This window comes from Mesoplodon bidens, assembly GCF_964165515.1.
Source record: "Mesoplodon bidens genome assembly, chromosome: 8".
Classification (NCBI taxonomy): Eukaryota; Metazoa; Chordata; class Mammalia; order Artiodactyla; family Ziphiidae; genus Mesoplodon; species Mesoplodon bidens.
In genome coordinates this window covers 42399662-43517659 of record NC_138165.1, presented here as the reverse complement: position 1 = coordinate 43517659, position 1117998 = coordinate 42399662, and the positions used below count along the sequence as shown (strand labels likewise).

At 36.1% G+C, this 1117998-nt stretch overlaps 2 protein-coding genes and 1 pseudogene across 4 annotated transcripts; all 3 read left to right on the top strand.

Moving 5' to 3' along the window:
• Positions 1-156259: 156259 nt before the first annotated feature.
• Positions 156260-631309, top strand: GALNT13 (polypeptide N-acetylgalactosaminyltransferase 13; the record flags this gene model as incomplete). Of its 2 annotated transcripts, none has more annotated exons than XM_081242298.1 (11): positions 156260-156492; positions 296135-296303; positions 407301-407467; positions 408099-408306; positions 411058-411228; positions 433655-433772; positions 458623-458803; positions 563193-563332; positions 583409-583507; positions 610880-611014; positions 631169-631309. In XM_081242298.1, the coding sequence occupies exons 1-11, from the start codon at positions 156351-156353 to the stop codon at positions 631307-631309; spliced, it is 1671 nt and encodes a 556-aa protein (XP_081098424.1). In that variant the 5' UTR covers positions 156260-156350. The 2 variants fall into 2 exon arrangements, with proteins under 2 accessions (XP_081098424.1, XP_081098423.1); XM_081242297.1 differs by lacking the exon at positions 631169-631309 and adding an exon at positions 627675-627863.
• A 53633-nt stretch (positions 631310-684942) lies between these two features.
• On the top strand, positions 684943-685696 carry LOC308621698 (lysocardiolipin acyltransferase 1-like; annotated as a pseudogene). The gene has a single exon. The product of its transcript is annotated as a lysocardiolipin acyltransferase 1-like (transcript).
• Positions 685697-823036: 137340 nt separating this feature from the next.
• KCNJ3 (potassium inwardly rectifying channel subfamily J member 3) lies at positions 823037-982197 on the top strand (the record flags this gene model as incomplete). Its single annotated transcript, XM_081242307.1, has 3 exons — positions 823037-823738; positions 834624-834840; positions 981611-982197. The coding sequence occupies 3 exons, from the start codon at positions 823037-823039 to the stop codon at positions 982195-982197; spliced, it is 1506 nt and encodes a 501-aa protein (XP_081098433.1).
• Positions 982198-1117998: the final 135801 nt, after the last annotated feature.

Here is a 1117998-nt window from a genome sequence, read left to right as displayed (position 1 = left end):
CCACAACCTCTTACATCCTATCCTGGGCTACTGTTATGGTATCACCATTGCCCTCCCAGAGCGAAAGTCTTTCTTGAACCCAGTTGGGATGCAATATTCTGTGCTGGGCTATTGTCATTTCTGCCACAGACATCCTCTTCATCCTAGTCAGGCTCCAGCATCCCACACAGGGCCAGGCCTCCCTCCCAGGCATGCACTCTTTTTTTCTGAATGATCATTCATGTTATTCTCTCCTTTTTTTTCGTTAACTTTTTATTGGAGTATAGTTGATTTACAATATTGTGTTAGTTTCTGCTGAACAGCAAAGTGAATCAGTTATACATATATCCACTCTTTTTTAAAAGATTCTTTTATAGACAACTTATTCAGGGAGGCAGGAAGGAAGGGAGATAAGGTGAAAGGAAGAGAAGAATTTTGAAGAATCAGGAAAGTGGGGACCCAAGAAATCTTTAGGAAATTATTTTTACATTTTCTAATGGTACATTTTTGGGGAATTTCTATTTTGAATTTTTCTACTCTTAATATCTTCGTTCAATTGTATTGTTTTTCAACAGGCTTTCTATGTTTCACTGGGATGTATTGGGTCTTTTAATTTTTGGTGGCCTAGCATATTATTAGGTTTTTTTTGACATTCCCTATGTGAGTTTGAAAATAAAGCACATTTTCTGTTTTCATTGTAATAAAATTGATAAATATCTACGAGATTTTATATATTCCTTAGGATATTCAGATTTTCTTCTTCCTTACAAAGACTTTAAAAATATATCAAAATTTTATATAACAATTCTATTTCAATTTCTCCTTTACATTCAAAGAGTTTTGTTTATATATTATAAAACAATATTATTTAGCAAGTGAAGATCTAAGAGAATTTTCCACAGTGATTAAGAGCACAGAGTAGGAGTCACGTTTACCTACTGTGTTAAACTCTACACTTTCCTCATCTGCAAAACTGAGATAATAATTTAAATTCCCACATGGGTTTGTCGTTTGTATCCGACAGCTGTAAAGTTTTTGGAATAGTGTCTAGTTTCTAATACATGCTACTTATGTATTTATTATAAAAATAAACAAAAGTAATATGCTTTGGGGATTATATATTTCATAAATATACCAAACCATCTTAATCATTATTGTCCTACTTAATACCTTGTGATTTATACTTTATCTGATGTTAATCCTTCTATCCCTTTTGTTTTACTTTCCTTTTTTTTTGTTTGGTTTTTTTTTTTGCAATACGCGGGCCTCTCACTGTTGTGGCCTCTCCCGTTGCGGAGCACAGGCTCCGGACACGCAGGCTCAGCGGCCATGGCTCACGGGCCCAACCGCTCCGCGGCATGTGGGATCTTCCCGGACCGGGGCACGAAACCTGTGTCCCCTGCATCGGCAGATGGACTCTCAACCACTGCACCACCAGGGAAGCCCTTTGCTTTGGTTTTGATTTTTATTTTTCCGGTACGTTTTTGTTAGTATTTTAATTAAAAATTTTTTATTGATCATTTTTTCTCAGAACATTTAAATGGGTTTGTTTAATAATTTAAGAGTCTTTGACTTTAATATATGATTTGTATATATCAATGCTTTATATCTATATCAAATATTTGGACTTCCTATTTTCATCATAATTTACATTTTCTGTTTTTATTCTTAGTCTCTTTTCTATTTCAGTCTTTTGCTATATTGCACGTTTTCTTGAAAGTGATACTACCTTCCCATTTCCCCAACACAACAATTTGAAAGTTCTATATTTCACTTTTATTAGTCTCATAATTACTTTTAAAGCATTACACATTGCTTAAAATTATATTTTTTATTTATCAGCTTTTGAAATCTTGCCTCCCCCATGAATTCCTTTAAAAATTTAAGTTTTATTTCTTCCTACTTTCTGTATATGTACCACCTCTGACTTCTGAATGATATACAATGAGCTTTCAGTTTTACTCTAACTGTTCTCATATTTACATTAGTTTGTGTTTTTAAAATTATAATATTTACAGTCTTTATAAATGTAGATAAACATGATAGCTATATATCTTTTTTTTCTCTGTTGTTTGGGTTATGTCTGCAAGTTGATTTTTTAGGACAGATAAATGAGTAATATATTCCTTGGGCTCTTTCATATTTGAACATGTTTATTTATTGCCTATGTATTTTACAATCAACTTATCTTAGTATACAATCCTTGAGTCATCCACTTTACACTCAAAATATTATAGATATTGCTCCATTGTCTTCTTTTTCCCCAGTATTTTTTAATGAACATTTTCAAACATAGAGGGAAGTTGAAAGAATTTTACAGTGAACACCCAAATACTGACCAGTTAGATTCTATCATTAGTATTTTACCATGTTTGCTTTATCATATATCCATCCACCTATCCACCCCTGTATCCATTTCTTAATCCATTTTATTATTTGATGATTTTGAAATAAATTGATGATATCAGTACATTCGTCTGTCCAAATACTTCACATGTAAATCACTAACTACATTTCAATATTTATTTATAATTTTTAAATGTGTAAATTAGTCAGTAAAATGCACTAATCTTAAATGTATGTTTTCAATATTTTGACAAATAGGTACCACTGTATAACCCAAATCCCTCTTTAGGGATTATCCCCCACCCCAGAAAGTTCCCTGATGCCTCTTCCAAGTCAATCCCAACCTCACTCTCTGAGGCAATAATTTCCAGCTGCTTTTTTTCACATCAGTATAGATTTGTTCAACGTATTTTTTAATTTTAAAAAATAGAATTATGCATTCAGTATTTTTTGTGTAAGATTTTCTTCATTTGGCATGCTTTTAAGATTCAATCAGTTATTGCAAGTATCAATATATGCTTTAATTTGTATTTTTTAATTTGATTTTTGTTCTTTTTATTATTATTTAGTTGTAAGCGTTCTTTTTTAACTTACATACTAGTTCTCCTTCTATTTGTGTCTGTACACATATCTAGATATATCATGAATATTTTATACCAGTTAGTGTCTGCTTATTCCTTTCCTTACAGGTGTTTTTAAAAGCATAAGAATAATTTGTCAACAAATTCTTTTATGGTACTGCTTTCTGTGTGTCTTTAAGAAACGTTGGCCTATCTCCAAGTCAATAAGATGTCCTCCTCTAAATGCTTATTGGTTTTTGATTTTACATTTAAGATAATGATCCAACTTAAATATACTTCTGTATGTGGTATGAGGTAGAAGTCATATTTGCTTTTATCCCCTATGGATTTGAAGCTATTTCAGCACCATTTGTTGAAAAAAACCTTATTGAATTGCTTGGCACCTTTGTGAAAATGATGATATACATGTGAATCTATTTCTGTACTCTTTTCTGTTCCACTTATGTATTTGTCAGTCCTTTTATTTTTCTTTTTTAGTAAACCATATCTCATCGTCTTAATTTCTGAAGTTGTATAAGAAATCTTAAATCCAGATAGAGCAAATATTTCAACTTCATTCTTTTTCTAGAATGCTTTGGATATTCTAGGTTTTTGACTTTCCATATTCATTTCAGAATCAATCTGTTAATTTCTTAAAAATATCTGAGACTTTATCTTTATTTAAAGTTAGATTTTAGGGCTTCCCTGGTGGCGCAGTGGTTAAGAATCCACCTTCCAATGCAGGGGACACCGGTTCGAGCCCTGGTCCAGGAAGACCCCACATGCCACACAGCAACTAAGCCCGTGTGCCACAACTGAGCCTGTGCTCTAGAGCCCATGAGCCACAACTGCTGAAGCCTGTGCACCTAGACCCCACGCTCCGCAACAAGAGAAGCCACCACAGTGAGAAGCCCGTGCACCTCAACGAAGAGTAGCCCCCACTCCCCACAACTAGAGAAAGCCCGTGCGTAGTGATGAGGATGCAACACAGCCAAAATAAATAAGTAAATTTATTTTAAAAAAATTAGATTTTAGTTTTAATTTAATTGAATCTATAGAATGATTTGACTACAACAGTGAGTCCTCCAAACCATGAAAATGGTTTATCTCTCAATTTATTTAGATATCCTTTTATTTATCTTAGCATTATTATTTTTATTTTTATTTTTATTTTTATTTTTTTGCGGTATGCGGGCCTCTCACTGTTGTGGCCTCTCCTGTTGTGGAGCACAGGCTCCAGATGCGCAGGTTCAGTGGCCATGGCTCACGGGCCTAGCCGCTCCGCAGCATGTGGGATCTTCCTGGACCGGGGAATGAACCCGTGTCCCCTGCATCAGCAGGCGGACTCTCAACCACTGCACCACCAGGGAAGCCCTATCTTAGCATTATTTTTTAATTTTCTAATCAGAAGTCTTGTACAACTTTTGTTAAATTTTTTGACATTTTTTATATTTTTGATGCTATGGAAATGGAACTTTCTAATGTTTAATTTTTATTTTTCAATATATTGCCTCTACTACATAAAATTCAATTAACTTCTGTTACTAACTTTGAAACCTGAAATTTAAAAGAACTCATTATCAATTCTAGTAATGTTTTTTGTACATTCCTTAGGAAATTTCATATAAATTCATGTCATCTGAAAATAGAGGCAGTTTTTCTTCTTTCTTTTCAATCTGAATACTGCTTTTTTGTTTGTTAGTTTGTTTTGCTTCTTTTCTTGTTTTATTGCAATGACTAAGATCTCTAGTATCATATTGAATACAGGTGTGAGAGAAGGTATCCCTGCCCTGTTCTCAATCTTAGAGGAAAGCATTCTAGTTCACAATTAGTCATGATGTTAGCTTAATAATAGTTTCATAGATGCCTTTGTCAGACTGAAGAAGTTCCCTTCTAGTCCTGGTTTTAAGAGAATTCTTATCATGAATGCATCTAAAATGCTGAAATGATGGTGTGATTTTTTTCAATCTTTAGTGTTTTCATATGATAAGTTACATTGATTTATCAATGTTATCGCATAAACTTCCTGGAGATAAACTCTACCGCATCATAATAAATTATCATTTTTGTATGTTGCTGGCTTTAATTTGCTAATATTTACTAAATAATTTTTGCACTCATAGTCATGAGGGATATTGGCAGCAAATATATATATATTTTTCCAGGACATGGAACCAACCTAAATGTCCATTGACAGATGAATGGATAGAGAAGATGTGGCACATATATACAATGGAATATTACTCAACCATAAAAAGAAATGAAATTGAGTTATTTGTAGTGAGGTGGATGGACCTAGAGTCTGTCATACAGAGTGAAGTAAGTCAGAAAGAGAAAAACAAATACTGTATGCTAACACATATATATGGAATCTAAAAAAAAAAAAAAGGTACTGATGAACCTAGTTGAAGGGCAGGAGTAAAGAGGTAGACATAGAGAATGGACTTGAGGACATGGGGTGGGAGGGGGAAGCTGGGACAAAGTGAGAGTAACATTGACATATATACACTACCAAATATTTTTTTTGGTACTGTTTCTATCAGGTTTTGATAGTAGGTTTATACTAGTCTCTATTTTCTTATAGAGTTTGCATAATGTTGGTGGTTTTCATTTATTAAATATTTAATTGACTTCACCAGTGGAATCATCTGTACCTAGAGTTTTATTTGTGGAAAGACTTTCTATAACAAATTAAGTATGCAGTTTCTTCAATAGATATAGGAGTATTTAAATTTTCTCCTTTATGTCAGTTCCAGAAAATTGTATTTTAGAAAGAATTATCTATATTATCTCAGTTTTAAAATTTGTTGCATTGGAATTCTCTAAGATTCTTGAATATTTAAATGGCTTTTTCACTACACTTGTGAAACCATTTTTAAATACATTTTCTGTCTGATTATTTCTCTTCTCTCCCAATTCAATTCCATTTATGCTTTGCATTTTGATATTACCCCCACAGGTTACTGAGGGATGGTTCATCTTTTAAAATTATTTCTTTTTATTCATATTGGATCACTTCTATTAATCCATCTTCAGATTCACTGATTCTTTTCTGTTCCATCTCCTTTCTGCTGTTAAAACCATCTTGTGAATTTTAAATTTCAGATGGGGTATTTTTTATCTCTAGAATTTATATTATATATATTTCTATTTTTAATTGAAAATTCTTATCTCTGTATTCATCATGGGAATATTTTTCTTTACTTAATGGCTTCTTTTAAATCCTTCTCTGCTAATTCTAGCATCTGGATCATTTTGGCATTATTCTTTTCTTTCTAGACTTATTAAAATTTTCCTGATCATTATATGTTGAGTAATTTTGGATTATAGCCTGGACATTATGAATGTTTTGCTGTGAAGACTTTGAGTTTCATAATATTCCTTCAGAGAGGATATTTGGATTCAAGTAATCAAAGTGCTATTGTTGTTGTGTTAGAAGGGTATTAACTTTATTCAACTTAAATTGAAACCACTATCTCTTGGGTGGCAGCTCACATCTCAGTTGGGCTGCTTTGTGAATGCCCTATATATGCACAGTTCGGATTCAGCCAGAAACTTGAGGAGAGTTTCTGTATAGAATTTGGGAAAGCTTCATGCTAGTTCTGTTTTCCAATATTTCCCTTTCAGTTTTGAGTGGTTTTCCTCTTATCTTTAAGACCAGAAAGACTGGATTTTCTACCACAGTTTTAGCATTCCCATGCAGTACCTTCACTTTAAAAGTTTTAAAGCTGGGAACCTTAGCTGTCCCAGAAGCAAAAGCCCAACTGCCTTGTACTCTGTCATTTAATGTTGATTAACAGAAATTGCCAAATATTCTACATTTTTTCTATGCATCTAACTTCTTCTATCTAGGTTTCTTAAGATTCTCTCTTTGAATTTGAAATTTGTCAAATTCATCAGTATATGTCTCAGTTTTATATTATTATTTTTCTGGATTATGATGAGCCATTTCAGTCTTTATTCATTTAGGAATGTTATCTTGTATTATATATCTAAATATGTTTTTCTTTTTCACTATTTAAGTTTTCTTCTCCAATCATGTCAATTATCTGTATGTTAATCTATTTTCCATTATAACACTGGTTTCAGTATTGTTATTGTATTTTCTCTTTTTAGTTCTCTATCTTCATTTCAAGCTGTTTTATAAAGGAAAATTGTGAATCTACACATATATTATAATTTTCCCCAGAAATGGGGCTTGTCAGTTTTCCCTAGAGCATCCTACTCTTCATAGTTGGCAATTTAGGTATGATGAATATTCAAACTTTATTTCTTTATTTAACTGGACTACATTTATTGTGGTTGGTTATTTTAAAAATATCTTACAATAAGTGCTCAAATCCTCATCTCCCACTTACCCACTTCACCAGAGGGTAAAGTAATGAACACTTCCTGTAGCCTTAAGTGATTATTCCTGTTTAATGTTTATATCATATTGATTTTGAAAGAAGTTGCTTCCTGTTACTCACTACCACATTTCCAACAGAGAATGATCTGTAAGCAAGTTGTTGGAAAAGTATGTTCCTACAAAAACCTTCAACCTAAGGAGGGAGGGAGATGCAAGAGGGAAGAGATATGGGGATATATGTATATATATAGCTGATTTACTTTGTTATAAAGCAGAAACTAACACACCATTGTAAAGCAATTGTACTCCAATAAAGATGTTAAAAAATAATAAAAAATAAAAAGTAAAAAAATAAGTTATAAGATAATATAGTAAAATTGTAGAAGTCTGGTTAATATACATTTTATATTTCTTTTTTTTTTTTTTTTTTTTTTGCTGTATGCGGGCCTCTCACTGTTGTGGCCTCTCCCGTTGCGGAGCACAGGCTCCGGACGCGCAGGCCCAACGGCCATGGCGCACAGGCCCAACCGCTCCGCGGCATGTGGGATCTTCCCGGACTGGGGCACGAACCCGTGTCCCCTGCATCGGCAGGCGGACTCTCAACCACTGCGCCACCAGGGAAGCCCATACATTTTATATTTCTTAAGTTCTTAAAGTTGACTGAGAAATAAAAAGCATTTAAGCATGAAGTATATACAAAACATATCCTCAGGGCAATCATATAAATAAGATCACATACATGAATAATTTACTAGGATCAATTAAATGTCTTTTGTGGAAAAGGTGATTATCAAAATAAATATTTTGCCTTGTTTAGATCAAAAAGGGAAAAATACTTTGGTGACAAAACGTATTTATAAGCCATGTCAATAAATATGTTAATTTAAGTGTTTATATGCTGTGCTTTGCTTTGTTAAATGAATCATTTCAGATGACACATTTGGTTGCAATAATTGTTTCATACAGTTAAACAGATTTCAATTTACTTTTGTCTCCTTGTAGTAGAACTAAATAAGACCAGTAACTCATATTTTATCAGCCCAATTTATTTAAATTTGAGCTTGCTTTTAAATCATACCTTAAGATTTCCCTTAAAAGAAAACTACTGTACAAACAAATAAAACATGCTTCAAATACCTTCTTTTTATTTCAGTACATGTTGGGTACATATATTTTCTAACTAAGAAGACATTTGCTCTGTATTTCAACAGCCTTTTCTGCTTCCCAGGCATACCATTTTAGAACTCACCATTGACTGGGTCTTCCATTTAGACCAGTGTTTCACAATGCTTTGTGAAATTTACCAGGCCAATGTTTCATCTCTTTAGGGACCACAGGTGGGCTTTCCTCAGAAAAAATTTAAAATACATGCCCCAGTGCCCTAGACTTTATTTCTATTGTCCTTTTATATTTTTAGAACACCCAGAGCCAGGAACACAAAATGTGCATGCATTCATTCATTCATTCTTTTATAATTACTGATATTAGTTAATATAATTGATGATTAATAAATAAATAATAAATTGATGATTAATTTATAATTAATTATATTGCTGATGGGATAGAATTTAGTTGTTTTTAATAAATTTATTTATTTTTGGCTGTGTTGGGTCTTCGTTGCTGCACGTGGGCTTTCTCTAGTTGCGGCCAGTGGGGGCTATGCTTCACTGTGGTGCACGGGCTTCTCATCATGGTGGCTTCTCTTGTTGCGGAGCATGGACTCTAGGCGCACAGGCTTCAGTAGTTGTGGCTCAGGGGCTAAAGAGCGCAGGCTCAGTAGTTGTGGCAGACGGGCTTAGCTGCTCCACAGCATGTGGGATCTTCCCGGACCAGGGCTCAAACCCATGTACCCAGCATTGGCAGGCAGATTCTTAACCACTGCATCACCAGGGAATCCCTAGAATTTAATTTTTAATGAATGAACCTCTCTGTAAAGGTAATTGAAGTACATAATGTTGACTCTTATGTTAAAGTACATAGACTAACATATATTTATAGTATTCAAATTATACATATAAATAATTTTAATAATAGGGAAGGTAATTATATCTAATAAATCATAAATATGTATAAATAAATCATGATAAATGTTATCTTGAGAAAAATCAATTAAAAAATTCTGAAATATGGCAAAACTTGTTTAGTGTACATCACTGAACTGGGCTTATAGGTGATGTTTCTTTTTTTTCTCCCTTTTTTTTTTGATTAAAGTTTTTTATTTATTTATTTTTTTTTAAATTTTTTGCTTTATAACAAATTTAATCAGTTATACATATACATATGTTTCCATATCCCCTCCCTTTTGCGTCTCCCTCCCACCCTCCCTATCCCACCCCTCCAGGCGGTCACAAAGCACCGAGCTGATCTCCCTGTGCTATGTGGCTGCTTCCCACTAGCTATCTACCTTACGTTTGGTAGTGTATATATGTCCATGCCGCTCTTTCACTTTGTCAAAGCTTACCCTTCCCCCTCCCCATATCCTCAAGTCCATTCTCTAGTAGGTCTGTGTCTTTATTCCTGTCTTACCCCTATGTTCTTCATGACATTTTTTTTCTTAAATTCCATATATATGTGTTAGCATACAGTATTTGTCTTTCTCTTTCTGACTTACTTCACTCTGTATGACAGACTCTAGGTCTATCCACCTCATTACAAATAGCTCAATTTCATTTCTTTATATGGCTGAGTAATATTCCATTGTATATATGTGCCACATCTTCTTTATCCATTCATCCGATGATGGACACTTAGGTTGTTTCCATCTCCGGGCTATTGTAAATAGGGCTGCTATGAACATTTTGGTACATGTCTCTTTTTGAATTATGGTTTTCTCAGGGTATATGCCCAGTAGTGGGATTTCTGGGTCATATGGTAGTTCTATTTGTAGTTTTTTAAGGAACCTCCATACCGTTCTCCATAGCGGCTGTACCAATTCACATTCCCACCAGCAGTGCAAGAGGGTTCCCTTTTTTCCACACCCTCTCCAGCATTTATTGTTTCTAGATTTTTTGATGATGGCCATTCTGACTGGTGTGAGATGATATCTCATTGTAGTTTTGATTTGCATTTCTCTAATGAGTAAAGATGTTGAGCATCCTTTCATGTGTTTGTTGGCAGTCTGTATATCTTCTGTGGAGAAATGTCTATTTAGGTCTTCTGCCCATTTTTGGATTGGGTTGTTTGTTTTTTTGTTATTGAGCTGCATGAGCTGCTTGTAAATTTTGGAGATTAATCCTTTGTCAGTTGCTTCATTTGCAAATATTTTCTCCCATTCTGAGGGTTGTCTTTTGGTCTTGTTTATGGTTTCCCTTGCTGTGCAAAAGCTTTGAAGTCTCATTAGGTCCCATGTGTTTATTTTTGTCTTTATTTCCATTTCTCTAGGAGGTGGGTCAAAAAGGATCTTGCTGTGATTTATGTCATGGAGTGTTCTGCCTGTTTTCCTCTAAGAGTTTGATAGTGTCTGGCCTTACATTTAGGTCTTTAATCCATTTTGAGCTTATTTTTGTGTATGGTGTTAGGGAGTGATCTAATCTCATACTTTTACATGTCCCTATCCAGTTTTCCCAGCACCATTTATTGAAGAGACTGTCCTTTCTCCACTGTACATTCCTGCCTCCTTTATCAAAGATAAGGTGACCATATGTCCGTGGGTTTAACTCTGGGCTTTCTATCCTGTTCCATTGATCTATCTTTCTGTTTTTGTGCCAGTACCATACTGTCTTGATTACTGTAGCTTTGTAGTATAGTCTGAAGTCAGGGAGCCTGATTCCTCCAGCTCCGTTTTTCGTTCTCAAGATTGTTTTGGCTATTCGGGGTCTTTTGTGTTTCCATACAAATTGTGAAATTTTTTGTTCTAGTTCTGTGAAAAATGCCAGTGGTAGTTTGATAGGGATTGCATTGAATCTGTAGATTGCTTTGGGTAGTAGAGTCATTTTCACAATGTTGATTCTTCCAATCCAAGAACATGGTACATCTCTCCATCTATTTGTATCATCTTTAATTTCTTTCATCAGGGTCTTATAATTTTCTGCATACAGGTCTTTTGTCTCCTTAGGGAGGTTTATTCCTAGATATTTTATTCTTTTTGTTGCAATGGTAAATGGGAGTGTTTCCTTGATTTCACTTTCAGATTTTTCATCATTAGTATATAGGAATACCAGAGATTTCTGTGCATTAATTTTGTATCCTGCAACTTTACCAAATTCCTTGATTAGCTCTAGTAGTTTTCTGGTAGCATCTTTAGGATTCTCTGTGTATAGTATCATGTCATCTGCAAACAGTGACAGTTTTACTTCTTCTTTTCCAATTTGGATTCCTTTTATTTCCTTTTCTTCTCTGATTGCTGTGGCTAAAACTTCCAAAACTAGGTTGAATAAGAGTGGTGAGAGTGGGCAACCTTGTCTTGTTCCTGATCTTAGTGGAAATGGTTTCAGTTTTTCACCATTGAGGACGATGCTGGCTGTTGGTTTGTCATATATGGCCTTTATTATGTTGAGGAAAGTTCCCTCTATGCCTACTTTCTGGAGGCTTTTTATCATAAATGGGTGTTGAATTTTGTCGAAAGCTTTCTCTGCATCTATTGAGATGATCATATGGTTTTTCTCCTTCAATTTGTTAATATGGTGTATCACGTTGATTGATTTGCGTATATTGAAGAATCCTTGCATTCCTGGAATAAACCCCACTTGATCATGGTGTATGATCCTTTTACTGTGCTGTTGGATTCTGTTTGCTAGTATTTTGTTGAGGATTTTTGCATCTATGTTCATCAGTGATATTGGCCTGTAGTTTTCTTTCTTTGTGACATCCTTGTCTGGTTTTGGTATCAAGGTGATGGTGGCCTCGTAGAATGAGTTTGGGAGTGTTCCTCCCTCTGCTATATTTTGGAAGAGTTTCAGAAGGATAGGTGTTAGCTCTTCTCTAAATGCTTGATAGAATTCGCCTGTGAAGCCATCTGGTCCTGGGCTTTTGTTTGTTGGAAGGTTTTTTATCACAGTTTCAATTTCAGTGCTTATGATTGGTCTGTTCATATTTTCTATTTCTTCCTGATTCAGTCTTGGCAGGTTGTGCATTTCTAAGAATTTGTCCATTTCTTCCAGGTTGTCCATTTTATTGGCATAGAGTTGCTTATAGTAATCTCTCATGATCTTTTGTATTTCTGCAGTGTCAGTTGTTACTTCTCCTTTTTCATTTCTAATTCTATTGATTTGAGTCTTCTCCCTTTTTTTCTTGATGAGTCTGGCTAATGGTTTATCAATTTTGTTTATCTTCTCAAAGAACCAGCTTTTAGTTTTATTGATCTTTGCTATCGTTTCCTTCATTTCTTTTTCATTTATTTCTGATCTGATTTTTATGATTTCTGTCCTTCTGCTAACTTTGGGATGTTTTTGTTCTTCTTTCTCTAATTGCTTTAGGTGCAAGGTTAGGTTGTTTATTCGAGATGTTTCCTGTTTCTTAAGGTGGGATTGTATTGCTATAAACTTCCCTCTTAGAACTGCTTTTGCTGCATCCCATAGGTTTTGGGTCGTCGTGTCTCCATTGTCATTTGTTTCTAGGTATTTTTTAATTTCCTCTTTGATTTCTTCAGTGATCACTTCGTTATTAAGTAGTGTATTGTTTAGCCTCCATGTGTTTGTATTTTTTACAGCTCTTTTCCTGTAATTGATATCTAGTCTCATAGCATTGTGGTCGGAAAAGATACTTGATACAATTTCAATTTTCTTAAATTTACCAAGGCTTGATTTGTGACCCAAGATATGATCTATCCTGGAGAATGTTCCATGAGCACTTGAGAAAAATGTGTATTCTGTTGTTTTTGGATGGAATGTCCTATAAATATCAATTAAGTCCATCTTGTTTAATGTATCATTTAAAGCTTGTGTTTCCTTATTTATTTTCATTTTGGATGATCTGTCCATTGGTGAAAGTGGGGTGTTAAAGTCCCCTACTATGATTGTGTTACTGTCGATTTCTCCTTTTATGGCTGTTAGTATTTGCCTTATGTATTGAGGTGCTCCTATGTTTGGTGCATAAATATTTATAATTGTTATATCTTCTTCTTGGATCGATCCCTTGATCATTAGGTAGTGTCCTTCTTTGTCTCTTCTAGTAGTCTTTATTTTAAAGTCTATTTTGTCTGATATGAGAATTGCTACTCCAGCTTTCTTTTGGTTTCCATTTGCATGGAATATCTTTTTCCATCCCCTTACTTTCAGTCTGTATGTGTCTCTAGGTCTGAAGTGGGTCTCTTGTAGACAGCATATATATGGGTCTTGTTTTTGTATCCTTTCAGCCAATCTGTATCTTTTGGTGGGAGCATTTAGTCCATTTACATTTAAGGTAATTATCGATATGTATGTTCCTGTTCCCATTTTCTTAATTGTTTTGGGTTCGTTATTGTAGGTCTTTTCCTTCTGTTGTGTTTCTTGCCTAGAGAAGTTCCTTTAGCATTTGTTGTAAAGCTGGTTTGGTGGTGCTGAACTCTCTCAGCTTTTGCTTGTCTGTAAACGTTTTAATTTCTCCATCAAATCTGAATGAGATCCTTGCTGGGTAGAGTAATCTTGGTTGCAGGTTTTTCTCCTTCATCACTTTAATTATGTCCTGCCACTCCCTTCTGGCTTGTAGAGTTTCTGCTGAGAGATCAGCTGTTATCCTGATGGGGATTCCCTTGTGTGTTATTTGTTGTTTTTGCCTTGCTGCTTTTAATATGATTTCTTTGTGTTTAATTTTTGACAGTTTGATTAATATGTGTCTTGGCGTATTTCTCCTTGGATTTATTCTGTATGGGACTCTCTGTGCCTCCTGGGCTTGATTCACTATTTCCTTTCCCATATTAGGGAAGTTTTCAACTATAATCTCTTCAAATATTTTCTCAGTCCCTTTCTTTTTCTCTTCTTCTTCTGGAACCCCTATAATTCGAATGTTGGTGCGTTTAATGTTGTCCCAGAGGTCTCTGAGACTGTCCTCTGTTCTTTTCATTCTTTTTTCTTTATTTTGCTCTGCAGCAGTTATTTCCACTATTTTATCTTCCACCTCACTTATCCGTTCTTCTGCCTCAGTTATTCTGCTATTGATCCCATCTAGAGTATTTTTTATTTCATGTATTGTGTTTTTAATCGATGCTTGATTCATCTTTAGTTCTTCTAGGTCCTTGTTAACTGTTTCTTGCATTTTGTCTATTCTATTTCCAAGATTTTGGATCTGGGAAATAGAATCTTGGATCATCTTTACCATCATTATTCTGAATTCTTTTTCAGGTAGACTGCCTATTACGTCTTCATTTGTTAGGTCTGGTGGGTTTTTATCTTGGTCCTTCTCCTGCTGTGTGTTTTTCTGTCTTCTCATTTTGCTTATGTTACTGTGTTTGGGGTCTCCTTTTTGCAGGCTGCAGGTTCGTAGTTCCCGTTGTTTTTGGTGTCTGTCCCCAGTGGCTAAGGTTGGTTTAGTGGGTTGTGTAAGCTTCCTGGTGGAGGGGACTAGTGCCTGTGTTCTGGTGGATGAGGCTGGATCTTGTCTTTCTGGTGGGCAGGTCCATGTCTGGTGGTGTGTTTTGGGGTGTCTGCAGACTTTTTATGATTTTAGGCCACCTCTCTGCTAATGGGTGGCGTTGTATTCCTGTCTTGCTAGTTGTTTGGCTTAGGGTGTCCAGCACTGTAGCTTGCTGGTCGTTGAGTGAAGCTGGGTGCTGGTGTTGAGATGGAGATCTCTGGAAGATTTTTGCCGTTTGATATTATGTGGAGCTGGGAGGTCTCTTGTGGACCAGTGTCCTGAAGTTGGCTCTCCCACCTCAGAGGCACAGCACTGACTCCGGGCTCCTCAATTTGGGATGATGTGTTGTCTATTCATGTATTCCACAGATGCAGGGTACATCAAGTTGATTGTGTAGCTTTAATCCGCTGCTTCTGAGGCTGCTGGGAGAGGTTTCCCTTTCTCTTCTTTGTTCTCACAGCTCCTGGGTCTCAGCTTTGGATTTGGCCCCGCCTCTGCGTGTAGGTCGCCGGAGGGCGTCTATTCTTCGCTCAGACAGGACAGGGTTAAAGGAGCAGCCTCTTCGGGGACTCATAAATATGTATAAATAAATCGTGATAAATGTTATCTTGAGAAAAATCAATTAAAAAATTCTGAAATATGGCAAAACTTGTTTAGTGTACATCACTGAACTATGGGCTTATAGGTGATGTTTCTTTTTTTTCTCCCTTTTAATTTTTTTTTCTTTTTCCAAATTTGCTCTGATTTGTATAAATTAATTTTATAATCAAAAAATATTATTTAATAGATGATGTCACTGCAGTTATCAGGAAAAATAGAAGATAAGTTACACATTTAATTATATCTTACATAAAGGAAGCTGTAAGTGCTTTTCAGGTAATGCAGAGTTTACTTGATTCTGCAAACTATTTATAAAGGTATAAAATCCAACTGTTCACTTTTCCCTGATCCCTTTGACAGAAAAATTCCTCTTTTTGTAAACTTACCCATGTTAAAACTTACTGAAGAACAAAAATAATTTCCGGTACTTACTTCTGATCAAATTCTACAAATGTGCAAGCATATTTTCTGAAAGTATAAAACATCTGAATTGAATCATTTTTTACAGAAATGGAATTAATCCAAAGAATTTTTACAAAAAGGTAATTGGCTTAATGGGTCAAATAAGAGAAAATGAGATATTTTAAAAGAAGTAAATACAAGAGGATGGAGAGAGGTAGAGACAGAGGAGGAAAGTTTCTCTGCTCATTAGGACACTGAATGTATTATTAAAATAATGTCATGCAGAGTTTTAAAAATAGGTCACGATGCTTTCACCTTTTTAAAACTTATTAGGACATTAATTTGGATACAGTACATTGACAGAAACAAAATAAAGTCAAATACTGACACAGAACATAACATAATTGAATAAGTATTGATTTATTTACTATGGCAAATTTGAAATTTAGTTTTTCAATGTATTATTAAAACCCATAGGGAGGGTGCATAGTAGCTCCACACTGCCTCATTAATATGTTGATATAGTCTACTCAACTTTTCAGATTTCTATTAAAGGTAAACTTCCCAGTTATTAAATGAAAAGCACTCATATTGTCATACAAACTATTCAATTACTAACAATACCTCACCTCCTCCCTGTAAACTTTCTTCATTCTTTCCCCAAACATGAACCTACCCTGGACCAAAATATATTATTTCCAAGATTAAGAACACTAAGGTGGATGGACCTAGAGTCTGTCATACAGGGTGAAGTAAGTCAGAAAGAGAAAAACAAATACTGTATGCTGACACATATATATGAAATCTAAAAAAAAAAAAAGGTCATGAAGAACCTAGGGGCAAGACGGGAATAAAGACGCAGACCTACTAGAGAATGGACTTGAGGACACGGGTAGGGGCAAGGGTAAGCTGGGACAAAGTGAGAGAGTGGTAGTGTATATATGGACATATATACACTACCAAATGTAAAATAGATAGCTAGTGAGAAGCAGTGGCATAGCACAGGGAGATCAGCTTGGTGCTTTGTGACCAGCTAGAAGGGTGGGATAGGGATGGGGGGAGGGAGGGAGACGCAAGAGGGAAGAGATATGGGAATGTATATGTATAACTGATTCACTTCGTTATAAAGCAGAAACTAACATACAATTGTAAAGCAATTATACTCCAATAAAAACGTTAAAAAAAAAAACACTACGCCTAACATCTTTTTTCTTCATCATGTACTCAGCTCGTATCACACTACTTATATTTAATTTTATGCTGTCTTAAAAATATTCAAAAGTTGTACAGTTATCTAAGACCAAGAATCGTATCATCTTTCTAGAGCCTTCCTCAAACACCATGTAGTGCGCTGAATAATACTGAATAACTAAGTCCTGTACAATTGGCAGAAAGTGTCCATACTAAATATACATCTCTAAGATTTCTTGGAATTTTTTCTTTTTTATTCCACTGTTTGCTTGTACCTTTAGTAAAACCCTAATATTATTCATTGGAAAATTTGTTCATAATAAATTATGAAATCATCCTTCAAATGAGGTGATGACCTCCTAACTGAAATACAGGTGATTGAATAGGAAACAAGAGAAGAAAAATTTTATTACAGATACTAGTATTAAAATAAGGAAAATCTATCCTGCCTGTTCAAGCACTTTTGTATTTAATACGGAACTTTTACATAGGTGTGAATATTATGGAAAAGAAGCAAAACACAAATTATCAAATCTGTTTCCTTTGAAGTGTGCTTTCATCTAAGAAAGTGGTTGAGAATAAAATACTTCTAAAGTTTGTATCCAGATATTTTAAAAAATCAAAGTGCAAAAAGATGGAGAGTTGTTTGTGTTTTACTTGTCACCGCTGGTTGTATGCATTTTTTGTAAACGTCTTTACAAGACTGGTGATCCTACTCTAAGTCAATTTTTAAAAGCTCCAAAAATTTCCCATGAAATATGTGCCATAAGGCCAAAGAACACCAGCACTTTAAGTCCCCCACACACCTCCGCTTTATCCTCCCCATGGCACTCTGCTAGTTTTCTCCAAGGGCAAAACACCCTCAGTGCTTCACTGCAGCTATTAAATGAATTTCTGTAGCTCTAAAATGTCAATTCCAGCAAAGCATTAACATCTAAAAGACGCTTCTTCAGTTTCTCAGTTGTTCACGCCTTTCATTCCTGATGCTCTCTAACCCAAAGATTTCTGAACTAACTACCTCTAAAGCACATATTTACTGAAAACAGTTGAAAAGTGAACGTTTAAAAAAAAAAACAAAAAAAGCCTGTCACCCTCCATAAGAATCTTTGTAGCTTCCCTTTGCTGTGCAGCCCTGACATTTCAGTAATTGCTTCAACCTTAGTGCCACCAGGCTTTGTGCCTTCCCTAGATGAAACATTTACTAGACTCCTTATTTTAGAAGTTCTCGCTTTGATTACTAAGGCACTGTTTCTCCTCTGCCCTGGCCAAGGCTGCTTTTAGCCTGTCAACATGTCTGAATCAAGTTTTTTTCTCAGTGAAAATGGAATACCCATGGTGAAAAGTGGTTTCTTCTTTTCCTGTCTTCTTTTAAGACTCAGTCTGGTGAGCTAAATTTACTTGTGGAAGTTTTTGTTTCTTCTTCTTCTGCTTTTTTCTTTTGTTTCTGTTTTTTTTTTTTTTTTTGAAGAGGCTGATTGGCATTTTGTAATAACTGCAAAGCTGGTGGAAAAATGTTTATAATAAGTACCTCTGAAAGTTAGTAGCTTCTTTATAAGGTTTGTTGACAATCAAGATTGTTTTAAATTGAAATAAAACACTGTAAGGAATTATAAACACTTAGGGAGGAAATACATCAAAATTAAAGGAAAGAACAAGAAGTCACCCCTATCATCTTTCAGTGCACCAAACACTTTTCAGTGTTTCTGAGTGTTACCTGTTCCCGTGAGAGGTGGTGGCACAAGGAAGGGAGTGGAGAGGACTTAGATGCTGTACATTTCAAGAATAGTAGATTTTCTAGAGCAATCTAATGCAATTGTCTAATAATTTTGAGGGTAATAAGAGATGAGATTGAGATACTAGTTAAGCAACTAGTTATCTGATTAAGGGCATGGTTACAAAACCTCTAATGGCAACAGTAATTTAGAAAATTTAAAATTTTGAAAATTACTTGAGTATTTTATTCATAATTCTTCATACTACTTTATTTTTATTCATGACTATTTTCACATACAATCAGGTAAGCATTCTGCACCAGGCTTCAGGGAAGGAATAAGCACTGTAAAAGAAAGAGGAAACAAGAATAGAAGTCCATTCTTGGGTTTTGAATTTCATAACCTAGGCTACAGACAAATAAGAAGCATTCAAGCTATGAGCAATAGATTTCAGATATCATAAAGTATCTTGGCAAGGTTTCCCTGCCACAAACTCTACTTCTTATTCCTACCCTATTCTTGACTGTAAGGGGAAGCAGATTGAGGGCTAGTGAGGGTGGAGAAAAGAGCTTAAACTCTAAACTTAGTGATTCAATTTATTTACCAAGCTTATATACTAAGGTGTGAGCCCAGAAATTACTACATGATACTTCTAAGCCAAATGGGGCTTGAGACAGCTTCTCAGAATTACTCTATACCCTGGCATTGCCCAGGATCGGTGGGTCTATTCTTGTGCACTTCAGGGTAGCAAGTGAGTAGTACAGCTATTTCTGCCCTCTTTTGTTACACTTGAGAGGAACAGAAGTGTAGGACAGAAAAGGAATAGATTCCAAGATGGCTTAAGGCCGAAAATAGAGACCACTCAACTTATACTTTGTGAGTTCCATTGGTTGCCAGTGAGCACAGATACTAAGATAAACCAGGTGTGCCCACCCAAGTTTTGTGCTACCTAGCCCACCTCTTAACCTGAAATCCCAGGAATTAAAGATGAATAAATGGTCAAGGGTAATAATTCTAAAATGTCTTGACTGAGAATCCTCAATCCAGTGAGAGGTGGAGTGAGAAATCATACTAAAATGTAAGTGTTACCAGAAAATAAAGTTATATTTTCTTCTCTGAGTTAGTGAACTAAGACTACATCATCATTTGTTTATACAGTGGCAAGCAAAATTCCTTGGTGTATGTATAATATAGAACCATTTCTTCAAATTATGTCTAAAACCAAAACTGAGAGACTGTTCTAAGAACAATCTTAATATCAGAAGAAAAAAAACAAAATCTTTATATAATTTTCAGAAGCATAGAGGCAATATATTAGATTCACTGCTAGTCCTAGTCTAACCAAATAGAAGATAATAGCTATTTCCTTTTTTTTTGGCAGATATTTTGAGTTCACAATACATAAAGAAGTCAGAAGTGTTCTCCTTTGTACTAAATCTCCTATTTTTGTTTCCAACTCTATTACGCTGTGGACAAATGCAGCAATAAAGTATTATCGTCATGGTTTTCTATTTCCTCCCTTATCACTGCTTTCTTCTCTTCCTTATTTGTTTTTATTTCTATTGCATTTGTATGTATCATCTTTATCTTACTTCCTGCTCATTCAGTTTCTACATTTCTTTCTTCTCCCTCCTGTCTTCTCATAAATCAACAAGATAAATGTAAAAATATAGCACAGAACAAAATGGATTTAGATACAAGATCACTTATTTTTTGATAAGCTAAATAAACCTTCTCTACTTACATTAATTACTTTAAATAAATGACTACAAATTATTAAAAATTGTTGATAAAAATTTAAAATGAAAGCATGAAGAAATACTCAATCTCATTCATAATTTAAGGACAGCAAGTCAGTGAATGATATTAATTTTTACATACCAGAATTGCAAAATTTTAACATCAGTGAAATTATTCACTTAAAATAACTTACAATTTTATTTGTCAATTATATATACCTCATTAAAACTGAAAGTTGGCAAGACCTAGTTCAGGTTAAGTAAGGGATGGAGAAATAGACATACACATATTCTTTGGTGGAAGAGTAAATTGATGCAACATTTTTTGGCAATATCTATCCAACTTATGAAAAATGCAGAAATTCCTAAATTCAGCAACTCCAGGTCTAGGAATTTACCTCAAAGATGTATTTTCAAATTAATGACAAGGTATATGAAAAAGGATATCTATTATTATATAGTATTTTATATATTGCAAAACTAAAAACTCCAGTGTCCTCCAGTTGAGCACTGACTGGTTGAATTAAATGCTTGGTGGCTTTATAAAGGTGAGATATGTGCTGCTATGAAAAGCTTTCCATAGTTATTATTATGAGAAGAATAATCAAGGTATTATATTTGTATGATGTGATGCCTTTTCTATAAGTACAAAGAATATATATGTATGTCTAGGATTGAATAAATAAAAACCTAAATGAAGATAGACATGGAGTTAGATGTTGTTATATGACAATAATTTTTCAGAAAGATATATGAGAATTGGTAATAGCAGTTAACTTTGGTGAAAAAGACAGAGGGTTGGGATGAAGGAGATCAGACTCTAATTTTGTGTTTTTATTAACTATTTGAGCATTCTGTGCATGTGTATGTATCCCTTTTTCCTGTCGAAAGTGGTTGTCTGAGCTGGGACATTAATGCACATTCATATTCATTTTAAACTTTTCTGTATTAAATAAAACCACATAAATGTCATTTTTAAAATGAAAAAATAACCAATTTGTACCTTATGTCTCTCGTGCCGTTTGAAGTGTAAGTTTTTAAACAATAGAATCTTTAGTACAATCTCATTTGGGGCCCTGCACTGAAATTAACTTTTTATGGTTTTCAACACTCCTCTTTTTTATCATTCTTCTAGATTCTTTTAATATAAACCATTTTGTACATTCTTCCTGTCCTCATTCTGACCAGGAATTGCCCAGACACACCATACGCATGCCTAGTATTTACGTGGAATTACTGTTAGCTAGAACTATTCTCTGTACACTAAAATGTTGGTAATTGATAAATTTTTATGTATCATTCTTCCAAAAGTATTTGTATTTTAAAGACAAAAATGATTAATAACTCATATTGTCTGTTTTGGTAGAATCTCAGATATGATTTATATGTTGAAAAGGTATGTGTGTTTTAGAGGGAATTCCTATTTTCCCTGAAATGGGGTCATATAAGAATGGCATAGTCAGTTTAGGAGTAACAAACAGTGTCCTTACAGGTCAGAAAAGGGTAAGGTTTTGCTAAAGTACAATAACAAAATGCAAAAATGTCACTGGCTTAATACAATAAAGCTTGTCAAATGAACTCTCTTGACAGTGATGGCAGGAAAGAGTCAGCTGCAGAACTGAGCCAAGATAGTTCCTTGTGTCCATAGACATAACCGACACACTCCTCTCCCACTCACATTTCATTGGCTAACACAGTCACATGGCAAGCCTAACTCTAAAAGGCACGGGAGTGCAATTTTCCTTCCATAATGGGAAGAGAACAGGATATTGGAAACAGTAGAAATGTTTACTAAAATGGTCTTTTATTTAACCTACCAAATTCTATTTCCAAGTATTTGAAAACTAGTAGTAGAAGAAACTTAGCACAAAAATTATCATATTAAAAGACTTTTTAGGCCTATTTGCTTTGCTAAATTATTCCAACTCTTCTCAATCTCTATTACAAACTCTATTTCTAAACTTTTAATTGATTTTTCTTTTTTTCTGAACTCTTCTTTGAAAGCTAGAAGTTAATCCATATAGTAAAGCAAAGATGGAAAATAGAATAGTAATAGGATAGCAAGTATTCAAGGCAGATCAAGATTCAAATCTCAGCTCTAAAATTTATTAGCTGTGTGGTCTTGGACCCATTAATTAATCTCTCAGAATCTGGTTTCCTCAGCTAAAGTTTGGAATGACCTATTACTAGGGTTTTACAAAGGCCAACTAATGTTTATGAGTTCTTAACCCAGCCTAGTACGTAGTAAGTACTCATTAAATGAATTGACTTCAGAGATGGGCACATATATAGGGCAGTGACATATTTTTCCCCTTGTTTTCACTGTAAAGAATTCTATGCATAGAGGGGAAGAATGCAAGTTCATTTATGTTATTCATTGAAAATTCGACTTGAGCCCGTGAAGAGATGCTAATTAGTAGCTAAAGTGTTAGGAGTGTATTGTCTTTCTATTAAAAACTGAGCCAATGGCACACAATTTTTAAGTTATGGGTTTGATACAGTTACTACAAAGACAATTCTGATTCTCAGGTGTCTCTTTTTAAAAATTCATTGCTGTGGTTTAATTCTTCAGGTGCACACACCATATTATTAGTAATTGGATTTTAAAACTTCAGTAAAATGGAATATAAAATACAATTCATATAAAGCATCTTTTAACTTCATCTCCCATGATATACAAGAAAGATTTTTAAAATAATACATTTGTTATTTCAGTATATTCTTATGATCTCAATGTAAGTCCCAAATGCATTGCTATGTTCAATTTTTATAAGATAATCTGGAAGGCAAAGCTAATCTGTATATCTCCAGGCTCACAGTAAAAAGAAAAGGTGTAATTTCTCATGAGTGATGGTTTTACTAGAGACTGCAGTTTTCGTAAAACATCTGGATTACAATAGCTAAAATGGTTTCGATGTTTCTTAGATGTAAATATAATATCCATACGTAGCATGACAGGATTTTCAGCTTTTCTTTCTTTTTGTCAGCCCCTGTAGTCACTGAATAAATCAAGAACTGTTTACATTTTATTCACTGTTCAGCTTCATTTCCATCTACTTTAACATGTGTGGTGAATGTAATGTATTCATTTTTCAAGAAAATTCTCTATTCTTCTGACACCATGCATGATTCAGCAAAACACCCTCAGAGTCAATGATAGCTTTGGTGAACTGCCCTTCTATCTCAGTCTGAATACCATAATAGTTTTACAAAGTAGCTGGCATTTTTTTCTCTTCCATGCCAGTGATCCATTATATAATGTTTCCATACAGCTCATTCATATCTTAAATCAAATCTTCTTTTCTAGCATCATCTTCTTTTGGACAGACTTTTTTGTGTGTGTGTGGTACGCGGGCCTCCCACTGCTGTGGCCTCTCCCGTTGCGGAGCACAGGCTCTGGACGCGCAGGCTCAGCTTCCATGGCTCACGGGCCCAGCTGCTCCACGGCATGTGGGATCCTCCCAGACCGGGGCACGAACCTGCGTCCCCTGAATCGGCAGGTGGATTCTCAACCACTGCGCCACCAGGGAAGCCCTGGACAGGCTTTTAACATTTATACATTTGAAGCTCTCTTCCTGCACATTTGACCTTAATCTAATTCCTCTTAAACATCACTTTAACCTACTTCTCAAACAACAAAAGTCATTTAAATTATCAGTGTGGGCTACTGCTGATCCCTCAGTGCTATAAACTGTAATCATACTGGGCAGTGCTTGCTTATACCTAACCTCTTATTGCTACAAATCTTACCCAACTTCAAACTTTTTGTCCTGTGTTCCCAATTTTAATCATATTTCTGGCCTTAGGATTTAGTATAAATCTTTGCTTTTACTAACAGACTCATATAAAAGAATCTCTTGCTCTCTCTACTTACAATATCTTCTTGATGCTTACAGAGTCAAGCCCTAACACCAACCACTAGATAAAACCTTATAAGTTAGAGAAATAAGAGAAATAGTTCTGGGTGGGAGGACTACAGGACACACAATTAATGTTTCTTCAGATGTTTTCTTTTTTAATGATATGCCAAAAATATAGACTACTTTTCACCCAAGTTTGAGAGCAAAAAAATACTGTCTACTCATTTGTTGCAGTAGTTTGAGGTCCTATCATGTGCCAAGCAGTGAACTAGGTGCCAGAGATACAGTGATCACTGAGAGACATGATTTCTGCCTCCCAGAAGTTCATAGTTTAATGGGGAAAATGGGTAACTGAACGTAAGACTACAATTCAGTATGATAAAACATATTTGTTGGTGAATATACAAAATGGTCAGATGCATGTTTCCAAAGCACAATCATAGGACCTGAGAGATAATTAGCTGTTAGCTCCGTGAAGTGGCAGTGGTGTGAGCATTCTTGGCAGAGAAAACATCATGTGCAAAGGGACTGAGGATTTTTGTTCATTTGCTTTCAACAAATTGAAGTCTTGTTGCACAAAACATTAGAATCATCCAACAGCCTTAATATTACACTTTTCCATTTTGGAGGGCAGCATATTGGATTGAAAGCAATTGTAGTGTCAGAAACTATAAAGTTGTCACATTAGCTTTGTCACAGGGCAGGTTCAGGAGTGTGTCATGACTTTCTATTGCCACATTTTCCTGATCCTCACCCTGCCATCCCATATTGTTACAAGAAAATGCACTTACAGACTTCTTACAGAATTAGAATGCACACTTCTGTAGAGAATTGATTAGTTTTCTTTCTAGTTAAGATGTACAGCATGCACTGGATAATGAAGCTTTGGTGTGCATGCCAGACAAGAATAAGTAGGTAGTTACCACCCAGAGCGTGGATATCTCTTGGTGACGAGGAAAACTGCCATTTGAGAAGGAGGCTTTCATTTAGCCAACATATGAAGTAGATATTCTTGATTGTCACAGATCTCAGAAAGAATAAAAATGGGGCACTTTTTTCCCTCAAAAAACCGTCTTCAATTTTTTAAAAAAGCCAAAAAACTTCAATCTAAATGGAACAGGATATCAGATGTGACATTTTCTGTTGTCGCAGAATTAGTCAATAGGAGTCAAAGTTGAGACAAGAGGTGACAATTGCTCCAAATTCTACAGAGAATTACAAACAATTGGGGTTAGACACTGCTTCTTAAGAATAGAATATGGTAAAAGCGATAGGGTGTCACATTTCCAAGATCCAGTTGCAGAAAGACTCTGGCTTCTGTTTTACTTATTCTCTCTCAATTTTTAGCTTGCTCACTACGAGGAAGGCCAGCTGCCTAGTTGCAAGTTGCCCATGGACAGGCCCTGAGGACAAGGATCTGATATGTGTGGGCAGCAGCCAGTGAGGACTTGAGTCCTGCTGTTATGGGCTGAATCGTGTCCCCTCACAAAATTCATATGTTTTAGCACTGTAACTCCCAAAACCTCAGAATGTGAAAGTATTTGGAGGCAGGGTTTCTCAGAGGTAATTAAGTGAGGTCATTAGCATGGGCTCGGATATAACATGAATCAAGTCCTTATAAAAAGAGGAAATTTGAACACAGCTACAGAGGGAAAAGGATGTGAAGACAAAAATATAAGATAGCCACCTATAAACCAAGGGGAGAGGCCTGGAACAGAGCCTTTCCTCAGAAGGAACCAACCCTACCAACACCCTGTTCTCAGACTTTTAGCCTCCAGAACTGTAAGAAAGTAAAATCTTTTGTTTAAGCCACCCAGTCTTTTATACCTAACAAACTAATACACCTGCCAACAACCATGTGTGTGAGCGTGTCAGTAGATATTTTGAAGCCTGTCAACAGTCAGATGAGTGAGTTTGGAAGAAGGTCCTCCCCCAGACTGAGACTTGAGAAATGGTTGCAGATGTACTGGAAATAGGCAAGCCAGGAAAGGGAATCCAGTGTGTGGTGAAAAATGATGGATGTATTTGGCTGTGGTGTAAAGGTGGAAGTGATTTCATCCAAAGGCATCACGGCTATTTGAGACTGGGGTTTAAGAGTGAGATGACTTCACATTGATAGAAACATCTTTGAATACATTACATATTTGATGCAGAAAATACATAGCAAGAATAAAACTTTGGAAAATAGCATAAACACGGAAGAGAGGATTTGGCAGGAAAGCCCAGGAAGGACAAGTTCTAGAAGTGAGATAGCTACAAATGTATCTTGAAACCAAGGGGAGATGACCTAATCTTGAGGTTAACAAGACAAAAGAAGAAATAATCCCTGGAGCAAAGGTTTCTGTTTCTTTTCCTAGTTGAGTATATATACCAGAAAAATCTTCTACAACCCTCATTTTCTCTACTTCCCTTCTTTCATCAGTCACTTTCAATGGCTCCTTATTGCTTTGAGGGTGCATTTTACTCACAACCTGGATTTCCACCTCTCCTTCTAGTTGGTCAGGACCAAGACTTATATCTGCCATGTGTACGTCATCTCTCTGCTCTATTTCATCATATCTCCTTATTACTGTCTCCTATATACAGTTTATTATTTCTAATTCCATAACTCAAAAAATTGACATATGCTAAGTTTGAGTGTGTGCCATTTGTATTGTACATTTCTGTGTATGAAATATTTCATTATTTATAAACTAAACCAATGAAAAAAATATTTGGGAGCCATGGGAAATAACTTTTTGTTAAATAGGAATTGTTCATAATTCTACTACCTCTTGGTAACCACTATAAAATGTTGGCCCATATCTTTTCAGTCTTTTTCTATATATAGGTCTGTATGTCATTATTTTATTGAGTGTTTAGATTATTTATATTGGGATTATGCTTTATAGTGTACTGTAACTTACTGTTAGCATGTAAAGTTCATGCTGAAAGTTTTACAAAGCTTTATTTTTCCCAGCATGATTTTTGAAGGCTACATGTTAAAGTTTTGTATGCCCAAGTTTATATAATCAGTCTGCTACTATTGGTTGTGAAAGTGATTTTCCTGTATCATAGAAATGCTTATTTGAATCACACTCTATCTTTAAGATAAATTTCTAAAAGCGGATAAGCATGTTCTTAAGAAATTTGATTTGTATTGTCAAAGAGTTCTCCAGGAAAGTTGTATATTCAGTTTGGGAAGAATTGGCATATTTACAATATATGTGCTTCCTGGCAGAAACATAGTAGATTTCTTCATTGATGTGACTTGGTGTTCTGAGGTAATATTTTACAGACTTTTTTATACAAGTTTTATACAATTTTCCTGTGCGTTTTTAATATTCTTCTTTGAGATAAAATTGTTCTTTCATTTTCTCTCTGCAATCAAAACCCAGGACATTCTTCAGAAAATGAGCACAATTTTCTATAGTCTATAACTCAGCTTCCTAACCCTTTAATTGTATAGTAGAATGTTTCTCAACTGATAGTTCCTCAAATGACAAAGATAAGCTATACTACTTCCTACTACTTGTTCACTCTGCTTTCTTACTTCTGGAATCAAAACTGTAAAACTGAAACCTATTTTGAAAATACTCTTCCAAGGTTAGACAGTGGCATTGTTAGTTTTCTTTGTTCTTTTCCACACAAGAAAATTGCCTTCCTGTTTGACATGTTATATATCAAAGGAAATTTCACATCTTTGGATATAAGGACTAATAATCTAACCTGGCAAGTAAAATGAAAGAGAGCATTTACTTATATTTTATCCCAACAGTATTTCATGCATCTCCATAAAACCTAAGATGCAAGCAAGATAGAAACACTAGTTAAACAGATGAGTGAATACTCTAGAAATTTGTCAGTTTCAGGATGTAATTTCCTATAGTGTACATAGATTTTCTCTTCTAAGGAAGTTGATCCTATTAATGCTATACTTATTGTGATACCTCTTAGCAGATTACTTTGGATTTTCAGAAGGTGAAAGAAATGTCCTTTTTACTATGAAATGTCTGTTTTAGCAGTCAGTATCAAAGTGTTGAGTTCCATCTTGAAGACAGGAAACAAAGATGGGCAGCTTCAATCTTGGAATTTAAAACAACCCATCCAAAAGGACTTTTATTTCTCTTTCTTAAGATCTAAGTTAATAAACTTTTAAATTAAATCTCACCTAAAATTCAAAAAAAATGTTTCTTAAAAATCTTAACATAAAAATATTAGGTGATAATTTAGTTTCCTACCTTTTTTTTTAATTCAGAGAATTTCACTGGAATTTTCTTTAAAATTTCTCTCCTTTCAATTTTTTCTCTTTTAGAATTAGTTTACATCAGTTATTCAGAAAGATCTCTAGCACCATAAAAAATAATTTAACAACGTGCAGCTAAACAGATCTATGCCTAAAATTTTTTAAACCAATGAATGTTAGCTTAGGTTCTCAGAACATATTCTGTTAAGTATATTAGGAAAACTTCACACAAAAGCAATATATCAGAAATTTTTTGAAGCAGAAATAAGACAGATTTAAACAATGATAAGCATAGTAAAAAGATGTGTTATTTCTATTTCTGGTAAAGAAGTCTTTCACTTATAGATAAAATAACGCTTTAGCACAGTTCGTTCCATTTTGTTCCTTACCATAGTTTCAAAACACAGGTGACACAAATGAAAAAGAAGGTAAGAAAAGGTTAAACAAGCCTAGCAAGTTTGACTTTTATCTGAGGGTGGCGGTGAGTGGCCTAAATTTGTTTGTTTGAAACTTTCCTCTCTGTGTCAGTTTGCATTCATTTCTCTTTTTAAAAGAGTCTCACTACTAATATCTTACAATTGATTGATAGTCTGTTTATAATATTATAATTTATAGACAAAATAATCCTCCTGCATTATTTAAACTGTTTGGTTGGAAAATTGGCTGAAAATTGGGTCAACTTGGAGGCAATTATAGCACAGTAGCTAATTTTCTAGAAACCTTCCTCACAAAGGTAGTAGGAAATGCACTCCCTGTTTACCGCCATCAAAGGTGAAGGGATTCTTCTCAGTGGAGGAAACAATGAGCCAAATTACCTGACCTTGGACTTGCTACACACCTGCCAATGATCACAGGAACTACCTGATGAACTCCTGGACCCAAAACAAGAAATACATTCAGAAAAACAAATCCAGTTAGACATCTTTTTTGTCCCATTCATAAAAACCAATCTTTGGAAGTTTTCTTTATGACTTCTACAAAAAATACAATTTCCTCTTGGATTCCACCCAATTTAAGGTTACAACTGATTCCTCAAAGAGAGCCAGTTGTGGATATTCACTATTAGAAAAGATTATTTCACGTTTTTATCACCGGATCTGTTTCTTTTTTCTAGTTAGTAAAAGGCTACTCTCAATGTCATAAGCTTCTTAAATTCACCTGCTATGTCAAGGATGAAAAACCATGCCCACAGGCAGTCAATTCACAATTATTTACTTAAAATAAACTATCTGTGGTCCATTTTATACCCATAATAGTGTAGGTAGGTTGGAGTGCTCTCTTCTAAGCATGTGCTCTTTCCTCCACCCTTGACTGGCATGCACTGCAGATAAAATTGTACCAGAGTGCAAGGAAAATGAAAGCCCTCTCTTACACTCCATAGATCAGAGAGTACAAAATTCACTTGACTCCTTTCTTGCACACGTGCAACTTTAGTAATGAGGGCATTTCTGTGCAGATGAGGAGTTTATATAGATGATGTGTTTCATGCAGGAAAGAACCCATTACAGTGCACAGCATCAATGTTTTCCACTGTGGCCCATGGTCAGGCAGATTCTGGGATGCCACAGATTAGGAGAATGTGAGGCCAGTTACTGTGGAATAGAGGAGAGAAGAGAGGGTAGAGTGGGAAACGTTTTCTCCCGAATACAATGTTAATCTCAAAAAAAGTGATAAAGAAAAGAAAAGAAAAATGTATCTGTGCTGTGATCTGCACTATGCATTATTTAATAAAACACGTTATATCTGTCATAACGAACTCCAATGTTTATATTCCGCAAGCAATCTAGTGACACTGAAATTGTTCATATGGAGTAACTAATTGAAGCCCTGGCTTATCAATTGCCGTGGCAAATGATCTTTTACAACAATAAAGATGATCAGTTAAGCATAACAGAAGTTATATCATGAATTTAGTACACTGAAATTTAAAGAAAACATCTTTGGTTGTATAAAATGTTTGAAATTAAATGCATGTTTCCAAATAAGCATAGAAGTCATTGCTATAAAATACATTTTTTGGCCAAAATATTCTGTTTCCAATGTAATGAGGTGTCTATTTATAGAAATTTGTATAATATCTCATGAAGGTGAAAGTGGCCTTGTTGCCTCTCAATATTTTCTTTGGTGCCATAAACTTAAAAAAAAAAAAGTTAATGTTGATTCTTTCTCTACTGCCTATTTGGTTACTGAGCCCTTCTATTGTGAACCAGAAATACATTTTATATTTTCAGCAAATAAATATAAATCATTAAAGGGAGTAAATTTCTCTTCCCTTACATGTTTGGTGCAATGAATTAAAAGGTTTATTTTTTACCATTAATTTCATCTTAGTCACATTTTTTTCACAAATGGACAGAAATGTTTTAAGCTTTAGTTTTGTATGACCTGTATTATCAAAGGAATAGTTAATAATGCATTTGATGATCATTAACATGAAAGCTAGCACACGGGCTACAATTAAACCTTACCTAGTCAGCAGACACAGAAGAGAGGTGAATAGAAGAGAGCCTAATGGCAAGTCTGTTAAGTGTGCCATTGACAGAAGGCTTTAAAATTTTTTTTTAGACAGTAAAAGCATCTAGTACCCAGCTTCAGTCTGAGAGAGAAAAATGTCCAGAAGCATTGCCATTAGGCTATAAATCACTATTGGAAAGAGGTAAGCTATGTTTCCATAAGTAGTTAAAAAAAGAAAATGACTTGGTGTTGCTCTTGGTCCTTTAAAAAGTGTTAGGTTGTCATCGGACCAAAGGCCGTTTTTGAACCACTCTCTGAACTGACAAAATAGCATTCACTTTACACAGGTTAGAGACGATCAAACTCTCCTAAGAATTAATCACAGTGGCTAAACATGTTTAATCTCATGGGGTCCCTCTAGGATGCTTCTTATGACTCTGCTTCCTATTTCACCTCCAGTCAGCAGGGGTAGAGATCAGAGGCTTAATGTGTTTCCCTGAAGAGCCCGGCAACTACATTCTTTTTGGTCACTAGTAGTACATTATAAAAGAATTAAAAACTTCCCCTTACAATCAGAGGTAGAACTCCTGTGGGATTCAGTTACACCTTTGAAATGAAGTAAAGCTAAAATTACAACAAAGGCAAGCAGTGCATAGGCCTGCCGTCTGACCTTACTGAGACCCCTCTTATGTTACTCTTGGCCTATTGAAGTATTCTCATAAGCATATTAGAAATACACTGATATTTGGCCTAAAAACCAGTGGAAGCACGTGGTGTAGAGTGCCTTCTATACTCTATTGTGTCTTTCTGGAGTAATTCTGACATAGGTTCTACCATCATCTAGCCCCCAGCTACTTGTGGGCCATACCACTGGAATTACCTGGAAGCTTGTTAGAAATGAAGGATCTCAGCCCCTTCCCAGAACTACTGAACCAGTATCTGCATTTTTAAAACATCCCCAGGATATTTGTGTGCACACTGAAATCTTAGAAGCCCTATTCTATGTTTTCCCTATTTGATTTAAATCAATACATAACTTGCTCTATGCTAACCAATAGTTTCTCTTAATCTTACAGTTCATGGTTTCCTGTGCTTTTTCTCCTGTTGCCTTTTTACTTTTCACTGGATGCATAGAAAATCACTTAAACTTTTCAGTTTTCAATCAAATTTTGAACAAAGTTTACTGGTAATAAATATAACAAGGAGTAGAATAATTAGAGGTAAAACAGAACATATAAGTGAATTATATATTTTCTGAGTTATTCCTGAGTGTGTGTGTGTGTCACTGTTTAATCTTCTATGTTTTATGTGCACTTATCTCTTAAGATAGATTCAGTGTTTACTACTGATGATGCAGTGGTAGTAAATTGGCTTCCAAGATCTTCAAAAATGAACTGGGACTTTAACACAACATAAAAATATCCTGTTAGATTTCATAAAGATATACTTGCAATCAATTAGCTCCTGTTTCCTAGTGAATAGGGAATAATTAAATTTCCAAAAAGACTCCTTTAAGAACCAGTTTTAAGGGGAAAATATAATATATACATTATATATTATATAATGGGGAAAGATTCTTTTACCTAAGTTATTATAACAGATGTATTAATTTTCAAATTGGACTTTTTTTTTTTTTTTGCGGTACGCGGGCCTCTCACTGTTGTGGCTTCTCCCGTTGCGGAGCACAGGCTCCGGACACGCAGGCTCAGCGGCCATGGCTCACGGGCCCAGCTGCTCCGTAGAATGTGGGATATTCCCAGACCGGGGCAGGAACCCGTGTCCCCTGCATCGGCAGGTCGACTCTCAACCACTGCGCCATCAGGGAAGCCCTCAAATTGGACTCTTTAAAAAGTTATGTTTGGTATCTTTCCATGGTATAGTTAAACCAACAGTTATTTAGAGTTTACTACCTTTTACTTAAAAATAGTTAAACTGATTTTTCCACATTTCTATCTGTATAACACTGAGTGCATTATTGCTGATGTTTTAAAGAGGATATTATAAATGTTTCTGAATAAGCATATATGTGCATCTGAGAAGTACTGGTAGATTATTTTCACATCATACAGACACCAACTCTATATTTGTTAACTAGTTCTAACAGGTTTTAATCTTCCAGAATGCAAAATGCCAGCTCATAAGTCTACCCCATCTATTGGATGACTTAAGTGTCCATATGGAGAAAAATGAGGATTATGAATACCATAAGAAAAGTCAAACACAGTTATAAATAAAGTGAAATCTTGGTGGATATTTTCTGTTAAAAGTCAATATTTATTTTATCAAGTTGTATGTGTTCTTGTTAAATTTAAAACATCAATCTTGCTTCATTTCCCTGAAAGGATTAAAAGGGCAGCTGCGTAAGCCAGAGCTTCTTGGGGCTTCTTAACCTCTTATTTAGGTGGCTCCAGACTCTGCCTACCTCCCCCAGCCTCCCTGACCAGAAAGCCTCCTAGAGTTGCTGGAAGTTCCATTCATTTCTCCACACCGAAACCCTGAAAACATTCGTATGTGCTAATGAAACAGGGAGGGATGTAAAGGAACTGGGCAGACACCCAGGAGTCTCAACAATCGCCAAGCCAAACCTCTTTAAAAACCAATAGTTGTCAAGTAGCTATCCATTGCTTCCTATTCTATTGCACTGCCATTAAGGTAACTGTCCTCAATCATGTTATTGTTCCAAATTACTTACTGTCTATTCCTATGAAGAACATATATTTCCCTATCCCATATCCCTATATCAGGCTTGATTGTATGATTTAGTTTGGCCAAAGAAATGTGAGCAAAAGGTGACAAATGCTATTTCCAAACAGAAACCCTCTCTCTTTAGAGGAGATAAGTGCTATCTCTTTTTTCTTGGCCAGGAGAGCGGCGTGTACCTGAATCCTAGAGTGAAGAAATGGAACAAAGCTACAGCTAACCTATGACTTATGTTGTACATAATGTGAAGGAGAAATAGTAATTTTTTGTTAGGCATTGAAAATTTCGGTTGTTTGTTATGGTAGCATGATCTTGACGAGGCTGACTGATAAAGTGATCAGCTATCCTCTGTCGCTGTCAACTAATTTCTCTTTCCTTTAGTGCTCTCCTCATTCTTCCTCTCGTGTGTTCTCTTTCTCTCTTTTATATATAACATTATATATTTTTCCATTGTTTCTGCTTATTTATATAGTATCATGTCTTCTCGTATTGTGACTTTAGTTATTTTTAGACTTCAACGTCTTTCCTCTTCTGTTTCTAACACCTGCTACCAACCCTCTAAGACTCTCATTAAAATGCCCAAGAGCATAAGTCATTTTATCATCCTTGTTGAATGGAATTATCATACCCAGCCAGTTAGCTGGCCACTAGTCAGCCTTTATGTTGGTATATATAAGGAATCTGTTCTCGCATGGCATTTGCTCTGTGGGTATTATTTTGGTATCAATTTCCATGACTGAAAAAATATTGCATAGCTTTAAGTTTTCTTAGAAATAATGAATAGTTATTAGAGTCTCCCTCTTCAAGGCTTTTTAGAAACATTAGCATCTATGGAGGAACTGTATTATATTACCATGGAATTTATTAAGGAAATCCAGAAGTAACCAGAAGCTATAATAAAATTGCTGTGTTATGAGTCCATCTAATCCTTAAGACCACCTTTCAGGTTTACAATTCTTAAAACATCAGTGGATATGGATGCCAATTTCATGAAACATCCCTGAGAATAATACATCCTGAGTTATTTTTATAACTTAGAGTGTTCATCCTACAGAGGAGAAATAGCTTCAATGTTCTTTCATTTGTGTTCAATCAATTTTTTGCAAGTTAATATTCCTTTGCAGGCCTGTTTCATTTAGTTACAGCAATACAGAAACCAAAGGTTCAAAATACCTCTAGGAAAAACCCTCAGAAAAACTGTGAAGTTTTTAATGACAACAGAGGGAGAAAGAATGCATTAGAAATAGTATTGGGTCTTGGCCTTAAATATTTCTACTATTTTTTGGGGTGTGTGATCTTCACTTCTCTGAATTTCAGTGCTCAAAACCATAACACAAATTAGATTCAGTATTCAGTACAACTAATTGGAGACTCTCATTTTGATGACATCCTATATTCCCCTAATTCAATGTCTACAATTACAGGCTGCCTCTGTAAACTTAGTCTTCCTCAGGACCAATGTTAGCCTATTAGGCCAAACAGTGTCTCACACTTTCACCTTTCTCAAACTCATCTTTCCCCTGTTCCAAATCCAGATGAATATTTTCATTGTCTTATTTAAGAAATTAATTTATTTCATTGTACTAATGCTATGGACTGAAATGTGTCCCCATAAATTTCATACATTAAAGCCCTAACTCCCAGTGTGACAGTGTTTGGAGATAGGGCTTTCTGGAGGTAATCAGAGTTAAATGAGATCATAAAGGTGAGTTATAATCTGATAGAATTGGTGGCCTTATAAGAAGAGGAGGAAAAAGAGATTTCTCTCTCCCCATACATACAAAGAAGAGGTCTTGTGAGCACAGCAAGATGGTAACCAATTATAAGCCAAAAAAAGAGGTCTCAGAATGAAACCTACTTTCCTGGCACCTTGATCTTTGAACTTCCCAGCCTCCAGAACTATGAGAAGTTTCTGTTATTTAAGCCACTCAATCTATGGTACTTTGTTACGGCACTCTGAGCTGACTTTGTAATTAATCACTATAGTACCTCCCATCCTCCTAACGCACAACCTGCTGGAGTGGAAATGTCAGCTTTTGTCAAAAGCCTCTTTAGACATCCTTAAACCAGTGAAATGGCATAAATAGTAGGGATGGAACGTCTGGCTTGGAACATGCAGCCGAATAAAATTAGTGTTAATGTGATGATAATAAAGTGCAGATAAAAGATTCTGCCAACAAGGGGAATGTGTCAGAGGTGACAAGAATTATGCAGAAAACCCTCAATCTGATGATCCTCCTGTTCTCCTTCCTTGGTTTTCAGAAAAGCTAGTGACTAGTTAGAATGGAAAAGGAAGAGCACAGTTATTTCTTTCTTAATTATTTAAAGAAAATGTTTAATTTTTTCCCTCTGGTCTGAAGAAGTTCTGAGTAAATGAAGTAGAAATAACTAGAAGAAAAATGTAATTATTTCATGTTAAAATAGGTGACAGAAATGTATAATGTCAAACCCCATACATTTTTATAATATAAAAAAATGGATCAGAATGACATCTACAGAGAATGAAGCAAATCAGAAAGATATAGTCAAATGAAATATGAACAACTTCACATTTTATTTCTAAGTGAATTGAAAGACATAAAAATGTTATAAAATAAAAGAAATAACTTTAATAAGACTTAGAAAGCTTGGAACATGAGTGGCAGAATTTAAGAAAAAATTAGATATAAAAGAAAATATTATTAGAAACTAAAACTAGACTAAATTAAACACAAGAACAAATGAACATAAATTTGGAATATAAGTATGTATGTAATTATGTAACATGTATAATATAGCATATGAAATATAATGTATAATGTATGTGGAATGAAAGAGCAAAAGTAGAAAAATTAAAAATCAGAAAGAAAAGAGGGGTGGGATAGGGAAGGTGGGAGGGAGATGCAAGAGGGAGGAGATATGGGGATATATGTATATGTATAGCTGATTCACTTTGTTATAAAGCAGAGACTAACACACCATTCACTGTAAAGCAATTATACTCCAATAAAGATGTTAAAAAAAAAAGAAATGGAAAAGGAAAAAAGGGTTAAATTAGGAAGTGGGAGCTATTAATAGGTAAAGAAAAGCCAATATATGCATAACAGAAATCTCCGAAAAAAAAATCAAAGCAAGGGTATAGAATAAATATAGCAAGTAACTTATACTGAAAAGAAAAACTTATATTGTCATTAAACTTTATATCAAAAGAAAATTGAGCAATATAGTAAGATGCTCAAGAAATGAAAATGTGAGCCACAAATTTTACAGCAAGCACAACTTACTTTCTCACATAAAGGTGACAGACTAACTGTTGTTGACATGTATAAACTCAGGGAAAATTGTTCCCTTTTCTGAGGAATCCATTAGAGGGCAGCCATTCAGAAAATCAAAATGACTAGGGAGACATTGACATAAGAACTAGTGATGAACTGTAAACAGTTATTTGTAGAATTAATTTTAAATGAGAGTTAAAAGGGAGAGACTATAATATCTTCAGACCATCTAGATATAGTACACCTATCCCAAAAATGAGGGGCAGGGAGTATGAATAATATATGCAAAATATTTTTGAGAATTATCAGTGGAAGTGGTGATATTAATATTGTTATTATAAAACTTCAGTATATGTAATATGTGGGAAAAATTAGTAATTGTGGAATTTTTCATTTCTAAAATCCCCTGTGTTCTTTAAAACCAAGATTCTAATTCATGGTGAAGAAGAAAACATATTTAGATGTAATACAAATGATTAATTTTAAAATCCTGTAGTACTAAATTTGAAATGGAAGTATGAAATCAAGAGTATTTATCCTGATACATATTATATGCATATATGTAGTATATACATACATGTGTGTATATATGTACATATATACACAAATAGTATGTGTGTATATACATATGCATACATACATATAAGTATAAATGTATTCATAGCTTTAGCACCAAAAGTCTAGAAACAGTGACCAACTCAGGAATAATTAGAATCTTTAGCACCAAGTATGCAGGTTGTAGTCTTGAAATATCTCTTACCATCAAAATACAATGCTTGGAAAAATATCTGATGACAGATCTGGGACAGCATATGTACCAGCTAAGCCTAGAACAGTTCGTTATACCAGTTGGTTATGAAGCTATCAAAGATTACTAGGGTAATGTTTAAAATGACTAAGGTTATGTCAAAAGGAGCAAATTTGAAGAAGCTCCCACTGGCCAAAGATGGGGTAATTTCTACTTCAATAAGGATAATAATTGCAATTGCTTTAAATTTATAGATAAACTATCTTTAAAATAGTTAAATAAGGGGAAAGAAACAAGCACATATCTTGTACCACTGACTAACTAAATAATAGATGAAGAGTATCTCTTTTAGTAATACTTCAGCTAAAAAATAAGCAATAAATGATGGAATTGAAATACTATTAATTTGGCAGCTGTTGAATGGCTATACAGTATTTCTTAGAAGGATCATAAAATTATTTTAGTTGTTTTATCAAATACTATGTATTTACAAACATTTATAAAAATATGAAAGATATAAAGAATAGTGATACAGTGAAGACTTGTGTTCTATCCCTCAGTTTAAGAAATATGTTAGTGACTTTGAAATTCTCTATATGTCAGACCTCCCATTCTTTCTCATAGGTTATTTCATAAATCAACTTGGCTACTGTCAAAGTTTCTTGTTCTGTGCTCTTTCCAAGATATATTCCATTGCTTTACATATATTATATACAGTTATTTTAAAGTCTGTGTCTAATAATTCCAATATCTAGTCTTGAGATCTTGAGATTATGCTGTCTAGAATTTCCATTTGACCATGGGATCTTGTCTTCTTGTACATTTTGTAACTTTTTTTCCATGGGTCCATAATTTTTGGATCTTTATTTATGAAAATGCAGTTTGAAGCTTAGATTAAAGGTGTCTTTTTTCCTAATGAAAATTTGCATATGCTTTTGATAGATGCCTGGCTAAACTATTAACCTGGAAGCATTTTCAAATGAACTCTCAATTTGAGATTTTTAAGGCTACCCTACAGAGGTGAATTTTCTTATCACTGGCTCTTCAATGTCTACTTAAGAGTACATGGAACAAAGTAAAAATCAATACAAAGAGCCAAAAGAGCTATATTTAATATTGTGGGTGGCACTTTAAAATGTGAGTTATAGGGATATGACTATGTTTTTTGTCCTATAATAGTGACAACCTTCTTGTGTTTTGTATGATATCTCATTTTATCCTCAAACTACTCTAGACAGTTAATATTAGCCACATTCTATAGTTAAAGAAACTAAAGTTCATAGAATTTAGCTAACTTTTTCCCACAGCATTATCAGTTTGTGCCTGGTTTTTCTGTCACATTCCATTACTGTAGGACTTGGAGGTGGAATAATTTTTCTCCTTAATTCTCATTACCAATTTCAACCCATTTCTCTTTTCTGCTCCCTTTTCTTAAAGACAGTCCTTTTGGAGTGCCTGATTTCAGACTAGATTTCCTATTAGTTCTCCATTTTGCTGTCATCCAAAGTTTTGAAAGTTCTTCTCTTAGTCATTAAATATCTTAGTACCTAGCTCATTCACTTTCCAACTTTATGCCTATCATTTCCCATGATTTTACCCTCCATTTTATTGATGTGTTCAGTACTTAGCCTCTCAAAAATGTCATATATAAGCACCCTCCTCTGACCACCTCCATGCTCTTTTGAATTCACTTTAGCTTCTTCTCTCCAGCAATTCTTCTGGCTTCACTGAAGCATCCAATCTTTTGACCCAACCTATTATTCACCATCATCTGCCTTATCTTATTCTCAATTTTCTCTTTAACCATGCTAGCTTCCATGATTAATCACTTTAATCACTCCCTTGTAGAAGCCCTCAACTCCTTTGCCTTTCTCCAATGCTTTCAAAACTTGCCTGGCAAAATGCCAAACCTGATTATGCACATCACTCTCCTTACTCTGTACATGCACCTGAATATCTGAACATGCCTGGAGAGAAAACAGAACCATACTGACTGTTTTGCACTTTAGATTTCTAGTCACTAATCTTCAGTGGGCACTCAGGAGTGCTAAGCAATTCTCTAATTCCCTAGTAAATTTGCTGGTCTACTCATCAGATGATACTTTCCTATTTCCCCTCTCTCAAACATCTTAAACCCTCTCATTTTCCTCGAGGACAGTCAGTAACATCTATTCTTGCTTCACTGATAACATAGAAGCCACCAGGAGACAATTCCCTTGTCTTTTTATCATCAAATCTTTCAAACTCCATGCACATGAATCAAATGCTCATTGAACCAGTTAGGATGCTTTTGCTACCAAGCATCAAAATACACTATTAAAACTGTTTTTTGGGTTTTTTTTTAACATCTTCATTGGAGTATAATTGCTTTACAATGGTGTGTTAGTTTCTGCAGTATAACAAAGAGAATCAGCTATACATAGACATTATATCCCCATATCTCCTCCCTCTTACATCTCTCTCCCAATCTCCCTATCCCATCCCTCTAGGGAGTCTCAAAGCACCCAGCTGACCTCCCTGTGTTATGCAGTTGCTTCCCACTAGCTATCTATTTTACATTTGGTAGTGTATATATGTCCATGCCACTCTCTCACTTCATCCCTGTTTACCCTTCCCCCTCCTCGTGTCCTCAAGTCCATTCTCTACATCTGTGTCTTTCCTGTCCTGGCCCTAGGTTCTTCAGGACCTTTTTTTTTTTTTTTTTTTTTTTTTTTTTAAGATTCCATCTGTATGTGTTAGCATACGGTATTTGTTTTTCTCTTTCTGACTTACTTCACTCTGTATGACAGACTCTGGGTCCATCTGCTGAACTACAAATAACTCAATTTTATTTCTTTTTATGGCTGAGTAATATTCCATTGTATATATGTGCCACATCTTCTTTATCCATTCATCTGTTGATGGACACATAGGTTGCTTCCATGTCCTGGCTATTGTAAATAGTGCTGCAATGAACACTGTGGTACATGACTCTTTTTGAATTATAGTTTTCTCAGGGTATATGCCCAGTAGTGGTATTGCTGGGTCATATGGTATTCTATTTTTGGTTTTTTAAGGAACCTTCATACTGTTCTCCACAGAGGCTGTATCAATTGACATTCCCACCAACAGTGCAAGAGGGTTCCCTTTTCTCCACACCCTCTCCAGCATTTATTGTATGTAGATTTTTTAAAAATTAAAAAAAAATTTTAACATCTTTATTGGAGTAAAATTGCTTTACACTCATCTGTTAGTTTGTGCTGTATGACAAAGTGAGCCAGCTATACATGTAGATTTTTTGATGATGGTCATTCTGACTGGTGTGAGGTGATACCTCATTGTAGTTTTGATTTGCATTTCTCTAATGATTAATGATGTTGAGCATTCTTTCATGTGTTTGTTGGCAATCTGTATATCCTCTTTAGAGAAATGTCTATTTAGGTCTTCTGCCCATTTTTGGATTGGGTTGTTTGTTTTTTTGATATTGAGCTTCATGAGTGGCTTGTAAATTTTGGAGATTAATCCTTTGTCAGTTGCTTCGTTTGCAAATATTTTCTCCTATTCTGAGGGTTGTCTTTTCATCTTCTTTATGGTTTCCTTTGCTGTTCAAAAGCTTTTAAGTTTCATTAGGTCCCATTTGTTTATTTTTGTTTTTATTTCCATTTCTCTAGGAGGTGGCTCAAAAAGGATCTTGCTATAATTTATGTCAAAGAGTGTTCTGCCTATGTTTTCCTCTAAGAGTTTGATAGTTTCTGGACTTACATTTAGGTCTTTAATCCATTTTGAGCTTATTTTTGTGTATGGTGTTACGGAGTGTTCTAATTTTATTCTTTTACATGTAGCTGTCCAGTTTTCCCAGCATCACTTATTGAAGAGGCTGTATTTTCTCCATTATATATTCTAGCCTCCTTTATCAAAGACAAAGTGATGATATGTGTGTGGATATATCTCTGAGCTTTCTATCCTGTTCCATTGATCTCTATTTCTATTTTTGTGCCAGTACCATACTGTCTTGATTACTGTACCTTTGTAGTATAGTCTGAAGTCAGGGAGCCTGATTCCTCCAGCTCCGTTTTTCGTTCTCAAGATTGCTTTGGCTATTCAGGGTCTTTTGTGTTTCCATACAAATTGTTGAAATTTTTTGTTCTAGTTCTGTGAAAAGTGACATTGGTAGTTTGATAGGGATTGCATTGAATCTGTAGATTGCTTTGGGAATCATAGTCATTTTCACAATGTTGATTCTTCAAATCCAAGGACATGGTATATCTCTCCATCTATTTGTATCCTCTTTAATTTCTTTCATCAGTGTCTTATAGTTTTCTGCATACAGATCTTTTGTCTCTTTAGGTAGATTTATTCCTAGGTATTTTATTCATTTTGTTACAATGGTAACGGAGTATTTCCTACATTTCTCTTTCAGATTTTTCATCATTAGTGTATAAGAATGAAAGAGATTTCTGTGCATTAATTTTGTGTCCTGCTACTTTACCAAATTCATTGATTAGCTCTAGAAGTTTCCTGGTAGCATATTTAGATTCTCTATGTATAGTATCATGACATCTACAAACAGTGACAGTTTTACTTCCCCTTTTCCCATTTGGATTCCTTTTATTTCTTTTTCTTCTCTGATTGCTGTGGCTAAAACTTCCAAAATATGTTGAATTGCAGTGGTGAGAGTGGGCAACCTTGTCTTCTTCCTGATCTTATTGGAAATGGTTTCTGTTTTTCACTATCAAGAACGATGTTGGCTGTGGGTTTGTCATATATGGCCTTTATTATGTTGAGGTAACTTCCCTCTATGCCTACTTTCTGGAGGGTTTTTATCATAAATCGGGGTTGAATTTTGTCAAAGGCTTTTTCTGCATCAATTGCGATTATCATATGGTTTTTATCCTTTGATTTGTTAATATGGTGTATCACAATAAGTGATTTGCATATATTGAAAAATCCTTGCATTCTTGAGATAAACCTGACTTGATCATGGTGTATGATCCTTTTAATGTGCTGTTAAATTCTGTTTGCTTGTATTTTGTTGAGGATTTTTGCTTCGATGTTCATCAGTGATATTGGCCTGTAGTTTTATTTTTTTGTGACATGTTTGTCTGGTTTTGTTATCAGGGTGAAGGTGACCTCGTAGAACGAGTTTAGGAGTGTTCCTCTCTCTGCTATATTTTGGAAAAGTTTGAGAAGAATAGGTGTTAGCTCTTCTCTAAACGTTTGGTAGAATTCGCCCATGAAGCCATCTGGTTCTGGGCTTTTGTTGTTGGAAGATTTTTAATCACAGTCTCAATTTCATTGCCTGTGATTGGTTTGTTCATATTTTCTATTTCTTCCTGGTTCAGTCTTGGAAGGTTGTGCTTTTCTAAGAATTTGTCCATTTCTTCCAGATTGTCCATTTTATTGGCATAGAGTTGCTTGTGGTATTCTCTCATGATCCTCTGTATTTCTGCAGTGTCAGTTGTTACTTATCCTTTTTCATTTCTAATTCTGTTGATTTGAGTCTTCTCCCTTTTTTTCTTGATGAGTGTGGCTAATGGTTTATCAATTTTGTTTATCTTCTCAAAGAACCAGCTTTTAGTTTTATTGATCTTTGCTATCGTTTCCTTCATTTCTTTTTCATTTATTTCTGATCTGATCTTTTTGATTTCTTCTGCTAACTTTGGGTTTTTTCTGTTCTTCTTTCTCTAATTGCTTTAGGTGTAAGGTTAGGTTGTTTATTTGAGATTTATCTTGTTTCTTGAGGTAGGATTGTATTGCTATAAACTTCCCTCTTAGAACTGGTTTTGCTGAATCCCATAGGTTTTGTGTTGGTGTGTTTTCACTGTCATTTGTTTTTAATTTTTTTTGATTTCCTCTTTGATTTCTTCAGTGATCTGTTGGTTACTTAGTTGCATAATGTTTAGCGTCCATGTGTTTGTATTTCTTACAGGTGTTTTCCTGTAATTGATATCTAGTCTCATAGTGTTGTGGTCGGAAAAGAAACTTGATATGATTTCTATTTTCTTAAATTTATCAAGGCTTGATTTGTGACCCAAGATGTGATCTATCCTGGAGAATGTTCCATGAGCACTTGAGAAGAAAGTATATTCTGTTGTTTTTGGATGGAATGTCCTATAAATATCAGTTAAGTCCGTCTTGTTTAATGTGTCATTTAAAGTTTGTGTTTCCTTATTTATCTTCATTTTGGACAATCTGTCCATTGGTGAAAGTGGGTTGTTAAAGTCCCCTACTATGATTGTGTTACTGTCGATTTCCCCTTTTATTGATGTTAGAATTTGCCTTATATATTGAGGTGATCCTATGTTAGGTGAAGAAATATTTAGAATTATTATATCTTCTTCTTGGATTGACCCCTTGATCATTATGTAGTGTCCTTCTTTGTCTCTCGTAATAGTGTATTTTAAAGTCTGTTTTGTCTGATATGAGAATTGCTACTCCAGTTTTCTTTTGATTTCCATTTGCATGGAATATCTTTTTCCATCCCCTCACTTTCAGTCTGTATGTGTCCCTAAGGCTGAAGTGGGTCTCTTGTAGACATCATGTATATGGGTCTTGTTTTTGTATCCATTCAGCCAGTCTATGTCTTTTGTTTGGAGCCTTTTAGCCATTTACATTTAAGGTAATTATCGATATGTATATTCCTCTTACCATTTTCTTAACTGTTTTGAGTGTGTTATTGTAGGTCTTTTCCTTCTCTTGTGTTTCATGCTTAGAGAAGTTCCTTTAGCATTTCTGATGAAGCTGGTTTGGTGGTGCTGAATTCTCTTAGCTTTTTCTTGTCTGTAAAAGTTTTAATTTCTCTGTCAAATCTGAATGAGATCTTTGCTGGGTAGAGTAATCTTGGTTGTAGGTTTTTCCCTTTCATCACTTTAAATATGTCCTGCCACCTAAAACTGGTATTAAGGTAGGGTTTTTGATATTTCCTTAAGGAAAACCAGAGATATGTGGTTTCAGGAATGGTTAGTTAAACATCCACCCCTCTACTTATCTACTGGGTCCCATCGCCTCTTGCTTGGTCAAGGATTTTATCCCTCAAATAACCCCCGTTTCTTTTGCATCAGCAATTTCTCCCTTCTAATTAATTATTCCCCTTATCATACAAATATGCTTTAATATTGCTTCATTGAAAAATTCTTCCTATTAACCTGAAGATCCCCACCAATTACACCAAAGAAACAAAAATTTTTGAAAGTTGTGTATGATTACTGTCTTCACTTTCTCTTTATTCCCTCTAATGAGATTAAATTATTGTCAATGTACAGTACATTTTAAGAACTTTTATCTAATTAAAATTTTTGTATTATTATGGGTTACTCTCATCACAAGTGTTCCGAATGTGTTTCACTAAGTTCCATTGACTTTGTCTTCTTACTTATATCTTTGTTACTTTATAATAGCATCCATTATTTCAATTAATACCAAATAGAAAAGAAAGAGAGCTGGGAAAAGAGAATTGAAGAATAAGGAGAGGATAATGAGTGTATGGAAAAGATCAGCAAAATTCTTGGAAAAGTATAGGAAAGGATGGAGTGAAGGGAAGACATCTTTATATGAGGGACTGTCATGGCCCTGGTCTTTAGAGTCATGACCTTTTATTAAATCAATGCAGAGTACCATTTACATCTTTGTGGACTGCAGTTTGTCTAGTAAATGCCTTGCTTATAAATAGGTACAAAGTAGTTATTTGTCCATTTAAAATTTTCAAATTATAGAGTATTTTCTGAAAGACTAAACAAACATCACATGTAATTTGCACAATCACTTGGTGAAGAAAACTGAATAAGAATGACTATCTTTGTTTTATTGTATCTGTGACTTGGGACCAGTCATTTTACCTCTCTGAGCCCTAATTTCATCATCAGTAAAATGAGTATAAAAGCCCATATTAATAGAGCTTTAGTGAGGATAGAATTAATTTAGCACCAAGCACATAGCAAGGGTATTTGTGTTATCTGTTAATATTATTATCATTATTATTTTAAAGACAGGATAACTGATATTCATAAAGGTTAGAATTACCCAACTGGAGAATGATGAATTCTTGATCGTAGTCCAGGTATTTTCATTTTTAAATGATCTTCTGCTTTACCATATCATTGGATTCAGTGGGTATCACTTAGCATGGATTTAAACATATATTTATTTCCAGGCAAATTTTTATTTCCTTTTGGAGATTGATATTTGTCTTCTTTCCAGATAATGAGAATTTAAAAACTGATTAGTTTTGCCTCTGTTCACTGGCTGCTGAGAAGCTGCATCAAATTTAAAGTGTAATCATAGCAAATTATCTGTCTTTATTGCCTTTATCTTCATTGCTTTTATCTATGTCTTATCAGTATTCTGATATTCCCTGGTAATTATTTTTTACATATATTTTCTTATTAGCTGTCCTTCTGAATTTCTTAGAAGAATTACTCACCACTGTTGAACAAATAAATCTCTGCTACTACCATTGTTGGAAATTGCAACGTAGCATTGCCCATGTGAGAAGTAGGTAAATTGCAAGCCAAAGCCTACAATTTGAAGCTTCCACCCTTGTGGCTCTTTATTTAGGGCTCATAATTGAAACCATTATTTGTTTTCTCTGTCTGTGATGTCTTAATATGTGCGGAATAGTTCTTCCAATTGTCAGTTACGCAAGCCTTTTTTGTTTCTCAGGCTCAGCTGCTCTGGGGGACGACAGTCTTTCTTTTGAAGTGCTCACACCAGGGTTCTTCAAAATTAACACATTTGCCACAGAACCTCTACCTTTTTTCAATCTCTATCTCTTTCTAAATTGAGATATAATATAAATAGTAAAGTGTATAAAGTCCAGTACTCTTAATTATGCAGTTTAAGAATTATTTGCATGTTTACACCTTTTAACCACCACCCAGACAAAGATATAAAGCATTTCCAGCACTCCATGAGATTCCCTTGTGCCTGTCTTATCTATACCACTTCCCCCAAGAGGTAACCACTATTCTGACATCTATCATCATCAGTTAGTTTTGCCTGTTCTTGAACTTTCTGTATGTGAAGTCATACATACAGTATTAACCTTTTTGTACATCTGGCTTTTTTCTTCCCACTTCACATGTCTATGAAATTCATCCATATTTTTCTTGTGCCTGGTATTTGGCTGGTGTTATTTGTTTGCTTGCTTGCTACACCTAAAAGGCTCTATTTAGCTAATACAGATTATTCTATTTTATTGTTGTGTCCTATTCCATTGTATGAATATACCTCAATGTATATTTCAATTCTCCTTTTTTTTTTTTTTTTTTTTTTTTTTGCGGTACGCAGGCCTCTCACTGTTGTGGCCTCTCCCGCCGCGGAGCACAGGCTCCGGATGCGCAGGCTCTGCGACCATGGCTCGCGGGCTCAGCGGCCATGGCTCACGAGCCCAGCCGCCCCGCGGCACGTGGGATCCTCCCGGACCGGGGCACGAACCCGCGTCCCCTGCATTGGCAGGCAGACTCTCAACCACTGCGCCACCAGGGAAGCCTTCAATTCTCCTTTTGATAGACATTTGGGTTGTCTCCAGTGTGGGAGTATTATGAGTAAAGCCACTTTGAACACTATACATTGGCTGTAAAACCATCTCCATCTAGGTATTTATATGATGTAGAAGAGACAAAATTATAGAAACATACATTATTTTACTTTCCTTCATTCCTGGGTTTTTGTTGTGAAACTCTTCGATCCTTTGTAAAAATATGATAAAGATGGAAGTCTTGCAAAGGAAGAGGAAAGGAAACTAAAGGACATAAAATACCAGTTAGAAGCATAGAATGGGAGAATTTCATTTACTATAAAAAATATTTCTCTATGCAATTTCTTCAGAATCACAAAACTAATAGAAATTTTAGTTTTCTTCACACCATGTTTTACCTTATTACTTTGCACCCACAGCATAATAGAGGGAAGAAAAGGCTTGTTTAGCTGTGGCCATCTCCTGCGATTATTTTCCTCCCCAGTCCTAAGTTATATTCCTTTCTCTTTAACGTTGCCCCGTGACTCCTTTGCTTATCTGAGGTAGAGGCAGAGAATACCCAATGGTTTTCCTAATCTGATCTTATCTGGCAAACACTGGCAATTTCTCTATACTGTTTGTACTGCTTTCTCTATGCACAGAAATTGTTCCCTTTCTTATCTTATATAAATGATGATATCTTATAGGAATGTGACTTTAAAAGATCCTCCAGGTTTTCTTCATCCTTACAAAATTATCTGAACCATTTTACATGCAGACATATAGTTATTGTGTTATCTTATTTAATGATATTGCTGATAGATTAAAATATATTAAAAAATTCAAAATGGTTTTCCCCTTCATCTTACCTTTTCTCTTTTTATCTATGTTTCATTTCTTATCAACTTTTTACAGAGATCTGATTTCTTGTTGAGTTCATCATCACATTATCATTCTTTACTTACATTAGAGTCTGTATATGAGTTTTGTATTCTTATCTATTTTCTTTACAGGGATTCAAAATCTAAGTATACAGTTCTCTATTGCAAACCAGTGGAATAATATTACCAAACTGGAGTTAGAAAGAGAGTGAACAAGTGTAATGCTGTTTTTCAGGATTTGGGGGGACTGAAGTATTTATATATTGATAAAACAAACTTAGTATCATGTAATACTATTACTTAAAATATATTTTAAATATTTGTTGGCTATCAAGAAACTAGAAAAGTGTTCTCAATTTTCCTAAGTCTTAAACCTAAGCAACTTTGAGTAAATTTTGGAATCAGAAAGTAAGAGATCACCCAGACCAATTCCCCTGCCTTAGTCAGCTCAGGCTGCTATAAAAAAATACCAAAGACTGGGTGGATTAAACATAAGAAATTTATTTCTCACTGTTCTGTAAAATGGGAAGTCCAAGATCAAGGTTCCAGTCAGCCAATTCGGTTCCTGGTGAGAGCTCTCTTCTTGGCTTGCAGACAGCTGACTTCTAGCTGTATTCTTACTTGGTCTTTCCTTAGTATATGCACGCAGAAAGAAAGAAAGAGACAGAGACAGAGAGACAGAGGCAAAGAGATGATTTGTTATAAAATCACTAATCCCATCTTGAAAACCCCACAGATTAGGGTTGTTGCTCTAACTGCATATTGTCAATGGGGTCATTCACTTGGTTGCATTCATCTGGAAGCCAGGCTGGGCCTGAAGATTGAAAAAGGCAATTTGGTACTTCTGCACATCATCTCTCTTTCCTTGTGGTGTCTCATCATTTAGTCTCTACATGGTTCTCTCCCCAGCAATCTAATCTGTAACTCCCTGTAGCATGGCATCTGCCTTCCAGGAGAGAAGACAGAGCTGCTGGGCATCTTAGAGTCCAGATCCAGAACAGGCACATCATCACTTCTTCCACATTCTATTTATTGAAACAAGTCCCAAGCAGTCTAAATCAAGGAGTGGAGTGGGGGACAATAAAAATAGACTCCATTTCTTGATTAGAGGAGCCACAGTATCTCATCACCAAGGTTGCAAGATAGGATATCATTGTAGCCACCTTTGGAAACATTCAGCCACATCCAGAATGTAATAAAATGGTCCAGGACTACCTCTTCTCCCTTACCCTCTGCCAATCAATGTTCCTGATTGTTTTCACTCCCATGTCCTCTCCACCCAGTTTCAAAGACCTTCTGACTCAGACTTTATGAATTCTAATCTTGAACACTAATTCTGACCCAACTGAATTTTTTATAATATGTTAATAGACTTTAGTTCTTAGAATGATTTAGGTTCTTGACAAAATTGAGTGGATGGTACAATGATTTCGCCTGCTCCCATTCATGCATAATCTTCCCCATCAGAGTGATACATTTGTTACAACTGATGAACCTACATTGACACATCATTATGTTTGGACCCAAAGTCTATAGTTCACATTAGGGTTCACTCTTGTTGTTGTACATTCATTGAGTTTGGACAAGTTTATAATGATGTATGTCTACCATTATAGTATCAATTGGTAAACACTTGTATTCTTCTGAAATATAGTTTTGCTCATTCTTTTAACTGCCTGAGGTTGAAAATCCCACCTCACTGAGGGGAGGTAGGGAAGAATTGATCAGTGTTGAAACACCTCTGCTTGTCAGAAAGATTCTCCACAGACTGAACTACAATTCAGTGCCTTATAAATATTATTAATTGTTCTTAGTTTTATATGTAAGCTCTATTTAAGTACTAAAGACCATTACCACACTCCCATCTAAGCTTTTGCTTGCTCTTTGCTAAACACCCCTATCCTCTGTCATTGTTTCCGAACCCTTCACTAGCCTGACCATTGTCTTACCTATAGGCTTCATTTGGCTGATATATCTCTTAATGGGAACACAGTTCATTTGGAGAGTCTGGGCAGTGCAAAATAGTGTCATCTATGGCCTAGTTCTGGACACTATAAATCTATTGACACTCTTGTCTTTGAGCTTGCGAACAAACAAAAATTCTTAGGTTTTGGTCACAATTTCTGTCCAGTCATCTCTTCCTCATCCTAGAGATAATACATCCATTTTTCTGTGTATAAACTTAAGTGAAGTGTCTGGGGACATTTGAAGAAACTATTGAAAATTTACATTCACCTCACTCAGGTAGAGCCCAACAAAAAATTGAGGTATATACACCTTCAAATAAAACTTCTAAATGAGAAACTCATAATTTTTAATACTGTTAAGATTTACTCCTTCAGACTCATTAATCTCCAAATATACACATTTTGATACTGTTAAGTAATAGCTATAAGCTACTTCATAATGGGGGCAATGCAGATCTGTTTAAGTAAGGTCATTAACTCTGCATGTCTTAAAATAAGAATGGTTCCATTCTTAATAAGTTTTTGCTAAACACAATGGAGCATTTAGAAAAAAATGTTCTCAAATAGTTACACTTGTCATAAAATCCTAAGGTAAGGTTTGGTTATAGGTCTCAACTCCTCTTATTGTGTTCCATTAAAATGTGCTGAAGGTTTATTCTTTTGTATTAAGAAAAGTATTCACACCTGAGATTCTTTATTCTAATACCCATCCAAGTTTTTAATCCTACACCCTGCTATACATTTATTTATTCAGTTAAAATGTCAGTTTCTTCTTTCTATAAAATGACTGTCCATGATAATCCCTCTATTTTCTTCATTCCCTCATTCAACACCTGTGCTAGATGGAAGGCATATACCAGTGGTCCAGGCAGGCAAGTTCCATGCTTCTGTGGAGCTTACATTCTTATGGGAAAAAATAAATAACTAAAAATATGTTATAATTTTAGATATAAGTTCTATAAAGAAATGAAAGAGGGGATTAGAATGAAAAGTAATGCAAAGCAAGGAGAAGTGAATGGAAGGAAGAACTACTTTACAGGCAGTCTGGGAAGGGCTCTCTGAATCTGTGGTGGTATTTGAACAGAGACCTGACTTCTGAGAAGGAGACAGTCTGAGGAGATGTACAGGCGTTCAGGTCAGAGGCACAGAACGTGTGAAGGCCAGAAGATGGATCAAATTTTGTAAGAAAAGGGGGAGTGATAGGAGCTGAGGTCAGGGAAGTGCGGAAGGACAGTTCATGAAGTGATTTACATGCCATGCACATATTGTTCAGCTTTTAGTTTTGAACACAGTGGAAACTGTAGCAAAAACTGCTGGTGCCACACTTAGAAGTATTCTTAGATCCATTTATCAGGCTACTTAAAAGGCTGCCATTTTTTAGTAGGATCTACAGCAAGAGACAATTTTGTGACACATTCAGATTGTGGTGCAAGCAGTCTTGCCACTTGATGCACAAGGTCTGGCAAATTCCAGAGTTCTTTAAGTATTTGTGGTAAATAATGGCAACATGTTGAGTCTCAGGCAACCCCCAATAAGAGATTTCAAAGCAGATTCTTCAGGTTCTAGAGCAAGATCAGACATTATACAGAAGAGAAACTTACATTGTTCAAAAAGCATTTCCTGTCATGGTATTGGGCCCTGGTAGAGAAAGTAACTGACCACAGAATATCACCCACCAAGTTATAAGGTCTGGCAGGAACAGCAGCAATCCACCATATAAGAGGAATGCTACATTTGGGATCAGCACTGAGCAGCTGGCTCAGAACCCAGTGACATTGCTTGCACCAGTGACTCTCCCTCAGTATAATTACATACAGAATTTAATAAGGTGTTTATTAAGTCTGTCTGATAGAGGAGGAAAAATCCTGGCTGGGTTCAAAGGTGTATTGACCCACACAAAAATTTGTACATGAATGTTCATAGCAGCATTATTTATAGAAGCCAAAAAGTGGGAACAACCCAAATGTCATCAACTGATGAATAGAGAAAAACATGTGGTATATCCATAAATGGAATATTATTCAACCATATAAAGAAAGTAGTACTGATACATGATACAATATAGATTAATCTTGAAAATATTATGCCAAGTGAAAGAAGTCAGTTACAAAGGACCACATATTATATGATTCCACTTATATGAAATGTCCAGAGTAGGCAAATCTACAGAGACAGAAAGCAGATTAGTGATTGCCCATGGCTGGGGTAGATGGAAGGTTTGGTGGATGATGGGTAGCACTTTTTTGGAAGGAGGGTCATGAAAATGTTCTAAAATGGCAACATTGTGATGATGAATGCACAATTTTGTGCGTATACTAAAAGTCATTGCATTGTATACTTTAAATGGGTGGGTGAATTGTATGGTGCATGCTTTATATCTCAATAAAGCTGTTTTAAAAGAAGATGGATTGGCTTGTTAGCATGCTAAAATCTTAAAATTGGTTACTGATACATTATAGCTATAGGTAGCAGTGGTCCTGAAAGACAGTGATGAGGGGGTAATCCTCCCAATTGGCAGAACTTTGAGCAGGACTCCATCAATTCCGAGGGGAGAGAGAAGTGGTTGAAATTAAGGATATACACAGACTCTTCATCAGTGGCAAATAGTTTGGTTGATTGGTCAGGGACGTGGAAGGAGCAGGCCTTGAAGATCCAATGCAGTAAGGTCTGGGAAAGGAGCATGTGGCTAGATCTATAGGAAGGAGCACAAAATGTGTGGATCTTTTTGTGTCACATTAATGACTAGCAGAAACATCCACTGTACTGAAAATCAGTGGATAGAGTGATCATCCCACAGAGATCAGCCAATTTCTGCCCTCAACCACTTCACTGCTTGCACAATGGGCCCAAATTGGAGAGGTTCTGGGAGCAAGGATGGGGAATATATATAGGTCCAAGGCTGACCTAGCTACCGTTGTTGCCAAACATCTAACCAGCCTCAGAAAAAACTCTGAGACCCCATTCTTCCAGGAGATTAGCAAGTAACTTGGAACAAGTTGATCACATCAGACCTCTTCCATCTTTAGAGGGACATCAATTCAACATTATTTAGATGGATACATATTATGAATATGGGTTTACATTTCATGCCAACAGTGCCTCGGCTAGCACCACTATTCAAGGGTTCCGAGTGTTTGATTTATCAAGATGGGACTCAGCATAATACAGCTTTGGACCAAGGAATCCACTCTTTTTGAAGGAGGTGTGATAATGGGCATATGACCATGGACCCCACTGCTTCTGCCTTATACCATATCATGGTGAAGCTGAGAGACTGATAGAACACTGGGATGGTGCGATAGGCAGAATTCTAAGATGGGTCCCCAAGAGTTCCATCCCCTGGTGTATACAACACATTTTCTCCCACTTATTCAATCAAACACTAATCTAGCTTTTCTGTAAAGGGATTTGCTTATGTGATTAATATTCCAAATCAGTTGATCTTAAGATAGCGTGATTATCTGGATGGATCTAGTCACATGAGCCCTTAAATGCACACAGTTTTCTCTGGCTGGTGACAGAAGGGGAAGTTAGAGATTCAAAACACCAGAATGATTTGGTGTACTGTTGCTGACTTGAAGATGGAAGGGGCCACTTGGCAAGGAATTCAAACACCCTTGATGAGCTGAATGTAACACCCTGATGGCATCTAGCAAGGACTTTACAGGGGACTTTAGTCCTGAAACCACCAGGAACTGGATTCTGCCAATAACCTGAATGAGCTTGGGAGTGGATTTTTTGTCCCTGAGCCTCCAGATTAGAACTAAGCACAACCAACTCTTCGATTTCAGCTTTGTGATACCCTGAATCCAGCCAAGCTGTACTGAACTTCTGACCTACAGAAGTGAGCTAATAAATGGGAGTTATTTTCAGCCACCAAGTTTGTGGTAATTTGTTACATAGCTATAGAAAACTAATAGAGATGGCGTCCGAGAGGTATACCTAGAATGCCAATCTTACGGAGTTGGGACATTTTCTTTCAAGCTGCAGCATATACTTTGAATTATCAGCTATTATATGACGTTGTGTCCCAATAGGTAGAATCATGAGGTCTGGGAACAGAGAGGTAGAATTAAGAGTGGACTATCTAATTGTCACTTTGTACTTTTCATCTCTACAACTTTAGGCTTGTTTGGACTAGAGATCTTGGTTCCAGGCATGACATGATATGGCCTTCCACCAGGAGATGCAGGTAAGTTCCAATAAACCTAAAGCTATGGTGGCCACCTGGTCATTTATCGATCCTCACACCAGTAAGTACAGATAAAGAATGGAATTGCTTTACTGGCATGAAGTATTGAGCCTGATTTTCATGAAGAAATAGTGATGATCCTATATAATGGAGGCAGACATGATTATGCTCGGAACTCAGGGAACTTATTAGGGCTTCTCTTGTTTTATTTTTGCCCAGTAATAGCCATGATTAGGCAATTACAACAGCTACAGCCTGCCAGATTCAGCCTGACAAGTGTACAGTAATGAGAGGTTCAAACTCCTAAGGGTAGAAGGTAATGATGACCCAAAAGGCTATTCACCTAGTGATTCTCAGCTTGGAGAAGGGGAAAATTTTGTCCCCTTGGGGACATTTGGAAATATCTGGAGACTTTTATGATCACAACTTGGGGGAAGGTGTACTACTGGTATCTGTGGGTTGAGGTCAGGGATGATACCTGACATCCTACAATGCCCAGGGCATTTCCCATAACAAAGAATTATTTGTCCCAAAATGTTAATAGTGCTGAGGTTGAAGTACTCTAACTTAATTCAACATAAATGCTGACCAACGTTAAATGGAATGTAGAAGCAGTGATAGAGGAAGATGATAGATATTAATCTCCACCTTGAGATCAATTTCAGGAATGGACTCATACCGTTGTATGTCTATATGTATGTAAAGAATACAAGCCATTTTCCTGAGATTAAGTAAGTCATGCATGGATCAGAGTGGTACAAAAGGTGCAGTATCATTTAGCTCTCAGGGTTCCATCCTTGATGGAACTTAACTTTTCTAGGCCCTCAGCCCTGCCTTCCAGTTGTCAGTGTCTATGACTCTTTGCTTGAGTGCTCTCTCTCTCTGTCTCAGTCTCTCCCTCTTGGTCCATGGAGGCTGTTCCATATGAATGAGTGGCAGGCCAGAAATGCTGAGGAATCGATGCCTACGGTCCCCAACCACCATCCCTTGTAGGAACAACCTCAACAAATGTCTAACAGGAACTGACTTCTTTGCTCAGCCATGTGGGATTACATGAGGCACATGTTCTATGCTGGCTTTTAGAATTCCCTACAGGATTCATCTTCACTTGCTCACAGTGGCAGTTTGCTTAGTAATGCACTGTTTATGGCTTCTTCCCTTTTTCTGTCTTATGTCCCCAGTCTGACTGGTATTCCTTGGGATCAGCTGTCAAATAAATTCTTTGTACTTCACCCCTTACCAAGGTCTGCTTCTGGGGAAACCCAAATTAAGACAAACTTTTGGAGATTTTTAAGCCAGAGAATGATGTCATCTAACTGATATTTTTAAATAGCTACTGTAGCTGTTTCATAACAAATGGGCAATTGGGAGGGTGAGCAATAGTGTAAGCAAGAAAAGCAGATAGAAGGCTGTTTCAGTAGTTCAAGAAAAATGGTGGCGGCTTGGACCCAGATAGTAGCATTGGATTAGGTTACAGCTGGGTAGATTAGGGAGAGAGCTGGAGACTGAGAAAAATGTGAAAATTTTGGCATGAATAATTAGATTTGTTCTTAAGAAAATGAGGAAAAGGAAGCTGCTGACGCATGGGTGCTGAGGATATAGAACATAGCAGAAGGAATAAAAATTTCTTTTTTTTACACATGGTCATTTGGTGAACTTTAACTTCTAAAGTTAGGTGCTGAGTAGACAGTTAAATGTGTGAATCTGGAGCTCTGAGAAGAAGTCAAACAATTAAGCTTGAAATAATAAACATATGACTGGCATTTAACCTATTAGTTAACCTAGAAAATAAAATTTGATAGTTGATATCTGACAAATGCTCAGAAAAATGCTTGTATATTACTGAACTTTAGAGAACTAGCAGTTGAAGTCTGAATTTAGAGAAGTCTGAATTCTTTTATTTTGCTATTGTAGAAGAAGTCTCAAGTCTCTCCAAATTTAGTTTTGGGGGTAATGAGGAAACCTATTGGCTCTAAGAATGATGTTCAAGTTCTGAGTAAATATTTCCTTCTTATATGAAAAGAACAACTATACTTTAGCAGTCAGATTTTATAAATGACAACTTTAAAAAAATATTTTAAGAAGTAAAACAATCACTAATCATTTCACCATACTGAGACAATAGCTATTAATTTTTTGTATATTATCTAACATCATACCTGAAACATTATTTTGTGTTTTGCTTTTAATTTTTACTTTGCATGTTTTGAAAGGTTTCCGAGTTTATCAAATGTTTATTTTTAGAACACTAAAACGTATCAGTGCAACATATTTCATCACATAGCTCTACTACAATTTACTTATTGTTAGACAATGAGTTTATTTACAATTTTCTATTACTATAATAGAATATACCCTTACCAAGCCTTTGACTACACCTCTGTTCATTTTCTCTGGTTAGATACCTAGAAATGAGAAAGTTATTTAGGGTTGTAGGCACGCCTTGTTATCATGTATTCTAAGCAGGCTGTGCCAATTTAATACTGCCAGCTGAGTGTGGGAATGTCCTTATTATCGCCTTGGCAATTTCATACAAAAAATATATATAAATTTTTCATTTTATCTGCATTTCTCCAATTACTAAAGAGAATTAATTTTTCATATATTTTTTGCCATTTTTATTTCTTCTTTCTCATTACATGTTCAGACGCTTTGCTCATTTTTCTAAGGAGAAATGTTTGTATCTATCATTTATTTGTAAAATTTTTGCATGACAAGAACTGTGTCTCTTTTTCTGTACAAATTTGCAAAATTGTCCCTATGTACCATCACCCTTTCATTTTTGCATGTAATGACTTTGTTTACAAAATTTGCACATTATATGTAGTCAGTTGAACTCTTCCTTTGAAGATGTCCTTTCTTTGTATGCTTATATATTATTTCCATACTCCGAACAAGTAAATGGTAACCATTATTTTCTTCTATTTTTTAGTGTCCTTATTTTACCTACTTGAAATTTCAATTCAACTGAAAATAAATTTGGTTTCAAGTTTGATATATACAATATAGATATCTTAGATTTCTTCCTAACACCATGTATTGATTAATCATTACAAATTTGAAGATATAACAGAGTCTATTTCTCAACAGTTTGTTTTATTTAATTAATTTCACTATTTATATTGCGGAGTATTGTTTGGAGTATTGTTTATCATGAATTTTCATGTTCATAATATAAAGTCACTTTTATTATGTTTGTTGATTATCTTTGCCAATTTTTTAAAATTACAGTTGAACTCTAAAATATTTAAGTTACCATGATTCTGCCACCCAGACCATTTATATCTATAAAGGTACTTGGGGAAAATGGACATCTGTTGTACCATTTACTATGTTATTGTCTCTCAAACCCAAACCCACCCTTCTACACCTTGCTTTGTGATGCTGGAGCTCGGGCTCTACAAGCCACATTTCCTCTTTGTGTCAGCTTCTTGGAGGGAGGCTATAAGGCAAGAGAAGGGTCAAGGAACTAGCTCCTTCTTATCTGCTTCCTGTGGGCTCCAGGTATACTTCTGTTCCTGTGAGCATCTCCCTAGCAACACTTCTCCCCTTTGGCAGCAGCAACTGTATTCATTTTGCAGATTTTCCCACCTTCACAGAATCAGCCCAACTATGTCCCCCCAGAGACCTCAGCACCAACTGCCAGTGCCCCCTCCTCAGAGGTCTTTCAGTTCTGTGAGACCTCCACAAACTTCAAAGTATTAATAAATCCAACTTCTTTCCTTTGTTTCCTCAGCCCTAGGAGTGGTATCCTTGTGAATTATAGAGTTCTCTTTTTACCTGAGTGATCTAGTTAGGGGCTTTATACCTTTCTCTTTTAATTGGATTGATTATTTTCCGGATTGGGCTCTAATAACTGGAACAAAGTATTTCTCCTCTGTATTCGTCAGGGTTTTCCAGAGAAACAGTACCAATAGGATGTATACTTATATATGATTATATACAGTTATGAGATGGGCGAGTCCTGAGATCTGTAGGGTGAGTCAGCAAGCTGAAGACTGAGCAGAGCTGCTGATTTAGTTCCTGTGTGCAGGCTGGCAAGCTCGAGACTCAGGAAGAGCCAGTGTTTCAGTTCAAGTCAATCAGTCAGGAAGAATTCTCTCTTACTTGGGGGAGTATCAGCTTTTCTATTCAGCCCTTCACTAGTTGGACGAGCAGCACACACGTTAGGGGGGCAATTTGCTTTACTTAGTCTATTTAAATGTTAATCTCATGCAAAGACACCCTCACAAAAACACCCAGAGTAATGTTTGACCAACTATCTGGGCAACCCAATGCCCAGTGAAGTTGACACATAAAATTAACCAACATACACGTTTATTGACTTAACTTTTAAGTCTTTCAACAGAATTTCATAGTTATATCTATACATTCTATATTATGCATTTCTAGTTAATTATGAAGTATTTTATACTTTGTTGTTTGTATGCAGGGAGTAGCTTTCCAATATACTTCCTAGCAGATTACTGCTGGGATAAAGAAAAACTTTATTTCCATTTTCATTTTAAGTGTTTTTTTTTTTCTAAAAAAAGAGAACTATACATTGAGAGGATAATTATGTTTCTAACAGTATATATTAAAAGCCTATGCTAGCATAAATTGAAACTACCTGTTTCATCAATGCTTGAACAACCTGACTGTCTAGGTGAAGGTCTATATCATAATACACATTCACTGGTAAAAAAATGGGGGAGGTTTAGTGGAGACTAGTAAAGGCAGGAAATGTCACAGGAGGCATTACTAAAACACAATTATTTCCAAAAGAAATTCTATTTATAGTGAATTACAAATGTTATTGGTGGATGTGAATTAGGATTAGAATTAGAATTGGTTGTTTGCTAACAGAGTTCAATATGAATAAATGTCATTGTTGATATTGTGTTATAGTTCTTCATTTCAACCAAAGTCAAAATGAGGGGATTAAATTAAACTGAGCCAGAATTTAGATTAAGTAGGAGAAGGACCATTCTCCTACCTAATTGCATTAGAAGGGCCATTTTGTAATATATTTATATAACATATTTGTAATATATTTATTTAGTATGTCTTTCTCTAGAATAGGGATAGGCAAGCTTTCTCTGTGAAGTGTCCCACAGTAAACATTTTAGGCTCTGTGAGCCAGTCAGTCTGTCACAGTTACTCAACTCTAACTCTGTAGTGTGAAAGCAGCCACAGACAATAATAAACAAATAAGCAGAGCTGTGTTCCAACAAAACTTTGTTTACAAAACAGGCAGCAGGCCAGATTTGGGCCCTGGGTTGTAGTGTGCCAACCCCTGCTTTAGAATATTAGAAGAGAGAATGTAAAATCTACTTGCCAGGAAGAAACATTTTGGTTTTTAGCAGCTCTCAAAATATGGTGAGAGTTCAGGGCTTTGTACCACCAAGCTTTCTCTTCCATGTGATCCCTTTCTGAGGCTACTACTGGGTATCTGCACCCTGCAGTCTTCCGACTTATCACCCTGAAAAGTGTTGTATGATTTCTAAGTCATGTTACTGATAAAAGTTGTTGAATCTTCCTCCAATGGAATTTTTCTTTTGTTATTTAAACATACTAAAGTTTGTTTTCATTATGATAAATTAGCTATGTTAATATATTGGCCTGCCTATCCTTACTCTCTTGCAAGGGAAATTGCATCACCTGTAGCTTCTTTTAGTTAGGTAGCTATATTTTCTGCTCTAAAGCAGCCCTCACTTTCTGGATCAGGGGCCTGTGTTTTCTTCTAGAGAAGCTCAGTTACGCGCTGGCCACTGTGTTGCAATGTACCTAGTGTGCCAAGATGAGATAAACCAGGAGATGCAAACTGGAAAGCTCCCAGAGGCCAGGCAGATAATATAAAAGACTGAAGGAGGCCAGGGTAACAAGTAGTTCCCTTTCTGCTGCTTAGAGGTTCTCCTCTAAAATAAGTCAGTGCATAAAGACAAAGGTAAAAGGCAAAAGAATTTCAGCTTAGTGTGGGACACAACTGGGAGAAGTGGCACCCTGGACACACAAGCTCTGTCTAGAGGGCTGTAGCTAATCAGCCCCAAGTCATTGGTACTTTGAAAAGAATGTCTAGTGTTGCCAGAATTCTCCCCGCCCCCTTCCTCCAAGGGACAGAAATTAAATTTTTTTTCTGGAAGAAGTTTTCAACTTGTAAATGTTGGGATAAAACCCTGTTATGGGGCCAATAATGTGTCAGTTTTAAACAAATCAGATCTGGATGGCTTGAAATAACCCTTGAGCCACAATTTACAGCTTCTGTAGTAGAGAGCAAGTTTCTTTTTGGAGAATTTAAATTTGGAAACATAAAGAAGCAGGTAATAGGCTTGTGTAAGAGGCATAAGAGGAGGAAAGAAACTGACAGAAAATGAGACAGAGTTGGAGTCATGGCAAAATGAAATCATCTGCACCTAGAAGACAGGTTGTGCTTAGTAAATATTTGCTTTTCAAATTGAACAAACAAATCTTCAAGTTAAATATTTGAGCTACCATAAAGTATGAGTAAGCAGAGTAAGTCAATTGAGAAAAGAGCAAAGACATGCAAAGGAAAATAGAAACTCAAAAGGTGATCATTTACTCTATGAGAGAAAAAGGAAGAGAATGGGGTCACTGGAGTTGCCTCTTTTCATGATGCTTATTCATTCTAGTTCTGGACCTTTACCACGCGTAAGCTTATAATAAAGTCTTCTTACCCTGGGCTAACTTCAGTGGATTTCTTTTCTTTGCAATTAAAGAATCTTAACCAAGCATATAACATTACTGAGTATACCTGGTTGTTGTAAAATCAGTGAATATAGGATCATGGTGGTTCATCTTATCTGTGGGGTCCAAAGAAAGCCCATAGGCAAAATATGTTCAACTCCTAAACATAGGAATTATTCATCATCCAATGATGTACATTGTTGTCAGTTAATTTAAGATTATAAAAGTCGTTACCTGTCATTCATAGACTCTGATGCAATCTTTGGTGCAAAAATTTCAAAATACATAAATGCTTTGTTATCCAATAAGTGTATACTTCATAATATAAAAGAGAGTATCCAACTATCATATATATTTATATCATTATTTTACTGCTATCATTTCATGTCATATTAAAATATTTTAAATATACATTTCAAGAACAGATCTTAGATTTATGGCAAACTGATGCCAAAAACTCAGCCTCTGTACACCAGTGCTGAATCGAATCTGGCAGACAGAATTTTGGGTGAAGTAGAAAAGAATAGCTTTATTGCTTTGACAGGCAAAGGGGGACACAGTGGGCTCCTGCCCTCGAAAACTGTGTGCCCCCACCCGGGGGATTTGGTGAGGAGTTTTATAGCAATAGTTCAAGTGTGGGGTTGCTGTTAAGATTAGGTTGTGTGCAGGGCCTTCACTACTTTAATTTGCCTTCAGGTAATATCTTGATGAGCTTCTCTTGTTACTTTAATCTGGCCTCAAGTGGTCTTCTCTGGAATGAAGAACGCTACATCTTCCATTTAGGGGTTTTAGTTCTATAAAGAGCTCAAAAGATATTATTATGTGTATCCCTTGAAGGGGAACCAGGACCTTGCTCCAAGGCTGCACTATTGTTTCTTGGCTGCTCCTCTCTTATCTCTGCATCCCCTCCCTTCCCTGATTAGCAACTATTTGAATCTGCCCTCTGGAATTCAGGGAAGGTCATGGAGGCTGGAGTCTATTCCCTATAAGAAATGGAGGACATATAAAATCTTCTGTGCCCAGGAGCCCCACAGGGTCCTGCTTGGTTTCAAAACTAACAGATTAGCTCAGATTTTGATGGGTAATGAGGCCACTTGTTCCACGTGACTTGAGGCAATTTGGCTACTCTAAGATTGAATATCAGATTATACTAAGTCCATTTTAGTCGTGCCACTTTTGGAATAGTGAACTTAGCAAGAGCACTAAATTCGCCTTAATGTGCTGAATAAAATAAAGCAATATGGGTTGATTTTTTTCTACCAATCCTTGCTTAAGATAATATAATTTTAAAGACTTTAATTTTAGACTTCCATTTCCAGTTGACAAATTATCAAAAAAAATCTGGAAAAAACATGCAGCTTTAGCTATGGCTTTAAAATCTGAATGCAATGAAGGTGAGATAACACAAGAAGAATTTATTGATGTTATAAGAAAAAAAGTATTATAAATTTTTATTTTAATTATGAAACCATCTCACGGTACTTTTGAACTTGAAATCCATGTACCTAACAAATTACTCATAATTTGTAGCTTCATTCGATGCTGAACTTTTCCTGAACTGTTTTGAAATGTACATCTTTACTATTTTTTTAAATTAATAATACAATTAGAAACTGGAAAATCTGGGCCCACGTTAGATGGACTTTCTCTTCTGAACACCATGGAGACTTTGCATTTTCATGAACTAAAATAAAACTTCAAGACAGGGAGTAAGGAGTAAATAAAACACAATTTTAAAGTTAGTAAATGTACTGAAACAATCATGAAAATCTGGCTCTATAAAGAGTTTAATTTGCCATTAGAAGATGTCTTAGTAATGGTGAGAACATAAAACATTTTTTTCAAAAAGTGGTGGGATAGGAGATGGGGTGAAATGTACTCTTGGTAAGTGACTATGCTTATTTTTCTCTACTGCCAATTAATGTGGTTGGCACGTATAGCTATTGCATGTTCATTTACTTGCATTTTTCTATGTAAATTTGCCCCAATGCACTGAAGAACTTTAATTACAAAAAAGTATATACAAATAAAGTAACAAATAATATAATATAAATCCATTGGCAAGAACATTTCACTGGACTGTTTTGGATACATTGTTTTTCTCAGGGTTTTGAAAATGTTTGGCATTATGTAATTATTATCCTAAAATATCTATTTACATAAATTTACTTTCACAATTAAAACTACATGTTAAGAAACAAAATGGGAATATGTGACATAATGCAAGAGTGATTGGCCTTATGAACATACTTGAGGATCAGAACATTCTATGTAATCTGTGTAGTAAATCAATAACTTTTCAGGAAGCAACAATCTGATTGTATTGAGAAGCATAAAACGTTTAGTAAAGAACCACAAAGTTCTGAGCTTCCAGTTAAAGACTTTCTGAGTGTATCAAGGTCCAAACAGTAAGAAGATGGAGAATGAAACTGGGTAATTTGAAAAAAGCTTAATAAAGGGAAGAACAGAGGTAAACCACAGGGATAGTGCAATACCCTGAGGCTTGTAACAGCAGGTTTTAACAGCTATGTTGTGAGGACTGCCTGGCAAACAATATATAAATAAAATATAACCTTAAGCAAACAATAGGGTCAGCCCAGAGTGACCATGGAGGGAGGCGATACAAGGATTATATACTTTGACCTCACTCTCTTGCCTCCCTCTAATCTCCTGATAATGTTGCCCATTGGGTGAAGTCAACCAGAAGCCTTTCAGACCACAGTTCAGATTACACAAGAATGGAGAGTGCAACTGAAGAGGTAGATCAAAGGTATTCAACACAGATTCCAATTTCTTATATCTCAGCCTTTGTATGTGTGTAACCTTGGAAAGTTACTTAAACTTTCTAGGTCTGATAATCTTTTAAATACCATTTTTAAATACCACCCCTTACAGTTCTAAGCTATCATGATTCTCTGAACACAACATTAGAATCAGTTTTGCTTTAATTTGCAAGGTTTTACACTACTTAAAATCTATTTTTAAAATATACTTTAAAATCTCATAACAATTTAAAGGTTTACTTTCAACTACTCCTAATTTTTATATGCCTTTATGACCCTATTACTTACTCTTGTCAATTAACCTAACCTTAAGTACAAAGGGTCTCTAGTAAGAACTTGAGCTATTTAATATTTTTCCTTCCTATAAAGGAATTCTTTTGAGCCTCAAATCATTTCTCCTCTATAATTTATTTTGTTTTATATGTAAAAATTTTCATCACCTTTAAAAAAATGTAGATATTTAACCTAAAATAATCTATTCCCTTATGATTTTAAAACCCAGAATTCTAGTGTAATTCTAATTTATTGCTAGATACTTTTACTTAGCATGAAAAATTATTTTCAAAGAATATGAATAAGTGACTAATATTGATTGAGCAGTTTGAGTCAAGCAAATTTTGTTACACATTTTATACCTATTTTTCATTTAAACTTACAAAATCCTTATATATATTATTACATATGTTACTACATATGTTGTTACATATGTCATTGCATGTGTTACATATGTTACCACCTATGTAACATATGTTGTTGCACATGTTACATATGTTGCTGCGCATGTTACATATGTTGTTACATATGTTATTCCATATGTTATTACATATGTTGCATATGTTGTTACATATGTATTAATGACTGGTTTAACAGAAGAGGAAATTAGGAGTAAGGATTTTAAATCCTAGGTCACATAAGTAATAAGTGATCAAGCCAGGATTTGAGCGCATATCCATCTTATCCATCTCACTTCCTGAAATACACAACATAGTATTTATACTCTTCTCCAGCTTTCTCTAATAATTTTTACTATACAAGATATGCCTATGTTTCAAGGAAATCACATGAACATCTGTGTTATGGTTAGATTTAAAGTTTAAAGTGGACCATCTGTAAGTACAGAATTATATTGAGGTCCTTTTTTAGTAAGTGATCTGTGTCTATAACAATGTATTTTTGAGATCTAGAGAGTTCAACACTCAAAGTACACAAAAGATGGTGTTTACAATTTTAACTTTTATTGTTGACATATTTCAGGTTTAAGATTTAAGCTTGTTGATCCAAGGGAAAACAAATGAGGCAAGTACAAAAGTCTTAGGGAATGTGTTTTCCTGGACAAAAGAAAGTACAATGCATGTAGAGGAGGAGGGTAGAAGTTTAGAGTGATTATATTTCCAATAATGGTAAAATAGCTTGTTGGTGAGCAACTATACCACTGAGAACAACGAGAAAAGATGAGAAAACAAAAACAAAACAAAATCTGACTAGCAAGGTAACCAGAATGTGAAGAAAGGGAAATAAATTGAAATAAGCCCGGTATTTAATCCCGTTTTCTTTTAAAATTATTTGCCAGTGCATGTCATACAGAGGTGAGAGCCCAAGAAGTTAAACAAAAAGAGGCATTTAATGGATAAGTAACTGCACAGATTTTCAGACGTCTCATAACCTGATGAGACAAATATTGAAGAACAGAGAGTATCGAAGAGAAGAGGTCCTGGGTAGTCCATTTGGGAACCTGAAAGTGTCACAACCTGAGAGCAAGAGTGACCTGGAAATACACCAGCTTTCACAAAGGACTGAAAAAAATCTTCAAACTAGCTCAGTCCCCAACTGGATGAAGGTCATCTTTTCTTGCTCAAACTGCTTGCAATAAATCAGAAGTCTGTATTTTTTTCTTATGGAAAGAGACTATATCAGTTAGAACCTGATTAATTTTTTATTTTTTATGCACAAGGACTGGCATATAATAAAAAATAAAAATATCAACACTGCCAAAAGAAAGGCAAATTATAAAATAAAAATCAGAGGAAAAGGAAAACAAATTACTCCACCACATAATCCAAATATTGGAGTAATCATACATGGACTTTAAAATAACTGAGATTAAAGTGCCCTGGAAAATGTATCACAAAATTGAAAATGTCACCAAGAAACTGGAATATATAAAATGGAATATATTGGACATTCTAGAACTGAAAAATATACAATAGATTTTATTAAGAATTTAATTCATATATAAATATATAATATAAATATATAATAGCAAATTAAACATAGCAAAAAAGAAGATAAGTGAACTGGAAAATATGTCAATAGGAACTATCTATACTGAAGCACAGAGAATAAAAAGAATGCGGAGTACGCAAAAAGAGCTTATGAGACATGATAAAAAGATAAAGCATTGGTATTTTGGAGGTTCCAGAATGAGAGAAAGGAGAATGGGCAGAAGCAATATTTGAAGACATAGTGGTGAATATTTTCCAAAGTTGGAAATAGATATTGTGATGGTTAATTTGATGTGTCAACTTGACTGGGCCATGGAGTGCCGACATTTGGTCAGTCGTTATTCTGGATATGTCTGTGAGGGTTTTCCACCTTTGAATTGGTGGACTGAGTAAAGCAGATTGCTCCCCCTAATATGAGAAGACCTCATCTAATCAACTGAAGGCCTGAATAGAGCAAAAAGTCTTAGTAAGAGGGATCTCCTCCTGCCTAATGGCTTGAGTTGGAGCACTGGTATTTTTTTGACCTTCAGACTCAGAATGAAACATGAGTTCTTCTTGGTTCTTGAGTTTGCCAGCTTTCAGACTGGAACTTATCCCATCAGCACTCCTGGTTCTCAGGCCTTGAGACTCAGACTGGAACTACACATTGTCTCTCCTGGGTCTTTAGCTTGCCAACTATAACAGGTCTTGGGAATTCTCAGCCTCCATAATCACAGCATGAACCAAATTTGTTTTACACACATACGCAATCCTATTTGTCCTGGAGAACACCGACTAATATAGATATTAAGCTATTCAAGAATTTCTTTGAAACTCAAGCAGGATAAATATAAATTATCACACTTCAGTGTACCACTGTCAAACTTTTATAAACCAAACACAAATCTTAAATGCAGCCAGGGTAAAAGTATTATTTTCCAAGAATAAACAACAAGCGAGCTGATTTCTCAACAGAAATAAAGGAGAAAATAAGACAGTAAAATTACATCTTTAAGGTGCTGAGAGAAACTGCCAGCCTCATAAAATATCCTTCAAGAATAAAGGCAAAGTAAAGGAAGGGCTTTTCCAGACTAACAACAATTTAGAGACTTCTGTATCAGTATATAGGTACTAAAAAATTACTAAAGAAAGTTCTTCAGGCAGAAGCAAAATGATTCAATATAATAATAAAGAAATAAAGGAAGATGCATGAAAATGATAAATAAATGGGGAAATCCAAATAGATGTTTTGTGAAACACTGATAATTATTATTTCAGGGGTTTAAATATACGTAGAATTCAAATAGAGGATTAGAATACATACAAGGTGGGAGGGAGGTAAAGAGAGAGAAAGTTATCAAAACACTACCATTGTCAGAGAAGAAACAAAAATAGAATGTGTGTTGTAATATATACAGATATTCATCAAGAAAAAAATAAATGCATACTTTAAAAGTGAATGAGATCACAGCAAGATCTTCTCTGACCCACCTCATAGAGTAATGGAAATAAATACAAAAATAAACAAATGGGACCTAATGAAACTTAAAAGCTTTTGCACAGCAAAGGCAACCATAAGACAAAAAGACAACACTCAGAATGGGAGAAAATATTTGCAAAAAAATCAATGGACAAAGGATTAATCTCCAAAATATATAAACAGCTCATGCAGCTCAATATCAAAAAAACAAACAACCCGATCAAAAATTGGGCAGAAGACCTAAATAGACATTTCTCCAAAGAAGACATATAGCTGGCCAAGAGTCACATGAAAAGATTCTCACATCACTAGTTATTAGAGAAATGCAAGTCAAAACTACAATGAGGTATCACCCCACACCAGTTAGAATGGGCACCATCAGAAAATCTACAAACAATAAATTCTGGAGAGGGGGTGGAAAAAAGGGAACCCTCTTGCACTGTTGGTGGGAATGTAAATTGATACAGCCACTATGGAGAACAGTATGGAGGTTCCTTAAAAACTAAAAATAGAATTACCATATGACCCAGGAATCCCACTACTGGGCATATACCCAGAGAAAACCATAATTCAGGAAGACACATGCACCCCAATGTTCACTGCAGCACTATCTACAATAGCCAGGACATGGAAGCAACTTAAATGTTCATCAATAGAGAGATGGATAAAGAAGACGTGGTACATATATACAATGGAATATTACTCAGCCATAAAAAGGAATGAAATTGGGTCATTTGTAGAGACGTGGATGGCCCTAGACTATCATACAGAGTGAAGTAAGTAAGAAAGAGAAAAACAAATACCATGTACTAAGGCATATATGTGGAATCTAGAAAAATGGTACAGATGAACCGATTTGCATGGCAGAAATAGAAACACAGATATAGAGAACAAATGTATGGGCACCAAGGGGGGAAAGGGGGAGGGAGAGGGTGGGGGGTGGGATGAATTGGGAGATTGGGATTGACATATATACACTAATATTTATACAATAGATAACTAATAAGAACATGCTGTATAGGACAGGGAACTCCTGTGCTATACAGCACGGGAGTACACTTCACTGTACAGTAGAAACTAACACAACATTGTAAAACTGTACCCCAATTAAAAGAAAAGTGAATGAGGATTTTCAAAGTGCTGATAACAGCAATTAATTTAAAAAAAAAAAGGAAAATGGGGGGAGAAATAAAAAACATTTGTAAGATAGTAGATTTAAGCTTAAGTAGAAATCACATTAAATGCAAATGGTCTAAATAATTTAATGTGAAGATGATAATAGATAATTCTCATAGCAAATTAATTCATGAGTCTAATATAGAAATAAAAATAAACACTTATTATTAAAGAGTTTAACTCAGATTCATGAGTAAACTTGGCATATGTTATAACCAGTTCAAAAGAGAATTCTAAGAACAGACATATTTATAAATCAGGAATAATAAAATGAATATGTATATACTGGGAAACTTTTTTTCCTCAGTATGGGAGGAAAGATAAATCTCCACCAAACCAGACATCATTTGCATATATACACATTTACCAATTTACAAAATAGGTCAAAGATAATGAAAGACTAGAATTAGATAACCTGGAGAGATGTCCACAATAAAACAATTTTTTTCCAGTAAAGATTTCTAAAATAAATATAGAAACAAAATATAAGTCATGCTGTTTATAAGAGAAACAAATATAAGGATACACGAAAATTGAAAGTAAAAGCATGAAAAAATATATTGCATGTAAAAACTAACCAAAAACCCAGTGTAGTCAAATGATTATCAAAGAATTTAAGAAAACAAGTATTAATATAAATAACATATTTCACAATGATAAAGGGGTCTGTCTACCAGGATAGATTATTTATATTGCAGTTGTAAATTTTAATGCATCTAATACTAACCTCCCTCAAATTATATAGAAAGAATTGACAGATTTGAATAAATAGACAAATCTACAAGCATAACCAAGGATTCTGAATACAAGTCTCTCAGTAACTCATAGAAGCAGACAAAAAAAAAATTACAGAAGATTGGAATAGCATGATTAACAAATATATGTGCTCATTAACACACATACCCAACACACATAATATTGCACCCCAAACCAAAAAAGAGTGATGTAGATATGGAACATATACCAAAGTCCTAAAAAAAATTGAAAAAAATGAAATCATACAGAATGTTTTCTCTGATCATACTGGAAATAAACTAGGAATCAGTAATAGAGATATCATGAAAATTTCCACATATTTAGAAATTAGGCAACATAATTCTAAATAATCCGGGGGTAAAAATGTAATTATAATGAAAATTTGAAAACATTTTGAGCTAAGTGATATAAAATTAAGATGTATGTCAAATTAGTGTTATCCAGCTAAAGCAGTGCTTAGAGGAAAATGTGCAGTATGTATTAGGTTTGATTTTCCCAGAAGCTCTCCCTAAGTCAAGGATGTATTGGGAAATGCTCCAGAGAGAAACTGATAAAGGAGTGAGAAAGCAGGTTGCTGAAATATAAAAAGCCACAAAATATGTGATTTCCTCTAAAAACTCAACCTCAGTCTGATCCTGTGAAGAACTCTAGAGAGAAAATTTCGTCTCAGTGTGAGTCTCCTCTGGAAGCCAGAGAGAAGGCTTCTGGACCTCTGAATCAGTTAACAATTGACTAGTCTGTTCCAGGAAGGTGTAAACTTCTAGGCACTTCAACCTCTCCAAATAGTCAAGGTGGCTTAAGTATTCCAAAGGGAATTCTTTGAGTATGGTCTCAACTGCAAGCCAGAAACTGAGAGATTCAAAGTAAAAGGTATTTGAGGGAATCTATGTACCATACAAGAGGGATTTAAGCTCCTGGGCACTTATGGATCTTCATGGATGAGGTAGTTTCAGTATCCTGAGGGTAATACTCAGAGAAAGATTATAGCTATCCACGGTCAGCAACAAAGAAGACAGAAACTAGGAGATGGGTATATAGCACTGGTAAAATGAATACAAGAGGATTTGAGCAAGGCATTGATGGTGTTCACCAGATACACTTAGGCTGAAAATTAGTCTCTAAGATTCCATCTCAAGAAGTCAGAAAAGTATAAGTAAATTAAATGTGAGCAATGTAGGAAGACAAAAATAGTAAATATGAGAATAGAAAGCAAATATGAAATAGAGAAAAACAACTAAGCCAAATGTTGTTTCTTAGAAAACACTAGTGAAATTAATCTGGTAATATTACCTATCAAGAAATCTAAAGAAATACAATTTACCAATAACAGGAATTTTAGAAAAGATGAGTATCATTAGAGACCTTACAGGTAATAAAAACATAATATGAGGAAATAATGAAAAACAAAAACCCCTATGCCATAAAAATAAAAATTTAGAGAAATACACAAATTCTTAGGCTAAAAATAAAGTTACCCCAAATGGAAACCATATGAAATAGATAATCTGAAGTTTTCATAGCTATTAAAGTAATCAAATCTATATTTGAAAATCTTCCCAAAGAAATTACTGGCTCAGATGGTTTTATTTGTGACTTCTACAATATATCAAAGAAAGATATTGTACTAATATTATGAAAATTCTTTCAGAGAATAGAAAAATTTATTTTCCAAGGCCAGCAAAATCTTGATCTCAAAACCTGACAAGGACATTAGAAGAAAGAAAATTACAGGTCATTCTCTCTCATTTATTTAGCTGTAAAAGTATTTAGGGGCTTCCCTGGTGGTGCAGTGGTTGAGAGTCCACCTGCCGATGCAGGGGACACAGGTTCGTGCCCTGGTCCAGGAGATCCCACATGCCGCTGAGCAGCTGGGCCCGTGAGCCATGGCCGCTGAGCCTGCGTGTCCGGAGCCTGTGCTCCACAACAGGAGAGGCCACAACAGTGAGAGGCCCATGTATCGCAAAAAAAAAAAAAAAGTATTTAAATACAGTATTAGCAATCAAAACCAATGAAATATGGAAAAATACTATATCAAGATCATGTTGGATATATTCCAGGAGTGTAAGATTGTTTTAATATTCAATTCACTGCACTAAACGAATAAGGTTGTAAAAACTATTGTTATCTCAATGGAAGCAGAAAAAGCACATGAGAAAAGTTAAAATATTCAGAATGAAACTAGGAATAGAAAAAATTACCTTAGCTGAAAAAGAACATCACAAAATTCTACAACAAAAATCATACTAAATAGTGGACTATCTAGAGCTTTCTCTTAGAGAATAGAACAAGACAACAATGTCTGCTCTGAAGTCTCTTACATCAATAATGAACTGAATCCAATATTGTATTCTTGCTTAGCAGTGAAATGAGGCAGGAAAGGGAATAATGATAAAAAGGATTCGAATTCTGCTTCCAGCAAAATGTATGAAAAAACAGTTTTCAGACAGCGATGATTGGGCAATGGAAGATACCGATCTATCAGAAAGGGGAAAACAACAAGGTGAGTTCTACAATTACCACAGTTTGTGACCTTGAGAATGTAGGGAGGGAAAACCGAGATAGGTCTCAGCAGTCTCCCTGAGTTGAGGGGACAGAACTGGGAGGACAGGGAAGGCAGAGAGGCCAGGCTTGTAGAGTTTGCAAAGCACAAGTCTGGCTAGCTGCACAGAGAACTCCAGAAATCTGTAATGTGCTCTTTAAATAGTCAGCTGAGTACTAATAAGCATATATGTGTAGAACCTACCTGGGGCTGCCAAAGCAGAAAGAACAATCCTTGGAGTTCACACAGGTCTGGGAATGGATTCTGTTCCTATTAGTAGGACACTGGCTAGAGGCATCAGAATGGTTTCATCTCTGTAATGGGGAAAAAGCCTAGCATAAAAGCTGTTCTGTTCCTGTCTAACAAATCTCAAAATCTAGCCTCGAAAAATATCAATCTATCGCCAGACAAATTAGCTGTGTTTCAGAACAAAACCCAAGGAAATGTACAGAAATACAAAAATTTCAGCATTCAGTGTCTGTCATCCAAGCAAAAATTACCAGGAAAGAAGCTGGAAAATCTGATACATAATGTGGTGAAAAATCAATCAGTAGAAACAGAAAGAGAGGAGACATGTATGGTAAATAATAGACATGGACATTAAAAAAAATTTTATAACTATATTCCATATATTTAGATGATGGGGAAAGATTGTGCATGATTAGGAAATGCGAATATGTATTTAAAAAAATAACCAAATCAAATGCCTAGAGGTGAAAAATAAAATTTCTGAGATGAGAAATGCACAGGATAAGAGTAAATGCAGATAAGACATTGTAGAAGAAAATGTAGAATCGTAACAGAAACTAAAATGATACAGGAGATAAAAGACTAAAAAAAACAGTGGAAGAGTATCAGGATCTATGGGACATCTTCAAGTAACCTTGGTGTAACTAGAGATCCCAATGAGGGTGGAAGGAGGTGATAGAGGAAATATTAAGAAATATTTACAGCTTCCCAGTGCCCCAATCCCTCTCAGCACCACCAGACGTGGACATGCCCCCAGAAAGACAAGATCCAGCCTCATCCACCAGAACACAGACACTAATCCCCTCCACCAGGAAGCCTACACAAGCAACTGAACAAACCTTAGCCACTGGGGGCAGACACTAAAAACAATAGGAACTACAAACCTGCAGCCTGCAAAGAGGAGACCACAAACACAGTAAGTAAAGCAAAATGGGAAAACAGAGAAACACACAGCAGATAAAGGAGCAAGGTAAAGACCCACCAGACCTAAGAAATGAAGAGGAAATAAGCAGTCTACCTGAAAAAAAATTCAGAGTAATGATAGTAAAGATGATCCAAAATCTTGGAAATAGAATAGAGAAAATAAAAGAAACGTTTAACAAGGACCTAGAAGAACTAAAGAGCAGACAAACAATGATGAACAACACAATAAAAGAAATTAAAAATGCTCTAGAAGGAACCAAGAGCAGAATAACTGAGGCAGAAGGACAGATAAGTGACCTAGAAGATAAAATAGTGGAAATAACTACTGCAGAGCAGAATAAAGAAAAAAGAGTGAAAAGAATTGAGAACAGTGTCAGAGACCTCTGAGACAATATTAAACACACCAATATTTGAATTATAGGGGTCCCAAAAGAAGAAGAGAAAAAGAAAGGGTCTGAAAAAATATTTGAAGAGATTATAGTTGAAAACTTCCCTAATATCAGTAAGGAAATAGTTAATCAAGTCCAAAAAGCACAGAGAGTCCCATACAGGATAAATGCAAGGAGAAACACTCCAAGACACATATTAATCAAACTATCAAAAATTACATACAAAGAAAAAATATTAAAAGCAGCAAGGGAAAAGCAACAAATAACATACAAGGGAATCCCAATAAGGTTAACAGCTGATCTTTCAGCAGAAACTCTGCAAGCCACAAGGGAGTGGCATGACATTTTTTTTGTTTGTTTGTTTGTTTATTTATTTATTTATGGCTGTGTTGGGTCTTCGTTTCTGTGCGAGGGCTTTCTCTAGTTGTGGCAAGCGGGGGCCACTCTTCATCGCAGTACGCGGGCCTCTCACTATCGCGGCCTCTCTTGTTGCGGAGCACAGGCTCCAGACGCGCAGGCTCAGTAATTGTGGCTCACGGGCCCAGTTGCTCCGCGGCATGTGGGATCCTCCCAGACCAGGGCTTGAACCCGTGTCCCCTGCGTTAGCAGGCAGATTCTCAACCACTGCGCCACCAGGGAAGCCCCTAGCATGACATATTTAAAGTAATGAAGGAGAAAAACCTACAACCAAGATTACTCTACCCAGCAAGGATCTCATTAACATTTGACGGAGAAATTAAAAACTTTACAAACAAGCAAAAGCTAAGAGAATTCAGCACCACCAAACCAGCTTCACCAGAAATGCTGAAGGAACTTCTCTAGGCAGGAAACACAAGAGAAGGAAAAGACCTACAATAAAAAACCCAAAACAATTAAGAAAATGGTAATAGGAACATACATATTGATAATTACCTTAAATGTATATGGATTAAATGCTCCAACCAAAAGACATAGACTGGCTGAATACATACAAAAACAATACCCGTATATATGCTGTCTACAAGAGACCCAATACAGACCTAGGGACACATACAGACTGAAAGTGAGGGGATGGGAAAAGATATTCCACGCAAATGGAAATCAAAAGAAAGCTGGAGTAGCAATTCTCATATCAGACAAAACAGCCATTAAAACAAAGACTGTTACCAGAGACAAAGAAGGACACTACATAATGATCAATGAATCAATCCAAGAAGAAGCTATAACAGTTGTAAATATTTATGCACCCAACATAGGAGCACCTCAATACATAAGGCAAATACTAACAGCCATAAAAGGGGAAATCAACAGTAACACAATCATAGTAGGGGACTTTAACACCCCACTTTCACCAATGGACACATCATCCAAAATGAAAATAAATAAGGAAACACAGCTTTAAATGATACATTAAACAAGATGGACTTAATTGATATTTATAGGACATTCCATCCAAAAACAACAGAATACACTTTCTTCTCAAGTGCTTATGAAACATACTCCAGGATACATCATATCTTGGGTCACAAATCAAGCCTTGGTAAATTTAAGAAAATTGAAATTCTATCAAGTATCTTTTCCGACCACAACTCTATGAGACTAGATATCAATTACAGGAAAAAAAATGGTAAAAAATAAAAACACACAGAGGCTAAACAATACATTACTTAATAACCAAGAGATCACTGAAGAAATCAAAGAGGAAATTTAAAAAATACCTAGAAACAAATGACAATGAAAACACAATGAACCAAAGCCTATGGGATGCAGCAAAAGCAGTTCTAAGAGGGAAGTTTGTAGCCGTACAATCCCACCATAAGAAACAAGAAACATCTCAAATAAAAAAACTAACCTTACACCTAGAGCAATTAGAGAAAGGAGAACAAAAAAAAATCCCCGAAGTTAGCAGAAGAAAGAAATCATAAAGATCAGATAAGAAATAAATGAAAAAGAAATGAAGGAAGCAATAGCAAAGATCAATAAAACTAAAAGCTGGTTCTTTGAGAAGTTAAACAAAATTGATAAACCATTAGCCAGACTGATCAAGAAAAAAAGGGAGAAGACTCAAATCAACAGAATTAGAAATGAAAAAGAAGTAACAGCTGACACTGCAGAAATACAAAGGATCATGAGAGATTACTACAAGCAACTCTATGCCAATAAAATGGACACCCTGGAAGATATGGACCAGTTCTTAGAAAAGCACAACCTTCTGAGACTGCAGGAGGAAGAAATAGAAATAAACAGACCAATTACAAGCACTGAAATTGAAACTGTGATTAAAAAGCTTCCAACAAACAAAAGCCCAGGACCAGATGGCTTCACAGGCAAATGCTATCAAACATTTAGGGAAGAGCTAACAACTATCCTTCTCAAACCTTCCAAAATATAGCAGAGGGAGGAAAACTCCCAAACTCATTCTACGAGGCCATCATCACCCTGATACCAAAACCAGACAAGATATCACAAAGAAAGAAAACTACAGGCCAATATCACTGATGAACATAGATGCAAAAATCCTCAACAAACTACTAGCAAACAGAATCCAACAGCACATTAAAAGGATCATACACCATGATGAAGTGGGGATTATCCCAGGAATGCAAGGATTCTTCAGTATACACAAATCAGTCAATGTGATACACCATATTAACAAATTGAAGAATAAAAACCATATGATCATCTCAGTAGATGCAGAAAAAGCTTTCAACAAAATTCAACACTCATTATTATAAAAACCCTCGAGAGGGCTTCCCTGGTGGCGCAGTGGTTGAGTCCGCCTGCTGATGCAGGGGACATGGGTTTGTGCCCCGGTCCAGGAAGATCCCACATGCCGCAGAGCGGCTGGGCCTGTCAGCCATAGCTGCTGACCCTGCACCTCTGAAGCCTGTGCTCCGCAACGGGAGAGGCCACAACAGTGAGAGGCCCGCATACCGCAAAAAAAAAAAAACAAAAACAAAAAACCCCTTGAGAAAGTAGGCATAGAGGGAACTTACCTCAACATAATAAAGGCCATATATGACAAACTCACTGCCAACATCATCCTCAGTGGTGAAAAACTGAAACCATTTCCACTAAGATCGGGAAGAAGGTAAGGTTGCCCACTCTCCCCACAAGTATTCAACATTGTTTTGGAAATCTCAGCCACAGCAATTAGAGAAGAAAAGGAAATAAAAGGAATCTAAATTGGAAAAGAAGAAGTAAAGCTGTCACTCTTTGCAGATGACATGATACTATACATAGAGAATCCTAAAGATGCTACCAGAAAACTACTAGAGCTAATCAATGAATTTGGTAAAGTAGCACGATACAAAATTAATGCACAGAAATCTCTTGCATTCCTATACATTAATGATGTAAAATCTGAAAGTGAAATTAAGAAAACACTCCCATTTACCATTGCAACAAAAAGAATAACATACCTAGGAATAAACCTACCTAGGGAGACGAAAGACCTGTATGCAGAAAACTATAAGACACTGATGAAAGAAATTAAAGATGATGCAAACAGATGGAGAGATATACGATGTTCCTGGATTGGAAGAATCAACATTGTGAAAATGACTTTACTACCCAAAGCAATCTACAGATTCAATGCAATCCGTATCAAACTACCACTGGCATTTTTCAAAGAAATAGAACAAAAAATTTCACAATTTGTATGGAAAAACAAAAGACTCCAAATAGCCAAAGCAATCTTGAGGAAAAAAAAACGGAGCTGGAGGAATCAGGGTCCCTGACTTCAGACTATACTACAAAGGTACAATAATCAAGACAGTATGGTACTGGCACAAAAACAGAAATATAGATCAATGGAAGAGGATAGGAAGCCCAGAGATAAAACCACACACCTATGGTCACCTTATCTTTGATAAAGGAGGCAAGAATATACAATGGAGAAAAGACAGCTTCTTCAATAAGTGGTGCTGGGTAAACTGGACAGCTACATGTAAAAGAATGAAATTAGAACACTCCCTAACACCATACACAAGAATAAACTCAAAATGAATTAGAGACCTAAATGTAAGGCCAGACACTGTCAAACTCTTAGAGGAAAACATAGGCAGAACACTCTATGACATAAATCACAGCAAGGTCCTTTTTGACCCACCTCCTAGAGAAATGGAAATAAAAACAAAAGTAAACAAATGGGACCCAATGAAATTTAAAGCTTTTGCACAGCAAAGGAAACCATAAACAAGACAAAAAGACAACCCTCAGAATGGGAGAAAATATTTGCAAATAAAGCCACTGACAAAGGATTAATTTCCAAAATTTACAAGCAGCTCATGCAGCTCAATATCAAAAAACAAACAACCCAATCCAAAAATGGGCAGAAGACCTAAACAGACATTTCTCCAAAGAAGATATACAGATTGCCAACAAACACGTGTAAGAATGCTCAACATCATTAATCATTAGAGAAATGCAAATCAAAACTACAATGAGATATTATCTCACACTGGTCAGCATGGCCATCATCAAAAGATCTACAAACAATAAATCCTGGAGAGGCTGTGGAGAAAAGGGAAACCTCTTACACTGTTGGTGGGAATGTGCTTTGATACAGCCACTATGGAGAACAGTATGGAGGTTCCTTAAAAAACTAAAAATAGAACTACCATACGACCCAGCAATCCCACTACTGGGCATATACCCTGAGAAAACCATAATTCAAAAAGAGTCATGTACCACAATGTTCATTGCAGCTCTATTTACAATAGCCAGGACATGGAAACAACCTAAGTGTCCATTGACAGGTCAATGGATAAATAAGATGTGGCATATATATACAATGGAATATTACTCAGCCATAAAAAGAAATGAAATTGATTTATTTGTAGTGAGGTGGATGAACCTAGAGTCTGTCATACAGAGTGTAGTAAGTCAGAAAGGGAAAAAGAAATACCATATGCTAACACATATATATGGAATCTAAAAAAAAAAAAAGGTTCTGAAGAACCTAGGGCTAGGGCAGGAATAAAGACACAGACACAGAGAATGGACTTGAGGACACGGGGAGGGGGAAGGGTAAGGTGTGATGTAGTGAGAGAGTGGCATGGACATATATACACTACCAAATGTAAAACAGATGGCTAGTGGGAAGCAGCTGCATAGCACAGGGAGATTAGCTCGGTGTTTTGTGACCACCTAGATGGGTGGGATAGGGAGGGTGGGAGGGAAGGAGATGTAAGAGGGAAGAGATATGGGGATATATGTATATGTATAGCTGATTCACTTTGTTATAAAGCAGAAACTAACACAACATTGTAAAGCAACTATACTCCAATAAAGATGTTTAAATAATAATAATAAAAGAAAAGAAAAGAAAGAAATATTTACAGATTTACCACCTTTGATGGAAACTCTAAACCCATAGTTTTAAGAATCTCCTCAAGAAAGAAGAAAACTGCACTGTAACTTATCATAGTCAAATTGCTTAAAATAAGTAATAAAATCTCAGAATTACCAAGAGAAAAAAAAAGACACACTACATTTAGAGGGACAAAGAAAAAATTTCAGTGTAATTCTTGTTGAAAATAATTCAAGTCTAAGGTAATGAAGCAATACTTTTGAAATGCTGAGAAAAATGAAACCCCACAATTAGTCTTGAATTCTATATCCTTATCCTCTGTAAGGGAAAATATGTTTTTAAAAATGTAACCAATTAAAGACTTTTAGAGAGAAAGAAAAGCTGACAGAATTAGTTGCCAGCAGATCTCCACTATAGCAAATTATAATGAAACCTCTTTAGGCAGAAGAAAAATGATGCCAGATAAAACCATGTATCTACACAAATGAACGAAGGCACCAAATATGTAACTATATAGATAAATATAAAAGACCATGTTTCTTAGTTTTAATATATTTTTTAATATAAATAATTTAAAGCAAAAGTGATAACAATGTATTATAAAATTTTCAACATATGAAGAAATAAGATGTATAACATGAATAGCACAAAGGTTGGAAGAAAGAAATAAAGTATACTATTGTAAGGTCTATACTATATGTGACATATAGTATTACTTGAAGGCAGGCCTTGGTAAGTTAAAGATGTATACTATTAATCTTAAATCATTTGTCAAAATAACAAAGAATTACAGCTAACAATCCAAAAAAGGAGATATAATGTTGTCATAAAATTACTAAATCTAAAAGGAGGCAGAAATAGAAGAAAAAGGAAACAAGTAATTAATACATGCAATAAATAGAAAACAAAGAGCAAGATGATAGATTTAAATCCAACTGTATTAATAGTCACATTAAATGTAAATGGTCTAAACACAAAAATTAAAAGGCAGAAATTGCCAGACTGGATAAATTAATTTAAAAAATGACTTAACTATACACTGTTTACAAGAAAGATACTTTAAATATATATCAATACTATGCAAACATTCACACTGCAGTGGTTATGGTAATATTAGATGAAGTAGGTTACCTAGTCAACAAGGTTTTTGGAATTTCAAAATACATAAAACAAAAATGCAAAGCAATGAAAGGAGAAATAGAGATATTTATAAATATTTAAATATATCAACAGTGCTCTTTCTATAAATGATATAAGAAGGACATGGGAAATCAGTACTTATATAAAAAACTTGTAAAACACTATCAACTGAATTGACTTAATTAAAATTTATTGAACAACCCATGCAACAACAGTGGAACACACACTGTAAAATGGTATAAGTACTGAAAAAAAAACTATGGTGATTTTTAAAAACTTTAAACATATAACAGCCATGTAACAGCCATCTAATTCTCAGGTATTTAGTCAAAATAAATAAAAGCATATATCCACAGAAAGACTTGTACACAAATGTTCATAGCAACTTTATTTGTAAGAACCCAAATCTGGAAACAACCAAATATCCATCAACAGAGAAATGGATAAACAAATTTTGATATATATATGGAATACCCCTCAGCAATGAAAAAGAATGAACTACTGATACATGCAACAACATGGATTAATACCAAAATAATCAGACAAAAAATAATATAAACTGTGTAATTCATTTATATAAAATTCTCGAAAATGCAAACTAATCTATGGTGACATAAAGCAAAATAATGATTGCCTTAGAAAAGGGAAGGGAGTTGGTGTGAAACTCACGAGGGAGCAATTACAAAAACACATGCAGAAATTTTGTGGGCCGATGGATATGTTCATTATTCATTGTAGTGATAGTTTTAAGGGTGTACACATATGTCAGAATTCATCAAATTGTACACTCTAAGTCTCTGAAGTTCATTATATGTTACTTATACCTCAACAAATCTATAAATGAATACATATTGGAAAGAAAGAAATACAATGGTCATTAGTATAAGTAACAGTTAAGGACCTAGAAAATCCAAAAGTAACCACAGATAAACTGTTAGAAATATGTTGCTAGATATAAAATTAATATATAAAAAGCAATTGTTTCTAAATTTCAGAAATAACTTTAAAATAAATATAAAAATACAATTTATATTATCAAATAAATTCAAATTCCTCAGGATGTAATAAAAAATGCACAAAATATTTGCAAAGACAACTTCAAATATTATTGAAAGTAAACAAAGGAAACAATAAATGGGAACATATAGCATATTAACAAATAGGAAGAGTCAATATTTTAAAGATTCCTTTTTTTTTTGGCCTTGCCACACAGCATGTGGGATCTTAGTTCCTCAACCAGGGATCAAACCCATGCCCCCCTGCATTGGAAGTGTGGAGTCTTAACCACTGGACTGCCAGGGAAGTCCCTTTTTTTTTTTTTTTTTAAAGATTCAATTCTTCACAAATTAATATTTGGTTTCAGTATAACTCAAACAAAACCAAGCAGATTTGGAGGGAAAATGGACAGAATCATTCTAAAATGTATACAGAAATGCAAAGGGCTAAGAATAATCAGGTCAATCCTGAAGAAGAGGAAGAAAAATGGACAACTTCAGGTACAGAAATCAAAACATTATCCTACTACATTAATTCTGACAATGTGATATTACTATGAAATATATCTTGCAATGATATAGACTCTGGAAACAGTTCTACTGTATAAACACTATATTTGTGACAAAGTTAGAGTTTAAGAATGGTGAGAAATAGATTGTTTTCCCAATAAATGGTATTGAATCAATTAAATATCCACATAGAAAGGGTTAATCTTGACCTACATCATATATTAAAAATTAATTCCAGGGGCTTCCCTTGTGGCACAGTGGTTGAGAGTCTGCCTGCCGATGCAGGGGACGTGGGTTCATGCCCCGGTCCAGGAAGATCCCACATGCCGTGGAGCGGCGGGGCCCGTGAGCCATGGTCACTGAGCCTGCGCTCTGCAATGGGAGAGGCCACAGCAGTGAGAGGCCTGCGTACCGCAGGAAAAAAAAAAAAAAAATTAATTCCAACATAATATAAATCCAAATGTCAAAGATGAATCAGTAATGCTTCTAGAAATTAACATCAGAGAATATCTTCATGATCTAGGAGTGGGGAAAGGATTCTTGAAAAAGACATCTAATGCATTAATCATAAAAAAGATTGAGAGCTCTTAGAACTCAATAATAATAAGAAAAATAATCTGATTAAAAAGTGGACAAAGGAAAAACAAACAAAAGATGGGCAAAGGACCTGAATAAACATTTCTCCAAAGAAGATTACAAATGCCAATAAACACATGAAAAAATATTCAACATCATTAGTCATCAGAAAAATGAATATCAAGGCCACAGTGAGATACCAGTTCACACCCACTAGGATGGCTATAATCAAAAAGACATAATAACTAGTATTGTCAACGATATGGAGAAATTGTAACCTTCACACACTTCTGGTGGGACTTTCAAATGTTGCAGCTGCTTTGGAAGAGGGTCTGGCAAATCCTCAAAATGTGAAACACAGAGTTACTCTAAGCCCCAGCACTTCTACTCCTAGGTATATACTCAAGAAAAATGAAATCCTATGTGCACCCAAAACTCATATATGAGTGTTCATAGTGGTATAATTCATAATAGGAAAAAAAATGAAAACAAATTCAAATGTTGAATGAATTAATAAATAAAATGTAATGTATCTATGCAACTGAATACTATTTCAGCTTTAAAAAAGAATGAAGTACCAATCTGATCTCAGCAGTCATTAGGGAAATCAATTGAAATCCAAATGAGATATATCATGCCAGAATGCATAAAATTTTAAAAGACTAAAAATTTCTTGCCTAGATAAAAATGTGAAGAAACTGGAATTCCCACATACTCTAGTCGGTAGTGTAAATTCATGCAATTACTTTGGAACCATTTTCGGCCGTTTCAAATAAATCTGATATATCCTCTGATTTATCAATTCTTCTCTAAGGAAGAAAGTGTGGCAAATATCAGCCTCCAGAAATGAGTGTATGTGTTTACCAAAGGACACCCATCAGAATTTTCATAGCAATATTATTTGTAATAACCAATGACTAGAATCAAACTAAATGTTTGCCAACTCTAAAGAAGAGTATAAATCATAGCATCATACAGAATACTATACTGCATTGATAATTAATGATCTCCCAGTACTTTCAACACATGGGCACATTTCATAAACACAAAAATAAGAGAAAGAAACCCTATGTGAAAGAGTGTGTATGATTACTTTATATTAAGGTTAAAAAATAGGTGTTAGAAATCAGGATACTGGATACCTTTGGGAAAGAGGGAAGTAGTGATTCGAGGAGAAACATGATAGAGCTTCTTGGGTTTTAGTGATATGTTGCAACTGTGTTGCATCAAGTTGCAAGAATTGATTGTTAATTGTCAATTTGGTACCTTGAATCTGGCCATGCTGGGAGTATTCACATTATGGATGTCGTGTTTTTTCAATGTGCTTTTGTTTTTTGTTTTGTTTTGTTTTGAGGTGGGGGGACTAGTTGTTATATATTTACCAGCATAATACTGGTCCCAGATGTGCTCACTTTGTGAAATTCACAGAGCTATGCACATGTGATTTGTGAACTTTTCTTTATTTATGTTCTACTTCAAAAGATAATTCATATTTCAAATGAGAAAAAAGTGTAAGTCACTATAATTTCAAACAAATATCCTTAGTATAGGTTAATCCTAATCCAGAGAAAGTGGAGCAGGAGAGCTAGGTAGGCGGCTGTGAGAAGCAATGGGGCCAAAGCACTAATATAATCATTGATTTATCCATTTTCACTGCTTAAGTCAAAGATCATGACCTTTTATTTTTATATGTCAGACTGGTGACATAAAAGAATGAAGATAGAGTTTGCATATTTATGCACATAGGAATATTCTGTACCTCCACACAGAAATGTTTTTTTTTCTATTTTCCTTGAAAATCACATACTTCTTGATATATTTGTAACCTGATTATTAGGATATTGAGCCCTTATATCAGACTGACAAGGTTTGAATATAGCTTTTATATTTTTTAGTTATGTGATCTTGGACAAATTATATAACTCTAGCTTCTAGTTTCCTCATTAGCAAAGTAGTGAAAATAATCATACCCCATCACTTATTCATTCAAAGAAACTTGTGGAGCAAGTGCTATGGGCCAGGGATGATTCTCAGGGAATGGGATGTAGCAAGAAGTAAAATATACAAAGATTCATTATCTAAAATTGTTTCTATTATAAGATGGACACAAAATAAATAAGGTACATAAGTAAAATCTGTATGTGGTGATAGCCATGAAGAAAAGTCAACTAGGGAAGGGAAATAGGGGTGTTAGTGGCTTAATATTCAATTACCTGGTTAGTTTTCACAGAGAAGATGACATTTAAGTGAAAACTTAAGATACAACTCTTTGGGGGAAAGGTGTTATAGGCAGAGGGGACAGGACATGCACATTCATGCCTGAATTATTTGAGAAATAGCAAGGAGGCCAGTATGACTGGAGTAGTGAGAAAGTGTCAGAGATATAGGCCACCATAAGGATTCTGAGATGCGGGTGTGTGCAGAGTTTTGAGCAGAATAGTAATGTGACCTAACTTGTGTTTAATGGGATCAGTTCAGCTGCTTTGTTGACAATAGATTCGAGGAAGGCAAGGATGGAAAAAGGAAGCTGTTATAATAATCCACATGAGCAATGACAGCTGCTTAGTCCAGTGAAGTAGCTCCATTTTGCATTTAGCAAAGTAGGTTCAATTTTTCTAGATCTTCTAATTTTTAAGACAAGCCACATATCAAGATTTTTAGTGAAAAATATCCTAATTTTCTAATATTGGATTAATTTGTTTTGTTTTTTTAACACATGAAGACACACAAAACCTATATTGACAGATGTTTTATTAGAATCATTGTGTCACTGGAATACTGCTTCTAGTCCTCCTCATGACTGCTCTTTGTAGCTAGGTCTATTCTCCATAAACAGGTGAGTCTCCAATCAGGTTCTGGCTTGATGTTTCTCCTTACTTATTCCCTACTTTTTGGTATTGGCTTTCATTTCCAGTACTGAATCTTGAAATATGACACATTATTAGAGAAATATATCCCTTACTAGAAGAAACAAATAGGAAACTTACTAATGTTCTTTTAGCGCCGGAGAGCTATTTTTGGCAATATTTTTTCTTTGATATTTATCTCAAAATATGAGAGGTTAATAACTGACAGAGGAAGTAGATGAGTAAAACACTATCCAACTATTAATATTAGAAGAAAAAAAGCAACAACATAGATTGGTTCTGAACCACAGATAGTGACTATAAAGTGCAGATTGGGGAACACTTTCTAATGTTATTGACATACCCATCTAAATTTCTATTTAAAAGTGAATATTTATTTTAAAATTTAAAAATCATCATTTCAGGGACTTCCCTTGTGGTCCAGTTGTTAAGACTCTGTGTTCCCACTGCAGGGAACACGGGTTCAATTCCTGGTCGGGGGACTAAGATCCTACATGACACACGGTGCGGTCAAAAAAAAAAAAATCATCATTTCAGAAATTTCTAATGGGAGACTTTGCAAAACCTTGTAGTAAATTCTTCAATATTATTCAGTATTAATAGAATAATTGGCTTAAAATTCAGATAGTTCTGTAGCATGGTTTATCATAGTGAAGTTTATAATTTATATGTATAAAATTGGCTCTTCTTTCCTTTGGCACCAATAACAAAAAGTCAGTAGTTAAAAGGTAGATTTAAAAAGTGGGAAAAAGAAGTCCTAGATATCTACTTCTCAATAATGGGTAAATAAATCACATGCAAATACATGAATTTATTCAGGGATTTTCTACTTTCTTCTGAAACTCTGGAAATGGGCTGTCAAAAGGCAAAATATTGTGCTAAAATGAAAGTTATCTTCCATAATTCTCGGTAAAGAAAAGTTCTGAATTTGCAAAATGTTGCAGTTATTATTATCAAAGTGCTTTGAGTCCTGAAAAACAGATCCTACCTCTGTTCTTGTTCCTTCTTAAAAGCTTCCTACATTTTCACACCTTCGCAGTTTTGGACATCTTTGTACTTGCTACAGTTAGCTATACAAACTTCAGGCCAAACTAGGAATATGAGAGAGAGTTACCTGCTTATTTACTTGGTCCTAAATCGGTTGGATTGTATCCTCTTCTTTTATGTGCAAAGTTACAGAGGATTCAGCAGATGGTTGTTGGCAAGATGTTCTTCACAGAGGAGCATTCATTGCCTAATTAGGGGCCATTAAAAGGGTTGATCATGAAGAGACTGTTGGATAAAAAGCCAGTTTTCTCCTGGTATGCAGTGGTTATTGATGAGAGACAAATATAGGCCTATGTGATGATGCATGCTACTTATTGGGCCCTTATTAAGTGGCAGGCACCCAGTTCTGTCTACTGGGACATTTTTATGACCAATGCAGACAAAGCCCATGGAACTTACATTTTAAAGTGGAATCTGTATGAATATGTGTGCTCAAGTAGAGTTGTGTGTGTGATGCTTGCACATGTGCACTTGTGCAAATGATAGGGGTAGCAATTAAGACTCGGCACTCTTCATAGTACAAATGTTTATTCTGATTCTGGGTTAGAACCATTACTGAGTTTAGAGATTTGAGGAGGGGGGAAAGCAGTGAGAGAATTTCTGATATGTACTCAGTTTTGATCACCTTAGCTCCTATCCCAACATTGTTCCCAAAGCAGGGAGCATGAGATCTAAGATTCACCTTAAGAACCCATTATATTTGAAAATTGATAACAAGAGCATTTAAAATACAGGAAACTTAGTATCGCTTCTTGGGTACCTAGTATGAGCCAGGTATATATACTGCATCATTTAATTCTTAAAACATCTACTTTGTTATATAGTGCATACTTATTTTACAAAAAAGTGACTACTTCTCAGAAAGGTACATGCCCAAGGTCACATTGTTGCTAAGTGTCAGAACATTTACTCCATGTCTGTTTTGCTTTAAAGTCTACAAACTGATTGTGGCCCCCTGAGCTTGAGAAGAAAGATGATGTATATATGAAAACACATACACACGCAATTTTATATAGGTTGATGAGTAAATATGAGTGTGATTTTTTCATTTACTAATTTCTGTGCTTTGTTTATGATGGAAACGGAAGTGGAAGCACCCCTTTTGAAAAGCTGTTTCTAGTATAGTTAACTTTTGCTGTGCTTTCCTTTCTTCAATGGGTTTCTAGAGGCCATGACACTAAGTTTTATACCAATTTTTAAAACCTAGCTACTAGCAGCTCACATGGCTTGTGGATTTGGGGGGAAGGAAGTATTAATTTCAGTTTTTCACTCTGAAAAATTTCATCATTGAGTACTGAAGTAGCCTTGAAAATCAATATAACACCTACATGTTACATGGTGTACTTAGTCCCATTCTGTGTTTAATGAGAGGTAACTCTAAAAGCTGATTTTCACATTCAAGAATCTTAGAGGAATTGCACACTTAGAAAGATGACTCTGGGCATTCATAAAATTAAAATTTATAAAAGTTAATTGTACTATAATTCATAGATTCACACACACAGACACACATGTACACACATACATACATACATATATAATGAACGTTTTATTCAGAGAAGCAGCAAAAATATGTCAATCAAATTTGTATAGCTGAAAATATGGAAAGATTTTGAGAACTGTTTTGTATATTCTTGGAGCAAAGATACACTTAAAATCTATTTTCTTTACAAACTTGAGTAATTGTTAACGTCCTAGTATATAAATCGTGAAAGGTCAACTCCCTTGTTTATGAAGTTCTTCTTGGAGTCTATTATTATTCTCTTTATGGCTAATAAAATTGATTGCTTTTATATGATACTAGTGATTGTTCCAAGACAACAGTACCTTAAAACATCATTGCAAAGCAGCTGCATAGCACAGGGAGATCAGCTCGGTGCTTTGTGACCACCTAGAAGGGTGGGATAGGGAGGGTGGCAGGGATACACAAGAGGGAGGGTATATGGGGATATATGTATACGTATAGCTGATTCACTTTGTTATACAGCAGAAATTAACACAACATTGTAAAGCAATTATACTTTAATAAAGATGTTAAAAAACAAAAAATGAAAAACATCACTGCATACTCTACCCTAACATGTCTTCCTTAATATTGTCTATTAAGTTTAAAATCATGGGGCCTATTGTTTAAATGTTTCATAATTTTTCTTAATCTGTTAAGTTTTAATTCTATACTTGTTATTACAATACCTTACATTTGTAAAATGCTTTCTATTTTTCAAGGAAATATATATATATACATATATACACATATATATTTCCTCTTTCTATATCATAATATAACTATTACATATTTCTGACTTAATGGATTATTATGCATTTCAGGCTAATTAATGAAAAATCATAATAACATGTTTACTTTTTATATTAACCTGTAGTATAATATGAACTACTAATCTTTCAAAATAAAGTGAAATATATCTTTATTTAAATTTCATAAATTCTTCACAGTTAATTGTAGTCACCTTTCTTACTAAATGATAGTCATTTTTCTGTCACTTAATGTTGAGACAGTTGCCTCTTCACATAAATTTGGCAACACAAATGGATTTAAAGCGAAACAGATTCTCTCCTTTTATCCAGACTCTAACTGGATATTTAGGTAGATTTCAAGACAAAAAATTTGTGGCACTCTACTGAATACTTTCTACTTCCTGTTCCCTGTTAAACAGTGAATAATTTATGAACTTGACTATTTAAAATTCTCCTGTCCAGTACACATAATTTTTGTTCTGTACATTGTGTAGCAACATAAATAGTTTGCTTTGAATAGGATAGCTGAAGAAAAATGAGGCGAAAAAGAAAACCTCATATGATTCTGGGAATCATTTTTTAATATTTAAAATTAAAAATAGTGGCTTTGATACTTTTCTTTGTTCCTTATATCTGACTTTCACTCTGTAAGATGATAGCTTTTACCTTTGTGCATTGATGGAGTAGAGAGCTATTTTTTGGCTAAAATATTCTGTGGTTGTTACATTAATATGCTGGAGTTATGAGTAAAGCTTCAAATAACTAATTAAAACACACTGGAAAATTCTTCATTACAAGAGGGTGATGTTTGAAATATAGCTTTAAAATACAGAAATCAATAAAGTTTACCGGCCATGTAGTTGTTTCCAATAAGCATTCATATTCAAATTTTAAATAGAGAGTACTGGATTCTTAGATGTGAAAATAGCTTTGTCAATATAATGGATTATTCCTGACCTTTAACAAGCAAGTGAAATATTATTGACAGGATGATATAATTTAGTACATATATTTAATGAATACATGGCTAATATATTTAATGAATACATGGCTAATATGTGCCAGGCATTGTACTCAGTGATACAGTCCCTACTTTCCAGGGATTTATCTTCTAAGAAGGGTTACGTCCATATGGTATATATATAAGTGAAAAACTCTGAGGTTTTGGATATGTGATTGCTTCATGTTTTGAACTCTGATGGTACTTAACATTTTACTTCATATTTGCCTTTTGATTTAATGGAGATACAGAGGTTAAATGATAGAAAACCCACATTCCCTTAAGTGAATGCCAGTGGTTTTCCACATTGTCCTGCTTTCCGTCTACTTATTTATCTCTATTTATGAATGCTGAATAGTGGCTTAGTTTCTTCCACATTGGCCTACTTACTATCTATTTACTATCCCTGTCAATGTATGTTAAATAATAGCATGGTCAGGCTGGTGTGACTCCTTAGTTGGGAGACACTCATTTGTCGCTCTCCGTAGTGCTGAAAGATTTTAGTGGGCTAAACATTAGTTGTTTCCACTAATTCTTTGGCACTAATGATTACTGCCCAATCAAGAATTCAAAACAAGGAGAGAAAAAGTCTAGGAAAGGGAAGGAAAGATAAGATAGCATGATAAAGGAAAGGGAAGGATAAAAAAGAGAAAGGTTTACAGGAAAGGCATAGCTGTTGATTAATAGGTGGTTGGATTGATTTATTCAGTAACAACAAAAATTTACCGTACAACAGGCACCCTGCTTGGAGTGAAGCTACAACAACTCCCTCCACCCCCGCTGCCACCTTATAAACCTATACTTTACCCTGCTGTATCCTACTGTATATTGGAGGAAATAGACATTAATCACACAAATATGGAAAACTAAATTTGCAACTATGTTAGATGCTAAGAAGGACACAGGTCTTTGTGGATCATGAGATAAACTAGAGCAAATATTACTGTATCAATATGGAGCTTGGTTAAAAATTAGTTACATTTTCTTCACATTATTAAATTATTATTATAAAAATAATATATCAAGGAAGATAAGATCTACTGAATTGTTTGACTTCCAAATAAAATCTTTAAAAAATGCTTTAATGAGATCTTGCCTCCATGAACTCAACTTTATATTTATGCTTGACATAGCTATAATATTTCCTAATCATGACATTTTCAATGACGATATAATAGTTGGTCAACATCAAAGGTGAGAAAATTTGTTTGGACAAGTAGGTAAAAAGGAGTTTAAACATTTACTTTTATGACCAAATATTTATATATGTTAAAATAGTATTTGAAATATATCAGCTCTACTTTTATTTCATTAATAGTTGTGATTTTGAATTTTTGTGGCTATAAATGGATTTCAAATATATTCAAAATGATTATCAGAAAAATAAAAATAATTATAAAGCTTGAGTTTGAAGAATACCTAAGCATTATTAAAATAGCCAATCTGCAGTTGACATGGCTACCACAAAAATTAGCAAATCAGCTGCATACAGAATAGGATTATCTGTTATTTATGTTGCTGGAGCTTTGGGTCATTAACTGGACCTATGCTCACTAGAAGTTCCTGCCCAACCTCTTTGCTCCCCCATCTGCAGTGGGTCACATTTTGAATTTCATGTGATGTTCCTTTGCTCCTGAAAAAAAAATCCTCAAACCATTCCATGAGCCCTTGTCAGTTGTTTGCAGCTGAATGCTGAAGCAGATGTCCAGAAGTAAACACCTCTTTATATCTGTGCCACAGGAAGAATTAAACACACGCTTAGATACCGCTTGCTTAGGCCATTATCCAAAGAGCTCTGAACAAGTTTCTTATCATCAGAGGCTGCCTGGCTGTGGACTCTGGCACCTTGAGGCCACCCTACTTGGCAACTCCTGATGGGTGAGGTGATCAATGTATCATGTGATATCTAAAAATCATTTGTGGCAAACTAGTTTGAAAGCTCAGCTCTTGGCCTGTTTCAATTTTCTTCTGAGAATTTGTTACCACCTGCCATAGTTACATACTTGCTTATTTGTTTAGAACATAGCACAACAAAATGTAGTATTCGTGAAAGCAGAGTCATTGTCTTTTTGCTCACTGTCGTAGTCAAGTTGCATGGTCTAAGTATTCCATAGATATTCATTGGATGAAGGACTAGACTCTAAGTTCAATGGGGCTGTCTTTATTCTTTATCTTCAGTACCCACCCCAGTGCTTAGCTCATCGTAGGTACTAAGGAGGTAAGTAGGGCCCAGATTATAAAGGTTTTGTAGGACATGGTAGGAATTTTAGACTATTTCTTAAAAGCAATGAAAAGCCACTGAAGTATTATAATTAAGAAGAAGCATTATTAGATTTTCACTTTAGAAAATAAAATTCTTGCTTTCTGGTTCTCTTAATAGAGAAATGTGAGGCATCTCCTTTCTCCTACTCATCCAATCTTAAACTCTCTGAGTTATATAATACATTTTTCCTTCTCCTTCACTGCTAATAATTTGCCCAAACCTGACAATTTAATTTCAGCATATATATGTATGTATATGTAATTTGCCTTCTTGGTTAACCACAGGATGGGCAAGTGTACCTGATAAACTCATATTCATATCTTCAGTATATTCTCCATCTAAGTCACTCTGTGCCTTATAACTGATTAATTGTACAGTGTTGGTCATCCCATTTATGTAAACAAATACTTGCAGTAACTCCTTATGGATTAAGTATAAATTTTTAGTGTCCTATTTGAAAAAAGTACAATATAAATTTGTATTATATTTAACACTCATTTACATAAATTATTACATCTAACCTTCTTGTAAGATAAGCAGATGGTTTCTCCTCCCATTTTAAAGAAAAAGAAGGAAAGAAAGGAAGGAAGGGAGGAAGGAAGGAAGGGAGGGGAAGGGAAGAAGGGAGGAAGCAAAAGGGAAAGAAAATAGCAAATGTTGGCAAGGATGTGGAGAAATAGAAACCTTTGTGCACTGTTGGTGGGAATGTGAAATGGTGCAGCTGCTGTGGAAAATGGTATGAAAAGTTAAAGTTAACATAGATAAAAGACCTAGAGATGAGATATTACAGAGTTTATTCACATTTTGCCAATTGTTCCAATGTCCTTTATAGTTATGTGTTTTTTCCAGTTGAGTATTCAATTCACGTTGTATTACATGTTGCATTTAGTAGTCATGTCTCTTTAATATCCTTTAGTCTGTAACAGTTCTTCAGCCTTTTTTTTTTTTAACTTTCATCACAGTGTCATATATGAAAAGTACAGCTGTTTTGTGGAGTTTCTCTCTGTTTAGGTTTGTCTTTTGCTTCCTCATGATTATAGTTGATTATGCTTTTATTTTTTGGTCTGGAATACTAAATAAATTATATTGTGTATTTCTTAGTGCATCACATCGTGAGGCTCATAATGTCACCTGATCCCATTATTGGTGATTTTAATCTTGATCACTTGGTTAAGATAATGTCTACCAGATTTATTCACTATAAGGAATATTTTTTTCTTATAAATTTCCATTGTAATTGAGAAGAAACTATGGATTACAAAAATGGCCTCAGGTACTTCCTTCCCCTTTGTGTGTACATTCTTCTTTGCAATATGATTTTGCAGTTTCTCCCATCAAGACATGGAGTATATTACTTCATCTTTTGAATCTGGGCTTGGCCATGTAACTTCCTTGGGTAAATGTGTGTCAGCAGAGCTATGAAAAATGCTCTACATTGGAGTTTGCACTCCTCTGTTGCTTTTTGGAACAATTCGGAAATTATAGATGTTTATTGTTTTAAGCCACTAAGTTTGGGAATGGTGTGCTATACAGCAAAAGATAATAATTCCCAGGGAGATACTTCGGGAGTACATAATTAACTGCATGTATAACTTTTACCAACTAGTTTTATGATTCTTGCCTTAGTTAAATATTACTACAAAGCTTGCAAAATGCTATTGCTATCTTTTTTAGAGATGAAGAATGTAAGAATGGGGGCTTATATGTTTTTCAAGGACATATGTCTAATAAGTGGCTCTGCCAGCATTAGAAGCTCATTCTTCTACCTGCTGGTCCATAAGTTTTCTAAATATGCCGTACAGAGGTGAGTGATGTGATGACAGAACTCACAAAAGCAAGCAACAGAGAAAAAGACCAGTGTCCTTGGTGTTATGAGTGGCACCCTGTGTCCTCACACATGCACAGAAACCCCTCTGGTAGATGCTCCCTAATTGATGAGAAGATGGGGGCGGGGGGTTGGGCAGGATGGACAGTGTAGGAGGAAACATTAAATATAGTAATTATCATACCAGTTTAGATAATAATTGATTCATGAAAGGATATAAAGATAACATCTCTAAAAATTGCCTTTCATGAATATAATCAAGAATGTCATTGACATACTAGATTAAAATTAATATATATTTGTACAATATGGCTCTTAATATTTTTGGAGTAGGTCTCATATCCTCCCCTACTTTTGCCACATAAACTAAACAGAGGGAGCTAAGACAACATGAAGTGACCCTGTGAGAGGAGGAAAGGACCCCTATGTTAGCCCCTCTTACAAATAAGAAAACTGAAACTGTATTGTCAAGAACCAAAACTAACCAAGAGCCAAAAGTGAATAAATGGCAAAGCAGAGACTTCAACTCAGCAACCCCAATTTCCTAGAAGAGTCCCACCCACATGGCAGTGGGGGATAGGTCCCAAGTCTCAGAATGCTAATAATACCTCAGTCTTAAATTTGTGCCTTGTTCCATGCACTGTTCTAAAATCCTTGCATGTAGTATGTAAGGATTTAGTATCATGGACTCCTCATTTAGTATCATGGACTTTCTATGACACTACACAGTAACTTTACTCTGAAATGCAAGCTTTCAGGCGCCTGTGTGTATGTGTGTGTGTGTGGGTGTGTGGTGTCAAAGACCCTATCTTCCTGACTGAGAAAGGAATTCAAAGCCTCGCTGTTTTCTTTACCGCTCCCTAAAAAATTCAAGATCACAAGGAAGCGCTTTGCGTTTCCAAGTCTCTTACAGTGCTTTTGGTGGCAGCAGCTATCGCTAGCCAGAACACTAGGATCCTGGCAGGGTAAACGAACTGTAATGGACAAGAGGTCAAACTCTTGTCTGTCCTTTCTGCTTCAGGGCGCCTAAACCTCAAGTTCCCCGCAGCCTCTCTCCACTGGAGAGCCGACGGGGGGGTGAGGTTGCTAGAGCGTTCTCCGAGGGCCGTCTGCGAGCCCCTGCACCCCCTCCCCCCGCCAGCACCCCTCTAAGAGGCGCTCTGGTGCACTGGGGCGACACAGTGCACGCAAGCCTGTTTTCTCACGGTGGGGCCCGGGGGCGGCCAGGGGTCGCCAGACGCTCTAGGCGGAAAGGAGCCGACCCCGCAGTTGCAGCTGGGGGCCGTGACTGCCAACTATCGCGGGACTTGTGCACATAGCAGGAGCGGCAGCTCCAGGAGCAGCTGAAGCGCGCTCTGTGCGCACCGCCCCAGCCCGGGGAGGAGCGGGAGCCGGGAGGGAGGAAGGCCGGGGGCGCTGGTTACGTAAATGATACTAGCCCAGTGAGAGGCCTTCAGGCTGGGGCTACGGGAGTGGGAGGAACCACGCGAGGAGGAGGGGCTGGGAGGGAGCGGGCCGGGGTGGGAGGGGGGAGGGGGGCGAAGTGACCAGGCGGTGGCGGTGTCTCTGCCGAGGTGACAATGTGGTAGGAGCCCTCGCTCGGTCTCCTGCGCCTCCTCGGCCTCGGCGCCCGCTCTCGCGGAACCCCTCCAGCCAGCCGCAGCGCTATGAGGGCGCCTCTCCGGGGCTGGCCGAGGCCGGAGCCGGCTCGCTTTGCTCGCGGGGAAGTGTGAAGAGAGAGGCGCGGGCGGGAAGCGGGGCTGCGCGCGGCGCTCGCGGGCCGGCGCGGGTTCCAGGTGAGCGCGGGCTCCGCGCGCCCCGCACGCGGCGCGGCCGTCTGGCGCCCGCCGGTCTGGGTCGGAGGCTGAATTCCGTGCGTGGACCGCCGTTCCCTCTTCGCGGGATCCCTGGCCACGATAGCAGGTCTCCATCTCTCTCTTGCTTCCCCTCTCTTCCTCTGATTGTCTGGGGTGACTCCTCTCTGGGCGGCGCGGAGTGCCCGGGTGGGCGCCGCAAAGTCCCGCAGCGGGTGGCAGGGCTCAGAGCCGAGCGCCCTGGGTCGGTCCCGGGGCGGGGGCGCCGGCGAACCCGGTAAGGCGGCCTCCCGGGCTCTCGAAGCGCGCTCTCCCGCTGCTGCAGGTGCCGAGGGAGGACCGCGAGGCGCGGAACTTTCTACCGCCGCCCGCCCTCTACCCTGTTTTCTACGCTACCCGGCCGAGGTGGGGGAAGCTGGCCACCCTCTGCGCTCCGGTGGCGCTCGGCTCGGCCTTCCCGCCCCGGCAACTTTCTCCCACTAGCTGCGGGCGGCCGGGGGCTGCGGTGCGCGGTCGCTTCTACACCGTCCGTCCGACACCGGGGACGCGCTGGGTCTCGGGTGTCTTCCTCGACGGTTGCCTTCCTCTCTGTTTCTGCCTTCCTTTGCCTCTCAGTCTCTCTGTTACTGATTCCGTTTCTTTCTCTGATTTTTTCTCTGGCTCACCGCACCTGCTCCGGGTCTCACTGTTCCTTTTTCATTCTCTTTCTCCCTGTTTTTCTTGGGATGTCCCCGTGTGCCTGTTATTCTGTCTCTTCCGTTGTCTCACCGTCTTGCCGTATTTTCTCTTTCTGTTTCTGCCTCTCGCTGCCTGTCTCTGTCTCCCTCTCTTATCTCTCCTGCCTGGTCCTCCCGAACACCACCAGCTCCCAGATCCCGAGGCTCCTTGTCCAGGAGAGCACACCCCGGCCCACCTTCTGGGCACCTCCAGGTACAGAGATCTCCAGGTACGGAGACCTCCCTTCTCGGGGCCGGAAGGGACGAGGGGATTGGAAACAGAGCTCTTGTCTGGGCTGTCGTAGAGTCGAGGGGCTGAATGAGGGTCGCGAGGGCCGCTTCCCCTCCCTGGGTCCGAGGGAGCTGCGCTGCCACGAACCCGGGCTCACGGAGGCTGCTGATTTGGACAGCGAAAGCTGCGGGCGCCCCTCCCCTTACCCCGTTCTTTGACTAGGATCAGCTGAATTTCCTGGTGGAGAGCCTACATCTCCAACCTTTACAGGCAGCCACAGGAGGAGACAGTGGGCAGATAAACACAGAAGCTTCGGGATCCAGGGAAAACTAACCTGGAAAGGGTGGGAGCTTTCCTGAGGCAAAGGTGTTGCTGACGGAGGAGAGGAGCCCTGGGGATTGCCTGCTTTCCACTGTCGTAACACTCAATCCTTGAGCGGTTTCCCTGGGAGAGAGCGCGGTCACTCCTCCCACAAATACAGCATGAAGATTTTATTTGCAGGGGTAAAGACACTTGACTGCCCGAGCCCCCTGAAATTTCGAGTATCCTTGGGACCCCCAGATCTTCAGCTTTGTATGAAGGCTGCCTTTGCTCAGGGTTGCCCCCACCACCGTGTGTGTGTGTGTGTGTGTGTGTGTGTGTGTGTGTGTGTGTGTGTGTGTGTGTGTGTGTGTGTGTGTGTGTGTGTGTGTGTGTGTGTGTTTGCGTTTGCGTTCATGCCCTCTAGTGTTAGAGAAACCTGCTGGTTTGAGACTATTGCAAAGTGAGGTCAACCTATTGGTGACTTACTTTTGATCTCTCATCTTCCCAGATCATTCTCCTTGCCTTCACCCATCCTTTCCTTTTCTTCATCTTGACTTTTCTGTTTCATTACTAATCTTTCCTTTTCCCTGATCTCTGCAAACTCCTCCTCTCCTGCAGAATTAGAACCTGAATATTGAAACCGTTTGAGTGATTTCAGAGGTGGATAGATTTGGAGAATTTTCATTGCCTAAGGTGGGCTTTGAACATAAGAAACGTGCATTTCTCTGCACCATTCACCACAAACCAGGAGTTCACATCTCTTCCTTATGCCCCTGCCCACCTTCAACTCCATTGAGAATTTTCCCTGGCTGCTTTTGCTTGTTTAGTTAAAGGTTTTTAATTCACCATTTCTGTGATGCTCATCCCATTCTAGGGCTTAAGCTGCTTGCTTAAGTAGAGGCACTGTGTCTCAGATAAGATTTGGGGAAGAAGAAAAGAAAGCTTTTCCAAAGGAAACACAGTGCTGCTGGTATAGATTAATTCTGGGTCCCAGTGTCCAGAGTGGGACAGGTGCTGTTTCAGATATGCAGACCCTAGCACAATGTAGGAAAACTAGCAAATGCTTGCTGGAAACTTGTTGGTTGATTGATTAGCATGGAGCTAATTATTGGCTTTGAAGTTACCTAGCTATGCTAATAAGCCTACATACAAGAACTTGAATTCTGCCTCTCTTTTTTGTTTCATTTAGTCTTTTATGAATGGGAATTGAAGACTAGTAGAAGGGATGTTGAAACGTGAGTCCTCTGTGTCGTTTTAACTCATTCGCTGCTTGAATTTGCCCCTCTGTGCAAGTGTTTAACTTGACTGATATTCTTTAACAGTCACTGCAGAACTAAAGAAATGAGTTTAGAGGCTCTGATGGGTGGCCTCTCTCAACCTTCTTACCTGAAAGTAAACTAGGGCATGACATCATTTGCGAGTGAATACTTTCCTGTGTTTTTATTTATTTATTTATTTATTTAAATTAATTAATTTATTTATTTTTGGCTGTGTTGGGTCTTCGTTTCTGTGCGAGGGCTTTCTCTAGTTGCGCCAAGCGGGGACCACTCTTCATCGCGGTGCACGAACCTCTCACTATCACGGCCTCTCTTGTTGCGGAGCACAGACTCCAGACTCGCAGGCTCAGTAGTTGTGGTTCACGGGCCTAGTTGCTCCGCGGCATGTGGGATCTTCCCAGACCAGGGCTCAAACCCGTGTCCCCTGCATTGGCTGGCAGAGTCTCAACCACTGCGCCACCAGGGAAGCCCTTTTCCTGTGGTTTTAACAAGTGAAAAGTTCTCTTTTTTAATATAAAGAACAGATGTATCAGGTTAAAATATTTGGGGGCTATAAACTGATCTTCAAACTGAATCACTTACCTTGAATAATTTATAAGTTTCCTTACTGCTTCAAATATATATGAGAGGTGTGATACTACATGTATATGAGAATTTGCCAAAGTACCTGGAAATGTAATGCCTCCTGATACAATGTACTAGTAGGAATCCCTGTGCTGCAATATTGCTGTTTTGATGATATGTTAATTACTTCTTAAAATAGTTGGGGATTTACCATGAGTATTGTTCAGGAGCATGTTCAAGGAAATTTTGCTTTAAAAATATGACTTATAAATCAACTCATACTCTACGCAGTTTTTTTTGTATTTAAAAATAGCAAAGACATAGTGAAGGTGGACATGCTGATGTTGGTTCAGTTACGTTCTGATTTCTAACTGATAAGAATATTGAGACACATTTAACTTTCTAACTTAATGTACATAACTTTCAGGTTAAAGTTATGTCAGAGTGAAATACAGTGCTTCCATTTGCCACCTTGATTTTTAGAAGTGGTAGTTGTACTAGGAACATTTCCATGTAATAGAGATTTTGCAGCTTTTTAAAACTGGCATTTTAGGAAGAGGGTGAGAGAACATGAAATAAATGAATATTTTTATTCTTTCTGGTTAGGAAAATGAAGAGGATATTGGTGTTTCTGAATAACAAGAAAAGTATAGAAAATGGCTGAGAGTAAAGTATGAATAAAGTCCCACCATGTGAAATAAATAACAATACTACATTTCTCTGATAAGTGTTTATTGTGCTTTATGAAAATGAACAGATCCTATAGTTTTGTCCTTTAATTTGCCTTATTAAACATCCTATTTTCAAGAGGCACCTTTTGCAATAAACAACAAATTCTGGATTGAGACTTTTAATACATCACCTTTTTAGGCTTATGTCGCCATCAGTAGTAGGAACATGTAGACATCTTAAACCTATTGAGATCTAGCAGGATCACTACTTTGAAATCTGAGTGACCATATGCCTAATTATTCAAGAATTTTAATTAGGCTTTGGTTCTAAATGCTTCCTGTCATCAGAATAAACACATGTGAAACATCAAATCAAAACAAGTATATTTATACTCATATTGACTCTGAAGTCTATTTGATGAAATTTCTTAATATCCCCCCTGCCGTCTCCACCAGATACATACTAAGCGGATGTTTGAACACATAAATCACATTTAAAGATCCTGTACCATCTGCTTTGATAAACCATTTACCATTTTAGCAGATTAGACTTCTATTTACAATTTCTATCTTAAAGCACATTGTTTAGTTAAGTATTTCCGCCATTCAGTTACAGGCATACATATTTTTTTTCAGGGTTTAGGTGGTGTTTTTATTTATTTTTTTAAATTAATTTTTATTGGAATATAGTTGCTTTACAACGTTGTGTTAGTTTCTACTGTACAGCAAAGTGAATCAGCTATATATATATACATATATTCCCTCTTTTTTGGATTTCCTTCCCATTTAGGTCACCACAGAGCATGGAATAGAGTTCCCTGTGCTATACAGTAGCTTCTCATTAGTTACCTATTTTATACATAGTATCAGTAGTGTATATATGTCAATCCCAATCTCCCAATTCCTCTCACCACCACCCCTTACCCCCTTGGTATGGATACCTTTGTTCTCTACGTCTGTGTCTCTACTTCTGCTTTGCAAATAAGATCATCTATACCATTTTTCTAGATTCCACATATATGCATTAATATACGATATTTGTTTCTCTCTTTCTGACTTACTTCACTCTGTATGACAGTCTCTAGGTCCAGCCACATCTCTACAAATGACCCAATTTCATTCCTTTTTATGGCTGATTAATATTCTGTTGTAAACAGGCATATATATTTTTGAAGAGTCCAGCTTTCCATTGCGAAATTTAGTACTTGGAGAATTCAAAGAAATTTGTGAAAATGAATACACATATGAATTTAGTAGTAGTTGGTCATTCATTGAGGGCATTATAAGCAGTTATCTTTGGGAGCAAAGTATAATCAAATAGGTTTTATTCATTTGATACTTCTTCTTGATTCAGATTTATATCTATTTGTATGTTTTCAAGGTAGTTTATTTATAATAATATGTTTAATTGGTCCAAGATGATTACCAAGAAACAATTACAGGTGGCTAAAGACCTCTGTGTGATTAATATGTATTCTAATGTCCCTTTTAAATACAATAGCTAAAATTCATTTTTCGCTATGAGTTTTGCAATTTTATTTTTTTAAGTATATCTGGGACCTATTTATTTAAGCTGAAATTCTTAATTTTTAAAAGTTACTACTGCAGGTTATTAAGAGATTACTGGGGCCTAACTTTCCTCTGAGGGCCCAGCTTTACTCAAATGTCCACATAATTACAGACCTCATGAACTATCAGGTTCTCTCTTAATGTTTACTATAATTGTCCTCCCTTCCCAATAGACCTAAAGCAAGGTGCAAAGTATCAGTTGTTAAAAATTGTTCCATATTAACGGTTAATCCTCCCAACATAGCTTGAGAGGGATGTAGGGAAAGTAGTGACTGTTACCATCATAGGTGTGAACATATTTGTGATTCTATTTTCTGTTATGTGAGAAAATTAAACACACTGTCCATATTAAATACTCAGGCTTCTTTCCTGTTTTTTTTCAGGATCACTTACTGTTAAGATATATGGGAACTGTCCAAGATATATCAGGATTTTTAACATGATGTATAATTAATTGGGACTCTGTTTAGTACATTAAACTACATTGAATTGTCACTTAAATCTTATTTAAGATCTTGTAGAACATGATAGGAAGAGTGTGATTAAATTCTTGGTTGGCACTTTGATGAACATAATACATGTGCTAAGTAGCCACTGTAAATAGAAGAATTTAAAGCACAGCCTGCACATTCAAAATCATCTAAATTACACCTCAGAGACTCTAGTCAATGTCAACTTAGTCTCTTGCCTAATATTAATTGCCTTGATATTAGAAGCACAGTGCTTTTTTTGATTAAGAAATGAATTTTGACATATGGGGAGGATTATCTTATTGTACATCAGAAGAATAATAACTTAATTTCCTCTTGAGATTTTTGTTATATAATTAGTTTTAGATAGAGAGGATGAGATTTACATGACTATCAAGACCCTCATGCAGTACTGCCATTAGTCTAATGAAAGAAAATTGGGAGTAAATACTTGGAAATAAATATGTGTAAAGTTACAGCCATTTCAACTTGTTTATGAGGGAGTTAAAAATGAAGAGTTACAAACTGATAAAATGACTAAAATTTATTGGATACATACTTTGCACTTGTGAGTAAGTAAACATCTAATAGCTTGTACTACATTTTATCCTCATAATCATATGAGCTGTAAGTAGTTATTACTATCCCCATTGTATAAATGAGGAGTCACTTGCTCAAAGTCACACAGCTAATATGTATCATTAGGGCCAGGGATCACATCAGTTCTGTCTCTGAAGCCAGTGCTCTAATAGTTCCCAGTCTGACATTTTCACTGACTAATAAAATTAAAAAACAAAATGAGCATCAACCTCCATGTGAACATTTTCTTTTGCATGGTAAGTATGATTTTCAAAAATCTATTACCACCATCATTTTATAAAAGACTGCACATTGTAACACCAACTAAGGTGGCAGTACTAAATCTCGAAATATAGTTCTTAAAATAGAATAAATTTAGCTTCCTGTGCATTTTTCTACATTGCATTTATTTTTCTAATTTAACGAAGACTGAAGAAAATTTCATCACAGTCTGGTAATTTATTTCACCACATTCTGTAGCCTGCGATTGGGAACACTTCCTCAGTCTGAACCACTAGATATACTGCCTAATCAGTGGATCCCGAGCACCCAAGCAACACAGGCCAGCATGGTTGTGATACTCATGACTTTGTCCTTATAGCTATTCCCTTCTCTTTCTGCTTGGAAGTTTGGGCAGTAAGATTTGTACCTAGGAAGGATGATAGCAATTACACTAGCCTCAGTTTATTGCATCAGTGTTTATCGAAAGGATTAGAGAATTGGAGGCAACTTGCTCCTTCGCGGCACTTAACCAAAAATCACTGTCACTAAGATGGTGCCAATCTGTGTCCTTGAATAAAGAACGAATGCTGGGCAAAAGCAAAAGGAGCATGTCTTAAGAACTTATACTGTCCTTCCCTTTAAACAGTATGTTCCAGCCTTTAGGGATCAGTTTGCTCCTTTTTTACGTCTTTGTTTGCCTTGGTGAGGACAAAGCAGTTTTGCTTTAGGTAAGAAAGAAAATTCCAGAGCTTAACTTCTGCTTTTGGAAAACTGGCTGATGCTATTAAATCCCAAGTTGCTTTGGATAGTGACTATTGGGGTCATTGAAGAGGAAAAGGATGCTGATGGAGTGTGTGAGATGTAGTTAAACTGACCTGTGGCATCTTATAATGTCACTACTGACAAACCAGTTTGGAAATTGAAATTACCTCAAGAGATTTTTGTTTGTTTGCTTGTTTTAATATAGGTTATCAGATACTACTGATACAGATTCTCATTTGCCTGGGATGGATCCATAACGATCTATCTTCATAAACATTTTTCCAGATGAGTCTGTTGTACAATGAGGTTACAAGCAACCGAACTACATCTAGTACATTTTATTTAATTTTTATTTCTTTAACAAAATATAGAAGCTACTATGTTCTGGACATTGTTCTGAGTGCTTTACAGATATTAATTCATTTAATTATAACAACCCTCCAAAGTAGGTTTTATTAGTACCTGTATTCTACAGGCAAGGAAATTGAGACCCATAAAGAGGTTAAGTAAGTTGTCCAGGGTAAGTTGATGAGTGACGGGGTACAGACTATGCTATTTTGATGAAATGATTAAAATGATCTGCTTTAAGTCACAAAGTATGAAGCAACAGAATTGGAAATGGAACCCATGTTTCTATGTTTTGTTTCCTATTTGAATAAGTTTTGCCTTTGAAAGTGAAGAAGGAAAATCTGACCCAAAATATCAGATTTGTAGAGTTGGAAACAAAAAATATTTACCTTTTAGAAGTCATAGCACCAGATTAAGAAAGAAAACTAATTATGAAAGGGACAATAAAATAAATATGGAAAAATCAGAGTGATTTTCTTCAAGTAGATTCATTCTTGTCTCTTCATAGATGCAGGCCACCCTCCCCCCTCCCCGCCCCAGTCCCCAGTAAAAAAGAAAACAAAAAACAAGTTAACACACAGTGATGCAGACAAAAGAAAAAAAATTAAAATCTGTAAGTAGGATTTCTATATATAGACTTCAATCTATAACTAAGATCTACATCTGTAACTAACCTAATAAGAAATAGCTTATTTTCCTGCAGTACTATTCACAAATTGTTTAAATTACATTAAGAAATACTAATATTTTCATAAATATTAGTATTGGAAAAATCCTCCTGAAACTTCTGGATTTTTTTCTCAAATATGTTTTTTTTGTAAGCTTTATACATTATAGAATATCTATATTAATTTGTAATCACTGTTAATCTGTAAAGAACTAATGTATTAATCTTTGATGAGGTGCATTTTTCTCCTTACTTCTGGGCTTTGGTTGATTTTTAGCAACTTTCTGTTACTTATTTTTGTTTAATACACTCCTGCAGTGTTTAATGACTTTTCTTCAGTCTTAAAAAGATTATTTTAGACTGACTGATACTTGATTAGATTGTGTAAATTATTTGAATTAGATACCCTAGTAATGAGTCACTCTGGTTTTTTTAGAAAATAAAAATCTACTTAAAAACAATTCTGTTTTCAGATTCTATAAGTGAAGTGAGGGTTTATGAGATTACTGACTAGCTGAGTTTTAACACTTAGTACTACAGTCTTTTCTCTTTCTCTCATGGCAAATTCCACCTCTTTCTGAATCCTCAAGACTCATATTTCTTTGATTCTCTTGATAGTTAGTTCAGTCTCAAATGGGACTATACATCCCTCATCCAGAAAAATATTAGAAACCAGCCTGTGTCTGTTCATGATTCAGATTTCACTCATATCCTATAGATTTTCAGTGGAGCTCTGCATTTTCTTCTCAAGTAAATACTGTGTTTCATCATTTCTCAATACACTTTTTCTTCCATATCTTTTTCCCACTCCTCTTTTCCTTTCTTCCTTCTTCATGATGCTCTTGACTTTCAATTGTCTTTCTTCTGTGGCTTAATACATCCTCATGTAGCAGGCCTGGACTATCTATTAGTCCTCTTGATTCTATATAAAAATATACATAAAAAAAAGCTCCTGTTCATTTCATCATTTAGTCCCTGAGTAGGTAATAGACAGACTCTCTAGCTCTTGCATCTGCATCATTTAACCCGAGGATGGGGATTCTAAATTTGCATTTCATTACCTTTGTCTACTTTTAGAATTGTGTACTTGGGTCCCATGGTCAGTTGGCAGGCCCTGGCTCCAAGGGACCGCTGTATTATTTGAGGGGATGCCAATTTCAGTGGCCACACAGTTCTCACATTCCTTGGTCAGATTTTCCTTATAAAATTTCCAATATATTTCATTATTAACTCTAGACTATTGACTTCATGTCAGAAATTCATTGTGATATTAATTGATAGATTGTGATGGATAATTTTTATAATTTATGTTCCATGACTCCTACTCCCTAACTTCAGGATAGTATTTTTCCTATGAGTTAAACCTAGAGCGTATATTTTGTCACAGATTTTTAAAAGAATTTTATTGTTGTGCACTATGTTGAGATGAATCATAGGTAATTGGATGGTGCAGCTGAATTAACACATTGAATTGCTGGTTATGAGACACTTCATTTGCTGTTGCAGACAACAATAGGCCCATTTTGCTTCTACAATGCACAAATTCTTATTAACTATATAAAATTCTAATTCAAGTGGGATAATATGTATGCATCATTTCCATTCCTCTTGTAGGGAAAAATAACCTCCACAAAAATAAGATATTTGCAACTATCTCATTAAATAATTTTGAACTTCAATACATCTTTTTGTTTGAGAACGTTAGTGAGTTATTGCCCACAAAAAGGACATTTCAGAAACATGAAATCAGTAGTCCTTTTTACCCTGTGTACCCTAAGATACATGCAGATGTGCAGTTTGCATTTATTTCAGTACAGAGCCTTGTCTGAATGGTTCTTAACAGCATTGTCACCATCACGACTGTGGTGATGTGCAACAGTATAATAATTACGTTTGTTCTTGGGTTTTCTTCATTTTAGGTGTTTTAAGGGCAGCTTCTCTAGGTCAGTGAAAAGGCTTTTAAACAGGCGAGTATTCATTTTACAAGGAAGGATTGAGGCGTACCTTTATCCAAACATTAATTTAAGCATTAAATTAAGTAGTTAAAAAGATATCAAACTGTTACAAATTGGATGGAATGAAGCAAGGCAGAGGAAACTGCCAAAGATGGGGTGAGGAGGGAGCCTTTTGCCCTAAACAAGCACCCAAAGGCTAAGGTTCAACAGTGCCAGGAAAAATAGAGGGCAGAAGTCAGACGCTGGGGCTGAAACAAAATAATCAACATGGATAGAGGGACTAGTCACCCTACTATTCACCAATTCTACTTCCTACAGAAATATCCGTGTAGCAAGATTTTTTTCACTGCCTCTCCTGACCATCCCCCTTAATATAGACTAATGAAATTACATGGACTGCTGAGGGACAATAAGCGCAATTAGGAATTCATCTTACAACGGTAGAATAAATTCCCTTTTATTTTGATACTTAGGGTCTTTAAGCCTAATGATCAGCTCCTGGCTTACCCTAAAGCAAAGTCTTCTAAACAACAAGACCCACTGAAGTACAGAGGGCTCAGCCATTTCTGTTCCTTTATTCTTAAATATTAAACAGCAACCAAATATCACCAGACATTTAAGAAATAATTTAAGAAAAAAAATTAACAAAAATATGCAACATGAAAAAAAGAGCCTTGGCTTCAAGATGGCGGAAGCGTAAGATGCGGAGATCACCTTCCTCTCCACAGATACATCAGAAATACATCTACATGTGGAACAACTCCTACAGAACACCTACTGAATGCTGGCAGAAGACTTCAGACTTCCCAAAAGGCAAGAAACTCCCCACGTACCTGGGCAGGGCAAAAGAAAAAAGAAAAAAACAGGATGGAACTGGCACCAGTGGGAGGGAGCTGTGAAGGAGGAAAGGTTTCCACACACTAGAAGCCCCTTCGTGGGCAGAGACTGCGGGTGGCGGAAGGGGGGAAGCTTCGGAGCCACGGAGGAGAGTGCAGCAGCAAGGGTACGGAGGGCAAAGCAGAGAGATTCCTGCACGGAGGATCGGTGCCGAGCAGCACTCACCAGCCCGAGAGGCTTGTCTGCTCACCCGCTGGGGCGGGCGGGGACTGGGAGCTGAGGCTCGGGCTTCGGAGGTCAGACCCGAGGGAGAGGACTGGGGTTGGCTGTGTGAACACAGCCTGAAGGGGTTAGTGCATCATGGCTAGCTGGGAGGGAGTCCGGGAAAAGGTCTGGAGCTGCCGAAGAGGCAAGAGACTTTTTCTTCCCTCTTTGTTTCCTGGTGCGCGAGGAGAGGGGTTTAAGAGCACCGCGTAAAGGAGCTCCAGAGACGGGCGGGAACCGCGGCTAAAAGCGCGGACCCCAGAGACGGACATAAGATGCTAAGGCTGCTGCTGCGGCCACCAAGAAGTCTGTGTGCGAGCACAGGTCACTCTCCACACCTCCCCTCCCAGGAGCCTGTGCAGCCCGCCACTGCCAGGGTCCTGTGATCCAGGGACAACTTCCGCGGGAGAACGCACGCTTGCCTCAGGCTGGTTCAATGTCATGCCGGCCTCTGCCGCTGCAGGCTCACCCCGCAACCATACCTCTCCCTCCCCCCGGCCTGAGTGAGCCAGAGTCCTCGAATCAGCTGCTTCTTTAACCCTGTCCTGCCTGAGCAAAGAACAGACGCCCTCAGGCGACCTACACGCAGAGGCAGGGCGAAATCCAAAGCTGAACCCCGGGGCCTGTGTGAACAAAGAAGAGAAAGGGAAATCCCTCCCAGTAGCCTCAGGAGCAGTGGATTAAATCTCCACAATCAACTTGATGTACCCTGCATCTGTGGAATACCTGAGTAGACAACGAATCATCCCAAATTGAGGAAGTGGACTTTGGGAGCAAAGATATATATATATTTTTTCCCCTTTTCTCTTTTTGTGAGTGTGCATGTGTATGCTTCTATGTGATTTTGTCTGTATAGCTTTGCTTTTACCATTTGTCTTAGGGTTATGTCTGTCCTTTTTTTTTTTTTTTTACTTAAAAAATATTTTTCTTAATAACTTTTTTATTTTAATAACTTTATTTTATTTTACTTTATTTTATTTTTTCTTTCTTTCTTTCTTTCTTTCTTTCTTTCTTTCTTTCTTTCTTTCTTTCTTTCTTTCTTTCTTTCTTTCTTTCATTTTTTTCTCCCTTTTATTCTGAGCCGTGTGGATGAAAGGCTCTTGGTGCTCTAGCCAGGCATCAGGGCTGTGCCTCTGAGGTGGGAGACCCAAGTTCAGGACAATGGTACACAACAGACTTCCCAGTTCAACGTAATATCAAACAGCAAGAATCTCCCAGAGATCTCCATCTCAACGCCAAGACCCAGCTTCAGTCAACTACCAGCAAGCTACAATGCAGGACACCCTATGCCAAACAACTAGCAAGACAGGAGCACAACCTCATCCATTAGCAGAGGCTGCCTAAAATCATAATAAGGCCACAGACCCCCCAAAACATACCACCAGATGTGGACCTGCCCAACAAAAGACAAGATCCAGCCTCATCCACCAGAACACAGGCACTAGTCCCCTCCACCAGGAAGCCTGCACAACACACTGAACCAATCTTAGCCACTGGGGACAGACACCAAAAACAGTGGGAACTACTAACCTGTAGGCTGCAAAAAGAAGACCCAAAACACAATATGTTAAGCAAAATGAGAAAAAAGAAAAACACAGCAGATGAAGGAGAAAGGCAAACACCCAGCAGACCTAACAAATGAAGAGGAAATAGGCAGTCTACCTGAAAAAGAATTCAGAATAATGATAATAAAGATGATCCAAAATCTTGGAAATAGACTGGAGAAAATACAAGAAACGTTTAACAAGGACCTAGAAGAACTAAAGAGGAAACAAACAGTGATGAACAACACAATAAATGAAATTAAAAATTCTCTAGAAGTTATCAGTAGCAGAATAACTGAGGCAGAAGAATGGATAAGTGACCTGGAAGATAAAATAGTAGATACAGTACTGCAGAGCAGAATAAAGAGAAAAAAAAATGAATTGAGGACAGTCTCAGAGACCTATGGGACAACATTAAACACACCAACATTCGAATTATAGGGGTCCCAGAAGAAGAAGAGAAAAAGAAAGGGACTGAGAAAATATTTGAAGAGATTATAGTTGAAAACTTCCCTAATATGGGAAAGGAAATAGTTAATCAAGTCCAGGAGGCACAGAGAGTCCCATACAGGATAAATCCAAGGAGAAACATGCCAAGACACATATTAATCAAACTATCAAAAACTAAATACAAAGAAAAAATATTGAAAGCAGCAAGGGAAAAACAACAAATAACACACAAGGGAATACGCATAAGGTTAACAGCTGATCTTTCAGGAGAACCTCTGCAAGCCAGAAGGGAGAGGCAGGACATATTTAAAGTGATGAAGAAGAAAAACCTACAACCAAAATTTCTCTACCCAGCGAGGATCTCATTCACATTTGACAGAGAAATGAAAACCTTTACAGACAAGCAAAAGCTAAGAGAATTCAGCATCACCAAAACACAACAACCCAAAACGTATGGGATGCAGAAAAAGCAGTTCTAACAGGGAAGTTTATAGCTATACAAGCCTACCTTAAGAAACAAGAAACATCGCAAATAAACAACCTAACCTTGCACCTAAAGCAATTAGAGAAAGAAGAACAAAAAAACCCCAAAGTTAGCAGAAGGAAAGAAATAATAAAGATCAGATCAGAAATAAATGAAAAAGAAATGAAGGAAGCGATAGCAAAGATCAATAAAACTAAAAGCTGGTTCTTTGAGAAGATAAACAAAATTGATAAACCATTAGCCAGACTCATCAAGAAAAAATGAGAGAAGACTCAAATCAATAGAATTAGAAAAGAAAAAGGAGAAGGAACAACTGACACTGCAGAAATACAAAAGATCATGAGAGATTACTACAAGCAACTCTATGCCAATAAAATGGACAACCTGGAAGAAATGGACAAATTCTGAGAAATGCACCACATTCCGAGACTGAACCAGGAAGAAATACAAAATATGAACAGACCAATTACAAGCACTGAAATTGAAACTGTGATTAAAAAGCTTCCAACAAACAAAAACCCAGGACCAGATGACTTCACAGAAGAATTCTATCAAACATTTAGAGAACAGCTTACACCTATCCTTCTCAAACTCTTCCAAAATATAGCAGAGCGAGGAGCACTCCCAAACTCATTCTATGAGGCCACCATCACCCTGATACCAAAACCAGACAAAGATGTCACAAAGAAAGAAAACTATAGGCCAATATCACTGATGATCATAGATGCAAAAATCCTCAATGAAATCTAGCAAACAAAATCCAACAGCACATTAAGAGGATCATACACCATGATCAAGTGGGGTTTATCCCAGGAATGCAAGGATTCTTCAATATGTGCAAATCAATCAATGTGATACACCATATTAACAAATTGAAGGAGAAAAACCATATGATCATCTCAATAGATGCAGAGAAAGCTTTCGACAAAATTCAACACCCATTTATGATAAAAAGCCTCCAGAAAGTAGGCATAGAGGGAATGTTCCTGAACATAATAAAGGCCATATATGACAAACCAACAGCCAACATCATCCTCAATGGTGAAAAACTGAAGCCATTTCCACTAAGATCAGGAGGAAGACAAGGTTGCCCACTCTCACCACTGTTATTCAACAGAGTTTTGGAAGTTTTAGCCACAGCAATCAGGGAAGATAAAGATATAAAAGGAATCCAAATGGGAAAAGAAGAAGTAAAACTGTCACCGTTTGCAGATGACATGATATTATACATAGAGAATCCTAAAGATGCTACCAGAAAACTACTAGAGCTAATCAATGAATTTGGTAATTAGCAGGATACAAAATTAATGCACAGAAATCTCTAGCATACCTACACAGTAATGATGAAAAATCTGAAAGAGAAATTAAGAAAACACTCCCATTTGCCATTGCAACAAAAATAATAAAATACCTAGGAATAAACCTACCTAAGGAGACGAAAGACCTGTATGCAGAAAATTAGAAGACACTGATGAAAGAAATTACAGATGATACAAACAGATGGAGAGATATACCATGTTCTTGGATTGGAAGAATCAGCATTGTGAAAATGACTCTACTACCCAAAGCAATCTACAGATTCAATGCAACCCCTATTGAACTACCACTGGCATTTTCCACAGAATTAGAACAAAAAATTTCACAAGTTGTATGGAAACACAAAAGGCCCCGAATAGCCAAAGCAATCTTGAGAAAGAAAAACGGAGCTAGGGGAATTAGGCTCCCTGATTTCAGACTATACTAGAAAGCTACAGTAATCAAGACAGTATGTTACTGGCACAAAAACAGAAATATCGATTAATTGAACAGGATAGAAAGCTCAGAGATAAACCCATGCACATATGGTCACCTTATCTTTGATAAAGGAGGCAAGAATATACAGTAGAGATAAGACAGCCTCTTCAATAAGTGGTGCTGGGAAAACTGGACAGTTACATGTAAAAGAATGAAATTAGAACACTCCCTAACACCATACACAAAAATAAACTCAAAATGGATTAAAGACCTAAATGTAAGGCCAGACACTATAAACGTCTTAGAGGAAAACATAGGCAAAACAATCTATGATATGAATCACAGCAAGGTCCTTTTTGACCCACCTCCTAGAGAAATGGAAATAAAAACAAAAATAAACACATGGGACCTAATGAAACTTAAAAGCTTTTGCACAGCAAAGGAAACCATAAATGAGACGAAAAGACAACCCTCAGAATGGGATAAAATATTTTCAATGAAGCAACTGACAAAGGATTAATCTCCAAAATTTATAAGCAGCTCATGCAGGTCGATATCAAAAAAACAAACAACCCAATCCAAAATTGGGCAGAAGACCTAAATAGACATTTCTCCAAAGAAGATAAACAGATTGCCAACAAACACATGAAAGAATGCTGAACATCATTAATCATTAGAGAAATGGAAATCAAAGCTACAGTGTGATATCATCTCAGACCGGTCAGAATGGCCATCATGAAAAAATCTACGAACAATAAATGCTAGAGAGGGTGTGGAGAAAAGGGAACCCTCTTGCACTGTTGGTGGGAATGTAAATTGATACAGCCACTATGGAGAACAGTATGGAGGTTCCTTAAAAAACTAAAAATAGAACTACCATACGACCCAGCAATTCCACTACTGGGCATATACCCTGAGAAAACTATAAGTCAAAAAGAGACATGTACCAAAATGTTCATTGCAGCTCTATTTACAACAGCCAGGACATGGAAGCAGCCTAAGTGTCCTTTGAGAGATGAATGTATAAAGAAAATGTGGCACATATATACAATGGAATATTACTTAGCCATAAAAAGAAACAAAATTGAGTTATTTGTAGTGAGGTGGATGGATCTAGGGTCTGTCATACAGAGTGAAGTAAGTCAGAAAGAAAAAAAAAATACCGTATACTAACACATATATATGGAATCTAAGGAAAAAAAAAAGTCAAGCAGAACCTAGGGGCAAGACGGGAATGAAGACACAGACCTACTAGAGGATGGACTTGAGGATATGGGGAGGGAGAAGGGTAAGCTGTGACAAAGTGAGAGAGTGGCATGGACATATATACACTACCAAATGTAAAATAGCTAGTGGGAAGCAGCCATATAGCACAGGGAGATCAGCTCGGTGCTTTGTGACCACCTAGAGGTGTGGGATAGGGTGGGTTTGAGGGAGGGAGATGCTAGAGGGAAGAGATATGAGGCTATATGTATATGTATAACTGATTCACTTTGTTATTAAGCAGAAACTAACACACCATTGTAAAGCAATTATACTCCAATAAAGATGTTTAAAAATAAGAAAAAAGAGTGACACCAAGGTAAATGAAAACCAATGACAAAAAATGACCTTGCATGGTACAGATAATTTAAAAAAATCATACAAGAGACCAAAAAATTAAAATTTTTAAAGAGATTCAAGAAAATATTACATTCAGAAAACAGGAAGATGATAGGGAAGAGACACAAAAACTAAACGAGAAAAACCATTGGAAATTAAAAATTTTCAAATCAGTAGTTTTAAGGAACATTTGTAATTTCAAATAGAGAAAATCTCTCAATAGTGCAAAGAAAAAGAACAAAAAGATGAAGAAGATGAGTCTGAATCTCCCTGAAGTGTGACTTCCTGCTAATTGGAGTTCTGATTGTAAGAAAACTAATAAATATAGTCAGAACATGTTTTAAAAATTAATAGAATAATTCTCAAATTTATGAAGGAAGATGATTTGCAACTCAAAATTCCAGAGAAAACTTGACTATATTAATAGGAAGAGTATGGAGAAATGTGGAGTGTGGTATGTGAGGTAATTTAGATAATGTCTAAAATACTCTGGGTCTATTTGTTTGCTCAAAGTATGTTTTACCTTGATTTTTTTTTTTTTTAAATGTGGTTTCTTTAGGTGTGTCTATACTAAATCTGTACCAGATTTCCACAGATTGCAGTCACTCTCTGTTGAATACCCCTGGTCCATAAAGACATTTGAATTTAAGCTTTTTGTTGTGGAACTAATAAACAAAGGTGATTCCCTCTGAGGAAAGGAACAGGTTGGGGTTCGGGGAGGGGGCTCCACTGTATAAAGAAATATAAATCCTTGGAACTTCTGTTCTAAACACAGTAGCAGTCATCCCTTACAGTATGATAAAGATTATGGGACAATGAGGAGAGAATTGGATTCTAGTCCTGGTAAAACCATTACTAAATTCTGTAGTGTGTCATTTATGTTCTTTGGATCTCTTGTTTCCTCATCTTTGAAATGATGCAACTGGTAAAAAAAAAAAAATACCTGGTATGACTCTATATTTTAGTGTTTGTTTATTTTGCAAATGTAGGCCTATCATTTTCTTTGAGAATGAAATGAGCTATAAATTTTCTAGGTCTTATTTTCTTACAATTAAAAAAAAACTTATTTTTGCTGATGTAAAAATGCAAGGCCTTACTGAATGATTCTCTAGAGGATTTTATCTCCATCCCACCTCTGTTTTCCTGAACATTTTAATAGTACTAAACAATAATTTTAAACAACATTTTGTACTGGTTTTCAAATAGAGATGGTAAATTTTATAGTCCTCTGCGTTATTAAATTATACCAGTTATTCTGATTACCTGATGTGTCTGCATATTCACAGAGGAATTGATAGATGAAGGATGGCCATTTCAACATTGGACAGATGTGAGGATATTGCCATCTTAGATCGGCAACTGCTCTGGAAGTTCTCACTGCTTCTTATTATTTGGACTAACACTTTAATTTTGTAGCTAATCAGAAATAGTTGCTTTAAAGATGTTAGCTATTCCTAATGAACGTGAGAACACAGATGGGTCCCATAAGAAATGTCTAACCTGCTGGTTGTTAGATTTCTCTGTGTGTTTGTGTGCATGCCTTGTGCTTTAGCATCTTTTAACTATGAATATCAATTCAACAAGCCAAAAGAAAATTGTAATAGCTTTCTATAGATAGAAATAAAGAGATTGACAGAAAGAGAGAGGGACTGAGGCAGAGACAGAGTCAGACAGAGAGGGAGAGGAAGAGAGATAAGGAGAAACCAACTTGGGGTTTGTATACCACAAAAAAGTATTGTGAAAATTGAGAACACAAATTACATATTAAATAATATGTTAAGATCTAGTATTTTTATGATTTGGAAGGGTAGGGGATTCAGAGATGAGAAAAAAGTTAACAATGAAGCATTCTTTAAAGCTGTGGATATCTGGTTTCTGTTGACAGGTTGTGATAATAATCCCTTGGGTCACCTCCTTTTACCATTTACTGAGTGATCTGGTTTTTGGACAGTGACTGGGGGCAGTGAAGACCTGCTCTGTCCTGTTATCTCAGCTGGTTTGATGAATCGAGGGTCCATTAAATTTCCTTTTAAATGTGAAGTTCTTGGCAATTAATTAGAACCGTTAGCATATGAACCATCCCTTAATTCTAAGATAAGAAATATGCCTGGACTCAAGTTTGGAAGAGGCAGTGGAACATGGTTGTGCTAAAGCTACAAGTTTAAGACTATGGTGCCTGCATAAATGCAGTTCAGAATTTCTGAATTATCCAATTACTTGGCAGAATGACAAAGCATAGTTAGATAGCCTCTGTGGGATTTAGTTACTTCATCTTTAAAGTGAGGGTAATAGTAATAGTGGCTAACACTAATACAACCCAGGTTTCAACTGGTTTTGCGGGTCTCTTTTAAGTGCTTTACATAATATTAGCCCTTTTAATTCTCACAATTCTAAGAGCTAGATGTTTATTTTCATCTACCTAATAATTATAACTGCTTTAATGTGTTGAGGTGACAATGCATGTAATGTACTGATTATTGTGCTTGGCACTTAGCACGTGCTTAACAAATACTAGCTGTTATTAGTGTGTCTCCTCTTCCAGGGTTCTCTATGGGCATTTAGTATGGCAGGTGCCTAGTAAATCTGGCCTGCTTAACTGATTTCTGAAATAAAATTCTCAGACCTGGAAGAGTTATTGTGAAGAGTAACTGCAAAATCCAATCCCAGGAGGCAATAAATAAATAACACTCAAAGATAGGATTGAAGCCAACCAAAATAGAAATACAGTAAAACCATATTAGTGAAATATTTATAAATCTTGTTTAAGAGAGAGATGAAGGTAAAAGAGGGAAGGCAAAGGAATATCATATCATGATAAATATATCATAGTATTGCACACATTGTACACGGTGCTAAACACTGAAATGCCACTTTGCAGAAAGTGCACCTAGCTTAAAAAAAAGGGTGGTAAGATTCTTCTATTTCCTTTAACTTATAGTTAAAAAAGTCTAGTGTCACTGCTGATTTTTGTTAGGTGTTCTTGGCTATGTTGAGAGGTCATCCTCCCCTTTCCCCTTAGTTTTTTGATCAGCTTTGACTTATTTTTTCTTGGCTGATTCTTAGAGAAATTGAAAAGTGAGTGCTTTTTTTATGTGTGTGAGTATGAAAAATAGTAACAATTTAAAAATGTTTCCAATCCTAGCTTTAGTCCCTTGAGTGAAAAAGATGAAACATTATTATTTTTTGTTCTTTAGAGACACAGTCTTCATTTTTAGAATGTGATGTCTTGTTGTTTTTAGTGATTTTTATAAATGCTTAATTGGAGAAATTCTATTTTTTATGTAGAAGCACACATAATTTGAGATAACAAATTGTAATTGATTTCTCATTTAGAAATATTTGAATTCCAGTTCTCTTTTCTTGTCATATGAGAATATGTTGTTTTGAACACTGATAGTTTGTGAGTTCCTTCACAATAATTTGTACAAATGATAATTGTACATAAATTCATAAACTGCTGGTGGGAATCTAATGATGCATCATGATGTTTTTGATTTATTTCTGAATCATTTGCAGTCTGTTGAAATGTACCAGGACTAATGGTTTAATGTAACCTGTAACTTCCTCAACTCCAAAAACATGTTCAGTAAAATAGAATATTTATTTTTAAAAAATGATGAAGGACTAGCTTATGTTTTGTGAGAGTTTATAAGAAGTGGTTGTATGGGTTATTAAATAGTTTATGTGTTTTATCTGTGTTTAAAAATCCTTTTCATATTAAAAATAATGAAATTAGTTAAATAACCTTTTACTACTTTTCTTATTGTGATCCAAACAGTTTTCTAGAGCTGCCTAAAATAACGTTGGGTCCTTAGCTTACATTTGCCTAGTACTCCTGTTGCCTCCCATTCTGAAGTTTTGTGTTTGAATATTTTTTTAAAGTGATTAAAAAGAAAAGTTTAACTTAAACTTCAACAACCTTTCAAGAAATTTCTACATGAGAAATAATTACAATCGAGTAATAACTCCTGCTGTGTCTGGGAACAATGTATGAGGTTAACCATTTTCAACCAAGGTTACATTAAGTCACAGACAGACAATTGATTTTTTTGTATTGTTGCATCTATCTGCCAAAATACTCCACTTGTAATTATTTTATAGTGTGATAGTCCACCGATAATTAACCTTGTAAACTCACTTTGTGAACAGTTTTCATTTTATTTAAAAGAGCTTTGGAAGTTAGTAGCTCACAAAAATATTCACCATCATTGTAAATATAAAACCAAGGTATAGAAAGATTTAGCATTATCATTGGTTTTGCAGTGTGTTTTTGACTAACACTAAATCAAAGATATATACTCTTTCCTGTCACAGGGCAGGGCTGATGCCCACTCTGTATGTGTGTGTGTGTGTGCCCGCACGCACACGAGCATGCGTGTTCCACAGAGAGCTTCTACTGAAAGTTGAGTTTTTCTTTTTATGGGTTTCCTGGGTATTTATTTATTTATTTTATGGAATATTGATTTACAATATTGTGCTTTAGGTATACAGAAAAGTGATTCAGTTTTACATACATATATGTACACATACAAAGTATTTTTCAGATTTTTATCCATGGTAGGTTATTATAAGATATTGAATATAGTTATATAGTTATATAAGATATTGAATATAGTTCACTGTGCTATACAGTAAGTCCTTGCTATTTATCTATTTTATATATAGTAGTGTGTATCTGTTAATCCCATACTCCTAATTTATCCACCCCCCCACTTCCCCTTTGGTAACCATAAGTTTGTTTTCTATGTCTGTGAGTCTGTTTGTTTTACAAATAAGTTCATTTGTATCATTTTTTTAGATTCCACATATAAGTGATGTCATATAATATTTGTCTTTCTCTGTCTAACTGACTTCACTTAGTATATAATCTCTAGGTCCACGAATGTTGCAACAAATGGTAATATTTCATTCTTTTTTATGGCTGAGTAATATTCCATTGTATATATATATACCACATCGTCTTTATCTATTCCTCAGTTGATGGACACTTAGGTTGCTTCCATGTATTGGCTATTATTGTAAGTAGTGCTGCTGTGAACATTGAAGTGCAAGTATCTTTTCCAATTAGAGTTTTCATCTTTTCCAGATATATGCCCAGGAGTGGGATTCCTGGATCATATGGTAGTTCTATTTTTAGTTTTTTAAGGAACCTCCATACTGTTCTCCATAGTGGCTGCACCAATTTACATTCCTGCCAATAGAGTAGGAGGGTTCCCTTTTCTCCACACCGTCTCCAGCATTTATTATTTGTAGACTTTTTGATGATGGCCATTCTGACTTGTGTAAGGTGATACCTCATTGTGGTTTTGATTTGCATTTCTCTAATAATTAGTGATGTTGAGCATCTTTTCATGTGCCTGTTATCCATATGTCTTCTTTGGAGAAATGTTTATTTAGGTCTTCTGCCCATTTTTTGATTGGATTACTTGTTTTTTTGATATTAAGCATGTGTGAGTGGTTTACGTATTTTGGAAATTAAGCCCTTGTTGGTAGCATCATTTGCAAACATTTTCTCCCATTCTGTAGGTTGTCTTTTCATTTTGTTTATGGTTTCCTTTGCTGTGCAAAAGCTTATAAGTTGGATTAGGTCCCATTTGTTTATTTTTGCTTTTATTTCTTTTGCCTTGGAAGATGGATCTAAGGAAATATTGCTACTATTTGTGTCAGAGAATGCTTTACCTATGTTCTATTCTAGGATGTTTATGTTGTCATGTCTTATATTTAAGTCTTTAAGCCATTTTGAGTTTATTTTTGTGTATGGTGTAAGGGAGTGTTCTAACTTTATTGGTTTATATGCGGCTGTCCAGCTTTCTCCTGGGTGTTTTTAAGTGTGGCTCTCCATGATCTCTTGGGCACCACTCAAGTTATTTATTTTATGATAATTCAGATTTATTCTTGACTGTTAGCTGTTTTATTAACTTTAGAGTTTGTTTTGACCTTTTGTTGGACCAAATTAAGTTTTGGTCTAACTTTTTTAAACTTCCCTATCTAAAACCTTATCTTCATTATAACTTTATTTTCAGGTTTAATTCAATAGTTTTGAGTTTTTAGCCAATCTTCCAGGTTCACACCTTCAACTTATTAGAAAGTTCATGAATTCCTACCTTTTTGCTGATACCCATATATAGAGCTCCCTTTGCAGGGCCAGGTGTGTTTATTGAAATGGCCTGATGCCAACAACATTTCACCACCAACTCTTCATATACCCTTTTACTGTTCTCACTCCTCTTCACAATAACACACCCTAAAACTCCCCCATTTAGTCATTTTTTAGCTGATGTTATTTTCTGTCCATCTATTTTTTTATCATATATGTACTTAGTACTTGCCTAGAAAAAAAATATGTGATTTTAATAAAGTTGTATGCATCTGTATTTTATTATAAATCTCTAAATACCCATGCATTTTTAATTGGCCAGAGGGCTACATCTCACAATAACTTGATATATAAAATTGTGGGCCAATAAAATGTTGCCACATTTTAATACAGAAGTGCACTTCATCGCTGCATGAAATGATTCCTGTTAAGCAGTCAGTATACATAATCAGTTAATAAATCTGGCTAGTGGTTTTGGGATCTACTTGGTTTAAGACACTATGTAAGCAAGATCAGTAGCTTCCAAAATTTCATTAAGAGGCACATACTTACAGATGGGTTTTCAACAATGGTTCATGTGCACTGCGTGCAATTACTTAGTGCTTTTGCAATTCTAAAGCCCTGGGGGTCCACGTGGCAAAATCCTATTTTCTTTGGGTCTGCCCTTCTTTCTTTCTGTTAAGTCTCTGCCTTACTGAAGTCTCATACTATTAAAAAGATGACTTTCTCATTCCTGCTTCTGGGAGTATGTCCTCATTTGAGATGAACAACATTTGCAAAAACAGAGCTACATATTTTCATAAAGCCAAGCCATTCTGTCAAGAAAGGGTCTCTTACACCATAAAAAAATAAATGTCAAATCTTTCCATGTGAACAACATTACAAATTTATTAATAAGGGGCATTAATAAGAGACATATTGTTATCTTGTAGAATGTTTACTTTTTCCTCTCTGTGTTTTTCAGCAAAGGCATTCAGACTGTGTTATTTTGGCTGTATTCTATAGGAAAATGTGTACCTTTACCACTGTGTGGGGGCTTCAAGGACAGTGAGCTTCTTCAGTAGCTAAAATTCTCATCTGATGATATGCTTGGCTGATTGCCATCAAGCAAGTCATTCAGAGTACTTTAAGAATTCTGATGTCACACACCGTGTGTCAGTCTCAGGGGTAAAATTCACATTGCACCCCAATTTCAAACTTTTTCACGTGTTACTTTCTCAATCCATGTTCACACCTTCAAGTCATTAGGAATTTCATGAGTTCCCACCTCCTTGCTGACACCCATATATAGAGCTCCCTAGGCAGGTCCAAGTGGCCCAAGACCAACATCAACAACAACAAAAAGGAAGGAAGGGAAGAAAAGGAGCTTGTATCCCTAGAATGATTCCGTGCTGTGGTTGGCCTGTTCTCCCTCCCTTTAAGCAGCTGCAGTCCTGTGGCTTGTTGTGTGTGCCTCAGACCCCTTCACTGACCTTGGCTTACAGTGCTGTTAAATATGAATAAGGCAAAGCTTTCCTTTTTCCTTCCAGCAAGTCTCGGGAGTGAGATTGTGTCACTGGCATTTATCCTCTGACCTTCAGCTCTGTTTCTCCTTGAAATGGCACTAATCAAGTTGTCCCACTTATTGATGCTTATGAAGCATTTAACATAAGTACATACATGTTTCTTCCTGCAGTTTAATGAATCCTTCCTTTTATCTTCCTAAATTGTAGATGTATATCTACACCCATCTGTCTTTAATAGATTATGAAATGCGAGAAGGCAGTCAAACGTAGTTCTTTTTGTGCTGTACCTAGCAAAATGTCCTACACAATTAAGTCCTTCCTACATGCATTAATTAGATTGCACATGTACAGAGAGGTCCCCTAGGCCTTCCAGAGCTGTAGACGCTACTTTGGAAAATGATGCAGGCCCAAAAGGATTTAGGTCAGTCAAATTTTTATCTGGCTTTCCCAGAAGGATAGTTGAAAATGCCTTTCTACTGTGCTGTATTAATCTCTTCCTTGTGATTTTTTTTCCCTCTCACATTCCATTGTCACCTCGTCAAAGATTGTGTACTTTCTGTACTTCTTGTCAAACTCATTAGGTATTTGAAATAGCAATGTCTTTGTGATTTTCACCAGAGTGGCCCAAGAGTTCTGCCACCTCTATCATTTTAAAGAATTTGTCTGCAACTTCTTTCCTTTGCAAGGGACATAAGTCACAGAGTTTAAGATTGAAAGGGATCTTGAGGGTGATCCTGTCACCCACCTTCCCTTAGTCAAAGTGGTGCCTAATCTACACCCAAGACTGACATCTTTCTTTAAAATAAAATTACTCCACATCGTGTAGTCCATTACCTACTCCACACTGCCAATAGGGGGATCTCACTAAATATAATTCTGGGCATGTAACTCCTGGGTGTAAAAACCTATGAAAGTTCTACAGGTTAAATTTCAATTTCTTTAGTGTTGATATATCATTCAAAACCCTTCATAGAAATTTATCCCAATGAGCTTTGCAGCCTCACTTCTTATTTGTTACCCTCTCCTAATCTATTTTAAGGACTCACTGAATTGTCTCTTTGTTACCTGGACATGGCATAGATATCCATGACTGTTTCTTTGCTCACACTGCTTTGTAGCCTTGAATTACCTATCTTGTCCTTTCAAGGATCAGCTTAAATGCTAACTCTTTTTATAGGATTTCCCCAATCTCCAGGACAGAATTTTTTTCTGTTCCTTTTTCCAGTTCCCACAGTACTTTGTTCTTATTGCTGTTGCTAACTTATACCATGTTATCATGGTTGTGTCTTCCTCTGTCTCCGATTTTAAATTATAATCTTTTTCACAGTGGAGGCATCACATTCCTCATTGTTCCCCCGAGGCCTACTATAAAGTCCATAATATAGCTAGTTATTCAATAAATGTCTTGAAAACATTGATTCAGTAGGATAAAGGGCTGTGAATTTAATGATGCTCTATTGAATGAACCTTTGTGACACTCCTCATGTCTGTTTCTAGAATATGATGGGAATATAAAAATATTAGCATAATCTATTCCAAAGATAATCACCACAAATTTATCAAAATAGTGAGTTCAAGAGGGTATTTAAAAAACATTTAATTCCAGCAACAAGCCACAACTTGAAGTCCCTTTCAGCATTTCTGGACAGTGGACCTTCAACTTCTTGAACTCTTCATTTGGCCCTTTCTTGGGGAAGCCCATTCTATTTTGTCATTCTTTACAGTAAGAGGGCTTTTCCTTATGCTGAGCTTAAATACTGCTCCTTGTGACTTTCTCATTGGTCTTATTGGTCTTAGTTCTGCTTTTTGGGAGCACAGAAAACAAATTTAAGCTATTTTCCACATTGTCAGTTCAGCATTCAGGTTTCTGCTATATTCTGTTTTACAGGCTGAATGGCCCTGAATTCCACTGTGTGTGTGTGTTTGTATGTGCACATAAATACACACACACACACACACACGTATATATATATCTCCATGTTTTATACATATATATATATAAAACTTATGTGTTAGTGCACGATCAGCCAGAAAGCAATTGGAAATCATTTTAACTGGATGTAAGATAACTTGCATAGATAGAGGTGGAGACAGAGACAGAAAAACAGGTTACCATATAAACAATTCACATTCTGGTCAGTATATGTTCATATATATAATTTTAGATTTTACATAAATAAAGGATGACAAATATTGCGTTATATTTCTAGATTTTAAATTCTAGGATGATCACATTTTCTGGTTATTTTATTGCTATGCAAGAAATTATCCATACATTTAGTGGCTTAAAAATAGCAATTTATTATAATATCTCATCGTTCCGTGGGTTGACAGAGCTCAGCTGGGAGATCCTCATTTGGAGTCTCTCATGTAGTCGCCATCAGGTGGTGGCTGGGACTGGAGTCATCTAAAGGCCGGATGAACTGGACATCCAGTATGGTTTCTTTACTCACAAGTCTGATGCCTTGTGCTCTTCAAAATGGCCACTGTCTCCAGCAGAGTGACCTGAACTTCTTCCATGGCAGCTGAGGTCTCCAAGAGGCAGAAGACAGAAGATGCGAGTTAAGGGTTACTCCTGGACTGGTACAATGTTGCTTCTATCATATCCTCTTGGTCAAAGGAGTCCTAGGGTCTGCTCAGATTCCAGGAGGTAAAGAAATAGCTTCATCTTGTGATGGGCGAGTGTCAAGCTCACAATGCAGAAGACCATGTAGGATGGGACATGTTGTGGTCGTCTTTGGAAGATACAACCTGCCACACTCTATATTTGGATGGTGTAGTGGAGTTAAGGATGCACTTTCAATCAGTTTTAACTTATTCTCAGAAGAAGTAAGTACAAATGTGTACATTTAAACAGTGGTGTAAAACATGAAGAAAGCACCAAAATTGACCATAAAACATAATAGAAAACTAACTCACATCCTCTACCTAAAGTTCATCACATATTTACACTACATTTCTAATTGGATCTCATGATTTGAAAGGTCCCAGTTCTAAATTTAGGTTCAAAAGAAACTTCACTCAAAAAAAAAGCTAATATCTAAATAATCTTTAGTTTCTGGAAATTCATTTTTAGTGTGTAATATAATCTCTCCTACTGTTAAAGCAATTTAATTACTTGGAGTCTAACTTTAAAAATAATCCTTCATACAATTAAATATAACTAAACTACTAGGTATTTCCTTTTATGAAATATAAATTTTTCTATTTGAGCCATTTTTAATGTATTGTAATTTCCTAAATGTTAATTATTTCCATTTCTCTCCTCTGAATTCCTTTGAATTTTTTTCATTTTAAGTATTATTTGACATATGAACCCTAACATTTGCTAATATATTCTGGTCAAATAATCATTAAATCCTTGACAGAGAAACATTTTCTTTATTCTTACCTGCAAATTCTCAAGTAGTTGTATGTATCACTTAGAAATTGTGTCCAGTGTTTGCCCAGAGTGGCCTGAAGAAATTAGTGCTTTATTTTTCCCTCACAAAATATGAAGTCTTGATATCAGCAGTCCAAGCCTGAGAAGCCTGGCTGTTTAATGTCACTAGGGATCTTGGATTTTTGTAGACATTTTAAGATCTCAAAATAGCTGCCAGAGTTCCAATCATATGTACATGTTGGGCAGGCAAATGCCAAAGAGCATAAAGTACATATAGCATCTAAGGCCAGAGAGAATAAATACTGGGGAGGCAACTGGTAGTTCCAGCCATATCACATCAAAAAAATCACATTTTATTAACTTTTTGAGAATTTACTCTTACTGCTTATTTATGCCCCAATTTTGTCTATACTAGTCTCCAGCTCTTTTAATGCTGAAGTTCTGCCTGATTTATAGCTCTGTATTTGGTTCTTACATATGCAGTGTGTTGCTTTTGTTCCCTCTGAGTTTTCAAACTAGTATTCTTTCTTTTTGAATTATAAGATTTTATATATATAAAATGACTGATGACCTTCAAGGACTGTTCAATAATTTTTTTTCCTTTAATTGCTGAACACTTTTATTTGTGCATATCACTTTATTATTTAACTTTACATTGCTGAATTCACTGACTGTAATATTGTTTGTATGGTTTATTTAAAAACCCAAAGATAAATTCCATATTTACTTTCATTCTCCTTTATTTTATGAATTTAATATGCATATATAAATATATGTTATTAAAAAAATATCTAATTTAAATATATGCATATTTAATATATGAATTATATATAATATATAAAATGCAGGAGAATGTGTATATATATCTGGATTTTTGTTATTTTAGTTGTCCAAAAACATTGAGCAATGATTCTGATTTGTTTTTTAACTTCTTAATTTTTTTCTTAATTTAAAAACACGTCATTGATTATCTCTTTGGCTATTTTTCTATGATCCCAAAATGTCTCAATGAAAGTAAGACATTTATTTATTTCTACCTGTTTCCTCTAACTTAAAATTTTGATGTAGCTTCAAACGTACAGAAAATTGTAATTATTATACTTCAGAACCCTGAATACTCTCTATCCAGATTCGTTAGTTATTTACATTTTACCCCTTGTGCTTTATTATTTCTGCTTGCTCTTTCTCTCTCCATATATACGCATATATATAGATATAGATATGCATTGTATAATTACATAATTATATATACATATACGTATGTATATATGTACATATATTCAATGTTTCCCTGAATCCTTTGAGAATAAGTTACACGCAACATGCTTCTTTACTTGAAGTACTTTAGTGTGTATTTCCTAAGAATAAGGACATTTTCCTATATAACCACAGTACAGTTGTAAAAATTAAGAATATCATTTTTAACAAAATACTATTATGTAACTCACTGTGCATCTAGGATCACATGTACATTTGGTTGTCATGTCTCTTTAAAAATTCCTTCAACCTGGAACATTTCTTCAGTTTTTAATGACTTTGAAGAGTTCAGGCCAGATATTTTTAGACTTTCATCAATTTGGGTTTTCCTGATATTTCCTAATTATTGATTCAGTTTATACATTTTTGGCAGACATAGCACAGAAGTGATGTTGTGTCCTTCTCAAGCGCATCATACTTGGAGACTTGTCATGTGTGTTTGTGCCGTTTTGATGATGTTGTCTTCGATCATTTAGTTAAGGTGATCTCTGCCAAGTTTCTCCATTGTTTTCTCCATTGTAATTAGTAAGTGATTTGGGGAAGATAGTTTAAGACTATGGATATATCTTGTTTGTCAACACACTTTCACCCATGAGTGCTGATCCGCAGGTGTTTTCTTGACTAAATCAGTTAACTATAATGTGTGCTTAGTGATGATATTCTAACTCCAAGGTATATTCTACAGAAGGGAAAAGTTTTCCAATTCTTCCTTATATACTTTCTTTTATTTATATTTTATATTCTGTAATGAAGTTTAATCCTTTATAATTATTTATTCTGATTTTCCAATTGTCCCAGATTTGACTTTTGAGAATTTCTTGAAGCTGGGACCTAAGTCCTTTTGACTTAGCCCCATCATTTTAAAATGCCTTATTCCTTCCCAAGAAAAAAAAAATTCCAGTCACCTTGAATTCCGTATACTTTTAAGTCTTCTCCCTGTGTTCACGTTATAATATGTGAGGATAATTTTTCAACATTTTCACAGTTTCAGTGGACTTTCTGAGAGTGAATTTTGTGTCACTCTTAGGACCTCTTTTTTTCTTCTTCTCTCTCCCTCAGTTTCTAGACCCTTTAGATAGATCACTGTAATACATATAGTGGGAGCTTGAAAGATAGCTCTGTTAGAAATCGGTGTTTAATTTTCTGTTTACAGGTAATCTGACATTTTTATTATCCTCCAACTTCCAGTTATGCCGAAGGCCTAGGATTTGTATGTTTTTATTTGTTTTTGTTGGCTGTATATTTTACAGTGTGTGTGAAGAGTTTCAGATTTAGGTGGCTGCTATTACCACAATTATCCCAAATTACAGGTCCATACTTTTTAAGCATTCTACAAAACATATTGATATTTAAGTTATTTGCAATATGCCATGATGTAACTACAATGTGTGGGCTGCATTGCTTTACCTTTAGTGGTCACTGTTCTCTTAATCTAGTTTATTTAATTAAATTAAAGGTTTTTTCTTTATCATTATAATTATTTTGTCGAATAGTACACCTATCAACCCAGGAGGTATCTCTCTGAAAGATGTGTCCATTGTAAACGAAAAATCATCATTTGAGATGATTAATGCTTATGACTATGTACCAGTCAACTGTGTTTTTGAGTTTCTCCTTTAGCTTTAAAAATTATCAAATATAGGGCTTCCCTGGTGGCGTAGTGGTTGAGAGTCTGCCTGCCGATGCAGGGGACACGGGTTCGTGCCCCGGTCCGGGAAGATCCCACATGCCACGGAGCGGCTAGGCCCGTGAGCCATGGCCGCTGAGCCTGCGTGTCCGGAGCCTGTGCTCCGCAATGGGAGAGGCCACAACAGTGAGAGGCCCGCGTACTGCAAAAAAAAAAAAAAAAAAAAAAAATCAAATATATATTTAAATACCTGGAAATTCAAGCCCATGAAATTTTAAAATGTATATGTAGGTTAAAATAAGGTAATCAATAACACCTGATTAGGAGAGTATAGTGGAATGTAGTTAGAAGCAGTCACTTCAACTAATGAAATATGCTCTTGGAGGATAATTAATATTATTCTTCCTGTTTCACTGCAAAGAGGTCTGTTTGTAGTTGGTAGGTAAAGGGGTTTTTTGGATCAGGAGGAAAACTCTCTGGTGCTTGACTAAGGCAGAGTAGAAGACAATTTGCAATAGTAGGAATTAGATGAGTGCAGGAGGCATGTCCCATGTGAGACTGGCAACCATTTCTCTGCTCTCTGGAAGCTGCGAATCCAGCCTTAAGATATCTTTGCTCTTTCAAAAAAAAAAAAAAGAAATTAGAACTCTTATGAGAAATCTCTTGCTTTTGAGTATTTTTTTAACATGCCCCACTTTGCAACTTCTGCCCTGCATGAGGTGTAGGGACTAGTAGGTGTTGTGGAAGAAACTGGGGTGGAAAAGCTGGCTCTGAGTCCAGGATCACCCCTATTAGCTGTGTCAAATTGGGCAAGTCATGGAATTAGTGTTAACTTCAGTTCTCTTGCCTAAGAGGATGACTATGCTAAAGCATGAAGAAATACACAGATCTGCTAATTGTTATAACTTTATAATTCTACTGAAATTATATGTGGACATGAGTTTGTATCTTCTATTAAGCTCTGAGTTTTAAACTTAGAAAAATGAAATTTATAAAAATACATGGTTTCTTAAAAACTTTTTGACTTACTTTTGACCTTTAACTATAAATTCGCTAACTATCTCTAGTGTCCTCCTTTTGAGAAGCTCTCTGTTGAGGATTAGTAAAATCATTCATTCCTGTACCAGGTAGAGGCCAGTGCCATCCTGTTGTCTTTCACACACTAGAGGAAGATAAATCAATTAGACGTTCGACTCAGAATGCCTGTTCTGCTGTTGAACTGTTGATTTGGTAAGCTAGTATTTCTGCTTAGTCCTATAAACAACTAAATATCTGGGCGGAAATTCTGCTGGTTGCTGAAAACTAATGTCTCTAAAGATGCTTGCTACTTCATATTGGCCATAGTGTGTTTAATCTGTCTGAAACAACATGTGGTACTTTGAAGGGTTACTTTAATTATCATTAGGTTGTGTTTTGTTTTGTTTCATTTGAACAGTTCTTTTATAAAACAGTATACCCAGAAGCATAAAATTCACTTAAACTGAAATATTTTGCACTTTGAAATTACTGTGCTTTCCCTAACACCTCTCCCCTACAACAAACACATTAATTAATGAAATCTGATTAAATAACTTTCTCCTTATAATTGGCCTTCTGAAAAAAAAAGAAATGAATGTTTGTCTATTTTTGTGAGGTGTGCAAGTGGCTTGCCTGCATTTTTCTCAGTACATGGTTTTCAGTTAGAATTGAAACACAGTTACAAAGTGAATTGGTGTAATTCTCTGGATAAATCAAGCAAAATTCTCCTCCGACTCAGTGATCTTCATATATTAGACAAAAGTACATTTGCAAAACTTGAATTATGTAATAACCACCTAAAATCTCCAACTAAAATTTACTTATAAATATCTCATTTTTGAATTGTTTTTATGTTATTCTGGCTTGTTCTGGGGGCCTGTGTTTCTTGCATGTATTTTGGAAGCCAATGTGCAGATTCATCTTAAGAGTGTCCTCCTTGACTGATGTGTAGAATGTTTGCATATAGTTGGGAACATTTCTGTTCATCAGCCCATTATAATATACTAGATGTATAATCTATATTTTACAAAAGTTCATTTCGGTATGTTAAAATATGTGGTGTCTAAGTGAGTGTTGTTCTGGATTAGTTTTTCTGTGACCTTGGCAAATTGCTTACTCTTTTGCATTTCTTTCTTTTCACAGATGCATTTTGTAGGAGTATTTTGAGGATGAATGTTTGCAAATCATTTTGAAATTGCCAAGTGCCACATACAGTAAGTAATATATATTTTTATTTTTCCACTCAATTGCAGTCATGCTGAATAAATTTGGCAGACAGTCATGAAAGAATACATTTCTATTTACAGTTCTTTATATTTGTGAATACTGAGGAAAAATGTATATAAAAGATAAAGATTTGAGCTATTTGCTAGTCTGAATTAAGTTGTATAATTTCAAGATTTCTAATGACTGATTTTACATTTGTTCTATGTATATAACTGGTACATAATATTTATCACTTTTTATTTAAGTGAGTTTTTTTTCCTTTTAATCATAAGTTGACAAGCATGAAGAAAAATTAGTGTTATTAGCCAGTGTTGCTATGGAAATTTTAAATAGGAGTACAGAATTAAATATTTGGATTTGCTGAGGATTAAGATTTGCTGTGTATCAGGGATTTATATATTTTGTCCTAATTCTCCCCAAAATATTTTAAGATTACTATTTTTATTCCCACTTTTTAAATGAGAAAACTGAGATCCAAGAAGTTTTAATAACTTGCTCAATATCTATTCAAAGTGAAGACCTGGGCTTTGATCAAAACACACAACTTTTCAAAAAATATTACCTTCACCAACAAGTTAGAAAAAGTTAAATTAATTTTATTTACAAGCCTGAATATTTAAATATTTATTTAATATTTAATAAGAATACAAACATGTTCTAATTATTTCTTTGGATTTTTGTTTTGCTTAAGCAGTATCACGGAAATGTTGCAAGTTTTTTTTCTGTATCATCTGTCATGTCATTGCTTCCATTTCAAATGATGCTTTCAATTCCTGACTTTGATGGCTTTGAACTAGTAGGAAATAAGTGAAAATGTGGATTCTGAAAGAAAGTTAATGAATCACCTAAATTATTCTTTGATGAAAAGTGTTTAGAATTAGAGTTCTGAAATTCTCTAAAAGTCATCTTTCACTTATTAAAAAAAGCAAGTGCTCTTATATTATCATTTTAAAGTTGGAAGGAACCATAGAATCATAGAGTCCTAGCCTCCGCATGCTCACATTCTTTGTTTGATGAATTGGGATAATCTGGAAGACAATTCTAAATTAAAATTTCCAAAAAATGTGGGGGCAATGATGGCAGTATTGATGTTTGTACATTGTCTCCCAGTATAGCTACTTCAAAACAAAAAAACAAAAAAAAAAACACAGGTGGCATAGTGTAGTGTTTTAAGAATTTTGACTCTGGATTCAGACTTCCTGGGTTTAAATTCTGGATTTATCTCTTTTTAGCTGTGTGACTTTGAATGAATTACTTTAAAATGTCTCTTTAAAATGGGTATAAGATTAGGAACTACTGAATTTGTGGTGAGTTAATACATGTAAACTATAGCACAATTCCATCTACATAGTTAATGCTCGATAAATGTTCATGATTATTAAATTGGAATTGATTCATTTGGATATTTCAATTCAAGTATGTTTGTTAATAAGCATCATAACTTCATCATCACGTCATATAAAATATACAACAAAGGTACTCAGTGAATACTGTTGATTGACATGCTCAAAAAGAAACTAAACTTCAGCTTTCTTTTTTTTTTTTTTGTGGTACGCGGGCCTCTCACTGTTGTGGCCTCTCCCGTTGCGGAGCACAGGCTCTGGACGCGCAGGCTCAGCAGCCATGGCTCACAGGCCCAGCTGCTGCGTGGCATGTGGTATCTTTCCAGACCGGGGAACGAACCTGTGTCCCCTGCATTGGCAGGTGGACTCTTAACCACTGCACCACCAGGAAAGCCCCTAAACTTCAGCTTTCTATATACACAAATCAAGATGCTCTTAGTATACTTTTCCTCCTTTGAACTCTTAGTGGAGAAACAAACTAGTCAGACAATATGTATATCCTATTATGTGATGATTGCAAATCTAGACTGAAAGTGTGTTTGTGTGCTTTTTGGAGGAAAGGGGGAAGTTGTGTGCTTATGGAATCTGAAATGCTTGTTTTGAAGGAAGCCAGGCAAACTTACAGATACAGAATAAAGAGAATTGTTAAAATGATTGCCAAATAATTTGGAGGAAAAATCTCACCCAATGTTTTGTTAAACGATTCATGGAAATTGAAGGGATGTGGGCAAGAAAAAATATATATTAAGTATCGACTCTATTCCATGCACTTTGCATTCAACATCTAAGTTAATGTAAGCAATAATATCATGAGGTAGATATGATATTATCTCAATTTTCATGTGAGGAAAATGCACCACAGAAAGCTTAAATCTGTCATTCATGGGAATGAAGCTTGAGGTTTATCTAACTTTCTATTGAAGCATAATTGACATAAACATTGTGTTAGTTTCAGGTGTACAACATGATTCAATATTTGTATATATTGCAAAGTGATCAGCACAGTAAGTCTAGTTAACATGTATAACCACATATCCTTATACATTTTTCTTCTTGTGATAAGCACTTTTAACATCTACTCTCTTAGCAACTATCAAATATGCAATACAATATTATTAATTATAGTCACCATGCTGTACATCACATCCCCATGACTTTTTATTTTATAACTGGAAGTTTGTACTTTTGACCCCCATCACCCATTTCACCCACCCTTCACCCTCTCCTTTGGCAACCACCAATCTGTTCTCTGCATCTGTGAGCTTGGGGTTTTTGTTTGTTTTTAAATTCCACATGTAAATGAGATCATATGGTATTTAGCTTTCTCTGCCTAACTTATTTCACTTAGCGTAATGCCCTCAAAGTCTGTTCATGTTGTTGCAAATGGCAAGCTTCCATTCTTTTTCACGGCTGAATAGTATTCCATTGTGCGTATATATACATCTTCTTTATCCATTCACCTATTAGTGGACACTTAGGTTGTTTCCATATCTTGATCATTGTAAATAATGCTGCAGCGAACATGGGGGCACATATATCTTTTCAAGTTAGTGTTTTCATTTTCTTCTGATAAATACCTTGAAATGGAATTGCTGGAGCATGTGGTAGTTCTATTTGTAATTTTTTGAGGATCTTCCATACTATTTTCCACAGTGTTTGCACCAATTTATATTCCCACCAACTGTGCACAAAGGTTTCCTTTTCTCCAGATCCTCACCAACATTTGTTATTTCTTGTCTTTTTTGACAATAGCCATTCTAATATGTGTGAGGTAATATCTCATTGCCATTTTGATTTGCATTTCCCTGATGATTAGTGATGTTGAGCATCTTTTATGTGTTTGTTGACCATCTGTATGTCTTCTGTGGAAAAATGTCTAATTTGAATCTTCCACCCATTTTTTTAGAGGTTGATCTAATTCTAAAGCCTCTTTTCTTTATCCTCTTAACCTGATGTTGAGCACTGAAATTCAGTGACTGATCTTTCTTTGATTTGCCTAAAAACCTTACTCTCAAACCTCAGATCATAGATATTAATTCTTTAGTAAATAAGTAGTTGATAATTGAATTTCAACTAAATAAACGACAATTGCTTTATATTAAGTGTTGGTAGGACCACTGAGCAACCCAAAACTTATTACCTTGAAAAAAGTGCTGCTTGAGTACAGAAAACTTGAAAAATACCAAAGTTTCTTCCCTAAGGCCAGAGATCATATCTTATGCTTCCATTAATCTTACTTCTTAGAATCTGAAGTGACTGAACACACCTTTTTCTTGCAGTTCTCCAGCCACTTCATGCAATGCTGAGAGGTTTGAAGAGTCCAGCTTGACTTAATCATTCTCCTCCCTAGTCATCATTTTCAGGTGTGTCCAAACTCAGGGACATCCTTAACAACACACCAGCCACACTGATACTTTCCCTTTCACTCTTTGGTGATCTTCATCTTCTTCCATTTCAGTCATCCATCAGTCCCAGTCCCTTTACACATCACTTCTTGAAACAAACCATTAGCAACATTTTACCTCAGGGATATTTTCAAACTTACTAGTATTCAAAATATTATTGCTCTAGAAATGAATGGGTCAAGTTTTTGGTTGTTCTCACACTACTCTTGGATTTGAGCCTAAAGGACTTACGGAATTCTTCAACTTTCAATTTCCAGAGTTGATCTCTGAAAGACAAAGCTAGTGATTACATTTAATAATCCTATTTCACTCAATTCAATAAATACTTATCACATGCTGCCATAATATGAGAGGCAGTGTGTTGGTTAAGTATGAGAGCAGGTGTGAGGGAGAGACAAAAATGACTTTCAAGAAAATTCTGTCTTAAATTTGAGGAAATAAGATATGCCCAGGCCTAAATAAAGCAGAGGATGTGGTATTAGGTTATGATATCATCAAAATAGTCTAAACTAGTCAAATTAATAAAGTCATTTCAAATAATTTGAGAAATAATAAGGTTATATAAATGTATACATATATATGAAAAATAAAGCATTAAAAGAGATTTAAGAAAGGAGATACAATTCTAAACTGCATTCATTCAAGGTTTCACCATGGAGATTACATTTGTCTAGATCTTTATGCAGGTGGAAAATATTAACAGAAAAATCAAGGAAATGACATATCCAGGGTTAGAGGTGAAAAGGTATACTTCACATTCAATGAATGGTCAGTTAATTAGTTTGACAACAGAATAAGTTTCTTGTCTTGGACTGAAAACAGAAAACGCTGGAAAATAAGGCTGGAGCTAGTTTGTAGGAAATACTGATCATCAGAATAAGAAATTTGAATTTACTAGGCAATTGACAAAAAGAATATTTTGTAAGGCCAATCCTGTGAATAAAAGTTTCTTATTTGAATATTAATCTGGTGTCTTCACGAAGGATTCCAGTCGTAGTCAACAAGAACAATTTATAGGAAAATGTAGCACTATAAGAATGAAGGAATGAAGGTGAGACCTAGGTCATAGCAGTGGGAATGGAGAGAAAGGAATAGATGTGGGTGAGATTTTGAAGGCAATAGGTCAGGGAGTAATAATAGTAATTAACACTTGTGTAGCATTTACTATGTACTTGGCTCTGTTTTAAATAATTTACATTTATTATTTAACTTAAGCTTGAAACAACAATGAGCAGTAGACACTAATGTCATCCCCATTTGCACAATAGAAACTGAGGCAGAATTAACCAAGTAAATTGTCCCAGGTCAAATAACTAGAAAATAGCAAGGCTGATACTTGAGCCCATTCAGTCAAACTCCAAAGAATCCATAGTTCACCACTACATATCATTCCTCTAAAAAATAACTGAGATTTCCAGGTTTACTGAACTGGAAAATGATGTTACCAATAATCAGAGAAACATATATATATATATATATATATATATATATATATATTTTGAGAGTTTTCCCCTTGTTTAGTTAAGTCTTTGGTAGGGAGAAAACTCTTCTGACCTTTGGGGAAAAATATCCCTATGGTTGGGATGAATCTTCTATACATATTCACTTCTATGCTGGGCAACAGGAATAGTATAATTTATGATATTGATCAATTATTAATGAGGAAAGTAAATATGTCATCTTAATGTGATTTGTCTCCCTTCCTTAGCAGAGCTTACAATGAAATAAGGATAGAGTGCTAAATTAAAGATTTAATATCTTGTATCCATGAAAGATTAGCATTTCAGACTTAGTTTGCCTATCATACTAAACTGTAATTTTGACAAGAGAAGAAAACTAACACCTAGCATAGGGAGTATCTCTCTTTTTCTATATTGGAGACATAGTAGAATGCACTACTTAAGAACATGGACTCCAGAACCATACTAATGCATGGGTTCAGATCTTAAAATGAGACCTTTGTAGCTGTGTAACATGTAAGCTGTCTCTGCCTCAGTCTCTTCACCTCTGAAATGTGACAGTAATAGTACTATGTCTTCTGAAAATTGTAAAGATCAAATGTACTTACAGTGGCTCCTAACACAGTAAATTCTCAGTAGATGTTAGTTATATTAATTGAACTTTGTCTCATATACAGTTGACCCCTGAACAACATGGGAGGGAAGTTAGGGATGCCCACTCCTGTGGAGTCATAAGTATGCTTACTGCTATCTCTGCCTTAAAAATAAAGGAATTGATAAATGATTCAACCAAAGGCAGGAAGCTGAAACAGTTTGTATAGAATCAGGACTCAAACACTAGTTCTTTTGATTTTACATACTGTGATCTCTGAAACACAAACTCTTCCCCACACTCAGTTAAAGAAAATACAGATACTATATTTATTGAAAAAAATCCATGTATAAGTGGCCCCACATAGCTCAAACCCATGTTGGTTAAGGGTCAACTGTATCATAATTTTTAATTTGTAAAATTTAATTACAGAATTATTGCCATTTTAAACATTTTTAATGTGAATTTTTATGCATTAAGCACACAAAACAATAATTTTTATAAGCAAAGACCCATGCATCCATCATACAGATACCGAAGTAGAACATTTTCTGCATTCCAGAAATGTTGCTTTTTCTTCTCCTAAAGATTAACACCCCCTTCCATCAATTCCCTGACAGATAACATTTTTGTGACTTTTGCAGTAATCATTTCCTTACTTTTCATTATAGTTTTAACCTTTCATTATGTGTCGCTAAATACAAAATTTTAATTTAGCTTGATTTTTGAATTTACGTAGATAATAGTCATATAACATGTATTCTTTTGTGTTTGGTTTCCTTTCCTGAACATGTGTTTCTAAGTTTCATTAATTTTTTTTATGTAGTTCGTTAATTCTCATTGCTGTATGGTATTCCATTGTATAAAAATACTACATAGCATTTATCCACTGTGTTGTTGATGGACATTTGGGCTGTTTCTAGGTTTGGGCAATTATGAATAATGCTACTATGAACATTCTTTTAAATGTTTCTTGCTGTACGTGTACATGCATGTCTATTGGATATATACTTGTCAGTGAAATTGCTGTTATATTTTATACAAATTTTCAATTTTAGTAGATACTGCCAGTTTTCCATAGTAGCTATACCACTTACACTCCAGTCAGTAGTATATGAGAATTCATAACTGTTTCATCCTTACCAATACTTGATTTAATCAGTCCTTTTAATTTTAGCCATTCTGATGAAAGTGTAGTTTACATTTCCTTGTTGAATAAGGCGGTCATGCTATGTGGTTTCATTGCCATATGTTTATTATTACTTACAAATTGTCTGTTCAGGTGCTTTTCCTTATTTTTCTATTGTGGTGATTTTTAAAATTGTTAATATACAGAAATTAGTTATATTTGGATTAAGAACCCCCTATAAATTAAATGTTGCAAATACCTTTTCCCTCTCTGTGACTTGCTTTTTCAATTTCTTAATGGAGTTTTTGATGAGGAAAAGTTTTTAAGTTTAATCTTGATTATATTTTTGCCTCTTTGCATTTAGATTATTCCAGTTCAATTGATTTTCATGAATGGTTTGAGGTAGAAGTGAAATCCTATTTTCCTTTCAAATGGATATCTAGTTGTTACAGAATCATGCTGAAAATGCTTTCCTTTGCCTACTACTCTTTATTGCCAACATTATAAACTAAATGTCCATATGTCTATGTTTTGGGGGCAATTATTCTTTTTAATTGGTCTTTTAGTGTCTTCTTACTACTTATGACACTATTTTAACTATGGCCACTTTTTCATTATTCTTGATATCTATTAAAACACACTCTGTCTGACTTACTTCACTTAACATAATACCCTAAAGGTTCATCCATGTTGTCGAAATATATGTGGAATATAAAAAATAAATAGATAAATACATGAACAAACCAAACCAAAACCAAACACATGGTTACAGAGAACAGAGTAGTAGTTACCAGAGGGGAAGAGGTAGAAGGTGAAATGGGGAAAGGGTGTCAGCAGTACGGCGACTTACGGAAACTAAACTTTTTTGGTGGTGAGCACACTGTAGTGTATACAGAAGTCAAAAAACACTACTGGGCACATGAAACATATAATTTTACATACCAATTAAAAAATATTTTCCCACAATATTTTTATTCAAGGAATCTTGACTTTGCCTTATTTCATATAAATTCTAGAATTACTATGTCAAATTTGACAAAAAAAAGTTAGGATTTTAGTTGGGATTACATTCAATCTATTGCTAAATAAATTCTTAAAGAATTGGCATAATTACAATGTTGACTCCTTTAATCTATGAACATATACAAAGTACAGACTTTATATATTTAGGTCTTTTTAATTTCTCTCAATTATATTTTCTGGCTTTCTGCATAGATGTCTTATTCATTGTGGTTAATTTGTTCCTAGAATTTTACACAGCTTAATATTATTATGTATTATATATTTTTTAAAACTTTATTTTCTTTCTGTTCCTCATATAAAGAAATGTAATTTTTATATTGACCTTGCCTACAGCAGGTTGTAGACTCACTTATTAATTTTAATAGTTTTTGAGTGGATTATTTTGGATTTTCTACATAAAGAACTATGTTGTCAGTGATCAAAGATAATATTATTTAATAGTTTTCAAATTTTATACTTCTACTTTTTTTTCATATCTTATTGAATTAGCTAGAATGTTCAGAACAAGGCTGAATGAAAGTGGGAAGAAGAGTGGAAATTCTGTTGTTATTTCCAAATCAAAGGGAATACTGTCACCATTTTGCTATTAAGCATGATGTTTATTGTAATGTATTTTGTAAATACCATACATTAGATTGAGAAATTTATTTTTATTCTGATTTTGTTGGGATTTTTAATCATAACTGGGTTTTGCATTTCATCAAATGCTTCCTCTGTATCTATTGAGATTATCGAATGATTTTTCTTTTTTTCTTTGTTCATCTAACAGTTTATACTGATGGGTGTTTTTTTAAAGCCTTCCAGTTCCAGCAGCAGTGCTGCTGCTTCCTTGTGCTTAGTGTGGGTCCTAGAGAGCCAGAGGATTTTTCTCGGCGTTTGTTCTCTACCCTCCTACGCTTGCAAAATGCAGGAAGCCTCGTGTCATATCTTGTACCTCCCCAGGGTAGACTGCTGGTTACTTGGTACTGTGCTCCTGGTGAGAGCGGAAAAGTCCTGGGTTACTTTACTCCAGTCTTAATCTTACAGTGTCCTGTGCATCTGGGCCTTAGTTGTGTGGCTTTTTCAGTATTCCTACCCATTCCTCTCATCATGCTCACATTCTTCCTTTATTCTGGGGTTATTTGGTGAGAGAAAGTGTCCTGCTCTTCCCCCAGTGGGAACAGATCTCTGCATTGTGTTAGGATGAGATTCTGGGCTCAAGAGAGTTACCTGCTCCTCCAGCAGGGTCTGATGACTTTTGCTTCTACCTCTTTCCAAGAGACTGTGCATCTTTTCCAGGGCCCTTGGGGGTATGAGGGTTTTCTGTCCTAAAAGGCTAAAGTTTGCTTTTTATTAGAGAAGGATGTGGGGAAGCAGAAAGTGTTTTGTGCCTTTGTGACACCAAAGTGCTCTCTCTGGCTTTCTGCCCTGACCTTAATCTTGCTGCTGAGTTGCCAGGAGATGCCTTAAAACAAAAAAAAAAGAGCTTATGAATGAGTGTGTACGCCTTTGTGTCTGCGAGATCCCAGGATGTCTATACTATTCTGTCAGCCCATTCTGGCCTTTGAGTATTTGTTACCATCTTAGATGTTTTCTTCTTACCCACTTTCAAAATGAGCACCCATCCCTCTCATGTTCTGCTAAAGGTGAAATCGTTCCTATGTCCTGTCTCTCCTCAGAATGGCTGTTACCCTTTGAAATTTAGGTAATCTCTTGGCCTTGTGACCCCAGCTCTCAGATGAGCTCAAGAAAAGTTATTGCATTATAGATTATCTGGCCCTTACTCATTGTTAGGATAAGAGTGATATTCTGTTGTGGCTTTTCACCTTCTAAGTGGTAGCAAAACTGCAAACTTTTTTTCATATATATATTTTTTAACCCAGCTTTTTAAGTTTTCCAAAGCAAGATGAGTTTTTTTTTTCTCTATACATTACCTACTCTGCACTTACCAGAGCCAGAACTCTTGAGTCAATACTATTTTTAGTAGTCTTTCCACACAAAGTGAATTGTCGCTATCACAGTTCTGTGAGCAATTGAGGCTCAGTGGGTTACGTATAACAAAATTTCATTGGTTTAAACAAGGTAGAATTCAAGTTTTCTCCTGCATAAAGGAGTTTGGTCATTGGCATGTAGGGCCAATGTGGTACTTTGGTCATCAGGGAATCAAGTTTCTTTATCTAATTCTGTTCCAACATTTTAGCAGTATGACTTCATCCTCAAGGGTTTTCCAGTGGCTAAGCTGACTCCTGGATCCCAGCCATCATATTTGGTTTCTATGCAGCAAGAATGAAAAAATAGGACACAAGAGGGAGGAGATATGGGGATATACATATATGTATAGCTGATTCACTTTGTTATAAAGCAGAAACTAACACACCATTTAAAGAAATTTTACTCCAATAAAGATGTTAAAAAAAAATGCAGTTGCAAAAGGGCATGCTACCAGCTGGTTTAGCCCCGCTCAAAAATATTCCCTGGAAACTTTACCCAGTATTTTCTGCCTGACCATCATTACTCTTTACTGCAAACAAAGCTATTATGTATAGTGTTTTAGCTGCACTCACGACTCCTCTGGATGTGTCCCTAGTAAGGAAGGGGAAGATTAGTATTGAGTAGGTGCTTAGCAGTCTTAGACACAATTAGAGAATGGGGACTACATTTAAGTAATCAGATTTCTGAGGCAGGATGGTGTGGATTAAAATACACAGGTTCTATCATCAAACAGAGGTGGGTTCTGATCTCAGCTCTGCAAATTGCTAGCTCTGTGACCTTGAGCGAGGTCCTTATCCTAACTGGTCCTACTTGCTCACCTGTAAGAGAGCATGATAGCAACTACTTGAAACATTTTTGTGGGGATTGAATATGATAATACATGCAAAGGGTCTATCACATAGGAGAGGATCAATAAGTGGTATGTTTTATTTCACCCACCTTATATTAACATAAATTCAGTTATTTAAGGGAGGACAGAGTCTATTCATGACTAATACTGATTGAGAGGGAAGAAAGGCAATTTGCATTGTTTCTCTTGCGTAAAGCTTTACCTTTTAGCTGGGATGGAGAGTCTCAATTTCTACCCTTTAAATAGATCAATTATATTCTTTGAACTATACTGAAATATTGCTCAAAATTTAGGTTTATGATAGTAATATGTATGTAATATCAAACCGAGAAACAGATAAGAGGAGTTCTAGTTTGAATTCTACCACTAGAAGTTATGAAACTTGTGAAAGTCATCAGAACTCGCTGGACCTCAGTTTTGTCAGCTGACAATGAATTAGGTGGACGAGTGGACCTCCACTACCTATTCCATAGCTTTAAAGCACCACAATTCTATACATTTTTATTTGCCCCAGACAGATCTTCTTGTCAAAAGAAATATCCTAAAGACCAGGAAATAAGTGATAAAGACATATTTAGTCAAACTAAAGTTGAATTTTCACAGGAACTGGCTTGGTGGGGAGGTTTTGCCAGTTTTGAAAGAAACAGTAGGTGTTCGTTAAACAACATGGTGTATGTTGGAAAACTGGCTTCAAATTCTGGTTGGGAAGATGCTGGCTTAGATAAGTGTGTCATTTGGGGCAAGTCACTTAAATTCTCTGAACCTTAGATTACTCATTTATAAATTGGGCAATATTTATTAAAGCCATGATGAGCATAAAGAACAACATAAAAGTACTTTTAAAAGCTGTGCAACTTTAGTGCTAAGCTCTTTAGAAGGTCCAATGGGTAAAGTACAGAAAATACCCTCACTCTTTGGTATGGAGATTGTAAGATAAAATTTTATAAATAAACTACAGCAAAATAAAGCTACTAAAGACCAATGTTTTAAAGTTTGTGTTAGATTTTGCCAGTGTATTTTTCTGTCCATGTTATGTTGTAGGAAGTGGTACGTCTAGTTCACCCCAGAGAGGCCAGACCAGCAAGGCATGTGTATGACTTGTGTATAAAGTCTCTCCTTGAGGTGAATTTCTAGATGTGATCTTTCTCTCCATCTGAGGCATTCAGCTTGCAATCCAGTGAGGCTGAAACAAAAAGCAAATCATCTGCAGTGTGTGGCTTTTAGGGCGGTCTACTCTCCTCAATTTGTCCAGTCGAAGTGACAGTTAAGGCTCCTTCTCTATAAATAGCAAGTTATTAGTAAAAGCATGGTTGCCATATGGCAAAATAGTCTCTGTTGTTAAACTGATTAAATGCAACAACAGTGTCTGGTCTTTAAGAAGATGTTATGTTCTGTGATAAAAGCCTAGAGAGTATTTTTGTTTTAAAACTTATACCAAGCTTATATAGCTTCTGTTTCTATATGTGTATGTGTGTTTATTCATCTTGTCAGCACCTTATAAAACTCTAGAGGTATGCCATATGTATATTAAAGTGTGTAAAGTGCACTAATATTAAGTATACAGATTGATGAATTTTTACATAGTTATGTACTTGTGTTACTTCTACCCAGATCAAGACACAGAACATTTCCAATCCCCAAGAAGTTCCCTTTATATCTCTTCCCCATCAATAACCTTTTGGTTTTTAATATTCTTTAAAATTTTGGCTTTATGATAATGAGCGTATGAAAAGGTAGGAAGTCTTTTGAAGGGCAATCCAACCTCTTTAAAAATTTTGGAAGTATTCATAATAGTTTCCAAAAATAAAAACCTCTAAACAATGATGAATAATGCAATGAACTATAGTAATAATATTGTAAGCAATAAACTTCCTTACACATTCACTGGAATGAAACAGAATTGCAATGTGGAAACCTTATGAAATTCTATCCAAATCTCCCACCTGCGAACCAAAAAATAGAGCCACCACACAGGCTGGTGAGTGTTCCATCGGTCATGTTGCCAGGCAACCTCAGTCAGTATCAGAGACACCCAATTGAGCAGCAGAGAGTCAAACTAGAAGGTATCTTGGAAACAGTAGGGTCCAGGTGAAAAAGAGGGAGGGAGGAGGGAGAGAGAGAGAGAGAGAGAGAGAGAAATAGAGTCAGTTGGGCATTTATCCATGTTAGTCACGACCACAATTTCCCCCCCACCCCCAGTAACATGCAGATAGCTTAGAGCAAATTCTTTGGGTTTCTACTTACTTCACTGTGCTTTCCTCCTTTGCTGTGTCTGTAGGTATGAGTGCAAAGGTTTGGCAAGATGCATCATCATTAATTTTTAGGAAAGAAGGGTGTTACAAGTCATTTTCAGCCCATCCAAATCATGTTTACTAAGAGTTCATTGAGATTTGAATCATACAGTATTCTGTTTGCTTTAGCCATACTTAATTAATCTGATTTTGAAATTGATATACTTTGTTAAAAAAAAAAAGAAAAGTACAAAATAAAATACCTACCGCCTGGAGTTAACCCTTTTCATGGAAGGCATAACGGAATAGCAAGGGAGGCATGCCTGAGTCCCTCTGGGCAGGCATCAGAGGTGATATACCCCAGGCCAACAGGGTGAGAATCTGGGATGACAACTTCAGCTGAGCCCTCTACTCTGAGATGCAACTTCTATGTATTTTTCTAGAGAGATATATCTTCCATTCTCCATAATTTGGAATAAAACATTTTCTACTGTCCTGTGCTCTAACCCCACACTACTCTCCTTTTCTCCTTCTTAAAAGATGCCATACAGAGAAAACAGCATCTGTGAACTTCAAGGTTCCTGCTAATTTACTTCTATCCATAAATCCTTTCATTCTTCCCTTCTGATGTGTCTTCTTCTGTGAGCCAGTGCCATCATGCATGCTCTGGACCTTATACCTGTATGTATCCTAAGAGCCCTATAACTCAAATGAATATTTTCTTCCTCTTCTGTATCTTCAGTCTTCTCCCTCTCTCCTGATTTCCTTCACATTGGCATTAAACATGTCAACGTATCTTTCTGCTTAAAAACAAATAAACATCTATGCACAAATCCTCCCTTCATTCCAAGTCCACCTTCAGCTATACAGTAACTCTTATCTCTACTCACAATTAAACATTTCCAAGAATTGTTTCCATTCTCTGTCCCAAATCCTCATCCTCCATTCACACCTCAACACACAGAGGCTTGCTTTCCCTGCTTGTCTGAAACTGTTTTTTTCTTACACCACTGGAGTTAGTCCTGGGACTACATATAGACTATACTTCTTTGATCTCTTAGCATGATTTTGTACCATTAATCATGCCCTCTGTTTTACAGTATTCCTTCTATTGGAATCTTTAACAGTACACTCTCATGATTTTCTCTTCCCTTGATAGACCTCGCCAAATTTCATTTGTGGGCTTAACTTTCTTTTACTTTTTTTTTTTTTTTTTTTTTTTTGCGGTACGCGGGCCTCTCACTGTTGTGTCCTCTCCCGTTGCGGAGCACAGGCGCCGGACGCGCAGGCTCAGCGCCCATGGCTCACGGGCCTAGCCACTCCGCGGCATGTGGGATCTTCCCAGACCGGGGCACGAACTCGTGTCCCCTGCATCGGCAGGAAGACTCTCAACCACTGCACCACCAGGGAAGCCCTTAACTTTCTTTTAAATTGGACTCTATAGGACTCTTTGTGGAAATTTTCATGCCTTTAATTAACATTGGTTTGCTAACTCCCTCATCTTTATCTGTCCTAAAATTCAACTCCTATACTCACCTGCCTTCTGGGCAGTCCTACTTTATGTCTCATAGGTGCCTCAAAATCCTCAAAGTCTACCAGCAAATTTATGAATACCCCTAATTTTTTCTATAATAAACTTAATTAAGATATATAAAGTGATGGAATGCATAAACAACAAAGTAAAAATAATAAAATGGGTACTCTTAACAATGGACCTGCTCTTAGCAGGTCTTTGATTTTATCTGGAAATACTGTATTAAAAGCTCTGAGAGGAAAGATGTCCCAAGCATCTAGTGTAGGGTTGAGAGACTTTAGATACTAAAATTTGCCAAATAAATGAAATAAATAGCTTATATTTGAAGGAATCTTAAATGCTTTTCTCTTTCTGAGTTGTATTAACAAAATTTTTTGCTCATCATAATATTGATCACAATAGTAGCAATGGCTAAAATGTACTGATTAGTTACTATGTGCCGGTTCCTGATTCTCATTTTATGTGCATACTCTTTCCCATGACCTTTTAAGTAGGGAGAGCTCTTATTGCTATTTTATAAATCTGGGAACAACTGGACTTAGCTGGGCAAATTAACCTCTCCGATATCCCCAAATTAAAGGATGGCAGAGATAGGACTTGAATCAAAGTCTGTCTAATACCCCTAACCATACTACATATGGCTGAATTTTTAGAAAAAACAACACTTTGTATGTTTCTGGCTCTTTCATACAAATATTCATTGTTCTGGTATTTTTTCTATTATTTAGCCTCTTCAGTGTCTTAGTAGTGGCACATGACTACAAGTACAGTCTTTCTTAGGGGGATCATCAATTGTCATTTTGGTTTTGGTTGGAATAAAGAAAGAACTTAGAATATGCATTCAGGTGCTGGGTAAGAGAAAAGGAGCTTCTGTATAATGGCAAGTGGAGATTATGGAGAAATATTGGGATGGTCAAGAGATATGGTGTTTTCTCCATAGAAGAGGAAGAAAATACAAGAAAGCTGGAAATGAATGGGAAAAATAATTGACATGTGGAAAAAACAACTGACAAATATATCCTGCAAAGCCAATTATAAATTGAAATGAAAAATCCTGGTTCGGTGACTTTTATAACTGGAAAAAGAGGAGAATATGGCAAGGAAATGAGATGAATAAAAAAGGAATATACAAAATATGATGAAGAGTAACATGATTAAATCTGATCAAAGAGACATGTAATTTAATACAATGAGAGAGTGTGAATAATCAGGAATTAAAATTGGTATAAAGAAAAAAATCCCATGCAACAGTTAATAGGTTTCATTGATTCAGATTGCTGCCTTTGTACCTATCTGCCAGAAATGTGAAGCAAAAAGAAAAATAAAATGTTGATTGCTGTTCTGCTGGGATGGAGCTGAATGGATGTGGGAAATCTGATAATTTTTATATTGATTATGGTTTTTTGCAAGAGAAGACTGATACCAGCATTTTCTTTCTCAGTTTGAACACTGTTTCATTTCACAAAAATTAATAGATAAGAGATTTTTTTTTTTTTTTTTTTTTTTTTTTTTTTGCGGTACATGGGCCTCTCACTGTTGTGGCCTCTCCCGCTGCAGAGCACAGGCTCCGGACGTGCAGGCTCAGTGGCCATGGCTCACAGGCCCAGCCGCTCCGCAGCATGTGGGATCCTCCCTGATCGGGGCACGAACCCGTGTCCCTTGCATCGGCAGGCGGACTCTCAACCACTGCGCCACCAGGGAAGCCCTGTGAATAACTTTTGACAATCCTTTGGGTCTCTCTATTTGTTATAATTTATCATAACTGTGTACACCTATGTACTCTTTATAAATAATGCTGTCATAGCATTGTCCATGAAGCCTTTTCTTTAGTATGGGGTTTTAACAAGAGAGTTTTGCAGTAGAGAAATTTAGGATTATTTTTAAGAAAGCAGGTCAAAAATAATTTTTATTTTTAATAAACCACATTTCTCCCCAAAGAAGTTTTTACCAATTTACATTTCTACCTGTAAGGACCCATTTTATCCCATCTTCGAGAAAATATAATTTTCTGAAAAATAATATTTAATTTACAGTTTTTTAATTGGCATAATCCCTAATTAAATGAATTAATAGTTTCCCCAGATGATAGGGGAAATGTAGCCTTGTTTTTCTCTTGCTTATTCATGTGCTTATATATCATGGTAATCTCTGCTCAATTTTTAAATTTTGTAGAGGCATATTTTTCTCTTTCTCATGTATTTTTGGCAAATATCCTACTTTATAATATTTCTGTGTTTTCTATTGGATTACATACTTCGTTATATTAGATTGCTTTGTATTGATTAACAAGTTACAGTTTTTAGCAATTTCCTATGACAATGTTGCTCTTTTAATAAGAATACGAATGTTAATTCTTGGGGGATATAATAATTTCACTTTACTTTTAATTAATTGGGGGCTAATTTTTCAATATCCTGATTTTTAACTCTTTATTTACTTCTTTCCTCTAATTGCATGTCTTTTATGGCACTTAATTTATGGTTAATAACTTCACCAGGAAGGTTGCAGAAAAAACTCCGACAAAACTGAAGCTGCAAATCAGACTAATAAGTAAGGATATAGTGGCTTTAATAAAGTGTTTTTTGGTTTTGATTTTTGCTTCTTTTGAGTGGAAGAAGTTGAATATTTTACTTGTTAATAATTTTAAGATTAGTTTTAAGAAAGGTGTGCATTTCTCTCATGTATCAATTATGGTAAAATTTTACTAAATTAAAATATTCAAGCCGACAAATAAAATTTTATTTACATTTGTGTAATTGTAGGATAGAATATCAGAAAGCAGCTTTATTTAGTCTATTTTACTTTAGGAGTTTTCTGTAACCAAGCCCCTTCTGTATCCTTTCCTTTGTGCTGCTGGGATCCTTTTGTGCCCTAGAGTTCTGGGCTTTTGTTTGATGATACCTCATTCTCTTTTTATCTCGCACTAATTGCTTGTTGAAACAGAGTGGCTGTGATATAATTTTACAAGCTAGTTTAATATTATTCTTCATTATTTTCTACAAATAAACACCCCTGTTTTGAAAAGAATATCTAGACTAGAAATAGCCACATTACCCTGACTATTTCAAAGAAGGAACACTTGTAATTCATTCCTTACATCTTTTGTCATGAAGAATTCAAAATCCTTAAGGCCAGCTAAGAAGTAGGAAGCTGAGGTTAAGATTTTCTAATGGTTTAATGTCTCAGTGGACTCATTTATTTTCTTTTTAATCATGTGATTTATGGCAGAAGATGGCCAGCTTGCTGGTGAAAGTCTACTGGGAACTGTCTAAATGCTCTACTGTTGTCTTAAATCTCTGGGTTTTATATCCAGTTGAACACTTTGGATTTCTGTTTGCCTCTCTTGGCAACTATTAATGAACAGGCTTAAACCACTGGTATGTCATGTTATAAAATGAATACTGAGAAGTTATTAAATACCTTAAACAAATGAAAGATGAGCAGTTTTTAGGTTGATACAGTTTTTACAGTGCTTAATTTCATTATTTTTTGAGGGTCATGTATTGCTTTTTACAAGCTTTTTTTTAATGAAGACAATTTCATTATGTTTTAATGAGAATCTATTGCTTGTAGAGTCTCCTTAACATATATTTTAGGCTTTGACATTCACAGTATCTTCATAGAATGGATATTGCTATACCCAAGCGTGACTGAAAAGACCAGTGTGTAAAAACCTGCCTTGAAAAACAATGTCTGCTATATTCATATTCTCTATAAAGCTTCAGCTTTCTTTCACTCTCTCTATGCCCAATTATTCTATCTGTTGCTGTATTCTCTTAACATTAATAATTATACATTATAACTATCTGTTGTAAAGAGTTCCACATCTTGGAATCACTCCAAATGTTTCGCTTACCTCTTTTCTTATCCCTACTCTGATGCTCTTGTCTCTCTCCCCTACTGGATCCTAAATAGGAAGGCAGAGATTGCATCTTTTTATCTGTTTTGTCTTTAGTGCCTAGCAGTAAAAGATGGCTCTTTGTCCCAGAGAAAGACCTCACCTCATTCTTTAAGTTGATCACTGTAAACACAGCCCTGAGAAATGGCCTGTGTGAAGCATGTTTGGGGCCCTGCATATAGGCATACACAGCGAGAAGTGTAGGAGTGTGAGAGACCCTAAGGAGGAGGGTATCCCAACAATAGCTACCTTTGGGTCCTCCATCATTTTGGCTTGTGGTGAATTTTCACATGAGTCTGCCATTCCATTGAACATCTTGATTAATCTGATAGAGGCTGGGAACGATTCCATTCAATTTTTCTCATACTGTATTTACTTAAGGTTATTATGAGCAAAACTTTAAACAGCAGGATTAGGCAAACCTGCAGTTTTGACTTCAATCATGTCTCCCAGGGTCCTGGACTCAATGGCTGTAAATAAGTCTCAGAGGGCACCAGTAGGTCTTATTTTATGCAGCCCAGATGTAGTCTAAGGCCACCTTATTATCCAGGGGTCTACTGCAAGAGAATTTAGCCCGATTTGCTGATCCTTGGTTGTCATTGCAGTAGGCAATCAAGTACCTCAGTCCCCAGTGGCAAGATAGTCCATAGGCCATTCTGCCCCAGATCCAATCGTAAAGTCCAAAGGGACAAGGGTCACTCTAGTTCAATATTTGTTGATAAACTTCATTTGGATCACCATTACATTGATATGGTTAAGCATGTGCCATGTCACTGAAGACTTATTTATAGCCTGGATTGCCATATAGAGCATAACCCAGAGCTTCTCAGACATCAGGAGAAGCAGAGAAAGGGTCTCTTTTTGGTAGCTGCCATTGAGGGCATCAGGCACAGCAGGCTAGTTCAGGTCTGGTCATGCCCATATGAGTGTTTCAGTTTTATAGCATATGGATGAGGTGACAAAGAGATAGTAGTTCAGACTGCCAGCTGCGGAAGCTGCTTCATTCGGGCAGGCCATGTGATTATATTGCCAGGTTCTAATGTTGGGGTGACAAAGAGAGTATGAATTGACTGCCCCTCTCCCACCGCTTCCCTCCACCTCTTCGGATACAATTTGTTTTCTCCTCAGATATCAGGATTGTTAAGCTCCCTCCATAGCCATGACATTTTGTTTGTCCTAGCCTAATAAATATAACATCATCTCTTTTTTTTCAACATCTTTTACTGTGACCCAGACCTTTCATATGGAAGTGTTAAATATGAGTGGGACAAGGGCATTTTTACAAAAATTATAGATACCACCTATGTTGGCTCACATTGTCCATTGTAGTTGGATTCCATTAGCAGTGTACACAACAAAGAGCTTATTATCCTCATGGTCTAGGGCCATGTCAGTCTAACACAAGAATCCAGGTGATGGAGTCAGAATTAAGTTTTAATGCTCCAGGCCTCTTTGTGGCTGCACTGCCCATTAGAGGTATGCCAACTGGACTGACTTGAGGTTGTTGTTGGGGAGAGAAAAATGCACCATGTTCAGGAATGGACAGGGTGGAATCCATATTTTCAAAAATAATTTTATAAAATCCCCCACCCATTTCATCATGATCATTAATCAGTAGGTGGCCAAGAGAAGATGAACTTTCTTTTGGGAAGGCCAAACTTAGTAAGCCACTATCTTGCTCAGGTGGGTGGACCAGGAGTTGATTAGAAGTTTGGTCAGATATCTTTTTCAGTCAGTTTCTGAGGCGGTCATTCCAACATTCAGCAAAAACTTTGGTAGAGTTTATGGAAAACCTAATACCTTTACTATTACTCCATCATTGAGTGGCCTTTGCAACAAAAGACACAGCATTGTCAGACTGTAGGCAGTCTGGAAATCAGAAAACCGACCCAGTTTAGTTTCATGGGCCACAGTACTGTTGCCAGAGGTGGCTGATTGGACGAGAACAGCAACAGTGTAACCTGAGACTGAGTAAGATGATGACTTGGGTGCCTGTACCAAACAGAGCCATACTCAAACAGAGCTGTAGGTGGAAATTCTACTCCCACCGTCCCCCCTTAACTTCTGAACCATATTTATACAGGTACATATGAACTTCAGTCCGCTCTGGTGACAACCTACCTCACCTTCACCCTTAATAATATTTTTGTCTTAAAGCAGTTGAAGTCAGGGTAGTGGGGACCAGAGGTATCAGAAGGCATGGAGGAAGAGAGCAGCTTTATGCTGGTGAACAAGTTATTTTCAGTTTAGAGCACCATTCACCCACAGCTCAACCAAATAAATCTTTAATGTTTTCAGTTTTCATTATTATGATTGCCAAGTTTTGTTTAATTTTCCCCACAGTTTAACCAGACCTTTTACTTCTCTGTCCTTCTTGCATTCATTCATTTAACAGGTGTTTATCAAGCACCTATTTTGTGCCAGAAAATGTTTTTGGTGTCTTAAGTATAGCACAGAGAATAATAGACATAATTCCATAGGGGGAAGCAGGCAATAAATAAATTAACAAGTACTAGTGATATGTATTCCAAATAAACCACATAAGTATATTGCATAGAGGGTGGAAGGGCATTATCTCAGATAAGTTGGGGTTAGAGACAGAAACTCAATTAGTGGTAACTTAGAGCTGGGGCAATGGGAGGGTTGGAGGGTTATAGAAAAGGGGAGTTGCTTTCTTTCAAGGTAATGAAAGTGTTCTAAAATTGATTGTGGTAATGGATGCACAACTCTGTGACTATACTACAAGCCATTGCATTGTACACCAAATGGGTGAATTTAATAGTTTGTGAATTATATCTCAATAAAGATGTTTAAAAAAAAAGAAGTTGAAACAATATATCGAGTTGGTGATGGTGGCTTGGTTTAGAATGGCAGCAGTGGAATTGGTGAGAAGTGTGTTAAATCTGAAGGTAGAGCCAACAGAATTTGCTGTAAGATCAAATAGGGGATGTGAAAGAAAAGAGTTGCCAGAAAAGAGTACAAAGTATTTTGGCTAATTTACATCAAATCCTGCCTAAGAGTTTTATAAGATGATTGAGAATTGACAATTGGACTTGGCCATGACTGTATCCAATATGTTTTCCATATAGTGGAAGGAGCTTAAGCCTGTTGAGTTTAAAAGAGAATGGGAGGATAAGGATATGGGATGTGTAGACAGTGGTTATACATAATTCTTTGCAGAATTTTGCATTACAGGTGAGCAGAGAGCTGGAAGGATCGCTGAAGAGGAATGTGGGTGGGGTCAACTTGGTTTAAGATGATTTTCCATATAGCATCTTTGTATTGATAGAAATGACTCATTCGAGAAGAAAAACTGGTGAAAAGAGACAAGTGCATCAGTAAAATTCGTGAATGTGTGGGAGCGGAGGGTGTTGTACTCCTAAAAGGATAGTTCCTCCATTGTCACACTTGGACTTGCAGATTTAGGGGTGGCAGTAATAGGAACCAGCAAGTTGATACACTCCATGTGGCAGTATGCAAAATTCTCTTCTGATTGTTTATATCTTCTCTGCTAAATGAATGCATGTAGTGATGAGCTGAGAGGAAATAGTATGGAGATGGCAGTCTGAAGGCAAACAAGGTGCAAATGTTATCTGAGGGACGGAGATTGATTTGACTAGAACTATTGCAGGATGGCTGCCAGGCACTGCAAGTCCAGTATGAATTCATAGATTTAAAATGAGAACAGGCAGCATATTTTTGGGGTTTCTTTCTAGTCATGTTCATCTGTTTGCATGTAGGAGTGGTGCAGGGGAAAGTTAAATTTAACCAGTGTATTGGTTTGCTAAGGCTGCCATAACAAAGTATGACAGACTGGGTGACTTAAACAACAGAAATTAATTTTCTCACAGATTTTAGAAGTCCAAAATCAATGTGTCAGTAGAGTTGGTTTCATTCTGAAGCCTCTCTGTGTTGTGTGTAGATGACCACCTTCTCTGTCTTCACATGGCCTTTCCTCTGTGTGTGTCTGTGACCTAATAACCTCTTCTTAGATAGATACCATATTGGATGAGAGCCCGTTTGTATGACCTTATTTTTACTTAATTACCTCTTTAAATGATCTATCCCCAAAGTCACATTCTAAAATACTGGGGGTTAAGACTTCACTTATGAATCTTTTGGGGGGAGAGAGGAGTACAATTCTACACATAAAACACTGCTGGAGTTTTAAAATTTAAATATATGGAAGTGAGAGAGGGCATACGTAAGAGATATGAAACCTTGTTCTCATACAGCTTACTACTTAAGAAAAAGGGACAAATAATAAACAAATTACAAAAAAACATTTTTTTAGTATGCTGGGAGGTGTTAACAGGTACCAAGAGAAAAATAAAGCGAGCTAAGGAAATATAGAGTGATTAAGTCGTGTGCTCTTTTATATAGGTTGGTAGCAAGGCTCTCCGTGTGCTAGAACCTAAGATTTGAAGGAAGTAAGAGCAGGGAGCTATGACCATATCAGTGGGCAGAGAAAACGGACTGGTCACTTGGTAAGAAATGAGATCAGAAAGGTCATAAGTAGAAGCACTCTTTTTTTTTCTTTTTTTCTTTTTTTTTTGCGGTACGCGGGCCTCTCACTGTTGTGGCCTCTCCCGTTGTGGAGCACAGGCTCTGGACGCACAGGCTCAGCGGCCATGGCTCACGGGCCCAGCCACTCCGTGGCATGTGGGATCCTCCCGGACTGGGGCACGAACCCGTGTCCCCTGCATCGGCAGGCGGACTCTTAACCACTGCGCCACCAGGGAAGCCATAGAAGCACTCTTATCTGATGCAATTGGACTATAATTTCTTTAATTAATCAAAATGTCATTAAATCAGGGACTCATATAATAGGTACATTAACATTTTGGTTTTGCCTTAAGAAAATGAGCTGTAATTTACATAGAGTGAAATGCACAGATCTTAAGTGTACAGTTCAATGAGTTTTGACAATTGTAAAATCCTGTGTAACCCATACTCCATCAGCAACTACATCTGTTAAATATATTTCTCATAATTAAATATAAAATATATTTGTAATGCTCAAATATTGAATATATTTAACATTAAATACATTTTCAATTTAATATAAATATACTTTAAATACTGAATATATTTGTGATGCTCATCTTGTCTCCTGACCCCCTAAACATACATACTGAACATATACTGCTTCTAGAAGTATTGGGGAAGAGAATTCTCATTCTTTTTTTCTTGTTCTTTCTATGCTGTTCATGATGATAATATTAATATTGCTACTACTAATAATTAGTGTATATTGAACTCCTCCTATGTGTCAGGCACTGTTATAAGAGCTTTATGTGTATTAATTCATTAGATACTCAGAGTCTTATGAGGTAACGTCTACTGTTCATATTTTGTGAATAGAAAAATGGAGGCATAGAATATCTAAGAAACTTGAATTAAGCCTTAAAATTAGTGAGTGTGGGAACCCCGATTCAGGTCATGGCATTGTAACCCTGCAATATATAGTCATAGGTCTTATGCTTGGTTTCATCCTAATAGTCAAATTTATGAATATTTGAAATTTCCTTAGTTTAAATGCAAGTGAAGTAATTTTTTTTCTTTTTTTCACCATCTTTCCACATGAGGCATTCATTTAACATTATCATTGACTGCTTCTTTGTCTCTTAGTGTATCTTTCCTTGTGGCATGGGTTTTACGGTTTACAGTGGTTTTTATGGTGGACTCTGGTTTAGGCTGCAGATAGATTCCTCTAGCTCACCTGAATTTTAAATCCTCATTCATGTGAAGATCAGACTTTCTGTCAGTAAGACCTGTAACTAATTCAGGGTATTTTTTCAAAGCTTACTCACTAGATTTATCAGTCCTTAAACCAAACTGCATAATTGTTCAGTCATCAGCTCAGAAGCTCCTGCTTAGCTATTTAAAACATTTAAAGTGCGTTGGGTCCCTGAAAGTTCTGGAAGTACTGCCCACACTCTTACACGAGCTTCATCCTTTGGCAGCCTCAAGTATAGCCTCATAAAACAGATTTAATAAATTTGCACCTATTATGCAGTTTTCTACAAAAGAAAATATTTGGCTACAGATAAAAATATGTCTAATAGCAACTAGAGTAGATTCCCCGGGTAAGTGATAACTTCCTAATTAAAAACAAAAATTTCTTTCTTATTTTAAAAACATAGTTACCAAACTCCTAAGCTTTATTTAGATCTTATTTTTTTATATTTGAAATACATTTTTTATAGAATAGTAAAAATGGTGTATATTTTCAAACAAAAATTCTGTAATATCTCAGAATTTCTGGCCAACACCATTATCTAGTGGGCAAGAAGAAAAGGAAAGGCAATATGACTAGCAAGATGGCACTTGAGGACTTCTCTGGTGGTGCAGTGGTTAAGAATACGCCTGCCAATTCAGAGGACACGGGTTTGAGCCCTTGTCCGGGAAGATCCCACATGCTGCAGAGCAACTAAGCCCGTGCACCACAACTACTGAGCCTGTGCTCTAGATTCCGTGAGCCACAACTACTGAGCCCGTGCTCTAGAGCCCGCGAGCCACAACTAGAGAAAGCCCACGTGCAGCAACGAAGACCCAATGCAGCCAAAAATAAATATAAATAAATAAATTAATTTAAAAAGTAAAAAGATGGCACTTGATAGCTTTCTAACTCCTGTTTCCTATCTAGAGAAATATTTTTAAAGAGGGGAATAACTGTGCTCAAAAGATTTTGCAATGATTAGAAAAGGGGTCGTATTTTTGGATAGAAGAGCCTATAGTTTATGCAAAGTTAGTCATGCCCCACATTGATTTGGCAAGCCAGAGATATTGCAGAACTTGGATTTGGCTTGAGAAACAGAGTAGTGTTTGCAAATAAATAGGGACTTACTGGAATAAAAACATAATACAGATGCTGATTCTCTTAAATAAACCTGGGCCACCAACTGTGCTTATGTTGGTTAGTGTTACTTTGTATATTGTACCATCCTTCTGCTCAATCAGTTTTGTTCTTATGAAGAAGAGTATTGAAACAGTGTACGAGATTACTATTTTACAAGTACCAGCAGATAAAGAATGGTAAAATTTAGTATGTTTTAGGTAGAGGTGTTTTCACAGTAGATAGAATTAAAAACTTGAAATATATAAGGAAAGATTGTTTCATAAATAAACAAAAATGTATACAGCAGCTTAGTTTTATCACATAAAATAGTAAAGTCAGAGTTTTCTCAGTGTTAATATCTTGACATATAGATGTACCAGGGTATGAAATTAGAATAATTTGAATGATGCTTGAAGTGGCAATAAGATGTGATTTTCACTTTCTCTTATGGCTAAAGTTTAAATTAAATTCTCAATAACCTCTACTGTTAGGCTCTTATTAGGAAATGATTTATCTTAGACATTTTAATGTTTAATATTAAGTGATTTCAGATTTTCTATTATAATAATATTCTTTATATTTCTTTTAAAAAATGTTCTCATTCTTTATTTTGTTTAAGCCTTACAATTTTGTGAGGTGGATGGGGAAGGAAATATAAGTAAAGAAAATGAAGCACAGAGAGGAAAAATGCCTACCTAAATTCATGTTTCCATTTTATGACAGAGCCAGGGATGGTTCTTTTTATGTCTTTTATTATAAATCTTTATGATAAAAAGATCCTGTAATATATAGATCTTATATAATATATAGATTTTTATTATAGGATATTTTATTTTAAGGTATTCCTTCTAAATCTGGGAATGGCCATCTAGTTACCATCAGTGTTATATATGCTTTTCCATAAGACTTTTTTCTACAACAAACTGAAGGCACCTGTTCCATCTTAGGACCAAAGAAAGACAGAAAATTTAATAGCTTGAATTGTTTCAAATATCATATTCAGTGAAATATACATAAAGTAACAGGAAATATATATATGGGAATCCATCCCTTGTCATCAGGTTTAGAGGTTGAGTTCCAGTGTTTAGTTATAATTTTTACAGAAAAATGAAGTTGAAACGAAATAAAATAATTAGCATGCCATTTTTTCAAGAAAAATAACAAATCTCAAATATCATGCATTCCTTAGATTTGTACATTTTGTATCTTTCTGTTTTAAATATGTGTTGAATAAATGTAAATTTTATGTAGATATTGAAAGAGTCTTTGTTATAATAATTTTTTAAATTGTCACTTCATGTAAACTTTGTTACTAGTCTGGTTAGATTTGTAACAGGCAACAGCATTCGTGTTGCTTTATGATGCAAAGTCAGCTGCCGTTAATTTAAAGAACTTCTGCCTCAGCAAATTGTACTTTGATGTTTTTATTTTGAGACAAGTGTTTCTGAAATAGTCCAAGTATCTTTGTATTTAATAGCTGTTCTCCTCAAATATCTGTCAAAACTGTTACTTATCTTATTCACATCAATAAATATATACTTCAGTTTCTATTATTTTAATGTAGCAAATTATATGAGACTTTTATTTTGATATAGTTACTGTAGAGATAGAAATGAATTAACCAGGTAGTTATTGTTCTATGTAGTGTAAATAAAACAAATATGTGTATGGTATTGAATATCTCTCAATAATTGCACACATGTCTTTGTTATGCCTTTAGAATTCTTGCTCTGGTTATTTTAAGTCACTTTATATTAATGTATTATCCTCTGAAATTATTCTCTAATTTCTTTGAATGTGTACTGCCCATTCTCAAATGCACATTTGTAGTGGATACTTTCTATGCAGAGCAGATGGGCTTTTTAAGTCTAAATAACTGGTGACTTATCCTACGTAATTGCCCTTTTTGAGAGTCTGAGAATTTTTTGTGTGTGTTTGTTTTATATCTTAACATTAATAACTATGTGTTCTGCAGGACAGTTTACAAGTGTTATCGTACTTGGTCCTCATAGCAAATCTTTAAGTTTGGCATTATTATTTTCATTTTATAGATGAGAAAACTGAGGCTTAGGAAGTCTCCCCTACATAGGAAGTAAATAGGCCCAGGCCTATCTATGCATCAAGTCCAGCTCTTAGCCACTGCAATATATAGTAGTCCAGGATGATTTCTAGTTCAGCAGTATTGGCTCCTTGAAAGTGCTGAATCACAGTAAATTTAGAATTGCACTATTTTACAACCTGGTGCTTTACAGAATACCATGAAAGGACTTTAAGAAAAGGGCAATACAACTTGAAGAAATCAAGTAGTTGTCAAGGGCCCAGCAGAGTAGTGGCAGATCTAGGATTAGCTGTTAGAATTTTAGTCACCTGTCTTACTTACAACTTTCATTAATTGGTGGTTTTTTTGTTTGTTTGTTTGTTTTGCGGTACATGGGCCTCTCACTGTTGTGACCTCTCCCGTTGCGGAGCACAGGCTCCGGATGCGCAGGCTCAGCGGTCATGGCTCATGGGCCCAGCCGCTCCGCGGCATATGGGATCTTCCCGGACTGGGGCACGAACCCACGCCCCCTGCATCGGCAGGCAGACTCTCAACCACTGGGCCACGAGGGAAGCCCTATTTGGGCCTTTAATTCTGAACTTGAAGGCCAAGTGCCGATATATATGGGAGCATTAAATAAGATATGTTTCATGTTATAGCACATTTATGCAAAATAAACTTTTCAATAATTAATTTTTCTTCTTCTTCTTTTTTTTAATACAGTGGGATGCATCCTGCTTTTATCCTGGAGTTCACCCCTGTGGCTTGGATTTATCACAGTTGTATCTGTCTTCGATCTCTGTGTTAACTAGAAATCAAGGAAAGACATGAGGAGGTTTGTTTACTGCAAGGTGGTTCTAGCCACTTCACTGATGTGGGTTCTTGTTGATGTCTTCTTACTCCTGTACTTCAGTGAATGTAACAAATGTGATGACAAGAAGGAGAGGTCCCTGCTACCTGCCCTCAGGGGTAAGTGCTTATGAAGCAAATGTTTCTTTCATAGCGATGAAAATGGTGATGACTCATGACAAAACATGAAATTTCAAAATAGAAGTTTATTGACTCAGAAGTGCATTTGGGCAGAACTATTAATGTACATTTAACCATGGGAAAGCTACTTTACGTTTCTTGGCCTCAGGTGTCTTGTCAGAAGAAGTGAGTTAGCTAACCTCTAAGTTACCTTCTAATTCTAATAATTCCAATGTTTTGTGACTGTAGTGAACATTCAAATTGGACAGAATTTTAAATTTAGGCTTCCAGAAGTATAAGCCTTTAGAGTCCAAGCACATAACATAAAAGAGGAAAACTACTAAAGTGAGATGGTGAGGATTGTAGCAAAATGAGACTACACATGACAGCCCTTGAAACTTCCAAAAGCAAAAAAAAAAAAAAGGCGCAGTGTATTTTTAACAAAACACATGTTGGTGGCCAGATTTAACCTGTGGGCTACCAGGTTGTTGCTCTATGTTAAAGGCAAAAGATAATTTCAAGTGTATTATAAAGTCACTTTAACTCAGTATTCCCTATTTAGGAACCAGTTTCAATGACTAGATAAGAGTGAATGCTAAAGAAACATAATAATTTATATAAATGGTGATTTATTAAGTAAAGTCATAGAGATGCATTTCCTGAAGTTATTCCAAGTAATTTGTCTATGCTTTCTGTTGACTTAAATACCTATTAATATACTTCTAAAATATTCTTAGTAAATGAGTGCTTCTAAAGTACTTAAGCATGCTTGAAATTAGTTTTATTATCATTGAATTAAACATTAAAAAAATCTAGTTTACATTAATTCTCTACTTAGCAAAATGTTTCTTTATAAACATGACAAAAGGTAAACTTTGAGTCCCTGTTGATATGTTCGTACTTTTTGGAAAAGTGATTCTAAATTACTGACTTGAGATTTGCATTTATTTAATGAATGTAATCTGCTTTTAATGTTACAGATATTTTTGAGGTTATTTATTAATCAAACTATGCTAATAAAACGAATTTCATTGATACTATCAGTTGTGTGAGGTTTAGGGAAACAGAGAAAAGCATTTCCAAAAATTAATTTTTGTCGAAAGAGTTTGTTGGACATCTTTAGTTTGCTTTGCAATAATGCTCTGGCCCAATTGGAGAAATTCTGATTATCTTCCTCTTTTCAAAATGAGTCTAATTCTCTCACTACAGTTTTTGACTAGTACAAAGAATTGAGAGAAAGTACTTTGGAACTGACATCACCTAGACCCATTTAGGTAGTTTATATACATTTTTTATGCCTTTAATTAGAATTATTCAAAGAGGAGAACTTTATGAGTCCATCAGTTTTTGATAAATGAATATGGGGATTAATTTGCTGATCTTTGGTTAGGATCCCAGAATAAATCAACCTTTTTTGTTTTTTTGTTAGAACCAGTTGAGCTGCTGCTTGGCTGAAAGTGGAAATGTGTTTTGATGGATCACATCAGTTTAGAATGATCACTTTGTCATTTGTTGAATGGAGACTTCTAGATTGGTCGCAAAAAATGTTATAATCTGATTCAGCAAAACTATGACAGCCTTTTCCGGAAGTACCAAAAAAGCAGTTTTGCTGATTTAAGTGCTTAATGCTCAGTTTCAAATCTCAAAATGTAAAATTTAATGATGCAAGGCAAAAATAGTAATTTTTCCATGTACTTAAAATGTAAAATTAAACAATACTCTCTTTATTTTTAAGACTTATTTAATGTTATACAATAATATTTGTCTTGAAAAAATGAAAATTAGGCTTTATGGTTTTTAATTTCATCTTCTACTGTTACTTATTATTTTAGAATATTACTTTATTTAGGAATTTGTGCCATGTATTTCAAATAATATTTTATTTACAGGTAGGTGATGTTGTGCAAAGTGCACTTAACTGAAATTTTCATGTTCTAGATATGTTAAAAACAGGCTTTTTTGACAAAAAAGTTGATCTTTCCAGACCTTTGTGTCTCCATTATTAAAACAAAGGGCTTGGACTAGGTGTTTTCTAAGATCCCTTCTAGTTCTAAATTTTAAGCAGTTTGTAAATACCCAATATTAGCATCCGCTCTGAATTAATTTTTGAGATATGTTCATTCATTCACCAAATCATCAATTATTTAAGTGCCTCTCAAGTTAACAGGTTGTACATCTTAAACTTACACAAAGTTGCATGTCAATTCTATCTCAATTAAAAAAAAAAAAAGAAGAAGAACATAGTCCAGTAATGGGCAAAGAAAAAAATCCCAAGCATCAGGACCTCTGGCTTCATAGGTGGTATAACAAGATTACCCCACAGTTAAAAGCCCAGCTTTGTTGACCAACCTGGTCCTCACCTCCTCCGCCTTGAATTAGTTGTGTGACTTTTGGCAAATTCCTTAACAAAATCTTGGTGATCAAGACTGTAGTAATTGGCACAAAGGGTAGACAAACTGCACAGTGCAACAGAATGGAGACCCTAGAAGTACACACACACAAGTTTGGAACATTCAGTATATGACTGAGGAAGCACTACAGATCAACGGGGGAAAGAAGAGCTCTTTCAATTAATATAGCTGAAAATAAAATGGTAATCTGGGTGGAAAACAGATGAAGCTGGGTGCTTAACTCATGTCATAAACCAAGATGTACTTTGGAAATATTAATGGCACAAGAAAACTTAACTTTTAGCAGAAAAAAAAATAAGCATTTATAAGACCATGAATTAAGGAACAATTCTAAAATACTATACAAAATCATTGGCCATAAAAGAAAATATTGATAAATTTGACTATATTAAAATTAAGAAAGTTGATTCACTTAAATATACCTTAAAAAAAGTAAAAAGGGAAGTTACAAACTGTAGAAGATGTTCAAAGAACATGTAACTGAGAGGTTATTGTCAGGTATATATAAATAACTCCCGTTATTAGTAAGAGAAGCCCACATAGGCCAACAGGAAAAAATGGGCAATAAACATGAATAGATACTTCTTGGAAAGAAAACAAATATAACAAAACAAAAAAAGAACCTTATGAAAAAATATTTAACATTAATTGTGATGAGGGAAATGCAGACCAAGACTATAATGATGTATTTATATTCGTTCAATTGGCAAAAATTAAAAAGGCTAATAATACCAGTTGTTAGAGGTGATGCATCTCCACATTTTTATAGTAACTTCAGATAACGGTTTGGCATCATCTCTGAAATCTAAAAAATTCATGGATGACTCAGCACTCCTAGTGGTATGTTTTTCCATATAAACAAATATTTCATAGTGCTACTGTTCATAAAAATGAAAGCTGAAAATAATCCATAGGTCAAAGGAAAAGCTGATGTATGAATAGTGATATAAAATGAAAGAGAATAGTATATTTTAGTCAAAATGAATGAACTACAGCAACCTGTACCAGTATGAATTAATCCTCATGATACAATAGTAAGTACAGAAGTTATATTGATATCTTTCAGAGATGATATATGGCATGGTACAGTTTGAAAAGCTAAAACTAACTAAAAATTTAAAATATACACTTTAGGACTCTACAGAGATATGACAAGACTTTTTATAAAGCAATAAAGCTAATTATGAACATAGGATTTAGGATGTCGTTTGTCATGTGTAGGGGGCAACAGTGGCATGGGGTGTGTGTGAGTACTTTGACTGAATGTGGAGTGTTACTAGGGTCCTAGGTTTGTTTTGGATGTGGGTTTGATGTATCTATTACATAATACAGATAACTAAGCGAGTGAATAAGAGCCACTGAATGGATTTGAAAAAAATGGGAAGCCACTGAAGAGGTTTAAAAGGCAGCAGACATGATCACCTCTGTGTTGTGGAAAGATCACATGTGGAGACTAGATTGGGGAAGAGCCATCTCTTCACGGAGGCAGGGTAGGAAGTTGTGGTAGCCTTTCATGAATTCTGTGTGGGAAGTGAGGCCTTATTAGAGCAGAGCAGTGCCAGTGAGTTGTGAGAGAAGTGGGTAAAATGAAGAGGCATTTGAGATATTGGGAGCTTGCTTGACTGGCTCTGGCGGGTGGAGGAGATGGAAATGTCAAGGACAGATCTCAGGTTTCTTTTTTTTTTTTTTTTTTTGGTGGTACGCGGGCCTCTCACTGTTGTGGCCTCTCCCGTTGTGGAGCACAGGCTTCAGACGCACAGGCCCAGCGGCCACGGCTCACGGGCCCAGCCGCTCCGCGGCATGTGGGATCCCCCCGGACGGGAGCACGAACCCGTGTCCCCTGCATCGGCAGGCGGACCCCCAACCACTGCGCCACCAGGGAAGCCCAGATCTCAGGTTTCTTGCAGGGCATTATTTGATCCAGTTTCCTGAGAGCGGAGATGGAGGAGGAGACATTTTGAGGGTGGATATTGAGTTTATTTTGGACATGTTTAGTTTGAGACACATGTTGGGCAACTGAATGGAACTGTTCAGTAGGAAGTTGACTACGTTATTAAACTCTAAGTATCAAACTTAAAAGCCATCATTATTCTTTCTAAAATGGATTACATTCTTCTCTTCCTTATTAAATGGAGTATATGGGATATAATTAAATCTTTGCTTCTGAGTCAGCATTATCATTTCACACATCAATTATTGAACGATGCTGTAAAAAATGATTATTTTAGGGACTTTCATGGGAGCACAAAGACTTGTTCCAATATTAGATACAGACCCATGAATCCTTTTCCTTTTCCTATTTTCTAGAGGATTGCTTTTGGGTAACATAAGTTCTTGTCAGGGGAGCATGTTAACTCTTTTATGCCACTCTGGGGCCACTTAGAGCTAAAATGCACTGAAGGATATTTCTAACTCCTAACTGGTATGGAGTAGTAAGTGGTGCTGCTCCCAAGTTGGAAGAGTTAGAATAGCTATTTGAGAGAACAGGTATTTAAAAAGACCAGTGCTGCTGCAGCGCACCGACAAACGCTTTGGGGAAATCTGAGGTCATGTGGCCAGTCTGCATGAGCACCATGCATAATGAGTCCTCCTCCACCACCTCCACCCAGGGCCACACGTCCTCAGGCAAGTTAATTTGTCTCTCTGGGCCTCAGTCACCATCTGTAAAACGAAATGGATATGAGTCATGGTTTTAAGTCACGCTCATCTCCAAATGAAGAATTATGTTTCTAGCTATTTTTTCCAATAAAACTATGGAAAATGAACTATTTTCGTATCTGGCTTTTGATCAGTCCATAGACAATGTGTAGTCTGCTGTGAGAACTGGTGATGTGGAAGTGACATGGGGAGAGGTCTGCTTAGAAACCCCAGAAGAGCCTTCTCATCATCACAGAAGACAAAAGGGATATAAAGTTACGATATTCAAGAAGGGAAGGAACCTGCAATTCTTTAACTGATATTGAATCTTGAACATATTACACATACTTGGGAAATGAAATAAAATTTACCTTCAAGAAAAGGGGAGGGAGAGGAATATCTAAGAAAGAGTTGTCGCTTGTATATAGACAAAGATAAGTACATTAGCCAATGATAACAAAAATAATTATAAGCTATGATTGTTCTAAATTATTTATACATGTTAACTTAATTTTCACAAAAAATATGTGAAGTAGACATTCTTATTCTTTTACATATAAAGAAACTGAGGCAGAGTGAGCCTATGGGGAAATCACTTCTGTGTTTCTCTTTTGCTCACACACGTAATACTTCTAACGCCAGATGTGTGGACTTTTCCCCCACACCAAGCAATTCTCTGCAACGTCAGCTGAGTGTCCTACAATTCTGACACTGCCTATCTGGAGTGAGCATCAGACCCCACAAGTTAAGGGCTCAGTCCCACAAGGATGCTCCCACTTCATACACAGATCGCCAGTCCCAGGTTGTCACCAGTACTTCTGATCAACCAGCTATAACTTGGCGTTTCCTTGACCTCTTCTTGAGTTTGATAATTTGTCAGAATGCTTCACGGAACTCAGGGTAACATTTATTTACATTTACCAGTTTATTATAAAGGATATAATAAAGGATGTGTGTGAACAGCCAGATGAAGAGTTACATAGGTTGAGGTCCAGAAAGGTCCCAAGTATAGGAGCTTCTGTGCCCATGGAGTTGGGGTGTATGACCCTCCTGTCATGTAGATGTGTTGACCAACCCAGAAATTCTCTGAACCTTATACTTTTGGGATTTTTATGGAGGTTTCATATAGATATGATCGATCACCAACTCAGTCTCCAGCCCCTCTCCCATTACTGGAGGATGGGAGGTGGAGCTGAATATTCCAAGCATCTAATCATGGCCTGGTCTTTCTGGTGACCAGTCCCATCCAGGAGCTATCCAGGAGCCCACCCAGAGTCACCTCATTAAAACAAAAGATGCTCCTATTAGATGCTCTAATCCCAGGAAATTCCAAGGGATGTAGGAGCTCTGTGTCAGGAACCAGGGTCATGGACCAAACATTAGAACAAAAGATGCTTCTGGTGCTCTTAGAACGTAGGACATTACAAGGGTTAGAGCAGCTCTGTGCCAGGAGCTGGATCCAGAGACCAGTACCTCCTATGATTTCACGGTGTGGTTAAGAGGGAGTGCCAGAATTTTAACAACCAATGGAACAGGAGTTGGGTATTACAATGCAAGTTCAGTAAAGGGCTTTGTTATCACTTAATGCCAGTTTGCACTGGAGTTTAAGTGCCATGCTTTCATTCAAATACCAGTATGGAGTACACAGTCGGAAAATGTGAATTGAGTGTCTTGTCTTCATTCTCAGAGACACTAGAGAGACTCAGCCAAAACTCCCTGTCTAGTAGGATGTATAAATCCCAGTCAGGAAAATATTTCCTAGGGACCATTCTGGTTTCAGATCGTTTATAAAACAGTATCACCTTATCTGGTATTTTAAGGTTTTGCAAAGTTACTTTCATCCACTTGTATCCCTTAAGACCTCTTCACTGCTGCTATGAATTGGGGGAAATCAAGAAGATGAGTGGAATTGTTGACTGGAATCTCAATGCCGTACCTCCATGTTTCCCTTGGTCCTGCCTGGGACACTCCCTGCTTTCTTCTCATAAATCTGGGGACACAGGTAGCCTTGCAGGATCTTAGTTTCCCAGCCAGGGATCAAACCTAGGCCCTGGCAGGGAAAGAGCAGAGTCCTAATCACTGGATTGCCAGGGAATTCCCTCTTTTGTTTCTTCTAAATGATCTCCTCGTAACATTAACGCCTAGCCATGTACTTACTTATTAAACAGTAAATGTTTATTGATTTTGTTTGATTAATCTTTAGTGCTTCAGGGGAGAGTTCCTGTGACTAGGTGTGAGAGGAAACCGTAAACTTGTGAATTAAAGTGTTAAAACTAACACCACATTTGGAACTTCCCTGGTGGTGCAGTGGTTAAGAATCCGCCTGCCAACTCAGGGGACACGGGTTTGAGCCCTTGTTTGTGAAGATCCCACATGCCGCGGAGCAAATAAGCCCGTGCACCACAATTACTGACCCTGCACTCTAGAGCTCATGAGCCACAACTACTGTGCCTGCATGCCACAACTACTGAAGCCCACGTGCCTAGAGCCTGTGCTCCACAACAAGAGAAGCCACTGCAATGAGAAGCCCATGCACCACAACGAAGAGTAGCCCCCATGCGCCGCAACTAGAGAAAGCCCGTGCACAGCAACGAAGACCCAACACAGCCATTAAATAAATAAATTAATTAATTAAAAAGAAAAAAAACTAACACCACATTTTTCTTGTTTTTTAAAAATATGGCTTTACCTTTTGGGGGGAGGGTAGAAGAGTGTGATTGGTTAAAATGCACTGTCAGTACTGGAATTGCCCTGCATAAATTATGATGATCACTGGAATTTTTGGCGATAATATTTATAGTCATACAAAAAGTGGGACATATGGACAGTCACCTGGGATTAAAGGCATATATGTCCCAGATAATTTTCAATCAAGTTTATAAATAGTTTTCAAAAGTTAATAGACTTTTTAAAATTTTGACCTTTGATTTTGCTTCTGCCTTTCATAGTTTTATTTACAGTTCACTCTGAGCCCTTCTCCAGTCCACATGGACATAGCAATGTCAGGAAGAAAAATAAATTGTAATAATGAACAATTATGAGGTTTACTGTGCCAAGTGCTTTTTATAGATACACTGTTTCGATTAGTTCTCACAGTGGCATTGAGGGTAGGTACTATTATTATTCTCATTTACATATAAGAAACTGAGATCTGAAAAGGTTAATTAAGTTCCCCAATGTTGCAAAACTAAGAAGAGGGAAGAAAGGGCTCACAGCCTAGTTTGTCAGACTTTTGAGCCCACACTTTGAACCACAGTGTTATGCTGTGTCCCTGACTCAGGTGCCTAGACTCCTTTAAGGCAAAATAATCATAACATTTATATAGTATTTATAAAATACGCATATAGGAATATTTCTGGAGGACAAAGAAGGAGGTGGCCACCGATCTTGGGTAAAAAAAATGTCTTATTTAATTAGGAGAAAAGTACTCTGGCAGGCTTACCTGTCTGAAAGGTAGGCTTTCAGACTTTAGCAATTTTACATTTATTGAGTTTCTACAGTATACTAATTAATTTAGGTTGCAATTTTCCTCAGCAGTTTCCTTTGGGGCCAAGCCTCTGAAGTCTTACAAAGAATGATTAAAAGTTCTGAACAGTAGTGAAGCACTGTTTTTTCCCAAAACTTTAATAAAAACGATTGATACAATTTTTGCATCCATTTATTCAATGGTACTAGGCTAGGTACTATGAAATATCCAAAGTTTAATCAAATAGAACATCTGTCTTCAGGAATCACACAGTCTACTGGAGACATGACATGTACATTACAAGACAGAAAGTGGTGGCTGCTATAAGAGAGATACCAAGTAAACTGCTGTGAGAGGCCCTGACATATATAAATTATGTGGACATTTGAAAATTGGGAGGGAGCAAGTACCAGGAGGGAATAAATTATCAGGGGAAAGCTATTGGCTTTCCCAAAATGAGGATGTTGGAAATCAGTGAATCAGTTGATTGGGGCAGAGTCAGACTCAAAGGGGATTTCTAGATTTTAGGTTGAAAGTTGGGATAAAGACAGATTTTAAAGGACTTTGAGTACTGGGGAAATGAATTTTTAACTTTGTTCTTTAGGAAATGGGGAACCATTGAAGGTTTCTGTTAAAGAAAAGATGTGTTTATCGTCAGATAATGTTTGGAAGGGTAATGCAGGGCTGTTTATTAAATATGCAAGAGAGTAGCACTAATACATTTTTATCTTTATTCAGATAGAGACTCAGATGCTTGAGTTTTATTTATTAATTAAAACCACTTGAATTAGATGGTAACTAAATGGAATATTAATTCATTTAAATTCTTTGCTCTGTAAATTAACTGGTAGAACAAGAAAGTTTTCTGTTTTGTAAAATCAAGTTTAGATAATGTATAAAAAAGTAACTATTCAAAACCTTTACTTATTTAGTATGAAATAAAATGAGAAAATCCATTCAACAAACATTTGAGTGCTTGATTGTGTCAGAGCTGGGGTTAGAAAAATAAAGAATCACTCTTACTTTCACATTTAGAGGGGGAGAAAGGAATTCAGAATTGTATGAATGAAATGTCAGCATATCAATGCTGTGCTGTCAGGAGGAGTGAGAATATATGAAATAAAGAGAAAAAACATCAATAAGCCAATATCTGCCTTTTGAGGACAAGATCTAATTGTCAATTCCATAAATACTAGAGTAGACTGAGCAGAGAATGGAGGACAAAACGTATTACCAAATAGTCCACCAGTAAAATGGAAATGGACAAATTTTATCTCTACCCACTGGAAATCATGGTCACTAAAGGGCTCTGTTGCAGCAGAGACAGCTACTCATCCTGGGTGCTCAATTAATAATTGTTGAATGAATGAAGTATGAATGTACAAGCAGCGTGGCACTTTCTGAGTGTTCTCATGATAATAGAGTATCCAGTATAGATGGGTGATTAAGCAACTTGAAATAACTCAGTTATCATGGCAAACAATTTTGTTGTTGTTACTGTTTTCACACATAGTCCAAACGTTTTCTTTTACTTTTTATTGGCTCATGTAGTTTGATTTACAGCCCCAACTGGCAAATGTATAGCCAAGGTACTCTCTTTTTTTCCTTCAGAATGTGTCTTGCATTGCACTGTTATACACTGTCTCTGTGATGCAGGGTGTCTAAGAACACTGCATATTGACACATGGTAGTGCTGTCATTGAAGAGAGCTCTAATGGAGCAGAGCAGGCAGATCAGGTAGGATGTGTGGAATGAACTAATACATGGAAGACCCAGAGGAACATTTACGAAAGTTCGACTGAGGAGTATTGAAAAAGATGTAAGTGTGTGGTAGATTTTATTCATCTGTAAAAAGAAGATGGGAAAATGGAGATGATGGAAAATGAATAAAAGAAAGTAATACTGGACAGGTTTAAAAGTGAAAAAAATCCAATAAAAAAGGAAAATTACCGAGAATAAAGTGATGGAGTTGTAGAACAGGACCCATGGTTAGTCAATAAGTAAGGCTCTATGTAAATATAGCTTTGGGAATGATTGAGGATAGTAGCTAGATAAGAAATACTATTTTTAAATAAGTTTTATTGAGGTATAACATAAGGCTCCATTTTAAGTGTGCAATTTGATGAGTTTGACAAGTGAATCCCAAGGTTCAACCTCACAAGGATGATCCCCCACTAAAATGTTCCCACATATCCCAAGCAGTCAATCCCTCCACTCTAGCCCCAGATAACCACTGATAGGTCTTTTGTGACTATTTGTTAGTTTTGCCTATTCTAGAAAATCTGACGATGACTATGAATTCTTGTGTGTCTGGTTATTTTTGCTCAGCATATGGGTTTTGAGATTAATCTATGGTGTTGAGTTATCAGAGGTTCTATTGCTGCGCAGTATTCTGTTGTATGTATATATTACAATTTGTTTATCCTTTCACCTGTTGATGGACATTTCCATTCTTTCCATGGCTGTTGTGAATAAAGTTGCTACATTTGTACACAAATCTTTGTTTACACATGAGGACATATGTTTTTACAACTCTTCGGTAAATATCAAGGAGTGGTAGTGCTCAGTCATATGCTAAATATATTTTAATTTTGTAAGATACTGCCAGTCTGTTTTCCCAAGTTGTTAGACTTTGCTATTCCCATCAGCAACATAGGAGAGATTTAGTTACTCACATCCTGGCCAACACTTCCTAGTCAGTGTTTGTAATTTTAACCATTTTTGTGAGTTTGTAATGATATATCATGGTGGTTTTAATTTGCGTGTCATGATAACTAGTGATATTGATTTTTTTTCATGTTTTTTTTTTGGCCAGTTTTCTTTTATGAAGTGTTGGTCAGATTATTTTGGCTATTTTGTAATTGGGTTGTTTATGGCTTGCCTTTTAAAACTTTTTAAAAGGTATCTTTCAAAGAGCAGAGATTTTTTATCTTGATGAAGTCCAGTGTATCTTTTTTTCTTCTTTTATTGTTCTTTTGGTATCCTATTTAAGAAATCTCTGCCTATGCCGAGGCCACTCTGTATTTCTTCTAGAAGATTTATGGTTGTAGTTTATAAGATTTGAGTTAATTTCTGTGTATGATGTGAAGAGAGTCAAGGTTATATTTTTCCAAAATAAAAACTCAGCTGTTCCAGAAGCATTTGTTTCTTGAAGATAAGAAAGGAATGGATTTTAGAAATAAGAAGTAAGTGTTCTTCATTGTAATATTTCTCAGTATGCATCTATAAGTTTTTCTATTGCTTATATGTATGACTTAGTTATAAATATTTGAGTTTGGTTTCTAGAATTCATTGCATATTATATAGAATTGACATAAAATTTGTTATATAACTTGAAAAGTATCCAACTGTTACTAACCAAATCTTCTTTAGATATTTTAACTTGAAGACAAATGAAAAATCTAATCTAATTTATTATATTAACATAAAAAATACTATTTATTTCTCTGATAATAAAATTAATAAATAATTATTGTAGTAAAATATAAAATACAAATAAAGAGAAGAAAAATAATGTGGAATGCCACCCAGAAATTACCACATACTAAAATAAAATTTAATATTTAAACTTTTTTGATCAATATAACATGAACATTTTGTCCTGCATGAGATAGCTTTCAAAACATAGTTTTAGTGGGTAATATTTTATCATGTGTATTTATCATAACTTCCATAATTAACTACCTTTCATTAATTTTCATGTGTATTGCTCCTAATTTTTTTACCACTAAATAATGTTATGAACATTTTTAGGAAGTTGTTTTTAAACAGTTTTAAACATATTGCTGATTATATTCTTAGGCTGTATTCTTGGTTATGGGATTTATTTTTTAAAGGTGTACATATTTTTTAAAGTTTCTTGATAGACATTTTTAATCACTTCCTGGAAAGGCCACTAATATTCACATCTCATTATCAATATATGAGAATACTTATCTCACCATGTTATTTGTAATTTAATTTAAAACACATTTACTAATTAGAGTACTTTCTAATCACAATTTTAAAAATCATTTTTATGTTTTATTGTACTTACATTTTTATGTTTTATTGTATTTACATTAAAATTTTACTACTAAATACTGAACATAAATATATGCTGTCCTCATGTTCAGAGTTTTGAAATGTAAAGATAAATGGACGAAGGCTTAAAAGATATGATATATTAGACATTGTAGAATATATTAAGCAATTACAGAATCTGGGTGTTGGTAAAATTCTGCTTCTAACTATGACACATTTGGTGGTACCAGTAAACTCCATAGGGAAAGGAAGATAAATATAAAACTTTGGGCTGTAATTGGAGGAGAGACCTATTCAGGACTAAACTGAGAGGTTCTTGTCTTCACAAATTCTTTGAGTTTTTCTGTTTTTAATTGTTTTCACATTGAATGATTTGATCTGTATGTATTTTATTTTTGTGTAATAATGAGGATATATTTTTTCAATAATTACTTGTGACATCTTTCCTATCATTACTGATTTGTAATGTTAAAATTGACATGTAGAAAACCTTTATATCTAGCAAGGTCTATATATGGTCTATTTATTTGATTCCGTTGATTCCTTTCCATATGACTAAAAGTGATACGATTTTAAATTGTATTCCAGATTTAAACTATTTTAATTATTTAGCTTTATATTATCTGATGAAACACTTGACAAGTTGCAAACTGCTGTAGTCAGGAAAATGAGTACATTATAGTTCTAATCTTGGCTTTGCTACTTTTCGGGTGTCTCCCTCTCCCTGTATCACTGTGCCTTGATCTATAAAATGAGAGGCTTGGAGCAGACCTACTCTTCTCTGTATCTACACTTTATGATTTTTTTTCATGATAAATGAATGGAAAGTATTGTGTTATCACTGAATCTCACCATATTTCTAAATAGCATCAGGCTGTGGAAATGTGCTAGAATATTCATCTAAAAATTATATTTGGTATTACTAGAACCAGTATCCTTAATCTTTTTTGTTTCATACTTTTTGGAAGTACTTTCACATGAGTTTTCTTATAGGTCTGTCTCACTGATTCTATTGAGTTGATATAATGAGTGGGGATATTGGATATAAAATAGTATAGTGGCAAGAACACCCATCCTGTGGTTGGAAGATTGGACTTTATCATGGCTCTGGCCTTAACTAGAAGTCTTATCCAAACAGAATCTCACTTCCTCCATCTTTTGAGGATAAAATAGATGCACTAAAAAAATGCTTTAGGAATCATAGAAAACTCTACGAAAAGAAATTAGTGCAAAAAACCTCTAATTTACCTGAAGTTAATAGTTCTCAAAACAAAACCTTATTCCTTTAAATAAAAATACTTTACAAATATTGTTATTATTAAAAATCCCTTAGGACTTCCCTGGTGGAGCAGTGGTTAAGAATCCGCCTGCCAATTCAGGGGACACGGGTTCAATCCCTGGTCCAGGAAGATCCCACATGCTGTGGAGCAACTAAGTCCGCGTGCCACAGCTACTGAAGCCAGCATGCCCTAAAGCCCATGCTTCACAACAAGAGAAGCCACCGCAATGAGAAACCTGGGCACCGCAACGAGGAGTAGCCTCTACTCTCTGGAACTAGACAAAGCCCGCACACAGCAACGGAGACCCAACGCAACCAAAAAAAAAAAAAAAAAAAAATCCCTTAAATATAATACATGACTCCCTCTTTGGGAGATTAATTCTTCTTTCAAGTTACAGTAACACACAATCTTTATTTAAAAAGTGTTTTTTCAATGTAGAAAAATAAGAAAGGATATAAATATACCTATAAGCAAACCACATATAGATTATTATAATTAAAGGTTTGTTTTTTTCTTTATATTTCTAATAGGGATCCTACTTTATTTCATTTTTATATTCTGCTTAAGTCTTTGAATTTATATTTTGGACATTTTCCTGCATCATCAAATATTCCTTAAAACAATTTTACTGGCTGTACAATATTGTATCTCATACATCATAATTTGTTTCCCTCTAGCTTTTAAAGGGAGGATAAAAAGTATCAAAGATCTTTATTAGTTCCTCACTTATAACTGTCTTCATTGTTTGCTGCTGTGTAGTATGTTTCTATTATAGTTTTCTCTTTTTATTTAGTGTAATTGATGAGTTGTAATTTATTTCATTATTAATGTAATAAATTACCCATTTGGGGCATGCCTAAGTTACTCATTATTATATGAGATATAAACTGGATCTCAAAAGATAGATTCCTGGAGGTGAGAAATTGTTGTTGAGGAGATTAGCACTCCTATAGAATTAGAAGTTTTGTGTACATAATTAACATCTTTACCATCATTAGAGCTACTGCTTATTGTCTACTGTATGCCGAGCCTTCCACTCAACCATGTGCTGTATCATTTAGTCTTCAGACATCTTCATGAAGAAGTTAAGAAAAAATTATCTTAATAGAATTTTCTGAACTCACTGTTTTGAATTATTGCTTTTAAATATAAACTACTCCAATCAGTTTCTTTCCACTATGACTTCACCAAAAAGACTTTTTATGAAGACAGCTTACCTCCTCCCTCTTACTAAATCCAATGGCCAATTCTCAACTCGTATCTTACTTGACTATGAATAACATCCGAAACACCTTAATCATTCCTATCACCTTGTAATACTTTTGTTACTTGTCTTAGAGGGTATCACACTCTCCTGATTTTCTACCTCATTGACTCTACTTCTCAATCTCCTTTGCAGGTTTCCTCCCTTCATGTCACCTTTTAATGTTGAGGCAGCTCAGAAAATGGGATTGGATTTATATGTTCTTTATCTATACTCACTTCTTTAGTGATCTCATCGAAACTGATCTCTTTGCTTTATATACCATCTTATAATTTTACAACTTGAAAATTGATAAATCCAGCTCACACCTTTATCTTAATTTTTAGATATTAACAACCAAGGCTTACTAGATATATTCTTTTGGATTCTGAGACCTCTCAAACTTACTGTGTTTTAAATTGAATTATGAATCTTCCACCAAAGACTTCCCTACTTGCAGTCCTCTCTACCTCAGTTTTTAGCAGTTCTGGCACTCCAGTTGCTTAAGCCAAAAATCTTAGTCATTCTTAACTCTTCTCCTTCTCTCACATTTTATATTAGCACATCCTATTTATTCTTCCTTCAGAATATATTCAGAATTCAAGCACTTCTCACCATTTCATTGGCCTCCCTGTTTCTACCCTTGCTCACCTATAACCTATTCTCAACAGTCCAGCCAGAGTGATTCTTTTAAAACTTAAGTCAGATAATGCCTTTCCTCTGCTCAAACCACTTCGTTGTCTGTCACTCACTCAGCTGAAAGTATAAATGATTATTTTCCTTTTTCATGTAACTTTATAACGTTAATAAAAATTTGTGCCTTGATATATATGCTAATTTTATATAAATTGCTAGAATATTTCATAACTGCTTTAATAGGTTGAATAATGTCTGAAAAAAATTCATGTTCACCTGGAACCTTAGAATGTTACCTTGTTTGGAAATAGGACCTTTGCTGATGTAAGTAGTTAAGATGAGAGTTACTGCCTTAGGGTGGACCCTAAAGGCAATGAACCATGTCCTTCAAAGAGAAAGAGTAGACAGAGAGAGACACAGAGGAAGAAGAACACCATATGTAAATGGAGGCAGAGATTGGAGTTATGCTGCCGCAAGCCAAGAAATGCATTCCAAAAGCTGGAAGAGTCAAGGAAGGATTCTTCCCTAGAGCTTTTGAAAGGCTCATGGCCCTGCTGACAACCTGATTTTGAACTTCTAGCCTCCAGAACTGTGAGAGAATAAGTCTCTGTTGTCTCAAGCCACCAGGCTTGTGGTAATTTGTTAATGGCAACCCTAGAAAATGAATACAACCACTAAGAACCATTTTAAAAATATTCCATAGTCTTGAAAGCATAGAAAGAGTGAAGATATGGCTTGTCCCAAATCACAAAGTAGCTCAGTCAGGATACTGACAGTGATATTAAGAAGTCTTCACCTCTGGTTCAAGTACTATCGCAAATACAATTCTCCATCTTTTTAACTTTAATATAAAGATAAAAATAAAATATTTTAGAGTTATGTAGGAATACATATTTCAGAAAGTCACCTCTGCTAGAAAAAGATAGTTAAGAAGTATTGAGTCTATATGAACTTTTACCAACTTATATAAGCAGATTACTGGAGTGATTGTCTTATTTCATAATTTGAAGTTCTAATTTCTCATGACAAAAGGAGCTACAATGAATTGGAAGCTATGTCATAATATGTGCATGTAACTCTTTATAGTAGGTACGCAGAGTAAATCTCACTAGTATGGATCACTCAGGGTTATCTATAAAGTGACGTATTGATAGAATTTATATCATATAGTATTTTAGAATTGATACCCATTTGACAAAGAGCAAATGAAAAGCGGTTACTGGTTCATATACTTTTTTTTTCTAACAAAGAAATGAAGATCCAAGGAAGTTATATCAACTATCAAACTTAGACAAGTAGTAGAGGCCAAGGTAAACCTACTGAGAGTCTTGAGGATTCCAACCTAGAACCCTACTTAAAAATTATAGTGACCATGAAAGGGCCTGTACAATTGGCAGTCTTGCTTTTGGCCTCATGAGTTTTACAATGTCTCTTCCAGAAATGCATGACGATCATTATATTTTTCCCAGTGTCATTAAAAGTTATTTATGTTTACCAAGAATTACATACAAAATCCACTAATGCAGTATTTTGGATGTACTTTGGTGGAATATATTTTATAGCTCAGTTACTAGCAATTCACTGAAGATTTCTGCAATCCCAAGGTTAAGGCTTTCTGTTTCTCCTCTCAGTTCACATAGTACTTTTTCTAAACTTCTTCCATCATAATCTCTTTATTTTCAGGCTATTTATGTGCATTTTGTTGTTGTTGGTATTGTTCTTACTAAGGGCACTTCGTATTCGGGGATTAAGATCCATTTCTGACTCAGGAAATAATCTGAGTGTCTTTCATAGAGCAAGTACAGAACCAACATTTGGTGAATGAATAAACTTTTTTCTACTTTGGGTATCCTTTTCTACTTTCACTTTTATTTTTACTGTGGTTCTTTGAAGATCTTTCAGTTATCTATGCTATTCACATGCCCACTAAGTGGAGTGAAATGGGCATGACCATGTACAGATGATCTTGTCTTATTACGTGACATAAAATGTTTGATAGAACCTGTTGATGACTGTTATGAACATTGTGTGCCCTCAATAAATTTGTCGAATGAACATTTATAACAGGTCTGCATTTCACAGGTGAAGAATAATCTGATGTTACCAGTGATTTATAGACTTTATTTTGACTAGCTCCTGAAATTATCTGGACGTCATGCTTTTTTCTTTGAACTATCTTGCTGCCTTGTTGTTCTTCTCCTTCCCATCTATTCTCCACAATGATGGCAGATAAATCTTCTTGAAACACTACTTTGATGCTGTTACTTTCCTGCTCAATGTCCTTCAATAACTTCCAACTAATGACAGCTCAAAGTCATAACTCCTTATTCTGGTAATAGAGGCTGTCTGCAGTCTGACCACAGCACAGAATTCTAGTCTCAGCTTTAAATGCTTTACTAAAGATTAGTGTGTAGTGGTTAACACATGGACTTTAGGGTGAGAAAGATGTGCATTTTAATCCTAAATTTGTTATTTCCTAAAGATGTGACCTTATACACTTCATTTGCCATTTTGAGCCTTAGTTTCTTCATCTGAAAAATAAGAATAATGACCACATGTACTTTCATTCCATTCTTCAATAAATATTCATTTATTGAATCACGAGCTATGTGCTAGGCACTTCTCTAGATGTTGGGATAAATCAATAAACAAATTTGACAAAAGTATTATGAAGCTTGAATGCCAGTGGGGAGGATAGACAAGAAATGGAATAAATGAATGAATAACCTAAATAAAAAATAAGAAATCTTATTTCAGAAGGTATAAGTGCTATGAAAAAATGTGGGTAAGGAATTTTAAGAATTGGGAAGAGGTGGCAATGAAGAGGGAGGATGGAAATCAGTTGTGGAACTACTGAGACATTTTTCCTGCCTTGCTTTCCAGAAGTCACAGAGCTACCAGAAGAATTCAGATTTTAGAGATAAAACTGATTCAAGTTTCCTATTGCTTGTTGGTCAGAGGGTCCTAGGACACTGGAGTTATGTGTCAGGAAAAGAAGTTGGTTTTGGCACTTTAATCTTCCTGAGTCTTTGTAACGTAAAATAGTCTAGATGAAGAAAAAAATGAATGTTTATTTTCTTATGTGATGAGAAACTTTCAGAATTCTCGATCAGTGTATTATATGGGTATCACCATTAGAAAGAATAGAAACTGTTTTTATACCATTCTCTGCTTGCACGTGACCATCTTTGTTTTCTCTGTGTTTGTGTATAAATACACAAATTAGGTAGAAGGAAAAACACATGAAGAATATGGGCAAAGTATTTATTCTGAATCTTAATTCAAGGCTGTATACATCTTCATGACATTATTGATTTCCCCCTGATAACCCTGACAAGGCATTCATTGGCATTCATTGACTAAAACCAAAATTCTTATTGTGCCTTCAAGTCTGTGGATCATTGGTTCTTAACCTGGAGGACTTAAAAACAAATGCTTCTGTTTGAATACCACTTCTCCCTCCCCCTGCTGATGGGGCTTCTGGTGGGGCATAGGCACTGGTGCTTTGTAAAATTCCTCAGGTGACTTAACGTGCAACCTGGCCTGAGAACTAATGATTTAACTGATCTAGATTTTGCCTCTCTTCAACCTCATCTCCTACCATTCTCTCCATTAATTACCTTTCTCTGCACATAGGCCTTTTTTCCATCCCCCGAAAACTGCAAGTTACGCTCATCTCAGGATCTTTGCATTTTCTACTTTACTGAAAATGCTTTCCCACAGATGCATTCACTTAACGTTTCAACAAATGTTTTTTGATCACCTTCTCTCCCTACTGTGGATAAAACTGAAAAAAAAAATCCCTCTTAGCTTGGCTGCCTCTTTCTCATCATCAAATGATTCAATTTAAATATCAAATCCTGATGCAACTTCCCTAACCATTTTAGTGGAAATAGCCAGTTCTAAATTATTCTCTATCTCCTTACTCTTTTAAATTTATAGCCCTTATCTTGTTATGTATTCTGGATTTGTCTAATCTATTTATGTATTATTGTGTCTCTCACCTTTAGAACATATGCTCTAGGAAGATGAAAATTTTGTATGTTTCATTCAACATTTCATTCTTGGTGCCTAGAATAGTATTGGTTGTTCTGTAATATTGGAACATACTATTGGAACACAGTAGGTACCCAATAATTAATTAATTAATCAACAATTATATAATATTGTACAACAAAATTTGGGCTCTAGAGTTCCTAGACTGAATCTTACTGACAATAAATCTATTGAAGCGTAAGCTTTAGGGTCCATATGATCAGGAACCATTTTTAATTTTATATTCTTTGTAAAGACGTCCTCCAAAATTAATATATTTCAAGCTTTGTAAAACCTGGATGTCACATGTATCTCAACGAAATTTTCTTCCAAGCTAATCAGATATTAATCTATCAGAATAATATTTGTATTACCTTAATTACACAAGTAAAATAATTCTCCTGTAAAGAACAGGCTGTGTTGGAATCATGTGAGGTGAGTGAATAAAACATTTGGAACCAAAAATAAATGTCTGCGGTAATAGCTCTCTTTGGAAAACAAGAGGAGTTCATTTTAGCTTTTATTTCAGAAACAGGTTTTTCTGTCAGTCTTCTATGTTGGGCTATTTACAATAACTTACTTAGTAAATATATTTAATTCCATACTGTTAAGTAATTAATTGCTGCAGAGCATTTGATATTTGTATATTTACTAGAACATTTTCGGTAAAAAATGAATGACATGGAAATATGTGAATTGGCAGTCTTCAATGCTTGGTTGAGAGTGGTGTGGTACTCATACGCATGTTAAAATTCCAGAAGTAAGGTTCAATTTTTGAAATTCTAACTTTTTTCAAGATCACACTCACATCCATACCTGTTGAAGTCTTCCCTGAATCCTCTAGAGAAATATAATGTCTCAAACCTAGGAATTACTGTATTTTTAAAATATTGCCTTTAATTACTATTATTTGTATACAGGCTTCTTCCTTGAGGATACTCTTTATGAATAAATCATCCTGTAGCAAAATAGATTTCATAGATTTCCTAAAAATGTTCTGTCAGTAATGTCTATGCTTCTCAGAACTTTGCAACTGGAATACTGAATTTAATGCAAACTAAATTTCTCTGAGGTAAGAAGACAGAGTATTGTCTATAAACTCCATAAGCTATTGATTAATTACTGGCATTGCTGGTTCTGAGTCAGAAACTTTCCACTTTCTCCCTCCCTAAAATGGAAAGAAAAGTTGAGGAAAGAAAAGCTGAAGAAGTTCCCTACATTTTCATTATGGCTGAGACCCTATAGAGTTATGCTTGTATCATCATCTCTACTTACAGTGAGGCAGCCTGGGTGTGAATTCTTGCTTTGTGTGATTTGGGGCAAGTTTATTAGCTTTCTAAGTCTTAGTTTCCTCATCTATTAGATAGGGATAATAACAATACATTAATATACTACATACTTCATAGGGTTATTATTAGGATTAAATTATGTAATATCTGCAGAAAATTTTGCATAGTCCTTAGAACATTCTGAAATGACTATTATTATTATTAGTATTATTAGTATTATTATTTGCAGTATGCGGGCCTCTCACTGTTGTGGCACCTCCCGTTGCGGAGCACAGGCTCCGGACGCTCAGGCTCAGCAGCCATGGCTCACGGGCCCAGCCGCTCTGCGGCATGTGGGATCTTCCCAGACCGGGGCACGAACCCGCGTCCCCTGCATCGGCAGGCGGACTCTCAACCACTGTGCCACCAGGGAAGCCCGAAATGACTATTATTAATTAAATTAGTAGTAGTAGTATTTTGTTATTTTAAATCTAGGTTACTTTAGTGTAGCTATCCAGGGAAAGCTCATGCAAAATTTCTTAAAATTAATTTATATTTACCTTTAATAAAATTACACAAAATCGATGGTTTTGAACTTTAAATATGGATAGTTTCATGAATCTTATCAGTAATTCAGTTAGCCACACTTATTTAAATAATTGCCAGGTTGTTGAGGGGCAGAGGGTCAAAAACTTAATGTGGTAATAAAGGCTTCCTTGCTTTTGAACAGATCAATTTCTGTAAGTGAACTAGAGGCACTTACAGCTACATATTTAGGAATGAAATAAAAATAGATTCACTGTTGTTGGATGGAGCTAGGGATCTAAGATTATGGTCTCTGCCAAAACTTAGTGGCCTGAATACATATTCCTCTTCTACCATCCTCCCTTTCTGTAATTCTTGTTAATATCAGTAGGTATTGATATGCTTGGATGCTTAAAAGATATTAAAGAGTCAAGCTCTTTAATCAGTAAAAGCTTTGAAAATACAAATGCAAATCATAATCATTCTCTAGTAGAATCTTTGTACATAACATCATATGTACAAATAAAACATTTGTATGTATGATTCTAGACATTCTTCAGCCTCATTAAATATAAGATAGCAGAAATAAAATAGAGAAGAGCAATTTCAGAATCTAAAATGAGGCTGATCTGCTTCTTGAAAAGAGACTGAAAGGATTTAAAACTTTAAATGTTATCAAAAGTCTACAAAAATCAAATGAAAGATAGGTCATACTCTTCTCCAGATCCCAGATTATCACTTACTAATTCAGCCGATAGACTCATGAAGCTCTATTATGTGCAAGGCGTTATGCTATGTGCTGGGATATGAGTGTAAGCCAGACAGTCCAGCAAATATGAGCATAAACTTTAAAAACAGAATTGCATGTTGATTTACAGTTGAGATAAATGCTTCTAATCCAAAGTGATATGACAGCATTTAAATAAATCACCAGGTCTTAATCTGCATCAAGGTCCTGCAGCAAACAGGAACTGACAGATTTTCAAGACTGAGGGATGGTAATATTGCTGGAGGACAGAGCCCAAGGAAGCTAGTGGTGTGATCAAGTCATTCTAGGTTATATTAAGAAGTTTGCTTTTAATTTTAAAAGCAGTGGGGCACCACTGAAGGATTTTAAACAGGGAAGACCTAAGGTCATAACTAACTGCTGTGTGAAAAAATAAATCAGAAAGCCTGAAGAGTGTGTGGGAAGGAAGACCTGTTGCGAAGCAATTGCTGAAGGATACATAATGGTAGTTTGAACCTTTTAGTAACAGTAGAGATGGAGAGTGGGAAAAATAGATGGACTTGAGAAAGAAACATCTAAGAGGAGTAATGGGCATAGCTTATAGACAGCTGGAAGTTGAGGATGAGTGAGAGGGAGGTGAGGAGGACAATACCAGGTTTCCTTCTTGATCGTGATCTTTGCTAAGAAAATGAGTTTAGTCTTGGATATGTTACACTGGAGGTGCCCTTGAGAGATTCATGGAAGAGTATTGAGTAGGCAGTTGGATATGTGTTTCTGAGGCTTAAAGAACTAAGAGGCAACTTTAAAATTTGAAAACTATCATTTTAAGGTAAATGAAAGGAAATACTTCTGTACTCATCCTATGAACCTAGGAAACTTGTCATCTTACTTTTCTTGAAATGTGAGTAGGAAATAGTAGCCTTGCAAAGGATTTAGAAGCATGCAGTGGTTTGCAAGCTTTTTTCTTTTTCTCCTTTTCTCAGAGCTCTAAGGTATTGTGAAGGAGCCTCAGAGCATCCTGTGTACTAAGGTGGTGTCTGGGCATAGGAAGCTAGGCCCTTAAACTCCTTTTCAAGGAAAGGAGTTCTCTTATCTAAAATGTGAGTTACAATTTCAAATATTATACTTTTAAAAGGATTCATTTTTTAAATTAAAAAATACTTACATTCCTGGATGGAAATGCTCTGATCCATTATTAAAGATGAGTGAGGGGTCTCAGTTCACATCCATAACCCATGAAGATGAAGTCATGAAGGACAACTGCTCATAATTATCTCCCAGATTATTTCTTTAGAAACTAAATATTGGATTGGAAGTACTGTTTGTTTGGTCTCATGCAAATTTATTTTCATCATTGTGATAGTATTGAAAGATAATTTTCAGAAATGATAGAGTAAAAATAGCTTTAACTTTCAGGTTCATATTGTGAGTTTTGACTTGTCACCTGAGATTAGCAATTCACTGAACCAGATTATCGCCTTTCAGTTTACAGATTTTTTTCTAGTTGCATGGATTATAGACTAGTGATCCATATCCAGTATTCCTTTTCTTGAGATGGAATGGCCTATTTTGTCTTGCCTAGTTACTTTTTTCTAAAGTCTTATTATCAATATACTATACATTTTATCATGTCTATTAATGTAATGTCATCTGCAGGATTCGTGAGTAGTCTTGCCCTTTTTCTTGTTATGAAGGACAATTACCACACACAGAATGCCCCTCTACTACAGTACCTGTAAAGGTATAATTTCAGCTTTCTGATGTTCTTTTAACCTAACACTCAACTCTAACAAATCTATGCTGGGAGAAATTAACATTTTTTTCTCTCATATTTCACTACAATCCACAAGAACAAACACAGTTTCAACGTTGATCATTTTAGCGCCAGTGAAACATTAAGAATCAAAGTCACAGGCTCAAAGAGAAGTTATACTGTGGAATTAAACTTTATGATCCATTTGCAAGGATGAAAATGTACGTGGCTCATCTGCTAAGTACTGCTAAATTTATTTAAATATTGATCTGTTTTCAGTAGAAGGATTAAATGAATTTCAAAATGGGGAAGTTATAAATAAATATATGCAAAACATTTTCTACTGTATTCAAATCCTGTGAGGTTTCCCTTTACAAGTCTGTAAATAGATTGCTGATAACTGCAAATTCTGTTGTAAGTTGTAACCATCATCTGTCACCAACTTTATATGTTGAAGTCAGTGTTCCTAAGAAAAGATAGTGACAGGGACAGATTAGTTTCTTCATAGCATCTGTCAGTATAGATAGCTACCTCATTTTATAGGTGAAAAGCTTAACTATCTTTAGCAGGTAATATAAGGCTGACTCTAAGATCCACTCTATTTCCTTTAACAGGTAGCATGATGAAGGTATAACTTCTAACTTGACTTTCAGAGATAAGTTGAATGATCTTAACCACACATGATGTTTTGTTTAGCAAGATGATGTATAGATGATCACATAAGTATAACTTTATACAAAAATGAGACAAAACAAAACAAACACCACACAGACAACAGCAGCAAAAGCCCCCCAAAACAGATAACAGTAGTTCTTAATCTGCCTGGAGAAAAAAAAAATGTATTCGATAAAAAGTTTTAGTGTTTTCTGTACCAAGGTGCTGAGAGTATTTAAGGTACTGGGTGTATTTAAGACGCTGAGAATTTTTGTTAACACTTGGAAAGAAAAAAAACAAGAAGACTAAATTTACTTAAATTATTGAAAGGTGAGCTATTTCTATCTGGAAATAATTTAGGTAAAAATAAGATGTATTTTCTAGAGTTAATTTTTCAGAAACAAAAAGAAAATTTGATATGTCTATTCTATGTGTAAACTGTCTAATTTTCTCTATTATGTACAGAGTGAAATTGGTATCAGTAGTGTGTAGTGGGATGTGCTATAGTTTTCTTCAACTTTTACTCTTTTTTAAATAAATACAAATGTTACTTTAATCTTTATCAATTCTGAGCTGGGGTAAAACGTCCAAAGAAATTTGATACAGGTTATTACATTAGCTTAAAAATATAATTATTTATGGCATTGAAATGTTATCATCTCCACATTATATAATTTTAAGTAAGAAAATTACTTTCTTTTTCTTTCTTTTAAATATATATCTCAGTTATTTCTACCTAAAAACTAAGGTATGTTAATCAGGCTAATATATATATTTATAAACTTTGTAATTATTAGAAACTATAACTTAGATTATAAATTTAAAATAATGTAATTTAGTTCCTTTCACCCTCTTTCCTCCATTTAATTTTTGCTTTGGTTAAGATTATTTGGTAAAGTTAGTCTGTGATCATACACTGAAGTGTCCATTAGATGGTTTATGTTCATAGTAATGAAAGGTTTAGGCTTTAAACATTCTCTCAAACTGATTTCCAAATATGACAAACTAAAATTCATTTGCATAATGAAGTAATAAGAAAGATTTTGAGGGATTTATTTCATTGCAACCCTTTATGTCCTTGGCATTCTATTTTAACTTTTAATGCCCATTTAACATGTGGCAGTGTGTATGATCTAAATGAAATAAACATATTTCATTCTGTGCCCTTTGTAGTGTGACATACTGGCAATTTCAAGAAAGGTGGTGTCACTTACCTTGTTCCCTTTAGAGAAAATATTGTGCTGCATCCTAAAAGGAAGGAAAGATAACATGAGAATAGAAATAGGTAACTGTTTAATGGTATCACAGAACTGCAATAAATTTTACTGTTTACCTTAAGGAAAGATCTATCATATTTGATTATACCTGCCATCTTTAATTTTAAAGTTTTATTTTTTACAATAAAATGCTTCTTTAACGAAATACATTGAATGCTAATTTTTTATTTATAGGGACTGCAGCTTTAAAAATTTAATGACATACCTAATTCTTACATTGTATTGTGGTCAGGGATGATTTTCAATAATATAATGCTTTCTTTGAGTTCTTATGTCTTAGGATTTATGTGGAATTTGAAATTAAATAAAATAGAGGCCATGTTTATGGAAACCTTATTTTTGTGATTGACTACTTAGATCACTGACAATAGTTCTGATGTAGAACACAACCACTGTGTTTGTAGTTTCATCCTAGATACTTAAAAGTATATTTGGAGGCTAGTATAATAAAAGGTACTATACTAGCTCCAGAAGACTTTGATGTACTGAAGGCAGCAAGAGAAGTTAACATTCACATGTATGTATATTAAAAGTGCAATTTAGAGAAACAAGTACGTTTAATATTATCTAAATACTACTAGTAATATTATTAATATTAACATTAATATTAGTAATGTTTTAGTGATATTGTTTAGTATTACTATTACCTTTAATAATATTTAACTCTTACTAATTGAATTACATAAATTCCAACTTTTAATTTCCATGAGATGTATCACAGTCTTTTTTTAAGCCAAATGGTAAGTTACTCCCTTTCAGTTTTTTCTTTAATCAGCTTACTGAAGTATACTTTATAAACAATTACATTCACCAATTTTAAGGGTGCACCATGATGATTTTTGACGAACATACACAGCTGTGTAGTCACCAACATGGTCCTCTCCCCTCACCCCATGGTCCTCTCCCCTCACCCCTGGAAATCACTGACCTTATTTTTGTAACTATAGTTTATGTCTAACATGTCACTGATGATTCTGTTTACTTCTTAAGGTGTTTTCTTTTCCTCTCTTTGTTTCATTTTGGATAGTTTTCATCACTATCAGTTTCACTGCTCTTATCTTCTGTTAATTCTACCCAGTTCATTGTTCATTTCTATTACTGTATTTTCCATCTCTATAGGGACTTCAATAATAAAATATTCATAATTTTTCAAATGACTCTGCAGTATCAAATCCTATCTCTGATGTTTGAACATGGGGACTTCCATTTGTAAAATGAAAAAAAAATTATATGTGCCTCATAGTATTAAATGCAATTATTTATTTATGTATAGCCCTGTACAGTAAATAGTAAACTCTCTGTGGGTACTCTCCATGTTCTTTTTATTATTACTTAGTATTCACAACTTATTAAATGACGATTCTTGGATAACTAAATATGTTCATTATTTCTAGTTGTCAGGTCAGAGCATCACTTTCCTAAGAAAAGGCCCCTTGCTTCCTGGTTAATTCTTCTTCCTTCCAAAGTTTGAATGTCAATTTCTTTTGAAGTCCTCTTGACAGCATTCTGCTCAGATTCCTCTCCTCACCTCCACACATACAACATAACTTCTCTACTGGTAGTTGAGTTTTGTGAAGAATTCCTTTCCTATTCACTTGGTATTCTTTTTTATATCAATTTTTATATTAAACTTAGATTTATTTATGAATTCCTCTCCTTTGGACTGGGAACTCCTGGAGAAATTGGGTTTTCATCTTATTTGTTGTATTTTCAGTACCAAACATAATATCTGGCATAATAGTTATATAATATTGAAGGGCAATAGGTAAAATAAACAAATTCTGGAAAAAGCAATTAACTTTCACGTGTCATTTTAACAGTTTTGATGGAATACATCAGCTTCACACATTAATGGCCTTCCTTCTTACCTATGTTGGCAAATTGCAGAATATGAAGAATTCACCCCAACAACTCCTTGACAATACATGAAAACATGTCCTGACCAGATGTCTCCAGAAGCATTCCAGGCCTGTTTGCCCAATGCATTTCTCTGTTTCATTATTTGTAAAAAAGCTCTTCAGGAGGCCAGATTTGGTGATGTTTTGCAAAGCTGTGTTTTTATTGGAAATCTTTGGCTGTATTTAGTTTCTTTGGTATAACTTGTTATGTGATCTCAGCACAGTTGGACAGGTTAGAGCACTTTTCTACTCGTGGTAGTTCTAAAGCTGGCCCTCGGCCAGATTATCAGGCATGGTCTACAAGTAATGTGAAGTTGCTAGATAGCATTTCCAATGATGAGGTACTGAAACACTGAGCAGGAGCCCCTGGGACCTAGCTTTCTCCTACTCTTTGATTCTGGCAATAAAAAGACAACTATATCTCTGTGACTTTGCCTCCTTTCCAAATCATTACCTTACATTTGTTTTTTAGAGTAAATAGTTGGCTTCCAAATATTGAATGCTACAACCATTGATATGGAGGTTGGTTTATTCTTGGAAGAGTGTCACTTAGAGATTACAATATTTTCTTTTTGACTCTGGGCTTTCAAATCAGAGGAGAAACATGGCATTCTCAAATAATGTATATATATCTTATTCAAGCAAAAGGGAAAGATTGCTACTGTTCCAAAGGAGATGTTCCAGTTTAAATTAGCTGTAATATGATTAATGGGTACTAGAACTACAACAGTATATTTGATCATATAACAACCATCAGCTATATAAATACCAGGATTTAGTAATCACACATTTGAAAATCACTAAGATGGAGACATAATCTTGGCATCCCAATTTGAATTTATGGACATTTTCAATTGTAAAATTGCCTTGGTGTTTATTTTTAACCCCTCAACCCTGAAAACCTTTTATCTCAAGTTTATCCCAATCACTTGTGGCTACATTTTCATGTCAGAGTGGAAGACTCAGTGTTCTGTACTAGTGTTTTGAAAAGTAAAACACCCTCTAATTGTGGAAACCCTCTACAAAGAGCCCAGCCTGCCCCCCAAATTAAGGCCATATTGGGTTTAGCCCAGTGGATGAAGGGGGGAAAGTGAAAACTGTAGAAGGTTAGGCCAGAGGCAGCTAATGCAGAATCTTCTAGGTCCTGATAAAACTTTGGATTTTGTCTGAAGTATAGTGGAAGCCATTGAAGAATATTGACAATAGAGGAGGGGCATGAGAGGGAAATGACATAATTAGCTTTACATTGAAAAAATCTCATCGCGGATAGTATTTTGTAAAGGGTTGGAGAGAAATAAGAGAAGCATGAGGACCAATAACTAGTCTATTAGAGTAATCCAAGGGAAGAGAAGAAGGGGGTTTGAATTTAGGAGGAAGAAATGAAGATGGAGAGAAATGAGTGAAGTTGAGATACATTTATACACAAATGTGTCTTGTTAATAGATTGGATCTGAAAGATGAATGAGTGGGAAGAATCAGGATGAGATTCAGAACTCTGGCCTAAGCAATGTATAAATGCTGAAGTCATTTAAATAAAATTGAACAACCTTGTGGGGAGAGGAATTGATTGGGAGTAAGGGGAAGGAGGGTTCTTGTGCAACCCCAGTTTGGTGTTGGCTATTAGATTTGAGAGGCTCATAATCCATCTGAGTGGAGTTGTTAGGTAAGTGGTAGAAAAATTAGTCTGGGCTTAGGTAAGAGGACTTTGCTGCTTCTACCTTGGAAACAAAATAAATACTTCACAAGAAAATAGGTACATATCCAAACATTAAAGGAGATCAATATTATTAGACACAATCTTTGTGTTTAAAGATCTTACATTTTAATTGGAGAGATCAAATGTATATATACACGTTTAAAGAGTCCCAGGATAGAGCCTATGTTGTGCATATTGTAAGGAATTTGGGCATGTTAACTCATGCCAGAGCAAAACATAGGGATTATATTAGTGTGAGGTGTCTTTGGAGAAATTATACTACAAAAGTAAGTGCTGAAAGATGACCTCAAAGTCTTGGCCTCATAGAAAAATCATAGAAATAAGATTTTCCTCTTAATTTCCTAGGCATAGTACCAGATGGAATGGAACTCATCCTGAGTTTGGGGATAACTGACTTTAAGCCAGTGGAAATATATTTTTTGCAGAGAAGGATGTTATAGAATCATTCATTTGTTTTTCTAACTCTGTCACATCTTTTGCAATAGCATTAAATGGAAAAGATTTGGTCAAATAAAAGAATTGTAATATTAAGGGTTCTTCGGCAATCCGCAAAGTAAGCAATAAGCTCTATAAGAACATGGTGGGGGGCTTCCCTGGTGGCGCAGTGGTTGAGAGTCCGCCTGCAGATGCAGGGGACACGGGTTCGTGCCCCGGTCTGGGAGAATCCCACATGCCGCGGAGCGGCTAGGCCTGTGAGCCATGGCCGCTGAGCCTGCACGTCCGGAGCCTGTGCTCCTCAATGGGAGAGGACACAACAGGGAGAGGCCTACGTACCGTAAAAACAAAACAAAACAAAACAAAACAAAACAAAAAACATGGTGGGAAAGAACACTGTGAATCAGGAATTAAAAATATGGGCAATGTTGGAATAAAGCACTGGCAGTGATGTCTAAGTCAGTTGACATCATGTGGTTGTGAGAAGCAAGGACATTAGTGGCCCTCTGAGTAGTATGTGTCTACCTCCACTCTTGAGGAAATTGTAAAATTTGAGAGGACAGTGAGGACCTAAAGTCTTAATAAGTAGTAAAGTCTATAGATATATGTTTTTAAACCTTTGAATTATTTATTAACTTTTTTTTTAAACTGAACTCAGGTGATGAAGTGAGAAGGGTGGTTTATTCATAAATCAGGATATATATTGAGTCTACGAAAGAGTAAATGCCAGAGATGGTAGTGAAAAAGGATGATCCCCTCTCCCTGAGAGAGTTATCATGTTGGATTTAAATTGAATCCTACAAGATGGGGTAATTTATGTCAAATTTGATTAATCCTGGCCATGGTACATGCTTGCAATGATAGAGGTGCGATTATGGAGCAACTATTAGATATTATTGTTAAAATAGCTTGACCAGTGTATCCGGAATCCCTGAATCCTCTCTTAGTCAAACTTTCCCAGAAATTTTCTAGGGAATTAATGCATAATGATTCAAACCAAGGCAAAGCAATGCTTCATGAAGATAGATTTGGTTCTGTTGAAAACTCCATTACCTGACTTGTGGCCTTAATAATCTAGATCAAATTACAATGATAGGTCTGCATTGTACATTTCAAGGTCTAAGTATAAAGCTAAGTCTCAAATCATACCCCCCTATTGCTTGAAAAGGCCACATCCTTTAGGGCCAGAAGGAAAGAAGCAGAGAGTGGAGAGTTCTTAGTCTTTGCCTGATTATTTATATGCCTTCCTCTAAGCCATCAGTGGCCCAGTTATGATACTAAAAATCCATTTAATTTTCCCCTCTGGGGTGGTGCACAAGGAAGCATGGAGATGAAGTGAACTTTGAAGCAAACTGATGGGTAGAATTTGGATATCTGTAAAGATGTGGAAAGGTCTTGGCCAGTTGGATTGTGTGAGGAAATGTCTATGAATGTAGAAAGCCCAGGACAATTTCAGGGAGAGAATGAATATCACAGTTAACTCTCTGCTGAGCATTTTCCATATCTATTCACACTATAAAATACTGCAGCAGTAATAAGATGCACATCCTTTTTCCTGCTCTTATATGCCTTAGGAATTTAGTTAGAAATGTTAGGTAGTAAAAGATACTGATTAAAGTGATATATTAAGGCATGTTGATAGGATCTCATGAAGTTTGGGACAAAGAAAAGTCTAGAGGTAAATAAACTTGTCAGAATACAGGTAAATACACTTGTCAGAAGACAATAGTATTAGTTCCTTTATGAGAAGGATGATACCAGTAGAGAGAAAACAAAACAAAAAAGATCAACAGTGTATAAAAATATGCTCATTTAAATGGAGCAACACATAAGAGTTTAATCTTTCTTGGGTCTAGAGCAGGTATACTATTGATAGCAAAATGACTAGCATTTATCGAAGGCTTCCAATGAACAGTTCTATATAGCACAAGTATTATTTTATTTACTCTATCTATAGGTTGGTGCTTCATTCACCCCTCCCCTATTTTTTAGATATAAAAAAATTAAGTCACACAGAGCTTCAATAACTTGCTCAAGATTATACAATTAGTAAATGGTGGAGCTGGCATTCTAAATGAGTCAGCTATCATTTAAGAAAAGATGAAAAATATGCAAAAAGGTGGCAAGCTCTTGCAGAGGAGCAAGAGAGAAGATATATTTACCAACAGTGTGTTCTTGTATCATAATTTGTATTTAGAAGACTTTCCACACTTAATTATATGGATTGCCAATGTTAGAATCCTAAATCTCTGTGGTATACAGCATACTTGGAATAAATAAATGAGTAACTAGTATGTGCTTTCAGTTTCTTAGAATAAAGTCTTTCCACGTTTAATGTAGAAATGAAAATGAGTCACTGGAGGATGATAAATTTTAGAGATCCTTACAAGGGAATTAGCTTCACTTGATCATATTTTAAAAATATGTTTCAGAGTCTGGCGTGACATTCATTACATAGAGTGGTGCTCTGTTACTTTGGAAAGTAAAACAAAAGAGTAGGCTTGAGAATATGGAATGATAATTGATAAATAAACTGTGCTGGAAACCAGTTTAAATGAATAATCTAATGTGCACTTTTCTAGTCATAGAGTTTACAAAGCAGAACTTAAAGCTTTCTTCTGAAACTTTGAGCTGGTTCAGACTAACATTTTAGAAAATTGTTGTGCAAATGATGATAGCTGTTGTCTCAACATTTGTTGAGCAGACTGAAACACAAAATTGGCTATTAGCCTAAAGCTTAAATACTTTTTAGGAGGGGGAAAACAACTGAGACTACAAATTGACTTCTATTTGGGGTCGGTGCCCAGAGTTCTGCCTCAACTCACTTGTGGTAACTTTCAAATCTCTGGAGACATGTGCTCAACTGACCTTTAGGAAATGGAACAAAGAGAAGCAGGGCAGATTTATAGAAAACCACACTGGGAATTTCACTCAGCAAAACCTTCTCCGGGATAGTCAACCAGAACAAATCATCACGTACATTTCATAGAAATTGAAGCCTAACTGGGAGAAGAACAGAATCATTCTTCTCTTGGGAATAGTGTACAGCTCATTCCAATAAACCATTTGGCTGGGGCTGGATTGTGGTGGGACAGAGAATGTGAGAAGGAGCTGACTCCTGGCTGAGAGGAAGGCTGGGGGTGGAGAGGACTGAGGCTGAGCCTGAATAAGGCTGACCTGATTTTACAACTTGCTTCTGGGCTTCTATGGTCACAGAACTGTTTTCTTAGTAATAATGGTGATTCTGGAATAAGTGTATCTGTTTCTAGTAACTTCCCTAAAATACAAAGTGCATTTGTAATATAATGTCCTGGATTATCATTTTAGTTTGGGAAAATATGACAGTACTCATAGTTTTTTTTCTATTTTAGAAAAGAAGGTGGAATAAAAACTCCTGGCAGCACTAAGAGCAAAAAAGTCAATGGGTTCTAACTGCTGCTTCATCACCCATGCCTATTAGTCAAGTTAATTATTATCCTCGAAGCCCACAGAAGTAAACTAATTTTCATGATTGTTTTTCTTGCACACCTTGTATCTTTCCTTAATTCTCAATTTTCTCCCATCATTAAAACTTTAAAACCTTACAAATGTCTACTTTATAAGAATATATACTGTGAAATCAGACATTAGATAGTTTGGAGAAGCATTTACTTGATTAGGAAAGGTTAGTCCAAGCTTTTCTTTACAGGGTAATTTTGAGAAATTCAGAAGTCCTCTATTAGGACTAATATATTTTATATTCTTACCAAGTGTGTAAAGTCAATTTTTAAACACACACCAAAAAGTTTAGATAATTCAAACACCAAAGTGTTACAACAATTAAATATTTTAAGTTGCTATATTTAGCAACTATAGATTTTTGCAATAAATTAAATATCCAATTCATGCTGAATAGATGGATAAATTTTTTAAATGGCTGTAAATTCACTAAATAAAACAGATTAAAATGTTAATATTATTTAATATACTGAATTGATAACAGCTATACTAGAAAAATTAACAAATGATTTTTTCAAAATTCACTGTAGAAGCCAGCATTAATATGGTTAAATTCTACTAACATTTTAGAAGAAATGCTGTAAAAATGGAAACATTTTGTGGTAATGATTTTTATCCTCTTGCTTTTCAAAAAATATGTGTAAGCCCACGGTGCATCCATGATCATACTTTAATTACTTAGAATAAAAGAAAAATTTTCTTATTATTTAACTCATGTATTTAAAAAAACATTTTAAATAGTATAAAATATCAAATAATTTAAGAAAGTTGAAGTCTAGTGGAATGAACCCATATATATCTAATTAAGATAAAGAATATTGTCATGGATACCTCTTAGGTTAGTATAGATGCTTTTGAATTATTTGCACATGCAAAAATTATTTATCAACTTTTAAATAGATTAGTTATAAACATTTGCTCATCTGTTTGAATCTTTTCATTTTTTAAAGTTCATTTATATATTTAACAATTTTAAAACACACATTGGTAACTTGTGTAAAATAAGTAAATCAACTCTTGAATTGCTTAAGTGGTAAAAAAAAAACCAAACTTTAAAGAACTTTAAATTCATTTTAATTAAAACATATTTCACTTTATTTTACTCCTCCGAACTTAGTGCCATGTCAGATATACGAATAAACACCAACTGCAAATTAATTTTGGAACCAATAAAGTGTTTTTTAATAAATTAATAAGATAAGACATTGCTGTTGCTCTCAACCTAGAGGCAACTTAGACATATTTTCAGTTATTTCATAACTGACATTTAATTTTATTTTAATCATGTTAAATACATAGTATTCTTATCTATGTTTGATTTTTTCCCCCACAGGATTATTCCTAATTGTTACTAGTTTACTATAGAGTATCCAAATAAATTATTCAATTCCCCTGAAATTCTAAACTATTCACTATGGACCTGACTTCATAAAATGGAGTTAAATACAGTACATTGAAAATGAGATTAGTTTCTAACAGAACATGGAATTAAAATAAATATGGGTCAACTTTTCTTACTATGTATTGTAAATTGGTCTTTCAAAAGTTTTTTTATTTGCCACTACCATCTCAGTGGGTCCAAAGATTAGTACTTACCTTTAATGATACCAGTGCCACAAAAATTGATCTGCTTTCTCTCAGTTAGCTCATTGATGGCATGGGATGAGCAGGTATTACAACTTTTCCATTGGTGAGAATACTTTTAGCATAATTATCTGTCAAATGTGTATCCTTGATTGTGAAGAGAATAAATCTTTACAAAATTCTAATAAGCAAATAAACATACCAGGTGGATAGTGGCTCAGTAATATCTGGATTTTACATATTATTTTATTGCTTGTAGTCGCAGGAAAATATTTAGTCACTAAAGAGTTATATTTCAAGTTAGAGAAAAATGGAATGGCAAATTTAGTCATTTTAAATTTAGGATTTACGTACTATGTAGCTTTAGAATTCAGTCACTGTGAGGAAAGATGATCATATTCTGTGTGTGTTTCATTTTTGACCGTAGGTTTTACTGCTTTTAACTTCTGTGACTACTACATATTTTTGAATTTTGTCTTTTTAGGTCATTTTAAATAATTAAACTTTAAATTTATATCATGGTTTTATTGAAAATGATTTAAGTTGTTGGTTGGTGTAATGACTGTCATATTGATATTGATATACAAGCAGTAATTAACTAACCTTTCAGAGGAATTCCAAGCAAGATACTACTATATTATAGTTTTGGAAGCTTGATTACTTATATCACTTTTTTTATTGATTGTGAATTTTATTTTCAGGGTTATGCTTTTACTTGTGAGATTCTTGGTGTGTTGGAAACTTGTACCCACTATTATATTTTTTAAAATCCACTTTAAACTCTTCACTACATAATCTGCGAGACTGAAGTGCTAGGACCTCTGATTTATCGTTCAGTTGTTTGCACTGTGACAGAATTTATGGCCCCAAACCGTCATGTGGAAATGAGAAATAACACTGGAATCTACATTCAGTCTGGGGTCCTTTGCCCTGTGTCCCAGAGGTGTATCCAAGCATAGGGTGGATTTATTATCCTCTTCTTGATGGGACAGCTTATGGACTAATTCAAAGATGGGTACAAATATAAGGGGGAAATTTCACACATATGCTTTGATCTCTTCATTTTGTGGTTGTTAAAAATTCCTGCTGCTATCAAGATGAGCTAGATTAATGCTTCTCAAACTTTAGCATGCTACAGAATCACCTGAGATTGTTAAAACACAGATACTTAGTTCTAAGCCCCAGAGATTCAAATTCAGTAGGTGTAGGGTTAGGGGCCTTAAGCTCCCAGGTGTTGCTGATGCTGCCTGTTCATGGACCACTTGATGAGTAGCACTGAGGTGGATAATGTTAACCAAGCAGAGATATCAACCAAATGTTTAAACCTTTGAGGAGAATGAGTACATTTATGTTTTATTTTTTTGGCGGTATGCGGGCCTCTCACTGTTTTGGCCTCTCCTGTTGTGGAGCACAGGCTCCGGACTCGCAGGCTCAGCAGCCATGGCTCACGGGCCCAGCCGCTCTGCAGCATGTGGGATCTTCCCGGACCGGGGCACGAACCCACGCTCCCTGCATCGGCAGGCGGACTCTGAACCACTGCGCCACCAGGGAAGCACGAGTACATTTATTAATTAGGCACACAAAAACATCTTCCACATGTTTGAAAGTTAATAATTAACAGAACTTTAAGGGCCCAAATTTGGTGGTAACTTTGCTGAACATCTATTTTGTTTCATAAAAATTTTAAATTAGAATAATCCTGTGAGATTCTTAATTCCCAAAACTCACTGAACTAGTTTGAGCCTCAAAATAAAAGCTGTTTCTATTAATGATCACTTATCAAAGAAAAATAATAACATGCAAATTATTGATTATTTTAAAGAATATTTTTTAAAATATCATGTCTGATGCATAAAATAAAATTTTTTGTTTTGTTTGTTTGCGGTACACGGGCCTCTCACTGTTGTGGCCTTTCCCGTTGCGGAGCACAGGCTCCGGACGCGCAGGCTCAGCGGCCATGGCTCACGGGCCCAGCAGCTCCGTGGCATGTGGGATCTTCCCGGACCGGGGCACGAACCCGTGTCCCCTGCATCGGCAGGCGGACTCTCAACCACTGCGCCACCAGGGAAGCCCTAAAATTTTTGTTTAATGTCCTTGGTGGTGTGAATTACACTTAAGTAGAACGCTTAACATTAAAAGCAGATTGGTTTGTTTTTTTTTTTTTTTGCAGTACGGGGGCCTCTCACTGTTGTGTCCTCTCCCGTTGCGGAGCACAGGCTCCAGACGTGCAGGCTCAGCGACCATGGCCCACGGGCCCAACTGCTCTGTGGCATGTGGGATCTTCCCGGAACAGGGCACAAACCCGTGTCCCCTGCATTGGCAGGCGGACTCTCAACCACTGTGCCACCAGGGAAGCTCTAAAAGCGGATTTTAAAAATCTGTTTTCTAATTAATTTATCACAGCTATTACTGATTAAAAAAGCAGCTTTTTTTTCAAACTTTACAACTTGCTAGCTTATTATTGTTATACTACCTCTTGTAAATTCACCTTTTGCAAATACAATCTCATAAGATACTTGAATAAACAAATTTGGGGTCCAGTGATGGCAGACCATCTTGTTGCGGATTAGCATTCCTAATAAGAACAACCAGGAAACCTGGATGTAATTTTTTTTTTAATAAATAAATTTAGCTAACGTGTTTGAAAATCAAGCCAAGGCAGGGAGCACACGAGGGGCCAAGGATCCTGGAAAGCAGGGAAGCTGAGATGGGAGCCCAGCATTCAGATTTATTTTTCCTTTAATTGCTAATTTGCAAGTGATAGTTACTAGACTAGGAAGTCAAGCAGAGCTTCTGATAGTTTTCCAGGGCTATGGAGTATACCAAGCATCCCAATGAGGAGCTGTGATAAATATGCAAGCTTTCCACTTGAAGCACTGAAGGGTACATCTTGGATATAAGGGTTGTGCTAGGCAGAGTTCTAAGATGACTCCCCAAGACTGAGGTCAGCAGAATTCTAAGCTGGCCTGAATGATCCACATCCTTGTATCATCCCCTCCTCTTGAGAACCTCTCAGTGTGATAGGAGATCATCCTGTGATTCGATTTAACTGTGTGACAAAGGTGAAGAGAATTTGCAGATGATTTTGAGTTAATCACAAAGGAGATTCTCCTGGGTAAACCCAACCTATTTACATAATTGCTTAAAAGAGTGACTAGGCACTCTCTAGTGAGAGAGATTCTCCTACTGGCCTTGAAGTATGAAGCAGCCATGTTGTGAGAGGGTCCTGTGGCCTCTAGAAGTTGAGAACCGTGAGAAAACTGGGACCTTACTCTTGTAACTGCAAGGAACTAGATTTAGTCAACAGTCATGTGAGCTTAGAGGAGGTTTCTAAACTCCAGAAAGGCACATGGCCTGGCTAACAACTTAATTTCAGCCTTAGTAAGACCCTGAGCATATGGCATAGCTCAACTTTGCCTGGAATACTGACCCGTGGAAACTGTGAGAATCTTCAAAGGTAAGATGAAAGGTTTTGATCAAGTAATTTGTATAGTGCCTTTCATTTCTAAGTGTTATATTCCCTAATTGTGTTAATATTACATCCTGAATTGAGTTTTTTAGAATGGACGCTGTGTGAAGAGATTTGTTCTTTGTTTCATTGAAAAGGATTTTATATACCTAGGAAAAGCCCTATGAGAAAATTTGCCAAATCCTTAACATTTGATGTCATTTTGGCTGCATTAGGCATAGGATTAGAAAGTGCTGGTTGGGAGAAAGAGAGGAAAACTCAACATTTTCTTTATACACTTCTATACTTTTGACTTTTTTTTTTTTTTCGGTATGCGGGCCTCTCACTGCTGTGGCCTCTTCCCGTTGTGGAGCACAGGCTCTGGACTCGCAGGCTCAGCAGCCATGGCTGACGGGCCCAGCCGCTCTGCGGCATGTGGGATCTTCCCGGACCGGGGCACGAACCCAACGTCCCCTGCATCAGCAGGCAGACTCTCAACCACTGTGCCACTAGGGAAGCCCGAGTACATTTATTAATTAGGCACACAAAAACATCTTCCATATGTTTGAAAGTTAATAATTAACAGAACTTTAAGGGCCCAAATTTGGTGGTAATTTTGCTAAACATCTATTTTGTTTCATAAAAATTTTAAATTAGAATAATCCTGTGAGATTCTTAATTCCCAAAACTCACTGAACTAGTTTAAGCCTCAAAATAAAAGCTGTTTCTATTAATGATCACTTATCAAAGAAAAATAATAACATGCAAATTATTGATTATTTTAAAGAATATTTTTTAAAATATCATGTCTGATGCATAAAGTAAAATTTTTGCTTAATGTCCTTGGTGGTGTGAGTTACACTTAAGTAGAATGCTTAACATTAAAAGCGGATTTTTAAAATCTATTTTCTAATTATCACAGCTGTTTCTGATTAAAAAGCAGCTTTTTTTTCAAACTTTACAACTTGTTAGCTTATTATTGTTATGCTACCTCTTGTAAATTCACCTTTTGCAAATACAATCTCATAAGATACTTGAATAAACAAATTTGGGGTCCAGTGATGGCAGACCATCTTGTTGCGGATTAGCATTCCTAATAAGAACAACCAGGAAACCTGGATGTAATTTTTTTTTTAATAAATAAATTTAGCTAACGTGTTTGAAAATCAAGCCAAGGCAGGGAGCACACGAGGGGCCAAGGATCCTGGAAAGCAGGGAAGCTGAGATGGGAGCCCAGCATTCAGATTTATTTTTCCTTTAATTGCTAATTTGCAAGTGATAGTTACTAGACTAGGAAGTCAAGCAGAGCTTCTGATAGTTTTCCAGGGCTATGGAGTATACCAAGCATCCCAATGAGGAGCTGTGATAAATATGCAAGCTTTCCACTTGAAGCACTGAAGGGTACATCTTGGATATAAGGGTTGTGCTAGGCAGAGTTCTAAGGTGACTCCCCAAGACTGAGGTCAGCAGAATTCTAAGCTGGCCTGAATGATCCACATCCTTGTATCATCCCCTCCTCTTGAGAACCTCTCAGTGTGATAGGAGATCATCCTGTGATTCGATTTAACTGTGTGACAAAGGTGAAGAGAATTTGCAGATGATTTTGAGTTAATCACAAAGGAGATTCTCCTGGGTAAACCCAACCTATTTACATAATTGCTTAAAAGAGTGACTAGGCACTTTCTAGTGAGAGAGATTCTCCTACTGGCCTTGAAGTATGAAGCAGCCATGTTGTGAGAGGGTCCTGTGGCCTCTAGAAGTTGAGAACCGTGAGAAAACTGGGACCTTACTCTTGTAACTGCAAGGAACTAGATTTAGTCAACAGTCATGTGAGCTTAGAGGAGGTTTCTAAACTCCAGAAAGGCACATGGCCTGGCTAACAACTTAATTTCAGCCTTAGTAAGACCCTGAGCATATGGCATAGCTCAACTTTGCCTGGAATACTGACCCGTGGAAACTGTGAGAATCTTCAAAGGTAAGATGAAAGGTTTTGATCAAGTAATTTGTATAGTGCCTTTCATTTCTAAGTGTTATATTCCCTAATTGTGTTAATATTACATCCTGAATTGAGTTTTTTAGAATGGACGCTGTGTGAAGAGATTTGTTCTTTGTTTCATTGAAAAGGATTTTATATACCTAGGAAAAGCCCTATGAGAAAATTTGCCAAATCCTTAACATTTGATGTCATTTTGGCTTCATTAGGCATAGGATTAGAAAGTGCTGGTTGCGAGAAAGAGAAGAAAACTCTAACATTTTCTTATACACTTCTATACTTTTGACTTTTTTTTTTTTTTTTTTTTCGGTATGCGGGCCTCTCACTGTTGTGGCCTCTTCACGTTGTGGAGCACAGGCTCCGGATGCGCAGGCTCAGCAGCCATGGCTGACAGGCCCAGCCACTCTGCGGCATGTGGGATCGTCCCAGACCAGGGCACGAACCCAACGTCCCCTGCATCGGCAGGCAGACTCTCAACCACTGTGCCACTAGGGAAGCCCAAGTACATTTATTAATTAGGCACACAAAAACATCTTCCATATGTTTGAAAGTTAATAATTAACAGAACTTTAAGGGCCCAAATTTGGTGGTAATTTTGCTAAACATCTATTTTGTTTCATAAAAATTTTAAATTAGAATAATCCTGTGAGATTCTTAATTCCCAAAACTCACTGAACTAGTTTAAGCCTCAAAATAAAAGCTGTTTCTATTAATGATCACTTATCAAAGAAAAATAATAACATGCAAATTATTGATTATTTTAAAGAATATTTTTTAAAATATCATGTCTGATGCATAAAGTAAAATTTTTGCTTGATGTCCTTGGTGGTGTGAATTACACTTAAGTAGAATGCTTAACATTAAAAGCGGATTTTTTTTTTTTCTTTTGCGTTACACGGGCCTCTCACCGTTGTGGCCTCTCCCGCTGCGGAGCACAGGCTCCGGACGCGCAGGCTCAGCGACCATGGCTGACGGGCCCTGCCGCTCCGCAGCATGTGGGATCTTCCCGGATCGGGGCACGAACCCGTGTCCCTTGCATTGGCAGGCAGACTCTCAACCACTGCGCCACCAGGGAAGCCCTATACTTTTGTTTTTTTGGTAGGAGTGTTTACTCTTCAGCCTCTTGCACCCTGATATCAACTTTGATATCCACACTCGGGCCAAAAATTATTTTCATGTGCAGTCCTAAGGGAGTCCATTACCAACTACAGCCTAACCTAGATTTAATGCTAGTGAGGCATCCATTCTGCATTCAGTGAAAAGGAAGAGCCCTCATGTTGCACTTCTTCCCCATATCCACTCCTTCGGTGCTTCCCAACTACAACCATAACCATCAAATTTTGGTCTCTGGCTGTCCAACCTCAGTTTATAATTTAATTCATTATTCTTTATTACAATCTTATTGTAGTTGGTAGAGTGATCCAAAATCTTTCTCTCAAGATACAGGGAATCAAGTCTGCTTACTCACTCCCTGCTCCGTTATGGACATTTGGGTTACCCATTATCTTGCAACATAATGCCATATTCTCTTCCTATCTGACCTTAGTGTATTACCACTTGTGCTAATGATTTATTCCTTTTTGGGGTCAATTTTCTAGTTTTTTCTGCAACTTTTTACCTGTATGACAGTTACCTGTATTTACCCGACTAAATGTACCAATAAAAAATATATATAGTTTCCTTTTATTGACATATATATGAAATAGAAAAACAAAACAACATGCGCATACTATGTACAGAAAAATATCCAATCTTTACGCCAGGAAGCAAGCATACATATATGTCAGCACAGGAAATTTAAAAAGATAATAGATACTGCTTTTCCAACATCAGGGTTTGAAGTGCTTCAATTTTTACATAACTTTAAGATTTGCCATAATAACTTAATATATAAAATCGCCATCAAAAGAAATCTAATTTAGCAGACTTAAGCATCTTATTTTGAAGTTGTGAGTGGAGAGTATGAGAAAAAAAAATTAACAAATTACTTATTTCCTGATACTGGATAAGACCCAAGGCATGGCATCACTGATTAAGTTTTTAGGAAATCCCTTTGCTGAAGTAGGGGTTTGCAGTTAATAGGTGGGATTCTGCCATTTATATCAGTAAGGGGTATCTGTGAACCATGGCTGGTGACATCACCATGTTGTCTTCTCCTTAACGATATCTCCATGGTTTCTTAATTCCTCTATGAGAAAAGCCATCTCTCGGTGAACAACGTTATTTATTCCGGATTTTAAAAACTAATTTTTTAAAATTTCACTTGGAAACATGTTACTCACCACATTGCCTTCTTCTACACTAGTTGCCCTGAGGCTTGGAGGAAATGAACAAAACCTTAAATTTAAAAAAGATAATGTCTACAGGGAGGATTTTACTCCCAGATATTTTGAATGTTCCTAATTGCAATCATGTTTTTTTCCCTCCGGTATTTAGCTTGTTAGTGCCATAATTTTGTAATCTTCTACCTGAAAAATAAATCCTATGTTCTTTCTTTAAACTTTTAAATCTTTGTAGTCCCCGTAACATCTTACATAACAAAAAGCAAGTACCTGTAACTATGTGAATTCTGATGTGAAAATGTGAGAGTTTTAGGTACAGCTTCAGGTGCCAGCCACAATGAAACTAATTACTATCTATTTGTTCTAGGCAGTTACCAACCCATATAGAGCAAATTGTTATTCTTTGTCTTAAGATACATTGTTGGCCTGAAATAAATAGACTGCCAGATATTTCTCCAGCATAGATGAGTTTATTTGGGATCAGCAGAGAATTGCAGTTGGGGATCTGCAACTATGGTGAGCCACGTGCAAGTCCCCTCACTATAAGGGAAGGAGAACTCTTCTACAGAGAGGAAAAGGAAGTTGGGAGGGCTATAGTAATCAGAGTCCCAAATTATATGTGTCCCACTCTGGAGAAATACCTGACAGACTGACATGGACCACTTGAGAAGCATGTGCCTTTGATTAATAGTAGAATGGGAATATTGAATATTATAACTATAAATTAGCTTAATACAGTCTAAATAATTTTAGATGGCTCCCTCTCAATTTTCCATGAACAATTGATCTCAGTTTCCAAGATTGGAAGCTGGGACAAAGTGAATGAAACAGAAATTAAGTTGTGTATAGGATTATAATATTGGATTGTTTGTTCATGAACGTGGAGGCAATTTTTACAGTTTTAGTTTTGTTTTTTGTGTGTGTGGTATGCGGGCCTCTCACTGATGTGGCCTCTCCTGTTGTGGAGCACAGGCTCCGGACGTGCAGGCTCAGCGGCCATGGCTCACGGGCCCAACCACTCTGCGGCATGTGGCATCTTCCCCAGGCTCAGCGGCCACGACTCATGGGCCCAGCCGCTCCACAGCATGTGGGATCTTCCCGGACCGGGGCATGAACCCGTGTTCCCTGCATCGGCAGGTGGACTCTCAACCACTGCTCCATCCGGGAAGCCCACAGTTTTAGTTTTTGAAATTTAAGTTTTTATTGTTAGCCTCCTCAGAAGAGATTGGGCAGATTGTCATTGTGCCAGACCCTTAAATCAACAAATCAAGCCAACCAGATGATTTGAATAACTTATACAAAACAGCTAGGAAACTGAATAACAGCAATAATTTCTACTTTTAAATGAGATAAAAAATCAATAACTGAATGCTAACGGGTGTGATGTAGATGATCATTATTGAAAGGACAAAGTGGTAAGTCAAGGGGAGGTTTTTCTTAATGTGCTGGAGCTTAAGAATGAAGAAAATGGAGTTAATAAGAATTTCCTGAGAGTGTGGGTAGGAAAGTACAAGTAGAGACATGGAGGAGTTGTATAATGTATCTGGCAGGATTATCACACAGATAATAGAAGATTGATGAGGAACCCATGATCTTGGGGAGAACGGTGTATCCATAGGCAGTGTGGTATCCCATAAAAAGCACACTAGGAATTCAGAGACCTCCTTTTTTATTCATAAAGTGGGAATTGTTGATTCTGTTTATTCTAATATGGATTTTTGAGTGTATTTTTAAAACTAAGTTATGTGAATATTATAATTGTTATTATTAAATGTAAATGAACTTATATCTGCATATGCTCTTAACTTACCGGTATAAGTGGGAATGGGAAGTGTGGAAGTACTAGCTTTGGAACCATAATATGCTCACTGGTTTAAAAAGCCATCAAAAGCCATTCTCTTCTTAAATAATTGCTATGATATTACTGTGTAAACTGAAGAACACTATCTCTGGAAATAACAAACACACTACTTTAGGTCTTATTCAAAGCTTTGTTATTTATAAATTACTAAGGTGTTAGTTACAGTAACATTTGGAAATCTACATAGTTTACAAGTAATTTGGCATGGATGTAATGACTAGTATTTTTTATTGCCTAGATGCACAAAAATTAACTTCCTATATATGACTGAAAAAGTATTTAGATTTCCTGCCAACCATGAGCAAAACCAGCACTTTTCTGAAATACAGGGTTAACTTTTCATCTCTAAATAACCATTTTTAATATTTTTGAAACTTATTGTGTTTGTATCTTGCCACTGCGACTTGACGTGCACAGTGTGGACTTTATTTTGATTCTTCATATGGGCAGTATTTGGCATTGCATTATAACTGCCTTCTGAAATGCTGAAATGAGCTTTATGACATGTACTGTCTTCAAATTCTAACTTGTATCTGTAGTACATACAGGTGGAAATGAGGTTATTTGCTGACACTTGTCATTGTGCATTGCTCTTTTATGCCTCCCAAAGTTGTTCTTTTTAATCAGTGTACCTTTATTCCACTTCAGTTTTCATAGCAATGTAAAGATGTAATCATGTCAGATTTCATTCTCTCCCTTTTGCAACTGAGGAAACTGCTAATTAGAGTAATTATTGGATTTTATCATTGTCACATATATTCTAAATGGGAAAACTGGTTTAGACTCAAGTTCTTATCTCATGTCTTGTGGTCTTTATTATATATCTCTCTAATTTGTTATAAAATTTGAGTGATTTTTAGAGGATTAGGTAGTTGTAGTCAAACAGAAGAACAAACAATGTATACTGACATATAACTATTTTTGTTAGCAATATTTGTTCTATTGTTTCTAATTGTTTTTTTTTCTTTTTTTTAAAAATTGAAGTATAGTTGATTTACATTGTGTTAGTTTCTGGTGTACAGCAAAGTGGTTTTATATATATATAAACATATATATGCTGTTATATATATATATATATGCTTTTCCATTATACTTATTACAAGGTATTGAATATAGTTCCCTGTTCTGTATAGTAGGACCTTGTTGTTTATCTATTTTATATATAGTAGTGTGTGTCTCTTAATCCCATACTCCTAATTTATCCCTCCCCCTGCCTTTTCCCTTGGTAACCACAGTTTGTTTTCTGTGTCTGGGTGTCTGTTTCTGTTTTGTAAATAAGTTCATTTGTATCATTTTTTTTTTAGATTCTACATATAAGTGATATCATGATATTTTTCTTTCTCTGATTTACTTCACTTAGTATGATTATCTCTAAGTCCATCCGTGTTGCTGCAGATGGCATTTTGTTCTTGTTTATGGCTGAGTAATATCGTGTGTGTGTGTGTGTGTGTGTGTGTGTATCAAATCTTCTTTATCCATTCATCTGTCGGTGTACACTTAGGTTACTTCCATGTCTTGGCCATTGTGAATAGTGCTGCTATGAACACTGGGGTGCATGTATCTTTTCCAATTAGAGTTTTCATCTTTTCTGGATATATGCCCAGGAGTGGGATTGCGGGATCATATGGTGACTCTTTTTTAGTTTTTTAAGGAACCTCCATACTATTCTCCATAGTGGCTGCACCAATTTACGTTCCTACCAACAATGTGGGAGGGTTCCCTTTTCTCCACATCCTCTTCAGCATTTATTATTTGTAGACTTTTTGATGATGGTTATTCTGACTGGTGTGAGGTGACACCTCATTGTAGTTTTGATTTGCGTTTCTCTAATAATTAGCGATGTTGAGCCTCTTCATGTACCTGTTGGTCATCTGGATATCTTCTTTGGAGAAATGTCTATTTAAGTCTTCTGCCCATTTTTTGATTGGGTTGTTTTTTCTTTGATATTGAGCTGTTTGAGCTGTTTGTATATTTTGGAGATTAAATCCTTGTCAGTCGCATCATTTGCAAATATTTTCTCCCATTCTGTAGGTTGTTTCTTTGTTTCTATTTTTATATGTAAATATTCAAGGGTGATAGCAACCTGAGAATTATCCTTTTGGAAATCTCAGATGGTATATTCCCAGCTGTAAATTCAAAATCCTAGTAAATGTGTGAGTGAAAACCAATTTTTATATTTTCATTGGTGTTGCTATTATTGCATTGTTATTTATTGCTTAGGGTTTATTCTCTCCTATAAACTGTCATTCACAACTCTAGGAGGAAAAAAAAATGTATTTGTAAAATGTAATCTGTTAGCCCCTCCCCAGCAACCTAGACACAGCTGATTGGCCACACATTATCCAAGCTGAGCCAGTCAGATTCTTTCAGAAGTTTAGAATTGGGATTCATTGATGTTAGTCTCTATGGTCACTCAAACTAAAGTAATTTGAACTCAAAATGGAAGGGTTCAGCCTTGCTTAGTCTATGTGTACAGAAAAGCACAGAAAGCCAACCCAGAGAGGGAATGAGGAGAGGGGGATATTCTAAGAAAAAAAACAAACCAGATGTATGGAGAACAGCATGATCAAGAGATTAGGTATCCTCAGAGAAATAAAGATTCAGGTTGCAGACATCTTTTTATTCCCTCATTCTTGTTCCCAGCATCTTGACTGAACAACTTGCTCTTGGCTTCCTTGAATTGAACTTGTATTGTTTGTTCATTTATTTTGCTTCATTCTTACAACCCTAAGAACCTTAACTAAGGCATAAATTAAATCAAAGCTTTACCAGTCTCATATTTTGAAAATACACACATGTTTAACAAAAATAAAATTTGCCTCTAATCCCACCATCTGGAAGTAGCTTCTGTTAATGTTTGGTATATTTTGTTGTAATCTTCTTTGTATGCCAGCATGCACTTGAGCACACACACACAAATATTAGTTCTAACTGAATCATGATCAACAGCATTATAGTTTTATGTTTTACTATTTTTATTTAACAAAATTATTTTTGGAGATGGTTTTTATTTATGTAACACCATTTAATGAGCCATTTTCCTGTTTATGATCATTCTGATTTTTAACTTAAAGGATATTAACTGTAGCCTCATTGGTTCTTTGATTTTTTTTAAATTTCTTTTTTATTCAACAAATCTTGTGTCCACTGTGTACCAAATAGTTTGATACAGCCAGCTAATAAGATATGTTTGCTTACCTTGTGGGGATTAGAGCCTTAATGTAAAAGAGCAATATGTTCATCAAATTTAGATCAGTCATTTCTTTGAGGGAAAAGAGGTGAAGAAGTGCTTCTTAGGGGGAAACTGGGTCTTGAACTGAATATTGACATATGAATAAATGACTGGAGAGGAGGGTACATGTGGAGCAGCAAGAGATAAATTAGAAAGGTAAGCAGGGCCCAAATCATGGCCATTATATAAGCAATGGATAAAACTGACAGTTTCAAGGAGGAGGGGGGCTTGGGAGATTTGCATTTTCAATTGATTTTGTGACAGCAGAAGATGGATTGCTCAGGTGTAAAACTTATGTAAGGAAGCTACTTGAAGCGAGAAATCTACTTAAATAGTCCATGTTAAAAAAAAAATGAGATCCAGTAACACCACATTAGGAGTGGAGAGAGATTAAGTTATGGATATATTGAAAAGATAATTTATGGTAGTTGATGACTGTCAGAAGATGAAGGGTAAGGAGAATCCCAGATTGTTCTCAGTCTTCTGGCTTGCTGCTATTACATGTTACATAGAATAGAAGAGAAGGGGCAGGTTTAGTGAAAGATGATGAGTATTGATTTAGATGTGTTTGGCTTGAGTTACTTGTTGACATCCAGGTAGAGATGATCAGTAGTCAGCTGTGTACTCATCAGTTCAGGCTGATTATAACATTACCATAGACTTGTGGCTTAAACAACAGAAATGTATTTTCTCATAGTTCTAGGGGCTGGAAGTCCAAGATCAGGGTGCCAACATGGTCAGGTTCCGGTGAGAGCTCTTCTCCTGGCTTGCAGTGCCCACCTTCTCTCTGTGTCCTCACATGGTGGAGAGAGAGCGAGCAAGCTCTTTCACTCCCTCTTCTTCTAAGGCCACAGTCCTATCAGATTAGGGCCCAGCCCTTACTACCTCATTTAACCTTAATTATCTCCTAAAGATCCTATCCCCATATACTGTTACCTTGGGGCTTAAGGCTTCAGCATATTAATTTAGGGGAGACACAGTGTAGTCCATAGAAGCTAGATATAAACCTAGAATTTAAGTGACATTTTGGAACTGGAGATATAGTTGAGTATGCCTGATGAGAATAGATGAGTATGCCCAGGTTGGACATCAGAGTAAGAAAGGAAATGGGTCAAGAACTCAAAGATTCATGTTGCGCTCTATGATTCTATGTTACATTTTTTGTAATGAACATTGCTAATGGCACAGCTTTTAGACTTGCCAACTATATAGAAACGTTGTCGAATAGGCAGACAATATCCAATTGGAGAAAATCTGTCACAGATATCCCCCTTCAGATGCCAAACCATAGTGGTTCTCTATTTGGAGTCATTTGAATGATACACGAGGTATATAACTCAGAGGACATGAGCTTAGAACTGTTCAAGCATGAACTTTCCTGAAAGAAAAAAAAATTTTTTTAAGAGTTTGTTTTCAGAAGGAAAGATATCTAGAGTTAGTGTTAAGAGAACTTAACATTTTTAGTGTTAAGAAAAGAATGTTAGGAAAAGATTTACAAAATAAATTCTGTATAATATATAGAAATATAATGAAGGAATGTATAAGTAGGAACTGGAAGTCTGTCTCCAGATATTCCACAGAACAGTTTGATGACAAAGGCATTTCCATAAGCTTAAATTTAACATTATGTTGAATTTAAAAAAATAAATTAAACAATATTTGTTAAAATTCATCTCATATGTTATTAAATATTACATATCAAAAGTATATGTGAATGACATGAATATTATATATCTTCTTTTTTGGTAAACTTTGCCTATAAAATTTTGTTTTTTGCCATCAGACATGAACCTTGGTTATCACATGGTAATAGCCGTATCTCTAGAGCATTGTGGCCAAAGAAGTATGGCAAACTATTAGTTAATGCTGAACCTCCTAGCATGTAAGGATATTTGGTATTTAGACAATGATATGAACTGAAGGAATATTGACTTTGTCTTAAACATTACTTTCTGGATTTTTAAAAGTATTTAATTAAGGCCCAAATCAGAAGCTATGTAAGGTCACAGTATATTACAGCTTATTATTTTGCCTATAATATTTTGCTATGGAAACAAATTTGATCATTTGATAAATTTATTCTTCACAAGGGCATGATGATTTTTTTCTTCATTAGCCTGTTATTTTATTATAGCTTGCAAATTGATTTTTTGTTTTATGATTTGCACCAGTATATTTGCAGGTGTGAAACTTTAGTATCCCTATCAATTGGGGTGTTAGTCCTTCATTTACTTCTTTCTACATAAACATATGGTTTTAGGAAATGCAACATAATTGCCCATTTCCAGTCTTCTAACATCTTAATAATATTCCATGAGTTCTAATAAATAATAGGTAACTTTTCTGTAGTTATTTTTACCAGTTCTTTCAGGTAATTGGAGCCTTGCCCAGAGTACATAAAATTTATTTATAATTTAACCTGACATGTGTTTATGAGAATTTGCTTATACTTTAGTTACGGCTTTTAATTCTGCATTTTAAGGGTCATGATCATGCCTTTATAAAGACATATGATACAATGTATGGATCAGTAAGTAAACAAGAGACTTCTAGTTTCTGCTTGGGATATAGAAATCTGGATGGAGCATTACTCTAACCTTTAAACAGCAATAATAATAAAAGCTGGACAATCTGCAAATTCAGTTTTTCTTGGACACATCAGAGAGCTGAGGTGATAGGGCAACCAACTAACTTGAAACTTAAGACAGGACACAAACACTTGTTTGCTTGGGTCAGATGCCATCAGTCAGCAGTCATGTATGAAATCAGTTATATGTGGAATCTAAAGCAGCTAACTCATAAAAACTGAGTAAAATTGTGCTTACTGGGGGTTGGGGGGATAGGAGAGATGTTTAAGTGTACAAACTTGCATCATGTAGAAAGTAAATCCTAGAGGTCTAATGCACAGTATATTGAATATAGAGAACAATATTGTATTATTATCAAACTTGCTAAGAGACTGATCTTAATTATTCTAACCAGTAAGAAGAGATGGTAGTTATTTGATGTGAGAGGTGCTAATTATTGCTGTAATAACAATCAAATTAAAAATATAAATGTGACAAATCGATGTTATATACCTTAAATTTACATGAAGTTATATGTCAAGTATTTTTCAGTAAAAACAAATTTAAAAATGAATTTAACTGAACTCTTTAATTAATAAAGGCAATGCAGGTTGGAAAGAGAATATAGTATACCCAGAGGCCGCACATTTAAGGGGAATTTTTGTTCACTTGTACGCTTTTCTCCATGGACCTTAATGGATACTCATTAAGAAAAATAAAGATTGGCTAGAGTCCTCAGAAAGCATGTATTCTAGCACAGGCTTAGTGTAGGATGCAGCAGCCACTCTGGGAAGGGCAGGAAACACCACCTGGATTTTTTCATTCCTCCTTCTTCATAGAAGAAAAGCCTCAAGCTGCTAGGGGAAGGACAAACCATGACTCATAGCATCCCAGCTGAAAACCCACTGAAGCAGGGGAAAGACAGCAGAAAAATACCCTCTTTCCCTAGAGAAAAGGCAAGACTACGCCTAGTTTCAGATCTACAGCTAGAGGAAGAAATTGAAGTGCTGAGAGGACCACAACCTCTAGGCCCAGAGCCACAGAATCTAGTTAAGACTGAGGGTTAATCAGAACAAAAGAGAATACCCATCATCCAGGTCTGCCACCCACCAGGCTAACAAGCTTCAAATAAAAGTAGCAGTGGAACACTGCTGGGTGAGTAAAAGAACACGCAGAGACTTTTTCAGAGGCACAGAGCAAAGGGAAGACTAAAGTTGAGGGTTGAGAAGCTATTGAGAAAAATCCCTCTATCCAACTAGTCCCTACCCTAAACAAAGATAATACTTGAAGAATATGAATCCTGTGATGCAGACAGTAAACTTGGTAACAATAAATCCCAAATCTGGCTCAACTCCTGATGTAAAAAAAAAACCCAAAAAAACCAAAAAACTCCTGAGTATATTGATCCAAACCCTAGCACTAACAGAAGGACAGTCACTCTCATTTAAAAACATAAAAACTATTTACTCAGTCTCTAACGTCCAGCTTTAATAAAAATTTATGAGGCACACAAAATGAGACAATAAAATGGACACACTGCCAAGAAAAAAAATTCAACAAACCAGACATAGGATCCAGATAATAGAACTATCAGACACATTTTAAGTAACTCTTATTAATACTTTAAAGACCCTAATGTAAAAGGCAGATAATATGCATATCACATAGGCAATTTTAGCAAAGCTGGAACCATAAGAAAGAATCAAAGAGAAATGTTAGTAATGAAAAACACAGTAATGGAATTGAAGAATGCCTTTATGGGCTCATCAGTATGCTTGGTACAGCTGAGCAAAGACTTATTGTACTTGAATAGTAGGTTCACAGAAATTACTCCGACTGAGAAACCAAGAGGAAAAAATATTTTAAACATAGAAAAATCAGAAAAAAACAAGAGTTGTAATATCAAGTAGTGCATTTGTAATACCAGAACTAGTTTTACATATGTGTAATTGTAATCCAAGATGGAGAAGAAAGAGAACAGAGCCAAATAAAATTTGAAGAAATAATGGCAAATAACTTTTTTTAATTTATAAGAAAAACATTGAGAAACTAATGAGATAAAAAAAAAACGAGAGACACCAAAGCACAGATTGAAGAAGCTCAAAGGAGAAATTACAACCAAATGACAAATTAAGACAAACAGAAAATGTTGAGGACATCAGGAGGAAAAGATATATTATACACAGCTGACTTCTCATCAGAAATAAATCCAGAAGACAAAGGAGTTGGAAGTCAAACATCAGGATTTAGTATAATCTAGAACTTTAAATTGGCCTCAGAACTAGGTTATATTTCACCTACACTGGTTAATGTCACTGCAAATTGTCTCTCCATCACTGAACTATATATATAGCAAAAAAAATTAGCAGATGTCTAGCGTGCTGTGATTGAACAGTTATTTTTTTTTAAGTAGGAAAACTATTTCAAAGTGGAGTCGTTTAAACTACTAATTGATTTTAGTTTAAACAGTATGTTTGATCCATGGAGGCAGACATATTTTGATCACTGTGTTATTTATTAGTGCCTACATCAGTGATTGGAACATAGTAGATATCTGATGCATATTCATTGAAAATTTTGTTAAATGAATCCATTATGAGAACACATCATAACTAAATATAACAAAACCATTTTTCTAAGTCATGCTTTAGTAAAGTCTAGAATACACACACACACACCCCTTGAACATGTTTTAGGATTTTAGTATTATTGTGCTACAAATATTGATTGACCCTTACTCATAGTTGGGGGACAGAAGAGTGAAAAATAATTCGCTTTTAGATGAAGACCTCCTTCCGTGCCTAATATTGTAGGTACCCAATAATCTTCGCTGTTGATAGACTTATAAACCTGGCTTTCTATTATGTACTTACTTTTTGATGATTTCTTAGTGTTTCTAATTTGTCCCTAATAAGAGCTGAATGGTTATTTCTCCTAAATATATATATATATATATATATATATATATATAACACACATATATATATAAATGTATCTATTTTGAAGAATTATTTATTAAGAAACATTTTTGTCCCATTTATTGATGCAGTTTCCCAACTCCTAGTGTCCAACTTAAATACTGCTATAGCAGCAGTGACTTCTCTAGAGACCTTCTTCAATCTTAAAGTCAGAATACTTAATATTACAGCTCCTTTGTTTACATTTATCTCTACTGAAAATAGCAAAATTGATCCCTCGATATATTCTAATTGCCTAGAATGTGACCACAAATTCTGCATTGCAGTTACCGTCATGGTAAATGCTGTTTACCTTATGCAAAATTTATAGAATGATGACAAAACAAAAGCTTCGGAGAGAATAATTGTTTCACCACAAGGTAGTTTATACATCTCAGACTCCATTCCTAAAGTGGAAATCAGCCTTGACTTATCATTGACTCATTTGATGCACACAAGTAATGGCAAGAAAATATACAGTATTAAAGAGACATTCTATTCTTCAAGTCCCATGTGTGTGTGTCTGTGTGTGTACACACCCATATATATATATGTATATTTTTTTCACATAAACTTTCTTCTTTTAACTATTTTTTTTCATTTTTCTTTACACCATCATTGTTGTTGCTTTTACCTCTACAACCTAACACAGATCTGCCCTCTAATCCAATAAGGGGAGAAAGACAACACTGCTAGAGTTTTGAAAATTCAGAAGTCCACAAACTTGGCTGCACATTGGAAACACGTGGGGTTTTAAAGAAATGTTGATGCCTTGGACACAGCCCCAGGGGTTCTAATTTAAAATTTCTGGTGCATAGATGGATATTAGGATTCTAAAAATATCAACTCCCCAGATGTTCCTAATGTGCAGTAAAGTTTGAAAACCACTGCTCTAGGAAACGTAGTATATATAAGTACCTAATAAGCAAAGCTTCTTGTGTATTTTAAAACAAGAAGCAACCATTTTATTAACGTTTTATGGTTTACAAATGTGCTGAAGTTATTTTTATCAGGAATTTAATGTGATTTGATGTACCATAGCAATCTTCAAGAAGGGGTATGAATTAAAGTGTAACTTGTTCTTTTTGTGGAGTGTATGTAAGGGAAGATGACCTGCATTAAAAGTCAGAAAACATGGGTTTGAGTGGTGATTTTACGAGTTCCTAAGTATATTGCTTTGGCTGGGCTGCTTATGAAACTTCCTTATGTATAAATACAGGTAGTATTGTAGTCCTTATGGTATTTTGAAAATTCAGTGGAGTATGTGAAGGAAATTCTTAATCTTATAAGTACTGCACAGATTTTAGATGTAATTATTCACTGTTATCTCTAGCCTTTTTGTATACTGTGTATGTTTTTGAGATCATTTTACTGACTAATGTATTTACTCTTAACTCATTCATGTATGTTTTCATTAAGCAGTCCTTTATTCAAATGCCTGCTATGTGTTTTTCAGACCCTTGCTAGGTATTATAGATACAGAGCCACACCTGGTTCCTGTCTTAGTTGAATCACTGTCTAATGCAGAAGAAAGATACACACACACACATACACATTTGTATTTTTGATGGTGAGAGAAAGCTAAAAGTCCAGGATATGCATCACTAAAATATGAAAATGCCAAATCCATTTTGGAGTCCTTTAAAGCCTAAACCAAATGTATTCAAATATAAGATGTTTTTCTGATGTCTCTTGGGCATTGACATTTTGGTCCATTGAGTGGAATACACTGTGATTAAAAAAACGTTTTTGTTGGGAGGTAGTATAAACTACTAATGGATAAAGGTGTAGGCTCTGAAATCATATTGTCTTGCTTCAAATCTTTGCTCTGCTGGAAGTCAGCCACACAACCTCGGGCAGATTTTTAAATTCTGTTTTACTCTCCTCATCTGTAAAATAACAGTACCTACCCCTCAGAATTGTGAGAATGAGGTAATACCTTTAAATTTCTTTGAATGATGTGTGACACAGAGGGAATGGGCAATAGTCACAATTTATTGTAAAATTGCTCTGATGATATTGCTTAGTCAGGGAGAATATCCTTTCTGCTTTTGTATGTGCCAAAATATTTAAGTGGAACTATATTACTCTTAAGGTAGGTGCGAGCCATTACTGAACTAGAGAAAAAATGATTTCATTAGCAAGATAAAGTTGGCAAATGTGAAATACTTTGATTTTAAATCATCGTATCAGTATTTTCTTTTTCTGCTTTCTGACTCAAACCTATTTATTATTCATAAGACACCCGTATCCTTTATAATACCATGTGGTAATTTTAAAGAGAACATCTGTTTTTGTAGAAAGTGCTGCTATGAAACTTCATCAGTAGAAAAATAATAAACCTCCTATAAAAAGTTTAGGACTACTGCTAAGGCATGGGATTTATATTGATTTGATTTGACTGTTTATTATGTGTAGGACACAGTTATAAGCTAAACTACCCATTTCAGATGGATTGGTATTGTAAATTCAGTGGTTATCTTGTTCTTTGATAAAAATCTTTATTTTATAGATTTCAGGGCTTCTGAAGGGTCTTATGAAATGTGGCTTCCTCTTCCCTGGCTGAATGTGTTTTTTTGTAAAAATTACTCAAGCTAACTTAAATGGGGAACTCTCTGGACATTTTTTAGACTACGGTATTTTGCTTGTTTTTCCCAATAAGTACATAATTACTTTTAGGCATTACACTCTTGATTCTTTTATATATATATATATATATATATATATATATATATATATACACACACACACATATATAACGAAGGAGTCTCTTGATAGATTCAAAAAATGGAAAATTTTCATTGCCTTTTTAAAAAAATTTTTATTGGGGTATAATTCATTTGCAATGTGTTTCAGGAGTACAGCAAAGTGAATCTGTTACACAAATACATATATTCTCATTGCCTTTTAATTGTAATTTTTATCTTAGAAAATGTGCTGTGGTTTTCTTTCTGGGCCAGCATTATGATAGAATTGAACAAAACCAATGTAAACACAGTATTAACTTTACACATGAGAAAAGTAGTATACCATGAATTAATTTACATAAATCATCAAGATGGCCATAAAACCTATTGAAAAGTGAGAAGTTCAGAATTCCTTCAGCCTGGCTTATCCTGTTGAGAGTATTTATTTTTAAACTGATGTAAGGATTTATACAGATACTTCAGAAAACTTCTCTTATAATATAAAATATAATGTGTATATAGTTACTGCTGATATAGGAAGCCTCTAATGTCTTCCAAAATCATCATGATGTTGGAGATGAGCTTTATAATACATATCTAATTCAGATATAGGTTTTACTACTTTTTTTCGTTGTTTCTACACAAGCTGCTACACCAACCAAAAATAAAATTGAACTAAGGTATGATTTTTTTCCTCATCACAAGGCTATGTCTAAGACTTAATATTAAATCACCATAATATGTGTACAGCCACAAATCAACTGCTAATTTTATTTTTTTCCTGACATTTAGAAATAAAGACAGAGAAAAAGAAAAATTCAGAATATGTGAAACAACTTTATCAACAAGAAACATCTAATTTATTTAGTTAAACAGTTTATTGGTGCATTTTCCCCTTGGATTGTAAGCTTCAATAAGCCTTTTAGGGCTAAAGCTTGTGTGTTTTCTTTTGTTCTGTACCAAATGTTCTTTGAACATTCCGGTGCTACTTCTGCTATGTTTCCATCAAACTTCATACCTTATAGTGTTTATAGTTAGTTTTTCTCATGTTTGTCTTTCTGACTAGTTTTTAAATCTCACGACAATAAAATAATATTTCTTTCTTTCCATGGCATTGTATAAACTAGCTGTTTGGTGAATTTATGGAATAGATTCAAACCAAAAACTTTAAACTGCAATGTTTTCTAATTGATTTAAACAAATCACAATGCAAGTGGTATTCTTTCTATACAATAACTGTACTCCATCTACTACAAATATATCAACTCTGTGACTTGATATGGAAGACTTACTGGCAGTATATCATAGCTTTTAAAAGGAGGAGCAAGATCAAGATTTTGATGGGTAAAAAGATTGGAGAAGCAACTCAGGCAGAACTTGGGTTCTACTCTGAATATCCATCATGATTTAACTTCTTTGGATCTCTTACCTTGCACAGAAATTGGAAATGATCACATTTGCCCCATTTAATCAGTTTTTTTTTCAGCCACCTTAAAAATAGGTACTGAGTACTATTATGTGCTACTCATTATTCAAAGTACTGAAGGTTTAATCCCTACCTTCAAAGAAGTATTTTACAGTCAGTGGGGTAGACAAACTAGCAGACTCTTTTATTACAGGGTTACATGTTACAGCATTATAATTTGAGTTTTATTTCTTGGTCACAGCTTAAATGACACATCTTCAGAGAGGAGATCCCTGACCACCCAGTGTAAAGCAGTCTCCCTGACAATATCATAATCATTTTTAAAGTGTACAACACTCTCTAAATATTCCTTCCTTCCTATCATTCGTTTGTCTGTCTATATCTATCTATCATCTATCTATCTATCTAATCATCTGTTTTGTTTCTCCCAAATGAAATGTCAGTCCTGTGACAGCAGATGCTTTTTTATTCACTTTTTTCCCAGTTTTATCAAAAAATAAGTGACATACATCACTGCATAAGTTTAAGTTGTACGACATAATGGTTTGATTTACATATATTGTGAAGTGATTACTATAATACATTCATCTAACATCCACCTTCTCATACAGGTACAATAAGAAGAAAAGAAAGATGAAAAGGAAAAAAAAAACTTCTTATCATGATGAGAAAAATTAGAATTTACTGTCTTAAAACTTTCCTATATATTACACAGCAGCATTAGCTACAGTCGTCATGTTGTACTTTACATTCTAGTACTCACTTATCTTATAATTGGAAATTTGTATCTTTTGACTTCCTGCATTTCTCCTTCCCTCACATTCACTTCTGGTAACCACAAGCCTAATCTCTTTTTCTCTGAGTTTGTTTTTTATTTTAAGTGAGATCATAACAGTATTAGTCTTTTGCTGTCAGACTTATCTCACTTAGCATAATGCCCTCAAGATCTACCCGTGTTGTCACAAATGGTAGGATTTCCTCATTTTTAATGGCTGAATAATATTCCACAAATACTTATACAACAACTTCTTTATCCATTTATCCATTGATGGACACCTAGGCTATTTTGATGTCTTACCTATGTCTTGCCTAAATAATGCTGCTATGACCATGGGAGTGCAGATATTTTTTCCAGTTAGTATTTTTGTTTCCTTTGGATATAATCCCAGAAGTGGAATTGCTGGATTATATGGCAGTTCCATTTTTAATTTTTTGAGGAACTTTCATACTGTTTTCCATAGTGACTCTACCAATTTACAATCCCACCAACAGTGCACAAGTATTCCCTTTCCTCCACATCCATTCTAGTGTTTGTTATCTCTTGTCTTTTTGATGATGGCCATTTTAACAGATATGAGTTGATATTTCATTGTGGTTTTAATTTGCATTTCCTTAGTGACTAGTGATGTAGAGCATCTTTTCATGTACCTGTTGTCCTTTTGTATATCTTTTTGGAGAAATGTCTATTCAGGTCCTTTGCCCATTTTTAATTGGGTTATTGTTTATATTGCTGTTGAGTTGTATGAGTTCCTTATATATTGTGGGTATTAACCCCTTATCAGATATATGGTTTGCAAATATATTTTTCTATTGTGTAGGCAGTCTTTCACTTTGTTGATCGTTTCTTTTGCTGTGCAGAAGCTTTCTAGTTGGATGTAGTCCCACTTGTGTATTTTTTATTTTGTTGCTTATGTTTTACATGTCATATTGAAAAAATCATTACCAAGACCCATGTCAAGAAGCTTTATTTTTATGTTTTCTTCTATGATTTCATTGTTTTGGGTCTTACATTTAAGTCTTTAATCCATTGCAAGCTAATTTTTGTGAGTGGTATAAGATATAAGTCAAGTTTCTTTCTTTTACATGTGAATATCCAATTATCCCAGTACCATTTATTGAGGAGACTATCTTTCTCAATTGAGTATTCTTGGCTTGCTTGTGAAATATTAATTGACTGTATATGCTTGGGTTTATTTCCAGGCTCTCAATTCTGTTCTATTGGTCTATTTGTCTGTTTTTATGCCAGTACCTGTATGTTTTTAAGACTACTGCTGTATAGTTTAGTGTGAAATCCGGAAGTTTCTCCTCCTTTGTTCTTGTTTCTTAGGATTTCTTTGTCTCTTTTGTGATTCCATATAAATTTTAGGAGTGTTTTTTCTACTTCTGTAAAAAAAAAAAAAAAAGAAGAAAAAAGAAAAGAAAATGCCATTGGAATCTTAATTGAGATTACATTGAATCTATGGATGACTTTTGTTAATATTGGCATTTAAACAATATTAATTCTTCCAATCCATGAACATGGCATACCTTTTCATTCTTCAGTTTCTTTCAACAGTGTCTTGTAGCTTTTGGCATAGAGATCTTTCATCTCCTTAATTTATTCCTAAGTATTTTATTGCTTTTGGTGCTATTGTAAATGAGATTTTGTTTATTTCTTTTTCAGGTAACTATTGTTAGTGTATAGAAACACTACTGATTTTTGTATGTTAATTTTTTTATTCTGCAACATTATATTTATTGATTAGATCTGGAATTCATTGATTGGATATGGCAGTTTTTTTGGCTGAATCTTTAAAATTTTCTGTATATAAAATCATATCACCTGCAAAGAGACCATTTTATTTCTTCCTTTCCAATTCTGATAACTTTTATTTATTTTTCTTGCCTGATTGCTCTAGCTAAGACATCCACTACTTTGTTGAATAAGAGTGGTGAGAGTGGGCACTTTTGTCTTATTCCTGGTCTTAGAGGAAAAGCTTTCAACCTTTCACCATTAAGTACGATGTTAGCTGTGAGCTTGTCATATATGACCTTTATTCTGTTGAGATATGTTCGTTCTTTCTATGCCTAATTTGTTGAGAGTTTTTATCATGAATAGATATTGAGTTTTGTCAAATGCTTTTCTGCATCTATTGAGGTGATCATATGATACTTTCATTCTATTAATGTGATGTTTCATATTGATAATTGTATAGTGACCTTCTTTTTCTCTTTTTACTATTTTTAGTTTAAAGTCTATTTTGTCTGATATAAGGATAGCTATTCCTGCTTTTTTTGGTTACCATTTGCTTGAAATGTCTTTTCCCATCCTTTTGGTTTCAGTCTTTGTGTGTCTTTAAGCCTAATATAAGTCTTTTGTAGACAGCATATTGTTGGATCTTGTTTCTTCATACATTTAAGCCATTCTGTGTCTTTTGATTACTTTCAGTCATTAACATTCAAAACAATTATTGATAGGTGAAGACTTACTACTGCCCTTTTGTTAAATTTTTCTGTTTTTTTTTGTACATCCATTGTTCCTTGTTTCTTATCTAGCTGTGTCTTTTTGTGTTTTGATGTCTTTTGGTATCAGTATGCTTTGACTCTTTACCATGTTCTGTTGTATAATTACTACAGGATTTTTTCATAGTTACCATTAAGCTTACATAAGATATCTTAAACAAATGAAGCCCTATTTTAAACTGAGAAGAACTTAACTTCATTAGAATTCATAAACTTTACACTTTTACTTCTCCTTCCCTTCACATTTTAGGTATTGCTGTTACAATTTATATGTTTTTTATGTAGTGCAGCTAATAACAAATTATTTTAATTATGGTTATTTTTACTACTTAAATGTTTAAGCTAGAGTTTTGACTTATGTACTGCTTTTACCATATTGCAGAATTTAACCATGACTGTGTATTTACCATTACTAATGAGACTTATGCTGCCTTTTTATATTTTTATGATGTTAATTAGCATTCTTTTACTTCCACTCAAAGAATTCCCTTTAGCATTTCTTGTAAAGCAAGTCTGGTGTTAATGAACTCCCTCAGCTTTTGATTGTTTTGGGGATGTCTTTATCTCTCCTTTGTTTCTGAATGACAACTTCACTAGATATAGAACTCTTGGTTGACATTTATTTTCTTTCAATATTTTGAATATGTCGTCTCATTTCCTGGCCTGAAAAGTTTTTGTTGCGAAATCTTCCCCTAGTCTTATGGGGTTTCCCTTGTATGTAACTTCTCTCTTTTCTCCTGCTGCTCTTAAAATTTTTTCTTTGTCTTTGACATTTGCTAATTTAATTATAATGTATCTTGGTATAGCTCTATTCAGGTTCTACCTATTTGGAGTATTTATGGATCTGGATGTCCATTTTTCTCCCCAGGTTTGGCAAATTTTTAGCCATAGTGCTTTACATATACTTTCTGTCCCTCTCTCTTTCTCTTCTTCTGGAATTCCCATAATGTGATTTGTTTTCCATTGTGTTTCATAATTCCCATAGGCTTTTATCACTCTTTTTTATTCTTTCTTTTGCTCCTCTGACTGGGTAATTTCTAACGTCCTATCTTTCAGGTCACTGATGCTTTCTTCTGCTTTGTTGAATCTACTTTTGAAACTTTATTGAATTCTTCAGTGCGGTGACTGTATTTTTCAACTCCATGATTTCTGTTTTTTTTTTTTTTTTTTATGGTTCCTATTTCATGGTTGAACTCATGCATTGTTTTCCTAATTTTGTTTAGTTGTCTGTTTGTGTTTGCTTGTAGTTCACTAAACCTCCTTAAGAGTATTATCCTGAATTATTTGCCTGACAGTTCATAGATCTCCATTTCTTTAGGGTCAGTTATTGGAGCTTTCTTAGTTTCCTTTGGTGTCATATTTACCTGACTTTTCATGATCCTTGATTTCATATGCTGGTATCTGCACATTTGAGTAATGGGGCTCCTCTTCCAGACTTTACAAGTCTGATTTGGCTGAGACAGTTCTTCATCAGTCAGCTCAATTTGGATTTCTGGGTGTGTCTGCTGTAATGTCCTTGGTCAGGTGGGGCTTGCTATTATGGTCTATTTTGGTGCAAGGCAACTGTTTGAGCTCTGTGGACAGAGAAGGGGAGTTGTGGCATTGGCTGAGAAAGTTAGATAGGACTGCTGGCTTGGTTCCCTGCCCAAGTGAGGCTCTAGGATGAATTCTGGGGTTGCCTGGAATATCTAGTCAGACGTACTAGATGGTCAGGACTGGATACTATATTCAGTAGTAGATGGGACTATGAATTAGTTTCCCTGCTCTGGCAGGACAGCAGGCCAGGTCCCAGGGCCTGTACAGCTCATTGTTTGGGGACGTGAATCAGGTCCTGAGTGTTCAGTGAATTCCCTGATTAGGTGAGGCCATCAGTTTTACTCTGCAGATGGGAGAAACTACATGATATTCTCTCTGTTCAAGTGTCACTGTATGTAGGGCTGGTGAATGGGCTTTGTAGCTTCCTGTGTGCTCTGTTTAGGTTGCCTAGTCAGGTCCACTGAAAGCTGTATTTAGCAATGAGTAGGGGTATGGATTAGATTCCCTGCCTGGATGCAGTAAGAGAAGCAGCTCTAGAACCAGTAAAGCACTTTGTTGTCTTAACTCAAGCTGACCTGCACCCCAAGTTCCTGGCTAAACAGGGCTACTGGCTTTGCTCTGCAAAACTATTGGATCTGCCTTCCTTTCTCTGTTTGAGCACTGCTGGGTCACACTGCTTTCAGGTGTATTCACCGGCCCTTCTGGCAAATAAATAAGCACAGATAAAGCAACTTCATTCATTGAATGGGTATTTATAATGGGTATTTATGTTTACTGTGTTTCAGAGGCATAGTACTTGCTCCTGGGAATACTGTGTGAATCTTAGCTTGCTGGGGAGACAGATGTCAACCAACTATATAGTTACAAATAATTGTAAATACAGTGAATGAATAGTCCAGGGTGGCATACAACCATGTAACAAAATATAACCTAATATGAGAGATCAGAAGCCTTTTGAGGAAGTTTCATTTGGCCTAAAACTTGAGTGACTTGAGTTAACCATGCAAAGGTAGTGATACTGTCATACACAAAGGGACTGTGGTGGTGGTAGCCAGGGTCTTTTAAGAAAGTGAAAGAAGTATAGATGAACTCTAGGGAGCACATGGTACAGTAGGAGAGATGTGACCAAGATCTTGAACCCAGAACATGTAGAGCATTTTGCTCCATATTACCAGTTAATATCAAAAAGCAAAATATATAGAGAGGAAATAATATAAGCAAAGGAAAAGAGAAAAAAGTCAATGATACATATAGTCCTGAGCTATAAATGGGTTATTTTGAAAGATCAACATTTTCAAAATCTCTTCTCCTACTTCTACTGTAAGGATTTAAATGTTACACACACACACACACACACACGCATGCACAGGCACACACACCCATTGCACACAGAAATAAGATATCTATGAAACAGTTGTCAACAGTTATTTGCTAGTTACTTATATTTAGATGGGTAAATCTTTGAGAAAGTAAAAAGCTATCTGTCCAACTGAAGTAAAGTAAAAACAATAGAGAATGGAAAATTGCAAATACATTTATAAATAAGTCAAACTATTTATTTAATATCTACTTGGCATAGAAGGAGATAAAACAGCTAGTTCTACTTTCAAAAAATCAACTGAGAGCTAAAACTTATATATGTAAAAAGTATCGTAGCAAACACAAGGATGATACATAATTTAAAAGGGGAAGAGATGAGTAAGATCTGGGCTTAGTTAAGTATTTAAAGCTCTGCAGGGGATCAGATTTGAATTCGATTTTGAAAAAAGTGTATATTAATGAATAAGTGGGGAGAATGGGAAAAATGTTAATAACAAAGGCACAAGGTCCAAGTCAAAGAAATAAGAATTAGCTAGATGAGTAAAGTTAACGTAGATTGATTTTTATGAAAAGACTAAGTTCAAGAGTATAAAAACCAAGACCTTAGTTGAAAGTACCTTGACAAAATATTATAATGAAGTAGATCTTGCACTGTGAATTACAAAGGGAAAATAATTCAACATCTAGTTAAAATTCTAGAGAAACTGGCTAAAATGCTTTCTAAAGCATAATATTATCATTTATGTATGAGTTGAAACTTTGAATTATCTTCAAATATAATATAAATTGATCTCTCTTAAAAATATTGCCTTCAAAGTAATTTTCCTATTTTTGAGAGAAACACCTTTCTTGTTTCATGGAATTCCTTCTTAACATCCTAAATTTTTATTTTCAAAAATATTGAGCCTAAGTAACAATTTTTGCTAAAACATGTACAAATACTTCTTCACAAGGCCCTTTAAAATAGCAAAATGCTGCTTTTCTTTTTGTTAAATTGGTTAAAGCTAGTTATTTACTGATGTAATGGATACTTTTGCTATGGATATTACTTTGTATCAATTTTATATCTCATGTAATGGTAAGGTATTCTAGAATTTCTGTAGAATATTTCATAAGATATCATGTCACATGTAGTAACATTGTTTTTGTTTAAAATATTGTTAGAGTATCATTAATATACTCCTACACATTTTAATATAAAAACACACCAAGGCTTACCATTTTCTTAAAACTCTGAAGTTAAGTAATGCTTTAGGTTTTTAAACATCAGAATTACTCTTACATCTATAAAAGTTGTTTGTGGATTATCTGTTTTTATAATGCTTCCAACTAATATGCTACTATACATATATTAGATGATTAATCCTTGTTGTTGTTTTTGTGTGTTTTTTTGGGTTTTGGGGTTTTTTTGTGTGTGTGTGTGGTACGCAGGCCTCTCCCTGTTGTTGCCTCTCTCGTTGCGGAGCACAGGCTCCTGACGCTCAGGCTCAGCGGCCATGGCTCACGTGCCCAGCTGCTCCGTGGCATGTGGGATCTTCCTGGACTGGGGCACGAACCCGTGTCCCCTGCATTGGCAGGTGGACTCTCAACCACTGTGCCACCAGGGAAGCCCTAATCCTTGTTTTGTCAATCAGTTATCATGCATCTATTTGGAATCTTCTGTGGAATAATTACTCTGATATATTCTGGGAATATATAAATGAAAAAAAAAAACCTGCATGATCCAAACCTTCAGATTGCTCACAGGCTACTTGCTGGGATAATGTACAAGGAATATGTTATAAGATTATCAGTGTATAAACAGATTTTGTACAAAATAGAATTTTGGAGAAAATGTGACCAAGTCTGCCTGGTGAAGTCAGGGAAGACTTCAAATAGGTGCAATTGAAATGCTTTAACACATGTATAAGAATTTATGTGAAGGATAACAGAAGAAAAGGCATCTTAGATCAAATCTCCCAGTGTAATAACTTGGAGACATTCACCATCAGTCATGTGCCAGGATGATATTGCTGGCTTGGGGATGTCACAGTGGTAGAAGTTGACCACTACTCCAGGTGCTAGATCAAGATGGGCCTTGGTTCCCCTGCTTAGAGCTATAGTTTGGTGCATTAAAAAAGGATGGAGTGACAAAGAAGAGAGTTAGGATGCTAACACACTGGGCTAGGTGGGGGATGATGAATAACATGGTGAAGAACACGAAGAGGCAGTACTAGATGTGAGAGGCTTTTAAGGAGTCAGTTCAGTAGTATTTAATGAATGACTGGATGTGGAGGAGGGTAAAGGGGAGGGATAGTGAAGGTTGATTCTTGGGTCTGTCTTGGCTGAGTATGTAAAGGGAACCCTGGGACAAGAGCAGCTATTTTTGGAGGAGATAATGAATTAACTGTTATGTTTAACCTGAGGTAATTGTGGGAGATACAGGGTAAGATATCCAGAGGGTAGATGGATTGTTAGGTTCAGCTCTGGTATTATCCATTTGGAAGGCATCAAGTGGAAATGGACGGGCTATTAGCTGGGCTTCAGAAGATGAGATGTCTACGGTCAGTACAGGGGAAAAGGGAAGACATTCTGGGCTGACTGGTGACATGATCTTAGAATAATGGGGAGACAGGCATTACTAAACTGAGTGTGTTTTGGAGTAATGAGTAATAAGGATGGATCGTGGACCTACAGGGAGAGGCCAAATTATGCAGAGAAGTAATAGAATGATTGAGTCCTTTTTAATTGGAGAGACTTTTAGAAAAGAGGAATGAAATCACATGATGAAAGAGCTGTTTAAGGATAAGTAATCAAGTTGAGGTTGAAGGGGGAGAGCTTATTACAGTCAAATCCATGTGAGTTTTGGTTCCTGTGGTTAGAAGAGATAGAGGAACATTACAGACATGATACAGGAAACTAAGAAAAATAATGAAATGGAAATTTATATTAAAATGACACAAGATTGATAATTATATTAGTGATTTGCTTATACTTAACAAATGTTCTTTGTTGCTATCATGCTTCTTCTTATCTTGCTCCAATTAGCCATTTTTCTAAGAAAACATTATGACGCTTGCTTCAGTCATCTCTCCATTTGGTCTTTTCCTTCTGTTCTGCTTGACTCTCACTCATCTTTTCCTCTTTGTTTTTGCTGTCCTGCTGAGTAGGCAGACAGCTCTGGAGGCAAGTTGTGTTGCTTCAAGAGTATGGGGAAGAAAAACATGTCCTGCAGTTATGATCTTGCTTTCTTGGCAGGCACAGAGAAGCAGGCTTTAAATTCTAGTGAAAACAACTCCCTTAGTTTCAAGGCAGCAGTTCTGAGGTTCCTGTGAGTTTAGGGAAATAAAAAAAAAAAAAAAAGCAAGAACAGACAAACAAAAAAGAAACCTAGCTGAAAGCAGAGGGACTCCAGATTGCATTTATCTCTTCCTCACTGACACAAAGATCCAATACACTTTGACTGTCAGTGCATTTTTGCCATTAAGGTCTTTCATTTATTAATTTATTTTTCTGTCTAGTAAATGTGGGGAAAACATTACAGGGCTATTGATGAGACCATGATTGCCATTTGTAGACACAAATTTCAACATGGGTCTGGAAAAAGTTGAATCTTGGCCATCTCCCTTTAAGTTTAGTGCCTGTGGTGCCACCTTGGAATGACACTGTGCTATTTATTCTCATAACTGTTTTATAGATTTTTCCTAATATCTGACAAACTGTTCTTTTAATCTTCCATGAAAGAGTTCTGGACAGGTGAAACCCCATGTGTTCTCAGAAATTGTCCTTAGTAGTTTGGCAGAATTATGTACCCCCCAAATCTAATGTTGAGGTCCCAACCCCCAGTACCTTTAGAATGTACCATATTTGGAAATAAAGTCTTTAAATGAGTAAAAATGAGGCTGTTAGGGTGGGGCCCTAATCCAATGTGACTGGTATCCTTATAAGAAGAGGAAGTGAAACAAGTGTTGTGCACACAGAGGAAAGGCCATGTGAAGATACAGCCATCTGCAAACTAAGGAGAGAAGCCTCAGGAGAAACCAAACCTGCCAGCACCTTGATCTTGGACTTCTAGCCTCTAGAACTGTGAGAAATAAATTTGTTGTTTAAGCCACCAAGTCTATGGTGTTTTGTTCTGGCAATCCTAGAAAATGAGTACACTGTATTTTCCAGTTAGTAAGTTTGTATTTTTTTTTTTTTTTTTTTTTTTGTGGTATGCGGGCCTCTCACTGCTGTGGCCTCTCCCGTTGCGGAGCACAGGCTCCGGACGCGCAGGCCCAGCGGCCATGGCTCACGGGCCCAGCCGCTCCGCGGCATATGGGATCCTCCCAGACCGGGGCACGAACCCGTATCCCCTGCATCGGCAGGCGGACTCTCAACCACTGCGCCACCAGGGAGGCCCGTAAGTTTGTATTTTTCCTGAGAGAACTTTAGGTAGCCTATAACTTATCTCTGCTTTACTGAAAATATGAGACCTCCTGATGATTTGATGAGGCTTTCTCTTATCCTAACTTGCTTTTACACTTGTAGTATTATACCAGAGCTAAGTGTTTTCTGTTCTCATTTTCTTGTTAGTGTGATGTGTTTCACTTAGTTGCGTCTTTCGTTCTTCTAGATATTGTGAGTACATTTGCTAAAGCTGAAATGAGAATCTCAGTAAATAAATAAATAATGATTTAGTGACATCTGCAGTGTCTTAAACTTCTATTGATCTTCAAGAATGGGATTTTCTAGTAGATAATAATACATCAGGGTTTCTATAGATTTTATTAAATATGATGCATTTTCAAAAACCTATGTCAGAAAGCATGTTCTCTGATCAACACGAAGACTATACAGTTGGTCCTAGAACAACGTGAGGGATGGTCTGTGCAGTCAAAACTCTGAGTATAACTTCACAGTGGGTCCTCCGTATCCACAGTTCTGCGTCTGCAGATTCAACCAACTGCAGGTGGTAGTACTCTAGTATATGTTGAGGGAAAAAAATCCACGTACAAGTGGACCTGTGCAGTTCAGACCTGTGTTGTTCAAGAGTCAACTATATAGTGATGTAGTTGAGAGTATATGATCTAGAGTTAGCAGGCTGTGGTTGAAATCTTGGCTCAGCTTCTTGGAAGGTGGGTAACACTGAGCAAGATAATTAAGTTAAAGTCTCCTTTTTGTCATCCATAGAAGAAGGTTGATAATAATGGTGCCTAACACATAGGACTGTGGTTAACACTGATAAGAGAATTAATAAAATAGCACTGGCTCATGATAAATACTCCCTACATCTAAGCTATTATTATTATTTTCCTGAATCTTATTGCTTGCTGGTCTGAAAAATCATTTTGTATTAATATTCCTATTAGAACCTTATTGTGATATTAATTTAAGGCAGGGTTTCTCCCCCTTGGTTCTGTTGACATTTTGGACTCAATGATTCTTTATTGTGAGGGCTATCCTGTGCATGCAGAATGTTTAGTAGCATCCATGATCTCTATGTATCAGATTCCATTAGCCAATGCCAATGGCCCCTAGTTATGACAACTAAAAGCACCTGCTTGACATTGCCAAATGTTCCCTGCTGCACAAAATTGTCTCCAGTTGAGAATCACTGTAAAATATTTGATTGACAAATAAAAACCTGATTTGGAAAATATTACATCTATTGCCTGCTGCTTAAGTAAGCTAACCTGATGCTTGATTTATTTTAAGTGTTACTATTGGGATTTTGTAAGACAGTCTTTCTTTTAAAATACAATTAAACTAGGTCAGCTGAAATGTAACACATAATTTCCTTTATTGTGGCATAAGGTCAAAATATATTGGTATGTCTTTTTATTTAAATAATAATGTATAGTAATGAAAAAATATAATTGACTTAAAAATTGATCAGATTCATTGTCATGAAGATCTCTATTTGGATAAAATAAGTTATAGCCACATCTTATCAGAGTAAACTCAAATATTATCAGCAATGGAAGTAACTACTGTCTGATGTTTCTCATGTACTGTAGAAAACTTAGACTAAAGTAGTATTGGGTGTAGGAGAGAGAAATTTAAATATTCATCAAAGTGTGCTGCCATATTTCGTGGTCAAAGGTGTAGAAAGATGAAGTATGTGGGGAATTTTAGAAAGTACCATAGATGTATATTTTGTTAGAGAAATAAAATACATGGTGGTTATATGGATATGAATAATTCCATCCTGCTACATTACAGTATTAATGTCATGTTCTTGTGTTTTAAACAATAGAACCAATAAAATAATAGAAAGTTTTTTTTTAAAGTCCAATGTATTTGTGTAAATCCCAAAGTATAATATATCAAATCTTATCTCTGACATTTCTTTGGGATCAGTCAAAATGATTAGCACCTGTCAATTACCACCCATTACTCCTTTGCTCCTTGGAAGTTGGGGTGCATCATTACCGATATACTGGTCCATGGAATAGTAATATATGTGTGTGTGTATATATATATGTATATATATATATATGTGTATATATAGATATACATATTTCTTTAATACATGTATCATACAGTTTTTGTCATTCTCAGAATTTTAAACTTCTTTTGTTTTCATTTTCTTGGACATTTTCTCTTGGACCAATTGCAGCAAGCCTTTCCAAAAGAATATACCTCTATCTAAACATATCTTCATTCCTCAGTTATTTTAAATGTTTATTATTGGTTTGGGTTTTTTCTCAATGTTATTCTAATTGTGCTATCAAAAATTTAGATGCAAAATCTTTTTCAATCCTACTTCCTTTCTCCTTCTTTACGTCTTATAGAGTCAACACTGAAATCAATAATAGAAAGAGAAACAAGGGATTTTAAATATAATGGTAATTAACATTTGTATAATTTCCCATACATGACTTTTTAAAAAATTTCATAACAGTACGGTGATGCAGATGTAATTGCTTGTGGTGGGAAAACTTGAGCCTGTGGGTTGAACAGGGCTTGGTAGGTGGAGCAGTAAGAGGCAGAATTGGTATTTGATCCTCGTTTCTCCAACTCCATAGCTGGTGCTCTTTTGTTACATCACAGTGTCTGCTGGATAAACTTCTCTCACATTTGTTGCTGAGAAAATGAACTTGGATTCCTTATTGTAATGTGTAATTCCTTTTGGTGGAGTCTTTGAAAGACCCATAAAGAGAGCCACAAGGTTTTGGAGGATGATGAAGTACTGCTCCCCCCCTGCTTTTCTTCATTTTACAAAGCCTTGAGAATCTCTCCTCATGCTGAAAAACACAGCAGCCAGTTTAGAAGGGAAATAATATTGAAATATAAATATGCATTTTAACAGTTAAGTATCAGATATGGTGGAGTGCTCAAAGAGGGAATATGCGAATAGATTGCTGCTCTATTTTCAAGGCTTAACAATATTAGGAGATATACATGTAAATATATATATTACATATATACATACTATATATGATATTTATACTATATATATACTATACTATCATACTATATGATATTTATGATATGTATATATGATATATATTATGTATACTATATATGATATTAGATATATAGTTTATATACTATATATATAGTAGAGAGAAAAGTGAGTTGTTTTACTTCATGGGATCCAGCATAGTGAAATATTTTAATGCTTAATATTTTTGTTATGGCATTTTCCTATATACTCATCATCTTCAAAATCAATTAATCATCATTTTAGAAATACTGTGTCTTTATATTGTACTATACTGGAAAAGCCCTGAATACATCATTGAAAAGTTTAAAAGAAATCACATGTTATTTGTTTCAATAACCAAAGCCGAGTATTTTCTGTTTCATAGCACAGACACTATTTGACCCCCACCGTGAGGACATAGGACATTATAAACTCCAGAATAGAATTTCTCTCGGAAACTTTGGGAGCATTGTGTCAGACTGAGGGGTGGTACTCAGATAAGAGCCAGCAGTAGTTCTCACTCTCAGTAACAATATCTGTCTGATCATCTCATGAATCGGGCATTGTCTGAGTGGAAATCAGATGATAACGCCAAGGAGACATCAAATGTGCAGAATGTTCTGTAGAGTAAAACTTGTTAAATTTCACTCCTGTTTAAATCTCAATTACTGAAAGAAGCAGGTGGTGAAAAATTATCTCCTTCCTTGAAGTTAAGCCTTTAACAATTAAATATTAATTGGGGTTTGAATCTAGTTAAAGAATCTATTTAATTTAGCTTTTCTCCTCTAAATAGTGTACATATTCATTGGTACAAGTATTATTAGGTGGATGGAAGTCATTAAGGTGTTTAGATACAAGTTACTTTTCTTTCTAGATTAACATATTATAAATTCCACTCCACTATATGAACTTTATGCTCTATATGTAAACCTGCTTTATTTTCAAGGTTTAACAATATTAGGAGATATACATGTAAATATATATATTACATATATACATACTATATATGTTATTTATACTATATATATACTACCAAACTATATGATATTTATTATATGTATATATGATATATATTATGTATACTATGATATATGTATACTATATATGTATATATGATATATATTATGTATACTACATATGATATATATGATATGTATATTTGATATATATTATATATACTATATATGATATATATTATATACTATATATAATATATATTATGTATACTATATATGATATATAGAGAGATATATAGTTTATATACTATATATATGGTACTCAGATAAGAGCTAGCAGTAGTTCTCACTCTCAGTAACAATATCTGTCTGATCATCTCATGAATCGGGCATTGTCTGAGTGGATATCAGAAGATAATGCCAAGAGACATCAAATGTGCAGAATATTGCACATTATAATGTGATTCTCCTATGTAGCAAAACATTTTATTCAGTGTACTGTCCCATCCATACTCTAAACGTTCAAAAGTCTATTTAGAAATGATTTTCATTTATAAAACACTATATATTTCTCATTGTTCACACTTTTTAGCAAAATCAAAGTTAGGATGCAAAATAAAATAGTTTGAATATTTTTACTCATTTTCCTGGTTATACTAATATTCCTCTACCATCCCACCTCCCAAAACCAGCCTGACTGCTTGAAAATCTTCATTAAGGGCCATTGCTTCTTTTTTTTTTTTTTTTGTCCCAGCTTACCCTTCCCCCTCCCTGTGCCCTGAAGTCCATTCTCTATGTCTGAATCTTTATTTTTTATTTTATTTTATTTTTTTCACGTTGAAGAAAGATGTTTAATTTTGTTAAATCTAGTATTTACCGAATTTTTTTAACATCTTTATTGGAGTATAATTGCTTTACAATGGTGTGTTAGTTTCTGCTGTATAACGAAGTGAACCAGCTATACATATACATATATCCCTATATCCTCTCCCTCTTGCATCTGCCTCCCACCCCCCTATCCCACCCGTCTAGGTGGTCACAAAGCACCGAACTGATCTCCCTGTGCTATGCAAGAGCCATTGCTTCTTGAATAAAGTCCAAACTCCTGAGCCTCTAGACTTTGCCTTCATGAGGGCAGGCACCTTGTGTGTCTTGTTTGTGGCTAATATTGTCAGTGCCTGCTGTTGTGCCTGTCTTTGGGTAGGCACTCAGGAAATATTTGTCATAGGAAGAATAAATGTCATAGCAAGGCATGCATTATCTGACCTCAGTCTACTGTCCCAAGGTTATCTCCCATAACTTATCTCCACATATTCTATGTTTTAACCCAGTGAGCTTATTCTTTCTGTTCCCTGCACATACCCCCACCTTCTCCATGCATTTTAAGTGCTTTTTCTCCTTAACATGGCATGTCATCATATCTGCTTCTTGTTCTAAGAACCACCAGCTGAAGTGTAGTCTGTTCCTACGATTTCTCTAATCTTCTCATTTAGATTTTTTTCTTTATGTCTTCTTAAAACTACCTCAGCATTTTGTTTGCATTTCTTTTACTAAATATTCTTCTCTTTTCTTTCAAATCACAGTTACTGGATATATCTTTTCTCGCCTCCTTGAGGTGCCTGAGTCTAAGAGGTTGGAGTGTGTCTTAACTCCTCTTGCTTCAGTGGTACCCAGCATAGGCCCTTCAGTGTGCTGATGCTCAATGATTGTTGAATGAATGGACACACGGCTTCCTTGTCCACACTTTGCTACAGAATTGATTATCTTTTAGTTTGTCACTTTTTTCCTGGATATCTTAAAAACTTCCCACACTTCATGTGATTCATTAGGAATTCAACAGAATACGGCTCTTAAAGTTATCTGAAGAATAACTTTTGATTTGAGATACATAACAGGATTGAACATTGAACTGGGTGGAAGAATCTTGACTTCTATGATTGCCTTCTCTACAAACTGGTTGAATAAAGTGGTATCAGAAACAATGATTCAAAATGACTAACATCACATGAAAAAACACCTAATATGGTGTATGGTAATAATAGGTGCTCAGTAAATGCCCTCCCCCTTTTTTTTTTCATTTTCTATTATTCTTTCCCTTCACTTTCCTATTCTCCTTTCCTTTCCTTTTCTGTCATCCCATTTAAAAATAGTAATTTTCTTAAATAAATTTTAATCCTTTTAAACTTTTAACTCTTTGAAAACTTCTATGATCTGGATTTTATATCATCTTTTTTCTTTTAGAGCCTTAAAATTAGTCCAGTTTTTGCATATGGGAAATCAATTTGTTTTAAGTTGACTATATAAAACAGAAGACTAGTGAAACAATACTGCCTTAAGCTCCTAGGATGAAGTATATGAATACAACTATTTTAAAAAACATTATTGGTTGGCAATACCTAGATATGCTTCTGACATCTACTTCCTAATTCTCCTTCAGAATGAATTGCTTAAATAGAGAGGGCAGATGTAGACTCACACATGTATGGTCAATTGATTTTCAAAAAAGGTGAAAAGGCAATTTAAAAATTACATTAGAATAATTGAACATCCATATGCTGAATAAATGAACATTGATCCTTATTTTGTACCATATATAAAAATTAACTAAAAAATGGGTCATAGGCCTATATCTAAAAGCTAAAACTATAAAACTTTCAGAAAAAAAATGTTGTAGAAAGTTTTTGTGACCTTGTGTTAGGCAAAAAGATTTTCTAAATAAAACTCCAAAGCATAGCCCATAAAATGAAAATACTGATAAATTGATCTTCATCAAAATAAAAAAATCTGCTATTCAAAGACTTGAGAAAATGAATATACAATCAACCTACTTGTAAGTTATCATACACCTGATAAGGTTCTTTTATCCAGATTATATAAAGAGTTCTCAAAACTCAATAATAAAAAAAATCCAAACAACCCAATTATTAAAAGGTCAAAATATTTGAATAGATATTCAGCAAAAAGGTATATACCAAGTAAGCACATGAAAACATGCTCAGCATCTTTAGTCTTTAGGGGAATGCAAATTAAAACCACACTGTGATACCATCTTATGCCTATTGGAATGGTTAGCAACAACAAAATTGATAATACCTTGGAGAGCAAATTGGACTTTTAAATCCATACATTGCTAGTGGGAATGCAATATAGTATGATCACTTAGGAAGACTGTTTGGCTGTTTCTTATGAGGTAAAGTCACAGTTACTGTGCAACCCACCAATTCCATTGCTAGGTATTTACCCAAGGGAAGTAAAAACTTAGGTTTACCCAAACACCTGTATACAAATACTTAGAGCAACTCTGTTCCTAATCATTTGCAGACAACACAAGTGTCCTTCAACGAGTGACTGGATAAACAAACTGTGGTACATCCATTTAACGCTATACTTCTCGGCAATTGAACTAACTACTGATAAATGCAACAACTTGAATAAATTTCACATTCTTTATGCTAAGTGGAAAACTGGACTCAAGAGGCTATAAACTGTATGATTTTTTTAATATGACATTCTGGAAAAAAGATGATTATAGAGACAGAAAACGGATCTATAGTTGCCAAGGAAAGGGGACAGAGGGTGAAATTTTCTACAGAAGGGCACAAGAGAGTCTTGTGGGGATGGAACTGTTTTATGTCTTGATTGTGATAGTAGTTACACAACTGTGTATGTTTTCCAGGACTGATAGAACTATACGCCAAAAAGGGTGAATTTGGGAGTGGTGGAACTACTATTTTATAACTCAGTTTTGGTGGTGATTACATGGCTGTAACTCTTAGAACTGTACATAATAAAATGGTAGGTTTTTCTGAAGGTAAATTATGCTTTAGTTTAAAAAATTAATTATTTCATAATCATTCGGAGAGAGTTCACTTCTGGTTACCTTGGAACCAAAATTACGTAAGTCAGTGCTAAGTAAACTCTGGTTTAAATAGAAGATCGGAGGGCAAGGACTGGTGTTGCCACAGCGGATGCGATTTCTGGGTCCTAATATGGGTATTTCTACTTCTACTAAGATATCTGGGAGGTTAAGAGTTATTGGGTGTGGGGTCGGTGTTTCTGGTTTGATGCAAAGAGTGAGTAGGCAGAGGAACTATGGCTGGAGGACCCTGCAGGAGGTACATTCTCCTTGGCCAATTAAAATGACACTCATAAATTTTGTGGGTTCCTTAGTGAAGAAACAGAGTCAAGTCTTGCATGGCTTCTTTCTTTATACTCATGGATTCAGGAAGAGAAATATTGTTCTTTCCTATCCTCAGAGACAAGTACATGTGAATAAATATGAAGAAGAAAGAAAAAGTATGTTTTTTAAGGGAAAAGATCTGTTATATCATCATATTGCCTCATAGGATGACTCACTCAATGATGGTGCTTAATTCAAATTGTTTTTATTTGAAAACTAGAGAATTTAGTTATTGTGAAAAATAAAGTGACTTTACAATTAAAGGAAATTGAGTCATGGCAAAAAGCCTAAATAATTTGCCTGTGGTTGCATAGCTAGTTAGTTGCCAGGTCAGCCCTTTAACATAAGATGCTTCATGAATAAAAGTTCATCCGTATGGGTTTACCCACATCAGGTTTATATTCTTCTCACCTCCCCCAACTACAGGACTTAAATCCTTGGACAAATTACTTAACTTTTTGTACCACAGTTTTTCAAAGTAATTGTAATGATAGCGCTTATCCCATAGGATCGTTGTGAAATAATACATGTAAATAACAGTGTTTGACACATAATAAGTGTTCAATAAACTTAGCTTGTTTTTATTTAAAACAAGTTCTCTTTCTATAGGGCTATCTTGCCTCCCTGCCTGAGACAAGTTTCATTTCTAACATTGAGTTCTCTTTGTGTTAAGGTATTTAGATCCTGTGTCAAACAGTAGAGTGAATGTTTTTAGATATTATTCGTAAAGGAGTTTAGATAATTTGCAGTTTTATGACTTAGCTTTTAAAGAAATAGGGTTTAAAGAAACTTGTAGTTTGAATTTGGGCTAACAGTGGATGAAAGGCCAGTGTTGAGAGTCACTTTTGAGGTAAATGCTCTTTTTTGGTTTCTTTTTCTACTTTTCTTTTCTTATAAAATCAAAGAGTATATCTGTTCTACTATGTTTTGGGTGATGATAAACATTTAACAGAATGGGTAGATTTTCCTATTAGTGTACCTACAGGTAAAACATTGGGTTCTTGACACTTCTTTCTCCTTATACCACCTTCTTGCATGAGGAATTGATTATTTCCCTTTATTTTATAATCACAGTAGTTTTCTTCTCTGCTTTGAATATGAATGAATATGAATACAATGAATACAATGCATTGTTTTTGCATGAAACTTTTCTTTTGCATTCACTTTTAATATTTTATCATTTGAATCTCTCTTATACTGATGGGAAGTTTTCTATGTATGATTGTTTCCTTTTTATAGTGCAGGTTCAGTGTCTATAAATGTAATATATATATATATATATGTTTCAGGTGTACAGCATAGCATTATAATTTGGCATCTGTATACACTACAAAGTGATCAGCACAAACCTAGTTACCATCCTTCACCATACAGCTGACCTCCTTCCCCATTTCACCCACTGTCCAACCCCCTTCCCCTTTGGAAACCACAAATCTATTCTCTGTATCTATGAGTTTGTTTGGTTTTTTTCTTTTTTAGATTCCACATATGAATGAAATCATATGGTACTTGTCTTTCTCTGTCTGACATATTTGACTTAGTGTTATATCTTCAGGGTCTGTCCAGGTTGTTGCAAGTGGCAGGATGTCATTCTCTTTTTTTAATGGCTGAGTAGTGCATGTATAAATATACTGCACCTTCTTTATCCATTCATCTTTCCATGGACACTTAGGTTACTTCCGTATCTTGATTATTATAAATAATGCTGCAATGAATATTGAACATAAAGGTGCATATATCTTTTTGAATTAGTGTTTTCATGTTCTTTATATAAATACCCAGAAGTGGAATAGCTGGATCATATAGTATTTCTAGTCCTAGTTTTTTGAAGAATCTCCATACTGTTTTCAATAGTGGCTGCACCATTATACAGCCCCCATCAACTGTGCATGAGGGTTTTCTTTTCTCCACATCTTCTAATATTTGTTATTTCTTATCTTTTTGATAATAGCCATTCTAACAGTTGTGAGGTGATATTCAGTTGTGGTTTGATTTGCATTTCCTTAATAAGTAGTGATGTTAAATCTTTTCATATGCCTGTTGGCCATCTGTATGTCTTCTTCGGAAAAATGCATATTCCGATCCTCTGACCATTTTTTAATTGTTCATTTGTTGTTGTTGTTGTTGAATTCTATGGGTTCTTATATATTTTTGTTATTAACCCTTATCTGATATGAATTGCCAATATCTTCTCCCATTCAGTAGGTTGCATTTTCATTTTGATGTTAATTTCCTTCTCTGTGCAGAAGCTTTTTGCTTTGATGTAATCCCATTAGTTTATTTTTGCTTTTGTTTCCCTTGCCTTTGGATTCAGATCCACAAAATCATTGCTAAGTCTAATGTCAATAAAGTTACTGTCTGTGTTTTCTTCTAGGAATTTTATGGTTTCAGGTTTTACATTCAAGTCTTTAATCCATTTTGAGTTAATTTTTGCGTATGGTATAAGATAGTGGCCTAGTTTTATTCTTTTGTATATGGCTGTTCAGTTTTCTCAGCACCGTTTATTGAAGAGACTATCCTTTCTCCATTGTATGTTCTTTGTTCCTTTGTTGTAAATGTATTGTCCACATATGTGTGGGTTTATTTCTGAGCTCTTAGTTCTGTTCCATTGATTCGTGTGTCTGTTTTTGTGCCAGTACCATACTGTTTTGATTATGGTAGCTTTGTAGTATAGCTTGAAATTATGGAGCATGATACATTCAGCTTTGTTCTTTCTCAAGATTGTTTTGACTATTCAACATCGTTTTCTTGGTTTTCTTTTTGGTGCCCCCCCCCACTGTGAATGTTTTCCATGCTACTTATTTCTTATTTTTTTTCCAGAATGCTTTCTGAACAATTATGCTGTGAATTTCAAATAATATACTTTTATTTTCATGCTCTGAAGTAACATTCTCTGTCTCTGCTACTATCCATATGAGGAACAAAGATGGAAAAGTGATAAAAGAAACATAAACTCAACTATCAAAGTTGCTGCCAGTTGATTACTTATTCTAGTATTTAAGAGATTTATTCATGAAATATTTTGCATTTCACTTAAAAACCCATGATAAATAGGGAAAAACTCTTAATATTCATTTAAAAAATTAAGGTATAAATCATGTATGCAAGCATATGTACAATTCCTTGAAATTATATTTGTGTACAAATATTCACAAGAATAATTTCCCCATTCTTTATTGACTCCCTTCTTGGCCTTATTCTTCCATTTATAACATCCCTAAGTGCCTTATCTCCATTTATAACATCCTTGAGGAATGTATTCTGGTAGCCAACAGAGCAACTTCTGTGTAGCAGGAAAAAAGCAATCAGGCTGATCAAGTTGACAATAAAAATACTGGTAGAAGTTTCTTTACAGGAAGCTTTATGAAGTGAAAACTGTATCCATGATAAAATAAGCAATTAGAAATTATGAGAATACCTTAAAGTGGTCTTTAAATGCTCTGTATAATTTCAGTGGGCTGTATGACATGTTCAGTGCCTAATTATATTGCTAAAATGTGATGTGGGACAAATTTTGTTAAAAGTAAAAGAATCCCTATTGTAACCCTTTGCATATGTATGCCAAATTACTCTCCTCAAGCAAAGTTAAGTGGAGGTTTGATCAAGGATCTAGACTTTCTGGGTCACTAAATCCCACATAAGTATTTCTCTACTCATAAGATTTCCCTTATAAGTAGTGATTTTTGCCATACAATATTTTACTTTGCTACTTATGTAGATACAGCTATCACTGTGAAGCAGCAGTTCTCCCTATGAGAAGGCAAGATACTATCTTTGATAGGTTTATCCACAGCAGGAATCCTTCTTCTTGAGCCACATTTTCTAGCCTGTAACCTGTAGGTCTTCTTTTTTTCTTTTTGTTTAAACCCAGTATTGTTCAGGAAATACAGACTGAAGTAAATACAATGCCTTTCTTATGGGACTGTGATCAGTCCATTAGTCATCTAGTATTTATTATCTGACCACAGCATTCACAGCAATTCAAACATATCCCTTCCTCTGCAACCTGTACAGAGTTTTAGAAACAAAACAAATGTGTAATCATTAAAACAGGGATTAGCACATAATTACAAGATTGCATTGAGTTTCAGCTATAAGAATGGGAGTGACTATTTAGCGGAAGTATCCTAGGTACAATTTTAGGGAAGAAAGCTCTATGGATAGGAGGAAGGATGCTGTTCTATGGAATTAAAACAGTCTGAGTAGAGTAGAGGAGGTTCACTTTTAAAAATAAGCAGCTGGGCTTCCCTGGTGGTGCAGTGGTTGGGAGTTCGCCTGCCAATGCAGGGGACACAGGTTCGTGCCCCGGTCCAGGAGGATCCCACATGCCACGGAGTGGCTGGGCCCATGAGCCATGGCTGCTGAGCCTGCGTGTCCGGAGCCTGTGCTCCACAACTGGAGAGGCCATGACAGTGAGAGGCCCGCGTACCACAAAAAAATTTAAAGAAAAAAGGCAGCTAACTACAAAGACAGCACAAAGGCAAGTTAGTGTCTGTATTCATAAATATATGCTTGTTAAATTTCCAGTTTCAGACTCATTCTCATTAAGAATATTACATTTCAAATAGGCTTTTAGAGGCTTGTGACCTAACCAGAACAAAGGCAATAGGGTATGATCTAATGGTCATCCTCCAACTTTAATGCATAATATATCTGTCTACTGGATCAAGCACTGGCTATTCTGTCAGGCAAAGGAGATTAACTAAAATCTATATTTTATTGTTAAATAAACCAATAAGAAGTTTTATCTTTGTAGTTATAATTCTATGATAGGCTTTTCCTCATGACAGAATTACTGATCCCCCATAAAGACAAAAGCTTAGGTAAGAAAAATGTGTTAAGCTGATTTTATCCCTATTTCTTAGAGCTGTGCATCTTTTTATATTGTCAAGTTGAAAAGAAAAATAAAACCAATGAGTTATTTTTCTGGATAAAATAATTGGAAAACATGTTGGCTAAAATCAATACAACTCTGAGTTTTTCTCCGAAAATGCTCTCCAATTTGAAAATAAATAAATAAATAAGTTCCTGAGTTGATGATACATTTTATTTACCTATAATAATTTAAGTGTTACTGGAGAGTTAGGTTTATCTTATTCATCATAGAAATATCTTAGCATCCTTACATTTTTAATCTAAAGCAAGATATTGATCAGCCTATCCTAGGATGTAGTTAATACATTAGCTGATCAATTTAACTGTTCTGATAGCTTCAGATTCATAGATCAAGTGCTTTTTATAGTGCTTAGAAAATCTTGAGTTCTTGATTCTTGTGCTTGAATTAATTTTCAGTCTTCTTACTATACTTCAAGTTATTGTTGGTAGAGCCATCATTAAATAAATGGGAATTTGAAATCAAACCCATAGCTAATACTGAAGAATTGCTCAAATGTTAGTTAAGCTCTTAAATATGGCTTTGCTTAAAGTACCATGACCCAGGATCCCTGAATTTGTTACAAACACTAATAAAATTTTCATGGTACTCTAGGGGTGATAAAGAGTGTTAAAACAATAAAAATGTTAGCATGTTTATGTGACATTTTGAAAACAGTCAATTACCTACATGTAGTAAAACTAAAATATTAGAAAAATTAATTCGTTTTAGTCTTAGGTTGAGTTTTCATTCTTTTGTCTGGGCTTTTATATAGGCTTCTTTTATCTGACTACTTACAACTGAAGAAAACTTTAAGAAAAAGGCAAGAAGGAAACTTCTTTTTCTCAATTTTGAAACAATTAATACATTGACAAGTTGCAAAAAAAATATACAGGGAGGTCTGTGTGCTTTCGTATTCTTTTCTTTTTCTCCTTTTTATTCATTAAACATTTATGCAGTACTGACTTTAAGTGCTGGGAAAACTAAGGTGAGTGCAATAGACATAGCCCTGGAAAATTTCTTAATCAATTATTGGATAGAGATACATTAAGAGATAACCCCAATCAAATATATTAAGTGCCATGGTGGTATAAAGAGAAGTAGAACCACATAATCCAGCTTTGGAGCTGAGATGGGAGTGGAGAGCAAATATAAAGGGGAGTAATGACAAGATAAATCTTTCTGTTTTGGTATGTTTGAAATATATATACAGAAATATTTGAGTAGGATTTACTCAGAAATTAGAAATTCCTTTTTTGTGATAAAATTGTATTATGATTTTAATACATTTAGATATTCAATATCATTAACCTACAGAATATATGTTTATTAGAAAAAAAAACTTTTAGAGTACCTAACAATTTTGGAGGCATTCAATACATATTTTTTGCATGTATTAATTCATCAGTTCATTCAACAAGTTTTTATTGAACACTTGCTTAATGCCAGTCATTGCACTTGAGTCACAGGAGGCCATAGATAATAAATGGAATATATAAATGATATAGAAAATTATAAGACAATAATTCTTGTGAAACAAATAAAATAGAAAAGAGTGGGGGATAGGATGTTGGGAATGAGGGACATCTTAGAAATATTAAGTACGAGCTCTTAGTAGACCCCTTGAAAAGGTGACATTTAAGAAAATACATGAAGTTTATCTTGTGGATCTTTGGAAGTTGAGCATTCTAGGCAGTGAGCATAGCTAGTATAAAGGTGGCAATCATGCCTGCTGCATTTGTGGGGCAACAGGGAGGCCAGTTTGGCTAGAGGAGAGAGAACATGTTGAAAATTAGTAGGCAGTGAGTTTTGAGAGGTAATGGGGAAAAGATCACATAGGGCCTTTTAAGCAGGTGTAGACTTTGGGTTTTACTTTGAGTGAAATGAGGAACCATTGTAGAGTTTTGAGGAAAAGTGTGACATAGTCTGTCTTCCTTTTAAAGGGATTGTTCTGGCCACTGTGTTAAGAAGAGATATTAAGAGAGGCATTTGGAAGGATATTATAGTAACCTAAGTGAGAGGAGAAGGTAGTTCAGATGAGGGTGGAGCAGTGGAGAAAGTGATGAGTAGTCAGATTTTATATTTTGAAGTCAGAACCAATAGTTTTTGCTGATGGATAGGATTTGAGGTACAAGACAGAGATAGGAATCCAGGATGACTCCAAAATTTTGAGACTGAGCAACTAGAACATGGAGTTAACATAAACTGAATGAAAGAAAATGTCCCCTTTTACCTAACCTGCTGATATTAATATTCAGTGGTAGAATTCAGGTGGATGTTTTTAAAGAATATGGACAGAATATTTTGAGAAAAATGGAGGGAAGATAAAGAAAAATTAGGGAAAATAGCCATCTTTTGTATTTAAATTGCTTTTAGTTCCTTTGACCTTGAATGGTCTTTAGGGTGTTAACCATGGCTGCAAGGAGAGTGATAAAATTTAAGTGATAATAATTTATAATGTAAATGATCAGAAATAGCATGGGCTTCATTTCGTGTTTAAGGTATTGCTTCTGGTATCCATATATAAATATTTAATCCCTACCAAACTATATATGCACCATTACATTAAGCTACTCTGTAGAAATCTTTTGAGAAAACATATGATGCTTTCTTAACACAATTAGTTTCATCCTTTTTTCATCTGTGAAACAGTACATATAGATATTTCAAAATTATTAATGTTGCGTACTATTTCACTGCTTCTACTAATAATAGCATTTTTTGTAATATACAGTTTTCAGAAATTTTCAGCATTTAAGTACATTCCATTTTTTTGTAGTTTTTTTTTTTTCCATTAGTATTATGTACCAGACAAGAACCCTGCAAGAAAGATACAACACTCTCAGGAAAGAGTGACTGTGGAAAAGCTTAATAAAATGTGGGCAGGGTTGGAGGAAACTAACAAGGGACAGTGAAGCTTGGGCAGTAGGCTCACAGACTAAGGTTGCTGTTACATCCCTTAAGCAAGGGAAAGAAACAGTTTTGCAGGTTCCTGAAGATAGAGTTGTAGCTTTAAGTATAGTTGTGTCTGTTCAAAAGGACCACTCAAAAGAAATAGTAAACTTTAGTAGAGGAACAAAGCCTTGAACAAAGCAAGCTTGACCTAACTTATCTCACACATGGTGATCCTACTTGCATATCTCATTGGATAAACACAAGAGAATACCTTAGGAAAAGGGAGCCAGTTCGTTCAGTCCATAAATGTCAGCATCCAGAGGGACACAGCAAACTGTAGAGAGCCAGAGACCAGATTTGGAGGAACAGAGAAATCCAGCCAATGTGAAATTATATTTTGTAAGGGAGGAATTGATTTATATTGAGATCCACAAAGACATCAAATGTTATGACCCCTCATTATACTCCCCAGTAAATACATTTTGCAAATAATTTTACTTTTTTACTTTATACATATTTTTGAATTTTTATTAGAAGATATTTTCAACATAGAAAAGTTGCAAAAGTAAGAGTATTATGAAGAATATCTGTATATCCTTTAACCAAATTTATTCTTTGTAAACATTTTACTGCTTTTGCCTTACCATATGCTCTTTACCTCTTTCTCTAATATATTTTATGTTATACTATTCTGTTCTAAGAACATGGCCAGCCAGTAGGACCTGGGTCCTTGACTAACAACTTCCTCAGAGACTGCAATGCGCTGGCATCCACCAAGCCTGGTGTGGGCTGCTTTCCTCCATGAGGCCCGAAAGATCACACACCCAAACATTGGACTTTGGCCAGGAGCCAGACTCTTTAAACTTTGTCATAAATTATAATTTCATGAATATTATTATTCTACCTGTGATTCCACCTTTGTTTTAGTCTTAATTCTAAAAGTAAACATATGGAATGCTCACCATCACAGCCTTTGCAAGTTTTTCCAGTCATCTCTTGGTTAGATGAAGCTCATCCTCAAGTAGACTCCTCAGGAAGTGTACATGTGTACAATATTCCCTGAGTCCTTCACATTTAAATCTGTTTTCTATAGCCTTGATACTTAAAAAAAGTTTTGACCAAAGATAATGCCTTTGGCTCATGCTTTTATTCTTTAACTTTCTTAAAAATACCACTCTACTTGTGCCTTGCTTTTTGCTTTGTATTTGTTTTTGAGAAGGCTATTAACATTCTAATTCTGTTGAATTTGCATCCCTTTGTTTGAAGGTTCTGAGGACTTTGTCTTTAAACTTTAATAGCTTTGCTAGATATGTGCCAGAGTTTACTGTTCGGAGTAAATTCAATATGTGGAGTCAGGTATTCTTTTGTTTTCAGAATGTTTTTTGATTATCATTATAAATATTGAAATATTAGTTTTTATTCTTTTGATTTTCCTTTTTATAGACTATAATTATACATGCCTTGGACTATTGGTTTTTTTAAAATTTTATTTATTTTTTTTATAGAGCACATTCTTATTAGTTATCTATTTTATACATATTAGTGTATATATGTCAACCCTTATCACCCAATTCATCCCTCCCCCACCTCCACCTTGGACTATTTTTTATTGTCTTCAAATTCAAACACTTTCTCTCTGCCCCTTTTTACTTTTTTTGAATATAATTTTTTATTCTCCTGGGGATTTTACTTCTTTTATACAATGGCCTTTATTAAATTTTCATTTGAACCTCTTTTCCCTTGGAAATATTTTCCTTTAGTCTTTATTTTATATGTTACTCTTTTTCTTTTATTTCTTTTGTGAGTTCATTCAGTTCTCTTTTCTTCTAATTTGTCCACTTCTGGTATTAGTTTTTGTATTTATAATTCAAGGTGTTTTTTTCATGACCCCAAATACATGTTTTAGGATGTTTAATTCAACTTGGAATGTTTTTGTTATTTCTTTTAGCTTCATGTTTGTTTCTTAGGAGATAGTTTTCATCAGTAGAATTGCTTTAGTCACAATTTAAAAATTTTAAGTCATTTTATATTGACATTATCTGCTTTCTTCTATTGTTTATTCTATGAATAGCATTCTTAATTCAAAAGTACAGTTTGTCATTTTTGCTCTTTTCTGTTCAGTTTTTAAAAGAATGTTGTTGTTGATTGGTGTTGGAGAGTTGGTGTTTTGTCACCTTTTTCTGCAAGAAGAATTAATTTTACCCTGTTATTTTCTCATTTTCCTTCATGCCTCATTCCAGCCTCTTTATATTTCTTTCTCTTCAGGAAGCAATGCTTCTTCCAGGCTGCCACTGCTGATCCTGTATACTATATCAAGCCCCTTCTCTATAGCTAGTGTTATAATCAACCACATTTTACCTGAATTTATTATTTTGGAATGTAATGCTGAAGTTTGTTTTTAGGGGAATGATTTGGTCTGTGTTTCATCTATGTCCTCTGCTTCCTTCACATATTTTCTTGGAGTTTCTTATGCCTTTTCTCTCTCCCTCTCCATACCTACAGGCTTAACATCAGGTGGAAACTCTGCTGGAATTTTCTTTTCTCTGTTTTTAAAGATTGTTGTATTCTCTGTCTCTTAGTGATGTTGAAGTCATGGGTTATTTTTGGATTTATTTGCCATTATTGTCATTTTTTTGATTTACTTGGAAGGGTGTGTGGGGGAGATTCAGTGTCAGTTGGCCATCATTGTTCTCCAAGCCCGGCAATATTCATTTATCTTTATTTTAAACAACATCAACAACAGCAGCAAACTTCAAAAACTTTAGTTATTTTGTTTAAATAATCACAAAGTTTTACTATTAAAATGTTGATTATGAAATGAGAGATCTTGTTTCAAAAGCAAGGGAATTTTTGCAGAAATATATATTCTATAAAAGAACAATATATAAAGTTTCTTATTAGCATAAGACAAGTAAAAAGAGACATACTTTTTTAGAATTTTGATACTCTAATGACATTAAAATATTTGTGACACAAAGCTAATCTGCTGTTTAGTAGTGATATAATTAATCATGAATAACATTAAGAAAAATGTTTAGTAACCAGCACGTATTTGCAAGTTTCTGAGAAAATGTTAAGTATTCTAATTTATCTCTGATTTTTTCTAAAACAGTTGGCATACTTACTGTTTTGACTAAATTGACAGGGCAATTTAGTCATTCTACCAGTTTGATAGACATTTTAATGTAATTAGCCACTTCTTTTAATAACATCATTATAATTTAGAGTATTTAGAAGTCAGTAAGGTCTAACTTTAATGACTGTCAAAAACTGAACAAGAGTTTAGGTGGGATATTCCTACCTTGAGAAAATGAGATGAATTTTCAGATAAATTTCCACTGTTTGGTAGAATGAAGTTGATGGTAACATGCCATTGTTGTCACTGATAGAATTTGGGGGAAAAAATGACAGATATATTACAGATTCCTATTTTTAAAGGATGGCAGAAAGCTGTGAAAACAAAGAGTAGTTGAATTAAAGTTTCAGATAGGGAAAAACCTTTCCCAGGTGTCCTAAAATTATGTCATTGGCTTTTCTTCTCTTTTTCTCTTCTTCAATCTCTGTCTCTCTCAATCTTTCTCTCCTCCTCCCACCCACCCTGGACATAGGGTGGGTTTAGGTTAGACAGAATTAGTCTCATGGAGGAATGAAATATCAGCTTTTCATATTTTGTCATGTCACAGATCGAAAACTAAAGGAGAGCCAAATGGCAGTTCTTTCTATCCCATCCCTCATGGGCATGTGCTGATGTGCTGAGCTCTGGGATCATAAAGGAGAATAGGTTCTTAGTTAGGAAAGTCAGAATCAACTTCCCTTCTTATTATGGTGCTTGGGAAACAAAGTCCCACTGGAGGGAGGAGCCTGAAATAACCACAAAACAGATTTCATCCTTTTGATAATTGAAAATAGAGGTTGAGCTAAGTGTAAGTAAAGTTCCAACCCAGCCTCGACTCAGCTTCTCAGTCTACCTGCCTAATGGAAGAAATGCAGCCCACTTGGGGAATTGTAGGAATTTTATCTCAAAGTTATTTTTAGTGTCTACATAAACTAATAAGAGAAAAATACTAGACATGCTAAGAGGCAAGAAAATGTTACCAGTAAGAGAAAAGGCAGATAATAGAAGCAGAACCACAGGTGATCCAAACAAGGACTCACACATGACTATTATAAATATGTTAAAGAAAATAGAAGGAAGAATGGAAAAAAATCAATGACAAGAGATCTCAAACAATATCTGAATATATATATATATGTGTGTATATATATATATATAATATAAAATCAAATGGACATTTTAGAACTGAAAAATACAATATATGAAATTAAAATTTCATTGGATGAGGATTAACTGCAATCTTGACAGAATTAATTAGCTCAAGTCAGGCCAATGGAAAACATACAAAGTGAAGCTCAAGATGAAAAACTGAAGAAAAAGAAAATTATATTGTAGGAGAGATGTATTATATAGTCAAAAGGGTAAAAAATATGAATGATTAAAATCTCAGAAAGAGAAGAGAGAGACAGAATGGGACAGAAACAATATTAGAAAAAAATAATACATGAGACATTTCTAAATCTACAGATTTAAGAAATTTAGTAATCCCTAAAAGGTATAAATGTGAAGAAAACACCACCAAGGCATAACAGGGCCAGATATTTGATGCCAAAGGTAAAAAGAAAATCTTGAAAATAACCAGAGTAAAAAATATACATTACCTTTGTAAGAGCAACAATTAAGACTGGTAACTGACTTTTCCCTGTTGCAGCAAGAAAACATGAAATGATGTATTTAAAGGGCTAAAAGAAGAAAAAAAGTCAACATAGAATTCTATACTTGACAAATATTCTTCAAAAATGAGTACAAAATAAATACTTTTTAAACAAAACAATGTGTCTATAGCAACTTTCACTACAAGAAATACTAAAGAAAGTTCTTCGGCTTGAAGGAAAATAATTCCAAATGGAAGCACACACTGCAAAAATAGTAAAACAGCTCTAGAGTGGTCAATTATAGATACAGGTCAGTATATAAAAATCACTTCTATTTTTATATACTAGTAACAAACACTTACAAAATGAAATTTTAAAAATACCAGCTATGATAGCATAAAACCACAAAATACCCAGGAGAGAACTTCACAGATGTGTGAGATCTCTATACTGAAAGCCTGAAAACATTGCTTAGAGAATTTAATGAAGAGCTAAATAAATGAGGAATATAATTGATCTACAGATTTATTACTATTCCAACTATAAGTATAGTTTTTCATTTTGGTGGATATTAATTAGATAATTTTCATGTTTATATGGAAATTCAAAGGATATAGCATAGCTAGTACAATCCTTAAGAAGAATACATGCTACCAGATTTCAGGACTCATCATAAAGTTTGAGAATTTAATAGAGTATGGGATTAATGCAGGGATCAACAGGTCAACCAGTAGGACAGACTGAAGTATAGAAATAGACCAACACATATACATTGGGGAAAGGATGACCTTCTAATGAAAATAGTGATTTTTTCCATACATAAAATTAACTTGAAAAATGGCAATTGACAGAAATATACAGTATCATTAATTTTCTATCCCAGGTGACTCACACAGTTCAAGGTGTATATTAAATAAATAGTTCATAAATCAATGACACTTAACATAAACCTCGTTACTCAGAAAATTTTATTAGAATGCATAGTTAAGACTAGCAATATGACTGACCCAGAGTTTAACCTCCTAGAGCCTTCCCTATTGAGGGTTAGAGGAATATAAATGAGGGCTGTTCCTACAGGTGCTTGATATATGACCCCAGGTTTAACTTAAAGAATTCATAACTGAGCTGTCATCCAAGGATTTATAGTTTTGTATTAACTGAACCTATCACAAAGCAGAGTTCTTTGCTTGGTTTTGAAGTTGACAGAGCAAAGAAGAAGTGGAAGGGTAGTCTTTCATGTTGCTTCTCTGTCACTAAATAAGGGAAACTTCATCATATAAGAGGATTTCTTAAATTTCTGAGATTTAACATTATACTATCATATAGTTCCACATATTGATAACTCCATACAAATTAGTTGACTCAAGAAGGTTTAATCTAACTTACCATGAAAACCAGATATAGAAGAGACTAATAAGGATAAAATAACTTGGGGCTGGTATATTTTAATGAATATGAGAGGACTTGGAAAAAGAAACAAAGAAAAACTGTTAAGTGACCAAAAAAAGAAAAAAACTACTACTTTTTCCTCTTCATATTGTGATAAAGCATGATTCAAGTTTGAGATAAGAAAAGTTGTAGCATTTAGCCATTATTAAGGAGATCTTAAAATACTTATGGATGATTTAAAATGGATAATAATGAGGTTTTTCTATAAATTGTGTTTCTACATTTGGTTGCCTTCTCTAAAACTTCTGGAATTAATCCTAGTCAGGGAAATTGTAATTTTCTAAAAATGAATTTTTGGAATAAAATTGAATGCTTCATAAATGTTTTCTGATTTATTACTTTTTTATTCAAGTTGGCACTTTTTCTTAATTCAAGCATCATAGCTTTTCTACCAATATTCCATTCAGTACTAAAAACTAATAACTGAAATGTATTTTCTTTCATTGGACTTATACTGGGAATTGATGCATTTGGATGAAGAGCTCATAATTAAAATTGTTCAGAATTTCTGGGTTTTTAATGTTACACCATATATAACAAGCTAATTTAATATCCTTAATAGTAATACAGTGTCATCTCTAAACATTAGAAATTTATAGGTGAATGCTTTCATTACCAAAAGCAAAAAAAAAAAATGCACTTGCAGTTTCATCTTTCTGTTCTTGATTATACCTTTTTTATAATTCCAAATACCTTTGAACTTTAAATTCTGTGTAAGTACGGTAAACCCTCATTATTTGTGGATTTTGTGTTTGTGAATTCACCTACTCTCGAAAATATACTTGTAACCACAAAATCAGTACTTATCATGGTGCTTTTATACTTATTCTTGCACATATGCAGAGCAGCAGAAATTTTTAGTTGCCCAATATACACATTCCCAGCTGAGAAGGTAATGCCTGCCTTCTTGTTTTAGCTCTTATGCTGTAAAAAATCATCCTTTTAGCAGTCTATTTAGTGCCACGTTCTTTACTTTTTTTTTTTTCTTGGTGCTTTTGCTGCTGAAAATAGCCCTCAAACATAGTGCTGAAGTGCTGTCTAGTGTTCCTAAGTGCAAAAGGCTGTGATGTGCCTTATGGAGAAAGTACATGTGTTAGATAAGCTTTGTTCCACTGCGAGTTGTGGTGCTGTTGGCCGTGAGTTTAATATTAATGAATCAACAATATAGTCCATCCAGAAAAAGGAAGAGAAAGTTCACTGATCTGTACATGAGGACACTGTACAAAGTGCTAAACTAACGTGTAGTGCATGATAAAGCTGTGGAAAAGACGAGTAAGTGGCTAAATTTGTACATTCATCAGATGATGACCAATAGAAAGCATAGTGGGCAGCATTGTTATGAGGGTGATAGCCAAAGAAATTTACCATCACGTTACCCAGGGTTAGGAAAACGCTAAACACTTCTCGGCTACTGCTAGCTGGCTTGCTCATTTCAAAGGGTAATAATACAGCAAGAAAATGTTAAACTTGCAAGTGAGGCAGGTTCTACAGATAGGAGGCTATAGAACAATTTAAAAAAAAAAAACCCTGCGAAAATGGTTATGTAGAAGAGTGGATTTTCAAGGCAGATATGTCTACCTTATTTTATAAGGAATTTAGCAAACAAACCTATATGACTCAAATAGTGTTTTGAATGACAAAAATGCTGTGACCACAGACTTGCAGGAACCGAACTCTGTATTACCCCTGAGAGCAATAGTTCAGTATTGATTAATTCAGTATTCACAGAAACTCTATAGAACATAACTTCTGAAAATAATGAGAATCAACTGTACTTTATCTATTACATATGTGCATAGTCATCGTGCTTGAGCATCAGACTTCTGTATGGGACTGTTATCCATATCTAGGGTGGAAAACAAAACATTGACATATAGCTTACAGTCTATTGTTCACTGTCAAAAACACTAAAGCTAATTGCAACTTTTTCTCTTTTCATTACCATGTATTCAAGACTTGGCTAAAAAAATCACAACCTAACCCTACAGCTCATAACTGTTAGTAGTTTGTCAGAGCCCATACCTATACTTTCTTGTTTAATGCTCCCTCATCTACAGCATTTCACCCAAGAGAGATTATGCAATGCTTTAACAGAATCAGTTGAACACTGTTCCCTTTTCATAAGTAAGCTTCACAAGTCTGAAGCTACCCATCTGTCTACCCCTGGGAAACCTTAGGACAGGTAGAGGTGGGTCTGCAGCTTCAGCATGTAGATAAAGTTGATATGATAAGACTGAAATCTGCTAACAAATTTTTTACTGGAAAATTATTCACTGGCTATCAGGAAAGTGAAAAGTTAAATGATGACAGGAGAAATTTCTCCTAGAAGGATAAAGCAAAGTGTAACAAATTCCTCCCTACCTTGGAGAAGTAAGAGTATGTAAATATTTGTATGACTCCAGGACTTGTATATGTTCTATGTTGATCGAAAATTGAGGTCTGTGGACCTCTGGAGATCCCTGAGACCTTTCCAGAGGGTCCATGAGATCAATATTTTTTTTTCATGATAATACCAAAATATTCTTTGCCCTTTCATTTTGTTAAATTTGCTCTCATGGAGGTAATAAATAGTGAGTTGAGTAGAACTGCTGATACCTTCATAAGAATGAAGTCAGTGAGTATATATCATTTATGATAAAATGGGAAGTAAACATAAAGCACTTATACTGTCTATGCAGTGGCTGTCTAGAGTAAAAGCTCTTGTGCAATTGTTTGAGTTGTAAGCTAAACTAACTACTCTTTTCATAGTATCATTTTAAACTGGAAGAATGACAGAGAAACTATGGGGATTCAAAGTTGGTTATTTGGTAGACATTTTCCTTGAAAGAAAAAGTGAGTCGTTCACCTCAGGGAAAACAATTAACAGTATTTATTGCCAATGATAAAAGCCAAGCTTTCAAATAGAAATTAGAATTTTGGAAAACTTGTATGTCTTCACTGTGAAGTTTGTAGTTCCCTAATACTTACAGGCTTTTCAGAGGAGATCAGTGATGATATAAGCAGATGTAATTTTTTTATATTCTATATGAAATGTCCCAACATTTGGAAGATCTGCATAACTCAAACCAGTATTTCCTATGCATAATGTTACAGTGCATGATGTTACAAAATTATTCATAGATTTAAAAAGCCAGTTCAAAGTGCAACGTGGACTAGCAAATTTAATCTACTCTAGTATCAAATATTCATTGTATGGCTTCCATTTCCTCATTTCAAGTAACCTTTAAGAAACTATTACTTACACCATTGTAAAGCAATTATACTCCAATAAAGATGTTAAAAAAAAGAAACTATTGTTGAATTTTGATGTAGTATCAAAGAAGCGTATCCACAATTATTGGAAAAATGCTACAAAAATACTTCTGTTTTCTAACTGAATATATGTGTGCAGCAAAACAGTGTAACCAAAATAACATATTGCAACAAATTGAATTCAAAGGCAGATATGAGGATTCAGCTGTCTTTTCTTAAAGATAGATACTATAGAGATTTTTTTAATGTATAAAAATGTTACTCTTCTCACCAGTTTTTGGAAAATATTATTTTACTTTAAAATATTTTATGTGTTAACATCTATTAGGTTTATTATTATTTTACATTAAAAATAATTTTTGAAATAGGTAGTCTTAATTTGTAATACAGTAATTGTTGATAGCTATGGCCAAAACAAACAAATGCTCTTTGGGTCCTTAATCATTTGTAAGAAAGTAAAGAAGTCCTAAAAGCAAAGTTTGAGAGCTGCTACACTACATGTTGAAGATATCTCAATATGCGTATAAATTTCCATTACTAAGTTATGCTTAAAAGTAAAGATGGCAGTTATACAGAGTAATCAAAAGGAAGGTCTCGGGACTTAGCTATTTTATTACCAATTGAGGTAGTACTGTTTGACACAGTCCCGGAGTAAGTACATGGGAAAAGAATGACAGCAAAATCTTATTCAGTTGTTATGCGATGAAAGGATGTAGATAAACCACAAGAGCAGAAGTATTTTGCTTGCTTGAGGTTTGGAGAATCAGTCAACTGGTATAGCGTAACACCTCTTCTTATTCATGAGTGGGCAGTAAAATGCTAACATTTATTGAGAACAGTTTTTACATATATGATTTTGTTTCCTTTCCACACAACCAGTTGAGGTGGCTACTACTATCATCATTTGGTAGATGTGGAAAATGTGGCTCATTGACTAAGCTGAAATCACACAGAAAGTGAGTTAAGCCTCAGACTAGGTATTCTCAACACCACAGTCCTTGCTATTTCTGTTGCACCACTTTGCAATGAGACCGATTTCTGTTTTTTTCCTTTTTCGGTTTTGAGCCATATACATACAATAAATAAAACCTGGTATGTTTTAATTTTAACGGATTTTTATTATAAAACTAATGCATGTAAAAATTGAAAATATAAAAGGCAAGAAAGTTACCCATGTTTCTGAAATGGAGTTACTGTATACTCCATTTAATATATGTCTATAATATCTTTATAAATATATATATATATTTAACATTCTTATGTATCATTGATATTCCTCTATATTCCTCCATAACAGTTTAATTTCCTATGAAGAATTTAACTGTATGGCTATACCAGAATTTATTTAATGGATTCCTCTTATTAAGGATCAATATGCTTCCAGTATTTTGCAACTGTAAATAATTTAGCAGTAGATACTCTTCAATTAAAATTTAGAATATATCCATCATTCCTTCCCCAGAAAAATATTGAATCTGGAATTACTGATATATACCTCTGAATTGTACTGCAGAATACATTAATATAAATATATTCTGATATCTATTGTTAGGTTACTACTGGAATAAATATTTTTGTTTTAGTGTTAATTTTTTATTTTTATCACTAATATCACACTGAGCTTTACATTGTTTCATATGATCATAAGCTATTTACAATTAAAAATATTTATTAAGATATTACTAGAAGTAAGCAACATCAATTATATATTAATTACTGTGTGCCATGCACTGTTCTAAATGTCATATATATGTATGTATATACACAAATATATATACATATATATATTATACTGATGTAACAAACAACCCAAGATCTCAGGAGCATACAACAGCAACCGTGTTTTATTTCTTGCTCACATTACATATCTGTTGTTGATCAATAGCAGCTCTGCTCTACCTTTTCTTCATTATAGAACCCAGGCTGAAGAATTAGTCTCTATTGGGATTTTGTCAATTTTATGACAAATGGGAAAGAGAAAAGGCTTAACCATACAATGACTCTTAAAATTTCTGTGTATAAGTCACTTTTGTTCACATGGCTTGACCAAAAGAATTAAATGGCTAAACGTATCTTAATGGGGTGAGAATGTATAATCCTTTCATGTGGAGGGGCAACACAAATCACAGATCAGTCATACTTTCAATGGGGAATGGAAAATATTACCTTCTTCATAAGGATGGGTGGCAAATATTTAGGAACAAAAATATCTGTCACATTAGATACTATCACTTTCCACATTTTATGGTTGAGAAAACAGAGTTCTAATGTTTCTAATATTGAAAAACAGCAAGTTTAAGTAACTTGCCCATACTCAGAGATTTAGTAAATGTTGGAGCCAGGATACAAGCCCAGGCACTCTGGTTTTAGAGACTATGCTCTGGTCCAGTGATACAAAATAAATTACATCCAGTAAAAATCAACTAGCACCTGATAGTATTTTATAATTGTGACAGATCTATAATTTATTGTCCAAACCTGGGCCCCTTTTCTGATAATGCTTAACTGAATGGGCTATATGGACCAGTTTTAACCTAGGGCTATCCCAAGGAAACCAAGATGACTGGTTAAACTAGAGACAATTTTTATAAAACATTGTACTATTTGTCAGTAATTAAGGGCTTTGGCAAGTTTGGATAAGGAATATTAATCATGTAAACACAGAGGCTTCCTTGCAAAATACATGAAGTAATACCATTCAAGGCATAGTAAATTTCTAAGTTGGCTTTGCTTGTTTGCTGTACACTGTAAGTGAAACTTATTAATCTTTGTAGTGTTTTCCAAGATGATCTCTAAAACTGGCTCTATTTTAGTTTATTTTAACTATTCTGAAGTAGTGAATGTCCCTAAAGGATGCTAAATAATAGTTCCAAAGTTTTAATATTTAGAGTAGAATAAATAATAAAACTTAAACTAGGAATTGATTAGTGTAACAATGAAAAGGACCAAGATTTTCTGACCTGAGATTCTGTACCTATTGTTATGTGTGCTTAGTGAAGGGATTTATAAATGTAGCTGAGTATACAAACTATAAAAGCTTATTAATTTTAACATTGCTTATTCATGTACTAGAAACCTTTAGGGGAGTTTTGGTTTACAAGCATTTATAAGCTTACCAGACTCATTAATTGCCCTGGTACAACTTTTATTTACAAGGCTTCCATTGGCTTCTAACGTTCGAAATTGGAAAATACAGGATCTGAAATAAGCAGAATATTCCCAAAAGAAATATAAAATAATAGTAAACAAAAATATATTCCATATCACTTGTGACGTTATTTGTGAATACCCCCTTTAAATTAAAATAAGACACCATTTTCATCTACCAAACTGGAAAAAAATTTTTTAAATATAACATTCACTGTTGGTGAGGGTGTGGTTAGATGAGCATTCTCATATACTGCCAGTGAGAGTTTAAACTGACACAACTTCTGCGGAAAAAAATCTGAAATAGTAGAGCAAGCTTTTATAAGTATTTTTACACATTGACAGCAAGGAATTTATCCTTTGGAAATACTCATAAATTTGATGAAAATGTATCTACCAGTATTATTTATAATATTGAAAAACTGGAAATAATAATGGTTAAGCAAATCATTCATGGTCTGTTCATATGATATGTCTTGTTGTGAGTGTCTTTATGTTCATCTTATTTGGGATTCTGTGTTTCCTGTGCCTGTAGATAAGTTTTCTTCTTCAGGCTCAGAAAGTTTTCAGCCATAATTTTATCAAACACACTTTTGACCCTTTTCTCTCTGTCTTCTCCTTCTGGAACCGACCCCACCCCGACCTCGCCCAATGCAAAAGTTAGTATGCTTGTTGTTCCAGAGGTTCCTTAAACTGTTCTCATTTATAAAATTTGTTTTTCTTTTTGCTGCTCTGATTGGGTGATTTCCATTATTCTGTCTTCCAGGTCATTTATACCTTCTTCTGTGTCACCTAGTCTGCTCTTCATTCCTTCCAGTGTGTTTTTCATTTCAATTATTGTATTCATCAGCTCTGATTGGTTCTTTCTTTATATTTTCTAGTTCCTTGTTAAAATATTCAGTTAACAGCTTTATTACTGATGCTTTGAACTCTTTATCTGCTTAATTATTTATCTCTGTTTCATTAGTTGTTTTTTTCAGGGTTTTTTTCTTGTTCTTTCATTTGAAACAAATGCCTCTGTCTTTTCATTTTGTTTAACTTTCTCTGTCTCTATGAAATTAGGTGAAACAGTTACCTATCCTGGCCTGGAAGGAGTGTCCTTGTGTGGGAACATCCCTATGCAGTCTGTGTGTGCCCAGTGGCTTTGGTGGGAGAGCTAGATCTGAAGTGAGCACTGGCTGTGTCTTCCCGCAGGGTATGCTGGCAGCTATCATGTTGGTGGGAGGTGGGGCTGGATATGGAGGGGCTAGAGCCAGAGCCAGGTGTGAGCTGGGGCTTCTTTTATATTCAGTGGCCATCACCACCTTATCAGTGTTGGGTTGGGTCCCAAAGTGCTGGAGCAGAAACCATGAATGTAGGGTCTTAGCAGGGTCTGCCATTCCCTCTAAGTGTGCACTCTCCCCCTCCCAGCAATGGCAGCTTTGTCCCAGAGGGAAGCAGTGCTGAAGCAAGAGGAGCTGGAAGGGGCACCTTGTGCAGGTTAGGGCATGCCCTGGGCCAGTCCCTTCACAGCAGTCAGAGTTCCAGACAGCTCCAGATCCACTGCCTCTGTGAGAGCCAGTAATGGCTGCACTCACCCCATTCAGATGCAGTGCCAGATCGAGCTGGTTCCGTCCCTTCCAAGTGTGCACTTTCCTGGGCAAAATCAGCCTTTAACCTAGTGGAGAGCTATGCTGGAGATAGGGGGGCCAGAGTCCCAGGCAGTGTCAGTCTGCTACCACTGCCTTGTTTCCAGGAGTAAACAAGCATGTGTGTGCTCTTCGCAGGCTGAGTCTAGGTTTCTTACAGCCCTCCTGTAAGTCCCACTGATTTCCAAAACAGCTAAGGGGACTCGTCTTCCTGGTGTCAGACCCCAGGGCTTGGGTACCCACCATGTGGCTCAAACCCCTCACTCCCCAAGGAGGGTCTTCAAGCCCTTGATATCCTTCTCCTCCTCTGTGACTCCTCCTAGGAGGGTGGGTTCTTAGCTGACTGCTTTCCTCCCTTCCTACCCGACTCTGTGTGGACTTTTCTTTACAGCCTTGGTTATAGAAAAGCAGTTCTACCAGTCTCTGGTTTGTTTTCAGTGAGAGCTGCTCCACATGTAGATGTATTTTTGATGTGTTCATGAGGGAGGTGATCTCAGTGTACTCCTACTCTGCCATCTTGATCTCTTCCCTTTCTGTATCTTTCCAAACTACCAAATACATTGCACATGTGAGATAAATGATTGAGACTAAATTACTAACACATGTTTGCATTCACAGAGACAGGCAGTATACAATGCTTGAAAGAGCAAACTCTGGACCCAAATCACTTGTGTTTGAATCCCAGTATGTATTACTACGTGACCTAAGGAAAATTACTTAACTTCCTGTGCCTCAGTTATCTCAAGTATACTTATATGGGGAAAACAATGCTACCCATCTCCAGAATTGTGAGAATTGCTTGAGTTAATGCTTACAAAACACTTAGAATAGTTCCTGGCACATAGCACGTTTAGTTATAATTATTGGAAGATAATTTCCTTTCTCAATGACTACAATGATTGCAGTATAAACATAAACATGGGCAAACCTGGGAATAATTTGTTGGGAGCTCTACTGTTATATGTAGGGATGTTGGAGATAATCGACATGTAGGCTAATCATGGAATGTGTGATAACCTGATTGCTTATTGATTAATTTATAATTAGATGAGACTTTTTAATGATATCCCATAACATTCATGAGCTTTTAAAGGAGGATACTCTTACGGTATGTTGATAAATATTCATGGAGCAGGATAAAAGCAAGTCTTTAATCTCGATAGAAGACATCATGCAAATTGTTTTCCTTAATTGAAATTTTCTTTTTTAAACTTAGATAATTGATAAATAAGAATACTTTGAAATACAGAAAATAACCTTTTAAGTAATTTACAAATGTAAGGTGTTACTACTTCTCTTATTAATAACTATCATTATCAAACAAAAAATTAATACAAAAAAATCAAATAACTTTGAACCCTCTTTGATAACATTGAAAATATTGAGAAAGAATATTGAGCTAAATGAACATTACATTTTACCCTTTTGTTTATTTTTAAATAGTTTTTTTTTAAGTAATCCATATTATGGACTTGAGAATGTTTGAATATAATGTGCCCCCAAAATACTTTGGACTCCTTCCATCCCTTTGTTTTCTTAACAACCATTAGTTAATAGAGTTGATGATCTGTGCAAGTATTATTTCAACAAAGCATGCTAGGAAGGAAGTATACTGTGGAAATCTTTAACTAGGCAACTTGGCTGCTTTACTTGGCATCATTTATTTATTTTATAAAAATTCACTGGGTATGGACTAGAATATGGGTGACTCTCATCCAGTCCTCCCCACTGATGATTGAATGAAACTAAAGGGGGAAAAGAAGAAGAAGGAGAAGGAAGAAGGAAAAGAAGAAAGAAGAAGGATTAGGGATTATCTTTATGACCAAGGTATTGAAATGGTTGCTTTAGCATTTTATGAATAAATTGAGAATAGAGAGTTAAATAGCAATAAGGCAAAGTTAAAATGCCCCTGGACTAGGATATCAATCTGTAAATATGATTAAATTCTAGACCCAGCAATCAGTAGAAGGAAATTTTAGGATTTTTTTTTCCCCTTGGGGCTCTTAAAAAACATGGTTTTCCTATAAGGAGGTGGCAAGGGGAGGAGTGTTTACTTGATTTCTAACTTGGCACCCTCTATAGATTCTCCTGACATATTACATTGCCAAAGTCCTGGCTATCCACAGCCCAAAGCACCCTTCCATACTCCAGAGGCACCTGTATATTCACTTTCTCCCTAATCCTTAGGCTCTTCTAATGATGTTATCAAAGCATGATGATTTCAGCTATTTGTCTCTGTGCATTGGGAGCCTACATCAGCCAAACTATACTGCTCTTCATACTAGTGTTAGAAATTTTGCAGTTCCTTGGGTAAATTCAGAGATCAGGCTCTCTAAGCAGAGCATCACATTTATTCTCTGAAAGAGAGAGCAGAAAGTGTTGGATTTTGAAGAAAGTTTATTTTTTCATTCTTTCATTCTTTCTAATATATGTCACCATGTTATGTGGTCACACTGAAACATTTGATATTATATTTTATGTTGCTGTGCATACAGGATTCCCTGATACTTCTCATACATCCTGAGTTTTATGCCCTCGCTGTCTGGATGTACCTGGGGAACCTCTATAATCCAGTTGATTTTAGTATAAACTCCACGAAGAAGTTATGAAGCCTGCAGACTCATCCTCTATCTAAATCTCTCCTTCATTTCTGGATACTGATCTCCACCCTAGCACCCTTCTCTTGACTTTTTCATTTTTAATTTCCTTCTACATTCTTTTCATATTTGATACCACCTCAATATTAGCATACACACTTCTTTTTGAGACAGAAGCAGGCATTCTCTTAGCCTTCTATGTCTGCTCCCTGCTCCACGACTGCCTCTGTTCAGGACTCACCTTCTTATAATGACTTGCATCAGTTTTAATTAAGTAGTGCCTTTGTGTCCTCTTACCAGAAAATCCACATCACTGCCCATGCATTCCTTTTATGTAGCAGTACCAGCAGCTCTATTTTAGTCCTTGCTATGAGTGAATGATAGTAGGAAAATGGACTCTGATGGACCAAACTCAGGTCATAGACCCTGAACACACCCTGAATTACTTGCTACTGCTATTCCACACCCAGATTATACCCCTTTACCCCACATTGCAATGATTTTTCCCATTCTACTGAGTGACTTCCCATGGATATGAATGCTATCAGAAACCGAATACAGTTTGCTTTGAAAATAGAGCATTGTCAAATGACTATTGATTTATCTTATTCATGTTTGGATAATATGTCTGGTGTTTAACAATATGAAGTAACCTCAACCTTAAATGGACACTTGTGGTCGAACCACAATAAAGCAGTGTGCTTGAGCCTTCGGTTCTCTTAGTCTCTGGGCTCTAATTCAAGCAATTTCTTGTCTCTACAACCAAAAGATTCTTTAAACATTTTATAAATGAGACAGATTTCTTCTCAAATAACATAGGTTATTAGTACCTGGCTCCAGGGTAAAATCCAGAAATCAGTATACTATTCCGTGTCCAAACAGATTCTCTGGGTACAGGCTTGTTCTTAACTATTAGGAGTGCCTTATATCCATGAGTGTAAAGAAAAAGAACACGATCCTGGTTTTATGAGCTGACATTTGGCCAAGTGCTGTGTGTCTTCAAAGCAAGAAGCTTCTCTACCATGTTTCAGAGCAATTGAAATTTCTATATGACATTAAAAATCTCTTCATATTTATTTCATAAACTTTGAAAATTAATTTGATTATCGATTCTATTAATTTATTTGTACCTCTGTTTCCTCACTTCTTAATTTGGGTTGTTGAACACAGTGGTGTCTAAAGTTCTTTAATGCTCTCATTTTCTGAATTAGCAGTAATGGTTGTGTGTTTTTTGTTTGTTTGTTTGTTTTGTGGCATGCGGGCCTCTCACTGTTGTGGCCTCTTCCATTGCGGAGCACAGGCTCCGGACGCGCAGGTTCAGCGGCCATGGCTCACGGGCCCAGCCGCTCCGCGGCATGTGGGATCTTCCCGGACCGGGGCACCAACCCGTGTCCCCTGCATCGGCAGGCGGACTCTCAACCACTGCGCCACCAGGGAAGCCCAATGGTTGTGTTTGAACATACCTTATCTGCACCTCTGTTATGATGAATATCATGAAATGTAGCAAATAATTCCTTCCCTCAAAGGAAGAAATGATAAATATCAAATGATTGGTAAAAGAAAAAAGTGGTGTTCAGCTCTATAAGCTGGAGAAAGAATAGGCTTCCTTGAGGGGTGAAAGGTGAGAAAGACATCTTCCTTCTGTCCTCTGCTCTCTGATGTATGGATACCTCTTTTTGGGACTCACCTTTTTATAATCACTTGCACACTGATAATTAAGCAGTGTCTGTGTCCTCTCATCTGATAGTCACATTCTGTGTGCCATTTCCCTTTCTGTGGGAGCAACGGTTCTAGTTTAGTCTCTGCTGAAGTGAAAAAGGCAGCAAAGTAATGGTGTGCGGGGTACGGGTGACAATGACGGGCTTTAGTATCTAGAGGAGATGGCCAGGACAGGGGAGTCCTGGAAAATAAGTGTTAAATGTCCTGAAGAATAACGCAACCTTGATGTTTTCATGGATAATAGGAAGGGAGAAAGGGCTGTATTCTGAACCCAAGGGCTGAAGGGGCAGCTATTTTGAGACTGTCCATCTGGTGGAAGTGGAGAGCAGATTGAAGGGGTCTGAGACAGTTACCATGTATATGCAAATGGCTGCCTCAGGAATACTAAAAATATGTGCTTTTCAGTTTTTACTATAGGAGAGATTTAATTTAAATGCTATCTGTTGTTGGCTATATTTAGAGGCCCAAGCAGTAATGGTCCATAAGTAATATTTTAACTATAAATGTCCCTTTTTATTGTTGTAGATTAAAGGATATGACAAAATCATTTTTATTAAGTCCCTTATATTTGTTTTCCTGGGATTCTCTCTATAATATAATTATGAATTTATTACAGGAAATTTGTTACTGAACTGGTTAACAAGATTCTTGGTTGATATAGTTTCTACTATACAAATCTGACTTGGATTTTATTTTTAAAAATTGGTTGATAAAATATTTGAGTATGAAAAGGACTGTTTAAAACTAAGTTATATCCATAAAACAGTATTACAACTCTAACGTAAGCTCACTAAATTTCAGGAAATTAATTTTAAGTATAACCTAATCCCTAAATTATTTAAATATTCTTAGAAAGGTCATATTTTATTTAAAACTGTTTAATACTAATGTTTTCACTTACCTCTATCACAAATGCTGAAAAACCCATGTATGAAAACAAATTCATCTTTCGTGCCAACTAAAACAAAGGTATTTGTTTTAGCTAAAATAATAGGGAAGCTTGCTCTTAATGTTCAGATAAGATTTCATGCTATGAGTACTAAGATAAACTAAGATAAACTTAAGTACTAAGATATTATGAATATTTCCTTCGTCATTCTGAATGTTATTCTTTCATTTTTACTCCTCTTCATAGACCAATGATTAGTCACGTTTTATTTAAAATTGTTCAGAAATCTTTTATATTTTGAGTAATTTACCACAAGCATCAATTTTGAACATTCACATCAAATTTTGTGGCTAAGAATGAAATTCCTATATTCTCTGTCACGGTTCAATTTTTTTTTTTTTCTCTCTCTGAGGCAGTTTAATTGCTTTCAAGCAATTTCAAGGTCGTGCTTAATTATTGGTCCTGTGCCTGGTCCTACAGAAGATTTTCCGGAATGAAAATGCCAGAGAACCCAATTCCACACAATTGATTTGTATTTATATTCCTGCTGAGCTGTGTTAGTCCCCCTTCACCCACCTCTCCCCTTGCTCAGGAAATAGAACTAGTTGGTAGGACTAATACTCAGAAGATAAAAATACTCTAATGGAAGAAAAGTGCCAATTTAGATAATTTCTTTGAAGAAGAAAAATGTTCCTTATTTTCTTGCATAGGTTTGAAATAGTGGGAACTGAAAATTGTGGATTGGGACTCACTGTTATGACAATGAACAATTATGATTTTAATATAAGCTGAAAGTGCGGTATATGAATGACTGTTTCTGTAAATCTGTGTTGTTTTCAGGTGCAGCTTAGGCTCACAGAGCTAGTTGTAGTAATAATTACATCCAAAGGAACAAATGGGAGAAACCGCACTTAGAGGTTTCATTCAGAATTCCTTGACTTTGTGAGAGACAGAAAGGTGTGCTAAGAGTCTGTGTGCCCTAACTGATGAGCTACAAAGAAGGCACTAAAGCCTGGAGAGTTCCAGAGTCTTGGGTTTGATTTCTGCTTCCATCATTTCATTGAAGTAAACTTCAGGCAAATTACCTAAACTCTGAGCCCCACTTTCTCATTGATCAAATAACAGAGTTTCTATGAGGATTACATGTGATAATACATTTTAGGCTTTAGGCATAAATAGGGTTCATCTCCCACCTTCTGATTTTTTCAAATGAAGATTAATTCATGAAAATTTTATTTTCTTAAGTCCTTTGTAATTTGGTTTGATTTTACAGTGCCATTATTAGTCTATGTTAAAAAGTTATTATACTATGTTTGTTGCCCATTGTCAGTAGACAAACTTTCAGCAAGCTGTAGTATGAAACTGACCAACCCTTTTACCCTTTGCCTTTAGTAAGATATGTACTTCTCTCTTTGCACAGAAAAATCTTTTTATATATACTTTAAAGGTTTTGTCTCAGCTAAAGATATGAGTACTTGTAAATTTATAATCAGTATTCTACATACTCATCTACTTAAACTTTTGATTGTACGCATCTTTATTCAGAACACTAATTTTTTTTTCATCCAATAAATGTACCTCTGTCCACAGAAGATTTACCTTTGAATTTGTTTTTGGTGATACCTTAAAGCATGAGTTAACTTTTAGAAAACTACTGTTTAAATTACAACTTGGGAACTGAATATTTACTAAAGCAAGGTATACCTATTTATATTTCTAAATGTTATCAACATAACATAGAGGGAACTGGCAGATTTATAACCTCAAGAAAGTGACTTTATTAAAGAAGATGGAATTAATTTACAGGTGTACTATTAAACACAACTAAAACAGCTTTCTGGATGAAAAAAACAAATCTAGCTTGTGATGAAATAGGTGGAATTAGTTCACTACATGCACTCTGTCATTGTCATTTGTTTTTTATGAAAGAATTTAGTTATCTGTATAGAAACCTTAACTGTTTGTCCAAAAAACTGCTCTTCTATAGTGTTACCTATACCATTGGCTCATAGGCTAATTTTTCAGAAGTTGTACAGATTAGTGGAGCCTTAGATAAACACTATGGTACATGCTTTTTTTAAAAAAGTCTCTGAATCATTAAGTATCAAAATATGTTGCACGTTAACTGAAGGCACATTGTGTGTGGAAGTCATAGCACTTATATTCCGATTATACAGAGACCTTTTTTTATTTTTTACAGGGTCCTTTTTTACTTTAACATTCATAAGTCTGCCTTGGAGTTTCTTCAGATTCATTTTATTTTAATGAGGCTATGATTTGATATCATAATCTATTATAAGTTTACTTGTCTATGTCTTACTGTCAATTTGTTTGTTTGTTCTTGACTCCAAACAGTTAAAAGATTTTATTCTTCTAAAATGTGACTATGTTTGCTTGACTAGTAGTCTTCAAATATATTTATTCAGGGACCCCCTAAAATTACTGAAAAAATTGTGTAAATTCAATAATATTTTCAGATTTGATAAATTCAATTTAGGATACTACTATATTTATGGTGCACTTTCCTGTCGTTACTCAATATTCCCAGAATGAGGACTTGGACATGTTTCTGTCAGACCTCAGTGCTGGGATAGGCTGACCTTCAGAGCAACAGTATAATTTTCTTGGAATAAAAATGTGTAACTGAAACTCTTCATGCTTTTCTCTTTTCTTTGTCAAAAAAAGAGTCAGAACTAAATCTGTATCTTGACTTCATAGTTATTTTGAATCTTATAACATTTTTGCAGGAATTATTCATGGCTTTATGCTACTGATTGTTTTCCACTTTCCGTTAAAGCTTTTGTTTTGGAGAATTTTCAGAGTGTTTCTGTAAATTGTCATATCCTTTTTGAATGAAGTAGATTATAAATAAAAAATAAACAGAACTATAATACAGGGTGAAAAGTTCTACCATTTCGTGAAAATGTATTAACAGAAGTGGTCACAGGCTGTGTCCTTTATACTTGATTCTTTACAGTAGCCTTGAGGCTCTAATTTTGTAAAAGTAACCCCTGCCTTCATCTCTTCTGTTCTATCCTATTATTCTTTTTTCTTGTTTAATCTTTAGTAGATATGAAGAAGAAACTATTCTGTACTTTCATTGAACTAGATTCAGATCCTATTTCCTTTACCTGTTAATCTTACTTTAATCATATATATTCTATGTATTTTAAAAATATTTGTCCACCTTTTCTATGAGTGTTATGTATATAGTTAGTCATTTCTTTATACAGCAAAAAGTAGAGGTAACCATGCTTGTTTTAAAATAAATATCAGGACAACTTTGGGAAGCATTTTGCACAAAGTATTAGAGCTATGTTTGTTGTTCAATACCAATTGCCAACTGATTGCTCTATTGTTTTTAAAAATGCCTGGGAGTATAAATTTCTGCAGAGTCTGATCCAATTACATTGACTCCTTTGCAGAGGTAATGTTAGAGACGAGTCTTTGAGATTTGTTCTGGATCCAGGAGGACTCTTCTTGCCTGTTTCTTTATCTGGTTACCTGCCCCCTCCAGTTCTCACTTCCCAATAATTCTCATTATAGAGAATGCCTTTAGGCTTGATCTTCTCTGCGCTCTGTTCTAAACAAAGCTTGTTCCTTTGGGAAGAACTTTGGAGCTCTCTGTTTTTATGGCCTGCCTTCCCCCTGGCCAAAATCTCTGCCTGTCTGCTCTGAAGCTGAGGGTGGAACAGTGGTCTACTTTTCTTAGGAGTGACACTCCTATTTCATAAGAAGGATACTGATGGAGGTGGTAGCTTTTGGTCTTCTTGGTTTGCCTCTCCTAGCATAGAACTTTTGGCCTATGGGTGTGTGTTGGGGCAAATGTGATTAGGCCCCCACTATTCTTGGCCTGCCAGGTGTTTTTTCACCCCTGCCATACCTGGGGTATGGGGTATGGCATACCCAGGCCACTCAGCCATTATTGTCTGGAATAGAGCTTCTGCAACACAGACCTTTGGTGGGGGAGGGGTGATGAGAATGCTGTCTGTCTACAATTTAAAATTTATTTTATTAATTCAAGCCCCAAATGTAAACCCATTAAAAACAGCAGACTTGTTTTACTCATTGTATCCTTTTGAAAACTCAGATTTCTATGCTGCAAAATGTACCTTCAGCACTTTTCCCAGTCTATTTTAAAATAACCTCCATGTTTGAGCTTATTCCACAGTCTCAGGAAGCTGTTCCATAATTCATTTTATTGTTCGTAGTCAGGAAGTTGCTCTGGATATTCAACTCAAATTTCCTTTACTGTTATAAAAATAAGTTTTCTCAATTAGGATAATTTATATTTATCCTACTCCCTTTTATGCCCCTATTTCTTTCCCCATTTTGCATAAACGTGTGTTACAGTTATCCAACAGAAATATCTATACCTCAGCACCCTTTAAAATTTTAAAAATCTAAAATGCATCATTAAAGAATGTAATGCACCGTATTAGATTTCTTTGATATAGGAAGAAAACAACAAATGTTCTCATTAGAATCTTTTGCATAATGGTTTAGGTTCTTAATTTGATGGACCAGACTAAATATTAAATATAGAATTATCAAAATTATTAACAGGGATGAAAAAGTTTAATTCAGTAAGAGCCAACTGTTGTTATAAAAATTGCTTAAAATGATTTAGACTACATAAATAAATTATAATATTGTAATGATACACAATAAATAATCTTTTCCCCGTTTTATTGCTAAGACTTTGAAGTCTAGGGCTCAAGTTATTTGAAGTCTCTGATAATACTCTTGTTGAGAAGATTTCACTTTAGAATGGAGACAATGCAGTATATGCTGAATGACATATTTATATAGGTTTATTCACCTATTTCTATATAGTTTTATTAACTTATTTAACTGATAGTTTTATTTTTAATATTTATATAACTTTATGTACTTTTATAAATGTATAAATAAATTTGATTTGTATTCAGTTTTTAATCTTCTACTCTTATTGATTAGAATGATGATAAAAGGGCATGCTTATTACATGTTAAAAGATGGTCAACTTGGGGAAGATATTATGTGGCTCAAAAACTCAAGAGTCTCAAAATAATCTTCACAAGCTGAAGAAAATGATCATATCAGTATATACATATAGTCTGTATTAAGCATTAAAATATGCTAAATAAAAGGGATGACATTACCATTTATCATTTTTATAGCATACATCATATTTTCTGGTTGTATGTTATTAAACTTGTGCTTTTAACAGTTTTAAATAGAAGAATTGAAGATCATTGATTAAGAAATTTGCCATTGTCAGTATCTTTTGTAATAGGGGATTATTATATTAAATCATTTTAAATAGTCTAATTTATATATAAAAGTGTTCATAAACCCTTTCCTCAGAATTATAAGCATTTCTGTCAGACAATGACACATGATGGTTAAACTGAAAGTTTTTATTTTTCACTCTATTGGGGTAATTATAAATATTTATTTAGATGTTAATTAATGGCTTAATGAGATCAAGTGACCAGTGTAAGGCTTTATAGTCAATAACTAAATGGATCAGTTAGATTACAGAACTGATTTGAACTAATCAGGTATTTAATGGTATCCTGAGTGTTTATTATCAAAATTTAGATAGGCAGAAGCCCTGCCTGGCAATGCTGTTATCACAAGCTAAGTATAGAGAATCTTGCTGTCAGCGGAGGCATTTTATGCTTCATGTCCGCAAAAAATGCTGTAATTTAGTTGTGTACGGTTGTTCAGATTGTTTCACGTCAGTGCTTTGACAGTCTAAGTTCCAGCTGCTCAGGCCTGTGAGTCCTCCTGTGAAAAATTGTAAACTCCCAGCCAAGTTAACTGCAGTAATTTTTGACAGATCTCATTTATATTGGTAGGGATTACTCTACACTGCTCTCTTCAAAACTAATTTTGTTCTAAAATAAGAGCCAATTAAACTTATTAAGAAGAAAATTGAGGCAACGTTTGACGTTTTGTATGCATTAGAAGACCCTATCTTTTCTGTGAAGGTGTTTTGCTAGACTAAATGAGATATGCAAAATGTCTGTTATAATGTGGATCTTTTGGAGTTTAAAAGCAGCTACCCAATTTGAAATTCCTGCTCTATGTAGGCTATATCTCCTGGAATGCTGAAAATATCTCCTCCAATTAACTTAATTAACTGAAAACTGTCCCTGTTGGAATTGCGCTGGCATAGTCAAATACTTAAAATGTACAGTTATTCTTTCTAGAACCAGAAGTTGCTTTAAGAGGACCTAGGACTGTACTTAACATCAAGACCAAGAGAAATTTATGGTTGTACAGAAGCATCATTTACTCTATAATCAGCACTACCAATGGTAACTGAGGCGAGGTTAGGTTAGCACCTGATTTTCAATAAGAAAAATAAACTGTGTGTACTCGGTAAGAGGCATGAAACATGAGTACAGGGAACATTGTGGGATGTAGGCAGCTGAAGGTACTTCTTTACTTTAAAGGACTCCTTGCAGAGAAAAATGACTTGTTTCTGTGCTGTGCCCAAGTAAGTATCTGGATTGTGTCCCACTGCTTGTTCAAAAAATATAGAATATTCAACACATCTACTTTTATAGCACTAAGTAGAAAAATTTAAAATATAAATTCAAGTACTTAAAGGCTCAAAAGATTTCATGTCCCATAAATGAAAATAATATAGTCCTACTTATGTCTCAATAGAATCTCAATTGTAGAAGAAATAAAATAATATGAATAAAGAAAATGAGATGTGAAATAGGTAGTAAATGCTGAATATTTCTTTTAAACTGTATTTTTATCAACTATTTGAGGATAGGGGATTCTCTTTTATCTTTTTCTTTGGTGCCTTTTCTTTAAATGATATTTGTAACCAAAATACTAGTGATTGCGGAGATTGAGAAACCCAAAATACAATTAATGCTTATCTGTAATCAACACTAATCCCCTTAAGCATTTAAAAAACATTAATTTTAGCGTAATGCAGTTCATCAGTATTTGTTTAGCATCTGTAATATACTATGCTGTGCCAGTACAAAAATGAATAGTACATACTTGCTGTGGGTTTGGTGAGGAAGATTAATTAGTTACTCATTTGCACTAGCTTCAAAAAAAAAGTCCAAACTGAAAGTTTAGGGGAGACTTCTTGGAACAGTTGCCACAATAAAGGTAAAACAGTTAAATAAAAATAAATACAGGAAACCAATTACAAAATATCCTGTTAACATTTAAATTATTTTGCCAGACTTTGTTTCATTTGAATCTCATGGAGATTCCAGACATTTCACAGGATAGTTTCCTCATTTTACAAATGAGACAATTTCGCATAATATGGTAAATATCCTTGCTCAATATCCATATACTTCAGTATACAATTAGTATATCATAAAACTTAACTCCAACCCAGGAAATCTTGTTCTAAATACTTCCCCCCGACCCCCAAACTACATCAAGCTGTTTGTTAAACTGAATAAAAGTAGTATATAAATACGACCACATAAGGCAATAAATGGAACAGCCTGTTGACTTATTTTAAAAGTAATATCTTTTGATGTGGTGGTTTTGTGCCCATTTGCTACATGTAGAGTCTGTCACTGTTTAGAGGTTGGCATTTAATTTTCCTAAGATTTTGCATAGAGTTATCTCTGAGTTCATAAATATAAAGTGTCTTTAAAACTGGGCACATAGATAAGTTATTATTATTGTTTTTCTCAAGCTTGTTTCTTCTGTATAAAACTTAATGCTATTGAGCAGCCTGTTAAAGCCAGCTGGACAAGTTCCTATAAAACTAGGCCACCAGGCAGTTTCCAGGGTAGCAAAGTAGAGTAGCTTCCTAGTGAGACCAGCAAAATGTGCAGTCACGAAAGGAAATATTGGGGCAATGAGGTTCCCTTCTGTGAGATGGCTTGCTGGGCTCAAAGCCTTGATGTAATGCTGTGCAGCTTCAGCATGTACTCTTATCCTTTATTACACTAGTCACCTATGATTAATAAGGCATTGACTTTAAGACACATGATAACAAATGTGTAAAAATTATTTGCCAGCAGTAACTCTTGTCTTAAAATTGCCACTTCAGATAAACTCTAAAGACCTATTTGGTTGAAGAATAAATGTATCTTTTAAAATAAAAAGTAAGATATTTCATTTTAACTGGTACATATCATAATCTTGTATTCAATCAATTTTTCTTTCTCTGTGTCTCTGCCTCCTTTTCTCCCTCCCTCCCTTCCTCTCTCTTTTTCTCTCTCTCTCTCTGTTTCTCCCCAAATACATTTCAATATTTAACTTGGCACTGAGTAGTTAGGTACAATACTTAATTGGCTTGCTGATTTCACTTCCGAAGGAAAATATTTATTTCACACATTCTCTTGGTTTACACATTAACTATTTCTCTCCCAGTTAATTATCTTGCTTGCCCTCATCTTCAGTATTTCTGTTTTCAGAGCTCTCAGTCTTAAATAAACTAATTTATTTGCTGAATTAAGGAGAAAAGATGAATAAAATAATTTTATGTTCAACATAATATAATGCATATTACTATCTTTGTTACTATACAGTGCTTTCTGTCAGTTAATTTCCCAATACATACACTTATTTCATTGACTCCAGGTCTAGTTTAAAAAGCTGAATATTTTTGGAAAATAATATGAAAAAGAATATGTATATGTGTGTGTGTGTGTATATGTATATATATATATATTTAAATATAAGTGAATCACTTTGCTGTACACCAGAAGCTAACACAACATTGTAAATCAACTATACTTCAGTTTTTTTAAAAAGCTGAATTTTTTTTGTTTCAATAGAAAAAATACTTATTTACAGAGGATGAATGTCTATCAGCTCTACCTGATGCAAAATTGACTGATGTGAGTGATGTTTTCGAAGTGAGAATTCCTATCGCAAATGTTTAGTACTTAATAAATCTGACCTGTGTTGTTCAGATATAGCCAATTTAATGTTCCACCAACATTTTAGTGGCTAGATCTTTTTTGTGATTCTTTGAGCTGTTATTTTATTGTCCAGATGTTCTGATATCTTTAAGTATCATTTAGTCTAATCACTACTTCAGAATTATTGGAGATAGTAGATTTGGTACTTCGTCATGTTATATGATGAGTTAGCAGAGAAGAATTTATATTACTGTATCATAAATTTGCTTTTTTAATATTTTTATAACTGTATTTCAATAGAATTAATGTCTATTATAACCCTATACGTTTTATTTTATATATTTAAAACATTAATCTGAAAAGAGCTATAAGAGCTTCACTGGAATGCCAAAGGGATGTATGGAACAAATGAAGGGTGATGATGACTCCTATTTTTAAAGGTTTAATTTAATATTTACTTTCAAATCATTGCCAAAAACAGGCTAATTTTTTCACTCCACTCCCAATTCATTTTTGTCCTCAAATCTCTTTCTTCATGCATAATGCATATGGTCTCTCTGCAAGAAGAGAAAAGGAAGAGAACAGCTTTTTCTTTATATCTGAATAGAATTCAGTTCTATTTATTTAGTTCTATTTATTCATGGGTTGTGCCCAAAAGTGTTCTATTTATTAAAACGTAGAAAAGAAGTGAATAACATGGATTACTTACGGGATTATTTAGAATTTGCATGTTTTTATCTGAATAAATTTTAGGAAATTAAATAGATCATATTTTATCATATTTTAAGAGGCCCTGGCTTTAATATTTATAATATTGAATACATTGATTTTGTACCTTATGAAAGATTTCAGTGTTAATTATGAACCCCTATAAGTTGAATACTATCTTTTTTCAAAGTATGCTCATAAACCATAAAATATGTACATTCAATAATTGGTTTTATTCTCTCCAGATACCACATCTGTTGAAAATGTTTATTTTCTCATTAGCAATGTGCTAGACCCACTAATGATTTGAAGTTTCTCTCGTATCTGAGAACAGGTATTCTATTCTATATATTATTAGTGTATATATAGTAAGGAAAATTATATTTATCCTTAAGATATCACTTTTATTAAAATACATATTTTGTAGACAAGCAAATTGAAACGGGATTTGAAGTCTTCCAGTGAAATTTATGTAACATACTGAAAGAAAATCACAAGAAAATAAAATCACAAAATATTGTTTTTCACCCTCATTCCTGATACCATTCTTGGCACTAGGTACATACCTACTCTTCTTCTGGCTTCTGGCTCTAGAGCAAACTCAACTAGCATAATCAGTAGAGTGGAGAAAAGAGACAAACACTTACGTTATGAATCAGAAGAAGTTCATAAGAGACATGCCATCTTTCCAACTAGCTCTGGGCAATGACAATGAAATGGCTATAGTAATCTCAAACTGAGTTAAAAATAACAAATATGTCTCAACACTGAAATGGTTCTCAAACCTTCTTATTGCATATATATACAGTGGCTCAGAGACTTGGATACACAGAAATGTTTATCATCACTTACAGTATTTTCTCCAGTGATACTCTTGCTTTTCATTTTTATCATAAACAACCATTCCCTTTGCTAACACTGATTAGTTATAAAATATTATATTTACACCATGTAGTTCAAGTATGATTAATAACTTCTTCTTGCTTCCAGGATAAATCCAAAATTAGTAGCATAGTTATCAAGTTCTTGTGGGCAGTGACTATGAGGAATACCAATAAGTAGCAGCCCTCTTGCCTGCATGGGTTCTAAAAAACTGAAAAATAGAAAAAAGTGTTAGTATTTTCAGGTTAAAATAGGACTTCTAATGATAAAGATTAAATTGCAAGACAGAGCTTCGTATGAGAACCAAATGGTCCTATTAAATGAATCAGAGAATCAAACACACCTGTCCAGTGTGACCCAGGGTACTTTGGGAATACATATCTTGTACCATCAACCTAAGTAAGTAAATAAATAAATAATTTTTAAAGCCTTGAAACACACAACAGATCACATCCAGAGTGATCTTGTTTCTTGTGATTGTAAGTCTTTAACAGGGGATTTGCTGTACATTTACAGTTTTTTCTTTCAAATTAGTGCTACATTATTGTTCTATTGAAATTTTATTTTGTGCTTACTCTGTTGAAAGCATCGTACTAGGTTTAATGGGGAAATAGAGACTAGGAAAGTCTTTGTGCTCCCGTAGTTCATAAACTAGTTGGTAAGATGGATGCACAAATAAAAACAATAACACAAAACCTCTGGGATGACACTAAATATGGGAAATGCTATTACATGTGAATGATGTGCTATGACAGTAGGAAGGAAGAAAGTTAAATCTATGTCCAACAAGAGATCCTACTTAAAAGGAAAATGTTCTAAATAAATCAGAATTAAGAAAAAGCTTGTTTCTATATTTACCTTGATAAACCTAACATGGAAAATAATATACACTATTCATTAAAATAATCATATTATTGAAACATCTCTCCAGAAATATTCTGAAATTTGAAACTTTAATACCTGTTCCATTGTGACACTTCATCAAATACGGCAGTACTCATTATCTCCGTTAAATATGCCTAATACAATAACTGTTAAGTTTTGAAAGGTCCTTCAGATTTAGATTTTGCTTAGGAAAAAAATAAGAAGCTTAACAACATCTTATTTTTTCATATTATAAAGAACTTGGACAGGATTTTTAAAAGTTTATTTGGACCAGTCCAGAGAATCTAGATAGTGCTGTCCCATACAACTCTCTGCAATGCTACAAATTTTTTAAATTCTCACTGTCCAGTAAAGTACCTGCTAGCCCCATGTGAATCTTGAGTACTTGAAATGTGACCACGGCAACTGAGGGACTGAATTTTAATTTTATTTCAATTAATTTAAGTTAAAACAGCTACATATGGTAAGTGACTACTATATTGCACAACACAGGTTTAGAGAGTATTTATGAAAACTATCTGGGGTATTCTTGGTTAATTGATGAGACAAGGAAGCCAGAATGACAAACCAAGGTAGAAACAGTTGAAGCCTCTCCTAGTCCCTGAAGCCCATTCAGCCCTCACTCTTCTCCTTCAGTACATAACTAATGAGGTAGGTTTCCCACTTGATGTGCCACATCTTCTTTATCTATTCATCTGTCGATGGATACTTAGGTTGCTTCCATGTCCTGGCTATTGTAAATAGAACTGCAATAAACATCGTGGTACATGGCTCTTTTTGAATTATGGTTTTCTCAGGGTATATGCCAAGTAGTGGGATTGCTGGGTAGTAGGTTAGTCCTATTTTTAGTTTTTAAGGGACCTCCATACTGTTCTCCATAGTGGCTGTATCAATTGACATTCCCACAAACAGTGCAAGAGGGTTCCCTTTTCTCCACACCTTCTCCAGCATTTATTGTTTGTAGATTTTTTGATGATGGCCATTCTGACTGGTATGTGGTGATACCTCACTGTAGTTTTGTTTTCCATTTCTCTAATGATTAGTGATGTTGAGCATCCTTGCATGTGTTTGTTGGCAATCTGTATATCTTCTTTGGAGAAATGTCTATTTAGATCTTCTGTCCATTTTTGGATTTGGTTGTTTGTTTTTTTGATATTGAACTGCATGAGCTGCTTGTAAATTTTGGAGTTTAATCCTTTGTCAGTTGCTTTGTTTGCAAATATTTTCTCCCATTCTGAGGGTTGTCTTTTCATCTTGTTTATGGTTTCCTTTAGTGTGCAAAAGCTTTTAAGTTTCATTAGGTCCCATTTGTTTATTTTTGTTTTATTTCCGTTTCTCTAGGAGGTGGGTCAAAAAGGATCTTGCTGTGATTTATGTCATAGAGTGTTCTGCCTATATTTTCCTCTAAGAGTTTTATAGTGTTTGGCCTTACATTTAGGTCTTCAATTTTTATGAGTTTATTTTTGTGTATGGTATTAGGGAGTGTTCTAATTTCATTCTTTTACATGTAGCTGTCTAGTTTTCCCAGCACCACTTATTGAAGAGGCTGTCTTTTCTCCATTGTATATTCTTGCATCCTTTATCAAAAATAAGGTGACCATATATGCATGGGTTTATCCCTGGGCTTTCTATCCTGTTCCATTGATCTATATTTCTGTTTTTGTGCCAGTACCATACTGTCTTGTTTACTGTAGCTTTGTAGTACAGTCTGAAGTCAGGGAGCCTGATTCCTCCAGCTCTGGTTTTCTTTAATTGCTTTGGCTATTCGGGGTCTTTTGTGTTTCCATACAAATTGTTGAAATTTTTTGTTCTAGTTCTGTGAAAAATGCCATTGGTAGTTTGACAGGTATTGCATTGAATCAGTAGATTGCTTTGGGAATTAAAGTCATTTTCACAATGTTCATTCTTCCAATCCAAGAACATGGTATATCTCTCCATCTGTTTGTATCATCTTTGATTTCTTTCATCAGTGTCTTATAGTTTTCTGCATACAGGTCTTTTGTCTACGTAGGTAGGTTTATTCCTAAGTATTTTATTCTTTTTGTGGCACTGGTAAATGGAAGTGTTCCCTTAATTTCTCTTTCAGATTTTTCATCATTACTGTATAGGAATGCAAGAGATTTCTGTGCTTTAATTTTGTATCCTGCAACTTTACCAAATTCATTGATTAGCTCTAGTAGTTTTCTGGTGGCATGTTTAGGATTCTCTATGTATAGTATGTCATCTGCAAACAGTGACAGCTTTACTTCTTTTCCGATTTGGATTCCTTTTATTTCTTCTTTAATTGCTGTGGCTAAAACTTCCAAAACTATGTTGAATAAGAGTGGTGAGAGTGGACAACCTTGTCTTGTTCCTGATCTTAGAGGAAATGGTTTCAGTTTTTCACTGTTGAGAACGATGTTGGCTGTGGGTTCGTCATATATGGCCTTTAGTATATGGAGGTAAGTTCCCTCTATGCCTACTGTCTGGAGGGTTTTTATCATAAATTGGTGTTGAATTTTGTTAAAAGCTTTTTCTGCATCTATTGAGATGATCATATGGTTTTTCTTCTTCAATTTGTTAATATGGTGTATCATATTGATTTTGTGTACATTGAAGAATCCTTGCATTCCTGGGATAAACCCCACTTGAGCATGGTGTGTGATCCTTTTAATGTGCTGTTGGATTCTGTTTGCTAGTATTTTGTTGAGGATTTTTGCATCTATGTTCATCAGTGACATTGGCCTGTAGTTTTCTTTTTTTGTGACATCTTTGTCTGCTCTGGTATCAGGGTGATGGTGACCTCATAGAATGCGTTTGGGAGTGTTCCTCCCTCTGCTATGTTTTGGAATAGTTTGAGAAGGATAGGTGTTAGCTCTTCTCTAAATGTTTGATAGAATTTGCCTGTGAAGCCATCTGGTCCTGGGCTTTTGTTTGTTGGAAGATTTTTAATTACAGTTTCAATTTCAGTGCTTGTGATTAGTCTGTTTATATTTTCTGTTTCTTCCTGGTTCAGTCTCGGAAGGTTATGCTTTTCTAAGGTTTTGTCCATTTATTCCAGGTTGTTCATTTTATTGGCATAGAGTTTGGTTTATCAATTTTGTCTATCTTCTCAAAGAACCAACTTTTAGTTTTATTGATCTTTGGTATTGTTTCCTTCATTTCTTTTTTTTTGTCTGGTATGCAGGCCTCTCACTGTTATGGCCTCTCCCATTGTGGAGCACAGGCTCCAGACGCACAGGCTCAGTGGCCATAGCTCATGGGCCTAGCTGCTCTGTGGCATGTGGGATCTTCCTGGACCGAGGAACGAACCCGTGTCCCCTGCATCGACAGGTGGGCTCTCAACCACTGCGCCACCAGGAAAGTCCTATTTCCTTCATTTCTCTTTCATTTATTTCTGCTCTGATCTTTATGATTTCTTTCCTTCTGCTAACTTTGGGTTTTTTTCTTCTTTCTCTAATTGCTTTAGGTGTAAGTTTAGGTTGTTTATTTGAGATATGTCTTGTTTCTTGAGGTAGGATTGTATTGCTATAAACTTCCCTCTTAGAACTGCTTTTGCTGCATCCCAAGGGTTTTGGGTTGTCATGTTTTCATTGTCATTTGTTTCTAGGTATTTTTTAATTTCCTCTTTGATTTCTTCAGTGATCTCTTGATTATTTAGTAGTGTATTGTTTAGCCTCCATGTGTTTGTATTTTTTACAGATGTTTTCCTGTAATTGATATCTAGTCTCATAGCATTGTGGTTGGAAAAGAGACACTTGATACGATTTCAATTTTCTTAAATTTACCAAGTCTTGAATTGTGACCCAAGATATGATCTGTCTTGGAGAATGTTCCATGAGCACTTGAGAAGAAAGTGTATTCTTTTGTTTTTGGATGGAATGACTTGTAAATATCATTTAAGTTAATCTTTTTAATGTATCATTTAAAGCTTGTGTTTCCTTATGTATTTTCAGTTTGGATGATCTGTTCATTGGTGAGAGTGGCGTGTTCAAGTCCCCTACCATGATTGTGTTGCTGTCAATTTTCCTTTTTATTGCTGTTAGCATTTACCTTATGTATTGAGGTGCTCCTATTTTGGGTGCATAAATATTAACAATTAAAACATCAGTTTTCATAGGCAGAAGAATACATTAAAGATTCAAATGAGATCTTTGATTTATTGTTAATAGAGGATCAGCAAAGAAAATGAGTATCAGTTACGTACATGAGTGGGATCATTTTCAAAACATTTAAGAGCTCTAACCAAATATGTGTGTGTGTGTGTGTGTGTGTGTGTGTAAAAATTATACTATGAACCTGTATATAGAAAAGTCTCAACACCTTTTCTTTTTTTGACATCTGACACCATTATCATTTCATTTATTTATAGAAAACTGTAGGGGTGAAAAACCTTTCCTTTCTTCAAGGCTCTTTGGCTGATTTAATTATATTTTCATAAGCCAGATTAATGAGAAAAATTTAATTTCATATGTACAAGAGCCCCATTAAAAATATGATACTTAAAGAAGTGACCAAGGCCGACAACTTTTATATCCTTTAGTCAAAGAAACAATAAATTTGTGAAGAATTTACAAGACAAAGAAATTTGGGCTTGGTGTAGTAAATTAGTGAGGAAGTTACAAGGTTAATTAATATGGCCTTCTTGCCCCTCAATTCCCTATCTCTGGTGATAAGGATGTCTCTGTTTTTCCTGGTACAGGAGGGTACCTTTTACATGGGAGATTTATTTCCTGCTTTCACGGGCAGAAAGAAGGGTCAGAGTGTCCTTCTTGCACTGGCTGTTTCTCAAGCAACTTTAATTCAAATAATCCATATACCAAAGTAGCAACTTTGGGGCTACCATATTTTGCTCCCCTTCAAAAACAAAGGATAACAACTTTTCATGAACATAATATGCAAAAGAATGTAAGTCAGACTATCTTTAGTCATCTTAAGCTTTTTAAAATGATTTTGCTTTGTTAGCAATGATCTCATTTTGGCTCAATGGAATTAATGGATATATTGAGATAGACTTGAAAAGGATGTTTGAGAGTATATTATATATATTTATTTCAGTTAGGGTTGTATGATATGTTTATCAAATCAAATTGAATTGAGGCCTGTTAGTGTTGCTTTGGTCAGAGGTTATTTCATTGTTAACAAGGGATAAACTCTAGGACAAGGCAATGCTCAGATTTGAGTTGTTTAGCACTTATACTTCAGATAATAAGCTGAAGCTGTTTATATCACAGCACAGGAAGTACTATGAGAAGTGAAAAAATATATGGGTAGAAACAAATACTCAAAATTGGACTTCCCTGGTGGCGCAGTGGTTGAGAGTCCGCCTGCCGATGCAGGGGACATGGGTTTGTGCCCCGGTCTGGGAGGACTCACATGCCATGGAGCGGCTGGGCCCCTGAGCCATGGCCGCTGAGCCAGCGCATCCGGAGCCTGTGCTCCACAACGGGAGAGGCCACAACAGTGAGAGTCCCGTGTACTGCAAAATAAATAAATAAATAAATAAATAAATACTCAAAATTATGTGGAAACTAAAATCTGCTCTTCCCTAGCTGAATTTGTCTCTGGCAAAATACTTGGAGTCAGTAAAATATACAAAAGTAATATGAATTATTACTATGAAATATAGTGTCATGTAATTGCAAAAATGTTGCTCATAGATTTTGGTGACTATAAATAAATCTGCTGTAAACATTCACACACGGGTTTTTATGTGAACAAAAGTTCTCAGATAAGTGGCTAAATACCCATGAGTGTGATTGCTGGTTTTAAACATAGTGTTTAGTTTTGTAAGAACCATCTTACAGTCACTTGGAAGCCAAACTGTCTTCCAAAGTGACTGTACCTATCTGACATGTGAGCTTGAGAAGAATGTGTATTTTCCTGTTATTAGAGTATTCTATAAATATCAATTAGATCAAACTGATTCATAGAACTATTCAGGTCATCTGTATCCTTACTGATTTTCGGCCTACCAGATCTATCAATTACTAAAAGAGGAGTGTTGACATCTTTAATCATACAGTGGATTTCTCTATTTCTCCATACAGTTCTATCAGATTTTGACTAATTTATTTTGGTGTTCTTTTGTTAGATGCATATATGTTGAGGATTATTATCTCTTTTCAGACATTTGACCACTTTATCATTATGTAGCACCTTTTTACCCCTGATAATTTTCCTTGTTCTGAAGTCCACTTTGCCTGAAATTAACATAGCTAATTCAGCTTTCTCTGACTTGTGGTAGCATAGTCTCTTTCTTCATCCCTTTACTTTTAACCTAGTCTTTATATTTAAGGTGGTTTTTTGTAGACAGCAGAGATGTAGTTCCATTTTATTAATCCACTTTGACAATTTGCCTTTAGTTGGTGTATTTGGACCATTTACACTTAAAATATTTATTTGTAGTGTTGGATTAATATCTTCCATGTTTATAACTGTTTTCTATTTATTACAGTTGTGCCTTGCATCCTTTTTTCTCTACTACTTCTGCCTTCTCTTAATATAATTGAGGTTTTACATGATTCTATTCTATTTTCTCTTACTGTATATATACTTTTAAAAATTTGCATTTCTCTAATAATTAGTGATGTTGAGCAGCTTTTCATGTGCTTCTTGGCCATCTGTATGTCTTCTTTGGAGAAATGTCTATTTAGGTCTTCTGCCCATTTTTGGATTGCGTTGTTTGTTTCTTTAATATTGAGCTGCATGAGCTGTTTATATATTTTGGAGATTAATCTTTTGTCCATTGATTCGTTTGCAAATATTTTCTCCTATTCTGAGGGTTGTCTTTTTGTCTTGTTTATGGTTTCCTTTGCTGTGCAAAAGCTTTGAAGTTTCATTAGGTCCCATTTGTTTATTTTTGTTTTTATTTCGATTACTCTAGGAGGTGGATCAAAAAAGGTCTTGCTGTGATTTATGTCAAAGAGTGTTCTTCCTATGTTTTCCTCTAAGAGTTTTATAGTGTCCGGTCTTACATTTAGGTCTCAAATCCATTTTGAGTTTATTTTTGTGTATGGTGTTAGGGAGTGTTCTAATTTCATTCTTTTACATGTAGCTGTCCAGTTTTCCCAGCACCACTGTTGAAGAGACTGTCTTTTCTCCATTGTATATCTTTGCCTCCTTTGTCATAGATTAGTTGACCATAGATGTGTGGGTTTATCTCTGGGCTTTCTCTCTTGTTCCATTGATCTATGTTTCTGTTTTTGTGCCAGTACCTTATTGTCTTGATTACTGTAGCTTTGTAATATAGTCTGAAGTCAGGGAGTCTGATTCTCCAGCTCCGTTTTTTTCCCTCAAGACTGCTTTGGCTATTCGAGGTCTTTTGTGTCTTCATACAAATTTTAAGATGATTTGTTCTAGTTGCATAAAAAATGCCATTGGTAATTTGATAGGGATTGCATTGAATCTGTAGATTGCTTTGGGTAGTGTAGTCATTTTCACAATATTGATTCTTCCAATCCAAGGACGTGGTATATCTCTCCATCTGTTTGTATCATCTTTGATTTCTTTCATCAGTGTCTTATAGTTTTCTGCATACAGGTCTTTTGTCTCCCTAGGTAGGTTTATTCCTAGGTATTTTATTCTTTTTGTTGCAATGGTAAATGGGAGTGTTTCCATAATTTCTCTTTCAGATTTTTCATCATTAGTGTATAGGAATGCAAGAGATTTCTGTGCATTCCTTTTGTATCCTACAACTTTACCAAATTCATTGATTAGCTCTAGTAGTTTTCTGGTGGCCTCTTTAGGATTCTCTATGTATAGCATTATGTCATCTGCAAACAGTGACAGTTTTACTTCTTCTTTTCCAATGCAATATATATTTTAAACTAATCTAAGTATATCTTCAAATGATGCTGTACCATTTCACATATAGTACAGGTAATTTTTTTCCTTTTTAATTATGCATTTTAATAGACAGTTTAAACCTAACTACAATAGCTTGTCTTACTATACTCTAAGACATTTATAGTATAGGTAATTTTTAACAGAGTATTACCAATACCTCCATCCTATGCCTCGTGACATTTCTTTCATGCACTGCTCTTATCTGTATGCTATCATCAACCAGTATCATATTACTTTTGATTTATAAATTGATTTATAAATCAATATCAAACTATCAAATAAAATATATTTTACCCTTAGAATAAAAGCTACAATTAGATGTAGCTGCATACTCATTTTAAGGCCCAAATCAGAAATGATGACAACATCTAGTAGTGGTGAGGATGTGGAACAACTGTAACTCTCACACATTGCTGGCAGGAATGTGATTTGGAGAAAGATTTGCAATTTCTTATAAATTTAAAAATACTCTTACCATACAATCCAACAATTTTATTCCTAGGTGTTTACTCAAGAGAGATGACTACTGATACACTCAGTAGTCATCTCTTCAGACGCATCTTACCAATATGCTGAGGGAAAGAAATCAGACATGAAAGGCTACATACTGTATCATTTTATTTATACAGATGCTATACAAAACAAATCTGAACTCTAGTGACAGAAGACGTAGGAGCAAGTTTGAGCATCTGTGTGGGCTTGACTGGAAGTGCACATGGGGACTTTGGGAATGATGGATATTCTGTGTTTTGGTTGGAGGGGTGGTTAAATAGATATATACGTTTGTCATAATTCATTGAACTGTACACAAAATGAGTATTGTGTTTAAATAATATTTAAATAAAGTTAATTTTGAAAAATATACCTTAACTATGAGGGCCAAGAATTAACCTTAAAACTAGTGGCATTTCTGGGTTTTCTTTTTTTTTTTTCTTTTTCACCTGAAGATGGATATAACTAGAATCTACTTCATTATCTCAGGAGATATTTAATCATCCAAAAGAGGGCAATCTCATTTATATGGAAGTTCGAGAAACTATATTTGTATCTAATAAGTATATAGATGTGATAAAAAAGAAAGATATCCAGCATTCACAGGTTTCTAGCCAGGAGAAATATGCTCACAGGCTTGGAACAATGGATTTAGAATAAGAACCAGATACATTTGTCATTAGTTATTAAATTGATTAACTTATTCTGACTCACTAAGGTTTGCTCTTTTATGTTTTACTATATGTCTGTGTCAAATTAACAATATGCAAATTAAGCTACTATCTAAAGGGACTTTATGTTTCCTGCAGCAATAATTATACAATCATTAGCATCATTTTGTAAGGATGAAATATTTGGTTGTATAGAGTCACAAGGCAGAAAAGTCATGGCATTAGGGAGTAGTAAAATATATACACTATTCTCTTAATACAATATATCTCTCACTTGTAGAGAAAATTTAATTATTTTTAACTGATATGAATTCTCTGAGTTAACATGAAGAATATCAGTTCATTATTAAAGAGGGACATTTTAAATCAATGACCATGAGATTAAGTTAAACTGATTACAAAAAGGAAAAATACTGTGCTCTGAAAATTATTCAGTAGAATTTGATGCCTTTAGATTGATTTTTAATATACAGTATAGTTTCAGCTAAATCAGAGATCCTGAATTGAGTTTTGGATTGCTTTGCTATCAAACAGATAATTAAAGTAACCACATTAAAAGGAATGCTATAAAAACCTTTTTGGAAAGATTTTGGGCAGATACGGGGGGGGGTGTATGTGTGTGTGTGTGTTTACTGGTAAATAGCACAAGCTCTGAGGTTAAGCTGCCTGAGTTTGATCAGGACTTCACTTATTAACTGGGCAAACTTGACATTATTTAAGTTTCCTCTATTTCTGTGTTTACTCTTCCATAAAATTGGGATTGTGATAACTAGTGCACATTCCATAAACTTGTTATGCAGATTGAGTTAATGTATATATCATGCTAAGAACAGTGCCTAGCACATGAACACAGCTAAAGTTTTGCATGTTTTGTTCTTGTTTATATTGGACAGTAACAAAACTTTCCAATGAAAATTTTCTAGTGGTACTGGTAAGAAAGATATCATAGAAGAAAATGAAAACTGTTGGTGGGTGAAGCAGAACTGTGGATGTATAAGATGTAAGAAACACTAGGGTAGAAGTTTTTTCTGTATTGTTTACTGACATATGCCCAGCATCCCAAATAGACCTGGAATAGTGAAGTCAATAAATGCTTGTTGAATTAAATTGAATTGAATGTGAGGAGATGGTTCCATCATATCTTATAAGAGTTAAGTGTTCAGTTATATCTCAACAATTATAACTAAACATGCAATATACATAAAAACAGAACTTGAAACTGTTTAATGAAATACTACCCCACACACGGGGCTTCCCTGGTGGTGCAGTGGTTAAGAATCCACCTGCCAATGCAGGGGACTTGTGTTTGAGCCCTGGTCCGGGAAGATCCCACATGCCACGGAGCAACTCAGCCCATATGCCACAACTACTGAGCCTGTACTCTATAGAGCCCGCGAGCCACAACTACTGAAGCCCACCCAACTAGAGCCCGTGCTTCTCAACAAGAGAAGCCACTGAAGTGAGAAGCCTGCTCACCACAACTAAAGAAAGCCTGCGTGCAGCAATGAAGACCCAATGCAACCAAAAATAAATAAATGAAATAAATAAATTTATAAAAAAAATATATCCCACACTTGAAAAAGGAAATCTGCATGAACTGGATAGTTTGTAGGCAGGAAAAAAGGCTACAAAATGTCTTGATAAGTTGTTGGGATCTGACAGGACAAAGAGAAGGTGACAATAATTCACATTAGATGAGAAAAATGGGAAGAAGAGGGAAAACTCTAAGAAGGAAAAATTTTATTAATCTATGAATTTCTGAGTTGTACTCTGTGGGGATATATATCCTGAACCTTGCACAGTTAAACTTGACAAAGTTTGGTTCTGTCTTCCCTGCTTCCTTTCTTCTAATCTTCATAGTTTAAAATGAAGATTACCTAAATAATTACAGTTAAATAATTATAACTTCTGCCTTGCACCTCCTCTTAAGCTTGCTTTAAATTTATGGGAACATCTTTTAGCAAGAGCAGAATGCTTTCACATAATGATCCCATATTCTTCCTTACAAAGTAGATATCGTACCATCTTTACCATCTCAAGCTGGGGATCCCTAAGTAGTTTTCAGTGAGTGAACATATGATGTCAGTTAATGCAAGGCAATAACAAGTTGCTACTATCATGTGATTCTGCTTAGTTGGATGTGATACCCAGTATGTAAAGAAACTTTATTGCATTAGTCTACCTGCTTCATTTTCCCATCAATCTATTTTTCCTGAGACACTTTTTTATTGTTGAGATCATAGAGATAAATTTGCAAAACATTTGCAAGCTAAATTCTGTTTTGTATTTCAGATAGCTGAGGTAAACTGGCTCTAAACAATTCTCTGTTGAAAACACTTGTGCATTCAGACAAAATACCTAAATTTCCAATCTTGAGATATTGTGAGTCTATAATTTTATAAGATATGTAGGTGTCTGGGTTTTGATGAATGCAAGTCAGTATGGCAAAACGTGATGCATATAACCTATCCAGATTAAGTCTTTTCATCCAATTGGTCTCCCATTTGAGACTGTATGAATTAGCAGAGTACATAGGAAAAAATAAGCCAGAATGAAGAAACAGAGCTGGAAGGAAACAATATCTAAAGGACAGTGATTTTTTTTTTTTGCTCTGCCACAGTGGACAAGGAACTAAAATATGGTCAATAAGCAATCTTAATGTCCACTTATTAAAAAACTCATAACTGCACTTCAAAAAAAGGAAGCAAAACCACCTCATTTTGAAATCACTGGAGTACTTTTACCTCTTTGAAATATAAAATAAGAAAGGTAATAATTCAAATCAGTTTATTAATGCAGAGGAATAAATATAAAATAACTGAAAATAAAACAATATAATGATACATATAAAATTAGCTGCCCCTTCCCAGTAGCATGAATAAAGAGCTATTAACCACAAATTGCAATGGAATTTACCTATTGGATGATATTAACTACTAATGCAAACAAATTTTAAAGTTGTTTCCTAAAGTGACTGCTATTAGTTATTCCTACAGAAAACTGGATCTATTACAAACGTTGGAAGACAGCTATGCCAGAGTAAACTGCTTTTCCTTCAGGTTAAAATAATTTCATGGGAAAAATTACTTAAAAGATTCATAGTTACCTTGAAACTCAAGTCCTAGGGCAGAATCTCCATAAATAAATTTTAACCTCAATAGGTTTTAAGTAGTAGAGGATTAAACTAGCAATGTGTATGTAATGAAAATTAAACACTTCTATAGGTAGTTATGAAAAGGTGACAATGAAATTATTAAATACGAAAGAAAAAAGTAATATCGGTAAAGATATTTTAAAACATTACCATCCCCCAAAATCTGTGTATGTATGTATGTATGTGGGTATACATATATATTTTTGCACAAATATAAACGTGTGTGTATATGCATACATGTATATGATATACATATTATATATAGTCAGGTAGAATGTTAAGGATTTTAAGAGTAAACTATAGAGAAAGAAGAAGGAAGGGGTCATTGTTTCTCCTCAGGCTCAGAGCACCGTCTGTTGTTTTTTATTGGGTCACTAATTTAATCTGTAGCTTGTCTAGGTGAGTAAGCACCCACAATTTGCCCTTGACCTTATGAAGTAACCAAAGTTTCCTTTAATAAAAATGTTTTAGATAATAAAAACCAGGGTATATTTGACAGTATTTCATATAGATCTGATGAGTTTTAAGAAAGAGTGTGTTCACTTAAATATGTACCTTACTGGTGGTTGAGCATTGTGTTGATTTTTATAACAGCATTTAAATTTTATAATTATCATACTAAACTGGTCAAACCATAAACTTTGTCATGTAAGTGGGGAATCCACTACAGCTCCCACTTTCCTTTTTAAACTCTTATAAGCAGGAAACAGATGGCACTTTCAAGCAAGTAGCCAAGGAGAGTATAATAACAAGGCTGTTTACAAAAGAATCAACAGACTTTAGAGAATGCAGCAAAAGATGGTTGTATGCTGGTACTAGTAATCAGGGGTTAAGTCATTACCACTCCTGGACTTTAAGTAGGAGGGGAGGAAGCAATTATATGAACACATAAAAGATACCTCTATGGTGAGGGCTACCTGAGAGACTATGGCCTGTAGTTTGAGGACATAGTCAGTTTGTGGCTACTACACAAGAAAGACCCAAGGGAGTAAACGTCTTGATTTTATTTTGTCTTACTGTCCAACTTCATACTGGTTAGTCTCATTGGCCAAATCCAATCTGAAGCCAGAGAAGAAAGTCTAAAAAAGTCAGCCTCGGGCTTCCCTGGTGGCACAGTGGTTAAGAATCTGCCTGCCAATGCAGGGGGACACGGGTTTGATCCCTGGCCCAGGAAGATCCCACATGCCGCGGAGCAACTAAGCCCGTGCACCACAACTACTGAGCCTGTGCTCAAGAGCCCATGCTCTGCAATGAGAGAAGCCACAACAATGAGAAGCCCATGCACCACAACATAGAGTAGCCCCCGCTTACCACAACTAGAGAAAGCACGTGCGCAGCAACGAAGAACCAACACAGCCTGAAATAAAAGCAAATAAATAAATAAATTTATTTAAAAAAAAAAAGTCAGCCTCCTGGGGCATAGTTTGAGAAAGGTTAAGAGTGGAATGTGGATCTGGAGGAACAAATGGAAAACTTTCTGCCTTCCGTTCCTCTTTTTCTTTCTTTCTTTTTTTTTTTTTTTTAGCATATGCTCTTTTCCAGATAAAAAATATGTGTCCCTAGTATAAGGGATATGTGAATCGTATCAACTACCATATTCTTATGAATTTATATCAGTTTTATCATATTCCCAAACAAAATCTAAAATGTTAGTAAACCTCAGTTCTCTTTGTATAAGGTAATCTAGGAAAAAAAAAGTAAGGAAAAAAATTCTTAACATAAAATATAGCAGCTATGGTCTTATGACATGAAGCTGCTCTTGAGGTCTTAGATGATAATTATACATTCTTTTAGCTACAGTTATTCTATGTGTATCCTAAGCTGTGTCAGTAACTAGTCTGTATGGTATGATCAGACTAGTTACTGGTGGTATGATCCTGTGTTATAAGCCTGATTGGTCTACCTTTATTGTGTTGCCTCATTATTCTCTTACCCAGCCTATCACATAAATAAGACACTCCAGAGAAACCTCTAGGTTCAGAAATAGTTCTCCTTGCCCCCATTATGTGGCGGCAATCTAATTTCCTACTGGTAAATAATATCAATCACCTCAACCACTATTGTTGTCCCTTTCTCTGTAGAGAAGGTTATACAGCTTAAGGAGTTCATAATGGCCAGAGGGCAGACTCAATTTCCAATTTTACAGATCCTTAATTGTGTTCTCTAGTGGAAGCATTTTTCCCATGGAAACTAGTACCCTTCTCCCCATAAAGGCTAGGTTGTAGAGATAGAAATTTTCCTTCAGTGACTTTGCTGAAAAAGGCCACTCTTACATCCTCCCTTGGTTCCTGGACCTGTGCATTCTGTCTTAGGAGATATGACATTATGCATTGGATAGTGCTTTAAGGTACATAACATCCTGTGGGATGGCATCCCCAATCCACAAGATTTTGCTCCCCAAAGTTTCTATAGTAGTCTAGCAGATTATTCCATTCTATCAAGTCAATTGCTTCTAGATGTTGAGGGCTTGAGGTTTTTTTTTTTTTTTTTTTTTTGGTGAGTCTGTGGGTCATTTTCTTTTCCCCCCATAAATTATTTCCCCTGGTCTGTGGTAAGATTATGTCAAAACCCAAGTAAAATAAAGATTTTGTAAGTCTACAAATGGTGGTGCTGACAGAATTGTGGCCAGAGAAGACAGATCCCAGACATCTGTTTCTCCCCCCCGCTTTTTTTTCACAATGATGAAAGGGGTCCAATAGAATTGACCTCATACAAGTTGGTTAAGAATGGTGCCATATGATTGGCTGTGTGTTGTCTTTTACTATTGGCAAGTCGGGTGGCCATAACCATGTCAACTGTGGTGAGAAGTTCATGTTGTCAAATCAGTGCATAGTGTGCATTTGTGCCATCCTGGCCTGTTAGTACTTCTCCCATTGAGCAAGCACTGGATTAATTGAAAAAAAAAAAAAAAAAAGAATGACAGCTATAGGAAGGATAATTTTGTCCATGTGATTATTGAGAGGCTCCTCTGCCATGGAAGCCCTCTCTGGGAGATTACATGGGACCTGAATCTCCATCTTTTGTGCCCATTTCAAGGGAACCACTCATATACTCCTTCATCAGACCTCTTTGCCATTGATTTTCCAGTCTTGGTGTTTTAAGTCCCCTATGAGTTGTCCAACCTGTTAGCCACTGCTCATGGATGAGTGCAGATCCCTAACTCAAGCCATCTCTCCTGTCACACAGTATTCAGCCAAATTTCCTGTCTGACTTTCTGCATGATGGGAGGATTTCCTTTCACCCACTGACTTTCAGGACCACCCCTAAGTAGGGCTGTAAAGTAGCAGCTTTTAACAAAGACTAGTAGATTCTTAGTTAATCCAACCTTGCACTGTTTCTTCCTTCATTAACTGGTCATAGGGCACTCCCCCTGAAATAAATTATAGTTGTGAGTGAGAGAACCAACCGTCAGCAACCCCACAGAGAAGGAACCAGGGAAATAAATACCTCAACCTCTTTCATCTCCTATCCCCTAATATCTGTCAGTGCCTTCCCAGCCAGAAGTCAAAGGGCAAGGGAACCTGGATGATGTGAAATAGAGGTCAGCAACCCTTGACACAGCAGGCTGGAGATGGTGCAGAGGGAGACGTAGTGGACCAAATAAAGACATTCAGCACAACTGCCGTCAGAAAAGCACAATCTAGCAGTAAATTTAATTTTATGGCTTAAAATACTTTAGGGTATTTGAGATGAACCATTTTTCTGGTCACAGTATTATAATTTTTAATTGCAGACCTTTGTGAAGGATTTTGTTTTTTTACTTCTGACATGTGGAATCATAAGAACCTCCTGAATAATATTTGCTTCACATTTTCTGTGACTAATAGTAGCTAATAAATTTTGAGCTTTATTGGACATCTTATGCAGTTTCATAATAAGTAAACTGTTACATTCAGAAATTATTTTAAAAATATATATCTACTATCTCAATTAGATGTACAGTCAATGAATGCATGTGCTTTTTTTTGGCTAAAGTGGGTATATTTTTGCAAACTTGATGAATCATATGTGTATGATATATCAAATGCTGAGAGTTTATTACTGTGTATTTTAGGAATAATTTGTAGTGTTGGGTTATGTTAGGGACTTCTTTAAAATGGCCATTGTTCCACTACGCTGTCTCCTTACAAAGGGCTTCCCAATGCATCTTGAAGACAAAATTCGTGTTTTGCTTCCAAAAAACAACTTTTTTTTTTTTTTGGCAGTGTAGGCAGAAGTTGGGGGATGGGGAGATTTCCTATTTAAAGCTGAGACTAAGGTTATTACTAGAGCCATTGCAAGCTGAGGACCTTTTCAATACTTTCAATGAGGAATCTCATTCTTAATGCAGAAGGAAATAATTCCATGTTTCAGCATTATTATATTACCTTAGTGAACATTTTAAAAGTTGGGTCCATTGTTTCCAGGAAATATTTATGACTGTAACAGGTGCCAAACAACCTCTTAATGTACAGAAGAATAGCAGTGGCTTTAATAGACATGTAGAGGGTTTTGTAAGGACGATTGTGAAAGGAGAGTGAAAAAATTTTATACTAATATAGAAATTTGCTTTTTCATAAAAGAGGAACCAAGAACTTTGCTATCTGTCCTTACTTAAATAGTTTTCCTTATCTGTAAATTATAGTGAAACTCCTATAATTTCCTTATCTGTAAATTATAGTGAAGCTCCTATAATTTCCTTATCTGTAAATTATAGTGAAGCTCCTGTGAGAACTTTCCTGCTAAAACAAACCATAATTCTTTATGATACTCTTCTACCTGCTCGTCATCTTAGGTACATTAAGTAGCTTTCCTTCTTTCAGGAACTCCACTCAACACTGATCCCTTCTTTTTCATTCCCCCAACATCCACTAACTTCACCTTCTGTATCTATCACTGTAAAAGCCATGTTATATCCATCATCACTGAAACCAGAGTTTTGGTTAATATGCAGCTGAAATCCCCTTATTAAGTACAGTTGAACTGATTTAAACAATACAGATGATGCTAAAGAAAGAATGTAAAAGTTCTAATCTAAGAAACCACTGCAAGTCTCCATTGGTGATGTAAGTTTATACACCATATAACGTTTTTTTTAGAAATGGGCTTATTTTTTAGTATTGTTTCATGACCTCTTTTTTCACTTAAGTATAATATGAACATCTACATAATTAAATATTCTTCTGTAGCATAATTTTAATTACTTTGTTTTCTGTATGTAGATATAACACGATTTATATTGTATTTAAAATGTAGTATATAGTATAATATATATGTAGTATATAGTATCTACATGGAGAGGGAGAAAATATACATTTATTTTTTTCTTGCATGTAAGAACACATAATATTACTTTAATTATCTATGCCAGTAAAATTTGGGGCATATCCATATTTCCTTAGAATATATTTTTATAAAAGATTTCTGAGTCATAATTTATAAGCTATGTTTCATTTTCTTTTATAGAATATTACAGGAATGTGTGATATGGGCATCTACTGTAGTACATATATGCATTGGCATATAACTTCCAGTTATATAACACTGTGAAGTTATTTAAATATTTTACAAAAGAAGAAATTATGGACAAGAAAGAAAAGTCCATTATTGTAAGGCTAATAGCTGCCAGTATTTAAGCAGCCATACTTTGTATTGAGTTATTATTGAGAACCATTTGTAATAGTTACACAAACTACTATTTTTATTAAAAATTACCATTGGGGTCTGAAATAGCTTAATTGCATACTCCACTTTATTTAAATGGTTTCTTTAACTATCTGCTTAGGTTCTGATTTGTGATCTAATTAAAACCTCTTAAGGCCATAGTCTTCATACATTTTAATTTTGTGCCACTATCTGTAGAAATTTTTCAGCTTGTATTAACGTATCTAAATTTATTTATTATGCGTACATATTTTATTCTCAACCTAAATATTAAATACTAATGAGGACTAATTTTTAATATAAAAAATAGGTATGAAGCAGAGATTTTACTTTTTTTTAAATACCACATGGATCATTTTATACATATTTGAGGTGGGAAAAACCTCTACTTTAATTGCTCTGTTCATCAGTCTCTCTATAGAACTAGATTGTCTCAAAGTTTCCTTCTACTTTTTTGAACTTATTCACTGATTGAATGAATGATGTCAGGCACTGAGCTGAGTCAAAGTTGAGGCAGAATACATTGATGAGTCTTCATAGACCAAAGGGGAAAGAAAAAAGTGCTCTAATAAAAATAACACTATCAGGTATAACAGATAGGTCTGCAGTCCCAATGGTTTAGCAAAATAAAGTGTTTTTGCTCTCATATAAAGTATGCAGTGGGCATACCTGATCAGCTGGTGGCTGTCCTCCAGGCGGTGATTCAGGCATCTATGTTACTACCTCCTTGTGATGACTCTGCCGTTTTCAACACGTGGCTTCCAAAGTTGCTAGAGCCAAGGAAAGAGCATGGAGAATTGCACATGGGAAATTGTTATTGGCCAGGCCCATAGCATTTCTAGTCTCAGTTACAAAACCACACTTAAATGTAGGGGAGGCTGAGGAATGTTGTATATCTGTGTATCCAGGAGGAAGTAAAATGGGACAGTTCACTAGTTAGACTCTCTGCCATTACATGTAAACAGATAGTGGTAATGGAGTATTATAAAAGGTGTAATGGAATAAAGTAAAAGAGCTATAAAAGAGAGAGAGTTTACCTTATCTGAAAGTTGAAATTGGTGAACGGGGATTATTTCAGTCATCAGACATAGGAGGAAATTCCTAGCCAGAGGAATATCAGAAGGAAAGTCAAAAAAGATGAGATAAACAATAATTATATTATAGCATGGTTAATCTGTAATTTCCTCATTAAATTTCCACCATATTTTCAAAACAAATTCTTAAACAAATTTTTAAAGATGTAGACTAGGGAAGAAAATTAATTGAATCATCATTTATAATAGAGATTATGGAAACAACATAAATGTTCAAAGACAAAGAATTAGTTAAATAAATCATGGTAGAGCCATGTTATGCTATATTTTGGAGCCATTATAAGGTAGGTATGGATTCACATATTTATTTGGGTAGATTTTCACAATTGCTTTTTAAACGATAAAAACAAATATGTATGATAATGATAAATGAAGTGATAAAATTCAGCATGCATGAATGATCATATTTTAAATACATAAGTATGTTTCTGAATAAATTAAAGTTGACCATTCAAGCAGAAGTTTAACTGATTTTTCACTTTTTTTTCATCGTGGCTACCTACCTCTTTCTCTCTGTCTCCCTTCCTTCCTCCCCCTTTCTCTCTTTCTTTATTCTTTCTTTTAAATGAGCATGTATTATTTTTATATATAATAAAAAGAATATATTTTTGATTTAAAAAATAAGTAAAAGACAGTTTTGGAAATTAGTGTTCCCTTGGTCCTGTGAATGATCTCTCACTTAGCTGGTGGAAAATGCTGCCTTATTTATATCTAAAAAGGGGTACCACCCTACGGGGAAATAGTAGCTAATATCTGCTGGACTTTATCCCATTGGAGCTTGCTATTTGCAACATTCTTGCTGCATAAAAATCTAGTTACTGAAATGTAATGGGCAGAAACCAGAACACCACATATGGCCATGTTAAAATTTTTTAAGAAGTATTATTGACAGATGTATCAGATTTATAAAAATGCATAGTTTTTTTCAAAAGTGTAGCAAATGAATTGCCATTTATTCCCACATTAAATAGAATGAATTTTCTTTTATATATATATATATATATATATATATATATAAAGCTCTGTATTATAATATTGATATTTGAAGTCTATCATTGTTTCTAATAGAAATGGGCCAAAGTAAAGATATATGGAGTTCCTTTACTTTAACAAGAATTATTCTTTATAAACTCAGGGTCTGTAGATTTGCAAAAGAGCATGGCCCACGGAACACTGAGTGGAAGGCAAAATGGTTTGGATGGTGATCCAAGGGGTAGTGTGATTTCCTCATCTTCTAACTCCACTGCAGACTTGTTTATGATTGACAAGGCAAACAGCATTGTCTTAGGGAAACTGATTTATTAGCAATGAAGTATGAATATTCAAAGATGAGAGAGATTAAAAGTCAAGGTTTTAAATTTATTTAAATTGACGATTTGGAAGAGATGAAAATTAGAGAAGAGCTGCAGTATCATTGAAAAGAAAGATTTTAACGGCAAATACACAGAAATTAACAACTGAGTAGATCTGAAGATAGAAATATAATTTGAGGTAATTTTTTGGAAAGTATGGCAGATGGGATAACATTTAGATTTTGATCCAATGTCATGCTTTTACCAATATGCATCATATATTACTGTGTTCTTTAACATAATAAAACCTTTACTTTAAAATGACCTAAATTTTATTTTACTCTAGTTTGTTTTTAAATATAAACTGTCTTATCTCTCTTTTTTCAAATAGACAGTGCTTATTGTTAATGGGATATTTCTGCAACTGAAAAAGTGTTCATAATGTACATAAGCCAATAATGCAATTAATATGTAGTGTTTGTTTTGGCAGACTGATCAGTTGGTTTGTTTATATTTTGGTGGCCATCATTTTATCAATGGGAATTCTATGATAAAAATAAATCTCATTTAATCTATACAGTATGCACTATGTTAAAGAAAATGAAAGATATATGTTATATATATGTACATATATATAATGATTCTGCTTTTATATTTCAACAAGTTTTATAATGTCATTTTGAGTCAAATTATCTATCATTTTAAATTATTTAACCGTATAATTAGGAAGAAAATACCTTCCAGCATAGTATATTAATTTATTTTTACAGTCCAAACCAGATTTGGAATTGGGACATTTCCATCCATATTTAAATCAATAGTCAAGGTATAATGTAGATTTAGTTGCCTTCTCCATCATATTTGCCTATTAAGAGTGGAAAAGTAACACCAAAACTTCGATGACTTTTCTTTCTGTTTTTTTACTTTGGCTGTGGAGGAGCATGGTATCTTGTAGGTGTGTGGGTGGATTTTCTTTTTCTTTAAACTATGTAGAGGAGAGAAATAAACAGGTAAGAAAAAAAATAAAAGTTGCTATTTAAAGGTACTGGCAGTCAGAGATAAACTACATACTAAACTGCACAATCTTTTCTATTTCCTATTTATATTATTTGAATAAAAAAAAAAAAACCTGCTTCTTCTAGCAATATGTATTCTGCCAGGTAAGAGCCAGGAAAAGAAAAAGGCTGGTTCCGCGTTATAATCACTTAGCATTTTTTCCTTGAGCAAGGTAAAAAATACCAATAGGTCTGCTCATGTATAAGACAAAATGTTTTGTAAAATGTCAAATATGCATTGATTAGAGGCTATTATAGAAAAGTATATTTAACTTTGGGGAGGAGACACTTAACCTGATACACATTAAGTTGTCATCTATTCTTCACTAAGAAGCTGAGAATAATTAAGGAGAATGATTATATGTGCTTGCAAACTAGTTCTAAGTGTATGGATATTGTTTATGACAATTTTATTTTTGTTGATAACACTACAAAATGATATACTTAGTCTACCATACCACTGACAAAACTATAATTTTCAAAATGCTAAGCAAAGGAAATTGTCACAGATTTGAATATATTACAAAAAACAAATATTTCAATGTGCTATAACTTGATCTTCATTCTCTACAATGATGGAGTTGAGCTCCATGGTTTTTCTACATAGCGTAAAAGTCATTCCTATCTATTTAGTAGTCTTGGTAGCATTGCATTGATGCTAGTCCTTTCTCTGCAATGTAAGGTGTTTTTGTTGGAATTTATAGAGGACATTTTAAAGAACTGTGAATGGTGAATGAATTGCTTTCTTAATTTCTAAAAATTCTAATTATTTTAACCTCAAATTCTTTAAGCTCTCTTTAATGTATCAAAAATCAAAAATTCTTTTTCCCAGAAAAAAGTTAATCCTATATTTTCTGACATTAAGGTTACAGACCAGAATATGTAAAATATCTATCACCTACCTATCTATCTATCTATCTCTACCAGTCTAGATTGAGAATCTATTTCCTTCTAGATAGATATAGATACAGACACATACATAAAATATCTATGGTCAGTGGGTAGTATTATATAGCCTGATCATGTCCTTTACTTCAGAATTAGAAAGACTCCTATGGAAACTATAAAAATTCTTTTTAACAATTTCTATGGAATCAAAACTTAAAGAAATCCTAGAAATGAAAAGTACTTTAAGCCCTATCTAAGTCCAGCATCTCACCAGCAGCACAAATTCACCCAAAGCCAACGCCAACAACTCCATCTGATTTCAGGGACAATAGGCTTACTAACTCCTGAGGGAACATATTACTGTTAGAATTCTAATTCATAAATTGAACAAAACATGCTTTTTCATAAAATTCCTGCCATCATTTCTATTTTTGCTTCTTAAAGTGAATGAGAGTCTTCATAAGCTTTAAGATAACTTTCTTTAATAGTTTGAGGTTGAATACATATATCTTTTCCATTTAAAAATTTCCTGGTTCTTACCATTTTTCTACATATAAGAGGATTTACAAGCTAATTACCTTCATGATACCCATATCTGAAGTTCCCCAGAGATGCCTAAATCTCTTTTATAGTCAAACTATAAAAAAATATATATATATATACCATATTCTGCCATTCCAAAGGCAGAATAACCTTTCACAGAAAATAATCTACTGGAAGACCCATTGTATATTAGTACTGGTAATATCAGTTTTGATGTTTTATAATTATGGTCAAATCAGAGGAAAGTCTCCTTATTGTGTTCTACCCTAATTTTGACCATATTCTTATATTACATTAGAATTTATATTCTATGAAATGCTGTAATTTATGGATTATTTTCACATGCTTTTTATCCTTTAATTTTGTATTGAAGTATAGTTGACTTACAAAATTGTGTTAGTTTCAGGTATCCAGCATAGTGATTCAGTTTTTTTTTTTTGCAGATTATATTCCATTTTAGGTTATTACAAGATATTGGGTATAATTCCCTGTGCTCTACAACAAATCCTTTTTGCTTACCTATTTTATGCATAGTAGTTGGTATCTGTTAATCTCATACCCCTAATTTGTCTCTCTCCCCCTCCCTTTCCCTTTTGGTAACTCTAAATTTGTAGGGTAAGTAGTAAACATAGTAAGTAAACATAGTAAGTTTACTATGTCTATGAGTCTGTTTCTGTTTAGTATGTACACTCATTTGTATTATTTTTTAGATCCCACATATGAGTAATATCATATAGTATTCATCTTTTCTGTCGGTCCTATTTCACTAAGCATACTATTCTCTAGGTCTATCCACATTGCTGCAAATGGCAATATTTCATTCTTTTTTATGCCTGAGTAACATTCTATACATATATATATATGCTTGCCACATCTTCTTAATACAGTCATCTGTTTATGGGCACTTGAGTTGCTTCCATATCTTGGCTCTTATACATAGTGCTGCAATGAACATTGAGGTACAGTGCATGTATCTTTTCAAATTATCGTTTTAGTTTTTTCTGGATATATACCCAGGAGTGGAATTGCTGGATCATATGGTATTTCTAGTTTTAGTTTTTTAATATTCTTTAATTTTTAAATACATTTTAAAGTAATCTGGGTCCAAATATTTGCCCTTTAAAGTATATGGAAATTAAACTCAGTAAGATTAATGTGTTAGGTGCTATAATAGAGCAAAACATTGGAAGAGTCAAGACTAGAACTATGTTTCTTTCATGGTAACCTAATTTAATATCATTATGAAAAGTAAGTTAAGGGGACATTAGGATTAACGAACCTTGTCTTATTACTCTATGTTAACATACATAGAGACATATGCATGCATGTGTGTGCCTACACACACACATTGAGCCATGTATTTTGTGTGTGTGTGTGTGTGTGTGGTATGCGGGCCTCTCACTGTTGTGGCCTCTCCCCTTGCGGAGCACAGGTTCAGCGGCCATGGCTCATGGGCCCAGCTGCTCCGCGGCATGTGGGATCCTCCCAGATCGGGGCACAAACCCATGTCCCCTGCATCGGCAGGCGGACTCTCAACCACTGTGCCACCAGAGAAGCCTCTGAACCATGTATTTTATAGCTAGAAGGGACATTTGTGTGGTGATAACTTGGAGGAAATGGCAAGAACATTAGCTTGTATAGAATCCTGAGTGCTCTTAATAAAAACAGTCCAGCCCAGAATATTGCTCTGAAATTCCAGTCATGGAACACATAGCCTCCAAATCCAACTTGACATTTAAAATTATATGTCACTGCTATGAAAGTTCTTTTCACTTATTTGAAAATGATTTGACAAAGAAATCAAATTCTGATGGGGATAAAGCGTTGCCAACCTTACTTGCTTTTATAAAGATATAATGGCAGTAGATATTTGAAATACCAAAATATTTAAGTGGATGTAAAAATAAATTAATCTTGGTAAATTTTTTAAATTTCTCTTTTATCATTTTGCACAACTTAGTCTGCCCAGAGCTCAACTTCATCCCTCTCTAATAAGTGTATTAAAAAACATGAAAGAGAAGTTTTAAGTTTTGGTGTTTTGTGTTGCTTAATTATTAAGTCTTAATGATTAGTCAGATCATATGATATGTGATAGACTTGAAGGACAACATGCAGCATTGAGTTAATGAATTAAAATAAGTTGTTTCTTTAGTGTAGTGCATGGTTTGTAAGTGGCAATAAAGATTTGATGATTTTATCATTAAGCCAGTTTATAAGTGATACCCTTTAGAATCTAATCCAACACATGAGTTTATATTTTCAGTTCATTATCTGTATGTTTTATGTATGTGTGTACCTGTGTGTGTCTTACAGCTGTTATTTCAAGAAACCAAGAAGGGCCAGGAGAAATGGGAAAGGCTGTGCTGATTCCTAAAGATGACCAGGAGAAAATGAAAGAACTGTTTAAAATCAATCAATTTAACCTTATGGCCAGCGATTTGATTGCCCTTAACAGAAGTTTGCCGGATGTAAGATTAGAAGGGTGAGTTTACATTTGTTTTATAATCTTATATATTAGCAATCCCCAAATATCAGAATATCTCAGAACTTCAATTAACTCAGATTATTTGAAATCTAGAGCTATATGGTTCTTTTTTTTTTTTTATATTTTTTCACCCTTTCAACCTTTCTGTTCTTTTTTTTTTTTTTTAATTTTTTTTTAAAGGGCAGTTATTCTGCCTCATTTATTTATTTTTTATTTTTGCTGTGTTGGGTCTTCGTTTCTGTGCGAGGGCTTTCTCTAGTTGTGGCAAGCAGGGGCCACTCTTCATCGCGGTGCGCGGGCCTCTCACTATTGCGGCCTCTCTTGTTGCGGAGCACAGGCTCCAGACGCGCAGGCTCAGTAGTTGTGGCTCACGGGCCTAGTTGCCCCGCGGCATGTGGGATCCTCCCAGACCAGGGCTCGAACCCGTGTCCCCTGCATTAGCAGGCAGATTCTCAACCACTGCGCCACCAGGGAAGCCCCGAGCTATATGGTTCTGAATACCTTTGCCATAGCAGGAATTAACCGTGCTATGATGAGAGATATGAACTGTCTTTCTCTGGCAGAGCAAAATATGTTACTTGCAAAGACATTGCAGAATACACAAACCTAACAGGTTTTTTCCTTCATGAGATGTCTTTTTGTTTTGCTTTGCTTTATCTTGCTAAAAATAGAGCAAACATGATCTTTGATAAATTATTTTCTTGCCTGTATAAAAAGCCCTTATACTTTGCTTTGAAAAACTATACGCTTTGCTATTCCAGCATAAAAATAGCCAACTGCCTGTGTGATTCTTTGACCCTTTAAAATTATTATTGTGGGCTCTTTAGCAATTTATGATGCTATTTATTGATATAATTAGAAAGCTCAGTTATCAGCCATGGAGGAAATACTCACTTGGAAATAATAATACTGCATGAAAAATTATGTTGAAGAATTCAACACTTATGTGATTAACTGTAAGCCATGCTCTAGAAAGTTGAACATATTTTAAATGGAGGTAATAAAAATCAGAATATTTAGTGGCAGTGTTGTCATCCTTGTATATAGTCCTTATAAAGAAAACGCTTGGCACTTAGAAAAGATATGTCCTCAGTTTTTAGAAAATCTCCAAGTTTACAAATATCCTCCAGAGCACACGTCTATTTAAAACGAAGTTGTTCTTTTAGACATGTAATGGCTTATACATAGTTGTTACATACAAAGTTTGCTACATATAATGGGTTATATTACATTAGTGCGATGGTGACATTAACATATTTACTAAACATGATTTTTTTTCCTTTCTGAATTACTTCAAATAAGATCAAAATAAATTAATCCAAGCCTTGTTGAGATGCTGGCCTGGGTTGTCAGAAGGTTCATTTGATAGCTAAGTAACTGGTTTTGTATACCCCTGTATGCTTTTGAAATGTCTCTCTCAACAAAACCACAAGTAACTACATATTATGGATATTTTTGGTTCCTAGCAAATAGCTTAAGCATCAAATTTAATATTTTTGCATTCCAGAGGCCTAAATAATTTTACAGGTAGTTCTGTCCTTATTTGTATGTGTGTATTTCTATATGCGTAGATACATTTGAATTTTTAAAGATATACAGTGAGCATATTCTTCTACATATTTTTGAGCATTTTATATGCTGAGTTCATAATGTTATAATGTTGCATTTATTACCTTGTTTTTTATGCTATGTTGTGATAAAATGGGAAAATGTGATACTTATGTGTTCAGGAAAACCATGTACACACTATTTCAAATTTTTTTAAATCGTCATTTTCAACTATCAGAACATATAACATTAAATTTTATATCAGATCTGGTATAAAATTAAGGTAAGAACTATTTTAATACAGAGCCATCACAAAAGAAAAAAAGAAGCAACATCATTATTGAGCTTCCATTTAAAATATTTGTGGCCAGTGGTATTACTTGTTTTAAGGATTACTGAGTGTATTAAGTACTTGAAGACTTAAGTCTTAAACTATGGAACAATTCAACATTTAAAAAATGTAGGATTCAAATCTCAGTATAAAAACTATAAAAAAATGCCACACCTACTGTAGATATTATTGTTTGAATTTTGAGATTTTGCAAATAATAGTAGTGAAATAAATCATTTTCTGTTTTATTTTTATGACATCACAGTGTATGCAATTAGAAAAAAAAAAGAAAGAAAGAAAGAAATACCATCTACAATTCCTAGACAAATCATAAAGTGTGTGAAGTTCACTGAGGACATTTGCAAGTCATCTTGAATGACTCAATTGTGTGACTGCCTGGGAACAACTAATGTTGAGAAACACACCATGAATCAGATATCCAAACTTACTTAAAAGATGTAAAAAGCTGTTAATACTCATTTGATGTAGAAAACTATATTTTTCCCAATTTTGGTATTACAGTTCAGTTTTTGGATAGGGACATCTCATGAGATGACACATAAAGCTAGCCTCAGTGATGACTGAAATATCAAGATATAAAAAGATGGGATTTATAAATAATTAGTTTAAAAAGATCTTATTTTAGTCAAAACTTGAGTTGATATTTATTTAGAAAGGGTCTGAACTGCCCAAACTGTGAATTCATTAAAATATCTCAGCATATTTTTTTTATTAGTTTCTGCTTTATAACAAAGTGAATCAGTCATACATATATATCTGTTCCCACATCCCTTCCCTCTTGCGTCTCCCTCCCTCCCACCCTCCCTATCCCACCCCTCCAGGCGGTCACAAAGCACCGAGCTGATCTCCCTGTTCTCAGCATATTTTATGACTGCATTCAGAAAATTGTCCAAATACTTTACTATTGTGTTTGGCTTTAATATCAATCTACAAATATTTGAAGATGTGTTCAGAGTGCTGACCTGAAACAAATAGACTGCCAGATATTTCTCCAGCAAAAATGGGTTTATCTAGGATCAGCAGAGAATTGCATTTCAGGGTCTGCGACCATGGCAAGCCACATGCAAGACCCCACACAGCAAGGGAAGGAGAAGTCTTTTATAGAGTGAAAAAGGAAGTTGGGAGGGCTGTAGTAAACAAAGAGTCCATGGCATTTCATTGGCTGAGTTCTTGCCAGGAAAGAAGTCTTTCTTTGTCCAGCTGGGCTCTGCTATTCTTGCAGGGTATGAGACTCCCCTTTCTGATGCCCAAGCTCTATTTAATTGAGGTTTCTGTTTATTAATTTTTTTACATATCCCTCTTTTGATCATGATCCTTCTCTAAAAGCATCGCTGATCAAGAGTCAGGTTTTCAGGCTTCAGTGGCTTTTTGTCCCTCAGTGTCAGGAAGGATCTATCCTGGGTGGTGTCTCATGTCGGAGGGAAATTGCTCAGATTAGAAACCTGTTAAAGTCATATTCAGGTAACAAGGAGGGTTAGGAGGGAGAACTCTCAGGCATTATTATTTAAAGTCTCTATGTTGTCAAGATCATAGAAACTGGAGATTATCTGATGTGTTATATCATTATCAAAGGTTTAGCAACAAACTTCCAACAAACCTGTTCTGGATATCTTGGGTAAACTGTCTCATCAGATGTCCTCTCCTCCAATACTGGGATTTTTTTTTTACTTTTAGGCCACCAAATTATGTGCAGGTCCAGTCAGTGCTTGGTGCTCTTTTGTAGGTGAGTCATGGAAATCCAAGTCTATTCCTTGGGGTTTGGTGGCACAAGGGTTGCTTAGCAGTAACCTGATAGTGACCTTTCCAGCAAGGTTGAAGAGAGTACTTCTGGAAGTGTCTTTTTCAATAGAAAAAATCTCAGGTTGCAAGGTATGATGCTTGAGGTCTTTGTCTCGCAAGGGTGCACTATGAACAGATTGCTTTACAAAAACTCATAGTGGTTTTTAATAAAATGAATTACGTCTTTGCAATATTGGAGGGTCTTTCCTTCTAGCAGTTGTGGATCAAAAGAAGCAAGAGCCAAGTGCACTGACGTTCTATCACTATCTCAAAGGGTGAGAGTTTATGAGTTCAAAAGGGGTGAATCTGAGATTTAGAAGGACCAACCACAGTGCTTCTGGCCAACCTATTTGGAGAGCCTCTACAAATTTTGCCAGTTGAGTCAATGATGCACTGAGTGTGTTCTTCTAAACCAGAGGATTGAGGCAACAATCCACACCAGTGACAGTGCTGTAAAACCATCCAAACAACAAAGACTTGGCAAAGCACCTGGCCAGTAAAATGGGTTACTCGAACACTATGAAACTCAAGAAGACTTCTTCCGGGAAGGAATAATCTTTCCCAACTTTAGCCACAGAATAGGCAGTCAATGGTCTGCAAGGGAAGGTTTCAGTCCATGGTGAAGGCATATAGACTGTGACTGAAACATATTTATATCCATTAGACAGAGGAAGTTGTATGAAATCCAGTTTCTAGACTTCAAATGGTCCGTTTGGCAGTTTAAAATGTCTGGGAGCAGTAGGAACAGACTTCCCTGGGCTGCACTTTGGACAAGTGGGACAAGTGAGGCAGGCACTTTCTGTGGCCCTGTTAATGTTTCCCCACCAATATTGATTCATGAAGGTTATCACTTTTGTCACTAGATCAATGGTTTAATGCACGTGTAGTAGTGAGGAGTGAGCATTTTAGAGTCTCAGGTAGGACTGCATTGTTATTTGGTTCAAGCCAGAGCTTTCTCTTTTTATCAAACCAACAATAATTGAATTTCCAATCTTGTTTTTCCTTTTCTGAGGCCAATTGTTGGACCTCTCTAGCCAGTTTTTCTAAATTATCATTTGGATAATTTGGAAATACCTTTTGGACCATGACAGAGGTTTGGATGCTGTTGGTCCCTTTAAGGACAACATTCCTTGCAGAAGTATCAGCAAGGTAATTTCTCTTAGCGTCCAGAGATTTCAAGTTTAGAATATCCCAGAATCTTAATAATAGCTAAAATGGCAGGTAACATTATTGTGCACAATAATTCCTGAACATAAGGGCCATTTTTAATGTTATTTCCACTGGAAATAAGGATGTTGTGGCAATGTTGCTTCCACAACATTCCAAAATCATGAGCTACTTCAAAAGCCTATCTACTGTCGGTATAAACAGTTTTGTCCCTGGCTAAAGTTCAAGCCCAGGTAAGAGTGTGTAATTCAGCCTGTTGAGCTGAAGTAGCCACAGATAAAGATGCTGCCTCAACAACATCAAAACAAATTATGATAGCCTACTCAGAGCACTATTTGCCATTGTCACCTTTAAAATAAGAACCATTGGTGAACCTTCAGAAGGCAACATTACCTAATGGAATTTCTGATATATCATTATGAGGAGCCCAGAAGGTGGTCCATCAGTGTTATGCAGTCATGAGGAACTTTGTGGGTGATGGAGGGGAAAAGAGTAGCCAGCTTAAGGTTATTATAACAGAAAAGAGTTATGTGAGGGGCAGTTAACAAAAGGACTTCATAGGAGGTAAGACGGCTGGCAGAGAAATATTGAATGTGGTGAGAATTCAGGAGAGCTTCTAATGCCTCAGGTACAAAAATAGTTAAACGGAATTCCACAACAGTTTTCTTGGTGGCTTTAACCAAAAAGACAGTGGTTGATATGGCACTAAGGCAAGACAGGTATCCCGGTGTCACAGGGTCTCATTGCTGGCTATAATACCTTATGAGTCGATGGTGGTCTCCATATTTTTGGGTGAGTACCCCAAGGTCATTCCCTTCCTTTTCATATACAAAAAGGAGAAAGGAATCTGATAATTGGGATGCCCAAAGACAGGTTGCTTCATCAAACTCTCCTTTAGGGCCTTGAAAGCTGTGTCTTCCAGTCCTTTCCATAAAACTGGATAAAATTGGGTTGGGGTTGTTATTGTTGAGTAAAACATGCAGAGGTTTGGTCATGAGAGAGAAATTTCAAATCCGATTTTGGCAAGAATCAAGTAGCCCAAGGAAACCTCACAGTTGGTGCTTACTTTTGGTTTGGGGGAAACTTAGGATACCATGATGTCTCTGTGGATCTAGGTAGAGCCCTGTTTTTGATAGCATAGGCCCTAAATATCAAACCTGGGGGACTTCTCTGGTGACACAGTGGTTAAGAATCTGCCTGCCAATGCAGGGGACATGGGTTCAAGCCCTGGTCTGGGAAGATCGCACATGCCACAGAGCAACTAAACCTGTGTGCCACAACTACTGAGCCTGTGCACTAGAGCCTGTGAGCTGCTACTACTGAGCCTGCGTGCCACAACTACTGAAGCTTGCGCACCTAGAGCCTGTGCCCTGCAGCAAGAGAAGCCACTGCAGTGAGAAGCCCATGCACCGCAACGAAGAGCAGCCCCCGCTCGCCACAACTAAAGAAAGCCCGCGTGCAGCAACGAAGACCCAATGCAGCCAAAAATTAAAAAAAAAAAAAAAAGAAAAAGAAGAAAATATCAAACCTGGGTTTGGCCAAACTGCAATTTTCCTTTGGTGAACTTATGTCCCTTTAAGACCGAAGGCTTTAACAAGTGGATGCTGTCTTCCTGTGAGGGGACTTGAGAAAGAGAGTAAAGAAGCAAATCATCCAGATATTGCAACAGAGTAGAACCTCTAGGGAACTTGATGTCATCCAGATCCGCCTTCAGGATTTGCAAGAAATAAAAAGGACTCTCAGTAAAACCTAAGGCATTACTGCCCAAGTGAATTGTTTTTTCTTCCCAAGTGAAGGCAATAAGTACTGGCTAGCTTCATCATCTGGAATACTAAAAATAAATTGCATAAATCAATTACATTAAAGAATTTACTTCCAGTGGGAATGGATGTTAGTAAGGTATGAGGGTTAGGAACAATAGGGTGTCCAGGGATAACAATGTTGTTTATTGCCCTGAGGTCCTGGACAAACCTCTACCCTCAGCCCTTAGGTGTTCTCACCAGTAAAATGGGAGTGTTACAGGGGCTAGTACAAGGGATAATGAGTCCTTGAGCCACGTAATCTTCTGTTATGGACTTTATGCCTTGAAGGGCTTCTTTACTTATAGGATATTGATTAATTCTGGGAAGAGGTTTTGAGGTATCTAATTGAATTTTGACTGGAGGTGCGCTGTGAATTTTGTCACATCAGTTGGAGATTTTGCCCATATGGAAAGCGGTAGTTGATTCAGTAGGGACAAGTGACCAGTGTTCTCAGAATCTGCTTTAGTACCATCAGAGTAGGAACAAATAAAAGATGTCACAGGGCTATTTAATTCACCTGGGGATTACTTTGATGACTACTGTCAATTTCTAGAATTATTTCTGCTCTGGGAGAAATCAATTCTGGCGTGATGCTTCTCTAAGCCTCAGCTTAATAAGTGAATAGGGGCAGAGGAACTAAGGATAAAAGAGTGGGCATCGCTCAAAGGACCTAAACAAAAGGCAATAGGTTCAGAGACAAGAACCTCTTGAGGTTCATTAGAAATCCCCACTATTTGAACTATTTTAGTACTCAGAGGGAGGGGTTGCTTTATAGTAGTGGGGTTGAGCACTAGGCATGTGGCTGCAGTGTCATTTAGGATGGGAAGAGATTCATACCCAATCAGAAGAAATGTTTCTCCAAGTCAGTAAGGAGGGAGAACTGGGAAGAACCCCTGTAGATCCCCAGAACCCTGTTATTGAGAATAAGGACGTTCGGAAGGCTGGTTAGAGGGCTAAAGGTGCCCGAAGTGCTTAAATTTGTAATAGTCTCTTTTCCAGTGTCCTGGCTCTTTGCATTAATAGCAGAAACTAGAGGGTTTTGGTTTTGTGTAGGAGCTTCCATTTGCTGGAGTTGAAGATGAAAAATTTGGTGGCCTTCTCTGGAGGTTGCTCATCTAGAGTAAGAGAGCTACTTTCCAGATTAAGTAAATGTGGAGTGGACATAGTTTCCCATTCCATCTGGGTCCTTTTTATTAGAAGGAAGAGGTCCCAGTTCAGCCCATTAATAAACTAGAGTTAAGAGCTACTTGGATGGAATCAACAGCTGAAGGAAGACCAGAATTTTCTTTAAAAAACAATCTGAATTCAATAATAAAAAATCACGAACAGGTTCAACATATTTTTATGTGCAAGCCTGAATTTTTTTCTAATCAACAGGCTTTGGAAAAACTCTAGGAATTGCTCAATGACATCATCTAGCAATTGCTTGAGACTGATCATGTAATAAGTTAATGGGCTGTTCTCCTAGTTATAATTCTAGTGACCTTGAAGAACTTTCCCAGTTAGTGTTTTTCATCCAATACTAGACCTGACCTTAATTGACAAGCATATGATCTAGCTGATATAAGTCAGAGAAACCAGGGTGATAAGTTTGAATGACTATAATAAATTTCTCCACCATCCGAGAGAATCTTTGGTTACTTTGGGAAAATCTTTGACTATGGCTCCTAGTTCAGCTTTAGTCAAGGGAAGATAAGAACCTAAAGGGTTTCTGGAACCTCAGAAAGCTTAATTTTAAAGGCACATGTTCTGACAACTTTAAGAGGAAAAGGGAGTGGGGAGAGTTTCAGAGAAAAGGGAAAGATTGGCAAGAAAATTAAGTATGGGGGAATTGAGGGTATATTGGAGGCAGCATAGAATGGATGGAGGAAGATGGCACTAAAGGTGGAGTCTGGACATGAGGAGAAGAGCAATCGAGACAAGATGGGACTAGAAGCAGAGCCTAATACAAAGAAGCCAAGGAAGGAGAGCCTGGCGCTTTGGGAGCCATTGTTTCTCTCTTTAATCATTTGTTTGCCTTAGTTAATCTTAAAATCATATTTTGCAGAGAGGCAATTTTAGATACCTGATAACATTGGGAAGCCTCAAAATACCAATTGAAATAAGTGTTCCAGTCAGTTTTGGAAATTTTTGAACCAGTTCAGTTTTAAGGAAATTAAGTTTAGGGATTTCAGAAGTTCCCCATCATGGCCATTGAGATTCTAAATTGCCTTTGGTCTAGTCAGTCCATTTATTTAGAAATTGTGCATGGGGAAGGACCTTGGTTTTAAAAATAAAATTAGCCAGAGTCCCTGTAGGGAAGGCACCCTCAAAAAAACTAGATAACTGGGATCCCATTTCCTAGAGGTTTTTCCTTTAGAGCAAAGAAAAATTTCAAACAGTTTAAACAGTTTGTAGAACAAATGGCTTAATTCAAAAGCTTGCAAGCCAGTCCTTAGAAAACATTGGTCCTGGAGGAGCCAGGCTGAAGGCTTTTTTTGTTTTTTAGGCAGTCTTCAGAGGACAGCCCTTCTAAAGGAATAAGCCAAAAGTTGAAAAACCAGAACAGTTTCATCTGAAGCAGCCCCTTCCTGAAAGAACTGAGCCAAAGGCATTTTTAGACAGGTTCAATTGAAATAGTCTGATCTCAAGATCACACCAAAGTGCCAAAGGAGTAGTTACACACAGAACAAAACCTTAACCAGAAAGACAAAGCGGTTAAATAGATCCTGAATAAAGCCTGAAGGGCTTCAAACACAAGAGGATGTGAGCTGAATCCAGGAAAAACTTCAAATTCCAGTGCTGGTGAGAAATGCAGTGAGAAACAATGGGCTCAACTGTGGGTACCTCCCCTGTTTGTTCCCCAGCCCTGGAGCCATAGGGAGTCTCCTCTGGTCCCTCAAAGAGCCACCAAAATTTTGACCTGAAGCAAATAGACTGCCATCTCCAAGAAAGATGTGCTTATTCAGATCAGCAGAGAATTGCAATTCAGGGCCTACAAACATGGCAAACCACGGGTAAGTCCCTGCACAGCAAGGAAAGGGAGACACTTTTATAGAGAGGAAAAGGAAATTGGGAGGGTGGGAAGAAAAATTCCATGGCTTTTCATTGGCTGAGTTGTTGCTGGGAAAGAAGGGGAGTCTCTCTTCTTCCTGTTGGTCTCCACTGTCAATGCGGCGCATGAGAGCTCCCCCTTCTGATATCCTGACCCTGTTTAATTGAGGTTTGTCTTTATTAATTGTTTTACAAGAGGAATAAATCTAAGCAAATATCCCATGTTTTCAAAGAGAAGAAACTAAATAAAAAATGTTTTTCCATGGAGGGAATTGTGATGAAACATCAGGACAAATTGGAGTTAAGTTCTAGAATGTCCATCCCAGGGATGTTTAAATTTTTATATTAATTTGCTTCTTTACTTAATATATTTATTAAATTTTATATTACACTTATATATTATCTTTAATTATTTGAGAGACATAAAATGATAGTATCACAAATAATCATGGTACTTGGATATTTTAAGTACAGTCAAGGCTGAAGCACTTACCAAATTTCTTACTTTTTTGAAGGCCCTCAGTTTCTGGGATTCTTGTGGTTAAATCTATATAAATATAAATAGAATTCCAGACAGCTATAACCAATCCTCTCTCCCCTTTGCCCATCCTCCATTAAAAAAAAAAATAGTACAATGTCATAAAATTCTATTCAGAACATTGAGAAAAATGACTAGCAACTTGCATCGATGGATCAGCATTAGGGATTAGTTAGCATGTTTCTCATCTATTATGGGTCTAATATTTTGTAAATTGTTATAGTTTGAATTTAAGAAACTGGGCCTAAATATTTCTGTTTAAAAAAACAAGTAAATAAGTGTCATTTTGTTTGGTTTTCAATGTAAGAGTTTTCAAGTAATATTTAAATAAGAGAGAGAGAATATATTACCAAACTAAAGAAAACCATTAAGTGATATTAAACACATTATTTTAGCACCTAATATGCTGGTATGTGCCAAATACTGTTCTGTGTGCTGGGGATATAGCAGTAAACAAACTAGTAGTAAGTCTCTGCTTCATGGAATTTAGAACAAATAAAAGAATGAAGAATGGTAAGTGATAGAGAATAGAGCAGTAAGGGGGAAGCCTCTTTAAGAAACTCTCATTTGAGTAACCTGAGTGGACCTTAAGCAACTAAATGTTATAATATCCTTTTACTGATACACAGAGCTGTTACATATTTACTGGGCTCCTGAAACAGACAATGCTAGAAATATAGCAGACCTATGCATATATAAAACTCCATAAAGACACAAAAGCAATGGAACAAATGTTAAGCAAATGCATAGATGTATGTTTGTTTGTGCATGTGTGTGTATTTGTATCATTTTTGAAAAGAGTGTTTGAGCTATATTTCCATGAAATCCAGCAAAAATGACAATTTGGTTTGCAAAAGCTGTCTGTAGCCAATGTTATCCCATGCCTCTAGGCTTTTCTGAAGCAGAGAAAACAATATGACTATGATTATAATCAATGACGTACATGACTCTATTCCATTATATGTAAAACAAATAGGTGGAACAAAAAGCCTACAGTGGAGAACTTTTTAAAATAATTAGGGGGAAAATCTCTAGGTATGGAGCCAAAACACAGAGGTTTAAGATCTGGCTCTGTGGCTTCCTACTGAATCTTGGGTAAGCCATTAATTTTCTAAACCCCAGTTTGCTTTCACTGATGAAACCAAGTAATCAGTTAGTTAACCAACCAATCCCTGTCATTTACCTAATATTGGTTTAGCCTTGAGAACAAGAAAATGGATATAATAGCCTCTGACTGTGAAGAGTAAAAAGAATATATTTACATAAACAACAAATTATAGTATCGTATGAACACACCAAAAATGATGAAGGATAGAATTGTGCTGAGTTCGTAGTGAAATTTTTAGATTCATTATCATTATTATTCTGTGGAATTCTTTTATATCCTAGCCTTCTTTTTTTGGACTAAGCAAGGAAACTTTTTAAGCAATTGGCTTCTCCCTTTACTCTGCCATTCTTTTTGAATAAGAAATTAACAGTAATTATTGAGTGAATATTTATAAAATAGCTGTGGCCAATTAAAACAAAATGTTAAGGTTTTTTAGCATTTACTTGTATTCAGACATTTAATAGCACTTCAAGTTCTGGTATTGAGTTGTTTGAAGGTTATAATGCAGCTGGCATTTAAATATATTTCATCAGGGAAATAAATGAGGAAATAGGAAATTTATTTCAGCTATTTATATCCTAGACAAATAACTGCTTCGTACGTATTCACACTTGCAAGCTGATAAAGAGAAAAAGACTCTAGCGGTCTTGCGATATTAGTGGAAAGGAGCTGTAGCATACAAATTCTGAATAAGATGCTCTCAAAGGACAAAGAATTTATTTACTACATCAAACAGAAATAAGCCACAGTATATATTTTTTCTGTGCTCAATCTCATAAGTGTACCTTTATATGGATTGTCTTTCCTATGAATTAAAATACAATAAGTATAGCATTGACTGCACAAGGAGACATAGAAAATGAGACTATTAATTGGATTTCTGAACTCTGTTCCACATCTTTTCTTAATAATTTGAGAATTACTACAACTTTCATATGCTGGCAAAAATTTTGCCTCTGAAGATAATAATAATTTCTATAATACTTTGATTTATGTAATGTGCTCATGTGTAAAATTAATTTCAATTCCCCAATTAGAAGTGGTGTGTAAGAATCTCTGTGTGTTTGTGTATGCACATAAATATATACATTTATATATATTTATTTTAAGAAGATAGAGATGATAGGTATTATTATGTTTGAAATAATAATACTGTTTCACTATAACTTTCCTTTCAAACAAGAAAGTTGATTACAACATGTCTAGGTGTGTTTTCAGGGACACATTTATGTACCACTGTAGGCAGAAAGCATGCTGCATAACTCCATTTACACCTGAACTACCCCTCGACAGTCTATTTAATTTTCTAACAACTATTACTTTGACTTTTTAAAAATTATAATAAGCTATACAAAACATAAAATTTACCATCTTCACTATTTTAAAATATATAGTTCAGTAGTGTTAAGTATGAAGGGGATCAGAATATGCCATCTTTAAATATACCACTTTGGCATGAAGATTATTTTGACTAAAGGCAATTTAGAAAAAACAGGCACAGGAAAAGCTGTCTTCCCTCCCTCGTCTGCCTAAAAGCAAGGCAAGTTTCCCTTGTGAAGATACCCCTGTGTCTTGAACAAGAAAAGGAACAATAACCTTTATCACTGGTGATGGACATGGCACTGAGATGACTCTGTATAAACTCAACCTTACTAAATAACCCTTATCTTCTGTTAGTTTCCCCCATATATTTGCCATCCCGCATTTTACCACCCCTAAAAGCCCAGATAGCTTTTCCTTTGTCTTTTCCATGATTCATCACCATTTCTTAAAATGACATCTAAGACCCCCAACCCCAGCCCAAGTTTAACCACTTCTTTTGGGCCTTCCTCTATTTTCTAAAAGACCTCCATATACATAAAAACCAAAACATTAACATCAAAATAAAATTTATATGCATTTTCTCCTCTTTCTTTTGTCAGTTTAATTGGCTGGCCTCTGGTACTAACCCAAGGTGAATAACCCAAAGTTTTTTCACTACCCTACAAGTATATGCACACTGTTGTGGGACCAGTCTCCAGAACCTTTTATCTTGCAGAACTGAAACTCTATACCTATTAAACAACAACTCCATATTCTCCACTATCCCCAGACCCTGGTAACCACCATTTTAATCTCTGTCTGTATGAATTTGGATATTCTTGGTAACTCATATAATTGGAATCATACAGCATTTGTCTTTTTTTTCTATTTTTTTTAATTGCTTAACAATGGTGTGTTAGTTTCTGCTTTATAACAAAATGAATCAGTTATACATATACATATGTTCCCATATCCCCTCCCTCTTGCGTCTCCCTCCCACCCTCCCTATCCCACCCCTCCAGGCGGTCACAAAGCACTTGTCTTTTTATGAGTAACTTATTTCACTTAGCATAATGTCCTCAAGGTTCATCCACGTTGCAGCATGTGTCAGAAATTCCTAACTTTTTAAGGTGAATAATATTCCATTATATGTGTATACCACTTTTGTTTATCCATTAATCTGTCAGTGGACACTTAGTTTCCTTCCACCTTTTGCCTACTGTGAATAATCCTACTATGAAGATAGCTGTATAAATATCTCTTTAAGATCGTATTTTCCGTTCTTTCGAGAAATGGAATTGCTGGATCATATGCTAATTCTATGTTTTGAGGAAGCACCATACTGCTTCCTGTAGCAGCTGTACCATTTTATTTTATTTTATTTTTTGATATGAAATAAGTCTATGACTTATTTTTTTTAGGTTTTTTTTTTTGATGTTGACCATTTTTAAAGTGTTTATTGAATTTTTTACAATATTGCTTCTGTTTTATTTAATGTTTTGGTTTTTTGGCCACGAGGAATGTGGGATCTTAGTTCCCCCACCAGGGATCAAACCTGCACCCCCCGCATTGGAGGGAGAAGTATTAACCCCTGGACCACCAGGGAAGTCCCTATGGCTTATTTTTAAATGAGAAAAACAAATTACAGGACAGTTAAAAAACAAAAACAACTGAGAAAAGTAAAATTATTGATCACTTCTACCTTAGAAACGAGGCCTTGCCTCATCACTGCTGTAATACTTGTTAAATGACCACCTCCAGCTGAACCTATATGCTGACCTTTTTTGTTACAACGGAACAAACATTTCATTATAGATATGTGGAAAAAGTTCTCCAGAAGTAGCTGAAATAGCTTGGTTGTGAGAGCCTTAGACTGAAGATCTAAAGGTCCCTAGTTTGATCCTGGGTTTTGGCAATGGTTTTATTATTTTTATTTATTTATTTTTTATTGGAACATAGTCGATTTACAATATCATATTAGTTTCAGTTGTACAGCATAGTGATTCAGTATTTTTACATATTATACACCATTGAAAGTTATTACAAGATAATGGCTATAAATCCCTGTGCCTTGTTTCTTATCTATTTTATACATAGTAGTTTGTATCTCTTTATCTCATACCCCTAGTGTGCCCCTCTTCCCTCTCCCCACTAGTAACAACTAGTTTGTTTTCTATATCTGTGAGTCTATTTCTATTTTGCTATATATGTTTATTTCTATCATTTTTTAGATTCCCCATATAGGTGATATCATACAGTATTTATCTTTCTCTGACTTATTTCACTAAGTGTAATATTCTCTAGGTCCATTCATGTTGCTGCAAATGGCAGAATTTCATTCTTTTTTATATTGGGTTTTTTATATTGCTTGTTTCTGTATTATGGCTATTTTAAATAGTATTGGTATAAACATTGGGGTGCATGTATCTTTTCAAATTTGTGTTTTTACTTTTTCCAGCTATATATCCAGGAGTGGAATTATGGTAGCTCTAGTTTTAATTTTCTGAGGAACCGCCATACTGTTTTTGATAGTGACTGCACCAATTAACATTCCCACCAACCATGTTCAAGGTTTTCTTTTTCCCCACACCCTTTCCAACATTTGTTATTTGTCAATTTTTTGATGATAGTCATTCTGACAAATGTGAGGTGATACCTCATTGTTGTTTTGATTAGCATTTCACTAATGATTAGTGATGTTGAGCATCTTTCATGTGCTTGTCAGCCTTCTGCATGTCTTCTATGGAAAAACTTCTATTCGAGTTTTCTGACAATTTTTGATTGGATTGTTTGTTATTTTGATATTAAGTTGTATGAGCTGTTTATATATTTTGGATATTAACATTACAAATATTTTCTCCCATTCAGTGGGTTGTTTTTCATTTTGTCAACAGTTTCCTTTGCTGTGCAAAAGCTTTTAAGTTTAGTTAGGTCCCATTTGTTTATTTTTGTTTTATCTCCTTTGCTTAGGAGACAGAATACTACAATTTATGCCTAAGAGTGCTCTGTTAATGTTCTCTTCTAGGAGTTTCATGATTTCAGGTCTTACATTTAGGTCTTTAATCCATTTTTAGTTTATTTTTGTATATGGTGTGAGGAAATCTTCTAATCTCACTGTTTTATACGTGGCTGTCCAGTTTTCCCAGCACCACTTATTGAAAAGACTGTCTTTTCTTCATTGTATATTCTAGCCTCCTTTGCCATAGATTAATTGCCCAAAGGTGTGTGTGTTTATTTCTGGGATCTCTGTTCTGTTCCATTGATCTACGTGTCTGTTTTTATGCGAGTACTATGCTGTTTTGAATCCTGTAGCTTTGTAGTGTACTGAAGTCAAGGAGTGTGATACCTCCAGCTTTGTTCTATTTTCTCAACATTGCTTTGGCAATTCAGAGTCTTTTTTGGTTCCATATGAATTTTAGGATTATTTGTTCTAGTTCTGTGAAAAATTTCATGGATGTTTTTGATAGGGATTTCTGTAGATTACTTTGTGTACTATAGCCATTTTAATAGTAGTAATTCTTGTAATCCAAGAGCATGGGACATCCTTTTATTTCTTTGTATCATCTTCAATTTCCTTCATCAGTATTTTATAGTTTTCAGAGTATAGGTCTTTCACCTCCTTGGTTAAGTTTAGTCCTAGGTATTTTATTATTTTTGATGTGATTTTAAACGGGATTGTTTTTTTACTCTCTCTTTCTGATAGTTTATTATTAGTGTATAGAAAAGCAACAGATTTCTGTATATTAATCTTGTATCCTACAACTTTGCTGAATTCATTTATTCTAATAGTCCTCAGATGGAGACTTTAGGGTTTTCTATGTAAAATATCAAGTCTTCTGCAAATAATGACAGTTTTACTTCTTCACTTCTAATTTGTATGCCTTTTATTTCTTTTTCTTGTCTGATTGCTGTGGCTAGGACTTTCAATACTATGTTAAACAGAAGTGGCAAGAGTGGTTATCCTTGTCTTGTTCCTGAATTTAGAGGGAAGGCTTTCAGCTTTTCATCATTGAGTATGAGATTAGCTAAGGTTTGTTATAAATGGCCTTTACTACATTGAGATATGGTCCCTTGAAATCCTTTTTGATTAGTGTTTTTATCATAAATGGATGTTGAATTTTTTCAAAAGCTTTTTGTGTATATGTTGAGATGATCATGTGATTTTTATCCTACCCTTTGTTAATGAGGTGTATCACATTCATTGATTTGCAAATATTGAACCATCCTTGAGTTCCAGGAATAAATCCAACTTGATCATGGTGTATGATCCTTTTACTATATTGTTGAATTTGGTTTGCTAATATTTTGTTGAGGATTTTTGTGTCTGTATTCATAAAAGATATTGGCCTGTAACTTTATTTTTCTGTACTGTCTTTGATTGTGGTATCAGGATAATGGTAGCCTCGTAAGATGAATTTCAGAGTGTCTCATTCTCTTTGGTTTTTTGGAATAGTTTGAGAAGGGTAGGTATCAATTCTTCATTGTATGTTTGGTAGATTTCCCCTAGCCATTCTATGCTAGGCTTTTGTTTACTGGGAGAAATTTTTATTACAAATTCAATTTCACTACTAGTGATCGGTCTGTTCGAATTATCTGTTTCTTCTTGATTCAGTCTTGGCAGGTTGTGTGTTTCTAGAAGTTTGTCCATTTCTTCTTGCTTGTCCTGTTTGTTGGCCTATAACTATTCTTATTCTCCTGTTTTTTGGTATCTCTATGATATCAGTTGTTATTTCTCCTCTTTCATTTTTTTTTTATTTTTATTTTTTTGGTATTCTCTCTTTTCTTCTTGGTGAACCAGGCTAAAGGTTTATTGATTTTGTTTCTCTTTTCAAAAAACCAGCTCTGGGTTTCATTGATCTTTTCTACTGTTGTTTTTTAATCTCTATTTTATTTATTTCCTCCCTGAACTTTATAATTTCCTTCCTTTTTCTGACTTTGGACTTTGTTTGCTTTTCTTTTTCTAATTCCTTTAAGGTGGTAGGTTAGGTTGTTTATTTGAGTTTTTTTTTTTAATCGAGGAAAGCCTGTATAGCTATAAACTTCCCTCTTAGAAACTTTTTTCTGCATCCCATAGATTTTGGAGTGTCGTGTTTCCATTTTCATATATCTTGAGTTAATTTCTTATTTCCTCTTTGATTTCTTCATTAACCATTGGTTTTTTTAGTAGCATGTTGTTAATCTTGTTGTTGTTTAGTGTTTGTTCTTCACCATTTTTCTTTCTGTAATTGATTTCTAGTTTCATACCATTGTAGTTAGAAAAAAATGCTTGATATAATTTCTGTTCTCTTAAATTTGTTGGAACTTGTTTTGTGGCTAGCATGTGACCTATCCTGGGGAGTGTTCCATGTGCACTTTAAAAGAATGTATATTCTGTTGTTTTTGAATGTAATTCTGTAGCTATCTATTAAGTCCAACTGGTTTATTGTGCCATTTAAAACCACCATTGCCTTATTGATTTTCTGTCTGGATGATCTGTCCATTTATGTAAGTGGGCTGTTAAAAGTCCCCTATTATTAATGTAGTGTTGTCAATTTCTCCTTTTATGTCTGTTAGTATTTGCTTTATATATTTAGGTGCTTCTGTATTGGGTGCAGATATGTTAACAAATGTAATATCCTCTTCTTGTATTGATTCCTGCATCATTATATAATGCTCTTCTCTGTCTTTTGTTATAGCCTTTGTTGTAATGTCTATTTTGTCTGAAATGAGTATTGCTACCCCCACTTTCTTGCTGTTTCCATTTGCATGAAATATCTTTTTCCATCCTCTCCCTTTCAGTCTGTGTGTCTTTAGCTCTGAAGTGAGTCTTTTGTAGGCAGCATACATAAGGATCTTATTTTTTACCCAGTCAACCACCCTATGTCATTTGATTGGAGCATTTAGTCCATTGACATCTAAAATACTGGGTTTGCCAAAAGGTTTGTTTGGTTTTTTCCATAAGATATCTCTAGTATCACTTAGTTGTCTTTAACTTCATTCAAGACAATTTTGTTAGATTGTGTGTGACAGCTGTCGTATCAGTGTGCACCTAAAAAAAGACATCAAAATTGGTGCATTTTTGTGTAGCCATTTTAATATCAAAGATGGAAGATAAAAAGCAACATTTTCGACATATTATGCTTTATTATTTACAGAAAGGTAAAAATGCAACTGAAACACACAAAAAGATTTGCACAGTGTATGGAGAAGGTGCTGTGACTGATTGAACATGTCAAGAGTGGTTTGCAAAGTTTTGTGCGGGAGATTTCTCGCTGGACAATGCTCCGTGGTCAGGTAGACCAGTTGAAGTTGATAGCAATCAAATAGAGACATTAATTGAGAACAATCAACATTATACCATGTGGCAGATAGCCGACATACTCAAAATATCCAAATCAAGCATTGAAAATCATTTGCACTGGCTCAGTTATTTTAATCTCCTTGATGTTTGGATTCCACATAAGTGAAAAAAACCTTGACCATATATCCCCGCATGCAATTCTCTACTTAAACTTAATGAAAACGTCTGTTTTTAAAACAAATTGTGACGGGCAATGAAAAGTGGATACTGTACAATAATGTGGAACAGAAGAGATAATGGGGCAGGCAAAATATACCACCACCAACCACACCAAAGTCCAGTCTTCACCCAAAGAAGGTGATGTTGTGTATATGGTGGATTGGAAGGGAGTCCTGTATTATGAGGTCCTTCTGGAAAAGCAAACAATTAATTCCAACAAGTACTGCTCCCAGTTAGACCAAGTGAAAGCAGCACTTGATGAAAAGCGTCCAGAATTAGTCAACAGAAAATGCATAATCTTCCATCAAGATAACGCAAAACTGCATGTTTCTTTGATGACTAGGCAAAAACTGTTATAGCTTGGCTAGGAAGTTCTGATTCATCCGCCGTATTCACCAGACATTGCACCTTCAGATTTCCATTTATTTAGGTCCTTACAAAATTCTCTTAATAGAAAAAATTTTAATTCCATGGAAGATTGTAAAAGGCACCTGGAACAGTTCTTTGCTCAAAGATAAAAAGTTTGGGGAAGATGGAATTATGAAGTTGCCTGAAAAATGGCAGAAGGTAGTGGAACAAAAGGGTAAATACATTGTTCAGTAAAGTTCTTGGTGAAGATGAAAAACATGTCTTTTATTTTTACTTAAAAACCGAAGGCACTTGTTGGCCAACCCAATAATTACTGATAGGTATGTAATTATTGCTGTTTTCTAGTTGTTGATGTAGTTCTTCTCTGTTCATTTCTTCTTTTTGTTTCTTCCCTTGAAGTTTGATGATTTTCTTTTGTAGTATGCTGTGTTCCTTTCTTTTTAGTTTTTGTGAATCTATTTTAGGTTTTTTAAAAAAATATCTTTATTGGTGTATAATTGTTTTACAGTGGTGTGTTAGTTTCTGCTTTATAAAAAAAAGTGAATCAGCTATACATATACATATATCCCCATATCTCCTCCCTCTTGCATCTCCCTCCCACCCTCCCTATCCCATGCCTCTAGGTGATCACAGCTGTGGTTGCCATGGGGTTCATAGTTGTTGACCCATAATTATATCTACTTGTTTCACACTGGTAGTCATTTAATCTTGCTGGGTAGAATATCCTATATTACAGGTTTTTCCCCTTTCAGCACTTTGAGTATATTATGCCACTACCATCTGCCCTGCAAAGTTTCTGCAGATAAATCAGCTGATAGGCTTAGGGAGGTTCCCATGTATATAACTTTTTGCTTTTCTCTTGCTGTCTTTAGAATTCTCTCTTTAACTTTAACTTTTGCCATTTTAATTATGATATGTCTTGGTGTGGATTTGTTTGGGTTCATCTTGTTTGGAACCCTCTGTGCTTTCTGTATCTGGATATCTGTTTTTGTTTTTTTGTTTTTTCCTTCAGGTTTGAGAAGTTTTCAGCCATAACTTCCTCAATACATTTTTGATTTTCTTCTCTCTCCTTCTTCTGGAACCCCTATAATGTGAATGTTGGTATACTTAATATTATCCTAGAGATCTCTTAAATTCTTTTCATTTTTTATAAATTTACTTTTGCTTTTTGCTGTTATGATTAGGTGATTTCCATTATTCTATCTTCCAGATACCTTATGTGTTCTTCTATATCACTTAGTCTGCTATTCATTCCTTCTAGTGTGTTTTTATTTCAGCTCTTGACTTCTTCATTTTTGATTGGGTCTTTTAAAAATATTTTAAATATTTTTTTATATTTTCTAGTTCCTTGTTAAAGTGCTCACTGTATACATAATTTTCCCCCTAATCTTTTAACATTTTTATTACCAATGCTTTGAATTTTTTATCTGGTAAATTGTTTATTTCTGTTTCATTATTTATTTTTTCAAAGGTTTTTCTCTTCCTCTTTCAGTTGAGAGTAGTTCCTCTGCCTTTTCATTTTGCTTAACTTTCTCTGCCTCTTTTAATTTAGGTTAAACATTTATTGATTGTGGCTCTTGTGTGAGAGCATCCCTATGCAGTCTACATATGCCCAATGCCTCTGTGAGAGAGCTGGATTTGATGTGGGTCTGGAGGTAGAGGGGATAGAGCTGGCATCGGGTGTGAGTTGGGACTTCCTCTCAGTTCAGTGGCTATCACCACCTGATAGAGGGTGTGGTCTGATCCCAAGTTGCTGGAGCAGAAACTCTGAGGGATGAGTTCAAGCTTGCTCTGTTCCTTTTAAGTGTGTGTTTTCCCCTTTCCCTGTACTGGGACCCTTGCCTCAGAGGGTCAGTGTGCTGAAACAAGTGGAATCCATGTGGACTCTCAGCTCATGTTGGCTACAGACCAAAATCTTGTTCACTGCCTGTGCAGGTGACCACGGCTCTGCTCAGGTGCAGCCTTGGGTGCAAGTCCCTTTTGTGCTTCACAGCAGGTAACTGTCCCCAGCCTCCGTTGTCCTCGCCCTATTGTGAACTGTTCTGCAGGGAAGGTTGGGCCCTTGTGGCCTCTCAGTGTGTATGGGGCAGGTGAGCTGAAGTTTAGTGGCTGCCATCAAAGATCTGGGCCGCTTTTTTTGCACTGAGTAAGCTCCAACAATGCCACTCCCTCCCCATTGATGCTAAGCCCTGGGACCAGGTCGCATCTGCGTCCCACAGTCGAGTCTTCTCCCTGGTCATGGCTGTCCCAGATCCAGTGCTGCACTGTGATGTGGAGTGAGTGGGGCCAGAATTTTTGCCTAACTTGGTCTGAGGTGTGCTGTGAGGCAGTCTCAAGAAACTCAGCAGCCAGTAGAGCAAACCTCTCTCCTCCCTGCCTCAGGGTCAAGCCAGTGTGTGTACTCCCTATGAGCAGAGTCCGGGCTTCCCACAGCCCTTCCGTTAGTCCCAAGGGTCCTCCAACCAGCCAAGGGGGCTTGTCTCTCCCTCATAGGATCCCAGGACTGGGGTGCCCAGTATGTGACTCAAACTGCTCACTCCTCAGTGTGGGTGTCCCCCCTTGTAATCTGCATTTTCCTCTGAGTCCCTTTCCAGGGGCACAGTTCCCAAACTAATTGCTTTTCTTCCCTTCCTATCCAATTATGTGTATGTCTTTCTTACAATCTTCATTGTACAGCAGTTCTTCTGCCAGTCTCCAGTTAGTTTTCAATGAGAATTTTTCCACATTTAGATGTATTTTTGATGTGTTCATGGTGGGAGATGAGCTTCATGCCCTCTTACTCCATCGTCTTGATCTGAACCTTGGGGCTGTACCATTTTACATTCCAGTGTGCAAGGGTTCCAGTTTCTCCACATCCTTGCCAACATTTTTTAAAATTTTCTTTCTTTCTTTCTTTCTTTTAATAGTAGCCATCCTAATGGGTGTGAGGTGGTATCTCATTGTAGATTTGGTTTGCATGATTAGTGATGTTGAACTTCTTTTCATGTGTTTTTTGGCCATCTGTATGTCTTCTTTTGAGATATGTCTATTCAGGTTCTTTCCCCATGTTTTAATTGAGGTATTTGTTTTTTTGTTGTCATTGAGTTGTATGAATTCTTTATAAATTCTGGATATTAACCCCTTATCAGATATATGATTTGCTAATATTTCCCCCCTTCTACAGATTGCCTTTTCACTCTGTTGATTTTATCCTCTGATTAAAAACAGAAGTTATTAATTTTGATATAGTCCAGTGTATCTATTTTTTTTGCCTGCACTTTTGATGTCATATATAAGAAAATATTGCCAAATCTAATATCATGAAGCTTTTCCCTATGCTTTGTTCTAAGAGTTTTAGCTCCTGTGATTAGGTCTTTCATCTACTTTAGTTAATTTTTCTATGTTATAAGGCAAGGGTCCAACTTCACTTTTCAGCATGTATATATACAGTTTTACCAAGATTTCTTGAAGAGTGTTCTGTCCCCATTGTGTAGTTTTGGTACTCTCGTCAAAAACAATTTGACTGTATCCGTAAGGGGTTACTTCTGGGCCCTCTTTTTATTCCATCAGTCTATGTGTCTGTTTTTATGCCAGTGCTAGAGTTTTTTGATTACTGTAGCTTTGTAATAAGTTTTGAAATCTGGAAATGTAAGACTTCCAACTTTGATCTTTGAACAGTTTTTTTAAAGGTAGACACTTTCTTCCCAGAATTGCAATTATAGTTTTCAGCTTTCATTCACAGCCTCATCTTTGTATAAAACAAAAATCTTTTATTATCTTATATATTTGCACTTATCAAGATCTAGTTGTGTAACCATGAAAACCAAATGATACAGTTCTCCATTAGAGAATGTTATGCGTGCAAGACAGAAAATGTATTAAAAAATACGGTATATGGAAATATGAGTTTAGAAGTACCATTGTATGGAGGTGAGGTGAAGGAAAGCTTTATAAGAGGGTGTTTTGGAGCCAGGCTTTATAGGGTGGATATGTGTGGAACCACGATAGATAGAAAGGAGATAACTTTTGGGGCAGGAAGAAAAGCGTATTGAGGAGAAAGCCAGTTCTAATTAGATCAAAGACGGTGAAACAACTTGTTAAGAACATGGATTATAAGCAAACTGGGCTTTGTATCTGGCTATTATTTCATTTTTACTCTTAAAAGTTTATATATTCAAGCTGGCCAAATAAATTTTTTCTTTTGTTTTGTAAATTGTGATTGAGAAAGCAAAGAATTTAATTTTTATTTTCTAAATCTACCAAGGCAATTATATTTTTATTTACATGTTTCCTCACGTAATTTAGGACTAAAAGTGTTTTTATACTTACCCATTATTATGGCTGTTAATGTTTTCTTCTGTGTGTGTGTATATATATATTACATATATGTATACATATATACACACATATATATATATAGTTTTCTACATATGGATGCTCTGTAATTTGGGGCAGAATGTTTATTTTTTAATCTTCATTAAAAAATAGAGCTTATATAAATAAAATGAGATAGTTTTTGTTCTAAAAAAATAAAGAAAATTTTTAAAAGGTAATGAGAAAAGCAGTCTTTAAAATGCAGAAATTTTGGATGATTAAATGGAAAAATATGATAGAGTGTAGACAGAAACTGTACGAGGCCTTGTTACACCTTGTACAACTAGAATGAAAGTTGTAACCAGCCATTCTGGATCACAGGCCTAGAGAAGATGATGAAGAATCTTAAAAATAATACCTCTGCCTTTGTTTAGACATGTCATGGTAGGCAACTTGGAAGCATTGGAGCAAAAATATGCCATGAACAAAATGATACTTAGGAAGAGATATATCTGAAGTTTTATATAGCAAATATTATAGATAGGAGAATCTTGAATTTAACAGGATTCCCTACTGGCTATTATATTCATGTAGATATGATTAGATAGGAATTTGTCTTTAGCAGCTGCCGTAGAAATATAAAGCAATGTGTAGTAATATGCTAAAATGAAGGGAAATGGTAAAAACAAATTCACGATAGCTTCAGGAGAGATGGGCATGTAATTGAATTTTCAGTTGTATGTGTGTGTGCATGTGTTTGTGTTTTGAACCTGAAGCAGATGAGGAGGGACAGGAACTATAAGTAGAGATGATCCCAAGTATATTTTGAAGTGATATGTCAGAACTGGTGACTGAATACCAGGCAAGAGAAAACAGAGGAGTCACAGATGACTCTAATGTTTCAAATTTGAGTGACCAGGAGATGGGTGGTATTGCTGATTTCATACACACACATAATCCCACTCACACATATACTCTCTCACATATACAGAGGCATACTTTTAATCTGGGTAGTGAAATTAAAATGTACACATTAGATAAAACCAAGGGTTATAGAAACTATTGTTATCTATAGTTTCTATAAAAGTTCTTGCCAGCATATGAAAGTTGTAGTAATTCTCAAATTAAAAAGAAAAGATGTGGAACAAGGATTAGAAATCCAATTAATATTCTCTTTTTCTGTTTCTTCTTTGTGAAATCATTACTATATTTATCTTTACAGTGTTAGCAAAATTGAGTAAAATATAAATTAAGAAAATTTTGAGATTCTAATATTTCTAAAACTGGCCCTTGCAAATTGATTTTCTCATTAAATGTGGAGTTTTTTCCTTACTATATGAAAAAAATCCGATTTCAAAAGTAAAGAAAGTTTCTTAAGAAACATTTGCATATTCATTCAACTTAAGAAAGTATGTAGTTCTGCTATTGCTACAAAAATCCTATGTGAAAGGAATATATGACTTCTATATAAAAATCTTCCAATTTTTTTCCATGGACAGATGTTTTCTATACACATATTAGTGCCTTAAAGGAAGGCTAAATTGGTCTAATGCCAACTTGCAATGTTATTTTTCCGAGGAAGAATTTGATTTCATAGTTAATATAATTTAACCCATGAAAGTAAGGCAGTTTCATTGACATGGAGATGTTGGCATGTCTAAAATTCTCATAATATATTGCAATTAATATTTTCATGACCTTGAAATGTCTTCTATAGAAGCCAATCCACTTTCTGAATGACAGTTGCTTTATAAATAAGACAACTTGTGCTTAGGCTTTGAATTTAAATGTTTAATATCTTAAATGCTATGTAATTTTGTTGTATCAAAACATATTGAAAACAATGTCAAAAATAAATCTCACTATGCATACTCCAAGTTCAACTTGAACTGTATGGAGCATATGTAATAGTTATAATTTTAGGACAGAAAATATATGTGTACAAATACATGTCCCACTATACCCTTATTTATTGCATTTAATGCATGTTGCTTTATTTTTCCCCTGAGGAAAGGCATTCTTTCTGTTCCTTTTTTGTCTTTTTCTTTCTTAGCAGTGAAAAAGTATAGACATAGATACAGACATTTTCACTAAAATGTCATAGGAAGCTATCTGGTTATACTTTATGAGATAATTTTCTAAGATGGTATCCTAAGAAATTCAAATAGAAAGATCCAGTATAAAGTAATTATTTTATCATCATACTAAGTAAGATAAAGTTAAATTTTACAATGTAACTTAATAAGTAAAATTCAATTTCATAAACAGTCATCCAGTGCCTCCTTTCTGGTCAGTATTTTGTGAGAAATTTTAAAGCAAATATAGCACACCATCCCTATCCTTAATGAGCTTGCATAACATAGTGGTTAGGGAAAGATTTTTTTCTCCCATGACTCAATTAATATACATGAATTAATAAATTCTGTAATAATAGTAAATGTAGCTAATAGTCAATATTTGTTGAATTTTTACTACCTGACAAGCATTGCATTAAGTAGTTTACCTGCATTATCTCATCAAATTCTCAGTGAAATCCCCATGAAGTATATCCTGTGTTTTATTGTGTTTGTTTTATGGATTTAGAAACATACCCAAGAGGTGAAGGAACTTCTCCAAGGTCATGCAGCTGACATTTGAATCGAGGCAGTATAACTCCCAGTGTGTGCTCTCAACCACCAGAGAACACCAATGAATGTAATGGGAAAAAACAAGATAGAGAGTTATGTTACAGAGAGCTTTGTAGAAAACCTGAGCCATGGGTTAGCCCTTGAATAATTATGTGGGACATACAGATATAAGAGAGCACAGAGTTTCCAAGGGAGGAAGAGATGAGGAGTGGACAAAATACGATTACTCTATGGTGTGCTGAAGAGAATGACCTAATACAATAGTGAGTTATTTTAAGGACTACTCATGTAGTCACGCTGACTCATAGTTATGATCACTACATTCAAGGAAGCCCCTGATGCTGTCCATCAATTACATGAAACTGCCCTTGTCTATTTTCCCTTCCACTTTGTGCATTATTATTTCATGATTTCAGCACTCCCTTCACACTTTCAATACCTCTTCTCCAATCCTCACTCTCAGTTTATGATATTCCTTTCTTTTTTATTGAGAAAAATAGAAGGAAATAGAAGAAAACCTCCACTAGTCCCACCATCACATTCACCCTCTTACTTGCATTTGCAGTCCTGTACTCTGCCTTCTGTCCTATTACTGTGAATGCATTGTCCCTGCTTCTAATGACAGGCAGCCCGTCTATTGCACACTGGATGCCCTCCCCTCTAAATTACGCAAGTGCATTGTTCCAACGACTCTGCCCACCTCTTCGACATCAATTGTTTTTTCTCTCTTGGTTATTCCTAGCAGCATGGAAACAAACTGTTTATTCTCCCTTAAAAGCAAACAAACATATAAATAAAATACCTCTTGAGACAACACTTCTCACAGGTACATCCACTTCTCTTGTTCAAAATCTTGAAAGAATTGTCTACGTTCACTGTTTTTGACCACTCCCCACCTCCATTTTGTCCTAAACCCACTTCAGCTAACTCTATTCTTCACAATACCAGCACTACTGCTCTTGCCAAGGTTGTTGATGATCTCTATGTTGCTCCATTTAATCATATATTCTCAGATTTCATAGTTCTTGAGCTAGCAGCATGGTTTGACACAGTTGATTTCTATCTCCTTTTTGAAACAAAATTTTCACTTGGCTTCCGAGTTACTAGGCTGTCCTAATTTTCTTATACCTCTATGGCCTTATATCTCCTTGTTATTTACTGGTGCTTTTTTGTTTTCTCTCCCTAACCTCTAAACATAGGTATGTCCCAAGAATAAGTCCTTGGAGAGGGCCTATTTTCTGTCAGTACTCACTCCCTTTCCGTAGTCTCTTCATTTTAAATATCCTCTTGACCTCCAATCTAGACCTTTCCTCTGACATCCAGAATTGAACATCTAATGTTGATCTCTTTACTTGAATATGTAACACTCACCTGAAACTTAACATCTCCCAAACTCAGCACCAGATAATCCCATGAAACCCTCTCTTTTCTTGGAGTCCATCATTTTAGGAAATGGAAACGTCACTCTTCCAGTTGCTCATGCCAAACCTTGGAATCTCATTTGAGCCTGCTCTCTTGCAACCCACAACCCTGACACATCAGCAGTTTCAAAATACTAGCTCTTTTCATCATCCCCACTGCTACCATATTAGTCAAAGCCACCAACAGTTTTCCCCTGAATTATTGTAGTAACCTACTAAGTGCTTTTGTTTTGTTTTGTTTTGATTTTTGCTTTTCCTTTGGTGTACCCTACAGTCTCTAATTAAATATAATGGTCAGAGTGATCCTATTAAAATTTAAGCTAGTTTTTGCTACTACTTTGTTTAAATCTCTCCAATGCTTTGCATCTCCTTCAGTGAAAAAACCAAAGTCCTTGTAATATCCTACCAAGCTCTACATGATCTAGCTTCCCATTACATCTCCCACATCCTGTGTTAGTACTTACCCACCTTCTCTCTCAGTTCCAGGTACAGTGACCACTGGAGCACACGGGGAACACTCCCACTTCAGGGCCTTAGAACTTTCTATTCCCTCTGTCTGGGATGTTTGTTCCCTGAGTATTCTTATGGTTTGCTCCCTTACCTTCAAGGTGTTTGCTAAATGTCACTTTCTCTCTGGGGTCTTCCTTGGCCACATTATATAAAATTACACACCCATGACACCTTCTATCTCCTTTCTCTACTTTATTGTTCTCCTTTATACTACTGGCTACTTAACATAGAGCATGTTTTACTTATTTATCTTCTTTATTTTCTGCTTCCCACACTAGAGCATAAGTTCATTGAATGCAGAGATCTTTCTATGTTTTATTCACTGCTGAATCCCCAGCTTTTAGAAGAGTTTTTGCTGTATGATTGGCATGCAGTAAATATTTGTTGAGCAAGTTTATAAATTAATAAATGATAGTATATATTCTGATGGTATATAGGGGATGTGACAGGCGGAAACTCTTGACTTTGATTTTGTAATCAAAAGAGAGCTGTTACAGGTTTTCAGAGGGAAACTGACATGATGACAGAGGTATAGATCTGCATTGGGCTAAGCTGGCATTTTTGTCATCTTTTCTTTCAGCAGGACAGTTAGTCTGGAGCAGAATAAGAAAAAAATGAAAATTGGAAATAGTTCCATGTTGGGAATACTACAATGTGTTCTGTGAAAAAAGATCAGAAAAAAAATGAGTAGCTAGAATTTAGTGATAGCTAAGACAGTGCTAACAAATTGTTAAATTTTAAGTTGAAGTGTCCTCCCTTTTTTAGTTTCCATTTATTGAGAAATTACTGGGTATAAATCACTCTGCTAGGTACTTATAAACCATCAACCTTTAGTTCTCCTTCTCAATACTCAAATTGGGCTTTAAAAGTAAGTGGCATTATTCCCATTTTACAATTAAGGGAACTGAGGGGAGAAGAGACATTTTTGTTTAGGCTGAACTATTGGAAATGGCTTTTTTTCCATAATTTCTTCTAAACTTGCTAACAGAACTGTCTTCCCAGTCTTTGGATGATTGATTTAGTTGCATCTTCTGGCTATTTTCCACTAGTACAAAAGCCACATTTTCAAATAGTAATGGTGTAACCTAGTTTTTGGGTAAAAGTGAGTGGCCATCATATTCTCCAGTGTGGCAGGCATCCATGTTTTCATTTTTAGTGAGGGGCATTTTGGAGACTTCTTCACTGAACAGTTGTCGGCATGGACCAAACACCTCAGCTGACATCTTTCTATCTCCCGCCCCAGCCCAGGTTTCTTCTTCAGGCAACAAACCAGCCAAAGACTTGCTTCTCGGGCTCCCTGCCTCAGCAGACAGTCCCATAGTGCAGAGCCCAATCTAGAGGGCTTGAATCCAGCTACCTTTTACCCTGTCCAGTTGTTCTTAGAAACCTGTGGCTCCTCGCCACAAGAAAGTGTGGAAATGTACTTCTTCAACCACTGATACTTCTTTTCCCCACCCAGTCCTTCAGACTCCTCTAGAATATTTCCTGCCTCACATATCTCTAAACATCAAGGAAGTCTTGTTACAGTTCCCCAAGTGCTTTCTCATTGTATGAGACCAGCGCATTACTACAGGTTACAGTTTCACAGCCAATAAATATCTATGGAAGAGTGAGGTGCTGATCTCTAAAAAGCAGTCACAACCTCTGAAAATTAATATCTTGGGATCCTTGTCATTTGGCTTGAGAAGTGAAAAGTACCTTTCTTCCCTGCCCCAGAAGTAGGAAATACCACCACATATCCAATGCCTTTGAATTTCTTTACTTCATTGAACTATTCTTCAAATTCCTACTCTTCTCTCATAGAGTCTGTAGGAGGGTGATAGAGATTCAGAGTCACAGTATCTGCTCTGATATCTTTTCAGCAGTTTCTTTTAGAATTTGGGTTACCTATCACTTGCTGGCTTCAGTTTTGAGACTTGCTGAAATTCCAAAAAAGTATTTTTCTTATGCCATTATACCTATCTATATTTATCTTTTATCAGACAGCATACAAGTTGTAAAGCCAGAATTTGTACAAGGCTCTATGACTCCAAAGTTGTACCCTTCCTGATGTTCCTTACTTGAGTTCCTTGAGAGGGCAGAGGACAATGAAATATGTGTAGAACAATGAGGAGGCAATGGTAAGAAGATTGAGATGATAAAGGGCAGCATACATATCTATGAAATGCTGCAGTGTATCTTGTTCAATGTTAACTTGAGGTCCAGTTAATGTGTACTGTACTATTAATGAGTACTCAGCTAGAATGGATATGTCTGCATTTAAGGCATCTAGAAGTTCATGCCAAATGCATCTCAAGACCAGATGATTTAAGTGATCTCTGGAATAGAAAGGAAAATGAATGTGAGTCCTACAGTGGTACCATTTTAGGGAGTCCAGAATTGACATGCATTGTGGTGGGAGTGGGGATAAGAGGAACAACAGGACTGATTAAGTGGGGGTCTGAGACAGATGGTGTAGACTTCAAACAAAGAAATCCACAGGGTGGTGTGTAAATAATAATGATGGTAGCATTGAGGAGTAATGAAAAACTGGCCGTGGACAACCCCATTTCAAGAATTCAGGGAGGGGCTTCCCTGGTGACGCAGTGGTTGGGAGTCCGCCTGCCGATGCAACAACAAAAACTGGCCCATAAACTTCAAAATGTCAAGGTCATACATGTCAAGGATAGCCTGAGTTTGAAGAGCCTAATGAGACATGACAGTCATATGCCACTCATGAATTTGAACTTGAGCCTTTTGCTATAAAGACTTTATTAGAACAGTTGGTGAAATTTGAATAGTGTCTGAGGATTAAATGGTAGTAATGGATCAATTCTAATTTCTTTATTTTAATTGTTATATTGTAGTTATATAAAAGAATATCCTTATTTGCAGAAAATTCTAAAGTATTGAAGTTGGTGGCTCATCATGCGAATAACTATCTCACAACATTTGTGCTACTCTGTGTTTTTGAAAATACAGTTTTTTAAAGTCTTGACTTAATTGAAGATGGGTCATTTGTTCAAAATTATTTCAGAAGCTGAAAAAAATATGTTTGTAGTATCTTAAGTATTATAGATTAGTTTCCTCAGGAAGATTATTTTACAGTAGGTTTATTAGGGAGTGCTCTTGGGGTTAATGTCTTTGGGCAGGAAGAGAAGGAAGCAGGATTGTGCGGATGGAAAATTCCAGTGGTTTGCTGAAAACTGTTTAATATATGGTTCTCTGAAATAATAGTGATATTTTTAAAGCCCTGATTTATATTGTTTATACTTTCCCATAGTGTGAGTACTCTCACTGTGGCAGATTTTAAGGTGCTCACTTGACATCACTGGACGTGAAGTAGGGGAGCAGTTAGATGCACAAACCAGCTCTGGTGTGCTGGTACTAGCCAGTTCCAGCACATCACTGAGTTGAGCTGTGATGCAGTCTGAATGGAAGCTTCAGCCAGTCCTATGGGAAGAGTTTTGAAGATAGAACGCACTTTCAAAATCGTCCCAGATTGGCACAAGTGGGCCAGATCACTATACCCATGGATTGATCAACCATTGTATACAGGTGCCTTAGGAAGAGGGCATGCCATTGAGAAAAATCAGCTCTCTTCCCCCAGGCAGTCTTCAAAGCCAGCCTGGCAACTGGGGCTATTTGCCAGAAGCACTCAAGCATTTGGATATTTGTTTGTTTGTTTTCCCCGTATGAAGAATCTAGGCAGCACATCATAGCACCCATCATGTTCAGTGATGAATCCTCATATTTGGGTCTTACTCAATTCATAAGAAGAAATCAGGGACCATATATATATATGGACCATATATATATATATATACATATACATACATATATATATATATACATATACATATATATATATATAGAGAGAGACAGAGACAGAGACAGAGACAGAGAGACAGACTCTAAGAAACTCTTCTCACTCCCAACTCTGTATCTGCTCACACCTATCATGAGTTCTAATCAGTTTTACTTAAAACTCCTAACTTTAGTGCATTCAATGACATTTAAAACAAAAAAGTTATGAAAAGTGTGCATTTTTTTAATTCTGAAGAATCTTTATAAATAGAATGATAATCTGGGATATATAGAAAAAGCAATTTCTTTCCCTCTTTGGAGGTAGCTTTTTGCAATGATAGTCCATCTTTATTCCCCTAGTGTTTCATTAAGTTGCCAGCTTTTGGAGGCTGAATGGTGCCATTCCCCCCTCCCGCCACCCCATATGTCTACAGCCAAATCCCTAGAACCTGTGAACATTATCTTATATAGCAAAAGGGACTCTGTGGATGTGACTAAGTATATTGAGATGGGGAGATTATCGTGGATTATGTGGGTGGGCCCAGTGTAATCACAAGGGTCTTTAAGAGGCTGCAGGAGGGGTCAGAGTCAGAGAGAAGGCCATGTAACAATGGAAGCAGAGACTGGAGTGACACACTTTGAAGAGGGAGAAAGGAGTTGCAAGGCAGACTGTAGGAGCCTCTCCAAGCTAGAAAAGGCAAGGCAGTGGGTTCTCCCCTCAGAGCCTGCAGAAGGAACCAGCCCTCCTGACGCCTTAGCTTTAGCCTAGTGAAACTAATTTCAGGCTTCTGGCCTCCAGAACTATAAAAGAATAAATCTGTGGTGTTTTAAGCCACCATGTTTGTGGTAATTTGTTACAGTAACCATAAGATATGAATACACCAACCTACCCAAAGGAGAGCCCCAGAGTTGAAGGTGTTCTTCTAGGTCTGGCATTCAAAATCTGCTTAAGGATTACAAGGACTTGAGATGCTGATTGTAGGTGTTGAGCAGCTTTCGTGGTATGTAAGGAGTCCTCTAGGTTGACCTTTGTACCAACTATTTTTCTTTGGTTTCAAGGATGAGAAGCCATTTCTAACTGAAACACACACTAAATATATTTATAGTATATGAAGTAATACACAGAATCCAAGGGAAGAGGAAAAGTGAATGTCTAAATGCACAGAACCCCAAGCATGTCCAGAGATCGGGGGAGCAGGGGCATAACTTCTGGAATGAATGAAGCTCACCTGGCTTTTGGGCAGGCCAAGATTCAGATTCCAAAAACAGGCTTTTTATTGTCCAACTTGGGTCACAGAAAAGGTGTACTTTTAACTGATAGGTCTACCAAGACTATGGTCAATGGCAGGGACGTAGGAGATATCATTCTTGACGGCTCTCCACTTTGTCTATGGTGACCATAAATCTGATTGACTCAGGTCTATACCTGCTGCCTGGAATAGTTACTAATTATTAAGAGCCCAGTATGGACAATAAATCGTATAGTTATTATAACTCTATTGCTTCTGCCAGAGAGGCAGCATAGCATCATAGCTAGTGTCACAGACTTCCTCTTTCATCTGTAACCTGGAAATAATAATAATGCCTACCTTTAAGATTGTGGTGAGATTTAAGTGAGCTAAAATACGCAAAAATATGAATGCTAAAATGTTGGAACAGCATCTGAGTATTATTACATTTTCCTTGTGATGTCAGTTTATATTCTCCCGAAATGATTAAATAATAAAATAACCCTATAATAAAATTCCAACATGAAAACATCCAGCGCTGGTGATTAAAGAAAGGTTTAACTTAACAAATGATGCCACCAGAACAACTTGTGTAATTTGCTGGGAAATCTTTGGATTCTGAAGGCCTTAGTCAACTCCAAAATTGAACAAGCAGTAGTCGTGCCTTGGGTATTTTACTTAAACTTTCTCAGCCTTGCTCTTCTCAACTTGGGTTGGGTTGTTAATGATCAAAAATGATATCTTTAAAGCACATAGCATCTGGCTGGCCTTATTAGACACTCAGCCATGTTGATTTCCTTCTCCTGGCTGAAAAAAGTGACTAAGCCTAGAAATATTTCAGACTGCACAACTACATAAAGGGCTTGGAAGGAGTCTTCTAAACAAACTTCCCCAGCCAGAGGAACCCCAACTGCTCTTTATCAAGTTACAAAATTCTCATTCACGGGGTGGGACAGGAAGGGGTTAACACTACCTGTCATTCTAGGAACTCCTCCCCAATCCCACTTGCTTCTCACCATTTCCCTATAACATAATAACCTATAATAACTATATTATAAATTTGCATGCTTTCAGTCTATAAAATGGTTTCACATACTACATCTCAAATGAATGTCATAACAGCACATGAGTTGGCAAGTTAGATAATAATCCCATTTCACAGATGGGAAATACGAAATTCCAAGAGGTTAACTGACTCGATATAGCCAATATCGTTAATAATTGGAAGAGACATGCAGGATAGAAAGCTAGTTTTCTTGACTCCAAAGTGTCTGTCTACTTTGAACACTTTGAGGGCCTTGACTTTGAAATAGAAGCTCCTGGATGTCTTATCAAGGTGAGCACCAGTGAGGTATGAACACATAAGTGCTAAACTATTTCTCAGCTTCACAACTTGTTTTATCAGCTATTTCAAGATTATTCCACTTGAGAGTTTTGTACTTCTGACCTGCTGTGAGTCACTAATGATATAATCCATTTGTGGAAGTGGTGGTAAATTGTGGGTTATGATAACTTTGCTAGGAGTTTCTTATTAATTACTTGCCCTCACTTTCCATCTGATACTTTGTTATTTATTAGACATGCTATTTGTGCTCAATATAGAATGAAATACAGAAACACATACATATACACACAGAATGTTAAGCTAAGCAAGTGAGGTTTTACTTTACTTGGCCTTGAGTTTGAATATCAACTGTGAATCTGGATTCCTTAAAACTGAATTTTAAAGTACTTAAAAAGAATTTTGGGTCTTCCCTGGTGGCACAGTGGTTGAGAGTCCGCCTGCCGATGCAGGGCACGTGGGTTCATGTCCCGGTCCGGGAAGATCCCGCGTGCTGCGGAGCGGCTGGGCCCATGAGCCATGGCCGCTGAGCCTGCGCATCCGGAGCCTGTGCTCCGCGGCGGGAGAGGCTACAACAGTGAGAGGTCCGCGTACCGCAAAAAGAAAAAAAAAAAAGAAGAATTTTGAGGGTCAGTTTCCAATGGCCATTCCCAATAAAAATCTTCTTTGAACTTAAATTAGGCATAATTTAATTGCAACATGTTTACAGTGTATGATTTTCTTAGCTTGTTATCTTCAGGAAGGAGATTTAAGATTCCTTGAAATTGTGCAGGCTCAGTCTCTTCACTGATAGGTTGAATGGTCGAAGAGTAGCTAGACAGTGTCAGCAAACCTCTCATCAAATACCAGTGACCGTGTTAAGGGGACGGGGAGTGAGGCAGTTGCAGCCACTGTGTGAGCTAGGATACATAGCCCTAGCCTAGAGCACAGGATCTGTGGAGACACACAGAAAGCAGATACCAGTCTATAGAGTAAAAAAGGCTGAGAAATCAAGGAAATATGGGATATAGGGTGTATGATTAAATAAGAAATTCAGGGAAATAAATTTTAGGATTTTCTAAGCTTGCATCCAGTTCTATGAGCATGTTGGAAAGCATTTAATGGAGTAGACACACATAAAATTTGAAAATTTGTCTAAATAATTCTTTTTAGTCAAAGGAAGTTTTTAAGCAAGACTAATAGGAGTTTTTGACTTTTATTAGATTTACTTGAAGGTATAACATATATTTTAGCCTCTATGTAAGGATACACAAGAAATTTGACTTTTGCTTTACTCGCTTTTTAGATTTGGCACTGAGAAATAAAGCTGAAGCTTTTTGAAAATTCTAAGCAATTGTGAAAGTGGGATTTTGTTTTTGCTCTCATTTTTTATTGTTGACTACAATAGATCGTCACCACACTTTTCTGGCTGCATATCTGTTATCATAAGGAAATGTTTTTAGTCTTAGGGAAATAAGGAAATTCTTCTTGTCAACATAACTACATTGCTGCCCATATGCTTGATTAAAAAGTCTCTGCATATTAAAAAGAGATTTATCATGAGTTCTTGTGAAAACTTGAGCTGATATTATTTCATTTCAATTAGGTTGTAATAACCATTATCTTTTCCTAAGCAAATTGTGGTAATATTTCCTATCATTTTGTTAGTTTGATTAAACAAGTTGTAAATTCAGGTTTTCTAGTCTTTGAAAAGAGCCAGTGAGCCAAACATCTGCCTAGTCTTACCAGATAAATCTATGACATCATTAGGAATTTAAGTAATAATTTGAAAATTTTTACTTTTAGCTTTCTCTCCTCACTTTCTGAGGAAGCTTGGTTTATGCAACGAATATATCTGTGTGTGGCATAACTAATCTGTTCATTTCAGCTATTCTCCTGATCAATACCCTGGTCAACTCAATTTATAGAGAACCACATTGATCATATCACTTTTGACATCCAGAGTTTCATTGAGAAAGACCTGAGTCTTCCTATTGCCTGAATAACCCCATTTCTAATGCACATACCAAATATAAAAATGTACAGACCAAATATAAAAAGGACTCTCAACCACTGCGCCACCAGAGAAGCCCCAAAATTCTTTTTAAGTAATTTAAAACTCAGTTTTAAGGAATCCAGATTCACAGTTGATATTCAAACTCAAGGTCAAGTAAAGTAAAACCTCACTTGCTTAGCTTAACATTGTGTGTGTGTATGTATGTGTTTCTGTATTTCATATAATCAAAGGGCAGGATTGAGAACTATTCTGGATGGAATAATTCAAGCCAATGGGATCCTTAGGGCTAACTTGGAACAGGAAGAATATTTTTACCAAGTTCTGCAGGGTTCCTTAAACTTTAGGTGTCATGGACTCCTTGGGACATCTGGTTAAACCTATGGGCCCTTTCTCAGAATGTACAAAAATATGAAGAAAAGGAAAAAGAAGCCAATTATATAGAAATATATCCACTAAACTATTTTAAAATGAATTTTGTAATAGATAATATGGTCCGCCATGTTACTTCTATCTTGAGGTACTTCTAATAATTACCATAATTTCAAAACTGTCAAATATAGATGCAACTATGATATGCTTATGAAAATATCTATGATTACTATTAGAGTCAAAGTAACAGGTACTACAATATGTCCATAGTTTGTTGCCTACATTTATAATTAAAGTAAATGCCGTTTCTCATTTAGAAATATGTATTTTTTGCTATCCAAGTTTATGAATCCCTGATTTATATCCATGCACCCTCTTTGGGGTAATAGAAAGCCACAATAGTCAGCCTTGTGTCAATCGTTCCTCTGAGAGGTAGAAATTATAATAAAAGTCTTGGACTATGCTATTTAGCATAGTCCACACACACACACCCACACACACACACACACACCACTGTCCCATACACACGCAGGAAAAAAAAGAATGTTTCCCATTTTGTATTTGAATTTCTGTCCCTCTTTTATGAGGCTCTGTGCCTCTTGGAAAGTCTGCGTGATCCAGAATATTTTTGTTGAAGTTCTAGTAGAGGAACATATAATTTAATTAATAAATAATCATCTTAAGTAACCCTGGTATCAAAAGAATGAAAAGCAGTTACTTTGGTTTAAGATACAAGTCTATTAGGAATACTGATATGAATGCTTTTATACAAAATGGAAAAGAGGAAACAATTCTAATGGAGATGTTTCTTTATCCTGTAGTGTTTCTGTTACGGTTATTGCTGTATTCATATTCCCCTAAAAATGTGGATGTTGAAAATAGTGTCCATTATGTCTCATTTAACATGTCAACTAAAGCTAAGGAAAAATTCTTCATGAGAATGCTATCAGTGACTTAATTTTATCCAAAAATTATTCTTAGGCCATATTTATAGCTTGGATGATCTAGACCAGTGTTACTCAAACTGTGGGCCAGGGACCAGCAGCATCTGCACTGGCTGGGAAAGTGTTAGATATGCAAATTCATGAGCTCCCTTATGATCTGTGTTGAGTCATAATTTGGGGGAGTATGGCCAAGGGATCAGTCTTTTAACAGACACAGAGAATGGTAAACAACAGTAACAACAACCTGAATTAGTTGCCAATATTTAAACAATAAAAGAACTTCACATTATAAGAATCTAGAATTCTATTTTCATGAAAAAAAGGAAAAGGAAAAGGCCAATCTTCTGTGTTATATCCAGGCAATAGAGTATTATTTAGTGATAAAAAGAATGTGCTTTCAAGCCACAAAAGGACATGGAGGAAACTTAAATGCGTAATGTAAAGTCAAAGAAGGCAGTCTGAAAAGGCTACATATTATATGATGCCAACTACATGACATTCTGTAAAAGGCAAAACTATGGAGACAGTAAAAAAAAAAAAAAAAAAACAGTGGTTGCCAGGGCTTAGTGCCTAGGCAAGGAGGGATGAACAGGTGTAGCCCAGGATTTTAGGGCAATGAAACTATTCTGTATGACACTATAACAGTGGATACATGTCATATACATTTGTTAATAATGATGTCTCTATATTGGCTCAGCAATTGTAACTGAATATCCCACACGCATGCAGGTTGTTCATGACTGGAGACACTGTGATGTGCAGGTCGGGGGTGTAGAGGGAAAGGTGGTATAAGGGAAGTCTATATTTTCTGCTCATTTTTTCTGCAAACTTAAAACTACTTTAAAAAATAAAGTCTGTTAAATATGTATGTAGACACCAGACCAAAAAAAGGATCTGGCAACACTGGGCTAGATTTTTAGTATAATAATACCCTGAAGCTGAGTAGTAGCCATTCTCTTCTGAAGGGCCCAGACACATCAGTTTGCCTCATTGCCCAACTTGCCATTTTAGTAATTTGATTTAGATACCTCAAGCCCTCACACCTTAATCACTCAAATAATCCAAAAGTAAGTTTTAAGAGCAGAATTGTCATTACATTCTTTCCATAATTGAAGTCCTGTGCTCTTGAGGACTCTCGGTGAAATGACCTGCCGCCATACCTGCTACTCCTACACCTTGCTGTGATCATTCCTCGGATGGACCGGGAAATGCCTTGCTTTTTCTAGCTGGTTGACTACTCTTAGGTTGACCTCTATGAGTTAGGTGCTAGAAGATAGAAGCTACTTGCTTGAGGTCATAGGAGCACTAAAAGGGAGAAGTGGTAACACTTGTCTACCTGCCTACCAGCATACAAAGCCAGTGCTCAGAATTGCCGGCCTTGACCAAAATGTCCCTGACAACTTTTGCATTTGACAGGTTTGACAGGGGTTTTTCAAATGGGAAGTAGAATATAGAATGAGGAAATAATGTCTAAAACATGGGAACTGCTAAGTTTGAAAAATAACTCAAAACTTTGCATGTTTTCCCTCTCATATGACTATCTCATATTGATAGTCACTGTGTCCTTAATTCTATCAATGACATATTATTCCTCAAGTCTCTCTCCACTCTTCCAGTTGCACTGTCCTCATCATTTGCTGCCTGAGGGTTTGCAATAGCTTCTTAATTTATCTCCCTGCCATCAGCTTTGCGGTCAACTTCCTTCCCCATTCAGCCAGCTCCAATTTCTTTCACAAGTCTGCTAGAATTATCTTCTAAATGCAAATATGATCATATGGCTCCCTACCTAACATCTTTCACTGACATCCTAGTTGAAATGCCTTGGCATCATTTAAAACTCCTTCAGACAGCCTTTCTAAGTTCATCTGTGGCCACTGCTCCAAAGGTGCCTTAGGATCCAGACATACAGGATGCACTTGGCGTTTTTAAAGCACTCAGTTTTCTCTTACTGACATAACCTTTTTACTATGTTGTTCTCTTTTCTAGAATTTCCTTCCTCACCAAGTCTGCCTGATAATCTCCCAGTCATCCTTCACCACCCAACAAAATCATCTCCTTCCTCTAAAATCTTTTCTAATTCCTTTCACCCCTAATTCTACCCTAGGTCTGGTAAAAAGTACCCCTAGGGCTTCCCTGGTGGCGCAGTGGTTGAGAGTCCGCCTGCCGATGCAGGGGATATGGGTTCGTGCCCCGGCCCGGGATGATCCCACATGCCACGGAGCAGCTGGGCCCGTGAGCCATGGCCGCTGGGCCTGCACGTCCGGAGCCTGTGCTCCGCAATGGGAGAGGCCACAACAGTGAGAGGCCCACGTACCGGGAAAAAAAAAAAAAAAAAGAAGTATCCCTAACCAGAGCACCCTCTTTACACCTTTTTTTTTTTTTTTTTTGGTGGGATCTTCCCAGACCGGGGCACGAACCTGTGTCCCCTGAATCGGCAGGCAGACTCTCAACCACTGCGCCACCAGGGAAACCCATTTCCACCTTTTTAATAGCACTTATTATACAGTTTATTATGATTTTTTTTACATGTCTGTTTACCTCTAAAGTACAAATCAGGGACTATGTTTCCTTTGTTTCTCTTTTCCTAACGTATAGTAAATATTTAGTAACTGTTCAGTCAGCAAACAGATACATGCATACATGGGTGAATTAATCTGCATGTGAAATCCATAATGTTATTTTTTTCAGCCTGATTTCATTAAAGTTAAATTACAGAAAAGGAAATTTTGTGGCAAATTACACATATGATTTAACTTCTTGTAGGTTTTCTCATAGTCACTATAAAATTAGAAGTGTGCGTAGTTTTTCCAAAGTGAGAGAGGGTAGGGAGAAATTATATAAAATGTGGAAGATAATCCCTGAAACAGAGTGATTTTTCCAGGGTTAAAAGATTGAATGTCAAATGACTTTACTAACACACTTGTAATTTTTTTTTTTTTTACTCTGACATAAGCCCTGAGGATACGCTAAATGTTAATTTTTAAGCGCTGTTCCTTTCATCTGACATTTATAACTTAAAGAGGCTTCAGCAATACTTTCGTATCCAGGCTGAACAGTGTTTCAAGAAAAACATTTAACTGTCAGTGTTTTTGGGTTTGGGGCCCTCTTTCATGATGAAAAGTTTGAAGAGTGTTTTCAGCTAACTGACATAATTCTATTTGTTACTTGACTACTTGACTGCATATCCAACTAGATACTTTGGGAGGCAGATATTTTTGGACACGCATTTCTCTATAGCTGACTTAGAGTGCATTTTATTATGTGCTTGATTTGAAAACAAATATCACAGCAAAATTTACAGAAATATGCTGCTTAGTTTATAGTGTAATTCACATACTCAGCATGGATATCCGATTTATGAAGGTGTCATCAAGCTGCTTAAACCAACCCAAACACACATAATACAGATGGCATTGAAGGCATCAGTGCCTGAAAAGTAATTTGTGACATCTGTAGCCTTCTCATAATCATTTCAGGTTTTTGTGATTTTTGTTCAGTGACTATTTTAAGCTATTTCAAATACATGGAGATTCATAGCAACATGGAAATTATTTTCCTGAGCATTAAAAATTTAAAAAAAACTGTATAGGGGCTTCCCTGGTGGCGCAGTGGTTGAGAGTCCGCCTGCCAATGCAGGGGACACGGGTTCGTGCCCCGGTCTGGGAAGATCCCACATGCCACGGAGCGGCTGGGCCCGTGAGCCATGGCCGCTGAGCCTGCGCGTCCGGAGCCCTGCGCTCCGCAACGGGAGAGGCCACAAGAGTGAGAGGCCTGCGTACCGCGAAAAAAAAAAATAAAAAAAAAAAAATAAATAAAAAATAAAAAAACTGTATATAATTATCCTGTAATCTTCTATTACTTTAACATAACTAGTATGTTAAATATGTTTTGGTAGTTCATTTTATTTCCTGTGTGTGTGTGTGTGTGTGTGGTTTTATTTCTCAGTCAGTTCAACAAACCATTTATTTTAAAAAATCAGTGTAATTGTTCCTTCTGAATATCTACAGTTACAATTTCCTAATGAAAGGTACACATTTTTATCATTATGTATTTGTTGAAGCAAGTAGATTTATTTCTGCTTATAAATGTAATAAATGCATTTGGGAATTTTTCTAAAAAATTTATAGCCACGTAACAAAAAAATCTAAAAATTACCACCCAAAATAAGCATAGTTAAACATTTGCTATTCATGATTCCAAACTTATTTTTCTAAACTAATGCCTCATATAACTATCTCTATCTGTACATATAACTAGGCAATTCATCTATGTATTACTTAGGCAGATTTTATGGATACTTTTTTAAAAATCTGCTCTGTGTGTTTAATTTCACGGCTATCTTTCAATATCAATTTACTGTAGATTGTCATAATTATGATAATGATAAAACAAGTATTCAATAGATATACCCTTATTTAATTACTCTTTCATTGTTGTATATTGAGTCATTTTTATGTTATAGACCATATTGACAAGCATTTAATAGGAGAATAGGTTTTAGAAGTAAGATCAGAATCCAGAAGCACATTAAGAAAATGAGAATCTAGTCTTTAAAATAAAAATATTTTATCTTTGAAGAGAAAACATTTTAAGGCTTAATAACAAAAAGGCATTTATTTAATACTCATATTTGTAGCATTTCTCCCACTTACATTAACATTTTCCTTTCTGGTAAGTACTTTAGTAAAATAACAATTTTAGGTTTTATTACATGATTTAAATTGAATATGTGCTATTCCCCAAAAGATAATTAAACCTTGAAGATGAAGCAATGCCATTTTGCTTTTTTAAAGCCAGTACTTTTGATAAACTTTCACAACATGAGATATCGCCTTTTTTTTTTTTTTTTTTTTTTGGCCCTGCGGCACATGGGATCTTAGTTCCCCAACCAGGAATGGAACCTGGGCCCTTGGCAGTGAAAGCATGGAGTCCTAACCACTGGAGAGCCAGGGAATCAAAGATATGTTCTTTTATATATATATATATATATATATATATATATATATATATATATATATATAATTTCATTTATTTATTTTTGGCTGCATTGGGTCTTTGTTGCTGTGCGTGGGCTTTCTCTAGTTGCAGTGAGCAGGGGCTACTCTTCCTTACGGTGCGTGTGCTTCTCATTACAGTGGCTTCTCTAGTTGCAGAGCATGGGCTTTTGGTGCATGGTCTTCAGTAGTTGTGGCACAAGGGCTCAGTAGTTGTGGCACACAGGATTAGTTGCTCTGCAGCAGGTGGAACCTTCCCGGACCAGGGCTCAAACCCATGTCCCCTGCACTGACAGGCATATTCTTAACCACTGCACCACTAGGGAAGTCCCAAAGATATGTTCTTTTTAAAAAATGGGGTATGGGGGTATATGGACATGTGGGGGAGAAGGAATTCATTATAATTATTTTTACCACAGAGTTTTTAGAAATACACTTGGAAGCTTTTCTTAACAGTTCCAAAATTTTAATAGATGCAATGTACAATAGATAGTAAGAGAGAGAGAAAGAGGTAAGACACAGAGAGGGAGTACAGACAGCGGCAGAGAGGGTGTAGACAGATTCAGAGTAGAGACAGAGACAAAGAGAGAATAGAGGCAAAATGTAGATGGGACAAAGCGTAGACAGAGGCGGAGACAGATAGACAGGGGCAGAAAGCGTGGCTGTATGTCATTCACCACTTCCAAAAACAGAAGGAGCCCCCTACCTACTATTTAGAAGGTTGAGATCTCAAACCACCTCAGGAGGTCCTGACATGCCCCACTCTGGGTGCCAGCCTTCCCCGTTTCCATTTCTGTCTCTCCGTTTTGAACTTATGATGTCACCCTCTCTTCTGTGAGAGGGTCCTTCCCTGCCCCAGCCCCCTCCAGGGACCACCCCTGCATCTTGAGGTGGACACTTGTCCTTTTCTCTAAGTCTTGCCCTCCATCCGTAACTACCTCTACATCTCCCTCCCCAGCCTGAGTGATCCCCCACCCTTCGCTTCCCTGTGAATCATCTTGGGCCCGCCATTCATTCATTCATCAGATATTCATAAGCAGCTCCCATGTGCTGGGCCCCTGCTCAGCAATGCCAGGGACCCCCTGACCTAGGCCCTGTCTTCCCCTGCCGCCATCTATCTAGGAGGGGTGGAGGATGGGAGGGCCATGTAAGCAGTGATAACGGCATGCTCTGAGTTTGATGGGGAACATAAGACACTGTCAGCCTCAGAGAAGATACCTAACCCGGCCTAGACGAGAGAACGGTACAGGCCTGAGTCTCCGGTGTGACACCCGGACCACTCAAAGCCCCGCAGTCAGTACAGGCTCAGAGAAGATGTGGTCCCTCAGCCTAAGGGATTTGTGACCACGCCCCTTCTCAGACCCAACCCATTAGCGAGAGATACCGCCTTTTAAGTTTTCACTACAAAACACTTTTTGCAGTTCACTATAAACAGCTACTAGATTTCATAAGTAAAAATAGAAATCATTTATTTCCTTATTTGATCCAGGATAACTGCAAGTTACATTTACATGTCTCTTGGAGGCTGTCAACAATTTTTCTTACTTTAAAAAATACATTACAGATAAATACTTAATATTAACAGTATTTCATCATTTTAGTCATTCCCTTAAATATCTAAGCCAATATTATGAATGTCAAAGTCCACTAATTAGTGTATTCTTTAATAACATTTTCAGACGTTCTCTTTTTTTACTCTTATATTATTAGTAAGTATCTCTCCTCTCTCAGAAAGTCTTCTAATCTGGAAACCTAATACGAACAATAAATAAGAGTGATAACGTAATTGAAATACTGACTAATACTTAGAGGATTCTTAGTGACTGTGAGATGCTACGCTAAATATTTTATATATAAAATATATATATTTTATATGTCTATTAAATCTTACGGCTTTTGAGGCTGGTAGTATCACAGCTCTCTTTGCTTACAAAGAAACAGACTTACTATATAGAGGTCAAGTAAATGGACCAGGCTGACAGAGCTAGTAAATTGAGAAACAGTTTCAAACTCAGGCTGTCTGGCTTCCAAAGTTGTGCCCATCATCTGACTACCAATTCATTCTTTGACAGTGTTTTGTTTCTTCCATGCATGTCTAGTTACACCAGGGGCAAAAGCACAGAGTACTACAATTGTTTTGTGACTACAGTGGCAGTATTTCAGATATTTGAAAGTTGTCATCCTATTCTACATACCATGATCAGAACTAGTCTGAGCCTCAAGGGCTGCTCTGGTTTACAGTGATGTGGGTTCTGTTCTGGAGTCATTAAGGATACTTCTTTCCCACTATCAATGTGGAGAATAAACCAATAGTTCTCAAACTTTAATCTTAAAATTTGTTAAAGGACCCTCAAATGGTTTATATATGTCGATTATAACAAATGACATTTATTGTATTAAAAAATAAAACAGAAAGTTTTAAATAAATATTGATTCATTTAAAATAACAAACCCATTATATGTTAAATAAAATGTTTTTATGAAAAGTATTTTACAAATTTAGAAACAGAGTAGTATTAACCTCTTTAATAGCAGTCTTAGAAAACTACTGAAATCTTATATCTGCTTGTGCGTTCAATCTGTTGGAAATGTTGGTTTGGTTTAAGTATATGAGGAATGTTAGACCTCACAGAGATGTATAGTTGGAAAGGGGAGACGTATTTTAATAGTCCTTGAAGATAATTATGGATATTTAAAATTTAATACTCTACCAAAACTCAAAGATACTACACCAAAACTTCAAGATAGTTTCTTAAAGATCACCTGCAATGTAGCATCTGAAACAATATCAGTGAACTTTCTATACTCTACTGTATTAAAGTCTTCTACTCATGCAATATTGGTAACATTATTTATTGTTCACTGGGGAAATATTTGTTCACTGAATTATGTTTGTTTTCCAAATTTAACCCATTTCCTATCACACAGTTTGACAGATTTACAGTAGCAAAAATCTCATTGGTAAATATCACAACCAATCTCATCATATAACTTTTATGTAGCTGTTAAGCTGTTTATGAAGCTGTTGAGCTCAAAGAGATAGATCCAAGTTCTCTCAGATTGTAATTTTTGCTCTAAGTCTTGACTTTTTATCATTGGCAAAGATCTACTACTGTCATTTGTCTTCCTTGAAAAAAACAATGATTTTTGTTAATTTTCAAGAAAACATCAGGCAAATTCCCAGTTGTTAAATGAGAGCTTGTCTGTCAGTTATTCCTTCAGGTAACAATAACATTCCATGAAACAAGCAGCTAGTTAATTTGCAACTCAGGTGGTCTCAAGAGTGCTTTTCTTTAGACAACCATTAAATTTAGGTATGTTGCAGGAGTGCTTTACGCATTGTATTAGTCTGGGTTCTCCAGAGAAATGGAACCATAGAAGGTGTGTGTGTGTGTGTGTGTGTGTGTGTGTGTGTGTGTGGAGAGAGAGAGAGATTTATTATAGGAATTGACTTACTCAGTTATAGAGGCTGAGAAGTCCCACTATCTGCTGTGTGCAAGCTAGAGAACCAAGAATGTGGGTGGTGTAATTCAGTCTGAGTCTCAAACTTGAGAGTGGGAGTTGGGGGGTGGTGACAAAGGAGGCTGATGGTGTAAATCCCTGTCTGAGTCCAAAAGCTCAAGAACCAGGAGTGCTCATGTCCAAGGGCAGAAGAAGATGGATATCTTAGCTCAGACAGAGAGAGCAAATTCCCCCTTCCTCTGCTTTTTTGTTCTGTTCAGGCCCTCAACAGATTGGATGATACTCACCCACATTGGGGGGGTGGGGCATCTGCTTTACTCAGTTCACCAATTAAAATGCTAATCTCTCCTGGAAGCATCCTCACAGACACACCCAGGAATAATATTATACTAGCTATCTGGACATCCCTTCACCCAGTCAAATTGACACATAAAATTAACTATCAGAGGCATATTTTCCATTTCATCACACAGAATATTTAAAAGTATTTGTTATTGTTTGTATTGCATGTTTGCTGGGAGATGTGTTACTATTGCTTTTTACTGGGAGGTATATTGAAGGATTTAATGTTCTCTCATACAGTTTGGTGCTGAAGGAGCCAACAACTACTCACCATTGATTTTAAACCATCAGTGCAAATGTCAACTCTGAAATAAAGGCAAATAACATCTTAGTTTTGTTTGGAAGCTATTTGAGAAACACTGCAACAATCCATCCACGTATCTTTACTTGATTCTCCTTGAAATTAGCTATGGATATTTGTGAGCTAAAGTTGTAAAATTGTTTTTCACAGTTTTAAGGAGATTTTCAAATTAAACCTATGATTGATCCTGAATGCACAGGAGGACTAATTTAGAATAATGGGTTGCATAAGAACCTGCTGTATAAAAAAAAATTTTTAATAAAAATTAATTAATTAATTAAAATTCAAAAATAGAATAATGGGTTGCATTACTTGTAGCCCCTCTCTTTGTCTTCAAACTTAGCTAAACCATATAGGAAGGCAGATGTCAAGGAAGTGTTCCAACATCTCTTCAAAATTTATATAAACAGGGCTTCCCTGGTGGCGCAGTGGTTGAGAGTCCACCTGCCGATGCAGGGGACACGGATTCATGCCCCGGTCCGGGAAGGTCCCACATGCTGCAGAGCGGCTGGGCCCGTGAGCGATGGCCGCTGAGCCTGTGCTCCACAACGGGAGAGGCCACAACAGTGAGAGGACTGTGTACCGCAAAAAAAAAGAAAAAAAGAAAAATTATATAAACAAACTGTATATTAGGAGAGCACTTTTCTCACTAGCCACCATATTAGCCTGAGTAAATGTAAGAAGCATGGTAAAATAAGAGAACCAAAAGAGACTGAGTCTATTATGAAAATGAAATGGCACCTAAGCAGTCTTGCAATATTTCTAGTTTTATACATTTTACAACAATGATCTGAATTGGTGAATTTATTGTGCTACAGAAAACTGTCATGGTTATATGAGGAACAGCAAATTCTGGACTACCAATCCATGTTGCTTGATCAAGACATAATAAAATCCTTGAACTTGATGCTTTGTGTCAAATATATATGATTTCAAGTTACTTTTAAACTGTCCACATAAGTGTGGTTTTGATTATTTAAATATAATTTTAGTAACGTTTTTGTTTAATCATTCTTAGAAACTTCTTGAAATAGATGAGTAAATGAATAAGGACAAGATAGAAAAAAATTTTTGAAACGTGTGTGGAAATCTCTGGTGGAATCAGTTCTGAGGGGCTTGAGCCAGAGCAAGCATCTAATATATCAGCGCTCACCTCTTGGTGATTTTGGACATTTCCCTCTTTTGAAAATGCTGGTTGAGGCAAGTAAGTCCAGTGGTACATTTATAAATGTATAAGTATAGATAATCTATCCTTTATAATTACTACAGCACATGACTCAGTAATCATGCTAAAAGTTCTAGTAGAACAGGGATACATATGAGTTCAAAACTATTAGATTTGAAGCTTGAGCAACTACTTGAGATCACACTTAGAAATTAAAAACTGAAAATGGGGGAAAGAAGTACAACTAATTTGAAGTACATATTGAATATATTAAAGATGGAATTTTGTTTATATTACAGTTAAAATAAAAATCTTTTCTGTTCCTATGGCATTTTTATTAAGGTTCTTTTGACCATAAGTAACAGAAATACAACTCATATTAGTTCACCAATATGAGGTAAATAATGTACATTGTCGTCCTCTATTAGTATTGATGAGAAGAATTTCTTTATTTTACAGAATAATTAAGCCAAGGAAAGAGTAGTGATGCAGCTGGGAATTGGGCATCTTTCTCTGTTTCTCATTTCCACTCTTTTCAATGCACTAACTTCATGGGCTCACACTGTTGTACCACTTCCCCAAACAGTGGAAAACATGGCCTTCCAAATTTTTATCTTACATTAACTTGACTCCTCTGGATAGATGACCAAAAATTAACAGGGAAGGGACTCATTGGACCGCCTTTGGTCAGACAAACACTCTGGACCACACAGAATAATGACCAAGAACTAAAATCATGGAAGTCCCCATTTGTACTAAATGGATAGAGTATAGGGTGATGACAATACCCAGATAAAGAATAGCATTGTCCCTGAAGAAGGGAGTAGCTAGTAGGCAGAAAAATAAAGGTATACACTGCAGAGATTCATTGTTACAAGATTTTTTAAATTAGTCTATTAAAAATTATTATAAATTATAGTCATAAAATGTATCCATTTTGAGTAAAAATAAAATCCATTACTAGGCTGACTACCAGCTGAGGAAAACAAAAACACAAAAAAATGCTATGGTTATTAGCCCAGCTGAAGCTTTGCATGTAAGTTAATTAGTACTTACTAATGTTAAAGCAGGAAAAGATAAGCATATTAATCTTCTACTAGCAAAGAACATTTGATAAACAGCAGACTATTTCTAAATTAGATTGGTGAATGTTTCATTTATATTTGCATATAACAAATGGAGTAAGATGTGACTTTTATTATTTTTGTTTACTTTTGAGTTGGAGACAAAAAGTCATCATAGGGAAAACAAGTATTTTATTTCATTCTTAAAATATAAAGCATTATCTCCCACTCAAAATATGGCCTTTCATTTTTCTGCTCCTTGCCTTAAATTGAAATTATTTTTAAGTCTCTGCTTTCTCCACTTACTAACTATAGTAATCTTGAATCAATTATTTAAATGTAGTGTGCCTCAGTTTCCTAATATGAAAAACAGATCTAACAATCCTATCTCATAGGAGTGAAAGTTTTGAATGAGGTGATATAAAGGAAACACTTTGAACTGGGATGATTAAAGTGTTTCTCTTCATACATAATTCTTCTTCCTGACCTTTCTTTTTTTTTCTAACCTTTCTGATAATATAGAGAGAATGGAGACATTCTCAGTCATAAATAGGACATATAAAACGAAGAAGTAGGATAAAAATTAGAAGTTAATTTAAAAAAAAATAGATTGAGACTAAATATGTATGACTAACAACACACATCACCCGCTGTTACTAAGGTGGAGTACAGGGAGAATGTTTTAGTGGTAAGTAAAGCTGTTTTACCAATATTAGTTAAAATTCCCTCACCACAGAGAAAAAAAATAGAGAAAGATGCACATTTTTATAACGACAATAGTGCTGCTTGAATTCTTCTATCATTAGCTTTAACTTGAAAAATGTAAGTGGTAATCAAAACCATAAAAAGTATGAAAATAAAAGTTTTAAGCCCAAGTGTCCAATCATAAAAGAAACTTTTTGTTTTTCTTCTTGTGTGTTTGTGTTTTCAGTGTCTTATTCTCAGTGAAATTCTCTCAAATGCTCCTTAGAGGCAGGCTTGCTTGCAGCAGGTTCCGTGATGTGAGAGGACTGTAACGCAATTTTCTGATTTAATAGTGCAGGGCTATTCAAGCATGAAATTAACACCTTCATGTAGTGCAATCCCCTTTGCCTGGCAAGTCAAGGCTCAAAAACTTGATGTCTACTGTGATTACAGTTGTTGACCCAACCAGTTGTTGCTGGAATCAGAGTTAAGCTTTTCTGTTTACCCTACTGAAGAAAATATGCCTCTTCAGACAGTTACAAGGTGAAGATAGATATGGGGCTTTTATTAGAATCTAAGCACTATGTGATTAACATGCTGGGTTAAAAAGAACCAGATAGGATTATAGCACAGATGGAAAATGTTGTATTTTTTAAATTGAATAGAAAATGTTTTCATTAGATATAAACAAGTTTCTTTTAATAAAAATTCTCCCAGGTCTAAAAATTATAAAGGAGGCAAAGTCTAGCTCAGCTTTGTCTCTGACCATCTGCTATGCTGGAAACAGTCAATTTGTTTCTTCCTCATTAATTTAAACACCCTAAGTGCTGTGATTTTTGTTTTGTTTTTTCCACTGAGGCCTGTGAAGTCTGAAAAAGGTAATAGTGTACAGAGCTGTTCAGTAGTAATCTAATTTGAACCACAAATGTGAGCTGAATATGTAATTTTATTTTTTCTAAGGGGTCACTTTTAAAAAGTAAAAAGAAACAGGTGAAACTCACTTCAGTAGCATATATTTTAATTCACCCAATATATATATATCAAATACATGATTATTTCAATGCAATCAGTAAAAACCATGTTTGATGAGAGATTTTATATTCTTTTTATATACTAAGTCTTTGAAATGCGGGATTTAGTTTACACTTATTGTAATCTCAATGTGAAGCAGCCATATTTGAAATACTCAATAGCTACATGATCCTGTTATTGGGTGGTACAGGTCCATTATCCTTAAAATCCTAAAACAATCTGGACTCAAGAGTTCTTGGAACCCTTTAATAAGTGGCAAACACTGGAGATGTGCAATGGTTGAGAGGAAATGATAAGGATACTTACTTTAGTTGGGGCCTTTTTCAATATGATAAGGCTATAAAGGATGTTTTCTTTCATGTACAATGGAAACAATAGCAAATATTCACACACACACACAGCACTGTTTCCCTGGCTCACTTTTCTGGTCTTGAGCAAAATATGGATTAAGAAGTTTAGATTTATTTAGATTTCAAAGGCTAGAAAACTACTGTTTCAGAAGAAAAGGTAGATCTGGAAAGGTTACAGTTGGAAGCAAGAAAAGTGTCATTGTTGGATGAGATTTAGGGAGAGTGATGGGAGAGGTTGAAGGAAGAGAACATTTCCTTGTGGGATAGAACTGTAATCACCCTGAATTATCCATTCCATTGCCTCTGGTAAAGACTTAAATCACTTTCAGCGTGGTGAGATGTTGAATTAATGGTTTTTAGAATGTGACATGATACCTAGATGGTTTATGAAGCTGTCTAGGTTTATTTGGGTTACGTTTATATTCACAGGGGTTAATTGATGGACGGAATAGCTTTATTTTTAACTGAGTGTGCCTGTCACCAGTTAAATAGTGTTCACAACTGCCTATACTTGACAGAAATACGAACTAAAATTGTGTTTTGCCTTTTTGATTTTGTAAGTGAACTTGGAAAAACACTACGTTTATCTTTATAAAATTCGCTTTTTCATTATCCTTCTTAGCCAGAAATTAGGTTGATGTTCACAGAGGTTTCTAATAAATAATTTCCATTTGTTTATGTCAAATACATAACATTTTCAGAAACACCTTTTAAATTTTTTAAAGTCAGTACTTGGAAGACGAGGAATTTTCTCAGCAAATTCTAACAGTTTTAAGGTTGTTGTTTCGCGATTTACTTAAGACTTAGGTGTAGCTTGGGTAAAATGTTAAAATACCTTTGTTGCCAAGGGCTTGTTTCAGTATTTTAGAAACACGTTAACTTAAAAATGACATTAATAATTCACATTCACAGCAACAAAATTGGAATTTGTCAAGTTCTTTAAATTGGCTCTAAGTTCCATTTCTTGCATAAAAGAGCCATTGACAAACATTAATTAAAGTAGTTAAAGAGTAAATATCACACATGTGTTTCTGAACAAAAAAATATAAGCATCATGCATGTGTTTTGCTTCAGATCACAAGAAACCAGTTGTCTCTGGCTATTTCTGAACAACAATGGCAAATAATTTTGTTTGAAAATACCTGTAAAGAACTTATAATTCTTGCCCACAGAATCAGATAAGCATAAATATATGTATATACCTATATGATTCACCCCATCTTCTCTCCAGCAAACTTAGATGGTACTGATATCTCTAGCTGGTTGTTTTTCATTATTACTAAATAGAACCCATGGACTCAGGCTGGAGGTATCCAAGTTTTTCTCCTTCAGTTGTCTCTCCAGAATTAGGGCGACCATCATTCTGGGACAGTTGCTGGCCTTCCTTAGAGCTGACCAGTCTGCTATAGGCAATTAGTTCCTGAAGAACCATGACTAAATATTACTTGAACGTTAGAAGTTTTCCTCCTTCTACAACTTTCCTCAGGGGGCCTGATTTCCTCCAGACCCCTGGTCTGTGATCAGTCACAGTCCTATCTTGACAGGGTCTGACAGAAACACACTGCTCTGTCCAAAGAAGCTCCCATTGTAGTGCTGCACAGAATTCCCCTTTGCCATAGAGATAATAACTAACGATGATTTTCCTCACCTAATTTACCTCCACTAATTCCTTGAGGGTGAATGCCAAAAGTTTGCTTTGCTTTCTAATGCTTCCAGGCAATAAGTGGCCTCTAGAGCCAGACTTCCTGGGTTTCAATCCCAACTCCACTTCTTACTAGCCATGCTGCTTTGGGCAAGTTAGTTAACCTCCCCATGCCTCAATTTTCTCATCTGTGAAATGGAATAACAATAGTAGCCTACCTGTGAGGATTAGATGAGTTGAGGGTCAAATGAGTTAATTCATGTAAACCACACTGAATAGTGCCTGGCACTTGGTAAACGACCAATGGATATCAGTTACTATCATTACAGGTTAATAGTATTCTCACAGCAGTGATTTTAGATTGCACATCAGAAATACCCCCAAAATTTTTAAAAATCACAGTATTTTAGCCTCAACCTAGACTTACTGAATTAACATCTTGAGAAGTAACCTCCATCATGTGTTCTTTTTTAAAAAAGTTCTGCAAGTGTTTCTGATATGCAACCAAGTTGGAGACTGACTGCTTTAAGGAGACATTATCATTCTAATGGATGTCCAGTTTTGAGTGGTTATAAACTGATCATGTACTAACAGCATGCGCACTGTGTTTTGATTCTAGACCGCTATTTAATATCTATATTTACCGGGAGATCTCAAATGAGGGGATGAGACTAGTTTTATCTATTCCATACACATGTAGTGAAAACAGTGGAATTAGAAAAAGGTGCACAAGCAGTCAAAGTTTAGCCATGAAAAGAAAATGTAGACAAAGAGAGAAATCAAGATTTCTGTTAAGCGTCTTGGAATGAACCATCCTTTCCTAGGGGATTGATGGTGAACTTGTTGGGTCTATTTGAACCAGATGGTGCATCTAAATCTTTTTATGTCTTTCTTTTCCCCTAGACTTCCACAGTTCCTTCCAGAGTATAACTGCACTCTACTCAGGATAAGCTTCTTGGGTTATCCCCATATTATTATTGTTAGCTCAGATTTATTAAAGGCAGTCAAACACAATTTATTGGGAGTCAAACACTATATTTTTATGGGCTTTGCATGATTTTATCACAACAATGCAATGAACCAGGAACTAGTAATATCACTATTTTACCTGTAAGGGATGTGTGACCAAAGAGCTTAAGCAACTTGCCCAAAGCCATATAACTTAGAAGTGATACAGCCAAGATTTTAAGCATTTTAACCTTAAAGAGTCAACCCCAGAGCCACATTTTTAGCCACTGCTCTGTGCTACTGTCTGCCCCAACTGCAGTTCCTCAGCAAGATCCTTCTGAGATAAATACATCCCTTTATATAGATGACTGTTTCTGAGAAATGAAAATATTCTTACTTAGGAATTTCTCTCTCCTGACTTTTGTCTTTAGCTCCCAGATTTGGCCAATACCATACCTTCTTAGCTGAAATGGCTGTTTTTAGCATTTCAAGTCTGAATGCTATTGAGAACTGTTTTCCATTTTCTTCTAAAAACTTACCACGGGAGAAATACAGTCATTTCTCCATCAGGGTTCTTTCCTTTAGACATAATTAAATACTCTATGTCAATATATGTGCTCAACCAGGTGAAACAGGGAATTCTGAAAAAAACATAATTCTCATAAGTTTTAAAGCTGCTTCTCACTTCAAATTGTTCAGATAAAATACTTCCCCTTAAATTCAACTTTAATCATATCATTCCTATCTTCTCTGCCCTTAGCACTTGTCAGAGTTTCAACACTTTGGTCTGACAAAGAAGGTTTCATATATCTTTCTTTGCTTAGTGCTTAAGGCCTTCCAACAGATGGGGAATATAGCACATAGCTTCTTAGTGGTAATTAAACATGAACTTCTTCAAATTTTGAAAAAGTCACAGCTATTAGACTTGAATTATTCTGTCTCAACTTTTAGACTAGTGGATAATTATATGTGCAAACCAACCCTGCACAACTAAGTTCTTACAGTGAAATGATTTTGCCACTGGCAAACATTCTTCCTGCTGCCCACACCCACTTCATGGTAACAGAACCCCAACTTCACTCTGAAGAACTATACTACTTCTATTCATAGAACTATGATTTGGATAATATTGACCCAACCAGGCGAGAAGCTGAATTTATGAAGCCCACTCTCCTGCCCACATTCATTTCATCAGACCTGGGTCTGTGAGTCAGTTTGAACCAATAAGACATTGCAAATATTTGCTGGTGTCCTCTGAGTATGAAGCTTCCTCTTTCCTCTGAGGAAACATGGGGAAATATGGGCTCTTTTCTTTTGGACATTGGGATATAAGATTGTAAAGGGACTGTTGCAACTATTTACTATAGAAAGGGAAAAGCCAGTCCTAGAAATGATATGACATTAAGAAAAAAAAAAAATCTCTAGCAGCATTGTGAGAATTCAGATCAAACCATATGGGAAGTCAGAGAACCCTGAACTTTTCATGCTTACGGCTATGTTGTCTGGGAATTTGATTACACACAACATAAAAAGTCCTAATGATACTTCAAGACAGAAAAAGAGGAGTTCATTCTTGAATTATAAATCTTTGCAGTAGTTCTTTTATTTGTTTTTAATTTTTTTTAATCTACCAGTGTTAGTCACACCAAAGACACAGGGAAGTGAATTCCTTATCTAATCATAGAGTCAGAGGTAACATCAAGACAGAAATATGTAATATAATATAATTCGATTCCTGTTTAAAGGCTTTGATTAAGTCAAACGATCAATGTGTATTTGAAAGCAATGGTGAAGCTAATAGGAGGCTACTACTGGTCACTGTTGGTAAGTTTACTTTTAATTATATCAACTGTGATAATTACAAATAAAACCATGTTTGAATAGTTACATTGTAATCATAGATATGGACTTTTCTGTTTTTTGATGGTCTTTGTATTCCAATTTCAAATAATGAAGTTCTCTTAAAACCATCATTTCACGAACTTTCTTTTGAATACTTTGGCAATGTAATTGCTAAAGGGTTATCAGCCTGTTTAAGCCCCATGAGTTCTAATTTTGACTGGTTCTGTTATTCTCCTGCTTTCTACATCAAAACATGAATTATTCCATTGCTATTCCATTCCCTTGGTGCCCAATAGCAATTCTATTTACACATGAAAGCCTTTTAGAAATTTAAAGATATATTTCATAACTCTTTCTTCCCCAATCTCTAACATCTTCTTCAGGATAAATTCCTTCAACATTCTCAAGTTTTTGATTACTTTTTCAGTGTGTTATAAATATAACAGGGTGCTTTCCCCTTAAGGATGTGACTACAATCTTGGGACAGGAAATTGGGATGGAGAAGGTAACTGAAAGAGATTGTAACTTCCTCCACTTTTATGGAATGCAACTTAGAGTTCTAAGGGATACTTTGAGCACATAGCCCTTTCAGCTGAGATTACAGAACAGAATATAAATGTTATTAACCTCAACAACATAAAAAGTAAAATGACAGCAACAAGAAGACAGAATGGGGTAGAGTTCAAGGGTTGAGGCATTAATATACTCATCTTAAAAACTGGAAAATCAAGATATACTATTTGTGGTTTACAGAGCAAGAAATAGAGATTTAAATATGGTACTTACAAATATACAAATATCACTAATAGAGTAATTGACAATAGTATTAAAACTATATTGCAAAGAGGAGCATGATATAAATGAACTAAATATTAACCTATTATAGCTGAATTTCAATGGTTATTGTTAAATAACTAAATAAAAATGAGCATAATGTTCAAATTTAAAAAAATAATAGTTTATTGTTTGCAGCTATGGAAAAATAACAACAGAAAGGGGCTCCAAGTATATATATCTGAGGAGCTGGACACAGTGCGGAGGATAATTAGGAGATTATGGCTTATAATTGTAAGTTCCTCTATAATTTCTTTAACCATTTGCATGTATTGCTTTTATTAAAAAATTTTTTTTCAATCATTTTTTTAAGTTCAGAAAACTGATTCTGTTCTGTCACTAGTGATTCTCTGAAATATGTGTTATATACTAGTGACTCTCCTAAATGTGTGTTAGATCTAAATTTTAAATTTTTTTTTGTTAATGGAAGAGTATACCTAGTATAGGATTACTGTAAAAAATGGAATGCAAGAGGAAAGGGAAAATATTTTCACTCTAAGAAGTAGAATAAAATACATTATAAATAAATGTTTTTAGGTTTAGTATATTTGAAATACCTTGATTTTAGGGAAGATTTTAAGCTGTATTATGCTTTCTTTATAATCAAACACAAGCACACAGTTTATACATTAAACTTCAGGAAGCTTGAGATTAAATCACTTAACACTTTATCCAGTATCACAATGGTTTACTTAATTTGATTTTTAACTTTTATGCAATTTAAGACAAAGTAGTTAGTAAGATAGTTTTGCAACTATTTAACAGTAGAAGCTAAACAAGATATGTCTGAGTGGAGTCATTTTTGCTTATTTGCATGTTAAAATATTTTATTCGTGCAAAAATAATCAATCTTATAATTTTGTCGTAAAATTTGATTAGGGACATAAAACCGGAGAGTGTAATACATTAGAGTTTGGAGACTCTGCATTTTTTTTTAAATCTAATTTTAAATGTGTCTCTTTTAGATTCCAAAACAAGATTTTTTGACCCCAGGGTAAGAAATCTTTTATCTGAACTCTGTCTTGAATTTTCTAAGACTTGTCATAATCAAGGCTTGGATTGAAAGCATAATACATTATTCAGACATGCAGTATGTCCTTCATCTTATAATTGCAGAGCAAGAATCCCAGAGACATGCACAGTAGCCATATTCCACGTAGACTCCTCAGAAATCATATCTTCAACATACGTAAAATTATTTCCACTAGCAAGGCAGGTTTTTTGGCTGAAGGTGGTGGAGGGCTTAACTCAAAGAAACTTAAATATTAAGGCATTGAAGTTTCTATAAATTGTTATCCCTAAAGGTTTTATTTTAGGAATCATAATGATATGTTGGGCAGTGAGCATAGAATTACATGTTGTCCTTGCATATTGAAGTCAATTCTCTAGGTATTAAACTTAGGCATGAAGAATACTTTTTCTTGTCTCCTTTACTTCTAATTAAAAGCTCTTGCTACTTAAACCATGGCAGTGGGTGTGGCGAATAAGGAGAGGATCCCTCCAAAGATAGGAATGTGTGGTTTGGTGAGGGTGTGGCAGGAGGATGGAGGAATGCTACTACACTACTTGTAAATGCGTTTTCCCATGGAATCTTTGCTATACAGTTTGGCTAATGTATATGATGATACTGTTCATTTTTTAAACTATACTGTGAGCTAAAGAGGCTTTAGGGGCTTAGCCTAGAAAATTCAACACCTTATATAATTTTGTTTTTCTAAGAAAATGCAATCCAATTTTGCAACAACTAAATGAACTTTAAAAAGATGTTTTGGAATATTATCAGTTCTTACATTTGAGGTCACTTTATATGTGTGAGTGTGTGTGTGTGTGTGTGTGTGTGTGTTATCATATTGGGTGGTATATGTGTAAATAATATGTTTTGTATTAGTTCCTGAGAGTTGTTATCAAGTTCAACTGCCTGATTGAAGGAATCATGGTCGGCCTATGAAGAGTTGTCATAGGTTTTAATAATTTAATCTGAATGACTGTGCAGTGATGAAATTATAATGACAGTAGTTAATAAAGACAATAGAAAGTCTGGCATGAATGTATATCGATGACAGCTGTGGGAGAATAATTCTCTCTAGGTGCACTTTTGAAACCCTGGCATGTCATAGAGGCTTTGTCTGATTTGTTGATGTTGCTTTCATGACAGAAATTCAATTTAAGAAGGAAGTTCTAAGACCAACGCATCTGTTACTTGCTTTGTGAAGCATGGCATCGAAAGCTGTCTCACACCTATTAGCAGTCATGACAAGAAGACATTCGTGATGACAGCACACATGTGTATTGTCACCCTCTAACTTTATTTAGAGTGACATGGGATTGGTCCCCTCAAATAACTATCCCAAATGGGCTTAGATGATTTTGCCACTTAAACACAGAGAAAATCAAAATCATAAGCCATAAAATGTTGTTCTTTAGATCACTTTTTTTTTTTTTTCGGTACGCGGGCCTCTCACTGTTGTGGCCTCTCCCATTGCAGAGCACAAGCTCCGGACGCGCAGGCCCAGAGGCCATGGCTCACGGGTCCAACCGCTCCGCAGCATGTGGGATCTTCCCGGACCGGGGCACGAACCCGCGTGCCCTGCATTGGCAGGCGGACTCTCAACCACTGAGCCACCAGGGAAGCCCTAGATCACATTTTTTTAAAGCATCCTTCATTATCTACTCCTTTCACAGGCTTCCTTTATCTTCATTTGTGTTCTGATAATGGTTAAGAGTCAATGCTAGATGGTTTTTGCCACAAGCATGTGTTTTTGAGAATTCTTTGTTTTTCACTTACAAAACTGGCACCTAGTTGAGCAGGTATGTCCAAAAAGATTGATTTGTCTGTCAGTGGTTTCCTTTTACCTAAGTTCTTGTTCAGCTGGAGTGACTCATGTTGAAGGATACTGGGTGCCGTCTGTGATTCATGCTTGACATCTCAAAGACTGAGAGATTTACCTAACTTTATTATTGCTGTTTACAATCTGTCTCTTGACAGTCACATTTTCACAACTAACCTGCATGGAGGAAAGTAACCTTCTGGCATTTATACTGCTGATACTGCTTACCCTGAGATTTAATTCAATCCAAAATGCTTTTATGAAACACTGACTCTATGTCTGGCTTCAGGAGAAGTTGCTCTATGTCTAGCAGGGAAGACAGATAAATACATGACTGAAGAAAAATGCAGACATATATAAAGTGTTAAGGGAGTATCTGTAGTGGAGAAAATGAAAACTTTGCCTTTCAGTGGAAGAGGCTCAATTAGGGTAGTCAGAAACCCTAGTAAGGTAACATTTGAACTAGACTTTGAAGGATATATGTATTTAAACTGCATATAGCAAGTATGGTATGTTCCCTGATTAAGGATCTTTTTTTCAGGGAACACTGCATCTCTGAATGTCCTTGAGAACACAGTTCTGCTTTTGGATTAGTATAAAAATTAATGAAAGCAGCAATTTTTTTTTTTTTAATACAGATCCTTCAGGTGGACTCTTCACAGATTAGGACAATGGCTAACAGTATCCTCTTTCTTTGACCAGTGTCTAGGAAACCCAGAATAACTTAAAACCATATGGTGAAGTAATAGATTTTTAGCTTGAGAGAATTTAGGAGTTTTATTGGCAACCTGATGGCCAATACCAGGGTCCAAACTTCTGTCACTGAAATATTTACTAATCTCATAATTTTATCCATCTTTCACCACCATGACATTCTATATAGAGAGATGCTTTGTTTATGTTTAGAATCTAGACCCTTGATATTCCAAATAGGCTAAGACCATATTCCTTAGCACTTCATGATATACATTAATAACCCCAATTGACCACTGTGAGTGATTTCAACCTAACTGGGCATCAGATTCACCCAGGGAAATTAATAAAAAGGCAGAATCTTGAGGCTAGCATTGAAAGTTTTGCTGTAGTACGTCTGGGGAAGAAAAATAAAATAAGGACTTTGAATATGTAATTTAGTTGATTCTCACTGTTAGTCTGTGACCTGGGCCTGGAAACCATTGATTTAGATTTTGTATACCAGTTGGTGAAATATGCATTTCTTACATTTTCTAGTCTGTGCTTTTGTTCTCAGGGGCTGTGATTAGCCCCCAAACAAAAATATCCCAGCACTTAAAACTTACTGCAACCCAGTTAGGGGAGATACTTCATAATGAAATTCATTGTGAGTACTCTTAACCAGTCAGCCATTTTTGTCTTGAGCAGCCCTGGCAAAAGATGATGGGGGAATGAATGTGAGTGTTTTATATTCCTCCTTGTTCACTTCCAATTCTGTTTTCCTGTTAATCATCTGGATGATTAACAACTTATTAATATTTTGCCTTAGGAAGCTCTTAATATCTCAAGGTTGAAAACCATGCTGTCAAGCTCTCAGGATTGGCATCCCCAGTTGTAACTGAATTGTCTTTTCTGTGATATGTCTCATGTCACACTTCTACATATATGTATATTTTTAATGTCACTTTTTCCTTTTGCTTCAAAACCACCTCCTACTCTTGTAATTTCTTTCAGTCATTCACACTAGAAGCCTGAGGCTTACCCTAACTTCTAAATCCTAGAGGACCCCCTTCATCTGTTCTACCTCCAGTCTTCCCTACATGAGTGAGTAACAACACCTTCCACCCAGTGCTTGGGAGAAGTCTCCAGGAGTCTTTCTAAATATTTCTCTTTCAATTATACCCCACCCTCAATTTCAACTATCTGAAACACTTATTCATCTAACTCCGTAATGCATCCTGAGTCAGTCCACTTCTCTCTGACTGTTAAGCTGTCACCCTACATCACTGCCATTGCCCTTGTTGCCTATCTCCAATCCATTATCCACAGAGTAGCAAGAGGGGGGGACCTCATAAAAATCACGTGTGACAATATGACCACTCAGTAGCGACTTCCCAGTAGATTCTAAATACATTAAATGAAATGCAAAATCCTTACCTACTAGGTCATCAACAATATGGTTTCTGCCCACCTCTTTGACCATACTTATCACAGTCCCACAAGCTCACTGTGGTCAGACATACAGGACATAATACTGCTCTTTGGACATTGAAGCTCATACCCTCTGGACCACTGCCCTTTGTTATCCTCTGAGGCACTTCACTCCTGACTGACTCCTTGTTAGTCAAGTCTAAGTTCAAACATCAACCACCTCAGATAGCCTTCTCTAAACATCCTAACTATAGTGCTACCATTCCATTCTCTCTCTCAGTACTTTACCCCATCTAACTGTTTCATGGAATTTAACTTTTTAAAAATTGTATATTGATTTAATCAAAACTTGCTCCCCTTGAAATGTGAGATTTTCTCTGTCCTGTTATTACCATATCCCTCACCCTGGAAAAGTGCCTTATACATTGTAGGTACATAATAAATATTATTTGAATAAATGAATTAATACATTTCAGTTCATGGTAACTTGAATTCCTGACTTTTTTTTCCATTCTAAAATCTCCTGAATTATGAGAGGACTTTAGTATGTTTTCTTTTTTTAAACTCCCAATTATTAATATTCTAACAATTCTCCTTTCTCCAGTGTTGATTTCTCTGCAGTCTCTCTTCCACAGAGTTGCCAAAGTTAAATTTCTAAACCAATAGGATGATGGACTTTTACAGTTCCCCAAATCCATAAAATAAAGTCCAAAGTCCTGAGCACGGCCTAAAGGCATTTTGTAGGTTAGTCTCCATCTTTATTTCTACCTTCATTTTCTGCTATTTCCCCTTATGAACTCTAGTAACCAATCACATAAAACTATGTATAGTCTCAGACATACCATAGTATTTTGTGATCCATGCCTTTGCCCATGTGAATACATTATTTCTATGGACATTCACCTCATTGTCAGTTCTCCCCTCTTCATGGGCAGTTAATGGCTTGTACAAGTCTCCATCTTAGCATTTATTATGCCAAATGGTCATTAACTCCTTATATGCTATTGTAGCTCTGGAGAGTAACATAGTGATCAGCATATGTTCCAAATGTGCAAATTGAATGAGAGATGGATTGGTGGATGGAAGATGTCTTCCTAGTAATCCATGATTATCATGTGGACAGGATCCTTTCTAAATCATCTGAGGTTTGCCTTGACACAGGACTTTAAATGTGCTAAGGTCCTAACACTATTTATCAAACGACTGTATAAAATAACGAATTACTTATTGTTTTTTATGTTTTTTTTAATTTAATTTATTTTTTTATACAGCAGGTTCCTATTAGTCATCAGTTTTTTTTGTTTTTTTTTTTTTTTTTTGCGGTATGTGGGCCTCTCACTGTTGTGGCCTCTCCCATTGCGGAGCACAGGCTCCGGACGCACAGGCCCAGCGGCCATGGCTCACAGGCCCAGCCGCTCCGCGGCATGTGGGATCCTCCCAGACCGGGGCACGAACCCGTTTCCCCTGCATCGGCAGGCGGACTCTCAACCACTGCGCCACCAGGGAAGCCCAGTCATCAGTTTTATACACATCACTGTATACATGTCAATCCCAATCGCCCAATTCAGCACATGCCCACCCCCACCCCCTGCCACTTTCCCCCCTTGATGTTCATACGTTTGTTCTCTACATCTGGGTCTCAATTTCTGCCCTGCTAACCGGTTCATCTGTACCATTTTTCTAAATTCCACATATATGTGTTAATATACAATATTTATTTTTCTCTTTCTGACTTACTTCACTCTGTATGACAGTCTCTGGATCTATCGACATCTCAACAAATGACCCAATTTCATTCCTTTTTATGGCTGAGTAATATTCCATTGTATATATGTACCACATCTTCTTTATACATTTGTCTGTCGATGGGCATGTAGGTTGCTTCCATGACCTGGCTATTGTAAATAGTGCTGCAGTGAATATGGGGTGCATGTGTCTTTTTGAATTATGGTTTTCTCTGGATATATGCCCAGTAGTGGGATTGCTGGATAATATGATAATTCTATTTTTAGTTTTTTTTTTTTTTTTTTTTTTTTGCTGTACGTGGGCCTCTCACTGTTGTGGCCTCTCCCGTTGCGGAGCACAGGCTCCGGACGCGCAGGCTCAGTGGCCATGGCTCACGGGCCCAGCCGCTCCGCGGCATGTGGGATCCTCCCGGACCGGGGCACGAACCCGTGTCCCCTGCATCGGCAGGCGGACTCTCAACCACTGCGCCACCAGGGAAGCCCCCTATTTTTAGTTTTTTAAGGAACCTCCATACTGTTCTTCATAGTGGCTGTATCAATTTACATTCCCACCAACAGTGCTAGAGGGTTCCCTTATCTCCACACTCTCTCCAGCATTTGTTGTTTGTAGATTTTCTGATGATGCCCGTTCTAACTGGTGTGAGGTGATACCTCATTGTACTTTTGATTTGCATTTCTCTAATAATTAGTGACTTTGAGCAGCTTTTCATGAGCTTCTTAGCCATCTGTATGTTTTCTTTGGAGAAATGTCTATTTAGGTCTTCTGCCCATTTTTGGATTGGGTTGTTTGTTTTTTTTTTGTTATTAAGCTGCATGAGCTGCTTGTAAATTTTGGAGATTAATCCTTGTCAGTTGCTTCATTTGCAAATATTTTCTCCCATTCTGAGGGTTGTCTTTTGGTCTTGTTTATGGTTTCCTTTGCTGTGCAAAATCTTTGAAGTTTCATTAGGTCCCATTTGTTTATTTTTCTTTTTATTTCCATTTCTCTAGGAGGTGGGTCAAAAGGATCTTGCTGTGATTTATGTCATAGAGTGTTCTGCCTATGTTTTCCTCTAAGAGTTTTATAGTCTCTGGCCTTATATTTAGGTCTTTAATCCATTTTGAGTTTATTTTTGTGTATGGTGTTAGGGAGTGTTCTAATTTCTTTCTTTTACATGTAGCTGTCCAGTTTTCCCAGCACCACTTATTGAAGAGACTGTCTTTCCTCCATTGTATATCCTTGCCTACTTTGTCATAGATTAGTTGACCATAGGTGTGTGGGTTTATCTCTGGGCTTTCTATCTTGTTCAAATGATCTGTGTTTCTGTATTTGTGCCAGTACCATATTGTCTTGATTACTGTAGCTTTGTATTATAGTCTGAAGTCAGGGAGTCTGATTCCTCCAGCTCCTTTTTTTTCCCATCAAGACTGCTTTGGCTATTGGGGGTCATTTGTCTCTCCATACAAATTTTAAGATTTTTTGCTCTAGTTCTGTAAAAAATGCCACTGGTAATTTGATAGGGATTGCATTGAATCTGTAGATTGCTTTGGGTAGTATAGTCATTTTCACAATATTGATTCTTCCAATCCAAGAACATGATATATCTCTCCATCTGTTGGTATCATCTTTAATTTCTTTCACCAGTGTCTTATAGGTTTCTGCATACAGGTCTTTTGTCTCCCTAGGTGGGTTTATCCCTAGGTATTTTATTCTTTTTGTTACAGTGTTAAATGGGAGTGTTTCCTTAATTTCTCTTTCAGATTTTTCATCATTAGTGTATAGGAATGCAATAGATTTCTAAGCATTAAGTTTGTATCCTGCAACTTTACCAAATTCATTGATTAGCTCTAGTAGTTTTCTGGTGGCATTTTTAGGATTCTCTATGTATAGTATCATGTCATCTGCAAACAGTGACAATTTTACTTCTTTTCCATTTGTGTTCCTTTTATTTCTCTTACTTCTCTGATTGTTGTGGCTAGGACTTCCAAAATTACGTTGAATAACAGTGGTGAGAATGGACATCCTTGTCTTGTTCCTGATCTTAGAGGAAATGCTTTCAGTTTTTCACCATTGAGAATGAGGTTTGTTGTGGGTTTCGTGTTTATGGCCTTTATTATGTTGAAGTAGGTTCCCTCTATGCCCACTTTCTGGAGAGTTTTTATCATACCTGGGTGTTGAATTTTGTCAAAAGCTTTTTCTGCATCTATTGAGATGATCATATGGTTTTTATTCTTCAATTTGTTAATATGGTGTATCACATTGATTGATTTATGTATATTGAAGAATCCTTGCATCCCTGGGATAAATCTCACTTGGTCATGAGGTATCATCCTTTTAATGTGTTGTTGCATTCTGTTTGCTAGTATTTTGTTGAGGATTTTTGCATCTATATTCATCAGTGACACTGGTCTGTAATTTTCTTTTTTTTGTAGTATCTTTGTCTGGTTTTGGTATCAGGATGATGTTGGCCTCATAGAATGAGTTTGGGAGTTTTCCTTCCTCTGCAATTTTTTGGAAGAGTTTGAGAAGGATGGGTGTTAGCTCTTCTCTAAATATTTGATAGAATTCACCTGTGAATCCATCTGGTCCTGGACTTTTCTTTGTTGGAAGATTTTTAGTCACAGTTTCAATTTCATTACTTGTGATTGGTCTGTTCATATTTTCTGTTTCTTCCTGGTTCAGTCTTGGAAGGATATGCCTTTCTAAGAATTTGTCCATTTCTTCCCGGTTGTCCATTTTATTGGTATAGAGTTCCTTGTAGTAGTCTCTTAGGATGCTTTGTATATCTGCAGTGTCTGTTGTAACTTCTCCTTTTTCATTTCTAATTTTTTTGATTTGAGTCCTCTCTTTTTCTTGATGAGTCTGGCTAATGGTTTATCAATTTTGTTTATCTTCTTAAAGAACCAACTTTTAGTTTTATTGATCTTTGCTATTGTTTCCTTTGTTTCTATTTCATTTATTTCTGTTCTGATCTTTATGATTTCTTTCCTTTTGCTAACTTTGGATATTGTTTGTTCTTCTTTCTCTAGTTCCTTTAGGTGTAAGGTTAGATTGTTTATTTGAGATTTTTCTTGTTTCTTGAGGTAGGCTTGTATAGTTATAAACTTCCCTCTTAGAACTGCTTTTGCTGCATTCCATAGGTTTTGGATCATCGTGTTTTCATTGTCATTTGTCTTTAGGTATTTTTTGATTTCCTCTTTGATTTCTTCAGTGATCTCTTGGATATTTAGTAACATATTGTTTAGCCTCCATGTGTTTGTGTTTTTTACGTTTTTTTCCCTTTAATTGATTTCTAATCTCATAGCATTGTGGTCAGAAAAGATGCTTGATAGGATTTCAGTTTTCTTAAATTTACTGAGGCTTGATTTGTGACCCAAGATGTGATCTATCCTGGACAATATTCTGTGTGCACTTGAGAAGAAAGTGTAATCTGCTGATTTTGGATGGAATGTCCTATAAATATCAACTAAATCTATCTGGTCTATTGTATCATTTAAAGCTTCTGTTTCCTTATTTATTTTCATTTTGGATGATCTGTCCATTGGTGTAAGTGAGGTGTTAAAGCCCCCAACTATTATTGTATTACTGTCTATTTCCTCTTTTAGAACTGTTAGCAGTTGACTTATGTATTGAGGTGCTCCTATGTTGGGTGCATATATATTTATAATTGTTATATCTTCTTCTTGGATTGATCCCTTGATCATTCTTTAGTGTCCTTCCTTTTCTGTTTTAACATTCTTTATTTGAAAGTCTATCTTATCTGATATGAGTATTGCTACTCCAGCTTTGTTTTGATTTCCATTTGCATGGATGGAATATCTTTTTCCATCCCCTCACTTTCAGTCTGTGTGTGTCCCTAGGTCTGAAATGGGTCTCTTGTAGACAGCATATATATGGGTCTTGTTTTTGTATCCATTCAGCAATCCTGTGTCTTTTGGTTGGAGCATTTAATCCATTCACGTTTAAGGTAATTATCGATATGTATGTTCCTATGACAGTTTTCTTAATTGTTTTGGGTTTGTTTTTGTAGGTCCTTTTCTTGTTTTTGTTTCCCACTTAGAGAAGTTCCTTTAGCATTTGTTGTAGAGCTGGTTTGGTGGTGCTGAATTCTCTTAGCTTTTGCTTGTCTGTAAAGCATTTGGTTTCTCCATCGAATCTGAATGAGATCCTTGCCAGACAGTAATCTTGGTTGTATGTTCTTCCCTTTCATCACTTTAAGTATATCATGCCACTCCTTTCTGGCTTGTAGAGTTTCTGCTGAGAAATCAACCATTAACCTTATGGGAGTTTCCTTGTTTGTTATTTGTCGTTTTTCTCTTGTTGCTTTTAGTAATTTTTCTTTGCCTTTAATTTTTGTCAATTTGATTACTATGTATCTCAGCATTGTCAATTTGATTACTATGTGTCTCGGCGTGTTTCTCCTTGGGTTTATCCTGTATGGGACTCTCTGCACTTCCTAGACTTGCATGGCTCGTAGACTCTCTGCACTTCCTAGACTTGCATGACTCTCTGCACTTCCTAGACTTGCGAGTCCTGTATGGGACTCTCTGGACTTCCTAGACTTGCGTATTTCTCCAGGATAAACCCAAGGAGAAACACGCTGAGACACATAGTAATAAAATTGACAATGCTGAGATACATAGTAATCAAATTGACAAATCTGTCCTTTATCTCTCTCTTCTCCTTCTGGGACCCCTATAATGCGAATGTTGCTGCGTTTAATGTTGTCCCAGAGGTCTCTTAGGCTGTCTTCATTTCTTTTCATTCTTTTTTCTTTAGTCTGTTCTACAGCAGTGAATTCCACCATTCTGTCTTCCAGGTCACTTATCTGTTCTTCTACCTCAGTTATTCCTCAGTTATTCTGTTATTGATTCCTTCTAGTGTAGTTTTCATTTCAGTTATTGTATTGTTTATCTCTCTTTGTTTGTTCTTTAATTCTTCTAGGTCTTTGTTAAACATTTTTTGCATCTTCTCGATCTTTGCCTCCATTCTTTGTCCGAGGTCCTGGACCATCTTCAGTATCATTATTGTGAATTCTTTTTTTGGAAAGTCGTGTATCTCCATTTAGTTGTTTTTGGGGGGGGGGTTATCTTGTTCCTTCACCTAGTACATAGCTCTCTGCCTTTTCATCTTATCTATCTTTCTGTGAATGTGGTTTTTGTTCCACAGGCTGCAGGATTGTAATTCTTCTTGCTTCTGCTGTCTGCCTCTGGTGGATGAGGCTATCTAAGAGGCTTGTGCAAGTTTCTTGTTGGGAGGGACTGCCTAATGACTTATTAAGTGGTTAAAATAATGGTATTCTAATATCTTTATCTGAAGGAGAATTATTTTCCTCTTAAAAGAGTATATTTTCCTATGTTTTACACCACTAGTCACTTGGTTCTACTGACCGCTTAGAATGTAGCTTGTCCAAACTGAAATGTGCTATAAGTATAAAATACTTGCATAGTCATAGAAAAAAACAAAGAGTGTAAATTGCCTAGGTAATAACTTTAAGTGGATTACATATTGAAATGTTAATAGTTTGGATATATTGTGTTACATAAGCTAAATAATTTAAATCAATTCATGTTACTTTTTTCTTCTTTGATTTGGCAACTAGAAAATTTAGAGTTGCAAGTATGACTTGTGTTTTATTTTTATTTTATCACAACTGTAGTTGTCTTTTTCCAACATGTCTCTTTTTGTTAACAGCAGTCATTTCTGATACATGCAGTATTTATGCCCATGATGCTATTCTGTTTCTAGGAGTTCCTCTTTTCATCACATTTTCTTTTTGTCGAGATTAAATAGCAAACTCAGATGAGTGTCCCTATCAGTAACCCTCCCAAGTCATAATAACCAAGTGACTCAGTTTCATTTTTACCTCCACTACCTGAAAAATCTAGAGATTATTTATTTCCAAAATTTTGGAATATGCCCAACTTTAGTATCAGAAAAAAATTTATGGCTTTAGTTTTCATTATTTAAATTTCATTCAGTTTTGTTAGCAAATGTTTTATTTTGCATTGTGTCTTATATATAAGATCTGCCTTACATGGTTTGAGACATTTATGATTTTTATGTTTACTTATAGTAAGGCAGGTTTGGTTTTTGAAATCTTTTATGTTTTTTTTTTTCTTATTTGAGTGAAAGTTGTGGTTCTGAAAAGGTCTACTTATTCAGGCACAGATATTTACCTACTAAACATCCTAAGTTTAGGGTTACATTTGTCTCGGAGTGAAAGAGGTGGTGGACTTTGGAGTTAAGTAGTAAGTATAAGGTCAATAGTAAAGAGTCTGCTTCACCAGGTAGAATCAGCCATCAGAATGCATGCATCAAATTTGTTCATCTGCCTCACCTCTGATAGCATGTCCTATTCTAGGACTTTCTTATCTTTTACCTGGATGACTTCAAAAATCTCCTAACTGCTATCCAGTGCTCTCTTAATCAAATTTATTCTCCCTACACATGACTACTAGAGAGATGATTAAATATTTATAATCTGAAAATACCACTTTTCTAAGTAAGAGCCCCTATTAATCATTAACTATGAGCTCATTAAGTACAGAGGTGAAGTCCAAACCCCTTGATAGAGCATTCATGGCTCCTGTGTAGTTGAATTTATGGCTGCTTCTCCAACATTGTATCTTGCTGCCTACTCTCTACTTCCTGACATTTTCTAGCAACACCAATAGCATCTTTCTCATCTCCACACTGCTCCTCTGTTTGCCATTATTCAGTTCTTCTGTCGCTCTCTCCATAATAACCTATTACTTTATCTATCGTTTCCAAACCCATTTTATTATGTGTCTGTTTATTATAAATCTCCCCACTTGACTTTACTATAAGGCTGAGATCTTGCCTTATTTTCTGTGGCTTAGTTTCCTCATAAGTGAGAATGACACATTACTTATTTTGTAGGAGGATGGAGTGAGTTAATACATGTACCTGGCAAATAGTCAGTGTTCATTGTTTTAGTTATATTGAGATTATATTGTCATTATTATAATTATCAACAGCAGTAGTAGTTTGTTACTATCACTTTGTTGACACATAGTAGGCACTCAGTAAATGTATGTAGACTGAATAAAATTAGGTAATCAACTTCACTGAGGAACCCAGAATAAGGGACAGGAAGAGAACTGATTGCATTAAGAAAGAACTGTGATAAGAAAGTTTGAGGCCAGAAAACCTCAGCTAAAACTACTCATGCCTCCATCCTGTCTGCACTTTGATCACTCAGTTTGACTGGCCCCTGAGGACTCATTTTTCACATAGTCATTATAAGTTCCCTCAGAGACCATAGTAAGTATTAGCTGATGTTGGATAGGATTAAGGGAGCATATGTAATGATGAAATGAGGCTTTTCAGTGTACCCTCTGTAGCAATATCCTGATTTACTTCCTACAGTTCTATACTACTAATTTAACTCTTTTCTACTTAAACAATAAACAGGGTAATTTTTTAAGCAACAAGTAAAGCTGTTAGCAATTTTCAATTAGATGAAAGAGGAAATATATCATGCAATTTCTAAAAACAACATTAATTACCAAAAGATCATCCCAGAAAAAGCTGTAAAAAGAATAATTCTATATTAATTTATTTTTAACATCTTTATTGGAGTATAATTGCTTTACAATGGTGTGTTATTTTCTGTTTTATAACACAGTGAATCAGTTATACATATACATATGTTCCCATATCTCTTCCACTTGTGTTGCCCTCCCTCCCACCCTCCTATCCCACCCCTCTAGGTGGTAACAAACCACTGAGCGGATCTCCCTGTGCTGTGCGACTGCTTCCCACTAGCTATCTATTTTACGTTTGGTAGTGTATATATGTCCATGCCACTCTCTCACTTTGTCACAGCTTACCCTTCCCCCTCCCCCATATCCTCAAGTCCGTTCTCTAGTAGGTCTGTGTCTTTATTCCCAGCTTGCCCCTAGGTTCTTCATGACCTTTTTTTCTTTTTTTAGATTCCATATATATGTGTTAGCATACAGTATTTGTTTTTCTCTTTCTGACTTACTTCACTCTGTATGACAGACTCTAGGTCCATCCACCTCACTACAAATAACTGAATTTCTTTTCTTTTTATGGCTGAGTAATACTCCATTGTATATATGTGCCACATCTTCTTTACCCATTCATCTGTCAGTGGGCACTTAGTTTGCTTCCATGTCCTGGCTATTGTAAATAGAACATTTTGGCACATGAACATTTGAAATGTTCAAAAATGAATATTTTGGTACATGACTCTTTTTGAATTATGGTTTTCTCAGGGTATATGCCCAGTAGTGGGATTGCTGGGTCATATGGTAGTTTTCTTTTTAGTTTTTTAAGGAACCTCCATAATATTCTCCATAGTGGTTGTATCAATTTACATTCCCACCAACAGTGCAAGAGTGTTCCCTTTTCTCCACACCTTCTCCAGCATTTATTGTTTCTAGATTTTTTGATAATGGCCATTCTGACTGGTGGAGATGATATCTCATTGTACTTTTGATTTGCATTTCTCTAATGATTAATGATATTGAGCATTCTTTCATCTGTTTGTTGACAATCTGTATATCTTCTTTGGAGAAATGTCTATTTACGTCTTCTGACCATTTTTGGATTAGGTTGTTTGTTTTTTGATATTGAGCTGCATAAGCTGCTTGTAAATTTTGGAGATTAACCCTTTGTCAGTTGCTTCATTTGCAAATATTTTCTCCCATTCTGAGTGTCATCTTTTGGTCTTGTTATGGTTTCCTTTTCTGTGCAAAAGCTTTTAAGTTTCATTAGGTCCCACTTGTTTCTTTTTCTTTTTATCTCCATTTCTCTAGGAGGTGGGTCACAAAGGATCTTGCTGTGATTTATGTCATTGAGTGTTCTGCCTATGTTTTCCTCTAAGAGTTTGATAGTGTCTGGCCTTACATTTAGGTCTTTAATCCATTTTGAGTTGATTTTTGTGTATGGTGAAGGGAGTGTTCTAATTTCATACTTTTACATGTACCTGTCCAATTTTCCCAACACCACTTATACAAGAGGCTGTCTTTTCTCCACTGTATATTCTTGCTTCCTTTATCAAATGTAAGGTGACCATATGTGGGTGGGTTTATCTCTGGGCTTTCTATCCTGTTCCATTGATCTATATTTCTGTTTTTGTGCCGGTAGTATACTGTCTTGATTACTGTAGCTTTGTAGCATAGTCTGAAGTCAGGGAGCCTGATTCCTCCAGCTCTGTTTTTCTTTCTCAAGATTGCTTTGGCTATTCGGGGTCTTCTGCGTTTCCATACAAATTGTGACAGTTTTTGTTCTAATTCTGTGAAAAATGCCAGTGGCAGTTTGATAGGGATGGCATTGAATCTGTAGATTGCTTTGGGTAATAATTTTCACAATGTTGATTCTTCCAATCCAGGAACATGGTATATCTCTCCATCTATATGTATCATCTTTAATTTCTTTCATCATTGTCTTATAATTTTCTGCATACAGGTCTTTTGTCTATTTATTCCTAGATATTCTTTTTGTTGCAGTGATAAATGGGAGTGTTTTCTTAATTTCACTTTCAGATATTTCATCATTAGTGTATAGGAATGCAGGAGATTTCTCTGCTTAGTTTTGTATCCTGCTACTTTACCAAATTCATTGATTAGCTCTTGTAGTTTTCTGGTAGGATCTTTAGTATTCTCTATGTATAGTATCATGTCATCTGTAAACAGTGACAGGTTTACTTCTTTTCTATTTGAATTCCTTTTATTTCTTTTTCTTCTCCGATTGCTGTGGCTAAAACTTCCAAAACTATGTTGAATAATAGTGGTGAGAGTGGGCAACCTTGTTTTGTTCCCGATATTAGTGGAAATAATTTCAGTTTTTCACCATTGAGGATGATGTTGGCTGTGGGTTTGTCATATATGGCCTTTATTATGTTGAGGAAAGTTCCCTCTATGCCTACTGTCTACAGGGTTTTTTATCATAAATCGGTGTTGAATTTTGTTTAAAGCTTTCTCTGCATTGGTTGAGATGATCATATGGTTGTTTTCATTCAATTTGTTAATATGGTGTATCACATTGATTGATTTCCGTATACTGAAGAATCCTTGCATTCCTGGGATAAACCCCACTTGGTCATGGTGTATGATCCTTTTAATGTGCTGTTGGATTCTGTTTGCTAGAATTTTGTTGAGGATTTTTGCATCTATGTTCATCAGTGATATTGTTCTGTAGTTTTCTTTTTTTGTGACATTTTTCTCTGGTTTTGGTATCAGGGTGATGTTGGCCTTGTAGAATGAGTTTGGGAGTGTTCCTCCCTCTGCTATATTTTGGAACAGTTTGAGAAGGGTAGGTGTTAGCTCTTCTCTAAATGTTTCATAGAATTCACCTGCGAAGCCATCTGGTCCTGGCCTTTTGTTTGTTGGAAGATTTTTATTCACAGTTTCAATTTCAGTGCTTGTGTTTGCTCTGTTCATATTTTCCATTTCTTTCTGGTTCAGTCTAGGAAGGTTGTGGTTTTCTAAGAATTCGTCCATTTCTTCCAGGTGGCCCATTTTATTGGCATAGAGTTGTTTGTAGTAATCTCTCATGATCCTTTGTATTTCTGCAGTGTCAGTTGTTACTTCTCTTTTTTCATTTCTAATTCTATTGATTTGAGTCTTCTCCCTTTTTTTCTTAATGAGTCTGGCTAATGGTTTATCAATTTTGTTTATCTTCTCAAAGAACCAGCTTTTAGTTTTATTGATCTTTGCTATCGTTTCCTTCATTTCTTTATCATTTATTTCTGATCTGATCTTTATGATTTCTTTCCTTTTGCTAAATTTAGGGTTTTTTTGTTCTTTCTCTAATTGCTTTAGGTGTAAGGTTAGGTTGTTTATTTGAGATATTTCTTGTTCCTTAAGGTAGGATTGTATTGCTATAAACTTCCCTCTTAGAACTGCTTTTGCTGCATCCCATAGGTTTTGGATCATCGCGTTTTCACTGTCATTTGTTTCTAGGTATTTTTTAAATTCCTCTTTGATTTCTTCAGTGATCTCTTGGTTATTAAGTAGTGTATTGTTTAGCCTCCATGTGCTTGTATTTTTTACAGATTTTTTCTGTAATTGATATCTAGTCTCATAGTATTGTGGTCAGAAAAGATACTTGTAATGATTTCAATTTTCTTAAATTTACCAAGGATTTATTTGTGACCCAAGATATGATCTATCCTGGAGAATGTTCCATGAGCACTAGAGAAGAATGTGTATTCTGTTGTTTTTGAATGGAACGTCCTATGAATATCAATTAAGACCATCTTGTTTAATGTATCATTTAAAGCTTGTGTTATTTATTTTCATTTTGGATGATCTGTCCATTGGTGATAGTGGGGTGTTGAAGTCCCCAACTGTGAATGTGTTATTGTTGATTTCCCCTCTTATGGCTGTTAGTATTTGCCTTATGTATTGAGGTGCTCCTTTGTTGGGTTCATAAATATTTACAATTGTTATATCTTCTTCTTGGATCGATCCCTTGATCATTATGTAGTGTCCTTCTTTGTCTCTTCTAATAGTCTTTATTTTAAAGTCTATTTTGTCTGATATGAGAATTGCAGCTTTCTTTTGTTTTCCATTTGCATGGAATATCTTTTTCCATCCCGTTACTTTCAGTCTGTATGTGTCCCTAGGTCTGAAGTGGGTCTCTTGTAGACAGCATATATATGGGTCTTGTTTTTGTATCCATTCAGCCAGTCTATGTCTTTCGCTTGGATCATTTAATCAATTCACGTTTAAGGTAGTTATCAATATGTATGTTCCTACTCCCATTTTCTTAATGGTTTTGTGTTTCTTATGTAGGTCTTTTCCTTCTCTTGTGTTTCCTGCCTAGAGAAGTTCCTTTAACATTTGTTGTAAAGCTTGTTTGTTGGTGCTGAATTCTCTTAACTTTTGCTTGTCTGTAAAGGTTTACATTTCTCCGTCAAATCTGAATGAGATCCTTTCTGGGTAGAGTGATCTTGGTTGTAGGTGTTTCTCCTTCATCACTTTAAATATGTAGTGCCACTCCCTTCTGCCTTGCAGAGTTTCTACTGAAAGATCAGCTGTTAACCTTATGGGGGTTCCCTTGTGTGTTATTTGTTGTTTTTCCCTTGCTGCTTTTAATATTTTTTCTTTATATTTAATTTTTGATAGTTTGATTAATATGTGTCTTGGCATGTTTCTCCTTGGATTTATCCTGTATGGGGCTCTCTGTGCTTCCTTGACTTGATTAACTATTTCCTTTCCCATATTAGGGAAGTTTTCAACTATAATCTCAGTCCCTTCTTCAAATATTTTCTCAGTCCCTTTCTTTTTCTCTTCTTCTTCTGGGACCCCTATAATTCGAATGTTGGTGCGTTCAATGTTGTCCCAGAGGTCTCTGAGACTGTCCTCAGTTCTTTTCATTCCTTTTTCTTCATTCTACTCTGCAGTAGTTATTTCCACTATTTTATCTTCCATGTCAGTTACCCATTCATCTGCCTCAGTTATTCTGTTATTGATCCCTTCTAGAGAATTTTTAATTTCATTTCTTGTGTTGTCCATCATTGTTTGTTTGCTCTTTAGTTCTTCTAGGTCCTTGTTAAATGTTTCTTGTATATCCTCTATTCTATTTCCAAGATTTTGGATCATCTTTACTATCATTATTCTGAATTCTTTTCCAGGTAGACTGCCTATTTCCTCTTCATTTTTTAGGTCTGGTGGGTTTTTGCTTTGCTCCTTCATCTTCTGTGTGTTTCTCTGTCTTCTCATTTTGCTTAACTTACTGTGTTTGGGGTCTCCTTTTCTCAGGCTGAAGGTTCGTAGTTCCCGTTGATTTTGGTGTCTGTCCCCAGTGGCTAAGGTTGGTTCAGTGGGTTGTGTAGGCTTCCTGGTGGAGGGGCCTGGTGCCTGTATTCTGGTGGATGAGGGTGGATCTTTTCTTTCTGGTGGGCACGTCCACGTCTGCTGGTGTGTTTTGGGGTGTCTGTGGCCTTATTATGATTTTAATCAGCCTCTGTACTAATGGGTGGCATTGTGTTCCTGTCTTGCTAGTTGTTTGGCATAGGGTGTCCTACACTGTAGCTTGCTGGGCATTGAGTGAAGCTGGGTCTTGGCATTGAGATTGAGATCTCTGCGAGATTTTCACTGTTTGATATTATGTGGAGCTGGGAGGTCTCTTGTGGACCAGTGTCCTTAACTTGGCTCTCCCATCTCAGAGGCACAGACCTGACGCCTGGCTGGAGCATCTAGAGCCTTTCATCTACTCGGCTCAGGAGACAACATGAAAGAAAGAAGGGAAGGAAGGAATAAAATAAATAAAGTAAAATAAAGTTATTAAAATAAAAAATAATTATTAAGAAAAATTTTTTTAAAAATTAAAAAAAAAAAAACGGACAGACATAACCCTAGGACAAATGTTGAAAGCAAAGCTATAGAGACAAAATCACACACAGAAACATACACATACACACTCACAAAAAGAGAAAAAGGGGAAAAATATATATATTTCCTCCCAAAGCCCACTGCCTCAATTTGGCATGATTCATTGTCTATTCAGGTATTCCGCAGATGCAGGGTACATCAAGTTGATTGTGGAGATTTAATCCGCTGCTCCTGAGGCTGCTGGGAGAAGTTTCCCTTTCTCTTCTTTGTTCGCACAGCTCCTGGGGTTCAGCTTTGTATCTGGCCCTGCCTCTGTGTGTAGGTCGCCTGAGGGTGTCTGTTCTTCGCTCAGGCCGGGGGAAGGGAGGGGTACAGATGCGGGTGTGCCTGCGGTGGCAGAGGCCAACATAACGTTGCACCAGCCTGAGGTGCGCCGTGCATTCTCAGTTCACAGGAGAGTGAACTGTGCTTGCACACAGGCTTCTTGGTGGCTGCAGCCGCAGCCTTAGCGTCCCATGTCCGTCTCTGGGGACTGCGCTGATAGCCACGGCTTGCGCCCGTCTCTGGAACTCCTTTAAGCAGCGCTTTTAATCCCCTCTCCTAGCGCACCAGGAAACAAAGAGGCAAGAAAAAGTCTCTTGCCTCTTCAGCAGTTCCAGACCTTTCCCCGGACTCCCTCCCGGCTAGCTGTGGCGCACTAGCCCCCTTCAGGCTGTGTTCACGCCGCCAACTCCAGTCCTCTCCCTGGGATCTGACCTCAGAAGCCTGAGCCTCAGCTCCCAGCCCCCGCCTGCCCCGGCGGGTGAGCAGACAAGCCTCTCGGGCTGGTGAGTGCTGGTCGACACCGATCCTCTGTGCAGGAATCTCTCCGCCTTGCTCTCCGCACCCCTGTTGCTGTGCTCTCCTCCGTGGCTCCGAATCTTCCCCCCTCCGCCACCCGCAGTCTCTGCCCGCGAAGGGTCTTCCTAGTGTGTGGAAACCTTTCCTCCTTCACAGCTCCCTCCCACTGGTGCAGGTTCTGTCCTGTTTTTTCTTTTTTCTTTTGCCCTACGCAGGTACGTGGGGGAGTTTCTTGTCTTTTGGGAGGTCTGAGGTCTTCTGGCAGCTTTCAGTAGGTGTTCTATAGGAGCTGTTCCACGTGTAGATGTATTTCTGATGTATTTGTGGAGAGGAAGGTGATCTCCACATCTTAGTCTTCTGCCATCTTGAAGCTCCTCCTATATTAATTAATAGTTGGTTTTTTCTTTGTGACTGGCACTCATAAACATAATATGTTGACTTATAGGATAGGCCTAGTTCCTGGGCTTTTGAGTGTTTATTATGAGAAAAATAGAACTTAGAGTCAGAAAAAATGAATCTGTATATTGTATTTATGTAAAAAGGAATATAGTAGTATTGAATATATATTGTTATCAATGTAATATATGAAATGGTATGTGAAATCTAATAATATTAGATCATTTTATTGATTATTATGTTTTCTTATTTAACCTTTACAATAAGATGGGGCTAAGGTTAAGAAGTATGTTTCCTGGAGACATGCAGTCACAAAAGCACAAGGTCCAACCTAGATCTGTTTGACCCTGGAGTCTGGTATTTGAAGCACTGCACTGTCTTCTTTTAGTCACTTATGTGCGTATGTCTGTGTGTGTGTGTATGTAGCTTATTGAATATTTATGCCTTGAACAGTGCTAGTCATACTTTAGATGAGCGTGATATGTTTTTATCACCACAAATGCCCTCAAGTGTCATAGCTTTTCATAATCACATTATAATTTCCCTTCATGATCCTTTTGAATCTACATATATTTTATATCCCATCTGAATATTTTTTATAAGGAGACCATGACTGTGTTTCTTGTACTGAAGTACAAAGAAGTAGAATTTCTTTTATTTCAACTAGGTCTCTGTTGTGCTGGAAGGGGTACCCATAATGATAGTATTTAAGAATTTGATGAGTAGGTCCATATATCCCCTTTATATTTTCTGTATGACTTTAGAAACAGTGATCAAGTCCCTATCAACCTGTCCTAATTCCAGGTCAAAGAGTCAGAATTTTTGGTGTGTTGATGTATTAAAACAAAAACAGGAAGAATTAAAGGGAAAAAAAAGGAAAGGAAAAGAGTTTGTGAACGTTCAGGAAAAAGAAAATCAATAAAGGGACATAAATAAGGTTTCTGACTGGATAAAATGAGAATATACAAATCCTTCATAAAAGCCAATTTAATTAAATCTCAGGATACATGGGATTCTGCTGTTATGGTTGTTGTTGACCTATTTTTAGGTCACAAATCCTCAACGGAGGATTTAATGAAAGCTTAGATTCTTTTCTCCCAAGCAAAATGCATGCATTCAAGTAAATACAAAATTTTTTCATATAATTTCAGGGAATAGAACCCAAAGGATGGACTTTAGGTAAATAACTTCTGACCATATCTATAAATTAAGATTCACTTTACTGAAGTGCACTCAGCTTCCACTCTCTCCTGCTAAAGATGTTTTCCTTCTAAGCTATAACATTTTTTTTTTTTACTGCTTTAGCACTCATCTCCTCCCATCATTTACATAATGCTGATATTAGAAGGTTTGTTCCCAGTAAAAAGTTTTAGAAAAAATACAACATTTCAAATATTGTCCTACATGCCTAGGACAATATTTGAACATCTGAGTGATCATTGCATGTTTCTTCAATTCTAGTCGTATGTCTATGTATCTCTCATGACAAAATCAGTAAATTTAAACTTCTTGAGGGATATTATGTCAACCTTCTATCCTAGTTTCTACACTAGAGTGATATACAGTCTTTCTGTATTTTAACTTTCTTACATGTTCATGTAAAAAATTTAGATGATTAAAATTCCTTGAATATTCAGGTCGTTTATCTTAACAATGGTGTTCATAGGTTTTTTTCCTGATTTTTGTATTTTCCTCATATTTTATGAATATTTAGTGGAAAATGCTACCAACTTTTAGTGATAAGGTGTAAAGTGCATTTTAAATAAAATTTTATTAATTTATGTACTTATGGAATATATGTACTCAGGAACTTGCTACATTACTGGAATACAATGTGACTGATCCAAAATAGACTCTGCCCCAGTGAGGCCTACAGTTTAGAAGAAGATAGCTGGTAAATCATTAAGCCACAAAAGGGACCTGTAGTTATAATTTGTAATAAGTGGAAATGAGGAAATGTCAGGGTATTATGAGATAAGATAATTTATGAAGGGACTTAGTTCACAAATATATCTGGGATAATATATGTTTATAATATTTGGGGGAATATATATATTCAAGCTGAGGACAGTAGAATGGCTAGTATCTGGCCAGATGAAAATGGAGAATAAACTTTGCATTAAGGAGAAAAACCTGGCTTGAAGCTGGAAAAATCTTGGCACATTTAAGGAAGTAAATGAAGGTCCATATGCCTACATATATAAGTTACTGGGAGAATGTTAGACAATGTGGTTTGAGAGATAGGCCTATTCCATATTATGCAGGGTGTTGAGGGTTATGTTGAAGAGTTTGTATTTCATTTAAATGTAATGAGGACCATTTAATGGTTTCACACTGGGGAATTATATGATCATAATTCCATTTTAAAATATTGTTTGAATGGTTTCTGAAAAGTGGGTTGGAATTGGACAAATATGGTGGCAGGGAAAGCCTTTAGGAGGCTATTTTTCTACTATTGGTAAGGGAATTATGATGATTTGAACTAAGAAGGTATAGTGATGATAGGAGTAGATAGATTCAAGATATATTTAGGAAATATAGTTGACAGAGTGAGAGTGGGTGGGGCAGTATTAGAAATGACTCATAGGTTTCTAGTTTAAATAACTTAATGAATGTGGGTATCATTTATAGAGATGCTGAAAACTAGAAGTGTGGTAGGTTTGATAGTTAAATTTTGGGCCTGTTAATTTTGAGATGTCTGTGGGATATCCAACAAGTACGTCCATTCTTTGCCCTTGTCCTAAGCTTATCTTGAATCCAGCTCTAATTTTCCATCTCCTTAGTGTAAAGCCTCATCATTTATTACATGGTTTACTAAACCGTCTCACTAGTGATCCACCATATGGACCTAGCTTGTTGTGCTTTTGTTTTTCCTTCTCATCCTCACTCTCATCTTATTTAGATAACATTATCCCAGCTCATAATAAGGGGAACCATCCTTTCGCTAATATCAGTCTATGTTGATTAGAGTGGAATTGCTGCCAACTCCCTGCCTTGAGGGGTGGGCTTGTGATGGGTGTGCTGCTAAGAGCAGTGTGTTCCTCTAGCCACAGTGTTGGATTCAGGAATGGCACTTGACTAAAGATGATCTATGAGAACACTCACTCAATTTGAATTTGGGCTGCTTGGGGAAATGCCATATTTTTCAGAAGTATTGCTGAGCTGGGTGGTGTATATAAGTCAAAAGTTTCTGGTGGCTAATTCTGCAACCACGTGTGGAAAGAGGAATCAACATAGAGGAAAATTGAACCTAGATGGAGAGGGTTGCAACTTTCAACCCCTTCCCCTGACCTCCATGGAGGGACGAGGGGCTAGAGATTGAGTTCAGTCACTACTGGTCAATGATTTAACAAATCATGCCTATGTAATGAAGACTTCATGAAAACCATAAAAACCCAAAAGGAGAGAGAGCTTCTGTGTTAGTCAACACATGGAGATGTGGAGAGAGTGGCATACCTGGAGAGAGCATGGAAGCTCCATGCCCCTTCCTTCATACCTTGCCTTTGCATCACTTTTATCTGGCTGTTCCTAAGTTATATTCTTCTATGAAGTACTAGTAATTCAACAAGTAAACTGTTTTCCTGAGTTCTGTGAGCTGCTCTAGAAAATTAACTAAACCAGACGAGGGGGTTGTGGGAACATCTGATCTAGAGCAAATCAGTCAGAAGCACAGGGAACAACCTGAACTTGTGATTGGCCTCTGAAGTTCGGGGGTAGGCAGTCTTGTGGAACTGAGCCCTTAATCTGTGAGATCTGACTCCCAATTCCAGGCAGCTAGTGTCAGAACTGAGTTAAACTGTAAGGTATCCAGCTGTGTGCAACGATTGCTTGATATTTGAAAAAACTATCCCACATTTGGTGATCAGAAGTGACAAAAGTGGAGCTGAATATTAAGAGTAGAGAAGACACCCTGGGTGAATGTTTTTCTTTTAAAATTGGATATTCAAGACTAGATTCAGAGTATGTCATCATTATAAACTGTGGCATCTGAAGGAGTGACTGAAGGCTCTTCATTCTTATAGACTAAAAACCTATTTATACTGCAAATACTGCATAACATTAGAGAGCTGTTTTCCTTATATATTTCCATATTCATCACTTTCTAGGTATAAAAACTGGTTGGCTTTTGAGTATTTTTTCAATAATATTCAAGAAGTCAGTGAAATAGAGTACCACTGTCCACATGAGGTTATCAAGCAGTTGAAATATGGCTAGCCCTAATTGGGATGTTCTATAAGTGTAAAATATACACTGATTTTGAAAACAGTGCAAAAAAGGTATATAAAAAACCTCAACAATTTTGATTATGTGTTGAAATGATGATATTTTGGACATACTAGTTTAAATAAAGTATATTAAAACTAAAAAAAAAGAACTATATGTTAACTATCATTGTTTTGGAGTGACAATATAATATATGCGTAAGATTTTCTATATCATTTTCAGCATTTTCGACGTTTTCCACAATGGATCTCTAATGCTTTCACAATCAGAAATAACACACACACACACGTGCACGCACGCAAAAGAAAGAGAATGTCCTCCAAGGAGTCTTTTTCTTCTTAGCTAATGGAAGCAAGAACAACCCTTACTTTGGTGGAGGGGAAAGAACAACATTTGTTTTTTTGTTTTTTTTTAAATCTCTGTAGATTTTAAAGAGAAAATGAATGCTACAAAGCACCCATTTCTTCTATGCTAGTTAAATTCTGCCCTCAGGGCAGAGGCTAAAGATCACATAGTTAATTTTGATTTTGATTTTTCTGAAGGGCAAGAGATCAAAAGCCTTTTAAGGAATTAATGTCCATTCTCAATTTTGTTAAGAGGGTGATGACTTATTGGGTCAAGAATGCTGACTTTCTTCTCCTGTTCTTCTCTGTTTCCTCATCTGCAAAATGAAGAGGTTGATGCAATGATCTCTAAGGTGCCTTTAAGATCTCACTTACAGTAATTCTAAGATTCTTCCTGCAGCTCATTTATTTACCATTTGAAAATGCATGCTCCAAAGTGAAAGATCCAATTCTTCAATTTGCTTTATACTGACATTATTCTACTAACTTGCACAGAAGCCCACACGGGCAGTTCTTTGAATTTTGTTTTCTAGTTGTACAAATATTAATGTGTATAATAGAAATTTTAAAATGTAGAGAAAAGAAAATAAAAATCACCTACAATCCCACCAGTGTAAGAAATCCCAACCTTTCACAGTGTTTCCAGTATTTTTTAAGTGCATATGTAATTTATTTTTTAAAACTTGATCTAATTTTTAATTTTATCTATTATGACATATCCCCATGCAATTAAGTTATCTTCTAAGTAAGCAGTTATCTGAAATGGCTAGATAAGATTTAATAATTAAACATTTTTGTTCATTAACTATAAAAAAAACTTTAAAAAAAGAACTTAGTAAGAATGTAGTTGTTTTATAGATCCTATTTCCTCCATATGAAAAAAATTATAATTGTTTTTCTGATTATTCATTATAACAAATTATGAATTTGAAATGTAAATGACTTCTATTTCAAAAATACTCCAAAATTACCCTTCTGTTTATTAAATGAGACTAAACCAGGAAGGTCCAAAATATTACAATATTATTTCACTTTTCTTTGTTTTTATTTTTTATAAATTTATTTATTTATTTATTTTTGGCTGCATTGGGTGTTTGTTGCTGTGCGTGGGCTCTTCTCTAGTTGTGGAGAGCAGGGGCTACTCTTCGTTGCGGTGCACGGGCTTCTTGTGGTGGCTTCTCTTGTTGCGGAGCATGGGGTCTAGGCACGCGGGCTTCAGTAGTTGTGGCACGTGGGCTCAGTAGTTGTGGTGCATGGGCTTAGTTGCTCCACAGCATGTGGAATCTTCCTGGACCAGGGCTCGAATCCATGTCCCCTGCATTGGCAGGTGGATTCTTAACCACTGCACCACCAGGGAAGTCCCACTTTTCTTTGTTTTTAAATCATTGCAATTTTGTATAGGTAGAATTTTCATGATAACCACTTTCCATAGATTTTTATCAATGTTTTTGCATATATGTTTTAGGAAGAAAATACAGTATTAATCTACTTCCCTTCTTTAAAGTGCTTTGTAAACAGCAGGTATATTAAATATCTTCCATTTATTTTTATTTCTGTTTTTAAAATTTATTCAGTTTGCTTCTATCTTCCTAAAAGACTTTTATATTTTGTACTATTGGGGAGGGTGGGAGATAGTAAAGGTCTTTATCATTTGTCTTACCTCTGGTAAACACTACCTTGAAGAACATGTCAAATATCAAATAAAATTTAAAATTCAGTTTCTAGTGATGAAATTCTCACTATTTAGTACATAACTCACATTTAACCTCGTATTTTAAAACATAAAATTGAGCAAAGTACTATTTCTGGAGGGGATTATATCTAGCCATACACTTGGAAACCAGCCTGGTGTGTTTGAAGGGAAAATGTAATTGTATAAGTTAGTGGAAAGAAAGGTTATCAACATTTTAAAATGTATATGTTAATTTTGTATATTATATGTTTTATTCTAATTTATATACCTCTTGATATCAGTGGCATCAAATGATATTATACACACGTTCTGGCAGTTGTTAGCTTCCCAAATTTTATAGCCCAAGCTGACTCTGATAATTCCCTTATGTACACAAAGCTTTGGAAATAGCTATCCAAAAAAATCCCTTGCTGAGGAATTAGCACTCCAGTAATATAAAAATTATGCAATGTTAAGATTAAAATAATTTTCATTTTCCATGATTCTAAGCAAAGTGAATGCTCATGGCTAAAAATAAAAAAGCAACAAATTAAAACTGCACAGTATTTAAAGTAGAAAGTAAACAGACAAACAAACAAAAACCCTTTTCAGAAAAACATTTCAAGACATTTTCAAAAGAGTCTGTGTGAACAGAATTTGTTAGACTAAACATCTGGCCATAGCTGACAGTGGAAAAATTATCCAAAAGAAGATCTCACCTAAGCAGTCTAGGAGGTATACACTGCAAGGCAAGACCAGGAATATTCACCAAAACAGGAAGCATCTGACAATGACATAGTATGGGGACATGAGGACATTTCAACTTCCAGGACACCAGAATGACAGCAGATATGGATCAGATACTAGATTCCAGGAAAAAATAGAAATCTAATGAAGGAGCTAGTCAGTAGAAGGTCAAATACATAGATTAGTGAACCCAAACAGAGAATGGTCTGACAGTGGAGTGTCAGTAGTCAGCCTGAGACACTGGCATTCAAGCAGGATTATATTTATATTTACTCAATTTACTCAGAGACTGTGAAGAGATGATGCTATCTACATGTTCTGGTATCAGCCATAGACAGAGATGTGTCAGTAACCACAGTTCTTTCCTCATTCTTTGAACCCTCCTTCCCTACTGACTCTTTAGACAGCCTATAATCACTCTGACATCACTTCTATCATATAAACAACCAGGTAAATAAGCCTACATACAAGAAATATGCCCTCAACCCCCAATCCTCCATGTGTTGCACTATTTCTCACTGTTCCTTAACAGCCAAAATTTTAGAGAAAGTAGTCTTCACTGACTGTCCCTACTTACGTACCTCCAATTTATAACTCTATCCAGTGTAATCTTTCTGTCCCCAAGACTCTGTATTGAAATTTCTCTCACTAGGGTTACAGAGGGTCTCTGTGTTGAGACATCCAGCAGGGACCTTTCAGTCTTTGTCTCACTATGTGCTACTGACTGTGCCTTCCATGAAAGCACTTTATCTTGAATCTTATCTAAGTTCTCTGAGTTCTTCCAAGGCTCCTCCATGAATTCTTCTTTTGCCTCTCACATCTTGAGCATTAGAATCCATTCTTGACACATATTTTTTCATGCATTATTACCAATTTGTGAGCAATTATCTGTTGATAATTTCCCATTATCTGTCTGAACATTTGACTAACCCCAGAGCTTCAAGGTCAAATATTTTATCTTTTGCTTGCCATATATTCTTGTATCTATCAAAATCAAAGTCAACAAATGACCTAAAATGATGCATGATCTCTCTCTTTGCTTCTTCCATACCAGTTCCTCTTAGGGTATTGCTTATATCTGTTAGTGATACTTGAAAATCTGAGGTCATCTCAAACTCTTCCATATCTTTCCCCACACATCAAAATTACTCACCAAGACTCAAATATCTACTGTGTGTCTTTAATTTTTATCTTCTTCCTAGCCTATTTTAATAATGATTATAATAATAATAGCTAACATTATTAGCTATGTTCTCACTATGAAGCAGTCACTGTGCCAAGTGCTTTTACATGTTTCAGTTCGCTTGATACAACATCTTTATGTGTTGTAATTAATTCCATTTTAAAAATGAGAAAAGATGAAAGATGATAAGATCACTCTAGCAATTTGCCATCCCAAGTAAATGATGGAGTCAAGGTTTGAGTCTAGGCGTTCTGATTCCAAAGCCTCCTAATCTCCTTACTTGTCTCCATCTTTCAAATATTACCACTTCCCAAACTCAAATCTAAATCTATATTTAAATCTTGCTATGTATATTTTTAAGGCAATACCAGTTGGAAATCCACATTAATAGTATGTTTTACACCACTAGCATGCCTCAAGTTTGGCTTCACTCTTTCAAAAGTCTCTTACAAATAAACCCACTTCAGCTTCTACTTATGATGAAGCCACGCCTCACCTGATCATGCTCCCTGTTTAGCTGTTTTGAGATGGCCTTGGCCCTGGGAGTGCTTTGGGAGCTAACAGAGTGCCAATACACCTCTATGGTCTCTGGCCCCAAATATGCCATGATCAGAGCCTGTTCCCTGCTGAGGTAGAATAATGCCACTCTCCACTTGAGAATGATGGTTTTTAGTAGTTTGTGGCTTTCTAAGACATTTAGTGCTGAAATCTCAGTCTGTGGACACATATGACCTCTAGATGCCTGATGCACTGAGACAAAATTGTGTTCAGCAAGAAGAAAGCTAATTTCTGATAAGGGAGGAATGATGAAATATCTCATATACTTCATACTCAGCTTCCAGAGCAGATCTATGTTTGTGGGCTTGAAACAAACTATTTGGGGGTCTTCTTTAAGAGAAAAATAATAAAAAATGAGATTATGAAATTCGATAGTGTGCTGAATAGGCTGTACAATGGGCTCTGATGCTTGATCTTCTTTGGCTTTATGGTATGTCTGCCTCGATCCACTTCATTAAGTATCAGAATCATGTTGACTCAACAGTTCCCCCCATGAGTGAATGTTCCATATGTTCCAAGAATAGATTTTATCCATGAGACATAAATGAGAAGTCTGAATGTATAGTAAAAAAAGACTTGAAGTGATTTTAGAGGTTACAAAGTAGAATAAGAAACTGAAAATAAATTTTAGGATTAGGAAAATCTTGAAGCTCAAAAAACTGACGAGAAGTTAAGTTACTCAATGACGTACCCAAAAACAAAAAAAAAACAAAAAAGGAATCACCCACTTTCCAGTACTCACATTCTCTCAGAAATTATCAAATCATTTTCTTCTAGATCACAGGCTCTTATGTTAATTTCCTTTATGTTTATTTCTTCACTTGAGATCTAAAAAATACATGTGCACATATGCATACATGTACATGTGCATATAAACAAACATGTATTTCTGAAGAATCAAATGTTATTTTAACTTGGATATTTATATTATGACCTTGTGTTAGAAGTTCTTAAAATGTTAGTATTATACAAAATCCTACACTGGAAATTCTTATTATGAATTCTATTTTGGTGTTAATAACACTAAAAAGCAAGTTGTAACATCAGTAGTCAAGCATGAATCATCTTCATCACTATGTTCAAAGCCAGTATCTATTGTAATTAGGATTCTTATGAGAATAAATCCTTGACCTAGTACTTCACCTAATTGAATTGTTCTGTTTTGGGGGTAGGTATTTCTTTTGACTGTTGGCTTGAGGTTAATTTTGTTTCCTAAAATTGGAATCCATAATGTACCATTTGAGATCTGAGAGAGGAGTGACCTTGAGTATGTAACAATTTGACAATCACACTGCAGTAATTTCTCCTTGAAGTATGAAAGGCAGTAAATACTAGTTGAGGTTTCTAGTAACAGATTCTAATGATAACTCACTTATTCCTTCAGCATGTGGAAAAAGGAATTAGATCTGACCCTAACTCTACTCACTGCTCTTGAAACCTTTCTTACAGCATGGAGACATTCTCTTTTGGAACACAAAGATTGCTGTTAACATGAAGTTTGCTCTTGTCCTGGCTAAAAACACCTCTTATTTCTCTTATTATAGCGAATCATGTGTTTTACTTTTTATTAGTGTTTGAAGTGGGGCACAAAGTGGCCTTTCCTTTTTTCCAAGAGGCTACACTACTGTAGTCCTCCAAGAGATGGGATCACCCCAACATTTCTCTGTAATAGTTTACCGTTCCTCCATAGTTGTCTCGGTTCAAGCTGTGTTTGTTATATTGGGACAAATTTTAGATGCTAGGTATGACTGCCTTTTACTAACATTTCAGGAATATTTTTATCTTTCTCTTCACCATTTATTCTGTATATACCTTTGTTCTATTCCTGCCTGCTCCCTTTGTACAATTTACAGGTTGATCTCACTCTCCCTAGAGAAGAAAGCATTGAGTATTTACTCTATAAATCCTACACAGGAAGTCTTAATGAAATCAAGTATCTAACCTAGATAAAATTTAAATTCCTAAAAGAATGCTATAATAAATTCTACAATGAATTATAAAAATTATTGGTCAATGAGAAAAGCTTTTGAAAACTTTCACTGCTTTTCCTAATCAGTACTATGTTGTTTCAATGAAAATATGTATTTTAAACAGCCAACATCATGAGAGATAAACAAAGTTTAATAATAAGAAAACCAGATAAGGATAGACTATACAAAAATGGAAGAAAAAGTACCTTATAGTAATCCCTAAAATTATTTTTGAAAGACCACTGAATGAACTTTGACCTGGCCTGTTCCTTTGGTTTTTAGTATGTTGCTATATGTTTCAAAGGAGGTGAAATATGTAAAGCACTCATATTTTATGGGGGAATTTCCCCCAGTAGCTCCTGGATATACTGAAGAGACAAGGTCACTGTTCAGGGATTTCAAAGACCTAGAATTTGATCACAGCACAGCCACCAACTATTTGAGAGATTTTGTCAGGTTGTTTTCTTTGTCTGTGATTCAGTTGCCCCAGCCATAAAATTAAAGTTATTAGGTGAATAATTATTAAAAAATTAAAGGCACCTTCTTTGTCTGTGATTCTGTGAATACTATTACAAATATAATATAAAACAAGGAAATAGGAAATATACACTCACACATAGCTTTGCTCATGTGGCAAGAAGCATGGTTTCTTAAGGGTCTTGGTTCCTTAGTAAGACCCAGTCTTGATATCAGTCATTTCCCCCTCCTCTTTTGCTAGCTTCCAACTCTGCTCCCTACATCATGGGGCCAAATGTCTCTATGGATATAATTGTCCAGAAAGGAAATTGGGTTAACTGTCCCAGGGAGTAAATTCCATTGCTGGTACCAAGAGTCTAAGCCATCTGAAAACTAAATGAAACAGGGGTTGCAATGAGAAAATAGAAGCTAAACCTCCCCAATGTGGTTACCTCTCAGGAGGAGAAGTTAGGAAAAAGAGTCAGTGCACAAATGTTGTCTCTTCAAGTAGGGACTGATTGAGCAAATGTAAGTGCATGGAGTAGCTTTATGAGCAAGAGAGCAACATTGATGGAGTAGGAAATACAGATGTGAAAGAGTCAGTGCACAAATGTTGTCTCTTCAAGTAGGGACTGATTGAGCAAATGTAAGTGTATGGAGTAGCTTTACGAGCAAGACAGCACCATTGATGGAGTAGGAAATACATATGTGAACAGAAGAGAGAGGCAGGTTTTTTTCTCCCTACTTTATTCCCAAAGGATTTAAGAACAAAGCAAAGGAGCATGTCAAATAAATCATAAAGAAGACTAAATTATGAAAAATTTCCAGGCCTAGTCCAGAGCTCATGTGTGGCAGAGCAGAAATATTTATTTTAAGTATGTGATTTCTATTTTTTAAATATAAAACTATAGCTCCTGGTTAATTTATTTGAACATAATATCTATAATTTCTTTAGCATATCAAATTAGAAAAGTATTCACTTTTAAGTATTTAATCAGGTGGTCTAAAGTCTTAAATATGATTTAAAAGAGAAACCCAATATACTGATATTCAATTTGTTTTATAGAATACAGATCTGAATTTTTTAAATACTGAAATTAAGTGAACACGTACATGTTTTAGATAGCTCAATACAACAGACATCAGCAATATGCAAAGGCTGCTGGACAGATAACAAACCTATTTGGCAGTAATTATAGTCACTATTTCTCTTCACTAAGGGATTGTAGATGAATAGTGGTCTGCTTTGCTAGAATTCCTTACTTCATTTTTAATAAATCATTTGGAAATTATCTTATTACAGGTAAAACTATTTATCACCCAGGATTCTCATTCTTTAATAGTAATAGCTGCTCTTAACTAACATTATATTGAAATTAAGAATAGATGTATTTGACATTTTGATATTGCTTGCAGTCACTAAAGCATGATATTTTATGTCACATTTAGCAATACGATTGAGGCTCAGGACATTTATGAAGTGTAATGATGAGAAGGGAGTAATTGATATATGGAGATTGCTTTGACTTCAGCTATTCATTACAATTCAGGAAATGCTTGGTAATATGTTGTTCTTTGGATTTTTTAGGTAGAAAGAGAAGTTTACATTTTTTTTATTGGGTGTGTGTGTGTGTGTGTGTGTGTGTGTGTGTGTAAAGAGAGAGACCGAGAGAGAATATAATGTCTTATACAAAAGAGCACATAAGATTTACATATTTCATTGTATTTAAATTTTATACTAAAAGAAAAAAAACTAAGAAAAAAGTAATTAAAAATTAAACTCTAATAATTGTGCTGCAAAATTTAGGGGGGGAGTGCACTTATACTTTGAAATGCATTAACATAAGATGGATAGAGAGCCTCACACAGGGAATAAACATGCCAGAATAAACAATGCAAAAAAAAAAAAAAGCTGTAAGAGAGAACTTGGCTTACCATACAATAAAACATAGTATAAATCTCTATAGTTAAAACAGTGTGATAGTGGAACATAGAAAAACAGACAATGAAATGAAATAGGATGTATAGAGATAAATAATAAGAATAAATGGAAGTTTAATATAACAAAGTGACATCTCAAATCACTGTCCTTGCTAAAGAATAAGCACCATATCAATCAGCAATTTAAATTTTTTTAAAAAGGTGAATTCCTCTATAACCTTGGTGAAGAGACATACTCTTCTATTTGTCATTATAATGCATGTGCATAAAAGAATATATTGATACATTTGAATACATGTAATAAGACTTTCACATGGAAAAATATAAGTAAAATAAAAATATAACTATCAAACTGATAGAAAATATTGGCAGATATATCACAAATAAAGGGACCATTATTTCTATAATTGAAGATTTCTGAAGAATCCAAGGGCACAAAGCAAAACAAACAAGCAAAGAAACAAAAAACCTTCAATACAAAAATGGACAAAAAACTAGAAGAGATATTTACACACACCACACACACACAGATAGAAAGTTGACTTTTAAACATATTAAGCACATTGAAAGATGTTTGACTTCATTCCTCCTTAGAAAAATGCAAGTTAAAACTTCTTTGAGATATTTTTACTCACCTATCAGACTGGTAAAAAATTTTAAAATTTGATAACACTTCCTATTTGCATAACTAGGGGAAAACAAAAGCTGTCAAGCATTGATGATGGAAAAACAAATTGGCACAGCCTTTATAGTCAGAGATTTGTCAATGTCTAATAAAATTGTATATGCATTTACCTTTGAATCAGCAATTATACATCTAGATATTTACCCTGAGACAACCCCTTGAAATATATGAAAAATATACATGCACAAGACATATATTAGAGGCAATAATCATCAATAGATGGTATAACTAGTGAGTGAAATTTTGATAAAATAGAATATTTTATAAAATCTCAAGTTATCTCCTCACAAGATATTACAATGGGAAAATACATTGGGAAAACCTGGCAGACTCCGCCCTACTCAAGTGGTCAACATTAATATTAGTAATAACACAAATCAACATCATGAGCCTCCTGTTATGATGCACTAAGGATGACCCAACATCACTTCTGTTGTACTCTTGCCCCCAGATGGTGACCTAATGATGTGGAAACAGCAGACAAAACTCCCTTCCCCCAAAATGATGTGCCTGTTGTTGCCATTGATAAGAATGGTTGTATTTAATGGGAAATAATGGGTACAGAAAAGAAATTATTTCTTATTTAAAACTGAGTGGGAGAAATATATAAAAAAAAATTCATGATGCTTATAGTCTTTTAATTGATACTTAATTTAGCAGCAATTAAGCCTTGCAATTACTATTTGATATTTTTAAATTTTTATCTTAGTAGATAATGAAACTTGGTTCCTATTCTTTAATTTCTTCACTTGTTTCATACATGAGACTTTGATCTTAATTTTGTTCTCATTCATGGATTTAAAATACTTTTGTAAAAATATATAACGTATGGTATTTATGTTCTGTGATAGGAAAACAAAGTACAGTTGTTCCCTGAATCATTCCTTCAGTGTCAGAAATCCATGATATTCAATTTCATAGAGTACTATTGAGTATAACTTATATTGTTTTACTTATGTATTTTTATAAATAAATATAAATGTAGTTATAGATATAGATAGGTATATAGACATGTAGTGCATTATAGCAAACAAAGCTAGAAATAAGTGAAAACGCTAAGCCAAAGTGAAAAAAATAAGTTCTTATAAAGCCCACATACTTTACTCCATACAGATGGTCTTTGCACATTGACCCCATTCAAATAAAGTGCAATGACCTGCCTGATATTTTGCCCCACTATTCATTATATCCCCAATTCTTAATCTAAAGATACAACTGTGCGTTTGAAAACAGAACTAATCATCACTGTAGTCAGGGTAATTAAAGTATTTTAAAGCTTAGGGCACACCTGTAGAGTTGTCCAGTGTGTGCACTGCGCAAAGTCATCCAGCTGAAGGAGTGAGTGGTGCAGTCTTACGATGCTGTGGACCTTGGTGAGGGGCTGTGTCTCACTGGAAGGAAGAGTGCCTCTTTCTGGTTACAAAAGCCAAATTTGCTGTTAAATCTGTAGTAGCAGGACTCCTCTGTCCAGAAGGCACACATTTTTCTAATCACACAGTGTAAGCTAGTTGTGGCCCTGATTCTAGTTCAACAAGCCCATTTCACATCTTCCCTCATCCTGTGTATCACTTTCAGTTACCACTTTGATCCTAAGACGTAGTTCCTATGTTATACCCTAATCCATGAACTGAGCTTGCTTCCTGTACTTGTGTGTCAATACATTTAGCCCAATAAAGCAGAACCCCAGTTTTTTCATGAGTGAATTCTTTACTTTCTCTGACCTTTCAGGGACTATGGTCTTCTATTTCTGAATATACCCCCTGGATTTGATCCTTGTTACTTGATACTATTCCCACAAATATCACCAATTTCTCTGTTAGTATCTTTCTTTTGCTTGTTGCTAGGCATCCCATGGCAGTGCTTTCACCCCTTGCCAACACTGCATTGTTCTTTTTTTTTAATCTTTTTTTAATAACATCTTTATTGGAGTCTAATTGCTTTACAATGATGTGTTAGTTTCTGCTTTATAACAAAGTGAATCAGTTTTACATATACATATATATCCCCACATATCCTCCCTCTTGCATGTCCCTCCCACCCTCCCTAACCCACCCTACAGGTGGTCACAAAGCACCGAGCTGATCTCCTTTGTGCTATGTGGTTGCTTCCCACTAGCAATCTATTTTACATTTGGTAGTGTATATATGTCCATGCCACTCTCTCACTTTGTCCCAGCTTATCCTTCGCCCTCCCCATGTCCTCCAGTCCATTCTCTACGTGTGCCTCTTTATTCCTGTCCTGCTCCTAGATTCTTCATAACTATTTTCTTTTTTTTAATAAGATTCCATATATATGTGTTAGCATACAATATTTGTCTTTCTCTTTCTGACTTCACTCTGTATGACAGACTCTAGGTCCATCCACCTCATTACACATAACTCAATTTCATTTCTTTTAATGGCTGAGTAATATTCCATTGTATATATGTGCCACGTCTTTTTTATCCATTCATCTGTCAATGGACACTTAGGTTGATTCCATGTCCTGACTATTGTAAATAGAGCTGCAATGAACATTGTGGCACATGACTCTTTGAATTATGGTTTTCTCAGGATATATGCCCAGTTGTGGGGTTGCTGGGTCATATGATAGTTTTATTTTTAGTTTTTTAAGGAACCTCCATGCTGTTCTCCATAGTAGCTGTATCAATTTACAATACCACCAACAGTGCAAGAGGGTTCCCTTTTCTCCACACCCTCTCCAGCATTTATTGTTTTTAGATTTTTTAATGATGACCATTCTGACTGGTGTGAGGTGATATATCATTGTAGTTTTGATTTGCACTTCTCTATTAATTAGTGATGTTGAGCATTTTTTCATGTGTTTGTTGGCCATATGTATATCTTCTTTGGACAAATGTCTATTTAGGTCTTCTGCCCATATTTGCATTGGGTTGTTTGTTTTTTTGATATTGAGCTGTATGAGCTGCTTGTAAATTTTGAAGATTAACCCTTTGTCAGTTGCTTCATTTGCAAATATTTTCTCCCATTCTGAGGGTTGTCTTTTCGTCTTATTTATGGAATCCTTTGCTGTGCAAAAGCTTTTAAGTTTCATTAGGTCCCATTTGTTTATTTTTGTTTTTATTTCCATTTCCCTAGGAGGTGGGTCAAAAGGATCTTGCTGTGATTTATGTCATAGAGTGATCTGCCTATGTTTTCCTCTAAGAGTTTTAAAGCATCTAGCCTTACATTTAGGTCTTTAATCCATTTTGAGTTTATTTTTGTGTATGGTGTTAGAGAGTGTTGTAATTTCATTCTTTTACATGTAGCTATCCAGTTTTCCCAGCACCACTTATTGAGGAGGCTGTCTTTTCTCCATGGTATGTTCTTGCCTCCTTTTTAAAAATAAGGTGACCATATGTGTGTGGGTATATCTCTGGGCTTTCTATCCTGTTTCACTGATCTGTATTTCTGTGTTTGTCCCAGTAACATACTGTCTTGATTACTGTAGCTTTGTTGTATAGTCTGAAGGCAGGGAGCCCAATTATTCCAGCTCTGTTTTTCGTTCTCAAGATTGCTTTGGCTATTTGGGGTCTTTTGTATTTCCATACAAACTGTGAAATTTTTTGTTCTAGTTCTGAGAAAAGTGCCATTGGTAGTTTGATACGGATTGCATTGAATCTGTAGATTGCTTTAGGTAGTACAGTCATTTTCACAATATTCATTCTCATTCTTCCAGTCCAGGGGCATGGTATATTTCTCCATCTGTTTGTATCATCTTTAATTTCTTTCATCAGTATCTTATAATTTTCTGCATGCAGGTCTTTTGTCTCCTTGGGTAGGTTTATTCCTAGATATTATATTCTTTTTCTTGCAATGGTAAATGGGAGTGTTTTCTTGATTTCTCTTTCAGATTTTTCATCATTAGTGTATAGGAATGCAAGAGATCTCTGTGCATTAATTTTGTATCCTGCTACTTTACCAAATTCATAGATTAGCTCTAGTAGTTTTATGGTAGCATCTTTAGGTTTCTCTATGTATAGTATCATGTCATCTGCAAACAGTGACAGCTTTACTTCTTCTTTTCTGATTTGGATTCCTTTTGTTTCTTTTTCTTCCCTGATTGCTGTGCCTAAAACTTCCAAAACTATGTTGAATAACAGTGGTGAGAGTGGGCAACCTTGTCTTGTTCCTGATCTTAGTGGAAATGGTTTTAGTTTTTCATCATTGAGAACGATGTTGGCTCTGGGTTTGTCATATATGGCCTTTATTTTGTTTGAGGTAAGTTCCCTCTATGCCTACTTTTTGGAGGATTTTTATCATAAAAGGTGTTGAATTTTGTCAGAAGCTTTTTCTGCATCTATTGAGATTATTGTATGGTTTTTATCCTTCAATTTGTTTATATGGTGTATCACATTGATAGATTTGTGTATATTGAGGAATCCTTTCATTCCTGTGATAAACCCTACTTGATCATGGAGGATGATCCTTTTAATATGCTGTTGGATTCTGTTTGCTAGTATTTTGTTGAGGATTTTTGCATCTGAGTTCATCAGTGACACTGGCCTGTAGTTTGCTTTTTGTGTGACGTCTTTGTCTGGGTTTGGTATCAGCGTGCTTGTGGCCTCGTAGAATGAGTTTGGGAGTGATCCTCCCTCTGCTATATTTTGGAAAAGTTTGAGAAGGGTAGGTGTTAGCTCTTCTCTAAATGTTTGATAGAATTTGCCTGTGAAGCCATCTGGTCCTGGGCTTTTGGTTTTGGAAGATTTTTAATGATAGTCTCTATTTCAGTGCTTGTGATTGGTCTGTTTATATTTTTATTTCTTCCTGGTTCAGTCTCAGAATGTTGTGGTTTTCTAAGAATTTGTCCATTTCTTCCAGGTGGTCCATTTTATTGGCATAGAGTTGCTTGTAGTAATCTCTCATGATCCTTTGTATTTCTGCAGTGTCAGTTGTTACTTCTTTTTCATTTCTAATTCTATTGATCTTAGTCTTCCACCTCTTTTTCTTGATGAGTCTGGCTATTGGTTTATCAATTTTGTTTATCTTCTGAAATATCCTGCTTTTAGTTTTATTGATCTTTGCTATCGTTTCCTTCATTTCTTTTTCATTTATTTCTGATCTGATTTTTATGATTTGTTTCCTTCTGCTAGCCATGGGGTTTTTTTTGTTCTTCTTTCTCTAATTGTTTTAGGTGTAAGGTTAGGTTGTTTATCTGAGATGTTCCTTGTCCCTTGAGGTAGGATTATATTGCTATAAACTTCCCTCTTAGAACTGCTTTTGCTGCATCCCATAGGTTTTGGGTCATCGTGTTTTCATTGTCATTTGTTTACCGGTATTTTTTGATTTCCTGTTTGATTCCTTCAGTGATCTCTTAGTTATTAAGTAGTGTATCGCTTAGCCTCCATGTTTTGTATTTTTTACAGATTTTTTCCTGTAATTCATATCAGTCTCATAGCATTGTGTTTGGAAAAGATACTTGATATGATTTCTTAAATTTCCCAAGGCTTGACTTGTGACCCAAGATATGATTTATCCTAGAAAATGTTCCATGAGCACTTGAGAAGAAAGTGTATTCTGTTGTGTTGGGATGGAATGTACTATAAATATCAATGAAGTCCACCTTGTTTAATGTATCATTTTAAGCTTGTGTTTCCTTATTTATTTTCATTTTGGATGATCTGTCCATTGGTGAAGGTGGGCTGTTAAAGTCCCCTCCTATGATTGTGTTACTGTTGATTTCCCCTTTTATGGCTGTTAGCATTTGCCTTATGTATTGAGGTGCTCCTATATTGGGTGCATAAATATCTACAATTGTTATATCTTCTTCTTGGATCCATCCCTTGATCATTATGTACTGTCCTTCTTTGTGTCTTCTAATAGTCTTTATTTTAAAGACTATTTAGTCTGATATGAGAATTGCTACTCCAGCTTTCCTTTGATTTCCATTTGCATGGAATAGCTTTTTCCATCCCCTCACTTTCAGTCTGTATGTGTCTCTAGGTCTGAAGTGGCCCTCTTGTAGACAGCATATATATGAGTCTTGTTTTTGTATCCATTTAGCTAGTCTGTGTCATTTGGTTGGAGCATTTAATACATTTACATTTAAGGTAGTTATCAATATGTATGTTCCTTTTACCATTTTCTTAATTGTTTTGGGTTTGTTATGGTAAATGTTTCCCTTCTCTTGTGTTTCCATCCTAGAGAAGTTCCTGTAGCATTTGTTGTAAAGCTGGTTTGGTGGTGCTGAAGTTCCTTAGCTTTTGCTTGTCTGTAAAGGTTTTGATTTCTCCGTCGAATCTGAATGAGATCCTTGCTGGATAGAGTAATCTTGGTTGTAAGTTTTTCCCTTGTATCACTTTAAGTATGTCCTGCCACTCCCTCTGGCTTGCACAGTTTCTGCTGTTAACCTTATCGGGATTCCCTTGTATGTTATTTGTTGTTTTTCCCTTGCTGTTTTTAATATTTTTCTTTGTATTTAATTTTTGATAGTTTGATTAATGTGTGTCTTGGCATGTTTCTCCTTGGATTTATCCTGTATGGGACTCTCTGCACTTCCTGGACTTGATTGACTCTTTCCCATATTAGGGAAGTTTTCAACTATAATCTCTTCAAATATTTTCTCAGTCCCTTTCTTTTTCTCTTCTTCTTCTGGGACTCCTGCAGTTCAAATGTTGGTGAGTTTAATGTTGTCCAAGAGGTCTCTGAGACTGTCCTCAATTCTTTTCATTCTTTTTTCTTTATTCTGCTCTGCAATAGTTATTTCCACTCTTTTATCTTCCAGGTGACTTATCCATTCTTCTGCCTCCATTATTCTGCTATTGAGTCCTTCTAGAGCATTTTTTATTTCATTTATTGTGCTGTTCATCATTGTTTGTTTGCTCTTTAGTTCTTCCAGGTCCTAGTTAAATGTTTCTTGTATTTTCTCCATTTTATATCCAAGGTTTTGGATCATCTTTACTATTATTACTCTGAATTCTTTTTCAGGTAGACTGCCTATTTCCTCTTCATTTATTTGGTTGGTGGCTTTTTACCTTGCTCCTTCATCTTCTGTGTGTTCTCTGTATTCTCATTTTGCTTAACTTACTGTGTTTGGAGTCTCCTTTTTGCAGGCCTCAAGTTCATAGTTCCCGTTGTTTTCGGTGTCTGCCCCCAGTGGCTAAGGTTGGTTCAGTGGGTTGTGTAGGCTTCCTGGTGGAGGAGACTAGTGCCTGTGTTCTGATTGGTGGGGCTGGATCTTGTCTTTCTGGTGGGCAGGTCCGCATCCTGTGGTGTGTTTTGCAGTGTCTGTGACCTTATTATGATTTTAGGTAGCCTCTCTGCTAATAGGTGGGGTTGTGTTCCTGTCTTGCTAGTTGTTTGGCATAGGGTGTCCAGCACTGTAGCTTGCTGGTCGTTAAGTTGAGCTGTGTCTTAGCTTTGAGATGAAGATCTCTGGGAGAGCTTTCTCCATTTGATAGTACGTGGAGCCTGGAGGTGTGTGGTGGACTAGTGTCCTGATCTCATCTCTTCCACGTCAGAGGCACAGAGGAAACCTTTCCTCCTTCACAGTTCCCTCCCAGAGATGCAGGTCCTGTCCCTATTCTTTTGTCTCGGTTTTTTTCTTTTTTTTTTTTGCCCTACCCATGTACGTGGGGAGTTTCTTGCCTTTTGGGACGTCTGAGGTCTTCTGCCAGCGTTCAGTAGGTGTTCTGTAGGAGCTGTTCCACATGTTGATGTATTTCTGATGTATCTGTGGGGAGGAAGGTGAGCTCCACATCTTACTCCTCCTCCATCTTGAAGGTCTACCCCACTGCATTGTTCTTGATACAGACTTGTACTCTGAAACACCATCCATCACAATTCACTCCGGATATAGAACTCCACTTGACCAATTGAACTTTCTTTCATTATCTGTAACTCCATCTTTCCTCAAGAATGTATGGTTTATAATATATATATGTATGTACTTGATACACAAATGAATATTTTATATTCAGAGAATCCTTTAGCTAGAAAGTCTCATTAGAAGAATACTGAGAAAAAAGGGATCTTTTCTGGGAACATTCCAGACCTTTTCTTGAAAACAATAGCTACAGTATGATAGGGAGTTTTCCACACACTTCAGAATGACTCCATCCTCGATAGTTAAGTAGATTACATTGAAACTGGAAAATGTTTGAGACAGTGAAAACCCAAATTTTGCAGTGTGGTCATAATCATGCAAAAGATGTAAATGCACAAGGACCAGAAAAAAAAAAAAAACCTTGTGAAAATGAATAAAAAGAGAAGGAAAAGGGAATAAATACATTAAATGTTCTGGGCGTTTAGGAGAGTGAACAGTTGGATATCCGTGCAGGAAATACGGTTTCATTGAGGAAGTGTGACTTGAGTCCTACCATGAATAATGTGTGTGAGCACTTCAGGGAAGACAGCATTCTAAATACAAGGAATTCTAGAGATTGAGGAAGATAAAGGCATGAGAGAGCTTTGGTTACTGAAGGAACTTTGAGATGTTCAGTATTGCAGAAGAGTTAAATGCCATGGTGAGAGGAGAAGGTGACATGTGTGAGACTAAGCCAGGAAGAGCCTTTAGATTTTAACATTAGGCAACGAAGAGCCATCAAAACATTTGAATAAAGGAGTGGCTGCTTAGATCTGCATTCTGGCCTGCAATGAGAAGGATATACTTTGGGGGTCAAAATGTCCCCCACATGCACCATATTGATGCCATGCAATAACTTAGAGAAGGGATGATAGTCTATGTAGAGGACATAGTTCCAGCGAAGGATAAGAAAGATACTGAGGGAGGAATCATCAGGATTGGTGACTCATGATGTCAACATCACCACCATAATGTCAACATCAAAGTTTCTGCCTGTGAACCTGTGCGGTGGTTTCACTGTCTAAGAGAAGTGAAACTTATAAGGCTTAGGGTGGTCAGTTGACTTGGATAAGGCCATGAATGAGGACAGAAACAAAGCTTGTTCCAGATTCCAGGCCTTATTGAAATCAGTGTTATTTTCACTAACAAATGTGAGAGTTTAAACTTATGAATGACAATAGTGAGTAATTTTGTTGCAAAGTCACTTTAATTATAGTTACTGCATTCAATAAGCACATTCAGTTTAGACAACTCATTGTTAAGTACTTTCAATAGCATGAAAGAATTATATTCAGAGGTCATAGAAAGAGAACAGCCTTCTAAATTAATGTTCCAAAACAACAAAGGCCACAACAACACTTACTTGAATGGTATTCTTTTACTTCTAGGTACAGTGTTGAATTATAGTTCATTTCCAAAAAAGAGAGTTCTTCACAATAGAAAAAATATAAAACTTGCTTGTACAGTACTTATTTTTATGTGCTGGAAAAAAGAGATTGTTTAGCAACTGTTGACATGGAAGTAACTCCAGTGGGAGTATATGGTTGCCATTTATTTGGTAGAAATTAGATTTATGATATTTTATTCTTTAATATAAAGCAGATGTCAACGTAGTGTACCCAGTCTGTTAAAGTCAAGATAAGCCAGCTTAAAGCCAAAAGAGTCGTCCTCCCAAGATTTACTCAGTTCCCTGGTAGACATTCTTTTATGATTGCTTTTGTGACTGCTTTCTCAGTTCCTCACAGTGCAATACAGATGCTACACCTGGCTTCTTTCTTAAATGAGAGACATACTTATGTAATCACCAATGCACTACATTAATGAGTAGGGCAAATTTAATGGATAATAGGAAGGGAGGTGGGGTTGCATTATAACACTGTAGTCAAATATGAATTTTAGACATAACTCATCTTTAAAACAACTTGCAGTTGTCACATCACTGAGGAAAGTCCTCTGGCCACTTTAGCCTCTCATCATTTTACTTGCTCATCTCCTCTCCCTAGTCCCTTTTTTTTTTTTTTTTTTGTGGTACGCAGGCCTCTCACCGCTGTGGCCTCTCCCGCCGCGGAGCACAGGCTCCAAACACGCAGGCTCAGCGGCCATGGCCCACAGGCCCAGCCGCTCCACGGCACGTGGGATCCTCCCGGACCGGGGCACGAACCCACGTCCCCCGCATCAGCAGGCGGACCCCCAACCACTGCGCCACCAGGGAAGCCCCCTAGTCCCTTTTTACTCCTTTCCACCTCAAGTGCCCACCCGCCCTGGAGCAAAGCAAAATTTCCCCTCACCTCGTTCAAAGCAATTAATGTTTTCCTTTGTTTTCTGGGAATGCATACCTTCAGGCTCCCCAAGTACCTATTCTAAGAATTCTCCCTAACAAAGGCAGTTTCTTCTCTAAATGAGAAAAGGCCTTATCCTATCAGGAAAGAGGTTGAATAGCAGCTATTAAAGTCAGATTTCCAGGGTTTGAAACCCAGCTCTGTCACTTAAAAGCAAGTTACTTAACTGATCTGAACATTAAGTTATTATCACATGGGAGTAATTTAGAATATTATAAGGATTGTAATTATAATAATTATAAGAATAATTATTATATGATTATTATATAATATATAGTTATTAATGATTATTATAAGAATATTATAAGGACTCCATAAAAGATCACCAGAATAACCACCACCTTAACAGATAGTTCTGATGAGTTCTAGTAGTCTTGGAAAGAGAGGCCACATTAGAGATTTATTGAAATTGGGGGTCTGGGTTTAAGTGGCTTAAGACTGGTCTTTTAATGCAGGAATCTTATTGAGCCTGGTCAGTGTGTGATGTAATAGTTTAGGATTGGTGGACATATTGAGGAAAAAGTCTTGAGGTCAACTGATAGGCAAGCAGTTTGTTTAGTTAAGATATACATTGTCCTGAGAAGACAACCAAGCAACGTACTCTCCTTAAAAGGGGTTTGTTTGAGCAATTCATTGTTAGAATAAATTTATTTTCTGGAAGTTCTTGGAGCATGCAGTGAAGCTATTTATGAGTTCATAGCCTTCTCTTAGTTCTGATATTTAACCTGTGTGGTTGCAGGAGATTTCAGTTCTCAGGGTCAAATGAGATGATACATAGAAAACATATAGTACAGCGTCTGCTCCGTAACTAAGAGTTCAGTAAATGTTCGCCACTTAGTACTAGCTTTCTTTTTTTTTTTTTGCGTTACGCGGGCCTCTCACTGTTGTGGCCTCTCCCGTTGCGGAGCACAGGCTCCGGACGCGCAGGCTCAGTGGCCATGGCTCACGGGCCCAGCCGCTCTGCAGCATGTGGGATCTTCCCAGACCGGGGCATGAACCCATGTCCCCTGCATCGGCAGGCGGACTCTCAACCACTGCGCCACCAGGGAAGCCCAGTACTAGCTTTCTTATTATGATGTTTCTTAAATCAGAGCTTGACTATAGGAGGAGGTGGCCTAACCATAACTGAGGAACGCAGGATTTGATAATGAGACCGACCTATAGGGTGGGGATCTATTCCAGCTTTGGTACCAGCTGATAGACTTAACTCATGGATATTCAAGAGCAGGCAAGAAGCAGAGATCTCAGCAGAAATTGACCCTTTTGAGATCTTCCAGCAGAAAATAATAAGCAGAGATTAAGGTAAGCAGGAAGATTTAATAGCAAGCAGCCACAGCCAGCAACAGAAATTTCAGATTACGGCAATAAATGATTTAAAAGAACCAAAAGGGAAAGAGGCGGGACCTTTATACCACACTGCTACACTGGACAGAGAAGTAAAGCAGTTCTCAAGCCAGGATGGTCTAGACACCAGACCTGTTCTTGAAAATGCCTTGGAAGTAAGGAATAAAATGGATGCTTGGCCACAGAAACTAAGAATAAAAGACAAGTTAATATGGCTATGGTCAGAATACTATCAGCAGCAAGGCTAAGCCAAATAATTATAAGACCTTATCTGTAATAGTTCATATAGTGCTTGATAATATAAGAATAGTATAATAATAAATTACATTCATATAATTCCTTAATCATTCCATTTGTTTCCTCAAAAGTCCTGTGATATAGATATGGCAAGCAGTTTTACTCTGTTTTAGGTGATGACAGAACTGAAGCTTCAAGAGTTTGCTCATAGATCCTAATGGCAGAGTGAGGAGATAAACATAGATTTTCCAGACACAGAGCCTTCTCCAGTATATCAAAATAGAATGATGTTACTTACGTTTGAGGGGAATGTGTTATAATAAAATGACTTGCAGACCAATTTTCTCATACTCCTCCCCTTTCCTCTCCCTAGCTCATTTATTTGCCCTGGCTCTAGAAGCTTGAAAACCAAAACCAACCGAAAATATAAAAAGATGTAGGAAAACGGGTATTTCTACAACTCTAGTTCAGATTATAATAGTGTAGAACTATGGCTGGTGGACTTCCCTGGTGGCACAGTGGTTAAGAATCCGCCTGCCAATGCAGGGGACACGGGTTCGAGCCCTGGTCCAGTAAGATTCCACATGCCGCGGAGCATCTAAGCCCATGCGCCACAACTAATGAGTCTGCGCTCTAGAGCCCGTGAGCCACAACTACTGAGCCCTCGTGCCTAGAGCCCATGCTCCACAACAAGAGAAGCCACCACAATGAGGTAGCCTGCGCACCGCAACGAAAAGTAGTCCCCGCTCACCACAACTAGAGAAAGCCCATGCAGAACAACGAAGACCCAACACAGCCAAAAATTAAGAAATAAATAAATAATTTATTTTTAAAAACTACAGTTGGGAAGTTAATCTGATAATTAATACAATAGCCTGCCTCTTGGTGAAGTTTTCATGCGTCAACCCCTTACTAAATATATTTTGTGACATGCAGAAGGCTAGTTTCTGGCGGCACAGAGATAAATAAGATTAACCTTCCCTCTTCTTTTTAAGAAGCCCCTAGGGGCTTCCCTGGTGGCACAGTGGTTGAGAGTCCGCCTGCCGATGCAGGGGACACGGGTTCATGCCCCGGTCCAGGAAGATCCCACATGCCGCGGAGCGGCTGGGCCCGTGAGCCATGGCTGCTGAGCCTGCGCGTCCGGAGCCTGTGCTCCGCAACGGGAAAAGCCACAGCGGTGAGAGGCCCGCGTAACGCCAAAAAAAAAAAAAGCCCCTAGTCTACTGGATTAGATGTATTTGTTGTGAAAGAGTATAATAAGTAAAAGGATTGAGGCATATATGAAGTACAAGGTTGGGGGAGGGGCTGAGTAGTCTTCTCTGGGATTAGGGAAGTAGAGAGAAAGAAATTCCCTGGCTCCCTCTTCCTCCTTTCTGCTGCTCAGCGCTCTCCACCCAAGGTCCTCGTGGCATATCGCAAAGAGAAACTGACAAGCAAGGGAGTCTTGGAAAAGCATCCTGCTCAAAAACCCTCCCGCTCCGCCCACCCCAATGCTTAGAAGAAAACATAAGGAGCAAAGAGTAGATCTGATAACAAATAGGCTAAGGATGAGTACAGGGTCTACCTGGATGTTAAAATAAAGGTGATTGGGACAGGTGCATAACAATTTGATTTTGTAAAGAAAGAAAAAAAATTGAAATAGTCAAGTAATTATGACTTACAGGAACTTACTTTTGGAAGGTTTAACACAATGAAAGTACAAATCAACATATAGAGACCCATGCAAAATTAAGTGCTTCATTTTACTGAGGCAGCAAGCTTTCAATTACGAAAGAAACACTTTCCTGTTGCCCAAGTTTTCTTTGCATGGGTGCATTGAAAAATGATGGAATTTCTCTCTGTGAATGTAAATGTTAATGATGGGGAAACATGGAAACCACACATAATGCTGCAAGGTTCAATGCAATTCCCACAGCTCTTAAAAATAAGAAGTATATAGAGGACTTTAAGTATTTTAAATCACTGTTATTACTCTTCTTTGTTTGAGGCAGTTAAAGGTAGCCACTGATTCACTGAGCAGCAATCCAAAAAGTCATGCAGACTACAGTGTTGACAGCCTTTGTTTGGAGTCCAAAATGCACTGTGTCTAACTAAACCACTGTGTAATTATGGATCCTTTGTGATTTCCCATTCTCATCTTATAGTCAATTTTTCTTTGATATGGCATGTTGTGTTCCAGTAGCTTCTCTGAAATCATCAGTATGGTTTTGAAAAGGATAAAATCAAATTGTAACAGTCTATGTTCTCATAATGTGTGCATAGCCAAGGGAAAAGATGGTAAATAGGTACACTACCTCACTATTTCCATGTTCCAGACAGTGGAAAAGTGATTCTACCCCCGAATTATCTCCAAAGAAGAGCAGTTACATTTATTTCGCATATATTTACAAATCAACAGCTCATACACAGAAAACTGGATGAACATTAGTATGTATCCAGATGACAGAAGAGCTTGTAAATGAAGTAGAGACTTTCTGACTCCCGTACTTATAATTAAAGGAAATAGTGCCTTATTTTAGTTCATACAAACACAAAAAGAGATACTAACCTTATACATCCTATTTTAAAATGTTGATGTAAGCAAAAAGGTTTTATATATATATGTATGTATATACATACATACATGTATGTATATACATATATATGCATGTATATCATATCAGTGTTTCTGTTAAATACATTTAGGTAAAGTTGTCAGCTTTGGCTGCACATTCAAATCCCCAGGAGACATTTCTTTTTAATCCCATTACCCATGGCCACACCCCAGACCCCTAAATCAGAATCTCTGTGGCTGAAACCCACATAATCAGTAATTTTTTTTCAAGCTCATGGGATGATTCCTATGTGCATCTAAGAATTAGAGCCAGAGATATATTATTATAGAATTAAAAGGAAATAAACTTTCATTTTCTTTCAACTATTATAGATTTAGAATGTCAAAATATAGTGCAAATATGAAATGCTGCTATGATAAAGCTTATGATCTTATTGGAATACCAGATTTCAGGAGCTTAATTTGAGTATTGGGTATCAGATATTCCTTTCAAATTGATGAAAATTGCTGCTGCAGTCTGCCACTTTTACTCTCAAAGTTAATTACATACACATGGTGTTCCCACAATTATGTCAAATTTTCCAGTTCTATTTAGATGTTTACATAAAAGAGAAATAATGTCTTCGAAAGACAGGTTGCTAAGAGTATTTGATCTATATGTACCTAATTTCAGTGAAAGCTGTCTTTCTATGCTTAGTTTTAATAAAATGATCCTAGGAGAATCTACTTCTCTTTTTGACTTAAAGATAAATATTTATAAAGATATAAATTATTTTAAAAGGCATAAAAATGCTTTTTTTCTAATTTTTCAGACACCAACAACATCATTTAAGACATCTATCATATAATATGGAGCAGAAATCATTAGTATTACTAATATTATTAAATAATAAATTATTTTATTAGTGGTATTATTTATTACTTTATTATGCAGAGTATTGAACTAGCTCTGTGACTTGAGACTTGTATTCTGTGAAATAAATACTTGAATTAGTCAACTTTGAAAGTCCTTTGCAATTCCACCTTTTGGAGATTCTGAGCTTTACTCTGCTGTGTAGACCAAGCAATGTCTACCACACATTTCAGAGTACATACTTTAATCTTATTATGAGAGATGTAAAAGCTGAGGTGAACAGTGGTGAAATTCTTCCTGTAGTACCACAGAGAAGGAGTTTGTCATGTGTGAGGGTGAAGAGATTATTAGAGAAGTCCAAACTATCTATTTATTTTAAGTACTTACCTCCACCTACATCATATAGGTTCCTTGTTTTGTTTTGTTTTGTTTTTAATTATTTCTAGAAAAATCAGCCAGTTAAAAAAAACTCTGCCAGTTTAGATACTAAAGGCATTAAAAGAAAAAAACAACCTGAAAAAATCAAACAACACTTTAGTACTTTTCTGTGGCTAAAGAAAAAATTATTGTATTCACCTGTTTTAAGTGTATGCTTTATACCTTTTATATGTCTGAAATCAGGATGAGTTTTACAGTTAATGATTAGTTACAAACATTGTCTACCAGCTGGCAGTTGTCATGTAGGCAATATTCCTTAAGCTTGTGTGAATGTGGTCATTGCCGTTTACATAGTTAAACTTCAACTAAGTTATGTGCACTATTTGTACTGTATGTGTAGAGTTTGTCATTCAACATTTCTTGAGAAAGATTACAATATGATTCAGTATTAGAACAAAAAGTTATTGTCTGAACAGAAGGACAAGGAAACAGTGGCAAAAATTATATTTCATTTGTTGAAGCCAATATTTATGGTTGGAGCAATGACTGCAATTTCATATTTTCTTGTTAATCAACAGCTGACTGATTTATATAGCCTGTTGCTTATCATGTCAACCCAGGACCAGCACTGTCCACATCACCAGGCATCTTATTAGAAATTCAGAACCTTGGGCCCATCCCAGATCTACTGAATCAGAATCTGAATTTTATCAAGATCCCAAGATAATTCTTTTGCAGCTAAAAGTTTGCAAAGCACAGCTTTATAGTACCAAGGGGGATGCTCACAAGATGAAGTTGTTTTGTATTTTGTTACTGAGGTATGTGCTAAACGCATGCCTCTCATTTAAGCAATACAACCTAAAGCTGGAGAAATCCCCTTAGAATAGATGAAAGAAACTTCAAAGAAACAAGAAACTAGTGTGACTGATTTATAAGCAAGCCTGAAAATATTGATAGGAATCTATGTCCAAATAAGTTTAAAAGCTTTTTCTACAGGCTTTACTTAGGTATTTAATAAAGCCTATTCAAGATAAGAAAGCATTATATTATAGTTTATTTGACAACATGTTTCTAGTGGAACATAAAATTTTTCCTAGTGAAACATTTTTCTTTTCTAGTGGAACATAAAATCATGATGTATCTAACCCTAGGTGAAACAATAGGTTTGATGAATTACAGACAATAATTCAAGTTCAGTGTGTCACAAATCCATTAAAAACCACGAAAATAAAAACTTATGTTCATACGTATCTATGCACTTAAGATAACTGGATAAACTGACATAGAAAATGATTAATTTGTATAACAAGAATTATCCTATAAATTAATTTATTATTATACAAAGTTTTCTTTGCTAAATAACTATACATAGGAGGAAGAGGAAGAATTAATAACATATTAGCCACATTTTATTTTTATGCTACATTAAACAATGACATGGTGGAAGTTTTCTCTAAATAAGCAAAATAGCTACATTAATAGTAAATTAGTTCATTAGAACTTCGTCACATATAATGAATATAAAATTAACATTTGTGAGTGGACTTTTTTTAACCGCAAAAGTAAAGCATGCTGGAAATAGTTTAAGAAGCTGGATCTAAATGTCTGCTTTTATTTTGATATTTTAAATGATTTATCTAAATATCTCATCATTTTTTTCTTTATTAGCACTTAGTGTAACATGTGAGAGATTCAATTTAAAAGAAATGATTTTTATCCAAATGATACTAAGTAGACTTTATAGACTGTTATCCTTGGGTTAAACCAGTATTTGTTGACTGTTGGACAGACTTCAGCCTGCTTTTCCAGCTTTACTTCTTTATTGATGATAATTATTATCTTTATGATACATTTTGTTCAGCATGCTGAAAGTGAGGGGGTGTTTTGCTGAGGAAGAAGAATGGAGGTTTGAGGAAAATCATGGCAAGAACCTTTCTGACTTACCAAGACAGCTTTCTAAGTTCATTTAGTGATGAACTGCCTGGAGGTACAAGTCAAATGATGATGAAACATATAGAAACCATTTGAATCTTGGTACCAGAATGGGAAGAGATGACTATGAATCAACCTACTTTTCACCCCCTACATTTTGGTTTTTCTTATATACAGTGTCCTATATAGTGTGGCTGCTTAATGAATGTTATTCAAATAAATATTTGCTGAAAAAATGTTATGGTTAGACACATGCACATTCTTATCTGGCTATATTGCAGAGCACTTCACTGAGTAGGTGATATTTTGGGCTGTTTTAAAAGATTAAAATCTCAGCAGGCATGCAGTCCCTATTTGTTTTATTACATGCCTTTGATGCCCACACTTTAGTGGATTTTTTTTCCACTCACCTGTGAAGGAGACTAATTTTAACAATGCTAATTTTGTGTCATAGATTAGGTCATTTATTGGTGGCAGGGTGTATCTCGTTCATTTTACTTTATGGAATTATTTTAATTTTCTAGCTCTTTAGAATATTTTACAGGAAAAAATAACCTAAGGTGAATAAATTTCTATTCCTGTTCTGGATACCCAGTGATATTCTTTTTTGAATATTCTGTAATCACAGTGATTTAACATTACATGACAGAAATGTCTAAATGTTGAAAGTTGATATGGGTGAGAGCCATCTGCATGTTAAATTTGGGATGACCACCTGGAACACGCTGCATGTTATTTATCATAATGTACCTTTTTCAACTGATGGCTTGAAAAGTAAAATCTGGAGTTCTTTTAACTTGTAAGCAAAATTAAAAGTTTTTCTCAAAATATCAAGTTGTAAAAGTAATAACAATTATGATGTAACCTCTTACTAAATAGTGTGCTCCAGTGATCAGAAACACCTGGAAACTTTTTTTTTTTTTTTTCGGTACGTGGGCCTCTCACTGTTGTGGCCTCTCCTGTTGCAGAGCACAGGCTCTGGACGCGCAGGCTCAGCAGCCATGGCTCACGGGCCCAGCCACTCCGCGGTGTGTGGGATCTTCCCGGACCAGGGACACAAACCCGCGTCCCCTGCATTGGCAGGCGGACTCTCAACCACTGCGCCACCAGGGAAGCCCTCACCTGGAAACTTTTTAAAAGCTGCTTATTCTCAGGCTGCACCCCAGATCTTCGAAACCACAATCTGCATTTTAACAAATCCCTAGGCAATTCCTCTGCACATTAAAGTTTGAGATGTTCTGGTAGCCTATACCCTTTCAGAATCTCCGATTTTGATTGTATAGTACTCATTGAGAATCTGTAAAGTGTATCCTGGCCCCTAAATCTTTACCTCAAAGTAGACATGGATTATGGCATTCTCAAACAGAATAGAAAGCGTACGTGACTAGATTTTAGAATAGAAAAATCATTTCAGTTTTACAAGCTTCAAAACCCTGTGAACATATGCCTTTTTATGTTCTTAAGACTTTTTGAGTTATACAATAACTCTTTTTCTAATCAAAGAGGACAGTTATATCTACTAAGTGAATTCATCTGTCCCTGTTGTACCTGGTCTTCTATTGATAGACTCAGAATGCTATTTTAGCTTTCTTAGACTTGTGTAAATCATGCCTCTTTGTTCCCTGGAGTTAATGTAAAATTAGTCAAAAATAAAATCAGTTAAAATAATATTATTAAGTGTGCATATTTAATTTTCAAAGTGCCAAATGATTACTCACAGCAAATATTAAAAGGAAAATAATTTTAGATAATCATAAAGCGTTTCTGTAGTAAAGGGCTTTCAAGTCTAAAGTTGTGTCATAATGGATATTTTTATTACAATGATCAGAATGAAAAATGAACTTCTTAGCATGTCCCTCTTCTTTCCTGTCTTCCAGATGCAAGACAAAGGTCTACCCTGATGAACTTCCAAACACAAGTGTAGTCATTGTATTTCATAATGAAGCTTGGAGCACTCTCCTTAGAACTGTTTACAGTGTTATAAATCGTTCTCCACACTATCTACTCTCTGAGGTCATCTTGGTAGATGATGCCAGTGAAAGAGGTACAGATATTTTTTTGTATATTTTTTTTAATTAGAAAGCTTTACTGTGTTCAAAAAGATAAGTGGGCAATGATCTGTATTTTCCTGTAACCACCTATCAAATTTGTACTCTTTAACCACCTATCAAATTTTCATTAATATACCAACTCCAGAAACAAGTAACAAATTCTTTCAGTTTATCTCATGATTCCATGGTTCTTACTAACCTAAGAAATCAGCCAAAATGACTTTCATAAGTGTTTCTTGTTTTTCCAAACTCAGTTGATCTTATTACTGAGCATTTATATGACTTTGTGGATATTTGTCTTTTTATTTTTTTTAGTGTAGGTAAAAGAAAAATAACTTATATTTAAGGAGACTGCATTCGCCAATGTGGCCCAGTTTCTAAATTAGATTCTGGTATATTAACTTCCTAGTATATCCTTATCCTTGTCAGCCAAGTGACAGAATCATAATGAACTGTATACTAATTCACTGATGAAATCTCTACATCTTTATTTTGTACAATGCAAAAAATGTTGGTAGGAGTTTACCACCATTTCTGCGTGTTGAATTTCCACCTGGGTAGTAGTATCTCTTCTCTGTCTTAAAACAGTTTCAAAACTTTATAAATTCTTATTGCACGTTACAGATTTTCTCAAGTTGACATTAGATAATTATGTGAAAAATTTAGAAGTGCCGGTAAAAATTATTAGAATGGAAGAGCGCTCTGGGTTAATACGTGCCCGCCTTCGAGGAGCAGCTGCTTCAAAAGGACAGGTCATAACTTTTCTCGATGCACACTGTGAATGCACGTTAGGATGGTTGGAGCCCTTGCTGGCCAGAATAAAGGAAGACAGGTAAGAATTCATGTGTTATGTCTGTCTGGGTTTTGACTGAACCTGTTAGGACATTTTCAGCTGTCCATCAAAACTTTTCTTCCAAGTTGCTATTTTCAGAATGTTTATTTCCTAGCTTTTAAAAAAGTAGGCCCCCTACTCCTTATTTAATAAAGACCTTGGCTTATTTATGCTGAACCTGAATATTTGATTAAGAAATAGTCAAACAATTCAAATAGTAAAGATGTGCTGAATATTCATTTTATAGGTGACGGAAATCAGTCCAATCAAAAATAGTATCATATTTTATAAAATACATTTTCAAAGCACCTTTGTCTTCACCATCACCCTGTGAGGTAGGTAATAAAGGTATTCTTGTCTGTATTTAATAATAGGGAGGAACAAATGAGTTAAATAGCTTGTCCCAGTTATTGGAAGTGATGGGAACAGCAATTTAGTTCTTCCCACTCCCAGAACAGTCTTCCCTTTTCTACGTCAGTGCCCTTATTCAAAGTCTAGTCCAAAGCCACCCTGAAGATCTTAAAAATAAACTCACACTCATGCACGCCACTGAAATGAAACCAGGATTTTTTTTTAAAAAAGCATAGAAAGCACAGCTGTAAGAATGTTTAATTATTTAAATAATATTGTCCTTTTGTACAGACATATTATGAAATCTGAAAAGTTGAAGAATATAGAAATTAAGAACCCTCATAGTTAGCTGAAATTCTTTCTGATGATGATGCTGTGAAGTGGGTTTTTTGCAGATACTCATAAACATGGGTGGTAAGTGAGTATCATTCCTAAGCGCCTAATGAAGACAGCTATGTTGATTGCTGTCTGATATAGTAACAAAGCATTGCATAACACCTTGCTTGCATAGTCATTTCACCTACGGTAGAAAGGTCTTTTTAGAATTGAAGTTTTTAATTAAGCTTCCAAGACAGGGGCTGCTTAGTGTGAGCTAGTGCAGCTATATCACATAAATGGCAGGATTTGGTACTTGCCAGGAAGATGGATAGAAGTTGTCAGTAAAATGAACCATAGTAGTTGAAGAAAGCAGTGGGAACCTTTTAGTCAACTGAGTGTAATATATGGCTAATAACATTTTTCCATTCTGTGTATTGTACAGTATGCACAGGAAGGTAAGGTTGGCAAAGTATAATGAACTTAGAACCTCTTAAATTCATTTCCTGGCAGCTTTTCATACATTATGCTGCTTTTTAAAACATGTGTTTCATATTCAACTTAGTGAGTTTTTAATAGTGTTGTTTCACTATGGTCATGAATGGATCATTTATTTTTTTCATCTAACAACATATTTAGATTGTATTTGCATATAATGAACTCTAATGCCTTGTCCTGCTTATATGTTGTAAAGTTGCCATAACTAGATATTAAAGTCCTATTCAAGGTTATTAGATCTAATTTCATCTCCCTATAATTTAAATTATTAAATGTAATGAAGAAAGAAAGAAAGGTATTGCTTTTATAAGGACCAAAGTTACCAAGAAGCTTTTCCAAGGCTAAATTAAACCTATTAATTTCAGAGAACTCTATGTGTTGGCCAATTGTGTGGCATATAAGACCAAATAGAAAATGAGTGTTGGTGATGCTGGTGTTACAAAACCAGAATAAATAATGGACAGCATGTCCTTGCTTTCCACATCTATGGGTGATTCAATTGTATGTTTACATCTATGGGTGATTCAATTGTATGTTTACCTTCTATCTTATATGAAAAGCAAGCTCTACTCTTAGGAATTAGCTACAAACAAGGCACAGTTGTTTGAACATTTACTGTGGAGATGACAAAAGCTTGATCCCATAATAAAACATATAAGCCTGGAGTAGGGGAAGACTGGAGAAAGTACAACATGGATTAAAGGAGTACCTAATGATCTCCCACAGTGAAAAGTTTCTTACCCTAAAAAGCCACCATCAAGAGTATCAAATCTATATATGTATAACTGAATCACTTTGCTGTACAGCAGAAATTAGCACATTGTAAATCAACTATATTTCAATTAATAAAAAAATCTCCTGGCTCTTCCTCTTACTTTAAGAAAAAATGGGTCATAAAACACCAGAAACTGAAGTTGCTTACCTTTTCCCATCTTAAAATATGTAGATTGTTAGTGTAAGCTTTTTTTTTTTTAGTGTAAACTATAAGTCTAGAACAATTCACTCAGAAATTGTCATGACACTAATGTCATTCATAGGAAATATTTACTTATACTGATGATCATGATTTTTATCGTTGCTTCTTGGATTTTCATTTGTTTGTTTTTCTATGAAGATTTTCTCTGAACTATCTCTTTAAACTTACCTATCGCCTTTGAGAGTCAAACTACCAGATCTAATTTGCTATCATTCATTCTTCACTCCCCGCATGCTGTTGATTTTCAGTGGTATATAGCTAAAATGATGCATACTATCAAAGCAGCTCTACTAATCATGCTGTGAGTGAAGGTTTTATGAAAAATAGACCATGTTCATCCCCCTGAATTAGTATTTAGAATGCATTTGGAAGTCAGCTTGAAGATCAATTAGTATATTTGATTAGATTATACATGATAGAATAAAAGTGGACTGAAGTAAGATGCAGTAAAAGGAAATAATTTTACAGAGAAAAAGGATAACATGAAAATAAAGGCAAATTAAAGTCACAAAATAATTAAATTTCAACATATCAGCTATATTAAGTTTAAAGAAGCTAAGGTAACATTTAAATTATCATTTATATTTAAACTGATTTTAATTTTTCTGCAGGAAAACAGTTGTATGCCCCATCATTGATGTGATTAGTGATGATACCTTTGAATATATGGCTGGGTCAGACATGACTTATGGGGGTTTTAACTGGAAACTGAATTTCCGTTGGTATCCTGTTCCCCAAAGAGAAATGGATAGAAGGAAAGGAGACAGAACATTACCTGTTAGGTATGTAGAGCATATCTTCCAAAGCATAGCATGTGTATTCCTATAATAATTAAGGAATATTATCAATTTGTATGATCATTTTTTAGACTTTTGAAGACATATACTTTTTATTCATATGCATATATGTATTATCATGTTTTACATGATCATCTAAGAATCAATGACAATATTAAATCTACTTGAAATTGCACAGACAAATTTCAGTACTAGAAAAAGTGCCAATTTTTTTGAAACTGTGTATTCTTATATTCAAAATATATGTATTGTGAATTTTCTGTGTGACAGGTATGTGTTAGCCTTGATACTTCAGGTAAATGTAATATAGTTTGTAACAGAGGTATAACCAAAAATGTTTTAGTAAATATTTTAAATTTACCAACCTTAAAGGGCTATCTTCCCTATAGATACAAAAGAAAGATCCATTTGGAAAATTTTAATATATGAACAATTATGAAGGATTTATTGTTTGTTCCAAATTATTTAAAAAGCTACTTAATTTGAAATATTTATGTTTAAAATATGTGTTTGCCCTTAATACAAAATAAGAACTATCATATAAATCTTTAGTTTTCTAGATAAGCATTATCTACTTTATTAATATAAAATTACCACCTTCTTATTTTAACATATTATTGTGTGCCTCTTGCCTGCAACCAAAAATTGATTTCCTGAACAATACTTGGGGAGGGAGTTCACTAGTTTAGCTCTTTAAAGATGAATTTGGTAAATCATCATTTGGTTGGAACAATAAAGAAGTACCCTAACATTCTAAAACAATATATATAACCCATTATCTAGAAAAAAATCTCTCCTAGCCTACTGAGAGAATGACTTAGCCATTGGCAAGACTAATTATATAATGAATTAATTGAAAGTAGCTCAAAAAATTGGCTAATGGAAGTGAACAGCTCTCAATGCTTGTTATTGGACAATTAAATATTGGGACTGTTAACCCTCTTAAGGATATATTAACTACATCAAAAAGAAAATAACATGTAGTTCCAAACAGTTGCATAAGGATGTAAAATTATTATGTCAATATTTGGAGTGTAATTTAGCAGGCCTTAACTCTTGCTGTCATCTTCACATTCACCTTGTCTTATTGATCCTTGCCTCTAACAACTTGAGGAAATACAATGGCTCATATTACCATTGTTTGTTAGAAATCCTATTTTCTTAGATCATGGTTTCATTTAGTGTTAGATAATTTTTCAGCTTCAGATCCCAAGTGAAAATTATCAAAATACATGACCAATACCCTCAAATGTAGACAATGTGTTATTTATTTGAAAAAGAGGTTTAAAAGATTGCATGTGCATACTTACTTTTTTTAACACATTGGCAAAAGACATATTTTTAAACTTTATCTTCTCACAGAGTCAAAAGGTAAATAATTAAGAGCTAGCCAACATTCATAGTAAGAAATTGCTCATCTTATTCATAAAAGTAAAGATCTACATAGAAATCTACCATTATTTCTCATCTTTCATTAACTAAAGCAAAAGAGGAAACATCCAAATTGCTATATTTTCATCACAATTTATGTGATTTTATTGTAATAACATGGAGAGATGATGAAATCTGAGTATATTTTATTTGTTTGCCTTAGTAACTGGACAGTATTTCACTGTGAAGGAGCAGTATTTCAATGCTAAGAGAGCTGGAGCAAGAGAAAGAGAAAGCTCAGTCTTTGCTGAAGTGTCTAGATTCTTATGGCAAAAGGTTAATTAATTCACTGGCTGTGTTGTAACAGCCTGCAGGTAATTTTCATCAGCATAGCTGTAATGTGAACTTTCTTTGTACTTGTAATCTATTACTGGAGGATGTGATCATTTTTCTCACATTCATACAAACAGATAAATCATTCTAGGTGTTAAAGACAATTTTATTCCTACTTGATTAACAGAATTCTGAATAGCTAAAGTGATTAAAATTAGGTTGAAATTTTGGTTTTCTTTAAAATGCTTTATTTAAAATGTCAGTTATGACAGAACTTTCTAGTGACTATAATTGGCTAGTTAGTCATCATTTAGAAATGCAATCATGCATTTGCATACATAGAGGAACAATTTGAACTTGTAACCTAACCTTAGTTATACCTCATTTAAAGTAAAGTATATAATGGTTATACTTATTATTCTATTCTAAACCTCTGGGCTTTGATATTTTCTTTTTTTTTTTTTTTTTTTTTTGCGTTATGCGGGCCTCTCACTGTTGTGGCCTCTCCCCTTGCGGAGCGCAGGCTCCGGACGCACAGGCTCAGCGGCCATGGCTCACGGGCCTAGCCGCTCTGCGGCATGTGGGATCTTCCCGGACCGGGGCACGAACCCGTGTCCCCTGCATCGGCAGGCGGACTCTCAACCACTGCGCCACCAGGGAAGCCCGATGTTTTCTTTTTGATAATAAATGGAGTTTGCGAAATGCTGGCAATTGTGAAGTTATGAGTATGGAATAATAGCATAGCATACATAGTACAGCTTTGTTCTTCTTTCTGTTTAGTTTTCTTTAATCAGTAAACTGTCCTTGATATTTTAGTAGTCAAATTATATGACTTTTCAGGAATATCTCAATTATATGTGCAACAATACAGTAATCAAATCATTAAACCAGAGGTCATAAACCAGGAACCTGTGTGTCAAATATGCTCTGTTGATGTGTTTTCTTTTGCCTACATAATGTTTTACACTTATTAAAATTACCAACATTTTAAAAATGAGATATTTTAACTGGTAGCATAAGTTATCTGGTAGTGCAGACAATCTCCCAAATCATTTAATTAGTTTGGGGGTGTAGTATGCATTTTTTCTATATAATAAATATAACTGTTCAGTTGATTTGGTTCAGGCTATTGAAATGAGCAATAGTTTAGTTTTGCATGTTTTCCACATGCAAAAACACATACACGAGCACTGTTGAGCACTGTGTTAGGTTCTACACATGCAAAGCTGAATAGAGCTATCTCTGCACTAAAGTTGCTCACTATCTGGCACCAGCTGTAAGTCTGCTGGATAAGGGGAAAAGGCCAGGACAACTGGCTAGAGAGTGGATGTACAAGAGTTAAATTGTGTCAACTGATATAGAGTGGTGTGTGCTTCTGGAAAAGAACCTGGCTCTTTAATCTTATTGATAGCGTTAGTCTCCTAATTATGCTCTGTAAGTAACCCTAAATAAATAGTTATAAAAGTATTAGTTTCTACTTTAATTGCACACTGATTGAAATAGATTACTTAATTAAAAGCCTACGGGTTATTTGTTAAGTCTATTTATCTTTCTTTACCCTTTGTGTCTTACCTTATGGACTTTTTTCACATTTAGTCATTATTAATATTCTCAGTATGACTCCCCTCTTTCTTACATTGAGTACCATGTTCAGTATTTTTCTAAAGTAAGACAAAAGAGTTTTAGATTTTCTTCTAATCCATGCTAGCATAATAAATGAAACATAGATGTATTGATAATTAGGAGTTTTTATTTCTGACACATTTGACTTTGATATCCATTTTTATTAACATTTGTCTGATCTCTTTTTTTTTTTTTACATCTTTATTGGAGTATAATTGCTTTACAATGGTGTGTTAGTTTCTGCTTTATAACAAAGTGAATCAGTTATACATATACATATGTTCTCATATCTCTTCCCTCTTGCGTCTCCCTCCCTCCCACCCTCCCTATCCCACCCCTCTAGGTGGTCATAAGCACCGAGCTGATCCCCCTGTGCTATGTGGTTGCTTCCCACTAGCTATCTATTTTACGTTTGGTAGTGTATATATGTCCATCCCTCTCTCTCGCTTTGTCACAGCTTACCCTTCCCCCTCTCCATATTCTCAAGTCCATTCTCTAGTAGGTCTGTGTCTTTATTCCTGTTTTACCCCTAGGTTCTTCATGACATTTTTTTTTCTTAAATTCCATATATATGTGTTAGCATATGGTATTTGTCTTTCTCTTTCTGACTTACTTCACTCTGTATGACAGACTCTAGGTCCATCCACCTCATTACAAATAGCTCAATTTTGTTTCTTTTTATGGCTGAGTAATATTCCATTGTATATATGTGCCACATCTTCTTTATCCATTCATCTGATGATGGACACTTAGGTTGTTTCCATCTCCGGCTATTGTAAATAGAGCTGCAATGAACATTTTGGTACATGACTCTTTTTGAATTATGTCTGATCTCATACATTTATTTTTCTCTCAATTGGAATTAGGAATTTATAAAGAAGATCAAATAAATTAAACAATGGTATTAATAACAACTTGGATTACAATCATTGTGAAAAACTCACAGAATATTCACATATATTATTTCCTGTATCCTTCTAGTATGATATAATAGGAGAAGCATTAAAGCTGGCTTTGGAGGATCTGGGTTTTATTTCAAGCTCCTCCTATTGGGCATTTACCCAATTCTTCTCAACTATAAAATGGAAAATTATTCTCCCTGCCTTGCTTAACTGGTGAAGTGCTATAAAATATTAAATGAAATTTGAAACTATTTGAAAATAGTTATTTTAAATTTATTTCTGGTAATGTAAGTAACAGATATATGCATTGAAAAATAAATGTGAAAAGTGTCTATAAGTTTAAAGAAGCAGAACACCAATGAACCAGCTCTTTTTAGTATTTTGTTATATTTACTTCCAGAGCATTTCTTTCCAGATACATTTCCCCACAATTTAAAAATTGATATATCATTAGTATTTTTCTATGCCATTAACATTTTATCACAAATAAAAATTTTAATGGCTGTTAATATCTAAATTTTTTACTAAGCCCTGTCTCTGTTTTTAATGGTCTAAAGTCAACTAAGAGTTTTACATTTATGTTTTTGCCATGTATGTCTGTGATCTACAGTTTTTGCAATAATATAGTGTCTTTAGAATTATGCAATTAAGCAATATGAAATTTGTTTTAGTATTCTTGATACCTTTTGCCGATTTGATTTTCTCCCCCCAAATCATTACTGACTCCAATTTATAGTTCCTCTAGGAAGTATAATAAATGAAAAACACCTAGTTTATTCTGTAAAATCTTATACAAATATAAGACAATATTTGTAATTCTATAATAGCAACTAGTAATATATTTCTTAATTTTTATCTATCAGGTCTTCTTTATTGTATTTTCCACAGTCCAATGAAAATACACTTTTAAATTAGAGGAAAGAAAGTAGAAACAGATAAAGTCTGTGAGACACTGCTTTACAGTAGGCGATACTAAAGCAGCAGCACAGGGAAAGGTCAAGGCTGTGCATAGAACAGACTTTGAAAGGACTTCAGAATGTTCAACAGTCCAACATTCAACCCTACTTGTGTTAAAATCTAATATATGTTGACTTTGAGAAAAAGAAAAATTCTACCTCAAGTGGAATCTTTAAATCTGTATTCCTTGGAGAAAATAGTACATTTACAGGATATTACTTCCTAATGGTTTAGGGGATAATTTACAAGACGTTCCTAGCAGTCTCTTGAGATGAGAAGAAAACAGGAGTGGTATAAAAAGATTACAGGGTGATGAACTAAATATCACATTTATATACTGAATAATTGTATCACATTAACAAAAACATTTTAAAACATCTGGCCCCATTGTTATTTTGACCCCTCTGAAGCATTAAATGAAAGCAAAAGGAAAGATTAAAATTTGCACCATTTACTGTACATTCTCTTTGGAAACTTAGAGTTTTATCAGGTGGTTAGGATTATGAAAAAGGATTAAGTAAAAAAGAAAAAATAACTACTTTTTTGGTAATATAGGTCTTTAACCACAGGTTAAGGTATTTGGTTCCAATATTTCTTGGTAAATGGATTCTTTGGCAGAAAAACGAGCCATTTGCCCATACTAAGCAGAACTATCCTTTAAAAATAGCTTTGATGAGGCTTCCCTGGTGGCGCAGTGGTTGAGAGTCCGCCTGCCGATGCAGGGGACACGGGTTCGTGCCCTGGTCTGGGAAGATCCCACATGCCGCGGAGCAGCTGGGCCCGTGAGCCATGGCTGCTGAGCCTGCGCGTCCGGAGCCTATGCTCCGCAATGGGAGAGGCCACAACGGTGAGAGGCCCACGTACCGGAAAAAAAACAAAAACAAAAACAAAAACAAACAAAAAAAAACAAAAAAATAGCTTTGATTAGGCTTGGAAGAGGGACTGGAAAAAGTTGCTGCTGCAGGCAGCCTGGCTTTAGGAGGACCAGCTTTAACTGCATGTTGAAAATTTTATCCCATAAAACAAAAACCTAGGTCTGAGGGGGCTAATGGCAGACTCTGGGAGGGCTCATGCCAAGGATTACTTCCCAGAACTTCTGCTGCCAGTGTCCTTGTCCCTGTGGTATGCCACAGCCAACACCCACCTCTGCAGGAGACCCTCCAACATTGGCAGCCGTGTGGCTGACAGAGTTTTGTTGCTCCGGCCGAGTGTCAGGCCTGTGCCTCTGAGGAAGGAGAGCTGAGTTCAGAACATTGGTCCACCACACACCCCCTGGCTCCACGTAATATCAAACAGCTAAAGTTCTCTGAGAGATCTCCATCTCAACGCTGAGACCCAGCTCCACTCAACAACCAACAAGCTACAGTGCTGGACATCCTATGCCAAACAACTAGCAAGACAGGAACACAACCCCACCCATTAGCAGAGAGGCTGCCTAAAATCATAATAAGGTCACAGACACCCCAAAACATACCACTGGACACGGTCTGCCCACCAGAAAGACAAGATCCAGCCTCATCCACCAGAACACAGGTACCAGTCCCCTCCACCAAGAAGCCTACACAACCCATGGAACCAACCTTAGCCACTGGGGGCAGACACCAAAAAACAATGGGAACTACGAACCTGCAGCCTGCAAAAAGGAGACCCCAAAAACAGTGAGTTAAACAAAATGAGAAGACAGAAAAACACACAGCACATGAAGGAGCAAGGTAAAAACCCACCAGACCAAACATATGAAGAGGAAATAGGCATCTACCTGAAAAAGAATTCAGAGTAATGATAGTAAAGATGATCCAAATCTGGGAAACAGAATAGAGAAAGTACAAGAAACGTTTAACAGGGCCTAGAAGAACTAAAGAGCAAACAAACAATGATGAACAACACAAAAAATGAAATTAAAAATGCTCTAGAAGGAAACAATAGCAGAATAACAGAGGCAGAAGAATGGATAAGTCACATGGAATATAAAACAGTGGAAATAACTACCACAGAGCAGAATACACATAAAAGAAGGAAAAGAATTGAGGACAGTTTCAGAGACTTTTGGGACAACATTAAACACACCAACATTCGAATTATAGGGGTTCCAGAAGAAAAAGAGAAAAAGAAAGGGTCTGAGAAAAAATGTGAAGAGATAATAGTTGAAAACTTCCCTAATATGGGAAAGGAAATAGTCAATCAAGTACAGGAGGAGCAGAGAATCCCATACAGGATAAATCCAAGGAGAAACATGCCCAGACACATATTAATCAAACTATCAAAAATTAAATACAAAGAAAATACATTAAAAGCAGCAAGGAAACTCAAAAAAAAAAAAAAAAGGCAGCAAGGAAAAACCAACAAATAACATCCAAGGGAATCCTGATAAGGGTAACAGCTGATCTTTCAGCAGAAACTGTGCAAGCCAGAAGGAGTGGCAGGACATATTTAAAGTGATGAAAAGGAAAAACCTACAACCAAAATTACTCTACCCAGCAAGTATCTCATTCAGATTCGACGGTGAAATCAAAACCTTTACAGACAAGCAAAAGCTAAGAGAATTCACACCACCAAACCAGCTTTACAACAAATGCTAGAGGAATGTCTCTAGGCAGGAAACACAAGAGAAGGAAAAGACCTACAATAATAAACCCAAAACAATTCAGAAAATGGTAATAGGAACATACATATTGATAACTACTTTAAATGTAAATGTTCCAACCAAAAGACATAGACTGGCTGAATCAATACAAAAAGAAGACCCATATATATGCTGTCTAAAAGAGACCCATTTCAGACCTAGAGACACATACAGACGGAACATGAGGGGATGGAAAAAGATATTCCATGCAAATGGAAATCAAAAGAAACCTGGAGTAGCAATTCTCCTATCAGACAAAATAGTCTTTAAAGTAAGGACTATTACAAGAGACTAAGAAGGAAACTACGTAATGATCAAGGGATTGATCCAAGAAGAAGATATAAAAATTGTAAATATTTATGCACCCAACATAGGAGCACCTCAATACATAAGGCAAATGCTAACGGCCATAAAAGGGGAAATAGACAGTAACACATCATAGTAGGGGACTTTAACACCCCACGTTCACCAATGGACATATCATACTAAATGAAAACAAATAAGGAAACACAGGCTTTAAGTGATACATTAAAAAAGGTGGACTTAATTGATATTTAAAGGACATTCCATCCCAACACAACAGAATACACTTTCTTCTCAAGTGCTCATAAAATATTTTCCAGGGTAGATCATATCTTGGGTCACAAAGCCTTGCTAAATTTAAGAAAATTGAAATAGTATCAAGTATCTTTTCCGACAACAATGCTATGAGACACGATATCAATTATGGGAAAAAATCTGTAACAAATACAAACACATGGAGACTAAACAAAACACTACTAAATAACCAACAGATTGCTGAAGAAATCAAAGAGGAAACTAAAAAATACCTGTAAACAAATGACAATGAAAACACGATGACCCTAAACCTATGGGATGCAGCAACAGCAGTTCTAAGAAGGAAGTTTATAGCAGTGCAATCCTACCTCAAGAAATAAGAAACATCTCAAATAAACAACCTAACCTTACACCTAAAGCAATTAGAGAAAGAAGAAGAAAAAACCTGCAAAATTAGTGGAAGAAAAGAAATCATAAAAATCAGATCAGAAATAAATGAAAAAGAAATGAAGGAAACAGTAGTAAAGATCAATAAAACTAAAGGCTGGTTCTTTGAGAAGATAAACAAAATCGATAAACCATTAGCCAAACTCATCAAGAAAAAAGGGGAGAAAACTCAAATCAATAGAATTAGAAATGGAAAAGGAGAAGTAACAACTGACACTGAAGAAGTACAAAGGATCATGACAGATTACTACAAGCAACTCTATGTCAATAAATTGGACAACCTGGAAGAAATGGGCAAATTCTTAGAAAAGCATAACCTTCTAAGACTGAGCCAGGAAGAAGTAGAAAATATAAACAGACCAATCATAAGCACTGAAATTGACACTGTGATTAAAAATCTACCAACAAACAAAAACCCAGGACCAGATGGTTTCACAGGCGAATTCTGTCAAACATTTTGAGAAGGGCTAACACCTATCCTTCTCAAATTCTTCCAAAATATAGCAGAGGGAGGATCACTCCCATACTCATTTTATGAGGCCACCGTCACCCTGATACCAAAACCAGACAAAGATGTCACAAAAAGAGAAAACTACAGGCCAATATCATTGATGAACATAAATGCAAAAATCCTCAACAAAATACTAGCAAACAGAATCCAACAGCACATTAAAATGATCATACACCATGATCAAGTAGGGTTTATCCCAGGAATGCAAGGATTCTTCAATATACACAAATCAATCAATGTGATACACCTTATTAACAAATCAAAGGATAAAAACCATATGATCATCTCAGTAAATGCAGAAAAAGGTTTTGACAAAATTCAATGCCCATTTATGATAAAAACCCTCCAGAAAGTAGGCATAGAGGTAACTTACCTCAACATAATAAAGGCCATATATGACAAACCCATGGCCAACATCATTCTCAATGGTGAAAAACTGAAACCATTTCCTCTAATATAGGAACAAACAATGTTGCCCACTCTCACCACTATTATTCAACATAGTTTTGGAAGTTTTAGCCACAGCAATCAGAGAAGAAAAAGAAATAAAAGGAATCCAAAAGGGAAAAGAAGAAATAATGTTGTCATTGTTGGCAGATGACATGATACTATACATACAGAATCCTAAAGACGCTACCAGAAAACTAATAAAGCTAATCAATGAATTTGGTAAAGTAGCAGAATACAAAATTAATGCACAGAAATCTCTTGCATTCCTAGACAAATGATGGAATATCTGAAAGAGAAATTAAGGAAACACTCCCATGTACCATTGCAGCAAAAAAGAATAGAATACCTAGGAATAAACCTACCTAAGGTTACAAAAGACGTGTATGCAGAAAACTATAAGACACTAATGAAAGAAATTAAAGATGATACAAACAGATGGAGAGATATACCATGTTCCTAGATTGCAAGAATCAACATTGTGAAAATGACTCTACTACCTAAAACAATCTACTGATTCAATGCAATCCCTATCAAACTACCAATGGCATTTTTCACAAAACTAGAACAAAAAATTTCACAATTTGTTTGAAAACACAAAAACCCCGAATAGCCAAAACAATCTTGAGAAAGAAAAACGGAGCTGGAGGAATCAGGCTCCCAGACTTCAGACTCTACTACTAAGCTACAGTAATCAAGACAGTATGGTACTGGCACAGAAACAGAAATATAGATCAATGGAACAGGATAGAAAGTCCAGAGATAAACCCACATACATATGGTCACCTTATTTTTGATAAAGGATGAAAGAATATACAATAGAGAAAAGACAGCATGCTCAATAATTGGTGCTGGGAAAACTGGACAGCTACAGGTAAAAGAATGAAATTAGAACACTCCCTAACACCATACACAAAAGTAAACTCAAAATGGATTAAAAACCTAAATTTAAGGCCAGACACTAAAAAACTCTTAGAGGAAAACATAGGCAGAACACTCTATGACATAAATCACAGCAAGATCCTTTTTGACCCACCTTCTAGACAAATGGAAATAAAAACAAAAAAACATGTGGACCTAATGAAACTTAAAAGCTTTTGCACAGCAAAGGAAACCATAATCAAGATGAAAAGACAACCCTCAGAATGGGAGAAAATATTTGCAAATGAAGCAACTGACAAAGGATTAATCTCCAAAATTTACAAGCAACTTATGCAGCTGAATATCAAAAAAACAAACAACCCAGTCCAAAAATGGGCAGAAGATCTATATAGACATTTCTCCAGAGAAGATATACATATTGCCAACTAACACATGAAAGAATGCTCAACATCACTAATCATTAGAGAAATGCAGATCAGAACTACAGTGAGGTATCACCTCACACCGGTCAGAATAGCCATCATCAAAAAATCTTCAAAGAATAAATGCTGGAGAGGGTGTGGATAAAAGGGAACTCTCTTGCAGTGTTGGTGGGAATGTAAATTGATACAGCCACTACGGAGAACAGTATGGAGCTTCCTTAAAAAACTAAAACTAGAACTACCATACGACCCAGCAGTCCCACTCCTGGGCATATACCCTGAGAAAACCATAATTCAAGAAGAGTCATGTACCACAATGTTCATTGCAGCTCTATTTACAATAGCCAGGACATGGACAACCTAAATGTCCATCAACAGAGAAGTGGATAAAGAAGATGTGGCACATATATACAATGGAGCATTACTCGGCCATAAAAAGAAACAAAACTGAGTTATTTGTAATGAGGTGGATGCACCTAGAGACTGTCATACCGAGTGAAGTAAGTCAGAAAGAGAAAAACAAATATCGAATGCTAACACATATATATGGAATCTGAAAAAGAAAAAAAAATGGTTCTAATGAACCTAAGGGCAGGACAGGAATAAAGATGCAGATGTAGAGAATGGACACAGGGAGGGGGAAGGGTAAGCTTGAATGAAGTGAGAGAGTAGCAGTGACATGTATACACAAACAAATGTAAAATAGGTAGCTAGTGGGAAGCAGGTGCATAGCACAGGGAGATCACTTCGGTGCTCTGTGACCGCCTAGAGGGGTGGGATAGGGAGCGTGGGAGGGGAGATGCAAGAGGGAGGAGATATGGGGAAATATGTGTATGTATAGCTGATTCACTTTGTTATAAAGCAGAAACTAACACACCATTCAAAAGCAATTATACTCCAATAAAGATATTAAAAATTAAAGAAAAAAAGTAGCTTTGATTAAAAAAAAAAAAAGCAAATCAAAAAATGGACAGAAGACCTAAATAGACATTTCTCCGAAGAAGACATACAGGTGGCCAACAAACACATGAAAAAATGCTCAACATCACTAATTATTAGAGAAATGAAAATCAAAACTACAATGAGGTATCACCTCACACCAGTTAGAAAGGCCCTCATCAGAAAATCTCCAAACAACAAATGCTGGAGAGGATGTGGAGAAAAGGGAACCCACCTGCACTGTTGGTGGGAATGTACATTGATACAGCCACTGTGGAGAACGGTATGGAGGTTCCTTAAAAAACTAAAAATAGAGCTACCATATGACCCAGTAATCCCACTACTAGGCATATACCCAGAGAAAACCGTAATTCAAAATGACACATTCACCCCAGTGTTCATTGGCTAGGACATGGACACGACCTAAATGTCCATCAACAGAGGAATGGATAAAGAAGATGTGGTACCCACATACCATGGAGTATTACTCAGCCATAAAAAGGAATGAAATTGTTTTTTTTTGTAGAGACGTGGATGGACCTAGAGAATGTCACACAGAGTGAAGTAAGTTGGAAAGAGAAAAACAAATATTATATATTAACGCACATATGTGGAATCTAGAAAAATGTTACAGGTGAACCGGTTTGCAAGGCAGAATTGGAGAAGCAGATGTAGAGAACAAATGTATGGATACCAAGGTGGGAAAGCGGGGTGGGGGATGGGTGATGGTGGTGGGATAAATTGGGAGATTGGGGTTGACATATATACACTTATATGTATAAAATAGATAACTAATAAGAACCTGCTGTATAAAATAAAATAAAATTCAAAAAAAGTAAGTTAAACCTTGTCAAAACCTAAAAAAATAAAATAAACAAATAAAGAAAAAATAAAAATAGCTTTGAAACTGTGTTCCATAAACTCTACAGGATTTGAGCAAGCTTCCCTTTCTCAGAGCCTAAGTCAGCATAAACTTTTAAAGTAACAGTTTCTTCTCTACCAAAATCTGCATCTCCTTACTCAACATATGTTCAAATGAGTGTTGTGGTGTGCAGTATTCCACTAAACTTCCCATTTTATTCTCTGAAAAAACCTTTAATTACATTCAACATGCAATTATTCATTACTCTAGTAAAAGGATGGTTATCCCTTTGATTCCTTTCTTCTGTTTTCTATATTGAGTATAGTTGACAGAATATGGACGGACAAAGAGATACTCACAGCGTCTAATTTTCCTTTGGTTTCTAAGCCTTCACAGAGGTTAACAAAATGAAGTCATTGTATTTTAAGATTTGAAGAAATCAAAATTATGGAAATATTTCAGCTATTTGCCTCACATTTGTGTAAATAATAAAATATTTATGCTTATCATTTTTCTTTATCATGGTTTATAATATATGAGAAATGTTATTATATAGAGCTAAACATTAACAGTCTAGATATTGTGTAGTTTGACCGTTTCAAATAACAGCCTAAAGCTGAGCTATGGTCTCACAAATCTTCTTTAAACTTTTTCTCCAGAGATCTTGGTTATTTGCCAAGCAAGGTTAAATAGAATCCTGATACATCAAAGGATTAGTGAGAAGAAATGATGTTTCAATAACTTTAAAAGAAATTGCTTTGAAGAGCAGTACTAACATTCACAGGAAAACATGGTACATAAATTTGGAGCTTGAAATAAGAAAAAATGTATTTTGAATTAGCTACCTCAAACCCTTTGTTGTGTGAGTTATAAGGATAAATTGAGAGATGATGGATTGGCAGATGATTAGATAGATAGATAGATAGATAGATAGATAATTTATATGTAGAAAGAAATTGTTTTCCTAACTGGACCACTAACTACCTGGGGGGGGGGTCCTTGAACAAGTCATTTAAATACATTGCAATTAAATTTGGTTGACCAAATCTGTAGGGCTTTTAAAGCTCTAAAATATTGCAATTCTATTAAAAATTGATTAGACTCTGAAAACAATAAGATAAAGCTGATTATAATCTTTTTTTATTATTACTATTCATAATATTACTTATTGATATTTTTATTCATGGCTCCATTAGCTTTTATTTTTATTATTTTTATTTATTTTTTTAACATCTTTATTGGAGTATAATTGCTTTACAGTGGTGTGTTAGTTTCTGCTTTATAACAAGTGAATCGGTTATACATATACATATGTTCCCATATCTCTTCCCTCTTGCGTCTCCCTCCCTCCCACCCTCCCTATCCCACCCCTCTAGGTGGTCACAAAGCACCGAGCTGATCTCCCTGTGCTATGCGGCTGCTTCCCACTAGCTAGCTATTTTACGTTTGGTAGTGTATATATGTCCATGCCACTCTCTCACTTTGTCACAGCTTACCCTTCCCCCTCCCCATATCCTCAAGTCTATTCTCTAGCAGGTCTGTGTCTTTATTCCCGTCTTACCCCTAGGTTCTTCCTGACTTTTTTTTTCTTAGTTTCCATATATATGTGTTAGCATACAGTATTTGTCTTTCTTGATTATAATCTTGATAAACAGATATTTTCCTCTTCTTTATTAAAATTAGTATTTAAATGTGCAGTACTTGCTTTGTGTTTATACTACTCTAAGAGTATTACATTAAAACATATTTCCCCATTTTATAGACGATCAAATGAAAGCATAGAGTTTAAGTGACTTGCTGAAGGTGACACTGTGGGACTGAGTTTTGAACCCAGTCAATCTAGATACAAAGTCTATACTCCTAAAAACGAATTGGCTGCCTCTTAGAGTCTCTTTACTGTCTACCTGCTTTTCACACACATGGTGGTTATCCCAGTGCGAAGTACGGGATATATTGTCTTATTGGAGAAAATGCAGGCCTTGCATTTTAGCATTACTTAATAATCAAATGTATTATGTCACAATTTCTTTGGACTTATCAAGTTCTGCTGAAAAGCTTCAGTATTTTTCCATGTCAGATGCTTACTTTTTGAGTTCTTTACTACTATACATTGTTATAAAGCTTTATATCTGTAATTCTAAAATACTATCAAACTCAATCCCCAGAACTCTAAGTAGAGGATAAGGTCTTTAAACACCCTAGAATTAGTGAAGGCATCTTTATTATCAATTTAGCAGATGTAAGCAAAGAATTTTTTTGCAATTTCAGAAATAAAACTGCAGGTAATTTTGACTTTCAAATATGGAAGTCAAATACTCAATACTCATAATATTCAATAAGAAGTGACAATTGCCTCGAGAGAAATAGAGTGCTGTAGTACAAGGTAGAAGGGAAAGATTACAACCAAACTGGAGGGAAGAGGCTTGTACTAAGGCCAGCCTGTATGGAATATATCAACTTTGCATTGACTTAAGAATGGAGCAGGTATGAACATATAAGGGGAGTTTACAAAGGAAAATTCAAGTGGCAAATTGATGTGAACAAATGCACCAAGGTGGGAAAGTGTGAAGCATTTACTGGTATAACTAAACACTTTAAGTACAGATAAATAGTTAAAAGGAATGGAGGAGCTCATTGGGTAGGTCCAGATCCCTGCTGCCAAGATAAAAAGCTGGAATTTATTAAGATAGGTTTTGAAACATCTGGTCAACAGTTTTAGAGGAATTCTGATTTACAGAAATTAATCTGGCTGTGATTTGTAGGATAAATTTTAGAAGTAGCAGACTCTAGAGGCAAGAGAGTTCCATTAACAAATGGTTAGAAATAAAAGGACTAAAATTGGAAAGTGACCCTGATAACAGAGATAAATGTCAAAAATACTTAAGAAAAAAAAAAGGAAGTATTTGGGAAATGACCGAATGAGGCAAAAAAGAAAAAGGTGCTGGAAAGTGGTTTGATGAAATAAGTTCTGATGAATAAAGTCTTAGGACGCTAGAAAAAAATAGAGGACTTTGAAAGAGAAACAGATGTGGTAGCACATTCTCAGTTCTATATTACATACACTGAGCAGAGTCAGAAGGAGTTTTTTAAGTAAACATCTAGTGAGTACTTAGAAAAGCACAACCAATGCAAAGGAGGGAAGAGAGAAAAGACAACAGAGATCAGGAGTCATCCTCATAGAGGTGATGGTTAAAGGCATATGACTGATGATCTGATACAGGTAAAGAGTTAGAAAGAGAAAAGTGCCACTGAGAGACCCTTGAGAAGACTACATTTTGGGGAAAATAAGATAATTATTAAGCACATATATCTGCAAAACAATATTGTAATGGTATATTATACTCATGTCACAGATGTGAAACTAAGAGCTTGACTGAGATCTGATAGCCAGCAAGGGAAAGGAAGAGGAAGGGGAATCAATAAGTATCATAAAATAAATATTTAAACTGATAGAAGGAAAAAGCTCTCTAGAACAATGCAATGGGAGTCAGAAATGAAAAGAATTTAAGCAAGGAGGTTGGTAAATTGTGTTAAATGCTTTCAAAGGAAGAAGGCAAGGAAAGGCTGTTGAAGTTCATCATCAATGGGCCCTTTCAGAAAGAGGTTATTATAGAGATGGGAGCAAGATCCAGATTCTAGTGAGAAGGTCGAGAGGAGTTGAGGGAGTATGTAGAAAGTATCCTTTCAATAAGGTCACCAGTGAAGGGAATAGAAAATATATGTCCCTGGTTTGAATGAGTAGTAGGATGGAGTGAAGATGTATTATGGTTTAGGGTAGAACTTAGTTGAACAGTTTTGTAAGCTCAAGGGGACAATCTAGAAATCAAAGACATAAGACACAAATGTAATAGTCAATGAACACGTAGCTAAAAGAGTACAGGCATAGCTCAGAGATTGTGGGTTTGGTTCCAGACCACTGCAATAAAGTGAATATCACAATAAAGCAAGTCACACAAATTTTTGGTTTCCTGGTGCATTTAAAAGTTATGTTTACATTATGCTGTAGTCTTTTAAGTGTGCAATAGCATTGTGTCTAAAAAAATATACACACCTTAGGTAAAAAATACTTGCTAAAAAATGCTAACCATTATCTGAGTGTACAGTAAGTCATAATCTTTTGGTGGTGAAGGGTCTTGCCTCAGTGTTGATGCCTGCTGACTGTGGGAATTTCATAAAATAAGCGACAGTAAAATTTACCCCATCGACTGACTCTTCCTTTCACAAATTATTTCTCTGTAGCATGCAATGTTGTTAGATAGTATTTTATCCATAGGACTTCTTTCAAAATTGGAGTCAATCCTCTCAAATCCTGCCACTGCTATATCAACTAAATTTATATAATATTCTAAATCCTTTGTTGTCATTTCCCAGTTTTCCCAGACTCTTCACCAGGAGTAGATTCCATCTCAATAAACTATTTCTTCCTTTGCTCATTCATAAGAAGCAACTCCACATCTGTTAAATGTTTGTTATGAGATTGCAGCAATTCAGTCACATCTTCAGGCTCTATCTCTAATTCTAGTTCTCTTGCCATTTCCACCACATCTGCAGTTACATCCTACACTGAAGTCTTGAACCCCCCAAAGTCATCCTTGAAGGTTGGAATCAACTTCTTCCAAATTCCTATTAATGTTGATATTATGACCTCTTCCCATGAATCATGAATGTTCTTAATCGCATCTAGAAGGGTGAATCCTTTCCAGAAAGTTTTCAATTAACTTTGCCCAGATCCATCAAAGGAATCACTATCTATGGCAGCTATAGCCTAATGAAATGAGTTTCTTAAAGAATAAGAATTGAAAGTCAAAATTACTCCTTGATCCATGGGCTGCAGAATGGATGTTGTGTTAGCAGGCATGAAAACAACATTAATCTTGTTGTACGTCTCTGTTAAAGCACTAAGGTGACCAGGTTCACCTTAGCAAGTCTCAACAGTGGGCTTAAAACATTCAGTAAACCATGTTGTAAACAGATTTGCTATATCATCCAGGCTCTGTTTTTCCATTTACAGTGCACAGGTGGAGTAGATGTAGCACAATTCTTAAGGGCCCTGGGATTTTCAGAATAGTAAATTAGCATTGGCTTCAACTTGAAGTCACCGGGTTTCCTTAGCCCCTAACAGGAGAGTCAGCCTATCCTTTGAAGCTTTGAAAGTCAGGCATTGACTTCTCCTCTCTAACTATGAAAGTCTTAAGATGGCATTTTCTTCCAATATAAGGCTGTTTCATCTACATTGAAAATCTGTGTTTTAGTGTAGCCAACTTTAATAATTATCTTAGCTAGATTTCTGGATAATTTGCAGCTTGTACATCAGCACTTGCTGCTTCACCTTGCAGGTTTATGTTATAGAGACAACTTCTTTCCTTAGACCTAATAAACCAACCTCTTCTAGCTTTAGAAGCATTCTTCTGCAGCTTTCTCACCTCTCTCAGCCTTCATAGAATTGAAGAGAGTTAGGGCCTTGCACTAGATTAGGCTTGTGTTTAAGAGAATTTTGTAGCTGGTTTGATCTTCTATCCAGACCACTCAAATTTTCTCCATATCAGCAATAAGGCTGTTTTGCTTTCTTACCATTCATGTGTTCACTGGAGTAGCACTTTTAATTTCCTTCAAGAACTTTCCATTTGCATTCACAACTTGGCTGTTTGGCACAAGAGCCCTAGCTTTAGGCCTATCTCGATTTTCAACACGCCTTCCTCACTAAGCTTAATCATTTCTAGCTTTTGATTTAAAGTGAGAGACGTAGGACTCTTTCTTTCACTTGAACACTTAGAGATCATTGTAGGATTATTAATTGGTCTCAGAGAATAGGGAGGCCCAAGGAAAAGAAGAGAGACAGGGGGACAACTGGATGGTGTAGCAGTGAGGACACACACAACATTTATTGATTAGGTTCACTGTTTTATATGGGCGTGGTTCGTGGTGCACCTAACTACAATAGTTAACATCGAAGATCACTGATCACAGATCAGCACAACAAATATAATAATAATTTAAAAGTTTGAAATAGTGTGGAATTACCAAAATGACACAGAGACATGAAGTAAGCAAATGCTGTGGGAAAAATGATGCCGATAGACTTACTCAACTCAGAGTTACCACAAACCTTCAATTTGTAAAATACACAATATCTGCAAGTCTCAGTAAATCAAGGGGTAATAAAAACAAAAAAACTATGCTTATAGTCAGAAAAGAGCTGGCTGAGGGCAAAAGGGTGAATGCTATCCCACAGTGAGAGGAAAGGAGACATTCTTTTCTTTGAGACAAGAGGAAGGAAGAGGCCCTGAGAAACATACACATATTAACATAGAGATTGAGGGACGTTAGAGTTCATGATTGAGAGAGTTTAGATTTTATGCATTGCCTCAATCTTCAACTTCTTGAGAATAGTCCAAAACTTTTGGAAAATATTCAGTTAAAAATGAGACAGGTGAACAAATAGAGGTAAAGGGATTGTTAGGTCTTTGGGGACTAGCAGAGGGTCAATAACATGGACTTGTAGCAGGACCAGATGACCTCAGCTTATTACTTTTTTAGTGATTCTCTAGGTCTTAGGAGCAGAGGTAGATGAGAAGGGTAAGTTTACCCAGGAACTAATATTTATAAAAAGAGTGGGGTCAGCCAGGCAAGGACAGAGAACCTAGGGTGCTCAGCTAGGTGTTCGCTGACATGGCAGGGTCTTGGAGAGGGGGTAGGAGGAGGGAAGCAAACAATTTCTGCAGGGAGTTATTCTGTGAGAATATGGAATAGCTAAGGAATGATAACCATCAACGAAGGATAAAAAGTGACTTCCATAGGATTGAAATAGGAGGGGTTAAAAAATTAAAAGGTGTGTTCAGAGAGGCAGATTTCAGAGTTCAACCTCTTGGATCTGAAGTGTTTTTAAATGATTTTGAAATCCAAAATGACAACATGTATATGGGGAGGCAAAATTAATTGAAGGACACTTAAGATTTTGATTGAATGATTAACATCAGCAACAACAAGAAAGATGTATTACCCAGCCTTATTAACTATTTATAATGTACCAAGCACCGTGCCAAGTGCTTTACTTCTATTAACTCAATTCATCTTCACCTACTTAACTGTGTGGTAGGTAATATTTGCAGCCATTGGGTTGATTATATTTTCCCCAATAAAATTGATGGAATTGGTTGGTCTGACATTGCAGAGACACAACCTTAAAAAGACAATTTTAGCTAACTCAACTATAATCAAGGTTTTTAATTTTCTAGGTACCCTGAACACTTAAGTTCTGAACAGGTATATGTAAATAGTTCATGGGGGGACATTACAGAGCAGTTAACTTAGAACAGAACATGCTACACAACACTGTCTGTGGCTGTAGATATTATTTAAGGCACCATCCCCGGACTGTTTGAGAGAGCTAACTGACATTGCAAATACAAAAAAAAAAATTCTCCCTAGGAACATCCATCTTCAGAAAATACAGGAATTTTTTGAGCAATTTTTTTTTTTAGCTTTTGTTACTTTTCAACTAAAAATAAAACTTATTTGAGTCATTTTTATGGTTAAGTATATAATTTATTGTAGCCATTTATAATATATTTCTCACATATTTGTAGGAATTATCACCAACTGTAAGATGAAAGTCAATACATATATTTAAGTTTAAATACATGTATTTAAATGCATTAGTTCCCTATTAGTAAATAGATAAGTGAACAGGCACTCTGATCGTTAAAAATGCATCCTTAACATTCTTAAGCACCTGGTTACATTATGATAGGATAATTGCAGCAATTTCTGTTCCTCGTTTCATTAGACTGTTCAGCATTGTAATACCTTATACAGTTATTTCCATGGAGTTCCAAAACCCCAATCAGGTGAGGGTCATGGCTACTCCATAATTACCATGTGCTTAGCTTTGTTAGTGTTTCTCTTTATTACTTGGTAGGTCAATGATACTGTTCTTGATAGGAACCCAGCAAGACCAAAAGTAATAAAACAGCTCAGACCAAGTGAGGCTCTGCTACTCCAACTGATGGACAGTTAATTACCTGAGTATAAAACAGTGAGAGCACTGGGAGAAATCAATAACTCTGTGATACGGTAGATATCCAAGTACAATATTATTTGGTAGTTTTTCAATGAACTACACTGTTCAGTTAGAGGACATGATCATATCCGGTGGCAGAAGAGGATATAATTTTGAGAAAAATAGAACATTTAGTTTTCTAACAATCTCAAACTACCCTTGAATAACTCAGGGGTTAATCTGAGTATAATTTATAGTCAGCCCTTGGTATCCAAGGTTTCTCCACATCAGAGGATTCAACCAACCATGGGTTGTGTAGTATTGTAGTAGTTACTGTTGAAAAATATCTGCATATAATTGGACCCGAGCAGTTCAAATCTATGTTGTTCACGGGTCAACTGTACCTGGATGAACATTCCAAATCTAAGTTACTAGATCAATTTCTCATATTTAGCAGCACAGTAGACTCATCTGGGAACTTTATGCAATATCAAAGGTCTGGCTGCACTCCTGGCCAATTAAATATAAATCTGCAGAGAGTGGCACCCAAGCATGGAAATGTATTTTATAAAGATGCTTCAGGTGCTGCTACTGTGCTACAAAGGTTGAAAACCTCTATTCAGAAATAATCATTGCTAGTATAGATTCATTTGTGAACAACTAGAACTTTCTTTTTCAGTTTCAATTCACACTGCTTATACAGAAAGACTTGTGTGGTTCACACATTAACCACTGATTTTAATGAAACTTTTCAGATTAAAAATTAATTATTCTTTTTGAAACTTAACACCTGACTTCTTAGTTTCTATAGAGAAAGTTTGAATATGAGAACCAAAAGCATTTATTACTAGTAAAAAGTTTTGGATCTTGGCCAAATGTCCTTCTAAAACTGTGAATAGTGTACAGGATTTATGTTTATCCATAGGGTTATATGATTCATTCTATCATTTTAATTAGGTAAACAGCTGTAAACAATTAGATATAAAGTTCTATGGTACTTATTATACTTATGTGACTATCATTAGATACTTATTGCCTATCAACATTTTACAGCATTTAATATTTTTCATATTTAAATAGGCTATAGATCTTTTCATAGAGAAACCACTTCCATACATTTCTAGAGTTCATATTAAAATAATTTATAATTAGGTGACAAAAGACAACTGGTAGTTTCATGACCAGTTCATCTCTTTAAGGATAGTGCTAAGAGCACTAACTTCTCTTCACTATGCCTTTCAGAAAGGATGTATATGCCTCTGTCTTAAATGGCCAGTGTTCCTTCCTTGTATCTGTTTGATCACCTGTAAGAAAAATAAAGACTAATCTAAATTTAGTTTTACAGAAAGTGTGAAATAAAATGCTATTTATTAATTTTAAAACCTCTAACAACTTGGCTTTATGTTTCCAGTTTGAGATTTTTGAGTACTATTTTTTTAATTTAAAATGTCTCAAAAATATTTGCTGTAGTCTCATTAAACTCCACACATTGTTTTCAAAAGATATTCTTTTCTTTTTGTTTTTTTTTCAACTAGGACCCCTACTATGGCTGGTGGCCTATTTTCTATTGACAGAAACTACTTTGAAGAGATAGGAACTTACGATGCAGGAATGGATATCTGGGGTGGAGAGAATCTTGAAATGTCTTTTAGGGTAATTGCATTTTACTTTATTTTTTGACTCTGAACATACTATGCTGTAGCATGCACATATAGACTCAGTAATTTACTGTCAAATCTTTTTTGTAAGATAGTAAGATACAAATTACTGTTCAGTTGGTCATTTTAATACTTGTTTAGAAACTGCTAGAGTCTTTTTGCATGCAATATTTACTGTTAAATGGGAAATTAGAGGCATTTTTTAAGTTTTCAAAATAATTATTTTATACATAATTCAAAGACACTAGGGCTTTTCTAAAAAGACGGGCTTTATTTTTTAATAAAGCATTATCCTATGAAATCACTTTGTGTTTTTGAACTGAAACTTGGAAGTGTTTATGATATCTGAATTTGCAAGTGCTGCTTGAGGTTATTCTCAAATACCTTTAAGAATAACCTGTGGTCAAAGGAATTCTGGATAATTCAAGTAACATGACTTTTCACAGTCATAGACATTATTGTTTGATAAATCAGTTTTAATAATGCAAATGCACTTATTAAATGGCCTTCCAAGTAAACAAAATTAAGAATTAATCCCTCGTATAACCAATACTAGGAAGCATATGAATAATTTTAACATATTATTACATTCAAAAATTTTAAATACACATAAATATTCCTTCTTACTAAGAAACAATAAGGGCTAACATACTGTTTTTTTCTTCAAACCACATTCAGTATCATTTAAAAAATGAGTTAAATTAATAATACTGTTGTTTTTTCTTTCCTATAATTTAACCTGAATGATTTGAAACACTCTATCATTTTGCTGGCATTATTTGCACAACAAAATTATTAGAGTTTAGATATATTAATCTATGAAGTTCAAGAGTTATGCCTTTTAATTTCTTATTTAGAAAGTAAACTTTGTTTTTGACAAATATAAATATGTTTGATGTTGTGTAAGCAAATGTCAAAATTTGAGAATGAGAATTACTTTGAATTTATATAATGTGGAATTTAATGGATCTTGGATAATCTGAATTATTTTAGAAGGACTAGGATGTCCTTGTTATACAACTTTTTGCCTATAAATCTTCCTAATAGTCCAATGCCTGAGAAGATCATTAGTTAATGAAATTTTATTCTTCCCATATTTGCTTATATACTCATAGTTGGATGGAGCTTGCCCCACAAGACTTAGTAGCATACTCAGGAATGTCTTCTTGTTATGAAGTACAGAATACATCTTTGCACAATCTTTGGGACATTTGGGGACCCAACTTTTTTACTCAGTGAAGTTCTCAAAGTACAGAATATAAGAGCTGACAGTTTAAAAAAGAAGAAGAAAAAATAAAGAAGGAAAGGAGGGAGGGAGGGGGGAAGAAAGGAAAGATAGTATACTCAAGACCTTAAAAACAATTTTCTCTTACCCTTAGATTTAATGAAGAGCGTATTTACACATTCATTAAACAATATTCCTTGGATGCTGTGCTGGAAATTCATAAGGAAAAAAAATCAACATAGCAATACTACTCTTACCTAGTGATCCTATTGCCCATCTTTTTTTCCTTCTTTCCTAACATTCTTATTCACCTCTTTTCTGCTCACCTGTTAAGCTTGATTTTCTGCCAGTAGGCTCCCCTTACTTTCCTCACAGAGCTCCCAGATTAGATGGATGCTCTTCATCTAACTGATTGAAAGATGTGTCAGGGAGAAATGTATTAGGAAGGAATTTAGTGGAATAATATGATATGCCAGGAGAACATGATCAGGAAATACAACAGAGATATTAAGGTATCAGAAAGGAAGATTTGAAAATATGGTATGTGATGCAGATACCAGGTGAACAGAGTGAATGCAACTAGTGGCCATAAGAATGATCAGATCACTAAATAATAACACAATTTTCTGTGATTGGTTGTTTGAGATTATTAAGAGATAAAGTACTCCATTGGTTGTTTGAGATTATTAAGAGATAAAGTACTCCTAAGTGACTGGTCTTTGATTTAGTTTCCGTATGCTATCAATAGAAACAAAATGTATATTTTGCTTTTTATTAGACTCTTGATTCATGTTTTACTTTACTTTTCTTTTCTATGACATGAATATGTGTTAGCTTAATAGTTGGTACCCTGGCTGAGGAAGATACTGAGTGAGAGAAAATGCTGGAACAGTACATTAGCAAAGGGATGACACTATCCTTTAGATTAATTTCATAACGTGATGTGTGACTTCAGGAAATGAGAATATGTTGGAGATTTATAATCAGAAGATCTATGTCTAATATCCAGCTTAATTATTATACAACAAACATATATTGAACATGTAGTATGTCCTTTACACTTTCCGGATCCTGAGACTGCCAAAGTGAAGAAGGCCTAATGCTTTTACTCTCAGGGAAGCACATCTCAAAGAAGAGATACATAGGTATCAGTGACAGTAAAATGTGATCATTTCTTTTGTAGATTTATGTATGAGGTTTTCTTGTCTCCATCATGTTAGTATAGGCAAATTACTTAACCTCAACTGTGAAAAGGTGATTATAATAATAGTAAAGTTATAGTTATCTTATAGCTCTGGTCTATGTAGATTTGAGGATGAAAAACATAGAAATATTAAATTCCTGCAAAAAAATTAGTACTCTGGCTGGCCTTATGGGAGTTTAAGCCAATTCAAAAGAATACACTTTGGGAGATTTATTTTATAACAGTATCACTTGACCTTTGATGCCCAGAGTATTGTAAGTACTGACAGACCTTGAATATCTGATGAAAACTGTAGACCTCCCAAGAAAGATGCATCTGTCTCCTACACACAGTAGGTTTGAACACAGTTTCAAAGGGTTGAAAAATCCCTTGAAGTCTCTGGATAAAAATTCTTGGCATAAAATAATAGTGACTTCTAATATTTATAGAGCTAGTAAGTAGAATAGTTGAAAATTGAACCCCAGCATTCTGTGACTAGTGGCCATGCTGCTAATTACTGTACCACTTCTCCCCTATAAAGGTCCATCCCTCCATAACATGACAGCCCTGACAACTGATGGTGTTATCAGGAGAGAGGGTAGAAGCTAACATGTAAATGCAATCTTCCTGAACAATGCTGAGACGGTTGTCTCATCTAGTGACTTTATCTTCTTCTTTTACGCTTTAGTCTCTTATGGATAATACATATCCAGTAGCAGTGAGAATATGTACAAGTAGATCCTAATGCTCCTGAAAATTTAGCCTCAGATACTGTTCTCCACTCCTTTACACAACAATCATCAAAATAACATAAATTTCAAGATGTAAATGTAAATTTTAACTGATATTATTGATTTCCTACTCAATAGGTACAGGACATACAGTTGTGAACAAAATAGACAAAACTGTGTGTCCTTATGGAACTTATATTTTAGTGAAGGAGACAGACAATAAACAAGAGAAGCAAAATACATTAATATAGTAGTGATAGGGCTTCCCTGGTGGCGCAGTGGTTAAGAATCCACCTGCCGATGCAGGGGACACGGGTTCCAGCCCTGTTCCAGGAAGATCCCATATGCCAGGGAGCAACTTAAGTCCATGTGCCACAACTACTGAGCCTGCGCTCTAGAGCCTGCACGCTGCAACTACTGAAGGCCGTGAGCCACAACTACTGAAGCCCATGCGCCTAGAGCCTGTGCTCCGCAACAAGAGAAGCCACCACAGTGAGAAGCCCCCGCTCGCCGCAACTAGAGAAAGCCTGTGTGCAGCAACAAAGACCCAACACAGCCAAAAATAAATAAATAAATAAATTTATTAAAATATATATATATATATACTGGTGATAAGTGTTAAAGAGAAAAAAACTAAGGAAGAGAAGAGGAATATGAAATGGTAGATCTTGGAAATTGTTAGGGGTTGAAATTTTATATAGGAAGAACTCAGAAATGAATATTCATATAAAATAGTTTATGACAAAATTAACCCAGTATAGTATGAATTTATCATCAAAGGTATCATCTATCTTTAGAAGTCCAATGCACTATCCATTGCGCACAGAGCCACTCATCTATCTTTGAATAATATCCCTGATGTTATCAGTACCACCCAATAAGCATCACCACCTGAAATCCTTGCCTTGCATGAGGCAATAGCACAAGAGCATTATTTCCAAAAGTGCACAGTATGTGACATAATCTGTCACTGTAGAACCAACTGAGGTCATTAAAAAGAGTCAGAAGGCAGCAAAAGACTCAGAAGAGTGTCCCACTGCCCTGAAGGGTAGACTAGTGGTTACAAGAATGGTCTGGGAGGGAGGCAGCCTGGGTTCAAGACCTAGCTCTAGCACTTATTAGCTGTGTGAGTTTGGGTAAGGTAGCACGTCTCCTAAGCTCTAGTATGTTTGCATCTAGGCCTTAACCATAGATAATCAAATGAGAGAATGTTCATGAAAAGCCCTTTAAAACCAGAATATGCAATACATATATAAAATACTGCTGCTCTAAACGTTAGTCAATATGTGGTTCTAAATCTCTCCTGACCAAAAAGAGATTAAATTTTAGAAAAAACAAACAACAACAACAACAACAAAACCTTTCTTTTTAGACTGATGCAACATCCTCTGAGATAACCACTGACATTCTAAGAACTTACAGTGTAAAATGTTTACCTACACTCATAAAATGGCTTAAATAAAACAACTGAGTTTAAAAAAACTAGGAAAGTGTCATCTAGGGTTGGTGTAACAGGTACTGAATTTATACATACACACACACAGAGAAACCTAAGTCAATTTTTTAAACAGACAAAATATATATGAAAAAAGAGTTTCAAGACATTGGACAGTAAGTCATAAATGATGATGGTCTCTGAGAGATGGGAAACAAACAAGGAGGGGCCTTGAGTTGCCTTGGTTTACTGCCTTGAGATAGTGTCTAGACTTCAGCAACATGAAGGGAGACTTAGCCAGATCCCAGTGGACTCCATGGGGTGAGGAAATGGGACAGAGTGTCTGGAGAGCTCAAGGCAACTAGAATTTAGTGGACAGAGTAATGGAGAGGAGAGAGCTGCACACACAGAGAACTCATGAAATATGGAGTACTGAACAGTGCACATGTGTGAGAAGATGACCCAAGTTTGAGGAAAAAACTCATAAATCTTAGAGGTCTCACTGCCCCAGTGCACACTTAGGACCAGCAATAATGCCTGTACCCTCCAACCAGACTGATTTGTGGAGCATGGTGTAGAGTAAATATTGGGAAACTACATAATATGCTTTGACACAGGCCATGCGACAAAAAGAAGTCAAAAGTAAGAGTAATAATATTTTGGACTGAATGAAAATGAACATAAAGCATATCAAAGTTTGTGGTGCCACTGAAAGCAATACTTAGGGGGAATTTAGGGCACTAAACGTCTATATTAAAAGAAGAAAATATAAATGATCTAAAATCAATGACTTCAGCTTCTTCCTTTAGGGGCCGGAAAAAAGGGAGGAGAGTAAATCCAAAGTATGTAAGAAAGGAAATAATAAAGATCAAAATAGAAATTATGAAATATAAAAGAGGAGAAGTTTAGATAAAAGTGAGTAAACCAAAAGCTGTTACCTTGAGAAGATCAGTAAAACTGATAAATTTCTGACCACACTTAATAGGAAAAATAGAAGATACAAATTACCAACATTGGAAATGATAACAGTCACATCATTATGGATTCTACAGTTCTTTAAAGGGTTAGAAAATAATATTATTTACAGTGTTATGTCAATAAACTTGGCAATTTTGATAAAATAGATAATTTCCTTAAACAACAAAAACTATCAAGAAGAAATAAATCAACCCAATAATCGTATATTCAACAAAAAATAAATAAATAAATAAATAAATTTGTAGTTTAAAAATCCTTTTCACAGAGGAAACTCCATTGCCAGATGACCACACTGGTGGATTCTACCACACGTTTTGGGTGGAAATAAGAGCAGTTCTATACAAAGTTTTAGAAAATTGAAGAGGAGATAATACCTCCTGACTCATTTTATGAGGTCAGCATTTTCAAAGAGCAAAACTTGACAGAGACATTACAAGAATTGAAAATGACACACCAATGTCCCTCATGAATATAGATCTAAAAATTCTAAATGAAACTTTAGTAAATCAATCTTCTCAATATGTAAAATGAATGTACATCATAACTAAGTGAAGTTCATCCCAGGAAAGCAAGGCTGGTTTAACATACAAAAATCAATCAACTTAATTCACCAAATTAACAAACCAAAAAAAAGAAAAATCAAACAACCATTGGAACAGATGCTGAAAACTATTTGATGAAACCCAAATTCTATTCCTGATTAAAAAATAAAAAGAAAGTAAGAAAAAGCCCTGAGCAAACTAATTATAAAAAGGAACTTCCTCAACCTAATAAAGGGCTTTTGTAAAAATCCTACATCATATTTCGTGTTGAAAGACTGCATGTTTTCCCCATAAGATCAGAAAAAGATAAGGGCATTGGCGTTTACCTCTTCTACTTAACGTTACGGTGGAGGTTGTAGGCAGTGGAATAAGGCAAGAAGAATAAACAAAACATTAGAAAGGAGAAAGTAAGCTGGTCATACAGATGACATGATTGTCTAGAAAATTCAGCGGAATGTATTTTTAAAAAGCTACTAAAACAAACATGATCTTACCATGTCTGTAGGATACAGGAATACTACAGTTGTTGTATTTTTATATACTTGTAACAAACAATCAAAATTAAAATAAAAAGTCATTTAAAATAGAATCAAAAATATGAAATAGTGATAAATCTGACAAAAGATATGCAAAGACTTTTACTCTGAATACCACAATATATTGCTGAGGGAAATTAAAGAGGAACTACAAAAATGAAGAGATATATATACACTTATGATTTGGAAGACTCCATATGCTATTAAGATGTCACGTATATGGATAACTAATTTAAAAGAAATAGGCAAAGGCTATTAAGTGGAAACAGGATAGTATTTTTAATAGTACTGGAACAACTGGATATCCATGTGAAAAAAGTATCTAAAATGCATACCTCACACTATATAAAAAGTTAACTTAAAAGTGAAACCTAAAATTATAAAATTCTAAAGAAAACATAGGAGAAAAATTTGTGTGACCTTTGATTAGGCAACCCATAAAGGTAGAAATCAATAAACTGGACTTCATCAAAATGAAAAAAAAATTGCTCTACAAAGCCACTGTTAAGAGATTAAAAGGACAAGTCACTGACAGGAAGAAATTGTAGTAAATAATATATCTGATAATGGACTTGTATCCAAAAAAAAAAACCAAAAAACCCAAAGGTTCTCAAAACTCAGTAAAAAAAAAACAACCCAAGGAAAAATAGCTCACAGATTTGAAGAGACACTTTACTAAGGAAGGCATATAGATGGCAAATAACCACGTGAGAAAGTCTTGAGCATACTGGATTGTCTATCAGTATATAAAACTTGACTGTTTTTGTTTTATTTGCCTGGTCATAGAAATCAGACTATACTAGAAATCTTTTAGTTAAGTTAACTTAATCTAACTAAGTTCATGTGTTATCCACGATTTTGGTGGAGATGGTTTTGTGAAATAGTTTGATTTAAATATAATGAAGTACTCTCTTAATATTAACATAGAGATTTCTTAGCCCCTTTCCCCCCCAGATTTATTGAGGTATAACTGACAAAAATTGTATATTTGAGGTTTACACCATGATGTTATACATATGTGATGTGAGAAATGATTATCACAGTCAAGCTAATTAACACGTTCATTGCCTCATGTAGTTATCTTAAGATCTACTCTCAGCAAATTTCAGGTATATAATACAGCATTATTAACTATAGTCACCATACTGTACATTAGATCTCAGAATTTATTCATCTTATAACTGAAAGTTTGTACCTTATTGGCCTCTTTTTTTTAAAAAAGTCTAAGAGGTTATAAACTTAGACATAAAAGTCCAAGAGATCATGTTCATGTACAGCATCCATAAAGAATATAAACCAATATCAATGATTTAGTCCAGCAAACTACTCTAAGGTTACCTATCTGGTGCAGGATAAACCTTAAACACATTGCAGATGGCTTAAAATTTTTGCTTCTGTCTGTGCTTACAATTAGATTTTCTAGCATGTGGACCACCACTCTAACTTAAACAATTGTTTAAACATTTCTCTTTATTCAGTCTCCTTATCCTTTGTTTAATTGATATTATAGAATAAAATATTTCTAGATAAGGGATAGCTGAGACTTTGTTTCTAGGGACTATGTTACATCTATTATATATTTTTAGAACATGGGGTCAGTAGGATCATATAATGGTATTTAGTTAAGGTGTCTATAGAGAACTCTATTTTACCAAAATAAATGGGTTAGAATTTTATTTTGAATGTTAAGTACAATACATACCTGATTTCCTGTGCTCCATTAGAAAGCACAAGTTAACGACAGGAAAATTAGATATTAACCAAACTTCAGGATAGTGTTAGAAAATGTTAGCAGAACTTGTTTTGCTTTTAAAATTATAATAGCCTAAGGCTTGGTAATTTTCATAACTATACCTCTTCATTTGAACTTTCTAGTTCACTGAAGCAGAATGTGAGAACAGACTTACACTGGATAGTCATCTATCTATGTGATGTTTCACCTCATAAACATACACCACATGGAGTCATACTTAGTTTTAGAAATATAAGGCATTGTAGGAGATTTAGGTACACTAGGACTTGGTATTAATCTCTAGTTCCCTTTTACGGTCACTTAGTTATCTCTTAAAGTGATTTTTTTGAAAAATATTCTTTGGGGTTGTTAGTACCATTCACAGTTTAGTACCTTCTTGAACCAATAACATTCATTTCTTCTTTTTCATGACCTCATAAAGTCATATGAGTGTTTCTCTGAAAGTGTAAACATATACTATATATATCAACCTGCAAATGTACTCATCTAATGTCCAACTTATTCTGTCCACTCTCTGTTTATTTTATCCATTTATCTGTCTATTAATCATCTATCGATCTACCTATCTAAATTTATGTATATGTGAGTCTGAGTGCAAATAATTAAATATTCATGAAGACTCAGAATGCAAGTCTTGTAGTTATTGTAAAGGATATAATGTGAAAATAAATATATGGATTTTAAAGTTTACAGCTTAAATGACCTCTATTGCAAATGAGTGTTGAGATATACTCACCAGACATCCTGAAGGAGTTAGGACTCAGATAATTAGGAGAATTAGTGAACTATGAAGCTCTGAAGATAGATAGAAATGAAATGCATAAAATGAGAAAGAAATGGAATGAAAATGATATAAAAATAGTTATCTGTAAAATCTACATCTTTATTTCCATTAATATATAAACCAGAGTTGAGTGACATTTTTACAGGGTTTATTCAGAAATACTCACTGGGAATAAATTTTACTGAAAGATCACTCTAAATTTTTCTTCTGCCTTCTTGAATTAAACCATTGAATGGAAATAAAGACACGGGAAAGAGAAACTATTGATTTCTGAACTATGATAGAAACATTTTTGATGATGTTTTTCTTTAACAAATGCAGGTACATTTCACAGATACTAAGAGGAATTTCCCTGTATATAGCAATAGCAATGAGCCAGATGTACCTAGCTTTTTACTGAGTTTTAGCACATTAAGAAACCAACAATCTTTATTAGAGACAAATATCTGAAATGTCACTTTTGGGAAACACACTCCAATTCTGTGACTGTTTTCTGATCCTTCTCTGCCAATGTGCTGATATCCCATGTGTATTCATGTTAACTATAAAAATCTTTATGATCCTTCTGATCCTAAATATGAAGGACTTCAATTTAACTGTTTGAATTTATGGCAATAAAAAGAGCTTTTTGAAGAATTTAATGTGCTCAGAATTATTGCAAAGAAAAATTCGACACTTTCTGCCATGGCCATATTTTACTAAAGCTTCCCATTAAGTGTACTTAATCATACAAAATGGCGCTGAGAATTAAGTCAGTTATCCTGCTGATTTACATTTAAAGTGTGCCTAAAATATTCTGATAATGAAATGTTTAACTTTCTTTTTGTATCTAAATATGTGCTCAGTGAATTAACTTTGAACTATTTATTTTACAAATTAAGGTTCCATTTTTTTTTTCTTAATGGAACAGGAAAGTTAAAGCAAATAACTTCCAAAAATATTTCTAGTTTTGAAATTTTAAGGATCATTTATATATCTTGGGTTTGGTGAAATGAAATAAACCTGCCATTAAATTCAAACAAAGTTTGCAAGTAAATTTAGTTTGGAGAATTCACTAATTAACTCAGAAATATTTGTTAGCATTTGGACATACAGACATGTAGAAGATCAGTCCCTGGTCTGATAGAACTTGTGCTAGAGGAAGAGGATAGACAATAAATGAGTAAACAGAAAAATAGTCTGTTAAATTCAGATCAAGATGAGTGCCTTGAAGAAAGTAAAATGAGAGGTAGAACATTGCATTACCTTAGAGTGGTCAGGGAAGACCATTCTAAGGAAGCATTTTAACTGAGACCAAACTGACAGGAAGAATCCAGCTGTGCAAGGCTTTGCAAAGAGAACATTCAGTATAGAGCATAATGCAAGACAGAGTATTACAACTTTCATTCCAAGTCTGTAGGAGCACAAATATCCTAATGCTTTGGGGGAGGGAAAGCTTTCTTATTCAACAGTTAAGAACAATTTATTCTCTCAGAACAATATTTGCTGAACAAACTAAACTCCTCTAAGAGTTTATTTTTTGATGAGGCTTTACATTTGAATAGCGCTTTATAGAATTCTTTTACACATATTATCGTAATGGATCTCAGTAGCTTTTCTCCCCCCATATATTTGGTTTTAACTTTAATGCATTTGTAATGTTTGCATTATACTTCAGATTACCTCTCTATAGCAGTCAGGTATCAATCTACCCTCATCTTATCCATCAATCAATATAAATAATTATATACCTAGACCTGCACTAGACACTTCGGATGGTATATCTGCAAGGTATACCATCTCCAAATTGATTGAGAGTTTAAAGAGTATAATGGCATCTAGGATCATTTCAAGTTGCAAACATAAAACTCATTAAGTTCAAAGAAGGGAGAGATTTCTGTGATCTAAGATAACCAGGGAATAATTTATAAATGAAAAATTCAAGAGTCTTGCCTTATAGACAGCAGGACAGAAGAGGAGCAGGGGCCAGAAATCAGTGAAATCTCAGATCTTTACTCTTGTGATCCTACTTTGTGCTTTGAGCCATACCTATGTTTAGGCTAGAATGTCTGGTTCCCCCACCTTTTGTTTTCTCTCTTGAGAATAAAATATCAGTAAGCCATTAAATATATATTTTGCCAAACTAGGCTTCACGTGACAGAGTTAATGAAGTACCCATTAAAACTCCAGAAATTGAACCTATTTTTTATATATATACCTATATTTGACCCCTTGAAGATTTCTGGGACAAAATTCCAAAACTGTTGTTTCTATATATGTTCATTCAATTTGGAAACCTGGTGTACCTTGCTAACCAAAATGAACACTATCAAAATCAAATTCATGTACTTTTTATTAAAGAGCCAAATTTAAATCTCTATGGTAACTACTGCAGTAAATGTACATCTTAAGCTATGATTATACTGTCACTCTTAGTGATGTCTGTCTTAAGTACATGACTACCAGTCGTTTCACTCTTGTTCTAGTCAACCAGAAATGTAGTTTAAAAAGGAAACCTATTATGAGATTTATTTAAATAAGGCTGAATGATTTCAGCAATAACTGATTCTAGATGCCAGGAATGATTCTTTTGAGAGGGTGCGATAATGTGGAGGGAAGACTTTGATCCAACTGTTCATAATTTGAGTATTATGTACCAATGAAATTGAATTTTAAGTGCCATTGAAAACATAGTTGGAGCTTTTAAAATAGATTTTTAAATTACCCTTAAAAATATATCTATGTTGAAAAATTTCACTATATCTGCAAAAATTCAAACTTGATGAATTAAAAATTCTTAAAATATTTTATTACCAAACTACCACTGGTTTACACTGCAAATACGCTAAAATTGAAATCAAAATTTGGTGTAGCATTTCTCTATTTGCACCATGATGTGCCTGGATACTAAAACTTGTTTCTACATGAGCTCCTCCATTGTCAAAGATTTGACTACACTTTTCTACTCATTTTATTATTTCATAGTTCAAAAATATGCAGTCTTGATCTTATATATTTTCTCTATTTTAATTGGTCAACCAAAATGTTATTTGTTTTATTTTAATATTTTTATTGAAGTATAGTTGTTTTGCAATGTTTTGCCCATCTCTGCTGTACAGCAAAGTAACTCAGCTATACACATCAGACATTCTTTTTTTAATATTTTTTCCATTATGGTTTATCATAGAATATTGAATATAGTTCTCTGTGCTATACAGTAGGACCTTGTTGTTTTATTTATGTTTTTAAATTCTGTATTTTAATTGGTCAACCAACTTTATATTCTATATTTTTAGTTGGGTTTGAGAAATCATCTTAACCTCTGGAATTCCTGAATTAAGATAGGAATCTATCAATAAATTGTTTAAGGGTAAAATATCCCACACTAACCCTGTAATGATGAATAGTAATTAGACCTAATGAAGGACTAGTGCTCCTTGATCATTTCCCTGGCCCTGCAAGAGAAGACCCCAGGAACTACAAGCTTTCTCTTCATTTTGGGCAGACAGAATGGAAACTTGACTCTTTAAGGTCATGGAAAGTTAAAGGTGTACCTGAGGAAGTTGGAAATGTGTTACAGAGTGGAGGCAAAGTAAAAGGAAGGTGACAGATTTGAGAGTTAGCTTTACAGAGTTGATAGTTTAATGAGCATATGAGAATGGATATTTGCCAAGAAAGAAAATACAGAGGACGGAATAGCAAGTCATGTCCTTAGGTAGCACCTACATTTAGGGGTGGGAGAAAAAAGAGAAAGCAAACACTAGGACAAAGCTGTCAGGGAAGAACAAATATACATATCAGAAGAACTTAGAATGTTATGGTGATTGTCAACAGTGTCAAATGCTGTAGAGCAGTGAGAAAGAATAATGAAAGCTCATAAAAAGTTTCATGTGTAGTTTCAGATGATAGAATCGAGATACTAGAATATAAGATGTTAAGAAAATTGAGTTGTAAAGATAACATAGAGAAAAGCCAAACTTTTTAAGAAGTTTCTCAGCAAACAGGAAAGAAAATGCATGGTAACTTAAAGGGTAAATATGATCAAAGTAATTATTTTATGTTTGCTATCCTTTTATCATAGGAAAGTAAATGTAAGCTGATAGAAAGGATTTAAAAATCTAAAATGTACTGAAAAAGAAAGAGAAAGGAGAAACTGATGAGATAAATATCTACAGACGTTGGAAGAATATTCTAGATATAATAAAGTACACCCGTGTAATTCTTTTTAGTTTACAACACAGTTTTATGCTCACTATTTCACTATGTTCTTACCAGAGCACTGTGGATGAGTTGTTGTTATTGTCTTATTTTGTAATTAAAGGTTTTGAGTTGCAAAGAAACTAAGTCATGTGGCTGGAAGTTGTAAGGGCTGAGCATCAAAACCACACCTTTCTGCTCCTACTCTAGAATTCCTCTATTTGAGTTTAAGGTCCTAAAGGCAGGATATTTAGCTTTGGAGAGTTGCCTCTCTTAAAATGGAGAAAAGAAGCTAAGGCTATATGAGATATTTCAAGGTGGAAATGAATAGAAAGTTGGATCAACTGTTTCTGAGCTCAAGAAAAGTGGAAAGCAGAAGATTATCTACAGAGAGGATGGGATTGATATTGGGAGCTTGATGAGAGGAGACAGTTTTGGATTAAAGGCAGCTTCTTCAGCAAGCACCTGAATGAGCAATGATGTTCTCTATGAAACAACCTTTAAATGTCCTAAGAATGACATCTTGCAATTTTAATGAAACAGAAAAGAGGAAATTATCTTCCCTGTGCTTTAAGCATCATATTTGGAGAAATAAACCGTGCACTGCCTTCTCCTGGTTTGTGACTGATAAGTGAGCAAAGTAACATTCTACGTGTTGCTATCTCATGGTTCCTCCTTTACTCTTCTTCTAAAGTGTAATGTAACCTACATTGACTACTACCAATTTGTTTTTAAAAAATGAAAAACTGTCAAAGTAGAGTAGAACTTCCCTTCATAGTGGGTTTTGTGGGTATTTGTAATGAGCACTTGAGGTGATATCAATATGGATATTTTTATGTGTTTCACATTTATCTCACTAAACATTTTACAGCAGAAAAAAAATACCTGTAAGATGATTTTTGGAAGGGAATCATAGTGTTCCATAGATGGCATTAGAGTTTTATAGGTGTTGCCAAGGGAAATTCTTTATCTGAAGCAAAACGTATAGCCTTGTATGAAAACGTCTCAGGTCCTTGATAAAAAAACAAAATGTCTCCAGCTGATTAAAAACCAGGAAAAGAAAATTCTGTCCATGAAGGGATTATGGTTGGAGTGAGTACTCTTAAGACAGTCCTTTTCTTGTAGGCATGAGAGACTGCTCTTCAACCGTCAAGTGCAAACTGATGACTAGACATTGATATGCTCAGTCCTAACACTCACAACACCTAGACTGGCCTGTGAGCTACTTGAAGACAGAGAGCCGTGTTTTATTATCCTTTCTCTAAGCCCCAGAGCCCAGCATGGCACTTGACACAAAGTCAATGGCTAGTAAATATTTGCTTGGTAGATGCCAGGCAAGTTCTGAGGGAAAATGCTTGAGAGGAGAGAGGTCATTCCCTCTCCTCAAATTTATCATGGGCCTTCCATTTGAAAAGCACTTGACGGCTTTGCAAGTTATACAGGAAGTTTCATTTAAACTAAAATGTTATAGCTGCAATCAGGGGAGGTGGATGGTTTAAAGATGGAGAAATTGAGTAACTGAAGGATAACGGTTTTGGAGGTACCAGGTTTTCTTTTCCTACCCCATCCAAGTTCTTTTTAAGTATCTCTGGCATTTGTAAAGAGCAGGAGACGTTGTCACACACTGTAGCTGGATACCCAGGTGGTCTACTGGTATTCAGAGGGGACTGTTCTGGCATGAATTCTAGAGCAGCATCACACAGCTGTCAGGCACTGCTCTGTGGCTGCAAGTGGCAGATGTTACTGATACCTGACAGGCGGTCAGATCGTCAGACACAAGAGGACACCAGTGTAAAATGCAAAATATCTGACCCAGATCCCACTTAATAATCACAGGCCCTTTCCATCTAGTTCTCAAAAATCTCATCTACATACAATTTTTCACCGCTTAAATATATTTGTAGGATTAATTATACAATGAGGAATGCACAAATTCCAATCATTCTAGATTTTTCTTAGTCACTAGTCCCCTTAAAAGCACTAACAATATTCCAAAACCTCCAGTATTATCAAACTTTAAGATTATTGATTATTGAAAGATGAAAAAGTGTCACTGTATTTCATATTATCTGTGTTCTTTTTTCATGAATTATCGGCCTGTGACCATCTATGCTAATAAAAAAGCAATACTTTATTGTAAATATGAAAAACTAGGCCCTAATTTTCTTAAGCAGAGCCATCTTATCTTACATCGGAGTTTCAATATCCGGTAGGCTACTCGATGGTCTTCATTTTCTCATGTCATTTAAGCAGCAGAAGGGAGATTTGCCATAACAGTCAGGCAAATGTGTTGCTGTTGATGTGTTGCTCTGTTGATCTAAAGGGGAACTGGGAAATTCTGCAATACCAGCCATCCTAATAAGATGTGGAATAATGACAGGTAACAATTCTCCTGATGCCAGGAAACACAGTGGCCATAATGTGTGGTAATTCTGAAGGTCAGAATGCTCCAAGGCTAAGAAAGTTGTTGAGAGGCAAAAAGTAATAGTGGAATTTATATATTAAAATGTTGGCCTGTGTACATTAAACGTATTTCCACTATTCATTTTAACTGCTGAGAATGGGTGTTTGTGTTTGAGAGGAGTGGGAGACGAGGTTAAAAGGACTCCATCTGTGACCACAACTACCTTACTATACTTGTGATGCACACTGGTTCATACACAGACTGCCTCAGTTCCTTTTCAGAACAATTCCTCCGCTTCGTCACACCCAGTATGAGCACACCGTTTCGTGCTTCTGCTCTATGTTGTTCTCTCCCTTCCTTGTACCTCATCCCCTACACCTCAACCCCCAAGAATCACTTGCTAAGTCTTTGGCAAAGGAAAAAGATGAACTGGCTTGGGAGACTGCCCATAAACTCATTTCAGGATTAATTTGTTAAGTCCTCTATCAAATGAGTAGACATAAGAGGGTCTATTTTGAATTTGGGGCTTTCAGGAGATTCAGTTCTAAGTTAAGAGGCAAAGTACTTTATAAGGGAAAACAGTTGATAACTGGATATTTTTAGAACCAAATTAATGGGATATATGAAATGGTACAGATTATAATAGCTTTTGTTCCACATTATAATAGATACATTTTGTGTACACTCTGTAATTTTCCAGGTTTCTCTATATGAATATTAAGAGATCAATCAGTTAATATGTACTGAGCACCAGTATTTCAAGCATTGTTTAAACTTTACACACACTTATGTAACAGTATACTTAAGTTGTGATTTTTTTCACTATGTGCGAATTATACCAGTTACGTAAAGTGAAACATATGATGATGAAATTCAGTTTCATAAAGTGACTTTCAATTTCATCTGACGATGAAGTTCAGTTTCATAAAGTGAAATGTGTGATATTCTCAAAGAGATAATAATGTGGTCAGGGAGATAAGACTAATATATACAAATAATATATTTATGTCAATATACACACACATAAATATACATGCACACACACAAATATTTATCAAGATGGCATACTATATAGAACTGAGAGCTAAATGGGGTAGAGTGGGATGGATGTACAGTAGTAAATGCTATGAGTCAGTGAAAATTAAGATCAGTGAAAGATAGCATAGTTAAGAACTGGTTACTGGAAGAAAATGTATATGAAATGAGCTTATTAGAGAGGACAAAATAGATAAGGGAAAGCACATACACTAATTCTTAATTTTAATCCCCCAAATTATGTCAAGTTATTGAATTCCCTTCTATTTCCCTTGCCATCACTCTGGTCCCAGTCATTCTCATCTCTTTCCTAGATGATTACAATAACCCCTTAATAAATCGCCCCTATTTGCTTCATTCCAATTCTTTTTCACATAAAGGCTAAGTATTGTTATGTGCACTGCTTTGCCTCACTCCTCACAACAACCCCCTGAGGTAGCTTCTTCAAGTCATGTTATTACCTGAAACCTGAACCACAGAAAGATGAGTTCACCCAGCTGGTAAGTGGCAGAGCTGGGATATGGTCTCAGGAACTAGAGCCTACACACTCATAACCATTGTGCTTCGTGCCCTCCGTGATACATTGTTGTGGTGGTTGCTATTAAAGCCATATTAAGCAGTGACTTTGTGCCAGTGACAGTGCGTGTGTGGGCCAGGGGTGGGGGGTGAAGGTTAGTATAAAATCAAGCAGCTGCATGAGTTTGGCATAACATCTGGACAGCTAGAAACAATCGTAGCACCAGAACTGAGATTGCAAAGTTGGAGCTTGTGAAGTTTATGAACCTTAATTAAAATGTCACTGATGGGAATAAAGATGAAGACATAGAGGATGGACTTGAGGACACGGGGAGGGAGAAGGGGAAGTTGGGATGAAGTGAGAGAGTGGCATTGACATATATACACTACCAAACGTAAAATAGCTAGCTAGTGGGAAGCAGCTGCATAGCACAGGGAGATCAGCTCGGTGCTTTGTGTCCACCTAGAGGGGTGGGATAGGGAGGGTGGGAGGGAGATGCAAGAGGGAGGAGATATGGGCATATATGTATACGTATAGCTGATTCACTTTGTTACACAGCAGAAACTAATACAATACTGTAAAGCAATTATACTCCAGTAAAGATGTTAAAAAAAAAATCACTGATGTAGGTACCAAAAAACATGAAAAGGATAATGTATGTTAGTTAATTGTCTTCTTTCTAGGGTAAGAAAATCAAGTACATAATCAAATGAGCAATGGGCATTTTGAATTTTGATTAATAACCTTCTGCATCATCAAAAGACTCTCATAAAAATATCTGGGAACAAAGACAAGTAACCAGCTAGCTTCAATCCTCTGTGGATAAAAGGACAGTTTGTATGTTACACATGGTCAAATTTATTTGAGAGAAGTAATATACAAATATTAATCTTTTTGGAAGCCTAGAAAGTAGCAATCAGATATGCTCAGTGATACAAAGTAATTCGGACATCACATGTTTATGTGCATGAGACATCATGTTTTATTCAGTTTATATTGTGTGTTTAAACATTGTAAATTAATTTCAGAGACAAAATGTAGTATTCTAATTGGGAACTAATTGGCAGTTCTTTTAAACTCCTCACCTAAGTCCACAGACGTTGATATTGCAATTTCAAAAAGAGGCAAAACTCGGCAAAATGTAGCTAAATATTTTTTAAGAAGCAAGAATCAGCTAATAATCTACATATGTTGGTTTTCCTGAACAGCAGGAACTAATATACAAATAACATTTTATTTCCTCCCATATGAGGTGTCAGGCATGGTGCTTGATACATACAATCTCATTATGGTCTTAGGAAGCAGTTATTATTATCCTTGTTTTCCAATGGGAACATCAAGGTCTTGGAGATGTAAATAATTTTCACCACTGTACATAGATAGTAAGTGAGAGAGCCCCTAGAAAATTATGTTTGCTTATTTCCAAGCCCAAATTTTTAATGACTGTGTCATACTCTTCCTTCCTTTTTCTATTCTTTCTTTCCTTTCATCCATCCTTCCAAAATATTTATTAAAGATACACTAAGGGAAATTATCATGGTAGTCATTAGGGACTCCACTCAATTTGAATTCTCTCCACTTTAATATTTAATCATATATTTTTCTGGGAACTGTTTATTTTTTAATTATTTCACATTACCCAAATGTCTACTAAGTACATGGCAACTGTCTGGTCAATATTTGATCAATTAAATATTTTGTTTTTATATTAACTGGGTATTATGACCAGATATCAGCCTAATTAATGCATAATGTTATGCTTTTCTACCTTGATCTTTTTATTTTAGTGTAAATTTAGGGGAGATGCTTTACTTTGGAAATGCAATATGAGTATTTATTCACACATTCTATGAGCACAGATGACAATGGGAAAAGTACGCATTTTATTCCAGGAGTCAGTAGAGTATGATCCACAAGCAAAACACAGGCCAGTATCCACTGAGTTATAGAACATTTACCTCCACCTCTCCTAAATATACTAAAAAATCTGCCTCCATCTGTGAGAATCAACATCAGGGGCAGGTTTTCCTTCTGTCTTGTAAATCAACAGTCATTATTGAATTATGCCTTTACATGTACACACAAAGATCTCATTGCTTAGAGGATAACCAAAAATCAGCACTTTCGTATAAGGAGTGAGACCACTGGAACTCTACTTTTAAAGGATTTCAAACTAGATTTTTTTTTTTTCTTTTCTGTGTGCAAGCTTGGGCCATAGAAGCCATAAGCATACAAAACCAGGGTAGGGCCAAGAAGTGGCAGAGTAGAAATAAGATGCCCTCACACAACCACAGTGCTAATCCATATTTGCAAAAAGGCAAATTGGGAGCCCTGAGGACAGCTGTAAATCACTGGTTTGTTTGCAGTAGGGCTTATTGCATAGTCTGAATTTAGTAAGCATACACACTTAAAATAGTTTTACTTTTTCTCCAATCATTGCTTCATGCTCTGAAGAATATTCCTTTCCAATCTGACATCATTTAGCACAGATTCTGTAGCTTTCTGGTCACTTAGAGTTATTAAAAATACTAGTAATGTTCAGCTTAAAGGCTTTGATTTTGTAAGCAATCACAGTTCACATTCTCTTCTCTCCCCAGGACAATGCTGATAGAAGCTCTTGGAATGGGGAAGGGCAGGGTTCCCTGGGTTGCCACTTCTACAGTGTATGGGGTCAAATAAGAGGGTGAGAGAAACAGCAGGTCTTATCTGATATATTTTATGATGTCTGCCTGTTGTTGGCTCAGTATGGTTCCACTTGCTACTAGTGGCCTCCATCTATATGATAGGCTTCTGTACATGATTTCATTGTTTTCTTAAAAGTGTTCTGAACTTCACCTTTTACCGCATCTGTTATACAAGGCCATTTTTTTTTTTTTTTGCTGTACGTGGGCCTTGCACTGTTGTGGCCTCTCCCATTGCAGAGCACAGGCTCCGGACGCACAGGCTCAGTGGCCATGGCTCACGGGCCCAGCCGCTCCGCGGCATGTGGGATCCTCCCAGACCGGGGCACGAACCCATGTCCCCTGCATCGGCAGGTGGACTCTCAACCACTGCGCCACCAGGGAAGCCCTACAGGGCCCTTTTGAAGAGGGAAATCTTAGTCTCTATCTCTCACCCTGTAAGGTCCCCAGCTGCCTTTTTCAGTGGTACATCTCCTTGCTGATCTGCCATATTGCTAGTCCCACAGATCACTTTTTTTCTAGTCTATATTCCATGCTCTATAGAGTTTTGAAACCACTGAAGTCCTGTCCAGTTGTCTCCAAAGACCACTCCCTCCCAGGGTCACTGCATCACTGGACCTATCAATTTTGCTGGAACAAGCTGTTCAATAAACCCCAACCCACCTTCAGGATTCTCTAGACTAGAGGTGGTCCCCATTTTACTAGGGTCATGTTTGTCCCCACACTTGAGGCTTTCCCATAGACTCACTCACCATATTCTGCTATGTTCCAATGGGAGCACCAGGGTAATCTGCTGATTTTGCTGCTCAGCAAGCATCCAGCCAGGAGTGAAATGCCAGTCTCTCCTTCATTCATTTAGTTCCCTTATATGACTTGGGTGAAGGAAGAAAGGAACTCTTTAGTCATACCTAATCCATAGAGGAGAAGGGAAAGCTCTACCACTAACACTGTGCTCCTCACAATAAGGAAAAGGTTTTCAATTACCCCTCAAGTATAACATCATATGCTATTTCTTCTGAATTCAGGGCACCTTGCTGAATGGTGTGGTCACCGTCCAAACACCTGAGTACTTTACTAAATCATGTTTTTAAGAGATAGTATCAGTTGGACTAAATGGTTACTTTGAAAACACATTAAAAATTAAGAATGTGTTATTTAGCAACCTTGTTTGCCATAAACCATTTCTGATGTTTATTTGTTGTGTTGTGACCTCCAAAGACCTTCCTCAGTTCCCAAGACATGTGGAACAGCAGTTGAATATCATTTTACTAGACTACTCTGCCTAGTTTGGTACTAAAAATATTTCCTTAAAAAAATGTAATTTAAAATCCCTCCAAAAATATGTCTGTTTAAATCTCATCATTCTGCCAGGATTGCTTTTTTTTTTTTTTTTTTTTTCTGTACGTGGGCCTCTCACTGCTGTGGCCTCTCCCGCTGTGGAGCACAGGCTCCAGACACGCAGGCTCAGCGGCCATGGCTCACGGGCCCAGCTGCTCCACGGCATGTGGGATCTTCCCGGACCGGGGCACAAACCCGTGTCCCCTGCATCGGCAGGCGGACTCTCAAACACTGCACCACCAGGGAAGCCCCAGGGATGCTTTTTTAATGTTAGTCTTGGTAGTTACATTTGAGTTTCCATTCTTCCATTCAACCAACATACAGTGACACCTACCATGTAACAAGCATTGGGCTGGGCTCTGGGGGTGCAACCATGAGTAAACCTCTCCACTGCCCTTCTAGAGTCTACATTCTAGTTGGGGGGAAATGTGCATAGCCAAACAGAGAAATAAATTGCAGATTGTGATAAGGAATGAAGGAAACAAATAGGGTGCTATTAGAGAAAATAACTTGGGTGGGGCACTTTAAATATGGCAATTAGGGAAAATCTGATGAGGTGATATGTTAGCTGAGATGAGAAGTATGGGAAAGAGGCAGTCCAGTGAAGGGCTGACAGAATTGTTTTCCAGGTATAAGGAAAGCACGTGTTGAGGCTTTGGTGTGTGAAAAAAAATATGTGATTTGTTATTCTAGGAAATAGCAGAGGGCCAATATCACCATAATTTATTGACAGAAGGGGAGAGTCATGTAGTTCTTAGAGGCCCTGATAAAGGATTTTATTTATATTCACAGTGCAGTGAAAAACCATTGAAGGATTTGAAACAGGGAAGTAAAATGACATAATAAAGAATTTTAAAGACCACTCTGATTTCTCAGCAGAAAACAAATTATAGAAGAGCAACAGTGAAAGTAGAAAAACAATTAAGAGCCTATTACAAATGACAGACGAGATGTTGATGATTAGGACAAGGATGGTGGCAGTAGAGACAGAGAGAGATGTATATACTGAGAATTGTTTTATAGATAGCACCACCAGGATTTGTTAATGGATGGAATATAAGTGATGAAAGAAAAGAAAAAATCAGCGATGACTTCTAGGGGTTTTTTGGCAGGGAGAAGGGAGTTCTGTTGTCATTTTTGTTTTGTTTTGTTTTTGGATTGACTGCCTGGGTGAATAGTGGCTCCATTTATTGATGGTTTTAAAAAAAACTGAAAGAAAATAAGATCTGGATGACAAGGTGGAGATAAATTAACAATTCCACTTCAGACACGTTTATTTGGATGCCTCTGAGTCTTGCAAGAGGAGGTATCAAGTAGGTGTTTGGATACACAAGTCTGGATCCCAGAGGAAAAGTCTGGGCTGAGATGCTACTGCAGGGGTTTTGTGTATTCAGATCATGCATAAAATAATAAGAACAAATAAGACCACCTAGAGAATGAATAAAGAAGGAATAATGCCAACATTTAAATAAAAATTTAGAGTGAAAATGTATAAATAGTGAAGTAGTAGGATGGAAAGCAAGAGGATCCAAGAAAGGAGTCTGCTAGATATTCATCAAAGGAAAACTTTGTGATTTTCATCATGGCAGTATTGTGGGACTGTGGAAGTAAACAGCATTTCACAATGAGTAGAAAAACAGATGAAAATTGAGGAAGGCATATAATGTGTATCAGTAAAAAAATTATATTAATTATAGTGAGGGGAAACAGAAAAAAAGAGATATGTTGGATGGGAATAGAGATCAAGGGATGAACTTTTTGTTGTGTTTTGTAATTTTAAAAATTTGTTTATCTCTATTTTAAATCTGTTTGAAAGATAGGAGGTTTAGGAGGTATTATGCAAAGATAGGCATAATCCAGTTATGAGGGAAATGATTGATATTTCAGGAGAAACTCAAGGGGAGGACCAAATCAATGAAGTCATTAAGACAGACTTAAGTAATATGCTCTAGACTGACATACAAGTATTGATTTGTCTTTGGTAGGAGAAGGATCAACTTCCTCCATTTTAATAGGAAGGAGGAATGTAAAGAGTCGTGTAATTACAAGACAGTTTATAGACTTTATGATAGAAAGATGAGAAAGTTACCAATCAATTAAGTAATTTGATTATTTAAGAATGAGCAGCTACCCATCTTTCTAGGGAAATGATGAATTCCATTCCTCTTTTATATTGTCCATCATTTCAGTGTTGGATTGGAACATCTTTTCTATTAGCATCACACTGTTTAAACAATTAGAAAATGAGATAGAATAGATTGTACATGTAATGCACAAACATTGTTGATGAGTATAACTTATTTATCATCTTTCATCTTCTAGAAAAGATATCTCTTCCTGCTACCCAAGACCAACAGCAGCCCTCTTCTCAGATGAATATTACTTGAGGGATCAACAGGAGAAACCCTTTTCTTCCAAAATAAGCAGCTCTTCTTAAAATAAGAATAATGTTGTTTATGGTATAAAGACAAGTCCTTCCAATTACAGATGGCAATAATTATGACTTTCATTTACTGGGATGAATAAATGTAGTATATGTATGTATATATATATATCTATATATTTTATATATTTGTATGTATAATATACATATATAACACACACATACACATACATGCTGTTATTGTAACCTATGGCTATATAATATAATTTTATAGAAATAAATGTTTTATGGATACTTAATACCTATCCTCAACTGAACAGTAAATCTAGGATACCAAGAAATATATAGCATTTGTCTTTCAAGGGTTCATAATTTTAAGGGAGCAATAGTGAAGTAAACAATTTAAAATATTGACTTGGCCAAAAAGTTCATTTGGGTTTTTCCATACAATGTTACAGAAGAACCTGAATGAACATTTTGGCCAACCCAATACATTGTAATATATTCTTAATACAACTGTGTTTAAAGTACGAAAGTCACACAATACTAAATCTCCCCACAGAGCTGCCTAAAAGAAATGATCTTGGAAGTGGGCTTTAAAGGATGCACAGAAGTTGAATAGATGTAGAGGATACTTAGCATGCTTTAATAAGAATAATAGCATATTCAAAAGCCTAAGATACAGGAGATATGGAGAGGTGAAAATGAATGTTTACTTGAAGTTCCAGGTGGATGGGGTATAGCAGATTGATTTTCTCCAAATCAGATTTAGTTATTGAACATGGCATCCAACATGTACAAATTCATTTATTTATAGAAAATTTTGGATAGCAAATATCTGTTAAATAGAAATTAGGTTAACTATTAGAAGTTGAAAATTAGGTAGTCTAATAAAGGCACATAAAAATAATTACATCTTCCACAGTCCCAATACTACAATATTTAAATACATAAAATTCTTCCAAATTAGAATCCTTTGCCAAACCCAAGTATACCCATGCTAAATGTTGTGTTCATCTGATGTTGTTTGAACCATGTAAGATCTGAAGATTTGGTTTTAACTGAGTTAGCCTCAGTTGCTTCTCAGACAATATTACTGCATTATCTGCAATGATTGCTATACAACAATTGTTCTTTTTTCCAGATTTGGCAATGTGGAGGGTCATTGGAGATTGTGACTTGCTCCCACGTGGGTCACGTTTTTCGGAAGGCAACTCCATACACTTTCCCTGGTGGCACTGGTCATGTCATCAACAAGAACAACAGGAGACTGGCAGAAGTTTGGATGGATGAATTTAAAGATTTCTTTTATATCATATCGCCAGGTAAGCAATTCTGACATTTTCTTTCTCTGCAAGGGAAAATAAGATTTTAAACATGCTGAGTATGTGTTGCATTATTGCTCCTCTTCTACTAGTTTAAATAAGATATTGTTTATCGCCATAATATTGTAGAAAATTGTGTTTGAGAAGTTGTCCTATGAAGTCAATTTTGACCTAAAATGAGAAAGACTATTCTTATCTCAAATGCCTAAATATTCTTTTTTCTTTCTGGGCACAAGTATTATGCTAAAAAAAAAATGAAACAATCAATATATAAGGCAATCCAAATTTAACTGACATGTACCAGCTCAATTTAAGAAAAAAATTTTTAAGGGAAGTGAGTCTTTATTTCTATGTTACACACATAAGGCTGACTGAGTTGGTAAGGAATCTTTTTAATGTTTATAAAGAGATGTTTTCTACTGCCTTATTTTCTTAAATATCTGAGTAGAGAAAGATGAGATGATTTCCTACAGAAACAAGATGGAAAACTATGCAGATATAAAAATTTTTATTTTTAAAGAATATTAAATGACAGTAAATTACTCATCGATAATTATGTAAAAAAGCATAATATGGGACAATAAGATATTATCCTACTTTAGTTACAGAGGAGGATGGATATGGAAATAGAAGTAAATTTAGGCTATTGCTGGGTAGTGAGATTATGAGTAACTTCATTAGTTTCCTTATACTTTTATATATTTTATAAATTTTCTTTATAAAGCAATTATTTTTCAAAATTCATTAAAAACAAATTTTAAAAGAAAATAAATAATTAAAAAATTAAAAGAAAATTTTAAACATCATTAAAAAAGAGAAAATAAATAAATCATTGTGAGAAAATCCCATTACTGGACGGCATCATTATGAGTTATTGCATTCTTTAAAATTTTCTAGGATTTCTCCAACAGCCATATTATTATTTAAAAAAACCTCTGAGATATTACATTTTTTAAGGAAAAAAAGAAACATGAGAAGATACAAATAAGAGGAGGACACAAGTTTGTCTTTAAGATCTCAAAGTCCAGGCAAAGAAACCAAAGCATAAATTAATATAACAGGAATTCAGCCGTATTTATAAAATAATTTGTAATGTTCTATTTTTGATAGTTTATGATAGGCCTTACAGTCATCAATGCCATTATTATGTAACCTGTAAGAACAACAACAAAAGTCCATGCCCACATCCTCTTTTCTACATTATCACGTATCACAGGTTTAGAAAAGTCAGTGTGGGTTCTAATTGACATGCTCTGGTTCTGAAAGTATATATGAGGCTGTGAACATCCTTCTTTTATAGATGAAAAAGAGAATGAGCAGTATGAACTTTCTTATTAAGATCCAACATTACTCCACAGAAAAGAAAAATTGGGGCAGTGCATGTGTAAATGTGTGATTAGGAGATGGATTTTTTTCACACATTTTAACCCTCCTCTATGTCAAGAAGCTATTGCCAGGAACACTATTTCACATATAGATGTATTTCTCTTTACAATAGAAACCCAGTCCAGATGTTATATAACATTTTCATTTTCTTTTGATGATACTTTTTGAATTCAAATCATTACTTGTAGAAATATATAAGCTCAAATATGAAGAAAGAATTAATGCAAGAAAGAAATGTGTTATGTGTGATTATATACAGCGTACATTCGGGAATGTAAGCAATTGAGAATAATTGTAACCATATGTATTCTATTCACTCATGGTGAATATTATTTGTAAAAAGTCAGGTGTTAGTCTTTTGTATAATTCCCCATTGAGTGAAAAAGGCAGATAAGTGGTAGAACCATTTCTCAAAATGTAGTGAAATGACAAGCTTTAGAGTTTAAAGGATGAAAAAGAATGCCTGCTATCTGGAACTAATGACTTGCTGCTCAGGAGGGACTGTTTGTATATTCTGGAAAATGTAGTTTTTACATTACAATAAATATCATTTGGAAGGTTATTATTCTTATAAAATGGGCTCATTTAAGCCCAGAAATTACTTTGGAAGGCAGTAAAAGGACATTTGGGGAATATGCTGAAAGTATCTGGGAATTTCCTAAGGGGCATTTATGCTTCTGGATGTCTCAGAGACAGCATCGCTGAGTGTGGAACCTGCCTGCTGTATGTGGGCAAAGAGGGAAAACCAAAAATGTGAAACAATAAATTGCTTCTCAGTGGAAAAGGAAGAAGGGAAGTAAACTGGAAACTAGAGTTGGATGCCTATAAACAATGCTAGCCCTAGGCAGGTTTCAAATCATCCAAAAATCAGATAAAGTAGGTTGTATTGGGGAAGTCAGGAATCTGTCATTTGTATGATGGCAAGCCTTTGTTGAGTGGATAACTATTTTTGTCATTACTGGCAGCTTCTGTTACTCTTAAAATCAAAATCATGGATTTCTTCCCTATCGTCTAAAATTGTTGGGTTTCTGTTTTTCATCTAAGTTTGTAAGAAGAGCAGTTGGTATGGGGGAGATGGGAGGGACACATGCTTGCACATTTATGCTTAGAATTATATCTTTTTCTATAGTATACATAAACAAAAAAATCTAAAACAGTTTATATTGAGTTTTGTTTAAGTCTCCAGAACCTCCATAATAATCCGGCTAAGGAAAATGTTACAGTTCTTTCTAGAAGCACCTCCATGTATCTGTTCATTTGCCCAAGATGTTTTATAAGGAGACTTCCAATTTTTTTATACCAGGGCTTCTAGTACCACATCTTATTCTCCACTTATGCAGTTGTTCGAAATGTGATCTTTAAGTACTGTGTCTTTATGATTGAATTTTGACAACAATTTTGCTTCCTTCCAATATGCTCCTACCTACTTTATTTTTTGCTTTCAGGGATGCTTCAGTTCCGTCTTGAACTAACTGGGTATTCTTTCTCTCTCAAAGGTGTATTTTCTGCAGTTTTGATACCATGGCCAATCCATCATTGCTATGTACTATATTGTTTTATTTTTATTACCTATATCTATTGCCAAAGTAGTTCAGAGACTTGAATTTACCATGCTTAGCAACTTTCCTGTCACTTTGCAGTCCTTGAAAGAAAATATGTGTTGAATAATTAGAAGAATAAGTGAATGACTAAATGAATGAGTGAATTTTTGAAGGGAGCCACTTCTGTTTCTTCTTTTCTACTGAATTCTCCATGGATATCTCCTCTATACCAGGGAATCTCTTTATAAGAATTGCAGCTAATCGGAACCCTTTGTCCCACTTCTCTAATCCAACCTGAGAAAGGGCCCACTGATAAAAGAGAGGTGAAAGGTATTCTTCATATGCCTGCACTGTCATGCCTCTGAGTCTGCTATCAGAAAAGAAGGTTCCACTGGCTTACCCGTGTGCTTTGGGTTCTATGATTCCACCGTAATCACTGGCACACATAGTCATAAAATCTTACCTTCCAGGACTAATATAAAAGTCTGATAGGGACAATTTAGAAGGACAATGACATTTTCTAATAGAGCAGCATAATACAAGAGCTCATAAACTTAAAATAAGATACTTTTAACATGTTGATTTGTATTTTTCTCATGACCCCCATTAATTTAAAGTTAAAAGGAGTCATATAAATAGCTACATGCCTGAATTACTTTTATCTGATTTTTTTCAATATATTTACTATATGTCCTAATTGTCTTGCCTTATGCCCATTAGCCATTGGCAATATTGATAGAGTTGCAGTGTCTAATTTTGTCTCCTAAATGGGTATATGAATGAAGAGTAGAAATACTTTGAAATAGTGTTGAAGAATGCATTTTCAACATTCGTTTAGTTTGCTTTTCGGCTGTATCTTTAAGGTTGCAAATACTATAGCATCACGATTTTTAACGCTCTGTAGGCTCTTAAAGCCTGAGGCAGTTTTTTCTAGTAATTGGGCTGTTTCAGCTTGAGCCAACCTGATTGTCCTAGCAAGTCCTTTGAAATGATGTGATGTAAGCAGAAACCACTCTGCACAAAACACCCCATTATAAATGGCAACATTTTTTTCCTATTGGTCACAGGTAAAAAGCTTAAGAATTTTAAAATAGAGTGTAGTCACAGCACTAACCCTATATTTGAAATGCTGGCTGTTCTATAAATATTGATTTTCTTTCTTTGGGGAGGTAGATTTCTAACAGTGTATCAATTGACATGGTGATTAGATGCAGCTGTCCTTACATAACCTCTGGTTGTTCTTTTTCCTTTTCTTAATGGACAGCTGTCCTCTTGTTTTGAGCACAAATTGAAGGTAAAATGGTAAAGACTCCCCAAACATACCTTTAAAGGTATTTATATGTAACTGGGAAAACAGCTTATTTTCCTCGACATTATTGTAGTATTTTGATCTGTATTCCAAGTAAGCATTTAAAGAAGGATCCTTGAACTTATTTTGAAGGTTAACTCTCAATTGCTAACCTTTCAAAAATGCTTTCGAAAACTCAGCTCATCAAAGGTAGTCTTTGTTAATACCATCTTCGGATCATTATTAAAGTTTAAGGACTTTATTCATTTCTATCTCTTGAAATTTGTATCTACAAAATATAAATGTTTTTCAACACGCTGATTTTTTTAAAGATACAATATTTAATAACCAGCCCTTTGCGTTTAGGGCCTAATTTCTTTTATAAGTCATAAAAATGTGGTTCCAGGCTGATTTCATAAGCACAGGTTTTGATGTTTCCAGCAAACTGTGCAGCATGTAGATATATATATATATTTAATAATCCAGGGATATCAGTTTTTGGTTGAGTTAACATGAATTCATCTGAAAAGAGTGTGGCACTTCTGAAAGTAAAGTATGTTTGTACCTATGAATTTTGGATTTTTATTACTTAATAAATGCTTTTTTAGCAGTATCAACCATGGTATCGCTGAGCGAATATGATATTATGAGGAGGAAATTCTAAATCATTTTGATATGCTATACTGTAATAACACAATTCATATACCTGTGTGATTCCCTTGAAAAGCTAAATGTTGAAGTTAACGATGACACCTACACTCAATATTGTTGTAGTGGACAGACAAATGCTTTTCCTTGCTGTAGTCGATCACTGGTCAATTTTTTTTTTATTAAAATAGTAATTTATTTACGAATGAAGAAGTTAAGATCTACAGTAAGTCCCCTACATAGAAACAAGTTCTGTTCTGAGAGGATGTTCATAAGTCTAGTTTATTCTTTTTTTTCCACACACACACACACACACACTGTATTTTATTTTTACAACAGACAAATAAACTGACACCAAGCATTGTAAATGGATGGCCACAACAAAAGTAACAATGATTGCACTTACCAAACACGAAACACACTCATACTGTGTCATAATATTGAAATTCAGTCCAGTAATCCTCCACTGTAACAGCTCCTTTACTTTGCAGTGAAAATTGATTTCTATATTTTTTGCCTCTGAGTCCTTGTGGGATTTTTTTTCTTTTTATTCAAACAGAAAGTCACAAAAATTATAATCATCCTCATGAGTTCACTCAGTCTCATGTAATTATTTTTTTCATCTTGATCTTTTGTTAGCACTTTTATGAATTCATCAGCTTTCCATTAGAGTTCTGAAAATGCTTATTCATTCAGTTCAGCAGTATAGTCAGTTACCAGAAACCTGTACTTACCAGAGTCTTTTCCATGAATTCCTTGAAGATGAAACCCTTTTATAGGAACATTTTTGTAAAAGCATCAGAGTATACCCAGAACAGTCTGTAAATGACAAAAGACTTAAAAATGACCACGGTTAAAGATTTGATGAAAGTTCATAATGATGCAACTGACAAGGAAATTTAGTTATTTCTGAGATATACATTTCAAAGTAATAACTAGAATTATGACTTATAACTTTATACCAGAACATATTAGATTTTTAGAAATTTCATGTAATGTCTGAAACATTTATATTAACATATTTCCATACAAATAACCCAAAGGAAGTTTAGTATTAGTTGTTTTTGTTTGTTTGTTTGTTTTTTACACTGCAGGTTCTTATTAGTCATCAATTTTATACACATCAGTGTATACATGTCAATCCCAATCGCCCAATTCACACCACCATCCCCACCCCACCGCTGTTTTCCCCCCTTGGTGTCCATATGTTTGTTCTCTATGTCTGTGTCTCAACTTCTGCCCTGCAAACTGGTTCATCAGTACCATTTTTCTAAGTTCCACATACATGCGTTAATATACAATATTTGTTTTTCTCTTTCTGACTTACTTCACTCTGTGTGACAGTCTCTAGGTCCATCCACATCTCCACAATGACCCAGTTTCGTTCCTTTTTATGGTTGAGTAATATTCCATTGTATATATGTACCACAACTTCTTTATCCATTCATCTGTTGATGGGCATTTAGGTTGCTTCCATGACCTGGCTATTGTAAATAGTGCTGCAATGAACATTGGGTTCATGTGTCTTTCTGAATTATGGTTTTCTCTGGATATATGCCCAGTAGTGGGATTGCTGGGTCATATGGTAATTCTATTTTTAGTTTTTAAGGAACCTCCATATTGTTCTCCATAGTGACTGTATCAATTTACATTCCCACCAGCAGTGCAAGAGGGTTCCCTTTTCTCCACACCCTCTCCAGCATTTGTTGTTTGTAGATTTTCTGATGATGCCCACTCTAACTGGTGTGAGGTGATACCTCATTGTAGTTTTGATTTGCATTTCTCTAATAATTAGTGATGTTGAGCAGATTTTCATGTGCTTCTTGGCCATCTGTATGTCTTCTTGGGAGAAATGTCTATTTAAGTCTTCTGCCCATTCTTGGATTGGGTTGTTTGTTTCTTTAATATTGAGCTGCATGAGCTGTTTATATATTTTGGAGATTAATCCTTTGTTGATTCGTTTGCAAATATTTTTTCCCATTCTGAGGGTTGTCTTTTGGTCTTGTTTATGGTTTCCTTTGCTGTGCAAAAGCTTTGAAGTTTCATTAGGTCCCATTTGTTTACTTTTGTTTTTATTTCCATTACTCTGAGAGGTGGATCAAAAAAGATCTTGCTGTGATTTATGTCAAAGAATGTTCTTCCTATGTTTTCCTCGAAGAGTTCTATAGTGTCCAGTCTTACATTTAGGTCTCAAATCCATTTTCAGTTTATTTTTGTGTATGGTGTTAGGGAGTGTTCTAATTTCATTCTTTTACATGTAGATGTCCAATTTTCCCAGCACCACTTATTGAAGAGACTGTCTTTTCTCCACTGTATATCTTTGCTTCCTTTCTCATAGATTAGTTGACCATAGTTGCGTGGGTTGATCTCTGGGCTTTCTATCTTGTTCCACTGATATATGTTTCTGTTTTTGTGCCAGTACCATATTGTCTTGATTACTGTAGTTTTGTAATATAGTCTGAAGTCAGGGAGTGTGATTCCTCCAGCTCTGCTTTTTTCCCTCAAGACTGCTTTGGCTATTCGGGGTCTTTTGTGTCTCCATACAAATTTTAACATAATTTGTTCTAGTTGCATAAAAAATGCCATTGGTAATTTGATAGGGATTGCATTGAAAATGTAGATTTCTTTGTGGAGTACAGTCATTTTCACAATATTGATTCTTCCAATCCAGGAACATGGTATATCTCTCCATCTGTTGGTATCATCATCTAATTTCTTTCATCAGTGTCTTATAATTTTCTGCACACAGGTCTTTTGTCTCCTTAGGTAGGTTCATTCCTAGGTATTTTACTCTTATTGTTGCAATGCTAAATGGGAGTGTTTTCATAATTTCTCTTTCACATTTTTCATCATTAGTGTATAGGAATGCAAGAGATTTCTATGCATGAATTTTGTATCCTGCAACTTTACCAAATTCATTGATTAGCTCTAGTAGTTTTCTGATGGCATTTTTAGGATTCTCTATGTATAGTATCATGTCATCTGCAAACAATGACAGTTTTACTTCTTCTTTTCCAATTTGTATTCCTTTTATTTCTTTTACTTCTCTGATTGTTGTGACTAGGACTTCCAAAACTATGTTGAATAATAGTGGTGAGAGTGGACTTCCTTGTCTCGTTCCTGATCTTAGAGGAAATGCTTTCAGTTTTTTACCATTGAGAATGATGTTTGCTGTGGGTTTGTCATATATGGCCTTTATTATGTTGAGGTAGGTTCCCTCTTTGCCCACTTTCTGGAGAGTTTTTTATCATAAATGGGTGTTGAATTTTGACAAAAGCTTTTTCTGCATCTATTGAGATGATCATATGGTTTTTATTCTTCAATTTATTAATATGGTGTATCACATTGATTGATTTGCATATATTGAAGAATCCTTGCATCCCCGGGATAAATCCCACTTGATCATGGTGTATGATCCTTTTAATGTGCTGTTGGATGCTGTTTGCTAGTATTTTGTTGAGGATTCTTGCATCTATATTCATCAGTGTTATTGGTCTGTAATTTTCTTTTTGTGTAGTGTCTTTGTCGGATTTTGGTATCAAGGTGATGGTGGCCACATAGAATGAGTTTGGGAGTTTTCCTTCATCTGCAATTTTTGGAAGAGTTTGAGAAGGCTGGGTGTTAGCTCTTCTCTAAATGTTTGAAAGAATTCACCTGTGAAGCCATCTGGTCCTGGACTTCTGTTTGTTGGAAGATTTTTTTTTTTTTTTTGTGGTACGCAGCCTCTCACTGCTGTGGCCTCTCCTGCTGCAGAGCACAGGCTCCAGATGCGCAGGCCCAGTGGCCATGGCTCACGGGCTCAGCTGCTCCGTGACATCTGGGATCCTCCTGGACCAGGGCACAAACCCGTGTCCCCTGCATTGGCAGGTGGACTCTCAACCACTGTGCCACCAGGGAAGCCCTGTTGGAAGATTTTTAATCACAGTTTCAATTTCAGTGCTTGTGATTGGTCTGTTCATATTTTCTGTTTCTGCCTGCTTCAGTCTTGAAAGTTTATACCTTTCTAAGAATTTGTCCATTTCTTCCACATTGTCCATTTTATTAGCATAGAGTTGCTTGTAGTAGTCTCTTAGGATGCTTTGTATTTCTGAGGTGTCCATTGTCCTTTTTCATTTCTCATTTTATTGATTTGAGTCCTCTCCCTCTTTTTCTTGATGAGTCTGGCTAATGGTTTATCAATTTTGTTTATCTTCTCAAAGAACCAACTTTTAGTTTTACTGATCTTTGCTACTGTTTTCTTTGTTTCTATTTCATTTATTTCTGCTCTGATCTTTATGATTTCTTTCCTTCTGCTAACTTTGGGTTTTGTTTGTTCTTCTTTCTCTAGTTCCTTTAGGTGTAAGGTTAGATTGTTTACTTGAGATTTTTCTTGTTTCTTGAGGTAGGGTTGTATAGCTATAAACTCCCCTCTTAGGACTGCTTTTGCTGCATCCCATAGGTTTTGGATCATCATGTTTTCATTGTCATTTGTCTTTAGGTATTTTTTGATTTCCTCTTTGATTTCTTCAGTGATCTCTTGGTTGTTTAGTAACGTTTTGTTTAGCCGCCATCTGTTTGTATTTTTTACGGTTTTTTCCCTGTAATTCATTTCTAATCTCATAGCGTTGTGGTCAGAAAAGATGCTTGATAGGATTTCAATTTTCTTAAATTTACTGAGGCTTGATTTGTGACCCAAGATGTGATCTATCCTGGAGAATGTTCCATGTGCACTTGAGAAGAAAGTGTAATCTGCTGTTTTTGGATAGAATGTCCTGTAAATTTTAACTAAATCTATCTGGTCTATTGTGTCATTTAAAGCATCTGTTTCCTTATTTATTTTCATTTTGGATGATCTGTCCATTGGTGTAAGTGAGGTGTTAAAGTCCCCAGCTATTATTGTGTTACTGTCGATTTCTTCTTTTCGAGCTGTTAGCAGTTGCCTTATGTACTGAGGTGCTCCTATGTTGGGTGCATATATATTTATAATTGTTATATCTTCTTCTTGGATTGATCTCTTGATCATTCTTTAGTGTCCTTCCTTGTCTCTTGTAACATTCTTTATTTTAAAGTCTACTTTATCTGATATGAGTATTGCTACTCCAGCTTTCTTTTGATTTCCATTTGCATGGATGGAAAATCTTTTTCCATCCCCTCACTTTCAGTCTGTATGTGTTCCTAGGTCTGAAGTAGGTCTCTTATAGACAGCATATATATGGGTCCTGTTTTTGTATCCATTCAGCAATCCTGTGTCTTTTGGTTGGAGCATTTAATCCATTCACGTTTAAGGTAATTATCGATATGTATGTTCCTATGACAATTTTCTTAATTGTTTTGGGTTTGTTTTTGTAGGTCCTTTTCTTGTTTTTGTTTCCCACTTAGAGAAGTTCCTTTAGCATTTGTTGTAGAGCTGGTTTGGTGGTGCTGAATTCTCAGCTTTTGCTTGTCTGTAAACTTTTGATTGCTCCATCGAATCTGAATGAGATCCTTGTCAGGTAGAGTAATCTTGGTTGTAAGATCTTCCCTTTCATCACTTTAAGTATATCATGCCACTCCCTTCTGGCTTATAGAATTTCTGCTGAGAAATCAACCTTTAACCTTATGGGAGTTCCCTTATATGTTATTTGTCGTTTTTCCCTTGCTGCTTTCAATAATTTTTCTTTGTCTTTAATTTTTGCCAATTTGATTACTATGTGTCTCGTTGTGTTTCTCTTCGGGTTTATCCTGTATGGGACTCTCTGCACTTCCTGGACTTGGGTGACTATTTCCTTTCCCATGTTAGGGAAGTTTTCAACTATAATCTCGTCAAATATTTTCTCTGGTCCTTTCTCTCTCTTTTCTCCTTCTGGGACCCCTATAATGCAAATGTTCTTGCATGTAATATTGTCCCAGAGGTCTCTTGGGCTGTCTTCATTTCATTTCATTCTTTTTTCTTTATTCTGTTCTGCAGCAGTGAATTCCACCATTCTGTCTTCCAGGTCACTTATCCGTTCTTCTGCCTCAGTTATTCTTCATTGATTCCTTCTAGTGAAGTTTTCATTTCAGTTATTGTATTGTTCATCTCTGTTTTTTTGTTCTTTAATTCTTCTAGGTGTTTGTTAAACATTTCTTGCATCTTCTCCATCTTTGCCTCCATTCTTTTTCTGAGGTCCTCGATCAACTTCACTATCATTATTCTGAATTATTTTTCTGGAAGGTTGCCTATCTTCACTTCATTTAGCTGTTTTTCTGGGGTTTTATCTTGTTCCTTCATCTGCTACATAGCCCTCTGCCTTGTCATCTTGTCTATCTTTATGTGAATGTGGTTTTTGTTCCACAGGCTGCAGGATTGTAGTTCTTCTTGCTTCTGCTGTCTGCCCTCTACTGGTCAATTTTTATTGTTGGTATTGTTATTAGTATTGCATGGGTATTTCTTTGTATTTTTATATTAATGATACTTCCTTGCTTCTGTCTTCATTTGATGAGAATTATTAAGTTCTTGATTTGCACTGTGCCAGGCAAAGGGATACAAACATGGAAAAGACATTGCCTTTGCCTTTAAAGAGTGAACTGTCTACATCATCACAGTTAATTAGTTTAAGTGGAAAATAATATTAAGTGCATAGTATGTGAGGAACACACAGACAGCAATTAAAGGCGATACTTATATGAACTTGCTTACACTTTCCTAGTTTCCTCCTTCTAACTCACAAACTTCAAAGTCAAATGAATATTCAAGTTATTTCTATTCTACCTGCTAAGTTCTCTCAAATTTATCAGTTATCTTCATTCTCACACTCATCCTGCATCCTGATAACCTCCTAACTGTCCTGATGGCTCTCCCTGCCTCAAAGCTTGACCTCCCTTCACTCACCCTTACAGTGCTGCTGGAGGACCTTCCTAAATTTTAATCTCTCACTTACCTAAGAACCTCTTAACACAAAATCAGAAGTCTAGAACATAGCCAATAAGACGCTATGTGATCTGGTACTTGTCCAGCCCACCAGTCTTTCACCCTATACTTTCAACCCTAGCAGTCCACATACCAACCATGTAGAACTATATTCAGATCCAAAGCTCAACACGCTCCCTCCTGCTTTTAGGTTTTTGCATATGTCTAAAACAGTATTTGATGAGCTAATGAATGCTGCTACATCTGCATAAAGTACCATCATCATCCATCTGCATTCATCATTCATGTATAAAGTTTGGTATAATTTCCCCTCAGCAAATCCAGTGGCTCCCTGTACTTCCCCTGTTGTAGCATTTATGAATTTTTAAAGCATTTTTTCTCCTCTACTAAGCAATATGAATAAAGGAACTCTCTCTCTTTTTTTTAATGTGTTTGTTTGGTTCCATTTTTATTTTTATTTTTTTGAGTCAGTCAACAAATATTTATTGAATGCCTATGATTTTTGGGTTTTTTTAAGTTGGAGTAACAGTTGATTTACAATGTTGTATTACTCTCTGCTGTACAGCACACTGAATCAGTTATATATTTACATATATCCACTCTTTTTTAGAATCTTTTCCCATATAGGTTATTACAGAGTATTCAGTAGAGTTCCCTATAGAGTAGGTCCTTATTAGACATCTATTTTATATTTAGTAGTGCATATATTTCTATCCCAATCTCTCAATTTATCCCTCCCTTCTTTCTCACCTGGTTCCCATAAGATTGTTTTCTACATCTGTAACTCTATTTCTGTTTTGTTAATAAGTTCATTTGTACCATTTTTTTTAGATTCCCCATATAAGCAATATCATATGATATTCTTCTCTGAGTTCATTCAGTATGACAATCTCTACGTCCATCCATGTTGTTGCAAATGGCATTATTTTGTTCTTTTTTATGGCTGAGTAATATGGTTCTGTTTTTAGACACAGTTCATTAAGCTCAAAAATTTTTTAAATTTTATAACATGTCCAGAGGCAAATAAAATGTGTTTCCATCACCGCCCCTGTCACCCTTCCTTCAAATCCTTTTCCTATGCATTTGCATAACTATGCATACATATACACACACATATATAAGTAAATAAGATCATACAATGAGTACTATTTTGATTTCCATTCTTTTAATTTAATAATATGTTCTGCAGTATTTTATACATAATTCACAAAGGATTGTATCATTTGACATTGCAGCTAAATAGTATTATACTATACAGATTTATCAAAACTTATCTAATCATACCAATATCAACAAGTGTTAGGTTTCAGTTTTCTGCTATTATAAAAAATTACAGAAACATTCATTTTTTTTAACATTTTTATTGGAGTATAATTGCTTTACAATGATGTGTTAGTTTTTGCTTTATAAGAAAGTGAATCAGCTATACATATACATATATCCCCATATCTCCTCCCTCTTGCGTCTCCCTCCCAGCCTCCCTATCCCACCCCGCTAGGTGGTCACAAAGCAATGAGCTGATCTCCCTGTGCTATGTGGCTGCTTCCTATTAGCTATCTATTTTACATTTGGTAGTATATAAAAGTCCATGCCACTCTCTTGCTTTGTCCCAGCTTACCCTTCCCACCTCCCCGTGTCCTCAAATCCATTCTCTACATCTGCGTCTTTATTCCTGTCCTGCCCCTAGGTTCTTCATAACAATTTTTTCTTTTAGAGTCCATATATATGTGTTAGCATATAATATTTGTTTTTCTCTTTCTGACTTACTTCACTCTGTATGACAGACTCTAGGTCCATCCACCTCACTACAAATAACTCAATTTTGTTTCTGTTTATATTTCATTGTATAAATGTGCCACATATTCCTTATCTGTTCATCTCTTGATGGACACTTAGGTGGCTTCCATGTCCTGGCTACTGTAAATAGAGCTGCAATGAACATTGTGGTACATGACTCTTCTTGAATTATGGTTTTCTCAGAGTATATGCCCAGTAGTGGGGTTGCTGGGTCACATCGTAGTTCTATTTTTAGTTTTTTAAGGAACCTCCGTACTGTTCTCCATAGTGGCTGTATCAATTTACATTCCCACCAACAGTGCAAGAGGGTTCCCTTTTCTCCACACCCTCTCCAACATTTATTGTTTCTAGATTTTTTGATGATGCCCATTCTGACTGGTGTGAGGTGATACCTCATTGTAGTTTTGATTTGCATTTCTCTAATTATTAGTGATGTTGAGCATCCTTTCATGTGTCTGTTGGCAATCTGTATATCTTCTTCAGAGAAATGTCTATTTAGGTCTTCTGCCCTTTTTTGAATTCTTTGTTTTTTTGATATTAAGCTTCATGAGCTGCTTGTAAATTTTGGAAATTCTTTGTCAGTTGCTTCATTTGCAAATATTTTCTCCCATTCTCAGGGTTGTCTTTTCATCTTGTTTATGGTTTCCTTTGCTTTGAAAAGCTTTTAAATTTAAATAGGTCCCATTTGTTTATTTTTGTTTTTATTTCCATTTCCTTAGGATGTGGGTCAAAAAGGATCTTTCTGTGATTTATGTCATAATGTGTTCTGCCTATGTTTTCCTCTAATAGTTTTATAGTGTCTAGCCTTACATTTAGGTCTGTAATCCATTTTGAGCTTATTTTTGTGTATGGTGTTAGGGAGTGTTCTAATTTCATTCTTTTACATGTAGCTATCCAGTTTTCCCAGCACCACTTATTGAAAGGCTGTCTTTTCTCCATTGTATATTTTTGCCTCCTTTATCAAAGATAAGGTGAACATATTTGTGTGGGTTTATCTCTGGGCTTTCTATCCTGTTCCATTGATCTATATTTCTGTTTTTTTGCCAGTACCATACTATCTTGACTACTAAAACTTTGTAGTATAGTCTGAAATCCAGAAGCCTGATTCCTCCAGCTCCGTTTTTCTTTCTCAAGGTTGCTTTAGATATTTGGGGTCTTTTGTTTTTCCATACAAATTGTGAAATTTTTTGTTCTAGTTCTGTGAAAAATGCCAGTGGTAGTTTGATAGGGATTTCATTTAATCTGTAGATTGCTTTGAGAAGTATAGTCATTTTCACAGTGTTGATTCTTCCAATTCAAAAACATGGTATATGTCTCCACTTGTTTGTATCATCTTTAATTTTTCTTCAGTGTCTTATAGTTTTCTGCATACAGGTCTTCTGTCTCCTTAGATAGGTTTATTCCAAGGTATTTTATTCTTTTTGTTGCAATGGTAAATAGGAGTGTTTCCTAATTTCTCTTTCAAATTTTTTATCATTACTGTGTAGGAATGCAAGAGATTTCTGTGCATTCATTTTATATCCTGCTACTTTACCAAATTCATTGATTAACTCTAGTAGTTTTCTGGTAGCGTCTTTAGGATTCTCTATGTATAGTATCATGTCATCTGCAAGCAGTGATAGCTTTACTTATTTTCCATTTTGGATTCTATTTATTTCTTTTTATCCTCTGATTGCTGTGGCCAAAACTTCCAAAACTAGGTTGAATAATAGTGGTGAGAGTGGACAACCTTGTATGTTCCTGATCTTAGAGGAAATCGTTTCAGTTTTTCACCACTGAGGACGATGTTTGCTGTGGGTTTGTCATATATGGCCTTTATTATGTTGAGATAGGTTCCCTCTATGCCCCCTTCCTGGAGAGTTTTGATCAAAAATCGGTGTTGAATTTTGTCAAAAGCTTTTTCTGCATCTATTCAGATGATCATATGGTTTTTATCCTTCAGTTTGTTTACATGGTGTATCACATTGTTTGATTTGCATATATTGAAGAATGCTTTCATTCCTGGGATAAACCCCACATATTCGTGGTGTATGATCCTTTAAATGTGCTGTTGGATTCTGTTTGCTAGTACTTTGTTGAAGATTTTTGTATCTATGTTCTTCAGTGATATTGGCCTGTAGTTTTCTTTCTTTGTGACATCTTTGTCTGGTTTTGGTATCAGGGTGATGGTGGCCTCATACAATGAGTTTGGGAGTGTTCCTCCCTCTGCTATATTTTGGAAGAGTTTGAGAAGGATAGGTGTTAGCTCTTGTCTAAATGTTTGACAGAATTCACCTGTGAAGCCATCTGGTCCTGGGCTTTGGTTTTTGGAAGATTTTTAATCACTGTCTCAATTTCAGTGCTTGTGATTGGTCTGTTTATATTTTCTCTTTCTTCTTGGTTCAGCCTCAGAATGTTGTGCTTTTGTAAGAATTTGTCCATTTCTTCCAGGTTGTCCATTTTATTGGCATAGAGTTGCTAGTAGTAGTGTCTCATGATCCTTTGTATTTCTGCAGTTTCAGTTGTTACTTCTCCGTTTTCATTTCTAATTCTATTGGTTTTAGTCTTCTACCTTTTTTTCTTGATGAGTCTGGCTAATGGTTTATCCATTTTGTTTATCTTCTCAAAGAACCAGCTTTTAGTTTTATTGATCTTTGCTATTGTTTCCTTCATTTCTTTTTCATTTATTTCTGATCTGATTTTTATGATTTCTTTCCTTCTGCTAACTTTGGGATGTTTTTGTTCTTCTTTCTCTAATTGCTTTAGGTGCAAGGTTAGGTTGTTTATTCGAGATGTTTCCTGTTTCTTTAAGTAGGATTGTGTTGCTATAAACTTCCCTCTTAGAACTGCTTTTGCTGCATCCCATATGTTTTGGGTCATTGTGTTTTCATTGTCATTTGTTTCTATGTATTTTTTTATTTCTCTTTTGTTTCTTCAGTGATCTCTTGCTTTTTAAATAGTGTATTGTTTAGACTCCATGTGTTTGTATTTTTTACAGATTTTTTCATGTAATTTATATCTAGTCTCATAGCGTTGTGGTCGGAAAGGATACTTCCTACAATTTCAATTTTCTTAAATTTACCAAGGCTTGATTTGTGACCCAAGATATGATCTATCCTGGAGAATGTTCCATGCGCACTTGAGAAGAAAGTGTATTCTCTTGTTTTTGGATGGAAAGCCCTATAAATACCAATTAAGTCCATCTTGTTTAATGTATCATTTAAAGCTTGTGCTTCCTTATTTATTTTCATTTTGGGTGATTTGTCCATTGGTGAAAGTGGGGTGTTAAAGTCCCCTACTATGATGGTGTTACTGTTGACTTCCCCTTTTAAGGCTATTAGCCTTTGCCTTATGTATTGAGGTACTCCTATGTTGGGTGCATAAATATTTACAATTGTTATATCTTCTTCTTGGATTGATCCCTTGATCATTATATAGTGTCTTTCTTTGTCTCTTGTAATATTCTTTATTTTAAAGTCTATTTTGTCTGATGTGAGAATTGCTACTCCAGCTTTCTTTTGATTTCCATTTGCATGGAATATCTTTTTCCATCCCCTCACTTTCAGTCTGTATGTGTCCCTAGGTCTGAAGTGGGTCTCTTGTAGACAGCATATATATCGGTCTTGGTTTTGTATCCATTCAGCCAGTTTATGTCTTTTGGTTGGAGCATTTAATCCATTTACAATTAAGGTAGTTATCGATATGTATGTTCCTATTACCATTTTCTTAATTGTTTTGGGTTTGTTATTGTAGGTCTTTTCCTTCTCTTGTGTTTCCTGCCTAGAGAATTTCCTTTAGCATTTCTGGTAAAGCTGGCTTGGTGGTGCTGAATTCTCTTAGCTTTTGCTTGTCTGTAAAGGTTTTGATTTCTCCCTTGAATCTGAATGAGATCCTTTCTGGGTAGAGTAATCTTGGTTGTAAGTTTTTCTCCTTTATCCCTTTTATTATGTCCTGCCAGTCCCTTGTTCCTTGCAGAGTTTCTGCTGAAAGATCTGCTGTTAACCTTATTGAGATTTGCTTGTATATTATTTGTTGTTTTTCCCTTGCTGCTTTTAATATTTTTTCTTTGTATTTAATTTTTGATAGTTTGATTAATATGTGTCTTGGTGTGTTTTTTCTTGGATTTATCCTGTATGGGACTCTCTGTGCTTCCTGGGCTTAACTATTTCCTTTCCCATATTATGGAAGTTTTCAAGTATAATCTCTTCAAATTTTTTCTCAGACCCTTTCTTTTTCTCTTCTTCTTCTGGAACCCCTATAATTCGAATGTTGGTGCGTTTAATGTTGTCCCAGAGGTCTCTGACACTGTCCTCAATTCTTTTCATTCTTTTTTCTTTATTCTGCTCTTCTGTAATTATTTACACTATTTTATCTTCCAGGTCACTTATTCATTCTTCTGGCTCAGTTATTCTGCTATTGAGTCCTTCTAGAGAATTTTTAATTTCATTTATTGTGTTGTTCATCACTGTTTGTTTCCTCTTTAGTTCTTCTAGGTCCTTGTTAAATTTTTCTTGTATTTTCTCCATTCTATTTCCAAGATTTTGGATCATCTTTACTAACATTACCCTGAATTCTTTTTCAGGTAGACTGCCTATTTCCTCTTCATTTGTTTGCTCTGGTGGGTTTTTACCTTGCTCCTTCATCTGCTGTGTATTTCTCTGTCTTCTCATTGTAACTTTCTGGGTTTGGGGTCTCCTTTTTGCAGGCTGCATGTTCGTAGTTCCCACTGTTTTTGGTGTCTGCCCCTAGTGGCTAAGGTTGTTTCAGTGGATTGTGTAGGCTTCCTGGTGGAGGGGTCTGGTGCCTGTGTTCTGGTGGTTGAGGCTGGATCTTGTCTTTCTGGTGGGCAGGACCACATCTGGTGGTGTGTTTTGGGGTGTCTGTGACCTTATTATGATTTTAGGCAGCCTCTCTGCTAATGGGTGGGGTTGTGTTCCTGTCTTGCTAGTTGTTTTGCGTAGGATGTCCAGCACTGTAGTTTGCCGGTTGTTGAGTGGAGCTGGGTGTTAGCATTGAGATAGAGATCTCTGGGAGAGCTTTTGCTATTTGATATTACATGGAGCTGGGAGTTCTCTGGTGGACCAATGTCCTGAAGTTGGCTCTCCCACCTCAGAGGCAGAGGCCTGAAACCTGGCCGGAGCACCAAGACCCTGTCAGCCACACGGCTCAACTTGGTATGAGGGATGCTTGCCGGTGAATTAAGGTGCGAAAAAGACACATGGCATAAATACCTCAATCTTATACTTTAAGTTTTGAATAACTCTGGCAGATAGAAATCCAGACTTTAATGAGAAACAACACACACCTTATGTTACATGCACTTTGCTCTGCTTTGATTTCTTTGTCCTCGAGTAGCACACAGTCCACTAAACTATTGTGTGCAGTGCCAACTGTCTGTGTCCAAGGACCAGAAACATTCTTGAAGCAACATTTTTGTGAACTTGAGAGATTAGTTCTGAAAAATGTAATAGCATTAAGAGAGTTCTAGCAGAAATATAGATCAATGGAACAGGATAGAAAGCCTATAGATAAACCCACACACCTATGCTCACCTAATCTATGACAAAGGATGCCAGAATATACAATGGAGCAGGCCAGAGTATACAATGGAGCAAAGACAACCTCTTCAGTAAGTGGTGCTGGGAAAACTGGACAGGGACATGTAAAAGTATGAGATTAGAACATTTTCTCACACCATATACAAAAATAAACTCAAAATTGATTAAAGACTTAAATCTAAGGCCAGACACTATAAAACTCTTAGAGGAAAACATAGGCAGAACACGCTTTGACATAAATCTCAGCAAGATCTTTTTTGACCCACCTCCTAGAGTAATGAGAATAAAAACAAAAATAAACAAATGGGACCTAATTAAACTTAAAGGCTTTTGCATAGCAAAGAAAACCATAAACAATATGAAAAGACAGCCCTCATAATGGGAGAAAATATTTGGAAGCAAAGGAACTGACAAAGGATTACTCTCCAATATATACAAACAGCTCATCAATATCTAAAAAACAAACAACCCAATCAAAAAATGGGTGGAAGACCTAAATAGACATTTCTCCAAAGAAGACATACAGATGGCCAACAAACACATGAGTAAATGCTCAACATCACTAATTATTAGAGAAATGCAAATCAAAACTACAGTGAGGTATCACCTCACACCGGGCAGAAAATGATCATCACCACAAAATCTACAAACAGTAAATGCTGGAGAGGGTGTGGAGAAAAGGGAACCCTTTTGCACTGTTGGTGGGAATGTAAACTGGTACAACCATTATAGAGAACATTATGGTGATTCCTTAAAAAACTAAACATAGAACTACCATGTGACCCACCAATCCCACTACAGGACATATACCCAGAGAAAACCATAATTCAAAAAGACACATTCACCCCAGTGTTCATTGCAGCACTATTTACAATAGCCAGGACATGGAAGCAACCTAAATGTCCATCAACAGAGGAAAGGATACAGAAGATGTGGTACATATATACAATGCAGTATTACTCAGCCATAAAAAGGAATGAAATTGGGTCATTTGTAGAGATGGATGGACATAAAGATTGTCATACAGAGTGAAGTAAGTCAGAAAGAGAAAAACATATCATATATTAACACATGCATGTGGAATCTGAAAATATTGGTGTAGATGATCTTATCTACAAAGCAAAAATAGAGACATATGTAGAGAACAAACATATGGGGGGGAAGGGGGGAGTGGGATGAATTGGGAGATTGGGATTGACATATATACACTATTGATACTATGTATAAAATAGATAACTAATAAGAACCTACTGTATAGCTTAGGTGCTCTGTGGTGACCTAAATGGGAAGGAAATCCAGAAAAGAGGGGATATATGTATATGTATAGCTGGTTCACTTTGCTGTACAGTAGAAACTAACACAACTTTGTAGAGCAACGATACTCCATAAAAATTTTTAAAAAAGAAGGAAGAAAGCTCTGGTGGCAGACTGCCTGGATTAATTCAAATCTTTCTTCCATATAACCCCTCTATATTTACTAAACCTCTTAGTATTTAGTTTCCTTACTGTCAAATGGAAATATTATAATAGGGCTTTCCACATAGAGTTTTTTGAGACTTAATTTTAAAAAGATACATAAAGCACTTAGAACAACGCCTGGCAAATATTAAACATTCAATTAGTGTTAGATATTTCTGTAGTTATTGACCAGATAGATTCATAGAAGTAGATTTATTGGATCAATGGATATGTACATTTATATTTTGGTAGACATTTTCAAAACTTCCATCCCAAAAGACTGCAACAGTGCTTGAGCACTTACAGTATACTATTAATATTCCAGATTCTCAATCCTTATTTTTGCAAATATATTTGTGTGTGTACATATATGCATGCATTCATTTATATTTGCATATATTTACATGTATATACAGTTTCTTTTCTCACACTGCTGCTAGAAATGAATGTCCTTCACCACTTTTTTTATTTGGATTTCTTCTTTTCATTCATATCCTTTGTTCATTTTACTCTTGGATCTCTTTTGTTCTTTTATATATTCATAGATCTTTACGTATTCTGGGAATTCATCTTTTGTTTGTTATATACATTTCAAGGCTTTTCTCCCAGACTATTACACATGTTGTAACTCAATTGATATAGAAAAAGATATTTTAAAAAATAATTTGTTTATGTAAAATCTGTTTATCTTAGCCTTTATGGCATTTGGGATTATTTGTTTTTGTAAAAACAGTTTCCCCCAAGCCTAGTACATTTTATGTGCCCTGGAAGTATTTGTTGAATGATTTAGGTTTTATCGAGTAAAATGCACGTTTTTTTTTTTTTTTAAGTGGTCAGTGAGCTCTCTGGGCAATAACCATGAGCAGAATGCCAGAATCAGATAACACTCCTTATACAAAATATTGTTATCTTTATCTGTGGAAAATAAATAAAAGTATCAGCCATAAAAGTTATGATTTTAAATAAATCTATTAATATGATTATATCAGTTCCCATTATAGTAATTCTTTCCAAGTGTCTTGAATTGTATTCATGGTTCATAAAGTTAATAAACAGATGGTATAAACAATATTTATTGAATCTTACAAAAATATTGAATTGAACAGTAATAGTGGATCATTGTATTGTCAAAGTCTTTGATTAGCAATTCAGCAACTATTTCTGATAATTAACCCCTTATATAATGTTACTATTATCAAATCTGGGCAAGTTCAAAGTATTTCTAGAGTGAATAAATATAACCTAAGTTCTAGTATAGATCTGTTCACAGAATAATCAGTACCTTCTAGGGTTTAGATACCAAAATCATTTATACATTTAGTTTTTGCACCCCCCTCAAACAAAGTGTGTATAGCCCTAGTCTAATCAGTGTGTGTGTATATGTGTGTATGCAACCAGTGCGGTACTCTGAAGTTTCCAATTTGTAAATTCTACTCCAGTTGGATCGGATGGATCATGATTAATTTTCATTTCCTTAAGGCTTGTTCAACTAGTCAAAGTAGAAAATGTCAATGTTTTTTAAATTAGTACAAATGATCAAGAACACTTGTGTAAGATTCATGGGTTTTTGCTGTCAGAAGTTGGCTGAGAGTTTTTGTTTTACGTAAGAGCATTAAATATGAATCAAACATGACTCAGGTGCATACAGAGGTTTTATCATACCTATTTCCATCTTGTCGTCTTCAGAATACCCTAACTTCATTATTTAATTTTTTTTTTTTTTTTTTTGTGGTACACGGGCCTCTCACTGTTGTGGCCTCTCCCGTTGCAGAGCACAGGCTCTGGACGCTCAGGCTCAGTGGCCATGGCTCACAGGCCCAGCTGCTCCGCGGCATGTGGGATCTTCCTGGACCGGGGCACGAACCCGTGTCCCCTGCATCAGCAGGCGGACTCTCAACCACTGCGCCACCAGGGAAGCCCCCCATTATTTAATTTTAGAATAACTAAAATTGAACAGCTTAAAAATTATATAGTCAGTACATTGCATTTCAATCCTAATTCTTAACTGAATTAAGTGGATCACTCAATACTCAGCAGTGGTCATTACATAAATTTACTGGTGGTCAGGTAGTTACACATTGCAGATTTCAGATTTCTAATACTATCAGTTTAAGTCCCCCTCATAAGGTGTTCTGGTGGACCATCTTTGCCTAATTTCTATGTTATCATCATCCTTTAGCTATTTTAAAATAAAATAGTAAAATATGAGTTTAATTCTGGAATTACTTAGTTACATCAACTCATGAAAGTGAGCAGTGTCAAGGATAACTTTTAGAGAATTAGGAAACACAATCTTTTCTAGATCCAGTAATGACATATCAGGTAGTTTAAACTTTTCAGATGTGCTAAGTTAAGGCTCTTTAAATAGTACCCTGAAAAAATAAGAGAAAGCCAAAAAAAAAAAAAAAAAAAAACCTACCCACATACTTGCTTACCAGACATTCAACTCTAATGAAAGACTACCTCAGCATCCTAATAATTTACAATCCATTGCCCTTGGGAGTAGCTCTTCTTTAGCATAATAACACAGATTCTCTAGAAAATAAAAATTTTATTTTTAGTAGTTGTCTTTATCTAGTGGGGTTATGAGTTGAAGAGAGCTTTGCATCAAGTCCTTGGTAGGAAGGAATGCTGAACAATGGATATAGACCAGGATGAAAAGGTACATTAGGGAGAAAAGGGGAGGGCTTTGCAAAGGGAAGGGGAGACAGTTTCTGAAAAGGTAGGATGCCTGTTTAACAAATAGGCTTTCTGCATAATCTTATCAGAAGCAGCAGTAATATGGAGTAGTTACGGTTGATGTGGATTGTCAGTGCCTAAGAGCAGGTGGCTGCCATATTGATAACTGTCTGGCTCTGAGTCACTTGATGGAACGCTCTACTTTAGCATTTATTTGGCTCTATTTTATTTCACCCGGCTTTCCCGTGTTTAGAATCACTGTATTTTATCAACAAAGAAGTGAACAGGAAGGAAAGCAATGAGGTACGGGCTTCTTGGCAGGCTTCCAAGTGCATGTACCATAGGGATGTTGTCCAGAAATGTTTGTGTCACATGCCACAATGTGCACACAGAAATCTTTTTCCTCGTGGCTGTCAGTGAAGAGCAGTAGAGGAGGTTGGTGGCTATGTGGTAAAAACTACAAATGCATGGTCTAACACAAACCATACCATAAAAGCTTTATTTGATTTGTAAATATACTAACGTTCCCCAATGACGAACCTTCTCCACATTCAGTCTCCACAGCTTTCTTAATTATCTTACAGCGGCCAGTCTAGCCTGTCCTGGGCATGGAACAGAGAGATTCAAGAAGGCTCTTTTTTCCTTCTACTTTCAGATGCCATCTCATTCTGGTACTGAAAGCCAGATCTCTCTGCACAAACCTAGGTCATCCAAGATTCTAAATTTGATTGCTAACCTCATCCCAGGTTAGATTCCTGGGGACATTAACACTGAAAGGATGTTTTTTACCTGTAGAACCTTTTCCAGTAAGAGTTACTTGATGTTTTGGTTTCCCATTTTCTTCTGGTATTTATTGGCCTTACTTGGGAAAAGCCTCAAATCTAGGTGGGAAAGACAGTAAGTAGAAAACCAGCTCAGGGAAAATGTATTAGCTACTAGCATCATAGATGTGTTTTCTTAAGAGTTGTCCAGGTAAATGGAAGATGAGAGGGGATGCCAGGATCTAGCATAAGCGATTATAGGCCAGGGAGGAGTAGAGATGGAAGAGGAGAAAGATACCCTAGGGTTGTAACCCAGGAGTCAGCTTGGCTACATCATGATGAAGGGCACTATGTCTGGATGAAGAAAGAGTTGGAACAAAAGTAGCTGTCTTTTACAGGTGGAGCTTTGGTGGTGTTTTCCATGATCAGCTTTTCTTCCTTTCTCCTAGACCATGATCCTTGTCAAGTGACCCCTATTTTTCCATATCTGCTTCCAACTGCTTTTATTCTACCATCTTTTTAAACTCCTTAGTTAGTTGAATGTAATCAATAACTGCCATTTCTTCTCATCCTCTTGTCTTCTCTGCAAATTAAAACATTAATAGAGAAAATATTTCAACTTTTTTGATCAAACGTATTAATATAGAAGCAAAGTCATAATCCAGAATTAGCTATGTAACCTTGGACAAGTATGTAATCTCTTTATGCCTCAGTTTCTGCATCTATGAAGTGGGAATTTTATAATATTTATCTCACAGAATCTCTTGATATTTTGAGATTCTCGTTTATCTCACATATTCCATTTTTGTGAGCAATAATGAGATAAATTATGTAAAGATATTGGAACTGTATCTGAAGCATACTAAGGACTTAATAAATTATAGATAATAATAAATATCTGAAGAAATAATAAAAGAAAGCACTGGGCAAGGGTCAAGTATTTTATACATAAATATGTGTGTATTCTATTATTTTTGGAAAAGTTACTTAAAATATTGTTGATAAATAACATATATGTGGCAAAATATTTGTATAATAAAATGACATCTTCTTTGATATAAGAATACACTTCTGGCTTACTTTAAGGCAATGTTTGTCAACTTGGGGCAGAGATCACAAACTGCTTTGAAAATCTGTGAAGTATGTAATAAATTATTCCCAGTCAGATACATAAATATACAACCTTACTCATACAGATTTGGAATTCATGGAAGCTTTCATTCCTATTTATGTAATTTGAAGGTACCTAGAGCCCAGGACCCTGGCTCTAGGACTCTAGCTTTAAAGGCAAGAAGGTAACTTAGAAATCTTGTATTTGAATTTAAGATCTAAACATGTAGATTTTTTTTATTATTTTGGGAAAGTGACAATCTCTGGGGTATTGAATATTTTCTTTAAATTAGCAGCTGAAAATGATGATCTCTAACTTTATTTCTAACTTTCTATATTCTTATGAAACAACTAGCTTCTCCACTCCTTTTGAAAGATGAGACCATTTTCAGCCACCTGATTATGTTGATATAAAGTGCTGATTCAGCAGCACTCACTAAGGAGGTATGCCTTCCTCCGACTCAGGTCTTTTAAATTGGGACAGGGCACAAGGGGCAAGAGCCAGAAACAGAGAGGATCAAAGCCTTGCTCTCAGAGACTAGGAAAACAATTAAATAGGAATATATCTGGATGTCGTGGCAGCCTTAGTTTGAAAGGCTCCAACTCAGGTTAGAAAGCAGTTTCAGAAGTTATAATACCATTTTGTTTATCTTTGTCTTTTAGTCCTTCATAATTTTATTCTTGATACCTAGACTTTAAAATTGGTGGTAGTCAGGTATTTTTATTAGTTAGTGTTGATTCTTGTTTTCTATTACTACATAGCAAATTATCACAAAACTTAGTGGCTTAAAACAGAAGATTTGGGCTTCCCTGGTGGCCCAGTGGTTGAGAGTCCGCCTGCCGATGCAGGGGACACGGGTTCGTGCCCCGGTCCGGGAAGATCCCACGTGCCGTGGAGCAGCTGGGCCCGTGAGCCATGGCCGCTGGGCCTGTGCATCCAGAGCCTGTGCTCCGCAACGGGAGAGGCCACAACAGTGAGAGGCCCGCGTACCGCAAAAAAAAAAAAAAAAAAAAAAAAAACCCAGAAGATTCATTATATCTCATGGTTCTGTGGGTCAGGAATTGAGGCGCAGGGCTCAGCACAGTGGTTCCTCTGCTCCATATGGCATTGACTGAAGTTACTCAGTGGTATTCAGCCGGCACGTGGGATGATCTGGAGAGTCCACAATGGCTCCACTTGCATATCTGGCCCCTTGCTATGATGGCTGAAAGGCTGGACTGAGGGAGGATGGTCAGCTGAAGTGCTTATCAGTGGCCTTTCCAGCATAATGGTCTCAAGGTACTCAGATAACTGTCAAGGAAGCTGTCTTCCCCCAGAGTAAATGTTTCGAGGGGCCTGGGCAGAGCCGCAAGTATTATAACTAAGGGCCTTGAGAATCCCAGAATGGCCGGTCAGCTACATTCTATTAGTTTAGCAAGTCATTCAGGCAGACAGAATCAAGGAGAGAGATTTTAGACCCTATGTGTGTCTCAAAGGAAGGAGTAACAAAGTATCTGTGACCATCTTTAATCTATCACAGATTTTCCCCCTAAACTTTGGGTAAAGAGGATTTAGTTAATCATACTTTTTGGTTCATGGCTATGGCTTTCTTTCTTCTTTTCTTTCTTTCCCTTCCTCTCTTCCTCCTTTCTTCTCTCTCCTTCTCCTCCTCTCCCTCCTCCTCCCTCTCCTCTTTCTTTCTTTCTTCTCTTTTTCTTTCCTTCCTTTTTTTTTTTTTTTTTTGTGGTACACGGGTCTCTCACTGCTGTGGCCTCTCCCGTTGCGGAGCACAGGCTCAGCGGCCATGGCTCACGGGCCCAGCTGCTCCGCGGCATGTGGGATCTTCCCGGACCGGGGCACGAACCCGTGTCCCCTGCATCGGCAGGCGGACTCTCAACCACTGCGCCACCAGGGAAGCCCAGTTGTGTCTTTTTATATAACAGTTTTTCAGTTCCTTGCAGACAGAAATTGAAATCCTGGTCTCTGCCCTCTACTAAGCCAGCATCTATATGCCTTTGTATACCTACAAAAGATGTCATTGAACAGAGCCTTATTATCTTAAACAGGAACTGGCCCTAAGATACAAAACACCCTATTTTCTAACATTTGTCAGAAGAAAGGACTTAAAATTAACTATGAAAAGCTAAAAAATTCTGTTTTGAAAATATTCTCCAACATAAAATATCAGTAGCAACTAACTCTCTGCAGTAAATTAAATCTTTCAGGTGCCAAGGGTACATTTCACAGCTAAGTCATTCTGGCATGCCCATCAGGAGTTCCTCTTGCTTTAAATGTGATACTCTCTCTGCTGGATCACTACTAAAGGTTCCTCTAGTCTTGGAGGATAACTGGTAACACCTGCTTTGAGTGGGTTTTTTAACGTCAAAATTGTCTCTGCTATAATCTGTGCTGGGAATTTGCAGTTGAATACAGGATTGGTGCTGGGGGGTAACTAAGATGCTTTCCTGAAGAAATCTTTTATTGGTTGTCCTTGGGCCCAACTCTGTGTGGAGATGAAGTGCACTTTTATTTGAATGAAAGTACTGGATGAGAGCACTCTTTAATTTCAATAATGTAAGTCTGTCCCTGCTCGCCAGGTTTCCAGAACTTAGATAAATGACCTTAATCAGCAATATTATTACTGCAATTTAAACTCTGACTACAGGAGTATTATTGATGTATAATTTGTAGTTTCTACCAAAAGTCTCATAGAAGATAATTTAAGGCATATGCTGCTAACAATGCACTCCCCTGTATATTTAAAGTCTATTTTTGGATCAAATTAGAACATCAAAGTGCTATAAATGTAATCATATCACTGGTAGAATGGCCTCTTCTGAATTCTCTTTTTAGGTTTTGCCTTCAAATTTTATCAATTGTCATATAAGATATAGTTGCATGCATTTTTAAATTTTCACTTTTTAGTCTTGTTAACCTCATTTTCCCCTTTTATATTACATTTACATAATATTTATATTTATATTAGGGACCTAGTGTAGAAGATTTTGTGTTTTTATTATGCAAACAAACATTCATGTGATAAAGTACAGTTGAAAGAATAATATGAAAATAAACATCTTTGTACACAAATGCTGTTTAAAAACTACTAACTGCACATTAAAAGCACTTGTGGGCCTCTTCTTAACTGCATCAAATTGACCATCCTGCTGCTAGAGTTGAGTGGTATCCTAAATTTTGTGATAAATATTCTCTTGCTTCCTTCCCTTACTGACTTTTACCACATACATGTTTATTTGCTTGCTTTTGATCTTTTACGTAACTGGAATTATTTTGTATGTATTCCTCTGAATCTTATTCTTTTGCTCAGTATTATATTTTTAATATTCCTCCACACTGATTCATTGTCACTGCTGCACAGTGTTCTATGGTCTGGCTATATCATAATGTGTTTATTCCTGCTACCAAACATGGCCACGTGGGTTGTCTCCAACTATTTCATTGTAAATGATACTGCTCTGAACATTCTTTGACATGGCTCCTGGTGCACAGGTACAAGAGATTCTACAGGGCTTGGTACCAAAAATGTGTGGCCCAAGGATTAACTGCATTACCTGCAACTTGTTAAAAATTCCTTACCCTAGATCTACTGAATCAGAATCTGCATCTTACTGTATCTTCTATGGCTATTAAAGGTTAAAATGCACTAGTCTGTGGGATATATCTAGGGGTGAAATTGCTAAAGCCCAGCGTTTTTCCCAAGTTAATGTGCCAATTCTAATTGCTACCAGCAAAGTTCCCCTTGCCCTAACACTTTTACCAGCAACGGCACTGTCAGGCTTTAAAATAGTATAACATGGAAAATGTGAGAATTGTGTTATTTTTATATTTTTCTGATTATTGGTACTTTATATAAATGCAATTGATATTTACATATCAATCTTCTATTGAGTCTTCTTGTTAATGAGGTTGAACTTCAGTTATTTGTTGGCCACCAATATTTCTTCTCTTAAAATCTTGTTCATAATTTCATTCATTTATTTGTTTGCTTTTTATCGTTCCCTTATTGATTTTAAGGTATTCTTCATATATTCTGTTTATTATTCCTTTGTTGGCTAATAGGTGTTGAAAGTATTTTCATCCAGTTTGGGCCTTGTAATTTTAACCTCTTTATGAGGTTGTTGATTAACTGAAGTTCTTATTTTTAATAATAATGAAATTATCAATTGTTATAATGATCATCAGTGTGTGTGTGTGTGTGTGAGATTGTGTGCTTTGCCAGTTTGGTTCCTTTGGGCATCTAATTCTTTACATTTTTGGAAACAGAAGTCATAGTGAGGTTCCCATACCTGGACCTTCCACCCTGTTCATATCGTAGCTAATGAGTTCTTAGTGGTAGTAGTGTACAGACAAGAAAAAAATAGCCATATGGGAAACAAAGATCACAACATAGTCAGGCAGATGATTTGCACCCATCTTCAAAGCAAGATTCCAGAGTAGACACAATCTTACTAGGAACCCAGTCAGAGGCAATTAAAACACACACACACACACACCTGGAGCAAATGCTGTTCTGTAGGAGAATGGGCAAGTGGTAAATGAGTGAACAAACGAACAAAAGTAGTATTTATTTTTTTGAATATATTTGAACACTATGTATTTATAAATTATGTCTAATCACCCAATATTGTCCAGCATGAAAGTTACTTCAGACATTATGACCTCTGAGAAAAGCTGAAGGGTTTGATGGTATTAAAGAGAAAAGAATTGAGGTTGTCATTAAATGCGTGTGAATATGCATGTTGTATATGTATATGAGTGTTGTGTAAAAGATAGAGATATTGTTTTCTACATCAGACGAATCTTGATAACATAAACCCAGACTTTGTAGCCAGATGATTCAAGGCCTGGTTTTATAAGACTTGCCTAGTTACAGTAAATCCTTGAATCTTAATGGGTCTCAGAAACCCATCTGGAAAATGGGAATAATAAATTCTGTCCTAGCTACCCCACAGAAAAACTGAGTATCTAACCAAGTGAGACATTAAAGGAAATGAAAAGTTGTCTATAAAGCCCTGTTTCATGGTTTGCAAAGGAGATCTCCTTTTTTTTTTTAAGTAATATTCTTTACTGGGCCCAATATTCTAGATGCTGAGAGTTCAAACAAACAAGTTGAGGAGACGCCTTACAATAACACACCTACCTATTCTAGTTGCTTGCCCAGCAACAGAGGTATCACCAGAAAGTGAATGGGTCTCCCTGTGCTCAGACTTGTCAGTAGCTGCAGCCTATGCTTCCCCACTCCCAGAGCCAGATGTCTGGTAAGGTATCTGTTGAGATCCAGCAGAGTTATGAAAGTATACTCAAGCCTAAAATCAAATGAAGAAAATTCATTTGTTTTCTTATCTGACAGCAAAAGAAAATGAATGAAAAATAAGAACTCTATTTACCATATATCTGTTTTCTATTACTCAAATATTCTGTTGTAGGGAAATAAAAAGCACAGAGGTATGTGCTGCCTCCTTTGGAAACTTTTCTACATCTCACGTCTCCTTTTCCTAATTCTTCCTGAGCAGAATTAGGCATTTCATTCTCAATGCTTCTGTAGAATTGCTCAAACCTTGGATTGGAAATGTCGTACTGATTTGAAACGATCTGTTTATGAGTCTGCCTTTCCCAGCAACAGGGACGTATTTTAGGAAGCCAGTCTTTTCCTCTTTGTATGGCCAGGACCTGCATAGATCTGCACCTGGGATTCAGAAGGGCCTCAGGAAACACTGACTCTTGAAAAATAATGAAAGTTTTAAACTTTTCCTTCAGACCCTTTAGTATTAAGTATGTTCTGAAAGAGGTAAGGAGAGAAGAGAGCTTGAATATGTGGCAGAAAATGAAGAGGTTTGGGAAAAGTAAAAGCACATGACGTTATTTTTCAGAAAGCTTGGTAATAATAGAAGGGTGTGTCGCTGCTTCAACTTAGCACTGAGCAGATGAGGATTTTTCACTTGTCGAAGCAGTGCTCTCTGTTCATGTGGATACATTTATGGAAGGGACATAGGAAAGAGAGAGCAACTCCAACAAAGGCCATTACAGAGAAGGGTCCTAGGAGTCTGTTATTAAGCTTAATATCCTCGGTGTTCTGGCACTGTAAGGACTCAGCTGTAGAACAAATAGGAAACATGCTTGTGAGAGAAAAATGGATTTTATTTCTGCAGAAAGCAGAAAATAACCCAGCCGTTGAAAGGGGAGAATAAAAAACGTTGGAACAATATAAAAGAAGTGTGATGCCTTTGGAATGATATTATTTTAGACACTTAGGATAGGGCTAAGGAGTTTAAAGCCCTGAGCTGGAAGAAAATTAGGTAGTTCTGTTTACGTAGCAACAAATTTGAGTTGTAATGAAACGTATGTGAATAATTTTTGCTATGAAATCTTGAGTGCATTCATTGTTTTTCATGAAGAAATGTTGAATTAAAAATCATACTCCCCATTCTCATTAATTTTACCACATAGAGGTGAATGAAGGCAAGTAAATAAGGCATTAGGATGCAGTTTAAAAAGTAGGATGGGATGGGCTTCCCTGGTGACGCAGTGGTTGAGAGTCCGCCTGCCGATGCAGGGGACGCGGATTCGTGCCCCGGTCCGGGAAGATCACACAAGCTGCGGATCAGCTGGGCCCGTGAGCCATGGCCGCTGAGCCTGCGCGTCCGGAGCCTGTGCTCCACAACGGGAGAGGCCACAACAGTGAGAAGCCCGCGTACCGCAAAAAAAGTAGGATGGGGGATGGAGAGATGTAGAACAGAATGCATAGAAAGTCTTCTGAAAATAGTTTTAGGAAGCCAGAGCAGTCTTTCTGAGTGAAGTGATTTCAAAGCCAAAACATAAATGATAAGCAGAAGTTAGCCAGGGACAAAGGAGACAGTGGGAAAAATAGAGTTTTCCTGACAGAAGGATCAAAGTTTGTCACTGCAGGGAATTAAGAGAGAGCATGATGCTTTCCAGGAACTGAAAGTGAGAACTTTAATATGTTTGGAAGCAGCAGCATGGGAATTTATCTCAAAGGGCAACGGGGTGTCATTGAAGGGCATAAGTGAAAAGTGAATTATTTTGAGAGATCACTCTGACTGTTATATGGTAAAGGAATTGCAGTGGGGATGAGACTGAAGTTTGCAGGATGAATTCTAAACCAAGTGTAAAATGTTGACCGCCTAAATCTGTATAGTAGTGAGAATGGAGAGATGTACAGAAAGTCCAGGGATACTGTGAAGTAGAAATAACAAAAGGTAGTGAATGCTTGAAAGTTTTAAATTAAGAGAGAGAAGGAGTCAAAGGTGGTGGCAAGTCTTCTGAAGAAAGCAACTGGATGGATAGTTACTGCCTTTGTTTGAATGGGGACCCCAGGAAAAAGTTCTGGGGTAGTGGCTATAGGGTTTAGATGACAAGGACTGAAAATCCACATCCATTACCCAACATTTTTTGCTGTGTTATATTTATAGCTCAAATTTATTAAGTGCTTAGAATACTTCTAGTTCTGATTCAGTTTAAAGATTGTTTATTGATTTCTTAGACATCAATGAGTTATCTTGGTGGATGTTATAGGAATCCATATTGAACTTATGCTGTGTCAAATACTATGATATCCTACAGTGTTTCAAAGTGCAGGCAAAACAAAAATCTCAAGATGACAGGGAAAATGATTTTTAAAAATTTGAGATTAGCTTGAAGAATCATATCTTGAACACTAATGGAATGAATAAATGCCTTAGTTTTCTGTTATAGCAAAGAAAATCTTATGGGAATTTTCTAGAATGTCATTTGTAAGGAGATGGAATGGAATGCTTAAACATCTTATAAAAGAGAAGAGAAAAAACATGTCCATGAGGAAACATGACAGTGAGAGTTCAAAAGCTATATAAATGATTGGCTATGTGATTGGCACCTCCAACCTAATGAACTCAGCTGTCTTTGAAGCTTTGCAAGTTACTACAATTGTAGATAAAGGCCTCTCTGATATGATCTTTCATGATTAGTATCCAAGCAAAGGCACAGGATAAGTTTCATTTGTTAAAACAAAAGGCTAGTTTCTAACACAGCATCAGCTGCCACTTTCAGATTTGGTAAGAAAACAACTCACTTTTTCCTTTAACAGAGAGAAATATTCATCATTTTAATTTGTCTAGGAGAAGGGATAAGCTGCTAATTGCCTTTACAATAGCAAGAACTGTTCATTTATAACTTAGTCATTGCTCAACACTGATGTTTTGAACCATTTTTGGCATTTCTTTTGTAAATCAGAGATATAAAGAATTCATTGCTATTTTAAATGAATTCAAAATTAATATTATAATGAATAATAATGAAATAACAGAGGAAAGTAGGGCAGTGTTACAGAAAATAAATGCCTGCACAATTGAAGATTTGCAAAATTATTTGCTTCCTTCAATGACTTTGTTCAACAAATGGCAAATGCTAAACATCATTATTTTGAACCCAATAATATATTTCTTACTTTCAAAGAATAAAGCTTTATAGATAAAGCATTTTTTTTTAATGTTGAGCCTTCTTTTAAGTTATTTATTTTTAGTTTTGGCTGTGTTGGGTCTTTGTTTCTGTGCAAGGGCTTTCTCTAGTTGTGGCAAGTGAGGGCCACTCTTCATCGCAGTGCATGGGCCTCTCACTGTCCTGGCCTCTCTTGTTGCGGAGCACAGGCTCCAGATGCGCAGGCTCAGTAGTTGTGGCTCACGGGCCTAGTTGCTCCGTGGCATGTGGGATCTTCCCAGACCAGGACTTGAACCTGTGTCCCCTGCATTAGCAGGCAGATTCTCAACCACTGCGCCACCAGGGAAGCCCTAGATAAAGCATTTTCTTTAATGCAGCACTAGAGCAGCTAGATAAAGGATCACTTTGATCATTAAACCACTTCATTTAATCATGTTTAATAATTTATATTTCTGTTATCATAAAAAGAATATGTCTGTGCAGGAAAAGTAGAAATAAAAAGATTTTTTTGAAAAATGCAATGATAAACAACTATAAATCTAATACCAGTGATAATCACTGTGAACATTTTTGTATATACTCTTGTAATCTCCAGATAGAAAACAAGAAAGAAAAACAAGTAATCTACATATCTTGAACATCTTCCAATTCAGAAATTATATTTACACTTCATTATGACTACATTATGTTATACTGTGTGGATTGATCAAAATTATTTATTCAAACCCTAATTACTGGGATTCTGGGTCATTTATTATAAATGGTATAGCTGTGAACTTTTTGGAATTAAATCTTTACCTGACCTTAGTATAAATTATTAGAAATTAAAATTTTGGGATATCTAGTAAAATAAAAGAATCAAGTTTCCTCATGATCTGACAGCTTCCTTTATCTCTCTTATCTCCTTTAAGTCTACATTTATGTCTTTTTGTGTCTATTCATTAAGTATCTACTTGGTACTTTAATTTGTTAGGAAACCTTAAGGATTCTAATATGAATAATGTATAGATAATGGCTATAAGTAAGCATATGTCTATCAGGATGAATGACAAATACACAATAATACCAAAGGGCAGAATAGCATGCATAGTGGGTCAGAGAAGGAACTGAGTGCTATCTGCATACAGAACTATTAAGCACACCTAGAATTTTGATTCAGTGAGCTCCTGCTATGTTTGGGATTAAAAGAACAGACTATGTGGCACAAATGGAATGGTTAGTGGTAAAAAAAATATTTTAAATTAGAGGTACAGTTTGCATAGTCAACAGCCATAGACTTCGCTTTTCTTTTAAAAGTGGCCCTCACCTGGCCAACACAAAGACCATCAGGGAAACCAGAAAGCTTTGCCAACCCAGGCAATTAGAGACCGTGCACATGGGTGATAACTCCTGTGCTCTAATCAAGGATATTCTTGGCTCCTAGCTCACTTGTGAGACCACAGGGGTCAATTTCAATTTCAAATCATCAATTGAGGTTATTTCACTTGTAGAACTTCTCCTATTAAGCACCAAAGGAGTACAAAGTTATTCTGTAGGCAGAACATTTTATTTACAGTGTGGTTATATTTAAATGATGCTTTTAGAATTCAGAGATCATGGACAATTTCTTTTGTCTAAGCAAACTAATAAAACCACAATCTTTTAAATATATTTATAATATTAGTTTGAAAATGATCAAATTCATTTTCTGATTAAAAGCCCTTGTTTGTAATTATAACTTGGCATCTAGTTTAAAAATTTAACGTCCCAATATTTATTCGTAAGCGAAGCTACAGTAAAGTTAACTGAGCACTCCTCTGCAGTGGGACTTCCTACTGCAAGAAACTTCTGGTATACCTAACCGTGTAAATCCCTGGAGCAACAGTTCTAATTAGTTCAGAGTGTTAGAGTGCTTTCCTGGGGGATATGACCAAAATGGCAGAGTAGGAAGACCATGAGATCACCTCCTCCCAAGGGCACAGCCAAATTACAACTATTTATAGACAAATATCTTAGAGAACAACCTGAAGACTAGAAGAAAAGATTTTCTACAACTAAAGGTATAAAGAAGGAACCACAACAAGACAGGAAGGATGGGCAGAGACATAGTAGAGTCAAGACTCACACCCCCATTTGTAGGTGTCCCACAAACAGGAGGAAAATCACAGTTGCTGAGGTTCTCCCCAGAGTTATTGAAGCAAGCTAAGTGCTCATCAATAGACAAATGGATGCAGATGATGTGGTATATATATACAATAGAATATTACTCAGCCATTAAAAAAAATGAACTCTTGTCATTTGCTACAACAGCGTGGATAGACCCATAGAATATTATGGTGAGTGAAATAAATCAGACAGAGAAAGGCAAACACCGCATTGTCTCACTTATATGTGGAATCTAAAAAAACAAAACAAAATGAAAACAGGTTCACAGATACAGAAAACAAAAGAGTGGTTGCCAGAACAGAAGGGGTGGAGAGGTGGGTAAAATGGGTAAAGAGAATTAAGAATTACAAAACTCCAGTTATATAATAAATAAGTCACTGAGATGTAATATACAGCATAAGGAATATGCTCTATAATATTGTAAGAACTTTGTATGGGGACAGGTGGTTATTAGACTTGTGATCATTTCACAATGTGTGCAAATCTCAAATCATTATATAGTACACATGAAACTAACATAATATTGTACATCAACTATATTTCAATAAGTAAATAAATAAATATAATGTTCTTTTCTGCTTCCATGCTCGAAATGTTATCTAAGCAAAAAAGTTATAGTCAGTAACTTTACAAATATACTATCTCTAACTATTAATAAATGAATATAAATTTTAAATGGTTAAATATTTTACTATAATGACTTATGTATGTATTTCCATCAAAGAATCCCTGATATGCCTGGAAGCCTCTGGTGGAGTTTCATGTCCCATACGTTAAGCATTCCATGTTAGGGCCAAGGTTTAAGTGGAAATGCTACCGTTTAAAATGTAAAATGGGGCTTCCCTGGTGGTGCAGTGGTTGAGAGTCCGCCTGCCGATGCAGGGGACGTGGGTTCGTGCCCCGGTCCGGGAGGATCCCACATGCCGCAGAGCGGCTAGGCCCGTGAGCCATGGCCGCTGAGCCTGCACGTCCGGAGCCTGTGCTCCGCAACGGGAGAGGTCACAATAGTGAGAGGCCCGCGTACCGCAAAAAAAAAAAAACGTAAAATGGTGATGCAGATTAGTTCAGTATGAAGAGACATTAGAATGCCACACCAGATATATTTAATGCGATTTTCCTAATTACAAAGTAATATATATTCACTGAAGAAATTTTTTAAGTATAAATGGACGATAATGGCATTATAGGTAAATTATGGGGAGGCAGGAAAAGAAAAGGGATAAGTGGGGCGTTTAGCTGTGTAATATTTTGTTTTTTAAAAATAGATCGCAAGCTAACATGGTAAGCTATTTGCTTTTGTTACACCTAGATTTTGGGTACATGGTTTAACTTATCTATTTTTTAACATTTAAAAACCTAAAATAAAACATTTTAAAACACCTGTAAACTCACCACATAGTGTTACTCATTCAGCATTTTAGTGTTCAACCTTCCAGCCTTCGTTATATGAGTAACCAAATACATATTTTCTTATAAATGTGGAATTGTAATTGTTTTATCTTTGTGTTTGAACAATGTGTTATGTGTTTCCATGTAAGATATATTACATATTATAGGTTATATATGTACATATATCTACATATCTAGATAGATAGATAGATAGATAGATAGAATTAACATCACTCTATTCCATTAGGCATTTTACTTAGTTGTAGGGTTTTTTTTTTAATCACAAATTGAGTTACTTGTTGCAGTATTGATTTAAGTACTTCCAAAATGACTTTTAGGACATTTGCATGAAACTATACTCAGAATGATCAGTTTAAAAATTTTGGCCAGCTTCATAGGTGAAAAATCTCTCATTGCTTTTATATGAAATTAACTTTTTCCCCAAATGTGGAGTTGTGTCTAATTTGCCCATAGTTTAAAGGGAAATACTGTCCCAAAGAAATTGTGTTTTAAGGATACCGGTATGTTTTAATCAGGTATAGTAAAACGTGGACATGGAAACGACTGTCATGAAATGTTTGTTATACTCACAGATCCCTAGAAACAGGAGGCATGGCATGTCATACAGGAGGGCAACTTGGGAAAGTTCCAGAATCAGTCAGGAGGCAGAAGGAATGAGAAAAATGTGGACAGGAGCCTCAGTTGTGGTTTCCATGGGAAGGCAGGGTGAGCAGGCTTAGGACTGGCTAATTTGAATATTTTCATTAGGCTCTAGTATTAATATATATGGACTGTCCCTTGTTGTCTGGTACCTGGGTGACTGTAGCAAGTGGTAGTAGTGGCCCCAGAGTTTGAGAGCCCTGTGGAAGAGGTCGTTGGGGTGTGAGCTCTGTACTGGTTGGCTTGCATTTGGCAGGCACACATCCTGCTAAGTTGTTTACCTCTAGAAAGTAACTGACCCTGGGAGGGTCAGTCCATCCAGGGTCAGCAAGGTCTCAGATGTCAGTGCATCAGAATACAGAAAATAAGAAGGCATGGTTAATACAAATTAGTATAAAATGTGGTGCTTTTAAAGGATGAGCAGGTGTGCATAATGCACTTGGTGGATAAGAGAACTAGACCAAAGATAAAGTGGTTGTGAAAAATATTTACTCATTCATTAGGCAGTTATTTTCTGAGCACCTACTACATGTTAGGCATTCAGTCATGGGCAAAACCAGATGCAGGCCCTCCTGTCATATACTCTGAACTTCATTTTCAAACACGTTGTACTGGAGTAGCTTTCTCATAGTTTATATTAATTGAAGAAGTTTCAAAACCAAGTGTAACTAACATGTAGTTGGTACATCTACCATTATTTTCTATATCCTCTATCTGTGATAGTTTTTCAAGTTTATCTTGCTCTTTAACAGAGATAATAGTTTATAATCTGTTGATCACAATTTGGAGGAATTTTAGATAATTGCAAGCTTTTTTTGCAGTGACTCCATAAACTAATAAACATATTTTAGGCTACTATTCCATTATACTTGGAATGAAACTGCAGGCATTTTTTCCCTAATATAGAAGTTTTTACACAGACATACTTGACTGGAAATAATGAATAATAAGGGTTAACATCTGCTTTGAGTTTTTAGGGAGAGTTTTAGCCTTGAATACTATTCAGTTCACATGCAGAAATGGATATCCACTTTAATGACATTGGGAATTAAATGATTAGGTTTTGCCAATTACTGATATAAATTCTGATTCCCTAAGAATGATTTCAACCCCATTTAGTAGTGAAAACTCTATTTTGATAATAAGTTTTTGTTCCTAAGACGCCTCTCTCTGTATACACCAGAGTTTCTCAGATTGATGGCATAATTCCCAATGACTAGAAGAGATTTTTATGTTCAATCTACTAGAAGTTTATTGGTAGATAAAATATACTTTCAGTTGTAATACATGTCTTATAAACATATGTTTCATGTTTGTTTATCACAGGAATATTTTGCAGGTACATTAATACCTTGATATAATACAAACTGATTTTAAAAGCAGCTATCCTATTTCTGTTTTCAAGTGATAGACAGGGAAAGAATTGGAATGTTGTGTGTGACTTTGAAGTAATAGAACCTGTTGACACTTTCTAAGCCAGCCAGCGGAGTACTGTGTTATTCCCATTGCCTGTCTCCTAGCAGATCTCCATTGCCCCAACTTTCTAACGATTAGGAGACTATGGTTTCTTCATCCCCCATCTTCTGCTTACGACTCCATTAACTGTCCTTGAACCCCTTTATCCCTTCTCATCCTTCCTCATGTGCATAGTACATGTATATTCTTCAAATGCAGTACGTGAAAAGCATTTAGCTCTTAATGCCACTCGACACAGTTTCCGTAATGACTTCAATTTAATTTTTTTTATTAAATTATATTGGATTCCCACTGTTGGTGGGAATGTAAACTGGTACAGCCACTATGGATAACAGTATGGACGTTCAGTATGGAGTATGATTTACAAGGTTGTATAAGTTTCAGGTGTACAGCAAAGTGAATCAGTTATACACATACATATATCCACTCTTTTTTTAGACTCTTTTCCCACATAGGCCATTACAGAGTATTGAGTAGAGTTCCCTGTGCTATACAGTAGGTCCTTATAGTTATCTATTTTATATATAGTAGTGTGTATATGTCAATCCCAATCTTCCGATTTATCCCTCCCCCATTTACACCCTGGTAACCATAAGTTTGTTTTCTACATCTGTACCTCTCTTTCTGTTTTGTAGATAAGTTCATTTGTACGCTTTTTTTTAGATTCCACATATAAGAGATATCACATGATATTTGTCTTTCTCTGTCTTACTTCACTCAGTATCACAATCTCTAGGTCCATCCATGTTGCTGCAAATGGCATTATTTTGTTCTTTTTTATGGCTGAGCAATATTCCATTGTGTATATGTACCACATCTTCTTTATGCATTCCTCTGTTGATAGACATTTAGGTTGCTTCCATGATCTGGCTGTTGTAAATAGTGCTGCAATGAACATTGGGGTGCATGTATCTTTTCAAATTATGGTTTTCTCCGGGTATATGCCTAGGAGTGGGATTGCTGGATCATACAGTAGTTCTGTTTTTCTTTTTTTAAGGAACGTCCATACTGTTATCCATAGTGGCTGTACCAGTTTACATTCCCACCAACAGTGTAGGAAGGCTCCCTTTTCTCCACACCCTCTCCAGCATTTATTGTTTGTAGATTTTTTGATGATGGCCATTCTGACTGGTGTGAGGTGATACCTCAGTGTAGTTTTGATTTGCATTTCTCTAATTATTAGTGATGTTGAGCATCTTTTCATGTGCTTTTTAGCCATTTATATGTCTTCTTAGGAGAAATGACAATTTAAATCTTCTGCCCATTTTTTGATTGGGTTGTTTGGTTTTTTAAATATTGATTCATTTCTTATTTATTGTTCCTTGTGTCACCTGATATACTATAGTAATGTTGATGGTGAAATTGAATTTTTTTAAGATTCTTCTTCCTTTGCTCCTTCCATATCTGGAGAAAACTCACTATGCCATCACGTTGAATTTAGGTTCAAAACTAGTCCTTCATTAAATTCAGATTGCAGAGGCCATGAGACAGAAATAAATATGTGAGTGTACTTGAGTCTATTGTTTATCGTAAAATGATTAGTAGAAAAATATATAGTAACCTCTCTTTGTAATGATCTCATGTTGAGCAGCCTTTAATTTATAAAATATTTTCAAAAACATTTATCATATTTTTTCATCACAATAATATACATATCTTAGGCAGTTATAGAATATCCTTTTGCTTTATCATATATATGTGTATATAGGTATATATGAGTATATATGTATATATATGTATACACGTGTGTGTATATATATATAATAGATAACTTTTATCTTATTTTAGTCCTACAGATAAAAATTCAAGTTACACACTTTTGAACTTACTGAAGTTCACACAGATGTAAAGTGACATATTCAAGACTAGAGCCCAATATGTGTGTCTCTTAATCTAAAGTCTGCCCTACTTTTTCTTCTTTTTAGTAGGAAATATAGGCATGCACAAAGAAAAGAAATAAAGGTTGCCCACAATTCCATCACCAAAAAGTGCTCAGTTATCCAGCAAATACATTTTGAATTCTTACTATGCCAGGCACAATTCTACTCTACTAGGGTGAACTACAGTGAAAGAAGCAAATAAAAATGTGTACTGTCATGGAGGTTACATTCTAGTAAGGTGATTTAAATAGTTAAAATGTGCAGTATTTGTCAAATGGTGACAATGTGATGGAGAGAAGCAGGAAAGCGGGAACATACTGGGATTGGAGATATGGGATGTAGTATGAAATCGATCAATAATCAATATCAAGAAATACCTCATTGAGAAATTAACATTTGAGCAAAAACCTATGTTCCAAGCATTAGATACAGTATTCCAGACAGAGGTGTGACTGTCATGCTTCAAGCGCCACAAGGAGACCAGTGTGGCTGCAGCAAGGTGAACAGCAGCAAGAGCTGAGGAAGATGAGGTCAGACAGGTTGGGAAGGGGGAATAGAGGACATGGGGAATATAGGGGAATTATGTAGGACATAGCAAGGACTCTGGCATTTTCTCTGAATGAAATAGAGCCATTAGAATGTTGTGAACCCATGAGTGACATGATCTAACTTAGACTGTAACAGATCACTCTGAATCTTGTATTGAGAATAGACTGTAGATGGCGGAGGGGAGGGGACATAGTGGCACCCATTGGGAGCCTACTGCAGTAATGGTAATGGTAAATGGTAATGATGGTAACAGTAGGAACGACATGAAACGATTATATTCCGGGTATATTTTGAAGTTAGAGCCAAGAGTATTTGCAGGTGGAATAGATGTTGTGCTGTAAGAATAATAAAAGAATCAAGGGTAGACTCAGGTTTTGGCCTGAACAAATAGAAAGCGGAGTTGCCATAAATTGGGATAAAAGGACTATGAGAGAAGCAAGTTTAGGAGAAAGATCATGAGTTTAGTTTTGGACATGTCAAGTTTGAGATGAACTTTAGATATCCAGGTGGAGATATTAAGCAGGGTTTTGAAATATGAGTCTAGGGTTCAGAAAAAAAGTTCAGGTTGAAGATATAAATTGGAAGCCATCAACTTGCAGATGATTATCAGGTCAGAACACTGAATGAGCTCACCAAGAGAGTAGGTGTAGAGAAAATGAGATCTAATAAGGGATGAGTGCTAATGCAATTCAAAGACACTAATAATAGAAGAGTTAATTCACCTCTCTAAAGGTGACTGGGTTATTAAGTCAGCATATAAGGAAGAAAAACTGTAGAGTAAGCATTAGTCTTAAAAATTCCCTAAATCACCCATAAATTTCAGCATACATGGCTTGGTTTACGCCAGAGGTTGGCAAACTATGGCCATGGGACAAATTCAGCCTGCTGTCTTTTTTTATTTTTTATTTTTATTTTTTATTTTTTTTTGCGGTACGCAGGCCTCTCACCGCTGTGGCCTCTCCCGTTGCGGAGCACAGGCTCCAGACGCGCAGGCCCAGCGGCCATGGCTCACAGGCCCAGCCGCTCCGCGGCATGCGGGATCTTCCCGGACGGGGACAAGAACCTGTGTCCCCTGCATCGGCAGGCGGACTCCCAACCACTGCGCCACCAGGGAGGCCCTTGCTGTCTTTTTTTAAATGAGAGCTAAGAATGTTTTTTACATTTCTAAATGACTAGGAAAAATCAAAAGAAGAATAATATTTTATCACATGTGAAAATTCTGTAGAATTCATATTTCAGTGTCCATAAATAAAGTTTTATTACAACATAGTCATGTTCATTTTTTATGCATAATTTAGGGCTGCTTTAACACTCCAAGAGAAGAGCTGAATAGTTGCAACAGAGACTGAATGTCCCACAAAACCTGAAATCTTTACTACCTGGCCCTTTACAGAAAAGGCCTGGCTCATACAATTCTATACAGTTGTATGTATGTATGTACAGTAAAGTGCATTATATAATTAAGAGTATATATATATATATATATATATATATATGCAAGATATAATTCTTCAGTGTTTTTAAAGACATTTAAAACATTTTATTTTGTAATGAGCATACATTTAATTCACCTGAGTTAAGCTCACTGCACTTATTATCATGTCTTGAGCATCTGCTATGTGCCTAGTGCTTTGTAAGTTATCACATTTAGTATGAATTTGCTATCCCCGTTTTAAAGACAAGAAAGTTGAGGATCAGAGAGATTGAATATATTATCAGAATACAAACTCAGGCTGATCTGGGTTTTAAGTCTGGGGTATCTTTTATCCTACCACAACCCTGCCATATGGAGCTAAGCATATGGGGCGTCAGCACCTGACATACTGTATGCAGATCCAGCAGGTCCTCACAAAGGAGATCCAGAGATTTGGAGAATATTCAGAAATTTGGAGAAAGGTGAGAGAAATGGTTTTTAAGGTGTCAATATTAAAGCGCTGTTACCTGACTCAGAAGATTTATAACTATGTGTTTTAGTGGGGACTTGAGTACTATCAATAAGTGCATACATTTACTCATTCCTAAGTTCATTCATTTTAAGAATATAGTTTTAATATATGGTATTAGGCAGTTTCCTGAGATCTGGAGATAAAAGAGGTAAATGACACATCCCTTGACTCCAAGAAATTTTCAAACCAGTGAGCAGATAAACAGGCAACTTTATTACGAATACGATACAAATAAAATGTGATCTCATAGGTCTGATGCATTAAAATATGAGACATTTCATTTTTTTAAGTGTATTTAGATATTCATTCCTAACCCTTGACATTTACAAGAAGTCAGTCAACAAACTACAGCCATACCCTTCCCAGCATGCCTTTTGTGGCATCTTTCAAATGGCATTCTGACTTGACTGAACCTTACATATGATGACATCCTGGAAATCCTAGGTAATCTTGAATGTGCTATCCCAAATTGTGGATACAACATCATGCTCAGTAAAATGCACTTATAATTACTGGTATAATTAGAAAGAGACGAGTCCTTCTACAGGTTTTTGGTTGCTTGAAATGAGATAGTAGATTATGAAAATATTTTGAAAAAAAAATTTTCATGAGCTATTCAAGCTTGGGAAGTGGCTGTTCTTATTGATGTTACTGTACTTAATCCACCCCAGAGAAGAACATTTTTCATTTTGAGAAGACATGTGATTCTGTCACTTGTCTATTTATAGACGATATTTCAATTTTTTGAGTGGCACATTAGTGGCTTGGAAATATGAATACAGCTGCAAATATACACTCTTTTCTCTTCCTTTTGAGAGCCTTATGACCCTTTACTTGATAAAATGTGTTTCTAAAGAAAGGTTTTATGCTTCCTGTCTCCATGATCTTTACAAATTCTTTATTAGGCAGTGACAGTAAGCTCACATCTAAAACTGTATGCTTTTAAAACACAAAAGACTTTGTTTGCAAACTCTATAATCACATGGTGTAAATTTATACAATTTAAAGTAAATTAACTCAAACTACACAGCTCCAAGTAGAAGGGGTTCTTGCTTGCTGACTGGCCTGACAAAGACTTTTAACACGCCATTATGTTGCTATTATTGTCATCCTTTTATCTTCGAACTAACAAATAACATTCTGACAGTGTTAAAGGACATCTGGGGCTTCCCTGGTGGCACAGTGGTTGGGAGTCCGCCTGCCGATGCAGGGGATACAGGTTCGTGCCCCGGTCTGGGAGGATCCCACATGCCGCGGAGAGGCTGGGCCCGTGAGCCATGGCCGCTGGGCCTGTGCGTCTGGAGCCTGTGCTCCGCAATGGGGGAGGCCACAGCAGTGAGAGGCCCGCGTACAGCAAAAAAAAAAAAAAAAAAAAGGACATCTGAATTTTTCTACAGAAAGCAGCCCTGAGCTGACATCAGTGCTTTCACAAAGGCATAAAATAGCACTGGCAAAGATATTAGCTTGACATCATGGGGAAAAATTGTTAGGATGGATTTATATCGAAATCCATCATCCCATTTAATCTTCACAGAAACCATGTGTTGTAGGTATTATTGTCCCCATTTTTCATATGAAGAATTCAACTCAAGACAGTTAAATACTATGCCTGTAGCTACATAATTAAGAGATGGTGGAGGCAGAACCAAACTCAGGTTTTCTTATTCCATTTTTTTGTTCTTTCAATGATATAGTCTTGGGGAATTCCCTGGCGGTTCAGTGGTTAGGACTCCATGCTTCCACTAAGGGGGGCCTGGGTCAGGGAATTAAAAAAAAAAAAAAAAAAAAAAATATATATATATATATATATATATATATATAGTCTTGGAATACTACTCCCCACACCAGAAAATCCAAGTACTCTTATTTCTAAGGTGTTCTCATTATGCCATCACCATTAATCATTAACTACACAGACAAGAATTAGTTAATGCAATTAGCTGGAGAGAATAGAATTCTACAAAGGTGTATTTTGTTGGCCAGTGGAGGGTAGAGGAGGCAGGGTAAATTTTAAGCTTGGAAAGAGTTCACTAGGATCAGGTGATAGGCTTCAGGACCATGGGAGGATATTGTATGGCTCCAAGCATATTGTGGTTAAAAATATGGAAAAATATAGAGAGAGACTCAGAACAATAGGAGACTGTTGCTAAAAACAAACTCCACATTCTGTAGAATTTGCTCCAAATTGGAAATGCCTTGGGATCCACTATTTGGGGAATTAAGTCAACAAGGGTAGGATTTTCCCATGAGCAGCCTTTGTATATCTCCTGAGATAGGGCTCTCCAAAGAACTCTTAGATAACTATGCACTTCACTCCTAATAGTACATATTATTGATTGAGAGTGATTCGTCTATCCTTTGCTGTTCTTTCCTGACTCCTTAGTAGGTGGAAAGTGCATAAATCATTTCCAAACATCTGGAGCATGAGACAGATGATCCCCTGAGATCAAGAATAATCCCACAGAAAGAATCCAAGCTCACCAAATGGTTCAATAACTTCCCATGTTCCCTGAGGTGAAGGTTTTCCCCCAACAAAGAAGTAGCCAGTCTGTAGGAAATTTGTTGCTCAACAGCATAGTCTGCAAAGATGAAAATGCTGTATAATCCTGCACTGTTCCATAGGGTAACTACTAGCTATATGTGCCTATTGAGCACTTGAAATGTACCTAAGATGACTAAGGAACTGCATTTCTAATTTAATTTAATTTAAATTAATATAAATTTAATTATGTGGACAGCACAGCTCTAGAATAAAGACAGGATGATGCTTGACCCAAAGCATAGCCATAAAATCAAGTCACTTTTGAGACCTAGAATGCTAGTGTCACAAACGTCCAATAATTATAGACGTTCAGTCTCTTCTGGGATCCTCACTGACTCTGGAATGGACATTCTCAGAGTCACTGTTGTAAAGACTTTCAAGTCAGCATTTACTGACAATGCTTCTAAGCTTCACTGCAGTCTAACTCCTTTAGCCATCAGTAGGACTTCTTGTCCCAATGTTGTCAAAACAGCAAGTTTGAGAAAATTTCATTTATATGTGTTCACTTTCTCTATTTACCCTCATCCTCTGTCCAAAATCTCTATGATAGTCTACAGTAACACTTGATTCTTTATCGTTGAAGCTCATATAGTAATACTTTTTATATCCAGGTCAACATAGTGGGAAGCAGAGAACCTTCATTTGGGAGACTTAAGTTCGAACCCTAGTTGTAGTTCTACTGGTTTCTGAGCTTGGGGCAGGGAATTATTTAACCTCTTTGAAACTCAATATCCTCGTCTGTAAAAATGAAATAATATATATTGTACAGAATCATTAGAGGGATTAAATTAGAGAAATATATATGACGGTGCTTTCCAAGAAATAAATAAATAGAATACTAGGAAAATATCAAGAATTATAATTACTTTGTCAGTCATCTTCTTTCTCACAGACTTCCCCCTTCTTCCCATTTCTAAAGTTGCATCCCTAATATCTTATATTCACAGCAGACATTATTTTTTCAACATACTTTTAAATAGAACACCATGTAATTACTGCCTAATGCATAGATTCTCTCTTAGACTCTGATTGAATGTCTGTGCAATTTAGAGTTTCCAGAAATATTTTTTTAAAATATGTAATACATAATCATTGTATACAGCAACCAGCTGTGCATTCCATGGTCTCATTCTGGTATGAAAATTGTCCACTACTCCTGCATCTGTTCATCTATTATCCAATTATTTATTATAAATTTACAGTTAAGAATAGTATAACCTCATTTAGAAAACTTGAAAGGGGAAATTCAGTGTTAGAAACATAGAGTTTTATTAGGCATCAACACCAGCAGTAATCATCATTACTTTAAATTTTAAAATAAACAGGTGATTAATCCTTTCTCAATATTTTAGTTTGTATCCTTGGATTAATAAAAATTCTGGATATTTTGTTTTATGTTTATTTAATAGTTGTATTTCCCCTTTCGTAAAGTCTGTCCTTTTGCCCATGTACTTATCGAGGCCTTAGTGCATTAATTATCATTTATGTGAGCACATACTATATAAAAGATAATAACCCTTGATCTCTCATGTTTGTTATAAATATAACAAACAAACAAAAGAGCTTTATTCCAAATTCCTTTTTTGTTCTTATTTTGGTAACAGATATTTTGAAGATCTGATTTTTAAATTTTTATGTATTCAAAACCTGCAATTATTTTTTAACATCTTTATTGGAGTATAATTGCTTTACAATGGTGTGTTGGTTTCTGCTTTACCTGCAATTATTTTTCTTCATTTTTTCTAGATCTTCTCAACTTTATAAATCATTCATCCTTCCATGTTTTAACCAATTACTGTGAAATCTAGTCTCTCCATACCAATCAGTCGCCTATACAGTATATTTTGTTTGTTCTTAACTTTGTTTTTGCTGCTAATATTGAAGCTAATAGAATTAAGAGGTTATATTGCCAGAAAAGAGTCATGGAAGAGAAATGTCTAGTCTTCTCATTTCTGCCCAACTGAAATGATGGACAAAGATTATAGCAATAGGTTTCCAATGAAGGCACAAGGGACTAGCAAAATACTACAGTAGGTACTTGGCATGTGTGACCTTATTTCGTGTTCACCACAGCTTTCAAAAGTAGGTATTATTCTTATTTACAGAGGAAGCAACTGAGGCTATGAGAGGCTAAGTACAGTGGTAAAATCATACAGCCAGAAATCAGAGGAGCTGGCTCCCTAAGCCAGATCGAGCTGACTCCAAGTCAGCATTCTGTTCACCAGACAGGTATTTCTGAAATCTCTAACCTTACCAGAACTTTCTGTTTATCCAGTACCTTCATGTTAATAATAGTGATTCAGAAATAGCTAATAATTATTGACCCTTCCTAGGAAGCAGGCACTCTGCTCAAGATTTGTCATGATTTATCTTATTTGATAATGACCACAGTAATGTAGAGTGGTATTATATGTCTATTTTTAAAATGAGGAAATGGAGACTGAAGGTAACACAGTTATGAAGTATTAGAGGCTTATTACCATGGTCTTGTTCCTAACTCTTTGCCCTTAACCACTCAATAATCCTGCCTCATACTTACTATGTACTTGACTCTTGTCTCATACTTGAAATGACTTCCCAGTCATTGAGAGTGGAAAAAACCTACTCTTATGAATCATTGCTCAAATAATTTTTTAGCACACTTCTTTGATTAGGCACTCAATATATTCACTACCAATTTAATAGTGTTATTAGTAGTGCTTAATAGTTTCGCAGTGTTAAAATGTGCTTTCTTTGTTTGCTTGTTTAAGTGTATTTTTACCAGGCAGAATTTATAGTCAAGAGGGAAAAAACACCCACACCAGTGTTAGGTTTCCTAGCATGTCCTAGAGCTCCTTTGAAAAACAGCATGCATTCCCTCCACACGGGAGTGTTGACCCTGAAGTCAGTCATATTCATAACAAAGCCACAGTGTCTGTTTCATGTTTGGGCCTGGCCTGTCTCTGATGTGCTATGAGCTGCCTCTTGACCGTGTGTCCCGTCAGGGGAATCTATTTGAGGAAGTCCCAATACTATTTTATACTAGAGAGTCGGAAAGCCTTCACAAAGCAGTCCCTGACACTTTTAAATCTGCAAGGTCTTAGAAATGCACTTGAATATCTGGCTCTCTGGAGTCTGCATGCTATTCAGAGGTGAGCATTAAGGATGAAAGAGCATAGTCAGAATCAAACAGAGCCTTTCCAGAACTTTTTAAAGGGTCATGGAAATGAAAAGACTAGTGGATTCATTCTAATAATTCTTCTTTTCTCCATTTTCCACTAAATTTTTAGAAACACATAGTGTGATTTCAAGATCACCACTGTTGCAGGTTCACTAAAATACTTTAGATACCAAATTATTTGAAATTATCATAGTATTTTAAAATATCATAATTGTTGTTCTATTAATCAAATGCCATTCTAGAGAGTACCAAGAATGTCCCAAAGAATGTTCACATGAAAAATCATCAATAAACTGATTTGTATAATCCAAGGAAAGAGCCATAAAGTGGGAATCAAAGGATCTCCATTTAATTATCATCAATAATTAAACACATAAGTGAGGGAACAAGTCAGTGGATTTATCCTGTTATAATTTCCTATCCATGAAATGTGGGTAAAATAACACTGTCTTATCTTGCTTACAGAAACATTGCAAGGATCATGTAAAGTACCATGTAAAATAATTTAAAGCAGTTTTAACAAAAGGGACTGACTTCCAGGTCTTTCTCCTCCTTGGCCAAAATATAGATGAATATGATAAAGGTTTTTAGTTATAAATATTTCCCTTAGAAGGTGGAAGAAATCAAAATGTTATTTGCATAAAATCAAATTATTTGCAAACAACACTGTGTTAGATCCAACATTAAAATTGTCACAAGTCATGTTTTAGGATGTGGCTGCCCAAGGCTCAGTTTACTGTGAAATCATTCAAATTGGTAAAGACCTGAAAACTGATATAAATCCGAACACTAGGTTGACACAGGTGCAGAAAAAGAAGCCAGGAGGGAAGGAGATGGGCATATCCAGAATCTGAAGCTAGGAAGTGTCAAATCTAACAGACAGACTTAATATCCTAAATCTATGGACTCTGATCATTGGTGGCCACCCAGGCCCAAAGTCAACATAAAATGGATCCAGCATTAAGTAACTCTTGAGTCTTGCTCATGACTGAAGAGCATAATGAAACTAGATGAAAAGCAGGAGGAGGACCGTGCCAGTCGAGTCTGCTCCAAGTGTCAGGGCTCTGCTCATTAGACTGTGTGCAGATCAGAAATAGATGTCAGTTCTCTTAGGTGTTACTAAGAGCAAGAAAGAGACTCAGTAACCTAGAGCCTCTGAGATTCAAGGACAAAAGAATAAAGCTGTATTAAAAATAGACTGTTAATTCAGAGTCAGAAGAGCAGTAAGAGTGACTTTTATTTGTTTGTTCATTCAAAAATATTCAGGAGTTCCCTACTCTGGACAAATGAACATACTGGTTTCAGGAATGTAGCAATAAAAAGCACAATAGCCCTTATATGCTCACATTCTAGTTAGGAGATATGCAGGCAAACAGACAGGAAGTAGCATTGTGTGGCAGGGAGCACAGGCACATGGGGTTGAGGCAATGGCTTCCCAGAGAACTTGACACTTGCATCATGTCTTAAATGACAAGTAGAAACTGGTAGTTACACTTCAAGAAGAATATGTAAGACAGAGGAAATGTGTGTGTGTGTGTGTGTGTGTGTGTGTAAAAGCTTGGTTTATTGGAGTATAGTAAGTACTTTGCTATTCCTGAAGATTAAGGTGCATGTATGGGAAAAGGGGTTTGAGGTGGGGGTGTAGATGCAGAATTTGAAGCTGAAGAGAAAGAATGTTTACAGTTTCATGAAGGTCCATGTATGCCACATAAAGAGCTCTAGTCTTTATCATGAAGAACATAGGGAGGCGTTGAAGGACTTTTAACCACAGGAATGACGGCACAGTTTTCATTCTGAGTCAGCCTAAGCATTAATGGCAAGGCCATGCAATATCTTTTGGAAATGATGTAAACATGACATTAGTTTTTGAAAGATCTCAGATTTAAGAAACCTGAAAAATTTCATTTGGAACCATGAGTTAGCATTATAATATTTTTTCCATCTTGTTGTAGAAGTTTTCAGTTGTGAGCTTCTAGAGCTGAATTGAAAAAAAAAAAAATCAGTAAAGACCAGAGTTCTATTTCACAAGATCATTCAGTCCCCAGTACACAAATAAATCTGTTATAAAATCATATTTATCCATGCATCTCTATCACAATGAAAATATAGGTTCTAAACACTGTGATCAATAAAACAAGTAGTTTTATATAAGCATATAAAAGAGGAAAAATAAAATACACATTAATTAATCATAGAAACCATAAAAACTTCACCATAATGTCATTTTTCTTGAAACAAGCTATTTACTAAATGCACCATCTTTCGGGAAGTCTAATTATTTCATGTGAAATTTTTCTACATTTCAGTTCCACGAGGATATTTTTTTTCATACTTTTCCGGTGGTGGTTGACAATAATAATACAAAGTTAGATTACATATTATTTTAATTTAAGGAGTGTATTTACACAATTTTATTTGGTTGTCTTATAACATTCTGTGAAATAAGTATCACTACCCCTTTTAATAAATGAGTAAATTGAAGCCAAAGGAGGAAAAGAGACTCACCCAGTGTCACTCCATGTACATGCCTCAACCCCATGTAAGTCAGCCGGCCTTGCCTTTGCTCTAATAAACAATAAAGTGAACCACTGATGTGTCATTGTAACTGCCCTCCCATAGCTCTACCCAACCTGCTCCTCTTCTGGGCCAGTCTCTCTCTAACTTTGTACCAACTTTGGCTTCCTTAAAAGTTGTTTTCAATTCTCAGGTAAATGAAATAGGTGTTACCTTTACTTATTGAAAAGTAAACTGTGTTGCCTTCTAGTCAACAAATGCTACTATTTATTTAGTGTTTGTTAATACTGTCAGACATAGTTCTGTGCTCTGACCATGCCTTATCTCATTTAAGCCTCATAACCCATGAGGTAGGTCCTTTTTAATTTTTTAAATTTATTTATTTATTTATTTTTGGCTGCATTGGGTCTTCGTTGCTGCATGCGGGCTTTCTCTAGTTGTGTTGAGCGGGGGCTGCTCTTCTCTTCGTTGCGGTGCACAGGCTTCTCATTGCAGTGGCTTCTCTTGTTGTGGAGCACGGGCTCTAGGTGCACGGGCTTCATTAGTTGTGGCTCGTGGGCTCCAGAGTGCAGGCTCAGTAGTTGCAGCGCTTGGGCTTAGTTGCTCTGCGGCATGTGGGATCTTCCCAGACCACAGCTCAAACCTGTGTCCCCTGCATTGTCAGGGGGATTCTTAACCACTGCACCACCAGGGAAGTCCCAAGGTAGGTCCTTTTATTTTTCTCACTTTACAAATGAGAAATTTGAGGTTCAAAAATCTGGAAGAACTTCTGATGACGGTCTGCCACATAGGACGTGGTGGAGCAAAGCTTGAATTGAATCCAAGTCAATCTGACTCCAGGGCTGGTGTCCTTGCCAATACCGCATTGCCCCCTCTTCCATGGCCACCATTATAAGAAATGATTCTCAATCCTCCTACTTATGTTCATTCTGTGTACCTACTAGTGTAGTAATCTTCAGTATCCCTCCTCCTCCATGTCTCCACTTGCTCTTCTCCAGCTCTGCCTACTAAAGCTTATTTAGCTTCCCTAGGCACTCTGAGGACTTAACAAGTCCAGTGCAGAGTCTAACTGAGAGCATCTTCTCTGGGCAGCATCCAATTAGTCTTACCAGTAGTATCTTTACTTATCTTGTTGCTCTGGTCCTCTGGCAACTAGAGACTAACTTTGAATGACAGCTACTCAGGAATGAGTGCTGGCCTTTTCTCTGGTGAATGGGTAATTTTCTTGTATAAAGTCATGGAAAGATTGTGAGTTTTGCATTACAGTGACCCAGTTTCAAACATCAACTCAGCCATTTACTAGGTGTGCAACTTTCATCAAGTGACTTAAACTCTTTGAGCTTAATTTTACTATCTGTATAATGGATATTACTATAAAATATAGCCCATTAGGCTTATTGTCAATTCAAATTAAATAATGGATATAGGGCTTCCCTGGTGGCGCAGTGGTTGAGGGTCCGCCTGCCGATGCGGGGGACGCGGGTTCGTGCCCCGGTCTGGGGGGATCCCACGTGCCGCGGAGCGGCTGGGCCCGTGAGCCATGGCCGTTGGGCCTGCGCGTCCGGAGCCTGTGCTCCGCAACAGGAGAGGCCACAGCAGTGAGAGGCCCACATACCGAAAAAAAATAATAATAATAATGGATATAAAGGACATTAGCATAGTGCCCCCTGTATACAATAGTTAGGCTTCAAAAAGCCCTTCTTATCATAATTCTTAACTCTAGGTTTTCACCAATTCTCTCCTCTCTACTCCAGCTCTTTCATGCCTGGGTTCCTGTACTTGAATACTAGTGTTTCTATGCCTGCGACGTCCCGTTTGTTTCTATGATACCAATTCTGTCTCTCTTGTCTGGATCTCTGCTATAATCCTTCAAAGACAGAAATTAGACTGGAATTACTAGTTGGAATTTAATAATAATCATACAATTCCTAACTTCTGTGGACTGATTTTGAATTTATGAACAACTTTTAAGCTTTAGTCCCCACTCATCTGCCAGCAGAATAATGCACCCCAGGCTTGCGCCCACGCTGACTCCCATGTCTTGCCTCTTCCCAGGCTCAGGTTGTATTGCCTGTAGATATAGGTACTAAGTACTTTCGGATTTGCCATCTCATTTGATTCTTTCAATAAGTCAGTTGATGGCTTGTAAAGGGTCAGATGAAGAAATAGAGACCTGCCTTTTTAAAATAATATTTAATTGAACTGTATGAAATTGCCGATATTTGAACATTTTTGACCTACACAGTTTCTTATGATTCAATCTAATACCTTCTTAAACATGCAGGATGTGAGTTGTTTTTCTTGGTTCTTGAAGTGCATCAGCACACGTACCTGTAAATGTCACACTTCATCCTGACATTATGGTATTTGCCACACTGAAATGAGAGAAGCTTTCTACTTTGGCACAAAACACGGGATTCTAAAAGACAGATGCTGTCTTGATGTCATCAACTGGCACAACATGAAACCCTCCTCAGCTTATTGCTTCTCTTCTAGAACTCAAGAAGCTAAATTCTTGGCCATACTTAGAAGGTTGCCTAGATGTTCTTACCTAGTCTTATATCCATTAACACTTCTTCTGTTAAGTGTTCGATATGAGAAGGACTGGTAACCTTTTGTGGAAACCTATAAAGCACAGTATTAACCAATATATCCTTCTTAGTACAGTTAAGTGACACATTGTAAACTGCTTAATAAATCTTCATTAACTGAATTGATAAATTAAATAAAATAACTTAATTGGGTACAACTTAATGAGTAGTGTAAGTATATTAATATTTTATTATGTAAAATAGTTTCATATCTATTCTGTTAAAAATAGGAACCTGAAAGTAAATGATTTCTGAAATATATTCGTTCTGAGATATTCTCTTGTATGAAATTAGCTAAATCATGTTACCAAAACATTCATTTTCTCAGAATAGATAAAATAACATACATCAATTAGACATTGTGCCTTGGGCGCTTTACTTAAAAGTGTTTGTGTTTTTACTGATTTATTTTATAAGCACTTCTTAGCACTACTAAACAAGGTTCTTGAGAGTCGCATAAGTTTTTTTTCTAAATGCAAAGAATAATTATGATTATATTCTAATTAAATTCAAAGCTTATGTTTAAAATGAAAGAGAAAGGTAGTTTTTGTATGAACACCCTTTCACTAAAGTTGTGATCAAAGATACATGGACAAGTACTACAAAAATACTGTTTATGCTTTAGTTTACAAAAGCCACTGGGTGCCTCTAACCTTCTCATGAGGATGTTATTACAGAATTTAAATGATTTTTAAAATCTTGTTGGTGAGTGTAGTGTTTAATGAGGAACACAGAAGTCTTTGTCATTATCAAGCCAACTTTAATGAATAATAGCACTGTCCTTATAGTCTCCATATTAAGCTAAAACACCCTAAATAATTTTGTTTTGTGGTGATATGTTATCCAATAAATTTTTTGTGTCCTAGCAGTGATTTTACCTATCTACTATTCTATCTGTGGATAAAATAGTATATTTTTTCCTCAAAGTTTTATGAAAATTTTCAAACACACAGCTAAGTTGACAGAACTTTACAGAGAACAACTGTATACCCAACCACCTACATTCTGCTATTAACATTTTACTATATACTTCTTTTATCACGTACCTATCCATCTACCTAGCTTTCTATCTAATAATCCATCCTATTTTTAATCAACTTCAAAGCAAATTGAAGACATCAGTACACTGCCCATAAATGCTTAAATTTAATACTTTAAGTATGTAAATACTAAATGTTTAATATTAAATATTTAATACTTAAGTACTTTAAAAGCACTAAACACTTAAATAGCACCAACTAAAGTCCGTATTTGTTTAGAGGTTTTTTTGAGGTGAAATTTACATACAATGAAACATAAATATCTTAAGTGCATATTTCTGAGTCTTGACAAATGTATACAATTGTGTAAACCAAGGCTCTATTCAAATTATAGCACATTAACATCACTGCAGAAAATCCCCCTGCGCCCTTTACTTGTCAGTCCATCCTCCCAAGGCTGATGTTTTTGAACCATGGATTAGTTTTGCCTGGTCTAGAGCATCATATAAATGAAATCATATAGTAAGGCCTCATTTATTATGCAAGTTTTTTGAGACTTATCTATGATACTGCATGTCTCAGTGGTCTCTTTCTATTGCTGAGGAGAATGCCATTGTGCGAATACACCACAGTTTGTTTATCCATTCTCCTATTAATGAATGTCTGGGTAGTTTCCTGTTCTGTTTGGTCTTGTTTTGCCATTATGAATCAAAATGCTATGAACATTTATGAACAAGCAGTGCTAAGGCAGCAGTCAGGTAGCTGGTGACACTTAAGATATTTATATTTCACCTTTCTGGGGAATGTATGGTGGTATCTCATTGTGGTTTTAATTTTTATTTCCTTGGTAACTAATGATATTGAGTACTTTTCTTGTATGCTTATTGGCCATTTGAATGTTTTTATTTGAAATATCTCTGTTCAGATATTTTCCAGCTTTTAATAGAGTTGTCTTTTTATATTATTGATTTGTAGGAGGGCTTTATGTATCTTGTATATCAGTCCTTTATCAAATATGTTTTACAAGTATTTTCTGTTTGTGGTTTGCATCTTCTTTTTTTTTTTTTTTTTTGCGGTACGCAGGCCTCTCACTGTTGTGGCCTCTCCCGTTGCAGAGCACAGGCTCCGGACACGCAGGCTCAGCGGCCATGGTTTGCGGGCCCAGCCGCTCTGTGGCATGTGGGATCTTCCCGGACCGGGGCACGAACCCCTGTTCCCTGCATTGGCAGGCGGACTCTCAATCACTGCGCCACCAGGGAAGCCCTGCATCTTCTTTGTTTTTTTTTTTTTTTCTTTCTTTCTTTTTTTTTTTTTTGCGGTACGCGGGCCTCTCACTGTCGTGGCCTCTCCCGTTGCGGAGCACAGACTCCGGACGCACAGGCTCAGTGGCCATGGCCCACGGGCCCAGCTGCTCCGCAGCATGCGGGATCCTCCCAGACCGGGGCACGAACCCGTGTCCCCTGCATCGGCAGGCGGACTCTTAACCACTGCGCTACCAGGGGAGCCCTGCATCTTATTTTTTAATAATGTCTTTTGATGAGCAGAATTTTCAGAATTTTGGTGAAGCCTAATTTGTCAATGGTTATTTTATAATATCCTAAGGTTTTTTTCCCTACACCCATGTCACAAAGTTATTTTCACAGGTTTACTTCTAAAAGCTGTATGGGCTTAGCTTTTATATTTAAGTCTTATATCAATCTTAAATTATTTTTTATGTGTAGTGTGAGGTAGGGGTTGAGTGTTTTGTTTTGCCTGTAAAGTTACTCAGTTATTTCAGCACCATTTTTGAGAATATTTTCATTTCCCCATTGTGTTGGTTTGTCATTTTTGTTGAAAATCAAATGTCCATTTAAATATATGACTATTTCTGGACTCCTCATTTTGTTCCACTGACCTGTGTGTCTGTGCTTTTGCCTCCCACACTGCTTTGATTACTATAACTTTACAAGTCTTGAAATCAGGTAGTTTAAATCTTCTAAACTGGTTCTTTTTCAAGATCATGTTGGGTAGAGTAGGTCCCATCATTTTAATTGTCCATTTAAAAATAATAATTGGCTATTTTACACTGTTGGGAGGTACAGCAGGAACTGGCAAAAAATATTCACTTTATATGAATACTTTTCTAAAATAACTCGGTTTTTGTTTCTCTTCAGTGTCTATATATCTAAAAATTTAACTAGAGTTTTGTCATTAATGGATTGGTCATCTTAGGAAGATGTAATGTTTCAAAATATTTCCCTAGAAGGTAGGGATTCTTTAAAAGTTCCTAATAAGATACTCTTCAATTATTTAAACATAATTTAAAGTAGTAAAACATGTAAAACTTCTCAAACATTGAAAGTAACATGATTTCTGTATAAGAATGGTTACAAGAAACTTCTGATTACATAAGCATAATGCTGATTCTTGTAATGTTCATGTGTGTCTGGGCTATTTCCTTTTTTTATTAATTAATTAATTTATTTATTTATGGCTGCATTGGGTCTTTGTTATTGCACACGGGCTTTCTCTAGCTGTAGCGAGCGGGGGCTACTCTGCGTTGCGGTGCACGGGCTTCTCATTGCGGTGGCTTCTCTTGTTGTGGAACACGGGCTCTAGGCGCACGGGCTTCAGTAGTTGTGGCACACGGGCTCAATAGTTGTGGCTCATGGGCTCTAGAGCACAGGCTCAGTAATTGTGGTGCACAGGCTTAGTGGCTTTGCGGCATGTGGTATCTTCCTGGACCAGGGCTTGAACGTGTGTCCCCTGAAATGGCAGGCGGATTCTTAACAACTACACCATCTGGGAAGTCCCTGGGCTATTTCTTATTCATCCCTGTGCTATGGTAACTCTTAAGACGCCTAGCAACAAGTTGTCTATGGACCTAATTTATTGGCCTTGTTGGTTATTTTAACTATTGAGCCTAAAAGAAGATGCCATGTATTCCTAATGAAATTGATGGGACAACCCAGGGTTTTGAATAAGACATGTTTAATTCTAGGCACCTAATAGGTATTTGGGATATGTTCTTAGGTACAATTGATGAGAGCCCCAGTTCCTTGAACCATCATCACTACTGCAGATAATTCCAGATTGAATTTTCATTCTTATTTTAGATAATGTGATTATTGTCTCTCTTTAGGCAAATGTAGTTTTCCTTAAGCCATATGAGATGAATTGCAACTCTGTTTGGCATTGTTTAAAATTTGTCTTTAGGAAATACATTTCAGATTTTGGTGGATGATACCTCAGAATATATGTTACATAATACAGTGAAATCTGCCTTTTAAAATCATATGTGAAATCATATATATGAAACATAATCATAAAACATGTATGATATAGTAAAAGTTTATCATACAACAGTGAAAAGTAAGTTGTTCATTTTCATTATTGCTGATATGCTTAACTGATAACCCCAGAGTTTATTTATAAATGTAATAATAAAATCTCACAGCATCCACAAGACAGCTTTCAGTTTGAGAGGCTGCATAAAATAAGTACTTTCCTCAAGCAAAATTATCTACTTAATAATGTTCTAGAAAGTTAGACACTGTGTTCTGGGGTTAAATTGTTTTTGATAATGGACTGTGAGGTCACATTTTCTTCTTGCTGCCAGCGGACCAAAGAGAGGATTTAAAATTTTCCTGGTTAGAGGTAAGAGTCTCAGTCTCAGCATTCTGCCTTTCTTCCTGCCAGTATCTTTAATTGCCAGTTGTTCTTATTGAGAGCAGAATTTCTTGTTTGTCATCACATTCCCCTTGAAATTAAAATGGTTTCAGACATCTCAAGTGGACTTCATTTAGGTCTGATATTGTTCACTAAATCTCTACTAAACACAATTTCTAGTGATTTCTCTTTGATCACCGTTCTATTATTATTTATGAGCAAAGCCCCTGAGTTGGTTGAAAACCTTTTTGCTTTATTTTCTACAAAGTTATCTACAGATTTTCCCCTTAGCTCTCTACTGTTAAGCAAGTAAATTTAAATCTAACTGCTATTAAGCAGATTTTTCTTAGCACTCTTTGGAAAAAAAAGAAAAACTTGAAGAAATGTGTCTCTGGTGTATTATTCTGATTTTCTAAACTCAGACTCTAAAATCCTGTGCTTTCACTTAAGAGCCTGAGAACTGCCAGTTTTCAGTATGTTCAGATTAAATTTTAGTTGTGAGAAATCTAGATCCATGGAAAAAGTGCTTTTTAATCAGTTCTTGAAATCAATAATGCAATAAAGCAATACATGAGAAACAAATTATTTTAAAGAAATGTATAGGGTAGATATCATGGAGTATTCTAGGTCATTTCATATTTAAGTAAGTTATTTTGTCACTTACACTAAATTATTTTATTTAGGAAACCCCATCACTGGTACAACTTCTGGTAAATAAACACTCTTTTCAATTTTATTTAGCCAATATATTCTACTTTAGATCAGTATTCCCCGAACCTCTGTCCTTAATTTATCTCTTTCATTACTTTTGCCATATCATAATCTATATTTACATTTTTTAAAATTGATTTTAAATCTCCTTACAATTTAACTGAGCCTTAAACTATGAAACTGTAGGTTGATACATGTTAAATAAATACTTAGATATCAAGATGTAAATTGATATCCATATACCACCTAGAAGTCATCATTTTTTCCACTAGTGGTACAGGTATCTATGTTTAAGAAAAGCTTTCAGGTGTCTTATATGATCTGTTATATATAAATACATGCATTTGACAATACCTGTTTTTATTAACCTGGGGGTTGATTGAAAATAAAGATGTGGAGATTCAGGCAGTATGTTGAAAATAATATTGTATTGGAAATTAGATAAATTAGATCTACCTTCTAATTCCCTTTGTATCTTTTTTTTGTGATATAATTTTGAGTACATATTTTTCTGAGGCCAAATCAGTTGTTTCATCTCCACATTCACTTACATAATCTTTAAGATCCTTTCTAGCTTTTAACTCTCTAAGGGAGTCAAAAATGCTTTATAGCACTCTTGAAAGATGAGTGCTTAATATTTGGCAATGCATTTGTTTTTAAGTTGTATTACTATTACTATTTTTTTGGTTTTGTTTTTCTTGTATTGTAGTACTGATAAGAGTGCTACCCTTTGTTTTAATAATCAATCTGAGTTCTTGTAACCTCATTAGAGTTCACTGTCTGCCTTGGGATCCCAAGTCGATTCGTGGTTTCTCATTTGGCTACATGTTCAGTTTAGGACATAGTGCTTCTGATGTTCAATGAATACAAGTTCTTTAGTTGGCTGAGTTTAGTCACCACCAGGAGGCAATGATGAGGCACTGTGCTTCAGCAGAGAACAGGTGGAGAAAGGCTTGACCTTGATATTCTCTGTAACATTGGGAAAGCTACTCAAATACTCTGGTCTTCCACATTCTCCCCTGTAACAAAGCTACATTTATTAAAACTGCCATGAAAGTATTGGTCAAGGGATAGCTGATCATTCAGTGGGGTGCTCAGGACACTCTCTAACCCCCCGATATCAGTCATGTTTGACATTCAGCTAGAGTGATGGCAGGAGTAGGTAGATATCACTGGTCTTTTGGTGTGCGCCTTATAAAGGATAAAGAATGACTATGAACCTCTCTTATGTTCCAATGGGCCTTATAGAAGAGACTGCTAATTAAATGACTAACTAAGATAAATTACGAATATTTTAACTTTTCTCTTTTTATTTAAATTTACTAATTATTCTTTGGTCCTCTATACTGAGGTTCCAACTTACTCATATCAGTACATTTTGAGTATATGTGAGCTTTAAGTGCATTCTGGCCTTGCAAACTGTAGATATTTCTGTAAAATGTGACTGTTTTTGCATATTGCTTAAGGAATACTTGACTTATTAAAATCATCCACTGATTTGCTTTGCCCTGACACAAGTTACATGGTGTTCTAAATATACATATTAAAAGCAAGAATGCTGCTCTTCTAAACAGCAAATTTTGTTACCATAGAAGAGTGATCCAGTTATCTTTGATATTATTTTTCTTCCCTCTTATTTCCTTTAGAGAATTACTCAACTTAAAAAAATCTGTCATATTTTTCATAATGTGATTTCTTTTAGGTGACCTGAGGGATCACTTATAATGCTAAGCCATTTCTATAAACATCCATAGAACTATGTTCACTTTTATGTAAAATTTTACATAAAAATGTCTAGGTTCAAAATCACTTAATTTGACATTTCCATGCAATACTCGAAACAATGGTAAAAGGTTACACAGGACTGAAAGTAAGAATCATAATTGGCACTGTCTTGGTTTTGTTTACTTGTTTGCTTTTTTTTTTAATCTTTTCAGAATTTAAAGAAATGAATCTTACTATTTTTCAAAATATTTCCTGACTTGCTGATTTGATCCACAAATTTGTATGATCTTTTAACAAAGGGCCTGCCCATTTTCTTTATGTTGTTCCAATTTTCATACATCTAACTTTAGTACTTAGATACTTCCCAAGTGCAGTCTTCAGCATTTTTAAGTCTACAAGTAGCTACGATGAAAGAAATGCATGGCCTTCATTCACAGTACTATGAAGTTTTTTTTAACTCACTGAAATTCACTAAAAACAGAACGTATTTTCAGTCATTCCTTATTTCAATCTGCATTCCTTGCCTGAATAACTGTAATAAAATAGGACAAAACAAATTTTGATGGCCAATTTCACCGTAGCCCATCTGTTTAGTTATGCTGTGAGGCAGAAACCTGGGCTTATCTGTCCCACTGCTTGTAGGGCTGCCTTACTAAAGTGTGGAGAATCAGAATGACAAGATATTCATTTATTTCTATCTCTGTGCTGTTGGTTGACTCCCCTTCCCACCCTTCACAGCAGCACTAAGGCAGCAATCAGGTAGCTGGCTGATACCAGAGATGAGAGCTCAGATGGAGTTGGAATAGACCAGGTATCCTGTTCAAGGCAGTCCCGACCAAAATGCATTAGTGGAATGAATCCAAACTATAATCTGCTAGGGAGAACTGAGATTCAATCACTAGAGAGACCAACTATATACTCCAAGTTCAGAAGACAAGAGGGATAATTAAAGTGAGGGTTCAGAGCCAACAGTGAGCAGGTGGGCAGAGACCAGATCGGCATCAGAGCTGATCATAATCCAGCAAAGAGGATTGCTGCCTGGACCCATGGTGGCTGGAACTACTGTTTACCAACTGGAGGTTTCCTAGAACTAAAAGATCATGAAAATGTTGACAACTGCTTCAGTACTTGAGGACTAAAACTAGGCGAAGGTGAGAACAGGACTTTCTCCTTACTTTCCTGGTAAAATTTCTCAGATATTCTGCTTCATTTGACAGACTAAAGGAAGACAATCTGCTTGTGATTCATGGGTCACTTGTTCTTTCTCCAAAATGGCCTTGCACATTTTATTACATTTTATTTGAATGTAAACACAATTACTGAGCAATAAATAATGATTGTCCCTACCCACTGATTACTGAGTGCATGTTGATGGTAGAGATGCATTGATCTGTACAAGCCCAGCTAAAAATGGGGCAGATGGGTATGTAAAGGTTTACTCAAAATCAATGTGAATTTGATTGCTGCTCCCCAGTAAAATGGATTATAAGTAGAATAGATTATAAGAAAATAGCTATTTTCTTAAACCTAATGTGATAGAATGCTGTCTAAGGCAATCTGTTAAGGTGGATTGACTCAAAATGTAGCCCTTGATCTTAAAAGTCAGCATTGCAAAAGAAACATATGATTTAGTGAGCAGAGACATAAATATCAGATGAAGAGACCATATTGTGTCTCTGAAAGTGTAGTTAATGAATTTTAGCAAATCTCGGGGAAAAAAATGCTTGGCAATAAATCTTGTACAAAAGAAAGATAATCATGTTCTTTTGCGTTAAACGGTATTACATTGACTGCTTTTCTTCCTAGATTGGGTGTTTGCAAATATTCACATATATATATATCTCACAGTAGTTTAGTCATTGTACTTGTTCTGAATGCAAGAGTGCTGACTGGATGGCTTTGGTTAAAGGAAAGTCATTAACATTTATGTCCTTGTTTACTGCTATTGCTTACAATGTAAAGAAAAATGATAATCTGTGTACAGTCCATTGGCTCCCTATTCAGGCTACTTCCTTCCTTTCAAGCAAAAAGGTCTAGCCATTCAAGTCCCTAAGTATTAAAGGAATAGACTATTCTTTGTCCAGGTCTTTTCCTAGCTAGATCTTGGAGGTTTGGAAAGGCCAGGCAGGAGAGGAAGGTGCCAGAGTGGGTGCAGCCAACAGGGTTTTAGCCCAGTACGGTGTGCTGCTTTGGCAGAAAAGCGAAACACATTCTAAAATGATTGTGGGCTTTTGGTTTCCTACCAGAGATGCTCATCAGATGGGTTGTGCTTTTGATCCCATGTCCATTTTTAGAGTGATTTGCAACAGTGTACCTATGTGTGGATAGATATCCCCCCAAAAGTCCATTTTCATAAATGAGACTGCTCAGTAAATCTTTATTGAGTATATATTTTGTACCAAGTAGTATACTGTGCACTCAGGATTTAAAGAAACGTAAAGCAGAGCTCCTGCTTTCAAGGAACCCACAGTTTGTTGTGGCTCCATGATAACGATCAGGCAACATAAACCCTATGCAAGCTGCGTGAATACAGTGCTCCAAGAACTCAGAGGAGAGAGTGTGATATTAATCCAGCCAGGGAGGACTGTAGCATTTGAATTGGGTTAAAGATGAATCATACTTTGGAGGATTGGAATAGCAGGGAGAAGATGGGGTTAGTGAAAAAGGGAATTCAAAAAAGAGAAATGAAGATACAATGCAAAATTTGGAAGGGTGGGTTAAATAAGTAATTAGAACATAGAATGGTTGGTGGGAAAATAACCTAGAGGGATCTTGAATATACAGCCTGTTTTCCCTGTATATTTTTCAGACTAAAACCTAAAGGAAAATTATTTATTTTTGTCTGATTATTTAAGTTTGAAAAAGATTTTATTGAGCAGAATATGCTCACCACTGTGGGGTGTAATAAAGAGTGGACATATCTGTAGATCAATAGATTTAACAATGTATTTATATACAGTTTACATACATTTATAGTATAAACATTCTTTTCAAGGTTGGTGTGTGTGTGGCCTTAATTAGATTATAGTTCCAGTTCTGACACTGGCCAAATAAGTAATTTTTGCTTAAGTTATTAACCCTTTTGGAATATAACTAGATGGTCTCTAATATTTATTTCAGCTATAACCTTCTTTGGAGTGACCATATAATTTTTTGGTTCAAAGCAGAATATTTGGAGTCAGACTGTCTTGGGTTCAAATCCTAGCTCTGATGCTTACCTGCTGTGTAAATGTTTTCATTTTGCTGTAATACGGGGTACTCTCTAATCCTCAAATTTCTCTTGTATAAAATAGGATTAAAAATAGTGCCTTGGGGCTTCCCTGGTGGCTCAGTGGTTGAGAGTCCGCCTGCCGATGCAGGGGACGCGGGTTCGTGTCCCCGTCCGGGAGGATCCCACGTGCCGCGGAGCGGCTGGGCCCGTGAGCCATGGCCGCTGAGCCTGCGCGTCTGGAGCCTGTGCTCTGCACGGGAGAGGCCACAACAGTGACAGGCCTGCGTACTGCAGGAAAAAAAAAAAAAATAGTGCCTACTTATAAGGTTGCCTTCAGGTTAAATGTAAAGTGTTTGGGTTACTTTCTGCCACATACTGAGTACTTAACAAATGCTATCTATTATTATTATGATACTGGATTGGTTAGTAAGATAATAATGTCCACTTAATTTCTTAGCCTTTGAATGTAGAAAACCTGCCTTTTTATCAATATTACTCACCTCAGCCTTGGTCAGTGACTCCTCAGGCTTGCATTTTAGCTCTGGCTCTCCTAGGACTTCATAGTTTAGCTTCTGTTACTCCCCTAAGGTCTGATTTATTTTTGGAAAAACTAATTAGACCCATTTCTTTTTTTATTTTATTTTATTTTTTTTGTGGTACATGGGCCTCTCACTGCTGTGGCCTCTCCCGTCGTGGAGCACAGGCTCCGGACGCGCAGGCTCAGTGGCCATGGCTCACGGGCCCAGCCGCTCTGCGGCATGTGGGATCTTCCCGGACTGGGGCACGATCCCACATCCCCTGCATCGGCAGGTGGACTCTCAACCACTGTGCCACCAGGGAAGCCCTAGACCCATTTCTTAAGGTAACTCTCCCTTGACTGCCAAACTTGATCTAGTTGTTCACACTTCTGGCTAAGAGGTACCACCACTGTTAACCTAGTTGCATGGAATTGACACTGACTAGGCTATCACTTCAGAAATAGAAAATAATCAGTAAAGTAGGCAGTGAGGCTATGTAAAGAATTGAGGGACCATAGAGAAATGTGGCACCCTATTTTTTTCACAGAAACAAAAGAATGGGAGTGGTCCTTAGAAGTTTCTACTCTAACATGCATTGTGAGAGAGTGGCAAAAATGACCACAGATTCTTCCCCTCCCATCAAAAGTGAGTCTAGTTTTGCACCTCTTGAGTATGAACTTTGCTTTGTGGCATAAGTGACATAGAGTAAGTTCTGAGCCTAGGACTGGAGAGGCCCATATGCTTCATCTCTCTCTTTTGAAAGGGAGAAGGCTTGCTGTGCGAGGAGACCACTTCTAGCCCATTGGAGGCTCTGAGAGGCATATGGAGAGACACTCTGTTACATCCCTGCCTTCCTAGCCAAAGTCCTCATAAACTCGCCAGCCCCCACCAACCTAGCAGCTCCTCACAAATGCAGAAGGAAAGAAAGAAAGAAAGAAAGGAGACAAAAAGCCCAGCTAAACCCAGCCAGATTACTTACTGACTTGAAGAATGGTGAGCTAAATAATTGGTTATTGTTTTAGGCACTAAGTTGGGGACTATTTGTGCTGTAGCAAAAGCTAACTGCTACACTTACCAATGCAGGAAGCCCCTCTCAGACATCTTCCACAAGTGACCAACTAGCTTTTGCATTCAAGAAGAGATTCCATTCATTTTCCCCATATTAATTTTCATGACTGAGGAGACTGTACTGGCTCAATAATTAGTTTAGGTCAATCTTTAAAGTCCTTTAAAATTTTAAATACGTTCATTGAGTTTTCACTATAACAGATTTTTTTCCCCCCCAGGAAATTGTTGACTAGATGGCCACGGTTTGTTGGCCCTGTTTGGGAATATTGAGTTGGGAGCTCACTGAGCTAGCAGGATTTAAACTCCACCTCCCCTCTGGGTTTCCTGCTACTTTCCTGCCAGGCTTCTCCCTCCACCCCTGTCATATTCCATCCCCAACCTCAGAATAAGAACTTTATTCTCCTTCCTTTGTACCACCTGTGGAGCTGGGTGATGGATAGGAGCACTATAACAGATTTCAATCACAAAATTTGCAGTCTGTTTTTGAGGTACTAAATTCCATTGTGCAGCTTTTAAAGTGTCATTGTCTAGTATTCATTTTGATGCCCGATTTACTTTAACCCAGTAATATTTTCTAGGCTTAAATGCATTCAAATCTTGTTTTTCTGTTTTGTTTGTTCGCTTTCTCGCCAAGCATTTCAGATCTCTGGGGTGCTAAAGTTTTCTGAATCCAGTTTATTTTTCTAACTCTCTCTAGTTGTGTCATACCTTAGTTGCGTCAAAAACCCAATAGGCTTAGTAGACTAGATGTGTGCCTGTCCGGCCAGCTCACCCCATTTTGAATCACTGCTCTTTCATTACCCATCTTCACATTATGGCTTAGATGTGCTCAAACTTTGGCTTGCTTCCAGCCTTTTCGGAGTGGCACTCTGAACTATGTCTATGGCATTTGCTTCATCTTTTTTTGGGTAAATGTCCTGATCATTTATTCTATGGATTTCTGTGATGGACTAGTGAGGATTCTGCCAGCCATAGTTATCTCTATCAATGCATCAGCTAATTGCACGACTTTTTCTTAAAAATGCAATTTCGCTGCCATCACTGTTCTGCACACTTTGACCCATTATAGTAATGAAAGAAAATTAAACCACGCTCCGAAATATGAAAAAAAGCTAAGAGCAGCATGTTGAAATGAAGCGGTTATATCTGTAGCCTAAAATTTAAATGTTGGGCAAATTCTTTGTCTGCAGGGAGTTTTTATGTGAAGCTCTTTTAGAATAAATATAAAAGATAAAGACTGGAGTTAAACAGAAGTGTTGAATTGACTCCCCAGACCTGTGCCTTCTACATCATGTTTATGCAATCATGTTTTTAAGTCAGTGTCTTTATTCATCTGAAAATATCACGCAAGTGCTTTATCCCATCTACAAAGGAATCACAGTTGAGCACTGCTCAGTGGGTTGGCGTAAAAGTTTTAATCCCTTTATAGCCATCAGATGAAACTAACTGATAGTCTAAAAAGTGAAACAGTCTAAATTATTTACCTTTCAATACTTATTTTTTGATGTAAAAAGCATTTAAAATTCACCATCCTTGAGCTGCAAATAACATAAGGTGAAAATCACACACGTTATGTATTGAATGGAGTACAATGAAAAGTATCTTATATTGAGCAAATAGAGGTGAGATACTGTTTTCTATCTTTACAGAATTCAGATGATAACAGAATATCTATTTGTAAGCAAGCAATATTGCATTGAGAGACAAAGAAATAATTTACAACTCTTATAATTATGAAAAGATCATTTCTAATTTCTAATTTTATCTCATGGAGTTAAAATAGAATTAATTAATTAATTAACCTCAGTTCTGGGAGCATTAATAATACAACCTTGTTGTTGGCAAGAAGACATTTAACCTAACCTAACTTTATGATGTATTAACATATTGTTCAATATTACTTCTCCTGTGGGAAATGAGCAAAATTTGATGGTTATGGAGGAGTGGGCTTAAAGGTTCAAGGGATAGCATAACATTTCCAGGAATTCCACCAAAGCTATGAGAATAGTGTGATGGCAGTTAGAAAGTACAGCAAAGTAATATCCTAGAAAGACTACTTTGGACCCAGTGAAATCAGATCTTACCTAAAATGCTTTGTTTTCTACTGATGTGTTTTAGAAATTAGATTTTAATCCATTTTCCTCTATGACTGTTAAGTATTGTTACCTTACCCTTTCTTTGCACATTTGCATTTTCTGTTTTCTGCAAAAATATAACTGCCAATTTTGTACCTCATAGATAATCTAGTTCAACACCCCCTTACTTTACATATGAGAAATAGAATCCCATTTAGTTGCGGTGATTTTCCCATTCTGCTCTACTGCTTTCTTCTTCTTGAATGGGTAAAATCATTAACTTCATCGAGGCTCTATTTATCCATTCACTCCATTCACTAGACACCTTTGTCAAGTCTGTTACTACATTAGGTTCTGGGAATACAAGAATAGACATGTTCCTCCCATAATCTAATCAATTGTTGGATGTAAATAAATAGTTTTTATATAAATCATTCCTGCGGTAACCTTCCATTTAAACCAGAAAAACACAACTATACCATGATCAAAGAATAGAAAGAAAAATATAGTTGTTCTGTTTATAAGCTTAAAATATTTAGAAAAGAGAATAAAAAATGTTGAACTTATCTTAGATTGTTCCATTTATATTACACAAATCTCCTTCAGTCTCATTTGTGCACTATAATGACTCTCATACCAAAATTGCTTGAAAGGAGAAGTTTTTCTAATAAAGTTAAGGTTCAGTTTACAAAAAGCATATCAATTTCATAAAGTGACATGGGTTGCTATGACAAGATCATCCTATAAAGGGACCGAGACTTGCCATTCTCACTCGTTTTATTCAGAGCAAGTAGAAACAGCCATAGGCCTAGGATTCCATTGACTACATTATTTCCTGTTAAGTATTCAATACATGTAATTAGATTGATTGACTGACTAAACAGTCTTTACTGCACTGAAGGAACTATCTCTATAAAAGGAACCCCCTCTGTAGCCAAATCTTCTGAACGATGTCTTCAGTGCAAAGAAGAAAGAATATTTCCCTCCAGAGAAAACTGATCTAATATCTTGGTGAAGAGACCTAGACCTATGTCCATTATTCTAAAGTCAATGCTATTGACATCATCAAATGCTTTTATTCTTTCCACTAGAGTACTTGAGAAATAAATATCATTGATGAGAACTAAAGCCTGTTGATGTGTTCCTGTAATTAATCTTAATTAATAATACATTAAATATTTTCCTGATTGTGTGCACATACATCACTTAACATCGATTTATGCCAAAGCCATTAGGAAGGATTTTGTGGCATATCACAGCCAAGGTTATTCTTTTCTTTATTTTTTTTTTCTTCCTTACCCATCAAATAATGTCCCAGTTACCAAGAATGAACTAACCTGATATTTTTATTTGAAATGAAAGTATGGATCCCGCCTCCTTTAAAAAAAAAAAGATTTCAAAAATTTTGTCTTTGTCTAAAATATATAGCTTAGGAAGTATTATATGTATGTGTATACATATGTATACATACATATACACAATAATGCATATATATGTGTGTGTATGCACATTTCTCTATATGTATAAATATATATATACAAATTTTATACATTTGTCACATATGTATATATAACAGAGAGAATTTAGTCATGAACACCATGCCTGTCATACATGCACAGCTTCAGATAAAAGTCATGCTAGGTTCACCTACTAAAGAGGGGAATGTGGTACTGGCAACCAGAACCCAGTAGGAAGACTAGGTAAGCCAACAGACATCTCCTCTTTTGGGCTAATGGGATAACAAATGCAATGAGTTAAACTGTTAAAGCAAATTCAAATCTGCTCCAAATCAGCATCAATTTCCAAAATGTGTTATATCATATCAAGACTTCTGAGCACGGTTAATCAAGTGAAAATTATCAGGTGAAAATTAAGGTGATCTGTAAAGGGACTAAGGAGAAATACACATACAATGGGAGGAACCCTGTCCGTAAGATGGATAGAGACTGGGGTGAACAATGACCAATGTGTTAAAAGAGGTCACCAGGGAGGAGAGAAGGAGAGAATAGTTACACAAGAAAAGCAAGGCCAAGTTTGAGGTCAGACAGTCATAAATGAGTCACTTCCAAGATGTCACTAAAGGTGCAGGAACCCTAACAAACTGGGTCAAATATTGAAAGTAAGCATATGGGGACTGATTAGTTTGGATTATGGGTGATGTAAATCAAGAAATACCGTGGAGTACTCTTTCCTTGATGCCTGGTTGCATACTGTGAGAAGAAGGAATTTCACTGCAACTACCTTTTATCTTCAATTATTTAAATACCATAGGCACTGTGATATCTTTTTTAAATTTAGGCTATCCATAACCAAGTTATATATTATATTAATAATAGAGCCCAGGGCTTCCCTGGTGGCGCAGTGGTTGAGAGTCCGCCTGCCGATGCAGGGGACACGGGTTTGTGCCTCAGTCCGGGAGGATCCCACATGCCGTGGAGCAACTAACCCCATGCACCACAACTACTGAGCCTGTGCTGTAGAGCCCGCAAGCCACAACTACTGAGCCAGAGTGCTACAACTACCGAAGCCCGCGCACCTAGAGCCTGTGCTCCCCCACAAGAAAAGCCACTGCAATGAGAAGCCCGTGCACCGCAATGAAGACCCAACGCAGCAAAAATTAATTAATTAATGAAAAGAAGAAAAAGAAAATGGGCTTTTAAAAAAAAACAATTAAAGAAAGATTGAATCCTAAAAGAACAGGAGAAAACATGTGTTGCAAATCAAAGAGAAACATATCAATAAAAGATGGTGTTTGAAGGCAATAAAATGAAGAAATGAGCTTTGTTTTTTAATTAAAATTTCTGTAATAGGGTAGAAATAGAATTTACTTTATATAGTGTGGAAAGTTCCTGGTTTTGAGACAAGGGATGTTTAAACCGTGAATGAAGAGAAAAAACACAAGTGATGCAAATCTAAGCAGGATCATTCGGCTTACTGACAAGGAACAAAGGAGTTCAAGACTTTAAGAACCTTCATATATGCAAGGAAAGGGAAGTTAACCATATCAACAGCCTCCCAAATGGATGTTGTACCTGGAAATAGAAAAATAATCTTAAGAAATTAAAAGAAAATTAAGGGAAGGAAACGATAATATAGACAAAATGTCCAGAAATGTGTCAGACAACAGAAAGCATGGTTTTGTTAGCCACCAGTTACATAGAGCTGGTTACCTTTGTCCCCAGCTGAGTAGTCAGAAAGTATTCCTGAAAACCCTAGCTGGTTACCAGTAAATTGTTAAGAAGATGGTTTACTCTCTGAAGCCAAAGGTCAGCATTGTTATTTTTAAACCTGATATACAATTTCATTGTTTACAATTTCAAGAGTAAAAAATAACAATGGAATTGGCTGTTTTCCCATCTGGATATTTTGGAAAATCACATGTTTTCCTGGTTTCTATTGCAAACGTGAATAAGGATGGTCCTGACTATAAAATAATCAAGAGGCTATAATTTCTATCTTAATGAAAAAATAAGGCTAAATTTTTAGGACCTTGTCAATTTCTCTATTGATAAAGCAAGAGTAGGAAGGGAAGATATGATCCAGAAACATTTTTAAATGACAGGTATGGATAAAAAATTGTTCAAAGTAGAATAACTATGGAACAAAAGCATTTAAGGATGAAAACATTTGTCATAACAAATGGAAATATTGGGAGATAAAAAGAAAGTTCAATAGTAAAGTGTGAAAATTTATGATAATAGAATTTCACACAATATTTTCTGAAATGAGGTTGAATAAAAATAGGTAGTAGTAGATTGTAGCAGTCAATAAGCCAGTAATACAGATAGGAAAGATTGAGTTTTGGGAAAGAATGAATTTTAAAAGGTTGGTGTTTGTTTGTTTGTTTTTCCTTAGAATTAACTATTTGTATATGTCTCTAATGAATTCACTTTGATTAAAAGAAAATCCAATGGATAATAAGTTGGATAAAACATGTAACAAAATGTTTCTGGCTCTGATGAAAAATCTCACAGATTTGCTACCACAACATATTATTACTTCTTGATAATGAGAAGCCCACATGATTTTTTTTTTACTAATATTCTTAATAAGAGCTTGTTCCCATAGGAGATTAGAAAACGAAAAGCCCCAGTACTGCTCAGGAAAAGCTGGCCACAACATAGAAATCCCTGCCAACATTGAGAAACTGGCAAAGCCCTCTCTGGGTGAGTGGCTGACCAGAGCAGACCAATCTTTCTTTTAAGGAACCATGGGTGCTGCTTACGTGGGGTGAAGAAAATTCTTCTGTGAAGGATATTCAGTCAGATGTTTCCCTAACATTACCTTGTTTATGTTTTCTTTGTGGAGTAAAAACCTCCTGGATTTTAACTTTGGAGGAATTGGCTAGCGTCAAGGAGATGGCTTCAGCTGGCCTAACTGTGGAGCTTAAGAGCCAGAGCTCTGAAGTCAGATTTGTCATCTTGAATCCTGTTTCTGTCATTGCCTTGCTGTCAGATGGCTCACAGTTAGTTGATTTCTCCGAGCCTCAGTTTTCTCATTACTGAAATAGAGATAACACTTGCATGATACGGCTATGGGAACGGGGCCTGGGACAGAGGAAATTCTCAATAAATGTTGACTATTGTCATTATTACCCCAGTGTAACATCCCAGAAAATTCTCCACCATTTTCTGGCAGCTCGTAAGAGATGAGGGCAACAAGATGTTACTGGGGTACCATTCTCTTTAACTTCCATCAAAGGTCAGATCTTGCTGGTTTTGTACCACAATTCATCAAGTGAATGTTCCATTGTGTTCTAGAATCATAGAGTATCTGGTGGAGACTTTAAGGGTCCACCAAATTTACTTTCTTGAGTGTTGTGCTTAATTTATCCAAGGCAAATGTTTCCCTGGCAAGCCCTAAAAGCCCGAGACAGAATTTCTCTCAGATGACATTGTGTCTAGTTGTATCTAAAAAGGACTTTGAGAGAGGCTGCATGGTGCTGTTGAGTGAGCACACACTTTTTTTTTTTAATTAACTTTTATTGGAGTATAGTTGCTTTACAATGTTATATTAGTTTCTACTGTACAGCAAAGCGAATCAGTTATATGTACACATATATCCCCTCTGTTTTGGATTTCCTTCCCATTTAGGCCACCACAGAGCATTGAGTAGAGTTCCCTGAGCTATACAGTAGGTTCTCATTAGTTATCTATTTTACATATAGTATTAACAATATATATATGTCAATCCCAATCTCCCAATTCATCCCACCTCCCCTTTCCCCCCTTGGTGTCCATATGTTTGTTCTCTATGTCTGTGTCTCTATTTCTGCTTTTCAAATAAGATCATCTATACCATTTTTCTAGATTCCAGATATATACGTTAATGTATGATATTTATTTTTCTCTTTCTGACTTACTTCACTCTGTATGACACTCTTTAGGTCCATCCACATCTGTACAAATGACCCAATTTCATTCTTTTTTATTGCTGAGTAATATTCCATTGTATGTCTGTACCATATCTTCTTTATCCATTCCTCTCTTGATGGACATTTAGGTTGCTTCCATGTCCTGGCTATTGTAAATAGTGCTCCAATGAACATTGGGGTGCATGTATCTTTTCAAATTAAGGTTTTCTCCAGATATATGCCCAGTAGTGGGATTGCTGGATCATATGGTGGTTCTATTTTTAGTTTTTTAAGGAACCTCCATACTGTTCTCCATAGTGGCTTTATCAATTTACATTCCCACCAGCAGAGGGAATGTAAAGCAAGAGGGTTCCCTTTTCTCCACACCCTCTCCAGTATTTACTGTTTGTACATTTTTTAATGATGGCTATTCTGACTGGTGTGAGGTGATACCTCATTGTAGTTTTGATTTGCATTTCTCTAATAATTAGTGATGTTGAGCATCTTTTCATGTGTTTGTTGGCCATCTGTATGTTTTCTTTGGAGAAATGTCTGTTGAGGTCTTCTGCCCATTTTTTGATTGGATTGTTTGTTTTTTTTGACATTGACCTGCATGAGCTGTTTGTATATTTTGGAGATTAATCTTTTGTCAGTTCCTTTATTGGCAAATATTTTCTCCCATTCTGAGGGTTGTCTTTTCATCTTGTTTATGGCTTCCTTTCCTGTGCACACACTTTTTAAACAGCCTGGGCTAAATCCTGCTCACTTACCTGTAACTTTGGTTAAGGTTCACTTATATGAGCTTCAGTTTCCTTAAATGAAATGATATCATAATACACATGTGCCTGAGTTTTGTGAAAATTATTTAATAAACAGGTATATAAGAACTATACAAAATGTTTATCCAGTCAGCTCTTGGGAAAGGAGGGAAGTCGAAGACCTCTGTTTAATTATTGTGTGTTTGCCAACACTGTATCAATACCTCACATAGCTCTTTGAAATCACTTGAATGTTTTTCAGATCATGGAATTTGTCTCCTTTTACACAAGGCCTTTTGACTTTATTAAATTTTGGTTTGAGTTCCAGATATTTACTCATTCAACAAGCATCTGTTAAGCTACTACTACATACTAGGCATTGTTCTAAATGCTAGTGATGCCACAGTGAACAGGGTAGATACAGTTCCACCATTCATAGAGTTTAAATTTAGTGGAGTAGATGAATAATTTACGAGTGAGAAAATAAATATGACAGTTTCAAAGACAAAGCGCTGTTGAGAAAATAAAATAGTGTAAGAGCACCTGGAAGAGATGGCTGCTTTTGATTGAATGATTCAAGAAGGCCTCTCTGTGAAAGTGGCATTTAACCAATGAATAGGTGCAACCATATAGCAATCTGGAAGAGAATGTTTAAGGCAGAAGACAAAGTGCAAAACCCTTAGGTAAGGATGAGCTTGATATTTCTGAGGAAAAGGAGGAAAATCTGTCTTAGTCTTCTCAGTCTGCCATAACAGAATATTGTAGACTGGGTGGCTTAAACACCAAAAATGTATATTCTCACAGTTCTGGAGGCTTAGTAGTCCCAGATAAAGGTGTCAGCAAGATAACTTTTATTCCCAGGCCCTTATCTTGGTTTGTAGGCAGCTGCCATCTCGCCGTGTGTTCCAAACCTCTTTGTGGGTGCACTATGAGATCTCTCCCTCTCTCTCTCTTCCTTTTCTTATAAAGTCTATAAGATTATAATGCCTATTGGAGTGGGCCCCACCCTTATGACCTATTTAACATTAATTACATTCTAAAGGCTCTATCTTCAGCTATAGTCATATTTGGGGTTAGAGTGTCAACATATGAATGGGGGGATAGGGGAGGGACATCAGCCTGTAGCAGCTAGTGAGGCATAATTAGGGAGGGATTGATACAAGATACAGGTGGAGAGGTAGAGAGGGACTAGGTCATGAAAAGTCTTCTAGATTATTCTAAGGAGTTTGATTTTATCCGAAGCGATGGGAACTCATTGGAGGATTTGTAAAGCATATTAAAATATGACTTACATTTTTGAAAAATTACTGTGGTGGCTCTGTAGAATATTGAACATAAAGGAGAAAGAGAATAACTAAGAAAACCAGTTTGAAGGCTACTTTTACAGTCAAAAGGAGAACTGATGGCACCTTCAACTGGGACAGTAGTAAGAGGGAGGGCATAAGTGATCTGAGTTAATATATGCCATAGAGATAGAGTCAACAGGGTTTGCTAATAGATTGGATGGAGAGGAATGTTAGGAGAAATAAGGTAAAAATCTTTAAGATTTTAGTTACTTATGAGCTACTGGGTGGTTGGAGGTGCCATTTGCTAAGATGGAGAGACTGGAGGAAGGGCAGTTTCAGGTTGGGTAGGGCTGAATCTGAAGTTTTGTTTTGGACTTATTGAGGTGACCCCCCTAGATATTCAAGTGTAGATGTCAAATAGGCAGTTGGACTCAAATCTTGAGTTGTTAGGATTAGTGTTAACAATTTGAGTGTCATCTGCTTATGGAAATCATTTAAACCCATTGAACTGAATGAGATTTCTTATGAGAAAGCTTAGATTAAAACAAAGAGAATCGAACCTCAGGGCATAGCAACACTTAGAAGGCTAGCATAGGAGGAGGCACCAGAGAGAATCTAGGGTAGCTGCTGAGATGGAAACAAAGCCAGAAGAGTGTGGTGTTGTGGACGCTAAGAAAAGATCAGCTGGCAGAAAGAGAATATTATCACTTGCCTGGAGTGCTGCTGAGAATATAAAGTGAGGATAAAAAGTGACTACTATATCTGGTAGTGTGGAAGTGATTGGTGACCTTGCTGAGATTCAGTGGAGAGCTGTTGATGGAAGCCGTCTTAGAGTAGATTGAAGACCAAATGGGAAGTGTGGAATTGGAAACAGAATACACACCCATGTTTTTCAACCCTGGATTCACCTTAGAATCACCTGTAGAACTTTGGAAATTTCCAATGCCTAATCTCAGAGCAGGCTAATCTCAAATCAATCATAAAAGAGCTTCTGGGAGGGTGGGGGAGGACCTCAGAAGTATTTTCGGAGCTGTGAGTATTTTTAGAGTTCCCCAGATAAATCTAATCATGCTGCTGGCATTGAGAATCACTATAATCGACAAATGTTTTCAGAAGTTGTTTTGTGTGTGTGAAAGAGAGCAGGGAGGTGACTGTGTAGCAAGAAAAGTGTTTGTTATTATTGTTGTAGTTTTGACGATATTTTTTTAATCAAAACTACTGGAGGATATTTATGTACCCATGAGAAGATCTAGTAAAGAGGGAGAAATTGATGATTCAGGGTAAAGGTAAACAATAGCAAGAGGAAAGTCCTTGAGGAGGCCAGAGGGGACAGAAATTGTATAATTTCAAGCATCTTATCTTCTGTTGGCAGGTGTAGACATTTTTATTTCCCACCACTGGAGGAATACATTTTGCCCAATTTGCAGCTATAGTCTGATCATGAGTGGGGAAAAGGTATGAAACAAGTCCTTCGTTTAAAAAAAAAAAAAAAAAAAAAAGCTTTCCCCAAAACAATTTTAAAGGCTGTCTCTAATTTTTAATATCTTAAAAAAAATAATTTTAAAAAGACAGTCCTCATACATGTTAATGCTTTAGTTAAATATTAATTTCCCATAGAAACATTAGTCTTTTGGGGTCATTATGACCAAGAGCCTGGGCATAACATATAGAAATACTCATCTATCCCATATTTAGTTAATTAGGAATGAACAATTCATTCGATACAGATCTTTTCAAAGTTTAAGAGCACAAGCCTAAGACCTTATACCTCACTCAGACAAATACATAAACAAAATGAAAATCCATTACCTAAAATCAAATTTGATAAGTATTATAATGTATTAGAAAAGAAGAGATGCTTTCATCAAAATTGGCAGATATAGAAGGCTACTTTTTTGTGAATAGTCCAGACATCTTTGTGAAGATTCTAAAGCTTAATGGCTTTATAAAAAACAAATAAGCCTTTTTTTTCAGTTTATAAGAAAATTACTTGGGTTTATACAAAATAGATGGTTTAATTCAAAACAGGAGTCATCAAATTGAGTGAGGCTTTATTGTCACACTAACTTGAAGCTTGTTTAGTTAGAGAGAATAGAATTTGCTCAGACTAATAATCCTAAAGGTCTCAAGATCTTAGGGTGTGGAATAATTCACTATTTCCTCTGCTTTGCTGATGCATTTGTGTGGTTGTACATTTTTCCTAGTAACTAGAAGCAATAGAAAACAGATTTTTTGTGGCCTCTCCCGTTGCGGAGCACAGGCTCCGGACGTGCAGGCTCAGCAGCCATGACTGATGGGTCCAGCCGCTCTGCGGCATGTGGGATCTTCCCGGACCGGGGCACAAACCCACGTCCCCTGCATCGGCAGGCAGACTCTCAACCACTGCGCCACCAGGGAAGCCCTAGAAAACAGATTTTTGATCTCTGAAGCCCTATTAAGAAAGAGGTTATTACAGAATTCATGCAGATATTTATGCACAAATGCATTTATCACACTGTCATTTGTAATATTGTTCAGGGATAAGATTTGACAACAGTAGGGACCTGAGTAACTAAATAATGGTACATTTAATAGATTATCATGCAGCCATTAAAATATTTACAAAGTGTTTTTTATTAGGAAATTGCTTAGGGAACAGTAAAATAAAAAATGCAAAATACAGTAGGTTTTCAGCTAGATGAAAAATACATAGATGGTAAATACTAAGAGGAAATGTCATAAAATGTTTCTTTTGCTCATTTCTGGGTAGTGGGATTATATGTGATTATTACTTTATTCTTCCTTTTCTGTATATTTTCTGTATATCCTTCCTTTCCATATATTCCACTGAAACTTTCCATGATGACTATACACTTCCCCATGTTAAAAAAAAGTCATGACTTTTATAGGTGTACTCAAATCATGAAAATGTTATAAACAACCACACTTACTTTTTATTCCTTTTCAGTGTATGTTAAAATAAGTTAAAAGGTTGATTCCATCTTTCATATAAACATTAATATATGTCTAAAAATATTTTAGAACATTTTTTAAGGACACTATTTCCAGGAACTAAGTTAAACTAAAATTGAATTTTGGTTTTATAAAGTCAAAACACTAATTTTTAAAAGTATTTTAAAACCAAAGTCAGAGTCATGAAAACATTATGAAAAATGAATACTGTGCAAAAAGAATTCCTCAATTTATAATAAAGCTTCACCACCTGTAATTTATTACCAGATGCTAATGCTGAGATCAAGACATCTGGCATAATATATGAGAAAGCATACTAATTAAAAAGGGGTAAGAACATTGAATTTAGCTGTTTTAGTAATCAAACTAAATACAGGAATCACATGACAAAATTGAAGTTGTATTATATGTAAGTTCTCACAATTTAAATTGAGACTTGAATCTGAAAAACACCAACATTTTTCTGTCCTTTCTTCTTTGATTCTGTCTGTTCACGTCTCTATAATTCAAAACCTTGAAGGTAATTTAAAGATCATTTAATCCAGTGCCCCTCCCCAATTTACTAAGAAAAAAAGCAGTGTCCCAAAAGTCATATTCCTTGTTGAAGATCACAAAGATAATAAGAGAGAGAACAGAGAGCTCCCTCAGCAGACTTTTATTCTTCAAAATCTTATATAAAAACCATAACTATTTTGTTTTTATTTTATTTATTGAAGTACAGTTGACTTACAATATTATATTAATTTCAGGTGTACAATGTAGTGATTTGATATTTTTATGGACAACACCATACAAAGTTGTTATAAAATATTGACTATATTACCTGTATGGTATATTTCATCCTGTTACTTATTTATTTTATAACTGGTAGTTTTTACCTCTTAATCTCCTTCATTTATTTTGTGCCTCTCCCCACCTCTCTTCCCTTTGGTAACCACTAGTTTGTTCTCTGTATCTGTGAGTCTCTTTCTGTTTTATTATATTTTTTATTTGTTTTGTTTTTAGATTCCATATGTTAGTGAAAACATATGGTATTTGCCTTTCTCTGTCTGACTTATTTCACTAGGCATAATACCCTTCAGTTCTATCCATGTTGTCACAAATGGCAAGATTTCATTCTTTTTTATGGCTGAGTAGTATTCCATTGTGTATATATATCACATCTTCTTTATTCATCCATCAGTGGGCACTTAGGTTTCTTCCATATCGTGGCTATTGTAAATAATGCTGCTGCAATGAACATGGGGGTGCAGATATCTTTTCGAGTTAGTGTTTCATTTTCTTCAAGATAAATACCCAGAAGTGGAATTGCTGGATCACATGGTAGTTCTATATTTAATTTTTTGAGGATCCTTCACACTGGTTTCCATAGTGGCTGCACCAATTTACATTCCCAGCAACAGTGTACTAGGGTTCAAGCTACAGTATTCAAAATAGTATCCTACAGGCACAAAAACAGACACAGACCGATGAAAACAAAATAGAGAGTCCAGAAATAAACGTACCCACATGGGTGATTAATCTATATGAAAGGAGGCAAGAATATACAATGGGGAAAAGACAGTCTCTTCAATTAGTAGTGTTGGGAAAACTGGACAGCTACATTTAAAAGAATGAAACTAGAACATTTTCTCATACCGTATACATACTTAAACTCAAAATGGATAAAAGACCTAAGTGTTAGACTTGAAACCATAAAACACCTATAGGAGAAAACATAAGCAGTATGCTCTTTAACATCTGTCTTAGTGATATTTTTATGGTCTGTCTCCTCAGGCTAGGACAACAAAAGCAAAAATAAACAAATGGGACTTAATCAAACTTAAAAGCTTTTGCACAGCAAAGGAAACCATAAACAAAATAAAAAGACAACCTACAGACTGGGAGAAAATATTTGCAAACAATGTGATGAACAAGGGCTTAACTTCCAAAGTATACAAACAGCTCATACAGCTCAATATCAAAAAAACAAACAACCCTATCAAAAAATGATCAGAAGACCTAGATAGACATTTTTCCAAAGAAGACATACAGATGGCCAACAGGCACATGGAAAGGTATTCAACATCACTAATCAGGGAAATGCAAATCAAAACCACAATGAGATTCCACCTCACACCTGTCAGAAAGGCCACCAACAAAAAGACAGGAAATAACATACCTGCTTTTAAAATAAGCATCCTACGTTTAATTTTTTTAATTTAATTTTTAAAAAATTGCTTTGTCTTACAAAACGGCTGAGTCAAAGGCACAAAATCAGTTTTGATCACAGAGTGGTAACAGCAAATGCTTTTCCATCTTAAGTATGAATCTCACCTTGGCCTTGTAACAGTGGTTTACAAATGTGGCAGGAGTACTGCTTTGACAACTTTTAAGGATTTATAGAGTGTGAGTAATAACAAAGATATTCAGAGCTCTGTGTGGTTTATGTGTAAGTTGCTTTGTTTGTTTAAGGCAGATTTCATACATCTGAGCGCCAGTTTTGGTCTCTTAAGTTGTGAGACGACAGTTGAGTTCAGATATGCTGTAACTTCCCAAAGACTTTTGTGAGTTCTTCCTCCAGACTTGTCAACTGAGACAGTTCACCATTTATAACAAAGTATTATCTTTATTTCTGGCCTCCTCCCTTTTCCTCTTTCCTTCTTTCTTGGCTCTTGTGCAGTGTAGAAATTGGGGCTCTGGGAGATGAAACCCTCCATTTTGCAAAATGGAACATTATTTCACGGTATTGCTATGAGCCATTTAGATACATGGCAAAGCTCCAGTATTCAGTAAACAACAGCCAAGTAGTTTATCCAGATCTCTTCCTGCTAAAGAAAGGACACTTACATACTATTAACCTAGGGACGTTGTTGTAGTTGTTGCTTTTCACATCTGAATTCAGTATATTGCCTTTTTGACCTTAAAAGTATACAGGAGATGGTTAAATGAGTTTTCAATGAGATGTGATCTGATGACTCTTGCTTAGCACAAGGAAAAGTGATGAGCAGTTAGAAGCCATTACCAGAGGTAAGGCTCTAAATTAAAGCTTAACTGTACACTTCAAAACTGAGTAATGAAAAGGGAGTGGGGGGCCCAATACCTAACTGTGATGCAGTTCAGTGGAAAGAGGGTGGTACTGATGTCAGGTGTCCTGGCTGCCCTTGAAGAGGTTGCCACCGTACATAATTGTTTCATTAGTTCGACTTATAAAAACGTGGAAAAACCATTCAGTGACACCTTTAGAATTAAAGAAAAGTGTGGTTTTTCTGTCAAAGTGTAAATTCCATATTGAGATTTGAACTGAAAAAATAAAAATACCCAGCTTAGAGTGTACATTGGAATGCCCCAAACCCAGACTTTTTTAACTACCCTGGTTTTTCATATCTTTCAAAGAGACGGAGAACAATCTAATAGACTAATAGTGATTTAATTCATCTAATGATTAAATCTGATCAGTTATTCAGAATGCAATCATTCATTCCCTGGACAGTCAAGTGTAAGGATAATCTATGGATGTTCTCAGAGATAATGCTCAGGACTCTGGTAAGAAGGCAGAGATGACCAGCCTAAGAAAGGCAGAAAGAGGCCATAAACAGGGACAAAGAGAAAACACTGTGTGGCCATGCCCATGAGCCTCACCCCTCAGGAGAAGCCTTTGCTCATCCCAGAAAGCCTAATTCAGAATGTCTTCCTCTGCTCATCTGAGGATTGCTCCAAAAGAACTCTAATGTAAGGAAACAGATGTAACCACTAGCCTAAGGAATGTTTCACTGAGAAAGGGCAACAAGAATGTGGACACTAATGCAGGAAGACAAGCAAAATTGCAGCCAAGAGCCCGGCTTCAGGAGTCAACGATGTATTTATTCTTTCCTTTCTCGTTCAGCTCATAGGGGTCAAAACAACTTGACTTTGATAATGAAATTTTCAAGCCACTTACAAAGCAGGTAAATTGTGGTCTTTCTGATATGCTCTCAGGAGAGCAAGTGCTTTTTTTCCCCAGCTATTTCCATCTACTGTTTCAGCAGGAATAGGAAATCCAATTGCATGCTTTGGAAGCAGTTTGAGTTTTAAAAGGAAAAGGCTTCCATCTACTGGATTCTTTGAGTAATAAAGAGTATGAGAGTCCACAGTAGATTTTCTTTTGGTGTTGGCCGTGCATAACCTGGCATGTCCACTTAGACGTTTCATAGTTCTTTTAAATTGCATTTTATTTGAAGAATCTATCTGTTAATGAATACATTCAGCTTTTACAAAATATAAACCTCACTTTATGTCACACAAAGGAGTCAAAAGAAACATAACTTGCCTCTCTTTTCACTTGGAAAAAGTGATATGGAGCAGTAATGTAATCAACAAAAGTTATATTTATTAAGAAAATTCATAATAAAAATAACCTTTCCTGCAATATCAAGATGATTGGAAAAAATGAGGTGTTTTATTTATACAGTCACTTCACTTTTTTTCATTTCTAAAAATTCTCTTTTCATGAACAAATCTCATCTTCATTAGAGTGCCCCTACTTTGAGTTCAGCTAATGCTACTTAATGACATACCATCTTGTTCATATGTTGCATCACCCAGTTAGATAATAGCAGGAATCTTTTGGGGACATACTTTGAAGTACACTAGAGGGTATATATACAGTTTAAGATAATTCATGTAATGTTTCTTTTCTGTAATCTTTCACTGAGTCAGTACGAAGAGGTAAAAGATCATTTTTTCCTCAGTAGAGTTGGATTCTTAAAAAGAATGTAAGAGTTTGGAGCTTTTATTTAAAACAAATTACGTAACAGAATGAAGATGTGGGTGCAGCATAACTTTGGGGTGTCTGGTCTTACTGAACTCTCATGAACTTGTAATCCCAATTTATGTCAAAATCATACTGAATTTCTTTTACACTGAATAAAAATAAGCAAGAATTGGCAGATTAATGTCCATTTATAACTATGGCCATTATATGAAAAATTAGACAAAATTTTAAAACCATGACAATTTTTTTTTTACTTCAAACTCATAGATATCGAAGACAGTATTATTTGTGGGTTTTCCATTGTCCCATGAGGCTAGATTGAAGAAATAAAGCAGAAAAATCTTAGTATCTGTCTCCTAAGTTACAACAAATATCTAAGGATTCCCAGATGGGTTCTCTATGGCTTTAACTAATTCCTTCCCTTCTAAAGTAGTGAATATAAATTTTATACCTAGAAAAGAATAAATCTTGGGAAAGTAGAATTCTGTTAGGGTTGCTATAGACTTCATTTTGAATACTCTTAGCACCAGAATCTGGAATATACTAGAATGTTAGAATTGACCCAGTCAAGATAGGACCTTAAGTGTACCTGCAGGATTTCCTAAAATAGTACTTTTGAAGACAGCGAAATGATTTGCTGAGAATAATAGGCAGTGTAAATAGTTTATGTTTACATATATTAGCTTGGTAAGTATATGTAACAGATATTAAATTATAAAATGATGTAATAGTAGTTCCTCTTTAGTAAGGACCTATTTTACTCCTGTGGCTTCCTCTTTTTGAGTTTTCTGTGTTCTGTTGTCTTTTTTTGTGACCAACCTTTTCACATATCTGTGACTCATGTTGATTGGCACTGGGAATTTTTTTTTTTAACTTTGTAAGTATTTTAATAAAGATTAATTTTTTAAAATACAAAACCTATTGCTTTTTCATATGTAAAAAGATCAATTGAAATATAATTTTTAAAAACCAAACATATATATCTTATTTATATTAAGTCAAATATTTATATTAAACATGTGTTCCCAGACACCAAAATAATTTTTTTTAATTCTACTATACTAATAGACCTATCTCATGTATGTCTTTTTTTTAAATTTATTTATTTTTGGCTGCTTTGGGTCTTTGTTACTGCACACAGGCTTTCTCTAGTTGTGGTGAGCAGGGGCTACTCTTAATTGTAGTGCACAGGCTTCTCTTTGCAGTGGCTTCTCTTGTTGTGGAGCACAGGCTCTAGGGTGTGCAGGCTTCAGTAGTTGTGGCTCGTGGGCTCTAGAGCGCAGGCTCAGTAGTTGTGGCACACGGGCTTAGTTGCTCTGCGGCACGTGGGATCCTCCCGGACTGGGGCACAAACCCATGTCCCCTGCATCAGCCGGCGGACTCTCGACCACTGTGCCACCAGGGAAGCCCCGGCAGGTGGATTCTTAACTACTGTTCCACCAGGGAAGTCCCATCTCATGTATGTCTTAACTAATTTGTCCTTCTGTAGGTGTGTGGGTTTCGTGAGTTTCTCATGAATGATATATGTGTATGCATATGTTAATACATGCATGTAAATGTACATGTTCATGTGGGAGTTTGAGTGAACATGCTTATTAAGAAGAATTATTATTTTTTACATCTTTATTGGAGTATAATTGCTTTACAATGTTGTGTTAGTTTCTGCTGCATAACAAAGCGAATCAGCTGTATGTATACATATATCCCCATACCCGCTCCCTCTTGCATCTCCCTCCCACCCTCCCTATTCCACCCCTCTAGGTGATCACAAAGCACCGAGCTGATCTCCCTGTGCTATGCAGCTGCTTCCCACTAGCTATCTGTTTTACATTTGGCAGTGTATACATGTCCATGCCACTCTCTCACTTTGTCCCAGCTTACCCTTCCCCCTCACCGTGTCCTCAAGTCCATTCCCTACATCTGCGTCTTTATTCCTGTCCTGCCCCTAGGTTCATCAGAACCATTTTTTTTTTCAGATTCCATATATATGTGTTAGCATGTGGTATTTGTTTTTCTCTTTCTGACTTACTTAACTCTGTATGACAGACTCTAGGTCCATCCACCTCACTACAAATAACTCAATGTCATTTCTTTTTATGGCTGAGTAATATTCCATTGTGTATATGTGCCACATCTTCTTTATCCATTCATCTGTCGATGGACACTTAGGTTGCTTCCATGTCCTGGCTGTTGTAAATAGAGCTGCAGTGAACGTTGTGGTACATGACTCTTTGTTTTTGTTTTTGTTTTTTTTTGTGGTACGCGGGCCTCTCACTGTTGTGGCCTCTCCCGTTGCAGAGCACAGGCTCCGGACGTGCAGGCTCAGCGGCCATGGTTCACGGGCCCAGCCCCTCCGCGTCATGTGGGATCTTCCCGGACCGGGGCACGAACCTGTGTCCCCTGCATCGGCAGGCGGATCCCCAACCACTGCACCACCAGGGAAGCCCTGGGAAGTTTTTTAATCTTATTTTTACATCAGATAATTTCTTGGCATTTGTGAGAGAGAGAGAGATTAGCCTTTTCTTTGCACTTGGTCCATTAACAAAATCAATCGTAGACCTTCTAAATTTAACAATAAAGGAAAAATCACTCTGTAGCTTTAGTCTATGCATTAACCTTAAATTATTTAAAAGAGGACTTCCCTGGTGGCGCAGTGGTTGAGAGTCCGCCTGCTGATGCAGGGGACGTGGGTTTGTGCCCCGGTCTGGGAAGATCCCACATGCCGTGGAGCGGCTGGGCCCGTGAGCCATGGCCGCTGAGTCTGCACGTCCAGAGCCTGTGCTCTGCAACGGGAGAGGCCACAACAGTGAGAGGCCAGCGTACCACAAAAAAAAAAAAAAAGAAAAAATTATTTAAAAGAAACTTTATAAAGGAAATAAAATGAAGTTATACAGACATAGTTCATCTGACTTAAAAGTAATAGTTCATTCACTCATTCACTTAACAAACATTCATTATTTAATATGTGCCAGGCATTCTTCTAGGTCCTGAGGATGTAGAAGCACAAGAAACAGACAAAGATATTATTTTTATGAGCTTACCTTGTAGCATGAAGACAGACAATAAATGAGATAAGTAAATAGTATGTGTGATTATGATAGTAGCTAAGGAAATTAGTGGATAATGAAAGGGGACTAAGCGGAATGGCCATGCCATTTTAGATAGGGTGGTCAAGAAAGGCCTCACAGAAAAACTTTATTGATTTGAACATCCTGGCACAGTGGACTCCTGCTGGAATGAAGCTCAGGGGTCTCTAAGGACATGCCAGCCTTTTGAGGTGCATCCCATTTTAGCTGAGTTATTCTGACCTACCTCCCCATGGCCAGGTTCCTATGACCCCCATCATCTGGGAGTACCCTTAAACCCAAGCAGACTACTCAAATTTCAGACCTCATGACCATTTCACCTCCAGTTTCTTGTCCAGGGAACTGACGCAGGGAACACCAATTCTCTGTAAGAGAATCCTATCCTTATATACCACACTTACATTCAACCCCCATTCAAGAAGCTCACGGGGATCATAGCAGGAGGTTGCTCTGCTATACTTGCTCAACGTTCAGATTAAATTTGATTATTTGTTCCAGATGTTACTGTGCCCTCCTGGCTGGCTATCTTACAAATGACCTGAAATGTGTTGCTTCCTGCCTCTTCTCTTGAGACGGTCTAGAAGTGTATTATAACTAATATGTTAGAGAGAATGTCTTCTTCATGAGCTTCCTTCTAATAAGAAAGCCTGAACTCTAGGAAAGTTACTTCAAAACAATTATTCAGCTTCTCTGTTGTAGGTGCCAAATCTAATGTAGTTTACACATGCATAAAAATTGTATTTCCTTTTTTCTGTGTTAAACAATGCAGAGGGCAGGTTGGTTGCAACAATTTCATGTATTACAAAGGCATGTATTTAAAGTCATGTATTACAACATCAAAGAGTTTTTCTCTGATTAATCATAATTACTTTGTCTTACATAACTAGGAATCTTCTCTCTGCACTTAAAATTTGATAAACTGTGACTTAAAAAAAATGTTAAATGCCCAGTCTCATGAAGATTTCTTGTTATGCTATGTAAAATGGAACCATAATAACAGCAATAATTTCAGAGAACATATGTGGCTGGAAATACATAATGTGTGCTTAATAGATGATACCTAGCTCTTTTAAGCAGAAAACAAAACTACATCAGCAGCACTTGTTTTCAAAACCACCTAAATTTTAGTCATTTGCCCATCTTGGCAGGACAGTTGAAAAATTTGTGTTTGTGTATGCTAATAAAACATATGTCATATTGGCTAAAGACTAACAGTATGTTCTAATAAAATAAACCCACCATCCAAAATGCTATGTAGTTTTCCTCCTTTTTAAGAAAGCTTTAAACTGGATTTTATTAACAAGGTTTGATCAAATGTTCTTAATCTTTTGTTAGTATTGCTATTAACCATCTTTAAGAGTAGAGACCTTGGTTATGAAGCTATGAGTGAAAGTTAAAATATTGCTTTAGTGTAAATAATTTTAAAGGAATTCATCTTTGGTCTATTACCATTATCAATATTCTCCCACATTTTCAGTTCCTTAGAAGGCTGTTAGATTCTCATGTTGTATATCTAAAAGAAACTTTTAATAATCACCTAGAAACTATTTAAATGTAAAAGCATACTGATGTATTAATAATTACTGAAAATTACTTAATTACCTAGTATCACATAAGTCCCGTAGTGTCTGTATTCTGTAAATGTTGAAACAGCACTGGTTTATTGTCAAGCAGAAGTCTATAATTATACCATATAGTAAGTAACCATACAATTTTAATGTTCTTAAAAAATTGTGATGACTTTGGTAATACTGCCTCGCCAAGTATTTCTTAACTCAGTAAACACTGAATATTGGGAAGGAAAAAAAATACAAGATTGAATACTACCTAAAAAAGATGAAAGGGATTAAGATTGGTGAGCCCTGTGAAAGCATTAATAACTAATAACTATTATCTGAAGTAGCAAATATCTTAATCCATGACTCAAATCACTGAAAATTGCTTTAAAATTTTTCCAAGCCAGCAGAAGGAATGCAATTATATTAAAAAAATTCAAAAAGTGGAATAAATAAGACTGTAATCTATTATTAGATTATGAAATACTTTACTGCAAAGTTTATATAACTGAACAAAAGGCATTTATAATTTTTTGACATAACAATAGTTAAAATATTTGAGCTCTTACTTTGTGCCAGGGTACTTTGTATACAGTATCTCATTTATTTTTTCACAATGATTCTATGAAGTAGTTACAATTATTACCTCTGTTGTACCTTATACAAGTAAAGTAGTTTATTCAAGGTCATATGGCTAGTATGTGGTGGATCTGGAATTCATAGTCAGGTGGATCATTCACACATGCAATACTGTAATTAGTCATCTAAGTTTCTGTTGCTCTAGTTTTCAGCCTAATCCTTTTTTTTTTTTTTTTTTTTTGTGGTACGCGGGCCTCTCACTGCTGCGGCCTCTCCCGTTGCGGAGCACAGGCTCCGGACGCGCAGGCTCAGCGGCCATGGCTCATGGGCCCAGCCGCTCCGCGGCACGTGGGATCCTCCCGGACCGGGGCAGGAACCCGTGTCCCCTGCATCGGCAGGAGGACTCCTAACCTGCACCACCAGGGAAGCCCCAGCCTAATCCTTTTTAGACTCCAGTACGATATTTCAGAAAAATGGTGTTAGAATATCTTTCTTTATGTATTCTTAAATGGATCATGTATTAATACATCCAGATGTTCAATTTTAAAAGACTTTTTAAATGTATATATTAAGAAGTAAATGATTATCTAAATAATTTCAAAATATTCTCCCCTAATTTTTATTTTTTTAGTTTTTCGTAGTTTTCTAGGAAGTTTTTTTAAAACAATAGATAAAGAAAACATTTCAGATACAGTCTAAAATGACACAAAAAGGCAATGGACTATCTACTGATGTGTAATAACTTACCACAAACCTAGTGGCTTAAAACCACACACATTTTATTGTCTCACATGTCCTGTGGGTCAGGAGTCCGGGCAAGGCCTAATGGGGTCCTCTGCTTCAGGGCCTCTCACATGGCTGCAATCAACATCTCAGCCAGGGCTGCTGTTTCACTCAAAGCCCAACTGGGGAAGGATCTGCTTCCAAGTTCACATGATTGTTTTCAGAATTTAGCTCCTTGCAGATTGTCAAAGTGAGGGGTTCAGTTCCTTGCTGGTTTTGCCAGCAGTTTCATGCCTCTCCATTGAGAGAGTTGCATATTGCAGCTTACAACAAGGCAGCTTAATTCACCAAAGCCAATAAGGGAAACAGCAACAAAGCAGCTTAATTCACCAAAGCCAATAAGGGAGACATCTTGCCAGCAAGATGTAAGTTACGATCTTAATGTAACCTCATCACCTTAGTGACATCCCCTCACCTTTGTCATATTCTCTTTGTTAGAAGCAAGTCACAGGTTCTGCCCACACTCAAGGAAAAGGGACCACAACAGGGGCCTGAATTCCAGAAAGTGGGGACAATCAGGGCTGTTTTAGAGTCTGTCACAGAAAATAATACAGAAATAAAGAATGGTTAATCCTTGGTAATAGACAAAGAAAAATAACTTTTATTTCCCTAAATATTCCTAAAAAATAAAACCAGATGGCGTTTTGTGTAATGCCCATCCAATTCACTCTCCATCTCACCTCACCCATAGTTGATTAACATTTCAGCTCAATGATCACTTCCTTGGAGAAGCCTTCCTGACCTCTCCTCCCTAACCCAGCTAGGATCAGCTGCCTATTCTATGCTTTTATACTCTGAACATATCTCAGATACATTTGTAATTTTACATTTGGTAATTTTCATTTGTGTTGGTTATTTGATTAACTACTGACTAAGCTGTGAGGGAAGAAACTGTATGTAGTTTTTGTTCAACACTTTATTTCTATCACCCAGTACAGTATATAACACAGAGAGAGAAACAGTGAAAACATATTTTATGATGAAACACGTTAAAAGCACTGAACTGAAGTCAAGAGACCTAGGTTCCAATGCACGCTCTTTCACTTATCAGCTGTGCTACTTCATGCAGGTCCAATTACCTTTCTCAGCCTTAGGTTTTTTTTTCATCTATGAAAGGTCAATTCTAACTCAGTTACAATTTTGATGCAATTTTGTGATTTTATACAGTTCTTAATCAGTAAATATTTACTGCATTGAAATTTTTTCCCCAAGTTTTCAGTAACTACCTCCTTTATTTTCTGACCAATGATGTTGAGGTTTTAACCTATTTGCAACAAGCAAAATCAAAGGACAGGAGAAATAATGTGAGACACTTAAATCAACATTTGCAAGTTTATTTATATTTTAAGAAACACTCTTGATATTCTTCAGAGTTTGTGCATTTGAATACCATAGCTATTGTACGATTCAAAATGCTTTCCTTTCCCTTAGACAAATCAAACCTTCACCAGAAAACAAAGAACTACATTATACACATACTATTCCTTTCAAGATGTTGGCATCCTGCCTTCCCCTTTAACTGCCCAACCCCCCAGAGGGTTTGTTGAATTAGATGGTAGCATAGACTTAGACCAGTGACATCCTAAGAAAAATACGAAGCTCTAAAAAAAAGAAGAGAGGCATGTTAGAATTCTCTGTGTAATGGAGTACTAGACTCTAATGTAGAAGAATATTTTAGCATCACAATAGTACAGCTGACACACTTGGCCTGTTTTCATCATTACTGAACGTTGCCCTTACTTGGTAACTGCGGAGAAGTTCTCATACCAAGCAGTGTTAAGTGTGGTTTGTGAACTGTATCTTTTGTATGCAGTAAATAAACTTTGCTTTGCTTTCACTATCAAGTCTTTGACATGACTGGTGCTGGAAGAAGATAAATACTGCATGGGAAACCCAGGAACAATGTTACTCTACCTTTCCTCCCAATCATAAGTCAAACTCATGCTTATTGAAATTTTTGTCATGGGTTGCTCCATAGTAAGAGTGCACAGTGTCCCTGGGGTGACTAATGACTCTTCTGTAGCCTTTTTCAGCTCACTCATTTGTAGTAGTTCAGGACAGAAGGGGGAAATTTGTTGTTCACAATGGAGGTTGAGAATATTTTTATAATTTTTATTTCAAAACAGAAATCAATATGTTCTCTTAGAACAGTTTTTTTTCTTTTAATCTGAATTCCTACTCTTTTAGGTAGTTTTCTTCTTAACTGAAAAACCATGATTACGGAATTTGTGTTTTTCTTGTGTGGCGTATGTGTCAAAATCACCATAATGCAAAAACATAGGTAGGGGAAATACAAAGTACAGAGATGTGTGGAGCTTCAGCTTCATTTTACTAGTACTTTGGGGTTAGAAAAATGCTTGGATTGAGACTTTAAATGATACCTGTAGGAGTGCAATTCTGAGAAATCTTGAAAGTGAGGTATGCTGTGCTTCCCACTGAAAGGGCATCAGGGACAATGTTAAAGTTATTGATTTCCCACTCCATCTGATATACAACAGAAGTGCACAGGCTCAGAGAATTACTAGCCTACTCTTCTGTGATGGGATGATGTGCCCCTTGAGGTCCATATCCACATTAAAACAATCATCCACATTAAAACAATAGCAAACATAATAGGTAACATTTAGTGAACACTTACTATGTATCATGCACTGTTTAAGTGTTTTACTTGTTACCTCATTTAATAATCACAATAACACTCTAAGGAAGATGCTATTATTATGCCCATCTAATAGAGGAAAAAACTGAGGCCCTATGAGGTTATGTAAATTGCTCAATATCACACATCTAGTACATTGCAGAGCAGAATTCAAACCCAGGCAGTGAGAACCAGTCTCTCTCTAAGTGAACTGGTGTGTTCTTAATCTCCTTTAATCATATCTCCACATATTCAGACTTATTTTCCTTTGCTGAATAAACAAATATTTAAAAGATACAGAAGTCATTCCTGTTGAAATACACACACACACACACTGTAGGTTTACATTTTGTTAGCCTAAATAATGAAGAACTGACTATGTGTACTTAGTATTTCTTCTGTTTGAAACATGCTCCACAATATAATCTCAGGAATGGCTTTAGTTTATAAAATGTAATAACCAATTCACACTAGTCTTCCTGGGCCATATTAGTTTTTTTTCCCCTAATAACTCACAATCCAAAAACATAATTAGATTTACTTATTGGCTTTGCAGACAAGGCTGACAAAATATAGACTAGGAAAATGCACTCAAATATTTAAAATTGTTAATGATGTTCTTTGTTAATGAAACCAGGTAATGCTCTGGAGCCAAATTTTGTATACAATTATTTCTCCCCCCACCCCACCCCCTCTCTCAACACTTTCAGTAAGTGTTAAGTAGTAATTCTAAGTCATGAAAGCAAATAGAGGCATACTTCTTAAATAGAGATATACTTCTCTCTTTTTTTTAAGTTTTATTGGAGTATAGTTGACTTACAATGTTGTGTTAGTTTCAGGTGTACAGCAAAGTGAATCAGTTATATATATATATATATATATATATATATATATATATGTACTCTATTTTTTTTTTTTAGATTCTTTTCCCACATATGCCATTACAGAGTACTGAGTAGAGTTCCCTGTGCTATACAGCAGGTTCTTATTAGTTATCTATTTTGTATATAGTAGTGTATATATGTCAATCCCAATCTCCCAGTTTATCCCTCCCCCTCATTCCCTGGTAACCATAAGTTTGTTTTCTATATCTGTGACTCTACTTCTGTTTTATAAATAAGTTAATTTGTACCCTTTTTTTTAGATTCCACATATAAGCAGTATCATATGATATTTGTTTTTCTCTGTCTTACTTCACTTAGTATGACAATCTCTTGGTCCAACCATGTTGCTTCAAATGGCATTTTCATTCTTTTTTATGGCTGAATAATATTCCACTGTATATATGTATCACATCTTCTTTATCCATTCCTCTGTTGTTGGACATTTAGGTTGCTTCCATGTCCTGTCTATTGTGCTGCAATGAACATTGGGGTGCATGTATCTTTTCGAATTATGGTTTTCTCTGGGTATATGCCCAGGAGTGGGATTGCTGGATCATACAGTAGGTCTATATTTAGTTTTTTAAGGAACCTCCATACTGTTATCCATAGTATCTATACCAATTTACATTTCCACCAACAGTGTAGGAGGGTTCCCAAGACATACTTCTTACACACACATATATGGGAGAAAGTGAGAGAGAGAGAATGAGATGGAATGAAAAAGAGGGAAGAGAGAGCATGTGCCAGAGATTAGCACAACTAATATTTAAAGAATAACTATTGGCACCAGGTACTGTTCTAGGAACTGAACATAAATACACCCATCAATGAATATATGTGTTTGTATTTACTACCATTGTCTCGGTTTAATTAAAATCTTGCAGTGGAAACTTGCTAATGAAAAAATTTGAAAAGCATATAGAATTTTTCCCCCAACAAAGGTTTTTCTCTAACAGGATCAATTTATGTCCTGTGAATGACTAATTTTTTTGCTTAGACATAGAAAATACAATAAAGTTTTACATAAATACAATACATAAACATAATACAATACATAAATACAATAAACAATACAATACATAAATACAATAAACGTTTCTCAAAACATTTTCAATGGAGTATTATTGTCACAAAATTTTTCAGAAAGGACAGTTAAATTTGGGAAATATTACTTTCGATATTCAATATGCACTGTAACAAAGTAAAGGTTATGAGAAGTCTTATAGTAAAGATACTTATTTGACTTTAACTCATTGTTTCTATTATGACCAGCTAATAAATGTGTAAATACTATATTTCATCTAATTTAAGCTGTCACCAATTTAAAGATCCCCATTTTCTTATTTGCTGCTAAGAAAAAGTCTCCACTTTAAGTATAATGTATCACTTCCTTTTCACTTAAAATTATTTTGTCCCTATTACGGGAACTCTTTCAGACATAAACTATTCAGAGAGCTTTTTGATCATATGTCATTCTTGTACTACATAGAATTTGTTTTAAATAAGCAAAATAAATTGGTCAAGCAACTTCTTCATATTTGGAGGCTGACCCTTCTGAATCACTTTTCAATGCAGATTTACTGGTGTGTATGTGTTTTCCATCCACTGTCATTCTCAGTACCATCAAGATGATTGATAATGTGGGCTTTCTTAAAACATTGTTATTCCTGGGATTTTCTTTAAAGTCCCTAAAACCATTCACGAAATTTTCATCTTAGCACTTTCTTGATCTTACCAGAAGTATCAAAGGACAGTTTTTCAGACAATAATCAGGATGTATTTAAATTCCTATTGATTTAAATTTACATTAATTAATTACTGAAACTGCAATTGGCTTGTTATTCTACAAAGAGGAAAACAAGTTTGCACATGTTCAAGCAGCATCAGTTACAATACAATGTGTTCTCCACTCGAGCAATTGTAAGATGCCATTGATTATAAAATATATCACTACTTCAGAGAAGATATAATAATATGTGTCACAAAACTGAAGAAACAGTTATCTCCAGCATCCTGCAGAACGAGGAATGGATAGTACAAAATTCGTGAAGCATTTTATGGAAGTATTTTGGTTGATCATTCAATTGCACACTGGAACTTTCTGGCTTGTATTTAATTGTCAAATCAATAGAAAAACTCCCAATTATGTCATTACTGATCATTTATTTCTATGAATTGAAGTTTGTCCTGGATCTTGGATCACATTGATCTGTTAGGACTGGGAGAATTTGCCAAGTGGATCCTATCCTTCAAGGAATGATAATTACCACGTCGTGTACCACCATCCAGGGAAAGATATCTCTGTACAGGTTTTTCAAAGTTTCTCCAGTTTTTCGATGTTACTCTAGTAGAATGGGCAAGAGCTTGGACTGTGATAAATGGATGTGAATGACTTCTAATCCTCCTCCTGATATTTTCTAAGTAAGCTTGAGCATGTTATTTAAATTTTTAAAGTCTCAATTCTTTCATCCTTAAAAAAAAATAATAGGGATACTACAGAGATTTAATGAGAAAGTATGTATGAGAGTATCTATAGTGGACTTTAGGAAAAAACATGAAGTGAAAAAATTTAAGAATTACTTTACATTTAAAGTAATTACTGATAGGTATGCACATACTGCCATTTTGTTAATTGTTTTCTGGTTATTTTTGTAGTTTTTTGTTCCTTTCTTCTTTTGCTCTCTTCCCTTGCAATTTGATGACTATGTTTAGTGTTATGTTCGAATTTCTTTCTGTTTTGGGTGTGTATCTATTCTAGGTTTTGGATTTGTGGTTAGTATGAAGTTCATATATAACAGCCTTCATATATAAATAGTTTAAGTTGATGATCTCTTAAGTTATAATGCATTTTAAGAACCTGCATTTTTACTCCCCCTTCATGTTTGTTATTGACATCATATTTTACATTTTTTTGTTTCATGTATCCTTTAATTACTTATTGTGGATATAGATATTACTCCTTTTGTCTTTTAACCTTCCTACTAGTTTTATAAGTGGTTGATTTACTTTTACTGTGTGCTTGCCTTTACCAGTGAGATTTTTCCTTTTGTAATTTTCATATTTCTAGTTCTGGTCTTCTCTTTAGCTTTTGCTTGTCTGTAAAACTCTTTATCTCCCCTTCAAGTCGAATGATAACCTTTCCAGGTAGAATATTCTTTATTGCAGGTGTTTTCCTTTCATCACTTTGGATATAGTGTGCCACTACCTTCTGGCCTGCAATGTTTCTGCTAAAGTCAACTGATAGCCTTTATGGGAGTTTCCTTTAAAAATGTAACTAGTTGCTTTTCTCATGCTGCTTTTAAGAGGCTCTCTTTATCTCTAATTTTTGCCATTTTAATTATAAATTGTCTTGCTGTGGACCTCTTTGGGTTCATCTTGTTTGGGACTCTCTGTGCTTCCTGGATCTAGATGCTGTTTCCCAATTTAGGGAAGTTTTCTGCTAATATTTCTTCAGATAATTTCCCTTACCCTTTCTCCTATTGGGACTCCTATTATGCAAATGTTAGTATACTTGATGTTTTCACAGAGGTGTCATAAACTATCAGCATTTAAAACTTTTTTTCTTTCTCTGTTCAGCTTCAGTGATTTCTACTACTCTTTCGGTCCACTGACCTTATCCTCTGTGTCATCTCTGTACTGTTGATTCCTTCAAGTGTTATTTTTTTATTTGTTACTGTACTCTTCAGCTCATTTTGAGTCTTTATATTTTTTAACTCTTTGTTAAAATTCTAAGTTTATCCTTTTCCCAAGTTTGTTGAACATCTTTATGATTATTGCCATTAAGCCTTTGTCAGGTAGGCTATTTATCTTCACTTCATTTAGCTTTTTTCTATGGTTTTACCTTGTTCCTTCGTTTGGAATATATTCCTCTCTAGCCGCATCTTGCCTAACTTTTTGTGTTTATTTCTATGTATTAGGGAGGTTATGTCTTCCAATATTTGAAATGTGGCCTTATTTAGGTGACTTCCTATGGGGCCCAGCAGCACACTCCCCTCTGGTCACTAGAGCCTTGTATTCTTTATGCTCTGTGTGGGCAGCATGTTGCCTTCTGCTGTGGCAGAGCTGACTACTGTTGGCTTGCTGATAGGCAGGGCTGGTCCCTGGCCAGGTTGATTGCCAGGCCTTGCCTGGTGTGGTGGCTGCTGGCCCCCTAGTGAGCAGAATTGGGTCCTGGAGTGGCTGGTTGCAGAGCCCCGTGGGGTTCAGGGCTGGTTTCTGCCTGCTGGTGGGCAGGGCCAGGTCTTAGAGTGACTAGTTGATGACCAGGGATGCCAGAGTTGGTACTAGCCCACTGATGGTTCAGGCTGGGTCCAAGCATGGCTGACTGTGGGGCCTGGGGGTCATGGGACTGGTGCTGGCCTGCTGGTATGCATGGCCCAGTCCCCACTCAGCTATCTGCATACCATGGGGAATTGGGGCTGTTGCTGGCCCCTGGCACTTACAGGGTAGAGGGAGGATTTCAAAATGTCACTTGCCAGCAATAATGTTATAGGAGTAAAATGAGCCCCCCAAAATGTCTGCCTCCAGTGGCCATCTCTTTCTTCATCCCCAGAAGGAGACCCAGTTGTCTCCTGCCTCTCCAAGATCAGCAAATGGGTCTGACCCACGTTCCTTTCAAACTACCGTCTCTAGGCTTTGATTTGGGTTATATGAGATTTTGCATGAGCCCTTTAACAGTGAAATCTCTGTTTCCTATAGCCTTCCCACTCTCCTGAACATAAGCCCTGCTGGTCTTCAAAGACATTCTAGGGGCTCATCTTCCTGGTGCAGGATCCCTGGGCTAGGTGGCTCAATATGGGGCTCAGACCCCTCATTCCTTGCAGAGAACCTGTATAATTGTGATATCCCTCCCATTTGTGGGTTGCCAACCCTGAAGTTTGGGGTTCTGACTATACTGTCTCCATCATTCCTACTAATCTTATTGTGGTTCCTTTTTTTTTTTAATCAGAGCATAGTTGATTAACGACATTGTGTTAGTTTTAAGTGTACAGCAAAGTGATTCAGTGATACATATGTAACTATTCTTTTTCAAATTATTTTCCCATTTAGGTTATTACAGAATATTGAGAGTTCCCTGTGCTATAGAGTAGGTCCTTGTTGGTTATCTATTTTAAATATAGCAGTGTGTACATGTTAATCCCAAACTCTCAATCTATCCCTTCTCCCCACCCAGTAACCATGTTCGTTCTCTAAGTCTGTGACTCATATCATACTATGTGTTTCCTTCTTTATGTCTTCAGCTGGAGTAAATCTTCTGGTCATTTGCATAGATAGTTATCATGCAAATAGTTATAATTTTGGTTTGTCTCTGGGAGGTGAGTTCAGGGTCTTCCTACTCCACCGTCTTTGCCACCTTCTGACCTGCCCACACTTTTGACTATAAAGATAAGATAGACTTAAATAGAGAAGTTGTCTGATATTTGATTCTTCTATGTGCTGTTGCTCTCAGCAGAAGCTGTGATCTTTGTACAATTCATTATCTCATTTTTATTCCATTAAAATAAAATTGAAGTAATAATAGTAAATGACTAACAGATAATCACTGTGTATTATTAGCTGGCATGGGTCATCAGCCTCTTAATATAGTTCTATCCAGTGACTTCCTAATGAACAGTTATGAGCCTGGGTAACTTATATGCAAATTAAGAATGGGTAAAAATTAAAATGGCAGATTAAAAGAATATTTTTAAATTAAAAAAAGTATTCCAACTAATCTGCTAAACATCTGACACAATATAGTACTTAGATACTCTAGAATACAGTAATCCCTAGTTGGTTTAAAAATGATCTTTTTATTACACTTGAGAAGAAAGAAATGTAGATCCTTATTCAAAAATATTTTGATGACAATTTTTCAAAGAAAATAAAATAAGGACGATTTTCTCTTTATAAGGAACTTCGAAAATATCAAAAAATTCTTAGCTGAAACTATGTATGTATACTTATCTATCATAAGCAAGTATATTGTTAATATATCATTGTACATAAAAAACTTTGGCTGTATAGTTTTAACTTTTGTGCTTAAGGAAAAAACAGATTTTTTAACGTTTTTTTCTTTCTTTTTAGTAGCAAAGGGAATGTACTGTTTTTATTTTTCAGTTATTTTTGTTCCATATATTTTCATTCTACTCAGTTATAATGACAGTGTAATAAAAATTCTTTATATTTTATTTACACTTCCCATATTTTATACATTATTTCAATACAGCAATTATATTTTGTCAATTAGGTACACCATTGATTTACTTAAGAATTCCCTTATTGAAGGAAATTATTTCCCATTTCTCCACTTTAAGCTATGCTGCAATATGTATTCTTATGCACAAAACTCTAAACTTTAGTCTATAATCAGCCTATTCTGTCATCAGGTACTTTGATTATAGGTAACCAGAACTATTAGGCTTATTAGGTATCTACTTGGGAAGAACTTAACTGAGATTATTATGACCTTCTATTATCTATTTAAAGAATTAAAGCGTAATTGTTCTATGTATCTAAATTCAATACTACCATGAAATAGATTTTAAAATGATGAATGACAGGTTATTAAATAAAATATAACTGCCCATAAATGTTATCATTTACCTATTAATCAAACCTGCAAATGTAGAGTTACTTAAAATACTTTTTATTCTAACTCAACATGAAACTCGATCAGAGCTTCTCCAGCATTTGTGCAAGTCCCATTGAAAGACTTACCTTAAAAACTTGCAACTCTTGTAAGTTGCCTTTGAAAAAAATCATAATTCATTGATTCCTTCTATTGCAACCTTCGTCCCTCACCCTATTCTATTTTTGCCATAGCGCGTAGCACCTTCTAATGAATTGCTGTTTGCTTATGTTTCCTTACCCTAGAATGTAAACTCCATTGAGGAAGATAACTTTTATTTGTTCACCGATGTATCCCAAGTGCTTAGAAAACTGTGCCTTGTATATAGTTGGAACATGATGAATATCTGCTGACGTAATGTTGGCCTGGCTTATGCTATCTTTGCCTGCTTTTCTTTCCATCTGTTTATCTTACTCCTGTATTGGCTTCACTGTCTTAGGCATTCTCTATATGGTAGCCTCAACAGCTCCAGGCTTTAATCATCTTTACAGCTAGCAATTCCAGAAGAAACAGAGCTTCAACTTCCTAACAGTCCTAGAAAGTTGTCGGAGTATACTTTTATTAGCCTGGATAGTTCACATGCCCATTCCTGAGCCAATCATTATGATGGGTGTTGAGTAAGGCTGAGAAATGGACTGCTGTGATTGTCTTGGGTGTTATTCAGAATTTGGCCTGAGCAACAGCAGCATCCCCTGGGAACTTGTTAGGTATGTGGACTCTCAGGCTTACCTCTAGACCACCTGAATCAGAATGTGAATTTCAGCAAGATTCATTGGTGATAATGCCTTTATTCTATCAATCATCCCAGTGGAGCTGGAAAGGCAGGAAGGGGAACGCGGTCACCAAGACACACAAAGTGAAAGTGGGGCTGTGATGGTTGCCCAAAGAAAACTTGAATGCTCTTACCAAAATGCAGAATGGATGTTGGGCAGGCAAAAACAACAAGTGTCCATTATAATACATAATATGTATTCAGTAATTATTATACACCACGCACTGTACTATGCCTTTTTCAGATATTATTTAGTATTCACAACATCGTACAAGATATCCTCAGACAGAATACCTTAGGCTTCAAGAGATTAAATAATTTGTCCAAAGTTTTCTTTGGGAAGGCAATGAGAATTAACCTGTGATATGATATCAAGTACTAACAAGTGTGCTGGAGAACAATTAAGCAGGATAGAGGGATAGAGCATTACCAGGATGATAGGAAGGGTGATCAATTTAGATAGGAAGGTCAGGGTGAGCCTGAGGAAGTAAAGTTTGAGCAGAAATTTGGACAAAGTGAAGGACAACTCACCTACGTTCCAGGGTAATACCTTTCCAGACAGTGGGGAAAAAAAAGAGAGAGAAAAACAGTGTTGCTACAATGAAGTGAATATAGGTGATTAATTCAGAGAGATAACCAAGAGTCATTTCATGAAGAAGCTTTGGCCATGGCTAGGATATTGTCATTATTTTTAGCACAATGGAAAACTACTGGAAGCTCTGGAGAAGAGGAGCACAGGATTTTATTTATATTTCAAATATGTTGCCTAGGCAGCAGGCAATAGTAAATAAAGGATAGATGGAGAAATGTAAGACGTCAGGAGGACGAGTGAAGAGGCTATGGCAATGCTAGTCTAGGCAAGAGATGAGAGAGTGGGACCAGGATGGTAATGGGGATGGTAGAGGGGCTGGGGATATACATGATGTCCCTGACTCATGATGATTCAACTTAACTTTCTGACTCTACTATGGCATGAAAGCAATATGTATCCAACAGAAACTGTACTTCTCAAATTTCAGTTTTTGATATTTTTCCTGGCTAGCAACATGCAGCATGATGCTCTCTTGAGAAGCTAGGCAGTCCCAGCTCCCAGTCAGTGTGCAATCAGGAGGGTTAACAACTGATATACTTAAAACCATTCCGTACCTACTCAATCATTTCCGTTTTTTACTTTCAGCTATTCTGTATCCATTCAATCATTCTGTTTTTCACTTTCAGTACAATATTCAATAAAGTACGAGATATTCAATATTTTTTTATAAAATTGGATTAATGTTAGATGATTTTGCCCACTTGCAGACTAATGTAAGTGTTCCGAGCACATTTAAGGTAGGTCAGCTCAGCTATGATGTTTGGTAGGTTAGGTGTATTGAGTGCATTTTTGACTTACGATATTTTCAACTTATGATGGGTTTTTCAGGATGTTACCCTTAAGTAGAAAGATCCATATTGTGAATTACTAATGAATTGAATGTGTGTGTGAGATAAAAGGAATACTCCCACATTTTTGCCTTGAGAAAATGGGTGGATATTTGTGCTACTTACTGAAATGTAGAACCTTGAAGATGGATCATGTGGGAAATCAAGAGGACCTTTTTGGACATGTCAAATTTGAGGCACCTATTAGAAATCCCAGTAAAATTGCTGGGTAAACAATGGGATAAACTAGAGAGGCTTGGGTTGGCAATAAAGAGTTTGGGAAACAAGTGAGGTAGTATTTTAAGACATGGAAATGAATAATTAATTCAAACTCTATTTCATAGTCACTCATTGACACAAACTAACAAAGATCTCACCATCTTATAGCTGCACATACAGGAGTATGAGGCCTGTAGCAGAGGAAAAGAGAGATGACGGGTCTCATACAAGTCCTTCTATTCTTACAACCAGAGGGACATTGGTCAGAACCAGTCAGATGTCCTTGCCTAACTGCAGCGTTCTGAGAAATGTGGAGGAATTGATGAATGTTTGGTGAGCACTTCTGTGTCTTACATAATATTGAATATCTTACCTCTAAATAGGAAAATATCCATACAGAGGGGAAAAGCAATGCTTACCAAAATATTAAGTCCATGGTATTTTTGTGCATTTCTAATGGTAATAAGCTCAATAAGCTCTATCATTCTCCACCGACCACCTTCTGAAAAATCTGATGTGGGCAATTAACATTTTCTCTTCTCATGTAAAATATATGCAAATGAACCTTTAAACTTTCTTCCAATCAGGAAAGTGCTCATAAAAGCCTCCTAGGAAAAAATTCTGGAGCCAGGAATACTAAATCTTAACATGATGAAAAGGGAGCATACTGATATATAAATAAGCCACTTTGATTAAATTTGCCCACCTCGAAAATGAAACCAGAACCATAAAACTAACTGTTGAACTAAGTCCTTTGAAGCAGCAGTGCCTTTTTTTTTCTGGGTCCAATAGCATCTTTTTATAAGATTTTCAAGACTATTTGTGTAGCTCTTAACACAAAGAGAAATTCTTTTCGTGATCTATTTTGTAAATGTTTTTGAACGTCTTCTTTTGAAAGCTGCACTCCAGATTGGAAGTTCTGGATAGAATTATTTTGAAAGGAAGTATTTATCTGTCTAAAAAGCCCAAAGATCATGTTGTTTTCATCCAAACACTAGCTAGAAAAATCAATATTTTATTTTAGAAGGAAATGGTTTGGCTGCTTAAGCACAGCAGAATGCTTTCTAACAACAGTAAGACATTTAATTTTGAGAAAACAAAAATTCTGAAAGAAACGGGTGGTGGGGGGTGGGAAGGACTGGCAGGTGATTGAGCTTCAAGAGTATCGCCTCATTTGAAAATAGTGACCCAAATAATGGTATTAGTTACAGACATTTCAATTCTTACAAAATGACTAATTGGCTTTGCTGCTTGGTTGGGATAGAATATACTAAATACTGGGCCATTTTTTTCCTGTGCCGAAGTCTGGTTGCTTACTAGTCTTAAACATGTTAAACAGAGACCTTTTCAAAATAATCTAAGAAATAATTGTCATCCTATCACAGTTTAGTCATTTCTATTGTCATTTTAATATTAATGAGCAATTCATGTCACCATATCTTTTATATAAAAATTAGTGTAGGGGCTTCCCTGGTGGCGCAGTGGTTGAGAGTCCGCCTGCCGATGCAGGGGACACGGGTTCGTGCCCCTATCCCGGAAGATCCCACATGCCGCGCAGCGGCTGGGCCCGCGAGCCATGGCCGCGGAGCCTGTGTGTCCGGAGCCTGTGCTCCGCAACGGGAGAGGCCACAGCAGTGAGAGGCCCGCGTACAGCAAAAAAAAAAAATAAATAAATAAATAAAAAAATAAATAAAATAAAAAATTAGTGGCATTGTTATTTTTATTTCTCAACTAAAGAGCATTCTTTTATGATCTTCAATGGAAATATTCATTTTAAATTCATATAGTCTATTATATAAAGTACAATTAAGCAATTTTAATATACACATGTAAGTATATTTCATTTACTTATGTTTATTTATGCTTATATATTTACTAACTTACTCAAGGATTTGAAGTGATTTATGCTAACTTGTAAAATAAGATAGGAAAAAAAAATCAGTAAAAAAAAATTAGGTCTATGGTAAACCTACATAGAATAAAAATTCAAGAAGGAAAATTTAGAACACATGTGCCGTCCACTGTGAGGATTATATTTATGTAAATTTCTCATGAAATCCACACGGTGAATAAATGACACTAAAGGGAAAATATGAGCAATAATAAAAATAGTGGAGCTACTGAAATTTTTATTAAAGAGAAATTATCACACAGCTCAATTAAGCTTTGATTGTGAGATACTAAATACCAAATTACACTTAGTTGATTAATTATTCAATCTAGGAAGTACAAGAACTTGGTGATAAATATTTGCATTCGAAAAGTCATAACCAATGGAAAACCTTTTAATATCCATTTAATGTACTAATTGGATGATACTAAGAAAATCAGTGTAGTAGCAGCTGCATATGCAATTCAATTTGATGAAATTTTAGAGAAAAAAACTGATAGCAAAGTAAACAGAGTGAAACAGTGCTGAAATGAAAATAGCACAAACTGATTTGTGTGTTTCTCTGCCAAATTGCAGGTGTTGTCAAAGTGGATTATGGAGATGTGTCAGTCAGAAGAACACTAAGAGAAAATCTGAAGTGTAAGCCCTTTTCTTGGTACCTTGAAAACATCTATCCGGACTCCCAGATCCCAAGACGTTATTACTCACTTGGCGAGGTATGAATGATTTATTTTGGTTAAATTATATATTTTGCAAAAGGAGCAATTTCTAAGGAGCTCAATATTTTTTTTAACATCTTTATTGGAGTATAATTGCTTTACAATGGTGTGTTAGTTTTTGCTTTATAACAAAGTGAATCAACTATACATATATACCCGTATCTCCTCCCTTTTGCATCTCCCTCCCTCCCACCCACCCTCTTTATTCCATCCCTCTAGGTGGTCACAAAGCACCGAGTTGATATCCCTGTGCTATGTGGCTGCTTCCCACTAGCTATCTATTTTACATTTGGTAGTGTATATATGTCCATGTCACTCTCTCACTTCGTCCCAGCTTACCCTTCCCCCTCCCCATGTCCTCAAGTCCATTCTCTACGCCTGCGTCTTTATTCGTGTCCTACCCCTAGGTTCCGCAGAAACATTTTTTTTTTTAGATTCCATATAATATATATGTGTTAGCATATGGTATTTGTTTTTCTCTTTCTGACTTACTTCACTCTGTATGACAGACTCTGGGTCCATCCACCTCACTACAAATAACTCAATTTCATTCCTTTCTATGGCTGAGTAATATTCTATTGTATATATGTGCCACATCTTCTATATACATTCATCTGTCAATCAACACTGGTTGCTTCCATGTCCTGGCTATTGGAAATAGAGTTGCAATGAACATTGTGGTACATGACTCTTTTTGAATTATGGTTTTCTCAGGGTATATGCCCAGTAGTGGGATTGCTGGGTTGTATGGTAGTTTTATTTTTAAGTAGCCTCCATACTGTTCTCCATAGTGGCTCTATCAATTTACATTCCCACCAGCAGTGCAAGAGGGTTCCCTTTTCTCCACACCCTCTCCAGCATTTATTGTTTCTAGATTTTTTGATGATGGCCATTATGACTGGTGTGAGGTGCTACCTCATTGTAGTTTCGATTTGCATTTCTCTAATGATTAGTGATGTTGAGCATCCTTTCATGTGTTTGTTGGCAATCTGTGTATCTTCTTTGTAGAAATGTCTCTTTAGGTCTTCTGACCATTTTTGGATTGGGGTCTTTGTTTTTTTGATATCGCACTGCATGAGCTGCTGGTAAATTTTGGAGATTAATCCTCTGTCAGTTGCTTCATTTGCAAATATTTTCTCCCATTCTGAGGGCTGCTTTTCGTCTTGTTTATGTTTTCCTTTTCTGTGCAAAAGCTTTTATTTTTTATGTTATGAATAAAATGCTTTAAGGGTTTTTAAACAGATCTATTTTAAATGACTTCTCATAAATTACAAGGACCATAAAGGTGTATATCACTGGGATTTGTAAAAAGTAAGAACATAGTTTAAGATGGAATAAATAGTATTTTCTTGTTTCTTTAGAGAACTTTAAAAAGTTCTCAAACTTTTTAGTCATATGGAACTTACACTCTTAAAATTTATTGTAAACCATGAAGAGCTTTTATTTATGTGGGCTCTAATTATTAATATTTATTATGTTGAGACAAACTGGAAACTTTAAAATTTATTAATTTATTGAAGGTAATATATAATAATCCATTACACATTAATATAAGTAACATATTTTTGAAAAAGAAATATATCTTATAAAGCAAAACCAAATAGTAAGAAGATTAGCATTATTTTTTTTTAATTGCATTAAAAACTGGCCAAAAAAAGATAGCTGGATTCTTATAAATGCTTCTATATTGTCTATTATAACACACCATGTAGCCTACGGAAGACTCCTTGTACATTCATGCGAAGTGAGAGTGAAAAGTATTATCTTATTATTATCAAAATCATATAGACTTTGTGGACACACTGAGAACCCTTGATCTGCACCATCCTTTTTCAAAATATCTATTATCTTTTTTTATAAATACTTTCACTTCTTTAATAAAAGTTTTTCACTCACACTCATCCAGAAAGCTACTTTTTCTAATTACCATGTGCAATTCAGAGAATAACCCTACCCTAACTTTATTATCTAGAGAAGAAAACAATGCCTTTGTCTTATTTCTTCTTTCTCTATGACTTTTAAAATTTACAATGTTGTGTTAATTTCAGGTGTACAGCAAAGTGAATCATACATGTACATATATCCACTCTTTTTTAGATGCTTTTCCCATAGACCATTACAGAGTACTGAGTACAGTTCCCTGTGCTATATAATAGGTCCTTATTAGTTACCTATTTTATATACAGTGTGTTAGATATCCCAATCTCCCAATTTATACCCCTCCCCCCTTTTCCCCCTTGGTAACCATAAGTTTGTTTTCTACATCTGTGACTCTGTTTTGTAAATAAGTTCATTTGTACCTTTTTTCAGATCCCACATATAAGCGCTACCATATGATATCTTTTTCTTTCTGACTTCACTCAGGATGACAATCTCTAGGTCCATCCATGTTGCTACAAATGGCAGTATTTTCTTTTTTATGGCTGAGTAATATTCCATTGCATGTATGTACCACCTCTTTATCCATTCCTCTGCTGACGGACATTTAGATTGCTTCCATGTCCTGGCTATTGTAAATAGTGCCGCAATGAACATTGGGGTGCATGTATCTTTTCAAATTATGGTTTTCTCCAGATATATGCCCAGGAGTGGGATTGCTGGATCCTATGGTAGCTCTGTTTTTAGTTTTTTAAGGAACCTCCATCTATTCTCCACAGCATGTACCAATTTACATTCTCACCAACAGCATAGGAGGGTTCCCTTTTCTCCACACCCTCTCCAGCACTGTTTGTAGATTTTTTGATGATGGCCATTCTGACTGGTGTGAGGTGATACCTCATTGTAGTTTTGATATGCATTTCTCTCATCATTAGTGATGTTGGGCATCTTTTCATGTGCTTTTTGGCCATCTGTATGTCTTCTCTGGAGAAATGTCTATTTAGATCTTCTGCCCGTTTTTTGATTGGGTTGTTTGTTTTTTTTGATGTTGAGCTGCATGAGCTGTTTGCAAATATTTTCTCCCATTCTGAGGGTTGTCTTTTCATTTTGTTTATGGTTTCCTTTGCTGTGCAAAAGCTAAAAGTTTAATCGGGTCCCATTTGTTTGTTTTTATTTTCATTATTCCAGGAGGTAGATCAAAAAAGATCTTGCTACGATTTATGTCAGAGAGTGTTCTGCCTATATTTTCCTCTAAGACTTTTATAGTATCCGGCCTTACATTTAGGCCTTTAATCCATTTTATTTTTGTGTGTGATGTTAGGGAGTGTTCTAATTTCATTCTTTTACACATAGCTGTCCCATTTTCCCAGCACCACTTATTGAAGAGACTGTCTTTTCTCCATTGTATATTCTTGCCTCCTTCCTCATAGATTAGGTGACCATAGGTGCGTGGGTTTATCTCTGGACTTTCTGTCCTGTTCCATTCATCTATATTTCTGTATATGTGCCAGTACCATACTCTTTTGATGACTGAGCTTTGTAGTATATTCTGAAGTCAGGGAGCCTTATTCCTCCAGCTCCATCTTTCTTAAGATTGCTGGCTCTTTGGGGTCTTTCTGTGTTTCCAATTTTTTTGTTCAAATTCTGTGAAAAATGCCATTAGTAATTTGATAGGGATTGCATTGAATCTGTAGATTGGGTAATATAGTCACAAAATATCTATTATCTTTAGAAATTTAAGAATTGGCTTCATCATAACTATACAAGCATATGTTCCTAATACATATTCAATTGCTCAAAATAAGAATTATTCCTTTATGAATTATATGTTCCATACTGTTAACTTCCCACCTAATGGGGATTAGGTTTGAGAATCAAAACTAATTTAATATTGGTTGTAATTAAAGCATTTCAACAGCAATAATACATGCATTCCAAAAATATTTATTATGTTTGTTGAATCTGCCATTTTTATAGGTCGTAACAGTAGAATATCTGAAAATTCAGTCTAATACTTTTTGGTGCATTTGCCAAGATATCTATGACTTTATCCACTCTATAACTATAAACATCACTTGTGATTAACTAGAAACTAATTAAAGAAAAAAATGCAATTTGTTCCTAGCTGAATCATTTTTACAGGCTGTTTTTCTGTGCCTTATCTTTGCACTGTTTGTGAAATCTCCACTTACTCATCAGCCAGGTAAATATCTCTCTATAGAATTTTTCAGTTTACATCTATTCAACATTAATTGAATACTGTAGTGCAAAGGTTCATGTGTAAGAACACCGAATATACTACTTTCTAGGTGTAACTTTAGTCACTAGTCCTGTGCCTCCGGTGTTTTGGGGTTTTTTTGTTTTCAGTGGGAGGGTGTCATTGCTGTTGTTTTCAAATATGCAGTATTCCCATGTTAGCACTAATATCACAGGGATTTATTTATATTCAGTACATAAAATATGAGAGTGTTTTTTAAACTGGAACACTGTTTGCATATGAGTTATTATAATCTAGTTCTACTGAAGATCCCCAATAAAATATCTAATAAACATTCATTTCTTTACTGAAAAGTTTGTTGGATCTGACTTTACCTTTAGAAGAAGGGAGGTTTTCTATTCTTGTAGTAGAGTATTTCTCCCACAGTAATCAATGGACCCAGCTGATGAGTAAACATTGATAACTCTTTCTAAAAGAAGGTATGACCAGGGCCTATATAACAAGACAGACATGAGTAAAGAGGGCTTTTGGAAATTCTCTGAGGCCACCGGGGTGACTCCTGAGAAAGATTCAGGACTCTGAAATGGAACCTAGATGTTTACTTCCATGTTAAAAATTCAGTTTTATGGTTCCCTGTACTACATCAAGAAACCTAATTAATTGACTTTCTGAAAAAGTGAAAATGAAGTGTGGGAAAATTCCTTTATACAACCTACTGATTTTAAAGTAACTATCTTCTGTAATGAATCTTATAGAAATTGTTTGAAAAACTTTTAAAGACAGAAATTACACCTTTCAGGGTTTTTGAAACATATCCAGAAGAGGCAGCACGTTGTACTGAAAAAATTCCAGTCTTCGGAATCAAGCAGAGGAGGGTTTAAATACTGACCTCACAGTTTAGGACTCAAGTAGCACTAGGTCTTCTCTCTGGTACCTGTCAGCCGCAGGAAGGTAATCATACAAGGTTATAATGATGATTGAGGATATAGAGCATCTACAACACCACCTAGCAAGAATTAGTAGCAGCACCAGTAGTTACAGGTATTGTAATTATTATAGCTACTATTTATTGTTTTCTTACTATGTCAAACATTATGCTAGATGCTTAATAATAATTGCAGTATTTAAAAATCACAATTCCATTACTTAGGTTTTGTTATTATCCCCAATTAAATATGGAACCTATATGGAGAAAGTTCATGTGATTGACCTAATGGTCATAGAGCTAACTAAATATTGGAGTCAGGATTCAATACATTTTAGTCTGACACTAAAGCTCACTTTTTCTTATAACTAGAAGGAGAAAATAGATTATATTACTATATGTTATTCATTCAAAATGCTTATATTAAATAAGAGATTAAGCTAGAACCTGTGTTATATGCTAACGATGCAAAGTCAATAAGGAAAGACCTTTACTCTTAAGCCATTCTACTGAAATGGGGGTGAGGGATGGCAAAAGAGAATCAAACAAACAGATAAGAAATTAAGTAGAAATAAACATGTGGTATATAGGCATGCTATAAGCTGCTGTTTCAAAAACCCAATAAATTCAAAAATCTATGAGATATATTAAGTTTTGAACTTTCTGGAATATTAATGTACTGCAGTTTTCCACTTTAAAACCATCCTTAAAGAGATGCAATTCTGCACCTGTTTCCTTGGAAACAGAAGGACAAATTCACCAAGCACTGCTTTCTAATTCAATTTTGCCTAGTCATGTATACATAATTTGATGGACACTCTGATAATGAGTTCGGGATGAACTGTTAATGGACAACAGTCATTTACTTAAATCTTTTTCTTTCTTACTACCTGTCATTAGCCATCAATTTAAAAATGTAAAAAACTACCTTTTCTTATATATGAAGGTACTATCTCTCAGTCTCAAAGTGATATCAGGTGTCCAACGCTACTTATCTAGAGGACAAAGTTATTTCTTTGTAGTAATTCATATGTACTCCTCACTTAATTTCAAATGAAATTGTTAGGATTTAACAATTTACAATTTCCTTGAGTTTCAGTGTTTTTCAAAGCCTAGATATTTAATATTGCAGTGCATTGATGAATATAAATATTTTCATGTCAATTTCTTTATAACTTTCCTAGTTGTATTGCAAGATAGAGGCAAACATGGTATTCAGTTTCTATTATCGTGTATTGTCACCAAAATCATCATCAGTATTGATATCAGATAGCTGTCTTAATTTCTTACGCTTGCCTTTTACTCAGGTAATTGAAATATTACTTTACCCAGCCCGTGAATTACATGCAGTTTCCAATGGGAAGTTAAAAGCTGTGCAATTGCTTTGAACTAAAACCTTTAATTAAGTAGCTTAATGAAGCATATGCCTTTTAAACTTAGTAAGCAGATCATAATGGAATAAGGAAGTAGAGCTTCTTGCAGCATTAAATTCTTAAGTAGCCCTTTAGCTTATGTATGTTTAGCATGTCAGCTTCTGATCTTGTAAATATAAAAGCTAATTCAAGTATAAGATTGAAAAATGGCTTTCTAAAGTAGTAATGCTTCACCCTAAACTTTTGGCCTCAGACAGGCCAGCATTTTGGAAAAATGTGAGCTATGTAGAACACAAGAATAGAGAGGGCAAGAAGGGAGAGAAGAGGATTGCTGGAGCCAAGTGACTTTTAACTCTTGGGGCTTAATATTTGCATTTGCCTGTTGCTTGGAAGACGTTTTGACATTAGTCTCTGCATTTTGTACTGCCTGCTTGACCTCAGCACTTTCTTTTCCTCTTGTATTCTTTAACCTTATCAGCTAGTTAAGATCCTTGCACACATTGACACTGTATTCCTTAAATATTGTTAAAGAGCAAATTTAAGTAACTAAAAATAGACATCTATTGAAGCTGCTAGGCTGCAGGGATTAAGGATAAAATCAGTTACTGCCAAATGCAGAGGCTAAAACCCTGAGAGTGTTACCCTTTCTGTTGGTAATCAGGAGATCTATTTATAAATTCACCATCTTCTTTACCCTTTAATAGGAAAACCAGTAACAAAGCCTCATTTTATACAACTTGGCACAAGTGGGGGCATTCTCTCTGCCCATGATGATATTTCCAAAACTCTTTGGGACCAGTAGCTGATTTTCATCCCAGTGTAACTAAATATGCACATATACAGGCAGAATACATTACTCTTCATCAGATGTTAACCTTAAAGAATGTTGGGCTGGGTAACCCACCTATGGACAAAATGAGCAAGTATCTTACTAGAAAAAAAATTTTTTTTTTTTTACTTTACACTGCTGATAAATAAATTAGAATCTATTCTATCACTTAAATATGTATTGGTACAAACAACTGCAACAAACTATATTCCAGTTAGGCATATGAATTCTCCTAGGATTCTTGTTTGCTTTTGTTATCCACCAAAATAAGTGAAATTGTTCAGTTTTCTGTATTCTTTACTGTTTTGTTGAAGGAGGTTAAGATATCACATACTCATAATTTTTAAATCTCACGGGACATTCTAAACCCAGGTTTACATAAGAGAAGTCAGCTTGGGTTTGTTAATTAAATAGATTTTGCAAATCTGTGTAAAACCATCCTTCTGAGTTATTCATAATTTGGTAAAGAGAAAATAAATATACTTAAATGCATATTCACTGAAGCAATTAATTACATGCAAATATTAACATTAAACTCTGGAATTCACTGCAAATGTGCCTATTTCCTTCTTCACAAGGAAAGAGAAACCAAATGAGGTTGACATATTTAAAATAATGAGTAACATAATGTGCAGTTGAAAGATAAGCATGTGTTGGAGTAATTAAAGCCCAAAAAAAGCTAGCTTAAGTTTAGACTCTTAATTTAGAATGAAGTTTACCTGTTAGTTTTGAAGTTCAAAGGTGGTGGGGGTGGGAGTTTATGACTCTTTTTTAGAATTGGAGTTCTCATTGTTGCTTGCTGTTACAATCCAGCAGAGGGAGCAAAAGCTAAAGAACAAACCATGCAAGTGGTAAGAACATTACCAATGATACTACCAATGAGTAGAAACATTTAGAAAAAGACTTGCTGATTTCAAACATCAAAACACAAGTGGGAAAAATACTCCCAAGTTTATGTCATGAAAGATTGTTCTCAGGCAATAAAAGATTATGTGTAAACAAAGAAATGTCAAAGCAGACAACAAAGTTAAAACTACATTGGCCCCACACCATATATTCAAAGCTATACCACAACATAAGGAATGAGTCACAAGAATTTCTCAGAATGCAGAACCACCCGTATGTTCTACTTATGTTGATACAGGTTGGATTCTGTAAGGAGTTTCTATGGATGAAGTTCCTCCATGTTTGTTTGCCTAGATTTTTCTCAGGATTAATGAATGGCATGATGAAGCAATTGGTGTTGTCAGGTAATATGACGCCAGTGACAAGATCAGGATCTTTCCTGAAATTTCATTTCTTTGCTTAAATAACATTCTTTGGGAATATTATGTATTTGCCTCAGTTCCAGGGTGTTCTTACAATGGTTCTGATTTTAAAATCACACAAAATCATCCTATATCTGATCATCCTTTGCATCTCAAAAGATGAGATGCATAGTTTGAACTTTCCTGTATGCCAGTATCTTATATTGTGCATTAAGATTTGCTTGTTGAGGACTGTCAGAGGACACTAGTGACTATTTTTATGTTTGAAGAAAATATTACAGATTCTCAATGTTAGGCTCATCGACTTCAGAATAACCTGATGTACATCAGGCTGCCTTCTAGGTGTACATACATTTTTTTAAAAAAATCTGGATATCATAGCACTACTCACAAAAACCTCTCAGAGACTGTCTCTATCCAGATGATATGTCCTTATCAATTTTTTAAGATGGGTATTGATAGCCCTGTTCCCTGACACTCCATATTTGTATCCAATGTCATGATAGCCAGAAGTCATTTTCATGACCAGGGCCCAACAGTCTGACAGACACTCAGCATGGAAACCACTTTGCTTCTAGCCTTTTTGACCTGGTTCCTCAGGTCTGATCCTAGGCCCCTTTCATGTTCCATGTGTCTTTGCCACTGTCTGGATGACCTGTCATTTACCTTTACCTTTATTCAACTAGAACTTAATCCTCCCTTCCTCGTTATAGGCCTCCTTTCTGAACAACACTGCCTACCTGTCTGGATGGCAGGACTAGGCAGTTCCCAAACTCACTATAATAACTTTCAATAACTTATTTGGGCAAACTACTTAACCTCTTTCTATCATAATGTTTTCATGTGTAAAATGGGGGTAATAGGTTGGTTTTGAATTAGTTATTACACATAAGTGCTTGGGACAGGTTCATGGCACATACAATTACAACTATAAATAATAATTATTATTGTGGTGGTTGTGGTGCTTGCCATCCCTGTCTCATTCTGACAGCTTTCCTAAAACCACTGACTCCTAATTATTTCTAGTCTCCTAGAACCCATGTCCAGCCAGCCTCACCAGATTTGACTTGGGTTCCTATACTATATCCTCTTAGCACCTGCTGCATTCTAAGGGACAATTAATATTACATGTCTGGAAACCATCAAACCAATTTTTAGAAAAGTTAGAACATGTCATGAATAAAACAGGCTCCTTTTCATGAAGTCCCCAAAACGAGTCTACTCTGGAATTCTGAAAAAACAGCAGCAGCAGTGACATACTGTTTGAATCTCCTTGAATTCCTCCATTGAGGCAGAGAGAGCATCCAGGTTAGCAAAACCAAACACTGATGGACAACTTTAACAGTAAAATTAGGTGACAAGGTATTCTCACCAATCCCAAAATATGACCTGTAAAATTCATGACCATATGATAATACAATCATTGCTGTAAGAAAAAAGGGAAGCAATGGGGTGTTTGACGGAAATGAGACCAGGATAACACCTGAGTTGCCAATAGATACTCATGAGAAATTGTTTTATGCCAATTTAATAATAGTAGTTGAAACTGGGAGAAGTGTTTCATAAAATCCAATGTGCAAGTCAGTGAAAAGTCCCCTCTCTAAATGTCTGAAGGGTCTGAAAACTCTGCAGCCTGTGAATTCTTACAACTCAATAGCTGAAGCTCTTAGGACAAACTGCAGGGAATAAAGCCCAACTTATGGAGGTAGGGACAACAGTGACAAAGTCCAGATAAAAATGGGAGAGGTCAGGGTGGGGCAGGGGGGTGGCGGTAGAGACAAGGTAGCAGAGTAGAAGGACTTGAGCTTGCCTCCTCTCACAAAAACACCAAAATCACAAATAACTGCTAAACAACCATTGGACTTGAAAAAAGACTGGAATGTACCAAAAAAGATAGATCTAAAAGACAAAGAAGAAACCACATGAGATGGTAGGAGGGGGCCCATGTGCAGAACAATCAAATCCCATACCCACTGGGTGGGTGACCCACAAACTGGAAAATAATTACATCACAGAGGTTGTCCCACAGGAGTGAGAGTTCTGAACCACACATCAGGCTCCCCAGTCTGGGGGTCTAACAGTGGGAGGAGGAGCCCCCCAGAGCATTGGGCTTTGAAATCCAGTGGGACTTGATCACAGAAACACCACAGGACTGGTGGAAAGAGAAACTCCACCCTTGGAGGGTACACACGAGGACTCATGGAAAAAGCAGGGACTCCATAGGAGCCTGGGCCAGACCTACCTGCTAGTCTTGGTCTCCTGGAGAGCAGGGGGGTGGCTATGGCTCACTGTGGAAAAGAGGACACTGGTGGCAGAGGTACAGGGGAGTACTCATTGGCATGAACTCTCCAGGAGGCTGCCATTTTGTCACCAAGTCCTGGCCCCACCCAACAGCCTGTAGGCTTCAGTGCTGAGATGCCTCAGGCCAAACAACCAACAGGGTGGGAACACAGCTCCACCCATCAGCAGACACTGGCTGCCTAAAACCTTCCTGAACCCACAGCTGTCCATTAAACACACCCCTTGACACAGCCTGCCCACCAGAGGGACAAGACCCAGCTCCACCAACCAGTAGGCAGGCACCAGTCCCTCCTGCCAGGAAGCCTGCACAAGCCTCTTAGACCAGCATCACCCGCCAGGGAACAGACACTAGAAGCAAGAGGAAATACAATCCTGCAGCCTGTGAAACTGAGACTAGAAACAGAGGAAGTCAGACACAATGAGATGGAAAAGGAATATGCACCAGACAAATGGAAAAGATAAAACCCTGGAAGAACAACTGACTGAAGTGGAGATAGGCAATCTACCTGAAAAATAATTCAGAGTAATGATGGTAAAGATGATCCAAGATCTTGGAAAAAGAATGGAGGCACAAACCGAGAAGATACAAAACACAGTTTAACAAAGAGATAAAGAACAAACAGAGTTGAACAATACAATAACTGAAATGAAAAATACACTAGAAAGAATCAGTAGCAGAATAACTGAGGCATAATAACTGATAAGTGACCTGGAAGATAGAAATGGTGGAAATCACTGCTATAGAACAAAACAAAGAGAAAAGAATGCAAAGAAAAGAGGACAGCCTCAGAGACCTCTGGGACAACATTAAACACACCAACATTTGCATTATAAGAGTCCCAGGATGAGAAGAGACATAGAAAGGGCCCTGACAATATATTTGAAGAGATTATAGCCAAAAACCTCCCTAACATGGAAAAGGAAACACTCACTCAACTCCAGGAAGCACAGAGTTCCATACAGGATAAACCCAAGGAGGAACATGCCAAGACACATATTAATCAAACTTATAAAAATTAAAGACAAAGAAAAAATATTAAAAGCAACAAAGGAAAAGCAACAAGTAACATGCAAGGGAATCCCTATAAGGTTATCAGCTGATTTTTCAGCATAAACTCTACAGGCCAGAAGGGAGTGTCACAATATATTTAAAGTGATGAAAGAAAAAAACCTGCACCTAAGAATATTCTACCCAACAAGGCTTTCATTCAGATCTGACAGAGAAAACAAAAGCTTTACAGACAAGCAAAAAATAAGAGAATTCAGCACCACCAAACCAGCTTTACAACAAATGCTAAAGGAGCTTCTATAGGTGACAAAGAAAAAGCCACAACTCTAAACAAGAAAATTAGGAATGGGAAAGCTCACTGGTAAAGGCAAACATTTAGTAAACATAGGAAATAATCCACACACAAATGATGTCAAAACCAGCAATCGTGAGGACAGGAGAATACAAATGCAGGATATTGGAAACACATTTGAAATTAAGAGAACAGCAACTTAAAACAATCTTGTGTGTGTGTGTGTGTGTGTATATATATATATATATATATATATATATATAGACTGCTATATCAAAACCTCATGTAGGGCTTCCCTGGTGGCGCAGTGGTTGAGAGTCCGCCTGCCGATGCAGGGGACACGGGTTCATGCCCCGGTCTGGGAAGATCCCACATGCCGCGGAGCGGCTGGGCCCGTGAGCCATGGCCGCTGAGCCTGCGCGTCCGGAGCCTGTGCTCCGCAACGGGAGAGGCCCCAACAGTGAGAGGCCCACGTACCGCAAAAAAAAAAAAAAAAAAAAAACCTCATGTAACTGCAAACCAAAAATCTATGATAGATATATACACAAAGAAGAAAAAGGAATACAAACACAACACTAAAAGTCATCAAATCACAAGAGAAGATAATAAAAGAGGAAGGGAAGAAAAAGACCTACCAAAAGAAATATAAAACAATTAACAAAATGGCAAGAAGAACATACATATTGATAATTACATTAAATGTAAATGGATTAAATGCTCCGACCAAAGGATGCACACTGGCTGAACGGATACAAAAACAAGACCCGTATATAAGCTGTCTACAAAAGACCCACTTCAGAGCTAGGGACACATACAGACCGAAAGTGACAGGATGCAAAAAGGTATTCCATGCAAATGGAAATCAAAAAAAAAAAACTGGAGTAAGCAACACTCATATCAGACAAAATAGACTTTAAAATAAAGACTGTCAGAAGAGACAAAGAAGGATACTACACAATGATTGAGGGATCAATCCAAGAAGATATAACAATTATAAATATTTATGCACCCAACATAGGAACACCTCAATACATAAGGCAAATGCTAACAGCCATAAAAGGGGAAATCAACAGTAACACAAGAATACTGGGGGACTTTAACACCCCACTTACACTAATGGACAGATCATCCAGACAGAAAATAAACAAGGAAACACAAGCTTTAAATGACACACACAACAATAGACCAGATGGGCTTGATATTTATAGGACATTCCACCCCAAAGCGGCAGAATACAATTCTTCTCAACTGCACACAGAACATTCTCCAGGTTAGAGAACATGCTGGGCAACAAAGAAAACCATAGTAAATTAAAGAAAATTGAAATCATATAAAGCATCTTTTCCAACCACAACACTATGAGATTAGAAATTGCACACAAGAAAAAAACTGTAAAAAACACAAACATATGCGGCTAAATAATATGCTACTAAGCAACCAATGGATTGCTGAAGAAATCAAAAAGTACCTAGAGACAAATGACAATGAAAAGACGATGATCCAAAACCTATGGGATGCAGCAAATGCAGTTCTAAGAGGGACGTTTATAGCAGTGGATTCTTACCTCAGGAAACATGAAAAACTACAAATAAACAACCTAACCTTACACATAAAGCAACTAGAAAGAAGAGTGAACAAAACCCAAACTTAGTGGAAGGAAAGAAGTCAGAAAAATCAGAGCAGAAATAAGTGAAATTGAGATGAAGAAAATAATAGCAAAGATCAATGAAACTAAAACCTGGTTCTTTGAAAAGATAAAATTGATAAACTCTTAGCCAGACTCATCAAGAAAAAAAAAAAAAAAGAGAGGGCCAAATCAGTAAAAATTAGAAATGGAAAAGGAGAAATTACAACAGACACCACAGAAATACACAGGATCATAATAGACTACTACAAGCAACTATATGCCAATAAAATGGACAACGTAGAAGAAATGGAAAAACGCTTAGAAAGGTGAAACCTTACAAGACTGAACCAGGAAGAAACAGAAAATATGAACAGACCAATCACAAGTACTGAAATTGAAGCTGTGATGAAAAAACTCCCAAAAAACGAAGTCCAAGACCAGATGGCTTCACAGGCAAATTCTATCAAACATTTAAATAAAAGCTAATATCTATCCTTCTGAAACTATTCCAAAAAAACTGCAGAGGAAGGAACACTCCCAAACTCATTCTTTGAGGCCACCATCACCCTGATACCAAAATCAGACAAAGATATCACAAAAAAAGAAAATTACAGGCTAATATCACTGATGAATGTAGATACAAAAAATCTACAACAAAATACTAGCAAACCTAATACATTAAAAGGATCATACACCATGTTCAAGTGGGATTTATCCCAGGTATGCAAGGATTCTTCCATATACACAAATCAATCAATGTGATACACCATATTAACAAACTGAAGAATAAAAACCATATGATCATCTCAATAGATGCAGAAAAAGCTTCTGACACAATTCAACACCCATTTATGATTAAAAAAACTCTCCAGAAAGTAAGCATAGAGGGAACACAGGCCATATATGACAAACCCATAGCTATCATCATTCTCAACTGAAAAGCTGAAAGCATTTCCTCTAAGATCAGGAACAAAACACAGATGTATGGTCTCGCCACTTTTATTCAACACAGCTTTAGAAGTCCTAACCACGTTAATCAGAGAAGAAAAAGAAATAAAAGGAATCCAAATTGGAAAAGAAGAAGCAAAACTGTTTCTGTTTGCAGATGACATGATACTATACATAGAAAATCCTAAAGAGCTACCAATAAACTACTAGAGCTCATCAACAAATTCGGTAAAGTTGCAGGATACAAAATGAATACACAGAAATCTCTTGCATTCCTATATACTAACAACAAAAGATCAGAAAGATAAATTAAGGAAACGATCCCATTTACCACTGCATCAAAAAGAAAAAAATACCCAGGAACAAACCTACCTAGGGAGACAAAAGACCTGTACTTGGAAAAGTATAAAATGCTGATGAAAGAAATCAAAGATGACACCAAGGGATGTAAAGATATACCATGTTTTTGGATTGGAAGAATCAATATTGTCAAAATAACTACACTACCCAAGGCAATTTACAGATTAAGTGAATTCCTATCAAATTACCAATGGCATTTTTCACAGAACTAGAACTTAAATTATTTAAATTTGTATGTTAACACAAAAGACCATGAATAGCCAAAGCAATTCTGAGAGAGAAAAATGCAGCTGGAGGAATCAGACTCCCCGACTTCAGACTATACTACAAAGCTACAGTCATCAAAAGTGTGGTACTGGCATAAAAACAGAAATATAGATAAATGGAACAAGATAGAAAGCCCAGAAATAAACCCACACACTTATGGTCAATTAATCTACGACAAAGGAAGCAAGAATATACAATGAAGAAAAAAGAGTCTCTCCAACAAGTGGTGCTGGGAAAACTGGCCAATTACATGTAAATGAATGAAACGTTCCCTAACACCATACACAAAAATAAACCCAAAGTGGATTAAATATCTAAATGTAAGACCAGAGACAATAAAACTCTTAGAGGAAAACATAGGTAGAACACTCTGACATAAAACTGTAGCAATATCTTTTTAGATCCACCTTCTAGAGTAATGAAAAAAATAAATAAACAAATGGGACCTAATTAAACTTAAAAGCTTTGCACAGCAAGGAAACCATAAACAAAACGACAACCCAAAGAATGGAAGAAAATATTTGCAAACAATGCAACGGAGAGGGATTAGTCTCCACAATATACAAGAAGCTCATGCAGCTCAATCTCAAACAAACAACCCAATCAAAAAATGGGCAGAAGCTCTAAATAGCCATTACTCCAAAGAAGGCATACAGATGGCCAATAAGGACATGAAAAGATGCTCAATGTCACTAATTATGAGAGAAATGCAAATCAAAACTACAGTGACGTTTCACCTCACACTGGTCAGAATGTACATCATCAAAAAGTCTACAAGCAATAAATACTGGAGAGGGTGTAGAGACAAAGGGAACTCTCCTACACTGTTAGTGGGGATGTTAATTGGTATAACCACTATGGAGAACAGTATGAAGGTTTTTTAAAAACTAAAAATAGAACAACCATATGTCCAGCAATCCCACTCCTGGGCACATATCTGGAGAAAACCATAATTCAAAAACAAACATGCACCCCAATGCTCATTGCAGCACTATTTACAATAGCTAAGACATGGAAGCAACCTGAATGTCCATCAACAGAGGAATGAATAAAAAAAGACGTGGTATATATTGATATATACAGTAGAATATTACTCAGCCATAAGAAAGAATGAAATAATGCCATTTGCAGCAACATGGACGGACACATAGATTATCATACTAAGTGAAGTCAGACAGAGAAAGACAAATGTCATATGATATCACTTATATGTGGATCCTAAAAAATGATACAAATGAACTTATTTACAAAACAGAAACAGTCTCACAGACTTCAAAAACAAACTTATGGTTACCAAAGTGGAAATGTGGGGGGAAGGATAAATTATGAGTTTGTGATTAACATATATGCAGTACTATATATAAAACAGAGAATCAACAAGGACCTACTGTACTGCACAGGGAACTCTACTCAATGCTCTGTAATAACTTATATGGGAAAGAATCTGAAAAAGAATATATATATATAACATATATTATATATATACATAACTGGATCACTTTGCTGTACACCTGAAACAAACACAACATTGTAAATAAACCATACTTCAGTAAACATTTTTAAAAAATAAAAATGGCAGAGTTGAACAGAACCAAGAGATCTCAAAAAACAGAAGGCATTTTTTTTCAACTCTTCAAAAATTACAGGAACAGATCTAGATTTGTGAAGTTAGAAATGGTCTCCAGTGTAAACATTTCCTGTAGGTACAGCTGGAAACATTTATTCTTAAACATACCCAGTGGGTAGCTGGGAAATCAGCTTTGCTATGAAAACCTCCTTACCTTTCCACCAGCACTCAGAGTTTTCAAAATGATTCACAAAATTAACAGGCTTCTAGTTACCAACTACTCTGTTGTGTTTTCCTGATAAGGGGAGTTTCAGCCCTGATTACACATTTGAATTATCTGGGGAGCTTTTAACTGTATTCTGGTCCTACTCTAGACCATTTGAATCAGAATCTATGAAGGTGAAGCAAAGTAGAAGTACATTCTAAAAGTTTTCCAGGTGAGTCTACAGGGCAGCCCAGGTGGAAACCACTGAAAAAGGTTACTCAAAAAAGGAAAAGTAACTGTAATGTCACCATTCAATATCAAGACATGCTATATCTTCCTCCAGAATGGTGTTTGCCAAACTCTGCACATTTTAATCACCTGGGGAGACTTTACAACACCTGATACCAATTTTTTTTACAACACCCTATACCAATTAATGAGAATCATCTGGGCATAGATACCAGGCATCAGAATAGTTTAAAGATGTCAAGTGATTCCCCCCATCAGGAAGGAAGGGAGGGAGAGACAGAAAAAGGGAAAGAAAGAAAGGAAGAGACAAAGAGAGAAAGGGAGGGAGGAAGGAAGGAGGAAAAAATACTTCCTAATCAAATTCTCCCTCTTAAAAGATCCAGAGAATTTGTTTCCTGAAAGAAAAAAAAAAAAAAAGGAAAGGAAAATAGAAAAGAATCACTGCCATAAGAATAAAGATAATAAAGAGTAAAATGATAGCTCTACAAAAAATGAAAGCACACCAGAACTTTATGCTCATAAGACAGAGGAAAACTGTAAACTAATATTTCAAAACAAGCCAAGAGAAATTTTACAATGATAAAATAAGTAAAAGAACAATATAAATCAAATTTAGAAAAACCTCTGAAATGAGGACCTGAAATGCAGGAAAGAATTAGAAATGAATGAATCATTTCAGAAATGAAGGATAAACTTAAAGAACAGATGAGTCAATAATCCCAGGAGAAAATGCCATAGAGTTTTAGAGGGGGGAAAGGAGGAAACTTTTTAAAATAAAAAAGAAATAAAAGACAAAACTATTGAATAGAAAATGACATATAGAGAAGCAAGAAGGTCCAAAATAATAGGATTTCCTAATGAGAAAAAGCAATGAAACAAAATGAACACTAAAATTATAACTCAATATTTATTTAATTATATATAATTCAATTATATATAATATTATTCAACATTTAGCCTTGAAAATAAATTTGGAACTACATATTGAAACAGAACACCATATACCTGGGCAAGTGATACAGAATGAATTTTAAGATATGTTGTGGTAAACCTATTGGACTTAGTTTGGCATTCAGGCAAACAGACATTTGTAAGAATAAGGGAAAGAAAATCAGACTATCATCAGACTTTTCAAAAGCAACTATTTATGCTGGAAGTGAATAAAGTAACATTTTAAAGATATTCAAGGAAATATATTGTAAGCCAAGGACTTCAGATCCACAAAATGGATTTTCAAGCATAAAGACCACAGATACAGTTATCAATGTGTAAGAACTCAGAATATTGTTCCCAGTAAATGGAAACATCATCTACCTATTTGCTCAGGCCAAAACCTTGTAATGCTTCTTGATGCCTTTTCTCTCCTAGCTCATTTCCAATTCAATTGCAAGCCGTACTGGCTCTACCTTAAAAACATCCTAAGTTTGACCTCCCCACCTCCACTGTTATCCTATTATTCGAAGTAACCATCATCTCCTGCTGGCATGACTCAATAGTCTCCTTATTTGTTTCTCTTCTTCCACTCTTGCCTCCCTCTAATCATTGGAACAGGGCTTGACCACACTGCTCAGTTCTGCCCAACCCCTTACCAAGTGTGAATTCTACTCCCCACTAATTTCAGTTGCTGATTGGGGTTTACTGCAAATGACAATACTTTTCCTAACTCTGGGAACCATTACCTGACCACAGGGTTCTGTACCATACAAAAAAGTTGAATTGTATAAACCTACTCCAGCCTCTATAGAAGTTTCTAATCATATTCATTTGCCAGTAGGGAGAAACATGTACCTAAAGCATAGATAACTATTATAAATAAATATATCCAAGTAATGTGTGAGTAAACAGTAATATGTGTCCAAATAAGAGTCAGAGGTAAGAACTTTTTGGAAGCAGAGTGGACAAGTACAAAACATACTACTTGGAGGTAAGACTAAGGAAAAAATTCTAAAACATTGCATCTACTAGAAAGGTTTTTCTTCTTTTCTACATTCACTTGTGCTTGATTTAGTAATCTGGGCATCTTTAAACTCAATAAATGGCTTTTGTAATTGCATCTGGCACAGATGTCTATTAATGTTATGCTAATTATGGGACAGTGTTTGAGTGTAAACCATGAATCTTATGTTTACAGTTGGCAATTTAATCTTGGTTTTGAAGAATTTTCATGTGAAATCACCATTTAGCCTTGTAATAGCTTTTCTTAGGGTCAGCTGCTTTCCACTAAGTTTGGCACTGGGAATGAAAAAAGATGTGTCTATTTTAGTTAAAGAAATAAACAGTGTAATTAATCTTTATAAATGTACAGAATGGAGCATCTAGTAATGAAGCAACTAAAAACACATAAATTTGAATATTTGACCAATTTGTTTCTATTCCTTTCTCTATAGGACATCACAAATACATTATAGTTATCTGAGTGGAATTTGGAAACTGTCCTAATTTTAAAAGGATTTTGGGAAGAATTCCTAATTTATAATATGTAGAGGTTTTCTTCTTTTCTGATACTATGCTATAAACGAAGAGTGCCTCTTGATTGGATGCTAATGACAATGCTCATGCTATTCAAGTTTACTTGAATGAGAGTTTAGAATCTTATATAGATCTCAGAATGGACATAGAAAAATAAAAATAAATATTTAAAACAATGTGTTCTCCTTGGAGAAATTTCCTTATAAACTCATATTATTTTGTTTCCAATTTGCAATTTGAAAATATCAGAAAGACCTTCTGACTTACATTTTTGTGTGTTTCCTTTAGATAAGAAATGTTGAAACAAATCAATGTTTAGACAACATGGGCCGCAAGGAAAATGAAAAAGTGGGTATATTCAACTGTCATGGTATGGGAGGAAATCAGGTAAACTCTCCCTTTTTTATCAGCTTTATATTTGGGGGGAAAAATGTTGTGTAAACTATTCAGGTAGACTATGGCTTAGTTTAGTAAATTAATGGGCATTCTAATCAAGAATTAATTTGCCTATGTTATTATCCCAAGTATTGTAAGAAAGCACTGAAGAATTTAATAAAAAGAGCAACATCTTCAATGAGCCTATGGTGAATGAGGCCAGATGTTTGAGACTCATCTCATATTACCATGTATGAGAAAACGAGGACTACATTTTATTCTGTTGTTAACTGAATCATATAAAATAACCCCTCAACAACTATGATGTTTTCCCGATGGTGATTATCCTAAATTTCTTTTTTAATGTTTATGTATGTCATGTTTTCTGTGACTTTTGGTGGTTTAATAAAATTTTAAAGTGCATAGATAAGCACATCTGTTACAACTTTGCTTTGGCTATCTGAAGACGCCCTTTGGACCAGGTTAAAATGTAGTCTTTAAACAAGATTTATACTTGACTGAAATTCTAGGACACCTTTTTCTGTGTGACAGTCCAATTAATTATCAGAAACTTATACTATAACAAGGATTCTTGTGCTCTCTGTAAGCACTGGAAAGTGGCATGGCAAGGTGGGCCACGTGGAGGCTACTTGGCTGTGAGTCTTGCTGCCATGGCTACTTTCAGAGGCCGAATTTGGAGTTCGTGGGAACTTATAACAAAGCACAGTTAGAGATAACTGCTCCTCTGTACACAAATTGTCTAAAAGGGTCAAGATGAAGCACAGGAATGCGTTGTTTAGTGCTTTAGAGTAAGCTGAGGAAGCAAAAATTATTCTGATCAGCACAACATGATGGTTATATTTGTAATGCAGCTGAATGTATCAAGAATTCATAGAGAGATCTTAGGGATCAAGATGGCAGAAGAGTAGGACGTGGAACTCACCTACTCCCACCAATACATCAAAAATACATCTATAAGTGGAACGATTTGCACAGAACATCTACTGAACACTGGCAAAAGACCTCAGATTTCTGAAAGGGCAAGAAAACCTCCCCATAACTGGATAGGACAAAAGAAAAAAGGGAAAAAAATAAAGGAAGGAACTGGGATGGGAACTGCACCCCAGGGAGGGAACTACGAAGGAGGAAATTTTCCTGCACCCCGGAAAGTCCCCTCTACGGTGAGGAGATCAGCCAGGATGGAGGAGAAGCTTCAGAGACTCAGAGGAGAGTGCAGCAACCAGTTTGAGGAAGGCAAGACAGAGGGTGACCTGCACAGATGGTCACCTCCGCACTGTGCTCCCCAGCCTGAGATGCTTTTCCACCACTATGGGCAGGGGCTGGGTGCTGAAGCTCAGGCTTCAGAGGTCAGATCTAGGTAGAGGACTGGGATTGGCTGTGCAGAGACAGCCTGAAGAGGCTGGAGTGTGGCAACCAAGGGTGTATTCAGAAGAAGCTTAGGCACACCAGAGAGACAAGGTGCCATTATTGGGGAAACGTGCAAGGAGAGGGGTAGGACCGCCATAGGAGCTTCTTTCCCTGCACGCACTCTTAGGCAACAGGACACGACCTACATGAGCTCCAGTGGTGGGCGCGAGCCACCACTGCCACTAGGAGACCCACAAGCAGGTGTCAATCGCTGCGCCCCTGCTGTCCCGGCAGTGCACAGACTGCCACTGCTTTTGGGAGACCCAGGAGTGGGCACTGTTCACTGCCCCTGCCATCTGGGGAGCACGCACGAGCAGCGAGCAGTAGCCAATCACTGCCCCTGCTGCCCCGGTAGTGTGCGGGATGCCACTACCACTGCGAGACCCAGAAGCAGATGCAAGTATTCTTCAATATCTGCAAATCAGTGTGATACACCACATCAACAAACCAAAGAATTAAAACCACATGATCATCTCGATAGATGCAGAAAAAGCTTCTGACAAAATTCAACACCCATTTATGATAAAAACTCTCCAGAAACTCAGCACAGAGGAAAACTACCTCAACATAATAAAGGCCATATATGACAAACCAACAGCTAACATTATTCTCAACTGTGAAAAGCTGAAAGCATTTCTCCTAAGATCAGGAACAAGACAAGGATGTCCCCTCTTGCCACTTCTATTCAACAGAGTTTCGGAAGATGCTCAACATCACTAATTATTAGAGAAACGCAAATCGAAACTACAGTGACGTTTCACCTCACACTGGTCAGAATGGCCATCATCAAAAAGTCTACAAGCAATAAATGCTGGAGAGGGTGTGGAGAAAAGGGAACTCTCCTACACTGTTGGTGGGGATGTAAATTGGTATAACCACTATGGAGAACAGTATGGAGGTTTCTTTAAAAACTAAAAATAGAACTACCATATGTCCAGCAATCCCACTCCTGGGCACATATCCAGAGAAAACCATAATTCGAAAAGATACGTGCACCCCAATGTTCACTGCAGCACTATTTACAACAGCCAAAACATGGAAGCAACCTGAATGTTCATGGACGGAGGAATGGAAAAAGAAGATGTGGTACATATATACAATGGAATGTTACTCAGCCATAAAAAAGAATGAAATAATGCCATTTGCAGCAACATGGATGGACCTAGAGAGTATCATACTAAGTGAAGTAAGTCAGACAGAGAAAGACAAATATCATATGATATCGCTTATGTGAGGAATCTAAGAAATGACACAAATGAACTTACTTACAAAACAGAAACAGTCTCACAGACTTCGGAAACAAACTTATGGTTACCAAATGGGGAATGTGGGGCAGAGGAATAAATTAGGAGTTTCGGATTAACATATACACACTACTATATATAAAATAGATAATCAACAAGGACCTACTGTATAGCACAGGGTACTCTACTCAATATTCTGTAATAACCTATATGGGAAAAGAATCTGAAAAAGAATGGATGTATGTATGTGTATAAATGAATCACTCTGCTGTACACGTGAAACTAACACAACGTTTTAACTCAACTATACTCTAATATAAAATTTTTAAAAAAAAGGATCCATGGGCTTCCCTGGTGGTGCAGCGGTTGAGAGTCCGCCTGCCGATGCAGGGGACACGGGTTCGTGCCCCGGTCTGGGAAGATCCCACATGCCACGGAGCGGCTGGGCCCGTGAGCCATGGCTGCTGAGCCTGCGCGTCCGGAGCCTGTGCTTCGCAACGGGAGAGGCCACAACAATGAGAGGCCCACATACCGCAAAAACAAAAAACAAAAAAATAAAAATAAAAAAAAAATAAAAAAAGGATCCATAGAGAAAAAGCCAGAAGGAAATGGCCCTGTTGAATTTTGGCACCATACTTCAAATCAGACTTTTGTATGATTCAATGGAGAACACTTAAAATGAAGTTTCTCCCCAGAACCAACCAAACAAACAAATAAAAACAACTTAATTATTAAAATGTTAATTAGTGCTACACAGTTTGAATTTAAGCAAGAAAATATTTGAGTCAAACTTTCTAAATTGCAGCATGGGAAAACGACCATATGAAAGAAGACGATGGAAACAACAACATAAGCAGAACAATGACAGAATTCAAAAATGGTCCAGCTTACTATACCGATTCATGAGTGTGAGGCTTCTACTACCAAAACCCAATGCAGTCCTGATGAATTCAGCCTCAAATGGCAAAAGCTGTCAGAGGACTAAATATATAGGTGTTTAATTTTTTCACATAATAAGAAATCTGAAAGCAGTCAATTGTTGATAATTTGTTCCAGTCCTCAATAAGTCCACCAAGAAACCAGAAGCTTTCTATCTTTCCATTCTTCTTAAAGTTAACTTTTATCATCAGCTGATCACAGGAGGGCTGCTGAAACTCGAGACATCATGTCCACATTCAAAGCAGGAAGAAGTGGGGGTAGAGAAGAGTTGAAATAGCCATGTCTGTCCTTTTATTAGGCAAAGCAAATGCCTTCCTAAAGGCTCAACACATCTCCATGTATGTCTCTTTGGCCAGAAATGTGTTACTTGGACACCTCATGGCACAAAAACACTAAATACTTCACCTCACACTCATCACAGCTTCTCCTCACAGTTTATTTACCATGGGTATTGGGTGGACATTTAGAAGTGTCTCCCATAATGTGTTTCAACAGCTTATGAAAAAATCCAGCTCAATTACCTGTGATTACCTGCAGAATTCAAAAAGGGAAACACTATTTATGAAATCACTCTGATTCTAATACAGATGAAAATGAGGGAGGAAGATCCTTCCTGTGAATTATCCTCATGGAATCATTAAGGTGCCAAGGTTACTGTTAAAAAAGATAACCAGTCATATATTTAAATTTGTCTTAAAGACATGGAACACCTAGATCATAAATGTTTAAAATTACATTATTCATTTACATGAATAATAATCAGAAATAAGCTATCCTACTCTACTGTAAACTTCCTGTTGGCTGGGGCTATGTCTTACTCCTCTCTTCCTCCCCAGCACGTGGCACTTAGAATATGATAGGCACTTAATAAATACTAGTCAAGTAAATAGATGAAAGAATTCATGGTCAGAATAATGGATTTATACCTTAGTACTATGTAGACATTGCCAAAAATGCTGTTATTATCATAGAAACCAAAAGTATAGACAGACACCAATCTCAGGGATTCATAAATAAAGGGAACAAATAAACAGTAAGTAAAAAACCCATACCTACATATTTTCTAATGTCTCTGTTATCTACTTAATAAGATAAAATTAAAACCAATAATTTTTCATCTATATGAATACTTATTCGTGTCTACAAATGTTGAAAATGCTTATTGAAGCCTATTTTGTTACAACACAAATAATGGAAACAAATATTTTCCAAGAGGAGAATGTTTAAATAAATCATGGTGTATCCACAGTTCAGATTACTACATAGCCACCAAAATGACTGAGAGGTCTAAATGTACTGTCATCAAACATTGAAAAGAGGGAAAAATAACGCACAGTACAACTTACTTTGAATTTTGAATGATCTCATTTGTGGAAAATATATGTGAACATTTTCCTCTAAATAGTATCTGTAATATATATATGTAAATGCTATACAATTTATTAGAAATGTATACATATCTATTTGGAATACAGATGACATCTGGAGAGAAGATTAAGCCGGTATAGGAAATTTTACTTTTTACCCCATATTTTTCCATATATATGTACTACTTTCATAATTAAACAAATAAAAATGGAGAAATTGAACTGTTGAGAATAAAAGAACATCACTTTATAACACTATTCAGATCTAATTGGGTAACTTATCATGATAAGTTACTTAGTATTTTTGAGCTTCAGTATTTTATCTATAAAATGCATAAAAATTTTCCCTCAATTTTTTTCTCTAAAGATTAGTAAAAATTTATGAAACAACTAATACTAACATGGCATATACTAAATAGTACATTTTGGTCTATTGCTATTAATTATTCTCTTTATTATTTCCATTTGTGTTCTCAATTATCTCTGTTTTTACTTCTAAAAGTAAAAAATAAAATGTATATTCAGTGGCTAATGCCAGAGGCAAGATAAAAGCACAAGACACTTCATGGTATTGTTAAGCTCAATAAAATGCACTGCCTCTCCCGTTATTCTAACAAATATATATTATGAAAAAATTAAAACATCACATAAAACCCTATTATGATATCTTTTTGATGGAACTGAATATTTCTAGCATGATTAATACTAGGGACATGTTTAAAATTTTGACTTACTTTTAAAAAGAACAGATCTTAGGATTTTATTGAGAATGAATAAATTATTGAGAGCTACCTTCTCTGTCTTTTATTGCTATTCTTTTATGTTACCGTGGAAACAGCATCTATTTTTATGGTTATTTAGTTTTGAATTTTTAGAAGTAGCCCCAACTCCTAAAAATATTCAAATCTCGGACTTCCCTGGTGGTACAGTGGTTAAGACTCCGCCTGCCAATGCAGGGGACACAGGTTCGAGCCTTGGTCTGGGAAGATCCCACATGCCACGGAGCAACTAAGCCCGTGCACCACAACTACTGAGCCTGCGCTCTACAGCCTGAAAGCCACAGCTACTGAGCCCATGTGCCACAACTACTGAAGCCCACGTGCCTAGAGCCCGTGCTCCGCAACAAGAGAAGCCACTGCAATGAGAAGCCCATGCACCACAAGAAAGAGTAGCCCCGGCTCTCCGCAACTAGAGAAAAGCCCACACACAGCAACAAAGACCCAATGCAGCCAAAAATAAATAAATAAATGTATTATTTTTTAAATTTAAATTTCTTTCTCCTGCTTTTACACAGAAGTCAAAACAAAAGTTAATGCTTTTTTTTTTAAGCATGTTTTACTCAGTTACCTTTCTAAAAGAATGCACTTTATATTTCTAGACAATTATACCTTTAACCATTTCTCCTTGCAAGGGTGTTTTTGCAGTTTGGGTTTTTTAAATTTTGGAGATATCAGAAAGAAACTTACTTTTCAGTAGTTCTTGGAAATATTTTTCTTAAACATTCAGATAATCAAATATCCAGCATACTCTTCTCTCCTCATTCCTAGCACCTGGCGCAGTGCTTGGGATACTGTAGGCACCTAGTAAAAATTAGTCAAGTAAATAGATGAAAGAATGCATGGATGTTTTTGTATCAGGAATACTGTAAAAACAGGGTAGCAAGTGGAGAATTATTATTAAATTCAACACTTGATCATCTTGAGGTGGTCTCTTTAAAACCTTAGTAATAAAAGTCTTCTACCTCAAAGAATAATGACAAAATTTGATACTCCATTCCTATCTGCTCTTGAAACGCTTTCTTTTCATTAGCAAGTAATATCATGATGATCATTAAACACATTCAAAAGAATGAAAATAAGAATATGATTAAAACTTGAACATAAATTTCTACAAGTGAAAGAAAGAACTTAACAATTTACTGGTAGAAAGTGTGTTACTAGAAGTTATGGGATTGTCTTCTTTATACTTCTGAAAAGATGATGTGGATTCCTGGAAGCAGTTTCATGTCCCCTACAGTACTAATGACTCAGATTTATATCTTCATCCCCAACCTCTCTCCTGAGCTCTGAAATCTATTGCAAATTAATAATTGGGATTCTTTACAGGCATCTCAAAATCAAAGCTTTCCAAACTGTACTCATTTTCTTCCCTTTCACACAACCATCCAAAATTAAAATCTGACACAGACACTTCACTTCTGAAATTTCACTGGCCACCAAATCCCCTATTTCTATGAAAATAATGTCCCTTGACTCCTACCTCTAAGTCCCTTTAAAACCAGGACCTCTGTCTTTGTCCTAGCCTATACCTTCTTTCACCTGTATGGTAAAAAAACCCAAAAAACAAAAAACAACTCATTATTTCCATGTATCATATGAAATTCCATAAGTACATTTTATACATGGCATATTAGAATTAAAATCAGATTAAAATCTCCAGCAATTCTTCTCTGTCCAAAAATAAAGTACAAATTCCCTAGTTATGATATTCAAAGCCCCTCATAATTTCATCCCCATCTGGCTTTCCAGCTTAATCTCCCTTGATGTTATAGTTCCTGTGCTCTAGACATGTTTGATAATTCTTTATTCCCTGCATGCTCTGTGCACGTTCATGTCTCTACAGTTCACTAATACTGTTCTAATTGCACTATTGGCCAAATACTGCTCCACTCACAAACTTAAGACATGCTCACTGTTTAAAACCCAAATAATTTAGCTTCTTTTCTGCTACCTATTGGCTAACAACTTCTTACCCTAAACAGGGCATATTTTAATGGACAAACTATAATTTATTTCATCAATCCTGTACTGTTTAACACACAATGTTATTTATGGCTTTTTATTGTTATACCCCAGGCTCAACAATACCCTTGTAGCTAAAATCTGGTGAGCTTCCATCCATATTTACTTCTTTAGAAAGAATGTCTACAAGTAAGTTTGCTAGATCAAAGGTCATGCAATATTTCAAAGTTTTTAATATATAGTGACAAATTGTCCTCTTTAATGTTTCACCAATTTAATAGGACCAATAGATAAAATAGGAAGACGTACTATGATATACATTTAACATGCATTATCCTCTTTGGTTTTTACAACAATCAATGAAGTACATGGTGTTATTATCCTGATTTTACTCATGAGTTTAATGGAAACCCTGAGATTAATAATGTGACTGAGGTGGTAAAGCCAGTTTGAACCTAAATCTGCGACTCCACACCAGTTTTATATTCACTGCATCTGTATTGATTCCCAGCCACACTCCCCCAGGACTGTGATCACAGTGGCTAACCCTAACTGGATACTGTATTTTTCTTGTTTCTCATCTTAGCCAATTTAGTATGGAAGAAACATGTTATCTTACTTTAAATCATATTTCTAACATTATCAATGCATGTAAGCATTTTTAAAGTTGGCATTAGTACTTTATGAATTTCACAGTCATGTTTTTGCTTATGTTTTCATTGGAGTTTGAGGTGGTTCTTTATTCTCTTCACCACTTATAAAAACACTTTATTAAGATTATCTTCTGTCATACACATTACAGATATTTTTCTGACTTGACATTTTGTTCACATTGTGTTTTCACATACAGACTTTTAAACAGTTTATCCCAATGTTTGTCTTTATGTTTTCTCTTTTTGATGTCAAAATACCATTCTTTTCTAATGAGGTGCTTTTACATGACATTTAACATCATCTTAAAGGAGCTAATGGTAAATAGGTCTTAGCCTCATTGGGCATATACTAGATCTACTCAAATACTGACGCTGATTTTTATTTAAAATTTATATAAATTTTACTTAAAATATATATAAATTTATATAAGTGGGTCAAGTTAGATTAATATACTATTTATAAAATAAACATTTTTCTTTGATAAAATGTAAATATATCATATACATATACATAATATATAATGTATCAATATAAAATTTTTTTAAAACCAATGGTATTTCCCTTTGAACTGAAATATATCTTTAATCAAAAATAGGGAGAAAAGCAGCCTTTGTACATATTGTACTTATTCCTTCTAAAGGCCAAAAATATAAAGTGATGGAAAAACACTCAAATTTTAGCAAATGCATTTATAATGTTTCTCTTTCTCCCTGTAGCCACTCATTTGGAGAGAGCTAGAAAGCACATGGAAACAGTCCATGTAATTCATTGCAGTAAATGATTCACAGCCATTTTTCAAGGTAGCAAGCCTTTAGGGAAGCTTATGCTAGCCATTTATTAAAACCCCGTTGTCTGTCAAGATAAAGAAGAGATCATTAGGTATTATCTATACTTTTATACAAATGTCTCCTCTTCCTCTAAAATGTGATTATTTATACTTAAGAAGAATCTAACCTTATGACAGGTACATTACAAATTCTGAAAGTAAACAAATACCTTCTCTCCTCATTACAGACCCTATCCTAGAGAAAATTATTTTAGTAATACATTCTAATATACTCATAGATTGTAATGGATATATTCATTTGAGAGATATGTATTCATTTTAAAGTTTACCTTTTTATACGTAAAGTTTACATCTTATAATTACTTATAAGCCATTTCTACACTAGTTTGGTCCCCTTTTAGTAACTTGCACACTGGAATTAAAACTCACCAGAGATTTCACAAAGTAAAATCCCACAACGGCCTGTGAGGAAAAAAAAAGAACATTTACCATTCATTAAATGTTTAAATGAGTTGGATACATGAGAGCTAGAAGAGAGCAGTTATTATAACCTCTATAGAAATAGGGGTTATTCCAAGAGACTTTCAGTCTCATTAATGCTTGGCTGGGAGAACTTCTCTTGACTTTGGCTGGCTTATGCTCCTACTAGGAGACTAAAATATACTGAGGATGGAATGGTTAATTGTCTCAGTCACTCATCCAACAAAACCTGGTTATGCTAGCCTATAATAGATACTCTAGATGAGGTTCGTAGATGATGTTAGTAGGAGAAAATATCTAAAGACGTACATTTCACATTGACCTGGTTTTTCAGGGGGTCATGTGGTATCTGTTCATCAAGTCCATCAACACAAGAAGTTAGAAGTTAGCTCCCTTCCAAGTAAGTCTCAGCAGGGCCTGCTATCATGGGATCAGTCTGGTATCAAAAAAACCTTTGGGATATATATACAAGTCAGTGAGACCATTATTTCTATGCTACTCTGTTTATTCTTGATTTTTTTCATTCTATTTTCCCAGGAAATTAAAGCTCCAAAATCATACTAATTCCTGGGCTTGCACCCATTGCTTCAAACTGACTAATGCACGTTTCTACTTGAATGACCAAGTGTAGCCTCAAATTCAGTGTGTCTATAATTAACTCATCTTTCATGAAAAGCCCTTTTTCTTCAATCTTTGTATTCATCTATCTTTTACATTTCCTTCTTTTATCTCTTATCACACACCCTGCTCTTCTCGAACTAGGCACTAAGGCTTGTGGATTCTTTCTACATGTCCTTTTTCCCTATTCCTTCTTTTCTTTTATTAATAATTCTACTTTCCAAATCCTGGCCTTGATTGCTTCATATTTGAGTTACCACAATAGTTTCAATATAGTTTCACCAGAGCTCCAGCCTGTCTTTACTCCACCCTCATTCAATAATGAAAACTCCTTTAAAAATACCATTCCTGGGGCTTCCCTGGTGGCGCAGTGGTTGAGAATCTGCCTGCTAATGCAGGGGACACGGGTTCGAGCCCTGGACTGGGAGGATCTCATATGCCGCGGAGCGACTAGGTCCGTGAGCCACAACTACTGAGCCTGCGCGTCTGTAGCCTGTGCTCCACAACAAGAGAGGCCACGATAGTGAGAGGCCCGCGCACCGCGATGAAGTGTGGCCCCCACTTGCCACAACTAGAGAAAGCCCTCACACAGAAACGAAGACCCAACACAGCAAAAATAAATAAATTAATTAATAAACTCCTACCCCCAACATCTAAAAAAAAAATAATACCATTCCCAACTGGAAAAACAAAAAACTTTAGAGCCCCCAGTTATTACAAGATAAAATTAACTGTCTTTACTAGTCAAAGCTCTATACAGTATGACTCCTTCTTACCCTTGTAATTTTATCTCCTGTTGCTCACCCATACAAACTCTCAACTCTATCAACTCTACTGAGTATAGCCAGAAGAGACATTTTAAAAATTGTTACTGTAATCCATTTTTTTAAATCATATCCTTGCCTTTTCTTTTACCCACCTGATATCACCTTTCTCCACTTTTCTAACTACAAAAATTCTAGTTTACGTAATTCCATAGTTTACATTGTTCTAGTTCCACTTCAAAATTCACCGTCCTCCATATAATGTTTTTTTTCTGATTTTCAATATACATTGATACTTCCTTTTTCTGAACTCACAATACTTTAATTTTTCACCTTTGTTTTTTACCTACTCATGTACCATACCTCCATGTTTCTCTTTTAACTCTCATATTTTCATTCAATTGTGTTTATTCAACTCATTTCCAAAAACAAACTGTAAACCTTTCTTGAAGCAAGTATTAGTTAATTTCCTTTTCTTAATCCTTCTATGGTAATAAGTGCTTATTGAAAGAATGAATGGGTAAACAAATTCATACAAAATTTTCAAAGTTACTCAAGGACCTGCTGTTAACACAGAAATAGCTTCAAAATTTGGGGGAAACCACATAAAGGAAAATCTTCCTGGGAGATGAAACTGTTCCTATGAAAATGCCTAGATTTGAGGCTGTAATAGGCTGAAAAATGACCCCCAAACGTATCTACATCCTAAGCCTTGGTACCTGTGAATGTTACCTTATATGGCAAAAAGGACAGTGCAGATGTGATTAAGGATCATGATATAGGAGATTGTCCTGGATTATCTGATTGGCACTAAAAGCAACCACATGTATCCTTGTAAGAGGAAAGCAGAGGGAGATGTGACACACACACACAGACAAGGAGAAGGAAATGAGACCACAGAGGCAGAGATAGGAGTGATGTGGCCACAAGCATAGGAAATATAGTCTGTTGCCAGAAGCTAGAAGAGGCAAGGTACAGATTCTCCCCTAGAGCCTCCAGAGGGAACACTGCCATGCTAGTTCCTTGATTTCAACCTAGTGAAACAGACTTCAAATTTCTGGCCTCCATAACTGTGAAAGAATAAATCTCCATTGTTTTAAGTCATCAAGTTTGCGATAATTTGTTTCAGCAGCCACAGGAAACTACTGTAGGTCCTCACAAAGAAAACTCCAGCAAGTCTCTAGCTCAGTGTTCTTAAGCAATCCACCCCTTCGGAGGTTTAAGATATAAGATACGAAACCTTCCTCAAAGTTAAAAACATATATTACTTTATCTTGCCACTTCAAGAAATCAAGTAGTAGCTACAAAGAATGGCTCTAAATTATACTGGTCCTACAGAATATTTTAATCATAGAAAATTTCGTTTTGGATATTCCTTTTTTTTTTGTATTTTATTTTATTTTTTTTTATGATACGCGGGCCTCTCACTGTTGTGGCCTCTCCCATTGTGGAGCACAGGCTCCGGACGTGCAGGCTCAGCGGCCATGGCTCACGGGCCCAGCCGCTCCGCGGCATGCGGGATCCTCCCAGACCGGGGCACGAACCCGTGTCCCCTGCATCGGCAGGCGGACTCTCAACCACTGCACCTCCAGGGAAGCCCTGGATATTCCATTTTAACTTGAGTTTTTGTATTCTATTTTAGTGCAATTGTAGTAGTAAATAAAATTGTCAATAGCTCTAAATCCTATATTAATAAAAATTTTAAGGTATAATATAACTAAAAGTGAATCCATAAATATTAAATGATGATGGCCTTTTCCATTAATAGTTAATAACTTCTGCACAGAAGTTTTAAAATTGTTTTTTCAAATCTTAATTCAAGAACTGAGTAAACAATCAACAGGTAACATTTTCTTAATTCAAACAAATTATATTATCTTTTGTATTAAAGAAACACGTATTAAGCTTGGAGTTGATGAAAACTTGCAGGAACTTAAACTAATGATCTTATTCTGCCTAGTTTTGCCTGGCCAGAGTGTTTCCTGGCATAGAAATAAATGGCAAATCTGTTGTGTTCAATCCTTTTCTTTCCCCTTGTAGGAGTTACTCAGAGATTGTGAGATTGTTTTCTTAACACTTCCAAAAACTGAGCACTAGTATTGTCTATTTCTTAGATCTATCTTTTCTTCTAAGTGTTGTACAGTCCAATTTTATGTATTTCTGCTTAATGACAGTTAACATCTATCACATTTGACACTTTTTTTTAAAAGCAATGGAAAAATTGGCAATGCAAGTCAACCTAGAAAGCACTTTTACTATTTTACTGTAAAGTGTTTAAAATTAATACCTGAAATCCTGCATTCATTTAAATAAGCCACAACTTTGGCTCCAAGCTTTCTAGCTGTAAGTACAACACTGGTTATATGACTTATTGGGTCAATAATATAAAAACAAACCAGCTTCAAAAAGGTTCAATTATTTCTGGTGTTGAGATAATAAAAATGTCTACCCTGATTCCTGATAAGGAGAGAATTATATGGAAAAGGAAAGGCACTGGACTAAACTTGGAAGGGACAACAGTCTCTCCGAGGGCATCTAAGGAAATAGTGATATCAAAGTATGTGCACATAGTGGACAAAAGAAATACTTATTCTATTGATTAATCAATTAAAGTGTATCATCATATCAGCCCATGTTCTAAAAAGCTTAAATTTAAATTTCTATAAAGCTTAAATATTAAAATACTTTAAGATCTTTGGGAAAATTCACATAAATTTGTATTCATTTTATTAATGGAATTTCCAGAATATTTTGAAAACCCCTTTGAAAAGTGAAATATCACACACTTTCACAAAGCAGAAACTTTACTACTACTGTATTTTTACAAAATACACACACACACACACACACAGGCATATGTACTTCTCTTATTGCACACCATCAATAGAACTTTTCTTACTGACAAGAGTAGACTGTTAACCAAAAAACTTACTAAAAGAAAAATGTTTTGCTACTAGCAGTTTTGCTACTAGCTCCCTCAGCCCACCAGTTTATCTCTTCTGAAGCTTCTATTACTTAGAGATGGACTATAAGCTTTCTGCTAACTTCATCATGATAGGTTTTTCTCCACTGAACAATTCAGTCCCTGAAGAACCTTTCTCCTCTGTATTTTTTTCAATCTTCTGAACCTCATTCCTTTCTCTATTTTATCTTCAAATGCTTTCATCCTGTCTTAATACATAATTCTTTTTGTGTGTGTGTGTGTGTGGTACGCGGGCCTCTCACTGTTGTGGCCTCTCCCGTTGTGGAGCACAGGCTCCGGACGCGCAGGCTCAGCGGCCATGGCTCACGGGCCCAGCCGCTCTGTGGCATGTGGGATCTTCTGGGACCGGGGCACAAACCCATGTCCCCTGCATCGGCAGGTGAACTCTCAACCACTGCACCACCAGGGAAGCCCCCTTAATGCATAATTCTTGACGTAACACTCTGGTCTTAATCATTACCCTGAGCTGCTTGCTTGCTCAAGTCATCTTCCTACCAACATTTTAGTGTATTTATAATATTAAAAAATTTAATGGATTGAATGCATGAATCTACTATATATGAAGAATATTAAGGTGCTTTGAAATGATCCCCTCTTCTCCCTTAGAGTGTGTGTGCCTAAATTTTACTGAGGACATAAATAATTATTTAATATTACCATTTGAAGCACTCTGTAATAGCTAAAATAATATCTTGGCTTACTCTAGTAGAAAAAGCCACTTTATTAGTTTCTAAGTAAGGTAAATAATGTCTATAGTTTCTAAGTTAACAGTGTTGGCTACCCCAGTTTTATATTCACCAGAAGCCCATACTTATGATTATATGCTTTGCTATACCTAAGATTTTCTTCATCTTACTGTATTCCCAATTCTATTCTAGTTAATAAATTCTTACAGTATTGGAAGAAAGTAACAAGTAAGGGTATCCCTAGGAGTTTTTTCTCTTCCAAATATGAAAACTTGCTTTGGGGGGAAAGAAAAGATAACACACGAAGCCTAGATAACAAAAAACTGGACAAGAAATTTATGTTCAAATATTTGACTAACCAATGCAAGGAAGAGAAAGTTTAGAAAAAGGAAAAAAAGTCTAAGAATTCTGCAAGCCTGGGCTTCCCTGGTGGCACAGTGGTTGAGAGTCCGCCTGCCGATGCAGGGGACACAGGTTTGTGCCCCGGTCCGGGAAGATCCCACATGCCACGGAGCGGCTGGGCCCGTGAGCCATGGCCACTGAGCCTGTGCTCCGCAACAGGAGAGGCCACAACAGTGAGAGGCCTGCGTACCGCAAAAAAAAAAAAAAAGAAAGAAATCTGCAAGCCAAATAAAATGTCAGGTATAATATTTTTATAGCACCAAGATTTTTAAGGCATTCTTTGCTTAAAACTCACCAATTTTTAAAAGATGTCATCATATACAAGATTTTACTGAGGATAACCCAAAATGAGGAGACTAATCAAATGCAAGCTTATACACTTACATGGCTGAAAACAAAATGTTTTAAATATTTCATTTGTTCCCAAATAACTATATATCCCATATATATTTTGCCTTGTTGTTAGAAATCTTGATATAACAATAGTGACAAGATAACAAAATATCTTCCATATTTTAATGACCCTAATTATACATTCTTTGTATCAAATTAAAAAATTATACCTAAGATATCATGGAATTGTCATCATTTTTCTGTATAAACTATGAAGAACAAATCTAATTTTTATTAGGTATTTCTCCTAGTTAACAGTCTAGCCTCATCTTTACAAACTATTGTTTTTATTTATATGGAAGTAAGCCAATATTTCTCCTTTGCATGCAACAATTTTTTCTATATTTTTCTAGGATTAATTGCATCCTACACTAAATTAAAGCATGTATCAGCAGTATGAGTTGGTTTAGTTATTAATATCTTTTAAGTTCTTTATTGGTATATTATGAATGCTTCTTCCCAAAAGCCTATGGCAGTGATGGGGGTGGAAATTATATTGAACACTACTCCTATAGTAAACATTTGCAGGTGTTTTAACTATGTATATATAATTTGAGTCTCACAATAACCCTGAGAGGAAGGTATCATAATTAGGTTATACACTCATATACCCTACTACACTACACCATACTTGATCTGAGTCAGCTTTGGTGAAAAGTTAACATCAGAGGACCTGAGTGTCAAAATCCCTCTGTGACTCTTAGTCTGCTTGGACTGCTAGAACACAATACCATAGACTGGGTGGATTAAACAACAGACATTTATTTTCTCACAGTTCTTGAGGCTGGAAGTCTTAAATGAGGGTGCCAGCATGGTCATGTTCTGGGGAGGGCCCTCTTTCTGGCTTGCACACAGCCACCTTCTTGCTGTTTCTTCAAATGACAGAGAGCAAGCAAGCTCTGATCTCTTCTTCTGCTTATAAAGGCACTAATCCCATCACATGGCCCCACCCTCATGACCTCATCTGAACCTAATTACTTCCCAAATACACCACCTCCAAATACCATCACACTGGGAATTATAGCTCAACATATGAATTGGGGTGGTGGGGTGGTGGGGTGACATTCAGTCCATAGCACAGGTGTTATGAAGTCCCTTGTCCTTTCTGACCCTCAATTTCTAATCTGTAAATTGATATGGTTGAACTAGATGTTCATCAGTTAATATTCTTTATTTCTATTGCTAGATAGGCAAGAGATAAGTCCAGATGATTTTGTGAAACCTGCAGTCCAGTGAAGGGGACACGAATTTAGAAAGCTTGAATTTAGGGGAAAAAAATTTAGAGAACAAATGTTTTTAGAAGATAGAACAACGTGAAAATTTTGAGCAACCTGCCAGTCACAAAAAAGTAATGACTTAAAGAAAAAAGAATCTATTAATCAGTAATTCATTGAACACCATATATGTATATACCCAGTAATATACGGGCACCAAGAGGAAATAAATATACACTTAAAACTCAAACTTCTTTTTGTGTATAAGGAAGTAGGGAAGATGCTGTTTGTTACATGACATAGAGTCCTTTCCATGAGCAACCCTAAGAGAATTTCATGCTGCACTGAGTATTGGAAGAGTTGTTTGCCTCCTCAGAAGCAGGTTTTTCTTTCCTTTTTTACTCCAAGTACATGGTTCACCCAGAGACAATAATTTTATAATATTAATTATAAAATTAATAATATTCTATGGACAAGTATTTATACTGGCATCATACTTGGATTCTTTTTATTATATTACCATTTTTGTAAATGGGCACACAATCCCTACCCTCAATCTGAATGGGAATACAAAACAATTATTCTTGAAACAAAGAATATTTGTACTATTATACAGAAGGCATTCAGAGAAAAGGTCTGATAAGGACAGGAGTGGGTCTAAAATGCTTCACAAAGCTGTCAGGGAGCACAGAGAATGGAGTGTGTGCAAGGACAGCGAGGACACTAGCGTAAATGGAGTGGAAGGCCTGGACTAGGGAGAGTGGAAAATTAAGTTTTATAAGTAGTGGAGCTAAGATTTTAATAGAATGTAAATGTCAAGCAAGGAAATTTTTACTTGAGGGGACAAAAGGAGCAATAATCTTTCAGAGTGCAAAGGTTGCCAAAGGATAGCTTGTAACCTATTTCTAATACAACCTCATGAAAATACTTGCACATGCACTTTTGTTATTAAAAATGGCATGGTGAATGTGGACAAAATGAAAAGGGCTTTTTATTCTTGTTATTTAGTACCCAAGTATAATTTCACCACAAGCAGGGACAGACTACAGAACTTTTTGTCAGTTCATTTCTTTTATTCTATTATCAAAGGACTTGATCCAATACTGAGCAGGAAGCTACATGTGGTATGTACAGAAATGGTACCTTTCCATTAAAGGAAAAAAAGGCTTCATTGGGTTACCATGGAAACAGCCTACCGTCCATTCCAATTTCTAGTAAATAATCTTAGTCTTCTAATGAAAACCTACCAGATAGATATACTTCTACTCCATCTCTCTAGCTGCTAACTTTCTAAACAGATTTTGCCGTGTTCTTTTTATTTAAAAGAAGTAAAATGTGCTTATTTGGCTGGGATATGCAGAAATTGTTAGTTTTAAGAGGCACTCCCCCCCCCCACCGCCCCAAGAAAACAGCAGCTAGCAAATTCAGAGGTGCACTGTATGGTCCCTGTAACACCAAAGAATGATCAAAGTGGTCTCCCTAGGTCATGGTGGCCAGTGTTCAATCCACATCTTACACACTGATGAGACCAAGTGCTATTTCTAGGTGGTGGAAATCATTACATTACAATGTGCTCACTAAAGAGAACTTCTCTTCCTTCAGTGGCCCAAACAAGTGGTCCATGAGCTAGATTTATTTTTTACTATGAGAATCTTAATGTGTTACATATAAATCTGATATAAAGACATGGCCCCCAGTTTTAGACTGAAGTTTTTAGGACATGTTAATATTGACCTCTGAGATCTCCTATACAGAAGAATTCCAAATAATTTATGTAGACAAGTCCCCCTCCAGAAGATGGAATTTATCTCTCCTCCCGCTTGTGTGTGGGCTGTGCTTACTGACTTGGCTTTCTAAGAGTAGAATATGGAAGGGTGTGGTGGTGACTTTGCAGTGGAGAAACATGGCAAATGCTGCCTTGGGTGAGTGATCAAGGTTCTACGCTGTGAGTCATGTTAATACCATACACCCTTGATAAAATGTGAGGAGAATGGCACTTCACTTTGGTGATCTTCCCCAAAAAAATCTATAACCCCAATCTAACCATGAGGTGAACATTAGACAAACCCAAACTGAGGTACACTCCACAAAATACCTAACTAGTGCTCCTCAAAACTGTCAGTCATCAAAAAAGAGTAAAGTCTGAGCATCTATCAGAGTTGGCTAAGGAGATACGACGACTACATGTAATGTGGATGGGATCCACATTTCCTGGATGGGATCCTGGAAAAATGAACATAGAACCATATGGGAAATTTAAGGAAAAACCTGTTAAATCTGAATAAAGTTTGGAGTTTAATTTTTAAAATATCCCAGAAGCAAAATGTTAACTGTGTGAAAAGAGCATGGGATTTGGGGCCTGACAGACCACAGATCAAAGACAGGTTCTCCCACTTGCAAACTGAGTGACCTGGAATTTATCTAACCATTTTGAACGTCACATTCCTTATTTGAAAAAAAGAAATTATAATACTAACCCTGAAAAGTTACTGAAGAAATGTGTAATTTTGATATATGCTATATCATATTTAATATACTAATATTTAAAATGATTGCTATCTTGCCAAGCACATGGCAGGTTATCCCAAAATGTTGGCTTTCTCTCCTTCCACCTGTTTCCAGCCCAACATCCAAAAGGCCAGAATCTCTGTCCCTTTGCCTGCTGGTTTTCTCTGCCAGAGGCTGCTTTGCTCACCTTGTCACACCTGGGGAATTAATCAACTCTACTCCCTGGAAGCACACCTCAAGCAAAAGCTGAGGGCAAGTGGTATAATTATCCCAGGTCCTTCACCCTTCCAGGGAACTGAATCTGAGGCTTGTTCCATCTGGTTGCCAGTTTTCCAACAGGATAAGGCTCCGGTTATCTATAGTGTAACTAATTTGTAATATACCCTTTATTGGCTGCTTTGCCTTCCCTGCACTCCTATTGGTCTTTCTTGGGATCATCTACATAATAAAAACTACTTGCACTTGAATCCCTGTTCAATGTCAGCTTCTGGAGGAAGCCAAACTAAATTGATCTTAGTTGGCAGCAATGATGAATGACATAAGTAGGATTTCTTTAAGCTTGAAACCTTCTAGAAAAGTTCAGTATTATTTGATTCAGTGCCAATGTTGTGCTAATAATATGGATGTGAATTTTTAAAATTATGTCTAATTTAAACTAAAGGGTAGTTTACCTTTACAGATAAGATGCTGTTACAACAGATACACAATAAGAGTTTCTTTGTGCTATCTTAAGGACATTATAATTTGCCTTTTGAGACTTTTAAATATATTTAATATAATTTTTCTCTAATTATATGCAACATACCAGTTTTAGGAAGTGTCTAATAATACAATGTATGTGGAAAAGTTTTGAAATAATATACAATACCAGTAAAAATACATTCAGAAATGATATCACAAAGTCTTTTATCACTAATTTGTGGCTAATAAAACAAACACTAAAATGAATGTATAGTCTATATATATACATATATATATGTCATGTGAATAATATATATTATTACTGCTATGTCTATTTTACATTCACAGGCATAAATGAGTAAGAATCTCAAAGACCAGATATCTTGCTGCTCCATGGTTCCAACTAATGATATAGTAGTCATAAAGGGAAAGTATGTATAAAACTGCCCATGACTGAAGGAGAATATCCCATCCAGGAATTTACTTTACTTCCCTTGCAATTTATATGTGTGAAGGCCAGTTCTTCAGATAAAAAACGTTTAAGGAATAATTCAGTGGGGGAAAACATAGGAAAGAATATCATCAAGAGAAAGCTAATTTGTTACAGAAAATCAATACAATGAGAACATCAAGAACAGAGTTCAAGCAGGTTGGAATAGTGGAGGAAACTCTTACAGAAATGTTGGCACTCACTTGGATGTCTGCATATCAAAGTTTCATGAATGGCCTACATGGTTTAGATAAAGCCTGAAAACATTTAACATTCTCAAAAGTATCAATGAATAAATAGATGGATGAACCACTGAATGAATAGATAAATGACAGAGACATAGCATGGGAGAAGGTGTTCTACATGGTGAGAATAATTTAGTTTTTGCATGCATCTCCTTTAACCTGATGGTCACTGTATTAGTTTCCTATTGTTGTATAACAAATTACTACCAATTAAGTGGCTTAAAACAACACAAAATTATTAACTCACAGTGCTATAGGTCAGAAATTCAGGCACAACGTGGCTGGGTTCTCTGCTCAGGGTCTCACAGGACTGAAATGCAGGTGTTCGTCAGAGCTGTGATCTTACTGGAGGCTCTAAGATTCCTGGTTATTGGCAGATTTCAGTTCCTTGAAGTTGGAGGACTGAGGGCCCATCTTTCTCAGTCTGCAAAGACACAGTCTTATGTAATATAATGTAATCATGAAGTAACTTTCCTGTCATGGTCACAGTCTCACCAACATTCAAGGGCAGGGTGTTAAACAGGGCATGTACACCAGGGGACAAGAATCTTGGGGCCATCTGAGAATTCTACCACAGTCACATAAAAAACAATATCTGCCATTCAAGTATTATCTCTTGAGGTATCTTTTGGAAGGAATTCCTACTAGGCTTATATTTGCAATTTATATTCTTCAATATTACAATAGTAGAATATGAGTAAATATTTGGAAAATATTTGAGTATAGATTCCTGAACTGCAGACTTCCTTTAAAACCTTTCAAGGTAGAGTAAGTTATTAAACATACATAAACTTTAACACCAGTAGTGTTTAAAATGGGAGGATTTAACAATGAAGTAGAAAGAAAATAGAAACAACAGTCACATTTTATTATATTAGTGCATCCTGCTTATTACCTTATTCTCTTGCTCTGTTTTCCATAAAGTGTACTAAAGAACTCCAAAGAGAAATTGCTTTCATTGAAATTCAGCAAGTAATTACTGGACACATACTCTTCTCCTAGATCTGTTTCCAAAGGTGTTCAAAATATATCTCTAGCATTATTACTGGGGCAGCGAGGTTTAAAAAATAAAACAAAAAGATGAGACAAACTGTAATCAAATGTAGATTATATGCCTGGATTTTGCACAGATAATTACTGATACTGAGATGTCACTTGGGCTAAGTACTGTGTTTACAGTTTAGATGAATTACCTCATTCAACCTCTGAAATAGCCCAGAAAACAGGAGGCATCTTTATCCCTTTTTCCAGATAAGAAAGGTAAGATTTGGTCAAAGTCTCACAGTAATTCTTTCTGAAGAGTGTGGAGGAAGGTCTCAAACCCAGGTCATGTCATTTTCCAAAGCCCATTGTGTTAGCACTGTTCTGCTCCAAAGATATGCACAGATGATATCATACCTACAATAAAGTGCAGATAAGCTATCAGGGTAAGAGTAGTTACAAAAACGCTACATGAAGAAAGTGACAAATGTACTAAGACTTCAAGGAGATGGTCTTTTCCTGGGCAAAGTGGAATGGATAGTCCTAATGATATGATCAGCACATACCAGGTCAGGGATGGAAGAATGAGGTGACTTGCTGAGCATAAACAGGGAACTACCAGAGTGTTACATACAGTTATACTGAAGTGAAAGGGGAAAGAGTTAAGCCTTCATAGGTGATACTGAGGACAGACTGGGAATACTGAACTTGAGATACACACTCACATCCTGTTTTTAACAAGTCTTTTAGAGCATTAAAACTGTAAAAGACCATAGATACCATGTAGGCATGTAAGGTAAGAGTACACAGCTAGAAGCTACCTACATCTCCTTACCCTCTTCTATATAAACCACTGGGCTAACAGGCTATAAACAGAATCTGAAATCAATTAAGACAGAAAAATCTTTTGTCTGAGAGCAAAAGTCTCTTTGCTTGGCATCTCCATTGATGAATTCAATTCCGTCTATGCATTCTCCATGCTAATATCAGGATGGTGTGACATAGTAAGAGAGAAGGTGTTAAAAAATAAATCACTGCTAAATGTTGAATTTTTATTGCTAAACAATTTTCTTTGTTATTTCAATACAAATGTTCCTGGGCTATTTTTACAGAATGAGGGAAAAACTATTATGATGTTTATTTTCTTATAATTTGTCCTTCTGGATGGTTGTTAACAGATTTCTCAAACTGACTGTATTTCAAATACCTAAAGGGATTCCCAGAGGGCCCAAAGCTCCAAAATGGGTATGTAAAGGGCAGTATGGTCAAGCGAAGGAACAGTGACAATGAGCCTGGGGTCCAGAGAGACCTCTTTCGCTAAGAGGCTCTGGCAAATTGGGTGAACCCTGTAACTTTACTGACCTCAGTTTCTTCATCTAGAAAGTGAAGCAGCTGGCATAGAGTAACATATAGAGTCTCTTCAAACTGTGAACTTTTATAGTAAATATTGTCCTGAGGAACTCAACAAGAAAAGTATTTTATAAATTCAGAACTAAATCTAGGGAAATCACAACCTGTATAATTAACAAAGCTGAATCAAATACACATATGAGCCTTTTAAATACACACATATTTTTTGGCAAAATATTTCTTTATCTAAGGATAAAAGAAGGAAGGAAACCTTATGTTGAGACAGAGCCAGCAGACGGCGTTTAGTCCCCAAGCCTCTTGCTGAAGGAGGCGTGGTCCAGGTCCCAGTAACATAGAACAGTGTCCTTGGTTTGCAACTTGGGCTGCTCTACAAGGTTTTGTGAATGGCTGCTATGCTGCTCGCAATTATTCAAAGGGGTAAAGATATAAGAGTATTTTTAAAGAAATAGCTATACATTAGGATTTTAAGCAAGATACAATTTTTAAAAGAATGTATTGACACATTCTTTCATTGTGTGAAGTAAAGTACTAATTTACTGTAGAATATTTTAGATAATTCTCACACAGTCTTTAAAAAATGTTTAAATGTTGTTTCAATTTTAGATATTTGAAGAATCATAAAATACCTCTGGACACACTTCCCAAAAAGAAAAATCCAGAACAAACTGTATGCATGTGTGATATAATGAAAAAGTTTACCTTCTCTGAAAAAATATTAAGATTAAAAGGAATTGAGACTGGGCTTGGCTATCATCTTTCATATGTTGGGAGTTACTCCTAAACTCATTTGAGTGCATCAGTTCAGAGACAGAAATCAATCTAACCTCAATAAAGTATACATAAAAGCAAGTAAATCATCTAGTCATAGTAAAGAACCACTTTACAAAGATATATTTAAATGGAAAAATGATTATGAAAATGATTGCTCTGATGCTTTTGGAAAGCATAACTGGATGGTACAATTTTAGGCCCAGATATTGAGATACAATAGATTTGAAAAATTTGCAGTGACATTTGGAAAACTAATCCCATTACTTTTAAAGGCTTCAACCAGCATTAGGAATAAAAGGAAGTGTATTAGTTTCCTCAAACTGCTATAACAAACCATCACAAACTGGATGGCTTAAAACAAAAGAAATTTATTGACTCACAATTCTTGAGGCTGGATGACTGAAATCAAGGTGCCAGAAAGGGCATATTCTTTCTGAAACCTGTAAGGGAGAATCATTCTTTGCTGCTTCTAACTTCTGGTGTTTGCCAGCAATCGCCATGACTTGTAGATGCATCAGTTAATTTTTTTGCAATTGCAAAGTCCAAAGAAAGAAAGTTTCATATATAGGGTCAGAGAGTATTCTACAGATATCTTTCTTAAATGTGATGTAAATTACATATCTATTAATTGACCCAAAAATGAATCAAAATTAGAAATTGAGGAACAAAGAATGCTTTGTGGACTTCTCTCTAGAACTTTCAATAGTTACAAGTTTCCAAACTATCATTAGAGACCTGAGGAGAATTGATGCTCAGACCATGATTATACTCATTATGCAAAATTAATGGTGAATATGGATGCTTTGGTGTCTCCATTTACATTGCCATCTGTATACAACTAAAATAAAGCAATTTCAAAGTGGAAAATTATCCTTCACATTGAAATAATCCTATAATGGGCAAAAGAAATTTCTCTAGAAACTACCCTCTCTCACATCAAGGTTTACTACCAGATTCATTTATTTAATTAAATATGCTTGTAATTATATTAAAAAAATACTAACCATGTTCAGGAAGGATACAAATACTTATCTTAGACGGGTGTTTCCTTTATTCTTCTTTTGGTTATTCTTTTTCCATGAAAAGTATATACATTGAAAAGTATAAAAAGTATACATATATACATGATACTTCAAAGATAGGAAAATCTTTTCTGAATTCAATACATGTAATCTATAATATATTTTATATTGTTTAAATAAATGAACTTTATACACTTCCAAGTTTTTATATCGTTAAGTAAAATGTATAACCTTTGTGAAAATTTTCATTTTAAGATGTTGGCTTAAGAGGGTACTTGGGTTCCATCACTGACTTTGCATCTCCCTCTTACCACTACTTAGTGATCTTCCTAGTCTTCCTAGAAGCCCTGAGTAGCAGTGCTACAGAGGCAACCATTTCAAGACTAACTTAGTCAGCTTACAGGCTAGGACTCAGAGTTTATAAGTGATTTGTAGAGCTGACTTCCTCAGATTTCATCAGGTTGCTTTGGGAAGTGAAAAGACCTTGAAATGACCTTCCTCATCATACTCCCTCTTGATATTGCAAAGAAAAAACAAATACCCACAGAATACTGAAGCATGCATCATAACTAACAGAAGAAAACAACTTTTATAATTATGTACTTAATAATCCTTACAAAACTTTAATAATCAATGTTATAAATAAATTATTCACACTAGGAACAAAGTAAGAGATTATTATAGCATCAGTTTGAATTAGCTAATAATGAGTCTACTATCTACCTTGACATTTCTTGGATATTTTGAGAAGAATTATAGTCAAGCCCAGCCAAAACCACATGAGAAAGGTAAATATAGAGCCTGCCTTTAAGGAGATCTCTAAAGGTAATTCTACAACCTTCAGAAACCCACTGACAATATTTAATAAAGTTTATGTAATGTACTCATGTTATAGAAAGGAAACTGATGAAAAACATCATTGTCTCTAGACTTAGGGAATTGGTCATATGGTGGTGGCAACAAGGATTGCCCTTTACAGAGCTCCATAAAGTTTACAAACTTTATTTTATTGAACCTGTTGCGTAAGTTTTATAAGGCAAATATAGTTCAGAAAATACAATGCCACCAAATATTAAGAATTTAATAATTTAGTTAACATCCTCTAACACCATACAGAAAAATAAACTCAAAATGGATTAAAGACCTAAATGGGAAACTGGATACTATAAAACTCCTAGAGGAAACATAGGCAGAACACATAAATCGCAGCAATACCTTTTTGGATCCATCTCCTAGAGTAATCGAAATAAAAACAAAAATAAACAAATGGGATCTAATTAAACTTAAAAGCTTTTGTACAGCAAAGTCATAAACAAAAAGACAACCTACAGAATGGGAGAAAATATTTGCATACAATGTGACCTACAAGAAATCAATCTCTAAAGTATACAAATAGCTCATACAGCTCAATATCAAAAAAAGAAACAACCCAATCAAAAAACAGGCACATCTAAACAGACATTTCTCCAAAGAAGACATACAGATGGCCAAAAGGCACACGAAAAGATGTACAACATCGCCAATTATAAGACAAATGCAAATCAAAACTACAATGAGGTATCACCTCACGCCAGTCAGAATGACCATCACCAAAAACTCTACAAACAATAAATGCTGGAGAGGGTGTGGAGGAAAAGGAACCATCCTACACTGTTGGTGAAAATGTAAATTGGTATAGCCACTATGGAAAACAGTATGAAGTTCCTTAAAAAGCTAAAAATAGAACTTCCATATGATCTGCAATCCCACTCCTAGGCATATATCCAGAGAAAACTGTAACTCGAAAAGATACATGCACCCTAATCTTCACTGCAGCACTATTTACAACAGCCAAGATATGGAAGCATCCTAAATGTCCATCGACAGAGGAATAGATAAAGAAGATGTGGTATATAAATACAGTGGAATTTTATTCAGCTATAAAAAAGAATGAAATAATGCCTTTGCAGCAACATGGATGGACCTAGAGATTAACATACTAAGTGAAATAAGTCAAAGAAAGACAAATATCATATGATATTGCTTATATGTTGAATCTAAAAAATGATACAAATGAACTTACTTACAAAACAGTAACAGACTCACAGACATAGAAAACAAACTTGTAGTTACCAAAGGGGAAAGGGGTAGGGATGCAAAGGTATAAATCAGGAGTTTGGGATTAACATATACACACTACTATGTATAAACTAGATAACCAACACAGACCTACTGTATAGCCCAGGGAATAATACTCAATATTTTGGAATAACCTATAAGGGGAAAGAATCTGAAAAAGAACACATATACATCACTTTGCTCTACACCTGAAACTAAACATTGTAAATCAACTATTACTTCAATTTAAAAAAGGAAAAAAAAGTTAGAATTACAAAAATAATAATAATTATTTAGTTTGTTAAACTGAGTCTTCACAAAAAGCACATGACACTGTACATATTTTGTAGTTGAAGAAAAGGACGCAGAGAGATGAACTAGCTTTCTCAAGATCACACAGCAGAGATCATTTGAAAACACAAGTTTATCTGATATGAAAGCTTCCACAGATAAATCTGCTATACTGCAACTTTTTTTAAAGAAGATATTATTTTATTGGCTGACTCTTATATTTTCAGGTATTTTCTTATACTGCTGACAAAGAAATCAGAACCGATGACTTGTGCTTGGATGTGTCTAGACTCAATGGACCTGTAATCATGTTAAAATGCCACCACATGAGAGGAAATCAGTTATGGGAGTACGATGCTGAGGTATAGTATTTTCTTAATTTATTTCTTATTTAATGCTTAGACTCAGTTATGTATTTCAAATAAATTTAAATTCTAAGCTATTTTTTCTCTGCATTGAAAGAATTGTATTTTCAAGCATGCACGCTCATAGCTGAAAACATTAGGATGGTATATCATATAAATAGGTTTTTGCCAAACTAGGCCATTAGTATAAAATATACATAAGGAAAATAAAGTCATTTTTATGTGCTTAAACTTTGTTATCACCATGTACATGCTCAACATAAATTAGGTAATGGGCAGGCCATGCCTATCTGAGAGGTGTATGTGTCCTGTATGAAAATGTGCATACAGGACAATATCACTAATATTCTCATATTTTCAAGTTTTAAATTTTACATGGTTGTAATCTGTGATATTTATGCTTCTCAACTTAAAGGAAAAAAGAAAATAGCCATAAAAATTAGCATGAATTAGTGTTCTTTACATTAGTAAACACTTTGCAGAATTCAATGAATTAATTAGATACATAATCAGCTAAGGAGTATCTTCACAATATAGCACATTTTTCTGATAGAAGAGAGGGATAGAAAACAATGAAATTACTGTTAGGAATTTATAGCCAGGCAGTGTGTAAAAACCAGATCAACCATCAGATGGAGCTAATAAAAAAAGAAATATTTTCCTCTGCATAAGGAAGGTGCATTGAAACAGCTGTATTTCTTTCCGTTCTCTTAGCTTAGCAAAATGAATTGGTCATCTTTGCTACATTTTCCACATCATTAAATGGTCGGTGACTTATTCAAAGATAAGTAAACTTTATTCTTACAAGATAAATAATACAATAGAGATAAAAGAATTTCACAGATGCAGTGTTCTATGCAAACCTATAATACTCTGCAAGAGTAACATTTTAAAAACCAACCTTCAGAGTTGTTGGTATTACTGATAGTTTAACAAGATCTTTTAAACGCTTTTTGAATGTCAATTTAATTTGCAAGATGTAGTTTCTTAAGTGGAATATCAAGAAAACACTGAATTCTAATGTGATCTGAAACTAGTTATGTAGAGTTAAAATTGGGCCCTAAAATTTATACAAAATTACCAAGCTCCTTAGATAACAAATATTTTTCTTCTGGGACATTATTAAAGACAAACACCCTGAATCCTTCCTATATTGATTGCACCAGTGTGTTCTATTCAGACTCTTGCCTTCCTAATACGTTGTTCATCTTCTCTGTCTAACCACCAAGTTTTCTCTTCAACTGTTATCATCCATCACCATCCTTTATGTTAAGACTGGGGATGGATGCTGTTTCCTCCAATAATATGTGTGGGTAATCCTGGACCCTGAGCTCCCTACCTCTTCAATGAGGAAAAGTACAGATAAATGTACAAATAAAGGAGAAACAATGCAAGTTTTAAAACAAAAACTTTTGTTGTTGTTGCTCTTTACTTTTCACTAGGAAACAAGGACTTTACTGGGCTTGTGCTAAAAAACAAAGAAATCTAGCATATATTAAAAGGAAAGGGAAATGAGTATACCTATTTTTTATAAGATAAAGCAGAATTTCAGAATACCACATCTAATCTTTAAACTTTTCTATAATTTTTGAGTGACAACGGTTTCTATAGTCATAATTCAAATTCCTGCCTATTTGAAATAACTATTTTTGGTAATTCTGTATATTTGTTTATATTTTTATCAGCCAGTAGCAAGATTACTGAATATTAGGGGATTTTGAAAGAAAAGTGAAAAAAATCAGCTAGCTTCAGCTAAGATATAGTTTTTTGTAAATTTACTATTTTGGATAACTAGTAGTTATTCTGTTGCAGTATTTTAGAGCACTGTTATGTTCTGTGGCATGTAAACTTTATTTCTAAAACACACACGATAAAGCTGATGTCATAAATGTTGAGAAATGTTTATTTTTATAAAATAATCCAATCATCTTAATAATTATATAAGTTTAATTTACTCTCCTATATGCTTAGGTTTTCAGTATTAAATTATGATGTTCAACTTGTCTAAATTTAAAATTTTAAATCATAATGTAGATTTTTTTGCCAAATTAAAAAATGTAGAAATCATAATGTAGAGAAGACACATGAGAATAGATTATAAAAATAACGCACTGCCTTTCTGAAAATTTCAACTTTGAAAGAAAACACTGATTTTATTTGTGAAGAAGTCAGCAGAAAGACATGATTTTTTAAATGAAATTGAAATATAATATTTATTTTTTATAATTACCTTTTCTTTAAGTTTTAGGTTTATGATCACTTTAAGTCTACAAAATAGTCTCAACAACTGCGACCCAAAGTGTAATTCTAGGACTAGTGCCATCACCTGGGAACTTGTTGGAAATAAGAAATCTGAGAGACCACCCTAGACACACTAAGTCATAGTCTGTATTTTAGCAAAATCGCCAGGTCATTTACGTACATGTTAAGAGTTTAGGAAGGACAAGTCTAGACAGTGGCCAAACATCTGCTTATCTTTCTTAGTCTTTTTATATGCACTACTGAAAAATACTGCAAAGTTAGGAAAAAGCATAAATGTTTTAGAAAATGACAAGGCTTCCAGGAGACAGAGAGGAGGGAAATGGAGCATAAGGGTGAGAGGTGCTGAGATGAGAAAGGGGAGTAATTGCCAAGCAGCTCTAGTTTCATATTACAACCAGTGGAAAGTAGAAATAGCACTTGATATTTCTTTAATTCTTTATCTACGGCTATCAAGGGCAAATTAATTCTTCTTTGAGAAACCTCTGAGGTGGCGCACTTTCAAAGCAGAATAAGGAGTTTACAGAATTACAGAGCTGAAATTTACCTTTCAATTCTCTCCTTTTAGCCTTTATTAGGAGGAAGCTAAAGTACAAAGATTACACCACCCATGGCTGAGGCAGGATTTAGGTTCTAATAAAGTAACCAAAGAAAGCTAGTTATCAATACAATTGTGAATCTCACAGTGTGAACAACTGAAACATTCCACACCTTATCTCACATAGTCCTTTCAATCTTAAAAAAGCAAGTCATAAATGGGAGAATTGTTCAAATATCCAGAGAAAAATTGAAACAGCATTGGTACAGGAAGGGGGACCCCTTCCAGGGCCCGAGGGTGGGCTCTCGTCTAACACTCGGAAATGAATTGTCTGAGGAGACACACATGCTGACAAAGCAAGAGACTTCACTGAGAAGGGGCACCTGGGTGGAGAGCAGGAGGGTTAGGGAACCCAGGAGGACTGCTCTGCCATGTGGCTTGCCGTCTCGGGTTTTATGGTGATAGGATTAGTTTCTGGGTTGTTTCTGGCCAATCATTCTGACTCAGGGCCCTTCCTGGTGGCAAGTGAATTGCTCAGCCAAGATGGATTACAGCAAGAAGGACTCTGGGAGGACATATGGACTGGTGTCTCCTGTCTCCTTTCGACCTTTCCCGAATTCTTCCGGTTGGTGGTAGCTTGTTACTTCTATGTTCCTTACCAGGACCTCCTATTGTTAAGATAATTCACATAAGTGGTTACTATTGGGCCTGGCCAGGGTGGGTGGTTTCAGTCAGTGGTTCCCCTAATAACTCCCCCAGAGAGACTTCATATGCAAGATACTTCTTGGGAATTGGGGTAGAGGTCTCTTTCTTTTGTAACTACTTCCTGCTGAGAATGGGCATAGTCCTGCCTAGTAGAGTAGAAGTCTCTCTCCACCTGATCTAAATCAAGGTATTCTGTGCCCCAAACCAGCATTCGCCCTCATGGTAACAACAATTTAGCCTGAAACTCTTGGAGCCTGTTGGAGATGAAACAGAAAGGGGCCAAACAGGAGGTCTAACAGGATGGTCATCACCAGGCCTAGAAGAGGAAGGCAAAATCTGGGGTGAGAGCTGCAGGGTGTGTGACTTCCTTCTGATTGGTTGGTGGTGAGGTAACAGGGTGGTGGCTCCAGGAACCTTGTGCTCAGCCTGAAATTACCATCCTCTACCTGGGTGGGGGCCTTAGTTCCTGGCAGAAGAACTCTAAGATGTTGTTATGCATACTCCTTAGGAGGAACCAGGACCCTGCCCCAAGGCTGTACCACCGTTTGACTGCTCCTCCCCTGTTTTTGCATCCCCTCCCTTCCCTGATTAACAACTGTTTGAATCTGCCCTTTGGAGCTCAGGGAAGGTCTGGGAGGCTGAATGAAGTCTGTATCCTATAAACAAGAAACAGGGGACACAAAAAAGGATTTGTATTCCAGAGCCCCACAGAGTCCTATCAGTTTTAATTCAGGAAACTGGGTGATGACAGCTCTGGCCACTTCCTGCTAAAATGGGGCATAGTCCTGCCTCAATTTGGAAAACAGACACTGAATTGGAAATATTTCTGAGTTCCAAGTCCTGGATCTGAGTCTTGTATGATTAAAATCTCAGTCCCTTGATCTGCCATTTTAGTGTAACAGACCAAATTAGAAGTAGTTGGAAGAGTGACAACTGGAATCTTAATAGGCAAAATAAATCTCATTTCTTTTCAGGAGAATAAGCCTGAAACCCAGTCTGGACCAGGCACTTTGGAGAGACTTGTAGCCACATAGCCAGTTGTCTAGTTTTATCTAAGTAGGTTTTAACTTTTAATGTGGTGTTAACACATAGATAACAGGTGCTACTGGTCACCATATATGTCTCTTTTGTTGTTGTTAATGTATGATCTAAAGCAATTCCATTGTCTAAAATGTAACAGTTACAAGAGGAGACCTTTAAAAAGTAAGGTTGCAGTTACCAGCTGCCAGCAGACATTGTTTTGAGAATGGCTGGTAGCATCCAATTCTGACACAGCTCAGAAAACTCAAGTTCTTAGCAATACAAGGACTTGTCTGAAATCACACCCATAGTGTCACCTAGTTATTTCATTGGATATCTGAACCACAGCTACTCCATTTTGACTTTTAATTATAATACTATCCTTAATAAAGCAGATGTCACCGTTAATGATGTTAATATTTCTCTAGATATGGTAAGATATAAGAATTTGGGCTCATAAAATCTCCTGAAAGTATTTAGCTATCTAAAGGCCTGTTCTGCCAGTTTTTCTCAGAGCACAGAGTGCCTCATTCCTGATCTCCACCCTGAATTCCTTTCAGGGGGTGTTGAAGGTCAGTGGCCACAGTGGCCATTGACTTAATCCTTGCAGAAGCAGATGGCAAGTGCCAGTTTCCAGTCAGCAGGGCCCCTTCATGGTCATAAATTTGGTAAATTCGACCATGGTTTCGGGGGGGGGCATTTCATGACCATTTCATCCCATAGTGCTGAGAATGCTCATTCCCAGGTCTGGAGAAGATTTCGCTGATAGGCCACTCAGTGTGCTATTACGGGACTAGGCCTTATTAACAGTGCCAAAAATCTCTGGACCACCTGTCTTACTAGCCTCTTACAATCCAGAAAAATATTCCCTCTTGTTGCTTCATCCCATATCTAGAGTTGTGCTATTACAATCATTGATCTCATATGGAACTATATATCATTTTATCAGAGGCTCAGTTACACATTTGGTAATACAAGAAACAACAATGTTGTAAAACAGGCAATATAAAAAACAATATAGCTAGCAGATTAGTGAGGTCATAAGTAGGAATATAAGTCAAGAACTTCCATTAGGTGAAGCCCAGTATATCGCAGGTCATCTGACTTAAGTCTGTTCTGTACCAATCCCTATCTTTAAGGGAAATTATATATTGGCATTGTCCATAAGGCACCCAGTGCAGTTTCCTAGTGTTACTAGACTGATTATCCATAGAATGATTTGTTCCCAACAGAGAGAAGCTTTTTACCTTAAATTACCGTAGCCTGGTGTTATCTACGTAAATCCGTCCCATAATTGTGGGAGATTTTATTCCTTGGCTGAAACTTTGCTTGTTGCTCTGATTGAGATTGAGTAATAGAAGAAAACTCGTATTTATGGCCAGGGTCAGAGCAGGCATTATTGACCAGGTGAGGGGATTCCACCTAGTAATATCAATAGTAACCTGAACATGACTATAATTTTTTTTTGAAAGTAAATTTCCTCACAGCTAACCAATTAGAGCCCTGGAGTGGAGAAATCCACCAAGGTAACCCAGAAGTAATAGACACAGGTTAACTGGCCACAAGCCCAACAACTGGATTGATTTTTAAAACTAGCATAGGATCATGCCTATGATAGAAAGGCATTTGATTCATATGCAAAGGTCCAAGAATCAAGAAAACATTATAAATGATCATACGACTCAGGTCCAGGATCTTGGGCTAGCTGTCTATTTCTGATATTGTCTTTTTCTCATCCTAGGAGGAATGTAGTTTCTCCTCTGTTTGAGCATTGTTCTAAGGTGAGTTTGAGGTCAGCAGTCCTCTCTGTAGACCAGTCTGGTGCAGGGGCCCCCTTTGTAAGTGGAAATTAATCCAAGAGTCAATTCCCTTCAGTTTCACTGTGCAGGAGCTAGTTAAGAGTACCTGATAAGGGCCCTTCCATCCAGGTTGGAGATAGTCCTTTCAATTATGCCTTTTCCAGCATGCATAATCCCCTGGTTGCTAGTTGTGGGGCATCTGATCTTCATCCAAAGATAGATTACTGAGATAAGCTTCAGAAACAAACTTAGAGGGTCCTTCAATTAAACTTTACATTAATATACATAACAGCAAGGAACTATCTGGGAGGTGAGTCTTAGTAAATATAGACTGCCATTAACAAAACTGGAATTTAATATTCACTGAAACAATCTTTTTCTCTCTAAAATTACCCTCATTTTTACCAAATATAACCAAATTAAGACTAGTCTGTTTGCAAAATAAGTCTGGTCTCAATAAACTTGGCCTGATGATTTATATAACTATAATTGATCATATGGGTTTTTTGCTTGCTGAAACTTTTATAAGGAGTCTTGGACTGAACTTTTAAAAGTCCTCTCAGGGCTAGGAAAGTCACGCCAAGGGCTTATCACAGATTTTGCCTAACAGATCTAGGTGAATGCCTTCCTTTTCAAGGTCCCCAAAATACCTTGAGATTTCTGTACCTGTTATTGAGGTAGCCTTCCTAATTTATCTGATAAAGCTGCTGGGAACCTAAGGGCTTTCACTCTTGAAGGAGCAGATAGAGAGAAAAGATAAATGTTTCAATTCTGCTTACAAAGGTATAATTTACCAAATTACTGTAAGTCATAATTAGTGTAAGGGGAAGGTTTTCCTTACACCTGGAAAACACAGGTTTAAACCAGTAATTTTTCAGATAGAAAACATGAAAATTACAACCATATTCACCAGTTCACTCAGTCCTGTGTAACTAATCCTTTTTGTTAACAGCTTTAGGAAGCCATCAGGTTTCCCATTAGAATTCTTCAATTTCTTACCCAGTTCAGCGTTATGATCTGAAAGTCAGAAACTTGTATTTATCCAAAAGTCCTTTCTATAAATCTTCTTGAAGAGGAAGCATTTTTGCAAAGGCATCAGAATGAAAACATGTCTGTCTATAATGACAAAAGAGGTACATTTAAATCTGTTTACAATGCAACTGACAAAGTAACTTGGTTCCTGCTGTGACATACACTTTCAGAAAATAACTAGAATTATCACTGATAACATTTTACCAGGACATATCAGATTTTCAGGAATTCCATGTAATCTCTATATCTATATTAGTAACATGTACCACACAATATACCTAAGATTAAGTTCCCATGTAATTTAACGTACCAAATGAACCTAATTAGTTTACATCTCTCTTCGGGATGTTTCAGGGCCCTTTGAAGCATCCCAAAGTTAGCTAGAGGTCAAAAGGACTTCATTAGAATTTGATTTAGGAACTTTTGTCAAAAAAATTCAAAAGGGTTTAAAACAGTCAGATAATATCATAGGTCACTGTGAAACAATAATTATTCACTTAGCCAAAGTAACAATAAAAGATTTCAAAAGCAAATACAGAACAGATCACTCAAAAGGTAAAGAAATTTAAAATCTTTTATCAAAGGCAGTTCAACATTTTAAGAAAACTTGTCCTCTTAACAGAGAGAAAAGCCAAATTCAAGTTTTGCACCAGCTTACTTTTAAAATTCATTTACTCAATCAAATTTATTTCAAACTCAGTCAGTCCTGACCATGCACAAAATTCTTTTCTTGGGGTCCACTTTCCACAAAACTTTTTATCACTTTCTGTATCCATCACTTTATTTTTCCATTCAGAAACAGCCACCTATAAGTCAGACCTACTTCCTTTTCCCTTAATAAAATGCAATTCCATGCCTCATACCTTTTTTACTGAAAACACACATCCTACTTTCTTTAAGCAACCATGGACTGTCCTTTATATCAGCACTCTGTAGACTGGTAAACATAAACCCAAATAATTTCTTGAAAAATGTGCTTTCTTATAGAAAATATCTCAGTGTGGCACCAAACATATTTATTAACAGTCCTAAATACCTCTTGTTTCTCTGCAAAAGGAAGCCAATGTTCAGTAATTAATGTTTCAGTATCTTATTTGGGAATGACCTAGCTATTCAATAACCTTCCATCACTTAATTTAGCACAACTCTAGAATTTCAAGTTACCAGAATCTGGAGAGACTATTTCAGACAGACATTCCTAAAGCATAATTATTCTTAATAGAGTTTATCTAAAAGCTCTTATCTCATTTACATTTTCTTTCCTTAAAAGTTTCTTTACATTGAGTTTTGTTTTGTTTTGTTTTTTGCTGACAAATCTGTAACAGATTTGTAACAAGATTTTATTTAGTTTATATTAAACCTAGGTGCAATAAAAGTATTAAACTTAATGTTGATAACTCTAAAGACATGTCTATATCAATTAGATTGACAAACTTATACATTAATACCAGATATTAATACTGAATATTTCCCAGTTCACGTGAACCCGAAATTCATTTACTTTTCTTTAAGTCAGTTGAACAGAGCTCATTTACAAATTAATATCCAAAGACAAAGACACATACTGAGACATAAATATCCAGACAGACACAATGAAAGATTTAGCTTCATTTTCTAAACTTAATCATAAATCAGGTATCACAATATAAAATTCACTAGTTTATAAATAACAGTTGGAATAAGTAAAATTTTTAAAGGCTTCTTCCCATTTTCCTCTCAGTTGCAGAAGTTAGAGATGGTCTAGATAAGAGTTCCTGAGAGCCCTAGTCTCAAGGCACAGGGAGAGAAAAATCATGTTCTCCTAGTAGGACTTGTTCCCTTAGGGTCAAAATTCTGAAAACACGTTTGATCAAGCTTGCTTTTACTAACTGTATATGCAAAAAGAACCAGTTTTCAGGAGTTTTACCTAAACCAACTTTCTCTGGAGTCTAAACAATATGGTGGCCACACATATTCCCATTTCACAAGGCAGAATGGCCATCATAAATCACAACACAGAACACAAAGTATAAAACACACACAGGCCCGGCCATCCTAATCACACACTTGCTTAAGTACAAGATTGCAGTCTCTCAGAAAACCTCCCATAGAGACACAGAACTTCAGATCCAAGTACTAACAGAGTAAATGGAAATATCTCAGGTCTTCAAAAATCTCAAAGGAAGGAAAGGAGGCCAGGTTGAAGGAAGAGGGGAAGGAAGGGGGACAAAAGGGGTGGCCTTATGGATGTCTCCTGCCACCTGCAGACACCCAGGTGTCATGGGACCTTTCCCTGGGCTTCTGGAAGGGAGGATGGGAACTCAACCCTACCAGAAACAAGAGACCAGACCAGAACCAGAATTCGAGTTCTCTGCCCACCAAGAGGTGATCAGGCTCTGACCCTCAGTTCAGGCTGAGGCCCTTCAAGCAGACTCCTACATACAGGATCAGGACAGAAGAAAAAAGGGTAGGATAGGAGGGGTTGAAAAGAGGAAAGAGAGGGAAGGGGAAAGAGATCAATACAATCTCTTGTTCCTTACCCAGTTGGGGCACTCTGGCCAGTCATCCGCGTCAGGAGACCAGGGAAAAAAGGGTCCCAGTTGCGGCCACTGGGTCTGGTCCGTCGGCAGGTGAGCTGTTCCCTGCGTACCTTGAGTGGTCAGGATGTCAGTCATAGCAAAGAAGAGGTCCCTCCAAAGTCGCCATTTGTTGCAGGAAGGGGGACCCCTTCCAGGGCCCGAGAGTGGGCTCTCGTCTAACACTCGGAAATGAATTGTCCGAGGAGACACATGTGCTGACAAAGCAAGAGACTTTATTGAGAAGGGGCATCTGGGTGGAGAGCAGGAGGGTAAGGGAACCCAGGAGGACTGCTCTGCCATGTGGCTCACAGTCTCAGATTTTACAGTGATGGGATTAGTTTCTGGTTGTCTCTGGCCAATCATTCTGACTCAGGGTTCTTCCTGGTGGTATGCGCATCACTCAGCCAAGATGGATTCCAGTGAGAAGGATTCTGGGAGGACATATGGACTGGCATCTCCTGTCTCCATTTGGCCTTTCCTGAATTCTTCCGGTTGGTGGTGGCTTGTTAGTTCCATGTTCCTTATCAGGACCTCCTGTTGTTAAGATAACTCATGCAAGTAGTTACTATCTGGCCTGGCCAGGGTGCAGTTTCAGTCAGTGGTTCCCCTAACAGTATCACAAAGCCTCAAAACATGGAGTCTATCCAGCTGCTTTGGTTTGTTTACTCAAGTGAGTGGGGGGGGGAGAGAAGGAATAAAGTTTACTGAATGTCTTTAATTCTATCTGTTTTCTCGTGCAATTCTTACAACAGTTCTGTAAAATATTATTATTTGTATTTTTCACATCAATCAAGTAGAGATTAGTGTGTTTAAATTCCTTGTCTAGATCTGCACAGCCCAGGTTTCTGGCACTAACTCTAGCAATCTTTCCACTACACTACCTTGCTTCCTGAGGTCATTGAAAAACTAAATATAATTGGATGCTTTCAAATGATGATTGATGATCTTTAGACAGGCGGGACCTGGGACCCTTTGCTGCAGTGCTGCAATGCTTGCACCTGGACAAGTGTCTCCTCAAGCTACAAATTACAAAGAAACTAAAAGGGACTAAAAATAACTGTGTGCATGTGCAGCTGGGGCAAATTATGGACAAAAAAATACAAAAAGACCAAAAAACCCAACTGCCACTTCTAAAGAGCCAGGAGCAAAGACAGGGTACTGCCCATGCCCCCTGCACACACCAGCTCGCGCCCCCCCCCCACCTTGGAAAGGCCACAGGAGTGAAAAGTTTCCCTTGCTCGCTCCCCCACGGTGGAGGGTGGGGGGTGCAAGCTTGTTCCTTATATGGGGTGAGGGTAGGGGTGTGTTCAGAGGTCAGGCCAGAGGGGTGGCTTAGGTGTTTTTCCCACCCCTTTGGTGGTGTTGTGCACAGGGGGCATGCACAGTACCCTGCTTTTGCTCCCAGCTCTTCAGAAGTGGCAGTTGGGGTTTTTTTTGGTCTTTCTGTATCTTTTTGTCCATAATTTGCCCCACCTGTGCATGCACACAGTTATTTTTAGTCCTCTATAGTTTCTTTGTAATTTGTAGCTCAGATGTTTGTCCAGGTGCAAGCATTGCAGCACTGCAGCAAAGGGTCCCAGGTCCCAGCCTATCTCAATTTGATAAGATAAATGTACAGTATTACAAATGAAAGAAATGGTTAAATATTATCAATTATTTGTGGTACCAAATTGTATTCACACAGAATTTCTCCTTTCCTTAATAACTGGAAAGATGTACTGCAATAAATTTTGTCTACTTAGATAAACAGGCAGTCATAAAACTACTTTGTCAGTATGGTCTGATTGCTTATGAATTTTAGCCACACGTATTCATAATATAATTAATTAATATCTAATTGTTTCACCTTTTGTTTGAATGAAACTAAGAATTTGTTGGTAATAAATACATGTCTTTGGCCAATTCTGATTTGAAATATGGAGTTTCCCACTTTCCTAACTAAATATTTCTTAAACAACACAACCATGCATTTAATTCAGTATCACTTTATACCTGTTCATTTTGGGGGCAACCTGAGCATCATTAGCAAAACTGGAAAATCCCCACCTGGTCTAGAATCTCTTGAAAAAATTACTTGAACACTTTGGTGCTGTGAAAGTCCATTGCCACAAAGTTAAAACAAAAGGGAAAAAAACCTATATTTCATTTCACTGAAATATTTTAAAGATTACTGTTATAAAGGTCTGTCATCCATCCGTTCTTTTTTATTCAAGTTGTCTTATATTATTCTATTTCATTGCAATTGGGTTCCAATCCATTTGAAATCTGTATTTTCCTGCAATAAGTGCACATAATCACATTTCTTTTTGAACATTCAGGCGGCTACATACAGTGTGAGAATCTAATTTTAGAACAGAACACTTATGCTCAACAAACACTATGCAACAAAGAAAAAAGCAAAATATGATGCTAAAAATAAGTCTTGTTTTTCATGTGACTGAGCAAGTTGACTGAGAAAATGCTTGTTATGAATTTGATGTCCATCTGTGTCAAATGTTTCTCAGAGACACAATATCAGGAATTTTTTTTCAGTAGGTAAAATATATGGGATTTATATTTACTGAAATCACAGAAGCTTATATTTAGATTTTACTTAATACCTCCTCTTTTATTTACCTTTATTAGAAAGCAGGTAAATGGGAATATAATTTCAAGGTAAGTTATCTATAATTGCCAACCCAGCCATTTCCCTGAGTAGGATTCCTAATAAAAATAGTTGCTTGATTTACCTTTTGAAGGCTGTGTATATCAGACAAGTATTATATTTCCATAGTCCCGCTGACCCAGAGCTGTGATTTCTTACGTAGAAACAATTAGTAAATAGGAATTTCAGTAGTTTAGTATTACGCTTTTAGTTCTTATTTGTTAAATACCTACATTTGTACACTTACTTTTTTTAATACTCATATTCTATCCTATCAAGTGCACAGATCACCTTGTCAGGAGATCATACTTAAAACTTAAATAAGAACTTTATTATATTAAAATAATTGTTATTCTGTACTTGATCAATAGGAGAAATCCTACGGTTTTTTGCTATTAAATTACCTATAACAGGCCAAATTCATTCTTTCTTTATCATTATATATAATAAAATTGACCAAGTTTCATTTTAAACTTTTCATATGGCATCTTTTAAACTGAGACCTGTATGACTGGTTCTTCAATCAACCATACAGTCACTTCTATCTGTTCATTAAAATATCAATTTTTTTACTTAGTGCTTTTTTACCCAAAGGTATGACCTAATTTTATAATTTTATGATTCTTACTTTGTCACCAAAATTGTTTCCCTAGCCTGATTCCAGTTGGCTTTCTGTAGTAATTTTATCTTTAAAAGGGTAGATTTAGGGCTTCCCTGGTGGCGCAGTGGTTGAGAGTCCGCCTGCCGATGCAGGGGACACAGGTTCGTGCCCCAGTCCGGGAAGATCCCACATGCCGCGGAGCAGCTGGGCCCGTGAGCCGTGGTCGCTGAGCCTGCACATCCAGAGCCTGTGCTCCGCAACGGGAGAGGCCACAACAGTGAGAGGCCCACGTACCACAGAAAAAAAGGGTAGATTTAGAGATACTGCATGACACATCTTGTTTCAGATAGCAAAAATATGTTTAAAGGCAGGAAGTATTAACTTTTTCTTATGCATCTTAAAATAGTATGATTGAAATTTTGTAAATCCCAGGAAATACTAATGCTTTATATTTCAACAGAGAACAATTAAGTAATGCTATGTTATAAAGGAAACCAATACCAGCACAGGGTTCATATTATCCTGTTTTCTAGTCAATATTTTAAATAATGCTATAGGAAATGATATTTGGCAGTATGCTCCATGTCAGTCTGTATGTCACATTGCTCTCAAAACTGAGTTAATATGACAGTTTCCTACAGTTGCGAGAGGCATTTGTAACAAATATGACAAATGGCTGGTATGCTTAAAAAAGAGCATTTAAAAGTAAAAATATAAATATACAATATATTTATTTACATTTATATATATATATATATATAAAATATCCAATATAAAAAAATCCAATATACAGTATAAAAATATCCAAGGTCTTGAATACAGCATAGGAAAAATATAAATTAACCAATGAAAATGAAAAAAAGGTATTTAAATAACTATAAAAAGCCATTAAATAACTAAAAAAAAGTCATTTCATATGTGTTCTTTTATCCATTTCTTTATTTATCCTGTCCATATGTCAAGAAATGTTTATAGTGGCAACACACAATACTGATGCAGATGCAGTGAAACTGACACAAATACAGTATTCTGGAATAGAGTAATCACAAGAAAACTGCTGTTGCTATTATTGCAAAAAACTTATTACAGGTTTTTTAAAAAATTTACTAATATGTATGAAAATGTTCATACCTTTTGATCTTGTGATTTCACGTCTAAGAATCATCTCTAAAGAAATGATTATAGATGTGGAGAGAGATGTTCAGAGATGTTTATCACAGCATTATTTACAGTAGCTCCAAATTGGCTATCCCCCAACTCCAATGGAAAATTAAATGATTTTTGGCAAGTCTCCTTTGTAGAAATTGTTTATTTTTTAGGTTTTTAAAATATTTAATTATAAGAATGATGCCCACAATATAAAGTGAAGTTGGGCTTCCCTGGTGGCGCAGTGGTTGAGAGTCCACCTGCCGATGCAGGGGACACGGGTCCGTGCCCCGGTCCGGGAAGATCCCACATGCCGCGGAGCGGCTAGGCCCGTGAGCCATGGTCGCTGAGCCTGCACGTCTGGAGCCTGTGCTCCGCAACAGGAGAGGCCACCAGTGACAGGCCCGCGTACAGCAAAAAAAAAAAATAATTATATATATATATATATATATATATAAAGTGAAGTCTATTTAACTAGATGAGCTCAATTACATAAATTTGCATAAGGGATTAAAATTACTAGAGAACCAATAAAAAATTAACAATTGGTATCTCTTCTAAACAGAATACTCAGGGGAAAAAAACTATACTTTTTTTTTTTCAAACAAATGAAAGCACTAAATGTTTTTGTGGGTTTTTTAAAATAAAAAATAATTACTTATCTCAAAGGGATTGTTTCATATTTCTAATTTCTTCTGGTATATGGTTTTTCAGAAGTACCTAGAGTGAAATTTCTTTGAGTTTGTTTCATTGTCATTCATGTGATAAACATTTTGGGGGAAAATATTACAAATATATATTTTTTTCAACAAATATATTTTTTATGGAAAAGTTTATACTGTATTCATATTCTGGAGGTACATTTCCTGAGTATAAGTAAAATCAAGTTTTTATTTTTGTTTTAAACCAAGGAAAACTTTATAATTCATTTTTCTTTTTTTTTTTTTTTGCGGTAGGCGGGCCTTTCACTGTTGTGGCCTCTCCCCTTGCAGAGCACAGGCTCCGGACGCGCAGGCTCAGCAGCCATGGCTCACGGGCCTAGCCGCTCTGCGGCATGTGGGATCTTCCCAGACCGGGGCACGAACCCGTGTCCCCTGCATCGGCAGGCGGACTCTCAACCACTGCGCCACCAGGGAAGCCCTCATTTTTCTTTTTAATAACACATGAAATTCATAATCACTAACACTGCGGTCTTTGATGTTAACATGACATTTACCAAAAAGATGTTCATTGCAAAAAGAACACACCCAGAAATTTAAAACAGTATAGATAGGAAAGGCAAGCTTGATTTCATAAAAAGCCCCCAAAACTAGTCTCCTTAACCAATCAACTATATGGTGAACAGTATCATTTCACAAATAAAATTTATTATATATGATAATGTTACCTTTCCTATCTTTGTAAATCATTTATCTACCATTTGACTGTAGAAAGTAAGTCCTTGAAATGGAAAAATCCAATGATTTGTATCCAGTAAGCTGCCCAAGAGATGTAGTTTAATTTTATCAGAATTTATTTTCTGCATTGGTCTTCCACTAAATATTTCAATCAACAAACTTATAGAGTACCTCATGTGAGCAGGCACTGGACTTCATAATGTAGATAGTCATGGTCCCTGGCATTCCTGGAGCTTATGTTCCTGTGGAGAAAATAGATGGAAAACAAGAAACAGACAAATAAATTAATTACAAATTAATTAGGAGAATTATGTCAAATTAAGAGCCCAAATGGAGTTAATCATTTTCTTTTTCCTCCCTTCATTAACTTTCTAATTGACATTTAGATGAATGTACCAATGCATATGTGGAACACTTTTAATGCCACCAGGTTAGCCCTGTGAAAACACAGTGGAAATAACTTGAGTACCATACTGTACAAAGTAAAGCCAAGCCTTAAAGCTAAATTATCCCCTAGATTCTTCCCTGGCATCCACTCAAGTTTAGGGCAAAGGAATGAGGGAGCCAAAGACCATAATCAAAAACTCACTGGACTAATCAACGATTTTGAATATGCACTCACAAAATAACTCATTTAATGCTAAGAGCATTTTATTGCTGGAATGAACACTAAGAATATAACCTTTTCTATCCGAAATAAACTTTTGCCCCAAATGTTTCATCATTTGATCTCAGGCTCTTCTCCATATTCTCAGTCTTATCTTCAGTTACTCCTACTGAATACAGTTGACAAGAAAGTCAGCTAAAGGGATGTGGCTCACAGCTCCATAGATGCAATTATTGTGATGTGTGCTTTCAGTGCTTATCCAGTAGAAATTGTATGTTGCTGAGAATGATTGATTTATTACTGCTTTTGTACTAGATTTTGTCATTACTCATTATTTTCTTTGTCAAACAGACCCACACTCTTCTTCACATACTCACCCAGTCCTGTCTCTCAGTAAGCAAAGTAGCTGATGGCTCCCAACAGCCCACTGTGGAAATATGTAATGATAACCCTTTGCAAAAATGGCATCTAAGAAACTATACAAGAATGGAAATTTTTAGAAACACTTTTAAGAATTCTACTGATTACTTTCTCAAATAATTTTGGAGGTTTGTGCTGAAGACTTTATTAAATTTATTTTAGTGTTTTTATGTTTTGTTATTGAAATCTAAACTTATTTCTTTAAAATGTGGTTTAAAAAAATCATTATGTGCTATTTCTCCGTGGAGTTATTTTTCTTTTACTTCTTAGCTGCTCATTAATTTGGAGGCTGCATATATTAAGTGGTGTTTGTCTATTATTAATTAATACATTTGTCTATTATTTATTAATAGGTATTTGTGTATTATTTATTATTAATAGGTATTTTCTTTATTTCAAATATACATATGCATAAGTATAATTGATGGAATACATTACGACATATTAGCTCTTTCTAACTATAGCCATGTCTCTATGACAATAGATTTTGTAACAGAGCTGAAAAAAACAATAAAAAAAAACTAACATAGCCCAAAAATTGTTTTTGGAACACTGAAATTATTAAATTTTGTTAATTTTTATTCAGATACTTTGTGTGCAGATACAACATATCCTTTCTAAAATTTACTATTTTAACCTGAAACTTAAAGCAAATGCATTACTGAAGAGTAAGATGTAATTTTCAATAACTTTATGAAGTAAATTATTTCTGAGCATTTCTTTGTGGCTGGTTAAATGACATAATTATAATAATAAAAGCTTTTAAAAATTGTACTTTTCTGACTTGTATGATTTGTGAGTATCTTCTCAGTAGGCAGTAAAATGAATTATTATTCAGTTCAAGTCCAATAACTACCTGTCCTAGTTCTTGACCTTAAGGGGATTATTGTCCTGTAAATAAAAGCTATTATATTGTCCAATACCTTGCTATGAGAACACATGGGAAGTTAGGGAGTTATTCTGGTTCAGATGAATCAGTTAAAGGTTGTTAGTAGAGGACACAATTGAGCTTGGGATACTTATGACAAGGCTGGGAATGGAAGTATGGAGAGGAGGGGGAAGAGGGATTTTGTTTAGATTAGACTTACATTTGAGACAGGGCATTCCAAACATACATTGGAAAGCTGAAAAAGTCTGGACCTTTTGCACAAGGCAATTTGCATGTATTATCTTAGTTTGTTATCAAAGAAACCAAACCTGGTAGGCGCAATGCCCACCAAGTGGTCATCTCATATTTAACTATTTAGTCTCACAAAATTACAAGTCTTTTGCACTTAAAGAGGCCCACTATTTGCCTTCCTATCTGGTATTATAATGCCGTTTATCAGATGCAGATGCAGTTAATCAATCAGAGGTCATTTTTACGGTAAGTCATTGATGCCTATAAACATGGTTAACAATTTTACCCTTAGGTTGCAAGGGATCACAGATAGCTGACTAAAGGTCAAATTTTTTAAGCAGTATGGGAAAGAGCATTTTTACATATTAGTAAGTATAATTAAGCATCTGACAAAGTATGTCCTCAGAATGATTTGGTAGCTTGCCCAAATTTTCATGGCTAGTAACTTGGGAAGCAGAAATTCACACTTATGGCTATCTAGCCCTAAAATGTCTGATCTTTCTACTCCACTACACTGAAAAGGAGAGTATTTTCCTTGGTTGGTTATCTTAACAGCAGTGGCTTTTGACTACTAATGAATTCCTTCAAAGAAAATATTTATGCATTTTTTAGAAAGAATACTTACTAATATTTTAAAAACTATCATCATATATGTAAACTGACAACACATATTCAATCTAATCCTTAAAGTCATATACGTGTTTTTGAAAAGGATCTAATAGAAGCAAACAAGGGTAAGTGGCTTTTTTGGAAAAGGACATATATACACAAAGGACCTCAGGTACGTAACAAAAATGAACATTTTGATTTTTTAACTAGAACTTTCTAGAAAAAAATGCTTGTTTTCTTTTGTATTTTTTTCCAAGTTGGCTTTTGGTTCATAAATGAACAAAATAATTTCTGGCATCATAAGCATAAATCAACTATCTTCTTGCCTATCTTTGGCCATTTCTTCTTTTGTCCATTTTTCAGTATAAATGGCTTGATTCCATGTATTGAAAAGAGCAACAACAAAGACCTAAATCTTCAAATCTTCTTCACATCTAATAGCCTTGCTCTTTTAATTTCCTGTTTGTTGTCTATTAAGCATCCTTTACCACAAGCCTATTTTCCAGTCTGTCTTTTCTCAGGACAGCACAGTTCGGGGTGTTTGTAGTCCTAATCCAAAACAAATTGTAAGTGTCTAGGCAGTGTTTCACCACCATTTTTTTGCATGCCCCCTGCATTTTTTATCTTCTGACTTTCAATATAATATCAAGAGCCCACTCCCCCCCTCAAAAAAGTATTTGTCTACCTTTAATTTTGGTAATTTGCAACAAAAGTATAATATATGGATACTTTTTTCAAGATATATCTCCAAATCACCTCCCATATTCAAACACGTCTCTTCTGGCTGGGGAGTTTTTCATGTAGTATGGTTCTAGGCATTGTCCATGAAACTAAGCAGAACTGTATATGATAATGTATACAATTAGTGCATAAGTTAGTATATAAAACCATGTGGACTTAAAATGTATATCTGAAAAGTCCAAAAATATGACTTCAAAATGTAAATGTGAACTCAAAAGAGAAGACTGGTTAACCTGGTGCAATTATTGGAATTACATTTCAGCATTTGGGTACTGAGGGGATGCTTATTAATACTGTTGTTATGAAAATATATATAGGTACAATATTTTAAAATATATGTCCATCATATCTGTTTTTATTTGATGCTGGTATTTTTTTAAGATCCTTAAAAATGCAAACTAAATATGGTGAGCACACCATCAAGTAAGATAGATCTTTGTTGCTATGGTAATTACTCTTCTACAATGAATGTCTCACAGTCACAGATACTATGGCTTGTATAGTATTTTGAAAAGAGAAACATCTCCAGCAGTTTTGTTCATCTGGGCCACAGCTGTGACATCTCTTTTCATATTTGCCAAATGGTTACTAAGTAACACATGCCTAAGAAAACTAAGATTCGGTAAAAGCTTGTTAATATTTGCACTCCTTAACTGAACTCTAAGCTCACAAATGGGCTTTTTGCAAAGGAGCCTGAATTCTTGGCAATGCATGATAAATGTCGGCCAATTTCTTCAACCATCTGCAAACAAAGATGCATTAGACAATAATGAAACCATAACAGTGAAAGTTGTATAATAATTAATTCAGAGCCACCTGTGCACAGTTCCTTTTACAAACATATTGCAATGTTTATACCAAAAAAAAAGGACTTTTTAAAGAGCAGATTTAATCTGATGTGCTAGTGAAGTTTAAGATAAAATATGTTGCACTGATTATTGGTTATCTTTTACAGAGACTCACCTTGAGACATGTTAACAGTAATCAATGTCTAGATGAACCTTCTGAAGAAGATAAAATGGTGCCTACCATGCAGGACTGTAGTGGAAGCAGATCTCAACAATGGCTGCTAAGGAACATGACTCTGGGGGCATGAAGACCATTTCCCCTAAGCCATGAAAGTGTCTACACTTATGCTTTTCCATTATTTCAATTAGGAAAAAATATTAACTTTGTTGAATTGAAAGTTTTAAAATCCTTTTAGTATTCTAAAACACAGTTGTTTATAATTCATTTTTAGGAATGTTTGCTTATTTCCCTACTAAAATTTGTATCTGATTAAAAAGCACATAGAATAAATAACAGCAAACTGTTATTAAACATCAGAACAACTTGAAAAACAAATTGTGTTTGCTTTTTAAAAAAAAATTATTGCCATCATGTCACAGGATTCAGTTTGGGAGGGGGGCTATTTTTATTTTTTTCTTATAATGTGGAAAAAGGGACAATGTAAATGCCTTATAAAATAACTTCATTATGAAATATTATAAATTGTTTTATAACCTCTGTTTCTACTGGACCTTCATGGAAACATGTTGAATTTCTATGTCAACAGCAAGGCCATACATTGAATTACTTCTGAGCAATGAATTTGTTGCTCAAAAATCAGTTCCAAATTTTGTACCAGGAAAAAACTTAAATTGGATATTGACATCTCATAGAGTTCTTATAAAAACATCACATTTAAACAAAAAAGTGGAGGAGAATTTGAAAATTCAATTTAAAGTACATGAAATCAGGCTTCCCTGGTGGCGCAGTGGTTGAAAGTCCGCCTGCTGATGCAGGGGACACGGGTTCGTGCCCCAGTCTGGGAAGATCCCACATGCCGCAGAGTGGCTGGGCCCGTGAGCCAGGGCCGCTGAGCCTGCGCATCCGGAGCCTGTGCTCCGCAAAGGGAGAGGCCACAACAGTGAAAGGCCCGCGTACCGCAAAAAAATAATAATAAATAAATAAATAAAGTACATGAAATCAGAAGAAACTAGCTAGTCATCGAGGGGAGCAAAATAAAGCTAAAAAACAATTGAAACATTTTAAAAAGCTATTCTGTTTGGGTTGCAATCACTTCTAACACAGGCTGAGTGTAACAATCAGCTTGGTCCTAGAACTGATGTGGGAAACTCAATTTTTAACCACTTAGTCTCATAAACTATACAGTTGTTTTTCTCTTCACTCTAGAGACTGGGATTTGTCACTTAGGCTACACAGAATTGTAGGTGAAGGGTAGAGTATTAGCCCTAATTTTTAATTCTTTGGTATTTAGGATTTTAGTTAAGTCACTGTGACTACTTTATTTTTATATTTAAATAAAATAATGCATTACTGGGCTTCCCTGGTGGCGCAGTGGTTGAGAGTCCGCCTGCCGATACAGGAGTCACGGGTTCGTGCCCCGGTCCGGGAAGATCCCACATGCCACGGAGTGGAAGGGCCCGTGAGCCATGGCCGCTGAGCCTGCGCGTCCGGAGCCTGTGCTCTGCAACGGGAGAGGCCACAACAGTGAGAGGCCTGTGTACTGCAAAAAATAAATAAATAAATAAATAAAATAAAATAGTAATAATAATAATGCATTACTATCAGAATTTCATTGCTATGCCAGAATATCTAAACTATTCATCACTGGGGGAATAAACTCAATATATATCCATTAAACTTTTATTTTAACTGAAATGCTAGATATCATTTGCCATAAATTATGACTCAAGGAACACAGTCATAATTAGGCTACCTTCACATGTTCTTTTTCCATCTTAAAACACTTTGTGTTCAAAATACATAAGTAGAAAACATGAAAAAAAAAAGAAAAATCTGTGACACCATTTGACACCATTTAAAATGCCCATAGACTTGCTCTACATATGTATTTTATTCACTGTAAATGCACTCAGCAGCTAAGAGAAATTTTAGGCAGTGGGTGGTGGGGGAATGGAAGACGTGACCTCTAGAGTAGAGAAGACATGAAAACGAAGAAAAATCTATCCGTGAAATTTGTGCTGATATGTTTTAAATTTATTTAAATTTAAAATTATAAACAAAATTTTAATGTCGGGCATTTTTTTCTGACGAGAGAATCCATTGCTTACAGCAAATTACTAAGGAAGCTGTGACTCCTAAGAGCTAGTAAACCACTGCCTTAAATTGACAGTGGCCTCACAAGTCAACTGAGGTCTGACTTGACAATCACAGTTTCCATTTTAACTCTCTTCTTCCCTCTTTTCCTCTTGTCCTGACTAAAATATGACAAAATGTCCCTGCAAGGCATTCTTCCTTAAATTTAAAAAGCTTAAACACTCAAGAACTCTTTTATACAATCTGTTTCACTTATTATGGATTTGTCAATCAAAATGCATATGTTATCTAGTGAAGAGTCAATGACAAGTTTTTTAAAATATAGCTACTCCACTGAAACGGAATTTGACACATTTTGGAAGCATTTTAAGTATTTGAAAGTTCATTATGGTCATAGCAAAAATACAGGAAATATGAAAACTGCCTGAGCTTGAATGCCAGAGAAGAATTTTCAAAGAATCCTCATATGGTTTCAGCAAATGCTGTTAGTGTCTAACAAACAAAAAATAATAATACTAAATATTACAAAACACCAAAAACTAATAACTAATTAAATTTTCTTTTCAAAATTACTGTATTCAGGGCTTCCCTGGTGGCGCAGTGGTTGAGAGTCCGCCTGCCAATGCAGGGGACATGGGTTCGTGCCCCAGTCCAGGAAGATCCCACATGCCACGGAGCAGCTAGGCCCATGAGCCATGGCCGCTGAGCCTGTGCGTCCGGAGCCTGTGCTCCGCAACGGGAGAGGCCACAACAGTGAGAGGCCTGCTTACCGCAAAAAAAAAAAAAAAAAAAAACTGTATTCAATACAGAAAATTAAAATCATGCGTGGATTCACAATGCATTCATCTAATACACTCCTTGTCTATGGAGCTAGACTAATAAATATTTCAAATGACTTGAATCTTCCTCATCTGAGGTCTTCCCCATTGAAGTTAATGCCAACTCCAGGCTTCCAGATGCTCAGATCAGAACCCTAGAGTCACTTTTGACTCTTCTCTTTCTCTCTCAACTTTAATTCATCAGCAAATTCCCTTGATTTGGTATATGAAATATAACCATGAACCAACGACTTGGCACCACATCCACTGTGTCACTACCTGTAACCTTTTAAACTGAAATATGCATATAATTTGGTTTCCTTATTTCCCAATCCTTGCCCCTAATTGTTTTTTTTCAATACAACAGCCAAAGTCATTCTGTTAAACATAAATGTGATTGGTTCACTTCTCTGCTCACAGCCCTGTGACTTCATGTTTCTCCAACCAAACTTCTTACAGTGGTCCTCAAGGTCCTTCATGAATGATATCCCTCTACACACACACACACACACACACACACATTTCTGACTGCCCCTTATTCTACTGTGACTGCCAAGCAAATTTCTGTCTTAATGTTTTGTTCTCTTGCCCATCAAAACTCTCACTCATTTTCTTTAGGTCTCTGTCCAAATACCTCATCAGTAAGGCAAACCCTTCTCCCCCCTGCCCTCTCTATTCCTTGTACACTCTCTGACAAACTACAAATTTGCTTCTTTATATTTTGTCTATAATTCTACCTCCTCACCCCCCAACATCCCCATCTCATACCCTAGAATGTAAGCCTCCTAAAAACCTGCACTTTGTTAGTTTTATTCACTGTGATATTCCCGGTAGAGTTCTTGGCACATAGTAAATATTCTTTAAACATTTATTGAATTAATGAACTGAAAAATGTGTGTTAATTTGCTAAGTGCTACTGTATCATATTTTTGGCACATTATATTTTAAAGTAAAGTCTAGTAATATATTTAGACAGGATTTGCATAACTGTCGCCAAATATAATTTTCTTGCTAATATTCTTCACATTCATGTATGGACTATGTTTCGTTCTGTATGATAAAATATCCTGCCTTATGGAAGTGAAACAAGACATTTTATAAACATGCTGCTGTATTATATAAGTTGCTCTATTAAGATAAAATAATTTTTATTTTTATTTTTTGGTTGAGTTCGGTGGCCATTTGAAGGCATAGATTTTTATTTCTAGAGGGGATACATACCATTCTCTTAAGAATCATATGTATTTTCATGGTTTCACAGGAGCAATTAATTTATTTTCTATGAGCAAGTCTATGAAAAAAACACAATTGCAGAATCTTTGAAAGGACTTTACAGATGACCTAGTCTTAGTTTACCTGTTAATAGATAATAAGCCTGAGACCCAGATGTGTAATGTGGCTTGCCCAAAGATCATATAGCTGTAATCAGTGTTGCCAGGACTCATCATTGTTAATATAACCTAATATTGTCTTCAATTAAAAAGCAGTCAAAAAAAAGGCACAATGAGAAAAATGTCTTTGTTAAACATTTTATGGTAAGTACATTGATTATTCAGAGATATATAAATTCTCAGTACCTTTCGTGCTTAAATAAGATTAGTTCTATAAAATACTGCTATAGACAATAAATAAAGACCTGCAGCAAAAAATAAAGAGATTAACAGGTAACAGCATGATTACAGAACATTCTAGTATTACTGGGCAACAGCCTCTTCTGCAGTCACTAACAGAGCATCCTCCCCCCTCACTTCTATTTTCCTTATAATTATGTTCAAAGTAAAAGTAAGATTGGCCTACAGCTTGCACAGAATTAGACCATCTATTACTGTGACCATTGGGTAGGTTCTAGGTTATGCAGCTTCAAAGACTGAAGGGTAATAGGCAGAGACTTAAAAGAGCCCCAGTGGAGCTCTGTAGACTATCATAGACACAACCCACGATTTCAATTTTGCCATGGTGCTTAGAAACAGCCTAATAATAAAAAGGGAAGAAAAAGTAAAGAGAGAAAAGAATACAACAATAAAACAACAGGAAAGATTTTACCTTTTTAATTTTTTGGTGGGAGGTTAAGAATATAGTACAAATTGGTTCCGTAAAACTTAAAATTTTGGCTACCCCCCTACATTGTTTTCACCACTTGTGAAATGATGATCTTATCTGATCACAACCATTTTACTGGCATATTATTTACAGATGCTAAAACTAGTTTCAGAAGAGGCAAAACTTGTATGCATTCTCAAGTTATAATGCATGCTGATTTAATAAATATGAAGAATTTAGGAAATTCAAGATCTTAATGGATGTGTCATCATTTACAATCTGTCTTTACGCACAGCTGATATTTACAAATCTTGAATAAATTTCCAGTCAGTTAGGCAGCAAAAATTTGGTTAAGTCTTAAGACAGTTTGTGTTTCAGGATTCAGCCACTACCATTTTTCCCCATTTTTCCTCAATATGTCAAAATATGGAATCAATAAAATCAGCCACTCTTCTGTATAGCACACAAACACATCTGGTGTGACTTACACCATGTTCAAACTGCTATTAGGTATATTGTATGAATTTAAGGTACTGAATGAACACCAGCAATGTGTTTTAAATAGTTTGTATAAATTTGTGTCCAACTTTTGTTTTATATTGTTCAATAAATTCTAAAGGCAATTCTAATTGTATTTGTTTTAAAAAATCCTTCTGAAATACTAGTGATGCAGGGCAGCTTTTTGTTAATTATCTTTTAAGATAAAGATCACTTCTATGATATTTATATCACCATTATAAAAAGTTATCATTTTGCTTTTGTTTTTAGCTAAGGAGAACAAATCACTTAATATTCTGTTTTTAATGAGTAAGAATGAGGACGGGAAAATAGATGATTAAGGCTATATCTATAATGGTTAAAAAATGAAATTTTCATCATGCTTTTAATTTAGGATAAAATGAATGTAAGCTGCTTCTTGGTTTCAGTTGTACTTTTAGCTAAAAATAGCACACGTGGGAAAAAAAGGACATGATGATTTTATGATTTTTTTTGAAGCTTTTGCTTTTTTGATCAGTATAGCCACAGCTAAGGAGAAACAATCTCAAAACTGTTTTAGGTTCATGCTTGGCACACAGTTCTTTAACACTTATAAAAGTAGACTGTGCATCAAGAATTACACATTTTAAATGTAAGCATTACTAAATAATTGTTCCTCTGCTATAAATTTCAATATTTATACATTTTTGTAGAATTAAAATATACCAATTTAGTCTTCCTTTATGTTGTCTTTTTTAAAAATGTTGTCAGCATTTCAAACAGACAAATAATTTCAATATTTTATGCTTATGTTCCATTTTGTAGATTATTTAAATAAATAATAAGTGCCTATGGATATCTCTTGGCAGTAAGAAAATATTGTGGTCCCAGTACAACTCTGATACCAAAAATATATGAAATAGAAACATTAAAATATGCATATTTTAAATTTATCATTTTATTTATATAAAATTGTTTGACTTTTTTCTTTTTCTGTTTATAAAAATGATTTGAAGTAGAAAAGATAACGTTTGCTATTATATGATGAAAATTATTTTTCAGAATACTGTGCATGATACCCAATTCCTTGATTCGTGTGCTGGAATCCTGGAAGACAAGTCTTGTCAGAGTTTGGAGGAGCAGATGGAGGCTACCCACACTACAGTGAAGTGACTCCCCAGGATCAGCCCTACATTCCTAGACACACACAGAATCAAGGGATAAAACAATAAAATACCATTTCACCTGCTAAGCTAAAAGAAAGAAGGAAGGAGGAAGGGAGGGAGGGAGGGAGGGAGGATTCTAATATCTATTTTCATAATTCTGAAGAAAACTCAACTAAAATATTGCATTATGTTTGCATGATTGAGAAGCTCATTGATTTGAAAACATTATGAATAACACAATGGTTCCAAAACTTCTTCTATAATTGTCAGTAAGAGTAAAGGATACTGGGGCTTCCCTGGTGGTGCAGTGGTTGAGAGTCCGCCTGCCGATGCGGGGGGACACGGGTTTGTGCCCTGGTCTGGGAAGATCCCACATGCCGCGGAGCGGCTGGGCCCGTGAGCCATGGCCGCTGAGCCTGCACGTCCGGAGACTTTGCTCCGCAACGGGAGAGGCCACAACAGTGAGAAGCCCGCTTACCACAAAAAAAAAAAAAAAAGAGTAAAGGATATTGTCTAGATTTTATATCTTACACCCAAAAAGTCCCTTCTTGGCTTTCTGTAACCTGGTGGGACTCCAAATTACACCTTTTTCTCTGCTACATTATTTTCTGTTACTCATGTCCAAAAGCACAACCTTGTCTTTCAAGTGCACCCAATGTTTATAGCAGCACTATTTACAATACCCAGGACATGGAAGCAACCTAAATGTCCATCAACAGAGGAATAAAGAAGATGTGGTGGTACATATATATTGAAACAACAGAATATTACTCAGCCATTAAGAAAAAAAAATAATGCCATTTGCATCAACATGGATGGACCTAGAGATTGTGATACTGAGTGAAGTAAGTCAGACAGAGAAAGACAAATATCTTATGATAGTACTCACATGTGGAATCTAAAAAAAAGTTACAAATGAACTTATTTACAAAACAGAAATAGAGTCACAGATGTAGAAAACAAACTTATGGTTACCGGGTGGGGGGGAAGGGGAGAGGGATAATTTGAGAGATTCGTATGACATATAACACACTACTATATATAAAATAGATAACTAATAAGGACCTACTGTATAGCACAGAGAACTCTATTCAATACCTTCTAATGGCCTATATGGGAAAAGTATCTAAAAAAGAGTAGATATATGTGTATGTATAACTGATTCACTTTGCTGTACACCTGAAACTAACACAACACTGTAAATCAACTATATTCCAATAAAAATTTTAAAACAAGAATATAAAAAAATTTACTTACTGTTTTTAATGCTCACTTACTTACTGCCTCCTTCTCTCCCCCTTCCATGCCCACAAAGCACCCACCACTTGAATAAAAAATACCAAAGAGCAGGGATCTCAATTACATTGGGATAATGCATGTATCTAGAATAATGCATGGCACATACTACGCACCCAATAAATGTTTTTTGTGTGTCAAATGAATTCCATATTTTCTCCCTTCTACTGGTGTACTATACTCCATGCCTAGGGTGAGGCAGAAAGAAAAGGACTTTGATATTTTTCTTGTTCTTTTTATGTTGATACATTTTAACCTCCTCTTTACTTTTTAAATGTCCTCCTACTAAGATTACACTGTCTCTCTTCATTGAAAAACTATTAATTTTTAAGGGAATGGATATATTTGGAACTTAAGACAACTCCATAATTATATGAGTATTAGAGTAATTAAATTTGGTATGACTCAGATGGGCACTTTCCCTCTAACAGAAGCATGGTATTTTGTGATAGGATAATGGAACGTTAGGATTACAAGGCAGCTGGAGATGTGATCAACCTCTGAATCATAAAATAACATTTGCTATCACAGACTAACTTTATTTGTACATATATATTATTTCTAAGGTTTATTTATTTGTAAACACTATATACATACTACTTCCACATTCCTAGGAATATACATTTAAAGTGAAGACATAAATTTATAAATTCCAAATTTTAAAAATACTGATAATTAAATTCTCCCTAAGCGCCCTTTATTAGGGTCAACATTTATGTGCACGAATCTCTGGAGTTGAGTAGGGAGATGGGCTTCTCCCTCTTATGTTTCTCAAACCTGAAGTGGTATCAGCTCTCCACCTTGACATTCTTTTCTATTCTACCTACCACCGACAGATCCAGGAGGCCCTAATACTGTATCATTTTTGGCAAGAGGTAGAAGTGCTGGTGGCAGACTCTGAAGACCTAAGGATAGTTGACTGCACCCAACAGAAATCTCTTTCATTACCAGTCAAGCAGTAGACTGGTACTCTTGCTTCGCAACTCTTGTGAAGTTAACCACTCAGGTCATTTTTTTTAACCTTGAAATAGATCCTGATATTTTAATCCTATAATTAGGGTGTAGTGGGAAGAGTAAGAATTTTAAAGCCTGGTGACTTACACTGCCATCTCTCTGTGGGCTGAGCTGGCAAGCTTCTTGGTCCTTATCAGCCAACATGCCCACAAAGGGTTTTCCTTGAAGGGCACTTGAATGGATTAACAATCACTCAGGTAGAGTGTCTCTTGAAAAAAAATATGAGCTACCTAAGGGCAGGTATATGGTATGTATGACATGTTGAGTGTTGATTCCTCCATCTAGAAGAAAAGCTGATATACAGGATGGCTTTGATGGATAAGAAATGTCCAGGCATTTTAAAACACAGGAGAAGAAGAGAACCTACAAAACAAACCCATAACAATTAAGAAAATGGTAATAGGAACATACTGATAATTACCTTAAACATGAATGGATTAAATGCTCCAAACAAAACACACAGGCTCACTGAATAGATACAAAAACAAGACCCATATATATGCTGTCTACAAGAGACCCACTTCAGACCTAGGGACACATACAGTCTGAAAGTGAGGGGATGGAAAAAGATATTTTATGCAAATGGAAATCAAAAGAAAGCTGGAGGGCTTCCCTGGTGGCGCAGTGGTTGAGAGTCCGCCTGCCGATGCAGGGGATACGGGTTCATGCCCCGGTCCGGGAAGATCCCACATGCCGCAGAGTGGCTAGGCCCGTGAGCCATGGCCACTGACCCTGTGCATCCAGAGCCTGTTGCTCCTCAACGGGAGAGGCCACAACAGTGAGAGGCCCACGTACCGCAAAAAAAAAAAAAAAAAAGAAAGCCAGAGTAGCAATATTCATATCAGATAAAATACATTTTAAAATAAAGAATGTTACAAGAGACAAGGAAGGACGCTATGTAATGATCAAGGGATCAATCCAACAAGAAGATATAACAATTATAAATATATTTGCACCCAACATAGGAGCACCTCAATACATAAGGCAACTGCTAACAGCTATAAAAGAAGAAATCGACAGTAACACAATAATACTGCGGGACTTTAACACCTCACTTACACCAATGGACAGATCATTCAAACAGAAAACTAATAAGGAAACACAAGCTTTAAATGACACAACAGACCAGAGAGATTTAACTGATATTTACAGGACATTCCATCAAAAACCAGCAGATTACACTTTTTTCTCAACTGCACAGAGAACATTCTCCAGGATAGATCACATCTAGGATCACAGATCAAGCTTCAGTAAATCTTTTTCTGACCACAACACTATGAAATTAGGAATAAACTGCAGGGTAAAAACGTAAAAAACACGAACACATGGAGGCTAAACAATACGTTACTAAATAACCAAGAGACCACTGAAGAAATCAAAGAGGAAATCAAAAAATACCTAGAGACAAATGACAATGAAAACATGACGATCCAAAACCTACGGGATTCAGCAAAAGCAGTTCTAAGAGGGAAGTTTATAGCTATACAAGCCTACCTCAAGAAAAAAAAAAAAATCAGAAATAAACAACCTAAACTTACACCTAAAAGAACTAGAGAAAGAAGAATAAAAAAACCCCAGAGTCAGGAGAAGGAAAGAAATCATAAAGATCAGAGCAGAGATAAATGAAACAGAAACAAAGAAAACAATAGCAAAGATCAAATAAAACTAAAAGCTGGTTCTTTGAGAAGATAAACAAAATTGATAAACCATCAGCCAGACTCATCAAGAAAAGGAGAGGACTCAAATCAATAAAATTAGAAATGAAAAAGGAGAAACCACAGAAATACAAAGCATCCTAAGAGACTACTACAAGCAACTCTATGCCAATAAAATTGGACAACATGGAAGAAATGGACAAATTCTTAGAAAGGTATAACCTTCCAAGACTGACCAGGAAGAAATAGAAAATATGAACAGACCAATCACAAGTAAGGAAATTGAAACTGTGATTAAAAATCCTCCAACAAACAAAAGTCCAGGACCAGATGGCTTCACAGGTGAATTCTATCAAACATTTAGAGAAGAGCTAACACCCATCCTTCTCAAACTCTTCCAAAAATTGCAGAGGAAGGAACACTCCCAAACTCATTCTATGAGGCCACCATCACCCTGATACCAAAACCAGACAAAGATACTACAAAAAAAGAAAATTACAGACTAATATCACAGATGAATATAGATACAAAAATCCTCAACAAAATTCTAGCAAACAGAATCCAGCAACACATTAAAAGGATCTTATACCATGATCAAGTGGGATTTATCCCAGGGATGCAAGGATTCTTCAATATATGCAAATCAATCAATGTCATACACCATATTAACAAGTTGAAGAATATAAACCATATTATCATCACAATAGATGCAAAAAAAGCTTTTGACAAAATTCAACACCCATTTATGATAAAAACTCTCCAGAAAGTGGGCAAAGAGGGAACCTACCTCAACATAATAAAGGCCATATACAACAAACCCACAGCAAACATCATTCTCAATGGAGAAAAACTGAAAGCATTTCCTCTAAGATCAGGAACAAGACAAGGATGTCCACTCTTGCCACTATTATTCAACGTAGTTTTGGAAGTCCTAGCCAAGGCAATTGGAGAAGAAAAAGAAATAAAAGGAATCCAAACTGGAAAAGAAGTACAATGTCACTGTTTGCAGATAACATGATACTATTCACAGAGAATCCTAAAGATACCACCAGAAAACTACTAGGGCTAATCAATGAATTTGGTGAAGGAGCAAGATACCAACTTAATGCACAGAAATCTCTTGCATTCCTATACATTAATGATGAAAAATCTGAAAGGGAAATTAAGGAAACATTCCCATTTACCATTGCAACAAAAAGAATAAAATATCTAGGAATAAACTTACCTAAGGAGACAAAAGACCTGTATGCAGAAAACTGTAAAACACTGATGAAAGAAATTAAAGATGATACAAACAGATGGAGAGATATACCATGTTCTTGGATTAGAAGAATCAATATTGTGAAAATGACTACACTACCCAAAGCAATCTACAGATTCAATGCAATCCTTATCAAATCACCAATGGCATTTTTTACAGAACTAGAACAAAAAATCTTTAAATTTTTATGGAGACACAAAAGACCCCGAATAGCCAAAGCAGTCTTGAAGGAAAAAAATGGAGCTGGAGGAATCAGACTCCCTGACTTCAGACTATACTACAAAGCTACAGTAATCAAGACACTATGGTACTGGCACAAAAACAGAAACATAGATCAATGGAACAGGATAGAATGCCCAGAGATAAACCCACGCACCTATGGTCAACTAATCTATGACAAAGGAGGCAAGGATATACAATGGAGAAAAGACAGTCTCTTCAATAAGTGGTGCTGGGAAAACTGGACAGCTACATGTAAAAGAATGAGATTAGAATACTCCCTAACACCATAAACAAAAATAAACTCAAAATGGATTAGAGACCTAAATGTAAGGCTGGACATTATAAAACTCTTAGAGGAAAACATAGGAAGAACACTCTTTGACATAAATCACAGCAAGATCTTTTCTGACCCACCTTCTAGAGTAATGGAAATAAAAACCAAAATAAACAAACGGGACCTAATGAAACTTCAAAGCTTTTGCAAAGCAAAGGAAACTTCAAACAAGATGAAAAGACAACACTCAGAATGGGAGAAAATATTTGCAAATGAATCAACGGACAAAGGATTAATCTCCAAAATACATAAACAGTTTATCAGCTCAATATTATAAAAACAAACAACCCAATCCAAAAATGGGCAGACCTAAATAGACATTTCTCCAAAGAAGACATACACATGGCCAAGAAGCACATGAAAAGCTGCTCAACATCACTAATTATTAGGGAAATGCAAATCAAAGCTACAATGAGGTATCACCTCACACCAGTTAGAATGGGCAGCACCAGAAAATCTACAAACAACAAATGCTGAAGAGGGTGTGGAGAAAAGGGAACCCTCTTGCACTGTTGGTGGGAATGTAAATTGATACAGTCACTATGGAGAACAATCTGGAAGTTCCTTAAAAAACCAGAAGTAGAATTACCATATGACCCAGCAATCCCACTACTGGGCATATACCCAGAGTAAAGCATATTTCAATAAGACAGATGCACCCCAATGTTCATTGTGGCACTATTTACAATAGCCGAGTCATGGAAGCAACCTAAATGCCCATCAACACACGAATGGATAAAGATGTGGTACATGTATACAATGTAATATTACTCAGCCATAAAAAGGAGTGAAATTGGGTCATTTGTAGAGATGTGGATGGATCTAGAGACTGTCATATAGAGTGAAGTAAGTCAGAAAGAGAAAAACAAATATCGTATATTAAAACACATATGTGGAACCTAGAAAAATGATACAGATGAACCCATTTGTAGGGCAGAAATAGAGACACAGATGTAGAGAACAAATATATGGACACAAAGAGGGGAAAGTGGTGGGGTGGGGGGGTGATAAATTGGGAGATTGGGATTGACATATATACACTAATATGTATAAAATGAATAACTAATAAGAACCTACTGTATTAAAAAAATTCAAAAAAAAGAAAAGAAATGTCCAAGCATTTTGTATCTATCTTTTCCCTCATTTTCCCAGCACATATGAAAACTGGCTTCTGTTTTGTACCATAAACGGAGTAAAAGCCCTGTGCTTACCCCTTGTCAGCCCCCAGTCAGTGCAGTAGGATTTAAACTAGAGCATCCTGGGGCAGCCACATTCTGCATTGTAGGCACTTTACATAAGAAACTCTTCACATCAGCTTCTATGAAAATTATCACTTTACATTTGCAGAAGTAAGCCCAGAATGAAATCATTTTTGGCCATCTCTCAGTAGCTACTGTACTGAAATAAAAAAACTCTGCTTATGATAAGCTCTATTGATCCTAAATTCGGGGTTTCACAGATGAATATTTTAAAATGATATCCAATGCTATTAGGGTTATCGCTGCATGGTTTGTCAAAAGATGCAATTAGCATCAAAGTTCATATTAATGTACATGTGCCTGTACACGAATCATTATATAAGTTATTTCTAACTTTAAGAACTGAAGTTGCCAACAGCACTGAACTTAAAAATATTAATTAGTATCAAGGATCAAAAATTAGACCATTAACTTTTCCCATGACTTATTAGCATATTTTCTAATATTTAATAAGTTCTAATACTAAGGTGAGCCTCAGTAAATTTTAAAAAGCTGAAATCATATCAAGTATCCTTTCCAACCACAACACTATGAGATTAGAAATCAACTACAACAAAAAAACTGTGAAAAACACAAACATGTGGAGGCTAAACAATATGCTACTAAACCACCAATGGATCTCTGAAGAAATCAAAGAGGAAATCAAAATATACCTAGAGACAAATGAAAATAAAAGCACAATGATTCAAAACCTATGAGATGCAGCAAAAGAAGTTCTAAGAGGGAAGTTCACAGCAATACAATCGTACTTCAGGAAACAAACAAACAAACAAAATCCCACCTAACCTTACACATACAGCAACTAGAGAAAGAAGAACAAACAAAACCTAAAGTTAGTAGAAGGAAAGAAATCATACAGATGAGAGAAGAAATAAATGAAACAAAGACGAAGAAGACAATAGCAAAGATCAATGAAACTAACAGCTGGTTCTTTGAAAAGATAAACAAAATTGATAAATACTTAGCCAGACTCATCAAGCAAAAAAGGGAGAGAATTCAAATCAATAAAATTAGAAATGAAAAAGGAGAAGTTACAACTGACATCACAGAAATACAAAGGATCGTAAGAGACTACTACAACCAACTGTATGCCAACAAAATGGACAACCTGTTAGAAATGGAAATATTCTTAGAAAGGTACATGCTCCCAAGACTGAACCAGGAAGAAACAGAAAATACGAACAGATCACAAGTACTGAAGATACTGAAATTGAAACTGTGATTTAAAAAAAAAAAAAACCCAACAAACAGAAGTCCAGAACCAGATGGCTTCACAGGCAAATTCTATCAAACATTTAGAGAACAGTTAACACCTACCCTTCTGAAACCGTTCCAAAAAATCATAGAGGAAGGAACACTCTCAAACTCATACTGTGAGGCCCCCGTCACCCTGACACAAAAGCCAGACAAAGATACCACAAACACACACACACTAAATTATAGGCCAATATCACTGATGAACATAGATGCAAAAATCCTCAACAAAATACAAGCAATTCGAATCCAACAATCCATTAAAAGGATTATACACCATGATCAAGTGGGATTTATCCCAGGGATGCAAGGATTTTTCAATATCTGCAAACCAATCAGTGTGATACACATCAACAAACTGAAAAATAAAAGCCGTATGATCATCTCAATGGAACAGAAAAACCTTTTTTTTTTTTTGCGGTACGCAGGCCTCTCACTGCTGTGGCCTCTCCCGTTGTGGAGCACAGGCTCCGGACACACAGGCCCAGCGGCCACGGTTCACGGGCCCAGTCGCTCCGCGGCATGTGGGATACTCCCGGACCGGGGCACAAACCCGCGTCCCCTGCATCAGCAGGCGGACTCTCAACCACTGCGCCACCAGGGAAGCCCCCCAGAAAAACCTTTTGACGAAATTCAACACCCATTTAAGACAGAAACTCTCCAGAAAGTAAGTGGGCATAGAGGGAGCATACCTCAACATAATAAAGGCCATATACGACAAACCTACAGTTCAAATCATACTCAATGGTGAAAAGCTGAAAGCATTTCCTCTAAGATCAGGAAGAAGACAAGGATGACCACTTATGCCACTTTCATTCAACATAGTTTTACAAGTCCTAGCCACAGCAATCAGAGAAGAAGAAGAAATAAAAGGAATCCAAATCGGAAAAGAAGAAGTAAAACTGTCACTGTTTGCAGATGACATGATACTATACACAGGAAATCCTAAAGACGTTATCAGAAAACTACTAGAACTCATCAATAAATTTGGCAAAGCTGCAGTTACAAAATTAATACACAGAAATCTGTGGCATTTCTATACACTAAAAACAAATGATCAGAAAGAGAAATTCAAGAAACAATCCCATTACCAATGCATCAAAAAGAGTAAAATACTTCAGAACAAACCTACCTATGGAGACAAAAGACCTGTACTCCGAAAACTATAAGACGTGATCAGAGAAATCAAAGACGACACAAACAGATGGAGAGATATACCATGTTCTTGGATTGGAAGAACCAACATTGTCAAAATGACTATACTACCCAAAGCAATCTACAGATTCATTGCAATCCCTGTCAAATTACCAATGGCATTTTTCACAGAATTAGGACAAAAAAATCTTAAAATTCGTATGGAGACACAAAAGACCCCCAATAGCCAAAGCAATCTTGAGGAAGAAAAACAGAGCTGGAGGAATCAGGCTCCCTGACTTCACAATATACTACAAAGCTACAGTCCTCAAAACAGTATGGTACTGGCACAAAAACAGAAATATAGATCAATGAAACAGGATAGAAAGCCCAGAAATAAACCCACACACCTATGGTCAATTGATCTACAACAAAGGAGGGAAGAATATACAATGGAGAAAAGAGAGTCTCTTCAATTAGTAGTGCTAGAAAAACTGGAGAGTAATAAGTAAAAGAATGAAATTAGAATACTCTCTAACACCATATACAAAAATAAACTCAAAATAGATTAAAGACCTTAATATAAGACCAGATACTATGAAACTCCTAGAGGAAAACATAAGCAGAACTCTCTTTGACATAAATTGCAGCAGTATCTTTTTGGATCCACCTACTAGTCATGAAAATAAAAACAAAAATAAACAAATGGGACCTGATTAAACTTAAAAGCTTTTGCATAGCAGAGGAAACCATAAACAAAACAAAAAAGACAACCCGCAGAATGGAAGAAAATATTTGGAAACAAAGCCACCAACAAGGGATTAATCTCCAAAATATACAAACAGCTCATAAAACAACAACAAAAACAAACCCAATCGAAAAATGGGCAGAAGACCTAAACAGACATTTCTCCAAAGAAGGCATACAGATGGCCAAGAGGCACATGAAAAGATGCTCAACATCACTAATTATTAGAGAAGTGCATATCAAAACTACAGTGAGGTATCACCTCACACTGGTCAGAATGGCCATCATCAAAAAGAAATCTACAAACAATAAATGCTGGAAAGGGCGTGAAGAAAAGGGAACCTTCCTACACTGTTGGTGGAAATGTAAATTGGTACAGCCACTATGGAGAACAGTATGGAGGTTCCTCAAAAAACTAAAAATAGAGCTACCATATGATTCAGCAATCCCACTCCTGGGCATATATCTAGAGAAAACCATAATTCGAAAAGACACATGCACCCTAATATTCATTGCAGCACTACTTTTAATAGCCAATACATGGAAGCAACCTAAATGTCCATTGAAAGAAAACTGGATAAAGAAGATGTGGTACATGTCTACAATGGAATATTACTGAGCCATAAAAAAGAATGAAATAATGCCATTTGCAGCAACAAGGATGGACCTAGAGATTATCATAATAAGTGGAGTAAGACAAAGACAAATATCATATGATATCCCTTGCATGCAGAATCTAAAAAAAACTGCACAAATGAACTTATTTACAAACAGAAACAGACTAAGACTTTGAAAACAAATTCATGATTACCAAAGGGTAAAGGTGGGGATGAGGCATAAATTAGGAGTTTGGGATTAAATATACACACTACTATATTTTAAATGGATAACCAACAAGGACCTACTGTATAGCACAGGGAACTCTACTCAATATTCTGTAATAACCTACATGAGAAAAAAATTTGAAAAAGAATGTATGTGTGTAACTGAATCACTTTGTGGTACACCTGAAACTAACACAACATTGTAAATCAACTATACTCCAAAATAAAATAAAAATTAAACTAAAAATTTTTTAATGTTAACAGTATCAGTAATAATGTGATTAACATGATTAATAATATGAATATTAAGTAATAGTCATCATTTAAACTACTTGTAAGCACCTATTTTCTGAGGACTAAAACTAAATATTTTTAAATGATTTTAATAGACCCACCACTCCCTACTTTTTATGAACTTATGAGTTAATATGATTGAATAATAATATTTTTGTAGTAATTTTTGAATTTTCATCAGTTTCAAAAGTTTCTATTCAGCTTCCTTTCATATCAGCTTAAGATCCTTCTTCTTCAGTTATTGTGAACTTCTTAGATTGCTTAACACCTTAGAGTAACTTAGAGTGTCAAAAAAAAAAAGCAAGGAAAATTATCAGTTTCAGTTTTTATAGCTGAGTTATATATACTATTTTTTAAATGAAAAGTTCAATGAAATTGGCACTTGCAGACTTAGATTTAACAGGCTAAATCAGTTTTGTACTTGAATCATAGGAAAATCTTCATTTCACAGAGGAAGATGTAGTGTGATGTTTAGGTGATCACCAGAGAATTAGTTGGACCCACTTTTAAATAGATCTGAAACACCATGGATCACTGTTTTCTGCAGTATCCCATGTAGTTAAAAATGTCATGCTGACTCCCAACAAATCAGTACTACTTTTTAAAAACTTTCTCTTTTTGTGGACTTGTTTGAGCAGCTAGAAGGATTAATCATCTTTTTCATCGAGGTACAGATAACACAATACTGCATAATGAATATTCTAATACAGTTGCTTACTCAGTGATTGCTTCTTTGTTATGTAATATGAACTACAATTTCAAAATATGTCTGGGATATCATTCAATGTATATTATATAATGTTAATTAATAGCCAACAAATGTATTTCTCTAAGAATCTTTAAATAAAAGGGGCTCATCTCAAGGAAAGAACAGAATCTTTTGTTCCTTGAACTGTACCTGAATCAAAAAAGCAAAAGTAAAAAATTTACAGATGCACACCTTTTCACGCTGAAGATACACACAAAAATAAAAACAAAAAAGAAATGACTACAAACAAGGCTAGGCATTACATCATTATTTGTATAAAATATTTTTGTATAGCAAAACTGCTTTCTACACCAAAAAAATTAAAATATCCATCATTAGGGAGCAGGTTGAATGAGCTTTGGTAATAATCACATAATGGGATATTATACACTATTGGAAAATAAGCAAGGGTTGTCTATATCAGGGGTCCCCAACCACTGGGCTGCAGACCGCTACGGGTCCTCAGCCTGCTAGGAACCAGGCCGCACAGCAGGAGGTGAGTGATGGGTGAGCGAGCGAAGCTTCATCTGCCGCTCTCCATCACTCCCCATTGCTCACATTACTGCCTGAACCATTGCTCACGTTACCGCCTGAACTGTATCCGTCCCCCCCACCCCCCCATGGAAAAACTGTCTTCCACGAAACCGGTCCCTGGTCTATATGACTATGTAATGATCTCAGTTGAGATAAAAATTAAATAGATAAAAATATCAGGTTGCAGAAGAATAGCCGGTTATATTTTCCAGGAATTGTGCAACATATTTTTCATCAAACATCCAACATGTTCATCAGAACTCTGCTACTCCTCCTTCAAGAGGTGGAATATACATATATTTATCCCTCCCTTTGAAAACTGGAGGACTTTTTGACTGTCTCAATTAATAGAGTATGGTGGAAGTGGCATTATGTCACTTCCAAGATGATTAACTTCTACAGCCACCAGGTTATTTTTGACCACATTCACCATGGATGGGGTGGCACTAATCCTGGATGTGGATTTGCCTTCCTTTCCACAATGCTTCTTCCAAAATTACCATCCTTGGATTCATAACATGCTTTATTTGCCTTCATGATATTCCATACAGTATCACTTCTGATCAAGAAACTCATTTGCAGCAAGTGTACAATAGGTTCATGCTTATAGTTGGATTGGCCTTTTGAAAACTCAGTTATGGAGTCAACTGGCTTACAACACTTTGTGGGGTAGAGGTGTATATTTTCCAGGATGCAGTATGTATTCTAGATGAGTGTACGGTTTCTCCCATAGGTAGGATTTATGAGTCTGGGAATCAAGGGATGAAAATAGGAGTGGCTAGTCTCTCTGTAACCTCTGAGATATTTTAGTTGCTTCCTATATCTGTAACACTGGACTCTGCTGGTATAGAGGTCTTAGATTAAAAGGGAGAAATGTTTCCACCTTCAATGCATACAGCAATGAATAATTAAATTAGAATTAGCAGGCAAGAAAGGGATCGATGTATGGTACTTGCTGGACAGATTGATCCTGAATATCAAGGGAAATTTGGGTTGCTACTACACAATGGGGCTAAGAAAGAGGACAGCTGAATTCAGGAGATCCCCTAGGGTACTGCTGAGAACACCCATGTCTCCAATGAGGCACTGATTCTAGTAGCCCAGACATTCAGGAATAAAGATTTAGGTCCAGGCAAAGAACCACCATTCATCAAGGTGCTTGCCAAGGACAAGTGGAAATAGTAGATGTAGTGGAAGAGGGATATATATTGGATGACAAGTTGACAAAAGATGGACTGTGGTGGCTTTGTATTGTTTCAACTTAGCTTAGTTGGAACTAAGTTTCCCAGTATTCTCTTCCATGCACAGTTCTAGTTTAGAGTTGGCCACAAGCAAAACTGGCATAGGATTTGAAGACTGATCACAATCAGCTGCTAGGTTCACTCAGGTCAGTGTGAGATCAGACACTGTTGCAGCTCAAACAGTTTATGACATTGTGGTGGATCTGCATAGGGCAGCTGTTTGACAGGCAGCTCCTCCAACTTCCCCTGGATCTCCTCTTTCAACTTCTCTGAACACATGCTGAGTGCTAATGTTGTGGCAAAGTGTCCTAGTTCTTTTGCAGGTTGCCCACACCATCAAAGTCAGGGGCTTGGAGATTCTGACACACCACTGCTGGTTCAAGTTAAGAGATGGATGTGGATCTTAATAGGTTCTGGTTTGCCCTCCCCACCCATCCACCCCTGTTCTCTTAACTTTATGTGAATCATTCCTTCCTGACTGCTAGTCCTGCTGACTTCAAGCCCAGACCCGATCCAGGGGTACTGGGCTTACACAGACAGCTAAACCAGGTTGTGTAATGTCTAATCCTTACAATAAATCCTTTATATCACTCACAGTGGTTCTGCTTCATTGACCAAATCTTAATAGACTCAGGAAGAGCTTGTATAGTATGCTGAATTTATTTTTTTAAGAGAAAAGTGGAAGGACACAGTGAGGGAAACTATCAACAAAACAAAAAGGCATCTTACTGAATGGGAGAAGATATTTGCAAATAATATATCTGACAAGGGGTTAATTTCCAATATATATAAAGAACTCATACAATTAAATATCTAAAAAACAAACAATCCAGTTAAAAAACGGACAGAGGACCTGAATAGACATTTTTCCAAAGGAGATACACAGATGGCCAACAGGCACATAAAAAGATGCTTAATATCACTAATCATCAGAGAAATGCAAATCAAAACTACAGTGAGATACAGACATCAATTGAAACCTGTCAGAATGGCTATGAGCAAAAAGACGACAAATAACAAGTGTTAGGGAGGATGTATAGGAAAGGGAATCCTCATGCACTGTTGATGGGATTGTAAATTGGTGCACCCACTATGGAAAACAGTAAGAAGATTGCTCAAAAAATTAAAAATAGAAGCACCATATGATCCAGCAATTTCACTTCTGGGTATTTACCCAAAGAAAACAAAAACACTAATTTGAAAAGATATATACACCCCAATGTTCATTACAACATTATGTACAATAGCCAAGATATGGAAGGAACCTAAGTGCCACCGAGAGAAGAATGCATAAAGATGTGGTATACATATACAACGTAATATAACTCAGCCATAAAGAACATGAAATCTTGCCATTTTTGACAACATAGATGGACCTAGAGGGTATCATGCTAAGTGAAATGAGTCAGAGACAGACAAATACCACATGATCTCACTTATATGTAGAATCTAAAAAACAGAACAACAGATACAGACAACAAACCTGTGGTTGCCAGAGGGGAGGGAGGTGGGGGTTTAAGAGTTACAAACTTCCAGTTATAAAATAAATGTTATGGGGACATAATATACAGCATAGGGAATATGGTCAATAATATCTTAATAACTTTGCATGGGGACAGACTGTTACTAGACTCATTGTGGTGATCATTTTGTAATATATTTAAATATACTATATTTTGTACCTGAAACTAACATATTGTATTGTCAACTATATTTCAATTTTAAAAAGTGGAAGGATTATCTGGAAAGTAATAAAAAATGGTTACTCCATCGCAAGGAAAGAGTAAGAAGGGGAGAAGGTGAAGCTGGAAACCTAAAGTATTTTGGTTCATAGTTTTGACTTTGGAATTATGTCAATATTTTTCATGAATTAAAAGCTAAAATTAAATAAAAACAAACAGAAAACCAAAGCAATCCCTTAAAATGGAAATCAACAAAAATAAAATGAACAGTATATAAGGTTGGTGGAATAACCAGATATGGAAGGGTTATTTCAAATGATTTTTTAAAACACAATACTTTTTTTTTTTTTGGCCACACCGCACAGCTTGCGAGATCTTAGTTCCTCCAACCAGGGATTGAACCCAGGCCATGGCAGTGAAAGTGCTGAGTCTTCACCACTGGATCACCAGGGAATTCCCAAAAAACACAATACTTTAAATAAAAATTGTAGAATTACATATTCTAAGGTCTGAAAAGAACCACACAGATTTTAAAGTGCTTTCAGCAGGCAGGTTTATTTTTAATGACAACGCAGGTAACTATACTTTGTGTATATACAAACTATTTTATATACATATGTATTATTGTAAAATAAAGCAAATATAATTATGTTATTGTCTAAAATTTTCAGAAAGGGAAAAAATACACATATTTTAAAAGTCAAGTAAAGTTTTATTTATTAAGTAAAGCTCTGTAATGCCAATTCCAAATACCAGTCTGAATTCAAGATTTATTGTTTTCCTAAAATTTGTATATTTTCTGACTCTGTGCCCTGAAAAGTCCTAGAAGCAAAAAGTATCTCTAATGCTCATACTGTCATTTCTTACTGCAACTTCCTATGAAAGGAAGCAGGACTCCTTGGACAAATGGCTGACTCTGAGTCTAGGGCAGGAAATGTAAAAGATGAACCTGAAATATCCATCTGTACCTAAAAAAGGAAGAAATCCATCAAAGAAAGAGGAGCCAAGAACCTCTGGCATTGACAGGACAGCTTGAACATCAAAAAGAATAATGGCTGCAATGGACTGAAATCATAAAATATGTTAAAATCCATGAGTTCTGAAAACAAAACAAAAATTAAAAATGACAAAGAAGAGCACAAATTATTGCTCTCCTTAAGAGTATACAAAGGCACCACATCATTATTTTGAGAACTGGCAAGGAGGAAGAATCAAGCATCTAACCTACCTGTCCTCAATAGAGTTTGAGTCATAAAATTGGATATAAAGATCTTCTTTATGTAAGAATCACAGCTAATAAATGCAAGGATAATGATAAAACTACCAAGTCACTATTTTGCAACATCAAATATCTAGGCAATACCATTAATAGATGCTAAAATCCTTAGGTTAAAAATTTGATAGATATATGAGAGAGAGATGGCACTGTGGGAACCTATTGATGAATCTTTACAATAAATTTAGACAACCAGGTAAAACGTGTCTCTTGATGGCATGCAAGAGGATGCTCAACAAGTAGATCTAGCTACCTATTCACAGAAAATAAAGAAAATCATTGATGAAATAATCAGAGCAGAAAGTTTAGCATTGTTGAATCTTGGCTATAGGGACATGGAAGTTTGTTTTATTATTCTCTTTATTTCTATGTGTAACACTGGTAAACATCTCTCTATATTGGTGAAGAAACATTTTAAGGAGCAGCTTAATTTAAGGTATTTTGAAAATCTGCAAATTGTATGATTCCATACTTTTCTTCCTTCTCATTTTACAAAGAATGGTATGTATATGTGTTACTCTATAATGAAAACAAAGTATTATAATAAGATGTTGCCCTTGAAGTGAGAAATTTGGCAATATTTCTAATATTTGTGCAATGTGTGACTTACTAAAAAGAAAATAAAACACTATTCTGGTTTTAAAATGTTGTTTTTAAATTCATGTTTTATAACAAAACTACAAAAATGAAAGACTTCTGTTTTTATAAACCTTAAAAAAATCTTACTGGTAAAAAACTACTGAATAGGTGTGTCACTACTATTAATTTTGTTTGGGTCCAAAGTTCAGATTTTGATTATTTCTTCCTTTTGAAAATTTCTTCTAGCAGTGAATTTATGAAAGTTCATGTCATTTTAAATCAATGAGTGAGTTTTATTTAATGAGCTCAGAATCATAGGCATATGATATAACAATGGCATAATAATAAGCTTAACTGAGTTTGGGAAAATCTTCCCTAGAATTCCAAGTTCTTGGTTTCCTTGTAACAGGTAATGGGTGGGCGGGGTCAAGCTTCCTAACAGCAGTAATCAACAAAAGTCATTTGCAAACCCAGTTTTCTCTAAAGAAACTGTATCTTGATGATTTTCTTTTAAGGACAGTAACCGTGCTTTTGTGGCTTGCCCTTTGTTCTCCAGTCCACCTGAAAATATTATGGTTAATGGGTGGACAATAAGGAATGAATGAAGTAGGAGAAATTAGAGATCAGAACGCCCAGACCAGCTCTAAGAGGTTAAGCAACTAACAGTTAAAGAGTTGCTGAAAAAGTGAAGAGCTGCTCACCAGAGCCCCATCAGGGAATGTTTCCCAAGGCAGCTGCACAAATAGACCCATCGAGTAGGGCAGCTTTCACCCTGCAAAGTTTGGAAAATATATCCTCTAGGCTTCTGCCTCCTGCTGTAGATCCATACGGTATATTAATGGCAGGCAAATAGTAGCGTGCTGTGTCCAAATGCTCAGGGCATTATTTTTTTTCCCTAAAGTTTGCATCACGGAATATCTTACAAAATGTTTCTAAAGGTCATTTGGAATCTTCTTGAAACTAAGAAACTAATGAGATGGCTGGAAATGTTGAGACACTTCCTTTCAAATTGATAGCTGAAAATACAATAAGCCTATATATATGTCATTATCAAGACAGCCTTCATTTTCCACAGAGATGGTCTCTCCCAAAGGAAGCAACACACCATCCTTCAGTATAATCAGTGCTGAAGTTCTTAAGATATATGTTGTTAAACTCCTATCCCAAACCATTTTGCATATTTCCAAAAATACTGGGTTGGCCAAAAAGTTCCTTCGGTTTTTAAGTAAACATAAAGGACACATTTTTCATTTTCACCAAGAACTTTATTGAACAACCTGTTCACCATTTTGTTCCACTACCTTCTGCCATTTTTCAGGCAACTTCATAATTCCACCTTCCCAAAACTTTTTATCTTTTTGAGCAAAGAACTATTCCAGGTGCCTTTTACAATCTTCCAAGGAACTGAAATTTTTTCCATTAAGAGAATTTTATAAAGAAATAAATGGAAATCCGAAGGTTCAATGTCTGGTGAATACAGTGGATGAAACAGAACTTCCCAGCCAAGCTGTAACAGTTTTTGCCTGGTCATCAAAGAAACATGTGGTCTTGTGTTATCCTGATGGAAGACTATGCGTTTTCTGTTTACTAATTCCGGGTGCTTTTCGGCGAGTGCTGCTTTCAGTTGGTCTAATTGGGAGCAGTATTTGTTGGATGGAATTAATCGTTTGGTTTTCTGGAAGGAGCTCATCATAGAGAACTCCCTTCCAATCCCACCATATACACAACATCACCTTCTTTGGATGAAGACTGGCCTTTGGTGTGGTTGTTGGTGGTTCATTTCGCTTGCCCCACAATCTGTTCCATTCCACGTTATTGTACAGTATCCACTTTTCATCACCCAGCACAATTTGTTTTAAAAACGAAATGTTTTCGTTACATTACAGTAGAGAATCACATGAGGAAATATATATGGTCAAGAAGGTTTTTTTCACTTAACTTATGTGGAACCCAAACATCAAAGCAATTCACATGACCAAGCTGGTGCAACTTATTTTCAACACTTGATTTGGATATTTTGAGTATGCTGGCTATCTCCCGCTTGGTATAATGTTGACTGCTCTCAAGATCTCGATTCGATCGCTATCAACTTCAACTGGTCTACCCAACTGTGACGCATCATCCAGAGAGAAATCTCCAACACAAAACTTCACAAACCACTTTTGACACGTTCAATCAGTCACAGCACCTTTTCCATATACTGCACAAATCTTTTTTTGCGTTTCAGTTGCGTTTTTATCTTTCTTGGAATAATAAAGCATAATATGCCAAAAACGTTACTTTTTTTCTTCCATCTTCAATCTTAAATAGCTACATAAAAATTCACCAACTTGGATAAGTTTTTTTATTTTTTATTTATTTATTTATTTATTTTTGCGGTACGCGGACCTCTCATTGTTGTGGCCTCTCCCATTGCGAAGCACAGGCTCCAGACGCGCAGGCTCAGTGGCCATGGCTCACAGGCCCAGCCGCTCCGCGGCATGTGGGATCCTCCCAGACCGGGGCATGAACCCGTTCCCCTGCATGGGCAGGCAGACTCTCAACCACTGCGCCACCAGGGAAGCCCTGGATAAGTTTTTTTAAATGCATGCTGATATGACAGCTGTCACAATACAATCTAACAAAATTGTTTTGAATGAAGTTAAAGACAACTAAACCACTACTAGAGCTATCCTATGTGAAAACGAACGAACTTTTTGGCCAATCCAATATAACTTCATTCGTGTCACAGGTCATTTCCAATAATTAGAAAAGAGTTACTAAAATGTAGAAAATCAAAATCCTCACAAATGTGCAGCTAAAGATTCACCCAATGTTAAGATTCTTAAACACAAGTCTCATTTTTCCCCAAATAGCAACACCGTTTAATATAAAATCCTCTGCAACCAATTCTTTTCAATTCTAATAACATTAGTAATGATGTTGATTAAAATAATCATAATGGTCAGAATTAATATGCTTCCATTTGAGAAATACAGTTATTTACCTGTGAACAAGTTAGTGGTATTTACTGCTTATAAATTAAGACAAAATCTTTACTGTATAATATTGTAATTATTAGCAAAATAAAATTTTGCTTAATAATTCTGACATTCAGGAAAATCATGTCAAAGTATTCCATTCTGAGGAGTGTGTGAGAAGGGAGACTTATAAAATCATACAACTTTAGAGCTGAAATGAACTGAGATCATTTCATATAACTTCTTAACTTTTTCACAGAAGGAAACAAGAGGCTCAGGAAGGCATGAAAGCAATAAGGTCAGCAGGCATCACTGCCTTCTTTAGGAGCATGAAAATTCTGGCCCTCCAACTTGGGCAGAGAGGTGTCCATTCCTGTCCTCTCTGATTTGCATTCTTCCTTTTGTATACTTATTCTTCATGCCATTTCCAAGTATGTGGTATAAAAACAATTTGGGGCAGTAGCATTTAGGTCTGGGATGACCAATTAATTTAAAGTGAACCTGCTCTCTCTCTGTACTCACAATAAACTCTGATTCCTCTATATCCAATTGGGAGGTTCACAGGCACCAGAGGCTACTCCATATCAGGATAAGATGAAATAAATATAATACAGGTAACAGCTTCCTAAGGATCAGACACTGTTCCAAAACCCTTTATATGAATAATCTCATTTAAGCTGCCTGCCTTCCATGAGCTGGTTATCACAGATGATGAAAGCAGAGCACATAACGTTTCAAGTGATTAACACAAATTATATAAGCAATGTAAGTGTTGGATCCAGAATTTCAATCCAAAGCTTAGGAATCTAGACTCTGCTCCTGACAATTATTCTATGTTAAATATGAAAATTATGCCAAATCGACCATTGAACATTGCATTTGCAGTTATTTTTTTAAAGTTTCATTTTGGTTAAGTTCAACTTTAAGAAGCATGTGTTCTACCACAACTCATAAAAAGTAAATAACACTGATAGGACTTTTAGGTCCTTTGTCTTGGGGATGGGAGGTGATTCCTATGGAAATAGAAAACATCAATCTATTCAACAAATAGTATCTATTTTGCATATCAGGCGTCAGGCATGGAGATACAGTGGGAAGCAAGAAAGACATAAGGAACACAAGTTGTATGACAAAGAAACAATGAAAAATAAAAATCCAATTAAATTTTAGATTTAAAAATTTTTCATGAACTCTCTTTAAAAAGTAAAAGAGATGGTAACTTGATGATTAGAAAGAAGAAAACACGATAGCTTCTAGAAGCAGAAACATGAAGACTGACTTTTAAAGAAATATTGAGTGCTGAAAACACTTGACGTCAAAGACCTTTTTTCTCCAATATTGATTAGCGTAGAGGAAAGACCAAATTCTCTTTTGAAGGAATAACCTTGAAAGAGATTTCATTGGGGCAGTGAGTGAGGAAAGAAAGAGCATCTCTTTCTTTAGCTCTCAAGAAAGCATCCATTTTTATTTCTTATTCTTCCCTGAACAAAGAAAAGGTCAAGGGAATTTTTTTTAAACCTCTGCTATACAACCAGTAAAAGAAGTTTCTTCCATATTTCTTAAGTATGGCAATGAGATTAACAGACAATAAGACCATCCAGAACATACAACGTGGAATGTGATTTAGTCTTTTTCCCCCAAGATAAATCAGAATATTAGAAGGGAAAAATGAAACTTATTAACACTACAATGGGAAACAGCAGTGAACTTGGCACTGATTTATTTTTATTTATCTCATTCTTCTAACACGGTGTACTTCCCCTTGATCAAAACTAGAAGCAAACAATCCATGTAATATTCATATAAATTTGACTGAAGACTTCTGGGCTATATTCTTACAAAATGATTGTGTATGTCCATATTAACACATTAGTCTTATATAGAAAAATCTGCTGGGTTAATTCTTTTCATGCTATTCTAGACAACACATGTAATTAGCTCTGAAACTAAAGCTTGCTGAAGAGGGTGACTCATATGCAAATATATCTTTGCTCCAGTGTGCAGCAGTAAGGAAAACCTCATCATCTCCAGTCTCTGCCAACTGCTTTAAATCTCAGCACCTAGATACTTGTTAGTCATTCTTCCCTGAGGTCAAGAGACCTTTTTTCTTCAGGACCAGCTGAGGAGGCACCACAGTGGCTTTCGGACAAGGGCTCTTGTGTGGCCACATCTGCAGGAAAAGAGTGCTCCTATCTGGGTCCCAATATCTAAGGAGGGGCTGTGCCAATCCTTATCCAGGACATTTGTTTCTTAAATAGCAGCACAGAGCCATCCTATTCTGATGCTCTCACATGGTTTACTCTCTACTTTCTCAGGGCTAGAATATTTTGTGAGTGAAAACTCAGAGAAATACAGGGCACCTGAGTGCTTGACAATGCAATCACAGAATTACAGGAGGGGAGAAACAAGATGGAGAAGTAGAAGTACCTGAGCTCACCTCCTCTCCCCAAAACACCAAAAGCACAACTAAATGCTGAACCAATGAAAAAAACATTGAAACCTACCAAAAAAGATATTCTACATTCAAAGACAAAGAAGAAGCCACAATGAGATGGTAGGAGGGGCACAAATGCGATAAAAATCAAATCCCATACCCACCGGATGGGGAACCCACAAAGTGAAAAATAGCTATATCACAGAGGTTCTCCCACAGGAGTGAGAGGTCTAAGGCCCAAGTCAGGCCCCCTAGCCTGGGAGTCTGGCATCGGGAGGAGGGCAGGAGGAGCCCCCAGAGCATTTGGCTTTGAAGGCCTGCGGGGTTTGATCACAGCAACTCCACAGGACTGGGGGAAACAAACTCCACCCTTGGAGAGCACACGCAAGGTCTTGTGCGTACTGTGACCCAGGGGAAAAGCAGTGACTTCAAAAGGAGCCTAAGGGCTTCCCTGGTGGCGCAGTGGTTAAGAATCCACCTGCCAATGCAAGGGACACGGGTTCGAGCTCTGGTCCAGGCAGATCCCACATGCAGTGGAGCAAGTAAGCCTGTACACCACAACTACTGAGCCTGCACTCTAGAGCCCGGGAGCCACAACTACTGAGCCCATGTGCCACAACTACTGAAGCCTGCACGCATAGAGCCTGTGCTCTGCAACAAGAGACACCACTGCAACGAGAAGCCCGCACACCGCAACGAAGAGTAGCCCCCACTCACCGCAACTAGAGAAAGCCCGAGCACAGCAACAAAGACCCAACACAGCCAAAAATATATAAATAAATTTATTTAAAAAAAAAAAAAAAAAAGGAGCCTAAGCCAGAACTACCTGCTGGTCTTGGAGGGTCTCGTGGTGAGGCGGGGGGCAGATGTGGCTCACTGTGGGGATGGAGACACTGATGGCAGTTGTTCTGGGGACTGCTCATTGGCATGAGTGCTCCTGGAGGCCACCATTTTCTCACCAATACCTGGCCCCACCAAAAAGCCTGTAGGCTCCAGTACTGAGATACTGTAGGCCAAACAACCAACAGGGCAGGAACACAGCCCCACCTACCAGCAGACAGGCTGCCTAAATTCTTCCTGAGCCCACAGCTTCCCACTAAATCCACCCCTTGACATGGTCCTGCCAACCAGAGAGACAAGACCCAGCTCCACCGACCAATAGGCAGGCACCAGTCCCTCCTACCAGGAAGTCTGCACAAGCCTCTTAGACCAGCATCACCCACCAGGGGACAGACACCAGAAGCAACAGGAAATACAATCTTGCAGCCTGTGGAACTGAGACTGCAAACAGAGAAAGACAAACAAAATGACATGGCAAAGGAATATGTACCAGACGAATGGAAAAGATAAAACCCCAGAAGAACAACTAACTGAAGTGGAGATCGGCAATCTACACAAAAAAGAATTCAGAATAACAAAAGTAAAGATGATCCAAGATCTCAGAAAAAGAATGCAGGCACAAATAAGAAGATACAAGAAATCTTTAATTAAGACCTAGATAATCTAAAGAACAAACAAACAGATACGAACAATACAATAACTAAAATGAAAAATACACTAGAAGGAATGAGAAGAATAAATGAGGCAGAAGAATGGATAAGTAAGCTGAAAGACAGAATGGTGGAAATCACTGCCATGAAGCAGAATAAAGAAAAAAGAATGAAAAGAAATGAGGACAGTCAAAAAAGAGATATCTGTGACAACATTAAACATACTAACATTCGTATTACGTGGGGTCCCAGAAAAAGAAGACAGATAGAAAGGAACTGAGAAAATATTTGGAGAGAGTAACTGTAAAATTCCCAAACATGAGAAAGGCAACACTCACCCAAGTCAAGGAAGGGCAGAGAGTCCCAGGCAGGATAAACCCAAGGAGGAACATGCCAAGACATATAGTAATCAAACTGACAAAAATTAAAGACAAAGAAACAATATTAAAAACAACAAGGGAAAAGCAACAAATAATGTACAAGGGATCGCCCATAAAGTTATCAGCTGCTTTCTCAGCAAAACTTCTGTGGGCCAGAAGGGAGTGGCAAGAAATATTTAGTGATGAAAGGGAAGAGCCCACAATAAAGAATACTCTACCCAGCAAGGTTATCATTCAGATTTGATGGAGAAATCAAAAGCTTTACAGACAAGCAAAGTTAAGAGATTTCAGTACCACATAAGCAGCTTTGCAACAAATGCTAAAGGAACTTCTCTAAGCAAAATAGAAAATACCACTACTAGGAAAAAAGAAAATTATGAATGGAAAACCTCACGGGTAAAGGCAAACATAAAGTAAAGGTAGGAAATCAACTGAACACAAAATCACATCAAAACCAGCAACTGTGAGAGGACAAGAGCACAAATGAAGGATATTGGAAATGAATTTGAAATTAAAAAACCAGCAACTTAAAGCAATCTTGTTTTTATATAGACTGCTATATCAAATCCTCATGGTAACCACAAACCAAAAATCTACAAGAGACACACCCACAAAAAGAAAGGGAGGGACTTCCCTAGTGGCACAGTGGTTAAGAATCTGCCTGCCAATGCAGGTGACACAGGTTCAAGTCCTGGTCCAGGAATATCCCACATGCCGCAGAGCAATTAAGCCCATGTGCCACAACTACTGAGCCTGCTCTCTAGAGCCCATGAGCCACAACTACTGAGCCCTTGTGCTGCAACTACTGAAGACTGCATGCCTAAAGTCCATGGTCCACAACAAGAGAAGCCACCACAATGAGAAGCACATGCACCGCGACGAAGAGTAGCCCCTGCTCGCCGCAACTAGAGAAAGCCCGTGTGCAGCAACAAAGACCCAATAAAGCCAAAAATAAATTTTAAAAAGTTTTTTAAAAAGTAAAAAAATAAAAAAGAAAGGGAATCCAAACACAACACTAAAATTAGTCATCAAATCACAAGAGAAGAATGAAACAGGAAGTCAAGAAAAAAGACCTACAAAAACAAATCCAAAAGAATTAAGAAAATCGCAGTAGGGACATAGATATCGATAATTACCTTAAATGTAAATGGATTAAATGTCCCAACCAAAGGACATACACTCGCTGAATAAATACAAAAACAAGACCCATATATATGCAGTCTACACGAGACCTACTTCAGATGTAGGGACACATACAGACTGAAAGTGAGAGGATGGAAAAAGGTATTCCATGCAAATGGAAATCAAAAGAAAGCTGAAGTAGCAACACTCATACCAGACAAAATAGACTTTAAAATAAAGACTCTTACAAGAGACAAAGAAGGACACTACATAAGCATCAAGGGATCAATCCAATAAGAAAATATAACAATTGTAAATATATATGAACCTAACATAGAAGTACCCCAGTACATAAGGCAAATGCTAACAGCCATAAAGGGAGAAACCAGTAACACAATAATAGTGGGGGACTTTAACATCCCACTTTTATCAATGGACAGATCATCCAGACAGAAAATCAATAAAGAAACACAAGCCTAAAATGATACATTAGACCAGAAGGACTTAATTGATATCTACAGAGCATTCCATCAAAAGTAGCAGAATACACATACTTCTCAAGTGCACATGGAACATTCTCCAGGATTCAGCACATGCCGGGCCACAAAGTAAGTCACAGTAAATTTAAGAAAACTGAAATCCTATCAAGCATCTTTTCCGACCACAATGCTATGAGATTAGAAATCAACTATAAGAAAAAAACTAAAAAACACAAACATCTGAAGACTAAACAATATGCTACTAAACAACTAAGGGATCACTGAAGAAATCAAAAAATGCCTAGAGACAAATGAAAATAAAAGTGCAATGGTCCAAAACCTATGAGATGCAGCAAAAGAAGTTCTCAGAGGGAAGTTTACACCAATACAATCTTACCTCAGGAAACAAACAAACAAAAAATCCCAAATAAACAACCTATCCTTACACCTAAAGCAACTAAAGAAAGAAGAAGAACAACAACAAAAACCTAAACTTATTAGAAGGAAAGAAATCATAAAGATCAGAACAGAAATAATTGAAACAGATGAAGAAAAAAATAGAAAAGATTAATGAAACTAAAAGCTGGTTCTTTGAAAAGATAAACATATTAATAAACTTTTAGCTAGACTCATCAAGAAAAAAAGGGAGAGTGCTCAAATCAATAAAATTAGAAATGAAAAAGGAGAAGTTACAATGGATACAACAGAACTACAAAGGATCATAAGAGACTACTAAAACCAACTATATTCCAATAAAATGAACAACCAGAAGAAATGGGCAAATTCTTAGAAAGGTACACTCTCCCAAGACTGAACCAGGAAGAAATAGAAAATATGAACAGAACGATCACAAGTAATGAAATTGAAACTGTGATAAAAAACTCCCAACAGACAAAAGTCCAGGATCAGATGGCTTCACAGGCAAATTCTATCAAACATTTAGAGAAGAGTTAACACCCATCCTTCTGAAACTGTTCCAAAAAATTGCAGAGGAAGGAGCACTCCCAAACTCATCCTATGAGGCCTCCATCACCCTGATACCAAAACCCAACAAAAATACCAAAACCTGACAAAGATACCAAAAAAAAAAAGAAAATTACAGGCCAATATCACTGATGAACATAGATGAAAAAATCCTCACCAAAATACTAGCAAACTGAATCCAACATCACAATGAAAGGATCATACAACATGATCCAGTGGGATTTATCCCAAGGATACAAGGATTTTTCAATAACCGCAAATCAAACAGTGTGATACACCACATCAATAAATTGAAGATAAAAACCATATGATCATCTCAATAGATGCAGCAAAAGCTTTTTACAAAATTCAACACCCATTTATGATAAAAACTCTCCAAAAAGTGGGCATAAAGGGGACATACCTCAACATAATTAAGGCCATATATGACAAACTTACAACTAAAATCACACTCGTTAAAAGCTGAAAGCATGTCCTCTAAGATAAGGAACAAGACAAGGATGCCCACTCATGCCACTTTTATTCAACATAGTTTTGGAAGTCCTAACCTTGGTAATTACAGAAATAAAAGTAATTAAAGGAATCCAAACTGGAAAAGTAGAAGTAAAACTGTCACTGTTTGCAGATAACATGACACTATACATAGAAAATCCTAAAGATGCTACCAGAAAACTACTAGAGCTCATCTGAGAATTCAATAAATTTGTGGGATACAAAATTAATACACAGATATCTGTTGCACTCTATACACTAACAACAAACGTCAGAAAGAGAAATTAAGGAAACAATCACATTTACCATCACATCAAAAAGATAAAATACCTAGGAATAAACCTCCCTAAGGAGGTAAAAGACCCGTACTCCAAAAACTATAAGATATTGATGAAAGAAATCAAAGATGACACAAACAAATGGAAAGACATAACATATTCTTCGGCTGGAAGAACCAATATGTCAAAATGACTATGTTACCCAAAGCAGTCTACAGATTCAATGCAATCCCTATCAAATTACCAATGGCATTATTCACAGAACTACAACAAAATTTTTTTTAGTTTTTATGGAAATACAAAAGACTCCAAAGAGCCAAAGCAATCTTGAGAAAGAAAAACGGAGCTGGAGGAATTGGGCGACTATACTAAGACTACTTCTTCAGACTACACTACAAAGGTACAGTCATCAAAACAGTATGGTACTGGCACAAAAACAGAAATATAGATCCATGGAACAAGATAGAAAATCCAGAGATAAACCCAAGCGCCTATAGTCACCTAATCTATGACAAAGGATACAAGAATATATAATGGAGAAAAGACAGTCTCTTCAATAAGTGGTGCTGGGAAAACTGGACAGCTACTTGTAAAAGAATGAAATTAGAACACTCTCTAACACCATATACAAAAAATAAATTCAAAATGAATTAAAGGCCTAAATGTAATGCCAGACACTATAAAACTCTTAGAAGGAAACATAGGCAGAACACTCTTTGACATAAATCGCAAGATCTTTTTTGATCCACCTCGAGTAATGAAAATAAAAACAAAAATAAACAATTGGGACCCAATTAAACTTTGAAGCTTTTGCACAGCAAGGAATCCATAAACAAAAGAAAAAGAAAACCCTCAGAATGGGAGAAAATATTTGCAAACAAAGCCACCAACAAGGGATTTATCTCCAAAATATAGAAACAGCTCATACAACTCAAAAACAAAAAAACAAACAACCCAACTGAAAAATGGGCAGAAGACCTAACTAGACATTTCTCCATACAGATGGCCAAGAGGCACATGAAAAGATGCTCAATGTCACTAATTACTTGAGAAATGCAAATCAGAACTATGAGATATCACCTCACACCAGTCAGAATGGACATCACCAAGAAATCTACAAACAATAAATGATGGAGAGGGTGTGGTGAAAAGGGAACCCTCCTACACTGCTGGTGGGAATGTAAATTGGTACAGCCACCATGGAGAACAGTATGGAGGTTCCCTAAAAATCTAAAAATAGAGCTACCATATGATCCAGTAATCCTACTCCTGGGCATACATCCAGAGAAAACTGTAATTCCAAAAGATACGTGGGGGCTTCCCTGGTGGTGCAGTGGTTAAGAATCTGTCCTTCCAATGCAGGGGGTGTGGATTTGATCCCAGGTCAGTGAACTAAGATCCCACATGCCACATGGTGTGGCCAAAAAATATATATTTTTTTAATTTAAAAAAAAAAAAGAAAGATACATGCACCCCAATGTTCACTGCAGCACTATTTACAATAGCCAAAACATGGAAGCAACCTAAATGTCCATCAACAGAGGAATGGCTAAAGAAGACGTGGCATATATATACAATGGAATATTACTCAGTCATAAAAAAAGAATGAAATAATGCCATTTGCAGCAACATGGATGGACCTACAGATGATCATACTAAGTGAAGTAAGTCAGACAGAGAAAGACATATATGGTATCACTTATATGCGCAGTCTAAAAAACTGATTCAAATGAACTTATTTACAAAACAGAAACAGACTCACACTCACAGACTTAGAAAACAAATATATGGTTACCAAAGGGGAAAGGCAGTGGCAAGGGATAAACTAGGAGTTTGGGATTAACATATATACGCTACTGTATTTAAAATAGATAACTGACAAGGACCTACTGTATAGCACAGGGAACTCTGCTCAATATTCTGTAATAACCTAAATGGGAAAAGAATTTGAAAAAGAATCGATATATGTACATGTATCACTGAATCACTGTGCTGTACACCTGAAACTAACAGAACATTGTAAATCAACTATAATATAAAATAAAAAATTTTTAAAAAGAACAAAAAAAGTCTCAGCACCTAAATGATTGAGACACTTAAAAGTTCTCTGTTTCTTACAGCCCTTTTGGATTGATCCATTGTTATTTTAATCTTTATAAAATAAACAACTCTTAAGGGTGGTGGAATTATTTGCTATGATTTGATTGATACTGGAAGGGCCTTAATACCAAAAAAAAAAAATTCTAACACAGCCTGGGTCATACATAATATTTTCACATTTAGCAACAATACATGGCAGGCATTGCAAGCGTTTGTTGAATGAACGGATGAATCCCTTTTGGTCCAAAAGTTCAGAAGAAACCTATCAAAATGAGATTAGAGCTAATTGAAATCAAGGCCTTTTTTAAGTGGAACAGCTTAGGCCTTTGAAGGGACAGAGAAAGGAGAGTGGAGCACCTGGAGGTCATTCACAGGCCATTAAATCCAGAGGAGAAGGTCTCAAAGACCAACTCTCCAATTAACTGCTTTGTATAGCACCTTGGATAGAAAGTCATAAAATCATAAATTTATGTGTGTAGACCTTATATATTGAAACTATCAGGTAACAACACTGATATTGTTATTATATAAATGGGAATTGTGTCAATTATGAATTATTGCTCTGGCACAATACTAACAATGAGTTATCAGAAATGAAGATTTAGGGACACCCCTGGTGGTACAGTGGTTAAGAATCTGCCTGCGAATGTAGGGGACACGGGTTCGAGCCCTGGTCTGGGAAGATTCCACATGCCGCAGGGCAACTAAGCCCATGCGCCACAACTACTGAGCCTGCGCTCTAGAGCCCGCAAGCCACAACTACGGAAGCCCATGCGCCTAAAGCCCATGCTCCACAAGAGAAGCCACCGCAATGAGAAGCCTGCACACTGCAACGAAGAGTAGCCCCTGCCTACTGTAACTAGAGAAAGCCTGTGAGCAGCAACAAAGACCCAATTCAGCCAAAAATAAAATAGATAAATCTATTTTTAAAAAAAGAAATGAAGATTTAATAACCTTCAGAAAAAATTGTCAGTAAGCCTCTGTTATTTTAGGCATTGCAAAAGATCAAAGAAATATAGGGAGAGGGCTCCCACACTTTATGATGCACATTATTTAATGCTTATAACAATAAACGGGTATTATTTTCTATTATGTTACAGATGGGCAAATGAAGCTCAGATAGGTTAAATATTTTGTTTACTGTCACATAAATAGAAAGAAACTAAACTAGAAAATTTACCAGAAGCCCATTTCCTTTTTATTATTCTACTCTGAAAACCCACGGTAGAAAAAAAAAAAAATGCATAGTAAGCACCAACACTCTTGTAGAAATCAGAGGACAGAAAAATTATATTAGCAGTGTGCCTGGCTCATAATAGCTCACCTAATAAGTAAGGAGTTTGTTAGTGAATGAGTAACACATTTAACACATTGATCTCTAAAATATTTTTATTGGTTTGTATCACTGAGCTAGTACCATTAGAATATCCCCTCAGCCCTTACGACCCTTCTGCCTAAATTAGCTGCATGGTTGCTTCTAGTCTCTATTTTCATGTCAACTGAAAAGATATGGTGAACAGGGTCTTCTTTTTTCACTACAGAATCTGCAAGTCTAGCCACAGAGGAGTGACTTATTAAAGATTAAATTAGTAAAGTGTTTTCTCATCCTCTGTCCTTCAAACAATTTTGGGTTTGAATCTTCAGACTTAGAAACCAAGTTTTGCAAGTTCCAAAGTTACATGAGAACATGGAATGAAGTCTTTAAAAGACAAAAAAGGGAAGAGAATGCATCCTAATCTTCAGAACATTCTCATGGGTTTAATAATATTTCCCCCAACAAGCTGAAACTATGACTTCAAGTGCCCTTGAGGAAATTTGTTACAAAGCCAGGGATGTGGGTGTGGACTATGGTCTATTTTTATTCCTTCCTGAAAAGTCTCTTTGGTTTTCACAACAAAGAAGTGGTGGAAAGGATGGCATTACTAATTACTTTCTCCGTGGTTTATTTATGTCTTCATACCCAGAGGCTACTGGATTGAATTTCTAGGGAGAATGTGAAACATGTCAGAGTCCAAGAATGGTGTGAATACCCACCTGGAGATTCTAAGATAGTGAGCCTCCACAAAAAACCTATGGAGCGGGTATAGTGACTTGTTACCTGAATTACCTCAGGATACCTGGAAGGTGAGGGCCTGGGAGAATGCTACCTGGGAAGTTTCCTGATGTAAACATTTGAGTTTATAAATAGAAAAGAGTACACTGAGAATTTACCTTCCAATTCAGCATGCTTTTTTTTTTTTTTCTAATGCAGCTACAGATACAGAGTTATATAATTTGTGCTAGGTAAGGAGACAATTCAGAACCCAGACTCAAGATAAAATACCGGCTCTAAGACTTACTAAATATACCACCTTGAGAAGTTAGTCTCTTTTTAATCCTTAGTTTTTTTAATGTGTAAAATGGGGACAGTAATAATATCTACTTCATACAGTTGTCTGGATAGTTATATGAGATAATCTATATTTATTACTTAATAACAAGGTCAGGCACAGAGTGCTCAAAAATTATTTTGTTGGTGATCATATTCTTACAGCACTCAAGTTGTTCTCACATTTATGATCTTAAGTTTCTTCAGATAGCTACAAAATAAGTAGTAGCCTCAAATTCCTGAAGAATAAGGTTTCATGAAACCCGCAAAGGAAACAAACACTTCATCAATTAATTACAAAAACGATAAAAATTAGGAAGAACAGAGTAGAGAAGTAAGGTTTTCTTGCCTCCGTGCATTCAAGGTTGAGTTATTCTACGCTTAAAAGGTATAGGAAGAGCAAAATAATAACCCCCTCCTGTTACTGTCAATGGGGATATTTAGTTGACTAGAATAAGTGACATTCTCAGGATCATAGAATGATTTAGTCGCAGATGGAAACCAAAAGCCTCGTGAGTGTTAAATCCCCATGGTCAAGGCTGGGTCTTTTCCAGGCTTTTCCGTTTTTACATCGTTCTTTCTACTGCTTGACAATTGTTCTTTCTACTACTTGACAATGGCACATTAAAAACACTAAGAAATTTTAAGACTAAGAATATTCAGGGAATTCTCTGGTGTTCCAGTGGCTAGGACTCTGTGCTTTCACTGCTGAGGGCCTGGGTTCAATCCCTGGTCGGGAAACTAAGATCCCACAAGCTGAGCAGTGCGGCCAAAAAAAAAAAAAATATATATATATATATATATTAAATTTTACTACATACTTATGAGGTAGTATCTGTCATCACACAGTGATGACAACACAAATGATAGATAACGGTAGTTACTGCTCTTCGGGAACCACGAGGAACATGAGCCAGACCAGGGCTCTATTCATGGAGCCCAAGCTTAGCCATATACCTGATAGAACTTACCAGAGGGAATCAAGCATATTTAATGTAAAAATTTTGACTATAAGCTATATTCTAAGATTGTGTCTGCCACTTTAACCACATTTTACTTCTTATCCTTGTAACAGTGATCGTTCATATTGTATGTGATTATAAAGATCAGATTGTGGCTGAGGCTGAACTGCATCTCTTTGCAGGGATATTTTTTTCAAACTGCAGAGGTTCTGGTGTGTTTCAATTAAAGTTGAGTTACTCTTACCTGGTTAACTTCTTTAATCCTTTGCTCTCTCCCATCCTGTCACTTCCCCAGGATGTTCTTGCCTGGGTGTCAGACAAAGCCAGGTAACTAGTTATAAGTGCAAGCTAGGGCTCTTTTGTCCTGCAGGGCACTTTTCTCTGTTAGTAATTCATGTTTGTTACTGAGCTTATTTCATTAATGCTCAACTACCTGCACTAAGCTATAGTTTCAGCTAAAGCAGCGACTGTGTTTCCTTTACTCAACAGTATCTCCCCAGTTCATTATAGTGCTGGGCACCAAATGACATCCAACAAATATTTGGTGACTGAATACCTGTTTTGAATTAGGTGGAGAAATGGTTCTCTGGACTGTCATAAAAAATTTACCCCCTGTTCATTTTTGGATAAAAGATTTATCTGAAAGTAGTATCAATAGTTCTAAATTTTAGTTTTCATGAAACTTCTGATCAATGACATTTTTAGGCTTTTATCCAAAAATAGATTTTTTTTTATTTTGGGTGGAAGGAGTCACTGAGTTTGTGTTTATAGTGGATAAGCAGATAAATTCAAGTGTCAGGTTGGTGATTGGTTCTGAACTTTTAGAGAAGGGTGAAAACTTTCTGTCATACCTGAAGTCGCCACATGAGTTCTGTATGCAAGGCCAGCCCTAGACAGCCCGGTCCTTACCAAGATACTCTGCGGACAGCTCCACAGCAAACAGCTTGATGACTGGTCCAGGCATGGATATCTGAGAGGGAGTAGCAGCCAGCATAGGATCAACTGGCCTATGCCTTTCTTAAGAAAAATGAGCTCTTGAATGTTTTTGTTTTTGCTAGTTTATTTTGGTAATTCAATTACAGTTTTAACCCAGAAGTTTGCTGACTTATAACCCCTCACTCAGGACTTCGGGAACACAGCTAGGAGCTCCCCAGTTGTCTCTAGGCATTACAAAGGGGTGCCTCACCTGTACCGTCAAATTTTTTTGTTAGCTTCAGTACCACAGCGGTTTTTTCCCATCCTGCTTTGACTCCCTCTTGAGTCTTGTCTGACCCTGTTGGGAAAATTTTGCCATTTCCATGACATACATGGGAATGCCTATACCCAGTGCCAAGAGATGCTCTCTCTCTCTTTCTACATACCAGTAGCTCAAGTGTGGAAACAGTGCTGAGTTCCATGTAGGAAGAGGAAGAAGGTTCTCTCCAACTTCTAGACATGTCACTCATGCTATGCAGCCTAGGCTCCAGTTGCAGAAACTGTTTTTAAATCATATAGACTGTTTGTGTTTTATCAACAGGATGCCACAAAGGCCCCCAATAAAACCAGACTGAACCTCCCAGATCCAAGATATCGGGGAAAGTAGGCTAAAGGTCACAACTTTCCTTGCCCTGATTTAACTCTGTGTTTGTTTCAAAATTACCTGGTGTTGGGCAGAGATGCTCTGCAGCTCTACATTGAGAGATATACAGTGGTCAATGGCCCTAACTGGCTGACTTGACCACAGGAATGCACCTGTGCAGATGAAACCTAGAGGTGTCAGAAAGTCACCTTTGCTTCATTACCATGCTAAGATCTTTGCCCAAAGGAGGGATCTGCCCTCTGCTAGGCACAATATGTGCCTGAAGGACTGTGAAATGCACAGGCTATTCCTGGAAATCTCCACCCTTTCCCCCAGTTTCTGATCCTGCACGTGTCCCTTACCCCTTAAAAGTCCCCCACTTTTCACCCTTCAGAGAGAAGGTGTCTTTAGAGCCTGAGCTCCCCTCCTCCATTCTCTGGCCATTGAATGAAAGTCTGTTTTGCTTGCACCAAACTCAGTTTCCTTACTGGTAGTGTGAACCTGAGCAGGAAAGAACTCCCTGACCAGGCAAGGGGGCTTTGGTTCAGCTAGGGCCCCAAGAGGAGGGCTTCATGTCTACTTCGGTAACAGACCTAACTTCCTACCTGAGAACTGAACTTTCACAAACCATCCAAGGAACTGTTCCTGAAGACCTGGCCTATAATTCCCATCCACAGATAACCAATTCTATGAAAATTATATGCTAGACACACTGCCCTAAACTGACACTGAAGGAGAGAGAACGATGCAGGTTCCCATCTCATCAGTTGTTTTCCTGCTCTCCATCCCTTCCTGCTACAAAGAGAGCAGGATTTGAATGTAGAAAACTGGGACTTAGCTTAGGGTGACTTAGCTGGTCTTAATGTCTTCTTACCTAGGCAGAAGTACTGATAAGAAGAATTTTCAGGGGCACCCTAAAAAATTAATATTATTTTTGCCACCCTCTCTTCTCCATCTCTTATCCCAACTTCTTCTCTGTGGAAATTAAGAGCTTCTTAGTGTTCAGTGTCTAAATATTGTCCCCGTTTCTTTCTGTCCATCCTAATAGTTTCATGTCATTTCTTACCCTTACAAAGCAAGAGGCTGGGAAAAGGATTACATACATTTCAAAGAAGCAGAGAAAAAATGTACAATCACAATTTTTCTAAACTAAATGCTTTAAGAAAAGGGAGGGCAGGGACCTATGATCATGAAGAAACTTGTTTAAGCTGAGGGGAATGTTAAGACTGCCTCGGTCAGTGATAATTCAGAATTGTCACTGGAAATGTAAAACCAACCAACCAACCAACCAACACCCAAACCAAAAAATCCCCAGACCCCAGCCGAGACCAATTAAATCTGTATCTTTAGTGACCTGGGCATCAATATATGCATTGTACTTTGGTAAAGAACATACAGCATGAAATCTACCTTCTTAACAAATTTTGAAGTGTAAATACAGTATTGTTAACTATATGCAAGTTACTGGACAGATTTCTACAATTTTTACATCTTGCATGGTTGAAACTCTAACCCACTAGAAAATATGCTTTATACATAAAATATTATTCAGTCTTAAAAGAGAAGGACATCCTGTCACCTGCTGCAACATGGATGAAGCTTGAGAACATTAGGTTAAGTGAAATAAGCCAGCCACAGAAAGATAAATACTGCATAATTCCAGTTAAATGAAGTATCTAAAATGGGCATCAATATTTTTAAAAGCTTCTCAGGCAACTGTAATGTGGCTTGAGGATCACATGTATAGTGCTGTTCCCATAACACCCATACTCCAAAACCCCTTGACTGAGCTATGAGGATATTCCTCATCCTTCACTATTTTACCTTCCTTGCTCCATGATTTCTTTACTGGAAAGGATTATTTTAGATTTGGTGATGGTGCAGTCATTTCAGTCTCAGTGATGGTGTAAGTGTTAGGGAACCATTGACCAAAACCACCCACCCTGGCCAGGCATGATAAATGACTGCTTGCGGGAGTTATCTCACAACAGGAGGTCCCAGTAAGGAACACGGAACTAACAAGCTACCACCAGCCAGAAGAATTCAGGAGGGGCCAAAAGGAGGGAGAAGACGCCAGCCCATAGTATGTCCTGCATACCTCCCAGAAACCTTCACACTGGAATCCATCTTGGCTGAGAGATGTGCGCACCACCAGGAAGGACCCTGAGTCAGACCAAATATGGGCACAAGCAAGATGACTGGCCAGAGACAACCCAGATATTAACCCCATCACCATAAAACCTGAGACTGCAAGCCACGTGGCAGAGCAGTTCTCCTGGGTTCCCTTGCCCCACTGCTCTCCGCCTGGGCACCCCTTCCCAAGAGTCTTTGGTTGTCAGCACATGTGTCCCCTCAGACAATTCATTTCTGAGTGTTAGACGAGAGCCCAGTCTTGGGCCCTGGAAGGGGGTCCCCCTTCCAGTAACAACTGGTGACTCTGATGGAACCCCTTCTTTGCTACGACTGACATCCCAACCACTCAGGGTACTCAAGGACCAGCTCACCCGCTGACAGACTAGACCCAGCAGCCACAACCGGGACCTTTTTACCCCTGGTCTCCTCCAGACTCGAATGCCTGGCCAGAGTGCCCCAAATGGGTAAGGAACAAGAGACTTTGTTGACCTCTCTTCCCCTCCCTCTCCCTTTCCTCTTTTCAACACCCACCTATCCTACCCTTCTTCCTTCTACCCTGGTCCTGGATCCAGGAGTCTGGTTGAAGGGCCTCAGTTATCTGAGGGCCAGAGCCTGATCACTTCCGGTGGGCAGAGAACTCGAATTATCTCATATCTAGTTTCTGACTGGCCCAAGTTCCCATCTTCCCTTCCTGGAAGCCCAGGGAAAAGTCCCGTAATGCCTGGGCATCTGCAGGTGGCAGGAGATGTCTGTAAGTCCACCCCTCTTGTCCCTCCTCCTTCCCCTCTTCCTTCAACCTGGCCCCCTTTCCTCCTTTTGAAATCTTTGAAGACCCAAGATATTTCCATTTACTCTGTTTGTCAGTACTCAGATCTCAAGTTCTAAGTCTTCATAAGAGATTTTCTGAGACACTACAATCTTTCCTCCCTGTCAATTGTGCTTTCTGTTCCTGGGGGTATAATTGGATGATAGAAGCCCTCCATCAGACACCCTGTTTCTGTAAATTCAGTCATTTGGTTGTCCAACTGACCAAGTGCTTCCAAGTGGAAGTGGTTGACGGGGTTCCACACAGTCTCACCTGGTCTTGGATGAAAGTTAACACCTTAGACGTTATGTCTACAGGTTAACTTACCAATTGGGACCAGCCCTACAGGCCCTCTGACTGTGCTTACCACTGAGCATTTCCTCTGGCACATATTCAATCAGGCACTCTGGGACCAAGAGAGAACTTACAACCTCTCTAGAGGTTGCAGAAGGTGGCACTGGTCCTCTGGTGACAGGATACAAACTATACAGCTATCAAAATGGGAAACAAGCCTAGTTTCCCTTCGGACACATCACTGGGTTGTCTTTCAGTTTACCGAGAGGGATACCGGCTGGATGGACTAAAAAGGAAAAAAACGTATCAGACGTTGCACCCAGGACTGGCCTACTTACTCCTTGGGGTAAGAGGAAAAATGGCCCCCCTTGGGGGTCAGTAGGATTTAACACCATTTAACACGAGGGTAAGAACGATGAGGTTCCCTATGTCCAAGCCTTTATGGCCCTCTTCCAAGATCCCGAAAAAAGGAGAAAATGTAAGCTCAGAGACCCTGATAAATGCCCTTTCAAAGTCCTTTTGGCAAAGGTTGGGACGGAAGACACCCTCTACGTTCTCCTGATTCCCCCAAGGCAGACGGGGAGGGCAAGGGAAGGGAAATTCTGGCTGCGCCGCAGACCATAAGATCTGGGGAAAGTCTCCTAGCCTCAGCTCCGCCTCCTTATACCCCTTCCCCCATGAGATTACAATCAGGAAGTAAGCTTTACCCTCCACATGAGGAAAGGTCCTCCTCAGGCAAAATTTGTCCATGAAGAGAAGTACCAGATGGGGAAGGGAGAACCAGGCAGGTTCATGTTCCCTTTTCCATGCAAGACATCACCCAATGTAGGGAACAATGTAGGGAACAAAAGGGAACAAAACATATTCTGAAAACCCCCAAAATTTAGTAATGAATTTGAGCGTCTTAGCCTTAACTTCTCTTTCACATGGAGGAATGTGATGGTCATTCTCACCTGGTATTGTAATGAAGAAAAAGCCAGAATCCTAGATCAGGCCAAGACAGTGGCTGATGAACTGCAGTGGATGGATGCCGACCTGGCCCCTGCAGAAGAGGCAATCCCTTCTGCAAAGCTGGATTGGGACCCCAACACAAATGCAGGGAGGGAATCCCTAAGACACCTCATTATTAGCCTACTGCAGGGAATGATCCAGGGGGTCCAGAAGGCCATTAATTATAATAAGATAAAAGAGGTTACCCAGAGAAACAGTAAAAATCTGGCCCTCTTTTTGAGAATGCTCGAGGAGGCCTTCAAAAGTTTTACCCAAATCGATCTACAAAGTGTTGAAGGTACAGCCCTGCTGGTCCATCCCTTCATAACCCAGGCAACCCTGGACATAAGGAGAAAATTACAAAAACTAGAAAAAGGACCAGAGACCCTATCTCTGAACTAGTGGATCAGGTTAAAAAAAAAAAAAAAAAAAAAAAGGTGTTTCTAAATAGGGACCAAGAGGAGGAGGCCAAGAAGGAAGAAAGAGCAGCCTGAAAAGATAGGAGGATAGAGAAACAGACCTGATTCTTCGCCAATCTACAGGCTAAAGTCTTGACCTTGGTTCACCCTACCACTAGGTGAGGCCCATGAAGAGAGTGAGAAAAGGAAAAACACCTTAGGGGTCACTGTGGCTGAGACGAACCCAGTGTGCCTACTGCAAAGAGGACGGACATTAGAAAGGGGAGTATACACATCGCCCTAAGGGAAGGCATATGGAGACTCGTAAACCTGCCCTGTCTGTGTTAGTCCTGGGAGACCAGGACTGAAGATGCCCAGCGGCTCAACAAGCCCCCTCGAATGGTGAGATCCAAATCACACTTCTTAATCCTTGGGTGATTCTGCAAGTAGAAGGTAAAGATGTGAACTTCCTTTTGGATACAGGGGCCTTCTCTGTTTTTCCTTTCCAGCTAGAATCTTTAAACTCCCTGACTAAAACGGTGACAGGGGTACACGGAAAACCCCAAAACTCAAATTTTACTAAGCCCCTCCACTGTAAGGTGGGCAACTGGCAAGGGACCCTTCTTATATATCCCCAGTTGCCCTGCTCCCCTATTGGGGAGAGACCTCCTTTGCCACCTTCAGACCAGAGTGACTTGGGGAACGCTAGAAATCAATAACTTTCTTTGTCTGGTGTCTGAACACTTGCAGTCAGACACAGGAAAGAACTCCCTCCCTTTCTCGGATGAAATCAATCCCCAGGTGTGGGATGTCTCTAGACCGGGACTAGCTATAAATATTTCACTAGTAAAGATCCTCCTGAAGCCAAATGCTCCCTACACCTGGAAAAGACAATACCCCTTGAAACCAGAAGCTCTTGAGGGCCTTAGACTGCTAGCTAACAAATACTGGGATTTTGGAATCCTAATCACCTGTGAGTCTCCCTGCAACACCCCAATCCTGCCTGTTAAGAATCTGAATGGATCTTATCAATTCGTCTAGGATCTAAGAGTGGTCAACGAGCCTGTGGTTCCCATCCACCCCACAGTCCAGAAACCCATATACTCTTCTATCCCAAGTCCTGGGAACCTTTAAGTACTTTTCAGTGCGGGACCTTAAGGATGCTTTCTTTCGCATTCCCTCCATCCTCAGTCCCAAAAGCTCTTTGCCGTTTTGAGTGGCAAGATCCAGAAACAAGGTAAGTCATACAACTTTGCTGGACGCAGCTACCACAGGATTTCAGAGACAGCCCCCATATATTTGGGACTTCCCTCGGGAGAGAACTAAGAGAATTAACCTTAACAAACAGTAACCTAATACAATATGCAGATGACTTGCTCATAGCAATCCCAGACTTTACTAGCTCTCAAATGGATACTATTAAAACCTTAAATTTTCTTTATGAAAGGGGATATCAAGTGTCCCCTAAGAAAGCTCAAATAAGCTTAATCCAAGTAAAATACCTTGGGTTCATAACTACAGAAGGGAAAAGTATACCCGACCCTCAGAGGAAATCCCTTATCTTAAATACCTGCCGTCCCCAAACTAGAAAATAGCTTTTAGAGATAACTGGGGTTTGCGAGATCTGGATTCCCATTTATGGGAATCTGGCCCGACCCCTATATGAAAAACTAAAAGGGAAAGAAGGGCCACTTGACTGGGATAAGACCTGTAAGGTGGCCTTTAATACTCTGAAAGAGGCCGTCACTACAGCCCCAGCTTTAAGCCTCCTGAACCTAGAAAAGCCTTTTAGGTTGTATGTCTCTGAACCGGTGGGAACCGCTTTGGGAATGTTGGGACAAATGGTGGGGCCTGTATTACAGCCTGTGGCCTACCTCTTGAAACAACTAGACGAGGTGGCCAAAGGCTGGCCCGCTTGCCTCTGGGCAGTAGCAGCCACCGCTCTGATGGTTAAAGAGGCCTCTAAATGGGCCCTGGGTCAACCCACCACAGTGCACACGCCCCACCAGGTGCAAGCAGTCTTAGAGACTAAAGGGGATAGAGGAATGGTGGGAGGGTGGGGGAGGGATTACCCAATACCAGACCCTCTTCCTTGACACCCCAGAAATAAAACTAAGCAACTGTCAGACTTTAAATCCAGCCTCCTTAATACCAGATTCCCATACTTACCCCGTAGACCACCAATGTATGCAAGTTATAGATGAATTATACTCTTCTCGTCCCAACCTATCTGAGACACTAGTAACTGACCCAGAAGAAGAATGGTACAAGGATGTCAGTAGTTTCATGGAAAGAGAAGAGAAGAAAGTGGGATATGCCACAGTGAGCCTAGAAGAAACCAGGGAGAGGGGGGTCTCCTCCCTCAGTCACCTCAGCCCAGAAGGCTGAACCTTTCACCCTGACAAGGTGAAAAGTTCACCACTGCTCTCCACCTGGCCACCCCTTCCCAATAAAGTCTTTTGCTTTGTTAGTATGTGTGTCTCATCTGACAATTCATTACGGAGTGTTAGACAAGAGCCCATTCTTGGGCCCTGGAAGGGGTTCCCCTTCCGGTAACATAAGCTCTGAGTGCTTAGATACGTGGATATGTTCTTGCAGATACTGCTGGTAACTAACTCTCCTTCTCCCTCCTTTGTGGCTTACATATTCTCAGTTGTGTTTGGTCAGTGACATGCGCAAGGAAAGCAGACCCCCACACCCACAGATTCAGGAAATGGGATATGATTGATCAAAGACAAGTAAGCTGAGTGCTACCCATCTGCTTAGGAGTAAACATGACCCAGTGCTGGCAAATAAGATGTAAGAGAAATTGTCCTGGGTTGCTACTGGGCAGGACTTTTCTCCCTGATATAAAGAGTGAGAAATCTTGCCTTTCCTTCTTACTTTGGATGGACTGCATAGCAAGTGATGCTTAGAGCTGAAGCAGCCCTCTTGCAACCAGGAAGCAACAAGCTAAATGATGAAAAATCACTACTGAAGATGGCAGAGTAGAGAGTTAAAAAAGAGCCCAAGTTGTTAATGATACTATGTGACTGTACGTCGCTTAGAATCACCTACTTCCAGATTACTTTATGTGTATATAAGATTTTTTTCTCAGTAAGCCAATGTTAGTTAATTATTATTGTACTTGCAACTTCAAGTATTCTATCTGATGATATATCATAACATGATGAGCAAAAACAGACTTATGAAGAGGTTGCAGAAGTCATCAGTACAAGGAAAGTGCTATTTTTACATCTTTGCACATAGCCATGATTCATCTCTCTTTCCACAACACAGTAGAAACACTTAGCAGAGATTCCCTTGTCTTAAAATTATTGATGTGTGTGTCTCCCCTTCCCTACTAGACTGTGATCCCCTAGAAGGTAAAGGCTATGTTCTCTTTATCTTGGAATCCCCTCCAGCCCTAATTTAATGCTTTGCATGTGCTAGCTCAGTAAGTGTTGAATTGAGCGAATTGAAGTTTCAAGTCTGTAGCTGAGTGATTTATGAAGAATGGGATAATGTGTGAGTTGCATGAAGTTCTCATGGAGATAAAAACGTTGGGAAGATTAAACATGTCTTCAAAAAACACTTTATGAAATGAATGTCAAGAGATCTTTTTATAATAAGTTGGTCTTTGTACCATCACCATTTTCCCATAAACACTCGTATTATTAAGTTTAGGTAGAATAATCACACTAGAAAATCCTTGTAACTTTGCTTCAGTGATAAACATTTGGTATTCCTGATTAGTTCACTAAAATGGCTGTTTTATTTTATTTATTCTATTTGGATTGTGATTCTTTTTTCAATGCTGTCTACTACCTTAAAGGATCATGTGAAACTACTAGCTACCCTCCATCTCTCTCACCTCAGCAACAGAAACATCACATCAGTTTGGCTCACTTGCCCAGCAAGGACAGTCATGTGCACTGATAATGGAGTTAAAAATAACTCTCTCTGTTTCGAATTCAGGATGGGTAGGAGACCCATCAGCTGCCAAGGCCACAGCCTTTCAGAACTGTCAACTGCCACTCAAGCAACTTAATATAGCTGCGAGGCATTTCAATAGCAAATATGTTCCACACAGCCAGAATGATTCAAGAGTGTGCAAGAGAGAAGGAAATCCATTTAGGGTGGCATAAACTCAAAGGGTCTCCTTTGTTAAAGTTATGTGAACTCTCATTTAACATTATTATTTAATTGTACATAGAGCTCTAAGATGTCTTAGGAGGCTCTGTAGTCATGTAGCCCTTTGACTCTAGGCGGGTCAGTGTCTGCACCATCCACCACAGATTATTAGCTATTCAATTTCCAAAGGTTGCCAGACATGGGGATTTCACTGACATTCAACAGAACCTGACCTGGTGTTAATCAGCATTAGAGTAAAGCAGTTATTTCATTTGATCTGTTAATCACTGTGATATGAAATAAATGGTGTATCTATCTGAACTTGCCAAGGAGACATGAGGGGCCATTTTAGACTAGACTAAGAATAAAACTTTAAACTTCATCACTAGAAGAATTAACAATTCTGTGCACAACAGATTCCTAGACTTTATTCTCTTTTGACCATCAGTCTCATTCTAAATCCTTCTCAAGAAGACTCATTCCGGGACTTCCCTGGTGGCTCAGTGGTTAAGAATCCGCCTGCCAATGCAGGGGACACACATTCGAGCCCTGGTCTGGGAAGATCCCACATGCCGCAGAGCAACTAAGCCCGTGTGCCACAACTACTGAGCCTGTGCTCTACAGCCCGCGAGCCACAGCTACTGAGCCTGCGTGCTGCAACTACTGGAGCCCATGCACCTAGAGCCTGTGCTCTGCAACAAGAGAAGCCACCACAATAAGAAGCCTGCGCACAGCAATGAAGAGTAGCCCCCGCTCTCCACAACTAGAGAAAGCCCGCACGCAGCAACAAAGACCCAACACAGCCAAAAATAAATTATTTAAAAAAAAAAAAAAAAAGAAGACTCATTCCAATCCTAAGCCTGATGCCACCCATCCTTCCTACTCTTAGCAACTCTAGCAACATGAACCACAGTCATTTTTCAGGAGACTCTATTGTCTTATTTTGTATACAAATAGTTGTATGTGTGCTGAAGTATGGCTCCTTGCTTTTACTGCAAGGTAAAGTCTATAGTTCTCATGTCTCAGAAAACTTTTCACTTTCATGTGGTCTCTCAACCAGATAAGGATAAATCTGAAAAAGTATGCAAGGTCTGTGCACACACTGCAATCTACAAAATATAGCTGGGAGAAATGTTAAAAGATCTTTAAAGATGGTCTTTTTTTTTTTATTAGTCGAAAGCCTCAATATTGTTAAGATGTTAGTTCTCTCCGAGGGTATTCTCAGATTTAATGCAATCTCAATCTAAATCCAAGAAGGAATTTTTGTAGAAACTGACAAGCGGATTCTAATATTTTTAGGGAAATTCAAAGGACAAAACATCTTTAAAAATGAACAAAAAGTTCTGGAGCATTAACACTATCTGATTTTAAGACTTATTCTGAAATGACAGTAATTTTGGAGTGTGGTGTTGCTATCAGGACCAACAATACATCAATGAAACAGAGCAGGGAATCCAGAAATAAATCCAGATATATTTAGACAACTGATTTTTGACAAGGTGCAGAGATAATCCAGGGGAGAAAGAATTTTTTTTTAATAGTGAGGCAACAAATGCAGCTCTAGATGAAGAAGATGAACACAAAGAAGAAAGAACTTCAATCCACAGTTCACATCTTTTACAAAAAATTATTCAAAAATTTAGTAAGTTTGAAAACTAAAGCAATGAAACTCCTAGAAGAAAACATAGGAGAAAAATCTTTGTGACCAGAGTTAGGCAAAGATTTCTTAGATGACACTAAGATGATACTTAGATGAATACATACAAGGGAACAGTTGTTTCTGCTGGAGTGGTCCTGTGCAAGAAAGGAAGGGAGCTGACTGCAGGATAAATGGAGGAAGGGCTTCTAGCCAAAGGAGAAAGCAATGCAAAGTTAGGATGAGTGAGAGGGCATGAGTGCCCAGGGGTCAGACCAGAGTTTTTGCACGTGTTGCTGAGAGAGAAGTCAGGAAAGGTTAGAGCAAGATTATGAATTCTCGGGCCTCCCTGGTGGCGCAGTGGTTGAGAGTCCGCCTGCCGATGCAGGGGATACGGGTTCGTGCCCCGGTCCGGGAGGATCCCATATGCCGCGGAGCAGCTGGGCCCGTGAGCCATGGCCGCTGAGCCTGCGCATCCGGAGCCTGTGCTCCGCAACGGGAGAGGCCCGTACAGTGAGAGGCCCACGTACCGCAAAAAAAAAAAAAAAAAAGATTATGAATTCTCAGCTAAGAGACTGACTTTATTTGGTGGGCAGCGGTACATATAGAAGGATCTTAATCAGATGAGTGACATGATCAACTTTATGTTCTGGAGAGGGGACTTTGGTGGTGACAAGGTTAAAGACAGAATGTAAGGAAGAGACCAGTTAAGGGCAGTTTCCATGCTCCAGACCACGAGAGATGGCATGAGAGGTGGTGAGGGAGTGATCCAGGGCATTAACTAGAACAGAGCAAAGTTCACATCTGCCACACACATTTTGAAGGCAGAATGGAAGACTGACTGGTTGTGAGGAATAATGGGGTGGGGTGGGGGAAGGGAGCACCTACTAAGCAAGTAAAGAGAAAACTAAGGTGTTTTATTTGTTTGCTTTGATTTTTTGGTAACTATACTGTTGGAGATTGGAGATACCATTAATTAATTTAGGAACAAGGATAAAGCAGGGAGTTCTTTGTTACTGAGTTTCGGGAGAACTGTAAACCCCCTGAGGTTGTTGGGTCAAATAAGGTATAACAGAACCAGGCTTTACAGAAACCTCTAGGCTTCTGATTTCTGAGACTACAGAACACTTAATTATATCACCAAAGTCAGCAGGGTCTAGTGTAAACGTGGTCCACTGTAGGAAAGGCACTCAAAGGGAAGAATCATCTAAGGCACCATTGAGAGAATGAAAGGCAAAATACAGACTGGAAGAAGAAATTTGCAATTCATCTGTCTGACCAAAGACTCACATCCAGGATAATCATGGAATCATGGAGAGGGGAAGCATTTTTGGAGAGGGATTTACTTTATACTCACTCTATTTTGAGGAAGCATTTTTGGAGAGGGATTTACTTTATACTCACTCTATTTCGGGGAAGCATTTTTGGAGAGGGATTTACTTTATACTCACTCTATTTCGGGGAAGCATTTTTGGAGAGGGATTTACTTTATACTCACTCTATTTTGGGGAAGCATCTTTGGAAGCATTTTCATGTTGGTTCCCTTTTCACCTTTGATGTTTGTAAACCCATCTTGGTGTCACTGGATCAACAACTGCCTTGTGGCAACCTGGCTCACACTACCTGTGGCACTGCTGGAGACCATGTTTGGTGAAAAAGTGATTGTAACAGGTGATGCATTTGTTCCTGGAGAAAGAACTGTTATTATCATGAATCATCCAACAAGAATAGACTGAATATTTCTGTGGAATTGTCTGATGAGACATAACCACCTCAGATTAGAAAAAATTTGCCTCAAAGCCAGTCTCAAAAGTATTCCTGGATTTGGTTGGGCCATGCAGGCTGCTGCCTATATCTTCACTCACAGGAAATGGAAGGATGACTACAGTCATTTTGAAGACATGATTGATTATTTTTGTGATATGCATGAACCACTTCAACTCTCATATTCCCAGAAGGGACTGATCTCACAGAAAATTGCACGGCTCGAAGTAATGAATTTGCTAAAAAGAATGGACTTCAAAAATATGAAAATGTCTTACATCCAAGAACTACAGGCTTTACTTTTGTAGTAGACTAAGAGAAGGTAAGAACCTAGACGCTATCCATGACACCACGGTGGCATATCCTCATATCATTCCTCAGACAGAGAGGCAACTCCTCCTCAAGACCTTTCCCAAGGAAATCCACTTCCATGTCCACCGATACCCAGAGGACACCCTCCCCACATCCAAGGAGGACCTCCAACTCTGGTACCACAAGTGGCGGGAGGAGAAAGAAAAGAGGCTGCACTCCTTCTACTGGGGGGAGAAGACTTTTTACTTTATGAGATAGACTGTAATTCCACCTTGCAAGTCTGAGCTCAGGATCCTTCTGGTCAAATTGCTCCCTATACTGTACTGGACCCTGTTCAGCCCTGCAGTGTGCCTGATCATCTGTTTGTACAGTCTTGTGCGGTGGTATTTTATAATCATCATTATCATTTTTGTGCCACGGGAGAGAATATTTGGTGAACTGGAGATCACTAAACTTGCATGTTAACGTTTTTTAGACAAACAGCCACATTTAAATACAAAGAAAAATGAGTAAGATTGTAAGGGTCACAGTCTAAAAACCTAGGGGATATTCTTAAATGTTTACAAACGTCTAAGCCTTTGTAAAATGAGATTCATTTTTGCACGACTATGTCAAATATTTCTTACTACCATCATTTGTTAAAGATATTTTGCACTTAGTTTTGTGGAAAAATACTGCTACACACACATTTTTTTTTTTAAATCTCTGAATGTAATTTCAACACTGTGTAGCAGGGAGCGACCCCTGTGAAATAACTTAGGCCAGAGTATTAGTAAACAATCGTCAGGCTGTTAGCAGACAAGGTACACACAAGATTGTCTTCAAGGCCCAATCCTACTTCCTAACAAACTCCCCAGACTAGGGGCAGATTTGGGGCTCCTGGGCACTGGCCCAGATAAAGTGTTGGCACTTGCCGCGGAGGTGAGGGACCTTCCTCCCGGCTTCCTCTCGGCACTTTCCCCACACTACTTTCTATGCCAATCAAACCCTTGCATTCTTCCTTAAGACCAGAAAACAGAAACCGTTTGTCCTTAAGCTGAACAAACATTTTGATAGGAAGCCCTTAATTATTCATAAAATCTTGGCATTTAGCCTTGTGCTGCCCTAGACGTCAGAAGACCACCAGTGCCCTCTACTCACCAGAAAATAAGACCTAGATGAGTCTCACAGAGCAACCACAGGCTCTCCACTCAGAAACCTTAGTTTGAATTTTTAATTCTAGGAATTCATACAGTTTAGTTCTTCCGCATCTGCATAACCTCGCATGTTTAGTGCTGGTTTCTTCACAGCTTATCGGCAGGTGTCGCTTTTCTGCACTAAAAACGGTGCTCATCAAGTTCATTTACCATTTTAAAGAAAAGCGTAGAAGAACGTTCTGGTACTGCCATCAGAAACTCTCTTTTGAAGTTGTCTTGGTTGACACAAAAAGGAAGGTTATTGTATTTTCTAAATGTCCATGGGTGTTTAATTTCTGCCATTAAAACAATAACAACAATGCTTACACACAGGGCCCGTTGTGGAGCACAGGCTCTGGACGCGCAGGCTCAGTGGCCATGGCTCACGGGCCCAGCTACTCCGCGGCATGTGAGATCTTCCCGGGCCGGGGCACGAACCCGTGTCCCCCCGCATCGGCAGGCGGACTCTCAACCACTGTGCCACCAGGGAAGCCCGACACAATTTTATTCTTAAAACCAAAATGGTCACGCAAAAGTGAATCCTTTTTTAATTATAGTGAGGGATCTCTCTCTTTTTTAGTCTCAGGTTTCCTCTTTCATTAGTAAAATTTAAACTCACTTTTGACCAATTGTTCACCTAAAAATTCCTATTTAGAGTCAATGGAAAATCCAACAAACCAATGGCACCAATCTCCTTCTGAGGCAAAGAAACGTGTGGTCATTGTTTCCACTCCACTGGAGCCCTACAACTACTTTTTTTGTCATTATGGGAAGGCTGGTCTGAGCAGCAGAAAATATGGGGCAGTTACAAGTCTTTAGCAAACAGCAGATTAAGCAAACCTGTCAGCTTATTTCTGCCTTGAACCAGACTAAAACGCTGTTTCTTGCTTTGTGTACCCTTTTGGTGAGAGTGCCTTCTCATTAATTACAACTCATTTTTGCTGGACAGTGATTTCCGTCCTTCAGTGGACACGGCTTCGCTGTGAGCTGGACTTACCGAGCAGACTTCCAGAAAGTCCTGGTTCCCGCAGCACTCTGTTGGCACACCACTTTTACTGGAAGAGTACTAACTGGCTCTACTGAAACGCACCAATCTATATTTAACTCCTCCCCCCAAAGCTGTTTTTAATCCTGCCAGGGGCTACTAATTAGTTATTATGCACATTTGCTCCAAACCCAGCTATTTAACTTCCCTGGGTTTTAAGGTGGTTATTTTTAAACATTTTTTTTCCTTAATAAAAGAGGTTTCTAATTTAGGTCTCTCTCAGATTTATTTTGGTTAGATTTGGAAACCAGAAATAGTTTAACAATCAGGATTGCATTTGTCCTGGGTCAGAGAGAAAAGCTGTGCGTTCTACCCCACAGGTGTTTGTAATGTAGCCCCTCCCCCCTCCCTCCAACTTCTCATGGCTTTTTCATTCAAGGTTTGACTTCACTGGCATGTCCTCTTTAACCCTCTTAAACCTGTAAAAGGAGAACTCTTTTTTCCTTTTTAAAACACGTTTTCTTTTGATCGTAAAAAATAGGCTTAAGATAAAAGGCAAACTCTTTTTTACCTAACCAGAATTCATAAGCACTGAAACTAAGACATTGTACTTGCCCTAAGAGTTAGAAATAACTTCAAAAAGAGAAAATTTGCTTTTGTTTTTTTGTTGTGGATTTATTTTTTTTTCGATAAGGCTTCTTTTAAAATTGTAATTATTTGTGTTTTCCTACACAGCTTTTTCTTCTCTTATTTAAAAAAATTAAGAAATATACAGTCTATGATTTGAAATCTAAAATTGATAACAAGGTGTCAAGTAGAGGTTAATGCAGCTTCAATACTATGCTTGGCCTTAGGAGTGATCCCCCTCCTCACCTCCCACTCTTGTCACTCTGGACTCAGCAGCTGCTTGTCCAGCTGCATCTTATTTTTTCCACTTTGGAAAACAGTTTGAAAGTTTCTAGAAAAAAAATACACCTACCATATTATCTAGCCATTCCACTCCTAAGTATTTATCAAAGAAAATTAAAGTACATATTCATACAAAGATTTGTGCAAAAATGTTCATAGAAGCCTTATTTGTAAAAACCCTAACCTAGATATAATCCAAATGCTCATCAACAGAATAAGCAATTTGTGGTATATCTATGCAATGAAATATTACTCAGCAATACACACTATTGATAAATACAAAATTGTGAATGAATATCCCAATTATGCCATGCATAAGGAAACAGAAAAAAGATTATATATTATATGATTCCATTTATATAAAATGCAAATTAATTTATACAGATTGAAAGGAGATTAGTGGTTGCTTGGGGAGAAGGTAAGGATGGGGAGAAGGTAAGGATGGGCAGAAGGGAGGGATGGGTCACTGGGAAACTTTTGGGGTTGATTGATATGTTAACTACCTTCATCCTCGTGATGATTCCTTGCGTATACATATGTCAAAATAGCAAATGGCATACGTGAATGTGTACAGTTTATTCTATGTAAATTAAACATTTACTATTATAATCAGTAAGATCATCACCAGTTTTATATGTGCAGTAAGTTAACTCTCCTAAGTTTCTACTCAAATATTTGAGTCAGCAGTGATGCACTTAGCTTAAAAAGAAATACATTAAAAATAAAATAAAAACATGAAGAGGAATAGAGTAGTTGGCAGTCATGAGTGAATAAATGAGTGAATCCCAAATATCCTCCTTCCTGGTAGATTCCATTTGAGAGCAAAGAGCAGAGGGAAGAGTGCTAATGTAGAGTCTTGCCTTTGCAGGTACTAGTTATCCAGCTTTGGGAAAGACAACTGACATTTTTTAAGACCTAGCTTCTTCATCTCAGAAAGGACAGCAATGATATCTATTTTGGCATCTGCAGGTTTTTGGTGATGATCAAATTTGATAACTACATAAAAGCATGTTAGAAGCTGTGAAATACCACATAAACGTAAATAGTGAAAACCACAAAACCAATTTACCAGTGGATCAATGTAAGGAAATGCAGTACGGGCACATTAGAAAATGGATTTATTTTTTTCCATTACTACTAGCAAATAACTTTTGTCAAATACTTTTCCTCTTTTCTGCATGTCATCTCTCAGATGCCTTAGAAGTTCTTAGACAGTCTCAGGAATTAATTTTTCCAAGTATAAAAATATTAGTTCAATCTAAGTAAAATATTCACTCTCTCATTTGACTGAAAGCTTGCTCCTCCCTCACACCTCAGGCCTGGAGGGCTTGGAAGCCTGCAGGGGAAGTGAAACCGAGCAGGACCCTGTGGGGTTCCTGGGCACAAAAGTCTTTGTGTGTCCCCCATTTTCTTGTTAGCAGGAAATAGGCTTTATTCAGCCTCCATGGCCTTCCCTAAGTTCCAAAGGGCAGGTTCAAACAGTTGCTAATCAGGGAAGGGAGGGGATGTAGAAACAAGGGAGAAGCAATCAGGAAAAAAAATAAAAATAAAAATAGTGCAGCCTTGGGGCAGGGTCCTGGTTTTCCCCAAGGGATGTTCATAACAATATCTTTGAGCTGTTTTGCAGACACTGAACCACCCACCAGGTGGGAGAAGTTAACTGTATGCTGCCCACAAGCACGTAGACCCAGACCAGGTGTAACCAGAAGGTTGATGACGCTGACTCCCACTTACCTCACCCCCAACCAATCAGAAGAATGTCCCCCAGCTGATCATGCCCTCTTTGAACCATTACTATAACACTCCCCAACACCCCCACCAAGTCGGGGACACACAGTTTTGAGGGCATTAGCCTGCTGTGGTCCCCTTTGCCAGACAAAGTGATAAAGCTGTTCTTTTCTACTTCACCCAAAACGCTGTCTCCGAGATCAATTTGGTACTGGGGGTACAGAGGCCGGATTTCGCCTACAGAAGGACGGTGAAAGGTGAATGTTGCTCTGTATCATCTTTTCCACCTGCTGGTTCCCTGTCTCGTAACTCCACAATTGCAAGCACGGGTTGACCAATTCTAACTCGAATGGTGCTCTCTAAATTTGTCTTTGGCGTTCTCTGCGACATGCCCAAATGCTATTTTTTTCATGGAGTAGTTCTGTGAATTCGTATAAGATCCACTCACCTGTGACATCCCACAGTCGACTTTGTCCTCATAGGCGACTCCTCCCTCCTGGCTTTTACTGAGTTGACGTCCACCATCCCTTCAGGCCTTGCATATGGGGTTCCTTTTAGGAGGACTCAGTTCTAGCTCATTTCTGCAGGGGCCACGACTGACTTGAAAAACAAGCACCTCTGGCCGCCCGTGGTAGATGAGTGCCTCGTTCCTACTGCAGACTTCGTGTTTCTTTTTACACGAGCAGCTCCAGCCGGACTTTGACTTTTAGAAGTTGTTTACATATGAGACATACACAGTTGTTGTGGCCACCCAATTTCAAAGGACACATGTCAAGTTCTCCAAGGAGTTCTTTTTCTTTTTTTTTTTTAAGAAATTTTTATGGCAGCCATCGCAAGAAGTCTCCGTGCTCTTCACCGGCTGCTTGAGTCCCACAGCTCGGATGCCAGGTGCCAGAGCGCTGCGAAGCGCCGCACAGACAGGCTTCTTTGCCTTCAAACATCCCTGCAGGAATGCAGGGCAAAAGACGCGACCGCAGGGCAACTGCACCGGCTGCTCAGACCCCTCTAACCATACGAGCCACGCGAAGCGGCCCAGGAGGCCCTCCACGCCACGGGAGTCCCGGCGGCAGCATCGCCATCTTGCTGACTCAGAGCCGCAGCGCTAAAGCTGCCGGGAAGGAGGAGCCGGAAGGGGCGGGGCGAGGGCCTCCAAGGGGTTCTTGTGAGTGCCGTGCAACTTGATTAAGGGAGGTGAAAAAACTCTCCTTTCTCTGAACAGGTGGACAGGGAGAAAAAGACAGCCCTTTGACGGTCTCCACAAAGAAGTTTCCCCGTGCATTCTTCCTCCTGATGTTCCTTAGCCTTCCTTTCGGTAGTCTTGAGGTGGTAAGAGCGCTGGTCTCTCTCATTGCTTTGGAAAGTGAGGGTTCTTTGACAGAGCTTGTTCTTAGTTTAGCCAGAAATTTCCAAACAGGAAAAGGCTTTTTAACCTCCTATTAAAAAGACTAAAGTTTGATTAAAGAATGGAGAAGAAAAAAATGCAAGGAATGATCTGTTGAAAGTATGTTGATATAATTTTTAGGTCCTGGTAATGAAACAATACAACTATATGTCTTTTTATTATTTTTATTTTTGCATTTTTTGAAAAAGAAAGCATGTCTTTGCATACTCTGATCATTTGTAAGCCAGAATAGTTTGTAAGGACTATTGAGAATGTGATGGTTTTCTCATCAAGAATATAAAATGGAAGGAAGGTAATGATTATGGGAAGAGATGTACTCATATAATTGATAATTTGACTGGTGTTATCGTCTTTAATAAAAAAAAAAGGATAAATCCGTTGCTTTAATTTTCAGAATAAGCCTAGGCTGTGGAGTTCTTCTCTTCAAAGTTAAAATTATAATAATTTTGCTTACTCTGAGTATAGCTTTTCAAAAACCATGAAATTATGGGAGCAGATGTCAAAGTCGATAACCGTTATTGTAAATAAGACTATTCATCTTTCCTATACTTTTCATGTGCTATGACCAGAGAATTTCCATGTGAGGGAATGTACCTATGATTGGAAAAATTATTTATATCCAATATCTCAAAATCATTAGTATATATACATATTTAACAGTTTAATTAACAAAAACAGAATAATCATTTAAAAATATTTATGTGTAAATACTTCAAAACGTAAGAGTTGTCCTGCCTTAATTATACATAGTAAAAACAATACTTAAAATCACTTTATATATAATAGTTAAAATTTTGTCTGCTATTCTTCAAATCTGTTAATGTGAAAACTGACTTGTTTACTCTCTTCGCTAGTCCTAGAAGAAATGTTTATAGCTTAATTACTGAGAAACTGTCATTCTGTATTCTTAGGAGGCCACTTGTTGTCAGACAAGCAATGCTAGGAGGATAAAACGTATGCTGAAAAAAACTACACACAAACAGGATATTTGTTTTATTTTACTTTTGACGAGTAAAGTTACATGGTATTAACATCTAATAGCTCTCACTCCATACAGGGAGTATTTTAATGTCTTCATATATAAAACAAAACAAAACTAAGAACCAAGCAGGATATTAAATACAAAAGGTGTTACATATGGTTGTAAATATTTTATACCTGGATTCAGAATTGAATCAAATACCCTAAAACTGCTTAGTCCCCACATCCTAAAAATGTGTCAGTAGTTTATATATTATTTTGATTAACTTGGGCAATGAACGGTTAGGTAAAATTTGACTCAATCATTTAAAGTGCTTTCTAAAAAATTTAAAGAATTAGAAGCTTGAGAATTTATTTTATTTTTGGAAGGTTGTTAACAGTAATTAAACATGTATTTTAAAATAATTAGATTATTCATGTACGGACGTAATTCTTGACATTCCCCATGAAGCAGAATTGGGATTGCCTGCAATAGCTAAACCAAAATACTTAACCCTCTCGCTTTGATTCGTTCTATCTCCATCTTTTGCTTCTGCTTTGATTGTCCATCTCCTCTTCCCTTCTACATTTTATTATAGATACTAAAGTGCTTTTGCTCTCTGCTTATCTCTTCATCCTTTCAAAACCAATGAGGCATTTAGGTAATCTTTTGAAACTTGCTGATTTATAAGCTGATGACCCATTCATTTTAAGGAGTTTTAGCCAGTGCCTTAACTCTACCAATGCTTGGTCTTTTAAGCCTTTCTAATTGGAAATGTTGACATCTTCAAGCATAATGCAGGTATTTTAAGGGGCTGGCAGATCCCTGAAATTATCCTAGAGCAATTAACAAGAATCGTTTTAAAGATCAGGATGACGGGTGATGTAAGGATTGTCAAGGAGATATAAGGCAGAAAGGGCTTGTTCCCAGATAATCTCTTCAGAATTCAAAATTGAGACCAACTGCATCCAGACTTTAATTGCCAGGATTTGGACATGAGATCACATGCGTCAACTTGACTTAAGCACTTTTTCCAGGAAATTCTTACCCAGGAAAATAATGCTGTAAAATTACAAATAACTTCAGAAAATTCCTAAGAACCAGTTTGTCCAGGCAAATAATTGTCTCATCTAAGCAAACAGCTAATTTATCAAATCAAAATTTAATTAAACTACTGAGACGAAACCCAAAGCCTTATAAATATCTTTATCTGATCTCGCTCTTCTGAGATCCTATTAAGACTGTCAAGATGTTGTTCACGCAGAAATAACTTTAATAAACTTTGCTTTGCTTGATCAAAATGTTATTTTGATGGTCTTTTCAAGGGAGTAGACAGTTGGCAAATCTTAAGTTCTGCTTCTGGAGGGGATTGTTGTTATTTTATTCTAAGCTGACCTGTCCTGCACAGATGACCCATACAATATATACTGTCCACTCTCTGCCATCCTCCCTATCCTCAGAGGGACCTGTGGGTCTCTTCTGTGCTCCAGTACCACAGGGGAGATATTCTGTTTGTAAAACTATGTACCATTTAGTTTTTATTATCGTACCTTCACCAGAAACTGTGATTTCTACCGTCTTGGAACACTTTCTTATCTCTGATTGCTACTTCTAGAAACTACATTTCTGATAGAATTGTCTAAATTTAGGTAATTTAATTAATTTTAGCACAAGACTTTGGGAATAGATAACAACTGAGGTGTCTGAATGCAAATATTCCTTGTCTACGGCCATACCACCCTGAACGCGCCCGATCTCGTCTGAATGCAAATATTCCAAGATACTCTGAATCTAGCCTGTTCTTGGATTGTGTTCTCTTTATGAGTAGGCTAGACAACAGGACTACAGTATCTGCCATTCCACTAATTATCATAGTTGATTTAGCAGATTTGCCTGGCACATCCTTTTTTCTTCTCAGAAGAGCTACATGGAATTTTACTGAATCTCAGAGTTTGTTTAAAAGTATAACCTTCGGGCTTCCCTGATGGCGCAGTGGTTGAGAGTCTGCCTGCCGATGCAGGGGACACGGTTTCGTGCCCCAGTCCAGGAAGATCCCACATGCCGCGGAGCGGCTAGGCCCGTGAGCCATGGCCACTGCGCCTGCGCGTCCGGAGCCTGTGCTCTGCAATGGGAGAGGCCACAACAGTGAGAGGCCCGCATACCGCAAAACAACAACAACAACAACAACAACAAAAAAGTATAACCTTCTTTAGTAGTGATCTATCACAGTTATTGGAGTTCAAAGAGCAGAACAGTAAGTGTGAACTCCAGATTAGCAGTCTGTGAATACAGTGCATTTATTCATTTACTTTATACTCTGAGGTCTTAATAAGATTATGATGAGGAGACTTTCCATTCCAAATGACTTCCAATAAAAATAATTTAGAAAGTTATCGTTATTAATGTGACCTAAAAACCGTAAAGAATGGACAGACTTAAATAAAAACTTTGTCAGCTGCACTCAGGATGACTCAAAATTTCATGAAGTCATTGGGCTTTAATGTATTAAGTTCTGATTGTTGGTTGATAAACACATGTATGATACTTTCCAGAAGTGAAAATGGATTGTAGAATATGGTAAATTGGGTTTTAAGACAGTAAAAGTAAAATATTTACAGATTTTATTTTCTAAAATTTAAAGTGTTTGTATAAAAGATACTTACATAATACTTAAACATTTAATAAAACTGATTAAATTACAAGCTAGGTCAGCATGTATAACTTATTTTAGGGAAAATAATTAACATCATGATATATAATAAATCCTACAGATAACAATACGAACATTCAAATGTAAAATAGGCAAAATAATTACATTTGAAACATACATAAAGTGAAATATAATGGTCAATAATGATATGAAAACATTCCATTTTGTTAACAGTCAAATAAATAAAAATTAAAATACCAATAAGATATAACTTTTCAGCTGTCACACTGGTAAGATCTTTTAAAAGTCTGATTGTAGCCAATATGAGGGCTCATACACAGCTAATAGAAGTCTCAACTGATGCCACTTTTTAAAAAAGAACAGTTTGGCAATGTATATCAAGTATCCTTAAATGTATCCTTAAATATATATCAAGTAAGCTATCCTTAAAGATATTCACACTAACACATAAGTATGCAATGCTATAGAATCAGGATACTTTTTGAAGCACAGTAATTGCACAATAAAATGACACAAAATAAATATTTACCCATAGAAATTTGATTTTTTTAAAAATGGATCATCCATACAATGGGTTACCTGCAGCCATTAAAATAATGGCATAAATCTAAATCTACATATACTGGACACTAAGATATGTTCACAATTTATTGTAAATAAAAGTGCATGCTACAAAACACAGTATATAATCTCAAATTGAGAAAATTAAAAGTATAAGGAGGTTAAGATATGGAGATAAGGGCTTCCCTGGTGGAGCAGTGGTTGAGAATCTGCCTGCCAATGCAGGGGACACAGGTTGGAGCCTTAGTCTGGGAAGATCCCACATGCCGCGGAGCAACTAGGCCCATGTGCCACAACTACTGAGCCTGCGCGTCTGGAGCTTGTGCTCCGCAACAAGAGAGGCCACGACAGTGAGAGGCGTGCGCACCGTGATAAAGAGTGGCCCCCACTTGCTGCAACTAGAGAAAGCCCTCGCACAGAAACGAAGACCCAACACAGCCAAAAATAAATTTATTTATTTATTTATTTATCTTTAAAAAAAGAATAAACTAATTTTGGAATCCCTCTCTGGCTATTATCCAATTTATAGTGCTACTTCTACATGCTTTACCAGTTATTCTTTGTCTGAAAATTGCCATTCCTACCTACCCTAGTCATTCAGATATTTTTCTAGTACTGCTTCTTTGAAAAGGCAAGTAGGATTACTTACCACTTTACCTGGAAATTTCTAATACCTTAACCTTTGCTGTTGAGTCCCCCAAGATGGTAATGTAGAAAGTGGAAACAGGGCAATATCAACCCTCCAGATACCTACTTTGCACAGTTAACAATGGTGCTGAATTGACCCTGGAGAAAAAGTCTTTATAAAATACTGTACACTATTATATATCAGAGAAGCTCATGGATGCTTATCATTCCTTCTTAGATTTATGAGACTTTGAGCCTTGGTCACCCACTTTGGGTGGTTAAATGCTGTTCCTGGCAATTGCCACCTGACAATGCAACCACCACCAGTACTAGGTATAATGACCCACCAGGGTACTGTCCTTACCACTTCCATGTTTTACCAAGCAAGCGAAATGGCATAAGCCCTTCTGCATTTATAGAAGATGGTTGAGTTCTCATGGTCAGACATCCAACAGGTTTGAGTTCAATTCCCAACTCTTCCACGTAACAGCTCTGTGGATTGAGACAAGCTATGAAGCCTCTCAGGCTCTGCACCCAATCTGTAAAATTGTAGTAATAGTAGTACCTACGTCATAGAGTTATTGTAATAATTAAATAAGATAACACATGCAAAGTAGTTACCATAGTGCCTACACATAGAAACACTCAAAATATTGGATCTTACTGTTTATATACAGTAATAAGATATACATATTAGTATGATGGGGCTTAAAGTATGCTTATGAAATTTTAGTGTTCACATAAATCCATAAAAATCTTCTTAAAATTCAGATTATTATTCACCGGGTCTAGGAAGGACCTGAGAGTCACTGAGTATCGAAGCATTAAGGGACACTGACAACCAGCTAACTATAAAGACTAAAGTCTGAAAATAGTGTCTGAAATCCCACACATAAGTATTTCTTTAGGTTGATTAATTGGACCCAGGAAGGCTAAATTAGGTTTTACCAAAGATGGAGGACATTTTACCATGGAGTCTCATGAATGAATTAGCATTAGAGTTCATCAGATTAGCTAGTATTCACTAAAACCTGGTCTTAAGAGAATGAGACACACAAAAAATGCATGTTTATATTGCAGTATGAAAAAAGAGGCAAAGATCTAGAACACAGAGATGTGTCTGGGTAGAGGGGCTAGCCGGGGTCTTTGTGGCAAATGACATCAGAGTCTGCAGAGTCTGTAAATGGGATTATCTAAAGGAGAGGGGAGCACTATTAGAAACTAGAAGGGTGTTGGAGATGAATTCCCATCCTTGACAGTTCAGCAAAGAGACAGCCCTGAACATGTGAGTATTATATAAAAACTGGGAATTAAAAAGATAAATATCATTCTGGTGGCATTTGGTCTCAAAGACAATTGTACAATTTTGTTTCTTTTAAAAGGGTTTGGAATATGAAATTATTCTTTAAAAAAAAAGAAATTAATTCTTTGGTTCAAAAAGACGGAATTTAATAGAATTGTTGATTTATTTATTTCCATGCTGGAAAAACCTAATTGCCTACACTAATGAACTAAACAATATAAGTAATTAATAGCACCATTCAAGTTGTTTAATAGTGTTTTATTTCTCAAAAGTCTTATGTCTATAGGCAACTTCAATCCAGTTTTTCAAAACCAAGTTTAGATCCATCATGTACTGTTACCCCCAGAAACCCAGTTTAGTAGATACTGTGATTCTCTGGAATATTCAGCATCAGCCCCAGTCAAGGGCACTTCTACTCCGGTTGGTGTGGCATTCCAAGGAAAGTAAAAGGAGAAGAGCAATGTCCATTTTCTGGTTTTTGCCTGTGTTACATGCTTCTGATTAAGGGGGTATTGCACAGTAATTACAAAGATGTTAAACAATCTCATTGTCTTTCAGAGAAGGCCTGTCAATATTTGTTTGAAACAGAGCTATGCCTATGCCATGCAGTGCGGCCAAAAAAAAAAAGAAGAAACAGAACAATGAATTAAAAGCTAGCTGAGGGATAAAGAAAATGTTAGAGGTAATGATCATTTTTAATGAATAAAGGGGAGCTATCAAGTGGGATGCTAAAGAAATTGTGTGAGACCTCACAATAACCATCTCTCACATTAATCACCCAAAAGCAAAAGTAAACATACTTTAATTAAATCTGCAGATAATACTAAATAAAGTTCACTGTTAACTCTGATGGAGGACAGTGTTTTTGTAAAAAGGACTCTCTCAGTTGGAAATAAGGTAATAAAATGCCTGAGATATGATTCCCAAACAATCCATATTTATCAGGATATTAGCATCTTGCAATGTAAAAAACAACTACCTTTTCTTTTTTCTTTCTTCTGCTTTTTTTTCTCTCAATTTTTCATTATGCAGTGCTCATTATGGACAAAATTGAAAATATACATAATTAAAAAGAACAAAAATTAATAGCTACTATTAACATTTTGTTCTGTGTTTCCAGATAATTTTCCCTTATGTATATAACACATTCACTACCATGTTTGCAAATGGATTGGTTTCTCTAATTTTTAATTTTTAATAGCAATCTATTTCTCCATTTTCAAGAATATGGAGCTGCCTGCTGCTTCAGCTGATCAAGCACAGGCTTTTACATGGAAACCGCTCATCATGGAAGCCGGATCTCTTATTTTGGTTATGTCCATAGTTATTCCAGTAGCTGGCTGAACTCTGAAAAAAGTCAGGCAGGTGGAGCAGAGAGAGTGCAAGGGAATTTTTAACCAGTAGAAGCAAGGTGACCACATTTTCAATTATGTTACTTTAGCTGTAAATACATATTACTATAACCAGAAAACTCAACAATCACATTTGAGTCATACAGGTACTTTATAAGAAAGAACAACTATTTTAAATCTTATTTCACAATTTTAAAAATTATTATTTATTAAGTGGTAAAATACACAAAATATTTTACCATTTTAATCATTTTCAAGTGTTCAGCTCAGTTCCTTTCAGTACATATACACTGTTGTGCAGCCATCACCACCATCCATCCCCGGAACTCAGTTTATCTTGCAAATCTGAAACTCTTTACAATAACACCCCCATCCCCCTCCCTTCAGTCCCTGGCGACCACCATTTCATTTCCTGTCTCTATGAATCTGACTACTTTAGGTACTGCATGTAAGTGGAATCATATATTATTTGTCCTTTTGTGACTGGTTTATTTCACCTAGCATAATGTCTTCAAGGTTCATCCATGTTGTAGCATTTGTCAGAATTTCCTTCATTTTGGAGGCTGAATAATATTTCTTTGTATGTATAGACCACAGTTTGTTTATCCATTCATCTGCTCATGGACATCTAAGTTGCTTTCACCTTTCAGCTATTGTGACTAATGCTGCTTTGAATATGGGTCTAGTCCCTGCTTTCAGTTCTTTTGAATATATGCCTAGAAGTAGAATTTCTGGATAATATGGTAATTCTGTTTTTAATTTTTTGATGGATGGCTATACCATTTTCCAAAGTAGATGTACCATTTTATATTCATGCTACCAGTGCTCAAGAGTTCCAATTTCCTTGCCCACACTTATTTTCTATTTTTATAGCAGCCATCTCAATGGGTAAAACTTTATTTCACTTACATTTGACAATGTATTTTAACTGAGTTATAATTAACATACAATATTATATTCATTTCAGGTGTACAGCATAGTGATTTGATATATTAGTATATTATGAAATGATCAATGCAATAAAAACAGTTACCATCCATCACCATACAAAGCTGTTACAATACTATTGACTACATTCCCTATGTGTACATTACATCCCCTGATTTACGTATTTTAGAGCTGGAAGTTTGTACCTCTTAATCCACTTCACCTATTCATCCATTCCTCCATCCCCTTTCCTCTGGTAACCACCAGTCTCTGTATCTGTGAATCTGTTTCTCTTTTGTTTTCTTTGTTCCTTTGTTGTATCTTTTAGATACCACATATAAGTGAAATCATATGGTATATGCTTTTCTCTCTCTAACTTATTTCAGTTAGCATAATACCCTTTAGCTCATCTATGTTGCCTCAAATGGCAAGATTTCATTCTTTTTTCTGGTTGAGTAATATTCTGTTGGTGAGCATCCTTATGACCATTTCTTTGAACTCTATCAGGTAAATTACTTATCTCTGTTTCTTTAGGGTTTTTCCCCCCTTGGGGATTAATTTTTTCCTTTCATCTGGAGCATATTCCTCTGTCTTCTTATTTTGTTTGACTTTCATTTTTTGTTTCTATCAGTTAGGCAAATCAGCTGTCTCTCCTGGTCTTGAAAGAGTTGTCTTGTGTGGGAGTGTTGCCTGTGTAGACTGCTTGTGCCTGGGGCTTTGGCAGGCCAGCTGGAGCCAGAACAAGCATGGTCCAGGAGGAGTCCCTGCAGGACTCAAACAATGGCGCTTGCCAGCACCCCTGACTCCCGAGACAGCTCCAGCAGTTCCCTGCCTGTTTGGCAGGAGCTCTAAGGTTAGTAAATGGATTTCCTTCCCTTAGAGTCTAGGTGCCCTTTAAACTGCTGGGTTTTTGTTTTTCATTTTTTCTGCTGTGTCCCAGAGTAGGAGACTCTGCCCTTGGGACCCTCAGTAATATCCCTCCCTATTGCAATTTACTGCACTGGGGCTGGAGTTCCCCTGGATACTGTGTCTCCATCTTCCTTACCCATTTCTCTTGGTCTTTCATGTGCAGTAGCCGTTCAATCAACCCTCAAGTCTTCAAGAGAAATTGCTCTATATGTAGGTATAGATTCAGTGTGTCCATGGTAGGAAGTAAGCTCAGAGTCTTCCTACTCCGCCATCTTAGACCACTCTTGACAGTGTTTTTAATTTAAGCTTGAGAAAGCATGGCTATTAGACATGTTAGTTTTTGATTCCATTTCAGGGAAGGACAACTGTTATTGATAAAATAATAATTTGGTAGATTATTTTTGTTAATTGAAGTTACTAATTACTATTCATTGAAAGAGAGAAGTAGATTTCCATTTCTGTACAAATATATTATGGAAAGCTTTCTTCCTAATTCTTTATACCGTCCATTAGAATACTATATTTGATTTAGAAGAACACTACATTTTTTCAGAGACAAAAAGGAATTTGTAAATGATAAAGTAGTGCAAATGTGACATGTCAACTCACCATTGCTTCCATGCTGACCTGGTGTTCTCTACTTTAGAGTTGGCCAAATATATCATAGATATTTCTGTTAGCAATTAGAAGCATGAAATTTTATGATTAAATATTTTGTCTTTAAATAAAAATAATTCATAGAAAATTTTAAATACAGGAAATAACCTTTATTTGTTACATGTCCTACTTTTACTCACTGCCAAACAGAAGCAAACAGAATGTAAGCAAAAGAAGTAAATAATACACCAAAAAATAAAACAACAATAAGCTTGATGAAATCTATTTTGTTTCTCTCTATTATTGTATAACAATACATAAGCACAACTGTCTCCCAATCACTCGAGCATCCCTTTCTCTTCAAGGCCCTTCATAATAAGCCTATATGCTAGTGCAGGTATTGACTGCATACTATAGAACAAAGGAATAAAGAGAATGCTGATCTCATACATTTACCTAGTATACATATCATTCAAAATTATATCAATTCTTAGGGAGAAGTAGTACAGTGTGACATTATTAGATTGCCAAACACATAAAATCCCTCACTTATTTCAGTGATTGTGAGCCATTTCAACAGACACCTGTGATTGCTGACAGCAGAGTACAAAGGAAAAGAGTAAGAATCCAATGGGAAACTGCAAACAGAACTGTGGTCAATGAACACATCAGTAAAGTGAAAATATCTAATTCTCCAGTTGCTGCCCACAATTAAAGAGATTTTAAGATCTTGACTTTTGCTCCTTACCTAAAATTGATGTTTGGCTTGATTTACTTAACTTACTAGTCTTTAATTCTAAGCTCTCAAAGTCTCATAGTCTCCTAGTTGTTTCTGAAATGGAACCAACATATGTGGAGCATGTGGGATTTGTGAATAATGCACTTCGTTGGGCCAACAGCCTCAATGCCAGCCTAATTGTTCCAAGTAGTTGTTTGTTCCTTAATGAAGATTCCACAATGCAATTGTTGTAGAAAAATAACCATTACTTTAGGACAGATGGCAAAGTGGCAAGATGGGGAAATGGTCCATATAATTCTGACTCTCAATCCTGAGTCTGATGAAGGATAAGAGTTTGAGTACTCCAGGAGGTGTATTTATACAGTTCTGAATCACCCACTTACTGCTCAGCAACTCATTCTCTCTTCCTTAAATAATGCAAACTTTGCCTGTGGGGCTGAAAAAGTAAATGACAATGTTTATCCTTTAACTAATTAAATACTTTGAGTGATGCCAAAGCATGGTTATGTTTTTCCCTCTGTGTGTGTGTGTTCTAAATTCTGAAATACAAGGGGAAGAAATAAAACTGGAAGTCCAGATAAGTATATTTTTAAAATTAAAACATAAATGACTCAACCATCTGTATTTTTTTGATTAAATGTGAATAGCTCTGTTTTCTGACTTTTGCATTTGTTGCTGTAGCTGTAGATCTATATGCAAATATCATGTATGTATCTACTTCCACAATATGCCTCTCTGGGACTATGAGCATATGGACACATATCTTAATTGAATAATGAAAATCTTTGGTACATTGCATCAATAAAACTAATACTTAATTGACCTATTATTCTATTACTTATTATTATCAATCATTTTTTGGTTCAATCATCTACTAGAATATATAATACTATTGAAATTTTTCTTGACATAACATTTAAACCTCACCTAACCAAGCATTAGCGAAATTAATGATTGATTATATCAGGAATTTTTAAGCCAAGCTCAGTAAAGCCTTGTGAAGATTTTACATAAAAATTTGTGAATGTGAATACACTTTTCTTCTAAGTGATGTTATTTGAATAAAGCACCTAAATGCTATATGGCTATGAGACTTTACATTGCCTAGCCCCTACATAACTCTTTATCCTCAACTTGTACAAGCTCTCCCCCTCCCCACCCACATTTATTGTTCCTTAAACTTGTCTTCCTGGCCTGCAAATATAAAGTCCACTCCTATGCCCCAAATTTATAATTATTTACCCTTAGTTCACAATTCAAAATCAACTGTCATTCTCTATGGATTTTCCCGTAACCCTAAAAATGTGCTTTGTTTCCCCTGTTTGATATTCCCATGACATTATGTGACTTCCCTTCAAAGCACTTATTATAGTTAAAATTAGACTCATGGTTGGTTATTTGATTAATAGCTCTTCCCTCCTTTGGACCCAGAGTTCCACGAGGACAGAAAAGACATTTTTTTCTTGCCCATCATATAGTCCCCAATACCTTTCAAGGAGGCAATAAATATTCTTTCAATAAATGAGTGAATAAGTGAACCAGTGTTGATAAATGTTATGAGGAGAATCAGTATTTTCTATGATATTTAAAATAATATAATAACACACTAATAATTTTTATAGAGTAATTAAATCCCAACTCTCAGGATTTTCTTTTCTCTATCCAAGGTGTCAGGTTGTATTTTACAAACCTGCATAAAAGAAAAAAAAAGGCCTACTGGAGAATATTCTATATGTACATGTAAATAGGAAATTAATCTCAATTTGTTGAAGGCTATTTAACTACTAGGAATGATCATTTAATGAACTGGGGGGGGGTTCATTAAATAGCACTTTCTTTTTTCTGTGCTTTCTATAATGAACCGGAAAAAGTCTGCAAGGGAAAGTAGGTGACTCTTGCAAACCCAGCTGTAATCTGGACCATCCTGATGGCAGTGAATTATTCTCTTGCTAAAGCATTTTATCACCACTGCTGAAAATATGTTTCTGGCTAGGATGAACTATCTCCTTTTGCTCCAGTTTCCCCCAAAATGCTCAAATTAAACTGAGTACATATTTCCAATTACAAGTAAATTCTAGTGTTACAATTTGCCTGCTATGCTAAAGGATCTTAGTAACTAAAATTAATGAGCTGGAAATGCTGCTGCAGCTTGGCCTGTGAACGGGATGTTGAGGGGCTATGGATACAGGTGCTGGTAGCGAACAGCAGCCTGGCCCATTTCTAGGTGGGAAATATTTGTGAACACATGAGTTAGCTGCTCAGCATGAAAATTTCCTGAAAAGTATCGGTTTCATGCTATAATAGTTTCCTACTGTGGGCTTCCAACTTTCAATACCTAGAAAACTTATGAAAAATGATGATTCTCAGCCATATTCAAATATTCTGATTTGGTTGCCTTCACAAACATCTCAGATCATTCTGATACCAATCAGTGTTCTATGGACTACAGTTCTGGGCACACTGACCTCCTCAGCAACCTGTGATTGACTCCTGTTGGACTCTCTAGTCGTGTTGACGCTAGTCACTCACGCTGCTTCGCTTCCAACCTACTTTCTAGTTCCAGAGAGTGCTAACCTTAACACTGAGGCTGTTTGATAACTTTTGCCTTTTTCATACATTTCCGTCTTCTTTTTCTTTTATATTTATTTATTTGCTTTTGGCTGTGTCTGGTCTTAGTTGCAGCATGCAGGATCTTTCATTGTGGCACGTGAGCTCCAGAGCACATGGACTCTGTAGTTGTGGCACACAGGCTCTCTAGTTGTGGCATGCAGGCTCAGTAGTTGTGGCACACGGGCTTAGTTGCCACACGGCATGTGGGATCTTAGTTCCCCAATCAGGGATCAAACACGTGTCCCCTGCATTGGAAGGCAGATTCTTAACCACTAGACCACCAGGGAAGTCCCCATTTCCCTCTTCTTTGACAGACCTTAACCACCTTCGCCATATTGAGGTCCAATTTTCAACGCTCTTACAGATGTCAACTCTTCTCTAAACCTCAGATCACTACCCTTCTCTGTGTACAGCTATTGTACCACACAGCAGAGACAGCAAATAGACAACATGCAGATGGACCTTCTCCATCCCATATCTATGGTAATCATCACTAATTGATCATGCTTTTGACTCAGTTCCAAACCCTTCTAAACCATGTTCCAGAAGCTACAACCTACCTATGAGGTTTGGCGGCTGAAATGAAACCTGTTGGTCATTCTGGCTGTTAGTTTTTTAAATTATTATTATTATTATTATTATTATTATTATTGCTATACTATTCTTTAACATTAATTTGTTTATATGTTTGTCTCCTACTAGACAGAAACAGGGATCATGCTTTATCTTTATACACCATCAGCTCCTATCCTAGTACCTGGCACAAAGTAGGCCCACAGACTTCCCTGGTAGTGCAGTCATTAAGAATCCTCCTGGCAATGAAGGGGACACGGATTCGAGCCCAAGTCCTGGAAGATCCCACATGCTGCGGAGCAACTAAGCCCGTGCACCACAACTACTGAGCCTGCACTCTAGAGCCCGTGAGCCACAACTATTGAGCCCACATGCTGCAACTACTGAAGCCCGTGCGCCTAGAGCCCATGCTCCACAACAAGAAAAGCCACCACAATGAGAAGCCTTCACACCACAATGAAGAGTAGCCCCCGCTCTCCACAACTAGAGAAAGCCCACATGCAGCAACGAAGACCCAATGCAGCCAAAATAAATTAATTAATAAATCTTTTTTTAAAAAGTAGGCCTACAATAAATGTTTGAATAATGAGTTCATAACTGAATGCTACTGCTTTCTTGGGGAAGGTAACGATTTTCTGTGTTCACCTACTCTTCAGAAAGAACTTCTGCTCTTTTAGCCTTAAAATCATAGCTTCACTCAGTAAGGTCTTTATAATCATTCAGTTGAGGGCAAAAGCTAGATGTAAATTAGTCTGACTGAGAAATATTTTAATTATATCATTTGTATTATGCTCTGAAGATCTCTAAACCCAGACATATAACCATGAACCTTTTCTTACTGATACTTTGAGTGAAGAATCGGCTACTGCTCTACCTCTGATCATCAGGAATTAACAGGTGATGAGAAATCTAAGGCTAAAGTCTCCTCTGTCAATTCTTGGGCAAATGTCATTTTATCATCATAGCAATAGCATTTGTTGAATATCCTTTAAGCTTCTGACTTTAATATACAAGAGTTTCACTCTACTGACCTGCCCTTAAAGAGCTTCAATAAAGCTTATTCCTCTTAATGGTGTGCGATAAGATTGCACTGGAAAGGAATTGGCATAATCAGAAAGAAGAAACCAAGAGGAACAAATGTTCAGAGCAGAATAGATACAATTAATAAATATCTTCAAAATAGAAACATTAAAATTTCTAAAGTCCTTGTTATTAATAAGAATACTATCATTCATAACATTACTGTTGGTTTATATAACAAGTATCCTCCAAAGAGCTCAAAATAAAGTAAATGTACTGAAGATAGCTGTTCAGTTTTGTGAATTGACTCTCCAAATAAGTTATTAATATGGGTGAGAAAAAAATAACCCATAGGCCTAATTAGTCTAGCTTCCAGAGCTCTTTAAAATATGTCTAGGCATCATGCAAATGTTTGGTGAGGGAATTAGCTGGCAATAGACATGCAGTATATTAGCTGGTATATACATTTATGGGAGGTCAGTTTCAAAGAATAGCACTGATGTTTTTCCTGAAACATCAGGAGATTCATTATTTTAAAAAGATCTCTTTATGGCTGTTCTTGATTATCACCCTTGAGAAAACTCTGTTCACCCTTTTTTTCTTTTTTAAACATCGTCCACATTCATTCTATTGGTTTAACAAATGCTCTGAACTGAGCATTTATGTTTAACCTCCTTGCCTAATAGGAAATACAACAGTGAGAGATTGGCATATCTCAAAATGCTCTTACTTAAAAAAAAAAAAAAAATCTCAGAGTTGTAATTGCCAATAAGGATGATGTGGGTCCCTCAGAGAGGCAGCATGGTATAAGAATAAGACTGAGGGGCTTGGGAGAAATGCAAGATGAAGTACAAGGTTGTTAATTATAGCAATGGTTGTGATAGCAATGACTGGGAACAATCTAAATGCCTAATAACAGTGGACTGGTTAACAAATTATGATACATCCATGTAAAAGAAGACTAAGTAGCCATAATAAAAAAACAAGTTTTTTTCCTAAGCTGATATTGAAAATTAATAACTTTTTTTTTTTTTCCGGTATGCGGGCCACTCACTGTTGTGGCCTCTCCCGTTGTGGAGCACAGGCTCCGGACACACAGGCTCAGCGGCCATGGCTCACGGGCCCAGCCGCTCCGCGACATGTGGGATCTTCCCGGACTGGGGCACGAACCCGCGTCCCCTGCATCGGCAGGCAGACTCTCAACCACTGCGCCACCAGGGAACCCGAAAATTAATAACTTTTAAAAAAACAAGTTGTAGAGGAGCATATATTACGTGATAGTTTGTGTTTTAAAAGAAATAATTATGTATGCACATATGTATGTTTTTGCTTATTAATGCTTATAATTTTTCTTTTAGGACACATCCGAAACTGTTAACATTGATTACTAATATTTAGAAATTGAACAATGTGATTACAAAACATTTTCAAAAAATAAGCAAATACAGTTTTAAATCATTAGTTACGTTATAAAGGACATGGACACCAGACTTTTTCCTGGGTTTGAAGCTTGGCTCCACTGCTTGTAGGCTATGTGAATTTGAGTAGTTTCACTTTGTGGATCAGAGTCCTTGACTACACAGTGGGACTCAAATAGTGCTTATTCCACATCCTCTGGGAAGGACTAAATGAGATAGTACCTTGAAAGCACTGTCTGACACATAACACCACTCAGTAAATGATGCCACTATTGTTAAAGTATAATACCTCACTGAGCTCATTTGCCTGGTTTAATAGTCCTTTCTCTTTCAAAAGTGGCCCAGAGTTAAAGAATTTTTTCACTTCCCATCAGCTAAGAATTAGAAGGAAAATAAAGAAAAAAATCTATAAATTTTAAAGTCTGATTTTTTAAAAAGCTTTATTGTGGTTTCTTGGTTACATACTCATTGAAATGGGATTTCGCACTCTATGAATTTGCAACTTTTAAGGTTTCAAATGACCTACTTGCTAAATGTAATTCCTTTCTCTGTTTTCTTTCTTCCTAGCTTTTGCAGCTTCAAATTTCCTTTCTCATTCTCTGAATTCCAACAAATGACCATATTTACACAAACGAGAAGTGATACGAAATCCTTGCTGTACCATGTACAGATTCCTGATGTTCCAGCTTCTCAAGCTTTCCCACCATTAAGTTCCCTGTAGTGGATATTCTCTACTTTGCCGATATTTTCTGAGGATCAAATTAGGCTGTCAGTGTGAAAAGGCCTGGCTTACATTAAATATCCTATTTCCTTTCCATGAACAATTCTATTCTTACTGAGTCTGTAATTAGTTATTTTTTGTTTTTATTTTGCCTTCTTTCCTGGTTTTTTATCTTCCTTTATATGCCACTCTTTCTACAAACCCTAGCCAAATGCAGACTTTCCCAGGCTTAACACCTGGTCAGTCTGTTCCCATAATGAGCAGGTGAAGACGGTAGAGTTAATATCATGCTATATCATTGGTTATATTTGTAAAGAGGTGTATATGCATTTTCTCCATTGTAAAATACACACTTCTTGAAGATACAATCGTCCTATCAATTTGTTTTCTTCAGGGCTATTTTACCTCTCAGACAGCTGGCACTCAGAAATGATTTGTTGACTGTTCATTGTAAGCAGGTGAAATCTGAAGACTTTATATTTTTATGAGAATGTGGTATTTTTTTCAAAACACTTCATACTATTAAAAAAAAAAAGACACCGAGCTTGAACAAAGGATATTTTTCTCTAATTTGTGATTTATATAAAAAGCTCATAAACGAATAACCATTCAAAACTGAGCATTTGTAAAAATATCTTTATTGCATCTAATTACATGACATGAAGTCTGTCTGAGACAAATATGGAAGAATGGTCAACTGTTTCAGTGATTTATTTCTCTATAACAAACTGGTTATATTGATTCGGGTCTTCCAAGAAGCAGATACCAAGATGGGATTAGATGCACAAGACATTTCTTGGGAGAAACACCTATGAAGTAAACAGAAAGGAAGCCATGGAGGGTTTGCCCCTGTGAAGGACAACAAAGGAAGGAGGATTGGGTAAAAGGAATTTTAGATTGTAGCACAGTTCTCATGTTTTCACTCAGCTGATAAGGAATCCTCAAGCCGAAGTCATAAGCTAAAGCATTCCTACGCCTCTGCATTAGCGCCCCTGCCAAGGAAGATAGTTTCCACCTACTGATGGTGAAGGAATAAATAATTTGTGGCAATCTTTAACTCACCACTCTTCGCCCTCAGTCTGATGACTCTCACTTAACTTCCCTTGATTTGACAGGCCCACTCTTCAAATCCCCTTCTTTGTATGGTTCTGGATTACGTTGACCAACAGGAAAATATGTGTGAGATTTGGAAAGTGGAAGTGAAGTAGCACTCCCTCTCTGAAAGTCTGGAATATTAGGTGCCGGGACAACACAGACCCATGGGTGGTAAGAGGTTCCAGCTTCTCCTTGCTCTCCCCCACTCCATGTCCAGCTTCCACCCAACTGCTGAACTTATTGACCAACAGTGGTCCAGAGCTCATCACCAGCCTGTGGGCTGAAGACCAGAGAGGCAGCAGTTTCCCTTAGACTTCTCCACTAGCTCACCCTTCAGAGTTCTACCTCAGTGGCTGCACTTGCTGGCTTCTCACATTGGTATGCATCTCACATTGACTGGTAGGCATCTCCTCTGATCCTCCTACTCTCACGTTCAAACCTTTCCTTGCCCAGTGTTTCCCCTAATTGTGTAAAGTCTGATTTTTTTACAATAAATCCTTTATCACATAACTTCTAGGAGTTCTGCTTCTCTGAATAATTCCTGACAGATATACCATGTAACTCTCTTCCTTACAAAACTTTTTAATTGAGCTTTTAAATCTCTGAAATGCAACACTTTAATTTTTATGAGGAAGAATTTTAGATCATTATTGATTTTATTATTATTGCATTATATTTTCTGGGACCAATTATGCATATGAAAAAGTACACAAAACAATAAAAGGCATGTAGTCAAAAGTATTTATTGACAACATTTGTGTAGAAGTCTATACAGTATACTGTGGAGAGAACCATAAAATCAATTAAAGAAACGGTCCCTTACCGAAAGTCATTTGACTAAAATTGAAGACTGTATTCTTTAGGTACAAACAGTAGAATCTCAGTGGCTTAACACACAAAGGTTTGTTTTTGCTCTCACTATATGTCTGGCTTAGGCCACTAGGGAGATTTGCCCTATAGCATCAGTAGGGGACCCAGGCCAATGGAGATGTCACCATTTGACACCTGCATTCTTCTAGTGGAAGAGACAGTTGGAAGGTTGAACTCTTCTATGCTTTTCTCAGAAGTGACATATCACTTATTCTTCAGCCCATTAGCCAGACTATTTACATGTCCTTACCTAACTGCAAAGAGGCTGGAAAATATGAGGGAAAAGATGGAGTGTTTCATGAGGACCACTCACTCGGCCACAAGTGGCAAATGATCTGCTGACCAAGGATGAGTGGTTGTAGATAGGTCAGACTTCCCAGTAAAGGAAGAAAATTAGAGATTGTTGATTAAATACTGACAATTAAGTTGAAATCTCATGAGTGAGAAAAGTGAATAGAAGGGAAGATAGTGAAAGAGAAGAGAAAACTTAAAAATCAGCTGAGAGGATGGTTAGTAAATAATAAAGAAACACGAATAGATAAAAGAAGATAAAGATAGATAAAGGTAAAGAAGATATGGAAGAGAGTACTATTATGAAGTTATGCATGATGGGTAAATTTACAGAAATAAAATTAAAGACTTCAATGCTTGGCTATAATCTAGAACAAATTTTATTTGTTCTGTAGATGAGAGAACTGAGATCCAAAAAAGGTTGGGACTTATGCAAGGTCTTACAAGTATTTTCCTGCAAAGATATAGGATATAAGATATGTCCCCTTGATTGGCCTCCATGATACACTGGCTGACCATTGGCCTTTAATGCAAATGAGACATCAACACAAATAAGCATTTAGTGTTAACTATACCCTGGAGGAAAGTAAGCAGTGAGTATCAACCTAATACTTGCAGTGAAGTAATGACAAAATAGATCTGTTAGTGGAGCCAGGAGGAGTGGAACTGGTTAAGAGAGGGAGAGACAGCAGACAAAGACTATCTATTTGCATGGTTTAGAGAGTATTAAATATCAAAACAAGAGATATTGGTACTTAGGACATCTGAGCTGAATTGTGGCTTAAGCTTTTTTAAAATTACAATTTGTGCTTCATAATTTTAGAACTTTGCAGTTTAATTTCTTCCAGGTTTTCTTTTGGTGTAGCCTGTCACAAAATTCAATTTTAAAAAGGTCAAATCTATTAAATAGAAAAAGTGCTTGAGCTATTTTCTTGTTCTTCCTTTATACATTCTTCCTTAATTTTGAATGGTTAATTGGAAACCAGCTTCAACTTATAATGCCCAGTTGTAGTTGAAGACAGCTACCCTTGTAACTGTTGCTAGCTGACTGTCAGACCTCCTCTAGAGACCTGTCCTTACTGATTTGGGAAAACTTGAGAGCTGAATTAACCAATTGTACCCAGTGTAAGGGAGAACAGCAGGGCTTTTAGCTTTGATGTCAGCAGAGCAAGTAGGAAGTGATCCTTTAACAGTTCCCTCTTGATAATGTTAGAAATTCCTTTGATCTCATGTGTCTGGTTCTTCTTGTAATTAGGAAGGCTCACTTCTTCTTGTCAGCGCCCAAATAACCTTGAAATCCATTTTACTATCAGGTAAAAGGCTAGGTGGGTATACAACCAATGTGTTGTCTTTCTGTATGTTTAATACACCTCTCTCTGGGTAAGACCAGAGCTCTGGCTCTCAATAAGGGAAATCCTGGCCCCTCTAGTTACCAGCTTCTATCCTTAAGTAGACTATCCAGGCTTTACTTCCTTTAGTCTTAAAATTGAGCTAATAATAGAAGCTGTCATGCAAGGTTGTGTTGAACATTAAATGAGATAGCACTTGTGAAGTCTTTAATACACTGTCTTAGAAATACTAAGTAATTTGATGAAAGCTAATAAATGATGGAGTTTGGATTTGAACTGGATCCTATATCTTTCCTCCACAATAAATATAATGGTGGGCCCATAAATGTTTCTGGTTATCATCACTATTATTATTGTCTTTGAGAAAATCAGTTAGTTCCTGTGGAATTACCAAAGTTATGTGAAGCCTTTTACTTTCCTCTCTATTGCCTTAGTGCAATATGGTTAAAGGGAAAGGACCTTCATACAAGTGACAAATACTATTCAGTAGCCCATAATATGTGCCAAGTGAACAGTAAGTTTTAGGTATATTAAGATTTGGGTTGAGGGAGAAATTTCTTAAAACTGATGTGAACAGGCAAACTTCGTGAAGAAGGGACTTGACTAAACTTTGAGGGATTAATCAAGTGTGGATAAACATAATAAGAAATAGAGTGTATTGCAAGGAGAAATTAAATGAACAAAGACAGAGAAGCTGGTATGGATGGGGGATAATTAACATATTTGGCTGCTGGAATGATTTGTATAGAGAAATAATAGAAAATGTATTGAAAGAGAGAGACAATGATGAATGAGAGAGCACTTCGAATGCCAAGCTAGAGTTTATGGACAATGGTAAATTGATAAAAGGCTTAGGACCTTTGAAGAAATATTTTATATTCTGACCAAATTTGCTTAAAAATGCTGTCTGAAATTGTGCCATGTTTTCAGCTAACATTGGCTCAAATTTCATTAGTTAGATAAGAATCTCCCATTTTTCTCAGTTTAGTAAAATCTATCTTTCCATCTTTTTTTACAATGAAAGAAGAAATCAGAATGAATATTTGAAGCTCCTTAGGAAATATTAAAATAAACAACAAAAACATAAACCTTATAAACAAAAAAATTCCTGACAGAAAATTTTTCAGTAGAAAAAATAAGACAAAACTTTATGTATAGAATAATTAGAAAATAATTTATGTCTAATATTATCTTTACTATTATGAACATAATAAGACTACATCAAATCTAAAGCCTGGAAATATGTTATTGTTTTCATGGCCACAGAGGATGCTATATTATTGATGTAGGAATTGACATTCTGTAGGCTGTGGAATGGAACTGTGGGCTATATAGCTTTCCTCTCCTAGTCTTCTACAGACTCTGCCTTTGTTAACCTGGTAAGTGATTCATAAAACTAATTATAGATATTACTTGATCAAAAAACCCCAAATACTACCTCTAAACTTATACACTCACACCCTCTCTACCATCATTCTTTTCTAGCATTCTCTATTTTAACAAATAGGACAGTCACCTATGATTTTTAAAGTCTGATCAGTGTTTGTAGGAACATAATCCAGCTCAGTAGTTAATGCTTACCAACATTTCTTTTTTATAAATCTCTGTTTTTAGAGGTTTACCAGTTAGCTTTAAAAATTCTGTTATGGTTTAGAACTTGGTGTACATGAACTCTGTCAAGACAAGGTGGTTTGACCTCTTTTTGTTTCTCTTTAAAACAAGCTATTTTGACTACTTCTTAGTTTCAGAATAGCTGGGCTAAAATGAGATTGTAATTTTTATACTTACTCTCTCACAGCTACAAAAATGGCTTCATTAAATGAGTAAAACCGTTTTAGGTCATCACACTCTTATGTGAAGGGAAATATATTTAGTAGCATAACAAGAATTTGACATTTTACATGCAGTCAAATTCTAAAAAGTATTAAGTTGCTGACTGACTGCCAATTATACATATATTAGGAGTGTTTAAACAAAAGTTAACATTTCGTTCCAGATTTAGAGAATATTTTTTTGACAGTCTCAGACTCAACTCTTTTTCAAGATTTGCTTACAGCCACCCATTCTTGGATAAACTTTTTAACTCATTTCTATTTTTTTTACTCACAGAGTCTTAAATTTATTGAAAAGTATTAGAAGGGTATTGTTTGAATCTCAGATATAGGGTAAATCTTTTTTGTTATTAAAGGAGACATGACAGTATTAAAAAATTATGACAAAAAGTAGCTTATCAATAAATTGCAGATATTTGCTCATTTAAATTTTAGTAATAAGAAATGTTACTTACATTTTATAAAGCTTAATAGCATTTAAATCACTTTCTAAGAAGATTATGTAACTTTATACTCACAGTGATAAGAAAGGGAGGAGAAATGTTATCTCCATTTTACAGCAAGTAAAAATAAAAGCTTCGGAATTTGTAGTTCTTTTGATTCAATCGCTCTCACCTCTCCCAGTAATCTTAACTGTGAAATCGGGGTGCATTTCTGGGGATATATATTCAATGCTCTGTCTGGCATCAATACTTAGCTCTCCCTATTTCACTCACAGCTCCAAAATGAATTGGAGAGTGAGTTTGCGACCTAGCTTCTCTGAGTAACTCTAGCACTGTCATCTTGCCATCCAGCCAAGAACAGCATGGCCTGAGCAGGAGGTGGGAGCTGCCCTAGCTTTTGGGTCAGTTTCTTCTGTCCTCTATTTTGCTTAAACTTGCTTTTTTGGATTAATATCAAATTTCAAATCCCCTTTGTTTTCACTCTTTCTTACTGCATTCCATCCATTTTTAAATTACCTGATAAGACTGTGAATACAGACATATTCATCAGTTTGTGGGTTTTGTTTTTGAGTGTGTGGTTAGTAATACTGCCGCAGTGGTTGTTATAGTAACCAGTTCTCTTCAGCAGAGGAAGGAATATGGGCATTTGACAATGCCTAAGATTTAATAGAAGGAGATGAAGTTCCTAAATTTCATATTTCACTAGGAGATGATTCCAGGGCAACAGCTATCTTTTAAAGTCTCTCTTTTTAAGTAAAGGATAAAGTAGCTGCAGGTGCCAACTTCTCTTTTTCCTGAATTAACTTGGATAAATTGTCTCCATCAGGTAGTTTGTTTTGTTTATGTAGTTATTCATCTAATGTGTGTCCAGAGATGTTAGGCAAAAGTGCCCGAGTTACCAGGAAAAATGAGCACATTACATAAAGCTGCAAAGTTAGTTTTATATGACATGGCCACTCACAGCAGGCAATTTGCAAAGAACAACAACATTCTCAGTGGGCTCTTCCCTCTTGCTTCTTGGTTTGATTTAGCTCATTTATTTTAATTATTCTTTATTTCATCTGTTGGTTTGAAGCACATTACTTCTTTACTCTCCATTCTCAGTTGTTTCCCAGAAGCAGTGTCACTAACAGATTTATTTTTGTGCAATAAAATCAATGCTTAAATCAATGTTCATACACTTATATATACACATATATAAGATTTAAAAATATTTTATCATAGAGTATTGGAGTTACTTTTATTCATTTAATGTACTATGGAATACTTTCCAAATTAATACATGACAATATACCTTATTAAAATTAAAGAGTGCATAGTCTGTTTGCCTACTAATGAGAAGTTAGGTGCCTGCCAACTTACTTCCCTGAGTAACCAGTGTTGTAATGAGTGTTCTCATCCGCAGAGTAAGCATTGATGGAAGAGAAATGGCTGCATCATGAAACAGGACCATGTCATGTTTTATAAATATTGCTAAACTGCCATCCAAAGGATGTCACCACTTACAATTCTATGAATGACATATCAATATAAATGTGCCAATGTCTTTATATCCTCATCAGTGACAGATATTATTTCTCTTTCAAAAGTGTGTTGCCAATCTGATAGGCAAAAAATGGTATTACGTGGGTGGTTTATTTTGGAGGAAATAGGGGAGTGAAGACCTCTTTATAATTATAAGTATGGATGCCAACCCTTGAACAGGTTTATCATACATATTGAATACGTATATATATATAAATTACAAGAAATTTTCCTGTAATTTTTATACAATACCCTTCATTACACAAAACTACATTTTTGTGCAGTCAGATCTGTCTGACCTTTACTCGGGAGCTTCTCTGTTTCCATATGTTTTAATACCAGTATTTTATTTTGTTGTATCATTTTAAACTTTACATCTTTAATGGAACTTGAGTAAATTTTCATATATAGTATGACATACACATATAATTTTTCCCCAAATTGAAAGCTAAATTTATCAACACATTGAATAATTGATCCTTTTCAAATGGCTAGGAAAACACTTTACTATTTACTAATTTCTATATATAAGAGCATCTACTGTTAAACTTTATTTTCATTGATTGATTCAATTCTTGTAATGGTACCATTATACACACACATACACACACACACAATTTATAGAGTAATATGATATATCTTTACAATATTGTGTCTTCCCATGCAGAAATATATTATTTTTCTCTAGTTTTACAGAAAGTCTCTTATGTTCTTAAATAAAATAGTATATATTCTATTAGGTAAGTCTAGCATATTTTGGGTTACATTAACTTTCAGTAGGTTATAGATTTTGTTGCTACTATGATAGGGATAGTCTTAAAAGTATGTCCCAATTTGTCTTATCTGTGTGTAGAAAAGTTTAGATTTTTATTGTTTATTTATCCAAATAACTTTCTAAATTACCATGTTAGCTGTATTTGTATTTTACAGGGTATTCTTTAATGAGAATGCTTCTCATGTTTTACCATTTAAATACAGATACTATAAGTTTCTAGATGATACATTTTATCAGGTAAAGTAAGTTGTTTTTGTTGTTAAAATACTTAGAAAAACTTGTTTGGTGTTAAGTATTGAATTATGTAAACTTTACAAAATGTATCAAATGCTTCTGGACAAATTTAATGCAAGATGTGAAAAATCTACATACTGAAAATTATAAAATATTTCGGAGAAAATAAAGAACCAAACAAATAGAGATATACACTATATTTATAAACTGGAAGATCTAATAGTGTTACAATGTCAATTTTTCACAGTCTAAAGATTTAAAGCAATGTCAGTGAAAACCGTAACAGGGCTTTTTTTCTAGAAATGACATGGTAATATAAAAAAATATTGGAAAAGAACTAAAATAAATTTTTTTTTTTTTTTTTTTTGCAGTACGCGGGCCTCTCACTGTTGTGGCCTCTCCCGTTGTGGACCACAGGCTCCGGACGCACAGGCTCAGCAGCCATGGCTCACAGGCCCAGCAGCTCTGCAGCATGTGGCTTCCGGGACCAGGGCACGAACCCGTGTCCCCTGCATCGGCAGGCGGACTCTCAACCACTGCGCCACCAGGGAAGCCCCAAATCAAATTTTTAAAAAGAACCATTGGAGATTTTGCCTTACATGAAATCAAGACTGAATTTTTAAATATAGTAAGAAAGACAGTATGATATGGGGAAAAAATAGATCGATTACTGGGACTTAATATAGAAACCAGAAATAGACACAAAGCATATATGGTCAAATGATTTTTTTTCCAACAGTGAAAAGCAATTTCTTTCAATTAAAAAAAATCTATGTAATAAGTGGTACTGATATATTTATGGAAAAAAAAAGAAATCACTTTTATTCTTATCTCAGACAATTTAGAAAAATCAGTTTGAGAAGGATCATAGGCCTAAACATAAAGTCTAAAATACAGAAAAAATAGATTATTTTCATGATCTTGGCAAAGATTTTCTCCTTCCTTCCTTTCTTTCTTTTTTTCTTCTGTTCTTTCATTTTTCATTGTTTTAAGCAAGACATCACAAAATATGAAACATCATATTTACAAATTAGACTACGTCAAAATTATAAAAATAACTGCTATGGAAGTCCCATTAACAATATGAGAGTAAAGCTACAGATTTGGAAGGATTTCTATATAGACTATATATTTGAAAAAAAAAATTCCAGCAACTCAATAATAAAAAGTCACCCCCCCAAAAAATGGGCCAAAGACACACCCAGACACTTCCTCAAAATTAACATACAAAATGAAACATGAATGGCCAATAAGTACATGAAAAACTATTAAATATCAGATAATGTAAATGAAAACTTCCAGGGGATACTACAACACACCCATAGGAATTCATAAAATAAAAAAATGATTGACAAAATCCAAATATTATAGAGGGAGTGGAACAACCAAAACTCTCATCCATGGGTGATGAGAGTGTCAAATTATACAACCACTCTGGAAAACTGTTTGTCAGTTTCTTAGAAAGTTAAAATATAACTTACCAATACCACTCATAGGTATTTATCATAGCTACATATCTACAAAAAGCCTTACACTAAAATGTTCATAGTAGTATCATTATCATAGCAATATAATAGACAAATACAAGAAAAGATCCAGATTTCTATCAATGGATGGACAAAAGTGGAAGCTAAGCAGCAATATAATAAACAAGTGATAATGCAATAGAAAGGAAAGAAATATTGCTACATTCAAGACCATAGATAATTTTAGAAGTATTAAGCTAATTGAAAGAAAATGTATGAGTCCATTCATATGAAATTTTTGAATATGCAAAACAAATTTATGATAGAAATCAGATCAGTCGTTGCTTCTGTTGGGAAGGGTTTGAGGTTGACTAGGAAATAGACATTAGGGCCCGGGGAAATTTCCTGGGGAGATGGAAACGTTTTATATTTTGATCTGAGTATATCACTATATGTAAATACCTCAATTAAACATACATTCTTCTCATCAAGAGGCACTATCAAGAAAGTAAATAGACATGCTAAACCATGGGAGAAATTATTCTCATTACCTTTTATCTGACAAAGTAACTTTTATCCAGAATATATAGTAAGCTCATTCAAATCAATTTTAAAAATAAAGACAACTGAATTTAAAAATGGGCAAGAAACTTGAATGGATATGTCACAAAAAAGATGTATGAATAGCCAATTATCACAAGAAAAATTTCTGCATATCACTAGTGATCAGGGATTGCAATTAAAATCACAATGAAATATCACTATGTACACATTAGAATGACTAACCCTAAAAATACTGAAAACGTCAAAAGTTGGTGAGCATGCAGTGCAATTGAACCCTTACATTGTTGAAGGTATTGGAAAATGGTACAATCACTTTGGAAAACTCTTTGGCACTTCCTGATAAAGTTAACTATGCATCTACCTTAATCCAGCAGTTCTACTCCTGGGTATTTACCTGAGAGAGATGAAAATCTCTGCCCACAAAAAGGCTTGCACAGGAATATTTATAGTGGCTTTAGTCATAACAATCCAAAACTCAAAGCAGCGCATATGTCAATCAACAGGAGAATGTGAAAACAAAGAGTACACTGTTGATACAGAAAAACAACATAGATGAACCTCAAAAGCATATGTTGAGTAAAAGGCCAACACAGAAGAGACCCTACTGCATGATTCCTTTTATACAATGATAAAGAACAAGAAAAAAGAATCAGGTACTTCCTTGGTGGCACAGTGGTTAAGAATCCACCTGCCAATGCAGGGGACATGGGTTCAATCCCTGGTCCGGGAAGATCCCACATGCCATGGAGCAATGAAGCCTCTGCACCACAACTACTGAGCCTGTGCTCTAGAGCCCACAAGCCACAACTTCTGAGCCCTCATGGCTACAGCTCATGCTCTGCAACAAGAGAAGCCACTGCAATGAGAAGTCTGCGCACCACAATGAAGAGTAGTCCCTGCTCACCACAACTAGAGAAAGCCCACGCAGAGCAACGAAGACCCAACACAACCAAAAATAAATAAATAAATAGATAAATAAATTTATGGAAAAAAAAGAATCAGAACAGTGGTTGGCTATTGAGTGGTAGTATTTGAAAGGGGCATGAAGAAACTTGGTGGGGTGATAGAAATTGTTCTATATCTTGATGGGTTGGTAATTATATGAGTGATTACACCAATCAAGAGTTATTAAATGTTTGGGGGCTTCCCTGGTGGTGCAGTGGTTGAGATTCCACCTGCCGATGCAGGGGACACGGGTTCGTGCCCCGGTCTGGGAAGAACCCACATGCCGTGGAGCGGCTGGGCCCGTGAGCCATGGCCACTGAGCCTGCACATCCGGAGCCTGTGCTCCACAACGGGAGAGGCCACAACAGTGAGAGGCCCGTGTACCGCAAAAAAAAAAAAAAAAAAAGTTATTAAATGTTTATTTAAGGTCTGTGCTCTTCACTATATGTAAATATTACCTCAGTTAAAAAATATATGTAAATATTTATTGCTCTGCTACATTCAATGTTAATATTTTGAACAAAATTTATTGCTAAAAATTTAGTGGTGTACCAAGCTTATAAAATATTATTCTGACCAAGCATGCCGAGGGAAGGATGAGTGATAAGCAGGACAGATTATTCTTTTGTGACTATTAAAAGCACTAAAGTGAGAAATCTGAAGCTTAAAATAGAAAACAAACAAATGTAATCAGTGTTTTCATAGCAACAAATGCTGGAACCATTGTGTTCTCCCGTGAACTGTCACAGAGTGGTTTTGTGTTTCTGGGGTAATACTAGTGGCAGTAAGTGGTAACTACTCTTGTTTAGTTAGAAACACCCTTCTGTAGTTAACCATTTTCTCCCTCTTTCAACCTTGTCTGAATATAATGTATTCTTTCCATATCAGTGCATTTTTTTTTTTTAAAGAAGATGTTGTTGGTAGGAGTTTATTAATTTATTTATTTATTTTTGCTGTGTTGGGTCTTCGCTTCTGTGTGAGGGCTTTCTCTAGCTGCGGCAAGTGGGGGCCACTCTTCATCACAGTGCGCAGGCCTCTCACCATTGCGGCCTCTCTTGCTGCAGGAGCACAGGCTCCAGACGCGCAGGCTCAGTAGTTGTGGCTCACGGGCCCAGTTGCTCCGCGGCATGTGGGATCCTTCCAGACCAGGGCTCGAACCCGTGTCCCCTGCATTAGCAGGCAGACTCTCAACCACTGTGCCACCAGGGAAGCCCCATATCAGTGCATTCTAGTTTTCAAAACAATTTTTGAACCCTAATAGTTCTATCCAATAACATTGTTACATTTGCTATGGATTTTTGCATTTTGTTGGGGATTGAGAGGAGCAAGAATTTGGAATCGATAAATATTTCAATCTTGGCTAAACAACTTAACTCTGGGGGTCTTAGGAAATTAAATGAATATACCTGCGCTATAGTAAGACTGAATTGCTTTAATGTACAGTTACAAAATATATACGTAAAGTACCTTGGTTTTGGTAAAGGCACAATAAATGTTGGTTACCTTTTATTCCATTTCTACACATATATATGAGGTACCAAATCATTCTGCTTTATTCATTCATTTATTAAACAATTTACTTAAATACCAATTATCACACCTATTCAGTACTGCAGACAAAATTAGTAGTAATATCAGAGAGGAATATAGAAAAATGAGAGAAAACAGGAAGAAATAAAGGTCAAATTCTAAAAGCAGGTAACATGCCTTTATAAAGGTTTTCGTAAACTAACATAAAATAACATACTAACACATTCACAATTGTTTGTGAACTCCATAAAACATTTAAAAATAAATAAAAGGATGCTTTTGAAATAAATTCTGGGACTCCAATGTAAACAAAGTTGACAGACCCTGTGTACTTACTTCCAGTCATTTCACAAATCTCATTGAAATGACAGAAAAGAATATGAATATGAGAATAAATTCATAATAGTACCAGCAAGAAAAGGTGCCACCCACAAGCCAGAATAGATAGGAATTCAGAAAGTTACAAAGCAAATGCTATCAGTTTGAGAAAGAAACCCAAGAGAACTAAGGATTCTGCAACTTCAAAGTGGAAATCTCTCCAAAAGCTGAATTTCCTTGGTACAACCACCATAATCCCACCGTCAGAGGCGGCGGTGCAAGCTGACCAAAAGAAAAGGCCATGTGGAAGGACTTATCTGTTTGTTACATGATTTTCAGATTAAATCTGTGCATATAATTCTCCAAAAAAGAAGGATGTGATTACCAAGGAGTCTTCCAGACTTGGCAAGAGAGGCAGAACAGTGTCACAGCTACTGAGGCCACCAGAAGGTAAGTCATCCTTCCTAGAATAAAAGGCAAGTTACCTTCAACACTAGAGGGAAGGCTCCCCAGGGGCAGACCTTCCTCTCCCTTGTGCAGCCCCTGGCTTTGGGCTTCTTGTGAGTCTCCGTCTACCCCACATACAACCAGCTCTTCTCATGGTGAGCTCTTCTCTAATTTGATGTCCCAGATAGCATCATCTTCTCAGGGAAGACTTCCATGACCAACCTACCTCGAGTAGACCCCCCACACACACACACTTTGTTAGTCTCTATCTCAGCCCTCATTTTTTTTTAATCAGAGCATTTATTACGACTATGAATTGGAATTATTTTATTCGACTTCTTACTTCCATTTGTCTCCTTCAATTCAAATGTAAGCTCCATCCGTGTGACACTGTTTCTGGTTCATGGTGCTATTACCTACCTTTTCCAGAGCCTGGCAAAAACAAATAGTTGCTCAACAAAAGTTTGTTGAATGAATGAGTGAATTAGAAAGGTACCCATGGAGCAATTAAAAATAAGCCATAGTGGGGCTTCCCTGGTGGCGCAGTGGTTGAGAGTCCGCCTGACGATGCAGGGGACATGGGTTCGTGCCCCGGTCCGGGAGGATCCCACATGCCGTGGAGCGGCTAGGCCCGTGAGCCATGGCCGCTGAGACTGCGTGTCCGGAGCCTGTGCTCCTCAACAGGAGATGCCACAACAGTGAGAGGCCTGCGTACCGCAAAAAAAAAAAAAAAAAAAAAGCCATAGTTTTATCTACAAGGAAAAATTATCCTTAGAAATAATATAGGATATGTTCTTTGAAAGCAATGCAATACTCTAGAAATTAGTCACCAAATGATAGCAAGAAATGAAGCACAGAAAATCTATCTCTATGTAACTAAACCCCTTATAAGTAACTCAGAGTAAAAAAAAAAAATACCACTGAAATTACAGATATTAGAAATGGATGGGGAGCAAAAACTACACAGATAAATGGTTGTTTATATGCTTTAGAAACTATCTTATTACTGAATAAAGCATGGGATCAAAAGAAAAAAGCAGCTATTTCCAAGACCTTGTTCTAAAAGAAGACCTTAATAGGATTGACCATCTGACCATCCATAGTTTGTATCATAGGTTCTATTTGCTGCCTGTAGCAACTTCAAACCTAATAGTGGTGAGATATTTAAAACTCAGTTGAATGCTAATTATTGGACACACATTTGCTCATACAATCCTTTGCTGTTTTTAATAAGTAAGTTATTCCAGTGCAGAATAAAAGCTGTTGAAATGGTCTGAGGGTTTATCAATAGCAACCCAACCCTACAGATACTCATGTTAGAACCCTGCTTCTGATGACCACACCAACACAACCCACACTTCCTATATGATATGCTGGTCCTTCCAAAATAACTCAATTTTATTTTAATAATTGCTCAATGTCTCTCTAGGAATGTTGCATAAATAACGTGACTAATATTTATCAGAGTTCAGTCTCACACTTAACTTGTGCTATGGGCTGGAAACTTAAAATTACATTTCTTAGATTCCTTTGCCAGCTGTTCACTGGTTAGCTTCTGCCAAAGTGAGGCACTTGTGCTAGACTGGAATTTAAAAAGAGAAGTCATTATTATTTCTGCTGTGGCTTCTGCATAGCAGGCTATTGGTGATGCTCTGGCAGTAGGGAAGGCTAGCACTTCAGACGGAGAAAGGACTCCAAGCTCTTGCACTATCGGTGCATGGCCTCCTAGCCGCCTGCCTGTCTAACTTAGTGGCGTTTGCACTGCACTCCCTGCGGGCATGGCAGCCCACTTTAGAGATGTGCTTTGACTAAAACTCATTTCTCTTTCACTCCCTGACCCTTCTAACACTTTTAGAAACAGTTCCTCTATTAAGTACTGTTTCAAATAACTAGGGTGATTTTGGTTTCTCAGCCTGGATGGATACAATATGAGATATAGAGGAATTTGAAGACTTAAAAAGGTTATAGAATATAGATATTATTGGACTGTGCCCCACAGTCTCCCAATCCTTGTCATTGCCCAGCCACTAGACCAAAGAAAGAACCCAGAGTCAGCCACACAGACATCAGTGATTTATTGGATGGGGAAACTTACAAGTCAGAGGCAAAGGTCCTGGAGCAACAGCCCACCAGGTACAGACTGCAGCAGGCAGGACTCAGAAGCAATATTGGCTACACAAGGGAGGAGGAGGCTATCAGTTATAGGGGGCATAGCATCAGAAAGGCTCCTTGGTTGCTAGGGTGACTTCTGGACAACGTGTTCCCACAGCTCTTTGGGTTAGCAAACTTTGCGAGGGCTGCTGTTTCCTGTTGATGACCAAACGTACTGGAGGGCTAGAAAAATCATTAGCTGGGGGGTCTAGCTAATCATGCAGGTGGTTACTGATTAAACTTTCAACTTAGGAGGGGAAGGTGATCACGCCTTTAAGGTAAGGATGAGGCAAGACCAGGTTGGGCAGGCGTTGTACAGAGAACAAGAGAGCAGCCATCTTATTGGGCCTAATCATACGGATATGAAATCTGAATAAACTATGAAATATTGTGTTGTAGTTAAGAGCTTGGGCAAATAAGAGCTAAATAAATAGTAGTGGCTATTATTTATTCTGTTTACTGAACAATAGTAACATTTAAAAATTACTCTCAACTAGTATTAACTACGGGGATTTGTTAGCTTTAGGGGGAATAAAACTTGGAATGTCTAACTATATATGGGCTCTTCTGTTTCTTTCATTATCTAACTAATTGGATTAGGACAGCTCTGGTAATCTACCGCATAGTTTCTGCATATAGCCCTTACTGCTGTATTAGGAAACTAGGTTTCCCTTTGGCATGTAAAATTTTTGCAGGTTAGGATTTTAAGAACACCATCCTAAAATTAGCTCTTGAAAGAAAAATATTCTTGGAAATATATTTACCAAGAATACATGACTCAGGATAAATATTTCAGTGATGTTATTTTTGTAACCATATCAACTCATATCAAAGCATACTCCTTGGAGAGCTTCAGACATCACCTTATTCACTGCCAGAGGGTCCATTAATTCTGAAGAGGTTTAACTTTTGCCAAAAATTAACATTTCCTAGCTTTGTCTTTACCATTTGTAGATTACACCAGAAACCAAAAGATGCCATGATTACTGGGCAGGAGGTTGGGAGTGAGTGTGGAGTGAGCTGGGGAAGATTTTTTAACAAGAGGTTAAATAGAAGAATTACAACATGGAGCTTTATGTGAAATGAATGCCATAAAAGTGATAAAATGCATAGGTTTTTGCAAGTAAAAAGCTTACTTATTATTTGAAATTGTGTATTATTTTTTAAAGTATGTACTTCATATATACAGATCTATTTCAGATCCCTAGTGTTTGTAAGATAAGTACAGAAATATAATACTATACACATTACCCAAAGAACCATACACTTCAACCTGAAGTGTAAGAATTGTCCTACTGAGCAAATGATTCCTGGCAGATGAAATAATGTTATATGAGCTATTTTAAAAGTGGTTAGAGGTATCACAAAGCTTTTCAAGAAATATATACTTTAAAATCTAAAGTTAAAAAAGTGTGTGCTGTTCCTCTAAATAGAATGTCTAATACAGAAAATAGGAACAAGTTAATTTCAGTTCTCAAAATTTCATATAACAAGTCTGCTGGAAATTTTTGTAGAGTTTAGTGATAAAAGCTTGGCACAGGGATTGGGAATTTATATTCTAAAGATGTCTTGCATTCTTTCTTATGGACCAAACCAATTGTGGTGAGGGGAAAAAAAGAATCAGCCTTCTATTTTCTGGATGCGGATTTGAAAGCTAAAACAAACTCTCACTAATGTTTAATTCTTAATTTTTAAATTGATAAAAATACACACAAGTAACGCTATAAAAATAAAACTTGATTGAACTATGAGAAATCTAAATTTATAGTCCCCAAACAGCTCATAACTGGGGGTAATATCTTAATCCATTCAGAGTCTTTATTCTGGATTATAGGAGACACAGGCAGTAAGAAACCTGTGTTAATAGGATACCCCTACTCTTGTCATGAGCAAGTAAAATCTGCAGAAGTCTTTAAGGCCTTCTGGCTTAAAACGTCTCTGGCCTTGTTCAACAGCAGAAAGAGACACTGGAAAATGGCCTTTTTCTCATGGGGAGGACTACCTCTCCCTTGGCTTTTCAACCATTGATGAAACCTAAATAATACACAGAACTCTAGCTAAAATGCATATGGGGAGTAGAAGCATATAAAAGGTGTGGGAATGCAGATACTGAATGATCACACATAGCACATGTGTAGGACAAGAAGACTGTAAATATAAATCACAAGGAGTTGAAATATACACTCTAAATTCTCTGTCATTTTTCATAGTTGATTTGTTTGTCTGCTTTTTCAGCTAATAGGAGATTTGTTATGGAGTGCTTTTGGGGAAAACACCTGTAGGAGGTAAGGAAAGGGAGCAAGATTGGGCAAAAGGAAATAGTCTTAAGGAAAGTATCAACTGACTTTACTGGGAATCTCAAAATGGGATAACCTTCAGAGCTGTCCCAAAAGTTGGGTCAGAAAGGCCACGTCTTTACGCATGTCAATTAAGCACTGCTTGTACTCTGCCTTAAGAAGGAAGAATGGCTTTGGGTGAGGCAGATCTCAGCTAAGGCAATCCTCAAAGGGGACTGCTAGGTGAGGGATGTCTGCTGGCAACATTTTCAACAGTTGAGGTAATAAGACCTTTAATTCTGAAGAGAGTCTGGTGATATAGCCAGCCTCCCCTACAGGCCACTCTCTGTGTGGCTCAGATCCATTTCTTCAAATAAAGTCTGAGACACCTCTTATGGGATTCTAATGGACCTGTCTTCCTGATGTCTTGAACTTCATTTCTGAGGGTTCTGGACCTCTGGTCACCATGGCTTTCTCAGTCTACTTACTGTAAAAATTGACAAAGGGAGCAAAGAGTGGCCCCCAAGTTGGTCACTTAAGCACTACTCATATTCTCAAATGCTCCTGCTGTGTTGTAGCAGCCCAAGTCTTCTTGCCTGCTAGTCCCTTGACACAAGGAGCTTAAGCACCCAGGTGGCAGTTATAATTATAGTTTAATGGGACTCTTGCCAAGTCCCTGACAGAAGTATTCCCTAGCAGAAGCATTTATTATTTTATTAGAAATTAAAAATATTTTTTGCAAGAATTTTCCAACCCAGAATCTTTTAAGAGTGAAGGGGAATAATAGTAGGCAAAATGTACTATATGTTTACTGCAATCACATATGACTCAGTGAAAACAATTGTGCAACTGTTGCTAGGGAAGAAAATCTTACTTAACATAATAACACAAAGAGTTTTATTTTAATGGAGTGGTTGACTCTTCTGTACTGTTTTATTGTTATGGATGATTATGAAGGACACATTAACATGGGGTAAAGATATCTTTCTTTTATGTGTATATGTACGTATATATTTTAGAACAACTATGCAAATGAACCTTTTGGTAGGTAGATGAGCATTCAGGATTTCTCAACTTTCACCATAATTAAAAAAAAAAACTTTAGAGAAAGATTAATGTCATTATCTCTAACTTGTAGAAGAGCAAAATAACAGAAATTATGAATTCATTATAAATTCCTGCTCTGTGCATGTGCTCTGAATGACTACTAAAAATAAGATATTTTTCATTGGTCAGAATATTTTTTTATATTGCTCATCCAAGATCAATAGGGCTAATGATTTGGAATATCCTGGAATGTTGAATGGGTCAAATTTTGTCTTTTGGACAATGAGGGAAAAAGGAAGAAAACTAAAAGACTACAATATTAAAAATTAGGTATGACTTGTTGACATTTATGTATTTATGAATGCTGTGTAACTATCCATGTTTATATGTAAAGAGAAATTGACTTTTTCTGAAAAGGTGGATGTACCTTGTTTTATTCACTGTAGACTGGGTATCTAGGAGAAACCAATGAGTAATATTTTCTGTGTATTCTCAAGGGTCAATTGCACTGAAATAAAATCTCTTACACTTTAAGGACTAAAGGTTTAGAATATTTGACTACTGAGTTATCTTTATAATTTTCATATTTTCACTACATCTTTCCAGTGGATTTATTTTCATTCTTCCATTCTATTCAATTACCACATCAAGTTAACTATCCAGTTCTTTCAGTTTTTTGTACAAATAAGAAAGCTTCCCCACAAAGTTTATTTAGAGTCATGGCTGCAGAATATTAGCAATTTGCCAGCATTTAGGTGCTAAATATGACTGTTGCACTCTCCCAGCATTTGTTACAAATGCTTTGTATGTAACTATAGAAAAATAATGTATTTGTGCAATTAGATATTCTATATTTTGCACCCTTAACTTTTGGGAATGAACATTCCTATAAAGCCAAAAAAAAAAAAAAACTTGGAATTTTCTTAACACGTGGAACTTTAAAATCTTGTTATTTACCCTTACAGATGGGTGAATTAAGTGATTGTAACTAAAAAGAAGTAACCCAACACCACTTACAACTTGTTTTAGATTTCAAATTTTATCACAGAAAAGAGATATCATCTCTATTACTTTTAGGGGTTCTCTATTGTTCTAATTCTTTCCTGTTTTTTCTTATCCTTATTTTGATATAATTTTCTAAAACTTTTTCAATAAATTGGATCTCTAACTCTAGTATAGTTATAAGGACATTTTCATTAAGGAGTCTCACTAGAAAATTCTCAGCATTTAAACAATTTTTCCTATTTAGAGTTCAGTCATTGAGTCTTAACAACAAGGTGTTTATAACAAGTAGCTTATGAAAAGCATTATAAAAAAAAATGTCTGTCATTCCTGTTAGGTGAGAATGCATGAGGTAGTTTCACATGAAAAAACTAAGGCAGAGTCAGAGGTATAAACAAGGCAGCATTTCTTCACAAGCTTAGATTACAAGTACTTATAGATGGAAAGATGCATCTGTTGGAGCAGTAGGTCTGGGATGCTCTTGAAAATTATGATTCATTGCTGTAACATGATGATTTGTGAATAAGAGAATCTATCCTGGGATGTTTGGATTCCACTAAATGTTTTAAAATCAACAGTAACAGTCTATTTCCATCATTGGTGATCTAATCACAGGAAATGACATCAATTGAATATTTACTATGGAATAATTCTTCCATGACTTGTATAATATATTTTCTTTTTCAAAGCAGCAGAAAACTTAGCTTTTCCACGCACTATGCATTATTTAGGCCTCGACTCAACCATCAGTAACTCAGAAAATGTTTACTAACCTTAGTGATCAATTCAACTATGTAAATGTTATGTTATAGCTTCATTGATATCCACTTCTTAATACTTACCACAGCTATAATTTTACATTTTATCAAATTATTTGATGGCTACACTCCTACTAGATTGTGAGCTACATGACAGGAATTTTGTTCTTTGGTTTTATTTTCTTTCTTTTTGGGGACAGTAAGATGGTGCTTTCATCATTCTACAACCAGTGACTAGTAGAATGCATGGCAAATAGAAGACAAATAAAATGTATTTAGTACCTCAGGGAATGAATAATGAATAAGAGAAGAATTGAAAATCATTACTGATTTTAATGATCTAGGTAGTTGTCAGGTTAAAAAATGAAGAGAACCAGGTCAAGATGGCCTTATGTAGGTTAATTTTAGCATCTCCTCTCAAAACAACAGAAAAAAATACCAGTGAAACATAAAGCATATAAACGATATTTTAAAAGGATTAACTGTGCTAAATAAAACCAATAACCAACAAAATGTTAAACACCTCTGTACACCAAAAATGGGGGAAAAAAAATAATGGGTGACCTGGGCAGATGCTTCACTGAAAGCTGAAAAAATGATGGTTGTGGGTGGGATAATGGAGATCAAAAGCACCATACAGGTGACAAGGTCCAAAGCTAAGCGGGAAATTATGAAAATAGGGGAGTAATGGCCTGTGCATGACAAATAAAAAGATTTCAATCATCATATGAGATCAATAGCTTGGGCATAGATATTTTTAAAGCTTCCCAGGTGATTCTATTGTATAATCAAGGTTAAGAACCACTGACTAAGAAAAGTTATTTTCATATATAGACATACCTTGTTTATAATGTGCTTTGCAGACAGTGCATCGTTTATAAATTGAAGGTTTGGGCAACCTTCCACCAAACAAGACTATTGGCATCATTTTTCCAATAACATTTGCTCATTTTGCGTCTCTGTGTCATATTTTGGTAATTCTCACATTATTTCAAAGTTTATCATTATTATTATATTTGTTACGGTGATCTGTGATCAGTTATTTTTTTTTATGTTTTACTTATTTTATTATTTATTTTTGGCTGTGTTGGGTCTTCATTGCTGCATGCAGGCTTTCTTCTAGTTGCTGCGAGTGGGGGCTACTCTTTGTTGCATTGCATGGGCTTCTCATTGATGTGGCTTCTCTTGTTGCGGAGCACAGGCTCTAGGTGCACGGGCTTCAGTAGTTGTGGCATGCAGGCTCAGCAGTTGTGGCTGGCAGGCGCTAGAGTACAGGCTCAGTAGTCGTGGTGCAAGGGCTTAGTTGCTCCATGGCATGTGGGATCTTCCTGGACCAGGGCTCGAACTCGTGTGCCCAGCATTGGCAGGCAGATTCTTAACCACTGTGCCACCAGGGAAGCCCTGATCAGTGATTTTTGATGTTACTATTGGAAAAAGATTATGACTTGCTGAAGGCTCAGGTAATGGTTAGAATTTTTTAGCAATAAAATATTTTAAAATTAAGGTATATGTATTTTTTAGACATAATGCTTTTGCACACTTAATATACTAGAGTATAGTGTAAATGTAATTTTCATATGCACTGGAAAACCAAAAAATTTGTGTGACTAACTTTATTGCAGTGGTTTGAAACAGAACCCACAATATCTTTGAGGTTTTCCTGTGCTTAACAAAGTATGCACAATCTCTGTGAAATACCTGCTACAAATAGAAAAATGGACTCTACATGCTCATAATTCAGAGAATAGGAAATAGGGATGGCCATACAGTGAAATAATTGTGTAAAAATGTATTCCAGTTAAGTAGTATTCAGAGAAATGAAAATTAAAGCATTGTTGAAAATTATTCCATATTCAGATATTCATAAGTGTGAAAAAAAGAACCTTAAATGTTAGAGAGGATTTGGAGAGATAGAAACATTTATAGATTACTAATGTTAATGTGATAATAAAATGACTGAGGAACGCTCTGAGTTAGTACTAAAGGCTTGAATAGATTTTAATAAACTTTTGGCAAGAATATTTCATTGATAATGCTCTATATTTTATATTAGATCATAACAGAAAGCATTTGATTTTAGGTGGTACCATTATTAGTGGTTTTAGTTTTGATCACTTGGATGTGGTAGTGACAGCCAGATATTTTCTTTGGAAAGGATTTTCTGTTACATTAAAAAGTAATCTAAGAGGTAATGTGCAAATATTTGCTTCTGATCAGCCTTTCATCTCATGGTTTATCATTTATTAATGATATTTGTATGAATCAGTTATTTCATTGGGGTGGCAAAATTGTGATTTTTCTAATTCTGTCACTTTTTCTTTATTAGCTGGCATTATTACCTAATGATAAGACTTTGATCATCCACTATGGTGAACTCCAGTGCCTTATAAAAGTGCATGGTAAATGGTTAATTTTTTATTTTTAATTCCAATTTTGGAGTATTGTGTGTGGGCAGACTACACTTTTGAGAAGCTTCATGGTTTATAAAAAAGTGAAGAAAAGGATATAATTACTTTTTAAAATAGAAATATAACTTTTATTTATTTATTTTTAACATCTTTATTGGAGTATAATTGTTTTACAATGGTGTGTCAGTTTCTGCTTTATAACAAAGTGAATCAACTATACATATACATATATCCTCATATCTCCTCCCTCTTGTGTCTCCCTCCCAACCTCCCTATCCCACCCCTCTAAGCACCGAGATGATCTCCCTGTGCTATGCGGCTGCTTCCCACTAGCTATCTATTTTACATTAGGTAGTGTATATATGTCAATGTTACTGTCTCACGTGATACGAGCTTACCCTTCCCTCTCCCTGTGTCCTCAAGTTCATTCTCTACGTCTGCATCTTTATTTCTGTCCTGCCCCTATGTTCTTCAGAACTATTTTTTTTTTTTTTTAGATTCCATATATATATGTTAGCATACGGTATTTGTTTTTCTCTTTCTGACTTACTTCACTCTGTATGACAGACTCTAGGTCCATCCACCTCACTACAAATAACTCAATTTCGTTTCTTTTTATGGCTGAGTAATATTCCGTGGTATATATGGGCCACATCTTCTTTATCCATTCATCTGTCGATGGACACTTTAGGTTGCTTCCATGTCCTGGCTATTGTAAACAGAGCTGCAGTGAACATTGTGGTACATGACTCTTTTTGAATTATAGGTTTCTCAGGGTACATGCCCAGTAGTGGGATTTCTGGGTCATATAGTAGTTCTATTTTTAGTTTTTTAAGGAACCTCCATACTGTTCTCCATAGTGGCTCTATCAATTTACATTCCCACCAACAGTGCAAGAGGGTTCCCTTTTCTCCACACCCTCTCCAGCATTTATTGTTTCTAGATTTTTTTGATGATGGCCATTCTGACCAGTGTGAGGTGATACCTCATTGTAGTTTTGATTTGCATTTCTCTAGTGATTAGTGATGAACATCCTTTCATGTATTTGTTGGCAATCTGTATATCTTCTTTGGAGAAATGTCTGTTTAGGTCTTCTGCCCATTTTTGGATTGGGTTGTTTGTTTTTTTGATATTGAGCTTCTTGTATATTTTGGAGATTAATCCTTTGTCAATTGCTTCATTTGCAAATATTTTCTCCCATTCTGAGGGTTGTCTTTTCATCTTGTTTATGCTTTCCTTTGCCGTGCAAAAGCTTTTAAGTTTCATTAGGTCCCATTTGTTTATTTTTGTTTTCATTTTCATTTCTCTAGGATGTGGGTCAAAAAGGATCTTGCTGTGATTAATGTCATAGAGTGTTTTGCCTATGTTTTCCTCTAAGAGTTTTATAGTGTCTGGCCTTACATTTAGGTCTTTAATCCATTTTGAGTTTATTTTTTTGCATGGTGTTAGGGAGTGTTCTAATTTCATTCTTTTATATGTAGCTGTCCAGTTTTCCCAGTGCCACTTATTGAAGAGGCTGTCTTTTCTCGACTGTATATTCTTGCCTCCTTTATCAAAGATAAGGTGACCATATTAGTGTGGGTTTATCTCTGGGCTTTCTATCCTCTTCCATTGATCTATATTTCTGTTTTTGTGCCAGTACCATACTGTCTTGATTACTGTAGCTTTGTAGTATAGTCTGAAGTCCAGAAGACTGATTCCTCGAAATATAACTTTTAAAAGAATACCTTCATATCCTATGAATACACAATAAATGTCCCACGTGTTTAACTTACATAGTGAAAACTTTATATCTTGTATACCAAATAAATTTTGCTAGTCACTTAACTATGTTAGATTGTAATACACTAAAATTTTGACTCCAGTAATTAATTTCATAGTTTTTTCATTTGTATTGCTCAAGTAAAGTAGCACATGGAACAAAATTCAATGATAGTGTCCAACAAAATCTCTTTAGGTATGTTGCTTATTTCAGGAGCTTCTTTTAATAAGCAATTTCAGAATCAAGATTAGATTCTTATCAGTTATCCTGTAATTTCCTTTTTCAAACAACATTGTAGTTTGAGTTAATTATTTCTGAAACCTTGGACTTTATTAGAAGTTGTTTTCTAAAAACAAATGTAAATGAATGTATTAATTATTGCTCTTACTTTTATTGCATTAACTCAGAGTAGGTAAATTTACAGTATTTATGATTCTGATTTTATCTTCATCATTACCTTCAAAATGTTTTCTACACTTTAACTCATCTTGCCACCCCACTGTCAAAATATGGTTTTCCATTATTCAGTGCATATGTGTGAGAAATGCCCTGTTTTAAATAATTAGACATCTTATTTACCTTTCAGCAACCAATGTCTTAATAGTCTCTTTGGGGACTAACTGACTTCATTAAAATTTAAGCAAGAGCCTTTAAAAAATTCTATAAAAGTAGCACTGATTAGTCAAAACAAGGAAAAGAAAATTAACCTTACTCTGTTAAACATTAGCATCGAGAAAATTGCTTAATAAAGCTACATTAAAATTTTAATTTAATAGTCAAAACATGGCAGCATTCCATGCACACTTCATTTACATTTTTATCTCTCAAACACATCATGGGAATTAAATAAAATTGATATGATGATAGTCTACTTTATCTGCAGTCAAATTTTAAAAATTAAAAAACACATTACTTTTCAATTTTAAAAAATTAGGTCTTTAAAGAAATCACAGTTCTTTTACCAGTTAAGGAAGCACAAGGACCCAGGTATAATGGATATATTTTCGAAATTTTTCCATTTTTTTCTATTTTATGAAATTTTATATGCAGGTTATTTCTATAATGAATTTAATTTGCCTAATCCATTTTTTTTGTATTTGATAATTAATTGATATTCAGAACTAGGTACAATTTTGTCATAGAGGAAATAAAGACCAAACAATCATAAGCTTAATTATAAATATGAATTTATAAATTAAATTTTACAGAAATCATTGCTAATTTTGCAAAAATTTTTCCAAATAATATTTGCAAAATGTACATTTCTTATTATTTTGCTATATATTTTGCAATTCTGTTGCAAGCACTCATCTTTCAATTCATATAACACAATGATCCGTATGGTGTCTGAACACAGAAACCAAATTGGGAGTTTCTAAACTTTTTACCCTTCCTCACAGTGTGAAAATGGCCTGAATTTTTCTCACAAAGAAATGTGATTGAGAGATATATTACCACTTTACTTCAAAATTCTAAATCTTGGGCTCTAAGAAAGACATAAGCAAAGTTAGTATTTTAGGTTAAAGAGAAGATGGAAAGGGCTTGAATATACATAGCACGGGTGTAAAGTAATACTTATGGCATATAACATAAATAATATGCTAATATTACATATTAAAATGTGCTTTCCACAATTCTATAATAGAATAGAAAGAGCTAAGATCTGGAAGATATGAAAGCCAGAAAAAGTATGCTCCAAATCCTCCCATATTTCTCACTTGGGCAAATTTCTTAACTTTTTCCACTTTCTTTTCTGTAAAATGGGGCAGAAAGATACCTAATTTACAGAGCTTTTTAGGATGGTCTGAGATAATACTTGCAAATAAAAAATACTTGACATCTTTGTGCTAGGATAGCAATATGTACTTTCCATATACCAAATCTCCAAAATCCTTTATGGCAGATTGTATTATTATCCTAAATTTACAAAGGACGGGAGAGAAAAAGATCGAGGCTCTGTGAGAGTAAACACGTGGTCTGAAGTCACCCAGCTTGTGTAAACAAGGATCCAAATCCAACTTAGCTTGGCTTGCCACGTACTTCCTTTAATACACATCAGCTTCCACAGAGCTAGGTATGCAGTAGGTGCTCAAGAAATGCTGACTCCTTTCCTCACTCTTTCCTAACGTTATATATCCTGAGGAAGTAAATTCATTTAGACTTTTGCTAGATGTGTTGTATTTGCTATGGAACTGAGATACAGACAAACAGTGAGTGATATAAAACTTCACTATCAGTGTTAAAAAATAGGAACACAATTGTGGAAAACAGACAATATAAGGGCAATTTTTGCACTCACCCCAGTGCTTTATGATACACCTGGGACAAAAGTTTAGTGGGCAATAAAGTTCTCTGACCAATGTTATTACCCACAGCACAATCTATGATCATTTTCTGTCTGTAGTTTGTCATTTGGGTTGAATTTACTACTAAAGAAAAAGACATATTGTCAAGCCAGGAGCATAAGCCGTTTGTTGGTCTTTCCAGCAGACATGGCAATATGTGCTGGGATCCCCACTTGGTTTCATCAACCCCTAACAGGAGTATTCTCTGTCACAGAAGTGATTTAAATTTCTGAACTAGTTAACTTTTTTGAGAAATCATGTACTTGGTTGTTTATTTTGATGAGTCTTATTTGTTATCCTTCATTTTCTTATGCTCACTTATTCCTTCTCATCTCAGAGTCTTTTAGCCTCTGTCACTGAGTGAGGATGATTTAAAAATACAGAACCGATGTCTCCCATCCATCGGTATTCTGTTTGGATCTTCAGTTTACTCACTCTTAACATGCGTGTGTCCTGAGGCTGTGCTTTCTTTAAACCAGAGTTAGAAACTCTCTGCCCCCTTTAAAACCTACACTTGAGAGAATGTGCATGAGAGTTATTAACAAAGATATTACTTTCCTACATTTCTGTAGCTCTTTGTAATGCAAATTTAAAGCTTTCACGTGCCTTTTATGCTCTTAACTATACCTTAAATTAGAACGGTAAGTAACATTATCCAAATTCACAAACTGAGAAATTTAGGAGTCAATTATTTGTAAGGATACCCAGCTGGTAATTAATAATCAATACTCAAACTTGAGTCAGGATTTCTAATCCACTCCTTTTTTCAGCAGATAACAAAAGAAAGAAATTATCATAGTTTCATGTCATTTATTCCTTAGCTGTTTTAAATAATGTTGAATAACTTAAATAATTTCTTGGCAGTTTCCTAAAAAAAACTGAGATAATATTTTTATATCTTTTTATCTTACATTTTAAAGCAAAATAAAAGCACATGGTACTGTGTGAATGAACTGCCTGTCATCCCACTCCTAGGCTGAGCAAAATTTTCTATAAAAAGAAACTTCTCAGTGTAATTCTATTGAATCTGGAAGCTACTGCGAATATGTTAAGCTTGGCATGAAACTAAAGTCAGCAGAACAATCAAAAATTGGTTGGAGACATCTGGTTTCAATCCTGACATGTAATGAGGTTAGAAGTCATCACTTCCTTCCTTACAACAAGAAAAAGCTGAACAGATTGAAAATCAGTAACTTTTCTTGGACCCATCAGAGAACTGTGGCTGTAAGGAAAATTGCCACCCTGAAATCTGGAGAGACAACTAAATCCATGGAGCTACAGGTTGAGATTTGCTTACCTGGAGCAGAAGTCTCTGGAGCCAGGTATCAACCATGCCTTCTATTTTATATATTCTGATGTCTTGACATCTGGGGTCTTGCTGACTCTGGAGGGACTCCCCCTCTCAAGGTTAGCTGATTCCTAGAGATGATGAGCCACCTGCCAGCAACTGTGCTTTTCAAATGCAAACCAACAAATTCACAGCACACACACAACCACCTGCTTTCCTAGGCTCTTATATCTATTAAAGAAATTGAACTAGATATTAATATACAGTTGAACCTTGAACAACATGGGGGTTAGGGGTGGGACCCCCATGCAGTAAAAATTTACATATAACTTTACAGTCGATCCTTCATATCGATGGATCCACATCCGAGGTTCCATATCCTTGGATTCAACCAATTACAGATCATGTGGTACTGTAGTACGTATTTATTGAAAAGATTCCCTGTATAAGTGGACCTGCACAGTTCAAACCCATGTTGTTGAAGGGTCAACTATATTCCAAAAAAGAAAGCAAGAGGCTCAGATTTTTTTACTGCTGAATTTTACCTTACATTTAAGGAATAAATGACATCAATTCTCTACAATCTCTTCCCGTAAATAGAAGCAGAGGAAACCCATTCTAACTCATTTCATGTGGCCAGCATTACCCCAATACCAAAACCAGGTAAAGACATTACTAGAAAAGAAAACTACAGATCAGTATCTCTCATGAACATAGATGTAAAAATCTTCAAAATATTAGCAAATCAAATCCAATAATGTATAAATTATACACCATACACCACTACCAAGTAGGATTTTTTTCAGGTGTGCAAGGCTGATTAAATATTTGAAACTAATCAGCCAATATAATCTATTATATCAGCAGGTTAAAAAGGAAAATCATACGATCATATCAATCAAGGCAGAAAAATATTTGACAAAATCCAATAACCATTTATGATTTTTAAAAAGTCACAGCAAATTAGGAATAGAGGGGAGTTTGCTTAAGTTGATAAAGAACACCTAGAAAAATTCCTATAGTCATTTTGATGGTATGGATCCTTGATGTGTGATACAAATGGCACTTTACTTCTGTGTTTTTCCTTTCAAAACCTATAACCTCAGACTAATTATGAGTAAAACATCAGACAAATCTCAGGTGAGGGACATTCTACAATCTCTCTGATCAATATTCCTCAAAATTGTCAAGGTCATTAAAAACACTAAAGTCTGAGAAACTTTTTTTGCTGTACGCGGGCCTCTCACCATTGTGCCCCCCCCCCGCCCCCGTTGCGGAGCACAGGCTCCAGACGCACAGGCCCAGCGGCCACAGTCCACGGGCCCAGCTATGTTTACAAGACAGCTATGTTTACAAGTCTTTGTTGTAGACTGTGACTTAGCTTGCTATTAAATGTATATAAACTTTGCTCTGTACTCAGATGTTCTCTTTACCTTTATTTTTCTGTGTTTCCTTGTTTCTCACTTGGGTAGAGAGGACTGAACAATTTGGAAAACTCTCTTAGTACTTGTTTCCTATTGAAAGCATGTCTTGTTTTATCAGAAAAATCATTTAATTATATAATTCCCATCCGTTCTCAAAAAGAAAGAACATTTTTTAAAAATAGTGATAAAGCACATTTTCAAAAATACTGAAATGAAATGTTTCTTTCTGTCACTTTCTTTCATATTATGCCTTGCCTACTCTAGCCCTTTTCAGCCATAGGCACTGAGGCTGTTAAGTGCCAGATTTAGTCCTGCCTTCTTTCTGAGCTAACCGTTATGTATTAGTTTTTTGGTCTGGACAAGGTGAAATGCAAGTTATTCATCCTTGGTCATAGCTAGACAACAAGTCAAGTCCTGTAGATTTGATTCTCACATGCACTGACTTCCTCCCCTTTCCAAACTGGCCCAGGTAACCCAAGTGCCATGATGTCTTCAGGCTTAGCCTGAAGTGGAAGTTATAATACTAATACAGTACAGAATATTCTGTCACAAATAATAATCCAATCCCAGTCTCCCATGAGGGTTATTCAATATTTGAAAACAGTCAAGTCACCCAGAAATGTCCTGATGAATATATACATTTTCTCCAGATGAAGTATATAAACTTCTGGATCCTCCAACACCTTGATTATCCTTTCAGAAAGAGATCTTCCATTTGGATGTGGCCCCCAAAAACAGGACCATTATCTCAGTGCTAAACCCAATTACCACCATCCTCATCACATAGTTGATGCCCAGTAAATGAATCTTCGGCAGGTGATCTACTGAAACTTTTTTAGCACAGCGTGAGTGAGATCAAAACACTATTTGGAAAAGATGACTTTGGCAGTGGTGAGATGTGAATTGGAGTGAAGAAGACTAAAAATCAGAGGTGTGGTTGGAAGGTTAAGTCCGTGAACCAGGAAGACTACAGAAGAAATGCCATCCAAGGGTCCATGGAGAAAGAATCAACAGAATTTAATAATCAGATGTGATAGAAATCCTTGCTACATAAAGTGTGAAGACTGAGCCAGCAATATTGGCATCTTGGAAGCTTGTTAGAAATGTAGACTCACAGGCCCCAGGGGAGACCCAGTGAATCAAAATCTGCATTTGAACAAATTCCCCAGGTGATTTGTATGCCCATTCAAGTTTGAAAAGCACTGGTCAAAGAGGAAGGAAGAATAAAAGATGACAGGCTTCATTCTTTTGTTTCCTAGTCAAAGGATGTCTCAGTATTTTCTTCTTTTACAGATCTCTTTACAGATTCCTATGAAGTGACACTAGGCCAGGAACAGGTGAAACATATTGGTTGTCTCAAAGATCCAGAGAAACAAATGAAAATTTTTTTTGTGGAAAATAAAGCCCTGTTATCCACAGAAGGTATGTATACCTTTAGAAAACTCATAGTGAAACATGAAGAAATGAGGTTTGTTTTCTATTGCATTTTTGTGGCAAATGTTTCTTAATATCTTAGAGAATGCAAGGTCCATAAGTAACCTTAATTCTCAGGTACCCCAGTGAGGCCCTCAACTCACGTTTATCTTCCCCATAGGAACTTACAAAAATCTTCTTTATATCTTTTATTTCTAATAGTCTTGTTCTTCAAGACCATTCCTGAAGCTAAATTCTAATCAGTTAATCCAGTAGATTATTTGTAGTGTGACAATAGGTTAATGGTAAGAGTACATAATATACATAATACTTATAATATGCCAGGCACTGTTCTAAGCACTTTATCTATACCAACTCATTAAATCTTCATAACAACACTATGATGTAAGTAGTATTAACATAGCCTTCTTCATTTTACAGGCGTCATACTTGGAGAGTCATTTCATTATGTGATTTCAAACTACCTCTCTGTGTTTGCTAATTTTTAGCTTACATAATTATGTTTCTAAATTGTTTTTTTGTAGGAACAAAAAAACCTAGACCCTTATGAATTGTCTGAATTGAGAATCCTCAGATGGTTTGAAAATAGCATTTTTGAATTAAGTGAAAACTCTTTTGGAATGTCTCATACCAAATACACACTTACCATCTTTCCTTTCAATTAACACTTTTCCATTAATTCTGTTCAGACAATTTTGTTGACAATTTTTTATTATCCCAGAAAAAATAATTTTCTAAATGTTTCACTTCTGAAAGTTATTAAATCTTGGTCCCAAAATAAGAGATATAAAAAATTTCAGAACTTTTATAGTAGTGGTAGGATACCCATGAAACCAAGTTCCCTTAAAACTGAGTTCCCCTGCCAAGTTTATGACTGACCCCTCCCTATTCAAAGCTTTATCCTTTTGTGTTGTTCTCTTTCTTGTCCCCCTCTGACTTTAATCCTGTGCTAACTAAACAATAATCAACCAGAGTCAGATGTCTAAAATTGCTGTTGTCTATAACATCGTTAAGGTATAAACTCAGGTTGCTTCTCCAAAGCAGGATGAGCTTACACACCCCTGGGTCAGGGACAACAAGACTAGAGACTTGTAAGCCATAGACATTCTTTTATTTATTTATTTATTTTTTTATTATTTATTTATCTTTGGCTGTGTTGGGCTTTTGTTGTGGTGCGACGGCTTTCTCTAGTTGCAATGAGTGGGGGGCTACTCTTCGTTGTGGTGTATGGGTTTCTCATTGTGGTGGCTTCTCTTGCTGTGGAGCACAGGCTCTAAGCATGCAGGCTTCAGTAGTTGCAGCATGCAGGCTCAGTATTTGTGACACACGGGCTTAGTTGCTTCGCTGCATGTGGGATCTTCCCAGACCAGGGATCAAACCCATGTCCCCTGCATTGGCAGGCATATTCTTAACCACTGTGCCACCAGGGAAGTCCAACCATAGACATTCTCACTCCCAAAACTATTATCAAGAAATGTCACACAACCATGATTAACCTCAGCTTCTTTGTTCTTCCCTTTTAAAAGACCCCTAAGTCAAAGACCAAGTTGGGGTGGATCTGAAACTTGTCTCCCACTCCCTTGCTTGGTGTTCTGCAATAAACACTTCATTACAAACACCCACTGTCAGAGTATGGCTTTCTGTGATGCTGGCACAGGAGCCCATTGCTCGGTTTCATCTAGATATGCTACTTGTTTCTGCTTAGTCATTAATTACCTGCCTGCCCTCTGACTCATCACATGACCTCTATTGCTTCATCTGTAAAAGGAGAGTCTTGGACTAAGTGTAATTGTTTCCTTTGTCCTAATCCTGTGGATGGACAATTCAAGATGGAGCGCCAACAACAACCCATCAGAGACCAGATTAGAGGCCCTACTGCTAAGCCACTTTATGATGTTGCAAAGATGCCTGTGGCTTTCTTGTTACTAAAAAGGAGGAAATAAAAGAGAACTCTGCCAGCAGTCTACTCATCATGAATCTATGCAATGGTGACAGTTAATCTCCTCTTCCTATTAATAGATGCAGATGCCTAGGGGCTTAACATTTTCCTACTAGCTTAATAAGGAGAAAAATATTGAAGGGGAGGCAGACAGAGATGCCTAATTGCATAGCCAGCAGCTATTGCAGTGCTGCTCAAAGGGACAGACTCAAAAAGAAGAGAAAAAGGAAAAAGAGGCAAAATGGTAATTCAACATTGCCCACGCCAGCAACTTGCCCAAAGGAAATTAAAAGCAAGTCATTCTGATCTGTTTTGGTGCATCTCTAGGAACACATTCAATTAAAAACCCAGATGAACTTTCAGTTACCATCATGACTGCCCAGCTATATAAAACAAAGCTAAAGCTATATCGATCTCCCTGAATAGGCCATGGAATAATTATTTTAAGAATACAAAAGAAAAAAAAAGCTAAGTCCCCCTGGTTTTGCAAAATCATTGTGTTTTTCCAGTTCAGGAAGTTAACAGGTCTCATTATGCTCATATGTTTCATGGACATTTGATCACAGGAAGCTTGTGATAGGGAAAGGGTCATATATGTTTGTAAAGTGGAAAAACATTTCATATATATGTGAATTATTGCATTTTTTCTAGTTAAATAGACACATCTAAATTACAACACCCTAAGAGTTACTTTGGGTTCTTCAAATAATTTGTTCCTGGAAGAGAAAAATAGTACCTTGAAAATAAAATGTAAATTGAGAAGAAATTAAGGGTTATATAAAATAGGCCAAATCTTGCACACTGAGTGAATTTATCTTTGAGGAGCTTTCTTTGAATGATGTTTATTAAGCTGCTATTCTGATATTACAAATAATGTCTTCATAAACCACATTGCAAAGAATCTAATTTGTACCTGGGAACTACTCAGTACTTTGAAATTGATCACTCTTGTTTGAGTGCTTACTATGAGCCAGGTCTTCTACTAGAGGCTGAGCATACAGGTATGAAAAGATCATTGCCTTAACCTGAGTACATTAATGAGGAACCGAGGCTGTTGCTTACAAATAACAAAACCTCTGGTTAACGTCTTGTATTTCCCCAAAGAGGGTAAGTGTGTTTGGATTCTGGGAAGCCCTGAGGTAACTAATGTCTGCTGTAATTCTAATGAAAGTTCATGTAATTTAGCACAAATATGAGATTTGCCTCAGACTGTTTGGAGAGTCTGCAGGCAGAGCATGGAGACTGGAGAGTCTGCAGACAGAAACATGTCTCCCACATATTAGTTTTGTCAGTGTATTTGTTTGTTGTCTCCTTCAAAGGTGAATTCATTTTGACTGAGCCGCTGCTCCTAACAGGCAATAGGTTCACATATTGTTTTAGGTTCTGCTTCATAAAGCAGCTGTACCTTTTACTTACTGCTGATTCATATTTTATACTCATGAATTTAGTTATCTTCCATCCGCTTCAATTATTCCAATCTAAAGAAGGTATGGAGTTGCAATTCTATACCAGTACTATAAATTGGCTACTACATAAAATTAAGATGTGCTCAGCTACAAATAACAAAAACTCAACACAGCTATTTTTTAAAAGGAGAGATATTTATCTCAGAAATCCAAAATGTAGAGCAACTACTAGGTTGATTGAAAAGCTAAACATCAAGGATACAGTTTCTTTCAATCTTTTTGCACTGCCATTCTCATCATACTGAGTTGTCTTTTTAGACTGGCTACACTCATGGCCTCAAGAAGATTCTCAGTTCCAGACATCCAGAAAAACTGGTGGTTCTAGTATTGTGTTCCTTTATAAGAGTTGAGAAACTTTACTAGGTGCTTCCAGCCAGACTTCCTGTCACATCTCGTTGGCCAGAATTGAAACACTTGCTCTGTCTAAGCCAATCGAGTATAATGGCAAAAGTGATGAGACCACCATGATTGGCTTAGACTTATCTTCCTCAAAAACACATGACCTTGTCTTCCTCAGAAACACAGAACCCTGAACAAAATCAGGGTTCTGTCTGCAAGGATGGAGGAGCATGAAGGAAGGTCTTACAGGTAGGCAACCAACAGTATTCACCACTGCAGCATTCCTGAAGGATGTTTCTTCTGGAGTATTTTGACATTTGTTAATTACATAGTATGGTCTCTGGGTAGATAACACTCCCTTAATACCTGCCTGAACCTTGGAGCTTCTAGTATCTATTGGTCACTCATTTGGAGAAAATGGAGAGGACCAGATATCAAGGTTGCTACCTATTGGAACATAGTCTCAGGAATTTGAACTGAACATTGGAAAATTTTAATATTGGTCCTTGCTCAACGCCTTTTTCAGTGCCATCTTTTTTGCTATTAGAATTTGTTGAATTCATGCTGTTCTGTGACTGCTCAGATATTTTTATTCCTCATCTAAGTTTTTTCTCCAATTAGTAGATTTATTTTTCAAGCTTCTCTTTCATCAAAGTGTACCTGTCATATCTTCTGAACCATTTCTGATTAATCTAAGAAACTAAACTTTATCTTTGTATCCACTGGAACTAGTAGATTTTTTTTTTAGAGGAATCTCTCAAGCAACAGAAATGTATTTTGACAAAGGTATGGAGATTCTAAAGATTATTCCGAAGAGGACACTCGTTGGAAAAGAATCTTCTAGTCTGCTGCCTACTTGGCATTTGATATTTGACCATGCACTTGTTATACCACATCTCAAAATTAAACATTCCTACCTCCTTCTCTTTAAGCACCAGGTAAAACAATATGTTTCAAAAGGTGCTGTCATTGTGAGGTGCTGCCTCATCTGCCACTAAGGAATTCTTCTTGGGAGCTGGGCAAAAGGTACAATCTGAGAGCCCAGGACCATGATGAATGGTGCTCCAGGAAGCAGTAGTTTCAGTTTCAGTTTTCAACAGAAGCAAAAAGTGGAAACTCTGACAGGTAATGGTGTCAAAAATCTCTGGGAAGCCAAGGAGTAACTACTTTACAAGCTATTAATGTTTGATGTCCAGCTACCTAAGAAAAAATCTCTTTAATTTCTATAATTGATGAGCAGCTATGGTATAGTGACACCAGTCAGAAAATAAATATTATAATGATTATGCCAGATGTCAACTCTTTATACAGAAACATAGCATTAAAACAACTAGAGATCACCAGCTCTGTATATATGTAGAGGCATAAGGAAATTCTGATGAATCTCACACTGGTGTAATAAATGTATGGCTTTACAATCTACATACAGAAAGTGGGTCTTCAATGTCCTGAGTATCTGAAATAACAAGAAAACTTTATTTGAAAGGTTTTGATGATAGAAGAGGGGAGTTAAAGACTTCCATTTCTTTAATCTTTTTTTCCTCCTTCAGTTTTTCCAGATTTCATATCTATCTTTCTTCTCTGAATGCCAAAAATAATTTATTTTAACTTAATAGGGTCTTGAAAAATGATTTAAATTATTAAAATATAGCTCCTGCAGGTATAAAATGTTCATCCAGGCATTTTATTCTTCCCTATTTCAGAATGACTTTCTGCTCTTCTCCCTTCGTGGGCTTCTCCACTTGTCTGAACACAAGTGACATCTTTTATGTGTAAAGACTCAAGTGAAGTACCGTAAACCATTTCCTTTTTAATGTTTTCCATTAAGCATTGCCTCTCGCTGTCAAATAGAAACCCACATTATTCTCTTTTAGGCTTAAGCCTGATAAGTTGTTTTTTGCTTGGAGTACTTTTCTATTTTACTTTGCTTCTGCATTGCTTCTTACATCAGGCTTTTTTGCTCCATGACTCCATTAGCCCACAACACTTCTTTGTATTTTGGCCTTGTTATCCAGTGTAATAGGACATTCCAAAGCCCTAAGCATCTGAAAACATGACGATTTAATAACAGACAGTGTAGAGAGTCTAATAAAAATATGATTGTGAATTATAAAGTGTAAAATTTAACAAATGTAGTTTGAGAAGGAAACGTTATAATGACCAAGAACTGACCAAGAACAAAATAAAAGTTTCATTTCTTTGTCAATCATAGGTAGAGTGTGATAGGACAAACACTAGCTCGGGAGTCAGAAAAGATCACTAACAACCTTTCTCATCTAATTTTTTTTTTCTAGAAAATAAAACACAATAATTTTTAATTCATTTAATGGCAACTGGTAATCATCAAATTAGCAATGGTTATCTTCAAAAGTTATTACACTAAGAGTGCTGTCATTTCTCAAGGTTGATCGGATACCTAGAGTCACAGATATTTCCCACATAAGATGCATCATATAAATCAGACTTTGTTTATCACTAGCATTTATACAACCAGACCTAAGAAAAGAACTAAGTCTGGGGACACATGCATCCTCTTAATATAGTGAATGTTTAGCCTGCCCTGAACCTCTATCATCTTATACAAGTCACTTTATCCTCCTGACCCTCTGTTTCCGCATTTATAAATATGGAATTTTGAGCTAGATGGTCACTACAATCCCTTTCAGGTCAAAACAATCTCTGATTGTTAATATAATAGACATCTCCTTTAGGTTATATTATTTTGTCTTAATATGTAGGAAATAAAATTTTGATGTTCTTCTTTCCTGAAAACAACTTCTAAAGCACAATTTTTAATTATAGTTCAGGAGAGTCTTATCAGAGGGTACAGATATTTTAGGCAGTTTTCCATAATGAATCAGAAAATTTCCCAGGAGAGTTTAGGGCACGGGCAGCTGCGTACAATGTTTATTAGAAATATTGATTACATCTTAAAGAAAGGAAATCTATTTGAAAGGATATTGCCCTGTATTTCCACTCCATTTTTCAGTCTTTAATTCTACAATTGCAGTCTGAGTCTTAATATAAGATTTTTCCTCCTCATACAGAAAATGTATTTGGTAACTGTCCATTTGCTACCCAATCTGGTTAATGCTGTAGAACAGGTTCATTGCCCATAATGTATCCCTTTCTATCCAAATCAATTTGTTTTTTTATTTTAAATAACAACCATTTTGATAAACAATTTGGATAGAAAGAGATATCATTAATTTTATTTGGTTCTAGGATTTTGGATATCAAGAGTTCAGACAGCAAGATTTGAATGTGAAGGATGTGGAAGTTACTATGTATACTTGGGGAAGCAGAATTACTTACTGAAAAGGGTATGAGAATTCAAGTAAGGAGAGTCAGTTTCACTCAAGTTGTTTTTTGGCCATTTACTATTTGGGTGACCTGGAACAAAAGAACAGACAAGATATATATGTTAGGATTCATGGTTGTAAGTAACAGAAAACAGCAACTCTAGCTAATTAAGTGAAATTTGATTTATTGCAAGGATCTGGGTAAGGCTTGGGGACTGAAAAGAATAGGCTGGAACTAATACCTGTTCTAAAGGGTTAGAAAGCAAGAAAAACAGAAACTGTTTCAAATCTGGGACAGCTGCAGGTATAAGACAAAAGACATAAGCAGCTACTGCCCCCTTGTCCCACTGGGATAAATCACCTCTAAATATTCTCCCACTCTTGCCTCAGTTGCTCAAGATTCAATGCCTTTGAAGGGAGACCAGGATTGTGACATACGTGGAGCCCAGGTGTTGTTGGCCAACATAAGGGAAGATGTGGCACCTTTGACAGCCACAATGTCAATTGTTCACTCCCTGCAAGATGACCAAAATGAGGCAGAAGTAATTCCTTAACAGAAAATTTAGGTGCTATGAGGAAGGAGGCAAGGATCCTCACAAACAAAAATTAATTAATTTTTAATTGACAGGATTGTCACTTAATTTTTAAGTGACAGGATTGGCCATCCAGGAAACCACAGTTAAAGGATATGGTTTATTCATAACCATGTTAATCAGTTGGCAGAATTTTCTTGTTAGTCTTCTGATAAGCCAGTCACAAAAATGACCAAAACCCTCTTTGGTATAAAGAGAGGCAAGGCTAACTTGTTAAAGGCTATTTGTTAAAATATTAGCCCTAGCTTGAAAAATGTAGAGGTTTAGTCATTATATTTTCTAAAATGTTTGTAATAATTTTAAAAATTATTCTGTAATTATCACTTTGATGTGAACTACTTGAATTCTTCTATTTTAAATATGAAAATAAAAGAGAATTAGCTTATGGTCTGAGATCTGGACTTCAGAATTTTTCAAATTTTTGACTACCTAAAATGAAAATGAAGCATTCATTATACACAATCCTTATCATTGTGACAATTTTACTTGATGATAAATAATAAGGAAAAAGTCATTTTTTCCCATCAAACTGTAGTAGGCATATTGATATATAACTAGAGGAAATAGTAGTCAACTTCAATATTAATATATTTGATTTCCTTGTTATAAATGCAGATTTCTGATTTGTCACTTCCAGAGATTCTGATTTGTTAGATTAAAAAAAAACAACATTAGGACATTCTGGTGCAGAAAGTCAAGCACCAAATTGGAGAACAGTGCCTATATCAGACATTTTTTTTTTGATTTTTTACAACTCCATTGGTAATTATAATTGGGTGGGTGACCCTTACCTGAGATGTAGTTCTCACTTCAGCCTCACTCTTGGCAAAAATACACCTTGTTAACAAGGTTTTGACTGTAATAGCAGGTAGCATTCTCCTCAGGCATCTTTGCCTAAACAATGACAGCCAAGTACTTTAAGTGATGCTTCTTTGCACTACCCATGACCTGTGAAACTGCTATTACTGTCAGTGAAAAGATGGAGGAAATCAAGTGAACATAGAAAGGAGAAACCCCTTACTTTTAGCCACCAGCATTTTTTTATGATGAGATAATCTGTCAATGGCTGTACTTGTTATCTCAGCATAAATGACAATGTACTGATTCACTCACATCAGATGTCCAAAAGCTAGCATCATTTTACACTCAAGTTTCGGAGGAGAGATATATTGACTCTATTTCTTACATGGCTAATTTTCTGAGACCACTTAATATTAACATTGTGTATGTTTTACTGTCATCCAGCTTTCTGCCTTGAGTTCTGCCAGCAGATTCAGTTCAGTTACCCTCCTCCTCAGGTGTCTCAGCCTTGCTATTGGAGCCATCACCTTTTTCCATAAAAAATAGACATGCACAAGTTTAATGATACACCAGTACATGGCTTTTAAAAAGCCCTGTAGAAATGTATAAACTATTCTTTAAAAACACAAAAGAATAAAATGTCATATGACAAAACTAGTCAGTGATGTGATGCAATTAATGGTCTGTGCTAGAACTGCCATAGCAAGGCTTTTCATACTCTTATAGCCACCAGGCATTGAATAGATATTAACGCAATACATCTATTTCCTTCTTTACATATTATTATCTGTATAGTTGGAAGGTATAAGTCAAAATAAAGTGTTTTGGTAGAAAGGACATTCTAAATTCAAACAGACCTATGTTTGAATCTTGACCCCTTCTCTTACTAGCAAGTTTACTTAGCCTGTATGAATTGAGGTTATACCTTATGGGATTTTTCTGAAACCGTGACACATTAATAATCTTAAAGTGACAAATTGAATCTCACTAAATCTGGGTCCCTTTTCTAGGTGTGTAGATGGGGAAAATGTACTATTTTGTGATGCTCTAATGCAGATATATTTATGGTGTAGACTCCCTGTAGACTGAAATCACATCAGCATAAAAAGACATGATGGCAAAGACAGAGCCGTGATTTTGATGGCCTGGGGTTAACATAAATAAGATTAGTGGCTTTATTCTATATATAGTCCTATGCCCTTTGCATAATCATATTTTGTGATTTTTTAAAAAATTACATAGCTCCCAAAATAATTTTCACTCTAAAATTTATTTATACTTACTTTTCTGTAATGAGACTTTCAGCCACATACACAAAAATCCCAATGAAAATGATAATAAAAATAGAGTTAGAAAATCATAACTGAATAATAGAGCAAATGGCCAATATGGTAAATGCAAAAAAAAAATAATAATTCAGGCCTCATGTTTGTTTCCAAGTTCCTTTTAGCCAGGGTAACATTTGTAAAACAAGTTACAGCATTTTATCATCATAGGATAGGATACATATCATTTCTTCAGTTGAAGTAAGAAAAATTTTCAGATGGGCCTTCAAAACAGACATTTGATGATAAAATGGGCAATATTATTGATAAATTCTTGACAAATACAGAAGGAAATTTTCTATGACTATTTCAGATCTTTAACGATCTTAAGATACGATAAGTATTCATAATTCAGTGAAAGTTATCCAAAGAAGCCCTAAGAAAATGTGATCCACACATGCATTTTTCTAGTGGTCTAAATAATACTTATAGAAGTGGATAAAGAATGGAAAGCATTTTGCTTAAACAACTTCCCATGAATATTACTTCCATAAGTTGAGATTTTAAGACTGGGTGATTTGATGTGGGTTAGTAATATCAGTGTTCTCAGTGCTGACTGATAGTAAAATCAGATTCTTTAGAGATCAGCTGAGCATAAGACAAAACTGATAGGACATTAGGAAAGGCACAAAGTGCATCCATGATTTTCTCTTCATTAAATATCTCCCTACTTTTGGAGTCCGAGAGACTCCAAAACTTATGTTTGGCGATGAAAATATTTATAAATTGCTTTTCTGTTCTCTTCTATCTTTTGACCTTATGTATGATTAAAGCATAATGTCCTTGATTGTCTCCTTTTCCAATTCCCTGAACATCTCTCACTGAACTCTCTCTCCTTCGACTCTTGGGGATTATCTACACCCTACTTAATCAGAAGATGAGGACTTGATTCTTTAATTCATCAACAGCTTCCACTTCTAATGACAAATTTATCTATTTCTCAACTTTATCTCCTTGCCTCTAATCACAAATGATACAAGATGTTGCTTTTTTCTCAGGTTAGTCCAAAGGTTAACCCAGATCAACTCCATGTATGCCTGACCTCCATGTCTTACTATGAGCTCTTCACAGCACTTCATACAACTTTGGTGTTCTGTAGCAGACTTATAGGTGGCCTGCCCATGTCCCCTGGGCCTTACTATTTTAATGCACTGACCCCTACATCTCTTTGCCTGGGTTTTCTCCATTGGCAGTGCTGCTCTGCTCACACGCACCTCATATGGAGGTCCTGGAGAACTAATCACCCCTTTCCCTGACCTGGCTTCAGCCCTCAACTGATGACTTAAGAAAGCTAGTATATAAATAGTCCAGCCCTCTTGCCCCACAGGTGGGAAAGATATTAGGCACATGCTCTACACTGCCTTCCAGAGTTTGCCAGCAGGATTAAATTCTAGCGACCCAGAGTAGTAACTCACTTAATTATACACCCTTCATCGGCTGCTGTCCCTTCTGTCTTACTTCGTTCCTACCTGACCCAGGTGCTTCCTGAGATCGCTTCCCAAAGAAACAACTTAAAGCCTAACCTTAGTCTCAGAACTTGCTTTTTGGGGGAGAATAAAAAAATTTTCCTTGCATCTAACTCTGAGTCCATCACATAGTAAGAACTTTATAAGTGACTCTTGAATGAATGGATGAATAAATAAGTAAGGTTAATGAACCATGAATCTTGCCATGTTATTGGATTTATTTTTAAGGTTTGGAATGACTCAATGACTGCTCTGCCCATATTTTTGCACTACATGGAATTCAGAATCATGTGTAGAATGTAGTAAACTTAGATTGTCTTTGTTAAAATTGCTTCACCTTCTCGGTGCATATTTTTCCATATTGATATTTTTCTAGATTGCAAAATATTTCCAGAAGGATAAAGCATGTGTAGTCTACACACTATAGTTCTCAAATAGAAATTTAGGATAACAATGCCAGCTCTATCTTTAAAATAGATCACGATGACAATTGTAAACTTCTCCTGTTGGTGTGAAAAACATCTTTGCTGTGCCTCCTAAATAAAAAATAAAACCTAGTCACAGAAGGCACAGCTGTGCTAGGGACAAGCTTCATTGGAATCCCTTATTATTTCTCAGCTTTGTGGGACCATCACGCCCCTGAGTTTTGTTTTTTTGTTTTGTTTTGTTTTGTTTTGGGGGGGGTACGTGGGCCTCTCACTGTTGTGGCCTCTCCTGTTGCGGACCACAGGCTCCGGACGCGCAGGCTCAGCGGCCATGGTTCATGGGCCCAGCCGCTCTGCGGCTTGTGGGATCTTCCTGGACCAGGGCACGAACCCGTGTCCCCTGCATCGGCAGGCGGACTCTCAACCACTGCGCCACCAGGAAAGCCCAGAATTTTGTCATTTTTTGAGATCTTAATTTTCTCTCCTCTCCTACCTGTATCACTTCTAGATTTCTATCTTCAAGTTTGCTAATTCTCTCTTCCATATGGTCTGCTCTTTTTAAAATGCTTTTTGGCGCATTCTTTATCTCATTTATTGAATTCTTTAGCTCCATAATTTCTGTTTGGTTCTTTTCTAGAGTTTAAATCTCTGGTCAAGTATTCCTTCTGTTCATGCATTTTATTCCAAATCTCATTGAACTGCCTTTTTGAGTTTTCTTGTAGCTCATTGAGGTTCTTCATGATAGTGATTTTGAATTCTCGTTAGACTGACTTTAAGTTTAGTTTCTAGAGAATTGCCATTTTATTTTTGTAATACTGTGTTATAGTGATTCTTCATAGTGTTTGATGAGTTGCTCTTCTGCCAGTGCATTTGAAGTAGCAAACATCTTCTCAGGTAAAGACCTTTATCTTTCTTTTTTCTTTTTTCCCACTTCTTTCTATTCAGCGGGTTAGAATTAAAGGGCTTTCTATTGGTTTCCAGTAGGTGGCGCTACAGTACAAGTTTTTGGTTTCTCTTACCTGAGCTACCCCTGTTTATATTCGAGAGTTGGCACTTTCCACCCTCTATCATCTCTCTCAGAGGTGTTGCCTGGTGCCCTTGTTGTCCCTGCTTGTGCCTCTGGGGTCATTGGTACCTTTCTGCTGCTAGTGTCAGTGGCATCCCTGCCTGGGGCCCAAGGATGGCAAGCCCTTCTGCCACATCTGGGGTCTCTTGTGTTGCAAGCTCTGCTGCCATGGGAGAAGGGTGAAGGTGAGGGAGGAGCCAGGGTAGTGGGTGCCTCTGTCATGTCTGGGATTGTTGGATTTGTGGGTGCCACTGCTGTGGACAAGAAGAGTGGTAAGAGTCATGAGAACCTCCATCACTGGAGGGACAGGGTCACCGGCCCCACTGCCACTGCTGCTTCATGCCTTGTGGCCACAGACATCACTATGGCTGAGAGGCTGGAATTGTGTGCTGCCTACCCTGATGCCACTGTGTTCTTTGGAGCAGTAGGTTCAGCCACCACAGCTAAGGATCTGGGATTGCAACATCACTGGTTCCCCTGTCCCCTGGTTCTACTCTCTCTATGTGTTTCAGTCTACCCACCTTTAGATGGACAGATGTGTGGAATTCTCCAGTGTCCTGGTGTATTGAGTAGAGGCACGTTTGTTGAGTTGTGGATGTTTCACTGGTTGCAGATTGAAGGGGAGAGACAAAGGGACTGTCTCATTCTACCATGATGCTGACATTACTCCTTGCAGATATCTTTTAATGCATTTGATCTATACAAGTCTAATACAGAAGTGGTTATGAGGAAATGGATTTTTATTGCCTGCAAGCTGTTACACTTAGAAGTAAGAGAATTGAATTATTTAATTCATCATATGAAAGGTAAGTTTATATATGACAATAGAACTCTAAACTACAACTTCATCAGCAACAGGCCTAGGAAGCCAAAGCACAACCTCTGAAGACCTCAGCTTAGAATGGTCAAGTCTTGGTCAATGACTTCCAGCTTCTCTAATTTTTGCCTTCAGAGGAAGCCAAATATATTTCCCTGATCAAGCACATAAGATACCCCACTTGTAGTTAGCCCACCTTCTCATGCCAACAACTTCCAATCAATGCATGCCTGAAGCATTCTTCTTATTCTTTTATTTTTAATTTTTTTTCACTATAAAATTTTCCCACTTTCTTGCCTGACTTTAGGTCTCTGGCTAATACTAGTGGTGGTGGCTGACTCCCTTGCTATAGTAAGCTCTGAATAAATAGGGTCTTTGTTCTCACTTTGGTAGTCTATTTATTTCCAAAGTGACATGTTTTTGAGCCTGGATACATTGTGCATTTTTGTTTCTACCTTTGAAATTAAAATAATATAAAATTATTATAATAGTCCAATTGTAGATTGGTCTTTCTTGTTAGTTTTGTGTAGAATTCTGTGGTTACTATTACTAAGTACATTCAGTCATTTTTACATTGCCAGATATTTTTTCCATATTGTATCATATATTGTTACTTCTCTTTCTGTTTTTGTATTTCTCACTTAGAAGTAGATGTCATTCTTATTTAGGTCTCAGTTCTCAGAATTCCATATCTTTTATCTTCACGGTCATAGTTCCCACAATATATCTTTTATTTTCTTATTCTGTTCTGTTTTTTCCCCCTTTGCTTTTAGTCTACCCTTATTAATGTAGGTTTGATTCTACCACTGTCTTTTGGGATTTGTCACATTCTTTTATTTCTTCACCTATCCTTTCTGTGTCTCTATTCCTATTTAACTTTGTTTACATCTTACAAACATCTGCACCATGTACTTTGCAATGTTTCTATAAACTTCAGCCAGAATTCTTCCAATTTTTTTCTATTTACTTATGAAAATAGTTTTCAAACTACTAATCTTAACACTGGGGAAAGAGTATATATATCAATGAGTATGAAAGAGATAGTCTTCAATTAGCACATTAACTTTGATTCTTCCTGATTGTGCTGAGTTAGTCAGATCTCTTAACTCCTGTTTCTTAATTTTCTCACCTGAGAGTGGGAATAATAATATTTACTTGTTTTGAGCCATGGCAAATTCTTCTTTTGGAGTTAGTTCGTAGTGGTTCTTAAATTTCAGTAGGTATGAAAATCACCTGGAGAGCTTGGTAGACCACAGATTCTTGGGCCCACCCACAGAGTTTTCACAGGTTGGGGCCTGTGAATATGCTGTATTTGTGTTTCTAAAAAATTCCCAGGTGATGCTGATGCTGGTCCATGGTCCCAGGACCACACTCTGAGAACCTCTGGAGTATGCTTTTTTTTTTTCCTGTATTTTGTTTTTGTTTGTTTCCCAAAGGTAAAACACATGGTGTATAACTCAAGCCTCTGCTTCTCAATGAATTACCATCAATAATAAAGTCCATGAACTTTTCTCTGCCTATGGTTTTAATCTTATTTTTGGCTCCAGTGCTACTGTTTGTTTTTGGTTTCTTGGATGTATTCATAGACATTTTAACAGAAAGTGTAGAGGACAAGTATTAAAGCTAGAAAATCTTGTAACCAAATTAATCCAGGAGTCCTATATTTCTATATACAATTTCACCATATGTAGCCAGTTAATTTGTCTCTTCTGATTGTAAGTTCAATGTTACAAAATCCATGTTTTAGATTCAGAAAATAATGAATTATAACTTAATCCTGACAAATGATAACCAAGAATAATTTTTACTATTATTAGTACTATTTGCCTAGCACTTTATTGTTTACAATATAGTAACAAGTATGGTTACAAGTTGGTTTCACACATGCAATCTCACTTAATCTTCACAAACAGGCTATTTGGTTTTATTTTCCCCGTTTTAGAAGTGAAATTACTATGCTAAGTGATAGCACATGGCAAGGCCAAGCTTCGGCCCGAGTTTTCTGATTCTAATTCCAGTGCTCTCTCAAATACAGGACAGGTAGTGTGTGAGAAGAATGGATGAACAGACAGGACCTTCAAGATGGTGGAGGAGTAAGATGTGGAGATCACCCTCCTCCCCACAAATACATCTAAATGTGGAACAACTCCTACAGAACACCTACTGAATGCTGGCAGAAGACCTCAGACTTCCCAAAAGGCAAGAAATTCCTCACATACCTGGGTAGGACAAAAGAAAAAATAAAAAACAGAGATAAAAGAATAGGGACGGGACCTGCACCAGTGGGAGGAAGCTGTGAAGGAGGAAAAGTTTCCACACATTAGGAAGCCACTTCACTGGTAGAGACTGGGGATGGGTGGGAGGGGAAGTTTTGGAGCCATGGAAGAGAGCACAGCAACAGGGGTGCAGAGGGCAAAGCAGAGAGATTCCCGCACAGAGGATCGGTGTCGACCAGCACTCACCAATCTGAGAGGCTTGTCTGTTCACCTGGCGGGGTGGGTGGGGGCTGGGAGCTGAGGCTCTGGCTTCAGAGTTCAGATCCCAGGGAGAGGACTGGGGTTGGCTGTGTGAACACAGCCTGAAGGGGGCTATTGTGCCACAGCTAGCCAGGAGTCCAGGAAAAAGTCTGGAACTGCCTAAGAGGCAAGAGGCCATTGTTTCGGGATGCGCGAGGAGAGGGGATTCAGAGCATGGCCTAAACAAGCTCCAGACGGGCGTGAGCCACAGCTATCATTCCGAACACAAGAGGCCGGCATGAAATGCTAAGGCTGCTGCTGCGGCCACCAAGAAGCGCATGTGCAAGCACAGGTCACTATCCACACCTCCCCTTCCGGGAACCTGTGCAGCCCGCCACTGCCAGGGTCCTGTGATCCAGGGACAACTTCCCCAGGAGAACATGGGGTGTGCCTCAGGCTGTTGCAATGTCATGCTGGCCTCTGCCACTGCAGGCTTGCCCCACATTCTGTAACCCTCCCTCCCCCCGGCCTGAGTGAGCCAGAGCCCCCTAATCAGTCACTCCTTTAACCCTGTCCAAGCTGGGGGAGGAAGATACGTCCTCAGGCCACCTACATGCAGAGGCAGGGCCAAATCCAAAGCTGAACCCCAGGAGCTGTGCGAACAAAGGAGAGAAAGGGAAATCTCTCTCAGTAGCCTCAGGAGCAGTGGATTAAATCTCCACAATCAACTTGATGTACCCTGTACCTGTGGAATACCTGAATAGACAATGACTCATCCCAAAATTAAGGCAATGGACTTTGGGAGCAGCTATAGACTTGGGGTGTGCTTTCTGCATCGAATTTGTTTCTGGTTTTATGTTTATATTAGTTTAGTATTTAGAGCTTATTATCAATGGTAGATTTGTTTATTGATTTGGTTGCTCACTTCCCTTTTTAAAATATATATACATTTTTTTCCTTTTTCTCTTTTTGTGAGTGTGTATGTGTATGCTTCTTTATGTGATTTTATATGTATAGCTTTGCTTTTACCATTTGTTCTAGTGTTCTGTCTGTCCATGTTTTAATATTTTTTATTTTTTAGTATAGTTTTTAGGGCTTGCTATAATTGGTGGATTTGTTTTTTGGTTTGGTTGCTCTCTTCTTTCTTTCATTCCTTCTATTTTCTTTAAATTATGTTTTAATTCTTTTTATTTTTAATATTTTTTGTATTTTTTATTTTAATAACTTTATTTTATTCTTTCTTTCTTTCTTCCTTCCTTCCTTCCTTCCTTTCTTCATTCCTTTCCTCCTTCCCTTCTTCCTTCTTTCTTTTTCTTTTCTTTTCTTTTCTTTTCTTTCTTTCTTTCTTTCTTTCTTTCTTTCTTTCTTCCTTTCACACTTTTCTTCTGAGCCGAGTGGCTGACATGGTCTTGGCACTCCAGCCAGGTGTCAGGCCTGGGCCTCTGAGGTGGGAGAGTCGAGTTCAGGACATTGGTCCATCAGAGACCTCACAGCTCCATGTAATATCAAATGGCGAAAGCTCTCCCAGAGATCTCCATCTCAACACTAAAACCCACCTCTGCTCAACAACCAGCAGCTATAGTGCTGGACACGCTATGCCAAACAACTAGCAAGACAGGAACAAAACAACACCCATTAGCAGAGAGGCTGCCTAAAATCATAATAAGGTCACAGACACCCCAAAACACACCACCAGTTGCTGGCCTGACAACCAGAAAGACAAGATCCAATGTCATCTACCAGAACACAGGCACCAATCCCCTCCACCAGGAAGCCTACACAAGCCACTGAACCAAACTTAGCCACTGGGGGCAGACACCAAAAACAATGGGAACTACAAACCTGCAGCCTGCAAAAAGGAGACCCCAAACAAGGTAAGTTAAGCAAAATGAGAAGACAGAGAAACACACAGCAGATGAAGGAGCAAGGTAAAAACCCACCAGAACAAACAAATGAAGAGGAAATAGGCAGTCTACCTGAAAAAGAATTCAGAGTAATGATAGTAAAGATGATCCAAAATCTTGGAAATAGAATGGAGAAAATACAAGAAAGTTTTAACAAGGACCCAGAAGAACTAAAGAGCAAACAAACAATGCTGAACAACACAATAAATGAAATTAAAAATTCTCTAGAAAGAATCAATAGCAAAATAACTGCGACAGAAGGATGGATAAGTGACCTGGAAGATAAAATAGTGGAAATAACTACCACAGAGCAGAATAAAGAAAAAAGAATGAAAATAATTGAGGACAGTCTCAGAGACCTCTGGGACAACATTAAACCCAGCAACATTCAAATTATAGGGGTCCCAGAAGAAGAAGAGAAAAAAAAGGGGGGGACTGAGAAAATATTTGAAGAGATTATAGTTGAAAACTTCCATAATATGGAAAAGGAAATAATCAAGTCCAGGAAGCACAGAGAGTCCCGTACAGGATAAATCCAAGCAGAATCATGACAAGACACATATTAACCAAACTATCAAAAATTAAATACAAAGAAAAAAATATTAAAAGCAGGAAGGGAGAAGCAACAAATAACATACAAGGGAATCCCCATAAGGTTAGCAGCTGATCTTTCAGCAGAAAGTCTGCAAGCCAGAAGGGAGTGGCAGGACATATTTAAAGTGATGAAAGGGAAAAACCTGCACCCAAGATTACTCTACCCAGCAAGGATCTCATTCAGATTCAATGGAGAAATCAAAAGCTTTTCAGACAAGCAAAAGCTGGGAGAATTCAGCAGCACCAAACCAGCTTTACAACGAATGCTAAAGGAACTTCTCTAGACAGGAAACACAAGAGAAGAAAAGACCTACAATAACAAACCAAAAACAATTTAGAAAATGGTAGTAGCAACATAAATATCGATAACTACCTTAAATGTAAATGTATTAAATGCTCCAACCAAAAGACATAGACTGGCTTAAGGGATACAAAAACAAGACCCATATGTATGCTGTTTACAAGAGACCCACTTCAGACCTAGGGACACATACAGATTGAAAGTGTGGATGGAAAAGGTATTCCATGCAAAAGGAAATCAAAAGAAAGCTAGAGTAGCAATTCTCATGTCAGAAAAAATAGACTTTAAAAAAAAGAATGTTACCAGAGACAAAGAAGGACACTACATAATTATCAAGGGATCAATCCAAGAAGAAGAAAGAATAATTGTAAATATTTATGCACCTAACATAAGAGCACCCCAATACATAAGGCAAATGCTAACAGCCATAAAAGGGGAAATTGACAGTAACACAATAATAGTAGGGACTTTAACACCGCACTTTACCAATGGACAGATCATCCAAAATGAAAATAAATAAGGAAACACAGGCTTTAAATGATACATTAAACAAGATGGACTTAACTGATATTCATAGGACATTCCATCCAAAAACAAAAGAACACACTTTCTTCTCAAGTACTCATAGAACATTCTCCAGGATAGATCATGTCTTGGGTCACGAACCAAGCCTTGGTAAATTTAAGAAAATTGAAATTATATCAAGTATATTTTCCAACCACAATGCTATGAGACTAGGTATCATTACAGAAAAAAATCTGTAAAAAATACAAACACATGGGGGCTAAACAATATGCCACTAAATAACCAAGAGATCATTGAAGAAATCAGAGAGGAAATCAAAAAATACCTAGAAACAAATGACAATGAAAACACAATGACTCAAAACCTATGGGATGCAGCACAAGCAGTTCTAAGATGGAAGTTGATAGCAATACAATCTTACCTCAAGAAATAAGAAACAACTCAAATAAACAGCATAATCTTACACCTAAAGCAATTAGAGAAAGAAGAACAAAAAAGCCCCAAAGTTAGCAGAAGGAAAGAAATCATAAAGATGAGATGACAAATAAATGAAAAAGAAATGAAGGAAATGATATCAAAGATCAATAAAGCTAAAAGCTGCTTCTTTGAGCAGATAAACAAAATTGATAAACCATTAGCCAGGCTCATGAAGAAAAAAAGGGAGAACACTCAAATCAATAGAATTAGAAATGAAAAAGGGGAAGTAACAACTGACACTGCAGAAATACAAAGGATCATGAGAGATTACTACAAGCAACCATATGCCAATAAAATGGACAACCTGGAAGAAATGGACAAATTCTTAGAAAAGCTCAACCTACCTAGACTGAACCAGAAAGAAACAGAAAATATAAACAGGCCAATCACAAGCACTGAAATGAAACTGTGGTTAAAAATCTTCCAACAAACCAAAGCCCAGGACCAGATGGCTTCACAGGCAAATTCTATCAAACATTTAGAGAAGAGCTAACACCTACCCTTCTCAAACTCTTCCAAAGTATAGCAGAGGGAGGAACACTCCCAAACTCATTCTATGAGGCCACCATCACCCTGATACCAAAACAAGACAAAGATGTCACAAAAAAGGAAAACAACAGACCAATATCACTGATGAATGTAGGTGCAAATATCCTCAACAAAGTACTAGCAAACAGAATCCAACAGCACATTAAAAGGATCATACACCATGATCAAGTGGGGTTTATCCCAGGAATGCAAGGGTTCTTCAATATATGCAAATCAATCAATTTGATAAACCATATTAACAAATTGAAGGAGAAAAACCATATGATCATCTCAATAGATGCAGAAAAAGCTTTCAACACAATTCAACACTGATTTATGATAAAAAACCCACCCGGAAGTAGGTATAGAGGGAACTTACCTCACCATTATGAGGGCCACATATGAGAAACCAACAGCCAACATCGTTCTCAATGGTGAAAAACTGAAACCAGTTCCACTAAGATCAGGAACAAGACAAGGTTGCCCACTCTCACCACTGTTATTTAACAGAGCTTTGGAAGTTTTAGCCACAGCAATCAGAGAATAAAAAGAAATAAAAGGAATCCAAATCAAAAAAGAATAAGTAAAACTGTCACTGTTTGCAGATGACATGATATTATACATAGAGAATCCTAAAGATGCCACCAGAAAACTACTAGGAGTAATCAGTGAATTTGGTAAAGTAGCAGGATACAAAATTAATTTACAGCAATCTCTTGCATTCCTATACATGAATGATGAAAAATCTCAAAGAGAAATTAAAGAAACACTCCCATTTACCATTGCAACAAAAAGAATAAAATACCTAGAAATAAACCTACCTAAGGAGACAAAAGACCTGTAAGCAGAAAACTATAAGACACTGATGAAAAAAGTTAAAGATGATACAAATAGATGGAGAGATATACCATATTCTTGCATTGGAAGAATCAACATTGTGAAAATGACTATACTACCCAAAGCAATCTATAGTTTCAATGCAATCCCTATCAAACTACCAATGGCATTTTTCACAGAACTAGAATAAAAAAATTCACAATTTGTATGGAAACACAAAAGACCCTGAAGAGCCAAAGCAATCTTGAGAAAGGAAAACAGCTGGAGGAATCAGGCTCCCGGACTTCAGACTATACTACAAAGCTACAGTAATCAGGACAGTATGATACCGGCACAAACACAGAAATATAGATCAATGGAACAGGAGAGAAAGCCCAGAGATATACCTGCACACATATGGTCACCTTACCTTTGATAAAGGAGGCAAGAATATACAATGGAGAAAAGACCACCTCTTCAATAAGTTGTGCTGGGCGAACTGGACAGCTACATGTAAAAGAATGAAATTAGAATACCCCCTAACACCAAACATGAAAATAAACTCTAAATGGATTAAAGACCTAATGTAAGGCCAGGCACTATAAAACTCTTAGAGGAAAACATAGGCAGCACACTCTATGACATAAATCACAGCAAGATCCTTTTTTACTCCCCTCCTAGAGAAATGGAAATAAAAACAAAAATAAACAAATGGGACCTAATGAAACTTAAAAGCTTTTGCATAGCAAAGGAAACCATAAACAAGATGGAAAGAAAACCTTCAGAATGGGAGAAAATATTTGCAAATGAAGCAACTGACAAAGGATTAATCTCCAAAATATACAAGCAGCTCATGCAGCTCAATATCAAAAAACAAACAACCCAATCCAAAAAAGGGCAGAAGACCTAAATAGACATTTCTCTAAAGAAGATATACTGATGGCCAACAAACACATGAAAGGATGCTCAACATCACTAGTCATTAGAGAAATGCCAAAACTTCAATGAGATATCACCTCACACTGGTCAGAATGGCCATCATCAAAAAATCTACAAACAATAAATGCTGGAGAGGGTTTGGAGAAAAGGGAATCTTCTCTCACTGTTGGTGGGAATGTAAACTGATACAGCCACTATGGAGAATAATATGGAGGATCCTTAAAGTACTAAAAATAGGACTACCATATGACCCAGCAATCCCACTACTAGGCATGTACCCTGAGAAAACAATAATTCAAAAAAGAGCCATGCACCACAGTGTTCATTGTAGCACTATTTACAATAGCCAGGACATGGAAGAAACCTAAGTGTCCATCGACAGGTGAATGGATAAAGAAGATGTGGCACATATATACAATGGAATATTACTCAGCTATAAAAAGAAATGAAATTGAATTATTTGTAGTGAGGTGGATGGACCTTGAGTCTGTCAGTGAAGTAAGTCAGAAAGAGAAAAACAAATACCATATGCTAACACATATATAAGAATCAAAAAAAAAAAAGGTTCTGAAGAACCTAGGGGCAGGACAAGAATAAAGATGTAGAAGTAGAGAATGGACTTGAGGACATGGGGAAAGGGAAGCATAAGCTGGAAGAAAGTGAGAGAGTGCCATGGACATATATACACTACCAAATATAAAATAGATAGCTAGTTGGAAGCAGCCTCATAGCACAGGGAGATCAGCTCGGCGCTTTGTGTCCATGCAGAGAGGTTGGATAGGGAGAGTGGGAGGGAGATGCAAGAGGGAGGCTATACGGTGATATATGTGTATGTATAGCTGATTCACTTTGTTATACAGCAGAAACTAACATACCATTGTAAAGCAATTTTACTCCAATAAAGAGGTTAAAAAAAAAGAAATTGATGAACAATACCATTGAAAAATTGATTAACAACATAATCAAACCTCTAAGACATCAGGGCACAGAACTTCTGTTTAGTACGTCACCGTTGACTCCTACCCTCTGAAAACTATCACAGCGGAGAGCGTTCTACTGCCTTCTCTTATTGTGTAAATGTATTTAACATTGAATTTTGCATGTATGATAATGGAGCTATAAAATTTGAAAATGATGGCTGAAGAATTTGGCAGTCTTTACATGAAATCCAAAATGCCAGTTAAGACTCTATACATGTGTATTTATGTTTATCTTGTACACATTATTTATATTATGTATATATACTGTGTACCTGTATACTATCAATATCTATATCTACCCATATATATTTTTTTCTTTCCCTTTTCTCTCCTTTGGAAGAAGCCCAGATTGCTTCCTTTGGTGGTTTAGCTAAAGCAAAGGGAGAGAATTAGGGTCTGAAATTTGTCTCTATTTCCTTCAGTCTTCTCTGGAACTAGCTGAGTTTCCATGCCAAAGTGCCTTCTCCCCTTCCACGCAGTGTTGACATGGAAATTCCATTTCTAACCTCTCCTCCTTGCATTGAGCCTTCTACTCTATAAACATTTCATTTTCCTCCTCAGTGTGACTCATATAAAGAGCTTTTGCCTACCCAATGTATTAACCGAAGGTGGAAATTGTACTTGATAAATTATGAAAGGATAGCATTAAAGCTAAGCTTGTTTTTACTGATAAATGGGATTTTCAAGCTTTAATGGTATGTTTTCTATCTTAAGCTCCTGGGATTTTTACCATTTAGCTTTTGAGATTTGATGAGGATACATGGTTTTTATTTGCTAATGAAAGATTAATTTGGTTGCTACGATATCTATTTCATTCTACTTTCTGAACATATTTTACTTCTCAGCTCGTGTAGGATGTTGAAAATTGGATAGCATTTCCTCTCATAGTGAGTCGACAAGGGTCTCTCAACTTGATATGAATACATTCTAGCAGTGTTTTAATTCATATCTTCTAAGCTGAAAATCTATTTTTCAGAGTTCTTTTTTCACAGCTTATAATAATAGGGTCAAGTTGGTCATTGCAATCCATTAAATGTAATTTTAATTGGATGACTTTATTGCACCTAAGAGGTTGCAGACTCGATTTTGGGGTGACTGTATAGCCCACTCCTCTCTCTTCTGAAAGTTACTTCTTGCAGTTTCATTTGTACCTTGAAATATTGTCCACCTGACCATGACATTGATTAAGTTGGCTTTTTGTTGGATTCAAAATAACCTTAAACAACTTGTTTATTATTTTATGGAAGTATTCAAATTAACTATTTGAAACTTCCAGGCTATGTTTGCTCTTGTGTATTTTCTGGATTACTTTCAAAAACACAATTCAGAGATTAAATCATGTTAAATTAACAAAAGTTAGGTAAAGGTAATTTACATGTAATTGACTCTTGAGTATTCAAGACTAGGTCATGCACAAGTGCTAATGGCTTGATCAAAGGGTAAAATAAAGTAAATTTTATAATTGGCACTATATCTTGACCTCAGAGATGTGTAAATCCGATTTTCACCTTTTTCAGAAGGTCAATTGTTCTCTTTGGATAATACTAAAACAGAGAGGCAATTTGCATAGTGATAAAATATGTAGGCTGTGAAGACAATCTGGATTCCATTTCTAATTCTGCTACTTCCTGCCAGTGCACCCCTGGAAAAGTTACTTTTATACCTGTTTGAGGAAGAAATCTGGAGGATGTGACCACCAGTTGACCCTCGAGCTGGATCTGGGCAGGGCAGTTGGAGGCTACTTATCCCTGTCCCTGTCTTTGGAATGTATGCTTTGCCCACCATTTCCACAGTAGGAGCCATTTTCAAGGACGCAGCCTTGAGAGAATAAGATGTTGGTGAGACCATCTGGATGATACACATGACAGCCCAGTTAAGATCTCTATATAAACTTTTAAGATTCTGGTGGGCAGGTGCAGAGATCTACTTGTTTTATGGCTGCCCAAAACAAGACTTGTATGTAAGTTCCTTTGCTAATTAAACCTGCCACCTACCAATCTGGAGTGGTCTGCCTCTTTCTTTGGTGTCTCCTGGCCCTCTGTGTACACCAAGACTCCATAATTCAATTTCTCTAAAATGAGTGTAATAGCAGTGCCTTGCTTCATAAGATTCTTGGGATATTTAAATGCACTAATACCTTCAAACACATAGGAAGCACTCAATAAATGATGATGATGATGATGATGATGAGCCCAGAACTATTTATTCTAGATTTTCTTAATTGATTTTCTCACTAAACAAGTTTAAAATGTGATTACAATACAGAAATATGCCACACATAAACTGTTGTTTTACAGCTTTATTCCAGCATAGATTCATCAGGGAACATGTGTTTTATTCAGAATTGTCTCATGATGACAATTTGGATTCCATTTCAATCTAATTAATTTCATCATATTCATGAATGTGCCAGACCTCCATGAAACTCAGAAATTACATTCTCATAAACCCTGCAAAGCCTCCTGATTCATGTGCCAAGACCTTCATACAAGAAAGGGCAAAGCAACACTTTAAAAGAATGTAGCACCATTGCAAAGCTACTTGGAAATACAGCACATAATACTTGGCCGCAGGCCATCATCTGTGTTAGGAAGCTTGGAAACAGAGTACCACTGTGTCCCACAAGGTGTTACAGCACATATGGTGAACTGCTCTTTATGAAGGCTCCTGAGTGGTGATCCGTGGTTGGGTCGAAATAAGTTTGGCTCTGCATTCTCTGCCCTGCTCTGACAAAACACTCCCTTTACCTTAAAACAACCGCTTTACTCTGGGCAAAAAAAACCCCAATACAGCTGTAACAGATGACATAAAAATCATTATATCAATTTATGCCTCTCTATTGATTTTATTCAAACCTCATTGCATTTTGTAGATGTGGATATCATGAATTTTTCACTTCTAAGAGCTTTAGGACGTGATGGGTTGTTTATTAGAAATGATTCATGATTATCTTTATTCTTCCATTTCGATCTAGGACATGAGCTATGTATTTTTCAGCTTTTGGCTGAAAGAGGAGTTTCCAAGCTATTTGTCCTTGAGGATAACCTGGAAAGTGAAGCAGAATTGCCAGGTGATAGATGACAGAGTATGAGTGTAGTTAGCACAAACACAACTGATACAAAATCTAACCTTTCCTGAGAAAACATGCATTTTCCATCGAGTGGTGTCCTGAGAGATCCTGCTGTTTTTCCTTTCATAGACTTTTATTAAAACATTATTATATGCCAGACACTGTGTTAACTAGTCTGAGAGGTTCCCAGGTGAATCATGCACTCTCCCTTTATTAAAGTGCTAATGGTTTAAGAGCAGATCTAGACTCACAAGCTACAAATAATACCATGATGTGGAGAATACTATATGAGAAGTTCTGTATACCATGCTTTGAATACAGGGTAAGGAGAGATTAATTCAGGCTGAGAGCTTAGGTTGCTGCTAAGGATAAATATTTAGGAGATTACTGAGCTGAATGTTAGAGAATAAATAATAGTTTTCCATGCAGAGAAATGAGGTCAGGACATTTGAAGCAGAGGAAGAAACACTTATAGCTATGCAGTATCAAGAGGAAACATGGCATGCTTGGAGAAAAGTGAGACATCCTCATCAGACATTTCTAGGTTAGAGCCTGGAAATGTGTGAAAGAAAGACTAGAAGAAAGTCAGCCCAGAGAGGTGGAGTGGTGTCTGGTCATGAAGAGCTGTGGAAGATATGCTGAACAGTTTGATTTTCCTGTAGGAAAAAAGGAGGAAATCACTTTTTGATTTAGAAACATGATACTTTGTATCTCGAGGATAGATGGAAGGAGGAGAAATTCATGGCTGGGAGTTCAAACAAGAGGAGATTGCAACACCCCATATGAGAGATGAGGGAGAACTTTGCCTACAGAGTTACACGATGAAGGCAAAGAGGAAATAAATTCAGGGCTACTTTCAGAAGTAGAAAAGACAAATATGCACTGCTGATGGGATAGGTGCTAGAAAGAGAAGATGAGAATGAAGTCTTGAAGTTTCAAGTTAAGTGGATGACAATTCAACAAATGATGAGAATATGGGTAGAGGAAGAGGTCATACTAACATAGATGAGAATTATAAGATTAGGATGGTAATTTGGAGAAACTTGTGGGTGACTCAGGAAGACATAAATAATGACATTTGGAAATATGATTTTGGTGCTCAGTGGTGAGTTCTGACTTGAATATATCAATACATAGAGGGTCATTAGAACCATTGGCAATGGATGAAATCAACCAAGGAAGCATGGAGATCACAAAAGAAAAATGACTGTGATCAGAATGATCTGATCTGATCTGATCAGATCTGCTCAAATGATTAGAAAAGAAAAAAAAAAAGAAATACAGAGAATGGTTTTTGTCAGTTGAGATGCTTTTGGATGCAGTGAATGAATAAACCTAATTTGGGCTGGCTTAATAAGGAGAAGAATTATCTCAAATGGGAGAATTCCATTTCCTGGACTTTACAAATATGGTCAGATGATTTTTCAACTTTAAACTCTTCCTCAGGCTGGCTTCACTCATCAGCACCAAATGGCTGTTAGAAGCAGTTTAGGTTATATGCTTGGGAAGAGAGAGAGAATAAAAATACTCTCTTAACCACGGAACTAAAACCTGTTCCCTTCAGATTGATAGAACCAAATAAAGCCTGTGCCCGTCTCTGGTCAAATAACAATCACTCAGGAAAGGCCATTTTGGCTCACCCACATGAGGTATAGGATCCTATAATTGGCTGGGAATAATTAAGACCTACTGAATATGACCCCCTCTGGAGCTGAACATGCTGTCAGCTTCCCTTGAGTGAGTTGGGAGGGGTCTGAACAAAATGGTGGTTATATGAGGAAGGAGAAATAAAGAGAATGGTTTCTAGGTAAACAAACAACAGTCTCTACAACACTGGTATTCAAAAAGACAAAATGTGGCAATTTACACTTACTGACAATTACTAAAATTCAGGCATGTTGGTGTGCACTTTATATATGTGATCAGATATGTTTCCTAAGGAATGATTATTTTTGTTGCTGTTTTAGGACAGAAAGGAAATAGGACAATCTGTGGGGCAACAGCATCATAGCACTGGGTTAGTTTTCTGAGAGTAGAATCTCAGGCAGCACTTGATGTCTAACATTTGCTAAATACTTAAAAAAAATTTTTTTATTGAAGTATGGTTGATTCACAATGTTGTGTTAATTTCTGCTGTACATCAAAACGATTCAGTTACTTGTTAATCCTAGGTAGTTTGCTGGATTCTTTTTTTTTTTTTTTTTTTTTGCGGTACGCGGGCCTCTCACTGTTGTGGCCTCTCCCGTTGTGGAGCACAGGCTCCGGACGTGCAGGCTCAGCGGCCATGGCTCACGGGCCCAGCCGCTCCGCGGCATGTGGGATGTTCCCGGACCGGGGCACGAACCCGTGTCCCCTGCATCGGCAGGCGGACTCTCAACCACTGCGCCACCAGGGAAGCCCCTTGCTGGATTCTTTGTATGGGTTGTCTCAATTAACCCTATCAATACTTCAATGAAATAGTCAACCCTGCACAAGATCACATCAGTAGTATACGGTGGAATCAGTGCTTAAACTCAGTCCTTAAAATTCCACAGATCAAAACATCAGAGTCTATTTCCACCTCTGACACTCCTGTCATCACACACCACCCCCATCCGTCAAGGGCAAATGAGACAGGGGTTTGAAAGCTATGGGAGTTGTCAGGTGCTCTAACGACTGAGTTGGAGTTCAGATAGTTTGGACTAAACTCTAGCTGACAAAACAGGAAGAAGCCGAGAAGGCTGAGGTTAGGAGAAGGATATTGCTTGTTAGGCACAAAGGTCCCATGTCTTAGTCCCTTATTTGAGACCAGTGGCTGCCGAGGCTAATGCTAAATCTTCTGTCAAGGGATAAAAGTTCCTGTTGGAGTTGGATTGGCTTAAAGACTTGTACAGAATTTTTGTGTAAAGAACATAAATGCCTGTGGTTGAGAAGGTGTAGGAAAGGTGGGTTTTGGTAATACTGTTCATTTGCTAGCTGCTAAGCATCTCCAACACTGGCTAATTGACAGTCATCAGCATTCACCCTCTCCTATAGAGGAAGTTTGCTAAAACCTCACCAAACAGGCTTGAACTCTTACCAGTTCCCAAACCAAATCTTTTAAAGCACTAACTGTTTATGATTTCTTAGCCTCTTAACTCTCTTGCTTTTGGTAAGACTTTAATATTTCATCTCCCAGCATTATCTCTATGGCATAGTGTATGTAAGACAGGTTTCATTTTGATGAAGTTCTGACTTGGAGTTTCATATTCTAATGCCCTCTGTGAAGTCTCACATCATTTCCTGAGCTCCACTACCTTCAGAGAGAGCCTCTTCTGATATTTTGTTGCCAGCCCCTCATGTTCCTGAGCCTGAATTTTCCTGCATATAGGGTTCAGACCCCATTTTGAGATTCTGTTCCCAAAACTTGCAGTGTTCCTCAATCTGCCTTTCAGAGCAGAATTCTTCCTGGTCTCACTAATTATTCTCCTCAGGAACTTGAACCCTGACTCCTACTAGTGCCCTGGGTCTGAATAGTGAATGGAGTTACCAAACAGCTCACCTCTGTGTTGAATATTTCAGGTAGCCATCCTACCCCAGTGGGCAATTGACCCAGAGATATCTGACAATAAATAAACTGCCCTGCCTCACAGATGGACACTGGGTGAGAACATGTACCACTCTCAACTCCACTTCCTCTGTAGTTTTCAGTGGAAACTAAAAAAATATAATCCAAAAAGTTTATATATCACCAATTAAAAAAACATATTATTTGATATGTATTAATGGCTTCATATCTTATTTATTTATTAGCATAAAATGTAATTGACTTTTCAATCAAATCCAGAAAATATACTGTGATAATTCTGGAAAGGAATTCCGACCTTGCACTCAGCCTATAATTTATGTGATTGAAAATGAACTACTTATGCAATTTGCAGTTAATACAAGTTCAGCCTAGCTTGTACTATTGAAAAATCGTGACTATTGACAACTATCAGTTAAGAAATCTTAAAACCAAGGCAAGCTACAAACTCTAGAATCCCTCTATGGGTTATAAAGAAAAAGATACGTTTCCCCAAATTACTTTTATATTTTCAATCTGTCAATCTGAATTGATGTCACTAATTTGGTAACAAATTCATCTGTATTACTTCTGGCTTGATAGGAGCTCAGGTTGCAATAACCAGCTCTTCTGGGATTCTGATACTATCAGGAGGCCAATTTTGTGAAACATTTTAGAGAAATAGTACTTATATAAAATGGGGACATTGTTCATGCAATTGATTGTACTTGGTTTATGTTCCTCCCTTTTAAACCAGGTAAATGTCTGAAACTGAATACTTCTAATGCATTTCCTCTCCCAGCTCCCCATTATATATAAGGTGGTTGAAAAAGATATCAAACACTTTAAAAAATATATTACTCAGTAAGTTAGATATAAGAATATGTTGTCAAAACAATCTGAAAAGAGGAAACGTGAATATCATTAAACATGTTCAATAGGACTCCTTCACTTCACAAGGCACACATCAATTTTGTGGTCTAATTCTTCCAAGATCCTTCTTTTGCATGTTGTCTTCCATGATTGACATGGGTTTTTACCATGTGTTCCTTCTTTTCCTTAAAGCTGTGAGAAAGAAGTCTTACAACATCAAGGTTATTAATTTATCCCTCTCAGAGTCTTATAATTTGCTACCTGGGGATCTGGGCATCGACTTCAATTATTCATTATATATATGGAGTGTGTATATATATATATATATATATATATATATATGTATATTTTTACTTTTCAGATATTTATTATAATTAATAATGATTATATCATGTTAAAATAAAATAAAAGTGAAAGTTGTTACATTTCTTGACCACTGTTAGAAGATATTAAACAAATGTTTATCTTTCTGATTTGGCAGACAAGGTAGGTTAATTACAGCATTATTTTATTCTAATTTTGAATATGTTACAAATGGCAAGAATAAAGAAAATAGGGAAGCTATAAAAAGTAATACATACTTTTTGAGATGTTCTCAGAAATTAGCATGTTTTCACCCTATGTAGATAGATCTAGGAGGTCTTAAATAAGACATTTCTCAATAAAAGTTCTGATGCAAAAGGTGTATTTTAACATGGATTTAAATAACAGAAAACAGGAAAATTGCATTATTTCGTATCACATAGATCATTAGTTTGTCCACCGCAGACATAATGTAGATGAAAAATGTTAAAAGTTAGCAATGCAAAGATAACTGAGGAAAATCAAATTTGTTATTAAAATGCGGAAGAGAAGTATATACAATGTACCATGATTTATAAAGAAGGCTTGATTAATAAGCATGTCTCAAAATTACTAATTTTCATACAAGTTATTTCATATAACTAAGTGATGCACTGGATTTCAGAAATCAGTGTTTTGGTATAGTAGTTAAAACACACGGATAATAGTATGAGAGGCAAGAGAGAAGATGTTTTTGTATCGACTTCAACATTACAATATAACTCCAGTTATCATGTATGCTTTATTCTTTTTTTTCTTTCTTTTTTTTGTTTTGCGGTACGTGAGCCTCTCACTGTTGTGGCCTCTCCCGTTGTGGAGCACAGGCTCCGGATGCACAGGCTCAGTGGCCATGGCTCACGGGCCCAGCTGCTCCGCGGCATGTGGGATCTTCCCGGACAGGGGCATAAACCCGTGTCCCCTGCATCGGCAGGCGGACTCTCAACCACTGTGCCACCAGGGAAGCCCATATGCTTTATTCTTTGATGAGTTCCTTAAAAGAAAACTAATATCTAGATTTAGTCTTTGAATGACCCAATGTCTCAGCATTGAATATCTTAAAATTATTTTACCTAATGTTTACAATCATGTAATAACATGCATGTAGTTACAAAATATGGTTGATATCTATTCTATATCAGGATACAGTATCCCTAAGAAGAACATTTTTAAAAGTCACAATGTATACATCAGAAGAGACTAACTCTAGATGTCAGAATAATATCTAAAGGCCAAATTAATGAATTTAACTTTTCATCATGTTTCATGAAAGATGCACATTTCTTTTTCTTTTTTTTTAACATTTATTGGAGTATAATTGCTTTACAATGGTGTGTTAGTTTCTGCTTTATAACAAAGTGAATCAGCTATACATATATACATATTCCCATATCTCCTCCCTCTTGTGTCTCCTTCCCAACCTTCCTGTCTCACCCCTCTAGGTAGATACAAAGCACCGAGCTGAGCTCCCTGTGCTATGCGGCTGCTTCCCACTAGCTATCTATTTTACATTTGGTAGTATATATGTCCATGCCACTCTCTCACTTCCTCCCAGCTTACGCGTCCCCCTTCCTGTGTCCTCAAGTCTATTCTCTAAGTCTGTGTCTTTATTCCTGTCCTGCCCCTAGGTTCTTCAGAACCTTTTTTTCCCTTTAGATTCCATATATATGTGTTAGCATACGGTATTTGTTTTCCTCTTTATGACATACTTCATTCTGTATGACAGACTCTAGGCCCATCCACCTCAGTACAAGTAACTCAATTGTGTTTTTTTATGGCTGAGTAATATTCCATTGTATATATGTGCCACATCTTCTTTATCCATTCATCTGTCAATGAACACTGAGGTTGTTTCCATGTCCTGGCTATTGTAAATAGAGCTGCAATGAACATTGTGGTACATGACTCTTTAAATTATGGTTTTCTCAGGGTATATGCCCAGTAGTGGGTTTGCTGAGTCATATGGTAGTTCTATTTTTAGTTTTTTAAGGAACCTCCATACTGTTCTCCATAGTGGCTCTATCAATTTACATTCCCACCAACAGCGCAAGAGGGTTCCCTTTTCTCCACACCCTCTCCAGCATTTATTGTTTGTAAATTTTTTTTTTTTTGTGGTACGTGGGCGTCTCACCACTGTGGCCTCTCCTGTTGCGGAGCCCAGGCTCTGGACACGCAGGCTCAGCGGCCATGGCCCACTGGCCCAGCCGCTCTGCAGCATGTGGGATCTTCCCAGTCCGGAACACGAACCCATGTCCCCTGCATCGGCAGGTGGACTCTCAACCGATGCACCACCAGGGAAGCCCTGTTTGTAGATTTTTTGATGATGGCCATTCTGACTGGTGTGAGGTGATACCTCATTGTGGTTTTGATTTGCATTTCTCTAATGATTAGTGATGTTGAGCATCCTTTCATGTGTTTGTTGGCAATCTGTATATCTTCTTTGGAGAAATGTCTATTTAGGTCTTCTGCCCATTTTTGGATTGAGTTGTTTGTTTTTTGATATTGAGCTGCCTGAGCTGCTTGTAAATTTTGCAGATTAATCCTTTGTCAGTTGCTTCATTTGCAAATATTTTCTCCCATTCTGAGGGCTGTTTTTTCATCTTGTTTATGGTTTCCTTTGCTGTGCAAAAGCTTTTAAGTTTCATTAGTTCCCATTTGTTTATTTTTGTTTTTATTTCCATTTCTCTAGGAGGTGCGTCAAAAAGGATCTTGCTGTGATTTATGTCATAGAGTGTTCTGCTATGTTTTCCTCTAAGAGTTTTATAGTGTCTGGCCTTACATTTAGGTTTTAATCCATTTTCAGTGTATTTTTGTGTATGGTGTTAAGGAGTGTTCTAATTTCATTCTTTTCCATGTAGCTGTCCAGTTTTCCCAGCACCACTTATTGAAGAGGGTGTCCTTTCTCCATTGTATAGTCTTGCCTCCTTTATCAAAAATAAGGTAACCATATGTGTGTGGGTTTATCTCTGGGCTTTCTATCTTGTTCATTTATCTACATTTCTGTTTTTGTGCCAGTACCATACTGTCTTGATTACTGTAGTTTTGTAGTATAGTCTGAAGTCTGGAAGCCTGATTCCTCTAGCTCTGTTTTTCTTTCTCAAGATTGCTTTAGCTATTCAGGGTCTTTTGTGTTTCTATACAAATGTGAAATTTTTGTTCTAGTTCTGTGAAAAATGCCATTGGTAGTTTGATAGGGATTGCATTGAGTCTGTAGATTGCTTTGGGTAGTAGAGTCATTTTCATAATATTGATTCTTTTGATCCAAGAACATGGTATATCTCTCCATTTATTTGTATCATCTTTAATTTCTTTCATCAGCATCTTATAGTTTTCTGTATACAGGTCTTTTGTCTCCTTAGGTAGGTTTACTCCTAAGTATTTTATTCTTTTTGTTGCAATGGTAAATGGGAGTGTTTCCTTAATTTCTCTTTCAGATTTTTCATCATTATTGTATAAGAACACAAGAGATTTCTGTGCATTAATTTTGTATCCTGCTACTTTACCAAATTCATTGATTAGCTCTAGTAGTTTTCTGGTAGCATCTTTATGAAGATGCACATTTCTAAAAGTTCTTTTCTAGAGTATTAAATTTAGTTCAGCTATTAACAGAAGGGAAGGGGCACACTAACACCTAGAAATGGATTTTAAACACATGGGAGATAATTGTGATGAGCGAAATCTACCCAAGTTGGCAAATGTGGAAAATCTAAAATGGTCTCTAGAAGATGAGAATAAATGGATGGTTATTGAAGTATAATGGTGGAAAATGAAAATATAATTTTAGTATGGCAGAAGTGTAATAATGAGAAAAATTAGAGTTATTGAAATGGAAACCAGTACAACATATCTGTAGAATGTACATTTTTGTCATTTCTTGTCTCATAGGGAGAGATGCCATGTCATACAGGGTTATCATAAAATTGTCATGTAAATCAGGACACATTTGAGTATGAGTAGGAGTACTAGTAGTAATGATCAGTACTACAGGTAAACTGGGACATACGTTTACCCTAGGTGGCAAAGGTATTTTCAAAGAATGCCTCGACCAAAATTCTACTCCAACTCATATCAGTGCTAAAATCTCTCTGAATATGTTGCTTAGTTTCTGTATGCCTGTTTCCTTCCCAGTATAACAGGAATAATATTAGTATTTAGGGTTGTTGTATGGAAGTCTTCTAAAATTACTATATAGGTTTCTAATATTGCTGCATAGTATTCCATTAATAACTGCACACAAATTATTTAAGAAATAAGGTTATTTCTAATATTTTACTATTATAGATAATGCATCAAGTCATTTCACATATATGTAAGAATATATGTATATTTCTGTAAATTCGCAGGTTTGGTATTGCTGGGTCAAAGGGTATATGCATTCAATGTGTTTCTGAACTCTGAAAAGTTTGTTTTAGAACACATGAAGGTATACATTTAATAATATCAGAGATAATCAATATAAAGAACAATGTCACCCATATACAAATTTCTGAAATTTCCCTCTTATATTGATTATTTAATTACTTACATCCAGAGAATTTCTCTGTGGCTTTAACATTTCATTGGTAAATGATAGTGTCCCATTACATTTTTCTCCTAAATTTTTGTCACTTCCTATACTTCCCTTTTAAATTTTTATTTTAAAGAAGCATCTGATAGAATTTTGTGTTTGCAGAGGAGAATAAGGAATAGGAAAGAAAGGTAAAAGAACATGGCAAATTGGTGTTAGTAGAGGGAAGATGATTTGATGATAATGTTCACTGCCTTTTTAATTCAGTTGAAACACAGAAGCAATTCCTTTTCCTCATGCTTAACAGAATCATTAAGTGATTTCTTGAGCCTTGCTTGTATCACTCCTATTTTGGTACTCTCATCCCAATGGTGTACTCTTCAACTAAGTACTAATTTCCAGCAGATCATGGTAATTAATGCTAGTTAATTATTTAAAATGAAGCAAACATGCTGAGAGAAAAATCAATATGTCATTATTATTATCCAAGTAAACTTTAAAATGCTGGAGCAAGCCCTGGAAGCACCTGAGTCCAGTCACATATATGGCCTTCCTGATTGGATTTCTTCTTATTGTTTTAAGGCTTGCTTTTAAGCTTTTAAAATGGAGTCTGGAATAGCCCTTACTCTAAGGCTTGTTTCAATCCACAATTGAGGTGTGACCTGCATTGGATCTCTACTGAATGTCCCTTATGTTCAACATGTGTCTCTATTCTGACTTCTGGGGACTCAATGACTCCTGACTATATGATCTCTTGAAATTATTTGACAAAATGTAGCATGATAATTTTCCATTCTTTTAAAGTTTACTCTGCTTTGTGAGCTTTCACTCTATACATGTGCAAATTAATGTTTATTCATATACTCTAGAACATGCTGTGGCCCCCTTGATCTCTACCACTTGGTGGTATGCCATATATAATTCCCTCTCCTTGAGTGTGGGCAGGATATGTGACCTGCTTTTAGCCCCAGTAGAATATGGTAAAGATGCTGGGGTTTCACTTCTATAAATTTTACATTATACAAGATACCTCTGAGCAGACTACAGGAGAAACTCACTCTTTTACTGGTCTTAAAGTGGGAAAAGCCACACTGTGAATTGCTTTTAAAAAATGCCATGTGGCAGGAAGTTGAAGGTGGCTTCTAGGACAAAGGGCAACCTCTAATCAATGTCCATTAAGAAGCTAGGGCCCTCAGTTCTATAGCCAAAAGGAGAGAAATTCGACAAGCTGAGGAAGATTTAAAGCAGATCTTTCGCCAGTTGAGACTCTGGATTTTGCCAGTAGACATCTGGATTGCAGCTGGTGACTGAATGAAGCAGAGAACCTGGCTAAGTTTTGTTTGAGCGTCCTATGTACAGAAGCTGTGAGAAAATTATTGCATATAGTTTTAACCCAGTAGTTTTGTGGTAATGTATTATGTAGCATAGAAACCAAATACCCTAATGTAAATTTCTGGAGCTCTTTGCATAGCTACCTCCTTTCCAGTATTCTGCCCTGCAAATTCTAGCTACCTCAGGTACTCCAAACTCCAATATATGTCCTTGCAAGGCATCAAGCTAAGATTGCTTAGCTATATTTTGGCTCTCCTTGCCTATTCTGCATTCTAGAATTTGCCTCCGTATAGATAGCTGAAGCAAATATAGGGCTCACTATGTTTGTTTTCCTTACAGCAGGGATAACATTTCCACACTGCTTGTTGTCCAATGTTTGAACATAGTTGTTTATGTATTTGCCCTTTTTTTTGTTTGTTTGTTTTTGGTTTACAGCAGGGTTGTAAATTCTAGTTCCGTTACTCCCTTATGGAGAATTTATCTTCATTTTTGAAGGATACATATTCTGAATGCAGAATTTCAGGTTGAAAGTTCTTTCCTATCAGTGTTTTAAGAAAATCCATATATCCTAGATTCCATTTTATCTGCTGACAATTCAGCTGTCACTTTTGTGGTTGCTCCTTTGAAGACAATGTCTCTTTTTTATTCAGTTGTTTTTAAGATTCTCTCTTTGGATTTGTTTTCAGTGATTTTACTATTATCTTACTATTTGATTTTCTTTGTATTTATTGTACTTCTGGTTTTCATTGCTTTTTAAGTCTATTGGCTTCATGCTTTTCATCAGTTTGAAGAAATTATAAGCTTTATCATTTTTTAAAAATTTCTCCAGCCTTGTGTTATGTCTCCTCTCTGTCTAAAACTCTAGTTACATTTAGACATTTTCATTGAGTCTCATAGCTTATATATTTTTTCTGCATTCTCCATTCTTTCGTTACATCAGTTATCAATATGGATATATCCTTCTGACCTACATTTGAGTCCACTAAATCTCTTTTCAGCTGTATCTAATTTTGTATTAAACCAATACTCTGAGATTGGTCAGCTATGTGTTTTTCAGGTAGTTATGGACTTTGCATTTGGTTATGTTTTATGGTCAATTTTCTGCCAGGCCTCTAAGTCTTGTCTTTTGTTTCCTTAAGAATATTAAATAGTTATATTTAAATCCACTGGTCTGTTAACACCAATATATGTGCTTCTTAGGTAACAAATGCTGTTAGTGCCCTGCCCATATGTCCTAGGCATTTATCTCTTCAGGTCCAAGCACTCTTTTGCCAATATCTCTTCCTCCCTGCCTTTTCAGTTTTATTTTGCTTATGGGAGCATGCTTGGCCTAAGCAAAGTGCAAGCTGGAAAAGTTGAAGAGATAACATCTGCAGAAGTAGCATTCATGTAATGATTGTTTAGAAGTTGATGGATAAAAACTTCAGCTTCCTCATCCTTTGCTTGGGATAACTCTCAGACATGTTTTATAATATCTCCTTAATTTCTCTAGGGGGATTGAACTTCAGTTATCCTCAGAGGTAATTAGCTCAATAATGCATCCTTTATTAGTTTTCTTCTTTTCCCTTTCTTATATCTCCACTCCTCTGAAAAAGTTATCTGGAGTCATATCCCTTCAAAAATATTTTTACTCAACTTTCTTTCTCAGAGTCCACTTCTAGGAAGAACTCATTTCACATAGCTTTTTTTCTCCCTTTGTATTTTCTTCATTTTGATTGAGAGTTAGTTGTGTTTTAAAAATTATAGGAAAAAGTTAAAAGTGAGAATGATGTTATATTCCTCTAAAGAGGATTTCAGTTATTTCCTGGCATGAAACCTGTATCTAGAGCAGGGATTGGCAAATTTTTTTCTGTACAGATACAAATAGCAAATATTTTAAGCTTTGAGAGCCATGTGGCCTCTGTTACAACTACTCCACTCTGTCACTGGAGCAAGAAAACAGCCATTGACAATATAAAAACAAATGAATGTGCTGTTTTCTAATGAAAGTAACTTTAATCAATTTACAAAAACAGGTAGCAGGCCAGATCTGACCCATAGGCTATAGTTTCCTGACCTCTGGTCTATAGAAACATGCAATCCCAGCTCCTCTTTGGTTTTCCTGCCTATCTCTGGTCATGGCTCAAAAATCTCCACTCCTTTGGTAGTTCTCTAGTATTTCTAAAACTTTTTACAAAATATATTGAACAGCTCTTCTAGATCTTCTCAGTGGGAGAGTTTGTCCATATTATCTACTCTTCTGTTACTGAAACTGTTACTCCTATACTTTACTTGTAGTTGTCTGTGGTCAGTTTCTCTCATTCTTTGATAATTTCCTAGCTTATTGTCATTAATTCTTGTACTTCAAAATTCATATACATGGTTCTTCATTTACACTGCCCTCCTAGACACCTGATCTTGTTCCCACTAGTGATCATGTCCATTATGAATCCACTGCTTACTCTCACGGCTATATCTCATCTAGATCTTGTCATTATTAATAAATGTTTTAACCTGAGACCAATATCTCCTTTATTTCTCTAGAACCCCTTCTTGACTTTTAACAGTCTGCTTTGCTCCTTCCTCATCTCCCAGACCAAGACTCTACTGTATAAGAGTTCAGCAGCCTCTCTTCTATCTACACTCACTCTCTTCAGGACTTCTTCCAGTCTTGTGCTTTCTTCTCAAGGCAAGGCAGGAATCCACAGGAGTGTGGGTCAGAACAAGTCAAAGGAATTGTCCACAACTCAGAAGCTGAGGATAAATTTTGGAGTTGTGGATTTAATTCACGGCCAGTTGTGAGGTCAAATGCTATGAAAGGAGATAGTAAAGAAAAGAAACCTTGAAACTGGAGGAATTCTGGCCTCAGAAAGAAAGCTTTCCAGACACTTTCTTTTTCAGTGGAAGCAAATTACGGAAATCTTCCAGGCATTATTCCAGGATATGAATAGTTTAAATGCATTAGGAAGATAATGAACAGACTTAAGTAAAATTATAGTGGTCTTAATTGTTTGCAAACAAATTTCCTTTTTCTTTCTTACTCTTTTAACAAGCCAACTAATTAGGAAGAATCCTCTTCTGTACTTTTGGTCCATGGAATTCCAAGTATATCCCATTGAAGATAAAGAAAAACATTGCAGATATTATCTCCAAGAAGCTTGACAGCTACATTGGAGAAAGTGCTGAGACTTCTGTACGTTCTGAAAAATTTTTCCATTGCAACATCTGGAAACTGTTGTTCTAGTTTAGTTCCTTTTCGCTATCATAATAATAAAACAAAACCAGCCTGTAACTTGTAATTTGTATCATCTGGAGACAAATAAGAACTAAGCTCTCCATTGCACCTCATTTTGCCCCTTCAGGGATATTTACCCTTGTAGTTTTCAGTACAGAATCTTGCCATATTCTTGTGAAATTTTGAAATTTTATGACACGTAATACTATTCCTTCCACTCTGGGAAAGTTCTAGGTCCATTTAGGCACTCTTAGAACTTGGCTCTAGAGGTTTTCCTAGGAATACCAAACTACTAATTCCTACATGTCAAGTTGAAGATCAAAAGAGAATGAAGATTATTGTCTTTTATTTCTATTTGAAAGAGTATAGGGGTATATAGAAATGTCTACATTCCTATTCTTACACAAAAGTGTCTACATTCAGATTCAAATGGATAATTGCCTCTATTAGGTCTCTATAGTTAAGTTATCATTATTTAGAAAATTACTGTATAACAGCCAGTAAGACCTGGTTACATCACATAATAGCTCTATGCTTGAGAAAATATTTAAACTCTCTTTGCCTAAATAACCCTGTAAATGGGTTGTGAGGATTAAATAAGATAACTACCCTATAAGACTTCCAATAGTGCCTGACATATAAGAAGAACTCAACTGATAGATTCACTCATCCTCCCCATCTTCATGATACTTTTTTATTTTCATTGCATATCAACTTTTGTAAAGAGTAGATAAAATCTTACAAATATATTTGTAATACATTAACTGAGAAAATCAAAATAAAGTATACTTAATACAACTCTATAAAATGTTAGCAGGTAGGAAAGGATTATACAGTTATTTGCAATATCCAAAATAGTTGCATTTTCATGAATTTTTTCCTAATAATATTATTTTTGATAGATTATTGTTTTAATTAAAAAAAGAGTCTCTTATTGCTTTTAAACTAATCTTCCTCTCCTGACAATTAGTCTAGCCCAAATTTGTTTTCAGTTTGTTCAGTGAAAATGTGCACAGAAAAATCCTCTTAGAGGACTGGCACTATTACCTACACTGATCTCAATTGATCATCCTTAAAAGATAGTTCAGTCTCCTGGTGAATTCTCCCAAGTCACTACATCCTAGGGCAGAGAGTTCTAATTGTTAGAAACTGTCTCCTACTGAGCTTAAAGCTGTCTCCCAGTTATGAATACCAGTTGATTCCCGTTCTGCGTTCTGAAGCTCAACCTGTAATTCTAACATATTTTCAGGAAAATATCCCTTTATTCTTGTGAGAGGGGATTTAAAACAAGCCTAATCAAACAACACGTTTATGAATGTACACATCTGATTTATTCTGAGCTTAATCTTGAGTAAATAATAGAGCATTTACATAAATTTTGTGGCTACTTTTTATTTTAGTATTCTAATTTTAATGTGATTTATAATATTAATTACATAAATAAGTTATTTCAACGATTGCTATTGGTAAAGTACATTGCTCTGTTTTAAAACTGAATTTAAATTCAAAACTGAACTTAGATATACAGGTGAAATATTTTAAAAGCATTTCCTATTATTAACTATGTATGATGTTCATATTAGGATATATATTACAAGCTTATGATTTATAGGCAATGAGGTTTTTTATTATCTTTATTTTTTGGATTTGTAAAATATATATATATATATATTTGTTTATCTTTTTTTTTTGAGCTTTTGAAAGGAGAAATGCTTTTGAGTACAGTAACCGTGCAAATGTCATTCCAGCAGGAGAATTTTTGGAGAGCTCTGAATAATAGAAAACACAGCTTAGTAATCACAGTTATCTTTCTGGTAGGGTTTTCTTTCCCAAACACTGTTATACAGAGTTCCAAAGATTACTAAATTACAAAAAGTGGTCATAAATATGGATCTGAAGTAATTCTCTTCTAATTTTTGGTAGTTTATCTTTAACCTGATTTTTATTTTGGAGTATCATAAAATACAACACTATTTGAACTTAAAATACTTATTCTATAAATACAGTGTTTTATAGCTTTTAAAATTTAGAGTTTTTTAGTGTGTTGATCATTTAAAAAAGAGGGCCCTTTATTTAGTTACTCATTTTTATAGTTTTTAAAATTTAGAGTTAATTCACTGGAGTATATACAAAATGGTACTCAACATGGTGATTTTACTTCTTGCCAAGATTCTATGATCCTTAAGTCATATTTAGAGACTTAAGATTATTTTTCCTTCCTCAAACATGTGAAGATAAAACAGAGTGGAGAAAAGGTAGAGTTCTAAAACTATATTCCCTAACAGTTAGTATTTTAAGGTATAAGCTTTTATTTCACAGTTGAGGTGACAGAATAAAAGGCCATTATTTTCAACTTCATGTTAGAATTATCAGGTGTGAAGTGTTTATATTCTCTAAGTTTTTCTTTTTCCAATTTGCTTCCCTATTTAGAATTTGGAAGCAGAATGAGCAAATTAGCCAAGAAAGAGAATTTTATGTGTTTTCACCAAGTAACTAAGGCTTTATTCAATAGATAATTGGATACAACCAGTATTTATTAGCAACAGCTTTGCGGTAAACTAGGCATTTCCTTAAGTATATTTAACCCTATGGGTGAATGCTGTTATTTCTATTATTTGGGTAAAGAAACTAAGGCTAAAGAATTATATAATTTGCCTGGAGTCATATAATGCATTGAAGTTGCAATTTTAAAATAAGTAAGTCTTAATTCTTCTATAGTTGTGGAATTTCCCACGTTACTATGCTGCTGCTACAGTAACAAGATATCAGATGATCAACTTAGTTATGTACGAAACCAGAATTCATATGAGACATTCCTGATGTAAAACCTTTGGAAACTTTATATACTCAACCTAACACTCTTTTAAACAGTTATAGTATGACGTAATATTGAATGTATTATATTGACACAAAATACTTTTGCACATAAATTGATTACCGCAATAATTCAGTGAATTAAGTGGGATGATTATGTACTGACCACATAATTAATAGATAAGGAAGTGGATTCAAAGAAGGCTTAGAGTTATAGGTATAGAAAGAAAAGTGTAAGAAACTCTCAAATCTTCCCTCCCCTGTCCCTTTCCCTGTTTAAAGGCCCTAGACCATTCTTCATAACCACCATTCGCCCTCACAAATGCAGACTGAGAATTTCTCTCACACACACACAGTTTTCTGTTTTTTTGTTTTTTTGACTTTGTAACTTGAATTAGGACATGGTACCAGACTTGGTACTCAATAAATTTTGTGGTAAGCCTCTATAGGAGATTTGTAGAATTTCTTCCTCAGAAGTTATAATTTAAACTAGGAAGGAATAGAAGCAAATTTAACGTGCTTATTTTTTTAGTTGATATTTCAATCTTCAATTTGTATAACTTTGAAAAATTCATTATGATTTTTCTAAAGCAATTAAAGAGGAAGTAATTCACCATTGATTAATTTTTTAAATAAAAATACAAAAAAATTGCTGAGAGCTATTGTAGCTTGAGTAGTTATAACATTGTTTGATTGTTTTTTTTTTCAATATTGTTCTGCATTTGGCCACTTTTGCCACAATGTGATGCTGACATAATATTTGACAGTGGAGGGTGTTTAGGCCAACAGGTCCAAGGGCCATGAAAAAAAACTGATAGCACTTAAAAAGTTTTCTTTCACCTTCACAAGAAAACTGGAATGCAAAATGATAACTGTGCCTTAGGCATAATTTTTGAAATTTCTCTTTCTTCCTCTAAGGACTATTTTTCTGAATATGATTTCTCATCAAATAGCCTCTCCTTTTAGACATGATTGAGCAATCCAACCTTTTACTTGATTCAGTCCTTCCCTAAAATGCCTCTGTATTCCAAATGTAAGTTTTAGTGTGGCTTACCTCTGTGCTAGTGAACCTCAGGTTTTCATCCAGGAAGGTATAGACCTTAGATTATTCTGATACACTGAGTCCATCATGTAATTATAGCAGACATAAAAAATTCAGATTGCCTTATTGACTTTTAAAATTATATACAAGCAAGCACTTGCAACTCACTGTTGTTCCCTTACCTATTCTTAATATTCTGGGAGCAGAATATTCTTTTGAGATTAAAAAGTGAGGCAAAAGCTATCTTTTGGTGTCAAGAAGTGCAAGTAAAAAGACTGTCCGAAGACAGTGTTCAAACTACAACTATGCACAGAAATTTTTCCTGGTACTTGGTACTTTTTTAATGTTGGAATAAAAATAAAAGAATGACATCTTACATGTGGATGTTAAATGGCATTATAAATATGGATTTTTCAATAGAGAAATTCTGTCTGTCTATTTATCTATCCATGTATCATCTAACTATCTAGAGAAATGAACAGGAATAGGTACAGAGAGACACTTTTTATTTTACAAATAGGTAAAATAAAACCATTTACTACAGCTGCAGATAACATTAAAAGGATACCAGCTGAACAGTGGTCTCACAGAATGTAAAAGACAAGCTAGTAAATGATTAATAAATAATAGTTTTAATAGTTAATATGTAGATTATGCCAAAATGTATGGAGATGATACATAGTTTATATACATTATCTTATTTAATATAAAAGTCATATGATATTTACTACCATTGTCCTGATTTTCAGATAAGACAACTAAAACATAGAAAGATTAACTACGCTGCTCAAGTTTTATTATGAACTGAATGATTGTGTACCCCCAAAATAATATGTTAAAACTCTAATCCCCAAAGTGATGGTACTAGAGGTGGGACCTTTGGGGGGTAGTTAGGTTTAAATAAAATTTGAGGGTGGGAAGCTCATGATGAGATTAGTGTCCTTATAAGAAGAGGAAGAGACACAAGATCTCTCTCTCCAGGAGCACACACTGGGGAGAAATCATGTGAGGACACTGTGAGAAGGCAGCCACCTGCAATCCAGGGAAAGAGCCCTACCTGACTCCAAATCTTCTGACACCTTGACCTTGGAGTTCTAGTCTCCAGAGCTGTGAGAACTATAACTCTGTTATTTAAGCCACCCCTTCTGTGGTATTTTGTTATAGACCAAACAAGTTTACATGCCAATAAGTAGCAGATCTAGGACTCCAAATTCCTCTCTGCCATATTCCAGAGCATATGCACTTAACCATTAAAATATAAACTTGGATAAATAATGTTTTATCTTCCTACCACTCTGGCTAACATGGCTTTGTTCCAGTTCCCAAGATAAAAAAAGAGTGGATGGGATGAATCAAGGAATCTGTTCAATAATCTACCTTATTTCTGGGTCATTCCTAGAAGATCCTTAAGCATTTGCTACTTTTGTATTTACTTCAGAGATTTTTGAGGGTTCTAAGGCTTTGCCTCCTGGCTGCCATAGAATTAAGGTTTTACCAGACCACTAATCTTCCAGATACAAGCTCTTTGTTGCTAGGAATGTATAGTATTCCCCATTTTAAATGCTACATATTAAATTTAAATGAGTATAACATGGTGGTTGTTATTGACTGCATGTTTATATCCCCCCACCAAAATTATTAGGTTGAAACCTTAACTCCCAAGGTGATAGTATTAAGAGGTAGAACTTTGGGAGGTAATCAAGTCATGAGAGCAGAGTCCTCATGATTGGAATTAGTTTCATTATGAAAGAGGCCCTAGAGAGCTTCTTCACCCCTTCTACCATGTCAGTACATGGTGAGAAGACTTCTAGGAAGCAGGCTGTCACCAGACACTGAATCAGCAGGTACCTTGATATTGGGCTTCCTAGCCCCCAGAACGGCAAGAATAAAGTTCTATTGTGTATAATCTATCCAGTTTATGGTATTTTGTTATTGCAGCCCAAATGCACTGAGACGGTGGTCTTGGATAAAACAGTGGCTATAAAGTTTGTCAGAGAGGATAAAACAGATATTAAATCAGAGGCAATTATTTTCAATTAGAGTCATCCTAAGTGAATTAACCAGTTAGTATTTTAGAATGTTGGTAGACTTGTAGTCTTGCTCTGAGGCAGATTCAATTTGAATACACATTCATTTGTCACTCATTAGATTAACAAATATTTAGTGGGCTCCTACTACATTCAGTACATTGAATTCATCGTAATGAGAATGCAAATATGAAGACTAATGAGTTTAAGAGAAAAACTTAGCAAATATTAATGTCATGAGCTTTACATTTGAATATCTTTGGTAAAATGGGACAAAATTATAACAAATGACAAAATACACTCTGGAAATCCAATGCCTTTATTTCAGTCATGTAAAAACCTTCTTTTATGCATAAACTTTACTAGCTCTGCTACAATGAGACACATATATTTGATCTGAATTTCAAATTCCATGCACCTTCTCATGAATATTAATATAAATAATGCTAAGAAATTACCAAGATGGGCGAGAGTAGGAAAAAAGGAAAAAAATTACTGGCTTGAATAAACCTTAGATTTACTAACAGAGTGAATCAAATCAAGGAGCAGAAGTCAGACTCTGATTTGTGCTATAGGATTTTAAGGTTTCAAGCTCAACAATAAATGGAAGAAGACAAAGGAAATTATCTAAAAATTTTTTTACAGTGAAATGATACTTTAGAATTTTGGGGGGACCTTTAGTCTCAAAGGTCTAATAGGCTAATTGGGAGAAAAAGAACAGCAATATCTTAAGCAGACAATAAGGATATCAATTGTGTGAGTGGAGTAGGAATTTTGGGCTTGCTAACCAGATACCCCTCTGAATTTGGCCCCATCTTCTCTGAAGATTTCTACAGTGAGGAAGAGCTAGTGGAAGGCAAATCCAAGATCAGGGTACTGACGATGCATTCTAATGCTTATAAATGAAAAACACAATTACGCAACATGGTACCACTCCCACTAAAAACAAGCTCTGAGGATCACAGATCTGTTTATCGCTGAAGTCCCTTTGCTTTACTTCTGCCTTTGCCCTATTCTTATGTGTAACTGAATACTGAACCTGAGACTTTGACTCCTGTCCTTTATTCTTTGCCCATGTTCACCCTAAGAACATTTTTCCTCTTTTGATCTATTAAACACTGTATCTGTGATAATGTTTCTGGTCCCATTGCATTTTTTTTTCTGATAACCCCATGTAACCAAAATTGGAGGATAAAAAACCACTCGTGTCAAATCCTACTTGTTTGTCATTCTCAGCAACCCACTGCTCTTCCCAACCTCAGCAGCCTACCACCTCCCTCTTCCACTTTCATTCTCTCCTCCTAAAAGTGATCATATATACAACTCAGTGATATCTCTGAATATTCCAGCATTCCCAAAAAAGGATGAAAAGGATTGTGGTGGGAGATAAATATTTTTGGGAAGGCAACCAAAAAATGATGAGTCTTGAAGGCAGCAGGTAGGATTGATTTCATTTGAGAGGTGATTGGGAAAGTTCTGCAGAGTAAAGATTTCCAGGTATATACGTGTGCATATATTTAGGGACATTTAGCAGGAACTACATTCACATGCGAGGCCAGGCTATTACAGTAGATGATGTTTGAAGTGATTAGGAATTAGACTAAATATGTGACTGAAGAATTCAAGAAACGTATCTAAATAACTTGAACTCTGAAACAGTTTTCATGTTTTTTTCTAGCTACCGATTTCTTTTCTCCCTTTCTGAGAGAATAGAATCATTTACATCTAATCCTAAACTGCTTTGGCAAAGTACATCCTAGGCAGACTTTGATAGTCAACCGAATTCCACACTTGGAACATAAGGATTTTATTTTTATTGCAATTAAGTTACATAAATAATTAATTAATTTTACAACATCACATGTCTTTTTTTTTTTTTTTTCTTTCCCTGTGGGACAGATTTACTCTGCTCCCCTGTCGGGAGGCTGGAAATTCAACTTCTTCATCTCCTGTGCTTGTTTCCATCCCTCTATGATCACCCAGGACTTCTGGGCCTCTGTGAGGCAGAAATCAAAGATATTTGCTGGGTCCCTGCTCCATTTTCTTTTTACCTATAATGTCACTTCTTTGCCACTTCATGCTGAGGTTCAGTCCTGCAATCTACCCTTGCTTCTTGGACACTTTCCTATAGAAGGGTTAGAAACACCCCTGACAGCAGCCCTCCTTGCCAATAAGGACTGTGGGACTGCAGCCATTCCATTTGCTTTTCTGCCCAGTCTTGGGGAGTGCTCATTCTCTCCATGATCTCCCTTGTCCATCTCCCCTAATCAAAGCATTTCCCTCCTTCCACATTCCTTGCAAGACCTTTGTACAAAATCCCACTCAGGGGACTTTTAGAAGTTCAATGCTAACTTCTTCTAGAGTTGGGTGGAAATTCTAAAATTAATATGGAAATCCAAAAGTCAAGAATAGCTAATGCAATTCTGAAAAAAACAACAAAACTGGAAGACTTATACAACTAGGATGAAAGACATACTATAAAGTTATAGTAATTAAGTAAATGTGGTTTTGGTGCAAGTGTGTGTGTGTGTGTGTGTGTAGGGGGATGGGAGCAAATGGTCAATGGATCAAAATAGAATCTAAAAAGACACCCTCATGTGCAATTACCTGATTTATGAAAATGCAGTGTTCTTGATGTGTTAAATCATTGGATATTCACATGAGAACATATACTCACTCTCCACACCTTCATCAAAACTTATCAACATTTTTTTTCTATTTCTTTATGCCATATTATTTTTGCTTTAATTTGCATCTCCGTGCACATGCTGAGTAGCTTGTCATTTGTTTGTTGGCCTTCTGATTTCAAGACTGGGGTCTTCTACAAGTTACATCTTATAAGAACTTGCTGTGTAGCACAGGGAACCCTACTTCACCTCGCTGTACAGTAGAAACTAACACAGCATTGTAAAACAACTCTACCCCAATAAAAAAAATGATAGAAAAGAATATAAATATTTAGAGAGCTGATCTAGAAGACAAGAAAGGAAATAGCAGACAGATAGATGAGAAATCCCAACCAGAATTAATCCTTTCTATTCATTGTTTTTCTTCAATAACATTGCTTGAGCCTATAATCTGGCATCAACTTCATTCTTGTTACTAGAGTTGGACAGTTTTACATCTATCTGCTCCCATTAGTTAGTAAGAAGGACATCAAAACCATGTTGTTGTTTTTATCTGGATCTATCAAATATACAATAGAGTTCTGCCCATTTTAGACATGTAATAAATATGTGTTGAATAATGTAACATTGAGATTGAGGAGAAATCTTTTAAACAGGATATACTGGTTTTACAGGTCTGTGAATGAACTTCCCAAAGCCTATTCATTTGTTATAATTCAAAAACAAAGTTAGTATTCTCCAAGAGACTGTACAAAGTCATAATCTTTTGCTCCATAGTATTAAAATAATATATTTCTGAGTGGATAATCCACAGAAAAAGGAAAACACAATTTAAAAAAATACCTCTGTTTCAAATAATCCTGTAAATTCATTTTTTTACAAGCAAAATTTGCTGATAGGATTTGAATGTCCAATTTGTGATGTTAGGCTATGGTAGGAATACCTGGACAGCTTCTAGAGAACCCCTCTACTGTAGACTTTTCCAATAACTATTTTCTCAAAATATCCATAAATATGCACACCACAACTGAGATAGGATGAGGAAGACAAGGTGACTAATTAGATAAAGATACATGTTTAAGAATCATCATTGAATATTTAAGTTGCTATTTTGGTCTCTAAATTGTGACCTAAAAGTAAATGGCTTATTTATCAATAATAGTCTATTTAAAACATATTTAATAAAGTTGCCCCAAAGGGCTTATTAACATATCACACAAGACGTGGTTTATTTTAGAAGTTATTTTAAAAGCATGAAAGGACAGAAAAGGAAGTTTCTAGTCCAAAGAAACATTATATTTTCAGCTCCATAATTATTGTCATTTACAGTGCTGTAAAGCTTTAATCCAGGGGAAACTCATCAGTGGAATATGACTCAGTTTGATCTGAAAGTCCTTGAGAGGAGGAGAAATATCTGCAGATGGTGGTTCATCTGCATCGTGTAATTACAGTATATGTTCACACTCTAATAAACCTAAAAATATATGAATACCAATATAGCCAATCCTCTGAATAAGCAATAACTAACGAACATCTGGGAATGGCTGCATGACATAATTGAGTAGATAATTTCCAAATCAGTCAATGAAGTGGTGGCTGTTAATTTCTTAGTGTAAGTACATACTCCAGTGCCACCTAGGCATTTAACAAGCACTAGACCCATTTGAAACATTTATTTGTGCAAGTTATAATATTATATAATTTTAAATAAGTATGTGTGTGAAAATATACTTCTTGGAGATAAACCATCACACGGTTGGGTGAAAAACTGGGAACATTGATAAAATGATTCTAGAAAAAGCAGAAAAGTGGGAAAATAAATAAGCTCTGTTAATATACTTACTATAACCATAGCTGAGCCATATGAAAAAAAAAAGCATTCTCAGGAAAAAAGATTCAGAAAGGGCCAATTAGTACTAGCCTCGGTTCCAAAGACATCTCATTCTCTGTTGCCTTTCTAATTCAGCTACACTTAGCATTTTTGTAACCTTTGCAGAAAATGAATTGCTGTGAACTTATTCACTGGAAAACATTACATTCTTTAAGACAATAGCATTCTAAATTTGCTATTTTAGCTTAGTGTTCTGGGCTCCTCATTCCCCGAGGCTGCTTCAACAAGCGTAGCTCTGTTTTTACTTTTGTATTCTAAATGCCATTAATGCTTGTTTTAATAATGCACTGGGCTACCAAAGAGAAAGGTTTGAAACCTACTTTTGTAAGAATATTTTATTGTAAAAAAGCTAGATCAGAGAAGACCTTCAAGATGGTGGAGGAGTAGGACGTGGAGATCACCTTCCTCCCCACAGATACATCAGAAATACATGTATATGTGGAACAACTCCTACAGAACACCTACTGAACGCTGGCAGAAGACCTCAGACTTCCCAAAAGGCAAGAAACTCCCCATGTACCTGGGTAGGGCAAAAGAAAAAAGAAAAAACAGAGACAAAAGAATAGGGATGGGACCTGCACATTGGGAAGGGAGCTGTGAAGGAGGAAAGGTTTCCACACACTAGAAGTCTCTTTGCGTGCGGAGACTGCAGGTGGCAGAAGGGGGAAGCTTCAGAGCCACGGAGGAGAGCGCAGCAAAAGGGGTGCAGAGGGCAAAGTGAAGAGATTCCTGCACAGAGGGTCAGTGCTGACCAGCACTCACCAGCCCTAGAGGCTTGTTTGCTCACCCGCTGGGACGGGTGGGAGCTGGGAGCTGAGGCTCGGGCTTCGGAGGTCAGATCCCAGGGAGAGGACTGGGGTTGGCGGCGTGAACACAGCCTGAAGGGGCTAGTGCACCACAGCTACCCGGGAAGGAGTCCGGGGAAAAGTGTGGAACTGCCTAAGAGTCAAGAGACCATTGTTTCAGGGTGCGCGAGGAGAGGGGATTCAGAGCACTGACTAAACGAGCTCCAGAGATGGGCGCGAGCCGCGGCTATGAGCGCGGACCCTAGAGACGGGCATGAGACGCTAAGGCTGCTGCTGCCGCCACCAAGAAGCCTGTGTGCAAGCACCGGTCACTATCCACATTTACTTCCCGGGAGCCTGTGCAGCCTGCCACTGCCAGGGTCCCGTGATCCAGGGACATCTTCCCCAGGAGAACACACGGCGCGCCTCAGGCTGTTGCAGTGTCATGCTAGCCTCTGCCGCCCCGCACTCCGTACCCCTCCCTCCCCCTGGCCTGAGTGAGCCATAGCCCCGTAAGCAGCTGCTCCTTTAACCCTGTCCTATGGGAGCGAAGAACAGATGCCCTCAGTTGACCTACACTCAGATGAGGGGCCAAATCCAAAGCTGAAAACCAGTAGCTGTGCGAACAAAGAAGAGAAAGGGAAATCTCTCCCAGCAGCCTCAGGAGCAGTGGATTAAATCTCCACAATCAACGTGATGTACCCTGCATCTTGGGATACCTGAATAGATAAGGAATCATCCCAAAATTGAGGCAGTGGATTTATATGATTTTGTCTGTATAGCGTTTATTTTACCATTTGTCCTAGGGCTCTGTCTGTCCGTTTTTTTTTGTTTTTTTTTTTTGGTATAGTTTTTAGTGCTTGTTATCATTGGTGGATTTGTTTTTGGTTTGGTTGCTCTCTTTCTTTTTTTATTACTTTTAAATTTTTAATAATTTTTTTATTTTTTATTTTTAATACATTTATTTTATTTTATTCTTTCTCTCTTCCTTTCTTTCTCCCTTTACTTCTGAGCCATGTGGCTGACAGGGTCTTGGTGCTCCAGCCGGGTGTCAGCCCTGTGCTTCAGAGGTGGAAGAGCAGAGTCCAGGACACTAGTCCACCAGAGGCCTCCTGGTGGACCAGTAATATCAAATTAGTAATATCAAACTAAATATTTATTACTTAAAAATTAGTAATAATGATATTACTAAAAAATTTAGTGATATTACTAAAAAAATCAGTAATATCAAATGTAATATTAAATGGTGAAAGGGCTCCCAGAGGTCTCCATCTCAACACTAAGACCCAGCTCCACTCAATGACCAGCACACTACAGTGCTGGACACCCTATACCAAACAACTAACAAGAGAGGAACATAACCCCACCCATTAGCAGAGACGCTGCCTAAAATCATAATAAGGTCACAGACACCCCAAAACACACCACTAGATGCAGTCCTGCCCACCAGAAAGACAAGATCCAGCCTCATCCACCAGAACACAGGCACCAGTCCCCTCCAACAGGAAGCCCACAAAAGCCACTGAATCAACCTTAGCCACTGGGGGCAGACACCAAAAACCATGGGAACTACAAACCTGCAGCCTGCAAAAAGGAGACCCCAAACACAGTAAGTTAAGCAAAATAAGAAGACAGAGAAACACACAGCAGATGAAGGAGCAAGGTAAAAACCCACCAGAACAAACAAATGAAGAGGAAATAGGCAGTCTACCTGAAAAAGAATTCAGAGTATGATAGTAAAGATGATCCAAAATCTTGGAAATAGAATGAAGAAAATATAAGAAACGTTTAACAAGGACCTAGAAGACCTAAAGAGCAAACAAATAATGATGAACAACATAATAAATGAAATTAAAAATTCTCTAGAAGGAATCAATAACAGAATAAATGAGGCAGAAGAATTTATTCCCTGGTGGTGCAGTGGTTGAGAGTCTGCCTGCTGATGCAGGGGACGCGGGTTCATGTCCCGGTCCGGGAAGATCCCATACACCGGGGATTAATATGTGTCTTGCAGACACCAGTCAGAATGGCCATCATCAAAAAATCTGCAAACAATAAATGCTGGAGAGGGTGTGGAGAAAATGGAACCCTCTTGCAATGTCGGTGGGAATGTAAATTGATAGAGCCACTAAGGAGAACAGTATGGAAGTTCCTTAAAAAACTAAAAATAGAGCTACCATACGACTCAGCATTCCCACTACTGGACATATACCCTGAGAAAACCATAATTCAAAAAGAGTCATGTACCACAATGTTCATTGCAGCACTATTTACAATAGCCAGGACATGGAAGCAACCTCAGTGTCCATCAACAGATGAATGGATAAAGAAGATGTGGCACATATATACAGTGGAATATTACTCAGCCATAAAAAGAAACAAAATTGAGTTATTTGTAGTGAGGTGGATGGACCTAGAGTCTGTCATACAGAATGAAGTATGTCAGAAAGTGAAAAACAAATACTGTATGCTAACACATATATATGGAATCTTAAAAAAAAAAAAACTGGTTCTAAAAACCTAGGGGCAGGACAGGAATAAAGACACAGACATAGAGAATAGACTTGAGGACATGGGGAGGAGGAAGGGTAAGCTGGGACGAAATGAGAGAGTGGCATGGGCATATACACACTACCAAATGTAAAATAGATAGCTAGTGTGAAGCAGCTACATAGCACAGGGAGATCAGCTCGGTGCTTTGTGACCACCAAGAGGGAGGGTGGAAGGGAGACGCAAGAGAGAGGAGATATAGGGATATAAGTATACATACAGGTGATTCACTTTTTTGTACAGCAGAAACTAACAGAACAATATAAAGCAATTATACTCCAATAATGATGTTAGAAAAAAAAAGCTAGATCAATACTTGACATCAACAGGTGTATCTTTTAATGTGAAAATTTCAGGAAAATAACAAAACAGGATTGAAGAATAGATATTTTTTGAAAGAGGACTTTTCTGCTACTTATCTATAAATGTTGCAATGAGGACAATCTTTTTAACCTATAGGAAACATTGGGACTGTTCTTACATAAAGGAAAGGCACAAGAACCAAAAGAATAAAAATAATAATTTTGGATTTTGGTATGACTTCATCATTCCTGGTTTCCAAAGTTCCAATACTACCCTTTCCTTAGTTTTTGGATTAAAAAAAGAGAATGTGAATAAAAGAAGGAGCCAGCGTCCTTTCTTTTATTCAGTTGTAAGCATTAAGCTAAGCACTTAAGCATTATCTTATTTAATCTTTAAAACAATTTGTCTAAAGTAGGTACTATTTTTATTCCAATTTTATAGAGCAACTAGGCCTGGACAACTAGATCCTTTAAAATCTGTGCTCAACACCATTCTTGTTCCAAAGTCACTTCCTTTTCTTTCTTCATCTCTACAAGGAAATGATACTTTGAGACAACTAAGGGTGTGGCATTGTGTAACTAAACTAGCCTTACTCTCTCTTCTGTTCATATTTTTCTTGGGAATGTGAATAGCAGCAAAAATAAATGCTGTGTATTTCAGTAAACTCAAAACAGAAGTACCTATTATTTAGATGTACATGTATGATTAAGCAGAATTTTTTCAACTTAGTGGTCAACGATTATTTTTCCCCCAAGTAGACGCTGCATCATTTATTTTGGTGTAACAGATGATGCCAAAGCCCTTTTCCTTCAAACAGTGTAAATTAGGTTATTATGAATTTGAATGTATGCATTGCTATTAACTTATTTTCTAATCTCTCAACTAGTTTCTAAGAAATAAAAATGATTGGCTCTATGTCTTCAGAAAGAATTTTTTTTTTTTTTTTGCCTTCACAAGGTGTCATCATTTGGTACTTTACAACAGACTTTAGTCCTAAATCTGATAAATTTATTTTGGTTGTTATTTTAAAGTGACTTTTCTACCTGACAAAAAAGATTTTAATATCTTTCATCTGATATTTTGTACTTGGTAGTCAAAAAATCATATGAGTTGCTATGACAGTAGACATTTTTTTAATGAATTAAATTTCGAGACAACATTGGCTTATAACATTATATAAATTTCATGTGTACAACATTCTATTTCTACTTCTGTTTACACTACAACATGCTCACTACCAAAAATTTCATTTCCCTCTGTCACCGTACAGTTGATCCCCTTTAGCATTTTGCCCTCCCACCCCCAACCCTTTCCTTTCTAGTAACCACTACTCTCTCCTTATTATCTATGTGTTTATTTTTGTTTAGTGTGGTTTGTTCATTTATTTATTTAGTTTATTTTTTATATTTCACATATTAGTGAAATCATATGGTAACAAGGATGTGGAGAAAAGGGAATCCTTGTACGTTGTTGGAGGGAATGTAAGTTGGTACAGCTGCTGTGGAGAACAGTATGGAGATTCCTCAAAAAATTAAAAATAAACCTAGTGTATGATCCAGCTATTCCACTTCTAGATATTTAAACATAGAATACAGAAACACTAATTTGAAAAGATACATGCACTCCTGTGTTCATCGTAGCATTATTTACAATAGTCAAGATATGGAAACAATGTAAGTGTACATCAACAAATGAATAGATAAAGAAGATGTGGTATTTACATGTTGTGGAATACTACTCAGCCACACAAAAGATGAAATCTTGACATTTGTAAGAACACGGACAGACCTTGAGGGTATTATGCTGAATGAAATAAATCAGATGAAGAAAAAGACAGCAGATCTTAAATATTCTCCTTACAGAACAAATTACAATTATGTGATGGATGAATTAGCTAACCTTAAGTGGTAATCAGGTTGCAATATACATGTGTATCAAATGACCATGTTGTACACCTTAAACTTACATAATGTTGTATGTCAATTATATTTCAGTAAAGCTGAGAAAAAATAAAAATTAAAAAAAATAGAAATAGTATGTTTGGTTTCTGTAATTACGTATGTTCTCCTGGCCATGTGATACTTCTTTGTAAGTTATTTGCCTTGATTTCAGGAAACTGAAATAAATAATGAACACCTCTTACAATTCATAATTCATGCAATTTATTAGAATGGTTATTGTTAAAGTCTGAATTCTAAACCCCCAAAATTCATATGTTGAAGCCCTAACCATTAGTATCTTATGATGTGACTGTATTTGGAGGTTCCAGGGATGCGTGTTGGCACAGAGGAAAGTTTATTTTATTTATTTTTAATATCTTTATTTGAGTATAATTGCTTTACAATGTTGTGTTAGTTTCTGCTGTACAGAGGAAAGTTTATATAAGACACAGGAGGAAGGCAGCCACCTGCGAGCCAAGGAGAGAGTTCTCAAGAGAAACCAAACTCGTTGACATCTTGATCTTGGATTTCCAGCGTCTAGAACTGTGAGAAAAAAATGTTGTTTAAGCCACCCAGTCTGTGGTAATTTGTTATTGTGGCCCTAGAAAACTAATATAGGGTTTATTAAGATTCTTTATTGTATAAATATGTCTGGGCATGGGAGAAGAACAGAATTCATTTGGACAGAGCAAATTGACAGCTTACCTCTTCTTTTCCTCACTCAGTCACTTACAACTGTTTAAGCACTATGGAAAGATAGCCAATTTAAAAAGTGCTCTGAATATATGAAATGAATATTTTATTGTTTTTTTTCTGTCCAATTTTAGAGAGGGTAATCATCATAATCACTATACTCAATTACTTATTATCTAAATGATATGACATTAGTTAGATTCCAAACTCTAATCATGACAAGTCATCAAACATTAGAAAACAATTACCTGATAATAAGTCAATCTAAATAGTTTGGATCATAAAACCTTCTATCTCACCCCCTCTCTGCTCTTATATTTCCTCGAATACATTATTCTCACTCAAAAGAGTGACCTTTCCAAAACGCATTTGATCGTGGCACTTTTGGGAAAACACTTTTGAACTGTTCTCCCATCCACTCAAGATAAATTTCAATCTCTTGAGCATGGCACAAGGGTCTATAGTAACTTGATGACTGCTGCCTTTTCAACCTCCCTCCCATCGCCCTCAACTAATGCTCTGCAGTCCAGCTCCCCAACCTGCTGTGTTCCTGCTTCATTTCACCTGCTTCTCTCTTTGTTTATTCTTTCTTAACCACACCATGTTTGACAAAGGAGTGTAGTGGCTAAGATGAGGGACTCTGATGTTAGACTTTGTACGTTCAAATCCCAGTTCTGTCACTAATTACCTGTATGACCTGTCTCTGCTTTAGTTTTCTCATCTGTATGTATCTGCATGATAAAATTCATATCAAAATTAACATCCTAGGATTGTTATACTTAATAAGTTAATATATGAAAAGAGAACATTATTTGACTCATAGTAAGCATTCAATAAGTTTTAGTTATCAAGATTTAGCATAGGGTCTCCTCCTCTGGGGAACTGTCCCTGACTGGGGTAGCTGCCCTCCATGTTTTTCCATGTTATCAAGTCCATACTACACTCTATTTTAATTGACTATTACAGTAGCATCTGTGATACAAACTAGAAACATCTTGAGGACAAGAATAAGGTCTAGTTTTCATTGCATTCCCGGAGCACATCTTTGCACCAGATATACAGTAAGTGCTCTATAAATATTCAGTGGATAAGTGAATAAAAAAATGAAAGAGCTGTGTTTGACTCAAAGATTAAAAATGTTTCAGATAAATATCTGAGAGTGATGTTGTTCTTATACATAAATCGATTTGTCTATAGTGACAATTTCCATTTCTTCTACCAACAAGTGTTTTTAAATACTGAATCAATCAGAAGCAATTTTTCATTATGAAGCCATCAATTTATTAATAAAAATTTTGAAAATATGAAAAAGGAAAAATAAACGTTAAAAACACCCATAATTATATTATCCAAAGACCAGTGTTATTAATATTTTAGTATATTTTTTGTCCTTTTACTCAACAATAAAACTAATGTAAATATTTTCTATGTCATTCCAATATTTTAGTGAACATAGTCCATCCAATAGATACACCATTTTTTACTTAGATATTTCTTATTGTAGGTCACTGGGTTTGACCAGTTTTGTTAGGTTGTAAGCAATGTAAGCAACGAACATGTTTGTATATGAACCTTGTTTCTGCTGTAGAATTACTCCTTGGAATGTTATCTGAGTAACTGAACTTCCAGTATAAAGTCTGCAGGCACCCTTAAGATACTTGAAATCTACTCATAGATCGGTTTTCAAAAGATTTATATTAACATGTTTTGTGAATTTTTCTAGTATTTCAAGTTACTGTTATAACTGTGGAAATTTTTACTTATCAAATAAATATCTTCCTTTGAATTATTATCTGCACTTTCCTAGTCTCCTTTTCTGTTTACTCACATCTGGCTAGAAAATAATAATTTTCTTATAGTTATTGTGAATTTGCAAATATGACAAAATCATCCTTAATGATCATTTTTCCTTTGGTAGATGGGAGGGAAGAGTAAAGAAAGTCAGAAAACCAAAGGCACAGCGGAAGAGAATGGGATGCTACTTGGGAAGGATGTCTTGATGCTAGATGGGTCTCCTCATTGCAAGGTCTGTTCCTCCTTCTCTCAGGATTAGAAATTAAATTAAATTTAGAGATAACAGGATTGTGGGGGACAGTTTCCTGTTAAATACGCTAAAAGGAACTGATGCATAAAAACCTGAATGTCAAATGACTAATAATCAATGATAATAATAATTTTATTTACTGCTCAAGAAATTTTACATGAGAAGCCAAATTATTATAAAAAATTACTGGGTGACCATGAAGTTAGAAAACAGAGAGTTAGTTGCAATATCTATGGCCAGTGTTATCAAGCCAGGAATAGAATACAACCTTCCCTCCTCTTGGATGTATCTGTTATATAGAACCTGTGATCCTATTATGGAGCATTATTGGCATGTCAACAGTTGCCCATTTGGCTTATTTTTCCTCTACCTTCACAGCAGAGAAATCTACCTCTTAATAACATTGTCTCACATTAGGTATGTTAATATTTACAAGTTACAGAATCTAGTTCAGCTGTCTGATAGTCATTTTGTCTTTTTTTTTTTTTTTGCGGTACGCGGGCCTCTCACTGTTGTGGCCTCTCCCGTTGTGGAGCACAGGCTCCGGACGTGCAGGCTCAACGGCCATGGCTCACGGGCCCAGCCGCTCCGCGGCATGTGGGATCTTCCCGGACCGGGGCACGACCCTGTGTCCCCTGCATCGGCAGGCGGACTCTCAACCACTGCGCCACCAGGGAAGCCCTCATTTTGTCTTTTGATGATGACAGTGATGATCATGATAATGATGATGATGTAGAAGCTAAAATGATGACGTAAAACTGCTTTGTGTTTTTCTGCTTTAGTCCTCTATAAATTGTATCTATAGTTTAAGTCAATAATCACAATCTTTTGTGTTTTTTTTTAATTTATAAATTCATGGCTAGGATGAAGAGGGAGATACCTCATTCCCACGTACTAAAAAAACCCCCGTGAATATTATACAATTTCTTTGATTGTCAATATACAATTGACATGATAGTATATAATATGGTGTAATAAGTTCCTATTTTTTTTTAAATTATAGGAAGTCAGGACAGTGTAGGTAAGACCATTTATTCTCTTGCTTAGTTATAGAGTAAGCACAACTTCTTTCTTTAGAACTCTTTCATACCCAGCACCAATTTCGGATTTGTTCATGACTGTCCTTGAAATCTCTCAGATTCTGCTGAATTTCAGAATTCATTTGATAACTCAGTCTTATATGTCTGCCACTGAAGTCACCCAAATCGCCTGAAACATCACTGAACTTTGTCTTTCTGTCTTTCTCTTTGGCTGCTGTGGCTGCGATGGATTTATCTTTCTATTGTGTCATAATTCCTGTTTCCCGGTTGCTGTCAAGGATGAGCCTGTCAATCGGACCCACACATCTCAGCAGAATGCACAGTGCTCGGCGTAGGCCATTACTCTGGCAGCATGTGTGAACACTTTTAGGAACAGCCTCGCTGCAGTTGTTCTGACTACAAGGCAAGGCTAATGAAGCAGCTCCAAGAATTTTTTGTAGTGAAAGCAATTACCTCGATGTGGGCTCTGAACAACAGCAACACGACCTTCCATCATGACACTCTCTTTATTAGTATTTTAATTACTTCTATGCAGATACCCAGTAATATTGGCAACGTTTTATCTGGTGAATTTGTCTTTCTGCAACCCCTGGATCATAGGTCAAAGAAAGTGTTGTAGCAAAATTCGGGAGGAAAGATTCATTATATATTTATACTTACCATCATATTCCAAAAAAACGACAGCATTTTTTTCACTTCATTAACTTTGCTGAGTGCTGAATTCTTTTTGCCCTTGGTTCTAACATATACAAGAAAATGGTTATTACTTAAATAATATAACAAAAGAAATACCTATAAAGGACATAAGACTCTTCTGAATATTTCAAAATATTGACAATGATGGCATGCCATTTTGAGTAATATGATTATATAAAGATAAGTCTAATTTATGGCATTTGATTTATTTTCATTCATTGATAATACCATTTGTGGCTATCTTTCTTCTAATCTAAATTTGTATACTTCTTTGTACAAAAAGGTTTAATTTACCTCTGACTAAAGCACAAGAGCTTAAATTACTAGAACTTTTGAGGCTGGAATATCCCAATATTTGAGATATTTCCGCTTTCATACAGGTTGTTCTTCCAGGATCAAGTGAATCTTAACTCATAACATAGACGTTACTTTTGTCTTCTTGTCATGTATTCTGTGAAAATATACAGCTCAACTGAGTTAAAATATAGCAGATAACATAGATTGGTGGCATGTGTGTGTGTGTTTGTGCTTGTGTGGAGAGAGAAGTGAGTGTGTGTATCAACTTGTGATTATCTGTGGTGGAATTCTGCTTTATATTCATTGGCAACATTTATATTTTAACATAACTGACAGTTCCTAATCAGCTTAATTACCTGTTTGTTGACTTACTGTTTTAATTAGAAGGCTTGGAATTGCAAATAACAGAAAACTCCACTTTAATTGGCTTAAGAAATAGAGGAACATTTTAGTTGAGTAGATTTATTGCTGGAAGGGGAAGGGCAGGCTCAGAATTGGCTTTATCCTGAGGTTTGTAATATCATGAGGGATCCAGCTCTGTGTCTTTCAGCTCTGTCCATTTTATATATTGGTTTTTCCTCATGATGACTTTATTAAAATGACTGCAGGAGATTTAGGCCTCACATCTATACAGGAAATCATCTAAGGAAGGGAGCCCGGTTGCAACACTTCAACAATCCTGAGGTTTACCATTATTGTGTCAGTTTAGAATGAATATTCATGTCTGAACCCCATGACTGTGGCGAAGAGAATGGGATGTACTGTGTCAAGGTCACATTCCTGCACCTGAAGCTTGGAGGATGCCCAGGTCCCATTACACATACCTGAAGCTGGGAGGGGAGCCAATTTTCCTGGAAACACTGGGATCTCTAAATAAAAACCAGAGACTGTTGGAAAGAATTAGGATAAAAAGAAAATGCATACTGAAGACATAATCCACAAATATAGTTATTTTTTTAAAAATCTGCATTACCTGCTGCAAAAAAAAGTCTGTGATACTCACACACTCATCTCTCCTTTCTATATGGACTGACATGATTCTAACCGACATTTGAGCTATTCCTTGTGGTGTCAGAGAGTGGGAGTCAAAGAGGAATTCGGCAGGGAAGCAGAATGAAGAGAAAGCTGGACCATTTCCCGGCTCTCCTGAGTCAGGTCTTCACAGTATGGCTTCATTAATCTCTTTGAAGTCATTTCTCAGAACATCAGACACACATTCAAATGTTAGTACAAAAATACATTTCAAAGCCAAATAGGAATGCTTTTCACACCACATATCATTTTGGATTAACCATGTCTCTTTGATTAGGTGTAACTTCTCCTCCAGGTTTTAGCAAATAGTGGCTTCAGGTAGGCCCAGGAGAGATAGTCAAAATATTTAACAAATGCTATGTCATGGGCCTCTGCCAATCACTGCACCCCCAGCCGAGAAGATGGGCTGCCACCTACTGTCCCTAACCTGTGAGTCCTGGTTAAATGACAGCCTGATTAGCTTCTTCCGCGGGGAAACCTTGAGTAGTTGCAGTGGATTTTTAAGATTTAAGAAAGATTTATTATTTAAACCATGCAACTCTAGTGGTAAAAACGGATGTCAAACGGCTTGATATTTGTGAGTGTGAGGTCTCTTCCATCTCTTTCACTGCTGGTCTTTCACTATTGGTCTGAACTTTTCTACTACAATCAGTAAGTATAAGTTGCTGTTTTTTAAATAGATGGTTTATCAAACACACTTAAGCTTTATCATCACGAAGAACAAATAAATCCACCTACTAATTATAAATTATTTCTCCTATACCTATATAACCAACTTATTGTTTTATTTTTCATCTGTTGCTTCAATGTCAATGATCTGTCAATTATCTTTTATTTTATCTTTTGGGAGTATGTTTGCTGAAAAAAAGCCATCATGTCTTTGACTGCCATCCACCAATTGTTTGTCTGCATTCACAGCTCTGCCAGTTTTAGAGATGAGTAATTACAGGGCCCACACTTGAGATCTGCCAAGCCTTAAGAGAAGGATCATTTTGTTAGAAAACTCAATTTTTCTCAGAGAGGCACTGCTGGTAACTTCTGGAAAAATTTTAGTAAGTACTTTTCTCTAGTCACCTATAGTTTCCTGAGGCCATAGTCACTGTTTTCAGATTCACCATGGAAGTAAAACCCTGGAGTGGAGCCAAGAAAATCAATCCCCTTCGTAGGTCAGACAACATTTAGACATATTTCTCTAACATCAAGAATAAATAATATTGGCATGTGTAGATCTGTTAATAGCTAAAATAAAAATCAAAGAAACTTTTATTGAAATGATTAGAACTGGATTTCCATTGACTTTAACTGCTACTAGAAACTGCTTCTTGAGTCTTCCCTTAAGTTCTAAGCCAAAGAACAGAAAAGTAAAACTGCTTTAAAGGATCATTTGGAAACTATTGATCTCTTTTTTTTTTTCTCCTTCTCAGAACAGGCAATACAGTATCTTAAGCACAGTTAAAAGAAGCACATATTGACCATACTTTAAATAAGTTAAAAAAATTCTTACTGCAATATTTTATACTTTCTTTTTAATTCAGCCCCTTTCTCATTCTGTAATAATTCATAGTCCCTAGAACCAATGTGTTGTCAAAGAAGAGAGAGTACTGAGCTTGTCAGTATGACAATTATTCCCAAATTTATTTCTGTATTCTAGATATACATACTCAACTTTTTGCATTTAAAACTCAAATGCCCAAGATGGAATTAAAAATTGATCCTCTTACGTTGTTTCCTATTTAGTAAATGGCAGAATCTTGTTGCCATCTATTGCTTGTAGAAACCCAGGAGTCACCCCTCACTCCCTCACTCTTCATCCACACCCAGACAATCAATTGATAATTTCCTGTCAGTTTTATCTCTTAATGTACCTTGAATCCATCAACTTTTTATTCTTCACTGGTATTTTCCTCACCCAAGTCACTTAATCTTCTTATATTCACACTTTTCCCTCCCTACCTAATTCATTCTGTCCCAGCTGTCAGCATGAGTGTATTAAAAAAACACGCTCAAACCTGATAAGGACACCCTCTTATTTAAAAGCATTGAGTGGCTTCCATGACTCCTAGAATGAAAAACAAACAAAACCACTGGCCTTGACATTGCACATAAGACTTATATCAGTGGTTCTCAGTCCTGGCTTCATATTATAAATATCTGGGATGGATTCTTTTAGAATATTTCAGGTACCCCTAGGGAGATTGATTTCACTCTCTCAATTTTATTTCTGATGTTCTAGGGACAGAGTTTGGTTGGTTTAACCAGACATGCAGGCTGGAGTAAACAGGTAGAGGAATAAATGGAATGGAAGTTCCCAGAAGATTACAGAGTTCTGGCAAACCAATCAACAGGGATTCTATCACCCAGCTTGGGAAATGTTGGGAGTAGAGTTATTGGACAAATGCTGACATGGTTTCCCGTGTGTATTAGTCAGAGTTCTTCTGAAAAACAGAACCAATAGGATTGGATCTATCTATCTATCTATCTATTTATCTATCTATCTATGTATCTATCTATCTATCGGAGCTATCTCCGGTAATTGTGGAGGCTTAAGTCCAAAATTTGATGGGAGAGGCTAGCAGGTTAGAGACTAAGGAGACCTGTAGTTCAAGTCCAAAGGCAGCCTTCCGGTGACCCAGGAAGAGGTGTTGTTGCAGATGAAGTCTGAAGGCAGTGTGCTGGAGAATTTCCTCCTGCTCAGTTGGGAGTAGGGAGGTCAGACTTTTGTTCTAGGCAAGTCATCAACTGACTGGATAAGGTCACCCACATTATAACAGGCAATCTGCTTTACTTAGAGTCCACTGATTTAAATGTAAATCTCAGTCAGAAACATCCTCACAGAAACATTCAGAATAATGTTGGACCAACTATCTGGGCACCATGGCCCAGCCAATTTGACACATAAAACTAACCATCACACCCTGCTTGTTCACTTTCTTTTGTGTAGCCTTTTAATAGATTGTTATAAGTGAAGGCAGGGTATTTAAAATGTTATCTGTAAATTCTGGACTATTTGCATGAGAATTACGAGGAAAACTTGTTAAAGGACAGATTCCTGAGTGCCAGTATGGGTTGATGGAGTCAGAACTTGCCTCTTTTACTAACTCAGCAAATCATTTTCTTCCTAGTAAAATTTGAGAATAATTTGTGTTTCTTCTGTAATACCCTAATCAAAAAGTATTTATTATTATTTCCTTGGATTGTTTGCTTTGCTATGTACACAGTAATGATCAATGTGCTTGCTTTCCATTGTCAGCATTACCCTGAGTTCTCAAGGGCCTGAGCCAACAATTTTGTGAAGGATATGGATACAATCCAAGAAAAAAATATGACTTTATTACCGTTGTTGTTGTCAGGAATAGGAAATCATACATAATATTTGCTTGGAATGGCATTGGAAAAGTAACCTTGCCCTAAGTTGCTTTTACCTGCCTTGCAGAATAGTTTAAATTTAAAGAAAACTGTATAACCTTTGGGTCATACTATATATTCTTCTGATGAATAAAGATGTACATGAGATGAACCTGTCTTTATTATATTCTTACAATGAATTAGTGAACCTGCATATGAAAGCATTTTCAAAATAATTTCTTTAGAATGCAGCTCATATCAAAAATTGGTTTGGTAGCAAAAAGTTCAGTGAATATTTTTATACTACATTGCTTTTTAAGATTTATTATGTACATTAAAGAATATTAGTGATTGCGAGAACCAGTCCAGTTAAAAAATTATTTCATTTGTTTTTCTAAAATGTCCCAAACTGGTTTATCTACAAAAGCATATTTTTATATAACAGTATTTAACATACTTCTGAAACATATTTTGGAAGATGCTAATTAGGCAGTTCCTGTCTTTAAGTATTCATTCAATAATAACCATTTTTGAGATCCTCCTCTGTTCTAGGCAATAGCTTATGCTCTGGGGCATACAAATATGAATGATATAGAGTTCTTATTCTGAGGGAAGGCACATTTTAGAATTTCCAGAAACATAAATGGATAAATTGCAAAACTATGATGTAGATGTTTAATAGATGCCTCAACAGTGAGGTACAAGGAGTTGAGGATTATATATTTGTCTTCTAGGTAAACGAGGTTAAAAATATTGTTTAAAAAACCAATAATCCTTCTGTGAGAAGTGGGAACAAGGGAGGTTTTAAAACAGGATAGGGACATGATCAATTAAAAATGCTTTCAGGAAGATCACTTGGCAAGAATTTGGTGGAGGGACTATGGTAAGAGAGCCTAGTGAGAGAAAGAACAGATGGGAAGCTATGCAATATTTCAGATGAGTGATTCTAAATTTCTGAATTAAGGCAGTTGCAGTGGAATTAGACAAGACAAGCCAGACCCAAGAGACATTCTGAGAAAGAACTGACAAGAGAAGCTGATGTGGGGAGAAAGGAGTCAATGATGACTCTAAGATTTCCATCTTAGGGCATGGCAGGGATGGTACTCAAAACAGAAGAAGGAGCACTGATGCATCCTGGGAAAGGGGTACTGATTTCAGATTTGAACCCACAAAGTTTGATGTGCTTGTAAAGCAACAATGTGGCAGAAATATTTATATGGAACTCAAAAGATATCAGGGTTGACAAAGCAGATCTGGAAGTCATCGACATACAGATAATTGCATTTGAGAATGTCGACAAGAATATTCAGAGAGCACAGTGAGGGGGAAACAGAAACAAGACAGGGATCTGGCAAACCTAACATGTATGGTACAAACTAATGGGTGAAAGCTCTCGGAGAAGACCAAGCGAATGCAATTCAATGACACTGAAGGAGAACAAGGAAAGGGTAGTGTTTTGAATTACAGGGAAGGAAAGAGCTTCGAAAAATACATCAATGCATCCCTCAGTGCTGCACAGAATTTGGACTTCCCTTAACATTTTTGTTTTCTCTGCAGCCTCCTCCATTCCCAGTGTGCTAAGAAGCTCTTCTTTTTTTTTTTTTAAGAAGCTCTTCTTTAGAGATGAATATGCATCAACATCACCTTCTATTTGATATTTTCATTTTCTATATTCTTCAATCTACTGGCATTTATTTTGGGGTAAAATGTGGCATATAGGTGTAAGTTGATACCTGCCTTCCACAAAAAGTAATTTTTTTTTGGTTTCAGGTATGCACTACATCAAAATAGTTCTGCCTCAACCTTTCTGTCTCACCTGTTTCACTTGTTCCAACCCCAGTATCTACAGCCAGGACTAACTGGGGGTAGACTATGACCAACTTCACAACACAGACCTCCTGCCTCCTGCCCTAAGACTTCCTTATTGAAGAGTAGTGATGTAGAGGCATTTTCTATTTGATGTCAAAATATGTGTAAACAGGCTGTGTGTGTGCACGCGTGCACACGCACACATGTGGGCATGTTGGGGGAACAGGAGTAATTAATCTCTTTGGGGCACATCCTTGACTAACCAATAATGGATGGGAGGAAGGGGCAGCTAGAGGTCAATTTTTCTGCCTCATGAGAAGCCGTTGTCCATACTGCCTCTTAGAAAATGGGCTTTAAAGGTGGAGCAGTCAGTCAACTCAATCCTTGCATCCTCCGTTGGCTTTCCCCCTTCCTGGCCTAATTCTCCTTTCTTTCACCCTTGCTATCTGGGGTTAGATTCCCTTATGTAGGGGTATCGCATAAGCCTTTGCCTCTGAATCTACTTTCCACTGACCCTGAGCTAAGATGTTCCTCTACAATAACAACAACAACAACAACATTTATTAAGAACCTGTTGCTGCTTCACTGGTTTGGAATTCTTTTATGATATAATAGATTTTTAGGTGGCTTCTGGGTATATAATGTGTCCAGTTGGTATCTCTTTAGCTTATTTATTATAGTTATGTAGCATATTTTGGTATGAGATTTACCAGTTATCTTCACAGTATCCTTTATTTTCCAAATGTTCTTATTTCTTTCCATTGATGCATAATGTTATCAATGTATAATGTGATCACTGTGCCATGTGATCCGTGTGTAATGTTATCAAAGTTACAGCTATGCCTCATTTGTCAGGAGCCTGGAAAGTCATGAACAACGCAGTAGTTACCAAGTCCCTACATTTCTGAAATAAAGTGCCAGACCTCTTTGAGACATGCTCAGAGATTATGAAACTGGTTCAGTCAACATTATTTCACCTGCCGTTTAAAAGGCTGTAGCGAGACAGCTTTTTAAAGAGTTGACACATTATTGTGTGTCCTCCTCACAATTTCCCATGAGGGAAAAAATAAAAGATAAAGCCAGATGGTAGGATTTTCAAGAGAATATTTTGTAAAGCTTGACATAGATTCCCTGGAGCTTGAGGGACCCTGGAACAAGAACCTGAGTCACATCTGGAAAGTGGAACGAACAGCTTTGCTTGGATAAGGCAGCTGAGGCAATGAGGTAAGAGGTCTCTCCCTGGGAGCAAGCTGCAAAGTATCTGTGGGGAGTGGAACTGGCTGTGGACCATTTTGAAAAGTCTCCCAAGGGTGCTCCTGCTTGGAAAGCAAAAGAGAAAAGAGATGTACTCCCGAGGCAGGAAGCTGAGGAAGGAACTCAAGGCAGCCAGCACAGTCCATCTGCAATCAGGGGGGCAGCAGTAGGGAAATTCTGAGGATTCTCAAAAAGAACACTCAGAACATCTGTAAAAGAGGAACTCTTCAATCAAAGAGGCTAATGGCCTGAGGTTCAAGTCCTTTTAGTTCTCTGTCACTTCATGAACAAGACAGTGAAGCTCGGACTATGGTGGATGCCAGTAGTAGGGCACATTAGAGCTGCTGAGGGGGACCAAGGTAGCTCAAGGTGAGGCACTGCCTGCCTGAACCAGCACCTGAGAGTTGTCTCTGGAGCACACCTAGGAGACTGTTTTCGCTACCCAAGGTTCCAGTTCTAGTGACTAAGATTCTCCAATCCTATATCTGGCTACCTCTGAGGAAGACAAATCTAGTCCCATGAGCACTGGATCAGGGTAGAAATCAGCTTCCTGCCACCTCGTGGACACAGAACACGTGGCTTCTGTTGCATTATCTCTCAACCACATGGGACCACAATCTTTACCAAGCTAAGACTATGGCCCCCTCTGTGCATAAGGAAAGCAATTCCCAGTGATTCCAAGATGGGTTACCTTTCCCAGCAACGTTATCCTCAGAGATTCCACAGTAACTTCCTGTCTTGTAATGTAGCACTGGCTTTTCACACTAAAGAAGAAAGAAGGGAAATCCACACATCTACTTTCTTGTAATGCAATCAGACTGGAATGTACCTATTACATGTGAGCTCCAGAGGGCCGCTGAGCTCTATTTAGCACAATGACTGGGAATATTCCAATCAGAATGATTGGAGTATTCCAGGAGGGGCAAAGACAGAGTGTATAAATGAGTAGAGAAAGAATTTGACCAATTATTTTCTTAAAACTTGAAAGAGTAAAGGTTATGCAATCTCCTTGTCTGTAGATAACCTCTTTTTTGTTGCTACTTGACCCTAGCATTTTCTTTTCCAACTAATGCAACTTCCACCATCCATCACATTTTTGATGGGAATCTTCTGGGGGTCACTTGCTGTTGTGGAGGTATAAGTCTAGGTCTGCTCAAGTAACATAGGTTTATTTTTGTTTTATTTTCCCTGCTCTGTCTCCTCTCAGGAAACGTAAGGTTCCATACAGAGGAGGAAACTGTGTGTGCTATCAACTTGTCACTTCTTGGGTCCCGCCTGAGGAATGGCACATGGAGCTGCCTCTATTGGGCATTTTACTCACCAGCTGTGACAACCTCTATTCTGAAACTGGGGTCAAGATTACTCCATCTCACAGCAGCCAGGCTAGGCATTTTTTGGATACCCTAATGTTCAGAAACCAAGCTTTTTCATATTAGCTCTCTCCTGCAGTGTTAATATTGTTCCACAAGGGCACCAAAGCATGCTGTTTATACTCAACATTTTTTTTTCCCACAGAGTTCTTAATGAAACAGCTTATTCTTTTCAATTTAGAATCCCATCAATCCTTCCCCACACCTGCATATTTGTAAGACTCATGCATTATATTAGACCATTAGTGCCTGGATAAGAGATATTTTGTGTGACAGATAACCTACAGCAGAATTGCTCATCCCACTATGACTAAGGCTTTGTTACAGTACTAGCTTCTCAGTCTCATTCCTTCTTCCCTTGGAAGGAAAGAACTTCCTTTCATGAGGCTTTTAAGTCCTTCAAGGAATTCACTTTCATCAGCTCAGCCTCCTCATTCCAGAAATGTCAGAGAATCCCAGAAGTGCACACAGTTTGGGGTGAAGCTGGCATCTCTCCTTCACCTTGCCTCCCTTCCATTTCGTCTATTAAATTCCAGAGTCAAGGAAGATGGACTACACCTCTCAGAGTGCTGTAGTTTCTCAGCTTTCCTGTGGACCACCATGAGAAAGGAGGAAAGGTCTGTGTTGATGAGGTTCTGTGCCCCGACCCAGCTTCAACAGGAGTAGCTCTGCTTTTACCTCTTTTATTTTTCCTTCCTCATAAGTTTTCTTTTAAGAAGGAGTTCTAAGACTTTTATTCTTCCCCACCTTCACTTACAGTTCTAGACGGTACATAGGGTCATGAGTTATTTAGCATTAGAAACTATTCAAAGTAACCCTGGTGTTAGTGCAGCCAATCATACTTTATTGCAAATAGATGATGAATACTATGCAATTCTAGAAAACAATATAAATTTTTCTTCCTTCCACAAACTCATTGTGACAGTTTCATGAAACTAATTTATTACTTATAGGTGTCCTGGTTTTTGAAAATAAAATTCCCTTGCATTATAATGTCTGTATTAAGATGTTTCTTAGGAAATTGTATATATATATTTTAATCAATGCTACAAGTTTTTGCTTTTATTTGAGGTAAACCCTGAAGTTACAGCTTTTCATACTATTTGAAAGACATGTAGAATTGAAGAATCAGTGTCACTTTTTATAGTACAGCTATTTTGCCTTTAAATAGCACCAATTTGTTCATTCTTATGTTGGGTGGGCTTACTTTCTAAAAGTCATTATTTGAAACACTCTGCTAGCGTTTCTAGATATTTGCAGTTATTTTATTTACTTATTTATTTTTTAAGGATTTATTTATTTATTTATTTTTGGCTGCGTTGGGTCTTCGTTGTTGTGCGTGGGTTTTCTCTAATTGCGGCAAGGGGAGGCTACTCTTCCTTGAGGTGCGTGGGCTTCTCATTGCGGTGGCTTCTCTTGTTGCAGAGCACGGGCTCTAGGTGCATGAGCTTCAGTAGTTGTGGCACGTGAGCTCAGTAGTTGTGGCTCGCGGGCTTAGCTGCTCCATGGCATGTGGGATCTTCCCGGACCAGGGCTCGAATCTGTGTCCCCTTCATTGGCAGGAGGATTCTTAACCACTGCACCACCAGGGAAGCCCCTGCACAATTATTTTAATAGCCTAGCCCCCCCATCCCCACCCCGATCTCTGAATTTCAAAATGCTCTCTTCTCACTTGTGTCATTTTGTAACCCACACAGAACACAATGAAAGGTTAATGGTGATAAAGCTGATTTGGTGCAGCCGCCGATCTCTTTGACTTAGTGAGGAAAATGTTTTCAATAAACCTGAAAAACAAAATCAGGATTATAAACCGAGGGTCATTTTGGAACCTCGTTACCCTTCACAGAACTGTTCCAACTTTATTTGAACCTTATGGTTTTACCCAATCCAAATCCCTCAGAGAGATTTCTCTGATTTTAGGGGTTATTTCTTCCTGCATTTTTAACCTTTCAGCTCTTGCAACTGCAAGGACCCCCTTGGTTTTGCCTTATATCAAGGGGAGTATGAATTCCAGGCACCTCATTGGCTTCAAAAACTATCATCATACCGGTGAACTTTGTGAATTTTGAAGACTGTCATGGGGAGGAATGATACCTCCTAGAGTGACAGGTCCCCCATCCCAGTGCTGAGGCCTCTCTCAACTCTTTCTTTCTTCCTCTTGTCTTCCTTCCTGCCTCTCAGGACTAACAACCACCTCTTGAGGCCTGACCTTGAAACAGTTCCATCTACTTTCACATGTCTCAGAGGCCGCTCAAACACTTTCACTTCACAAAAAGTGTTCTGGTGAATAATTCTTTCACCATTTCATTACAGGAAAAATTTAAGGAAGGTTTTCATTTGCTTTGCTTCCAGCAGGAGTTTTGTTGTTGTGGAGAGTGAGTGGGGGCTATATTTTTGTTGGATTGTTAAGAAGCCAATTCTTTTCTTATATAAGAAAAGGTGGTGGTGGTGGTGGTGGAATGAGATGGTTGGTGGATTTTTCCTCCCATCAATAGGCAAAGGTATCCTGAATAAGAGTGAATGAAAGCGCCTATTAGAACACAAATAGCAGAGCCAGTGTAGGGTAACTTCAGATACAGCCAACACTGACAGAGAAGTAAGAAAATGGGAGCAAGTAGGGAATGAAAGTAGGCACACTCATTTTTGTTGAGTTGAGAAAACAGAGTTTGTAACTTGTGACCCACAATGTTATTATAAAGGAGGGTCAATATATTAGAAATCTTTTGAGTTTAGTTATTCCTTTAATTTCATAATATTTCTGTTGTGGCATGTGGCCTCAGTGGTGGCTGGCAGGCTCTAGAGCACAGGTTCAGTAGTTGTGGTGCACGGGCTTAGTTGCTCCGCAGCATGTGGTACCTTCCCAGACCAGGGCTCGAACCCATGTCCCCTACATTGGCAAGCAGATTCTTAACCACTGAGCCACCAGGGAAGGGCTGTAAAATCATCTGTAAGCTAATAGCAAATTAGAAGTTCTCTATGTCGATTTTTTTTTCATTTAAAGACAATCTTTGAATTTGTTTTTCACTGAATTTGAAAATATTTTGTGCCAGAAATTAGACTCTTTGCTTTATGCAGATTGTCATTTAATTCTCACATCACAGTACCTCAGTGAGGTAGAAGCTATATCTATTTCATTTTAACAATGAGAAAAGCCAAGAACAGGGAGGTTAGTAACTTGCCAAGGTCACAAAGCCAGAAATTTCAAAGTGAGGATTCATATTCCAACAGTTAGGGGCAAGGGCAGAAGTCTTAGTCAAGACCCTGAAAAGCCTAGTGATTTAGGTAACTTTGAATTGTCTTTTGATCATCCAATGTATCAGTAAGTATCAGGATGATTAATAGAGGGAAATGTTAGTAGTTTGTTATCCCTAATAAAACAATGCCTTTTAATTATTTTTAAATATTTAAACGTATGATGACAGATTTATAATCACCGACTGATTGACTTAATAAAATATTTTCACAGTATATGTTTTTGTCCCACTGATCTACCTTTTATCTCACTGAGTAGAGTTGGAACAGGAGACAATATGGGGATTCAGGAACAAAGGGGCTGGGTACCTTAGTCACTTTGTGTATGTATTGCAAAGACTTTATCACTGTGTCATTTGGGTTTGTTTTGTGTTATCCAAACTTCATTAGTGATTGCAGTCTCCTCTAAATATGTGGACTTCATATTCAATTTCAGAAGAAGAAACATTTTGAAACAATGTGCAAATAAAGGAGAAAAATAAATGACACCTCTCTTTCAGTATGACTATCTACTTGATAGCAGGGATTCAGAAAGGAATTTTAATTATTAAATGCTTTGCATTAAGATGTTTAGTCGATATTTTTCTTTCAGGAGAATCACAGTAGTGTGTGCTGTGTTGGCCACTGGTAACATAGCTAATTTAATGGCACAGTTTAAATGAATTCTGCTGACTACATTGTCCTTCATCTATGTTACCTCTAACAATTGGTATGCAAACAGCTATAGAGGCAGCCTTGTCATTCATTGGTATTGTCAAGAAGCATAAATAATCACTATGTGACATTTTGACACAAGGGTTTGTTTAGTGATGTTTGCATACTGACATTGACAGAATATGTGAGGACATTTCATCAGCAACAACTTTAGCCTCACAGAATGCAAAAAATAACATGCACTTTACTGATGGCTAGAACTGGGCTGTGACCTCCCTCTTCCACCTTCTCTTTCTCCCCTTCTCTAATTGTTAATCCTTATTATTTGATTTTGCTAAAAACTACTGCTGGAAGAACTTTATTTCTATGTACATGGAAAGTTAATTCATTATTTGGTCATTTCACAGCATGTTTAATTTCTTTCTTTGATTTTTCACCTTGATGCAAACCAAAAACAATACAGAGATGTAACTGTTGAACAGCAGGCATTTTCTTTATATTATATGCACAATAGATTGTTAATACCCATCCACTCTCCCTATAGAGAAATCTACAAATTAAAAAATTTTATCAATCACCTAAGCTCTTTTTTGGAGAAGAGACTTTCCAATTAGCAACTAGGGATGAGAGAGGGGAAAAAGAGTAGCTTTGGTGAATCATTACATTTAATTATTACTTCAATGCCAAGATGTTTCTAGAGCCACAGTATAATCTGTGAGTTCACAATAAATAGGTAGTAGCTCTCTATGAGTAAATTAGATACAATTTTTACTTTCAGATCAGTTTTGAACAATAATTGTTAACTTAACCGGAAATTTGAATTGCTGAAGCACCCACTTTGTAAGTTGAAGGAGGAACCACATAACAGGGAAATGGAGAGTTTTAATGCAACCCCAATCTACCCCTGGACTTTACTAATCCCCAGGGCCTCTTCTGTTATCTTATGGAGAATATGAAGATGATCTCTGCAAGACTGGGTCATCACTAACATGGGTGAGTTTACACTGTCATTTTATTGAGTGAACGCAAAGCTAAATGAAAAGTATTGAGAGTTTTCCCTGCGTCAAAACTGGGAGGGATTCTAGAAATAAGTGTGTATAAAAAGGACATCCTAGTTTCTAGCGGTTATTGTCTTTATTTCTGTAATTCTTCTTCACTCGCTCCTCTCCAAATAATCACGTAACACAAAGCAGATGTCCAGCTCTGCTGATCCCAGCTTGGCTGTCAGCCGACGTGGCCACACAGGTTCATGGGTGATGTGCTCTGCCACTGGTTAATCAGTAATCTTTGTGAGAGTTTTAATTTTTGTGCTCTTTCTTCTTTCCTTACTTCTTCCCTCCTTTTCTTTCTTCCTCCCTCCCTCCCTTTCCTAGTTTCATTTTTAATTCATGAAAGTATGATAAATAGTGGCGAAGGAAGATTTTAAAGATAGAATTTTTACATTCACACCCACATTCACAGAAAGCTGTAGAAACATTATTAACGAAAAAAACTTAAAACATTAATGGGCTTAAGAATTCAGTGGCCCCAGATCCTTCCATTCATGTTCATTATTTATGAGTGTGGGTGGTAGGATTGGATGAAACCGCAGTCAACCCACACTGCCTCCTGCTTTGCCCAGGTGCTTTTCCAAGGAGGGCAAGATCCTCCTGTCTGCTTGCATTCAGATCCACATGTGTTCGGCTCTGGCGATTTGTGAGAGTACAGGGGACAAGGGGGTCCTAATCCCAACTGTCTCTCTTTGGTGCCAAAGAATGGGGCCTCTGAGTGGGGGAGAAAGATTGATGATACTTACATGTGTGACATTTCCCAGGGATGCTCCTGCACTAAGAGGTATGCAGTTCCCACAATTAGTGTTTTCCAATCCTAGCTGTGTTGTCAGAACCACCAAGGGAGGTTTTGAAAAATACTGATGGCTGGGCTCTATGCCCAGAGAATCTGATAAAATTATTGGGGTGGAGTCCCAAGGTGATTCTAATGCACAACTAAAAACTATAAACAGGACAATCAGAGTTCAGAAAATTCTGTATGTTGTTCTACTCTTCTTTCTAACCTGGGATTCCTGCTGTGAAAAGTTGCTTGATTTCTGTTCTCAATCTCTTTATCATCTAGGATCTTTCATAACTTCTCTTTTACTCTCTTCTCCTGTCCTATGCCCAACTGTTCCATGACTCCTGTCTCTCTCTCTGTCAAGCCGCCTCAGTCTTGGAAGATGCTAAAAGAAGTTATATATATATAACTTAACTTATATATATATATGTTATATATATATATATATATATATATATATATATATATTTCTACCCTCTAGAAGACTATAAATGAAGCCAAGATCAACATGGCCATGGGCTATTACTACCCACCCCCTGCCCCCGCAAAAAAAAGAGATTCGTGTCATTGTACCAGGACAAAACTGAAGATTTACACACACAGTCATAAACAGTTGGTTAGATTATACTAGTATTTCTGGATATTTGTAACAAAACTTCTGAAAAGACCCTGATAAACTCCACTTCTCTGACTGGCAGCCTTGGATGTTTGCCCTTTGATCTGCCTTCAAGAAAAACCTGCCTTCAGCTGGAAGGAGTGCATGGCATGGGTTGGCCTCCAGCTACAGCACCTTTCCCAGTCTGATACAGGTTTCAGCCAAAGTCATGTTTTCCTGAGGGCAGCCCCCAGCCAATGACAGCTCAGCAAGCCCAGGAGGACACAGCCACCTATGCTCAACATTGTACTCTTCCAATGGCCAACTATTGCTCCTGGTTGGCAAATTTGCATAATAGTCTGAGTGTCTCTCCATTCAATTCTGTTTTCTCTCTTTTCTTTTCATTAGTGTCAGATCAGCATCACAGCCTAAAGTCTCCTTCTGCTTCATCCTGTCCCTTCCCCTTTTATCTTAGGTGTTACCCCTAAGAAACCTTCTGCCTTCTTGCTTTGTCTTGGTATCTGCATCCCAGATAAACTGTACTGGCACAATCTGTCATTCTAACATTTTAATGAAAATTACAAAAGTTGCATTTTTATTTTCCAGTAGTGAAAAATAATTGCAATTTTTTTTGTATACACTAGTGCAGAAGGTTCGTGTGAAAAATTTACTCTATCACCTTCAGAATGCTACTGTTTGTATTTTTTCTTACAATATTTTAATGTTTGTAACTTTCTATGAATATAATTTATTTCTTATCTTATTCCGATTATGTAGAAATGTTACCTCCTAGAAATCTTGTTATTAAAATTCTATCTTCAGATTTCTAAAATAAAGTCATTTGGACAGAGGGAATTTAATGCTTAAAAAATGTAAGTGATTCCAGTTTGATAGGTTTGGAAAATTCACCTTTGCTGGAACAGTATTTCTTTTTTTTTTTTTTTCGGTACGCGGGCCTCTGTTGCGGCCTCTCCCGTTGCGGAACACAGGCTCCGGACGCGCAGGCCCAGCGGCCACGGCTCACGGGCCCAGCCGCTCCCCGGCACGTGGGATCCCCCCGGACCGGGGCACGAACCCGCACCCCCTGCCTCTGCAGGCGGACTCCCAACCACTGCGCCACCAGGGAAGCCCTGGAACGGTGTTTCTTAAAGAGACTTGTTCTTCTGAACGTTAATAAAACAATCTTCTTCCTTTAGATGCTTAACACATTGTATTAGTTATTATTACTGTTGTTGTTAACATATTTTGTTGACATTACGTTGCCATCATTTCTGACCTGCACAACCCTTGGCATGGCACTAGGCACATGGCTTATGCACATTAAATGTGTATTGTATTGAACTAAGTAGGATTCTTGTACGTATTTTGACATCTGGGACTTCATCCGTATTCTCAGGGGAGAAATCCTCAGAAGTATTGATATAACTTCAACTGACACAATAAAGAAAGCAAATTATTTTTTCCTTCACACCCTTCCAACAAACGTTTGAGTCTGATAAAACAATTATTTCTTTCTAACAGACCTCGAGTTCTGGAAGACTTTTTTAAAGTCCTTATTCTTTCATAAAACAGAGTATTCCCATGTATAGCTTTGGAGTAAAGAGAGTGTTTAAGTCAGGGAAACCTTGCTAAATAAATGGTCTCCAAGTGACAATGGCATTTTGCCTTTCTCTGAATCGTCGGGCGGAGGCCAGAGTTTGGAGCCAAGATGAAGGGCTGGATGAGTCATCTGCTATGGTATGGCAATGCCTCTGTTCTCAAATCTGCGCAATCAAATCTCAAACTGATTTCTCCCTTTCATTTCTTTTCCTTCTTATTTTGGCAAGAGAGAAAATAACTTCGGTATCTTTTTTTAGGAGGGTTGAAAAAAAAAAAAGGAACACCATTCTATTGCCCAAAATTGCATACAGAATTTCAAAGAGTGACCTCTTCCCAGATATAGCAGAGCTTATGGTGGTAATGGGAGTGTGTCACCTTTTGAAGCGTAAGACCTTCAGATCCCAAGCCTGCCCATCTCTTCACCGGACTTTGGAGAATGGTAGGATTAGGAGTAAAGGAGTATTGAATATAATACCATTTTCACCCGGGAGTAATTAAAATTTCTGGCCATGTGGACTATTTCATGGTGGGAGTCACTGTGGCAATAAGTGAATGACGAGGAGATGGACTCCAGGTATGCTGAGATGTTCAAAGCTTTGCTTTTTTCGCTGTTGGCAGATTAAGTCATTTTTAGAATTTGGACTTCTCAGGGGCAGAGGTTTTTTTCTTTTACATTAAATCTACTCTTTTCTCCACACTGTTCTGTTATATAATAGGGTGAGTGTATGTGCAAAGTCATGCTTTTTCAGTATTAAAACACAGAATCATATCCTTCATTTTTAAAGTTACAGTTATTTGTGTTATTACTAATTTTGGACACAGCAAATAAGCCATTGCCAGAAACATTTCTGGGAAGAATAAATATGCAGCTTGTTTAGAACAGAGTTTGTTGTTAAATATAGCTTTGATCTCCCCTCCACCCTGCCACAGCCCCGGCCAAGAACTGCACGGTAGTTTGTTTACAATCTACCACCCTATCTTTAAATGTTGGACTCCAAATGTGTATTGTGTATTCTGTAGTTCTATTTTCCAGGTTGTTCTGGCTTTGTGGCTTTGGCTGAAATTGTGTGCCTCTCCTTCCTTTGACCCATTCTCTTCACAGTGTTTCACTTCAGTTCATCAGACAGCACCTGATTAGGTGGCCTTCTGTCATCCATTCCCTACACATCCTGCCTGGCCTCAGCACCGTGGGGCTGGCTGCCATCCAGAACCTCATCATGGAAGCAGCTGTCCTGACAGAGGAAGATGCGTTTGGTTCATCTTTAAACATTTTCAAGCAGTTGGACTCAAGGTCACAAATAGGCCAAAGGTTCAGTCACGTTTAAAGTGTGACATGATGGCATCCTGAAAAGTCTTTAACTTATCAGGCAATACTCTTTCTCTCAAAGAAGAGAGACCTTGAAAATGGGCAGACATGTTTTGGAATCCCTGCTCTACCATCTTGCTAGCTATGTCATGGAAATACTAACTGTAAAGCTCCAAGTAAGTTGCCTGGCACGTTAAAGTAGGCTCAGTAAATTTTAGTTCTCTCTAAAAACGTATTAAATATTTATCATGTGCAAGGCAAGGTTGGGTAGCTGGAGTGCTAGATGGTATCAAAATAGTAATAGGTGGATGCTCAGGGTGCTTACTACTTTATAGGGGAAATCTTGGTAAATTCTGAGCTCAAATACAGGCTAGAAAGTAAAAACCACATTGCACATCTAGGGGAATGAGAATTCAGAGAAGGGATGGATTACGGCTAGTGGGAGGATAAGGTAAATGTGGGGGAGATAGCACTTGAAGTAAAAGCTGAAGGAATTTTTCCCTTCTCTTGTGTGTACATTAGAGATGGTAATTTGGACTTTGTAGGGATAGAGAAAGAATACTTAAGTGACAGGACTGCAGTTCAGCAAATGCAGTTAATGTTTGGGGAATTGCTAACAATCAAAGTTGGCTGGATCAGGGCCCACATTAAAGGGAGGATAGGGGATAAGTTTGGAAAGATAGGTTAGGCTATATTCTGGTGGACCTTAGATCTCAACCTGTATGAGAAAAGTGGTGGAGTGGAGGGAGACCCTGGCTACAGCAAGAATCCCAGACTCCTTTCTAGGCATCTGGGAAGAGATAGCAGAACAACTAGGTTCTGGAGATTCATTATTTTGGGTTCAAACCTCAAAGTTTCCACTTATTAAGTCTGTGACAGTCAGCAAGTTATTTCCCCCTTCTAGCCTCTAGACCAGACCATGTCTCTTGAAGTATAAACTTATTTGTTTATAAATTTAGTTGTTGGAAAATGGCAAAGGTTTTTCATAGAAAAGTGTTTTTTAAAAAGTGGGACTGTTTAAAATCTTGGAAATGAAATAATTAAATGAAACTATCAGAGAGCTCTTTAGTTTCCATGCCACTGCTAAACATACGATTCTAAGGAGACAGATCTAGTAATACTACCTAGGACAGTTTGAAGGAGTAAAAGACTAAACGCAAGAACATCATCTGACTTTGGGTCTAAAATGAAATGGGGATTTGAAGAAAGTTAGTACCATTTTTAAAAGAGGGATATTGCAGTGGGGCAATCAAAAGGATTTGGCAACTGATAGAATATCAGTTCTAAAGCTAACAAGCACAGGAAGGATTACTTTGTTTTAATTTACATGCTCTTTTATATTAAATTATTTAAGTGACCTGATTTAGTGATGACTTTTAATTCTGTGTTACTCAATGCATGTGGAGTTTCTAGTGACGTATGTATATGGGTATATGTTATTGATCCAGCAAATACTTATTGTGGACCTGGTATGTGACAGATAGTGTTCTAGGTGTTGGAGACAAGGTCCTTGCTCTTATATTCCAGGACTCTGTTGGAGGGGGAGAGAAACAACAAACAAATGAAGAAAATAGTGGCTAGAAAAAGAAGTGTCATGAAGATGAACTAAGATGATATGGTAGGGGGTACCTGGAAAGCTAGTGAAGGGGCTCTTTTAGGAGGACGCATTCAGGCTGAGCTAAATGACTGAAGAAGCCAGCAACGTGGAGTGCCAGGGCAAGAACGTTCCAGAAAGAGAACACAGATAGGCAAAGGTCCAAGGATGGCGATTATGCCTCAGTGGGTTTCAGGAATTAAAGAAGCCAGCCTGACAAAGTCATCATGATTAGGGGGAGAGTAGTCAGAGATAAGAGGAGAATATGTGTTAGTTCCCAACTTGGGGCCAACTCCAAACACTCATTCCTCATCTCTTGGCCTCGTTGCAATTTTACAGCCCAGTCTATGACATCCTTTGCAGCAAAAGGAGTTAATAAAACCACATTCATTCTCTTTTTCAGGCACCAACTTTGGGAAAATGTTCAAACTCCCAATTTTTCAGAGGAGAAAGCTGGGGGTCAAAGATGTTTAGCAACTTGCTCAGGGTCACACAGTTTGTAAATGGCAGGGCCAGAACTCAACCAGGTCTTATGATCCAGGCCCAGAGCAGTTTCTGCTTCCCACAGTGTCACTTTCCCTTCTTATGTAATCCTAAAGAATCACAGTCACTGACCTCTTATCAGAGAGCCCGCAGGAGATGTCTGTAACCCTGGATAGGCGTTTTAACCAAAGGACAGTGAAAGAGTCCTCTATTTATGGCTGACAAGGTGCAGGGCTTACCTGCACTAAGGTTTAGAGATAGAGAATTAGAAGGGAGCACCTATTGGCAGAGAATTGGCAGAATGATTATGTACTTATTTTCCTTTGCCTGGGAGTCTTACAGCAGCCCCTTGCTTTCATAACACCATGATTTGATAATTTTCCAGCAAATTCAATTTTATGTGTTTGGACGGAATGGAATATGCCATAAGAGACCATAGCATCTTAGAACAAACATGAAATGTGGTTAAAAAAAAAAACCTGATGTTTACGCATGGGCACTATATTAGCTGTTTCTGCACTTTGCCCCTCCATTAAGTTAACTGCCAGGCCTGGGCCATTACAATCCAGCCGTGTTCCCTCAATTACAGCCACACATTAACTCCGGACATTCCAAGTCTTTCTAATAGCCATTTTCAGGGAGGACCGTGAGTTTTCCTAGGAGTGCCTCCCCTCCTTTCTGTTCCCATCTTGAGCCCCCTCTGCTACTTGCAACTCTGAGTTCTGAACAGGCTTATCTCGAAGCCAGTCGGGATCCCTGTTTATGATGCATCCTCAAACCCAGGCATCCGTTTACACGAGAGCCCTAGTTAGGCATATTGTACTTCTCTCCTTTCAAAGAGCACATTTGCTGCTTGCTGGGGGCTTTCTGCCTGATGCAGGGGGGCGAGGAAGGAGAGTCCCTTTGGGAGCAGATTTAGAGTCGCTTCTCATTGGAGGGGCTCGCTTTTTCCTGAGCTGCCAGACACTGCAGGCTCAACTGAGGCGCGGAGGTGCAATTCAGGCTGGTGAAACAGTGGAGGAAGGCAGGGACAGGCGGGGCTAGCGCGGCTCTGCAGCGGATCACAAGCACCAACACACACACCGCTCTCCCGCCGCCCCCTGCTCGAGCCTCGCTTCATCTAACCGGGGCCACAGAGACGCGGACAGGGAGTGGGGGACCGAGGAGGGGAGAGGACAAGGCAGGAACCGTGAAGCAGAGGAAAAGCTGGAGCGGAGCTGGTATTTCACCTGAGAGTCTGACCCGCATCCCGAGGCTCAAACCCCCTACAGCTGCACCGTTGTCGCCTGCTGGGAGAGCACGGCGCCAAGGAACCCTCGAGTCCCGCTCCCAAGTCGTTCTGTGCCCGGCGCGCAAGGATCCTTCTGGTGGGGGGGCAGCGCGGTGCCCTCAGGAAGGTGCGGAGCTTGGGGGACCGGCGTTGGCGCCCGTCGTGGTGCCCCAGGAAAAGTAGGGGCGAGGAAAACCGCCTTCAGGGCAGAGTGCGAGGCCAGGCTGCCGCTGCCGCCGGCCGCGCCGCCTGCTGCGCTCTCGCTTGGGGTGAGTGCACGGCTTTAGCGCACCGCCGCGTCTCTGCAGCGCTCGGGGGCGGCCTGAGGGCCCCGGTGGCGCCCGCGGAAACTCAGCGGCCCGCGGACGGCAGGCGGGCGCGTCTCCGGAGTCCGGAGCGGGGACTCTGAGCCCAGAGGGCGTGGGTAGGGTCTGCTGTACCCGTGCCCGGCAGACATGCCTTTGGGCGGGATTTGGGCCAAAAGATAGGAGGCGGGAGCGCCGGAGGGAGCCGGGAGCCGTCCCGCGGGGCGGGCTATCGGGGAGCGGCGGGGAGGGGGGGAGGGTCTGGTCCGAGCAGGTATCGCCGCTTCGGCAGCCCGGCGAGTTGGCCATCAATCTTAAAACAGTCAGTTTGGGAGCGCTGCAGGATAGTCAGGAGGGCTGTGGGAAGGCAAGAGGGGGCCCCCGGGATGCCGGTGGTGAGGGAAGAAAAGAGAGGCCTCGAAAAGCTTGGGGGCACATTTGCGCTCGGGTTCCTGGTCCTTGCAGCCCTCCTACCTTGAGTGTGGGAGAACACTTTTTTTTTGTTTTAAGACTCAGCGTGGAGAGAAAGCCTCCGTCCCAGGGGAGGAGAGGCGTCTGCGGGGGGCAGAGACCGCAGCTACCTGCCGGGTGCGCCCCCCACCCCGGGCACGCCGGCGTTCGTCCCCCCTCTCTCCCGCTCCCACCTCCTCATTGGTGCTGGTTTGCAGCGCTTGGCTCCTGCGCCTTCGCTTCGCGTTTGAATCTGGCTCGCCCCTCCGTATTATGTCTGCACTCCGAAGGAAATTTGGGGACGATTACCAGGTAGTGACCACCTCGTCCAGCGGCTCGGGCTTGCAGCCCCAGGGGCCGGGCCAGGGCCCGCAGCAGCAGCTTGTGCCCAAGAAGAAGCGACAGCGGTTCGTGGACAAGAACGGCCGGTGCAATGTCCAGCACGGCAACCTGGGCAGTGAGACGAGCCGCTACCTCTCGGACCTCTTCACCACCCTGGTGGACCTCAAGTGGCGCTGGAACCTCTTCATCTTCATTCTCACCTACACCGTGGCCTGGCTCTTCATGGCGTCCATGTGGTGGGTGATTGCCTACACTCGGGGCGACCTGAACAAAGCCCACGTCGGCAACTACACGCCCTGCGTGGCCAACGTCTATAACTTCCCTTCGGCCTTCCTCTTCTTCATCGAGACCGAGGCCACCATCGGCTATGGCTACCGCTACATCACCGACAAGTGCCCCGAGGGCATCATCCTCTTCCTCTTCCAGTCCATTCTCGGCTCCATCGTGGACGCCTTCCTCATAGGCTGCATGTTCATCAAGATGTCCCAGCCCAAGAAGCGCGCGGAGACCCTGATGTTTAGCGAGCATGCGGTGATCTCTATGAGGGACGGAAAACTCACGCTCATGTTCCGAGTGGGCAACCTGCGCAACAGCCATATGGTCTCCGCGCAGATCCGCTGTAAGCTGCTCAAAGTAAGTGCTACCCGCCCCCTCTCCACCTGGCGACCGCCAGCCCTCAAACCTGGGAATTAACTCACCTGAGAGCCACCCTCAGGCTCCTAGTCTTGCCTAACACCACAGGTAAACTTCCTTGTTTGGGAGCTGGGGAGGGCGTGGAGGACTGGGCAAAGAGAGTACAACGGACAGTTCTGTTCTTTTCCCACCCACTCTCGTGCTCTTATTTATTTTATTTTATTTTTATTTATATTCATCGGATGTATTTGTGTCACTTTCTGGACTAGTAACGCCAACGGAGTGGTGTTGGCTCCTGGACCTCTGAGGTACACGAGTGCCCCATTCTCCTTCCTACACCCTTGCTGCTTTGCTCTTTAGAGAGCTTTTGAGTTGTTGTCAATAGGCTACTCCAGTAAACTTGAAGTATTAAAACTGAACAGCTTTTAGTTTGAAGAAAAAAGTGCTGAAATTGCTTTAATTTTCACTTAGGGCTTTTCTGTCTTTCTTTTTTCAAATTTCTTCTTTTCCCCCCTAGTAGTATTTAGCAGGTGGATTATTCCTTCAGACCCAAGAACATTTATTCTAACTCTATCTGTGGTCATCTTTTTTAACAAGTACACAAACCAGAGAAGCAGTTTATAAAGTGGAAAAACAACACCTGGTTGTTTTCAAGTTTTATTTTTACCAAATATTTTCCTAGAGAAATATTCTGTGAAAGCGTGAGTGCTTTTCCTGTAGAGTCTCTTATTAATTTTATTCTTAATTGCCTGTTTCTATGAAGCCTTTGTCAATTACAGATTTCACTTGAAGCTTTTCAGCATCCATTAAAGAAGATTGCTTCCTACCATCAGCGGTGTAAATGCTAAAAGAAATTGCTCATGGAGTGATTATTAAAGCAAGGCCCATCTAGTCGTTAGAGGGCACCACTACAAACAAGAAGAGAAGCCCACTCTAATCATTCACCCAATTAGAGTCTGGGAATGAGGGATACAAGCCCAGTTCTCTATGTGTTATTTACAGTCCATCTTTTTGAGGGATTTGCCTTAGATAGTTTTCAAATGTTCATAAATTGAAAAGATGACCTCAATACAGTCTTAAAAATTTATCTGAGATTGCATGGAAAAACCATAGCCCCATCTAGAACTTAGCATTAATAAAATGAAAATCTGAAATATTTAAGTTGAGATTTTTGCCTTTGAGAATTCAATTTTACTCTATAGGTCTCTATCTTTTTACACAGCCTCAGTTTATATGGTACTTAAAAGTGGTCCAGTGTGCTTTAAAAAAAATTTGGCTCTTGTGTCATTTTCATTACTCATTTACAAGGTCTTACCCTAAGTATTCTTGACCATCTTGCTCAGTATAGTGTTGGACTTAAAGCAGCTCAGTTGTCCTGTCACTCCACATCATATGCATATTTACTATGCTACAGACAGTAAACAAACTAATTGTGTATAGCTTACTGGAAAATTTTCAACCTGGTTCTGCTGTATATGTTAAGATAATGGTGAATAAATAATTTGAGTAGATCATATTCTTTATAATTAACTCCAATGGGCTGCATGTAATTTTTTTTTAAATTTAACTTAGTATATCATGCTATGGACCACATTTGAACTGAGTTGTTTGGATCAGACTAAACATGTTGTAGACATGTTTGTTGCAGGGGTGTTTGTTGTATGTGCCTATTTCTATGAATAGAACAAGATATATAACCTCTCTTTTTAGGTTAGGCCTACCAGCAACACTTTATAAATGTAGTGCAAAAGTCTCTGTCGTAGAATCCATGTTCATGTGTCACTTTGAGATTTTTACTGAAGAGTAGTTTATCATCTTGATTGGTGTATTGGAAACTTAAAATTAGACTTTAAAGGTCAGTTATTGCTGTTCTCTGGTTTTTCAAACATATAAATACATTTATTAAAACAAATATCTTTTTGAGGAAACATATTTAGATGTTTTTAGACTATCAAATTTTATTTTAACAAAATCAGAAATAATTAGAATTAATCTACATAGTAGATTTTGTTTTTTGTTTTTGTTTTTTTACAAAGTTGTAGTGAATCTGAAGCACCCAGTGTCTACAGTGGCTCAGGACACTGATAGTGATTTTTATGCAAGTACCACATATACCACAAGGAGTGTCCTGATCAAACAAAAAAAAAAAGATTCCTACTGTTGGCAAACTTGGAGCAAGGTGCTATATTAACACAAGGTGATAAAAACATCTAATTAAAACAATATGTATAATGTTCTTATAAAATTCTTTACTTTTGACTTGTTGGGAAGATGTCAGTGCTAAAAGTAAAAATAATTGGCATGTGGAGTCAATTTGTATTTAAACAAAATTATGGTGAAATTCTGTCCTGCTTTTTTTGTGAGGGGAGAGGGTTGATCAGTGGCAGCTCTTCATCCAACCAGTTACTGTAGTTTGCTTGAAGTTGATTTGTCCTGTAGCCATGGTGATTAAAATGAATTCTCATAGCTCTTGTCATTTCCTTAGACTTCATAAAAGGAGCCATGTTTTATTAGGAAACTAATAACATTCGGCAAAATCAGAGGGAAGATTTGCCTTTAATAAGTGACTCTCATTTTCTTTTAGGGACTGAGATGAAGTGATCCAAAACAGCCAACTATATTTTTAAAGAGAAGCTATACCAAGACCTTAAAGCAGAAATATTTTGGTATTGGTCTTATACATCCTTACTAAATATTATTACACATATTCAGTTTCTCCTCTAACCCATGTTTGACATTTTACATGTAAAATTTATGTATCTTTAATACAGAGAAATGCATAGAATTTTGAGGCAACAAAACCGTAATATTTAATAATAGTAATTACAGTCTATATGAGTTCTTCCTATTACTTAATTTAATTTCATTTATATTTTTCGATTGCTGTTTTCTTATTTGCTGAATAAAAGCTTATTTATCAGTATTACCATAAGAATTATATTTGATGATTTCAAGTATTTCTATTCTTGTAAAGAATAGAAAAGTAAGAACATGCATATGGCTTTCTAATCCTTGCTACTGTGAAGTTTTCTGTGCCTTTGTTTTGAATTCAGTGTCTTGATGGAAGTTTTTCTCTTATAACTTCTCTAATTTTTAATTGTTGTTAACTTATATGAAAGCAAATTTTATTTCAACTCTATTCCCATCTTCCAAGCTTGCAAATACTAAAATTTATTTCAATATTTAATTATAGATCTTCCAACATTATGCCTGAAGCGATCAGTCCTTTTTTGACTTAGAAAAAAAGAAAGCAGATTAAATAAAAATTTAAGAATATAATTGGAAGTTATTCTTTAAAATTTATAATGTTATTATGAATACAGCTATAGAAAGCTCTTTTAAGATGAATGTTCTTTCTCTTTTCCTCTTTCATCCCCATGTTGATGTTTTATTTGAATTTTCAATTTATTTTAGTTGTCTTTTTTTTAACCTAAAATATAGGAACTAATGAATAGCACGGTCGTGTTAAGTTAATATGACATCCAGTTTAAAATTTTAATAAAAATGCCTGGATTAAGGAGTTGAGACTAATGGATGATACATTGGACCCTGTAATTCAGTGTTGGGTTTAAAGGATTTGGAAATCTCACTCCTTCCTACAAACCTAGTACTAATGGTTGACTGGCCTAGACTTCCATCTTATTAGGGAAAGATTTAAACTTTTTGATACATTGTTCAAGAATTTGCACACTTATTATCCAAAAACCATCACAGTTACATGTATACATATGTGTGTGTATATATATATATGTAGACACTCAGTCAAACCTTATTTACATAAAGTAAACATAAAATCAACTGTTAGATCCATATTTTGAAATTAAGAGGTAAGGATAAATTTTTCTCATGGAAGTATAATTTTATATCTTCATATTTTTATTCATGGCATATAGTCATCATCTTCCTTTCCTAGGATGTCAGCTATGCAACCCTTAACTTTCACCTAATGAAAGGTAATGATGCCCAGTTATCTTCTAATATATCACATACATTATTTTTATACTCATCTTTACTATTCTCCATTTATATGGATACTCAGAATTGGATGCTACCTAGTTTCCTCATATGAATGTGATCCCATGCAGATGCAATAAAAAACAAAATTGCATCTGCAAAACTAACAAGCTCATCATTCTCTTCATATATCTTAATATTTTGTTACTCTTTTAACCACAGTGATTCCTGGACCACTTGATTCCTGATTTTTTTCATATATTTATTATTTTGTCTTCATTCCATACCTTGCACTTTAATGCAATTATTGTTATGACTCTATATGACCCTATTTTGTATGACTGACTCTTTTCTCCAATTGGTCTTTGTCAATTTGCACTTTAATTTTAATCTTGAGATCATTAGTTATCTCCTTTAAAAAATAAATTCACAAGTGAATATCTATTAAAAAACTCTTCTTCTGAACATCATACAAGTGGTTAGTAAAAAGATTCAAGATGTCTAAGACTGAGTACCCCAGAACTCTTGGGGCTAGATCTTATAATGATCGGTGAGTTTTTTTAGGTGGGCTTATTATGTCTTTAAAAAAAAAAAGTACAGTTTCTATGTAGTCTAGCTTTGCTTTCTCTGACACAAGTACAGTAATTTGTAATAAGTATAGAACTTGGGTTCTTTTTAAAGACTATAATTACTATTCTTCTTTTAAATAGTAGTAATATGTTGTTTTGTTTGTTTTGTTTTTTATTTTTAATATGGTTCCTGAAAAGGACAGGGTGGCTTGTGCTCAGGGGAATACAGTGTGAACAGAAATAGGGACATAAAGACCCCAAAATAAACAGTAGTAGGTAAGAACAAATGATGAAGAGAAGCAGGAAAAAGCACTTGATGGATTTGAGGGTGTTTGTTTGCTGAGTAGGAGGGGAATGTGCAAGTAGGGTTACAAATCTTGTCCACAGTTATTATTATAAATTCCTGAAAAGGACAGGGTGGCTTGTGCTCAGGGGAATACAGTGTGAACAGAAATAGGGACATAAAGACCCCAAAATAAACAGTAGTAGGTAAGAACAAATGATGAAGAGAAGCAGGAAAAAGCACTTGATGGATTTGAGGGTGTTTGCTGAGTAGGAGGGGAATGTGCAAGTAGGGTTACAAATCTTGTCCACAGTTATTATTATAAATTCCATAAAAAGTCCTCAAGGAATTATAAAGCTGTTCTTTCATTTAAATAGTATAGAAGCCTCACAAAATTTATTACAAGATAAATTACATTCCATCTATAAGTCACTTTCTTTTCATAAAAGTGAACATATTTTTATGGGATAATTGGCTTAGCATTAAAAATCTTTATTTTAGGCTTGATGTTGGTCATATTTTTTTCCACCTGTGTATTGATGGAATTTCAAACTTAAGGAGTCAAAAGAGGGGAGTTCCCTGGTGGTGCAGTGGTTAAGAATCCTCCTGCCAATGCAGGGGACACATGTTCGAGCCCTGGTCCAGGAAGATCCCACGTGCTGAGGAGCAACTAAGCCCATGCACCACAACTACTGAGCCTGCGCTCTAGAGCCCATGAGCCACAATTACTGAGCCCGCGCGCCACAACTACTGAAGCCTGCGTGTCTAGAGCCTGTGCTCTGCAACAAGAGAAGCCACCACAATGAGAAGCCCGTGCACCGCACTGAGGAGTAGCCCCCTCTTGCCGCAACTAGAGAAAGCCCGCGCACAGCAGCGAAGACCCAAAGCAGCCAAAAATAAATAAATAAAATAAATAAATTTAGAAGAAGTCAAAAGAAATGTACAACTGTAGATAGTCCAGATGAAATTCTAGGTCCACACTTTCTTCTACCTGAGTTTAATTTTGGTCTGAGTCCCAAAATCATTGCCAGAAATGCTTTGAGTCACAAGGCATTGTTGTTCTTTATCCTGGTACCTGCTTTTGGCTCATTTCCAAATTTTAGATTCCACATAGTACTCTGACCTCATTGCATGTAATTTTATTTCTGACTTCAGCATATATTCAACACACACACACACACACACACACACATTGCACATTTAAAGAGGAGAAGTGACATTACAGATAAAATGGTGGGGAGGTGGTAGGCAAGAAGGGCTGCCCTCTCTGTCTTCAACTACGTTTTCCTTCTTTTCCTTTCTGGACCACTGGCCCTCATTACCTTTTCCAGTAGGTACGTGTGAAAGTGGTGGTGGTGGGGGGTGGATCAAGCCTTAGAATATTATAGAAGTACATCTCAAGAGTCAGATGTTAGAGATAAATTTTTTTTTCTTTCAAAATTCCCCTAGCTTCCCTCTGAGCTAGGAAAGAGCACAATAGCTATAATTAGAACACAATAATGGGTTGGAGAGATGGGAGAAAGGCAGCAAAGAGATTGATTGTATTGGTGAAGTGTGTCCCTGCTGAATGAATGTGGACAACTGATCACAAATCTCCCAGAAGGAGGATGGCGACCTGTGGATCTAGTTATGCCAAGGGCAGTTCTAAATGTGTATCCCAGAGCCGGGTGCGTGTGTGTGTGTGTGTGTGTGTGTGTGTATGTGTCTTTGTCTTTGGATACATATGCTACAGTCCTTTATCTGTAATAAGAAAGCTATTTGTCTGTAAAGTACATGATGATAATAATCCCTTCCAGGCATCTGTGACTTTTGATTCCTTTCCCACCTGTAGTCAGAAGTTGTAATTTATTATCTTGCAGGCCTTTCTGGACTCTAAGGGAGTTCAAAGTCATTTGACATTAGCTGCTTCTTTGAAATTAGTATGTGTGGCTATAAAATGAGGCACAAACCTTAAGTTCTAGACATATATCCATGTGGCATATAATTAAAGTGTGTGTAATAGAAATACTACATTTCAATAGCAATATTTTTATTACAAAGAATAACTTAGAAATTATTGCCAAAATCTAAATTGCACACAATCATTTCAAAACATCCAGGAGGTTCTACTTATAATGTTTTTGGACAATAAATTTAAACAAACTTTATGCCTTAGAGTTCCTTGATTTTTGTCTTAACTCTCAGAATTTACTATAATGCAACCAACCAGAAAGTCTTTAAAATGGCAGAAAAATCTTTATTTCCTTCCCCAAAATATTTCATGCAATTGATAATAAAAGTTGTATGTTAAGTTATTCTCAAGTGCTAGTGTTTTCAAATTATGTTCTAAATTTTTAAGAATTACCAATTTTCCATGAACTGTTTTCCCTTCCACCTTTTCCCCACTTATTTATTCAATAGTTTCAAGATTTTAAATGATTATTTCATCAAGTAAAGTCAACCTTAGAAATTTTAATAATTTATTGTATCACTCTTCACCTTAAACAATTGTTTAGAATTGTTGTTGATCTCGACTGTATCTATTTACATATTATCCAGGAAAAGATCATGGTTCTGTGTTTCCTTTTGGAATTAGGAGTCTTATAGAACCAGAGGAGATAATGTAGACCAGGGGCAAACTGCTCTACTAATGAAAGATTTCTTCTTTTATCATAATTCTTAAGATGACATAATAAATAAAGGTTAAATTGGTTTTTACCTACATTTGTTTATGCCTATTATCAAAATTTCTGGGTGAAATATGGTAATTGGTATCTAAATAAGAGAACTAGAAATGGAAGAAATATCATTGCTACTGATTTATTACATACTCAAGGTACAGATCACAGTTTAATTTTATAAAGGCACATCCATAACTCCTCTTTTTCTTTTGTATCTTTTATGTATGTGTTACAGTTCCTTGAACAAAAGTTCTCTAACTCCACTTACACAAGTTGAGAGACTATAACTAACATAGTCTTCTTTTCCTCCCTTGCTCCAGAAAAATCTCTGGAATTGCCCCAGAATTAGAAAAGCCTAGATTAGAATTCCTTGTAAACCTACAGTAGAATGTGCATGCTTCTGCAAATGTATTTGGTAGATATATGTTAGGTTCTGGAACATCGTATTTGGCTGAGTATTGATAAGATAACCTTGCTCTGTCCAGGAGCTCAGACTTCAAACAATTCCAGTGCTCCAGGCACCCGCCAAACACCCTTCCCTCCTCTAAACAGAAAAGCTTTCTCTTTAATTCACAGTGAGTAATAGGCTTCCCAGTCTATTACAGAGTCAGAGAAGCAAACAAAAATCAGGGAGGTAAGCATATTGATAGTTGAAATATCTGTTGGCCTAACAAAAAGGAAGAAGACGTGAAAGATAAAATTGTGGATATATGTAGTACCTCAGTGTCATTTAAAGTAAGATTAAATTTATCCACTGGAAAATAATTTTTAGTGAAGATGTAGAGAATTTCACTTATCGGAAAAAGATGTAAGTGTGGAAAACATCTTTCAAAGAAATGAAGTATTGTTTTCCCCATAGTATCACAAAATAGGTGCAGTTGTCAACTTTGTTTCTGCCAAGACTTGGATAGGATATAAAGCATTTGGGAAGGGGTATAGGCATAATTTTGAGTGTATGGGACACATTTTTAAAATCGGAAGATAACGTGGAATCTGGAACGTTATGGACGTTAATGGAACAGATTCATGCATATTAAGTCTAAATTACCTACATATGAATTAACTGCTTTGCTAAAAATAAAATATTTCTTATTCTAGGTTGGCATTCTCCTGATAGCCTATCTGTTTCTAGGCCACTTCTTTTTCATGGGTTATTGAATGAGCAGAGAATATAGAAGCTAACGGCTACTCTAAGAATGAGGTGCAAGTATAAATAACAAATATATAAGTAAGGGAGATGAATTTTAGCCTTGGTATACGTATATAAAAATTAGAAAAATATATCTTCTTTGGGGGAAATTATTTTAAAATAAATGGGAAACCGAGTTTAAAAATTATGTTTGTGAATATTTTTATTTCATGCAGAAAAAGCAGAGCTTAGAATAGTTGGTAAAATGACCCAAATTCTGATCATTAATTATAAATGTCAGAATACCACCTTGTGTTTATATAGCACCTGTTTCTTAGTAGGTGAGAAAACAATGACCCAGGATTTTTGTTTTTATTTTTGTTTTGTGTTTGACTTTTATTTTGTTACATTAATCAATACATGTTATACAACTGTGTATTTGCAAAGATGCTGGTCTCATCTGTATTCTACCAATTTGAGAATATATATAGAAAGATAAATGAATTCTACTGGCTTAGAAATGACTAGTTTTCTCCAACATTGGTTGTTAGAGCTGCTATTTTTATTTTTGAACCATCAGGTTTTTCCATGTTTTTTTTTTCTTGTCAGTAATCATTTTCTTCTTCTTTTTAAATTTTTAATCAACTAGTCATAAGGCAGAGAAGAAAAATAGTCTCAATATTTTCATTGGACTTTTTTTCTACACAAATAAAACTCCTGAGTGTCAGTAATTACAAAGTAGCCTATCTAATTGACTAGTTCTGCTTTTGAGACTCTGCAATTTCTGCGGTAACAATTCGCCACCAACTTGGAACTCTTGGTTTTGTTTTGCTGTGGAGACAGCTTACTAAACCATATTTTTCAGTGTTTTCAGGCTCGTTTACAAAGCCAGTGTCTTTCTGGGAACTCTGAAAGTAAGGATTTTGTCTTCAGTCTACCAGTTCATTGGACAGATCAGTGTCGCAGAGTCTGTTTTGTTTATTAAATTTGCTTTGGAAAGAGCCTCTTAAAGTATATTGGATTCTTCCAAACCCCATTCAACCAGCAACAAGCCTCCTTCCACCCTGATTTTTTTAACCCAGCTTATATTTTTTTTTTTTTTTTTTTTTTTTGCGGTATGCGGGCCTCTCACTGTTGTGGCCTCTCCCGTTGCGGAGCACAGGCTCCGGACGCGCAGGCTCAGCGGCCATGGCTCACGGGCCCAGCCGCTCCGCGGCATATGGGATCCTCCCGGACCGGGGCACGAACCCGCATCCCCTGCATCGGCAGGCGGACTCTCAACCACTGTGCCACCAGGGAGGCCCAACCCAGCTTATATTTTACCAGCATCATCATATAAATATTTGCTTATCGTGATCCTTATAAGTAATATATAAGAAAAATGAATAGAAAAGAAAGATAAGTTTATTTTCATGGTTTGCTAATTGTTATTAATCGTATTTAATTTTTTTTAGCATGCAAGCAGTTTGTTGAATTAAGCTTTACAGTGATTTATACTGATAGTGAGTGCCACTGCCATATGAAAGTTTTAGTAAACTACAAGTTTGTCTAATACAGATTTTTTAAACTGCATTTTGATTTAAAGAAATTCAGTTGAGCACAAATTTTGACTAATTTTACAATTTATAAAATAAATAGAGAAATAACTAATGCAGTTTATTACTAGTAGTTCGAAAGCCACTAGTTAACAGCATCTGCCTTTATTTTTATTATGTGAGCTGTTGTGTACAACACATTATTCAATATGATAACATCTTCACTATTCTATTCTAGTTTCTATCTACTTGTTACTTTTCAAAGGTCCTGGAAAAATAAGTTATTATGTTTGCTTTGTAATAATGCAATAAATCTGTTTTTAAATTATGATCAACCTTTTTTAGCTTTAACAAACTCCATAAGAATTGCCTACTTATTTGCTTTGGGAGGAAAAAACATCTGGCGTGTAGTGCATTATCATTTAGTGATTTATGTCAAGCAGTATCACATATACACTTAGTTCCACAGTTTGTGTTAACAGCCATTGTTGGACCAGGCATTTTTCCAAAGCTCATGAGTTAGGGACTGGTAATTATAGTAAGTCGTGTATTATAAATAATGCATGTATGTTCCACATGAGCTATGTGGGATTTTGGCCCATTTGCTAGAACATAGCTGCATAATGATTTGTTTGGATTTTGTTGCAGATGATTGATAGTGCAGAATGTTGGCAATGATGTAAATTACTGTTGGGCTGCCTTGCAAATTTCAGTACAAGTGGTGATTTCTTCTCTTTTTCTGTGTGCTTGTCTAGTCTCGGCAGACACCTGAGGGTGAGTTCCTTCCCCTTGATCAACTTGAACTGGATGTAGGTTTTAGTACAGGGGCAGATCAACTTTTTCTTGTTTCCCCCCTCACGATTTGCCACGTGATTGATGCCAAAAGCCCCTTTTATGACCTATCCCAGCGAAGCATGCAAAGTGAACAGTTCGAGATTGTCGTCATCCTAGAAGGCATTGTGGAAACAACTGGTGAGTAAAAACATAGATATATCATGAAGTTTCTTTATTCCATAATAACATTATATTATATGCACAATACCTATCATGGTTGGGCTAAATGTCTCAGCTCGCAATAATGAAAGTAATGACTTGTCTGTTATTTCTTTGTAACATTAAGTTGATACTGCTTTGAAAATGAAGATCTACTGTTGTGATGATTGCATTTGTAATGTTAACTGAGAAATATTAACTGAAAAAAAAAAAGAAAGGGAAACTGAGATGACTCCTAGAAATGATTATGATGTTCTAGTTTAACTGCAGACTTGGATTTCCTATAATCATATATTTTTTAAAAGATTTAAGGTTAAAATAAATTCAGGGTAATTAGTGAGCAACCTGAACTCAGCATGCGTATTCTTGCCTTAGGGATGGTGATTCGGGTGTCATTGATAGAGCTTTGATATGCTACTATATGCAACCTCAGTGGAAAATTCCCTGTGTGTGTGTATGTGTGTGTGTGTGTGTGTGTGTGTGCGTGCGCGCGGGCGCGAACCACACTAAAGTAGCATTTTAATTTCAAAGTGGGTCAGTAGATTTCCCCAGCTGAACCTTGACCAAAAATTTTTTGAAAAGAAATTTTCTTCCTTTTCGGCTTTGGTATAGCTATGTGCTGTATGTTACTTCTTAAGATGTGATATAGCGTTGCTATACTGCAATACCCGCAGCTTGCTACTCTCTGAGGAGAATAAGGTTGGCAAAGGAAAGAAACAATAAATCAGAGTATATTATTTGGGGCCTAAGCATTGCCAGTTGGTTTGGAACCTGCTGGATGCTTGAGACTAAAATGGAATATTTACATAATTATATCTATCTATCTTGAGTTTTACCCTTGCTACAAGTAGTGAGAAAGCAAGAAATACTTTAGCTTTTAACTTTTTTTCTACCAATATCATTCTAATAATCTTAAAGTGCTAGTTATTATGTATAAACTATAGCATTGAAAGTAACATCGGCAATAGCATAGATACATTCGAGCCTTATATCACGGTGGGAGACGTTACATAATGAAAGAATCTCCCATCTTGATATAAAGCTTTGTCTAAGGGGCAGGGGGAGGAAAGTCACTGTGATCTTATACATCTGTTACATAACACCAATTTGAAATTTGGGCAAGATACTTAATCTCCGTAAACTTTTTTTCCCATCTCTCTAAAAGGAGAATGATATAATAACCACCTTGAAGCTACCCGTTGTATTACTATTATTTTATTATCATTAGTGCTTCACTTTAAAATTTAAGGTTTTTGAGAACAGTGAGTAAAGACTTACTTCATCAATCTATATCTGGGATTTGATTTCTGTGGCCAATTTCATGGTTTAAATTCTCCAGTTTTTTAACTTAAAATTGAATTGATGTCATAGTATATTTCTAAAATATCATATATTGATAAATAGTGAAACCAATTTATAAAGGCTTCTAGTTCAAGAAATATTTACATTTAAATTTTAGTTTTTATTTGTCTCGTTTATTGAAGTAATAATACATTGTTAGAGCTTAAACAGCAGATGTTTTTACTGACTTATTTTTAAAGCATATGGTTCTATCTTTGACACAGCTGGTTATAGTTTATTAATTGCTTATTATTATTCTAATCACTGCCACGAGTGAAGTTTCTGTTTCACTTGACAGTCTTAGAAATCTTTCACTAGTTCTATCTATCTATCTACCTATTTATCTATCTATCTATCTATCCATCCATCCATCCAACCATTTTTCCTACTTATCTCTGGTTAGTGTGTATTTCTTAAGAATGAGAAAATTTTTCTACAAAATCACAGTGCAATTAAGAAAAAAACAGGATATTAAACAATGATACAGTGCTATTATTTAGCTCATAGTCTACCTTCACATTTTATCAGTTGTCCTAGTAGTTTCCATCATAGCCCCTTTTTCCTGGTTCATCAATTTAAGGATTATGCCCTCATTTGTTTACTTGTCTTCTCAGTAATTTCCATCATAGCCCTTTTTTTCCTGGTTCAGCATCAATTTTAGGATTATGCCCTCATTTGTTTACTTGTCTTCTCAGTCTCATGATGAAATAGTTCCTCAACCTTACTTTGTGTTCTTGACCTTGATGTACTTGAAGAGTACAGGCCAGGTATTTTGTAGAATGTCTCTCAATTTGGATTTGTCTTAGGCTTCCTTATTCATTATATATTTTTTTGATTTTTGACTTCTACAGAGGCATCTTAAGGGAATATTGAATCAGGTTGTTTTTAAAATACACCTATGTATTCTTGACTTAACTGATGTGTCTTCATCAGATTTCAGAGGATCATGGTTAGTAAATGATATTCTACATAAAGTCATTTGGAGTTTCATGACATTAAATTATCCATTAGGACTGTAGATTTCATTTTACCATTTTCTGCCCTCTCCCCCTTTTTTTCTTTTTTTTAAATTATGAACTGGTAGAGACTACTTTCCACAGAAAATGTGAAAACTTGACTGGAGACTGAATTTCTTATTTAGAGATTGCCTTTTATGGAGAAAAGATTAAAGCCTGCCTCCTCTTAACCTCTTAACTAAGCCTGTTCTCTAGATTTAATATAGCAAGAATAACAGAAAAAACATTATGAATAATTTTTAGAATTCATTTTGTGGAAAATTTATCTGACATTTTGTTTGTGTATATGCCCTAACTGATTAAATCACACATTTTTCAAACTCTGAAAAACCTGTCTATATTTTCAGACCTCCCTGAGTCTGGTAAAAATAACATAAACATTCTTATGTCCATATGATCATTTAAAGTTATACTGAGATTTATTTAGATTCATTTTTCAGGATGTTTCCTCCTTTATCCTCCCATTCACAATACTTTCTCATAATATTTATTGCTTGGAATAAGACAAATATGATCTTTTGTGATGTTTTGAGACATCAATAATACCATTTTAGCTCCAGTGTTTTTTGTTATACAGGCTTGTGACTAAATGTTTACTCAACAATGTAACTTTCCATCATATTTAACATTAAAACACCAAGTTTTTTAAATCATTAATTCATTCACTAGACAAATAACTGAATGTATGCTGTGTGCTTGGAAATATTTGAAATACTGACAATATAGTGGTGACCAAGACAGTCAGAATCCCTTTCCTTATGAAAGTTATATTCTAACTGGAGGAGGAAGACTGCAAAACAAAACAAAAACATAAATAAGCAAGGTATTATCACATAATAATGTGTCAGGAATAAAAATCAAAACAAAACAAGGTTATGGAACAAAGAGTGCATCCCAGGCTTAGGTTGACGGTTAGGAAAGGTCTCCCTGAGAAGGTGACACCTAAGCGGAGACCTGCCTGTCAAGAAGGACCTCCTGGGCCTGTCTGGAGGGAGAACACAGCAGAGGCTGAGAAACAGCTGGTACAAGGGTCCTGAGTCGGGAACCAGCCTGATTGATTCCAGGAACTAAAAGAAAGTGGTGGTGGTTAGAGCAGAGTGAACAATGTGGAGAGTGGGGTGAGGAGAAGTCTGAGAGGTCGGGGGTGGGGGGTGTGGGTGCACCTCTGCACTACAGATGATTGCATCGCATCGACAGCGAGTGCTGGGATTCGATTCAAAAGCAAAGCCTGCATTTAAATGCTAGAGTAATAATTTAGTAATCTCAAACTCTATATAACAAAATAAAACACACATTTTTTCCCCTAGTGGATTGCATGTAGTTTATTTAAAACCCAGTGACCCCAATGCCTAGGGAATGCGTAAAACTTTAGACCGTTACCACTTTACCGTATTAACAGTACTACCCACACAGTCCCCAGCCCCCAAGACAGGCACATAATTGCTCACTTTGCCGCGATCCTCTGATGAGAATCTTCTGATGTCATTTAGTTTTTGCTTCTTCCCTTCCTGTAGTCTCAGCGGGAGTGGTAGTGGTGGTGAGGAGGGGGATGAAAAATTAGAAGCTTTCTCATTTCCTTGAAAGTTTCAGCTTCCAGCTCAGGACTCACAATAATTACTTTCCCCACTTCCTTGGAAATACTCCTCATTGTCAGGTTCAGGAATTGTTGCCTTCTTTGCTTCCAATGAGTTGGACTTTCACTTCCAACAAGGAACACAACATTTGCCTCTTCATGTATAACCTTTGCTTCTTGGCTCACATAGCAAATTTCTAAACATAGGTTACCTCTAACTGTTGCTCTCTTTGCTGATTCTCCCAGGAGGGAGAGCACTGCTAGAGGCAAACAGCATTGCAGATTTGGCTCATTAGAACTCCATGCTTTCAAACTTCAATCTGCTCTCTGCTGCTATTTGGCAGTCTTCTTAATTATCTTTTCTGCACTCCCAGGCTCTCTCCCCATGGGATCTATTTTAGACCTTTTCTTTCCTTCCATGCCCCCAGTCCCAGCTGTCCTGTCCCTTCCTAGGCCTACTACTCTCCACCTAGTTTATCGAAAAGAATGTGACACTTCAATTTGTATACTTTTTTTAACTCTCCTTATCCTTTTCTCATGGTTATCTCCCCTTTTTCTTTGCTGGTGTCTGTGAGGAAAATGTCTTTATTCTTGTCCAAAAGCACCTGCTTTATCATCATGTTTATTACCTGTGACTCAAGTGCCAATACTTACTATACCTAATACCTAAAATCCCTTTGACTCTCTTTGTTCTCAAACATGTCCAGGTCTTTCTTCATGAAAAACGTAATCCGGTTATTTATTCCTTTATACTCAAGGCTCTTTCTGGGATTCAGGGACACCACATTTTCCCTCTCCCTCTTTTTCTGTTTCTTCTAATTTTTATTTTCCAGGTGTTCCTTATACCCTGCATGGCTCCCTCTTCTTATAAATTTTTCCTGGATCTCTGCCCTTGACTTCTTTCTTCTTGAATCTAGATACTCGATTTTTAAAAATGAACCCACAAATAAGCACAAGTCCATTATTTCTGTTATCTCCAGCTATGAAATCTCTCACCTGCTGTGGCTTTATATATGCCATTGATTTCCAGGACATTTGTCCACTCGGATGTCACTATTTTAATTCAGAGTCAACTTGTGTAAATACCAAGTAGTCATCTTACCCTCAAATTACATCCTCATCTGGAATGTTTGTCCTTATTAATCATGGCTCTTTTGTCGAAGACCTCCTCCCTTTTTCTTTCTTTTTTATTCCCAATTAAGTTGTTCATTCCACAATATTTGTTGAGCACCTATTACAGGCTAAACAGTATTCTAGACCCTGGGGACACATTAGTTAACAAGACACAATTCTTGCTCTTGTGGGTATTTATAATCATATATGGAAATCAGACAGCAAAATGATGAAGTGCCTCATTTAGAATGTTAGAAAATAAGTGCTATGGAAAAAAAGTAAAGCAAGGCAAAAGGGTTTGGGAGTGTAGGGAAGTCAGAGTAGGCTGCAATGAGAAGGTGACATTTAAGCCCAAGCACAGTATCTTGAGTAAAACAAATCCCTTTGCTTTGAAGGGGATTTCAGGTAGATGTTGAGCAGTTGTAAATGCTCCAAGGGAGCAGTTACCTGGCTTCTGCTCTCTGTTAGTGGTGTCTCTGTAATTCAACTCTTCTTCTGAAAGTTCACATAATAGTACTTCTAAATCACAGTAGTTGTCTCAGGAATGGATTTAGTATCTGCTTACATGCAGATTGTGCACTATTGAATGTTTGCCTGATGAATGTGCTTACAACACTACTATCATGATATACCTGTGCTCAAAAATCCCTAATGACTGCCAGTCAAAATGCATGTGTTGGGCTTCCCTTGGGGCGCAGTGGTTGGGAGTCCACCTGCCAATGCAGGGGATACGGGTTCGTGCCCCGGTCCGGGAAGATCCCACATGCCGTGGAGTGGCTGGGCCCGTGAGCCATGGCCACTGAGTCTACGCGTCCAGAGACTGTGCTCCACAACCGGAGAAGCCACAGCAGTGAGAGGCCTGCGTACCGCAAAAAAAAAAAAAAAAAAAGCATGTGTTCCTTCCTGAGACAATTAGGCTGCCCTGCTTACTATAACGTCCATACACTGGTGCTCACTGTTGATTCCCATGTCTGTGATAATACCATTTTCACTACCTAGGATAGCATTTCTGTCTTCTCTTACATGGCATAAGAACTGCCATATTTGTTCAGTCTTCCCTGGGCACTTTAGTCCATGTGCTTTCCTTTAAACACTTATTTAAAATACATTTTTTTTTTTTTTACTGTGAAGGGGCTATTAAATACATGTTCATTATAGAAAAAATTTTAAAAATACAAATATGCAAAATAAAAACCTTACTCTTATTTTCAGCTACTATACAGTTAATGTATTGGTCATTAACCTTTCAGGTGTCTGTATTCAGATATATTGTTATATTATGCTCTATGTACTGTTTTATAACTTGCTTTATTGTATAATATGATTTTAACGTCTTTCATGTCAAATTACAGTTCTACACCATTCATCTTAATGGCTTTATTGTATGCCAATTATGTATCTATCTTAATTTTTATTACCTATCTCGTCTGGAATTTTTAGGCATTTCCTTTTTAATGAGATAAATACTCTATAGTCCATAGTTTTAATTTATTTACCACCAACTTTACTATTTTATATAAATTCCTAAAGATGGAATTCCTAGGTAAAGGGACATATACATCTGCTGGTTTTTAATATCTATTTCAGGGTTGCTATACAGAAAGTTGGTACCAATTTACAACTGGCTATGAAGGTGCTTATTTCCTCATACCCTTGCCAACAATGGATATTATAATTGGTTTCATTTTTGTCTATTTGACATTATTTTATTCTTTTTGATTACTAGCAAGGTTGAAATTATGGTATCTATTGGCTATGAATTTTATTTCATGAGTTCTCAGTCACTATTTCTCATTTTGCTTCCAATTTATTGCTTGAATAAATTGCTTGTATAATTAGCACATTATTTTGCAAAACCCTGTCCCTAGTAGTCTGTCTACTATTATTAAAATATTTTCTTTATATATACATGTATAATTTTTTCACATTCATCTCTTATGTGCTTTATTGCATCTCCAGATAAACTGTAAACTGCCAAGATTGACTAAGGACTTTGTTTTGAGGCTGTTTTTTTTTTTAAATGTATATCATAGGTTGCAGAAAGTAGTAGATACCAGTAAACACTTCTGATCTGTTTGTTGTTATTTTTAACTGATTTTAATAGAGTTGCTCTCTTTTTATAAGCTTGCTTTCTGAGTCATAAATTGTTTTCTTATAGGAAATTGATCAACAAATGCTTGTTGATTATCCATATTATAGTAGGTGTAAGATAGTACAAAGATGATTAAGGAGGAAGCCCACAGTCCAAAGGGAGAAAGAAGTTGAGCTAAATTGAGTGTTAGCAATATGTGCTCAAACAGATGTTATGTCACGCTACAGTATAGGTCTAGAGTAGTGGTCTCGGATGGATTTGTTCTTTTTTTTTTTTTTTGCGGTACGCGGGCCTCTCACTGCTGTGGCCTCTCCCGTTGCGAAGCACAGGCTCCGGACGCGCAGGCTCAGCGGCCATGGCGCACGGGCCCAGCTGCTCCACGGCATGTGGGATCTTCCCGGACCGGGGCACGACCCCGTGTCTCCTGCATCGGCAGGCGGACTCTCAACCACTGCGCCACGAGGGAAGCCCAGGATTTGTTCTTAAGGAGTCTGAGAAAGCCCCCTGCCCCCCGGCAGAGGACACAGCATGAGGTGAGACAAGAAGGTGAAGTAGAAGGTCTTACAGAGGGTAAGGAGAGCTGGGCATTCTGGCCCAAGGAACAGCAAATGAGAATTCATTTTGTTAGAGGAGTCAAATTTAGTATGGTCTGAGTAGAGGACAGGCGGAGGGGAGTTGGCTGGAGATGAGCCTATCCTTGAGGCATGGTTTGAACCTAATCCTATAAGCGATAAAGCCCTTGAAGGACTTGAAGCAGGAGAATGCCATGATCATATTTGTAAGATTCAAAGATCCCTCTGGGGCTTCCCTGGTGGCGCAGTGGTTGGGAGTCTGCCTGCCGATGCAGGGGACACGGGTTCGAGCCCTGGTCTGGGAGGATCCCACATGCCGCGGAGCGACTGGCCCCGTGAGCCACGGCTGCTGAGACTGCGCGTCTGGAGCGTGTGCTCCACAGCGGGAGGCCACGATAGTGAGAGGTCCGCGCACCGCGATGAAGAGTGGCCCCCGCTTGCCTCAGGTAGAGAGAGCCCTCGCACAGAAATGAAGACCCAACACAGCCAAAAATAAATAAATAAATTATTAAAAAAAAAAATCCCTCTGGCTGCAGGTGGAGGATGGATTGAGTGGGGCTGAGAGTGGAGACAGACCAGGTGTTAGCTGTTAACAGTAGGCCAGACCAGAGATAATTGGGTCCTGCATGAAATTGTCTGACTCAGGCAACTATGTGACTGTTGAAAGTAATGAAAAAGGCCTCTGGTTCCAAAGCAGTTACTTATAATTAAACAAGAATGGGAAAAAGTGCTCCAGGATCCTTCCCATTGAATTTCCCCATGGCTACTTAGAAGAAGCTGAGACACCCAGAGAAACAAAAAAAATTGAGATAAAGAAATAAAACAGCACGAACAAGCCACTGACTCTTCTGACTAGTGAAAAAACAGTTGGAAATTTCCTAATGAGTAAATCACAGAGCAGAAGCTCAGCTTGTGAATAATTGAGATGTGCCTACAATTTTCCTCTATGAATGATTCTACAATATTTAGCTTTATGAGCTGTAATTAATCGTTACACTTTAATGATCCTTCAGAAGATAGTGATAGCAAACCCCTAGTGTTACTGCAAATGAGCTAGCTCTCTCCTGACCATTGGAAATTTTATTCATCCTTCCTTATTGCAGGTTCTGAATCATTAGCCTGTGAGCTCCTTGTATCTGTTGTAGTCAGGACCTACATCAGGGATGTCTTGTTTACCTCTCTGGTTTCCCTATTCCTGCCCAGATTGCTATTACCTTTTAAAGTAATTGCTGGTGTTTCAGAAGACTTACCTTATCAAGTAAAAGTCCATGATCCGTGGATCGCTATATATTGGAAATCAAACTACCCTCCTCTAAGTAACTTCTATGATTATATATATATTTTAATATTTATTATTCCTTAATTGTGTTTTTTTCTCTTTTAGAGATACCTTTTCAATAATTTGAGTCAAAATAAAACTCAAATTTTTGAGAAACATAGAGTCTTTTTTAATATAAGGCAATTTTTTATGAACAATTCCTAAATAAAATCCTAGTTTATCATTTTCTTTTGATAGGCTGTTATAGACTTTTTCCAGGGACTTTAAAAAATTAATGCCTAAATATTGAGGCATGAAGTAGGATGACGAACTATCTCCATTGGCCTGAAACTGAAAGGTTTTCTGGGGCATGAGTCTTTCAGTGTTAAACCAGGAACTCTGAGCAAACTGGGATGGTTAGTCACCCAACTTAGCAGTCAGAAATGTTGGTTAGTCACCCAATTTAGCAGTCAGGAATGTTAGTTAAGCCTTCCTAGATGTCTGCTTCAATTTAATGGAGAAGTTTGCTTCATTGGTAATGGAATAGGTCTTTTCAAACTTATGATTGGAGTTACTCCACTGTTTTCCACACTCCACATTCAACACTGAAGCCTCAAAAATACATAAAAAGAATATTTTCACATGTTGTTTTCTCTATTATTTTCACTGCTATCTTGTATAGAATATTTAATTAATACAATTCTTAGCATTTTAGAATGAAGTTTCTCATTTGTTGTGCCGGAGGGTGGCATGGGTAAATTACTGGGGATGAGGTGAGTTGGGGAGGGTTGACACTGTATTTGTCACAATCTTGCCTATAGCACATATGATAAAAGAATTCAGCAAACCTTGTAGATAATCAAGCTAATTGTTAAATGTAAGCAAGGGGGATTGTAATGGGGGAAAGCAGTTTTGGTTAAGATGTGGCGTAGTCCAGTGACAAGGAACTTCATAGTTCAGACATTAACTAAGTAATTTTCAGAGATTTTCAAGGTAAAGTTCTGGTACTACTTGCATTGTAATCCCATGGGAAGCTTATTAAAATGCTGACTTTGGAGCCTTTGCCTAGACTTAGTGTTCAAATATCTGATGTTTGTGAATCAGGAAATTTGCATTTGTGATAGGCACCCAGGTGATTCTTATTAAGAACATTAAAGTTTGAGAACTACTCAATTTTAGCTAGTAAAGCCACTAATATTTATTGAATTAACTACTTAGCTGAAATATTTTGGACTAATTTAGCATATTGGCATGTGGTAAAAATGAAAGAGAACATAGCTCTTTAAATTTCTGAAGTCTTCAGAGATGAAGCTTTTTTTTTTTTTAGAATGTGTATATATGTATTATAAATAATTGGCTTATACAATTATGGAGGCTGGTGAGTCCAAAATCTGTAGTGTGGGCCAGCAGGCTTGATATGCAGGAGAGCTGATGGTGCAGATGAAGTCCGAAAGCATTCTTATGGAGAATTCTCTGTTGTTCAGCAAGGACACTCTTTTGTTCTATTCAGGCTTCAAATGAGTGGATGAAGCCCACCCACATTATGGAGAGCAATCTGCTTTACCCCAAATTCACTGATTTAACTGTTAAAGAGATGAAGCTTTGTGTCGATTCAGACTGTGCTGATCAATGTAGCCAAATGCAAATTAATGTGGGTGGAAAACGGTGAAAATCAGGAGTATGAATTAAAATGCCTTGCTATTCATCATCATAAGGAAGAACAAGATGTGATAGCTATTGTGGAACATTGTGTGAAGATGTAATATAAATACCAAACAAGGATGTTAGTGCCACTCACTCCTGGAGAGAATTCTGATCATTGAAATCACTACACATGGATTTGACCAGAACACTGCATGCAAGTATTTACCGTTTCATAGAGGGATTATCATTATGCTTACTGCAAAGTTCAAAAGGACAATTTTTTCATAACTTTACACTAAGACTAATGCTGACTACTAGTCATTAAAGCTAAACTATTTGAGGGCTTTGTTTTCTGGGGTAAATATTGTGGAGATTGCAGAGATTAAAGAGAAATATGCTTTTAATAGGAAATGGATAATGAGTGAGTAAGATTTGAGATCCAGATAGAGTGAGTTTATCTTGCAAATAAGGATTCTAGACCCACTTTGCATTGCTTCACTTTGATTAGTTACTACTTTGTTCTAGGCTTTATTTGAAAAAGAGCTAGGATCAATGACCCATTCAGCTCACAGAGGAGAGCTCAGAACTGCAATTCAAGTGGGAAGTCATGGCTGCCATTGTTATTGTTGCAGTTGAAAATGAATGTTGAATAAAATAAAAATATATGAAGTTATTTTGTAAGCTGTGGCATTTTAATATTTATTAATGATGGTAACAAAGTGCCACTACAACATTGAGAAGCTCTCAGCATGGGGCAGGGGAGGAAGGAAGACGATTAATTCTTTGTTGTCCAAGGATGACTTACCTTTGTAACCTACATTGTGTTCGTTATAGGTGGGGTGTATTTGCTGAATGTCTTGTGCCAAAAATAGATTCATGAGCCTGAAAGTAGCTCTAGTTATGATCATTCCTGCTGCCTAGTTCAAAGAAGAGTGATGTCTAGACTATTTCAGAGGGATGCTTAGATCTTAAAGGCTTTTGACGAAAGAGCATCTTAGTCTTCCTAAATTACTGTCAAGCAAACTTTTCGTACACCTGTAAATAATTTTTAATTTAATTTAGGCCTTTTATTTTATTTCGTTTAATTTTATTTTAGATTTCTTGTCATTTAAGTTGGAAAATGTCCTGACGTTAGTTTTCAAAGCCCTATTTAGGCACATGTAGTACCAACTCTGTAACATATCTCAACATTTAGATACAGGTAAAATCCGAGTCCATGAGAGGAAAACTTTCTTCCAAATACACATAATATGAGGGGATAACTCTGGGAAGTGAAGAGCACAGGGTGCATTGATGATTATAGAACGTTTCGACCTTAGGAACTGAGTGTATGTCTGTGTATAAGCTCCCAGCACTTTTTTTTAGTACTTTTTCGGTGCTAAGGGTTTACTTTCTGACTCATGCTCCTGATTCAGCAGTTCCCCAGAAATGGCTCCAATCCTTCCGTATTTGGCAGCACTACTTAGAGAATACAGAGAGAAAATGATGTAGCCTCTTTGTATGTGTGTATTTATTCAGATTAGCATTATCGGTTCCAAAAATGTTTTAACATGTGTTATCTGTTTCTTTCTGGTTTTGCTTTGCACTACATTTCTTCCAGTGGCTTTTTTCAAATATGCTTCATTACCCTCCATTTTAATTTGTATACATTAAATGCAAAGGTTTGTTAAGCTTATTTGGATTATTCTCTTCATTTAGTTAAGGTTTTAACATTTTATAGCCTGTAAATTACAAAATGGTAGCAACTCACCATAATCCCTTATCAAAGCGTTTCAGAGCCTTAAGTTTTTAAGGCCAATTTGTTAAAATCGAGGACAGACTTTGGTCTTGAACTTTCAATGTCTCTCTTATGCAATACACTGATGGTCTATTGTTTTTTATTCAGTTATTTACTATTGTTTAAATTCGGTCTAACAAGCTGAATTTTGCTTATCTTTTAAATGTGTCTAAAACCTTACTAAAGAAGGGACCTAACCTTTACAGAGTGCCCTCCTATACTCCAGGTTCTACTAGACCAGTACTACAGATATCAGTTAAAATATTGTACCTTATTTGAACTGATCATTTAATCATATCTGCCCAATATGATGTCTTCCCTGGCTTGGATATGCTTGGTTAAATCTAATATGCTATTTTCAGCTTCAAATAAACATATTTCTTCCTTTTCTTTACACAAGAAGCCATAATATTATTGGAACCAGAGAAAGTTGAGAGGAAGAAAAAAAAGGCACATTTATGATTTTTAAAACTTAGCTGTCACCTAATTGAATAGTAGAATTGGAATGATAGTATTATAAAGATAAAGTTCACCTTAGTGATAATCTAGTTAAATCGGAAATGGAAACTCTGATTCAGTGAGGTAAAACAACTTGCCCATCTTTTCAGAACCAGTTGGTGGAAGAGTCTGGAATATATTTTTGCACTTTGACTCTTACTGTGGCATTCTTCTCATCACCAACAATGATTCACTTATCTAAATGCAATTCTTGCTTATCTTCTTCAAAATAATTTATAATGATGGAGATTACATTTTTTTGAGACATGTCAAGGATTTTCTCCCTATTACTAGAGTTTAAATTTTAGATCAGATCAGCTAGTTGCCTAGCCGAGTAGAGAGGAAGGCCAGGCAAGAGATATATGCCTTATAAATAGGCCTGGTCTTGAACAACATTGCAAAGTCCTTTTTTTGGGTAAATACAATACAACTGGTAGTTATTGAGATCATCATATTTTTTGATAACTATGTATTAAGCAACCTCTGTATTTCAAGCACTGTTCCAGGCACTGGGTACACAGTGATGAATAAGAAAGTCTGAGGGCCGCAGCCAGCAAAACTCATGATCCAGTGAGAGATAACACTTACTCAGGCAGTGAGAGTAATGTAAATTGGGAAATAAACCATGTTAGTGGGAGATGTGTAAAGGCCACAACCTATGCTTAGAAAGGATAAGGGAGTTAGCTAGGCCAAGAGGGGTGGAAAGAGTATTATTGGAAGAGTGAACAAAGTTGGAAGAGACCCCAAGTGTAACAGAAACAGAAAACTTGCTGTGTTTAAGGTACTGAATGATATTTACATGGTTAGAGATAGAATATATATAGGGTAATGGAGAAATAAAGGCGTTTCAGGAGATAGTGGTGCAAGAATCAAGGCTGGAAAATGTAGCACTTTTAGTCATTTATGCTTTTGCACTTAATTGTTTCGAGTAATGAGGAGCCACAGATGACTTTTAAGCAGAAGGATGACATGATCATAACTGCATTTTAAGGAAAAAAAATCACTCTGGCTGACCTTATAAAAAATATTAAACAGGAAAAACTAGAGACGGGTTGATCAATTAGGGTGTTAGAGCAGTAATTTAGATGAAAAGTTGTTGCTAGGGGAAGTTTGAAGAAGCATCCACTTTTGGCTAGGATGTTGGAAAAGATTTGTTGAAAACTTGAAGTATGTAAAATTTCATGTTGCCCTTGATGAAATTTGATGTCTGAAGATGAAGGAGAAGACACAAGATGAAGCAGCTGCATACCTGGGGGTGCGGAATGCAGGGACTATATAGCAGAAGAGTTTCTAAATTCAGATTTTGACTAAAGAATGAGATGTACCAAGTGGAATAAGCCCAAAAGGTAAGGCTGGATATGTATTGGGAGATCATGGATAGGCCTGAGGGCCAGAGCTTCAATTTATTGGGCAAAAAAGAAGGTATAACAGGTTTTAGAGCAGGAGAGTGCGATGATCAGATTTGTACCTAAGGTATCTGGATAATAGCGTGTAAAATAAGTAACAGTAGTGTATATAACATTGTCTTTCTCATTTCATTGTTTTCTATGTTCATTTTGTACCTCCTGGGAGAAGAAAGATATGTAAAATGGATATGGTTTGGATTTCTTTAGCTTTTGAAAAATGCTTTACATCAATATGATATGTAAATTTTGTAAATCAGATGAGATATGCTCAATACTTTAGTTAAAATAAATGGTCCTAAATTATTATTTTCAATCAAAATTTGTTGCAAAAATTTATTCTTTAAAAAAATTTAGATACATAGAATGAGTTTGTCTTCAACTTGATCTTTTAAAGATCCACTACAGTGTGGTATAAAAAATAAAGTGTCAAATTAGAATTGGAATTTAAAAACCTTTTTTAGAAGAAATCTGTGAAGATATTGAATTCATTCAGTTATATATTTGTACTCTATAATTTAAAATTAAGTTCTAGAGAGCACTTTTGAATAACACCCCAACTGTCTTTCAGAATTCTTTAAGAAATAAAATTATGACTCTGTGAAGAAAAACAATCTCAGAAATTTGATATATGTTAAAATTAGATGAATGCTTTGTGTGAAGATAAAAATGACAATTTTTATAGTCATGGAGATTAGTCTATTAGTGACAATATCTAACTAAGAAGATACTATGAGTATCTGAACTTACAAATTGTTGATGTGTGTGTTCGTATAAATGTGCTTTCTTATGAGAACACTTAAGATTAACCAAAAGCTGCTATTATTATTATTATATTTTGAGCTTTGCTATTATAAGGATAACTTAGTTCAGTGAGTGCTAAATATAGATAAATTCTGCCCTATTTTTTGGGTAAAATACATTTTAAATTGATCTAAGGGAAAATAAGTATAGATAAGTCCATTTTTCCTTGGGGTCAAGGATTTTCTTTCATTGTGTTGCCACATTGAACTTCAAGTTGTTATACATTTCCTGCTCATGCAGTGGTTTTTACTCTGCAAGCAAAAGTGAGAGTAGAAAATAACCTGTTGAAAAATGCTTTCCCTGACACCTTTCATTCCTTGGAATTGTACCAGCAGTCATGTGCCCTAGGAATGGGTTTTTGCCTGTACGTGGTAATTTTGCCATGCCTCAATACAGTGTAGTTTCAAATTGGAAAATGATCTTAACTGGCTGGGCAAATAAAGTCTGATGTAATGGGTGAAAGTAAATTCTATTCTAGTGTTATAAATGTAATGTTTCACTTTACATTATTTATAAAGTAAAATGTTACATTTTATTTTTATCCTACATATCTACCTTTAATGCAGAGCTGAGATGTGAAGAAGTATTACTTAACTCTGAAAGAGTTTTTATGACTCATCTGGATTTTTAGTGTTTCCCTTGGGAGATTCTCCTGCAACTTAATGGTTCATATTTCAAAAATAATTTTTTTAGACATTCAAAAAATCTCCTTCAAGAAATAAAACTTCACTGATAATATCAACTAGAGCCTTTTGATTTTTTAAAAATGAAATCTTTAAGATTTTTACTGTGTTTTTTTTGAATTTTATTTAATTAATTTTTTTATACAACAGGTTCTTATTAGTCATCAATTTTATACACATCAGTGTATACATGTCAATCCCAATCTCCCAATTCATCACACCGCCACCCCCACCCCACGCCTCTGTTCCCCCTTGGTGTCCATACGTTTGTTCTCTTCATCTGTGTCTCAATTTCTGCCCTGCAAACCGGTTCGTCTGTACTATTTTTCTAGGTTCCACATATATGCGTTAATATACAATTTTGTTTTTCTCTTTATGACTTACTTCACTCTGTATGACAGACTCTAGGTCCATGCATGTCTCAACAAATGACCCAATTTCGTTCCTTTTTATGGCTGAGTAATATTCCATTGTATGTATGTACCATATCTTCTTTATCCATTCATCTGTCGATGGACATTTAGGTTGCTTCCATGACATGGCTATTGTAAATAGTGCTGCAATGAACATTGGGGTACATGTGTCTTTTTGAATTATGTTTTTTTTCTGGATATATGCCCAGTAGTGGGATTGCTGGATCATATGATAATTCTATTTTTAGCTTTTTAAAGAACCTCCATACTGTTCTCCATAGTGGCTATATCAATTTACATCCTCACCAAAAGTACAAGAGGGTTCCCTTTTCTCCACACCCTCTCCAGCATTTGTTGTTTGTAGATTTTCTGTTGATGCCCATTCTAACTGGTGTGAGGTGATACCTTATGGTAGTTTTGATTTGCATTTCTCTAATAATTAGTGATGTTGAGCAGCTTTTCATGTGCTTCTTGGCCATCTGTATGTTTTCCTTGGAGAAATGCCTATTTAGGTCTTCTGCCCATTTTTGGATTGGGTTGTTTGTTTTTTTAATATTGAGCTGCATGGGCTGTTTATATATTTTGGAGATTAATTCTTTGTCCACTGATTAGTTTGCAAATATTTTCTCCCATTCTGAGGGTTGTGTTTTCATCTTGTTTATGGTTTCCTTTGCTGTGCAAAAGCTTTGAAGTTTCATTAGGTCCTATTTGTTTATTTTTGTTTTTATTTCCATTACTCTAGGAGATGGATCAAAAAATACCTTGCTGTGATTTATGTCAAAGAATGTTCTCCCTATGTTTTCCTCTAAGAGCTTTATAGTGTCCAGTCTTACATTTAGGTCTCTAACCCATTTTGAGTTTACTTTTGTGTATGGTGTTAAGGAGTGTTCTAATTTCATTCTTTTACATGTAGCTGTCTAGTTTTCCCAGCACCACTTATTGAAGAGACTGTCTTTTCTCCATTGTATATCCTTGCCTCCTTTGTCATAGATTACCTGACCATAGGTGAGTGGGTTTATCTCTGGGCTTTCTATCTTGTTCCATTAATCTACATTTCTGTTCTTGTGCCAGTACCATATTGTCTTGATTACTGTAGCTTTGTAGTATAGTCTGAAGTCAGGGAGCCTGATTCCTCCAGCTCCGCTTTATTCCCTCAAGACTGCTTTGGCTATTCAGGATCCTTTGTGTCTCCATAAAAATTTTAAGACTTTTTGTTCTAGTACTGTAAAAACTGTCATTGGTAATTTGATAGGGATTGCACTGAAGCTGTAGATTGCTTTGGGTAGTAAAGTCATTTTCACAATATTGATTCTTCCAATCCAAGAACATCGTATATCTCTCCTTCTGTTAGTATCATCTTTAATTTCTTTCACTAGTGTCTTATAGTTTTCTGCACACAGGCCTTTTTTCTCCCTAGGTAGGTTTATTCCTAGGTAATTTATTCTATTTGTTGCAATGATAAACGGGAGTGTTTCCTTAATTTCTCTTCCAGATTTTTCATCATTAGTGTATAGGAATGCAAGAGATTTCTGTGCATTAATTTTGTATCCTGCAACTTTACCAAATTCATTGATTAGCGCTAGTAGTTGTCTGGTGGCATCTTTAGGATTCTCTATGTATAGTATCACGTCATCTGCAAACAGTGACAGTTTTACTTCTTCTTTTCCAATTTGTATTCCTTTTATTTCTTTTTCTTCTCTGATTGCCACGGCTAGGACTTTTAAAACTCTGTTGAATAATAGAGTGAGAGTGGACATCCTTGTCTTGTTCCTGATCTTAGAGGAAATGCTTTTAGTTTTTCACCATTGAGAATGATGTTTGCTGAGGGTTTGTCATATATGGGCTTTATTACGTTGAGGTAGGTTCCCTCTATGCCCACTCTCCAGAGAGTTTTTATCATAAATGGGTGTTGAATTTTGTCAAAAGCTTTTTCTGCATCTATTGAGATGATCATATGGTTTTTCTTCTTCAATTTGTTAATATGGTGTATCACATTGATTGATTTGCATATATTGAAGAATCCTTGCATTCCTGGGATAAATCCCACTTGATCATGGTGTATGATCCTTTTAATGTGTTGTTGGATTCTGTTTGCTAGTGTTTTGTTGAGGATTTTTGCATCTGTATTCATCAGTGATATTGGTCTGTAATTGTCTTTTTTTGTAGTATCTTTGTCTGGCTTTGGTATCAGGGTGATGGTGGCCTCATAGATTGAGTTTAGGAGTGTTCCTTCATCCTCAATATTTTGGAAGAGTTTGAGAAGGATGGGTGTTAGCTCTTCTCTAAATGTTTGATAGAATTCAAACATTCAAACATGTGAAGCCATCTGGTCCTGGACTTTTGTTTGTTGGAGGATTTTTAATCATAGTTTCAATTTTATTACTTGTGAGTGGTCTGTTCATATTTTCTATTTCCTCCTGGTTCAGTCTTGGAAGATAATATTTTTCTAAGAATTTGTCCATTTCTTCCAGGTTGTCCATTTTATTGGCATAGAATTGCTTGTAGTAGTCTCTTAGGATGCTTTGTATATCTGAAATGTCCATTGTCCTTTTTCATTTCTAATTTTATTGATTTGAGTCCTCTCCCTCTTTTTCTTGATGAGACTGGCTAATGGTTTATCAATTTCATTTATCTTCTCAAAGAACCAGCTTTTAGTTTTATTGATCTTTGCTATTGCTTTCTTTGTTTCTATTTCATTTATCTCTGCTCTGATCTTTATGATTTCTTTCCTTCTGTTAACTTTGGGTTTTGTTTGTTCTCTTCCTCTAGTTCCTTTATGTGTAAGGTTAGATTGTTTATTTGAGATTTTTCTTGTTTCTTGAGGTAGGCTTGTATACCTATAAACTTCCCTCTTAGAACTGCTTTGGCTGCATCCCATAGCTTTTGGATCGTCGTGTTTTCATTGTCATTTGTCTCTAGGTATGTTTTGATTTCCTCTTTGACTTCCTCAGTGATCCTTTCATTTTTTAGTAACGTATTGTTTAGCCTCCATGTGTTCGTGTTTTTTATGTTTTTTCCCCCCGTAATTGATTTCTAATCTCCTAGTGTTGTGGTCAAAAAAGATGCTTGATATGATTTTAATTTTCTTAAATTTACTGAGGCTTGACTTGTGACCCAAGATATGATCTATCCTGAAGAATGTTCCATGCGCATTTGAGAAGAAAGTGTAATCTGCTGTTTTTGGATGGAATGTCCTATAAATATCAATTAAATCTATCTGGTCTATTGTGTCATTTAAAGCTTGTGTTTCCTTATTTATTTTCATTTTGGATTATCTGTCCATTGGTGTAAGTGAGGTGTTAACGTCCCTCACTATTACTGTGTTACTGTCGATTTCCTCTTTTATAGCTGTTAGCAGTTGCCTTATGCATTGTGGTGCTCCTATGTTGGGTGCATATATACTTATAACTGGTATAACTTCTTCGTGGATTGATCCCTTGATCATTCTGTAATGTCCTTCCTTGTCTCTTGTAACATTCTTTATTTTAAAGTCTATTTTATCTGATATGAGTATTGCTCCTCTAGCTTTCTTTTGATTTCCATTTGCATGGAATATCTTTTTCCACACCCTCACTTTCTGTCTGTATGTGTCCCTAGGTCTGAAGTGGGTTTCTTGTAGACAGCATATATATGGGTCTTGTTTTTGTATCCATTCAGTGAGCCTGTGTCTTTTGGTTGGAGCATATAATCCATTCACGTTTAAGGTAATTATCGGTATGTATGTTCCTGTGACCATTTTCTTAATTGTTTTGGGTTTGTTTTTGTAGGTTCTTTTCTTCTCTTGTGTTTCCTACTTAGAGAAGTTTCTTTAGTATTTGTTGTAGAGTTGGTTTGGTGGTGTTGAATTCTCTTAGCTTTTGCTTGTCTGTAAAGATTTTGATTTGTCCATCAAATCTGAATGAGATCCCTGCCGGGTAGAGTAATCTTGGTTGTAAGTTCTTCCTTTTCATCACTTTAAGTATATCATGTCACTCCCTTCTGGGTTGCAGAGTTTCTGCTGAGAAATCATTTGTTAACCTTATGGGAGTTCTCTTGTATGTTATTTGTCATTTTTCCCTTGCTGCTTTCAATAATTTTTCTTTGTCTTTAATATTTGTCAGTTTGATTACTATGTGTCTTGGCGTGTTTCTCCTTGGGTTTATCCTGCCTGGGACTCTCTGATTTCCTGGACTTGGGTAGCTATTTCCTTTCCCATGTTAGGGAAGTTCTTGAGTATAATCTCTTCAGATATTTTCTCAGGTCCTTTTTCTCTCTCTTCTCCTTCTGGGACCCCTATAATGTGAGTGTTGGTGCATTTAATGTTGTCACAGAGGTCTCTTAGGCTATCTTCATTTCTTTTCATTCTTTTTTCTTTATTCTGTTTTGTGGCAGTGAATTTCACCATTCTTTGTTCCAGGTCACTTATCCGTTCTTCTGCCTAAGTTATTCTGCTATTGATTCTTTCTAGTGTATTTTTCATTTCAGTTATTGTATTGTTCATCTCTGTTTGTTTGTCCTGTAATTCTTCTAGGTTTTGTTCTTTAATTCTTCTAGGTCTTTGTTAAACATTTCTTGCATCTTCTTAATCTTTGCCTCCATTCTTTTTCTGAGGTCCTGGATCATCTTCACTATCATTATTCTGAATTCTTTTTCTGGAAGGTTGCCTATCTCCACTTCATTTAGTTGTTTTTCTGGGGTTTTATCTTTTTCCTTCAGCTGGTACATAGTCCTCTGCCTTTTCATTTTGTTTGTCTTTCTGTGAATGTGGTTTTTGTTCCATGCACTGCAGGATTGTAGTTCTTTTTGCTTCTGATGTCTGCCCTCTGGTGAATGAGGCTTTCTAAGAGGCTTGTGCAAGTTTTCTGATGGGAGAGACTGGGAGTAGTTAGAGCTGGGTGTTGCTCTGGTGGGCAGAGCTCAGTAACACTTTTATCCGCTTGTCTGCTGATGGGTGGGGCTGAATTCCCTCCCTGTTGGTTGTTTGGCCTGAGGCAACTCAGCACTGGAGGCCACAGGCTCCCTGGTGGGGCCAATGGCAGACTCTGGAAGGGATCAACCAGAGAATCAAAAAAAAAAAAAAAAAGACTACTCTCCAGAACCCCCGCTGCCAATGTTCCTGTCCCTGCAGTGAGCCACAGCCACCCCCTGCCTCTGCAGGAGGCCCCCCATCACTAGCAGGTAGGTCTGGTTCAGTCTCCTATGGGGTCACTGCTCCTTCCCCCGGGTGCTGATGCACACACTACTTTGTGTGTGCCCTCTAAGAGTGGAGTCTCTATTTCCCCCAGTCCTGTCGAAGTCCTGCAGTCAAATCCCACTAGGCTTCAAAGTCTGATTCTCTGGGAATTCCTCCTCCCATTGCCAGATCGCCAGGTTGGGGAGCCTGATGTGGGGTTCAGAACCTTCACTCCAGTGGGTGGACTTCTGTTGTATAAGTATTCTCCAGTTTGTGAGCCACTCACCCAGAGCTTATGGGATTTGATTTTATTGCGATTGCGCCCCTCCTACCATCTCACTGAGGCTTCTCCTTTGTCTTTGCATGTGGGGTATATTTTCTGGTGTGTTCCAGTGTCTTCCTGTCAATGATTGTTTGGCAGTTAGTTGTGATTCTGTTGCTCTCGCAAGAGGGAGTGAGCCCACGTCCTTCTACTCTGCCATCTTGAACCAATCTCCTGGCTGCCTCATTTTTTAGACATTAGTTCAGAGTTAAAAGCAGAAAGAGGAGGGAAGAGGAAAGGATAACAGAGCTTTCTCCTAGAGAGACTTTTACATTTTTTGTAGGAAAATACTTTTCCTAGGAGATTCTCTCTCCATTGCATTGGTCAAAACCTCCTCTAGCTCTCTTGTCCCAACTGGAAGAGTTTTAGAAATTGAATATTTTGAGCAGTGCATAATTTCTTAGATGAAATAAATTTTTAAAAATTAGAATGAAAATCTTGCCCTTTATATGTCAAAGTCTCCACTTAAACCCTGTGAGGTAAGCCAAGACACCTACTTAATAGGTTAAAAGGTGCTAGTACTCACTTTGTCTTTATTTTTTTTCCTATCATTATGAGACTGCTTGTAGAGAAAAAGCTTGGTAGAAAGTGAATTTTTCTGCCATGTCTTATTCTGCATTTGCTTGTATTTGAAAATTAGAAATGTCCTAGATATCCCAGGACAATTTTGTTGCTATGGAATTTGTCATTGTTTCCTAATTAACAGTATTTATGAACTTTCTCTTTCTCAACCCTTACTTCCTTTTCTTCATGGTAGGCCATACTTTTCTTAGCCACTGGTGTTTAGATAAATGAAAAACAATTGCAGACTTCAGTGGACTCTTTAGAGACATAAAAACATCTTACAGGGTCATATTTTGGAACAGGATTCTAAAAGATTTGTGGTTTTAATAATTTTTTCCCCTTTTGTATCACCACTTGGTTTGAAGTTTTTCTTGGATGCAGTGCCAGTCTGGCAACTCAAGTAGCTCATTAGCTGTTCATTTCTGCCTCCTTTGCATTATTTCACTAACTCCCATCAAAATTCAGTGTGTAGCTCGGAGCCTGCTAAGAACAATCTGGCCAGATATCATTCAAAAACATGTATTATTTACAGATCACTTGAAAGTACCAGGGATTAATCAAGGATGGAAAGTACAAAATCACGTTTAGCTTTTATCAGTGATTTATTTTAAAAGTGGAAAATAATTCAGATGTTTAATGCATTTCTAGGAAACAGAGGCTAAGTCTGCCTGCCACAGCATTAGAAAAAACAAACAAATAAAAGCTTTAGTATTGATTTTTGGTTTAACCTATTGATATGTAGACATTTTATTTCTCAAAATCTACTTTCCTTATACAGACTTAGAGACTAAACCAGCCAGTTAACCTATGGTAAGAACCCACTGAGTATTGAAACAGATTCTGACCCTAGCAGATTCCATTTTTTTAACCTTTTTTAAAGTTACTGTAGTATAACTGTCACTGAATTGGCTATGTATGCTTAAACCTAATTCTCAAATGATTCTTTCTTACTCTATATTAATTATACATTTAAATTTAAAAAGCATAGATTCTTACCTTCTATAAAATTAATCTTCAGTATTCTGCTTTTCATTGAGATATGATAAACATTTCAGTGAAGGGTCAGTTTTCTTTCCATTTTCCCTTACAGAGAAAAATTGTCATCACCCCCAGGAAAATAAAATAAAATAGAAACTAAATGTGTCCTCCTGAATATTTTCAACAGTTTTAAGTTGAGGCTGTCTTTTGGATGACAGAAACAGCCTGAGTAAGGGTGGCAATGCAAGCCTGCATTGTCTCAGGTACATGCTTACAATAATAGAGAATTACATGAAAATTTCCTTATTGCCTTGCATTTTAAGGCCGAAGTTCCAAAGCTGAAATTCCTAAGTGATAAGTGCCTTACATCATAAGGTAGTGCTAGATATGCTTATTTAGGACTTTTAAAAAGATAGCAAAATTGGTGACTATTAACACTTATTGCCAACTTTCATTTGGTAGGCTATTGTTGAAATGTATTAATGTAGAGTATGTCAGTCTACTGGGGAGTTTTTTGTCCTAGGGTGCATCTTCATCCCTACGGCATAGAAGATTAGAGGAGAGATCCTAGTGAGAGTTCCTATTAGAAGCTGACATGAGTTTGTCTTCAAGTTTGGTGAGCATAAGTGAACACAGAGAGTGCTTGGAGAAGATCAAAATTTTGTGCAAATTTACTTTTGAAAATTTTACAAACTATTTGACTACATGACTATATTGCTAAAGCCCTTTTCAGAGATTTGGAAGGATCCCATCCAAAGGGCCCTGAGCTTAAACTACGTTATGTTTATGATAAATAAACTTATATAAACTAATATTTGCTTCCCATTTTCTAAGTTCATGGAAATTCATGAAAATTTACTGGCGATGCTTGAGATGACAGAGTTCTGCATGACTGAAAAAAGCTAATGTATCTTGAATTTTGCCTGGCAAGCATGCCTTAGTTTGCATACCAAAGGAAGTGGCTGGGCTTCATCTCCCCTGAGGGAATCCTGCCCAAGAGGGCTTTTTGCTAGAGGGAGTTAAGAAAATCTGGGATGATTGATTCCCCATGGTCTGGAATTACAGTCCCCTTCACCGCCCCCCACCCCACACAAAGGCAGTGAATTAGTGAAACACCAATTATAAGAAATTGTGAAGTGCCTACACACACACACACACACACACACACCCCTCCTATGAAAGAACCAGCAACTAATGATTGCTAGAATGGAGAACAGGACAACCAGCTTGTGTTAAACGAGATGGAGCTAGAGAGGTGTCAGTGTTTCAGTCCTCTGCTTCTAATCACTACTTCCACTGGCCTTTCCAATTTTGCAGAACCAGCGGATGGAAAGAGGGTGAGGGAGGCGATGGAGAGAGTGAAGGACCAGACCACATGCCCCTGCTGATTTGGAGTAACAAAAATTAAATTTGACATTGAAGTTTGATTTTAGACAAGACTGAGCCATTTCGTAGTAAAAGTGAATTGTAATGATCAGTAAAGGGACTGTTCTATCCCTGAAAGTTGAGAGGTTGTCATTCTTTGAAGAATAAAGATCCAACAGAGTGAACTCAAAGGCAGAAAATAGAGAAAAAGGAAGCTTTTTTCTCCTGTTCACATCAAATTCAGGTTGTTCAATAAGCAGGTTCCGTTTATGTTCAGTCAAGTACTAGCATTGGCTTTAGCTCGCCAGACTTTGCACCCCATTGTGGGCCTGTCTCCAGGTCACGGGAATGAATATCTTAATCTGTGTTCCTATTGACACAACACAAACCACCAGAGACTGTAAGGCAATCAGCCTTCCAGGGTAAGAGGAAACATAATTATGTGGCAGCTTTTCTCCAAGCATGAAGGGAAACCCTGGAAATATGCTTAGTAAAATCCTACATTATTTTGTTTCCATCGGGGATGTAGTTAATTAAATTTTCTTGAATTATTGATGTAAATACAAAATATCTTTGAATATTAAGAAATCCATTTTAAAAATGGAACTCGGCATATATAGACACATTGCCAATTGCTCTGAGAATTTAGTTTTTCTTTATATATTATCATAGATGGCTTCATTTATTTATCATTCTAATATTTATTTCCTTCAGAATAGTCAAACTTTCTGAAGAAAGTCACTGTTTGTGTATCTTTCACATTTTCCTCCATAATATCTTTTAAGAGAAGCAAAAGAAAACTGAGAAATTTTGATTTTGAGTGACAGTTCCTGGACTGTTTCATAGAAAGGTATTCTGGTTAGAATTTTAGCTCTGTCCTTTTAATTTGATACAATAAAATATATAATAAGCTCAATTTTGAATTTTAAGTTATAATTCTTGACTGTTAGGAGAAGGCTACTGTGTCCCCATAAATGTCCTAGGGCAGTGTGTACAATGTACGTGGCATTACTTTTTGGAAATTTGCAGTGTCTTCTGAATCATTCTTGCAGTTTCTCTTTCCTATGTGCCTTTCTCTTTCTCTCTTGTTGCTGTAAACTATATAGAGTTTTCCTGAACTTGTCATTCATTGGTTGGTATAATAACTCATAAAGTTAATTACTGCAGCTCTTGATGCAGGTCATTTTAATGTCTAGAACCAGAGCCTGTTTCAAAACTAAGAGACACTCAAAGCCATAGAAGCATCTTACCTTCCTGCCAGCGTATCTTGCCTTTTTAGAGTGGGAGAAAGTGGCAGGGGGTCACTGGTCCTAAGTAAAAAGCAACAAAACAAAACAGAAAGACCTAACATTGGATTCTGCTTGTAGTCATGCTTGTTTAACTTATTCTAGTACCACTTACTAATTCTGAGGGTTTACAATGTGTGTATTTAACAAGGCAATAGAAACTGTAAAGAGTAATGAATGTGGGGAGGAAAGATCAGACTGTTGCTCTTAAAATTATATATACTAAAGAAAAAAACCCCCCAAATTTCTATGCAAACAGAGTGACAGAGACAAAGTATACTATCCTGCCTGAAACATCTAAAAAAGGAATGCACTATATTAGACAACAGTTTTCAGGACATTGGATATCAGACAAGGAAAGGCAGTGATCCCTGAGAGACAAAAAACAAATGAGGTGAGCCCACGACTGCCCCTGCTTACTGCCTGCATAGCTTCCAGACTGCAGTGCAGGGAGAGGGCACCAGGTGGGGCCTGGGGGTTTCCCTGAGGGAAGGGAAAGAGCTGGGAGCCCAGACAGATGAAAGTGGTAGAATATTCCAGAGGAGAGAGCTGCACAGTGACAGACCTTTGGAGATCTGCTGAGGTCTACAGTCTTCAGGCTCATGTGCCTGGGGAAACTACCCCAGGCTAGGGAAAGAACCACTGAAAAAGATTAGGGGGACCAGTAACCAGAAATCACACACCGCCAGGGAGAGTTCTTGTTCTCACCGGCCAGAGTGGAAAACCTCTTAATTCACGGGACCTGGTATTTCAGTCTTAGGGAAGAATGTGCATAAAAATATACTGAAGAGTACTCAGGCTAATACTTCAAGATGTAATTTTCAAAGTATCCTTTGACAAATATTTTATTTCTGCCTTTATTTTGACATTGGGGAAATAATTCAGTATTTTCATTTGCGTTTGGCAGCTGACTAATATGGTATTGTGTCTTATAGGCATGTATGTGAGTTTTCTTCTCTGTAAATAGAAATGAGAAGCAGTGAAGTGTAGAAATGGAAAGACTGGCTGATGGGAAGAAAATCTCCTTATCAATTTGCCTTAGAATGAAATGAAACAAAAGTGGATAATAAGGGTTTCCTGGAGTGAAGTAAAATTTGAAGTTGACAAAATGTTCACCTATGGTACTTCTTTCATTAACTCTTTTCTTTGGATTATTTTTATTGGTGGTGTTTGTTTTTACTCATATATTTAAAGAGAAAAGAGGATTTATTTATTTGAGTCTTTTATGGAGCTGTCTTTAGTAGCTCTTATCTCTTTAAAACACAGTCCTTATTATTTTATTTTCCTCTGAAACACTGAATAAGCTAATAACCAGTCTGGGTTACTTTAGTGCTTCTTGTCACCTAAAACACAAGTAGAAATTTATATTGTTCTTTTACCTTTTAGAAATAAAGAAAATAAGAGCTAGATTTTTCTAATTTTTCCTTTCATTTCTGGAGAATCTAGAATTACTTCTGATATTGGGGTGCTGAATAAAGCTTTATAATCCAGTTTTTCTTACCCAGTTTAGATCTTTTACTTACAAAAACTGAATAGAATTTGCAAATCACAGGGCTTTATCTTCATGTAAAAAGTCATATGATTTTCAGCTTGCATGGCTATATCGTCATACTTTCCAAACAAAGCAAAACAAACAAAACAGCTTTCTTTACATTTATGAGGTTTACTTAAAATGGAGACCTTTCTAGAGATTACCATCTGGCAACCTGTGTGCTGGATTTAGTTTATTGATGTATATGATGCCCATAGTTTTAAAATAACGCTTTATATTTCTTTCTTTCTTTTTTTAAACCAACACTTATGTAACTTGGAGATTCAAATAGAAGTATGGATTTTCAAAATTTTTCTTGAAAAATGAGATTCAACAATACCAGGCTTGCTTTATTGTGCCAAGCTGAATAGCAGCCATTCTCTGTCCCTGGGCCACTCTCTCTCCCGTTTCCCACAGTCCTCCGACTGTTGGCCTCACTCATTCATGTTACCTGCTTGACACTCTTTGAGTTTGCGAGGTCTGCTTTAGAAACTAAAGCCCCAGTCAGCAAGTACAGTTTCAGATTCAGCCTGGTTGTCAAACAGCTGAGGATTATGAAATCTTAAAAGCCAAATTCCTCCTCTGATAGAAGTGAAAATCTAAAGGGAGTAAAAATCCAAGTTCAACAATACTTGAGTAAGCATGAAATAGGTTTTACTGAAGGCTTTCTGTGTTTCTGGATCATAAATTCCCCATGTAATGGTACTAATTATAGATTGTTTTTCATTTTTAATGCTGACTGCTATCTTTGAGTTATCAGTTCTCATTATCAGGTCTCTGTCTCTGTATTGTTAAAGCAGCAGGAGAGATTTCTTTATTGTTTTTCTTCAACTCTGCACTGTCACTGGAAACTATTTTTAGCAATGGCTTCTGCTATTATTATATTCCTTATTGATCATATGTTCCCTGTTGTTGCCAATGATTAAAAAAATACCTCCTGGTCTCTTGGAAACTAGTTCAATACAGATTTTACTTCCCATCCCACAAACCAATATGTTCATTTTTGTTAATAGAGTTTTAGTAGTATAACTATTTAATGGAAGCCATTCTTCATTAGGGAGGGTGCTTTTGTTTTCTCCTTAATACTTTGTTGCCGTTGTGGTTACTGATGCTTTTTTAGAGAGAAATTGTAGAGCTCTGATGTCATGCCCTAGATGAGACTTTCCAATTTTAGCATCTGTCCCCTTGGCGTAATTCCTGGTGTTGACAGTTGGGTAAGAAGACACCCCTGGGTTTTAAGAAGTCCTCCTGCTACAGATGGTGAGTTTTTGCTTGAGTCTGCTTTAGCACTGACTCTTTAATCTCCTTCATAGTTTTTTTTTTGGGGGGGTGAAAGTTTTATGTAATCAAAAACTGAGAAGTTTCTCATATAAAATCCGTATAAAATCATTTTACTGTGGCATAGGATATGAAATCAACAACAAATTTTGAACTGACAAAATCTACCAGTTCTGGCTCTGCTTTCTACCAGACAGAAAGTAAGACCAATTGCAAATAAGACCAAGACAAAGAGTCCAGTCATTTTTCTTGAGCTTTTATACTGAGTACCTAATAACTGAATATTTTACTCACTATGACATAGCTTTCCAGAGAATCTTATAACTGGAATAATTAAAGTTGAGAGGATATATGGTCTGTATTTCTGGTCAGTGCTACCTCTATACTTTCTGAGAAACATATTTTAATAATCTTAAGAAATATTTATTGAGCACTTATTATAGCCTAGTTCTTATTTTAAGTGTTTTCATATATTATTTAAACCTCTTATCTTATTAGGTAGACACTGTTATCACATTTTACAAATGATGAAACTAATTGTCAGAGAGGTTAACCCTAAAGCCACACAGCTAACCAATGGTGCCTTTGAGATAGGAGCCCTTGCGGTCTGCCTCTAGACCATGTGCTGGTGACCAGTATGCTGCACTGCTTAATTTATCTCCAGGCTACTCTATAAACCCGTTTTGTGCCACATTTGTTTGATAAGTTTAATTCAAACTATCCTGTATAGAAATAAAAATATATTCTGTTTAGCTTTGCTATAACATTTTTCAGTATTGTATTTTAACAGAAAGTTTTGCTCACCTCCAACCTTAGGCTTTTTTTTTTTTTTTTGGTCTTCTTTAAATGGGTGACAAGGAATTGATTGTGTTAAAAATTATAAGAATTGTTTTATTGATATTGGGACATGCTCATTTCTTCAGTCAAATCTGTGGAAGCAGGTAGAACTGGATGAAAATTTGAGCAAAAAATATTCCCAATATCTATGTGGAAAATCATAGCTGGAAGCAGAACTTAGAGTATTGACTTGAGGTTTCAGATGGCAGGTTTAACATGAGTTTAGCCCAAATTTCATGGAAATGACAGAAAAATGTATGTGCAAAAAAGTGAGTCCATATAAGAATCCTGGGAAGCAGGAAAGAATACAATCAGTAAATAAGCCATTCTGATGTATTTCTAAAGTGCGTAAAACAAATGAAATGGAGTAAGGGAGAAATCAGAGGAGAGAAATTCAAAACAGAAATATTGAAACTGAAATTTGTTTCAGAGCAAAGAGACATCACTGCCTATGGACCTCACAAAAATCTTCCCCTTAGGGAGCCTGATAGACAGTGATACTTGAAGACAATGTGCTGAAGAGGTGGTCCATGTGGGGCCCTCTGCCCCTCTGCTTGGCTACAGTGTAACCTCAATAAATCTGGGAGAACAGTTGTTTAGGTTAAGTGAGAATTTTCCCCTGTGGGGCTGAGGGAAAGATGATATGGGTATGGACTGAGAGAAGAGCCAGACAAAGCCCATGGAAGCCTCAGGACTCCACACTGCTAAACCAGAGGTGCTTTTCCTGTTTGAAAGGGGCTCTTTAATTTAGATGACACAGCTCTGTGATGCTTAAAATGACAAAGAGAAGTCAGTTAGGGAGATGAAGCTATTATAGCAAATGAATAGACAAGATTTACCAGGCAAAATGAACTCAATGATTTTTTAAAAATCAAGTAATATATTATTTAGAGACTAATGCACCAAATAGAAAAACAATTGTTAAACGTTGCAGTCTATCAGAAGATAGGGCTTAAACCTTTTGGGTAATAAATATAAGAGACTCAAAAACAAATACAAAATATTAAAAATGAATTATAAAATACAAGGGCAATTTGACAAATCTACAATAATACCATATTTCTGTCAAAAGTAATATATCAAACAACAGCAAAACTAAGTAAAGATATAGAGGATATTATTCAAGATTAGCAAATTCAGTTTATTATATGTATTGTAAAGTGACCACGGTACCCTACTGAGAATAACTTTTATAGATTTATAGAATATTTAAAAACATTAAATATACATTAAGCTATGGAGAAAGTTGCAAAATATTTCCAATATTGATGCTCATTTGGCCACATTTCTTACTACCATGAAATAAAAATAGAAATTCATAGCAAAAGATATATTCTTTACCTGACTAACCCCAATCTATAGCTCAGGAAATTTAAAAAGTTTAGAAAATGTAAAAATCAAACAAGCAACAATTTACTTTATGAAATTTGAGTTCAAATAATTCAAGCTAAATTTACAGACTATTTGATTCAAAATGACCAAGAATTCCACAAATTAAATCCTGTGTGGTGTGCAAATCGTACCTATTAGCAAATAAAAAAGGCATAATGAACTCAACTTAAAATAGAAAAGAACAATTAAATAAAGCTACAGAGGTAAATCAAATGGTTAGAGAGTAAAATAGAAATTTGTTAATTAAACCTCTCCAGTCCCAAAGTAGAAGAGAACACTGAACCCCCAACCTGATTGTTTAAATGGGCAAGAAAATTGACAAATAATTGGCACAGTAGAGAGACAGAGAGAGACAGAGTGAGGGATGGGAGGGAGAGAACATGCTATGCAAATGACTCTTTGAGAATAAAGGTGAATAGCAATCTTGATATCAACAACAAATAAAATAAAGATGAATACATAATACAATTGTGGAATTGAGATTTGCTACTCATAAGACATGCTGCATCTATGTCACCTGTGGGTTCTATTTAACTTACTTTAATGTTTTTTAAAATTAAAATCACAAAAGGCTGGTTTTGAATTACTGATTTCAGATTATGTAGGTTTCTAAGGAAAAAATAAAGACATCTACGTATATATTGCAAAATAGTGTATTTAGATGCCTTATGTTTTCTAAAATAACCTTGCTTTGATGAAAAGTATCTGATTATATTCACATTACAGATTGGAATATTTTATTTGTATTGTTTTGTCATGAAAAAAACTTTCTGTGAGCACTAAATATTTATAATTATACCTTACAGTTTTTTTAAACTTTTTATTTTATATTGGAGTATAGCCAATTAACGATGTTGTTATAATTTCAGGTGCACAGCAAAGAGATTCAGCCATATATATGCATGTATCCATTCTGCCCCAGACTCCCCTCCCATCCAGGTTGCCACTTAACAGTTATTTATATATATATTTTTAGAATAGTTTCACTTTTGCTAAAGTGATCTATAAAATGTATATATCTACAAATATAGGCTTTTGTATATGACAATAAAAGTATCTTGACTTTTTAACAATGAATCTAAATACCATAAATAAATATATAATAGAGTAAGTATGCCAATAAAAGGGCTTAGAAATTAACATGACTACCTCTTTGGTTCTTTATAGTATTGCACTTAGAGTTAGGAAAAATCAAGGACTCAGTCAATTGCCCTACAATTATGACTATGCCTCATAAGGATCATTTTCTCCATAAATTTCTTGTTCAAATTTGTAATGGAGCTCTATTTGATATTTCCATTAGGAAGTCCAATATATATTTCAGGTTCAATCAGGCTGAGTCTAAAAGATGTGGATCTGGGCAAACTCCGGGCTTTCATAGGTACAGAAAAAAAAGAAAGCATATTTACTGTTTTCAAAAAGCACACCATTATATTTTTAGATGGAAATATGATGAATGTAGTTTATTTTTTAAGATTGTAAGGCAATTTAAATTGCAGAATACAAGAAGGTAAGCTTTAGTCAAATATCTTCTAAGCTGATGATCATTTCCTTCTATAATGTAGACTTGGGACATGAGATTTACATGTAGACTTGATTTTTATTTACTTTTGTACAAGTAGTCAATGTCTGTCACCTCATTTGATCCTTATAAAACCACTGTATATTTAAAATATTCTAATTTTATTAATGGAGAAGCTGAGAACCTCAAAGAAGTTCAAAAGTTTGTGCAAAGGTACATAGCTCATAAGTGGTGGAACAACTCAATGTGCTATCCTGCAGACTTATTTACTGTTGAACTTAATGTTCATTAATGGTATTACTTATAGTAAACTATTTTGCACTTGTATTGTTATTACATTTTTAAATCCTTCAGGACAGATTTTATGCAATGACTTTCCCAAGTACTAAATATTTCTGGTAGGCTCTGCATAAATGTTCATTAATTGATTTTTTCTAGAATTATCATTTTATTTTTTTTTTAATTTATTTTTGGCTATGCTGGGTCTTCGTTGCTGCCTGCAGCCTTTCTCTAGTTGTGGTGAGTGGGGGGTTACTCTTTGTTGCAGTGTGTGGGCTTCTCATTATGGTGGCTTCTCTTTCTTATGGAGCATGGGCTTTGGGCGCGCAGGCTTTTGTAGTTGTGGCTTGCAGACTCTAGAGCACAGGCTCAGTGGTTGTGGCACATGGGCTTAGTTGCTCTGCGGCATGTGGGATCTTCCTGGATCAGGGTTCAAACCCATGTCCCCTGAATTGGCAGGCGGATTCTTAACCACTGCATCACCAGGGAAGTCCCTCATTAATTGATTTCTGAACCAGACTGGTCCCTGGAGGGAGAGAGGTAGTTGTTATGTAGGAATTAACATTTGAACCAGTGAAAAGTGAAGTAAGTTATGCACCATCAAGAGCAAGATAGCCAAGTATTTGAAACTCCCAGGCAATTTTCTGTTTCCAAATGTTCTGCTTTCTGCCTTTCCCATAGTCTAGGCAGAAAACAACATTTTGCTTTTACTTTTTGACTGAGATCTCCTATTCTTGATCTTGCTTCTGACTTGACTTTTTCTCTTGATTGATCTGTTGGTTTTAGAACCATCAGCACTTCTTCCTGATTACTTCTCTCATTTCAAGCTTTTGTTTAGGTTCTGTGCTATACAGTTGACCCACCATATCCACAGGTTCCACATCTACAGATTCAACCAACCAGGGATTGAAAATATTAAAAAAAAATTCCAGAAAGTACCCAAAAGCAAAATGTTGCCACTCACTGGCAACTATTTCCATAGCATTTACATTGTATTTATAACTATTTACATAACATTTACACTGATTCAGGTATTATAGGTACTCTAGAAATGATTTAAAGTATATGGGAGGATGTAGGTAAGTTATATGCAAATACTACCCATTTTATAAAAGGGAATTGAGAAACCTCTCAGATTTTGGTATCTACAGAGGTCCTGGAACCAATTCCCTGTGGATACCGAGGAACGACTATATTCTAAGTCTGATTAACTCAGGCAGAGTGACTCAGAAGAAACAGCTAGGGAATCTTTCTTGCCAATTTCAGAACCAGTTAACATTTTTGAGCCTTAATTTTTTTAATTAAACCTTTTATTTTGAGATAATTGTAGATTCACATGTACTTGTTAAGAAGTAACACAGATCACATGTACCCTTTTACCTCATTTCCCCTAATGGTAACCTCTTGTAAAACTACAGTACAGTATCACAACCAAGATAGTGACATTGGAACAGTCAAGATACAGAATATTTCCATCACTACTACATGGATTGCTCATGTTGAATTTTGAAAGTTCTTTATATATTCTAGACTCTAGTCTTTTGTTGATTATGTGGTTTGCAAAAATTCTCACCCAGTCTGTAAGCTTTCTTTTTATCATCTTCACAGGATCTTTCAGAGGGCAAAATTTTTAAATTGAATGAGGTCCAATTTATCAACTTTCCCCTTTATGAACTGTGCTTTTGGAGTGAAGTATAAGAACTCTTTCCCCGGCCCTGGGCCCCAAAGAATGTCTCCTATTTTTTTCTAATAGTTTTTTAATTTTACATTTTACATGTACGTCTGTGATCAATTTTGAGTTAATTTTTATATAAGGTGTAAGATCAAGGTTCATTTTTCCATGTATGCCAATGAATGTTGAATTGCTCTAGCACTATTTGTTGAAAGTGCCATCTTTCCTCCATTTAATTGCTTTTGTACCTTTATCAAAAATCTAGAGGGGTAGGATAGGGAGGTTGGGAGGGAGACACAAGAGGGAGGAGATATGGGGATATATGTATACATATACCTGATTCACTTTGTTATAAAGCAGAAACTAACACAACATTGTAAAGCAATTATAGTCCAATAAAGATGTTAAAAAAAATCAGTTAGGCATACTTGTGTGGATCTGTTTTTGGATTCTCTAATCAGTTCCATTGATATATGTGTCTATTCCTTTGATAAAACCAAATAGTCTTATTTCTATAGCTTTATAATAAGTCACAAAATCAGGTAGATAGAGTCTTCCCACCCTATTGTTTTTCAAAGTTGCTTAGCTATTCTAGTTCCTTTGCCTTTTCATATAAATTTTAGAGTAATCATGTCTATAAAACATCTTGCTGAGATTTTGATACAAATTGCTTTAAACCTATAGATCAATTTGGGGAGAATTTGCCTCTTTATTATCTGCCAACTCAGGAACAATGTATGTCTTCCCATTTATGTAGATATTCTTTGATTTATACACTCAGCATTTTATAGCTTTTCAGGACACAAATCCTGTATGTGTTTTGTTAGATTTACTCCTAAGTATTTCCTTTTTTATTGATTGTGAATGGCATTATACTTTTTAAATTGTGTCTATGTGCTCATTTCTAGTATATAGAAATAAAATAGATTTTTAAAATATTCATATTCTACCTTGATATAGACTGAATATTTGATGTCCTCCCCCTCCCCCTCAACTCATATATCAAAATCTAATCCCCAGTGTGATGGTATTTGGAGGGAGAGCCTTTGATTTGATTCAGTCATGAAGGTGGAACCTTCATGAACAGAAATCATGTTCATATAAAAGGGACCCTAGAGAGCTCCCTTGCTCCTTTTACCTTGTGAGGACACAGGTAAAATTGCCATCTTTGAGCCAGGAAGAAGACACTCACCAGACAACAAATTTGCTGGTGCCTTAATCTTGGACTTCCCAGCTTCTAGAACTGTTTGTTTATAAGCCACCCATTCTAAGATAATTCTGTTATAGCAGCCTGAATGGACTAAGACATACCTATAACCTTGCTGAACTCACTTATTAATTCTAGGAGGATTTTTATTGATAAGTTTTTTGTAGAGTTGCTGAAATTTTCTACATAGAAAATCATGTTATCTATGAAAAAGCACAGTTTTATTTATAAATTTCTTTCTCATGTGAATGCCATTTATTTTATTTTCTTGTATAATTGCACAGGCTTGAACTGACAGTGCTATGTTGATTATGAGTTATTGATATGGACATTCTTGCCATATTCTCTATTTTAAAGAGCAGCATTCAGTTATTTAACATTAAATATAGTATTACCTATAATTTTTGCAGATATTCTTTATAAAGTTGAAGAATTTCCCCCTTTATTCCTATTTTCTGAGTGTTTTTATTATGAATGAGTGTTAAATTTTGTCATCTATTTTTCAGCATCAATTGATATGATGCAGTGATTTTTCTCTTTTAATGGGCTAATGTGGTAGATTATATTAACTGATTTTTAAATATTGAACCAGCTATGCATCGCTGGAATAAACCTCACTTGGTCATGGTTTATAATTATTTTTATATGTTGCTGAACTCTATTTGCTTATATTTGTTAGATATTTTGGCATCTATGTTCATGAGGGATATTGACCTGTGGCTTTTATTTTTTGTACTGTTTTTGTTTTGGTATAGAGTAATACTTGCTTCATAAAATGAATTTGAGAGTCCTTCCTTCCTCTTTTACTTTTTTGGAAGGGATTATGTAGAATTGGTAATTCCTCTTAAATGTTTGGTAGAATTCTCCAGTGAAACCAGCCTGAAGATTTCTATTTTGAGAATTTTTAATTAGGAATTAAATTCTTCATAGTTACAAAGTTATTCATATTTTCCATTTCATACTGTATTTTGCTAGTTTGTGTTTTTTTAAGGAATTAATTCATTTTATCCAAGTTGTCAAACTTCTGTGTGTAGAATTGTTCATAATATTTTCTTATTAAACTTCTAATGTCTACAGGGTCTGTAGTGATAGCACTTGTTTCATTACTGATGTTTGTTATGTTTCTTTTTAATGTTTCTTTTATGTTTAATGTTTAATGTTTCTTTTATGTTTCTTTTCTTCCTTCTTTTTTTGTTAGACCTTTGATAAAGGTTTGTTGATTGTTTCAAAAAACCAGCTGTTTGCAACACTGATTTTTTTTTAGCTGTTTTTCTGTTTTTAATTTCATTGTTTATGCTCTTATCTTTATTATTTCCTTCCTTTTGGCTTCTTTGGGCTTATTTTGCTTTTCTTTTCCTAGGTTCTTGAGGTAAGGTTTTAGAGTATTTATTTGAGGCCTTTCCTCTATGCTAATGTATGCATTTAGTGCTATACATTTCCCTCTAGTGTTGCTTTGTCTGTATTGAGCTAATTTAGATATGTTGTATTTTCGTTTTCATGCAGTTCAGTGTGCTTTTTTGATTTCCCCTGAGATTTCTTCTTGACCCATGAATTATTTAGAAGTGTGTTTTTTGGTTGTCAAGTGTTTGGATATATCTTGTTACAGGTTCAGTGAGTACTGGAAATGAATGAATATTCTGTTGTTCATTAGTGGAATATTTTATAAATGTTGATTAGCTCCTGTTGGTGGCTGATGTCTCAACTTGTTCTATATCCTTTCTAATTTTCTGTGTAACTGTTCTATCAATGGTACAAAAAGGGACTTCTGAGTTTTCAACTATAGTTGTCAATTTGTGTACTTCTCCTTTCATTTCTATCAAATTTTGTTTCACATATTTTTCATCTATGCTGTTTGGGTACATACACATTTAGGGTTGTTATAACTTCTTGGTGGATTGGTTCTTTTATCATTATTTAATGTCCTTCTCTGTCCCTGGTTATTTTCATTTCAGTTATTATGTTTTATACTTCTAAAATTTCCATTTTGTTCATCTTTATGTCTTCTACTTGTTTGCTGAGACTGTCTTTTCAATTTGTTTCAAATGTCTTTACACTGGCTCACTAAAGAATTTTTAGGATGTTTGCTCTCAATGTTTTCTCAGATAATTCCAACATCTGTGTCATCTTGGTTTGATATCTATTGGTTGCCTTTTGTCATTCAGTTTGAGACCTTTCTGTTTCTTGCAGTGACTAATAGACATTTTATGGGTCTCTGAACCTTATTTAACCCTTCCAGTCTAGGTGGCTTCCTCTGACACTGCTTGGATGGGGGAAGGTAAAATATGAGTAGAAATCTAGGTTCTCACTAAGGCTCCATTGACATTGGAGTCTCCTCCTTACTGATGGGCAGGGGTGGGGATTCTGGCCCCCTACTAGGCCTCCACTGATACCTCGCAGACTGGGAGGTGCAGCAAAGCCACCTTACTTCTCTCCACGTGGCCTCCACTGACTGTATAGGTGGAGGGGTGTGACATGGTTACTGGTGAAAGTTCTGTCTGTCTAGTAGGCCTCCTCTTACACTACCATAACAGCATGGGGGTGAGAGGGATACTTTGTTACTGCCAGCTGAGTTTAGAAGTCCAGGCTCCCATGTGGTCTCCACTGACAGAACAGGGGTGAAGGTAGGAGGCCTGTACACAGTCTTCTCTGAGACCCCTCCAGTAGGAGAAATGGGCTACCTTGTTACAGTCAAGTGAGGGTAGAAGTCTAGGTTTCCCACTTGACACTTGCTGGTGTGGGTGGGGTAGTGGTAAAGTCTTTCTGTGGTGTTTGACTGGAGTAAGATTATCGCCTAACAGCTTTCCATCTTGCTGGGCTGTCCTTTTTCTTTTCCTTTGGCTAGAGGGAGCAAGCTTTGGTTGGGGCTTTTCATATCTGTGTCCATTGGTGTTTCTTGGTTGTGAGTTCTTTTGTTCCAAGTCTGGGATATATATGAAGTAAAAAGGAAACCCAGTGAATTAATTACCTTGTCTTTCCTTGGGCCCTGAGATCCACTGCCATTTTGCCTTTTTCTCTTTCAGTTGTCTTGTGTTTGCTTTAGATATAATGTCCATGGAGTTTACTTGTACTTAACTGGAGAAACAGGGATAAGTATATTCACTATATCTTCCCAGAAGTGGAAGTCCCTCTGAACTTTAATTACTTTTTTTATAAAATGTATATCATATAATCTATTAGCTGGTTCCCTCCTAGAGAAATTTATGAAATTTTTGATTCTCAGACAAACATATACTAAAATTATAAAGACATGTAATGATATTATCCTCATTATCACTACTGGTGGTAAGGATATACATACACACATATAATATATATTTATTTGAAATTTATTTATTTTGAAAAGGAATGACAGCAAGCACAAAAAGTTCATAAAGATGGCTGAAGTGACATAGGAAATTAATAATTAACTCTTCTCTCAGATATTTCTTGTTATAACTCCCTGGAAAATCATTTGTGAAATGTATTTCCTAACTTATTACATCATAATTATATGGACAGTGTTTTTATCTAAATGAGCAATAACAGCACACTTCTCAGATCATAGAAATAAAATCTAGTCTGCCTGTTGTAAAATGGCAGTAAGAGCTTCTAGCAAGCAAACTACTTCCGGCTGTTGCTATTGAAAGATCAGGGAAGCCCCAGAACATTACTCTTGTGCAGCAGGCGGTACATACCAAACTTGCAGTACTTTTTCATTGCATAAACCACTTTAGAGTTGTACTTTATAGTCTATTAAGTAAGAAGTGAATTGAAAATAACGCCTCTCTTGGGCTTCCCTGGTGGCACAGTGGTTAAGAATCTGCCTGCCAATGCAGGGGACACGGGTTTGAGCCCTGATCCGGGAAGATCCCACATTCTGTAGAGCAACTAAGCCCGTGCACCACAACTACTGAGCCTGCACTCTAGAGCCCGCAAGTCACAGCTACTGAGTTCACGTGCCTAGAGTTCGTGCTCTGCAACAGGAGAAGCCACCGCAGTGAGAAGCCCACACACTGCAACGAAGAGTAGCCCCCACTCGCTGCAACTAGAGAAAGCCTGCACACAGCAACGAGACCCAATGCAGCCAAAAATAAATAAATAAATAAATAAATAAATAAATAAATAAAATAATGCCTCTCTTGAGAAGTCAGTATTACACTTGTCATAAAATGTATACCTTTTGAGCTGTTAACAATTATTCCTTTTACTCATCAGTGTGATTAAGGCTATATTCTCTAGTTCTTTTAGAATTATTTGCAAAATAGAAGAGTTGTAAGACATAAGGCTAAAGAATTATTGAGGGGGAAATTGAGAAAATTCAATTAGTGTTCTACTTCACTTTTTATCTTTTTGATTTTTTAAAAAATAAAATTTATGCAACAAGGTATATTCCTAAGAAGAAAACTAGTGTCAAGGATTTTTTTATTGTTGTTGCTGTGGTCCCATTAGGGAAGAATGAATCTAATCTGTTTTCTATCCCTATTGTGGAAAAGTGGGGGGTGAAGTAGGGGGGTAAAGTGGGGTGGTAAGTCACCACATTAATGTTCTTAAAAGTCTGAGCTCTCCTTACACTACCCCCCATCTACCCTCACTACAAGTAAACAGTCTTGCAATCTCATGCCTGTTCCAGATAAAAGATAGAAGAGACTGTTGCTTGAATTTGAAAAGGAAAAATAATCCAACATGAAGGTAATTTCTCAAGAGAAATGGGCTTAGAGCTATAGGTCTTAGAAATGGTAAAACTTTGATTGAGCCCAGAACCCTATGGAACCCCAGAGGAAGGCCAGATGTTTGATGGAGTGATATTTGGCTACTGGGAGCCAAATGCCAAGGACTGTGACTTTGGGAAATAAGGTGACGGGCACTTCCCTGCCAGTGCCCAAGGCAGGAAAGCAGCTCATCTTCAATGAACACACAGGCTCGGTCAGGGAACATCCCCACAGTGACGAGTTCTCACTAAACTTAAAGTTCTTCTTCAAGTTTTCTGGATAAAATATGCCTCCCTGGGACTCTAGTAAATCCCTAGAGATCATTAAGGGTCCTTGTCTCTACCACGTCCCACCCCAAAATATAATACATAAGTAAGTTAGAAATTTCTGTCACCCTTTTGTGACAAGAAGAAATAAATCATATAAGATTGTTTTGATTAAAAAAATAATATCTTGACTTTTCTTCCACTTGAGTTCATGAAGCAAATTCACACCGATTGCACATATGCCTATTTAAACAATATTTTTTAAAAAGTGACTCCTATTTTAAAATCAAATTAAAATTGATGGGTTGCTTGTTTTCTTTTTTCTCTTTCATGTGCTAGAGATACAGTAGCCTTTCAAATAAAACTTCTGAAAAAATAAAAATGTGTTGGCATCTTAGAGGTGCGATAGCTTACCTTGATTGTCCCTTTTAAGAACTGAAAAGTTGAAAGTTATATGTGGGTTCTATGGTAAAGGCTGGCTTTTCCTTTCCACTTGTTGAGGTGTATGATATTATCCAGTGAGAGCAAGTGAGGAAGCAATTCTATGTGACATTTCTAGGATGACTGGTGCCGTTTGTCTTATATCTTGGAACAAAACTCATTCAGTTGTAAGATCTAGTTTAGAAGAAATATGAGTAAATTGAAAACTACATTGATTAACAAATTTCTTAGAAACCTATACTTTTCTTTATTCAGATGAAAATAGAATAAGTAATGATTTACGTGCTCAGGAAACAGTGACAAAATTCAAATTTTTCTTTTAACTATAACTTTCAGTGAGAAGACTGATATACTAGGAAACACAAATTGTTTCATATGATTTTAGGAGATTAGACATTTGGTAAGCATACTACAGATATGGACATATATATATATATAAATATATATATATATATATATTACTTCTTTATTGGAGTATAATTGCTTTACAATGGTGTGTTAGTTTCTGCTTTATAACAAAGTGAATCAGTTATACATATACATATGTTCCCATATCTCTTCCCTCTTGCATCTCCCTCCCTCCCACCCTCCCTATCCCACCCCTCTAGGTAGTCACAAAGCACCGAGTTGATCTCCCTGTGCTATGCGGCTGCTTCCCACTAGTTATCTGTTTTACGCTTGGTAGTGTATATATGTCCATGCCACTCTCTCACTTTGTCACAGCTTACCCTTCCCCCTCCCCATATCCTCAAGTCCATTCTCTAGTAGGTCTGTGTCTTTATTCCTGTCTTACCCCTGGGTTCTTCATGACATTTTTTTTTCTTATTAACAATTCTCTGTTAGCTGCTTGGCTTTTCCCTAGCTCAGTGTTGAAAAATGAAGTAGCTTGCAAAGCACTGTACAGGTTTCAGCTGACCGGACTCATTGCAAAGAGAACTATTAATATTTTCATTATTCAACATTAGCAGGAATCATTTCCATTTCATTTTTAAAAGTTACCAGATACACTACATAAAGGGAATCACTGCTTTTATTTTGGGTTGGAATGGGCAATGGTGGGATGAATTCATTTCAACATACAAGTCAATCTGTTCTTATAGAAGCTATTAATTTTGTGTAAATTATCGTTTAGGAATTTAGCCACTCACCACTAAATAACAGATTCACCAACAAGTAAAAGACCTTTTAAATGCGTTTAGTTGATACCAAATGACCCCCCAAAATTAAAGTTTTCTCAGATATCTACATTTGTAGCAGGCTCATCTGTACATCCATGGAAAAGTTGGATTTGCTCAAAAGTTTCAGGAGATCTGCTTTATCATGGTTCATGAAGGTAGTTAGCTTGTCAACCCTCAGGATGGTACCCCAGTTTTCTGTCAATCTCAATGTTCTGCGAGTATGCTGTGGACAAATAAGTAAAATAATCTTTGGTTGCATCTGATTGTCATAATGTTGCATAGACATAACCCCAAACTGTTGAACTCTACAAGAATGTAACTCATTTCAGAGGGTTGTAACACAAGATATTTTATCATTTGCTTTTCTGTATTTTAAACTGATGTTGAATACTGTTTTTGTTTGTTTGTTTTTGTTCTTGTTTTTTTTTGCTTAGTGTTATGATCGTGGTAAAGAAACATGACTTCTCTAATACTTATTTCTCTCATCTAAAATAGGAACAGATTATTTCTGAGAGTACGGTGATGAGTATATGTTAGCCACTAAATAAATATTCACTCAACTGTCTTTTTATAGGCTCAAAACTCTTTTTTTTTTCTGTACGCGGGCCTCTGACTGTTGTGGCCTCTCCCGTTGCAGAGCACAGGCTCCGGACGCGCAGGCTCAGCGGCCATGGCTCACGGGCCCAGCCGCTCCACGGCATGTGGGATCTTCCCGGACCGGGGCACGAACCCATGTCCCCTGCATCGGCAGGCGGACTCTCAACCACTGCGCCACCAGGGAAGCCCTAAACTCTTAACATCCAATTAAGATGCTACATTTTCAGAAGTTATCTTTTTCTCATATTTCTCCCTTTGAACAATGTTTAACAGTAGACCTATATAAATATTATGTGCAGCATATAAATGGAAAATAGCCAAGTAAAGACCTTCTTTATATTTTATTTGAGCAAAATTATATTATGCTGCTATAATTAATCAGGTGTTTAATTAACAAAGCCTCTTAGCTTCAATATCTATTGGGTTTGGTTATAAGCTTTGCTAATTCATAATAGTATTGTAATACTAATTATTGCTAATATAATTAAAATATCTATACTGAACAAACTTTCAGAAAAAACAAATGTGTAAATTATGGAACTTTAAAAAACTTAACCTTTTGTCTTCACTTAATACAGTGGTGACATATTCCAAAACTGATTAGAATTCCTTATATGTGACTTTCTGGGAATTCTTACCTTGAAATTATACCATTTATTGGAATAGGTTCTGAACTGTGGTCTAATTCCATTGTTTCATGTCAGCCTGGCATAAATAAATAGACAAACAAACACGTAAGCAACAATGGTGAAAACACTACATTATCAATTTGTCCTCAATCCCGTGGATGCTTCTTCCTCTTATACAACTTTATTGCAAGATAAAACTAATTAAAGACATGGCTTTGATTTACCTTTGTGGATTTATTATTAGTCATAGGCCTTTGCTAGTTTCTTCTTCATTGCAACTCTTCATAGATCATGAGTAGAATGCTAAGATATATAAGCTGTGTAGCTAGAATGACAAAAAATCTTCAAAATTGCCTATATTTTCTAGCGAGAAATGAGTATTTTTCACTTTTGCCTTCAGTGATAAGGAATTATTTTTCTTCAAATAAACTTTGAAAATTTGTATTTGGAACTTGGCAAATTGAGCTTCATATACAATCATTATAATGGCACAAACTCTTTACTATCCATATTGCTTTAAAATTATAAGGCTCTGATGAATTTTTATTTTTCTATTTTTTTGAGATAGAAGTTTAACCTGCTGACTTCCAGTCAATTTTCTTTTCAGATATATGTTACACATTTCCCTCTAAGATACAAATAACTCTCTAAGGAAAGCTTTAGCTTTATTTCACAAATTTGGAAATGTAATTTTTCATTAAATATAAAAATATTTTCTATTTTCTAACCATTTTTAAGCTAGGGTATTTAGAATTTATTTCATAATTTTCCCAAATATGTGGCATTTCAATTTAAACTTTGTTATTAATATCTATCTTAATTGCTTTCCATACAAAGAACATACCTTATGTGATTTGCATCCACTGAGCTACAGTGTACAGTAAGTCCCCTACATACGAACCTTCAAGTTGCTAACTTTCAAAGATATGAACATGCGTTCACATGTCCAATCACGTAAGTTAGTTCAGGTGTCTGGCATACATTGTTACGTGCAGCTTGCCCTCCGGTCTCTTATTGCTGACGATACTTCAGCTCTACTGTCTCCCACCTCCTTTCCCTCCTCCAGTCAGTAATTCTTCTTGCCTGTTCACTCGATGCCAGCCCCTGTATGCCAGCTGTTGTACTGTCCTACTGTACTTTTCAAGGTACTGTACAGTAAGATTAAAAATGTTTTCTTTATTTTTGTGTTTGTTTTTTATGTATTATTTGTGTGAAAAGTATTATAAACCTATTACAGTATAGTACTACATAATCGATTGTGTTAGTTGGGTACCTAGGCTAACTTTGTTGGACTTACGAACAAATTGGACTTACGAGTGTGCTCTCAGATTGGGACTCGTTCGTATGTAGGGAACTTACTGTACATCTTTATTGTGTACTCCTTTCTATGTATTTGTTACATTTCACTGTAAAATGTTGAAAGACTAAAATGAGTTCTCATAATATGTAATAAAATCATAGAATTATATTTTCCAGAAAAAAATAAAAGACTTAATTGTTTGCTTCTATTTTGTTAGTTTGCTAGAGCTGCCTCAGAAAGTACCACAGACTGGGTGGCTGAAACAACAGAAATTTATTTTCTCATAGTTCTAGTGGCTAGAAGACCAAGATCAAGGTCTCAGCTGGGTTAGACCTTGGCTTGTAGATGGGCATCTTCTCCCTGTGTCTTTACATGGTTTCCTTCCATGTCTGCCTCTAGTATCTCTTCTTTCTATGACATAAGTCATATTGGAGCAGGGTCCATATGTGATCTCTTTTCAATGTAATTACTCATTTAAAAGCTATCTGCAAATATAGTCACATTCTGAAGTGTTGGGAGTTAATTAGGGCTTCAGCATATGAATTTTGGGGGGACACAGTTCAGCCTGTAACATCTATTAAAATTGCTTTTAATACATTTAAAGAAATATAGTTTCATTTCAATTAATTCCTTCTTATCACTATCCATGCAAACGAAATTGTTGCCTGGTGTTATCTTGAATGCAGAATAAAATATAATCTTGAATACAGAAACAATATATTGGTGTACTCAAATTGAGATTACTTTTCTTTTAAAATATACTATTATCATTAAAAAATTAATACAACAAAAAATGTAGTTTTCCTTTACAACACCAATGACCAATTAAGAAATGTGATGGAGAATCAAATCCATTCAAAATAACAACATTAACTACCACACACACTACAAAATACATATGAATAAATTTAAGAAAGTTGGAAGATACACAAAAAGTATGAAGCTTTATAGAAAGATATAAAAAACTTAAAGAAATGGAGAGAGATGTTTCTAGTTAAAACTAAACTCTATGATGTAAAATATTGGTTTACTAAAAATTATCTATTTGGTGCATCCTTAACTGCAGGAATAGGAAATATTATGAAACTTCAGTTGATGATAATAATGGTGATCATGGTAATGGCTAACCAGTAGCCTTTCCTGAATACTTACTATTTGTAAGTTCCTAAAGTTCTTCAAACACGTATTGCTTGTTAGGTCCAAACATTTCTGAAATAGTTACTCTTTGTAAGATCCTGTATAAACCTTTGTACCTCTAAATACCTTGGTCTCCTCAACTGTAAAATTGGGATAATAAGTGTTCTAGTAAGACATGAAGTGTTAGGAAGTTTGGGATTCTATTGAAACTATTGGATGTAAGGATATAGAACTGTAATCAGTAAAGGAAGCTGTTGTAAATGTGACTAGATGCATATTAAAACTTTTGAAACAAAAAACATCATGAATAGAGTTAAAAGATGAATGGCAGTCATAAAGAAAACATACATGAAATATGACAAATTATAATGTCTAAAACATTTAATAGATGTAACCAATCAGTATATGAGACAGTTTAATAGAAGTAATATTGAACAGTTCTTATGTACCAGTTATTGTCCTAAAACAGCAATCCTATTTGATTAGTATTATTATTGACCTCAGATGAAGTCCTTAATCCTCTCTTATTGCACACAAATTTTGTCTAGTGAATTATAATATAATGACCATTGTTTTTGTAGCAAGCTTTTTTGAGCTATTGAAATATGCTTTGTAATGGTCTGCTAAAACTATAATTATGAGGTCAAAGGCCAATAATATGACAGCTCCCCATGCTTTCAATACAGGTTATACTAGTTATACTGCCTCATAAATGTTTATTTATGTAATGTTTATTAATAACAGAATTTCTGATTGACTTGAAGCCACTTAGAAATAACATGCTGGCTTATTAAAATTTTGTTGACACTAACATTAGTGAAAATGTCTCCTTTATTTCATTTGTTATTTCTTTATTTATTGTTGCTTTACTTGGATTTAGGATGGTAAGATATCATCTTCATTGTAGTATTAGTTCTGGATCTGAGCACTGGAGCATAAATACCTTGTCCTCCACCCAAATTTTAATTTCCAGGGAGACATTTTTTTTCTCTTTGTTTTGTTTTAACCATGTGAATGCCTTTACTCACAATTTTAAAATGGCATTTTGAAAACATAGTGTATCTGAAAACTTTGAAAAAATGGAGGTGGAAAAGGCTTCCAGAGGCTACTGAAAGGGTGCGGGGTGGGGGAGAGGAAAATTTTTGGCATTAATATATTGACAGATTTTAAACATCGTTCAGATGATATTTTGAAAAAATTTTAATATATTTATGTCAATACTATGATACATAGATGCTCATTTATCCATGAAATTTGTTTTAACCTTTCTTTTAAGAAACATTATTTTGAGATAATTTTATATTTACAGAAAAGTTACGTAAATAATATAGGGAATTCCCACTTACACATCATCTAGCTTCTTTTTATGTTAATATCTTTTATAACTATAGTATAATTGTGAGAACCAGAAAAAAACATTAACTCAGTAATTCTTTACTGCATACCTAATTTGAATTTTACTAGTCTTTCCACTAATATATTTTTAAAACAAACTTTTTATTTTAGAATAGTGTTAGATTAATAGAAAATCACAAAGTTTCCTTCTATTTCTAGTTTGTGTCAAGAATAAGTGTTGACTTCTATCAAATACTATTTCTGCATCTACTGAATAGTCATTGTTTTCATTTACTCCATTGATGTCTAAGTCACATTGATTATTGGGTGTTTAATCAACCTAGCATTTCTTCAGTAAACTTTGAATAAAACTTTCCTTCAATAAATACTTCAATATGTGATATACTATCCTTTTTATATAATGACGAATTTGATTTAGAATTTACTTAGGACTTTTCATGTATATATATAGTATATATATAGTATGTATATATATAGTGTGTATATATATATATATATATATATATATATATATATATATATATATATATATGTATTTAATATCCATCCATCCCTTGGCAAGTTGGTTATGAGGTTATACTAGCTTTATGAAACCAGTTAGGAGGGCCTTTTCTCTATCTGAAAGAATTTGTTTAACATTGATATTATTTCTGCCTTAAATGTTCAATATAATTCACTAGTGAAGTTATCTGGGTCTGGAGTTTTTACTGAAGAAGTGTTGCTATCTTAATCTTTTGAGGAATAATTCACAAATATAATTGGATGTATTTAAATTGTACACTGTGTTGATTTGTTATATGTATACATTGTAGAATGTTTACCAGGACCAAGATAATTAACACACCCATCACCTCACACAGTTAACATAGTTATTAACCTTTTTTTCATGGTTGGAATGCTTAAGATCTACTCTCAGAAACTCTCAGGTGTACAATACCATATTATTAGCTATGGTCACCATGCTATACATTAGATCCTCAGGATTTATTCCTCTTGTAATTAAAAATGTATACCCTTTGACCTATATCACCCTATTTCCTCCTTCTCCAACCCCTAGCAACCACTGTTCTATTCTCTGTTTCTGTGAAATCAGCTTATTTCATTCAGCATAATGCCCTCCAGGTTCATTCATGTTGTTGCAAATGGCAGGGTTTTCTTCTTTTTTAAAGCTGACTAGTATTCCATTATATCTTTTTTTCCTTTTCTTTTTAATTTATTTTTTATTGAAGTATTATTGATTTAAAATATTGTGTTAGTTTTTTCTGTACAGTAAACTGACTCAATTTTACACATATATACATTTTAAAAATATTCTTTTCTATTATGGTTTATCCCAGGATATTGAATATATTCAATAGTCCCCTGTGCTATAGAGTAGGACTTTGTTGTTTATCCATTCTATATGTAATAGTTTGCATCTACCAACCCCAAACTCCCAGTCCGTCCTTCCCCACCTCTCCTCCCTCTTGGCAACCATAAGTCTTGTCCTCTATGTCTGTGAGTCTGTTTCTGCTTTGTAGATAGGTTCATTTGTGCCATATTTTAGATTCCACATATAAGTGATATCATACGGTATTTGTCTTTCTCTTTCTGACTAACTTCACTTAGTATGATAATCTCTAGTTGTATCTATGTTGCTGCAAATGGCATTATTTCATTTTTTTATGACTGAGTAGTATTCCATTGTATATATGTGCCACATCTTCTTTATCCATTCATCTGTCAGTGGACATTTAGGTTGTTTCCATGTCTTGGCTATTGTGAATAGTGCTGCTATGAATATAGTGGTGCATGTATCTTCTTGAATTATAGTTTTGTCTGGATATATGTCTAAGAGTGGGATTGCTGGATCATATGGTAATTCTATTTTTAGTTTTCTGAGGAACCTCCCTACTGTTTTCCATAGAGGCTGCACCAACTTACGTTTTCACCAACAGTGTAGGAGTGTTCCCTTTTCTCCACACACTCTCCAGCATTTGTTATTTGTAGATTTTTTAATGATGGCCATTCTGACTGGTGAGAGGTGGTACCTCATTGTAGTTTTGATTTGCATTTCTCTAATAGTTAGCGATGTTGAGCATCTTTTCATGTGCTTTTTGGCCATCTGTATGTCTTCTTTGGAAGAAGTTCTATTTAGATCTTCTGCCCATTTTTCAATCAGGTTGCTTGTTTTTTTTTGTTGTTGAGTTGTATGAGCTGTTTGTATATTTTGGAAATTAAGCCCTTGTTGGTTGCATCATTTCTTTCTTCCTCTCTCTCTCTCTCTCTCTCTCCCACATTTTCTTAATCCCTTTATCCATTGAAGGAAACTTAGGTTGCAAGTGTAATTTCTTTATCAGGTATAGCACTATTCAGACTTTCTACTTTTTCTTGTATCGGTTTTGTCAATTATTTGTTTACTTATTCTAAGTTGTCAAATTTATTGATGCAAGTATTACAAGCATTATCTTTGTAATATCTGCATGATCTATAATGATGCCTCTCTTTTCATTCCTATAACTGGTAATATGTATTTTCTACATTTTTAATTCATCAGTCTTGCATGAGATTTATCGACACTTTAAAAGATATTCAAAAGATAAACTTTTGACTTTATTGAGGTTCCCTGTTGTATGTCTGCCACTTTTGTCATTGACTTCTTATTAACATTCTTTTTTCCTTTTTTCTATTTCTTGTTGAGTTGGGTTACCATATTTTCCTAGCTTTTTGAGATGAAAGCTTAGATTATTGATTCTGCATTTTTCATTTAATTCAAAATGTTACCTAGTTTTCATATGACAAATTTTGTCACATACATTTTCTTTTTAGAGTTTTGATGCTAAATATTATTTGAATATTTTATTTAATCTAATATTTTATGCATTTACAAACATTATTCTGCCTAAGCAATTCATACCAATAAAGATTAAGACTCCCTGTGAATATTTTTGGCCACAAAAATTACTCAAATTCAAATAATTTTGATTTTTGGTGGAGTATATTAGATTGTTTCTCTCCATAGTCAACATTTTATGCTCATAAAACCTGAGGGCAGAGGGAGACATTTCATCCTAATGTTCTCACTCGTGCTTTTTTTCCACAGAAAACTGCTTTTCCTTATAGTTTGGTATTGAATCCAGACTAACATGTTCTTTATTGCATTTAAGTTTACATAGAAATGAAATTATGCAAAAGAAATGTAAAACATATAACATAATTTTATCTAAAGGTTAGTGAGATAGATTGGACAGTTTGGGTTTGGAGTTTGCCTCTGGCTTCTACTAGCTTTTTGATATCAGATAAGTTAATTAAACTTTCCTAGAGTTTCTTCATCTGTGAATTGGGGATAATTAATATAGCTATAGATATCTGGAAGATTCTGTCACCAATTCTGTTATGTTTTAAGTGTGCTATTGTTCTATACCATCTGCCTCTAAAGATGTCACTTTGAGGATCTTCACTTTTTACTTTTATTCTGATGGTCTTCAGCATTTTTACATTATGGTTCCTGGATTTCCAGACAGTTTATATCTTTATATAAATAGCATACATGGTACATGCCTCCTTATTATTAGTATTTGATCAATCCTAGAATCTAATCTCTGTCTTCCTCACTTCAGGTCAATAAGAATTTCATGTTTAGATATAGATGGTGCCTCTGTTCTACAAGTTTCTTATATTCTTCATTTTGTACATACAATGGGACTTGATACCAGTACCAAAGGGAGTTAGCTATTATCTATGAATATAAATAATAATGATGGTGATTGTAGCAATGATCATATATATTAATCACCTCCTATATTTAAAGTTCTATCTTAAGCATCTTATATTCATGTTATTTTATTTGTCAAAACAACACTGTACTGTGTACTCAAGAGCTGATATACTCTAGTGTAGTTGTGACTCATGTTTGATAATTCAGTGAATATTAAATAAATTCATATTTTTATGTATTAGAAATCCATACATTAGATTTCTATAAAACTGCTTCTATAGAAGGTTCTATGTTCATAGTGCCATTTTTATTAAATATGCTATGTGGTATAAGAGAACAAATACCTTTATTTTCAGTTTAATTTAATATTTAGGACAAAAGAATTTGTTAAAATTTGTAAATTCTAAGAAATTTATAGTAGAAAGAGCCCAAAATATACGTGAGAGGATTTTCTCTGAGATTTACTGGGGAACTATATGATCTTGGAAAAGTTATAAAACTTAACAATTCTAGGCTTCTCTATCCTTGAAAATTAAATAAGTAAAAAGAAAAATGATGACGACTTCATTGGCCATTAGAAACACATTAATAATGAATTTTAAAGGTACTTTTAAATGACAAGGCATTATATAAATATTTTCACAGCAAGTATGAGTTTTTTAGAGTGAAATACAACATATTAATAGATAAAATATTACAAATGAAGAATATAAGTCAACATATTTGAATACAACAGAATGTTCTTTCCATTCCTCATTTTTTTTTTTTTCTTTTTGGCTCTTTCTTTCTGGATGAGCAACTAAGGAAAGCTGCTGATTTTGTATTTGTGAGCAGCAGAGCAGTATAATAAGTGAAGTGAATATTTTGAGGGAAGAAAGTTTAGTATTGCGACATCTGGCTCAGGCTGTTCCTTTATCAGAAATAGTGCCTCTAAACTATCAAAAGTAGGAATAGGAACTTAAAATACAATTTTCACTCAACCAAGTAAACTCTGCCCTTTTTCTCTTCTTATATTCATCTCTGTATCTCCCAACTAACAAATGTGCACATTTTGGCTTTTTTTCCCCCTTCACATGAGATCTTATAAAGTAGTATGAAATAGAAGAAAGATTTGGATACTTCACTCTATTTTGCAAGCTTAGTTTTAATCTCCAATTTTGATGGTATCCTTAAAAATTCTCCCCTTAAATTTGGAGAAATGCTCAACATTTCAAGCTTATTGAATATAATCTTGACTAAGTAAGTTTCCTTAATTTGAGGCATTTTTGTAAATCTCTTGACAATAGAGAATCTTTTGACAATTATTCCCTACATCTAAGTTGAGTGCTTTTGCAGGGATGTTGGTGGGGAATCCTTCAGAATTTCAGAAAAAGGATTATTTTAGTGTGGGGAGGATGGCACTTGGTCAGCAACATTGTTCAGAATTTATACCGAGTTTGACTTCCAGAGAAGTGGTAGTATTTGAAATGCAATTGAATACAAATTAAAGACATAAAGCACACAAGGTAGTGATGTCCGAGCTATTTCTAACCAAGTACATTTGCTTAGTACTGTTGGGTGTCCCTGGAGGGATTGCAATCTTGGACAACAGGTGAAATGTGACAAAGGGAAAAGCTTCTTTTTTGCCATGAAACAAATGCTGATTCTCTTAATTGGATTAAATAATAAGCTGAATATATAAGAGGACAGTTTAACTACTCAAAAATCCAGTTTTGAAGAAAAGGGTACTTCTAGATTGTCTTGACAGCTCTTTTTTTAGCCTTTTCTTCAGGGCATTATGCTAAGTGATTTTAAATTTGAAGCTTACACTGTTGATTGGACTCGAGTTTGTCTAGAGGACTCTGACAGCAGTAAAACAAGGCTCATAAGCAAAGAATTAAAATAGATGATGGAAATTCCCTGGTTTTGCTGACTCACGAACAGATGGTGCTCCTCATCCTTCCATTAAATGCTCTTTTATAACATTCTTGTCTGTACCCAACCCAGAGTGAGTCTCATGGCTGTAAAGCCCAGGTTTATGTGGAATTGGGCTGAATTTTGGAACAAATTCACAGTGCTGGGACACTAATGTCAATTCTTAGTCCTTTGTACAGTTGAACTGCACCCCAGTCTAGTGTTTGGACTAAGATGACTGACTTTCAGATGTACCAGAGGATGTTGCACTTTTGATATCAATGTGGTTCTAGAAGTCCATTGATTTGCCATTTGAGCTGGTTCCTTTTGCAATATATTTTAAAGGCCTTCTTCATATTGATTCTATTTCAATTTAATTTTATTTATAAAATATTTCAAACATATGGGTAAGAAGAAACATTTGTGTGTCCACTATCCAATCTTAACAATTGTTTACATTTTGAAATGTTGGTTTGAAATTTTGTGTTTTAAAAACACAAATCACTAAGACCTAACTACATTTTTCTTTCCACATTCTCCTTTCCCCAAAGAAATTACTATTCTGAAATGACATATATCAATACCATGCACAGTTTTTTATTTTCATCATATCTGTATGCATCCATAAAAACAAATTTTGATGATTCTGTTGATATTTAAAATGCAAGTAAATTACATAATTTGCTACTTGCTTTTTTTTTTTTTTAACTTCACTGTATGTGTTGAAAACTTACATCAGCTTATCAGTTTCTGGAAAAATACTCTCTGGAATGCTGATTGGAATTTCATTGTACTTTTAGATTTATTTGGGGAGATTTGAAATTTTCATCGTATTTATTTGGAGAGGCTCATAATCTTCATAATATTCCTATCCTTATATGTTTTCAATATTTTTTCTTGTTTTATTATGCTTTTTAGGACACTCATGTATACTGAATAAAATAGATGATATTCTTTGACTTTATTACTATTCTGTACTTTGAAAGGAGTGCTTCTAGATTTTACCATTAAATATGAATCAGATTAGGTTTTTTAAAACTTCTTAAGATCACTGCCTCAGAGCTTGTGAGAATTATGTAAAATGTGGTTACTTATTATACTTGCTTTTTAAAATTTACCTTTTGTGGTAGGCAGAAAACTGGCCCCTCAAATATGTCCGTGTCATAATCCCCCAAACATGTGAATATATTACCTTACACATCAAAAGGGGCTTTGCAGATGTGTAAATTAAGGATTTTGAGATGGGGAGATGATAGTGGATTAGCCAGATGGACCCAGTCACTTCAAGGGTTCTTATAGTTTAAAGAGGAAGGTAGGAGGTAGAGAAAGAGTTGTACTGATGGAAGGAGACTAGGTTGATGTGGTCACAAACCAAGGCATGTTGGCAGCTTCTGGAGGCTGGAAAAGGCAAAGAATGGATTCTCTCCTAGAGCCTCTAAGAAGGAACTCAGTCCTACCAATTCCTTGGTTTTATATTTCTGACCTCCAGACATGTAACATAATAAATTTGTGTTTAAACCACTAAGTTAGTGGTAATTTGTTATAGCAGAAGTAGGAAACAAACATGCCTTCTGAAGAAATTGCTTTGTAAGGCTCTGATCTGATTCAGTGTGAGGAAGAAAATACCTTTAATATTATGTATCAAATAACAAATGCTGTATCTACTTTTAAAAGATTTTTATTTTGGTGAGATTGATCTAGAGGTTCATTCAGTCTTACCAAGTGTATATAGGTGATGTATCCACATGCTTCCCAGAGAGTGGGCCAGAATTTTAAGGCTGGTTGAAGATGAGGGAAGCAGTTACTTGTTGTAAGTGACATCCAGACTAGATGTTTGAAGACCTGACAGTTACTTACTTACAAAAGTGTCCCCAGCAAAACCAGTTCACCTCCTGGGAACTTGGTTTCCATTTTTTGTGCAGCAGGATTGATAATATTTCCTATTTCCAAGGGTTGTTGGCAGAAACGAATAGGATTTTGTATATAAACAGTCAAGACATAACACAGAGGGATATGGTAAGAGGGTCTCTAATCCTGGAGGCCTGCACATTGGGAAATAGTATCAAAAAGAGAAAACAAATTGAAAATCAAAATGGATGAGATCCTTTCTAACTGTGGCTGTCATATTAAACTGCATATTGACTTGAAAAATATTGTAAGTAACCTCCACTGGTTATTGAGATGGCTGGGAAGCTTTGGAGGAAATGGGTTGGGGAGGGGTGGGAAAGGGTTCCCTGCAGGTGGTCTGCTGATAGTGCAGAGAATTCCGCATTCTACCTTGAATTATCTGCCCAGGCAGGTTATTTAATTCTCCAAGCCTCAGTTTCTTCATCTGTAACACGAGGACAATTCCAAAGCTTTCCAGAACTGTTTTGTTGATAAAATAAAGTAATGAAAATACCTAGTCCAGTACATTTATATTAGTAACTTTGGGATTTACACTTCTGGCAATAAATTTTGTGAGATTTTCACCTGGTTATTAAAAGGTTAAATATGTTATACAGTGCCTTTCTAATTTCTTTTTTATGCCATGACCAGAATGAATCTAGTCTGATTTGGACAGGTGACTTCTTTTCTTTTCTTTTTTTTTTTTTTTTTTGTGGTACGCGGGTCTCTCACTGTTGGGGCCTCTCCCACTGCGGAGCACAGGCTCCGGACGCACAGGCCCAGCGGCCATGGCTCACGGGCCTAGCCGCTCCGCGGCATGTGGGACCTTCCCGGACCGGGGCACGAACCTGTGTCCCCTGCATCGGCAGGCGGACTCACAAACACTGCGCCACCAGGGAAGCCCCAGGTGACTTCTTGTATGGCCTAAGTTTTCTCTGCCTTAACATGAGGATATTTGAGAGGTTGAATATAAACAAGTGAGAAGGTTTAGCTCTAAACCTATCACATACAAACTAGATGTTTAATAGAAAACCACATCCTTTCTCTTTCTCTTCACTGTGTGCAGCTGCTCATATTAGGACTTTTTAAAGAGTGTATTCTGCTTATTATAGCCTCTGTCTGACGGTTTATAGTTGGTGTATGGGGATCCCACCTGGATTATCCAAAGCTGTCGTTTAAACGAGTCTCTCTGTACTCAGTTGTGGCATCAGTTTCTGTTGTCAGCTTACTACATCACCAAATTAAGTATGAAAATACTGTAACTATATCAGTTATATTCTGGGATAAAAGAAATACCAATGTTAAAAGTAATGAAAGTAATCATTAAAAATGGAAGCTAAAGGGTGAAAGTATTTCTGATCATTAAATGCCCTCCTTTCTTTGTCCCTTTAGGTTTTTTGGTTTGACCAAGTTATGCTTGATCAACTGTAGAATCTCACAGCTGCTCAGAGACCAACACAAGCCGTGATACACCCATTTAATCACTGTGTAGGCCTTTGTGTAGATAACTCATTTTCCTCACTGTGTCACATTTTACAGCAGAAGGAAAAGTTGAATACTACATACAGCCTGGCATTTCCTTTAATAATTAAAATTACAGCCACTAATCTCTTCATCCTTTTACCCTAAGGATTATTCAGACACAATAGCCTTTTTGATTACATTTTCCCCTACATTTCTTGAGTGAATTTTGAGAATTTACAATTGTCCACACTAGCCTCCATCTATACGAGCCCTCTCTTGGTTCAGTGGATGCATTATATTCTTACTATTTAGGCGTCTGCACGTGCTCTTCCCTTTTCCTGAGATGCCCACTGATCCCCACCGACCCCAAACACACACTCACATACATACCTATTTAAAAGCTTTTCAACATCATGAACATTTTGGGTCAGATAATTCTTTGTCAGGGTGGTGGTGCATGCAGGCTGTGCTATGCATTGTAGGATGTTTGCGGCATCCCTGGCATCTACCCACTAGAGCGCCTGCAGCGTCCCTCCCAGTCATGACAACCAAAATGTTTTCAAGCTTTGCTAGATGTCCCATGGGGAGCAAACTCGCCTTCTGTTGAGACTCACTGCTTTAGTGCTTACTGCAACTGTTACTTCTTTTATGGAGGACTTCTTGGATCCCTTAAAGTAACATGACTCCCTCCACCCTTATCTATTCTCAAATCAGCCTATGCTATTTGTCAGTTTCTTTTGTAGCACTTACCACAAATAAAATGACATCATGTATATTTATTTAGATATTTTGCATTAGTTGTTTTTGCTAGAATGTGAACTCCAGGAAGGAAGTGACTTTTTCTGCCTGGTTCTGCACCATATTCCTAGTGCCTCCTGCTGCTGCCCACATATGGCAGGCACTCAATATGCATTTGTCACCTTAATGATCTTTGATTTGGGTTCTGTTCATTTCTTACTGCATAAAATTAATAGTTTTTAAATGAGTGATTCTTTTTTTGTTGTTTTCGTTTTTTTTTTTTTTTTTTTTGGCCGCATGGCTTGTAGGATCTTAGTTCCCCAACCGGGGATCGAACCCCAGGCCCATGGCAGTGAAAGTGCCAAATCTTAACCACTGGACTGCCAGGGAATCCCCTGAAATGAATGATTCTTTGTGATCCTTAGAGTGTCAACACTGAGTTTTGTTACTGTGATTATATTCATCCTTAGCCCTGTGGTTCCCAAACCGTGTGCCAAGGTACTCCACTGAACTCCCAGGGGCTGTGGAATATTTTACACTTTCAAGGAAAATACAGTAACATTTGCCATACACCCTGTAAACCACTAGCTCAGCTTAGTTCAGTTTCAACGTTAGACTGCATTACATTACTTTTGGTGATGTCATATCTTTGTGAAGGGTAGATTTTCGACAGTGCTGTGATATAAAGCTATTACCAGAAGGAAGATTAGTGTGGAACAGAAAATGGAGGTAGTGATGTTCAAAGTGATTACAGGATTTGAGATATGGCGCCAAACAGGTGTGCACGTGCCAAGAGTAAGTACTTGTGGTTATTTAGGAATGAAATAAAATGCTATTTTTCTTTTGATTTATGTTACTACTTTTTAAAATGCCTACCAAGTTATTAAGGACATAAATAATGAGTAAGTTGTTTGTATTTAACTATTTAATGAACAGAATAAGTAGATATTTCTTTTGGATAAAAGGGTAGTGAAAAAATTACTGAAGCAGGAAGGGAGCAATGAAGAAAGTGTGGAAATCTCTGCATTTGCCAATTTAACCATTTTCATTCTAAACACTTTTTTAAAAAAAATTGACACCAGTTTCTAATTCCTTATATAAACAGTAATGTATTTTAAAGGGTCAGACTATAATATATTTCTGACATGATACATCTTTATGACTTGTAAAAGAATATGTGGTAAGAAACTTAAGATGGATATGAGCTGCAAATTTTCTTCTGCCATTATGCTAAAGCTCAATCCTCAAAGAAAATGAGATTGGTTTTAGAGGATTTTCTAAGTTACTCAAAGTAGAAAGACGAAATTTTAGTGAAAGTAATCCATTCTTATTTATAGTTTTCATTTTCATAGGGACTGTCTGTTAATGCTGAAACTGAGCTATTATCTTAAGTATATGTTAGACCTTATCACTATATCTACCAGAGGGTTACTAAGCTACTCAAAGGTTATTAATATCTTGGCTGTACTAGGTAAGGTTCTTGTAGGAAGTTATTTGGAATAGGCCTTAACTGTCACTTTTAATTAAACTCCAAATCTCCTTGCTTTTGCTTTTTCAATAACTTTTACTAAATTGTGCCATAGATTGCATAAATGCCATTATAATTAAAGCAAATTTATTTTAGCTGAAAATCCAAATCCTGTTTAATTGCTTGGACATTCTTTCCATTTGTAATGGATTCTATATACCAATCCCTACATTCTGTGGTTATATGAATTACTGTAGATATAGGTGGAAGGGAAGATTTATGAATCCTGAAACTATTAATAAACTTTGCTTAGTCATATTATTCCTCTATTGGTAGTTTTAATGCCAATAGAGGAATAATATGAAATAATAATATATAAATTTTCAGTAGTAAATTGAAGTCTTTTAAAAGAAATTTTTAATTGTGATTATGTCTACAGACTTGTATTATCACTAGCTCTGGAAAAGTACTACAATGAGAGATGAAATTTTGAATTGAGTTCCATACTTTGAGGAAATTAAATAATTTAAAATTCTCAGTATTAAACATATTTACAAAAATATAATATTTAAAAATATATATATATATATATTTACGCTTTCTCATGCCCTCTCCATTAGTTCATATCTTTGCATTTCACAGCTGTCTCAACAGTCTTCTTTGAAATTCTAGATATTGTGCACCAAACAAATTAATTAAGAATTTGTGTCACTGAGACTTCTTGGAAAGATGAGTAGAATTCATGTTGGTGAAATCTTCCTAGTCCTATATTCTGCTCCAGCACAGCTCTTGGAAACTGGAAGCAGCATATTTGGCAGATTGAAGGAACTGAGAAATAGGATTTTTTTGCCTCTGTTTTTTTTTCTTTATCTCTTTCTTGCCTGCAGTGTTTTAAGGATGAATTATTGTATAGTGATCATTTTGTACCATTTCTAATTAGACGATTTTCTGATTTAAGGGGGTTGTGTTTTGTTACTTTATTCATTTCACGACTGATTAATTTTAAAATATTGTTCTTGTTATTGTTTTGAAATATTGGGGAGGTGGTTAATTAGGGTTAGGTTAGGAATCATAAGGATCCATAAAGATCCTGTAATTTTCATTAAGTAGTTTATTAGAAGGAGTTTTGCTTTTCCCTACTCTAGTCTCTGGATGACAGCTCCCTTAGAACAAAATACTGAAACCATACTTTTGAAGGTGTCGGCAGAATTTGATTGATGTGATAACTTTGTGATAAAATAAATGTTAAATTTCCTTTCATAAACAATAAGCCTCATGAAGATAAATTTTAAAGGTTATTCATTAAAAGTAATTTGTTCAGAAGATGAAAAAAGAAAAAAGAAACGTTTAGTCTATTACACACACACACGCACACACATACACACAAACAGGGCTTTTTAATAAATGATACAGGGCATTTGATAAATGATGCTGGGACAAGTAAACGGTCATCTGGAAAAAAAATAAATTTGAATCTATAGCTCACATACATGAGGTAAATTGCAAACATATCAAATATAAGAAATGAAGTTATGAAAGTACTAGATAAAAATATTGGGAGATTGCTTGATGAACATGGAGTGATGCTGTGGAAAGCTAACTTGATAGCAATAAGAAGGAATCTATATGAAAGTTTAAAGTTACTGGGGTCAGATAGCTGAAAAGATAAAGGCAAGGAGGCAGAATAGGACAGACCCAACTCTGGGAATTGAGAGGTAGTGTATTCCAAAAGGTAGAACCCGTTATACCTTGGGCCATTTATCAAGCCGTTGTTCTCCATTACAGTTGGTGTCAGCTGTATCCAACATGGTCACAGTGTTCTGAGAGTCCAGTGGAAAAGAAACACTTTTCAAAAGGAAAGTAGATTCTAGGTACTAGACAATGTCGTTGATTGATGGCAAGACCATAGCCTTACACTGAGGTCAGGTGGTGGATTCCTCTAATCATTACGGGATAAATTGATACTAGCAAGGTGGGTTATACAAGTTACAAAATAAAGAACTTGGAGCACAAAATTAGTGGTGGCTTCACACAAAGTGTGACTTGTTACAAAGTATCAGGAATAATATACTAGTTTGAATGACTCTTATTTATGTTTGGGATTAATAAGAGAAACCACATAGGGTCATGGACATTTAGCCCATGTGTGCTGGGAAACAGATGCCAACATAGAAATGAAAGAAAATCTGTGTCAGGATGCTGGAAATACATAAACTGACACTGAGAAAGATGACTGGTTTTGAGTGAGGTCATAAGCCAACATTGACATTAACCAATCATCTGTAATGAAAATTTGAATTTAGGGAGAAATCTAAACAGAGATAAAGGATTTTAAAATTGTTTGCAAAGATGCAGGAATGTTTTTGTATTTTATATACCAAATAATATACTCAGTGGATCAGTCTCATTTCTCTATCCCCATCTCCTTACATTTATTTTCTCCCTGGGATAGTACATTGAAAAAAGAGAGAGAACAGAGATAAAAGCTGAGAATGACTATGGTGACAATTTCTTTCTTATCTCAGTTGTTTTTTAATTTGTTGCATACTCCTGGAATAAAGAAAACTCTAATGTACAATTCATGGGTATTAAAAACGCATCATGGAATTTGGAATGGTTGAAACACGGTAATATAAAATCTACGTTAACGGTTGCTTTTGTTCTTGAAATATGGTTTTTGAAGGTATGATGATGAATGGTAATCTTAACCGTTTACTTTCCTTGTTACTTTCCCTTAATTGGTGGAAAAGAAAATGTACTTTGGCAAGTAAAAATATGTCTAAACTATTTGATTGATTTTAAACTTTACCTCAGAAAATCAGAGCAATGCGAAAGCTGAGAATCATTCTGAATTATTATCCTTAAATTTCTGTTTTCAGAGGCCATTTCTTGTAGTTCGGATCAGAAATGGCAGTGGCAGTCTTTTCAAGCCTTCTTTCCTTTACCAATCTCGGTGTCTAAAAAAGCTCAGAAAGTTATAATTATTCGACTGTGCAGTTAACCAAATGTGTTGAAATTTCTTTTTCGAAAGCACTTATACTAACTCAGTATTGTGTTAAAATAATATTTCCAAGTTTAAATTTACTTTATTATCAATTCTGTGAAAATCATTGGATAGTTAGTGCTTTTTGATGTACAGATCATCGGCCTTTAGGAAGTCCGGTGGCAAATTCCAGTGAACAGATTGGGACAAAGCAGTAAAGTGAAGTAAACATGGGAACTAAGAGGTTCTGGGTTCAAAGTTATCATATTCAATATGGGGTAAATGACATATTTTAACAATTGAAATTAACTTTTAATGTATACTAATTGATTTATACTTATTTTAATGTAGTCTTTGCTTTCAATACATAAACACCTCCTTGAATAATTTACTGAATTTCTTCTAAGCATGACAACATGGGATTTCTTTCTGTTTTGATAACTGCTGAGATTAGCACCAAAAGATGAATTTTAAGAGTGTGTCTGAGCAATGGTTGTTAAATCTGGCATATTTTTGGACCATGGGCCATTGTACTAGGTAGTTAGCTTAAGTATGATTCTTAAAATAGGAATTCGGGAGTAGTCTAATGGAAACATTAGAATATTAGGTACCTAGAGTTTGGGGAGAGATTTTGTGATCCAGAGTTTCTTTGGAATACTTTTTGGTTTTGAGCAGATCCGTGGTGCTGCCAAATTCATTTCCCTCCCACATGTCAAGAACCGTTGAGCTAAGAGTTATGTGAAGTTGTGTTTCAATTAACACCTTTTGTTTCTGATGTGGTATCACTAGTATTTTCATGTTATTTTAATAATTCAGACCTTGCCCTTTTGGGGTTGCATATTTTTCTTTTATGCACTTTTAAAAGTTTTAAAGGGTTATTAAAGTGACTGAATGTCTAATATTCATACTTGAGAGCATATCTTAATATGTAAATTATACCTGCTAAAAACGTTTGTGTAGTCATTATGAGATGTTACATTATTTCTTTAATACTTTGTCAGAGAATAATTTTTTAGATACAAATTCATTAGTGTTCAGCTATTTTTTTTTTTTTTTTTGCTGTATGCGGGCCTACCACTGTTGTGGCCTCTCCTGCTGCGGAGCACAGGCTCCGGACGCGCAGGCTCAGTGGCCATGGCTCACGGGCCCAGCCGCTCCGCGGCATGTGGGATCTTCCCGGACAGGGGCACGAACCCGTGTCCCCTGCATCGGCAGGCGGACTCGCAACCACTGAGCCACCAGGGAAGCCCTTCAGCTATTTTTATACTTACTATACAACTGTTAATACCATAATTGCTAGAGGGTTTTCTTTAACTCTGTCCTTTCCTAAGAGTTCATATTTCCAATTATGGCATCCCAGTGAGCTGCAAAAAAATCATCAAATGTAGTTTTGTCACATTAAGTTGGCCAAGGATGGATATTGGTCTCCGATTTTATTAAATTAAAAAATTTTGGACAGTAAACTTTAATATTTTAATTATTTCCAAGTATACCTTCTATCATTTGCCAATCATAATTTGCTTTCAAGCACATAATTTCTGGAATGACACATATCTTCAAAAAAAAAAAAAAAAAAAAACAACTCACTGGTCCAGGACAAACGCTTTAAAGGAAATGTTTTAGAGTAGAACTAGTTCCCTCAGATGGAAACTAATATCCATGTCTGTAAACTTTGCTTCATTTCATCTCCAACACTGACTTAACAGCACTTGGATAAAGAAGGCTATACTTATCCACTTGCATTTCTTCAGTGTTTTAACTTGAAGTAGTTTATGGTCAGATGAGTAAATTTAATATTTTGTATCAAATATTTATATACAGTACAATCTTTATTATACCCCAATAATACAAACATTCAAAGTAAGAGAATTGATTAGTTTAGAGTTTTATATTCACAAATGACTAATATTATAACTCCCTGCAACATCTTTGACTTATTTTAGAATTTAATTATTTAAATTAATCATTCATGGAGAAATATTTATTTTTTAAAGCATTATGTGCTTCCATTATTATAAAAAACTAACTGTAGTAATAAAGGGGCAAATATTTTGATGAAATGGTGAAATCAGGTGGGAACATTATAATTAACAGTTGATGGAAACCAAGTACCCTGCTTAAAATTACCAATTTTATAAGTAATGTGTTGAAGCAATTCTGTAACACATGGAAAGAACTTAGAATTCTAAACATGTTAGCAAAAGCAAATTCAAAGTAATTTTTCTAAACCATGATTAGCTTTTAAGGATGTCACTTATTTTTAGCATTTATAATGACAATATAATAATTGGGCACTTTTTTGTTATTAAATTCAAATGAACATCCCATGCAGCTATTACTCTTTTTTAACCTCTCTCATTGAATTTTATTTTTGCTAAATTTAATTTTTTCTAAGATAAAAGAATTACCTTCTTTATAATACTTATTGAATATCACAGAACAGTGTCTTTCCTGTTGGGTAAAATTTTAAAAAATAATTTCAAAAAAGCTTGGTCAGTTTATTTTGTTATTCAGGAACCAGTATTTTGTAGAAGAGTTTTTGCTAAACCACTCATCTATGTTATTTGTATCATATTCCTGTATTACAGGGCTGTTTGCTTCACAGAATTGGGTGTCTATCTTTTTCTATGTTGGATGTTTCCTAAATACATAAATTCTTCATTTTTTTTCTTTCCTAAAAGTCACTACTGCTAAAAAATACAAAATTGAATTTATAGCATATTTTATAAGTAAACATTAAAAATAATCAAATAATAAGATTTTATTAAATATACTAATTGAATTAAAATACATTTTATTAATGTCATTATGTAACACAACATTTATTTTAGAATCAAGGGAATTCAGTATGTGTCCCTTTGGAATTGTATAGAACTTTTCTGCTAAATGACTGGGCATAAGTAATTGCATAGAACATTGAAAGGACAAGACTTTAAACCAAGGCAACCTGGGGAGGTGGGAAAAGTACCAGGAGGGAGGGAGACAATGGAGTTTAGGTACACTTGACTTGTCTATGAGACAGATGAAAATTCCCTTCAAAATGCTGAGCTTGCTTTTTTTCTTATTTTGTTTTGCAGTTCATAGCAAACTGCAAACTGAAAAAAAAATTTTATGAGCATTTTTAAAAGGAATTCAGGAGAAAGGAATTCTTAGGCCTTCTGCCCTGCAACTCTCTCATGTTTTTCTTTCTCATCCTCCCTCTCTGCCTGGAAGTTTAGAGAATAGATGGGGAAGGAACTTGAATAAAAGCAGTTGCTCACTATTGGTCATGATAAAAAAGTGCACAGAATATATTGACATACATATAATTAATGAATTAACTTATAAACTATTTAATTAAATTTAGTGTATTTGAAACTGAAGATTTCAGACATTTCATGGTAATTTACAACCATAATATTTAGTAAAACATGTTTTTTCCGTACCTAATACAGGAAACATTCTTTCAATTACATGATCACATCTCTACAATATGATTCAGTAAGGACAGATAAGTACTTTACAAAATTATTCTTGATTATATTGAATTAATATCCTAGTCTCACTGAAGATATAGTTCAATGCTGATAATACTGGCAAGAGATGACAGTACTAAATGTTTAGCAATGTTCCCCAAGATTATTAAACTTCTATTATTTTTTGTCTTGTATATTTTTGTTTTGTAGTAATCCATTGGCAATAAATAGGAAAAAATCCTTCCACATTAAAAAAATTAGATTTTCAGAAGAGTGGAATTATATTCTGATGTTTTATTTTAAAATGACATCACACATACCAATCGCTCAGTTTCTAAATGTTCCAAAGAAATTTTTTCAGAAGTCTTTTCAACCAGTTTGCACACACACACACACACACAAACACACACACACACACAAGCACCATCATCATCATCAAATTGGAAAGATGCAGTTGGGGCATGAGTTGACTTTGTCTGCCGTCAAAAATTACTGACCCAGTGCAAGCCAGACAACTATCAACAATCCTGTGAAAGTCATAATTTATCTTCCTGTTTTCTGTCACTTTGACAAATTCTCTTTATCTTTTGTTTCTATTTCACTATGACCCCCTTTCCCATTCACTGCCAGTGACCTGATACTTTTTATAGCTCTGCATGGTGAAGGATGTTGGAAATGATAGTTATTATTATAATGTTACTTTTATTTCACCAATATTTATTAAGTGCCACCAAAATCTCCAGTTCCATGTTGAATAAATTAAAAAATGATAGTTGTACCATTCTTGCTCTTGAAGGGATCAAATTCCAGAGAGGAAGAGAAACGAGAGAGAGGGGAAGAGAGAAGAGGCAAGAGGAGTGCGTGTGTGTGCATGTGTGTGTGTGTGTGTGTGTGTGAGAGAGAGAGAGAGAGAGAGAGAGAGAGAAATGTGGGAACACATATTCCAGAGTAATGTGATAATCTCACTAATAGAATAATATATGCTGTTATATAAGAGGATACAGAAAAGGAAAATCCTACCTTGGAAAGGCCAGGGAGGAATTTACTCACGAGGAAATATTTGAACCGAATTACTAAAAGGAGTTTTTGAGGCACACAAAGAAGGGATTTTTATGAAAGAGAAAAAAGGTACAAAGGTAGGAAACAGTCTGGCAAATGTGCACAATAAGTATTTCAATAAGGGGAGGTGTGTGCGTGCACGCGCGCGCGTGTGTGTGCATGTGCACATGTATATGTGTATATGTTGTGAGAGAGAGGGTTGTGTGTCAAGTGATTTGACTGCTGGACACTGAGACAGATTACTTTCTCAAATGACTTAGTTTTATCCCGTAGGTGATGGAGAACTATTTTAGTCAGAGGGGACGTAATAGGATTAACATCATAGAAACTGACTGTCATCAGTGGGAAGGATGTTAGAAGAGGAAAAGACTGGTAATAGTGAACAGGGAGAGCAAAAAGAAGACGGGCTTCAGATCAAGGCAACAGAAGTGGGGACGGAGTAGAAGAACCTGATTATTGCTGAAGTGGGTTAGCTGGAGGGAGAGGGGATGCATCCAGTGAGAGACACCTGAGTTCCAGCTTGCACAGTCTCTCAGGTGTGGGCTACAGGAGGTTTGTAGTTGTGATGTTCTTGTTTTATCCATATGTATTATTCATATATGTTATGCACATCTATTTAGAAGCTATCCCTCAGGATTTCCTCTTTCCTTGAACAGAAAGATTAGTATGAATAATTTATAAATATCCAAGAAAGAATGGTCCCTTTTGGTAGGCAGAATCATAGCCCCCCTGCATAGATTTTCACATGACACCCAGGACCTCTAATTATGTTACACTACAAGGCAAAGGGGAATTAAAGTGGAAGGTGGAATTAAGGCTGTTAATAAGCTGACTTAAATTAGGAGGAGTCCCCAGGATTGCCAGCTTCCTCAATAAAGTTATCCTTCCTTTTATCCTCCCCCCAAATAAATAAATAAATTAGGGAGAGTATCTTGAGTTATCTGGTGTGGTCCACTGTATTCACAGAGGTCCTTAAATGTGGAGAAGAAAATCAGAAGAGTGAGTGTAAGGTTGATGAAATGTGAGAAAGACTCAAATAACCATTGCTGGCTTTGAAGATGGAAGGGGGCCATGAGCCCAGGAATTAAGGTAGTTTTTAGAAGATGGAAAAAATCAAGGAAATAAATTTCCTCTATGGCTTCCAGAAAGGAATGCAGCCCAGACGATACCTTGATTTTATCCCAGAGAGACCCATTTCAGATTTCTGGTTTATATAATTGTAAGGTAATAAATTTGTTTTAGACTACTAAATTTGTGGTAAATTGTTATAGCAGCACTAAGAAATTAATTAACCCTGGAAAATCAATGAGCCTTATGACTGTAACTTTTTCCCTACAATCTGTGCTCAATTATTTACATGAAGATTACAAGTGTTACATTAGTAGTAAAACATCAAAAACCTTTGAATTTTAGTCTTTTGTTGACAGTAAAAACAGTGTAGAGAGAAAAACAGAAGCAACACAATAATAAAACAAAGATATAGATGCAAGAATTAGCCATGAGGACTCTGTTTAGAAATTTGTACTTAAGTAATATGCATTTTAATTACTGAAATGATAGAATTCCATAGCATTCAAGGTCTTGGCTTCTGATTGGCTTGCTTCTTGGCTACTGATGATATAGTAAGATAAAAATAGATCTTAAAGGGAAAATATAAATATTTGGATACTTCTTACTTGTCTGAACTGTATCATAATTTATTTACTGTAGCTATATCTACATATAGAGATTAATGATCTAAGTGTGCAACTCATCTGTGACTTTTTATTTCTCCCACTTTGCCTACCTTATACTTAGTGGGAGCACAGTAGAGACTTAATGAATTCAATTGCTTTTATTCAGTGTTTTATTGGGCCTGGCTCACAATGGTGAACTGGTGTGTACTGCTGGGCAGAACGTTCAGTGGTTTTGAGTTCTGCAAAATGTTCTCAAATGGATACATAATTCTTTGTGCCTTTAAAAAAATATTTTTTTTAATTTAATTTTTTTTGTGTGGTATGCAGGCCTCTCACTCTTGTGGCCTCTCCCGTTGTGGAGCACAGGCTCCAGACATGCAGGTCCAGCGGCTGTGGCTCACGGGCCCAGCCGCTCCACAGCATGTGGGATCTTCCCAGACCGGGGCACGAACACGTGTCCCCTGCATCGGCAGGTGGACTCTCAACCACTGCGCCACCAGGGAAGCCCCTTTGTGCCTTTTAAGCTGTTATTGTGATTATTTGGCCTGTCAGTGAAATTGAATTAAGCAAATTATTGTTTAATTTGTGATATCTTAGGAGCTTCTTCTTGCTCATGTGCATAGTGATTATTGGTTAGTGTTATTTGATGAGGCAGTTTAAAGAAGCACCATAGTGCTTGAGAAGAACTACTATGGGGCCAGAATACCTGGTTAAATGTGGTTCTGCTACCTGCTTACCATGTTATTCTGGGAAAGTTCCTTATCCTTTCTATGCCTCAGTTTCCTTATGTGTAAAATAGCGATAATAACAGTGCCTATCTGAGAAGGATGTTGAAAGGATTAAATGAATTAATATATTTAAGATACTCAGGACAGTGATTGGCTCATGGTAAGTGCTAGACAAATGTTAGCCATAATTATTTACTTTACATGCGATCAAAAATGGGTGAAACATCCATTTTAAACTGTTGTGAAACATAGCATATATATTCATATGTCTACAAAGCCCGTGCACACACACACACACACACACACACACTTTCACCTCCAGCATGCATTTTACAGATCTGAAAATGGAGGCAAAATGACATGATAAACTATTTGCTAATAAAACTATGCCCCCAACTGCCTGTATGGTGCCATGCATGGGGACCAATAAAATGTTCCCTTGCAATCTGCCTCAGTGAAAGATTTGGAAGAGAGATCGTTTCTTACAGTCTTCTACTCAGATCAGTCATCTACAAGGTATTCCCGTTTATTTTGTTTACTTTCTCAGTTGACCAGGGTGTGTGAAGATACAAAATGAGAATAAGGGTTAAACTTACATTACTTCAGCCAAAATTTCATATGCCTTTTGAATGAAGAGCTCCACATTTAAATCATGAAAGAGTACTTTTAGCATGTTTTGGTGAAGAAACACTCGGAGGCGACTTTGGAGCAACAAAAATGGCTTGGATTTCAAGAGCGTTGGAATAGGCACAGACGTTAAAAGATTTTTATCTGCATCCCCCAGTGCATTTTGCATGATTCCAGGATTTTTTTTTAAATGAGCTTAAGTAATGTTCACAGATCTATTCCTTGTTTTTTTGGGTTTTTTGTTTCACTTGGAATCAGACAGAGACAAGGAAACATGGGAATATTGTTTTTCATGACACAGTAAGAGAACAGCTCCTCAGAACATGTGTTTCTGCCACCATAACTTCCTGGATTAACCACAAAATTATAATATTTCTATGTCTTTAAAAAACATATAGAAGATACCATGACTAAATCACAGTTTTAAGTGACTTATAAATGTTAACTTGTTAAATCCTCATAAAAACTCTGTAGACACTAGATTATCCCTATAGAGTGGAGGAAAATGAGGCACAAAGAGGTTAAATAACTTGCCCAAGATCTCACAGCTACAAAGTTGTGGAGTCATATTTGAACTCAGGTAAGCTTATACTCTAGGTTTCTGAACTATAAGGCACAGTGTTTCTTTTCCATACAAGAAACTCATTAGTAACTATTTCCATTATTCTATTTTTTCTTTTCTTTCTTTCTTTCTTTTTTTTTTTTTTTTTGCGGTACGTGGGCCTCTCACTGTTGTGGCCTCTCCCTTTGTGGAGCACAGGCTCTGGACGCTCAGGCTCAGCGGCCATGCCTCACGGACCCAGCTGCTCCGTGACATGTGGGATCTTCCTGGACCGGGGCACAAACCCGTGTCCCCTGCACGGCAGGTGGACTCTCAACCACCGCACCACCAGGGAAGCCCTCATTATTCAATTTTTTAAATGCCTAGTTTAAATTCTATGTATGCTACAGCCTTTGAATGTATTTGGATTACTACTCTTTTATTGGATTTGGTGCAGTAAACTATTTCTCAAACACATATCATAATGAAATTCAACTTGGATTTATGAACAAATGATGGAAGAGTTTGGTACTCTTTCCATTTTATAAACTTTAAATTAAAATCCATTTTAAAAAATTTTTTCTTGATGGGAGATATAGTTGGAAGTTCATAATATACCTCATTAAATTTTAACATATTACTTTAATGATATAGCAATAACTGTGGCAAGGGTAATTTGGTTTTCCAATTGGTAATCTTACCAAGGATTTTAAAACAATGTTTAATATTTACAAGTTCTCACTTATCACAGAAATATTATTTATGACCATTTCTAAACTGGACAAAATTTATATTTAGCTTATCTAGCTGAACCAAAAAGTTATTGACATTATGTAAAAGAAGAAGAAAGAACTTTTGAGTGGAAAACAGATATGACTTTTATAAAAGATTTGGCTTTTATAATAAAGCCAAAATGGAAGACAACTTCACTTTCTAAAAGGCAGAGGGCTATTTTTAAACCCTATGGTGTCAAAAATAGTCCCAGTTGGGCTGCCTGGATTTGTGCCTTTGGCCAAGTTACCTACCTCCCTGTGTCTATTTCCCAGTTAATAAAATGATCACAGTAACTGTGGAACCACAAGAATGAAGTGATTCAGTATGTAAAGCATTTAGAATAGTGCCTACAACATACTAGTGAGATTTTGTTGTGGTTGGAATAATTGATGGTGGTGGGGAGGAGGCAGAAGAGGAGGACTAGGTGTGGGAGAGCTTTCCTGGACTGTGATCCAAGTGTGCTAATAGCAGATAATACAAGTCAACGTTATGTAAGTGAAACCTACTCCAAGTGTTGCTATCAACTGTTCTCTCATAGAGAATATTTGAAGATTAAATAAAATGTGCAATTTCATGTAAATGGTAAAGATGTGTGGTAAAATCATTGTATTAGTTTACTATGGCTGCCATAACAAAATACCACAGACTGGGTAGCTTAAACAAAAGGAATTTATTTTCTAACCGTTCTGTAGACTAGACGTCCAAGATCCAGCTGTTGGCAGGTTTAGTTTCTTCTGAGGTCTTTCTCCTTGGTTTTCAGATGGCCACTTTCTCACTGTGTCCTCACATAGTATTTCATCTGTCTGTGCTCATCCTTGGTCTCTGTGTCTGAATTTCCTCTTCAGTCGGATTGGAGTAGGGCCCACCCTAATGACCTCATTTTACTTAATTACGTATTTAAAGTGCCTATCTCCATATGTAGTCACATTCTGAGGTACTGGGAGTTAGGACTTCAGCACGTGAATTATTTATATAAAAGAATGCAATTCAGCCTGTAAGAGTCATATTTAGGGCAAATGAATTTAAGACTAATGACTAAATGTCTAGACCAACTTTGAAATGTCACCATCTCCTTTCAAAGTTTCAATCTTGAAATTGATGGGTGTCTGTCTTTTAGGATTACTTGTTGTGATATGAATGTCATCTAAGGAACTGGATTGACTATAATATAATCGCTGTGCTCACTCAGAATGAACCTATTTTAAAAATCTGATGGAAACTTTTGAAATAGCGTGTTGACCCCATATATTTAGAACTGAAATGACCACTAGTTAGAAAATTGTGTTTACTTTTTATCCCCTCACTTTAAGAACTGATGTGAGAAAGTTATAAAATTTTCCTTCTATAGACCCTTGGGAACTTAGGGACACTAAAGGCCCTTTCTGAAAAAAAATTACTCAAAGTTATAAATATTTTACTCATTTATGGGGTATTAGACAATAGACATGAGGAGTGTTTTTTGGATCAATGGTATTATCCACCAAAGCTACAAAACTAACAATTGGTTATTGGACACCATTTATATGAGGAATGAAATGTCATTCCCCATGTTACTTCCAGTCAGTCAAATCGTTTCTTAGTGCTCAATGCTATTGTATTTTGTACCATTGAGGTGCAGGTATATTTTCAAGATTCCTCTGTTATTTATTATACCGGCCCAAACAAAACAAATCAAAACCTTTTCTGATGGCATCAAGATTGCTGTGCATCATTAATAAAGGTATTATCATAAAAAGAGTTTCATTTTAATCAAGTGAATAAAACAGGAAAATATATATACTCCTTTGTTTAGCACAGTATTTTCTAAAAGCTGAATTATAAAATGTATTATTTTTAATGAAGAGCAAACCAAGGATGAATTAGCCATGGTATATCAGTATAATGCACATGTTACAAGGGAAGCAGAAGATTTAATAGTTATGTTTGCAAATATAAACCAGAGAATATTCATTTGTTATTTTCAAATTTAGTTTACTATACAACTTAGAAGACTCGAGATATCAAGTGGGAACAACTGGTGATATTGCTTGGCTTTTTTTTTTTTTTCTGAGTCTTCAAATAAATGTCTTTTCTGCCACTCTAGAGAATGTGTGTCAATTTAAAAACAGTTAAAAAATATATTGAGATGAAAAAGATTTCCATACTTGGAACACGAAGGAAACATTTTTTTATATTCTGTTTTGGAATTAAGGTTCCATTTCATTCTCCTTGCATTTTCTGTAACATGAAATATTACGGACATTGCATTGTCTTCCTCTTGTTGTTTTTCCAGCTCCTCCATTCACTAATGGCTCTTTCTCCTAGCATTCTTTCTGAAAAAAAAATGATTTTCAGAATATTTTTTTCTCTTATTTGCCCTTTTCACTGTCTTTTTGAATAAAACTTCAGTAGAATTTCAACATATCTTTATGGAACTGCTCCACACCAGGGATCGAGTCAACCTTGTTTGTTCTTCCCTCCTTTTGCCTTTCCCTTTTCCCCACCACAGCAACCATTGGATGCTGCTTAGAAACCCTAGGGAACTAGGAGCAAGGTATGAATGTGACTGCTCCAAGCATTACAGAGGTGTTTATTTACCTCTTCTTTTTTTAATATATAAATTTATTTGTTTTATTTTATTTATTTTTGGCTGCGTTGGGTCTTCGTTTCTGTGCACAGGCTTTCTCTAGTTGTGGTGAGCGGGGACTACTCTCCCTTGAGGTGCACGGGCTTCTCATTGCAGTGGCTTCTCTTGTTGTGTAGCACGGGGTCTAGGCACTCAGGCTTCAGTAGTTGTGGCATGCGGGCTCAGTAGTTGTGGCTCAGGGGCTCTAGAGCACCAGCCCAGCTCAGTAGTTGCAGCACATGAGCTTAGTTGCTCCGCGGCACGTGGGATCTTCCCGGACCAGGGATCGAACCCGTGTTCCCTGCATTGGCAGGCTGATTCTTAACCATTGTGCCACCAGGGAAGTCCCTATTTACCTCTTCTTATTCTTTCAGTTTTCCCAAACTTCCCCAAGTCCAATTCTCATGATGAGCAATTTAATAAATACAAAAGCCATATCCGGGTGGATTTAGGTGTAGATATGTGTGGCATACTTTCCCCACTATTCAACCTGTATTTCTCAGGTTCCTTGAACTTACGCTGTGTCCTTCTGCATTCATGTATTTTTTTCCCCATGATTTTCCCTCTAAGTGGAAAACAACTTCTTCTATCTGCCTTTTGAGAAGCCATATATCCTTTGGTGGTCATCTCAAGTATTCCAACTATCATTCCATGGTGCTTTCCAACTAAATGAGATTCAAAGATGTTCATGACTGTAATCTTACCCTTCCTTGTAATATAATCCAAAATATACTTGTGTTAATTGGTCAAAAAACTCCTTGAGTGGAGGGAGAAGACTTAGGCATTTGTCCACACCATTTCTTCAGTTTGGAAAGTTAAGAAATTTTAAAAAGAGAGTGGCTGATATTGCCTTGAAATGCATGAAAAGTGAGATGAGAAGAGCCTTGAAGATAATCAACATTTAAGATACAGTAAAGGAGGCCAATCAGAGAGAGTAAAAAGAAATGCACACATATCACATATCTATATTCTTTACTGATAAATAATGTAAGTACAATCTACATGAATATAGTTCATACAAAATGTGTACCAGGCAGAACAGAAATATTGAGAAGATATAATAAAGAAACTACAAATTGTTGCAAATTATTGTATTCAGTTGCTTTTGGGTAGATAGGGGTTACTTAAATATGAACTCATGAGTGGTCCTGGTGTACACCAGAGACTGCTGGTATTCTAGAATTTGAATTGTGGTGCTGTACTGCTACAATTGAGAAAAATGGCAGTCTTTTCTCATTTTACAGAAGAAGCAATGTACTGTATAAAATTTTCTTGCATCTAAATGGATGTTTTGCCATTTTCTCTTATTCCTTTGATACCACAGCTTGTCTGCTAGCAAACATAGTCTTTTATATAAATATTGATGGGAAAATTTGAGAAGGCTGGTGACATTTATAATAGACAAGTGTTTTGCATGGCTACATGTTCTTATTTTTAAAATATTAATTTAAAATATATTTATGTTTTCTGATATTAATATTGCTATAGTTTTTAAGATTGAGGAAAAGATATCTCTAGGTGAGTTTGAGATATTTTTTAACTCAAGTAGGAGAGCAACTAGTTAAACATATTTGAAAGGATAATTTTCAAAAAGTGAGATGGCATGCTCCATGAAAAATGGGGAAATCCTGGAGAAAAAGTGTTATCCAAAATTTGCCTTGGTGAGAATAAGAGGGTTTTAAACAAAACTATGTTATCTTCTCTTGATTTAGAGTGATTCGTGATTCTCACTCTGAAATTCAGTTTTAGGGCTTGAAAAACCTTTGCCACGTGGTCAAATGTTTGTTGAGGTGAATGTTAACTTTTGCTATTATTGGCTGTCCTGTGTTATATTGTTTTCATAACCCTTAATTAGCTGAAGGCTCAGAGATTATTTTACATTTTGTAAAATATATTACTTATGTGGAAAATAGTACATTTTTGCCTTTGGTTTCAATTCAATTTTTTAAAATGTTTATTAAGTACCCATTATGTGAAAAGTACTGTGTTTGAAGCTCTAGGAAATGCAAAGATACAATTTCAGACTATCTCCTGGAGTAGATACATTCAAATACCATTAACTCTGATAAAATCAGACTGAGAAGTGCACTCTATATGAGTAAAAACAGCAAGTTAAGACATGCGAGGAGCATTCTTCAGTTGAAGTGATTCTCTCAAGTGTGAAAGTGATAAATAATTTTGGAGAAGGTAACCTGCTATATTCTTGAAATCTTTATACTTTAAGCACATCATTCATTTCAACATTGTTAGAGAATAAGGATTTGTTCATACATAAATTTTCCAGACAACTGTTGCTTACCTCCTCAAACACCAATTCCATTTTCAAGCATGATTTTTAAAATTTACTTAAAAACTAAAATAGAATAATATAAAAAATGAATACAAAATTGTTAAAATCTCACTGTTGGGACTTCTAGCTTTAGCTTTGACATAAAGAGCTTGAGACTTTTTCTTAGTTGTATAATATTGCAATAAGAAAAAGCACAAGGATTTCTGAGTATTAGATTTCTTTCTAACCAGCAAGCCCAGAAGTTACCGTGTACCTAGGGCCTAATAGTAATCAGGCTAAAGTGAAGAAGTCATTGGCCCCAGGGGAAATTAAACCCAATATTTATTTGAATTTACTTTGTTGGAATATCATGGGGCTTTTATATGAGGAAAACACTAAGGATACATATTTACTTTATCTAGGAATCTGGATTGTGTGAGTTTGCTTTATGAAAGGCTTTATTGGAAAAGAGGAGCAAAGGGATCTTGGAAACTAGAATTACTTTCTTTGGAAAATACTAACTCTACGTGTTATGATCTTAATAGACTTAAAGAATAGGGATAGAAGTCTGCTCTGATTGTTGAGAAAATGCATTCAAAACTGCCTTGAAATATACAAAACACCATTCAAATGTTAGATATCATTATTTTATTAAAACATAAACTCTTCTTGACAAAATGAAGAATTAGCCATAAAAGATACATAGAGAAAATAATTTTCTTTATCCTCTGTTCTCAGCATTATGGATATGTATATTTACCCAGGTATTCCACATTGTCTTCTAGAATCTAAAATCTTTGTTGACATTCTGTGGAGAAATGTGTAATTTTGACACTGAAGAGCCCAAACAGGAAAGGCTTTGGATATTCAAAAATAAATAGGTAGATAGAAGAAAAAAATTTAAAGGCAGTGTGATGGAGAGAATAAAGATTTGTAACAGAGAGCATTTGAAGCAAAATTTAAGTAAATAAAATGAATACTAATGTGATCAGAGTTCTCTAGTAAGAATATTATTAATAATACATCCTAATATTTTAGAAATTCACAGAAATCAAGTTCCATCCAGTCTGTTCAATAACAAGCAGCTGTTTTACTACATGTAGGAAAAGGGGAAGGCAACTGATCTGTTTCATAAATACCACTGTAATCATGGGGCATGATCTTGGCTCCCTTTCATGAACAGATAGATACCAGATAGTATTCTGACAAAAGTCCAAAAAATAGCACAACTTTCAAGACAGGTTGACCAAATTACACAAAGTAATACAAAGAACTAAAAAGATATCCTATTTTGCCTCCACAGGTAATACAGTCATGTATGGAACAAACCTGAACTTTAATGACTCTTACTTTGACAACCAAATTACTAGGGAAATAGAGCAACAGACACCAAACATAACTTGTACCTTCTTCTGACACTTTTGATGCTTTCCTGATTATATTGTTGCATGAACTTAATTATCTCCTCCACTTGCTTTCATTATTCCTCTTAATACTTGTCCTGAAATGGACACTCTTAAATTACTCCGAGGCTTCCCAAATGAATGATTAGCGAGGCAGGATGATAGATACACTAACATTTAGCTATTTCATTTGTCTTTCATTTCTCACTGTAATTTTGTTGTGAGGTTATGTGCTTTGCAGAAAGTTGCCCCCCCCTTCAAAAAACTCAAACAGCTTTATAAGGGTAGTCATAACATTTAAGAGTGTTTCCTTATTTTTGATTACTAAGATTCTGGGGTTTCAGTTTCCAATTAGAAGGCATATGTTTTCAAATCTGTATCCCTCCAAAGGTGGTGATCCTAGCAGAGAAAAGCTCTCTGGAATGTACAGCAGGAGTTGAGTAAGAGTCCGGAGGGTTCTGCTAGGGAGTTTTTGCTCCTTTTGCCTCAGAATGGGATAGTGGGAGGACCCCAGCAAGGTAACAGGGTGATCTTTGAATAAATCAGAAAAGTACCCCAATAGAGATGACTAGTATTTGGATTTTGACAGCCTTAGTTAAATAAGACTTTGAACTTATCCTCATGTTTCTCCTCACCTTCTTCAGTCTGGGGAGTCAGAAGATGTCTAGTGATAAGAGGCTAGGAGGAGGAGGTGGAACTTAAAGGAGGAGGGGAAAACACAGGGAAGAATACCAGAAAAAAGGGAAGTCCCGCCTCCACTGTCGGCCTTTGGAAATTATTAGTTATGCCTGATCTAGGGCAGTATTGCAGTTTTAATTGGTTAAGATTAAAGTTTTAGTAGCTTAAAATACATAATATAAGAACTGCTTGTTAATTAACATCTGACAGTGGTTAAAAATCAAAAGTATGTACCCCAAATTCTGTCCAGGGAAGAGGAGGGAGGGGGCACACAAAGTTAATTTTGGAAAGCTATAATGTTAAAAAAATAAAGTTTCTGGGCTTCCCTGGTGGCGCAGTGGTTGAGAGTCCGCCTGCCGATGCAGGGGACACGGGTTCGTGCCCCTATCCCGGAAGATCCCACATGCCGCGCAGCGGCTGGGCCCGCGAGCCATGGCCGCGGAGCCTGTGTGTCCGGAGCCTGTGCTCCGCAACGGGAGAGGCCACAGCAGTGAGAGGCCCGCGTACAGCAAAAAAAAAAAAAAAAAAAAAAAAAAAAATAAAAAAAATAAAGTTTCTTATTGCTCGTTGAACTTTCTGAGTCCATCCTGTTCAGTGAACTGTTTACACATGCTTTACCTCATTTAATTTTCATGAGGTGGATTATATTATTATTATCATTTTAAATAATGTGAGTCAAGAGAGATTACAAGACCTGTCTGAGTTCATACAGCTAGTGGTTAACTAAATCAGACTTTGAAACTAGACTCTGACCAAGAAATCTGCTCTTTTAACCAATATGGACAGGCGTCAGAGCTGGTAGAATAGGAAGTAAGGAAGTACAACTGTAGAGAACAGAAATAAACTATTGATCCAAAAGCTCTGAGGGAGATAAAGGCAGGAGAGTTAAAACAGGGATCTGGGAACCAGGGCATCCAAGCAGAGACCAGAAAGCCTTTAGTATTATTTGACAAGAATAAGTCACATTTTTTCACAGCCAAGGATGGTGATTCAAGCAGAAAGTACACCAGATCCAAATGGTTAATCAGCAAGATGCCTAATAGAATGGGACAAATGCACTGGCAAACAGAATTTATTTATTCATTCGAGAAAAAATGCATTAAAAATATCTAAACCTGCAATTAGGGACCAGGTTCTGTGTTACTTCCTGAGATTAAATTAATCTAAAAAGCAAATAAAAGCTCCAGTCCTCATGCAGGTTCTTCAGAAGGCAAAGTGGGAGTAGAAGTGGACAGCTTTTTCTTGAACTTTTTTTTTGGTATTGGCTTGTTATGTATTTTAGATTTCTCAATCTAAAATATTTTCTTTCTTTTTCCTCTATTTTATTGAGATGTAATTGACATTCGGCACTCTATAAGTTTAAGGTGTGCAGCATAATGATTTGATTTACAAAACTTCATGAAATGATGTTTTACAGTGAGTTCAGAGAATATCATCTTGTATAGGTACAAAATAAAAAAATAGAAACCCCTTTTTTCCTTGTGATGAGAACTCTTAGGATTTCCTCTCTTCACAACTTTCATATATAACATACAACGGTGTTAATAATATTTACCATGTTACACATTACATCCCTAGTACTTATTTACCTTATAGCTAGAAGTTTGTACCTTTTGATTACATTTATCCACTTCCCCTCCCTTCACCCCCCACCTTTCATAACCTTTTTTTCTATGAGTTTGTTTGTTTGTTTTTCATTTTTAGTTTATAGGGCTTCCCAACTGTAGGTGCATACAAATCAATTTTCAGATCTGTTGCACAGCAGTCCACCGTGGTCCACTTGACGTCTTATATGTCTTGCAGAATGTACCAAACCATCTTTACCTATGCCCCTTCTCAGGATTGTTTATGCAGCTGCTGATTCTGAAAAGTAGGGAAATGCATCCTAGGAGTGCATCACTTAGTCCTGAACTAGACTTGGTCTCCCTCTGGGCAGAACAGAAGCTCACCTCCTGCTTGCCTGTAAGAGCAGAGGATTCCCTGAGCTCAGGGTTCCTCTCTGATGGCATGTCCCACTGCACTTACAACTCCACGTAGACCTTTCAGTTACCTTGTGGAATTTAGGGCTCAGGGAACTAGAGCACCGATGCTCAAACTTTTGCTGCTGATTTTGCTGTGAGTAATAAAGTTAATTGTCCTTGATCCAGGAGTCCTGTGTCTTCTGTGAGAATCCATGGAGCTGTGACAGGCTAACTTATGAGCTCATATAGTTATTTCAGTGTGAATTCTCCTGCTTCTAGCACTTAATCACACTTATTTAAGTAGTGTAAAATTCTAAGAAAATTCTATTTGGAGCAATGCAGATTTTGTTTAAATCAGTCTATCACAGATAAGTGATTGTATTGGCCTGGAGAACCATTCTGTATTTTGATCATAGACGAGGGCAAATATAGAGGTCTTGTGGCCTCACAGAATGATTGACCTTGTTTATTTATTTCTTCTTTAGTTACTTGTGTGTTTTTATACATGACGGTTCTATCTTAAAATATTAACTTAGTTTATTGTGCTGTCAACCATACTTCAACCCACTTGAATAGAGAAAGGTCTTCTGAACAAAGTTGCCATTTATGATTTTAAACAAAATCATGGAATAGGAAAAAGATAAAGGAACTCTTTATCATAAACTCCTAGCATAAATTTTCAGAAGGGAATTAAAAATAAAATGAAATTTTATTGGAAATGAAAACCCAGAGTTGTACTAAATAGAGCATTGGAAAGTGCTTCTTAAAATGGTCAGTTTAAACTTAGGCACCAGGCTGACTCAATTTTTTCTTTCCTCAGAATATAGTATAGTTTCTAAGGATTCATATCATGGCTGTTGAAAGTAAAAGACTGCAAGTTCTTGGGGAAATAAGTGAGCTAATGAAAAATGCAAGTCACATCATAAGAATTATATTGGGGAGTTTGCATTGTGTTTTCCCCTCTCTTTGAGGCAGTTCAATACCTGCAGTCTGCTTTTCAACACTTCTTTTTGCTCCGTGGAAAACATCAACTGATGACATTGAATCATTTTGAGTAATCAAAGGCAACTGCATAAAATCCATCAGGATTGTGCCTTCCAGGCACACACTCATCAATTTATGGTGAAAGCTGGAAACTGTACGCATATATCTGAGCAGATGAAAAAGAGGAACACTGCGGTGCTCAAATGCTCTGCTTTTTCACATCTTTTTAAAATCATGATTTCTAGGACTATACTATACCACAAAAATTCAGAAAAATGTGATTGCGTGACTTTACCATGACTACATGATCCTCAATCTTTATTATATTCCTTACATGCATAAAGTTTTCTAAAGTTATTTCAAAAAGTAATATCTGTCATTTAAAACCTATAAACAGAAATCTTCTGAATGAGAGCATTGCATCATACAATATTTATCATCTTAAGCTTCTCAAATTTTAGGTTTGCCAAGTATTGGCTATTGGCTAGTTCTTTTAAATACACACACACACACACACACACACACACACAGAAGCTGGGCTGGGATTTAAGTTTCCAGAAACTGGCGACTAACCTTTAGTACATATGTCTGTAAGCTCAGCAGCTAGTACAAGGAGCCTGGCATTTAACAAATATTTGTTGGTTGAATGAATAAATGAGTGAATAGTACCACAAGAAATGGCCATGATTTGAACATAGGTAATTGGATTTCATGCCTCTAAGCACTCATACTGCAGATTCTGAGCCTAGACATTATGGTAATTCTTTTTTTTTTTCATGAAGCAAATGTCTTGCTATTTTCAGGGACTGTTGTGTGTTCTCTTCCAGCAGTGTAAGGTGGAGGTGTCTGGAAATGCCTCCAAGCTTATCTATGAGGAAAGTTTGGTTTTGCTGAATTGGGAGCTGACAGTTCAAATCTAATTGGGAGAATCAGATTATATATAAATTTATATCTTGGGCCACTAAGTAAGAATTTCTGTTGCTTTATTGATAGGAAGCTATTGTTCAGATTGAGTTGTTTTTGTCAGATAGGAGAGAATATATATTTTGTTGTCATTTCTCTTTGATGTTTTTATTTCCTTTAAGAGAACTGATTTTACTTTAGAAACTTTTGTTCTTACTCAGTATTTCCTTTCAATGTTCTTTAAAACATATCTGCCAAGAAAAATAATTCACCTTCTTGCAAAATGTTAACATTTTCAATTTTAAGGAAAAGCCACCTTGCCAACAGTGTTATTTCAAAACGTTTGATTTGTCATGATATGTTCAGTCTATTTTTAAGGTTCTCCAAATTGAATTTTGAAGTTGGTGCTTGTTCCAAGTTAAAGCAGTGTGCAATATGTTGCAGTACAACTGAGTGGAGGAAAAAAAGTGATCCAGGAATAAATATATCTAGAAGAGCACTCACAGCTACATTCTCTTTTTTCATTTCCCCAGCAAAGGGGATTAACCTGCCAAGTGGCAGCTTGCCCTCAAAGTCATACTGGATCTCATTTATGAACAAGTGTAATCATTACTTTTGATGATTATTTCCACTTATGTGAAGCACTAAATATTGTTGAATAATAAATAAATCTTCTGAATTCTCATTCTTTTCAATCAAAGGTAATTTTGTGCCTAGTTCTGTTGACATAAATATGTACACAATACTCAGCATGTAGTAGGTGTTCAGTAAATATAAATGAATGATGAAGTGTTGATATCCATTAAAAAAAGTCTAGTACTTTCCTTATCAAAGAAAAATTGCAATGTATTGTTTTCTTTCCTAATTCCCAAACGGTATGCCAGCCACTGTGTAATGGGATATAAAAATGAGTATAAAACAATGTTGCAACCATCAGGAAACTCACAGTAAGCCAGGGATACAGGTCTGTAATACTAAGGGAGAAATGTTACACAGGACACTTCATCAAGGAAGGCTATCATTTTAGTAACATGTGCAAGTACTTGGGAATAATCTGATTGCAACTACCATTTTGAAGAATCTACTTTTTGAACAACCATAATTTTCTTTTCTCTATGAAGCCTATATTTTAACTTTAGCAAATGAGTATGCATAGTTGAACAGAAACATGCATGTCCGTTGTCACAAACCAATGCTCTACAGTAAGTAACTTTGGTTGACATCGTGTAACTTTACTAGATTATATCAGATTTATAATATTGAAAAATATATGCTGGTTTCATCTATGCAGAACCTGTTTCAATTTCGTTAAATTTTTTCTTCATATGTTCTATGCCTAAGAAAGCCTATTATGTTGACTTTCTCATTCCTCCTTTAATTGGCTTGGCGTACAATTATATATTTTCTACAGTTTTAGAGGAAAATGAGTGTTTTATAAAACTGGAGATCATAAATCTATAATCTCAAACTAGGAAAATAAAAATCAAGTCAAACTGTCTCTTTGAAGCTGAAATTATATTTTACTGCCTATTGCATGTATGAATATTATATACTATGTGTTCATATATACATGTATGTGTATAGTGAGTGTGCATATAGTGAGTGTGTGTGTGTATATATATATATATATATATATATATATATATATATATATATATATATATAGCTTCTCATTTAGTGGGCAATCAACACTTAAAATTAATTCCCTATGGCTATTTCACTATTCTAATATAATAATATTCTTTATTATACTTCTTTTTATAAATGTTTCAGAAACTTTAAATGCCAAAACTCAATTTGTTTCTTTTTTTTATCTTCATGTATAACTTTTTTCCTATTTAAAAATTTTCAAGTCTTTTAGATTCTTAAGGGCATTTTTATTTAGTATTCCAGAGCCAATCTAGTAGGCTAAAAGTCTTTCTTTTAAGTGTTTTATAATATTGATTTGCTACCTGTCTAGATGAAATAGATTATGATTGGTATTTTTGTTCTTTAGACTCTTGAAAAGCAGACCTTTTTTGGACTAATAAAAGAAACACTGGTGTTTTACTTTTACATTTCTTTGTGAGGTGATTTTCTTTTTATCCTCCCTGTTAAATCAGTGTGGAGCCCAAAGCATCATTACAGAGTAAGGAAAGACTTAAATAATTGGATTTCTACCTGGGAAATTGGATTTTGAGGAATTGGATTTCCCCATTGGAGTGTGAATGTCAGTAACTCAAATTCTAGGGGAAAGGCATCCTTTGGAATACCCTTGCAGACTAATTCACAAAACCCTGGACCATTTTTATTTTCTACTAAACTGCAGAATTTTTCATTGGCATTTCTCCTATTATCACTTGCATAACATGGATTATGGATTAAACAACAAACTATGCTGCGTGTCTGAACAAAGATTGTGACGTAGTGCTGAATTACATAATCATGTGAGGTTATCTGAAGTAATTGAAGTCTATCTTCAAGGTAGAAGATTTACAAAAAAGAGACTCATTTTAGGAATGGCACTTAGGATATACAGTAAGAAAAGAAAAGATGCCAAACCAGATAGATACTCAATAGAACTTCTGTGGATTTCTGTGGATATAAAATATCCTGTAGAGTATCTTCATGCAAAAGGGAAAAAATGCAATTTTTCCAATTATGTTGTCTAGACAATGTTTAAGTATCCCAGTTAGCTGTCTTTATTATTTTCTCCCATTGATTCACTGATACGTTGACAACAACAACTGATACGTTGTTTTGTGTCTTTTAAACAGTAGCCACCTTGTTCAGTGAAGTGACACCTTTTGGTCCTTACTCAGTTGCTGTTCCTGTGTCGTGTTTTTCCATCAAATGCTGGCAAAGTATTTAATATTTGAAAAGCTAATATGGAAGTCTGTGTTGCTCACTTATTTTCGAGTCACTGAATTCAAATCATGTGTTAAAAGATTATAATAATAATTATGAAATAATAATTTGTGATACTAATTATGAAAAAAGATACTATATAGCAGAGTTGAATGGCTCTGTGCAGACACCATTTAAAGTAGGTTACCTGGGTTATCAACTGAATACTTTGTTAGTTTTTTTGCTGTTACTACTTAAAATTTGGAAGGGTACTTAAGAGTCATCAAATATATTTATTAGGAGAAGCAATAAATTCAATTATGTAAACTATTCCTTTAAAGATAGAAAAGTCTTTTCAGAATACTTGCTTCAGGATCTGTGGCTATAGCTGGCTGAGTCTACTCTATTCTAGACCCATTCTCAAACCAGATTTACACAGATGACCAAAAGGCACATAGCCTGTTCTGGAGTGTCTAGAAAGGGCTCACCTGCTCAGGGTGTAGGAGAAGGAAAAGCGTCAAACTAGATGTTTAGACTACTGGCCTATAAATATAATGTGTCTCTTATTTGTGTCATTGAGCACCTACTGAGACATACTATGCATCACCTAATGTTCTAGCTGCTTGGCATATAAAGGCAGCTGTCACCTTTCCAGTGCCTAAGCATTCACATTACATCCTATGGAGCATCTTTTGACTTCTTCATTCATTTTGTAAAATTGAATATTAACATGTGTGATTGTGTTTCACAAAGTTGATGTGAGTCTTAAATTAGATAATGGATATTCTTCAAAAAACCTGAAATTTGATACCATGTTACATGTACAGATATACATTTAATTACAAAAGTAAAACATGAAATATGTCTTTTGTTTAAAATTTCCAATAACACAGAACTCTGTAAAATAAAAAGTGAAGTCCCTCTTTCCCAAACCTCACTGTTCACAGTTTAGTGTGTTCTCTGATGTTTTTAGCCATGTCCATGCATACGATGCAAATATATTTATTTTTGTTATTGTTCCTGTTTTAGTGTTACTATTTTATAAAAATGGGAGCATATTTTATATGTATGTATCTATGTATATATACATGCACGTGCATACATATATACATGTCCATTAATATCATACTATAACTTGCTTTTTTTCCTGAAGATATATTGTGGACATTCTTCCCTATATACCATATTTTATGGTATGTATGATGGTTTATTTAACCATCTCCCTTAGGTTGAACATTTAGGTTGTCTCTACTATTTTTTAACATTAAATGAAGTTGCAACAAGTGTCATAGTTCATTTATCTTAATACTCAGCTTCCAATATTCATGGACTTTATTCTTTTTCATTGACTTATTTCTGCACTGAAACCACACTATATTAGTCACTGCAACCTTTTTTATGTTTTGATATCAAGAAAGGCTAGCCTTCCTTATTACTCTACTTTTTTCCAGAAATATCTTGGCTGTTCTTACACAGTTTTTTCTTCCAGATGGACTTTAAAATCAACTTGAAAAGTTCTACAAAAAAACCCCCAAAAAACCCCACAAAAACAAAAAAATCCTTGTTGAGATTTTGATTGAGATTGCCTTGAATTTTAGATGTATTTGGGAAGAGTTTACATAATTAAAGTGTTGGAACTTTTGTCTAGGAACCTTCAAAGTTTAACCATGTGTCTTACATTTGTTGTGTGGTGAGCAGGATTGCTGTGGCTGAGAAACAGACTGTGTGTGTGGTGGATGCGTGTGTGCATGCATAAGTGTATGCTGGGCTGGGAAAAAAAGAGGGCTGAATACATAAGATTGGCGTCTTTGAGAATTCTATGTATGATTTTACAAATTTGTGGGAGGGTGGCATAGAAGAAGGGGATGGATAGAGAAGCCAACAATGTGGTCAGGTCCTAGATGTTTCCCAGGCTCTGCTTGTTGGATTCAAACACCCACTCTTCTTCTACCTTGGACAACTCAACATGTAAATCCTATTGTCTCTAGAACTGTCTCCAGAATTCTTAGAATAAAATTCTCTTCCTCATTATTTGACTCCCATCTACCATGCCAACCACTTTTCTGGTTCTTCTCCAAGTGTAGGTTCTTGGGACCTGATATTTCTGTGTAGGTATCCTGCCCTCTGACCCCTTCCTGGGCATTTTACTCCTTAATAAAGCTAACACTTAATTGATACATAATATGTGTCAGTCACTGTTCTCTGTTCTTGAGACTTATCACTGAATAGCACAAAAAATTCCAATCCCTCATGAAGCCTATATTCTAGTCATAATATATAAGAAATTATATCGTACATTAGTATGTGCTAAGCACTAAGCATAAATAAAAACAGAGCAGAGTGGGACTGCTTAGGAAGTAGGTTGTAATTTTCAATAGGATAGTCAAGACAGAGTCAACAAAAAGGTGACATTTGTACCAAGTCTTGAAAGTGGCAGGGGGATTAGCAGTGCAAATATCTGGGCTCTACAGTAAAAGGCTTGCTTTCAATGAAACTCAAAAACAGGTCAAGAAAATATGTACATATTCCTTCATTTGTGTTATGTTTGTCTAGTCTTCAGTGACTTATTTTGATCTATAGGTTCAGGTGCTCCCCATCCCAAGCTCTGGAAAGGTTACTGTCCATAACTTTGAATACAACTTAGTTTGTTCTAGGTTTTTCTACAGGAATCCTTGGAATTCCACTAAAATTCAAACAAAATGAGGGCAAGAGGTCAACTCCTTTCAACTTATGAATTCTATAAAAATATGGACACAATTTTAGAGGCAAGAGGTTTTAGGTTTTGTGCAGTCCTAGGAAAAAAATAAATATTTGTTGAATGAAGGAATGGGAATGGATGTATAGGTTTGCCCATCCCCCCCACCCTTCTATTTCCCTCATATCTATTATATTTACTGTAGCTTTTCTTTCAGTGACTTTCTTCTTTATGTTCAGCGTACTTATGTTTTTCCTCTACATCACTAATTTTCAGTTTTTATTTCTGCTCTTTTTTAAAATTTAGTTTTATTTTTTTAATTTGTTTTTATTTTTTAAATTAATTTTTTTAACATCTTTATTGGAGTATAATTGCTTTACAATGTTGTGTTATTTTCTGCTGTATATGAAAATGAATCAACTATACATATACATATATCCCCTCTTTTTTGGATTTCCTTCCCATTTAGGTCACCACAGAGCACTGTGTAGAGTTCCCTGTGCTATACAGTAGGTTCTCCTAATTCCTTTTTATTGCCTTTGATATGGATTTTAATTGAGCTTTAGTATTTAGGATATTTTGCATTTTCCCCTTATTTCTGCCAACTTCTTTAATAATAGCTTGCTCAACTTAGCTTTTCTTCTCCTTGTGGCCTATTTTCTTGTTTCATAGAGCTTGATGCTCTTTGATAATACCAAACAATTATTTTCAAAAGTATATTTGAATCCTATTTAAAAAATATATATATTTTTTACTGTAGTGCTTTTCCATAGTGCCTTTAGAGGAAGTTTTGGCTTGTTGTATAGACTAAGTTTTAAGTTTAAAAAAAATATAAAAGCCTAATTGAAAGATGGCTGTGCACAGTAGGACACTTGGTATCATCCCCGTCAGAAGAGCAAGCTCCCATGACCTTCCTGTCCCCAAGAGCCTCCTGCCTATCTGTATTCCACATGACTTGGAGGAGGCAGCCAGTAGTGTTTTTAGAATCTGTTGTAGACATTCTCACATTCTTTAAAACCTCAGATGTAGAAGATAAAGTGAATGTTAGGCCTGTGTACTCTGGAGCCACATGCCTGAGTTTAAATCCCACTTTTGCCCACTTGTGTTCACTGCATGACCAAGGACAAGTCACTTACCTTAACTTGGTAACTTACTTGGCTTCATTATCCTGATCTATAAGATAGAAATAAAATGCCACTGACTATAGAGGGTTGTCATTAGGATTAAATGGTGGATATATGTTAAATATTTTAAAGAATAATTAGCAAATAGTGAGAATTTTGTAAGAGGAACACTAACTCTAAGTGTTAGCAAATTTATTCTTAATTTTAATGATTATATATAGATAACAGAGTTTTTATTTATTGTTTCTGTTTACTCAACTTTAAAAGAGAACAACACATATATCAGTTGTTAGCTTTTGTGTTTACTTATCTCAGTTTTCCCAGGCTCCTGCAATATCCCCCTTTCATATTATACCTAGAATTAAAACAAAGCAGAACCTCGAAAATTAAACTTAGCCCCATCTTCTTAGTATGTATGAATGTAGTTTGGATCTGTATGCTGCTGCTTTGGAATTTTATCCTGCTCTGGCTATTTGGTTGTGACTGTAGTTCAGTCAGGGCCAATGTATAAATGTTTATATGTGTCTTTGATGAAAGAACCTGCTACCCATTATGTGATGTTATCAGGGTTTTAAAAGGGGTTTTGTTTTTTGTTTTTGACAACAACTCTTCAGCTGTACTGTGCCTGTAGTCTTTTTGTCTATAGAAAGTGCTGGTGGGGACAGAAGAAGAGTGGCCATGTGGGGAGACATGATTCAGTATGGCTGGGGGGAGGGAGCAGAGCTGTGCTGCCTGGTGTTCTGGTCCCTGCTGTGACTTGGTTCTGTCATCTCATACATACTTTCAGTTACTATTGCCAGTTTTGCAGCTGTGTATCTCCAAAGTGTTTTTGAGCAGAGAGCTTCAGAGAAAAACTTAGAAAATCTGGATCACAGGTTCTTAATCATGATTTATCCTTCATTCTTGAACTAAATTTTTGTATCTCCTTAATCATAACTTCAAAAACCTAGGATTTAAATTCTGGCTACTAAAATGTGTACTTTCACATGGGGGTGTGCTGACTTTTTTTATCCTCTGTCATGTATTTGAAATCAGACTGAAAATAGTTAATTAGAGGATCTCATTAACAAGATGCCTATAGAAATAGAAGTATTGTGGCATGAAAAGGAAATGTAGTCAAATTAATAGTGACATTTGAGCTGAAGTATAATACAAAATGAGTAAATAATGCTGATTACATTGTAGATGAATAATAATGTTCTTACTACGAAAATTATTCTATTTTAAATATTATTTTTGAATTGCAGGAAAAATTAAAAGGAACACAAGAAAGATTACAAAATCTAAGAGTTGTGATAGTATCTTAGTATTTCAATGCATTCCATATTAAAGTATTTTTTAAAGCTTTTATATTTCTAAGAAAGGTTTATTTCAGGGTTATTAGGGCTATTTAAAAATTTAGAGGGCTAGAATTTTATTAGCTAGGATTTTTCTCAAAACATTTAATTTTTTGAACATTGGTTTTATTTATAAAATAATGAAAATAATACCTACTCCAAAGAGTAGTTTTTCAGACGCAGTGAACGATGATACATGAAAAATAGCACAACACATCATGTGGCACTAAAGATAGTTAGTGAACATTAAGTTTGATTCTGACTATATACAGACTTGTGGGATACCTTTAAGAAAATAGTTATAAGGGTTTCAACTTAACAGACAAGTGCAAGTTTTAGCTAAAATCTAATCAGTAAATTTACTGCAGAGCTATTTCTGATATCATGTCATGTGCTTTGCTCATCAGTCACACAGGCTTTTCTTTATTTCCTCCATTGTCCTTATTTGCAAAAATTCTGTATTTCCAGATTTTCTAGCAGATATTTCACATTATTGTAACGTAGAGAAGTGGTCAAGTAACTGAGGATGAAGGAGAAATCATATCCCACCATATTCTCATGATAAATTTTCTGCTGAATTTCTCATGAGATAATAATAGATCAAATATACTCCGCTGTGACGAGTAAGTGCCAGGTACCATGCAAGGTGCTATTTATGTAGCATCCAACCCTGTAAAGTAGATGTTATCCACATTTTACTGATGAATAATTCCAGAGGGAGGGAATGGAAGAGTTTATCCACGTGCACATACTAAACAACAATGGTGTTGAGGTTGAAATCTGGATTAGTTACACTCAAAACCATGTTCCCAATTGGAGGAATACTTGCCAACGTTTGACATGTACTTAACGTTTTTTTTTTTTTTTATTGGAGTATAGTTGATTTATAATGGTGTGTTAGTTTCAGGTGTACAGCAAGGTGAATCAGTTATACGTACACATATATCTACTCTTTTTGTAGATTATTTTCCCATATAGGCCATTACAGAGTATTGAGTAGAGTTCCCTGTGCTATACAGTAGGTTCTTTTTTTTTTGCTGTACGCAGGCCTCTCACCATTGTGGCCCCTCCCGTTGCAGAGCACAGGCTCCAGACACACAGGCCCAGCAGCCAAGGCCCACGGGCCGAGCCGCTCCGCAGCATGTGGGATCCTCCTGGACCGGGGCACGAACCCGTGTCCCCTGCATCGGCAGGCGGACTCCCAACCACTTGCGCCACCAGGGAAGCCCTACAGTAGGTTCTTATTAGTTATATACTTTATATATAGTAGTGTATATATATCAATCCCAATCTCCCAATTTATCCCTCCCCCCCTCCTTATTCCCTGGTAACCATAAGTTTGTTTTCTACATCTGTGACTCTATTTCTGTTTTGTAAACAAGTTCATTTGTACCCTTTTTGTAGATTCCACATATAAGCGATATCATGATATTTGCCTTTCTGTGTCTGACTTACTTCACTCAGTATGACAATCTCTAAGTCCATCCATGTTGCTATAAATGGCATTATTTTGTTCTTTCTTATGGCTGAATAATATTCCATTGTATATATGTACCACATCTTCTTTACCCATTCCTCTGTTGATGGATATTTAGGTTGCTTCCATGTCCTGGGTATTTTAAATAGTGCTGAAATGAATATTGGGGTGCATGTATCTTTTCAAATTTTGGTTTTGTCCAGGTATATGCCAAGGAGTGGGATTGCTAGGTCATATGGTAGCTCTATTTTTAACTTTTTAAAGAATGCTCCATACTGTTCTCCATAGTGGCGGTACCAATTTACATGTTTGAGGTTCCCTTTTCTCCACTCCCTCTCCAGCATTTATGGTTTCTAGATTTTTTGATGATGGCCATTTTGACTGGTGTGAGGTGATACCTTACTGTAGTTTTGATTGCATTTCTCTAATAATTAGTAATGTTGAGCATCTTTTCATGTGTTTGTTGGCCATCTGTATGTCTTCTTTGGAGAAATGTCTATTTAGGTCTTCTGCCCATTTTTTGATTAGGTTGTTTGTTTTTTTGATATTGAGCTGCATGAGCTGCTTGTATATTTTGGAGATTAATCCCTTGTCAGTTGCTTCATTTGCAAATATTTTCTCCCATTCTGAGGGTTGTCTTTTTGTTTTGTTTATGGTTTCCTTTGTCATGTGAAAGCTTTTAAGTTTAGTTAATCCCATTTGTTTATTTTTGTTTTTATTTTCATTACTCTAGGAGGTGGATCAAAAAAGATCCTGCTGTGATTTATGTTATAGAGTGTTCTGCCTATGTTTTCCTCTAACAATTTTATAGCATCTAGCCTTACATTTAGGTCTTTAATCCATTTTGAGTTTGTTTTTGTGTATGGTGTTAGAGAGTGTTCTAATTTCATTCTTTTACATGTAGCTATCCAGTTTCCCTAGCACCATATATTGAAGAGACTGTCTTTTCTCCATTGTATATTCTTGCCTCCTTTGTCATAGATTAGGTGAGCACAGGTGCATGGGTTTATCTCTGAACTTTCTATCCTGTTCCATTGATCTATAGTTCTGTTTTTGTGCCAGTACCATACTGTTTGATGACTGTACCTTTGTAGTATAGTCTGAAGTCAGGGAGCCTGATTCCTCCAGCTCTGTTTTTCTTTCTTAAGATTGCTTTGGCTATTCAGGGTCTTTTGTGTTTCCATAAAAATTGTAAATTTTTTTATTCTAGTTCTGTGAAAAATGCCATTGGTAATTTGATAGGGATTGCATTGAATATGTAGATTGCTTTGGGCAGTATAGTCATTTTCACAATATTGATTCTTCCAATCCAAGAGCATGCTAAATCTCTCCATATGTTTGTGTCATCTTTCAGTTCTTTTATCAGTATCGTAGTTTTCTGAGTACAGGTCTTTTGCCTCCTTAGGTAGGTTTATTTCTAGGTATTTTATTCTTTTTGTTGTGATGGTAAATGGGACTGTTTCCTTAATTTCTCTTATGGATCTTTCATTGCTAGTGTATAAGAATACAAGAGATTTCTGTGCATTAACTTTGTATCCTGCAATTTTACCAAATTCTTTGATGAGCTCTAGAGTTTTCTGGTAACATCTTTAGGATTTTCTATGTATAGTATCATGTCACATGCAAACAGTGACATTTTACTTCTTTTCCAATTTGGATTCCTTTTATTTCTTTTTCTTCTCCAATTGCCTTGGCTAGGACTTCCAAAACTATGTTGGAGAATTGTGGCAAGAGGGGACATCCTTGTCTTGTTCCTGATCTTAGAGGAAATGATTTCAGTTTTTCACCATTGAGAATGATGTTTGCTGTGGGTTTGTCATATATGGTCTTTATCATGTTGAGGTAGGTTCCCTCTATGCCCACTTTCTGGAGAGTTTTTATCATAAGTGGGTATTGAATTTCATCAAAACACTTTTTCTCTATCTATTGAGATGATCATATGAGTTTTATTCTTCAGTGTGTTAATGTGGTGTATCACATTGATTGATTTGCATATATTGAAGAATCCTTGCATTCCTGGGATAAACCCCACTTGATCATGGTGTATGATCCTTTTAATGTGTTGTTGGATCCTATTTGCTAGTATTTTGTTTAGGATTTTTGCATCTATATTCATCAGTGATATTGGCCTGTAATTTTTTTGTGATATCTTTGTCTGTTTTTGGTATCAGGGTGATGGTGGCCTTGTAGAATGAAATTGGTAGTGTTCCTTCCTCTACAATTTTTTGGAAGAGTTTGAGAAGGATAGGTGTTAGCTCTTCTTTAAATGTTTGATCTAATTTGCCTGTGAAGCCATCTGGTCCTGGCCTAAACTGTTTTAACATTAAGCATAAATAGACTATAATAAAAAATAATTACACATTATCAGTTTTTCATTATTACATCATTTGAGTTTTTCTATATTTTAATATAAAATTTTAGGCAGTTCCCAAGTTGCAAATGGATTCTCTTCCAAAAGTTCATTTCCAAATCAGACTTCAAAACATGTGGATAAGAAAGAACTTTTATTTAAATTTGGCAAAAAGCAACTATTGACAGAGGAAATAAAGAGGTAGATGGAGCTATATAAAACTCCAAAGAGGAACTTTTTTTTTTTTTTTTGCGGTACGTGGGCCTCTCACTGTTGTGGCCTCTCCCGTTGTGGAGCACAGGCTCTGGACGCGCAGGCTCAGCGGCCATGGCTCATGGGCCCAGCTGCTCCGCAACATGTGGGATCTTCCCAGACCAGGGCACGAACCCACGTCCCCTGCATCAGCAGGTGGACTCTCAACCACTGCGCCACCAGGGAAGCCCCAAAGAGGGACCTTTTTTGAAGTACTAATGAAAGGAATCCTGAGAAGAACGAACAATTTTCCTAGGTAGTCCCTTCAGCAATTGGAATATGCATGCATGTGAAAAGTCATAATCTATAGGTATGTGTACAAAAGAGGTGGATTTAATAACTGGGAAAAGACTTTTAAAAATAGGGCTGAATGTGCAGTATTTTGTACAAACCCTGACATAACAGACTAAAGTGAGGACTGAAAGGAAGTGATGGACATTTGGGGCAAAATAATTTCCTCCTGTGTTCATGAGGTGGTGCCATCAGTCTGTGGTGGCTCTGTTGTTGAAATGGTATAAGTGGTTGGATAGGAGCAAAAACCTGTAAGGATTAGAAGAACCTTGGGCTAAGATGAAGTAGAAGTCTTATGAAGATGACATTTTGTACTCAAAATAGGGTATCTGTAAGTATCTGTATTTTTTTCTTTTTCTGCTTCAGAAAACATATCAATAATACTTTGAAATGATTTTAAATTTGTCTTTTTCTCTTCTTGATTAATTAGTCAATGGTAGTACAGGGCTAATTTCAAAGTGGCCTCATCCTATGAATTACAAATTGTAAAAAGTAACTAAAAGAGTGTATTTTTACTTTGTAAACTCTTGGTATCTAGATTTCTGGAGCTTTGCAATGAAAGGACTGTAATATAGATATTTTTAATAGTGAATCAAACTCCTTTTAGCTGTTTGCTTTATTCAAATGACAGAATGTGATATGAAACATGGGCATGTTGCAGTTACATAGTTTGTTTTAAAAAAGTTTATATATCATATACAAATTAAAGAGAATGATGATAATATTTGTCAAATTTAAATAAAGTGATTACCAGTTTAGAAAATAGGACTTTGAAAAAGTTGATACTTAATGAGTTATAAATAGGATTACATAATACAGACATGGGAAATTTACTAAATAAAATGCAAAATATTCCAATGTTTTTAAACTACATTAACATACAAGGAAATACAGGAAAGTAGTTAAAAATATGTTCTGTGTCCATATCTGTGGGTCAAATTCTAGTCCAGCTACCTTATAGCTAGTGTGCCTTTTATGAATTATAAGGACATATTAAGGTTATTTTTTTTGGAAGACAATGAAGAGATGTTTAAATAGAATACAGTTATATCCCATTCAAAATAATGTTGTTTCTCTCAAGAACTGTGAAGTTTCTGAAGATTGATTTTACCCTATTTGCAAGCTAACAAGCCAGCTGACCACCATTACATGCATGCTGGCAGAAGGCACAAGACTCCTCAATTGGAGACAATGGACCTTATTACACATGGCACAGAAAGCAGCATGAGCATCAGTATATTTGTCTGTCCCCCATGCCTCCCATGTCCCATAGGGCCATTCAGTGGGCCCAGAGAGATGCTGCACGTGCAGTGGGTTTGTTTCACAGCTGAGGAACACAGGGACAAGTACTTTTTGAGCAAGCAGAAAATATCACAGCACATGGAAGAAAAGCAGATCCCTCTTCCACTGGAGAGCAAGCAGCTACATGATTGTCACACTCTGGTGGACTTGGCCTACTTAGTTGCTTCTGTGACTAACTAGAAAAACTGCTCAGTATCAGGAGATGGATAAACTCTGCATTTGGCGCATCAGCAAGAACATGCAGGGATGTTCAGAGTCCAGACAGACTGCCTCTCCCCTCAAAATACCCTTTAACCCTACACTTTCTTATCTGTATTCAAATTTTTACATGAATATTCCACCCTGTGGACCACTCTGATTACTCTGATCAAGAGACTAGACCTATATTAGTTCAATTTGTCTCATAGAACATTTAATTAAAGCCAGGACTCCAAGCAGCGGCATGGAGCCAACCTGCAGTATCGACCTCAAACATGACCCCCAGGGTCCCAGACTCAGCCAGCTGAACAAATTCCATAAAAACCAGGGTATATACTTTAGAAAGGCACACGACTTTTTCTTTAAGTCTCTGCATTAACCTTTCTTTTTTTCAGAGGAATTACCCCAGGTACAGAGATGTATTAAGGATTTCACCCATTCCACCTTGGTCCGAAAGAAGGATTTGTAGGAAAATCTTCCATAACAGTCTTGGCCAGTGAGTTGAAACTGACCTAAATACCTTCTGTGTTCAAAGTAGTATCATTGATGACTTCATCTAAAGTTAGGGACACATTTCTTATCACTTTTCCTAATTGGATGGCTCCTATTGTAGAGATAACTACCCAATGAAAAATATACCAGAAGTCAGTCATTCATCCCTCCTGGGAGCTTCCCATGTAACTAAGGGTGTCCCATTCCCAAGAAGTCTCCACAGTCATCTGACAACTACATGATCCACTGGTAGTGTTTCTTTAAACACTTGAAGGGCTCTTACGACCACTCCTAAGGTACAAGTCAAAGCAAATTACAAACAAGTTAATGTCTGGCTTCCACAGAACTAGTACAGTCCCAGAGGCAAACATGGTGCCCCTGGAAGGAAGGCGTTAATTGCAATGCTTGTTCACCCCAAGTATGATCTACGTCTGTCAGGGGACACAGGGTAACAGTATTTCCAACGTGGCCTCCTGGCCAGCTGGTAAATCTTAAGTTCCCCAATTTTAGTTCAGCCTATGTCTTCAGAAGGATTGTCTGAGGTCAGTCAGTCTGATCTATAGTATTTTTCTAAACCACCTACCAGGTGGCACTCGACCATCCCGTGGAGTAACCTAGTGAGAGAGATGGGAATGGAGGTGGGGAGACACTTAGAGGTGCTGAAAGGCATTTTGTATGGGAGCTGCAGGAGCTGGGACCACCTTCTCATGCTTCTGATTGACTTCTCTCTAAAGTTATAGAACCTGGAGATCAAGTCAGGGTCATCACTATTTCATGGGGAATGGCAGATCTAGGAGTCATTTAAATGTAAGCAGTTTACTACCCTTTGGGAGAGTGTACCTGGCTGTTTTTCTTTTTTTGTAAAGAAGGCTCCAGAATGGCTTGTAAAGGCGAAAGATCATTAATGTCCCTCCCTGCTCTGAACCTCCTGAGTTCTAACGTGGTCCCTCCTCAGATGTTGGCATTGTTACTCTCCCTGTACTCCTATAAAATCAGCATATCCTGTTCCAGTTACTATAAATTCACCTTTCCCCTAACCATCCTCTCCATGCATCCAGACCTTTCATCCAGAGTGTCAGATGGAAGAGGGATGAGGGCACTTTGACAAAATTTTTTCAGATGCATTAATAACCACCCCCCCACCACTTGCCTCACACGGGTCTCTGTCATGGACTCAGACATCAGTGTATTCAACCTAGTGATCATTATCTTTATGACCTGAGGACCATAGCAACCCAACAATAGAATTCAGGTGGCTGAACCAGAATTAAGTTTGAATTCCATAGGCCACATTTTGGCCAAGCTGCCACTCAGAAATTACCTGCCAAGCTGGCCTGAGGCTGTTCTTAGAGGAGAAAAAGAAGCACTGTGGGCAGGAATGGTACGACGGGATCTGAAAGTTTCAAAAAGAGGTCTATATAACTCCTCAACCTGTGGTCCTGATCATTACTCAAGAGATGACCAAGAAATGATGAACTATTTGGGAAAACTGCCATATTTAGTAAACTGCCCTTACTAAGGTGTGTGGATCAGACGAAGGTGAGGGAGGTGCAATCAAAAATCTTTTTCAGGGTTTCCCCGGTGGCGCAGTGGTTGAGAGTCCACTTGCTGATGCAGGGGACACGGGTTTTTGCCCTGGTCCGGGAAGATCCCACATGCCGTGGAACGGGTAGGCCCGTGAGCCATGGCCGCTGAGCCTGTGCATCTGGAGACTGTGCTCTGCAACGGGAGAGGCCACAACAGTGAGAGGCCCGTGTACCACAAAAAAAAAAAAAAAATCTTTTTCAGAGTAGTTTTTCAAAATCCATGCCACTTCTTAATGACACTAGCATTTAAGGATGAGGAGAAGCATGAAATGTCCACCAAATACCTGGACTGCTGGCTTAATGCTGGGCAGTTTCTGTGGAAAATGTATCATTGTCAGAAGTAGGTAGATAAGTTGTCTGGAAAGCTAAACACACGACACAATTTAGTTTCATAGGTCGCAGTGATGTAGCTGGGGTTGGCTAAGCAGATTGGAATAGCAGTTGCTTCATGCTCCCCCATCAGCTTATTTCACCAGCTCAGGCAGTGCAGGCAACCCTGCCCAGAGTGGGCATCTTACCACATAGCAGAGGAAGGACAGCAGGATGAACACCTTCAACTCCTGATAAGTCACCCTGTTTTTTCTACTGATCTTCCTGGTCAGATATGTCAGACCGGATGAGAGGGATTTCCCCAATATCTCAGATCGATGAGAACTTCATTTCAATAGGCAGAAAACTGGGAAAAGGAGGGAATGATATCACCTAAACAGCACTAGACTACACAGTAAGCTATTACATAAGATAATCAAATCAGGTAAATTGCCAAACTGAGAGGCAAAGTGAATTGTCTACAAAAGCAATTATCAGAAACATGCATACAAGGCTGAGAATAAGTAACATTGGATTGACAGAGTAGTCAGGTTTTTGTTTCAGCAACATCTACCATAGAAAGCTTTGGCTTGGGGTTTTTCTTTTATTCACCCTTTTCTATCAGAAGCAGACAGGTCAATGGTGTCTTTATTTTTTTAAATCTTTATTGGAGTATAATTGCTTTGCAATACTGTGTTAATTTCTGCTGTATAACAAAGTGAATCAGCTATATGTATACATACATCCCCATATCTCCTCCCTCTTGCATCTCCCTCCCTCCCACCCTCCCTATCCCACGCCTCTAGGTGGACACAGAGCACCGAGCTGATCTCCCTGTGCTATGCAGGTGCTTCCCACTAGCTGTCTATTTTACACTTGGTAGTGTATATATGTCAAGCCACTCTCTCACTTTGTCCCAGCTTACCCTTCCCCCTCCCCGTGTCCTCAAGTTCACTCACTACCTCTGTGTGTTTATTCCAGTCCTGCCCCCAGGTTATTCAGAACCTTTTTTTTTTTTTTTTTTAGATTCCATATATATGTGTTAGCATAAAATATTTGTTTTTCTCTCTCTGACTGACTTCACTCTGTATGACAGATTCTAGGTCCATCTACCTCACTACAAATAACTCAATTTCATTTCTTTTTATGGCTGAGTAATATTCCATTGTATATATGTGCCACAACTTCTTTATCCATTCATCTGTCGATGGACACTTAGGTTGCTTCCATGTCCTGGCTACTGTAAATAGAGCTGCAATGAATATTGTGGTACATGACTCTTTTTGAATTATGGTTTTCTCAGGGTATATGTTCAGTAGTGGAATTGCTGGGTCATATGATAGTTCTATTTTTAGGTTTTAAGGAACCTCCATACCGTTCTCCATAGTGGCTGCATCAATTTATATTCCCACCAACAGTGCAAGAAGGTTCCCTTTTCTCCACACCCTTTGCAGCATTTATTGTTTGTAGATTTTTTTTTTTTTTTTTTTTCTTTTTACGGTACGCGGGCCTCTCACTGTTGTGGCCTCTCCCACTGCGGAGCACAGCCTCCGGACGCGCAGGCTCAGTGGTCATGGCTCACGGGCCCAGCCGCTCCGCGGCATGTGGGATCCTCCCGGACTGGGGCACGAACCCATGTCCCCTGCATCGGCAGGCGGACTCTCAACCACTGCGCCACCTGGGAAGCCCTGTTTGTAGATTTTTTGATGATGGCCATTCTGACCTGTGTGAGGTGATACCTCATTGCAGTTTTGATTTGCATTTCCCTAATATTAGTGATGTTGAGCATCCTTTCATGTGTTTCTTGACAATCTGTGTATCTTCTTTGGGGAAATGTCTATTTAGGTCTTCTGCCCATTTTTGGATTGAGTTGTTTGTTCTTTTGATATTGAACTGCATGAGCTGCTTGTATATTTCGGAGATAATCTTTTATCAGTTGCTTTGTTTGCAAATATTTTCTCTCATTCTGAGGGTTGGCTTTTCATCTTGTTTATGGTTTCTTTTGCTGTGCAAAACTTTTAAGTTTCTTTAGGTCCCATTTGTTTATTTTTGTTTTTATTTCCATTTCTCTAGGAGGTGGGTCAAAAAGGATCTTGCTGTAATTTATGTCATAGAGTGTTCTGCCTATATAGTGCCTGGCCTTACATTTAGGTCTTTAATCCGTTTTGAGTTTTTTTATTTGCATGGTGTTAGGGAGTGTTCAAATTTCATTCTTCTACAGTAGCTGTCCAGTTTTCCCAGCAGCACTTATTGAAGAGGCTGTCTTTTCTCCATTGTATATTCTTGCCTCCTTTATCAAAGATAAGGTGACCAGATGTGTGTGGGTTTATCTGTGGGCTTCCTATCCTGTTCCATTGATCTACATTTCTGTTTTTGTGCCAGTGCCATACTGTCTTGATTACTGTAGCTTTAGTATAGTCTGAAATCAGGGAGCCTGATTCTGCCAGCTCTGTTTTTCTTTCTCATGATGGCTTTGGCTCTTTGGAGTCTTTTGTGTTTCCATACAAATTGTGAAATTTTTTGTTGTAGTTCTGTGAAAAATGTCATTGGTAGTTTGATAGGGATTGAATTGAACCTGTAGATTGCATTGGGTAGTATAGTCATTTTCACAATGTTGATTCTTCCAATCCAAGAACATGGTATATCTCTCCATCTGTTTGTGTCATCTTTAATTTCTTTCATCATTGTCATAGTTTTCTGCATACAGGTCTTTTGTCTCCTTAGGTAGGTTTATTTCTAAGTATTTTATTATTTTTGTTGCAATGGTAAATGGGAGTGCTTCCTTAATTTCTATTACAGATTTTTCATAATTAGTGTATAGGAATGCAAGATTTATGTGCATTTACTTTGTATTCTGCTACTTTATCAAATTCATTGATTAGTCCTAGTAGTTTTCTGGTAACATCTTTAGGATTCTCTATGTATAGTATCATGTCATCTACAAACACTGACAGTTTTACTTCTTCTTTTCCAATTTGGATTCCTTTTATTTCTTTTTCTTCTCTGATTGCTGTGGCTAAAACTTCCAAAACTATGTTGAATAATAGTGGTGAGAGTTGGCAACCTTGTCTTGTTTTGGGTATTAGTGGAAATGGTTTCAGTTTTTCACCATTGAGGATGATGTTGGCTGTGGGCTTGTCATATATGGCCTTTATTATGTTGAGGTAGGTTCCCTCTATGCCTACTTTCTGGAGAGTTTTTATCATAAATCGGTGTTGAATTTTGTCGAAAGCTTTTTCTGAATCTATTGAGATGATCATATGGTTTTTCTCCTTCAATTTGTTAATATGGTGTATCACATTGATGAATTTGGATAGCTTGAAGAATCCTTGCATTCCTGGGATAAACCCCACTTGATCATGTTGTATGCTCCTTTTAATGTGCTGTTGGATTCTCTTTGCTAGTATTTTGTTGAGGATTTTTGCATCTATGTTCATCAGTGACATTGGACTGTAGTTTTCTTTTTTTTTTGACATGTCTGTCTGGTTTTGGTATCAGGGTGATGGTGGTCTCATAGAATGAGTTTGGGAGTGTTCCTCCCTCTGCTATATTTTGGAAGAGTTTGAGAAGGATAGGTGTTAGCTCTTCTCTAAATGTTTGATAGAATTTGCCTGTGAAACCATCTGCCTAGGCTTTTGTTTTTTGGAAGATTTTTAAATACAGTTTCAATTTCAGTGCTTGTGATTGGTCTGTTCAAATTTTCTATTTCTTCCTGGTTCAGTCTTCGAAGGTTATGCTTTTCTAAGAATTTCTCCATTTCTTCCAGGTTGTCCATGTTATTGGCATATAGTTGCTTGTAGTAATCTCTCATGATCCTTTGTATTTCTGCAGTGTCAGTTGTTACTTCTCCTTTTTCATTTCTAAATCTATTGATTTGAGTTTTCCCCCTTTTTTCATGATGAGTCTGGATTATGGTTTATCACATTTGTTTACCTTCTCAAAGAGCTAACTTTTAATTTTATTGATCTTGCTATCATTTTCTTCATGTCTTTGTCATTTATTCCTGATCTGATCTTTATGATTTCTTTACTTCTGTTAACTTGTGTGTTTTTTTTTTTCTTCTTTCTCTAATTGCTTTAGGTGTAAGATTAGGTTGCTTTTTTGAGGTGTTTCTTGTTTCTTGAGGTAGGATTGTATTGCTATAACTTCCCTCTTAGACCGGCTTTTGCTGCATCCCATAGGTTTTGGGTTGTCATGTCTTCATTGCCATTTGTTTTGGTTGTCATGTTTTCATTGCCATTTACTCTAGGTGTTTTTTGATTTTCCTTTTGATTTCTACAGTCATCTCTTGGTTATTTAGTAACATATTGTTTAGCCTCCATGTATTTGTGTTTTTTCCAGATTTTTTTCTTCCTGAAATTGATATCTCATAATGTTGTAGTTGGAAAAGACACTTGTTATGATTCCAATTTTCTTAAATTTACCAAGGTTTGTTTCATGACTGAAAATATGTTCTATCCTGGAGAATGTTCCATGAGCACTTGAGAAGAAAGTGTATTCTGTTGTTTTTGGATGGAATGCCCTATAAAAATCAATTAAGTTCATCGTGTTTAATGTGTCATTTAAAGCTCGTGTTTCCTTATTTATTTTCATTTTGGATGATATATCCATTGGTGAAAGTGGGGTGTAAAGTCTCCTACTATTATTGTGTTACTGTCGATTTCCCCTTTTATGGCTGTTAGCATTTGCCTTATGTATCGAGGTGCTCCTATGTTGGGTGCATAAGTATTTACAGTTGTTATATCTTCTTCTTGAATTGATCCCTTGATCATTATGTAGTGTCCTTCTTTGTCTCTTTAATAGTGTATTTTAAAGTCTATTTTATCTGATATGAGAATTGCTACTCCAGGTTTCTTTTGATTTCCATTTGCATGGAATATCTTTTTCCATCCCCTCACTTTCAGTCTGTATGTGTCCCTAAGTCTGAAGTGGGTCTCTTGTAGACATCATATATATGGATCTTGTTTTTGTATCCATTCAGCCAGTCTATGTCTTTTGTTTGGAGCATTTAATCCATTTACATTTAAGGTAATTATTGATATGTATGTTCCTATTATCATTTTCTTAATTGTTTTGGGTTTGTTATTGTAGGTCTTTTCCTTCTCTTATATTTCCTACCTAGAGAATTTCCTTTAGCATTGGTTGTAAAGCTGGTTTGGTGGTTCTGAATTCCCTTAGCTTTTGCTTGTCTGTAAAGATTTTAATTTCTCTGTCAAATCTGAATGAGATCCTTGTTGGGTAGAGTAATCTTGGTTGCAGGTTTTTCTCCTTCATCACTTTAAGTATGTCCTGCCAGTCCCTTGTGGCTTGCAGAGTTTCTGCTGAAAGATCAGCTGTTAACCTTATGGGGATTCCCCTCTGTGTTATTTGTTGTTTTTCCCTTTTTGATTTTAATATTTTTTCTTTGTATTTAATTTTTGATAGTTTGTTTAATATATGTCTTGGCATGTTCCTCCTTGGATTTATCCTGTATTGGACTCTCTCGCTTCCTGGACTTGACTATTTCCTTTCCCATAATAGGGAAGTTTTCAACTATAATCTCTTCAAATATTTTCTCAGACCCTTTCTTTTTCTCTTCTTCTGGGACCCTTATAATTCGAATGTTCATGCATTTAATGTTTTCCCAGAGCTCTCTGAGAATGTCCTCAAGTCTTTTCATTCTTTTTTCTTTATTCTGCTCTGTGGTAGTTATTTCTACTATTTTATCTTCCAGGTCACTTAGCTGTTCTTCTGCCTCAGTTATTCTGCTATTGATTCCTTCTAGAGAAATTTACATTTCATTTATTTTGTTGTTCTTCCTTGTTTGTTTGCTCTCTAGTTCTTTCAGGTCCTTGTTAAACATTTCTTGTATTTTCCCTATTCTATTTCCAAGATTTTGGATCATGTTTCCTATCATTACTCTGAATTCTTTTTCAGGTAGACTGCCTATTTCCTCTTCATTTGTTTTGTCTGGTGGGTTTTTACCTTGCTCCTTCATTTGCAGCGTATTTCTCTGTCTTCTCATTTTGCTTAACTTACTGTGTTTGGAATTTCCTTTTCGCAGGCTGCAGGTTCATATTCCCATTGTTTTTGGTGTCTGTCCCCAGTGGGTAAGGTTGGTTCAGTGGGTTGTGTAGGCTTCCTGATGGAGGGGACTAGTGCCTGTGTTCTGGTGGATGAGGCTGGATTTTGTCTTTCTGATTGCAGGACCATATCTGGTGGTGTGTTTTGCGGTGTCTGTAAACTTATTATGATTTTAGGCAGCCCCTCTGCTAATTGGTGTGGTTGTGTTCCTGTCTTGCTAGTTGTTTGGCATGGGTTGTCCAGCACTGGAGCCCACTGGTCATCGAATGTAGCTGGATCTTAACGTTGAGACAGAGATCTCTGGGATAACTCTCACCGATAGATATTATGTGGGGCCAGGAGGTCTCTGGTGGTCCAATGTCCTGAACTCAGCTCTCCCACCTCAGAGACTCAGGCCTCACACCTGGCCGGAGCACCAAGACCCTGTCAGCCACATGGCTCAGAAGAAAAGGGAGAAAAAGAAAGAAAGAAAAAATAAAATAAAATAAAGTTTTTAAATGAAAAATTAAAAAAACTATTAAACTTTAAAAAAGTAATAAAAAAGAAAGGAAATAAGAGAGCAAGGAAACCAATAAACAAATCCAGCAATAATATCAAGTGCTAAAAAGTATACTAAGAAAATAAATAAAATAAAATAAAATAAAAACAGACAGACAGAAACCTAGGACAAGTGATAAAAGCAAACCTATACAGACAAAATCACACAAAGAAGCATACACATACACACTCACAAAATGAGAAAAAGAAAAAAAATTATATATATATATATTAAAAATAAAGGAAGAGAGCAACCAAACCAAACAAATCAACCAATGACAATAAGCTCTAAATACTAAACTATGATAAACATAATACCAGAAACAAATTAGATACAGAAAGCAAACCCCAATTCTACAGTTGCTCCCAAAGTCCACCGCCTCATTTTTGGGATGATTTGTTGTATATTCAGGTATTCCACAGATGCAGGGTACATCAAGTTGATTGTGGAGATTTAATCTGCTGCTCCTGAGGCTGCTGGGAGAAATATTCCTTTCTTTCTTTGTTTGCACAGCTCCTGGGTTTCTGCTTTGTTGTTAGCCCTGCCGCTACATGTAGGCCGCCTTCTGGCATCTGTTGTTCGCTCAGACAGGAGGGGTTTAAAGAAGTGGCTGATTAGGGGTCTCTGGCTCACTCAGGTTGGGGGGAGGGATGGGTAAGGAATGTGGGGCGAGCCTGCAGAGGCAGAGGCCGGCGTGACATTGCAACAGCCTGAGGTGTGCCGTGTGTTCTCCCAGGGAAGTTGTCCCTGAATCACGGGACACTGGCAGTGGCGGGCTGCACAGATTCCTGGGTGAGGAGGTGTGGATAGTGACCTGTACTTGCACACAGGCCTCTTGGTGGCTGCAGCAGCAGTCTTAGTGTTTCATGCCCCTCTCTGGTCTGCCGCATCTCCCTCTCTGATAGCTGCAGCTCGTGCACATCTCTGGAACTCGTTTAGGTGGTGCTCTGAATCCCCTCTCCTCATGAAAAAAATGGTCTCTTGCCTCTTTGGCAGGTCCAGAATTTTTCCCGGACTCCCTCCCGGCTAGCTCTGGCGCACTAGACCCTTCAGGCTCTGTTCACGCAGCCAACCCCAGTCCTCTCCCTGGGGTCTGACCTACAAAGCCCGAGCCTCAGCTCCCAGCCCCAGGTGAGCAGAGAAGCATCTTGGGCTGGTGAGTGCTGGTCGGCACCGATCCTCTGTGTGGGAAACTCTCCGCTTTGCCATCTGCACCCCTGTTGCTGTGCTCTCCTCCATGGCTCTGAAGCTTCCCCCCGCCCCCATCTCCACCAGTGAAGGGGCTTCTAGTGTGTGGAAACTTTTCCTCCTTCACAGCTCCCTCCCAGAGGTGCAGGTCCCGTCCCTATTCTTTTGTCTCTGTTTTTTCTTTTTTCTTTTGCCCTACCCAGGGGAGTTTCTTGCCTTTTGGGAAGTCTGAGGTCTTCTGCCAGCATTCAGTAGGTGTTCTGTAGGAGTTGTTCCACATGTAGATGTAGTTTTGATGTATTTGTGGGGAGGAAGGTGATCTCCACCTCTTACTCCTCCGCCATCTTGAACGTCCCCCACTGTCTTTTTTTAAAATTAACTTTAAACTGAAACCCATAGCCTTCTTGACTGTGTGCTAATATAGATCAATAATAAACATACTTCCTAGAATAAAATATTTTATCTTTACCTGATATTCAAAGAACTAGTATTATATACCTAGTTTATACAAGTTTTTATACCTTTGTATGAATCTTCATAAAGAAATAACATTACCTATTTCACATAATGAATATGAAATTTCTCATCATTGAAAAAATGTGTATTATATATATGCATATTTATTTAACTTACATTTTTATGTTATTTACTGATATTTTTCCAAAATTTAGTTCCGTACCACATATATATGTGCAGGGCACTAAATATGGTTAAAGTGATTAAGACTTGTTCTCTACATTAAGGTTAAAGAGTAAGAAAAACTGGCAAGACAAGGGCACATTTAAAAACATGTCCTACTGAATAGGCTAAATTAAGGGCTAATTATTAAAGCAATTTATGAAATTAAGAGATTATATTCTTAAAATAATACTATCATAGGAACAGAAAGAAAAGTTAATCAGAGCAGAAGACCCAGAAATAGATTCAGCATATCTTAAACTTGGCATTTCAAATCAATATTCATTTTAAAAAAAAACATTAAATGGTACTGTAACAGTTGGTTTACTATTTGAAAAATGTTCAAAAATATAAAGTTCACATGAATAAAAAAATAAAAATCAAACCAAAATTAACTAGATGGAAATGTAATTTAAATATTAATTTGAGCACAGTTGTGAGTAAGCTATTAATTAGATCTGTAAAAAGAAACTATAATAGATAAATACATAAAACTTACTTTCCTGGCAAATGCTCTGGTCCTCACTCTCATAAAATTTTATCAGAATAAAGGCATTTTATTTGCCAGTTGTCATGTGTGGTCCTTCTGCTATTCCAAGTTAAAGCTTATTTTAGAGCTTATTATTATGATGTCTCTTGCATTCTCTTATCCAGAGCAGAAATAGGATGACTAGGTTTTTTCCTTTGTGGAATAAAGCCTGGATAACTTTCTTTCAACCTTTATGTATTTATTAATTTAACTGTATATTTACTATGTTCCAAGCAGTACTCTAAGCACAGTGTAAAAGACTCACTTAAACCCAGGTATACTCTGATTGACACCTGGTTTCAGGTGAGGGACCCGAGTGGGGAAAGGCCGTTAAGAGTCTTTTGGGGACACCTAAATCTGAAACGCATTGTCAAAAGAAAGATAGGAGACATGGCAGGTGTTAAATGATAGGTTGCGGACTTTTTGATGATGGACATTCTGACCGGTGTGACGTGATACCTCATTGTAGTTTTGATTTGAATTTCTCTTATAATTAGCGATGTTGAGCATCTTTTCATGTGCCTTTTGGCCAACTGTATGTCTTCTTTGGAGAAATGTCTACTTAGATCTTCTGCCCAGTTTTTTGATTGGGCTGGCTTTTTTCTTTCTTTTTTTTTTTTTTTTTTTTTGATATTGAGCTGTATGAGCTATTTGTATATATTTGTACATATATTTTGGAGATTAATCCCTTGTCAGTCACATTGTTTGCAAATATTTTCTCCCATTCTGTAGGTTGTCTTTTTGTTTTGTTTACAGTTTCTTTTACTGTGCAAAAGCTTTTAAATTTATTAGGTCCCTAATACAACATTGTAAATCAACTATACTTCTATTAAAAATATATTAAATTAAAACAAGAAAATATCAAATGAATCTGAAAAAAAAAGACTGGTTGTATGAAATGTGATAGGGATGAGAGAGTGATGCCTCTAAAGTGGTTCCTTATGCTTTTATGCTTTGGGAGACTCTGCTAATGAAGTAGTTCCTCAGGAAAGATAGGAGTGTTTGGGAATAGTTTTCAACATTGTTTCAAGCCTCAGCATCATTTCCTTGGAGAGCAGCAGCTTGGTCTCACTTTGGCCCCTATCAGCTAACCATCACACCCCCCCACACACACATTTTGTCCCTTCTTGTCCCATCACCATGAGTTGCTCCAGCAAGACTTCAGGTTTCAGAAATGTCCAGGAAAGAAGCAATTTTCAGTGTGCTTTGAGCTGTCAGTGAAAAAGGATAGGAGAAGGAGAATTGCAGGTGTGCAACAGAAACTGGTGGTATTTAATCCAATTCTGCCCCACTTAATAAACCTGGAGGAAGGGTTTGGTCCCTGTTGCTTGAAGTTCTTTTTAAAATAAAAATTAAAAAAATACTAAAAACCTCCTTGGGTTTTAGATTGTTCCCTAGGTGTCAATTGATGGGCAAAGGAAAATGTCTCTCTTAGCAGCATTTCCTGCTGGTGACAACTAGATAGAACATTCTGTAAGAGGAAAACGATTTATTCTATGAAAAATGCAAAATACCTTGAATCAACTTGAAAAGAAATTTTAGGACCTATTCTAAGAGCATCACAAAAATAATTAAGTGGAATTTATTTATTCCTTAGACTATTATACAAAAGAAAATTTGAATGTCATCACCCTCGATGAGAAGAATCAATATTAGAATTTAAGTAAAACTTTACTTAAATTGATCTCTAAAATGAATGCAGTTGTAATCAAAAGCTCAGTAGAACCCAACAGGCACTTATATAATCAAGGAAATTTTGACAGACTGCCTTGTCACAGTGTGGAGGATAATGAAAGTATCCTATTTCTTGGTTGAAAAAGAAGCATAAGGACAAAAATTAATATATATATATATATATATATACATATATATGTATTTATATATATGCATATGTATTTTTTTTAATTTTAAAGAAATCTTAAAAAAAATCTTGATCCAAGCTTTCCTAGTGTATTATGACCACTCTATTGTAAAAACTGCAGAATATTTTGAGTTCTGTTAAGGCAAACTAGAAACTTTCTAAAGTTGTTTCATATTTCTTGTAGGATATTGGTTCCATGGTAAGACAGTGATTCTGAGTCTCCAGGGTAACCTCCTTTTTTCAGACTAAAGAATCTTTTTAAACATTGACAGATCTTTCTCTTTTCTCGTTCTTATAGGCACAGTACAATTCTGGAAGTTGATGTGGGCTCTACAAAAGTTTGTTTTGATTAATTTGGTTCTCCCAAACCCAGGTGAAGAGACTTAGCTTGTCTACACTTTCTTTTACTATGTCATATGTCAGATTGCCTAACATATGACATAGTCAGTGAATGAAGCTGGAAAAGGGGCAATAAAAGCTTCATTACACATATTATGGACATTATCAATAATAATGATCAAAACTAACATTTACTGAGCACTTCCTGCATATCTCATATATGTTACTGCTTTTCACTCAATATCTCCATTAATCCAGGCAGTATCCACAAGCTAAGTATTATTACTGACATTCCTGTTTTTCAGATGCAGGAATTGACATTAGTAAGGAATTGAAGTTAACTTATTAACCCAGGTTACACAGAGAGTAAGTAGCTGGATTTCACACCCCTAAGCATTGTTCCAGATGGCTAGAGTTTCCTTCGTATACTTAGTCATCAGCTGGGGCTGCTGTCCCACGTTTTTTGTTCTGTTTTTTCACTAGCCTATGTGCCCTCATTAGTAACCAGCTTTCAGCCATGCCCCAGTTTCTCTCTGCCTGGCACAGTGGTCTTTTCCAAGTGCAAACCACAAGTCTTACTTGAAGAGTAGCTGACAGGAACCCACTGTCCATGAAGTTTCTTCTTGGAGAGCATGATATTCATGGTCCTCTAAGAGCGGCTCCACTTGTTTCTGGAATCATGAATCAGAGTCACCTTTCCATTGTCTGATTCTTTCCACATTCTATTTGGCAGAATTTACTTCTATTAGGATCTGAATTTAAGTCATTTTTTTCCCTTTTTCTTACATGTTTTTGCTTACTTTGGTGAATTCTGATAAAGCATAACTTTAGATAGATATGGTAATATGCCAGTGTTCAAGATACATTTGTTATTATTTGGGGTCAGTTTTATAATTTTCTCAGCAAAATATGAAATAACATGTATTAGATGTTGACATCATCCAGTAAGTTGAAACAAATTTCACTATAGAAACTGAAATACGTAACTCTTGTGATTGATCTTATAAATGCAACCTTTTTGCCCTATGGACAAAATGTTAAGAGTGGAGGAGATTTTGAGTTACAAACTCTGATGGTGTCAACTGGCATCTTCCTCACATATAAAGAACTATGCATTATACCCCAACTGTGTCAGAGATAAATGCATTATCCTTATAATAGTGTGTTTCAAAATTGGGTTTATATGCCCCAGATAAACAGTCACAACTTGTAGCTTTAAAAATGTATATACTGATCAACTGGTTGTGATGTCTACACAGTTGCCACTCACTGTGCAGTTACTACATTTCTCTTTAACTAAATGGTGTCACTGATTCCAGTCTTCACACATTCTCTTCTATCCTGTCATTACTTGCTCAAAACATCTGCCAAGATTATTACCTGATGTACACGTTTTTTAAAGAGGTAGCTTTTCTTTTAAACTAAATTGAGTGATTTCTCTTGGTTTTTACTTAATTGTGTGACTTTTGACATAGATGACATAGTTCCATTCCTAGGGGACAAATGTCATTTTATGAATTACAAAGCTTTCGAATATATCATGCTTAATATAATGTACAGTGGTAATAATAGTATAAGTCATGGTGATTTGTAGAATATAAAAATAAAGTATGTTAAAGGAGGAAATCAATATAATAAGCTGATAAAATTATTTTTTGCTCACTTTTTGGACTTTTTCTTTTGTAATTATCTCAGTAGAAATGCCTTCCAGGGCCTTCGGGTGAAAATATACAATCAGTGATGTTAGGTGCATTATTGTGAAAGGTGACCACCCAGGACCATTTTAAGATCTTTGTAAATCCTAGGAATACAGTGGTAACAAAAGGATTTATTGTAAGCTGGCAATTTAACAAAATACTTTTAGAGCCAGAAAGCAATTCTGGAAAAGATCACAGCCATAAATAGGTAAGACAGTTGAAGTAGGCACCATGACTTCCACAGAAGCAAGGCTGGTGTATTTACTGCATGTTGAAAGTGCAGGAATAGCTGCTGTGGCCCCCAGGAGTTAGGCAGATAGGAGAGTAGAGTTGCCTAATTCGTTTGACTTGTATTCAATATAAACATTTCCTTTAAAGCTATATTTCAATATCATTAGTTTTCTGTATTTTTTTTCTCCTTAAGGAAGAAGTTCTTCTTAGCTTCTTCAATATATATTTTGACTTAAACTCAGTCCTAAAAAGGTAAACATATATGGTTATTAATTTTGCTATAGAGAGTACTCAGGAATTTAAAAAATATCAACAGCTAATTCTGTTCCAAAGATCTGTATTAATAATTGGTAATAGCAAATAGGTTCTCCTGCATTTTATTCAGTTCTTTACCTCCTCTTTTTGCTTTCTAAAACTGCATTAGACATTAATATTGATTGTAGAGTCAGCTTTCAACAGTGTCCTTCTTTGTAATTGATTTATTGGTTTATTACACATGCCCTTGTTCACCAGAAAGAGTCAATGCTGAATAGGTGCAAAATGTATAAGTCAACCCAGTTTTGACCTTATGTGTACTTATGCGTAGGCATATTTGAAGCACTCATGTGATTTGACTGGGGACAGATCCCCTTCCTGTCTTCCTCATATCCTGGTCTCCTCCCTTCATTCTACAAGGTCCACATGAGCAGACTCCCTGACTTCACTCTTAACATTCATAGCCTCACACTCTGCCCTTCAGTCATACAGGACCCCTTACTGTTGTTTATACTTGCTAACTTTACACCCACCCAGGGCCTTTGCATTTGCTGTCCTTTTGTTGAACCCCTGTTCTGCCAGATATTTTCCTGGTTCCCTTTGCTCACTTTATTTATACATCTGCCCATCAGGGAAGGTGTTTCTTGACACCTGACATATGGATGCATACTCTACCACACTGCTTTATTATTCCTCAAAGAGCTTATCATTGCCTAGCATGATGTTATTCAATTATTTATCTTTTGTCTCTCTACCCATTAGAATATGTATTTCATGAGGGTGCTCCTTTGCCTGGCACATAGTAGATTCTCGAAGTTGTTTATAATTGAAATAATTAAGGAATCTTTTAGGAGAAATTCAGAATATTTTTAATGTAAGGGAGTAAATTAGTTAACATAATCAAACAAAAATATATAAAGCTACAGTAAATGAGAAAAAATTGCTGTACATAATGCTATGCAAAAGGGACTCGATTGTGGGACTTAATCAAAGGTTTTAAATCAAAGGTTTTAATCAAAGGTTTTAAAAAGTTGTACATTAAAAAATTTTTTCACACTACAGTATGATTATCACTGACTCAAAAGAAAAAAATTGTAGTTGTTTTTAGTTTTGAATTGTTTTTAACCTTTCATGTGTGTTACATTTTGAAGCCTGCTATATATATGTAGATATAGATACAACTATAGATACATACTTACAATCACATATATCTATGCCTCTATACCTCTATATCAGTCCGTCTGTCTACCTATCTATCTATCTAATCACACAAGGTGGTGTTTGGATAAATGAGATTCCTAAGCCAAAGGAAGTCATATTCGAGTTGGGGAAAAAAAGCACATCCACAAATATTATTAAAGATATGTGAACTGTTGAGAATATAAAAGAACTAAAAATTGACTGTAATAAGTTATATGTGGCTATTTAATAAATGTAAATAGGTACATAGTGATTGACCATCAGCAGTATTCTTTATAACTTTGGGTTATAAAGTAATAGAAAATTACAAATACATCAGCAAATTTATAGTAAATAACTTACCATTAAACTTTCAGTTTATGGAAGTCTTGGAAAAACAAATTTCCATGGGATGACGTTTTCATATGTGTGGATAATTATTCTATAGATATATTCTGAAATGTGGACTTAAAGTGCAGTTCAGAGTTAGTCCTTTATCCTTATTGCAATTTCTCATTGACTTTTACTTTCGTCACTAATAATAGTTTCATATCTAAAAGACAAAGCCTTGTGAGAGGTTTTAAACAGCTCAGGACTTTGTTTGTGTTCCCCTGGCAAGTCATTTGGCCCTGAGGCATTATGTCATATCCATGCAGGTCCTCAGTTATAAAAGTGACTAATGTGAGGAAACAAGAGGTTGCCACAATCATTTTAGTGCATTAATTGCATTCAAGATACAATCTTTTTCTTCCCGCAGATAATAAGACCCCACGTTTGTTTTCCTTCCCATTTATTTCATATTCCTTTTTCATCCTAATAATAACCTGCCATCTGCAGCCTTAATCATGATAAGCAGTCTCAAGTCACTTTATCTCATCACAGTGTTGGATAAACACTTCTGATTTAAATTCCAATAATTCTACATTAACAGTGCTGATATGAGCCTTAGATGTCTGATGGAAATTCTGCACAGGGATTACTTAGTAATTATTGGTTTCATTGAGGTTTATGTTAGAGCTGTAGTTATTGCAGTGCCAGAAGTCCAAGCCCCAGAGAGCAAGCCGAGCCAAGCTTTCATGATCACTGCAGTTCACCTATTAAATATGCCATAAAAAATGAAATTAAAGTCTCTACTGGGTGATCAAACTGTCTAAAAATCATATAGAATTTTAGAATCATGGACATTTAAAGATGTGACAGCTCTATTACATTATCTAATCAACCTCCCACACCTATCTTTCTCTTGAGGGACTGTTCTCTTAATGCCATTTTTGATTATTTTGTCTAGTCTATTTGAAATGACTTGGACCATAAGACTTCTATACTTCCCCCAGGAGAACTTTCCCTGCTCTAATAGATTTCATTGTTAGAAGTGCTTCTTAATTGCTAAATCTTTCCCCTTTAATTTCATGCTATTGTCTTACTTTAACCTTTGTTTTATTGTCTGGTTGTTTCTATACTTTATATACAGACCACAACTCAAATAAGTGTTACATTTATCCAATTGGAATTCAGAACACGGGCAACAAGACAACTTATGAAAGGTAAAACTGGGTCAACCAAAGTCATATTTATTCATCAACTAAGTAGTTCTATTATTTAATATGTCTGTTAGGTACTGAAATAATCATTTTTATGTAACTGTCTCTTCCTCCATGTTCTTATATTAAAATACTGAGCCATGCTTGGTCATTCAGAGATGTTCGTCCCCTCACCCTTGGTGGTGGAGGGAGAGTTAGAACAAATATTCCATTGACACGTGCTGTGGACTGAATTGCGGCCCCTAAATTCATTTGTTGAAGCCCTAAACCCCAAGATGACTATATTTGGAGATAGGATCTTTAAGAGGTAATTAAGCTTAAATGAAGTCATGAGGGATGGACCCTAATCCAGTAGGACTGTTGGCTTCATAAGAAGAGGAAGAGAGACACCTTTCTCCCTCCCTCCCCCCATCTCTCTCTCTCTCTCTCTCTCCACCACCCCCACCACGTACACTCAGAGGAAAGGACACAAGAGCCCTTATTGAGAAGGTATCTGTTTGCAAGCCAGGAAGAGATCTCTCCCCAGGAACTGAATTGTCTGGTGCCTTGATCTAGGACATCCAGTCTCCAGAATTTTGAGAAAATAAATTTCTGTTGTTTAAGTCACCCAGTATGAGGTATTTTGTTGTGTCAGCCCAACTGACATGATGGATGCATCTGACATTTTGTTTGTCAGTAGTGTGCTGATATAATAAAAATCCCATAGCACTTGCATTTTAGTTGCAAAAGCTTTTTTTTTTTAATTACCTTGTGAGATTCTCCTGCAGTCCTCATAGTGGGCACAGAGACTGCCAGGCAGTCCTCACTGGTCATGAAGCAGTTGGGGCACTCAACAACATACAGCCAGGGAATGATGCTGAGAACGGGGAACGGGGCTGAGAATGAGCCCAGAAATCTGTTCTGGTTTTATGACCAAGCAAAAGTTAAAGAACATAAACTTTTAAAAAACAAACACAGATGTGGAAAGGATGTTATAATGAACTCCCATATACCCATCCCCAGATTCAGCCAATATCAGTGAAACATAATCGGTGCTAATTTTCCTTCCTGTAGAATTTTAAAGTCAAATCCTTGACATAATATCATTTATCTCTAAATACTTCTGTATTTTTTGTTTGTTTGTTTTTTATTTATTTTTAGCTGCGTTGGGTCTTCTTTACTGAGCGCAGGCTTTCTCTAGTTGTGGCGAGCAGGGGCTACTCTTCGTTGCGGTGCGAGGGCTTCTCATTGCGGTGGCTTCTCTTGTTGCAGAGCACGGGCTCTAGGTGCACAGGCTTCAGTAATTGCAGCACGCAGGCCCTAGAGAGCTCAGGTTTAAGTAGTTGTGGCACATGGACTTAGTTGCTCTGTGGCATCTTCCTGGACCAGGGATCGAACCCATGTCCCTTGCATTGGCAGGCGGATTCTTAACCACTGAGCCACCATGGAATTCCCCTTTATATTATTATTATTTAATTAAATTATTTGTTTTGGGGCACACCATGTGGCATGTGGAACTTCCCTGACTAGGGATCAAACCCATGCACCCTGCAGTGGAAGCATGGAGTCTTAACCACTGGACCACCAGGGAAGTCCCTTATATTTGTTTTTTTTCCCCCAAAATAATTTGTTCTTCTACATTCATAATACCATTATCATACCTAAAAAATTAAGTATATCTAATACTGAATTCATATTTGAATTTCCCAGATTGTCTCTAAAAATGTCCCTTTGCAGGTGATATGTTCAAATCAGGAGCTGAATACACTGTGCACTTTGCGTTTATTGTGTCTCTCTTTTTTTTTTTCCACTTTCAAATTTGAAATAATTTTAGTTATTGAAACATTGCAAAATATTACAGAAAGTTGCAGAATAGCCTTCACTCACCTTCCTCTAATGTTACCATCTTACTAACCATAGTTTAATGATCCAAGGGAAGAAGTTAGTATTGGTACAAACTATATACTTCATTTGAATTTTACCAGTTTTTCACTGATGTCTTTCCCCTCAACCCCAGAATCCAAAGGGTCCCTTATATATACAGCCCAATCTCCCACTCCCTTACCCCCAGTCAACTAAGTAAAACAACCAAAACAACTGATGGGCAGAATGTCCTACATTCTGAGCTTGTCTGAATGCTGCCTCATGGTCTTACTGAATATAAACCTGCATCTAGTGTATTTTCTGAGAACTGGAAATGAAAGCCAAAAACATAATTCAACTTAGGTTTACTTTTTGACAAAAATATTTCAAAGCTACTGCTGTGTACTTAATGTCATATCACATCAGGGCACACATAATGTCTGCTTGTTCCACTTTAGTGATGGAGATAGGTTGAGGGATGCAGGTGGTCCCAGCCAGCTTATTCTATTGTAAATTTCCCCATCAACTTTTCTCATGACTTTAGTATCCACTGACGATCATTTCCTAAATCATTATTTCACCGGGGTTGCAAAATCATGGTAATTTTCTAATTTTGAAGTTTCTTTTATAATTTGATATCTGGAATGATACTATAAAGATGAATTTGCCCTTAAGGACTAGAGTTTTTTAGTTACCTCGTGTATTAGTTGGCTAGAGCTGCCATAACAAATTATTACCATGCACTCAGTGGCTTAAAAACTCTCTTAAATTTTTTTTTTTTTTTTTGGTCACAGTTCTGGAGGTTGAAAGTCCAAGATCTAGATGTCAGCAGGTTTGGTTTCTCCTGAGCACTCTCTCCCTGGCTTGCAAATGGCAGTCTTCTCACCATGTCCTCACATGGCCTTTTCTTTGTGCTCTTGCACATCTGGTTTCTCTTTCTCTTCTTATAAGAACACTAGTCCTATTGGCTTAGAGCCCCACACTGATGACTTCATTTAACCTTCTTTACCTCTTTAAAAGCCCTGTCTTGTAATACAGTCACATTCTAAGGTATGGGGGCCTAGGGCTTCAATTTATGAATTTTGAGGGAACACAATTCATTCCAAAACACCCTGAATTTTAATTTTTCCATTTGATTGCCAATTTTTTATAGTAAAGTGTTGGTGCTTCAGCTACCTCCAATAAAAATGAGAAATTTTATTTTTTCTCTTTTATTTTGTTTGTTTGAACACTTTGTCTCTCTTTATATCTGTGTCTGTCTATATCTATTTATATAGATAGATATGTTTTTAAGTATTATTATGAGTTCATGGATTTTTGTACATTCAGTGTTTCTATTAATTGTACTAATTATTCTTTTTCATGCTGAAATTTCCCATCTCTTATCAGTACTAACCCTGTCAACCTGGTTTCAGTGGTCTTTTTACACACTTCCATTAGATTTTTAAAAAAAAAAATCTTTATTGGAGTATAATTGCTTTACATTGTTCTGTTAGTTTCTGCTGTAGAACAAAGTGAATCAGCTATACATATACTTATATCCCCATATCCCCTCCCTCTTGCGTCTCCCTTCCACCCTCCCTCTTGGTGGTCACAAATCACTGAGCTGATCTCCCTGTGCTATGCGGCTGCTTCCCATTAGCTATCTATTTTACATGTGGTAGTGTGTATATGTCAATGCCACTCTCTCACTTCATCCCAGCTTACTCTTCCTCCTCCCCGTGTCCTCAAGTCCATTCTCTACATCTGCGTCTTTATTCCTGTCCTGCCCCAGGGCTCTTCAGAGACAGGTTTTTTTTTAGATTCCATATATATGTGTTAGCATACAGTATTTGTTTTTCTCACTCTGACTACTTCACTGTGTATGACACATTGTAGGTCAATTCACCTCACTAAAAATAACTCAATTTCATTTCTTTTTATGGCTGAGTGATATCCCACTGTATATATGTGCCACATCTTCTTTATACATTCATCTGTCGATGGACACTTAGGTTGCTTCCATGTCCTGGCTATTGTAAATAGTGCTGCAATGAACATTGTGGAACATGACTATTTTGAGTTATGGTTTTCTTAGGGTATAGGCCCAGTAGTGAGATTGCTAGATCATATGGTAGTTCTATTTTTAGCTTTTAAAGGAACGTCCATACTGTTCTCCATAGTGGCTGTATCAATTTACCTTCCTACCAACAGTGTAGGAGGGTTCCCTTTTCACCATACCCTCTCCAGCATTTACTGTTTGTAGATTTTCTGATGATGGCCATTCTGACTGGTGTGAGGTGATACCTCATTGTAGTTTTGATTTGCAATTCTCTAATGATTAGTGATGTTGAGCATCCTTTCATGTGTTTGTTGGCAATCTGTATATCTTCTTTGGAGAAATGTCTATTTAGAATTCAGCCCAATTTTGGATTACGTTGTTTGTTGTTTTGATATTGAGCTGCATGTGCTGCTTGTATAATTTGAAGATTAATCCTTTGTCAGTTGCTTCATTTGCAAATATTTTCTCCCATTCTGAGGGTTGTCTTTCATCTTGTTTATGGTTTCCCTTGCTGTGCAAAAGTTTTAGGTTTCATTAGGTCCCATTTGTTTATTTTTGTTTTTATTTCCATTTCTCTAGGAGGTGGGTCAAAAAGGATCTTGTGTGATTTATGTCATAGAGTGTTCTGCCTATGTTTTCCTCTAAGAATTTTATAGTGTCTGGCCTTACATTTAGGTCTTTAATCCATCTTGAGTTTATTTTTGTGTATGGTATTAGGGAGTGTTCTAATTTCATTCTTTTAAATGTAGCTGTCCAGTTTTCCCAGCACCGCTTATTGTAGAGGCTGTCTTTTCTCCATTGTATAGTCTTGCTTCCTTTATCAAAGATAAGGTGACCATATGTGCGTAGCTTTGTCTCTGGGCTTTCTATGCTGTTCGATTGATCTATATTTCTGTTTTTGTGCCCGTACCATACTGTCCTGATTACTGTAGCTTTGTAGTATAGTCTGAAGTCAGGGAGCATGATTCCTCCAGCTCCTTTTTCAAGATTGCTTTGGTTATTCGGGGTCTTTTGTGTTTCCATACAAATTGTGAAAATTTTTTGTTCTAGTTCGTGAAAAATGTCCTTGGTAGTTTTTAGGCATTGCACATTGAATTTGTAGATTGCTTTGGGTAGTATAGTCATTTTCACAGTGTTGATTCTTACAATCCAAGAACATGGTATATCTCTCCATCTGTTTGTATCATCTTTAATTTCTTTCATCAGTGTCTTATAGTTTTCTGCCTACAGGTCTTTTGTCTCCTTAGGTAGGCTTATTCCTAGGTATTTTGTTCTTTTTGCTGCAGAGGTAAATTGGAGTGCTTTCTTAATTTCTCTTTCAGATTTTTCATCATTAGTGTATAGGAATGCAAGAGATTTCTGGGCATTAATTTTGTATCCTGCTACTTTACCAAATTCATTGATTAGCTCTAGTAGTTTTCTGGTAGCATATTTAGGATTCTGTATGTATAGTATCATGACATCTACAAACAGTGACAGTTTTACTTCTTCTTTTCCCATTTGGATTCTTTTTATTTCTTTTTCTTCTCTGATTGCTATGGCTACAACTTCCAAAACTATGTTGAATATTAGTGGTCTTGTTTCTGATCTTAGTGGAAATGTTTTCAGCTTTTCACCATTAAGAATGATGTTGGCTGTGGGTTTGTCATATATGGCCTTTATTATGTTGAGGTAGGTTCCCTCTGTGCCTACTTTCTGGAAAATTTTTTTATCATAAATCGGTGTTGAATTTTGTCAAAAGGTTTTTCTGCATCTATTGAGATGATTGTTTGATTTTTCTCCTTCAGTTTGTTAATATGGTGTATCACATTGTTTGATTTGCATAGATTGAAGAATCCTTGAACTCCTGGGATAAACCCCACTTGATCATGGTGCATGATCCCTTTAATGTGCTGTTGGATTCTGTGTGCTAGTGTTTTGTTGAGGATTTTTGCATCTATGTTCATCAGTGATATTGGCCTATAGTTTTGTTTCTTTTTGACATCTTTTTCTGGTTTTGGTATCATGGTGATGGTGACCTCGTAGACTGACTTTGGGAGTGTTTCTCCCTGTGCTATACCTTGCAAGAGTTTGAGAAGGATAGGTGTTAGCTCTTCTCTAAATGTTGGATAGAATTCACCTGTGAAGGCATCTGGTCCTTCGCTTTTGTTTGTTGGAAGATTTTTAATCACAGTTTCAATTTCAGTGCTTGTCTGAAATTGGTCTATTTATATTTTCTATTTCTTCCTGGTACAGTCTTGTAAGGTTGTACTTTTCTAAGAATCTGTCCATTTCTTCCAGGTTGTCCATTTTATTGGCATATAGTTGCTTGTAGTAATCTCTCATGATCCTTTGTGTTTCTGCAGTGTCATTTGTTACTGTTGATTTGAGTCTTCTTCCTTTTTTTCATGATGAGTCTTGCTAATGGTTTATCAATTTTGTTTAGCTTCTCAAAGAACCAGCTTTTAGTTTTATTGATCTTTGCTGTTGTTTCCTTCATTTCTTTTTCATTATTTCTATTCTGATCTTTATGATTTCTTTCCTTCTGCTAACTTTGGGGGTTTTTTGTTCGTCTTTCTCTAATTGCTTTAGGTGTAAGGTTATGTTGTTTACTTGAGATGTTTCTTGTTTCTTGAGGTAGCATTCTATTGCTATAAACTTCCCTCTTAGAACTGCTTTTTCTGCATCCCATAGATTCTGGGTTGTCATGTTTTCATTGTCATTTGTTTCTAGGTATATTTTGATTTCCTCTTTGATTTCTTCAGTGATCTCTTGGTTATTTAGTAGTGTATTGTTTAGCCTCCATATGTTTGTATTTTTTACAGATTTTTTTCCTGTAATTGGTATCTAGTCTCATAACGTTGTGGTTGGAAAAGATATTTAATGCAATTTCAATTTTCCTAAATTTACCAAGGCTGGATTTTGACCCAAGATATCTATCCTGGAGAATGTTCCATGAGCACTTGAGAAGAAAGTGTATTCTGTTGTTTTTGGATGTAATGTCCTATAAATATCAATTAAATCCATCTTGTTTAATGTATCATTTAGAGCTTTTGTTTCCTTATTTATTTTTATTTTGGCTGATCTGTCCATTGGTGAAAGGGGGGTGTTAAAATCCCCTACTATTATTGTGCTACTTTCGATTTCCCCTCTTTTGCTGTTAGCATTTGCCTTATGTATTGAGGTGCTCCTATGTTGGGTGTAGAAATATTTACAATTGTTATACCTTCTTGGGTTGATCATTATGTAGTGTCCTTATTTGTCTGTAGTAGTAGTTTTTGTTTTAAAGTCTATTTTGTCTGATATGAGAATTGCTATTCCAGTTTTCTTTTGATTTCCATTTGCATGGAATATCTTTTTCCATCCCCTCACTTTCAGTCTGTATGTTTCCCTAGGTGTGAAGTGGTCTCTTGTAGACAGCATATATATGGGTCTTGTTTTTGTATCCATTCAGCCAATCTATGTCTTTTGGTTGGAGCATTTAATCCATTTACATTTAAGATAATTATTGATATGTATGTTCCTATTACCATTTTCTTAATTGTTTTGGGTTTGTTATTGTAGGTGTTTTCCTTCTCTTGGGTTTCCTGCCTAGAGAAGTTCCTTTAGCATTTGTTGTAAAGCTGTTTTGGTGGTGTTGAGTTCTCTTAGCTTTTGCTTGTCTGTAAAATTTTTAATTTGTCAGTCGAATCTGAATGAGATTCTTGTTGGGTAGAGTAATCTTGGTTGCAGGTTTTTGCCTTTTATCATGTTAATTATGTCCTGCCACTCCTTTCTGGCCTGCAGAGTTTCTGCTGAAAGATCAGCTGTTAACGTTATGGGGATTCCCTTGTATGTTATTTTTGCTTTTCCCTTTCTTCTTTCAGTATTTTTTCTTTGTATTTAATTTTTGTCACTTCGATTAATATATGTCTTGGCATGTTTCTCCTTGGATTTATTCTGTATGTGACTCTCTGCACTTCCTGGACTTGATTGACTATTTCCTTTCCCATAATAGGGAAGTTTTCAACTATAATCAATTCAAATATTTCCTCAGACCCTTTCTTTTTCTCATCTTCTTCTGGGACCCCTGTAATTTGAATGTTGGTGTGTTTAATACTCTCCTAGTGGTCTTGGAGACTGTCCTCAATTCTTTTCATTCTTTTTTCTTTATGCTGTGTGGTAGCTATTTCCACTATTTTATTTTCCAGGTCACTTATCTGTTCTTCTGACTCAATTATTCTGCTTTTGATTGCTTCTAGGGAATTTTTAATTTCATTTATTGTGTTGTTCATCATTGTTTGTTTGCTCTTTAATTCTTCTAGGTCCTTATTAATTATTTCTTGTATTTTCTCCATTTTATTTCAAAGATATTGGATCATCTTTACTATCATTACTCTGAATTCTTTTTCAAGTAGACTGACTATTTCCTCTTTATTTGTTTGGTTTGGTGGGTTTTTCTTTGATCCTTCATCTACTGGCTATTACTCTGTCTTTTCATTTTGCTTAACTTACTGTGTTTGGTGTCTCCGTTTTGCAGGCTGCAAGTTTGTAGTTCCCATTGTTTTTGGTGTCTGCTCCCAGTTGGTTCAGTGGGTTGTGTAGGCTACCTGGTGGAGGGGACTGGTGCCTGTGTTCTGGAGATGAAGCTGGATCTTTTCTTTCTGGTGGGCAGGACCACGTCCAGTGTTGTGTTTTGGGGTGTCTGTGAACTTATTATGATTTTAAGCTGCCTCTCTGCTGATGGGTGGGGTTGTGTTCCTGTCTTGCTAGTTGCTTGGCATGAGGTGTCCAGCACTGTAGCTTGCTGGTCGTTGAGTGGATCTAGGTTTTAGTGTTGAGACGGAGATCTCTGGGAGAGCTCTCACTGATTGATATTATGTGGGGCCAGAAGGTCTCTGGTGGTCCAGTGTCCTGAACTCTGCTCTCCCACCTCGGAGTCTTAGGCCTGACACACACCAGAGCACCAGGACCCCAAGTACATGGGGAGTTTCTTGCCTTTTGGGAAGTCTGAGGTCTTCTTCCAGCATTCAGCAGGTGTTCTGTAGGAGTTGTTCTACATGTAGATGTATTTTTGATGTATTTGTTGGTAGGAAGGTGATCTCAACATCTTACTCCTCTGCCATCTTGATGGTCCTCCTTCCATTAGAGTTTGACAGTTTTCTTCTTTTTCAATGCAAGAAGTCAGAGTCTCATCTTGTGCATTTCTTTTCCAAGACCTGGAATGTGAAAATTCTTCAAAATACCCAAGTTCTTTGTGGGTTAAAATGATATTGAGAATCATAGCCTGGACACATGAGTCAAAAACATGGACACTATCCCCTTGAAGTGCACTATTTTCATGGGCCATTGACTATTGTACAGTTACTGGGCAATTGACTATTAGAAAGTAATCTAGGACTTCCCTGGTGGTGCAGTGGTTGAAAGTCTGCCTGCTGATGCAGGGGACACGGGTTCGTGCCCCCGTCTGGGAAGATCCCACATGCTGTGGAGCGGCTGGGCCAGTGAGCCATGGCCATTGAACCTGCGCATCCGGAGCCTGTGCTTCTCAACGGGAGAGGCCACAACAGTGAGAGGCCCACGTACTGAAAAAAAAAAAAAAGGAAGTAATCTACTGTAATGGTTTAAATGTTGAACATATTTAGAAGAAATATTTTCCTGTATCCTTTCAAAATCAAGTTATCTACAAATCATTGTCTGCAGAGTACTTTAAACAAAGTTCCATTAGTTTTATATTCCTCCTTTCTAGGGATGGCTTTCTGATTTCAAGAAAGGAAAACCAGCCTCAGAATGTTACAGTCATTGGATGGAAACACTTGCACCAAAACCTTTCCAAGAAAGAAAATAAGAAAGCACTAATTTTTTTGAAATAAATGTGTGTCTCTCTGGCAGAACTACACCAAAGACTGCTGTCATGCTACTTTTTAGTTTATGGACTTAGAACACCTCAGCATGCCACTGTTACTGCTCACTACCTACAGTCCACTTGTCAAAGTTAATGATGTTGTTCTCCACAAAAACATTAAAAACCAAGTGCAGTGTAATATTTTTCTGACTCCAGTATTTAAGTTTGGAGCATGATCTCCATGGATGTTTACAAATGAAATTGAGCAGGTTTTTAAATATCTGAGGTGGAGTAAGTCTGTTACTGTTTTTTACTATGTGAAATTAACACTACAATACTAAAGAAGGTATCCATACTACTTTCATCTCCAATCTCTATATCTTATAATTATCTTGAACCACTGGGACAATTCAGCAGCTCTAAATGATCTAGGACAACATTTAAATATGTTTTATTCAATTTCTGTCATTGACAAAATGAAATAGTGAGTGTGACATATACTAGAAGAATTGGACCTAAGACAATCTGTCCGTTTATTGTTATCCAGAAAACCAGTCTCTTTCCATTTATCTTTGCTCCGTTGACAAGATGAACTGTAACCAGTTAGCCACTGTAGTTGAAACTCCATGTAGCACAGTTTCTGAACATTGTATTGTAATGATGGATACTATGTTTCCATGGGAACAGAATATACCTATTAGATTACAAAAGTAAGGTTCTAATTGCCACAAGTAAATGAATCATTATTTTAATTAATATGCTAATAAGATATTGTTAAAACTATATTTTAATTGCTCAAAGTAGTATAGCAAAAATATCTTTTCTAAAAACATCAGCATTTGGGTGTACAGCATACCAATAAAGAGTAGGATAAAAAAATCTGGTGTAGTAGAAAAACAGTTCATAGTATTTTATTATAAATGCTTTTAGCTTGACTAAGCAGTAGCTGAGTCTATAAGTTAAATTTAGCATTGAATATTTTGTGAAAATATTGAAGTTTGGGATTTTTTCTAACATGAAGGATATTATTTTAATGAAGTACATGATACTATTATATCCATTTTTTTGATAGCTTGGAACTTTAACAGATGATTCTTCACAATTTATATTGCAAAATAATATTAATACAGCACTAATAGAAAGTATGCCATATAAATCATGCATATGCAACATTGAGTTTTCTTTTATCCATTTACTACTGTATGCTAATGTTCTAAGTCCATACTACTGTATGTATCATTTATGAATGATAATTGAAAGATAAAAAGACAGTGATACAACAAGGAACAGTTAATGTTGATATAGAATTAGAACATTAAAGGGGAATAAAAAACAAAGGCCAGGGTGAAGTAAAGAGGATTGAGATACCATAGAGACTTCCCATATCTAGTCAGTGAATGAAGTCCAGTGATAATTCATGATTTTATTTATTCAACCTTTTCTTTTTTCCCTCAATCAACAAATATTTTTCAAGGACCTAACATATGGTAATCTCATAGATCCTAATCCCTCTGTCTCTTGCATGTAATCACCTGTCTCTAATTTTACTGCTTTCATTAAACTTTGAATATATCCTATCCATTCCTTGTCTTATATTGTCCCTCTCAATTGTATAAGTTTTCCATATATTTTAAGCTCAGTTCATATGTCTCTCTCTCTCCTTTTTTTTTTTTGGCCACGTTGCATGGCATGAGGGATCTTAGTTCCTTGACCAGGGATCAAACCCACCCCCTCATCAGTGAAAGCATGGAGTCCTAACCACTGGACCACCAGGGAATTCCTATATGTCTCGCTTCTTGAATGGTGTTTCTGGTCTCACCACAAATTAATACCAATATTAATTACTTTCTTTTCTGTTATCTCAATATGTGTACATATATTTCTTACTTTATTCATATTGCTTTTTTGTGAGCTATTTGTTTATAATTTTGCTTCTATATAAGAATTCTATATGATTTCCATTGAATTAGGGGTTTTGTGTTATTTATTTATCTCTGGTCTGATGACCTTTAGTATTTGGCACAAAGGAAGCACTCACATAATTATTGAATGAATGAGTGGATTTTTGGTGTGCAGCATTTGGCCTCTTTGCTTTGTTTTTAAAGGAATGTGAATTTGAGAAAAGTTTATTTGGACTTAAGTTACCTTATATTAATTATTAATATATTAATTAATTAAATATAAAGGCTGAATATATTAATTAATAAAATTAATATTTATTTCTTGAAATACTCATGCCAGTCTCCTTAAATATCAGCCTTCATTTTTAACAAAGATTTGAATGCCTAATGTAATAGATATCAAAGTCACACTGCACCAGATTTTAGTCCTTTCAAAACTATTTAAAAGTCAAGGTTCATTGTGGGTCTATCACTGAAATAAAACCAGTGAACAATATATAAGGAACTTAAGGTATACCTCTTGCTTACAGTGGTATTCCTTCTATTTAGAAATATTTAAATGCATTTTAAAATATAGGGAAACTGTATATATATATATATATATATATATATATTTAATTAATTAATTAACTTATTTATTTTTGGCTGTGTTGGGTCTTCATTTCTGTGAGAGGGCTTTCTCTAGTTGTGACAAGTGGGGGCCACTCATCATTGCGGTGCACGGGTCTCTCACTGTCGTGGCCTCTCTTGTTGCAGAGCACAGGCTCCAGACGCACAGACTCAGTAGTTGTGGCTTATGGGCCAAGTTGCTCAGTGGCGTGTTGGATCCTCTCAGATCAGGGCTCGAACCCGTGTCCCCTGCATTGGCAGGCAGACTCTCAACGACTGTGCCACAAGAAAGTCCGGGAAACTCTATATTTTTAAATTTTATGACACAGATCATAAATATGCATTTTCATGTATAGAAATCAGAAAGCAGAATCCAGCCACAAGAAAACCGGATGAGGAATTGTGAACTAGAAAATGGCTTATATCAAAAACATGTTTATAGTTAACCTTCCAGGGGATGCAGGCCAAAGCAACTACTGTAAACTAATGACTGTAATAGAATCTTCTTGAAAGGGCTGTAGTAAACCACATGTGAAACCCCTTTAAGGGAAAATAGTCACGTGGATTATTTATTTAGCAGTCCTGTGCAATCTACTTAAGGGAGACTTTTTTTTTTTTTTTTTTTTTTGCGGTATGCGGGTCTCTTGCTGTTGTGGCCTCTCCCATTGCGGAGCACAGGCTCCAGACGCACAGGCTCAGTGGCCATGGCTCACGGGCCTAGCTGCTCCACGGCATGTGGGATCTTCCTGGACCGGGGCACGAACCTGTGTCCCCTGCATCAGCAGGCAGACTCTCAACCACTGCGCCACCAGGGAAGCCCTAAAGGAGACTTTTGAAAGGGAAATCAAACAATTCTGAAAGGGAAGTGATCACCTGCTAGGTATGTGACACATTTAAAATTCTTCAGTGCTTATGTGTTTCCCTTAAAGTTCAATCTGCTTAGTATGGCTTCATGGCTATGACCTGGTTACTACCTACTTATTTGGTATGTCATCATTACTTCCTTATTTTTAATAGTCTGTGTTTGTCCGTAATTGTTTTTCTTCAATATATTCGACGTGTTTTCTGCCTTCCCCTTTGGGCATTCTAGTTTTTCTATCACTTGGCTTGGAATAATCTTCCTCTCAATTTACCTTTTCATTATCATCCCTCTGTGTACTATCTACCATTGGAGACCTTCTTACTTTCCCTAACCTGGGTGGGTGCCTCAGCTTTGTGTTCTAGAATTTCCTAGAGGGAAATTATCACATTTTATTGAAATGTTGTATTTAGAAATATATTCTTTGCTATACTCTTATGTCAACTAGAGTGGGGAATCAAACCTCTTTTATTGATCTATTTGTATTCAGTGCCTAGTACAATGGTCAATACCTAAATGTTTGAATAAGTGTATTAATGACATAACTAAAATATCTAGAGAAATGTTAAGTAGCAAGTTGCAATTTTGAGGAGTTAGTCATGGGAATGAAGCCTCAGGGCCCCAAGGACCCTGCAAGATTTTTCATTAGCCATCATCTATCACAAACGAGCTTAATTGTACATTCACACTCAACCAAGAATACAGGGCTGGGACAGAAATTTTAATAGTTAAAGATCAGTGGTAAAAATGACCTAACATGAACTCACTCACCATTTGTTTTGTTGAAAACATTCTCAGTAATACTTCTCTCTTATTTTTTGGCCTTATAGGGAAGGCATGGTACATATTTAAATTAGAGGGGAGAGTAAGAGAGAAAGAGAGACTGACTGAGGTTCTGACTCACTTCCCCATATCATCCTTGGTCACTTGGGTACTCAAGATCCATGAATTGTGTTTTGAGGGCCAAAAATGCAACTAGACTCACCTGATCATTAGAAAGGGCACAGACAAATAAGGAAAAGTCTTTGTCCAATGAGGTATGTAAAGAGTAGTTCAGAGGACATAGCATTTGACCAACAGATTTTTTTCCTAAAATGTTAGTAGCATCTGAAAAGTTTCTGATACTTATAAAATATTTATAGAGTTTTTAACCCTATGTTATTTTCTTTTTATTTATATAAAAGGGAATTTGATGAAGATATTCATTTACAATGTCAGTTCATAGAGTTTTGCTAATTTAACTTAATGTGGATACAACTTTCCCACACAGATAAAAAACTGTTTCCACGCATATAATTTAAAGGATTGTCACTAACCTTTGCTTTTCAGAGATAAGAGATGTTAAAGCTAATTTTGTATTGAACTAGAAATAGATACATGTAGATACTTTTTTTTTTTTTTGCGTTACGCGGGCCTCTCACTGTTGTGGCCTCTCCCGTTGTGGAGCACAGGCTGCGGACGCGCAGGCTCGGTGGCCATGGCTCATGGGCCCAGCTGCTCCGCAGCATGTGGGATCTTCCTGGACTGGGGCACGAACCCGTGTCCCCTGCATCAGCAGGCGGACTCTCAACCACTGCGCCACCAGGGAAGCCCCATGTAGATACTTTTGAACAGTTTTTTCTCTTTGACAAGAGCACTTCAATAATCAGGGTATTTAGATTAGGTATTATGGGTTCCGGCGACATGACTTGCTCTGAAAATGTTGCACACTGAGTCCTGAGAGTACCAATTCTGTTATGCATATTTTGACTGGACATTTTATTTTGCAGATAATCCTAACTGTACATGTATTTGTATATGTGTAAATGTGTGTTTGTTTAGGGGGATATTTTCTGCAATTTCATTTTAATGTAAAGCAGGTACACTTCATGCAACAGAATAACTTACTAAATTTGCATACATTTGTAATTACTGCTCAAAAACAGCATACGTGGTTTAGGGACCCCTGGTCATCTTGTACAGTTTCGTTTTCAAGAACAGGTTAGAATGTGTAAATCTCCATTCCTTTTATGTGTGTGTATCTGAGCCTCCAAGATCCCCATTTCCCTTTATTACTGGTACGTTCTGTTCTCTAAGATGATAACCTTTTGCCAAATCAAATCCTTCACTCCTTCCAACTTAATAAATCTGCCTTTATTCCACATTCTGATCGTGTAATGTAAGCATATCTTTTAATTAATTTATATCCTCCTTGATTTACTGAGAAAACCTAACTCCTCCAAGCAAAGTGTTCTAGACATGAGCTGCTTTTTGGCTTAGATTTTTGGCAAGCGATATACATTTCTTTTATACTTCAATTAAAGAAGTTCTCAAAAGAGCCCCTCATTCCTGTTGACTTGTGTGTTGATAAAATCTATCAATTTTGTGTGGCTCAGTGCTCTAACTGAGGAATTTCTCTTAAGACTTTTGAAAGGTGATATTTTTCCTAAGTCAGCTTAACAGATATTTCTACTAAATAGGCTGCTCATGTTGATGACTCTCTCTGCTTGTCAAGTATGAAGAGACCATTGCCTCTTTCCAGTGATGACCCCTACTTGAAATACAATTTATAGCAGGCACTAACCCTCTAGGTGTCTCACAGGATAATGATATTTTGAGGACAGAGGATCAATGGGGAGGAGTAAACAAATTGAAGATGGAAATGTACAGCTGCTTTCATATGTTCAGAAAATTATCAATTTTATTTAAACAGGTACATTTGAAAAATTTCATGCATAATTAGGTTTTTAATATAGATGCTCTATCCAGTGTAATATATTCCAATCTAGTAGATTTTAATAGACATTTATAAATATAAATGCATTTTATAAGGCATACAGTTCATGATAAACATAATAAGCAGTCTTGTTCTCTGATGTCACTATTAATGATTCTAAAAATCAGATGCTCTATCCAGTGTAATATATTCCAATCTAGTAGATTTTAATAGACATTTATAAATATAAATGCATTTTATAAGGCATACAGTTCATGATAAACATAATAAGCAGTCTTGTTCTCTGATGTCACTATTAATGATTCTAATAATCAGATTCTGGAGAAGACAATATTTTTTTCTGTAATTCATATTTTAGAAAATATAAGCAGACTGTCGGAAGACTAATAGTATATTAGAATGTTATGTATACCATATCCATATTATATATATAATATTCTGTTATATATATAACAAAACATATGTATATATATATATATATATATATATATATATATATATATATATGCACACTAACATGTAATATGTTAGTACAGTCTAACAATATGTTAGATTCAAGAACACATTTTTGAGTGCATTTCTATACTCTGTTAACCTTCATATGAAATAGATGACATGAGTTTGACACTTGCATTCTAGTTGTGTTAAAATTAAGCCCTAGAAGATTAAATAAATGGCCAGAACAGAATGACTGCATTTTCAAAATTTCTACTACTTATCTGTTAGCATATGCATTTCAAAATTTTAAAGCATGCTTTTCACATGATCACTGAGTATGTAGGTTTCACTGACAAGAGCCACCCTCTGAAAACCTCATGCACCTGAACCTTGGAAAACCTACCCAAATGTTTTAATAGATATCAAAATCTTTAGGTAGCCTAGTAGAACTCCCAGTGACTTCAGCCCTGCCCACTTCCCACATGAAAGAACAACCAAGGTAGAGTAGGGTAGATTCTCAAATGCTGAAAGAAAGAAAGTTTGAGTTAAAAGTTTCCAGTATGTTTAAGATCATCAGTTTGCTGGATGAGGGAGGAGTGCTGGCATTTCTAGGTTTTGATTTGGGAAGACTGTTCGAAGAATTTGAAGTAATCGGTAGCTTTAGTACCGTCAGGGTTGAGTAATGTCAACATGGAATGACAATGAGAACAGCAATTCAGATGGACTCTTGGTTCAGTTAAAACAGAGCTATTCTATTCTAGCTTGAAGCACAAGTTTAGGACATAGGCTTCACTCCCAAGCTGCTCCCTTGAATGGTGCTGCCTCTAGCAGAAGTGGGAAATCTCTTATTGCTCTCTCTTTTTGTCCATGTCTTTGGATATGTAAAATCTTATATCCTTTCAAGATCAGGAACTTTTGCTCTATATTGCTAGATAGATAGATTTAGGGATAAAATATTTAGTATGAATTTTTCAAACAAAAGACAGTGGAAAGTAGAATTTATTTAACCAATTCACGGTATTAAAAAATGTGTCATGCCAACTATGCTGTCTTAGATATAACAGATTTTATGTAATATCTAGGTCTAAAGTAATAAACTTTTAAAAACCCTTTATACCACCCACCATACCATCCTGGTTCTGTTATTTGCCTCCTTGCCCTAGTTGAAAGTAGATGATGGGACCTCGGAAGAGGTATACCAAGGTTTAAAACACAAACATTATTTTAAGATGGCAGTAAAGAGAGAGACAGATGGCTGTTCCCTTCACATATTTTATTAACAACCAGAACTGTTAATTAAAATAAGAGGCAACTCAATGTAATTAAACCTATACTGAGAATGAAATTAATCTGGATGACGCAGACAAGATCACAGCTCTCTTCATTTTAAAGCAAGGCTTTAGATTGTGTTCAAGTTAGTTGGTCATTGAACTCACATTCCCATTTCACTTTTCTAGTGTTGAAATCATCTATAAATTGAATTATGTTATAAATGAAAATAGGTGAGGCTGGCACCTGTATAGGAAGTTGCTCCTGTACCTCAATTTTCATCTTTGACATAAGGTAGTGTTTTAGATTATGTTTCCTATGGCCTGTCTTACTCAAATTATTCTGAGTTTCTTTAATTGTGCTATTCAGGCTAATAAGATTGTTCAGCTTACTGTAGACATAATTCTTTGTCAGAGTTCTTAATAAAGTACATTTTTTCTTTGCCTATTTTTTTCTCATATTCCTGGAAAAGAAGCAGTGAATCATGGCTGTATTCCAACAAATTTCTATTGATTACAGGAAAGCTAATGGCTTCCATCAAAACTATATTTTAACATCACCAAATCACTGTAAGATTATTGCTACCTGTTTGTTCAGAAAGGAGCCTTGGAAAAACAATTGCATTGAGATGCACTTCGTGTATTTCAAACTCAATGTATTTAATCTGATTAGTTGGCTGAGACCCAGCTGGTGCTTTGTCAGCAGATCAGGAGTAAAACAAAGAAGCTATAATTAATGAAATTAATGCTAGATATAGAAACTTGAGATTTGAGGAGACATTTCAGTCATAACATTTCCTTTGAGCTTAGCAGAATGGAGAGACAGTTTAGTTGGAAGTAATTGTTCTTAGTTTAATGGCACATGGTTAGATGAGGATGATTATTTTTCTCATGCTACTGGCTGCTAGGACTCTAAGTTGGCAGGCATGATGGCACAAAACTGTCAGACAAATTTAATCAGAAAGTTCAGAAAATAAAAGGGTATGATTTAATTTACTATTTTTATCTTCGATTTCCTATGAGAAGTACAAGTAAAATTTCATGGTATGTCCTTCCATCTTTGTCATTCTAACAATATGAAATTCTTGGTCTCCAGTCTTTCTCACCTTCTAAATCCAATCAGTTTTCAAGTCTTGTTAAATTTGCCTCGTAAATACCTTTTCAATCTATCTCCACAGCCATTGTCTTTTAACACAGCTTCCCAACTGGTCTACTTGTTTTAGTCTTGCCCTGATCAGATGTTTTCTCCATGGAGCAGTCAAGGTGATTTCTACAGAACGCTGTCAGACAGTGTCACAGCCTCTGATAATACACATCAATTACCCCCCACTGAGTGGAGCAACGCATTTTTTTTCAGGTGATATGTACAAATTTCCCTCAATATAAAACACCAGATACTTCTTATCAGATAGAGGTTTTTCAGCATTCCAAGGAAATGAAAGAGTTTAACCTTTCACCTTAAAAATAGTTTTGTATAATAAGATCTTGGTTCTTGAAAATTAATATTAAAATCTTGATAATAATAGTAGTACTAATAACAAACATCTATTGAGTTCTCCATGAAATCAAAGAATGGAAATTGTGAGGAAGAGACCTCAGGTTAATTGCCAGGTGCTGTGGAAGGCTGTTTTCTGCACTAGCTTTGGGTTGGGGAAACATGAGGTCAGATGAAGAACAGTGTTCAGTGGGCAATTTGTACAGATAAGATGTGTACTCGAGGTGAAGTAGGGAATGCCTATAAAAGGTATGCATGTGTAATTTCCTTCCAAAGTTAATAAATATTAAGAACAGATAAATTATAAAACAATTGCACCAAAGTAATGGCAAATCTTTTTAATTATGCATGCAGTCTACGTCACTGAGCCTTGCTTTGATTGCATGTTATAGCACTTTGTGGGTGCAAATCTAGGCAGGGATGGATACTTGCATAATTTGGGGGGGTCTTTTTAAAGAGAAAAGAATACAAAATTACGAAACCAAGTATATGAAAGTGAAAAGGACATGTGCTAGTGAATGTCCTTGATGCTTAAGCTTCATAAGTATCATCTTAAATCCACCTCCGGCAGATTGAGGTTTTGAATGTTTACTTTCTGTTTCTCTTGAAAAATAGTCTATGTACATTTTTCTCTCTCTTATGGTGATAGGAACATTTCTTCATTAAGATCCTAGAATATTTTCATAACAGTCCTAGACTTAGAATGTATATGATAAATACTTTATAATAAACTCTACTTCTTCCACTGTTTATTAGATATTATATGCACTTAAAGAATTCATGTCTGAAGGAAGATTAAGAAAAGAGTATGTATTGATTAAGGGAAGAAGTAGATTAAAAAGAGCATGAGAACAGCCTAAAATAACTAGGAGCTGTCAGTATCAGAGGGAATGGAGCCCCTGTAGATGGTATAAGCAATAATGATGGTTTAAAATTACAGAGGGGAAATTTTGTTTATATTTTTTAAAGAATGATTACATAACTATATCTTTGAGGAAACTTTGACATTAAACTTAGGTTTTGAAAATTAGCTTAGGCTACATAGAAGACATACCTATTTCTTGTATCCATTCATTTTATGGAGATAAAATACAGGCGCAGTAAGAGAGATGTGCCCCGTTACACTTATGTGAATAGGCTAGGTATTGCCTAATGTGGTGAGCAGGGTGTTTAGAATATACAAATTTAAGGACAACAAAATAGGGTGTTTAATTATGTGATTTTTCATCCCACCCTTAAAAGTAATGTTTTAAACATTTTTAAGTGTCCCTTAAAAGTAATGTTTTAAACATTTTTTAAGTGTTTAAGACCACTTTATGGTTTCTAATAATCAAAATTTAGAAATTGTTAAAGAAAACAGACTTGGTAGTACATCTCTGTCAATAGTTTTTTTTTCCTACCATATGCAGCCTGGTACCTAGGTTCATCTTTAAGACATACTGAAATGGTTGAAATGTAACATATAAGCATAGATAAGGGCTCCTGAGGTGTGAAAAAGTTAATTCCCAAAACAGAAGTAATCTGGCTTCATCACTTACAGTCAATGTACTGACATTGACACATCCTTGTCAGTCTATGTCCATAGTTTACATTAGGGTTCACCTTTTGTGTTGTGCATTCTAAGTTTTGACAAGTATATAAAGACATCATACAGAATAGTTTTACTGCCCTAAAAATCCCTGGTGTATCAGCTGTTCATCCCAAAACGCTGTATTGATTAATCTTTTCACTCTCTCCATCATTACCTTTTCCATAATGTCATATAGTTGGAATCATACAGTATGTAGCCTTTTCAGATTTGCTTATTTTCACTTAGTACTATGCATTTAAGGTTATTCCATGTCTTTTTGTGGCTTGATAGTTCATTTATTTTATCACTGAATAGTATTCCTTTGTGTAGATACACACCAGTTTGTTTATCCATTTACGTACTGAAGGACATTTAGGTTGCTTCCAAGCCTTGGCAATTATGAATAAGGTTGCTATAAGCATTTGTGTGCATATTTTTTGTGGACATAAATTTTCAACTAATTTGGGTAAATACCAAAGAACCCGATTGCTGGATCATATGGTAAGAGTGTGTTTAGTTTTGTAAGAAGCTACCAAACTGACTTCCAAAGTGGCTGTACCATTTGCATTGCCATCAGCAGTGACTGAGACTTCTGGTTGCTCCACATCCTCACCAGCATTTGCTGTTGTCAGTGTTCCAGATTTTGGCCATTCTAATAGGTGTGTAGTGGTATCTCTTTGTTATTTTACTTTTCAGTTCCCTAACAGCATACAATGTGGAGTATCTTTTCATATGATTAATTGCCATCTGTATATCTTCTTTGATGAAGTGTTTATTCAGATCTTTTGCCACTCCCCCTTTTTTTAGGTATAGGTTTATTAGCTGAAAATGAGATAGTAACTACTTCACAGGGATTTTGAAAATAAAATATTTCATTTAAATATTTTAGCCTAGACTCTAGAATATATGTACATAAATTTTGGAGGATATTGTTATAGACTACATTACATCATAATAACATGTCTGAAACAAAGTTTACTGCCCACACCTCATCCCACCAATCAGCTTCCTTTCCCATTTTTTAAAATCAATAGCTCCAATATTCTTCCTTTTGATTTTGTTTAAAAGATTTCTATTATTCTTGACTCATCCCCTAAATGCAGAAAAATTTATATCATTTTTCCTATGGAAGTTTTGTTAGATAAAGACATAAATTAGTGAATAAAAGTCTTAGAATAATTTTGGATACCTTTATGTCAATATCATACACATTTCATGTATTTTTCAGGTCAATCGAATGAAATATAACCTTGTTTAACTTCGAGAATGTTTATCAGGATGAATAAAATATTACTTGAAATAAAATAACTGCATGACGTTTTTTTTTTTTTTTTTTTTTCTTTTTGTGGTTCACGGGCCTCTCACTGTTGTGGCCTCTCCCCTTGTGGAGCACAGGCTCCGGACGCACAGGCTCAGCAGCCATGGCTCACGGGCCCAGCTGCTCCGCGACATGTGGGATCTTCCCGGACCGGGGCACGAACCCGCGTCCCCTGCATCGGCAGGCGGACTCTCAACCACTGCGCCACCAGGGAAGCCCTGCATGACGTTATTTTCTAATCCTTGTTTTTGTTGTTCAAAAAGTGATGTATCTAAGGATGAACATCAGTAGCTGCAAGTCTATTAAAATAGGTAGAATATATAAGAAAGTAGTTTCTAATTATGACTGATACAAAAATTGATACCTGTGGGTATGTACGGTCACAAGATGAACCTCTTCTTTGCCAATTATTAATTCTATCTTATGATTCCTAAGTGGGCCTCTGGCCAGAGAACTTGAGTCTTAATATTCCAAGTGGATTAATTCACTTGCCTTCTCTCCTTTCTCTTTCCCTTCCTTATTTAGACCTTGGTTATTACATCCTAATTTAGACCCTTGTAATATTAATAAGCCTTTGAATATAAGACAGTTTTATGTAGTATATATCTTAGCATCTTTTATATGATATAAATAATTCAATTCATAAATGTCAAAACTTTCTGCAAACATATATACGATAAAATTTCCCCACAAGGTCACCAGGCCAGTTGAGAATTTTGCCTCCACATCTTGGATACCTTAACAGAATGCTGTAGACAGATCATTTTTTACTTAAAACCTGGGGAAAAAAATCTAGGCTGTCTTAGGAGTTGAACTATATGTTAGCATAAACTTACAGAGTTTTGTTATCACTTCCTTTCTGAAATGTCAATTTTAAGGAAGTTACTATTTGCATCTCAAATGCTATTTTCCTCAACGTTTTTATATCTTTGACTTTTACCTTAAGTGATTTTATTTTGTTTAATTCAAATAATTTAAAGTACTATCCAAGAGAACAGAAACTATGTAGTTTAGGGAAACATTTTTTGTTTGTTTTCATTTTTGTTGGAGTATAGTTGCTTTACAATGTTGTGTTAGTTTGTATCATACAGTAAAGTGAATCAGTTATATGTATACATATATCCACTCTTTTTTAGATTTCCTTCCCATTTAGGTCACAACAGATCACTGAGTAGAGTTCCCTGTGCTAAACAGTAGGTTCTCATTAGTTATCTATTTTATACATAGTAGTATATATATGTCAATCCTAATCTCCCAATTCATCCTCCCCTGCTACTTCCCCCACTGGTATCCATATGTTTGTTCTCTAAAACTGTGACTCTATTTCTGCTTTGCCAGTAAGTTCATCTGTATCATTTTTCTAGATTCCACTTATAAGTGATATTATACGATATTTATTTTTCACTTTCTGACTTACTTCATGCCGTATGACAGTCTCTAGGTCCATCCATGTCTCGCAAATGAGAAACTATTTTGTTCCTTTCTATGGCTGAGTAATATGTCATTGTATATATGTACCACATCTTCTTTATCCATTCCTCTGTCGATGGACATTTAGGTTGTTTCCATGTCCTAGCTGTTGTAAACAGTGCTGCAGTGAACATTGGGGTCCATGAATCTTTTTGAATTATGGTTTTCTCCAAATATATGCCTAGGAGTGGGATTGCTGGGTCATATGATAGTTCTATTTTTAGTTTTTAAGGAACCTCCATACTCTTCTCCGTAGTGGCTGTACCAATTTACATTCCCAACAACAGTGCAAGGGGGTTTCCTTTTCTCCACACCCTCTCCAGCATTTATTGTTTGTAGATTTTGTGATGATGACCATTCTGACCTGTGTGAGGTGATATCTCATTGATTTGAAACTTTTAATATTTTGACTTTGAAATGCCTGTTTATGTCATGGCAGAAAAATTAATTCTTTCAGAAGACTTGTACATACGTGTTCAAACCAATCATTTTCCTTTAAAATACATCTGCTAAAGTATCATATATTTTGTGAATATTACTGTGATGTGGCATTTTTCATACCTAAAATAAAAGCCACTTAGTAATAGTTCCCATAAAATTATAGGGACTTTATTTTTCATTTAGTCTTTGGAAATAATGTAACAGCAAAATTACAAGCAAAATTCTCTGACCTTTTACTGCAAAGCATAGAACCAGAACAACTGCTAAATTGCAAATATTTATTCAGGCTCTGTTCTAAGCCTGCAAGCAGACAAAATGTATTTGAATTTCTGCCAAAGAAGATGTTAAAAAAATAGATATAGTTTGTGATTGAAAAAGATATAGCAACCTATATAAAAAGTCAGTCCCATGAATTAAGGGGAAAATAAGTTTTCAATTGTCAGGTAAAAATGGATTTGCTCCATTTTCTAAGGTGATCAGTTATAGTTGCATAAGGGATAGTTTCCTCAAAACTTTAGATTTAACTAGAGGTCAGGTATTCAAGTTTATCAAAATATTCAAGTAATTTAATTATCGAATGGTTTAATGGTTAAATGCAGATAAATCTAACTTCTAGTAAATATATCTGGTTGTACATCTGTCAGTGTATAATTTCACAAAAAAGTGTAAGGAGAAAACAGTGGTTTCAGTGGATAACAAACTGGTTATCACTGAGTGTGATTTATTATTAACAAGCGTGTCCTGCTTCTTTGTGCAAGAATCATTCATATTCTATATAGTGATTATATATATTTTAATATTCTTCCCTCCCTACTTTACTAATCAAAATAAGAAGTTCTTAGTGTAGATGTTTCAAAGTCAATTCTTGAGTTCATGTGTTGAACTAATTAATAGATCATCACCTTAAAAACAAAGAAAATAAACAAGATTGACATATTACATATATCTATTTCATTAATAATTATATCCCTTCTTTTTTTGTTGGTGACAATCTCTACTGGTGGTGAATAAATTACTAATGGGTATGGGAGCTCTGATTCATTCAAAAAGTTGACTTTTCCTGCACTGCCATTTTAACCTTCCCATTTTTCCTCTTCCTCCATTCCTTCTACTGTCTCTCCCCAAGAAAGCATTGAGCATCTAATACCTGGCACAATGTTGGATACTAGCGATGCCAAGGTGGATAAGATTTCTCCTAAGAAGCTTATTCTAATGTGATATTTGTCTGTAACCATAATGAATGAACAAACAGGAACTGTATCCTAAATTCAAGTACAACTGGTTGTGCCCTTACACAACCGGATGTGTGCACAAGTCTTTCCCCACCACAGAATGTGTTTTTCTCACATGGTGGATGTGGACTATGTGGTAAACTACTACTCATTTTTCAAGACTAGGTTTAAACATGGAGGTCGAGAGGTTTGGTTGATCCTTCAGTCCATTGCCATAGTACCTGGTAATTTAGCACCTAGAAAAGTGCCTGGCAGAAAGGAGATGTTTAACATGTTAATAAATGTTAAGTATTATCACTGATTGAAGTCAATTATGTATGTCATTGAGATATTTACACCACCTAGTGGTCAGGGAATATTGATGTGTGTGCCTGAGCTTACGTGCATGACAATAAGACACATTTAAAAGACAATAAATTAAAATAGAAAAATCGGGAAAAACTTCATAGAATTAAGACACTTGATCTGAGCTTTGAATATGAGGAATTATGTCAACAGGTAGAGAGATGGAAGAGGACATTTTAAGCAGTTGAATAGCATAAACCAAGTAATATATATGGAAAACAGTACTTACTAATAGGAAAATCATCCATTTAAGAAAATTGGAGCAGAATAGCATAGAGGTTAAAAAAACTGGCTCTGGATTTACCATCCTTTGTCATGTGACATTGGAGAAGCTACTTCCCCCTCCTGATACCTCAGTATCATTGTCTGTCATATGAAAAAAGAATAGTACGCACTTCATAGAGTGGTGGGGAGAATTATACGATAATACATATAGAAAACACTTAGGATCTGGCATATATATTTTACTATGTGTTGTAGTTATTGTTGTTAAGGTTTCTAAAGAGCTAAAACTATAGTGGTAACTTAGAGCTAGGTTTTGAAGGAACTAGGAAGACATGCTAGTAACTGTGGGGTTTGTTTTTTATTGCTTGATTAAATTTTATTTATTTAGTTTAAATATCACACATTCAAAAGTTACTAAGCCCCACCGCCTAATATCATCACATTAGGGATTAGGATAAAAATTCAACCTATGAATTTTAAGGGAACACAAACAATTCAGTCCCATACATTATAGAAAATGGTTCTGAGTGACATTTTAAAGCAAAGTTTTAAGAATATCTTTTTTTTTTTTTTTTTTTTTTTGTTGTACACGGGCCTCTCACTGCTGTGGCCTCTCCCATTGCAGAGCACAGTCTCCAGACGCACAGGCTCAGCGGCCATGGCTCACGGGCCCAGCCGCTCCGCGGCATGTGGGATCTTCCCGGACCGGGGCACGGACCCGTGTCCTCTGCATCGGCAGGCGGACTCTCAACCACTGTGCCACCAGGGAAGCCCAAGAATATCTTTTAAAATGTATTAATCTAAGCATTTAATTGCTGTAATTTGTGTGCAATATTTTTTTAAAGTTGACAAGTGGTATTGCTTCAGATAATATATCAAAAGTTTTTCTTCCCAATGACTAGGGATAATGTTCACCAAAATGATTAAATTCCAACGTTATCCGAAAGATGTTCTGTTTTCTTTTAAGCTAGAAATTTATTACATTTTCCCTTTGAAAAATACCTTTTATGATGTCAGTCTCATAATATAAGATATTTCCCAACAGTAATTAGGTTACATTATACCTATACCATTAAGATGCTTTGGAAGCTAAAAATCATATCTTAACAGGAGAAAACAATAGCATCAATGGATTTCGGTAGCTTTGTTTTGTTTCTGTAATTGTCAATTCAAGAAAGTATTTTTTAATAGGTACCATGAAGGAAGAGAGGAAAAGATGAGCAAGAATGGAACACTTCTACAGTTAGGGTAAGGGAGTTATAATCATTTGAAAGTGTACTGGGTAAATTCTGCAATGCTTCTGTATGAAGTGAGAGTGGAGAGCTGAAGATCGTGCCTTGTCAACAAAGTAGAGAAGTTAATTGTATTTTGAGGGAAATAGTTGCTACTGTAAAGTTAGTCACACTTGTGCAGGGCAGGCCAGGTTGACAGTGCGAGACTTGACTCAGTTCATTATGTGTGTAATATAGGCCTTTCCTCATACTCCAGATAAATATAGACAACATGGTCTATATCAAGTTAATAGAAACTAACAAGATGAAAATTATTTCATTTGCCTTGAGTTGATTCTAAGAAAGAAAATGATCACTAAAGAATTGAAATATATCTAAAATGACCTTTTAACTAGCTGGAACCCCAATAATAATAATAATTGATAATAGCTACCACTTATTGAACCTTCATTATTTTAGATATATGGTAGACCCATTAAGTAGGTATTATTTATAATCATGATAGCCTTATAACTATGTTATTATCCCTTATTACTATTGATATTTTTTAGTAAACAAAGTTCAGATCATTGAAATAATATGCCTAAGGTCTTATTAATAATGTATGGTTAAAACAGCAACAATCTCATTTATATTCAAAACCCATGTTCTTTTGCTTAATATTACCTTGATTCTCTTAAATATATTTTCAGCAGTATGCTAATGAATTCCCTGTCATATTGTCCATCTCCCATTGACCCTTAGCACTTGCACTTATATTCCTTTCTGGGAATCTAACATTTTGTTCTGTTGGTCATGGTTAAAAGTCTATTTTCTTTTCTTTTGTTCTTCTGGGAACTTAGAAATTTAAAGTAGTACATTTGAAACATTTATTGCTAAATTTCTTATTGACACTTTATTTTCTGACAAATATAATTGGCTTTTCTTCTTGTTTTTATTTTTATTTTTTTAATTTCTTTGACCTAGCTTAGGGAATAATGGCAAACTAATGTCTGAGAACACATTGTAAGACCAAATGCTTGTAAATAATAGAGGATAATATTGGGTTGAATGTATGCCAGAAACTTCTACTCCTCACTAAAAGTCTGTCTGAGCAAAATACGTTGAACTTTAAAAGTAAAGAGATTCCATTTCTTTGAAAACTGCAGTTTCTGGTAGCCACTTATGTATTCTTAGTTAGCTTTTCAACCAATATCCCAGAAGAGCCTGATGCCATGACGTTAGTATTATTGAACAGCAGTGTACATGGGGTCTTTGTATTTTGTAAACAAGATAAAAAAGTCCCAAACATCATGTGCTTCCTCAGAAAGTTTATAGTTTAAATTTGGGCTCAGCTCAGTGCAACACAATAGAGAGCATGCAGAGAATGCCAAGTGAGCCTTATAGTTATTACATCTAGCGGGATGGGTGAAACTTTGGAAGTGCTTTAGGGAAGACACAGCTACAGATCTTATTCAGTAATCCTCAGAGCAGTGCATAGGGTGGACTAGGAAACTACTTTGTAATATAGCACATGCTATGCATGTTAAGCTATTAGTCAATTCAGTTATAAAAACCACTGCCAATCTAAAGAAAAAAATAGACAAAGGGGACAGATTTAAGATATTATTATTTGGCTAAATATTTCAGTTGTGCATACGTATGTGTATAAATGAAATTTGTAGAGTTATGTAGCCTGTATTTAGGGATTATGGATGAAAATGACCAATTTTTATTGTACAAGCAATGTGTATATATATGTATATATATATATATAAATTACATATGTAAGTTACATATATAACTTAATTATATATATATATATTAAATAATTTCACTTAATTCTCAGAATATTCAGGTGAAATCAGTAGGGGGGCCTTAATTTTACAGATGTTGAAATTGAAGATTAAGAGATTTGGTAGTTTTTTTAAAGATCATGTATTAATTAGTGGTGGAGCTGGGGTTCACATGCCTTCCTCAAACGGTTGTGAAGATTCCAAAAAGTGCTTAGAAAGATAGTTGGTACATAGTAAGCCCTATAGCAATGTTACCTATTATTATTATTATGACATGGCTCGTTTGAAGGAGATTTGCTTTTATTTTCCTTTTTGTTTAGTGCACACATGATAAAGCGCAGCTACAGCCACCATGTTACTGGAGAACTTCCAACCCCCCCACCCCCTCAGCAACTTCCATACTGAGTAAGATTTAGATAAAGCCTCTGCCGTGCAGAAGTTATTGATTGCTTGGTATTTTCTGTGTCACAGCATCCAGACATTCCCCCTGGCCTGTGGTTATACTGCATTTAACCATCTTGTACTCATCTCATGTAGGTGACATATGCACCATCACTGTTCAGAAGAAACAATAGAAAACAACTGAGTTAGAGGTATTCTGAAAGTTTAATTAAGGACTTGTTAAAATAACAACTCAGTTTGCCATTTTCACTCAAAAAGCTTTCAGACTTCTTATTTGAATGAACGTTCAATTTAGTTAGGGAGATGAACTTAACGATGTAAAGGCAGAATCAGGAAAGAGAAAAGTCAAAAATAAAGAGATTAGACTACATTGCCTCTATCATTTTAAATTGAAACACTACTTTGGAATAAATTAAACAACAACATATAGTTTCTTTGTCCATGAATCAAGGCACAGGATAAGTCATTTTTTCACAAAATGTTTTTCATCTAAGGATTCAAAAGTCCCAGCTATTTCCAGTTAAAGCAGCATCTGTTGCTTTGCCAGTTTCCACAGAGATGAGCTCGTGTTGATTTTCATCACATTTGTTCAAGCCTGGAATTTGGTTAAAACATGCAAACAGTCGCATTGCCAGTTAAGAGGTGCAATCATATAATATCTTTTTTTTTTTTTTTTTTTTTTGCGGTACGCGGGCCTCTCACTGTTGTGGCCTCTTCCCTTGCAGAGCACAGGCTCCGGATGCGCAGGCCCAGCAGCCATGGCTCACGGGCCTAGCCGCTCTGCGGCATGTGGGATCTTCCCAGACCGGGGCACGAACCCGTGTCCCCTGCATCGGCAGGCGGACTCTCAACCACTGCGCCACCAGGGAAGCCCCATATAATATCTTTTTACCTGCATTTATTTTGATTCAAATGGCATTTGTAATTATGAATCTAAGCATGGATTATTTTTTAATAATTTGGTTTAGAGTAAGTAGCATCATAAGATAAAGCATTCTAGAAGGAAGAATACTGTGATATATTCATGTTCTTAGAAAACTATTATATTTACTTTAAATCTTCTCAATTGAAATCTGTATTCTATATTTTCAACACCATTTTGGGTGTTACTTTTTTGGGATAACTTGTAAAAAGAAGTAGTTTCTCAATTACATCTTATTTTAGCACATTGTCTAAACTGCAGATTGACCATCATAGAGATTTTCCTGTTATCCAATTAATAATGCTTCCATATCATTATCCATATGTTGATTGCACATTAACATTCTGAGGTGAAATCAGATTTTAAAACGATGATGTTGTTGAATTGGAAATGTCTGATATTTGTGTGCCTACTTTTAATGAAAGTGTAAAAGGAACAGTAGAAGAACAAACAAAGGTTAAAGTGCTGGCGAATGTTCTTCATTACCAAAGTATTATAGTGGACTGTAGTCACTCACCTTGCCGAGGCCTTTTTAATCCACCCCAAGTTTCCATACTTAGTCTTCCCAGCTATTCTAGATAATTAGGTGGAAAATGTTGAGAAACCCTAAAAATTGAGAGGATAAGTAATGTATCTTCTTCTGTAGTTTTGAAATATTTTGAATGTTTAGTTGACCATTTCAAAAGAAAATTGCTATGTGATACCTAACAATATTTAAGTTTAATATTCTATATTACTAATATGGGACAAATTACTAATATGTCAAAATTCTCTGCTTATATGAATGCATTATCACTAATTTCCAGGAAAAACAGGAAATGCAAATGATCACCCACAGAATGATAGAAAGAAAAGCAGTTATGATGGAGCATTGCCTGATACCAAACACTGTTCTGTACACTTCACTTATCTCAAACTCTCAACAGCTTTATAAGAGGATATTGTTATCCTTACTATGTAGAAGAGTAAACTGAGACTCAGAGAGCTTTAAGTAATTTTTACAAGCTGTTTAGTAGTGTAATAGGAAGCCTATTTTATATATTTTTCAATTATATAAAAATGTTGCCTCACCAGTATTAGTTTGCTATGAAAGGAATTAAAGTCAATTTCATATAGTAGAATAAAAGCCCTACCTTCCTTTTCAGTCAGAATTATCCACTGGCATTTTAGTAACAATGCTTACAAGTATTTTTACATGAACAAACATTTGAAATACCTGTTTCCATTGTAGATGTCATAGTACCTTAATTATCAATATCCTGTTTCCTCAAAGTAAAAATTTTACAAGATTTTATTTCCCCCATTTTTTTCTCTCCATTTAAGGTTCTCTAGATCTTCTCTATGACTTCTGATAACTACATATGAAACAACTCAGGGTAGGCATTGGAGATCAGCAACACAGTACATTATAATGATAAATAATGGGGACAGAATTTTTATATTTAATTTCATAGTCCTTTCTTAATGTAAAGAAAAAAGTCACTAAATATGGGCTAAGAATGTGATAGGAATCAAATTTTGTTTCAATATGTAATCTATTGTTGTTAGAAATAATTCAACAAAGTTCATAATCTTAATTTACTTCAGCTCTTAATATATACATGCATTTATAGTGATCGTTTTTCATAAATTTATATAAATTAATACCCTTAACTGGCAAGTATACATAAAGAGTTCACGAGAGTGATTGCTCTTGGAGAGAAATTAAAGGGCACTTCTTCAATTAAACAATAAAGGGTACTTACTCATTTTATTGTTTCATATACTAATGGATAAAAACATCAATATTTGTTCTTTATTCCAGGTAGTTTGCTTAATATTTAAGCATCTCAAAATAAAACCAAGTAAATATATTGGGAAATATACTTTTTATCTTCTCTAAATAAGTGATGTTCTAGAATTTTTTCTCATGAAATAGTGTCAGAAACTAGAAATCTGTTTGAAAATACACAATGATACTTACTGTGTGCATGTCTATAAAATGTACAAATCACTTTTTAGTCTAATTTTGTTATCTTCACATATAAATATTTCTGGGTGCTACTCCTGGTATGATAATGATTATGAAGACTAGTATTGGGTTGCTGTCAGATTTCCACCATGACCGTGAGATTGATAAGTTGTTTAGAATCAGGTTCCCAACTAAAATAATAGAGACATCATGGCAAAGTAAAAACAACAACAAAAACAGAAGTTAGAATAATACCAACTTTTCTCTACAACTTCCTAGATCTGTGTGCCAGGAAGGGCAAGAGATTTAAACTCTCTGAGCATTATATTCTTTATCTTTAAAATAGACATAAAATATTTTCTTATCAAGATGATATTGATGATTAGAAATAATATGGAGAGAGAGCACCTAACATAATGCCTGAGATGGGCATTTATTTTCTACATAAAATTCTTTAAAAGCTGTCTGGAAAAAGACAATATATATGTCATAACAACTGATTCCCTGGTAATATAGAAATGATAATAATTATAAGGTAAGATTTTGGAAGGAGTCAGTGAAGGATTTAATTTATCTTCAATATGGTTTTTGAATTATGCAGTTTATTTCTAATTCTAAGTATTGCATGTGTGGTTGCTAGTCAGAGGAAAAAATACAGAATATCTCTTTATCAAAACTATACCAGGCTTAAACACAGTAGAAATTATTTATAAAGTGACAAAGGGAGAATAGAAATGAAAGTAGAAAGACTGTCATTACTTGTTTAAATTATACTTAACTATTGGAAAGATGCATTTTTAAAATTCATCTATTATTTTACACTTTAATAGCCTTTAATAGAGGTCTGATAATAAAGGTAGAGGACAGTAATGACTTTTGCAACTTATAGAAAATTGTACCTTTTGACTAATATAAAACTGAAATGTAATATATGGCTTTAATTTATTCATATATTTCCAGTCTTTGCAAAGGAATATTCAGAGGTTGACTGATTTAAGAGTAACTTAGTCTTAACATATGATTAATGAGAACAGAATTGAGTTAATCAGAGTAGCATAAGGTAAATGATATCCAAGCAACATAATATATAAATAGTAGCATTTCACATCTTATATCCAGCATCCAGTTTCAGAAATTTGTATAGCAGGAATAGAACTTGCAACATCACAGTGACCCAGATTACTGATTTTAGCATAAGGATTTCTGAAACTTGAACAAAAGTTCATTCTGGCCCTAAAGGTCCAGAAGAAGGGAATCTCTACAATGACTTTACATTATACAACATAGAAATATTTTCAACTTTTATTCATTTAACAAATACTTGGGATGGTTATCTTTGCTTTCATTTATAAAAGCCAACTATTTTTTAGACATTACATGGTTCGTTTTACATTTCTGTACGTATAATTTTATTTCATGCTCACAGCAGTCCTGTAAGACAGGTGTTGCTTTTTATATTTTACTCTACAGAAGAGGAAAGTGATACGCAGTTAAGTATCCTTCTTAAGTTAACAAGCAAAATGAATTCCTTAGTTCAAAATGCCTTAACATGTGCTTCTACTATGCGTAATTTATCAAGGACTTCCTTTTTGCTTTCAGGGATGACTTGTCAAGCTCGAACATCATACACTGAAGATGAAGTTCTTTGGGGCCACCGTTTTTTCCCTGTAATTTCCTTAGAAGAAGGATTCTTTAAAGTTGATTACTCCCAGTTCCATGCAACATTTGAAGTCCCCACGCCACCTTACAGTGTGAAAGAACAGGAGGAAATGCTTCTTATATCATCCCCTTTAATAGCACCAGCCATAACTAACAGCAAAGAAAGACATAATTCTGTGGAATGCTTAGATGGACTAGATGACATTAGTACCAAACTTCCATCTAAGCTGCAGAAAATTACTGGAAGAGAAGACTTTCCCAGAAAACTCTTGAGAATGAGTTCTACAACTTCGGAAAAAGCCTACAGCTTAGGCGATTTGCCCATGAAACTTCAACGAATAAGTTCAGTACCTGGCAACTCAGAAGAAAAACTGGTATCTAAAACCACCAAAATGTTGTCTGATCCCATGAGCCAGTCGGTAGCTGATTTGCCACCAAAGCTTCAAAAGATGGCCGGAGGAGCAGCCAGGATGGAAAGGAATCTTCCAGCAAAACTAAGAAAAATGAACTCTGATAGATTCACATAACAAAACACCCCTTCAGGCATTATTTACTGTTTGATTTGGTAATAGTCCAATATTTGGCTGATGAGGTAATCCTCTCTAAGGAATCTGAAAGGTACATTTTTCCCCCAGTCATATATACATATTTGAGAACCCTTCCTTTTCAAGTATTGCTAATGTGCAAAAGAAAAATTTGTAAAGGGAGGACATCAGAAGGAAGTTCTTATTAACGGGCATGTATTATCACATCAAGCATGCAATAATGTGCAAATTTTACATTTAGTTTTATGGCATGATTTATATATGGTATATTTATATTGTATATTATGGAAAATGTATATATATATATATATATTTAAAGGGGTAGTACCCTGCACAACATTTCTAACATATGTATTAAGCCAAACATGAATTGATAGCTTTCAGGGTGATAAAACTATATATATATATATGTGTGTGTGTGTGTACACATAGTTTTATATATACACACACATATATGTACATATATACATACACACACACGTACATACATATATCTGATAAAATTGTGATGTTTTGTTCAAAGTTGTAGTTCTTGTGCATGTTTACTTTATTAGGCTAGGAAGGCTTCTGGCATTAATTATTAATACCAAATATTTTAGCCTTAAATTATTTGTCATTTTAAAATCTGATTTAATGTTTTCTGCTGTTTAAGGTCCTGGAAGGTTTTCAATTGTTCCTTATACGAGGGAGTCACACAAGTCTGTGCTACTTATGGCCCTGCAAAAATATAACCGTTATATGTTTAACTTGTAAATTTTGAAGCATACTAATACGCTGACAATTTCTTATGATTTTTAAAAGTTGCTAGTACTGGGGAAAAATAAATATTGCCATTTTGAGAGTTGGTCCTTTCCTGGACTGATTAAAGTCTGGAAATCTCTTTTACATATGCTCTAATACAAATATGAGCTCTGAACAAATGTTGAATCACTGTAATAATCAGTAGCGAAGTTATATTGAGTATATTGGAATCTGTGTGAAATTACATAATTAATGGTCCCTGTTTCAAACTGCATCAACTGGTAACATTTTCACTCTTTTTCTCAAACTCTTGTCATTTTAAAAACCAGTAATTTATCTTTGAGGAGATAAACCAATACAATGAAACAGATGATAGGTATTTATGTGTAAAATATGTATGTCTCATTGAGTCTCTTTTTATGCCATTCTCCTGTTTGTGGCACTTGTTATAGCAGGACAGACTCTTTTCCTCACCTGGGGAAACTATTTCATTCCTTGCCTGTCACTCAATTCAGAATGAATGTTTTGTATATACCTGAGAGAATTTAAAATCAGATAACTTGAAGATATTTTACCCATGTGAGTTTTTTGTTTTGTTTTGTTTCGGTAAACACTCAATTTACTGGTGTCTTGGATCTCTGGCCCACCAAAATAATTTTAGCAGTACTATTTTTTGAACCCAAAGGTTTGATATTTATGACTCATTAGTAGGAATCAAAACTATTCCTCAGAAAAACACATGAAAAATAAAGATTTGGAATGCAGAGATTTTAATGAAAATTTACAAGAGCTCCTTATCAGAATATCATGGATTTTCCTATAAAACTTTTTGGAGCATGGCAAACTAAGTCTGTCCAGAATTAATCTATTTCTCCTTATAAATTGTAAATCCTTAATAGCTGGTTTGAGCTCCCACCATTTCCCATTGTTTTTAGCAATCCTGTGATGATTTTCGTATTGGAAAATTATTACATCAACAATTCTATCATTGACTACAATAATACCTTCTGGCTACCTCTGTATCAATCAAATTCTGCAGGTGCAAACATATACCAGGGAATTGTTACTGGCAAAATGATCAGCCTTGAGCATCCAACCACTGTGAATAGAGCTGGTTGCCCTAACCCTTACCCCCAAACTTTCTTATTTGCTGGATATAGGAAATGAAATAGTAGCAGAGAGAGAAGGGGACCCAGGGGCCACAGTATATTTATTATCAGTGGAAGAAACTGCACAGATCATTTAGTCCAACCACTTAAAACTAAACAGAGCCATAATTTAGTTTAGAGAGTCATTTTTTTTTTTTTCTTTTTGCGGTATGCGGGCCTCTCACTGTTGTGGCCTCTCCCGTTGCGGAGCACAGGCTCCGGACGCGCAGGCCCAGAGGCCATGGCTCACGGGCCCAGCCGCTCCGCGGCATATGGGATCCTCCCAGACCGGGGCACGAACCCGTATCCCCTGCATCGGCAGGCGGACTCTCAACCACTGCGCCACCAGGGAGGCCCTAGAGAGTCATTTTAATTTGTTTTTGGCACCAAGAGGTATATGAGACCCAAAATAAACTCTCCAAATATATTCATTCATTCATTCAACAAAATTTTTGCATGTCTTTAATGTTCTAGGCATTTTTAGCTCCTGTAGATTTGGATATGACTAAGTCAGAGGAGGTCACTGCCCATTCAAACACTGCATAGCAGTAGGAGGGGGGGAGGAGAGACAAGAAACAAATGACACAATTTCAGAGTCAAAATATTAGTTAAGGGAAGGAAAGCAAGGTAACATGATGGAAAATGACTGGTTGAAATAAGAATTGATTATTTTAGAAGAGGTGACTGGCTTAGGGAGGGGGTGATATTTGAACAAAGACCTGAATGATGAGAAAGAACCACTGTTGTCAAATTTTTCTTAGTGAATGTGATTCCTTTAACTTTCCCACATATGTATGGGAAAGGTATGATTTCTGCATGTAATTGCAGTTTAACCCATATTGCTAAGTTGATCATAGGTCCCGGTTTACTCAGGAGAGTTCCAGTTTATACGTGTTGTACCTGTGTAATTATTACTAATACTCCCTTTCACTCTTATAATGTCCTGGTTTGGATGATATATGGTGACTCTACGTTTTTGTTGAAACTAAATTATGAAGTCTGATATATTTGGATAAAAATAAAGAATTGCTTTTTCTTCTCATTTTGCTGATTTTTTTGACACTGGTCATTCCAAGCAAAGTCATCTCAGTTTCATATATTTTAGCCTGTAGGACTTCTCATCAAAGTGATTTCCTGTAACATTTGTTCAATCTGTACATGACATGTTTTTCTAGCAGTGAAAAGTTATGCATTTTATTGACTGAATAAGAAATAAACTTCTGGTATTTCCATTTCAGGAATTTGTAAGAGCTCAAATCAAAGGGAGTAAAAGTCAACTTAAGTCAAGATAATTTTCAGCCCACCAGTGTGGTGATAAAAAAAAAAGCAAAATCTAATGTGTTCATTGAACTGAATAATTCAACTTAACTAGAAACTAGTCCCTTTTAACGGGATTTTCATGGTATAGCTCCTGTCATGGTAAAATATTTCATTCTATTTATCAAAATGATGTAAATTAAAAAAACACAATTATTTTGATAATGCCTATTTTTAATTTAAATATCCTTCTCAGAAATATGTGAATATGCTTTTGTAAATATATATTAAACTAAAAATAAGGATATTTTATCATTGATTATTTCTGAAAAAAATTTTATGCTGTTTTAAATTCATCCATATATGGCATTAAATATTCTGAAAAGTATTTAGTTGTCTCAGTACTCAAGAGCCACTTTGTGGAAATAGAATGGAACCATAACGGATGATTTCTCTGGGAGGAAAAGTGAGATTCTGGGGAAGGTGGCTTAACGTTCTATTTGAATGAAAGTTTCTACCATTTCATACCATGAAGAGAGTTCAGCGTGACTGCACAGCACATCTGTGAGCTCTATTCCGAGTATGTGCTTGAGTTCTGTTGTACATATTCAGATTAGCATCAAACTAATTGCATTGTCTAGCATGCAGTTTATTATTATTTAAATGTACAAGGTCATTTAGGTTACAAAAACAGAAACTTATGTAATCAATACTGCAAGTTCAGTTTTATAAAAACTGTATTAAACTTTCAAAATATGATTGGGTTAAATTTCTATAGTGTGTTCATCATTTTTCTACTTCCCAAGAGTTAATTACTCACATTACTTGATTTGGTTTATCATAAGATTTTAACTCCTAAAAATCAATGATTAAATGATTGAAAACTTATAATTCAATCATTATAAGTCATTCCTTGAGGATTACTTTTATTTTGGCTCCTTACTGGTGAGATGCTTCAGCAATATGGAACCTGAATTTAATAATACAGATTATTTGAGACCTGCATTTCTTGGAGGAAGCTTCTTGACCATCTTATCCTTTGCTGAACCTGAGTCTCAAAAGCCACAGTAAGTAAAGCAGACAAATACACAGTTTTCCTGATTTTGTTTAAATATCAAATCACCTTTTTAGAAAAGCGCTCAGTTACTTTTTCTGACAGTGTTTCAAAGAAAAAGTGTTTTCCTAATTTTAGATCAGATGAGTTCAATAAGTCACATGTCCAACTCTCTGACACCTCACAGAATTAATCTGCAAAGCCAAGTTCCTGTAGCTTCTGACCTAGAGGAGTTTAAAAAGGATGATCCTCCTCATCCAGTAGAATTATCTTCCAAATCATGATTTTTTTTACCTGAAAAGTTTTCTTGAAATCATGGCTGTTTCTGAATATTCAGGCTGTGTAGGATCAATGAACAAAATATATGGTAGGGCCCATTATCTCTTCTCATTGCTTACTAAGATCAGCATTCAATTTTTTTTTAAAAGATATTAGGGGTAGGAGTATATTAATTTATTTTTGCTGTGTTGGGTCTTCGTTTCTGTGCGAGGGCTTTCTCTAGTTGTGGCAAGCGGGGGCCACTCTTCATCGCGGTGTGCGGGCCTCTCACTATCGCAGCCTCTCTTGTTGCGGAGCACAGGCTCCAGACGCACAGGCTCAGCAGCCGTGGCCTACGGGCTCAGCCGCTTTGCGGCACGTGGGATCCCCCCATACCAGGGCCCGAACCCGTGTCCCCTGCATCAGCAGGCAGACTCTCAACCACTGCACCACCAGGGAAGCCCCATAAAATCAGCATCCAATTTAACTCTTGCTTATCCTTTCCCAGCTCCACGAGTCAATCACTTGCGTGCTGATTTGCACATAGTATTTGGATCTTCACAACAGCTCTACATAGTAGAGATTATCCCCATTTTACACTTGAAGAAACTGATTCTCAGACAGGTTGTTTAGAGAATCCACAAACCTGAGTAGTCTCTGCCCTCTTTGGTGGTTCTACTGATATGCAATTGCTTCTTTTGGATTTTCCATTTGGGGGCATTTTCTGTTTACACTGTGGTAGATGAAGATCTAGTTCTATTTCTAAAACTTGCTGTCCACCACACCTCTACTACATACACCCTACCCTAAATTCCCAATATTGTTATATTGTTTTCATATTTTTAATTAGATTAATTATCAGTGTTTTAAGTTCTACTGCATTTGAGCCCATATGTTTTGATCATTTTACTCACCCTCACAGCCTTTTCCTCCCTAGAGTTGATAGTCATTTTTTCTTTGCTTATTTATACGTGTACTTATCACTAATTTAGCCACAGTGTCCTTTCCAATTATAAATACTTTCCTGTTAATTCTTCAAACACATAAAATATTGGAACAGTTTTCTCTTCTTGACGAAATCCCTTCCAGAGTATCCTGATCTGCTCAATTTTGTAAATTTCTCTCAATTTATAGCTGTTGTCTTGGGATCTCCCTTTATCATCATCATGGGGTTTCCATTCACCTCTTTCTAGGTATAGAAACCCTGTTTCATGGAAAATATGCAGTTTTCTTGGTTTACTCCTTGGTTTTTCTTTTTCTTTTCTTTTCTTTGTTTTTTTTTTGGCCATGATGCACGTCTTGTGGGATCTTAGTTCACTACCAGGTATCGAACCCGTGCCTTCTGCAGTGGTAGCATGGAGTCTTAACCACTGGACCACCAGGGAAGTCCCTAATCCTTGGTTTTGATAAAGCACATTTTCCAGGAGTTTCTCAGGGGGGAAAAAAAAAACCTGGTAGTAAACTTTTTGAAACCTTAATTTCTTTAAATAAATTAATTCTTCCTTAATAATTAATATTAAGAGTCTGGTCTAGTGTAGAAATGGCATTCCTTATGAATTTCAGCAACATTGTTCCTTTTTCTCCTATTTTCCAGTGTTGCTATTGAGATGTCTGATGCCATTAAGTTTTAATCCCTTATATAAAACTGATTTCTCCCCTTAAAGCTTATAGGATATGCTAATCTTCCGTGGTCTAAAATTTCAAAATTTCTGCCTAAGTGTGCATCCATTTTAATCTTTTTTTTTTGATTCAAAACAGTTTATTCTAGATCTGTAAAGTCATTTTTTTCAAATCTAAGCCCTGTGGAGATTTGGTGGTTTTTTTTTTTTTTCAGTATTTACATCTTTATTGGAGTATAATTGCTTAACAATGGTGTATTAGTTTCTGCTTTATAACAAAGTGAATCAGTTATATATATACATATGCACCCATATCCCCTGCCTCTTGTGTCTCCCTCCCACCCTCCCTGTCCCACCCCTCCAGGCGGTCACAAAGCACCAAGCTGATCTCCCTGTGCTATGCGGCTGCTTCCCACTAGCTATTTACCTTAAGTTTGGTAGTGTATATATGTCCGTGCCTCTCTTTCGCTTTGTCACAGCTTGCCCTTCCCCCTCCCCATACCCTCAAGTCCATTCTCAAGTAGGTCTGTGTCTTTATTCCTGTCTTACCCCTAGGTTCTTCATGACATTTTTTTTCTTCTTAAATTCCATATATATGTGTTAGCATACGGTATTTGTCTTTCTCTTTCTGACTTACTTCACTCTGTATGACAGACTCTAGGTCTAGCCACCTCATTACAAATAGCTCAATTTCACTTCTTTTTATGGCTGAATAATATTCCATTGTATATATGTGCCACATCTTCTTTACCCATTCGTCTGATGATGGACACTTAGGTTGTTTCGATCTCTGGGCTATTGTAAATAAGGCTGCAGTGAACATTTTGGTACATGACTCTTTTTGAATTATGGTTTTCTCAGGGTATATGCCTAGTAGTGGGATTCCTGGATCATATGGTAGTTCTATTTTTAGTTTTTTAAGGAACCTCCATACTGTTCTCCATAGTGGCTGTACCAATTCACATTCCCACCAGCAGTGCAAGAGTGTTCCCTTTTCTCCACACCCTCTCCAGCATTTATTGTTTCTAGATTTCTTGATGATGGCCATTCTGACTGGTGTGAGATGATATCTCATTGTAGTTTTGATTTGCATTTCTCTAATGATTAAAGATGTTGAGCCTTCTTTCATGTGTATAATGGCAGTCTGTATATCTTCTGTGGAGAAATGTCTATTTAGGTCTTCTGCCCATTTTTGGATTGGATTGTTTGTTTTTTTGATATTGAGCTGCATGAGCTGCTTATAAATTTTGGAGATTAGTCCTTTGTCAGTTGCTTCATTTGCCAATATTTTCTCCCATTCTGAAGGTTGTCTTTTAGTCCTGTTTATGGTTTCCTTTGCTGTGCAAAAGCTTTGAAGTTTCATTAGGTCCCATGTGTTTATTTTTGTCTTTATTTCCATTTCTGTAGGAGGTGGGTCAAAAAGGATCTTGCTGTGATTTATGTCATAGAGTGTTCTGCCTATGTTTTCCTCTAAGAGTTTGATAGTTTCTGGTCTTACATTTAGGTCTTTAATCCATTTTGAGCTTATTTTTGTGTATGGTGTTAGGGAGTGATCTAATCTCATACTTTTACATGTCCCTGTCCAGTTTTCCCAGCACCGCTTATTGAAGAGGTTGTGCTTTCTCCACTGTACATTCCTGCCTCCTTTATCAAAGATAAGGTGACCATATGTGCATAGCTTTGTCTCTGGGCTTTCTATGCTGTTCGATTGATCTATCTTTCTGTTTTTGTGACAGTACCATACTGTCTTGATTACTGTAGCTTTGTAGTATAGTCTGAAGCCAGGGAGCCTGGTTCCTCCTGCTCCATTTTTCGTTCTCAAGATTGCTTGGCTATTCAGGGTCTTTTGTGTTTCCATACAAATTGTGAAATTTTTTGTTCTAGTTCTGTGAAAAATGCCAGTGGTAGTTTGATATGGATTGCATTGTATCTGTAGATTACTTTGGATAGTATAGTCATTTTCACAGTGTTGATTCTTCCAATCCAAGAACATGGTATATCTCTCCATCTATTTGTATCATCTTTAATTTCTTTCATCAGTGTCTTATACTTTTCTGCATACATGTCTTTTGTCTCCTTAGGTAGGTTTATTCCTAGATATTTTATTCTTTTTGTTGCAGTGGTAAATGGTAGTGTTTTCTTGATTTCACTTTCAGATTTTTCATCATTAGTATATAGGAATGCCAGAGATTTCTGTGCATTAATTTTGTGTCCTGCTACTTTATCAAATTCATTGATGAGCTCTAGTAGTTTTCTGGTAGCATTTTTAGGATTTTCTATGTATAGTACCATGTCATCTGCACAAAGTGACAGTTTTACTTCTTCTTTTCCAACTTGGATTCCTTTTATTTCCTTTTCTTCTCTGATTGCTGTGGCTAAAACTTCCAAAACTATGTTGAATAAGAGTGGTGAGAGTGGGCAACCTTGTCTTGCTCCTGATCTTAGTGGAAATGGTTTCAGTTTTTCACCATTGAGGATGATGTTGGCTGTGGGTTTGTCATATATGGCTTTTATTATGTTGAGGAAAGTTCCCTTTATGCCTACTTTCTGCAGGGTTTTTATCATAAATGGGTGTTGAATTTTGTCAAAAGCTTTCTCTGCATCTATTGAGATGATCATATGGTTTTTCTCCTTCAGTTTGTTAATATGGTGTATCACGTTGATTGATTTGCATATATTGAAGAATCCTTGCATTCCTGGAATAAATCCCACTTGATCATGGTGTATGATCCCTTTACTGTGCTGTTGGATTCTGTTTGCTAGTATTTTGTTGAGGATTTTTGCATCTATGTTCATCAGTGATATTGGCCTGTAATTTTCTTTCTTTGTGACATCCTTGTCTGGTTTTGGTATCAAGGTGATGGTGGTCTCGTAGAATGAGTTTGGGAGTGTTCCTCCCCCTGCTATATTTTGGAAGAGTTTGAGAAGGATAGGTGTTAGCTCTTCTCTAAATGTTTGATAGAATTCGCCTGTGAAGCCATCTGGTGCTGGGCTTTTGTTTGTTGGAAGATTTTTTATCACAGTTTCAATTTCAGTGCTTGTGATTGGTCTGTTCATATTTTCTGTTTTTTCCTGATTCAGTCTTGGTGGGTTGTGCATTTCTAAGAATTTGTCCATTTCTTCCAGGTTGTCCATTTTATTGACATAGAGTTGCTTATAGTAATCTCTCATGATGTTTTGTATTTCTGCAGTGTCAGTGGCTACTTCTCCTTTTTCATTTCTAATTCTATTGATTTGAGTCTTCTCCCTTTTTTTGTTGATGAGTCTGGCTAATGGTTTATCAATTTTGTTTATTTTCTCAAAGAGCCAGCTTTTAGTTTTATTGATCTTTGCTATCATTTCCTTCATTTCTTTTTCATTTATTTCTGATGTGGTTTTTATGATTCCTTTCCTTCTGCTAACTTTGGGGGTGTTTTTGTTCTTCTTTCTCTAATTGCTTTAGGTGCAAGGTTAGGTTGTGTATTCGAGATGTTTCCTGTTTCTTAAGGTGGGATTGTATTGCTGTAAACTTCCCTCTTAGAACTGCTTTTGCTGCATCCCATAGGTTTTGGGTCATCGTGTCTCCATTGTCATTTGTTTCTAGGTATTTTTTGATTTCATCTTTGATTCCTTCAGTGATCACTTCGTTATTAAGTAGTGTATTGTTTAGCCTCCATGTGTTTGTATTTTTTACAGCTCTTTTCCTGTAATTGTTATCTAGTTTCATAGCGTTGTGGTTTGAAAAGATATTTGATACAATTTCAATTTTCTTAAATTTACCAAGGCTTGATTTGTGACCCAATATATGATCTATCCTTGAGAATGTTCCTTGAGCACTTGAGAAAAATGTGTATTCTGTTGTTTTTGGATGGAATGTCCTATAAATATCAATTAAGTCCATCTTGTTTAATGTATCATTTAAAGCTTGTGTTTCCTTATTTATTTTCATTTTGGATGATCTGTCCATTGGTGAAAGTGGGATGTTAAAGTCCCTTAATATGAATGTGTTACTGTCGATTTCCCCTTTTATGGCTGTTAGTATTTGCCTTATGTATTGAGGTGCTCCTATGTTGGCTGCATAAATATTTAGAATTGTTATATCTTCTTCTTGGATCGATCCCTTGATCATTATGTAGTGTCCTTCTTTGGCTCTTCTAGTAGTCTTTATTTTAAAGACTATTTTGTCTGACATGAGAATTGCTACTCCAGCTTTCTTTTGTTTCCTATTTGCATGGAATATCTTTTTCCATCCCTTTACTTTCAGTCCATATGTGTCTCTAGGTCTGAAGTGGGTCTCTTGTAGACAGCATATACATGGGTCTTGTTTTTGTATCCATTCAGCCAATCTGTGTCTTTTGGTGGGAGCATTTAGTCCACTTACATTTAAGGTAATTATCGATATGTATGTTCCTATTCCCATTTTCTTAATTGTTTTGGGCTCATTATTGTAGGTCTTTTCCTTCTGTTGTGTTTCTTGCCTAGAGAAGTTCCTTTAACATGTGTTGTAAAGCTGTTTGGTGGTGCTGAACTCTCTCAGCTTTTGCTTGTCTGTCAACGTTTTAATTTCTCCATCAAATCTGAATGAGATCCTTGCTGGGTAGAGTAATCTTGGTTGCAGGTTTTGCTCCTTCATCACTTTAAATATGTCCTACCAGTCCCTTCTGGCTTGCAGAGTTTCTGCCTAAAGATCAGCTGTTAACCATATGGGGATTCCCTTGTGTCTTATTTGTTGTTTTTCCCTTGCTGCTTTTAATATGTTTTCTTTGTATTTAATTTCTGATAGTTTGATTAATATGTGTCTTGGCGTATTTCTCCTTGGATTTATCCTGTATGGGACTCTCTGTGCCTCCTGGACTTGATTAACTATTTCCTTTCCCATATTAGGGAAGTTTTCAACTATAATTTCTTCAAATATTTTTTCATTCCCCTCTTTTTCTCTTCTTCTGGAACACCTATAATTCGAATGTTGGTGTGTTTAATGTTGTCCTAGAGGTCTCTGAGACTGTCCTCAGTTCTTTTCATTCTTTTTTCTTTCTTCTGCTCTGCAGTAGTTATTTCCACTATTTTATCTTCCACATCACTTATCCGTTCTTCTGCCTCAGTTATTCTGCTATTGATCCCATCTAGAGTATTTTTCATTTCATTTATTCTGTTGTTCATCATTGCTTGTTTCATCTTTAGTTCTCTAGGTCCTTGTTAACTGTTTCTTGCATTTTGTCTATTCTATTTCCAAGATTTTGGATCATCTTTACTATCATTATTCTGAATTCTTTTCCAGGTAGACTGCCTATTTCCTCTTCATGTGTTAGGTCTGGTGGGTTTTTATCTTGCTCCTTCACCTGCTGTGTTTTTCTGTCTTCTCATTTTGCTTATCTTAGTGTGTTTGGAGTCTCCTTTTCGCAGGCTACAGGTTCACAGTTCCTGTTGTTTTCGGTGTCTGTCCCCAGTGGCTAAGGTTGTTTCAGTGGGTTGTGTAGGCTTCCTGGTGGAGGGGACTGGTTCCTGTGTTCTGGTGGATGAGGCTTGATCTTGTGTTTCTGGTGGGCAGTTCCACGTCTTGTGGTGTGTTTTGGGTTTCCTGTGGACTTATTATGATTGTAGACAGCCTCTCTGCTAATGGGTGGCATTGTGTTCCTGTCTTGCTAGTTGTTTGGCCTAGGGTGTCCAGCACTGTAGCTTGCTGGTTGTTGGGTGAAGCTGGGTGCTGGTGTTGAGAATGAGATCTCTGGAAGATTTTCGCTGTTTGATATTATGTGGAGCTGGGAGGTCTCTTTTGGACCAGTGTCCTGAAGTTGGCTCTCCCACCTCAGAGGCACAGCACTGACTCCTGGCTGCAGCACCAAGAAACTTTCATCCACATGGCTCCTCAATTTGGGATGATTCGTTGTCTATTCATGTATTCCACAGATGCAGCATACACCAAGTTGATTGCGGAGCTTTAATCCGCTGCTTCTGAGGCTGCTGGGAGAGATTTCCCTTTCTCTTCTTTGTTCTCACAGCTCCCGGGTCTCAGCTTATATTTGGCCCCACTCTGCATGTAGGCTTGCTCAGACAGGACAGAGTTAAAGGAGCAGCCGCTTCGGGGACTCTGGCTCACTCAGGCCAGGGAGGAGGGAGGGGCATGGAGGCAGGGTGAGCCTGTGGCTGCAGAGGCTGGTGTGACGTTGCATCAGCCCAACGCATGCCCTGTGCTTTCACGGGGAAGCCGTCCCTGCATCCTGGGACCCCGGCAGTGGTGGGCTGCACAGGCTCCCCAGAAGGGGGGCATGGACAGCGACCTGCGTTCACACACAGGCCTCTTGGCGGCGGCAGTAGCAGCCCCAGCGTCCCACACCCGTCTCTGGGGTCTGCGCTTTCAGCCGCGGCTCGTGCCTGTCTCTGGAACTCCCTTAAGCAGTGCTCTTAATCCCCTCTCCTCGCACACCAGGAAACAAAGAGGGAAGAAAAAGTCTCTTGCCTGTTCAGTAGGTCCAAACTTTTTCGCGGACTCCCTCCCGGCTAGCTCTGGCGCATTAGGCCCTTCAGGCTGTGTTCACGCTACCAGCCCCAATCGTCTGCCTGTGCTCCAACCGAAGCCCGAGCCTCAGCTCCCAGCCCCGCCTGACCCGGCAGGAGAGCAGACAAGCCTCACGGGCTGGTGAGTGCTGGTTGGCACTGATCCTCTGTGCAGGAATCTCTCCACTTTGCCCTACCCAGGTATGTTGGGAGTTTCTTGCCTTCTGGGAGGTCTGAGGCCTTCTGCCAGCGTTCAGTGGGTGTTCTGTAGGAGTTGTTCCACCCCATTTTAATCTTTTGCCATGTGCTTTCAATCTGGAAACTCATGTCAATCAGGAAAATTTTCTTAAGTTTGTTTTTTTCCTTTATTTACTCCCTTCCATGTTCCTCTGTCCTTCTTTCTGGAATTTTCATTATTTGGATGTCAGAACTCTTGGAATGATTTTCTAATATTCTCATATTTCCTCTTTTATTTATCCCTTTGTAGCTTTTCTCTATTTTCTTGGAGATTTTCTTAATTTTATCGCCTATGACTTTCATTTATATCCATCTATTTGATTTCATTTATCTTCCAAGATGTTCATTTCTTATAGAGTAGTCTTAATTTTCAAGAACTTTTTGTTGTTGTTGTTCTCTAATGGTTTCCTTTTTTAAAGGGTTTTTTCTTGTGTCATAAGTGAAGGATTTTAGCTCTCTCAAAGTTTTGATAGTGTGTTTTAAATGTTTCTTTGACCTTTATTCTGTTTCTAATATCTTTTAATACATATGATTTTGAATTTATTTTCTATGGAGGCAACTAAAAAGATTATTGAGGCTCTGTGCAATTGTATGCAGTATGTCCAAGCATACGTAGTCTTCACTTTTCAGTGACATGGTTGGACTATTTATGGAAGTTATTGATAGTATCTTTAGGCTTCTTCTTTAAGGTCAATGACATTGCCCAGATAAGACTCTTTTAATCACCTTCCTACAGAGGAGGTACCTGGCCGCCATTGTTCTGAGGACCAGTTGAGTTGATTAAAACAAAGGAAAGTCTGCTTTTTAAACAGACTTTCAAGAGTTCTTCTTGCTACTGTCTCCTTTCCTGACCTTTTTGCCCTGCTATGTCTTTAAAATTCCTCTACTATTGTTTCAATAGTTTCAGGAAGTAGCAGTAGTAAATGCTTATATTTAATCTACCATTTTGAGAAGACAGGCCAGCTTAAGTGTATTAGTTTTCTATCACTGTTATAATCAATTACCATAAATTTGCAGCATACATAACATGAATGTATAATCCCACAGCCTGTAGATAGAAGTTTGACATGGGTCTCACTGGGCTAAAAATCAATACGTTACCAGGGCTGCAATTCTATCTGGAGGCTCTAGAAGAGAATTCATTTCCTTGATATTTTCAGTTTCTAGAGGTCATCCATATTCTTTGGCTCATTGCCCTCTCCTTGCATCATCAAAGCCAAGAAAGTTGCATCTCTTTGTGCCTTTCTTTCATAGTCATATCTTCTTCTGACTCTTCTACCATCTGCCTCCACTTTTAAGGACCATTGTGATTACACTGGGCTCACATAAATAATCTAAAATAATCTTCCCATATCTGTCCTTAACGTAATCACATATGCCAGTCCCTTTTGCCAAGCAATGTAACATATTCACAGGTTCCAGAGATTATGATGTGGATTTCATTGGGGACTGTTATTCTATCTCACTAATCTTTCTTACTTATCCCCTTTTATATAAAAATAATGTAGTTTCAACAAAATATTTTTCCCCATATCTAAGTATATTTAAAAATAGGGGCAGCGTTTATTTTCATTAATGATGTCTTTCCTTGTGAAGAAACATATTTAACAAGACATTATTTAATTATTCTCTTAGGAATTTATTTTTGTCCTAGTTGTGAGCAAATGTCTGACCAGGCTTTATTTTCCAGTTCTTCACAGAAGTGGAAAAAACAAACAAAATAAAACAAAACAAAGCAATGTTTCATTAAATAGATTGAAAATAATGTCCATAACTTCAATGTCCTGAATCTAAGCTTGTACATCAAGTCTACTTTTCTTGGCTAGCATCCTATGCTTTGGTCTTAAAAAATATCAAAGGTGGATTTAAATTTCAGTACATAACCTAAAAGCTAGTGTCAGTATTTGTTGGCAGAAAAATATGAGCCACATAGACACTTAAAATGTATGAAAGCTTGTGACCTAGAAATTAATTTTAGAAAATAGATTCCATTGTGTTTAAACCAAAAGAACAATGAACTGTATGCAGAGACATTGGATGGGCCCATGGGAGTTGGTATTTTGATCAAGGTTTACATTTCAGTGGCTGACTGAATGACAAGGGGAAATCAGAAAATGTCACTTAGATGAAGTTTTATTTTTGTAACTCAAAGTTGATAACGTGTCTTCTACCCAGTATTCCATTATTATAATGATATGGACTTGCAGTGATAAAGACTTGTAAAGTCTATGAGATATATGGTTTCCTTTTTTATTAAAGCTTCCTAAATAAATGATTGGTTTTTATAATCAACTTTTATCTCTTCTCCCTCTTACACTGATGAAGCGACTTCTTGGTTTCATAAGCTATTTGTATTAAAAGGAAAATTGTGCACAGAATTGTTGCAGGAAGGGGGACCCCTTCCAGGGCTCCAGAGTGGGCTCTTGTCTAACACTCAGAAATGAATTGTCTGAGGAGACACACGTGCTGACAAAGCAAGAAACATTATTGGGAAGGAGCACCCAGGTGGAGAGCAGCAGGGTAAGGGAACTCAGGAGAACTGCTTTGCTGTGTGGCTTGCAGTCTCGGGTTTAATGGTGAGGGGATTAGTTTCCAGGTTGTCTCTGGCTAATCATTGTGACTCAGGGTACCTTCTGGTGGCTCACGCAATCATTCAGCCAAGATGGATTCCAGCGAGGAGGATTCTGGGATGTTGGTAGGACATGTGGACTAGCGTCTCCTTTCTCCTTTTGACCTTTCCTGTATTCTTCTGGTTGGTGGTGGCTTGTTAGTCCTTGTTAGTTCGATCTCTGTCATAACATAACTCATGCAAATTGTTACTGTCTTTGCCTGGCCAGGGCAGGCGGTTTCAGTCAGTGTTTCCCCTAACAGAATAAGACAATTAATTATATTATAGACTTGTATTTTTGTATAGGTTTGACTTCACTGGCTCTCACTTTCCCTGTATATAGAATTTATAGTATGAAACTATATTACATTACATTCTGAGATTTGTATTTCACATTATTCAGAATTTTACTTAAAATATCTAGATTTGGACATGTGAATGAACTCTCTCATCCACCTGTGTTTTTTTGACTAAGTTGACTCATGTTTAATGTCAGACACTTTCCATTCTTGATGACTTACAGGGTTGATATTTAACAGTAAAGAAAACATTAAGTGGCAGATATTTGGTAAATTGAGATCTATTCTGTGATAAAATATACAGTTTCTTAAAGAAAGTAAGATTAATGATAAATCTTAGGCTAGTTAGTGGATAAAATAATTATTGATGATTAAGTTGGAGGACAAAAAAAAGTTTGCATGGAGAAGTATACATTACAATTAGTCTTGAAGTGGGTAGTTTCCCTCTTGGATGAGAATCAAATGTTGGAACAGTTGGAATGGAGCACTAACTGCGAATGACCAGTATTTATACCAATAATGTATTCTGAATCCATAAGTTATTTTTTAGTCCCTGGTTATATATTTTATCTTGTTTCTTTTCCCAATACCCTATATTAATATTTTCCAAATTGTCAAGCATGCCTTTTATATAAGGGAGCTCTTCCTTGAGGATGATGGAATCAATTTTACCATATGCAGAATCTGTACCACCTGTTGTCCATTGACATGAACTTTCTGGGCACTCGTCCAGTTTGAAATTAACTGCAGGGTTGTCACATCCACAGAGACCCATCATCTTAAAAGCTTCAAATCAATAAACACTTGCTTGGTCAATTTTGTGTGCCTACTATGTTGTAGGTGTTATGATATACACTAGAGTTATAGAAGGTAATAAAAGTTTTTCAAACTTGTTAGAAATGACTGTTAATGAAAATACAGTGTTCTGAATGTTTTGAAGCATAACTGCAAAGGATACTATGGGCACACTGAGGAGGAAAGTGATCCAACTCATATCAGGTGTGGGATTGGGAGGGGGTTAAAGAGGGTGGAAGGATCTTGAAAAGCATGTTGCAGTAAGGGTTACTGGGATTGTGTTTTCAGAGATTTGGAGAAATTACATAGATAATGAAAAGGAGAAGTAAAGGAAGCAGTATTGTAGATTCATAGAGTTTGGAAAACATATGTTGCAAATATAAGTAGCTCAGAAAGACTAGATCATGGGGTATGATGATGGGGTACATTAGGTCATGGGGTACATTAATATAGGAGATAATCAGAAAGGTAAGTAGGGAACCATTCATAAAGTATATTATAGCCCTCAAAAAATAGTTGGTTTTTATGTGGAAGACAACTTTTAAAGAATTTGAAAGGACAATAGAATCAGATATGTATTTTTATTTTTTAATTTTTTTATATTTTTAATTAGTTTCTGCTTTATAACAAAGTGAATCAGTCATACATATACATCTGTTTCCACATCCCTTCCCTCATGCATCTCCCTCCCTCCCACCCTCCCCATCCCACCCCTCCAGGCGGTCACAAAGCACCGAGCTGATCACCCTGTGCTCTGCAGCTGCTTTCCAATATCTATCTACCTTACGTTTGGTAGTGTATATATGTCCATGCCTCTCTTTCGTTTTGTCACAGCTTACCCTTCCCCCTCCCCATATCCTCAAGTCCATTCTCAAGTAGGTCTGTGTCTTTATTCCCGTTTTACCCCTAGGTTCTTCATGACATTTTTTTTTAATTCCATATATATGTGTTAGCATACAGTATTTGTCTTTCTCTTTCTGACTTACTTCACTCTGTATGACAGACTCTAGGTCTAGCCACCTCATTACAAATAGCTCAGTTTCGTTTCTTTTTATGGCTGAGTAATATTCCATTGTATATATGTGCCACATCTTCTTTATCCATTCATCCGATGATGGACACTTAGGTTGTTTCCAGCTCCGGGCTATTGTGAATAGAGCTGCGATGAACATTTTGGTACATGTCTCTTTTTGAATTATGGTTTTCTCAGGGTATATGCCTAGTAGTGGGATTGCTGGATCATATGGTAGTTCTATTTTTAGTTTTTTAAGGAACCTCCATACTGTTCTCCATAGTGGCTGTACCAATTCACATTCCCACCAGCAGTGCAAGAGTGTTCCCTTTTCTCCACACCCTCTCCAGCATTTATTGTTTCTAGATTTCTTGATGATGGCCATTCTGACTGGTGTGAGATGATATCTCATTGTAGTTTTGATTTGCATTTCTCTAATGATTAATGATGTTGAGCCTTCTTTCATGTGTATAATGGCAGTCTGTATATCTTCTTTGGAGAAATGCCTATTTAAGTCTTCTGCCCATTTTTGGATTGGGTTGTTTATTTTTTTGCTATTGAGCTGCATGAGCTGTTTATAAATTTTGGAGATTAATCCTTTGTCAGTTGCTTCATTTGCAAATATTTTCTCCCATTCTGAGGGTTGTCTTTTGGTCTTCTTTATGGTTTCCTTTGCTGTGCAAAAGCTTTGAAGTTTCATTAGGTCCCATTTGTTTATCTTTGTTTTTATTTCCATTTCTCTAGGAGGTGGGTCCAAAAGGATCTTGCTGTGATTTATGTCATAGAGTGTTCTGCCTATGTTTTCCTCTAAGAGTTTGATAGTTTCTGGTCTTACATTTAGGTCTTTAATCCATTTTGAGCTTATTTTTGTGTATGGTGTTAGGGAATGATCTAATCTCATACTTTTACATGTCCCTGTCCAGTTTTCCCAGCACCGCTTATTGAAGAGGCTGTCCTTTCTCCACTGTACATTCCTGCCTCCTTTATCAAAGGTAAGTTGACCATATGTACGTGGGTTTATCTCTGGGCTTTCTATCCTGTTCCATTGATGTATCTTTCTGTTTTTGTGCCAGTACCACACTGTCTTGATTACTGTAGCTTTGTAGTATAGTCTGAAGTCGGGGACCCTGATTCCTCCAGCTCCGTTTTTCGTTCTCAAGATTGCTTTGGCTATTCGGGGTCTTTTGTTTTTCCAAACAAATTTTGAAATTTTTTGTTCTAGTTCTGTGAAAAATGCCAGTGGTAGTTTGATAGGGATTGCATTGAATCTGTAGATTGCTTTGGGTAGTAGAGTCATTTTCACAATATTCATTCTTCCAATCCAGGAGCATGGTATATCTCTCCATCTGTTTGTATCATCTTTAATTTCTTTCATCAGTGTCTTATACTTTTCTGCATACAGGTCTTTTGTCTCCTAAGGTGGGTTGATTCCTAGATATTTTATTCTTTTTGTTGCAATGGTAAATGGGAGTGTTTTCTTGATTTCATTTTCAGATTTTTCATCATTAGTGTACAGGAATGCCAGAGATTTCTGTGCATTAATTTTGTATCCTGCTACTTTACCAAATTCATTGATTAGCTCTAGTAGTTTTCTGGTAGCATCTTTAGGATTCTCTATGTATATTATCACAGATATGTATTTTTAAAAGTTCATTGTTCCAATATGGTATCAAGGGATAAATAAACTCCACAATTTTTATTTCATTGGAACCAATATATTTTTCATTATACTTTATTTACAGCTTACATCCCTCAGAATATGAGGCTTACAAAATGTTATAGGATAATATAAGTAAGACTGAATACACAGAAAGATGAGAAAAAAAGCAAAAAAACATATTCTTACTGTAAAGTTAATTTAAATACTGTAACTGAATGTAATATTTCACTCCTGGCAAGTAGGGGGAAAAAAAGAAAATCATTTTATGTGATTCTCCTTATCTGAAAAGGAAAATGCTAAAAATTCCCCAAAGAACAACCAACAATTTCAGATCATTTTAACTCTCATTATACTTTCACAGCATTGTCTCTTTCCTCAACCATTGCAATCAAGCCCTCCAAATTACCTGAACTGGTCCCCAAAGGAAAGTGTTATTTGAAAGTGTATTTTCTCTCTTCCATTCACTAGATACATTTAAGAGCATTAACTTGATTTAAAGAAAGATGGTAAAATGCAAACTCTGAAGAAGCAAATATTAAAACAATATAACAGTTTTAATATTGGCAGTTTGCTAATCAAGAAGTCATTTTTGTATCAGCTATGTGTTTTAGAGGAAGAACTCCTTTCATCTCTAATGCAAGATGGAATTTCAAAAAAAGCAATATCTAGTGTTGGCACATAAGTTTGAGTCATCTGGAATAATATAGACTTTCCATTATTTAAAACTTAATAATTAAAGATTCACTGGTTAAATCACTAGAATTTAAAATTTATGCAATAAAATGTCTTCTTCTGATAATTATTTGCAGAGAAATAAAATCTTGATTGTTATTAGACATCACTCAAAGAAATAAATTTCGTGCATTGACCCTTTTATTCAACCTTGGGATTCAGCATAGTGACTCACCAGTGTAGACCACATCCCTGGAACAGTGTGAGCTTTGATAAGATACAAAACAGAGTTGCTGCTTTACAATTTTAATTTATACCTTTTACCACATCTAGGGAAAGAGAAAGAAAAACAAAGCCAATCAATGGTATATATCTTGGGGTCCCCCAAATCATATAGATCATTTGAAATTTCAATAAAATTGAATTGAATTGACCATCCTAATCAATATCTGGAATAATGGGCACAGATACAGTGTATTCTCTGAGTGTCTTGGTTGGGTTAGACAACTGTCAACTTCCACTTGGTTTCACCGTATAACCCTGGTTTAATTTATATCTAGTGAAAAGTGAAATAAGCATGGCAGACATTTTTTTTTGCCATACTAAGATAGCTTTAATTTTAATTAAAGGTTTAACTTTAATTTTCTTTCAGAATAATTCCTCAACTTAGTGTGCTTTATTGGAAGAAATTCATTCCTGAGCTATCTGAGTATTCAGTATGTTTACTGGCAGCTGACTTGGCAAAAACCGAAAGGGAAACAATAGTGAGAAGCCTGAAGATAAGAAAGCAATTCAGCCAAACTCCATCTCAAAGTAGTTTAAAAAATCTGAATCTCTGATTACTATTCCAAGTACTTGCTTTAATTAGTGTTAGAATTCATACCTATTCAGTGCATTAAAAATAACTAGATCATAGTTTCAAAATAATAAATGACCTGATATATTTTGGTGTACATATATTTATACACATTCCCAGAAAGTTTGAAATGTAGAAATAATACTCTTTGTTTCAGAGGGAGGAAAGAGACTACAATACTTATTTTAGCTATTTGCATTCACATATATACATGATTTCAAAATAAATATGCAAGTTGTAGGAGAATTATAAAATACTCATAATTTTTTAAGACAAGAGGAGGACTATTTTTGTATTTATCTGTGAATGAGACACTCAGGTCATAGAATAATTTTAGTTGAGTCTAGAAGAGGAAACTAGTTCTAATGCAGAAAATTCAGTGACTCTAGTCTGCCGCAGGCCTCCAAGTAAACAAACTGAATGGTTTGAATAGATTGCCCCATACTGTGACTTGATTGTCATTAATTCTTTTCAGGAAAAAGGTGACCCCTTATTTGCCAAAGTGTAGAACCATTTTTTTTTTCCATATTCATCTTCCAGATAGAAGTTACTCCTATGCCAGTGAGGACATATTGGTATTGAATTACATCACATTCTCTTCCAGAACTATGGTACTGGGTGTGCAATTACTGTTCCAACCATACTCAGAAAGTTTTAGATACATACCCACTGAACTTTTTTTTTTAACATCTTTATTGGAATATAATTGTTTTACATTGTTGTGTTAGTTTCTGCTGTATAACAAAGTGAATCAGCTATATGCATACTTATATCCCCATATCTTCTCCCTCTTGTGTCTCCCTCCCACCCTCCTTCCAGGTAGTCACAAAACACCGAGCTGCTCTCCCTATGCTATGCAGCTACTTCCTACTAGCTATCTATTTTATATTTGGTAGTGTATATGTCCATGCCACTCTCTCACTTCGTCCTAGCTTACCCTTCCCCCTCCTCATATCTTCAAGTCCATTCTCTACCTCTACATCTTTATTCCTGTCCTGCCCCTAGGTACTTCAGAACCATTTTTTTTTTTTTAGATTCCATATATATGTGTTAGCATACAGTATTTCTTTTTCTCTTTCTGACTTACTTCACTCTGTATGACAGATTCTATGTCCATCCACCTCACTACAAATAACTTAATTTTGTTACTTTTTAATGGCTGAGTAATGTTCTATTGTATATATGTGCCACATCTTCTTTATCCACTCATCTGTCAATGGACACTTAGGTTGCTTCCATGTCCTGGCTATTGTAAATAGTACTGCAATAAACACTGTGGTACATGACTCTTTTTGAGTTATGGTTTTCTCAGGGTATATGCCCAGTAGTGGGATTGTTGGGTCATATGGTAATTCTATTTTTAGTTTTTTAAGGAACCTCCATACTGTTCTCCAGAGTGGTTATATCAATTAACATTCCCACCAACAGTGCAAGAGGGTTCCCTTTTCTCCACACCCTCTCCAGCGTTTATGGTTTGTAGATTTTTTGATGATAGTCATTCTGACTGGTGTAAGGTGATACCTCATTGTAGTTTTGATTTGCATTTCTCTAATGATTAGTGACATTGAGCATCCTTTCATGGGTTTGTTGTCAATCTGTATATCATTCTTGGGGACATGTTTATTTAGATATTCTGCCCATTTTTGCATTGGGTTGTTTGTTTTTTTGATATTGAACTGCTTGAGCTGCTTGTATAATATGGAGATTAATCCTTTGTCAGCTGCTTCGTTTGCAAATATTTTCTCCCATTCTGAGGGTTCTCTTTTCGTTTTGTTTATGGCTTCCTTTGCTGTGCAAAACATTTAAGGTTCATTAGGTCCCATTTGTTTATTTTTGTTTTTATTTCCATTTCACTAGGAGGTTGGTCAAAAGGATCTTGTTGTGATTTATGTCATAGAGTGTTCTGCCTATGTTTTCCTCTAAGAGTTTTATGGTGTCTGACCTTACATTTAGGTCTTTAATCCATTTTGAGTTTATTTTTCTGTATGGTGTTTGGAAGTGTCCAAATTTCATTCTTTTACTGGGAAGTGTCCAGTTTTCCCAGCACCATTTATTGAAGAGGCTATCTTTTCTCCATGTATATTCTTGCCTCCTTTATCAAAGATAAGGTCACCGTATGTGTGTGGGTTTATCTCTGGGCTTTCTATCCTGTTCCATTGATCTACATTTCTATTTTTGTGCCAGTATGATACTGTTTTGATTACAGTAGCTTTGTAATATAGTCTGAAGTCAGGGAGCCTGATTCTGCCAGCTCTGTTTTTCTTTCTCAAGATTGCTTTTGCTATTCGGGGTCTTTTTTGTTTCCATACAAATTGTGAAATTTTTTGTTCTAGTTCTGTGAAAAATATCATTGGTAGTTTGATAGGGAGTGCATTGAATCTGTAGATTGCTTTGGGTACTATAGTCATTTTCACACTGTTGATTCTTTCAATCCAAGAACATGGTATATTTCTCCATCTGTTTGTATCATCTTTAATTTCTTTCATCAGTCTCTTATAGTTTTCTGCATACGGTTTTTTGTCTCCTTAGGTAGATTTATTCCTAGGTATTTTATTCTTTATGTTACAGTGGTAAATAGGAGTGTTTCCTTAATTTATGTTTCAGATTTTTCATCATTATTGTATGGGAATGCAAGAGATTTCTGTGCATTAATTTTGTATCCTGCTACTTTACCAAATTCATTGATTAGCTCTAATAGTTTTCTCGTGACATTTTAGGATTCTCTATGTATAGTAGCATCATGTCATCTGCAAACAATGACAGTTTTACTTCTTCTTTTCCTATTTGGAATGCTTTTATTTCTTTTCATCTCTGATTGCTGTGGCTAAAAGTTCCAAAACTATATTGAATACTAGTGGTGAGATTGGGCAAACTTGTCTTGTTCCTGATCTTAATGGAAATGCTTTCAATTTTTCACCATTGAGAACGATGTTGGCTGTGGGTTTGTCATATATGGCCTTTATTATGTTGAGGTAAGTTCCCTCTGTGCCACTTTCTGGAGAGTTTTTATTATAAATTGGTGTTGAATTTTGTCGAAGGCCTTTTCTGCATCTATTGAGATTATCATATATAAACCAGAAGTTTTTATATGTTTAAAAATTAAGAAAACACTTCAAATTGTCCATGGTTCAAAGAAGAAATTGTAATGGGGATTAGATTATATTTAAGAATGCAGTTAAAGCAAAAGAGATTTTAATACCTTAAGTACATGAAAATATTAGAAGAGGAAAGTAATTAAAATTAATGAGCTAAGAATATCTCTCAAGAAGTTAGCTATTTAAAAAGAGCAAAATAAAAGCAAAGAAAATAAGGTGAATAAAATAATCGAGACAATAGCAAAAATTAATGAATCATAAAGCAAATAAAAATTAGTGATTATTAGCAAATTTAAAAATTTGACAACCTCTCACAAAATTGATCAAGAAGGAAAAGTAGGTACCAAAACAATATCAGGAATAAAGAGGTGAGTATCACTACAGATGCTGCAGTTAATAAAAAGATCAAAAAAGGAAATTATGAACCATTATTCTGATGCCTTTGAAGATTTAGAGGAAATGGAAATTTTTTCTAGAAAATATTTCAGTTGCCAAAATTGACATAGAAATATACAGAAATTATAAATCTATAATCATTATAGAAAATGAATCAGTAAATTAAAGTCTTTTTAATATTTATTTGAGTGGGCTGTGCTGGGTGTTAGTTGTGGCACAAGGGATCTTCGTTGCAGCACATGGGATCTTTAGTTGCGTCATGCAGACTTCTTAGTTTTGGCATGTGGACTCTTAGTTGTGGCATGCAGACTCTTAGTTGTGGCATGTGAACTCATAGTTGCGGCATGCATGTGAGATCTAGTTCCCAGGCCCCCTGTATTGGGAGTGCAGAGTCTTACCAACTGGACCACCAGGGAAGTCCCAGTAAATTAAACTCTTGGGCTTCCCTGGTGGCGCAGTGGTTGAGAGTCCGCCTGCCGATGCAGGGGACACGGGTTCGTGCCCCTATCCCGGAAGATCCCACATGCTGCGCAGCGGCTGGGCCCGCGAGCCATGGCCGTGGAGCCTGTGTGTCTGGAGCCTGTGCTCCGCAACGGGAGAGGCCACAGCAGTGAGAGGCCCGCGTACAGCAAAAAAAAAAAAAAAAAAAAAAAAAAAAAAAAAAAAAAATTAAACTCTTAAGACAAAGAAAACTCCATGGATGGATGGTTTCTCTAATAAACTCTATCAAACTGTCTTGAAATAATTTAAATGTTAAGCAATTTCAGAGAATACAGAATGAGACACTCCAGATTGCTTTAGTGATCAGCATAATCTTAATACTACATCTCAAACAACATTTTTAACTTTGCCACTATTTTAATAAAAGAAATTTTCCCTATCTTTCCCCAGAAGTGATATCCTTGTGATTAGGAGGGGACAGGCAAAAATCTTGCATTTTGTTTTAATAGACCCTTCCATTGATCCAAGCTACAATCTTTACGGTGTTTATTGCAACTTAGAAACAGATTGGGTTTATAAATGTATTTCAACTTTGGACACCATAAAAGGAAGATGGGGGCTATCAAATTGTGGTCCCTTCGAGCTGATGCTGTCCTTTAAGTTTACTGTCTCTCTGTATCTTTAACTATGGCCTTCTGATAAACAAATACACTATTCAATGGTAAAGAGTTATTGCTTGCCAAAGACCAAATACTTTATGTAACACATTTCATTTTTAGTAGGACATTTTCTGTCAACACCAAGATCTTAAGGCAAAGCAATCACAATAATTAAAAAAAAAAACACAAGTATACGTGGGTAGGCCTCTTGTTGTTCTAAAAGCACAGTATATAGATAGATAGATAGGTAGGTAGATAGGGTTTATAGATAACTACCATTTATATGTAATATACCAAGTTGGAAAGGTGATACCTGGAAGATAAGACATCTAAGAACTGCCCCCTTAAAAAATATGCACAGAAGATAAAAGAAAGGGGGCTATAAATAATACTACCCATAATGGACAAATCTCTCTATATTTTGTAACTCAGATTAGTATGCATCAATTTTTTCCAGTATATTTCATCAGACCTTTATCTGATTTTTCAAAGCCAAAGTCTAAACCACCAAATAGATAACAATACATCTCTTGAGAAGATGCATCACTCTGAATGTACTAATGGGTATTCTAAAGAAGTCAGTCCAATGTCATACAGAAATACAAATGTATTTTATGTGGTATTTCCCAGATATACATATTATAAGCAGATCTTTCTTGGTAACTTCCAATAATTGTAATTTCTTTTTCTATGTCCTTTTAAATTATTACCTTAGAGATATATGATAGGAAGAAAAGGATACATAAAACTGATGTTCAATGAGAGTAGCTCTAGCAGTTAAAATTCTTTATAGACATATTAATTCAAATTCCTTTCCATGGTAACACAGTCCTCAGTGAACTGACTGTGGCCTATCTCCAAATTTTCAGTTTCTCCTTCCACTTCCGAATCCAACTTCCCAGGCCACCAAAATATATTTCTTGAAATAAGCCTCAAGCGAGTATTAGTAAACATAGACAGAAAACAAAGTTTTAATAGGTACAAAATTTTTGGAGAGCAAAGTCATATACAGATATTAACCTCTAAAAAGTACAGAGACATGCGTGATTCATTTAAGACATGCATGATTCATTTAAGACAGGCATGATTCATTTAAGTCATGCATAGTCATTATTATGCTACAATCACTAACTCATGATATCACACAAAACACTTTGTGTTTCTGCATTGAATTCAATGATAATGGTTTGGGGTTCACATGAAATTTGGTTTTTAACCCTTTTGGTTTAAGTGCATTTTACATGAAATTCACTCATTCTAAACATTCAAGCAATGACTTTTAGTAAATCCACAAAGTTGTGCAAGAGTCACTTAATCCAATTTTAGAATCTTTCCATTATCCTCAAAGATCTCCCCTTTACAGTCACTATTTTTTCCAAACCCCGCCTGCAGGCGATCACTAATCTCCTTTCTGTCTCTTACAGATTTGTCTCTTTCTGAATATTTCATATATATAGAATCATAAAAAATATAGTCTTTTGTGTCTGAATTCACCCACTTAGCATAATATTTTAGAAGGTCATCCATGTTGTTGCATGGTACATCAGTAGTTTCTTCTTTTCTATTGCTGATTAATAATATTCCATTGTACAGCTATATCACCTTGTGTTTATCCATCACTCTGTTGATGAACATTTAGGCTGCTTCCAGTTTTTGGCTACTGTATTATGAATAATACTGCAATAAACATTCTCATACAAATCTTTTTGTGGTCCTGTGTTTTCATTTCTTTTGGGAAGAATCCCAGAAGTGAATTTGCTGGCTTGTGTGTAAATTTATGCTCAATATTTTGAGAATTACCAGTTTTTCAAATTGGGTCCACCATTTGACAGTTCCACTAGCAAGGTATGAGGGTTCCCATTTCTCCATATCCTTACCACACTTACTACTGTCTGTTTGAGTATATATTATCCTAGAGGTCATAAAGTGATATTTTACTGTGGTTTAACTTACATTTCCCTAATAACTAATGACATTGAGCATTTTCTCATAGTGCTTAGTGGCTAAGTATATATTTTCTTTGATGAAATATCAATTTCAAGATTTTGTTAATTTTTATTGGGTCAAAATTGTAATTGTATATATAAGATACAAATAGTTTTACCATATCTGAATTATAATTATTTTCCCTCTTGTTTTTCATTTTCTTAATGGTGTCCTTAGAAATAAAGTTTTTAATTTTTATGAAGTCCAATTTATCGTATTTTTTTATGGATCATGCTTTTAGCATCACATCTTAGAAATCTTTGACTAATCAAAGTCAAGAACATTTTCTTCTGTTGTCTTATGAAATATTTATAGTTTTAGCTCTTGCATTTAAATCTGTCACGCATTTTAAGCTAATGTTTGTGTATGGTGTGAGATACATATAAATATCTGCATGTGTATATCTTATTGTCCCAGGACGTTTTGTTGAAAAGTTCATCTTTTTCCTTCCAAATGCTTTGACACCTTTGTGAAAAATCAATGTACCACAAATGTAAGGGTTTACTTTTGTATTATCAAACCCGTTCTATTGATCTACTTCTCTATTCTTATGATATGACCAGACTGTCTAGATTATTGTAACTTTAAAATTAGCAAGTTTTCAAAGTGAATGAATAATTTAACACAGGCATACAGGGTTATGTATCTGTGTTCATGTAATGAATTTACTAACTAAATCATCACATGAACACAGATAATCTTTCTACTATTGGAAGAAATGCAAATTAAAATAATTTTAAAATTGAAATAAATTCTTATTAAACTATAACAATGAATTAGTGAATTATAAAACCAAAAATCAACTTAGACTGTGCATTTTTATGTTTGAGTCTACACCCTGGAAATATATACGAAGGAAAAAAGCTTTTTTAAAAATCTTTTAGCAAGGAACACAATACAGTGTACTGCATGAAAGTAAAAAAACAAACAAGCAAAAAGACTGCCCCAAGCAACCAAAAAAATGAGGATAAACCATATGGAATACCACAATGTCAATAAACTGAGAAAAATGTGTACTCTGTCAGACATGAAAATACAGTATAAGAAATATATTAAGTTGCATAACCAGAACTGAATATAAAACAGAAATAGTGATTAGAGCATTTTACTATATTGCTTTGGATAAATGACAAAGGTCAGATGTAAATTTGGTGTGATTAAATAGCTTTATTAACCTCATGTTTGTTTGCCTTGCAAATTTACCTAACTTTCATTGGATGTACATCTTCTGTATAATTGCCCAGGGTCATAATTATTACATACAAACACATATTGTTCACTACACCTATTCTACATTACTTCCTGTCCTCATATCTCTTATTATCTCCAGACTATTATTGTTGACTCCATCTTTGAAATGAAAGATGTTACCATAGGTTAGGGTATCAGCAATACAGAGCATCTATTAGCAAGAAACCCAAGGGATAAATAGCAAATGATTAGTGTGTCTCATCTGTCCTCTGAGGCAAAGATAGCACTATTAGTGTTTTTTCCTACTGTGAAAAGAAAGCTAAAGACCAAGCTGAGATTTAGAACAAGAGATTCTGGTAAAGACCTCTGTTGCAGTGCAGTTTACTTTCCAGCATCCCAACACACAGAACACTGACATGCTCTGTGCAAAAATTTGATATCAGGAGATTACAGAAATAGGCACTGAGATATAAAATCAGACAGTTTTTTCCTAACCATGGTGAATTTCTGTATTATTCTCCTAATATTGAATTACTGCTGTGAAAGAGGGAACAGAAACATTTTTTCCTGCTCATGAGATGGCCATTATTTAAACAGTTTCATACAAACACATGTGTCAATTGTGATTTGACTCTGGCAAATTTGATATGTTTTTTAAAAAAATCTTCCTTTTCCCCTCCTATAATCATGCTATGGACTGACATGTTAGCCTAGTCTTTTCCATTGTTCTAACAGCCAAAAGTAACCTGTATTCCTTTTCCATTTAGGTCATGGAGGTTAATTGGCACTGTGCCTACTGACTTATTAATAATGGCTAGCATGCAGAGGACTTTTTTTATTAAACCATTCTGCATTCAATTTATGATGCCTGTGACTCATTATGACGTTGTAATAATGCTGTAACTGTAAGAAGAGTATTTATGATTTTTGATTAGCAAAAGAAAGATTAGCTTCATCTTGTAATGTCAATAAAAAAGAAGAGAAGGGCTTCCCTGGTGGCACAGTGGCTGGGGGTCCGCCTGCTGATGCAGGGGACACGGGTTCGTGCCCCGGTCCGGGAAGATCCCACATGCTGCGGAGCGGCTGGGCCCGTGAGCCTTGGCTGCTGAGCCTGCGCATCCGGAGCCTGTGCTCCGCAACGGGAGAGGCCACAACAGTGAGAGGTCCGTGTACCGCAAAAAAAAAAAAAAAAAAAAAAAAGAAGAAGAAGAAGAGAAAAGCATGATGAGTCTTCCAAATATATAATTCACAACATAGTTGTAAACACTTTGGTCTGTAAATCAATGCTTCTGTCCAAGAGAAAACATAATTGCCTTCAACTACTAAATTTAGCAGTTACCAACAGTTTTAATTTTTGGTTGTTAGACCACAAAGTATGGTGAGATCCTTTAAGACACAATTCTGTAGTTATCTTAATGATTTGCATGTTGGCTTTTATGAACTAGTTTTAAGTTTTTAAAAGGTCTGGTTTTACTGATTGCTCTTGCTGATTACTTGGGAATGAATTCATTGCTTTTGGAAAAGGGTCATTCAATAGATTTTCACTTTTCTGCTCATTTATAAATTTTAATGTCAAATATAAAAGTCACTAAAATGATTTAATTATAGCTATATGAGATTATACAGAGGTATTCCCTGGATATATCTGAATGAGAAGATGACTGTTCTCCCTTCTTCTGCATATGTATATGAGTATATGGTTCTATTATATTTATGTTTCCATTCCATTCCAACGAATAATACCAGAAGATATTCATTAACAAGTAGGGTGAAAATAAGGGCTCAAATATAGGGTGAAGAAGAAGAATAAGGAGGAATAAAACAAAACTGAAGAAAAAAAGAAAAATACTGTCTGAAAATAAAAGCAATTTGGTATGTGGTTACATTATTTTATTCAAGTAAATTAAATATATGTGATAGTATATATAAAATATAATAATTATATTTTTTATTTAAAATGCTAAGATCAATCAATTAAAAAACAAATTAGGCCCTCCCTGGTGGCGCAGTGGTTGAGAGTCCGCCTGCCGATGCAGGGGATACGGGTTCGTGCCCCGGTCTGGGAGGATCCCATATGCCGCGGAGCGGCTGGGCCCGTGAGCCATGGCCGCTGGGCCTGCGCATCCGGAGCCTGTGCTCCGCAATGGGAGAGGCCACAACAGTGAGAGGCCCGCATACCGCAAAAAAGAAAAAAAAAAAAAAAAAAAAAAAAAAAAAAACAAATTAAACTGATTTTAAAGCCTTGGTGAGAGACAATTTCTTTGTAAATAATGAGAGCCAGCGGAATTCTTCTTTGCAAACCTTAGTGACACACATGGATTTGTACTATGCATACATTTGACAATTAATAAAGAATGCATATTCTTTATTATTTGGGTAAAAAATTTATTTTAACTATTGCCACAAGAGAATCCATGAAGAAGGAATTTTTAAAAATTTGCTTATTGTTTCTAATTTGGGAAGGGTACTTTGATTTTCTGCCCTGGGAGGGGAAGTCTAGGCCTTTGATGCCTTGTTCTGTACAAAAAAAAGTAATAACCATACTGTTATTCATAAAACACTAATAAGGAATTTGGAATTTGCTGTAAGCAGGGAGAAATTGGAGTGTGGGAAGGGAAATAGTCCGGCAACAAGACACATAAGGCTGGGTTTCTGGGGAAGGGTGGCCAGAGAAAAATGCCCACTTATGATGAGGCCAAAGAACTTTTAAGGATAACAGGACATGCAAGCTTTTCTGACATATAAAAGTTTTTCACCACTCAAAATCTTCACTAAAATTTCCCATGCATTAAAATCTTTGGATGCAACAGTTGGGGAAAAAATGAGCAAAAGTGATTTAGTTGCCTGTCTAGGTTAGTGTTGTAAAGCAGAAAGCAAGTGCTCATGGAGAGAGGGGTTCAAGTCAGGATTAGTTTATCAGAGGTCACAACTTGTAGTTCAAAATTGCCATGAAAATATAAACTGTCAAAATTTTACTTACGATTTAAGGAAAACTTTCCACTTCCCACAGTTGTTTATGAATAACACTGGAAATCAAAATCAACTCAAAGACTCAAGCAGATAATTTGGGGTTTGTATATTGTTTTGCATGTTATTTTGTGACTAACCTTCCTTGTATGTTAACAATGCCACAGGTGTATCCAAGTGCATTAAAGTTTTAGAAGCCCAGTCCTATAGCACTACAGGCCAGATCCATGCTGTGCTCTATGCAGAAGTGAGATAAATGTTAATCCCACATGACTTCTCATCTGGAGATCTGAGAGCTCTTTATGCCTTGTGCCTGGTGTAAAAACAGTTTTTTTTTTTACTTTTCAGCCTAGAGTTTGTCTCTCCTTAAGCCCTCAGGCACAGGTTCTTTGCCCCTGCCAGGGAATTATTATCCAAGACAGCACTATGCTATCTTCAGCACAGAAATCTTTTCTCTAATTCTTTTTTTAGGTTAAAAAAAAATCTGTCTTGCAAATAACTCCTAGTGGACTCACCAAATGTTCATCAGACAGGCCTAGAAACAAGCTGACTCAAAATCTTGTGACACTACATCCAATTATAAAGTGATATAGTGACGTGGTTGGGATAGATCTCTAAAGCTACATTGCCTGGATTTGAATCCTTGCTTCTTCATTTACCTTCTGTAAGATCTCGGGCAAACTACAAAATATTCCCTCAAGTCCCCATCTATAAAATGGAGCTAATTATAGCACTTATAGATTAATTGAGTTAACCTATGTGAATGTAAATATTTTAGAAACTTTCCCAGAATAGAAAGCATTAGACCATATTAAATATTATAAATATTATATATTAGAAAATGTTGAATGATAAATATTAGATAATATTGTTTCTATAGTACAGCAATATGATTTAGTCACTAACAGTGACCATGTTTCTCTTTTTCTACTTTAACTTTTCCCTTGGATCCCTGGGTATTGAAAAATATCATATGGGTTGATTAGGCAATGAGTTAGCCATTAGTACATGCAGTTAGGATGTGAGTGGTAGTCCAGGGCCTTCATGCACTCATATACTCAACAAATATTTATTGAGCTCCTAATATGTACTATGACTATACTAGTGTCTAGGCACACAGTGATGACAATAATTAATCCCCGTCCTCAAAAAAGTATGCAGTTTATTAGATAGGTATGCAAATTAAAAATTATAAAAACACTAATAATAATGAGAATAATGTATGAGAAGAGGTGGGAAAATAATCGAAGAAGATATTAGGTTGATTTGTAAGAGCAACATAGAGTGTCACAGAACAGGCAACAGTAACCTAAGACTTGAAAGAAGAGTAAGATTTTTTCCATAAGTAAGTCAGGTTGAGTCTTTCTGAGAAAAGAACAGCAAATGCAAAGGTGATGCTGCAAATGGGAATTGTGCTTTGGAGACTGCAAAGAATTATAAATTCCTGTAGCATAAAGCTTGGGGGTGGTAGTGGTGGGCAAGGGGGCCAAATGACAAAGGCCCTGCATGCCATGTAGTAAACATGAAAATTTCTCTTTCAGGTGAAGAGAACCATTGAAGAATTTTGAACAAGGGCGTGAAAATGATGTGATTTACATGATGTCTTCCTGACCGACGTGATTACAGAAGGACTCAGGTACCAGGAACCAGTGAGGCAGCTATTGGGTGTTCAGGCAAAGTATGATGATGAGTTCCTTGGTTAGAGGGAAGCTAGTGGGATAGAAGACAAGGGATTTAAGAAATACGTAAGTGGGAGAATGGTCTCAACTTCATGATTGCCTGGGTGCTGTGAATGTGGAAATATGAGGAAAGAACCGCTTCTGTGTTTCTGGTTAAATGCTGTTGAATAGATGGTGAAACTGACATGAGGTTCTAACTTCACTTGCCTTCTAGCCTGAAACGCTTGGCAATGTGGATGACCTTTATTCTACAAGGTCACTTCAAAACTGCATAGGAATGACGTACACAAGGAGGACTGTCACCTGCCATTTCTACCTAAGAACATATTAATACAGGTTATCACACTAATCATCGCATTGAAATATATCTTTATAGCAGAACCTTGGAAGTATAAACCATATGGCACATTTAGGATTTAGGTCTGTAAGACAGCACTGTGAGAGCCCTGCTTCATGAAGAGCAGAGACTTTACTGGAGGTGGAGAGCGGGGTCAGATAAGCTAGAGATTATACAAATAGGTACACACATATACTGTGAAAAGTTAGGAATAAAGTGATAGAAGAAGCGATGAGTAAATTAAAACTCATAAAAAAGTAAACGAGGGTCAGAAAGTTCTCAAAACTTTCATACTTTGTGGATCTGTGCTGATTATTTAGGCATGTGAATAGTAGACAGTATACAATAGAAATGAGAAAAATGTATACTTAATTGGCATTATATAAAATAGTTTAATATTATATAATATTAATGCAACAAATAATGTATTATGTTATAACATGTACCATATATAATATAATAAATATATAATAAAAAATAGTAAGCAAAGAGACTCATAGCATTTAGGCATGTTCATATGAAGTAACTACAACTGGCATCAGTTCGCTAGTCAACAGTATTGCATCTACATTAGGTCATCATCAGAGAGAAATACAAGGAGGTCAAGGTTGATTTCTCACCTGTGATTCTCAATACTCAATCATTTTTCTCCATTATCTTGTAATATAGAGAGTTTTAAAATATGTTCCTTTTACGATTTTTAATATACAGTTTAGCTTCTTCATGATACATTAATAGTAGTTCAGGAAATTATTAAAGTGTTGGGGTAGAGTTGGCTACACATATGCAACTAAATTCGGAAACATTTATCAAACCCTGGCTGTAAGTCTCCAAGATATTAATAATTACATATAAGAATGGGTGATAAAAATTGAACTTTGGTTTTTTTTTGGAAACATCGATTGGCTTTATAAAAATATTATACTAATGGTAAATCGAATTACATAAAATCTATATGGGCTACCTTACTCATAGAAACATTTTATTCATGTCCTTAAATTGATTATGGTAATCCCTGCACCTGACATTAGGTGGTTTTAGGAATTTGAGGCATTTCCCCCTTGATCCCAGGAAACATTTACAGAGTAACAACCATGTGTTAGATAATAGGGCACAGAGATAAGACATGGTTTCTGTACTCAGGGAACTTACAGTTTAGTGGGCAGACACAGATAATGCAGTACATAATAATAATTCAGCTTGTTAAGTGATATCACCTGTAAGGACCAACTTTATGATAGACACTGTAAATAATAGTTATTGATTAGCTTTTTTGTGTCAGGCACTATATATAACATTATCTATAATTACCACAGAAACCCTGCAAGGAAGGTTTTCTTTTGACTTTTATAGATAAGGAAAAGAAAGATTAAAGAGGTGATAGATTGTTAATGTCATAGCTGCAAACGGATAGTTTCAGTCAGGATTACATTCCAGGGCTACCTGACTGTGTTTACAACTTTGTGAGCTACATGTCACCCTCTATTCCATGAAACTATTTTTCGAAGCGTAATGATATAAAGGCAACTTCTATGTTTAAAATTTATTTTCTAGGATTATCTAAATAATTTGTATGTGATTGAGCCACTAAACCTGCTATATCCGTCCAAAATAAAGAATAACAAACTCTAGATTGTTTATCAATAAGTTGTCTACTACATTTGAAGAATTAAAGCCTCTTCCTTGATGATATTTTTTGAAGCTAGTGAGCTTCTGTTGGTGTCTTTCTGTCTTCACTGGGATTTGCTGAGCTACAGTAAGTCTGTCCCTTTCAAAATCTCTTTGTTTTCAGAAAATACCTCGGATCTAATGTGGAGCAAAGCAGGACATAAGCCCCACGGCTACATGTAGATAGCTCTAGGAGGAATGAATTGAGACATGGCCAACGTAAACTGGTGGCTGAATCACTTGGCACTAAAATTAAACTCATCAGAACTATGTTCCCCAAAACTATAGGCTGAAAATATGTAACACATTGCTAATTTGAGACAATAACACACAGATGATTTTTTTGTTATATTAACTTATCTGAAGCAATGTAATTATTTGTTGTTTGCAGAAAGCAACCCATCCATAAACTACATTAACTTTACACCACTTTGGCTTGAATTCCTTCTTAGGTGTTTAAGCAGTGCAACTTCCCTCTTTCCATCTTTCTGCTTCACTCTGTGTTATTCAAACTTGAAAAAGTTCTCACCACTTGAATACCCTTAGTCTCTATCACAATAATGGCTAGCAATTTTACACTAGGTTTGTCAAAGTGAGTTTCCTGGCTAGTGGCCATTCCTCAAAGTCTACTAATACTGGATACATGGAAACATTCACATAGTTTTGATGGGAAGGTTCTATGACAAACTTTACTGGATGGCAATTTTGCAATATATTTCAAAAATTGGAACATACTTAGCCCCTAAGCAATTTTCCTGTGGGAATATATCTCACAAAAAATATGGAAGAAAGCATGAATAAATATGGATAGGAATATTCATCAAAGAAACATTGATATTAGTAATAGTAGTTGGGAAAAATAAATGCAAAAACTGAATGGTTATTAGGAATATAATATAACATAGTAACATCTCTCTTTACAAAAACATTGTAAAAAATTCACGTGGCAAATGTCTTTGCAGATCAATAAGATTTACACTTGTTCAATTTATACTTGAAATATACATATATTGTTTCAATAAATGGTTGTTACTACTGTATATTCAAGTGCATAAGATAGATTTCATTGACATAGTTGAGATGCAGAACATTTCCATCACCACAAGGATTCCTCATGCTGACCTTTCAGAGCTACACCACATCCTTATATGTCCACTCTGTCCCTGACTCTTGGTGACTACTAATCTGTTCTCCAGTTCCATAATTTTGTTATCACAAAAATGTTATAGCAATAGAAATATAGAATATGTAAACTTTGGGGGTTGGGTTTCTCATCCAGAGTTGTTTGGAAATTTATTCAACTCTCTGCATGTATCAAAAGTTTGTTATTTTTTTATTGTTAAATGATATTCCATGTGTGAATGTAACACAGTTACAGTAGTTGCATGTTTAGTTCTTAAGAAACTGCTAAACAGTGTTCCAGACTATCTGTATTCTTTTACATGTCTATCGGTAGTGTATAAGTTATCTAGAATTTCCCACCAGCATTTGTTTTTGTCACTATTTATCCTTGCCAGCATTTGTTTTTCTCATTATTTTTAAAATTTTAGTCATCCTGATAGGAGTGTAGTGATATCTTATTGAGGGTTTCATTCCCTAATGGCTAATGATGTCAAACTTTTTTCATGTTCTTTTTGGCAACTTATAGTCTCTTCAGTGAAATATCTGTTCATATTTTTTTCATAATTTTGTCCTTCTATTTTCTTTATGACATTTAGATTTAAAACTCTAGCATCCTCAATCAAAACAAAAGTATTAATAAAAACATAATCATAATCATATCTAAGTTTTCAGAACAGTTTAGGTAATTTTCTCATTTAGTTGAAAATAGTGTGGAGTCATATGGGCCAGAAAATAAAATTATAATACCCCCAGACCTCAGAAATATAGATTAGCCAAATGTTTATATTTAGATGGACAAAAAAATGTATATTGTGAAGGACCAAATATGTAATTATTGACACTAATATATAGTAGGATATTTCTACTGAACTCAATCTTTATTTTATGAGGCATTATTTTTATCTCTTTTTTTGGTAACATCTTTATTGGAGTATAATTGCTATACAATGGTGTGTTAGTTTCTGCTTTATAACAAAATCAATCAGCTATACATATACATATATCCCCATATCTCTTCCCTCTTGCATCTCCCTCCCTCCCACCCTCCCTATCCCACCCCTCTAGATGGTCACAAAGCACCGAGCTGATCTACCTGTGCTATGTGTCTGCTTCCCACTAACTATCTATTTTACATTTGGTAGTGTATATATGTCCATGCCACGCTCTCACTTTGTCTCAGTTAAAACTTCCCACTCCCCATGTCCTCAAGTCCATTCTCTACCTCAACGTCTTTATTCCTGTCCTGCTCCTAGGTTCTTCAGAACTTTTTTTTTTTTTTAGATTCCATATATATGTGTTAGCATGTGGTAGTTGTTATTCTCTTTCTGACTTACTTCACCCTGTATGACAGACTCTAGGTCCATCCACCTCACTACAAATAACTCAATTTCATTTCTTTTTATGGCTGAGTAATATTCCATTGTATATATGTGCCACATCTTCTTTATCCATTCATCTGTTGATGGGTACTTAGGTTGTTTCCATGTCCTGACTATTGTAAATAGAGCTGCAGTGAACATTGTGGTACATGACTCTTTTGGAATTATGGTTTTCTCAGGATATATGCCCAGTAGCGGGATTGCTGGGTCATATGGTAGTTCTAATTTAGTTTTTTAAGGAACCTCCATACTGTTCTCCATAATGGTTGTATCAATTTACATTCCCACCAACAGTGCAAGAGGGTTCCCTTTTCTCCACACCCTCTCCAGCATTTATGGTTTGTGGATTTTTTGGTGATAGTCATTCTGACTTGGTGTGAGGTGATATCTCATTGTAGTTTTGATTTGCATTTCTCTAATGATTAGTGATGTTGAGCATTCTTTCATGTGTTTGCTGGCAATCTGTATATCTTCTTTGGAGAAATGTCTATTTAGGTCTTCTGCCTATTTTTGGATTGGCGTTGTTTGTTTTTTTGATATTGAGCTGCATGAGCTGCTTGTTAATTTTGGAGGTTAATCCTTTGTCAGTTGCTTCATTTGCAAATACTTTCTCCCATTCTGAGGGTTGTCTTTTCGTCTTATTTATGGTTTCCTTTGCTGTGCAAAAACTTTTAAGTTTCATTAGGTCCCATTTGTTTATTTTTGTTTTTATTTCCATTTCTCTAGGAGGTGGGTCAAAGAGGATCTTGCTGTGATTTATGTCATCATTCCAAAATGATCTATAGAATCAGTGCAATCTCAACCAATTTCCGGAATTTTTTTTTGTAGAAACTGACCACTCAATTATAAAATTTATATGGAAAACACCAGAACGGCCAAACCAAATTTAAAAACTAACAAATAAATTGGAGAACACAGAATATTAAATCCCAAGACTTGCTGTAAGTGAAAACATTTCAGAAAAACAAAAGCTAAGAGAATTCCAGGCAGTGTTGTTTTAGAAAAGGAAAGACATATGTATCAGTGAAACATATAACAGAGTCCAGAAATATACTCACATATATGTTTATTGATTTTTGACAATGGGGTCAAATTAATTCAAAGGGATAAAGAATAGTCTTTTGAACAAAGGGTGCTGTAATAAATGAACTTCCATATGCAAAAAGTAAATTTTTACTTTTACATCACATTATATACAAAATTAACTTGAAGACATAGATCTAAAGGTAAAATATAAAACTGTAACAGTCTTTGTACCTTAGGTTAGGCAAATATTTCATAGAACAAAAAGAACATGAACCATAAAGAAAAAGCTAATAAATTAAACTTTATCAAAATTTAAAATGTCTGCTCTTCAGAAAACACCGTAAAAAATATTTTCTGCCAGTGGAATGGCAGAAAATACTTGCAAAACACATATCTGTTAAAGGACTTTTATCCAAACTATATGAAGTGCTCTTACAACTCAATAATAAAAATGAAAACACCCCCAACAAATTACAGAGCTAAAGATGTGAAAAAAAGAGCATATATGAATAGGAAATAAACTCATGAAAGGATGATCAGCATAATTAGTCATGAAGGAAATGCAAATTAAACTCATGATTAGATACTTCTACACATCTGCTGTAATGTTTAAATTTAGAAAAACTAATAATTCCAAATCCCGGTGAAGATGCAGAGCAACTGGAACTCTCCTACATTGTTTTGGGAAAACAGTATGGTACAGCACGTTGAAAAACAGTTTGGCAGTTTCTTATAAATTTAACTATACACAACATATGAACCAACAATGCCACTTCTAGGTATTTACCCAAGAGAAATGGAAACATATATCTACATTAAGACCTGTACACAAGTAGTTATAGCAGTTTCATTCATAATTGCCAAAACTAGCAACAATCCAAATGACTACCAACATGCAATGGATAAACAAATGTTGTTTTTCTATACAATGGAATACTTCTCAGTAATCAAAAGGAATGAATTACTGATATATGCAACAATATGGATGAATCACTAAAGCATTAGGCTAAGTGAAATAAATCATTTATAATGCTACATACTTTATGATGGCATTTATAAGACATTGTGGAAAAGACAGAACTATACAGACAGAAATTAGATCAGTGATTTCCAGGGATTTGGGATAGGTGGAGGGAATGAGTACAAAATTCATGATGGAAGTTTGAGGTGATGAAAATGTATCTTGACTATGATGTGGTTTCAGTAGTATATTCATTTGGCAAAACTCATTGAACGACATGCTTAAAAAAAGGTGATATTTACTTTATGTAAATTATACTCCAAGAAACACGACTTAAAATGCATTAAATTAAAATAACCATAGTGCTTATAAAATTTGGATAGGTATTTCTGATTAATAGATTTTATATAGCCTTCTTTGTTTCTTATGATTATGGCCAATCCCCAATAGCATTTCAGAGGGCAGAGAATTCTAAAATGAGATAGTGTATTTTCCATCCTTTGGGAACTCACAATATGACAGATATCATTATAACTGAAGACATTTGATTATTGTCAAGGCTTAAAATAATATGATGAAAAATCAGTGGTATAATAAATGCTTTGGAGGTGGTAATGCTCTCTCTATATATATATTTAAAATTTATTTATTTATTTATTTATTTATTTATTTATTTATTTTTGACTGTGTTGGGTCTTCGTTTCTGTGCGAGGGCTTTCTCCAGTTGCGGCCAGCAGGGGCCACTCTTCATCGCGGTGCGTGGGCCTCTCACTGTCGCGGCCTCTCGTTGTGGAGCACAGGCTCCAGACGCGCAGGCCCAGTAGTTGTGGCTCACGGGCTCAGTTGCTCCGTGGCATGTGGGATCCTCCCAGACCAGGGCTCGGACCCGTGTCCCCTACATCGTTAGGCAGACTCTCAACCACTGCGCCACCAGGGAAGCCCAATGCTCTATATTTTTACTATTTAAATTTGTAAGTCAATATTTGCATTATTTCATTATTAGAATTCTTACAGTTAATTATGCAGTGCTTTCTAATTTTAGAATCCCTTTTCAATTAGTGCAACACAAAGAGTAGAGAGCTTTCTAACAACTTTTACTCTAAAATTTAAGGAACAAAATGCTTATTTAAGAAATGGATATTCTGAAACCAAATTTAATAAAAAATTACCTTTGCGTTAATCTGCAGGCATACTATACATAAATATTCAGATCAGGTTGAGCAAACAATAAGAGGAGGTTAGAAATGTAAAAGAAATATCAGATGGAAAAACAGCAAACAGTTAATTATTCTGAGCACTTACCATGTGCCAGGCTCTATTATAAGTGCTTAACAGGTATTAATTTACTTAATATTCAGAAAAAAACCCTATGAGATAGATCTTTTATTATAACGAGGAAACTGAGACTCTAAGAATGTAGTAAATTGCCAGAGGTTGTATGGATACTAACAGAACTCATATTCCAACCCAGGCAGTCTGGTTTCAGAGTAAAAGCATCTATAACTGTCCTTGGAAGATATAGAGTCATAGTTATATGAAAAGAAAAAAATTCATTCTTATATAAACCAGCAAGAGGGTGGGGAGTGAGGGAATTAGGGAAGATTATGTGGGAGAACTTCTGAAGGCCTAGGGAATGTCCAAATCAGATATAAACTCATAAAAGTCCAGGGAAAAGGAAAGATCAGGAGGTAAAACACTCTGACCAACTCAACCACGTTGTACTGTTTTGGAATAATCTCTGGCTCCTTTAATCAGGAAATTATTAAACTTCCACTGAGATACAGATCTGTATTTCTAATGGGAAACAGATTGGGGGAGTAGAAAGTTAGGCAGGATTTATATTATTAAAGGGTAGAAGCATCATCCTCGTTCTCATTGTGAACTAGCCTGTATCTGACGATGAAGCTGCTGGACAACAGTAAGTTGATACCAGAATTCAGCCTCTCTGGAACCACCCCCGTTGTGGGACCAATCAAATAAAGTCTAATTATAAAGAGAGATTAAATTTCTTGAAACTAGGAAATATATACACATCAACTACTAATGTCTCTGACAAGTTTCAAGGCCCATGAACGTCTAATACCATCTTTTAAATCCCTGGTTATCTCTCACTTTGCTCCAGAATACAAAATCTGTTCCTTTTAAATGAAGCTGGTCGTTAAATAGACTCTAGTAATGTTCACTCTGCTGACTTATCTAGTTTCCTTTTCTTGTAATGCACTTGCTTGGTCTTTTCAAATTCTTTGATTTTTGAGGCTTATTTGAGATTACAAATTTGTGCACATTTATATTGCCTTCACGTGTCAGTTTCTTCTGCCCTATTACATTTATATTTCATATTCATATATCATTGCATTTCATGTCATACATTTATATTTCATAGTTCATGACATTTATCACTTATAATGATGTAGTATTGCTTGAGAATGAAGATAATATTTTATATGTAATGCTTACTCTTTGCAAATAAAGTTGCACAGAATAGACCCTTTATATGTAGTTGTTGATTCAAATAGAAACTATCAAATTAAATAGGTAAAGGGACATCAATTATGAGATGCAGCCTGACAAAAAGTATTCTTATTTTGATACTTTGAAAATTAATAACACAATAGTAATAAAATACAGAATAAAATATAACTGAATCCATGTATGCCCCACTAATATTTGTCAAATGTTAATATATAATTTTGCTTCAATTTTTTCATGAAAGTAGAACATTATGCATAAATTTTAAATCTATTTTTTTCTCCACAGTTCTGTTGCCCTTTTGTTATGTATTTAGTAAGTATTCCTTTAGATCATGAGTATTATAAAAATCAGATTAGTTAATTCAAATAGTCTTACAGTTTATGGCTGTATCATAAATATATATATATATCAATTAATATATATATGCATATGTATGTGTGTGTGTTTATCCTATATGTACTTCAACAAGTAGAATACATATACATATATATATATATATATATATATATATATATATATATATATATATATATACATGTATACATATAAAAGCAAGAAAGATACCAAGGATATGGTCCAGGAAGCTGAGAAGTACAAAGCTAAAGATTAAAAGCAGCAGGAAAAATTGTTTTCCAAGAATTTGCTTGAATCTTATGCATGAAAGCAGCTGTTGAAGATGAAAAACTTCAAGACAAGATCAACAACGAGGACAAACAAAAATTCTTGATAAGTGTAATGAAATCATCAACTGGCTTGAAAAGAATCAGACTCCAGAGAAGGAAGAATCTGAACAGTTGCAGAAAGAGCTGGAAAGTCTGCAATTCCATCATTACCAAACTCCAGAGGACAGGAGGCAGGCCAGGGGACTTCCCCAGTGGTGGAGTTCTTCCATCTGGTGTGGCCTCCACTGGGCCCATCACTGAAGAGTTAAGTCAACCTTAGCATAGATTTAACACAATAAAACACTGAAGGACCCAAATTTGTAACAAATAACATTGCATCTTAAGCAGTCTATTCTAAGTGGAAAATGCAATGTCTTAAAAAAAACTGTACTTAAAGTTGACACCATGAAAATGTATACATATGTGTACATACGTGTATATACACATATATGTATCAATATATATGTGTTTATATTATTTCCAAGTTTCACTTCTTTTCACTGTTTCAAACAATGCTGCACCTAACGTTCTTTACAGCTCTCCTTGTGTACATGTTGTGTTTCCACAAGGAGAATGACTACCAAAATTACATTAGTTATATGCATTGCAAATATTTTTCTCAGACTGTAGATTTCCTTTAACTTTATAGGGATAATTTTGTCCTCTTTTTTAAAAAAAATCTTTCTGCATTGATGTCACAAAGATGCTTTTACTTATTTTCTTGTAAATGTTGCAATGTTTTGCTTTTTATGTATAGGTATTTAACCCATCTGGAACATATTTTTGAGTATGGTATGAGGTAGGTATCTAATTTATCATTCTCCATATGGAGAACCAGTTGCCCTAGCATCATTTATAGGAAGAGTGTGTCCTTTCCTTGCTGATGCATAGCATTCTGCCAAAATCACCTTCCAAAATATTCAGAGGTGTGTTTATGCCGCATTGCCATGAATTTTTTGTGTGTCTTTTACTAGTCTCTCTATTTTGTAGCACAACTATATACTTGGCTAACACTACTCTGAAACCACATTGTTTTAATTAGTTGATAAATTTTGAAATATAATGAACAAGTTCCTGTTACTTATTACTTTTTAAAATTGTCTTGGCTACTCTTGCATTTCTTTATATGCCTTTTAGATAGCTTGGTAAGTTTTATGAAAAACCCTGCTGGTATTTTTTTGGAGCTACGTTAAATTTATGATTAATTTGGGGAGAATTATTATCTCCAAAGTGTTGAATTTTTCCATAAAATGTTGTATTTCTCATTCTTCACTTTCTTTCATGCCTTTTAATAAAGCTTTATTAATTTATACATTTGGATGTTGGACATTTGATTTCCTTATTTATAGATATGTTATAGTAATTTAGGTATTTATTTATTTATTATTTAAAAAAATTTTTTTTTATTTTTTAATTTTTTGCTTTATAACAAATTTAATCAGTTATACATATACATATGTTCCCATATCCCCTCCCTTTTGCGTCTCCCTCCCACCCTCCCTATCCCACCCCTCCAGGCGGTCACAAAGCACCGAGATGATCTCCCTGTGCTATGCGGCTGCTTCCCACTAGCTATCTACCTTACGTTTGGTAGTGTATATATGTCCATGCCGCACTTTCACTTTGTCACAGCTTACACTTCCCCCTCCCCATATCCTCAAGTCCATTGTCTAGTAGGTCTGTGTCTGTATTCCTGTCTTACCCCTATGTTCTTCATGACATTTTTTTTTTCTTAAATTCCATATATATGTGTCAGCATACAGTATTTGTCTTTCTCTTTCTGACTTACTTCACTCTGTATGACAGACTCTAGGTCTAGCCACCTCATTACAAATAGCTCAATTTCATTTCTTTTTATGGCTGAGTAATATTCCATTGTATATATGTGCCACATCTTCTTTACCCATTCAGCTGATGATGGACACTTAGGTTGTTTCCATCTCTGGGCTATTGTAAATAGGGCTGCTATGAACATTTTGGTACATGTCTCTTTTTGAATTATGGTTTTCTCAGGGTATATGCCCAGTAGTGGGATTGCTGGGTCATATGGTAGTTCTATTAGTAGTTTTTTAAGGAACCTCCATACCGTTCTCCATAGTGGCTGTACCAATTCACATTCCCACCAGCAGTGCAAGAGTGTTCCTTTTTTTCCACACCCTCTCCAGCATTTATTGTTTCTAGATTTTTTGATGATGGCCATTCTGACTGGTGTGAGATGATATCTCATTGTAGTTTTGATTTGCATTTCTCTAATGAGTAAAGATGTTGAGCATCCTTTCATGTGTTTGTTGGCAGTCTGTATATCTTCTGTGGAGAAATGTCTATTTAGGTCTTCTGCCCATTTTTGGATTGGGTTGTTTGTTTTTTTGTTATTGAGCTGCATGAGCTGCTTATAAATTTTGGAGATTAATCCTTTGTCAGTTGCTTCATTTGCAAATATTTTCTCCCATTCTGAGGGTTGTCTTTTGGTCTTCTTTATGGTTTCCTTTGCTGTGCAAAAGCTTTGAAGTTTCATTAGGTCCCATGTGTTTATTTTTGTCTTTATTTCCATTTCTCTAGGAGGGGGGTCAAAAAGGATCTTGCTGTAATTTATGTCATAGAGTGTTCTGGCTATGTTTTCCTCTAAGAGTTTGATAGTGTCTGGCCTTACATTTAGGTCTTTAATCCATTTTGAGCTTATTTTTGTGTATGGTGTTAGGGAGTGATCTAATCTCATACTTTTACATGTCCCTATCCAGTTTTCCCAGCACCACTTATTGGAGAGACTGTCCTTTCTCCACTGTACATTCCTGCCTCCTTTATCAAAGATAAGGTGACCATATGTCCGTGGGTTTATCTCTGGGCTTTCTATCCTGTTCCATTGATCTATCTTTCTGTTTTTGTGCCAGTACCATACTGTCTTGATTACTGTAGCTTTGTAGTATAGTCTGAAGTCAGGGAGCCTGATTCCTCCAGCTCCATTTTTCGTTCTCAAGATTGCTTTGGCTATTCGGGGTCTTTTGTGTTTCCATACAAATTGCTAAATTTTTTGCTCTAGTTCTGTGAAAAATGCCAGCGGTAGTTTGATAGAGATTGCATTGAATCTGTAGATTGCTTTGGGTAGTAGAGTCATTTTCACAATGTTGATTCTTCCAATCCAAGAACATGGTACATCTCTCCATCTATTTGTATCAACTTTAATTTCTTTCATCAGTGTCTTATAATTTTCTGCATACAGGTCTTTTGTCTCCTTAGGTAGGTTTATTCCTAGATATTTTATTCTTTTTGTTGCAGTGGTAAATGGGTGTGTTTCCTTGATTTCACTTTCAGATTTTTCATCATTAGTATATAGGAATGCCAGAGATTTCTGTGCATTAATTTTGTATCCTGCAACTTTACCAAATTCATTGATTAGCTCTATTAGTTTTCTGGTAGCATCTTTAGGATTCTCTATGTATAGTATCATGTCATCTGCAAACAGTGACAGATTTACTTCTTCTTTTCCGATTTGGATTCCTTTTATTTCCTTTTCTTCTCTGATTGCTGTGGCTAAAACTTCCAAAACTATGTTGAATAAGAGTGGTGAGAGTGGGCAACCTTGTCTTGTTCCTGATCTTAGTGGAAATGGTTTCAGTTTTTCACCATTGAGGATGATGCTGGCTGTGGGTTTGTCATATATGGCCTTTATTATGTTGAGGAAAGTTCCCTGTATGCCTACTTTCTGCAGGGTTTTTATCATAAATGGGTGTTGAATTTTGTCGAAAGCTTTCTCTGCGTCTATTGAGATGATCATATGGTTTTTCTCCTTCAATTTGTTAATATGGTGTATCACGTTGATTGATTTGCGTATATTGAAGAATCCTTGCATTCCTGGAATAAACCCCACTTGATCATGGTGTATGATCCTTTTAATGTGCTGTTGGATTCTGTTTGCTAGTATTTTGTTGAGGATTTTTGCATCTATGTTCATCAGTGATATTGGCCTGTAATTTTCTTTCTTTGTGACATCCTTGTCTGGTTTTGGTATCAAGGTGATGGTGGTCTCGTAGAATGAGTTTGGGAGTGTTCCTCCCCCTGCTATATTTTGGAAGAGTTTGAGAAGGATAGGTGTTAGCTCTTCTCTAAATGTTTGATAGAATTCGCCTGTGAAGCCATCTGGTGCTGGGCTTTTGTTTGTTGGAAGATTTTTTATCACAGTTTCAATTTCAGTGCTTGTGATTGGTCTGTTCATATTTTCTGTTTTTTCCTGATTCAGTCTTGGTGGGTTGTGCATTTCTAAGAATTTGTCCATTTCTTCCAGGTTGTCCATTTTATTGACATAGAGTTGCTTATAGTAATCTCTCATGATGTTTTGTATTTCTGCAGTGTCAGTGGCTACTTCTCCTTTTTCATTTCTAATTTTATTGATTTGAGTCTTCTCCCTTTTTTTGTTGATGAGTCTGGCTAATGGTTTATCAATTTTGTTTATTTTCTCAAAGAACCAGCTTTTAGTTTTATTGATCTTTGCTATCATTTCCTTCATTTCTTTTTCATTTACTTCTGATCTGATCTTTATGATTTCTTTCCTTCTACTAATTTTGGGGTTTTTTTGGTTCTTCTTTCTCTAATTGCTTTAGGTGCAAGGTCAGGTTGTTTATTCGACATGTTTCCTGTTTCTTTAGGTGGGATTGTATTGCTATAAACTTCCCCCTTAGAACTGCTTTCGCTGCATCCCATAGGTTTTGGGTCGTCGTGTCTCCATTGTCATTTGTTTCTAGGTATTTTTAATTTCCTCTTTGATTCCTTCAGTGATCACTGTTATTAAGTAGTGTATTGTTTAGCCTCCATGTGTTTGTATTTTTTACACCTCTTTTCCTGTAATTGATATCTAGTCTCATAGCACTGTGGTCAGAAAAGATACTTGATACAATTTCAATTTTCTTAAATTTACCAAGGCTTGATTTGTGACCCAAGATATGATCTATCCTGGAGAATGTCCCATGAGCACTTGAGAAAAATGTGTATTCTGTTGTTTTTGGATGGAATGTCCTATAAATATCAATTAAGTCCATCTTGTTTAATGTATCATTTAAAGCTTGTGTTTCCTTATTTATTTTCATTTTGGATGATCTGTCCATTGGTGAAAGTGGGGTGTTAAAGTCCCCTACTATGAGTGTGTTACTGTCGATTTCCCCTTTTATGGCTGTTAGTATTTGCCTTATGTATTGAGGTGCTCCTATGTTGGGTGCATAAATATTTACAATTGTTATATCTTCTTCTTGGATCGATCCCTTGATCATTATGTAGTGTCCTTCTTTGTCTCTTCTAGTAGTCTTTATTTTAAAGTCTATTTTGTCTGATATGAGAATTGCTACTCCAGCTTTCTTTTGGTTTCCATTTGCATGGAATATCTTTTTCCATCCCCTTACTTTCAGTCTGTATGTGTCTCTAGGTCTGAAGTGGGTCTCTTGTAGACAGCATATATATGGGTCTTGTTTTTGTATCCATTCAGCCAATCTGTGTCTTTTGGTGGGAGCATTTAGTCCATTTACATTTAAGGTAATTATCGATATGTATGTTCCTATTCCCATTTTCTTAATTGTTTTGGGTTCGTTATTGTAGGTCTTTTCCTTCTGTTGTGTTTCTTGCCTAGAGAAGTTCCTTTAGCATTTGTTGTAAAGCTGGTTTGGTGGTGCTGAACTCTCTCAGCTTTTGCTTGTCTGTGAAGGTTTTAATTTCTCCATCAAATCTGAATGAGATCCTTGCTGGGTAGAGTAATCTTGGTTGCAGGTTTTTCTCCTTCATCACTTTAATTATGTCCTGCCACTCCCTTCTGGCTTGTAGAGTTTCTGCTGAGAGATCAGCTGTTATCCTGATGGGGATTCCCTTGTGTGTTATTTGTTGTTTTTCCCTTGCTGCTTTTAATATGATTTCTTTGTGTTTAATTTTTGACAGTTTGATTAATATGTGTCTTGGCGTATTTCTCCTTGGATTTATTCTGTATGGGACTCTCTGTGCCTCCTGGACTTGATTAACTATTTCCTTTCCCATATTAGGGAAGTTTTCAACTATAATCTCTTCAAATATTTTCTCAGTCCCTTTCTTTTTCTCTTCTTCTTCTGGAACCCCTATAATTCGAATGTTGGTGCGTTTAATGTTGTCCCAGAGGTCTCTGAGACTGTCCTCTGTTCTTTTCATTCTTTTTTCTTTATTTTGCTCTGCAGCAGTTATTTCCACTATTTTATCTTCCACCTCACTTATCCGTTCTTCTGCCTCAGTTATTCTGCTATTGATCCCATCTAGAGTATTTTTTATTTCATGTATTGTGTTTATAATCGATGCTTGATTCATCTTTAGTTCTTCTAGGTCCTTGTTAACTGTTTCTTGCATTTTGTCTATTTCCAAGATTTTGGATCTGGGAAATAGAATCTTGGATCATCTTTACCATCATTATTCTGAATTCTTTTTCAGGTAGACTGCCTATTACCTCTTCATTTGTTAGGTCTGGTGGGTTTTTATCTTGCTCCTTCTCCTGCTGTTTGTTTTTCTGTCTTCTCATTTTGCTTATGTTACTGTGTTTGGGGTCTCCTTTTTGCAGGCTGCAGGTTCGTAGTTCCCGTTGTTTTTGGTGTCTGTCCCCAGTGGCTAAGGTTGGTTTAGTGGGTTGTGTAGGCTTCCTGGTGGAGGGGACTAGTGCCTGTGTTCTGGTGGATGAGGCTGGATCTTGTCTTTCTGGTGAGCAGGTCCACGTCTGGTGGTGTGTTTTGGGGTGTCTGTGGACTTTTTATGATTTTAGGCCACCTTTCTGCTAACAGGTGGCGTTGTGTCCCCGTCTTGCTAGTTGTTTGGCATAGGGTGTCCAGCACTGTAGCTTGCTGGTCGTTGAGTGAAGCTGGGTGCTGGTGTTGAGATGGAGATCTCTGGGAGATTTTCGCTGCTTGATATTATGTGGAGCTGGGAGGTCTCTTGTGGACCAGTGTCCTGAAGTTGGCTCTCCCACCTCAGAGGCACAGCACTGACTCCTGGCTCCTCAATTTGGGATGATTTGTTGTCTATTCATGTATTTCACAGATGCAGGGTACATCAAGTTGATTGTGGAGCTTTAATCCGCTGCTTCTGAGGCTGCTGGGAGAGGTTTCCCTTTCTCTTCTTTGTTCTCACAGCTCCTGGGTCTCAGCTTTGGATTTGGCCCCGCCTCTGCGTGTAGGTCGCCGGAGGGCGTCTGTTCTTCGCTCAGACAGGACAGGGCTAAAGGAGCAGCCTCTTCGGGGACTCTGGCTCACTCAGGCCGGTCGGGAGGGAGGGGCACGGAGCGCGGGGCGAGCCTGCAGCGGTAGAGGTCGGCGTGACGTTGCACCAGCCTGAGGCGCGCCGTGCGTTCTCCCAGGGAAGCCGCCCCTGGATCCCGGGACCCCGGCAGTGGCGGGCTGCACAGGCTTCCGGAAGGGCGGTGTGGACAGTGACCTGCGCTCGCACACAGGCTTCTTGGCGGTGGCAGCAGCAGCCCCAGCGTCCCACGCCCGTCACTGGGCTCCGCGCTTTCAGCCGCGACTCGCGCCCGTCTGTGGAGCCCCTTTAAGCAGCGCTCTTAATCCCCTCTCCTCGCGCACCAGGAAACCAAGAGGGAAGAAAAAGTCTCTTGCCTCTTCGGCAGCTCCAGAGTTTTCCTGGACTCCCTGCCGGCTAGCTGTGGCACATTAGCCCCCTTCAGGCTGAGTTCTCGCCGCCAGCCCCAGTCCTCTCCCTGCGCTCTGACCGAAGCCCGAGCCTCAGCTTCCAGCGCCGCCCGCCCTGGCGAGCGAGCAGACAAGCCTCTCGGGCTGGTGAGTGCCGCTCGGCACCGATCCTCTGTGCGGGAATCTCTCCGCTTTGCCCTACCCAGGTATGTGGGGAGTTTCTTGCCTTTTGGGAGGTCTGGGGTCTTCTGCCAGCGTTCAGTAGGTGTTCTGTAGGAGTTGTTCCACGTGTAGCTCTATTTATGGTGTATCCGTGGGGAGGAAGGTGATCTCCGCGTCTTACTCTTCCGCCATCTTACCCGGAAGTCGTAATTTAGGTATTTAGAGTAGGATTTTAAAAATTATGTTAACTTGTTCCTGGTATATGAAATGTATTAATTTTATATAAATTTTATAACTGATGATATTGCTGAATTTCCCATGAATTTTCATGATTTTTTTTGTTTTTGAATTTTTCTGTTTAAAAATCTAGCATCTATGAATAATGACAGTTTTTTTTCTTTCAATCCTTAAACCTCTTAAATTTCTTTTGTTAATTAATTGCATTGACAAAAATATCCTCTTGATTCAGATTTTAAAATGCACAATTTAGATTAAGGAAGTAATTCTTTATTTTTCAAATTTATTTTTGTAATGTAGTTTATAATACTTTCTTATAACTACGTATAACTATGTCTGTCTCAAGCATTACTTTTTAACTTTTTATTGAAGAATGACATATACACTAGTCATAAGTGTATGATAATAAATTTTTATCTATATATACACTCAATTTTCTAGTGTTTATATCAATTTAAACTCCTGCCAGAAATGTACAAGAGTTCTAGATGTTCTTTCTTGGCATACACCTGGTATCATTAGGCCTTTTAATTATAGCTTTTGTGATGGGGTATAATGATCTCCTGGTTTTACTTTGAACTTCCTTGATGACTAATGATGTTGCACATATTTTTCCATGCATGCTGGATAATTTTATGGATATATTTTATTCAAATATATTATTGCAAGTCTGATTTTCCTTCTTATTCTCTTATTATTATCATTTGATGAACAGAGGCTATTTAAAATTTTTTCTTTTATGGTTACTACTTCCTGTGTCTTGTTTAAAAAATCATTACTATCCCAAGGTTATTGCCCTAGGGTTTCTTCTAGCAAGCTACTGTTTTATTATCAACATTTAGGCCTAAGATACATCTCTAATTAAATTTTATGCATGGTTTGAGATAATGGTCAAAGTTTTGCTCTGTTTTCTTTTTTGAATAGATATATAATTGACTGAGCACCATTTTTTCATAAAGAGTATTGTTTCTCCACTAAATTGTGGTACTTCTTTGGTCATAAAACATGTCACTGTATATGTTTGTGTCTATATTTGACTCTATTGTGTGCTAATTATTTGTTTTTCTAAACTTATGCCCAAACCACCTTCTTAAATATAATAATTTTGAATAAATCTAGATATCTATTAGTCTAAGTTTTTAGCATTTTATTTTCATGTTTCTAAAATTATGTAGGTTTCTTGTTTTCTAAGTCAGTCTCACTTTAATTTTTTCTCTTTCATGAGTGTTTTCAAAGAAGCTTGTTTTTCCATTTTTTGTTATTTCTTTTTTTGCCCTTTCCTATTTTAATTATTCCTACAATTATTATTATTTCTCTTCTTTTTGCTTTACATGTTGAACTTGTTTTCTACTGTTGCTGTGACAAATTACCACAAACTTTGTGGCTTGAACACTCATGTTAGCTTATAGATGTGTAGGTTAGAAGCCTAGGTGAGCGTTACTGATTCCTCCGTTCTTGGCCACACAAGGAGAAAATCAAAGTGTTGGCTCCCTGGGCTCTTCTTGTCTGAGGGAGAATCTTCTAAGCTCATTCATGTAATTGGCACAGTTCAGTTTCTTGTGGCTGTAGGGCTGACATACTCGTTCCCTTGCCCTCTGACAGCTAGGGGCCTCTCTCAGCTCTTTAAAGTCATCTGCATTGATGTAATGTAGAGCCCCTCCATCCTCAGAACAGCAAGTCAAGTCCTTCTGGTACTTCAAATATCCCTGACTTCCCCTTCTGCCACATCTCTTCTTCTTCCAGAAAGTTCTCTACTTTTAGGAGCTCAAAACCAAACAGAACATGTTATACAATTTCATTTATGGTTATAAAAAGGAGATCAGTGGTTGCCAGGGCCACAGAAGGGGGTTAGAATTAATTGGGCAGGGTTGGGGAAAGATCTTGGGGGATAGAAATCTCCTATATCTTGCTTATGTTAGTGGTTAAAAGGGTATGCATTTGACAAAACTCTTGAACTGTCAACTCAAAATGGATTCAATTTGTATAATGTAATTTATACCTCAATAAAGTCAATTTCACAAAAACATGGTTCACTGTTGTTTAGATGAGCAAGTTTATAAGTTTGATCATTTGTTTTGAGAGATGTCATAATGTACTAGAAAAGAAAGGTAGCTTTGTTTTAGCCAGATATATGTTAGAAAAGTTTTAAAATAAATGCTATTAGCAGAATAAATATTTTTTGATTATAAAACAGAGGAGTGTTCAGAAAGGAAAAAAAGTTTTAATGTCCTTCAGGGCCTCAGGCTGAATCCCAGCAGAGAGAAAAGATACAAACATTCATTCTAGAAATTTGGACTTCTGAGAGTTATAATTGTCTATACTAGATTATGCATTTGCTATGCCTTTCTATCTAAAATTTATTTTTTGGACTCCACATTTGGAGTGTTTCTTCCACAGTTTTAATGACTTATATACCAATAAATGCAAAACATTTAAAAATAAGAATAGCTTCTGAGAAAGTCATTCTCAACTCCTTTTTGTATGTTGGGCAACATATTTTCCATTTTGTGCGAACTACAATATTGATGATTGTTTTGACCAATAGCAAATCCCTCTCCATAATTAAAATGTCATATTTTAAGAAATAATCATCTCAGAAAAATTCCTTTGATTTGATACATGTTTAGATACCCTCTAAACAGGTTTTTCAATTTTTCATTTAATTTTTCAAATTATGGTAAATTAATTATGCATAACCATATATAACGTACAATATACCATTTTAAAAATTTAAGAGTATAATTCAGTGACATTAAGCACATTCACATTGTTGTGCAACTATCACCACCATCCATCTTCAGTACGTTTCATCTTCCCAAACTGAAACTTCATAATCATTAAACAATAAAGTGTCACTCTCCTTTCCCCAGCCCCTAACCATCATTGTTCTACTTGAATCATCTCTGTGAATTTGGCTATTCTAAGCACCTTATAAAGTGGAATCATATGATATTTGTCCTTTTCTGAATGACTTATATCACTTAGTATAGTGTCTTACTATTTAATGTCAACAGGATTCATTCATGTTGTAGCATGTATCAGAATTTCCTTCCCTTTTCAGGCTGAAAATTTTCCATTATATGTGTGCACTTTCACATATGACCCAGGCACTTTGTTATCTGCTGCTTCTGTACTGGGGGTTGGAGCAAGTGAGTTTTTGCATGCGAACTTCAAGGACAAATTCATCATTTCCTACAGCCCTCCAGGTCTCCCAGATGTAAGCCCTGCTGGTTTTCAAAGTCAGACATATGGGGGTTCACTTCCGCAGTGCAGGTCCCCAAGCTGGGGAGCCTGATGTCAGATTCAGAGCCCTCACTGTCCAGGGAGGACCTTTGAGGCTATGCACCCCTCCTGCCTGTGGTTCATAGCACCAGGGGTGTGGGTCCCAGTGAGACCATGTTTCCACTGCTCCTAAACATCTCAATGTGGCTTTTTCTTTTTACTCTCAGTTTCAAAAAATCTTTTCTGCTAGTCTTCAGCTTATTCTCACAGATAATTGCTTTACATGTAGTTGTAATTTTGGTGTGTCTGTGGGAGGAGACAAGCCTAGGATTTTCTTACTCCACCATCTTTTAGCATGAATTTCTTTTTTCTTCTTCACAATTTCACAGATAGATTTGTTCTTTTCATAGATCTTAGCCACCTCAGCATATGATTATTTTCCTTTCCTTTTCAAGTAGAGAACTTTCATCTTTTCACTTAAAGGAAGCACTTTATTGCTTTCTTTAGCATATCTGAATTGCCAGCACTACTACTTTTGTGCTTTGGGGTCATTATTAAGGAAAATAAGGGTTCCTTGAACACAAGCACTGAGATATCAGAATAGTTGACCTGATAACCGAGATGACTACTAAGTGACTAATGGGCAGGATGCACTGGGCAAAGGGATGATTCAGGTCCCAGGCAGAAGGAGCAGGACAGCATGAGATCTTATCATGCTATCCAGAAAGGCCTGGCCTTCAATTTAAAACTTACAAATTGTTTATTTCTGGAATTTTCCAATTGATATTTTCAGACCATAATTGACCACAGATAACTGAAACCACGAAAGCAAAACCACAGATAAGGGGGGGCTACTCTATAAACATAACTCACATTTTATACACACATATATACATATATAACTACCAAATAAAGATACACTACCTAATAAAGATACTAGTATTCTAAATCTGATTATTTAAAATATTAGATACATAACCTACAAATTACCAGTGAATAGTTATCATCATTCTTCAAGTGTGTATTTTTCTCTCAGTTGGTGATTCAGTGTATCTCATTATTATCCATCTGTTAAATTAGCCTTACTTATAATTAATGTCATCTCCAATCAAAACCTCCTACACTTAAATACAACAATGCATTAAAAAACTGGAAGTTCTTTTTTCTAATAAATGGAAAGCACTTCAAATAAAAATTTGAAGCAGTATTGAAAATAACATTTCCTGTTAGTAGGTTGCATAAAAATTATATTAAATGAATCAGAATGGCTTGAGTCCTCTCCATGCTTAACAAGTTAGACAGTAATGGAGGTGTGGTAACCCCTCACAACCACTCTGTTAATGCTTACTTCCAGCTCATATATCTGCCTAGGACAACTCAAAACTCTGTGATGGTGTCAATGATAGAGAGAGAAATCCAAGAACAGCCTGCTTATAGAGTAGAGTCATGTAGATTCTTACACAAGTCTTACACAAGATAGCAGGAACTTTCCTGTTCTCAGGTTTCCAATATCTGGGATTTATTTCTAGTAGTGAGTTCTGGTTTACTAGTTATGATAATGTGAATATATAACCACATTGTTTATTACTTATTTTCTTCCTCTCTACCAACCACCCTGCCACCCAAGAAAATGAAAATGATGTTAATAAAGGGAAGGACCATATTAATGAAAAATGTTTTACTTTTTAGATAAGAGACATCATGCTAAGCAGTTTACCTTCATTATCTCATTTTGACCTGAGAAAACTGTGGCTTAGGAAGAATAAAAGTTAGAGTTAAGCCTAAATTAGGAGTTAAATAAATCTTATTTTGTTAGTGTGTCATAATAAATGTAATGAATATCAACCAAATATTCTAGAAGAGTTTGTGGTTAAGATCATGTCTTTAAGACCACCTTTTCCAACTGCAGTGCACCTATCCTGAGGCAACATTCTAATAGTCTTTGTGTTTTAGTTTCTTTCAGTGATTTCTTCCATATTTATAGATAATGTTTTATGTTAATTTTTTTAATATCTTTATTGGAGTATAATTGCTTTACAATGGTGTGTTAGTTTCTGCTGTATAACAAAGTGAATCAGCTATACATATACATATATCCCCATATCTCCTCCCTCTTGTGTCTCCCTCTCACCCTCCCTATCCCACTTCTCTAGGTGGTCACAGAGCACTGAGCTGATCTCTCTGTGCTATGCGGCTGCTTCCCACTAGCTATCTATTTTACATTTGGTAGTATATATATGTCCATGCCACTCTCTCACTTCGTCCCAGTTTACCCCTCTCCCTCCCCGTGTCCTCAAGTCCATTCTCCATGTCTGCGTCTTTATTCCTGTCCTGCCCCTAGGTTCTTCAGAACCATTTTTATGTTAAGTTTTTATTTCATCACTTCAGGCAATACTTCTTGACTGCATCTTATAAAGCTAATGATTTATCTCATTTTACCTCCTTTTTCTTTGCCTTCTCATCTTCTCAGTGTTTGATAGTTATATTATTATTTTATTCCTACTTATTGCTTACTTAACTTTAAATATTATAATTGCATTTTTATGTATTCTTTTAGTCACTTTAAAGTATTTATTGACATCTTTGTTTTGAATAGGAGAACGATAGTGTCTCTAAAATTCTTTCTCTTTTCTTCCCCCTTTCCATATACTGTCTTTATTCTTTTTAAGCTTACATTGTCAAGGTAATTAATGTTACATTATAGCCTTGATCACAGTTAAATCTATGTCTATACTTTGGCTCTGAAATGTGAGGATAACTTTAATATTTTGGTTAGGCAAATATTGTTCATCACTAGCATGCTCAAGTTCAATTTCATTCTAATGTCACTGTCCCTGAGTAATCCAGTTAATTCACAGACAGACCTTCATTTCACTGCATATACATGCTAATTTTAGAACCTCGATCCTCTGCTGTGTTCTCACCAACAGTCACATGGCCCCACCTCTTTAGCATCCATGCAGTAGCTTCTGGTTTATATTTTCTAGAAGTTTAAAAAAATCCTATTCTATAAGAGTCACTCCTATTCACTCTCTTTGCTGTTATGAACTTATTCCTCTGTGTACTTTTTTTTTTTTTTTTTTTTTTCTTTTTGCGGTATGTGGGCCTCTCACTGCTGTGGCCTCTCCCGTTGCGGAGCACAGGCTCTGGACGCGCAGGCCCAGCGGCCATGGCTCACGGGCCCAGCCGCTCCGCGGCACGTGGGATCCTCCCAGACCGGGGCACGAACCCGCATCCCCCGCATCGGCAGGCGGACTCCCAACCACTGCGCCACCAGGGAGGCCCTCCTCTGTGTACTTTTAAGAAGGTTTTTGTGGCTGAAAAGAGGGCAGAGCATTTGCACAGTCTGCCACCTACAAAAGAAATTCATGAAAATTGTAACTTTGCTCAGCTGTCTCTATGGTCCCATATTCTTCTAAATGAATATAGGTACTATACACAGAAAATCCTAAAGAGGCCACCAGAAAACTACTAGGGCTAATCAACGAATTTGGTAAAGTTGCAGGATACAAAATTAATGCACAGAAATCTCTTGCATTCCTATACACTAATAATGAAAGATCAGAAAGAGAAACTAAGAAAACAATCCCATTCACCATGGCAACAAAAAGAAAAAAAAATACCTAGGAATAAACCTAACTAAGGAGGAGAAAGAGCTGTATTGAGAAAATTATAAGATACTGATGAAAGAAATCAAAGATGACACAAAGAGATAGAAAGATATACCATGTTCTTGGATTGGAAGAATCAATGTTGTGCAAATGACTACACTACTCAAAGCAATCTACAGATTCAAAGCAATCCCTAGCAAATAACCAAGGACATTTTTCACAGAATTAGAAAAAAAAATTTACAATTTGTATGGAAACACAAAGACCCAAAATAGCCAAAACAATCTTGAGAAAGAAAAATGGAGCTGGAGGAACAAGGCTCCCTGATTTCAGACTATACTATAAAGCTAGAGTAATCAAGTCAGTATGGTACTGGCACAAAAACAGAAATATAGATCAATGGAACACAACAGACAGCCCAGAGATAAACCCACACACCTGTGGTCACCTAATCTATGACAAAGTAGGCAAGAATATACAATGGAGAAAAGACAGTCTCTTCAATAAGTAGTGCTGGGAAAATTGGACAGCTACATGTATTAGAACACTCCTTAATACCATACACAAAAATAAACTCAAAATGGATTAAAGACCTAAATGTAAGGCTAGACACTATAAAACTCTTAGAGGAAAACATAGGCAAAACACTCTGACATAAATCGCAGCAAGATCTTTTTTGACCCACCTCCTAGAGTAATGAAAATAAAAACAAAAATAAAACAATAGGACCTAATTACTCTTAAAAACTTTTGCACAGCAAAAGAAGCCATAAAGAAAACAAAAAGACAACCCTCAGAATGGGAGAAAATATTTGCAAACGAAGCAACTGACAAGGGATTAATCTCCAAAATATACAAACAGCTCATGCATCTCAATATCAAAAAAAGCAAACAATGCAACCCAAAAATGGATGGAAGACCTAAATAGACAATTCTCCAAAGAAGACATACAGTGGTCAACAAACACATGAAAAGATGATCAACATCACTAATTATTAGAGAAATGCAAATCAAAACTGCAATGAGGTATCACCTCACACCTGTCAGAATGGCCATCATCAAAAAATCTATAAACAATATATGCTAGCAATGGTGTGGAGAAAAGGGAACCCCCTACGTTGTTGGTGAGAATGTAAATTGGTACAGTCACTATGGAGAACAATACGGAAGTTCCTTAAAAAACTAAAAATATAACTGGCATATGACCCAGCAATCCCACTCTTGGGCATATACCTTTAGGAAACCATAATTCAAAAAGATACATGCACCCCAATGCTCATTGCAGTACTATTTACAATAGCCAAGACATGGAAGGAACATAAATGTCCATCAACAGAGGAATGGATAAAGAAGATGTGGTGTATATATATATATATATATATATATATAAAATGGAATATTACTCAGCCATAAAAAGGAATGAAATTGTGCCATTTGCAGAGGTGTGGATGGACCTAGACACTGTCATACAGAGTGAAGTAAGCCAGAAAGAGAAAAACAAATATTGTATAATATCACTTATATGTGGAATCTAGAAAAATGATACAGATGAACTTATTTGCAAAGTAGAAATAGGGACACAGATGTAGAGGACAAAGGTATGGCTACCATACCTTTGGGAGGGTGGGAGGAATTGGGAGATTGGGATTGACATATATACACTACCATGTATAAAATAGATGACTAAATGAGAACCTACTGTATAGCACAAGGAACTCTACTCCATGATCTGTGGTGACCTAAATGGAAAGGAAATTTAAAAAATAGGGGATATATGTATATGTATAGCTGATTCACTTTGCTGTACAGCAGAAACTGTCACAACATTGTAAAGCAACTATACTCCAATAAAAATTTAAAAAAAATGAATATGGTAGTGTTGGATTCAACATCTGGACTCTTTCAATTATGTCTAGATGGCACTGGAAATTTTCCAATACCACTCTTCTAGGAAAAGTCAAAAAGGTTGGGTCAGGCCTCAAGGTATCGTGTAAACAGGTAATATATGTACTATAGTTAGTGTTTCTGGGATGGCAAATCAGTAATTATACAGTATTCTTTTCCCCTATTCCTTCTTACCAGCTTACCCCAGAGAGGGGACTTAATTCTCACTATTATCTTACACTTAAGAGTAGTGTTGGGTATCCAGTTATTGTTAGCTTACTACTTTATCTTGCTTAGGGAGACTAAGAATAAAAAAAAAGCATACTATTTTATTCTTCATAAAGAACTGACCAGTAGAGGCTTGTTACTTTTTTATTGATGAGAAGGCACAAATGTAAGATCACTATCCTTTAATAACCTCCCAGGAAAAGAAAATAATCACAATAAGATTTCATAATTACTGTTTCTCACTGTAGGTAGGCTGGTGTCAGACACAGAGTACTGAAAATCCACAGGGGAATGGTGGCTTGTGGGAAAAGTAAGCAAAAGGAAAAGGAGAAACACCAGAGTGGGGCAGGTGATCTTTTCTGTTCTGGAAGGAAACTAAGATCCAAAAGGATAAGAGAATCTAAAAACAAAAAAGAAACCAAAAATTCCAAACAGGTTGGCTTCAGGCATTTAGAAGAAGGACTTTTATAGGTAAGAGTTCAGGGTTGGGCAAAGGGAAAATGTTGTATCACTTCAGCATTTGGACAGCATTATTTAGAACCAAATTTAAGTTTGTGTTGATTACAGGATGTCCCAATAAAGATGAAAAATATCAGAATACGGTCCCACACTAAGAAATAAGGTAAATGACAAGAGAAAAAATGTGGAAGCACTCTTGTTCTTTGACCAGCATACAGATTCTGATATTTGAACCAAGGAACTTTATACAGAATCTACTAACCTGAGGCCTATGCTTCCCATTGCATCTCGGTTCTGTTACGCTGTAGGATCTTTGTTCTAGAGCATAGGACGACAGACTGCTTCCAAACCCCACTTGTTCTTGGCAATAGATTTTCTAATACTCTGCAGTCCCATCTTCTTTTGGTTAGGCTGGGAGAGATGTGGATTAGTAATTTACCTTTCAGCTTTACAAAGTTAAAAACTTACTTAAATATGATTGCAAAATTCTTCTTTAAATTTTATCTAAGTGCCACATGCTACCATTTTATTTCAATTCTTCCTTTTTAACCTCTTTACTGCAAATTCAAAAATCAATCCTTGAACACACAATGCTTTCCAGCAGGTATCCACAAGGACAAATCAGAAACCCCCTCATTTCATGCTCCGTGAACTCTATATAAAGGTAGATATAAAGGTGAATTGACACAATTAATCCTCTTTCTCTGATTTTCTATTTTCTTACTTTTTTTCCCATATACTACACTAAGCACCCATCCAAAACTTTATCAGAAAATGTACAACATTAAAGAACAACCTGCTTCTTTAATGCTGTGAGAATCTATACCATATAGAAAACTTATGTGGTAAGTTCAGGATAATTTCAGTCTGATGAACATGCAAGACTCAATCTGACTTCAAGAACCAGATCAATCTAAAAGCTTATCAAAAATCACTTGGGTCCAATCTATTTATTATCTAGTGCTATCACTCAACTTTTTAAGCATCTCTAAAACCAGACTTAATTATGGCAAAATGGGATTATCAAATGTAAAATACCAGATGTAAGCTAAAACTGAAAAATTGTATGAAGCTTGGATCGAACACATGCTGCAGGACAAAAGCACATAATTTAGTAACACGTTTTTTAAAAATATAATTTGTCTCCATTTAAATGCAGCAACATATGTTTATGAAAAAATGGAAAATATAGACAGGAAGAATATTAGAATGTTTAAACCAATAAGAGGTTTTTTTTCGTTGTTGTTGTTCCTATTTCTTTTGCTTGTTTGTTTTAAATCCATTGACATGCCCAGGGCAGAAACTTGCATTGTGAAATTTTGCAAAGAATTCCACTTCTAGAAAGCAACCTACATTAGGCCTAATGTTTAAGAATAGCTTGAGTTTTATAGGCAAAGGGTGGCAAAAGTACTTTAATGAAGCTCACCCATGCTGTTCTTGCTGATGGTACCTCCTGCAATGCATTAAACCTTCTCTGTGTGCCAAATAGCTGTGGTTTTAATCCATGATCATTAAAATACCGAGTTTTAAAAATCCTGGAGGCATGGAGCTTATAACTAAGAAATATGAAAAAAGAATAACAATGTTCCAAGGAGGAATCCAATTATCTCTAAGATCATCATGTAATTATTTCTAATTGGTTGGCTTGTGGACAAAAACAAAAACCTGGATTCTGTCAAAGAGTATCTAAAAAACAGATTTTTCTGAATTGAGTTTTAATTTTTTGTTTTTATAAACATTGGTGGTATGTACTTAAATTGCTGTGAAATTCTCATATTTGTCCTATAGAAAACTGCCAGAAATTTAAAAAAATGATAGAAGCTCTAATTTTCCCAGTTAGACAAAGAGTCAAAATTAGGGATAATATGGGTTGCAAAAGTGGATAGAGAATTCACATTTCATAGTCACCTCAGTATTTCAAATTTAATCATTCTCACCAGCATAGAATTTTTTCTTATATTTCAACTAATATGAATTTATTATTTATCACAGGTGACACTTTTTCTATTTGCACAGCCTCATTATAGACCAGTAAACACTATCAGTTTAAACACTTACAGGTGTATGACTGCCCCTTTTTAGAATTAGATGGATGTTGCATTTCAATATGATAAAAATACTATTGATTATCTAACACTTAAAATGGTTTGGTAACTGGACTTGTGGTGGTGATCATTTTGTAGTGCATACAGATGTTGAATTTTAATGCTGTAAACCTGAAACTTATATAATAAAACAATGGTTTTAAATGATGATGGATCACATGTAATCTTGTGCCAGTTGATGGGTCCAAATATAAATAAGCAATGCATCTTTACTTGATTTGATATTTGATATTCACAGCTACTATATTTAGCACAAAGACTCGAGTACAAAGTACAATTCTTTGGTAATTTTAACTAACAAATGGTAAATTCTCAACTTATTGGTCATTTGGAATTGTTTCTAGTTCTTCTGTTTTCCAAGGTATAGACAGGTTGCAATATTGTGGTATAGTGTAAGCTTTTATTTACCTAGAATACAATTTCTTTTAGTCTAAATCTAATTTAATTTCTCATTCAGGGATCCTATACTAATCAGAGATCAAAAAGCAGCTTGAGCTATTCTATCATCAGCTGCTCAAGGTGCTCTTAGCTCTCACTATAACTCTGTGCTAAGGTGGGGAAAAAGCAAATATGGGATGAATTAAGCAAAACTCCAAAAAATTTAAATATAGAATAAAGATATAAACTCAGATATTGCCTATGAATCTTGAATGGTTACATTCTGACAGGTATGGGGAAGCACTGCATTTCCATAATCAGTTTTCATTGCTTAAATATCTAATCACACACATCATAAGTGGGGCACTTAATTGAGACATAGAAGAGACAGTGTTATATAAATAATTTGTTTTGCTGAAATATCTGTATCATAATATTCTGCTTTCTTTTTTTTCCTTTTCTTAACATTATAATTTGAAGTTAAGCTATTATTTGCCTACAATTGGTTTTATAAAATTAAAGATAATTTGATATTTAACAAGAAGATGATGATAATACAGAAACATATTTTATTAAGTTCAGTAAATCTGTCTTTTGAACAGAGGTGGCTGCCTACATTCTGGTGATTTCATTTGTGATATCAAGTTAACACTTAAGGAATACAAGTCTTAGCGATCATGTTTTGGTTCTGCTACTGAGTCTCTAAGAAAAAATTGGTAAGAGTCAGACATAAATAAAATTTTATTTAAATTAAGAATTTTTTAAAAAAAGGACAACTCATTAATTATTTGAAGGGAAAACTATTATAAAGTCAAAATCAATGAGTACAGATCAATATAAATGGAATTGGACCTTTGAACCAGGCTGCATGGGTTCTAATCCAATCCTGACTACACTACTTAATAGCTATGTGACCTGGGACCAATTACTCATCTGCTCTGTGCTCATCTCTAAAATGGGGAGAAAAGAGTATCTACTTTGTAGGTTATTTTACAAATTGAATTTGTCAACATATAGAAAAGATCTTAGAGTAGTACTTGATATAAATTAGTATTATATGAGTGTTCCTTCTTATTGTTATTATTATTTATTTAAATGAACTATTTTTTCCATATTGTTATATAAAATGACCCCCTAGTTCATGTTCAGTGGGATGACTATGAATCTAAGTGCAGATAACAGATGTGAAAGTCTTTATGCAAAGGATTAGCACTTTGTATTATTTAATACCTAGCCTAATCCAAATGTTTTTGATACACTGTATGGCCCTTGCAGTCATTTAATATTATGATGTGATACAATGGAGAGAAACTTCTACCCAAATCAATCTTCTAAAGTATTAGGATCAAAACTCTAATGTCTTTATAAAACATGAGAAATTTCAAATCTCATTCCTCCTTTCCTGCATGCCCTCTAATTTACCCATGCCTCTCCTTGTCAATAAACACTGAGACTCTGTTTATCTGATAACAGGCTTTTGTAGTACACTTCTCTGTTCTTTGATTGAATCCTATGTGTTCTCTGTGCCGTAGTGAACTAAAAAATACATTTATTGCTGGAGTCGTTATTTTATAACATATATTACACATTTTACTTCAGAAAGAGATACTTCAATGTATTAGAAGTTAATATCTTTCTCAGGTAGATTGCCTATCTCCACTTTGTGCCCATGCTGATGGCTGCTGGTTAGCAGGGCCTGATCACAAGGCAGCTGTCTGCAGAACCCCAGGGGCCCCTGTAGCTGGTGCTGGCTCACTAGTGGGTGGAGTCAGGGTCCAGAAGACTCCGGGCCTCTTGCCCGCCCACAGGTGGGTGAAGCCAAGTCCTGAGGTTACTCCTGGCAGGCAGAGCAGGATCCTGGAGTCTGGCTGCAGAGCCCAAAGATCAAAAGCTGGTATCAGATTGCTGGTGGGGACACCAATTTCTGACAGTTGGGTTTGGGGTCCCAGGTGTCCTAACGCTTGCATTGGCCTGCTAGTGGGCAAGGCCTGGGCCCAGCTGGTCCCAGGATAGGACCTGATCTTCTGTGGCTAGATCTGCAGGCTGCAAGATTGTGGTTTCCTTGCATCTGGTGCCTGCCTCCTAGTGGCTGAGGCTGGTCTAGAGGCTCGTGCAGTCTACCTGTCCAGAAGGGCTGGTGTCTGCCCACTGGCGGGTGGAGCTGGGCCTTGGCTCTCTGGTGGGCAGGGCTGTGTCTAGGGGCGTGTCTAGAGGCAGCCGTGGGCTCAGGAAGTCTTTAGGCAGCCTGTCTGCTGATGGGTGGGGCTGTATTCCCACCCTACTGTTTATTCAGCCTGAGGCGTTTCGGCACTGGCCCTACAGGCTGTTGGACAGGGCTAGGTCTCGGTGCTAATGAGCGACGAGAAGGCGCCCAAGATGGCGGCTGCTCCAGTGTCTCAGCTGAAAGGAGCTCTCAAGTGAGGCGGCCGCCTGTGTGTATGTCCCCAACGCGAGCTGCAGCCAGCCCCTTGCCTCTCCAGGAGACCCTCCAAGACCCGCAGGTAGGTCTGACCCAGGCTCCTATCAAATTACTGCTTTTGCCCTGGGCCTCCATGCATGTGAGAGTTTGTGTGCGTCCTTTAAGAGGGATGTCTTCGTTTCCCCCAGGCCCATGGGGCTCCTGAAGGTAAGCTCTGCTGCCTTTGCCTCACACTTGTCAGAATGGCCATCATCAAAAACAACACAAATAAGAAATGGTGAGGATGTGGAGAAACGGGAAACCTTGTACACTGCTGGTTGGAATGTAATTTGTCTTTTCCAACCTCCACAGTATGGAGGTTTCTCAAAAAACTAAAAAGTAAACTGTGAACCAGCAATTCCACTCCTGGGTATATATCTGAAACAAACAAACAAACAAAACCCACTGGGCTTCCCTGGTGGCGCAGTGGTTGAGAGTCCGCCTGCCGATGCAGGGGACACGGGTTCGTGCCCTGGTGCGGGAAGATTCCACATGCCGCGGAGCGGCTGAGACCGTGAGCCATGGCCGCTGAGCCTGCGCGTCTGGAGCCTGTGCTCCGCGACGGGAGAGGCCACAGCAGTGAGAGGCCCGTGTACCACATACACACACACACACACAAAAACCCCACTAATTTGAAAAGACACATGTATCTCAATGGCCATAGCAGCATGATTTGCCAAGATACAGACGCAACCTAAGTGCCCATCAATACATGAATGGGTAAAGATGTGGTATATTTATATTATATATAAATAATGGAATTCTATTCAGCCATTAAAAATAATGAAATTCTGCCATTTGCAGCAACATGGGTGGATTTGGAGGGCATTATGCTAAGTGAAATAAGTCAGAGGAGGACAAATACTGTATGATATCACTTATATGTGGAATCTAAAAAACATAGCAAACTAGTGAATATAACAAAAAAGAAGCAGACCCACAGATATAGAGAACAAACTAGTGGTTACCAGTGGAGAGAGGGAAGGGGGGAGGGTTAACAGAGGTGTAGGGGAGTAAGAGGTACAAACTAATAGGTATAAAATAAGCTACAAGGATATGTTGTACAACACGGGGAATATAGCCAATATTTTATAACAACTATAAATGGAGTATAACCTTTAAAAATTGTGAATCACTATATTGTACACCAGTAACATATCATATTGTACAGCAACTATACTTCAATTTAAAAACAGTAATATTTTTAGAATATTGTTGTTTAGGAACTATGAAAACTATTAAAATGATTACTTTATATAAAACACAGTCTATTGTCTAAGTGCATTATTCCAAAGAGCAGTCTTAAGGAATAATAATAATTTTCTTACAATATATACAACAATAATTATTACTTTATTTTAAGTATATTATTGATAGAGAAAAGAATTTGTACTCTAACAATTATAATTTGTAAATGGATTGAAATGACCTTTGTGTGGTTTAAAATAACATTGGATGGAATCACATGAAAATTACAAGCCTTAAGGATATTTAATGTCCCCTCATCTTCGCCAGTACATCTTGGTTTGTTTTGTCTTTTCTGTTTCTATTCAATGAAGAAACAAGTGGTAACAGTGTACCTCGAGACTCTGTTCTCTTTTTGTCTGGGACCTAAGGTCTGAGAACTATTGAGATGAAAATCTTATCAGGTTCCAACTGCATATAGAGTAAAGCAAGATGGACCTCTATTGAAGTTTAGTCTCAAAAAAACAAATCTTAGTGGCATCAAAATGTCTCTGCTCTTCCCATTCTTGTTTCCCTTTTCAGTAAAATGCCTCTGCTTAGGGCAAGAGTAAAGTGCTCCTCTCAGTTTCAAGGTCTATTAGTCATCAGAGTAACAAATACCTCTATGACACCAGAGTTATTATTGCTTCAAAAATTTTTCCTATTTTTTTAGGAAATAATAACGAGGTAGAATTTTAAAAATAAAATAAAGAATTTGTAAGTATGGGGGCATTAAAAAAAGTCATCCTGAGACCTCAGTTTAAGTTAGAAAAAGCCCAAATTTCATTAGCCACAATATCCATACACTTTGCACATAGTCTGCACCTATGTATTTTGTCTTAAATTCTTAGTATTTATTTAAGACTTTTCTACATAATGGAGAAACCAAGGGCCTGAAGACTTTCATCAATATGCAAGCAATTTAGTCTACAGTAAGAATAGGAAAACTCAAGACTGTAGGCAACAGTGGGAAAGGCATGAAAATTAATGCCATGTATGGTCATATTTGAGATAAGGCTTATTATAACCAGAATGCAGCAGTTCAAATATTTACAACCCATGGTGTGTAGACTTGAGAACAAAAATAATTGGAGATAGACAATATTCCTTTAGCTGGTTATTTTATGAAAACCCAAATCAAGGAACTTATCTAGAGAGAAAGTAGTCAATCACAAAATCATGTCACAGGCGGAAAAAAATCACAATTCATAAATTGATGGCTCAGCAGGTGGAATCCACATTAGAGTATGCGGGTTTGAATCCTTGATCTTCCACCTGCTAGTTGGATACCTCCAGGAAAGTCATTTCACACCTCTATGTTTCATTTTTCTCATCTATACCATGGTGATGATAATAGTAGCAGTACTTTCTTATAGGACCATTTGAAGATCAAATGAATTAAGATGTGTAAAGTGTTAAAATATCTGATCCTTGTAGGTATTCAATGGTTTATTGCTATTAATGAGTGAAGAAAAAAATGAAGAACTATCTAATGAGAAGAGGAATGAATATGTAAGGCGTTGGCAAATTTTAAGTAACAACATGATCAGAGCATATCCATTGTTTTTGCTTCATTTAAAAAATCACATTTAGGGCTTCCCTGGTGGCTCAGTGGTTGAGAGTCCGCCTGCCGATGCAGGGGACACGGGTTCGTGCCCCGGTCTGGGAAGACCTCACATGCCGCGGAGCGGCTGGGCCCGTGAGCCATGGTCGCTGGGCCTGCGCGTCCGGAGCCCCTGTGCTCCGCAACAGGAGAGGCCACAACAGTGAGAGTCCCACGTACCACAAAAAAAAAAAAAAAAAAAAAAAGTCACATTTAAAATAATAGATTCAGAACAATCTAAAAAATTTATGTAGGATAGATTAAAGGTGATATTTTTGTCAATCAGTATATTTAGTTCAATTCTTATAGCATGTGCAGATCAGAGTTACAGGAAAATTTATTACAAACATATTTCAAGGTTTATCAAATTTTGGAAAGTTTATGAATATACTTTTCCTCTCCTGTATCCCTTAGCCTTTTTACTTGTCTTCTTTGCTTCTCAGTTTATTTTTTTGATTTTAAGCACCCTTTAATCTCCAAATTATTTCAACATCTCACACTAAAATGTTATTTTTCCCCAAAGACTGCCCTCAGATGTATTTTATATTATTTAACTACTGCCTAGGTTCATGGTTTTATTTTGGTCAATCATAGGTGATACCAAAAGTTAACTTTAGGTTATTATATAGCCTGCTCCAAAAGTATCTGGTAGATGGGACCTGCTGGGTTATAGTTCTTTGGTTTTTTTGTGGGAACTCTATTTGCATCAACATTCATTAGTTTTCATACAGAATTACAAATTCCCTGGAACAATTTTAATATAAATTTTTTCCCTATTTTCTTTTATAATTTCACATTATGATCTGCATCATTTAAACGAAGTATAAATAAAGCAACTGTTCTGAACAAAGCAGACAAAGGAAGCAGTCGCCTAGCAACAGAAATCACAGAACAGATCCTGAACTCCTACTCAGATGGAAGCTTCCTAACCCAGCTCTGTGGTGAAAGCATTTCTTAGTATCCATTCTCTCACCGTGCATGACCCTGACACTGGGAGAAGAGGCACCTTTTGATCATGCAATTAGATGGAATTGGAAATTAATAGGCTTCACTAGAGTTTGTACCACTTTCTTTGAGGTCCATGAATTACTATACTGAAGATGATGAATAAGTTACATGCCTGACATGTTCTTACTTTTGTTTTAGAGCTGAGTGACTGTGTACCTGAGAATTATTCTGAATGCTCAAGGGATGACCATATGGGCTGAGATGGAGATTAAAATGCATCTGAATCTGTGTGTGAACAAATCCAAAACAAGCACTGGGACAGCCTAGAAACCAAATCAGCTTGATGCACCCTTATTGAGAATGCTGTTGTTTACAGCTCTGGGAATTACACGTGAGGCTTTGTGAACCCATGCAAATTACAACTAATTTAGATTTTAATTCATATCATAATTCGCTGTGTTTGAACATAGCAATCTTCAAAAATGATGTCAGCGTTTGTTGTCTTGCCTTATGTGTGTGTGTTTTAAATTTCTCTCTGAAATTAGTATATTAAGAAAGACCAATATATTTTAAAATTATTTTAAAATTATTTTGAGATTGTAAGTTAAGCTTTTTTTTTTTTTGTTATAGATGTCAGGTGCACGTTATTGAACTGGGTCAATCTTAATTTCTATTTCCTTGTATGATATCATCACTGGTCCTTGCAAGGCCCCCTGCATTTAAAATATTTACTTAGCTAGCAATATTTTTTGAGTGCCAACTATATGTCTAGTTGCCTTGTGAATAATGCAAGCCTGGTCACTGATGCTAAATCTGTGGGCCAATTCATGTATAGTTTCAGGGTGGATGAAGATGGAATGCCCTCCCAAGTGGGCAAACTAAAGCTAATTCAAATCATAAGTACCAACCTGAGTGGAACATAATTGAAAAAGATCATTTTAAATGCAGTATGAAGTGTAAGGGGAGAGCACGTGAGACCACAGACAAAAGAGAAAGACGATAAAACAGGAGCCAAGTTGTTCATGGAAGCATGAAGAGAGTGTAAAGTGGAATGAGGGATGTGGTTGGGGACCCAGACCATGGATTTTTAGTGGGGACTGTCTATGTGGGTATGGGGAGGGGGCAAGTTGGTGGCTGAAAGTACTATGTTCCAGTTGTGCCAGGCGTTGTGTTCCAGGTTTTGAAGATCAAGTGAATAAATAAATAAAATGTGGTCATTGCTCTCAGGAGTTAATGGGAGGAGATGAGCACATAAATGAATGGTTCCTATAAAGTATGGCAAGCTCAAGAACAGAGATATTTCCAAGGTATGTAGCAGAATAAAAGGGAGTTAAGGGGGAATAACACTGCAGAGGGGAGGTGTAGTCAGAGTATGATTTGCTTACATAGACAGCACTTTCTATCAGTTCCAGAATAGTTCAGTTCAGCATGATGGTAAGGGATTTCAGGTATCTCTTCACAGAGATTCAGTATCCACTGCGCAGCGGTATCTACTTTCCAAAGACATGGCTTCCCACAGTTCCTAGAGTCCTATCAGTTTCTATCATTATGTACCTTTTCTCACTTGTCTAAATTAGGACTCCTCTAAGGCTTACCCTCTCAGAGCAGTTGGCTTTTCTCCCTCTTGAAGATAAATGCCTGTATTCTTTTCCAAAGTTCTTTTTCATTTTAATAAAGTAGGTTCTTTCTTTAAAGACTGCACAAAAGTTAACACAGAATGTGAACAGTCTATGGGCACTCAACTAAATGTTCTTTTTCATTCTATGATTGTTTTCATAGTTTCAAACTTGCTGTGAAATGAAAACAAGCATAAAGCTAGAAAAAACTACTGGAACTGGCCAAAGTGCTAATTATTTATTTCCCTCTCACCTCTTTAGTTTATTGTGGTGAAATGCATGTGATCAGCAAAGGGATTCATGGCAGGTAGGTGGCTCCTCTGATTGTTCTGCCCACATCATTAAAATCTCCACATTTCATAGACTCATCCTGCTTGAACCTCCATCTTCCACATTGTTTAGGAATGCAGTTTCTTTGGATTGAACATTAGGGTATTTTCCTATTCCTAACGGTTTCTTCTTTCTGTATGGCATATGACATTAGAAGGCACCAGAGGCTCCTTGAATTGGGTGGAAGTTAAACTATGATCAGTGACATCAAGAATTATTCATTTATCTCTGAAGCAATATTCTTCCATGAGGGATAGCAGGGTGAGAAGAAAATGCACAGGAAATTGAAGATTTAAAATGGATGTTTTGACTCCATCATTTATTTATCATATGGCTTTGTTAGGTAGTTGAGGATCTAGGAGCTCAGTTTCCTTTGCTGAAAAATTAGAGTAACACCTAGTTCTCTGTGTTGGTATCAGAGGATGCATTTTTTTTGGCCGCCCGCAGCATGCGGGATCTTAGTTCCCCAACCAGGGATCAAACCCATGCCCCCTGCAGTGGAAGCACGGGGTCTTAACCACTGGACTGCCAGGGAATTCCCTCTGTTGGTATCAGGATTAATTGAGATTAGCAGAACAAAAGGTCTGTCACATAAGTGCTCAACAAATGTTGGACCCCCTTTCGTTAGTTTCCCTTTTGCTTTTTTCTGATGCTATCAGTCTTTTTCCTGGACAAGACTTTGGTGGCATATCTATTAATTACTATTAATGTGTGAATTTAAGCACTGAATATTGTCACACCTCTGCTCTAGTGAAAAACTACCTGCTGAAAGATTTGCATCCCATCCTTCTAAATTTTGTGTCGACTAGTAGTTTTTTTTTTATTGTGAACCTGACATTCCAAGTGCATTCTCCTTATTTTTCAGGCCCCGCTTGCATAGCTGGCAAGTGGAGTTTTTTCTGGAATTTACAAAAATCTTCAGCCTTTGCCATGATATTTACACATAGTGGTATCTATGACAATTAAACTTGGCCTTTGGAATTCTTCCTCCAGCTACATAGGGAGAGGCTCTTGACACCTGAGAAGAAATGTTTCATATACACTGATAGAGCATTGGTAGTTAGGGGTCTGTCCTCTCCCAAATTTTGGCAGAGTTGTTTCACTACATTTGTATTTGTTCATTTATTACTTACTTGTTCATCAGTTGTTTAATGAATGCTGATTATATTCCAAAAGGCCTTGCATTTGCCAGGCTTTATGTTGTAAGGCATAGACTGTGACTTCTGCTTTCCCATAGTAATGTACTTAGTAAAATGTCTTACACATTAATATCTCTCAATTATCCTGAAAATGATTCTTGAGAAAGAATTGCTTTAATAATTTACCATTTTCTGGCTCCCTGTGATCTGATGGATAACACACGAAAGGAGATGGGTTAGTGGATTTTATTAACATAAAGGGAGTAACTTTTACATTTTCTGTGTTATGTGTACTGAACTTTCATTATTGGAAATTGGTCAGGTATATTGCATCATACTCATGCCACATCTTTGTCAATTCAGTATTCCACTGACATTTTTTAATAAATAGCAAAGTTTAGTAATTGACTATAGAATAATGCAAAGGTCAGATTGCTTTGGGATCTGGAAATACCCTCGTATGAATTGTACAGATGATATCAGTAAATGTCAAAGGACAGAAAGATCAATAATTGACCATCTTAGGGCCAATATAATGTAATATCATGACTCTATCTCTGTCTGTCTCTCCTTCCTCTCTCTCTCTCTCTCTCTCTCTATTGAGAAAGAGGGAGATTTTCACTGTTAAGTGATATATTTTCAAAATATCAATTCCATTTCATTTTTTAAAAGAGATTTCCCTTTTTATTTTTTAAATTAATTAATTAATTAATTAATTTATGGTTGCATTCGGTCTTCGTTGCTGTGCATGGGCTTCTCATTGCAGTGGCTTCTCTTGTTGCGGAGCACGGGCTCTAGGCGTGCTGGCTTCAGTAGTTGTGGCTTGCAGGCTCTACGGTGCAGGCTCAGTAGTTGTGGCACACGGGCTTAGTTGCACCGTGGCATGTGGGATCTTCTTGGACCAGGACTCGAACCCGTGTCCCCTGCATTGGCAGGCGGACTCTCAACCACTGCGCCACCAGGGAAGCCCCCATTTCATTTTTTGAAAGGTGTCCTTATGTATAGTCTGAATATAGTCAGAAAATAAATATTGGAATGCTGATGGATGTTTAACTTAGACTGCATTTTTTCTTCAAGCTACAGTGAAAGTTATATACTGGTTCTTACCAGATATTCATCCAATTAAATTATCATTGGTGTATAAAGTTTAAATATCAATCATTTATAACATATTTTACACACTTTATAGTGATGCAAGTAATTTGATTTCATTTTACAGATGATGAAATTGGAATTTAAGGAATTATAAAAGACTTGTCCTTTACAACAAATTCAGGGCTTCGAAACCTATGTATACAAAATCATTCCAACTCTGCTTAGTTTCTATTTCCTAACATGACTGATTTTTGTTGAGGCTATATAAATGTGTAGGTAGTCTTACAAAAAATACAGAAAAATAAGACCTGGATTTTGCTGACCAACATCAACACCATTTGTTGAGACATTTATATTCTTTCTTTCAAATGCACACATGGCCCTTTCTCTACAGAAGGGCTTCCCAAAGGGTAGTCTACAGGCTCTATTCATCAGAATCACCTGGGCAGTCTGAAAAAATGAATATCGCCTACCACCTAAACTACCTGGATCGAACTCAATGGGAGTAGGAACCTGGGAATTTATCATTTTAACAAGATTCCCTCATCATTGTTATGTATACTAAAGTGTGAGAACAGCAACTAAACTATTGTGCTGTTCCCCCAAGATGAGAATGTATTTCCAGACACCTTCGATTATCTGGAGAAGTTGTCCAGGCATGCAGATGATACTCGATAGTATAGCACAGTACAGTCCTTTCAGAGAAAAAAGAAATCCACACAGTGCACAGAATGTGATGTCTCTGCAGCTTGAAACAGGGAAGCATATTCTTGTGAAAAGTGAATTTCTTTCAAGTGTGATCAGCTTTATTGTATGGAAAAAGGAGTATATTTGTAAGTTTGAGTCTGGAATCACAATCTGCTTTTTTAAAATGTGTTTAACTTCTCTTAAAAAGGCAGTAAGCAACTGAGAAATTGTCTATATGGTCTATCTAATACAACGTTGTCCAATACTAATATAACATGAGGCCAAATGTGAGCCACATATGGAATTTCAAATTTTTCTGCTAGCCACATCATAAAAAAGGAAAAATAAACAGGTGATATAAATTTTAATACTATATTTTTTTTAACCAGTATACAAAAAATTTAATTTCAACATGCAATATACAAATTATTAATGAGATAATTTACATCTTCTATTTCATCTCAAGTTTTCAAAATCTGATACGTATTTGGCACTTATATCACATTTCAATTCAAACTAGCAGTATATCAGGTGTTCCAGAGTCACATGTGGCTGGTGGCTATCATATCAGACTGTGCAGGTCTAAAAGAAAAAGAAGTGGTTTTTTCAAATCTTGTGATTACCACTTCTATACCTGGTGATGTCTGTCAAGTTACATAACTTTTAGAGCAGTAGTTTTCTCATCTGAACAAATGTAAATTGGGAACAATACGTAATATATATCTTACAAGACCTCCATGTCAGTTACTCTGTAAACACAAGGTACCAGTTATCTCTCTGCATGTATTGATATGTGCTGGTGTGATGGTATTATGAATGACTAAAAAAAGGAAATCTCCATCATCTTCAAGTTTAATAAAAAGATGAGGTTAAGATTGTCCAGGAAGTTAAGGGCACAGAAATGTTCTTTGGAGGGTACAGAGATAAAGGTTATGAGCATAATAACAGAATTACAATTTTGTTTTTTTGTTCATGAAGGTCCTTTATTCTCACAGAGATGGGGTATAGATGACAAAACCACAGTATCTGCTGCACAACAATATACCACCAACCTGTGCTTTTGTTCATGAAGGCAGATAAAGACAGCTAAGAACAACCTGATTTTAGTGACTTATTGGGCAGCTTAGTTATCCATCAACATCCCAGATCTATAAATTGAAATGGTTATATCTTAACAGATCACCTCATCGGGAAAAAACATTACCTAAAATGTCTTGTATTTGTGCTACATAACACTAAAAGAATTTCACCAAACTACTTTAGAGGTCTATAACAAGTATGGAAAAGTGTTGGCATTCTAAAAGACACATCTGAGGCTATTTCATTTTTTTTTTTTTTTTACTTTAAAAGATGAGGCTGTTTCTGAATACAGAGGTATTAGCTATGCTTCAGTGTGTTCTGGGATTATATGATTTATAGCACAGTTTGTGTGTGAAATGAAATGACAAAGGGATAAAAGGGATACTTTTGTTTAGATAGTTCATGTAAGGAGAGAAGAATGGATTCTAATGTGTTTTATTTATTTATTTATAGGGAATAAGTACAGTGAAGCAAAAATTTTACAAAATTAAATATTAAAGCAGGTTTAATATCTACTAATTTATTTATTTATTTGTAAACTCTAAAGGGAAAGATGAGTGGGGAGAGACAGAGAGGCTTGGGTTTTCTTACTTTGATTAAGGTGAAAAATGTTGAAGCTAAAGCTATAAATGACAAGTTTTCTTATACTAAGTCTACTGAAATTCATGGCATTTTTGGCTTAAAAAATTCCCTATTATTTGTTGGTGCAGGCTAATGTTTCTGATTTTTTTTTTTTTTGAGAGACAGGAGTTGGTATTCTCTAACCCTTTCTTTCTACGACCTGAACACACAGATGGCTAATAATTGAAATTATGTGTTCATGGCTCACCTTATTTTTCCTTGTTTATTCAGTCTGCAATGTTCTTTTTGGAGCTTTGCATGTCCAAAGTAGTAAAACAAATTAATGTATCTTTTGCTTTCAGCAGACCTGTCTCCAGAGGTAATTTCCTTTAAGTTAATGATTTAGGTTATTCTTCCCACATATGTCACATGCCATGGCTTGGCATGATTTAGTTTGCACTTCACAGAGTATGAGACCCAGACAGCATATACAATATTCACAACAAGGATTAGAGACACCTTGTTGAAAGCAAAACAAAAAGCTGAAAATAGCAAAGCCCACATCCCACTTTTTCTTTGCTTCTTTTTCTCATTAACACAGATTATTTTCCAGAAATGGCTCCTTACCAGATGATTCAATGGCAAACATCTTTTTAAAGTTCACTCTCTCTCTCATGAGCCAGTTCTAATTTAGGGTGGTTGGAAGTGTTGATTATTAACACTGTCCCATTCAGATACCTCAGCAAGCATCTTCTGAGAGTCAACAAAAATCTGATGCTATGGTGGGATTTGTGTGAACAAAACAGTGCACCTTAAGGGACTGTCCTTCTTAAGAAGCTTATAAAAATAAGAAATCAAAATATAGGGATTCATAAGAGAGATCCAAAAAGTATTTGAAACAACATACATGATTAAGAGAAACTAGCTTTAAAAGCCATAACACAGTTGTCACTTGGTATCTGTAGGGGATTTGTTTCAGGACCCCTGAAGATACCAAAATCCACAGATGCTTAAATCCCTTATATAAAATAGCATAGTAATTGCATATAACCTATGCTCATTCTTCCATATATTTTAAATCATCTCTAGATGATTTATAATACTGAATACAATATAAATGCTATGTAAATAGTTGCCATCATGTGGCAAATTCAAGTTATGCTTTTCGGAACTTTCTGGAATTTTATTTTTCAAATATATTTGATCAGTGTTTGGTTGAATCTGGCAACATGAAACCCACGAATAAGAAGGCTGACTGTATCTGCAAAAATACCTTAAGTTTGTACAGAGTTCAGATATTACTCTTAACAAGTGTAGTTATGGCATTCTTAATATCCAGGAAGACTGTGTCAAAACCCAAGAAGAGTAAGATGTAGTTCCTAAATTCATATAGCTCGAGTCTGGTGGAGAGAAATTCACATGTGAATAATTTTAGTACAGCAGTCCTCCCTGGTCCACATGGGATATTTTCTAAGACCCCCCAGTAGATGCCTGAAACCATGGATAGCACCAAACCCTATATATACTGTTTTTTTTTCCTGTACGTACATATCTATGATGAAGTTTAATTCATAAAGTACGCATACTAAGAGATTAATAACAATGACTAATAAAATAGAACACTTATAACAATATAATGTAATATAAGTTATGTGAATGTGGTCTCTGTCTCTCTCTTTCAAAACATCTTATTGTACTGTACTCACATTTCTTCTTGTGATAATGTACGACAATAAAATTCCTATGTGATGGGATGAAGTGAGATGAGTGACGTAGGCATTGTGATATAGTGTTAAGCTGTTTTGACAATATGTCAGAAGGAGGATCATTTGCTTCGGGTGATCTTGAATCATTGAGCCATGATGACGGCAGTGGTTGGATGTCAGGAATAGACAATGGGTGGGGATCCCAAGTGGGATGGAGTAGGATGGTACAGGATTTCATCACACCACTCAGAACAGCAAGCAACTTAAAAGTTATAAGTTGGTTTTTTCTGGCATTTTCTATTTAATATTTTCAGACCTAGGTTTACTGTGGGTAACTGAAACTGAGAAAATTAAAACCATGGATAAGATTGGGGAGGCGGAATGACTACTGAAATATATAAGAACTATTTAGTAGAATTATGTCTGTAATTCTTGGAAGGCCAAGACGTGGGGTCATTATTCCCTGATTGAGGACAAGGGTTCCAGTGGGGCTTGACTGAAGAAGTGATACCTGGATGAAGCTGGAAGGATGAGTATATGTTTGCTAAATTGACAAGAGGATGAAAAATATTCCAGGCAGAAGAGTCAGCAAAAGAGAACATGACTCATTTAGCAAAACGTGGGATGTTAAGACATACATGGGAATATGTAAGGATGTTTATAGGAAATAGGTACAAGCCAGATCCTGAAAAGACTAGGTTTGCTTGCTATATTTAAAATTGTTGCTTTGTGGCTCATTTAAAATAGGAGATTATTACAATTAACTTCTTTCCTTGAAAAAAACACTCTGCCTGAAGGTTCTATAGGCATAGGATGAGACTTGGAGGGGGGTCCAGGTAGAAGGCTATTATAATAATCTAAGTAATGGATGAGGTGGGCACAAACTAAGGAAGTGGAAGTGAAAATGAAAAAGAGCTATATTTTAGAGATATGTGGGAGTGGGAATTGACAAAACGGTGTCTGAATGGACATGGAAATTGAAAGAAGCCAAGAAATTAAAGATAATTCCTATATTTGAAGACTGGACAACTGGATGGATGTTCATTCCCCAAACCAAAAACCTAATTTATTGGAATAGAGGCAAGTTCAAGATGTGCAGTGGTTGCTATAGCTTATATTCTACTTGTTGTCTAAGGCTTATGGCATGAGGAAACTGAGGCCTGAGCTCGTAAGAATTCATAAAAGATTCTAGAACTAAAAACTTCTTAGTTCTAGGAACAATCTATTCCTTTTATTCTCCTGTATTATTCTATGGTATTGCTGAGTGTACTTCTAAAGTAGTCTTGGTTCAAGGCTGCAGGTCCTTTCTTCCTCTGCTTATCTCCCATGATTTATCGCAGGTTCAAGCTCTTTTTGTTGGAATTACAAAACATTTGGACTGGAGTCAGATATCTCACTGAAGAAGTAGGGAGAAAAAATGCATAATAGAAAATTGGAATCCAGCAGGTGATTTGACAGAATTATAGGAGGTCTGTGGGACAATGAACGTGATAGCAATTCATTCTAGAAACCCTCTATTATAGGTCTTCAAAATCTATTACACCATAGGCGACAGAGTACTAACTAGATTTTAAACTGCAATACTCAAAGACTCAATCAGAAATTGATAAAACCACTGAAACAGTAGATAGCCTAGTCATTGGGTCCAGTTGGTTTAGATGATATTTTCCATAGGTCTTCCTTCCTTCTGGGATGGGAATGCATTAATGCCGGTGCATTATGTCTCTCTGAGTAGGTGAGTAAATTGAATGGATTTACAATAGTATTGTAATCTCCAAATCTCTACAGACAGTCAAGATCAGAGAATTTTTGTAAGGAAATTGTGACCCTGGAAGCATACCATGTAACATGCATTTTTGTAAAACAGAGCCTAGAGACGGTTGAATTGAGGATCCCACAGTTTTCTAGGGTAAAGAGAAAAAACAAATGTAGGATGATAGAAATGTTTTTCTAACATTCTGTTAATGCATGGACCATGTGCCTTTTTTAGGCAATTTCTCAACTCAAGGTGATCAGATGTTTCATGTGCTCGGAATGAGGTTGTTTATTTCACTTTAGGCAAAATTAGATATAAGCCAAGTTTATCTTTGGCATTCAAATTTGCATTTTCTCTGCCTTTCTCCCCAGTCACACTGGCTGCCCTCCCACTCCAACCCCTCCAGACACTCTGCATTATACTCCTTTCTTATTTTCTCCATCTTCAGTCTGCCAAGTATTTCTTTCAAGAAGGCACTGGGTAAACTCCTTCACATTAGGGTTTATATTTTTGATGAGACTTAAAATGTTCATTCTTTTTTGGGGGGGAGATTAGCTTTTCCTTCAGTCACAGGAAGGAAATGTTGGTAAGAGTGAAACTGAAAGCTGCCAGCAAACAAAGTGAGTGATAGGAAGACCACTTTCATCATCTTTCTTGGGTCTGCCTACCATCACCATGCTCTTATTAACTGGCAGCATTGAAAGACAGATGCTCTCTTTGACTCTCTGCTTTTACACGTAGAAACAAAAGAAAGTATGCTAAAAGTGATTTGGATATCCAAACTGGTTTCCTGCCTCCCTGCTCTTTACCAGTGACATATGAGGATATTCCAGGAGATTACCTACTGTTAGATTAGTTCTCTCTCCTGTAGTTTTGTTTTGAACTTTTTTCTTTCTTCCTTTCTTTTTTTTTTTTTTTTTGCAGTTAGTCTAATGGCTAAACATGTTCTCCTTTCTTCTCTGTATGTTCTACCACATTCTTTCACTTGGAATTCTTTTCCATTCTAGGTCTATTTCTTCCCCCCCAACCCCCTTCCATATATTCCAGGTTTCCTTCATTAAAAAAGAAGAAAAAAAATTTTTTCTTTAATGCTCATCCCTATGGGGCAGCATGCAACTCATAAGAATAATAGCTAACGGGTAAGTTCTGAATAATAACCCCTTTGAAACCTCATAAAGGGCCTTCCTAATGCTCCATATACCCACCTACAAACCATAGAATTGTCTTTTTCCCTGGTTCAGTAAAAAGATCTCAGATATGCTGAAAGCTGTACGTGGAAATGCAAAATTATTATTATATTTTTAAACTAAGAAATAGAAAACAAAAAGAAAGTGAAATAGAAATATTTTAATTGGTACATTTTTAAAGGAGGGAGTAATTAAAACCTCCATAAATAAACAAAATTAATACATATATATTCTTTCATACCTACTTTTAAGAAATATATCAATTTAGCTTTACTGATTGATTAAGTTTCTAGACACAGAAGAGTCTAATTTTTTTCTGAAGACATCAGAGGAACATGAATATGGATAAGTATATATATATATTACTTAACCAAAAATAATACAAGCAATCATTAAACAGATGGATACTTTTATTCACTTTTTAGTTTCTAAAGATTTTTCATTACAAACCCACGTCATGTGGATATTTTAAAAATACAGAAATAGATATTTATTCAGAGTACATTAACTATCAGTGACAAAGTTTTATTCTTCTCTAGCTATTCCTCCTTAGAACGATTTTTTTTTCCCTCAAAAAAACAGGTATGCAGGGAAGACAATGCACATGGTGAGTAGGAGGAACGGGACCAGTTCAGTCCAAACACAAACTGTCCTCACTTGGCCCTCTTTGAAGTTGAAGTTAGGATAGTTTGAGTGGTTATTTTCATCTTTAAAATGCATGCCCAGGAGCCCTAACATAATTTGTCAAGATAGAGGAATTTTAGAACCTTCCTAGGCCAAGTTATTTTTCCCCTATGATTGTCAACCCCAAATTCTCATTCAAAATTCCAAAGAAATGACTCCTGAGAATTAAGCAAAACCTAATCTCTTTCCTGAGATCATTAGCAGAACATTTTGAGGGGTTAATCAAGGAGATACCTCATTTGTAAAATGGCTCAGTGGGAATGACCATATTCCACCCACCCTCACTCCCCTTATAATAAATAATTATGAAAAACCTCAGGAAATGGGAGAGGGAGAAACCCCAACAAATAAAGATGGCTATGGATTAAACAGCAGAAACTGAATAGGCTTCTCCACTAGAGGGTCACTACCTTTGCGCAGTGAGGGCTGATGGTGGACACAGCTTAACTTTTGGATTTGGATTTTGGATGCTCCAGACATTTCATAAAACATAACATCTCCTGCAATATAATCACGACACAAAAACTTTTAACTGAAAGTTCCCTATTGTATAGTTTACTTAAAAAAATTGATCAACTCTATCTGTTAAGGTGGTTGTTTGGTAAGCTATGAGATGGGGATCTAACATCCTAAAAACAGCAGCAACAAGTATAACAAGTGGTTCAATTTTATGTGCTGAAGATTCTTTTGTTTCGTTTTGCTCTTCTTGGATTTTGGGATCTGGCTTTAATTTCAGAATGTGGTTTTTTTTCTTGACTCACTCCTGAAATATTCATTTTACTAATTTTAATATAGGCTTTTCTTCTATTAATTCTGTTCCTGTGGATTTAGTTTTTCAATTTGTTCATATTGATTAGTCACTTTGATTCGGTTGCAACATCTCTGAAAAGACGAGTGGTTGCCTTTGCCTGTACTTGCGGAGAGGGGAGTGAATCATAGACTTGGAAAATGAACTCTATTTCTTAAGCTCTTAGGATCACGCCCCCTCTTTTTTTTTTTTTTTTTCAGTACTCGGCCTCTTACTGTTGTGGCCTCTCCCGTTGCGGAGCACAGGCTCCGGATGCTCAGGCTCAGCGGCCATGGCTCACTGGCCCAGCTGCTTCGCGGCATGTGGGATCTTCCCGGACCGGGGCACAAACCCGTGTCCCCTGCATCGGCAGGCGGACTCTCAACCACTGCACCACCAGGGAAGCCCGGAGTCACGCTCTTTATCCCCAGTGGCTTTTGATTATAATAAAGCTCTCAGGTGATTATTTGAGAGAGGGTCGGATAGGAGACAGAGTATACTGGATTACTTATCATGGGCACTGCTCTGATTTTCGGGCGCCAGCTCCCATGCTTACTCTGAGAGTGTAGGTCAGAACTTCCACCTCAGAGAGCAGTGCTGACTCCTTTAGCTTGAGTCCCTGTTCTCCAGTCTGCTGCTATTGAGAGTAGGGAGAATCATATTCAATTAAGTTTATTTTGACCATATCTCATGTTTGCCAGCCTTTATTTCCTCTCTTCCTGGTTCTCTTGAGAGTTCTGTTAGGAGAGAAATGTGTTTCGTTACTATTTATGTTTTCTTTCTTTCTTTTCTTTCTTTCTTTTATTTAAATGCCTCTGGCTTCTAGTTTCTGTTTAGGGTAGTATGCTGTGTTCTGTTGAGTAGACTTTGCTCTCAGTCTACAGTCATCTGCTGTACTCCATCTAGAATACCCTTAACTCTCTTACTTTGATAGTGATATTATGTACTTCTGATTTTACTTTAAAAGCATATTTATTGTGTAATGTCCCATGGATTTGAGGAGGGAGGATAGGTTATTGGAACTTTTCTTTCTTGATTTCTGATACAATTTTTCTCCCTCTTTCTTCACCATCACATATTCTACCTGCCATTTATCTTCACCTATGATTTTGAAGGTGTGTAAAATGTATTGTTTGGTTTTATCTTTCTATCCAGTATTTGTTAACATACTTTGAAAGTTGATATCCAAATTGTTGTGATCACAACTTTTTCTATTACATTTCTTCTCTTCAAATATAATTGTTTACTTTTGTTTTCCATTTTAATCATATTTGCAAATTTACTGAAAAAGAAATATTTGATGGCTTTTGCATTTTTTTTTACTTAAGTCTGCATTTTTTTTAAGTCTGAGAATTTTTTTGCTTTGATGAAGTGAAAATCCTGAGTTTCCTCTCCCCCTGACCCTGAGAGACATACGTTATTCTCTTAGAGAATATGTATTCCCTAAGTCCTTGCATTCCTGGAAATGTCCAAGTACTGCTTTCACACAAGAAAAGCAACTAGGAAGGATATAAAATTGTATGTACATAGAACAAATATTTCAACTGATATTTCTTCATTGTCTTCCAGCATTTCTTATTGATTTTTTGTGGCCTCACTCACTATCCATGCATGTACTAGTTAAATTCTCTTCCTAGAAATATAGCTGGGGGTGGTAGAAGGAAGGTTGATGTGAAGATCTCCCAGAAAAATTTTCAGGTCTCAGAAGGCATTTATCTAATTTCCCTCTGTTCCTCTGAGGTGCTTTTTCTGTACCTACAATTTTGTACTCCACCACTCTAAAATGCTGGAGCACTTAAAGATATCAGAAGTCTACCTCCCAACATACACCTACATACCTACACATGTATGTGACCTGTCATCCCTCCCTCCCCGACCCTGGCCACCTCAGGTTTTAGAATCAATCAGTCTACAAACAGAAGTACTGAGTTCGGTTTGGAATCTGGAAATCAATGCTCTGATCACCTAAGGGTTATAATCCTTAGCGTCAAAGAATTGCTCTCCATTTTCATATCTGGTGGAGTTGTTTTTCTTAACTGAATCTGATATTTTTATAGTTAGTGGAAAAAACTTCTTGTACTTAGTAGCAGTTCTAAATTTCAGCAGGTATTCTTTTGCCATTTACCTTACAGGTTTTTCAGAGATAGTTGTGATATGTTTCATCATGGATGCTTGTGAGACACTACTTCCCTGTTGGTTCCAACACCAGTGCTTTTCTAATGTAGTCTCTTAAAGGGTGTGCATTCCGTTGATATTGTTCTTCATTCTACACTGCTGAATTACTTCTATATACTGTTAATGTCTCCTCAGTTCCAACTCACAAAGCAAAGTTCATAGCTTGTCTCTATGATTGTATTATTTCTTAAATTCTCTCAATATCATCTGTTATTTTAAAACTATGTTTAAGAAAAAAATTGCTGCCCTGGACATCCACAGGAGCTCTCACAGTGGAATTAAGCAATCTTAAATGCTTCAAAGAAACATAGTGGTCAGTTCTCGTCAGAACCACAACATTTAAAAAATGATCCACTGTGTCTTCATTGATAATAAATTGTCTAATTCTATTCATACCAACTCAACCTGATGCAAAGAATAGTCTCTAAGAACTAATTTGCTTACCCCTTGTAAAGAACATAATGGCTTCTGCTACCTTAAATAAATGATTAAAATGATATAAATTTTAAAACTCAAGTTTTTATAATAACAGTATAAGAAAATAAGTTATAGATGAAAACATAATCAAGTCAAACACTATATGTATATTTTATATGGGCTTCTAAATTTATCAGAGATCCTTATAAAAATTTCAATTTAAAAAAACAAATATTGATTCAATAACATTAATATAAATTACTGTGCTATTGTTGTTTATGTAAGTATGGAAAGTTATTTCCTTGAAAAAATATATAAATAATATAGAAAGAAATATTATCTAATAACAATCACACAAAAACATCACAAACGACAACAGGGGCAACTAATTATTCATAAAAATTCCAACACTCAGAAAACTATATGAAACATTTGTAAACTCAATTCTCCCAAACAATATGCATTTTCTTTTTCCCCCCTCATCAAGTAAATGTTTAAACTTTAAAAAATCAGTTTCAAAGTACACAGGTAATCTTTTTATAGTATAACAATTTGAGTGGACATTAGTTTTCAAAAAAGAAATGGATAAGAGCAACTTTTTCCAAGAAACATAGAGGCAAATACTCCAAGCAAAACAATCTACTTAGTCACTGTTGCATTGTTATTACAAAAGCACTAGAGAGTTCTGAGTGGTATAAAGGGAACTTCTGGACACAAAATTCTTTGAAGCCTCATTAGTAGCCAGTAACATTATCTCTAAATACAAGAAGGCCAATCTAGTATCATGAAAAGACCATGGAATGCAGATGTCTGCAACCTCTCTAAGAAAATTATGGCGTTTCCTAATGTTGTAGAATCAAATACTGAAAAGCATGAATGGGCTTTACAAATTATAACACTGACCTAAAATCCGATAATAATATCTGTCATCCAAAGTTCTCTTTGTGTCACAAAAATCATAACTGCATGGTAAGGACTCAACCAAACAAAAATGTTTGAGATTGCTTAAATGGTTTGTAAAACATTTATAAATGTGTTGAAGAAGTCAGTTTGGTATCTGGAATGTAACATTATTCCAAAGCCCACAGTAGATGCAATGATCTTCACCTTAACAAAAGCAAATTTGGCTCAGTCTAATGTAAAAAAGAAAGTGGTTTTCAAACTGAGTCATGTTTAAAAATGAGCAGAAGACCTAAATAGACATTTCTCCAAAGAAGATATACAGATTGCTAACAAACACATGAAATGATGCTCAACATCACTAATCATTAGAGAAATGTAAATCAAAACTACAATGAGGCATCACCTCACACCAGTCAGAATGGCCATCATCAAAAAATCTACAAACAATAAATGCTGGAGAGGGTGTGGAGAAAAGGGAACCCTCTTGCACTGTTGGTGGGAATGTAAATTGATACAGCCACTATGGAGAACAGTATGGAGGTTCCTTAACAAACTAAAAATAGAATTACCATATGACCCAGCAATCCCACTACTGGGCATATACCCTGAGAAAACCATAGTTCCAAAAGAGTCATGTACCGCAATGTTCATTGCAGCTCTATTTACAATAGCCAGGACATGGAAGCAACCTAAGTGCCCATCGACAGATGAATGGATAAAGAAGATGTGGCACATATATACAATGGAATATTACTCAGCCATACAAAGAAACAAAATTGAGTTATTTGTAGTGAGGTGGATGCACCTAGAGACTGTCATACAGAGTGAAGTAAGTCAGAAAGAAAAAAACAAATATCATATGCTAACATATATATATGGAACCTAAAAAAAAAAAAAAATATATATATATATATGGTTCTGAAGAACTTAGGGGCAGGACAGGAATAAAGACGCAGACATAGAGAATGGACTTGAGGACACCGGGAACAGGAATGGTAAGCTGGGACGAAGTGAGAGAGTGGCATGGACACATATATACTACCAAATGTAAAATAGATAGCTAGTGGGAAGCAGCTGCATAGCACAGGGAGATCAGCTCGGTGCTTTGTGACCACCTAGAGGGGTGGGATAAGGAGGGTGGGAGGCAGACACAAGAGGGAGGAGATATGGGGATATATGTATATGTATAGCTGATTCACTTTATTATAAAGCAGAAACTAACACACCATTGTAAAGCAATTATCCTCCAATAAAGATGTTAAAAAAAAATCTGTGGTAAATGTGCATGAAAATAAGCCAGTTTGAAGTTCAGAGAATAAAGAAATGCTTGCAAATTGAAAAAAAAAATGAGTCATGTTTAAGACATAGTGGAAAGTTTAACAACTCAAGGCAACATTTGAATCTATCTTTATAAGCTCAAATTCATATTCTGCACTAATTCTATTTGGAAATATGTTTTTCACGTATTTCCACATGATAATGGACATTATTATGGTAAGTGCATTCCAATGAACTGATTTTATGACTTTCTACATATAAATGTTTGGTTGCTAGGCATGCTTTTCCTAGGTGATACACCCCATTTTTTCACGGTGACAAGGAATCCTGGGCAGAGTAAGTAAAGGCAGCATGGTGTAAAGACAGCACTGATTCTGACCAATAGACCTTAAAAGCAAAACACAAAAGGTTTAAACTTATTCCAACAAACTTAATTTTGTCTCAAAAAGATCAAGAAGATTTATAGAAATACAAAAATATTCAAAACCCAACCAGGTAAGATTAACAGTTTCTGACATCCACTCAAAAATTACCAAAAATAAAAGGAAACAGGAAAATGCTAATCATAATGTGGATGAAAACTGACCCATAACTGACAAAGATGTTAGAATTAGCAGACAATGGCATTAAAACAACATTATAATGGCTATCCATTTCTTCCAAAACTTAAGGATCTATAGAAAAGATATTTTTTAAAAAACCCAAATTCAACTTTTAGAATTGAAAACTATACAGTGTGAGGTGGAAAATAGTCTGCATTAATAGTAAATTACATAGTGTAGGAACGGTTAGAGGAATTGATGATATAGCAATAGAAATGGTCCAAACTGGGAGAGAATGAGAGACAAAGAGAATAAAAACAAACAAAATGAATAGTGCCAGTGACATTTGGGACAACTTTAAGCTGCCTAACATAGGTGCATTTGAAGTCCTCAGAAGAACACAAAGGAAGGAGAAGAGAGAAGAGGGGTCAGGAAACAAAATATTTGGAAAAGTAGTAACGAAAATTTTCCCAAATTTGATGCCAACTATAAACCCACAGATCCAAAACTCTCAATGAATGCCAAGCACAAGAAATATGATAGAAACTAAATTAAGGTACATCATATTAACATTGCACATACTCAGTAATTAATAAAGAGAAAATGTTAAAAGCAGTCATATGTAAATATGTTACATATAGAGGAACAAGAATAAGATTGACAGATTACTTGTTGAGAACAATGCAGTTACAAGTATATGTCACTACCAATACTTGTATGCATATATTCACAGAAACTTTACAGTATCCCCAAACTGGAAACAACTCAAAAGTCCTTAAAAAGTTGAATATATACCAATCTGTGGTATATGCACACAGTGCAATACTACTCGGCAATGAAAAGGAACTGGCTTTTGATACATTGTACAACATAGATGAATCTCAAAATAATTATCCTGAGTGGAGAAGTCAGACCAAAATTAAGCATATCCTTTCTGCTTTTATTTATATAATTTCTAGAAATAGAAATACATCTATAGTGACAGAAAGGAATTTATTGGTTGCCTAGGGATAGAGTGGGAGGGTAGAGAGGAAGCCATTGAAAGGGACCCAAGGAAACTTTAAGGTGATGGATATTTCATTATCTTGATTGTGATAATTATTTCACAGATGTGTAGATTTGTAAATACATATCAAACTGTATAGTTTAAATATGCACAGTTCATTGCATGTCAACTGTAATGTAATAAAGTTGTTAAGGGAGGGGCGTGTGATTGAACTTCATAGTAGAAAAAATCAACTCAAAGCATTTTTCCCATATGTGTATACTACCAATGAAACTTCATCCAACTATCAGTAAATTTAACTATAGTTAAGAAAACTGGAGATTTTTTAAATTTCAAAACATGTAAAAATCTAGATGTATAGAAAATATAATTAATTATAGCTGGGAACAATCTTAGAGAGTACTTAGTTTGAAATCCACAATTCTTGAGTCATGGATTACAGAATTTAAGAAAGCTGAAACAAGCTATGTGGGATAGCATATCCACACTTATTATGATATAGATAAGGAATCAAAGTCCATGAAAGCTTACTGATTTGTGAGAAAATATCTCCAGATTCTCAGTCTACAGCTTTTTCCATTTCTATCATCTTGTCTCAATTAATTTGTGTATCATTCTTTTGTGCATTCAATTATATTTTCCTCAGAACACAATAGTATACTTTGGCATTGTGTCTCCATTAATAAAAATTGTTGAATTACTGTCATTTGTCAACTGATGGGAAATTTAAATGCTTCATTTTGTGGGAACATAAAAATTTCATCAAAATTATGAAATTTGATCTTTACTTTTATTTGAACTTGAGCTTCACATTCCTAGTGAAAAATCTTTTTGGAGTTCTTCTGACTTAGACTTTTTGGACAACCACTATTTCTGGTTTAGCCATTCTAGTCTGGCCCTATTACTTAACTTCTTGACTATTGAAAATTTTCAATTCTCTGTTTCTGGTTGCTTCTCAATTTAATTCATAGCTGTGGGGTCTATTTTGCTAAAGCTTTAATTGTTCCAATCTCTTGCTCAAAACGTAGCAGGGATCCATTTTTTTTTTATTTTAAATGTCACTACTCAAAGTACCATTATGTCCTTCTTTATTCTTGCTCTTCTTTATATTTTAAATTGGATGTTGTATTTCCCCAAAGGAAAGCACAAGACATTTATTTCATGTGTTTAGAATATTCCTCATCTTGATATACACTTGTTGTGATCTCATGAGTCTTGACATTCCAGATTAAATATCACCATCCACCATTTCTAACAAGCATTGACTGTTCCTACAAACCACAAGTGATATCTCCTTTTCTTGGATTCAATTATGTTTCCTTGCCTTAAATTATGCATTTAATTTTGACTAAAAGATCTACATCTGCCAACATATAAATAGGAATAAAAATTTAAACACAATTTCCTGTATGCTCATCTAGGGATAGTGAATGGTGCCTGTGATTATAACAGAGGAAGTTACCCTGAAAGGGTGCAGCCTTTATTAATGTTGTAGTCCTGATCTGGTAAATTGTCCCCTGACCTCCAAAAACCAGAGTAGTTTATGTAATTTCCCTTTTTCTGCTACATAATGTAAAATAGAGAAAAATCCATTTCTGGTGCTAGCAGACAGCAGTAGCAGTTAATCTGCAGAAATAAAGGAGAGTTGAGATTCCTCAACTTGAAGCACTGGTATCAAACTGTATGATAGCTAACAGGAAAAACCATACTATGTGTATATATCTTTGATGGAGACTCAGTAATAAAGCCAAGACTTGAGCAATTGAAAAATTTCAATTTTTATATCTTTGTACTAGTATGAAATACACAAAAGTATCCAAAGCAGCCACCAAAGAAGATGATCCAGACAAGATCAGAATGGAAACGTGTATGGTATTCATATCTGAATAGGAGTATAATAAGCCATTTCCAAAGTAGAAGAGATTATAAGAAACCAGAATGAATTTCATTTGTGCATAAAAGCTCAGATTAACTGGTGTTTGTACTCTAGGTATTTTTTTCCCCTCTCTGAGTTATGAGAGCTCAAGGGGGATAAGCAATGGTGGTCAGTAGTCTTGCTTTGAATCCAGATCTCACTTCTCTTTCATGTCCCTACCTCTCATGTTAGGAAAGGTATTCCTAACATGATCCTGGTATTCTCCTGTGATTGCACATTGGAATATTAAGCCAAAGAGCAGAATTATAAAACACATTCATTTATTGGTTCGGGCCCTAGATGCACTTTGTACCTCATAAGGAGGGTGGTCAGTGGAGAGTAGGGTGGAGATAACTAACATCTTGAACCTAATTCCTCAAGATAATCATTGCACCCTAAATTTGTCTGTTTCTGTAAGTTTGAGAATCATTCTAACATAAAAAATCTCATTTGGTCGTCATAACAATGTTTAATGGCAAATGTTCTGAGCCAGACCTTGTGATTAGTGTTGCGGATACAGTAGTGAAAAAAATGACTCATGGACATTATAGTCCCATAAGAAAACTAAAAAAATTATATACCATCAAAGTATAATAAGGCATGTAAAGAAAATAATAAGTTTCCATAAGAGAGAATAATACGAGGGAACAAATTTGTTTTGGAGAGTCATGGAAGCCCTCCCTGAGGTGATCATAAAGATGAAACATGAAGAACAAGAAGGATCCGGGCATAGGAAAAGTTTGGGAAACAGTTTCCAGATCTAGGCAATCACTTTAGGGATGTTTCAAAGTCACGCATCTAATTAGGTAGCAGAGCTGAAATTTAGCAGAAATTTCTGAAAATGATAATTAACATTTGTTTAGCACTTTTCAAAGTACTTTCAGGTTTATAATCTCATTGAATAAGCACACTATGAGGTGGGAAACTTGGGAAATGACTGACAGGTAGAAAACTTGCCATCCTCCTTTTGACTTAGTTTCTATTATTAATTGTGAAAGAAAAAAATCTGAGATTAGGTTAAAGATATTCTGAGTGACATATGAATTGTTGGTAGGTAAAATATTCAGTAAGATACTTCCCATTTGAACAACGCTGAGAGTGAATGTGTCACCCAAATATTCAGAAGCATGTGATTAGCTGCTAATCATTTACCTTAATTGAGCCTACACGGTGTTTAGAGCTTTGTGTGAGGTATTTTAAGAAGAAAAAGGACTGCATGGGGAAATAAGCGAAGTTTTAAAACATTCAAAAATCTTTCAGTATGGACTTGGTAGACACACAAGTATATTTAAATGTTTCTAAGCAATGAATCTGTGTGTGTATACCAATGTGTATACATGTATATATATAATAGATAATATATATGTATTTATGTATATATATATATATATATAGGCCATAAATATGTTTTAGTTCATATAGTCTGTATCAAATTATTCTCCTATTAAAAATGACAATACATATTAGCTTACCTAAAGTGTTGCTAATTAAATGAACAGATCTTAGTTGAAACTATGACAAAAAAACATTAAAAATACATTAATATGCTGGAACAACTGGATATTCACCTGCAAAAAAATGATCTCAAAAAGGATCATAGACCTAAAAGCAAAAATCAAAACTATAAAACTCTTAGAAGATAACATAGGAGAAACCCTAGATGATCTTGGGTATTGTGATGCCTTTTTAGATACAACATCAAAGACTTGATCCATGAAAAAAATAATTGGTAAGCTGAGCTTTATTAAAATTAAAAACCCCTGCTCTACAAAACACAGTGTCAAGAAAGTGAGAAAACAAGCCATAGACTGGACAAAAATATTTACAAAAGGTATCTGATAAAGGATGGTTATCCAAAATGTACAAAGAACTTTTAAAACCCAGCAATAAGAAAACAAACAACCTGGTTGAACAATGGGCTAAAGACCTTAAGGGATACCTCACCAAAGAAGATACACAGATAGCAAATAAGCATATGAAAAGATGCTTCACATCATATGTCATCAGGGAATTGTAAATTAAAACAACAAAGAGATACTACTACACACTTATCAGAATGACCGAATTGTGCAATGCTGAAAATAGCAAAAGCTTGTAAGGATGTGGAACAATAGAAACGCTCATTCATTGTTAGTGGGAATGCAAAATGATTCAACCACTTTGGAAGATAGTTTAGCAGTCAAAATTAAACATACTCTTACCGTAGGATTCAGCAAACTGGCTCTTTGATATTTATTGGTATGAGTTGGAAACTTATGTCCACCCATAAACCTACACATGGATGATTGTAGCAGCTTTATTCATAATCTACAAGACTTGAAAACAACCAAGATGTCCTTCAATAGGGGAATGGATAAATAGACTGTGATATATCCAGGCAAAGGAATATTATTCAGTGTGAAAAAGAGGTTCTCTGTTTTAGCATGCAGATGATCCTTGTGGGCTCACAATTGTATCTCTTTTTTTTTTATTAGTAATTTTATTTGAAAACATCCTCGAACTTACCAAAAGGATCCAAGGATAGTAAAAGAAACTTTTATTTTGCAGAACCATTCAAGGATAAGTTGCCAACATGACGCTTCATCACCACAAAACATCTTAGTATGTAAATCCCACAGTCAAGAACATTCTCACAGATAGCTGTAATACAACCATCAAATTCAGGAAGTTAATATCGAACTATTTTTTTCTTTCTTTCTTTTTTATTGCTTCACATAGCTTTATTGGCTGAAAATAAGTAAAAGGAGCAAAAATAAGAGAGTTGTTAACAAGAATTTTTGCAAAATATTTAAAGCACACAGCTACTACATCAGTGAAAGTACTGAACAATTCATTTGGGATAATGTTGCAATCATGCTCATATAGTTATAATAAGAAAATAAATTCTGAAAGTTAAGAAAATAAACCTCATTTCATATTTCTTTCTTAACTTCTAATAAGGGAATTGCTATTTTAATTCATATCTATAAATGCAAATGCATTACACAGAATAAATATATTTGTTGTAACTTATCAGCTTATCTTGATCTCATTTATAACAACTGCATGCTTGATTTTATTATTAAGATATTTTTAAATAAATTCCCTCACTCGAATATGTGAAAGAATTATGATAAGCCACTTTAGGAAGGCTTTTAACTATTTGGGGTTGTTATATAATAATCATCAAAATAATGTTTTAGAGATTCAAATTCTAAGGAAAAAAATAACTTGTGTGTGTAAGCAAAAGCTTCTTTTTTTAATTTTTCAATTTTATTTTGTTAATTTTTTAATATAGCAGGTCCTTATTAGTCATCAATTTTATACACATCCATGTATACATGTCAGTCCCAATCTCCCAATTCATCACACCACCATCCCCACCCCTCCCATGGATTTCCCCCCTTGGTGTCCATACATTTGTTCTCTACATCTATGTCTTAATTTTTGCCCTGCAAACTGGTTCATCTGTACCGTTTTACTAGGTTCCACATATATGCATTAATACACGATATTTGTTTTTCTTTTTCTGACTTCACTCTGTATGACAGTCTCTTGATCCATCCACGTCTCAACAAATGACCCAATTTTGTTCCTCTTTATGGCTGAGTAATATTCCATTGTATATATGTACCACATCTTCTTTATCCCTTCATCTGTCGATGGGCATTTAGGTTGCTTCCATGACCTGGCTATTGTAAATAGTGCAGCAATGAATATCAGGGTGCACTTGCCTTTTTGAATTATGGTTTTCTCTGGGTATATGCCCAGTAGTGGGATTGCTGGATCATATGGTAATTCTATTTTTAGTTTTTTAAGGAATCTCCATACTGTTCTCCATAGTGGCTGTATCAATTTACATTCCCACCAACAGTGCAAGAAGGTTCCCTTTTCTCCACATCCTCTCCAGCATCTGTTGTTTGTAGATTTTCTGATGATGCCCATTCTAACTGGTGTGAGGTGATACCTCATTGTAGTTTTCATTTGCATTTCTCTAATAATTAATGATGTTGAACAGCTTTTCATGTGCTTCTTGGCCATCTGTATGTCTTCTTTGGAGAAATGTTTATTTAGGTCTTCTGCACAATTTTGGATTGGGTTGTTTGTTTTTTTTAATATTGAGCTGCATGAGCTGTTTATATATTTTGGAGATTAACACTTGGCCATTGATTCATTTGCAAATATGTTCTCCCATTCTAAGGGTTGTCTTTTCATCTTGTTTATCGTTTCCATTGCTGTGCAAAAGCTTTGAAGTTTCATTAGGTCTCATTTGTTTATTTTTGTTTTTATTTACATTACTCCAGGAGGTGGATCAAAAAAGATCTTGCTGTGATTTTTGTCAAAGAGTGTTCTTCCTATGTTTTCCTCTAAGAGTTTTATAGTGTCTGGTCTTACATTTGGGTCTCTAATCCATTTTGAGTTTATTTTTGTGTATGGTGTTAAGGAGTGTTCTAATTTCATTCTTTAACATGTAGCTGTTCAGTTTTCCTAGCACCACTTATTGAAGAGACTGTCTTTTCTCCATTGTATATCCTTGCCTCCTTTGTCATAGATTAGTTGACCATAGGTGTGTGGGATTATCTCTGGGCTTTCTATCTTGTTCCATTGATCTATGTGTCTGTTTTTGTGCCAGTACAATATTGTCATGATTACTGTAGCTTTGTAGTATAGTCTGAAGTCAGAGAGTCTGATTCCTCCAGCTCTGTTTTTTTCCCTCAAGACTGCTTTGGCTATTCGGGATCTTTTGTGTCTCCATAAAATTTTAAGAGTTTTTGATCTAGTTCCATAAAAAATGCCATTGGTAATTTGATAGGGATTGCATTGAATCTGTAGATTGCTTTGGGTAGTATAGTCATTTTCACAATATTGATTCTTCCAATCCAAGAATATGGTATGTTTCTCCATCTGTTAGTATCATTTTTAATTTCTTTCATCAGGGTCTTATAGTTTTCTGCATACAGGTCTTTTGTCTATGTAGGTAGGTTTATTCCTAGGTATTTTATTCTTTTTGTTGCAGTGGTAAATGGGAGTGTTTCCTTAATTTCTCTTTCAGATTTTTCATCATTAGTGTATAGAAATGCAAGAGATTTCTGTGCAGTAATTTTGTATCCTGCCACTTTACCAAATTCACTGATTAGCTCTAGTAGTTTTCTGGTAGCATCTTTAGGATTCTCTATGTATAGTATCATGTCATCTGCAAACAGTGACAGTTTTACTTCTTCTTTTACAATTTGTATTCCTTTTATTTCTTTTTCTTCTCTGATTGCCATGGCTAGGACTTCCAAAGCTATGTTGAATAATATTGGTGAGAGTGGACATCCTTGTCTTGTTCCTGATCTTAGAGGAAATGCTTTCAGTTTTTCACCATTAAGAATGATGTTTGCTGTGGTTTTTTTGTTTATGGACTTTATTATGTTGACGTAGGTTCCCTCTGTGCCCACTTTCTGCAGAGTTTTTTATCATTAATGGGTGTTGAATTTTGTCAAAAGCTTTTTTCTGCATCTGTTCAGATGAGCATATGGTTTTTATTCTTCAACTTGTTAATATGGTATATCACATTGATTGATTTGCATATATTGAAGAATCCTTGAATCCTTGGGATAAATCCCACTTGATCATGTTGTATGATCTTTTTAATGTGTTGTTGGATTCTGTTTGCTAGTATTTTGTTGAGGATTTTTGCATCTATATTCATCAGTAATATTGGTCTGTAATTTTCTTTTTCTGTAGTATCTTTGTCTGGTTTTGGTATCAGGGTGATGGTGGCCTCATTGAATGAGTTTGGGAGTGTTCCTTCCTCCACAAGTTTTTGGAAGAGTTTGAGACGGATGGGTGTTAACTCTTCTCTAAATGTTTGATAGAATTCACCTTTGAAGCCATCTGGTCCTGGGCTTTTGTTTGTTAGAAGATTTTTAATCATAGTTTCAATTTCATTACTTGTGATTGGTCTGTTCATATTTTCTGTTTCTTCCTGATTCAGTCTTGGAAGGTCATACCTTTCTAACAGTTTTTTGGTTTCTTCCAGGTTGTCCATTTTGTTCGCATAGAGTTGCTTGTAGTAGTCTCTTAGGATGCTTTGTATTTCTGTGGTGTCTGTTGTAACTTCTCCTGTTTCATTTCTAGTTTTATTGATTTGAGTCTTCTCCCTCTTTTTCTTGATGAGTCTGGCTAATGGTTTATCAATTTTGTTTACCTTCTCAAAGAACCAGCTTTTAGTTTTATTGATCTTGGCTATTGTTTTCTTTGTTTGTATTTCATTTATTTCTGCTCTGATCTTTATGATTTCTTTCCTTCTGCTAACTTTGGGTTTTGTTTGTTCTTCTTTCTCTAGTTTCTTTAGGTGTAAGGTTAGATTGTTTGTTTGAGATTTTTCTTGTTTCTTGAGGTAGGCTTGTAGAGCAATAAACTTCCCTCTTAGAACTGCTTTTGCTGCATCCCATAGGTTTTGGATCATTGAATTTTCATTGTCATTTGTCTCCAGGTATTTTTTGATTTCCTCTTTGATTTCTTCAGTGATATCTTGGTTACTTAGTAAGGTATTGTTTAGCCTCCATGTGTTTGTGTATTTTACGTTTTTTTCCCCTGTAATTGATTTCTAATCTCCTAGCGTTGTGGTAAAAAAAGATGCTTGATATAATTTTAATTTTCTTAAATTTACTGAGGCTTGATTTGTGACCTAAGTTATGATCTATGCTGGAGAATGTTCCATGCGCACTTGGAGGAAAGTGTAATCTGCTGTTTTTTGATGGAATGTCCTATAAATATCAATTAAATCTATCTGGTCTATTGTGTCAGTTAAATCTTCTTTCTCCTTATTTATTTTCATTTTGGATGATCTGTCCATTGGTATAAGTGAGGTGTTAAAGTCCCCCACTATTATTGTGTTACTGTTGATTTCATCTTTTATAGCTGTTAGCAGTTGCCTTTTGTATTGTGGTGCTGCTATGTTGGGTGCATATATATTTATAATTGTTATATCTTCTTCTTGGATTGATCCTTTGATCATTATGTAATGTCCTTCCTTGTCTCTTGTAACATTCTTTATTTTAAAATCTATTTTATCTGGTATGAGTATTGCTACTCCAGCTTTCTTTTGATTTCCAATTGCATGGAATAACTTTTTCCATCCCCTCACTTTCAGTCTGTATGTGTCCCTAGGTCTGAAGTGGGTCTCTTGTAGACATCATATAGATGGGTCTTGTTTTTGTATCCATTCAGCAAGCCTGTGTCTTTTTGTTGGAGCATTTAATCCATTCATGTTTAAGGTAATTATCAGTATGTATATTCCTATGACCATTTTCTTAATTGTTTTGGGTTTGTTTTTGTAGGTCCTTTTCTTCTCTTGTGTTTCCCGCTTAGAGAGTTCCTTTAGCATTTTTTGTAGAGATGGTTTGGTGGTGCTGAATTCTCTTCGTTTTTGCTTTTCTGTAAAACTTTTGATTTCTCCATTGAATCTGAATGAGATCCTTGGCAGGTAGAGTAATCTTGGTTGTTGGTTTTTTTCCCTTTTGTCACTTTAAGTATATCATGCCACTCCCTTCTGGCTTGTAGAATTTCTGCTGAGAAATCAGCTATTAACCTTATGGGAGTTCCCTTGTATGTTATTTGTCTTTTTTCCCTTGCTGCTTTCAATAATTTTTCTTTGTCTTTAATTTTTCCCTATTTGATTACTATGTGCCTCTGTGTGTTTGTCCTTGGGTTTATCCTGTATGGGACTCTCTGCTTTTCCTGGACTTGCGTGGCTATTTCCATTCCCATGTTAGGGAAATTTTTGACTATAATCTCTTCAAATATTTTCTCAGGTCGTTTCTGTCCTCTCCTTCTGGGACCCCTATAATGTGAATGTTGTTGTGTTTAATGTTGTCCCAGAGGTCTCTTAGGCTGTTTTTATTTATTTTTTCATTCTTTTTTCTTTATTCTGTTCTGCAGCAGTGAATTCCACCATTCTGTCTACCAGGTCACTTATCCATTCTTCTGCCTCAGTTATTCTGCTATTGATTCCTTCTCGTGTAGTTTTCATTGCAGTTATTGTTCATCTCTTTTTGTTTGTTCTTTAATTCTTCTAGGTCTTGATAAACATTTCTTGCATCTTCTCGATCTTTGCCTCCATTCTTTTTCGAGGATCATCTTCACTATCATTATTCTGAATTCTTTTACTGGAATGTTGCCTATCTCCACTCCATTTAGTTGTTTATCTGGGGTTTTATCTTTTTCCTTCATCTGGTACATAGCCCTCTGTCTTTTCATCTTGTCTATCTTTCTGTGAATGTGGGGTTTTTTCCCACAGGCTATAGGATTGTAGTTCTTCTTGCTTCTGCTCTCTGCCTTCTGGTGGATGAGTCTATCTAAGAGGCTTGTGCAAGTTTCCTGATGGGAGGGACTGGTGGTAGGTAGAGCTGACTGTTGCTCTGGTGGACAGAGCTCAGTAAAACTTTAATCCAGTTGACTGCTGATGGGTGGGGCTGGGTTCCCACCAGCCTGAGGCAACCCAACACTGGAGCCTACCTGGGCTCTTTTGTGTGGCTTATTGTGGACTCTGGGAGGGCTCAAGCCAAGGAGTACTTCCCAGAACTTCTGCTGCCTGTGTCCTTTTCCCCACGGTGAGCCACAGCCACCCACCACCTCTGCAGGAGACCCTCCAACACTAGCAGGTAGGTCTGTTTCAGTCTCCCCTGGGGTCACTGCTCCTTCCCCTGGGTCCCGATGCGCACACTACTTTGTGTGTGCCCTCCAAGAGTGGAGTCTCTCTTTCCCCCATTTCTGTTGAAGTCCTGCAATCAAATCCAAGTAGCCTTCAGAGTCTGATTCTCTAGGAATTCCTCCTCCCATTGCCGGACCCCCAGGTTGGGAAGCCTAGCGTGGGGCTCAGAACCTTCACTCCAGTTGGTGGACTTCTGTGGTATAAGTGTTCTCCAGTCTGTGAGTCACCCACCCACCAGTTATGGGATTTGATTTTACTGTGATTGTGCCCCTTCTACTGTCTCATTGTGGCTTCTCCTCTATCTTTGGATGTGGGGTATCTTTTTTGGTGAGTTCCAGTGTCTTCCTGTTGATGATTGTCCAGCAGCTAGTTGTGATTCTCACAATTGTGTCTTTAAACAATGGGCTGCAAAGTCCTCCAGTTCTTCATCCCTGGAGGAAGTGATACAAAACTGTCACTTCCCAGGACTACAAATGAGGCTTCCCTCTGATGTCTTAAATGAATGTCAGCCTGGACAGTGAAGTATGTAAATACACACACACACACACACACATACATACCACATGTATGTATAGATACATACATATACAGTACCAAATGGATCAAACTTCATGGTTAAATGTTTTGCAAAGCATGATGAGTACCGCTTATTGGAAATATATCAAAATTTGCAAATTTATTCAGTATGTGGGGAAAAATGTACATCAGAGATTGTGCTCCAGAATACCTGGAGCCATAGTTCTAGGAGCCACTTGCAAAATGAATCAAGATATTAGATGGAGAAATGTCTGAAGCATCATAGAATTTTTAAATAATTGCAATTAATCTGAATTATAAATACATAACACTGTAAAATAGGAGAACATTCACAAACCTTTGAAAAAGTGAATGAAAAGAGATCATGTAATTTATTTGTAGGCACATTGATTCGTGCAGATAAACTGTGGAAAACAATTACATAGAAATCTGGAAAATACCATAGACATTACCAGAAGTTGACATTTTGGGATAGACCTACATTTTTTAAAGACTGACATTTGCTGCTAATTAGAACCATATATGAATGATTTAAATTTGATTTCAACAAAATTTTGGTGGCAAATAGGCTGAAAACTGAAGAAAGAAATACCTGGTTAAATTCAGAACAAGATTGTTTTTTACTTAAAATTTTTATTTTATTTTATATTTTTTTACAGCTGAGAGTAGGAAGGAAAATTGTAGTTCACTCTTAATTATAGAGTTGCAAAAAGAATGCTGTAATTAGAGCTGTGAAAATTGTCTGGCAACAAATTTTCTTTGTAGTTTGAAGGAGTGAAAAATCCTATTGATAGTATTTGATATGTGTTTCATCAAAGTACACTAAAGGAATACACTAATTTCTTAATATTTCTCCAACACTTTGAATGTGACAACTGCTAATTGTTATCATTTTAGCATGTGGTAAGTGTTTTAAAATATCCAGGTTTGCATTTATAAAAGTTTTACAGTTTTCTTTCATACCTAGAATTTTACATTTAGAAGATTAGAAAAGTGGACAAGATATGAATACAACTGGAGTCAAAGCTTTTAACCCCTAATTTTTATATTGCATCAAAAGTATTCTCTGCTTGTAGTAAACATCACATGATTTCTAACTAGTTATTATCTGATCCAGTTCCCTGATTTCAACAAAAGGTTTACATAAACTATGAAAGACAGTGGTCTAAAAACCTTCAAGAACTTGCATGTTAGCCTGTTCCAGGGTTACCACTTTTATTAAGAAGATGGTCGATTGTCTAATATATTATAATATTCACTGAGTCAACTAAAAAAATGTAGAAATAAAATGGATTTAATTTAATTTAAAATTTTGATTTTAAAATTAAATTTCTTGATTTGGTCCTTCTAGTTTTATTGTTTAAATGTATGGGAGACATAGTTTCTCAATATTTTCTCATAAAAACTAACACAACTCATGGGAGAAAAGATGGAAAAAATAAGGACTTGACTAAATAGATTGGTAGGATGACAGTAAAATGGATTTCTTCTTTGATTTTTGTTGTTACTTTATTATATAGTATGAGATAAATACAAAACTTTAAAGCAAAATTTAGAAAAAAAATACCTTGAATACACAGGTATGGAATCTAAATGTATTTATGTGATCTTATAGGGTATTTTATTAATTCCCACTTCAATTTCAGAATTGAAATTCAGAATTCATTCCAGGTGCAATTTATGGCAGTCTTTGGGAGTAACACTCTTCTACATTTAAGGGATATGAAGAACTATTGCCCAAAGCTCATGATGCAACCAGGAGGGTATAAATCCTGCTCTGGTCATGGTCACTCACTACAATTCCTGAAAATGAACAGGCTTGCTTTTCCACTTTTTCATTGTTGTTTACCAAGGAAGAATCAATTAAGACATAGTTGCTTCATATTAAATAAGATTAACTTATGATCTACTGGAAAGGATACATATCTACAAATTCTATCTAACTGATCTTATCCTAGTCAAAGAAATATATATATATATGTTTGAAATATATATATATATATATATATATATATATATATATATATATATATATTTAAAAACATTGTTGTCTTTATATACAAAAAGGCAAACCAGAGAAGACTTTAACATACATATTAGAGGGAGGTGGCCAAGATGCTGGAGGAGAAAGACGCTGAGTGCAAAAAGACAACAAGTAACAAGTGTTGGTTAGGATGTAGAGAAAAGGGAACCCTCCTGCTCTGCTGGTGGGAATGTAAACTGGTGAAGCCACTATGGAAAACAGTATGGAGATTCCTCAAAAATTTAAAATTGAACTGCCATATAATCTAGCAATCCCATTTCTGGGTATTTACAAGAAGAAAACAAAAATACTAATTCAAGAAGATATATCCATCACTATGTTCATTTACAATAGCCAAGATATAAAAACAACCTAAGTGTTCATCAACAGATGAATGGGTAAAGATGTGGTGTATACACACACACACACACACACACACACACACACACACAGAATGGAATATTACTCAGCCATAAAAAAATGAAATCTTGCCACTTGCTACAACATGGATGGATCCAGAGGGTATTACACTAAGTGAAATAAGTCAGACAGAGAGAGACAACTGCCATATGATCTCACTTATATGTGGGATCTAAAGAAACTAAACAAATGAAGAATATGAAAGGAAAACAAACTTGTAGATACAAATAACAAATAGGTGGTCGTCAGAGAGGAGAGGGGTGGGGTTGAGAAATAGGTGAAGGGGATTAAGAGGTACAAACCTCCAAGTATAAAATAAATAAGCCATGGGAATGTAATATACAGCTAAGGAATATGGTCAAGAATATTGTAATAACTGCTGTGGGGCTAGACAGTTACTAGATTTATTGTGGTGATCATTTTATAAAGTATGCAAATGTCAAATCCCTATGTAGTACACCTGAAACTAACATAATATGGTAAGTCAACTATATTTCAATAAAAAAAAGATAAAAAAGGATCTGTATTAGAAAATAAACACAAAAACATATAAGTAACTCCATATTAAATTATTCTATTAAAAATGTCCCAAGATATATTTTATAATATTTATTTTATTTATATAAATATGGGCATGGAGACTCTGATGGTGTAGGTAACATTTTGTTTCTTCCTCTGGGTGCTGGTTATACAGGAATTTTTTTTAACTTTGATAAAATTCATCAAGCTTACAATTATAATTTGTGCATTTTTTCTACATGTAGGTATATTGTAATAGTTTATTTTTTTAAATCTTAATAGTGTTCTACTTCTCTGCTTCTTACATATTTCTATGTGATTCTAGCTCTACATCTAGTTATTTTCTAGAGATAGTTCTTAAGCTTGCTTTATTTCTTTGTTTATTTTCTGCATTGCCTCTCTCTGTTTGTTTAATGGCACATACTTTGAAGCCATCTGAAACCATGGGACTGACAGGAAAGGATACACTTAAAAATATATATATATATATATTTTTAAATGGGGTATAGTTGCTTTACAATGTTGTGCTAACTCCTGCTGCACAGTAAAGTGAACCAGCCATATGTATACACATATCCCCTCTCTTTTGGATTTCCCTCCCATCCAGGTTACCACAGAGCACTGAGTAGAGATCCCCGTGCTATACAGCAGGTCCTCACTAGATACCTATTCCATACCCAGTGGTGTATGTATGTCAGTCCCAATCTCCCAGTTCATCCCACCCCCTTCCCCCCTTGGTGTTCACACATTTGTTCTCTACATCTGTGTCTCTATTTTTGCTTTGCAAATAAGTTCATCTGTACCATTTTTCAAGATTCCACATATATGTGTTAATATACGATAATGCTTTTCTCCTTCTGGCTTACTTCACTCTGTATGACAGTCTCTAGGTCCATCCATATCTCTACAAATGACCCAACTTCATTCCTTTTCATGGCTGAGTAATATTCCATTGTATAAATGTACCACATCTCCTTTATCCACTCCAAAGACTTTTTCAGAGAATTAGAACAAAAAAATTTTACAATTTGTATGGAAACACAAAAGACCCCAAATAGCCAAAGAAATCTTGAGAAAGAAAAATGGAGCTGGAGGAAACAGGCTCCCTGACTTCAGACTATACTACAAAGCTACAGCCATCAAGATAGTATAGTACTGGCACAAAAACAGAAATATAGATCAGTGGAACAGGATAGAAAGCCCAGAGATAATCTCATGCACCTATGGTCACTTAATCTATGACAAAGTGAGGCAAGAATATACAATGGAGAAAAGACAGTCTCTTCAATAAGTGGTGCTGGGAAAACTAGACAGCTACATGTAAAAGAATGAAATTAGAACACTCCTTAACACCATACAGAAAAATAAACTCAAAATGGATTAAAGACTTAAATGTGATGCTGGACACTATAAAACTCTTAGAGGAAAACATAGGCAGAACACTCTTTGACAAATCACAGCAAGACTTTTTTTGACCCACCTCCTAGAGTAATGAAAATAAAAACAAAAATAAACCAATAGGACCTAATTAAACTTAAAAGCTTTTGAACAGCAAAGGAAAACATAAACAAGACGAAAAGACAACACTTAGAATGGGAGAAACTATTTACAAATGAAGCAACTGACAAGGGATTAATCTCCAAAATATACAAACAGCACATGCAGCTCAATATCAAATAAACAAACAACCCAATCAAAAAATGGGCAGGGCTTCCCTGGTGGCGCAGTGGTTGGGAGTCCGCCTGCCGATGCAGGGGACACGGGTTCGTGCCCTGGTGCGGGAAGATCCCACGTGCCGCAGAGCGGCTGGGCCCGTGGGCCATGGCTGCTGAGCCTGCGCGTCCGGAGCCTGTGCTCCACAACGGGAGAGGCCACAGCAGTGAGAAGCCCGCGTACTGCAAAAAAAAAAAAAAAAAAAAAAAAAATGGGCAGAAGACCTAAATAGACATTTCTCCAAAGAAGACATACAGATGGCCAAGAGGCACATGAAAATATGCTCAACATCACTAATCATTAGAGAAATGCAAATCAAAACCACAATGAGGTATCACCGCACACTGGTCAGAATGGCCATCATCAAAAAATCTACAAAAAATAAATGCTGGAGAAGGTGTGGAGAAAAGGGGACCCTCTTGCACTGTTGCTGGGAATGTAAATTGATACAGCCACTATGGAGAAGAATATGGAGGTTCCATAAAAAAACTAAAAATAGAGCTACCATAAGATCTAGCAATCCTAATACTGGGCATGTACCCTGAGAAAACCAGAATTCAAAAAGACACATGTACCTCAATGTTCATAGAAGCACTATTTACAATAACCAGGACATGGAAGCAACCTAGAGGCTACCCTTCTGATTTTCTTTTTTTTTCTTGCCACAAAGCTGAGGGCCTTTCTTTAGTCTCATTTGACTGTCTCATAAGAGTGGTTATTTTTCAAAGTCCTTTTCAGTCTTTTTTTCTGCTGTTTGGGGTGCAGGAACGATTGGCTTTTCCAACCCTGGGAAGTGCTTAAGGTCTGCATCCTCTATGTTGTCCTCAATTTGTTTGCAGACCTGCTAGTTTATTGCATCACCTCACTGCTTTCTGAAATACCTTGTTAAAAGTAGCAAAGAGAAGCCAACATTCTCCAACAGATTGACTCTTTCTCCAACCACTTCTCTTAGAATTTCACACTCAGTAGGGACTTTGGAAGCCTTTGATCTGTCTAAGTTGCTGTGTTTCCAAATGTTTTGCTGTGGTGTGCAAAGGCTTTTCAGCTTTCCTTTTGGCTAAATCTGTTTCATTGATGCCCAGTAACTGAGAGCTGAGCCAATGTCATGACTTTTATTTATTCATTTTATCCCTATAAGTTTAGTGACAAAATTATAGCATGGCTTTTAAACTTAAATTTCTCATGTAAAAGAGCAAATATTTTTCCTTTTATTTTTTCCTAGCACTTACCATTAGAAGTTAAATAGAACATTTATTATTAAAGTATTTTTATATAATTGTTTGAAGAATGACATATAGCCCCTTTTCAAAGATTTTTTTTTTCCTGTCTCAAGACTTAATGCTAATATCCTACCAGTCATAGTTTAGGAATGTGCAAGATGTTTAAAGATAACTTATTCTATTTTTAGACAGTGGTGATTAAGAGCTTTTTGACATTTTTTCTTAAAAATTTTAATTGTAAAAGTACTCTTTATTTTCTTTCTTTGTGTTTAACAAAATTAAATTAGTCAAACATATTAGTTTATGTAAAACGAGTTCAGAAATTTTTTAGATTTATCCACTTTGGAGACAAGGTGTATTTAGTCTGTTTAGAAGAAACTCTATGAGACATTTCAAGAGAAAATCAAAATAAGTCAATGAAGAAGATGATTTTGCAAAACTTATCCCACAGAGAAGCATTTTCAAGTAAATGTCAGGATTAGTTGACAGAACAAAAGATGTCACAAAGGTGATTTATTTTTCTTCTCTCCTATTATTACAAATAACCCACCTACAACTACTGGGTAAATTAAGCATGTACATAAAATTAAGTTCATTTTATAATTGAGAAACCAAACTCCATAAAGCTCCTTTAGAAATGTTTCAAAATCAATTTCAAGTACTCATTTTTCACGAAAAAAGAAAATTAAAACTTGTAGGGCAGCTTTAGTAATGTGTTTAATGCAGAATTCCTGAAATTCAATGACTGTGGGTGCTGTTTAATATTAATGACAGACCTAAGGCACAGATAAGAAACAGAAATAACACTAAGAAAAGAGAAATAGAGAAATAGAGCTAAAAGGAGGAGAAAGAAGATTTTTTTCTCACTGCTGTGGCCTCTCCCATTGCGGAGCACAGGCTCCGGATGTGCAGGCTCAGCGGCCATGGCTCATGGGCCCAGCCACTCCGCAGCATGTGGGATCTTCCCGGACCGGGGCACGAACCCGTAACCCCTGCATCGGCAGGCGGACTCTCAACCACTGCACCACCAGGGAAGCCCAAAAAGAAGATTTTTAAAAGAAGTTTAATGTTAACCACCAAAAGTTTCCAAAATTGTAGCAATATTTTGAGTTGAAGTTAATTTTTCAAAACCTAGCTTCACTTTCCTGAGTTCTACTGGTCCCTAGGAAGTACCTTACTTTTCAGTACCCAGAACTTTGCCTTTCACCTATGTGCCCATTTCCGAGTCTCTGTTCTCAAGAAAGCATTTTATAGAAGTCAAGTGTACCTTGTATGGATAAGGGTAAATGGGAATGCTCTAGGAATATCTGCATTTCATCTTTTGTCACTCATTTTGAATGAAAGTCTTCTACCAAAATAACCTTTCCAGTTTGGAAAGGAGAACAAAATCAGCCTTAGGGCTTTGCCGGGTGACAAGAAATTGCACCATTAAAGCCACTCTGACTACAAAGTATGTAAGAATTTTAGGTTAAATATCATATGGGAATCACATATCTCTTAGATGTACCTGATCTTCAATAAAAAGTATTTCATGGGAAGTTATAAATGAGGAGAAGCTTTTTTAAAAATATAAAGTTATTATATATGCTAAACAAAAGGGAAAGGAATTTCTAAAAATAAAGCAAGTATAGTTCAAAAAGTAACTTCTTTTTTAGTTTAAATAAATTGAATTTAAAAAAGGCAACATTAACTAATTCTAAATAGGCAAGAAGAAAGTGAAATATCTCAAACCAAATAACTATCGTTAAGGAAAGAAATACACAATAATTTTTTTAAATTTTTTTATTATTTAAAAACATTTTCAAGGTCTAGATTTCAAAAAAGAGTCACCATTCTTATACATGCAAAGCTGAAAGAAAAGGCTTTTCTACTTGAGAGCAATAGTATTTAGCTTACTAAGGATCTTAAATCCAAATAGGCTTAATTTAAACAAGAGGCTGTTCCCACTGTCTGTCCTCTCCTGCTATATAATGCTTAGAGAAGATGTGCCAGGAGCCACAGCTAATGAGCTGTCCTACTACATGACTCAGAAAGGCATGCTTGGACTTTGCCTTTGCTATCTTCTAACTATAACATTTTGGCAGTTGAATTCCCCAATCTTCACATTTTCTCATGAATATTTTAATGACTACATTACTGGGTGTTTCTGAGAACCAAATAAATAAGTATCACTATACCTAAAACATCCTAGCTATAACCAAACTCATAAACAAGTGAGACTCATAAGATGAACAGAAAACAACTTTATTTTCTGTCCATGCTGACACAATATATCCTGATCCTTGGGTGGAATCTAGGGAAGACTCCTGTCTTTTCTGGTCACTCTCAGATAATGAAAAAAAAAAATCCCCTTCAGAATTTCAAGATGAAAAGCTACTCTCATTTCCATAATTAAAATATATGTTCCACCTAATAATCAAACTTTCAAAGTTTATTTTACTGTAGCATCTTCTTTCTCTCCTAGCTCAGACTTACTTAAGGCAGGAACTTGAAATGGAAACAGGGGCTGGGGGTGGAGAAAGAGTACAAAAGGTTTCCTCTCTAATCTGCAAGCTCTTCTCTCACCTTCCATTAACTATTACTCTTCACTCCTCCATGGCCAAAGTGAAGGAAAGGCTCAGGAAAAGAGACATAAAATGTATTATTTGTTGTGGTTAGCTGAGATACACTCTGGGCATGACAGGCATTTATGGGACATGGTTCATGCTTTGAAAATGTCTCTGACTTTCTCCCTCCCTCTTTCCCTCCAGACATTCAGACACCTATTCCACATGAAACAAATATTTCACTTTCTGTTAATGGGATAGAATTACTTTCTTTTCACAGTCCTTCATGCTGCTGCTACAGGCCAACTTCAAACTTCTTGCCCTTTAGAATTCTTGCTCAGGATTGAGGTAGACACATATCCACTGTGACCTTCTTACTGCTCCCTGCAAACTCTTGAGAATACTTATAACGTCCTCTTCATGGCCTCTTGGGAATCTCCTTGATTAGGCCTGAGCTTAGGAAGAAGCCCACTGACAACTCTCTCTACTGAAATTCCCTCCCTTGTCCCTTACTTAATCTTTCCAAGTTGTTTTATAGGCTGGAACTGGGTAGTTAGCTGCACATCACGCAGTTAGTTGTACATATTTGAAAAGATAATCTAGTCCCAGTTTGGAGGAAGGGTGCATGTTCGAGTTCCCTAATACAGTTTAACAAAACTTAGTGGCAGAAACAATTTATTATTATCTCTTAGGATTCTGCGGTTTATTTAACTTAGCTAGAGGATTCTTTTTTGCAGTGTCTCACGGGTTTGTGTCAAGTAGCAGCTCAGGCCAGAGTTGTCTGAGGGCTCCAGTGGACAGGAAGCAGAAGGTGCCAGGGTTGTTAGGGACCATATCTGGAACTGGCACAGAATCTTGGGTGATATTTTACTGGTTATAGCAGTAATAGGGCCTGTTCAGACTTGATAAAGGTGATGGAGAGAAGAACACCATCTCTTTTTTTTTTTGCGGTACGCGGGCCTCTCACTGTTGTGGCCTCTCCTGTTGCGGAGCACAGGTTCCAGACGCACAGGCTCAGCGGCCATGGCTCACGGGCCCAGCCGCTCCACGGCATATGGGATCTTCCCGGACCGGGACATGAACCCATGTCCCCTGCATCGGCAGGCGGACTCCCAACCACTGCACTACCAGGGAAGCCCCTCCATTTTTTAATAGTTGTTTATATTCTTCCTCTGGAGTTTTAAGTGCTTTTTATATATACTAGGTACAAATTCTTTGTCAGATATGTAATTTCCAAATATTTTCTCCCAGTCTATGACTTATTCTTTTCTTTTCTATTTACATCATATTTAGCAAAGCAATTTTTTTTTTTACTTTGTCTTGTCGAATAAGTCTTTGATCGAAGGGCATAAAGTTTCTTCTTTTACATATTGTTCTTTAGTTTTACATTTTAATTTAAGATTTATGATTTATTTTGAGTTAATTTTTGTATAAGGTAGGAGGTTTAGGTTGAGGTTATTTTTTTGACATTTATCCAACTATAAGACTGTTCCAACATTATTTGTTGAAAAGACGATCTTTTTTCTATTTATTTGCCTTTGTAGTTAAAAAAAATATTGGCCATATTTGTTTAGGTATGTTTCTGGACTCTATTCTGCTCTATTCATCTACATGTCCATCCCTTTACCAATTCCATACCTTCATATTTACTATAGTTTTACAGTAAGTACTAAATTCAGGTAGCATGATGTCTCCAACTTGATCTTCTTTTATTAAAATTGTTTTGTCCACTTGACATATTATTCTAGTTCATTTTTGTCCCATATAAATGTTCAAGTGAACCTATCTATGTCTATCAAAATCCTGCTAGGAGGGAATTGATCATAATTGTGATAATCAGCTTGGAGAGAATTGACACGTTTAACATGCTGAGTCATTTGATCCATTTACATTTTTTTCATTGTCAGCATAAGGAAACATAATTTATGTGTGTTGACCTTGATTCCTGCAATCTTGCTTAAGTTACTTATTAGTTCTAGTAGCTTTTTTTTTTTAATTTTTTAGCTATCTTTAAAGCAAATATGAGAATTTGGGGAATTGGTTAGTTTCAAGATCAATAAAAATAAACAAGTCTTCTTATTCATGAGCAAAACTCAAGTAAAAATTTATAACAGGAAAAATCATCACTTTCATGACCTCACAAAAATATATAAGAATAAATGAAGAAATATATACAATTTTGTGAAAAAGTTAAAATATGATTGAAAAACATAATATATCTGGATGACAAATATCAACATAGTAGAACACTCAGATCTTTAATGTAAGATAAAGATGTAATCTCAAGCAAAACTCCAAAGTTCGTCTTGAGGAATAAAAATGCAATGATAACCACTACAATTTTGAAAAAAGAAAACTATAGATTTTCTTATCTATATACTAGAACATTATAAATATACAAAAATTTAAGGTGTGTACTACTGGTGTATCAATATGCATATAGAAAGTAGGACTAGAAGAGAAAATGAGGGAAAAACAGCTTATATATCAATGGGAATTTTCTGTGTTCTTTAAGCAAGTGGGGAAACATCTTTTGACTGTGTGTGTGTTTTGTGTATGCACATTCATATGTGTAGTCATCATACATCTCTATCTCTATCTGTATCTATGTCTATATGTATATATAATTTTCTTCCAAAACTTGTTTATGATAGTGAATAATTAAAATGAAAGCAATGTTATTCAGTACAGCAATAGTTAAATTAACGCTCTTAACTCTTTCATAAGAAATACTATACAGAGCTTTAAGAAATATGTCTTTATGTGCTTATATTGTTGAATAAAAAGAGCAAGTTAAAGACAAGTATATATAATACATCATTTGTATAAATACAAAATTATGTTTGTGTCTATTAATGCACAAATAAAATGCAATTCTATTTATGTGAGGGGAAATAACACGTGTACTTAAGCAAAAGTATATGTATAGTATGTATTTTTATGTATACATAGATTACTTAAGGAGAGGGGTGAGGCTTGGATTTGTGTCATGTGACAGGGAAAGAAGGTACATATTTGCTTTTTCTCTGTGTAAATTTTTGCATTATTGCAATATTTTATAATAAGCATGGATTCACAGTATAAAAGTTTAAGAAAAATTAAACAGAATATCCTAAATGAAACAACTAGCAAGAAATTGCTAGTCCCTTCCTCCAGTTGTTTTAATCTTAAATATAGATAGATACATAGATAGACAGATAGAGATGAGATAACCAGACATGATTTCTTATTTTTAGGATCTTTGCGTCAAGGAGGATTATATGAGCATCATGTTTATTCATGTAAATTATAAAAGTAGATTCCCATGAAATTTTTGTTAAAATTAATGCACTGTCGTCTTGTCATAGCCTGATGATCAATGGGAACCTCTGGCCTCTGTAACCACTGCATCACTAAAAATTGTAGCCAGTAGAGTCAAAGCAGGCTTATCTGTCTTCATTTTAATTCTACTTCTGAACTTTTATCATTATATCTCATCATGTTAAGCAGGTGGAATGAATAACAGCTTCCATCTGTGGCATTCAGTGGCTTATAAAATTCTAAGGCTGATTTAGAGTGATGCTATTGGCCTACATCCCATATTTTATTGTGTGGCTCATAATAATAACACTGGCTTATCATTTTTCATCCCTATACAAGATTTAATCTTATAAAATCATACTTCAGCTGTGCCATAAGGACAATATAATTATTCACATTTCCATTTTTAATTCCAATTCGCAACTATGAATATTCTAATTTATGTACCCTTTTAATCTGCATGTGGATCCCAAATATTAGTAAAACTATGTTTAAGGTATCCTTAATAATGATAATGGACTCATATCTTTAGTGATGTTTTGCATGGGACTAATTGAATAAAGCTGGCATGGTTTTGCTTTAGAGAAACTAACAACCGTTAGTAAGTTGATTGATCAATTTCTGGCTCCTGACGTTTGGATCCATGATGTGAGCATGGAAGTCTTATCATGTTAATCTCCTGGAGACTAAGAACAGTACTCACCAATGCATCATTCTGGTGGGAAGGGAAAATGAAGCATCAGAGTAATAGAAAAAGTCAGTTAATTGTGGGCCCATGGAGAGGATTAAAGTCTAAATTCTTGGCAGGGAATTAATAAACAGAAAAACAACCACGTTGTCTGTGTCCCTGATAACCATGTTCTGTTTACCTTGATTCAGATAATGCATAATTATGGATTTCTTCTCTTTTCACATACTCCCTACTAGAATGTGAGCACACATATGTAAATGGATGCATCTGTAAATTAAAATCATATGGAATTTTGGTGTACTTGGTTATGTCTAGTAACATATTGATTTAAGTAGGTCATATTAGGGTGAAGATCACAAGACCCAAGGTTTCTTCTTTTAGAATTTTAAAAATTAATTCTATCTTTGATCCCTACAGGTCATAAAGCCTATGAAAATTCTTTGGGTTTCACAGAGCTTGAAAAAGTAGTATCTTATACTTTTCCACTAGAGTTTTCTTTGATGGCTTTCATGTCTGGGTTCACAAAATATTCCTGTCCAATTTCTTGCTTTAAACAAGAAATTTTCAGATTTATCTCACAGCTGCATTGGTACTATCCTTTAGTGAGAGGAAAAGAAAAAGAATAAAAAGTTGCAGTGAAACATTTAAAAGTCCTTTATTTTTTTCTAATAAAATGTGTGTAATTTAAAACTTCCTAATTATTACTTTTTCTATTATAAATTGATCCATACTTTTCTTACTTTTTCTTTGATTTGAGTTCCATAATGCTACTGTCCTAATGCACTAAAATTGATTTTCATATTATCTAACCATTAGTCTCTATTTGTAATTAACTATCTGAAATTTAATTTTTACTTAATGCTACTGTTTTATGTGTGAAAGGGATATTACTTCTCTTTTTCACATACAAAAAAGTATGTATCAATTCCAATTTATGTCACTATTATCTATAAACAGTGCTTTAATTTCTTAAGTATTTGTGTTTGTGTGGTTTAGAATTGATTCAATTCCAAGGAGACTTTGAGGACCCACATGTTAAAATACGTTTTGAGAAAAAAATTAAGAGTTTAACCAAAGTGGAATACATTTATAAAAAACAGGGACAGTAAATGTTTTGAAGCACTTGCAATAAAATGATAGCTACACGTGGCACTGAAATTTATTATTATTTTTCTTGAAAAAAAGGAAAAGAGAAAACATATTGGATTGTAACCTTTCATCTGAAAGCATATGTGTACATCCACCAAGACAAAATACACTGGGATCAAAATTCACACACACACACAAACACACACACACACACATTATATATATATACCTTCAACAAGAATGTGATGAGACCCTGTTTTTCTTTCCACGTCTTTATTGAAGTATAATTACTTTACAATGGTGTGTTAGTTTTTGCTTTATAACAAAGTGAATCAGCTATACATATACATATATCCCCATATCTCCCCCAGCTTATATCTCCCTCCCACCTTCCCTATCCCACCCCTCTAGGTGGTCACAAAGCACGGAGCTGATCTCCTTGTGCTATGCGGCTGCTTCCCACAAGCTATCTATTTTACATTTGGTAGTGTAAATATGTCCATGACACTCTCTCACTTTGTCCCAGCTTATAATTCCCCCTCCGCATATACTCAAGTCCATTCTCTATGTCTGTGTCTTTATTCCTGTCCTGCCCCTAGGTGCTTCAGAACCCTTTTTTTTTTTTTTAGATTCCATATATATGTGTTAGCCTACAGCATTTGTTTTTCTCCTTCTTACTTACTTCACTTGTATGACAGACTCTAGGTCCATCCACCTCACTAGAAAAAAATGATTTTCGTTTCTTTTTATGGCTGAGTAATATTCTATTGTATATATGTGCCACATCTTCTTTATTCATTCATCTGTTGATGGACACTTAGGTTGCTTCCATGTCCTGGTAATTGCAAATAATGCTGCAATGAATATTGTGGTACATGACTATTTTTGAATTATGGCTTTCTCAGGGTATATGCCCAGTGGTGGGATTGCTGGATCATATGGTAGTTCTGTTCTTAGCTTTTTAAGGAACCTCCATACAGCTCTCCATAGTGGCTGTATCAATTTACATTCCCACTGACAGTACAAGGGGGTTCCCTTTTTTCCACACCCTCTCCAGCATTTAATTTGGGTAGATTTTGGAATGATGGCCATTCTGACTGGTGTGACATGATATCACATTTTAGTTTTTACTTGCATTTCTCTAATGATTAGTGATGTTGAGCCTCCTTTCATGTGTTTGTTAGCAATCTGTATATCTTCATTGGAGAAATGTCTATTTAGGTCTTCTGTCCATTTTTGGATTCAGTTGTTTCTTGGATATTGAGCTGCATGAGCTGCTTATAAATTTTGGAGATTAATCCTTTGTCAGTTGCTTCATTTGCAAATATTTTCTCCTATTCTGAGAGATGTCTTTTTTTCTTGTTTGTTGTTCCCTTTGCTGTGCAAAAGCTTTTAAGTTTCATTAGGTCCCATTTGTTTATTGTTGGTTTCTTTTCCATTTCTCTAGGAGTTGGGTCAAAAAGGATCTTGCTGTGATTTATGTCACAGAGTGTTCTGCCTATATTTTCCTCTAAGAGTTTTATAGTGTCTGGCCTTACACTTAGGACTTTAATCTATTTTGAGTTAATTTTTGTGTATAGTGTTAGGGAGTGTTCTAATTTCATTCTTTTACATGTAGCTGTCCAGTTTTCCCAGCAGCACTTATTGAAGAGACTGTCTTTTCTCCATTGTATACCTTGCCTCATTTATCAAAAATAAGGTGACTGTATGTGCGTAGGTTTATCTCTGGGCTTCCTATCCTGTTCCATTGATCTATATTTCTGTTTTTGTGCCCACACCATACTGTCTTTATTGCTGTAGCTTTGTAGTATAGTCTGAAGTCAGGTAGTCTGATTCCTCCAGCTCCATTTTCCTTTCTTAAGATTCCTTTGGCTATTCGGTGTCTTTTGTGTTTCTGTACACCTTGTGAAATTTTTTGTTCTAGTTCTGTGAAAAAATGCCATTGGTAGTTTGACAGGGATTGCATTGAATCTGTAGATTGCTTTGGATAGTATAGTCATTTTCACAATGTTGATTCTTCCAATTCAAGAACATGGTATATCTGTACATCTGTTTGTATCATCTTTAATTTCTTTCATCAGTGTCTTATAGTTTTCTGCATACAGGTCTTTTGTCTCCTTGGGTATGTTTATTCCTAGGTATTTTATTCTTTTTGTTGCAATGGTAAATGGGAGTGTTTCCTCAATTTCTTCTGAGACTGAACCAGGAAGAAATGGAAAATATGAACAGACCAATCACAAGCACTGATATTGAAACTGTGGTTAAAAATCTTCCAACAAACAAAAGCCCAGGACCGGACAGCTTCACAGGCAAATTCTATCAAACATTTAGAGAAGAGCTAACACCTATCCTTCTCAAACTCTTCCAAAATATAGCAGAGGGAGGAATACTACCAAACTCATTCTATGAGGCCACCATCACCCTGATATAAAAACCAGACAAAGATGTCAAAAAGAAAGAAAACTACAGGCCAATATCACTAATGAACATAGATGCAAAAATCCTCAGCAAAATCTTAGCAAACAGGGCTTCCCTGGTGGTGCAGTGGTTGAGATTCTGCCTGACGATGCAGGGGACACGGGTTCGTGCCCCATTCTGGGAAGATCCCACATGCTGTGGAGCGGCTATGCCCATGAGCCATGGCCACTGGGCCTGCGCGTCTGGAGCCTGTGCTCCTCAATGGGAGAGGCCACAACAGTGAGAGGCCCATGTACTGCCAAAAAAAAAAAAAACCCAAAAAATCCTAGCAAACAGAATCCAACATCACATTAAAAGGATCATACACCATGATCAAGTGGGGTTTATCCCAGGAATGCAAGGATTCTTCAATATATGCATCAATCAGTGTGATACACCATATTAACAAATTGAAGGAGAAAAATCATATGACCACCTCAATAGATGCAGAGAAATCTTTTGACAAAAGTCAACACCCGTTTATGATAAAAACCCTCCAGAAAGTAGGCATAAAGGGAACTTACCTCAACATAATGAAGGCCCTTTATGAGAAGCCAACAGCCAACATCATTCTCAATGGTGAAAAACTGAAACCATTTCCACTAAGTTCAGGAACAAGACAAGGTTGTTCACTTTCACCATTATTATTCAACATAGTTTTGGAAGTTTTAGCCACAGCTGTCAGAGAAGAAAAAGAAATAAAAAGAATCCAAATTGGAAAAGAAGAAGTAAAGCTGTCACTGCAGATAACATGATATTTTACATATAGTATCCTAAAGATATTACCTGAAAACTACTAGAGCCAATCAATGTATTTGGTAAAGTAACAGGATGCAAAATTAATGCACAGAAATCTCTTGCATTCCTACACAATAATGATGAAAATTCTGAAAGAGAAATTAAGGAAACACTCCCATTTACCATTGTAACAAAAAGAATAAAATACTCAGGATTAACTTACCTAAGGAGACAAAAGACCTGTATGCAGAAAACTATAAGACACTGATGAAAGAAATTAAAGATGATACAAATAGATGGAGAGATATACCATGTTCTTGTATTGGAATAGTCAACACTGTGAAAATGACTATACTACCCAAAGTAATCTACAGATTCAATGCAATCCCTATGAAACTCCGAATTGTACTTTTCACAGAACTAGAACAAAAATTTCACAAATTGTTTAGAAACACAAAAGACCTTGAATAGTCAAAGCAATCTTGAGAAGAGAAAACAGAGCTGGAGAAATCAGGCTCCTGACTTCAGACTATACTATAAAGCTACAGCAATCAAGAGAGTATGGTATGGGCCCCAAAAAGAAATATAGATCAATGGAACAGAATAGGAAGCCCAGAGATAAACCCACGCACCTATGGTCACCTTATTTTCGATAAAGGAGGCAAGAATATGCAATGGAGAAATGACAGCCTCTTCAATAACTGCTGCTGGGAAAACTAGACAGCTACATGTAAAAGAATGAAATTAAAACACTCCCTAACACCATAAACAAAAATGAACCTCAAATGGATTAAAGACCTAAATGTAAGGTCAGACACTATAAAACTCTTAGAGGTAAATATAGGCAGAACACTCTATGACATAAATCACAGCAAGATTTTTTTGACCCACCTCCTAGAGAAATGGAAATAAAAACAACAATAAACAAATGGGACCTAATTAAACTTCAAAGCTTTTGCACAGCAAAGGAAACCATAAACAAGACAAAAAGACAACCCTCAGAATGGGAGAAAATATTTGCAAATGAAGCAACTGACAAAGGATTAATCTCCAAAATTTACAATCAGCTCATGCAGCTTAATATCAAAAAACAAAAAACCCAATCTAAAAATGGGCAGAAGACCTAAACAGACATTTCTCCAAAGAAGATATACAGATTGCCAGCAAACACATGAAAGGAAGCTCAACATCATTAATCATTAAAGAAATGCAAATCAAAACTACAATGAGGTATCACCTCACACCAGGCATAATGTCCATCACCAAAATATCTACAGACAATAAATCATGGAAAGAGTGTGGAGAAAAGGGAACCCTCTTTCACTGTTGGTGGGAATGTAAATTGATGCAGTCACTATGGAGAACACTATGGAGGTTCCTTAAAAAACTAAGAATAGAACTACCGTACGACCCAGTAATCCCACTACTCGGCATATACCCTGAGAAAACCATAATTCCAAAAGAGGCATGTACCACAATGTTCATTGCAGCTCTATTTACAATAGCCAGGACATGGAAGCAACCTCAGTGTCCATTGACAGATGAATGGATAAAGAAGATGTGGCACATATATACAATGGAATATTACTCAGTCATACAAAGAAATGAAATTGAGTTATTTGTAGGGAGGTGGATGCACCTAGAGTCTGTCATTCAGAGTGAAGTGCGTCTGAAAGAAAAAAAACAAATACCATGTGCTAACACATATATATGGAATCTAAAAAAGTATGGTTCTGAAGAACCTAGGGGCAGGTCAGGAATAAAGACTCAGATGTGGAGAATGGACTTGAGGACACTGGGAGGGGGAAGGGTAATCTAGGACGAAGTGAGACAGTGGCATGGACATACATACACTACCAAATGTATAATAGGTAGCTAGTGGGAAGCAGCCACATAGAACAGGGAGATCAGCTCGGTCCTTTGTGACCCTCTAGAGGGGTGAGATAGGGAGGGTGGGAGGGAGACACAAGAGGGAGGGGATATAGGATATATGTGTACATATAGCTGATTTACTTTGTTATACAGCAGAAACTAGCACAACATTGTAAAGCAATTATACTGTGATAAAGATGTCAAGAAAATAAAAATAATGCAAAGATGTTGAATAAATTTGAGATAAAGGTCAAAAGAAAACCAGAACTCAAGAATGATAAAATTAATTTCAAATTTGGAATAGGCACATAATTGCCTACTTTTGTGTATTTCTCATATGAATAATCTTAAATGACAGAATATAATTTTATGTTAATAATATTAGTATACATATATATCTCACCATAGAAGAGAAATAAAAATTCTAGTGTTACAGGGAAGAACTAACCTGACTTCATTTTGTGTCTATTTCTTTAAGCTCTAGACTTGTTCTCTATAGATAACTGCTTCCTGCCCAGTCTTGCTAACTCTGCATGTAGGTACATTAATCATAAATAAGATTGTGGCTTATAGCTCGAAGTATACATAATACATATACAAAAGGTGGTTCTTTAGGATGTTAGTCCACCACCTTTTTCGTCTGCTGGCTTTCCGAATAAAGTCACTATTCTTTGTCCCAACACCTTGTCTCTCAACTTACTAGCTTATCATGCAGAGAGCAGTACAAGCTTGGACTCAATAACACTTGCAAGATACAACTAAGATAAGAACTCAAATATGACCCCAGGAAACATATTGAGATGAAAAATTTAAACATCAGCCAGGAAACAGTATCAATATGGCCTTCTTTCTTAAAGTGCATACTTAAAATTCTATTAATTTGATGGTACTTTCCATAAATTTGATAGCATTTTATTTCTCTCTACATGGTAAAGGTGAAATGCATTTCACATTATTATCACTCAGTCTGAACTACTATTTTCTCCATTATTTTCTATTAGTTTTTCCTTTTTATTGCCAACGTTTCCATAAAGAAAGTAGAATTGCATAAGATGAAGTGATATTCTTTGGATGAACACAGCAATCACAAGCTTCTTAAGGGCTCAACATTACTGCAGGGTCTCAGTGCAGAACTGCCTTAGAAACTATTTCTCATAAGAACCGATCTACGTTATTCTAACCATTCAGGAGGCTCTTCCTCGGGGATGCCATTTATTATTTGGCGTCCAGAAGTTGGCCTCCTGCAAACTGAACTAATCTTGAAAGATAATTGCTGTCTTATTAATGGCTTAGAAAAGTTTCTACATATCTTTCTTTTTATCCAATTCACATCTAGGTCTGATCCAGAACTGCAACAGAACCCTCTGTTTTCCTAGAAAAGAATTCTACATTCTTGGACAGGGATTTAAGTAGTGTAGAAAGGCAAAAATAGAACTTCTTTAAAGTGTTAAATCAATAATTTCTATAAATTGATCACAAAATGAAAGGCACTGGTTGACATTTTTTCACAGTTTCTTAGTGTACAAGTTGTCTAAAAGGACACACTTTCACTTATATCTCATTTACTCTTCACAACTTTCTCCACTCCCAGCATCGTCAGGGACAACTGGAAAACAAGGAGAACACATTTAGATTACCAACAACCATTGAAATGTATACCATCATATTACCCACTATTCAGGAAACAACAATCCACAATGCTCCTGTGGATACTTGTGTGTGATATGGACAGCATGAGGGGTGAAGGTGGAGAAGGGAATGAGGTATAAATCTTTGCTAAGTATATTTGAAAAGATTCAAACATCTCTTCCTTCAATTACTGATTTTTCCAGATTCCTAAACCAAATACAGGGAAACATAACCTCACTCTGATTTCTAACTTTCAAGAATCTATTTTTGTGAGACTTGTTGCTCTATAAATATATAGTAATAAAAAGAAGAGAGAGAGAATTTTCTAAGTACATTGAAATTCCTTAAATCAGTGACTTCCTTAAATAGTTAGCCAAAATTAAAATTATCTTCCTCTGATTTCATTACTTGAAGTTGATATATATATTTATTAATGGGCTCACACAAATATTCCCATGAAATTATTTTATCCTGTGTCCCCTTGACAATATTACACACATGCATACACGAACACATACACAGTTGTTTGGTATTTGTGAGAAAATTGATGCAGGGAGCCCGAAGATCCTGTTGTTGCTCTTTTGGGTCTTTCCTTCTGTCCCAGTATTAGTGCCAACTCAAAACCTCTAGAGAATAATGCAGTCTTTTGAAGGAGAGACTCTATTTTTGTTTTGATTTTCTCAGTACACCTTTCACTAATTGTGAAATATTTATAGCAGTACTTTGATTCAAATTAGCTGAGGGGGAAATATTTCTGCTAGGGACATTTTTGTATAGGCAGCATCACTTTTCATCAAAAACCTTCCTGGAAACTAAGTCATTATGTGAATTGCCATGAAAAGCTAGGGTTTTCTCTGAAAATGTACATGATTATATTTCTAACTAAGGAGTTTATATTCAATAAATGAACTTTGATATTGATTTTAGAATAATATGCACCAGTTCTATTAAATGAACCACACAGCTTAATGTAGGCTTCAATGTATTATAGACTACATGTCATTCACAAACATAAACCTCTATTACATAATATACATAACTAGACTAGTGTTATATTACTATAGGCACAATAACCACTCAATAAATATCTCTTAATAATATGAAGAGATTTAAAAATATTTTTGTCATCCTAAGATTTAGATAGAATTCTGAGATGGTTTTGGTGATAAACGCTTATTAAAATTCTTTCCAATTAAGTCAGAACTGATGGCTTCATTTTCTATAAGTACATTTCCTTATGTTCTTTGAATTTATATCCTACAGCCAACTGATCTGCTCATAGATTACACAGCCTGCACTCAATGGATGCAAGCACATAGCAGAAGATCATTTTCTTATCTGTTGTTTTTTAACTGGTATGTTTAAATAATTTATATTTAATATATTTATTGATAAGATTTAATTTAGTTTTATAATTTTATTATTTGTTTCCTTTTTGTTTCCTTTTATTTTTGTTCCTTTTTTTCCCCTTCTCTTCCTCCTTTCAAGTTATTTGAACATTTTGAGGATTCCATTTTAATTTAACTATTTTGCTTTTGACTACCTCTCTTTGTGTATTTTTAATGGTATCTCTATGGATTAAATTGTAAACACAACTTTTTACACTCCAATTAGAGTCAATATTTACCTCTTTAAGTATAATGTACCATCTGAACCACTGTACAGGTCCCTTTACCCTCTCTGATTACGTTATAGTTTCTTACATATTACATCTACAAACAGACAATATTATAAGTTATGGTTTTAACACCTAAACATATTTTGAAGAACTCAAGAGAAGAATAATCCATTACATTTACCCAGATATATATCATTTGGGTTATTTTTCCTTTGTTCTTAATTTCCAAGTTTCCTTCTGGAGCCATTTCCATTTTGTATGCAAAACTTTCTTATCAATTTAGGGCAGATCTGCTGGAAGAACCATTCCCTTAGTGTTCTTTTTTTCAGAGAATGTCTTTATGTCATTTCATTCATGAAATTTAATTACACTGCATGTAGAATTTTGTATCGAAATTTCTTTTTTTTCAGCTGTTTACAAATATTGTATCATTACTTTCAGGCCTCCAAAGTTTTGCATGGGAAATCCACAATCACTCCAGTTACTGTTCCTGTGTGGCAGGCTTCTCAGTTTTGCACTTTTGACATTTTGGACCAGATATTTCTTTGTTGTGTACATGTTTATGTGTGTGGTGGGGAATGGGGGCCTGAGCATTGTAGGATGTTAAATGCCATCTATGTCCTCTACCAAATAGGTGATTTTGAATTGTGGGAGGTGAATGATGTCCATCTTGCTTTACTGTAAAGAGGTTGGATTGTGTTTAAAATTGGAATCTAAAGAATCCCAGTTAAATATATATTTCATTTCCTCTCTTGGAACAAGTAGAGTCCACAAAAGGCTCTAGAAAACCATCCTGTCACCACTGATGATCCTTTAATCTGTCACAAGGTGCCTCAAAATAATTCACAGTTTTTTGAGAGAGGATGAGGAATCTTTAAAATTTTCCAAATGCTTTATTTGGGCCATAAGAAAACCACATGAAGGTGCCAGGCTCTCTAAATGTTAGGATTACTGTTGTCTTCTTCTTAAGACAAATCCATAGGCGTTTTCCTGGAGTTGTCTCTGTCTCCACCCTGGTGCCTACTCCTGGGCTTGGGGGTCATGTGAACCCTTCAGTGTCTCAGTCTAATCAAATCAAGGTGAAATAATAAAAGCATTGGAAAAACCATCCATTCCAAAAAAATATTTACAAAAAAAACCCGTCTGTTAAATTTTCTATGTTCATTCAGTTAACTTCCTTTGGGGTAACACACCTGTATTATTAGATTGCATATTATTCAAGCAAATCTAACTTTAAACATGCCTGATGTTTTCCAAGTATAGACAACATATGAGATGGACTTCAGTCACATTTATATTTTTCAGGTTCTCATTTATTAAATATTGATTCTAATTAGATCATGTTTAAGAGCAAAGAGAGATTTTCTCAAAGACAATGGGCTCCTTTTCTGTACTTTTTTTCTGTTTATCTTACTGTAAGTGGAAAAAAATAAAACAAAAACAGATAGAAGACCAATGTCAGTATGAGCATATTTTACAATATGAATTAAAATTTCAAAATAAATAATATTATATTAAGGCTAAATGTAATTCATAAAATATATTAATGTTCATGTTTCTAGCTATAGGATAATATTTATTATCAGTGTATTCTAGAATTTTTTCAATGTTTGCTACTGTTAATACATAGTGGGATTTTTAATTTCTTAACTTGTCCCCTAGGAATCACCAAGTAGGGATCAGGGGCAAGTAACACAGTGCCTGGCATATAATAGGCACTAAGTAAATGTCAAACATACATGAATCTGGATCAATTAAATGGGGGATTATACTGACGTCAGCAAAAATAAGTTTAGAAATAACAGCTCATATACCTATAAGAAAGCATTCTCTCCTGCCCATTGCTGTGTCACATTAGCCTTGATGGATACTGAAAGGAAAATTTGAGGTTATATGCACTATAGCTGAGTTGTTATATGAATTACTCTGTAATTTCTCTACCACTGATTTAGAAATTGATGTTCAGGAAATCAAGTTTATTTTCAGATAAGGACAGTTAGAATTACTTGTACCCAGTTCAGGTGGAGAATTCTTGCAGAAACAAATATGCTATAGTGAGTTAGCAGGGAGGCCTGTTAAATTTTTAATTAATTAATAAATCCATTTATTTACCAAATGTGTTGAAAGTATTCCTATGTTTTAGGCAAATAAGATATAGCTTTCCCTAAAAAGGCCTAACAGCAGACAGATCATTAAACACATAACTGTAATTAATGTGCTAAATACTAAAGTAGAGAAACAATGAATAGAATGAGTCATTCTCATTTCAGAGGTCATGAAAAATCTTACAAACATAAACTTTCCAACAGGGTCTTAAGTGCGGTGTAGAAGTTTCCCAGGAATTATGGTAAGGGAAGAAAATATGGAGGGCATTCCAGGTAATATCTTGAAGAAATATGACACATTTGGGTTATCACAAGTTGTTCAATGTGTTCAAAGGGTAAGTTGCAGGAGAGCAACAGAGAGAGAAACAGGCATGGACCAGATCACGAAAAGCCTTGATGATATGCCATACTTTAAAAAATACTCCTATAGCTTCATAAAGGTAACTCAAATATTTATGTCTAGATTTGGGCTCTGTCTTGATTTTCAGGTACATATTTTCAACTACTTTCCAAGCATTTCTCATGTGCATGTTTCAAAGATAATATGTTCCAACTGGAACTCATTCTCTCTCTCTCTGTCTCTTCCTATCCCAGACTTTTCCAAAGAGAAACCATCCAACATGACTGCCATGACAGATTTTAACAGATAAGTCTCTTGTCCTAAACTTTCATGTGAATGTTTTTGTAAGTATTAGAAGCACGTTTTTTTTTTTTTTTTTTGACCATGCCACCTGTCATATGGGATCTTAGTTCCCTGACCAGGGATCGAACCTGCACCCCCTGCATTGGAAATACAGAGTCTTAACTACTGGACCACCAGGGAAGTCCCTGTTACTGTTGTTTTAAAGTGTTCAAACTTCAAAGAAAAAAATACTTCTCTACATGGTTTTCACATAATTCTGGGTTGGAAAATTTGTGGGAGACAAATACTAGGGAAATTGTGATGATAGCATATTGGATCAGGGAGGCATTTTTCCCTGAGCAATGAGATTTATTCTAGCAATGAGTTTTAATTTTAGAAAAGGGAAACTGGTCAAATCCTTTCAAAGAAGCTTTGGTAGACTGTCCAAATCTATATGTTTCCAAGTATCTGAATGTCTCTCCTTCTTTGACACATGAGCAAACGTCTCCAAAAAAAGCAAACAAGCTAACACAAACGAGGGGCAATTGCAAATTAGTTTGATTTACAATGGATTTAGGGCCATTTTAAGTATGTTCTGGACATAGATTATGAACCAGAAGAGTGTGTTGAAGTTCTGTTTATATTGGATGCTACCACTGTGAGTCTAACATATTTTCCAACAAAACAGTTTAGTCATAAAAGAGCTAGATAACGTTTATCCTTAGATAGATCAGAGAGAAGAGAATCTGCCTCATTTGGGGTAATCCATGCTGAGAGGAAAATAGACAAAATCACCATGTCTTGTGTGATAGAGTCATGAATTTTCACCCTTGCACTTTCAGGGTATAGTAGTGTAAATGTTTGTTGGAAATAATAACTCTATAAGAAAATTTGATTTTTCTGAATATATTTTGAAGACATAAATCTAATTACATCCAAAAAGTCTAAAATGTTAAAATTGAAAAAATACATCTCAAGAAGTAGTTGTTAGTTGTATATGTTGCATTTTCTTACAGTTCAGTGTACCTTTAAAGTGATAAAAAATAGCTAAACTAAATGTTTTCAAATTTTTGAATGTTTGCCTCACTCCATAAAATGTTTAAAATTAATTGGTATACTCTTTTATATACTAAACATCTATGAGAATATTCTGCATGCAACAGATACTTTATGCCACGGGATAAAGATTTTATAAAGTGAGCAAGAGATTTTCAATATTTAGGTTTTCTGTAGGTTTTGATTTTCATGAAGCCACAATATTATCTTTTTTTTTTTTTTTTTTTTTTTTTTTTTTTTTTTTTTTTTTTTTTTTTGCGGTATGCGGGCCTCTCACTGTTGTGGCCTCTCCCGTTGTGGAGCACAGGCTCCGGACGCGCAGGCCCAGCGGCCATGGCTCACGGGCCCAGCCGCTCCGCGGCACATGGGATCCTCCCAGACCGGGGCACGAACCCGTATCCCCTGCATCGGCAGGCGGACTCTCAACCACTGCGCCACCAGGGAGGCCCAATATTATCTTTTTTATAAATTATAAGCATAGATTTTCTTTATGATTGGTGTATTATTGCTAATGATTTTAATTTAACATAAGTATTATTATTTTGATGAATTTTTCTCCTTCACATTAAATATAATTTGAGTTGAGTCATAAATCTTTATTTCAATTGTACTTAGTTTTGATTCCCAGCCTTTATTAAATAAATCATGGATGTAATTTATTTTGCTTTCCATTAAATCATTACTTTCTAGGTCATGAAGGCTATGGTCACCAAAGCCTCAACAGTGTTATTTTTATAAGATTTTTTCATCAATTCACATAAACTATATCCACTTAAACTATTATTAGATGAAGAATTCCTTTTGTTCAGTCTTCCTACTAATACTCCTTGTGTATAACATTGATGTAGTTTAATTGTGATTTATTTATTGTTCTTATTATTCCTGATTTATTGTTTTTATTATTTTGCAGTTATTCTATATCTTCAGTAAAACTGAATTATCAAATGCAATGATGGTATCGAGCTTGAATTGTTATCTTGATAATTATAAGGGCACATTTTAACGTTAGCTAGAAAGCACCAGGAATGGTCTTAATATGATATTTAGAAGATGTATTATTATATCTCTATCGATCTAACTTTAGTAAAATTAAAGTTATATAATATTTTGCATACCTTAACATGTTTGATATTCACAAATGACCTTATTATGAATTACATAACAATAACACTATTATTCCTGTATTGATAATCAGCAAAAGAAGTAACAAGGAGACTGAGTGACTTGCTTAAGAATATCTAATAACGATCAAGTCAGAGAAAGAGTCAAAGTTTTAACAAAGCTAGGATAAGAGTTCATGGTGCTACACTGTTAAGGAAACTGAAAGAAATTTACAGTTTGAAAGAGAACTAGGCAGTGTAGGTCTTCTGAAAACTAGAGAGCACCTAGTAACTCCCCTCTGAGAGATAGCACCTACTCAGCCCTGAAAATTATTGTCATGTCACTCCAGTATTATTGGATATATCTGTTTTTCCTGAGAAGCTAGATATTTGGACTTTTGTATGAAATGCCCTGATTGTTAATTATTGGTTCAAATATACTGTTAAGACGTATGCAAGACACATGAGCCATACTTACTGAGAGGTAAGCAATATCTGTAGACTCTGAGAAGTATTCCATATGGAGTAAGGATGATATGCTATCATCCTTGATATGAACTGGTCAGGCTTTCTAACCAGTCAGCAGACAGATTGTAGGTGTGGCTTCTCACTAGAGGCAAAACTGAGTTGCATTTAAGGAATGAAGTGTAGTTTAACTAGGGGAAAAGAAAATGAAAGGTCATTCCTGATGAGAGAGAATTGCAATTGTAAAACCATAGAAGTAAGATTATGGTATTCAAAAACTGCTAGAACTTGTAGACTTAAAGCATTGAGTGAAGTTAGCAACGGCAAGAGATTATTGGTAACAAAGGCATTCTATTGCTTATACTGCAGTAGCTAAGCCTTAGCATAGCCCTGTGTCAAGGGAGCTGCCTGAAGCATTCCCGGTTTAATAGGAGGCCATATTCCATTCCCACAACCCTGACCCTGTCAGGCTGAGCATCTGAACAAAGGGAGCTAATTTATAGAATTGATGACCTTTTGGGATTTTTTAATATAGTCTTTCTGGATTTCTGGAAAATTAATATATCTTGTCTCCTTTTATTAAAATATTTATTTAGAAATTATGACCATATAGATTTGCTAGAGAATTCTGAATATATTGGCCATAGACAGAAAAGCTGAGACTGAAAGTAAATAGCACAGTAAGAAGAATGTAAATGTGCATATAATGGAGAAGGTAAAGTGATCACTGTAAAAAAAAGTGTATTATAAGTAATAAGCCAAAAGGAATATTTTCTACTGTGTAATAGTCCTGAAAAACTATAGATGTAATTTACTTTACACAGCTGCTATATTCATGAAAACTTGACAGCTAATTAAATTTTGATTAAGTCATATTATGAATAGACTTAGGTTAGTATTACAATACTTATGAGAGGGTCCACTTATAAAACAACTCCATTTGAAATTTCAATAGTCAATCCTTACTTTATTGGTTTAATTAGTTTGAATTAATTAGTTAATTAGTGTATAATTGCTAGGTGGATTTCAAAAAATTCTTTCAGAAGATTCATACATATTTTATTCAAGAATTAAGCTACTTGACTTTTAGTGGTGTATTTTTCTAATGAATAAAAAAGTAATAACACTCCAGGAGAGAACTGGTGTTCACAATGTACCTACTAAATTATTTCATTGTTACTTTAATTTTCAAGATGACTATAGGGCATTTTTCTAATTTATGAAGGAATAAATCAAGGTTTGGGGAAAGCAAGTAACTGATCAATATTAAACAACAGAGTGTTTCCATATTGGCCTGACTTAAAGAAAATGCTTTTCAGATATTATTCTGTGGAGTATTTCATTGGTACAAATAGACATCTGTGCCTTTAAAAAGAAAAACAGTTTTAAAATTCCATGATTTTTCAACTTTTTTTGAAAGTATTTATCTTCACTCTGACTTATTTATGACAGAGCTGAACTCTTTCTTTCTGCTGAATCTGAGATGCTGAACGGATATCATAGCTAGCCATAGTTGGTAATAGTCTGTGGGAGTCTAAGAATAGTATGTATAGTAACTTCTTATATTACTAAAAATATGTTAAAAGTAAACACTAGCTGAGTTTTAAGGCAATGTTGCTCAACTCTGGCTATGTTTTATAATTATGGTGGTAACTTTATAAAAATATACCTTTGCTTAGGCAATGCTCCAGAGCATTTACACCCGAATCACTGAGAAAAGAACCCAGGCATCCGAAGTTTTAAAGTTGTCTAGATGATTCAATGTATCAGCCAAAGTTTAGAACTACTACTTTTACATTTGAGTCTGAGTAATATTGTCCAAAATCTTACATGAGATAATAAGGTCTGCTAGTTTCCTTTTTTTATTTTTTGGGAGCTCATCGTGGTGTGCAACAGTAAACTGCAACTTGATGAAGTTGCCATTCGTTATAATCTATTGGGTTAACAGATTCCCCTAAAGGAGAAAATGTTTCAGACTGTGTTACTAATCCATCCAGTATACGACTTTCCAAATGACATATGGAATTTTGTCATTTTAAGGTTACTTAAGTGACAGACAATTCATTTCATTATGATATAAAGAGAATATTTCAATTGTTTAAATTATAAGTGTGCATAGTTAAATCAATTCTTTCTAGCTTTTGGTTTTAATAAATTTATAATATGTATTTGATGTGATGCAAATATATTTTTATTATATCATTTGCTATTTCAGAAACATTAGTTTTAATGGGTAGATGAGTGGTCTATTGTTGAAAACGCTTATGTACTTACAAAGAGAATTTTAAAAAATGATATATGAGGAGCAAGCTCATTTTCTCCCTGAAGGGAAAATAATATCTTTATGTGAAAATACACAAATGGATTAGAAAAAAACAAACATAATTGAAAGAGAAAAACATGACTAAATCAGATCTGTAATAAATGGAGCTAAATAACATTTGAAACCAGAATGTGGGTTAAAAAAAAGAGAAAAATTTTGGAATCTTATTAGCTCACACACACAATTTCCACAAATGTAGATAAAGCATATTTGGAATTCACATAATAAACCATTTTGATTCTTATTTGTGCATTTAAAAAATTCCTAAATAGAGTTCAACTTCAATTTTATGATATAATGTATAATATTTGTGTAGTTTACCATTAATAATATCCCAAGGTGCAGTAAGTAAGAAATAGAATTTAAAACTTAATGATTGGGTGAGCTTCAAGATGGCAGAAGAATAAGACGGGGAGATCACATTCCTCCCCACAAATACATCAGAAATACATCAACATGTGGAACAGCTCCTACAGAACACCTACTGAACACTGGCAGAAGACCTCAGATCTCCCAAAAGTCAAGAAACTCCCGCCAAACCTGGGTAGGGCAAAAGAAAAAAGAAAAAACAGAGACAAAAGAATAGGGATGGGACCTGCACCAGTGGGAGGGAGCTGTGAAGAAGGAAAGGTTTCCACACACTAGAAGCCCCTTTGCGGGCGGAGATGGGGGTGGCAGAGGGGGGGAAGCTTCAGAGCCACGGAGGAGAGCGCAGCAACAGGAGTGCGGAGGGCAAAGCAGAGAGATTCCCACACAGAGGATCGGTGCTGACCAGCACTCACCACCCCGAGAGGCTTGTCTGCTCACCCGCCGGGGCGGGCGGGGCTGGGAGCTGAGGCACGGGCTTCGGTTGGAGCGCAGGGAGAGGACTGGGGTTGGCGGCGTGAAGACAGCCTGCAAGGTGTTAGTGCACCACGGCTAGCCGGGAGGGAGTCCGGGGAAAAGCCTGGACTTGCTGAAGAGACAAGAGACTTTTTCTTGCCTCTTCCTTTCCTGGTGCGCGAGGAAAGGGTATTAAGAGCGCTGCTTAAAGGATCTCCAGAGACGGGCATGAGCTGCGGCTATCAACACGGACCCCAGAGATGGGCTTGAGACGCTAAGACTGCTGCTACTGCCACCAAGAAGCCTGTGAGCGAGCACAGGTTACTCTCCACACCTGCCTTCCCGGGAGCCTGTGCAGCCCACCACTGCCAGGGTCCTGTGATCCAGGGACAACTTCCCTGGGAGAATGCACGGAGTGCCTCAGGCTGGTGCAACGTCCTGCCGGCCTCTGCCGCCGCAGGGACACCTAACATCCGTACCCCTCCCTCCCCTGGCCTGAGTGAGCCAGAGCCCCCAACTCAGCTGCTCCTTTAACCCCACCCTGTCTGAGTGAAGAAAACATGCCCTCAGGCGACCTACACGCAGAGGCGGGTCCAAATACAAAGCTGAACCCCAAGAGCTGTGCAAACAAAGAAGAGAAAGGGAAATTTCTCCCAGCAGCCTCAGCAGCAATGGATTAATCTCCACAAACAACTTGATGTGCCCTGTATCTGTGGAATACCTGAATAAACAAAGAATCATCCCAAACTGAGGAGGTGAACTTTGGGAGCAATGATATATATATATATATATATATATTTTTTTTTTTTTTCCCTTTTTCTCTTTTTGTGAGTGTGTATGTGTATGCTTCTGTGTGTGATTTTGTCTGTATGGCTTTGATTTTACCATTTGTCCTAGGGTTGTGTCTGTCTTTTTTTTTTTTTTTTGGTATAGTTGTTTAGCACTTGTTATCATTGGTGGGTTTATTTTTTGGTTGGTTCCTCTCTTCTTTCTTTCTTCTTTTTTTTTTTTTACTACTTAAAAATTTTTTTTAATAATTATTTATTATTTTAATAACTATTTTATTTTATCTTCTTTCTTTTCTCTCTTTCTTTCTTTCCTCTCTCTCTTTCTTTCTTTCTTCCTTTCCTTTCTTTATTTCTCCCTTTTATTCTGAGCCATGTGGATGACAGGCTGTTCGTGCTCCAGCCAGGCATCAGGGCGGCACCTCTGAGGTGGGAGAGCCAAGTTCAGGACACTGGTCCACAAGAGACCTCCAAGCTCCATGTAATATCAAATGGTGAAAATCTCCCAGAGATCACCATCTGAATGCCAAGACCCAGAGCTCCACTCAACGACCAGCAAACTACAGTGCTAGACACCCTATTCCGAACAACTAGCAAGACAGGAACACAACCGCATTCATTAGCAGAGAGGCTGCCTAAAATCATAATAAAGCCACAGACAGCCCAAAACACACCATCAGATGTGGGCCTCCCCACCAGAAAGACAAGATCCAGCCTCATCCAATAGAATACAGTCACTAGGCCACTCCACCAGGAATCCTACACAACCCACTGAACCAACATTAGTGACTGGGGACAGACACCAAAAACAACAGGAACTATGAACCTGAAGCCTGTGAAAAGGAGACCCCAAACACAGTAAGTTAAGCAAAATGAGAAGACAGTGAAACTTACAGTAGATAAAGGAGCAAGGCAAAAACCCACCAGACCAAACAAATGAAGAGGAAATAGGCAATTTACCCTGAAAAAGAATTCAAAATAATGATAGTAAAGATGATCCAAAATCTTGGAAATAGACTAGAGAAAAAACAAGAAACATTTAACAAGGACCTAGAAGAACTAAACAGCAAACAAATAGTGATGAACAGCACAGTAAATTAAACTTAAAATTCTCTACAGGGATCAATAGCAGAATAACTTAGGCAGAAGAACGGATAAGTGACCTGGAAGATAAAATAGCAGAAATAAGTACTGCAGAGCAGAATAAAGAAAAAATAATGAAAAGAATTGAGGAGAGTCTCAGAGACCTCTAGGACAACATTAAACTCACGAACATCCAAAATATATGGGTCCCAGAAGAAGAAGAGAAAAAGGGACTGAGAAAACATTTGAACAGATTACTGTTGAAAACTTCCCTAATATGGTAAAGGAAATAGTTAATCAAGTCCAGAACGCACAAAGAGTCCAATACAGGATAAACTCAAGGAGAAACACGCTGAAAAACATATTCATCAAACTATCACAAATTAAATACAAGGAAAATATATTAAAAGCAGCAAGGGAAAAACAAAAAATAACACACAAGGGAATCCCCATAAGGTTAACAGCTGATCTTTAAGCAGAAACTTTGCAAGCAAGAAGGGAGTGGCAGGACATATTTAAAGTGATGAAGGAGAAAAACCTACAACTAAGGTTACTCTACCCTGCAAGGATCTCTTTCAGATTTGATGGAGAAATTATTACCTTAACAGACAAGCAAAAGCTAAGAGAATTCAACACCACCAAACCAGCTCTACAACAAATGCTAAAGGAATTTCTCTAGGGAGGAAAAGAGAAGGAAAAGACCTACAATAACAAAACCAAAACAACTAAGAAAGTGGTAATAGGAACATACATATCGATAATTACCTTAAGTGTAAATGGATTAAATGCTCCAACCAAAACACATAGACTGGCTAAAGGGATACAAAAATAAGACCCGTATATCTGTTGTCTACAAGAGACCCACTTCAGACCTAGGGACACATATAGACTGAAAGTGAGGGGATGGAAAAAAATATTCCATGCAAATGGAAATCAAAAGAAAGGTGAAGTAGCAATTCTCTTATCAGACAAAACAGACTTTAAAACAAAGATTATTACAAGAGACACAGAAGGACACTACATAATGATCAAGGGATCAGTCCAAGAAGAAGATCTAACAATTCTAAATATTTATGCACCAAACGTAGGAGCACCTCAACACATAAGGCAAATACTAACAGCCATAAAATGGGAAATCAACAGTAACACACTCATAGTAGGGGACTTTAACACCCCACTTTCACCAATGGACAGATCATCCAAAATGAAAATAAATAAGGAAACACAAGCTTTAAATGATACATTAAACAAGGTGGACTTAATTGATATTTATAGGACATTCCATCCAAAAACAACAGAATACACATTGTTATCAGGTGCTCATGGAACATTCTTCAGGATAGATCATATATTGGGTCACAAATCAAGCCTTGGTAAATTTAAGAAAATTGAAGCCATATCAAGTATCTTTTCTGACTGCAACACTATGAGACTAGATATCAATTACAGGAAAAAATCTGTAAAAAATACAAAAACATGGAGACTAAACAATACACTACTTAATAACCAAGAGATCACTGAGGAAATCAAAGAGGAAGTCAAAAAATACCTAGAGACAAATGACAATGAAAGCATGATAACCCAAAACGTATGTGATGCAGCAAAAGCAGTTCTAAGAAGGAAGTGTATAGCAATACTATCCTACATTAAAAAACAAGCAACATCTCAAATAAACAACCTAACCTTACACCTAAAGCAATTAGAGAAAGAAGAACAAAAAACCCCCAAAGTTATCAGGAGGAAAGAAATCATAAAGTTCAGATCAAAAATAAATGAAAAAGAACAGAAGGAAATGATAGCAAAGATCAATAAAACTGAAAGCTGGTTCTTTGGAAGATAATCGAAATTGATAAAACATTAGCCAGACTCATCAAGAAAAAAAGGGAGAAGACTCAAATCAATAGAATTAGAAATGAAAAAGGAGAAGTAACAACTGACACTGCAGAAATACAAAGGATCATGAGAGTTTAATACAAGCAATTATATGCCAATAAAATGGACAACCTGGAAGAAATGGACAAATTCTTAGAAATGCACAACCTTCTGAGACTGAACCAGGAAGAAATGGAAAATATGGACAGACCAATCACAAGCACTGAAATTGAAACTGTGATTAAAAATCTTCCAACAAACAAAAGCCCAGGACCAGATAGCTTCACAGGCAAATTCTATCAAACATTTAGACAAGAGCTAACACCTCTCCTTCTCAAACTCTTCCAAAATATAGCAGAGGGAGAAACACCCCCAAATTCATTCTATGAGGCCACCATCACCCTGATACAAAAACCAGACAAAGATGTCAAAAAGAAAGAAAACTACAGGCCAATATCACTGATGAACATAGATGCAAAAATCCTCAACAAAATACCAGCAAACAGAATCCAACAGCACATTAAAAGGATCATACACCATGATCAAGTGGGATTTATCCCAGGGGTGCAAGTATTCTTCAATACACGCAAATTAATCAGTGTGATGCACCATATTAACATATTGAAGGAGAAAAACCATATGACCACCTCAATAGATGCAGAGAAAGCTTTTGACAAAATTCAACACCGATTTTTGACAAAAACCCTCCAGAATGTAGGCACAAAGGGAACTTTCCTCAACATAATAAAGACCATATATGACAAACCCAAAGTCAACATCATCCTCAATGATGAAAAACTGAAACTATTTCCACTAGGATCAGGAACAAGATGAGGTTGCCCACTCTCATCACTATTATTCAACATAGTTGTGGAAGTTTTAGCCACAGCAATCAGAGAAGAAAAAGAACTAAAAGGAATCCAAATCAGAAAAGAAGAAGTAAAGCTGTCACTGTTTGCAGATGACATGATACTATACATAGAGAATTCTAAAGATGCTACCAGAAAGCTACTAAAGCTAATCAAGTAATTTGGTAAAGTGGCAGGATACAAAATTAATGCACAGAAATCACTTGCATTCCTATACACTAATGATGAAAAATCTGAAAGTGAAATTAAGAAAACACTCCCATTTACCTTTGCAACAAAAAGAATAAAATATCTAGGAATAAACCTACCTAAGGAGACAAAAGACCTGTATGCAGAAAATTATAAGACACTGATTAAAGAAATTTAAGGTGATACAAATAGATGGAGAAATATACCATGTTCTTGGATTGGAAGAATCAAAGTTGTGAAAATGACTATAGTACCCAAAGCAATCTACAGATTCAATGCAATCCCTATTAAACTACCACTGGCATTTTACATAGAACTAGAACAAAAAATTTCACAATGTGTATGGAAACACAAAAGACCCCGAAGAGCCAAAGCAATCTTGAGAAAGAAAAACGTGGCTGGAGGAATCAGGCTCCCTGACTTCAGACTATACTACAAAGCTACAGTAATAAACACAGTATATTACTGGCACAAAAACAGAAAAATACATAAATGGAACAGGATAGAAAGCCCAGAGATAAACCCTCGCACACATGGTCACCTTATCTTTGATAAAGGAGGCAAGAATATACAGTGGAGAAAAGACAGCCTCTTCAATAAGTGGTGCTGGGAAAACTGGACAGCTACATGTAAAAGAATGAAATTAGAACACTCCCTAACACCATACACAAAAGTAAACTCAAAATGGATTAAAGACCTACATGTAAGGCCAGAGACTCTAAAACTCTTAGAGGAAATATAGAGAGAACACTCTATGACATAAATCACAGCAAGATCCTTCTTGACCCACTTCTTAGAGAAATGGAAATAAAAACAATAAACAAATGGGACCTAATGAAACTTAAAAGCTTTTGGACAGCGAAGGAAACCATATACAAGATGAAAAGACAATGCTTAGAATGGGAGAAAATATTTGCATATGAAGCAACTGACAAAGGATTAACCTCCAAAATTCACAAAAGCTCATGTAGCTCAATATCAAAAAAGCAAAAACCCAAGCCAAAAATGGGCAGAAGACCTAAATAGACATTTCTTCAAAGAATATATACAGATTGCCAACAAACACATGAAAGGATGCTCAACATCACTAATCATTAGAGTAATGAGAGATTGACATCATCATGGCAGAATACAAGTTTTCTATCATCTTCATCTAAACAACATCCATTTAGACAATCCCCCATGGCCAAGAGAACATTTGTCGAAGTCCAGGAGTCTAGCAGAGAAGTTCCTGTGCACCACTGGCTTAAAAAATACCCTAGATTGAATGCAAATTGAAGAGGGTAAGAGGAACTTTACTTTACCCTTGTCACCCCTCACCTACCTCACCATGCCACATGAGACCCTCTTGACCTGTGATTTCACTCGCAGGGAAAAGTAAGAAGTGTAAGTGAAAGGTGGCTTCTCCAGCTGTGTTGGGCACTGCCAAAGAAACCCACTTTTTTCTCATACTATCTAGAAACATCCAGGTGTGCTACCGAAATGAGGTGCAGGGCACAGCTAGGGGAAGAGCAGAGCAGGCACTTGATGGGGATCAAAGGAATGCTAATCCTACTTACTGGATAAAGGACTTCATCAGGAAGCCTGCCCACAAGCCGCAAGGGACCCCTTGCCTATAGATTTCCCCCAACTGACCCATGGGCACCCCAAATATATCATGTGCCTAACTCACACACTCCACCACCTCATGGTC